Below are 1,153,433 nucleotides of genomic sequence, written 5' to 3' on the forward strand. Positions count from 1 at the left end.
GGTGGCAGCGAGGGAATCAAAGGAGGAGGTCATGAGAGGGAGGGGTTATGGAGAGATGAGGGGCACTGGTGGAGGGTGGCAGTGAGGGAATCAAAGGAGGAGGTCATGAGAGGGAGGGGTTATGGAGAGATGAGGGGCACTGGTGGAGGGTGGCAGTGAGGGAATCCGTGGAAGAGGTCATGGGGTGGAGGGAGGAGTTAGGGAGAGATGAGGGGCACAGATGGAGGGTGGTAGTGAGGGAGTCTGAGGAGGAGGTCAATAGGGGGGGCTACGGAGAGATAAGGGGCACTGGTGGAGGGTGGCAGTGAGGGAATCCGAGGAAGAGGTCATGGGGTGGAGGGGGAGCTAGGGAGAGATGAGGGGCACTGGTGGAGGGTGGTAGTGAGGGAGTCAGACGAGGAGGTCATAAGTGGGAGGGGCTACAGATAGATAAGGGGTCTCCAAGTAGGAGGTCATGAGGGGGAGGGGCTATGAGGGGCACTTGTGGCGTGAGGCAGTGAGGAAACCTGAGGAGGAGGTCAATGGGGGGGGGGTCATGGAGGGAAATGGGGCACTGTTGGAAGGTGGTAGTAAAGGTATTTACGTAGAAAGAGGTTATTGGTGTGGCGCCAAAAAAGACTTTCGCATCAGCGATAAAGCCGACCCTGTCAAGGCCTTTCTGTTTTTGTTTATTTAATTAGCAGTCTGGTCATAAGGGCTACTATGGAACATACTTTAACCCCTTGGGCGCGGGCGCGTTTCTGCGCCTGTGAGGCCGTTTTGAAGAGTGGGCGGGTTCATGACGGCCCCCAGCCGTCGTCAGCACACGCCCACCGTGATGCATGACGGCTGTGGGCCGTCATCAGCATGGAAGGGGTTAAAGTGTGTGCTAATTATATTTATTGCTATATTCAATGTTTTAAGTTTGAAGGTGATTTTCCTAATGTTTTTAGCTGGCAAAATAAAAGTGGAGCCCGATGGTGCCTGTTATGGGGCTGGGGCCCAAGGTCAGCTGTGAGATAAGGTGCACTGGGGAGGAGTAGTGGATATTCAAGCCTGTAAGGGAGTGTGCTGCAGAGTCCGGGGTCAGGTGGAGGTAGATATGAAGAGGGATTCTCCCTGAAGGCTGCACAGAGGGAGTCCGAGAAGTGTCACTTTCCTGATCCTCCCACCTCAGAAACCTCCTCTTCCCATCAAAGGGACATTACATGGAAAAAACACTTTTTGAGAGTGATAACATTTAGAAAGAGATTTGGAAAAGAGTGTGTTTTACTGGTCCTTGTAAGAGTAAGAAGAGGTAAAGGAGGGCTCTGAAGCAGGCCTGCCCAGACATATATGCGACAAATTGAGCCCTGGTGGCCCACCCAAATGCACCCTTGGCCCACCCGAATAAACATTCCTGGAGCCGGGCCTGGGCAGCGCACAAGGAAGCGCTTTTAAACAGGTAAATAACCCACCTTCCTAGGGTAGCGCTGCATATCTCCTCAAGCGCTAGGATAGCGCTGCATATCTCCCCAAGCGCTAGGGTAGCGCTGCATATCTCCTCAAGCGCTAGGGAAGCGCTGCATATCTCCTCAAGCGCTAGGGTAGCGCTGCATATCTCCTCAAGCGCTAGGGTAGCGCTGCATATCTCCTCAAGCGCTGCTGTAGCGCTGTATATCTCCTCAAGCGCTGCTGTAGCGCTGTGTAACTCCTCAAGCGCTAGGGTAGCGCTGCATATCTCCTCAAGCGCTGCTGTAGCGCTGTATATCTCCTCAAGCGCTGCTGTAGCGCTGTGTAACTCCTCAAGCGCTAGGGTAGCGCTGCATATCTCCTCAAGCGCTGCTGTAGCGATGCATAGCTAGGACTCCGCACGGTTACCCAAGCGCTGCTGTAGCGCTGCATACCTCCCCCCCGCCTCATGGATCCTTAGGTCTGGCTGAAGAGCACCTTTGCATCCCGTCTGTAGTGAATGCTGGCACATGGCCTCGGTGCCCTCCTGGGCAGTGCCATGCGAGCAGCATCGCTGTGCTGAAGCCTCGCGTTAATTACCGCCCTAATTAGCCCGGCGCGCAGCTTATTAGGCAGGAATCAGCGACGCTTCCCCTCGGAGGGGTCATTACTGGATTCTGCTGCCTGGTAATCAGGACACAGAGTGAAGGTTTGATCCGGGTCACTGGGGGCTGCTCGGGGCGCATTCCACTCCAGTGTTTTGTGTCTCCTCTGCCGCTGCGCAGAGTCCAGCCGTATGCAAGTGAGGCCTGGTCCAGCCCCGCGGGATCACGGTGGTCAGAGGCATTCAAGCATTTCTGCTGTCACTGTGTTTGTTGCAGTGGACGCTCCACTTAAGTTTAAGGGGGGTCTGATTTGACGTGGGTACCCCGTTCACTGCCCCCCCAGGGCTCCCTTGGACGTGGGTACCCCGTTCACTGCGCCCCAGGGTTCAGGCTGCACATCCCAGACGGCCCTAGGAAGGCTGAAAACATTCGGGGGGGGGGGGGGCGAATTTCTGCTGGAAGAGGCCTGGCAGCTGGACCCCCACCCCGAGACCAGGGCCGCTGCTGAGGGACGAGACCTGGGCAGAGAGACCAGGGCAGCTGCTGAGGGACGAGACCAGGGCAGAGAGACTAGGGCGGCTGCTGAGGGATGAGACCAGGGCAAAGGGACCAGGGCAGCTGCTGAGGAACGAGACCAGGGCAGCTGCTGAGGGAGGAGACCAGGGCAGCTGCTGAGGGACAAGACCAGGGCAGCTGCTGAGGGAGGAGACCAGGGCAGCTGCTGAGGGACGAGGAGACCAGGGCAGCTGCTGAGGGAGGAGACCAGGGCAGAGAGACCAGGGCGGCTGCTGAGGGACGAGACCAGGGCAGAGAGACCAGGGCAGCTGCTGAGGGACGAGACCAGGGCAGCTGCTGAGGGACGAGACTAGGGCAGAGAGACCAGGGCAGCTGCTGAGGGACGAGACCAGGGCAGCTGCTGAGGGACGAGACCAGGGCAGCTGCTGAGGGACGAGACCAGGGCAGCTGCTGAGGGATGAGACCAGGGCAGAGAGACTAGGGCGGCTGCTGAGGGACGAGACCAGGGCAGAGAGACCAGGGCAGCTGCTGAGGGACGAGACCAGGGCAGAGAGACCAGGGCAGCTGCTGAGGGACGAGACCAGGGCAGAGAGACCAGAGCAGCTGCTGAGGGACGAGACCAGGGCAAAGGGACCAGGGCAGCTTCTGAGAGACGAGACCAGGGCAGCTGCTGAGGGACGAGACCAGGGCAGCTGCTGAGGGACGAGACCAGGGCAGCTGCTGAGGGACGAGACCAGGGCAGCTGCTGAGGGACGAGACCAGGGCAGAGAGATTAGGGCGGCTGCTGAGGGACGAGACCAGGGCGGCTGCTGAGGGACGAGACCTGGGCAGAGAGACCAGGGCAGCTGCTGAGGGACGAGACCAGGGCAGAGAGACTAGGGCGGCTGCTGAGGGATGAGACCAGGGCAAAGGGACCAGGGCAGCTGCTGAGGAACGAGACCAGGGCAGCTGCTGAGGGAGGAGACCAGGGCAGCTGCTGAGGGACAAGACCAGGGCAGCTGCTGAGGGAGGAGACCAGGGCAGCTGCTGAGGGACGAGGAGACCAGGGCAGCTGCTGAGGGAGGAGACCAGGGCAAAGAGACCAGGGCAGCTGCTGAGGGAGGAGACCAGGGCAGAGAGACCAGGGCAGCTGCTGAGGGACGAGACCAGGGCAGCTGCTGAGGGACGAGACCAGGGCAGCTGCTGAGGGATGAGACCAGGGCAGAGAGACTAGGGCGGCTGCTGAGGGACGAGACCAGGGCAGAGAGACCAGGGCAGCTGCTGAGGGACGAGACCAGGGCAGAGAGACCAGGGCAGCTGCTGAGGGACGAGACCAGGGCAGAGAGACCAGAGCAGCTGCTGAGGGACGAGACCAGGGCAAAGGGACCAGGGCAGCTTCTGAGAGACGAGACCAGGGCAGCTGCTGAGGGACGAGACCAGGGCAGCTGCTGAGGGACGAGACCAGGGCAGCTGCTGAGGGACGAGACCAGGGCAGCTGCTGAGGGACGAGACCAGGACAGAGAGATTAGGGCGGCTGCTGAGGGACGAGACCAGGGCAGAGAGACTAGGGCGGCTGCTGAGGGATGTGACCAGGGTAGCTGCATAGGGACGAGACCAGGGCAGCTGCTGAGGGATGAGACCAGGGCAGCTGCTGAGGGACGAGACCAGGGCAAAGAGACCAGGGCAGCTGCTGAGGGATGAGACCAGGGCAGCTGCTGAGGGACGAGACCAGGGCAGCTGCTGAGGGACGAGACCAGGGCCGCTGCTGAGGGACGAGACCAGGGCAGCTGCTGAGGGACGAGACCAGGGCCGCTGCTGAGGGACAAGACCATGGCAGCTGCTGAGGGACGAGACCAGGGCAGCTGCTGAGGGATGAGACCAGGGCAGCTGCTGAGAGACGAGACCAGGGCAGCTGCTGAGGGACGAGACCAGGGCAGCTGCTGAGGGACGAGACCAGGGCAGCTGCTGAGGGACGAGACCAGGGCAGCTGCTGAGGGAGGAGACCAGGGCCGCTGCTGAGGGAGGAGACCAGGGCAGAGAGACCAGGGCAGCTGCTGAGGGACGAGACCAGGGCAGAGAGACCAGGGCAGCTGCTGAGGGACGAGACCAGGGCAGCTGCTGAGGGACGAGACCAGGGCAGCTGCTGAGGGACGAGACCAGGGCAGCTGCTGAGGGACGAGACCAGGGCGGCTGCTGAGGGACGAGACCAGGGCAGAGAGACCAGGGCAGCTGCTGAGGGACGAGACCAGGGCAGCTGCTGAGGGACGAGACTAGGGCAGAGAGACCAGGGCAGCTGCTGAGGGACGAGACCAGGGCAGCTGCTGAGGGACGAGACCAGGGCAGCTGCTGAGGGACGAGACCAGGGCAGCTGCTGAGGGACGAGACCAGGGCAGCTGCTGAGGGATGAGACCAGGGCAGCTGCTGAGGGAGGAGACCAGGGCAGCTGCTGAGGGAGGAGACCAGGGCAAAGAGACCAGGGCAGCTGCTGAGGGAGGAGACCAGGGCAGAGAGACCAGGGCAGCTGCTGAGGGACGAGACCAGGGCAGAGAGACCATGGCAGCTGCTGAGGGACGAGACCAGGGCAGAGAGACCAGGGCAGCTGCTGAGGGAGGAGACCAGGGCAGAGAGACCAGGGCAGCTGCTGAGGGACGAGACCAGGGCGGCTGCTGAGGGAGGAGACCAGGGCAGAGAGACCAGGGCAGCTGCTGAGGGACGAGACCAGGGCAGCTGCTGAGGAACAAGACCAGGGCAGCTGCTGAGGGACGAGACCAGGGCAGAGAGACAAGGGCGGCTGCTGAGGGACGAGACCAGGGCAGCTGCTGAGAGACGAGAAAAAGGGCAGCTGCTGAGGGACGAGACCAGGGCAGCTGCTGAGGGACGAGACCAGGGCAGGAAGGCCAGGGCAGCTGCTGAGGGACGAGACCAGGGCAGCTGCTGAGGGACGAGACCAGGGCAGCTGCTGAGGGACGAGACCAGGGCAGCTGCTGAGGGACGAGACCAGGGCAGCTGCTGAGGGACGAGACCAGGGCAGCTGCTGAGGGACGAGACCAGGGCAAAGAGACCAGGGCAGCTGCTGAGGGAGGAGACCAGGGCAGCTGCTGAGGGACGAGACCAGGGCAGAGAGACCAGGGCAGCTGCTGAGGGAGGAGACCAGGGCAGCTGCTGAGGGACGAGACCAGGGCAGAGAGACTAGGGCAGCTGCTGAGGGACGAGACCAGGGCAGCTGCTGAGGGACGAGACCAGGGCAGAGAGACCAGGGCAGCTGCTGAGGGAGGAGACCAGGGCAGCTGCTGAGGGACGAGACCAGGGCAGAGAGACCAGGGCAGCTGCTGAGGGACGAGACCAGGGCAGAGAGACCAAGGCAGCTGCTGAGGGACGAGACCAGGGCAGAGAGACCAGGGCAGCTGCTGAGGGATGTGACCAGGGCAGCTGCTGAGGGACGAGACCAGGGCGGCTGCTAAGGGACGAGACCAGGGCAGAGAGACCAGGGCAGCTGCTGAGGGACGAGACCAGGGCAGCTGCTGAGGGACGAGACCAGGGCAGAGAGACTAGGGCAGCTGCTGAGGGACGAGACCAGGGCAGAGAGACCAGGGCAGCTGCTGAGGGACGAGACCAGGGCAGCTGCTGAGGGAGGAGACCAGGGCAGAGAGACCAGGGCAGCTGCTGAGGGACGAGACCAGGGCAGCTGCTGAGGGACGAGACCAGGGCAGAGAGACCAGGGCAGCTGCTGAGGGACGAGACCAGGGCAGCTGCTGAGGGACGAGACCAGGGCAGAGAGACCAGGGCAGCTGCTGAGGGACGAGACCAGGGCAGAGAGACCAGGGCAGCTGCTGAGGGACGAGACCAGGGCAGAGAGACCAGGGCAGCTGCTGAGGGACGAGACCAGGGCAGCTGCTGAGGGAGGAGACCAGGGCAGAGAGACCAGGGCAGCTGCTGAGGGACGAGACCAGGGCGGCTGCTGAGGGACGAGACCAGGGCAGAGAGACTAGGGCAGCTGCTGAGGGACGAGACCAGGGCAGAGAGACCAGGGCAGCTGCTGAGGGACGAGACCAGGGCAGCTGCTGAGGGAGGAGACCAGGGCAGAGAGACCAGGGCAGCTGCTGAGGGACGAGACCAGGGCAGCTGCTGAGGGACGAGACCAGGGCAGAGAGACCAGGGCAGCTGCTGAGGGACGAGACCAGGGCAGCTGCTGAGGGACGAGACCAGGGCAGAGAGACCAGGGCAGCTGCTGAGGGACGAGACCAGGGCAGAGAGACCAGGGCAGCTGCTGAGGGACGAGACCAGGGCAGAGAGACCAGGGCAGCTGCTGAGGGACGAGACCAGGGCAGCTGCTGAGGGAGGAGACCAGGGCAGAGAGACCAGGGCAGCTGCTGAGGGACGAGACCAGGGCGGCTGCTGAGGGACGAGACCAGGGCAGCTGCTGAGGGACGAGACCAGGGCAGAGAGACCAGGGCAGCTGCTGAGGGACGAGACCAGGGCAGAGAGACCAGGGCAGCTGCTGAGGGACGAGACCAGGGCAGAGAGACCAGGGCAGCTGCTGAGGGATGTGACCAGGGCAGCTGCTGAGGGACGAGACCAGGGCGGCTGCTGAGGGACGAGACCAGGGCAGAGAGACCAGGGCAGCTGCTGAGGGACGAGACCAGGGCGGCTGCTGAGGGACGAGACCAGGGCAGCTGCTGAGGGAGGAGACCAGGGCAGAGAGACCAGGGCGGCTGCTGAGGGACGAGACCAGGGCAGCTGCTGAGGGATGAGACCAGGGCAGCTGCTGAGGGACGAGACCAGGGCAGCTGCTGAGAGACGAGACCAGGGCAGCTGCTGAGGGACGAGACCAGGGCAGCTGCTGAGGGAGGAGACCAGGGCAGCTGCTGAGGGACGAGACCAGGGCAGCTGCTGAGGGACGAGACCAGGGCAGCTGCTGAGGGACGAGACCAGACGAGACCAGGACAGCTGCTGAGGGACGAGACCAGGGCAGAGAGACCAGGGCAGCTGCTGAGGGACGAGACCAGGGCAAAGACTTGGGAATGGACACGCACAACCGGTTGGTCCAAATGTGGGAAGCTGTAATGTTGCCGCGAGCAACCGGGGTTTAGCTGTCTGTCCCAAACAGCTTGAGGATAAATGGTAAAGGTGCAGCCCCTGGATAGGGGTAGTGCCCCAATGCACAGCGTGGGTGGGCCAATAAAACTTGTTCAAAATGATTCAAGGTGCAAAAACAAGAATCGTGCTCCAATACGTTTTCGATGATTCTTTAGTAATCACTTATCATCAATGATCATTCATTTTTCAAAACAGTTCATCCTGAATATCACATGATCGTATCTAATGGGTTATGCAGTGATCCCGATGCATTTTGGGCCCTGTCTGTGCCCTTCCTCAGGGGACACTCTATAAACAAAAGATGAAAAATGGTCTTAGTGTTGGAAGACTCTCACTAGAACTATAATAAACATCATCCGGGTAATCATCAGGACATAGGGACGAGACCAGGGCATCTTCCTTCACATGGAAGCCTCACGCGGACCCCCATGATCCACAGAGACCCTGTGGGAGGGGGCGGAGCGCCCTCCAGAGAGGCCCCTGGCGCCAGTGGACCCCGTGACAAAGCCCATGGGCCGGGTCCATGACGCGACAGTCTGGATGATATTACTGAAGAGCTCACCGTTTCTCTCTCGTTGTCTGTGGCCCTTGAGCTGTGAGTGGAAGAGAGACCGTCTCCTGCGCCCCATGGCTCTCTGGGCTCAGAGCTGTTCTTGCTCTTTGCTGCGGCGGCGCGTGCAGCCCACACCTCTTCCCTGAGGCGTGCTGGGCACTCGCCCTCCCTGACCCCTCTGAGGGGCGAGAGATGACCAGTGGCGCTTTGAGGTCAGTGTTGGGCCCAGGTGATGTCACAGCGCAGAGGCCCCTCACTCACATGATGGAGAGGGGCCTCCGTGGAGCAGAGCCCAGGGCCTGCGGAGGCTGCTGCTCATGGCACTGCCCCAGGGCCAGGTGGACGCTGCTGGTCATGGCGCTGCCCCAGGGCCTGGCGAGGGCTGCTGGTCATGGCATGGCACTGCCCCAGGGCCTGGCGAGGGCTGCTGGTCATGGCGCTGCCCCAGGGCCTGGCGAGGGCTGCTGCTCATGGCACTGCCCCAGGGCCTGGCGAGGGCTGCTGGTCATGGCGCTGCCCCAGGGCCTGGCGGGGGCTGCTGCTCATGGCACTGCCCCAGGGCCTGGCGAGGGCTGCTGGTCATGGCACTGCCCCAGGGCCTGGTGGAGGCTGCTGGTCATGGCACTGCCCCAGGGCCTGGCGAGGGCTGCTGTTCATGGCACTGCCCCAGGGCCTGGCGAGGGCTGCTGCTCATGGCACTGCCCCAGGGCCTGGCGGGGGCTGCTGCTCATGGCACTGCCCCAGGGCCTGGCGAGGGCTGCTGTTCATGGCACTGCCCCAGGGCCTGGCGAGGGCTGCTGTTCATGGCACTGCCCCAGGGCCTGGCGAGGGCTGCTGCTCATGGCACTGCCCCAGGGCCTGGCGAGGGCTGCTATTCATGGCACTGCCCCAGGGCCTGGCGAGGGCTGCTGCTCATGGCACTGCCCCAGGGCCTGGCGAGGGCTGCTGCTCATGGCACTGCCCCAGGGCCTGTCGAGGGCTGCTGGTCATGGCGCTGCCCCAGGGCCTGGCGAGGGCTGCTGGTCATGGCGCTGCCCCAGGGCCTGGCGAGGGCTGCTGCTCATGGCACTGCCCCAGGGCCTGGCGAGGGCTGCTGGTCATGGCACTGCCCCAGGGCCTGGCGAGGGCTGCTGCTCATGGCACTGCCCCAGGGCCTGGCGAGGGCTGCTGCTCATGGCACTGCCCCAGGGCCTGGCGAGGGCTGCTGGTCATGGCGCTGCCCCAGGGCCTGGCGAGGGCTGCTGCTCATGGCACTGCCCCAGGGCACGCGCAGGCGCTGGTCATGGCGCTGCCCCAGGGCACGCGCAGGCGCTGGTCATGGCACTGCCGCAGGGCCTGGCGAGGGCTGCTGGTCATGGCACTGCCCCAGGGCCTGGCGAGGGCTGCTGCTCATGGCGCTGCCCCAGGGCCTGGTGGAGGCTGCTGGTCATGGCGCTGCCCCAGGGACCGGCGGAGGCTGCTGGTCATGGCACTGCCCCAGGGCCTGGCGAGGGCTGCTGCTCATGGCACTGCCCCAGGGCCTGGCGGGGGCTGCTGCTCATGGCACTGCCCCAGGGCCTGGCGAGGGCTGCTGCTCATGGCACTGCCCCAGGGCCTGGCGGGGGCTGCTGCTCATGGCACTGCCTCAGGGCCTGGCGAGGGCTGCTGCTCATGGCACTGCCCCAGGGCCTGGCGAGGGCTGCTGCTCATGGCACTGCCCCAGGGCCTGGCGAGGGCTGCTGCTCATAGCACTGCCCCAGGGCCTGGCGAGGGCTGCTGGTCAAGGCACTGCCCCAGGGCACGCGCAGGCGCTGGTCATGGCACTGCCCCAGGGCCTGGCGAGGGCTGCTGGTCATGGCACTGCCCCAGGGCCTGGTGGAGGCTGCTGGTCATGGCACTGCCCCAGGGCCTGGCGAGGGCTGCTGTTCATGGCACTGCCCCAGGGCCTGGCGAGGGCTGCTGCTCATGGCACTGCCCCAGGGCCTGGCGAGGGCTGCTGGTCATGGCACTGCCCCAGGGCCTGGCGAGGGCTGCTGCTCGTGGCACTGCCCCAGGGCCTGGCGAGGGCTGCTGGTCATGGCACTGCCCCAGGGCACGCGCAGGCGCTGGTCATGGCACTGGCCCAGGGCCTGGCGAGGGCTGCTGGTCATGGCACTGGCCCAGGGCCTGGCGAGGGCTGCTGGTCATGGCACTGCCCCAGGGCCTGGTGGAGGCTGCTGCTCATGGCGCTGGCCCAGGGCCTGGCGAGGGCTGCTGGTCATGGCGCTGCCCCAGGGCCTGGCGAGGGCTGCTGGTCATGGCACTGCCCCAGGGCCTGGCGAGGGCTGCTGGTCATGGCGCTGCCCCAGGGCCTGGCGAGGGCTGCTGCTCATGGCACTGCCCCAGGGCCTGGCGAGGGCTGCTTCTCATGGCGCTGCCCCAGGGCCTGGCGAGGGCTGCTGGTCACGGCACTGCCCCGGGGCCTGGCGAGGGCTGCTGCTCATGGCACTGCCCCAGGGCCAGGTGGACGCTGCTGGTCATGGCGCTGCCCCAGGGCCTGGCGAGGGCTGCTGGTCATGGCATGGCACTGCCCCAGGGCCTGGCGAGGGCTGCTGGTCATGGCGCTGCCCCAGGGCCTGGCGAGGGCTGCTGCTCATGGCACTGCCCCAGGGCCTGGCGAGGGCTGCTGGTCATGGCGCTGCCCCAGGGCCTGGCGGGGGCTGCTGCTCATGGCACTGCCCCAGGGCCTGGCGAGGGCTGCTGGTCATGGCACTGCCCCAGGGCCTGGTGGAGGCTGCTGGTCATGGCACTGCCCCAGGGCCTGGCGAGGGCTGCTGTTCATGGCACTGCCCCAGGGCCTGGCGAGGGCTGCTGCTCATGGCACTGCCCCAGGGCCTGGCGGGGGCTGCTGCTCATGGCACTGCCCCAGGGCCTGGCGAGGGCTGCTGTTCATGGCACTGCCCCAGGGCCTGGCGAGGGCTGCTGTTCATGGCACTGCCCCAGGGCCTGGCGAGGGCTGCTGCTCATGGCACTGCCCCAGGGCCTGGCGAGGGCTGCTGTTCATGGCACTGCCCCAGGGCCTGGCGAGGGCTGCTGCTCATGGCACTGCCCCAGGGCCTGGCGAGGGCTGCTGGTCAAGGCACTGCCCCAGGGCACGCGCAGGCGCTGGTCATGGCACTGCCCCAGGGCACGCGCAGGCGCAGGGCACGTGTGCTGCATTCTGTCCATCAATTATTCTTTTTGCATTTCCTATGCTCTCCGTGCCTGGAAGGAAAGAGGGGGTGTGACAGGGGGTCAGCCTCACACAGGCACCCAGGATGAGGGGGAAGAAGCCCTCCATGGCGCGGAGGTACAGAGCCCCTGACGGGTGTGACTATGAAATTACACCCAGGCATTCCTCAGTGCTCCAGGGAAGGCGGGGGTGTGAGAGGGGGCCCTGGGCGGGCCCCGCGCTCAGGCTCACACAGGCACCCAGGATGGGGGGGGGGGCTCCATGGCGCGGAGGAACAGAGCCCCTGACGTGTGAGGCTGTGATGTTACACCCAGGCATTCCTCGGAGCACCCTCCCAGTGCTCCAGGAAGGCAGGGGGTGAGAGGGGGCCCTGGGTGGGCCCCGCGCTCCGCCTCACGCGGGCACCCATGACCCACAGAGACCCCGTGATCCAGAGAGGCCCCCGGGGCTCCGACGCCCCCTAATGAGCTGCAGGGACAGGGGCCGCTGCTGCTGGTGGCACGGAGCTGCAGGGACGGGGGGAGGGGTGGAGGGGCGCTGCTGGCACAGATCTGCCGGGCAGCACTAATTACCCTCCCGTCTCCAGGCGCCGCCGCGGCCGCTGACAGCCCAGGGCGCCCCCAGACCAGGATGGACGCGCTAATTGCTTCCTCTGGCAGGAGCTGCCCCCCCGAGCCCCCTTTCCCACCCCCTCCCCCCGCCTCCTGTCCCCCCAAGCCACTTCTGCCAAGGACTGACATTTCACTACAAGACGACTCCCAATTAAGGAGCGGGTCCGCGCCCCCCGCGCGCCTCTGTGGTCCCGGTGACCAGGGGGCACCGGCGTCATGGCGCGTGTGAGCGGTGGGCGCTGCTCGCTGCTGTGCCAACGGTACCCCCCACAGGCTGGGCGCTGCTGTGCCAATGATAACCACCATAAGGTGGGTGCTGCTTTGCCAATGATAGCCCCCATAGGGTAGGCGCTGCTGTGCCAACGGTAACTCCGGGTGGGTGTTCCTTTGCCAGTGCCAACAGCAGGGTGGGCGTCAATGTTCCAATTAAAACAGGAGGCTCTGTGCTCGTGTGCCCACGTTACCACGGGGTGGGTGCAACTGTGTCAAGGGTATTACAGGTTGGGTGCAGCTCTGCCCATGGCAATCACTGGGTGGGCACTGCTGTGCCCACATTACTGTAGGCTGGGTGGGGCTGAGCCAATGGTTACAGAGGGGTGGGTGGGCCTGTGCCAATGGTTACCCTGGGGTGGGTGTGCCAATGCTATGTTATGTTATGCCATTTTATATAGCGCACAGCTGCCCCGGGGAGGGGCGTCCCATCGCTCATAGCAGAAAACTGCAGAGCTATAGACAACACAAGCAGCCTTCAATGAATGGACGAGGTGACTTTTGATTGCCTTACGAATGCCAGGTCGTTTTTCAGGCCGCGTATGCCGATGGGGAGCGCGTTCCAAAGTTTGGCTGCCAATACACAGAAGCAACGTCCACCTGCACGAACCCTCCTCACCCGCGGAACTACCAACGTATGCTGCCCCATTGACCGGAGCTGACGGGAGGGGGTATAGAGTGAGAGCAGATTGGCCAAAATGTCTGGAGAGGAGAGATTCAAAATGTTGAAAGACCTTAAGCTCTATATGTTTGGCCACAGGCAGCCAATGTAACAGACGGACTGCACTCGTGGTAGGACATGTTCTGGGCAAACCCAATAAAGATCTCGCCGCAGCGTTTCGGACCCTTTGCAGTCTTGCAATTTCCGCCTTGTTGGATCCCAAATAGAGCGAGTTGGCATAATCCAGTCTAGACAGGATGGAAGCCTGGACAATGACCTGTCTAATAGACCGGTCGAGAAACCCTAGCAACGGTTTGAGCCCCCGTAGGATGCCGAAGCAAGTTCCTGCTACTTTCTTTGTTTGCGTCTGAAAGCTAAGGATAGAGTCTACCCACACACCCAGATTTTTTACCACCTGTTTGGGGGCCGGTGCACAGCCCAAGGTGGCTCCACAGCTCAGGGTCTCTCCCACCCAACAGTACCTCAGACTTGTTGGCGTTGAGCTGGAGACAGCTGTCTGTCATCCACTCAGAGCTGACCTCAAGATCTCTCTGAAACTTATATGCATCCTGCACAGAGTCATCCGAGAGTGCCAATACCAACTGTGTGTCGTCCGCATATGACACTGCTGTGAGCCCTCTGCTCTGGGCCAGCACTGCTAACGGTTGAACATCTAGAGTAAACAGTGTTGGGCTCAAGGCTGAGCCCTGCGGTACCCCATATTTGATGGTATGGATCTTGGAGGCAAATGGGGGGACTGCAACCTGGAAGGTCCTTTCCGCTAAAAAAGAGACAAACCATTCCAGTGCAGAGTCCACGATGCCCTCCTCCTCCAACCTCTGCAGCAGGATCTGGTGGGAGCCCGTGTCGAACGCGGCACTGAGATCTAACAAAATCAGTGCCTATTTGCGACCCTCGTCTAGAGCCCCCCTCAGATGCTCGGTCACAGTTAGGAGGGCTGATTCCATACTGTGATTCGGCTGAAAACCATTCTGAGAGGAGTCCAATATGTTGTTCTCCTCCAGATGACCTGTCAGCATGGAGTTGATGCGGGCCCCCAGGATCTTGGAGTCTCAGGGCAGGAGAGAGATGGGTCGAACGTTCTCTGATTTCCCAGTGTCAAGGTTGGGCTTTTTTAACAAAGGGACCACCCTAGCTTGCTTCCAGGATCTAGGCACAACGCATGTAGACAAGGAAAGATGGATCATCTGGTTCAAGGATGGCAGAAACACGGACAGAGATTTAAAAAATTGGCCCGGCTTGAGTGGGTCAGCAGGAGAACCCGATGTGATCTTACGACAGAGCACAGCAAGCTCCTCTTGAGAGATTGGGGGGAAGAAGACCAGAGTATGCATGCAAGAGGGTCTAGACACAGGACCAAGACACACGGCGTATAGAGGGAAAGATTTGTATATTGCAATGGTTACCGTGGGGTGGGTGTGGCTGTGCCGATGGTTACTGAGGGGTGGGTGTGGCTGTGCCGATGGTTACTGAGGGGTGGGTGTGGCTGTGCCGATGGTTACTGAGGGGTGGGTGTGGCTGTGCCGATGGTTACTGAGGGGTGGGGCTGTGCCAATGGGTACCGAGGGGTGGGGCTGTGCCAATGGTTACCGAGGGGTGGGGCTGTGCCAATGGTTACCGAGGGGTGGGGCTGTGCCGATGGTTACCGTGGGGTGGGTGTGGCTGTGACAATGGTTACCGAGGGGTGGGTGTGGCTGTGCCGATGGTTACTGAGGGGTGGGTGTGGCTGTGCCGATGGTTACTGAGGGGTGGGGCTGTGCCAATGGGTACCGAGGGGATGGGCTGTGCCAATGGTTACCGAGGGGTGGGGCTGTGCCAATGGTTACCGAGGGGATGGGCTGTGCCAATGGTTACCGAGGGGTGGGGCTGTGCCAATGGTTACCGAGGGGTGGGGCTGTGCCAATGGTTACCGAGGGGTGGGGCTGTGCCGATGGTTACCGTGGGGTGGGTGTGGCTGTGACAATGGTTACCGAGGGGTGGGTGTGGCTGTGCCAATGGTTACCGAGGGGTGGGGCTGAGCCAATGGTTACCATGGGGTGGGGCTGTGCCAATGGTTACCGTGGGGTGGGGCTGTGCCAATGGGTACCGTGGGGTGGGTGTGGCTGTGACAATGGTTACCGAGGGGTGGGTGTGGCTGTGCCAATGGTTACCGAGGGGTGGGTGTGGCTGTGCCAATGGTTACCGAGGGGTGGGGCTGTGCCAATGGTTACCATGGGGTGGGGCTGTGCCAATGGTTACCGAGGGGTGGGTGTGGCTGTGCCAATGGTTACCGAGGGGTGGGGCTGTGCCAATGGTTACCGAGGGGTGGGTGTGGCTGTGCCAATGGTTACCGAGGGGTGGGGCTGTGCCAATGGTTACCGAGGGGTGGGGCTGTGCCAATGGTTACCGAGGGGTGGGGCTGGGCCAATGGTTACCGAGGGGTGCGGCTGTGCCAATGGTTACTGAGGGGTGGGTGTGGCTGTGCCAATGGTTACTGAGGGGTGGGTGTGGCTGTGCCAATGGTTACCGAGGGGTGGGGCTGTGCCAATGGTTACCGAGGGGTGGGGCTGTGCCAATGGTTACCGAGGGGTGGGGCTGTGCCAATGGTTACCGCGTGGTGGGTATGGCTGTGCCAATGGTTACCGCGGGGTGGAGCTGTGCCAATGGTTACCGAGGGGTGGGTGTGCCAATGGTTACTGAGGGGTGGGTGTGGCTGTGCCAATGGTTACCGAGGGGTGGGGCTGTGCCAATGGTTACCGAGGGGTGGGGCTGTGCCAATGGTTACCGAGGGGTGGGGCTGTGCCAATGGTTAACGAGGGGTGGGGCTGTGCCAATGGTTACTGAGAGGTGGGGCTGTGCCAATGGTTACCGCGTGGTGGGTATGGCTGTGCCAATGGTTACCGCGGGGTGGAGCTGTGCCAATGGTTACCGAGGGGTGGGTGTGCCAATGGTTACCGAGGGGAGGGGCTGTGCCAATGGTTACCGAGGGGTGGGGCTGTGCCAATGGTTACCGAGGGGTGGGTGTGGCTGTGCCAATGGTTACTGAGGGGTGGGTGTGGCTGTGCCAATGGTTACTGAGGGGTGGGTGTGGCTGTGCCAATGGTTACCGAGGGGTGGGGCTGTGCCAATGGTTACCGAGGGGTGGGGCTGTGCCAATGGTTACCGAGGGGTGGGTATGGCTGTGCCAATGGTTACCGAGGGGTGGAGCTGTGCCAATGGTTACGGCGTGGTGGGTATGGCTGTGCCAATGGTTACCGCGGGGTGGAGCTGTGCCAATGGTTACCGAGGGGTGGGTGTGCCAATGGTTACTGAGGGGTGGGTGTGGCTGTGCCAATGGTTACCGAGGGGTGGAGCTGTGCCAATGGTTACCGAGGGGTGGGGCTGTGCCAATGGTTACTGAGGGGTGGGTGTGGCTGTGCCAATGGTTACCGAGGGGTGGGGCTGTGCCAATGGTTACCGAGGGGTGGGGCTGTGCCAATGGTTACTGAGAGGTGGGGCTGTGCCAATGGTTACCGCGTGGTGGGTATGGCTGTGCCAATGGTTACCGCGGGGTGGAGCTGTGCCAATGGTTACCGAGGGGTGGGGCTGTGCCAATGGTTACCGAGGGGAGGGGCTGTGCCAATGGTTACCGAGGGGTGGGGCTGTGCCAATGGTTACCGAGGGGTGGGGCTGTGCCAATGGTTACCGAGGGGTGGGTGTGGCTGTGCCAATGGTTACTGAGGGGTGGGTGTGGCTGTGCCAATGGTTACTGAGGGGTGGGACTGTGCCAATGGTTACCGAGGAGTGGGGCTGTGCCAATGGTTACCGAGGGGTGGGGCTGTGCCAATGGTTACCGAGGGGTGTGGCTGTGCCAATGGTTACCGAGGGGTGTGGCTGTGCCAATGGTTACCGAGGGGTGGGGCTGTGCCAATGGTTACCGAGGGGTGGGGCTGTGCCAATGGTTACCGAGGGGTGGGGCTGTGCCAATGGTTACCGCGGGGTGGAGCTGTGCCAATGGTTACCGAGGGGTGGGTGTGCCAATGGTTACTGTGGGGTGTGGCTGTGCCAATGGTTACCGAGGGGTGGAGCTGTGCCAATGGTTACCGAGGGGTGGGGCTGTGCCAATGGTTACTGAGGGGTGGGTGTGGCTGTGCCAATGGTTACCGAGGGGTGGGTCTGTGCCAATGGTTACCGAGGGGTGGGGCTGTGCCAATGGTTACCGAGGGGTGGGGCTGTGCCAATGGTTACCGAGGGGTGGGTGTGCCAATGGTTACTGAGGGGTGGGTGTGGCTGTGCCAATGGTTACCGAGGGGTGGGTGTGCCAATGGTTACTGAGGGGTGGGTGTGGCTGTGCCAATGGTTACCGAGGGGTGGGTGTGCCAATGGTTACTGAGGGGTGGGGGGGCTGTGCCAATGGTTACCGAGGGGTGGGTGTGCCAATGGTTACTGAGGGGTGGGTGTGGCTGTGCCAATGGTTACCGAGGGGTGGGGCTGTGCCAATGGTTACCGAGGGGTGGGTATGGCTGTGCCAATGGTTACCGAGGGGTGGGTGTGGCTGTGCCAATGGTTACCGAGGGGTGGGGCTGTGCCAATGGTTACCGAGGGGTGGGGCTGTGCCAATGGTTACCGAGGGGTGGGGCTGTGCCAATGGTTACCGAGGGGTGGGGCTGTGCCAATGGTTACCGAGGGGTGGGGCTGTGCCAATGGTTACTGAGAGGTGGGGCTGTGCCAATGGTTACCGAGGGGTGGGTGTGGCTGTGCCAATGGTTACCGAGGGGTGGGCTGTGCCAATGGTTACCGAGGGGTGGGGCTGTGCCAATGGTTACCGAGGGGTGGGGCTGTGCCGATGGTTACCGTGGGGTGGGTGTGGCTGTGCGAATGGTTACTGAGAGGTGGGGCTGTGCCAATGGTTACCGAGGGGTGGGTGTGGCTGTGCCAATGGTTACCGAGGGGTGGGGCTGTGCCAATGGTTACCGAGGGGTGGGGCTGTGCCAATGGTTACTGAGGGGTGGGTGTGGCTGTGCCAATGGTTACCGAGGGGTGGGGCTGTGCCAATGGTTACCGAGGGGTGGGTATGGCTGTGCCCATGGTTACCGAGGGGTGGGTGTGGCTGTGCCAATGGTTACCGAGGGGTGGGGCTGTGCCAATGGTTACCGAGGGGTGGGGCTGTGCCAATGGTTACCGAGGGGTGGGGCTGTGCCAATGGTTACTGAGAGGTGGGGCTGTGCCAATGGTTACCGAGGGGTGGGTGTGGCTGTGCCAATGGTTACCGAGGGGTGGGGCTGTGCCAATGGTTACCGAGGGGTGGGGCTGTGCCAATGGTTACCGAGGGGTGGGGCTGTGCCAATGGTTACCGAGGGGTGGGGCTGTGCCAATGGTTACTGAGGGGTGGGTGTGGCTGTGCCAATGGTTACTGAGGGGTGGGTGTGGCTGTGCCAATGGTTACCGAGGGGTGGGGCTGTGCCAATGGTTACTGAGGGGTGGGTGTGGCTGTGCCAATGGTTACCGCGGGGTGGAGCTGTGCCAATGGTTACTGAGGGGTGGGGCTGTGCCAATGGTTACCGAGGGGTGGGGCTGTGCCAATGGTTACCGCGTGGTGGGTATGGCTGTGCCAATGGTTACCGCGGGGTGGAGCTGTGCCAATGGTTACTGAGGGGTGGGTGTGGCTGTGCCAATGGTTACCGAGGGGTGGGTGTGCCAATGGTTACTGAGGGGTGGGGCTGTGCCAATGGTTACCGAGGGGTGGGTGTGCCAATGGTTACCGAGGGGTGGGGCTGTGCCAATGGTTACCGAGGGGTGGGGCTGTGCCAATGGTTACCGAGGGGTGGGGCTGTGCCAATGGTTACCGCGTGGTGGGTATGGCTGTGCCAATGGTTACCGCGGGGTGGAGCTGTGCCAATGGTTACCGAGGGGTGGGTGTGCCAATGGTTACCGAGGGGATGGGCTGTGCCAATGGTTACCGAGGGGTGGGGCTGTGCCAATGGTTACCAAGGGGTGGGGCTGTGCCAATGGTTACCGAGGGGTGGGTGTGCCAATGGTTACCGAGGGGTGGGGCTGTGCCAATGGTTACCGAGGGGTGGAGCTGTGCCAATGGTTACCGAGGGGTGGGGCTGTGCCAATGGTTACCGTGGGGTGGGTGTGGCTGTGCCAATGGTTACTGAGGGGTGGGTGTGGCTGTGCCAATGGTTACCGAGGGGTGGGGCTGTGCCAATGGTTACCGAGGGGTGGGGCTGTGCCAATGGTTACCGAGGGGTGGGGCTGTGCCAATGGTTACCGAGGGGTGGGTATGGCTGTGCCAATGGTTACCGAGGGGTGGGTGGGGCTGTGCCAATGGGTACCGAGGGGTGGGTATGGCTGTGCCAATGGTTACTGAGGGGTGGGTGTGGCTGTGCCAATGGTTACCGAGGGGTGTGGCTGTGCCAATGGTTACCGAGGGGTGGGGCTGTGCCAATGGTTACCGAGGGGTGGGGCTGTGCCAATGGTTACCGAGGGGTGGGGCTTTGCCAATGGTTACCGAGGGGTGGGGCTGTGCCAATGGTTACCGAGGGGTGGGGCTGTGCCAATGGTTACTGAGGGGTGGGTGTGGCTGTGCCAATGGTTACCGAGGGGTGGGGCTGTGCCAATGGTTACCGAGGGGTGGGGCTGTGCCAATGGTTACCGCGTGGTGGGTATGGCTGTGCCAATGGTTACCGCGGGGTGGAGCTGTGCCAATGGTTACCGCGGGGTGGAGCTGCGCCAATGGTTACCGAGGGGTGGGTGTGCCAATGGTTACTGAGGGGTGGGTGTGGCTGTGCCAATGGTTACCGAGGGGTGGGGCTGTGCCAATGGTTACCGAGGGGTGGGGCTGTGCCAATGGTTACCGAGGGGTGGGTATGGCTGTGCCAATGGTTACCGCGGGGTGGAGCTGTGCCAATGGTTACCGAGGGGTGGGTGTGCCAATGGTTACCGAGGGGTGGGGCTGTGCCAATGGTTACTGAGGGGTGGGTGTGGCTGTGCCAATGGTTACTGAGGGGTGGGTGTGGCTGTGCCAATGGTTACCGAGGGGTGGGGCTGTGCCAATGGTTACCGAGGGGTGGGTGTGCCAATGGTTACTGTGGGGTGGAGCTGTGCCAATGGTTACCGCGGGGTGGGGGGGGCTGTGCCAATGGTTACCGAGGGGTGGGGCTGTGCCAATGGTTACCGAGGGGTGGGTATGGCTGTGCCAATGGTTACCGCGGGGTGGGTGTGGATGTGCCAATGGTTATCGCTGGGTGGGTGTGGCTGTGCCAATGGTTACCGCGGGTGGGTGTGGCTGTGCCAACGGTTACCGCGGGGTGGGTGTGGCTGTGCCAATGGTTACCGCAGGGTGGGTGTGGCTGTGCCAATGGTTACAGCGGGGTGGGTGTGGCTCTGCCAATGGTTACCGCGGGTGGGTGTGGCTGTGCCAATGGTTACCGCGGGTGGGTGTGGCTGTGCCAATGGTTACCGCGGGTGGGTGTGGCTGTGCCAATGGTTACCGCGGGTGGGTGTGGCTGTGCCAATGGTTACCGCGGGTGGGTGGGGCTCTGCCAATGGTTACTGCGGGTGGGTGTGGCTGTGCCAATGGTTACCGAGGGGTGGGGCTGTGCCAATGGTTACCGAGGGGTGGAGCTGTGCCAATGGTTACCGAGGGGTGGAGCTGTGCCAATGGTTACCGAGGGGTGGAGCTGTGCCAATGGTTACCGTGGGGTGGGTGTGGCAGTGCCAATGGTTACCGTGGGGTGGGTGTGGCTGTGCCAACGGTTGCCACAGGGAGGGAGCTTTTGTGCTAACTAGGCCCTTGCCTGCCCCCTCCAGGTGCTTCTGTGCCCGCCTCAGGGGCTACACTCGGCCGTAATGCAGTGTTGAGGAGGAGGAGGAAGCGAGAGCGAGCTGTGGGCAGAGGTGAGGGGGCTGCTGCAGGGCCCGAAGACGGGGCGGCCCTCGGGGGCGTCCTGTCAGCTGTCAGTCACAGTCAGGGGGCACCGAGAGGCCTCGTGCTCCCCTGGCAGCACTCGGGAGTGTGATTGGAGAAGAGTAAGTCACGTGGCAGGCCTGACTGACAAGCCTTGTACATTTGAGAAGACCCAGTTACCCTACTGATCCGAGGTGTTTAGTAGGACTGGGAAGGGTCAGTGCCCTGAAGAAGGCCCAATGACCCTACTCCTCAAACGCAGCAGGAAGCAGCCAGCACCACTGTGTCACCGTGGTGCTGTGCCCAAGGTACGGTGCCGCTGCAACATCGTGATGCTGTGCCCAAGAGGACTGTGCACTGGACATCATAATGCTGTATCCAAGTGGACTGGATATTGTGATGCTGTGCCCCAGTGGACTCGACATCGTGATGCTGTGCCCCAGGGGACTGGACATCACGATGCTGTGCCCAGGGGGACTGGACATCACGATGCTGTGCCCAGGGGGACTGGACATCGTGATGCTGTGCCCAAGTGGACTATGCACTGGGCATCATGATGCTGTGCCCAAGGTACGGTACCGCTGCAACATCACGATGCTGTGCCCAGGGGGACTGGACATCACGATGCTGTGCCCAGGGGGACTGGACATCACGATGCTGTGCCCAAGGGGACTGTGCACTAGACATCATGATGCTGTGCCCAAGGGGACTGGACATCTTGATGCTGTGCCCCAGTGCACTGGACATCTTGATGCTGTGCCCAAGAGGACTGACCATTGTGATGCTGTGCCGAAGTGGACTGTGCACTTGACATCATGATACTGTGCCCAAGTGGACTGTACTCTGGACATCTTGATGCTGTGCCCAAGAGGACTGACCATTGTGACGCTGTGCCGAAGTGGACGGTGCACTTGACATCATGATACTGTGCCCAAGTGGACTGTACTCTGGACATCTTGATGCTGTGCCCAAGAGGACTGACCATTGTGATGCTGTGCCGAAGTGGACTGTGCACTAGACATCATGATACTGTGCCCAAGTGGACTATGCACTGGACATCATGATGCTGTGCCCAAGGGGTCTCTGCACTGGACATCATGATGCTGTGCCCAAGGGGACTGGATATTGTGATGCTGTGCCCCAGTGGACGGTGGACTGGACATCATGAGTACAGTCCACTTGGGCACAGTATCATGATGTCAAGTGCGCAGTCCACTTTGGCACAGCGTCACAATGGTCAGTCCTCTTGGGCACAGCATCAAGATGTCCAGTGCACTGGGGCACAGCATCAAGATGTCCAGTCCCCTTGGGCACAGCATCATGATGTCTAGTGCACAGTCCACTGGGGCACAGCATCATGATGTCCAGTCCCCCTGGGCACAGCATCATGATGTCCAGTCCCCCTGGGCACAGCATCGTGATGTCCAGTCCCCCTGGGCACAGCATCATGATGTCCAGTCCCCTTGGGCACAGTATCATGATGTTGCAGCGGTACCGTACCTTGGGCACAGCATCATGATGTCCAGAGTACAGTCCACTTGGGCACAGTATCATGAAGTCAAGTGCACAGTCCACTTCGGCACAGCATCACAATGGTCAGTCCTCTTGGGCACAGCATCAAGATGTCCAGTGCACTGGGGCACAGCATCAAGATGTCCAGTACACTTGGGCACAGCATCATGATGTCCAGTCCACCGTCCACTGGGGCACAGCATCATGATGTCCAGTCCACTTGGGCACAGCATCACGTTGTGCAGTGCACAGAGCACTGGGGCCCAGCATCCCGATGTGCAGTGCACACACCACTGGGGCACAGCATCACGATGTGCAGTGCACAGTCCCCTTGGGCACAGCATCATGATGTCCATTCCACTGGGGCACAGCATCACGATGTCCATTGCACAGTCCACTTCGGCGCAGCAACATGATGTCCAGTGCCCAGTCCAATTGGGCACAGCATCATGATGTCCAGTCCACTTGGGCACAGCATCATGATGTCCAGTGCCCAGTCTACTTGAGCACAGCATCATGATGTCCAGTCCACCATCCACTGGGGCACAGCATCACAATATCCAGTCCCCTTGGGCACAGCATCATGATGTCCAGTGCAGAGTCCCCTTGGGCACAGCATCACAGTGTGCAGTGCACAGACTACTGGGGCAGAGCATCACGATGTGATTTCCACAGTCCACTGCGGCACAGCATCACAATGGTCAGTCCCCTTGAGCACAGCATCATGATGTCCAGAGTACAGTCCACTTGGGCACAGTATCATGATGTCAAGTGCACAGTCCACTTCGGCACAGCGTCACGATGGTCAGTCCTCTTGGGCACAGCATCAAGATGTCCAGTGCACTGGGGCACAGCATCAAGATTTCCAAATCATGATGCTGTGCCCAAGGGGACTGGACATCATGATGCTGTGCCCAGGGGGACTGGACATCACGATGCTGTGCCCAGGGGGACTGGACATCGTGATGCTGTGCCCAAGTGGACTATGCACTGGGCATCATGATGCTGTGCCCAAGGTACGGTACCGCTGCAACATCACGATGCTGTGCCCAGGGGGACTGGACATCACGATGCTGTGCCCAGGGGGACTGGACATCGTGATGCTGTGCCCAAGTGGACTATGCACTGGGCATCATGATGCCGCTGCAACATCACGATGCTGTGCCCAGGGGGACTGGACATCACGATGCTGTGCCCAGGGGGACTGGACATCGTGATGCTGTGCCCAAGTGGACTATGCACTGGGCATCATGATGCTGTGCCCAAGGTACGGTACCGCTGCAACATCACGATGCTGTGCCCAGGGGGACTGGACATCACGATGCTGTGCCCAGGGGGACTGGACATCACGATGCTGTGCCCAAGGGGACTTGCACTAGACATCATGATGCTGTGCCCAAGAGGACTGGACATCTTGATGCTGTGCCCCAGTGCACTGGACATCTTGATGCTGTGCCCAAGAGGACTGACCATTGTGATGCTGTGCCGAAGTGGACTGTGCACTTGACATCATGATACTGTGCCCAAGTGGACTGTACTCTGGACATCTTGATGCTGTGCCCAAGAGGACTGACCATTGTGACGCTGTGCCGAAGTGGACTGTGCACTTGACATCATGATACTGTGCCCAAGTGGACTGTACTCTGGACATCTTGATGCTGTGCCCAAGAGGACTGACCATTGTGATGCTGTGCCGAAGTGGACTGTGCACTAGACATCATGATACTGTGCCCAAGTGGACTATGCACTGAACATCATGATGCTGTGCCCAAGGGGTCTCTGCACTGGACATCATGATGCTGTGCCCAAGGGGACTGGATATTGTGATGCTGTGCCCCAGTGGACGGTGGACTGGACATCATGAGTACAGTCCACTTGGGCACAGTATCATGATGTCAAGTGCACAGTCCACTTCGGCACAGCGTCACAATGGTCAGTCCTCTTGGGCACAGCATCAAGATGTCCAGTGCACTGGGGCACAGCATCAAGATGTCCAGTCCCCTTGGGCACAGCATCATGATGTCTAGTGCACAGTCCACTGGGGCACAGCATCATGATGTCCAGTCCCCCTGGGCACAGCATCATGATGTCCAGTCCCCCTGGGCACAGCATCGTGATGTCCAGTCCCCCTGGGCACAGCATCGTGATGTCCAGTACCCTTGGGCACATCATCATGATGTTGCAGCGGTACCGTACCTTGGGCACAGCATCAAGATGTCCAGAGTACAGTCCACTTGGGCACAGTATCATGAAGTCAAGTGCACAGTCCACTTCGGCACAGCATCACAATGGTCAGTCCTCTTGGGCACAGCATCAAGATGTCCAGTGCACTGGGGCACAGCATCAAGATGTCCAGTGCGCTGGGGCACAGCATCATGATGTCCAGTCCACCGTCCACTGGGGCACAGCATCATGATGTCCAGTCCACTTGGGCACAGCATCACGTTGTGCAGTGCACAGAGCACTGGGGCCCAGCATCCCGATGTTTAGTGCACAGACCACTGGGGCACAGCATCACGATGTGCAGTGCACAGTCCCCTTGGGCACAGCATCATGATGTCCATTCCACTGGGGCACAGCATCACGATGTCCAGTGCACTGTCCACTTCGGCGCAGCAACATGATGTCCAGTGCCCAGTCCAATTGGGCACAGCATCATGATGTCAAGTCCACTTGGGCACAGCATCCTAATGTCCAGTGCCCAGTCTACTTGAGCACAGCAATATGATGTCCAGTCCACCGTCCACTGGGGCACAGCATCACAATATCCAGTCCCCTTGGGCACAGCATCATGATGTCCAGTGCAGAGTCCCCTTGGGCACAGCATCACAGTGTGCAGTGCACAGACTACTGGGGCACAGCATCACGATGTGCATTCCACAGTCCACTGCGGCACAGCATCACAATGGTCAGTCCCCTTGAGCACAGCATCATGATGCCCAGAGTACAGTCCACTTGGGCACAGTATCATGATGTCAAGTGCACAGTCCACTTCGGCACAGCGTCGCAATGGTCAGTCCTCTTGGGCACAGCATCAAGATGTCCAGTGCACTGGGGCACAGCATCAAGATGTCCACATCATGATGCTGTGCCCAAGGGGACTGGACATCATGATGCTGTGCCCAGGGGGACTGGACATCACGATGCTGTGCCCAGGGGGACTGGACATCGTGATGCTGTGCCCAAGTGGACTATGCACTGGGCATCATGATGCTATGCCCAAGGTACGGTACCGCTGCAACATCACGATGCTGTGCCCAGGGGGACTGGACATCACGATGCTGTGCCCAGGGGGACTGCACATCGTGATGCTGTGCCCAAGTGGACTATGCACTGGGCATCATGATGCCGCTGCAACATCACGATGCTGTGCCCAGGGGGACTGGACATCACGATGCTGTGCCCAGGGGGACTGGACATCGTGATGCTGTGCCCAAGTGGACTATGCACTGGGCATCATGATGCTGTGCCCAAGGTACGGTACCGCTGCAACATCACGATGCTGTGCCCAGGGGGACTGGACATCACGATGCTGTGCCCAGGGGGACTGGACATCACGATGCTGTGCCCAAGGGGACTGTGCACTAGACATCATGATGCTGTGCCCAAGGGGACTGGACATCTTGATGCTGTGCCCCAGTGCACTGGACATCTTGATGCTGTGCCCAAGAGGACTGACCATTGTGATGCTGTGCCGAAGTGGACTGTGCACTTGACATCATGATACTGTGCCCAAGTGATGCTGTGCTCAAGGGGACTGACCATTGTGATGCTGTGCCGAAGTGGACTGTGCACTAGACATCATGATGCTGTGCCCAAGTGGACTGACCATTGTGATGCTGTGCCGAAGTTGACTGTGCACTTGACATCATGATACTGTGCCCAAGTGGTGCTGTGCTCAAGGGGACTGACCATTGTGATGCTGTGCCGAAGTGGACTATGCACTGGACATCATGATGCTGTGCCTAAGGGGACTCTGCACTGGACATCATGATGCTGTGCCCAAGGGGACTGGATATTGTGATGCTGTGCCCCAGTGGACGGTGGACTGAACATCATGAGTACAGTCCACTTGGGCACAGTATCATGATGTCAAGTGCACAGTCCACTTCGGCACAGCGTCACAATGGTCAGTCCTCTTGGGCACAGCATCAAGATGTCCAGTGCACTGGGGCACAGCATCAAGATGTCCAGTCCCCTTGGGCACAGCATCATGATGTCTAGTGCACAGTCCACTGGGGCACAGCATCATGATGTCCAGTCCCCCTGGGCACAGCATCATGATGTCCAGTCCCCCTGGGCACAGCATCATGATGTCCAGTCCCCCTGGGCGCAGCATCGTGATGTCCAGTCCCCCTGGGCACAGCATCGTGATGTCCAGTCCCCTTGGGCACAGCATCATGATGTGGACATCTTGATGCTGTGCCCCAGTGCACTGGACATCTTGATGCTGTGCCCAAGAGAACTGACCATTGTGATGCTGTGCCGAAGTGGACTGTGCACTTGACATCATGATACTGTGCCCAAGTGGACTGTACTCTGGACATCATGATGCTGTGCTCAAGGGGACTGACCATTGTGATGCTGTGCCGCAGTGGACTGTGGAATGCACATCGTGATGCTGTGCCCCAGTAGTCTGTGCACTGCACACTGTGATGCTGTGCCCAAGTGGACTGTGCACTAGACATCATGATACTGTGCCCAAGTGGACTATGCACTGGACATCATGATGCTGTGCCCAAGGGGACTCTGCACTGGACATCATGATGCTGTGCCCAAGGGGACTGGATATTGTGATGCTGTGCCCCAGTGGACGGTGGACTGGACATCATGATGCTGTGCTCAAGTAGACTGGGCACTGGACATCATGATGCTGTGCCCAACTGGACTGGACATCATGATGCTGTGCCCAATTGGACTGGGCACTGGACATCATGTTGCTGCGCCGAAGTGGACTGTGCACTGGACATCGTGATGCTGTGACCCAGTGGAATGGACATCATGATGCTGTGCACAAGGGGACTGTGCACTGCACATCGTGATGCTGTGCCCCAGTGGTCTGTGCACTGCACATCGGGATGCTGGGCCCCAGTGCTCTGTGCACTGCACAACGTGATGCTGTGCCCAAGTGGACTGGACATCATGATGCTGTGCCCCAGTGGACGGTGGACTGGACATCATGATGCTGTGCTCAAGTAGACTGGGCACTTGACATCATGATGCTGTATCCAAGTGGACTGTACACTGGACATTGTGATGCTGTGCCGAAGTGGACTGGATATCATGATGCTGTGCCCAAGTGGACTGTGCACTGGACATCATGATGCTGTGCCCAAGTGCACTCGACATCATGATGCTGTGCCCAAGTGGACTGGACATCATGATGCTGTGCCAAAGTGGACTGGACATCGTGATGCTGTGCCCCAGTGGACTGTGCACTGGACATTGTGATACTGTGCCCCAGTGATCTTTGCACTGCACATCGTGATGCTGTACCCAAGTGGACTGGACACTGGACATCATGATGCTGTATCCTAGTGGACTGGACATCATGATACTGTGCACAAGTGGACTGGACATTGTGATGCTGTGCCCAAATGGACCGGCCATTGTTGTGAGAAGTTGGCCTGGTATATGATGTCCATCATTCTAGTGGGCACCTTGCACCAGTCTAATCGACCCTTATTGATGGTAGGTTATAAAGTAAACCTTATAGAAAACTATCCTAGTGGTCGCTGTGGAGAGCAGCCTTCAGGCTAAGACTTGGAGACGAGTTAAGCAAGTTGTTTTACCAAATATAATCTCTTGAATGATCAAATGAAAGCACACCACACAAGGTATATATCAAATATATATGTATTTATTCTAAGCACAACCCCTCTAGACTCTTTATGAGGTCAGAGGTAAAAGTACAATACAAGGAACTTAATTAGCATACGATAAGTTGCACAGTATACGTTATGCCCTAGGGGCCTCACAATCCATATACTAAAATAGTGGTATAAGAACCACGTGAGAGTTAGAAAGCAGGCCTAGGGCCTGTGGAATCGCTGGGGCTGCCTAGAACCACCAAAGGTTAGGATGTAGGAGGCCCACGGGAGACTCGTGCAGTGTCTAAACACAACCACGGGTTGCCATTGACTTTCTATGGAGAACGAACAAGTTACAAAGTTACAGCTTAAGGGCACTTCTATGTGAACTACGATGGAACCCTTTTAGACTAGGACACTTCGAGAGTCAAGACCCGCGGGATCACCAGAATACTCATGTACCTCACCCAGGGAAGCCGGGTGCATAGGTGTCTTTTGGTGTCGGGGTTCGTCCAATGGAGAGATGCAAAGAAGTGCTGTAGGCGACCAGAGGAAAAGTATCTGAGTGGATCCAAGGGTAGATCGGAGATGTGAAGAACCTGAAAGCAGAGGATACAGAGTCTGGGTCACTAGCCAGTGACCAGGATGGCGATAGGAAGATGCTAGCCGGTGTCGGGTGATTTCAGGTGAAAAGGTGAAGCTTGTCTCTTCAGCCACGAGGACCAGGAGGCGGTGACGATGACCAGGAGCTAGATTCGATCTGTCCCATGAAGGATCTGGTTGACTGTGGTGTCGGTATCCGGATTGGACCCAACAAGCTTTGGCAAACGCAATCCACGCAAGATGTCGGGATGGGCATCAGTGCAGACCAGCAAGATCTGTGGTGCTTCTCCTTTGTAGGGACGCTGGAGCAAACCTGGAGCAACCAGGAAAGCAAAGTAGCACGGAGATACTCCTTCGGGAGTTTATTCAAGCGCGTTACAAACCCGCAAATACATAAATAAATAAATAAATCAAGGATTGGTCTTCATGGGGGCTCACTAGCCAATGGACTAGGAACTGCAAAGATGCGTCAAGCTGAAATGCACAAAGCGGGCCCACGGCACACTCGTGGAGTGTGGGCCTCTGAGCTTCGGTGCAAAAGGTGCTTGGGCAGGGGCTTGATGCACCCCAATGCACAACTTCAGGAAACCTCGGGAAGTAGCTGCAGGTTGCAAAATGCAGGATGTCCAGGAGTTCCGGTACCACGTCTCTCGTGTTTGCCACAGGTCTCAGCTTTACTGGGAGTGCAGGTCAGCATCAGAGATGTCTGAAAGTCCGTGTCCTGTGTCGCAGATTCATTGGGATTTGGCGGGAGCCTCGAAAATGCAGACCAGCAAAGTTGCTGTTGTTTGAACAGGGTGGTCACTCCTTGACCACAAGGGAGATTTCTTACATCTTCCAGTCGATATGGAATGTCGAAGGTCTAAGATATATGTTGCAGAGTTTCGTCCAGGGTAATCTAAAGTCCTAGGGACTGGGGTTCTACACTTATAGCAAGTTTAGGGGTTGAACTAACTCTAAGGTCCCACCTAGGGGTGGACCTGGGGAGGGGGTGGTTACACCCCCTTCCCCTTTGTCCAGTTTCGCGCCAGGGCTGGGGCTGAGTGCCCCGGCAACCGGTTTGAACTGGAAAATGCATGGAGCACCTTGTGTGCCCCAGGCAGTGTCTGAAAAGCATTCACTGAATGCAACCCACCCTGCCCCAATACACTAAAGCCTGTCTGGGGAGGTGCCAGCACCTCCTTGGACAGGAAACCTATTGTTCAGGCGTCCCCTACCAGAGTTTCGTCCAGCAGCAGGAGGTCAGACTTGTGTCTGTGGCAGCAGCATCTATTTTGTGATGCTGAGGCTCTGTTTAACTTTAACCGGGTTTACCAGTAACTACATGTCTTCTCCCTCTAGAAGGGTGGAATGCTACCCCTGTCGCCAGAACTGGTGGGGGTGGAGCGGTAGTATTCCAAAGTGTTTGACACCTTACATGACATGTTTTGATAAAGCCAAACCAAAGTTAGCTTTAACCGCGAGGATTATAATGCACTTAAGAGTATATGGTATGGCTATATCATAGAACAGCTATAAGGAGATGGTTCCAAAAGCTGCACGGGGGCTCAGCTCATGCTAGGGCACCCTCTCACATAAAACCAAGCACTCTGCCTCCAGGATTGTCAAGGCCTACCATAGGAGTGACTTATAGGTTACTATGTGTCTACATATAAGGTAGATATAGATATCCTATATCTAAGTAAGGGGTGATTACACCACCTTACCCAGGCTGTAAGTACAGACCTGTGGTGTCAGTTTGGAAGGCTAACCAGGGGTGGCACAATACATGCTGCAGCCCCTGGTAGGCCTAGGGTGCACCTATGCCCTCGGTACCTAAGGTACCATATTCAGGGGCTCACAAGTGTGACCCAGTAACCAATCTGGTATGTACCTAAACTACATGGAGTCCATTTGATAGAGAAAGCTGATAGACTGGGGCTCTGAATAGCAGGGTCTCAGGCCAACTAAGTTGAAAACCAGCAAAACACCAGGCAAAACGTGGGGGTAACCATATAGTCAGATATCCACCTTCCTACAACTACCATTGTAAAAGCTGCTAACTGCTCCAAGACTCTTTTTAATACTGTAAGGAACTTGCTGGTTCCAAAGCTCCTGCACCGACTAAACCCAATTGTGAGGTCCTGGCCTCTTTTTTTGCCCACAAAGTTGATAAAATATACCAAGACAACGTACTGAAACAGACAAGACATCCCTCCGCTGCTTCTCCACCGCAACTTTCTCTTGGTTTAGCTGATTCATCCCTAAATCAGGCAGAAGAATCTGCACTCCCCGATCATTCTCTTGTGACTTGGCCTCTACTGAATACTGAAAGTATAACAAAACTTTTAAACAATATCCATTTTTTTCCATTTCCAATCTTTATTTCGACCATTTGGTCATAAAAGATGCACAATACACTTATACAAATATCATTACGGGTAAAATATTAAATACATATAAAAGATCTGTACAGGGTTAAACAACTTTACAATGAATTTAAAAAATGTTTAAACACTACCCAACATTTTTTAAAAGACGGTTTCGCGTATACCACACATTAGAAAAAAACTTAGAGAGTGCGAAAACAGTTGGGCCAGTAACATCAGTTTTTAAAATCCTGTACATTGGTGCATATTCCCTGCCACCCATGTTCCTTATCAATGGAAGCAGCCAATACTTTCTAGCTGCCCTATAGGCTGGGCAAAAAAAGACAACATGCAGATCATTTTCCTCCCGGTCCTCGCACACGGGGCAATGCTTTACAGGGGCAGCCGACGACCACAGACTGGTGAAAGACCGGAGGGGTAATGTGCCATACCGCCACTGGAGATACAATTTTCTGGCAAGTATGGGATAAATGGGATCCAGGGCCTTTTCAAGCCTATAGATGTCCTTGCTTTGCAGGAACACAGCTGATAGGGACCCATCTGACTGGGCAGCTATGGCCCCTGCCAATTTGCGTTCATGATATAAAATCGACAGGGACTTCTTAGAAATATTAAGTGCTGCCGTGGCCGGGTCTGTCCATAAGTCAGGGAGCCCCAGGTCCATGCAAGTGGCTTGAATGTTTTTAACCCAAGGGACACTAAGCACCTTCGGGTGTTTCAATAGTTCGACCAGTTCTGCCCTGTAATCCGTGAGATCAGTACTGCTCCATAGCCTGCGCCAAAAGGCTATGGGTCTCAGGCCTATCTCATCCGCTAATGGTCGTAATCCTAAATCAAGCCTCAATGGAAGAAGCGGTGTGCTCGGGGGAAGAGCAGCCACCTTTCTTATGAACTTATTTTCTGTGAGAGAGAGGCTATGACAAGGCGTGTGCCCCCACAGTTCGGCCCCGTACATAATTGCTCCCCTCGCCTGGGCCTTATAAATCTGAATTAAGGAGCCCAATGGCCGGTATGTCGAGCCAGTCATTATTCGTGCAATGCCTCCAGTAGATTGCACGAGTTTAAGATTTGCCCTGCTCTGGTGGGATCCCCAGGTCATGGTTTCGTTGAGGGTCACACCCAGATATTCAAAGGTGGCCACTCTCTCGAGCCGCGCAGTTCCCAGTTGAGGGTTCTGGCGCAATTTATGGCTCGGGTTTAGAACCATAAATTTGGTTTTAGTGGCATTAATTTCTAACCCTCTGTCAAGGCAGAATGCAGTGAAGGAGTCAAGTATCCTTTGGATACCCATAGGGGTTTTTGAAAGCAGCAGGGTGTCATCCGCAAACATAATTGCGGGCACCCTACGGCCATTTAATTTAGGGGCGTCGGTGTAATCAGTGGCATTGAGATGGGCGATTACCCCGTTGACAAAAAGGCAGAACAGGGTCGGCGCCAGCACACAGCCCTGTCTTACCCCTCGGCCAACGGGGAACCTATCAGTCAGCTCCCCCGACCTCCCGCACCTCACTCGGGCATAGTTACCGTGATGAAGCCTCTGCAAGATTGACAGGATGTCTGGGGGGACGCCCATCTCTGCCAAGACGCTCCAGAGTTTCCCCCTGGGGACCAGGTCGAAAGCGGCCCGTAAGTCCACAAAAATTGTGTACAGACTGCCGCCGTCGAACTTTGCTGTCTTCCAATAGATTAAATTCAATCTAAATACCTGGTCCACTGTGGATACCCCCTTCCTAAACCCCGCCTGATAGGGACTGAGGGCTCCCACCTCCTCTATCCAGTCCTGAAGCCTGTTCAACAAGACCCTGCCAAACAGTTTCTGGGGAACATCAATCAGGCTGATTGGCCTGTAGTTGGCTGGGAGAAGAGGGGATCCCTTTTTGAAGATAGGGACCACCTCTGCCCCCAGCCAAGTGCCGGGGATTTCTATCCCACCAAGAACACTGTTGAAAAGGGCCACAAAATAAGGTGCCCAGACGATGGGCTCCTGTTTGAACAGGTCCCCCGGTAGGCCATCTAGTCCCGGCGCCTTTGCAGAAGCCAGGCCCGAGATAGCGGCAATGACCTCTCCCAGCGTAATTGCCTCCCCTTGGTGGCCCGACCCCTCCACCTCGATAGATGCAGGGAGTTCTCCTGGCTCAGAACTATAGAGCGACTGGAAATGGGCCTGCCACACCCCAGGCGCTATATTTGGCTCCAATGCCGATTGTAAATTCCCTGACCCCCCGTTCACTACCCTCCAGAACAACCGTTGGTTTTGGAGTGCCAAAGCCTTTGTGAGCTCTTCCCACTGATTTTCTTCCCATTCTAATTTAGCCTGGTTAAGGAGCCTTTTATATGCTTGCCTGCTATGTTTCAGGCATTCTCCTCCTACCCCCTCCTTGACTACTTTGAGAAGTTCTGATTTAGCCTGTCTACATGCTCGATTGTACCACAAAGCTTTGCCTCTGGGCCTTGCTCTGGTCTTACGTGGACTACTAGTAAAGTGTAGTGCCGCCATTTTTATAAGGTCCTCATGGGCCTTGAATACTCTGGTCTGGGAGTCTATATCATTTTCCTTAATGTCTGAACTCCCCACGACTTCCAGAATAGGGACAATCTCAGCATATAGTAGGGGAAGTTTGTCCTTGGTTGCAACCATATTTTCCCACCTAATTCTTCTCCTACTGTTATCAAGGAGGAGCACGGGTTTATTCCCTTCTACTGTAGGCCCCAAGGCTAAAGGGCCTGGGTGCACCAGGTCAAGCTCCAGGGCATTATGGTCGCTCTCATTCCTTTCCACCACCCTAAAGTCCCGGATTGTAGCCCACCTCATTAGTTGGACCATAACATAGTCCAAACGCGACTCTCTCCCCCGTCTATTATAGGTGGTTTTACTTGGAGTATCGGATTTCATCCGCCCATTACAGGCTCTGATTCCGAACCTTAGGGTAAGAGCAGTAATTTGAAGCGCTAGTGGGGACCAAGCTTTCGCGGGGGGGTGTTTCCACCGCGGGAACTGCCCACCTTGCATCTTCTTCCACTGAGAGCCCTTCCGCAAGGCCAGGTAATGGCTCAAAATGGGAGTTAAAGTCCCCACCCACCACATAATATGAATCATCCGGCAGTTCAGATAAAAGGCTCGAAAGTTCATCAACGGTTGGTGATTCCTTTGCCCTTCCCATCGGCCTGGAATAGAGATTAATCAGCACAAGTTTGACATTGTTTGGCCAGATTAACGAGACCACAAGTATATCTTCGGAATTAAGCGGTCGTCGGGTGGCCACACATCCCAAATGAGAAGCTACCCAGGTCGTAAGCCCACCAGACGGGCGGCCTTTGCCTTCCCACCGTGCTGGAATGGAAAATGATGCATAGCCTTGATGCCCATAGTCCTCTCGTGCCCAAGTTTCCTGGAACATGCAGATGTCTCCCGTTTTAATGTAATCTTCCCAGTCGGGCTCGCCCAGTTTGTTGGCCAGACCCGCAATGTTCCAACAAATTAACTTCAACTGGTCAGACGCCACAACGGCCAGGTCAGAGGGATTGGGGCCATCAGATCCGGGTACCCCTTCCATCAGGGTGCCTAAGACAGGAACTGCGCTAGAAAAAGATGGCTCAGAATGGCTGAGCAAGCCGCTGACCAATGTCAGAGAGTCCTGTGCACTTCCCTCAGCTATGTCCTCATTAACCACAGGTAGGTAGAAAGGGCCACAGATGTCAATTTCGGAAACCCCTTGATCATCCGCCAAGCCAGAACCTAAACCAATTTTTGGAATAGAGGGTTCCGAAAGTCTGCTGGCCCCATTATCCCAGGTAGCTGGCTTAAGAGCAGCAAGTCAATCGACCCCATCCAGGGCACTCAAACAATTGAAACGATTAAAATGAGAATACGGTGTTTCTGGCACTTGGAAGTGCTGACGTTGACTGTGGTCCTTGCGACTGCGTCTATGATCCACCCTTGTCCATTCATCATGCATTGGGACCCTATGCATGCAAATAGGGGGGAAGAAGAAGGAGACTGGCAAGGTCTGGATGGTAGAATCCAGGGATCTATTAACGCCTTCACAGATATGCAGCACTGTACCCTGATCTTTGAAAGTTACCAGGACGCAGTCCCCTATTATTGATTTCCTGGTCTTCCCTAACCACGGGACCCTTCTAACCATGATAATCTCATTATTTAAATAAGGCGGTAGTGGTCGGTTCCAATTGAGCCATTTAATAACCTTTTTCTTGAGGGATAAGTAATCTTCTTTTTCCCCTGATCGTAAGTGGGGGGCGCCTGCTAAGACTACTGTAAGGCTATTGGCTTCAGGCGGGAGATCTGGCCTCCTTGGTCTTGGGGAGGGCCCAACCGGAGAGTGTGGGGTACCTTTACCGGTTTCCTGGCCTCTTTCCTTATACTCTATCTGTGATCTTTGGGGAGGGCAATCTGATAGTTGCACTAACCCGTTAACTTGATTGTGGTGCTGTGCCTGGAATTTAATAGCCATAAGTGGCTGCAGAGGGGGGGCAGAGGGCACACGCTGGGGCAAGGCTTCATTAGCTGATTTTCGAACTCCTGCTTCCAGAGGGTCCCCAGCCGAGAGCTTGGATCCCACTTGCTTACTTACTATGGTGTTCAAGGTAGTAAGAGATGTTTCTAGTGAAGTGAGCCTGCTCTCCACTTTTTCTAAACTAACGCTAATGGGCTGCAGGAGGGAACGAAATAAAATTTCAATACTCTCTAGGGATATGGGTGGGGGGATTTTGGTTGAAACATTGGCATCAAGGTTCATGTTAGTAACCTCTGAGATAGGGCTTTGAGCCTTTGCTGGAGGGATAGTGGGGACTTTCTCACCCACCTTCCCTGGTAAGAATGGTTTAGTATGTTTCTTGCCAAAATCAAGACAGGATAATTTAGATTTTCCCCCACCCCCTATTGATTTCCTAATACGTTTGCTGGGCGGAGGCCTATGCACCTCAACAGCAACAATAGGTTTTAACTTGCTCTTCTTGACCATTTGTGAGGGAGAGTGTTGAACTACAAGGTTGACCGGAATGACGGATTGGGTGTTAACCACCAGGGCCGGTTGTTTTCCTGGTGCCAACCCTGAGGGACAGGGGATTTCCCTGAGTAGGAGGGGAAAGTCCTCAAGGGTCAAGGGAATTGGGCTATCAAGGAGCATACCGTCCTCTTGAGAGATTGGGTAGGGAACAATATCTGTCAAAGATCTGTTTTTCATAGATTCAATGGAACGCCTACGCTCCGCCCTACGCTTCTCTAGTGAGTTCTCTTTAGCCACCTCTCCCTTAGAAGGTTTAAAATAATTATCCAACGTCCCAGTACTGGACGCTCCCTCCCTTGATGGGGTTTCACACACTGTTGGCGAGGGCATGACCTGAATCGAGATTTCAGAAAGATTTTAGGGAATGGGCCCGGCCCGGCCTCCTTCGGCCCCGGACGGCCACAGACGGTCCCGCCCTTGTCCCGGGCTTCTCCCGGCGCCCTCCCGCGCGCTCCCGCGCAGCGGGTCAGGTGCCTCCTTTTGAAGGTTACACCAAGGGGGCGTTGCCGGCAGGGAGAGGAGCCCAGCTGGAAACGGGCGCGCGGAGACTCCTGGACACTGGAGTCCTCCGCTCTACCCTCGCAGCCCTGCCGGTGTCGATGTCACAGAAATTGCCCCTGAGATGAGCAGAAGCCGCAGACCACGATGCGGGACCCGCGGAGCGGGTCCGGCGAGACGTGGTGTTTCAGAGAGGCTGGGTCCGAGGTTTAGAAAACAAGTGTGCAGAGCACAGCGCTTAGGCAGGGAATCCGCCAGGCAAGCCCTTCTCAGCCCGTTAAATCTTGCAGTGTTGGGGGCGTGGCCGGCAGGGAGAGGAGCCCAGCTGGAAACGGGCGCGCGGAGACTCCTGGACACTGGAGTCCTCCGCTCTTCCCTCGCAGCCCTGCCGGTGTCGATGTCACAGAAATTGCCCCTGAGATGAGCAGAAGCCGCAGACCACGATGCGGGACCCGCAGAGCGGGTCCGGCGAGACGTGGTGTTTCAGAGAGGCTGGGTCCGAGGTTTAGAAAACAAGTGTGCAGAGCACAGCGTTTAGGCAGGGAACAATATCAAATCCGGATCTCCAAATGATCTACTACCCATTTCAGTATTAAAACAATTGAGTTCTTCTTTACTGTGGGTGATAACTGACCTCCTTAATGCTTCACTGCAGGAATCTGTTATTCCATCTACTTAGAAACATGCGATGATCCATCCCCGCCTTAAAAAAGCAAATGCTGACCCTGAGGTGTACATTAATATCCCTACTCCCTATCTTTTCAAAAATTCTGGAAAGACAGATCCACTCACTACTTAACCCAAATTGTGACAACACACAAACGTCTCCATCCCTCTCAGTCATGTTTCAGAGCGGGTTATTCCACCGAAACCACCTTACTTGGAGTCACTGAAAGCATACGTCACCATCTGGACAACGGGGACAGCGTTGCGCTCATTTTACTTGATTTGAGCGCCGCCTTTGATACAGTGTCTCATACTGTGCTAATAAATACACTTAAGTCACAGGGTATTAGCGGGCCCGCATTAAACTGGCTCACTGCTTTCCTTTTAAATCGTACTTTCCAAGTATTCTCCCAAACTGCCTGCTCTGAAGTCCATTCTTTCGCCCATGGGGGGCCACAGGGATCCAGCCTCAGCCCCCTGTTATTCACTCTTTATGCAAGACCACTGGCTGAGGTGGCTGAGACATCTGGCTTATCCCTTTTCTCTTACGCCGATGATTCCCAAATCATCTTCTCCCTTTCCTCACACAATACAAATGCCCCAATTCTCTAAAAATTGGCTTAAATAAAATAGCGTCTTGGATGCAGCAACATTTTCTTAGGCTAAATGGAGAAAAAACGGAGGTATTGGTGTTAGGAAAACAGAAAGATCTCTGGAACCACCGACACTGGCCATGTGAAATGGGTGACCTTCCGCCCCTCTCCCCCAAAGTTCGAAATCTGGGTATCACAATCGCCGATTCAATCAGAATGCATCCCCAATCAGTTAAAGTCGCAGCGACTTGCTTTACCATTCTCAAATGGCTAAGAAAAATCTGTTGGATGCTTCCGGAATCCACTAGAAAAACCGTAGTCAATGCCCTATTCAAATCTAGGCTTGACTATGGTAACATACTCTATGTAGGGTCTACTAAATCTGTAGTCCATAGACTACAGATGGTACAAAATGCTGCTTGCTGTCAGACTTCTGTGTGGAGTCCCTAAGACCACTTCCATCTCGACCTATCAACGCAAACTGCACTGGCTTAAAGTAGAAAATTGTATAGAGATCAAGGCACTTAGTTATATGCATAAAATTAAATCTTGCAGTGCACCTCACTACCTTCAGTCCTTGGCCAGTCCCTACTTTCCTTCCCGAAATCTCCGCTCTGCCACCCAAGGAAGGTTTGTCATCCATAAATTTAAATTAGCCCGGCTGGGCGGCAGGTCTTTTTCTTACCTTGGTCCCTCCTTCTGGAACTCTCTACCCACAGTACTTCACAATGAGAGGAACTATACTCAGTTTCGCAAGTCTTTAAAAACCTGGCTATTCAACAGATAAATCACCTTTCTGTTTTTCTTAAGCCCTGACTTGCCTGTTTTCGCACCGGGAAACCCTTTTTGGGTAGCTGCTGAGCACTATAAATGAAAAAACTAAAAAAAACGATGTCACCATGCCGTCTGCTGGATGTTGTGATGTCACCACTGTGTCTGCTGGATGTGGTGATGTCACCATGCCGTCTGCTGGATGTGGTGATGTCACCATGCCATCTGCTGGATGTTGTGATGTCAACATGCCATCTGCTGGATGTTGTGATGTCAACATGCCGTCTGCTGGATGTTGTGATGTCACCATGCCATCTGCTGGATGTTGTGATGTCAACATGCCGTCTGCTGGATATTGTGATGTCACCATGCCGTCTGCTGGATGTTATGATGTCACCATGTTGTCTGCTGGATATTGTGATGTCAACATGCCATCTGCTGGATGTTGTGATGTCACATGTCGTCTGCTGGATGTTGTGATGTCACCATGTCATCTGCTGGATGTTGTGATGTCACCATGCCGTCTGCTGGATATTGTGATGTCATCATGTCATCTGCTGGATGTTGTGATGTCACCATGCTGTCTGCTGGATGTTTTGATGTCACCATGCCGTCTGCTGGATATTGTGATGTCACCATGCCGTCTGCTGGATGTTGTGATGTCACCATGCCATCTGCTGGATGTTGTGATGTCACCATGCCGTCTGCTGGATGTAAGAATGTCACCATGTCATCTGCTGGATGTTGTGATGTCACCATGTCATCTACTTGAATGGTTTGATGTCACTATGCCATCTGCTGGATGTTGTGATGTCACCATGTTGTCTGCTGGATATTGTGATGTCAACATGCCATCTGCTGGATGTTGTGATGTCACCATGCTGTCTGCTGGATGTTTTGATGTCACCATGCCGTCTGCTGGATATTGTGATGTCACCATGCCGTCTGCTGGATGTTGTGATGTCACCATGCCATCTGCTGGATGTTGTGATGTCACCATGCCATCTGGTGGATGTTGTGATGTCACCATGTCATCTGCTGGATGTTGTGATGTCACCATGTCATCTACTTGAATGGTTTGATGTCACTATGCCATCTGCTGGATGTTGTGATGTCACCATGTTGTCTGCTGGATATTGTGATGTCAACATGCCATCTGCTGGATGCTGTGATGTCACCATGTCATCTGCTGGATGTTGTGATGTCACCATGCCGTCTGCTGGATGTAAGAATGTCACCAAGTCATCTATTAAATGTTGTGATGTCACCATGTCAACTGCTGGATGTTTTGATGTCACCATGCCGTCTGCTGAATATTGTGATGTCATCATGTCATCTGCTGGATGTTGTGATGTCACCATGCTGTCTGCTGGATGTTTTGATGTCACCATGCCGTCTGCTGGATATTGTGATGTCATCATGTCATCTGCTGGATGTTGTGATGTCACCATGCTGTCTGCTGGGTGTTTTGATGTCACCATGCCGTCTGCTGGATATTGTGATGTCACCATGCCGTCTGCTGGGTGTTTTGATGTCACCATGCCGTCTGCTGGATGTGGTGATGTCACCATGCCGTCTGCTGGATGTTGTGATGTCACCATGCTGTCTGCTGGGTGTTTTTATGTCACCATGCCGTCTGCTGGATGTGGTGATGTCACCATGCCGTCTGCTGGATGTTGTGATGTCACCATGCCGTCTGCTGGATGTTGTGATGTCACCATGTCATCTGCTGGATGTTGTGATGTCACCATGCCGTCTGCTGGATGTAAGAATGTCCCCATGCCGTCTGCTGGATGTTGTTATGTCACCATGCCGTCTGCTGGATATTGTGATGTCACCATGCCGTCTGCTGGATGTTGTGATGTCACCATGCCGTCTGCTGGATGTTTTGATGTCACCATGCCGTCTGCTGGATATTGTGATGTCACCATGCCGTCTGCTGTATGTTGTGATGTCACCATGTCATCTGCTGGATGTTGTGATGTCACCATGCCATCTGCTGGATGTAGTGATGTCAGCATGTCGTCTGCTGGATGTTGTGATGCATTGAATGGGACGAGGCAGTAGGGCGCTGCCTTCTCCTGGCTGGATGCACTGGGCAGCGTATGGGATACACCTACTTCCTGTTTCATCTACCCTGCACCCCTGGTTTTCTTCTGTCTGTAGCAGAATGAATCACAGAGAGGCGACCCCCCCCAGCTGTGCCCCTTCTTGCTTTTCCAAAGGTTAGCGTAGCTCGCGCACACACCGGCTTGAACGCAGCACGTGCCCTCCTGGCCTGCACTCATTTCAAAGGTGCGTGGACTTTAGTTCTTACCACACACCCGTGATCCTGAGCGCATTGCAGATGTGAGCCCAGCTGTGCGGGTTCCCCGTGGCACTGGACCGGGTCATACATGGACATTCTAGTCGGATTTGGATTTTGCAAATTAGATCCTTTACCTCATTACCCCCATAGCTGTTGTACTTGCATTGATTGCAGGGGGTTCCCTTCTGTGCGCCCCCCTCGCCCCCTCGCACACTCCACGTCACTGATGGACACATTTCTTCATGGCAGTCCTGGGGTGCGTTGCTTTAGAAGCAGGAAGGGACAAGTCTAAGGGATGCAACAGTGTCTTGTGTGTGTGGCCACAGGAGAACCGGAGCAGGTTCAATTCTGCACCATTGCATGTCTGAGGGTGATGCATTCTACAGTGACGCGTGCGCAGGAAAAGCCGCACATCTGCAGTTCTACATTACAAACAAAACTACCTTTTCACGGGAAATTGATGAAATCTGTTTCATAGGTGTTTGACTTTGGAATTCAAACAAAGGCAGCAGTGTATACTGTAGGAGAGTAGGGTCTGCTGCCTATGGTCACCCCCACTTTTTGCTGTGATTCACTGGTTTTTCGACTTTAGTCTGGCCGGGGCCCTGCTAATCAGACCCACAGCCCAGCTGTTCTCTCTCTAAATTGATACCATGCACTTTAGGTACATCCCAGATTGGTTACTGGGTCACTCTTGTGAGCCCCTGTATATGGTACCCTAGGTACCCAGGGCATAGGTGCACCCTAGGCCTACCAGGGGCTGCAGCATGTATTGTGCCACCCCTGGTTAGCCTTCGTGTAAGGTGTCAAACACTTTGGTTGGAATACTACCCCCCCCCCGCACCAATCCTGGCGGCGGGGGTAGCATTCCACCCTTCTAGAGGGAGAAGACATGTAGTTACTGTTAAACCCGGTTAAAGTTAAACAGAGCCCCAGCATCACAAAATGGATGCTGCTGCCACAGACACAAGTCTGCCCTCCTGATGCTGGACGAAACTCCGGCAGGGGAGGCCTGGACAATAGGTTTCCTGTCCAGGGAGGTGCCAGCACCTCCCCGGACAGGCTTTAGGGTATTGGGGCAGGGAGGGTTGCATTCAGTGAATGCTTTTCAAACACTGCCTGGGGCACACAAGGTGCTCCATGCATTTCCCAGTTCAAACCGGTTACTGTAGCACTCAGCCCCAGCTCTGGCACAAAACTGGACAAAGGGAAAGGGGTGTAACCACCCCCTCCCCAGGCCCACCCATAGGAGGGACCTTAGAGTTAGTCCAACCCCTAAACTTACTATAAGTGTAGAACCCCAGTCCCTAGGACTTTAGATTATCCTGGACAAAACTCTGCAACATATGTCTTGGACCTTGGACATTCTATATCGACTGGAAGACGTAAGAAATCTCCCTTGTAGTCCAGGAGTGACCACCCTGTTCAAACAGGCACCAACACCATCTTTGCCGGTCTGCATTTTCGAGGCTCCCGCTGGATCCTGAAGAATCTGCAACACAGGACATAGACTTCCAGACATGTCTGATGCTGATCTGCGCTCTCAGCAAAGCTGAGACCTGTGGCAGACACGAGCGACGTGGGACCGGAACTCCTGGACATCCTGCATTTCTTTTTTTTTTCTTTTTTTTTTCTTTTTAAAAGACCTTTATTGCACACTCAAATCAAGACACAGTTGAATGCCTACAACCTCTGGGGCCGGCCTCAAACATTTCAGCGACAATGATGGAAAGTGGAAATTTACACAGCCGTTTAGCCGGCATCCCTGAGGCCCGGCGGCAACCATTCCATGTGTGCATCTTTACGTTGGCAATTTTGTCGGAAGTCACAAAGGTCTGCATTTTAACCGTAGAACCAAACAATAGCAAACAACAAGAGCACAGCCATCAAATACAACCACAAAGTGTACCCAGAGGGCAGACAGATCCATAGGCGTCAGCAAATCATCCGAACATTAGTGACGTAGTCCATGACCCCTCCCGGCTCCCCCCTTTTAAGCAACAGCAGGCGTCCACCAAGGCCAGCGAACTCATCAGCACACACTCCCTCGTTAGAATTCTAAAACTCAATCCGACAAACCCTCATCCAAATCTTCTACCGGAGGTTCGCAGATGTCTCCCCTGTACTTGTTCCACGCACCCCAGATCAGACCCCATTTCCTGGGGCAACCTCTCCGGACAAACACCGCCTTCTCCGCCACCATTGCGTCATCCATATCGCTGCACCAATCTCTCAGCCTGGGCACCACAGGTGATCCCCACAATTTAGCCACATTACGCTTCGCGACCATCAGGCCCAACACCACCCAGTCCCGCTGCCGATGGGTCAAGTCCGTGGCCTCCCAAATGTTCAGCAAGCAGCAGCGCGGGTCTAACCGCAGGGAAACATTCACAGTCTGAGAAATAGTGCGGAACACTGCCGTCCAATACCCTGCCAGCCTCCCGCAATCCCAAATGGTGTGAAAGAATGTCCCCCGGTCTCCGCATCCGCGGAGGCAGTACTCCTGATCAGCCCTTCCAATTTTGTACAGAACCGTCCGGGTATAGTACGTACGGTGCAGGACTTTCAACTGCACCAACTTAAGCCTGGACGGAATCGCCGATTCGCAAGGTGATGAGAGAGCCTCCTGCCACTCCGAGTCATCAAGGTCCCCTATGTCCGCTACCCAACTGGAGCGCAATTTGGACAACAAGTCAGGGAGATTGTTAACTAGTTTCCTGTATGTGTATGAAGTGGCTTTATGTGGCATGTGCTCGGTCAGCAGGCGGTCCTCAAGAGGGGTAGATTCCTGCAGAGTTGCATCTGCCGGAATGGCCGCCCTCAGTGCGTGCCGTATCTGCATGAATCTGTATCGTTCGGACTCTCCCATACCATATTTGGCCTGCAAGAACCCAAAATCCACGATTCTGTGATTTTTCCAGAGGTCCCCCACCACTGAAATTCCAATGTCATCCCATGCCTTAAACCCTTTGGTATTGCCCATGTAACCCAACCTGTGTGAGTCCCATAGGGGCGTCATCTGTGTAACAGTGTGTGCGCAGTGCAGGTGCCTGTGTGCTTTATACCAGAGTTGGATCGTGTGACGTGTCGGGCCCTGTAGCCCCGACGGGACGGTGCGGCTATAGAGGTTCCTCAGCAGACCTCTGGGTTCGATATTCTGCCTGTCCGCCATGTAGGCTGGGTCTGTGTGTGGGACATGTAACCAGTAGTTGATCTGTTTAAGGTGGGCAGCCCAGTAATACAGTTCAATACTAGGGAGCGCTATCCCAGTACCGTACCGTACCAGTCCCGCACCAGCTTGCTCTGCGCAATGCGGGCCGGCTTTCCATCCCAGAGCAGATTAGAAATTGCCGCCGAGATGGCCTTAAAGTAGGCGGGGGGCACAGGAAACGGCGTATTCTCCAGGAGGTACAAAAAAACGAGGCAGAGCCATAATTTTGAACAGGGCAGCTTTGCCCAAAAGAGTAAGTGGAAGGGAGCGCCACACCCTGACATCCCGAACAAACCGCTCCAGGGGGGGTCTCAGGTTCAAAGTGTGGAATACGTCCGGACTAGGAGTAATGTAGACCCCCAGATATTTAAAGGGGGCAGCAGTGTACGCTAACGGACAGCCCCTCGGAAGTGGGGGGGGGTGGCCAGCAAGAACAAACAGCACCGACTTCGCCCAGTTAATCCTATAGCCGGATACCCTCCCGAACTTCTCGCAGACATTGAGCAGTTCCGGGACAGATTTCCGCGGGGCGGTGAGGTAGAGCAGGACATCGTCGGCATACAGCGAAATCCGATCTTCCCACGTTGGTGACCACTGGATACCCTTAATTGAGGGTTCCCATCTCACCCAAATCGCCAACGGCTCAAGGACTAACGTAAACAATAGAGGAGACAACGGACAACCTTGTCTCGTCCCACGCCCAAGCGGGAAGGTCCGAGAGATGTGGCCATTCGCCACAACCTGCGCGAGGGGGCTAGTATACAGAAGGCGGACCCATGCACAAAAGCGGGGCCCAAAGCCCATGCGTCGGAGCACCGCGAAGAGATAAGGCCACTCCACCGTATCGAACGCCATAGTGGCGTCCAGGGAGAGCAGTACCGCTGGTTCCCGTATACTCTCCCTGCGAGCCAGGACCGCCTGTAAACGCCGCAAATTATGCGAGGTATTGCGATTCTGCATGAAGCCTGACTGGTCCGGGTGAATTAGAGTGGCAAGGTGGGGGGTCAATCGCAACGCCAATAACTTGGCAAGTATCTTTGGCTCCGCGTTGAGCAGGGAAATGGGGCGGTAGGAAGTACATTCCTCCGCCGCCTTACCGGGTTTATGGATCGGGATGATAGCGGCCAGGCGCTGTTCACTCGGCAGCATTCCCAATTCTAGGCTGTCCTCGAGCATGGTAAGAAGATGGGGGGCCGTCGTCTGGGACGCGTGTTTGTACAATTCCACCGGGATGCCGTTGGGTCCCAGGGCTTTCCCAGACGCCAACGCCTCAGTCGCGTCCCTTACTTCCTGCACGGTAACATCGGCCTCCAACAAGAGTGCCTCTTCCGGCGAGAGACAGGGGATCGTCAGATCCTTGATGTAGTCATAAGCCTCCTCCGTCGTGAACCCCGCCTGAGGAGCGTAGATAGCTTCGTAATGATCCGCCAGCAGGTCGACAATAACCCCGGGGTCAGAGGTCGCCCGTCCATCAGGCAGTGTCAGTTGGGCAATAACCCTGCCAGCCCTCTCCTTTTTATCGAGCCAGGCCAACATCTTTCCCGCCTTATCGCCCAGTTCGTACACTCTATGGCGGGTGGCCTGGAGTGACGTCCTAACCGATTCCCGCTGGTACGCCATCCATTCTACTCGGCACAGCCGGACCGCTTGGGCAGCTCCCAGAGATGGATTGGATTCCTGTCTAGAGATGGCCACCGTGAGGGCCTCCTCCAGGGCGCTGAGTTCTTGCTGTTGTGTTCTCCTGTGTGCCGTCACCGACGCAATCGCTTGCCCCCGCAGCACTGTTTTAAACGCCTCCCACAGAGTACTCTGGGAGGCCACTGAGCCCACATTCTCCCGAAAATAGTGCTCGGCAGTAGTGGTGAGTGATTTTTTCAAAGGGGCATGTTGTAAATAACTTGCATGGATCGGGAACGTACGACACCTGTGTGCGCGGCGACTCGTGTACGTGAGCAGGAGAGGGGAGTGGTCGGAGATACCTCTGGGGCAGATGGCCACCTCTCCGACCCCACCAAGCCCTTCACCGGACATGAGCACATGGTCAATCCGTGAGAGGCAATTATGTGTTGCCGAGTAGTATGTGTAATTTCTGTCGAGGGGGTGTTTGTAGCGCCAGCAGTCCGTCAGTCCCAAGGCGTCCAACAGGCCGGAGAGTCGCCCGCCTCCCCGCACCGTCGCAGCCTGAGGGTGTCTGTCAAGGGTATGGTCCATCACGTCATTGAAATCTCCCCCTACAACCAGTGTCGCTGTCGGCAATGCGAGGAGGAAGGAGGCTAGAGCAGTGTGAGCTTCGGTGTGTAAATTAGGCGGGATGTATACTGACACGAAATTAAAGAGCTGGCCTTCCCACTGTACCGTTACCGCTGCGAAGCGGCCCTGAGTGTCCACCCTCGTGTGTGTGCATACCAATGGGAAATTTTTCCGTATAAGGATTCCAGTCCCTCTAGAACCGGACGAGAAGTCCGCATGGGCGACGAATTTGTATCCCCACCTGTCCATCGCTCTAGAGGCCGTGCCCACTAAATGGGTCTCCTGCAGCATAACTATCGCCGGTTTACAGCGTTTCAAATATTGTAACACTAGGCCTCGCTTCACCTTATCACCCAATCCCCGAACATTCCATGTAAGTGCCGTCAGTGTCATAGAGCGGGAGGGGCCTGTCATGTGGAACTCAGGTGTAGCCTGTGAGTGTGTCGCCATCTGTCAGGGTGAGGTATGAGCCCAAGAGGAAGGAACGTAGTGGAGCAACGCCACCTATGACCAGGTCACCCTCATTCAGTGCAGTGAAGCTTGTGCTGTGCCAAACATAACAACAAATAAACAAAAAACCTAGAGCCAAAACAACCATCCAATCCCCCCCACCCCCCTCCCTGCCTCCCTGCTGTACGGGTCTGAAACCGCCCGCCTCCCCCAACTTAGCAGAGCGCTTAGTCCCATCCCAACCCAGAGTACTTGCTTGTCGGGGGTGTGTAGCTCTGCAACCCGACGGCAGCTCCAAACGACCTCAGTCGCCCGGCCCTGTGCAGGGCCCAAGTGTCCACGGGCAATGCTTGATACACGAACGCCGGCCCTCACTCTTCGGAATACTCTCTCTCCTCCAGTCCCGGTTCAGCAAATAGGTCTTGGCTGTGGCCCTGGGACGGCTCCTGGTCCGGTTGTTGCTGCGAGCCTCTGTCGCGATGAAATCTGCCATCTCGCCTAGGTGCCTCCACACGTCTCCATCCGTCCAGCCACTCCCTCGCCGCCTCAGGTGTGTCGAAGAACCATGCCCTGTGATTGTCTACGACCCTCAATCGTGCCGGAAATAACATAGAGTATGGTATGTCCTTGTCCCGCAGGCTCTTTTTGACATCGAGAAATGTCTTACGTCTTCGGGCCACCTCAGCTGTGTAATCAGGGAAGAACGCTATAGTGGAGTTCAGCACCTTGATTGGGGCGGAATTTCTGGCCGACTGGAGTATGGCATCCCTGTCCCTATAGTTAAAGAGTCTAGCCAGCACTGGCCGAGGCGCCGCCCCAGGTTTCGGCGTCCCCCCCGGGACTCTATGCGCCCTTTCGACAGAGAAGAATCGGGAGAGGCCCTTCGGCTGCAGTTTCGTCGTGATGAGCTCCTCCACATATAGATCCATTGAGCGCTTGCCTTCAGATTCCGGAATGCCCAAGATACGGACGTTGTTCCGTCGTGACCGCCCTTCTTGATCATCCAGGCGGTCCTGTAGCTTCTTGGCAATCGTTTCCAATCGTTCAGTGGCCAGCTGCAGTTCAGAGGTGTCCTCTACCAGCGCTTTAGTGACTACTTCCACCTGGGCCACTCGTTCCGTCATTTTGTGGAAATCCGCCCTCAGCAGCCCAACGTCAGTAGAGATCGCCCCCACAGTCGCCTGCACACTCGTGAGCATCTTCATCAGGTCCTCCAACGTCACTTTCTTGGTGCCCTCACCCACCGGACTCTTGCCCCCCGAGGGACGACCCTCCGAGAGATTTGCGGCACTTTTTTCGAAGGCGTATTTTTCCAGCTTCGCCTGTGCAGCCGCGCTTCTGTTACCTCTGTTTGCCATAACAGCAGGTCTTCAGCCCGCGGGGGGGCCGCTCCAGAGGACCCTCGAGTCAGAAAATGGCGCCGAACTGAAAGCTTCCTCACTCCTCTGGGTAGACTACACAAGAACGCCGTCGGGTAGGGGGCAGCGGTCAGAGCGGCCTCCTCCGGCGTGCGAGGGCCCCAAGAGGACCTCAAAACTCAGGCTCCTGTGTCGCTCTAGGTGGCAAACGGCGGCGCGGCCCTCTCCCCCACACGGCCAGAGTTACAGGTGCTGAAGCCTCGGGGACGCACCAAGTCCTGCGGCGCGGGTCAGAGGGTGCTGCTCTCGCGGCCAAAAGTTCGGGACTCCGGCTCAGCGCCAGGGACGGTCTACACACACAGTCCTGGGGGTCAGGGGCCCCCCACGCACCTCCGTACTGCCAGGCAATTGCACCCTCCGTTGTAAGCAGTTTATGATGTGGGTACGGCAGTGCGCCCAGCGCCCACCGAGCACTCAGCCCCACCGCTCCTACAGTTAATGGCGCACTCCGCCCACGCTCTCCCTGTCCCGGCCTCGTACCTTCCGCCGGGATGGTCACAGCGCGCACACGGAGCCTCCACGCCCCCAGGCAGTTTGGACGTTCAGGAGGGACACTCCGTCGCGAAACCCCCGCCCGTCACGGCTCTGCACCTTCAGGGACCATCAGACACTTCAGGGGAGGATCGCCGTCAACAGCGCCCACATCCGGCACAGCCGTCCGCCTCGCGGTCACTTCCGGGCGGGGAGCAGCAATACGTCAGGCCGGTGCTTTTTCACCCGGCAGGGCCGCCTCCGGACCGCACTCGTCGCGCCAGGTATCCGGGTCCAATTCCGACCGGGGAAGCGCCAGCCGGCGTCGCTGAAGAGTCACAAGTCGAATCCGTCGCCGGTGATACACTTAGCTCGGATTCTGTGGCGGATTATTGCGAAGGAGCTGCCTCGGTGTCAGAGCACTCTCACTACGCGGCCATCACGGTCGGCTCGTAGCCACGCCCCCCGACATCCTGCATTTCTGCTACTGCACCTACTTCCCGAGGTATCCCGAAGTTGTGCATTGGGATGCTTGAAGCCACAGCCCCGAGCACCTTTTGCACTGAAGCTCAGAGGCCTTCACTCCACGAGTGTGCCGTGGGCCCGCTTTGTGCATTTCAGCTCGACGCGTCTTTGCGGTTCTTAGTTCATTGGCTAGTGATCCTCCAAGAAGACCAATCTCTGATTTACTTTGCTTTCCCTGTTGCGCCAGGCTTGCTCCAACTTCTCCCCAAAAGAGAAGTTCCTCAGATCTTGCTGGTCTGCACCGAAGCCCATCTTGACATCCTGCATGGATTGCGTTTGCCAAGGCTTGTTGGGTCCAATATGGATACTGACACCGCAGTCCAGGGACTGGATGATGCTCATCATCGAGACCGCGCGGGAGGTCATTGATATCCTCAATAAGGAAATTGAAGCCCTGGAGGATAAACTCAAACAAGAGAATGCGGTTGATCACGCTAAGCTGAAACTTGAGGAAATTGAGGCCGAATTGGACTCATTCTCTGACTATTTATTGAAGAGGAAGACTGAGAAATTTAGAAAGGACATCCGTCTCTTCTCCCAGGAACGTGCCTACCCTTACCTAACCAGTAACTTTTGCAATATATCAGAAGACTCCAACCAAGCAGGAGCTCCCCCTAGATGGGGTAATCGACGAGTGACGACCTTTTCTGATACCACCGATTCGGAGGGCGAAGGCCCCAGTGGGTATGATCCCAACTTTGACCCAAACTGTCATTACCAGGACAGACAGGAATCCTTTGACAGACCAACCGTTTTTTAGGGAATCGCCGAGGGAACTTCAGACCGAGAGCTCGGAACCCCCATCTGGGGAACCAGCATCAACATCAGGGTCAGGGTCAGCCCCAGATTTATGTTCAAACCCGCAACAACAATATTGGAGGAGGTGAAAAGTATTCCGGTCTTCAACCTATCCAACGTCGAAGTTAAACCTCTAAGGCCGATCGTATTCACCATCGGATCGGCCACTGAACCATTGTCCAAATATATTGATTTGTTTTTACAACCCTTGGTAACATCTTTGGACTCGTTTGTAAAGGATACGGGACATTTCATCTCGAAAGTAGAGGGTGTCCCCTATTTTGACGATAGGGAACTCCTTGTCACACTTGACGTGGAGTCTCTTTACTCCAACATTCCCCAGGAGGAAGCGATCAAAGTAGTTCAGAACATTCTATTATCCAAACCTGAGATTACCAATGCGCCATTTATCATTGAATGTTTAAAAGTGGTTCTGTTCAACAACTACTTTGAGTTTAACAACAGCTTCTTTCATCAGATCCGAGGCGTCAGTATGGGTGCAGCGTGTGCGCCTAGCATAGCATGCTTATATATGGGAACGTTTGAACGCATCCATATATACAATGAAATTGACATGAAAATGTCCGGGCTTGGTCCCGGTACATTGACAACATCTTTTTCATTTGGAAGGGGGACCAGGCCTCTCTGACTGACTTCATCTCGTGGCTGAACCTAGCCGATCAGCACCTCAAATTCACCTCCCACTCCAGTAACACCAGGATTGAATTCCTTGATATTTGGGTGCAACACCTCAATAAGGAAATCTATGTCTCTCTCTTCACGAAAACCACTGCACAGAACACACTTTTGCAATACAGCAGTTTCCACCCACGCTTCCAAAGGGATAGTATCCCCTTCAGTCCGTTTCTCCGCATCCGGAGAAATTGTACCGACATGAAGGACTTTTTACTGCAAGGCGACTTGTTGAAAGACAGGTTCCTATCTCGCGGTTACCCCTACAGGCTCGTAAAGGATGCCTTCAAATGAGCGAGGTATTACAACCGTGAAGCTATGTTTGAACAAAGAGACTAAGACCCCGTGGAAAAGTTAGTCTGTATCATGAAGCACTCCAATCTCAATTACGCCAAGCTATTAACTCTAGCTGGCACCTCCTCAACCTGGATCCGGAATCAGCCCATCTTCCCAAACCCATCTTTGCGTTCAGGAGGAACAAAAACCTGAGAAACCATCTTGTAAGAGGCAGGCTACCAGAACCTACGCCCATTTGCCAAAGTTCCATCACAGGAACCAACCCTGTTGTCGGCAACTACAGATGTGGCAATTGCCAAGCGTGCCCTAATGCCTTGATTGGAGCAACCATTACCACCCCTGAGCGCACTGTGGCCCTCACGGAGATGACTAACTGTCATTCGTCCAATCTCATCTATGTTATCATCTGTCCGTGTCATCTCCCATATGTCGGTGAGACTGGACGCGAAATTCGCACCCGTATTGTAGAACACAAGTCCAATATCAGGACAGGCAAAGCTGGATCCCCCATCGTGGGTCATTGGCTATCTAAAGGCCACTCTGAAACAGACCTGAAATGGTCGGTCCTTGAAAGAATCCAGACGCGTCAGGGATCCGACCCCACGTCCATTAGAAAGAAGAGAGAAGTGTTTTGGATCTTCTATCTCCAAAGTGTAGAGAGGGGTCTCAATGAGGAATGCCCCTGGGCCAGTGCCCTTCTGTAAATCGAACCTTGTGGCCTCTGATATGCCCCCCTGGCTTCCTTTCCCGTGGTATCCATCCCCTGTTTTCAAATCGCTTTTTGTTAATTCTCTCTGCCATGTCAGCAGCCAAGCGTGTGCCCATGCCGCACCTGGGCACCTTTCACCAACATTTTTTACATTTCGTCCTTTACTTGGTTCACCCCTTTTGCCATTCTTTATCCCCTACACCTTCTTTCTTTATCTTCGATTCTAATTAGAGACCGATTCCCAGTCCTGTTTCTATGACTAGTACCTCGGCCGCTTCCTGCATCTTTCCGAGCCGCCAATGTGATCACATGATCACGTCATGTGTCTTTTGCTCCCGGGACTCCGCCTCTTTAAATCGTCCGACTTCCGAGACCCCCTCCGCTTTCCGGCCATTGCCTGACTTACACGAACGCTTGCCACGGAGAGGAAGCGTGAATATCCGTCGAGACTCCGTCCCCGGAGCGCCGGTAAGCATTCTTTCGTAGCGCATGACTTCTTCCTCCAATGGAGTTCGGCGAGGTGCTGATTGCCGCTATGTTATCCAACCCGATTTCTCCCTCCCCCCCGGCCCCCTTCCCCCACTTGCGGCGCCTAGAACACGCCTTGGTCGGGATTCTATTCCCCCCCCCCACTGTGGGACCTGCCATGCAGCGATAACTGTATTTCCCTGTTCATCCCGTATTTCCCGTATTCTGTGTCATCCCAAAAATCCTCCCTGGGCGATTGCCACCCCTGCTCAATTTCATTGGGTATTAGTCCCCCGTGGATCCTACTGGAGGCTGCCATCGTTTTTATATATATCGTCTTTACACTTATTCTTTTCTTCCCAGGTGACCTATTCCCTTTTGCCACCGGCCATAAACTCCTCTTCAAACCCCAAAATCCTTCTGCAAGCTCGAAATCCGCCCTCATGTTGAATCCATAGGAAAGCTCTGATGCGGAGCATCCCACGGTACGTATGTGTATGTCTATGCTCTGACGCCTGGCTGTAGCCCCCCCTTTTCCTTAATCTCCAACCCTTTCGGATTTTCGCTAATATTTAGCTACATCCCTGTTCCTTACAGCACGTTACTGGATACAAGTGTTCATCTCCTCTAGCGTGATGATCCTTTGCAGAGACCTCTTTTAAATGTTGAACTGCCGTCTGAAAAATCAAGGTATCTAGGGCACTTTCATCTGGCTCACCATTCCTTGCACGCTGAAACTATTTAATTACTAATCATGATATCACTGTTTAGACGATCTTTCTTCCTGACATGTGCACCCTATTCTATATTGTATAGATTGATTTCCCTAACTTTTTTCTCAACCTTGGCTATATCTTGTATCTAATGGTGATGTATCTAGCCTTATCTCCACCATTTTTCTCTCTAACCCCTTCAGCAACACCCCCAGGCCTACCATTGTGATGGGCCTGGTTTACTACACCCTATGCCCAATCTTTATATTACCCCTGGAGTTCTCTTTCTATCGCACACTAATGAGTCTAAGCCTCTCAGTTGCTACATATGAAACCTTCTGCTACGTCACTTGTCCGACCTGCCTTTCTTTTTATTTTTTTAGATTTTGCTACACCGTGTGCCCTCCAGTCCACTCCTGCCCTGATGAAGGTGTAACCCCGGCTGGGGTCTCACACCGAAACGCTCGTTGGCACTTTCACCATCTGAGAACCAACCGAATGATCTGGGAGAATATTCCAACTATCCCCATCGATCACTGATTAGAACTTTATTGCGGAGTGACGAGTGACTTGTGAATGTGATTGTAGCATTTACCTGGATGTGAGAAGTATGTATGCGTATGTCTGGTGATATTAGTTCGTGGCTGTATGTCTGGTGATATTAGCGTGTGGTTGTATGTGAGGGCTTTGGTGAGAACACATTGGTTTTTAAATTGACGTCATGTCCTATTCTGTTCTAAGAACCATATGCACTGTTGCGTCATTTTCCTTACTATGAACTCTATGTACATTAGCTGTTTTTATGAAATGTACAATTTGAAAAAGTACGGTTTTGATAAATAATTAAATAAATAACAATATATACAATTTATCTTGAAATGTTGCTAAATACTGTTGTTTGAACTGCTAGTGTGGCTTGAGGCTAGTGCAAATATATTTGGACCTCCTTTGAGGCCACCTTGCATGTCCATAGGCAGGTATTTCTTTTCCTCCTTGATCTGCACCGAAGCCCATCTTGACATCCTGCATGGATTGCGTTTGCCAAGGCTTGTTGGGTCCAATATGGATACTGACACCGCAGTCTACTAGATCCTCTGTGGCTCAGCTCAAATCCAGCTCCTGGTCATCATCGACGCCTCCTGGTCCTCGTGGCTGAAGAGACAAGCTCACCTTTTCACCTGAAATCACCCGACATCGGCTGGCATCTTCCTATCGCCACCCTGGTCACTGGCTAGTGACCCAGACTCTGCCTCCTCTGCTTTCAAGTTCTTCACATCTCCGATCAGCCCCCTGTTATTCACTCTTTATGTAAGACCACTGGCTGAGGTGGCTGAGACATCAGGCTTATCCCTTTTCTCTTACGCCGATGATTCCCAAATCATCTTCTCCCTTTCCTCACACAATACAAATGCCCCACTTCTCTAAAAATTGGCTTAAATAAAATAGCATCTTGGATGCAGCAAAATGTTCTTAGGCTAAATGGAGAGAAAATGGAGGTATTTTGTTAGGAAAACAAAAAGATCTCTGGAACCACCGACACTGGCCATGTGAAATGGGTGACCTTCCGCCCCTCTCCTCCAAAGTTCGAAATCTGGGTATCACAATCGCCGATTCAATCAGAATGCATCCCCAATCAGTTAAAGTCGCAGCGACTTGCTTTACCATTCTCAAATGGCTAAGAAAAATCTGTTGGATGCTTCCGGAATCCACTAGAAAAACCGTAGTCAATGCCCTATTCAAATCTAGGCTTGACTATGGTAACATACTCTATGTAGGGTCTACTAAATCTGTAGTCCATAGACTACAGATGGTACAAAATGCTGCTTGCTGTCAGACTTCTGTGTGGAGTCCCTAAGACCACTTCCATCTCGACCTATCAACGCAAACTGCACTGGCTTAAAGTAGAAAATTGTATAGAGATCAAGGCACTTAGTTATATGCATAAAATCAAATCTTGCAGTGCACCTCACTACCTTCAGTCCTTGGCCAGTCCCTACTTTCCTTCCCGAAATCTCCGCTCTGCCACCCAAGGAAGGTTCGTTGTCCCTAAATTTAAATTAGCCCGGCTGGGCGGCAGGTCTTTTTCTTACCTTAGTCCCTCCTTCTGGAACTCTCTACCCACTGTACTTCGCAATGAGAGGAACTATACTCAGTTTCGCCAGTCTTTAAAAACCTGGCTATTCAACAGATAAATCACCTTTCTGTTTTTCTGCCTGACTTGCCTGTTTTCGCACCGGGAAACCCTTTTTGGGTAGCTGCTGAGCACTATAAATGTTCACTAAAATAAAATGATGTCACCATGCCGTCTGCTGGATGTTGTGATGTCATCACTGTGTCTGCTGGAGGCTGTGATGTAATCATGCCGTCTGCTGGATGTGGTGATGTCGCCATGCCATCTGATGGATGTTATGTCAACATGCCGTCTGCTGGATGTTTGATGTCACCATGTCGTCTGCTGGATGTTGTGATGTCGCCATGCCATCTGCTGGATGTTGTGATATCACCATGCCGTCTGCTGGATGTAAGAATGTCATTAAGTCATCTATTGAATAGTTTGGTGTCACTATGCCATCTGCTGGATGTTGTGATGTCACCATGTCGTCTGCTGGATATTGTGATGTCAAAATGCCATCTGCTGGATGTTGTGATGTCACCATGTCATCTGCTGGATGTTGTGATGTCACCATGCCGTCTGCTGGATGTAAGAATGTCACCATGTCATCTATTGAATGTTGTGATGTCACCATATCATCTGCTGGATGTTGTGAATTCACCATGTCGTCTGCTGGATGTTGTGATGTCACCATGCAGTCTGCTGGATGTTGTGATATCACCATGTCGTCTGCTGGATATTGTGATGTCACCATGCCATCTGCTGGATGTTGTGATATCACCATGTCGTCTGCTGGATGTTGTGATGTCACCATCCCATCTGCTGGATGTTGTGATGTCTCCATGTTACCCTATTGAATGTTGTGATGTCACCATGTTATCTGCTGGATGTTGTGATGTCACCATGCCGTCTGCTGGATGTTGTGATGTCACCATGCCGTCTGGTGGATGTTGTGATGTCTCCATGTCGTCTACTGGATGTAGTGATGTCAGCATGTCGTCTGCTGGATGTTGTGATACATTGAACGGGACCAGGCAGTAGGACGCTGCCTTTTCCTGGCTGGCCGCACTGGGCAGTTTATGGGATACATATACTTCCTGTTTCATCTACCCTGCAATCCTGGTTTTCTTCTGTTTGCAGCAGTATGAATCACAAAGAGGCAATGGCTGCCCCACAGCTGTGACCCTTCTTGCTTTTCCAAAGGTTAGTGCAGCTCCCGTACACACCGGCTTGAACACAGCACGTGCCCTCCTGGCCTGCACTCATTTCAAAGGTGCGTGGACTTTAGTTCTTACCACACACCCGTGATCCTGAGTGTTGGACCTGGCCTCGTGGCGTGGTTCCCCCCGTTCCTCAGCACCCCATTAGCGTAGCCCCACACCCAGCGTCCCCTGGTCGTCCTACTCCCTGTACGCCCAAACCCCGTAACCAACGACCAGCCCCGTATGTCCCGTCCCGCTCCCGGCTCCGAGCACCCAGAACCTGCATGCCCCACAAGGCCCGGCAGCCATTTTCCTTCCCCGAGACCCCTGACTCCCTGGGCCTAGCATGACCCCGGCCCCAGCGAAACTTAGACTCCAAGGCGCGCCAGTCCCAGATGGGGGGGTAAAGGGCTCCCTCAGTGAGATAAGCCAGGGAGTTTCGATGGCACCTCCGGCCTCCCCTGAGAGACTGGTTTCTGTCACACCTTTGGCCCTCCCCTGTGGACCAGTTTCGATTGCACCTCTGGCCTCCCCGAGTGCTGGCTCCAGACCCTGCTGGGCGTCTGGGAATTCCGGGCGCATCTTCAAAGGATCAAAGAGCCAACCGCCGGACCTCTCCAACGGCCAGCCCCCAAGGCCTGAGACCTCCGCCTGCGAGGGTCCGGACATCAAAGGGCCACTGGACTATATCAAGGCCCGCACCACAACTAGCAGGCAGTTGTATCCTGGACAAGAAAGCCCTGCTGATCTGATCGCGGCTGACCCTTGGGAGAACTGAACCTGTGCATCTCTGAGCCCTGCTGACGCTGTCGCAGCTCCTGCTCGTAACACCGAACTAAGACCTCCGAGCCCTGCTGACGCTGTCGCGGCTCCATCTTGCAAACACCGAACTAAGACCTCTGAGCCCTGCTGACGCTGTCGCGGCTCCATCTTGCAAAGACCGAACTAAGACCTCTGAGCCCTGCTGACGCTGTCGCGGCTCCATCTTGCAAAGACCGAACTAAGACCTCCGAGCCCTGCTGACGCTGTCGCGGCTCCATCTTGCAAAGACTGAACTAAGACCTCCGAGCCCTGCTGACGCTGTCGCGGCTCCTCAAGAACATCTCCGGATAGAGCCCTGCTGACCTCGTCGTGGCTCGAGGAGTACTCTGGTCCGGCTGGACCATCGACGCTACCAACACGACCTGAGTCGACTCGAAGTGAGTGAAGCAGCCAGTACGACCATCATCTTCCGTATCCCCCGGCTCGAGGATTGAGAGCTGTGCGCAGGGTACGCTTCGTATTGGCCTAAAGACTAAGACTGTCCCGCTTCCCTCTTCCCGATTCCCCAAAGACTTTACGATCCCTCGATCGCTTGTAAATAAGAGTGCTGATTCCTTTTTACTGTTCATAAAGAACTTGTTACTGAAAACCTACGGTGTGGTGTCCGTTCGTAAGTGTGGTGGGAGCTCAGTGGGTACGATCCTAGACTCGAAGTCCTCCCCGGTGGGGACCTCACGATAAGACTCGGCAATATCTGGCGGAGAGGTGGGTCCCGGGGTGGTCGGGTGAGCATAACCTGGCCCTCTGAGATCGACCCTTCTAACATTGGTGGCAGTGTCGCGATAAGAACCTACGTCTAGGGATCGTACAACTGACACACTACCCGAACGAAGAACAACCATGAGTCTCATCCTAATGAGCGACGGAACCACCTTCCAGAAGGACCTTCTGGAAGATTATACGCACCGAGAGCTAAAGCAGTTTTGCAAAGACCTTCGTATCACTACAACTGGGTTAAGCACCAAGGAGGACTTTCAAAAAGCCCTGACAGCATGGGTGGAGGCCAGAGCCCAACTTCCCCCACCAGCAGAAGACGGTGGAGAGGGAGGGCCCCCGACCGAAACCCGCGTCCAAGAGGGTGAAAGAACAGAGTCCCCGACGCGGAGTCCCAGCACAGAGAGAGGTCTGTCATCGGAAGAGATGACCGACCGAGAGCGCAACCGAAACCACGAGCTAGAACTAGCGCACCTGAAGATAGAAGGAGAACTCAAGCTAGCCGAGAAGAAACTGGCCATCGAGCAGTTGCGGCTACAAGGAGAACTGGAGGAGAAGAAACCCCAGAGAGAACATGAAGGCAAACGACTCCAGCTGGAGCACGAGCGCGGCCTGAAGGAGATCAAACTGAAGACCCGGAGCGGAGACAACCGAACCTCGGAGAACCGAGAAGCCGTTCCCCCGGCGGAACCCAAGGTCCACATCCCCAAGGATGTGGTAAAAGAATATTATAAGAATGATGACATCCAGCAATGGTTCAAGGCCTACGAAGTCGCCATGACCTCCCACCGAGTTCCTCAGAAGGATTGGGGAGCCGGGTTGTGGGGTCGATTCCTGAGCGAGGGGAGGGACACCTTACTCGACCTGCCGTCCTCCAAGCAGACGTCCTACAGCCACTTGAAAGAGGCCCTCCTCACAAGGTACGGGCCCACCCCAGAAATGTACCGACAACGGTTTAGAGACTGCAAGAAGATCCCCGGCACCACATGGGTGGAATATGTGAATTTCTACAGCCGGGCCTTGGAAGGGTGGATCAAGGGCAGCAAGGTGTCCACCTTTGAGGGACTCATTGATCTCATCGCCTATGAACATTTGTCCACTAATTGCTTTGTAGAACTGAGACAGCACCTCCTGGACAGCAAGTTGGCAGACCCCCGGAAACTGCCCGTCAAAGCCGATCGCTGGGTGAGCATCAGAGTCCCCGGGGTCCTGGGGGAGACTATGGCCGAAACAAACAAGGATCTTCCCGCCAAAGGGGAGGGTGGGGTCAGAGTAGACAGAGAGGAGCCCAGGTATGGCCCCCACGAAGTCCCCCAGGAACCAGTCCGGGACCTCTCCTCCCTCAGCAAGAGCAGGGTTTCCCCCAGCCAAACCAGGACCCCGAATCAGCCCAGCCTGCTTCCATTGCCAACAAACAGGGCATTATGCCAATGACCCCCGCTGCCCTCTGTTCAAGAAACCCGTTGCTGCAGGTCCCCCAGCGCGCCAGCTAGTCACAGTAGCCTTAGAGGAGGAAGAGATTGAGGATCCAGAAGGGTGGGAACCCGCAGCCATGACGTTAGTCTCCCTGGGTGATAGGGAAATGGTCCCCGGAGCCCCCTTGCCAGACAACACTGAGAAATACCGACAGCAGGTGACTGTCAATGGGCACCGCATAGGGGCGCTCCACGACACAGGGGCCAGTATTACTGCAGTAAGGTGTCACCTAGTCACCGAGGACCAAATTGTACCCCACGCCTCCTACAGGGTGATCTCAGCAGACAACTCCGTCCGCACCTGCCGAATAGCTCAGGTCCCGTTCGAGTGGGAGGGCGTCTCCGGGGAGTTACGAGTAGCGGTCCGCACCGACATGCCCGTGGACTGCCTGCTCAGTAAAGACCTGGAGAGCTCCCCGTGGAAGCAGGTAGAACGAAGGACTCACCTGGAGATGGTGGGCCTGCCCGAATGGGCCAGTGTGAGCACCCATTCCATGACCGCCCGAGTGTCCTCCCCAGAGGGGGTAAACCCCGAGCACTCCCAGCCAGTCTCCGAGGATCCCGAGGTCCTCGGATCATCTGAAACCCCCGAGCTGTCTCCCAGTGAGAGCCTTGTCCCCGACGCAGGTCCCCTTGGGCCTAACGTCGAACCGACCCCGAGCTTGGACGACCTTCCTGAGTTGGCCCAGTGGTGCCAGGAGGGAGGACAGTCCCGAGAAGAATTCTGCCTAGAACAGACCTCCTGTCCGTCTTTGGTTGGGCCGCGGCAGCCGCCGCCCAGGCCGCCGGTGACCAGTCCGGCTCCCACCTTGTCTATTGGGAAAACGGCCTGTTATATAGCAAACAGAAGTCTGCCGAGCTAGGGTCAGTCCGGGTGCTGGTGGTACCCCTACGCTTCCGCGGCTTCCTCCTGAACCTGGCCCATGATGTACCCCTGGCGGGACACCTGGGACAAGACAAAACGTATCACCGCCTGGTCATGCACTTTTACTGGCCCGGCATGCGCTCCAATGTGGAGGCCCAGTGCAAGTCCTGCCCCACGTGTCAGTCCAGCGGGAAGAGCGGCGGGAGGCGCAAGGCCCCCCTCCAACCCTTCCCCGTGGTCAGTACCCCCTTTGAGCGGGTGGGCATCGATATCGTGGGGCCCCTTGACCCCCAGACCTCCTTAGGCCACCGATTTATCCTCGGGGTGAAAATCGCAGAAAACACAGTTGATGGACAGAATGTCGAACAATGTCATACATTCACCCCAGTACAAGGATCTGGGCCTAAATCCATCGTTTTTTTGCACTCCACACTACCCTGGGTTAGACACTGGCTATATGCAAATCAGCTCTGACCCTGTGCCTCATGGGAACAGTCCAGTCCGAACTACCAAGCCATGTCTTTCCCAGACCGGAATCAAGCATCCAAGGACCGGTTTCTGGCTATCAGCCTTCATCAGCCTGGATAGCTTGACTCCAGTGGTGTGGAGAGCCTGGGACTCACGTCTGAGCATCCCCAGCACACTCGGGGTGAAAATTGCAGAAAACACAGTTGATGGACAGAATGTAGAACAATGTCATACATTCAACCCAGTACAAGGATCTGGGCCTAAAACCATCGTTTTTTTGCACTCCACACCACCCTGGGTTAGACACTGGCTATATGCAAATCAGCTCTGACCCTGTGCCTCATGGGAACAGTCCAGTCCGAACTACCAAGCCATGTCTTTCCCAGACCGGAATCAAGCATCCAAGGACCGGTTTCTGGCTATCAGCCTTCATCAGCCTGGATAGCTTGACTCCAGTGGTGTGGAGAGCCTGGGACTCACGTCTGAGCATCCCCAGCACACTCGGGGTGAAAATTGCAGAAAACACAGTTGATGGACAGAATGTAGAACAATGCCATACATTCACCCCAGTACAATGATCTGGGCCTAAATCCATCTTTTTTTGCACTCCACACCACCCTGGGTTAGACACTGGCTATATGCAAATCAGCTCTGACCCTGTGCCTCATGGGAACAGTCCAGTCCGAACTACCAAGCCATGTCTTTCCCAGACCGGAATCAAGCATCCAAGGACCGGTTTCTGGCTATCAGCCTTCATCAGCCTGGATAGCTTGACTCCAGTGGTATGGAGAGCCTGGGACTCACGTCTGAGCATCCCCAGCACACTCGGGGTGAAAATTGCAGAAAACACAGTTGATGGACAGAATGTAGAACAATGTCATACATTCACCCCAGTACAAGGATCTGGACCTAAATCCATCGTTTTTTTTGCACTCCACACCACCCTGGGTTAGACACTGGCTATATGCAAATCAGCTCTGACCCTGTGCCTCATGGGAACAGTCCAGTCCGAACTACCAAGCCATGTCTTTCCCAGACCGGAATCAAGCATCCAAGGACCGGTTTCTGGCTATCAGCCTTCATCAGCCTGGATAGCTCGACTCCAGTGGTGTGGAGAGCCTGGGACTCACGTCTGAGCATCCCCAGCACACTCTGGGTGAAAATTGCAGAAAACACAGTTGATGGACAGAATGTAGAACAATGTCATACATTCACCCCAGTACAAGGATCTGGGCCTAAATCCATCGTTTTTTTGCACTCCACACCCCCCGATTTATCCTCGTCCTGGTGGACCATGCCACCCGATACCCCGAAGCCATCCCCCTCCGAACGGGGACGGCCCCCGTAGTGGAGGGGGCCCTCATGGGGATCTTCTCCCGGGTGGGATTCCCCCGAGAAGTAGTGAGCGACCGAGGAACAAACTTCATCTCGAAGTACATGAAGTCCCTCTGGCAACAATGTGGGGTGACGTACAAGTTCACCACCCCATACCACCCCCAAGGTAACGGCCTGGTTGAGCGATTCAACCGAACCCTCAAGGGAATGATCATTGGTCTTGAAGAGCCCCTGAGGCGCAAGTGGGACGTCCTCCTTCCCTGTCTCCTGTTCGCATACCGCAAAGTCCCCCAGAAATCCTTGGGGTTTAGCCCCTTCGAGCTGCTCTATGGGCTCCCCGTCAGGGAGTCCCTCAGCCTGGTCAAGGAAGGTTGGGAAACGGCGGCCCCAGAGCCCCCTCCGGATGGGTTTCGATACATCCTGGCCCTCCGAAACCAGACTCGGAAGTTCCGCAAACTGGCCGAGGCAAACCTCGAGGCCAGTCAGGAAGAGATGAAACATTGGTATGACCAGAATGCCACTCTGGTCGAGTTTCAACCCGGGCAGCCGGTCTGGGTGAAGGCCCCAGTGGAACCCTGTGCCCTGCAGGACAAATGGGCCGGGCCCTCCAAGGTGGTGGAACGCAAGAGCCAGGTGACCTATCTCATTGATGTGCAGTCCCCCAGGAACCCCTTGAGGGTCCTCCATGTGAACCGCCTCAAACACCACTTTGTGCGGTCCGAGCTGAGTTTGCTCCTCGCGACTTACGACGGAGAGGAAGAGGAAACAGAGCCTCTCCCTGATCTCCTGTGTGCGAAGGAAAATGATGGCTCCGTAGAGGGAGTGAGTCTCTCCTCCTCCCTCACCCCTGAGCAGCGTGAGGACTGTCGCCAGTTACTGGGACACTTCTCGGACCTCTTCTCTCTCATCCCCGGCGTCACCAGCTGGTGCGTCCACAACGTGGACACCGGGAACAGCCCACCGGTACGGCACAGAGCCTACCACGTCCCTGACAGAGTCTGGGCCTGCATCAAGGCCGAAGTCTCTAAGATGCTAGCTCTAGGAGTGGTCGAAGCCTCTGACAGCCCATGGGCCAGCCCCGTGGTCCTGGTTCCGAAGGCGGCCGCCCCCGGTGCTATTCCCGAGCTGAGGTTCTGTGTGGACTACCGCGGGCTCAACGCAGTCACCCGAACCGACGCCCATCCCATTCCCCGAGCAGACGAGCTGATTGACCGCCTGGGGGCTGCTCGCTATCTCAGCACGTTCGACCTGACCAGCGGATACTGGCAGATCGCCCTCACAGAAGGGGCCAGAGAGAGATCCGCCTTCTCCACCCCGGATGGTCACTACCATTTCCGGGTGATGCCCTTCGGGATGAAAAACGCCCCGCCAATTTCCAGAGGCTGGTTAACCAGATACTGGCTGGGACAGAGGAATGCAGCGCCGCGTATCTAGACGATATCGCGGTGTTCAGCTCCCACTGGTCCGAGCACCTCCAACACCTCTGGGAGGTGCTGATGGCCCTGCAGAGGGCCGGGCTCACCATTAAGGCAAGCAAGTGCCAGATCGGACAAGGGTCCGTAGTCTACCTGGGGCACCAGGTCGGAAGCGGCCTCGTAGCCCCCCTCCAGCCCAAGATCGATGCGATCGCGGCCTGGGAGGCCCCCACGACCCAGACGGAAGTGAGGGCTTTCCTAGGGCTCACGGGGTACTACCGTAGGTTCATAGAAGGATACGGCAGCATCGTAGTCCCCCTCACGGAGTTAACCTCCAAAAACCAGCCGAAGAAAGCCAGCTGGACCCCCGCCTGCCAAGGGGCATTTGAATCATTGAAGGAAGCCATGTGCACTGCCCCAGTACTACAGGCACCCGACTACTCCCGAGAGTTCGTGGTCCAAACGGACGCGTCCGAACATGGCACCGGAGCAGTCCTGTCCCAGATGAACGACAAAGGCCTAGACCAGCCAGTGGCATTCATTAGCCGGAGGTTACTCCCTCGAGAACAAAGGTGGAGCACCATCGAGCGGGAGGCCTTCGCATTGGTTTGGGCCCTGAAGTAGCTGAGGCCCTAGCAGTTCGGTACTCACTTCCGGGTCCAGACCGACCACCGACCCCTCCGGTGGCTAGTGCAAATGAGAGGGGAGAACCCCAAACTGTTGCGCTGGTCCATCTCCCTCCAGGGGATGGATTTCACTGTTGAGCACCGGCCCGGTGCTGACCACGCCAACGCAGACGGCCTGTCCCGATTCTTCCGCCTCAGTGAAGAGAACCCCCAAGAGGATGGGTAGTTCTCTCCGCCTTTCAGCTGGGCGGGACCCATGTTGGACCTGGCCTCGTGGCGTGGTTCCCCCCGTTCCTCAGCACCCCATTAGCGTAGCCCTGCACCCAGCGTCCCCTGGTCGTCCTACTCCCTGTACGCCCAAACCCCGTAACCAACGACCAGCCCCGCATGTCCCGTCCCGCTCCCGGCTCCGAGCACCCAGAACCTGCATGCCCCACAAGGCCCGGCAGCCATTTTCCTTCCCGAGACCCCTGACTCCCTGGGCCTAGCATGACCCCGGCCCCAGCGAAACTTAGACTCCAAGGCGCGCCATTCCCAGATGGGGGGTAAAGGGCTCCCCCAGTGAGATAAGCCAGGGAGTTTCAATGGCACTTCCGGCCTCCTCTGAGAGACTGGTTTCTGTCACACCTTTGGCCCTGCCCTGTGGACCAGTTTTGATTGCACCTCTGGCCTCCCCGAGTGCTGGCTCCAGACCCTGCTGGGCGTCTGGGAATTCCCGGATGCATCTTCGAAGGATCAAAGAGCCAACCGCCGGACCTCTCCAACCGCCAGCCCCCAAGGCCTGAGACCTCCGCCTGCGAGGGTCCGGACATCAAAGGGCCACTGGACTATATCAAGGCCCGCACCACAACTAGCGGGCAGTTGTATCCTGGACAAGAAAGCCCTGCTGATCTGATCGCGGCTGACCCTTGGGAGAACTGAACCTGTGCATCTCTGAGCCCTGCTGACGCTGTCGCGGCTCCTGCTCGTAACACCGAACTAAGACCTCCGAGCCCTGCTGACGCTGTCGCGGCTCCATCTTGCAAAGACCGAACTAAGACCTCCGAGCCCTGCTGACGCTGTCGCGGCTCCATCTTGCAAAGACCGAACTAAGACCTCCGAGCCCTGCTGACGCTGTCGCGGCTCCATCTTGCAAAGACCGAACTAAGACCTCTGAGCCCTGCTGACGCTGTCGCGGCTCCATCTTGCAAAGACCGAACTAAGACCTCCGAGCCCTGCTGACGCTGTCGCGGCTCCTCAAGAACATCTCCGGATCGAGCCCTGCTGACCTCGTCCCGGCTCGAGGAGTACTCTGGTCCGGTTGGACCATCGACGCTACCAACACGACCTGAGTCGACTCGAAGTGAGTGAAGCAGCCAGTACGACCATCATCTTCCGTATACCCCGGCTCGAGGATTGAGAGCTGTGCGCAGGGTACGCTTCGTATTGGCCTAAAGACTAAGACTGTCCCGCTTCCCTCTTCCCGATTCCCCAAAGACTTTACGATCCCTCGATCGCTTGTAAATAAGAGTGCTAATTCCTTTTTACTGTTCATAAAGAACTTGTTACTGAAAACCTACAGTGTGGTGTCCGTTCGTAAGTGTGGTGGGAGCTCAGTGGGTACGATCCTAGACTCGAAGTGGGGACCTCACGATAAGACTCGGCAATATCTGGGGGAGAGGTGGGTCCCGGGGTGGTCGGGTGAGCATAACCTGGCCCTCTGAGATCGCCCCTTCTAACACTGAGCGCATTGCAGATGTGTTCCATCGTGAGTCCAGCTGTGCGGGTTCCCCGTGGCAAAGGACTGGGTCATACCTGGACAGTCTAGTCGGATTTGGATTTTGCAAATTAGAATCTTTTCCTCATTTCCACCATCCTGTTGTACTTGCATTGATTGCAGGGGGTTCCCTTCAGCACGCCCCCCGCACATTCCACGTCACTGATGGACACATTTCTTCATAGCAGTCCTGGTGTGCGTTGCTTTAGAAGCAGGAAGGCACATGTCTGCGGGATGCAACACTCCTGTGTGTGTGTCCACAGGAGAACCGGAGCAGGTTCAATTCTGCATCTGTCATCAACCATTGCATGTCTGAGAATGATGCATTCTACAGTGACGCGTGCGCAGGAAAAGCCGCACTTGTGCAATTCTACATTACAAACAAAACAACCTTTTCACAGGAAATTGATGAAATCTGTTTCATAGGTGTTTGACTTTGGAATTCAAACAACGGCAGCAGTGTATACTGTAGGAGAGTAGGGTCTGCTGCCTATGGTCACCCCCACTTTTTGCTGTGATTCACTGGTTTTTCGACTTTAGTGTGGCTGTGGCCCTGCTAATCAGACCCACAGCCCAGCTGTTCTCTCTCTAAATTGATGCCATGTACTTTAGGTACATACCTGATTGGGTATTGGGTCACCTCTGTGGGCCGCTGTACAGTGTACCATAGGTACCCAGGGCATAGGTGCATCCAAGGCCTACCAGGGGCTGCAACATGTATTATGCCACCCCTGGTTAGCCTTCATGTAAGGTGTCAAACACTTTGCAATACTACCCCCCCCCCCCCGCGCCAATTCTGGCGGCGGGGCTAGCATTCCACCCTTCTAGAGGGAGAAGACATGTAGTTACCTTTAAACCCGGTTAAAGTTAAACAGAGCCTCAGCATCACAAAATGGATGCTGCTGCCACAGACACGAGTCTGACCTACTGCATCTGGATGAAACTACAGTAGGGGAGGCCTGGACAATAGGTTTCCTGTCCAGGTAGGTGCTGGCACCTCCCCAGACAGCCTGTAGTGTATTGGGGCAGGGAGGGTTGCATTCAGTGAATGCTTTTCAGATACTGCCTGGGGCACACAAGGTGCTCCATGCATTTCCCAGTTCAAACCGGTTACTGGGGCACTCAGCCCCAGCTCTGGCACAAAACTGGACAAAGGGAAAGGGATGTAACCACCCCCTCCCCAGGTCCACCCATAGGAGGGACCTTAAAGTTAGTCCAACCCCTAAACTTACTATAAGTGTAGAACCCCAGTCCCTAGGACTTTAGATTATCCTGGACGAAACTCTGCAACATATAACTTGGACCTTCGACATTCCATATCGACTGGAAGATGGAAGAAATCTCCCTTGTGGTCAAGGAATGACCACCCTGTTCAAACACCTAAAAAACTAGGGGTTTGAATTGATAAAACCGCTAGGTGACTCCAGGTTGGTGATCTAATTGGGAAGGGATTGCACATTGTGGAATATAAAGTGAGGTTCATCCTACTTTGACATAAGGGCGAACAGAGCAACAAGACGTGAATTTGGTCTGTGTTTGTATTTTATGTATAAAATGTAAATATATGTATATATATATATATATATATATATGGTGTTATGTATATATATGGTGTTGAAATGTGTTTTTGTGTATATGTGTTTTTCAGAATATAAAAAAAGATTACTTTTTTTCAAAGATACGTATGAAATAAATACTATTCAAAGAACCTTAAATTCAGTACAGATATTTTTTGGCCATTGACTATGGATACTTGAAATGTATACAAGTTATTCTAAATAGATTTACATCTATAGGAAGATTGAAAATAGGATTCTCTTCAACATAATGTTTAGTATATCTATCTATCCTGAGGCATTGTTTATTTAATGCAATTGCACCCTGTTCAAACAGGCATCAACAGCATCTTTGCTGGTCTGCATTTTTGAGGCTCCCGCCGGATCCCGAAGTATCTGCGACACAAGACATGGACTTCCAGACATCTCTGATGCTGACCTGCGCTCCCAGCAAAGCTGAGACCTGCGTCTTTGCAGTTCCTAGTCCATTGGCTAGTGAGCCCCCAAGAAGACCAATCTTTGATTTACTTTGCTTTCCCTGTTGCGCCAGGCTTGCTCCAACCTCTCCCCAAAAGAGAAGTTCCTCAGATCTTGCTGGTCTGCACCGAAGCCCATCTTGACATCCTGCATGGATTGAGTTTGCCAAAGCTTGTTGGGTCCAATCCGGATACTGACACCGCAGTCCACTAGATCCTTTGTGGCTCGGCTCGAATCCAGCTCCGGGTCATCATCAACGCCTCCTGGTCCTCGTGGCTGAAGAGACAAGCTTCACCTTTTCACCTGAAATCACCCGACATCGGCTGGCATCTTCCTATCGCCACCCTGGTCACTGGCTAGTGACCCAGACTCTGCCTCCTCTGCCTTCAGGTTCTTCACATCTCTGATTCACCCTTTGATCCACCCGAACACTTTTCCTCTGGACGCCTGCAGCACTTCTTCGCAGCTCTCCATAGGAGTCGACGACAAAACCCGACACCAAATGGCACCTATACACCCGGCTTCCCTGGGTGAGGTAACACTCCGGTGCTCCATGGGTCTTGACTCTCGAAGTGTCATAGTCTAAAAGGGTTCCATCGTAGTTCACCTAGAAGTACCCTTAAACTGTAACTTTGTAACTTGTTCGTTCTCCATAGAAAGTCAATGGTAACCCGCGGCTGTGTTTAGACACTGCACGCGTCTCCCGTGGGCCTCCTACATCCTAACCTTTGGTGGTTTTAGGCAGCCCCAGCGATTCCACAGGCCCCAGGCATGCTTTCTAACTCTCACGTGGTTCTTATACCACTATTTTAGTATATGGTTTGTAAGGCCCCTAGGGCATAACCTATACTGTGCAACTTATCGTATGCTAATTAAGTTCCTTGCATTGTACTTTTACCTCTGACCTCATAAAGAGTGTAGAGGGGTTGTGTTTAGAAAAAAATATATATATTTGATATATACCTTGTGTGGTGTGCTTTCATTTGATCAGTCAATAGATTATAATTGGTAAAACAACTTGCTTAACTCGTCTCCAAGTCTTAGCCTGAAGGCTGCTCTCCACAGCTACCACTAGGATAGCTTTCTATAAGGTTGACTTTATAACCTACCATCAATAAGGGTCGTTTGGACTGGTGCAAGGTGCCCACTAGAATAGTGGACATCATATGCCAGGCCAACTTCTCACATATACCTCATAACATGACAACAGTGACTGCATTTATTGGTTTAACTTATTTTGTTATTTTAACTGTTGTGGCATGCCAAGAATGACTACATTTCTCATTTTAATGTCATTTTTTGTATTAAGGTTGTAATCTACTTACAAACCCAGCCACCAGGTTGAATCATGTGTCCTCTCCACCTAGTTTTTCCCCCTTTTCCAGGGGAATCAAACTCTTGGGAAGAATGGGGAGATGCATTTAAAATATAAATGCTTGCCTCTGGAAGTGAGAGGAATGCAGATGACGTATTCCACTCATCGGGAAAAGAAGGATTAAGAATATATCGCACACTTCCCGATATACAAATAATGAATGAGCAATCTAGCTAACATTGTCATGGACAATTGGAAACAAAATGATATCAAACACCAACAAGTAAACTGCGTTAAATCTAAAACAAATGTAGGAACAGTAAACTCTAGTGATGAGTAGAAGTTTAAAGCATCAGATACAAATTGCTGTATAAGATCTGGTAGTAATCAGTTCTTCTTCTTTCACAGGGCCGGTGCTACAATTTCTAAACCTCCCTCGTCACTCGCCTATTTAGGCTCCGCCCACTTTTTCCTCAGCGCAGACGAGCAGCCCTGTGGCAGAGGGCTCGCGCGCGCTGGGCGCCGAAATCTCTTTTTAAATACCTCTTCTGCTGATTAATAGCAGCTCCATAGCTTCCTCGTCCCGCTGATCACGAGCGGTGGACGCTACCTATTTTTAAAAACACCCTTCCTCTCCCACCCTGCTGACTCCTCCCACCTCCCTCGTCACTAGCCTATTTAGGCTCCGCTCACTTTTTCCTCAGCGCAGACGAGCAGCCCTGTGGCAGAGGGCTCGCGCGCGCTGGGCGCTGAAATCTCTTTTTAAATACCTCTTCTGCTGATTAATAGCAGCTCCATAGCTTCCTCGTCCCGCTGATCACGAGCGGTGGACGCTACCTATTTTTAAAAACACCCTTCCTCTCCCGCCCTGCTGACTCCTCCCACCTCCCTCGTCACTAGCCTATTTAAACGTCCCGCATGCGTCAGCGCAGCGGACGAGCGCAGCGGGCGCGCCGGAGTTGCGCCAGAGTTAAGCCCGTCTGCGCCCGTCCGCAGCCGGACGGGCCCAGGGGCCAGGGACGCTCCCACTGCCATCTCTTATTCCCTCTCTACCCTTATGAGTCTACAAACCTTTGCCTGCCCACTACCCCCTGAGACCTGGACCAGGATCTCCTCATTGGGGATTCCAGGTGACTCTCCCCCCCATCTGGGGCCGCCGTCATCATCCACTTCTCTTCCCCCTGCCGAGTCGCAGCTCCGGGTATTATACCTTAACACTCGCTCCATGGTCAGGCATCAAGCCGATATTTTCCATCTTTTAATGACAGAGAGGCCAGACGTCCTTTTACTATCTGAGACCTGGCTCACCGACGACTCCCTCCCCGACATCCTCGCTGCACTACCCCCAGACTATTCTCTGTTGAACACCAACCGCCCTGGAGGCCGCTCCGGTGGAGGGGTGGCAGCGGTAATACGTAAGAATCTTAAGATCATCGCCTCTGCCAATTTGACCCTCCCCGATGTGGATAATCTGGTCCTCCGTCTTGGGACCGAGGTAGGCGCAGTCACCCTTATGGTACTCTACCGTCCCCCCCACTCCATGCCTTCCTTCCCCTCCTCCTTCACTGAACAGTTAACTAACCTTGCTACCTCCTCCCTCCGCACTATCATTGTTGGGGACTTTAATTATTGGTTCCAGAACAAGGATGCCGGCCCCCATGCCACCGAACTGTTCGAGGCCCTCTCGAGCCTGGACTTCATACAACTAGTCAGGTCTGCCACTCATAGCGGTGGCCATATCCTCGACCACATCTGGGTTCACGGGGTCAAGTCCTCCTGCCCACTTATAACACCATGTGTGTGGTCCGATCATTTCTTAATTGACACCACTTTCTCGGCCGTCGGCCAGATCAGGACCCCACTGCAGGAGGGCAGCACTGCACGCAAGTGGAGAGCCGCCGACTCCTCTAAACTTTTATCTCATCTTTCTCTCACCCGCCCCCTGTTCCCCATCGACTCAAGCACCGACGAGCTTCAGGGACATGTTTCTGACTGGCTCACTACAGCCAGCGATATTTTTGCCCCTTTAACTAAGTTTCCCCGATCCCGACACTGTCACTCCCACAAATGGTTTACCCTTCACCTTAAGACCCTGCAGTTAGAACTCCGCCGATTCGAGCGCAGGTGGAGGAGAGACTACCGCCCACCTAGCAGAAGCGCATATGTGGCCGCGCGGAATAAGTATAAAACAGCCATTTCCGCTGCCAAAAAAGTTTATGCCTCAGATAAAATCTTATCTGCCCCCTGCAAGTCTAAGGAGATTTTTAAAGTCCTCAACGAATTTACTTCCGACCCTAGGACACTTCCGACTCAGGCCCCTACACAGGAATCATGTAACGCGCTGAGCACTTTCTTTGTTCAAAAAATTGCCTTGATCAAAGATACCATCCCGACTATCTCTCCTGGCGCTGGCTCCGTCTCTTCCCCCCACAATGCTCTTTCTTTTACGCTTTTCCCCCCCTTAGACCCTACCGCTTTGGCCACACTGGCCACCCGTGTTAAATCTGGATCCCCAGACGACTGTTGCCCCCCCACCATATTACGAAACATCTGTCACTCTCTACCCGACTGTATCCTTCCCCTACTGAATTCTTCTCTGTCGTCCGGTACGGTACCCCGCTCCTTCAAGGAGGCCGTGCTGGTGCCTCTATTGAAGAAGCCTGGGGCTGATCCTGCCGCCCCGGCGAATTACCGTCCCATCTCTCTCTTGCCTTTCTTCTCTAAAATCTTGGAAGCCCATGTCACCACCTGTCTCTCACAGTTCATCGAGAGCTCCAACTTTCTTGAGACCAATCAGGCCGGCTTTAGATCCGGCCACTCTACGGAGACTGTCATCTTGGCCGTGTTGGATGCCCTGAGAGACGGTGCTGACAAGGGTACCCCCCAGGCCTTGGTTTTATTAGATCTGTCGGCTGCTTTCGACACGGTGGACCACAACATCCTCCTCCACCGTGTCGAGCAAGCTAGCATCCAGGGCCTGGCGCTAGCATGGGTCAAATCCTTCCTGACCGGGAGGTCTCAGACCCTCAGCCTGGGCACTTTTAGAGCTCCTTGGGAGCACTTGCCCTGTGGGGTCCCTCAGGGCTCCTCCCTATCCCCCCTTCTTTTCAATCTTTATCTTCGACCCCTTCTCTTTTCCTTGAGGCAGTGGGACGTCACCGTCTTCAATTACGCAGACGACCTGCAACTCATCTTTCCCCTCGATTCCCCCTCTGCTATTCCCAACTTTCAGGCAGTTATGTCCCACATTTTATTGTGGATGAGCCAAAACCAGCTCAAACTGAATCCCGGAAAGACGGAGCTTCTTCTCCCTGGCAAGAGCTCTATTTACTGGGGTCCGCACTTTTGGCCGGTAGAACACGGCCCCCCCCCCACCCCTGTGGCCTCGGTAAAAAGCCTAGGGGTCACTATCGACTCCGGTCTCTCCCTTGGGCCCCAGGTGGGGACAGTTGTCTCCTCCTGTATGTTCCAGCTGCACAGGATCAGGAAGGTGGCTGATCTCCTCACTCCTGAAGCCCTCCTGCAAGTAATTATGGCCCTTGTCCTCTCCCGCTTAGATTTTTCGAATGCTATCTATCATGGTCAGCCCAAAACATCTCTTTCCAGACTACAATTCGTTCAAAATCAAGCAGCGAGATTGGCCTTTGGGATTCCGAAATGGCAATCCGCCAAACCCCTCCTTCTAAAACTGCACTGGCTCCCGGTCATCTCGAGGGCAGCCTTTAAGATCGGCTGCCTCACCTTTAAATCCTTATCTGGTTCCTGTCCTGTCTTTTTGAAATCTCTCATCAGGACTTACAGCCCCTCTCGGAACCTGAGATCCTCTCATCTGCACCTCTTACTCACTCCCCCTGTCAAACTCTGCAGATCCGGAGGCCGGAGATTTGCATTTCTGGCCCCCAAACTTTGGAATTCCTTACCCCTCTCTCTCAAAACCTCCAACTCCCTCACCCTTTTCCGTAAATCCCTAAAAACTTGGCTTTTTCCTCAATCCGGTTAAAACCCTCCTAGCCCCTCAGTAGTTTGCCAGCGCCAGGAAACCCACGGTGTCAGCGCGCTTTACAAGTTCCCCTAAAAAAAAAAAAACCTGCAGGTGGTGGTCTCAATATTAATTGTTCAAATTCAAAATAAAAAGAATAACATACATTGGATGGTGACTGGCTGGTAAATGTTAATTGACAGGCCAGCATACGCCTGTCCAGGCAGGCATGATTGTGTGTCACCACATTAGTGATGATGTCATCATGCCGATCACAAATCCAAGAAGTCATCGACAAGCTATGGCTTGCATTCTATTCCCCGAGTCTGCTGCACCCTGTCACTGCCTGAGCCTAAGCCTCCCATTGGTTAATTGCAGCTGGGGGCTGGCTCATGATGGAGTTGAGGCAAGGAAGCTGCAAGAGCGTATTTGGAACTTGAGAGTGAGGGCTCTTGATGAAGAATAAACTAAAGTAAGTGTGGACTTTCCACTTGGTGTGTAGCCAGAGTAGCAAATCCTGCAGCCCTGCATTGCTGCTATCCTCAATGTGCTCGAAGCGGCTGTGGACCAACACAACTTTTGTGCGCCATGGCGTCACCTGTAGAATCTGTGCGCTGCACCCTAGCATGGTAATTGCTGAGCGTGCGTGAGACCAGTAGGCACCACAGCCATACTTACCGGCATTGGCAGTATTACGGCTGGGGACAATGCCTGTGCTGTAGCAGGCAGGGTCACAGCAAGCTGAGCAGTGGATGCCGATGCCGTCGCCATCTCCTGACCTACTAATTACAGGCAGCACTAGCAGTGACATCACCTGCTGTGCTCGAGCAGCTACCTGTTCTGCAAATAACCCAGTTATACTGCACTGATTAATATATGCAAGAAAAGCATTTTGATTTGGTGTACATGTTGTGTTGCACTCGGTGTAGGTAAGAAAGTAAAACACGTCATCTTCCTCTTCTTTAGGAAAGACAACAGGAAAATGCAGAGTTCAAAATAGCAGGGACATGTACAGGCTCAGTGGCGTCAATAGGGGGGAGCAGGGGGTGCAGACCGCACCGGGTGACACCCTCACATGGGGGTGACACCATCTGGTTGCGGCCCCCCCCCCCCCAGCAGGCCTCTGTACATGGCACCCCCTGCACCGGCCTCGGAGAGACTCGATCCGCTTTAAAAACAACAGCGAACCGAGATATTTTCTCACCTATTCGAATTAAAATGTTCTCATTAGTTAAAGTTTGAAAGTGTAGTAATGAGGGGCCCCCGCCATTTATATGGAAAAAGACACGGTGCTAAAGAGGGGGGGGGGGCCAGGGAGGGGGGGGTATTAACCGCTTGGAAATTAGCTTTTACTTTAGCTGTTTCATATCGTAAAATTCTCACGTCTACAAACTCGCTGGTGCCTTGTACACAGATTAATTTTTGCATCTTGAAAAGCTTTAAAAGAGAAACCACATGAAAGCGGCAGAGAGTGTAAAAGTGGGGGGGGGTCCTGCCCCCCCCCCCCCCCCCCCCGGGGTTTAATGTGCGAGAGAGAGGGAGCTAGAGTGAGAAAGAGAGAGGGAGCTAGAGGGAGTAAGACAGAGAGAGGGAGACAGAGGTAGCTAGAGGAAGTAAGACAGAGAGAGAGAGAGAGGGAGCTAGAGAGAGAGGGAGCTAGACAGAGAGAGGGAGCTAGAGGGAGTACGATAGAGAGAGAGGGAGCAAGACAGAGAGAGAGGGAGCTAGAGGGAATAAGAGAGAGGGAGCTAGAGGGAGCAAGACAGAGAGAGAGGGCGCTAAAGGGAGTAAGACAGAGAGAGAGGGAGCTAGAGGGAGTAAGACAGAGAGAGAGGGAGATAGAGGGAGCTAGAGGGAGTAAGACAGAGAGAGAGAGGGAGCTAGACAGAGACAGAGGGAGCTAGAGGGAGTAAGACAGAGAGAGAGGGAGCTTGAGGGAGCTAGACAGAGAGAGGGAGCTAGAGGGAGTAAGACAGAGAGAGAGAGGGAGCTAGACAGAGACAGAGGGAGCTAGAGGGAGTAAGACAGAGAGAGAGGGAGCTTGAGGGAGCTAGACAGAGAGAGGGAGCTAGAGGGAGTAAGACAGAGAGAGAGGGAGCTAGAGGGAGCTAGACAGAGAGAGGGAGCTAGAGGGAGTAAGACAGAGAGAGAGGGAGAGAGAGGGAGATAGAGGGAGCTAGAGGGAGTAAGACAGAGAGAGAGGGAGCTCGAGGGAGCTAGACAGAGAAAGGGAGCTAGAGGGAGTAAGACAGAGAGAGAGGGAGTCAGAGGGAGCAAGACAGAGAGAGAGGGAGCTAGACAGAGAGAGGGAGCTAGAGGGAGTAAGATAGAGAGAGAGAGAGAGCTAAAGGTAGTAAGACAGAGAGAGAGGGAGCTAGAGGGAGTAAGAGAGAGAGGGAGCTAGAGGGAGGAAGACAGAGAGAGGAGCTAGAGGGAGTACAACAGAGAGAGAGGGAGCTAGAGGGAGTAAGAGAGAGAGGGAGCTAGGGGGAGTAAGACCGAGAGAGAGGGAGACAGAGGGAGCTAGAGGGAGCAAGAGAGAGGGAGCTAGAGGGAGCTAGACAGAGAGAGGGAGCTAGAGGGAGTAAGACAGAGAGAGAGGGAGCTAGAGAGAGTAAGACAGCGAGAGAGGGAGCTAGACAGAGAGAGGGAGCTAGAGGGAGTAAGATAGAGAGAGAGGGAGCTACAGGGAGCTAGAGTGAGCAAGACAGAGAGAGGGAGTTAGAGGGAGTAAGAGAGAGAGAAGGAGCTAGAGGGAGCAAGACAGAGAGAGGGAGCTAGAGGGAGTACGATAGAGAGAGAGGGAGCAAGACAGAGAGAGAGGGAGCTAGAGGGAGCTAGACAGAGAGAGGGAGCGAGAGGGAGTAAGACAGAGAGTTAGGGAGCTAGAGGGAGTAAGACAGAGAGAGGGAGACAGAGGGAGCCAGAGGGAGCAAGACAGAGAGAGAGGGAGCTAGACAGAGAGAGGGAGTAAGACAGAGAGAGAGTGAGCTAGAGGGCTCTTGACAGAGAGAGGGAGCTAGAGGGAGTAAGAGAGAGAGGGAGCTAGAGGGAGCAAGACAGAGTGAGAGGGAGCTAGAGGGAGTAAGACAGAGAGAGCTAGAGGGAGCAAGACAGAGAGAGAGGGGGCTAGAGGGAGTCAGAGAGAGAGAGGGAGCTAGAGGGAGTAAGAGAGAGGGGGCTAGAGGGAGTAAGACAGAGAGAGAGGAAGCTAGAGGGAGTAAGACAGAGAGAGGGAGCTAGAGGGAGCAATACAGAGAGAGCGGGAGCTAGAGGGAGTAAGAGAGAGAGAGAGAGAGGGAGCTAGAGGGAGTAAGAGAGAGAGTGGGAGCTAGAGAGAGTAAGACAGAGAGAGGGAGCTAGAGGGAGTAAGACAGAGAGAGAGGGAGCAAGAGGGAGTAAGACAGAGAGAGAGGGAGCAAGAGGGAGTAAGACAGAGAGAGAGGGAGCTAGAGGGAGCAAGACAGAGAGAGGGAGCTAGAGGGAGTAAGACAGAGAGAGAGGGAGCTAGAGGGAGTAAGGCAGAGAGAGAGAGGGAGCTAGAGAGAGTAAGACAGAGAGAGAGGGAGACAGATGGAGCTAGAGGGAGTAAGACAGAGAGAGGGAGCTAGAGGGAGCTAGACAGAGAGAGGGAGCTAGAGGGAGTAAGACAGTACCTAGCACCGTACATTTCCGACAGAGGTGGTCCATGCGGTAAGTCATGAGGGTGTGACACCATGAGTTGCCCGCACGGGGTGACACCAACCCCAGTGACGCCACTGTACAGGCTGACAACAGGGGTCACAGGCAACAGCAGTGTTATAGATGAGAGAGAGAGAGCAGGAGTAAAGAGAAGAAAGAAACAACAGGAGAGGAGAGAGATAAGACAGAGCTAATTTGAAGAAAGGGAGAGCAAATCAGATACAAAGAGAAAGCAACCATGATGTGAAGAAGAGAGCATTAAGAAGCGAGAAGATAGAATGAAAGGATGTAGAGGACACGCCAGAGGAAAAAAAGCAGACACATGATAAAACTGAGACACAGCTAATCACTGCTAGAAGAGTGATAGTAAAGAGCCAAGATTGAGGGGAGAGAGAGCAGAGCATGGATGAAAGTGAAGAGGAAAAAGGGCAGGGCTAGAATGAATAGAGGGCAAATCAGAAATACATGGAATAAGGTAACACACCAGGTGTGACAAAGATGATAGAAAACAATTAGGGAGGTGAGAGGATAGATCCTTGGAGCAAAGACTTAGGGGACAGGCAACAGATCAAGGTTAGAAGATAGAGACTGAGGCAGTGAGAGTGTTAAAGTGGGGCTCACCGGAGGAAGCTGTGAGCTGTGGCCTCCTTGACAAAAGTTTCTGCACCTGCACTTCTTTTTTTACAAATTAAGCACTGGCATGCACACACAGTTTTGTGAATGAGGCCAGTAGTAAATTACCAATGTCATCACCAGCCTTAGGGCTGGCACTGAATATGTAAAGCTGCCTGCACGGGGAGCTACATCTTCCAACCCCAGGAAGAATCTGCTGATTTCCCTGCGGACGCCGCGGGCAGGAAGATCAAATAAAGCCATCATTCGCTTTAATCACGTAGATCTGGGGCACCCCTAATATCCGTGTCCCCGAGTCAGGGAAGTGCGCAGAACCCTTTCAAGGGGCCCCCGCTACACTCAGAAAAATACTGGTTGGAAATGGGGTCAGTGGCAGTTTTACAAAAAAAATTTTTTTTTTTCAGATTTATAAAGCGCAAACTCAGCCGAAAGGTACTGGGGCGCTTTACATGAGCACCAGTGTTTTTAGGCTTGGGGACTTTAAGTCATTGTCATTAGTCATTAGTGGAGAAGTGTGGCTCACTGGTTAGAGGAGGCAGACCTGGAAGCAGCGGTCAGCCCGGGACCAGGGTTCAATTCCCGGCTCGGCGGGGTCTTGAGTCCTAAAATGTCCATGGACTCGACAATTCTCGCTCCGGTGCCTCCTCGACTCACGGGGTCACACTCTGCGACTCTGGGCAATAGCTTGCTTAATCTCCACAACGGCCCCTCGCGGCGGGATGCCTGGCTTTTACCTTGCGGATACCCTGCCGGGGTTATCTCACAGGGGAATATCAGGACGGGTTCCCTAAGCAAGCGCTTAGAAACCGCTTGGTGATTTGCGCTATATAAATTCCTGTACATTTACATTTACATTTACATTGTCCTAGAATCACAGGATATTGAGTTCACGAGATTTTTATGACCTCATACAAGTTTTGAACATCTGGCCTCTGGTTGCTCAGTTAAAGGCCACCATCCTGAGGGCAGGTTGCTTGTCCTACTCATGTCAGACGTTTTGGGACACGGGTAAAGTGGGCCATTGCCCGGTTTCCCACCTTCCAAAGTGCCCCCTAGCGATGTGATTTGTCTCTTACTCTATTTCACCTTTGTCACTTCTTTATCAGAAAACCTCTATCCTATAAAAATAACCAATCCACTCATCACAAACACAACCCAAATCCACACCATGTTTAACTATAGCCCAATGAGACACACACGCCCTGCTCTAAGTATCCCTAACAGACCCCTTTCTATACTCAGCCTTCCATCTTTTCATCCACCAACAGCCCCCTCTTCTTTCTACTACAATAACACAACGACACACATCTTACACTCCGATGCACCACACATATTACCTCTTTTAGCAATCACAGCTAACACAGACACTCCTCTCACACACCACGGACACTCTTTTCCAAAGCACACCAGCACCCCCTTTACCTTACTGCTCCCTCTCACCAACAATACTCTACATACAAAGTCCTCTCAGAAAACAAATACATCACCTCCTTTCACTACTCTTCGAACACAAACCATTACACACACACCAGCACAACAAAATCTCACACGCAACAACTCATATTACTTTCTGTCTACTATAAATGCTGGATCACTCTCTGAAAACAACCATCACATCCAGGACCTTCTCACGGACACAAAACCTGACTTACCCTTCGTACCTGAATCATGGTTGGGAAATGACATGGCTGCAGTACAGCATGAAGCCGTTCCTCTAAGCTATCAAACGATCACATTAAATGGTATACGCAAAAGAGGAGGTGGCCTAGCTGTTGTATTCAAACAAACATTAAATTTCACTAAAATGGACGACGTCTCCATACAAGGTTGTGAGGCCCCCTTCACCAGATGCAACCCATCACCATCTTCCTCCTGTAACTTCCTGCTCCTTTACAGACCTCCACTTAGAGATGGAACATTCTCAGACACACTTTTAGACCCAGTTTTTAAACCTGATAACACTACACTCCAACCTTTACATTCTGGGTAACCTTAACATTTGGTTTGACAAAACCAATATGCCCCATCCAAAAGCAATCATCCCCGGCCTACATGCACTGAATCTATGTCAGAACATCCACAAACACACACGCATCGCTAGACACGTCTAGGTGAAATTTTGAAAATGCAAAACAAGTTACCTTTCAAACAATGGCTCCAGTCAATCAATCAATCAGGGCGTTTGTAAAGCGCGCTACTCACCTGTGAGTGTCTCAAGGCACTGGGGGCGGTGCGGTGCAGCTCCAGTTTCAGTCGAAAAGCCAGGTCTTGAGGTTCTTCCTGAACGTGCAGGGTCAGGGAGCGTCTGATGTTCACTGGGAGCTCGTTCCAAGTCTTGGCTGCAATGTAGGAGAAGGGTCTTCTGCCTGCTCGGCTACTGCGGATGCAGGGGGGTCTCTGCCAGGGTGAGGTCAGTGGAGCGGAGGTTTCTCTTGGGTACGTGGAAAAGGATACTTTCTCATTGAGGTATTTGGGTCCGATGTTTTGGAGGGATTTGTAGGCGTGGGTGAGAAGTTTGAAAGGGACTCTTCTCGACGGGGAGCCAGTGGAGGTCTCGTAGATGTTGGGTCATGTGTTAGTGTTGTGGAGTCCCGAGGACAAGTCTGGCAGCGGCGTTCTGGATGGTTTGGAGCTTGTGTAGAAGAGTTCTGTTGACTCCGGCGTAGAGGGCGTTGCCGTAGTCCAGCCTGCTGGTAATAAGCACGTGGGTGACAGTCCTCCTGCATTTGTGGGGGATTCATTTGAAAGTCTTGTGGAGGGTGAGAAGGCAGTTGAAACTGGTGGAGGCGACGAAGTTGATCTGGCGGGTCATGGTGAGGGATGAGCCGAGGATGATGCAGAGGTTCCGTGCGTGGTTCGTAGGTGTGGGTGGGCTCCAAGGCCAGAGGGCCACCAAGTGTTGTCCCAGGTGGAGGTACAGGGTCCGAGGATGAGGAACTCGGTCTCCAGTTACATGATCAGACTGCGATTTGCTTTCTTTCCAACATAAAACAACAGAAATCAACACACCTAAAACCACCTAACACACAACCACCTATCTACAGTGGGGCTTACTCAATTTTGAACACTTAGAAACACAACTAACATCCAGTACAGATCTAGACCCAATAAATTCTGTTAAAAACTATATGAGTGGATTAAGGAAACTTTTGACATACTAATACCACTAGGAACAACAGAACAAAAGAAAACAATCACCTTGAAGAAATACAGAGCTAAAAGAGATAAAACAGCAAATTAGAAAGCTGCAAGGCATCTTGCTCAAAACAAATAGCAATGAAGACAAACTTCACCTACAGAAACTTAACAGATAATACAAGTCAGCAATCAAAAAAGGTAAGAAAAAATACTATTCAGAGGGAATTCAAAATGCGAAATGTGCAAATAAATTATTCTATAAAATGTGCACCGAATTCCATAAACCACATTGCTCATCCCATTACTCAAGAATTCACAGATTAAATTGCAAATCATTACACGACCAAAGCAGACACATTGGACTCCTATTTAAAGCAAAGAAAAACAACCAGCAGCACCAACCCTTTTAAAAAAAACACACTCTAAGAGTATTCTAACCCAGCCTCTGCATTCTTTCCAACAAATATCACACAATGAATTTATGGACCGTGTTAAAGCAAGCAGGCCTGCCGGCAGCACTTCTGACCTGTGTCCACCACACACCTTCAAGAAAATTATTCTACATACCTCTGCTTCAACACCAGTAAGAAGAATCATCGACAACTCCTTCACTACTGGAATATTTCCAGATCGCAAAAAGTCATACATATGCTCATTACTAACGAAAACAATCCTGGACCCACTTAACCTCGACAACTACAGACCGATTAAAAAATGGCCCTTTCCTGGGCAAACTGATTGAAAAAGCAGCATGCTCCCAGATGTCACAGTTCATTGAAGATAATTCCTTACTATCCAACTTCTAAACAGGATTGAGTCCCGGAAGAGGCACAGATTCTGTACTCCTTCCCTTCTGGGATGACCTGAAGAACACAGTTGATGCAACTGTTTTGCTGCGCTACTCCTCTTGGACCTCTGCCTTTGACACAGTTGAGCATGATACTCTAATACAAAGACTCTACGGAGCCGGCATAGAGGAGACTGCTCTCGACTGGATCACATCCTACCGTCAAAACAGAACTAATGTCATCCATTCCCCCCTTTCTCGTCCAAACCATTCTTCAGAAAAGCAGGGGTCTGTCAAGGCTCTATCATCTCACCCATGAGTTTCAACATTTACATGAAGTCATTACCTGCACTGATCAATCAATATCACCACACGTGCTATAACTAAGCAGATGACACAAAAATACTCCTTCAAATGGAAAGCCCAAAAAACACTGGAAAATCACTAATTTTGATTTGCCTCAGAACAGTGGATCAGTTGTTGACATGTAGCCATCTCAAATTGGATGCCTCCAAAACCGAAATATGCATGTGTGGCGATTGAAAAATGAATACCCACTCGCTGTCTGGCCTGACAATCTGGGAACACCGCAGTATCAAAGGAAGTAAGAAACTTCAGAATTACCATGGACAATGAATGCCCAAGTGGACAAACCAGCAAGATCAAGCTTTGTTACTTTAAAAACTCTGCGGCGAATATTCCTCCATCTGGAATTTCCACACAAGGTCCAGGCTACAATCTCTCTTGTTCTGTCTAAACTCGATTACGCCACTAGCCTCTACCACGGATCACCTTTAACAACCATGAAACGACTACAACAGATTCAGAATTCTGCTCCCAGACTACTGTGACATGTAAAGCCACAAGCCCACATCGCCCTTGCCTTGAAGGCCCGCCTAAAGTGGGGGTCAGAACCGGTGGGAGCCAGTTGCTGGGGCAGCAAAAGCAGGGACAGCTTCCAAAGGTGGAAGGCCTTTGCAGCTTCCCCTTCGTGGACCCTGCCATTCCTGTGATAAGAGGCGTGACACCTCGGCCCAGGGTGGGTTTCGTTTCAGGGCCGAGGGAGTGGAGGCCTCTACCCAAGGGTCCAGAAACCTGCTGGTGAAAGGTCCTACAGCCGATACCACAAGCTAGATTCAGAGACATGCAGAGAAACACTGGTGAGTTCAGGAGGCCCTGCAGCCGTTACTACAAGCTAGATTCAGAGACAGGCAGAGCCACATTGGCGAGGTCGGGAGATCCTACAACCACTACTAGCTAGCAACAGAAATAGGCAAAGAAGTCCTGCAGCCACTACCCCGGTGCGAGGCCCTGAGACCGCAACTACAAGTCAAATTCCGCGACAAGCAGAGCTACACCGGGAGGTAGGGTGGCCCTGCAGCCGCTACTACAAACTAGATTCAGAGACAGGCCGAGCAGCGACGGTAACACAAGCTAGATTGAGACAGGAGGCGCCATGCTATTGAAAGGCCCTGCAGTTGCTACAAGCTAGATTCAGAGACGGATGTATGACGGTACAAGGCATACCGTTTCAACGCGTGCCTTTACAACGCGTCTTTAACAACGCAAGTCGTTACAATGACTTGCGTTGTTGGGCGCGGATAGTGAATAGTATAATTTACTATTCTAACACCAGTCCCCGTGGATAGTAGGGAAGGTGTTGGAATAGTAAATATACTATTCTTTATCCTTTAGCGTCCTCCAGCGCAAGTCGTGGTTATGACTTGCGTTGTAAAGGACGTGTCGTAAAAGCACTGCGGGGTAACATCCGCGTTGAAAAGGATGTTCCCCTCAGAGGCAGGCAGAGCAGCACCGGCGGAGTGAGGCCCTGCAGCCGCTACTACAAGCTAGATTCAGAGACCGGCAAAGGTGCACAGGTGAGGTCGGGAGGCCCTGCAGCCACTACACGCTATATTCAAAGACCGGAAGAGACACACAAGCAAAGTCGGAAGACCCTGCAGCCACTAAAAGCAAGATTCAAAGACAGATAGAGCCACAACGGCGATGTTGGGAGGCCCTCTAGCCGCTACAAGCCAGATTCAGAGATAAGGCAGAGCTGCACCAGCGAGGTCGGGAGGCCCTGCAGACCCTATAAACTAGATTCAGAGATAGGTAGAGCCGTACCAGCAAGGGTGAATGGCCCTGCAGCCACTACAAGCTAGATTCAGAGACAGGCAGAGCCTCGCTGGTGAAAGGCCCTGTAGCCGCTACTATGAGCTAGATTCAGAGACAGGCAGAGCTGTGCTGCTCAAAGATCCTGCAGCCGATACTGGCCTGACCTCTGGCTACCTGACCCATGGGTCTGCGGGTACGGCCTCATCGACCACGCAGGGGCTGGGTAGATTGAGGCGTGGCTGGAAGCCCCTTTAGGAGCAAAAGCCAGAATGGGGTTGGCAAGGAGCCATGGAAATGCCCAAGGACCTGGCCGTAGATCTGCTGTCCTTGAAATGCTCTAGCACTGAGGTCACCTTGTCTCCAAAGTGACGAGAGCCATCAAAGAGCATGTCCATGAGCGTGGCCTGGACATACCCCGAAAAGCCTGTGCTTCTCAACCAGGCGTGGCGGCCGAGGGCCACCAATGATGAGACTGATCTGCCTAGTGTGTCGGTAATTTCCATCCCGTAGCGTATGACGGACTTAGCTGCATCCCTCCCTTCCGCAATTTCTTGGGAGAGTATGGGTCTGGCCTCCTCCGAGGCCACTGGCAGCACCAGCGCAACCAACTCCCAGAGCGTGTAGGATTTTCAACCCAAAAGGTTTGCAATGTTCACCGACCGCAGTGCCAGGCTGGCGGAAGAAAACGTCTTCAGTCCCATCCTCTTGGATTCCCTGCCGGTTGGAGTGGAGGGAATGCACCAGGATTTATTTTGGAAGTAGAGGCTTGGACCACGAAGCTCTCCTGGGTGGGTTATTGGCTGAGGAAGCAGGAGTCCCCTTGGGTGGGGGCAACAACCGCAGGCAATTGTCCTATTCCCAGGAGCCTCTGTGGGGCTTGGGCCAGGCCCCAATTAGGACATCCGTGAGGGCTTCATTAAAAGGGAAAAGCGGCTCGGAAGAAGTGACTTTGAAGTGAAGCCCCTCCGGGGAGATGTTCGTCTTGACAGCCACGGAGGGAAGCTGATGGTCTAGGGCCTCGGCATACCTCCTCACCACCATTGCAAACGAGGCTCGCTATGGTAAGGAATATGTGGCTACAATTGATAACCAGTACAGATAGAGCAATAAGGGAGTTCTACACACAAATCACCTGCAAACAAGTATGGAGACATTGCAGCAGGCACCTGGTGCAGACATTCAACATAGTCAAGACAAAAACCATAGACAAGACAAAAACCAGCCATGACACACAGACAGACAGTGTCAGAGAGAAGGATCTTCCACAGAATTCCGAAATGACAAAGGGATGTCATGAGATAGGAGTCATTTTAGCTTCAGGTAAGAGATCTCGATCCATAAAGAATCCTAGATTTTTCATAAACTAGCAGAAAGAAGAGATCACTCAAACTGGTAGGAATGGTCAGTTTCAGCAGGAAGCTTAAGCCTTTGGGATCCCAACCAATCCTGGCACCAGACATGCACTGCACCTTCTTGCAAGCTGGCATCTCAGGTAACTCAGCCAGCTGAAAGAGCACATGGACTTCATTAGTGGAGCTGAAGAAATGAAAGCACTGTGGATATGGTGAGGTTAGCCAGAGGCTCAACATCAATCAATCAATCAAGAAATTTGTATAGCGCGCTACTCACCCGAAGGGTCTCAAGGCGCTTGGGCGGAGTGGGGGGTCCGCTACTGCTCGAACAGCCAGGTCTTGAGTTGCTTCCTGAAAGAGAGGTGGTCGTGGGTAAGACGGAGGTGGATGGGGAGTGAATTCCAGGTCTTGGCTGCCAGGTAGGAGAAGGATCTTCCTCCCATGGTGGCTCTTCGGATGCGTGGAACGGCGGCGAGGGCGTGGTTGGTCGATCGTAGTTGGCAGGTGGGAGTGTAGAAGGTCAGGCGGTCGTTGAGGTACCTGGGGCCTAGGTCGTGGAGGGCCTTGTGTGTGTGGGTGAGGAGGCGGAACGTGATTCTTTTGCTGACGGGGAGCCAGTGCAGGTCCTTCGGGTGTCCGGAGATGTGGCTGTGGCGTGGGATGTCCAGGATGAGTCGTGCGGAGGCGTCATGGATGTGTTGGAGTCTTTTTTGCAGTTTGGCTGTTGTTCCGGTGTAGAGGGTGTTTCCGTAGTCTAGTCGGCTGGTGACAAGTGCCTGGGTGACCGTCTTCCTGGTTTCGGTGGGGATCCATCGGAAGATCTTTCGGAGCATGCGTAGGATGTTGAAGCATGAAGACGAGACAGCGTTGACTTGTCTGGTCAGCGACAGGGAGGAGTCCAGGATGAAGCCCAGGTTGCGTGCGTGATCCATTGGTTTGGGTGCGCTGCCTAGGGCCGGGGGCCACCAGGAGTCGTCCCAGGCACACGGTGATGATCCAAGGAGGAGGACTTCCGTTTTGTCGGAGTTCAGTTTCAAGCGGCTGTTCTTCATCCATTCGGCTACTTCTTTCATCCCTTCGTGTAGGTTGGATCTGGCGGTGGCGGGGTCGTTGGTGAGGGAGAGGATCAGCTGGGTGTCGTCGGCGTAGGAGATGATGTTGAGGCTGTGTTGGCGTGCGATGGCTGCGAGGGGGCTCATGTACACGTTGAAGAGGGTGGGGCTGAGTGATGATCCTTGTGGCACGCCGCAGATGACTTCGATGGCCTCAGATCGGAACGGGGGGAGGCGGACTCTCTGGGTTCTTCCGGCGAGGAACGAGATGATCCACTCCAGTGCCTTCCTTTGGATACCGGCGTTGCTGAGGCGTTGTACTAGGGTGCGGTGGCAAACAGTATCGAACGCTGCGGAGAGGTCCAGGAGGATGAGGGCCGCTGTTTCCCCGTTGTCAAGCAGGGTTTGGATGTCGTCAGTGGCTGCGATGAGGGCGGTCTCGGTGCTGTGATTGGCTCGGAAGCCGGACTGTGAGTGGTCGAGGGATCCGTTTGTCTCGAGGAAGGCGGCCAGCTGTCTGTTGACGGTCTTCTCGATGACTTTGGCAGGAAACGGGAGGAGCGAGATGGGGCGGTAGTTCTTGAGGTCGGTGGGGTCTGCTGATGGTTTCTTCAGGAGAGCGCTGAGTTCGGCGTGCTTCCAGCTCTCCGGGAAGGTGGCGGTGTTGAAGGAGCAGTTGATGATGTCCCGGAGTTGGGGTGCGATGACGGAGTCGGCTTTGTTGAAGACGTGGTGGGGGCATGGGTCGGTTGGTGAGCCGGCGTTGATGGTGTTCATCGTCCTGATGGTGTCTTCGGTGTTGACTTGGGTCCAGTCGCGGAGGGAGGTCGTGGGGGGCGTCGGTTCTGTGGTTGGGTGCGTGGACTCTTCGCCGAAGCTGTTGTGTATGTCTGCGATCTTGCTGTGGAAGAACGTGGCGAATGAGTCGCAGAGGTCCTGTGAGGGAGTGATGTCGTCGTTACCGGCGCTGGGGTTAGAGAGCTCTTTGACGATGTTGAAGAGCTCCTTGCTGTTGTGTGCGTTGTTGTCTAATCGTTCTTTGAAAGCTGTCTTCTTGGTGGTGTGGATTAGCTGGTGGTGTTTGCGGGTGGCGTGCTTGAGGGCGGTCATGTTGTCTGTGGTCGGGTTCTTTTGCCAGGCTTTCTCGAGGGTGCGGCAGTTATTCTTGGAGTTCTTGAGGTCGTCGTTGAACCACGGGGCTTTCTTGCTTCCGGGCCTAATGGGATGGGTTTTCAGGGGTGCGACTTCATAGACTTCATGAGGAGGAAAACATCTGGGGGACACTACAAGTGAGTCATCTAGGCTTCAAAATGAAAGGGGAGGTGCTATCTGATCACACAGAAGAGTATATTCAGGTAGGAGAAGAATAAACCAGCTGAGTACAACCCTATTGAGAAATGGCCTTTAACCCCTTTGCTGCGGGGGTTAATCCCCCGCTGTGCTGGGGGGTAGGGGGCGCGCACAGTGCCCGCATGCTCATGATGAGCTGAGCTCGTCATGAGGCACGGCGCTCCTGTGCTCATGACGAGCTCAGCTCGTCACAGGTGCATTACCTGCCGTGGAACGCTCAGCACAGCAGGGTAATTATCTCCGCATGCGAGCGTTCAACGGCTCATGACAAGCTGAGCTCGTCATGAGCACTGGAGCACCGTGCCTCATGACGAGCTCAGCTCGTCATGAGCCTCGAAGAGGTTAAGAGTTCCAACACGATAGCATATAAATTGCTGAAGCAGAGCCAGAGGAGCCAGAGTAGTAAACATACAGAGACATTCAACATCAGTGGCTGTCTCAAGGTCAATATGAACCAGAAGCAAAATGCCCATGCCCTTACTCTCCTAGATCTATCCGCTGCTATTGATACAGCCTCCAACCCCATCCCCTTTCAATGCCAGCACAATGCCGGCATTTAGGTACCGGCACTCCGTTGGATCGGCTCGTTCTTTACAAGCCTCTCCCAATCGGTCCACCTGACAGCCTTCATCTACGTCGCTGATCCTATCTCAGTTCCATGCTGTTCAACGCCTACATGGCCCCACTTGCCAGCATCATTCACACCCTCAGAATCGTCATGGCTGACGCAGACGACACTAAGTTCATGTAACTTCTTAGCCCGCAAGGCTGAATTCGCCAGATTCATAAAAACCAACTTCTCAAGCTCAATAAAGACAAGATGAAAGTTCTCATCTTTGGTAAAGACACCTCACTATAAGGCTCCACCTAGTGGCCTCCTGGCCTCTGACCTACACGCAACCACCCATGCAAAGAACCTTGGAACAACCAGCTCGCTACGACAGGCCAGGTCTCCGTCTCCTGTTTCCACACAGTCAAGATGCTCAAGAAGATTTTCAAGTGTCTTCCCATCACCACCCTTTAAACCTGTCATCCAAGCTATCATTACCAGGAAGTTGGACGATGGCAATGCGCTCTACGTAGGAATCAATGCACAGCTGACCAGAAGACTCCAGATCACACAGAACTCAGCTGCCAGACTCACACTCAGACTTCCCCCCCGCACATACATCACATCTCAAAGACCTCCACTGGCTCCCAATCCACAAACAGCCACTCTTCAAACTCCTCATGCATACACAGAAAGCCTTGCACAACTTTGGACCCCCCTGCCTCAAAAATGGCATTAACTTCCACAAACTTGCATGACACCTCCTCTCAGCAAGGCTGCTACTCGCATACATAAAATAACATGTGTATTTGTAAAGCGCGCTGAATAACAGATGTTCATTGTTGCCCAACTCAATGGTACTCATGCTATCGACCTCAGATGGATGAAAGGCTGAGTGGACCGGCAGGGATTTGAACCTGTGACCATGAGGTCGAACACAGGCCCCTGCAGTGGGTGCACTAGTCCACTGAGCCACCAGACCCGGCATGTACAGCCTCTTCATACACAGAACCAGATCCTGTGGCCGAGCCTTCGCCGACCTTGCTCCCAAAGCTTGGAATAAGCTGCCACTCCACATCAGAGCCACCGCCTCAGTGCTTGAATTTCTCAAAAAACTAAAGACGACCTGGCTTTTCATCTAGTCTCTGCCCTGGGTCGGCCAACACCGCTCCTGCTTTTTAGCGCCTGGATGGCCTCCTGGGTGAGTTTTGTGCTCTACAAATACCTACATCATCGTCATTATCAAACAAGCTTTATTCATTTTAAAAATAAATCATAAAAGCACGCAATACAAAATGACATCATAAAAACGTGTTTAAAATACCTATAAAAAAAAAGAAAAGAGGAAAATGACAGAATTCATCACAATAAATATGAGTAGTTTTCTCAACACAATGAGTGCAGACGCTTATTATGTTGGTGTACACAATCACATGCCAATAGAGTGCTACAATATAGGTTGTTTTTGGCACTCACTAGCTCCGGTATACGTTTGCATTGGCCATACAGTTCTCCAGAGTGTAGCAAAGGCAATCATTAAAATGAATAAAAGAACTATGTACTAATATTGCAACGTAGGTTGGGCGCTACACATGACATAATGAAATAATAAAGTGTGCGTGCTACGCAAAATGTGAAGCTTTGTATTGTGCTTGAAGCGCGTACCTTGATCATGTGAGCTGGAGCAACGTGTGTCCCCAGGTTGAGGTGCAATCAAAGCCTGTGCATCCAATGGGTTGCTGCTACACGAGGGGTTGTTAAAAAGTTTGTGCCTCCCTATGTTAGTCAGTTGGGTCTTCACATACCCAGCCAGCCAGTGCTGCTTGCCTGGTCTAATTTCAGACCGCCATTGATTAGGATCTCGATCAAGACAGCTTCAGAGCCATTCCAAACTGAGATTCACAACATTAATGGAGCTCCACACATTTGTTTTCAGCGACCTGTAATGAAGAGGGCTTGTGTGTTCCCCATATCCCTGTTCCATAGGTGGGTGCTGTGACGCGCCTGGCCTTGTATATCTTAAGCAGCACACCCACCAGGGAGGATCCTAGTTTCTTGGCAAACTTATATATAGCTTCCACATTTTGTTCCATATGTTATGTTATGAGTTTATAAAGCGCGACAGCTGCCCCAGCAAAGAGGCGTCCCGGCACTGAACAGCAGCAAAATGGCCACGCACAGAAAGGCACATGAAGGCCTACAGAGAGGGAAAAAGAAAAGTTTTAATGGATTTCCTGAATTGGAGGTAGTTAGTGAGCCCCCGAATGTGGTCTGGCAAGGAATTCCAAAGGATGGCAGCTCTGTACCGAAAGGAACGACCTCTGGCGAGAACCCTTCTTACGCGGGGGAATCACTACCAAGCATTGTCCCATAGAACGGAGCAATCACGTGGCGGTGTAGAGTAAAAGTAGGTTGGTCAAGATTTGCGGAAATGACAACTTCAGAATTTTATAGGCTATGCACAGTGCCTTAAACTCAATTCGCCTGGCCACAGAAAACCAGTGGGGACGGCAAATGGCGCTAGACACCGAGCAAGTTCTGCGCAGACCGAGCGGGTATCTTGCGGCCACATTCTGGACTCTCTGTAGCCTTTGTATTTCTGACTTGTTGACTCCCAAATACAATGAACTGGCATAGTCGAGTCTTGACATAATCAGAGCCTGGATGATGATCTGCCTCATCGGGGCATCAAAGAAGCCCAAAATGGGTTTGAGACCGCGCAACAGACCAAAGCAGGTTCCCGCCACCTTTTTGGTTTGAGTCTGAAAGTTAAGTGAAGCATCCATCCAGACCCCTAGGTTCTTCAAAACAGGCGCAGGGGCAGTGCCCAGACTATTTGGCCACCAGAGCTCGTTCCAGCGGTCATGGTTCCCTCCGTCCAACAACACCTCCAACTTGTTGGCGTTCAGTTGGAGACAGTTGGTGATCATCCACTCGGTGACTGCCACACGATCGCCCTGAAATTTCATGGCGCCCCGCTCGGGGTTGCTCAAGAGAGCCACCACCAACTGTGTGTCATCGGCATATGAGACCATGGACAGCCCTCTGCTCTTGGCTACTCTGGCCAGAGGTTGAACATAATGATTGAAAAGCAGAGGGCTCAGGGATGAGCCCTGTGCAACCCCTTGACCTATAGGGAAAGTACTGGAGGCGAAAGGGAGGGATATCATATGAAACGTCCTGTCCGCGAGGAAGGATGCCAGCCACTTCAATGCTGAGCCAGTGACACCAGCCTCCGCCAGACGACTTGCGTGAGACAGAATGGCTTGAGACACCGTGTCAAACGCGGCACTAAGATCCAAAAGGATCAGTGCCGACGTTTGCCCCGCATCTAAGGCTTTCCAGAGATGTTCAGACACGGCCAAAAGCGCTGACTCAGTGCTGTGGCGGAAACCATATGGTTAGAAATGAGATGTTCCGTGAGAAGAGAGTTAACGTAGGCCTCCGTAATCTTCGCAGTCCAAGGTAGCAAGGCGATAGGCCGAAAGCTTTCTGGTTTATTGGGGTCTAAGGACGTTTTTTTAAGCAACGGTATTACCCTGACCTATTTCTAAGCCATAGGCACGATCGCTGCGCTGAGGGACCCATTAATCACCTGTTCCAAAGAATGTATGATAGTGGGAAGAATTTTTCGGAATTGGCCGGGCTTCAGTGGATCAACAGGGGAGCCCGACTTAACTTTGGAACAGAGAGTAAGTAGTGATAGGGGGGGAAGCCTCAAAAATACCATTGGTATAATTGCAGGATGTCTCAAGGGGGCCTAACTGGACCATAGGGAAGCTTTTGTAAATGTCTTCAACCTAACAAAGAAGGCTGCCACATCGCACTGCCGGTCAGAGGTAATCAGCGAGCCTGCAACGTCTTTCTGGGTTTTAAGATCTGAGACTATCGAAAAAATGCTCTTGGCTGGGTTAGTGCTTTTGCTGATTTGCTCGGCATAGAATGTTGTGCGCTGAACTTGGATGGACCTGTGGTAGGTATCGCCTTACGGCAGCATTGTAGAGATCCTTGGAGGTCGGATCAAAGTCCTGTCTCCAAGTTCTCTCCAGCTTTTTACAGATCTTACGTAAGGCGACTTATTTAGTATTGAACCATGGATTAGATTTAGATTGACGATTCATGGACAGTTTGGCTGGGATGAGGCTATCCAAAGGCTGATTAATCCAGTTGGAGAAGACCAAATTGGCCTCATTAGGGTCGGCCAGGGCAGCAGGAGAGGTGGCTGCAAGATGAATTTGAAATTGGTCCCAATTCAGTTTATGCCAGGGACGTTTAAGAGAAAAAGTTTTCACTAAGTTGCACGCCGGCGTGATATCATAAATCATAATGGAGACTAAAAAGTGATCAGACCAGCCCATCGGAACAGGGGGTAGGACAGTGAGGGAAGGTATATTTGTAAAAACAGGGTCTAGTAGGTGGCCAGGCCTGATACTCGTTGATCAAGCTGACACGCAGACGGATGTATCCAATTACAGCTCTCATCGAAGGGTACCCCCAAGTACGTGAATTTGCTCACAGTCTCAAGCCTTGTACCCTAGATAAGGAATGGTCACGTCTTCCTTTTAGGGTGCCCGCAGATCATGGTGAATGACTTAGTTTTGTTGGTTTGCAGCCCTAGAGATCCCATGAATGCAGGCAATCCCTCCATCAACCTCAGTAATCCCATTGCTGTTCTTGACATGAGGACAGTCATCCGGGTACAATAATACAGGAATGGCTCTCACTCTGCCCTATCGCATAAAAGTAAGACACACTCAATGCCCTGAGGTGGATGGAAACCCAGCTTATACTAGCACCAAAGCCTGCTTCACTCTAAGGATAGTCAGTTGTGAGTCTACACTCAACCCAGGAGTTTTAGTGGCCGCGGGCATCAATGAGACACGTCGGATGCTGCCTGTGGCCATGGGATCTGGAGGTGGCTGTATCCATGCAGGAGCTGTTGTTGTATCTTTGAGGATGCTGGAACTGGCCGGAGTTTAGGGAGAACGTAAAGGCCTACTCACAGGCTGGTGAGTTCAACAAGGTGCTGGTGCAGGGTTTCAGCAAAGGATAAGCACAGAGATACAATCTCACCTTCTAGGGACTTTGGCCTCAAAGAGGTTTGGGGGGAGGTTGGGGTGATAGAAGGAAATGGATGAGCTGAAGCAAAACTCTTCCTGAATATTTGGAAGAAAATGTATTGTGACCTGAAAGGACGCCACATATTTCCTTATGTTCAAAAGAAGAATGGTCGGTGGCATCACGGTTGTCTCTCAGAGAACATTATGCACCAACCGACAGCGCAGCTAGACGAAGTGTTATCTACAACTCTCCTCAAAATGCAAAAGAAAACAAATTCACATAACAGAAACACTTTTTTTGCTTTTGTCAGTCTGGTGTGGGAAAAATGTTTTGTGGTATGCTACTACATTCCACACATTAGCTTTGCCTGTCAAATGGATTGATGTAAATTGAAATTCTCTCAAATTATTAAATAACGCATTTCTATGAGGGTTGCACGGTCTCAATCGAGCACTATGCTGAACAAAAATCAGAGCAGAGTCCTACGATTGCTGGCGCTGTTGGATGTTGGTCATTGAGCAGATTTCATTATAGGTTTCTTTAGCAAACTGCATCAACAAAGAGACATAATCCCAGAGGTGTGCTTTAGAGGTGTCCCAGATGAGATGACTGATGAGGCAACCATGACTGACAAGAATATATACATTGCCCAGTGCTCATGACACTATAACTTGTGCATTGAGTTTGAGAAGGAAAACAATTAAGCAAGTTACACCTTGATGATGTCATAACCGATGGGCTCTGGGACCCAATCAACACAAGGAGCTTGTAACTTACCTGTAACGATAGCCATGCCGCGTTAAACTCTTCTAGATTCACCTGCTGTGTATTACCTGGTGGCTCGGTTCAGAAACATTATCTACAATCAAAGTTTATTCTTTTGGGCATTGAAAATACACAGAGTCGATGTTGTCAAGTTTAGGCCCACAATGACTATATTGCCTATATCTTCAGATTCTTTTTTTCTGTGTCTAGAATTTGCATAAAAATTTGATTTTACATATATTTCATACTAATTGCCCTCCTTCTCCAGGAAGGTAGCAGTGTTGCAAAGCTGAAAAACTATTGTTACAGGTAACTAGTTTCTTTTTGCAAAGTGCATCTATTCTTGATTCACATAATGTGCACAGAATATAAAGCTGTTTTTCCACTTAAGCGTGCATGAAGCGTAGATAGTGGTAAACGTGTGCCTTAACACACACTGACCAGCTCAAGCCTCATTTCAGGCCTGTATGTATTCAAAGTAGTGTCTGGTAAAGATATGCCTAGATGATCCAGTGGCTGTCATGCATATGTCCCTTCTGTAGTTGCTACACATATATGCTAAGGGTGCTCCTTTCCTTCTTATTCAATGTGCTTTAGTGCTTTTTCCTGCCACAGAGCATCAGTTATTTTACAATCCATCCTGCTCTATTAGCCATTTGTATCTGACTGTGCTCTGGATTCTGGTCCATGTGCCACAAACAAACACACTTGTTTGCCTTCTGTTGCCTGAACACAGCATACTTTAGCCCTCCTGACCTTAGGAGTAAGTGGCATTAATGCCCTGGTGCATTGAGGACTTAAAAGAAAGACAATAATTCCATACACTGTTTAACATTTAAGTTTAACACAATGTTCAGGATGTCTTAGCTCTCGTTACTTTTCTATCCTCTCCAAAGGAAGACCCCAAACCAGCCTCTTTACCACAACTATTAGGCCTCGCCTTCTACCATTATAGTGACAGATCATCAACTGCTCCCTCGAGTCAGATCTTTGCCAGAAGATGAAAAAGAAAAAAGGTCATAATGAGCAATTGCACAAGTAACCCTCTGAGGACATGGAACAACTAATTAACTTCAACCAGTGACAGGTCCCCTTCCTGAGCAAAATAATAGAGAACATTGTGCCCATCCAACCGAAAGAGCATAGCGGAGGCAACAGCTCCCTCGAGTCACATCAATCAGGCAGCAGGGAAGGCTGTATCACAGAAGCAGACACACCAATGGGGGTAGACTAGGCCCTGAAAATCTTGGACAAAGAGAAATCCTGCAAAATTGTTGTAGGAGGCTGGCTTAGTATGTGTAGCACCTTGCACTAATCCAGACAACCCTTACAGTGAGTTTAGTGCTTGTAAATAACCTTTATAAAGCTCTTGAAGTGGTAGCTGTGGAGAGCAGCCTTCAGGCTTAGTCAAGAAGGAGTGTAAAGCAGCTTGTTTCACCAGAACATATAGTGTAGGTTAAGTGAACAAAAACCACACAGTGTAGTTATGAACATATGCATTTATTGTAAACACTCACCAATACATTGCAATATCTCCTACCCGGAGACATAACCACAATACACACAGTACTTTGATAATAGAACACGTTAGTAGCACAAATACACAGTGGTCTCCAGGGGGAGACCAAACCATATACTAAACTAGTGTAATGTGAACCACGACCTATGTCGAGACTGGACCCAGAAGACGTTGATGAGCTGCGACCACCGCCATCACTTTCGTGAACACCCGAGGGGCACTGGTAAGGTCGAAGGGGAGCACGGCAAACTAAAAGTGCTCTTGGCCTACCGTGAACCGGAGGTAACGCCGTAGCCCGGGAGTCCTTAAAACGTTCCAGCGCACTATCTGCCTTATCGCCAAACAGGTGAGTACCATCAAAGGGCATGTCCATAAGAGAACTTTGAACATCCCCTGAAAACCCAGTGGACCGCAACCAGGCGTGGCAACGGAGGGCCACTGTTGTGGAAATCGTCCAACCCAGTGAGTCTGCGGTGTCCAGTCCACACCTGATGGTGAACTTTGCTGAATCTTTCCCCTCAGCAACAGCTTGGAAAAGCAGCGTCTGAACCTCCTTCAGACACTGAGGTAGCATCTGCGCAACCGCGTACCACACAGCGTGGGAATAGCGGCCCAAGAGGCATGCGGTGTTCACCGACCGCGGCCCTAAGCCGGCAAATGAAAACAGTTTCTTGCCGAACTGTTCCAGCTTCTTGGATTCCTTATCCGGCAGAGTGGTAGGGAATGCGCTTTGGGAAGTGGAGGCCAGGGTGACCAGGCTCTCCGGAGTTGGGTGGGTTGTCAAAAAAGCAGGGTCACCTGGGGCCAGGCGATGACGCCTGGCAATGTTTTTATCCACGGGAACCCCCATGGCTGGTCTAGACCAGGTGCCCATCAATACGTCCGTTAACCCTCATTGAATGGTAGCAGGGGCTCCATGTAGCTTGCCGCCGGCTGAAGTACTTCAGTGAGGAGATTAGTTTTAAGGGTCACCATAGGCAGGTCAAGGGCCTCAGCTGCTCTATGGAACACCATAGTGTATGTGTCGCCCTCCTCCATAGCCACTGCAGAAAGACAAAGGAAACTAGGTTCAGAGGAGAGGTCAAGGCCACCTGCATCCTCCAACTCTTGTGTCCATTTCTGTTCCGACACGCACTGCCATGCAAGAGGGTCCTCAGACCCCTCCCAGTCATCCCCTTCCTCCACTGCACGTGGAACAGGCTGCGGCGGTGGGGGAGGGACAGGGGAATATAAATGGTCGAACGGCACCGGTCGGGCTCCGTGTCCCAATTAGGGTCCCAACCAGGAGCAAAATTGTCCGGGAACCCGGGCAAGGGCGGTGGTGGAACGAGGGAACCCACTGCGGAGGCACGGGCAGCGCTGAGGCCGGAACTACCGTCTGCGCTGCAGCGGAGCCGGCAGCAAGGGAGGGCCCTCAGCTGGGACCGCGGGGCCCGAAGGCACGCTGGCAGGAGCCGAGGCCTGAAAAGGCGGTCCATGGCTGCAAGAAAATATTGCACCTGGGCCGGAGTCGCCGACAGACCAGGATAAGGTGGGTAGGCCGCAGGACTCACAGGCTTCAAAGGAGCCGCAGGGGTGGGACCCCCGGCCTCCTTGTCTGGAGACCGACGGGGGGGGGGGGGGGGGGCCTTCGGAGAGCGGAATCGCTTCTTTGACTTCTTCTTATGACGTCTCTTACCGATTCAGAGTGTGAAGTCTTCGACCCCGAGGTGCGATGGTGATGGTTCCGCAATCGGTCCCTCGATCGAGCCCTGGGCCTCGAACGGCGCGGAGACAACTGCCAGACCTTCAGCAGCTTGCGGGACCGCTCCCGGTAGGCTTTCGGAGCCATGGCCAGACAGTCAGAACATGACTGGGAGTCATGGTCGTGCCCCAGACAGTTTAAACAGACGCCATGGGGGTCAACCACTGACATCGTAAGGCGACAGGCCCCACAGAATTTAAACAAAGGCATCCCGACATGGCACCAGGAGTCAATGACTCAAAAATGGAAGACAAAAAGTTTCAAAAGTTTAGTCAAAAAGTGACAAGGGTACGTGCTTTAACCCGATCTGAGCTTGCTAGCGCAGAAGAACTTACTTCACCGTGCATGGATGGCGCCTAAGTAGTCTCCGTGACGTCATCCCGGCGCCTACGACGCCAGCAACGGACGCGGAGCCGTACGACTCCACCTTCTGACGCATAGGGGTAATGCAGACGAAAACTTTCCAGATCCAGTCTGACGCCTGGGGATATTCTAAAGTAAGGAATCTATCACTAACGTGTCTCTTTCAGATCCAAGTTGTCTGGCCTTCGTGAGACAAAGGTCTGGACTTTGTTTGCCTATGCTTGTGGAGGTAGTACATGGTTGTCATGTTGTCTGTCTGAACAAGAAGGGGTTGCTTCTTGAAGGACAGAAGAAAAGTCTTCAACACTATGTGAACTGCTCCTAGCTTGAAAAAGACTTATGTGATAAGTCATCTCTCTCGAAAACCATGTTCCCTGGTTTTGAAGTTGATCATATGTGTAGGAGAGTAGGGTCTGCTTCCTATGGTCACCCCCACTTTTTGCTGTGATTTTCTGGTTTTTCGACTTTAGTGTGGCTGTGGGCCTGCTAATCAGATCCACATCCCAGCTGTTCTCTCCCTAAATTGATACTATGTACTTTAGGTATATACCTGATTGGGTATTGGGTCACCTTTGTGAGCCCCTGTATAGTGTACCATAGGTACCCAGGGCATAGGTGCACCCAAGGCCTACCAGGGACTGCAGCATGTATTATGCCACCCCTGGCTGGCCATCCAAACTGACACCACAGGCTGATCACTTAGCTTGGGCAAGGTGGTGTAATCACCCCTTGCTTAGATATAGTGTACATATATTTACCCTTATATATAGACACATATATACCTATAAGTCACTACTATGGCAAGCCTTGACAATCCTGAAGGCAGAGTGCTTGGTTTTATGTGAGAGGGTGCTCTAGCATGAGCTGAGCCCCTCTGCAGCTTTCGGAACCATGTCCTTATAGCTGTTCTATGATATAGCCATACCATATACTCTTAAGTGCATTATAATCCTCGCGGTTAATGCTAACTTTGGTTTTGCTTTATTAAAACATGTCATGTAAGGTGTCAAACACTTTGGAATACTACCCCCCGCCAGTTCTGGCGGCGGGGGTAGCATTCCACCCTTCTAGAGGGAGAAGACATGTAGTTACTGCTTTACCCGGTTGAAGTTAAACAGAGCCTCAGCATCACAAAATGGACGCTGCTGCCACAGACATGAGTCTGACCTCCTGCTGCTGGACGAAACTCCAGCAGGGGAGGCCTGGACAATAGGTTTCCTGCCTTGGGAGGTGCTAGCACCTCTCCAGACAGACTTTTAGTGTATTGGGGCAGGGAGGGCTGCAAAATGATACACTGCCTGGGGCACACATGGTGCTCCATGCATAGCCCGGTTCAAACCAGTTGCTGGGGCACTCCAGCCACAGCTCTGGCACGAAAGTAGACAAAGAGAAAGGGGTGTAACCACCCCCTTCTCAGGGTCCACCCATAGGAGGGACCTAGCAGGTAATCCAGCCCCTTAGATTAGTATAAAGATAGGAGCTGTGTCTAGAGACATTAAATTATCCTGGACTGAAACTCTGAAACGGAACTCTTGGACCTTCGACGTTCTATATCGACTAGAAGACTGAAGACATCTCCCTTGTGGTCAAGGAGTGACCACCCTGTGCAAACAGGCCCCACCAGTAACTTGCTGGTTTGCTTTGTCGACGCTCCTGCCAGAACCCGAAGACTCAGCGACTCAGGAACTGGACTTCCAGACTTCTCTGACTCGGATCCACATCCACAGCAAAGCTGAGACCCGTGGCAGACACGAGAGACGTGGGACCGGACACCCTGGACTACCTGCTCTTTGCTAAACCGTTCAGCTTCTGAGGTACCCTCTAAGTTGTGCATTGGGGTGTGAGAAGGCCCAGACCCGTGCGCCATTTGCACCGAAGCTCAGCCCTCCACACTCCATGAGTGCCGCGTGGGGCCTGCTCCTGCATTTCAGCTTGACGCGTCTTCCTAGTTGCTAGCCCGTTAGCTAGTTAGCCCTCCGAAGACTTTCTTGTGAACTTACACCGCTTGCCTGGTTGCTCTGGGCTTGCTCCAGCTTCCCTGCGAAGGAGAAGCTCCCCAGACCTTGCTGGTCTGATCTGAAGCCAATCTTCCCTTCCTGCGTGGATTGCGTTTGCCAAGGCTTGTTGGGTCCAATCCCGATACCGACACCGCAGACATCTAGATCCTTCGTGGGACAGCTTGAATCCATCTCCTGGTCGTTGTCGACCCCTCCTGGTCCTCGTAGCTGCAGAGACAAGCTTCACCTCTTCACCTGATTGCATCTCGACATCGCCTGGTTCCTTCCTGGTCACTGGCTAGTGACCCAGACTCTGTCCCCTCTGCTTTCAGGTTCTTCTCATCTTCGATTCACCCTTGGATCCGCCCGGACACTTTTCTCCTGGTCGCCTGCAGCACTTCTTTGCAGCTCTCCATAGGAAATAGCGACGAAACCCGACACGAAAAGACACCTATGCACCCGGTTTCCCTGGGTGAGGTAACTCGAGTACTCCGGTGCTCCCGTGGGTGTTGACTCTCGAAGTGTCCTAGTTTAAAAGGGTTTTACCGTAGTCCATCCGGAAGTGTTCTTAATCTACTACTTTGTAACTTTTACGTTCCCATTATAACTCTATGGTAACTCGCGACTGTGTTCCCACACTGCACGCGTCTCCTGTGGGTCTCCTACTTCCTAACCTTTGGTTCTGTAGTGTAGCCCCAGCGATTCCCTAGGCCTTAGGCCTATTCACTATTCCTGAAGTGGTTCTTATACCACTTCTTTAGTATATGGTTCGTGAGGCCCCTAGGGCAGAATTGTATTTGTGCAACTTATAGTATGCTAAATGAGTAACTTGTAACATATCTCGAACTCTGACCTCGTAAAGAGCGCAGAGGGGTTGTGTTAGTAATAAATACATATATATTTGATATATACCTTGTGTGGAGTCCTTTCATTGGGTATTCAAGGGATTATATATGGTAAAACAGCTGGCTTCACATGCTCTTTGAAGTTTTAGCCTAAGACTGCTGGTCCATGCTACCACTAGGATAGCTGATCTATAAGGTTGACTTTACAACCACCATCATAAGGGTCGTTTAGACGGGTGCAAGGTGCCCACTAGAATAGTGGACAACATATGCCAGGCTAACTTCTCACAATATGCGCTCCCCAACCTAAGAGCAAGGTATCTGTCACTATTGTCTGAGAAGGGTCATCGTAATTAAATGGCATCCCTAGAAGCAGATTTGTCAGAGAGCACCACCATTTCAGAGACCGCTTTGCATTGGGAGAGTGTGATCTTGTCCTCCCAATTGCTCGAAAATTGTTCCCACTGACCTTCAAGACATTCCTGTAGAGGTCACATTTGGAGACAGCCTTTCTGGGTTAGAAAAATACATGAAGCCATCGAGCGGAGAAGCGATGACACTGTTCTCACTGTGGGGTGGAAGACTTTCATAAAAGAGTGACACTTCAGATTGATAATAGTCTCCCCTCCGAAGGATACACTCTTTCTTGAATGGTGTCGATGGTGGTCTCAAAGTAATGTATTATTTGAACTATAATAGAGGTTGTCTTGCTGTGATTGATATGCAGCCCTAATCGGTGGAGAGGATTGTTTGTCAACTGGTAATTCAGTTGGGCTTCTTGAGGTGTTGCCTTCTTGATGTGCCAGTCGTCTAGATATGGGTAGACAAACATTTGGAGCTCTATGAGGTGTGCAGCCACAACTGTCATACACTTTAAGAAAGTTCTGGGGGCTGGTTTGAGGCCAAGCGGAAGCACTCTGTACTTGTAATGATCAAGACCTACGATAAACCTGTAGAATTTGCGGTGTTTCTTGGCTTTTAGGGCATGAGAATACGCATCTTGGAGATCTATCGAACAGAGCCAGTCTCCGTGGTGTATCTGGGAATAGATTTGATCTAGTTCAAGTATTCAAAACTTTTCTCTTCTAATTCATTTGTTGGCTAGTTTCAGTTTGAGAATGGATTTGAACTTATTTCTGGGAGCTTTCTTTTTTTCGCCAGAAAATAACAGGAATAAATCTCTGTGCCTCGTTGCTTGGGAGGACGTCTCCACAGCAAGCTTCTGGAGAAGGATGTCTACTTTCGTGCGCAACATCTGCAGACGTTGCCTGGATGTATTTGATGGAGAAGTGGTAAACCAGAGACAATAACCATTCCGTACAATATTAAAAATGTAGCTGTCTTTCGTGACAGAGTGCCACTCCGTTAGGAAATGAGGGATACTTCCCCCCCTACCGGAGTGGGTAACGGAAGAGTGAAAAGTAGAGATTCATTGTTTAGATTCTGCTTCAGGTTTCCCTCCCGGAGCAGGCTCGTGGATTGCTCTTCCTATGGGCTGGCAAAGTTGTTGAAGTTGATAAGGTCTTTGTGGTCGGTTTTTGTTGGCGATTTTGGTAACATTGAAGGGTTTGAACCCTCTGTGGGTAACACGTCACTGGTATGGCTTGTAGGTGTGTCTTCACTGTTCTTTTTGTTTTTTAAGCCTACTGCCTTCAGGGTCTCCCCTGTGGACTTCATCCGGGCCATTTTGTCATCCATATGACTGCTGAATAACGTGGATCCCCAGAATGAAAGGTTAAGAATCCGTTATTAGAATTTGTGTTTAAGGGCTGTAAGGCGAAACCAAGAGTGCCTTCTCAAGGCCCCACTATGGCAGTATTCGTGGGCTGCTAATGATGACGAATCACCAGCAGCACTAATTATTTGGTTGGAGACCATCATGCCCTCTTTGACCACTTAGAGGAAGTCCTTTTGTTTATCCCTTAGAGAGGTCTTCTGTGTATTTTTGGGAACACTCCCACAAGGCTGTATCGTATCTGCCCAGAAGAGCCGATGCACTTGCAGCCTTCATGGTGGTGGCAGCTGTACCACATACCTTGCGCCCCACTTTACTCTCCTTGTGTGGTGCTAACGTAGACGGAGCGGTAGAATGTTTCATTACAAGGATGACCACAGAATCAGCGGGAGGGTCCGATAGGAGAAACAGTAAGTCGTGCTCTGCAGGTCTATACTTCTTTTGCAGCCTCAACAGAGCAGATCTGGCTGAGGATGGTGAGAGGAACAGTTCCATGGCTGGCTCGAATAGGCCCAGCACAATTGGCAGGCGAGGTCTGGACATTGATCGGTGGTGAATCGTCTCAAACATTACAGCTATAGATGGTGTAGGAGCTTGCATCGGGATGTTCCATTTTGAAGCATCTACGACCAGGACCTCCTGAAAGGTGTTTATATCATCCACTGGAGAGACCCCTGGCTGGGGAGAATCAGAATGTTGGTGTAAATCTGCCAGCGCTGGGAGAATTAAAGAATAGAAGAGAGAAAAATGTCCTCACTGTGTTCTTTCCTGGACGCATGACAGTGACGTATGCGTCTGGAGGAAGGTCGTGATGAGGAACGCGAAGATCTGTGGCAATCTAGAAGGTGATCTTTGCTGAAAAGGTAGAGGCCTTAGCTATCACAGGTTGTGGAAGAGGTGCTGGAGCTGAAGTGGGAAGAGGCACCGGAGGAGGGGGAGACAGAGGAGTAGGAGTAGGACAGTTTGGCAGTAATATAGATGATGGAGAAGAATATACCCTGGAGTACCCAAGAATCTGGACGTCTTTACCAAGATTTTTTTTTTTTAACCTTTTCACAAGTCTAGATGGCCTCGGCGTCGACAGACTCCTTGGCGTCTATATTCTTTTATGTCTTGACGTCTAACTTCTTCTGCCCCTAGACACTGTAATCTCCTTCCACCTTCTATGTCTCTACATCGTCTTCTCTTCGACCCAGTCCTCCACAGTGAACATGCAGGTATCATAATTTGACTGGACGTTGATGCTCTCGGCGTCGACCTGGCACAATATCGCTTTCAAGGTGGGCTTCTCTTTTGGGATCACCCACGCCTGGAGTCCTCAGCAGAAGGTGGAAGAACCCTGGTAGAGGACTGACCATTGTCTCACTCTCTGAATGTCCCACTTTTAGGATGCGTTGCTGCACCGTAACATGGAGGCAAATCTTCTACCTTACTGTAGGAGAGTAGGGTCTGCTATCCTATGGTCACCCCAAATTTTTGCTTTTTGCTTCACTGGTTTTCGACTACTGAGGCTGTGGGCCTGCTGATCAGACCCCCAGCCTGCTGTTCTCTCACTAAATTAATGACACATGTGCTATAGGCACATACCAATTGGAAATGGACTCCTTGTCAGCCCCTGTAGAATGCACTATAGGTGCACAGGGCACAGGAGCCACTAAGGCCTACCAGGGGCTGCAGCATATCTTTTGCCACCCCTGGCTGGTTCTTAAATTGACACAACTGGCTGATCACTCAGCTGGGGTAAGGTGGTGTACACACCCCTTGCTTAGATATAGTATACCTATGTCTAAACCTATATCTGGACACATGTAAACCTGTGAGCCACTCCTATAGACAGGCCTCACCAATCCTGGAGGCTGGGTGCATGGTTTTTATGTGAGATGGAGCTCTAGCATGAGCTGAGCCTGTCTGCAGCCGTCGGGAACAAATCCCTAAGCTGTTTCAGGATAATGCCATACCATATACTATTAAGTGCCTTATAATCCTCGCGGTTATTTAGCAACTCTGGTTTGGCTTTATCAAAACATGTCGTGTAAGGTGTCATACGCTTTGGAATACCATCCCCTCGCCAGTTCTGGCGACGGGGATGGCATTCCACCCCTCTAGAGGGGTAAGACATGTTACTTTACTTTAATGCGGTTGATTTCTCCAAAGGCCTTAAGATCCACAAAATGGATGCCTCTGCCACAGACAAATGTCTGGACCCCTGGAGCTGACCGAAACCCAGTCAAGGGGGTCCTGGACAAAGGGTTTCCTGTCACAGGAGGGTGTCACCGCCCTCCAGACAGGAGATAGTGTATTGTAGCAGGGAGGTTTGAAAGAAACCAGACACTGCCTGGGGCGCACAAGGCTGCCCCTTGCATAATCCGGCCAAACCGGTTCTGGGGCACTCCAGCCCTCGTGCCAGGGCGGCCTGGATCAAAGGAAGGGGGTGTATCCACCCACTTCCTGGGTCCCACCCATAGGAGGGGACCTAGCAGGTAATCACGCCCACCAGATTCGAATAAGAGTGGGAGCAGTGCCAATGCACATCAGATTTCCTGGAAGAAACATTTGAAACGATATTCTGGACCCTTCGCCCTCCATCTCAACGTGGAAGCCCGAAGAATCTCCCTTGTGGTCAAGGAGTGACCACCCTGCAGCAGCAGGCACCATCCAGCCCTCGACGTCTACTTAGTTGCAGTTCCCGCCGGAACTCGAGCGACTGAGATCGACGAGATCAAGCCTGCCCAGCTTCTAACAGCCCGATCCACAGTCCCTGCAAAGCTGAGACCCGTGGAGGCGACCGGAAGCGTGGGGCACGCCATCTTGAAGTGACCACGAGACGCTGACCGTGCAGCCCACGAGTGACCCTCGAAGCTGTACACCGGGGTTTGAGAAGCCCCCACCCTGAGCTACTCCTGAGCCGAAGTTCAGCCCTCCACACTCGACGAGTGCTGCGTGGGGCCCTTTGGCACGATTTGGCTCAACGCGTTGGCCCGGTCACTTGCCAGCTGGCTTGTGGTCCCTGTGCCGACGAACTACAAAAGAAGACTCGTGATTCTGGTTGCTCCAGATCCACACCAGCTCCCCTGAAAGGGAGCCCCGACTCTGACCTTCCTGGTCCGAGTAAGACGCCATCTTCCAATCCCGCGTGGATTGCTCTTACCAAGGCTTGTTTGCTCCAAACCGGAAGCCGACTGCACCGACGGTGAGAGCCTGCGTGGGACAGATCGTGACCTGCTCCTGGACGTCGCAGATGCCCCAGAGCCCACGTGACAGCGAAGAGAAGCGCCTCGACGACCACCTGATTGCGCCCGACATTGCCTGGTTCCGTCCTGGTTCCACCCTGGTCACTGCTGAGTGACCCAGACTCTGTCCCCTCTGCTTTCAGGTACTCTACAACTTGAGTCCACCCTTGGACTCCACCGGACACTTCGTCTTCACCCTGCCTGCAGCCCTTTCAGCTTCAAGCACCAAGAGCCTGCGTGTCAAAACCCGACGCCACTTCGACCCTGTGCACCCACTTCCTGTGGGTGAGGTAACTTTGCTCCGCCGGTGTTCCCACACTGGTGCACACCTCTAGGGTCTGTGTGTTAAGTTTTGTTCCTCTAGGTTCAGCGGAAGTGTCCTTAAACTTTAACTATTTGACTTTTACGCACCATTGGTTAACATTGGTGCATGCGTGCGCTTTCCGCACATCTCCCGAATCCCGAGGGCCATTCCCGACTTCAGCATTGCTTGTCCTGACTGCTCCCAGCGATTCCCTAGGCCCTAGGCCTAACCACTGTTCGAGTGGCCTCTCTTATACCACTTGTTTAGTATATGGTTTGAGTGGCCCCCTGCCCTCATCCATAATTGTGCAACTTTGTATGTTTAAACAGTGCTTTTGATTTAACGCTTGTGCCCCTTTATTCATAAAGAATACTGGGGATTGTTTTTAGTAATAAACACATATATTTTTATAATATATACTTGTGTGGTGTCCTTTCATTTGGTATTACAGGATTGTATGTGGTAAAACAGCTCGCTTAACACGACCTCTGAAGTTAAGCCTTTAGGCTGCTTAGTCCATGCTACCACTAGGATAGCTTGTCTAATAAGGTTGACTTACAACCAGACACCATAAGGGGATTGTTTGGTCAGGTAGTAGGTGGTTCCAGAATTGGAAACATCCCCTACCAGGCCAACTTCTCACATTGGTGAGCAGCGGTGCGGATTTGAGCTTGCTGTTGTTTTACCATTGCAATCTTTATATCAAATTGAAAGATCACATCAAGTACCTCTAGGTACATATAAAATCAAAAGCTTAGCATATTAAGTTCTACTGAACTTAGTAGTTGTAGGTTGAAGGGAGTAGCACACCCCTGACTACAACTCACTAGCAAGGTCCAGTAGGAAAACACTTAGTGTAGGTAAGTGCACCACTTACACCTCACTAGTAACCATGTCCGACACAGGAAAGGCCTCAGGGTCTAGTCCTGTGACAGTTGACCCTACCCAGGCAACTTCTGGATATGACAAACTAACCCGCAGAGACTTGATTGTCTTGTGCAAAGCAAGAGGGTTAAAAAGGGGCAGAAGCCCCACCTGCCTAATCCTGATAGGACTCCTAGAACAGGATGACTTAGAGAGGGCAAAAGCAGCTTCCCTAGATACAGGAACTGAAGGGAACCCCCCTGCAGTTGATCCCCCTGAAGAGGAGGATGATGATGACTTGGATGAGGACTCAGAAGTTGAGGACTTAGAAGTACAGGATCAGGGTAGCCAGGTTCCAGTTGGTAGGCTTAGCCAGGCCAACTTGGACCTACTGGGGAATGGAGAGGGCCAGCACCTCCCCAGAACCCAACATATGATTCCCCCAGGCAACAGAAGAGTGAGATCTCCCTCAGGAGACTCTCATCTTTCTAGTGCCTCCAGGGAATCACAGAGAGGCATGAATGCTTCTCAAAAGTTAGAGCATAGGGCCAGAATGAGGGCTGTCAAACTCCAGATAGAGAGGGAGGAGGTAGCCTTGGCTCAAGCTAAACTTGCCTTGGCAAAAAGCAAAAATTTGGGGTGACCATAGGATAGCAGACCCTACTCTCCTACACAACCCCCCCCCAAACGCAGGGACATTAAACTAACCTTGACCAGATAAGTCTTCATGTTCTAAGTGGAAGTACCTGGAGAGACCATCTGCATTACCATGGTCAGTCCCTGGGCGGTGCTCCACTGTAAAGTCCATCCCCTGTAGGGAAATGGACCACCTGAGCAGTTTGGGATTTTCACCCTTCATCTGATTAAGCCATAAGAGGGGCTTATGGTCTGTTTGCACCAGGAAGTGAGTTCCAAACAAGTAGGACCTCAACTTCTTTAATGCCCAAACCACAGCAAAGGCCTCCCTCTCAATGGCTGACCAACGTTTTTCTCTTGGGGTTAGCCTCCTGCTAATGAAAGCAATTGGCTGGTCTTGACCATCTTGATTAAGTTGTGAGAGTACAGCTCCCACCCCCAACTCAGAAGCATCTGTCTGAACAATGAACTGTTTGGAGTAGTCAGGACTCTTTAGGATAGGTGCAGAGCACATGGCCTTCTTCAGGTCTTCAAATGCCTTCTGACAGCTAACTGTCCACTGAACCTTTTTTGGCATCTTCTTGGATGTCAAGTCATTTAATGGTGTCACTATAGACCCATAGTTTTTCACAAACTTTCTGTAATACCCAGTCAGGCCCAAGAAGGCTCTGACTTGTGTCTGGGTAACTGGAGGAGCCCAGTCCTGTATGGCCTGGATTTTGCTTTCCAGTGGCTGAACCTGGCCTCCACCTACTAGGTGGCCCAGGTATACAACCTTACTCTGCCCTATCTGGCACTTTGTGGCCTTGATAGTTAGGCCTGCCTTTTGCAGGGCCTCCAAAACTTTCTTCAGGTGGATCAGGTGATCCTCCCAGGTGGAGCTAAAGACAGCAATATCATCCAGATAAGCTGCACAAAAGTCATCCAACCCAGTAAGGACTTGGTTCACCAACCTTTGGAAAGTGGCAGGTGCATTCTTCAAACCAAAGGGCATTACCACAAACTGATAATGCCCACTAGGGGTAGAGAATGCTGTCTTGGCCAAGTTTCTGAGCACATTTGATCTGACAGCTGGCTACTGGCAAATCAGACTAGCTGAGGAGTCAAAGGCCAAGACAGCATTCTCTACCCCTAGTGGGCATTATCAGTTTGTGGTAATGCCCTTTGGTTTGAAGAATGCACCTGCCACTTTCCAAAGGTTGGTGAACCAAGTCCTTACTGGGTTGGATGACTTTTGTGCAGCTTATCTGGATGATATTGCTGTCTTTAGCTCCACCTGGGAGGATCACCTGATCCACCTGAAGAAAGTTTTGGAGGCCCTGCAAAAGGCAGGCCTAACTATCAAGGCCACAAAGTGCCAGATAGGGCAGAGTAAGGTTGTATACCTGGGCCACCTAGTAGGTGGAGGCCAGGTTCAGCCACTGGAAAGCAAAATCCAGGCCATACAGGACTGGGCTCCTCCAGTTACCCAGACACAAGTCAGAGCCTTCTTGGGCCTGACTGGGTATTACAGAAAGTTTGTGAAAAACTATGGGTCTATAGTGACACCATTAAATGACTTGACATCCAAGAAGATGCCAAAAAAGGTTCAGTGGACAGTTAGCTGTCAGAAGGCATTTGAAGACCTGAAGAAGGCCATGTGCTCTGCACCTATCCTAAAGAGTCCTGACTACTCCAAACAGTTCATTGTTCAGACAGATGCTTCTGAGTTGGGGGTGGGAGCTGTACTCTCACAACTTAATCAAGATGGTCAAGACCAGCCAATTGCTTTCATTAGCAGGAGGCTAACCCCAAGAGAAAAACGTTGGTCAGCCATTGAGAGGGAGGCCTTTGCTGTGGTTTGGGCATTAAAGAAGTTGAGGTCCTACTTGTTTGGAACTCACTTCCTGGTGCAAACAGACCATAAGCCCCTCTTATGGCTTAATCAGATGAAGGGTGAAAATCCCAAACTGCTCAGGTGGTCCATTTCCCTACAGGGGATGGACTTTACAGTGGAGCACCGCCCAGGGACTGACCATGGTAATGCAGATGGTCTCTCCAGGTACTTCCACTTAGAACATGAAGACTTATCTGGTCAAGGTTAGTTTAATGTCCCTGCGTTTGGGGGGGGGTTGTGTAGGAGAGTAGGGTCTGCTATCCTATGGTCACCCCAAATTTTTGCTTTTTGCTTCACTGGTTTTCGACTACTGAGGCTGTGGGCCTGCTGATCAGACCCCCAGCCTGCTGTTCTCTCACTAAATTAATGACACATGTGCTATAGGCACATACCAATTGGAAATGGACTCCTTGTCAGCCCCTGTAGAATGCACTATAGGTGCACAGGGCACAGGAGCCACTAAGGCCTACCAGGGGCTGCAGCATATCTTTTGCCACCCCTGGCTGGTTCTTAAATTGACACAACTGGCTGATCACTCAGCTGGGGTAAGGTGGTGTACACACCCCTTGCTTAGATATAGTATACCTATGTCTAAACCTATATCTGGACACATGTAAACCTGTGAGCCACTCCTATAGACAGGCCTCACCAATCCTGGAGGCTGGGTGCATGGTTTTTATGTGAGATGGAGCTCTAGCATGAGCTGAGCCTGTCTGCAGCCGTCGGGAACAAATCCCTAAGCTGTTTCAGGATAATGCCATACCATATACTATTAAGTGCCTTATAATCCTCGCGGTTATTTAGCAACTCTGGTTTGGCTTTATCAAAACATGTCGTGTAAGGTGTCATACGCTTTGGAATACCATCCCCTCGCCAGTTCTGGCGACGGGGATGGCATTCCACCCCTCTAGAGGGGTAAGACATGTTACTTTACTTTAATGCGGTTGATTTCTCCAAAGGCCTTAAGATCCACAAAATGGATGCCTCTGCCACAGACAAATGTCTGGACCCCTGGAGCTGACCGAAACCCAGTCAAGGGGGTCCTGGACAAAGGGTTTCCTGTCACAGGAGGGTGTCACCGCCCTCCAGACAGGAGATAGTGTATTGTAGCAGGGAGGTTTGAAAGAAACCAGACACTGCCTGGGGCGCACAAGGCTGCCCCTTGCATAATCCGGCCAAACCGGTTCTGGGGCACTCCAGCCCTCGTGCCAGGGCGGCCTGGATCAAAGGAAGGGGGTGTATCCACCCACTTCCTGGGTCCCACCCATAGGAGGGGACCTAGCAGGTAATCACGCCCACCAGATTCGAATAAGAGTGGGAGCAGTGCCAATGCACATCAGATTTCCTGGAAGAAACATTTGAAACGATATTCTGGACCCTTCGCCCTCCATCTCAACGTGGAAGCCCGAAGAATCTCCCTTGTGGTCAAGGAGTGACCACCCTGCAGCAGCAGGCACCATCCAGCCCTCGACGTCTACTTAGTTGCAGTTCCCGCCGGAACTCGAGCGACTGAGATCGACGAGATCAAGCCTGCCCAGCTTCTAACAGCCCGATCCACAGTCCCTGCAAAGCTGAGACCCGTGGAGGCGACCGGAAGCGTGGGGCACGCCATCTTGAAGTGACCACGAGACGCTGACCGTGCAGCCCACGAGTGACCCTCGAAGCTGTACACCGGGGTTTGAGAAGCCCCCACCCTGAGCTACTCCTGAGCCGAAGTTCAGCCCTCCACACTCGACGAGTGCTGCGTGGGGCCCTTTGGCACGATTTGGCTCAACGCGTTGGCCCGGTCACTTGCCAGCTGGCTTGTGGTCCCTGTGCCGACGAACTACAAAAGAAGACTCGTGATTCTGGTTGCTCCAGATCCACACCAGCTCCCCTGAAAGGGAGCCCCGACTCTGACCTTCCTGGTCCGAGTAAGACGCCATCTTCCAATCCCGCGTGGATTGCTCTTACCAAGGCTTGTTTGCTCCAAACCGGAAGCCGACTGCACCGACGGTGAGAGCCTGCGTGGGACAGATCGTGACCTGCTCCTGGACGTCGCAGATGCCCCAGAGCCCACGTGACAGCGAAGAGAAGCGCCTCGACGACCACCTGATTGCGCCCGACATTGCCTGGTTCCGTCCTGGTTCCACCCTGGTCACTGCTGAGTGACCCAGACTCTGTCCCCTCTGCTTTCAGGTACTCTACAACTTGAGTCCACCCTTGGACTCCACCGGACACTTCGTCTTCACCCTGCCTGCAGCCCTTTCAGCTTCAAGCACCAAGAGCCTGCGTGTCAAAACCCGACGCCACTTCGACCCTGTGCACCCACTTCCTGTGGGTGAGGTAACTTTGCTCCGCCGGTGTTCCCACACTGGTGCACACCTCTAGGGTCTGTGTGTTAAGTTTTGTTCCTCTAGGTTCAGCGGAAGTGTCCTTAAACTTTAACTATTTGACTTTTACGCACCATTGGTTAACATTGGTGCATGCGTGCGCTTTCCGCACATCTCCCGAATCCCGAGGGCCATTCCCGACTTCAGCATTGCTTGTCCTGACTGCTCCCAGCGATTCCCTAGGCCCTAGGCCTAACCACTGTTCGAGTGGCCTCTCTTATACCACTTGTTTAGTATATGGTTTGAGTGGCCCCCTGCCCTCATCCATAATTGTGCAACTTTGTATGTTTAAACAGTGCTTTTGATTTAACGCTTGTGCCCCTTTATTCATAAAGAATACTGGGGATTGTTTTTAGTAATAAACACATATATTTTTATAATATATACTTGTGTGGTGTCCTTTCATTTGGTATTACAGGATTGTATGTGGTAAAACAGCTCGCTTAACACGACCTCTGAAGTTAAGCCTTTAGGCTGCTTAGTCCATGCTACCACTAGGATAGCTTGTCTAATAAGGTTGACTTACAACCAGACACCATAAGGGGATTGTTTGGTCAGGTAGTAGGTGGTTCCAGAATTGGAAACATCCCCTACCAGGCCAACTTCTCACACTTACCCTCAGAGTGGGCCTGGAAAACTTTGTGCAGTGTGGACATGCGTCAGAAACATGGCTCCCAGGAAGGCAGATGATGCAGACATCATAAGGGTCTGACTTGGCCTTCTTTCTTCCATGGGCAGGACACTTGTCAAATAAAGATGGCATTTTATTTTACCAGTGGAAAACACTTTGGCAGAACAAAGACAGAATAGCACTTGGACAGAGGAAATCCATCAAGTGAAACAGTTGATAAAAAATTCCTAGTGAGATTTTCGATGAAAAATGAAAAAAGACCAAGAGGCAGAGCTTAGTGCGCCAAGATCCTGTCACCAGGAGCTGGTCAAAAGAACTGCAAGAACGGCAACCTGCTGGACATGATGAGGAGGCTGGTGCTCTCAGGGCCCTTAAAGGCACAGACGCGGTTTTCACATTCACCTAATGGCAGCCTACAGGGCTACACTGTTCTATTTTCCTTCCTCCTTCTCCTTTTAAAAAGGGTTTGTGAAAGAGATTTAAGTAATCAAATAATTGATCCAATTATTTGGCCTTAAATGTATAAATACATATGTATTCATTACCCGTTTTTAACTGCAGTCTGAAGAAATTGGCCCTCACAGACTTTCTTATAGACTTTCTTATAGGCTGCACAATGTTCATGCCGTAAGTGGTTCTACGGACCTTCCTGAAAAAGGTGAAAATTGAAACGGGCTATGGGATCCCCGCAAGTAGGTGGAACTATTGTGTGTGTATGACTATCAGTGGAGATCCCTTGAGAGACAACTTTTTCTACTGAAGGATATTTCTAACCATGCGGTCCTCAACTCACGTCAATACCAAAGTAGAACCCTCTGAAAGGTGGTGGGTTTGACAACAGGATTTTACACCAGCAGAAGTCAATGCATCAGTGTCTGTTCTTACTGTGAGCTCTGTCTTGGTAAGGCAAGCAGACCAGTCTGCCGCATGTCAGGTTGCCATCCATTATCTACTGGAGGTCTTTGGCAGCCACTTCTGTCGGACATGTAGACGCTGTTGGAAAGGCATCCCCAGTGCTGGTGCCACGAAAGGCAAAGGTTGGACTGCAGAGCGTGCGTATGCCAGTGGGCACTTTGCACAAGCAGGATACATGGGACGTGAAGACCAAGAACCATCAGACGTGAACGGAACAAAGCCACATGCCGGATTTGCTGAGGAGGTAGAAAGGCCTTTATAGTCACCATGTCCAGGATGGCTCCTACAAAGGGAATCCTCTGCACTAACCGTAGAAAGGGATTTTGGTTTGTATACCGAAAAATCCATGGTGGACAGCAATGAAACTGTTTCAAAATAATTCGAGAATGACTGAGGTGAGGTCACCTTTAGCAGCCAGTCGAGATATGAGAATACGTGTATTTCAGACCTGCAAATATAAGCTCTTATCACTGACACCACTTTCATTAACACTGCCACCATCCAGTACCCAGAATCTAAGGGCAACAGGACCTGAGCAAACGTCAGCATCTTGAACTTCTTCCTCAAGATGGCGTTCAGACGCATGAGATCCAATATCAGCTTCACACTCGTATCCTTCTTTTAGGACTAAGTAGTACTGAGACTAGTATTCTGTGTCCCACTCGACCTTGAACACCAGTTCCGGCAAGTATTGTTGCATGGCCCTCTATTGTCTAGCCACAAACTGGTGGAAGTAGGGAGAAAAAGGGAATGATGGAATCAAAATGAACAACTTGAAGGACCCACTGGTTCTTAGCAGCTGAAAAGCAAGTCTGCAGGCACAATTGAATTCTGCTCTATACCAGACCCTAGGTGAGGGAACTAAAGTGGCTTTGTGGTTTCTGTTGCTGATGAGGAAGCGGGCAGGGACTGTTGAATCTACTGGTTGCCAAGGCCACTGCCACTAGGATGGACAGGCTTTGCAGTTGCCTGTATCAGTAGGTAAGGTCCCTCAAGTACCTTCAGATTTTCTGGTACTGTTGGTGGAACTGTAGAGTAGGGAAAGTAATCCAAGTGAGCAGGCCGTAGTCTGTTAATCTTTAAAGTGCACTAGCGCAGAATCCACTTTTCCTCCAAAGACCCTAGCTCCGTAAAATTCAAGATCTACCAATGACACGTAACACATTTCCAGAGAAACTGGTGGTAGGCATCCATGCACCGGAGAGCGAGAGGCTATGGCATGGCAGACACAGTCCATAGTATCCAGACCTGCCCGTTGTGTACGGGTTTGAGAAAATGAAGCCCAAAAGGCCTCAAGGACAGTGGGCAACGTCTCGCTCACCGTGTCCCCAACTGCTTACGTATAAGAGTTGAGGAGTCAAACAGCGTTCAGCTAACATGGGGACAAACTGGCAGAGGACAACACTTTCGCATTTATTGTGAATCTTCTTGGATTCACTATCGGGACGAGAAGTAGGTAAAGCTTTAGGGTTCACCTTGCTGGTCAAAGTCTGAACGATGACTCTCCAGAACATTTGTGACAGTAAATTTGGGTTCCCAGGAGCTAACGTGCTGCCAAGTAATTTGGTTGGGTCACAGGCAATACTGAACAGGAGTTGGACCATGGGGTACGCTGGACCTGTAAGTAAAATGTCACAAGTGGACTGCAGCACCCCTTGTGCCATCCACAGCAGTGACACGTAAACATGACAGTAGGACCTGGATGTGCAGGTTTTAACTGCAAACATGGCCTGTCAAAATAACCCTTTTTGACAGGCCCAAAACCCTCCTTCTAAATATTTGTAAGTCACCCCTCAGTAAGACTTACTGCTCATTAAGGCAGCGGAATGATATTTAAAGGTAGGACATGCAAAGGTTAATGGTAAACAAGCCCTTACAGTGACTAGCACCTCTGAGATGTTTTCACTGTTGCCTGTTCCATAGAAAAGCATTAGGATACAATATTAAGGTTAATAAATATTATTTCCAGCTATGAAACAGCTGCAAATTTAATTTGTGGGCTTTCTGAAAAATGTATTACAAGCCCAATTAACTAGTGAAGTCGAATTTGTAATAAGTATTTTGGAAAGATTACTTTTAAAAAGTCACCTTTGCCCTGCCTGAAGTCACTGAAAGCTAAATCTGCATTTTGCTCTTACCTGCTCCCACGACAGGTACAAAATGCCTTGGATGCGGGGCGGCATTGTGCCCGTGACAGGATGTCCTGGGGCTGGGTCAAAGGACTTGATTAACTTTAAAGAGGCTTACCCTGTCACAAGCAGATGTGGCTCACACCAGGCTGCACCCTTCTTTTGCTGGAGAGTAAATACCTTTTTGACAGGTGAGCAGGGGTGTAAATGTAAATTGATACTTGTATAGCGCACTACTCACCCGCAAGGGTCTCAAGGCGCTTGTACGAATACCGCTGTGGAATCCATCCTGGCTTTCTCTGTGAGGTGTCCACTCCTGGGCACCCCCAAGGTGGAAGCCAGGCATCCTTAGCGTTGTGGGGGCCGTTGTGGAGATTAAGCAAGCTATTGCCCAGAGTCGCAGAGTGGGACCCGTGATTAGACTAGGCACCGAGGCGAGAATTATCAGGTCCGTGGAATTTTGAGCCCAAGACCCGCCGAGGCGGGGAATTGAACCCTGGTCCCGGGCTAGACCTCTGCATCAGGGTCTACCGCTCTAACCATTGAGCCACACTTCTCCACCACTCCACTGATTCCCAAATGATATCAGGCCGCGCTTCAAAATAGGGACACAGATGCCAAAACAATGTGTGTATATCTAGTGCCTGGTTGCTGTGAAGCTGAGATCTGTCCTACCAGACATCTGTCTCTAAGTTTGTTGGGGGTACAGGGCCCGCCTTAAAAGGGATTTTAGTGTTTAAGATGTGGGAGGAGACAAAGATTATCACGGTACACTCTCCACACACACACCCTACCTTCAGAGCCTAGGTTTAGTGTGAGTGAAGACTTCCGCCATCTTGAAAATGTCCAAAGAGGGTATGGTTAGCCCCGGGAACCTTTACCCCATTGATCTAGGTGTCCCCAAGGGCCATTCCCAACCACTAGATTATTTCAGGCAGAATTGAGGCAACTATAGGTACCCACTTCAGAACAGTACTGAACCTGTGGAAGATCAGAACCTGGCTGAAACCGCCTAGAAGACTGGACTTGTTCTCCCTCTTGTACCCAGAACAAAGGAGTGAACTCCAAGGGTCATACGGCAGACCTCCTGGTGAAGCTACACAGGCACAGCAAGCTGTAAGAAGCCTGTTCATGGAACTTCTCAGCTGCCCAGTGGCAACTGGACCTGGACTGGATCCTCCCATTGGAGTTCTGCCTGGCACCATGAGTCTTCAAATGCTACCCCTGAGGTCCTGGGGGCTTTAAATATGCACATGTGGTGGATTGGGACATAAAGGACCTAAGCCAGAAGGTACATTCTTGCCCAGAATGAATCTGGTTAGTGTATCCGCCCTTTGCTTCCTGTATTGGTCTGGGGAGTGCTCTCTTTCCGGTTTCAATCATTGTTCTCCCGATCATGATCCCCTTTTGGAGTGGAGTCAGTTTCCAAAGGTTTGTCCCCAGTGGTGTCCTTGTATTTCGACCAGTGTATATCTTTGTTTCAGCATTGAGGGTGTTTTTGCAGACTTTCAGTCCAAGAGTTCTGTCTCAAACCTTCATCGATCCTGAGGCTTTGCGGGTGTGCACATCTTGGAGTGCTGTGTGTCTGCCAATAACCACTCTCCCTGTGCCACCTTTGACTTTTCAGGCCTCTCCTTTTCACTCCAAAAGTCCAAGATCCTCAAAGGAGTCTTGCTTGGTCTGACTGCATTCCGCTGCAAAACTAAAGTTCTCTTGCACTAGTATTCTTAACTGACATGCTTTTTTTCATAATTCTTTTTATTAATCAACACGTATCAGCAAGATACCGTATAACAAGTTGACATTATACATGAGGGGAAACGACAATCGGACACAATGTTAATCATGGTATGGGTTGAGCTGAGAGTACCTAGAACGTTTCAATTATGGTGATGGCAGATCTTCAATAGGAGAATCTTGTGGTGGGGCAGCCCCTAGCGAGGTATACTGTTTTTTCACGGAACATGCACTTGTCCATGTGCTTTTTCCAGTTCTTTACTGTTGGCGGGGTCGTGGCCCCCCACAGTTGAGCTATGTTCCGTTTCACCACCATGAGGCCTAGAGTGACCCAAATCTTACCCATTCTACTTAGATCTGTGGGCTCCCACACGTTTAGGAGGCACCTTTTCGCCTCGGGTCGGATATCCAATTCGAGCACCTCACTAAGAACAGCATGTATCCGTTGCCAATACGTCTGGATGAACTCATATTCCCATGATATGCATTAATGTGCCTTCATTACCACATTGTCGTCTACATTCTCCTCCCTGTACCTCCCCATGTGAACTAAGCAGGGTCCAGTGACATATATCCTATGCAATATTTTCAACTGAACAAGCCTCAGTCTAGCCGAAATTGCTACCTCTCATGCAGAGGTGAGAGCCTCCTGCCATTACTCATCATCCAGTTCGAGGCCATCTCCCTCCCACCTTGCTCTTACAGTTTGGGGGAAGTCCCGGTGTTGTTTATCAGTTTCTTGTATGTGAGTGAGACAGTTTTCTCTGGCAGATGGCCTTCGAGTAGTCTATCCTCAAGGGGTGTGTATTGTGGGGGAGTGGACCCTTTGGGGAAATAGGACTGTAAGCTATGTCAGATCTGGAGATATCGAAAAAACTCTGTCTGCACGATTTTGTGTTTCTGTTGCAGGGTCGCAAATGACATTGCATCTCCCTTTGCCTATAGATCTCCGACAGTTGAAATCCCAATAAGGTCCCACTTGTCGAATCCCTTCGATTTTCAAAGATCCCAGAGTATCTCCGAGTCCCAGGGCAATGTCGCCAGCGTCAGTTTTCGTCCCATCCTAGGCTTTTTGTTACCGCGTGCCAGACCTACACAGAATGTTTAGTAAGTCCAGTAAGCGGGAAAGGTCGCGGCCTAGAGTAGAGGGCTCTATTATAGTTTCCACCTGGGAGGAGCCAGCGGTCCATGGCACAGCCTGGATCATCCATGAGGCGATAGGTGCCATGGTTAATGGCTGCCAGGTGGGAAGCCCACTAATATTTTTTGAGGTCCGGAAGACCGATACCTCCATCGTACCAGACAAGGGTGAGTTTAGTCAGCGTGATTCGGGGCTTTCCTTCCCACAATAAATCTCTCTGTAGTGTCTCTATTTCTCTGAAGTAGCTGGAAGGTACTGGATAAGGGTAGTTCTGTAATGCGTAGAGGAAGCGGGGTAAGGGCACCATTTTAAATAGCGCTGCCCTACCCAACAGGGAAAGCGGAAGCGCTTTCCAGGCCGAGATGTCTCGCTTCAGTTTTTACAGGGGTGGAAGCAGGTATGGACGTAACGGAGGTGTTGGTTCGATGTCACAAATACCCCCAGGTACTTAAAGCCTGCCGTGGTGACTTGTAAAGGGCATACCTTGGGCACTATTGGGGGGTCACTGTGGAGAGTGTACAGAATGGACTTACCCCAATGTATGGAATATCCAGAGAATCTACTGAAACTTGAGAATATCAATGATACTCTGGGGGAGGCGAAAAATAGAAGGATATCATCCGGGTATAGCAAAATTTGGTCCTCCCATCATTTCGCTCAGCGTAAGCCGCGTATGACCGGGTCTTTCCAAATTCCAAGCCGCAAGTGGTTCCAACACAAGAGCAAATAGGAGGGGGACAACGGGCAACCCTGGCAGGTCCCCCGACCTAGTTCAAACACCTCCGACTTCTTGTTGTTAACTATGACTTGTGCCAGGGGCTCGGAATATAAAAGCCTAATCCAGCCAATGAATTTTGGTCCGAGACCCAACTTCACCAGGACTGCGAAAAGGTATGCCCATTCACTAGTATCGAATGCCATTGATGCATCTAGGGAAACTATGACTGCCGGCTCTTGTATCGTCGCCACTCTTCCCATTACCCCATGTACCCTCCGGAGATTCAATGCTGTATTACGCTGAGGCATGAAGCCCGACTAGTCGGGGTGTACGATGCCACTGATCACTTTGACCAGGCGGTTAGCCAGGGGCTTAGCAAGAATTTTGGGTTCTGCATTAAGGAGGGGGATAAGCCTATAAGAGGCGCAATTTTATTTTGGACTTACCCTCCTTATGAATGGTGATGAGTGTGGCCACCCTCTGGTACAGAGGAAGCTTTTCCTGATTTTTACTGTCTTCGAACATGGTTCGCAGGTATGGGGCTAGCTTCTCCGGGGCTAGCTTCTCCGGGGCTAGTTAATAAAGCTCGATTGGTAGGCCATTGGGGCCTGGCGCCTTGCCCGACCGGAGGCATCCAACAGCCACACGATTTTGTCATTTGTAAAGTCACTGTCTAGGAAAACACTGTCCGGGAGGGCAATGTCTCCAAGTAGGAATTGAGAGTCTGCTTCAGTGTAGGAAGTGTGTGTGCGATAGATGTCACTAAAGTAGTTTGCAAATGTGTCGACAATAGCTTGGGGATCTATTATGGATTGCCCGTCTCTGTCTATCAGCTACGGTACCAATCGGGAAGCTAGTTCTTTTTTGTCCAGCCACGCTATCAGTTTCCCCACCTTATCTCCCAGATCGTACACCCCACCCGCCGTCTCTCTCCCCATGGATTTAGCCCTGTTTGTAGCTATGGCCTTATATTCTTCCCCTTTGAGTTGTAAAGTGTGGAACTTTTCTTGCTTGACTTCCACTCCTAGTTCCTCTTCCAATTTGAGAACCGCCTCTTTAACCTCAACTAGTTCTTTCATTTTCTCCTTTCGAGCGCCAGCTATCAGGGAGAGCGCCTGATCCCGTATGACTACGTTGAAGGCTTCCCATAATAATTGGGAGGAGTCTACTCTACTAATTTTCCAGAAAGTAGTGGTTTATAGTAACAACAAACAAGAACTTGGAGGTCTATCAAATGAAGAAAAGGTCACCACGAGAAACTGACCCACACCTCTATCACGACTAACGGTGAGGGTCCATCAGTGATGAAAGAGTCCTATCAGCCCACCCATTTGGCGGAACATCGTCATCTAGGACCTTAACAGCAGGTGCTCATATGGCCAAGCTCCATTGTACTCGCTTGATGCCAACAGTTCCCTTGCTGAAAGAAGATGAGTCCTCACTGCGAGTGGTACTGATAGGGTGCAGTGCTCAAGAAAAAGTGCGTGGTTAAAATGGCGGTCAAGGTAGAAAAAATATTTTTATTGGTATCTCCCTGGACGTCAGATTAAAACAGATGTGGCAACAGTGTGACAATATCACTGTCAGGTAAGCATCTAAGAATTAGGCCAACATGTTTCTGCCTTTAGTATATAGTTTTACAGGCATTCGTCAGGGCCAAGCTGTAAAAACGGCTACTGCAACATCTATTGTGTTCACTATATAGAAGAAATTAGAAAATAAATAACAAACTATATGGCACGGTTGTTATGGTAAGTTGAATCATGTGGCTAAATTGGCCACCCTACCTCCAAGTGTGACCAGAACCGAAGGGGTGGCCTCCCCTTCGGTTCTGGTCACACTTGGAGGTACCGACGGACAGAGCGGGGCCTCTCTATCCGAGCCGTTGCCGGGTGAGGTGAGGCTTTACTCCCACACAATGCTGGGAAAGGATCGATTTCCGCATGGTTGATTTACCAGATACGGTAGGGTGGCCAATTTAGCCACATGATTCAACTTACCATAACAACCTTCTTTCAGCAAGGGAACTGTTGGCATCAAGCGAGTACAATGGAGCTTGGCCATATGAGCACCTGCTGTTAAGGTCCTAGATGACGATGTTCCGCCAAATGGGTGGGCTGATAGGACTCTTTCATCACTGATGGACCCTCACCGTTAGTCGTGATAGAGGTGTGGGTCAGTTTCTCGTGGTGACCTTTTCTTCATTTGATAGACCTCCAAGTTCTTGTTTGTTGTTACTAATGATTCAAGTAGGGGTGTGGACTTGAGAGGTCGGTAAATATTGTCCCCTTGACCCTCCTATTACAGTTGTATTTTCCAGTAGTGGTTTATAGCCTGAAGCAGGGCCTTACGTACTTTCGGGTCGCAAACATGCCAGGGATTAATGGGGGCGACTCTGCCTGTCCCAACCCGCCCCATTGCCAGATGAGCCTAGATTGGGGAATGATCTGAGATGCCTCTCGCCATATGTCTAACCTTTTGGATGTGTGTGACCTGGGAGGCTAGGTCAATTAGTCTATTCGAGAAAGGTTATTGTGTGCCCAGAATAAAACGTGTGCTTGATAGTGTCCAGGTGGTATGTCCTCCATGCATCCGCGAGGTCCAGAGCCTCCAGGAAATCAGGCAGCCATCTGGTCAACACCCCAGTATCTGTAGGCGGATGCCGGTCTTGTGTCCCGGAGACCACCGCGTTAAAGTCCCCTCCCACCATCAGTAATCCCTCTGGAAGAGAGATCAGTAAGCCCCTTAGGTCCCTGAACGTGCCGCTCTGTAAACCCGGTGGCACGTAAACGGACATGCAAGTGAATGTGTGTCCCTCCCACTTCCCCGTGATGCCAATATACCTCCCCAGGTCATCTGACCAAGTAGAATGGACCGCAAAAGGAAAGGAGTTTCATGTCATGATCCACATCCGGAGGGTGTCTTCTGATATATTGCAAAACCACACAACGTTTGACCTCGTCCCCAACCCGTTAACATTCCAGCTCAATAGTTTAATACTGCTACCACCATGCTCTCCCATAGTCGATTAAGTGAGTTAATGGTTCCTCCCACGTTACTACATCTGTGTGCTGATTCAACTTGAACAGAACAAACTTTCAAAATCCCATCCCAACAACTCCCCTCCCTGCTCCCCTGCACTCCGGGCAGTAAACAGCCCATAAACACAACCATGCTGAGTGCCTGTCGCCCAACCGTGAACTAAAAGTAGAACTGCGGGGTTAAGATAGGCATCCCACCCTCCCCCACCCCGTTAAGTCAATAATTTACAGCCCCTGACATATGTATCATGTCTCAAGAGTTGTGTCCTCAACAGTCAATTGTAGGCCCAGTTAGGCAGCAGCTGGGTTCGAGTTCTGGTACCTGTAGTATTCTCCGAATCCAGCAAACGGTCGCCATGCAGGTGAGCCTTACTGCATCTCGGAGGGGTGGGGGGCACGTTTCCTTGCCGACAGGGTCTTACTGTTGACTCAGTGGGGTTATGATCTCTAGTTCCCCGACAGCTGTCCAGCCATTCCGCTGCAGCCTCCGGAGTATCAAAAAACCAGACCCATGCCTCATTCTCCACCCGGAGCCGTGCTGGGAAAAGCATGGTATACTTTATTTCTTTATCACGTAGCAACTTTTTAACGGCTAGGAAGGATCTATGCTGCTTCTGAACTGTCTGGGTTAAATCAGGAAAAAAGGAAATTTCAGTATTTTCAAGCCAGAGCGGCGGGCCGACTGGCATTTTGCGGAATCAAGTCTCTATCTCCGAAGTTTAGTACCCGCGCGAGCAGCAGTCGTGGGGAAGCCCTGTGCTTCGGTCACCCCCGGGGGACTCTATGTGCCCTCTCGATCACAAAGAATTTGGACAGACCCTTAGGCTGCAGATGTTTAAGGATAAGGTCTTCTACGAAAAGGTCTGGCGCTTCTCCTTTCGCCCATTCCAGCACCCCCAGGATTCTTACGTTATTGCTGCGTGTTTGGCCTTTATTACTTTCTGCCAATTTTCTCAAATTCTAAAGCTCTCGGACCTCGCTCTGAAGTTGTGAAGTGTCCTCCACCAGGCTTCCTGTTGTGACCTCCAGTTATTTTACCTTTTTACTAATTTTATGGAGGTCCGCCCTGATAAGTGTCACCTTTGCGGAGATCATGTCTATCCTTTGGTCCAGAGAGGACCAGACCCCTGAAATGGGCTCCATGACATCCTTAAGTGTCAGCTCGGGGGGGACTCTCCTCCGTGTCCCCCACCGTCTTGTCTCTCGCAGACTGGTCCTGAGGCGTCTTTTTCGGAATCGCAAAGCGGTCCAGTTTACCTTGTTGGACCCCCTTGGACCCTTTTGTCCCAGACATTATGGCTGGAGTTCGTGCCTTTCTTACACCAGGCTGCGCCGTTGTCTGGAGGCCTTCAGACTTCATTCTCCATCCCGCGGCAGCCAGGAGGCAGTCCAATCTTTATTGCCAACAGTATCAATGCCAGGGATCTGGTCGGTGCGCACAGCCGATGCGAAGGCGGTTCTCCTCTCAGGGTTTGCGTCAAATAGTTTATGTCCGCCCGGTGCAGTCAGTATGCGCCAGGCAGGCAGTATCCGGGCCGCTGTAAGTAGGCCTTAGAGGTTGCTTGGCTGCGGAAGAATCGGTGTCTCTTAGGTGGAGGGTGTGGGAGAGAGAGCAAGTGACTGCTGAGCGGACGATCTTCCGGAGGATTCACAAGGGGAACAGGTCCCTCCCGATACAGGCCGATGCAGGCCAGAAGGAGCCAATGCCCCAATGACCTCGGCTGCGGAGATGGTGTGTGTCGCTCAGGGGGGAGGGTGCCCTCCCACTGCTGCGCAATCCCACATGGAACGGGGGAGTCTTTTGGGTATTGTATGTGGGTCGGTCTGGTCGTTCCCAGGGGCCGCGCCTCAGCGCCCAGTATCAGGATGTTTGATGCCTGTGGCTTCCTCCCGCTGGTCTTCTCTTTGCTATGTGCCGGGCGCACTCCCGTGGGGTCTTTCTGCCGCTCCTCACTCTTTCTGCCCCTGCGGTCACCGCAACGAGGTCTGCGACGACTCCGGTTCAACTCCCTGCTGCGCGCCTAATGTTTCCAGCCGTGCGTCGTTACGTCGGCGGCAGCTTGGGGCACTTCACCACCCGGCTGCACCCTCCATCCAGGCCGCAGTTATCGATGGCGAGAACTTCGGTTCCCGGCTGTCTTGGCCAGTGTGAAATGTCTCAGAGGAGTCTGCTGACACTCTGCTATCGTTCGTTAACCATGGGGACCGGATCTGTGTGCCGGATTAAGGGGGATTGGAGAGGTAAGACGGAGCTACCCTATCTAGTGGCCATCGCGCTATGCAGCGTAGCCACGCCCCCTTAGCTGACATGCTTGATTTATTCCTGGTTGTCAAGCTGGGACTAAACGACGGGTAATCAGTCACACCTGTGAAACTTTGAAAGATCTAATGATGGAAATGTAGGTTTATATTATTTACCTGAAAGGGGTAGTGGTGACATCACTGAAAGCCACTGAAAATGTTTTCCTGGCATCTTATAAGAGTCCCAAACAAACAAGATTTCTAATGCAATACTCTGGCAGCATTCAATGATGTCTGATAAACATTTCAGCAGGATACTCTCTTGGGGGAAGGGGTGTGGGTGGGGTTAGGGGAGGGTTTAACTCTTCAGGGGCTTCACATACAAAGATTTTGACCCCAAGGTGACAGTCACACAACTAGCACTTCTGCTGTGGCAGACTAACCCGCCTCTGGATTTTGTTTTGCAGGCCACAGAGTCCACTAAAACACTGGTAAATAATGAGAACACAGCAAAGTGAGGATGTTTGTCAGATTTTAATTATTATGACGTTGATCTTTGGTGTTTCCCTCTTTTTGAAGTTGAGCCATGTCCTTCCCCCACCCCACAGCTCCCCACCAAAAACGTTCTATGATGAAGTTAAAATAAAATTAAAAAAAAATAATAAAAGAGGGATGGAAATAAATCACATTTTATACTAAAACTGAAAGTGATCAGAGCGACTGGATTATTCTGGCGAGAAGCTACATGAACAGTTCCAAACCCATGCAACGGCTTACATCACTGCCCGACAGCTTGCTGTCGGGTTCCTGTTCAGGGGGCACCACCTTCTTTCTGCACAGCAGCCACCTTCATCAAACTCCCCACCGTCAAACCGACAGGGTTTCTCAAAGGTCTTGGGGTTCATGTGTAACATTCAAGTTTTAACATTTTAATACTGCTAAGATGAGATCACGTGACCCAGGTTAGGGTTTATCCGAAAACTTGGTGACTAACCATCAGGAAACGGATCCAAGCAACAGGTGCCAGAGAAGAGTATATGGTGAAAGGAAGTAGGCCATCCCTGTGACCAAGGGATCAGGATACTAGCAAAGAGGCCATTCTCAAGGGCCAGTGCACAGATTTCCATCCACGGAGAGAATGACTATGAGCCCCAGAGGTGCAGGAGAAGACACGCTGTCTTGGCAGGTTTGGGATACACATGAAAGGAGGGTCAGGACAAGTGCCAGCAGCAAAGACAAAGCTTTTAAGAGCAAATATTTAGCGATACACAGTTTGAGCAAAATAGCTAGTACGCTAACAAGCTGGAAAGACAGTGTTTAGCTACCCAAAAAAGAAGCAACCCCATCTCTTCCAAGCCACGCCATGGAAGGTTCTACCACACACTGCACATTTCAAGATGAGTTGTGCACTTGAGAGTGCAAGGGTGTAGAGGAAGGCCATCCACCAAGAAGGTACAGTGACTTTTTTGTTTTAGAATGGCTGTCCATGTTGTAACCTACCGACTGTTCTTATTAAAGCCAAAAGTGATGCCCATCCAGGGAGAGAAATCTCTCCCAGAAGACTTCGATACAGTGGCAAATAAAGGGATTCTATGGGAAGGAAGCTGTGAAGGCCAGTACAATGAAGGGGGGGGGGGGAGGTGAAAACTTGCAGCTATTACCTACTAATACGAAGGTACAAACACACAAAAGTCTGATATGGAGTGAAGATATAAAGAATATGGAAATCAGTTAGTGACATAGTAAAATATTGTACAATTTTTCTCACCAGTGATGCAGGGTGGGGGTGGGAGGGTTATGTCACCAATGTCATAGCATTAGGTGAATGGCCTTGGGGAGAAAGATAGGAGTCTGAGCAGGGGAGGTCTTTGCTCAATGATGGAGTCAACTTCTTAATCAGTAGAAGGTGATCTATCCCTTGCTTGCGGTGATTGGACTATCTTCTATGAGCAATTGGAAAACTGCGAGAAATGTACTCTTATTAGCAACTTATGCTCAGGGCGGGTAAGACGACCCTGTGAGTGAAGTGCCTCACCCTCTTTACAGGAACAAGTTCTGCTATGGTTCTCCAGAACGTTTTCTACGACTATACTCGCAATGCCAAGCGGGCTATTCCTTTCTCTGTGGAAGTCCAGTGTACCAACGAGGAATGTTTCTGGCAGCCATGGCAGAGCTATCCTCTTTACACAGTAAAAGGATACTCTGTAACTCAGGAGTTTTGTTTCGGGGTCCAGAACAGTCGATCCAGATAGTATTGCATAATCATTAAACACAGAGATCTTAGACAGCCAAGCATACATCCAGGAAGCCCTGGCTCAGAGAGTGGTGTTAGACCACCTCCATGCCAACTGAATACCCCCTGTAGACCTCCTCTTCCGCTGGTCCCGAACATTGCTAGATACATGCTATGTGTAGAATTAGCACCCAGGATGGGAAACAACGGTACCTCCACACCCAACATACTGTCGATTATTCAGACCTCAGGATGCCTGTTCGTTGCCACTTGCCCTGGACTCTAATGCCCAACCATGATGCCGCACACAGACATGAACATTAAATAAGCTACAGCAGAGGACCCCCACTGTGTGACCCCATCAGGATCGCATGGCACCTCGCTTCTGAAATGAAGGGCCTAGGGTTTAGTTCTTCACTTTGCCATCACTTCAGGTCCATCAATGAATTCCACACAAAAATCCTAAAAAAAAAAAAAAAATTAAAAAAAGGCAGGAAGCAGCATTTCTAGGCAATCAGTGAAACTTCTCCTAATACCTGGCTGGTGGCCCCTCACTACCACTTCAGCCCGATCCTTCATTCGCCGAAAGGTAAACCGATGCCCAGACGGCCAAGCTGGTGGCCAAGTGGCGGCTGTCCTCACAGCACTATGAACTAAGCACGGACACAGGGGGCAAGCCTCTACCTGTTCTGGGACTCCCCAGTGCTGAAGTCTGTGCTAGAGAAGCTTTCACTTTCAAGGCGATAGGGCTGGTCGTTACTGTCCCTGGATGAGTCACTGAGTTCAATTGGTCCCTCAGGATGCCTGGAGGTCTGGCCCTGTCTGTCAGAGGCTTCATTCCGAGAGCCTGACATGCCCTGTAGAGCCTCGTACAGCATTCTCCTCTCCATCTCGGTGGCTGCGGCGATGGACGTGGAGGGCTGGGGCGAGCCCCGGTCTGCTGTGGTGCTGAGGGCCTCCCCGCCCGTCTGAGAGCCACGGTGGATGCGGTGGCTCACAATGATGTTATTCCCAAAGCCACCCATGGAGGCCATGGTGGTGCTCTGCTCCCGCTGGACCACAGCTGTCATGCCGCCCTCTGCCATGAGACGCTGGATCCGGCTGATGGCATCGTCTCCAGATGCAGCATAATCGTGACCTTCCACTAAACACAAACAGAGCAGACATTTCAGTACAAAAGTGCACAAAAAACAGGCTCTAGAACACCACAGTCGTAAAGTAGAGCACAGCGTGCCCAATACCAACAAAGGTCGAACCCCGGTCACCAGATGTATTTGGGGCATATCGGACAAGATACACTGTTGCTTCCCTCTACCCTGCTAGGAAACAATGTAGCAGGGCCTCGTTTCAATGGAAGCACAAATTGCACCATCGGTGATAAAACCACATTCAACCGCCTTCGTTGTCTAGGCTTCATAACAGCTCAACTGTGCACCTCACAACAGAGTAAAGGCAAAGAAGACAGACCAGGGAAGTCACAGAATCACACCAGGTTAGGAATAACATTCAGGGAAAGGGGCAGAGACCAGAGCAGCCCAGACACTTACACCAGTTTAGGAATAACATTCAGGGAAAGGGGCAGAGACCAGAGCAGCCCCAGACACTTACACCAGGTTGGGAATAACATTCAGGGAAAGGGGAAGAGACCAGAGCAGCCCCAGACACTTACACCAGGTTGGGAATAACATTCAGGGAAAGGGGAAGAGACCAGAGCAGCCCCAGACACTTACACCAGGTTGGGAATAACATTCAGGGAAAGGGGAAGAGACCAGAGCAGCCCCAGACACTTACACCAGGTTGGGAATAACATAGAGGGAAAGGGGCAGAGACCAGAGCAGCCCAGACACTTACACCAGTTTAGGAATAACATTCAGGGAAAGGGGCAGAGACCAGAGCAGCCCCAGACACTTACACCAGGTTGGGAATAACATTCAGGGAAAGGGGAAGAGACCAGAGCAGCCCCAGACACTTACACCAGGTTGGGAATAACATAGAGGGAAAGGGGCAGAGACCAGAGCAGTCCAACACTTACACCAGGTTGGGGATAACATTCAGGGAAAGGGGCAGAGACCAGAGCAGCCCCAGACACTTACACCAGGTTGGGAATAACATTCAGGGAAAGGGGCAGAGACCAGAGCAGTCCAGACACTTACACCAGGTTAGGAATAACATTCAGGGAAAGGAGCAGAGACCAGAGCAGTCCAGACACTTACACCAGGTTGGGGATAACATTTAGATAAAAGGGCATACCAATCACACCAGGTTACGGATAACATTCTGATAAAGGGTCACAGACAAGGGCAGTCCCATTCGCTTACACCAGGTTAACAATAACATTTGGATAAAGTGGCACGGACCAGGGCAGTTCAAGAAGCTTACACCAGGTTAGGGATAATATTCAGATATAGGGGCAGGAACCAGAGCTTTGCAGACGCTTACATCAGGTTATCAATAGTCTGGAAAAATAAATACAACTCGTAGGCGTGTTATCTTTAAAGTCTACCAAGCAATCCAGATGTGCTATCCTTACAGCTGTGATCGAAAAGTCACTGTTTAGGAGCTTAAAGCAAAAGCTGCATGAAGCCCAAATAATTCCTTCTCTCACTCCTCTAAAATGACCACACACCAGCAGTGACACGCTGTGACAAGACCAGACAAGTGTCAGAATCTGAAATAAGAAGTGGTAAAATCACACACAATCTGACTCAAACATCAAGTCTGCTTGTTACCCCACCAGTGGCAGATATGCACTTTATAAATAGGACACCACACACAGAGATCCTATGCTCTATTAGAGATGCAAGTCTTACATTTACATGCACAGTGGACTGATAAACATACAGCCATTCCACCGTTAACTATTAAAAAAACAGCAGTACAATATTCACAGAGACATAACTTTACAAAGTTTTTGCACACTAAGTGGTGTGATTGTTGCTAAATAATCGTGGGTGGGGAGGGAATTAACATGACATTATTCTACTGTCTAGTGGTTGGGTCTGGAATCTCTCTTTTTTCCATCAGCAATCATCATTTGGTAGTAAGTCTGATCTCTCTGTGGCATGAGACGTCTTTCGTACCTTTGGCAACGCTCCTTCTGGGGGAGGCTATCTAACCACAGATTTCTCAGCTTTTCAATACTTTCCAGACGTGAGACTGAATCTGTGAACTTTTTCATTGTACCTCAGTGCGCCAGGAGGAGGCGCTGTGCGCTCCGCACAGATGCTGTTCCGCACCGGAAATGACAAGCGGAGCCTATGAGAGCACCACTTCCTTACGCTGACGTCAGTAGATTTCAAGACTGGTCGTCTCGCTAGACATGAAGCCCCAAAAGATCGATAGACCAGTGTGCAGATTCCTGGACTTGGGATCTTATTAATGGATAGAGTCAAGCCACAGCAGGGAGAGGATGGGAGGGTAGTGAGGAATCTGCGGCTAAATGGTTGGAACCAGAAAGATCATTACTGAAGGACAGTAACTTCTGATGGAGACTTCTAGCCACAGATTCCTCCCCTTTTGAATAGATACCTAAGCAGTACCTGAGGAATGAGGGCTGTGGATGGACTCAAACCAGAAAGTTCTGCAGGGCCAAGCGGAGAGTGCCCTTCTCTTCCAAACAAAGATACTGAGTGAACTTATGGAGGGTCACCCACAAAGTCACAGAAGTCAAGGACAGGAACACCGCGTGCCAACGCAGTGATAGCAGCTTTGGCCCTGGTGGAATGGGCACGCAGGCCCTCTGGACAGGGGCTTAATGCAGACCCCTTGAAGCCCCTGAGGTGCAGGCTGGCTCCCACCCCTTCAAGGGGCCCCAACTAAGCCCAATATTAATGAATTTCTGTGAGCTTAGGGAGCCCCTCATCACATTCTGCAGGGAGCTCATCCTTTTGCATACGACACTGCTTCCAGCGGGCTGCTTTGTCACCATTGCATTACAGATCTTGATGCAGAGCACAATCCAGCAGGAGACGGTATGGTTCTGCACAGCCTTGCCTTTTTTCGCTCTGGTGAACCCAACATAGAGATGATCGTCCAAATAGTACTCTTTGGTCTGACTGATGTAGAAACTGAGCACTCTGTTAGGGCCCAAGCAATGGAACCTGGCCTCTTTAAAGGGGTAAGGTGGAGTACAGAATGCCGGCAGAGTGATGGATTGGCCAACATGGAACGGTATCCCAACTTTTGAGAGAAAGGATGCCCTAATACGCAGAATCAGCTCGTCAGGGAAAAAGGTGATGTATGGATGATGGACAAACAAGGACTGAAGCTCTATCACAATCGGTCCTGAAGCAATGGCATGAACACAGTTTTGATTGAGAGAAGGCATAAAGGACAACTGTGGAGTGCTTTGTATGAAGTACACATGAGATATGTGAGGACAAGAGTGAGGTTCTGTGAGAAAATGGGGATTATTATATGGTGTGGTTGTGCGACCTCATCGTGTAATAATTACCAACCCTTATAGTTTTTGTTTGTCAAAACTTGAATTTACAAGATATAGTAAATCAAAGCATTTCAATCATCCGTGAACAAGCATTGGCAATTCAACAAATTTGACACCTAGAAACATTTTTGGGTTAGTGGGACTGTGGTCACTTAAGAGTCACGTTAGACGACCATCTCTAGTAGGAAGACAGTCAGGGAGACCAGAAAGATCCTCAGAATCAGTTACCTTCACAATCGAAGCAGTGGGTTTAGCTCTTTTATTTATTTAACACTTGTACGGCACAACAAATCATCCCCAGGGGGCTCTCTCGGCGCCTTGGCATGACACTAGCAGGAACCATGATCAAAGCAAACCCCTAAAACATCCAGGTTTTTAGGCTTTTCTTGAAGTGAGCCAGAGAGGTACAGTGGCGTATCTCTTCCGGTAACCTGTCCCAGTGAAAAGGGGCAAGATAAGAAAATGAACGCCCTCCCATTCTAGATTTATTGATCTTACATGGCACTAGAAGGTTTTGATTGCTTGACCCGAGGAGGTGACCGGGGACATAAGGCCTCGTCTTCTTCCTTAAGTATGCTGGCCCCAAGCCTCGACTTGCCTTGAACACCAGTGTGAGAAGTTTAAAGACTGCTCTTTTTTTGATGGGCAGCCAGTGTGGGGGTTGGAGCAAAGGTCGCGAGGGGGAACGTCTAGGTTTATTCAAGATCATTCTTGCAGCGGTGTTTGCAGTACTTCGAGCCTAGTGAACAGCTCTTCCCTGGCTCCTACCAGAAGTGCGTTGCCATAATACAACCTGCTCACAATAAGCGCCTGAATCAAGGTCTTTATTGCCTCCAGGGGGATCCAAGGAAATACCTTTCTTAGCATCTTCAGGATTCCAAAACAGGTCTCCAAAAGTGCTTTTACATGATTTTCGGACGATAGTTTGCTGTCTAACAGAACTCGCAAATTCCTGACCTGCTTTGTAGGGGAAGGAGGCTCCCCCAGTTCAGTGGGCCACCAGTCTGGCGTCCAAAGTTCCTCTGCCTTCCCAAACAGGAGAATCTCCGTTTTGTTGGAGTTAAGCTGAAGGAAATTGTCCCTCATCCAGGCTGCTATGTTCAACATACAGGTCTTGAACTTGGTCCTAGTGACAGCAGGATCTGAATCGAATGGAATAATCGCCTGCGTGTCATCCGCATAAGAAATCGTCTTGGAGCCGCTAGCTCTTATGATGGCGGACAAAGGGGCCACATATATGTTGAACAGAGTAGGGCTTAAGATGGAACCCTGGGGCACCCCCTTTTCAAGTGGGGTGGTTGCTGACACATAGGAGTCCAGCTTGACAGATTGTGATCTATCTGCCAGGAAACTTTGCAGCCAAGCCAGTCTGCCAGGAAACTTTGCAGCCAAGCCAGTGCTATCTTCTGCAGTCCGCAAAGCAGGATATTATGCAAGATGGTGTAGAAGGCCACAACGAGATCTAGAAGTACTAACATAGTGGGAGTCCCTTTGTCTAAGGACATCCTAATACTGTCAGTGACTTCGATTAGGGCCGCCTCCGTGCTGTGACCTGCACGAAAACCCGATTGGGCAGGGTCGAGCAATTGATGTTGTTCCAGATAATCTGTTAGTTGTTGATTGATAATTTTTTTCCATGACTTTCGAAAAACATGGAAAAAGGGAGATTGGCCTGTTATTTTTCTTCTCCGATGGGTCTGCAGACGTTTTCTTTAAGAGAGGTTTGATCGATGCTCTCTTCCACTTGTTCGAGAAGGTGGCCGTATCTTTTGCAATGGATTCCTTTGGAAGTGGTCCTGATGCAAGAGATGAAGGATGCTGAAGATGGCACAAGGATGCTGTGAATGTGATGCGGTTGATAGGGGTATTCTTTGGCTGCTCCTCGGTCCAAGCAGGGGGTCAGGCAGTCCTGGTCACAGGATCAACGTCCCTCGAAGTCCAGTTGCCACTGGTCTACCAGTCAACCAGTATCGTGGTCACAGTCGAATCCTTCCCTGGCCATTAACTTGACTCCTGTGTGACCACTCTGACTCTCCCGGGCTCAGCACACTCGGGTGCAAATTTGAGCATCGGGTCCAAGTCTCTGGTGCTGCATGGTGGCGGCTTGGGACAGCTTGAAGATTCTAGACTACCAATTTGCCCAAAACCCTTCTTAGCTGTTGTGGCCCTGTGCTGTGAACATATGGTCAGCCAAGTAACACTTGGAGTCACTTTGCTTTGGCTGGGCTACGGAAGTGACTTCTCCATGAACAGGACACAGCAGGCACAGTCCTTTGTCTGTGATAGCCACAAGGTTCAGCAGGTGCAGTCCACACAGGTGCAGACTCTCTTTGCTGGTTCCACACTGCATAAGTGCAGTCCTCCTTTGGCCCTACTTACAGTCCAGTCAAGATCTGAATTCTGGGTCTCAGGGGTGCTCTATTCATGCTCCGAAAGTGCCTTCAGGATAGATGCAATCAGTAGCCAATGAAATACCAGGTTCTCTTGATGATCACTACCTTGGAAGCCTGCCATCTGGCTTTCACAAGATGCACCATTCCGCATAATCATAACATGGCAGAACCCCTCTCTCGGCGTTGAGAGCTCTCTGGCACAACCCAGAGGTGTGGTAACCAAGGGGGCTACACACTTTAACAACTGGCTTGCCTGTTCCTAGTGCCAGCCTGTCTGCCTAAACAATAGCGCAGTCGCTCTACGAAGTGTAGGCCATCTGTTGTCCAAAGGCGGTTTCTCCCTTGAAGTTCACCTTTTGGGCTAACACCTATGTGGCTTCTTGTGAGAGAGAGGTAATACCTCCCATGCAGGCTATTGTTACCTTTCCTTGAAGTCATTAGCACGTCACCTTAAGAGTGCAGAAAGCGGTTTAGAGGGCAGACCCAAAGCACAACTGCAAATGGGCACTGGAAATCCTGGGCAACTAAAGTGGCAACTTCTAAAGTTGCACTTCACCCAGGCCCAGCAGTGACATTAAATTCGATTTAGCCATTAAATCGGATTTAAAGCACTGTATATTTTGATACCTCACAGGGTCAACTCTACTTGTCTACTTCAGAAGTTAGCAGGGCTGAGGTGTCAGTCTAACTCTGCACTTGCCAATGGGGCTACTAGACTTTCCAAAGTAAAAATAAAAATTTAGGGTTCATCCTGCTGGAACATGCAAAGGTGCATGCTCCCAGCCTTCGAGCTCCACAGGGCTAGCTCAGGGGAGGACTAGTATACATTAAAAAGGGAGAACTCTTGTTTGCTATTGCCTTACTTGGCTAAGTCGAGTTAGCAATTTCAAGCTACCCTACCAGTCTGCAGTGGTAGACTGGGAGCCATGTTTTACCCTGTACCACTGTCAGTGGCACAATAAGTCCTGCAGTCCCTGAGAGAACAACCTAACTTACAGGCCTTGGGTACCCCTGGTACAATATACGAGGGACGTACAAGTAAGTAGGGTTATGCCATTTGGGAACAAGCCAATTAAACATACACCATTGTAAGGGTTGGAACACATGCACTGAGAACTGTGTAGCAGGGCTCTGTCATTTCAGAGCCATTACACCAGTACCTAGTAAGCAAAACATGGGGGTAAACCTGCAACAAACCTGTTTCCGTACACAAAGTTCCCATCCTACCACCCCCAAGCTAATACTTCCAGGAGTACTCAACCAGACCCAGACTTTTAATAAGTCTCCTTGACTATTCAGTGAGACAGGATGTAGAGGGCCTGGCTGACCATTGCAGGGCCTACTCTGCCTTACATCCTTCTGCCAGTGTCATTCCCTCTGGAGAGGTGACCTACATCCAGAAAGACAGGTCCAACCTAAATTAGGTCTTGGCTAGGACTGTATCTCTTCCAACCTCCTCTCTGTGACTGAGGTACCTACCTCACCTGGCCCTACCGTAGCTAGGGGCAACACCCAGAAGACACAAAGAGGTCTTCCAATGCCTGAGTAATCCCACCATGACTAACAGGGTCGGGGGCCCACCTAACACCCTATCTGGGTTCTGACCAGCATGCCAAGGACAGTGCTGCTAGAAAGGCCAGCACCCCACAGAGGCTACTGACAGCTGTCGGTGGCCAGAACCACTCCCTGAGCTCTCTACCGACAGGTGGATGGACTATCTTAGGGGCTATTATGAGTTCTTGTGTCCTCTCCAACTTTTCAGAGTGGCGGGCTACCACCTCATGTGACAGACACCCTTCTCCCACTCCTTCTGCCAGGATGTTACACTGAAGGTCAATGTTCACCATCATCTCTGACCTAACAAATTAAACCAACATTAAGCCTAAGGCTAACCCAGGCACTAAGGAAAAACATTTTGCTACTACTATGCCTAACCCTAGCACTGAATCAAATCCTGCAATAAATCCTAGTTCTGTGCTGAATCCCCAACACAAACACTAACCTAGGCCTAAACTGCAAACATACAGCTAATGTTAATCTTACAACTAACTCAAGCCCTGAGGCAAAAGCCAATGCTAATCTGTATGCCTAACCGAAGCCCTAACACTAACCTGGGCCTTAGCATTAACCCGAGCTCGAACGCTAACCCGCACCTATTGCTTACACTATTCCAAACTCTACCCTCACTCTAATATTAATGATCTTATGATGAAATCTAGCCCTATGCTCTAACCTCAAGAGTTCCCTCAATCTCTGAAACTAGCCCTGAGACTAAGTCATTTACTAACCTTATGCCTAAACCTAGTACCTACTCTTAGCCTAATGCCAACACTACACTAAACAACAGCCCTGTGCCTGGCCCAAAAATGTACACAGGCCCTGAGCCCCGACACCAAGCCTAATGCTGACATTAAACCGAAGTCTAATATTAACTGCAAGTCTAACCATAACTCCTACACCTAAGCATAGTTTGACCATCAGCCTTATACGAACTTTAAATCTAGCTGCACCTTTATGCCCTCACCCTATAACCAGAGCATGCGCCTTAAGTGCAACTTTAAGACCTAAATATAGACCCAAAGTGAACCATTAATTTACATTTTGGAAAACACATACCTTATATTAGATTACACAATTATTTTCATGTACTAAACATTTCTGTTGTGTGCTTCAGGTGGCTGCACATGATGCATAAGGACCACAGGCGTGGCCTAGGACTGTAGCACACGTGCCAGGCCCCACTCACCAGAGGAGGTCTTGTCCGTCTCAGTACGGCTTTGCCTGGGTGTCCTGAAGAGTGGACGCCAGCGGCTCATTTAACTTCTTTTGATTGCGTGCCCTCTTCTTATATGTGTGCTCTGCATCATAAAAGGTTTTACAGGCTTGTCCATGAATGGGCCTGTCTTGGATACTGAAGCAGGCCTCTGTGAGGTAATGCTCTGCTGCTACCATCACTGTGGAGCTGGTATTTACTCTCCCTCCCCTCTTGGGTAATATTTATCCAGAGTCTTTTGTGCTCTTTCCGCTCGTTTGTTGAGAAGTGCAGAGGAAACGCCGCACAGATTTCTGAAACTGCAAAGCACAAACCTTGCATTGTGTTTAATTATCTCACCTGACACTACAGAGAGATTTGCAAAGGTCTAATGTGTTTGCCCAAGCTCTTTGTTTCTCAGCAACTAATCAATTGCGGATACCTAGGTTTTGTCAATAAAGTCTATTTGAAAATTAGATAGAATCTACAGGGAGCTTTTAGTGTAAATTAGGGAACATGTAAAGTACAGATGTGTAAAGATAGAAGAAGCGTAACGATGAGCGTAGAAGGCTTGAAGGGCGTGAGGGCCCATCAGAGCTCTCTGGTCGCTACTCCTGCTCTTGCACATCCTTTCACAACACCAGACGCAAGTGCTCCTTCTTCGCTCATGTGCAGCTTCTACTTTCAGGTTGGGGCTCCACTGTATGGGAACTAGGAACTGCCTGGCCTACACTGGTGTTTGCAGTTCACTGGTGGGAAGAGGTGTTAGATAGCTGATCACAGCTTTATGGCACTGGCACATGGATGAATAGTGCCTTGAAAGGGGACTGCTGTACAGAGAGGGGGCCAGCACTGCACGGAGCATGAAGCATCCGTTCGAGGCATGTGCGGCTGTAGATACACATGCTATGCATAGACTGTAAAGCGGTCCTCCCTTGAGCGGTGACCAGCCTGAAAGCCCAAAATGAGATCACGGTATGAAAAAGATGCCCCTCACACAAACATGAGCAAACATAACCTTACGTAGGATGGGCCTTTATGTGGAGATGGTCCTTATAAAACCACGTAAAAGACGAGGTACCCCAGGGCCATAGAAAGATATTAGTGTATAAAAGGCGGCACTATAAGAATCCCTGTTGGTAAGAAGGAACATCTCTCCAGCCAAGCCTGCAGCAGGTGGTGGGCTGCTTTAGAGGAGGGGGACTTCACATAGGCAGCTTCTGTAGTCCACCGCTCAAAATGCCTGACTTGTCTCAACTAATAGTTCTAGGAAAACAAATACAAATGATTATCCTATTACCTTTTCTCACTTCGCACAAGCTCCTTATTTGTGGCTTTACCGCCGTAAGGGTCATATTTGCCACTACTGTTCTACATGATTTCTGAAATACGTTGGCATATAATGAATTCCTCCAAACTCTAACAGGGGTCCTAGGTAGCGGAACATGATCGTACAGAGCAGCTCGAGATATTTGTCGGGACATTCAGGACACCCTGTGCATCAGAAGAGGTTAAGTGGCAAAACACAGCAGGGTACAAAGCAGGACACCCAGTGCAGCAGGACAGCTGGCATGGCGGGTCTGAAGCACCCCTACGAGATGTCTGAAGTATTGTATCAAGTTCTAGTGATATTATTTGGGGCACTGAATCCAGTTTTCCAGGCCTCTTCCAAAGGGTTGCAATCTTTTAGGAGGTCTCATCAATGGCATTTTAGCAGCTGGGGCGGCCCAGTGACACCCACATGCTGCTCAGTGTTCACATGTGTTATCTCTAACCTAGCAATGAACCCCCATAGCAGGACCTCTATCCTTCCTGCACTCACAGGGCTGAGTGCAGGTGTCTCATCCAGCAACTAAGCACAGATTGCTTCAGGGAGCTTGATGCCTCTGCTGCCCCCTTGTGAAGTGCCCTCCAAGGCCGGTCTGTAAAAGGATCGCTTCAGGACCCTAAATGTTGCCGCTGTCCCAAAGGAGATCTACTTGTAAAAAAACTGCTTCGGGGCTGAATGTTGCTGCTATGCCCCCAAAGCCCTTCTATAAAAGGTTGCTGCAGGGTGCCAAACATTACTATTGCACCCCTACAGGAGGGCCCCTTTGACCTCTAAAGCTTGGCTGCCTGTGGACTACATCGGGGTGTGGAATGCACCAAGGTCTGCCTGTCACTGGACTGCATCAGGGTACTGAACATTGCTGATGTAACATTTCAGGAGGGCCTTCTGTGACCAAAGCGGTCTACCCTGAAAAAGGAAAGGAATATGCTACTTACCAGTATGCATCTGTTCTTGGCATGTAGAGCTGCAGATTCGTACACTTTTGCAATAGATCGCCACCTGGTGTTGGGCTCGGATGATTGCAGGTTGTTGTCTTCTTGGAAGAAGTCTTTGTAGTCACGAGATAGGTGACTCCTCCCTTGGACAATACTGCGCATGGTCATCGACTCCATCCTCAGATTGTTTTTCGCCATGATGGGAAATGATGGAGTTAGTAGAAGTAAAGAGAAAGGATGTCCATGAGTGTGCATATAAGTAAGATGAGTACTGGAACGGATATAAGTACCGGGGAGGCGGGAGGGCATGTACAACTCTGCAGCTCTACATGCCAAGAACAGATGCATACTGGTAAGTAGCATATTCCGTTCGAGGCATATGAGCTGCAGATTGTACACTTAGCATCGATTGTGCAGCAGTGTCTCCCATAGTGGTGGTCCCTTGTATCCATTGCAGTGGGTTGAAATAGTGTTCTCAGGACAGCTTGGCCTGCTGAAGCTTGCTGCTTGGCTTGCACATCAACACAATAGTGTTTAGTGAAGGTGTGTATTGTAGACCATGTTGCTGCCTTGCAAATGTCCTCTAGTGGTATGTTTCGTAAGAAAGCCTAGTTTGCGAGTGGAGTGCGCTCTAGGAGGAACCGTTAGTGTACGTTTAGCTTTTTGATAGCATATCTGAATACACTTTACAATCCATCTGGCAATTCCTCCTTTAGAGATGGGATTGCCTTTGTGTGGGGGAGAGAAAGATACAAATAGTTGTTTTGTCTTTCTGAAGGATTTAGTCCTGTCTGTGTAGTATAATAGAGCTCTTCTAACATCTAAGGTGTGTAAAGCCCTTTCTGCAACAGAGTCTGGTTTTTGAAAAAACACTGGCAACTCTACTGATTGGTTAAGGTGAAAAGGAGTAATACCTTTTGGCAGGAATTTTGAATTGGGTCTAAGAACCACTATGTTAGGGTGTATTTGAAAAAATGGTTCTTCTATTGTTAATGCTTGTATTTCACTAACTCTTCTGAGAGAGGTGATGGCAACAAGGAAGGCAGTTTTCCATGTTAGGAATTGCAGTTCACACTTATGTAAAGGCTAAAAAGGGGGGCCCATAAGTCTTGTAAGGACCACGTTTAGGTTCCACACTGGAAGCAGGTGGTAACCTAGGTGGGATTATTCGTTTTAATCCTTCCATAAATGCTTTTATTGCAGGTACTCTAAAGAGAGATAGATGCTGTCTATTTTGTAAATAGGCTGCAATTGCTGCTAGATGCAGGCGTATGGAATAATAAGCCAAATTGGACCTTTGTAGGTGTAGAAGGTAGCAAATAATATTTTGGATGGAAACATCCAGTGGATCAATGTGATTGTTGTTACAGTATATTGCAAATCTTTTCCACTTAGCAGCATAACATGCTCTGGTAGTGGGTCTTCTAGCCTCTTTAATGTTATTCATACAGTCTTGTGGTAGGTTTAAGTAGCCAAACTCTAAGACCTCAGGAGCCAGATCGCCAAATTCAGTTGGTTTGGTTCTGGGTGCCTTATTTCTCCAGGGTTCTGTGTTAACAAGAGATGGCATGAGCTGTAATTTCTGATGTGGAACCAGTGAGAGATCTAGTAGCGTGGTGAACTACGGCTGACGTGCCCATGTGGGGGCCACTAGTATTAGTTTGAGAGACTGTTGTCTGAGCTTGCGTACTACTAGTGGAATGAGTGGGAGAGGCGGAAAAGCGTAGGCAAATCTGCCTGACCAGTTCATCCATATCGCATTTCCCTCTGACCGTGGGTGTGGGAACCTGGCGGCGAAGGTTGGGCATTTTGCATTTTCGTGGTTGGCAAACAGATCTATCTGTGGATGCCCCCACTTTTGGAAGAAAGGTTGGAGAACTTGTGGGTGCAGCTCCCATTCGTGAATTTGTTGTGACTCACGACTCAACAGATCTGCTATCCGATTGTGAATTCCTGGAAGGTGTTCGCCTGTCAGGTGTATGTTTTGAGGGATGGCCCATCTCCAAATGTTCTGTGCAAGCTGGGACAGTTGCAGAGAGTGTGTCCACCCCTGTTTTTGTATATAATACATGGCTGTCATATTGTCCGTCCGGATTAGAACAGCTTTGTTTTGCACTTGTACTTGAAAAGTTTTGAGTGCTAGGAAAATTGCTAGCAACTCTAAATGGTTGATGTGGAACTGTTTCTGTTGATTGTTCCATTGGCCTTGTGTCGTATAATGCAAGGGAAGGGCTCCCCATCCTGTGAGGGATGCATCTGTCGTGAGCACTATTTATGGAACAGGGTCTAGGAACGGCCGTCCCTTTGTCAAGTTTTTGGTGTTCCACCATTGCAGAGAGCGATATGTACGGCTGTCCACCAACACCAGGTCTGTGAGCTGACCTTCAGCCTGATTCCACTGTTGTGCTAGACATTCTTGTAGTGCGCGCATTTGCAGTCTTGCGTGAGGAACTATGAAGATGCAATACGCCATCATGCCTATTAGTTTCATGAACACTCTGGCTTGAAGAGAGTGCTGGCATTGAAATAGGGAGACTAAGTTCTGAATGCTTTGAATCTTGGCTTGACTGGGATAAGCTAGAGCTGCCGATGTGTTTATGGTCGCTCCTAGATATTGATGATGGTGCGAAGGCTCTAGGTGCGACTTGGTGTAGTTTATTGTAAACCCTAAGTCGTGCAATGTTTGAATTGTTTGTTTTGTGTGTTGTACACACTGGTTGAATGATCTTGTTTTTATGAGCCAGTCGTCGAGGTAAGGGAAGACGTGTATCTGTTGTCTTCTGAGATGTGCTGCTACTACTGCTAAGCACTTTGTAAACACTCGTGGTGCTGTTGTGACCCCGAATGGAAGGACTTTGAACTGATAGTGTTGTCCTTGTATGACAAACCTTAGATACTTCCTGTGCGCAGGATGTATAGGAACATGAAAATAGGCGTCCTTTAGGTCTAGTGTCGAAAGAAAATCTCCCTGTTGTAGTAATGGGAGTACTTGTTGTAAAGTGATCATGTGAAAATGATCCGATTGTATGTAGTGGTTGAGGGGTCTGAGGTCGAGAATTGGTCTTAATGTCCCGTCCTTCTTGGGGATTAGGAAGTACAGGGAGTAAACTCCTGTTCCTTGTTCCTGTAAAGGGACTACTTGAATAGCATCTTTTTCTAGAAGTGCTAGAACTACCTGTTGAAGCAGAGTTATGTGTTCTGCGGACATTGGACGTTGCCTGGGTGGTATGTTTGGGGGGGTTGCTGTGAGTTCTAGGCAGTAGCCATGTTGGATAATCTGTCTGTTGTGATGGAATTCCAGACAGGTAGGAACTGTGATAGTCTTCCCCCCACAGGAGTGGAATGCTGTAGGGGAGGCAGAGGGAAGTCACTGTTTGGGAGTGGAAGAGGAGCGGTTGTTATTACCTCTACCTCTTCCCTTATTGTTGTTGCCTCTGTATCCTCCTCTAAAGTAGCCTTTATTAGAGGAGGTTTGTGTATGGGTTTTAAAAGATGATGTGTTATCTGTGCCGGTCTGCTTGGAGCCTCCTCTATAAAAGGAGCGGCGAAAAGAACTTCTAGTCTGGGTGGATTGTAATGCACCCATAGACTTAGCAGTGTCCGTGTGTTTCTTCATCTTTTCTAGTATGTTGTCTACTTCCGGCCTGAACAACTTGTTCTGATTGAAGGGCTGGTTCAGGATGGTAGTCTGTACTTCTGGTTTGAAACCTGAAATGCGTAACCATGCATGACATCTGAGAATAAAACTAGTATTCACTGCTCTGGATGCTGTGTCAGCTACATCTAGTGCGCATTTAATTGAGGCATTAGATATTAATTTGCCTTCTTGTAAGAGCTCTGCTGCCTGATCCTTGTATTGATCTGGGAGGTGTTCCATTAATTTTTCTAGTTGGTCATAGTGAGCCCTGTTGTAGCGTGAGAGTAAGGCTTGTGTGTTTGCTATGCGCCATATGTTTGTTGCTTGCGCAACAATCCGTTTCCCTGACGCATCAATAATTTTAGATTCTTTGTCAGGCGGGGGTGTGTCACCAGAAGTTTGGGAATTGGCTCTTTTACGTGCATTTGACACTACCAAAGAGTCTAGTGGCAGATGTCCCTTAATGTAGACTGGACCAGCTGGTGCTGGTCTATACTTTTTTTCTATTTTGGGATTTAGCACCCTACATCGTACTGGATCTTTAAAAATGTCTAGAGCATGTTTAATGATGCCTTTGATTATGGGTAATATTTGAGTGGACCTTTGTGACTGTTCAAAAGTGTCTAATAAGAAGCCCTCCTCAATGGCATCAGAGTGCATTTGAACTCCGTGGTAAAGGGCAGCTCTGTTTAGTAGATGATAAAACCCAATACTATCCTCTGGGGGGAAGGTTTTGTTGGGTAGTACTGAGGATCAGGGATGTCTGGTGCATTGTTTGGTGGAAAACTATATGCATCGTCATCCTTGGGATATTCTGGATTGACATCCTCATCTAAAGGGTATGCATGTGGCTCTGGTACGTCATTCCCCCCACCTATAATCATACTCCTCGTCAGTGTGGTGTGATGATGCAGGAGATTGAACAGGAGAAGTTATAGGTTCAATGTGAGGAGGGATAGGAGAGGAAGAAGGTGAAGGAGAGGAAGGGTGCATTGGAGAAGTTGCACAATCCTTCTTTTTGGCAGGAACCACAGCTGGAAGTGGTGTGTCTGCTTGTCTTTTCTTATAAGGAATTGCTTCCACATGTCCAGTTTTTGGATTAATATGGACTTTTTTCTGTCTAGGATCTGGTCTAAACAGTTCTTCCTGTTCTATAATCTTCTTCGGCGTCGATTTTTTCGGTGCTGATAGGGGCTGCTTAGTGTTCTTTGCTGTAGGAGGAGTGATTGAGTCCTGTGGCAATTTTTTCGGTGCCTAAGGTGGTTTAGGCTAGGTAGGCGTGTCAGAGGGTTTAGGCGTGTCTGTATCAGGCCTTTGAGTCTTTGGTACCGATACTGGAGATTTTGGCGTGGAGACAGGTTTTGTTGGGCCTGCGGCGCCGGAATCTAGCTTTCCTTCCTTATTTTTGGAACCGGAGAGTTTCGGAGTCTAAGCTTCCGGTTCCGGTACGGTTCTTGGCTTCGGCACCGATGTGTCTTTTGGTTCGGGTGCCGAAGAGTCTTTGGGCACAGAAGGGCGCTTTGGCTTCGGTGTCGAAGAGTCCTTCTGTGTCGAAGGATGTTTCGGTGCCAATGGCGGAGGTGGAATTGGCACATGTGGTTTTTTCGGCGCCGAGGCACAGGAAGGCGTAGTCTTTTTCCTCGGAGCCGAGCCCGAAGGCGGGGCGTCGGAGGGTAAATTTCGGTCTCGACTAGGCCCCATGGGCGGAGTGCCGACCGCTGCCTTTGGCTTGGGTAGTGTATGTTGTGCAGGGGCAGTGGTACTCATGGGCTGCCGAGACGGAATAGAGTTGTCCGAGTCCTCTTCCCCTGATATAATCTGGAGATCAGGCGAGTCTTCCTCGGCGACGAGTGGAGCCTCGTCCTCGGAGATATCTTCGAGTGGATCTTCGTTTTCGGAGACGTCCTCTCCGACGATCTCCTCCTCAAAGAGGGCCTACGGTGCTGGCGCTGATCTCCTCATCTCGTGTCGACGGGCCCTCCGATCCCGAATGGTCTTTTTCGATCGGAAGGAGGCACAGGCTGTGCAGGTCGACTCGTCGTGTTCTGGCGAGAGACAGAGGTTGCAAACCTCGTGATGGTCGCTATGAGGGAATTTTGCTCGACATACCGGGCATCTCTTGAATGGAGTTCTGTCCATGGGGCGTAGGCCGTACGGCGGCGATAGGCCCAACGGCCTGTGTCGACTCACCGGAATGTAGCTGGTGATGTCGAAAAGTCTATTCGATGTCGAAAAAAGTTTATTTAAAGTTTGACGCTTCGAAAATGCAGAAAAAGTATTTTCTAGCCGGAGCGGAAAACTTTCATCCGAACCCAGTGGCGGAAAAAAACAATCTGAGGATGGAGTCGATAACCATGCGCAGTATTGTACAAGGGAGGAGTCACCTATCTCGTGACTACTAAGACTTCTTTCAAGAAGACAACAACCTGCAATCATCCGAGCCCAACACCAGGTGGCGATCTATTGCTAAGTGTACAATCTGCAGCTCATATGCCTCGAACATGTTACTTACCCTGTAAGCATCTGTTTGTGGCATGCAGTGCTGTAGATTCACACGATATGAATACTCCAGCCATCTAGTGTTGGGTTTGGATGCTTGCAAGCTATTTTTCTTCGAAGACGTGATCTCGAGTCATGAAGTAGTGACTCCATCTATAGCTGGTAATGCGCATGGTCATCTACTGCATTGTGGCAGGTGAGGATAGAAATGAAGCATAGCGATACAGAAAGAGATGACCATAGAAAAAGAGCCAAGGAAGGAACATCGAAAAGTTTCTTGGAAGGAGGTTGGGCACATGTGAATCTACAGAACTACATGCCACAAACAGATGCTTACAGGGCATGTGTGCCTGTAGATACACGTGGTGCATAGACAGTAAAGCAGTCTTACCTTAAGCGGTGGTTAGCCCGAGAATGTTGCATAAGACTGAAATGTGTACAGGGTACAGTTTTTCCAATATTAGCTTTCCAAACCATCTACATAATAGTGTTTTGTGAAAGTGCGTGGTGCAGAAGAGTTACCTGCTACAGATATCTGCTATGTGGATGTTCCCTAAGAAGGCCACAGAAGCACATTTTTGGGGGTAGAGTAGGCTCTGGTGAAGGATAGGCAGAAGTCTCTTGCCTTTTGAAAAACATATTTGAATGCCCTTCAGTATCCACCTGGCTATGCCTGATTTAGAAAGAGAATGTCCGCAGCACTTAGGATAAATGCAGACTCTCTGCGCACAACCTCTCGAAACGAAAAAACGTTTTTTGAAAATGTTTGCCAATGAAATTCAAATCGATGTTGTAATGAATTGCTTCATCTTTTATTCACTGTTGTTTGTCACATTAATAAATTTGATCATTTTCTCATGGTCGATCAATTCATAATCCACATATTGCTTTTGATAAATTCATCGTCACCCAATGCATTTCGGACTATGTCCTTCATCAGGGGTGTTCTGTAAATAATATAAACACAACATATGTATGATCCCATAGGAAAAGTTAGCTGTACATAAATCAAAACATTAAAACATGTCTGTATGCAGGCAAAAAGATGGAATCAATTAGCATGTTAACTCTTTAAGAAGTGAAATCAAACAGTCATTTGTGAATATTCGTAAGGTAAAACGAAAAATAAATCAACGTTAAAAATATCGTCAACTGATTAGAAGGCCACCTATAGGGAAAATACAGGAGTGTACAAACATGTAAAACTCAATGGCAGGTGACGCGGTATACATATCAGTCTGTGCAATGATTAAAACCCGCATCCTTTCACAAGAACCAAAGAAAGTTGCTTAAAACAATTGCTGTACTTTACCAAAAAGGAAATCAGTCAAAGGCTTCATGCCAGCACATTGATACGCTATCACCGAGCACAGCGTATCCCAAGGGGTCTCCGAATCCCGCTTAAACCACTACTCTGCAGGAACAGTTCAAAATTCGTGGAGAGATGGTACGCCATCTTAAACAAGTGTTCATTGGACTTGATACTACTTATTGTAGATGAGCTTTCGAGAGCTCTTGAGGAACTGAACAAGAAGATAGAACAATGTAAACAGGAACTATCTGACATGCTATCCAAGGATGAATGGTCCAAGATATTGGAGGATATCACCATTCAGCTAGACAAGCACACGAAAGAAATTAATGAGCGAAAGATACGCAAGTATCGAAGAGACACTATTGATTACAAGCTGGGGGAGGTGTACTCCTGGGCTGAGGTATACGCCAGGAGACGCCAGAACAGACCACCTAAGACGAATACTGATACAGAAACATCATCATCTGAAGGAGAGTCACGTACAGATGTTAGAAACCAAAATCAACAACAACCTTCTGCAAGTACAGCATCGTCCACTCTCACTGCGGTTCATTTTTTAGAGGAAGGTTCAAGAGAAAGAGACGACCCCGGAGGAGCCAGGCCAAAAGAAAAGGAAAAGGAAAAAGAGAAGGAACGAGACGTGAGGAATACAACACTCAACCAGAGAGTGGAGAAACCGAAAAAGAGACAAACCTAGTGGTGAACATTTCATCTTACATTCTTTCAGAACAAGAAAGATCAGTACTACAAAAGGGCACCTCTTTTGTGCCCACTAGTCACACCAATGAGTTAGAATTGGAGATCAGTTTGTTTAAATTCATGCGTAATCTCCGCTTAAGACATTTCTTTGAGAACATTATGCCTATATCTGAGACCAGCCAAGCTGATCAACTCAAAGGATTACGCACCAAGAGTACCTTTATGGCACCAGTGAGCCATAAATCTTTTGACATTTTTGAGAACCTAGTGAAAAGTGACATCTTGGGTTTCAACTATGGACGCAAGAAGAAACATACCAATATGACTAACAAGGAGTATGCCATTCTCAGAAGTTTGGCTAACAACGTTGACATCACCTACCAGTCAGCGGACAAGAGAGGGGCTCTAGTCCTCATGGACACTGCATTCTACCGTGAACAAGTTCAGGAACATCTGTCTGATATGAACACGTACAATGCCATACAATACAATCCTACAAGTCAATACACGGACATCTTACTTACCATTTTAACTACTGCTCATGACAATGGCATCATCAATCACAAAACCAAGCAGTTTTTGACTCCAATCAATCCAAGAACTCCTAGCATGTATATGCTACCAAAAATTCATAAGCATATGACACGACCACCTTTCAGACCAATTGTTTCTACCCGGGGTAGTATACACGAAGGAACTGGAAAATTCATTGACAGACATTTGCAACCACTGATACAACTATCACGTACATATGTCAAGGATACTACAGATTTTTTAAACCTGATACAAAATGTTTCATTTGAGGAAGATGATCCCATTTGGCTGTGCTCTATAGATGTGAAGTCACTCTACACCAGCATACCACACGACCTTGGCATGGAGGCTATTGAGGACATTCTGTTACATTCAGACCTAGATAGAGAAATCCAGCTATTCATCATGCAACTCATGCATTTTACACTGTATCAGAGTTACTTCACGTGGGAGAATCAATGTTACACACAGTTGTCCGGGACCTCAATGGGCAACTGTGCGGCACCTGTCTTCGCAAATGCGTTCATTAAATACTTTGAGGAGAACAATATCTTGAACCAAACCCCTTGGCATACACATGCCAAGATTTTCCTGAGATACATAGATGACATTTTTGTCCTATGGGAAGGCGATCATACCTCTTTAACAACAGCACTCGCACAATTGAATCACATCAATGAACGGATTCAGTTCACTTTTGAATTCAGTCAAGATTCTATCACCTTTTTGGATGTCAGTGTAAGCAGAGCCAAAGATCATTTGGAAACCGATTTACAGAGAAAAATGACAGACAAAAACAATACACTGCACTATAAATCCTTCCATCAAACGTCATTAAAAAATCATTTGCCGTTCTCTCAACTGCTTCGGGTCAAACGAATTGTGTCGGATCCAACTAAATTTGAGACGCAAGCCAACAGCATGATCAAACGTTTTAAATTGAGAGGTTATCCTCACAACATCTTAGATAACGCTAAGGAACGCTGTGACAAACTCAAACGTCAGGACACACTAACAATGAAGAAGCAAGAAAACACATCAAGACCTGTGGTCGTTTCAAAATTTTCAGTTGTTTCTAAACTTTACAAGGCGTCAATACTTAAACATTGGCCCATCATCAGCACAGAACCAGATTTTAAACAAGTTTTTCAGGAACAACCTCTGTTTGCGTACAAAAGGGGCAGGAATTTAAAAGAAATAATAAAACATCCAAGACCAACCATTTCCACCATTTTCAAAGGGAACCAACCATGTCTCAACTGTAAAAATTGCAATAATTTGATGAAAGGATCAGTTTTAAAACATCCCATGAAAGGTACTGACATTCACTTGAAACTGAACGCGACGTGTGACACTGAGAATGTGATCTACATCGTTAAATGCCCATGTGGATTAGTGTACACTGGCAAAACCTCACGAAAGTTGAAAACACGCATCAATGAACACAAAAGTAATATAAGAACTGAAAATGCTAAATCCAACTTGGCGACACATTTCAAAGATAAGAGACACAACATCAGTCAGCTCAGGTTCGCTGCTGTTGAAGTGGTGACAAAGCGAGAAGACAGAGACAACAACAATTTTTTGCTGCAACGTGAAAACCATTGGATTACATTTTTACAATCCACTAAACCTTTGGGTCTTAATGATCATATGGAGTTTGCATGTTATTTGTAAATGAGTAATTTTTCGTTTGATCTTTAAGCATTCTATAGCCAATCTCACATATTTCACATATGTTTACTTTGCAATTGTGCACCAGATTATATTTTGACCATCACAACATGGCCGCCATTACATTGTCCTCTTTCTATACCGATGTTTTAAGTTGGGTTCATTTCCGTGTATTCGACACACACTAACGTCTTCAGACGCATGGAGTAGACGCGTAGGTCCACGCCGCATCATCAGTAAGTTCCGCTATAACATTATTTTGCATATTTCTGTGAACTTTGTTCAACATTGCTGAGTTTATACCCTACGTAACTCTCGCATTAGCACATTAGTGCACTGAGAACAAACCGCTAGAATTTACGCTATACCATCTGCCAATTCTTTTTAATGTGTTACGAGTGATTGCACGCCAATGGGTTTTAATCATAGCACAGACTGATAAGTATACCGTGTCACCTGCCATTGAGTTTTACATGTTTGTACACTCCTGTATTTTCCCTATAGGTGGCCTTCTAATCAGTTGACGATATTTTTAACGTTGGTTTATTTTTCGTTTTACCTTACGAATATTCACGAATGACTTTGTTTGATTTCACTTCTTAAAGAGTTAACATGCTAATTGATTCCATCTTTTTGCCTGCATACAGACATGTTTTAATGTTTTGATTTATGTACAGCTAACTTTTTCTATGGGATCATACATATGTTGTGTTTATATTATTTACAGAACACCCCTGATGAAGGACATAGTCCGAAATGCATTGGGTGACGATGAATTTATCAAAAGCAATATGTGGATTATGAATTGATCGACCATGAGAAAATGATCAAATTTATTCATGTGACAAACAGTGAATAAAAGATTAAGCAATTCATTACAACATCGATTTGAATTTCATTGGCAAACATTTTCAAAAAACGTTTTTTCGTTTCGAGAGGTTGTGCGCAGAGAGTCAGCATTTATCCTAAGTGCTGCGGACATTCATTTGCATTACAACACCTTCTGTCAGGGGGTGATATCTTTGTAGCACACCACAGCTCTTCACTTTGATTCAAAGAGGCAGTGCGCAATCCAACCCTTGTTTTTGATTTAGAAAGAGCCCATCCCTAGTGCCAATTTAAATTTTGATAGTATCGTCCATTTAAAATCCGATTCAGTATGTTTTTTTGACATCCAGTGGTTGACCAATGGTGCAAATTGAAATTGACAGACGAGGTAGTAGCCTGGAAACTAGACTGAGCCAATGAGAAGCGTTGTTAATTATGAAATTTAACACCGCGATTAACGGTCTTAATGAAGTTTCGGAAATTTTCAAAACATAGAAGGCGTATATGTACCTGTCTGTCCATACCCTAGATCAGAACTATTTCAGCATCAACCATCCAAGTTGTGAGAAACCCTTGGTTCATATTTAGATCGTGCACACTTGGCTTTCAGCTTGCGTTTTTAACCGCAAATTCCTCTCAGTCTTTAGATTGGCAGATTAAATTCTATCCTTTATAGCTTTCACGGAAAAAGTCTGCTTTTATCAAGCACATCGCTCAGTCCTTTCAAGTTTAACTACACCCCCCAGGATACATAGCGCTTGGCACGTCTATGTACACCTTCATTGATCGAACTTCCCGAAAACCTAAGGTGAGAAATATATCTTCGGTTAACAACGGGCCACTGGAATAGGATACACAAGTACAAGGACGTACTTCATTTCCCAGAAGCAACTAAGTTCTAGTGGTCACGTGACTTCCAGGAAGCTAGTGAGTTGCTGGGTTTGTTAAGGCATCCATTGCCACGTTCGTTCACAGAGTCATGGTATGCGTCCCTGCCGCCACAGAGAATAATTCAGTGACTTGAAATACATCTTTGGGTAAAAAACCACAGCTGCACCATACTTTTTTGTGGGCACTTGTAAACAGTCTGTAAGACTCTCAAGATCGTATAGCGGTTTTAGCTACACCGCTCTCGCCAACAGTGCCGGTCTGTCTTCCCCCAGTGAATACAATCAATTAATAAAAGCCACTTTTGTAATTTGGCTTTTGACACACGAATTACAAAGCACGCCCTCGTAGGCATTCGAGGAACTTAGGTTTCTATATCCATCTCATGCAGGCAGCGTCCCAAGAGAGCGTCTTTACGGATTTACTCGGCGCTCTTCCACGATCTGGAGGTATCTGGGCACCACTTGGTAAGTGAGACGTCACGCCAAGCAGCCTGCCATCAGTTTTAGTTTTGAATAAAATAGAGGCTCATTTCAGTTTCACCTCTTTGTCTAAACAGGTAGCTCGGATGCTTTTACAAATAATTGTGTCAAGCAAAACGGGGGTAAGTCTGTTTGTTTATGCATAGATTGTTACTAACCGCTTGACAGTATGATTTGAGCATGATTTAAGCAGGATCTGATTTCTGGTCAGTATGGTTTTCAGATACTGAGACACCTTAACCACATATGAAAGCAGTTTCCCAGAAGACTTATGGTAGGGGTTTTCGGAATTAGTGAGGCACTGACTCGGCTGGCAGTTTAACAGTTACCTTTAAATTGGGTTCTTTGTTTTGTTTTGTAGTGTCTTTTTGGTCCTGAGGAGAACCCCACCAATTTTGAGGGTCCGAAACGCGTCGACCTGGTCCCAGGTCACACCGACTGTTTTTTTTTGTGGGTTGTTGTAAAAGAAATACATTCAGCTTTATTCATCGCTAAAAAAGACAAAACATCTGTGAATTTTCATGATAATCTGTTTTATTCTTTCTGTTTTGATATTTCATTGTGTACATTGGGACCACTGTATAGTTTGAGTGTTTGAAGTTTGAGAGAGGTGTGTATGTGGTTTAGGTTAAATGTGTTAATTGTAAATGTTGTGTATATATTTGTATAGATAAATTGTAGTTTGTCTCATAAGGATACTTTGGACAAAGAATATTGTCTTTTCATAAATATACAAAAACGAAAAATTTGAATAAATCATTAGATGGCGCAAATGATCAAGCAGACGTTTATGTTTTGTTCATAAGGGTTATTGGAAGATTTCGTTTTAGTTTGTCTCAGTCCTGGCACACGTTTTGTTCTATACAACTAAGCATGAGGGCATTGGACAGAAGGCTTTGTCTCTTACCAGGTCACTGCCTTCAGTGTGTCTGCCACGGCTCAGCATGAATGGCCCTGGATAGAAGGCTTTGTCCCTTGTCAGGTCACTGCCTTTAGTGTGTCTGCCACAACTCAGCACTGAGCGCATTGGACAGAAGGCTTCGTCTCTTGCCAGGTCGCTGCCTTCAGAGTGTGTTCGCCATGGCTCAGCACTGAGGGCACTGGACAGAAGGCTCCGTCTCTTGCCAGGTCGCTGCCTTCAGAGTGTGTTCGCCATGGCTCAGCACTGAGGGCACTGGACAGAAGGCTTAGTCTCTTGCAGGTCGCTGCCTTCAGAGTGTGTTCGCCATGGCTCAGCACTGAGGGCACTGGACAGAAGGCTTCGTCTCTTGCCAGATTGCTGCCTTAAGAGTGTGTCTGCCACAGCTCAGCATGGAGGGCACTGGGCAGAAGGCTTCGTCTCTTGCCAGTTCGCTGAATTCGGAGTTTGTCTGCCACGACTCAGCATGGAGGGCACTGGACAGAAGGCTTCGTCTCTTGCCAGGTCGCTGCCTTTATTGCGTGTCCGCCATGGCTCAGCACTGTGGGCACTGGATAGAAGACTTCGCCTCTTGCCAGATCGCTGCCTTAAGAGTGTGTTCGGCACGGCTCAGCACTGTGGGCACTGGATAGAGGGCTTCATCTCTTGCCAGGTTGCTGCCTTCAGAGTGTGCCCCCCACGGCTTAGCACTGTAGGCACTGGATAGAAGGCTTTGTCTCTTGCTAGGTCGCTGCCTTCAGTGCATCTGCCACAACTCAGCACAGAGGGCACTGGACAGAAGGCTTCATTTCTTGCCAGGTCGCTGCTTTTAGAGTGTGTCCGCCACGGCTCAGCATGGAGGGCACTGGACAGCAGGCTTCATCTCTCGCCAGGTCGCTGCCTTCAGTGCGTCTGCCACAACTCAGCACAGAGGGCACTGGACAGAAGGCTTCGTCTCTTGCCAGGTCGCTGCCTTCAGAGTGTGTCCGCCACAGCTCAGTACAGAGGGCCCTGGATGGAATGCATCGTCTCTTGCCAGGTCGCTGCCTTCAGTGTGTCCGCCGCGGTCCAGCACGGACGGCATGAACAGAAAGCTCCTTCTCTTACAAAGTCGCTGACTTCAGTGTGTGTCTGCTAAGGGACAGCACGGAGGGCACTGGACAGAAGGCTTTGTCTCTTGCCAGGTTGCTGCCTTCAGTGTGTCCGCCATGGCTCAACACGGACGGCACTGGAGGGAAGGGTTCGTCTCTTGCCAGGTCGCTGCCTTCAGTGTGTCCGCCGCGGTTCAGCACGGAGGGCATGGACCGAAGGCTTCGTCTCTTGCCAGGTCGCTGCCTTCAGTGTCTCTGCCGCGGTTCAGCACAGAGGGCACTGGACAAAAGGCTTTGTCTCTTGCCAGGTCGCTGCCTTCAGTGTGTCTGCCGCGGTTCAGCACAGAGGGCACTGGACAAAAGGCTTCTTTTCTTCTCTTGCCAGGTCGCTGCCTTCTGTGTGTCAGCCGCGGTTCAGCACGGAGGGCACTGGACGGAAGGCTTCCTCTCTTGCCAAGTCGCTGCCTTCAGACTGTGTCTGCCACAGCTCAGCACTGAGGGAACTGGACAGAAGTCTTCGTCTCGTGCCAGGTTGCGGACAGCAGAGTGTGTCCGCCACAGGAGTTTGAACAAAAGGGCAAATGTTATAGGCTGATACTGAGAAGGAAGCAGGTGATAAGGATATGGTAAAAGGCTGGGGCACAAAAGTCTTTAACAATTACAACATAGCAGTTCATAAACTGGAGTACATAGGTAGACCAGAGACAGACTGTGAAGAAGTAGGGAAGACATTTGTAAGTTAGTGATCATCGGCAGTCCCAAGCCACCACAAACAGGTAACAAAAGGTATGAAATGGAGGCAGATGACCGAGGAGGTTTTGCTGACTGCTGTAAATCCATAAGGTATCATGCAGCCAGATAGGTCTACTCAGTAGCAGAGATGGACAGAGAGAACAAGTTACTTACCTTCAGTAACTTTCTGGTGAATAATCTAGCTAACCGCAGATTCCTCACCTTTAAAAAATCCCTAGGTGCCAGACTGGATACTAAAGATTATTCAGCGTAGCCATGTGCCCTGGCTGGTGGTGTCATGAGGCTCTGCATCGACTCCATTCTACCCCAGAGGTGATGGCTGCAACCACTTATTACTACAAACCAAGCATACTGATATCACTTTCTTTCTTGAAACTGTCCGCGTTGTCGGATGCAATGCCCAAAATAATAAGTTACGCGCCTTTTGTGGAAGAGACTAACCGCAGATTCCTTACCTTAGAATATTCCCCAGGAATCAGATTGGATCCGGAAAATCTTGGGCAATACCTCTGCGTGCAGGTAGATGCCGGCGACGGCTCGGCGTCAACACTAACTGTAGGAAAGTAGGGTCTGCTTCCTATGGTCACCCCCACTTTTTGCTGTGATTCTCTGGTTTTTCGACTTTAGTGTGGCTGTGGGTCTGCTAATCAGACCCACAGCTCAGCTGTTCTCTCTCTAAATCGATACCATGCACTTTAGGTGCATACCAGATTGGTTACTGGGTCACTCTTGTGAGCCCCTGTATAGTGTACCATAGGTACCCAGGGCATAGGTGTACCTAGGCCTACCAGGGGCTGCAGCATGTATGGTGCCACCCCTGGTTTGTCTTCCAAACTGACACCACAGGTCTGTTCACACAGCCTGGGTAAGGTGGTATAATCACCCCTTACTTAGATATAGTATACCTATATCTACCTTTATATATAGACACATATACACCTATAAGCCACTCCTATGGTAGGCCTCGACAATCCTGGAGGCAGAGTGCTTGATTTTATGTGAGAGGGTGCTCTGGCATGAGCTGAGCCCTTCTGCAGCTTTCGGAACCATGTCCTTATAGCTGTTCTATGATATAGCCATACCATATACTCTTAAGTGCATTATAATCCTCACGGTTAAATGCTAACTTTGGTTTGGCTTTATCAAAACATGTCGTGTAAGGTGTCAAACACTTTGGCATTCCACCCTTCTAGAGGGAAAAGAAAAGTAGGTCACTGCGTTGCCCGGTTAAAGTTAACCAGAGCCCCAGCATCACAAAATGGATGCTGCTGCCACAGACACGAGCCTGACCTCCTGTTGCTGGGTGAAACTCCAGCCAGGGCGGTCTGGACAATAGGTTTCCTGTCCAGGGAGGTGCCGGCACCTCCCCAGACAGGGGTTTTGTGTATTGGGGCAGGGAGGGCTACATTCAGTGAATGCATCTAGACACTGCCTGGGGCACACAAGGTGCTCCATGCATAGCCCGGTTCAAACCAGTTGCTGGGGCACTCCAGCCCCGCTCTGGCGCGAAACTAGACAAAGTGAAAGGGGTGTAACCACCCCCTTCCCAGGTCCACCCATAGGAGGGACCTAGGTAGGTAATCCAGCCCCCATCCTTAGTATAAGTATAGGAGCTGTGTCGCCAGGACTTTAGATTATCCTGGAACGAAACTTTGATACAGAACTCTTGGACGTTCGACATTCTATTCTGACTAGAAGACTGAAGACATCTCCCTTGTGGTCAAGGAGTGACCACCCTGTTCAAACAGGCACCAACAGCAACTTTGCCGGTCTGCAGTTTCAAGGCTTCTGCCGGAACCCGAAGACTCTGCGACTCAAGAACTGGACTTCCAGACTTCTCTGACCCCAACCCACATCCACAGCAAAGCTGAGACCCGTGGCTGACACGAGAGATGTGGGACCTGACATCTTGGACATCCTGCATTTTGCTACCTGCACTCCTTTCCTGAAGCCTCAGTAAGTTGTACATTGGGGTTCGAGAAGCCCGAGCATCATTTGACCTGAAACCCAGGCCCCCACACTCCGTGAGTGTCCCGTGGGCCCCGCCTTTCCATTTGTGCTCGACGCGTCTGCCCGGCTCCTTGCCCGTTGGCTAGGGAGCCCCCTGAAGTCGCCATCTTGAATCTGACTTGCGATCCTGGTTGCTCCAGGCTCGCCCCAGCTTCCCTACAAAGGAGACACAGATCTTGCTGGTCTGCAACAAAGCCAATCTCTACATCCTGCATGGGTTGCGGTTGCCAAGGCTTGTTGGGTCCAATCCGCATACCGACGCTGCAGTCATCTAGATCCATCGTGGGACAGCTCGAATCCAGCTCCTGGTCATCGCGATGCCTCCTGGAACTCGTGGCTGAAGAGACAAACTCACCTTCACCTTAAAGCACCCGACATCGCCTGGTTTCTTCCTGGTTCCTTCCTGGTCACTGGCTAGTGACCCAGACTCTGTGCCTTCTGCTTTCAGGTTCTTCACATCTGCGATCCACCCTTGGATCCACCCGGACACTTTTCCTCTGGTCGCCTGCAGCACTTCTTTGCAGCTCTCCATAGAAAACGACGACGAAACCCGACATCAAAAGACACCTAAGCACCCGGCTTCCGTGGGTGAGGTAACATGAGTACTCTGGTAGTCTCGAGGGTATTGGCCCTCCTAGTGACAAGGGTTCCGTCCTAGACCATCCAGAAGTGTCCTTAACTTGTAACTTTTGCGAACTCCATAGAAAGTCAATGGGAACCCTCGCCTGTGTTTAGACACTGCATGCGGCTCCCGGGGGTCTCCTACTTCCTAACCTTTGGTCGTTTAGTGTAGCCCCAGCGATTCTACCGGCCCTAGGCCTGCTTTCAAACTCTCACGTGGTACTTATACCACTTTCTTAGTATATGGTTAGTGAGGCCCCTAGGACATAACGTATACTGTGCAACTTATTATGTATTAACTGTGTGACTTGTATTGTATTTTTACCTCTGACCTCATAAAGAGTGCAGGGTGGTTGTGTTTAGATTAAATACATATATATTTGATATATATCTTGTATGGTGTCCTTTCATTTGGTATTCAAGGGATTACATATGGTAAAACAACTTGCTTAACTCGCCTACTGAAGTTTTAGCCTGAAGAATGCTGGTCCATGCTACCACTAGGATAGCTGGTCTATAAGGTTGACTTTACAACCATCACCATAAGGGTTGTTTGGACTGGTGCAAGGTGCCCACTAGAATAGTGGACATCATATGCCTGGCTAACTTCTCACATTGGTGTGCAGCGGTTGGGATAAGAGCTTGCTGTTGTTTTACCAAATAATCTTGTAATATCATCTGAAAGATCATATCAAGGTACCTGTAGGTACATATAAATCAAGTCTTAGATATACGTAAGATCTACTGACGGACTATGGCGATCCTTTTTTTAAACAGCCAGTCAGTGAGGTAGGGCATGACAGGTATGCTGGACCTCAAAAGGTATGCTGTGACCTCTAACATCACCATACACTCAAGGGCAATTGGTGAGGCCAAAGGGGAGCTCCTCAAACTAAAAAGGCTCCAGGCCACTTTGAACCGCAAGTAACGGCTGTGGACTTGCCAGATGGGAACAAGGAATTAGACGTCCTGCAGGTCCAGCGCTAGCATGCAATCTCCTGCGACCTAGCCAGCATGAGGATTCTGGATTTGCCCTGCGGCAGAAAAAATAATGAGAGACTGGAGATCTAAAGTACAGTGATAGCCTTCACCCTTTTTTGGCAGCAGGAAACAGCAGGAGGAACATCTAGTTCGGATTTGAAAGACCAGGACTCTCTCTATTCCCACAAAAGAGCTTGAACATCCTGCAGTGAAATAGGCAAGTCCTCCTCCAAAAGAGGTGCTCTGATGTGGGTGACAAATGTGGTGGGTCGGGCAGGGTGTAGCCCTTCTGCACTATTTGCAGGACTTCTCTGTTGCATGTCATGGCCTGCCAACCCCAGAGAAAATGATTCTGCATTCCACAGGGTTTTCATGTGCTGCCAAGGGCAAGCTAAGATGACGTGGCGGCTGCTGCCGGAAGGGTGGGGGACTGAGATGTTTACTGTCCCCATGGGCCTGGAAGTTGTCCTTCTTGGCAACGGCTAAATCTCTGTGACCATGCTCCATAATGGGTTGGGGTACCTACTCAGCAAGCGACTAGTGCTGACAGACCAACAAGAGAGGCTAGCTGGGAAGAACATCAGAGCTGGGATTTATCCTGCTGGCTACCAGGCTCTCAGGAGTAGGGGGCTGTGTCAGGACAGCAGGTTCACCCAGAGCAGGTCTGTGGTGTGGGCTACCTGTCAGTTCACAATTGGCCAGGAACAAGGTTGAGCACAGTTATCCATGAGAGTGTCAGCCATGGCTTTCTTGAATGGTAGAATGAGCTGAGAAGGGGTCTGCTTGAGTGAGGACACTGGTTCTCACCTCGGACAGTAACTGTTAGTCGAGGACTTCACCTGTTCATCTGATGACTAAAGCGGAGGAGGCTGTTTCTTTCATAGAAGGGCCAGGGAGAGAACCAAGCTCATGTCAGGATAAGAGTCCAACCCAGTGGCCTCTTTGAGATCAAATAAAGGTTGTCATCATCACATTGTGGGAGAAGTCTTCCCCATCCCCTCCATCGTCACCAAAAGCTAGTTGACTTTACTCAGAGTCAGATCCAAAAAGTTGCTGGAGCACTGGAGGGCGAGTTTAATTTTCAGAGTAAGAATGAAATGGATCTGGATTCACTGCAATTATTCTATGACGCGACCGCCAATAAGACTGATTTGGTTTGGAGTTAGACAAAACAATAATATCAGCATACTGCTCCAGCATTGGCTGCGCCGGGGCTAGTATTGGCGTGGAGGGAAGCTATGTGGATCATGGTGCTGGATGTGGAGACAGCTCCGGAGTTAGAGCTGAACCCAAAACTGGTTCAGGAGGCACAGACAGTGGCGAGGACGGATCCACTGGCAGTAACCCGACTGGAGACCTCTGAGGAGCTATAGAGGGAGTCGGCAGAGTTCCAAAGATTCGCAACATAGCTTCCCTGAATGCCTCAATCTGTTCTGGCATCAGCAACGGCCTATGAAATTCATGTGTCAGTTTTCTCTACTTCGAACAACGAAGGGCTTGCACGAATTCCTGCAGTATTTGGCAATATACAACTTGGGTTCGCAATCCCAGATTGTCTTTAGAGGCATAATGACACACTGCTCACACGACTTGTAGTCTTGTCCTGAACCCAAAGACCAGAGAGACACCTCGTGAAGGTCTGTTGCAGATATCTGCTTGAAACAGTCCCGGCTAGGTTTAAACCATGTAGTTTTAGGAGGAGGCATGTCCCTTGCACATTGAAGAAGAATTTTGAGAAAAAAGCTTACCAACTGATGAGAAAAGGTTAGGTGTGATCTACAGATCCACGTAGAAAGAAGTAGAGGAAAAGGAATGGACGTCAGTGCGCTTGGATGACGCTTTTATGCCGCTCTAGCTTTCACTTCTGGGGTGGGACTGAGTCGATGTGGTGCCGCATAATGCAACCGACTGGAATGCATGGGCTATGCTTTAAAAACTTTTAGACCAGTCTTGCACCTGGGTACGTATTCTGATGGTGAGGAACCTGCATGTCGAAGTATCCACTAGAAAAGGCATCTACTTAAGAGACAAAGGCATGAGGTCATGACCCACTCTATGGCGTGTCCTACCTTCGCTGCTGGTAGAAGCTGTACTGGGCTCTGGCAACTCGCGCTCCGTCTGTGTCTCGGCATTCTGGAGCTGTGGCACTGGGGTCTGTGTGCCCTGGGAGGTCACCGACGTAGTGGGGTTCCGTCTCTGCAGTCCAATGGCATTCATGAGGCCCATATCCCGGTCTGTTCTCCAGGTGGATCGGTTCGTTCTAGGATTAGAATCAGGAAGGGAATCACAATAAGTTACTGAGCAGGTCAAGCACATCAACAGCAACAGAATAGAGCAGACACATTCTAGTCTATGGCCTACTCAACATGAGGACAGTATGAGTTGAATGTGATCCCTCTCCAGGCGCACAGCCCATGAAGGATGTGCGCAGAAACAAGGGTACACTATCTAGTCAGATGTCCTCACTCTGCAGGAGCCCAATAGACTAAGAATGAACCCTCTTAAACCTAGTCTAATCGCACACGCTAATTCTGCAGGAGCTCTGCACATGTAAAGCAACGACCTACATGAGATCTTTGGAATAAAGATACCCGAGTGTTATGCAATCAAGAACATAACAGGTGTATTTGTAAAGTGCACGTTCACCCAAGGGTATCTCGGTGTTGAATAACAGATGTTTGTTATCGAACTCAATGATCCCAATGAACAGGGGGGCAGTATTCAGGCAGAAGTACCCACTCTCTGAGGTCTCGCAGGACCCTTCTGGAGCGTGGCAGATTAACACTTTGCCCCAAGAAGGCTTGGATGTTTGGAGGGCTTCTGAGGAGCAGACTCCATGAAAGAACAGCAATAGCCAAGCCAGCGCTCAGGGCACAGTGCCTGACAGAACCCAGCCTTGTACTGCAGATGAGCCTTTTGACTTCACCACGCCCGGTCTGCTCATCTGAAGACAGCCCACAGCCCTCTGGCAGGGATGGTGGAGAGCGAGGTCTCTGCAGGACAGACCAAGCAGGCTTTCATCGGTCTGACTGAAACAATCAAAGCCTTTCCTTTAGAAAGGCAATCAACAAAATAATATTGCCTAGGGATAGATAATCACACTAAACAGTACGACGAAGCGATACCTGAATTATCTCTTCCTGCGGGAATGAATCCCTAGAAACTTCTGTATATTTTAACCATCCATAGTCAGAGGCAAAACAATATGTACACTAGTGCTCCTTATTAAAGCATACTATGCTTAATTTATTCCATACATTCAGTGAAAAAACTGATCTCATTGTTTTTACATATATATAAACAAATACATCACATAGACATATATATACATACTTACAGTTGAACATACAGAACATAACATATATATTTTATTCTGCTCTCTTGGACCTTTTTTGTGATAAGGGACAGCATTGAGATGTATGAGAAGGACCAAGGCTGAGACGTGTTATGTGGATAGTGGAACAGTGTCGATTTTTCTGCTGCGACTGCGATAAAGTTAGACTATGGCTTAATGGATCGGTCAGGACTAGATAGGCCCCCATCAGCAGAAACCCCAGCACTCCCAGTACCTCCAGAGCTAGGGCCATTGCAACGTCTTTATGCAAGTACAAGAGGTCTTAGAGGCAAATCCTGCTGGGTATAGTTAGCAGAACTGTGCCATCTTATTCCAGCGGCGTCACGTTCGTGCATTTACACGCTTCTGAGACACAGAATACTATTTAAACTGCTGTTCTAGGCCCAGATTGTCCAGTTTAGATGTATTACCCTTGATCTTTTTAATGTAGGTCTTGTTGCTCTCTAAGAGCTGGTTCTGCCTCCATTCGAGGTTGTAATACAGTGAGAATTTGAATCAAATTATATTTCAACGTCTCACCATTCAACCTCATCAGATCTTCTTTATGTAAGGATCACTTGCACAAACTTCTAAGCCAGTCAACAAGTTACTTCTGCCTTTCGAGGCTATTGAGGAGGAAATCTCACACTATCCTTCTGAGCTTTTGAGAGCAAGGACCCTGACGACCCTTGAGAACTCACCTTGAAGCTTGGACAGGCAGGTGTGAAGGCATGTTAGGAGGAAGGAAACCTTTTACTCACCCGTAACGATGGTCCTGGAGTTCAGGACTCTTCTATATTCACATCCAGTTTGCAATCTAGTGGATGTGATCTGAAAGTGTCAGTAAGACTCCGGCAGGTGTGAGGACAGGATAGGTGACAATGCGAGCATTTACCAGCTGGGACTTCCACTAGTTGGTAAACATCCTTGGACCGTCTCTCAAAGACCATTGCCAGTTCAGAGGTCTGCCAACGGTAGCTCTTTACTGTTTGGTCACCTTTTTGATCCTGCAGGTAATGGCACGATAAAGAACTCTGGAATATGGTGTTCTCTTACTTCGAAGCCATTCATTGAAAACTGCAGTGAAAACAAGGTACTAAGCAAGGGGTGGGTGCTACAAGAGTGTTGGGAAGCCAAGCCTTTGTGCCACTAAGTTTTAGTACAGGGAATGAACAAGTGATTGGCCTTCGCTAATGCTCTTTCAAGTGGATGCTCTATCCAACAGTAGATTACTCAACTAAGAGTGTCCCAGATGCCAGACTAGATCTGGAGAATACTCCCAATACCTCCTCGTGCTGGGCGGTGGTGTATATTGCTCCACAGGGACCTAACACTGCCCCGGAATCGACACCGCAGTGTCTCATAGAAGCACCACTCCAAGCAATGATGTCAGTTTCTTCATGAGTTTCCTTTCAGGGCCCTCAGTCATGGACCAGTCCAAACACATTGTCCTTGACAGTGTCTGCATATTAACCTTGGGATCTTTTTATGGTAAGGGCAATGGGGCACAGAGCAGGGAGGCGGAAGGGAAGAGCAGAGTCTACTCAGAGTATCCACCTGAGAGAGCATTACTTGTTCTTCGGATGGACACTTCTAACCACAGATTCCCCACATAAAGAATAGATACCAAAATACAAAAGGCGGAGGGTGTGAGGAGTAAACAAACCAAACTGTGGGCAAAATGGGCAAGTCTCTGGACATGGATGTCACAGCGGTACTGCTTGGTGAACGTATGCACCAATGCCCACGTTGCAGCTTGGCAGATGTCAACGACAGGCACTACCTGTGCTAGCACCAAAGTTGCACCCTTGGTCCTGGTGGAATGGGATCAAAAGCATCCTGGCCAATGAATAGCATATGTTTATGCAAACCATGATCCCCCCCCCCCTTAACAGCATCCTCTTTTGACCCGCTATACCTTTTCCAGTCCTAGCAAACTCCACGAAGAGCTGGCCTCATGTGATCGACATAAACGCCCAAGGGTCTTTTAGGGTCCAGCCAACGAAGCCCCTCCTCCTATTTCAAGGATTGTGGCAGAGCAAAAAATCTGGTAGGGTGATAGATGGTCCGACATGAAAGGACAATGCTACTTTTGGCAGGAAGACGGAACAAGTCCTTAGCACTAATTTGTTCCAAAATAGAGAGCTGACGGGGTGCACGGAAGTGATTTCAAGGAGAAAGTCTGTTTTGATTGTTGTAAGTCATAAGGTGTAGCTATACATTGGCTCAAAATGTGTGCACATAAAGAATGTGAGGATCAAAATGTGGTACCAATGTGGTATGACAAAGGGTTTTGGAGCAAACAGTAGATACGTCTTTAAGGAAACTTATTACAACTGTTGATCTGAAAAGAGGAGGTTGGTCTGGCAAACTCAACAAGGAACAAAGGTGCGCAGTGGACGTAAAACAAGTGTGGCGCTGAGGCAGGGAAACGCACAAACGTAGTCCCCCAACGAAGACGTAAACATGTAGGACGTAATAATGTAGTAGTTGGTCGGTGCTGCAAGAGGAAACCGGAAACGAGGAGTAGGGCGAAAGACGGCGGGTTGGCCATTTGAGAGCAAGCATTTTTAAAGGGCCCTAACAGAGACCAATACAAGCAATACTAAGAATGGGTGGAGTTCAACTCCTAAACCATACACAAAAGGTCAGCAAGCGACAGCGCAAGCGCTGTACGCTTGACCTAAAAAGGGCAAATGTAACCTTTAACTGAGCCAACTGCAAGGCCCTTCTCGGCCAACTATATAAAAAACAACACATCAGAAGAACATGGTCAGCAGAATGTCGAGTTGCTGGATCCCTTACCAGGCAGCAAACTCCTCCCACTCGCCAGTATAAATGGATTTAGTTGAAGGATGTCTCGCTGGAAGGATGACATCCACTTCTTCTGCCAGCCCTTTGAAAGCGCTCCGCTATCGCTGCTCAATCTCCGCTCAGGGGGATGTGGGTTGCGGAGATTGAGGTGCAGGACCTTCCCCATCTGTTCAGACAAGAGGTCGCGCTGAAGAGATAGCTTGATTGGAGGGCAAAGCCTCATGAGAAGGCTTTGGGCTTTGTCTGTCTAGACCTCCTTCAGAACTCATGGTAGGAGCAGTAACAGCAGAAGCATACATGAGCCTAGTGTCTCACTGCAGTCGTTATGCATCTCCCAGTGACTTTCCTGGAGGAAACTCCAACCTTACGTGCTTTTGACATTGCTCATTCTAGACAGTAGGGTACAAACTAAAGCATGACCTTTTGTCCGTAGGTGCTCTGTGTGTGGGATGGAAAAGCTATTCATGGTCTGCCTGCTCAGCTCATCAGCAATCGTGTTCAGGGACGCCTCTAGGTGGCTGATCACCATGAAGACCTACTGCTGATCCAGGTACCTCCAAAGGTACACAGTCAGGTACCACCAAAGGTGCAAGGTTTGCTGGCACAGCACCCAACACTCTACTCTACCCCTTGCTGCAGCAGGCCATGGCAGACATCTTGGCCGTGCCTTCACCAGCCTCCCCATGACGATCAGCAGGACGGCTTTCAGAGCCAACTGGATTTCATGAAGCTCCGACAGACAGATATGGAGATGGCGCTCCGCCACAGACTAGAGGCCTCAGACCTCCACCTCTTCCACATGGGCCTCACTTCAAACCATGACTGATGAGTCTGTTACAACTGTGAAGTCTGTTTGAGGATGAGACAGTGGCCTGCCACACGCCAGGTTGGTGTCCATCTGCCACTAATCCAGATTCCTATCTAGATCTCATGCGAGAGAAGTTCTGAGACAGCTTGGTTCATCCAACACTGAGCCCAATGATACCAGAGGCATCACTGCAGGGCCCACAAGTACCATCTGGAGCATGGGATGAGCGGCCCACAAAAGCCTTACGACCATCCGCAGACGGACACAAAATGAATTCAAAAGATCAAGATCAAGATCATATTCTGAATGCTCCACGCTCGCAGCAGAAGGACGTCACTAAAAAGGGAATCCTCGGAGTTGGACTCAAGTGGAACTTTGACTATTTGTTGGAAAAAAAAAACAGGATGGCAGAAAAAGGCACGAGGAAAGGCAAGTACACACCCAATGACACCCTTCATGAGGTGGTGGGTTAATCCAGCATTAAAACAGCGGGACGGTCTGCAAAAGTCTTCCCTGATGGGGTAGGTGGGTGGAGGAATAGTAGGATGGAACAAAATGAAGTCCCTTTGAATAATTTGTAAAACCAGTCAGAGAGGACGTGAAGGAATTCCAGACAGGGAGGAAATATCTGAATATGCCCACTACTGGCTGGCTGTGGGTCTGAGAGGGTAAATCAAAGTGGTTTAGGGGTCGCTGTAGTAGAAGAGGAGGAAGTAGAAGACTAACGCACCTGCCAGGACCCCAGGTACTGTCTCTACAAGACAATGCGTTACCAAAGGAAAGAAACTTCTTGTAGCAAGACATGGCATTAGATATGTAGTAGAATGTGACGTAACAGAGCAACGCCGCAAGTAGCAAGAGTGATTTTTACCCCATCCCAACAACACAATCAAAATACCAGAGTTCATACATGGAAATTATGGAGGTGGAGTAGAACAGAATAAAAGAACATAACAGATCAGGGGTATCTTAGGTCGGCGTAAAGAGATTGTTATGGGTAGTGGCTGCATATCTAGGTGGCTTGTCCTCATCAGAGGAACATTTAAAAACGACTGTTCATATGATTGTAACATCTAGCCGCAGATTCCTTAATTTTTTTATTAAATGCCCTAGCTATCCCCCACTTTCCCGCAACCATATACTGGACCCGAGTCAGAATGGTTTCCGGGCGGGACACAGCACCGAGACCGCTTTGCTCTACATGACCGAACACATGCGATTGGTGCTCGACTCCGGGCGGACGGCGGCGCTCCTTTTATTAGACCCGAGCGCCGCATTCGATACTGTGTCCCACCGTGTCTTAATTCAGCGCCTAGAGGAAGCTGGAGTAGCGGGGACTGCTCTTCAGTGGTTCCGCTCCTTCCTCTCTGATCGGTCCTTTAAGGTGGCTATACCACCCTGCCAGTCCACCTTCCATCCTTTGGATCTGGGGGTTCCACAGGGCTCTTCGTTGAGCCCGACCTTGTTCAACCTCTACGTGAAACCGCTAGCTGCGATCGTCAAACAGTGGGGTTTGACGATGACCTCATATGCAGATGATACGCAGCTGGCGGTGACACTGAGTGGAGATCCTGAAATGGATGCCCCCAGATTCCGAGCTGGACTTGTGGCAGTAGCAAATTGGTTGAGAACCAATTGCTTATAATTGAACGCCAAAAAGACCGAAGTCTTGGTCTTGGGGAAACATGCGGAGCTCTGGGGAGATCAGTGGTGGCCTCCAGAATTGGGCATCACTCCCGTTCCAGCTTCCGAAGTAAAGAACCTAGGGGTATGGTTGGATCCGGCGCTTACCTTCACGGGCCATACGAAGAAGGTTGCAGCCACCTGCTACGGCATCTTGCGAGGTCTAAGACCGATACTTACGTTTCTTGATCCCTCCACCCGGCAGCTCGTGGTCCAGGCCTCGGTTCTATCTCGGCTGGACTACGGCAGCGCGCTGCTGCTGGGGATAAACCAGGCTGAGGCATCTAGGCTACAAAGGGTGCAGAATGCTGCGGCGCGGGCCATTGTTGGACTTCCAAGACATTGTTCTGTTTCCAGTACTATTTCCACCCTTCACTGGCTGCCGGTTAGACAAAGAATTAAGTTTAAGTCGCTTTGTCTGGCCTTTAAAATCATGAAGCTCTCTTCGCCACCTGCACTCGCTAACTTGCTTATCCCCTATGTCCCATCGAGGTCCCTGAGATCGGAGGCTCTTCATCTTGCGGCCTGCCCCCGTTTTAAACTCAGCAGGATGGGTGGCCGCTCCTACCGAGTGCTTGCCGCTGGTTTGTGGAACTCACTCCCGGTGCACATTCGAGCTCTGGATAATCTGACCGCTTTTAGGCGTGCTATCAAAACCTTCTTGTTTTCTGTACCTGGTTAGCCGTCTTTCTTCTCTTCCTGTGTGGAAAAGTAAATTTTGCCATGTTCTGTGTCCCTACGCCTCATCCATCATATGTTATGTGTGCATGACCAATATGCATATGTTATTCCCCATGTCCGATTAATGACGCAATTACAGTTGTGTCCACCTCTGGTATGTCATTTTCCAGTCCTCGTGAATACTACGAATATCAGGCCTATGTAAAGTAATGTTGCCACGTTTCTCAGTGTGCACGTTATTCCATTATAAAGTCCCCGTTTCCAGGCCTCAAAAGGGCCCGGACCACAGATTCAGCTCCTGTCTCCTGAAAGCCTCGCTGAGGAGCGATACAGCCCCCACCTGTATCCTCGACCCTTCACTTACTTCCTGCCTCGCAGTGCCCGGTGCAGCTTGGCTCTGCCTCTGAGTCTGCCAAAAGTATGTTATAGTTCCAGTTATCAGTTCAGTCCTCCTTCTGCATTCCTAAGCTACTGAACTGCATCAATAGTTTCCGTCATTGTCTAGCCTACTCGGCTCCACGTTAGAGAAATACTGTATTTAATGGTCATTTAATATTCTTCATCACGCATTTCATGTAGAATAATGCATGGTCCAGTCTTAGAATCAAGTTAGCTTTTCCCCTCATGACTTCTAGTTTATATCAACATGTTCCCTAAACATCAGATACCAGATAGGGTTTAGGTACATGTCGCTCCGACCCTCCAGACTCTAGTCTCTGCTCCTAGCACGGAGTTCGTAGCCCCCAGCTTCTCCTAGTAACACGTCATTGCTAGTTTTCGCGCACCATTAGGTTAGAGGTCCCGGCTCCTTAGGTAGCCCCCTCCTATGTTTCCGCCCATTCATGACATATTCTGTTACGTTTGCATCACATGTCTATGTATACTCCCAGTTACACCTCTTTTTACTGTTATCTTTCGCGACTGCTACGCATCACGCCTTCTGCTCCACCCACTGCTACGCCTACTGCAATGTAATGCTATGTGTTCGCGCTATGTATATATGCCTGTGTTTTGTTATTGAATGTTAGCGCGCTCATCCCAGACCTAGCCCAGCAGCTGCTGGGCCTCTTTTTCCCCTGCTGGGCCCCAGTTGTCCTGCTGGGCCCTGTCACCCTGTTCCTATGCAGGTTGTCCTGATCCTGTCCTTATGCTGTAATAAACCTGCAGAAACTCCTACTACCTCGAATCTTGACTCTTATTTTATTGAGCTATCTGTTATGCTATAAGTCTAGTCAAAAATAGGGTATTATTTATTTATTTACCACACCTGCGTGTTGTGTTTTAGTACCTGTTCATGCGCCAGGACGCCCCTTTGCTGGGGCAGCTGTGCGCTGTATAAATATTAGTAACATAACATAACACTCAGCGGAGGGTCTGCAAACGAATCCCACAAAGGTTCTCAGAGACAACCAGCTGGTCAAAATTAACAAGAGACCAAACGTACGTAGGAATTAGATGAAAAGGAGCGTGACGGCCTTACAAAAACTGAGGCAAGGACCACGGGCACTGCAAGTAAAACCAACCCTGCAAGCACGGAAAAGCCATTCCCCAAGGGTAGCGAGAAAATACAGTGACAGAAGACAACAGTAGGACAGTAGCACATGACCCCAAGGGTTCAAGTGAGCCTAGGGACTAGGAGGACCAGAGGCAATAGCAAATGCCATGTAAACTAACGTTCCCTACGCCAACAAAGAAGTATTTGAGGGAAACCTGTCCTGAGAAATTCAGAAAAAGGGGCTTCCAGAACACATCCACATCTGAGCCAAGATGAATGAACACATCCCTCGCAAAGTCAGGAGGACCAACCCAAGGACAAGGACAAGGACTGATGCAAATCAAATCCTATCCTTGGAAAGAAAAACATTATTAGACAAATTAACAACTACTTGCGTCACACAATGCATAGAACCCGTAGAGATGGAAAAATGGCAATCATACAGATATGAATCTGCTATAAATATTGATCAAATATGCTCAAATCAGTATAGCCGTGCTCTTCATATAGATCCATACCAAGAATACTCACACACACAAATAAATATACCTACAAAGTATTATATACCGCAATACATAAAACATACAACGAAGAGAGTAGCAAACTGCATCTCATAGTGAGATTCGCAAAAATACAATCTATATCTTGCATTATCTTATACAGCAAAGCTATATCCAAATATGCATAAACACAGATAAACAAATACACACATAGAAATAATAGAACTGATAAACACCAGGCCATGATACCTATAGAACAGAGGGGAGAGAGAGAGGGAGTTAGGGAGAGAGAGAGGGAGTTAGGGAGAGAGAGAGAGTTAGGGAGAGAGGGAGAGAGAGAGAGAGAGAGAGAGAGAGACAGAGACAGAGAGAGGGAGAGGGAGAGGGAGAGGGAGAGGGAGAGGGAGAGGGAGAGGGAGAGGGAGAGGGAGAGAGAGAGATCGCACCCTCAATAATGGTTGACTTAGCATCAAGGTAATGCTAGTTGACCAAAAGTATCCTGAGAGGCTGTTACTACCATAATCCTGAGAGAAACCAACAGGAAAATGAACCCTTGCCAACAGTAGACTCTTAAAACCACACTTGGTCCAGTAGGTCAAGATGAAGAACAACCCAACCCCTGGAAACCTCAAAAAGGAGGTATCCAGTTGGTAAATTTAATCACAAGGTATACCAGACAGAACAAAAATCAGACTGTAAATCAGATGAGGATTCATACATACATATATAGTTCTAGAATAACACAAAGATCAACAGACTATAATAAGATCAAACCATTGAACATTAACCCCTTCACCGCGAAGCAAATTCCACCGCGGTACGAGGAGGGGGCGTGGTGCTCGGGTACCCAGGACAGTTCCCAGCCGTCATGATTCACAGTAGGCATGTGCTCATGACGGCCGGGAGCCGTCCGAACTCCAGAGGCCTCTGATCTCCGCCTCTCCCATGTGGTCACCCCAGTAGTGATGCATCAGTCACCACTGTGAACTCAGGTTGGGGAAGGCAGAGGTATATGCCGTTGACCCAATCCTGGTCCGTTAGCCACAACTACAATTGTCATGCAGTGCCCTCCGAGATCTGAATGCAACCGGAAAGATTCCCCTGATGTTGCGCCCACTGGAACTTCAGGTCCCACTGCAGAGCCCGTATATGCCACCTGGCATGATCGACCAGTAGGTTGCAGGAGGCCATGAGGCCCAGCAGCCTCAGGGTCATTCTGACCGAAACCCGGGATAGAGGCTAAAAGATTGGAATCATAGCCCGAATATCACAGACTCGGTTCTCAGGAGGATAAACCAGAAACTGCGTTGTGTCCAGAACCGCTCTGATGAAAAGAAGCTTCGGAGAGGGAGTCGGGTGTGACTTCAGCACATTGACAGTGAACCCCAGTGAATGCAGGAGGTTTGCTGTAGTCTGGAAGTGGGAAACGACTGCCTGGGGCGAGCCTGCCTTTAACAGCCCATCGTCGAGATAGGCGAAAACTGGAACTCCTGATCTGCGCAGATGAGCTGCGACCACCGCCATCACTTTCGTGAACACCCGAGGGGCGCTGGTGAGGCCAAATGGGAGCACGGTAAACAAAGTGCTCAGGGCCTACCGTGAACAGCGGGTAGCGCCGGTGGGCCGGCAGGATGGGAATGTGAAAGTAAGCGTCCTGCAAGTCCAACGTTACCATCCAGTCTCCAGGGTCGAGAGCAGACAGGACCTGAGCTATCGCCAACATTTTGAACTTCTCATTCCGGAGGAAGTGGTTGACCTTCCTGAGATCCAAGATAGGACGCAGGCCTTTGTCCTTTTTGGGCACCAGAAAGTAGTGGGCATTGCAACCACATTCCACATCTGGGGCAGGAACTCGCTCAATGGCTCCCTCAGCCAAAAGAGCTGTAACTTCCTGTTGGAGAAGTGCCAGATGATCCTCCGACATGTGATGGTACTCATGTGGCATGCCTGGGGGGGGGCAGTCTTGTAGGGGAGGGAGTAGCTCCTTCAGACTCTCTGCAAACCCCACCTGTCTGATGTGATGGTGCACCAGTGGGGAAGGTGAAGGTGAATCCTGCCGCCCACTGGCCCTGAAAGGTCGGACTAGGAGGGTTTGGAGGCTGCTGCAGAAGGGACACTGGTGGACTGACCCGCTCGTCGGCCCCCAGACCAACGACGGTGGGTCCCACGTCCCCGGCCACGCAGGGGCTAAACAGCTTGTGCCGGCCTGTGGCTTTGGGTGGAACGTGGTGGGGCATCCTTTCTGTAGTCACAAAAGGGGCGAAAAGCAGACGCGCAGGGCAGATGGTGAAGAGGCCCACGGACTTGGCCGGAGCACGAGAGTCCTTATAACGTTCTAGCGCGTGGTCTGCTTTGTCGCCGAAGAGACAACGACCATCTAAGGGCATGTCCATCAGGGTAGCCTGGACATCCCCGGAAAAGCCAGTCGACCTCAGCCAGGCGTAGTGTTGAAGGGCTACCGACATGGACATTGTTCTGCCTAGTGAGTCGGCGGTGTCCAGTCCACATCGAATGATAAACTTGGTTGCGTCTCTCCCCTCGGTGACTGCATGGTGAGAGCATGACTGGGGCCTCCTCCGGGCACTGGGGCAGCACCTGCGCTGCCGTATCTCACATGAAGTGGGTGTAACAGCCGACAGACATGCAGTGTTTACCGACCGCAGTCCCAAGCTGGAGGAAGAAAACATTTTCTTCCCAAGATGGTCCAGCTTCTTAGATTCCCTATCAGGTAGAGCGGTAGGGAATGGGCCTTTGCACGTCGAGGCTTGGACCACCAAGCTCTCAGGGGCAGGATGTTGGGAGAGGAAAGTGGGGTAGCTCGGAGCAAGGAGGGGGTGTGGGGCAATTACCCTATCCACAGGAGCCCTTGTGTTGGGCCTGGACCAGGTGCCCAAAAGGATGTCAGTTAGGGCTTTATTGAACGGCAGCAGGGGCTCCAAAGAGCTTGCTGCTGGTTGGAGCACCTCTGTCAGGAGGTTAGTTCTGAGTGCCACCGTACGTAGCTCGAGGTTGAGAGCCTCGGCCACCCTACGCAACACAACTGCTAAAGAAGCTCTCTCCTCTGTAGCCAAGGTAGAAGGAGACAACATACCAAGGGCTGGGGTGGTATCCAGACCACTGGCTTCCCCCAACTCTTCTCTCCAGTCCGTATCTTCCAACTGGTCAGTTGGGTTGCCAAACCCCTCCCAGTCCTCCTCACCCTCCCCTGGATGCCAATCTGGCGTGAGAGGAACACCAGGGTAGAACAGGGGTACGAAAGTACCCATTGGCGCCGTATCCGGCGTCAGTCGACGTCGGTCCGGCTCCGTGTCAAAGTCAGGGTGGAGGCCGGAGTTGACGCTGGTTGGGGTTACAACCGGCGTCGGCTGCGTACGTGGTGTCGGTAGAATCGGCGCCGGGGGAGGTGTTGTCAGGTCGATCGGCGCCCATCCGGATCCCGGCCTGGATCCAAGGGGACCCTGCGGTGCTGAGGCCGAAGCTGCCGGCGTAGAAGGCCCAGGGCCCCCAGCCGATTCGACGTTCCCGAAGGCGCATCAGCGGAGTTGGACTGCCCAAAGATGGCATGCATCGTTTCGTAAAAGTTTCAAAGCTGGGCAGGGGTCGTTCCGGGTCCCAGAAAGGGAGGGAAATTCGGAGCTGACCCTTCGTGCTCTGCACTCGGAGCCACGGGACGGGCACCACCCGCATCCCTCATTGCGATGGCCGACAGACAGGGAGAAGTCGAATAGCAACGATGCTTCTATGACTTCTTCTTGTGCTTCGACTTACCTGAGGAGTGCGAAGACTTGGAGGACAAGTGGTGTTGACTCCGCAACCAGTCCCTCGACCTCCTGCATGACTGGGACCTTGAACAACACGGAGCGGACTGTCGGGCCATGAGAAGCTTTCGGGACTGCTCCCACAAAGACTTCAAATTCATGGTCCAGCAGTCGGAGCACGACATGGGGTCGTGGTCAAGCTCGAGGCACCACAGGCACATGTGATGCAGATTTGTCACCAACATCCGCTTTCGGCAGGACCTGCAAGTCTTGAAACGGGCATCTCTAAGGGCACGCCGAGCCGAAGACTCAAAAGCGGTGTCAACAAAAGTCGCAAAAGATCAGTCGAAAAGTGACTGGAGGTACCGCTCTCTCAGGATCTGCGCTGGCTGGCACGGAAAAAGGAAGATCTGACGTCAGCACGCGAGGGCAGCGGCTTAGTAGCTACCGCAACGTCGTCCTGGCAACCACGACCCCAATGACCAACGCGGAGCCAAACAACGCCACCTTTCAACGCACAGGGGTACTGCTGAAGAAAACATTCTCCGGATCCAGTCTGACGCCTGGGGGTAATTCAAAAGGTAAGGAACTTATTACTGATTGTCTCTTTCAGATGTGGGCGCGCCGGAGAGGACTTACAGAACTCCGCTGACATCACAATCTGAGTCAAAGTCATCACGGAGTCATATGATGCCGCCACTAAGCGCACAGAGGTGCTGCTGAAAAATTTCCTGATCAAGGCTGGCGCCTGGAGAGAATTCAGAAGTTAAGAAATCTGCGGCCCGATGTCTTCATCAGATGATATTACTTCCCTGCTTACATGCGTAATATCCAAGGACATCTAACACACCCGCCCCCGGAATATAATGTGCAATGCTAAGAACTATAGCAAAACGTTCTAACAAAATGTTTAGCTAAGGATGCCAAATGAGGTAATATGGATCCCAAATAACGCCCCCACCCCGTTTAATTTTTTTCTGTATGTTACCTCATAAAAAATCAACAAAGCCAATTAAGCTGAAAATGCCAATTGTGGATGCAGCCCTGAAAGGCGGTCAGTGAGAAGAGCTGAAGTGTTGCATGGCTCGCTATTAGCTCATCATTTGAAACCCCCATATTCCAATGTGCCAACCACATGTACTCACCCCAGCCTCTCGCTCGTTCGACTGCTGCTTGTGCTTCCGCTGGAATGGACAGTAAAGACTGCTTCGTTCAGCTGGTCCCAATAATATTCAGCACCTGAGTGCAAAGCCCTGGAAAGTGGACATGGACAAGTGTTACCTTCACACAGGCCTGCAGGCTTCAAATGCAGGATCTAAACTTACTCCAAGAGCCTTAAAAGTATAACAGGCTACAAACAATGAGTTTTACCTCTCAGCATTAAACAGAAAGTCACAGGCTGCCAATGGAAAACTGACAGTATGCACTAAAGTCATGGAACCAAAACCCAAACTGGCAGCACAGGACACGTGCAGAAGTCCTAGGACAGCACCAATGATGTTTGTGAGACTGACGCCATAATGTAAAATCGGAAAATCAAGTATAAAAAAATTGGGGGATAGTCAAGAGACTCATAAATATACACTTCTATCAGGTACTACTGCACAATATACCTTTGTTTAAAATCTTTCGCCTTGTGATTTGTGAACCTTTTTTAAATGCAGAACCCTGAGATACCACTGCAGGGACCTAACACACAGTTATCTTCACAAGCCCACCAGCTCTATCAGTACTACCCCTGCCCAACCAACTAGGACTGATAACACCACACCCAGGCAGGGTTTTCAGAACCACACTTCCTTGTGTATATGGCATCAGGAACAGGCAGGAGAGAGGCCTCTTCTATGGGGCCTTTGGCAGTGAGGATTACTGGCATCCTCAATGGAGGGGTCAACTGCTTACTCGTGGTATCTCAAGACTAACAATACTATTAGATTCAACTAGTTAACCAGCGTCTTGTGTCACACACTCTCCAGGGATGGCAAGGTCAAGTTGTCAAGGCTTACTTCAGGAGGAGCAAGAGGGTTTGGAGCACACATACTGATTGACAACAGAGATTATACCTAAACTCAATGCCTAGGTAGAGCTATGACGTTTAAAAAAAGAAGTATTTTTATTAAGATGTCAAAAAAGGATGCAGCACTTTAGGGGGTCAACATATGTCACCTGAACAACTGTCACTTTTTTATTTTACTATTTATTAGAACTACTACATGCTTAAACAGCAAGCTAACAATTCTAAGCGCACTGGGTCCAAAAAACATGGAAACCAAAAACAACACCTAGTGTCTGCTCTCGAGTCAAAAGTAAAGTTTTGAATGGTGCACATTTATTTATTTACAGTTTCTTATATAGTACTACTCAAGTCCAAGGGGAGTCAGCACGTTACAATAACATTAACAAGCATTTGCAATGCAATAGGTCTCCCATTTATAAGAGTTTGAGCTATTGACAATGCAATAGCTTAAACTCTCTTACATGTGAGACCTATTGCATTGCTAATATTTGTTTACTAGCGCCCATGCTGCGCTTTCACATTCATGTAGGCAGCGCCCCTTTCTTTAGACGAGCAGCGTCTAAAGAAAGGGGCATGGCTGACATTAAAGTGAAACCGCGGCATGGGGCGCTTTGACAAAAAGCACATTTGTTTGTCAAGTTGACCTATTTCATTCCAAAGACCGACCACCATTGTTCCAGCTGCTTGGAAAGTGAAAGCGTGCATGGCGCGCCAAATGTACGGAAAGCACGTCGTGCCTGCAGTAGGGCAAAAACCTTTAAAGAAATAGTACTTACAGACTAAATAAAACATACCGTGTTGCCATGGGAGGTTTCAAATGAAGACAAGGAGGTACAAAGGAGGGGCTAACAATGCCATTAAGGAATCATAAGCCAGCATTTATGAAGGGCAACAACACAAGCCAATTAATAATATGGGCGGAGCTTCAAATCCCTAACTCAATACAAAATGCCTCGCACAGCAGCCTCTTGGCTCGACCTAAAAATAAGAAGGAACCATATATCCAGTTTCAAGCGAAAGCGAACGGTCCAAAGATCCTGGCACTGGATATGAATTGCTAAGGTACTGGAGGATCTTTGCTCGAAGCTCTAGACCTTATCAGCCTCGTATTAAGTGGGGGTAAGGGTGTGAGCATATGTTCTTACCTTCGAAGCAATCTGTTTTAGCAAGTAGGGTAATTCCTTTTTATGACACAGCACAGTAGTCCAAGTTAGTTTGAGTGAAAGTAGTTATTTTATTTTCATTCAGCGCTTTATTGAACCATTTCATTTTTTTTAAGCTTATTTGATGGAAGGTGTTTAGAGAAAGGGAGGAACAGCCGACACGTGTTTCCCCCTATGTGGCAAGTTGAGCCAGGGCTTTCTCAAGGTAAATCATTACGTTCAAGAGTCATACAGTCTGACAAAGGTAGAATACATTTCAGTTTATTTCAAGGCCACATGTAAAAACATCCAAAATGTCAGGTTTTCAGATTATCTTTCTTCATCTAGCCCATGGCCATTAGGATAACTTGGGCCTAGCCTTTCTGATCTTTTTCAGCACTCTGGGCAGGACAAGGAGGAGCGGAAAGGCATACAGGAGCCCTGATCTCTAACGTTATTGGAAGGTGTCTCTAAGGGATGACTGCTTTTGGAACTCCTACGCGCAAATGTTTGAACACCGTGCGTTCTCTGCAGTGGCCAATAGATTGATCCAGGGTTCTTTCAATTGCTGGAAAGTGGAACTGCCACTCATGATTCCCTAGCCACCATCAACTGAGGTCATCCACCCTGGCGTTTATGGATCCCTGGGAGATACCCTGAAAGTTCAGCCACTACCAGAGGCACAGATTCTCCTGGCACAAGAACACAACCCAACAATGCCCTGTCAGTGTAATATTACAAGGCAGATGTGTCGTCCGTGAAAACCTGTTCCTGTTCTTCCTTGATGGTTAGAAGGAATGGTTTCAATGCCAAACCACTAGCAATTCAAATAAATGTAAGTGGAGGTGATCTTCCGTAAAAATGCTTTCAATGCCAAACCACTAGCAATTCAAATAAATGTATGTGGAGGTGATCTTCCGTAGGAGACCAGAGTCCTCTGATCTTCACCTCTCCCAGAAGATCTCCCCAACACAGCAACAATGCATCCGTCATGATCGTTACCTGTGGGTGGGGTATGGAGAGTGGTCTGCTGCTGGTCCAATTGCGGTAGAGCGGCCACTACTGCAGGTCTGTTGTAGTCTCTCCTTGGACACCTGGATAAAGTTTGAAATGTTCTCATGGAGGTGAGCCCACGGAGAATTCAGATTCCACTACAGAGCCCACCTCGTGTGGTCCATTAGTAAGATGCATGAGGCCAGGAAGCCTCAGAGATGCGCTCACTGAGATCCACGTCAGAGGTTGAAACATTGGGGATCATATCCAGACTGTCCTGGACTTGTTGAGGCGGGGTGGCTTGAAAGAACACCATAACTTGGATGGTTCCAATGAAGGGGAGTTGTTGTGAAGTCAGGTGTGACTTTGAAACGTTGACGGAAAAAAAACCCAATGTCAACAGGTTGACCGTTGTCTGGAGGTAGTTTATGACTGTTTGAAGTGAACCTGCCTTCAGTAGCCAGTCATCGAGGTATGGGAAGACTGGTATTCCCAACCACTGCAGAGGAGCTGCGACCACCACCACCATCTTTCTGAACACCTGAGGAGCACTGGTAAGGTCGGAGAGAAACACAGAGAACTGATAGTGATCTTGGGTTACCAGAAACTGCAGGACAGGAAGGTCAAAATAGAGCTTTGCAAGCCCGACACTACCATCCAGTCTCCTGGATCCAAGGCAGACAAAGAACTGGCCAGGGTTAGCATCGACTTCGACCTTTCAGAGGAAGGAGTTCAGACAGCGAAGGTCTAGGACGTGGCGAATTGGCTTCGTTGCAGACCAGCAAGGTCTGTGGCGCTTCTCCTTTGTAGGGACGCTGGAGCAAACCTGGAGCAACCAGGAAAGCAAGTTAGATTCAAAATGGGGTCTTCTGGGGGCTCACTAGCCAACGGACTAGGGACCGGGAAGACGCATCGAGCTGAAATGCAAAAGCGGGGCCCACGGGACACTCATGGAGTGCGGGCCTCTGAGTTTCGGTGCAAATGGTGCTCGAGTCTGGGGCTTCAAGCACCCCAATGCACAACTTCGAGATACCTCGTAAAGTGAGTGCAGCTAGCAAAATGCAGGATGTCCAGTCAGATATCCACCCTCCTACAGTCATGAAGTGTGGTAGAGTAGGGTGGCATGAATTGGCATAGTGTGTCAGAGTGGAGTTGTATAGATGACAGAGTGGAGTAGTTTGTCAGAGAAGAGTGGAGTAAAGTGGCATGGATCAATCAATCAATCAATCAGGTCATTTGTAGAGCGCACTACTCACCCGTAGGGTCTCAAGGCGCTGGGAGGGGGGGGGGTGCCGCTACTGCTCGAACAGCCAGGTCTTGAGCTTCCTCCTGAAGGAGAGGTGGTCTTGGGTCAGGCGCAGATTGGTCGGAAGTGAGTTCCAGGTCTTGGCGGCCAGGTAGGAAAAGGATCTTCCTCCTGTCGTCGCTCTTCGGATGCGGGGGACGGCGGCGAGGGCGTGGTTGGTTGATCTGAGGAGGCGCTTGGGAGTGTAGAAGTTGATCCGGTTGTTGAGGTAGCTCGGGCCTTGGTCGTGTAGGGCTTTGTGCGCGTGGGTGAGGAGCCGGAAGGTGATTCTCTTGTTGACCGGGAGCCAGTGCAGATCTCTCAGGTGTCCGGAGATGTGGCTGCGTCGGGGGATGTCGAGGATGAGTCTCGCCGAGGCGTTCTGGATCCGCTGGAGTCTCTTCTGGAGTTTGGCCGTGGTTCCGGCGTAGAGGGCGTTGCCGTAGTCCAGTCGGCTGGTGACGAGGGCTTGGGTGACCGTCTTCCTCGTCTCGGTGGGGATCCACCGGAAGATCTTACGTAGCATGCGCAGGATGTTGAAGCATGACGAGGAGACGGCGTTGACTTGTCTGGTCATGGAGAGGGAGGAGTCCAGGATGAAGCCCAGGTTGCGTGCGTGGTCCGTCGGTTTGGGTGCGGTGCCCAGGGCGGGGGGCCACCAGGAGTCGTCCCAGGCGGAGGGCGTGGAGCCCAGGATGAGGACCTCCGTCTTGTCTGAGTTCAGTTTCAGGCGGCTGGTCGTCATCCATTCGGCTACGTCTCTCATCCCTTCGTGCAGGTTGGCTCTGGCGGTGGCGGGGTCGTTGGTCAGGGAGAGGATCAGCTGGGTGTCGTCGGCGTAGGAGATGATGTTCAGGTTGTGTTGGCGTGCGATGGCCGCGAGGGGGCTCATGTAGACGTTGAAGAGGGTTGGGCTCAGCGAGGATCCTTGGGGTACGCCGCAGATGACTTTGGTGGCCTCTGACTTGTACGGTGGTAGGCGGACTCTTTGTGTTCTTCCGTCGAGGAAGGAGGTGATCCATTCCAGTGCCTTCTCCTGGATTCCGATGTTGCTGAGGCGCTGTACTAGGGTGCGGTGGCAGACAGTGTCGAAAGCCGCGGAGAGGTCCAGGAGGATGAGGGCCGCTGTTTCTCCGTTGTCCATCAGAGTTCGAAGGTCGTCGGTGGCGGCGATGAGGGCGGTCTCGGTGCTGTGGTTCGCTCGGAAGCCGGACTGTGAGGGGTCGAGGGATCCATTCGTCTCGAGGAAGGCGGCCAGCTGTTTGTTGACGGTCTTCTCGATGACTTTGGCCGGGAACGGGAGGAGCGAGATGGGACGGTAGTTCTTGAGGTCGGTGGGGTCTGCTGTGGGTTTCTTGAGGAGAGCGCTGAGTTCGGCGTGCTTCCAGCTCTCAGGGAAGGTGGCGGAGTCGAAGGAGGTGTTGATGATGTCCCGCAGGTGGGGTGCGAGGACAGCGTCGGCCTTGTTGAAGACGTGGTGAGGGCAGGGGTCAGTCGGAGATCCTGAATGGATGGAGTTCATGGTGCGGATGGTGTCTTCGGTGCTGATCGGAGTCCAGGTGCGGAGGGTGGTGGTGGGTGGCGTCGTTGCGGTTGTGGCTTGCGTTGGTTGGTTGTTGAAGCTGTTGTGTATGTCCGTGATCTTGTTGTGGAAGTAGGACGCGAGGGAGTTGCAGAGGTCTTGCGACGGTGTGATGTCGTTGTTTCCGGCGTTGGGGTTGGAGAGCTCTTTCACGATGTTGAAGAGTTCCTTGCAGTTGTGTGCGTTGTTGTCCAGCCGGTCCTTGTATTCATTTTTCTTGGTGGCGCGGATCAGTTGGTGGTGTTTCCGGGTGGCGAGCTTGAGGGTGGTCATGTTGTCCGTCGTTGGTTCCCTTCTCCAGGCTTTCTCGAGGGCTCGACAGTTCTTCTTGGAGCTCTTGAGTTCGTCGGTGAACCATGGTGTTTTTCTGCTGCAGGATCTGCTGGGCGGGGTCCTTAGAGGGGCGAGTTCGTCCGCGCAGTTGCTGATCCACTTCGTGAGGTTGTCGGCGGCCTGGCTGGGGTTCGCTGAGTTGGCGGGAGGGTGCTGGCTCAGGGAGGCGGTGAGCTGGTCGGCTGTGATCTTGTTCCAGCTTCTTCGAGCCACCTGTTGCTGGCGGTGGTGGATCGTCGTTCTTCTGAAGGTGAAGTGGACGCAGCTGTGGTCCGTCCAGTGGAGTCCTGTTGCGTGGCTGAAGGTGACGTCTTTGCTGGATGAGAAGACGGCGTCGAGTGTGTGTCCGGCGAGGTGGGTGGGGGTGGTCACCAGTTGCTTGAGTCCGAGGTTGTCGAGGTTGTCGAGCAGGGTGATGGTGTTGCGGTCGTTGTTGTTCTCCAGGTGGAAGTTGAGGTCCCCCAGGAGGATGTAGTCGGCGGAGGGGAGAGCGTGCGGGCTGACGAAGTCGGCGATGTCCTCGCTGAATCGTGTGCGCGGTCCCGGGGGTCGGTAGATCAGGGTGCCTCTGAGGGTGGTCTTCGGGTTGGTGTGGATCTGGAAGTGCAGGTGTTCAGCGGTGGTGAGGGTGTCGTCGGTGTTGGTCGTGATTGGCATAGAGGCAGTTGCATGGAGTGGGATAGAATGTCAGAGAGATGGAGTAGAGTTGAGTGGAGTATTGAATCGAAGAGTGGAGTAAAGTGTCACAATGGAGCAGGGTGGGGTGGTGTAGAGTGGGAGGTTGTAGAGTGGCGGAGCCTAGAGTGGGGAGTAGCATGTGGGGGCATAGAGTGGGGGGGGCGAGGGTGGAGGGGGGCGTAGGGTGGGGGGGTAGGGGGGTCGTAGAATGGGGAGGGGAGTGGGGGGCGTAGGGTGGGGGTCATGGGTCATAGAGTGGGGAGGGTCGTAAAGTGGGGAGGGTCGTAAAGTGGGGAGGGTCGTGGGGTGGGGCGTAGAGTGGGGTGGGGCGTAGAGTGGGGAGGGTCGTAGAGTGGGGAGGGTCGTAGAGTGGGGAGGGTCGTAGAGTGGGGGGCATAGAGTGGGGGGCATAGAGTGGGGGGCATCGAGTGGGGGGCATCGAGTGGGGGGCATCGAGTGGGGGGCATCGAGTGGGGGGCATCGAGTGGGGGGCATCGAGTGGGGGGCATCGAGTGGGGGGCATCGAGTGGGGGGCATAGAGTGGGGGGCATCGAGTGGGGGGCATAGAGTGGGGGGCATAGAGTGGGGGGCATAGAGTGGGGGGCATAGAGTGGGGGGCGTGGAGTGGGGGGCATAGAGTGGGGGGGCATAGAGTGGGGGGGCATAGAGTGGGGGGCGTGGAGTGGGGGGCGTGGAGTGGGGGGCGTGGAGTGGGGGGCGTGGAGTGGGGGGCGTGGAGTGGGGGGCGTGGAGTGGGGGGCGAGGAGTGGGGGGCGTGGAGTGGGGGGCGTGGAGTGGGGGGAGTGGGGGGCGTGGAGTGAGGGGCGTGGAGTGGGGGGCGTGGAGTGGGGGGCGTGGAGTGGGGGCGTGGAGTGAGGGGCGTGGAGTGGGGGGCGTGGAGTGGGGGGCGTGGAGTGGGGGGCGTGGAGTGGGGGGCGTGGAGTGGGGGGCGTGGAGTGAGGGGCGTGGAGTGAGGGGCGTGGAGTGGGGGGCGTGGAGTGGGGGGCGTGGAGTGGGGGGCGTGGAGTGGGGGGCGTGGAGTGGGGGGCGTGGAGTGGGGGGCGTGGAGTGGGGGGCGTGGAGTGGGGGGCGTGGAGTGGGGGGCGTGGAGTGGGGGGCGTGGAGTGAGGGGCGTGGAGTGGGGGGCGTGGAGTGGGGGGCGTGGAGTGGGGGGCGTGGAGTGGCGGGAGTGGGGGGCGTGGAGTGAGGGGCGTGGAGTGGGGGGCTTGGAGTGGGGGGCGTGGAGTGGGGGCGTGGAGTGAGGGGCGTGGAGTGGGGGGCGTGGAGTGGGGGGCGTGGAGTGGGGGGCGTGGAGTGGGGGGCGTGGAGTGGGGGGCGTGGAGTGAGGGGCGTGGAGTGGGGGGCATCGAGTGGGGGGCATCGAGTGGGGGGCATCGAGTGGGGGGCATCGAGTGGGGGGCATCGAGTGGGGGGCATCGAGTGGGGGGCATCGAGTGGGGGGCATCGAGTGGGGGGCATAGAGTGGGGGGCATAGAGTGGGGGGCATAGAGTGGGGGGCGTGGAGTGGGGGGCGTGGAGTGGGGGGCGTGGAGTGGGGGGCGTGGAGTGGGGGGCGTGGAGTGGGGGGCGTGGAGTGGGGGGCGTGGAGTGGGGGGCGTGGAGTGGGGGGCGTGGAGTGGGGGGCGTGGAGTGGGGGGCGTGGAGTGGGGGCGTGGAGTGGGGGGCGTGGAGTGGGGGGCGTGGAGTGGGGGGCGTGGAGTGGGGGGCGTGGAGTGGGGGGCGTGGAGTGGGGGGCGTGGAGTGGGGGGCGTGGAGTGGGGGGCGTGGAGTGGGGGGCGTGGAGTGGGGGGCGTGGAGTGGGGGGCGTGGAGTGGGGGGCGTGGAGTGGGGGGCGTGGAGTGGGGGGCGTGGAGTGGGGGGCGTGGAGTGGGGGGCGTGGAGTGGGGGGCGTGGAGTGGGGGGCGTGGAGTGGGGGGCGTGGAGTGGGGGGCGTGGAGTGGGGGGCGTGGAGTGGGGGGCGTGGAGTGGGGGGCGTGGAGTGGGGGGCGTGGAGTGGGGGGCGTGGAGTGGGGGGCGTGGAGTGGGGGCGTGGAGTGGGGGGCGTGGAGTGGGGGGCGTGGAGTGGGGGGCGTGGAGTGGGGGGCGTGGAGTGGGGGGTGTGGAGTGGGGGGCGTGGAGTGAGGGGCGTGGAGTGGGGGGTGTGGAGTGGGGGGCGTGGAGTGGGGGGCGTGGAGTGGGGGGCGTGGAGTGGGGGGCGTGGAGTGGGGGGCGTGGAGTGGGGGGCGTGGAGTGGGGGGAGTGGGGGGCGTGGAGTGGGGGGCGTGGAGTGGGGGGCGTGGAGTGGGGGGCGTGGAGTGGGGGGCGTGGAGTGGGGGGCGTGGAGTGAGGGGCGTGGAGTGGGGGCGTGGAGTGGGGGGCGTGGAGTGGGGGGCGTGGAGTGGGGGGCGTGGAGTGGGGGGCGTGGAGTGGGGGGCGTGGAGTGGGGGGCGTGGAGTGGGGGGCGTGGAGTGGGGGGCGTGGAGTGGGGGGCGTGGAGTGGGGGGCGTGGAGTGGGGGGCGTGGAGTGGGGGGCGTGGAGTGGGGGGCGTGGAGTGGGGGGCATAGAGTGGGGGCGTGGAGTGGGTGGAGTGGGGGGTGTGGAGTGGGGGGCGTGGAGTGAGGGGCGTGGAGTGGGGGGCGTGGAGTGGGGGGCATAGAGTGGGGGGCGTGGAGTGGGGGGCGTGGAGTGGGGGGCGTGGAGTGGGGGGCGTGGAGTGGGGGGCGTGGAGTGGGGGGCGTGGAGTGGGGGGCGTGGAGTGAGGGGGCGTGGAGTGGGGGGCGTGGAGTGGGGGGCGTGGAGTGGGGGGCGTGGAGTGGGGGGCGTGGAGTGGGGGGCGTGGAGTGGGGGGCGTGGAGTGGGGGGCGTGGAGTGGGGGGCGTGGAGTGGGGGGCGTGGAGTGGGGGGCGTGGAGTGGGGGGGCGTGGAGTGGGGGGCGTGGAGTGGGGGGCGTGGAGTGGGGGGCGTGGAGTGGGGGGCGTGGAGTGGGGGCGAGTGGGGGGCGTGGAGTGGGGGGCGTGGAGTGGGGGGCGTGGAGTGGGGGGCGTGGAGTGGGGGGCGTGGAGTGGGGGGCGTGGAGTGAGGGGCGTGGAGTGGGGGCGTGGAGTGGGGGGCGTGGAGTGGGGGGCGTGGAGTGGGGGGCGTGGAGTGGGGGGCGTGGAGTGGGGGGCGTGGAGTGGGGGGCGTGGAGTGGGGGGAGTGGGGGGCGTGGAGTGGGGGGCGTGGAGTGGGGGGCGTGGAGTGGGGGGCGTGGAGTGGGGGGCGTGGAGTGGGGGGCGTGGAGTGGGGGGCGTGGAGTGGGGGCGTGGAGTGGGGGGCGTGGAGTGGGGGGCGTGGAGTGGGGGGCGTGGAGTGGGGGGCGTGGAGTGGGGGGCGTGGAGTGGGGGGCGTGGAGTGAGGGGCGTGGAGTGGGGGGCGTGGAGTGAGGGGCGTGGAGTGGTGAGGGGCGTGGAGTGGGGGGGCGTGGAGTGGGGGCGTGGAGTGGGCGCGTGGAGGGGAGTGTCAGACAGTGGAGTGGAGTGTTGTGTTAAGTGCAAGTGTGGAGGGGCATAGAGTGAAGTGGGATGTTGAGTAGAGTGGCTCGGCATGGAATGGCGAAGTGTGGAGTGGCATGTTGTAGAATAGTGTAATCTCATGGAGGGTTGTATAGTGGCATGCCATAGAGTGGAGTAGTGTGGAGTACAAATGGTGTTGTAGCACACGGTCATTACAGACAATACATTTTCAATTGTAATGATCATTACATATGCACAGACAGTTTTACTGATAAGTGTATATAACACAAACGATAATGTGTGGAAATGTCATTACCTAGTGTACTGGTGTGCTTTGATTATATAAAAATATATGTTTCTACCACACTTTAGAATTACAAATAAATGTGCTACATTTGTGCTTTGCTAATTCTGATGTATTCTGAAATATCTGCACCGTTCATTTACAAGCACTTAAATGTTGTTGTGTGCTAGAAAAGCCTTTCCTTTCACAGCAAGATTGTCACATAAACCCACTTGTGAAGCCAGCAAAAGAAAAGTAAACACCAAGCCCCCTTGAAAGACAGTCTTACATTTGGCCTCAGTCTTTGAATGCACAGCATATGTGACAAAATAAGAGCAAGAATATTTAAAAGCCTATTTACAGAAAGCAAGTACTCTTGGAAGAATAAAGTAAGTAGGCAATGCTCCAGAGGAGGGACAAACTCAAGCCGAACAACCTAAAACAAATAAAGCCAGCAAACCGAAAGCAAGCAATTGCGAGTTACAAACCACAAGGCCAATGGTAAACAATGGGCGGTAGGCCTTCCCAGGGAAGATTTCGAAATATCCTCAAGAAGTCGTTAGCCTACAGCTGGGCTGTCTGGTAGGCTTTGAACATAAAGACCCCGCCTTACTTTAAAGCTTTGAGGAGGTCGGTTAGGAATAAATACAATTCCAGGAGTGCACGAGTATGCCCCTGCTTGAGTCTACTTGGAATAGTGATTAAAGCTTTGAGGAGGTCGGTTAGGAATAAATACAATTCCAGGAGTGCACGAGTATGCCCCTGCTTGAGTCTACTTGGAATAGTGATCTTGCTGATGGACAAGCCGCCAGTAACTAGCTGGACCTGGGGCCAAGCGTCTCAATGCACCCTATGAAGTTGGTCACACAGAGCAGGCAACTGAACAGTATTGAAAGCTGCAAGGAAGTCCAGGAAGAAGGAGTGAAGATGGCTGGCACCTCTCACCGCAGACTTCAGCACAAGAGAGCAGAGGACTCCAGGTACCAGCACAGGGCACGAATCTTGGCTCGTGTGCCGAAGAGACACTGTTCTACACGTTCCTGGTGCAGACTTAACAAGTTTCTAACAAGGCACTCGACGTGTGAAAACAATCAGCTTTTTGGGAGCATAAACCATTGTATGACAAAGGGAAACCATGGATAATTAAATTTGCCTCACCACTGCCCAGCAGAGAATGCCCTCACACTGGCCAAGAGTACATGTTTCTCTCACTAGTGCCCACTTTTCAGACTGTTCAACAATACCAGGCTCTCACACTGCCCACTGGTGCCAGTCCCTCCTTCTGCCCATCAGCATACGTCACACACTCTGCCCACTAGTCCAGGCCCTAAATCTGCCCACCAGTGATGAGCCACCACAGGGCTCACTAATGCCAACTCCGCACACTGCCCATCACTGTAGGTTCCACTCAGTGCCCACCAGTGCACCAACACAGGCTCTTTGGGGGGATTCTACTGGGCATGGGGTGAGAACAGGCGGGACACCCCTCAGATGTACTGGCTGTGGGTTTGGGGTAAACGGGAGTGCCAAGGTGCGCTACAAAGAAGTGTCTGCCATCAATGCTTGTTTCTAGCTATAGCAGCGGTGACCCAGTGCCTCGAACCTGGACAGGCGCTTTGATGGACGTGCTCCTCGAGTCCGCTGTTGGCATCCTTTGGCGCCTTCCTGCACAGACGAGGAGACAGATTCAGTTGGGTTTCACACATGGCTTCACACAGAGCCCTTACACTGGGCACTCATCTGACGGACAGACCTCCTTTCCACTGCCTACACTCACCAAGGGGAAGGCTCCCAAGTCTAAGAGGGCCACACGGGCAGCAACGGGGCTGACACCTTGTCTGGAGACATGGAACCAGCACCGAGCGAGGGGGGCGCCCTACAAACTCTCTGCGGGGTGCCCTGCGCTCGGAGCGAGACAACGGACACCCTACGCTCCAATGCAAGGTGGCACACGCTCCCTTAACAGGTGCCCCGCGTCCCATGCAAGTTGAGACACCAACACCTCATGAGTTGACAGGTGCCCTGCACCCCAATGCAAGGTGGCCAAAACCCCCATGAGAGCTAAAAGGCGCCCTGAACCCCAATGCATGGTGGCTCACACCTCCGTAAAAGCCGACAGGTGCCCTGCACCCCAATGCAAGGTGGATCACACCCCCATGAGAGCCAACAGGCTCCCTGCACCCCAATGCAAAGTGGCCGACACCCCCATGGGAGCCGAAAGGTACGCATGAGTTTCGCCCACCCTGAGCGATCTCTCCTCGATCCGTTCTGAAATGCTCTCCCGCCATTGCCGGTGTTTGATCCCCGCTACTTTGTTTCCCCGCAGGCGCCCCATTACTCCTCCGCTGATCTGACTCTACTAACTGCACGATCAGGTAATTGTCTCCTTGCGATTATTCCTCTGGCCGCACCGAGACGGCTTGCCCCACCCTGTGAGCCTAAACGTAACTCTCTGCCCCCTCCATTTACTCCCCTACAGCCATCGCATCCTGAGCCCTCGCCAGGACGTCCAGCCCATGAGAACTCCACCTGGCTGACGTAGTAAGTTTAGATACCCTGCGCTTCTGCCCTCTCGCTTTTCCCCCCCCCCACTCAGTCGGTAATCGCCACCTAGCCACGCGACATTATTAACGCATTCCTGAAAAGTGACTAGCCACATTAAGTTTAAACACTACTTCTCCAGCTCCCCAATGGTTGTTACCTTAGTCATCACCAGGATACCTGCCTGGTTGACGATATACGTCTTCGCGCTCACGCTTTCACTGTACTTGCGTAGCGACCACCACCTAGCCATGCGATACTATATCCGCTTTCCTGGCAAGCCTCTAATCACTATATCATCACCTGTAGCCTGCCAGTCTAAAAGTAACTTCACACCAGCACTGGCCCCTCCCTGGGAGCGCCACAATCCAATAGTAAACAGGGTTTTTTTTTCAAAAAGGGTAAGAGAGAGAGCCTTCCCCTGCGCCCATCTCATTGCCCCCCTCTCTCTCCCCCTTACAGCACTGCCCACATTGACAACCCCGTCCTGATGATGATCCCAACTCACAGGGATCGAAACGCCGTCGACCTTACAGCATAATCATAAGACGCATAACAAGCTTGGTGCTCCTGTTAAATTGTTTTGAATCATGTTCTAAGTGACTACAACTTGATCTTATTTCGGAGTCACCATTGTTTTATTATTTGTCACTATGCGCCGATCACGCTGCTCACTTTAGCACTTGCACCTTCACAGTCACCTATTGTATATATCACTACCAACCAAGTGCCACTGGGTTGTCACATGATTCCTTCTGTACAGTGCTGTTTAACTGTATTACCCTTTTTGAAAAAAAAAAACCCTGTTTACTATTGGTGAATAATACCTTTTTCAAAGAACTCCAGTGACTCCTTGTTGGTTATTTCTTGTAATGCTAATTGCATACATTGTGTAAATTGTCTCTTAAATAATACCTGTTGGGAATTGTTTCTTTTTACCCCAATCTAAAGAGGCACACGTCCATATACCCCCATGACAGCCGACATGGGCCCTGCACCCCAATGCAAGGCGGCACCTCCCACAATACCCCATGAGAGCCGACAGACACCCTACACTCCAATGTAGGGTGGCACACCCCCACGATACCTCATGAGAGCCGAAAGGCGCCCTGTGCCCCAATACAAGGTGGCTTACACCCCTTTATATACCCATGAGAGCTGGTAGGCGTCCTGCTTCCCAATGCAAGGAAGCGCACAACCATATACACCCATGACAGCTGACATGGGCCCTGCACCCCAATGCAAGGTGGCGCACCCTACAAGACCCTAGGAGAGCAGACAGGCACCCTACACCCCAATGCAGGGTGGCATACCCCCATTAGAGCCGAAAGACACCCTGTGCCCCAATGTAAGGTGGGTTACACCCCTTTATACCACGTTGAGAGACAACAGGAGTCCTGCACCCCAATGTAAGATGGCTCACACCCCCGTAAGAGCCGACAGGCGCCCTGAACCCCAATGCAAGGTGGCTCACACCCCCGTAAAAGCCGACAGGTGCCATGCACCCCAATGCAAAGTGGGTCACACCCCCGTAAGAGCCGACAGGTGCCCTGCACCCCAATGCAAAGTGGCTCACAGCCCCATGAGAGCCGACAGGTGCCCTGCGCCCCAATGCAAGGTGGCTGACACCCCCATGAGAGCCGACAGGTGCCCTGCGCACCTATTCAAGGAAGCCCACACGTCTATACACTGTGCAAGCTGACTGGCGCCCTAGTCCCCCAAAGTATGGTGGCTTACACCCCTTTATATGCCCATGAGAGCTGGCAGGCATTCTGCTCCCCAATCTAAAGAGACACACGTCCATATACCCCCATGACAGCCGACATGGGCCCTGCACCCGAAAGGAAAGGCGGCACCTCCCACAATACCCCATGAGAGCCGACAGACACCCTACACTCCAATGTAGGGTGGCACACCCCCACGATACCTCATGAGAGCCGAAAGGCGCCCTGTGCCCCAATGCAAGGTGGCTTACACCCCTTTATATACCCATGAGAGCTGGTAGGCGTCCTGCTTACCAGTGCAAGGAGGCGCACGACCATATACACCCATGACAGCTGACATGGGCCCTGCACCCCAAAGCAAGATGGTGCACACCCCCTATACACTAAAAGTTGACAGGTGCCCTGTGCTTCATGCAAGGTAGTGCACACCCCCTATACACTATGAAAGCTGACAGGCCCCATGCAAGGTAGTGCACAGTCCTATATACCTTGAGTTGAGAGTCCCACTGCGTCCCATGCAAGGCGGTGGACATACCCTAAACACGTGTCCCGCACTCCAATGCAAGGAGGCACACACCCGTATACCCCCATGACAGTTGACAGGGGCCCTGCACCCCAATGCAGGGTGGCACACCCCCCACAAGAACCCAGGAGAGAAGACAGGCACCCTACACCCCAATGCAGGGTGGCACACCCCCACAAGAACCCAGGAGAGAAGACAGGCACCCTACACCCCAATGCAGGGTGGCACACCCCCATGAGAGCCGAAAGACGCACTGTGCCTGATGCAAGGTGGGTTACACCCCTTTATACCACGTTGAGAGACGACAGGAGTCCTGCACCCCAATGGAAGATGGCGCACACCCACTATACACCAAGAGATCCGACAGGTGCCCTGCGCCCCAATGCAAGGTGACGCAGACTCCCTATATCTCATGAGAATCAACAGCCCTGCACCCCATGCATGGCGCTGCACATACCCTAAACTCGTGCCCTGCGCCCCACGCAGGTCAGCGCATGTCCCCTGAATGCTGTGCAGTGTGTCCAATGTGATCTGTAATCGATATTTCCATGCGCCCTGTGCCAGTCACTTGTCCTGCACACTAGATCTCAGAGTACCTCTGCACACACACAAGGGTAGCATCCGCACAGGTCCACCCTCCATGGTTTGCAGGAGCACCCTTGTCACGGGGGGAGGGGAGGATGTCTCAGGCGACAGAGCTCTGGCTCAAGCCTCGGATGAGTACACCTGCAGCTGCTGAAGGCCCTTCCAAGGCCTGACCGCATCCTGGGATTTGCCAGCACAATGGGTTTCTCAGAAAATGACATCTGCACATGCATGAGTAGAAGCTGCATGGAGTATGTGCAGCTGTGCATGAAGCCTTGTCTCCTTTGCAAAGGACGCAATGATGAGGATTTCATCGCCATGTGATGTGAGCCTGGAGGTAGGAGACATACGGCCAAGGTGGAACTGATCCTCACAACTGGTGCCAACACAAATGCTGCAGGCTTTTATTATTAGCTCTCGGTATAACACCTAACATGGGCTTCAGGTCAGCCTCTTCCTCGTGACCGGATACCGTGACCCTGGTTTCAGTGTCATGCTCTTGATGAAGAAGTTACTTACCTTCGGTAACGCAGTCTCTGGTGCACACTTGCACTAACCGTAGGTCACTCTCCTTGCGACCATCGCCCAGGCGTCAGGCTGGATCTGGAAAACTCTAAAGCAGAGCTCCTGCGTGCTTCCAGATGGAGTTGCCCGGCTCCAAAGGTGACAAGCAGGGATCCTGCGTGCTTCCAGGTGGAGTCGCGCGGCTCCAAAGGTGACAATCAGGGCTCCTGCATGCATCCAGGTGGAGTCGTGGGGCTCCAAAGGTGACAAGCAGGGCTCCTGCGTGCTTCTAGGTGGAGTCGCCCGGCTCCAAAGGTGACAATCAGGGCTCCTGCATGCATCCAGGTGGAGTGGTGGGGCTCCAATGGTGACAAGCAGGGCTCCTGCGTGCTTCCAGGTGGAGTCGTGCGGCTCCAAAGGTGACAAGAAGGCACCTGCGTGCTTCTAGGTGGAGTCGCCCGCCCCAAAGGTGACAAGAAGGCACCTGCGTGCTTCTAGGTGGAGTCATAGGACTCCAAATGTGGCAAGCAGGGCTCCTGCGTGCTTCCAGGTGGAGTCGTGCGGCTCCAAAGGTGACAAGCAGGGCTCCTGCGTGCTTCCAGGTGGAGTCGTGTAGCTCCAAAGGTGACAAGCAGGGCTCCTGCGTGCATCCAAGTGGAGTCGTGGGGCTCCAAACGTGACAAGCAGGGCTCCTGCGTGCTTCTAGGTGGAGTCGCCCAGCTCCAAAGGTGACAAGCAGGGCTTCTGCGTGCTTCTAGGTGGAGTCGTGGGGCTCCAAAGGTGACAAGCAGGGCTCCTGCATGCTTCCAGGTGGAGTCGCGCGGCTCCAAAGGTGACAAGCAGTGCTCCTGCGTGCTTCCAGGTGGTCGCGCGGCTCCAAAGGTGACAAGCAGGGCTCCTGCGTGCTTCAAGGTGGTCGCGCGGCTCCAAAGGTGACAAGCAGGGCTCCTGCGTGCTTCCAGGTGGAGTCGCCCGCTCCAAAGGTGACAAGCAGGGCTCCTGCGTGCTTCTAGGTGGAGTCGCCCAGCTCCAAAGGTGACAAGCAGGGCTCCTGCGTGCTTCTAGGTGGAGTCGTGGGGCTCCAAAGGTGACAAGCAGGGCTCCTGCATGCATCCAGGTGGAGTCGTGGGGCTCCCAAGGTGACAAGCAGGGCTCCTGCATGCTTCTACGTGGAGTCGCCCGGCTCCAAAGGTGACAAGCAGGGCTCCTGCGTGCTTCTAGGTGGAGTTGTGGGGCTCCAAATGTGACAAGCAGGGCTCCTGTGTGCTTCCAGGTGGAGTCGTGGGGCTCCAAATGTGACAAGCAGGGCTCCTGCGTGCTTCCAGGTGGAGTCGTGGGGCTCCAAATGTGACAAGCAGGGCTCCTGCGTGCTTCCAGGTGGAGTCGCGCGGCTCCAAAGGTGACAAGCAGGGCTCCTGCGTGCTTCCAGGTGGAGTCGTGGGGCTCCAAAGGTGACAAGCAGGGCTCCTGCGTGCATCCAGGTGGAGTCGTGGGGCTCCAAAGGTGACAAGCAGGGGTCCTGCGTGCTTCTAGGTGGAGTCGCCCGGCTCCAAAGGTGACAAGCAGGGCTCCTGCGTGCTTCTAGGTGGAGTCGTGGAGCTCCAAAGGTGACAAACAGGCCTCCTACATGCTTCCAGGTAGAGTCGTGCGGCTCTGAACTATCTTTTGTACCACTTTGGCCGCCATAAGTGTGGCAGGGTATGCTCAGACGTGAGTCCCTTGCTCACATTGCCACTGGATACAAGCAAGCCGGGCTGAAGACGGCTGTAATGCCAGAAACCGGTCCTCGGAAGCTTGTTTCCGGTCCAGGGAAGGCATGGCTTGGCAGTTCGGGCTGGACTGTTCCCATGAGGCACAGGGTCAGACTGATTTGCATATAGCCATGTCTGAACTGGGGTGGCAGTGTGGGCTAAAGAACGGTGATGGATCAAACCCAGATCTTTTGACTGCGTGTGAATGTTTGATTGGTTCAGATGCTCCGTCCATCACCACCCCCTTTTGTACCACTCCGGGACAGAGCGGCACAAATGTCCATCCTGAAAGCCCCGAGTCCCACCTGACAGATACACACACAGGCGAGGCACTCCCCAAGCTGGCACAGTAGCAGCAGCCTTGGTTTACGTGGACTGAGTCTTTAGGCCTTCAGGTGGCTGCATCTTAGCAGCAAGTAGCAGATTTCAATGCAAAGGACTATTCACCGAGATATGGTTCTTTTCTGCGATGCCTTGCATTTCAAAGCTTCAGAGTAGCCGATAAAAAGCTGATCATCCACCCATCTTCGTGCAGCATTCAAGAAGGGAGGCGGAGGTCGCTCCCCAATTTAGAGGCGATGTACGGTAAGGCCCAGTCTTTTGACTTCTTGCTGTGGATGCAGGCGATGGGAAGAAGCGAGGTACATTTCCATGGATGAGTGAAAGTACGGCCGGCCGGCCGTGAATAATTAGGGGAGGAGAAGAGCGCACGCTGGGGGAATCTTTGGGAGGGAGGCTGAAATACACTGATGTACCCGAGGGCGGGGGGCGCATTCCTTTGCAGTGTGAAGCAGGGGGCGGGGGCATTGTTTAGACCAGAAATAAAGTTGCAAACCATTAGGTTTAAAATCAGTTAGCCCATGTACATACCGGCAGACTCCTGCTAAAATTAAGCCCCTTGCATGGGCATGCGTTAAGTCCCTGGATTGAAGTAAGGGTAAAACGCAGGCCACAGGTGAGGACCGCTGACACTAAAAATAACAGTGGTGAAGCACAGGCAACGCGGTGGTGGAGAGGATTTCACGCGCAATGGAAGAAGCGAGCTATATTCCCATTAACCATTGCGCTGCCGAGAGTGGAAACTGGGGTGCAACATTGGACAGTAGAGGCACTGTATAAATACTATTTTTTACCTGCAGTGACCTATGCATTGTTTAGAACAGAAATAAAGTTGTAAGCCATCATGTTTTAAATAAGTTTGCCCATCTGAGAACTGGCAGACTGCTGCTGAAATCAAAGTTACTGAAAGACGTGGTGGTTTGGGCGCAGCTTTTGTCATGTCAAGTAAAATATTGCAGGAAGTAGGCATTTCAGGTTTTAATTTCATTTGGCCACGTGAAATCAAAGTTACTGAAAGACGTGGTGGTTTGGGCGCAGCTTTTGTCATGTCAAGTAAAATATTGCAGGAAGTAGGCATTTCAGGTTTTAATTTCGTTTGGCCACGTGAAATCAAAGTTACTGAAAGACGTGGTAGTTTGGGCGCAGCTTTTGTTATGGCAAGTAAAATATTGCAGGAAGTAGGCATTTCAGGTTTTAAGTTCGTTTGGCCACGTGCGTACTGGCAAAGCTTGTGTTGTGCATTATTGTTACTGAAAGACGTGGTGGTTTGTACGCAGCTGTTGTTATGGCAAGTAAAGCATTGCAGGTAGCAGGCAATGTCATCTTTTAATTCAGTTTGCCTATGTGTGTACTGGCAGACTCCTGCTGAAATTAAGCCTGACACTAAAAATAACAAAGATATAACATAGGCAACGCCGTGGTAGAGAGGAGTTCACGCACAAGGGAAGAAGCGAGGTACATTTCCATGGATGAGTGAAAGTACGGCCGGCCGGCCGTGAATAATTAGGGGAGGAGAAGAGCGCACGCTGGGGGAATCTTTGGGAGGGAGGCTGAAATACACTGATGTACCCGGGGGCGGGGGGCACATTCCTTTGCAGTGTGAAGCAGGGGGTGGGGGCATTGTTTAGACCAGAAATAAAGTTGCAAACCATTAGGTTTAAAATCAGTTTGCCCATGTACATACCGACAGACTCCTGCTAAAATTAAGTCCCTTGCATGGGCATGCGTTAAGTCCCTGGATTGAAGTAAGGGTTAAACGCAGGCCACAGGTGAGGACTGCTGACACTAAAAACAAGTTAAATAAGGAGACAGGCCGTAAAACTGAAAGCACGGCCGGCCGGCCGTGAAAGCCTTTGATCCGGCATGAAACTGAAAGCACGGCCGGCTGGCCGTGAAAGCCTTTGATCCGGCAGGGGGTGGAGCGGCACCAAGCTGGGCAACAGATGGCTGGCGATTTGATGCTGTGCACGCGCATTTTAGGTCAATGTGCTTGCGCATTTACCTAAAAGCGCACGGGCACAGCATCAAATCGCCAGTCTAGGTAAGGTCTGTTTAAGCCCCTATAGTCTCGCTCCGCTCAATGCGCATGCGCATTGAGAGGCGAGACCTAAAAAGCCTGTGTTGCGGATAACGCCATTCGGCATCGAATAATGGTGATAAATTTCGTCATGGTCAGTTCCTCGGGAATAAGAAATTTAGTTTTATCCAATACAGGTAAGTATTTTTCCCTTTGATACCTTTCTACGACCACCGGCACTTTGGACGGAAACTTTCTGTTTATATCCACCACTTCACCTTTCCGAGTTGCTAAACTCTTCCTCTGTTTAAACGGGATTGGGTTTTCGCTTCTCTGCAGACGTTCCATTCCCTTCCCCGACAGGTTTGCACTGGTGTACGCTGACCACGGCCCTAAACCACACCCTCCAGGCCTTATTGACAGTTAATTGTGTCTATACACAGCCGCGAATTAACATTGACTTTCTATGGGAAACGTCAGAGTTACAAAATTACTGTTTAAGGGCACTTCCAGATGGACTACGACAAAAACCCCTTAGACTAGGACACTTCGAGAGTCAAGACCCATGGGAGCACCGGAGTACTCGTGTTACCTCACCCAGGGAAGCCGGGTGCATAGGTGCCTTTTGGTGTCGGGTTTCGCGATGTTTTCTATGGAGATCTGCAAAGAAGTGCTGCAGGCGACTAGAGGAAAAGTGTCCTGGTGGATCGAAGATGTAGATCTGAAGAACTTGAAAGCAGAAGGGACAGAGTCTGGGTCACTGGCCAGTGACCAGGAAGGTACCAGACGATGTCGCGATGATCTCAGGTGAAGAGGTGAAGCTGGTCTCTGCAGCCACGAGGTGTCGACGACGACCAGGAGCTGGATTCGAGGTGTCCCACAAAGGATCTAGTTGACTGCGGTGTCGGTATCCGGATTGGACCCAACAAGCCTTGGCAAACGCAATCCACGCAGGAGATGCAGATTGGCTTCTGTGCAGACCAGCAATGTCTGTGGCGCTTCTCCTTTGTAGGGAAGCTGGAGCAATCCTGGAGCAACCAGAAAAGCAGTTTAAGTTTAAAGGAAAGTCTTCAGGGGGCTCACTAGCCAACGGACTAGGAACCAGGAAGACGCGTTGAGCTGAAATGCAAGAGCAGGCCACACGCGGCACTCGTGGAGTGCGGAGTTTCGGTGCCAATGGTGCTCGGGTCTGGGGGTTCTCGTACCCCAATGCACAACTGTGAGTTACCTCAGGAGTCGATGCAGTTAGCAAAATGCAGGATGTCCAGGAGTTCCGGTCCCACGTCTCTCGTGTCCGCTACGGGCCTCAGCTCAGCTGGAGTCGTCGAGCAGGGTCAGAGATGTCTGGAAGTCCGTGTCCTGTGTCGCAGAGTCTTCGAGTTCTGACGGGAGCCTCGACAATGCAGCCCGGCAAGTTACTAGTGGTGCCTGTTTGCACAGGGTAGTCACTCCTTGACCACAAGGGAGATGTCTTCTGTCTTCCAGTCGAAATGGAACATCAAAGGTCCAGGATGTGTGTTTCAAAGTTTCGTCCAGGGTAATCTAAAGTCCTGGGGACACTGCTCCTACACTTATACTAAGAAAAGGGGCTGGATTACCTGGGAGGTCCCTCCTATGGGTGGACCTAAAAAGGGGGTGGTTACACCCCTTTCCCTTTGTCCAGTTTTGCTCCAGAGCACCTTGTGTGGCCCAGGCAGTGTCTGGAAAATGCATTCTGAATGCAGCCCTCCCTGCCCCAATATACTACAGCCTGTCTGGGGAGGTGCTGGCACCTCCCTTGACAGGAAACCTATTGTCCAGGCCTCCTCTGCCGGAGTTTCGTCCAGCAGCAGGAGGTCAGACTTGTGTCTTTGGCAGCAGCATCCATTTTGTGATGCTGAGGCTCTTTTTAACTTTAACCCGGTTTACCAGTAACTATATGTCTTCTCCCTCTAGAAGGGTGGAATGCTACCCCCGCCGCCAGCACTGGCGGGGGGAGGGGGGGGGGTAGTATTCCAAAGTGTTTGACACCTTACACAACATGTTTTGATAAAGCCAAACCAAAGTTAGCATTAACCACGAGGATTATAATGCACTTAAGAGTATATGGTATGGCTATATCATAGAACAGCTATAAGGAGATGGTTCCGAAAGCTGCAGAGGGGCTCAGCTCATGCTAGGGCACCCTCTCATATAAAACCAAGCACCCTGCCTCCAGGATTGATAAGGCCTGCCATAGGAGTGACTAATAGGTTACTATGTGTCTATATATAAGGTAGATATAGGTATACTATATCTAAGTAGGGGGTGATTACACCACCTTACCCAGGCTGTGTGAACAGACCTGTGGTGTCAGTTTGGAGGGCCAGCCAGGGGTGGCATAATACATGCTGCAGCCCCTGCTAGGCCTTGGATGCACCTATGCCCTGGGTACCTATGGTACACTATACAGGGACTCACAAAGGTGACCCAATACCCAATCTGGTATGTACCTAAAGTACATGGTATCAATTTAGAGAGAGAACAGCTGGGCTGTGGTCTGATTAGCAGGGCCACAGCCAGTCTAAAGTCGAAAAACCAGAGTATCAGAGCAAAAAAGTGGGGGTGACAATAGGAAGCAGACCCTACTCTCCTACAATTACCATGAGTGAGACTTAGGTAGTGGGACTCGCACACAGTAAAGGATCAAGAAATCACGTAGTCAAAAGCAAAAAATCCTGATGGACTAAATGGGCAGAGTCCTTTAGCAACAGTCGCTTTTCCCTTTTTTTGACCCTAAGAAACCTACACAGAGTTAAACATCTATGTGGGCATCTTTTGTGCGGTCGATGTAAAAGTTCTGGGCCAATTAGGGTCAAGATGATGGAGAGCCTCACCTACTCCTCCATCAATGGCTGAGGCAATGCAACTAACCGTTCACAAAATAACCAACTGGCCAACATGCACGGGATTCACAAGGTTGTTAGGAAGGCTGCCCTGCCCCTCATTTCCAATCTGTTCAGATAGGTGGTGGTGCAGGACAGGTGGATCAAGAGCACCTGCATTTCACTCATGCCACGCGCGACATAATGGCGAGAAGGAGGATGGTCTTTGGCGTCATGAGCCTTAAAGAACAGCTGTGTCCTGCACGAGGGCCTTAGGAGTGTACTATTCTGATTGTTTTTGACACCAGAAGAAAGTTTGGAAACCTTGAAAAATGTTTCCTCCAGAGCTTCTGGGGGATGTGCAAGAAAAAGCATCCAACAGGCAGTTCCACAACATCAGACTGAATTTCAGCTTTGTCTTGATCAAGGTTCCCAGCACCTCTGGGAAAAACATGGCACAGTCCCATTCTTCCAAGGGAGTTATAAATATTTTCAACGCAAAATCCAGAAAAGGTCCAGCGTGACCAACCTGCTTTAGGTATCCAGTCTTCAGTTCGATGGCAGAGGTCCGCCCAGGAAGGATTTCTCTTCGCAAATAGTTACAAATTTTATAGGGTCCAATCCACTTGTATACAACCAGGTCTCCATTGCAATCAGTCTGAAATGGCACCTAGGTTCCTCTCTACTACCTCCTTTGACTGTCATTAGAACGTTGTGCTTTTTGGCACTATTTTCATTTTGTAAAAATTCATAGGTTACTTTTAGTGCATTTTTTATCATTTTGGTTTTAGTTTACCCATAATTTAGTATTTGTTCTCTGTATTTTAAAATTAGCTGAGGAATTTCATTGTGTTTTATGTGGCTTCTTCTACTTTGTATGCACTGATCACTTTACACATTACCTTTGGTTTAAGCAGACTGCTTTGTGTCACATTACCAGGAACTGATCACAGGTTTATTTAATATAATTTGAGTCAAATCTAGCAGGTGGAGGTCTTCTCTTTTGAGGTGGAAACTTGCCCACCCCAATCAATAATCCCCTTTTCTAAAGGGCTTCGTTTAAGAGCATGAAGCTCGACACTGCACCAATCGAGAAAGGACCTCAAAACCGGGCTCTTCAAATGACCCCAACGGATGATTAGAATATTTCCAGCAAAACACACAAAAAAAATCCAAATGCTGTATATAGTAGTTGCCAAGGAGTCTTACGAATTTCATTAGAATCCAATTTTATTCAACAAATGTCAGTTTTAAAGAAACCGCCCATACAGCCCAGCCAACGCGTTTCGTCCCTGTAGGACTTCAGGTTGCTCAATATTTCAGTGAACAGTCAAAGAAAGAGTGAGAAAATAATCAGAGAAATGGCACAAAGTGTGAGAGGAACAGCACCGAAAAGTCACAGAAAGAGTGAGAGGAAAGGCACAAAGAGCGAGAGACAAGGCACAAAGAGCGAGAGAGAGGGCAGAAATAGCGAGTCAGAAGGCAGAAAGAGCGAGAGAGAAGGCACAAAGAGCAAGAGAGAAGGAACAAAGAGCGAGAGAGAGGGCACAAAGAGCGAGAGAGAAGGCACAAAGAGCGAGAGAGAAGGCACAAAGAGCGAGAGAGAAGGCACAAAGAGCGAGAGAGAAGGCACAAAGAGCGAGAGAGAAGGCACAAAGAGCGAGAGAGAAGGCACAAAGAGCAAGAGAGAAGGAACAAAGAGCGAGAGAGAGGGCACAAAGAGCGAGAGAGAAGGCACAAAGAGCGAGAGAGAGGGCACAAAGAGCGAGTCAGAAGGCAGAAAGAGCGAGAGAGAAGGCACAAAGAGCGAGAGAGAAGGAACAAAGCGAGAGAGAAGGCACAAAGAGCGAGAGAGAAGGCACAGAGCTAGAGAGAAGGCATAAAGAGTGAGAGAGAAGGCATAAAGAGTGAGAGAGAAGGCACAAAGAGCGAGTCAGAATGCACAAAGTGCGAGAGAGAAGGCACAAAGTGCGGGAGAGAAGGCACAAAGAGCGAGAGAGAAGGCACAAAGAGCGAGAGAGAAGGCACAAAGAGCAAGAGAGAAGGAACAAAGAGCGCGAGACGGCACAAAGAGCGAGAGACGGCACAAAGAGCGAGAGACAAGGCACAAAGAGCGAGAGAGAGGGCAGAAATAGCGAGTCAGAAGGCAGAAATAGCGAGTCAGAAGGCAGAAAGAGCGAGAGAGAAGGCACAAAGAGCAAGAGAGAAGGAACAAAGAGCGAGAGAGAGGGCACAAAGAGCGAGAGAGAAGGCACAAAGAGCGAGAGAGAAGGCACAAAGAGCGAGAGAGAAGGCACAAAGAGCGAGAGAGAAGGCACAAAGAGCGAGAGAGAAGGAACAAAGAGCGAGAGAGAGGGCACAAAGAGCGAGAGAGAGGGCACAAAGAGCGAGAGAGAGGGCACAAAGAGCGAGTCAGAAGGCAGAAAGAGCGAGAGAGAAGGCACAAAGAGCGAGAGAGAAGGAACAAAGCGAGAGAATGCACAAAGTGCGAGAGAGAAGGCACAGAGCTAGAGAGAAGGCATAAAGAGTGAGAGAGAAGGCATAAAGAGTGAGAGAGAAGGCACAAAGAGCGAGTCAGAATGCACAAAGTGCGAGAGAGAAGGCACAAAGTGCGGGAGAGAAGGCACAAAGAGCGAGAGACGGCACAAAGAGCGAGAGACGGCACAAAGAGCGAGAGAGAGGGCACAAAGAGCGAGAGACGGCACAAAGAGCGAGAGACGGCACAAAGAGCGAGAGACGGCACAAAGAGCGAGAGAGAGGGCACAAAGAGCGAGAGAGAGGGAACAAAGGGCGAGAGAGAGGGAACAAAGGGCGAGAGAGAGGGAACAAAGGGTGAGAGAGAGGGCACAAAGAGCGAGAGAGAAGGAACAAAGAGCGAGAGAGAAGGCACAAAGGGCGAGAGAGAAGGCACAAAGAGCGAGAGAGAAGGCACAAAAAGTCACAGTAAAAGTTAGAGAAAAAGCAGAAAGAGTGCGAGAAGTGGCACAAAAGTCACATAGAAAGAGAGACCAAGATATGAGAGAGAGGAAGCAAGAGGGAACACGTAAGGTAGGTGCCTTGAGGTGCCGGAGTTGGGTCTGCAAGGGCCTTAACCAGTAAGAATACTGGTTCAGGTAAGCATGTATGGCTGGTCTGCACTGGGACCGCCATTAATTAGGTCCTGGCAAGAGGGCTTTGGGCAGGGTGAAGGAGGAGCGCGGCAGCTGTGAAGGAGAGAGTAAGTAAGGAGCGGGTGGAAGGGGTAGGTGGGACGCAGAGAAGCTGGAGAGATGGCAAAGGTCAGAAAAGGAGAGCTATAAATGGTACGGAGGCAAAAAGAGTTAGAGAAACAGCACAGAAAAGTCCCAGAAAGAGTGAGAATAAAAGTGAGAGAAACGAGCCTGGAAGCCTGAGGCAGGGCTGCACAGCCCGCAGCGGGCACCGGGCGTTTCTCTGGTGGGCCGCCAGGGTGGGGGTCGATGGGCCAATTGCATCCTGAGAACCCTTAACTTTTCTAGCCCAAACAGCTGAACATCGGCCCTTCTTCCTGGCATACCTGCTATGTCACGGTTTGCTTGCAAGGAGCCAATGGATGAATCGTAGCATGCTTTGGCACCTCCCTTTACGCATGCGCACTTTCTCTGAATAAGCCCTGGTTTTAAGATTACAAGGCTATTCCCAGGAGCACAGCTGGCATGTGTGCTCTGTCATAATCCTAGCCAGCAGGGCTCAGGCACAAGGTCCCCTGCACCTCACTCACACTCACCCCCAGGGTCCTTTTAAGCAGGAAGCGCCCCATACTCACTCGGGCCGGCAGATCACCAGGTCTCCCTTGTTGGTGCCGTAGGCCAAGCCCAGTCCTGGCTCTGGAAGCCAACGGGCAGAGTTGATGCTGACGTGTCTCCTCTGGTCAGTGGGCATCGGATAGAGGACGTTGAAGACTCTCTGCCATGGGAGAAAGAGAAGAAATACCACTGAGTGATTCACGACTAACAGAGCGTGCCTTAAGTAGCCAACCCCCCACTCCACACAGCTCTAGTGTGTGAAGGGTCTTCTGCCCTCTGGAGAGAGAGACCCAGGGGTGACAGCCATCGGCACTGCTTGAAAGCCTAGATTGGTCATTTATCAAACTGCAGATATGCCTGGATTCAACCAAGCTTAAAAGTGTCAAACATACATAAAACAATAACAGATAAAAACATGTATATAAGAGAGACAGTGCATAACTAATACTGACAAGTAAGCTCATTCCAGCAATAAAGATCACATGTTCCTCACGCGTGACCAAAGGAAGGTCAAACATCAAATAAACAAGGAGCACAACGAAGACTTCTGGCTGAGTTGAAGAAGGAACTTACCTTCAGTAAACCTCACCATAGACCACCAGTACCAAAGCAAAGTCACCTCCATGGAGCAGAGTCTGCTGAATGGACTCAGACCAGGAAGTGCTGCAGGACTGAGCAGGCCCAAACAAGGACCTTTCCTGCAGGGTGAGGATCACCATAGTAATGCCTAGTTAACGTATGGATGGATGCACATATCCAGATGCGCAGCGCCTCTAGTTCATGCCACAGAAGCAGTTTTTCCTCTGGTGCAAGGAGTCCAGGGCCCCAGGAGGCTCCTCTTTGGCTAAAGTGGAACAGGTTTATGTGGAGATCATTCCATTGCAACAACGCCCCCTTCTGGACTGCCTTTGCATTCACATTGGTGAACCCAAGAAACTGCTTACGTCTACAGTACACCTTAGTTCTAACAATACAAAACTAAGGGCAGACCATGGGTCCAACAGGAGTAGTCTCTCCTCTATAGATGGATACAGTGGAGAAATAAAGGAAGGGAGCATGGAACGTGGAAAAGCAGCACAGGGCCAGCTGGGCAAGGAGAAAAGTAGAATATATGGAGTCTGGATTGAGAAGTCCTGCATCTCACCAACAAGACAAGCAGAGTCGAGGGGAGCCACAGACTCTCCTAAAGTCTTGCTTCTGAACCGGTGGTCGCGTGGGATGCAGCGGGGTCGAGGAGGGCCACAGACTCTCCTAAAGTCTTGCTTCTGAACCAGGGGTCGCATGGGATGCAGCAGGGTCGAGGGGAGCCACAGACTCTCCTACAGTCTAGCTTCTGAACCAGTGGTCGCGTGGGATGCAGCGGGGTCGAGGGGAGCCACAGACTCTCCCAAAGTCTAGCTTCTGAACCAGGGGTCGCATGGGATGCAGCGGGGTCGAGGGGAGCCACAGACTCTCCCAAAGTCTAGCTTCTGAACCAGTGGTCGCGTGGGATGCAGCGGGGTCGAGGAGGGCCACAGACTCTCCTAAAGTTTAGCTTCTGAACCAGGGGTCGCATGGGGTGCAGCGGGGTCGAGGGGAGCCACAGACTCTCCTAAAGTCTTGCTTCTGAACCAGGGGTCGCATGGGATGCAGCGGGGTCGAGGAGGGCCACAGACTCTCCTAAAGTCTTGCTTCTGAACCAGGGGTCGCATGGGATGCAGCAGGGTCGAGGGGAGCCACAGACTCTCCTAAAGTCTAGCTTCACAGCCAGTGGTCGCATGGGATGCAGCGGGGTCGAAGGGAGCCACAGACTCTCCCAAAGTCTAGCTTCTGAACCAGGGGTCGCATGGGATGCAGCGGGGTCGAGGAGGGCCACAGACTCTCCTACAGTCTAGCTTCTGAACCAGTGGTCGCGTGGGATGCAGCGGGGTCGAGGGGAGCCACAGACTCTCCCAAAGTCTAGCTTCTGAACCAGGGGTCGCATGGGATGCAGCGGGGTCGAGGGGAGCCACAGACTCTCCCAAAGTCTAGCTTCTGAACCAGTGGTCGCGTGGGATGCAGCGGGGTCGAGGAGGGCCACAGACTCTCCTAAAGTCTTGCTTCTGAACCAGGGGTCGCATGGGATGCAGCGGGGTCGAGGGGAGCCACAGACTCTCCTAAAGTCTAGCTTCTGAACCGGTGGTCGCGTGGGATACAGCGGGGTCGAAGGGAGCCACAGACTCTCCTAAAGTCTAGTTTCTGAACCAGGGGTCGCATAGGATGCAGCGGGGTCGAGGAGAGCCACAGACTCTCCTAAAGTCTAGCTTCACAGCCAGTGGTCGCATGGGATGCAGCGGGGTCGAAGGGAGCCACAGACTCTCCTAAAGTTTAGCTTCTGAACCAGTGGTCGCATGGGATGCAGCTGGGTTAAAGGGAGCCACAGACTCTCCTAAAGTCTAGCTTCTGAACCAGGGGTCGCATGGGACGCAGCGGGGTCGAGGGGAGCCACAGACTCTCCTAAAGTCTAGCTTCTGAACCAGGGGTCGCATGGGATGCAGCGGGGTCGAGGGGAGCCACAGACTCTCCCAAAGTCTAGCTTCTGAACCAGTGGTCGCATGGGATGCAGCGGAGTCGAGGGGAGCCACAGACTCTCCTAAAGTCTAGCTTCTGAACCACAGGTCGCATGGGATGCAGCGGGGTCGAGGGGAGCCACAGACTCTCCTACAGTCTAGCTTCTGAACCGGTGGTCGCGTGGGATACAGCGGGGTCGAAGGGAGCCACAGACTCTCCTACAGTCTAGCTTCTGAACCGGTGGTCGCGTGGGATACAGCCGGGGTCGAAGGGAGCCACAGACTCTCCTAAAGTCTAGTTTCTGAACCAGGGGTCGCATGGGATGCAGCGGGGTCGAGGGGAGCCACAGACTCTCCCAAAGTCTAGCTTCTGAACCAGTGGTCGCATGGGATGCAGCGGGGTCGAGGGGAGCCACAGACTCTCCTAAAGTCTAGCTTCTGAACCACAGGTCGCATGGGATGCAGCGGGGTCGAGGAGGGCCACAGACTCTCCTACAGTCTAGCTTCTGAACCGGTGGTCGCGTGGGATACAGCGGGGTCGAAGGGAGCCACAGACTCTCCTAAAGTCTAGTTTCTGACCCAGGGGTCGCATGGGATGCAGCGGGGTCGAGGAGAGCCACAGACTCTCCTAAAGTCTAGCTTCACAGCCAGTGGTCGCATGGGATGCAGCGGGGTCGAAGGGAGCCACAGACTCTCCTAAAGTTTAGCTTCTGAACCAGTGGTCGCATGGGATGCAGCTGGGTTAAAGGGAGCCACAGACTCTCCCAAAGTCTAGCTTCTGAACCAGGGGTCGCATGGGACGCAGCGGGGTCGAGGGGAGCCACAGACTCTCCTAAAGTCTAGCTTCTGAACCAGGGGTCGCATGGGATGCAGCGGGGTCGAGGGGAGCCACAGACTCTCCCAAAGTCTAGCTTCTGAACCAGTGGTCGCATGGGATGCAGCGGGGTCGAGGAGAGCCACAGACTCTCCTAAAGTCTTGCTTCTGAACCAGGGGTCGCATGGGATGCAGCGGGTTCGAAGAGAGCCACAGACTCTCCTACAGTCTAGCTTCTGAACCAGGGGTTGCATGGGATGCAGCGGGGTCGAAGGGAGCCACAGACTCTCCTAAAGTCTAGCTTCTGAACCGGTGGTCGCGTGGGATACAGCGGGGTCGAAGGGAGCCACAGACTCTCCTAAAGTCTAGTTTCTGAACCAGGGGTCGCATGGGATGCAGCGGGGTCGAGGAGAGCCACAGACTCTCCTAAAGTCTAGCTTCACAGCCAGTGGTCGCATGGGATGCAGCGGGGTCGAAGGGAGCCACAGACTCTACTAAAGTCTAGCATCTGAGCCAGTGGTCGCATGGGATGCAGCTGGGTTAAAGGGAGCCACAGACTCTCCCAAAGTCTAGCTTCTGAACCAGGGGTCGCATGGGACGCAGCGGGGTCGAGGGGAGCCACAGACTCTCCTAAAGTCTAGCTTCACAGCCAGTGGTCGCATGGGATGCAGCGGGGTCGAGGGGAGCCACAGACTCTCCTAAAGTCTAGCTTCTGAACCACAGGTCGCATGGGATGCAGCGGGGTCGAGGAGGGCCACAGACTCTCCTAAAGTCTAGCTTCTGAACCAGTGGTCGCATGGGATGCAGCTGGGTTAAAGGGAGCCACAGACTCTCCCAAAGTCTAGCTTCTGAACCAGGGGTCGCATGGGACGCAGCGGGGTCGAGGGGAGCCACAGACTCTCCTAAAGTCTAGCTTCTGAACCACAGGTCGCATGGGATGCAGCGGGGTCGAGGAGGGCCACAGACTCTCCTAAAGTCTAGCTTCTAAACCAGGGGTCGCTTGGGATGCAGCGGGGTCGAGGGGAGCCACAGACTCTCCTAAAGTCTTGCTTCTGACCCAGTGGTCGCATGGGATGCAGCGGGGTCGAGGGGAGCCACAGACTCTCCCAAAGTCTAGCTTCTGAACCAGTGGTCGCATGGGATGCAGCGGGGTCGAGGGGAGCCACAGACTCTCCCAAAGTCTAGCTTCTGAACCAGTGGTCGCATGGGATGCAGCAGGGTCGAGGAGGGCCACAGACTCTCCCAAAGTCTAGCTTCTGAACCAGTGGTCGCATGGGATGCAGCGGGGTCGAGGGGAGCGGCAGACTCTCCTAAAGTCTAGCTTCTGAACCAGGGGTCGCGTGGGATGCAGCAGGGTCGAGGGGAGCCACAGACTCTCCTACAGTCTAGCTTCTGAACCAGGGCAGGGGTCGTGTGGGATGCAGCGGAGTCTAGGGGAGCCACAGACTCTCCTAAAGTCTAGTTTCTGAACCAGGGGTCGCATGGGATGCAGCGGGATCGAGGAGAGCCACAGACTCTCCTAAAGTCTAGCTTCACAGCCAGTGGTCGCATGGGATGCAGCGGGGTCGAGGGGAGCCACAGACTCTCCCAAAGTCTAGCTTCTGAACCAGTGGTCGCATGGGATGCAGCGGGGTCGAGGGGAGCCACAGACTCTCCTAAAGTCTAGCTTCTGAACCAGTGGTCGCATGGGATGCAGCGGAGTCGAGGGGAGCCACAGACTCTCCTAAAGTCTAGCTTCACAGCCAGTGGTCGCATGGGATGCAGCGGGGTCGAGGAGGGCCACAGACTCTCCTAAAGTCTAGCTTCTGAACCAGGGGTCGCATGGGATGCAGCGGGGTCGAGGGGAGCCACAGACTCTCCTAAAGTCTAGCTTCTGAACCAGGGGTCGCATGGGATGCAGCGGGGTCGAGGGGAGCCACAGACTCTCCTACAGTCTAGCTTCTGAACCAGGGGTCGCATGGGATGCAGCGGGGTCGAGGGGAGCTAGTCTACTCTCCTAAAGTCTAGCTTCTGAACCAGTGGTCGCATGGGATGCAGCGGGGTCGAGGGGGGCCACAGACTCTCCTACAGTTTAGCTTCTGAACCAGGGCAGGGGTCGTGTGGGATGCAGCGGGGTCGAGGGGAGCCACAGACTCTCCTAAAGTTTAGCTTCTGAACCACGGGTCGCATGGGATGCAGCGGGGTCGAGGAGGGCCACAGACTCTCCTAAAGTCTAGCTTCTGAACCAGGGGTCGCATGGCATGCAGCAGGGTCGAGGGGAGCCACAGACTCTCCCAAAGTCTAGCTTCTGAACCAGTGGTCGCATGGGATGCAGCGGGGTCGAGGGGAGCCACAGACTCTTCCAAAGTCTAGCTTCTGAACCAGTGGTCGCATGGGATGCAGCGGGGTCAAGGAGGACCACAGACTCTCCCAAAGTCCAGCTTCTGAACCAGTGGTCGCGTGGGATGCAGCGGGGTCAAGGGGAGCCACAGACTCTCCTAAAGTCTAGCTTCACAGCCAGTGGTCGCATAGGATGCAGCGGGGTCGAGGAGGGCCACAGACTCTCCTAAAGTCTAGCTTCTGAACCAGGGGTCGCATGGGATGCAGCGGGTCGAGGGGAGCTAGTCTACTCTCCTAAAGTCTAGCTTCTGAACCAGTGGTCGCATGGGATGCAGCGGGGTCGAGGGGAGCCACAGACTCTCCTAAAGTCTAGCTTCTGAACCAGGGGTCGCGTGGGATGCAGCGGAGTCTAGGGGAGCCACAGACTCTCCTAAAGTCTTGCTTCTGAACCAGGGGTCGCATGGGATGCAGCGGGGTCGAGGGGAGCCACAGACTCTCCTAAAGTCTAGCTTCTGAACCAGGGGTCGCATGGGATGCAGCGGGGTCGAGGGGATCCACAGACTCTCCTAAAGTCTAGCTTCTGAACCAGTGGTCGCGTGGGATGCAGCGGGGTCGAGGGGAGCCACAGACTCTCCCAAAGTCTAGCTTCTGAACCAGTGGTCGCGTGGGATGCAGCGGGGTCGAGGGGAGCCACAGACTCTCTTAAAATCTAGCTTCTGAACCAGTGGTTGCGTGGGATGCAGCGGGGTCGAGGGGAGCCGCAGACTCTCCTAAAGTCTAGCTTCTGACCCAGTGGTCGCGTGGGATGCAGCGGGGTCGAGGGGAGCCACAGACTTTCCTAAAGTCTAGCTTCACAGCCAGTGGTCGCATGCGATGCAGTTGGCTACACATGAACTGTGCAGCCCGTAGCAGTCGAAGAAAAAAAAGGAATGTAAATAAAGTTAAAGTACACAAAGAAAACATGGAAAACATGGACTGGCACAGAGTCCGTGGCACTGAAGAGCACTGGTTAGGCAGATCGGCACATGTAACCAGGAAGTCACAGGGCAGAAGCGCCAATGACTGACACAGATGGCCGCACTGCCCCGTTCTGTACCGTGTAAAAGGTGCAAATAGAATGTGAAAGACACTCGAAGAGGGCAATGGCTGAAGGGGAGGAGTCCAAACCCGTCTATGAATGCACATGCTTGGATATAGCGTTTAATGAAGTTTAGGGACAAGCGCCTGGTTGACCGCTACAGCAGCCCGGTCGGATTGAACAAGATGCCAATACACACAGAGCTAATAATTATGGATAAAGGTACATATGTGTGCAAGATTACACTTGGGAAACACACAGAACCCCTCCCTAGAAGCCCAGGAAGGATTCTCACGATGCAAGTTTTTTAGGCTTCAGAGGGTTTTAAACACCCAAACCCTGGCCTACTGCCGCAGCCGGGTGAGCTCCTGCCCGAACCTTCATCACAGTGGAAGGACAGCGCTCCTTGTGGGTCTTTTGGCTCTACATATACTCTTCACAGTAGATACGACAAGCCTCCTGCTGCTGTGACCTTTCAGAAGCAGCAGAGGGGCCCTGGCACCGGACCTCATGGGACCCAGTGGATGCGCGTACCAAGAGGCAAGCCAGACTCCTGCCTGTGTGCTCCCGTCTCAGAATCAACAGCTGACACCAGCGCACTCTCTACCGACAATCACCAGCGCCCTCTCTACTGACAATCACCAGCGCCCTCTCTACCGACAATCACCAGCCCCTCTCTACCGACAATCACCAGCGCCCTCTCTGCCGACAATCACCAGCGCCCTCTCTGCCGACAATCACCAGCGCCCTCTCTGCCGACAATCACCAGCGCCCTCTCTGCCGACAATCACCAGTGCCCTCTCTGCCGACAATCACCAGCGCCCTCCCTGCCGACAATCACCAGCGCCCTCCCTGCTGACAATAACCAGCGCCCTCTCTACCGACAATCACCAGCGCCCTCGCTACCGACAATCACCAGACCCTCTCTACCGACAATCACCAGCACCCTCTCTGCCGACAATCACCAGCGCCCTCTCTACCGACAATCACCAGCGCCCTCTCTGCCGACAATCACCAGCGCCCTCTCTGACGACAATCACCAGCGCCCTCTCTGCCGACAATCACCAGCGCCCTCTCTGCCGACAATCACCAGCGCCCTCTCTGCCGACAATCACCAGCGCCCTCTCTGCCGACAATCACCAGCGCCCTCTCTGCCGACAATCACCAGCGCCCTCTCTGCCGACAATCACCAGCGCCCTCTCTGCCGACAATCACCAGCGCCCTCCCTGCCGACAATCACCAGCGCCCTCCCTGCTGACAATCACTAGCGCCCTCTCTACCGACAATCACCAGCGCCCTCGCTACCGACAATCACCAGACCCTCTCTACCGACAATCACCAGCACCCTCTCTGCCGACAATCACCAGCGCCCTCTCTACCAACAATCACCAGCGCCCTCTCTACCAACAATCACCAGCGCCCTCTCTGCCGACAATCACCAGCGCCCTCTCTGCCGACAATCACCAGCGCCCTCTCTGCCGACAATCACCAGCGCCCTCTCTACCGACAATCACCAGCCCTCTCTACCGACAATCACCAGCGCCCTCTCTACTGACAATCACCAGCGCCCTCTCTACCGACAATCACCAGCCCCTCTCTGCCGACAATCACCAGCCCCTCTCTACCGACAATCACCAACGCCCTCTCTACCGACAATCACCAGAAACCTCTCTACCGACAATCACCAGCCCCTCTGAATGAAATGAAATCGTGTTTTGTAAAGCGCGTTACTACCCGGAGGCCTCGTAGCGCTGTGGAACGGTAGTTTTTTTTGGAGAGTGCTGTCTGACTTAATGGAAGAGAAGTGTTTTCAGGCTTTTCCTGAACTTTAGTAGGTCGGGTTCACTGCGCAGTGTGGGTGGCAGGGAGTTCCAGACTAAGGCCGCATTCAATGAAAAGGCGCGTCCGCCCCATCTGGCCTGTTTGATTTTCTTAGTTGTGGCCAGAAAAGCTGTGCTGGAGCGGAGTGATCTCGGCGGATGGTAGGGGGTGGCAAGGGAACAGATCATTGCAGGGGCTTTCTTCCACATGGCCTTGTGCATAATGCACATCGCCTTGAATTTTACTCTGGCTTGGATGGGCAGCCAGTGTAATTTCCTCAAGGCGGTGGCTCCTGAATGTCTTCGGGGGAGTCCAAGAAGAAGGCGGGCTGCCGCGTTCTGAGTTACTTGGAGTCTTTTTATTGTGCTGGAGGGTGCGCCCAGGTAGAGAGCATTCCCATAATCAAGACGGGACAGGATAATGGCCTGGACCATTATTCTTCGGGCTTGAAACGGGAAGACCTTCCTTAGCATCCCCAGTAGGCCAAAGCATGTGGCAGACAGTATTGTGGCCTGTTGATTAAAGCTTAGTGTATACCATACACCTAGGCTTTTAATCCGATCTTTTGGTTCTGGTGGAGTACGCATGCAGGTCGGCCAATCGATGGTAGGCCTTGGTACTGTTGTGTTCCCCAGGAACATTAACTCTGTTTTGTCCCCATTTAGCTTCAAGTGGGACAGGGCCATCCATTTTGTTATGGCTTCTAGGCAGCCACTCAGGTTGTGGGGAGTGCTGTCTGGGTGATTCAGGGACACTACTAATTGTGTGTCTTCGGCGTAGGTTATGATTTCAAACCCAAATGGGTGCACGATTCCTGCCAGGTGTTCCATGTACACATTAAATAATGTGGGACTCAGGGAGGAGCCCTGGGGCACTCCCTGGTTGAGGGGCCAGATTTTAGAGTGAGTGGCCCCCTCCACTACTTGAAATGTGCCATTTTCCAGGAAGGATTTTAGCCACGTGATAGCATTTCCTGTTACTCCCAGGTTTATTAGGTGGGAGAGTAGGATGTTGTTGTTCACGGTGTCAAAGGCGGCACTCAGGTCCAGCAGCATGATTGCTGTTGTGCCGCCTTGATCCTCGTGCTTCCGGGCTAGTTCTGTTACTGTTAGCAAGGCTGCCTCTGTTCCCAGTTTTGGGCGAAATCCAGCTTGAGAATCATGGAGTAGATGCTTAATTTCTAAGTATCGCATCAGGGTGGAGTTGATGTGCTTCTCAATCAGCTTACTTATCCAGGGGAGAAGCGAGATTGGGCCATAGTTTGCCATTTTTCCTGGGTCTAGGTTGGGCTTTTTCAGGAGGGCTCGGACTTGTGCACATTTGCATGCTTTTGGTACGTTCCCTGTGGTTATAGACCTGTTTATGATATTTAAAATGGTTGAACTGATGGTGTCTGCAACCTTCAACAGGTGGCGTGGGGGGGCAGGATCGGTGGGGGATCCGGAGGTTACTTTTTGCATTAGTGCTTTGAGCGAGTCTTCCTCCAGTAGTGGGAGTTCTGCTAGCTGATAGACCGAGGCAGTGGGGGTGGTATCAATTTGCGAGGAGTGCAGGTCAGTGGAATTGAAGGATAGGGAGATGGTATGGATCTTTTGATAAAAGTACTCTGCCGGACTTTCGCAGCGGTCCTGTGCTTCACTTGGGTCTTGCATGATGGGAGGGGTACTCATCAGGGATTTGGCGATCCGAAATATTTCCCTCGGGCTGTTGGAAAAGGACCTAATTTGTTCCTCATTAAAAGCTGACTGAGCCGAGTTAATTCCAGCTTTATATCCCTTGATGGCTTCACGGTGCCTATTCTTGTCCTGTTCACTAAGTGTGCGTCTCCAAGTCCTCTCTAGCCTCCTGCAGTTCTGTCTGTCCTCTCTGCCGACAATCACCAGCACCCTCTCTGCCGACAATCACCAGCCTGTTATCATTATTACCACCTCAGACCTCCGGTCCGGCGCCCCCGCAGCACTCGGGCATGCAGCCCCCCTTCAGAGAGAGCGCCCAGAGGCAGACCCAGCGCAGGGGGTATTCGCGGGCGCATTTGGAGACGTGTTGCGGTCATTTGAAAGAGTTAGGGGGCAGCAAATGACAGGCTCTGCAGAGCCCTAATCCCAAGCGCTGCGGCTGCCCTACCAGGCCTCTCGGCGCTGCGGACAGGCCAGGGTCCGGCTGGAAGGAGAGAGCCTGGACTCGAGGGGCCCCCCACACCCTGAAGAGGTGTCCGTAACGGAGACATTAAGGCTCCTACACCGGTGACCGGCATTGATGAGTCCGTACAAACGCACAGAGCGCCCAGTGGAGAACCGGCCGTCTCTAGGCGCTTGGACTGGGATCCGATGCGGTCTAAGAGGCGGCATGTCACGCGAGCTGCTGCTGACCCCCTTTCACAGACCCCGGAGGCCCCAGGAGGATGTCACACAGCGCTGGACCCCTCGCCCTCTTGCTGCCGATGCCACCTCCCGTCGTGTGTCTGGGTGTGACCTTTAACCCCTCAGCTCGCCTCTTCCTATTGAGCCATCTAAGCAGCCCCTTTCCGACCGTGCCTTCTGATCGCTGTGAACCCCAAAGATGCCGCGGTCCTTTGATCCGGCGGAAGGACCGGCGCATCTCACCGGTTCCCATGGAGACGGCGGCGAGAAGGATGCTGCGGGGGGAGGCGGAGGCAGGTCCCTCGGTACCCAGGGGGCCGCGGCCGGGAGGCAGCAGAAGCCGAGCATGAAAGGAGGCTGGAGCTGGAGGTCTGACAGCCCCCCCTGGCACCACCGACCACAGGCGGCAGCGCTGGAGCATCAGACACCGAGGGCAGGCTGGGGGCCCCTCTGAGGGTCCGAGGGCAGGCTGGGGGCCCCTCTGAGGGTCCGAGGGCAGGCTGGGGGCCCCTCGGAGGGTCCGAGGGCCGGCTGGGGGCCCCTCGGAGGGTCCGAGGGCCGGCTGGGGGCCCCTCGGAGGGTGCGAGGGCCGGCTGGGGGCCCCTCGGAGGGTCCGAGGGCAGGCTGGGGGCCCCTCGGAGGGTCCGAGGGCCGGCTGGGGGCCCCTCGGAGGGTCCGAGGGCCGGCTGGGGGCCCCTCGGAGGGTCCGAGGGCCGGCTGGGGGGCCCTCGGAGGGTCCGAGGGCAGGCTGGGGGCCCCTCTGCAGGGTCCGAGGGCAGGCTGGGAGCCCCTCTGGGGGTCCAAGGGCAGGCTGAGAGCCTCTGGTCAGGGCCTCGCACCGGTCAATCAGTCTCCGCAGGAGGTCAGCACAGGCTGATGACACATTACTTACCTTCGGTAAGGCCTCATCTGGCAGAGACTCTATGCAGCCGCAGACTCCTTACCTTAGAATTATAGACAGCCTCAGACTGGATCTAGAAATATTTCGTGAGCAGTACTCCTGGGCGACATTCGGCTCCATGTCTATCGTGGGCATCAGTCCCACCGGAAGTGACGTCACTGTACCTATATAGGTGCCACCCAGGCACGCTGGCATCAGTTTCTTTTCACACTAGAAACACGGACCCATGAAGAACACTGACCACTGAAGTTCAAATACTAGGTCTCCGAAAGGGGTCATCTCTGTCCCAAGACATCCATTGGCAGAGCAGAAAGGGTGGGTGGGTCGGTATGGAACCTGCGGCTACATATAGTCTCTACCACCCAAGGTGTCACCAGAGGGGAGTAACTATCCGCAGGTTCCTGACTCAGGCAACGCGAACCAATTTCAAACGAGAAAGCCCTGCAGAACCGAACGGGCAAAGGGTCCACCCTGCGGACTGACTGTCCAGACAGTGATGTTTGATGAATGTGTGCAGGGAAACCCATGTTGCTGCCTGGCAGATATCCAGGACCGGAACTCTGCAGGCAAACGCAGTGGTGGCCGCTTTATCCCCGGTGGAACGAACACTCAAACCTTCGGAAGACTGCTTCTTGGCCAATGCGTAGCAGATCTCGATAGAGAGCACAACCCATCTGGAGATGGTCGGCTTCGGACCTGTCCGACCTTTTTTCGCACCAACATACCCCACGAAGAGTTGGTTGTCCACCTGGCAGTCAAGGTAGAACTACCACCCTTCCTTAGAGGGATGTGGAGGAGTGAAGAGGGTAGGGAAGGGGATGGATTGGCCTACATGAAAAGCAGTAACCACTTTTGACAGAAAGGAGGCCGTTGTGTGAAGCACCACTTTGTCAGGATAGACTTGGAGGACACTGGGCTTCGATGCGAAGGCCTTCAGCTCCCTCACTGTGCGGGCAGAGGTAATGACCACAAGAAAGGCTGTTTTCAAGGTGAGAAGCTGGAGGGTACAATTGAATAGAGGATGGATATGAGCACACATCAAAAAGTCTAAATCAAATTAAGGTATCCCTAAGGCATAATGTGTGAAGAAGGAGGGAACAGATGAGTAAGACCTTTAAGGAAACTATGTGCAATAGGAGACTTGAACAAAGAAGGTTGATCAGGGAACCTCAAGAAGGCAGAAATGGCAGATAAATAGCCCTGAACAGTGCCCAGAGCGAGCTCTGCTGGACGAGAGACCAGACAGTAAGCAGAACTTCAAAAAGAGGGGCAGAATGGGGAAGAACAGATTTATTTTGCTCATCATGCCACAAATTTCTTCCAACGAGAGGCGTACACCTTCTTGGTAGAGGGACGCCTGGCTGCCAAGATAACATTACAGACTTCGGGAGGAAGGTCAAAAGCTTTCAACTGTTGCCACTCAATCTCCAAGCAAGAAGGCAGAGACTGTTCTTTGTAAGCGCACTAGGAGCCGGTAGATGCCTGGCTCCTGCATTACCTTTACAGAGTTATTTTAGAACGCAAACTTGACCCAGTATCGGGTATCAGAGCGCTTTACAAAGCACCAGTTGCGTTACATGAGGACACATTAATTTTTTTAGGCACAGGGAGATTAAGTGATTTGCCCAGAATTACAGGATGTTCAGCGTCATTCATTGCCGAGACTCAAACCCGGTTCCCCACATTCGAGGTCGACCGCCCTGGCGTTAGGCCAACTCCTCTCCAGAGTTATTTATTTATTATTTTTCTTTTTCCTTTAGTTTCCTTGTAAGCACACTAGGCGCTGGGAGGTGCCTGGCTCCCCTGTACTCTGTGGTAGACGATGCTTGTTTTTAATTTACTTCACATTTATTCGTTTTTACAACTCGTACTACTCTGCAGTTTTATCCCACACCCTCTTGCCTACCTGCGGCTCCAGCCGGCTGCTCCCGATCTACGGAGTCAGACCGTAGCCACGTCCCTAGAGGCGGGCTACAAATCCATGGGCGCTGGCGCGCCCAAGGCAAGCCCGTCTGTGCCCGTCCACTCCTGGACATCGCCAGGGGCCAGGACCCCTGCTTGTTTACCGGGGGCAGCAGTGCGCTACTCCCCCTCAGGGACCCTATCCCTTAGAGTGGACGTGGGCGAGGACTGCCTCCACTTCAAAGATGTTGGGGACGGAGATGACGGCTGTGGTAGGTGCCATTTGTCATTTGATATTTCAGTTAAAGGAGCGAAAAGCGTGAGGGCTACACAGCCAAGATCCAGCTCTTTATTATGTCTTTGTTAAACCGTCGGTCCGTGAGTAACAAGTATGAAATTCTTGAGCCTATAACCGAGCAAGAGCCAGTGGTACTGTTGCTGGTGGAAACTTGGCTTCAGGGCAGTCTGCTCCGGATATCCCGGAGGCGGTCTCTGAGGGCAATGCCATCTCTAGGATTGATAGACTGACGGTAGAGAGGTGGGGGACTGGTTGTGATCTTAAAGATGGTGGCAGAGATGTTACCTCCTTATGCCATCCACTACCCGACTTTTTTAATTCTTGGGGATTTGAATTTACATTTTGATGACTAGGGTAGTCAGGAAGCCTCTGAGTTCTTAACTGGACTTAAGGCTCTAGGATTGGTGCGGTTAGTAGATGGTCCCGCAAAGACTTCGGATTCATGGTACGGCAGTCAGAACACGACTTTAGATCGTGGTCGCGATCCAGGCACCACAGGCACACGCGGTGCGGAGCGGATCCGTCACAGACATCAGTTTTCAGCAGGAACCGAAAGCCTTGAAACCGGGCATCCCTGACGTGCACCAGGAGTCGGAGATTCAAAAACGGCATCGGCAAAAGTCTGCAAAAAGTCAGCCAAAAAGGGACTGGGGTACAACTCGCTCCTGATCTGCGCTGGCTGGCGCGGAAAAAGAAAGAACTGACTTCAGCACGCGAGGGCGCGTCTAAGTAGCTACCGCAACGTTATCGTGGCGAACACGACACCAAAGACGAAAGCGGAGCCGAACGATGCCACCTTTGGACACGCAGGGGTACTGCTGATGAAAAATTCTCCGGATCCAGTCTGATGCCTGGGGGTAATTCACAAGGTAAGGAATCTATACCCAATTGTCTCTTTCAGATTATTGTATTATGATAGTGATCACAGGATAAACGCTTTACGTCTCGCAGTGCAAGGACTACTGTATTTTAATAGTGATCACATGATAAACTCTTGCAGTCTCGCAGGTCAATGACCATTACATTATAATAGTGATCCCAGGATAAACTCTTGACCCGTGCAATGACTACTGTATTTTAATAGTGATCACAGAATAAACTCATGATGACTCGCCATGCAGGGATTACTGTATTATAATCGTGATAAAAAAATAATCTCTTGATGACTCGCCTTGCGGTAATAATTACAGAATAATCTCTTGATGACTCGCCTTGCAGTGACTATCGCAGAATACAATTATGATGTTTCGCCGTGCTGTGACATCCATCACTAAACTGAGGGGAGCTGTGTATGTGATCAACAGGGGTCCTGTGCGTGATCCAAGGGGGCCTGTGCGTGATCCAAGGGGGCCTGTGCGTGATCCAAGGGGGCCTGTGCGTGATCCAAGGGGGCCTGTGCGTGATCCAAGGGGGCCTGTGCGTGATCCACGGGGGCCTGTCCGTGACCCACGGGGGCCTGTGCGTGATCCACGGGGGCCTGTCCGTGACCCACGGGGGCCTGTCCGTGACCCACGGGGGCCTGCGTGTGATCCACGGAGGGGCCTGTACGTCATCCACGGAGGGGCCTGTACGTCATCCACGGAGGGGGCCTGTACGTCATCCACGGAGGGGGCTTGTACGTCATCCACGGAGGGGGCTTGTACGTCATCCACGGAGGGGGCTTGTACGTCATCCACGGAGGGGGCTTGTACGTCATCCACGGAGGGGGCTTGTACGTCATCCACGGAGGGGGCTTGTACGTCATCCACGGAGGGGGCCTGTGCGTGACCCACGGAGGGGGCCTGTGCGTGACCCACGGAGGGGGCCTGTGCGTGACCCGCGGGGCCCTGTGAGTGACATGCGGGGGCCTGCGCGTGATATACGGGGGCCTGCGCGTGATATACGGGGGCCTGCGCGTGATATACGGGGGCCTGCGCGTGATATACGGGGGCCTGCGCGTGATATACGGGGGCCTGCGCGTGATATACGGGGGCCTGCGCGTGACCCACGAGGGGGCCGGTGCGTGACCCACGGGGGCCTGTGCACGATTCACATGGGCCTGTGCACGATTCACATGGGCCTGTGCGTAATCCACGGGGGCCTGTGCGTAATCCACGGGGGCCTGGGCGTGATCCACGGGGGCCTGGGCGTGATCCAAGGGGGCCTGGGCGTGAGCCAAGGGGGCCTGGGCGTGAGCCAAGGGGGCCTGGGCGTGAGCCAAGGGGGCCTGGGCGTGATCCAAGGGGGCCTGGGCGTGATCCAAGGGGGCCTGGGCGTGATCCAAGGGGGCCTGGGCGTGACCCACGGGGGCCGGTGCGTGACCCACGGGGGCCGGTGCGTGACCCACGGGGGCCGGTGCGAGATCCACGGGGGCCGGTGCGTGACCCACGGGGGCCGGTGCGTGACCCACGGGGGCCGGTGCGTGACCCACGGGGGCCGGTGCGTGACCCACGGGGGCCGGTGCGTGACCCACGGGGGCCGGTGCGTGACCCACGGGGGCCTGTGCGTGACCCACGGGGGCCTGTGCGTGACCCACGGGGGCCGGTGCGTGATCCACGGGGGCCGGTGCGTGACCCACGGGGGCCGGTGCGTGACCCACGGGGGCCGGTGCGTGACCCACGGGGGCCGGTGCGTGACCCACGGGGGCCGGTGCGTGACCCACGGGGGCCGGTGCGTGACCCACGGGGGCCGGTGCGTGACCCACGGGGGCCGGTGCGCGACCCAGGGGGGCCGGTGCGCGACCCAGGGGGGCCGGTGCGCGACCCAGGGGGGCCGGTGCGCGACCCAGGGGGGCCGGTGCGCGACCCAGGGGGGCCGGTGCGCGACCCAGGGGGGCCGGTGCGCGACCCAGGGGGGCCGGTGCGCGACCCACGGGGGCCGGTGCGCGACCCACGGGGGCCGGTGCGCGACCCAGGGGGGCCGGTGCGCGACCCAGGGGGGCCGGTGCGCGACCCAGGGGGGCCGGTGCGCGACCCAGGGGGGCCGGTGCGTGACCCAGGGGGGCCGGTGCGTGACCCAGGGGGGCCGGTGCGTGACCCAGGGGGGCCGGTGCGTGACCCAGGGGGGCCGGTGCGTGACCCAGTGGGGCCGGTGCGTGACCCAGTGGGGCCGGTGCGTGACCCAGGGGGGCCGGTGCGTGACCCAGGGGGGCCGGTGCGTGACCCAGGGGGGCCGGTGCGTGACCCAGGGGGGCCGGTGCGTGACCCAGGGGGGCCGGTGCGTGACCAACGGGGGCCGGTGCGTGACCCACGGGGGCCGGTGCGTGACCCACGGGGGCCGGTGGGTGACCCAGGGGGGCCTGTGCGTGACCCACGGGGGCCTGTGCGTGATCCACGGGGGCCTGTGCGTGACCCACGGGGGCCTGTGCGTGACCCACGGGGGCCTGTGCGTGACCCACAGGGGCCTGTGCGTGACCCACGGGGGCCTGTGCGTGACCCACGGGGGCCTGTGCGTGACCCACGGGGGCCTGTGCGTGACCCACGGGGGCCGGTGCGTGACCCAGGGGGGCCTGTGCGTGACCCAGGGGGGCCTGTGCGTGGCCCAGGGGGGCCTGTGCGTGGCCCACGGGGGCCGGTGCGTGACCCAGGGGGGCCGGTGCGTGACCCAGGGGGGCCGGTGCGTGACCCAGGGGGGCCGGTGCGTGACCCAGGGGGGCCGGTGCGTGACCCAGGGGGGCCGGTGCGTGACCCAGGGGGGCCGGTGCGTGACCCAGGGGGGCCGGTGCGTGACCCAGGGGGGCCGGTGCGTGACCCAGTGGGGCCGGTGCGTGACCCACGGGGGCCTGTGCGTGATCCACGGGGGCCTGTGTGTGATCCACGGGGGTCTGTGTGTGACCCACGGGGGCCTGTGTGTGACCCACGGGGGCCTGTGTGTGATCCACGGGGGCCTGTGTGTGATCCACGGGGGCCTGTGTGTGATCCACGGGGGTCTGTGTGTGACCCACGGGGGCCTGTGTGTGATCCACGGGGGCCTGTGTGTGATCCACGGGGGCCGGTGCGTGACCCAGGGGGGCCGGTGCGTGACCCAGGGGGGCCGGTGCGTGACCCAGGGGGGCCGGTGCGTGACCCAGGGGGGCCGGTGCGTGACCCAGGGGGGCCGGTGCGTGACCCAGTGGGGCCGGTGCGTGACCCAGTGGGGCCGGTGCGTGACCCAGTGGGGCCGGTGCGTGACCCAGTGGGGCCGGTGCGTGACCCACGGGGGCCTGTGCGTGATCCACGGGCGCCTGTGTGTGATCCACGGGGGTCTGTGTGTGACCCACGGGGGCCTGTGTGTGATCCACGGGGGCCGGTGCGTGACCCAGTGGGGCCGGTGCGTGACCCACGGGGGCCTGTGCGTGACCCACGGGGGCCGGTGCGTGACCCACGGGGGCCGGTGCGTGACCCACGGGGGCCTGTGTGTGATCCACGGGGGCCTGTGCGTGATCCACGGGGGCCTGTGCGTGATCCACGGGGGCCGGTGCGTGACCCAGTGGGGCCGGTGCGTGACCCACGTGGGCCTGTGCGTGACCCACGGGGGCCTGTGTGTGACCCACGGGGGCCTGTGTGTGATCCACGGGGGCCTGTGCGTGATCCACGGGGGCCTGTGCGTGATCCACGGGGGCCTGTGCGTGATCCACGGTGGCCAGGGTTCCATTCACACTGAGCACTAAGCTGAGGGGGGCTACCCCCAGCCTCAGGGGAGCCTCAGTGCGGACGTGGCATTCCTACATGGCATAGGGTGTAGGCAGCGTGCTGCGGCCAGAGCTCAGGAGCAGGGAGGGTCTGCACTCGGAGGGGGGTCCCAACGAGGCAGAACACAGCTGCACTCTTCAAGCATCAAAGCCCCTCTCACCCCGAGACCACCGTCCCGCTTATGATCAGCGATGGATCCTGGGCTGATGAAGACTTTGATGGGAAGAGGAGTGTGGAAGCGGGGAGCCTGCTAGAGGTGGCACGGTTGGCACCCTGCAGTAAGTTACTTCTCTACTCTTCTCCACTGAATATAATGTCCATGACATGACATGACATCATAGGATGCCTGGGAGTCTCTCTGGCTCACAGTGCCAGTTAGTGATCCCAGGCTGAGCTGCTTGGAGCCTGCTCCTGGTAGGGCTACATCTGTGCTTCCTATCTTCTCCTACTCATCTATCCTAGAAGAGAGCTGCAATAAAGGATTATCTAACTATACAGCTGGACTGTGTATCTTCCTTTACTACACACCCCACAGGCACCGGCTGACTTCCCTCGTACCGCTGGGGCCGAGCGCGCAAGGCAGGGGCGCACACGGCAGGAGGGGGGGCACACGGGAAAGGGGGGCGCACACGGCACGAGGGGGGCGCATACGGCAGGAGGGGGGCGCATACGGCAGGAGGGGGGCGCACACGGCAGGGGGGGCGCACACGGCAGGGGGGGCACACGGCAGAGGGGGGCGCACACGGCACGAGGGGGGCGCACACGGCACGAGGGGGGAGCACACGGCAGGCGCACACGGCAGGAGGGGGCGCACACGGCAGGAGGAGGGCGCACACGGCAGGAGGAGGGCGCACACGGCAGGAGGGGGCGCACACGGCAGGAGGGGGCGCACACGGCAGGAGAGGGCGCTCCCGCCCGGGCTGCTCTGCCAGCAGCTGGGCTCCAGTGGAGGGTGGACCTGGGCAGAGGGTGGGCATCTGCCATCTGATGAATGTGTCACCCGTCAGGATGCAGCTGGGAAATCAAGCCGAAAAAGACATGACGACCCAAAAATAGGTTTGGACGGAGCCGCTGATGGCAGCTTGGAAAGAGCAGCATTCATCATCTGTGCCTGGCTGGGGGGGCCTGGGAGGAGGCAGGGGGGGCACAGGGGCGCCCTCTGGACCCGGAGAGCACACAGCAGCGACCTCTCCCGATGCGCAAGGGGTATTTGTGCAAGAGCAGGCCCAGCCAGCAAGGGGGGTGGCGAGAACCCTCCACCCCAGTGTCCCTAGACATTCTTTTAACCCTGGCACCACACTTCTCGTACTACAGCCCTCACATGCATCAACGCCCTTACCACAGACCCGTGCATCTCAGAACACGCCTGGCACACAACCCCATGCATCAGAGCACGCCTGGCACACAGTCCCGTGCACCTCAGAGCACGCCTGGCATGCAGCCCTGTGCATCTCAGAGCACGCCTGGCACACAGCCCCGTGCATCACAGCACACAGCCCCGTGCATCAGAGCACGCCTGGCACACAGTCCCGTGCACCTCAGAGCACGCCTGGCACACAGCACCTTGCATCACAGCACGCCTGGCACACAGCCCCGTGCATCTCAGAGCACGCCTGGCACACAACCCCGTGCATCTCAGAGCACGCCAGGCACACAGCCCCGTGCATCAGAGCACGCCTGGCAAACAGCCCCGTGCATCTCAGAGCACGCCTGGCACACAGCCCCGTGCATCTCAGAGCACGCCAGGCACACAGCCCCGTGCATCACAGCACGCCTGGCACACAGCCCCGTGCATCTCATAACACGCCCGGCACACAGCCCAGTGCAACTCAGAACACGCCTGGCATACAGCCCCGTGCATCTCAGAGCACGCCTGGCACACAGCCCCGTGCATCTCAGAGCACGCCTGGCACACAGCCCCGTGCATCTCAGAGCATGCCTGGCACACATCCCGTGCATCTCAGAGCACGCCTGGCAAACAGCCCCGTGCATCCCAGAGCACGCCTGGCACACAACCCCATGCATCTCAGACCATGCCTGGCACACAACCCCATGCATCTCAGACCATGCCTGGCACACAACACCGTACATCTCAGAGCACGCCTGGCACACAGCACCGTGTATCTCAGAGCACGCCTGGCACACAGCCCCGTGCATCTCAGAGCACGCCTGGCACACAGCCCCGTGCACCTCAGAGCACACCTGGCACACAGCCCCGTGCACCTCAGAGCACGCCTGGTACACAGCCCCGTGCACCTCAGAGCACGCCTGGCACACAGCCCCGTGCACCTCAGAGCACACCTGGCACACAGCTCCGTGCACCTCAGAGCACGCCTGGCACACATTCACGTGCATCTCAGAACACAGACAGCTGCGTTCCTCACACACAGCCAAGTACGCCTCTGCGCCTACACGCACACTTCCTCACAAACAGCGTCCTCTTTGGAGACAGACTGCTGTGTTCCTCACACACATCTTAAGTACACCTCTGCGCCTACACGCACACTTCCTCACACACTGCGTCCTCTTCAGAGACAGACTGACAGACTGCTTGTGTCGGGGGATGCCGAGGACGAGTCTGGCAGCGGTGTTCTGTATCGTCTGGAGCTTGCGGAGTAGAGACTTGTTGATGCAGGCCCCAACTACACAAACCCCCTGACAACACACAGCCTCCTATTAGATAGGCTCCGACAGGCCAGCGCCAGTGTAATAAATTAGGTTTTTGGTGGAGGGGGGAGAAGACCCTACACAAGAAAGGACCACAATCCTAATCAGGTGGAACCACAAACTCCATCAAATTAACCTGTTCTTAACCCTCTGGTAGTTTAGCACCAAAGCAGCCAGGCGTACCTTAGAGGCACTATACTAGGTATTTATGCAGAACAAAAACAGGAATACATTCATAAGACAATACAAGAAAAATCCACGCCAATTTAGAAAAATAGAGTGAAATGTATTAAATAAAATGAGATGAAATTTAGAAACTTCCTGTCAGTAGAACTTGACATATATGCACTTTTAAAGGTTTAGGTAAAAATAGCACCAAGAAGCAGAAAATACTAGCTGTGAGGATCTGGTCGTGCTAAACCGGGACGAAGTCGCAAGCATTCAGACCGACCACGATGGAGTGCTGGACAGAAACAGACCAGCTTAGTCCTGCTGAAAAAGTTATCGCCTCACAGTCCGGCACGCAAAGTAACAAACTTCAGGATTTAACAAGAGAAGTTCAACTGATGTCAGCTAAGGGTCCGGTACCAGCTCTCAGAAACTCAGTCCAGAAGAGGCCAGCAGGGCTCAGGCAGGTCCAGGTGCACGTCCAAGAAGTACGAGCTGCAGCAGGTCCGATGAGCAGATTCAGGGAGGACTCTGAAGCTTGTTGTTTTTCTATAGCTCACAACAAGAGGTAATCCAACTGACCCTGGCAGCCCTCCAGGTAATCCTGGGAAAAGGGAGCAGGTTGCAGGGTAGGCCTCAAGCAGCAGGGAAGTCCTCTCAAGAACATGGCAGGTGTCAACAAGCAGGCCAGCCCTTTGGGGAACAAGGCATGCTTCAAGCAGCAGGGCAGTCATCTGACGAACAAGACAGGCCTCAAGCAGCAGGGCAGCCCTTTGGGGAACAAGGCATGCTTCAAGCAGAAGGGCTGTCCTCCGGGGAACAAGGTAGTCCAACTTCTGTAATCTCCACAGGTCCAGAAGAGTGGGTGTGAAGGTCCTATTTTTTATACCTGGTGCCCGTTTTAAAGTGAAATAAACTTCTAGAGTTCCTAGCCCCCACCCACCACCACCACCACAGTTGCTTCTAGAATCTCCTTCCTCCCTTCCCGCGGTCCAAGGGCTCTGGGATGACAGTAAACTTGTGTCAAGTTCTTTGTAAGAGTGTTGGAGAGAATAGCTGTCTCTCTCATCCTGGAAGGATGGCCTTTCTCCCAATTACACCCAGGCCCTATTGTTCACGGTCTAGACCCAATAAGCATTCCTGATGCGGGAGAAATTAACAGGCCCAGGCAGTTGGAAACAGCTAGGGCTCATAAAGTTAAGGGAGGAAAGTGCCAACTTTCTAAAAGTAGAAATTTCAAAACTGTAATCTAAAATTCAACTATACCATTTAAGAGGATTTTCAATTACAATTCATTTGAGTCCAAACACAACATTTCTACCTGTTCCCAATCAAAAGTTAGCAATTATTAAATGTAATAAGGAAACCAAATATTATCTTATGGGAGAGGTAGGCCTGACAGCAGTCCAAAACGAATCTTTGAAGTTTTTCACTACCAGGACATGTCAACCTTAAAACCATACAGCCTACCCTTCAAATACAATGCACCCTGCCCTATGGGTTGTTTAGGGCCTACAATAGGGGTGATTTATTTGTACTAAAATAGGAGGTTTAGGCCTGGCAAAAGGTTTATTTTGCACACAGATTGCAATGGCATGCCAAAGATCGGTCCTTTTAGTGGTCAGCACAATGAGTGCAGCTGCCCACTGGTAGCATTTAATGTATAGACCCTGGGTGCCTGTGGTACAACATACAAGGGACTTACAAGTAAATTAAATGTACTAATCTGGTGTAAGCCAATTGTACCATGTTTTAAGAGCAGTAAGTACTAATTTATTGTTTGGTTAATAAAACTCTTTACAATTTCCATAACAAATAAATAAAAAAAGATATAGCAGCAACAGTTTATGATTAAAATAATCAAATTTAGCATATCATAAAAGATTCGTTAGAAATCCAAAGAACATATCATAAAACATTTGTTCATTATATATATGTTTTAAGGGGCGAGCACGAGCACTTTAGCAATGGTTACCAGAGATACAATGCACAAAGTCTTACAAGACAACAAAAAAGAGTTTGAGAAAACAAGAGGGGTGAAGGCAAAAAGTTTGAGGTGACTCAATAGAGAGGGTCAAGTCCAATATCCAGGGTGTACCTTTGCCACTCTTAGGAGACAGACTGCCAGGCTTCGGAAGGGGTGCTTGTGTCCAGCACATAGGGCCTCTGCTCCCAGGATAAGGGTTCTAACTACACAAACCCCCTGACACACTGCCGCCTCTGAGGGGACAGATTCTCACTGGCTCCGGCCAGGGTGTACCTATGCACTCTTAGGAGACAGACTGCCTGGCTTGGGAAGGGGTATCTGTGTCCCACACATAGGGTCTCTGCTCCCAGAATAAAGGTTCTAACTACACAAACCCCCTGACACACTGCCGCCTCTAAGGGGACAGATTCTGCCAGGCTACGGCCAGGGTGTACCTATGCACTCATAGGAGACGGACTGGCTGGCTTGGGAAGGGGTATCTGTGTCCCACACATAGGGTCTCTGCTCCCAGAATAAAGGTTCTAACTACACAAACCCAGACACACTGCCGCCTCTAAGGGGACAGATTCTGCCAGGCTACGGCCAGGGTGTACCTATGCACTCTTAGGAGACGGACTGCCTGGCTTGGGAAGGGGTATCTGTGTCCCACACATAGGGTCTCTGCTCCCAGAATAAAGGTTCTAACTACACAAACCCAGACACACTGCCGCCTCTAAGGGGACAGATTCTGCCAGGCTACGGCCAGGGTGTACCTATGCACTCTTAGGAGACGGACTGGCTGGCTTGGGAAGGGGTATCTGTGTCCCACACATAGGGTCTCTGCTCCCAGAATAAAGGTTCCAACTACACAAACCCCCTGACACACTGCCGCCTCTAAGGGGACAGATTCTGCCAGGCTACGGCCAGGGTGTACCTATGCACTCTTAGGAGACGGACTGGCTGGCTTGGGAAGGGGTATCTGTGTCCCACACATAGGGTCTCTGCTCCCAGAATAAAGGTTCTAACTACACAAACCCAGACACACTGCCGCCTCTGAGGGGACAGATTCTGCCAGGCTGCAGCAAGGATGTACCAATGCACTCTTTGGTGACAGAGACTGTCAGGCTTAGGCAGGGGTATCTGTAACCCATACATTGGGGCCTCTGCTCCCAGTATACAGACCCTAACAAACAAATCCCCAGCCACAGTCTGTCAGGCTATGGTTAGGGTGTACCTAAGCCAGTAGTAGGATGCAGACTTCCAGTCTTGAGAAGGTGTATCTGCCCCCATACATAGAGCGTCTGCTCCAAGGATACAGGTCCCAACTACAGAAACCTCCTGACAGCCTTCTCTTAGGAGACAGACTCCACCAGGATATGGCCAGGGTGAAACCATGCCACTATTAGGAGGCAGACCGCTGGCATTGAGAAGGGCAACCTGTGACCCCCACACATGGTTTGCTCCCAGGATAAAAGCTTTAACTACACAAACCCCCGACACATTGCCTCTTCTCAGGAGACAGATTCTGCCAGGCTCTGGCCAAGGTGTACCTTTACCAACCACAGGCGACTGAATGCCAGGCTTCGAAAGGGGTACCTGTGTCCCACATGGAGCCTCTGATCCCAGGGAAAAGGCCCCTAACACACAAACCTTCGGACACAGCCTCCTGTTAGAGACAGGCTCTTTCAGGCCGGGCTCTGACAGGCCGGGCTCTGACAAGCAGCTCCTATCTGCATAAACCCTTATTATTGTCAGCTCAGTGGAGCGTGGAGGGAGGTGTGGGACGAAGGGCCATCTGACAGGCATCATCAGAGTGGATGATTCCTGCAATGTGAGGGGAAATAATGCTGTTTGTAGCCATCTTCTGCCAGTGACACTGTGTGACAGGAAAAAACATGACAAGAAAGCAAAGGAACCCACATCTGCCCTTGGAATGCTAAAAAGGGACGGTGTGAGCTGTGAGACCATTCCATCACACTGTGCGCAGGGGCATACTAGGCAGAGGGACAGAGGGCACAGGCCCCTGCTTTAAGGGTCGATTATTAGTCTACACCAGGCAGAGACACAGGGTGCAGGCCACCGTGGTAGGGTCCATTATTCCATCACACTGGGCGCAGGTGGCAGAGGTAGGGTTGTTTATTACAGCACAACGATAAGACTGCCAGGGGAGGGAGATCATTACAGCACACAAGGCGCAGGCTACCAGGGTGAGGTCATTTGTTACAGCACATAAGCTGCAGACTGCAAGGTAGGGTTGATCATTACAGCACAATGATAGCAGAGTGGTAGGGTAGATTATTACAGCACAGAGGGCGCAGGGTACCGTTGTTTATTAAAGCACAGAGGGCACAGGGTACCGTTGTTTATTACAGCACACAGGGGGCAGGCTACAAGGTAGGGTTGATCATTACAGCACAATGATAGCAGACTGGTAGGGTAGATTATTACAGCACAGAGGGAGCAGGGTACAAGGTAGGGTTGATCATTACAGCACAGAGGGAGCAGGGTACCGTTGTTTATTACAGCACAGAGGGCACAGGGTACCGTTGTTTATTACAGCACACAGGGGGGCAGGCTACAAGGTAGGGTTGATCATTACAGCACAGAGGGCGCAGGGTACCGTTGTTTATTACAGCACAGAGGGCACAGGGTACCGTTGTTTATTACAGCACACAGGGGGCAGGCTACAAGGTAGGGTTGATCATTACAGCACAGAGGGCGCAGGGTACCGTTGTTTATTACAGCACAGAGGGGGCAGGCTACAAGGTAGGGTTGATCATTACAGCACAGAGGGCACGGGGTACCGTTGTTTATTACAGCACACAGGGGGCAGGGTACAAGGTAGGGTTGATCATTACAGCACAATGATAGCAGACTGGTAGGGTAGATTATTACAGCACAGAGGGAGCAGGGTACAAGGTAGGGTTGATCATTACAGCACAGAGGGCACGGGGTACCGTTGTTTATTACAGCACACAGGGGGCAGGGTACAAGGTAGGGTTGATCATTACAGCACAATGATAGCAGACTGGTAGGGTAGATTATTAAAGCACAGAGGGCACAGGGTACCGTTGTTTATTACAGCACACAGGGGGCAGGCTGCAAGGTAGGGTTGATCATTACAGCACAATGATAGCAGACTGGTAGGGTAGATTATTACAGCACAGAGGGAGCAGGGTACAAGGTAGGGTTGATCATTACAGCACAGAGGGCACGGGGTACCGTTGTTTATTACAGCACACAGGGGGCAGGGTACAAGGTAGGGTTGATCATTACAGCACAATGATAGCAGACTGGTAGGGTAGATTATTACAGCACAGAGGGAGCAGGGTACCGTTGTTTATTACAGCACACAGGGGGCAGGCTACAAGGTAGGGTTGATCATTACAGCACAATGATAGCAGACTGGTAGGGTAGATTATTACAGCACAGAGGGCGCAGGGTACCGTTGTTTGTTACAGCACAGAGGGAGCAGGCTGCAAGGTAGGGTTGATCATTACAGCACACAGGGCGCAGGGTACCGTTGTTTATTAAAGCACAGAGGGCACAGGGTACCGTTGTTTATTACAGCACACAGGGGGCAGGCTACAAGGTAGGGTTGATCATTACAGCACAATGATAGCAGACTGGTAGGGTAGATTATTACAGCACAGAGGGAGCAGGGTACAAGGTAGGGTTGATCATTACAGCACAGAGGGAGCAGGGTACCGTTGTTTATTACAGCACAGAGGGCACAGGGTACCGTTGTTTATTACAGCACACAGGGGGGCAGGCTACAAGGTAGGGTTGATCATTACAGCACAGAGGGCGCAGGGTACCGTTGTTTATTACAGCACAGAGGGCACAGGGTACCGTTGTTTATTACAGCACACAGGGGGCAGGCTACAAGGTAGGGTTGATCATTACAGCACAGAGGGCGCAGGGTACCGTTGTTTATTACAGCACAGAGGGGGCAGGCTACAAGGTAGGGTTGATCATTACAGCACAGAGGGCACGGGGTACCGTTGTTTATTACAGCACACAGGGGGCAGGGTACAAGGTAGGGTTGATCATTACAGCACAATGATAGCAGACTGGTAGGGTAGATTATTACAGCACAGAGGGAGCAGGGTACAAGGTAGGGTTGATCATTACAGCACAGAGGGCACGGGGTACCGTTGTTTATTACAGCACACAGGGGGCAGGGTACAAGGTAGGGTTGATCATTACAGCACAATGATAGCAGACTGGTAGGGTAGATTATTAAAGCACAGAGGGCACAGGGTACCGTTGTTTATTACAGCACACAGGGGGCAGGCTGCAAGGTAGGGTTGATCATTACAGCACAATGATAGCAGACTGGTAGGGTAGATTATTACAGCACAGAGGGAGCAGGGTACAAGGTAGGGTTGATCATTACAGCACAGAGGGCACGGGGTACCGTTGTTTATTACAGCACACAGGGGGCAGGGTACAAGGTAGGGTTGATCATTACAGCACAATGATAGCAGACTGGTAGGGTAGATTATTACAGCACAGAGGGAGCAGGGTACCGTTGTTTATTACAGCACACAGGGGGCAGGCTACAAGGTAGGGTTGATCATTACAGCACAATGATAGCAGACTGGTAGGGTAGATTATTACAGCACAGAGGGCGCAGGGTACCGTTGTTTGTTACAGCACAGAGGGAGCAGGCTGCAAGGTAGGGTTGATCATTACAGCACAATGATAGCAGACTGGTAGGGTAGATTATTACAGCACAGAGGGAGCAGGGTACCGTTGTTTATTACAGCACACAGGGGGCAGGCTACAAGGTAGGGTTGATCATTACAGCACAGAGGGCGCAGGGTACCGTTGTTTATTACAGCACACAGGGGGCAGGCTGCAAGGTAGGGTTGATCATTACAGCACAATGATAGCAGACTGGTAGGGTAGATAATTACAGCACAGAGGGCGCAGGGTACCGTTGTTTGTTACAGCACAGAGGGAGCAGGCTGCAAGGTAGGGTTGATCATTACAGCACAATGATAGCAGACTGGTAGGGTAGATAATTACAGCACAGAGGGCGCAGGGTACTGTTGTTTATTACAGCACACAGGGGGCAGGCTGCAAGGTAGGGTTGATCATTACAGCACAATGATAGCAGACTGGTAGGGTAGATAATTACAGCACAGAGGGCGCAGGGTACTGTTGTTTATTACAGCACACAGGGGGCAGGCTGCAAGGTAGGGTTGATCATTACAGCACAATGATAGCAGACTGGTAGGGTAGATAATTACAGCACAGAGGGCGCAGGGTACTGTTGTTTATTACAGCACACAGGGGGCAGGCTGCAAGGTAGGGTTGATCATTACAGCACAATGATAGCAGACTGGTAGGGTAGATAATTACAGCACAGAGGGCGCAGGGTACTGTTGTTTATTACAGCACACAGGGGGCAGGCTGCAAGGTAGGGTTGATCATTACAGCACACAGGGGGCAGGGTACAAGGTAGGGTTGATCATTACAGCACAATGATAGCAGACTGGTAGGGTAGATAATTACAGCACAGAGGGCGCAGGGTACTGTTGTTTATTACAGCACACAGGGGGCAGGCTGCAAGGTAGGGTTGATCATTACAGCACACAGGGGGCAGGGTACAAGGTAGGGTTGATCATTACAGCACAATGATAGCAGACTGGTAGGGTAGATTATTACAGCACAGAGGGCGCAGGGTACCGTTGTTTGTTACAGCACAGAGGGAGCAGGGTACTGTTGTTTATTACAGCACACAGGGGGCAGGCTGCAAGGTAGGGTTGATCATTACAGCACAGAGGGAGCAGGGTACCGTTGTTTATTAAAGCACAAAGGGCACAGGGTACCGTTGTTTATTACAGCACACAGGGGGCAGGGTACAAGGTAGGGTTGATCATTACAGCACAATGATAGCAGACTGGTAGGGTAGATTATTACAGCACAGAGGGAGCAGGGTACCGTTGTTTATTACAGCACAGAGGGCGCAGGGTACCGTTGTTTATTACAGCACAGAGGGAGCAGGCTGCAAGGTAGGGTTGATCATTACAGCACAATGATAGCAGACTGGTAGGGTAGATTATTACAGCACAGAGGGCGCAGGGTACCGTTGTTTATTACAGCACAGAGGGAGCAGGCTGCAAGGTAGGGTTGATCATTACAGCACAATGATAGCAGACTGGTAGGGTAGATTATTACAGCACAGAGGGCGCAGGGTACCGTTGTTTATTACAGCACAGAGGGAGCAGGCTGCAAGGTAGGGTTGATCATTACAGCACAATGATAGCAGACTGGTAGGGTAGATTATTACAGCACAGAGGGCGCAGGGTACCGTTGTTTATTACAGCACACAGGGGGCAGGCTGCAAGGTAGGGTTGATCATTACAGCACAATGATAGCAGACTGGTAGGGTAGATTATTACAGCACAGAGGGCGCAGGGTACCGTTGTTTGTTACAGCACAGAGGGAGCAGGGTACTGTTGTTTATTACAGCACACAGGGGGCAGGCTACAAGGTAGGGTTGATCATTACAGCACAGAGGGCGCAGGGTACCGTTGTTTATTACAGCACAGAGGGAGCAGGCTACAAGGTAGGGTTGATCATTACAGCACAGAGGGAGCAGGGTACCGTTGTTTATTAAAGCACAGAGGGCACAGGGTACCGTTGTTTATTACAGCACACAGGGGGCAGGCTACAAGGTAGGGTTGATCATTACAGCACAGAGGGAGCAGGGTACCGTTGTTTATTACAGCACACAGGGGGCAGGCTACAAGGTAGGGTTGATCATTACAGCACAGAGGGCGCAGGGTACCGTTGTTTATTACAGCACAGAGGGAGCAGGCTACAAGGTAGGGTTGATCATTACAGCACAGAGGGAGCAGGGTACCGTTGTTTATTAAAGCACAGAGGGCACAGGGTACCGTTGTTTATTACAGCACACAGGGGGCAGGCTACAAGGTAGGGTTGATCATTACAGCACAGAGGGAGCAGGGTACCGTTGTTTATTACAGCACACAGGGGGCAGGGTACTGTTGTTTGTTACAGCACACAGGGGGCAGGCTACAAGGTAGGGTTGATCATTACAGCACAATGATAGCAGACTGGTAGGGTAGATTATTACAGCACACAGGGGGCAGGGTACCGTTGTTTATTACAGCACAGAGGGCGCAGGGTACCGTTGTTTATTACAGCACACAGGGGGCAGGCTACAAGGTAGGGTTGATCATTACAGCACAATGATAGCAGACTGGTAGGGTAGATTATTACAGCACAGAGGGCACAGGGTACCGTTGTTTATTACAGCACACAGGGGGCAGGCTGCAAGGTAGGGTTGATCATTACAGCACAGAGGGAGCAGGGTACCGTTGTTTGTTACAGCACAGAGGGAGCAGGGTACCGTTGTTTATTACAGCACACAGGGGGCAGGCTACAAGGTAGGGTAGATTATTACAGCACAGAGGGCGCAGGGTACCGTTGTTTATTACAGCACACAGGGGGCAGGCTACAAGGTAGGGTTGATCATTACAGCACACAGGGGGCAGGGTACAAGGTAGGGTTGATCATTACAGCACAATGATAGCAGACTGGTAGGGTAGATTATTACAGCACAGAGGGCGCAGGGTACCGTTGTTTATTACAGCACAGAGGGCACAGGGTACCGTTGTTTATTACAGCACACAGGGGGCAGGCTACAAGGTAGGGTTGATCATTACAGCACAGAGGGAGCAGGGTACCGTTGTTTATTACAGCACAGAGGGCACAGGGTACCGTTGTTTATTACAGCACAGAGGGAGCAGGGTACTGTTGTTTATTACAGCACACAGGGGGCAGGCTGCAAGGTAGGGTTGATCATTACAGCACACAGGGGGCAGGGTACCGTTGTTTGTTACAGCACAGAGGGAGCAGGGTACCGTTGTTTATTACAGCACACAGGGGGCAGGCTACAAGGTAGGGTTGATCATTACAGCACAATGATAGCAGACTGGTAGGGTAGATTATTACAGCACAGAGGGCGCAGGGTACCGTTGTTTGTTACAGCACAGAGGGAGCAGGGTACCGTTGTTTGTTACAGCACAGAGGGAGCAGGCTGCAAGGTAGGGTTGATTATTACAGCACAGAGGGAGCAGGGTACCGTTGTTTGTTACAGCACAGAGGGAGCAGGCTACAAGGTAGGGTTGATCATTACAGCACACAGGGGGCAGGGTACCGTTGTTTGTTACAGCACAGAGGGAGCAGGGTACCGTTGTTTGTTACAGCACACAGGGGGCAGGCTACAAGGTAGGGTTGATTATTACAGCACAGAGGGAGCAGGGTACCGTTGTTTGTTACAGCACAGAGGGAGCAGGGTACCGTTGTTTGTTACAGCACAGAGGGAGCAGGGTACCGTTGTTTATTACAGCACACAGGGGGCAGGCTACAAGGTAGGGTTGATCATTACAGCACAGAGGGAGCAGGGTACCGTTGTTTGTTACAGCACAGAGGGAGCAGGGTACCGTTGTTTGTTACAGCACAGAGGGAGCAGGGTACCGTTGTTTATTACAGCACACAGGGGGCAGGCTACAAGGTAGGGTTGATCATTACAGCACAATGATAGCAGACTGGTAGGGTAGATTATTACAGCACAGAGGGAGCAGGGTACCGTTGTTTATTACAGCACACAGGGGGCAGGGTACTGTTGTTTGTTACAGCACAGAGGGGGCAGGCTGCAAGGTAGGGTTGATCATTACAGCACACGGATCACAGACTGCTGGGGTAGGGTAGATTACAACAGCACACAGGGCGCATGGTACTGCTGATTATTACAGCACACACAGTGACACAGAGGCGCCTGGGTCTAAAGAATGTCGCTCATGCGATTGCTTCTAGGCCCCTTGCTTACTGGATCCGTATCTGCTCTGATTTGACAGGAGCAAGAGGCTTTTAAGTGTTTGTTGCTTTTAATATTTATTTCATTACTTGCAACTGTATTATTTGCGGGGGGCATTCTGAGCTGTGTGAAATGCTCAGGGGGAACTGAACTTCCGATTTTGCCTACCTTAGGTCAGCGTTCTAGTCTCTCCGTGGACGCGGACGCGCACGTCCGGATTTTCGCACTCAAATTGAGCGGATGACGCTCCCGCGCAGCGGACACGCTGCTGGCGTGCCGAAGACAAGCCCGTCTGCGCCCGTCCGCGCCAGGACCCCTCCTGGATCCCTTTCTGATGACTATAGCTAGAACAGGGATCAGCTCTGCAGGATTAGAGGTGAGATGAGGAGAGAGTGTTTGCATTCTTTGTCAATGGAGGAGGGGATTACTTCCTGTCCTTTTTGCAATTTTAACTTCAATTTCTCCCACACTACTCCCACTTTGGCAATTGGAGAAGGTAAAGGTACACCTATATTCATGTTACTACTTAATTGTCGTTCCCTCCCCAAACACTCCAGTGAAATCCATTTACTTCTGGAAGAGAGGAGCCCAGATGCCGTCTTCTTGACGGAAACTTGGACCAGCAAGGATTCCGATGCTGATGTGGTTCAAGCTCTTCCTTCCAATTACAGCATTCTTAGGCAAGATCGGGCCGGTGGCGGTGGGGTTGCTATTATATACAAAAATGTTATAGATGTAGATCCACCACTAGCCTTTTGGCGGACTGTGAGAGCCTATCCTTCGGTATAAGTTTTTCACCTAACTGCACTTTTTCAGGAATCCTTATATACCGTCCTCCAGGAGCTTGGGTAATTTCTGCAATAATCTCCCAGATATAGCTACCAATGGGGCGAGTCTTACTTCCAATTTTTCGATCCTGGGTGATTTGAACGTGCATTTTGATGACCCTTCGCAGGGCCTCATTGAAGGCCCGGAAGGCCACAAACTGTGACCGGTCCTACCCATAACCTAGGCCATTTGCTTGATCCTTTTTTCACGAATCTCACAAATATCACTTTGGTTGAGTCCATTGCGGTTGCCTGCTCTGACCATTCCTTATTATCTTTTATTTGGACCCCTCAAGAGCTGCAACAGCCATTTGTTAGGACTAAAAAGTTTGGCCACATATGGTCCAAACTTTAAGTGGAAAGCTGGGCAACCAATCTTACAAATTCTATACCTTCTCCTCATGCAGATCCTAAGTTGGCTAACGCTAATTTTAACAGGTGGTTGGAGTCCTCTTTGGACTCATTTCTTCCTAAGAAAGAATTATATCTCGAATTGGGTCCAACAAGAAAGCCTGGTACTCTTCAAAACTTAGACAGCTCAAACAATCCTGTAAACAATTTGAGAGGAAATGGAGGAAGGATTTTACAGAGATAGGCAAGAATAAATATAGAGAGGCACTCAAGCTCTACAAAAGTGAGATCAAAGCTGCTCAGGCTAGCTATTACCATGGAAAAAATGCTTCTGCATCTAATTCCCCTCAGGAAAATGTAAAAAATTGTAAAATCCCTGCTCACCCCTCCTAATCCTCCCACTGAATACGACCATGCTCAAGAGCGCTGGGATGAAATAGCGAATTTTTTCTCTACTAAACTTCATAACATCTACTCTACGTTCCAGCAAACTAATCTGGATATAAATCTTGCACTGCCCACACAACAAGTTACATTGGAGGAATTTGCTCCACTGACCCTTCCATCTCTACAGGACCATTTGAGGCAACTTAAATCGGGATTCCCGGCGGATCCTGCCTCGCCGGCTATGCTTAATCTGGTCTCAGAGATTGTCTTTCCTGTTATTCAGGACGTAATAAATTCCTCCCTTCTAAGGGGGCAGGTTCCTCCTCTCTGGAAACAGGCAAGAGTCAAAGCTCTTCTGAAAAACCCAATTTAGATCCTGATGACTGGGCCAATTATCGCCTCATCTCTTTGCTGCCAGGTATTAGTAAATTAGCAGAAAAGTATGTTAACATCTTACTGGCTGCTTTTTTGGAGGAAAATAACTGCCTCCACCCCACCCAGACCGGCTTCAGGTGCCATCAGGGCCCGGAGACCGCCCTTCTTGCCGTGGTTGAAGAGTCTAGGAAGATCTTGGACAACGGAGGCTGCGCTGCCATTATTTTGTTAGATCTCAGTGCAGCCTTTGATACTGTAAACCATTAAATTATGATCCAAAGACTCAGGGAGGTGGAGGTAGCTGGTACTGCCCTGGAATGGTTGCAGTCCTTCCTGGCAGATAGATAATTTGCGGTCTTTGAAGAAGATGTTCTTTCGAAGCAGATTCCTTTACAGTATGGAGTCCCCCAGGGATCCTCTTTGCGTCCCACCATGTTTAACATCTACATGAGGTCCCCTCCAGATGTGGTACTCCCCTGGGGGATACACACTGTTACTTATGCTGACGACACCCAGTTGGTGGTGTCTCTTAGTCAGCAAGACAAAGCCGATTTGCGTCTAACTTCTTGTCTTGTGAAGGTCTCTGAGTGGATGGATCTGTCCTTTCTTAAATTGAATGGCTTCAGGTCAGAAATTATGATACTGGGCCATGCGGTCCCCATGAATTTAGATCCCATGTGGCCTAGCTGTCTTGGTCCCCATCCTATACCGAAAAAACAGATTAAGAGTCTGGGCGTGTGGTTTGATTGTAACCTGAACTTTATAGGTGAAGCATGTAAAGTTGCTGCTAGCTGCTATGGTCTTCTTAGGGTAATAAGGAGGATTCTTCCTCTTCTCCGTTTGAAGTCAGGCGTATGTTGGTCCAAGCCCTCATTCTATCTCGGTTGGACTACGCGAATGCAGTCTACTTGGGCGCACCACAAGGAACTAAAAAGATCCTGAAGATTGTCCAGAATTGTGCAGCCCGTCTTTTACTGAAGGTCCCTAAACGTAATTCTGCTAAGTTGGCACTTAATCAGCTGCACTGGATTCCTGTTCAGGAAAGAATCAGGTTGAAGGCAATGTGCATTGTCCACAAGTCTATTGCTCGTAATGGCCCTCCTCTGATGCAGTCCATGGTGCAATTATATCGCACCAATAGTACTCTTAGATCGAACAATAAGCGACTACTGGCAGTCCCTAGGATCAAACGATCGCGGACTGGAGGCCGACGGTTTTCTTACAACAAGGCCAAGTTCTGGAACCAGCTTCCAGACGTCATCGGTCTTGAATCTGATTATCTTAGGTTCAGGAAGCAGCTGAAGACTTTTCTCTTTCCATGATGGGGTGAATGATATGGTGTCACAGGAAGCGCTGGGATGCCCTTGGGTAGCCAAGCGCTATACAAGTGCGTATTCATTCATTCATTCATCTGATCAAACAAAACACCATTACCTATGAAAGAATCACTTCTCGATGTACTATCACTCGATACGAGAGGGAGTAAACAATGTCTCAACTTCATCAAGGCCTGGTTGGATAGATTGGGTATGAGCGATCTCTGAACTAATCCCAGTAGCTTTATAAACAAGCATTTGCAATGCAATAGGTCTCGCATTAGGAAAGTTTGAGATTGGTCTTGTAAATGACAAATTTTGTATTTATGTGTTGGTTTTGAAAATAGCTAAATTAATAGCTTTGTCATTTACAATTCCAATAGTTTTAACTTTCGCAAATGTGACACCTAGAACATTTGTAATGCATTATGTGTTGTCTTTACGTGACTTAGATGTATTGATATTACAAATAATGGCTTTTGTTTTTTTAATAATTAATACATAAATAAAAGTTATTGTAATTTATATTGGCAATAGCTTAAACTTTTGTAAATAACTTTTGTGAAGATTATTTTCAGTGTATTTTATTGTGACGAAAATCTAAGAACAGAAGTGAAATATTAACATCTTTTTGTGATATTTGTAATAAAGCTTGAAACATTGAGAGAACATATTTGAACCAGTTGTTGTTGAATGGTTGCACAGATTGATGCTGTGGTGGCGACGAGTGATGCTGTGGTAGCGCTTAGTGATGTTGTGGTGCCCCTGAGTGATGCCGTGGTGGTGCTGAGTGATGCTGTGGTGATGCGATAGATAGAGGGAGGGAGGGCGATAGATAGATAGAGGGAGGGCGATAGATGGAGGGCGATAGATAGATAGATAGCAGTATGCCTGGTGGATAATGATTTTTACCACTGGCGTTTGTTGGACTTGGCCCTTAGGGCAGGTTCACCCCTAGACTTTTTGCTTGTAAAGGTGACCTGTGATGGTGATTTTTGGGTTCTGCGCACTTTCACTGTGTCCCAGTGGAAAGTGCGTGCGCACTCTGAGTGCGTGGAGTAAGGTAGGCCTGCTCTCCCATAGGAATGCAGGGGGAATGTCTGTGTCCCTGGTAGTTCCTGATGCGTGGGGAGTGCGGGCTCGAGTTTGGTATGTGTGAACTCGTGGGAGTGAATGCTGCGCGATGGTATGTGCAGCTTGTATGTGTCTAGTGGGGAAGCGCCACTTCTAGACATGGCTGTGTGTGCTGTAAAGGTGCTGGCGTGTGATTGGCTGGAGCTGGCTGGCATGCCAGGCTCCAGGAAGTCTGGATGGGTCTGCCCGGTGGTGAGTGTGGGATTAGCATGCTGATGGCTGGGGAGGAGTGTACCTGTGTCCTGAATGAGGCTGGGTTTTCCCCTGACAATGCTGGCTCCGCCCCCCTGTGGTGCGTCTAACGACCCTAGCCCTGCCAGTGAATAGAGAGGGTGGTTGAGCCCATCAGCAGTGCTCACAGAGCAGCTGCGACTGGTTCTGCCCCCACCCTGCACCTACAGACAAAGGAAATGATGTATAAAAATGGGGCTGTGTCCCCACAGAAGTTGTTCTCTTCCAGGATCCTGAGGGGGCTGCTGCTGCTGTCGCTGGGCCAGAGGACCTCCACTTGGACGGTCTCCCTCGGCGGGTCTAGGGGCTCATAAATTCCACGGTCTCGACAATTCTCGCTCCGCTGCCTACTCGACTCACGGGGTCACACTCTGCGACTCTGGGCAATAGCTTGCTTAATCTCCACATCGGCCCCTCGCGGCGGGATGCCTGGCTTTCCCCCTTGTGGATACCCTGCCGGGGTTTCTCACAGGGGAATACCAGGACGGGTTCCCTAAGCAAGCGCGGAGATGCCCCAGGGTAAGTCCTGCGCTATATAAGTTTCATACATTTACATTCCCTGCCTGGAGACCCAGTGAGCTGGCTCTGGGCCCAGCCTTGCCCCCCCTGCCTTGCTGAAGGACTTTGCCTGGATTTTTGCTGGCTTCCAGCGCCTGGAAGCGCTGCATCTTGACCCATAGCGCCTGGGGGCACTGTATTGGCTCTCTAGCGCTGAGAGCGCTTTACTTTTTGTCCCTGGAGCGCCTGGAAGCGCTTTATTTGCCTTGGGCGCTTGAGAGCGCTTTTATTTGTGGTCCTAGCGCTGGGGAGCGCTTGTGTGCACAGCCGGTGCCCACCCGGCATCTGCCTGCTTTAAGGTGCCGATTTTTGTCCGAGCGAGTGCCCACCTCGCTTTATATTTTAATCGGAAGCCGGTGCCCACCCGGCATTACCCCGGTTTATTTAATTATTCAAAAGCCGGCGCCCACCCGGCATTGCCTCAAGATCACCGCCGCAGCCCAGGGACATCGAAACCGTGGCCGGGCCGCTGCCTAGAGCGACCCAGAAGTCCCGCCTCCATACCCCCAGGGCCGCGCTGCCATTGGCGGCCCCAGAGGAAGTCAGGCGAATTGCAGCGGGACGGGGCCAGGCGGAGAAGCAGGAAGCAGCCTGCACGTCCTGCCGAGGCTCCCGAGTGAGGAGAGCCCCGGACCTCTGCCTGCCGCCGGTGAAGAGGAGCCGTCCCAGAGAGGAGCCCCTGCCCGCCAGAGTCCTGGTGAGTGAAGCAGTGTTGCCCAGGGAAGGGGGAGGCGTCGGGGCACATTGCCGGTGCCCGCCCCCCCCCCCCCCTTGTGCTCTCTCCCCGAGTGAGGGGAATTGTTGTTGGAGCCCGAGGCTCTTGGGGGGCATATTTGTTGAGCCCTGCGAGGCTCCCTGCCCAAAGTTGAAGATTAGCCCAGATAGGCTCCAGTGCGCCCCCATTGTTTCCTGAGCCCACAAGAGGCTCGAGGCGCCCTAGTTGTGGAGCGAGGCCCACGGGGGCCCTGGGGGTACCTGTGTTGTTGAGCCCGGAGAGGCTCCCGAGACGGCGCATTTTGTGTTTGAGCCTGAAAGGCTCAAGGGGGCATTTTGATTACTGAGAGCCCACGAGGGGCTCAGGCGCCACCAGTATCTTTAAGAGCCCAGAGAGGCTCAGGGGGACATTTTGTTTCTGCAGAGCCTGTGAGGCTCCCACATCGTGTTCGCCCCACCAGTGTTCAGAGCCTAGAGAGGCTCCCACGTTGGCCCCATCATTTGCACCAGTTGCCCAGCACTTTGTGGGCAATTGCTCCGTTTAGGCCCCTTGACTTTGGACACAGGGCGTCCTAGCCCCAACAAGGCCAGTTGGCCTAGGGACAGTCACAGGTGGTGACTTGAGTGAGTTTGGCGCAATTGTTCAATTTCTGCACCTCTGAATGTGTTTTTATGCGTCATGTGCCTTGTTCTTACACCTCTGAATGTATTGTTGATGCATCATGTGTTTTCCTCCTTACACCTCTGAATGAATGTTATGCATTGCATCATGTGTTATGTTCTTACACCCCTACAGGTACTGCAATACTTAGGTGGTTGTTTTTCTCCTAGTGCAGGTGGTGCTAGTGAGGTCCTGGTTACCAGTAGTTACTGGTTGTGTGCTCTATTTTTATATTTTGTGCTACAGTGATTTACATTCTAAGTGCTATTTCTGAAAGTGTTACTTCTGATTCCTGACAGTGGTCCAGGTGGCCCTGTCTTGTACATATCCCCTGTAAATTCTGCCCGTGCCTCTGGCACATTGTAAAGTGTGTGTTTTATCTAATGTGTTTTGGTGTAATACAAAGGCTATTTTTATATAACCTTGTGTGGAGTTTCCTTTGTGGTGGGTCCTGGGTGTTGTTGCTGGGGTGCGTGCGCAAATACTTAACTTACATCGCCTCCAAGTTTAGCCTTGCTGCTCGCGCCACGTTACCTAGAGGGTGAGCAGGGGTTATCTTGGCGTGTAACTCCCTTGCCCTGACTTGGGAGTGGTGGTCTCTGACTGACTTTGGCGAAAGCCCTGGCCAGCCAGGGATCCCATTTCCAACAGCGTTTCAAAGCTTAAGACTAATTAAATCTATGTGAACACCAGGCTTGTTATTCTAAGCTGTCGCTCAGAAGTTGCATAGAGAGCAGTCGGGACTTACTCCAGGGGGTGTAAGGGAATTGGAGCTGGCATTCAGTGACAATCGTGTGATCACACTCAAACTCACTCAGTGTGCGGCTGATAAATATCTTTTCAGGTGCACTTATTCAAAGGGGGTTTAGGATAAAACCCCTAAAATGTCAACAAATGTCTCTGGGCGTGCAAAGTGTCACACAAATGTGATAATGGAGAGCTGCCCGCCCTCATCACAAACGTGGGAGGGCTGGCTCTGCACAAATGGTTCACAAAGAAGGCCAAATAAAATCAAACCTGTGGGAGGATGAGGAGTAATGGTCAGAGCCTCCGACTTTGGACCTGGGGAACTAGGTTCGAGTCTGAGTGTGGGCTCAACATCCTGTGATTCTGGGCAAATCACTTTATCTCCCCGTGCCTACTAAAAAAATTATAATGTATACTAACGTAGATGGTGCTCATATAAAGCGCTCCAATACCTTTGGGTCCAGTTCGCGCTATATAAAATCGCAAAAAAAAAAAAAGCATTTGTGCGCCCTCCAAAGCAGTAAGTGCACGAGTTTCAAGCCGGCAAGCGCAGCGCCTCCTTTCACCCGTAAGTGGTGGATAGAATGCGTGCCACTAAGCGCGGTGTGTAAGCGCCGATCAGGTACCATGTAGGCACATTCCTCTTCTGTGGGAGTCTCTGCTTATTACTTCGTCTCGGGCTTCAAAAATGTCAACACGTTAAGTGCTGATGGCAGCGTTTGGAACTTTCCTTTGGAATTCAAATTCGACCTTTGAAAGTGGGAGCGCAAGGTCTCAAAACCAGACCGGCCTCTGGTTCATCGACATTCTCCAATATTGAAGCGAGGGAGGGTGTGCAGTAGCAGCATCACACACACAACCCGCTGGTTAGGATTAACATAAAATAATCAACGCCTGTCCAAAGTAGTATAATCTGGGTATAGCGCATTGAAGTGGCTTTACCCAAGAACTCGCTGTGAAGACAGCGGTGGTAGAGGAACAAGCGGAAGGCGCTATATTGAATGACACAGCGTGGAGGAGAATGAGAGTATTGACCCCACTCCGAGGGCGGCGCCTCCGAGGGGCCCAGTGAAAAGTTCCACTCTGACAAATAAATATTCCATCAGGGCGGGGGTGCCAGGGTCCGCCTGGCGCATCTTCATCCGGAGGGGGGCCCGTTCTGGGCTCCCTACATCTCCGCTAGAGCGCTCGAGGTGCGCCCCATTGCCCAGGATAACACACTTGCTCGGGGACAGGCCCCAGGAATTCCCCACGCCCGGTCGGGCACATTCCACAAGACATGTACGGTTTACTTTTTTTTTTTTTTAACCCCTTAGTACTTACACTGTTACTCCATCCCCTTAGATCGCTGTGGACGCCCCCTCTCCCCTTAAACCCGATCCCATCGTGACACAACAGCTCGAGGCAACAGGACATTAAGGCTTTTGCAATATGGATGAAATCGACTTCATCATTGGGCCACAGGTAATGAATTCTAAACACAGGAGACGGGATATGAGCGATCATAAGCAGACCAGAGGCATTCCTCTTGGCATGCTAGGAGAGCTTCAGACTGCCGGCCAAGCGCCTAGACGCAATGCAATACTCGCAGGAAGATCTGAAAGGCAGGGGTGCAGTTCTGCAAGATTTTATTCTCATTGATCATACATTTACTCACAGCCTCGGGAGACCCTACCACGAGCCTTCTGCATTAATTTCTCACACGTGTAGGCACCGCTTAGCATTGCAAGTCCTCTGCTGAATTAAATACGTGGCTTCATTACCACACTCTTTTATGTTTCTCTAATAATACAAGGTTTAAAGACACCGAAAGAAGGATGGAGTTGCGCTTAATCCCGTGGCTGACACAGGGCTCAGCTCGAAGCGCCCACTTTTCTAAGCGCCTCACAGATCCAAGCGCTACACCTGGTCCTCCACACCCACCTCATGTAGAAAAACAGAATTTGACGCATATTACGCTACGGAGAGACAATCTCCATGGCTAGGATACAACAAGGCGGTGCTTAGCGCGGCCGCGCCAATCCGCTGCAGGCGGGACAGGAAGCGCGGCGAGGCACCGCCCACCGGCAGTAGAAGTCTAGCCGGGCAGCAGCGGGCGGCCGGATAGTGACGGATGCCGCGTGCGGACGCTGGCGCGCGTGGGACTCCAGGACACCCCGCACCACTGACTGACACCGGGACTCTACAGGGCTGATTACACTGCGTCTCCGTCTTCGAACAGGCCAGGTGATGCGGCGGAGATACCAGGGAAGTCGCGACAAAAGGGCCAGGTGAGGGGGGGGGGGGCTGTGTGCGTGCGTGTGTGTGTGGGGGCTGTGTGTGTGCGCGCGTGCGCTTGTATGTGCCTGCGTCTGTGCCTGCCTGCCTGCATGTTTAGGTGGGAATCTGAGGCAGGGGATGTGCACGGCGCCGGCCTGGACTTGCGCGTACACAGACATCAATCGGCACGCGTGCCCGAACCCTGTCTCAGATTCCCAGGAGACGGGCAACTATAGTGGTCGAGCTGGACAATGCTTCGCATTGTTCTCCAGCTCGACCTAAAAATGAATCTTGCCCATCCTTAAAAATAAAGATACTGGTTTTATGTATAGGACACTTGGTTAAAAAAATGAACGGCGACCCTGGGGTCCTGTCCGGGACCACAGGGGGACCCACCCCGGCAGGATGCAACCGTAACCCGATCCTACAAGCCATCAGCGACTCACAGGCTTTGGTCTAAAGTAAGATCGGGGAGGTTTGGGTTGACATGGCCCTGCGTCGACAGGATCTTTGTAATGCAACAGCACGTATTACTGAAACTGAGTCCCGCATTTGCTCTGTTGAAGATGACGTCCTAAGTTTGAAAGAACAAATTACCCATTTGCAAACCCAAGCCAAAGAACTGCACAAAAGGGCTGAAGATGCTGAGAATAGATATAGACGCAACAATCTGCGCCTGCTGGGATTTCCAGAAGGCTCAGAGCAGGGACCGATGGAATCTTTTATCGAACACTGGATCACCTCATGGATGCCCAAGGAACCATCTGCCTGGTTTGGGGTGGAATGGGCACACCGCTGGCACCAAACCCACTCCAAGAAGGAGGCGAACACATTCCTGCAAAGGTCATAGAACGGGAAGGGCCAGAACGGGCTCACCAGCGGCTTGGCCTCCCAATGCCAAGAACGGTCTTCTGGATCCTGCCCCCATCAGCAGTCCGGCTCCCGGAACCATTCACCCACACGAAGCAACTACCCCAAGACTCTGGACATTGACTCCACGTACTCGGACTGCTTCCGCAGCCCGGCTATCCTTGGTTGATAAACCCCGAGGAGTTTCTCGAAGGGTGCCCGGTGGACCAGGACGAACTCTTTGTGTAATGACAATGCACCACGCCAATCAGATACTTCTGCCAATGTGCGATCTTATCCCATTATGAGAGTGGTCCTCCATGTTAACTTGATGTTATAGCTTAGCCTTCTTCCTTCCATAGTTAGAGGGCAGTAGATGCATCTGTTCTCGAATTATATGGGGGGAGGGGAGTTGGGACCACTGTCCAGGATTCACATTTAGTTTGCAGTATTTCAGCCTTGCATCAACACAACATTACACTCCACTCCACTCGCATACCAACAGGTGAGACCTTCAACCAATACTGGTCATCTTCCAAACACTTCCAACTCATGGCGGGCTCCTTTGATGCAGTGGACTGATCACATAGACCATGACACAAGCGACACATAGAGGAGACTCTCTCCGGGTAATGTCATGGAAGGTCAACAGCCTGCTAGACAGAATCAAGCGGACTGCAGTACTGCAACATGCCCAAAGACACAACCCAACATACTCCTGCTCCAGGAAACCAATCTCATGGGTAATCTCTGTCCCTTCCTTGCAAGATACGGGTTCGATAGGTCCTGGCATTCAGGCTTCACACGGGGTGGCAATCCTCCTGAGGCGCAACTTGCCCTTCGTAGCTACTCAAATCACGAGGGATCCCCACGGTCGCTTTGTTGCCCTCTCCGGAACTCTGGGTGACAACGCCTTCAACAAACTCTCCATCTATATTCCAGGCGCCATGCATACACAGACTTTAGGCCACACTGGGGAAGTGCTTAGCTTCTTACCGCCGAACAACGGTGGTGGGGGGGGGGAAACTTCAACGAAGTCATGCAAAACAGGCTTGACACCACAGGGACCCCCTCTACCTCACGCATCCTACATGCCAAATAACGGGGAAGCCGGACCGAAGCCATGGGTATCTGTGTCGTATGGAGGTTGTGGAACCCTCAAGAAACCCAATACACCCACACCTCAGCAGCACACTACACTCCGGCCCGCATCAAAATGATGTTTATGCCAGCCACCGAATGTCGCAAAGTCAGAGAAATACGTATCCTTCCCTGAAGCATTTCAGATCACTCACCTCTGCTCTGAGCCATGGGTGACCCACTTGATACACTCCGCCCACTGTGGAGGATAAATGCATTGTCTCTCCAAGACGGAAAAATGAAAGAAGCAATGGGAGCGGAACTTAAACAGTGCTTTCTCACTAATCAAGACACTGTCTCTTCTACGGGTACCCTGTGGGAGGCAGGTAAGGCCACCATCCGTGGGTTTGCAAAGGGCCACCTTAAAGCTCAGCGAGCAGCTCGAGATAGCAGGCTCGCACTCTTTGAGGCCCAAGCAGCCAGACTCGAAAGGAGTCCATCTGGAGCAACAAACAAATCCCAGTTGCGCCAATTAACAATTGTGAAAGATGAAATTAAACAGATCTCACTGGACCCAGCTAAGCTCCTATGAAGGTCTTCTATTGCGCGTGTATATGGATGGAGTAATTAAAATGGGAGAATACTGCATAGGTTAGTGTCATACCCCTTGGCGAAACGGATAATCCCAGAAATCCGTGATTCAGAAGGAATTACCCACTGTTCTCCCAAAGAGATGCTCAATCATTCGCTGACTATTATTCCAATCTATACTCTGCCCAGAAGCCTGAACTCTTGCTATCAGATCTCATTACCCAAGAAAACATCCACCTTCCTAAACTTACTGCAGTCGAATCAGCCGGAATGGAGGGCCCTGTCACACACAATGAAATACAAGACGCCCTCTCGGGGGTTGCAGCTGGGAAAACTCCTGGCCCGGACGGAGTACTATTCCGCCTACCGTGACATACTTGTCTCCCACCTTGCAGCCCTCTATGCAGGAGCCGTAGGAAGGGGCTCCTTCCCTCCAGAGACAGACACGGCCACGATAGTCATTCCCAAAACGCAGCCGCTCTCACCAGCCTGCACTGATTATCGCCCCATATCCTTAATTAATACAGAGGTCAAAATGTATGCCACAGTCCAGGCCCAACGTCTCAAGCCATACCTCAACAAGCTGGTCCACCCCAACCAGTGTGGCTTCATGCCGGCACGGGGTACCAGGCACTGCCTTCGATGCCTCCACCAGGCCATGGCCAATCGACAGTCACTAACCCCCTATTTGGCACTTCTCCTAGTCGACTTCGAGAATGATTTTGACTCTGTCGACTGGGGATACCTCGATGATGTCCTGGCCACTATGGGCACGGGCCCTGACTTTCGCCATCTGGATCATATCCTGTACTCCAAACCTACTGCAAAGGTGCTGGTCAATGGAGCACTCTCCGACATGTTACCAATCAGGAGAGGGACGAGAAAGGGATGTCTCCTCTTGCCCCTCCTTTTTGCCCTGGCGATGGAACCCCTGGCCAGCCTCATTTGTTCTGACAATCGGGTCCAGGGCTAGAAGTGGACAGGCTCTCATGACAAAATCACATTATATGCGGACGATGTCCTACTCTTCCTCGCGGGTCCCACCCCAGAAGCCTGAAGATACTACATACCTTCAAACGAGCTTCTGGATTACGCTTGAACTCCGCAAAATCAACCCTGGTGCCAATGCATCTGTCTAGAGAGTGCTATGATGGGCAGTCTACCATCCCCATCAGATGACAATCGTTTAAATACTTGGGTATTTGGGTCGCACTGCTCCCTGAGCTGGCCTGGGCACTTAATATCACCCCACTTGCCACAAAAGCCAAATTGGACCTCCAGAAGTGGCAAATCCTACCACTCAACCCATTAAGTAGAGAAGCACTTTTTAAAATGATGATTCTGCCCCGATTCCTCTACATCATTCAAAATACCCCATTCTATATTCCCCGGGCCTGGTTCAGGTAGATGGACAAATTGATCGCAAGGTTCCTCTGGAATGATTCGAGGCCACACATGGTCCTCTCTCACTGCCAAATTCCACCCTTTGATGGATGCATGGGTATGACAAACCTTTAATTTTACTACCTAGCAACTCGTTGCCTAGCATTGCACGACTGGTTCAATGGAGGCTGGTCTGACCCTTCATATAGGACCGAGCTGAGGGGTCAGGGACTCTCTCAGGCCCAGACTATGATGTACAGGGCTCCCATCCCCAAGAACTTGCCCACAATAACCTGCGCAGTCCTGCTAGCCTGACGTGCCACCCTGCGTCACACCCAATGGCGGAATAAACTGCCCCAGCAAACACCCCTCTGGCAAGGCACTTGGCTGCGAGAGGTGGGGGGCTTGGAGGGATTTAGAGGCTGGGAACTTATTGGTATCTCACAGCTCGGTGATGTTTGAGTCAGTGACCATATACGCTCCTTCTCGGACCTGCAGACTAGACACACACTCCACCATCACAGTTTTACAAGTACTTGTAGCTCTGCCACTGCCTTAACACGCATATAGCAACAGGCACATCGCTTCCAGAGTATCGCCCCCTAGAAGCTCAAATCACAATGGGCAACTTGCGGAAGGGGGAGGAAGCTGGGGGCGGGGGGTATCACACATTTATCGCTCCTTAACCCACAATGGCCCCACCTCCCGTGACCCACTGAGAACTAGGTGGAAGACCTGGTTAAGGGCTCTGGAGGAAGATGATTGTAGAGATGTCTTGATGGCACCAAGACCATCACAGTCTCAGCCAGGCTCCGCTTGGTCCAGCTATACTACCTGCACGCCTCCTATGTCACCCCTGTCCACTTACACAGGGCGGGCCTACTGCCACGCCCATCCTGTGAACGATGTGGGACTTAGCCCGTGGATTGTTTCCATATTATATGGTCTTGTCCGTGCATAGCTTTTTATTGGCAGTCATTGGAAACGGAGCTTACGGAGGTGCTGGGATGGGAGGTACCTCATAACTCCCTGAACATACTACTGGGTGTCACAGACATGCTGGATGGGTTTAGAGCAGACAAATTATTCTTGGGCACCGCCCTTGTGGTATCCAAGCCAGAAATTGCGATGGTGTGGAAGTATCTGGTTCTGCCTACCATAGCCAAGTGGCACAAAGGAGTAGACAAGTGCGCCACACAAGAACTGCCACTGTACGAGGCCAGGGGATGCCTGGCCAAATATCGACTCCACCAATAGTCCCTCCCCTTCCCACCTCCTGCTCTGACTCCACCAATAGTCCCTCTCCTTCCCTCCTCCTGCTCTGACTCCGCCTCTACCAATAGTCCTTCCCCTTCTCCTGCTCTGACTCCGCCTCCTCCAACAGTCCCTCTCCTCCCCCCTACTGCTCTGACCCTGCCACCACCAATAGTCCCTCCCCTTCCCACCTCCTGTGACCCCACCAATAGTCCCTCTCCTTCCCTCCTCCTGCTCTGACTCCGCCTCTACCAATAGTCCTTCCCCTTCTCCTTCTCTTACCCCGCCTTCTCCAACAGTCCCTCTCCTTCTCTAATACTACCTTCACAAATAATCCCTCTCCTTCCCTCTCCTGCTCTGACCCACGCCTTCTCCAACAGTCCCTCTCATTCTCTAATACTGCCTTCACAAATAATCCCTCTCCTTCCCTTCTTCTGCTCTGACCCCCGCCTCGACCAATAGTCCCTCTTCTTCCCTACTCCAGCTCTAACCCCGCCTCCAACAATAGTCCCTCCCCTTTCCTCCTCCTGCTGACCCCAACCTCCACCAATAGTCCCTCCTATTCCCTCCTCCTGCTCTGACCCTGCCTCAACCAATAGTCCCTCTCCTTCCCTCCTCCTACTCTGACCCGCCTCCAATAGTCCCCCTTCCCTCATCCTGCTGACTCCGCCTTCATCAATAATCCCACTTGTTTCCTCCCCTGCTCTGACCCAGCCTCCTCCAACAGTCCCTCCCCTACCTCCCTCGTGCTCTAACCCCGCCTGAACCAATAGTCCCTCTCCTCTAGTTGAAATGAAATGAAATAATGATTTCTAAAGCGCACTACTACCCGTGGGTGATAGTGGGGCTGACAGCCAAAACGGAGTGGGTCCGATTCAAAATAACACCAGCCTAGTGAAACACAAGAGAGGCGAAAGAGCAAGATAAACTAGTGGTTGAATAAACACATTTTAAGAGCTTTCCAGAACGTGAATAGATTTCCTGAAGTTTTGAGTGTTAGTGGCATCGTGTTCCAGAGTTTAGCAGTGGCCACTGAAAAGCTCTTGCCTCCCCTGGTAGCTCTTTTAAACTTGGGAACAACCAGGTTAGCCTGGGAGGCCGATCTTAAGGTTCAGGCAGGGATGTACAGATGGAAGAGGTGCTTAACAGAGGCTGGACCCTCCGAGTTGAGGGCCTTAAAGGCTAGGCACAGGCCTTGAACATAACCCTCTTTTTAACCGGGAGCCAGTGAGTAGAGGGAGGCACTTGGACACCGACTGATGCTTTGGAATTTCCAAAATCAACCTGGCGGCTGCATTTTGGACCATTTGTAGTTTGTCCAGGGCTTTCTTGTGGGCGGTCAGAAGAGCCTGTTACAGTAATCTATTTTCGAAAAGATCAGTGTTGTGTTCTCTGTGAGTGACACTGCAATTTGGGTGTCGTCAGCATAAGAGACAACCGAGAAGCCCAGGTCTTTGATTAGTGAAGCCAGGGAGTGTGACGTACAGATTAAAAAGGGTAGGATTCAATGCCGACCCGCGTGGTACGCCACAGGGAAGGATGAAAGATGTGGTTCTGTGACCGCTATATTCCACGTTCCGAAGTCTGTCAGTGAGAAATGAGCTGAGGAGTATAAGGGCCGTACCTCTGACTCCTATCTGGAACAGCAGGTTGATAAGGAGTTGATGGTTGACAGTGTTAAACGCTGCCGAGAGGTCTACGAATATTATGGCAGCGTTCCCTCCTTTGTCTAAAGTTGTTCTGACATTCTGCGGCTGTGATCAGGGCTGTCTTAGGGCTATGTTGGATTCTGAAATCAAACTGGGATGGATCCAGTAAATTGTGCTCCTGGATAAATAGAGTAAGCTCAGGGTTTATGGCTTTCTCTAGTAGCTTGGTCGGGATGGGAAGTCGAGATATTTGGCTTGTAATTAATGGGATTATCGGCATCCAGATTGTGTTTTTTTTAAAAGAGGAAGGATTGATGCAATTTTCCATTTTTTTAGGGAACTATCCAGACTGAAGCATTTGATTAAAGATCCCGCAGGAGGCTCCTTCTTAGCCAAGGAATAACAGACCTTGAGGCACAAAACGACCCACCGAGAGATGGTCCGCTTGTGCACCGCCCGTCCCTTCTTAGCGCCCACGTAACCAACAAAGAGCTGCTCATCCACCCGGAACTGTGGTGTGCGGTCTAGGTAAAAAGAAAGCGCACGTTTTGGGTCCAGACGGTGGCGCCTCTCTTCCTCTTTCGAGGGATGCGGAGGCGGATAGAAGGTGGGCAAGGTGATGGACTGCCCGATGTGAAAGGCCGTAACCAACTTGGGCAGGAAAGAAGGACAAGTCCTCAGAACAACTTTGTCCGGATGGACAGTGAGGAAAGGAGTCTTAGAAGAAAGAGCCTAGAGCTCACTCACTCTTCTGGCTGAGGTGATGGCAACCAGGAAAGCATTTTTAAGAGTCAGAAGACAGAGAGGGCAATTATGAAGTGGCTCAAAGAGAAAGCACATCAGAAAAGTAAGCACCAAGTTCAAGTCCCACTGAGCATCACTAAAGGAACAGGAGGGAACATGTGTGTGATGCCTTTCAACAGGGTACTTGAAAAGAGAAGGCTGATCAGAAAGCCTCAAGAATGCTGAAATGGCCGAGAGATAGCCTTTGAGAGTGCCCAGAACAGAGCCCTGCTGGGCAAGAGAAAGAAGAAAGAGGAGAACCTCTGAAAGAGGGGCAGAAAGAGGATCCACAGCCTTTGCTGTGCACCATGCTACAAATTTGTTCCACCTGCAGGTGTATACCGTTTTTGTGGAGGGACGCCTGGCTGCCAGAATCACATCACAGACTTCAGAAGGCAAGTAAAATGGCCTCAAGTGTCGCCGCTCAATCTCCGCGCATGTAGGTGGAGACTGGACAGGTTCGTGTGGAGGACCGTCCCCTGCTGCTGCAACAGAAAGGCCTCCTGAAGAGGCAGACGAATCGGGGGATCGACTGACATACTGAGTAGATCGGGATACCAGTACCTTCATGCCCAGTCTGGAGCCACAAGGATGACTTGGGCCCGGTCGCGCCTGTTCTTCTTCAGCACTCTGGGCAGAAGGGGTATAGGCGGAAAGGCGTACAACAGACAGCAACTCCACTTGCGACGAAAAGCGTCTCCGAGAGAGTACCAGCTTGGAAATTACAATCCTGCGGCTCCGGTGGAGCCGCGCGGGTGGTGCCACCCGAACCCTCAGACAAGTCGCGCAACCGGCGAGGGTAGTCAGAAGAGCAATGTCGTCTCTCCAACTTCTCGACTTACCGGAGGACTTTGAGCCAGACGAGTGGTGATGGCTCGGCTCCGCGACCGGTCCCTCAACTTTTTCCTCGACCGAGACCTCGAGCGGCGCGGAGCCGCCTGCCGGAGTTCAAGAAGCTTACGGGACCACTCCCGCCTAGCTTTCAAGGTCAAGGCCCGGCAGTCGGGGCACGACTTGTCATCGTGGTCGGCCCCGAGACAAAGACACCGGCGGTGGGGGTCGCTCACCGACATCTGGCGGTGACCGGTGTCGCACGGTTTAAATCCAGGTCACCCTACCGGCACCAGGAGTCGAATCGACTCGAAAAGGATAGTTAAAATAGATCAAAAAAGTTAGTCAAAAAGTGACTACGGGTACTAGCTCTTCCCGGATCTGTGATTGCTGAAGCGGAAAAAAGAAGAACTGACGTCAGCGCGCGAGGGCGGCGTCTAAGTACTCCGGCGATCACAATGCCAACGACAGACGCGGAGCCGCAGATAACGCCTACCGACGCGCAGGTACACTGCCGTCGAAAACTTTCCGGATCCAGTCTAAGGTAGGGAATCTAACACTAACGTGTTTCTTTCAGATACATCGCTCTCCAACATAGTAGCTTTCCCGCTAATCTTTCCAGCTTTGGCCAAATTACCCTCCTCCTGCTCTGACCCTGCCGCCACCAATAGTGTGTCTCCTTCCCCCCCACCTCCCCCTCTGGCTGCTCTGACCCCGCCTCCACCAACAGTCCCTCCCCTTGCCTCTTCCTGCTCTGAACCCGCCTCCACCAACAGTCCCTCCCCTTGCCTCTTCCTGCTCTGAACCCGCCTCCACCAACAGTCCCTCCCCTTGCCTCTTCCTGCTCTGAACCCGCCTCCACCAACAGTCCCTCCCCTTGCCTCTTCCTGCTCTGACCCCACCTTCACCAATAGTCCCCTCCCTGCTCTGACCCCACCTCTTCCAACAGTCCCTCTCCTGACCCCTCTTGCTCAGGTGCCATGACCCCGCCTCCACTAATAGTCCCTCTCCTTCCCCCCTCCTGCTCTGGCTATGACCCTGCCTTCACCAATAGTCCCCCCCCCTGCTCTGACCCCACCTCTTCCAACAGTCCCTCTCCTTACCCCTCTTGCTCTGGTGCTCTGACCCAGCCTCCACTAATAGACCCTCACCTTCCCCCCTCCTGCTCCGACCCTGTCTCCACCAATAGTCTCATCTTCCTCCCTCCTGCTCTGACCCAGCCTCCACTAATAGTCCCTCATCTTCCCCCCTCCTACTACGACCCCGTCTCCACCAATAGTCTCTCATATTCCCTCCTCCTGCTCTGACCCCGCCTCCTTCAACAGTTGCTTCTCATCTTCTAGCCCTTCCCTGTCTCCTGCATCCGCCTCCTCCCTCCATCCTGCCGCCCCCTTTGGTTCTCTTCCCCTCTCGCCTGCCCCCCCACAACCCCTCCGTTCCCCCATCACAGGCTCCGGCCCTTCTGGTCCCCAATCCCTCCTACCCAAGTCTTCACCGGGCCCACTCCTCCATCAGCCTCTTCTTCCTCCACTTGCCAGTCACCTCCCTCAACCCTCCCTCCTCACTATGAAAGCATTCACTGCCTTCCATTCTAGCCCAAGGTTTCCAGCCTCCTCACCCATCACTACATCTGTCCCCCACTCTAGCCACTGCTCTCTTCGGCACCTACAGTTATCTAGCTCCACCCAGGTACTCTGTCTGCCCTCCAACCCCGCTCCCTTGTGCACCCCAAGTAATCTCTTCCCAGGGACACTCCTCTCTCCCCAGGCGCTCTTCCTGTCCTCCACCCCAGTCACTTCTCTCCCCACTCTCTCCTCTCTCCCCACTCTCTCCTCTCTCCCCAGTCTCTCTTCCTGTCCTCCACCCCAGCCCAGTCACTTCTCCCCCCGCTCACTCCTCTCTCCCCAGGCACTCTTCCTGTCCTCCACCCAGCCCAGTCACTTCTCTCCCCACTCTCTCCTCTCTCCCCAGGCACTCTTCCTGTCCTCCACCCCAGCCCAATCACTTCTCCCCCCGCTCACTCCTCTCTCCCCACTCTCTCCTCTCTCCCCAGGCACTCTTCCTGTCCTCCACCCAGCCCAATCACTTCTCTCCCCGCTCACTCCTCTCCCCAAGGCACTCTTCCTGTCCTACACCCCAGCCCAGTCACTTCTCACCCCGCTCTCTCCGCAGGCACTCTTCCTGTCCTCCACCCCAGCCCAGTCACTTCTCACCCCGCTCTCTCCGCAGGCACTCTTCCTGCCCTCTACCCGAGCCCAGTCACTTCTCTCCCCGCTCTCTCCCCAGGCACTCTTCCTCTCCTCCACCCCGTCTGTAGGAGAGTGGGGTCTGCAATCCTATGATCACCCCAGATTTTTGCTTTTTGCTTCACTGGTTTACGACTTTCCCTGGCTGTGGGCCTGCTAATCAGACCCACAGCCTAGCTGTTCTCTCTATTCCAAATTGTACCCAGATACTGAATTGGCACTGGGCCCTCTCTTGAGTCCCTGTACCCAGGGCAGAGGTGCACCCAGAGGTCTCCCAGGGGCTGCAGGATGTATTATGCCACCCCTGGGTCGACTACCTAAAACTGACACAACTGGCTGCTTGACAGCTGGGGCAAGGTGGTGTAATCACCCTTTGCTTTAGATATAGTATTCCTATATCTAACCCTAAAATGGACACATATATTCCTATCAGTCACTCCTATGGCAGGCCTTATCAATCCTGAAGGCAGAGTGCTTGGAATAATGTGAAATGGTGCTCTAGCATGAGCTGAGCCCGTTTGCAGCTTGCGGAACCAAGTCCTAATAGCTGTTCCATGATAACGCTATACCATATACTCTTAAGTGCATTATGTACCTCGCGGTCATATGCTAACTTTGGTATAGCATTATCAAAACATGTCGAGTAAGGTGTCATACGAATTGGGATACTAACCCCTCGCCAATTCTGGCGACGGGGTTAGCATTCCACCCTTCTAGAGGGACACGACATGTATGTAACTGTGAACCCCGGTTAAAGTCAGACATAGCCTCAGCTCCACAAAATGGATGCTGCCACCGAGACACAAGTCTGCCCTCCTGCTGCTGGGAGTCCTTCCAGCAACGGAGGCATGGACAAAGGGTTTCCTGTCAGGGGCGGTGCCAGCACCATCCCAGACAGGATTTTGTGTATCCCAGGTAGGCAGGGCTTTAGAGGAAGGTGACTGCAAGTGGCACCCCGGTGCTCACTGTGCATAGGCCGGCTCAAACCAGTTCTGGGGGCACACCAGCCCCTGAGCTGGGGAGAGACCGGACAAAGGAGAGGGGTGTAACCACCCCCCTCCTAGTCCCACCAATAGGGCAGGACTTAGTCGCGTGCCAGCCCCTTTTCTTAGGATAAAGGTAGGAGCAGGCCCCCTTCCAAATTAGATCGTCTTTGAATCCTGAAACTACTTTCTACGAAAGGAACTCTCGACTTCTTCTCAAGATTTCTCCCTTGTGACTAAGGAGTAGTCACCCTGCATCAGCAGGCACCAACTAAGTATCTTGCGGTTTGCTGAAACGTCCTTCCTCCGGAACCAGACTGACCAGCACGACGAGACCCGGACTCCCTGCCCTCTCTGACCTCAACCTGCCTCTACAGCACAGCTGAGAACCGTGGGTGCGACGAGAACAGAGGACCCGGTGACCATCAGAACCAGCACGACACTGACCCAGCACGACCGCCGAGGGACCCTCGAGTGGGTGCACTGGGGTAAGAGAAGCCCCAACCCCAAGCAGCACGAGCACCGAAGTCCAGCCCCCCAGCATCCTCCAGATCTGCGTGGGGCCCTTTTGCTTCTGCGCTGCTTGCCACGTTGTCCGGTCACTTGCCCGTTGGCTAGTGACCCTCCAGACGACGTCCTACGTTTGTTTCACCGCTGGTCTAGCTCCTCTAGACTGGCCCTTGTCTCCTCTTGAAGGGGAACTTCCTCGGACCCTCCTGGTCCACTCCAGACGCCATTTTGTGTCGCCACGTGGGCTTGCCTTAGCCAAGGCTTGTTGCCTCCTTCACCGGATCCAGCCTCGCCAGCAGCAGACATCCGACGTGGGACAGCTCACAGACCTCCAGCCTGGTCGACATCCTCGCCCTGGTCCGTGCAGCAGCAGAATCCAGTGTCGCCTCCTCACCTGGCTGAGTGACCTCGTCCGGTGCCATCCTGGTGCCCACCTAATCACTGGCTAGTGATTCAGAACTTGGTCCCCTCTGCTTACAGGTATCCTTCTTCACTGATCCAGTCCTTGGATCAGCCCGGAACATCTTCACTGGCCGCCTGCCAGCAACTTTTACTTCAGGCTCCTGGTTCGTCAACGAGGATTCCCGACGACACTTGAACCCTATGCAGCCGCAGCCCCTGGGCTAGGTAAACCGAGTACCACGGTGCTCCAGCGTAGAGCCACTCTCTAAGTGTCTAGATCCACTTTCGTTTTTGACCTACCTAGTCGGGTTCGCCCGAGAACACTAACTTTGCATTTACTAGCCTCCATAGACTTTGTTCCGGATCCCGCGTGAGAGTGCACACTCTGCACCCGATCTCCCTAGGCCTCCTGCTCGTAATCTAAAGGTTCAGTAGTCTAGCCCTAGCGATCCCAAAGCCTCTGAGAATAGTTACTTACCTGCTAGTAATTCGCATTCCACTTTCATAGTATATGGTTTGTCGTGCCCCTCGGGCATTTGTGTAAATTGTGCGACTTTCAGTATTTCTTTAAGAGTTTTGTATTGTGCTTAGCACCCTGTCCTCATAAAGAGTCCAGGGTTGTTGTGTTATAAATAAATACCCTTTTATTTTCATAACAACTTGTGTGGTGTCCTTTCACTTGGTGTTCAAGGGGTAAATGTGATGGTAAAACAGCTGGCTTAACACGCCCTCTAGAGTTTAGCCTTAGACTGCTCTTGTCCATGCTACTAGGATAGCTGGTCTATAAGGTTGACTTACAACCAATCATCAATAAGGGTTGTTTGGACTGATACAAAGTGCTCACTAGAATAGTGAACATTATATATCAGGCCAACTTCTCACACCGTCCACTCCTGGACACCAGTCACTTCTCTCCCCAGGCACTCTTTCTGTCCTCCACCCCGTCCACTCCTGGACACCAGTCACTTCTCTCCCCAGGCACTCTTTCTGTCCTCCACCACGTCCACTCCTGGATCCCAGTCACTTCTCTCCCCAGGCACTCTTTCTGTCCTCCACCCCGTCCACTCCTGGATCCCAGTCACTTCTCGCCCCAGGCACTCTTTCTGTCCTCCACCCCGTCCACTCCTGGACACCAGTCACTTCTCGCCCCGCTCTCTCATCGCAGTCTTCGTGTCTTCCACCCCAGCCACTTCCCTCCCTGCTCTCTCCTCTCTCCCCAGGCACTCTTTCTGTCCTCCACCCCAGCCACTTCCCTCCCTGCTCTCTCCTCTCTCCCCAGGCACTCTTTCTGTCCTCCACCCCGGCCACTCCTGGATCCTAGTCACTTATCTCTTGTTGCATCACTCACTCGATCTTGCCGTCTCATCTTAAGTCCTCCCTCCGTGATCCCCACTCACTTCCTACCCTCACCCTCAGGCCCTCCTCAGCTCAAGCCTCTCTCCCCTGCCTGCTTCCATCAACTCCCTCCCTCTCTCCTTGTCGGCGCTCTCCCTCCCTTTCTAAGCCGGGTCTGGTGGCTCAGTGGGTGAATGCGTTCACTGTGGGGGCCTGTGTTTAACCTCATGGTCTCAGGTTCAAATCCCGCGGGTTCAACAGCCTTTCATCCTTCTGAGGCGGATAAAAGGAGTTCCGTTGGGTAGCACACATCTGTTACCAGCGCCCACGCTTCCTTCCCCCAACCAATCCCTTTCTTTTTTGTTACTCACCGCCCCAGTGTCTCTCTATCCCTCACCGTCCCAGCCCCTCCGTCCTTTTATTTACTCTCTTCCATCAGTTCCTCTTTCCCTTTCCTTCCCCCAGTCCCTGTTTTTGACCTCCATCAGCCCATCGCTCACAGCACCACCTTGCCCCCCCCCCCCGCCTCCAAATGAGGATTCCTCTAACATCAGACGAGCCTCAAGTCGGGGACAGTCAGGCGCTGCCAGGGCAACCGGCGCGGGTCAGACTCGCATCCCTGGGACGGCTGCCATGGCAACCGCAGCATCGGACACCAAGGCAGGCACAAGATAGATGGGAGCACTGGTCCCAGCGCCGCAGGGGCCGAGAGGGATGACTGGGGGCTGGAGGGGCGACAGCTTAGAGTCAGGGGCCGAGAGGGATGACTGGGGGCTGGAGGGGCGACAGCTTAGAGTCAGGGGCCGAGAGGGATGACTGGGGGCTGGAGGGGCGACAGCATAGAGTCAGGGGCCGAGAGGAATGTGTGGGGGCTGGAGGGGCGACAGCAAAGAGTCAGGGGCCGAGAGGGATGACTGGGGGTGGAGGGGCGACAGCAAAGAGTCGGGGACTGTCTGCATGTATGTGAAGCAAGACTAACCGCACACGCATGGAAACTGAACTCGATGTACACGGGTGACGTCAGAAACCAAGCGATGCCCGCCCGCTCCCACAGTGCACCTGACGCCTGGAGGGTATGTCACACTGTACACTGCATCCCACCTCTGTTCAGGGTATGTCACACTGTACACTGCATCCCACCTCTGTTCAGTGTATGTCACATTGCATCCAACCTCTGTTCAGGGTATGTCACACTGCATCCCACCTCTGTTCAGGGTATGTCACACTGCATCCCATCTCTGTTCAGTGTATGTCACATTGCATCCAACCTCTGTTCAGGGTATGTCACACTGCATCCCACCTCTGTTCAGGGTATGTCACACTGTACACTGCATCCCACCTCTGTTCAGGGTATGTCACACTGTACACTGCATCCAACCTCTGTTCAGGGTATGTCACACTGTACACTGCATCCAACCTCTGTTCAGGGTATGTCACTCTGTACACTGCATCCAACCTCTGTTCAGGGTACGTCACATTGTGCAATGCATCCAACCTCTGTTCAGGGTATGTCACACTGTACACTGCATCCAACCTCTGTTCAGGGTATGTCACAGTGTACACTGCATTCCACCTCTGTTCAGGGTATGTCACACTGCATCCGACCTCTTTTAAGGGTATGTCACACTGCAACTAACCTCTGTGCAGGGTATGCCACACTGTACACTGCATCCAACCTCTGTTCAGGGTATGTCACACTGTACACTGCATCCCACCTATGTTCAGGGTATGTCACACTGTACACTGCATCCCACCTCTGTTCAGGGTATGTCACACTGTACACTGCATCCCACCTCTGTTCAGGGTATGTCACACTGTACACTGCATCCAACCTCTGTTCAGGGTATGTCACACTGTACACTGCGTCCAACCTCTGTTCAGGGTATGTCACACTGTACACTGCATCCCACCTCTGTTCAGGGTATGTCACACTGTACACTGCATCCAACCTCTATTCAGGGTATGTCACACTGCATCCGACCTCTTTTAAGGGTATGTCACACTGCAACTAACCTCTGTGCAGGGTATGCCACACTGTACACTGCATCCAACCTCTGTTCAGGGTATGTCACACTGTACACTGCATCCCACCTCTGTTCAGGGTATGTCACACTGTACACTGCATCCAACCTCTGTTCAGGGTATGTCACACTGCATCCGACCTCTTTTAAGGGTATGTCACACTGCAACTAACCTCTGTGCAGGGTATGCCACACTGTACACTGCATCCAACCTCTGTTCAGGGTATGTCACTCTGTACACTGCATCCAACCTCTGTTCAGGGTATGTCACACTGTACACTGCATCCCACCTATGTTCAGGGTATGTCACACTGTACACTGCATCCCACCTCTGTTCAGGGTATGTCACACTGTACACTGCATCCCACCTCTGTTCAGGGTATGTCACACTGTACACTGCTCCAACCTCTGTTCAGGGTATGTCACACTGTACACTGCGTCCAACCTCTGTTCAGGGTATGTCACACTGTACACTGCATCCCACCTCTGTTCAGGGTATGTCACACTGTACACTGCATCCAACCTCTGTTCAGGGTATGTCACACTGCATCCGACCTCTTTTAAGGGTATGTCACACTGCAACTAACCTCTGTGCAGGGTATGCCACACTGTACACTGCATCCAACCTCTGTTCAGGGTATGTCACACTGTACACTGCATCCCACCTCTGTTCAGGGTATGTCACACTGTACACTGCATCCAACCTCTGTTCAGGGTATGTCACACTGCATCCGACCTCTTTTAAGGGTATGTCACACTGCAACTAACCTCTGTGCAGGGTATGCCACACTGTACACTGCATCCAACCTCTGTTCAGGGTATGTCACTCTGTACACTGCATCCAACCTCTGTTCAGGGTATGTCACACTGTACACTGCATCCCACCTATGTTCAGGGTATGTCACACTGTACACTGCATCCCACCTCTGTTCAGGGTATGTCACACTGTACACTGCATCCCACCTCTGTTCAGGGTATGTCACACTGTACACTGCATCCAACCTCTGTTCAGGGTATGTCACACTGTACACTGCATCCCACCTCCGTTCAGGGTATGTCACACTGCATCCCACCTCTGTTCAGGGTATGTCACACTGTACACTGCATCCCACCTCTGTTCAGGGTATGTCACACTGTATCCCACCTCTGTTCAGGGTATGTCACACTGCATCCCACCTCTGTTCAGGGTATGTCACACTGTACACTGCATCCCACCTCTGTTCAGGGTATGTCACACTGCATCCCACCTCTGTTCAGGGTATGTCACACTGCATTCCACCTCTGTTCAGGGTATGTCACACTGTACACTGCATCCCATCTCTGTTCAGGGTATGTCACACTGTACACTGCATCCTATCTCTGTTCAGGGTATGTCACACTGTACACTGCATCCCACCTCTGTTCAGGGTATGTCACACTGCACACTGCATCCCACCTCCGTTCAGGGTATGTCACACTGCATCCCACCTCTGTTCAGGGTATGTCACACTGTACACTGCATCCCACCTCTGTTCAGGGTATGTCACACTGTACACTGCATCCCACCTCTGTTCAAGGTATGTCACACTGTACACTGCATCCAACCTCTGTTCAGGGTATGTCACACTGCATCCAACCTCTGTTCAGGGTATGTCACACTGCAACTAACCTCTGTGCAGGGTATGTCACACTGTACACTGCATCCAACCTCTGTTCAGGGTATGTCACACTGTACACTGCATCCCACCTCTGTTCAGGGTATGTCACACTGTATCCCACCTCTGTTCAGGGTATGTCACACTGCAACTAACCTCTGTGCAGGGTATGTCACACTGTACACTGCATCCAACCTCTGTTCAGGGTATGTCACTCTGTACACTGCATCCAACCTCTGTTCAGGGTATGTCACACTGTACACTGCATCCCACCTCTGTTCAGGGTATGTCACACTGTACACTGCATCCCACCCCTGTTCAGGGTATGTCACACTGTACACTGCATCCCACCTCTGTTCAGGGTATGTCACACTGTACACTGCATCCAACCTCTGTTCAGGGTATGTCACACTGTACACTGCATCCCACCTCCGTTCAGGGTATGTCACACTGCATCCCACCTCTGTTCAGGGTATGTCACACTGTACACTGCATCCCACCTCTGTTCAGGGTATGTCACACTGTACACTGCATCCAACCTCTGTTCAGGGTATGTCACACTGCATCCGACCTCTTTTAAGGGTATGTCACACTGCAACTAACCTCTGTGCAGGGTATGCCACACTGTACACTGCATCCAATCTCTGTTCAGGGTATGTCACACTGTACACTGCATCCCACCTCTGTTCAGGGTATGTCACACTGTACACTGCATCCAACCTCTGTTCAGGGTATGTCACACTGCATCCGACCTCTTTTAAGGGTATGTCACACTGCAACTAACCTCTGTGCAGGGTATGCCACACTGTACACTGCATCCAACCTCTGTTCAGGGTATGTCACTCTGTACACTGCATCCAACCTCTGTTCAGGGTATGTCACACTGTACACTGCATCCCACCTATGTTCAGGGTATGTCACACTGTACACTGCATCCCACCTCTGTTCAGGGTATGTCACACTGTACACTGCATCCCACCTCTGTTCAGGGTATGTCACACTGTACACTGCATGAAACCTCTGTTCAGGGTATGTCACACTGTACACTGCATCCCACCTCCGTTCAGGGTATGTCACACTGCATCCCACCTCTGTTCAGGGTATGTCACACTGTACACTGCATCCCACCTCTGTTCAGGGTATGTCACACTGTATCCCACCTCTGTTCAGGGTATGTCACACTGCATCCCACCTCTGTTCAGGGTATGTCACACTGTACACTGCATCCCACCTCTGTTCAGGGTATGTCGCACTGCATCCCACCTCTGTTCAGGGTATGTCACACTGCATTCCACCTCTGTTCAGGGTATGTCACACTGTACACTGCATCCCATCTCTGTTCAGGGTATGTCACACTGTACACTGCATCCCATCTCTGTTCAGGGTATGTCACACTGTACACTGCATTCCACCTCTGTTCAGGGTATGTCACACTGCACACTGCATCCCACCTCCGTTCAGGGTATGTCACACTGCATCCCACCTCTGTTCAGGGTATGTCACACTGTACACTGCATCCCACCTCTGTTCAGGGTATGTCACACTGTACACTGCATCCCACCTCTGTTCAAGGTATGTCACACTGTACACTGCATCCAACCTCTGTTCAGGGTATGTCACACTGCATCCAACCTCTGTTCAGGGTATGTCACACTGCAACTAACCTCTGTGCAGGGTATGTCACACTGTACACTGCATCCAACCTCTGTTCAGGGTATGTCACACTGTACACTGCATCCCACCTCTGTTCAGGGTATGTCACACTGTATCCCACCTCTGTTCAGGGTATGTCACACTGCAACTAACCTCTGTGCAGGGTATGTCACACTGTACACTGCATCCAACCTCTGTTCAGGGTATGTCACTCTGTACACTGCATCCAACCTCTGTTCAGGGTATGTCACACTGTACACTGCATCCCACCTCTGTTCAGGGTATGTCACACTGTACACTGCATCCCACCCCTGTTCAGGGTATGTCACACTGTACACTGCATCCCACCTCTGTTCAGGGTATGTCACACTGTACACTGCATCCAACCTCTGTTCAGGGTATGTCACACTGTACACTGCATCCCACCTCCGTTCAGGGTATGTCACACTGCATCCCACCTCTGTTCAGGGTATGTCACACTGTACACTGCATCCCACCTCTGTTCAGGGTATGTCACACTGTACACTGCATCCAACCTCTGTTCAGGGTATGTCACACTGCATCCGACCTCTTTTAAGGGTATGTCACACTGCAACTAACCTCTGTGCAGGGTATGCCACACTGTACACTGCATCCAATCTCTGTTCAGGGTATGTCACACTGTACACTGCATCCCACCTCTGTTCAGGGTATGTCACTGTACACTGCATCCAACCTCTGTTCAGGGTATGTCACACTGCATCCGACCTCTTTTAAGGGTATGTCACACTGCAACTAACCTCTGTGCAGGGTATGCCACACTGTACACTGCATCCAACCTCTGTTCAGGGTATGTCACTCTGTACACTGCATCCAACCTCTGTTCAGGGTATGTCACACTGTACACTGCATCCCACCTATGTTCAGGGTATGTCACACTGTACACTGCATCCCACCTCTGTTCAGGGTATGTCACACTGTACACTGCATCCCACCTCTGTTCAGGGTATGTCACACTGTACACTGCATGAAACCTCTGTTCAGGGTATGTCACACTGTACACTGCATCCCACCTCCGTTCAGGGTATGTCACACTGCATCCCACCTCTGTTCAGGGTATGTCACACTGTACACTGCATCCCACCTCTGTTCAGGGTATGTCACACTGTATCCCACCTCTGTTCAGGGTATGTCACACTGCATCCCACCTCTGTTCAGGGTATGTCACACTGTACACTGCATCCCACCTCTGTTCAGGGTATGTCGCACTGCATCCCACCTCTGTTCAGGGTATGTCACACTGCATTCCACCTCTGTTCAGGGTATGTCACACTGTACACTGCATCCCATCTCTGTTCAGGGTATGTCACACTGTACACTGCATCCCATCTCTGTTCAGGGTATGTCACACTGTACACTGCATTCCACCTCTGTTCAGGGTATGTCACACTGCACACTGCATCCCACCTCCGTTCAGGGTATGTCACACTGCATCCCACCTCTGTTCAGGGTATGTCACACTGTACACTGCTTCCCACCTCTGTTCAGGGTACGTCACACTGTACACTGCATCCCACCTCTGTTCAAGGTATGTCACACTGTACACTGCATCCAACCTCTGTTCAAGGTATGTCACACTGTACACTGCATCCAACCTCTGTTCAGGGTATGTCACACTGCATCCAACCTCTGTTCAGGGTATGTCACACTGCAACTAACCTCTGTGCAGGGTATGTCACACTGTACACTGCATCCAACCTCTGTTCAGGGTATGTCACTCTGTACACTGCATCCAACCTCTGTTCAGGGTATGTCACACTGTACACTGCATCCCACCTCTGTTCAGGGTATGTCACACTGTACACTGCATCCCACCCCTGTTCAGGGTATGTCACACTGTACACTGCATCCCACCTCTGTTCAGGGTATGTCACACTGTACACTGCATCCAACCTCTGTTCAGGGTATGTCACACTGTACACTGCATCCCACCTCCGTTCAGGGTATGTCACACTGCATCCCACCTCTGTTCAGGGTATGTCACACTGTACACTGCATCCCACCTCTGTTCAGGGTATGTCACACTGTATCCCACCTCTGTTCAGGGTATGTCACACTGCATCCCACCTCTGTTCAGGGTATGTCACACTGTACACTGCATCCCACCTCTGTTCAGGGTATGTCACACTGCATCCCACCTCTGTTCAGGGTATGTCACACTGCATTCCACCTCTGTTCAGGGTATGTCTCACTGTACACTGCATCCCATCTCTGTTCAGGGTATGTCACACTGTACACTGCATCCCACCTCTGTTCAGGGTATGTCACACTGTACACTGCATCCCACCTCCGTTCAGGGTATGTCACACTGCATCCCACCTCTGTTCAGGGTATGTCACACTGTACACTGCATCCCACCTCTGTTCAGGGTATGTCACACTGTACACTGCATCCCATCTCTGTTCAGGGTATGTCACACTGTACACTGCATTCCACCTCTGTTCAGGGTATGTCACACTGCACACTGCATCCCACCTCCGTTCAGGGTATGTCACACTGCATCCCACCTCTGTTCAGGGTATGTCACACTGTACACTGCTTCCCACCTCTGTTCAGGGTATGTCACACTGTACACTGCATCCCACCTCTGTTCAAGGTATGTCACACTGTACACTGCATCCAACCTCTGTTCAGGGTATGTCACACTGCATCCAACCTCTGTTCAGGGTATGTCACTCTGTACACTGCATCCAACCTCTGTTCAGGGTATGTCACACTGTACACTGCATCCCACCTCTGTTCAGGGTATGTCACACTGTACACTGCATCCCACCCCTGTTCAGGGTATGTCACACTGTACACTGCATCCCACCTCTGTTCAGGGAATGTCACACTGTACACTGCATCCAACCTCTGTTCAGGGTATGTCACACTGTACACTGCATCCCACCTCCGTTCAGGGTATGTCACACTGCATCCCACCTCTGTTCAGGGTATGTCACACTGTACACTGCATCCCACCTCTGTTCAGGGTATGTCACACTGTATCCCACCTCTGTTCAGGGTATGTCACACTGCATCCCACCTCTGTTCAGGGTATGTCACACTGTACACTGCATCCCACCTCTGTTCAGGGTATGTCACACTGCATCCCACCTCTGTTCAGGGTATGTCACACTGCATTCCACCTCTGTTCAGGGTATGTCTCACTGTACACTGCATCCCATCTCTGTTCAGGGTATGTCACACTGTACACTGCATCCCACCTCTGTTCAGGGTATGTCACACTGTACACTGCATCCCACCTCCGTTCAGGGTATGTCACACTGCATCCCACCTCTGTTCAGGGTATGTCACACTGTACACTGCATCCCACCTCTGTTCAGGGTATGTCACACTGTACACTGCATCCCACCTCTGTTCAGGGTATGTCACACTGTACGCTGCATCCAACCTCTGTTCAGGGTATGTCACACTGCATCCCACCTCTGTTCAGGGTATGTCACACTGTACAGTGCATCCCACCTCTGTTCAGGGTATGTCACACTGTACACTGCATCCCACCTCTGTTCAGGGTATGTCACACTGTACGCTGCATCCAACCTCTGTTCAGGGTATGTCACACTGCATCCAACCTCTGTTCAGGGTATGTCACACTGCAACTAACCTCTGTGCAGGGTATGTCACACTGTACACTGCATCCAACCTCTGTTCAGGGTATGTCACTCTGTACACTGCATCCAACCTCTGTTCAGGGTATGTCACACTGTACACTGCATCCCACCTCTGTTCAGGGTATGTCACACTGTACACTGCATCCCACCTCTGTTCAGGGTATGTCACATTGTACACTGCATCCCACCTCCGTTTAGGGTATGTCACACTGCATCCCACCTCTGTTCAGGGTATGTCACAATGTACACTGCATCCCACCTCTGTTCAGGGTATGTCACACTGCCCCCGACCTCTGTGCAGGGTATGTCACACTGTAAACTGCATCCCACCTCCGTTCAGGGTATGTCACTCTGTACACTGCATCCCACCTCTGTTCAGGGTATGTCACAATGTACATACACTGCATCCCACCTCTGTTCAGGGTATGTCACACTGCATCCCACCTCTGTTCAGGGTATGTCACTCTGTACACTGCATCCCACCTCTGTTCAGGGTATGTCACACTGCATCCCACCTCTGTTCAGGGTATGTCACACTGCATCCAACCTATGTTCAGGGTATGTCACTGTACACTGCATCCCACCTCTGTTCAGGGTATGTCACACTGCATCCAACCTATGTTCAGGGTATGTCACACTGCATCCCACCTCTGTTCAGGGTATGTCACACTGTACACTGCATCCCACCTCTGTTCAGGGTATGTCACACTGCATCCAACCTCTGTTCAGGGTATGTCACACTGTACACTGCATCCCACCTCTGTTCAGGGTATGTCACACTGTACACTGCATCCCACCCCTGTTCAGGGTATGTCACACTGTACACTGCATCCCACCTCTGTTCAGGGTATGTCACACTGTACACTGCATCCAACCTCTGTTCAGGGTATGTCACACTGTACACTGCATCCCACCTCCGTTCAGGGTATGTCACACTGCATCCCACCTCTGTTCAGGGTATGTCACACTGTACACTGCATCCCACCTCTGTTCAGGGTATGTCACACTGTATCCCACCTCTGTTCAGGGTATGTCACACTGCATCCCACCTCTGTTCAGGGTATGTCACACTGTACACTGCATCCCACCTCTGTTCAGGGTATGTCACACTGCATCCCACCTCTGTTCAGGGTATGTCACACTGCATTCCACCTCTGTTCAGGGTATGTCTCACTGTACACTGCATCCCATCTCTGTTCAGGGTATGTCACACTGTACACTGCATCCCACCTCTGTTCAGGGTATGTCACACTGTACACTGCATCCCACCTCCGTTCAGGGTATGTCACACTGCATCCCACCTCTGTTCAGGGTATGTCACACTGTACACTGCATCCCACCTCTGTTCAGGGTATGTCACACTGTACACTGCATCCCATCTCTGTTCAGGGTATGTCACACTGTACACTGCATTCCACCTCTGTTCAGGGTATGTCACACTGCACACTGCATCCCACCTCCGTTCAGGGTATGTCACACTGCATCCCACCTCTGTTCAGGGTATGTCACACTGTACACTGCTTCCCACCTCTGTTCAGGGTATGTCACACTGTACACTGCATCCCACCTCTGTTCAAGGTATGTCACACTGTACACTGCATCCAACCTCTGTTCAGGGTATGTCACACTGCATCCAACCTCTGTTCAGGGTATGTCACTCTGTACACTGCATCCAACCTCTGTTCAGGGTATGTCACACTGTACACTGCATCCCACCTCTGTTCAGGGTATGTCACACTGTACACTGCATCCCACCCCTGTTCAGGGTATGTCACACTGTACACTGCATCCCACCTCTGTTCAGGGAATGTCACACTGTACACTGCATCCAACCTCTGTTCAGGGTATGTCACACTGTACACTGCATCCCACCTCCGTTCAGGGTATGTCACACTGCATCCCACCTCTGTTCAGGGTATGTCACACTGTACACTGCATCCCACCTCTGTTCAGGGTATGTCACACTGTATCCCACCTCTGTTCAGGGTATGTCACACTGCATCCCACCTCTGTTCAGGGTATGTCACACTGTACACTGCATCCCACCTCTGTTCAGGGTATGTCACACTGCATCCCACCTCTGTTCAGGGTATGTCACACTGCATTCCACCTCTGTTCAGGGTATGTCTCACTGTACACTGCATCCCATCTCTGTTCAGGGTATGTCACACTGTACACTGCATCCCACCTCTGTTCAGGGTATGTCACACTGTACACTGCATCCCACCTCCGTTCAGGGTATGTCACACTGCATCCCACCTCTGTTCAGGGTATGTCACACTGTACACTGCATCCCACCTCTGTTCAGGGTATGTCACACTGTACACTGCATCCCACCTCTGTTCAGGGTATGTCACACTGTACGCTGCATCCAACCTCTGTTCAGGGTATGTCACACTGCATCCCACCTCTGTTCAGGGTATGTCACACTGTACAGTGCATCCCACCTCTGTTCAGGGTATGTCACACTGTACACTGCATCCCACCTCTGTTCAGGGTATGTCACACTGTACGCTGCATCCAACCTCTGTTCAGGGTATGTCACACTGCATCCAACCTCTGTTCAGGGTATGTCACACTGCAACTAACCTCTGTGCAGGGTATGTCACACTGTACACTGCATCCAACCTCTGTTCAGGGTATGTCACTCTGTACACTGCATCCAACCTCTGTTCAGGGTATGTCACACTGTACACTGCATCCCACCTCTGTTCAGGGTATGTCACACTGTACACTGCATCCCACCTCTGTTCAGGGTATGTCACATTGTACACTGCATCCCACCTCCGTTTAGGGTATGTCACACTGCATCCCACCTCTGTTCAGGGTATGTCACAATGTACACTGCATCCCACCTCTGTTCAGGGTATGTCACACTGCCCCCGACCTCTGTGCAGGGTATGTCACACTGTAAACTGCATCCCACCTCCGTTCAGGGTATGTCACTCTGTACACTGCATCCCACCTCTGTTCAGGGTATGTCACAATGTACATACACTGCATCCCACCTCTGTTCAGGGTATGTCACACTGCATCCCACCTCTGTTCAGGGTATGTCACTCTGTACACTGCATCCCACCTCTGTTCAGGGTATGTCACACTGCATCCCACCTCTGTTCAGGGTATGTCACACTGCATCCAACCTATGTTCAGGGTATGTCACTGTACACTGCATCCCACCTCTGTTCAGGGTATGTCACACTGCATCCAACCTATGTTCAGGGTATGTCACACTGTACAATGCATCCCACCTCTGTTCAGGGTATGTCACCCTGTACACTTCATCCCACCTCTGTGCAGGGTATGTCACACTGTACACTGCATCCCACCTCTGTTCAGGGTATGTCACACTGTACACTGCCACCCACCTCTGTTCAGGGTATGTCACACTGTACACTGCATCCCACCTCTGTTCAGGTTATGTCACACTGTACACTGCATCCAACCTCTGTTCAGGGTATGTCACACTGCATCCAACCTCTGTTCAGGGTATGTCACACTGCAATTGACCTCTGTGCAGGGTATGTCACACTGTACACTGCATCCAACCTCTGTTCAGGGTATGTCACACTGCATCCAACCTCTGTTCAGGGTATGTCACACTGCAACTAACCTCTGTGCAGGGTATGTCACACTGTACACTGCATCCAACCTCTGTTCAGGGTATGTCACTCTGTACACTGCATCCAACCTCTGTTCAGGGTATGTCACACTGTACACTGCATCCCACCTCTGTTCAGGGTATGTCACACTGTACACTGCATCCCACCTCTGTTCAGGGTATGTCACACTGTACACTGCATCCCACCTCTGTTCAGGGTATGTCAAACTGTACACTGCATCCAACCTCTGTTCAGGGTCTGTCACACTGTACACTGCATCCCACCTCCGTTCAGGGTATGTCACACTGCATCCCACCTCTGTTCAGGGTATGTCACACTGTACACTGCATCCCACCTCTGTCCAGGGTATGTCACACTGTACACTGCATCCCACCTCTGTTCAGGGTATGTCACACTGCATCCCACCTCTGTTCAGGGTATGTCACACTGCATTCCACCTCTGTTCAGGGTATGTCACACTGTACACTGCATCCCATCTCTGTTCAGGGTATGTCACACTGTACACTGCATACCACCTCTGTTCAGGGTATGTCACACTGTACACTGCATCCCACCTCCGTTCAGGGTATGTCACACTGCATCCCACCTCTGTTCAGGGTATGTCACACTGTACACTGTATCCCACCTCTGTTCAGGGTATGTCACACTGTACACTGCATCCCACCTCTGTTCAGGGTATGTCACACTGTACGCTGCATCCAACCTCTGTTCAGGGTATGTCACACTGCATCCAACCTCTGTTCAGGGTATGTCACACTGCAACTAACCTCTGTGCAGGGTATGTCATACTGTACACTGCATCCAACCTCTGTTCAGGGTATGTCACTCTGTACACTGCATCCAACCTCTGTTCAGGGTATGTCACACTGTACACTGCATCCCACCTCTGTTCAGGGTATGTCACAATGTACACTGCATCCCACCTCTGTTCAGGGTATGTCACACTGTACACTGCATCCCACCTCTGTTCAGGGTATGTCACATTGTACACTGCATCCAACCTCTGTTCAGGGTATGTCACACTGTACACTGCATCCCACCTCTGTTCAGGGTATGTCACAATGTACACTGCATCCCACCTCTGTTCAGGGTATGTCACACTGCCCCCGACCTCTGTGCAGGGTATGTCACACTGTAAACTGCATCCCACCTCCGTTCAGGGTATGTCCCTCTGTACACTGCATCCCACCTCTGTTCAGGGTAGGTCACAATGTACATACACTGCATCCCACCTCTGTTCAGGGTATGTCACACTGCATCCCACCTCTGTTCAGGGTATGTCACTCTGTACACTGCATCCCACCTCTGTTCAGGGTATGTCATACTGCATCCCACCTCTGTTCAGGGTATGTCACACTGCATCCAACCTATGTTCAGGGTATGTGTAGGAAGGTAGATCCCTGACTATGGTTGCCCCCAACTTTTTGCCTGGTGTTTTGCTGGTTTTCTGACTTAGTTGACCTGGGGCCCTGCTATTCAGGGCCCCAGGCCTACTGCTCTCTCTGTAAAATGGATTCCATGTACCTTAGGTACATATCTAAATTGGATACTGAGTCACCTTATCAGTCCCTGTACAGTGTACCTTAGGTACCCAGGGCATAGGTGTACCCAGGGCCTACCAGGGGCTGCAGCATGTATTATGCCACCCCTGGCTGGCCATCCAAAACTGACAACTGGCTGCACGACAGCTGGGGCAAGGTGGTGTACTCACCCTTTGCTTTAGATATAGTATACCTATATCTAACCCTAAAATGGACACACAGATCTCCTATCAGTCACTCCTATGGCAGGCCTTAACAATCCTGAAGGCAGAGTGCTTGGAATCGTGTGAGATGGTGCTCTGGCATGAGCTGAGCCTGTCTGCGGCTTTCGGGATCTATCCCTTAGCCGTTTCCATGATATCGCATACCATATACTCTTAAGTGCATTATAATCCTCGCGGTTAAATGCCAACTCTGGTATCGCTTTATCAAAACATGTCGAGTAAGGTGTCATACGACTTGGAATACTAACCCCTCGCCAATTCTGGCGACGGGGTTAGCATTCCACCCTTCTAGAGGGACACGACATGCATGTAACCCCTAAACCCGGTTAAAGTCAAACAGAGCCTCAGCTCCACAAAATGGATGCTGCCACCGAGACACAAGTCTGCCCTCCTGCTGCTGGGAGTCCTCCCAGAGCAGGAGATAAGGACAAAGGGTTTCCTGCCAGGGGCGGTGCCAGCACCGTCCCAGACAGGGTTTTGTGTATTGTAGGTAGGCAGGGCTACAGAAGAAGGTGACTGCACGTGGCACCCCGGTGCTCACTGTGCATAGGCTGGCTTGAACCAGTTCCAGGGACACTCCAGACCCTGTGCTGGGGAAAAGCCCGCCAAGGAAGTGGGTGTAACCACCCCCCTCCTGGTCCCACCCCTAGGGCAGGACTTAGTCGCGTGCCAGCCCCCTTTTCCCAGATAAAGGTAGGGACTGGCCCCCTTCCAAATCAGATCATCTTTGGAATCAAGATACCACTTTCCACGAAAGGACTTCACGATTTCTTCCTCAAGATTCTCCCTTGTGGCTAAGGAGTAGTCACCCTGCATCCGCAGGCACCATCTAAGAACACTGCGGTCTGCTGCACGTCCTCCCTCCGGAATCCGACTGCCCAGCTCGACGAGACCCGGCTTCCCTGGCACCTCTGACCTCTACCCACCTCTACAGCACAGCTGAGAACCGTGGGTGCGACGAGACCTCGAGGGACCGGCCATCGCCAAGACTGCACGACTTCTGCACAGCAAGCCCACCGAGTAATTTCCTGGTGAGTGCTTTGGGGTCCGAGAAGCCCCCACCCTGAGCAGCTCCAGCACCGAAGAGCAGCCCCCCAGCATCTCCACGATCGGCGTGGGGCCCTTCTGCTTTTTGCTGCTCACCGCGTTGTTTGGCTACTAGCCCGCTGGCTTGTGGCCTTCCGAACGACGCCCGACGACAACACTGCTGCTAGTCTGGTTGCTCCAGACTGGCCCTTGCTTCCCTCCATCGGAGAAGTACCCTGGACCCTCCTGGTCCGGCTAAGACGCCATTTTAGGTCCACCGCGTGGGCCTTGCATTTGCCAAGACTTGTTGCCCAATCCTGGGTCCAGCGACGTCGACAGCAAGAACCTTCGTGGGACAGCTCGCACCTCTATCCTGGTCGCCGACAACGCCTCCTGGTCCGAGAGACTGCAGAGCCCATCAGCGCCCACTCACCTGACTGCGGTGACTTCGCCCGGTGCCCTCCTGGTGCCCACTTAATCACTGGCTAGTGATTCAAGAACTTGGTCCCCTCTGCTTTCAGGTTTCCTTCTTCCTTGATCCAGGCTTGGATCCATCGAACTTTCCTTCACTGGTCGCCTGCCAGCAACTTCCTTCTTCCAGGCTCCTGGTCCGGCAACGAGATTCCCGACGTCTTTTCAGACCTATGCAGCTGCAGCCCCTGGGCTAGGTAACTTCGGCACTTCGGTGTCCCAGCATAGCCTCACTATTCAAGGGTCAGGATCCACTGTCGTTTTCTCCCTACCAGGTCGGGTTCGCCCGTGAACACTAACTTTGTGAATTCTAGCTTCCATAGACTTTGTCCCGCATCCCGCGTGAGAGTGCACACTCTGCACCCGAGTTCCCTAGGCCTCCTGCTAGTAATCTAAAGGTTCAGTAGTCTAGTCCTAGCGATCCCAAAGCCTCTGAGAATCGTTACTTACCTGCTAGTAATTCGCATTCCACTTTTAGAGTATATGGTTTTTCGTGCCCCTCGGGCATTTGTGTATAACGTGCTAACTTAAGTATTTTCATAAGAGTTTTGTTGTGTGCTTAGCACCCTGTCCTCATAAAGAGTACAGGGTTGTTGTGATTCTAATAAATACATTGTTTATTTTCATAACACTTGTGTGGTGTCCTTTCACTGGGTGTTCAAGGGGTAATGTGATGGTAAAACAGCTGGCTTAACACGCCCTCTAGAGTTTAGCCTTAGACTGCTCGTGTCCATGCTACTAGGATAGCTGGTCTATAAGGTTGACTTACAACCAATCATCAATAAGGGTTGTTTGGACTGATATATAGTTATCACTAGAATAGTGAACACTGCACATCAGGCCAACTTCTCACAGTATGTCACTGTACACTGCATCCCACCTCTGTTCAGGGTATGTCACACTGCATCCAACCTATGTTCAGGGTATGTCACACTGTACAATGCATCCCACCTCTGTTCAGGGTATGTCACACTGTACACTGCATCCCACCTCTGTGCAGGGTATGTCACACTGTACACTGCATCCCACCTCTGTTCAGGGTATGTCACACTGTACACTGCCACCCACCTCTGTTCAGGGTATGTCACACTGTACACTGCATCCCACCTCTGTTCAGGTTATGTCACACTGTATATACCAAACAACAAGAGAGTGTTAAAACGAGTGACAAATACAGTAGATAGACAAATTTCTGATTAGGACGCTATTAAATCCCAGAAAAAGCAGTTGTATGCAGTAGGAAAAATAGAGTGCACGTGCTCAAAGTTCTAGCTAAAAAGAACCCTCAGGCTCCAATAGAACATTGGTAGCCAGTTGTCTTCATTGGGTCCTCTTTAGTAGCTAGAGAAAATGGAAGTGGGTTAAAAAGAGTATGGACCACTCCTCAAAATTACTTTAATAAGAGGGTGGCTCTAACTCCCTTAAAAACAGTGAGTGAAAAATGTGATAAATTTTTCTGGACTAGAAGGTTTATACAATGAACCCTTTAGTCCAATTCAACAGGTGAAAGAAAAGAAATAGTAAAAAAGTACGGTCAACATGATTATGTCATATTTATTAAAGGCGTCCGTTTATTTACAGACGCGCTCCAAAGCCAAAACTTGCACATGTACAGTATGATGAATGGAATACCTTTTACGGACGTATCAACACCCAACAGGTGTCCATGCAATCGTCTGCGCGGTCCCGAGAAGCAGTTGCAAACAAACAATACACGTGAGGAAAAATGCCTGATGATAGAAAAGGGTTTGAAATACAAACAGCTTTATCAGCTTTTTTCGTTCCTCTTCTGGTTAATTTACAAAAGGAATAATTTCTTCAACTTATAAATGAGTTGAATTTAGTATAGTTGTGCACGTATTAAGAGTCTACTTGTGTGGATGTATGTTTCTAGAGTTCGTATTGTGGATACTTTATTGTTTTTATTTCATCCCTGTAGATTCTGATCGTTTCCCCTACAACAAGGAGGTTAATGATCTTGAGGAAGAATTTCCTAAAAGGAGCTTCGACAACTGCAGGTCGTATGGTTCCGCATGTTCACTGCTCAGGTCCGAGCGCTTTAGCGTGCTCTGGTAACTGAGTGGTTGAATATTGTATTTTTAGGTCCTGAAGAATGCTGAGCTTAATTACCGCTCCTAAAGCAGAAACATGTTGACCGTACTTTTTTACTATTTCTTTTCTTTCACCTGTTGAATTGGACTAAAGGGTTCATTGTATAAACCTTCTTCTAGTCCAGAAAAATTTATCACATTTTTCACTCACTGTTTTTAAGGGAGTTAGAGCCACCCTCTTATTAAAGTAATTTTGAGGAGTGGTCCATACTCTTTTTAACCCACTTCCATTTTCTCTAGCTACTAAAGAGGACCCAATGAAGACAACTGGCTACCAATGTTCTATTGGAGCCTGAGGGTTCTTTTTAGCTAGAACTTTGAGCACGTGCACTCTATTTTTCCTACTGCATACAACTGCTTTTTCTGGGATTTAATAGCGTCCTAATCAGAAATTTGTCTATCTACTGTATTTGTCACTCGTTTTAACACTCTCTTGTTGTTTGGTATATGGATTTATGAGGGGCATGAGAGTGTTTCCCCTTGGCCCTTACTCTCTTGTTGATGAAGCTATGTCACACTGTACACTGCATCCAACCTCTGTTCAGGGTATGTCACACTGCATCCAACCTCTGTTCAGGGTATGTCACACTGCATCCAACCTCTGTTCAGGGTATGTCACACTGCAACTAACCTCTGTGCAGGGTATGTCACACTGTACACTGCATCCAACCTCTGTTCAGGGTATGTCACTCTGTACACTGCATCCAACCTCTGTTCAGGGTATGTCACACTGTACACTGCATCCCACCTCTGTTCAGGGTATGTCACACTGTACACTGCATCCCACCTCTGTTCAGGGTATGTCACACTGTACACTGCATCCCACCTCTGTTCAGGGTATGTCAAACTGTACACTGCATCCAACCTCTGTTCAGGGTATGTCACACTGTACACTGCATCCCACCTCCGTTCAGGGTATGTCACACTGCATCCCACCTCTGTTCAGGGTATGTCACACTGTACACTGCATCCCACCTCTGTTCAGGGTATGTCACACTGTACACTGCATCCCACCTCTGTTCAGGGTATGTCACACTGTATCCCATCTCTGTTCAGGGTATGTCACACTGCATCCCACCTCTGTTCAGGGTATGTCACACTGTACACTGCATCACACCTCTGTTCAGGGTATGTCACACTGCATCCCACCTCTGTTCAGGGTATGTCACACTGCATTCCACCTCTGTTCAAGGTATGTCACACTGTACACTGCATCCCATCTCTGTTCAGGGTATGTCACACTGTACACTGCATCCCACCTCTGTTCAGGGTATGTCACACTGCATCCCACCTCTGTTCAGGGTATGTCACACTGTACACTGCATCCCACCTCTGTTCAGGGTATGTCACACTGTACACTGCATCCCACCTCTGTTCAGGGTATGTCACACTGTACGCTGCATCCAACCTCTGTTCAGGGTATGTCGCACTGCATCCAACCTCTGTTCAGGGTATGTCTCACTGCAACTAACCTCTGTGCAGGGTATGTCACACTGTACACTGCATCCAACCTCTGTTCACGGTATGTCACTCTGTACACTGCATCCAACCTCTGTTCAGGGTATGTCACACTGTACACTGCATCCCACCTCTGTTCAGGGTATGTCACACTGTACACTGCATCCAACCTCTGTTCACGGTATGTCACTCTGTACACTGCATCCCACCTCTGTTCAGGGTATGTCACACTGTACACTGCATCCCACCTCTGTTCAGGGTATGTCACACTGTACGCTGCATCCAACCTCTGTTCAGGGTATGTCGCACTGCATCCAACCTCTGTTCAGGGTATGTCTCACTGCAACTAACCTCTGTGCAGGGTATGTCACACTGTACACTGCATCCAACCTCTGTTCACGGTATGTCACTCTGTACACTGCATCCAACCTCTGTTCAGGGTATGTCACACTGTACACTGCATCCCACCTCTGTTCAGGGTATGTCACACTGTACACTGCATCCCACCTCTGTTCGGGGTATGTCACACTGTACACTGCATCCCACCTCTGTTCAGGGTATGTCACATTGTACACTGCATCCAACCTCTGTTCAGGGTATGTCACACTGTACACTGCATCCCACCTCCGTTCAGGGTATGTCACACTGCATCCCACCTCTGTTCAGGGTATGTCACAATGTACACTGCATCCCACCTCTGTTCAGGGTATGTCACACTGCCCCGACCTCTGTGCAGGGTATGTCACACTGTAAACTGCATCCCACACCTCCGTTCAGGGTATGTCACTCTGTACACTGCATCCCACCTCTGTTCAGGGTATGTCACAATGTACACTGCATCCCACCTCTGTTCAGGGTATGTCACACTGCATCCCACCTCTGTTCAGGGTATGTCACTCTGTACACTGCATCCCACCTCTGTTCAGGGTATGTCACACTGCATCCCACCTCTGTTCAGGGTATGTCACACTGCATCCCACCTATGTTCGGGGTATGTCACTCTGTACACTGCATCCCACCTCTGTTCAGGGTATGTCACACTGCATCCAACCTATGTTCAGGGTATGTCACACTGTACAATGCATCCCACCTCTGTTCAGGGTATGTCACACTGTACACTGCATCCCACCTCTGTGCAGGGTATGTCACACTGTACACTGCATCCCACCTCTGTTTAGGGTATGTCACACTGTACACTGCCACCCACCTCTGTTCAGGGTATGTCACACTGTACACTGCATCCCACCTCTGTTCAGGTTATGTCACACTGTACACTGCATCCAACCTCTGTTCAGGGTATGTCACACTGTACACTGCATCCAACCTCTGTTCAGGGTATGTCACTCTGTACACTGCATCCAACCTCTGTTCAGGGTATGTCACACTGTACACTGCATCCCACCTCTGTTCAGGGTATGTCACACTGTACACTGCATCCCACCTCTGTTCAGGGTATGTCACACTGTACACTGCATCCCACCTCTGTTCAGGGTATGTCACACTGTACACTGCATCCAACCTCTGTTCAGGGTATGTCACACTGTACACTGCATCCCACCTCTGTTCAGGGTATGTCACACTGTACACTGCATCCAACCTCTGTTCAGGGTATGTCACACTGTACACTGCATCCCACCTCCGTTCAGAGTATGTCACACTGCATCCCACCTCTATTCAGGGTATGTCACACTGTACACTGCATCCCACCTCTGTTCAGGGTATGTCACTGTATCCCACCTCTGTTCAGGGTATGTCACACTGCATCCCAGCTCTGTTCAGGGTATATCACACTGTACACTGCATCCCACCTCTGTTCAGGGTATGTCACACTGCATCCCACCTCTGTTCAGGGTATGTCACACTGCATTCCACCTCAGTTCAGGGTATGTCACACTGTACACTGCATCCCATCTCTGTTCAGGGTATGTCACACTGTACACTGCATCCCACCTCTGTTCAGGGTATGTCACACTGTACACTGCATCCCACCTCCGTTCAGGGTATGTCACACTGCATCCCACCTCTGTTCAGGGTATGTCACACTGTACACTGCATCCCACCTCTGTTCAGGGTATGTCACACTGTACACTGCATCCCACCTCTGTTCAGGGTATGTCACACTGTACACTGCATCCAACCTCTGTTCAGGGTATGTCACATTGCATCCAACCTCTGTTCCGGGTATGTCACACTGCAACTAACCTCTGTTCAGGGTATGTCACACTGTACACTGCATCCCACCTCTCTTCAGGGTATGTCACACTGTACACTGCATCCCACCTCTGTTCAGGGTATGTCACACTGTACACTGCATCCCACCTCTGTTCAGGGTATGTCACACTGTACACTGCATCCAACCTCTGTTCAGGGTATGTCACACTATACACTGCATCCCACCTCCGTTCAGGGTATGTCACACTGCATCCCACCTCTGTTCAGGGTATGTCACACTGTACACTGCATCCCACCTCTGTTCAGGGTATGTCACACTGTATCCCACCTCTGTTCAGGGTATGTCACACTGCATCCCACCTCTGTTCAGGGTATGTCACACTGTACACTGCATCCCACCTCTGTTCAGGGTATGTCACACTGCATCCCACCTCTGTTCAGGGTATGTCACACTGCATTCCACCTCTGTTCAGGGTATGTCACACTGTACACTGCATCCCACCTATGTTCAGGGTATGTCACACTGTACACTGCATCCCACCTCTGTTCAGGGTATGTCACACTGTACACTGCATCCCACCTCTGTTCAGGGTATGTCACACTGTACACTGCATCCAACCTCTGTTCAGGGTATGTCACACTGTACACTGCATCCCACCTCCGTTCAGGGTATGTCACACTGCATCCCACCTCTGTTCAGGGTATGTCACACTGTACACTGCATCCCACCTCTGTTCAGGGTATGTCACACTGTATCCCACCTCTGTTCAGGGTATGTCACACTGCATCCAACCTCTGTTCAGGGTATGTCACACTGTACACTGCATCCCACCTCTGTTCAGGGTATGTCGCACTGCATCCCACCTCTGTTCAGGGTATGTCACACTGCATTCCACCTCTGTTCAGGGTATGTCACACTGTACACTGCATCCCATCTCTGTTCAGGGTATGTCACACTGTACACTGCATCCCATCTCTGTTCAGGGTATGTCACACTGTACACTGCATTCCACCTCTGTTCAGGGTATGTCACACTGCACACTGCATCCCACCTCCGTTCAGGGTATGTCACACTGCATCCCACCTCTGTTCAGGGTATGTCACACTGTACACTGCATCCCACCTCTGTTCAAGGTATGTCACACTGTACACTGCATCCAACCTCTGTTCAGGGTATGTCACACTGCATCCAACCTCTGTTCAGGGTATGTCACACTGCAACTAACCTCTGTGCAGGGTATGTCACACTGTACACTGCATCCAACCTCTGTTCAGGGTATGTCACTCTGTACACTGCATCCAACCTCTGTTCAGGGTATGTCACACTGTACACTGCATCCCACCTCTGTTCAGGGTATGTCACACTGTACACTGCATCCCACCCCTGTTCAGGGTATGTCACACTGTACACTGCATCCCACCTCTGTTCAGGGTATGTCACACTGTACACTGCATCCAACCTCTGTTCAGGGTATGTCACACTGTACACTGCATCCCACCTCCGTTCAGGGTATGTCACACTGCATCCCACCTCTGTTCAGGGTATGTCACACTGTACACTGCATCCCACCTCTGTTCAGGGTATGTCACACTGTATCCCACCTCTGTTCAGGGTATGTCACACTGCATCCCACCTCTGTTCAGGGTATGTCACACTGTACACTGCATCCCACCTCTGTTCAGGGTATGTCACACTGCATCCCACCTCTGTTCAGGGTATGTCACACTGCATTCCACCTCTGTTCAGGGTATGTCTCACTGTACACTGCATCCCATCTCTGTTCAGGGTATGTCACACTGTACACTGCATCCCACCTCTGTTCAGGGTATGTCACACTGTACACTGCATCCCACCTCCGTTCAGGGTATGTCACACTGCATCCCACCTCTGTTCAGGGTATGTCACACTGTACACTGCATCCCACCTCTGTTCAGGGTATGTCACACTGTACACTGCATCCCATCTCTGTTCAGGGTATGTCACACTGTACACTGCATTCCACCTCTGTTCAGGGTATGTCACACTGCACACTGCATCCCACCTCCGTTCAGGGTATGTCACACTGCATCCCACCTCTGTTCAGGGTATGTCACACTGTACACTGCTTCCCACCTCTGTTCAGGGTATGTCACACTGTACACTGCATACCACCTCTGTTCAAGGTATGTCACACTGTACACTGCATCCAACCTCTGTTCAGGGTATGTCACACTGCATCCAACCTCTGTTCAGGGTATGTCACTCTGTACACTGCATCCAACCTCTGTTCAGGGTATGTCACACTGTACACTGCATCCCACCTCTGTTCAGGGTATGTCACACTGTACACTGCATCCCACCCCTGTTCAGGGTATGTCACACTGTACACTGCATCCCACCTCTGTTCAGGGAATGTCACACTGTACACTGCATCCAACCTCTGTTCAGGGTATGTCACACCGTACACTGCATCCCACCTCCGTTCAGGGTATGTCACACTGCATCCCACCTCTGTTCAGGGTATGTCACACTGTACACTGCATCCCACCTCTGTTCAGGGTATGTCACACTGTATCCCACCTCTGTTCAGGGTATGTCACACTGCATCCCACCTCTGTTCAGGGTATGTCACACTGTACACTGCATCCCACCTCTGTTCAGGGTATGTCACACTGCATCCCACCTCTGTTCAGGGTATGTCACACTGCATTCCACCTCTGTTCAGGGTATGTCTCACTGCACACTGCATCCCATCTCTGTTCAGGGTATGTCACACTGTACACTGCATCCCACCTCTGTTCAGGGTATGTCACACTGTACACTGCATCCCACCTCCGTTCAGGGTATGTCACACTGCATCCCACCTCTGTTCAGGGTATGTCACACTGTACACTGCATCCCACCTCTGTTCAGGGTATGTCACACTGTACACTGCATCCCACCTCTGTTCAGGGTATGTCACACTGTACGCTGCATCCAACCTCTGTTCAGGGTATGTCACACTGCATCCCACCTCTGTTCAGGGTATGTCACACTGTACAGTGCATCCCACCTCTGTTCAGGGTATGTCACACTGTACACTGCATCCCACCTCTGTTCAGGGTATGTCACACTGTACGCTGCATCCAACCTCTGTTCAGGGTATGTCACACTGCATCCAACCTCTGTTCAGGGTATGTCACACTGCAACTAACCTCTGTGCAGGGTATGTCACACTGTACACTGCATCCAACCTCTGTTCAGGGTATGTCACTCTGTACACTGCATCCAACCTCTGTTCAGGGTATGTCACACTGTACACTGCATCCCACCTCTGTTCAGGGTATGTCACACTGTACACTGCATCCCACCTCTGTTCAGGGTATGTCACATTGTACACTGCATCCCACCTCCGTTTAGGGTATGTCACACTGCATCCCACCTCTGTTCAGGGTATGTCACAATGTACACTGCATCCCACCTCTGTTCAGGGTATGTCACACTGCCCCCGACCTCTGTGCAGGGTATGTCACACTGTAAACTGCATCCCACCTCCGTTCAGGGTATGTCACTCTGTACACTGCATCCCACCTCTGTTCAGGGTATGTCACAATGTACATACACTGCATCCCACCTCTGTTCAGGGTATGTCACACTGCATCCCACCTCTGTTCAGGGTATGTCACTCTGTACACTGCATCCCACCTCTGTTCAGGGTATGTCACACTGCATCCCACCTCTGTTCAGGGTATGTCACACTGCATCCAACCTATGTTCAGGGTATGTCACTGTACACTGCATCCCACCTCTGTTCAGGGTATGTCACACTGCATCCAACCTATGTTCAGGGTATGTCACACTGTACAATGCATCCCACCTCTGTTCAGGGTATGTCACACTGTACACTTCATCCCACCTCTGTGCAGGGTATGTCACACTGTACACTGCATCCCACCTCTGTTCAGGGTATGTCACACTGTACACTGCCACCCACCTCTGTTCAGGGTATGTCACACTGTACACTGCATCCCACCTCTGTTCAGGTTATGTCACACTGTACACTGCATCCAACCTCTGTTCAGGGTATGTCACACTGCATCCAACCTCTGTTCAGGGTATGTCACACTGCAATTAACCTCTGTGCAGGGTATGTCACACTGTACACTGCATCCAACCTCTGTTCAGGGTATGTCACACTGCATCCAACCTCTGTTCAGGGTATGTCACACTGCAACTAACCTCTGTGCAGGGTATGTCACACTGTACACTGCATCCAACCTCTGTTCAGGGTATGTCACTCTGTACACTGCATCCAACCTCTGTTCAGGGTATGTCACACTGTACACTGCATCCCACCTCTGTTCAGGGTATGTCACACTGTACACTGCATCCCACCTCTGTTCAGGGTATGTCACACTGTACACTGCATCCCACCTCTGTTCAGGGTATGTCAAACTGTACACTGCATCCAACCTCTGTTCAGGGTATGTCACACTGTACACTGCATCCCACCTCCGTTCAGGGTATGTCACACTGCATCCCACCTCTGTTCAGGGTATGTCACACTGTACACTGCATCCCACCTCTGTTCAGGGTATGTCACACTGTACACTGCATCCCACCTCTGTTCAGGGTATGTCACACTGCATCCCACCTCTGTTCAGGGTATGTCACACTGCATTCCACCTCTGTTCAGGGTATGTCACACTGTACACTGCATCCCATCTCTGTTCAGGGTATGTCACACTGTACACTGCATCCCACCTCTGTTCAGGGTATGTCACACTGTACACTGCATCCCACCTCCGTTCAGGGTATGTCACACTGCATCCCACCTCTGTTCAGGGTATGTCACACTGTACACTGTATCCCACCTCTGTTCAGGGTATGTCACACTGTACACTGCATCCCACCTCTGTTCAGGGTATGTCACACTGTACGCTGCATCCAACCTCTGTTCAGGGTATGTCACACTGCATCCAACCTCTGTTCAGGGTATGTCACACTGCAACTAACCTCTGTGCAGGGTATGTCATACTGTACACTGCATCCAACCTCTGTTCAGGGTATGTCACTCTGTACACTGCATCCAACCTCTGTTCAGGGTATGTCACACTGTACACTGCATCCCACCTCTGTTCAGGGTATGTCACACTGTACACTGCATCCCACCTCTGTTCAGGGTATGTCACACTGTACACTGCATCCCACCTCTGTTCAGGGTATGTCACACTGTACGCTGCATCCAACCTCTGTTCAGGGTATGTCACACTGCATCCAACCTCTGTTCAGGGTATGTCACACTGCAACTAACCTCTGTGCAGGGTATGTCATACTGTACACTGCATCCAACCTCTGTTCAGGGTATGTCACTCTGTACACTGCATCCAACCTCTGTTCAGGGTATGTCACACTGTACACTGCATCCCACCTCTGTTCAGGGTATGTCACACTGTACACTGCATCCCACCTCTGTTCAGGGTATGTCACACTGTACACTGCATCCCACCTCTGTTCAGGGTATGTCACATTGTACACTGCATCCAACCTCTGTTCAGGGTATGTCACACTGTACACTGCATCCCACCTCTGTTCAGGGTATGTCACAATGTACACTGCATCCCACCTCTGTTCAGGGTATGTCACACTGCCCCCGACCTCTGTGCAGGGTATGTCACACTGTAAACTGCATCCCACCTCCGTTCAGGGTATGTCCCTCTGTACACTGCATCCCACCTCTGTTCAGGGTAGGTCACAATGTACATACACTGCATCCCACCTCTGTTCAGGGTATGTCACACTGCATCCCACCTCTGTTCAGGGTATGTCACTCTGTACACTGCATCCCACCTCTGTTCAGGGTATGTCATACTGCATCCCACCTCTGTTCAGGGTATGTCACACTGCATCCAACCTATGTTCAGGGTATGTGTAGGAAGGTAGATCCCTGACTATGGTTGCCCCCAACTTTTTGCCTGGTGTTTTGCTGGTTTTCTGACTTAGTTGACCTGGGGCCCTGCTATTCAGGGCCCCAGGCCTACTGCTCTCTCTGTAAAATGGATTCCATGTACCTTAGGTACATATCTAAATTGGATACTGAGTCACCTTATCAGTCCCTGTACAGTGTACCTTAGGTACCCAGGGCATAGGTGTACCCAGGGCCTACCAGGGGCTGCAGCATGTATTATGCCACCCCTGGCTGGCCATCCAAAACTGACAACTGGCTGCACGACAGCTGGGGCAAGGTGGTGTACTCACCCTTTGCTTTAGATATAGTATACCTATATCTAACCCTAAAATGGACACACAGATCTCCTATCAGTCACTCCTATGGCAGGCCTTAACAATCCTGAAGGCAGAGTGCTTGGAATCGTGTGAGATGGTGCTCTGGCATGAGCTGAGCCTGTCTGCGGCTTTCGGGATCTATCCCTTAGCCGTTTCCATGATATCGCATACCATATACTCTTAAGTGCATTATAATCCTCGCGGTTAAATGCCAACTCTGGTATCGCTTTATCAAAACATGTCGAGTAAGGTGTCATACGACTTGGAATACTAACCCCTCGCCAATTCTGGCGACGGGGTTAGCATTCCACCCTTCTAGAGGGACACGACATGCATGTAACCCCTAAACCCGGTTAAAGTCAAACAGAGCCTCAGCTCCACAAAATGGATGCTGCCACCGAGACACAAGTCTGCCCTCCTGCTGCTGGGAGTCCTCCCAGAGCAGGAGATAAGGACAAAGGGTTTCCTGCCAGGGGCGGTGCCAGCACCGTCCCAGACAGGGTTTTGTGTATTGTAGGTAGGCAGGGCTACAGAAGAAGGTGACTGCACGTGGCACCCCGGTGCTCACTGTGCATAGGCTGGCTTGAACCAGTTCCAGGGACACTCCAGACCCTGTGCTGGGGAAAAGCCCGCCAAGGAAGTGGGTGTAACCACCCCCCTCCTGGTCCCACCCCTAGGGCAGGACTTAGTCGCGTGCCAGCCCCCTTTTCCCAGATAAAGGTAGGGACTGGCCCCCTTCCAAATCAGATCATCTTTGGAATCAAGATACCACTTTCCACGAAAGGACTTCACGATTTCTTCCTCAAGATTCTCCCTTGTGGCTAAGGAGTAGTCACCCTGCATCCGCAGGCACCATCTAAGAACACTGCGGTCTGCTGCACGTCCTCCCTCCGGAATCCGACTGCCCAGCTCGACGAGACCCGGCTTCCCTGGCACCTCTGACCTCTACCCACCTCTACAGCACAGCTGAGAACCGTGGGTGCGACGAGACCTCGAGGGACCGGCCATCGCCAAGACTGCACGACTTCTGCACAGCAAGCCCACCGAGTAATTTCCTGGTGAGTGCTTTGGGGTCCGAGAAGCCCCCACCCTGAGCAACTCCAGCACCGAAGAGCAGCCCCCCAGCATCTCCACGATCGGCGTGGGGCCCTTCTGCTTTTTGCTGCTCACCGCGTTGTTTGGCTACTAGCCCGCTGGCTTGTGGCCTTCCGAACGACGCCCGACGACAACACTGCTGCTAGTCTGGTTGCTCCAGACTGGCCCTTGCTTCCCTCCATCGGAGAAGTACCCTGGACCCTCCTGGTCCAGCTAAGACGCCATTTTAGGTCCACCGCGTGGGCCTTGCATTTGCCAAGACTTGTTGCCCAATCCTGGGTCCAGCGACGTCGACAGCAAGAACCTTCGTGGGACAGCTCGCACCTCTATCCTGGTCGCCGACAACGCCTCCTGGTCCGAGAGACTGCAGAGCCCATCAGCGCCCACTCACCTGACTGCGGTGACTTCGCCCGGTGCCCTCCTGGTGCCCACTTAATCACTGGCTAGTGATTCAAGAACTTGTTCCCCTCTGCTTTCAGGTTTCCTTCTTCCTTGATCCAGGCTTGGATCCATCGAACTTTCCTTCACTGGTCGCCTGCCAGCAACTTCCTTCTTCCAGGCTCCTGGTCCGGCAACGAGATTCCCGACGTCTTTTCAGACCTATGCAGCTGCAGCCCCTGGGCTAGGTAACTTCGGCACTTCGGTGTCCCAGCATAGCCTCACTATTCAAGGGTCAGGATCCACTGTCGTTTTCTCCCTACCAGGTCGGGTTCGCCCGTGAACACTAACTTTGTGAATTCTAGCTTCCATAGACTTTGTCCCGCATCCCGCGTGAGAGTGCACACTCTGCACCCGAGTTCCCTAGGCCTCCTGCTAGTAATCTAAAGGTTCAGTAGTCTAGTCCTAGCGATCCCAAAGCCTCTGAGAATCGTTACTTACCTGCTAGTAATTCGCATTCCACTTTTAGAGTATATGGTTTTTCGTGCCCCTCGGGCATTTGTGTATAACGTGCTAACTTAAGTATTTTCATAAGAGTTTTGTTGTGTGCTTAGCACCCTGTCCTCATAAAGAGTACAGGGTTGTTGTGATTCTAATAAATACATTGTTTATTTTCATAACACTTGTGTGGTGTCCTTTCACTGGGTGTTCAAGGGGTAATGTGATGGTAAAACAGCTGGCTTAACACGCCCTCTAGAGTTTAGCCTTAGACTGCTCGTGTCCATGCTACTAGGATAGCTGGTCTATAAGGTTGACTTACAACCAATCATCAATAAGGGTTGTTTGGACTGATATATAGTTATCACTAGAATAGTGAACACTGCACATCAGGCCAACTTCTCACAGTATGTCACTGTACACTGCATCCCACCTCTGTTCAGGGTATGTCACACTGCATCCAACCTATGTTCAGGGTATGTCACACTGTACAATGCATCCCACCTCTGTTCAGGGTATGTCACACTGTACACTGCATCCCACCTCTGTGCAGGGTATGTCACACTGTACACTGCATCCCACCTCTGTTCAGGGTATGTCACACTGTACACTGCCACCCACCTCTGTTCAGGGTATGTCACACTGTACACTGCATCCCACCTCTGTTCAGGTTATGTCACACTGTACACTGCATCCAACCTCTGTTCAGGGTATGTCACACTGCATCCAACCTCTGTTCAGGGTATGTCACACTGCATCCAACCTCTGTTCAGGGTATGTCACACTGCAACTAACCTCTGTGCAGGGTATGTCACACTGTACACTGCATCCAACCTCTGTTCAGGGTATGTCACTCTGTACACTGCATCCAACCTCTGTTCAGGGTATGTCACACTGTACACTGCATCCCACCTCTGTTCAGGGTATGTCACACTGTACACTGCATCCCACCTCTGTTCAGGGTATGTCACACTGTACACTGCATCCCACCTCTGTTCAGGGTATGTCAAACTGTACACTGCATCCAACCTCTGTTCAGGGTATGTCACACTGTACACTGCATCCCACCTCCGTTCAGGGTATGTCACACTGCATCCCACCTCTGTTCAGGGTATGTCACACTGTACACTGCATCCCACCTCTGTTCAGGGTATGTCACACTGTACACTGCATCCCACCTCTGTTCAGGGTATGTCACACTGCATCCCACCTCTGTTCAGGGTATGTCACACTGTACACTGCATCACACCTCTGTTCAGGGTATGTCACACTGCATCCCACCTCTGTTCAGGGTATGTCACACTGCATTCCACCTCTGTTCAAGGTATGTCACACTGTACACTGCATCCCATCTCTGTTCAGGGTATGTCACACTGTACACTGCATCCCACCTCTGTTCAGGGTATGTCACACTGCATCCCACCTCTGTTCAGGGTATGTCACACTGTACACTGCATCCCACCTCTGTTCAGGGTATGTCACACTGTACACTGCATCCCACCTCTGTTCAGGGTATGTCACACTGTACGCTGCATCCAACCTCTGTTCAGGGTATGTCGCACTGCATCCAACCTCTGTTCAGGGTATGTCTCACTGCAACTAACCTCTGTGCAGGGTATGTCACACTGTACACTGCATCCAACCTCTGTTCACGGTATGTCACTCTGTACACTGCATCCAACCTCTGTTCAGGGTATGTCACACTGTACACTGCATCCCACCTCTGTTCAGGGTATGTCACACTGTACACTGCATCCCACCTCTGTTCGGGGTATGTCACACTGTACACTGCATCCCACCTCTGTTCACGGTATGTCACTCTGTACACTGCATCCAACCTCTGTTCAGGGTATGTCACACTGTACACTGCATCCCACCTCTGTTCAGGGTATGTCACACTGTACACTGCATCCAACCTCTGTTCACGGTATGTCACTCTGTACACTGCATCCCACCTCTGTTCAGGGTATGTCACACTGTACACTGCATCCCACCTCTGTTCAGGGTATGTCACACTGTACGCTGCATCCAACCTCTGTTCAGGGTATGTCGCACTGCATCCAACCTCTGTTCAGGGTATGTCTCACTGCAACTAACCTCTGTGCAGGGTATGTCACACTGTACACTGCATCCAACCTCTGTTCACGGTATGTCACTCTGTACACTGCATCCAACCTCTGTTCAGGGTATGTCACACTGTACACTGCATCCCACCTCTGTTCAGGGTATGTCACACTGTACACTGCATCCCACCTCTGTTCGGGGTATGTCACACTGTACACTGCATCCCACCTCTGTTCAGGGTATGTCACATTGTACACTGCATCCAACCTCTGTTCAGGGTATGTCACACTGTACACTGCATCCCACCTCCGTTCAGGGTATGTCACACTGCATCCCACCTCTGTTCAGGGTATGTCACTCTGTACACTGCATCCCACCTCTGTTCAGGGTATGTCACACTGCATCCCACCTCTGTTCAGGGTATGTCACACTGCATCCCACCTATGTTCGGGGTATGTCACTCTGTACACTGCATCCCACCTCTGTTCAGGGTATGTAACACTGCATCCAACCTATGTTCAGGGTATGTCACACTGTACAATGCATCCCACCTCTGTTCAGGGTATGTCACACTGTACACTGCATCCCACCTCTGTGCAGGGTATGTCACACTGTACACTGCATCCCACCTCTGTTCAGGGTATGTCACACTGTACACTGCCACCCACCTCTGTTCAGGGTATGTCACACTGTACACTGCATCCCACCTCTGTTCAGGTTATGTCACACTGTACACTGCATCCAACCTCTGTTCAGGGTATGTCACACTGTACACTGCATCCAACCTCTGTTCAGGGTATGTCACTCTGTACACTGCATCCAACCTCTGTTCAGGGTATGTCACACTGTACACTGCATCCCACCTCTGTTCAGGGTATGTCACACTGTACACTGCATCCCACCTCTGTTCAGGGTATGTCACACTGTACACTGCATCCCACCTCTGTTCAGGGTATGTCACACTGTACACTGCATCCAACCTCTGTTCAGGGTATGTCACACTGTACACTGCATCCCACCTCTGTTCAGGGTATGTCACACTGTACACTGCATCCAACCTCTGTTCAGGGTATGTCACACTGTACACTGCATCCCACCTCTGTTCAGGGTATGTCACTGTATCCCACCTCTGTTCAGGGTATGTCACACTGCATCCCACCTCTGTTCAGGGTATATCACACTGTACACTGCATCCCACCTCTGTTCAGGGTATGTCACACTGCATCCCACCTCTGTTCAGGGTATGTCACACTGCATTCCACCTCAGTTCAGGGTATGTCACACTGTACACTGCATCCCATCTCTGTTCAGGGTATATCACACTGTACACTGCATCCCACCTCTGTTCAGGGTATGTCACACTGCATCCCACCTCTGTTCAGGGTATGTCACACTGCATTCCACCTCAGTTCAGGGTATGTCACACTGTACACTGCATCCCATCTCTGTTCAGGGTATGTCACACTGTACACTGCATCCCACCTCTGTTCAGGGTATGTCACACTGTACACTGCATCCCACCTCCGTTCAGGGTATGTCACACTGCATCCCACCTCTGTTCAGGGTATGTCACACTGTACACTGCATCCCACCTCTGTTCAGGGTATGTCACACTGTACACTGCATCCCACCTCTGTTCAGGGTATGTCACACTGTACACTGCATCCAACCTCTGTTCAGGGTATGTCACATTGCATCCAACCTCTGTTCCGGGTATGTCACACTGCAACTAACCTCTGTTCAGGGTATGTCACACTGTACACTGCATCCCACCTCTCTTCAGGGTATGTCACACTGTACACTGCATCCCACCTCTGTTCAGGGTATGTCACACTGTACACTGCATCCCACCTCTGTTCAGGGTATGTCACACTGTACACTGCATCCAACCTCTGTTCAGGGTATGTCACACTATACACTGCATCCCACCTCCGTTCAGGGTATGTCACACTGCATCCCACCTCTGTTCAGGGTATGTCACACTGTACACTGCATCCCACCTCTGTTCAGGGTATGTCACACTGTATCCCACCTCTGTTCAGGGTATGTCACACTGCATCCCACCTCTGTTCAGGGTATGTCACACTGTACACTGCATCCCACCTCTGTTCAGGGTATGTCACACTGCATCCCACCTCTGTTCAGGGTATGTCACACTGCATTCCACCTCTGTTCAGGGTATGTCACACTGTACACTGCATCCCATCTCTGTTCAGGGTATGTCACACTGTACACTGCATCCCACCTCTGTTCAGGGTATGTCACACTGTAAACTGCATCCCACCTCCGTTCAGGGTATGTCACACTGCATCCCACCTCTGTTCAGGGTATGTCACACTGTACACTGCATCCCACCTCTGTTCAGGGTATGTCACACTGTACACTGCATCCCACCTCTGTTCAGGGTATGTCACACTGTACGCTGCATCCAACCTCTGTTCAGGGTATGTCACACTGCATCCAACCTCTGTTCAGGGTATGTCACACTGCAACTAACCTCTGTGCAGGGTATGTCACACTGTACACTACATCCAACCTCTGTTCAGGGTATGTCACTCTGTACACTGCATCCAACCTCTGTTCAGGGTATGTCACACTGTACACTGCATCCCACCTCTGTTCAGGGTATGTCACACTGTACACTGCATCCCACCTCTGTTCAGGGTATATCACACTGTACACTGCATCCCACCTCTGTTCAGGGTATGTCACACTGTACACTGCATCCAACCTCTGTTCAGGGTATGTCACACTGTACACTGCATCCCACCTCCGTTCAGGGTATGTCACACTGCATCCCACCTCTGTTCAGGGTATGTCACACTGCCCCGACCTCTGTGCAGGGTATGTCACACTGTAAACTGCATCCCACCTCCGTTCAGGGTATGTCACTCTGTACACTGCATCCCACCTCTGTTCAGGGTATGTCACAATGTACACTGCATCCCACCTCTGTTCAGGGTATGTCACACTGCATCCCACCTCTGTTCAGGGTATGTCACACTGCACACTGCATCCGACATCTGTTCAGGGTACATCGCACTGTACACTGCATCCCACCTCTGTTCAGGGTATGTCACACTGTACACTGCATCCCACCTCTGTTCAGGGTATGTCACAGTGTACACTGCATTCCACCTCTGTTCAGGGTATGTCACACTGTACACTGCATCCCACCTCTGTTCAGGGTATGTCACACTGTACACTGCCACCCACCTCTGTTCAGGGTATGTCACACTGTACTCTGCATCCCACCTCTGTTCAGGGTATGTCACACTGTACACTGCATCCAACCTCTGTTCAGGGTATGTCACACTGTACACTGCATCCCACCTCCGTTCAGGGTATGTCACACTGCATCCAACCTCTGTTCAGGGTATGTCACACTGTACACTGCATCCCACCTCTGTTCAGGGTATGTCACACTGTACACTGCCACCCACCTCTGTTCAGGGTATGTCACACTGTACACTGCATCCCACCTCTGTTCAGGGTATGTCACACTGTACACTGCATCCAACCTCTGTTCAGGGTATGTCACACTGTACACTGCATCCCACCTCCGTTCAGGGTATGTCACACTGCATCCAACCTCTGTTCAGGGTATGTCACTCTGTACATTGCATCTAATCTCTGTTCAGGGTATGTCACTCTGTGCACTGCATCCAACCTCTGTTCAGGGTATGTCACACTGTACACTGCATCCCACCTCTGTGCAGGGTATGTCACACTGTACACTACATCCTACCTCTGTTCAGGGTATGTCACTGTACACTGCATCCAACCTCTGTTCAGGGTATGTCACACTGCATCAAACCTCTGTTCAGGGTATGTCACACTGCATCCAACCTCTGTTCAGGGTATGTCACACTGCATCCAACCTCTGTTCAGGGTATGTCACTCTGTACACTGCATCTAATCTCTGTTCAGGGTATGTCACTCTGTACACTGCATCCAACCTCTGTTCAGGGTATGTCACACTCTACACTGCATCCTACCTCTGTGCAGGGTATGTCACACTGTACACTGCATCTAACCTCTGTGCAGGGTATGTCACACTGTACACTGCATCCAACCTCTGTTCAGGGTATGTCACTGTACACTGCTTCCAACCTCTGTTCAGGGTATGTCACTCTGTACACTGCATCCAACCTCTGTTCAGGGTACGTCACATTGTGCAATGCATCCAACCTCTGTTCAGGGTATGTCACACTGTACACTGCATCCAACCTCTGTTCAGGGTATGTCACACTGTACACTGCATCCCACCTCTGTTCAGGGTATGTCACACTGTACACTGCATCCCACCTCTGTTCAGGGTATGTCACAGTGTACACTGCATTCCACCTCTGTTCAGGGTATGTCACACTGTACACTGCATCCCACCTCTGTTCAGGGTATGTCACACTGTACACTGCCACCCACCTCTGTTCAGGGTATGTCACACTGTACACTGCATCCCACCTCTGTTCAGGGTATGTCACACTGTACACTGCATCCAACCTCTATTCAGGGTATGTCACTCTGTACAGTGCATCCAACCTCTGTGCAGGGTATGTCACAATGTACACTGCATCCAACCTCTGTTCAGTGTATGTCACACTGTACACTGCATCCAACCTCTGTTCAGGGTATGTCACAATGCATCCAACCTCTGTTCAGGGTATGTCACACTGTACACTGCATCCCACCTCTGTGCAGGGTATGTCACACTGTACACTGCATCCAACCTCTGTTCAGGGTACGTCACATTGTGCAATGCATCCAACCTCTGTTCAGGGTATGTCACACTGTACACTGCATCCAACCTCTGTTCAGGGTATGTCACACTGTACACTGCATCCAACCTCTGTTCAGGGTATGTCACACTGTACACTGCATCCAACCTCTGTTCAGGGTATGTCACACTGTACACTGCATCCAACCTCTGTTCAGGTTATGTCACAATGTACACTGCATCCGACATCTGCAGGGTATGTCACACTGTACACTGCATCCGACCTCTGCAGGGTATGACTCGCTGTACACTGCATCCGACCTCTGTGCAGGGTATGTTACCCAGCACAGAGGTGGGATGCAGTGTACAGTGTGACATACCCAGCACAGAGGTGGGATGCAGTGTACAGTGTGACATACCCAGCACAGAGGTGGGATGCAGTGTACAGTGTATGTCACACTGTACACTGCATCCGACATCTGCAGGGTATGTCACACTGTACACTGCATCCGACATCTGCAGGGTAAGTCACACTGTACACTGCATCCGACCTCTTTTAAGGGTATGTCACACTGTACACTGCCCCTGACCTCTGTGCAAGGTATGTCACACTGTACACTGCCCCCGACCTCTGTGCAGGGTATGTCACACTGTACACTGCCCCTGACCTCTGTGCAAGGTATGTCACACTGTACACTGCCCCCGACCTCTGTGCAGGGTATGTCACACTGTACACTGCATCCAACCTCTGTTCAGGGTATGTCACACTGTACACTGCATCCGACATCTGCAGGGTATGTCACACTGTACACTGCATCCGATATCTGCAGGGTATGTCACACTGTACACTGCATCCGACCTCTGTTAAGGGTATGTCACACGGTACACTGCCCCTGACCTCTGTGCAAGGTGTGTCTCACTGTACAATGCCCCTGACCTCTGTGCAAGGTATGTCACACTGTACACTGCATCCAACCTCTGTTAAGGGTATGTCACACTTTACACTAAACCTGAGCTCTGAACAGGGTATGTCACACTGTACACTGCCCCTGACCTCTGTGCAGGGTTTGTCACACTGTACATTGCATCAGACCTCTATGAAGGTAGGTCACACTGTACACTGCCGTTGACCTCTGTGCAGGGTATGCCACACTGTACAGTAGACCTGAGCTCTGTACAGGGTATGTCACACTGTACACTGCACCACATGTCGGGACGTTAGGCGACACTGCAAATTACCTCCTTGAAGGGTATGTCACACTGTACACTGCACCTGACTTCTCTGCAGGGTATATCGCACGGTAGCTGACCTCCTTGGGGAGTATGTCCCACTCTACACTGCACTGGACAGCGAACTTGACATCTGGATGGTATGTCACACTGGACAGTGCACCGACCTCCTTGGAAAGCATGTCACATTATACACTGCACCAGACCTCCATGGAGGGTACATCAATCAATCAATCGGGGAATTGTAAGCGTGCTACTCACATGTGAGGGTCTCAAGGTATTTGGGGGGAGCAGCTCTGTTCAGTCGAAAAGCCGTCTTGAGCGTCTTCCTGAAGACGTTCAGCAAGGGGGCGCGTCTGATGTCGATTGGGAGCTCGTTCCAAGTCTTGGCCACGACGTAGGAGAAAGCTCTACCGCCCGCTCTGGCTCTGCGGATGTGCGGGGTTTTGGCGAGGTCGGCAGTTCGGAGGTTTCTCTTCGGTGTGTGGAAGGAAATTTTCTCATTGAGGTATTGAGGTCCGGTGTTGTGGAGGCATTTGTAGGAATGGGTGAGCAGCTTGAAGGGTACTCTCTTCTTGGCTGGGAGCCAGTGGAGGTTTTGCAGGTGTTGGTTGATGTGTTCCTGTCGAGGGATGCCTAGGACGAGCCTGGCGTTTCCGTAGTCTAGTCTGCTGGTTATGAGTGCATGGGTGACAGTTTTCTTGATTCAGGGGGGATCCATTTGAAGGTTTTGCGGAGTTATGCGGAGTGTGTTGAAGCCGGTGGAGGCGACAGTGTGGACTTGTCGGGTCATGGAGAGGGATGAGTGGTGTCCCAAGCAGTAGGGGAGGGTCCGAGAACCTCTCCCTTCTCCGAGTTGAGCTTTAAGCAGCTGTTTCTCATCCAGGTTGCAACGTCCTTCATTCCTTCCTTAAAGGTGAGCGTGGTGGTGATGGGGTCTTTGGAGAGGGAGAGGATGAGTTGGGTGTTGTCGGAGAAGACTATGTTGAGTCTGTGTTGTCTTCTGATGGCGGCGAGGGGGGCAATGTATATGTTGGAGCGTGGGGTTGAGTGACGATCCCTGATGCACTCAGCAGTTGATCTCTGTGGGATCAGAGAGGAAGGGTGGCAGTCTGATTGTTTGAGTCCTGCCGGCGAGGAAGGAGTGGAGCCATTCGAGGGCGGTACCCATATGCCGGCGTCGAAAAGTCTGGTGTGATACTTATGCAGGTAGGCGTCTATTTGCTAAAGACATTTCATTTCAGAAAAGAGATTGTGTCCTTGTTAAGCAGGGGCGAAAAAGCAAATCAGACGATCCTTTCGAGGTAATCCATTGAAAGTTGTGATTAGTAAGTGACACATGGTGACCGCTCACCGTCCTGGAAAGTCCATTAAGAGGGATTCCTCACATTTCATATGCCTGCCTTAGAGTTTATTGGTTCTCGACATCAGGAATGCCTCAGTGGCTAGCTCACCCGTGCCTGCAGAGGCTGTTTTTCCAGTGTCTTCTCATCCTCACACCATGAGATCTGGAAGAGTGGTTTGAGCGCCTCAATGGCTCCCTGAGGAACATTGATGTGTATATGTGTAGTATTTTTAATTTAATAAAGGGGGAAGATGTAGTGTCTTGTGTATTATAGAGCATGTGACTGCTATGGCCCCTAACAAACTCTGTAGTCTAGTGACGTAAGTGATTGGATGTGGTTACTAAAATTCATGAAGCCGTCTTGAATGGTTACACCCTAGAGAATAAAGACGTCTAATACCGAGCTCTGTGTGTGCTACGGGCTGTGGCGGATGCTGCATAATGAAGATTACACTTTTTGTGTTAAATTATTTTCTTTTTCTGGTTTACATTGTTTGCATTTCCCTTCACTCTTTGCATTTCACTCTGTTTTTCTGCTCATTTATATGATGGTTTTTACTGCTAAATTTTGCTGTTCAATATTGTAATTAATAGAGGTTTTCATTCCTTTTCTAAACCGTACTCATGTTATCAAGCTGAGAAGGAAGAAAGGATGAGCCAGCATTATTGTGAATCAAATCTATGCTCCCAGGCTATGGGTGAGTGGGGGCGCACTCATGCCAATGTCATCAGCTCCATCACCTCCTCCCAGAAGCCCCCGACAAAGAAGTGGATGTTTGGTGACTAATGGATTTCTACATGCCAGCCCCAGACTTCCACACAAATCTTGGACTCCGCTTCAGGATGCATATGTTTATGTCTAGGTTGCCAGAATGCCACAGCGTCTGGTGTCGGTCTCACTCCTTATTTAATGTATTTGCCATAATTTGGATTTTGCCCTCTGGACAAATGGGGTTTAAATTCAAATAACAAAGTCTATTAGGTTCTTGTCAGAGTAACAGCGTCCTTGGACTCCAACTTTTTTTGTTGTTGCAGCTTTTTTTAATTTATGTTTCAATGACTTGTAGAGGAACATGGCCACCCACACACACTTATTGATGCCTCTTATGTGTCCATCTGTGAGACCATCTTCAGGACTGTGCGGTTTTATATTTGTAATGCCCTCAACAGGGAAAACAGTTGAGTTAAGTATGGCGACCTGAGTAATGTGAAAGTCTCTGCCTACGGGCACATTGGATGTAATGCAATGTACATCTAAATATTGTCTCACTCAAAGCGCGGTATATGTATAGACCAGCGAGACCGCGGTGAAAGGCAAGCGTGAAAGATACACGTCGATAAACAATGTGGCTAAGGAGCTCGCTCCATTTTCGGTTGTAGTGTAGATGACTTGCAATCTTATTATGAAAGGAAAATTGTGACAGGGGCACGAGGCAGCTTGACTGCAGATAAGTTGCAAGTCTTAACTAATAGCAGGAGCTCGTTGCAGCAAAACGGAACAGCTGTCAATGTCGAGCTTGGTGAGGGCTCCCTTAGGCTGGCACAATCTGTGCTGCAGCCCTTAGATGCCGTCTTTAGTTCCAAAGCCAAAGGTGATAGGGCTACTACTTACTAGGGACTTGCAAGGATCCTAAAGGGGTGCACACCGTATAACAATTGTACAGTTTAGGGAAAGAACACGGTACTAGGTACCTGGTTAGCAGAAATCCAGAACACTTTCAGTCAAACTTGCACCAGATACCAGGCAAAAAGTGGGGGTAACCATGTCAAAAGAGTTGAGTTTCCTACACTGTAGTAACCTAAAGTGAAATTGGACCACAACTTGAAGGTTAGAATTTTCAGCTCTAATCCTTAATACAGAGGTTACCTGTGGACAGCGCGATAGCACATTCCTAGCACACTCCACTGAACCGGAGGGTGGAAGTCACTTCACCTTCCTTCCCCAGTCAGATCTTACTACATTTATAGATTCTAATTGGAGCCAAACTGAAGCAGACTTCGCCCAACTCGCTTTGCTGTCAAGTGCTCCAAAGACTGGCCCTATTAACGAAGTCAAATGTTTTCGAGAGTTCCATAAAAAGCAGAAAAGGGTCTGCTCCCATGACTGGTCAGCAGATGTTAATTGTACAATTATGAATAAAACTGTTCAATGTAGCCAACACCAAGCCTTCTACACTATCTTCTTAGCTAGATCCTTCGGTTTCTTCTAATCGTAGACCTTCACCGGCAGCAGCGGCTCGAAGACCTCTGCCCTGTCATTTGTCACCGGTCTGCAGTATTCTGCGTGCACTTTCATATTCCAACTTCAACGCCAATGACTCCTGAGAACTTTGGTTCACTACTTGGACATGCTACTGCTCTGATCGTGCACCTGGAATGAGTGAAGTTAACTAAAGTAAAACTCCTGCACCTCGTCCATCAAAGACTCATGAGCGCTACGTTCAAGAGCTGGCCGCACTGCTTGCAAGCTAGACTGAAGTTTAAATCTGATCCATCAAGAGCAACCAGAGTTGAATTATAAATCTTAACTGCAATGTAAAGAAAACGATGTAATGAGTTTGAATGTGAAGCCTCTATAGCACACCACGCTTTGGTACTGGCCACCAGCACGGAATTATACATTTTATATGCAATGAAATGACAACAAATGCAATGACTCCTGATTTAAAAACTCGTTTATAAAGGCTGTACATTCTGCTTTGTCAATGGCCGCCAGCTCTCAATTTTACATTTGGCCCTCAGTGGACAAGTAAACTCAAAATGTACCTCTCTTCGATAACTGGGGACTCTAGTCTACCACTGGCCAATGAGACACATTATATTCCTGGTCTATCATATTCATGGCTAGATTCTACAGATTTTCTATCAGTATTGCAACTTGAACTCATAGGTTTTATTTCTGTCCACTAAGTCCACTTACAATATCTGGCGAACATTTATGCAAGTGATCTACCACTGGCGACGAGAGTAAATGATACACCTGATCTATTCTAAACACTTCTTGGTTACTCTGGGTTTATCTTAGGCTATCAGTAAATTCAGTATATGGGTTCATCATCCGCTTACCAGAATAGTTTCTACATCTTGCCTCATACAATAATTCAGGAAAAGACAAACGGTGGAATTTAGCGATGTCGGACCTGCCCAGCCACCTGCAAAAGTCAGACAGGCCACTGCACGAAGGAAGGCAAGACCCGTCCAGCTGAGGCTCTTCGTCTCAACCACTGAAGAGATTGGGCCCGCCTGAAAAAAGCCTCCTCTGCCTGGGTTACACATTCGCTGAGCCTTGCTAGATAGACTATCATAAGAGATCCTTGCACCACAGAGCAACAAAATGTTCTCTGCAATGAGGAGCACGGGGCAGAGGCTTCTAAAGGCAGGTCACTGAGGCTCAGAGAGACCATTGGCAGGTATCTACTCCCCCCCCATCCTCCCACTCGCCCCCCACAACCAGAACATGCAGTCATTTTATTTTAGATTCATAGAGGTCATTTCAACATATCACAGTCAGCTGAATGAGCTATAAACTTGATTACTACTCTGACGTCTGAAGGACTGCACTGAATACACTGTGGAACTATCGGTGGGACTTCAACCCTAGTACGAGAGCGGAGGCCTGTGAGTGCCGGATCAGAGCAGCTTTACACATCTCGGCTACTACTCAGACCTATGTGTATGTCTAGTAAATGCAGCCCTACACTTGACTAATACTGTGCTAAGTGTGACATGTTAAGGCAGCTCCCTAGGTGTCTGATAACACACAGGTCCCGTCATGTGTGTGTGATCACGCACGCCACCTCAAGGCAGCGTCACAGGAGTGGGATCCAGTAGAGACCTATATATGCCAGCTCACGGTACACCCACAGATGGCTGATCCTGTTCAAGTCGGTGTATTATAACTCACGACATCTCAACACATTTCTGCTTCTGAAGGGGCTATACCTGCCAGCTGAAGGTACACCCGCAGATGGCTGATCCTGTACAGGCCGGTGTATAATAACTCACATCTTGACACATGTATGCTTCTGAAGGGGCTATATATGCCAGCTCACGGTACACCCACAGGTGGCTGATCCTGTACATACAGGTGTATATAACCCACGACATCTTGACACGTGTCTGCCTCTGAAGGGGCTATATATGCCTGCTCGCGGTACACCCGCAGATGGCTGATCCTGTACAGGCCGGTGTATAATAACTTACGACATCTTGACACGTGTATGCTTCTGAAGGGGCTGTATATGCCAGCTCAAGGTACACCCGCAGATGGCTGATCCTGTACAGGCCGGTGTATAATAACTTACGACATCTTGACACGTGTATGCTTCTGAAGGGGCTGTATATGCCAGCTCAAGGTACACCCGCAGATGGCTGATCCTGTACAGGCCGGTGTATAATAACTCACATCTTGACACGTGTATGCTTCTGAAGGGGCTATATATGCCAGCTCACGGTACACCCACAGGTGGCTGATCCTGTACATACAGGTGTATATAACCCACGACATCTTGACACGTGTCTGCCTCTGAAGGGGCTATATATGCCAGCTCAAGGTACACCCGCAGATGGCTGATCCTGTACAGGCCGGTGTATAATAACTTACGACATCTTGACACGTGTATGCTTCTGAAGGGGCTGTATATGCCAGCTCAAGGTACACCCGCAGATGGCTGATCCTGTACAGGCCGGTGTATAATAACTCACATCTTGACACGTGTATGCTTCTGAAGGGGCTATATATGCCTGCTCGCGGTACACCCGCAGATGGCTGATCCTGTACAGGCCGGTGTATAATAACTCACATCTTGACACATGTATGCTTCTGAAGGGGCTATATATGCCAGCTCACGGTACACCCACAGGTGGCTGATCCTGTACATACAGGTGTATATAACCCACGACATCTTGACACGTGTCTGCCTCTGAAGGGGCTATATATGCCAGCTCAAGGTACACCCGCAGATGGCTGATCCTGTACAGGCCGGTGTATAATAACTTACGACATCTTGACACGTGTATGCTTCTGAAGGGGCTGTATATGCCAGCTCAAGGTACACCCGCAGATGGCTGATCCTGTACAGGCCGGTGTATAATAACTCACATCTTGACACGTGTATGCTTCTGAAGGGGCTATATATGCCAGCTCACGGTACACCCACAGGTGGCTGATCCTGTACATACAGGTGTATATAACCCACGACATCTTGACACGTGTCTGCCTCTGAAGGGGCTATATATGCCAGCTCAAGGTACACCCGCAGATGGCTGATCCTGTACAGGCCGGTGTATAATAACTTACGACATCTTGACACGTGTATGCTTCTGAAGGGGCTGTATATGCCAGCTCAAGGTACACCCGCAGATGGCTGATCCTGTACAGGCCGGTGTATAATAACTCACATCTTGACACATGTATGCTTCTGAAGGGGCTATATATGCCAGCTCACGGTACACCCACAGATGACTGATCCTGTTCAAGTCGGTGTACTATAATTCACAACATCTCAACACATTTCTGCTTCTGAAGGGGCTATATATGTCAGCTCAAGGTACACCCGCAGATGGCTGATCCTGTACAGGCCGGTGTATAATAACTCACATCTTGACACGTGTATGCTTCTGAAGGGGCTGTATATGCCAGCTCAAGGTACACCCGCAGATGGCTGATCCTGTACAGGCCGGTGTATAATAACTTACGACATCTTGACACGTGTATGCTTCTGAAGGGGCTGTATATGCCAGCTCAAGGTACACCCGCAGATGGCTGATCCTGTACAGGCCGGTGTATAATAACTCACATCTTGACACATGTATGCTTCTGAAGGGGCTATATATGCCAGCTCACGGTACACCCACAGGTGGCTGATCCTGTACATACAGGTGTATATAACCCACGACATCTTGACACGTGTCTGCCTCTGAAGGGGCTATATATGCCTGCTCGCGGTACACCCGCAGATGGCTGATCCTGTACAGGTCGGTGTATTATAACTCATGACATCTTGACACGTGTATGCTTCTGAAGGGGCTGTATATGCCAGCTCAAGGTACACCCGCAGATGGCTGATCCTGTACAGGCCGGTGTATAATAACTTACGACATCTTGACACGTGTATGCTTCTGAAGGGGCTGTATATGCCAGCTCAAGGTACACCCGCAGATGGCTGATCCTGTACAGGCCGGTGTATAATAACTCACATCTTGACACATGTATGCTTCTGAAGGGGCTATATATGCCAGCTCACGGTACACCCACAGGTGGCTGATCCTGTACATACAGGTGTGTATAACTCACGACATCTTGACACGTGTCTGCCTCTGAAGGGGCAATATATGCCTGCTCGCGGTACACACGCAGGTGGCTGATCCTGTTCAAGTCGGTGTATAATAACTCACATCTTAACACATGTCTGCTTCTGAAGGGGCTATACCTGCCAGCTGAAGGTACACCCGCAGATGGCTGATCCTGTACAGGCCGGAGTATAATAACTCACATCTTGACACGTGTATGCTTCTGAAGGGGCTATACCTGCCAGCTGAAGGTACACCCGCAGATGGCTGATCCTGTAAAGGTCGGTGTATAATAACTCACATCTTGACACATGTATGCTTCTGAAGGGGCTGTATATGCCAGCTCAAGGTACACCCGCAGATGGCTGATCCTGTACAGGTCGGTGTATAATAACTCACATCTTGACACATGTATGCTTCTGAAGGGGCTGTATATGCCAGCTCACGGTACACCCACAGATGACTGATCCTGTTCAAGTCGGTGTACTATAATTCACAACATCTCAACACATTTCTGCTTCTGAAGGGGCTATATATGTCAGCTCAAGGTACACCCGCAGATGGCTGATCCTGTACAGGCCGGTGTATAATAACTTACGACATCTTGACACGTGTATGCTTCTGAAGGGGCTGTATATGCCAGCTCAAGGTACACCCGCAGATGGCTGATCCTGTACAGGCCGGTGTATAATAACTCACATCTTGACACATGTATGCTTCTGAAGGGGCTATATATGCCAGCTCACGGTACACCCACAGGTGGCTGATCCTGTACATACAGGTGTATATAACTCACGACATCTTGACACGTGTCTGCCTCTGAAGGGGCTATATATGCCTGCTCGCGGTACACACGCAGGTGGCTGATCCTGTACATACAGGTGTATTATAACTCACAACATCTCAACACATGTCTGCTTCTGAAGGGGCTATATATGTCAGCTCAAGGTACACCCGCAGATGGCTGATCCTGTACAGGCCGGTGTATAATAACTTACGACATCTTGACACGTGTATGCTTCTGAAGGGGCTGTATATGCCAGCTCAAGGTACACCCGCAGATGGCTGATCCTGTACAGGCCGGTGTATAATAACTTACGACATCTTGACACGTGTATGCTTCTGAAGGGGCTGTATATGCCAGCTCAAGGTACACCCGCAGATGGCTGATCCTGTACAGGCCGGTGTATAATAACTTACGACATCTTGACACGTGTATGCTTCTGAAGGGGCTGTATATGCCAGCTCGCGGTACACCCGCAGATGGCTGATCCTGTACAGGCCGGTGTATAATAACTTACGACATCTTGACACGTGTATGCTTCTGAAGGGGCTGTATATGCCAGCTCAAGGTACACCCGCAGATGGCTGATCCTGTACAGGTCGGTGTATAATAACTCACATCTTGACACGTGTATGCTTCTGAAGGGGCTGTATATGCCAGCTCACGGTACACCCACAGGTGGCTGATCCTGTACATACAGGTGTATATAACCCACGACATCTTGACACGTGTCTGCCTCTGAAGGGGCTATATATGTCAGCTCAAGGTACACCCGCAGATGGCTGATCCTGTACAGGCCGGAGTATAATAACTTACGACATCTTGACACGTGTATGCTTCTGAAGGGGCTATATATGCCTGCTCGCGGTACACACGCAGATGGCTGATCCTGTACAGGCCGGAGTATAATAACTCACATCTTGACACGTGTATGCTTCTGAAGGGGCTGTATATGCCAGCTCACGGTACACCCACAGGTGGCTGATCCTGTACAGGCCGGAGTATAATAACTCACATCTTGACACATGTATGCTTCTGAAGGGGCTATATATGCCAGCTCACGGTACACCCACAGGTGGTGAATCCTGTACAGGTCGGAGTACTATAACTCACATCTTGACACGTGTCTGCCTCTGAAGGGGCTGTATATGCCTGCTCGCGGTACACATGCAGATGGCTGATCCTGTACAGGTCGGTGTATAATAACTCACATCTTGACACATGTATGCTTCTGAAGGGGCTATATATGCCAGCTCACGGTACACCCGCAGATGGCTGATCCTGTACAGGCCGGAGTATTATAACTCACATCTTGACACTTGTCTGCTTCTGAAGGGGCTATACCTGCCAGCTGAAGGTACACCCGCAGATGGCTGATCCTGTACAGGCCGGTGTATAATAACTTACGACATCTTAACACATGTCTGCCTCTGAAGGGGCTATATATGCCAGCTCACGGCACACCCACAGGTGGTGAATCCTATACAGGTCGGTGTATTATAACTCATGACATCTTGACACTTGTCTGCTTCTGAAGGGGCTATACCTGCCTGCTCGCGGTACATCCGCAGGTGGCTGATCCTGTACAGGTCGGTGTATAATAACTCACGACATCTTGACACGTGTATGCTTCTGAAGGGGCTATAAATGCCAGCTCACGGCACACCCACAGGTGGTGAATCCTGTACAGGTCGGTGTATTATAACTCATGACATCTTGACACTTGTCTGCTTCTGAAGGGGCTATACCTGCCTGCTCGCGGTACACCCGCAGATGGCTGATCCTGTACAGGCCGGTGTATAATAACTTACGACATCTTGACACTTGTCTGCTTCTGAAGGGGCTATATATGCCAGCTCAAGGTACACCCGCAGATGGCTGATCCTGTACAGGTCGGTGTACTATAACTCACATCTTGACACGTGTATGCTTCTGAAGGGGCTATACCTGCCAGCTGAAGACAGCTACAGAGGTGTTCGATCCTGCAGAGCTATGTAAGCCAACTGGAGACAGCTCTGCAGGCGACTGCTTTTGCACAGACCTGCGTGTATCATCTCTACAGATCACGACTGCTACAAAATGCTACAAATGCCAGTCCAAGGAGCCTCTATAGGTATCACAGGGCTGTGTATGCCAGCACAAGGACGTAATATATAATTCTCTCAGTGAAAGATGAACACACCCTGTACCCCCCTCATCCATGACATGCATTATTCCAGTGTGGGGAACCCCACGGACTCACCCTCATTGATGTCTCCCCACCATGAGGCTGCTGCAGCCGGAACACTTGCGCCACAGTATGCTCTGTTGATGGATGCAGCAGGATCCGGCGCGAGGCCAGGCCAACCATCACGTACCGACCCATTGGCGACAGGCTTACCGAGATGGCATTTGGACCTGGAGGCATAAGAGAGATGCTGATCACGATTCAGCTATAACTAGCACTTCATCTGAATAACACACTCCCCAAGCTCTTCCTGTAATAACCCAAGTGTAGCTTCCTCCCAGCAACACCTGTTGTGAGCTTTGTTGCAGCGGCAGCACCCCCAGGTGAGCTTTTCCCAGGTGTGAGCTTCCTCTCAAACCAAGCTCCACTGGAGCTTCCTCCCAGGAGCGACCATGTGCCTGAGCTTCCGCTCACTCATAACGCAAATGTAAACTTCCCTAAATAACAATCCAAAGTGCAACTTTCTCCCAGCAATAACATCCCTTGTGAGCTTTCATCCAAAAAACCACCCTCCTAATAATACCCCGTGCGAGTTTCCTCCCAGTAACAATCAACGCTTGGATTTTCCTGCAAGCAGAAATCAAGAAATTGTTTTTCTTCCTATGAGATCCCAATGGGACTTTTCCTTCCAACCTCACTGGATGCTTCCTGCATGCAATAACAGCTAATGTGGTCTTCCTTCCCAGTAACAATCCCCCTGGGAGCTTCCTGGGTGCAACAACAGCTAATGTGGTCTTTCTCCCAGTAAAAATCCCCTCTGGGAGCTTCCTGGGTGTAATACCAACTAGTGTGAACTTCCTCCCAGTGACAATCCTCTCTGTGATCTTCTTGCAACCAGGAGCTTCCTCATACCAACAATGCCCATTGAGAGCTCACTCCTTGTAACCATCCAGAGTGCATTCCATGCCCTCCCAGTAACGAGCCCAAGTATATGTTTTATTCCAGCATGCAATACGCCACATACTGACCTTTCTCCTACCAACACCACCCAATATGGTTCCTTCCTCTAAAACCCCCCTTAGTGAGGCTCCTCCAAGTAACTACACCCACTGTAAGCTGCCTCCCAGTCTCAGTTTCCTCTCAGTAAGAATCCCAAGTCTGATCAGCCCCCCACTGAATCCCTGCATAAGTGGGATGCTTGGTCCTCAGTCCCCATACCAGAGCACTGCCATCCTGGTGACTCTGGAAGCTGTCAGCCCTCGTACATCTCATTCCCAGTCTCACAGGAGTGCAGACCCAGACTCTGGACGCTCTCAGCCCTCATACATCTCATTCCCAGTCTCGCAGGAGTGCAGACCCAGACTCTGGAAGCTGTCAGCCCTCATACATCTCATTCCCAGTCTCACAGGAGAGCAGACCCAGACTCTGGATTCTCTCAGCCCTCATACATCTCATTCCCAGTCTCACAGGAGTGCAGACCCAGACTCTGGACTCTCTCAGCCCTCATACATCTCATTCCCAGTCTCACAGGAGTGCAGACCCAGACTCTGGACGCTCTCAGCCCTCGTACATCTCATTCCCAGTCTCACAGGAGTGCAGACCCAGACTCTGGACTCTCTCAGCTCTCGTACATCTCATTCCCAGTCTCACAGGAGTGCAGACCCAGACTCTGGACGCTCTCAGCCCTCGTACATCTCATTCCCAGTCTCACAGGAGTGCAGACCCAGACTCTGGACGCTCTCAGCCCTCATACATCTCATTCCCAGTCCCACAGGAGTGCAGACCCAGACTCTGGAAGCTGTCAGCCCTCATACATCTCATTCCCAGTCTCGCAGGAGTGCAGACCCAGACTCTGGAAGCTGTCAGCCCTCGTACATCTCATTCCCAGTCTCACAGGAGTGCAGACCCAGACTCTGGACGCTTTCAGCCCTCATACATCTCATTCCCAGTCTCACAGGAGTGCAGACCCAGACTCTGGACGCTCTCAGCCCTCATACATCTCATTCCCAGTCTCGCAGGAGTGCAGACCCAGACTCTGGAAGCTGTCAGCCCTCATACATCTCATTCCCAGTCTCACAGGAGAGCAGACCCAGACTCTGGATTCTCTCAGCCCTCATACATCTCATTCCCAGTCTCACAGGAGTGCACACCCAGACTCTGGACTCTCTCAGCCCTCATACATCTCATTCCCAGTCTCACAGGAGTGCAGACCCAGACTCTGGACGCTCTCAGCCCTCGTACATCTCATTCCCAGTCTCACAGGAGTGCAGACCCAGACTCTGGACTCTCTCAGCTCTCGTACATCTCATTCCCAGTCTCACAGGAGTGCAGACCCAGACTCTGGACGCTCTCAGCCCTCGTACATCTCATTCCCAGTCTCACAGGAGTGCAGACCCAGACTCTGGACGCTCTCAGCCCTCATACATCTCATTCCCAGTCCCACAGGAGTGCAGACCCAGACTCTGGAAGCTGTCAGCCCTCATACATCTCATTCCCAGTCTCGCAGGAGTGCAGACCCAGACTCTGGAAGCTGTCAGCCCTCGTACATCTCATTCCCAGTCTCACAGGAGTGCAGACCCAGACTCTGGACGCTTTCAGCCCTCATACATCTCATTCCCAGTCTCACAGGAGAGCAGACCCAGACTCTGGATTCTCTCAGCCCTCATACATCTCATTCCCAGTCTCACAGGAGTGCAGACCCAGACTCTGGACTCTCTCAGCCCTCATACATCTCATTCCCAGTCTCACAGGAGTGCAGACCCAGACTCTGGAAGCTGTGAGCCCTCGTACATCTCATTCCCAGTCTCACAGGAGTGCAGACCCAGACTCTGGACTCTCTCAGCCCTCGTACACCTCAATCCCAGTCTCACAGGAGTGCAGACCCAGACTCTGGAAGCTGTCAGCCCTCATACATCTCATTCCCAGTCTCACAGGAGTGCAGACCCAGACTCTGGAAGCTGTCAGCCCTCGTACATCTCATTCCCAGTCTCACAGGAGTGCAGACCCAGACTCTGGAAGCTGTCAGCCCTCATACATCTCATTCCCAGTATCACAGGAGTGCAGACCCAGACTCTGGAAGCTGTCTGCCCTCTTACATCTCATTCCCAGTCTCACAGGAGTGCAGACCCAGACTCTGGACGCTGTCAGCCCTCATACAACTCATTCCCAGTATCACAGGAGTGCAGACCCAGACTCTGGAAGCTGTCTGCCCTCTTACATCTCATTCCCAGTCTCACAGGAGTGCAGACCCAGACTCTGGACGCTGTCAGCCCTCATACATCTCATTCCCAGTCTCACAGGAGTGCAGACCCAGACTCTGGAAGCTGTCAGCCCTCATACATCTCATTCCCAGTCTCACAGGAGTGCAGATCCAGACTCCGGAAGCTGTCAGCCCTCATACATCTCATTCCCAGTCTCACAGGAGTGCAGACCCAGACTCTGGAAGCTGTCAGCCCTCGTACATCTCATTCCCAGTCTCACAGGAGTGCAGACCCAGACTCTGGACTCTCTCAGCCCTCGTACATCTCATTCCCAGTCTCACAGGAGTGCAGTCCCAGACTCTGAAAGCTCTCAGCCCTCATACATCTCATTCCCAGTCTCACAGGAGTGCAGACCCAGACTCTGGAAGCTGTCAGCCCTCGTACATCTCATTCCCAGTCTCACAGGAGTGCAGACCCAGACTCTGGACTCTCTCAGCCCTCGTACACCTCAATCCCAGTCTCACAGGAGTGCAGACCCAGACTCTGGAAGCTGTCAGCCCTCATACATCTCATTCCCAGTATTACAGGAGTGCAGACCCAGACTCTGGAAGCTGTCAGCTCTCGTACATCTCATTCCCAGTCTCACAGGAGTGCAGACCCAGACTCTGGAAGCTCTCAGCCCTCGTACATCTCATTCCCGGTCTCACAGGAGTGCAGACCCAGACTCTGGAAGCTGTCAGCCCTCATACATCTCATTCCCAGTCTCACAGGAGTGCAGACCCAGACTCTGGAAGCTGTCAGCTCTCGTACATCTCATTCCCAGTCTCACAGGAGAGCAGACCCAGACTCTGGACTCTCTCAGCTCTCGTACATCTCATTCCCAGTCTCACAGGAGTGCAGACCCAGACTCTGGACGCTCTCAGCCCTCGTACATCTCATTCCCAGTGTCACAGGTGTGGAGATCCAGACTCCGGAAGCTGTCAGCCGTCGTGCACCTCAATCCTAGTCTCACAGGAGTGCAGATCCAGACTCTGGAAGCTGTCAGCCCTCGTACATCTCATTCCCAGTCTCACAGGAGTGCAGACCCAGACTCTGGACGCTCTCAGCCCTCCTACATCTCATTCCCAGTATCACAGGAGTGCAGACCCAGACTCTGGAAGCTGTCAGCTCTCGTACATCTCATTCCCAGTCTCACAGGAGTGCAGACCCAGACTCTGGACGCTCTCAGCCCTCGTACATCTCATTCCTAGTCTCACAGGAGTGCAGACCCAGACTCTGGACGCTCTCAGCCCTCGTACATCTCATTCCTAGTCTCACAAGAGTGCAGACCCAGACTCTGGACTCTCTCAGCTCTCGTACATCTCATTCCCAGTCTCACAGGAGTGCAGACCCAGACTCCGGAAGCTGTCAGCCCTCGTACATCTCATTCCCAGTATCACAGGAGTGCAGACCCAGACTCTGGAAGCTGTCAGCTGTCGTACATCTCATTCCCAGTATCACAGGAGTGCAGACCCAGACTCTGGACTCTCTCAGCCCTCGTACACCTCAATCCCAGTCTCACAGGAGTGCAGACCCAGACTCTGGAAGCTGTCAGCCCTCATACATCTCATTCCCAGTGTCACAGGTGTGGAGATCCAGACTCCGGAAGCTGTCAGCCGTCGTGCACCTCAATCCTAGTCTCACAGGAGAGCAGACCCAGACTCTGGATTCTCTCAGCCCTCATACATCTCATTCCCAGTCTCACAGGAGTGCAGATCCAGACTCCGGAAGCTGTCAGCCCTCGTACATCTCATTCCCAGTCTCACAGGAGTGCAGACCCAGACTCTGGACGCTCTCAGCCCTCGTACATCTCATTCCCAGTCTCACCGGAGTGCAGACCCAGACTCAGGAAGCTGTCAGCCCTCGTACATCTCATTCCCAGTCTCACCGGAGTGCAGACCCAGCCTCTGGAAGCTGTCAGCTCTCATACATCTCATTCCCAGTATCACAGGAGTGCAGACCCAGACTCTGGAAGCTGTCAGCCCTCATACATCTCATTCCCAGTCTCACAGGAGTGCAGACCCAGACTCTGGAAGCTGTCAGCCCTCATACATCTCATTCCCAGTCTCGCAGGAGTGCAGACCCAGACTCTGGAAGCTGTCAGCCCTCGTACATCTCATTCTCAGTCTCACCGGAGTGCAGACCCAGCCTCTGGAAGCTGTCTGCCCTCTTACATCTCATTCCCAGTCCCACAGGAGTGCAGACCCAGACTCTGGACGCTCTCAGCCCTCATACATCTCATTCCCAGTCCCACAGGAGTGCAGACCCAGACTCTGGAAGCTGTCAGCCCTCATACATCTCATTCCCAGTCTCGCAGGAGTGCAGACCCAGACTCTGGAAGCTGTCAGCCCTCATACATCTCATTCCCAGTCTCACCGGAGTGCAGACCCAGACTCTGGAAGCTGTCAGCTCTCGTACATCTCATTCCCAGTCTCACAGGAGTGCAGACCCAGACTCTGGAAGCTGTCAGCCCTCATACATCTCATTCCCAGTCTCGCAGGAGTGCAGACCCAGACTCTGGAAGCTGTCAGCCCTCATACATCTCATTCCCAGTCTCACAGGAGTGCAGACCCAGACTCTGGAAGCTGTCAGCCCTCGTACATCTCATTCCCAGTCTTACAGGAGTGCAGACCCAGACTCCGGAAGCTGTCAGCCCTCGTACATCTCATTCCCAGTCTCACAGGAGTGCAGACCCAGACTCAGGAAGCTGTCAGCCCTCGTACATCTCATTCCCAGTCTCACCGGAGTGCAGACCCAGCCTCTGGAAGCTGTCAGCTCTCGTACATCTCATTCCCAGTATCACAGGAGTGCAGACCCAGACTCTGGAAGCTGTCAGCCCTCATACATCTCATTCCCAGTCTCACAGGAGAGCAGACCCAGACTCTGGATTCTCTCAGCCCTCATACATCTCATTCCCAGTCTCACAGGAGTGCAGACCCAGACTCTGGACTCTCTCAGCCCTCATACATCTCATTCCCAGTCTCACAGGAGTGCAGACCCAGACTCTGGACGCTCTCAGCCCTCGTACATCTCATTCCCAGTCTCACAGGAGTGCAGACCCAGACTCTGGACTCTCTCAGCTCTCGTACATCTCATTCCCAGTCTCACAGGAGTGCAGACCCAGACTCTGGACGCTCTCAGCCCTCATACATCTCATTCCCAGTCCCACAGGAGTCCCACAGGAGTGCAGACCCAGACTCTGGAAGCTGTGAGCCCTCGTACATCTCATTCCCAGTCTCACAGGAGTGCAGACCCAGACTCTGGACTCTCTCAGCCCTCGTACACCTCAATCCCAGTCTCACAGGAGTGCAGACCCAGACTCTGGAAGCTGTCAGCCCTCATACATCTCATTCCCAGTCTCGCAGGAGTGCAGACCCAGACTCTGGAAGCTGTCAGCCCTCGTACATCTCATTCCCAGTCTCACAGGAGTGCAGACCCAGACTCTGGACGCTTTCAGCCCTCATACATCTCATTCGAGTCTCACAGGAGAGCAGACCCAGACTCTGGATTCTCTCAGCCCTCATACATCTCATTCCCAGTCTCACAGGAGTGCAGACCCAGACTCTGGACTCTCTCAGCCCTCATACATCTCATTCCCAGTCTCACAGGAGTGCAGACCCAGACTCTGGAAGCTGTGAGCCCTCGTACATCTCATTCCCAGTCTCACAGGAGTGCAGACCCAGACTCTGGACTCTCTCAGCCCTCGTACACCTCAATCCCAGTCTCACAGGAGTGCAGACCCAGACTCTGGAAGCTGTCAGCCCTCATACATCTCATTCCCAGTCTCACAGGAGTGCAGACCCAGACTCTGGAAGCTGTCAGCCCTCGTACATCTCATTCCCAGTCTCACAGGAGTGCAGACCCAGACTCTGGAAGCTGTCCGCTCTCATACATCTCATTCCCAGTATCACAGGAGTGCAGACCCAGACTCTGGAAGCTGTCTGCCCTCTTACATCTCATTCCCAGTCTCACAGGAGTGCAGACCCAGACTCTGGACGCTGTCAGCCCTCATACATCTCATTCCCAGTATCACAGGAGTGCAGACCCAGACTCTGGAAGCTGTCTGCCCTCTTACATCTCATTCCCAGTCTCACAGGAGTGCAGACCCAGACTCTGGACGCTGTCAGCCCTCATACATCTCATTCCCAGTCTCACAGGAGTGCAGACCCAGACTCTGGAAGCTGTCAGCCCTCATACATCTCATTCCCAGTCTCACAGGAGTGCAGATCCAGACTGCGGAAGCTGTCAGCCCTCATACATCTCATTCCCAGTCTCACAGGAGTGCAGACCCAGACTCTGGAAGCTGTCAGCCCTCGTACATCTCATTCCCAGTCTCACAGGAGTGCAGACCCAGACTCTGGACTCTCTCAGCCCTCGTACATCTCATTCCCAGTCTCACAGGAGTGCAGACCCAGACTCTGAAAGCTCTCAGCCCTCATACATCTCATTCCCAGTCTCACAGGAGTGCAGACCCAGACTCTGGAAGCTGTCAGCCCTCGTACATCTCATTCCCAGTCTCACAGGAGTGCAGATCCAGACTCTGGACTCTCTCAGCCCTCGTACACCTCAATCCCAGTCTCACAGGAGTGCAGACCCAGACTCTGGAAGCTGTCAGCTCTCGTACATCTCATTCCCAGTCTCACAGGAGTGCAGACCCAGACTCTGGAAGCTGTCAGCCCTCATACATCACATTCCCAGTCTCACAGGAGTGCAGACCCAGACTCTGGAAGCTCTCAGCCTTCGTACATCTCATTCCCAGTCTCACAGGAGTGCAGACCCAGACTCTGAAAGCTCTCAGCCCTCATACATCTCATTCCCAGTCTCACAGGAGTGCAGACCTAGACTCTGGAAGCTGTCAGCCCTCGTACATCTCATTCCCAGTCTCACAGGAGTGCAGACCCAGACTCTGGACTCTCTCAGCCCTCGTACACCTCAATCCCAGTCTCACAGGAGTGCAGACCCAGACTCCGGAAGCTGTCAGCCCTCATACATCTCATTCCCAGTATTACAGGAGTGCAGACCCAGACTCTGGAAGCTGTCAGCCCTCGTACATCTCATTCCCAGTCTCACAGGAGTGCAGACCCAGACTCTGGACGCTCTTAGCCCTCATACATCTCATTCCCAGTCCCACAGGAGTGCAGACCCAGACTCTGGAAGCTGTCAGCCCTCATATATCTCATTCCCAGTCTCGCAGGAGTGCAGACCCAGACTCTGGAAGCTGTCAGCCCTCGTACTTCTCATTCCCAGTCTCACAGGAGTGCAGACCCAGACTCTGGACGCTTTCAGCCCTCATACATCTCATTCCCAGTCTCACAGGAGAGCAGACCCAGACTCTGGATTCTCTCAGCCCTCATACATCTCATTCCCAGTCTCACAGGAGTGCAGACCCAGACTCTGGACTCTCTCAGCCCTCATACATCTCATTCCTAGTCTCACAGGAGTGCAGACCCAGACTCTGGAAGCTGTGAGCCCTCGTACATCTGATTCCCAGTCTCACAGGAGTGCAGACCCAGACTCTGGACTCTCTCAGCCCTCGTACACCTCAATCCCAGTCTCACAGGAGTGCAGACCCAGCCTCTGGAAGCTGTCAGCTCTCGTACATCTCATTCCCAGTCTCACAGGAGTGCAGACCCAGACTCTGGAAGCTCTCAGCCCTCGTACATCTCATTCCCAGTCTCACAGGAGTGCAGACCCAGACTCTGAAAGCTCTCAGCCCTCATACATCTCATTCCCAGTCTCACAGGAGTGCAGACCTAGACTCTGGAAGCTGTCAGCCCTCGTACATCTCATTCCCAGTCTCACAGGAGTGCAGACCCAGACTCTGGACTCTCTCAGCCCTCGTACACCTCAATCCCAGTCTCACAGGAGTGCAGACCCAGACTCTGGAAGCTGTCAGCCCTCATACATCTCATTCCCAGTATCACAGGAGGGCAGACCCAGACTCTGGAAGCTGTCAGCCCTCATACATCTCATTCCCAGTCTCGCAGGAGTGCAGACCCAGACTCTGGAAGCTGTCTGCCCTCTTACATCTCATTCCCAGTCTCACAGGAGTGCAGACCCAGACTCTGGACGCTCTCAGCCCTCATACATCTCATTCCCAGTCTCACAGGAGTGCAGACCCAGACTCTGGAAGCTGTCAGCCCTCGTACATCTCATTCCCAGTCTCACAGGAGTGCAGACCCAGACTCTGAAAGCTCTCAGCCCTCGTACATCTCATTCCCAGTCTCACAGGAGTGCAGACCCAGACTCTGAAAGCTCTCAGCCCTCATACATCTCATTCCCAGTCTCACAGGAGTGCAGACCCAGACTCTGGAAGCTGTCAGCCCTCGTACATCTCATTCCCAGTCTCACAGGAGTGCAGATCCAGACTCTGGACTCTCTCAGCCCTCGTACACCTCAATCCCAGTCTCACAGGAGTGCAGACCCAGACTCTGGAAGCTGCCAGCCCTCATACATCTCATTCCCAGTATTACAGGAGTGCAGACCCAGACTCTGGAAGCTGTCAGCTCTCGTACATCTCATTCCCAGTCTCACAGGAGTGCAGACCCAGACTCTGGAAGCTCTCAGCCCTCGTACATCTCATTCCCGGTCTCACAGGAGTGCAGACCCAGACTCTGGAAGCTGTCAGCCCTCATACATCTCATTCCCAGTATCACAGGAGTGCAGACCCAGACTCTGGAAGCTGTCAGCTCTCGTACATCTCATTCCCAGTCTCACAGGAGTGCAGACAGAGACTCTGGAATCTCTCAGCTCTCGTACATCTCATTCCCAGTCTCACAGGAGTGCAGACCCAGACTCTGGACGCTCTCAGCCCTCGTACATCTCATTCCCAGTGTCACAGGTGTGGAGATCCAGACTCCGGAAGCTGTCAGCCGTCGTGCACCTCAATCCTAGTCTCACAGGAGTGCAGATCCAGACTCTGGAAGCTGTCAGCCCTCGTACATCTCATTCCCAGTCTCACAGGAGTGCAGGCCCAGACTCTGGACGCTCTCAGCCCTCGTACATCTCATTCCCAGTATCACAGGAGTGCAGACCCAGACTCTGGAAGCTGTCAGCTCTCGTACATCTCATTCCCAGTCTCACAGGAGTGCAGACCCAGACTCTGGACGCTCTCAGCCCTCGTACATCTCATTCCCAGTCTCACAGGAGTGCAGACCCAGACTCTGGACGCTCTCAGCCCTCGTACATCTCATTCCTAGTCTCACAAGAGTGCAGACCCAGACTCTGGACTCTCTCAGCTCTCGTACATCTCATTCCCAGTCTCACAGGAGTGCAGACCCAGACTCCGGAAGCTGTCAGCCCTCGTACATCTCATTCCCAGTATCACAGGAGTGCAGACCCAGACTCTGGAAGCTGTCAGCTGTCGTACATTTCATTCCCAGTATCACAGGAGTGCAGACCCAGACTCTGGACTCTCTCAGCCCTCGTACACCTCAATCCCAGTCTCACAGGAGTGCAGACCCAGACTCTGGAAGCTGTCAGCCCTCATACATCTCATTCCCAGTGTCACAGGTGTGGAGATCCAGACTCCGGAAGCTGTCAGCCGTCGTGCACCTCAATCCTAGTCTCACAGGAGAGCAGACCCAGACTCCGGAAGCTGTCAGCCCTCGTACATCTCATTCCCAGTCTCACAGGAGTGCAGACCCAGACTCAGGAAGCTGTCAGCCCTCGTACATCTCATTCCCAGTCTCACCGGAGTGCAGACCCAGCCTCTGGAAGCTGTCAGCTCTCGTACATCTCATTCCCAGTATCACAGGAGTGCAGACCCAGACTCTGGAAGCTGTCAGCCCTCATACATCTCATTCCCAGTCTCACAGGAGAGCAGACCCAGACTCTGGATTCTCTCAGCCCTCATACATCTCATTCCCAGTCTCACAGGAGTGCAGACCCAGACTCTGGACTCTCTCAGCCCTCATACATCTCATTCCCAGTCTCACAGGAGTGCAGACCCAGACTCTGGACGCTCTCAGCCCTCGTACATCTCATTCCCAGTCTCACAGGAGTGCAGACCCAGACTCTGGACTCTCTCAGCTCTCGTACATCTCATTCCCAGTCTCACAGGAGTGCAGACCCAGACTCTGGACGCTCTCAGCCCTCGTACATCTCATTCCCAGTCTCACAGGAGTGCAGACCCAGACTCTGGACGCTCTCAGCCCTCATACATCTCATTCCCAGTCCCACAGGAGTGCAGACCCAGACTCTGGAAGCTGTCAGCCCTCATACATCTCATTCCCAGTCTCGCAGGAGTGCAGACCCAGACTCTGGAAGCTGTCAGCCCTCGTACATCTCATTCCCAGTCTCACAGGAGTGCAGACCCAGACTCTGGACGCTTTCAGCCCTCATACATCTCATTCCCAGTCTCACAGGAGAGCAGACCCAGACTCTGGATTCTCTCAGCCCTCATACATCTCATTCCCAGTCTCACAGGAGTGCAGACCCAGACTCTGGAAGCTGTGAGCCCTCGTACATCTCATTCCCAGTCTCACAGGAGTGCAGACCCAGACTCTGGACTCTCTCAGCCCTCGTACACCTCAATCCCAGTCTCACAGGAGTGCAGACCCAGACTCTGGAAGCTGTCAGCCCTCATACATCTCATTCCCAGTCTCACAGGAGTGCAGACCCAGACTCTGGAAGCTGTCAGCCCTCGTACATCTCATTCCCAGTCTCACAGGAGTGCAGACCCAGACTCTGGAAGCTGTCAGCCCTCACACATCTCATTCCCAGTATCACAGGAGTGCAGACCCAGACTCTGGAAGCTGTCTGCCCTCTTACATCTCATTCCCAGTCTCACAGGAGTGCAGACCCAGACTCTGGACGCTGTCAGCCCTCATACATCTCATTCCCAGTATCACAGGAGTGCAGACCCAGACTCTGGAAGCTGTCTGCCCTCTTACATCTCATTCCCAGTCTCACAGGAGTGCAGACCCAGACTCTGGACGCTGTCAGCCCTCATACATCTCATTCCCAGTCTCACAGGAGTGCAGACCCAGACTCTGGAAGCTGTCAGCCCTCATACATCTCATTCCCAGTCTCACAGGAGTGCAGATCCAGACTCCGGAAGCTGTCAGCCCTCATACATCTCATTCCCAGTCTCACAGGAGTGCAGACCCAGACTCTGGAAGCTGTCAGCCCTCGTACATCTCATTCCCAGTCTCACAGGAGTGCAGACCCAGACTCTGGACTCTCTCAGCCCTCGTACATCTCATTCCCAGTCTCACAGGAGTGCAGACCCAGACTCTGGACTCTCTCAGCCCTCGTACATCTCATTCCCAGTCTCACAGGAGTGCAGACCCAGACTCTGAAAGCTCTCAGCCCTCATACATCTCATTCCCAGTCTCACAGGAGTGCAGACCCAGACTCTGGAAGCTGTCAGCCCTCGTACATCTCATTCCCAGTCTCACAGGAGTGCAGACCCAGACTCTGGACTCTCTCAGCCCTCATACACCTCAATCCCAGTCTCACAGGAGTGCAGACCCAGACTCTGGAAGCTTTCAGCCCTCATACATCTCATTCCCAGTATTACAGGAGTGCAGACCCAGACTCTGGAAGCTGTCAGCTCTCGTACATCTCATTCCCAGTCTCACAGGAGTGCAGACCCAGACTCTGGAAGCTCTCAGCCCTCGTACATCTCATTCCCGGTCTCACAGGAGTGCAGACCCAGACTCTGGAAGCTGTCAGCCCTCATACATCTCATTCCCAGTATTACAGGAGTGCAGACCCAGACTCTGGAAGCTGTCAGCTCTCGTACATCTCATTCCCAGTCTCACAGGAGAGCAGACCCAGACTCTGGACTCTCTCAGCTCTCGTACATCTCATTCCCAGTCTCACAGGAGTGCAGACCCAGACTCTGGACGCTCTCAGCCCTCGTACATCTCATTCCCAGTGTCACAGGTGTGGAGATCCAGACTCCGGAAGCTGTCAGCCGTCGTGCACCTCAATCCTAGTCTCACAGGAGTGCAGATCCAGACTCTGGAAGCTGTCAGCCCTCGTACATCTCATTCCCAGTCTCACAGGAGTGCAGACCCAGACTCTGGACGCTCTCAGCCCTCCTACATCTCATTCCCAGTATCACAGGAGTGCAGACCCAGACTCTGGAAGCTGTCAGCTCTCGTACATCTCATTCCCAGTCTCACAGGAGTGCAGACCCAGACTCTGGACGCTCTCAGCCCTCGTACATCTCATTCCTAGTCTCACATGAGTGCAGACCCAGACTCTGGACGCTCTCAGCCCTCGTACATCTCATTCCTAGTCTCACAAGAGTGCAGACCCAGACTCTGGACTCTCTCAGCTCTCGTACATCTCATTCCCAGTCTCACAGGAGTGCAGACCCAGACTCCGGAAGCTGTCAGCCCTCGTACATCTCATTCCCAGTATCACAGGAGTGCAGACCCAGACTCTGGAAGCTGTCAGCTGTCGTACATCTCATTCCCAGTATCACAGGAGTGCAGACCCAGACTCTGGACTCTCTCAGCCCTCGTACACCTCAATCCCAGTCTCACAGGAGTGCAGACCCAGACTCTGGAAGCTGTCAGCCCTCATACATCTCATTCCCAGTGTCACAGGTGTGGAGATCCAGACTCCGGAAGCTGTCAGCCGTCGTGCACCTCAATCCTAGTCTCACCGGAGAGCAGACCCAGACTCTGGATTCTCTCAGCCCTCATACATCTCATTCCCAGTCTCACAGGAGTGCAGATCCAGACTCCGGAAGCTGTCAGCCCTCGTACATCTCATTCCCAGTCTCACAGGAGTGCAGACCCAGACTCTGGACGCTCTCAGCCCTCGTACATCTCATTCCCAGTCTCACCGGAGTGCAGACCCAGACACAGGAAGCTGTCAGCCCTCGTACATCTCATTCCCAGTCTCACCGGAGTGCAGACCCAGCCTCTGGAAGCTGTCAGCTCTCGTACATCTCATTCCCAGTATCACAGGAGTGCAGACCCAGACTCTGGAAGCTGTCAGCCCTCATACATCTCATTCCCAGTCTCACAGGAGTGCAGACCCAGACTCTGGAAGCTGTCAGCCCTCATACATCTCATTCCCAGTCTCGCAGGAGTGCAGACCCAGACTCTGGAAGCTGTCAGCCCTCGTACATCTCATTCTCAGTCTCACCGGAGTGCAGACCCAGCCTCTGGAAGCTGTCTGCCCTCTTACATCTCATTCCCAGTCCCACAGGAGTGCAGACCCAGACTCTGGACGCTCTCAGCCCTCATACATCTCATTCCCAGTCCCACAGGAGTGCAGACCCAGACTCTGGAAGCTGTCAGCCCTCATACATCTCATTCCCAGTCTCGCAGGAGTGCAGACCCAGACTCTGGAAGCTGTCAGCCCTCATACATCTCATTCCCAGTCTCACCGGAGTGCAGACCCAGACTCTGGAAGCTGTCAGCTCTCGTACATCTCATTCCCAGTCTCACAGGAGTGCAGACCCAGACTCTGGAAGCTGTCAGCCCTCATACATCTCATTCCCAGTCTCGCAGGAGTGCAGACCCAGACTCTGGACGCTCTCAGCCCTCTTACATCTCATTCCCAGTCTCACAGGAGTGCAGACCCAGACTCTGGAAGCTGTCAGCCCTCGTACATCTCATTCCCAGTCTTACAGGAGTGCAGACCCAGACTCTGGAAGCGGTCAGCCCTCGTACATCTCATTCCCAGTCTCACAGGAGTGCAGACCCAGACTCTGGACTCTCTCAGCCCTCGTACATCTCATTCCCAGTCTCACATGAGTGCAGACCCAGACTCTGGAAGCTGTCAGCCCTCGTACATCTCATTCCCAGTCTCACAGGAGTGCAGACCCAGACTCTGGAGGCTGTCAGCCCTCGTACATCTCATTCCCAGTATCACAGGAGTGCAGACCCAGACTCTGGACTCTCTCAGCCCTCGTACACCTCAATCCCAGTCTCACAGGAGTGCAGACCCAGACTCTGGAAGCTGTCAGCCCTCATACATCTCATTCCCAGTGTCACAGGTGTGGAGATCCAGACTCCGGAAGCTGTCAGCCGTCGTGCACCTCAATCCTAGTCTCACAGGAGAGCAGACCCAGACTCCGGAAGCTGTCAGCCCTCGTACATCTCATTCCCAGTCTCACAGGAGTGCAGACCCAGACTCAGGAAGCTGTCAGCCCTCGTACATCTCATTCCCAGTCTCACCGGAGTGCAGACCCAGCCTCTGGAAGCTGTCAGCTCTCGTACATCTCATTCCCAGTATCACAGGAGTGCAGACCCAGACTCTGGAAGCTGTCAGCCCTCATACATCTCATTCCCAGTCTCACAGGAGAGCAGACCCAGACTCTGGATTCTCTCAGCCCTCATACATCTCATTCCCAGTCTCACAGGAGTGCAGACCCAGACTCTGGACTCTCTCAGCCCTCATACATCTCATTCCCAGTCTCACAGGAGTGCAGACCCAGACTCTGGACGCTCTCAGCCCTCGTACATCTCATTCCCAGTCTCACAGGAGTGCAGACCCAGACTCTGGACTCTCTCAGCTCTCGTACATCTCATTCCCAGTCTCACAGGAGTGCAGACCCAGACTCTGGACGCTCTCAGCCCTCGTACATCTCATTCCCAGTCTCACAGGAGTGCAGACCCAGACTCTGGACGCTCTCAGCCCTCATACATCTCATTCCCAGTCCCACAGGAGTGCAGACCCAGACTCTGGAAGCTGTCAGCCCTCATACATCTCATTCCCAGTCTCGCAGGAGTGCAGACCCAGACTCTGGAAGCTGTCAGCCCTCGTACATCTCATTCCCAGTCTCACAGGAGTGCAGACCCAGACTCTGGACGCTTTCAGCCCTCATACATCTCATTCCCAGTCTCACAGGAGAGCAGACCCAGACTCTGGATTCTCTCAGCCCTCATACATCTCATTCCCAGTCTCACAGGAGTGCAGACCCAGACTCTGGACTCTCTCAGCCCTCATACATCTCATTCCCAGTCTCACAGGAGTGCAGACCCAGACTCTGGAAGCTGTGAGCCCTCGTACATCTCATTCCCAGTCTCACAGGAGTGCAGACCCAGACTCTGGACTCTCTCAGCCCTCGTACACCTCAATCCCAGTCTCACAGGAGTGCAGACCCAGACTCTGGAAGCTGTCAGCCCTCATACATCTCATTCCCAGTCTCACAGGAGTGCAGACCCAGACTCTGGAAGCTGTCAGCCCTCGTACATCTCATTCCCAGTCTCACAGGAGTGCAGACCCAGACTCTGGAAGCTGTCAGCCCTCACACATCTCATTCCCAGTATCACAGGAGTGCAGACCCAGACTCTGGAAGCTGTCTGCCCTCTTACATCTCATTCCCAGTCTCACAGGAGTGCAGACCCAGACTCTGGACGCTGTCAGCCCTCATACATCTCATTCCCAGTATCACAGGAGTGCAGACCCAGACTCTGGAAGCTGTCTGCCCTCTTACATCTCATTCCCAGTCTCACAGGAGTGCAGACCCAGACTCTGGACGCTGTCAGCCCTCATACATCTCATTCCCAGTCTCACAGGAGTGCAGACCCAGACTCTGGAAGCTGTCAGCCCTCATACATCTCATTCCCAGTCTCACAGGAGTGCAGATCCAGACTCCGGAAGCTGTCAGCCCTCATACATCTCATTCCCAGTCTCACAGGAGTGCAGACCCAGACTCTGGAAGCTGTCAGCCCTCGTACATCTCATTCCCAGTCTCACAGGAGTGCAGACCCAGACTCTGGACTCTCTCAGCCCTCGTACATCTCATTCCCAGTCTCACAGGAGTGCAGACCCAGACTCTGGACTCTCTCAGCCCTCGTACATCTCATTCCCAGTCTCACAGGAGTGCAGACCCAGACTCTGAAAGCTCTCAGCCCTCATACATCTCATTCCCAGTCTCACAGGAGTGCAGACCCAGACTCTGGAAGCTGTCAGCCCTCGTACATCTCATTCCCAGTCTCACAGGAGTGCAGACCCAGACTCTGGACTCTCTCAGCCCTCATACACCTCAATCCCAGTCTCACAGGAGTGCAGACCCAGACTCTGGAAGCTTTCAGCCCTCATACATCTCATTCCCAGTATTACAGGAGTGCAGACCCAGACTCTGGAAGCTGTCAGCTCTCGTACATCTCATTCCCAGTCTCACAGGAGTGCAGACCCAGACTCTGGAAGCTCTCAGCCCTCGTACATCTCATTCCCGGTCTCACAGGAGTGCAGACCCAGACTCTGGAAGCTGTCAGCCCTCATACATCTCATTCCCAGTATTACAGGAGTGCAGACCCAGACTCTGGAAGCTGTCAGCTCTCGTACATCTCATTCCCAGTCTCACAGGAGAGCAGACCCAGACTCTGGACTCTCTCAGCTCTCGTACATCTCATTCCCAGTCTCACAGGAGTGCAGACCCAGACTCTGGACGCTCTCAGCCCTCGTACATCTCATTCCCAGTGTCACAGGTGTGGAGATCCAGACTCCGGAAGCTGTCAGCCGTCGTGCACCTCAATCCTAGTCTCACAGGAGTGCAGATCCAGACTCTGGAAGCTGTCAGCCCTCGTACATCTCATTCCCAGTCTCACAGGAGTGCAGACCCAGACTCTGGACGCTCTCAGCCCTCCTACATCTCATTCCCAGTATCACAGGAGTGCAGACCCAGACTCTGGAAGCTGTCAGCTCTCGTACATCTCATTCCCAGTCTCACAGGAGTGCAGACCCAGACTCTGGACGCTCTCAGCCCTCGTACATCTCATTCCTAGTCTCACATGAGTGCAGACCCAGACTCTGGACGCTCTCAGCCCTCGTACATCTCATTCCTAGTCTCACAAGAGTGCAGACCCAGACTCTGGACTCTCTCAGCTCTCGTACATCTCATTCCCAGTCTCACAGGAGTGCAGACCCAGACTCCGGAAGCTGTCAGCCCTCGTACATCTCATTCCCAGTATCACAGGAGTGCAGACCCAGACTCTGGAAGCTGTCAGCTGTCGTACATCTCATTCCCAGTATCACAGGAGTGCAGACCCAGACTCTGGACTCTCTCAGCCCTCGTACACCTCAATCCCAGTCTCACAGGAGTGCAGACCCAGACTCTGGAAGCTGTCAGCCCTCATACATCTCATTCCCAGTGTCACAGGTGTGGAGATCCAGACTCCGGAAGCTGTCAGCCGTCGTGCACCTCAATCCTAGTCTCACCGGAGAGCAGACCCAGACTCTGGATTCTCTCAGCCCTCATACATCTCATTCCCAGTCTCACAGGAGTGCAGATCCAGACTCCGGAAGCTGTCAGCCCTCGTACATCTCATTCCCAGTCTCACAGGAGTGCAGACCCAGACTCTGGACGCTCTCAGCCCTCGTACATCTCATTCCCAGTCTCACCGGAGTGCAGACCCAGACTCAGGAAGCTGTCAGCCCTCGTACATCTCATTCCCAGTCTCACCGGAGTGCAGACCCAGCCTCTGGAAGCTGTCAGCTCTCGTACATCTCATTCCCAGTATCACAGGAGTGCAGACCCAGACTCTGGAAGCTGTCAGCCCTCATACATCTCATTCCCAGTCTCACAGGAGTGCAGACCCAGACTCTGGAAGCTGTCAGCCCTCATACATCTCATTCCCAGTCTCGCAGGAGTGCAGACCCAGACTCTGGAAGCTGTCAGCCCTCGTACATCTCATTCTCAGTCTCACCGGAGTGCAGACCCAGCCTCTGGAAGCTGTCTGCCCTCTTACATCTCATTCCCAGTCCCACAGGAGTGCAGACCCAGACTCTGGACGCTCTCAGCCCTCATACATCTCATTCCCAGTCCCACAGGAGTGCAGACCCAGACTCTGGAAGCTGTCAGCCCTCATACATCTCATTCCCAGTCTCGCAGGAGTGCAGACCCAGACTCTGGAAGCTGTCAGCCCTCATACATCTCATTCCCAGTCTCACCGGAGTGCAGACCCAGACTCTGGAAGCTGTCAGCTCTCGTACATCTCATTCCCAGTCTCACAGGAGTGCAGACCCAGACTCTGGAAGCTGTCAGCCCTCATACATCTCATTCCCAGTCTCGCAGGAGTGCAGACCCAGACTCTGGACGCTCTCAGCCCTCTTACATCTCATTCCCAGTCTCACAGGAGTGCAGACCCAGACTCTGGAAGCTGTCAGCCCTCGTACATCTCATTCCCAGTCTTACAGGAGTGCAGACCCAGACTCTGGAAGCGGTCAGCCCTCGTACATCTCATTCCCAGTCTCACAGGAGTGCAGACCCAGACTCTGGACTCTCTCAGCCCTCGTACATCTCATTCCCAGTCTCACATGAGTGCAGACCCAGACTCTGGAAGCTGTCAGCCCTCGTACATCTCATTCCCAGTCTCACAGGAGTGCAGACCCAGACTCTGGAGGCTGTCAGCCCTCGTACATCTCATTCCCAGTCTCACAGGAGTGCAGACCCAGACTCTGGACTCTCTCAGCCCTCGTACATCTCATTCCCAGTCTCACAGGAGTGCAGACCCAGACTCTGGACTCTCTCAGCCCTCGTACATCTCATTCCCAGTCCCACAGGAGTGCAGACCCAGACTCTGGAAGCTGTCAGCCCTCGTACATCTCATTCCCAGTCTCACCGGAGTGCAGACCCAGACTCTGGACTCTTTCAGTCCTCGTACATCTCATTCCCAGTCTCACAGGAGTGCAGACCCAGACTCTGGAAGCTGTCCGCCCTCGTACATCTCATTCCCAGTCTCACAGGAGTGCAGAACCAGCCTCTGGAAGCTGTCAGCTCTCGTACATCTCATTCCCAGTCTCACAGGAGTGCAGACCCAGACTCTGGAAGCTGTCAGCCCTCATACATCTCATTCCCAGTCTCACAGGAGTGCAGACCCAGACTTTGGAAGCTCTCAGCCCTCGTACATCTCATTCCCAGTCTCACAGGAGTGCAGACCCAGACTCTGAAAGCTCTCAGCCCTCATACATCTCATTCCCAGTCTTACAGGAGTGCAGACCTAGACTCTGGAACCTGTCAGCCCTCGTACATCTCATTCCCAGTCTCACAGGAGTGCAGACCCAGACTCTGGACTCTCTCAGCCCTCGTACACCTCAATCCCAGTCTCACAGGAGTGCAGACCCAGACTCTGGAAGCTGTCAGCCCTCATACATCTCATTCCCAGTATTACAGGAGTGCAGACCCAGACTCTGGAAGCTGTCAGCCCTCGTACATCTCATTCCCAGTCTCACAGGAGTGCAGACCCAGACTCTGGACGCTCTCAGCCCTCATACATCTCATTCCCAGTCCCACAGGAGTGCAGACCCAGACTCTGGAAGCTGTCAGCCCTCATATATCTCATTCCCAGTCTCGCAGGAGTGCAGACCCAGACTCTGGAAGCTGTCAGCCCTCGTACTTCTCATTCCCAGTCTCACAGGAGTGCAGACCCAGACTCTGGACGCTTTCAGCCCTCATACATCTCATTCCCAGTCTCACAGGAGAGCAGACCCAGACTCTGGATTCTCTCAGCCCTCATACATCTCATTCCCAGTCTCACAGGAGTGCAGACCCAGACTCTGGACTCTCTCAGCCCTCATACATCTCATTCCCAGTCTCACAGGAGTGCAGACCCAGACTCTGGAAGCTGTGAGCCCTCGTACATCTCATTCCCAGTCTCACAGGAGTGCAGACCCAGACTCTGAAAGCTCTCAGCCCTCATACATCTCATTCCCAGTCTCACAGGAGTGCAGACCTAGACTCTGGAAGCTGTCAGCCCTCGTACATCTCATTCCCAGTCTCACAGGAGTGCAGACCCAGACTCTGGAAGCTGTCAGCTCTCGTACATCTCATTCCCAGTCTCACAGGAGTGCAGACTCAGACTCTGGAAGCTCTCAGCCCTCGTACATCTCATTCCCGGTCTCACAGGAGTGCAGACCCAGACTCTGGAAGCTGTCAGCCCTCATACATCTCATTCCCAGTATCACAGGAGTGCAGACCCAGACTCTGGAAGCTGTCAGCTCTCGTACATCTCATTCCCAGTCTCACAGGAGTGCAGACCCAGACTCTGGACTCTCTCAGCTCTCGTACATCTCATTCCCAGTCTCACAGGAGTGCAGACCCAGACTCTGGACGCTCTCAGCCCTCGTACATCTCATTCCCAGTGTCACAGGTGTGGAGATCCAGACTCCGGAAGCTGTCAGCCGTCGTGCACCTCAATCCTAGTCTCACAGGAGTGCAGATCCAGACTCTGGAAGCTGTCAGCCCTCGTACATCTCATTCCCAGTCTCACAGGAGTGCAGACTCAGACTCTGGACGCTCTCAGCCCTCGTACATCTCATTCCCAGTATCACAGGAGTGCAGACCCAGACTCTGGAAGCTGTCAGCTCTCGTACATCTCATTCCCAGTCTCACAGGAGTGCAGACCCAGACTCTGGACGCTCTCAGCCCTCGTACATCTCATTCCCAGTCTCACAGGAGTGCAGACCCAGACTCTGGACGCTCTCAGCCCTCGTACATCTCATTCCTAGTCTCACAAGAGTGCAGACCCAGACTCTGGACTCTCTCAGCTCTCGTACATCTCATTCCCAGTCTCACAGGAGTGCAGACCCAGACTCCGGAAGCTGTCAGCCCTCGTACATCTCATTCCCAGTATCACAGGAGTGCAGACCCAGACTCTGGAAGCTGTCAGCTGTCGTACATCGCATTCCCAGTGTCACAGGTGTGGAGATCCAGACTCCGGAAGCTGTCAGCCGTCGTGCACCTCAATCCTAGTCTCACAGGAGAGCAGACCCAGACTCCGGAAGCTGTCAGCCCTCATACATCTCATTCCCAGTCTCACCGGAGTGCAGACCCAGCCTCTGGAAGCTGTCTGCCCTCTTACATCTCATTCCCAGTCCCACAGGAGTGCAGACCCAGACTCTGGACGCTCTCAGCCCTCATACATCTCATTCCCAGTCCCACAGGAGTGCAGACCCAGACTCTGGAAGCTGTCAGCCCTCATACATCTCATTCCCAGTCTCGCAGGAGTGCAGACCCAGACTCTGGAAGCTGTCAGCCCTCATACATCTCATTCCCAGTCTCACCGGAGTGCAGACCCAGACTCTGGAAGCTGTCAGCCCTCATACATCTCATTCCCAGTCTCACAGGAGTGCAGACCCAGACTCTGGAAGCTGTCAGCTCTCGTACATCTCATTCCCAGTCTCACAGGAGTGCAGACCCAGACTCTGGAAGCTGTCAGCCCTCATACATCTCATTCCCAGTCTCGCAGGAGTGCAGACCCAGACTCTGGAAGCTGTCAGCCCTCGTACATCTCATTCCCAGTCTCACCGGAGTGCAGACCCAGACTCTGGACGCTCTCAGCCCTCATACATCTCATTCCCAGTCCCACAGGAGTGCAGACCCAGACTCTGGAAGCTGTCAGCCCTCATACATCTCATTCCCAGTCTCACAGGAGTGCAGACCCAGACTCTGGAAGCTGTCAGCTCTCGTACATCTCATTCCCAGTCTCACAGGAGTGCAGACCCAGACTCCGGAAGCTGTCAGCCCTCGTACATCTCATTCCCAGTATCACAGGAGTGCAGACCCAGACTCTGGAAGCTGTCAGCTGTCGTACATCTCATTCCCAGTGTCACAGGTGTGGAGATCCAGACTCCGGAAGCTGTCAGCCGTCGTGCACCTCAATCCTAGTCTCACAGGAGAGCAGACCCAGACTCCGGAAGCTGTCAGCCCTCATACATCTCATTCCCAGTCTCACCGGAGTGCAGACCCAGCCTCTGGAAGCTGTCTGCCCTCTTACATCTCATTCCCAGTCCCACAGGAGTGCAGACCCAGACTCTGGACGCTCTCAGCCCTCATACATCTCATTCCCAGTCCCACAGGAGTGCAGACCCAGACTCTGGAAGCTGTCAGCCCTCATACATCTCATTCCCAGTCTCGCAGGAGTGCAGACCCAGACTCTGGAAGCTGTCAGCCCTCATACATCTCATTGCCAGTCTCACCGGAGTGCAGACCCAGACTCTGGAAGCTGTCAGCCCTCATACATCTCATTCCCAGTCTCACAGGAGTGCAGACCCAGACTCTGGAAGCTGTCAGCTCTCGTACATCTCATTCCCAGTCTCACAGGAGTGCAGACCCAGACTCTGGAAGCTGTCAGCCCTCATACATCTCATTCCCAGTCTCGCAGGAGTGCAGACCCAGACTCTGGAAGCTGTCAGCCCTCGTACATCTCATTCCCAGTCTCACCGGAGTGCAGACCCAGACTCTGGACGCTCTCAGCCCTCATACATCTCATTCCCAGTCCCACAGGAGTGCAGACCCAGACTCTGGAAGCTGTCAGCCCTCATACATCTCATTCCCAGTCTCGCAGGAGTGCAGACCCAGACTCTGGATTCTCTCAGCCCTCATACATCTCATTCCCAGTCTCACAGGAGTGCAGACCCAGACTCTGGACGCTCTCAGCCCTCATACATCTCATTCCCAGTCCCACAGGAGTGCAGACCCAGACTCTGGAAGCTGTCAGCCCTCATACATCTCATTCCCAGTCTCGCAGGAGTGCAGACCCAGACTCTGGAAGCTGTCAGCCCTCGTACATCTCATTCCCAGTCTCACAGGAGTGCAGACCCAGACTCTGGACGCTTTCAGCCCTCATACATCTCATTCCCAGTCTCACAGGAGAGCAGACCCAGACTCTGGATTCTCTCAGCCCTCATACATCTCATTCCCAGTCTCACAGGAGTGCAGACCCAGACTCTGGAAGCTGTCAGCCCTCGTACATCTCATTCCCAGTCTCACAGGAGTGCAGACCCAGACTCTGGACGCTCTCAGCCCTCATACATCTCATTCCCAGTCTCACAGGAGTGCAGACCCAGACTCTGGAAGCTGTCAGCCCTCGTACATCTCATTCCCAGTCTTACAGGAGTGCAGACCCAGACTCTGGAAGCGGTCAGCCCTCGTACATCTCATTCCCAGTCTCACAGGAGTGCAGACCCAGACTCTGGACTCTCTCAGCCCTCGTACATCTCATTCCCAGTCTCACATGAGTGCAGACCCAGACTCTGGAAGCTGTCAGCCCTCGTACATCTCATTCCCAGTCTCACAGGAGTGCAGACCCAGACTCTGGAGGCTGTCAGCCCTCGTACATCTCATTCCCAGTCTCACAGGAGTGCAGACCCAGACTCTGGACTCTCTCAGCCCTCGTACATCTCATTCCCAGTCCCACAGGAGTGCAGACCCAGACTCTGGAAGCTGTCAGCCCTCGTACATCTCATTCCCAGTCTCACCGGAGTGCAGACCCAGCCTCTGGAAGCTATAAGCCCTCATACATCTCATTCCCAGTCTCGCAGGAGTGCAGACCCAGACTCTGGAAGCTGTCAGCCCTCATACATCTCATTCCCAGTCTCACCGGAGTGCAGACCCAGACTCTGGAAGCTGTCAGCTCTCGTACATCTCATTCCCAGTCTCACAGGAGTGCAGACCCAGACTCTGGAAGCTGTCAGCCCTCATACATCTCATTCCCAGTCTCGCAGGAGTGCAGACCCAGACTCTGGAAGCTGTCAGCCCTCGTACATCTCATTCCCAGTATCACAGGAGTGCAGACCCAGACTCTGGAAGCTGTCAGCCCTCATACATCTCATTCCCTGTCTCACAGGAGTGCAGACCCAGACTCTGGAAGCTGTCAGCCCTCATACATCTCATTCCCAGTCTCGCAGGAGTGCAGACCCAGACTCTGGAAGCTGTCAGCCCTCGTACATCTCATTCTCAGTCTCACCGGAGTGCAGACCCAGCCTCTGGAAGCTGTCTGCCCTCTTACATCTCATTCCCAGTATCACAGGAGTGCAGACCCAGACTCTGGAAGCTGTCAGCTGTCGTACATCTCATTCCCAGTATCACAGGAGTGCAGACCCAGACTCTGGACTCTCTCAGCCCTCCTACACCTCAATCCCAGTCTCACAGGAGTGCAGACCCAGACTCTGGAAGCTGTCAGCCCTCATACATCTCATTCCCAGTGTCACAGGTGTGGAGATCCAGACTCCGGAAGCTGTCAGCCGTCGTGCACCTCAATCCTAGTCTCACAGGAGAGCAGACCCAGACTCCGGAAGCTGTCAGCCCTCGTACATCTCATTCCCAGTCTCACCGGAGTGCAGATCCAGACTCAGGAAGCTGTCAGCCCTCGTACATCTCATTCCCAGTCTCACCGGAGTGCAGACCCAGCCTCTGGAAGCTGTCAGCTCTCGTACATCTCATTCCCAGTATCACAGGAGTGCAGACCCAGACTCTGGAAGCTGTCAGCCCTCATACATCTCATTCCCAGTCTCACAGGAGTGCAGACCCAGACTCTGGAAGCTGTCAGCCCTCATACATCTCATTCCCAGTCTCGCAGGAGTGCAGACCCAGACTCTGGAAGCTGTCAGCCCTCGTACATCTCATTCTCAGTCTCACCGGAGTGCAGACCCAGCCTCTGGAAGCTGTCTGCCCTCTTACATCTCATTCCCAGTCCCACAGGAGTGCAGACCCAGACTCTGCACGCTCTCAGCCCTCATACATCTCATTCCCAGTCCCACAGGAGTGCAGACCCAGACTCTGGAAGCTGTCAGCCCTCATACATCTCATTCCCAGTCTCGCAGGAGTGCAGACCCAGACTCTGGAAGCTGTCAGCCCTCATACATCTCATTCCCAGTCTCACCGGAGTGCAGACCCAGACTCTGGAAGCTGTCAGCCCTCATACATCTCATTCCCAGTCTCACAGGAGTGCAGACCCAGACTCTGGAAGCTGTCAGCTCTCGTACATCTCATTCCCAGTCTCACAGGAGTGCAGACCCAGACTCTGGAAGCTGTCAGCCCTCATACATCTCATTCCCAGTCTCGCAGGAGTGCAGACCCAGACTCTGGAAGCTGTCAGCCCTCGTACATCTCATTCCCAGTCTCACCGGAGTGCAGACCCAGACTCTGGACGCTCTCAGCCCTCATACATCTCATTCCCAGTCCCACAGGAGTGCAGACCCAGACTCTGGAAGCTGTCAGCCCTCATACATCTCATTCCCAGTCTCGCAGGAGTGCAGACCCAGACTCTGGATTCTCTCAGCCCTCATACATCTCATTCCCAGTCTCACAGGAGTGCAGACCCAGACTCTGGACGCTCTCAGCCCTCATACATCTCATTCCCAGTCCCACAGGAGTGCAGACCCAGACTCTGGAAGCTGTCAGCCCTCATACATCTCATTCCCAGTCTCGCAGGAGTGCAGACCCAGACTCTGGAAGCTGTCAGCCCTCGTACATCTCATTCCCAGTCTCACAGGAGTGCAGACCCAGACTCTGGACGCTTTCAGCCCTCATACATCTCATTCCCAGTCTCACAGGAGAGCAGACCCAGACTCTGGATTCTCTCAGCCCTCATACATCTCATTCCCAGTCTCACAGGAGTGCAGACCCAGACTCTGGAAGCTGTCAGCCCTCGTACATCTCATTCCCAGTCTCACAGGAGTGCAGACCCAGACTCTGGACGCTCTCAGCCCTCATACATCTCATTCCCAGTCTCACAGGAGTGCAGACCCAGACTCTGGAAGCTGTCAGCCCTCGTACATCTCATTCCCAGTCTTACAGGTGTGCAGACCCAGACTCTGGAAGCGGTCAGCCCTCGTACATCTCATTCCCAGTCTCACAGGAGTGCAGACCCAGACTCTGGACTCTCTCAGCCCTCGTACATCTCATTCCCAGTCTCACATGAGTGCAGACCCAGACTCTGGAAGCTGTCAGCCCTCGTACATCTCATTCCCAGTCTCACAGGAGTGCAGACCCAGACTCTGGAGTCTGTCAGCCCTCGTACATCTCATTCCCAGTCTCACAGGAGTGCAGACCCAGACTCTGGACTCTCTCAGCCCTCGTACATCTCATTCCCAGTCCCACAGGAGTGCAGACCCAGACTCTGGAAGCTGTCAGCCCTCGTACATCTCATTCCCAGTCTCACCGGAGTGCAGACCCAGCCTCTGGAAGCTATAAGCCCTCATACATCTCATTCCCAGTCTCGCAGGAGTGCAGACCCAGACTCTGGAAGCTGTCAGCCCTCATACATCTCATTCCCAGTCTCACCGGAGTGCAGACCCAGACTCTGGAAGCTGTCAGCTCTCGTACATCTCATTCCCAGTCTCACAGGAGTGCAGACCCAGACTCTGGAAGCTGTCAGCCCTCATACATCTCATTCCCAGTCTCGCAGGAGTGCAGACCCAGACTCTGGAAGCTGTCAGCCCTCGTACATCTCATTCCCAGTATCACAGGAGTGCAGACCCAGACTCTGGAAGCTGTCAGCCCTCGTACATCTCATTCCCTGTCTCACAGGAGTGCAGACCCAGACTCTGGAAGCTGTCAGCCCTCATACATCTCATTCCCAGTCTCACAGGAGTGCAGACCCAGACTCTGGACGCTCTCAGCCCTCGTACATCTCATTCCCAGTCTCACAGGAGTGCAGACCCAGACTCTGGACGCTCTCAACCCTCGTACATCTCATTCCTCACAAGAGTGCAGACCCAGACTCTGGACTCTCTCAGCTCTCGTACATCTCATTCCCAGTCTCACAGGAGTGCAGACCCAGACTCCGGAAGCTGTCAGCCCTCGTACATCTCATTCCCAGTATCACAGGAGTGCAGACCCAGACTCTGGACTCTCTCAGCCCTCGTACACCTCAATACCAGTCTCACAGGAGTGCAGACCCAGACTCTGGAAGCTGTCAGCCCTCATACATCTCATTCCCAGTGTCACAGGAGTGCAGATCCAGACTCCGGAAGCTGTCAGCCCTCGTACATCTCATTCCCAGTCTCACAGGAGTGCAGACCCAGACTCTGGACGCTCTCAGCCCTCGTACATCTCATTCCCAGTCTCACCGGAGTGCAGACCCAGACTCAGGAAGCTGTCAGCCCTCGTACATCTCATTCCCAGTCTCACCGGAGTGCAGACCCAGCCTCTGGAAGCTGTCAGCTCTCGTACATCTCATTCCCAGTATCACAGGAGTGCAGACCCAGACTCTGGAAGCTGTCAGCCCTCATACATCTCATTCCCAGTCTCACCGGAGTGCAGACCCAGACTCTGGAAGCTGTCAGCTCTCGTACATCTCATTCCCAGTCTCACAGGAGTGCAGACCCAGACTCTGGAAGCTGTCAGCCCTCATACATCTCATTCCCAGTCTCGCAGGAGTGCAGACCCAGACTCTGGAAGCTGTCAGCTCTCGTACATCTCATTCTCAGTCTCACAGGAGTGCAGACCCAGACTCTGGAATCTGTCAGCCCTCATACATCTCATTCCCAGTCTCGCAGGAGTGCAGACCCAGACTCTGGAAGATGTCAGCCCTCGTACATCTCATTCCCAGTCTCACAGGAGTGCAGACCCAGACTCTGGACGCTTTCAGCCCTCATACATCTCATTCCCAGTCTCACAGGAGAGCAGACCCAGACTCTGGATTCTCTCAGCCCTCATACATCTCATTCCCAGTCTCACAGGAGTGCAGACCCAGACTCTGGAAGCTGACAGCCCTCGTACATCTCATTCCCAGTCTCACAGGAGTGCAGACCCAGACTCTGGACGCTCTCAGCCCTCATACATCTCATTCCCAGTCCCACAGGAGTGCAGACCCAGACTCTGGAATCTGTCAGCCCTCATACATCTCATTCCCAGTCTCGCAGGAGTGCAGACCCAGACTCTGGAAGATGTCAGCCCTCGTACATCTCATTCCCAGTCTCACAGGAGTGCAGACCCAGACTCTGGACGCTTTCAGCCCTCATACATCTCATTCCCAGTCTCACAGGAGAGCAGACCCAGACTCTGGATTCTCTCAGCCCTCATACATCTCATTCCCAGTCTCACAGGAGTGCAGACCCAGACTCTGGAAGCTGACAGCCCTCGTACATCTCATTCCCAGTCTCACAGGAGTGCAGACCCAGACTCTGGACTCTCTCAGCCCTCGTACATCTCATTCCCAGTCTCACAGGAGTGCAGACCCAGACTCTGGACTCTCTCAGCCCTCGTACATCTCATTCCCAGTCTCACAGGAGTGCAGACCCAGACTCTGAAAGCTCTCAGCCCTCATACATCTCATTCCCAGTCTCACAGGAGTGCAGACCCAGACTCTGGAAGCTGTCAGCCCTCGTACATCTCATTCCCAGTCTCACAGGAGTGCAGACCCAGACTCTGGACTCTCTCAGCCCTCGTACACCTCAATCCCAGTCTCACAGGAGTGCAGACCCAGACTCTGGAAGCTGTCAGCTCTCGTACATCTCATTCCCAGTCTCACAGGAGTGCAGAACCAGACTCTGGAAGCTCTCAGCTCTCGTACATCTCATTCCCAGTCTCACAGGAGTGCAGACCCAGACTCTGGAAGCTGTCAGCCCTCATACATCTCATTCCCAGTCTCACAGGAGTGCAGACCCAGACTCTGGAAGCTGTCAGCCGTCGTGCACCTCAATCCTAGTCTCACAGGAGTGCAGATCCAGACTCCGGAAGCTGTCAGCCCTCGTACATCTCATTCCCAGTCTCACAGGAGTGCAGACCCAGACTCTGGACGCTCTCAGCCCTCGTACATCTCATTCCCAGTATCACAGGAGTGCAGACCCAGACTCTGGACGCTCTCAGCCCTCGTACATCTCATTCCCAGTATCACAGGAGTGCAGACCCAGACTCTGGAAGCTGTCAGCTCTCGTACATCTCATTCCCAGTTTCACAGGAGTGCAGACCCAGACTCTGGACGCTCTCAGCCCTCGTACATCTCATTCCCAGTATCACAGGAGTGCAGACCCAGACTCTGGAAGCTGTCAGCCCTCATACATCTCATTCCCAGTCTCACAGGAGTGCAGACCCAGACTCTGGACGCTCTCAGCCCTCGTACATCTCATTCCTAGTCTCACAGGAGTGCAGACCCAGACTCTGGACTCTCTCAGCTCTCGTACATCTCATTCCCAGTCTCACAGGAGTGCAGACCCAGACTCCGGAAGCTGTCAGCCCTCGTACATCTCATTCCCAGTATCACAGGAGTGCAGACCCAGACTCTGGAAGCTGTCAGCTCTCGTACATCTCATTCCCAGTATCACAGGAGTGCAGACCCAGACTCTGGACTCTCTCCGCCCTCGTACACCTCAATCCCAGTCTCACAGGAGTGCAGACCCAGACTCTGGAAGCTGTCAGCCCTCATACATCTCATTCCCAGTGCCACAGGTGTGGAGATCCAGACTCCGGAAGCTGTCAGCCGTCGTGCACCTCAATCCTAGTCTCACAGGAGTGCAGATCCAGACTCCGGAAGCTGTCAGCCCTCGTACATCTCATTCCCAGTCTCACAGGAGTGCAGACCCAGACTCTGGACGCTCTCAGCCCTCGTACATCTCATTCCCAGTCTCACCGGAGTGCAGACCCAGACTCTGGAAGCTGTCAGCCCTCGTACATCTCATTCCCAGTCTCACCGGAGTGCAGACCCAGCCTCTGGAAGCTGTCAGCTCTCGTACATCTCATTCCCAGTATCACAGGAGTGCAGACCCAGACTCTGGAAGCTGTCAGCCCTCATACATCTCATTCCCAGTCTCACAGGAGTGCAGACCCAGACTCTGGAAGCTGTCAGCCCTCATACATCTCATTCCCAGTCTCGCAGGAGTGCAGACCCAGACTCTGGAAGCTGTCAGCCCTCGTACATCTCATTCCCAGTCTCACCGGAGTGCAGACCCAGCCTCTGGAAGCTGTCTGCCCTCTTACATCTCATTCCCAGTCCCACAGGAGTGCAGACCCAGACTCTGGACGCTCTCAGCCCTCATACATCTCATTCCCAGTCCCACAGGAGAGCAGACCCAGACTCTGGATTCTCTAAGCCCTCATACATCTCATTCCCAGTCTCACAGGAGAATGCAGACCCAGACTCTGGAAGCTCTCAGCCCTCGTACATCTCATTCCCAGTCTCGCAGGAGTGCAGACCCAGACTCTGGAAGCTGACAGCCCTCATACATCTCATTCCCAGTCTCACCGGAGTGCAGACCCAGCCTCTGGAAGCTGTCAGCTCTCGTACATCTCATTCCCAGTCTCACAGGAGTGCAGACCCAGACTCTGGACGCTCTCAGCCCTCATACATCTCATTCCCAGTCCCACAGGAGTGCAGACCCAGACTCTGGAAGCTGTCAGCCCTCATACATCTCATTCCCAGTCTCGCAGGAGTGCAGACCCAGACTCTGGAAGCTGTCAGCCCTCGTACATCTCATTCCCAGTCTCACAGGAGTGCAGACCCAGACTCTAGATGCTTTCAGCCCTCATACATCTCATTCCCAGTCTCACAGGAGAGCAGACCCAGACTCTGGATTCTCTCAGCACTCATACATCTCATTCCCAGTCTCACAGGAGTGCAGACCCAGCCTCTGGAAGCTGTCAGCTCTCGTACATCTCATTCCCAGTATCACAGGAGTGCAGACCCAGACTCTGGAAGCTGCAGCTCTCGTACATCCCATTCCCAGTCTCACAGGAGTGCAGACCCAGACTCTGGAAGCTGTCAGCTCTCGTACATCTCATTCCTAGTCTCACAGGAGTGCAGACCCAGACTCTGGACGCTCTCAGCCCTCGTACATCTCATTCCCAGTGTCACAGGTGTGGAGATCCAGACTCCGGAAGCTGTCAGCCGTCGTGCACCTCAATCCTAGTCTCACAGGAGTGCAGATCCAGACTCCGGAAGCTGTCAGCCCTCGTACATCTCATTCCCAGTCTCGCAGGAGTGCAGACCCAGACTCTGGAAGCTGTCAGCTCTCGTACATCTCATTCCCAGTATCACAGGAGTGCAGACCCAGCCTCTGGAAGCTATAAGCCCTCATACATCTCATTCCCAGTCTCGCAGGAGTGCAGACCCAGACTCTGGAAGCTGTCAGCTCTCGTACATCTCATTCCCAGTATCACAGGAGTGCAGACCCAGCCTCTGGAAGCTGTCAGCCCTCATACATCTCATTCCCAGTCTCGCAGGAGTGCAGACCCAGACTCTGGAAGCTGTCAGCCCTCATACATCTCATTCCCAGTCTCGCAGGAGTGCAGACCCAGACTCTGGAAGCTGTCAGCTCTCGTACATCTCATTCCCAGTCTCACAGGAGTGCAGGCCCAGCCTCTGGAAGCTGTCAGCCCTCGTACAACTCAATCCCAGTCTCACAGGAGTGCAGACACAGAGCTCTTCATCCCTCACACTGCTAAGCAAGTCTCCAGGCTCCCTCAGCCGGCCGAGGGCCTCACGCCCAGTATCACACATGCCCTTCTGAATGGAACAAGCATTCAGACTCCACGCCACCTGGCCTTTACATGTCTCACAAACTTCACACCGAGTGTTCCATCCAGCCTGTAGATCTGTGACTCTTCTCCGGCTCTCAAGCATCACTCCACCTTCCTTCTAATCGAAGAATGCATGTTTGCAGACTAGGGATGACTCAGACCTCACAGGCCTCACTCACAGTGCCTCAACACTGTCAGCCTGAAGAGCTCGAACCTCCAAAGTCCTCACGCATCTCACACCCAAATCTTGACCCTGGTTCCAGAGCATCCTTCTTACCGAAACGCTTGGTATAGAGGATTTCCCCAAGGTTGTGGGGTGCCAAGGAGTAGACGGCTAGGATGCCCTCATCGGGGAAACCCCGCTGGCTGCTGGGGATGAAGGCCGCCAGCAGCTGCCCGTCCGCAGAGATGTCGCAGCTAGCATCATTGTAGATCTTGCAGTTGGGCACCAGGACGTTTACAGATGCTGCAGAGGAGAGGAAAGAAACATCAGAGTTTAAAGCATGCATCAGGGTCATCAGGAAAAAGAGACGGTCATAAAGGGAACACAGAACATGAGATGAAGGAGGCATTTTTACAAGCAAGAAAGTACATTGGGGGAGGGGAGAGGCTGATGGAGGAAGCGATAGGTGTGCAGGTGATGGGAAAGCTGGCCAGAGGAGCAAGAAGAGGCAGCAAAAGGATGGGGGGAGGTGGTCAGGGGGGCAGGGAGAGGCGGTTGGACAGAGAGGCCCACTGAGAGGTGGCCGGTGTGAGAGGGATACAGAGAGGCGATCAAAAGGAAGGAACACAGAGAGCTGGTCAAGTGCAGGGGAACTCGGCAAGGTGGGCAGGCGGAGAGGAACACAGAGGTGGACAGGCAGAGGGGAACACAGGGAAGTGGTCAGGTGGAGGGGAACATAGGGAGGTGGTCAGGTGGAGGGGAACACAGGGAGGTGATCAGGTGGTGGGAACACAGGGAGGTAGTCAGGTGGAAGGACCACAGGGAGGTGGTCAGGCTGAGGGGAACACAGGGAGGTGGGTCAGGCGGGAGGGAACACAGAGGTGGTCGAGAGGCGGAAGGGGACACAGAGGTGGTCGAGATGCGGAGGGGGACACAGAGGTAGTTGAGATGCGGAGGGGGACACAGAGGTGGTTGAGATGCGGAGGGGGACACAGAGGTGGTTGAGATGCGGAGGGGGACACAGAGATGGTCAGACGAAGGGGGACACAGAGGTGATCAGGCAGAGTATAACACAGAGGGTGGTCAGGTGGAGGACACAGGGAGGTGGTCAGGCTGAGGGGAATACAGGGAGGTGGTCAGGCAGAGGGGAACACAGAGGTAGTCAGGTGGAGGGAACACAGGGAGGTGGTCAGGCGGGAGGGAACACAGAGGTGGTCGAGAGGCAGAAGGGGACACAGAGGTGGTCGAGATGCGGAGGGGGACACAGAGGTGGTTGAGATGCGGAGGGGGGCACAGAGGTGGTTGAGATGCGGAGGGGGACACAGAGGTGGTCAGACGAAGGGGGACACAGAGGTGATCAGGCAGAGGATAACACAGAGAGGTGGTCAGGTGGAGAACCGAAGGAGGTGGTCAGGCTGAGGGGAACACAGGGAGGTGGTCAGGCAGAGGGGAACACAGGGAGGTGGTCAGGCAGAGGGGAACACAGGGAGGTGGTCAGGCGGAGGGAACACAGGAGAGGTGGTCAGGCGGAGGGAACACAGGGAGGTGGTCAGGTGGAGGGGAACACAGGGAGGTGGTCAGGCGGAGGGGAATACAGGGAGGTGGTCAGGTGGAGGGGAACACAGGGAGGTGGTCAGGTGGAGGAGAACCCAGGGAGGTGGTCAGGTGGAGGGGAACACAGGGAGGTAGTCAGGCAGAGGGGAACACAGGGAGGTAGGCAGGCGGAGGGAACACAGGGAGGTGGGGTCAGGCGGAGGGAACAGAGGGAGGTAGTCAGGCGGAGGGAACAGAGGGAGGTAGTCAGGTGGAGGGAACATAGGGAGGTGGTCAGGCGGAGGGAACACAGGGAGGTGGGCAGGCGGAAGGAACATAGGGAGGTGGTCAGGCTGAGGGGAACATAGGGAGGTGGTCAGGCGGAGGGGAACACAGGGAGGTGCTCAGGCGGAGGGGAACACAGGGAGGTGCTCAGGCGGAGGGGAACACAGGGAGGTGGTCAGGCGGAGGGGGAACACAGGGAGGTGGTCAGGCGGAGGGGGAACACAGGGAGGTGGTCAGGCGGAGGGAGAACACAGGGAGGTGGTCAGGCTGAGGGGAACACAGGGAGGTGGTCAGGCAGAGGGGAACACAGGGAGGTGGTCAGGCGGAGGGAACACAGGAGAGGTGGTCAGGCGGAGGGAACACAGGGAGGTGGTCAGGCGGAGGGAACACAGGGAGGTGGTCAGGCAGAGGGGAACACAGGGAGATGGTCAGGCGGAGGGGAATACAGGGAGGTGGTCAGGTGGAGGAGAACACAGGGAGGTGGTCAGGTGGAGGGGAACACAGGGAGGTGATCAGGTGGAGGAGAACACAGGGAGGTGGTCAGGTGGAGGGGAACACAGGGAGGTAGTCAGGCAGAGGGGAACACAGGGAGGTAGGCAGGCGGAGGGAACACAGGGAGGTGGGGTCAGGCGGAGGGAACAGAGGGAGGTAGTCAGGCGGAGGGAACAGAGGGAGGTAGTCAGGTGGAGGGAACATAGGGAGGTGGTCAGGCGGAGGGAACACAGGGAGGTGGGCAGGCGGAAGGAACACAGGGAGGTGGTCAGGCTGAGGGGAACATAGGGAGGTGGTCAGGCTGAGGGGAACATAGGGAGGTGGTCAGGCGGAGGGGAACACAGGGAGGTGCTCAGGCGGAGGGGAACACAGGGAGGTGGTCAGGCGGAGGGGGAACACAGGGAGGTGGTCAGGCGGAGGGGGAACACAGGGAGGTGGTCAGGCGGAGGGGAACACAGGGAGGTGGTCAGGCAGAGGGGAACACAGGGAGGTGGTCAGGCAGAGGGGAACACAGGGAGGTGGTCAGGCGGACGGGAACACAGGGAGGTGGGCAAATGAAGGGTAACAGAGAGGTGGTAGGAAGATGGGATCATAAGAGGTGGACAGGCAGAGGGGTGAAGAAAAACTTCAGTCCTTTAAGGGAGCTTTAAACAATACCTGTGTGCAAGAAACTATCAACCTAACCGTTATACTGCAGTCACCCTGAAACTGTAGAAATTCTACAGACACGGTAATAAAGTCACCCTTCCACAAATAAAGCTGGTCTGTCACACACTACCTCCTGCTGGCGTGCCCTTTAATCCATTGTGGACCAATTTGATTTTTAATTTTACGCAGCTTAGGTCAGTAGGCATGCACAGATGTGCCCCTCGCACCTCAGAGTATGTGAATATAGATAGGCACATGGCCTTTCACTGGCGCAATTTGCACGCATAACCAATTAAACAGGAAGCAGTTCCAGTTTGCAGATGGCCCCTGGGGCAGATCTCGCTAGCAGAGTTCCTATTCAGTCAAGCCTCAGGAGGGGAGTCAGTGACAGTACCCTCCACTGAGCCAAGAGAAGCAGAGATCAGAAATTAAACTGCCAAGGGAACAAGTGAGGGTGTGCAACGACAGGCAGGGTGGGCAGCTAGAACAAAAACAACCTCCCAAAAGAAATAGAGAGTAAACAAAACAAACACAACAACAACAAAAGGGTTTGGGGGAAGGAATGGGAATGTGGGAGTTGGGGGCGTTCAAGAGAGAGAAAAATGAGTGCTCTCGCTGAATTCCCAAGATATGATATTTCCACAAGTGTTTTGACCACGTTAACAAAATATGTTTTCCAGAAAGAAATAAACCAATTAGACAATATTTACAATCTTGTATGTACCGAGATAGCCAACCTGACACATGAAATCACATTTGGATGAAAACACTACTGCTTAATACTACCTAATTAAAGCAACTAAACAATGGAAATAATGTCCTTATAGGTAAATTATCAGGGCTGTAAAATATAAACCTACCACTTTAGGACTCCCAGTAGGCTGTATATTCCCAGGAGGAAAACAGTTTCTTTTTAAAGCCCACATAAAATTGTAACAAGAAGCAAAAATTCAAAACTGTGGCCTTGAATCCTTGGGGAGGACAGAACTCCCAAGGTGAAGAAATAAGAACTGAAGTAGGTAGCTTCTCCAGCACAGGATTATCTCTGCTAGTTATGAAAGACAGAACAGAGCAGGAAGCGGATCTAACCCCAAGCACAAACAGGGCCCAGAATCAAAAACTAAGTAAACAAGTTAGGAAGCGAAGCCTAACTACAAAAGCAACTAGAGTCGTGGCCTCCAAGTAACAGCCTTACACACGTCAAGAATGGGGACATGCCTCATTAGAGCAGCAGAAGCTGACCGTTACCTTGTGTAGCGAGCTTCAGACTTCATGGGCTAAGGTCTAGCACCCTTCCCATAACACAAAACTACAAGGAAGACAATCCATTCAGCAATGAGCAGCTTAGTAGTCAGACATATCCTGACAGCCTCAAAACATATAAGCTGTTTAACTTTCTGAACAGCCCTGGTTCTGTCTAGATGCTGAACATGTATCCTGTGCTTTTGCTCCAAAGGAGGCCCCATTAACTTAGAAAGAACAAAATTCAATTCCTGAGGAAGAGACGGCATCCTACAGTAATCACCTGACGGTGAGATAAAGTTTGAAAATGAGTCTTATAGTAGGCAGCGATAGCAGTCAGGTGCACTCTGAAAATGGGAAAATGTTAACCAGAATTCTTCTTTGCAAGTTAAGTCCAGCTTTTTGCTGATGAGCCATTAGCAAAACCTCTTATTTACACTAAGAACTCTTATTGGAGGAGTGTGAAAATGTGTTAAAACACTAATATTCATAATTTTTCCTTCATTCCTTTGTTTCCCTCTTTAGATCTAAAGTCGGACAAAACTCCAGTTTGCTAGTTTTATTTGCGTAATCAGAAAGTAGCGGGAGTAAACCCCTTGGTTCCATTGGTTCCATGTCATTCTTCTCCAGCAAGTGTCTCGTTTCTTGAATCCGCTGATGTGGCTTTCCAGGAGTCTTTACCCTCAGTGGAATTTGAGGAGAAAAATACCTGGCTTTGAAGACAATCTGCACAGTATCTAGAACCCACATATCCCTTGTGACCTTCTGCTGAGCCAGGAGATGGTTGGAAATATTCCTAACTACTCTAGTGCAAAAAGGTCGAGGCAGTCGGATGGAGGTTCCCTGAGGCAGCTAAAGGCTGCTGATCTTCCCCTTTGCCGCGAGAAAGACATTTTATGTTGAAAGCCTGCGGTTGTTGCTGCTGCAGCTGTCACTCAAGCAGGGGGTATATAAATGCTGCTTATTCTTGTCGTAGCCTTGAAACCTAACTTTCACATATTCTTCACCCTTGTCTAACCCTTCCGACACTAGGGCGTTTACTTAGGATGTATTTTGCTTGAATTTTCCATCAGCTCGAGATGTAAACATTCATTCAATGGAAGCTTCAGCATCTTCAGTACCTGATGTCAGAGATATTAGTCTTTACCATGAAGAGCAAATGCAAACGATGATAAGGTGGGATTAATTCATTGCCAGACTGGTAAGACTTTCTGAAGAGATCACTGCTTCTTTAATCATTTTCTATAAGACTTTTCTTGTCTCTTGGATGATGCTCCACAAACTGATTAAATTAATTCAACAAGGATCGACCGCAACAACTGATAAGGTAGAGTCGTCCGACAATCTCAGCAGCATCTGAAGCACTTTCCTTCCAAAAGTATCTCATTCCTACTCCTCCTCTCTGGAAAATCAGATGAAGTGGTGACATGGCACATTAAATGTTTTTCCTTGCAGCTACAGCCACCAAAGAGTCTGGCAGAGGAACCTCTTTTAGGAACTGTGTCTTTCGCAGGGCATAGTTTCTTCTACAACTATTAGACAGTTCGTGAACAGGGATGAGATCCTCAGTGGGTGAAAGTCTCAATGGAGCAGACTCCATTGAGACTTTGGTCAGAGAGTACATGAATCTTTTGAGAAGATTGAACAGAATCCAAGTTAGAATGGTTTGTCATGGCTGTCTTCTGACCCGCCTTGGACGAGGAATCTCACTACATCAGTGTTGGGAGTGTCCATGACGAGATCGAAGTAACCTTGAAGGAGACTCATCTGTATCTAGAAAATGTACCGAAACAAGCGCTGCACCAGAACTATCTTGAAACTTTGAAGTGTTAGAAAGTGTTGGACTAGGCTGTCCTAGAGTAGTCTTGAGGGCTGGTACCTTAGGTGGTGGATGGCAAGGCTGAGCAACTTGGCTGTTTCAGGATGTTGCGCCACAGTTTCTTTTTAATCAGACTTAATGTTAACCACAAAGCCACTCACAGGTGAGGGAGAATTTGGAGGCAGTAGGATTCTTTTTTGTCTTATGAAGTGATGTTTATCAAGCACTTGCCAAAAAGGGGGATTGTAGGAAGGTAGGAACCTTCAGCATGGTTACACCCACTTTTGGCCTGGTGTTATACTGTTTGACTAGTCAGACTAGGATCCTGCTAATCAGGATCCCAGTCTCTGTACTTTCTCCCCTAAATTGGATAAGGCGAGTACTTGGGTACACCCCAGATTGCCCACTGGTCCATAGTATATGGTAACAAGGTACCGAGGGCATAGGTACACCAGGGGTCCCCCATGGGCTGAAGCATGTATTATGCCACCCACGGGAGCCAACTCAAATTGTGACTCGAGGCCTGCCATTGAAGCCTGTGTAAGCTGGTGCTAGCACCACTTACGACAGAAATAGGTTTCCCTATATTTGAGGACACTACCCTTAAAACCTATAAGTCACCCCTAAGGCAGGCCTTTCAATCCTAAAGGCAGGGTGCTTGGTTCTAAAGGTGAGGGTGCACCTGCAAGAGCAGGGCACCCCTACAACCTTCGGAGTACATTCTCCCGGGGTTTTAAGTGAAACAGCTGTTACGATATATAGAGTGGTCATGCGTCATTTAGCAATGACCATCACAAAACTGGCTGTAACAAATCCTATCATGTTTACTATTAAACATGTTGGAATCATACCCCACCCTAAACGGTGTGGGAGGTATGATTCCATGCACTGTAAAGCTCCTCCGGGAGGCCCTCAGTGATCCTGGTATCAAACTTCTAGACCCAGACAGCACAGCATGGCTTCTGTCGAGCAGAGACACGATTCTGCCCTCCTGAGCCAAGCTCAAGTAGGAGAAGGCAGAACAATAGATATCCTGTCACAGGGCGGTGTGACCACCTTCCACACAGGGTTTAGTGTATTAGGGTGTGGGCGCTTCCCAGCGCCACTGTGGCTTGCTGGAAGGGCACACTTGGTGCTTTCCTCTCCACTCCACTTCAAACCAGTTCAAGGAGCCGTTTGGTTCCCACTCTGTCATGAAACTGGACAAAGGACATGGGAGGGACCCCTGAATCGTCCCAACCCTTTCCTTAAGGTACTTATGGGCTTACTTGTGGGTTCGTTTCTAGATTGATTGTGGGACAATATTCAGATCAGACACCACTTCATTTTCGACCGCCTCGAAACTCTGGACTTCGCTCTGGATACCGAGACTGCATCTGGGAAGACTCCTGCTGCTCCAGCTCTTGTTGCCCTGCAAGTATCCTGCAACGTATGCTTCCGTGCTCCATATAGGATCCTCACAAGGCCTGTGGACATCGAAGACACCTGAAGTAATCTCCCTTGAAGTGAAGGAATTACTTCCCTGCATCTGCAGGCTCCGCAACGCAGCTTACCGGTCTGCTGATCATGGGCTCCCATGGACTCCGAAAGGCTAATCAACATAGGTGGTGGTTCTGCAACTCTGTCGAGGCCTGCACTGTCTTCTCACCAAGTTTGAGGCCAGTATCCCATGCTGGAACAGAGCCCTGTTCACCGTGTTGACTTGTCGGCGCAAAGGCTTGTTGGCTCTCTTCCACAGAGCTTTTCGGGCTCCAAGAAGCTCCGACCTCAAGCATCTCCTGGAGCCAAGATTGTCGTCCTCACCACATTCCTTGCACCATGGCCCTGCATCTTTGGTGAACTGCTTGAGGTCCTCTCACGACTCCTGTGCCTCTGGCCTGTGGATCCTCTCGAGGGACTCCAGTGGGCGCCCCGGATTGCTCGGGCCTACTCTGACTAGCCTGCTTGTGTTGAGTCATTTGGACTTTGCTGGTCCAGACACTCCACCTTTATTGCTTGCCACATTGTTTGCAGTTGCCAAGGCTTGTTGGCGCTCCCGGCGGACACCGACCCCTCAACTCTTGACATCTGATGTGGGATAGCTCATGAACTGCTCCTGGTCTTCCACAGCGTCGCCTGGTCCAAACAGCTGAGGCTCTATCGTCATCGTCAACTCTCCTGCATCACCCGGCTTCAGTGGGCATCCGTCTTTTGTGCCTCCTGGACACTCCTGAGTGGCATAGACTCTGTCCCCTCTGCTTGCATGTACTTCTCATCTTGAATCCACCTTTGGGTTCCACCGGACACTTTCACCTTCTTTGTCAGCGGCATCTTCCTGAATTCCTCCATTGTGTTTGATGGGTCTTTCCGACGCCACTTTGCACCCGGCTTCCCTGGTGCAGGTATCCTGGCTCCTAGGGTATCTACGGGTGGGGTGGCTCTCCAACCTTGTGCCTTCCACTAGGTTTCTACAGGGTCCACTGGAAAGGGTTCTTCTTAAAAAAGTGCAACCGCGACTTACATATTGACTTGGAATGAGCACAAAGTCGTGTTCCTACTCTGCACACACCCTTCGTGGGGTTCCTGGGTACTTATCTTTGGTGGTTCCTTGGGTCCCAGCACTTCTACGTCTTCTGGGTATAGTCTTGGCTTTAGTCATGGTTCGCATCCCACTATTTTTGTACATGGTTTGGTCTCCCCCTGGTGACCACTGTGTATTTGTGCTACTTACCTGTTTTATTTGCAAAGTTGTGCATTGTGTTATATCTCCAGGTGGGAGATATTACGTGTTAGTGAGTGTCTTAAAATAAATACCTATTTTTATAAATACGCTGTGTAGTTCTTTTTCACTTAACCGACACCAATAGGATTCGGATTCTGGTAAAACAAGCTGCTTTACACTCCTTCAGGACTAAGCCTGAAGGCTGCTCTCCACAGCTACCACTTGGGAGAGCTTTCTAAGGTTGTCAAACACTATAAGTGTTGTCTGGATTACTGCAGAGTGCTAGACTTATGTAACTGAGCACCATATACTAAGCTAGCCTCCTACATGGATACTCTAGACAAAGAGCCTTTCAATGTTCAAATCTCTCAAGTATGTTTCGGAGCCATCTTCCCCCATGAGATGTGGTTGTTAAAAGACAGGAACGGTGAAAAAGCAGATGAAAATGGAAGCAAAAAATAAGGCGCTTTTAAAGACGTAGCCAAGATAGTAAAAATAAAACACACAATTTGAAGTTTATGGCAAAAGATAACTTTGAAGAAAGTATTATAGCGAAAAAGCACATTTCTGACTATCTCCATGCTAGGCATGGTGGGATAGCGCAGCTTTCTGGAATTCTTAAAGTGGCACGGACATATTTTCACAGCTCTGGTCGGTTTTAAAATTAGGACACCATTTCCTCCATTTTATTTTTTTACTATGTAGTTATTTTACATTGGTAGTTTCAGTTAAATGTGCTTTGATTTTTTATGTTTCAATTTGGCTATTTGGATATTTAAAAAACAGTAAACATTGACTAACTGGACATGTATTTCGGTAAAACATTGTGATGAGCTGCTTTCCGGGTTTCTCACAGGTGCAGATAATCTATGAATATCCGAGAGAATCACATAGTGGAGAACAGTGTATGCAACTATGCAAAGAATCAGCAGACTAACTATGCAGAGAGCACACAAAGAAAGTACCAGCCTGTATATACTCAGGAAGAAAGATGGCAGGGTAATATTCTGATCAATGTATCAATCTGGCTGGAAGGAGGAATGAGGGGTAAATTCACACGCTTCGTCTATCATGGTTCGATTCGATTTTATTTTTTTGAAAAGCAAATTGTGATCTAAAAAGGTTCTTCACCATTAAGGCAACCTCAAATCTATAAGATTACACAAAAACATTCTAAGGGAGTTAGAGAGAGAAGAGCCAGGCTTCCTGGTGTCTATGAAATAGATGGAGTCCGGGTCAGAGCAGACAGTCACATAACCTCTGCGGCAAAAAGAAAATTGACCACGAGAGCATGCTTGAGAGATTCTAAGAACCAGAGAGATATTGTGAGAAGATCAAGGGAATCTCAAACAGCATCAACAGAGTCCTGCTTTTCTTAAAAAAAAAATCATAAATCATACTCTTATATCTGTGCAGGACTAAAGGAGGATTACGGGGCATGAAACAAGGCTCAGGGCAATGGGACGTCTATGAAAAAACCTATGGGGGGAAGGACCTCTGGTCCCTTTTCTGATGGCTGAGCAAAGGTCCAGCTGGAGTCTATTGACGATATCAAAAACAGTGGTCCAAACCAACAGTCTTAAATCAACAAAATATGTACTTACAATCAAGCATTTAACAAGTGTTCAGCTCTATAGAATCATTCTGCAGTTCATTTACGAAAGAATGCAACTACCTGACAAGAAACCCATGTTTATTCAGAAGGAGTTTAATGAATCACTCCATCGCAACAGTTATTTATATACATTTATACATTTTTATACGAACAGTAAAAAGGAGCAAATTGCTGCTAAAAACGTGCAAGAAAAAGACAAAGAGTGGTGATTTGAGAAAGGGTGAAAGCCTCGAAAAAACCAGTGACACAGAAGTGTTGAATAAACAATTTCCAATTGATTAAAAGAAAGCTGGTATTAAAAATTCCAGCTTTTTTGGCAAACAGCCACTGCTTATTAGTCCACTATTTTTTCATTTATACAGTCTTTGATAGCATGTATAATGCAGTTTCTGATGATTAGTGGTCCACTATGCAATTAAAGAAGCGTCAACGTTTCAACCTGACTATTGGCTATGGGGTGACTGGGGGCCTCGGCCTGCGGTCTTCTTCAGGACATATGAAGCACAACCTTCAAACCGTAGATATATCAAAGTCACGTACGTAGGGTAAATCAATATAATATTCAGGGTGTTGCATTATAGGAAACTGCCAAATTGCTTAGTGTTCCCAAAACAGGAGTGTGGCTTACCCATGAACCTTCAGTGGGTGACCTGGTCCTCTGAGTTGAAAATGGACGACGAAGATTTTAACGGAGAGCAATTTACCCACTATCTGTAAGTAATGAAGCAAAAGTGTCCATCAAAATCACAAATTATTTAAATTGTAATTGAGTACCTAGTCAGGAAAGCAAAATGCGACGTACCCAAGAAAGGGGTAAGGGTGTATTGGACCGTATCCTAGATGTGCACAGCTGTTTCTGAGTAGCCGCTCATGCGATCGAAAGTTGATCCGATCAAATCATTCCGCCGAGGCATAAAATGCCGCTACGGAGGAAAACACAATGAGTTGTGTTACGAGAGGCCTTGATGTCACTAATTTAAAGGTGGTTATCATGCGAGTTAGTGAGCGCTAAGCCTACCTTGGGAGTTACGCGTCCACTGCTCAACAGAACCGCTGTGGAAAATTCAGCTTAGTGGAACAAACGTCACAAGGACGTTTTTTACGTTCTGTCATAGTAGAAAGGGTGGAAAGACTCCCGAATGCGATTGATTATACGGGGAGTAGGTGAAAGGCTCTTGAACCTACCCAAAACAATAAGTTAAGTTAAATGACAATCATATTTGCCCTCACATCCATCATTCAGTTACTACAACTTTGATGCATGGTGATTTAAATGAGTAATCCTCAGCATCTGCAATTTAAAATCCTCTTTTTTCCAGATTTATGATTGTCAATTAACTTAACTTATTGTTTTGGGTAGGTTCAAGAGCCTTTCACGTACTCCCCGTATAATCAATCGCATTCAGGGGTCTTTCCACCCTTTCTACTATGACAGAACGTAAAAAACGTCCTTGTGACGTTCGTTCCCCTCGGCTGGATTTTCCACAGCGGTTCTGTTGAGCAGTGGACGCGTAACTCCCAAGGTAGGCTTAGCGCTCACTAACTCGCATGATAACCACCTTTAAATTAGTGACATCAAGGTCTCTTGTAACACAGCCCATTGTGTTTTCCTCCGTAGCAGCATTTTATGCCTCGGCGGAATGATTTGCCCGGATCAACTTTCGATCGCATGAGCGGCTACTCAGAAACCGCGGTGCACATCTAGGATACGGTCCAATACGCCCTAACCCCTTTCTCTGGTAAGTCGCATGTTGCTTTCCTGAGGAGGTACTCAAATACAATTTAAATAATTTGTGATTTTGATGGACACTTTTGCCTCATGACTTACAGATAGTGGGTAAATTGCTCTCCGTTAAAATCTTCGTCGTCCATTTTCAACTCAGAGGACCAGGTCACCCACTGAAGGTTCATGGGTAAGCCATACTCCTGTTTTTGGAACACTAAGCAATTTGGCAGTTCCCTGAGCCAATAGTCGGGTCGAAACGTTGACGCTTCTTTAATTGCAAACTGGACCACTAATCATCAGAAACTGCATTATACATGCTATCAAAGACTGTATAAATGAAAAAATAGTGGACTAATAAGCAGTGGCCATTTGCCAAAAAAGCTGGAATTTTTAATACCAGCTTTCATTTAATCAATTGGAAATTGTTTATTCAACACTTCTGTGTCACTGGTTTTTTCGAGGCTTTAACCCTTCCTCAAATCACCACTTTTTCTTTTTCTTGCACGTTTTTAGCAGCAATTTGCTCCTTTTTACCGTTTGTATAAAAATGTATAAATGTATATAAATAACTGTTGCGATGGAGTGATTTATTAAACTCCTTCTGAATAATCATGGGTTTCTTGTCAGGTAGTTGCATTCTTTCGTAAATGAACTGCAGATTGATTCTATAGAGCTGAATACTTAGAAGGCTCATTTAACAATGATAAATGCTTGATTGTAAGTACATATTTTGTTGATTTAAGACTGTTGGTTTGGACCACTGTTTTTGATATCATTAATCACCCACGTCCACGAACCATATTGGGTTACCCCATTCTTGTAATGGAGTCTATTGACAGCACAGGCACAGCACATGACCGAGAGCTTCCATGGTTTAGGCGATGGGGAGATTACACAGTTCACCGCCTTTGTACATCAATCAGAAAGAATAATAAGAAGAATCTTCATTGAGACGCGCAGATAATAACAAAATGAGAAACTATCCCACCCAAAATGAAAGAAAAGCACAATCATGCTTGAGGCAAGATTTTCCACTGAATCAAGAAGAGAAACAACCTCAATCAGAGAGAAATATAAGCACTCATCGCGATGGCAGAGGTGTCGCAGATTAACATATTCGCAGCTCAGGATGAATTACACTAACGCAGGCTCTGAGTTATCTACGACAAAGTACAGAGTTGGCAGGCAAGAGAAGGTTATATGGTCCAGAATATCTTCGTATACAAGAAGAAGCGGAGTGTTCTGAGCATAAGCGTAGATGAGACAACAGAAGGAAAAAAAGAAGGAAAAACACTGCTTGGGTGATCTTAAACGAAGAGATCCAAGTTTGGGCAAGATCACAGATACCCAAAAGAGTCCGGCGGGTAAAGATGGCATGTTAGATGACAAGGCCGTTCATATATCAAACAAAATCAGAGTTTACCGCTGTCACCTTCACTCTCCGCAGAATATCCAGGAGCTCAGTCTCAGCACCAAGTGCTAGCTGAACATCTTCCTGAGAGCATCAGTCTAAGGAGGAAAAGAGACGCATGCTTCTTGACAAATTTCTCAAGAAATTTGGCTGGAGCAAGTAATGCGGAAACAAAGCAGCATTTTAACTTTTTAAGGTGAGTGTGAGAGGGTTGTTTTAAAGAAGAAAGACCCTCTTTTTTAAAGTGGTTACTGCAGTTTTCAGACTGATGACTGGTCAAATACGCAAAGAAGAATTAAACGAAACGGGGAGATCCGTCTGTGGACTATAAACTGCAAGGGATTAAAATCTAATTACGCTGATTTGCAAGAAAGGAGAGTAGACCCAGGGGTACTGTTTGGGCAAGGATGGTAGACTATCACTATAAGCCATTCTACTAAAGAGGATAGATTACATTTTACCAGGAAAAAACTTTAGAAAGGTCACAACAAAGTTCTATCAAAGCGGGAACTTTGGTAAGAGTGGAAGTAGAGGATGATGGTTTGAACACTTTGGAAAAAAACTGAGTTAGAAATATCAGTCACAAGTTGTGTTCCAAGTCAAAGGCAGTAATTTCATAAAAGAAAGAAAGTGAGAGGAAAGTAACATTGCTTCCAAATACCATAGCTTGAGCTATCCTTAATCTTATACGTTTCGGAAAGCGCTGGCTTGTGCCTTAATGCTATTTTGTGCTAAGAACATACTGAAAGTAGCAGTCTGTTTTAATCCTCTTTCTCTCAATGTCAAGAAACGCTGTTGGGGATTGTGCACAAGATATGTCAGCTTGGATGGTCCATGCATTCACTGAAGGAGGGATAGTGGGAGTCCCAATGTTTTAATGGAGTGTAGGGAAGAGTCCTTTGAGGAGGTTTCATTTTACAATGTTCTGAATGTTGATTTCATAGTTTTGGTCCAGTGCGTTCCACAACTGGGCACCAGCCATGCAGATAGCCTTCCCACCTGCATTAGTGGATTTCCGAACGTGATAAGTAGTGTAGCACTGGAACAACAACTGAAGAGGTTCGGGGCAATTCACCTTTGAGGGCTGAAGGTGGCACAGAGGAAAAAGTGACTTACCTTCGTTAACAGGTTTTCTAGTGGATACTCTAACTGCAGATTCTTAAACTTGAGCAAATTTCTCCTCCCAGGGTCCTGCACCAACAGTTTTGTTGGAGGGACACCTAAATTCCAGTATGAGGCTTACCACTTTGGGAGTAAAATCAACAGCCATCAATTGCCGCCGCTCAATCTCCACGCATGGATGAGTAGGCTTTGGAGCAGAACCCTGCCCTGCTCCTTCAACAGGAGCTCCTTCAACAGGAGCTCCTCCAAAGGGGCAGCTAGGTCAGAGAACAGATGCTCATGGACATACGTGCCAAATACCACACTCTCAAAAGTTTGAATACTGCACATTCTCATCAGTGGCCAGAAGATGTCCTATACCACCTTGGAGTGTAGTCACCATTTGTGATCTGCTCTCCAATGTTGGCTAAGTTTTCTGAGTTTGCCTGCCCTGCTATTTAAAGATCCTGCCAGGTGCAATATGATCACGGAGATGCCATGAGCGTTCATCCACTCCCAAAGGCACAGCGCCGCCTGACACAGGACTCATAAACCCACTCCACACTGTTTGTTGCATTTAATGGCAGTCATGTTGTCAAGGAGAACCTCCACCTGTTCCCTCTTGATGATGGCTGGAAAGCTTTCATTTCCAAGCGAATGACCTGTGACTCCAACAAGTTGATGTGGAGGCAGACTTTCACAGGAAAACAAAGGCCTCTGATCTCAACCTCCCCAACTAAGTTAACAGGTTGGCAGTCGTGTGGAGGGGGCTTACGACTGTTTGAGATGAGCCCGCCTTCAGTCGCCAGTCATCACAGCATGGGAAGACTGGTATTGTCAACCTGAGCAGATAGGCATGGACCATCAACTTTGTGAACACCTGAGGTGCACTGGTAGGGCTGAAGGGAGCACCACGGATTGAAAGTGCTCCTGGTCTACATGGAGTCGGAGGTAGCGTCTATGGAACTGCAGAACGGAACATGGAAATAGGTGCCAACATCCACTTCACTTGATCCAGTGCAGACAGGACTTGGGCCTATGTGAACATTTTGAATTTGTACTTCTGGGGGAAGAAGTTTAATGAAGGAGGATAAAGCAGAGGCCTCCAACCTTTTTTGGCACCAAGTAAAGGAAATAACAACCAGTCTCAATCTCTGATGCCAGCACCACCTCGATGGCTCTTTTGGCCATGAGAGCTTGAACAACTTCTCGTAGGATGGACAAGTGATCTTCTGGGAGGTGTTGTAACAAGCAAGGCATGTTAGGTTGGGCCGTCAGACAGGGGAGGGAGTAACCACTACGCAAAACCTGGGCCCCCGATGAATGGACATAATGCTCATCTACCCGGGGTGGTAAAAGGTGATGCAACCTCCTACCAGGTGACCCAGCGCCATCAAGGACAACTTAAAGTGGCTTTGCAGCAGCTGCATGGATGGGGGACTGGATAGTTCTCTGCCTCTGAAGGCCTGGGTGCTGGTGGGCGTTCTCTGCCTCTAAAAGCGCAGGAGGCCTTTTGTTGAGGCCGGGTTGGACACTGATGCTGCCTCCGAAGCCTCAAAAGGGGCAAAATTGCTGGGGGAACTGCAAGTTATTATGTATATTATATTAAGATATTATACGGAGGGATGGAATCTGTTTAATCCTGGGAGTTATTTTTTTCTGGCTTTGCATGGGCTAATATACTTTAAAGGAATTAAGAAATAACTTGGAAAAATCCACAGTCCATGTAAAACTCATCTCCTGCACTACTCATATTTTGTGCACTACTCATATTTTGAGCAGTACTAATTAAATTGTACTATACATTCTAAATTCAAGTGTCGGTACCTCCAATAAATTTTCATGGGATTTAAGTAGCCTACGAGCCACTCTTCTTAGACAGAATCGCAAACTGGAACATCTACTTGAAGTGAGCAAGCAAGGAGGTGAAGTGACATGGCCAGCCTATGGACAGATGGGTCTGTTTGTCCACTAACTGCATATCTTGTGTACTCCTAATGTTCTAGACCTTGCTATAACTCAGGTTCACGTAAGTACTTTTGGAACTGCAAGAGCTCAAGGGAAGAATTGATGCCAGAGGAGTCGCGATGCCATGAAGTAGATATGGCTAAAAAGTTAAATATATCTCCAACTCATTGGAGCTTTAGACCATACTCTGAGCTCATCAAAGCAGAGAAACACAAACTGAATACTGGCTTCTCTAAAGTGTTTAAAAAGAGAGGACTACCCTGGTCCGGTTGGAAAATGTCATTAATCACCAGAAACAAAGCCAGAGGTTTTTCCATAACGAAAGCAACTGCTCCTGGGATTACGAGATAAACACAATGAAACACATTGTAAGGCTCATGGGAACGCTGAACTTTGATGACACGCACCCTTTGAACTTATGCTATAGCTACCAAAATGCCAATTTCCATTACAAAGGCGGATAGTCTGACTTTAGCGCTGAATAAAAAGCACTCATTCAAGAGTAATGGCTTTCGAACAAAAGGAAAGCTGCTAAGGTATCTAGTAAATCTTTGATCACTAGGATAGTGCAAAAAAAGGCAACTCAAGAGAATGAGATTATCAATAAGCACTCGACAGAAAAATCTGTTTAATAAATTGTGACGGCTAGGTTTAGTCACCTAAACATTAGGTCGATCTATCTCTTCTGGTCACATCCTTGGAAGTAACTGGTTTTTGTGGTACCGGAATCAGAATTGTTCCACTTGAAGTCGCATTAAGGTATTGTGAATGGATGCTTTGTGTATTCCATAATCTCTAGGCATGAGCTATGCAAGCTTTTGGTGGCCACACTAAAGGACTGCAGAATGGCATCACCTATTTGAATTTAGAACTCAGCATTACGTTCTCCGTAGGGGCTGTTTTGAAAGGGGTAGAATGTTTGGTGGGTTTGCCACTGCTGCATTTGCCGTAAATTAGAAGTTCTCTCTTCATCTCCATGATGGAAGTCTGTGGAACACCATCTAGCACAACATCACAGATAGGTGGTGCAGCATGCATGGAAGCCTCCATTCTTGCCCTTTCTGCATAAGGAAGTCTGGATACCACTCCTGGTGTAGCCAATCTACAGCAACGAGAAGTTCTACCTGCCTCTCGCTTTGAGCTTAACAAATATTTTCTGAGAAATAGCCGTTGGTGGAAAGGTGAAAACATATATTCCTAATCACTTTATTAAAAAAAAAAGTCGATTTCAACTATGATGAGGTTATTTGCATTCAAAATCAATCAAGCTGCCATTTTCCCCCACTTTTACGTTCCAGACTTACTTTAGCTATTCCGACAACTATTCCCTAAGTTCATTATCTCGGTTATTTTGAAGATCCAGTGCGTGTACTACATTGAAATTAATTTCTCAAGCCCGAAGCCTGAGAGTAATGACTATTCTGTTGCTTACACTTTTTGCAACACGCAATGTCACAGTGTTGAATGTTTAAATGAAAGCTGAGGTGGTGGGATTGCTATCAAATAATGTAAGCACTATGGCGACTGCATTCAACTTCAGCATGTTTAATTAATAAAATTGTTCCGTGGGCGGCCGTTTCTCCTTCGTGGTCAGCTGGCCCGAAAAGGCGCTGCCTACCATGCATGGAGGAGTCGGTCTCAACTGCTTGAACTAGAAGTGACTTATCAAATGGAATCCACATAAAACGTTCATCCCCCGTCACTACTTGCATAATGCAGGACTGGCTGCGTTAGGGGGCATCGGGTCAAGCGGTCCTTCAATGTAATGATTGCTGATGCCATTGGTCTTCAAGGGTGTCTTGTCGAGATCTGATGTGTGCCATCACTCTAGGGTTAATGACAAATACACGGTGCCCTGGAGCCCTGAATAGGAATGGCTGCAGGATGAGAAACTGCCTGAAGCGGAAGACCCTTCACTGTATATGAGGCACTTTGCCCTCTGAAAGATACTCTTTAGCAACTGTTAAGGTCCGATTAGCCCCAATAACTGGATGACTGGACCTACCTTGGGCTGCTGACTTATTATAACTCTTTGAAACCTCAGGCTGTAACGAACACCGACTGCACTTGGTAGGTCTTACAGCATTTCTGACAACAGTTTACCTTGTTTCAACTATCATCCAAGCAGGGATAGATCAATATTTTTAGCACCCCTGTAAATCTGATAACGCTATTATCCTCGAAAAGATGGTAGGGGCAGACGACAACTCACACTAATAGTGATGGTTGTTCTTAAAGCACAAACACCTCTTTCTGTGGATATTTGTATCCTGTAAATCAAGAGTACACATGCAGCCCTTGTCGTTAAATAGGGATAGATCGGACGGAGTGCATTCATTCAGAGTGTTTCTCTTTTGAACTACTCTTGTTATCACGAGGTCCAATACTAGATTAAATTCCAGTTGTGAACCTTTCTTTCGCTGTATAAACTAGTGACACTATATCTATTCGATGCAACAGCACTTTCGCCACCACCTCTTCTGAATCAGAGGCAGAGTCTACTGTACAAGCCCCAAAATTCTAGTTTTTTTATAATTTCATATGCTATCTAGCACATGTTGTAAGCCTAGAAATGGCGCAATCTGTTTTCTGTCACCAAAGCGCTGAACAGGAGAGGCCCAGTGAGGAAGTTGCAAACTTGGCTTTGATGATTCTTTCGCCAGTACTGTTGAGGGCTGTTCCACTATATCTGGTACTCTGCTTTGGTGTCTGCTTGTGGTAAGCAGACTTCCAATGCCGGCGAACAGGTGTGGGAGAAGCCTCTTTTACAGATCTTAACCTGAACTCTGGGACACCATTTACAAATGGAAGTAAGTGAGTCAGTCATCATAGTGTTTACAGCTCGTCTGCATCAGATCATTTCCATTAAAAGTTAGAGGCTCAGTTCTCTCTGTGCAGTGAAACTCAAAAGTGAGTCTCAACCATGAGGAACAGCTCAGAAACTCAACAGGAATAAGCATGTGTTGAGAGCCCTGCTGTGTCATTTAAGTAGAGATGATGTGGCCAGGGGGTAGAGTGGCCAACCTCAAAGCTGGGGAACCGATTTCTTGTCTCAACAGGGACAATCAACATCCTGAGATTCTGGGTAAATCAGGTAATCTCCTGTGCCCTTTAAAATAAACGTGTTTGTAACGCAACTGGTGGTCATGTAAAGCACTCTGATACTTTTGGGGAGGGTTTGTGCTATATAAGACTACAAAAAAAAGTAACTGATAATTGCCTCATTTAGAATTTCCACAAACCCTTCCCTCTATTGCCCGAGGGCAAGGCTACAAACCGTTATGAATGCCAAATAGCACCATCAACACAGCCCCAGAGAGATGAAGGAGGTCCCTGAGGAGATGCTGACGATGTTAGGTAAATGTTCAGGAAGCATGGAGAATAAAGAGGAGGAACTGAATCTTGTTTTAACAAATCTGACAGCAGGTTTCCAGTCACCTCATGAGGTGACCTGAATTTATTCTCACGTTTGCCCTTTGTGGGCAAACGTGAGGCAAGCCGGAAACGTCCAGGTGAAGAGGTACTAGAGCATTTGCTGAAGTTGTAATATTTGAGGTTAACAAATATTTGTTCTACTAAATGTCTCTGCTGCCCTATTGGTGACTTCATGAAACATGCTGCTGGCTGCTGCTATAGCAATCTTTGATGGCATGGACTCCTCAGGGTAATGAGGGGGGCATGACCCCCATCTGAAACAGAGATATGATCTTGTCCTTCATCTGAATTAACAGTTTTGCTGTGTCCTTGACCACAAGTCAACAGCACTGAGATTCTGTCTAGAATAAGTCCTGCCAAGTGTCTTTTATAGGGTAAATGTTCATTTATTACTGGATCTAATAAAACAAAAATATTGTCTCACATAAATATGATTTAAGAGATCCTTTTCAAAAGTGAATGTCATCTCTTCCAGAGAGGATATTCTTATTTTAGTCACATCAAATTAGGTCATTAGGGAGCAGTGGCAGTTCAGTGTTCAGTATGTATGACTAACAGAAAGGAGCCTCTGTGAAGGAGTCAGGTGTGACTTCGGCAGGTTAATGATAAGTCACAACAATGTCAACAGGTAGACGGATGTCTGGAGGTGGTTCATGACTATTTGAGGCAAGCTCGTCTTTAACCCGTTCGCTGCTTCTGTGGGCCAACGGCCGTCGCGAGCACTACCACCGTAGTGCTGCTCACGTCCGTTGGCCGACGCAACCCTGCCCACTCTTTTAAAGCCGCCGCACCGCAGCGGATTTCTGGCCGCGGTAAAGGGGTTAACAACCAGTTGTTGAGGTATGGAAAGACTGGTATTCTCCACCTCAACTAGAGCGCCACTGGTGAGGCCAAAAGGGAGCACAGAAAACTGAAAATGCTAGTGTCATACTTAAAACCACAATGGCAGGTAGTGGCAGTGGGGCTGCATGACAGTGATGTGGAACTAGGCATCCTTGCATGCCTGGACCCTGGGCAGACAGAACCTGGCCCAAAGTGAGCATCCAGAACATGTCCTTCTTACAGAAGTTCAAGGGGCATAGGTCTAGAATATGATGAAGTCCTCCAACCTTTCATGGCACCAGAAAGAATCTGGAGTAGCAGCCAGTCTACTGATGCCAGCACCCTATGTATGGCTTGCTTCTCCAAGAGAGTGGGAACTTCTTGTTGGAGAATGGACAGGTGGTCCACCAGAAGTCTTTCAAGTGATGGTGTTATGTCTGGAAAGATAGACAGGAAGGGGAGGACATAACAGCACTGAAAAATTTGCTTTAGCACCTATGGAGGTAAAAACGTATTTGGTCTCCAACTGGGGGAGAGGGCACCGCTGAGTTTAAACAAAAGGTTTTGCGGTGGGCGATAGCGTCATTTGTTGCACCTGAGGGCTGGATGCTGGCGGTAGGACCCCCCTTGATCCCAATTCAGAAGAGCTGTGACGTCTGCTGCTACAGAGGCAAAGTTTGACGTTGCTTCTGCTATATCCCTCTTGCAGATGGTGCAAGGACAAGACAGTATGGTTTTGCATTACTTTCTTGAAGCACCTTAATCCTGAATCTGCCTGGTCTTTGAAGAGATGGGTGCCATAAAAAAATAAGTCTATGAGAGACAGACAACACAAGAGAAGCAAGTCGATATTATCCAAGTATGGCATCAAAGCGCAACTCTAGTACCAAACTGTCTTACCTGGCCTGATCACATACTTTCGCCACATCTAAACAATCCTGAATTATTTGTTAGAGGTTTACAAAAAAGTCTTCTGGGAGCACAAGCATGATATAGCTCAGCATGTCCCACAATGCATGCGGGAAAAACCAGAAGAGGAAACTGGAATTTACAGATCAGAGGGCAAGAATGGCAGAGGAAGAGGGGCGTGGCTAACCGCCGATGGGAATGGCCGCTTGGTAGCTCTGCTACGGAGCGCCACTCCCAAACTAGCCGCATAAGTCAGTGTACCCCGGCCGGATCCTCGCCCGAGGGACCCCCAGTGTGCCGTAGTGACCGGCGAGGTGTGGGAGAAATCTGGGGCGAATCGAAGCATTGCAGCAGAGTGCGCTCCATGCACCAGCTCTTTAGGTGAAGACATCGCCGGCGGAAGTGAGGCCCGGCGGCGGGAGCGCGCTACGAGAGACCGCTGCTGGGGCCTGGTCTAGTGAAGGCCGCGACTATACCTGGAGAGCGGCCTGTCGCTGAGGCAGCGCCCGGCTGCGCTGCGGACGCCAGTGAAGTAACTTGGCCTCGAGGTCCCGGAGGTGGCGGTGTGCGGATGCAAACCCGGGAGTCCCTGCCGCGCAATCGTGAGTCTGAGTCGGTGTGGAGGGTGCGCACTAAACTGGAAGGCGTCCTGTAGACCTGGGGCCTGAACCAATTTTGATCCAGCGTGCTGCTGAATTTCACAAAGTGCAGCCCTGAACTACGTTGCGGCTGTGGGTGTTGGGGGGCCCTGAACTTTCTTGGGTCTCCCGTGACCTGGTGAGCTGCCCTGCGCACTACCAGAGTGCCCGAAGTGGGCATCACTATTTGACTCGCTCCCGCCTGATAACAGGGGCCCGGAGGTGTTTTGCAGCATGAGCCTGTTGGTGTCTGGGTGATGTCTGGAACCTGAACGGTGAGAGCCTGAGGCACCTGCACATTGCTGAGAGGGGAGGTGTGAATTGCCGCCACTATTCTTAGAGCTGGTTGCGGATCTGGAGTGACCTGTGGAGTTGGCGGAAGGTCTGACTCGCCCAACCGGCGGCCTGGCTGCTGGGGACGCAGAGTTAGAAGCGGCTGGCTGAGGAACCTTGGTGACTGGGCAGAGTGGAGGTTCACCCTGGGTCCTGTGAATGAGCAGGGCTGAGCTGGACAGTGCGGCGTCCAATGAGAAGTGGTGATTGGGGTAAGTCGGAGCATACGTCTGTTGAACGGGGTGCCCCACGACAAAACCAACAGGCCGCGTGGACGATTCCACTGTAGGCGGTGGGAAGTAGCGGTCGCACCCCTACATCGTGTGGCGACCACCGGGATGAATACAGCATGGCCTCCGGAAGCAACAATCGGATATCGACACAGACCAAGCTAGAGAAATTTGCATGGCAAAAACAACAGTGTGAGGATCGGGGGGAGACGGTGAACCAGAGCGAGACCATGGAACCCACGAACAAGAACATCCTCGAGGCAATCATGAAGATAAGGACCTCCCTTGAGGTGCAGATCGATACAGTGGCAACGGAAGTGGCTTTGATCCGGAAATATATGAAGAAAACGACAGAGCGCTTAGGCACAGTAGAGAGCACTGCCAGGAAACTTGTCACAGACACTACCCTTCTTAAGCAGCAGTTATCGGAGTTGCGCGCCTCCCACAAGGCAATGGCTATGCAGCTGGATGACTACGAAGGAAGAATGCGGCCTAACAACGTCGGCATACTAGGTGTGCCGAAACGCGCAGAGGGGCAGGCCACTGACCTTTTTGTTAAGGACCGTGTTCTCAAACCTCTGCAACCAAGAAGACTCTCCAAATGCTTTTCAATCGAAAGGGCTCACTGTGTGCCGGGGGGCCGGCCACAACCAGGTGCGCCCCTGCTCCTGGCCCAGGTGTTTAACTTCCGTGACTGCGATGTTATTCTACAAGCGGTGACAGCGGCTCCCCCGCTTTCTTTCGAAAATAGTAAGATCACGTTCTTTCCGGACTTTACAGTGAGGGTGCAGAAACAACGCTGCAGTTTCCTGGAGGTAAAGAGGGCCCTCCGGGACCAAGAGGTCAAATATGCAATGATGTTCCCTGTCAAACTGCGGGTGGAAGCCAATGGTAAGCTATGGTTTTTCACTCGGCCGGAGGACGCCTGGAATTGGTTCAAAGGTTGGCGCACGGCTGGAAAGAAAGCGTAGCAAGGGTTCTCCGCGGCTGATGGAGATAACGACTGGCGCCAGCAGAGACGCTCTCCCCCGCATTCAGACTCCGATTCACAGGGACACACAGGTAGTTGCTGACTTTGGAGTCTGGTAAGACTGTCGATTAAACATCGGACTCTGGAAGCCCTCCTAAGTGAAATGTGGGTTTGATTTGTTGGGGGGTCGGGGGTGGTTGGTTTTTTTGCAGCAGCGAGAAATGGCTATTGGAATGACCTAACCTTAGGACACCCCCGCGCCGCACGGCCACCAGCTGTCGCGTGTGCCCCCCGCCTGCCATCGCTCTCAGCCTCGCAGAGCCTTCCTTCCTCCTGGCCACGCCCCCCACCGTCGCTCGTTGCTCGCCCGCATTTCCCTGGTGTTCTGCTTTATTGTAATTGTATTCTACTGTAAATTGTATTGTCATTTGCCTTTACTCCTATTTTCATTCCTTTTTTTGTCCTGTTTCCCCCCCTGTGCAGTTTCCCCCGCAGTGCGCCCACCCGCCCCGCTCCCGCGAGTGTGGACACGCCCCCTTTCCTTCTGTACCCTCCCCGCTCCCGCCTCCCAGCTGCTCCTCCCCCCTGCACTTGGCCATAAATGGCGACCGTGCCGCACAGGTGAGTGTGACCTAACATTAGGACACCCCCGCGCCGCACAGCCACCAGCTGTCGTGTGTGCCCCCCGCCTGCCACCGCTCTCAGCCTCGCTGAGCCTTCCTTCCTCCTGGCCACGCCCCCCACCGTCGCTCGTTGCTCGCCCGCATTTTCCTGGTGTTCTGCTTTATTGTAATTGTATTCTACTGTAAATTGTATTGTAATTTGCCTTTACTCCTATTTTCATTCCTTTTTAGGTCTCGCCTGTCGATGCGCATGCGCATCGAGCTTGCGAGCCTATTGCGGCTTAAACAACCTTTAACTAAGAAGCAAGGAATCGTGGCGATTCCTTGCAGTGCCCGTGACTTTTAAGCTCAATGCGCATGTGCATTGAGCATAAAAGCGCGTGCACATCAGTTCCCTCAGCCGCAATCGCCGTCTGTTCCCTCAGCCGCATTCCTCCCGACACCTTTTGAAGTGAAGCTTAGCTTCACTTCAAAGGCCCCGGCTTCTTCACACCCACATGCCGCTCTCCCCGCTCCGCCCCCTCCCCTGCCCGCCGTGTGCATTTCTCCTCCACCCCCTCCCCACAGCAATGCCCTCCGTCTTGTTTGTTAATTTCCTCCAACTGCCCATCTCCTTTCAATACGTTTCCATTTAATCGCCTACCTCTCGATGTCCCTCATCCTCATCTCAACTCATCTATCACTCCAGCTATCTCCTCTTACACGTTATACGAATATCTCTCTCTTCACCTCCGTCCCACGATCTCTCATCTCTCTTCCTTTCACCCTCTAATCACGATCGTCTATTCTGTTGCTCTCCCCTCGCTAGCCCTCTCCCCCACCTATTAATCTTTTCTGTTTTCTACGCATTTTCACCCTCTTACGTCTTCCTTTTCTCCCTCGTGCTTCCTTCATCTTTCCTTCTCTAACCATTTTCCTCGTCCGCCTCCCGCCATCTCTATACACCTCTCCCCTTCTGTGACCGTCACTCTCCTTCCCTGCATCTCCGTCGCTCTAAGCACCCCTATATCTCAGCCCTCTTACCCCCGTCGCACCTATTTAATCTCTAACTTCTGTCATGTCTCCCCAGTACCCATCTACTCCTGTTGCTAAAAACAGTTCAAACCTCGAAGTTGGTTCAAAACCAGATTCATTCTTTATGAACGAAGTGCCTCCTCCTTGCTTTGTGGCAAATAGTCTTGCTCAAGTGAATCGATGTGTGACCAAATGTAGAAAAAAAAATGCCCTAAAACGAATCGAGCTTCGAATCTACTTTAGCTTAAAAACATGTTCCGATAGGAAGTGCATCACATTGGTAATTTACAAAGATTTGCTCTGTTTTCCTGTGGATAAACCATGCACTAGTCGAACACACGATTTGATCAATGTATTGCTGTTTAGAGTACATTCCTTTTGCAGGTCTTTTTGTCATCATCGTGAAAACCGTGACAAATGTCAAGTCTGCATACATGCGCGAAGGCAGGCCTTTTTTATAAGCGCTCGTCTCAGTGCTTGGTTGCCGGGCTGTCTGACATTGCCAGCCTCCCAATTACAGCCATTTCGACAGGCTGTAATCAATAACATTTGAAATGACCGTGTGAGTCGCCTTTTTTTTTTTTTTTTTCACATGCTGGAAGCTGCTGCGACAGCGCTCAGAAATGGCTTTAATTCACAGCCAATATTGTCTTTTTTTCCACACAGTGTCTCCGCAAACAACCACAGCGATAGCTCGCATGAAATGGGAAAATGGTTGGAAGGGGTTAACAATTCAGTAAATACAGCTGATAAGTTCCCGATGCTTCTACACAGCGCGCACACCACCTTTCCCTGAAGCCTTTTCTCAAATTCACCCGTTTATCAAGCCACAGTAAAAGCATGGTGTGGATCTTTGCTAAACTCCCTTTACAGATTCCGCCGTGTCGCATTTCTCCTCCCCCCTCCCCTTATCTGCCTTTCCCTCCGTCTTGTTTTTTTTTTTACCCGCTCCGCCCCATCCCCTGCCCGCCGTGTCGCCTAATCTAACTAAATCCTTGGCCGATCACAGCAGCGTATGCTAAACCGTGCACTAAATTAATAAATCTTGCATTAGTATTCTGATAACAGTAAGAATGTTCAAATGTGTTTTTCATGATTGGGCGATGAATTTAGACTAAAATGATACATGTAGGGCGTTAGAGGAATGAGTTAAATTCATTTGCGGTCCATTCTTCAAGCAACTTCCATTGCTAAAAACAGTTCAAACCTCGAAGTTGGTTCAAAACCAGATTCATTCTTTATGAACGAAGTGCCTCCTTGCTTTGTGGCAAATAGTCTTGCTCAAGTGAATCGATGTGTGACCAAATGTAGAAAAAAAATGCCCTAAAACGAATTGAGCTTCGAATCTACTTTAGCTTAAAAACATGTTCCGATAGGAAGTGCATCACATTGGTAATTTACAAAGATTTGCTCTGTTTTCCTGTGGATAAACCATGCACTAGTCGAACACACGATTTGATCAATGTATTGCTGTTTAGAGTACACCCTCAACCCCTCACCCTCACTCACCCTCACCCTCACTCACCCTCACCCTCACTCACCCTCACTCACCCTCACCCACACTCACCCTCACCCACACTCACCCTCACTCACCCTCAACGCCTCACCCTCACTCACCCTCAACCCCTCACCCGCACTCACCCTCAACCCCTCACCCTCACCCACCCTCAACCCTCAACCCCTCACTCACCCTCACTCTCACTCACCCTCACTCACCCTCAACCCCTCAGCCTCACCCTCACTCACCCTCAACCCCTCACCCTCACCCTCACTCAACCCCTCACACTCACTCACCCTCACCCTCACTCACCCTCAACCCCTCACCCTCACCCACCCTCACCCACCCCCACCCACCCTCACCCTCACTCACCCTCAACCCCTCACCCTCACCCTCACTCACCCTCACCCGCTCACCCTCACTCACCCTCAACCCCTCACCCTCACTCACCCTCAACCCCTCACCCTCAACCCCTCACCCTCACCCTCACTCACCCTCAACCCCTCACCCTCACTCACCCTCAACCCCTCACCCTCACTCACCCTCAACCTCACCCACCCTCAACCCTTCACCCTCAACCCCTCACTCACCCTCACTCTCACTCACCCTCACTCTCACTCACCCTCACTCACCCTCAACCCCTCAGCCTCACACTCACCCTCAACACCTCACCCTCACTCACCCTCAACCCCTCACCCTCAACCCCTCACCCTCACTCACCCTCACCCTCAACCCCTCAACCCCTCACCCTCACTCACCCTCACAACACATATTGTGTTACAATAGGTGTCACATTTGCGAAAGATAAAACTATCTAGAGATGTAGCATAACGACCAGAGCTGCCATATAAGTCACGTAAATACAAAACATGTTGCATTCCAAATGCTATAGGTGTCACTCATCCATTTGCAAAACGAAAAATGTCAAACTCTTCTATTGCGAGACCTATTGCATTTTCAATGCTTGTTTTGTCCTGTTTCCCCCCCTGTGCAGTTTCCCCCGCAGTGCGCCCACCCGCCCCGCTTCCCGCCACGAGTGTGGACACGCCCCCTTTCCTTCTGTACCCTCCCCGCTCCCGCCTCCCAGCTGCTCCTCCCCCCTGCACTTCGCCATAAATGGCGACCGTGCGCACGCGCAGCGTGTGGAAAAGTAAATTTTGCCATGTTGTATGTGCCTACGTGTTCCCCATCTTATGTCATATGTGCATGATCGATATGCATGTATTCCCTTCTGATCGATTAAAGACGCAATTACAGTTGTGTCCATCTCTAGTATGTCAGTTTCCAGTTCTCGTGAATACAACGAATATTAGGCCTATGTAAAGCTACGTTGCCACGTTTTACAGTGTGCACGTTAATTCATTGAATTATCCCCGTTTCTAGGCCTCAAAAGGGCCCGGACTCAGATTCAGCTCCTGTCTTCTGAACCCTCTCCAAGGAGCGATACAGCCCCCACCTGTATCCCTGACCCTTAGCTTACTTTCATGCCTCGCAGTGCCCGGCTCGGCCTGGCTCTGCCTCCCAGTCTGCCAAGAGTATGTTATGTTTCTAGTTATCAGTTCAGCCCTCCTTCTCTGCATTCCTAAGCTACTGAATCGCATCAATAGTTTCCGTCATGGTCTAGCCTTTATGTCTCCATGTAAGAGAAATACTGTATTAATATTCATAGAATATTCCTTGCACACGCACTACATGTAGAATAATGCATGCACCAGTCTTAATGTCTGTTAGCCTTTACTCTGATAGCTTTTGTATTCTATCAACATGTACTCTAAACACTAGATACTAGATATGCCTGGGTACATGTCGCTCTGACACTCCAGACTTTAGTCTCCTCTTCTAGCGCGGAAGTCATAGCCCCCCAGTTCTCCCTAGTAACACGTCATTGTCAGTTTGCGCGCACCACTAGGTTAGAGGTCCCAGCTGCTCAGGTAGCCCCCTCCATGTTTCCGCCCCGTTTATGACATATTCTGTTACGTTTGCATCACATGTCTATGTATACGCCCTGTACACGCCTTCTTGTTGCATCAGTTTTGTCCTTATCTTTCGCGACTGCTACAAACCCCGCCTACTGCTACGCCTACTGTATTGAATGTAATGTATTTTGTTTAACTATATATATTGTGCACGGATATTAAAGTTTGCTAGCCAATTCCCAGATCCTGCCCGACAGCTGTCGGGCCCTGCCATCCTATTCCCGTACAGGCTGTCCTGTTCCTGTCCTTTATGCTTGATTAAAGCCTGTCAACTCCAGCTACCTCGTATCTTGACTCTTATTTATTGAGCTACCTGTTTATTGATTATAGTCAAAAATAGATCCGGTAATAATTTATTTATTTACCACAAGCGGGCGCGCCGATTGTGCGCCGAAGGCGCGCCAAAGGTAAGCCCGTCTGCGCCCGTCCGTGCCTGGACCGCGCCCAGTGCCAGGACCGCGCCCAGTGCCAGGACCCCTGTCTCCCGCATACACCAGCCCACCCGCTGGACCTACGACGCCACCGAACTCTACGCACTCAACGCCGGTCGAATTCCGGGCTGCTATCGAGCCACCCCGAGACGCACCCACGGACCTTTCTGCTGCCACTCCTGCAAGTTCACCTGCAGCCGGACCTGAACTACACCAGCACCGACCAAGACGAGCACCAGCAGCAGCCACCTGAAGTGCATCCTGCTCAACACCCGCTCCGTCCACAGACACGCCATCGAGCTCTGGAACCTGCTCGACACCACAGCCCCAGACGTCGCCTTCCTCACGGAAACCTGGATGAACGCCTCCTCAGCGCCCGACATCGCCGTCGCCATCCCGGACGGCTACAAGATCACCCGGAGGGACCGCGTCAACCAGACGGGGAGGCATCACCATCATCCACAGGAGCACCATCCGCATCACGACCAACACCGACGACACCCTCGCCGAACACCTGCACTTCCAGATTCACATCAACCCCAAGACGACCCTCAGAGGCACCCTCATCTACAGACCCCCGGGACCACGCACACAATTCAGCGAAGACATCGCCGACTTCATCAGCCCCCACGCCCTCCTCTCCGCTGACTACATCCTCCTCGGGGACCTCAACTTCCACCTGGAGAACATCAACGACCGCAACACCTCCACCCTACTGGACAACCTCGCCAACCTCGGTCTCAAGCAGCTGGTGACCACCCCCACCCACTACGCCGGACACACACTCGACCCCGTGTTCTCATCCAGCAAGGACATCACCTTCAGCCACACCACCGGACTCCACTGGACGGACCACAGCTGCGTCCACTTCAGCTTCAGAAGGACCACGACCCACCACCACCAGCAACAAGTTGCACGCAGAAGCTGGAACAAGATCACAGCCGACCAACTCGCGACTTCCCTGAGCATGAACCCTCCCACCAGCGCAACGAACTCAAGCCAGGCGGCCACCAACCTCACAAAGTGGATCAGCAACTGCGCAGACGACCTCGCCCCCCTGAAGACCCCGCCTAGCAGACCCGGCAGCAAGAAAGCCCCATGGTTCACCGACGCACTCAAGAGCTCCAAGAAGAACTGCCGAGCCCTCGAGAGAGCCTGGCGCAGAGACCCAACACCGAACAACATGACTGCCATCAAGCTCGCCACCCGAAAACACCACCAACTGATCCACGCCACCAAGAAAACTGCATTCAAGGAACGACTGGACTACCACGCCCACAACACCAAGGAACTCTTCAACATCGTTAAAGAGCTCTCCAACCCCAACGCCGGAAACAACGACATCACCCCTTCGCAAGAACTCTGCAACTCCCTCACCTCCTACTTCCACAACAAGATCGCGGACATACACAACAGCTTCAGCACTCAACCGACGCACGCCACGACTGAACAACCACCCCCCACCACCACCCTCCGCGCATGGACCCCGATCAGCAGCGAAGACACCATTCGCACGATGAACTCCATCCACTCCGGATCTCCGACCAACCCCTGCCCTCACCACGTCTTCAACAAGGCCGACGCTGTCATCGCACCCCACCTGCGGGACATCATCAACACCTCCTTCGACACTGCTACCTTCCCGGAGAGCTGGAAGCACGCCGAACTCAGCGCTCTACTAAAGAAGCCATCAGCCGACCCCACCGACCTCAAGAACTACCGCCCCATCTCGCTGCTCCCGTTTCCCGCAAAAGTCATCGAGAAGACCGTCAACAAGCAGCTGGCCGCCTTCCTCGAGACGAACGGATCCCTCGACCTATCGCAGTCTGGCTTCCGGGCCAACCACAGCACCGAGACCGCCCTGATCGCAGCCACCGATGACATCCGAGCCCTGCTCGACAACAGAGAAACAGCGGCCCTCATCCTAATAGACCTCTCCGCGGCCTTCGACACGGTCTGCCACCGTACCCTAGTGCAGCGCCTCAGCAACGTCGGAATCCAGGAGAAGGCACTGGAATGGATCATCTCGTTCCTCGCCGGAAGGACACAGAGAGTCCGCCTCCCCCCGTTCAGATCAGAAGCCACCGAAGTCATCTGCGGCGTTCCTCAAGGCTCCTCGCTCAGCCCAACCCTCTTCAACGTCTACATGAGCCCCCTCGCAGCCATCGCACACCAACACAACCTCAACATCATCTCCTACGCCGACGACACCCAGCTGATCCTCTCCCTCACCAACGACCCCACCACCGCCAGAGCCAACCTACACGAAGGGATGACTGACGTAGCCAAGTGGATGATGAACAGCCGACTGAAACTCAACTCGGACAAGACGGAAGTCCTCATCCTGGGATCTTCACACTCCGCCTGGGACGACTCCTGGTGGCCCCCCGCCCTGGGCAGCGCGCCCAAACCAACAGACCACGCACGCAACCTGGGCTTCATCCTGGACTCCTCCCTCTCCAGGACCAGATAAGTCAACGCCGTCTCCTCGTCGTGCTTCAACATCCTGCGCATGCTACGTAAGATCTTCCAGTGGATCCCCACCGAGACCAGGAAGACGGTCACCCAGGCCCTCGTCACCAGCCGCCTGGACTACGGCAACTCCCTCTACGCCGGAACCACCGCCAAACTCCAGAAGAGACTCCAGCGGATTCAGAACGCCTCAGCACAACTTATCCTGGACATCCCCCGTCGCAGCCACATCTCCGGACACCTGAGAGATCTGCACTGGCTCCCGGTCAACAAGAGAATCACCTTCCGTCTCCTCACCCACGCACACAAAGCCCTACACAACCAAGGCCCAGGATACCTCAACAGCCGCCTCAACTTCTACGCTCCCACACGCCAGCTTCGATCGACCGGCCACGCCCTCGCCGCCGTCCCCCGCATCCGATGAGCCACCACAGGAGGAAAGTCCTTCCCCTACCTGGCCGCCAAGACTTGGAACTCCCTCCCGACCCACCTCCGCCTGACCCAGGACCACCTTGCCTTCAGGAAGCAGCTCAAGACCTGGCTGTTCGAGCAGTAGCGGACCCCCGTCCCCCCCCGCGCGCCTTGAGACCCTCCGGGTGAGTAGTGCGCTATATAAATGCTTTGATTGATTGAATGATTGATTGATATCATCTTATTAGGCACCAAAATCCTAATTGTGTACAAGGTGTTTAACGACATTGTAAGGCAAAGTGGCAGAATTGGGGTGGCTCCCGAGGGTGACCCTGGGGAGGAAAGATGTGACGGTCCAGCCGATGTAAGAACAACTGTTACTTACCTGTAAAAAGGTGGTTCTCCAGTATTGGTGTCTTTCATAGATTCACATGCTTGAATATTCCCCGTCTTCGAAGTGGGAGTCCCACGGTAAATAAAATAACAATAACATACCAATAATACATGAAATAGTAGTAGTAAATACATAAGAAAGGCTCAAAAGAGGAGGAGCTACGCTACTAACCAAGATGGCCGCGTAAGCTCCCGGCTCCGCCGACCTCCGCCAGTTGCTTATAAATCCTGATATCGATCCTGAATTTGCACCGGACTCCCGTGTGGCTGAAGTGTTGCTGAGCCTAAAGCTGCAATCCCAAGCTTTTTATCGTATTGAATGGTGAAGATATGCAGTGTTTCCATTCTCGGCCTAACCCAGCGTGGAAGCCGGGGCCTTGATTTCTGACCCATCCGGGTTGGAGTTGAAAACATCGGCCGCGGGACCTGGGCGACGTCCGGTCTCCCGGAGTGGAGAATATCCTGACCGGTTTGGATGGTGGTACTGTGGTTGTATTTATACCAAGGGTACGGCGGCAAGAAGCACCGGTAGCTGTGGACGGGGGTCCGTTGCCCGAAGACCCTGTTGATCCCCCGGGGTCGATGGGTTTAGATCCCCGCGGGCGGCGATGGTGCCGAGACCACGAGTTTAATGAGTGCAACCGTTACCGTCTACCCCGCCTGTGCCTGTTACCCCGGAGTAGTCGACCTCCGGGGTTAAAGATCTGATTTGTCGCTTCGCGAGAGGAGATGGAACGGGCAGAATTTACGCCGTCGCTGCAGACCGTGATGGCCGCCATCGGAGAGCTTCACTCGCAAGTCACTGCCACCATCCATAAAATGGTCATAATAGCTGAGAATGTTTGCTTGAGACCGGACTACGACCCTTTGCCAGATTTGAAACACGCGGTGTTACCCGCGAAGCAGATCTCGCCTGAGGCAGAAGGCCCTGTAAGGAAACCGGATCTGGTGTTTTTTGTCAGCTCCTGAACAGCTTACAAACTTGGAACTACTAAAAACTCATCGATCTCAATGGCGATGTCGCCCAAGAAGGACTCAGCCGATCTTGTACTCCCAGATAACGTCCTCAGTGCTTATCGGATTGCTTGGTCGTTCTTCTCCTCCCAGTTGGCTCCACTACGTTTTTGTGACTTACTGTTGATGGACGGATACCTTCGTTTTGTTTGGGGACTTCGAGAACTAAAACTTTGGATTCGATCCTACAGTATTGGCTTTGACTTTCTTGACCGTTTTGCCTCTCCTGTCAAGATGGCGGTACGATCGGGGAGAGCTCGCACGAAAGATCGGAAGGGTTAGGGATGATTTTGATTGTATGGGTGTGATATAAAGGCTACATCTGATACAGGACTTGCAGCTTATAATGATGCGGGAGTCGGGCGGTTTTTGTAAACTTCCCCGGTTTGTTTGGCTCGTAATCGCTGCTTATATAATGTTTTGATTATACTTAGGGGTGGTTGCTTCTGGCGGGGAATAAGGGAGACCGGGAGCCTGTATGACATCTCCTCCTCCGCTCTTTCCTTCTTTTAGGACTTTGTTTTAGGGCGACAGGCACGCTGCTAGTGGGGTCAGGCCGTAGCCATTGCAGGGGTGCAGGGTGGGGGGAATGGGGGGGGGGTTGTTTTGTCTTGGTTTAGTTCTATGGCCTTTTTCTTTCCTTTCCCCTTTTATACGAGAGGTGGTTGCTTATCCTGATTAGATCTTTATCACATATCTGGGTGTCTGTTCTAGTCTTAATTCTCCTGATTCGTGGGTGGGCGGGCCTTGGAGGCATCAGCATACGGGGTTGTTGATCGTACTGTTTTTCCTCTATTGCATACCTATCAATGCTGACATTTCATACTCCGTGCTTGATTTTATCACATTGCTTTATTCGCCTGCTCACCATTGTAAAGCACCCTACTGTATGATACCCGATATGTATACTATTTCCTCTTGTTTTTCTTCTATTAATAAAAATATATATATATATATAAAAAAAAGAAAGGCTCAAAAACCAATTCCTACACAGGAATACATGATAGAGAGAGAAAACACTTGTAACATATTCCTGTCATTATGTTAGTAAAAACTACAGCCAATCAGGCGCCAGCACCCTTCCAGAACCTTCTCCTCAGAGCTCAGACCCTCAGATTTTCGTAGCACAAGAGAGACAAAAGAGTCGATGAGGAGAAGCGAGCCTCTGAGGGGAGGAGGGTGGGTCGCATGTGAATCTTTGAAAGACACCAATACTGGAGGACCACCTGTTTACAGGTAAGTAACAATTGTTCTTCTCCAGTATTAGGGTGTCTTTCATAGATTCACATGCTTGAATAGAGAGCAGTAACATCCGAAGAGGTCCGATTGCTATGCAACAGCATGGAGAAAACCAAAGAGACAGTAATAATACAGTCATGTAAGTACTGATAGCAATCATAAACAAGCATTTACAATGCAATGGTTTCGCCTTTGGAAAAGTTTGAGCTATTGGCATTGTAAATGTAAATGACAAAATTTGTATTTATGTGTTGGTTTTGAAAACAGATAAATAAATGGCATTGTCATTTACATTGCCATTAGCTTAATCTCTCGCAAATGTGAGACCTATTGTACCCTACGGACGAGCTCAGCAGACAGCAATTACTAGCACACACACACACACACACACACACACACACACAGAGCCACACAAACACACCCAGAGCCAGCCACACACACACACACCCCCAGAGCCAGCCACACACACACATTTCTGCAGTGAGGGTGAATATGCAGTGCTGCAGAGGAGGCCACAGTGTGCAGTGCTGCAGAGGAAAAGACAATGTGCAGTGCTGCAGAGGGGGCCACAGTGTGCTGTGCTGCAGAGGAGGAGACCGTGTGCAGTGCTGCAGAGGAGGAGACAGTGTGCAGTGCTGCAGAGGAGGAGACAGTGTGCAGTGCTGCAGAGGAGGCCACAGTGTGCAGTGCTGCAGAGGAGGCCACAGTGTGCAGTGCTGCAGAGGAGGAGGCCACAGTGTGCAGTGCTGCAGAGGAGGAGACAGTGTGCAGTGCTGCAGAGGAGGCCACAGTGTGCAGTGCTGCAGAGGAGGCCACAGTGTGCAGTGCTGCAGAGGAGGAGACAGTGTGCAGTGCTGCAGAGGAGGCCACAGTGTGCAGTGCTGTAATTAGAGTCGGTCTGGGCAGTGATGTAATGATTATCACCTTGCAGTGTTGCCCTCTAGTGCAGTGCTGCTGAGGGGGGTACTGTTTGTAGTGTGGTAATGAGGATTATTCTGTGCATTTCTCCATTAAGCGCTTCTTTGTGTAGTACTGCACGGAGGGCTGTTCTGGGCAGCCCTGCAGTGAGGGTCACGCTCTACAGTGAGGTCTCTCCAGTGCAGTAATAATGGCGGTCCCTCTGTGCAGTGCTGCTGTGGGGGTGTCTTGGTATACTGGAGGGATGCTGTTCAGCCCTGCAGTGAGGGTCAGGCTCTACAGTTCTGCAGTGAGGTCTCTCCAGTGCAGTAACAATGACTGTCACTCTGTGCTGTGCTGCGGTGAGGGTGTCTTGGTATACTCGAGGGACGCTGTGCAGCCCTACTATTGCTTGGACACTTCACCTCTCGGCTCCAGAATTGAGCCCACCTTCTCTGCTTCGGGGAAGCACCTAGAAGCACATCTGTTCCCCAGTGCGTAATTTGAGCCAGTGGTTTCCGGTGCTCGGCAACGGCACTTAATGTTTGGCAACAGCATTTAATTGTCTGCACCGACATGTCATTGCCGACACTGGCACTTATGACAGCCACCACATTTTGATGCTGTTTGTATAAATTAGAGATGAGCAAACAGCAAATGTTTATTAATTCAGTACGCTTTAAAAAGAAAAATACCTGCTGCCCAAGCTATTTTTATATCTTTGGGGGCCTGGAATAGACTGAATTGTCGCACTTGCAGTGTGCTAATTAGTAGTAGTTGTGTAGGTACTGCCATTGTTCAACAAATGTTCTCCCCACTCAGAAGCCACGACCGGGTCTGTGTTCCACCTCCCAACTTGCTTGCTTGTTTCCAGGCATGTCTTTTGTAATTGTGTGTAACTCCAGGGTTATATGTAAAGCATCCTAGCAACTGTTGGTGCATAGGCGCTATATACGACTGTTAAGTAAATACACCAATAGCTGTTCAATCACTTCCCCAGTGTGTGCACACAGACACGCTCTCACCCCCCATTGCCTGTCACTTCACCGTATCTCCTTTCCTTTCTCCTCCCCCTCCTACATCTCTCCCCTTCCAGTCTTTCCTATTTTCTTGCCCCTCACTCTCTCATCCCTTGCCCTCTGAAACCTTACCTTCGCCCCTTCTTCCATCTTTCTCGCAACCACTCCTATTCCCACCCATTCTGTCAGTCTTTCTTGGGGATGGAGGGAGTTTTATATAGCGTGAACTCAACTCGAAGGTATCAAAGCACTTTATATGAGCACCCGTTGCGTTAAAGAAGGACCCATTCATTGTGTTATGCACGGTGAGATGAAATGATTTGCCCAGAATCACAGGTGAGGTTGGTGGGTGTCCGTGCAGAGACTCGAACCCCGTTCCTCAGCTTCGAGGCCGAAGTTTCTTGTCGGAAAGTGGTCCCATTTCATAAATTTTTATCAGGCTCTGCGTTTTGCCTATAGCCCGCACTCTGTCTCCATGCACCTTGGTGTGTGTGTCTGTGAGGGAGGGGAGGGTGCTGGCGGAGAGTGAATGGTTCACTAGAGGTAGAGATTTAAAAAACAAGTCACTTGTATTCAAAATATTCATGTTCCCTGCTTTCAAATGTTGGTGTGTACGCAAGACCTAAGTAAGTGACATACGGGAATCTTACGGACACCTCGGTATATTTCGCAAAGGATCTGTCATTTTAAGCTGTGCCACTGCAGGTAGAAATGACAGAATTAAATCTAAAATGTTGCGGAGCCTGCAGCTGGTATCTATTGACCCACCTCAGTGAACCAAATCGGAAAAATACATTTGAGAAGTTAAAAACTGAAAAATAAAACAATTTTTTTTTCATTTAAATGACTAAACAATGCACCGGTCGACTTGAACTTTGGGAGAGATATGGATGGCTTTAGTTCACAATCCAATGTCTTTCATGCCCCTTTCCTTATTGGCGCAATTACGGTAGGTATAACGCACAAGCTCTGCCTTGCTGCCTGTTAGCGCAGGGTTTCATAACCTTCAAACCGGAAGAAACAACAGGGAGTGGAAAACGACAGGCTCCTCGTTGGAAGGTAAAAGGACGGAGCAACAACGTTTGCACCTTTTCCTCACAAACAAGAAAGCTGCAATCACATTAGTACGGCCACCGACTGCCAGATCAGAAGGAGCCGACTGTGTTTTTTTCCTGAGCTTAAAAAACAAGCGCTCGAGTGAGACGCGCTAGAGGAAAATTTATGAAGGGACACCCTACGTCCGCCCTGAGCCTGTAGAAAGCGCTAGAGTGAGACAACCTGAAAAGGGCGCACACTCATCTGACGGCTGGCGTCGGGGAGCTCAGTCTAACACGATCATATCTAATGCCCGAATCAGTCACTCGAGAGCCTTTAGAACTGTGCTCGGACGGATGTTGCTAATCTGCCAGAACGGAAATCAGCGGCGAGGCAGGAAATATCTTAGCCAGCTCATGGGTGCTCCGTAAGATGAAGCAAAGTGGAGGAGGAGGATGACACAGGTTTCCTTTAAACAGGAGCTCACATGACACCACAGGCATCTGTTGCACAGAGCGAGTCAAGAACACATTACAGCCCCTGCTTGGCGCGTGCAGCAACTCATGGCCGCCCGTGCCGATAGAGGAGAGGTGTGTTTACCTCTCTACTGCAGGGGGCGGCTCTGAGGTGAGATGGGGGAGCCTGCTGCGCAGCCTACATTGTGCCACCCAGCTGGTGTATAGGTACCCCTGTTGAGTGTTTGGTGCTTCGGAGGAGTTAGGTGCTTGATGCATGACTGAGATTCTTCCTAGAGTATTTAGCAAACTGCTGTTTAACACAAGCACCTACGGGCACACGGACAGCGGGAGGGGGGCGGGAACGGACAGCGGGAGGGGGGGCAGGAACGGGGACACGAACAGCGGGAGGGGGGGCAGGAACAGGCAAACTGACATCGGGAGGGGGGGGCGGGAACGGAGAGCGGGACATCGCGCAACCCACCCCTGAAAACGACACTTAGAAAAATGCCGAAAACAAAGCTGGAAAAAATAAATAAATAAACAACCCGCCCACCGCCGAGATGACGCGCACAGAGGGGCAGGGAGGGAAGAAATCGCGGGAACGCCCACGAATCTGGTCCGGCCATGACGGACAGATCTCTGTTCCAATGGCTAGCCTCCATTTATGGAGCTAGCCAATGGAACAGAGGGCGGATTCCCAAGCCACCATACTATTCTCATTAGGTTTTCACCTGCGTGAAAAGCTGCACACTCGCAGCTTTCACTTAGGCGAAACCTAAAACCATAGCAGAGGAGGGAAGACAGAGGCTCACCTTAGTTAAAAAGATGACGAAGAACAGCCTGTCCCACTGCTGTATCCGCCTCGTTGATGGTATCCAAGCAGTAGTGCTTTGAGAACGTGTGCCGGTTGGACTACGTGGCTGCTCGACAGATCTGATGAAGTGGCACACCAGCAAACAGGGCGGTAGAGTATGACATCGCCCTGGTGGAATGAGCCATCACTGAAGATTGTAGAGGCTTGCCAGCCTGCTGATGGCAGAAGACAATGGCTGAAGAAATCCAACGTGCAATAGTTGGCTTGGTAACATGGTGCCCTTTACGCATGCGTCCGAAGGCAATGAACAGTTGATCGGACCTGCGAAAAGGGGCAGTCCTGCTGATGTAAAATTTAAGGCATCGTTTGATGTCCAAAGAGTGCAATCGTTGCTCTGCCTGAGATTGAGGATCGGCAAAGAAAGTCTTTAAGAAAACAGGCTCGTTTAGATGGAAACCCATAGGCACCTTCGGCAGGAAAGTTGGGTTGGTGCGAAGCACCCCACAGTCAGGTTTGAATTGGAGAAAAGGAGGTTTAACAGTGAAAGCGTGAAGATCACTCACACGATGAGATGTCAGAGCAAGGAGAAGAGCTACCTTCCAGGTCAGAAACTTTAGGTCCGCCCTATGGATGGGCTCGAAGGGCGCCTTCATTAGTTGGGCTAAGACAACATTGAGATGCCAAGTGGGAGGAGGACGCCGAAGAGGTGGGAACTTCCGGAACAGTCCTTTGAAAAACTGACGAATAACTCTGGAAGAGCAGAGAGAGGAGGAGCCATCCTGCCGGAAACAAGAGATTGCCGCCAAGAAAACTCTCAAGGTAGCATGGGAAAGCCCGGATTGAGTCACGCCCAGAAAGAACGGAAGTAGCTGCTCCGGAGTGGAATGGATAGGATGGATATTCGTAGCCACACAGCAATGGCAAAACCTCTTTCATTTAAGTTTGTAAGTCTTAATGGTAGACGGGCCCTGGCCTGAGCGAGAATGTCTCGGCATTCCGGCGAGATATTTAAATGCACAAATTCAAGGTGCTCAGGTTCCAGGCCGACAATTGTAGAGAAGAGGGGTTCGGATGGCAAATTTGACCCTTGTCCATCGTCAGGAGGTCCGGTCGAGGATGAAGGAGGATGGGCTCGCACTGGGACAGCAGGAGCAACTCCGAGAACCATGCCTGACGGGGCCATCTGGGAGCAATCAGGAGAATGTGGCAGGGCTGCCTCCGCATCTTCCACAGCAAACGAGGCACCAACGGAATCGGAGGAAAAGCGTAAGCGAATAGATCGCACCAATTCATCAAAAGGGCCTTCCCGCACGACCCGTGGTGGGGATGCCAACTTGCGTAAGATGGGCATTTCCGGTTCTCCGGTGTTGCAAAGAGATCCAGAGACAGACAACCTCATCGTTGAAAAACGAGGTCGAGTCGGTTGATGTAACTCCCACTCGTTGGTCGATGACGCGGACCTGCTGAGGGAATCCGCTAGGATGCTGGAGACACCCGGCAGATGCACAGCCGTCAGGGAAACTTGATGACGGATTGCCCAATCCCAGATCGACTGAGCCAGCCGAGACAAGAGTGGAGACCTGGTTCCGCCCTGCTTGTTGACATAGTGCATAATGGCGGTATTGACTGTTTGAATGAGCACTGATTCCCCTTGAAGCACAGAAAGGAACGACTTGAGTGCCAGAAAAATCGCCATCAGCTCCAGCCTGTTGGTCTACCAGGAACGATGAAGCGGAGACCATTTGCCTTTGATGGAAAGGCCTTGAAGGTGAGCACCCCAGCCTTCTAATGAGGCGTCTGTTGTGAGCGTGAGTTCTGGAGTGGTGGAGAGGAAAGAAGTTCCTGTCGCAAGGTTGGACGGCTGCGCCCACCATTGGAGAGCTGATCTCATGCAAGCTGTGACACTCACGAGGTCGTTGAAAGAACCAGAGACCTGACGCCACTGGACGTCCAATTCCTCCTTAATGGGGTGAGTCCGAAGTCTGCAATTGGGGATCATTGCCATATAAGACGTTGCCATCCCCAGAAATGACTTCAAGATCCAGACAAAAACGGACAGTCTTGCCCGAATCAGAGACACCAAGCGAAGGATCTTTTGTTGACGCTCTTGGGACACGGATGCCTTTGAAAGCACTGTGTCCAATGTTGTTCCCAGAAAATTCCTGCTCTGAGCCGGTACGACCTGAGACTTGTCGACATTGATGGTTAGGCCGAGAGATCGAAACATGTCCTGACAAAGACGGGTGTGTTGACACAGCTGTTTGTGAAACTGTGACTTGAGGAGGTAGTCGTCCAGATATGGAAAGATTTGGACACCTCGGAGACGCAGGTAAGCCACTACTGGAGCCAATACTTTCGTGAAGACACGAGGGGCGGATCGGAGGCCAAAAGGCGACACCTTGAACTGGAAGTCTCTCCGTCCCACCTGGAAGCGCAGGTACTTCCAATGATTTTGAAGAATTGGAACATGGAAGTAGGCATCCTGTAGGTCGATGGTGATCATGAAGTCGCCCATGGAGAGAAGACGCAGGATCTCTACCAGTGTAAGCATGTGGAAGGATTGGCTCTTGAGGTACCTGTTGAGCGCTCGCAAATCCAGAATCGGTCGCCAATCTCCCGTCTTCTTGAGTATTAGGAAAAAACGGGAATAGAAACCCTTTCCTCTCTGAGACTTGGGAACAACTTCGACGGCACCTTTCTGAATTAGAAGACGAACTTGATGGAAAAGCTCCTTGAGGTGGGGAGGAGGCGGGCCAGTTGGTTGAGTGGGAGGAGGAATCTAGATGAACTCCAGAGAATGGTCCTTTTTGACAATGTCCAGAACCCAGCTGTCCGAGGTGATGGGAGGACCACTGAGAAAAGAACAGATTCGACCTCCAACGCTGGGGGGGGGGGGATACAAAAGTCATTGACGTTTGGGAGTGGATCCTCTATAGGAGGATTTTCCCCTGTAGGATTTTGACGACTGCTGTCGGGAGGACTGCAGATTGTTGGAAGAATAACGCTGGTTACCTTGATGGTAGGAGCGGTATTGAGGGTTTCCCCCACGAAAAGTTGAGGAGGTGCCGCGTCCGCAAGCACCCCGAAATGGCTGCTTCCAAAACTGTAAAGTCCCCAATGAGCGAGCAGTGTCAGTGTCCCTTTTTAATGGCCTGCAAAGCCTCGTCTATGTGCGCTCCAAAAAGTGACTCACCATCGTGAGGCATATCACGGATTTTGGATTGAACTTCTTGGCGGAAAGAGGTGGACCGTAACCAGCCCGCTCTTCGTAAGACCGCTGCACCAGCAAGCTGACGAAAGCCAGTACACGCAATGTCAACTGCACAATCAATGATTTTCTCCGATGTCCTCTCCCCGTCCTGCAGGATCTGCAAAGCTTCAGCCTTGGAAGCGTCAGGGAGGAGGTTCACCAGGGCAGACAAGTCCAACCACATCTGGCGGTCGTACTGGCCTTAGATGGCTAAAGCATTCGCCGCCCTCACCGTAGTGGATGCCATAGTGGAGAACTTGCGTCCAATAGCGTCCAGGCGCCGACCCTCCCTATCTGGAGGAGCTGAAATTGGCGATGCCGGATTACGAGAACAACGTTGTGCAGCTTGAGTGACCACAGAGTCGGGCTTTAGATGAGCGACAAGGCACGCTGGAGATCCTACAGGCGCCTTGTATTTTTTCTCAAGGCGAGGCAGTTGAGCCGACAGTGAATTTGGTGTTTGCATGAGCTTCACCCCTTCAGCCCATATAAAGTCTATGGTGGGTATAGTGTGGACTTGTTTGAATGGCTGATTCTTAAAATCATAGAGGAAACAGTCCTCCTCCCTCTGAACCCTAGGCAATTTGAAACGTTGGGCCGCTCTGTCCATCAGCTGATGGAAACTCGCAATGTCCACCGGAGGCGAATCCCCGGGCTCTACCGGGAGAGGGGAAGGAGTCTGGATTTGGTAGTCGTCCCACTCAGCCATTTAGGTGGCTGCGTCATCATCATCATCATCATCATGGACTTCACCATCTACCCGTTCGGGAGCGACGTCATCATCATCAACGGGGTAAACAGTAGTGTGGATCTTCACTGACGTCTGGACCTGTGGTGAAGGCGTTGGTGGCAAAGGTGGCGGAACAGGGACAGGATCCGCTGCAGTCACAGGCACAGGAGGTATAGGCGTACCCTGCGGAGAAGGCGGGAAACGCCGTTTGTAGTCATCCAACATATGTTGGAGATTGGAGATGAGCGACAATGGCAATGTCGTAGCAGGAACTTGTATAGAGCGTTCTTCTGCCTGAGAGTACTGGTCACCGCTATCATCATCATCACCGTAATCCTGACACTTAATAACCAAATCCGACAGACTGCGTGCCACTCTGAAAGAATCACCCACATCATCATCAGATTCAGAATCCGGGTCAGAGCCCATGGCGAACAAGGGCGAGGGAGGCTGTGGACCTGGAATAGATAGTTGGTCAACTGGCCGTTGACGACGATGGTGCAAGGGATCGGCGGTGGAAGAGCCAGACCCAGTGGAAGACAAAGGCACCAAAGGCAATGAGGCAAACGATGAAGGAACCACCGTTGACGGTGTCGTCGACGGAGCCGATGACAACGCTGGTTGAGGCGTCGACGAAGTCGTTGGAGAGAAATCCGTCGTCGACGGAGCAGCCGTCGACGAGACCAATGTAGACGGTAAGGTCGTCGACAATGACGAAGCCAACGTCGAAGGAGTCGATGCCGACGGCGTCCTCGTCCAAGACTTTTTGTGAGCTTTTGTCGATGATGACTGTGCTGACGACGAAGCAGATTTCTTCGTCGACGACGAAATGGGTATCGTCGACGAGACAGTTTTGAAACTGAGGGATACCCTAGTCGACATGGACGACGACGACGTAGCTATCATCGACGATCCGGAAGCTGATGTCGTCGACACTGTCGCCGTCGACCATCCGGAGACGGCTGATTTCGTAGTCGGGACGATCGTCGACGCTCCCGTTGACGATGAAACACGTTTCGGAGCAGAAACATGATGGGAAGCAGCAGAAGACGCCTGAGAGCCAGGTCTCGTGGGCGTAGCAGTAGTAGGAGGTGGTGAAGACACTGCAGGAGCCACAGACATGGAAAGTTTCTTCATTTTTAGAAAGGGTGAAGGCACATCCTGCACACTACTACGCTTGGAGGCTGCATGAGAAGGTCCAGACAGCAAACTTTCTGCATCTGACAAAGCCGAATCCTTATCCTTAAGACGTTAGAGCCAAATGAGGAGATGGCCTTCTCTGTCCTTAAGGGTTTTTGTAGAGAAAGTCCTGCAAAACTTACAGCTACCAACTTCATGGTCGGGATAAAGGCAATAAATGCTCTTCTTGTGGTGGTCCTCAGAATAAAGACGCAGTTTCCCACAAGAAGAGCAAGGTCTAAAGAAAGACTTCTTACTTGAAGACATGTTGAGAAGACTGGAAAACATGAAGAAGTAGAGAAAACTGGGCAGAGCTCAGGGAGACTCCCTTCACACGACGTGCGGTAGAAAATCTGAGGGTCTGAGCTCTGAGGAGAAGGTTCAGGAAGGGTGCTGGCGCCTGATTGGCTGTAGTTTGGACTAACATAATGACAGGAAAATGTTACAAGTGATTTCTCTCTCCATCATGTATTCCTATGTAGGAATTGGTTTTTGAGCCTTTCTTATGTATTTACTACTACTATTTCATGTGTTATGTATTTACATACATATATTATTTGTATGTTATTGCTATTTTATTTACCGTCGGACTCCCACTTCGACGACGGGGAATATTCAAGCATGAAAGACACCCTAATACTGGAGAATAACTGTACTGTTGAAATATTCTAATGGCAACGGGTCCAGGACTTAGAGTGTACACCTGGAACGTCAACGGGCTGGGGACCAAAATTAAGAGGATATTTGTTCTACAATACATACAATGGCAGGCATTTGATATAACACTGCTACAAGAAACTTACCCGATAGGAAATTTGTGCATGGCCCTGAACAGGAAAAGACACCGCATGGTGGCATACTCGGGTTTTACCACAGGATCTAGAGGTGTTGGGGTTCTCCTACGTAAAGGCTGCCCTTATGTGATACAGAACATCTGGACAGACACACAGGGTAGATACGCATCATGTACAGGTATGTGGGAGGGAAGAGTCATTAAAGTGGTTTCAGTACATGCCCCACCAGAATTGCAGCGCCTAACACTGGAGGCTGTGGGGCGCTGATGCTGGATTTGCCTGTGGAATCGTTAGTGCTGGGGGGCGACTTTACCTGACAATGGACGGCCTACTCGACTGGGTCTCGCCCAGACGTGACTCAGCACTAAGTTCACAACTCCGAGACTTCACTAATGCGCTGGGGATGGTGGATGTGTGGAGTTGGTCTCACTCCCACCACACACACTTCATGTTTCAATCAGGCGTACACGGTAGTCAGTCAGTGTCAGGCCCCCGACCCTGACACTCATCACCATATCAAAATTAAACGGCAGGATAAAAGGCAGCTGCTTCTGGAGGACGCCACTATGCGGTCCCTGGCTACTCGTCACCCGATATATGAGCAGGGTGAGCGCACGGGCAAGCTGACGGCATGGCTGGAACGCAAGTAACAATCAGCGAGATGGGTACGAGCAGTGAAGGGCCCGGACAAGTAATTGATCACTGACCCACAAAGCATAGCTAATACCTTTGCATCTCACTTTGAGAAAGTATATGGGATCCCGCAGAGTTCACAAGCCTCATAGGCAGCAGATCTCCTAGCCACTATAGAGGTAGGATGCATTCCCCAGCAGGATAAGGAAACGTTGGACGCAAACATCTCTGAAACCGAGGTCCAAAAGGCGATACAGGATGTTAGGGCTGGCAAAGCGATGGGTCCTAACGGACTTCCTATCGAACTTCTTAAGCCAATGGCAACAAAATTAGCGCACCATCTGCTTAATCTATTAAATGAAAGCTATGAATCTGGGATACTCCCAGCTGACATTTCGACGGCCACCATTGTGGTTATTCACAAACCAGGTAAGCCAGCGAAAGATTGCACATCATACCGACCCATTTAGTTGCTAACGGTGGAAGCCAAAATTCTGGCCAAGCTATTGGCAAACCGACTGCTCCCATTTCTCAACGACTTGATTCATCCAGACCAGTCGGGTTTCATGCCGGGTCGAAACACGGCACGGAATCCGCTGCGTTTACACGGAGTGTTGGGGTGAATAGACACCCTAGAGGAGGAGGCGATTTTATTGTCCCTCGATGCCACGATGGCCTTTGACACTATAGAATGGGAGTATCTGTTTGCTGTTTTGGCTCGCATGAGGTTTGGACCCAAACTGATTGGATGGATTAGACTATTATATACGCAGCCCACGGCTCATGTCTCAGTGAATAATCATCGCTCCGCCTCTTTTGCCCTCTGTCATGGCACGAGGCAGGGTTGCCCACTGTCGCCACTCCTCTTTGCCATGGTACTGGAACCGCTGGCTGTTTGGATTAGGGGGCATCCGGGCGTAAGGGGCATTAAATGGACAAGAGAACATGAGGACCGAATATCGCTCTTTGCGGACGATATTTTGCTCTATCTGGCCTCTCCAACAATCTCGCTACGAAGGGTGTTACATATCTTTCATATATTTGAAGCGCACTCGGAGTATCAGATAAACTGGTCCAAATCCCAGATATTCCTGTAGCGAGCCAGGTTTTCCGATATTCGGGTATTTTTATCACACCCGATGGCACACACTTTTTTTAACGTAATCTCCTGGGTCTCTTACAGCGGTTCAGATCGGATGTCATACATTGGCGAGCACTGCCCCTTACGCTTTTGGGACGCGCATCCCTGGTTAAAATGCTCGCCATGCCTCGCATTCTCTACGCCCTGCAAAACGCTCCTAATCCGGCGCCTGATTCCTACTTTGTGCAAATTGAAGGAGTGGTGCGGGAATTGCTGTGGGAGAGCTGACCTCCCCGGATTACTATGAACAAACTCACCATGGGATGGTGTGATGGGGGAATAGGGTTACCTGACATTCGTCTATACTATCGAGCATCGCAATTGACTGCCATTAACAGATGAGTGTTCGGACGTCATGACGATCCCAGCTTTCGCACGGACCATTGGCTGTTGGGTAAGGGAGGCTATAATAGGGCACTATATACAAATTATTGGAAGCTGCGTCTGACTGGCCCCACAGCACGTACGCATTTACTAGGGGAAGGGGTGTTACGTGGTGTGGCGCCTTTACCCCAGCCTTTGGAGTTGTTTCCTCTATATAGGAAAAGGATTGGTTGTTGACTTTGTAAGACGAAGCATTTTAAACCCTGAGATCCTAAGCCATGCATGCCTTCTAAGGACAATGCTGGTATTGATCTCTTCAGCTGCAGAGTCAGCTGCGTCTAAAGCACGTCTTATTGAGGAGTTAGACATGAGTTTTCCCTTCTTCAATTAACTGCTGTGCCTTAGTTTTGTGTTCTTCTGGGAGATATTAGCGCAGCTGCTCCATCTCATCCCAGTGTGCCCTGTCCTACCTAGCTAGCAGGCCCTGTGGGTTTGCGGTGCACCAGTGGTTAGCGGCTTGAACAGTTACACGTTTTCCCGAGGCATCTATCAGTTTGGATTCTTTATCTGGGGGAGTTGCATCCCCAGAGTTTTGCAAGTTAGCTCTTTTGCGATTATTGGACACTACTAGGGTGTCAGGAGCTAATTATACCTTAATAAACAGAGCATCTGATGGTGAGGATTTATATTTTGTATCTATCCTTGGAATTAAAATACAAGCTCTGACAGGGTCTTTAAAGATATCTGCATGCCTCATCATGCCTTTAAGCATAGGGAGTGTTTGACCTAACCCGTCACCTTTGGATCTGTGGACCCAGGTTCAAGGTCCAGCTTTGGAGAAATCACTCTCTCTTGTGGTTAAAATAAAATGAGTCTGACCTCATCTAATGTAATCTGGTGCTCATGTAAAGCGCTCCTATGTCCTTTGGCAGTGTTTGCGCTATATAAAACTGATATATATATATATATATATACATATATATATATCCAGTGGCATTAGCCACAGGTCAGCCATAGTTAGGATCGTGTTTCAATAGGAAATGCATTTTTTGGTCTGCACAGATCTTTAACACTGTGAGTGGACTCAAGTGTTTCCAATAGAAACGCCTCTTCTAATGTCTCTTTATGTAATGGTCCCCCATGATACTCTGCTGGCCTAGCAATGAGCTGTTGATGAGCCACATTATCGCCTGGTGGTGATGGCTTGGCTGGGTAAAGGTCTGGCTCATTGTCTACTGGAGGGTCGATGGTGTAATCATTCCAAGGGTCTGCAGGCACATGAGTATCATCGTCACCCTGATCCACATCTGGATCTGTATGTGGAGATCCCGGAGGTGTTATGTGTAAGGGATCTTCAATTATTAATTGTGGAGAAGATGGAGAGGGTTGTGGGGCAGGATAAACAGAGCTAGCAGCCATGTTCTTTTTCTTTAAGGAATTCTTATCAGAAAGGTCCTCTGCAGGAAGCTTGGGTTTTGCTGTTTTTTTAGCCAAAATATATCCAGTATCAGGATTAATATACATATTCTTTTGTTTGAGATTTAATTTGGCCCTAAGAATGACTAAAATTGGTTCTGGAGGCTTGAGAACATTGTCCTTGGATTTCAGCGTCAAAGCATGTTTGTGTTTCAAAGCGGAGAGTTCCATCTCCAAACCAGATTTATCCATGGAGCCTGATGACTTTGGATCAAAAGGTAAATTCATCCATATCGGCCCGAGCTGGAGGGCTTGACGGTTTGTTTCGGTGCCAAGCCAAGAGGCGGGGTGTCTCGGTGCAAACCTTGGCCAAGAGGCAGAGGTGGTGCCGTAGCCTTATGAATTTTGGAAGCAAACTTAGGGGGCAAAGGGTCTACGGTACTCACGACGCCCTGACCCAGAGGCACATCTTGACTCTAGATCCACCTCAAGCTTGCAATCAAGACTCTGGAATGGAGAGGGCCTCTTCTTCTGCAGTGTACGCTTCGATCTCTTCTTAGTCTGATTCTTCCCAGAAGATATCCGGAGTGTGTTGGATGCTTTGGCACTGCATATCTGGTCATCGAGCCCGAATATTGTGTAGAGTCTTCTTGGACCGAACCGGCTTACAAGCGTTGCAGTTTTGTTCCGGAGAGAGGCACAAGTTACGAACTTGATGTAGGTCGTGCGAGGGTACTTGGCGTGGCAGCCAGAACAGAATTGGAATAGAGTCCGTTCCATCAGCAGAAGGCTAGCCCGATGCGGCAAGGCCCGATGGCCGCTCACAAGGTTTTCGATCGAAAATGGAGAGTTTGTGGAGCGATCTGCTATGCGGAGAACAGGGAAACGCGTACGGAAAAACTACAGTTGAGGGTAGAGTGGATAGCGCACCAAGGGGAACCCAAAGAATGGTGGTCGTACCGGAGCGCAGCAATAAACGTCCGTACCCAATGGCGGAAAAAAAAACAATCTAACAATGGAGTCGATGCCCATGCGCACCACCACTGAAAATAGGAGTCACCTTAGCCCGTGACTGGAAAGACTTTTTCGAAGAAAAACACATTGCAAACATCTGGACCCAACACTAGAAGGCAGGAGTATGCAAAGCACGTGTATCAACAGCACAAATGCCTCGAACATTCTGTTTCATTTTACTAAAATACAACCAAATATATCTTAAAGTGGCCGTGGAACTCAAGTGACTTTGTACTGTGTTCATTACTGGACCACGGGTAACCTGTGACTATCAGAGGATCTTCAGATGAGCACCACTGATGGCAGGTGACTGGTGGGATACCCTTTATTATCTTTGGGATCCGGTACCTATTAGCAAATACTTTGGCTCACTGAGCTGTTCTGAGCGGTACCAAATACTTACCATTGGCACTAGGAGATCTGAATTCCGGCATCTGAAGATCCTCACATCAAGCAGAATACAGTCCCTTATGATCACACTGGTCATAGGGCCGGTGTTAAACAAAACCAAATGATTTGCTCAGAGCGGTTGAAAAACACAGCTGTGGTCATATGTCAGTCCTCAAAGATTCTAACATTGTCAGTGTGTCCGATCTTTAACTGTACTATTTAACAAACCATTAAAAGGACAACTTTTCAAAAATAAAGCACTAACTTTACCGAGCCTGAATTGGTGACTGCTCGTTTTACTACCCTGAGAAAGGAGTAGCGTTGTCATCCGATCTGGAGTGCACCAGGATTATGGTCCAGGGTCACAAGCAGTGAACAAAACAACCCACGCAGGGCACGGCCCAGTAAGCACCACCTTCCACAGTACTCTATAGACATAAATAATGCCCACGTGGACACTCCTAGAGCAGTGTTTCGCAAACTGTGGGTCACGATCCACTGGTGGCTTGTTTGTTGATATCTGGAGGGTCGCGAAAGAGCAAAAAAGATGCTTTTACATTCTGTGTTGATCTTGTCTGGTTTGATGTGCTTCAAAAACAAGGGTCAAATGTCAGGCTATGGCGTCTGACTAATTGCTCCTTATTCTTTTAACGTGGAGATTGGTGTTTACTTTTATTTACCCGTCTGCAAAATGAGAGCTGTGGTTTTTAATGTGAACTATTTGACATCTTGCTGGGGTACATGGAGTGTGAAAGGAAAGGCTGTGGGATATCATTTTTTGTAAACACAATTTAAATACCTGTAAATGAACTGTACACATTTCAGAATATATCAGCAGCTGATAAAGCAAAATGTAAGCACTTCTTTGTACTTTTAAAGTGTGATGGAACATTTTTTTTAGGATCAAAACGTTTACTTGGTGATGCAGGAAAGATAAATATTGACTGAACCCCTATTTCCAAACCTTAGCATTTGTGTGCTCTGTAGTTTTATCTGTAAACTGTATTTGTGCAAATGTTGTGGCCATTATAATGAACAATGTGATATCTGTGAATGACAGTGGACTATCTCACAATGCTTTAGGAATATTTTTGTGACAGTATGCTCCAAAAGCACCATCAGACACATACTACCCCCTTACCACTCTCCTGCTGAATACACTTACTAGACGTTGTGTGAAGCTAGGATTTTTTTACTTCAATCATCTCCACTCCCCCACTCTAAAATTGTTCCAGCATCATTGTGCAAAGGTGCTGAACCATGTCCCCAAGTCCAGTTTTAAAACAAAGCTTTGCAACTATTCCCAAGCAGACTTCGGGTGAACCTTCCAGTCATTTTTGTTGCTGTTTTTTACTTCACAAAGCAATTTCAACAGAGAATGTGCTCACTATAACTGATCATACACAATCCTCCCCTTGACACAAAGAGAGCCATATGGATGAGGCCTACCTGACATGACAGAGCTGCCAACTTTAAATCTGTGGACCAGGTTCAAGTTCCGGCTTTGACGAAATCACAATCTCTCGTGGTTAAAATAAAATTAGCCTGACCTCATTCAATGTATTCTGGGACTCATGTAAAGCGCTTCAATGTCCTCTGGCAGTGTTTGCGCTATATAAAACTTCTATATCTATAAACCCAGCGGCACTCACCACAGGGCAGTCATAGTTAGGATTGTGTTTCCATAGGAAATGCATTTTTGGTCTGCCTATAACTGCATTAGACACATTTTCACAAAACTTTCTAGACAAAATGTTTTCACCTCAGCTCCTGCCTGGAAAGTTGCAGGCTGATCCGTCAAGTAGCGGCTGAGAAAAAGGGGGAGGGATCCAAAATGCATATTCCCCAACCATTTTTCCTTAGGAACTTTAGGCACAGCTAGAGCCCAAACAGCTGAAGGGATTGACACCAAGTTTGGCAGAAAGCAAGATCGTGTTCCAGAAAGAGTGATTTTTGTGACTTGGAGTAAATCCATTCAGAAGTTCCACAGAAATTCGCCAGGTATAGTTATCTCAAGTACTTACAACTCGGGCTATAAGGTACCTAAGACTAGCACCCTCACCATGCGCTGCTGATGTCCCGCACGGTGTAGGGACCCTCTTGTCTCTGTGCTACCACTGGCCCCTGTCACATGATGTGAGGTCCTTGCCGAATGGCTTCACAGAGGAAGGGGCACCTTGTTCTCTCTGCAGCAGCACTGACCCTAAGAGCCGCGCAGGGTCGCGCTCTTCTTGCCTCTGGGCTTCCACTTGCCCCTGTCACCATGCGCTGCTGATGTCCCGCTCGGTGTAGGGACCCTCTTGTCTCTGTGCTACCACTTGCCCGTCACCATGGCGTGAAGTCCTTGCCTAAGGACCCCATGGTCGAATAGGGCACATCCCGCCCTCTCTTTGCAGCACTGATCCTAATCCCAACCCCCAGGAGGGGCCCTCTTGTATCCTTGCGAAATCCCTCATTGCAATTACTGGCAGTTAAGTTTTAAGGTAAAGCAGACAAATGCTCAGGCCCCCCACCGTTCAAGGCCTCCCCGAGAAAGTTAACTTTATTTCTTTACTGCCTCTACCTAAACCTCTCTACTCTCTGTCTACCTCTAACGGAATCTCTCTCTTTCTACGTCGTGTCAAAGATTTTTTAGTGTCATGGGCGAGAGGTCTCAGTGCCACGAAGTCTCGGCGTCACTGCGCTCTTACCATTGCTGATCTCCGGCAGGTCGAACCTGGTGAAGTCCCACCACTGCAGCCGATACGTGGTGTTTGCGATGTTGCTGGCAACAGCCGACTGTCCGTCTCCAATGACAGCACCTGCAAGTGGGGCAGAAAGACAGAATCAGCGGGCTGTGGGCATGCTGCTCACGGCTATTCATACTCAGTAGACTACTGTACACGACTGGTACTGGGGTCTGTCAATCACAAGAGAGGTCAGGAGCAGACAGCACTTCAAACAGAAAAATCCAAGATGTCAGGAGGTCACTCCCACCACTGGAAGACGTCAGGGTGCCACTCCCACAACCAGCAGACTTCAGGATGTAAATCTCACAACCAGAAGACGTCAGGGCATTACTCCTGCCACCAGCAGATGTCAGGATGTCACTCCCACCAACAGCAAAAGTCAGAATGCCACTCCAACAACCAGCAGACGGCAGGGTATCATTCCCACAACCTACAGACATCAGGGGGCCACTTCCACAACCAGCAGACTTCAGGGCATACATTCCACCACCAACAGACGTTAGGGCATTACCCCAGCCACCAGAAGACGTCAGAATGCCACTCCCACAACCAGCAGATGTCAGGGAGCCGTTATCACAACCAGCAGATGTCAGGGGGCATTATCACAACCAGGTGATGTCAGGGGGGCATTATCACAACCAGTAGATGTCAAGGGGGCATTATCACAACCAGCTGATGTCAGGGGGCATTATCACAACCAGTAGATGTCAGGGGGGCATTATCACAACCAGCTGATGTCAGGGGGGCATTATCATAACCAGTAGATGTCAGGGGGGCATTACCACAACCAGTAGATGTCAAGGGGGCATTATCACAACCAGTAGATGTCAGGGGGCATTATCACAACCAGCTGATGTCAGGGGGGCATTATCACAACCAGTAGATGCCAGGGGGCATTATCACAACCAGCGGATGTCAGGGGGGCATTATCACAACCAGCTGATGTCAGGGGGGCATTATCACAACCAGCTGATGTCAGGGGGGCATTATCATAACCAGTAGATGTCAAGGGGGCATTATCACAACCAGCTGATGTCAGGGGGGCATTATCACAACCAGTAGATGTCAGGGGGCAATATCACAACCAGCTGATGTCAGGGGGGCATTATCACAACCAGCTAATGTCAGGGGGGCATTATCACAACCAGTAGATGTCAGGGGGGCATTATCACAACTAGCTGATGTCAGGGGGGCATTATCACAACCAGTAGATGTCAGGGGGGCATTATCACAACCAGTAAATGTCAGGGGGGCATTATCACAACCAGTAAATGTCAGGGGGGCATTATCACAACCAGCTAATGTCAGGTGGGCATTATCACAACCAGCTGATGTCAGGGGGGCATTATCACAACCAGTAGATGTCAGGGGGGCATTATCACAACCAGTAGATGTCAGGGGGGCATTATCACAACCAGCTGATGTCAGGGGGGCATTATCACAACCAGCTGATGTCAGGGGGGCATTATCACAACCAGCAGACGTCAGGGGGTCATTATCACAACCAGCTGATGTCAGGGGGGCATTATCACAACCAGCTGATGTCAGGGGGGCATTATCACAACCAGCTGATGTCAGGGGGGCATTATCACAACCAGCAGACGTCAGGGTGTCATTCCCACAACCAGCAGACTTCAGAGGGTCACTCCCACCTCCAGCAGACGTCAGAGGGTCACTCCCACCTCCAGCAGACGTCAGGGAGTCACTTTCTCCACCAGCAGACGTCAGGGGGCCACTCCAACAACCAGCAGACGCCAAGATGTCACTCCAACAACCAGCATGCATTAGGTTAACACCCCACAAGCAGGAGAGGTCAGAGGATCACTCCCACAACTTGCAGACGCCAGGGGATCACGCCCACAACCAGCAGACCTCAGGGGGTCAACTCCCACAACCAGCAGCCTTCAAGGGGTAAACTCCCACAACCAGCCGACCTCAGGGGGTCAACTCCCACAACCAGCCGACCTCAGGGGGTCAACTCACACAACCAGCCGACGTCAGGGGGTCAACTCCCACAACCAGCCGACGTCACGGGGTCAACTCCCACAACCAGCCGACGTCAGGGGGTCAACTCCCACAACCAGCCGACGTCAGGGGGTCAACTCCCACAACCAGCCGACGTCAGGGGGTCAACTCCTACAACCAGCCGACGTCAGGGGGTCAACTCCCACAACCAGCCGACGTCAGGGGGTCAACTCCCACAACCAGCCGACGTCAGGGGGTCAACTCCCACAACCAGCCGACGTCAGGGGGTCAACTCCCACAACCAGCCGACGTCAGGGGGTCAACTCCCACAACCAGCCGACGTCAGGGGGTCAACTCCCACAACCAGCCGACGTCAGGGGGTCAACTCCCACAACCAGCTGACGTCAGGGGGTCAACTCCCACAACCAGCCGACGTCAGGGGGTCAACTCCCACAACCAGCCGACGTCAGGGGGTCAACTCCCACAACCAGCCGACGTCAGGGGGTCAACTCCCACAACCAGCCGACGTCAGGGGGTCAACTCCCACAACCAGCCGACGTCAGGGGGTCAACTCCCACAACCAGCCGACGTCAGGGGGTCAACTCCCACAACCAGCAGACGTCAGGGGGTCAACTCCCACAACCAGCAGACGTCAGGGGGTCAACTCCCACAACCAGCCGACGTCAGGGGGTCAACTCCCACAACCAGCCGACGTCAGGGGGTCAACTCCCACAACCAGCCAACGTCAGGGGGTCAACTCTCACAACCAGCCGACGTCAGGGGGTCAACTCCCACAACCAGCCGACGTCAGGGGGTCAACTCCCACAACCAGCCGATGTCAAGGGGTCAACTCCCACAACCAGCCGACGTCAGGGGGGTCAACTCCCACAACCAGCCGACGTCAGGGGGTCAACTCCCACAACCAGCCGACGTCAGGGGGTCAACTCCCACAACCAGCCGACGTCAGGGGGTCAACTCCCACAACCAGCCGACGTCAGGGGTCAACTCCCACAACCAGCCGACGTCAGGGGGTCAACTCACACAACCAGCCGACGTCAGGGGGTCAACTCCCACAACCAGCCGACGTCAGGGGGTCAACCGCACAACCAGCCGACGTCAGGGGGTCAACCGCACAACCAGCAGGCTTCAGGGTGGCACACCTATGCTCAATAGATGTCAGGCTGTCACTCTCACAAACAGAAGATGTAAGGGTGTCATTCTCAAGCAGAAAACATCAAGGTGTCACTTTCGCAACCACCAGACATCAAAGGGTCACTTGAACAACCACCAGACATCAAAGGGTCACTTGAACAACCACCAGATTTTAGCATGTAACACCTATTCCCAGCAGATGTCAGAATGTAATTACCACAAACAGTAACTAAGCAAAAGGATGATAACAAGCAAACTCCATGTTAGGTGTTTAGTAACGTTTTAAAGGGTGCCAATGGGTATCATCTTCTGTTGGGACGGGTCTTCTGCATGTCTCTGGAGAGAGTGCTTCCCCTGCCTTATGCTGATTTCCAGGCAAGTCACTCAAAAGCTACTGTATGGTTTCTAGATCCCTACCTCAGTAAGCATGCCAATCATACAAGTCCAATGACGAGAGCTGGGTACTGAGGTCATTGGCCGGCATGCACAGTGCACCCCTATTTCACTGAGAGTGGCTACTGCCCTCTCTGCCCCGGCTGTGGTAGACTGACAGTGGTTGCAGCAATAAATCTGTGGTCCGGAGGGGTGAGTCACTGGCCACCATCCTGATCAACTCTATGCAGTCAATCCCTTTCATGGGGTCCTGTTGCCTTTCTCTACCTGAAGTGTGTTGGAGAGCCCGTGGGTGGATTGGGGAAGAATGACGAGCTGAGACAGTGAGGAATGCAAGCTGTTCTGCTGGACACCCCAGCTCCCCCAGAGCCCCTTCTAATTTCCTTGATGAGGCCTGGTGGGCTGGGGTAGACTCTCAACTCTTATCTGGGTTTATCTGCACTAACTCTGCTAAGAGGACCCCCCTGGTCAGTGCCTTCTGGTCTGGAGTTAATTAAAATTCCTCTTTGGGGACTAGCACGGCATGCTTTGGTCAGGCATTGAACACGCCATGAATAGTTTGTGATTGGAGGTGTAATCAGGATGCAAAAGTAGCAGACCCTCTGATTGGATGAGCCTATCAATCAGAGGTGATAAAAGTCTGGCCTGAGTGGTCCGCTGTTGTTCAAGACTGCTCTATGACTGAAGAGGAGGCTCACACCGGGCCCGTCCAAAGGAAGCCAGCCAGGACCCGCGGTGTGAAGGCAAGAGATAAGACACTAGCTCACTGTGTCTGGAATATGAGGAAGTTTTGTCTATGATGGCTGGATTCTGCTGCCTGTAGTTCGATGAAGATCCAAGGCCTCAGCAACATGGGAGAAGACCAGCTGTTTGTGTAAGACTTGGTGAGCAGGCGCTCTGAACAAGGACATTGCAGACAGCTGCGAAAGGAGAAAATGAAGCTTGAGGCACATCAAGGGAGCCAGAGAAGGGGAAGCTTGATTTCAGTCCTTGAAGGTGAGATCACTTCCCCCAAAAACTCCTCCCCTGCGGTATAGGAATCTTTACAAGAAGTAGCTGGGAATAGAGACCAGTGAAACAGGCCGCCACCTTTCTTTTTGTGATCTCTGGGGGTATCAGGGTGAACTGGCACTCTGTTCAGCCACTACCCTACTACAGCTAGCCGGTGGCTACTGGACTAGTGTGACTCCAGTAAACTGTGCTAAGACATCGGCACCTGTGATAAGACACTGCTCTGGTGGCGTCAGGGGTCTGGACTCACTCAGGACGGGAGGGCACTTCTGTTGCTTTGGGTGGGGGTTATGGGACTGATCAAGAACCTTTGACTTCACATCATATGGTGAAACTATATACTTTCAATTCAAAGATTGGTATCAACGCTCTAGCGAATGAGAGCAGCCCTGTGAATCATGGTCTGTAATATGCAGTGCTAATTGTCTGTTTTCATGTTAACTGTGTTTTATAGTGCCTGCCATCTAGACGCTATAATACTGTTTAGGGTCAGAACTCTGGCCCAGAGGGTTGTAGAGACATCTGTTTTTCACTGTTTATCCTAGTTTTATGTGTAGTATAATTCTCTTGTGCGTATTAAAGCACTTTTCATTTATATAAAGTAGAGCACTGAGTGGACATTGATTGTGTCAGCTGATTGTACGGTGTGCACTGTATTCTGAATGTCTAAACCAGGGGTCTCTAACCAGTAGCTCCAGAGCTACTGGTAGCTCACCAGCACCCTCAAAGTAGCTCTCAGAGGTGAAGCCAAACCAAGCCAATCTCAGAGACTCTGTGTATATTAACCCCTTCGACGCGCGTGACAAGGTCAGCTCGCCATGGGCGTTACCTGCGCTGCGCGTGTGACGAGCTGACCTTGTCACGTAACTAGGGTTTTTGCGAATCGCAGCGCGCAGTGGGAAAACCGCTAGGGCGCATGCGGTTAAAGAAGGCAGCACTGCTCGTTTCATTACCTGTAAGAGTTACAGACTGCCAAACCAATGGCAGGTCCTCTTGATAACACTCAAACACACATTGTGTTGGCCTATCAATCAATCAATCAATCAATCAGGGATTTATAGAGCGCACTACTCACCCGTGAGGGTCTCAAGGTGCTGGGGGTGTGGGGGTGGGGGTGGGGGATTTGGGCAGCTCCGATCATTCGAAAAGCCAGGTCTTGAGGCTCTTCCTGAATGCTTGCATTGTGGGGCTTCATCTGATGCCAAGGGGGAGTTTGTTCCAGGTCTTGGCCACAATGTAGTAAAAGGATCTGCCTCCTGTTCTGGCTCTGTGATGCTGGGGATTTCGGCCAAGGCCTGGTCAGCGGAGCGGAGGTTTCTTGTGGGGGCGTAGAAGGAGATTCTTTTGTTGAGGTTTAGGGGTCCGGTGTTGTGGAGGGCTTTGTAGGTGTGTGTGAGCAGCTTGAAGGTCACTCTTTTTTCAACGGGACCCAGTGGCGACTCATAGGTGCTGGGGGAAGTGGTTTTGTCGTGGGATGCTGAGTCTGGCTGCAGCGTTATGGACAGGCTGGAGTTTGTGGAGTAGAGATTTGTTAATTCCAGCGTAGAGGGCGTTCCCATAGTCCAGCCTGCTGGTGATGAATGTGTGGGTGACGATCTTCCTGAATATTGGGGGGGGGGGCTCCATTTGAAGGTCTTGCGGAGGGTGTTGAAGCATGTGGAGGCTACAGCGTCACATGAACCATCTTTATCCACTTTAAATCTACCTAAGTAGATTGTCCATGTTATACACCCTGCTCTATCAGTCACACTGTGTGCGACATCGAAGAATAGTAGCAGCAGTAACCAGGGCTGACCCACCAAAGGGTGTGACTGCAAGAACTAGAGAGAAAATGTGTTAGTTGGGTGCGTGATCAACCAAAAAGCTGAGGAGGAGAGAGTATGCATCCAGGGCAGAGAAAGTTAGAAGCCTCACATTCAATTTTGTGTGGGTGTGTGACATCGTTTCCTTCCCTAATAAACAGTATTGGTTCCTTAAAGCTATTCCTAGTGTCAAGGACTGCCAAATATGTATGCTGGTCCCCATCATGAGAGTATTATCTCTGACGCAATTGAGCCCGTTCATAGTATAATTGTGCCATAGCCATAAAATGTTCATCCTTGACTATTTTGTGCATACAAGTCTAGTAATTACATACCTGCTGCCATCACTGACATATAAAAAGCTTGACTGGCCTGCTTTTAGCCCTTCCTGACGGAGTGGCAACTGCTTCTCCCATAATAATGGCCATAACTAATATATGTTGGGCATCCAGCTGTGGCACAGTAGTAGCCCTGGTTTAATGATGGGCATTATTAGCATAACAGAGGCATCCGTAGTGTTATGGTGAGCAAGCATGGCCTACGATTCCAATACCTGGATGTTTGAAGCAGAATTTGGCCATGGGAGGCATTTTTACATGGTGGTACTCAATGAAAACGAAATGCTGATGTGTAGCAACTGTTTATTTTCTGACAAGGAAAACGGATTTGATTTTTAAAGGAAAATTTTCTTTTTCAGAAAGGTTTTTCTTCTGGAAAATTGAGTTTGATTGCTCAAAGTGGAAAGTGATTTTGATAGAAAAATATGTGTATTTTCAGAAACTAATATACTAATGAAGACAAAATATTGCAATTCTAAAACACATTTAAAGTGGTTAGCTGTTTGATAATTCAATTTGAGTAGAGGAGATTTACTAAAGTGGTAATACCCTTTGTGGCACACAGCATGTGATGATTTGAATTTTATTTGATTACAAGCATTTAATATTGATAAACGTTTCCCTAGCATTCTGCTGATAACTTCACCTGGAATGCTTGGGTGGTTGCTACTGATAATCGTACTTAGGGTGGTCACAGTGTAATGGTAATACACATCATCAGCATTTTACAGTGAAAAAATACGCTAGTAGCTCGGCAGAACTTTCCTTGAGCAGAATTAGCTCTCACTACAGAAAAGGTTGGAGGCTCCTGGTCTAAACCCACCTCACCTCCTTGAGTAAGCCTTGGACTGCTCTGTCTCGCTACCTTGAGAGAGTCAAATGCCGGAAAGGAATATTTGGTTATCCAGCTTTGGGTCCACTAGTACTGAGGCCCCAAGACACCAGTGGGGAACACTCCAGTTGATGTGATTGAAGCGCAGTAACCTCTGAGGGGCCTGGTGCCCAGGAAACCGGCTCTAACATTGTGTAAATCAAACTCAAATTCCATTTGTAATTTGTCATTTTCTTCTAAATATATAAGACATTTTCAACAAACAGTTTGTTTCATTGGTGTCTTTCATCGATGCCAAAGTGTAAATCGTCACACAATACAAGGCATGAACATTCTTCAAATATCCTATTTGCCATGACCCAATGTATTTCAGGACTTGCCCTTCATCAGGATATAATTCCTCCCAGCAGAAAATCACATCTAAAAAGAATCCATCCGGGAAAGTAAACACTGGGTGAACATTGCATATATATTTAGAAGAAAATGACAATTACTAATTGATCCCAGGATGTGCCAGGTGGGGACGCCTGTTCCCTTTTAGGAAGACGCTGGTTTGAGTATGATTCCCAAGTATAGCACACGTCAGGGCGTCACTCCGACAACTAGCAAATATCAAAGGTATTTCCCACCAACAGAAACCGTGTCACTGACACCACCAGCAGACGTCAGGGTGTCACTCCCACCACCAGCAGTCGTTGGATAGTCAATCCCACAACCGGCACATGTCAGCGGGTCAATCCCAAAACTGGCAGAGTTTAGCAATTCATACATATTCCCAGCAGACGTCAGGGGATCACTCCCACAACCAGCAGATTTCATGGTGTCACTCTCACAACCAGAAGACGTTAGGGTGTCCCTCGCAACAGCCATCATAGCGCTCTCCCACCAACAGGAGTCTTGTCATTGCCACCGCCAACAGATGTCAGGGTGTTACTCCCACCGCCAGCAGATGTCTGGGGTCACAACACTCCCTGGTAGACATCAGGGGGTCACTCCCACAACAAGCAGATGTCAGGGTATCAGACCTATTCCCAGCAGACGTCAGGGTGTCATTCTCATAACCAGAAGTCAGGGTGTAACTCGCACAACTGCAAAGATCAAAGGTATGTAAGCCGTCGCCAAATGGATGAAAAAAACCTGTCTACAACTAAACACCAACAAAATAGAAATACTCATCATGGGTCCAAAGCCCCCCGCTCTCGGAAGCCCGCCCACCCCCACGGAACACGCCCGCAACCTGGTAATCATCCTGGACTCCGGGCTCAAAATGGACCGCCAGATCAACTCCGTCTCGTCCTCCTGCATCCACACCCTCCGCCTCCTACGTAAGACCTTCAAATGGAACCCCCTCGAACACAGAAAGACCGTCACTCACACCCTGGTCACCAGCAGACTCTTCTACGGCAACGCACTCTATACTGGAATAAACATAAACCTCATAAGCTACAGAACATCCAGAACTCCGCCGCAAGACTGGTCATCAACCTGCCAAGACACTGGCACATCTCCCATCACCTGCACACACTCCATTGGCTCCCCATCGAAGCTGGAGTCACCTTCAAGATGCTCACCCAGGCCCACAAGGCCCTCCACAACACCGGACCAGCATACCAGAACAGCTGACTCAAATTCCACACACCCCAGAGGACCCTACAATCTGCCCAGCTCTACTATGCTGTGGTCCCCGCACCAGAAAGACCAGATTGGGAGGCCACTCCTTCTCCTTCCTCGCGGCCCAAGCCTGGAACGGAGCCCGGCAGGCGCTCCACCTCAGACAGACAACATCGCTCCCCATCTTCGCAAGAAAACTCAAAACCTGGCTCTTCGGCAGACCCCCCCTTGATGGACTGGAGCCTGCTAACACCCCCCACCACCTTGAGACCCTTACGGGTGAGTAGTCGTGCTTAACAAATGCCTGATTGATTGATTGATTGAGGGTCTTCTAGCATCTGTAGACTTGTCGTTGTGACCACCTGCAGACATCAGGGGGTCATACCTTTCCCCAGCAGAAAGCAGGGGGTCGCTTTAACAGCCAGCAGACATTAGGGTGTCACTCCCACTACCAGCAGACATTAGAATGTCCCTCCCAGAATCCGCAGACATCAGGATGTCAACTCCCACAACAAGCAGATGTCAGTGTGTCACACCTATTCCCAGCAGACGTCAGGGTGTCATTCTCATAACCAGCAGAAGTCAGGCTGTAACTCGCACAACTACAGAGATCAATGGTCTTCTAGCATCTGGAGACTTGCCACCCGCAGACATCAGGGGGTCACACCTATCCCCAGCAGATGTCAGGGTGTCACTCCCACTACCAGCAGACATTAGAATGTCCCTCCCACAATCAGAAGACATCAGGGTGTCAACTCCCACATCCAGCAGACATTATAGGCCTCTCCCACCAACAAGAGACTTGTCACTGCCACCACCAGCAGACATCAGGGTGATACTCCGAACACTAGCAGATGCCAGGGTGACACTCCGACAACCATCAAACATCAGGGGGTCCCACCGATCCCTAGCAGACATCAGGTGGTCACTCCCACAATAAGCATAGGTCACAGTTTCACTCCCACAAGGAGCAGACGTCAAGGGTCTCTACCACCACCAGCAGATGTTAAGGGCTCAACTCCCACAAACAGCAGACATAAGGGAGCCACTACCATAACCAGCCAATGTCAGGGTGTCACTCCCACAACCAGCAGACATCAGGATGTCACTCCCACAACTAGCAGACATCAGGATGTCACTATAACAACCAGCAGACATGTATGTATGTATGTATAAATTGTTTTGTAACGCGCACTGTTACTTGGGAGTATTCTGGCGCGATGGGAAGAGCAAAAGCCACGCCCGCCCTCCCGCCCTCTAGTGCATAAAATGGCACTTTCATGCAGGCAGCGCAGCGGACGGGCGCAGCGGGAGCGCCGGCGGGGCGCCGAAGGCGCGCCAAAGGCAAGCCCGTCTGCGCCCGTCCGGGACCAGGGGCCGCGACCCCTGGTTCAGCACCGCGGTACTCCAGGGAAGACCTGCTTGCGCTAAGTAATAACATCTGCCCTATTAGCCAAAACACACTGGAGGCATTGAGGCGAGAGGAACTGCTGAAACCTACAGCAGAATCATCTCTTATGAAAACAAACTGTAGGAGGGAAAGAGTAAAGGTAACTTCACTGAGCGTTGGTCTACTTAACACACGCTCTCTCCAAAAACATAATTTGGAGGTGTTCTCCCTGCTCCATGAAGGTAACATAGATATACTAGGAGTCACTGAGACGTGGTTAGATGATTCGTCCACGCCCGACTTAGTGGCTGCACTCCCACCCAATTTCAGCGCTATCTCCCATAATAGGAAAGATGGTAGGAAAGGGGGGGGGAGTTGCTCTGTTTTATAAAAACTCCTTTAAAACAGAAACCATCTGTGCAGAAAGCATAGAGGGTGCGGACATCCTAGGGGTGAAGCTCTGCTCTGCCACCAACTGCCTGGCGATACTTATAGTCTATCGCCCTCCTAGAACTCCCCCAACCTTTCTCGAACCTTTTTTGGGATTGGTCCACGACCTCCGCACAAGATATGAGGGTATTGCGGTGATGGGAGATTTTAATCTCCACTGGGAGGAACCTACGAGAGACGCAATGTCCAAACAGCTTGAAGAAGCGATGAACGTACTAGAACTAACCCAGATAGTGACAGGCCCAACACACAAGAAGGGTCACACTTTGGACCTGATATGGACCTCAGTACCTGTACTCTGCCAGATCACTATCTCGCCTTGCATTTGGTTGGATCATCACCTACTGCAGGGTAGTTTAGTTTTCCCGGGGCAAGAAGGAATCCCTACCGCCGAATGGCGGGTAGTGAGAAGGTGGAATTCTATTAATCCTGATACTCGGTTATCTATTTTAGAGCAACCCTCCCACCTAAACAGACTACCAGAAGATGACTTAAAGAGGGCCAGTCAAAAAATATCACAAAAACTGGAATATGCTATTGAGGCAGTGGCACCAGCACGAAAAGTAAAAATCAGGGATAAAGGAAAAGGGGCCCCCTGGTTTAATGACGATCTGAGACTTTTGAAACGCGCCCTGCGCCAGTGCGAGAGAGCCTGGCGAAAGGGGTATGATCCTAAGTCCCAAATCTTATATACGGAAAAACTTTCCACTTATAAACAAGCCATTAGGACTAGGAAAAGTGAGTTCTATGAAAGTAGAATTGCTACAGCAGCTAACCCCCAGAAGGAAATTTTCAAAGTCCTTACAGAACTGAGAAAAAAGAAGGAACAACCCCCCTCCTTCACGCAAGAAGACTGCCATAAATTCCAGTCATTCTTTACCACCAAGATATCGGCCCTCCTGACAGAAATCGAGAGCACTCCTAGACTGGACTGTCCTGTAATCACTCAAACTCCCTCCCCCACAGTCATCCAGCCCTTAACCTCACTACCCTTATTTACTAAGGAAACCCTGGAAAGAGTGATGAATCAAGTTAAATCTGGCTCTCCGGCGGACCCATGCCCTCCGCGGATTTTTAAACAAGCATGGCCAGGACTGGAGGACGACATATTATCGCTCCTAAATAGTTCCCTCACCTCCGGACAAGTTCCTTCTAACCTCAAGGAAGCGCGATTAATTCCTCTCTTAAACAAGCATTTACAATGCAATGGTTTTGCCTTTGATAAAGTTAGAGCTATTGGCATTGTAAATGTCAAAATTTTCACCTATGTTTTTTTTTGTAAAACATAAACAAATGGCTTTGTCGTTTACTAGTAAATAGCTTTATGGTTACGAAATGTGAGACCTATTGCATTTGCACTTATACACACATAGGTATATGTACACAGAGCTATACACACACACAGAGCTCCTCCTCTACACACATTGACAGGCTTTGTATACACAGCTACATACACACACAGCTACAGACATGCACAGTTAAACACACATACACAGTTACACAAACACACACACAGTATTATACATACATAGCATCACACACACATAGCATTACACACAGATAGCATCACTCAGCTCCTGGACACATATCTGTACACATACACAGCTACAGACACACACATACACATAGCATAATACACATATAGCATCACACACACATACACAGCATCACTTAGCTCTTGTACACATAGCTGCACACATACACAGGTCTGCACTCACGGTCAGCCTGCACTCACAGTCAGCCTGCACTCACAGTCAGCCTGCACTCACAGTCAGCCTGCACTCACAGTCAGCCTGCACTCACAGTCAGCCTGCACTCACAGTCAGCCTGCACTCACAGTCAGCCTGCACTCACAGTCAGCCTGCACTCACAGTCAGCCTGCACTCACAGTCAGCCTGCACTCACAGCCAGCCTGCACTCACAGCCAGCCTGCACTCACAGCCAGCCTGCACTCACAGCCAGCCTGCACTCACAGCCAGCCTGCACTCACAGCCAGCCTGCACTCACAGCCAGCCTGCACTCACAGCCAGCCTGCACTCACAGCCAGCCTGCACTCACAGCCAGCCTGCACTCACAGCCAGCCTGCACTCACAGCCAGCCTGCACTCACAGCCAGCCTGCACTCACAGCCAGCCTGCACTCACAGCCAGCCTGCACTCACAGCCAGCCTGCACTCACAGCCAGCCTGCACTCACAGCCAGCCTGCACTCACAGCCAGCCTGCACTCACAGCCAGCCTGCACTCACAGCCAGCCTGCACTCACAGCCAGCCTGCACTCACAGCCAGCCTGCACTCACAGCCAGCCTGCACTCACAGCCAGCCTGCACTCACAGCCAGCCTGCACTCACAGCCAGCCTGCACTCACAGCCAGCCTGCACTCACAGCCAGCCTGCACGCACAGCCAGCCTGCACGCACAGCCAGCCTGCACGCACAGCCAGCCTGCACGCACAGCCAGCCTGCACGCACAGCCAGCCTGCACGCACAGCCAGCCTGCACGCACAGCCAGCCTGCACGCACAGCCAGCCTGCACGCACAGCCAGCCTGCACGCACAGCCAGCCTGCACGCACAGCCAGCCTGCACGCACAGCCAGCCTGCACGCACAGCCAGCCTGCACGCACAGCCAGCCTGCACGCACAGCCAGCCTGCACGCACAGCCAGCCTGCACGCACAGCCAGCCTGCACGCACAGCCAGCCTGCACGCACAGCCAGCCTGCACGCACAGCCAGCCTGCACGCACAGCCAGCCTGCACGCACAGCCAGCCTGCACGCACAGCCAGCCTGCACGCACAGCCAGCCTGCACGCACAGCCAGCCTGCACGCACAGCCAGCCTGCCTGCCTGCACGCACAGCCAGCCTGCCTGCCTGCACGCACAGCCAGCCTGCCTGCCTGCACGCACAGCCAGCCTGCCTGCCTGCACGCACAGCCAGCCAGCCTGCACGCACAGCCAGCCAGCCTGCACGCACAGCCAGCCAGCCTGCACGCACAGCCAGCCAGCCTGCACTCACAGCCTGCACGCACAGCCAGCCAGCCTGCACGCACAGCCAGCCAGCCTGCACTCACAGCCTGCACTCACAGCCTGCACTCACAGCCTGCACTCACAGCCTGCACTCACAGCCTGCACTCACAGCCTGCACTCACAGCCTGCACTCACAGCCTGCACTCACAGCCTGCACTCACAGCCTGCACTCACAGCCTGCACTCACAGCCTGCACTCACAGCCTGCACTCACAGCCTGCACTCACAGCCTGCACTCACAGCCTGCACTCACAGCCTGCACTCACAGCCTGCACTCACAGCCTGCACTCACAGCCTGCACTCACAGCCTGCACTCACAGCCTGCACTCACAGCCTGCACTCACAGCCTGCACTCACAGCCTGCACTCACAGCCTGCACTCACAGCCTGCACTCACAGCCTGCACTCACAGCCTGCACTCACAGCCTGCACTCACAGCCTGCACTCACAGCCTGCACTCACAGCCTGCACTCACAGCCTGCACTCACAGTCTGCACTCACAGTCTGCACTCACAGTCTGCACTCACAGTCTGCACTCACAGTCTGCACTCACAGTCTGCACTCACAGTCTGCACAGGCACGAAAACGGAGGCACAGGCAGGCAAAAGGGGCACAAGCAGGCAACAGAGTCACGGCACGAAAACGGAGACACAAGCAGGCATTAATGGGCGAGAGCAGATATCAGAAGCTATGCAGCAAAGTCTGGGAGATGGCGTCGGCCAAAGGGCTGCATAGTGACCGTGCCAGCCACGGTCTGGATTTAGCACACCCTGGGCAGGATGACTGGTTACAAACTATGCTTTTCACGGAGGTGTGAGAATGAACAATTTACATTGGTTTGGCCCAAGATGAAGGGAGTTGTTTACACAGATTTTGTTAGCGTTACATCACAATGGCACTTTCCCAGAAGTGTGAAAGTGCCCCTGCTCTGCTGTTTCTGGTTGTATATGTGCTCCTTCCACGCGGCAGCTTTACAAACCCACCTTGGAAGACAGCACTTGACCTTTGATCTGCAGCAAATGTGATGAGCGAGCCACGACGCATGCACTCCCAGGGCCACTTTCTGACACTCCCCAAGATGTCTGCAGGAGCTGCGACCTAAAACAACCCCTGACAACTGCACCCCCCGGATCCATCCCCCTCCACGCCTGGATCCCACCCAGAGGGAAACATTACACTTACAGCACATTTGCTCACTGCGCGAGAGCCCACAATATCTCTGCCACGTGGGCGAACACACAACCGCAGACAAGCTAATACCAGAGCACGAAGACAAGACACAATTGTTAAGTGTGTTAAACAAGCATCACATCAAACTCGATGTAAGATGATATCACACCCAATACCTCGTCATAGCAGCTACTAATATCCACTTTACAAGGATGAGAGGCTGAGACAGCCCTGCTGGGCTCTAAGGGTGATCACCAGTCAGTCCGATAGGGACCGAAGTGTATGAAGTACTAAAAGCCAAAGATAGGACAAACAAAGGGGAGGTGGAAGGAACAGAGGAGGGAGAGGGAAGGGGCGGAGAGAGGGGAGGCGCACTATGGGGGTGAGATATAAGAGCTTGAGCACCGGCACACACAAGCAGAGTGGGCGCAGAGACCCCAGAACAAGCAGCGGGGATCCAGATACGGGTGGATGCAGCGTGTGGGGAGAATGTACCCGGGCGCGTGGCGTGCTCAGGAACTGGGCTACCCTGTGAGTAGAGGCAAGTAAAACTGTTTCAAATGCAACAATCAGCCATTGAGCTCCTAACGCCTGCCCTCGACATGTAAGATTACCAGGCGATTCCATAATAAAGTTTGCAACGCTACATGCTAATGCATTTTGGGAGTTGTGGTCCTGCCGGATCGAGCTTGATGTAATGTAACTAACATCAGAAAACACACATATGTAAAATTAAAAACAAAAGACCAGAACCACAGCACTGCATCGTTTGTGTCATCGAGTCATCTGGAAACCTTATCCACTTGTGACCGCAGGCGACAAAGCACAGGTCAGGCGGTCCATTGAGGTGGATGCAGCAGGGTTTTCTCCGCACACTAGAGACGGCTCATTTTAAATGCACAAAAATAGCACTGAACAAATATATGCAGGAGTAAAGGCAGATTTGGAAACTAAAGTTTCTAAACTTCAACTGATGTCAAGACTCCATACTCCGTGATCGAGCCTGCTGTCAACACAGCAGCGCAACCCTGGCGGGCGGACTCTGCTGGGTCCTAGCGCCGGCGGCTCCCTGCCCAGACACAATGTTTTTTTTAAAAAGTTGTATATAGCGCCACTGAGCTCTTTGCCGCCTGCGTGATAAACCTCCAGCCTCAGTGCCAGAGAGTAGACAGAGGGGACAAGGGGAGCTTGAGAGCAGGCATTCCCTCCTGGAGCTCCTTAACACACTCTTTCTATGCAGGAAGCGGGAGGGGGGGTTGGGAAAGGAACGGCCAGCGGGAGGGGGAGGGGGGGGCGGGAAACAAACCGACAGCGGGAGGGGGGGGGGCGGGAAACGAACCGACAGCGGGAGGGGGGACAGGAAAGGAAAGGAACCACTCACCTGGACTTCCTCGGCCGGCGGTCGGCCGCCAAATGGCCCAAACAAACCTCGACGAGCCCAAAAAAAAGCCCCGCCCACCGCTGCATGACGTGGCCAAAAGGGAAAAATTCTCGGGAACGCCCCCGAATCTGGTCCGGCCTTGACGGACAGATCCGGCTCCCAATGGCTAGCCTCCATTTATGGAGCTAGCCAATGGGAGGAGGGGGCGAGGAGGGGGCGGATACCCGACCCCACAGAGAAAAACATAAGATTTTGCTAGCGCATGCGTACTTCGTACGCATTGCCGAGGCAAAACCTAAAAAGGCCGGGGCTGACACAAAGATCCTGAAGAATTACAGGCCCATTTCTCAACTCCCGTTTTTGACAAAAATACTGGAACAGCAGGTGTTGTCCAGCCTCTCTCACCACCTTGAGAGCAACTCCCAGGCCGGTTTCAGGGCCCACAATAGCACGGAATTAGTCATGCTTTCCATGCTAGACGATCTGCGACTTAAAGCAGATAAAAAAGATCCTTGTGCCCTGGTGCTACTCGACCTCTCCGCGGCATTTGATACGGTCAATCATGACCTTCTTCTGTCGCGGTTGGGGGAGTTTGGTATCCAGGGCACGGCCCATGCCTGGCTGACCTCGTTCCTTAGTGAACGGGTCCAGAGAGTACAACTGGATGCCCTGGTATCAGAGGCAGCAAGGATTACATGCGGAGTCCCACAGGGCTCAGCCCTGTCTCCCTTGAAGTTCAATGCATATCTGCAGCCCCTCATTTCATCTTTGAATCAGATGGACTGCAGTATTTACAACTACGCTGATGACACTCAGATCATCATTCAAATAGGTAACTCCCCAATTATAGATCAAAAATTGAAAAATATCTTAAAATTTACCGTCAACTGGATGACGGAAAACTTTCTAAAGATTAACCCTGACAAGACGGAGGTGCTTGCAATCACCACATCATCTAGCCCTTGGAGTGACCTCTTATGGCCCACGGAATTAAGAAACCCCCCAGTACCGGCAGTAACAGTGAAAAGCCTTGGCATACTTATCGACACCAACCTCACTATGTCAGCCCAGGTTTCAGCGGTGGCGGGCACTTGTGTAGGCCTGTTGAGACAACTACGTAAACTGTCTCCCATCCTGAAGGCGGACACTCTCAGGAGAGCAGTGTCAGCATTAATCCTGGCACGGCTGGACTACGGCAACGTCATGTATTTCGGCATCACGAAAAAATTTATGAACAGACTTCAGATCGTCATGAATGACGCGGCCAGACTCATCTTTAATAAACCAAGAAGGACCCCCGCTACCCCCCTCCTTCGTGAACTTCACTGGTTGCCAGTGAATCAACGGGCCAAGTTCAAAGGCTTATGCATCACGCAGAAAGCCTTATATGGGCAAGCCCCTAAATATATTAAAAAACGCCTTGTCCCATATGCCCCTAGCAGGAACTTACGTTCACCAGAGGCTGCACTATTGATCTGCCCAAGGTTTAAACTGTCCTCCCTTGGAGGACGTACGTTCTCCCACACAATTCCAAAAGCATGGAATCAACTGCCTGAGAACTTACGCAAAGAAACAAAGCTCCTGCCTTTCAGGAAAAAGTTAAAAACTGTGCTCTTCCAAGAGGCATGGGGTACCAGCTAGCCTGTCCTCCCTCTACAACTTGGTGTCCACTCGCCGCTAAGCGCTTAGAGACCCCTGGGTGATAAGGCGCCCTACAAATCAAAAATACAAATACAAAAGAAGAACATACAAGGATCAGCTTATGTCACACTTCTAAACAGATGGGTTTTTTAATATTTCTTGAACTCGGCTACACATTGGCTGGAACGCCTATGAAAGGGAAGGGCGTTCCATGCTCGAGCCGCTACTACTGCAATGGATTGGCCACCTAGCCTGGTTCGCTTGAACCGGGGAAGTGTCATTTTAAACAATGAAGATGACCTAAGTACTCTTGTAGGGGCATAGAGGGAAAATCTCTTCCTCAGATAGGCCGGACCTTGGTCGTGAGTGGCTCTAAATGAGAGTACTAGAGCTTTGAAGAGAATGCGTTGTGGTACTGGGAGCCAGTGGAGGCTAGACATATGCGAGCGGACGCTCTTCCATCTCGGAACATTAAGAAGGAGGCGAACAGCGGCATTCTGAATAACTAACAACCGCTTAACCAAGTAAGCAGGGATGCCGCAGAACAGGGCGTTCGCATAGTCTAGCCTTACTAAAATGAGTGCTCGGGCAACAGTCTCCCTAGCCTCTCTGGGAAGCAGAGGAAGAAATTTTCTAAGCATTCTTAAAATAGCAAAACATGTCCCGGTTAGTTTTTTGATATGATTCTCAAATCTTAGATCCTCCCCAAACCAGATCCCAAGATTTTTCGCAGGGCCGCCCATTGCCTTAGGAAAATATTTGGGGAATATTCGGGGGCCACAATGAGTTCTTGAAGCTGAGGGGAAAGGAACCAAAAAAGAGGACCTCCGATTTATCCTCATTACATTTTAACTGAGCCAAGGTTAGCCAGAGAAAGGCTGCGGATAGGCAGAGCTGGACCGTTGCAGTGTCCAGATGATCGTCTGGCCATGTAAAGAGCAGCTGCGTATCATCAGCATACCCTATGATCTTAGCCCCATACTGTTCCGCTAGATAAACCAGGGGAGTGATGTAGATATTGAACAGTAGGGGGCTAAGAGTGGATCCCTGTGGGACCCCAGTAAGGAGCGGTTTGGGCTCAGAGGCATGAGGCGGCATCCAGACCTGTTGTGTCCTGCCAGAAAGAAACGAGGACAACCAGGCTAGGACACTGCCACCAATGCCAATTGTTGATAGCCTGGCGGTAAGGAGCGCATGGGGGACGGTGTCGAAGGCGGCAGAGAGATCCAATAAAATCAGGACCGCTCTGCCGCCCCCATCTAGACACTCCCGAATCGCCTCCGTTATCTCTACCAGTGCCGTCTCCGTACTATAGGCCGCCCTAAAGCCTGACTGGGCTGGATGCAGAGCATTCGAGGTCTCCACAAAACTTTCCAATTGGCGGAAGACTACTTTCTCACATATTTTGGCCAGTGCAGGCAAAAGGGAAATAGGCCGGTAGTTTCCGGGGACAGTAGCATCAAGGCCTGGTTTCTTCAGAAGCGGCAGTAGCTTTGCCTGCTTCCATTTGACAGGGACCACAGCCGACGAGAGAGAAAGATTCACAATCTGGGTAACATCCCCACAGACAATACTGGCCACCTCCGAAAGTACCCGGGCAGGGCAGGGATCGGAGGGAGAGCCCGATTTGAGGGACCGAAGAAGAGGCAAGATATCACACTCAGCCACCAGCGAGAAGTTAGTGAGCAGCTGGGTATCAGAATGGTATAGCCTACTAGAGGGGCCAATCCCCACACCATCAGCCGATAGCGCAGAGAGCAGGTCCTGCTGAATCTTAGCTATTTTGTCTATGAAGAAATTAGACAAATCTTCGCACCATTCCGCAGAAGATGGGAGTATGGTGGCTTCAGCAGCTGGGGATACGAAACTTTTAACAATGGAAAAGATTTCTCTGCTGTTATTCTCCGCTTTAGCGATTCTCCCCGCATAATAAATCCCTTTAGCTGTTTTGATGGCGGCATAGTAGTTTTTTTGGGCTGTGCGCAGGGCGGCCTTTGCGTCAGAACCATACCCACGCCTCCAAACTCGCTCTGGCTTTTTACAACCCAGTTTAAACTCCCTCAGCTCAGGTGAAAACCAGGGTTGAGAGGGGCTGCGTCGCAACCGAGGTACCGTGGCGTGTTTAATGGACGCCTCCGCTGCCAGCAGCACTCTTCCATTAAAGTCATCAACCGCTTTATTCAGTTCAGGGGTAAGCTTCGTGTAAGTTTTTACTAACTCCTGGCCAAACACAGCCAGGTTGATTTTCTGTGGGTGGGTAACGGGGAGTACCATGCCTGATCTGCCTACGTTTTCCACTTCCCAAGAGAATCTAACGAGGGCATGATCCGACCAGGTGACCTTTTCTACGCCTAATCCCTTAATGGGAAAATTGGAACACACTATGTCTAAGAGATGGCCTCCGATATGAGTCAGAGACGTCACCCATTGTTTGAGCTGTGACACATCCAAAACTTCCCCCAGTCGGCGCGTTTCCACAGAATCAGTATCATCAACATGAATGTTGAAATCACCGACCAGAAGGAATTTGGGATAGCTCAAGGCCCGCGGCACTATACAATCCTCCAGAGTCTCAATAAAATGGCTAGCATGACCTGGGGGCCTATAGATCAAAGACCCCCCCAGAGTAAAGTGGGGATTAATGATGAGGGAGAAATTAAGAACTTCGCCCTCAACCCCCGCCGCTAATTGCTCAGAGGTAAAATGCCACTCTTCCTTAAAAATCACTGCCAGCCGACCCGCCCCCCCCCCCCCCCCTCTACCTAGAGGCCTGTCCGCTCTAGCAATCTTAAAGCCTCTGGGAACAGCAAGTTCGATGGACGGGGCACACGAATCAGTGAGCCACATCTCTGTGATAAAGAGGAGCTAGAGCTGACCATCTGCCAGTACATCGAAAATGTCATCTGCGTGTTTCACCATAGATCTGGCATTGATTAGGCCAGCCCTAATAATCGTATGGCCTATGCCAGCAACTGAGCGCGGGGATAAGGAAGGTTGAGGGAGAAAGCTGCACTTTGGACACATTGCCATGACACAATCTGGTCGCATCCGCGAACAGCCGCCTTGTAATGGGGAAAACAACTTCAAAAGATCGCCCCGAGAGTAAATAATCCTATGGGGCCCGGGTTGACCTTGGGAGAGAGGGACAGAATGGCAGGCCCTGGGCCCGTCCGGGGCATGGACGGGCACAGACGGGCCCTCCTTTGGCGCTCCTTCGGGGCGACGGCGCGACATCAGTGTGTCTGTTAGAAATGGGATTTTTGGTAGGCTAGGGCATGTGCTAAAGCCAGGCAGAAACCACCACTCTAGTCAGGATAAGGGAGTTACACTCCTAAAATAACCCCTGCTCATCCCCTTGGTAGCTTGGCAAGAGCAGTCAGGCTTATATTAGTGGCAGTGTGTAAAGCTTGTGCACATATACAGTAATACAGTGTAAGCACTACAAAAGGACACCACACCAGTTTAGACAAGCATTTGAAATGCAACAGCTCTTGCATTTACGCGAGTTTGAGCTATCGGCATTGTAAATGACAATGGCTTTAATTTATGTTTTGGTTTTTGAAGCATAAATAAAATGCCAATAGCTCAAACTTGCGTAAATGCGAGACCTATTGCATTGCAAATGCTTGTTATATACTTTTTAATATGGGATTATTTGGTATGCTAAAGGTGTGAGCAGATCATATAGCCAGCACAAAATATGATGATTGTGATGAATGGGGATTGAATTGACATGTATGTAAGTCTGGTAAGTATTGCACGTAAAAAAGAAACACACCTTTCAGCTAAATGAAAACTTTGAAACCGATTTACCGACACCACCGATATGTTAAGCTACAAAAAGCAAGTGTTTTCCAAAATGCCCCAAAATGTAGTTGTCATTTAAAAAACGTACAGACGTATAGCACTATGATTGTTTTGTGAACTGAACACAAGGTGAGAGGTTTGAGTGAAAGTCAAAACATGTTAATCAGACACAAGAGAGGCATGGGTCGGACGTCTTCATCGTTATCAAAAGGAAAACGTCCTGTTTATTCAGTCTTGTGAAGGCCTGGTGCGTTCTCAAACAATAAGATATTTCTTACAGGCAGGTTCTTATGCCACAGAGGTGTAACAAGCTGATACAGTACATATAAAGGGGGTTTTAAAACAAAAAAGCAACTGGGATTGGAGGTGACACCCCCTGTGCAGACACCTTGTTGTGGTCTGCAGCCAGGACAGGTGATGGGGGCTTTTAAGCACTGTGAAAAGGACAGAAGCCAGGATCCACTGGTGAGTGATGACGTGCTGCTGTTCTGCCTTCTGATTGGTGGGTTGCGTCTGAGCCTTGAAGGTCTGGGATGGGCTGGGCTCAGATCTTGTTTAGTTCTCATCAGCGCAGTTTTATTTGACGCAAAACCGACCCGAGGGAGCGCTTTACACGAGCACTAGTTACATAACACAGGGACGCATTCATATTGTGAATAAAGGAAGGTGAAGCGAATTGCCTGGAATCACAGGGTGCTGACCCGACGCCGGGACTCGAGTCCGATTGCCTAGTTCCAAAGTCAGCAGCTCTGTAATGACCCATCCTCTCCCAGCCAATAACATCAAGGGCTTCTAGGCACTGAGTCTGAGCACATGCAGCGCTCACCACAGTAAGAGGAAACAAACCAGAGGGAGCGCTTTACACGAGCACCAGTTACATAACACAGGGACGCATTCATATTGTGAACAAGGAAAGGCGAAGCGATTTGCCCAGAATCAGAGGGTGCTGAGCCGACGCCGGGACTTGAGTCGGATTGCCTAGGTCTAAAGCCAGCAGCTCTGTAATGACCCATCCTCTCCCAGCCAATAACATCGAGGGCTTCTAGGCACTGAGTCTGAGCACAGGGAGCTCTCACCACAGCAAGACAAAACAAGTTTCAGCTAAATGAAACCAACTGAGGAATGAAAGCACACTGACTCGGACGTCCGTGCCGATGCCGCGCCTATGCCTACTGTGTCAGGAAGACCCTCAAACAGTACCTTTTAGAAATGCAGGGCATCGGCGACCTTTTGTTAAGCTTCCGAAAGCACGGCGGCTGCAGGCGGCTGTTCCGAAGGTTGATGCATGAGTCGTCGGGGCCCTCGAAGTCGCAGGCGTTGTAGATCGATCTCCTCGCTGTTAGAGTCAGGAGCCCTGCCATCAGCAGGTGTCGGGTGCTGTGGTGCAAAGCAGTGCGGTGTGCGGTGCCCTCAGGTCGCAGTGCGAGCAGCCGCTCGGTGGCAGCGTCTTCGGTGAGACCAGGGTCGTGTTGAGAGGTGAAGGCGGTGCTCATCGCAGTGCTGGCAGGTCACGATGCAGGTAGCGGCGGCGTCGTGGCTGAAGCGCTGACATCGGCTGACGAACTGGAGTCGATGGAGCCGGCGTCAGAAGGCCATGGCTCCGGTGAAGGATGAGGACAATGCGTTGTGTAACTTTACGAGCGGAGTCCTCAAACAACGGTGCAAGCAGCGGCGTAGATTTCGGTGTGGAGTGTTGTGTGCGGGGTAACCAAGGCGGCGTCGTGAAGCGAGGCAATGCGGAGTGCGGTGCCCACAGGTCGCAGTGCAAGCAGCGGCTCGACGGCAACAACAGGTATCGTCGGTGAGACCAGGGTCGTGGAGCGGTGGTGCCTGACACGGAGTCGGCAGCGGCTTCGTAGTTGTCGTCGGGTTGCTTTTCTTCTGTTGCAGCACATAACACACAGTCCCAAGTGCTGAAGGCAGAAGAGCTGGAGGTCTTTGCTGTTCCAGAGACTTCTTGAACAGGGGGTAAGCTCTACCTCAAGCCCTTGGAGAAACTAACAATGTAGATTGCATAACGTTCAGTCCAGTCCTTTCACTGCCCAAGACAGAAGCAGTCACTGCCGGCCAACACAGCAAAGCACACAGCAAAGTGGTGGTTCCTCCTCACAACTCCGGCTCTTCTTCTTGGCAGTCTTCTTGGTCCAAAAGAATTCTAAAATTCAGGGGTCTGGGCCCCAATATTTATATACCAAAATCACTTGATCTCTTAGGCAGAGAGTGGTGTCTGTGCCCAGCCAGAACCAGTTTTGCCTTTTCTGGTGTGACTTCCTGGCAGGAGGTGGAGACAGTATTGTCAGAGGCAGACCTTCCCCAATTGCAGCCCAGGTCTTTTCAGCCCTTTCCTGGTCCACGTAGACTATCTGGAGCCACTCCTGCTACCCCAGCCTTCTGTCATCCAATACCCAGACAGGCAATCCACATTCCATCAGAGGCACACAGAATGACTGAGCAAAAAAATACCTACATTCTAAAAGTGGTGTTTTCAAAAACAGAATGTAAAAATCACCTTCACTAAAAGATGCATCTTTAGATTCTAAGTTCAGGCATACTAAACTTTATTTCCCTAACTAATTCCCCGGGCCAGTCATGTTTATAAGATGTTATAAACAAACTCCCTATTTTGTCCTATGGCAAACAGGTAGCCTTGCAATAGTGAAAAACGAAATTGGCCGTAATTCACAATCAGGACATGCCACACACACCAGGGCAAGTAATACCTTTCCCATACACTGCACCCTGCCCACAGGGGTACCTTGGGCCTACCTTAGGGGTGCCTGACATGTAGGAAAAGGGAAGGTGAGGGACTGGCAAGTGTGCGCACTGGACAAGTCGACATGGCAGTTACAAACTGCGCGCAGACTCTGCAATGGCAGGTCTGAGTTACCTTTTCCGGGACACTCACGTGGGTGGCACAATCAGTGCTGGAGGCCCACTAGTAGCATTTGATTTACAGGCCCTTGCACACTCAATGCACTTTACTAGGAACTAACAAATAAATCAAATAAATCAAATATCCAATCCATAACACAATTTACCACAGGAGCACTTGAACTTTACCAGTGATCAGCAGTGCGAAAAGTGTGCTGAAACTCTACGCCAGCAAAAACAGAGTCAAAACCGGGAGGTCAGAAAGCAAAAACTCAGGGAAACACGCCAAAAGATGCAAAGTCTAACAGTGTCTCTCCTACAACCAGAAGGCGTCATGCGTGACACTCCCACAACCAGCAGATGTCAAGGGTGTCACTCACACACCCAGCAGATATCATAGGGGTCACTCCACACGCAGAAAACGTGTCACTCCCACCACCAGCACACATTAAGGGCACACAACCAGCAAGAGTCAAGGGCTCACACCCAGAGCCAGCAGGCATCAAGGGCTCAAACCCACAGCCAGCAGGCGTGAAGAGTCTCTTCCACAAACAGAAGACAATAGAAATTACTTCTACAAACAGCAGAAGTTAGGGTGCCACCTCCCAAGACATCGGGAGTCACTTCCACAGCAGCATACATCAAGGTGTCACACTCACTCACAGCAGATGTCGGTGGAGTCACTCCCACAGCAGCAGATGCCTCGATGTCAGTTCAACCCCCCAGCAGAGAAGAGTGTCAGCCCCACCACAGCAGACATCAGGGGTCATTCCCAACAGCAGAAGAACACAGACATCTAGCTGTTGTCAGGAGTCAATCCCACCTTTTGTAGACATCAAGATGTGACTCTGACCTGACATTGACGCCCCCTCCAGCCCTCCATATTTCAGTGTTCATTCACATCCCAGGCTGGCATGAGGTCACTCCTAATCCCACCCTAAGCACCCATCAGGGTCATGGTCACCCCCCTGCAGAGGGAGGGTGTCACTCCAACCCTAAGCAGCCATGTAGGGTCACTTTTATGCTTGCAGCCTGGTGCCATGTGGGTGCAGGATCCATGCTTGGCGTCACCAGTGGACCTCTTAGTTCTGACTACATTTCCAGTATTAGGATCCGTGCTTTGCCTCCCCAGTGGACCTCTTAGTTCTGACGTGCATTTCCAGTACTAGGATCCATGCTTAGCTTTACCGGTGAACCTCTTAGTTCTGACTACATTTTCAGTATTATGATCCATGCTTAGCGTCACCAGTGGATCTCTTAGTTCTGACGTACATTTCCAGTACTAGGATCCAAAACAACTGAAAGACTCCCTCTTGACCTATAAATACTTTTATCACAGGAGTTACCTCTCAACCACAGGGCATACACAAACCGTGTCTACACATAAATTTGAATTTTTACTCATTTTATTTCATTTTTTTGTAAAAAACTTTTTTTCATTATATCATATTTTTCAAATACAACAATTAGATGTTCATTATTCAAGAACACTCCAGGGGAAATTCTTTCAACACACTGGAGCTATAAATATATATCTATGGTTGTTCAAATTCATGTAAAAAACAATTAAATATACACAGCCAGGTAAAGAGCCACACACACATACTCATCCATACTTCCTACACATACATTCCATTTCAAAAACAGACATTAAGCATCCTATAACATTGTATCTGTTGTCCAGTATGTGACCAAAGTCATTAGATCTAAAAGGAAGGGAGTTGGTCGACGCGTTTCGGTGGAAAAACAGCAGTAGAGACCACCTTCATCAGGACCAGCCAGAGACAATTCGGTATAGGATCTCTAAACCTGGAATGCGAATCTTTTTAGAAAACGTGCGGTAAATATCTCACAAGGGTGTTCATGTTACTACTGTGTTACACCCCACAGCGGCATGATCTGAAGATTTTTACTGAAAATGCCAAAAGTCAGGGGAACCGGGTTCATACTCTTATTGTCAAAATGCAAAGCAGTTGTTTGCTGTAAACTTTACACAAGGGCAAATCGAGGCCGAGGACGACTTATCCAAATCTCTAAATATGGCTTACTCTTCGTACGGAATGTGGAGGGGACGCCACATTTTTAAATATTCTTTGTCGAAGCACTTAGTGTGCCCCATACACCACCTTAGTTCTGTGTCACTTTAAGATACAGGTGCGTCTCCAAATGGAAGAAATTTCATAGTCCTCATCACGCCGAGGAGACTGGGCACTGTGAGACGCTTCTCTATCTGCCGGTGCCAGACTTCTCGACTGGCACCGCAAGGGTGAGGCGCGCGCACTGCGGGCAGCATGAAACATGGGTACCACAGAATGGGTCATACCACGCCGAGTGGTGGGGACGGCAGTGCAAAACATGGGCACAGATGGGCTAGCCTGCAGAATGTGCAATCAGAAGGTGCCCAATGCTCAGTCCCTGAAGAACAGAAGACGATGCCACGAAGAATGGGCATTACTGTTCGAAGCACCACAGCACAAACCAGGACACACTAAACAGTGTGAGGAGAGGGGTAGGGAGGAGAGTGGCGAGAGGGAGAAGAGAGGAAGGCATAGGGAGAAAGGGTGTGATGAGAAAAGCGGAGAACAGAGTTAGGAGGAGGAGGAGGGACAGTAGGGAAGAGATCACGAGAGGGGAGGAGGAATACAGACGAGGGCAGGGGGAGGGACAGAGGATGAGGAGGGACATTAGGTAAGAGATATGGGGAGGGAAGGAGAGTTCCAGCATGGATCCTAGTACTGGAAATGTATGTAAGTACTAAGAGGTCCGTTGGTGATGCTAAGCACGGATGCTTCTACTGGAAATGTACGTCAGAACTAAGAGGTCCACTGGTGACGGTAAGCATGGATCCTAGTACTGGAAATCTACGTCAGAACTAAGAGGTCCACAGGTGACGCTAAGCATGGATCCCAGTACTTGAAATGTACGTCAGAACTAAGAGGTCCACAGGTGACGCTAAGCATGGATCCTAGTACTGGAAAGGTACGTCAGATCTAAGAGGTCCACTGGTGACGCAAAGCATGGATCCTAGTACTGGAAAGGTACGTCAGAACTAAGAGGTCCACTGGTGACGCAAAGCACGGATCCTAGTACTGGAAATATACATCAGAACTAAGAGGTCCACTGGTGACGCCAAGCATGGATCCTAGTACTGGAAATGTACGTCAGAACTAAGAGGTCCACTGGTGACGCTAAGCATGGATCCTTGTACTGGAAAGGTAGGTCAGAACTAAGAGGTCCACTGGTGACGCTAAGCATGGATCCTAGAACTGGAAATGCACGTCAGTACTAAGAGGTCCACTGGGGACGCAAAGCACCGATCCCAGTACTGGAATTGTAGTCAGAACTAAGAGGTCCACTGCTGACGCTAAGCATGGATCCTAGTAATGGAAATGTACGTCAGAACTTAGAGGTCCACTAGTGATGCCAAGCAAGAATCCTAGTACTGGAAATGTACGTCAGAACTAAGAGATCCACCAGTGACGCTAAGCATGGATCCTAATACTGAAAATGTAGTCAGAACTAAGAGGTCCACTGGTGACGCTAAGCATGGATCCTAGTACTGGAAATGCACGTCAGAACTAAGAGGTCCACTGGGGACGCAAAGCAGGCATCCTAGTACTGGAAATGTAGTCAGAACTAAGAGGTCCACTGGTGACGCCAAGCATGGATCCTAGTACTGGAAATGTACGTCAGAACTAAGAGGTCCACTGGTGATGCTAAGCATGGATCCTAGTACTGGAAATGTACGTCAGAACTAAGAGGTCGACTGGCGACACTAAGCATGGATCCTAGTACTGGAAATGTACGTCAGAACTAGAAGGTCCACTAATGACGCTAAGCATGGATCATAGTACTGGAAATGTAGGTCAGAACTATGAGATCCACTGGTGACGCCAAGCATGGATAATAGTACTTAAAAAGGTACGTCAGAACTAAGAGGTCCACTGGTGACGCTAAGCATGGATCCTAGTACTGGAAATGTACGTCAGAACTAAGAGGTCCACTGGTGACGCCAAGCATGGATCCTAGTACTGGAAATGTACGTCAGAACTAAGAGGTCGACTGGCGACGCTAAGCATGGATCCTAGTACTGGAAAGGTACGTCAGTACTAAGAGGTCCACTGGTGATGCTAAGCATGGATCATAGTACTGGAAAGGTACATCAGACTAAGAGGTCCACTGGTGACGCCAAGCACGGATCCTAGTACTGGAAATGTAGATCAGAACTAAGAGGTCAACTGGTGACGCTAAGCATGGATCCTAGTACTGGAAATGTAGGTCAGAACTAAGAGGTCCACTGGTAACGCTAAGCATGGATCCTAGTACTGGAAATGCACGTCAGAACTAAGAGGTCCACTGGTGATGCTAAGCAGGGATCCTAGTACTGGAAAGGTAGGTCAGAACTAAAAGGTCCACTGGTGACGCTAAGCACGGATACTAGTACTGGAAATGCACCTCAGAACTAAGAGGTCCAATGGTGATGCTAAGCATGGATCCTAGTACTGAAAATGTAGGTCAGAACTAAGAGTCCAAAAATGACGCTAAGCATGGATCCTAGTACTGCAAATGTAGTCAGAACTAAGAGGTCCACTGGTGATGCTAAGCATGGATCCTAGTACTGAAAATGTAGGTCAGAACTAAGAGGTCCACTGGGGAGGCAAAGCACCGAACCTAGTACTGGAAATGTGGACAGAACTAAGAGGTCCACTGGCGACGCTATGCATGGATCCTAGTACGGGAAATGCACCTCAGAACTAAGAGGTCCAATGGTAATGCCAAGCACGGATCCTAGTACTGGAAATGTAGTCAGAACTAAGAGGGCACTGGTGATGCTAAGCATGGATCCCAGTACTGGAAATGTAGGTCAGAACTAAGAGTCCACAAGTGACGCTAAGCATGGATCCTAGTACTGGAAATGTAGTCAGAACTAAGAGGTCCACTGGTGATGCTAAGCATGGATCCTAGTACTGAAAATGTAGTCAGAACTAAGAGGGCACTGGTGATGCTAAGCATGGATCCCAGTACTGGAAATGTAGGTCAGAACTAAGAGTCCACAAGTGACGCTAAGCATGGATCCTAGTACTGGAAATGTAGTCAGAACTAAGAGGTCCACAAGTGACGCTAAGCATGGATCCTAGTACTGGAAATGTAGGTCAGAACTAAGAGTCCACAAGTGACGCTAAGCATGGATCCTAGTACTGGAAATGTAGTCAGAACTAAGAGGTCCACAAGTGACGCTTAGCATGGATCCTAGTACTGGAAATGTACGTCAGAACTAAGAGGACCACTGGTGATGCTAAGCAGGGATCCTAGTACTGGAAAGGTAGGTCAGAACTAAAAGGTCCACTGGTGACGCTAAGCACGGATACTAGTACTGGAAATGCACATCAGAACTAAGAGGTCCACTGGGGAGGCAAAGCACCGAACCTAGTACTGGAAATGTAGTCAGAACTAAGAGGTCCACTGGCGACGCTAAGCATGGATCCTAGTACGGGAAATGTACGTCAGAACTAAGAGTCCAAAAATGACGCTAAGCATGGATCCTAGTACTGCAAATGTAGTCAGAACTAAGAGGTCCACTGGTGACGCTAAGCATGGATTCTAGTACTGGAAATATAGGTCAGAACTAAGAGTCTACAAGTGACGCCAAGCATGGATCCTAGTACTGGAAATGTAGTCAGAACTAAGAGTCCACAAGTGACGCTAAGCATGGATCCTAGTACTGGAAATATAGTCAGAACTAAGAGGTCCACAAGTGACGCTTAGCATGGATCCTAGTACTGGAAATATAGGTCAGAACTAGGAGGTCCACTGGTGATGCTAAGCATGGATCCTAGTCCTGGAAATGTAGTCATGACTAAGAGGTCCACAATTGACGCTAAGCATGGATCCTAGTACTGGAAATGTAGGTCAGAACTAAGAGGTCCAATGGTGATTCTAAGCATGGATCCTAGTACTGGAAATGTAGGTCAGAACTAATAGTCCACAAGTGACGCTAAGCATGGATCCTAGTACTGGAAATGTACCTCAGAACTAAGAGGTCCAATGGTGATGCTAAGCATGGATCCTAGTACTGGAAATGTAGGTCAGAACTAATAGTCCACAAGTGACGCTAAGCATGGATCCTAGTACTGGAAATGTAGGTCAGAACTAAGAGGTCCACTGGTGACGCTAAGCATGGATCCTAGTACTGGAAATGTACCTCAGAACTAAGAGGTCCACTGGTGACACTAAGCACGGATCCTAGTACTGGAAATGTACATCCGAACTAAGAGGTCCAATGGTGATGCTAAGCATGGATCCTAGTACTGGAAATGTAGTCAGAACTAAGAGGTCCACTGGTGATGCTAAGCATGGATCCTAGTACTGGAAATGTAGGTCAGAACTAAGAGTCCACAAGTGACGCTAAGCATGGATCCTAGTACTGGAAATGTACCTCAGAACTAAGAGGTCCAATGGTGATGCTAAGCATGGATCCTAGTACTGGAAATGTAGGTCAGAACTAATAGTCCACAAGTGACGCTAAGCATGGATCCTAGTACTGGAAATGTAGGTCAGAACTAAGAGGTCCACTGGTGACGCTAAGCATGGATCCTAGTACTGGAAATGTACCTCAGAACTAAGAGGTCCACTGGTGACACTAAGCACGGATCCTAGTACTGGAAATGTACATCCGAACTAAGAGGTCCAATGGTGACGCCAAGCATGGATAATAGTACTGGAAATGTAGTCAGAACTAAGAGGTCCACTGGTGATGCTAAGCATGGATCCTAGTACTGGAAATGTAGGTCAGAACTAAGAGTCCACAAGTGACGCTAAGCATGGATCCTAGTACTGGAAATGTACCTCAGAACTAAGAGGTCCAATGGTGATGCTAAGCATGGATCCTAGTACTGGAAATGTAGGTCAGAACTAATAGTCCACAAGTGACGCTAAGCATGGATCCTAGTACTGGAAATGTAGGTCAGAACTAAGAGGTCCACTGGTGACGCTAAGCATGGATCCTAGTACTGGAAATGTACCTCAGAACTAAGAGGTCCACTGGTGACACTAAGCACGGATCCTAGTACTGGAAATGTACATCCGAACTAAGAGGTCCAATGGTGACGCCAAGCATGGATAATAGTACTTAAAAAGGTACGTCAGAACTAAGAGGTCCACTGGTGACGCTAAGCATGGATCCTAGTACTGGAAATGTACGTCAGAACTAAGAGGTCGACTGGCGACGCTAAGCATGGATCCTAGTACTGGAAATGTACCTCAGAACTAAGAGGTCCAATGGTGATGCTAAGCATGGATCCTAGTACTGGAAATGTAGGTCAGAACTAATAGTCCACAAGTGACGCTAAGCATGGATCCTAGTACTGGAAATGTACCTCAGAACTAAGAGGTCCAATGGTGATGCTAAGCATGGATCCTAGTACTGGAAATGTAGGTCAGAACTAATAGTCCACAAGTGACGCTAAGCATGGATCCTAGTACTGGAAATGTAGGTCAGAACTAAGAGGTCCACTGGTGACGCTAAGCATGGATCCTAGTACTGGAAATGTACCTCAGAACTAAGAGGTCCACTGGTGACACTAAGCACGGATCCTAGTACTGGAAATGTACATCCGAACTAAGAGGTCCAATGGTGATGCTAAGCATGGATCCTAGTACTGGAAATGTAGTCAGAACTAAGAGGTCCACTGGTGATGCTAAGCATGGATCCTAGTACTGGAAATGTAGGTCAGAACTAAGAGTCCACAAGTGACGCTAAGCATGGATCCTAGTACTGGAAATGTACCTCAGAACTAAGAGGTCCAATGGTGATGCTAAGCATGGATCCTAGTACTGGAAATGTAGTCAGAACTAAGAGGTCCACTGGTGATGCTAAGCATGGATCCTAGTACTGGAAATGTAGGTCAGAACTAAGAGTCCACAAGTGACGCTAAGCATGGATCCTAGTACTGGAAATGTACCTCAGAACTAAGAGGTCCAATGGTGATGCTAAGCATGGATCCTAGTACTGGAAATGTAGGTCAGAACTAATAGTCCACAAGTGACGCTAAGCATGGATCCTAGTACTGGAAATGTACCTCAGAACTAAGAGGTCCACTGGTGACACTAAGCACGGATCCTAGTACTGGAAATGTACATCCGAACTAAGAGGTCCAATGGTGACGCCAAGCATGGATAATAGTACTTAAAAAGGTACGTCAGAACTAAGAGGTCCACTGGTGACGCTAAGCATGGATCCTAGTACTGGAAAGGTACGTCAGTACTAAGAGGTCCACTGGTGATGCTAAGCATATATCATAGTACTGGAAAGGTACGTCGGAACTAAGAGGTCCACTGGTGAGGCCAAGCACAGATCCTAGTACTGGAAATGTAGATCAGAACTAAGAGGTCAACTGGTGACGCTAAGCATGGATCCTAGTACTGGAAATGTAGGTCAGAACTAAGAGGTCCACTGGTAACGCTAAGCATGGATCCTAGTACTGGAAATGCACGTCAGAACTAAGAGGTCCACTGGGGACGCTAAGCATGGATCCTAGTACTGGAAATATACGTCAGATCTAAGAGGTACACTGGTGATGCTAAGCAGGGATCCTAGTACTGGAAAGGTAGGTCAGAACTAAAAGGTCCACTGGTGACGCTAAGCACGGATACTAGTACTGGAAATGCACCTCAGAACTAAGAGGTCCAATGGTGATGCTAAGCATGGATCCTAGTATTGAAAATGTAGGTCAGAACTAAGAGTCCAAAAATGACGCTAAGCATGGATCCTAGTACTGCAAATGTAGTCAGAACTAAGAGGTCCACTGGTGATGCTAAGCATGGATCCTAGTACTGAAAATGTAGGTCAGAACTAAGAGGTCCACTGGGGAGGCAAAGCACCGAACCTAGTACTGGAAATGTAGTCAGAACTAAGAGGTCCACTGGTGACGCTATGCATGGATCCTAGTACGGGAAATGCACCTCAGAACTAAGAGGTCCAATGGTGATGCCAAGCATGGATCCTAGTACTGGAAATGTAGGTCAGAACTAAGAGTCCAAAAATGACGCTAAGAATGGATCCTAGTACTGCAAATGTAGTCAGAACTAAGAGGTCCACTGGTGATGCTAAGCATGGATCCTAGTACTGAAAATGTAGTCAGAACTAAGAGGGCACTGGTGATGCTAAGCATGGATCCCAGTACTGGAAATGTAGGTCAGAACTAAGAGTCCACAAGTGACGCCAAGCATGGATCCTAGTACTGGAAATGTAGTCAGAACTAAGAGGTCCACAAGTGACGCTAAGCATGGATCCTAGTACTGGAAATGTAGGTCAGAACTAAGAGTCCACAAGTGACGCTAAGCATGGATCCTAGTACTGGAAATGTAGTCAGAACTTAGAGGTCCACAAGTGACGCTTAGCATGGATCCTAGTACTGGAAATGTACGTCAGAACTGAGAGGTCCACTGGTGATGCTAAGCAGGGATCCTAGTACTGGAAAGGTACATCAGAACTAAGAGGTCCACTGGGGAGGCAAAGCACCGAACCTAGTACTGGAGATGTAGTCAGAACTAAGAGGTCCACTGGCGACGCTAAGCATGGATCCTAGTACGGGAAATGTACGTCAGAACTAAGAGTCCAAAAATGACGCTAAGCATGGATCCTAGTACTGCAAATGTAGTCAGAACTAAGAGGTCCACTGGTGATGCTAAGCATGGATCCTAGTACTGAAAATGTAGTCAGAACTAAGAGGGCACTGGTGACGCTAAGCATGGATCCTAGTACTGGAAGTATAGGTCAGAACTAAGAGTCTACAAGTGACGCTAAGCATGGATCCTAGTACTGGAAATGTAGTCAGAACTAAGAGGTCCATAAGTGACGCTAAGCATGGATCCTAGTACTGGAAATGTAGGTCAGAACTAAGAGTCCACAAGTGACGCTAAGCATGGATCCTAGTACTGGAAATGTAGTCAGAACTAAGAGGTCCACAAGTGACGCTTAGCATGGATCCTAGTACTGGAAATGTACGTCAGAACTAAGAGGTCCACTGGTTACGCCAAGCATGGATCCTAGTACTGGAAATATAGGTCAGAACTAAGAGTCCACAAGTGACGCTAAGCATGGATCTTAGTACTGGAAATGTAGTCAGAACTAGGAGGTCCACTGGTGATGCTAAGCATGGATCCTAGTCCTGGAAATGTAGTCATGACTAAGAGGTCCACAATTGACGCTAAGCATGGATCCTAGTACTGGAAATGTAGGTCAGAACTAAGAGTCCACAAGTGACGCTAAGCATGGATCCTAGTACTGGAAATGTACCTCAGAACTAAGAGGTCCAATGGTGATGCTAAGCATGGATCCTAGTACTGGAAATGTAGGTCAGAACTAATAGTCCACAAGTGACGCTAAGCATGGATCCTAGTACTGGAAATGTAGGTCAGAACTAAGAGGTCCACTGGTGACGCTAAGCATGGATCCTAGTACTGGAAATGTACCTCAGAACTAAGAGGTCCACTGGTGACACTAAGCACGGATCCTAGTACTGGAAATGTACATCCGAACTAAGAGGTCCAATGGTGATGCTAAGCATGGATCCTAGTACTGGAAATGTAGTCAGAACTAAGAGGTCCACTGGTGATGCTAAGCATGGATCCTAGTACTGGAAATGTAGGTCAGAACTAAGAGTCCACAAGTGACGCTAAGCATGGATCCTAGTACTGGAAATGTAGTCAGAACTAAGAGGTCCACTGGTGAAGCTAAGCATGGATCCTAGTACTGGAAATGTAGTCAGAACTAAGAGGTCCACAAGTGACGCTAAGCATGGATCCTAGGACTGGAAATGTAGGTCAGAACTAAGAGTCCACAAGTGACGCTAAGGATGGATCCGAGTACTGGAAATGTAGTCAGAACTAAGAGGTCAGCAAGTGACGCTAAGCATGGCTCCTAGTACTGGAAATGTACGTCAGAACTAAGAGGTCCACTGGTGACGCTATGCATGGATCCTAGTACTGGAAATATAGGTCAGAACTAAGAGTCCACAAGTGACGCCAAGCATGGATCCTAGTACTGGAAATGTAGTCAGAACTAAGAGGTCCACAAGTGACGCTTAGCATGGATCCTAGTACTGGAAATGTAGTCAGAACTAAGAGGTCCACTGGTGATGCTAAGCATGGATCCTAGTACTGGAAATGTAGTCAGAACTAAGAGGTCCACAATTGACGCTAAGCATGGATCCTAGTACTGGAAATGTAGGTCAGAACTAAGAGTCCACAAGTGACGCTAAGCATGGATCCTAGTACTGGAAATGTACGTCAGAACTAAGAGGTCCACTGGTGACGCTAAGCATGGATCCTAGTACTGGAAATGTAGGTCAGAACTAAGAGTCCACAAGTGACGCTAAGCATGGATCTTAGTACTGGAAATGTAGTCAGAACTAGGAGGTCCACTGGTGATGCTAAGCATGGATCCTAGTCCTGGAAATGTAGTCATGACTAAGAGGTCCACAATTGACGCTAAGCATGGATCCTAGTACTGGAAATGTAGGTCAGAACTAAGAGTCCACAAGTGACGCTAAGCATGGATCCTAGTACTGGAAATGTACCTCAGAACTAAGAGGTCCAATGGTGATGCTAAGCATGGATCCTAGTACTGGAAATGTAGGTCAGAACTAATAGTCCACAAGTGACGCTAAGCATGGATCCTAGTACTGGAAATGTAGGTCAGAACTAAGAGGTCCACTGGTGACGCTAAGCATGGATCCTAGTACTGGAAATGTACCTCAGAACTAAGAGGTCCACTGGTGACACTAAGCACGGATCCTAGTACTGGAAATGTACATCCGAACTAAGAGGTCCAATGGTGATGCTAAGCATGGATCCTAGTACTGGAAATGTAGTCAGAACTAAGAGGTCCACTGGTGATGCTAAGCATGGATCCTAGTACTGGAAATGTAGGTCAGAACTAAGAGTCCACAAGTGACGCTAAGCATGGATCCTAGTACTGGAAATGTAGTCAGAACTAAGAGGTCCACTGGTGAAGCTAAGCATGGATCCTAGTACTGGAAATGTAGTCAGAACTAAGAGGTCCACAAGTGACGCTAAGCATGGATCCTAGGACTGGAAATGTAGGTCAGAACTAAGAGTCCACAAGTGACGCTAAGGATGGATCCGAATACTGGAAATGTAGTCAGAACTAAGAGGTCAGCAAGTGACGCTAAGCATGGCTCCTAGTACTGGAAATGTACGTCAGAACTAAGAGGTCCACTGGTGACGCTATGCATGGATCCTAGTACTGGAAATATAGGTCAGAACTAAGAGTCCACAAGTGACGCCAAGCATGGATCCTAGTACTGGAAATGTAGTCAGAACTAAGAGGTCCACAAGTGACGCTTAGCATGGATCCTAGTACTGGAAATGTAGTCAGAACTAAGAGGTCCACTGGTGATGCTAAGCATGGATCCTAGTACTGGAAATGTAGTCAGAACTAAGAGGTCCACAATTGACGCTAAGCATGGATCCTAGTACTGGAAATGTAGGTCAGAACTAAGAGTCCACAAGTGACGCTAAGCATGGATCCTAGTACTGGAAATGTACGTCAGAACTAAGAGGTCCACTGGTGACGCTAAGCACGGATCCTAGTACTGGAAATGTAAATCAGAACTAAGCGGTCCAATGGTGACGCCAAGCATGGATCCTAGTACTGGAAATGTAGGTCAGAACTAAGAGTCCACAAGTGACGCTAAGCATGGATCCTAGTACTGGAAATGTACGTCAGAACTAAGAGGTCCACTGGTGACGCTAAGCACGGATCATAGTACTGGAAATGTACGTCAGAACTAAGAGGTCCACTGGTGACGCAAAGCATGGATCCTAGTACTGGAAATGTAGTCAGAACTAAGAGGTCCACTGGTGACGCTAAGCATGAATCCTAGTACTTGATATGTACATCAGAACTAAGAGGTCCACTGGAGACGCAAAGCACCGATCCTAGTACTGGAAATGTACGTCAGAACTTAGAGGTCCACTGGTGACGCTAAGCATGGATCCTAGTACTGGAAAGGTACGTCAGAACTAAGAGGTCCACTGGCGACGCTAAGCATGGATCCTAGTACTGGAAATGTAGGTCAGAATGAATATGCTACTTACCAGTATGCATCTGTTCTTGCCATGTAGGGCTGCTAACATTCATATCTTTAGCATAGATCGCCGCCTAGTGTTGGGTCCGGATGATTGCACATTGTTGTCCTGGAAGAGTCTTCGAAGTATCACGAGATAGGTGGCTCCTCCCCTGGACTACAGTGCGCATGGGCATCGACTCCATCCCCAGATTGTTTTTAGCCATTGTGGCAGAGATGGAGTGAAATAGTGTAAAGGATGTCCATGCAAATGATTGAATGCAAGAGAGTATCTGCAGCCGCTACGGGCACAGGGGAGGAGGGTGGGCGATATGAATGTTAGCAGCCCTAAATGCCAAGAACAGATGCATACTGGTAAGTAGCATATTCAGTTTGAGGCATGTGGGCTGCTAAATTCATATCTTTAGCATAGAATACATAGCAGTCCCTCCATTAACGGCGGTTGCCCGTGCCAGCTGCAGAAGTCTGAACGAGTGTCTTGAGAACAGCCTGTCCTACAGCTGCTTGCTGCTTGGAATGTACATCGACACAGTAGTGTTTGGTAAATGTGTGCGGTGTAGTCCACGTGGCTGCTCTACAAATGTCTTCCAAAGGAATGTTTCCCAGGAAAGCCATGGAGGCCCCCATCTTGCGTGTGGAGTGCGCCCTTGGGGGTATTGTTAAAGTACGTTTAGCTTTTTGATAACAGATTTGAATGCACTAAACAATCCATCTGGCTATTCCTGCTTTGGAGATAGGGTTGCCTTTGTGCTGTGCAGAGAAGGCAACAAAAAGTTGTTGTGTTCTCCTAAAGGGTTGTGTTCTATCAATGTAGTACATCAACGCCCTTCGAACGTCTAATGTATGGAGCATTCTTTCCGCTACTGTTTGTGGGTTTTGAAAGAATGCGGGCAGGTCAATAGTTTGGTTGATATGAAACTGTGACACCACTTTTGGAAGGAATTTGGGGTTAGTATGCAGTACTACCCTGTTTGAATGAATTTGTATGAATGGCTCCTGAATCGTGAGCGCTTGCAGCTTACTAACACGTCTGAGCGATGTAATAGCAATGAGAAAAGCCACTTTCCATGTTAGAAACTGAATTTCGCAGGAGTGCAGTGGCTCAAAAGGTGGGCCCATCAGCCTAGTGAGGACCACATTGAGGTTCCACACTGGAGCTGGCGGTGTTCTTGGAGGAATGACTCGTTTCAGTCCCTCTAGGAAGGCTTTAATGGCAGGCACCCTGAAAACAGAGAGATGCTGCCTGTTTTGAAGATAAGCCGCTATGGCGGATAAGTGTATCCGAATGGAAGCGTACGCTAGATTGCATTTGTAAAGATGTAACAAATAGCAGATAATGTTAGGGATTGAAGCATCTAGCGGGTCAATGTGATGTTCTGTACAGTAAATGACAAAACGCTTCCATTTTGCTGCATAGCAAGCTCTGGTAGTGGGCTTCCTTGCCTCTCTGATGATGTCCATGCATTCAGGGGGCAGGTTGAGGTAGCCAAACTCTAGGACCTCAGGAGCCAGATCGCCAGATTGAGCTGTTGCGGATCTGGATGCTGAATGTCGCCATGGTTCTGCGTCAAGAGCCTTGGAGTGAGATGCAACCTGTGATGCGGTACCACGGAGAGTTCTAGAAACGTGGTGTACCATGGTTGGCGAGCCCACGTTGGAACAACCAGGATGAACGTCATCGAGTGTTGCCTTAGCTTTCTTGCCACCAGCGGTATGAGAGGTGCTGGGGGAAAAGCGTACGCAAATTTGCCTGACCAGTTCATCCATATCGCATTGCCCTGCGACTGTGGGTGAGGGAACCTGGCGGCAAAGTGTTGGCATTTTGCGTTTTCCCTTGTGGCAAACAGGTCTATCTCTGGATGACCCTACTGCTGGAAGTACGGGCGGAGTACTGATGGATGTATCTCCCACTCGTGCATCTGATGGCTGTATCTGCTGAGCAGATCCGCCATCTGATTGTCCTTGCCCGGGAGGTGTTCCGCCATGAGGAAAATGTTCCTCTGAATGGCCCACTTCCACATGCTCTGAGCCAGATGAGACAGCTGTGGCGAGCACCTCCCTGCTTCTGGATGTAGTACATGGCTGTCATGTTGTCCGTCCGGATCAACACGACCTTGTTGCACAGATGTACTTTGAAGGACTTTAGCGCCATGAAGATTGCCATCAATTCCAGGTAGTTGATGTGCAATGTCCGTTGTTGAGTCGTCCACAGTCCCTGCACCGTGTAGTGGAGCACATGGGCTCCCCACCCTTGGAGAGATGCGTCCGTAGTCAGGATAATCTGTGGCACAGGCTCTTGGAACGGTCGTCCCTTGCAAAGGTTGTGTGGATTCCACCAATGCAGAGAGTTGTATGCCCGACCTGTCACCAACACTAGGTCTGTCAGTTGTCCCTGAGCTTGTGTCCACTGATTTGCTAAGCATTCCTGGAGCGGACGCATATGCAACCGTGCGTGTGGGACTATGAACATGCAGGAGGCTATCATGCCTATCAACTGCATGAACACTCTCGCTGGTAGTGAGAGTTGTGGTCTGAACCTTTGGATCAGCGACTGAATGTTGTCGATCCTGACCGGGTTTGGCTGAGCCATAGCAGTCAGGGTATTTATTGTAGCGCCCAGATACTGCCGCACGTGTGCTGGCTGAAGGTGCGACTTTGGGTAGTTTAGTGAGAACCCCAGACTGTGAAGAAGGTGAATGGTGTGGGACATGTCCGCGGCGCACTTCCGTTCTGACTTTGCCTGAACGAGCCAGTCGTCTAGGTAAGGGTAGACATGTATGTTCTGTCTCCTGAGGTGCGCCGCAACTGTCGCCAGACACTTTGTAAACACTCTGGGGGCGGTGGTTACTCCGAAGGGTAGGACTTTGAACTGATCATGCCTGTTGTGGATTGTGAACCTGAGGTATTTTCTGTGGGATGGGTGGAGTGGTATGTGGAAATAAGCATCCTTGAGGTCCAAGGTTGCTAGGAAGTCCCCTTGGTTGAGCAGGGGAAGAATTTGTTGCAGTGTAAGCATGTGAAAATGTTCTGACAGTATATACTGGTTGAGGGGGCGTAGATCCAGAATGGGCCTGAGGGATCCGTCCTTCTTTGGGATAAGGAAGTACAGGGAATAGACCCCTGTGCCTTCTTCCTCCACTGGTACGAGCTCGATTGCGCCTTTTTGCAGCATCACCACTACTTCTTGCTGCAATAAGTGCAAGTGCTCTGCCGACATAGGACGTTGCCTTGGGGGAATGTTGGATGGAGTGGAGGTTAACTCCAGACAATAACGTACTGGATAAGCTGTCTTACCCACCTGTCTGTGGTGATGGACGTCCAGACTGGCAGGAACTGCTGGAGTCTCCCCCCGACAGGTGTTGGATGGTTGGGGGGCAGTGACAGAGAGTCACTTTGTTGGCGGCAGAGGAACGGGAGTTGTTGTTCCCTCTGCCTCTGCCCTTGGAACTATTACCTCTGTAACCCCCTCTATTCTGTTTGGGGTACGAGGATTGTGCGCCACCTTTCGTGAACTGTGTTTGTTGACCCAAGTGTCCTCTGGTAACACCGCGTGCACCTGAGCGACGAAAAGTGCTCCCCCTGAACTGTTGAGACTGAAGCGTCCCCATGGACTTAGCTGTCTCATTGTCCTTTTAGGGCTCGGCTGAACGCGCGGAAGCGCGTCTCCGCCGAAGCTCTTTTGTCGGCGTGTGTGCTTCCCAGGAGACAATCCTGGCCGCGCGCATCGCCTTTGAGGCGATTTCAAAGTGACACGCGCACGCGAACGAGCGCTGTGGCCAGGCGCGGTCTCCTGAGAAGCACACACGCATGCGCATACACACACACACACACAAGCGCCCACACACGCACATACAGAGACACATTCCCCCCAGCTCACATACACACACGAGTGCACCCTCCCTCTCCCCCGCAGTCGCACACATGCATACACACACACGCGCATACACACACACGCGCACGCACACACACGCGCACGCACACACACAACGAGGGAACCGAGTCCCCAGCCCTTTCCAACTTACCTGGTGATTTCTGACGGACTCCGCTCTCCTTCTGGCGTCGCAAGACGCTTTCACTCTGCCTTCTCTTCCGGTCCGGATGCAGCCCCGCAGCCCCGCCCCCGTCACAGGCGACTTTGCCTGACTTCCGGCGAGGCTGCTGGGCTCGTTGTAAATATGTATTCTGTACTTGTACTACTCATATTATGCCACCTTTCATTTTTATAATCGTGATCGTATATGTAAATTACATCACGAGTAAATCATGTAACCTACTTGTTTCTATTTTCAAGCTCTCTGGCACCTTTGGGTAAAGTTCGCTCTATATAAAATGGCATCAAATAAATAAACGAGCCTAGGCTGGATAAACTACTTAGGCATGGAACTGAGAAACGTGTAGACTACTAGTTTCCAATCCCTTCGTGTTCTGGTTCTTAACACCAGAAGCCCATTTCAAGTTAAACTTAAAGGACAAACGTACGTGCATTTTTTTGTATTTGAATTATGACGAGCAAACGTACATTCTAGGGTGGATTAAATAATATGCTTTTTGCTCATCATAACGCAAGGCGAAAGAAAAAGTCAACTGAACCCACAGGGACGTGGAAATAAATCAAAGCCATTACGTTTATTTAATGTTACTGTGCGTGTAATTTGAAGAGATCCACCACCAAATAAAATACGGTAACTACGGGCATAAAAATGCAAACTGATCGGGCAGCATAACCGGAATAACCAACTCTCTAGCTAAACTTTCAAATGAACTAGATTACATCACAGCTCAACGCCTGAAAAAGTAGCCGACGTCGACACATTCAGCCGTTTGTCATTCGCAAGTCGTTGTAAAACTCACCTTTCTGAGGCAAAAGCACAAAATCCGTCCCGAAGGAAACCTGGAAATCACTCCTCCGACTGCCTTCACAGTATAAAAGAATCGTAAGGGGCGAGGCCAGAACGCCTATCACCAGCTAATTGGTTGGAGAAATGAAGAACACGTCCGAGTGGTTGAGTGACTAGTTGTGATAGGAGACAGTGATGTTGCGGTATTTTTCTGTAAATGTACCAGCACTACGTTAACCTTTTACTCAATTGTTGCTGTTCTTTAAGAGAAGTGACCCCTGAAAAAGGAGGCGGTTGATAGCTAGCGAATACTATTCAGATAATCGTATGGAACTCGTATTACTAATTTTCAATTTTATTTACAGAGGTGCCTAGAAGCATTATAGTCGTCATTGTTACACTCTAGTTTGGTCAATAAGTTGTATGCTTCACGATGCTTTCCAGCTCGCTGCAGAATTGTCAACGTGTTCTTTGTTATGAGTGTGTCCTTCAACCAATCCTTGCTTTCTGTCAACAGCATAGGGCATGCTGGTACTTGTAGTGTGGCCGTACAAGCCCCAGGCGGCTTGGTGCAGCTGCTCGCAATACTGTGACTTTCTGGATGTCAGTCTCAAGATGTGGGGCGATTTGACAACTATGGATCTAGACACCTGACTAACAAAAAAAGGATTAGTGGTGAAATAGTCTAGGGAAATATGAAATTAATCTTAGTGGTGGGCATGTTAGTCTGTTATATTGATTAACAAGCATTGGCATAGCCAATAGGGCTCGCCTTCGGGACCTTATAAGTGTTTAGCCATGCAACAGTTGATGTTGTTGCACTAAGGATATTGTGCTGCATAACTAAATACTTAGAAGGTCCCAAAAGCGAGCCCTATTGGCTATGTCAATGCATTTGCAATGCAATAGGTCTCGGATTATTCAAGTTTGAGCTATTGGTGTTGCATTATTATTAGCAAAGCCAATAGCTCAAACGTAAATAATGCGAGCCCTATTGCATTGCAAATGCTTGTTAATTTTCTCGAGGGTGGTGTCCACATCTGGGCCAAACAGTCTGTCAGCATTAACGGGCTGGTTGAGTATTGTTGTTTGAATGTCAGGCTTAAAGCCTGATATGCGAAGCCATGCTTGGCGCCTTAACATGACGCTAGTGTTAATCGCCCTAGCCGCTGTATCAGCCACATCAAGTGCACACTTTATTGCTGCGTTGGAAATGAGCTTTCCCTCTTGTATGAGCATTTCTGCTCCCTCCTTAAACTGGTCGGGTAGGTGTTGAAGGAGCTGTTCTAGGGTGTCGTAATGCGCCCCATCATAACGCGCCAATAGTGCCTGAGTGTTTGATATACGCCAGATATTGGCAGCCTGCGCAGCCACCCTTTTGCCCCCTGCCTCAAGCACTTTCGACTCCTTGTCTGGGGGAGGAGCTTCACCCGTTGTCTGGGAGTTCGCCCTTTTGCGGGCATTGGCGACGACCAGAGAGTCCAGAGGCAACAGTCCCCGAATATATGCAGGGTCCCCAGGTGCCGGCCTGTATTTCTTTTCGATACGTGGGTTCACCACTCTCGCCCTGGTAGGTTCTTTAAAGATCTCTGGGGCATGCTTAAGGACACCTTTTAGCATAGGAAGGGTTTTAACTGTTCTTTCTGAGACAGAAAAAGTGTCAAACAAGAAATCTTCTTCCACTGGGTCAGCATGCATGTCCACATTATGATTTGCAGCTGCCCGCTCTATTAAGGCATTGAATGCCGCTGAATCCTCAGTTGGGGATGTACGTGCACCAAAAACCTGTGGGTCCTGTACCACCTGATGGCCTCCCTGGTCACCAGTGTCGTCATATGAGTCCTGATGGACATCAGGGTCATCATTGTCCGGGAAATTGTACTGGTCATTTTGGTCACCCTCCTCTCCCCCTGACTGGTTTGGAGAAGGTGATGGACTCCTCCTTGGTGGAGGCTGAATAGGTTCCACAAGTGCAGGAATGTCCTGTAGTGGCCTTTTCTTTTTTAGAGGAATGACATATGATTGTAGTGGTTGGGAAGTGATCTTTCTTTTATAGAGAGTTAATTTCCCTGTTTCGGTATCGATGTAACGCTCAGATTCTTCTTCTGAGGCTTGATGTCGATCCGACCGGCCACTTTGCGTCGAAGGTTCCGACGTTTCCGTGATCTTTGGCACCGATTTGGGTGCAAACGCCTTCGGTGCCACCTTCGGCGGCAGGGTGTAGAGAAGCTTGCTCGAAGGCTTCGCAGGCACGTCCACTGGTTTCGGAGCCGACGGCGTGTGGGTCATCGACGACGAAGACTTCTCCTGAATACGTTTGAGGGAGTCAGCGACTTGCTTTGTGAAGGAAGGCGAGGGTTTGGTAACCGACGCCGTATGTCCGGTACCATCGGAGGCCTTCGGCGTTGAAGCGGTGGCCACCGATGCATCTTCAGTTGCGACGGTCCTTGCCTCCGTCACAGGCTTAGTCGCTGGTGCCGTTGTTGTAGATTTGGTGTCTTTGTGCCGATGCGTAGTGCCACCGGACTTCGGGTCGATGTCCTGAGCAGACTTTGTTTCGACGGCTTTAGTGGATTTAACCGGCGCAACCGTGACCGACACCTGATGGACGACCTTCTTCGAGGACGGGTCCTTGGGCACCTTCTGCGGCGCTGTCGACTCGACAGCCTTCTTCGGCTTCGGAGGGCCGGAGGGCGACGGAGTCGATGAGGTAACAGGCTTCGTCAATTTTGACGGGACGTCGGCCATTTTAGGTGTTGTCGAAGCCGTAGGTTTCGGTTTCGTTTTTGATGGGACGTCGGCCATCTTAGGTGCTGTCGAATCCGAAGGTTTCGGTTTCGATACGCGCAATGGCGTCTCCGCTATTGTGTCCTTGGCCGGGCCAGAAGGCGGGGCCGGCGATAGCGGTGCAGGGTCGTGGGTAAGGCCGAGTGGCGATCCCGTGACCTGAGCCTGAATCATGTAACTTTCGGGGCATAGCTCCTCCTCTGAGCTATCTTCCGCGGCCCCATAGACTTCTTCGTCGTCCCCTACCTCCTCGACGTATTCAAGGTCTTGGCTTTGTTCCTCGACTTGTTCCTCGGGATCGGCCTCAACCTCCGTCGACGGGGGTGAAATCTGAAGATGATGGCTTCGGCCTTCTTCTGCGGGGTCGTCGAATATGTCGTCGGGTGCCGGAGCCGCTCGCGGGCCTCGAGGCGCGCCGAAGCTTGAGCGTTTTCTTTGACCTGAACTTTGAGCAGGCCATGCAGTTGTCCTCGTTGTGGTCCGGCGAGAGGCATTTGTTACAGACTGGATGCACATCGATATGTGGATATTTCGATCCACAGACGGGGCAGAACTTGAACGGGCTCCGCTCCATGTTAAGGTCGTCGGGGTCTTGCTGCGACGAGAGGACCTCGATGTCCGAAGAGTTACTTGACTCCGCAGAAATCCGACTCGAAGAGTGGGATGATGCTCGAGACCGCACGCTAACAATACCGACGCAGGGAACGAAGGCCTTTTGGCCTTAAGTAGGAAGTTTTTTGGTTTTTTTTTTCGCTTCCGACAAGGAGTCGTCGAAATCACATCCGAACCCAATGGCGGAAAAAAACAATCTGGGGATGGAGTCGATGCCCATGCGCACTGTAGTCCAGGGGAGGAGCCACCTATCTCGTGATACTTCGAAGACTCTTCAGGACAACAATGTGCAATCATCCGGACCCAACACAAGGCGGTGATCTATGCTAAAGTTATGAATTTAGCAGCCCACATGCCTCGAACCTAAGAGGTCCACTGGGGACGCAAAGCACCGATCCCAGTACTGGAATTGTAGTCAGAACTAAGAGGTCCACTGGTGACGCTAAGCATGGATCCTAGTAATGGAAATGTACGTCAGAACTAAGAGGTCCACTGGTGACGCGAAGCACGGATCCTAGTACTGGAAATGTACGTCAGAACTAAGAGGTCCACTGGTGACGCTAAGCACGGATCCTAGTACTGGAAATGTACGTTAGAACTAAGAGGTCCACTGGTGATGCCAAGCATGGATCCTAGTGCTGGAAATGTACGTCAGAACTAAGAGGTCCACTGGCGACGCCAAGAGTGGTCGCCAGTACTGGACAGGTAGGCCAGTACTTAAAGGCCACTGGGGACTATCGATGTGGATTCCAGAATTGGGCATGCACACTCTCTGCACAGTTTCTGGAGACACACGAGGGGACAGAGTGAAACCGGCCAGGCAGGTAGCGGGTGGCAGTAAGTGTGGACCCCAGTACTAGACAGGTAGGGCAGTACTGAGGCCACCGTTGAAGCCATGGGTGGATTCCAGTATTGGGCATGCACTCTCTCCGGGCAGTCTCTGGAGAGGCGCGAGGGGACAGAGTGAAAGCAGGCAGCGGGCGGCGCTAAGTGTGGACCCCAGTACTGGAAAGGTAGGGCCATACAGAGGCCCCCGTTGAAGCCATGCATGGATTCCAGTACTGGGCATACACTCTCTCCGGGCAGTCTCTGGAGAGGCGCGAGGGCACAGAGTGAAGCCAGGCTGGCAGCCAGCGAGTGCCCAGAACTCAGCAGCGCCTGGGGAGACGTCTGGCAGCCTTCAGTCTCCAGCCATGCACAATTAGACCATTGGTGCGCCTTTCATGCCCTGAATAATCTGAAAGAAGATGCCCAAGGCCGCACAATGCGCTGCGCAGGAGCCGGGCCCAAGCACGGGGCGCTGGGGAGTCCCGCCCAAGGCCGAGCGCGCGGTTAATGGACGCACTCAATTAACTAATGGAGGGCGCATTAGTGCCTCCCTGGAGCCGGGGGCAGCTGTCACAAGCATCATTCACACTCCTGCGGAGAAACAAAGAGGCTCTTCCAGGAGCAGCAGCAGGAAGCCGGGGCGAGCTGCAGCGATGCCCCCGTCGGAGGAGCCTTCACTGCCCCCAGCCAGGGGGAGGGGGGAGGCGGGTGCATTGAGCAAACACCGCACACGTGTCTGTAGAGGGTAAGGACGCCCCGGGGCTATCCGAGGCCGAAGAAGAGAGGTTCAGTGTTACCCAACCCATGGTACTCGTTTCATCGACCTCGGAAGAATGAAAGACTCCGTGGACCCGAGCGCTCGACCCACTGACCATGAATCCACTGAGCCTTCAGGCTCGGCTGGACATTGGGCGGATGGGTGGGTGGATGGAGGGATGGGTGGGTATTAGATGAGAGGTGGGTGGCCGGCTGGCTGTAGCAAAGGAGGACGAGTCGGGTGGGTGGGTGGATGGGTGGATGGGTCTGGATGGATTTGTATGGGTGGGGTGATGTTTGGGTGGGTGGGTGGATGGATGGATGGGTGGGTGGGTATTAGATAAAAGAGGTGGGTGGCCGGCTGGCTGTAGCGAAGGAGGACGAGTTGGGTGGGTGGGTGGATGTGTCTGGATGGATTTGTATGGGTGGGGTGATGTTTGGGTGGGTGGGTGGATGGATGGATGGGTGGGTGGGTATTAGATAAAAGAGGTGGGTGGCCGGCTGGCTGTAGCGAAGGGGGACGAGTTGGGTGGGTGGGTGGGTGGATGTGTCTGGATGGATTTGTATGGGTGGGGTGATGTTTGGGTGGGTGGGTGGATGGATTGGTGGGTATTATATTAAAGAGATGGGTGCCGGCTGGCTGTAGCGAAAGAAGTTAAGTCATGTGGGTGGGTGGGTGGGTGGGTGGATGCGTGGGTGAATGGATGGGTGATGGATGGAAGAGAAAGATGGCCAGCTGGCTAAAGCAAAATATGGCGAGTCTGCTGAATGGATGGAGGAAAGAAAACGATGGATGAATGATTGGATGGATGAAAGATAGGAAGAAGGGGAAAAGAAAGATGGATAGAAGGATGCAGGGATGCAAAAAATGAGCGGGGACATGAGAGAGACAGAATAAGGACCCGAGAGACGGAAGGAAAAAAAAAAGATGGAAAACCCCACCATGACGTACTCACTCGGAGCTATTTCCGGCATGGTTCAAAGCGGGGGGCTTTGATTTTTCTGCCTCCTCCCTTGGGTGTCTGACCACCAGCCGCACCGACTGGATGAATCAAGAGGGGTGGCCGGGGCAGGGGACTCACCAGAAGCGTGGAATGAATGGGGGGCGCAATGTACAGCGAGAGGAGGGGGTGGGGACAAACACAGACAGCAGGAGGGTGGTCGAAGCAACTCAAGTGTGCTAGGGGTTGGGGGCAGGTAAAAAAAATAAAAACACACGTTTCTCCAACACAGACATTTGGCCTCATTTCTACCCCGCCCACCCCACCCACTGAAGGAACCCCTTTCATAAAACACGACAAAACACGTTTCTTCTCAAAAGCTGCTGCTCACACCTGGCTGCACAAACTACTCGACTGAACACTTTCTATGAACCCAAAAAAAAGAGCGGCGAACATTTTTAGAATACCGAAGATACTGAAAAACTGCTCGACTTCAAGGCAGGGTTAATGCGCCTGCTGCAGAGATAGGACAAGGGACTGAGAAGGCTTGGGTCCTGTCACCATCCGGCCTGGACCGCACTTAATTGAGTAAACACACAAAATGGCCGGACAGCTTATGCTGAGATAACGATACACGACCTGGTACCGTAAATTACTAGGGTGAACAGACGTGTGTCTGGAATTATTTTTTATTTTATACAAAGTTTTTTTGAAAAAAGTTTTTTAAAGCGTCAAGAAGACACACCAAGACATTCAACAAATTATATCAACAATACATTACATAAATAAACACCGTGATGCAAATAAATAGAATTTTCAATCAATGAAATCAAAATAAACAACAACGTTCCTTAGACGGACAACTGTGATATGCCTACAACTGAGTAGTCTGTGAGGCACCAATCCTAGATATAAAACAAACAAGTGGTCGAGCAGTATGGAACACTGGCCTACTTGTTTAGCGTCTGCAAGAACAAACCAAATGCATTTCTACATCAAGTGCTAGAACAATAGGAATTACATGGAAGTCAATTCGCAATTTAACATGCATAAATTCATTCCTATTGCGCCTTCCAACATTGGTATCTTGCAGGAAAGAACGTCGACGCGTTTCGAACCCAGGTTTGTTAAACGGTTCTCATCAGGACATGGATTGGGGGGTCGTTGTCACTTATTGGCTGGGATGTTGAATCGATTCCCTTAGTAATGCGCCCAAAGTGATCGCTGGGAGGGGTGCCGGCACACGTGAATTGTACGAATTTCCGATCAGAAAGAGCTTCAGTTAATGGGGATGAGTCCCTCCATTACCGCTCGAACAAGCGGTCGGTCGGTTAACTCTGAGCTGGGTGCCCAATTTCCACGTTCTTGAACCACGATAGAAAACGCACGATTTCAGGCGGCAGCCGCCGCTTGTTCGAGCGGTAATGGAGGGACTCATCCCCATTAACTGAAGCTCTTTCTGATCGGAAATTCGTACAATTCACGTGTGCCGGCACCCCTCCCAGCGATCACTTTGGGCGCATTACTAAGGGAATCGATTCAACATCCCAGCCAATAAGTGACAACGACCCCCCAATCCATGTCCTGATGAGAACCGTTTAACAAACCTGGGTTCGAAACGCGTCGACGTTCTTTCCTGCAAGATACCAATGTTGGAAGGCGCAATAGGAATGAATTTATGCATGTTAAATTGCGAATTGACTTCCATGTAATTCCTATTGTTCTAGCACTTGATGTAGAAATGCATTTGGTTTGTTCTTGCAGACGCTAAACAAGTAGGCCAGTGTTCCATACTGCTCGACCACTTGTTTGTTTTATATCTAGGATTGGTGCCTCACAGACTACTCAGTTGTAGGCATATCACAGTTGTCCGTCTAAGGAACGTTGTTGTTTATTTTGATTTCATTGATTGAAAATTCTATTTATTTGCATCACGGTGTTTATTTATGTAATGTATTGTTGATATAATTTGTTGAATGTCTTGGTGTGTCTTCTTGACGCTTTAAAAAACTTTTTTCAAAAAAACTTTGTATAAAATAAAATAAAAAATAATTCCAGACACACGCAGAGATAGGACAGCAGGTCAAAGGGTCTGACACGTGCGACCCGGCTCATGCTTTTCTCTTGCCGATGTTGATAACATGAGTGCAGTTGGAAAGTCGTGGACAGCTCTATGCAGCAGCAGCAAGAGCTGTATCAGAATCTGTTACTGCGCAATTACAAATCTAACTCATGCACAAGGCCCCTCTATTCCGGCCCAGTGTGCACCACTATCTCGCGCACAATACCCCTCTATGCTGACCCCTTATGCACCACTATCTCACGCACAATGCCCCTCTATGCGGACCTCTTATGCACCGCTATCTCACGCACAATGCACCTCTATGCTGACCTCTTAAGCACCGCTATCTCACGCACAATGCCCCTCATGCTGACCTCTTATGCACCACTATCTCACGCACAATGCCCCTCTATGCGGACCTCTTATGCACCGCTATCTCGCGCACAATACCCCTCTATGCTGACCTCTTATGCACCACTATCTCACGCATAATGCACCTCTATGCTGACCTCTTATGCACCGCTATCTCACGCACAATGCACCTCTATGCTGACCTCTTATGCACCGCTATCTCACGCACAATGCACCTCTATGCTGACCTCTTATGCACCGATATCTCACGCACAATGCACCTCTATGCTGACCTCTTATGCACCACTATCTCGCGCACAATGCCCCTCTATGCTGACCTCTTATGCACCGCTATCTCACGCACAATGCACCTCTATGCTGACCTCTTATGCACCACTATCTCACACACAATGCCCCTCTACACGGACCTCTTATGCACCACTATCTCACGCACAATGCCCCTCTATGCTGACCTCTTATGCACCACTATCTCACACACAATGCCCCTCTATGCTGACCTCTTATGCACCACTATCTCACACACAATGCCCCTCTATACTGACCTCTTATACACCACTATCTCACGCACAATGCCCCTCTATGCTGACCTCTTATACACCACTATCTCACGCACAATGCACCTCTATCCTGACCGCTTATGCACCGCTATCTCACACACAATGCACCTCTATGCTGACCTCTTATGCACCGCTATCTCACGCACAATGCACCTCTATGCTGACCTCTTATGCACCGCTATCTCGCGCACAAGGCCCCTCCATGCTGACCTCTTATGCACCGCTATCTCGCGCACAATGCCCCTCTATACTGACCTCTTATGCACCGCTATCTCACGCACAATGCCTCTCTATACTGACCTCTTATGCACCGCTATCTCACGCACAATGCACCTCTATGCTGACCTCTTATGCACCGCTATCTCACACACAATGCACCTCTATGCTGACCTCTTATGCACCACTATCTCACACACAATGCACCTCTATGCTGACCTCTTATGCACCGCTATCTCACGCACAATGCACCTCTATGCTGACCTCTTATGCACCGCTATCTCGCGCACAAGGTCCCTCTATGCTGACCTCTTATGCACCACTATCTCACACACAATGCCCCTCTATGCTGACCTCTTATACACCGCTATCTCACGCACAATGCACCTCTATCCTGACCGCTTATGCACCGCTATCTCACACACAATGCACCTCTATGCTGACCTCTTATGCACCACTATCTCACACACAATGCACCTCTATGCTGACCTCTTATGCACCGCTATCTCACGCACAATGCACCTCTATGCTGACCTCTTATGCACCGCTATCTCGCGCACAAGGCCCCTCTATGCTGACCTCTTATGCACCGCTATCTCGCGCACAATGCCCCTCTATACTGACCTCTTATGCACCGCTATCTCGCGCACAATGCCCCTCTATACTGACCTCTTATGCACCGCTATCTCACGCACAATGCCCCTCTATACTGACCTCTTATGCACCGCTATCTCACGCACAATGCACCTCTATGCTGACCTCTTATGCACCGCTATCTCACACACAATGCACCTCTATGCTGACCTCTTATGCACCACTATCTCACACACAATGCACCTCAATGCTGGCCTCTTATGCACCACTGTCTCGCGCACAATGCCCCTCTATGCTGACCTCTTATGCACCACTATCTCACGCACAATGCACCTCTATGCTGACCTCTTATGCACCACTGTCTCGCGCACAATGCCCCTCTATGCTGACCTCTTATGCACCACTATCTCACGCACAATGCACCTCTATGCTGACCTCTTATGCACCGCTATCTCACGCACAATGCACCTCAATGCTGGCCTCTTATGCACCACTGTCTCGCGCACAATGCCCCTCTATGCTGACCTCTTATGCACCACTATCTCACGCACAATGCACCTCTATGCTGACCTCTTATGCACCTCTATGCTGACCTCTTATGCATCACTATCTCTCGCACAATGCACCTCTATGCTGTAATGTAATGTAAATGTAATGTAAACTCACACTTATATAGCGCTACTACCGCTCCAAGGAGCATCTTGGCGCTCAATACCCAACCCCGCTGGAAAAGGTTGGTGGACAGAAGGCAACTTCAAACGCATTACAAGCTTTACACTAGTGCCCTGCAAGCCGCATCGGAGAGTGAGAAGATCCATGTCTTCAAAGATTTCCTAAATTCACTCTCCTTAACTGTACGCCGAAGCGGAGCTGGCAATTTATTCCAGGCTCTTGAGCCTAGTACAAAAAGAGATTTCCCCCCTTTAGTGGCCAATCTAAATCTGGGAGTTACCAGAAAATTTTGATTGGCGGACCACAAGCAGCGTGCTGGCAGATAGCGTTTAAGCCATTTAACAAATATCTCGGTCCTTGTGACTGAAAGGCTCTAAAGGTGATAACAAGGACCTTAAATAAGACACACTTATGGATGGGTAGCCAGTGTAGAGTCTTGAGCGCAGCCGAGGCAGATGACCTTCTCGGCCAGAGAAGTACCAGACGGGCAGCAGCATGCTGGACCATCTGCAGCCTGTGGAGCCCTGCTTTATTGGTGCCTGCATAAAGGCTGTTGCAGTAGTCCAGTCTAGATGTTATCAATGCTACTGCCACTGTCTTCCTGGCTACAAGAGGAAGAAGGTCAAAAAACTTCCTCAATGATTTCATGATCTGGAAGCATGAGCTAGCCACGCCTACCACTTGCCGCTTCAATGATAATTGGTCATCAAATTTGATGCCCAGATTTCGCGCAGAGGAAATAGTGTTAGGGGGGGCTTCTGCATCCTCAGGCCACCATTGTTTAGGGGAAAACAGATTTTGAGATCCAAAGGGTAGTATTTCTGTCTTCCCTGAGTTACATTTGGGGTGATTGTTATTCATCCACTCAAATGTAGCCGTGAGACAGTTCTTCAGGTTTTCCTCCGCTCCAGGCAGCTCCCTATCCAGCACCAGGATCAGCTGCGTGTGGTCAGCGTACGATATGACTTCAATCTGGTAAGAGGCGATTAGCTCAATCAGGGGTACCATATAAAGATTAAAAAGTACAGGGCTCAGACTAGAGTCCTGTGGGACCCCTGAGCTGATGATTTTTTCTTCATATTTGAAGTCGCCTAATACTATAACCTGACGTCTCTGGGAGAGGAAATTTGTAAGCCATGCCAGCACCACTCCTCCTATGCTTGCGTTATCCAAACGGTCAACCAAGATAGAGTGTGAGACCGTATCGAAGGCCGCCGATAGATCGAGTAAAATCAAGACGGCCTTCTTCCTTTGGTCCAATGCCATTCATAAGGTCTCTGCCGTAAACAAAAGGGCAGATTCAGTCGAATGTTTGGATCGAAACCCTGATTGATTGGAGTGCAGGATGTTATTCTCCTCAAGAAAACTCGTAAGTTGATTATTAACGAATTTCTCCGTCAGCTTAAACACCGCAGGGAGTAGGGAAATGGGACGCAGGTTGGACAGAGTGGTTGGATCTGGGTAGGGCTTTTTTCTGCAGTGGCGTAACCGCTGCACGCTTCCAGTCACCTGGGATTACTGCCGTGGCCAATGAAGAATTAATAATACTGTTAACGGTTGGGTTTATCTCCTCAACCAGAGTCCGCAAGACCATAGGCGGGCAGGGATCAAATGGACATCCAGATTTTATTGCTAGAATGGCCTGATGTGAGTCCTCCAGGGAGATGGGCGTAAATGAGTCGAAGCGAGGGATGTTAGTTGTCACAGAGCCTGTCCTCATTATTTCCACATTTATCGGAGTAGGTAGCATAGAAGGGAAATCCTTCACAATGTCAGAGATTTTCTTCTCAAAATAATTAGCTATGGCATTGCAAAGCGGGAGGGAGGGGGAATTTTCGGAGAGAGTGCTGTGGGGTTGGTAAAGCTATTAACTATCTTAAAGATCTCTTTCTGTCCCTTGTCAGAAGAAGAAATGACCTCTGAAAAGTATGTTTTTTTTGCCAGCTTAATTGCGGCATGATAATTCCTGCGTGCAGATTTATATAAATCACGGGCAGCCGCCTCGTATTTTCTTCGCCACCTCCGCTCAAGTGATCTCACTACACCTAACTCCGTTTTTAAAGCTAATGAAAACCATGGGGCACTCTTTCTATTTTTAATGCAGCTTGAGTTTTTATGCTTCTTCATTGTGTCCAAAGACGACCCAAATGTTGCCAGCCACTCACAGTATTGCTGATTATCTGTTAGAGTGTGACCTGTTAATGCGGGTTTACTAACTCTTAGTTTCTCCAAAAGATCAAGCCGAGTGAAGGCGTTTATCCAATCCGGTTTACGGCTGACAGAGCTTGTTTTCGTACATTTCACCGAGGTCTTCTGTTTTACAAGGAGATCAAATGGAATGAGTTTATGGTCTGACCAAGTTAAAGTGTATGGGGGTTTAAACATCAAGCCATCAAAGTTAGAAAAAATGCAGTCCAAAACATGGCCTGCTGTATGAGTGGGTTCCAGCGTTAGCAGAGTAAGGCCAAGTATATTAATAATGTCCATAAAGCCAGTAGTGCCTGATTCCTTAGGGGAATCTAGATGGAGATTAAGATCTCCCATCACCGTGCAATGGGCGAACCTAAGTGTAAGTTCGCTCAGCGCATCTCCAATGCTTTCCAAAAAATCAGTGGGTGGACCAGGTGGGCGATAAATCAAAGCACCAGAAAAAGAGAAGGAGTCATGAATGGCAAGGCAGAAGGCCATAGCCTCAGCTCCTTTAATGTCTGGCAGCTCATACGTAGTGCATTTGATTGTGCTACGATGAATGATTGCCAGACCACCTCCTCGTTGTAGAGGTCTATCTAATCGCTGAATTGAAAAAGCATGTGGGAGAGCCACTGCTAAGTCCGGGTTGCACCATGGACGAAGCCAGGTTTCCATAACAAGTAGCCAGTCTAGGTTAATTTCTATAATCAGGTCATGGATGTGCTGTGCATTTTTGCACATCGACCTGGCATTAATAAGTCCCCCTCGTAGTACAGTTGAATGAGTATCGTCATGGGGGCCCAACGCAGAAATGAACTTCGTCTTGCAATGAAGGCAACAAACTGAGCCATCCCACATATCTGGGAATAGGGTGTCGTGGCAAAACGAGGAGCACTTATCAAAGGAGCCTAACCACTCCCTGGACTTGACTAAATTATTGACCCCAGGAACATCGTACCTTGCCTCCACTGCTGCCTCGACGCTGACGAGCGCAGACGGGCAGGACTCTGGCTGGACTCCGGCGTGAGTCCGGCGCACCCGCTGCGCGTTACCGCTACTCGTCATCATGGCAGGTTTAAGTAGGGCAATGGTCAGCCCGCCTGAAGACTAGGGCGCTCACCAAAATGGCGCCGCGATACGTCCCTGCCTTCCCCCAAGATGGCTGAAAGGAGTGTGGAGCAGTAAGTAACCCGCTAAAACAGCGGTGAGGTTGCTGATTATGGTGCAAGTAAGCGCTATATGTGCTAATTAAAATAGAAGGCTGAAAACCGATTTATTAAAATAAAGTACAACAAGTTTTTTTAAAACGCGCGTGCTAACGCGATTTGACTAGGCTGAAAGCGCGTCATGCAAAACACAGCGATGCGTTACAGAAATGATACCTTTATGCTGACCTCTTATGCACCGCTATCTCACACACAATGCCCCTCTATGCTGACCTCTTATGCACCGCTATCTCACGCACAATACACTTCTATTCCGGCCCATTGTACACCACTATCTCACTCAAACTGCCCCTCTATGCTGACCTCTCATACATCACTATCTCGCGCACAATGCCCCTCTATACTGACCTCTTATGCACCGCTATCTCACGCACAATGCACCTCTATGCTGACCTCTTATGCACCGCTATCTCACGCACAATGCACCTCTATGCTGACCTCTTATACACTACTATCTCAAGCACAACGCACCTCTATGCTGACCTCTTATGCACCGCTATCTCACACACAATGCACTTCTATTCTGGCCCATTGTGCACCACTATCTCGCGCACAATGCCCCTCTATGCTGACCTCTTATGCACTGCTATCTCACGCACAATGCCCCTCTATGCTGACCTCTTATGCACCGCTATCTCACGCACTATGTACCTCTATGCAGATCTCTTATGCACCACTTTCTCACGCACAATGCACTTCTATTCTGGCCCATTGTGCACCACTATCTCGCGCACAATGCCCCTCTATGCTGACCTCTTATGCACCGCTATGTCACGCACAATGCCCCTCTATGCTGACCTGTTATGCACCGCTATCTCATGCACAATGCCCCTCTATGCTGACCTCTTATGCACCGCTATCTCACGCACAATGCCCCTCTATGCTGACCTCTTATGCACCGCTATCCCACGCACAATGCACCTCTATGCAGACCTCTTATGCACCACTATCTCACACACAATGCACCTCTATGCTGACCTCCCATACGTCACGATCTCACACACAATGCACTTCTATTCCGGCCCATTGTGCACCACTATCTCACACACACTGCCCCTCTATGCTGACCTCTCATACATCACTATCTCACACACAATGCCCCTCTATATTGGCCTCTTGTGCACCATCTCACGCACAATGCATCTCTATGCTGACCTCTTAAGCACCATCTCATGCACAATGCACCTCTATGCTGACCTCGCATACGTCACAATCTCACACACAATGCACCTCTATTCCGGCCCATTGTGCACCAATATCTCACACACACTGCCCCTCTATGCTGACCTCGCATACGTCACGATCTCACACACAATGCACCTCTATTCCGGCCCATTGTGCACCACTATCTCACACACACTGCCCCTCTATGTTGACCTCTCATACATAACTATCTCACACACAATGCCCCTCTATATTGGCCTCTTGTGCACTATCTCACACACACTGCACCTGTATGCTGACCTTATGCATCACTATCTCATGCACAATGCACCTCTATTCTAATGAAAGGAGAACCACACCAGGGAGATTATATATATATATATATATAGATAATGAATATGCTACTTACCAGTATGCATCTGTTCTTGGCATGTAGGGCTGCTAACATTCATATCTTAGCATTAGATCGCCGCCTAGTGTTGGGCTCGGATGATCGCACATTGTTGTCCTGGAAGAGTCTTCGAAGTATCCTGAGATAGGTGGCTCCTCCCCTGGACTACAGTGCGCATGGGCATCGGCTCCATCCCCAGATTGTTTTTCGCCATTGTGGCAGAAGATGGAGTGAAAAGTGTAAAGGATGTCCATGCTAATGAATAAATACAATAGTATATCTGCAGCTGCGACAGGCACCGGGGAGGAGGGCGGGCGATATGAATGTTAGCAGCCCTACATGCCAAGAACAGATGCATACTGGTAAGTAGCATATTCAGTTCGAGGCATGTGGGCTGCTAAATTCATATCTTAGCATAGAATACATAGCAGTCCCTCCATCAGCGGCGGTTGCCCGTGCCAGCTGCAGAAACCTGAAAAAGTGTTTTCAGAACAGCCTGTCCTACAGCAGCTTGCTGCTTGGAATGCACATCAACACAGTAGTGTTTTGTAAAGGTATGTGGTGTAACCCACGTGGCTGCTCTGCAAATATCCTCTAAAGGAATGTTCCCTAGGAAAGCCATGGATGCCCCCAGTTTGCGTGTGGAGTGCGCTCTGGGGGGTATTGTTAAAGTGCGCTTGGCTTTTTGATAACATATCTGGATGCACTTAACAATCCATCTGGCTATCCCTGCTTTGGAAATCGGGTTGCCTTTGTGTTGTGGTGCGAAGGCAACAAGGAGTTGTTTTGTTTTTCTAAAGGGTTGTGTTCTGTCTATGTAGTACATCAACGCCCTCCGTACATCTAAGGTATGGAGCATTCTTTCCGCCACCGTTTGCGGGTTTTGAAAGAATGCTGGTAAGTCAATAGTTTGGTTTAGATGAAACTGTGACACCACCTTCGGAAGGAATTTGGGGTTAGTGCGTAGCACTACCCTATTTGGATGAATTTGAATGAATGGCTCTTGGATTGTGAGCGCCTGCAGCTCACTGACACGCCTCAGAGACGTAATAGCTACAAGGAAAGCTACTTTCCACGTAAGGAACTGGAGTTCACACGAGTGCAGTGGCTCAAATGGTGGTCCCATCAGTCTGGTGAGAACGACATTGAGGTTCCACACCGGAGCTGGCGGTGTTCTTGGGGGAATGACTCGTTTCAGACCTTCAAGGAAGGCTTTAATGGCGGGCACTCTGAAGACAGAGAGGTGCTGCCTGTTCTGGAGATAAGCCGCTATGGCGGATAGATGTATCCGAATGGAAGTGTACGCTAGATTGCACTTGTAAAGATGCAACAGATAGCAGATGATGTTGGGGATAGATGCATCTAGCGGGTTGATGTCATTGGCTGTACAGTAAATGACAAAACGCTTCCACTTTGCAGCATAGCATGCTCTAGTAGTTGGTTTCCTCGCCTCCTTGATGATGTTCATGCATTCCGGAGGTAGGTTAAGGTATCCAAACTCTAGGACTTCAGGAGCCAGATCGCCAGGTTGAGCTGTTGCGGATCTGGATGCTGAATTTCTCCATGGTTCTGCGTCAAAAGACTGGGCGTGAGGCGCAGTCTTTGATGCGGCACCACTGAGAGTTCGAGGAACGTGGTGTACCAAGCCTGGCGCGCCCACGTTGGAGCAACTAGGATGAGAGTCATCTCGTGCTGCCTTAGCTTTCTTGCGACCAGCGGTATTAGAGGGGCTGGCGGAAAAGCGTACGCAAATTTGCCTGACCAGTTCATCCATATCGCATTCCCCTGCGACTGTGGGTGAGGGAACCTGGCGGCAAAGTGTTGGCATTTTGCGTTCTCTTTTGTGGCAAACAGGTCTATCTCCGGATGACCCCACTGCTGGAAGTACGGGTGGAGGACAGATGGGTGTAACTCCCACTCGTGCATTTGATGGCTGTACCTGCTGAGCAGATCCGCCATCTGATTGTCCTTTCCTGGGAGGTGTTCTGCCATGAGGAAAATGTTCCTCTGAATGGCCCACTTCCACATGCTCTGAGCCAGATGAGACAGCTGTGGCGAGTGGGTGCCTCCCTGCTTTTGAATGTAGTACATCGCGGTCATGTTGTCCGTCCGGACTAGCACGACTTTGTTGCACAGATGTACAATGAAGGACTTGAGCGCCATGAAGATTGCCATCAGTTCCAGATAGTTGATGTGCATCTTCTGTTGCTGCGTCGTCCATAGTCCCTGCACTGTGTAAGTGAGCACATGAGCTCCCCATCCCTGGAGAGATGCGTCCGTTGTCAGGACAATCTGCGGCACAGGCTCTTGGAACAGTCGGCCCTTGCAAAGGTTGTGTGGAGTCCACCAATGCAGAGAGTCGTATGCCCGACTGGTAACCAACACTAGGTCTGTCAATTGCCCACGAGCCTGTGTCCACTGATTCGCTAAGCACTCCTGGAGCGGGCGCATATGTAACCGTGCGTGAGGGACTATGAAGATGCAGGAGGCCATCATGCCTATCAACTGCATGAACACTCTCGCTGGAAGTGAGTGTTGTGGCCTGAACTTTTGGATCAGAGCCTGCATGCTGTCTATCCTGACTTGGTTTGGCTGAGCCATGGCCGTCAGGGTGTTGATCGTCGCACCTAGGAACTGCCGGACATGTGCCGGCTGAAGATGCGATTTTGGGTAGTTCAGGGAGAAACCCAGATCGTGAAGAAGGTGAATTGTAGTCGACATGTCCGCGGCGCACTGTCGTTCTGACTTGGCTTGCACGAGCCAGTCGTCTAGGTAGGGGTAGACATGGATGTTCTGCCTCCTGAGGTGCGCCGCTACTGTCGCCAGACACTTGGTGAACACCCTCGGGGCTGTGGTGACTCCGAAGGGTAGGACCTTGAACTGATAATGCCTGCCTTGGATAGTGAATCTGAGGTATTTCCTGTGGGACGGGTGTAGTGGAATGTGGAAATAAGCATCCTTGAGATCTAAGGTTGCTAAGAAATCTCCTTGGTTTAGCAAGGGAAGAATCTGTTGCAGTGTAAGCATATGGAAGTGTTCTGATAGTATGTACAGGTTGAGGGGACGTAGATCTAGAATGGGTCTGAGAGATCCGTCCTTCTTCGGAATAAGGAAGTACAGGGAATATACCCCTGTGCCTTCCTCTCCCACCGGCACGAGCTCGATTGCGCCTTTTTGCAGCATTACCACTACTTCCTGCTGCAATAAGTGCAAGTGCTCTGCGGACATAGGCCTTTGCCTTGGCGGGATGTTGGGTGGAGTGGATTTCAACTCTAGGCAATAACCATACTGGACTAGTTGTCGCACCCACCTGTCTGTGGTGATGTTTCTCCAGACGGGCAGGAACTGCTGCAGTCTCCCCCCGACAGGTGTTAAGTGGTCGGGGGGCAGTGACAGAGAGTCACTGTTTGCTTGGGGTAGAGGAGCGGGAGCTGTTTCCTCTGCCGCGACCTCTGTTGCTGTTATTTCTGTAACCTCCCTTGTTCTGTTTTGTGAACGAGGATTGTGCCCCACCTTTATTGAACTGGGATTGTTGACCCATCTGTCCTCTGGTGACTCCACGTGCACCTGAGCGACGAAAATTGCTGCCACGAAACTGTTGTGACTGCAGGGCCCCCATGGACTTAGCAGTTTCTGTGTCCTTCTTTATTTTCTCTAGGGTGGTGTCAACATCTGGACCAAACAGACTATCAGGATTGACTGGCTGATTAAGGATTGTTGTCTGAATATCCGGTTTAAACCCTGAGATGCGGAGCCACGCTTGTCGTCTCAGCATAACGCTAGTGTTGATAGCTCTAGCAGCTGTGTCCGCAGCGTCAAGTGCACACTTGATGGCTGCGTTTGAGATTAGCTTTCCTTCCTCATTGAGCAGTTGGGTGGCTTCTTGGAACTGTGGAGTCAGGTGTTGTACAATCTGTTCTAGGGTGTCGTAGTGCGCCCTATCGTAACGCGCCAAGAGTGCCTGTGTATTGGCGATGCGCCAAAAGTTTGATGCCTGTGCAGCTACTCTTTTGCCCCCTGCCTCTAGCACTTTGGACTCCTTATCCGGGGGAGGAGCTTCACCCGTTGTCTGGGAGTTGGCACGTTTCCTGGCATTGGCGACCACAAGAGAGTCCAGTGGCAATTGTCCCCGGATGTATGCGGGGTCCGCAGGAGCAGGTCTGTACTTTTTTTCAATGCGAGGGTTGACCACTCTCGCTCTTGTAGGCTCCTTAAATATGTCCCCAGCATGCTTGAGGACTCCTTTAAGCATAGGCAGTGTCTTTACTGTCCTTTCAGAGACTGAAAAGGTGTCGAAAAGGAAGTCTTCCTCAACCGGGTCGGCATGCATGTCCACATCATGATTGGCTGCCGCCCTTTCGAGTAGTGCATGAAAACCTGCTGAATCCTCAGTCGGAGATGCACGTGCATTAAAAAGCTGCGGGTCCTGCCCCACACCCTGGGTGTTCTGGTCACCAGTGTCATCATATGAATCCGGTTGTGCATCAGGTTCATTGATAGGGAAATTGTACTGCTCGTCCTCATCATACCCCTCACCCGCAGAGTGATCTGGGGAGGGAGTAGGGCTCCGTCTCGGAGGAGGCTGGATTGGTTCCGTGAGGCCTGAGGCGTCAAGGGGCACCCTCTTCTTCTTTAGTGGGATGACATAGGAGTCCACTGGCTCCGAAGTGATTCTCCTCTTATAGAGGGTCAGTTTGCCTGTGTCAGCGTCGATGAAATGCTCTGAATCGTCCTCTGATTCGAGTATTCGACGTGGAAGCGGGCCAGTCGGTGAAGAAATCACCTGTTTCGGTGCCGATTTGGTTGAAAATGCTTTCGGCGCCTCCTTCGGCGGCAAAATAAAGAGAAGTTTCCCAGAAGGCTTCGCTGGAGTGTCCTTTTGCGGCTGCGGCGATGGTATCGGAGCCGACGGGGCAAAGGCCTTCTCCCTGATTCTTTGCAGTGATTCGGCTATGGGGGACGCCTCACTCACAGTTTGTTTCGGCGCTGACGAGGATGGTCTGATCTTTCCCTCGGATCCGACGTCCTTGTGGGCCTTGTGCGCTTTTGGCGCGGATCCTGTCTTTACTGCCTCCGTTTCCTGTGTTCGGGGCGCAGACTTCTTTCCGTGTGCCTGCGTAGCCTCCTTGGAGCCGACTTTTGCGGGCTTGGACGGCGTCGTAGCCGCTGACCCGTGCCGACCATCTTTTTTGGAGGACCCCTCCTCTGGCGTCGGTTTCGATTTTGCAGTATCGGAATCGACGGACTTCTTCGACTTCTGCGGACTGGAGGTCGACGGAGTCGATGGGGTAGCGGGCACCGTCATTTTCATCGGCACGGCAGCCATCTTAGGGACACTCGAGTCCTTAAGTTTCGGTTTCGTTTTCGGGTCGGCCATTTTAGGTGTTGTCGATCCCGATGGTTTCGGTTTCGAAACAGTCTGCTCAGCAAGTAAGTCCGTGGCCGGGCCCGAAGGCGGGGCTGTGGCTTGCGGCAACGGGTCTTGGGTAAGGCCGACAGGCGATCCCGTGTCCCGGTCGGTATCCTCGTAACCTTCGGGGCAGAGCTCGTCCCCCGAGCTGTCTGCCGCGGCCCCATAAATCTAATCGTCGTCTCCTACCTCGTCGACGTATTCAAGGCCTTGACCCGCGACTCCGTCGTCATCTCCCGGATCCGCCTCGACCTCCGTCTCGGGTGGGGAGATTTGGAGATGATGACCCTGGTCTTCTTCGTCCTGGTCGCCGAAGATGTTCTCCGGATCCGGGGCCGCTTGTTTAGCTTCCATGCGCACCGCGCGCCGAAGCTTGAGAGTCTTCTTGGAGCGGAACTGTGCACACAACTTGCACTTTCCGTCGTCGTGGTCAGGCGAAAGGCATTAGTTACACACGGGGTGTAGATCGATGTGTGGGTACTTGGACCCACAGAGCGGGCAGTACTTAAACGGGCTCCGCTCCATGTCCGAAAAGTTTTGCAGTCGTGTCGCGATGAGAAGGCCTCAAAGTTCCGAGAGCGAAGAAAACTCCGCTTATTCCGGCTCAAAGAGACGGAAGACTCGAGACCGTGCGCAGACAATACCGACGCAAGAAAATCGAGGCCTTTTGGCCGCTAAAAGTTAGTTTTTCTTGGTTCCGACAGTAAGACGTCGAGACCACATCCGAACCCAATGGCGGAAAAAAACAATCTGGGGATGGAGCCGATGCCCATGCGCACTGTAGTCCAGGGGAGGAGCCACCTATCTCAGGATACTTCGAAGACTCTTCCAGGACAACAATGTGCGATCATCCAAGCCCAACACTAGGCGGCGATCTAATGCTAAGATATGAATTTAGCAGCCCACATGCCTCGAACATATGTATTTACTCTAAACACATCCCCCTAGTCTCTTTAGGACGCTAGAGGCAAAAGTACATTCAGTAAACTCAATAACACACAGTAATTAGCATAATATACGTTGAGCCCTAGGGGCGTACCAAACCATACATTAAGAAAGTGGTATAAGAACCATGACTTGCATAGAAACAAGGCCTAGAGCCTGTAGAACCGCTGGGGCCACCAGGAACCACCCAAGGTAGTGACACAGGGGACCCACAGGGGACGCGTGCAGTGTCTAAACACAGCTGCAAATCACCATTAACTTCTAAGGGGAAAGTCGCAGTTGAAAATTTAAAGATAAAGGAGACTTAAAGAAGGACTTTCAGCAAACCCCTTTATACTTAAGGGGGTCTAGAGTTAACACCCACAGGAGCACCGGAGTACTCGAGCTACCTCACCCAGGGAAGCCGGGTGCATAGCTGTCTTTTGGTGTCGGGTTTCGTCGTCGTTTTCAATGGCGATCTGCTGCAAAGTGCTGCTGCCGAAGTAGTGGAAAGTGTCCGGGGTAATCCAAGCCTGGATCGAAGAGAAGAAGAACCTGAAAGCAGAGGGGACAGAGTCTGGGTCACTTGCCAGTGACCAGGAGCACGATAGTTGAATGCCCACCGATGTCGGGTGATTTTACGTGAAGAAGGTGAAGCTTGACTCTTCAGCCACGAGGACCAGGAGGCGTCCACGACTAACAGGAGCTGGATTAGAGCTGTCCCACGAAGGATGTTGAGTGCTGCGGTGTCGGTTTCCCGATTTGACCCAACAAGCCTTGGTAACAGCAACCCACGCAGGAATCAAAGAAAGGCTTTGGTGTAGACCAGCAAGGTCCGAGGGACTCGCCACTTGGTAGGGAGTCAGGGCACGTCTAGAGCAACCAGGGAAGCCCAAGGAAAATCAGAATGCCTTCCACCAGTCGACGGACCAGGGATCGAGAAGGAGCCTCGAGCGGAAATGGGAGAAGCGGGCACACGGAACACTCATGGAGTGTAGGCCCACAATCTTCAGTGCAGATGGTGCTCGGGGCTTGGGCAACAAGTAACCCAAAGCACAACTTCAGGAAAACTCTGGAAGTCAATGCACTTAGCAAATGTGCACGGTGTCCAGGGGTTCCGGTTCCACGTCACTCGTGAGGCTGCGGTTCTCAGCTTTGCTGGGGACTCTGGTCGGCCTTTGAGAAGTCTGGAAATCCTCTTCCTGGGCTGCAAACATTTCGGAGTCCGGCGGGAGCTTCGGCGATGCAGACCGGCAAATGCTTCGTTGGTGCCCACTTGAGCAGGGAAGTCACTCCTTGAACCCAAGGGAGATTCTTCTGTCCTCTAGTCTTTAGTAGAGCATCGAAGTTCCAGGATTCAGTTTCAGAGTTTCCTCCAGGTAAATCTAAAGTTCTGTTGCCAGGGTCCCTTACTTAAACTAAGAAAAGGGGTTGGAAATACTCTTGGGACCCACCTATGGGAGGGTCTGGAAAGAGGGGTGGTTACACCCATTTCCTTTGTACAGTTTCGCGCCAGAGCAGGGGCTGGTAGCCCTGCAACCGGTTTGAACTGGGCTATGCTCGGGGACACCAAATGTGCCCCCAGTGAGGACTTCAAAGCACACTCAGAGTGCACCAACCCAGCCCCAATATACTAAAGCCTGTCTGCGAGGTGGTTACACCACCCTGTGACAGGAAACAAATAGTCCAGGCCACCCCTGCCGGAGTTTCGGTCAGCAGCAGGAGGCCAGACTCATGTTTGTGGCTGCAGCATCCATTTTGTGATGCCAGGGCTCTTTTTAACTATTACCGGTTAAACCAGTGTGTACATGTCTCTCCCTCTACAAGGGTGGAATTCTATCCCCGCCGCCAGGACTAGCGGGGGTTGGGGGGGCGGAGTAGGATTCCAAAGTGTTTGACACCAAACACAACATTTTTCCATGCAGCCATTCCAAAGTTAGCATTTATCACGAGGTTATAATGCACTTAAGAGTATATGGTCTGGCTGCATCACAGAACAGCCTCAGAGAATAGGCTCCGAAAGCTGCAGAGGGGCTCTGCTCATGCATGGGCACCCTCTAACACAAAACCAAGCACTCTGCCTTCAGAACTGATAAGGCCTGCCATAGGAGTGACTGATAGGCTTATATGTGTCAGTGATTAAAGGTAGATATAGGTAACCTATATCTTAGTAAGGGGTGCATGCACCACCTTACCCAGGCTGCAGTCCTGTGGTGCCATTTTGGAAGGCTTCCAAGGGGTGAAATTAAATGACTTTTTTTATTGTATCAATTTTATTTATTTATTTAGTGTTTTATAGAGCGCGAACTTGACCCATGAGGGTATCAGAGCGCTTTACAGGATTAACAAACATTGTTACAAAAAGTTTCTTATAAAATATCCACAAAACTTGCTTATTACAGTAACCATTGTTAACTGCTACAAATGTAATGTACTACATCCGCTAAAACGAATCCTGGGAATGCAGATCATAGATAATAAAAAACACTAAAACACATAAATCAATTGTGAAAAGAGAAGAAAAGAAAAAGAAAAAAAAGTGGGTACGTACAATTTTTAAAAAAAGAAACAAGGGACTTTCCCCTGTGTGGAAACTTCACGAATAAGGCAAAATCATACACAATTTCCAGACAAGAGTCATTCAAGGACCTATTTTGGAACAGAAGTTTCAATAAAATGCAGAATACATACATCATGTCATAGCATGCAAATCAGAGTCTGGGCGTGCCCAAAGTGCAGTCTTGAAGTTCTAAAGTGCAATGTGCTTTACTTAAACGTTCTTTAGCTTTGTGAACCTCGCCAGTTCCATCGGGATCTCCAGGCTGAACAAAGGTTTCATAGCATCATTGCAATTACTCGTCCCATATTTTAAAAACAATGGCCTCAGTAAAGTGCGACGTGCATGTATCAAGCAATGGCATATGCAAGCCAAATGAACCATAGATTCATCATACTGGTGACATAGGTCTAAACTGGGGTGGCATGGTGAGCAAAAGAATGATGGATTTAACCCAGATCTCGACTGGTGGTGAATGTTTTGATTTGTTCTGCCTTCCGTCCATCAATTTGGTGCTTTATATATTAAGCACCAAACGCAATCCCTTCTCGTTCTTCCCAGATGTAGGTTCAGCTTATTAAGCTGTGGCTAGATCAAGGAAAAGGAGAATGCTACTTACCAGTATGCATCTGTTCTTGGCATGTAGAGCTGCCGAGTTGTACACTTTTGCGGAGATCGCCATCTGGTGTTGGGCTCGGATGTCTGCAAGTTGTTTTTGTCATCGAAGAAGTCTTCTAGTCACGAGGTTGGTGACTCCTCCTTCGGTCGACAGAGCGCATGGGCTTCGCTCCATCGTTAGATTGTTTTTGCCACTTACGGTTAGATGGAGTAGTGAGAAATAGATATATGTCCATGCCTGATGAATCTTAGTAAGATAATATTGGAACATATAGAAGCATCCGGGGAGGCGGGTGGGCGTGTACAACTCTGCAGCTCTACATGCCAAGATCAGATGCATACTGCCAAGTAGTATTTTCCGTTCGAGGAATATGAGCTGCAGATTGTACACTTTTGCATAGACTATACAGCAGTTACCTCATTAGCGGTGGCTACCTGCATCTGTTGCAGTAGTTTGAAATAGTGTTTTTAGTACAGCCTGGCCCACACTAGCTTGTTGTTTTGCCTGCACGTCTACACAATAGCGTTTGGTGAAGGTGTGTGGTGTAGCCCAAGTTGCTGCTTTGTGTATGTCATCTAGGGGAATGTTCCCTAAGAATGCCATAGAAGTCCCTAGTTTGTGTGTAGAATAAGCTCTAGGGGGAATGGTTAATGTGCTTTTGGCTTTGATGTAGCATTTGTATGCATTTTACAATCCACCTAGCAATTCCTGTTTTGGATATAGGATTACCTTTATGAGGTGGGGAGAAAGCCACAAAAAGTTGTTTGGTTTTCCTAGAGGATTTTGTTCTTTTAATGTAGTAGAGTATTGCTCTTTTAACATCTAAGGTGTGTAGAGCTCTTTCTGCCACGGAGTCTAGTTGAGGAGAAAATACTGGGAGTTCAACAGACTGGTTCAGATGGAAGGCAGATACTACTTACGGTAAAAAATTTGGGTTAGTTCAAAGAACCACTTTGTGATGAGGGATCTGTAAAAATGGTTCTTGTATGGTTAGTGCCTGGAGTTCACTTACTCTTCTGAGAGATGCGATAGCAACCAAAAAGGCTACTTTCCAAGAGCGTAACTGTAGCTCATATTTGTGGAGGGGTTCAAAAGGAGGACCCATCAGTCTAGTAAGGACTATGTTAAGATTCCACACTGGAGAGGGTGGAGCTCTTGGTGGAATTATTCTTTTACATCCTTCCATAAAGATTTTGATAGTGGGGACTCTAAACAAAGACAAGTGTTGTCTGTTTTGTAGGTAGGCTGCTATGGCTGCCAGATGTAGCCTAATAGATGTATACGCTAGGTTACATTGTTGTAGATGCAAGAGGTAACAGATGATATTCTGAATGGAAGCATCTAGTGGGATGATCTTGTTGTGCGTGCAATACATGATGAATCGCTTCCATTTTGCCGCATAGCTTGGCCTTGTTGTAGGGCGTCTGGCCTCTTTGATAATGTTCATACAGTCTGACGGGAGATTGAGGTAGCCAAACTCTAAGATTTCAGGAGCCAGATCGCAAGGTTGAGTTGATTGGGATCTGGGTGTCTTATCTTTCCATGATTCTGAGTAAGAAGTTTGGGTGAGAGGTGTAGCGTTTGATGCGGTTCTACCGATAGTTCCAATAGAGTGGTGAACCATGGTTGTCTTGCCCATGTTGGAGCAACTAGGATCATTGTGGGGGAGTGTTGTTTGAGTTTCTTCACCACTAACGGAATGAGTGGGAAAGGCTGAAAAGCATAAGCAAATTTGCCTGACCAATTCATCCATCGCACATTGCCTTTGGACAATGGGTGTGGATACCGGGATGCGAAGTTTGGGCATTTTGCTGTGTGGCAAACAGACCTATTTCTGGGTGTCACCACAGGCGAAAGAATGGAAGAAGAACTTGAGGATGAAGTTCCCATTTGTGGATCTGTTGTGCGGTGCTTGACAGCTGAGCAGATCTGATATTTGATTGTGTACCCCTGGTAGATGTTCTGCTAGGAGGAATATTTTTTGTGGAATGGCCCATCTCCATATGCTTTGAGCTAGATGTGATAGCTGTAGGGAGTATGTCCCCCCCCTTGCTTCTGTATGTAATACATTCCTGTCATGTTGTCTGTACGGATCAGGACAGCTTTGCCTAGAAGGTGCAGTTGAAAAGATTTCAACGCTAGGAAGATTGCTAACAATTCCAGATAGTTGATGTGGAATTGTTTTTGTTCGGGGATCCAGAAACCTTGAATGGTATGGGTTTGAAGATGAGCTCCCCAGCCGGTGAGTGATGCGTCTGTTAGCACTATCTGTGGGACTGGCTCGAGGAACAACTGTCCTTTGGAAAGGTTCTGTGTGTTCCACTATTGCAGAGAGTGATGGGTGCGGTCGTCCACCCACACCAGATCTGTTAGCTGACCTTGAGCCTGGTTCCACTGATGTGCTAGACACTCTTGTAATGGACGCATTTGTAGTCTTGCATGAGGAACGAGAAAGACGCAAGAGTCCATCATCCCTATTAGTTACATGAACACTTGTGCTGGTAGTGAGTGTTGTGGCTGAAATCTTTGAACTAGTGTCTGTATAACTGTTATCCTTTCTGGGTTGAGATATGCTAGGGCTGCAGAAGTATTTAGTGTAGCTCCTAGATATTGTTGATTCTGGACGGTTGGAGATGGGATTTGCCCAGATTTCCTGTTAATCCCAGAATGTGAAGCAGGTGTGATGTACGGAGTGTGTGTTGAACACAGCTGTTGTGGGATTTTGCTTTTATGAGCCAGTCGTCTAGATAAGGGAAGACATGAATCTGCTGTCTTCTCAAATGTGCTGCAACCACTGCGAGGCACTTGGTGAAAACCCTGGGTGCCGTGGTGACCCCGAATGCTAGAACTTTGAACTGGTAGTGTTGCCCACCTACCACAAACCTGAGTTATTTCCTGTGAGTGGGATGAATGGGAATGTGGAAGTAGGCTTTAGATCCTTTAAATCTAGAGTGGAGAGAAAGTCGCCTTGCTGAAGTAGTGGAAGCACTTGTAAAGTCACCATGTGGAAATGGTCTGATTGGACCTAGAAGTTGAGCGGTCTGAGGTCCAGTATTGGCCTGAGAGAGACGTCCTTTTTTGGAATTAGAAAATAGAGGGAATAGACCCCTATATGTTTTGATGAGGCAAGGGAACCAGCTCGATTGCGTGTTTTTGTAATAGTGCAACAACCTCTTGTTTGAGAAGCGTCAGGTGTTCTGATGACATTGGACGCTGTTTGGGAGGTATGTTGGGAGGGGTAGAAGTGAGTTCCAGGCAATAACCATACTGGATAATTGGTCTTACCCACTTGTCTGTTGTGATGGAATTCCAGACAGGCAGGAACTGTGAGAAGCGTCTCCCGACAGGAATGGGATGATCGGGGGGGAAGTGCAGGGAAGTCACTGTTTGGTATTAGGGGAGCTGCGGTTGTCATTACACCTGCCTCTGCCCTTGTTGTTCCCCCTGTAACCTCCTCTAGTTTATCCTCTGGAAAAGGAGCCCTGGTTGGGACTTTTGTAGGATGAGGACGGGTGTTCTGTTGTATTCGTTTTGGAGCCTGCTCTATAGAAGGAACGCCGAAAGGAGCCTCTGTTAGCTGACTGTAGAGCTCCCATAGACTTGGCAGTCTCTGTGTCCTGTTTTATCTTTTCCAAAGATGTGTCCACTACAGGGACAAAGAGGTGCTCCTGGTCAAAAGGTTGATTAAGGATGGTATTTTGTACCTCTTGTTTAAAACCAGATTCCCTCAGCCAGGCATGTCTGCGTAGCAAAACAGTGGTATTTACTGCACGGGACGCGGTGTCTGCTGCGTCGAGCGCGCATTTTATGGCTGTATTGGTGATTAGCTTGCCTTCCTGTATAAAGTCATTGGCTTTGTCTCTATATTCTAGAGGTAGATGTTGAATGAGCTTTTCCAGCTCGTCATAGTGAGCCCTGTCATACCTTGCCAGAAGGGCTTGTGTGTTGGCTATTTTCCATGAGTTTGCAGCCTGAGATGCCGTACGTTTGCCTGATGCGTCTAATAATTTAGATTCTTTGTCGGGTGGAGGTGTGTCACCTGACCCCTGAGAGTTTGCCCTTTTGCAGGCATTGGCTACAACCAGGGAATCTAAAGGAAGTTGACCATTGATGTATATGGGGTCAGTGGGAGCTGCCTTATATTTCTTATCTATTCTGTCGTTAAGAACCCTAGCTCTAACAGGGTCTTTGAACACCTCAGGGGTGTGTCTAAGAAGACTGTTAAGCATTGGCAAGACATGAGCAGATTTTTGTGGCTGGTCAAAGGTTTCTAGAAGATAATCCTCTTCTACAGGGTCTGAGTGTAGTTTTACTCTATGGTATGTTGTGGCCCTATTAATTAGTTGGGCAAAACCCACATTGTCATCTGGCGGAGATGGTTTTTGAGGGGTAGAAGTCCGGATTATTTAGATCAGGATCTGTATTATAGTCGTGCCGAGTGTCTGGTTCCTGTGGTGGATAAGGATCCTCAGTGTCTAATGGTACTTTATCTTCATCTTCTTGCCCATCCCCATGTGCATCGTCGCTATCCTCTGGTTGCGGAGAATGTGGTGGAGAAATGAGTAAATTAGGGTTAATTGGTGGAGGGGTGAAGGTTGGTGGTGAAGTATTAGTAGTCATGTGTAATTTCTTTATAGGTACTGGTGCCTGTGGTAAATGTTATGGTTTCCTCTTTGTAGGTAGCTTGGTAACTATATGACCAATCTTTGGATGGATTAAGATGGTGGTTTGCTTTGGATCGGGGAGAAAAACTTCTTCGGCATCAACAGTTTTCCTTGGTGAGGAAGATTTCTCCATGGAAACTGGTTTTGGCTGTTTAGTGACAGTGTCCAGTATGGAAGCTTTCCCTGGCTCCGAGACCTCCGGTGTGGGTTGTTTCGGCTCCGGAGGTGTTTTGTTTAGGAGGCTTAGTTATGGAAAACTTGTCTTTTATTGTTTTCGGCTCCAAGGTTTTCGATGTCAAAGTCTTTTCTGTGTGCTTTGGTGCCGAGGTCTTATCCAGCTACTTCGGTGCCGAGATCTTATCTGGCTGCTTCGGTACCGAGATCTTATCTGGCTGCTTCGGTGCCAAAGATGGCTTTTCGGAACAGGGTGGCTGGCTCGAGCCGGGGGGCTTTTGTTTGTCCTTCAGCGCCGGGCCCGAAGGCGGGATGCTCAAAGTCTTTGAATGGTGTGGACGTAAGCCCGAAGGCGAAGGTGTCACCGGAGCCTTTGTTATGGGCTTGGGTAGGGCAGGGGTCTCAGTACTAACATCCCTTTGAGCAGGGGTGATGTCATCTTCGGCGTCGGAGATGTCTGCTTTGGAGGCTGGGACCTGTTCTTTCTGTTCTGGGTCCGGAAGGCTATCGGGACCTGGATGGAAGATGTCCAGAATGGAGCCTGTGCCTCGGGACATCTTGTGTCGTCGAGCTCGACGATCCCGGATATTTTCTTGGACTTGAAGGATAGACAAGCCTCACAGTCGTCCTCTCAATGTTCTGGAGAGAGGCACAGATTAAAAACTGGATAGAGGTCTGAGTGTGGGAATTTAGCACCACACTGGGGACATTTCTTAAAAGGAGTCCATTCCATCGACGTCTGTTTTTACCGGCGCGGTAAGTTTTTCGAAAGTTGTCATCGAGGGTGCACGTCCAAAAAAACGTGATTGAGACACTACCGTCAGTTATCTGTGATTGCACGTTGAAAGGGGGTTCAATAACACCGACCAGGAGCGCAGCAAGTCACATCCGAACCCCATGGCAGAAAAAAACAATCTAACGATGGAGCCGAAGCCCATGAGCAAACTCGACCGAAAGAGGAGTCACCAGCCTTGTGACTACAAGATTTCTTTGAAGACAAAAACAACATGCAAACATCCGAGCCCAACACCAGAAAGCGATCTATGCAAAAGTGTACAATCTGCAGCTCATATTCCTCGAACATAGTGTTTCAGCGTTGCATTGCATCACTGCTGGTATTTGTGTGATATATTGAAGAATGAAGACTGTCTCTGGTTGCATCACTGCTGATGGAAGAGAACTATTGCATGGCCTCATGATAAACCAGAAAGTGATCCTTTCCTGCTCTTAAGTTTGATGGGATTTACAAGTCATGCCTTACTGCCCTAGTGCAGGACATTATGAACATATAAATTAATCTTGCTTAGAACAAACACTGAGGACCCGTCTTTACCATTTGAGTCTAACATTACAGCGGTATTAACCCAGACATGTACATTCCACTTGTTCAAAGCAGTCTATCATTTTTAAATAAACAAAGGTTTCCAACATTACAATGGACAGTAATTGGGTGGTGGCCCCTCCCTCAACTGTGGAAGCAGTTACTAAAAAGAGATTCCATCTCCTCTGCCTTCTAGAAAGCTGAATATTTGGGCATGGAAGCCCGCTAGAACTAGTCCTTGATCATCAGTAATAAACTGGGCCTAAAACAACGGGATTTTCTTGGCTATAAATTATCTGAAGTGTGAGTCACCAACAGCCACGTCCTCTCACGAGTGTGTGAGCATTCTTACAGCTGTCCATAGCACTCACGAGTGTGTGAGCATTCTTACAGCTGTCCATAGCACTCACGAGTGTGTGAGCATTCTTACAGCTGTCCATAGCACTCACGAGTGTGTGAGCATTCTTACAGCTGTCCATAGCAATATCAGCCTTGCTAGAAAATACAACTGATCACACCCCAACCTCAAGGTTGATGCCATCATCCTATTGCACTTGAGGTATCTGATGGTTTATTACCAAGTAAGAAGTTCTCAACGATGAGCAGGCTATGGGACAGCACTCTGGTCTCACTCTTCACTCACAACCAGGAACATTTACCGACAACTGATAGACGACTCATTCATCTACTAAGTGCAGATCTTCATAGGCTGAATTAGACTCTTCGCTGCAATGGAGATATCAGAACTACTTGGAAAGTCATCCTCTGACTTCCAAAAGCGCTGCAATGCCGTACAAATGAGAGATTTTGCGCTAGACCAAACTGAACAAGCCGCCACTGTTTAGCACTGCGAGAGAGTTCCTCAGCCCTAATATTCTTTCTGGGTTACATGCTTAGTAAAATGGCCTCCTTGGCTCAAACAGACACTCAAATATTCCACCCACATCTTCTTCCAGGTATAGCTGCGCTGTGCCATGCTAGTTGTTTTTTACAAGTTTCATCGCTTGTGTATCAGTCCTGGATGTCCTCGAGAAAGGTAACATGATGGTGTTACTCAATCCGCGGTCGTGGGACCATTCACTGGTGATCTTAAAGTCCTGAGAGTTATAACACATCTTGCAATGCAGATAGTACCAAAGTAAACCTTTTCTGAAAATACTATCAAATGTAAAAAAAAAAGCCTTTCACAATGTACTATAAGAAGCTGAGACAGTGGCTAATTTTACAATGAAGAAAGATGAATGTCTGCATGCGACAAAGTGCTCAGCACTTCTACCCCAGAAAGGTATGGAGGTTTCATGGTAGAGACAGCAGCAGCAAACTACCTAGGAGTGTTCCATTCAATCAACAAGCCATACACGCTCACTATTTGCTGTGGTACAGGCTGTCTCTGCATGCACAGGACATGGACATACCTGCCAGGACTCTGTTGACAGAGGAGTGGGTCGCAAGTCCAGGCTGGCCTCGTTCATGGAATATCCCAGCATATGGCAAGTACTCGGGCAAAAGGAACCTCCTACAAAAAGAAAATGACACTAAAAACAAGCGAGTAAAAATCAACTGACATGCATTTTATCTTCTAGGCTTGCACACACACATAGGTACTACTACTCCACATAAAGAACCTATATCCGTGACCCAGACCTCCCCATGATGAAGCTTAGGAGACAAACCAGCCCAGCATGGAAGAGAGACCACTGCAGATGTGACACAGCTAAGGGGCACCAGCCCAGTAATAGGAACTGGTGGTATTTAGGAAGCACTCATGGCCAATGGACCTTTGGTGGACAAAACAGAGAAGCAGACAGAAGAGGAGATGAAAAACTGCCAACAAAAAGCCAACCTCAAACTAAAGGAGCATCAGTGGCTTTTTCTAAGAGAAGGAAATAAGGTCAGTCATCAGAGTGAAGCTTGAGGCAAAAAGCTTCACTAGTTGGAAGTGAATATTGACAACTGTTGACCTCATACATTTGCTTCAAAGTGTGATGGCACTACAGGAGGAAGGGCAGGAAGGGGTCCTTTGCGACATAAATGACACATACTGAGTGCCCCAAGAGAGCTACGCTACCTCACCATAGGGATGACAAGCACTCTGCTCTACGGTGGTCCAGAAAGGGCAACAGGAAGTACTGTTTTAGGCAACACTCCATTCTGAAGGGCTCTAGAGGTGACTCAGTGAAAAACAAGTTACTTACCTGTAACTCCAGTTCTCCAAGTTTGGCATGCTTCATATATTCACATGCTTGAATTGTTCCTCGTCGTCAGGCTGGGAATCTGGGACTTTTAAATAGCAGTAAACAGTGTAAAATGACGATGTGCCTCAACAACGGTGTTTGATTAATAGCACATCCAGCTAACAATCCAAACTTCAGCCAATGAGGTGGAAGTAATAAGCTCTAGATTCACATGTTTTTCATACTCCTGCCATCTAATGTTCGGTCCGGATGTTTGCTACTTATTTTCCTTCGAAGAAGTCTTTTCCAGTCACGAGGTAGGTGACTCCTCCTTTCGGTGATAGTGCGCAGGGGCATCGATTCCATTGTTTGATTGTTTTCCCGCAGAGGGTGAGGATGGAGTTAGTAAAGGTAGAATAGAGATGTCCATGTGTATGTATGTAAAGTAAGAAAACTGCAACAGGTACAGATACCCAGGGAGGAGGGTGGGCGCATGTGAATGTACAGCTTTACATGCCAAGAACAGATGCTTACTGGGTAAGTTACATTATCTGTTTGAGGCATTTCAGCTGTCGATCACATGCCTTGCATAGACTATGCAGCAGTAAACTCCTAAAGTGGTGGCTAACCTGTAGCTGTTGCAGTTGTTTGAAAAAGTGTTTTAAGTTCCGCCTGTCCTACATTATCAAATCTTTTGTTCTTTCTACATAATATAGTAGAGCTCTTCGAACATCTAATGTGTAGCGCTTGTTCTGCTACAGAATCAGGTTGAGGAAAGAACACAGGTAACTCAACTGATTGATTGATGTGATAAGCAGAAACCACTTTAGGAAGACATTTGGGATTGTTTTGAAGAACCACTTTGTCAAGTTGAAAGAAAGGCTCTTGTATAGTAAGCGCCTGAGTTCACCAACTCTCCTAAGGGAAGTGATCGCAATAAGAAAAGCAACTTTCCATGAGAGAAACTATAGTTTACACTTGTGCACTGGTTCAAAAGCTGGACCCATGAGCCTCGTAAGGACTTTGTTCAAGTTCCATACTGGTGCAGGTGGAGCTCTTGGTGGTATTACTCTTTTTAGTCCTTCCATGAAGGCTTTAATCACTGGTACCCTGAAGATAAGTGTTGTCTGTTTTGTAAGGGTGCAGCTACTGCTGCTAAATGCAATGGAATGGATGTGTAGGCTAATCCAGATTGCTGTAAGTGTCAGAGATAACAGATTATGTTTTGCACTGAATCATCAAGGGGACTGATATTTTTATTGTTACAGTATACAATAAATCGTTTCTACTTTGCTGCATAACACACCCTAGTAGTATGTCTCCTAGCCTCCTTTAAGATATTCATACAGACTGGGGGTTATTGTAAATAACCATGCTCAGACTTCAGGAAGCAAATCGCTACGTTGAGTTCTTTGGGATGTGGATGCCTTATCTCTCCATGGCTCTGAGTGAGGAGACTGGAGCTGAGATGCAGCTTTTGGTGTGGCACTACCGAGAGCTCTAGAAGGGTGGTGAACCAAGGTTGACATGCCCATGTGGGAGCTATGAGAATCAGTTTGAGGGATGATTGTTTGAAGTTCCGAACTACCAGCGGAATGAGTGGGAGAGGTGGAAAAGCGTAGACAAATATCCCTGACTAGTTCATCCAACGACCCGGCCACCGCCAGAGCCAGCCTACACGAAGGGATGAAAGACGTCGCCGACTGGATGAAGAACAGCCGCCTGAAACTGAACTCAGACAAGACGGAAGTCCTCATCCTGGGATCATCACCCTCCGCCTGGGACGACTCCTGATGGCCCCCTGCCCTGGGCACCGCTCCCAAGCCAACGGACCACGCACGCAACCCGGGCTTCATCCTGGACTCCTCCCTCTCGATGACTAGACAAGTCAACGCCGTTTCCTCATCATGCTTCAACACCCTGCGTATGCTTCGCAAGATCTTCAGATGGATCCCCACAGAAACCAGGAAGACCGTGACCCAGGCACTCGTCACCAGCCGACTGGACTACGGGAACACCCTCTACGCCGGAACCACAGCCAAGCTACAGAAAAGACTCCAGCGCATCCAGAACGCCTCCGCACGACTCATCCTGAACATCCCCCGACAAAGCCACATCACCGGACACCTGAGAGACCTGCACTGGCTCCCCGTTAGCAAGAGAATCACGTTCAGACTCCTCACCCACGCACACAAGGCTCTCCACGACCTGGGCCCCAAGTACCTCAACGACCGCATGACCTTCTACACACCCACCCGCCAGCTACGATCGACCAGCCTCGCCCTCGCCACCGTGCCACGCATCCGCAGAGCCACCGCTGGAGATAGATCCTTCTCCTACCTGGCAGCCAAGACTTGGAACTCCCTCCCCACCCACCTTCGGCGAACCCAAGACCATCTCACCTTCAGGAAGCAGCTCAAGACCTGGTTGTTCGAGCAGTAACATACCCCTCTCCCCCAGCACCTTGAGACCCTCCCGGGTGAGTAGCGCGCTTTACAAATGCCACGATTGATTGATTGATTGATTGATTGATCCATAGGGCATTGCCTTTGGAGAGCGGGTATGGTAACGGGAACCTGGAGGAAAAGCTTGGGCATTTTGCGTTTTGAGCTTTGGCGAACAGGTCTATGTGAGGAAATCCCCATTCTTGAAAGTAGAGTAGAAGAATCTGGGGATGAAGTTCCCACGCGTGGATTTGCTGTCTCCGTCTGCTGAGAAGGTCTGCAATTTGATTATTTACTCCTGGAAGATGTTCTGCTAGGAGATACATTTTGTGATGTATGGCCCATCTCCATATGGCGTGTGCTAGGTGTGACAGTTGGAGAGTGTGAGTCCGCCCCTGTTTTTGTATATAATACATAGCGGTCATGTTGTCTGTGCAGACTAAGCTGTTTTCCCTATTAGGTGAATTTGAAAGGCTTTAAGCTCTAAAAACACTGCTAGTAGCTCTAGGTGCTTGACATGGAGGCTCTTGTACTTTAGAGTCCACAACCCGTGGACTGTGTGAGTCTGTAGGTGAGCGCCCCAATCAGTGAGGGATGAGTCTGCTGTTAGCCCTGTGTGTGGAACAGGGATCAGAAAGAGCCGCCCTTTGGATACATTTTGTGGGTTCCACCACTGCAGAGCGCGATGGGTGCAGCCATCTACCAGCACTAGATTGGTCAACTGACCCTGTGACGGGTTCCACTATCTTGCTAAGCATTCTTGACGTGGGCGCATGTGAAGTCTTGTGTGGGGAACAATGAAGATGCAAGACGCCAACATCCCTACTAGTTGCATGAATACTTTTGATGGTAATGATTGGTTGAGCTGAAATTGAGTGAGATGGAACTGAATACTGTGAATTCTGGCTGTACTGGGAGAGGCTAGAGCTTTCGGAGCGTCTATCGTGGCTCCCAGATAAGTTTGTGTGTTGGAAGGCTGTAGATGAGACTTCCACACATTTACTGTAAACCCCAGTTGGTGAAGTACGTGAATTGTGGTTTGAGTGTGTTGGAGACACATTTGGTAAGTGCTGGCTTTGATGAGCCAGTCGTCCAGGTATGGGAAGACATGGATGTGTTTTCTCGGATGTACTGCGACTACTGCCAGGCATTTGGTAAATACTCTGGGAGCAGCGGTGACTCCAAACAGTAGTACTTTGAATTGGTAATGATGACCCGCTATCATGAATCTGAGGTATTTGCGATGAGCGAGATGAATTGGAATGTGGAAATATGCGTCCTTTAAGTCTAGAGTAGACAAAAAAAATCGCCCGGCTGTAGAAGTGGGAGCACTTATTGAAGTGTCACCATGTGGAAATGGTCTGAAAGTATGTAGAGGTTTAGTTCTCAGAGGCTCTAGAATAGGTCTCAATGGGCCGTCCTTTTTACGGATGAGAAAGTACAGGGAATACACGCCTGTTCCTTCCTGTTGTAACAGCACAGGTCAAAAAGTTTGTTTGGAAAGGAGAGATTGGACCTCTTGTTGAAGTAGATGTAAATGTTCTGGTGGCATTTTGTGAGAAAATGGTGGAACGTATGGATGATTGTTGGTAACTTCCAGGCAATAACCATGTTGGATAATTCCTAACGCCCATTTGTCTGTGGTGATAGACTGCCAAATGGGGAGGAATTATAGAAGACGTCCCAAGACAGGAGCTAAATAATCGGGGGGAAGAGTAGGCAAGTCACTGCTTGTTAGGGGAGGGGGAATTAGGTGGTGTCGCACCCCTGCCTCGACCTTTGTTGTTGTTGCCTCTGTATCCTCCTCTAAAGAAGCCTCTTGCAGAGGAACATTGATTGTTGTTGCCTTTTTAGGAGGCAGCAGTATTGTCTGAGGACATGGTTTCGACCCTCCACAGCAGAAGGAGTGACGAAAGCAGCCCGCTTAGAGGGAGACTGCAGAGCTCCCATGTACTTGGCTACTTCTGTGTCTTTTTCATTTTTTCTAATGACTTATCTACTTTGGGCACAAAGAGATGTTCCTTGTCAAAAGGTGTATTTAAAATACTGTTGTACTTCGGGTTTGAAACCAGAAATCCTCAACCATACATGCTTTCTCTAGCCACGGTGTCTGCAGAATCTAAAGCTTATCTAATTGAGGAACTGGATATGAGTTTCCTTTCCTGGACTAAATCTTGAGCTTTTGCTTTGTGCTCATCTGGGAGGTGTTGTAGCAATTGATCTATCTTGTATCAGTGTGCCCTATCATATCTGGCTAGCAGAGCCTGGGTGTTGGCAATGCGCCAATGATTTGCTGCTTGGGTGGCTTCTCATTTAAGGGCCGCGTCTAATAGTTTTGAATCTTTTTCTGGAGGAGCATCCCCTGTACTCTGTGAATTGTCCCGTTAAAGGACAACAGAGACCACCAAAGAGTCTAGTGGCAACTGCCCTTTAATAAAGACTGGATCTGAAGGAGCAGGCTTATACTTGTTAACAATCCTGGGGGTGGGAATACAAGCACGCACTGGATCTTTAAGATATCATCGGCAGGTCTCATCATGCCGTTAAGCGTAGGTAGAATGTGGCTAGCCCTATGTGTAACTGTATCCCATGATATTCTGCAGCTCTAGCAATTAATTCTAGATATTCTACATTGCTAGTCTTTGGCTGACTCGATCCCGAGCAGGAAGGCTTAGTTACGAGTTTCGGTACCAAGCCCGAGCACGGGCGTCAATCATCTTGTCAGTGCCAACTGTGGCCCGAAAGCGGGGGTGGAACCAAAGCCTTTGTTTCGGCTGAGTTGAAGTTTGGGTCAAGGGGCGTTGGGTATCCACAGGACGTTGAACTTGTGGCAAGTCTTCTTCCATCTCGGAGTCCGATTCTGTAATGGAGACAAGTTCTTCTTGTTCTTCCTCGGCCCCTTGTGCGTCAAACTCTTCGCCGAAGATGTCCGGAGTGTATTCAAAATTTTGGCTTGGACGTCGAGTCTGACACTGATGGAGCGTTTTCTTCGATCAGAACAATCTGCATGCGTCGCAGTCCTGTTCATTGTGCTCCAGAGACCAGCACAAATTGCACACTTCATGTGAGTCGGTACGTGGGTACTTCGCGTGGCATCGAGGGCAGAATTTGAATGTAGTCTGTTCCATTGACTGTGAAGTGGTCCAATGCGGTTAGGCCGGACAGCCTTCCTGAGGATCTTCAATCAAAATAGAGGCTTTCCTCAACGGATACGATACGCGTAGAAGTGGGATACGAGTTCAAAACAATACCGACGGGGGTAGAGTGGATTACGCACAAAGGGTAACCGGAAGAAACGATTTCGAACCCGATGGCTGAAAAAAGCAATGTAACAAAGGAGTCCATGCGCACTATCACCCAAAGGAGGAGTCATCTATCTCATGACTGGAACGACTTCTTCGAAGAAAAACAACTTGCAAACATACAGACCCAACCCTACATGGCAGAAGTATGCACACCATGAGATCTACAGCTCACATGCCTCGAACATATAAATTCAATGATACTGATACTGTATTATTTATATATCAGAATACAATAGATGACAATCTAATGCAGATGGCACAAGGTGCAGAAAGTGCTCTATGTGTGATTATATTTACAAACCGACACAGCCTGGGATGTCAAGATATGGTACATCATGTTTTACTCAGGACTACTCATAACCCTAGGTTGAAAAAAGTGTAGATTACAACCCCAAGAAATGTTGGCATTTGGACTCTACTGGCAATAAAGCACTGGGTCTCTTCAGGACAGCACTGGCTAGAACCTGTGAATTAAGAACAAGACCCTTGGTCTTGTCCATATAAAGTCAAGTGTATCTGCATAGATCTAGGGGATGAAATGAGCTTTCTGCTGACGGTGTGGGATTTCAGTAGTGTGAGCATAGTGTGACTGGTTCATTCAGATGGAGGTCAGTAGGAACTATAGGTATGAATTTAAGATTGGGCTATAAAAAGACTCTGTTCTTTGTAAAGCGGAGAAAGGATTCACTCACAGTAAATGCTTCCATCTCCCTTACTCTCCAGGCCAATATAAGTACCAGAAGAAGTGACGTCTTCTGAGAGAACATCATACGTACACTTATAACCTAATAAGATGGCTCAAAACAGTGTTGAACAGTTTTATGATTCTTTGGGAGAACAGACTGGATGAAGTGTTTTCTATTCTTTTAAATCTAGATAGCGCTGCTACATGGGCTCATACTGATGAGGATTTAAGACTACACTTGGCTAGGTTGAGCAATTGTGGAAGAATTTGGTGATTTTGCATAGACACTGGATGGAATCCTTTGCACAAGGCACTAAAACATGGTGTTACATGTCTGTGTTTGCTGGCGCTCGCGCCTGCACCAGATATTCCTGCACCCTGCCAACAGATCCCAAAGACCGAACTCTGCTCAGGTACCACGCTGACCGGCTCAGGGACTTGTGGTCATTATGAAGTATATCTCCGTAGTGTCCAGAGAGAAGCTTGGAGTGCACCTTTAGTGGTACTGCCGAGAGTGTAGATAGTGTGAGGCGCTCACTGTCCTGGGGCAATGAGAATCAAAGTTGTGATCAGCCTCTGTCTTCCTTAGTACCCTGGGGATCAGGAGAAACAGAGGAAAGTAGGTGGCAAAGACGATGAACCATTTGAGTGAAAATGTATTGCCCTTGGTTTCTGGCTGCCACAACTGGCATTCCTTGTTGCTCTGGGTAGTGAAGAGGTTCAGTGTGGGTGACCCCACTTGTGGAACATGTAGTCCACCTGATCCTCAATCTGATAGTGTTCAACTGAGTGCATCCGCCTGATACTTTTGGCGTCCTGATAGATGCTCCACGGTGATGTCGACTAGGTGGGAGAAAGCCAAGCCCCATAGCAGCTGTACCTCTTCCAAGACAGGCCAGTACCTCGTTTCCCCTCCTTGGGGATGTAAAACATCAACGTTGTGTTATCCAGATGAGTAACACTGGACCTGCCAGTCGTGGGAAGAAGAACCGTAGGGCCAGGCTTCTGGCACAAAGATCCAGGATATAGATATGGAGTATTTTTTCTGCTCCTAACCAGAGGCCTCTAGTACATAGTTCCTGCATGAGCTCCCCAGCACTCCTTGGACATGTCCGTTGTTAGCTCTACAGTGTCTGATTGAAGATGGAAAGGGCGGCCTTCAATGCCATTCATGGGGAACCCCCATCATAGCAGCACCTGCTTCAGCCGTCTTGTGACTTGGACCGTCTTGTTCTAGGAGTCCATTTGTTTCCATTTTTTGTCCTGTTCTTGTTGGACAGGTTTCACCCGAAGCTTATGCAGAATGAAATCAGGCCCGGCAGAGATTTCTATTGACGGTGACCTGCTGCTTGCAGAGAGGTTCTCTGCCATAGCTTGGAGCTTCATCACTCTCTCTGCCGAGGGAATTGACTTTCCGAACCATGTGTCCGGTGCTGCTTACTAAAACTGAAGCCCCACATTTAGCATCAACTCTAACCTGTGGGACAGACCGATGCAGGCAGCTGTAGAGGTCCTTGCATCTTCCCTTTATAGAGCCTTAACGAGCTAGCCGTCCAAATATGTTTCTGTGCCCCTTTTTCCTTCTGCTACCTTTGTTGTCCCTCACCGCCCTCGCTGCTGCGTCCCCTGCGGCCAGCCCCCCTGACTGCCTACTGCCCATTCGCTGCCCCCGCCTCCCTGCTGCTCCTCCCTACCACCTCCCCCATATATGCCGGCAGCTGCGAGGCTGCGCCGTTGCGCCGCTGGTGCGCCGAAGGCGCGTCCACGCCTTGACCGCGCCCAGCACCAGAACCCCTGGCAACACAACAGACCCTTCGCACACCATCGACCACAACCCCCTGCTAGCCTGAGCCAGTGTGAGCATCGATGACACCATCAAGACCATGCGCACAATCCACTCGGGCTCTCCGTCAGGCCCATTACTGCACCACGTCTTCAACAGAGCAAGCAGCTCCATCGCACCCCACCTGCGCAACGTCATCAATCTGTCCCTCGAGACCGCGACATTTCCAGAGATCCGGAAACAAGCAGGGATCAACGCCCTACTCAAAAAACCTAAGGCAGACCCAAGAGACCTCAAGAACTTCCGGCCCATCTCTCTGCTCCCCTTCCCGGCCAAGGTCATCGAGAAATCCGTCAACAGACAGCTAACCCGATACCTCGAAGAAAACAGAATCCTGGACCCTTCCCAGTCAGGGTTCCGCAGTAACCGTAGCACCGAGACTGCCCTCATCGCTGCCACCGACGACATCGGGACCCTGCTGGATAACGGCGAGACTGCAGCACTCATCCTCCTAGCCCTCTCGGCCACCTTCGACACCGTCTGCCACCGCACACTACACGCATGCCTCCACGCCGCAGGGATCCGAGACAAGGCTCTGGATTGGACCACCTCCTTCCTCTACGGCAGAACCCAGAGCGTCGCCTCCCCCCAATCCGTTCCAAAGCCTCCGAGATAATCTGCTGCGTACCCCAGGGATCCTCCCTCAGCCCGACGCTGTTCAACATTTACATGGCCCCACTCACACACGTAGCCAGACAGCACAACATAATCTCCTACGCCGACGACACTCAGCTGATCCTATCCCCCACCAAGGACCCCATCACCGCCAAAGCCAACCTCCACGAAGGAAAGAAGGCAGTCGTCGACTGGATGAAGACCACCCGTCTGAAGCTTAACTCGGACAAGACGGAGGTCCTCATACTCGGCTCAAACCCTTCAGCCTGGGACGACTCCTGGTGGCAGACGGCACTGGGGGCAGCCCCGACACCCACGCACGCAAGGCTCTCAATGACCAAGCCAGTCAACACCGTCTCCTCCTCCTGCTTCAACACCCTCCGCATGCTACGCAAGATCTACAGAGGGATCATGACAGATACAAGAAAGACATTCGCCCAGGCCCCCGTCAGCAGCAGACTCGACTACAAAAACGCCCTCTACGTGGGAGCTTCGACCAAGCTCATCATACGACTACAACGCATCCAAAACGCCTTGGCACGACTGATCCTCGACGTACCACACCACGTCCACATCACCCCCCCCCCCACCTGAGAAACCTGCACTGGCTCCCCGTCAACAAGAGGATATCCTTCAAGCTCCTCACCCAGGCACACAAGGCACTCCACAAGACCGGCCCAGCCTACCTGAACAGACAGCTCTCCTACATCCCCAACCGCCAGCTACGCTCCGCCGAATCCGAAGAACAACCACCGGTGGGAGATCCTTCTCCCACCTCGCCGCCAAGACATGGAACACCCTCCCACTGAGCCTACGACAGACCCAGGAGGATACTCAAGACCGGGCTGTTCGATCAGTAGCGCCCCCCACCCCTAGCGCCTTGAAACCCTTACGGGTATGTAGTGCGCTTTACAAATGATTGATTGATTGATGCAGATACACGTCGCGACCCGGTTGAATGAAAAAGACCAACTGGTTAGTATCAAAGGTGCGGATGTGAGACCGAACAGAAGTGCCTTGAATTGAATGTGCTGCCTTGAATTGAATGTGCTACTGAAAAGTCTAGGTATTTTCTGTGCTTCCAGTATTTACGAATGTGGAAAAAATCACTATGAAGATCCAGGGAAGGCAGTAAACTCCACCCTAGAGCATCAGGTGGACTTCTTGCGGCGTAAACATGTAAAAAGACTTCTTTTTAGGACGTTGTTCGGCTTCCTGTAGTCTAGAATCACTGGCTACAACAACAGAGTCTGGAATCAGATAGCCTATGAGTCAGGCTAGGCCCGATCTGGGGCACTGTGTTGCTTCGCCAATCGGGGTACCACCCCTGAAAACGTAGCCAGTGCCCTCATCAATTTTAGGTATTCTGATGAAACAAAGTCCAGAATGGGTATGGACCTTATCGCTTTGAGTGGCTGTTTCTTGCAGGAAATACTGCTGCTTCACTGAAGAAATCGTGAGACAGCACTTACTAGCCACTCTATCCACCATAGCCTGAAACAAGCTGCGTCGTCTGCAGGCGAAACTGGCTGGCCGGGCGGGCGATGTGTCGCCATCCTTGGGTATGATCTAGTCCTCCTTTTCATCAGTACCTCTGCTGTCTCCTTATCAGAGTTCACCTTCTTCCTGCAAATCTGAATATTTAGAATCCAACAAGTCTTCATCCCTCATGTCCACAGGAGCTGGCAGAACAAATAGCTGCTTGACAACTCTGGGAGCTGTATGCATAGGAGGAGGTGCAGGTGGATTAAGAGTACGCGGGGGTGATGGTGGGGCAGGCGTAGGTTGCCTGGAAAGCTGTTGAGGAAATAATCCTTGAAAGGTGTCCATAATCTATTGCAAAACTGACAAAAATGCAACAGGCCCTTGCATAATAAAGATGCGGTCCAAATTACTGAGGACGGTTATCAGCTACAAAGGTCTGTGGTCGATACTTAAACTCTTGAAGGGTACCTCTTCATTATAGGCTTTTTTTTTTTGCAGAGTTTTATATAGCGCAAACTAGACCCGAACCGAATCAGGTATCAGAGCGCTTTACATATCACCAGTTACGTTACATGAGGACACACATTCATTTTAGGCACGGGGAGATTAAGTGATTTGCCCAGAATCACATGAGGTTTTGGCGTCATTACTGAGACTCGAACCCAGATCCCCAGGTCCGAGTTCGAGCGCCCTAGCCGTTAGGCCAACTCCTCTCCCTTCCTCAAACTCAAGGACTGAACATAATCCAGCTTAATAGAACTTCAAGTAGACTCTAAGGCATCCTCGTCGTAGAATAGCTTAGCGTTTGCCCTTCCTGGAGCATTTTAAAAGAAAACTTTTGGTTTTTTCCTGTGAAGAGGTGGCTTAAGGTGCTTTTGGCTGCAAGACTAACTCGTTTCCTTATTCACGCTTCTCGCCTTTGTTGGAAGAGCTTGGTCGAGTGCTTGGTCGAGTGCTTTTCGCAGAATCATCCCCAGAGGAGGGGGCATCGCCCTTAGATGGAGGATATTTCTTTTTCTACACTAGATACAGTGCCAACCTTCTGTCCCCGTCCAGAGAAAATCATTAAGCACAGGATAAAGACAAAACATACATTGCTCGTGTATATCATCAGCATAGATTCTTCGGACCATAGGTAGGGCAGGATTCGAAGACATTTTTTCTGTTACACTCATGACGGCAGTTGTTGGGAGAGATCTCATTGTCTCAGAAAACGGAGGGTATCCAGAAAATGGAGTAGTTTCTTACCTGTAACTCCAGTTCTGTAGTAGGGGTATCTCTGTTATAGTCATAATCGAGTGAATAGTCCCGCCCATGTGCGGGGACCCCGGAGCAATCAAAAATAGTCTCTTAAGTTGTCTTCTTCTGCAGTCCTGCATAGACACTTAAGAGAAAATCAAAGACAAATAATGCAGCCTAAACTACAAGGCTACATTGGCACTTCATCATGAAGTGAAAAGGATATCCAAATAAAATAAAATTTTATACATTTTGCCAAGTTTCACACATAGAGAAACTCCCCTTCACACAAATCCTTTGAACTGATAAGAGTGGAAGGGTTGGACAGACAATCCCCATATGCTGCCATTATGTGTCTGGAAAAGGGATACCATGCCTTTAAGGAACCTTCCAGAGACCCTCGGTATCCCAGAATGCACAGCCAAGCCCTTTTACTTTCAATTCTTTTTTAAAGTGTCTAAAGCAAGGCCTGTAGCATACAGTACATTATCATTTTCCCCACCAGGGAGGAGAGCGGGAGCTTATGACTATTAGAACTGGAGTTACAGGTAAGAAACTACTCCTTCTGTAGTAGGGGATTTCTGTATATAGTCATAATCTAGTAAATAGAATGGCAAGCCCATCCCAACAAACCAATCCGGCGGTGGAGGAAAAAGACAACCACCACTGTGCAAACAGATTTCTCAACGAAGCCTGCCCAACCTGAGCATCTGCTCTGGCATCAGAGTCCAGACAGTAGTGTTTAGCAAAGGTATGGACCAACTTCCACGTGGCAGCCCTACAGATATCTGCAATGGGAACATCACGTAGCAAAGCCGTCGTAGCCGCTATGCCTCTGGTGGAAGAGCCTTAGGCTTACCCCCTAAGGTTTTGTTAGCCTTTTGGTAACATAACTGGATACAGGACACAATCCACCTCGAGATGGACTGGTTTGAGGTCGCAAGACCAGTCCTGACCGACCCATAATTGACGAACAATTGGTCTGACCTACGAATACCCTTGGTCTTATCAAAGTGGAATTTCAACACCCTTCTGACATCCAGGGAATGAAGAGACCTTTCCGCTGGAGTGGAAGGATTTTGGAAAAACGTAGGTAAAGTTATAATCTGATAGACATGGAAATCAGAAATCACCTTAGGAAGGAACTTAGGGTGAGTACACATCACAACCTTAGCAGCATGAAATACAGTATTTCTTGGCAACACAGTGCCTGAATTTCACCCTCCCTGCGGGCCGATGTATTGACCACGAGGAAAGCCGCCTTCCATGATCAGTGCTGTAGTGAATCCTTACGAATAGGTTCAAAAGGTTCCTTCATCAACCTGGACAGCACCACATTCAGCTCCCACAAAGGCAAAGGACGCCTAACAGGAGGGAACACTTTCTTCAATGCTTCCAAAAATTCTTTAATCACAGGGATCTGGAAGAAGGATGTCTGTGAAGGGCATCTCCTATACGCAGTCAACGCTGCGAGGTGAACCTTAATAGAATGAAAATTAAGGCCAGATTGAGCCAAATGCAAAAGGTATGGAAGAATGACATCATCCTTGCAGGTCCTCGGAACATAGTTCTTAGACGTACACCAGATGCAGAACCTCTTCCACTTGAAGGCATAGGAAGTCCTAGTGGAAGGTCGCTTAGCCTCCTTGAGTATATCCATGCAATCATCAGGCAGATTCAGGTGTCCATATTGCACTATCTCAGAAGCCACGCCGCCAAACTCAACGATGAGAGGTTGGGGTGCACCATCTGCCGCCAGAACTTCGTGAGAAGGTCCGGCCGACACGGCAACCGCAGGTGGGGTAGGGGAGACCTGTGAAGCAGGTCCGTGAACCACCACTGACGGGGCCTCTCCGGAGCAATGATGATCACCCGTGCTCTGGACTGAGACAGCTTGATGAGTACCGCCGGAATCAGGGGAATGGGTGGAAAAGCGTACAGAAAGCTGTTAGACCAGCTGATCCATAACGCGTTCCCCAGAGTCCCCTGTTGGTAATACCTGGAGGCGAAGTCTCTGCATTTTCTGTTTTTGGCGGTGGCGAACAGATCTACGTCTGGAGTGCCCCACCTGCCAAAGATGTTTCCTAGCACCTCTTCGTGTAGGACCCACTCGTGGTTTTCTCACACCAGCCAGCTGAGTGCGTCCGCCTGAGCATTCTGCACACCTGGCAGATGGGTAGAAGTTATTGTCATTCCTCTGGCTAGCAGCCAGTGCCAGATAGCCTGCGCTTCTTGTGACAGCGTGCGCGATCTCGAGCCCCCCTGCTTGTTCAGGTAATACATTGTGGTCGTATTGTCCGTCTGTACAAGCAAGGAGTTGGTCTGGAAGGACGGATGAAAGGCCTTCAGTGCCAAGTGGACAGCTCTGAGGTCCAGGAAATTGATGTGATACGTGGATTTTGCCGGGGACCACGTTCCCTGGATCAGTAGATGGTCTGAATGCGCTCCCCAGCCGTGGAGAGAAGCATCTGTGACGATAGTCTGAATGGGAATGTCCTTGTGGAATAGAACCCCCTTGAGGAGATTCTCTGCGGAGCACCACCATCTCAGGGACTGTTGGGCGTGAAGAGACAGCCGAATCCTATCGTCCCAGCTCCCCCGCTTCTGGTCCCACTGATCCTCCAGACATTCCTGCAGCAGCCTCATGTGGAGGCGTGCGTGGGGCATGAGGAAGATGCAAGAGGCCATCGACCCCAATAGAGAAGACACCGTCCTCACTGTATTAGATGGAACAGCTATGAGAGCCTGAGCCTTCCGAAGGATCGATAAGCGTCGCTCCTCCGAAAGAGACACGCTTGCTGAAAGAGTATCAATGGAGGCCCCCAAGTACTGTAAGCACTGGACAGGAGTCGGAACAGACTTGGACACGCTTATGTGCAAACCCAGCTGGTTCAGCAGAACAACCGTCCTGTCGAAGTGCAATTGCGCTTCTTGGAAGGTGGAGGCTTTGATTAACCAGTCGTCCAGGTACGGGTAGACAAACACCTCGTTCTTTCTCAGGTGCGCCGCCACCACTGCCATGCACTTGAAAAAGTCCTGGGTGCAGACTTCAGTCCAAACGGTGTACTGATAGCGATGGGGCCGACTAGAAAGCATAGGAACTTCCAGTGTTTCGGTGCAATGGGCACATGGAAGTACACATCCTGCAGATCTATAGCGCAAAGCCAGAGTCCTCTTTGCAGCTTAGGATAAATCTGGCGCAAAGACAGCATGCAAAACTTCTCCCTGCCAATCCATTTGTTTGCTTCTCGCAAACCCAGAATGGGCCTGAACTCGTTCTTGTCCTTCTCCCGCACCAGAAAGAACCGTGAGTAAAGACCCTTTCCACTTTGAGACAGAGGGACGTCTTATATCGCCCTTTTTCTTAACAGGGTAACGGCCTCCGCTTGGAGCTTGCGCAGCTGCAACTGCGAGCGAACCGGTGGAATTGCTGGAGGAGGGCTGACCAAACGAAGACTGTATCCATCGCAAACAATATTCAGCACCCACTTGTCATGAGTGATTTTTCTCCACTTTGCCGGTAATTTTATATGCTTCCCCCCACCGGAGCGGGTAACGGACGAGGTGGAAGTAACTCCTCAGGGCTTAGACCCGGCCGGCCTTTGTTCGCCGAGGAGCATCGAGCTCTCCCACGTATCCACTGCGCACAATATACTTGTGAATTATTCAATGGCGGCCCGGGACCACAGACAAATTATGGGAGGAAAAACGCTGCTAGAAACGGCGGAAGGCCTTAAGCCATTCTCCACGCTTCCCCAAACCTACAGCCTTCAAAAGTCTCCGATTCAGACTTCATGCGGACTACTCGCTACCCGCATGGAAGCCAAAGGGTTGCCCAAAGAACGGGAGATTAGAAGCACGCTGCTGTGCCGCAGGCTGCAGAGATGTCAGACGAATACAAATATGTCCCCCGTAGAACAAAACCATGGCAATACGTAGGGGTCGCCAGGAGAGAAATATCCGCTCCAGCACCGATGATTAGATCTGAAGCCTTCAGGCCCTTTAGACTATCTCTTGTAAGGCTTCCCTCCTGTCTCTCGGCAGGAGATCCACAAATTGGTGAAGAAACAAAAACACAGGGATCTATCACAACGGACCAGCAAGAGCGGGCCACAGCATGCTGTCTGCATGCCGTCACCCCTGTGACAAAATCAGGAGTAGGTTCGAAGCCAGAACCTCCTGGCCGGTGGCAGTGGACGAATGTTAAGTACCGCCAACCAGTGAACAACCCTCTGGGAGGGAAATTTGTAAGAGTAGGAGAGCACCTCCCCGTACTCATGGAAGATGCATCCCTGGCATGCTTGAACCGAGACCTTCCATAACAGTGAGTCGGGACCTAATGGAAGACAGCGGAGCCCAATGCGACCAACGCCCCAAAATGAGATCTCGTTCTAGGTCATCAAGGTTCCACGGGGGGGGGGGTCGCAGACTGAGGGGCCAAAGGCCCCTCAGGTGGTGGGTGGGAGAGGGGCCAGAGAGAATTCCGAGGCATCCCTGGTGGTATCACCAATGGGGGCAGAGCAGGAGGCGACCTAGACGATGAGTAGGTATGCAAATACTCAAAACTAAGCAAAAGGACCAACGTCCCTCGCTTACGAGTGGTAAGGAGCCTCAAACTCCCCATCAGAAGGGTTCCTCAATGCTGATCCACTGCTCGGCGTCGAGAGTCGACGTTGCCGGTAACACAAAGTCTCCGCCGACGATGATAGGCTCACCACGGAGAGAGGTCTGGAACAGGACCCAGGTGTCAAGCGCCAGTAATGACCCCGCGGCGGTAACCCATGACGTCGACATCACTACGACATCACCATCACTAAGACACGGACTGTCTGTACGACATTGACCAACACCACGACGTCAAAACGTCACTAGAGTGTCGAACACTCTTCACTTCGACGTCGAGCAGCACTGTACTGAGACGCCGAGCAACACAGCCCCTCGACGTCGAGCATTACCGCCCCTCAACGTCGAGCATTACCGCCCCTTGACGTCGAGCATTACCGCTCCTCAACGTCGAGCATTACCGCCCCTCGACGTCTAGCATTACCGCCCCTCGACGTCTAGCATTACCGCCCCTCGACGTCTAGCATTACCGCCCCTCGACGTCTAGCATTACCGCCCATCAACATCTAGCATTACCACCCCACGACGTCGAGCATTACCGCCCCTCGACGTCGAGCATTACCGCCCCTCGACGTGGAGCATTACCGCTCCTCGACGTCGAGCATTCCTGCTCCTCGACGTCGAGCATTGCTGCTCCTCGACGTCGAGCATTGCTGCTCCTCAACGTCGAGCATTACTGCGCCTCGACGTCGAGCATTACTGCTCTTCGACGTCGAACGTCGAGCAACACTGCTCTTTGGCGTCGAGCACAATATGACGTCGAGCACACTTCACCTCGACATTGATCCTCAAGTCGACGTCGATCATCACCACAACGTCGAGGTCCTCCAGGTCTACTCCTAGACGTTGACGTTTACGTCACGTCGACCGGAGTCCTGGGTTGACGGAGAGTATGGAATATGCAACTTACCAGTATGCATCTGTTCTTGGCATGTAGGGTTGCTGACATTCATATCTGTGCATAGATCGCCGCCTAGTGTTGGGTCCGGATGATTGCACATTGTTGTCCTGGAAGAGTCTTCGAAGTATCACGAGATAGGTGGCTCCTCCCTTGGACTACAGTGCGCATGGGCATCCTCTCCATCCTCAGATTGTTTTTCGCCATTGTGGCAGAGATGGAGTATAGTACAGTAAGAGATGTCCATGCAAAGAGTGAATGCTACAGCTGCGACAGGCACCGGGGAGGCGGGTGGGCGATATGAATGTCAGCAGCCCTACATGCCAAGAACAGATGCATACTGGTAAGTAGCATATTCCGTTCGAGGCATGTGGGCTGCTGAATTCATATCTGTGCCTAGAATGTATAGCAGTATCTCCCCTAGCGGTGGTTGCCTGTGCCAGCTGCAGCAGTCTGAAAAAGAGTCTTGAGAACAGCCTGTCCTACAGCAGCTTGCAGTTTGGAATGTACATCTACACAATAGTGTTTGGTAAATGTATGTGTGGTTGACCATGTGGCTGCTCTACAAATTTCGTATGAAGGAATATTTCCTAGGAAAGCCATGAATGCCCTTAGTTTGCGTGTAGAATGCACCCGAGGGGGAACTGCTAAGGTGCGTTTTGCTTTTAAATAACATATCTGAATGCACTTAACGATCCATCTGGCTATACCTGATTTTGAAATAGGGTTACCTTTGTGTTGCGGTGAGAAAGCAACAAACAACTGTTTTGTTTTTCGAAATGCCTTAGTTCTATCTATATAGTATAGCAGAGCTCTCTTGACATCTAGCATATGCAAGGCCCTTTCTGCTACTGTTTGTGAATTTTGAAAGAACACTGGCAGTTCTATTGTTTGATTTATATGAAAATGGGATACCACTTTTGGCATGAATTTAGGGTTTGTTTTGAGAACTACTCTATTTGCATGTACTTGAATGTATGGTTCTTGAATAGTTAGGGCTTGCAGCTCACTAACTCTTCTAAGTGAAGTAATGGCAATAAGGAAAGCCACCTTCCAAGTAAGAAACTGTATTTCGCATGAGTGTAGTGGCTCAAAAGGGGGTCCCATAAGTCTGGTTAAAACGATATTTAGAATGCAGACTGGTGAAGGTGGATGCGTTGGAGGAATTACTTGTTTAAGTCCTTCCATAAATGCTTTAATTGCTGGCACTCTAAACAGTGAAAGGTGTTGCCTGTTTTGGAGATAAGCTGCTAGCGCAACTAAATTTATCCTGATGGATGAGTAGGTTAAATTGCAACGTTGTAGGTGTAAGAGATAGCAAATGATGTTTTGTGTAGTAGCATCTAATGGGTTTATGTCGTTGTTTCTGCAGTAAATGATGAAACGTTTTCATTTTGCTGCATAACATGCCCTTGTAGTGGGTTTTCTTGCCTCTTTGATAATATTCATGCAGTCTGGAGGTAAGTTTAGGTATCCAAACTCTAGGATTCAGGAGCCAGATCGGCAGGTTCATCTGTTGTGGATCCGGGTGTTGGATTTCTCAATGGCTCTGAGTTGAAGACTGGGTGTGTGTCGCAGTCTTTGATGAGGCACCACCGACAGTTCTAGGAACGTTGTGTACCATGGTTGCCTTGCCCATGTGGGAGCAACTAGGATTAGCGTCAGCGAATGTTGGCGCATTTTGCGTGCCACTAGCGGTATTAGTGGATCTGGGGGAAAAGCGTACGCAAATCTGCCTGACCAGTTCATCCATATCGCATTGCCCTGCGACTGCGGATGTGGGAACCTGGCGGCAAAGTACTGGCATTTTGCGTTTTCGCTTGTGGCAAATAGATCTATTTCCGGTTGTCCCCACTTCCGGAAGAATGGTTGGAGCACATTGGGGTGAATCTCCCATTCGTGCATCTGTTGACTGTGCCTGCTGAGCAGGTCGGCTATTTGATTGTCTTTGCCTGGGAGGTGTTCCGCCATGAGGAACATGTTCCTTTGAATGGCCCATTTCCACACGCTTTGAGCTAGATGCGATAGCTGTGGGGAATGTGTTCCTCCCTGTTTCTGAATGTAATACATAGCTGTCATGTTGTCCGTCCGGATCAACACAGTCTTGTTGCATAAGTGTTTTTTGAACGCTTTTAGTGCTAGAAAGATCGCCATCAGCTCTAGTAGATTGATGTGCATCTTCTTTTGTTGTATTGTCCATAGACCCTGGACTGTGTAATGCAGGACATGGGCTCCCCATCCTATCAGGGATGCGTCCGCCGTCATTACGATTTGTGGGATAGGCTCCTGGAACAGTCGTCCTTTGCAAAGGTTTTGTGGATTCCACCAATGCAGAGAGTTGTATGCCCAACTGGTCACCAACACTAGGTCTTTTAATTGTCCTTGAGCCTGGTTCCACTGCCGTGCTAGGCACTCCTGTAGCGGACGCATGTGTAGTCTGGCATGAGGGACTATGGGCATGAGGGACTATGAATATGCACGAGGCCATCATGCCTATTAGTTGCATAAACACTCGAGCTGGCAATGAGTGTTGTGGTTTGAACCTTTGGATTAACGTTTGCATTCCGTTGATCCGTGCTGCGTTTGGATATGCCTTTGCTGCTAGTGTATCTATTTTCGCTCCCAGGTACTGTTGGACATGGGAGGGTTGCAGGTGTGACTTTGGGTAGTTTAGCGAGAAGCCTAGACTGTGCAGGAGATGAATGGTCTTTGACATGTGGCTGGCACATTGCTGGGCTGATGGCGCGTGTATTAGCCAATCGTCCAGATATGGGTACACATGAATGTGTTGTCTCCTGAGATGTGCCGCCACTTGCTAGGCATTTAGTGAACACCCGTGGAGCTGTTGTTACACCGAATGGTAGGACTTTGAACTGGTAATGTTATCCTTGAATAGTAAACCTCAGATACTTTCTGTGAGCAGGGTGTTTTGGTATATGAAAGTATGCGTCTTTGAGGTCTAGAGTTGCCAGGAAGTCTCCCTGGCGCAGCAGTGGTAAGACTTGTTGCAGAGTGAGCATGTGAAAATGCTCTGATAAAATGTACAGGTTGAGGGGCCTGAGGTCCAATATTGGTCTGAGAGAACCGTCCTTTTTTGGAATGAGGAAGTATAGTGAGTATACTCCTGTTCCTTGATGTTGGAGTGGGACTGGTTCTATGGCCCCCTTTTGCAGCATACTGATGACCTCTTGCTGCAGTAATGTTATATGTTCCTGTGACATTGGACGGTATACGGGTGGTATGTTGGGTGGTGTTGATGTGAGTTCTAGGCAATAGCCATGTTAGATAATTTGCCTGACCCACTTGATTGTAGTGATGTTTAACCAGACTGGCAGGAACTGTTGTAGTCTTCCCCCGACCGGTGTTATATGGTCTGGGGGTAGTGCCAAGAAGTCACTGTTTGGTGTTAGTGGAGGATCTATTAGCATTGCCTCCACGACCTCTGCCCTTGTTATTATTTCCTCTGTATCCACCCCTGTTTGTGTTTTTATTGTATGTGGAGGACTGCTGCGATGTGTTACCTCGCGCTCTTCCTCTATAGTTGGAGCGACGAAAGGAGCCTCTGTGTTGTTGGGACTGAAGAGCTCCCATGGACTTTGCAGTCTCTGTGTCCGTTTTCATTTTGTCCAGAATTGAATCAACTGCTGGATCAAACAAAAAATCTGGATTTATAGGCTGGTTAAGAATTGTGGCCTGTACTTCACTCTTAAATCCAGATATGCGAAGCCATGCGTGTCTCCTTAGCAGTACGCTTGTGTTGATAGATCTGGCAGCTGTATCTGCCGCGTCTAGAGCACACTTAATGGCATTGGTGATGAGCTTTCCCTCCTGTATAAGTTCATCTGCCTGCTCTTTGTAAGGCTCAGGTAAGTGTTGGAGAAGTCCCTCTAAACTATCATAGTGCACCCTGTCATATCTGGCCAGCAAAGTCTGAGTATTTGCTATTCTCCATGAGTTTGCTGCTTGAGCTGCTACTCTCTTGCCTGATGCTTCTAAAATCTTTGACTCCTTGTCAGGAGGAGGAGCTTCTCCAGTAGTTTGTAAATTAGCATGCTTTCGTGCGGTGGCTACCACCAATGAGTCTAAAGCCAGTTGTCCCCTGATGTAAGTAGGGTCTACTGGTGCAGCCCTATACTTCTTCTCTATTCTAGGGTTGATGACACGTGCCCTAGCAGTGTCTTTGAATATGTAATTTGCGTGCTTTAGGACGCCCTTTAACATGGGGAGTGTTTTGACACTTCTTTCTGATGTAGCCAGCGTATCAAACAGAAAATCTTCTTCTATAGCATCTGAATGCATGTCTACATTATGGTAGAGTGCTGCTCTATCTATTAAAGAGTTAAAAGCCACTGTGTCTTCTGTGGGTGATGGCTTAGCTGGGTATACAGTTGGGTCTGTAATGGGTAGAGCCCCCTCAGTGTCTGGCTCACCCCCCCCCACCATGGCTGTGAATTGGGGTCTACATATGGGTTTTGTGGGTATCCAAAACCAACATCTGCGTCCTGATCTTCATCAGGGTTGTAGTCCGAGCGTGCAGATGAGTATGGTGCATATGGAGTAGTAGGCATAGCTGGAGAGATAGGTTGGAAAAGAATAGGAGAGGTTGCACAGTCTCTCTTCTTTTTGAGTGGAATTCTAGAAAAGTCTTCAGCAGGCACTGATCTTTTCTTCTTTGTATAAACAGTCACTTTCCCGGTATTTGGGTCAATATATAGCTTGGACTGATCTTCTGTGGAGGGGTCTGGATGGATGATCTCCTCTTCCACAGTCTTTTGCCTTGGCGCCGTAGTTTTAGGTTTGACCTTCTTCGGTTCGATGCCTTTAATCGGTTCGACCGCTTTTGGTGCCTGGATCGGTTTTTGAGGCTTTCCGACAGGTTTTGTCGGTCCGACGTCTTTCACAGGTTGCACCACTTTTTTCGGACCGATCGGTTTCGTCGGTTCGGTAACTTTTTTCGGCTGTAGAGGTGTCCTCGGAGCTTGCGGCTTTGGCTCGATGCCCTTTTTCGGATCGATGGGCTTCGGCTCGACCGCTTTTGGTTGGTCTACCTTAGGTTTCGCTTTCGGTTCGACGACCGCCTTGGGCGTAGCCCTTTTGCCTTCGTCGACAGGCTTCTTTCCTTATTCGGCAGTCGAACTCGATTTTGTCGATTCGACGGCCTTTGGCTTCGAAGGTGTATAGGGAACGCTGGCCTTCGGCTAGGCGCCCTTTGGGTTTATCACCTTCGGTTCGACGACGTTCGGTCCGAAGACTGTCGTGTCAATGAGTTTTGGTTTCGATTGACCCGGTCTTGGATTACGTGTCTCAGAAGGCTCTTTTTGTATGTTCTTAGCTGGGCGGTATTGCGGGGCTATAGAACCAGTATTTAGATCTTGGCTAAGGCCTGTTGGTGATGCCTCGACCTGAGTCTCTGATATTGGTGTAGTGTCTGTATGGGGCGGTGTACTCACGGTTCGCCCCCAGTTGTCATCGGAGTCGTCTTCGACAGCTACGATGTCTTGACCGTATTCTTCGACATCGACGATTTGTTCTTCCTCGTCGATATAATATTCAGAGTCGTGCTCGGAGTATTGATCTTCCTCTTGATCCGAGTCTTCGGCGTCAACTAGTTCTTCCTCATCGTCGAAGATATTCTTGGGCTCCGGTGCCGACCTCATGCATTTCTTGCCTTGCCGCCCGCCGATTCCGGATCGTCTTTTTGGACCGGAACTGGGCACAAGCTAGGCAATTATTTTCATTATGATCTGGTGATAAACATTTTTTGCACACGGGATGCTTATCTGTGTGCGGAAACTAATAGTTTTCTTACCTGTCGGTGTAGTTTTGCAGCGTGAAGATCTTTCTGGATTCACTATGCTGTGCATTATTCCGCGGTCTTGTGGTTGGGTCCGGATTCGTAGTCTTTTCTTTGTTTTTTTTTTTTCTTTTCTTAGCCCAGGTGGGCGTCGGCGTCACACCCTCTTGGGTGTATTACCGGTGACGTTGGCATGCTTCCTGCGGAAGCTCCCACTCTTGGGCGCCATCTTCGGGTTCTTTTTTTCCGTGTTTCTTTAGTTTCAGAAGTAATGGCAATGTTCTATTTAGTTGGTATTTACCGCTTTGTACTTTTAAAGTCCTTTCTTTAGTTAACCACCTCTTCTCTCTCCAGCCTCATCTTTCTGGCGGAGGTGGGTGGGTTCGCTAGTGAATCCAGAAAGATCTTCAAGCTGCAAAACTACACCGACAGGTAAGAAAACTATTCGTTTTGCAGCGTGAATCTTTCTGGATTCACTATGCTGTGCATAGATTTTGTAGCGGTTTCTCATCTTTGTGGCGGCTGGGTGGAAGATGAGCGTTGGGTGTTGAATATGTGCTGTAGCACCTTCTGTCCAACTTGAGCTTCCTTGTTCATTTGTATGTCCACACAGTAGTGCTTCGTGAACGTGTGCACCGAAGCCCATGTTGCCGCCAGGCATATGTCCTCTATGGGTGTGTTAGCCAGGAAGGCTATTGTAGCGCCCTTCTTCCTGGTGGAGTGGGCACGTGTCCCATCTGCCAGTTCTTGTCCTGCACGCTTGTGGCAGAGTTGAATCGTCTGTGCGATCCATCGTGCAATGGTCTTTTTGGTTACTGCTTTCCCCATGAAGCTGTTTGCGAATGACACAAAAAATTTTTTGTTTTCCTGTGTCCCTTTGTCCTTTCAATGTAGTGCATGACTGCCCTTCTGGCGTCCAGGGTGTGCAGAGCTCGCTCTGCGCTAGTTGTTGGTTTTTGGAAAAAACTCGGTATCTGTATAGACTGGTTCATGTGAAATTTGGATACCACCTTCGGCATGAAGTGTGGGTCAGTCCTCATCACAACTCTATCATTGTGAATTTGTATGTAGGGTTCTTGTAGCGTCAGCGCTTGAAGCTCGCTTACTCTGCGTAAGGACGTTATTGCAACCAGGAAGGCTGTTTTTATAGTTAGCATCTTTAGGGAGGCCTTGTGAAGTGGTTCAAAGGGCTCTTTCATGAGTTCCGTTAGGACTGTGTTCAAGTTCCATGCAGGTGGCGGCACCCGCTTGGGTGGTGCGATCCTTTTCGCTCCTTCTAGGAATCTCTTCACCACCTGTGATGTGAAGAAGCTCCTGCACGTTTCTCCCCTTGTGTAGGCGACTATCGCTGCCAAGTGAACTCTTAAAGAGGATGAGCTAAGGTTCTTCTCCAGCAAGTGCGTCAGGTACCTTAGCACTGTGGAGTCCCTCTTCATTCTATTGTGGAGTCTTTCCTGTCTGCACCATATTGTGAATCTTTTCCATTTCGCAACGTAGCACTTTCGAGTGCTGGGCCTTCGTGCCTCCCGAAGTACCCTCAAGGTGCTTTCTGGTAGTCTCAAATGTGCGAACTCTATGTCCTCAGGAGCCACGCTACTAGGCTCATGCTCTCTGGCTCTGGATGTAGTACCTCTCCGTTCTGCATGGAGAGTAGGTCTTTCCTCCTGCTGAATCTGTGGGGTGCACACTGTGTCATCTCCATGATCTGCGAGTACCATGTCTGCCTCGCCCACTGCGGTGCGACCAGTATCAGTGTCATGTTGCTCGCTCTGCACTTGCTCAACACTCTGCATCAGTGGTATCGGGGGAAAGGCGTAAGCAAATGTCCTTGACCAATCTATCCATAGGGCATTCCCCAGTGACCCCTCCTCGGGCTGCCTGGATGCGAAGTTTTGGCATTTTGCATTCTGGCGTGTGGCAAACAGGTCCACCGATGGTGTCCCCCACCTGTCGAACAGGTACCTTGTCTCCTGAGCATTGAGCTCCCACTCGTGGGATGCCGATGTCTGCCTGCTGAGCCAATCGGCTTGTATGTTGTCCTTCCCTGGTAGGTGTATGGCTAGCAGGTCTATCTTGAGAGGGATGGCCCATCTCCATATCTCCTGCGCCAGCGTTGAAAGCGGTGCGGACTGTGTGCCCCCCTGCTTGTTGATGTAGAACATCGCAGTGGTGTTATCTGTTTGTATCAATACCTTGTGTTTGTACAGTCTTGTTTGAAAGGCTTTCAGTGCAAGGAAGATTGTCTTCAGTTCTAGGTAAATTGATGTGCTTTGCCGCATCTGTTGTCGTCCACAGTCCCCTCACCTTGAGCTCCTCCATGTGAGCGCCCCATCCCTTCAGGGATGCGTCTGTGGTGATGGTCACTGTTGGCGTTGGGGGCGTTAGAGGCTTTCCCCTTGTCATGTTCTCCATGGTCCACCATGCCATCTCCTTCTGCACTGCGTGCGTTACAACCACTAGATCCTCCCAACCGCCTGTAGCTTGTGACCATTGTTCCTGTAGCCATTCTTGAATGGGTCTCATGTGGAGTCGTACATTTGGTACCAGGTGGATGCATGATGCCATCATGCCCATGATCTTGCTCGCAGTCCTCACTGTCCGAGCTTGTCCCTTCCGGTAGAGGCGAGTTTCCTTCACCAGCGCCCTCGCCCTCTTCTCGCTGGGGAACACCTTGCCCTGTAAGGTGTTGATCTGTGCACCCAGGAAGATCTTCACTTGTTCCGGCTCCATTGATGATTTTTTCCAATGGATGGAGAACCCCAGGCTTATGAGCGTGCTCGTCACTGTCTGTGCGTGCTGCTTGCATTTCTGGTATGAGTTTGCTTTCACCAGCCAGTCGTCCAGGTAAGGGTATACGTGTATTCCTTGCCTTCGTAGGTGCGCTGCGACTGCTGCGAGGCACTTTGTGAAAACTCTTGGTGCTGATTTTAGTCCGAAGGCCAGTGTCGTGAACTGGTAGTGGCTTTCTCCAATGGTGAACCTGAGCATGTGTTTGTGCTTTCTGTTCATTGGGATGTGCAGGTAGGCGTCTTTGAGGTCTATTGTGACCATGAAGTCCCCGGTCTGCAATTGTGGGAGCACCTCTTGCAGGGAGGTCATTTTTAATTTTTGCGTTCTTATGAATTTGTTCAGGAACCGTGAGTCCAGAATGGGTCTCATTGTCTCGTCTACCTTTGGTACCAGGAAGTACGTTGAGTATATTCCTGTGTTTCTTTCCTTGAAGGGTACCCGTTCTATGGCCTGCTTCCGCAGGAGTTCCTTTGCCTCTTCCTGAAGACACTCTAGCTGCTTGCTTGTTGTTTTTTTTTTTGGTTTTCTGCTTGTTGGCCTCCCCTCCAACTCTATGCAGTATCCGAATTGGATAATGTTGAGGATCCATTTGTCTGATGTGATTTCTCTCCACTCTCGGAGGTAAAATCTTAATCTTCCTCCCACTGGTGTCATGTGGTCGTAGGTGTCTAGTTTGTCTTGACCCATCTGTACGTGCTGCCCCCTGGGATCTTATTTGTGGGCGGGCACACGGAGCTTTTTGAAGTCACTTAGAGGCGGGCTGCTGCCCCCCTCTTCTATTTTGTCCCCGTCCATTTCTCCATCGAAAGGACTGGCCTCTTTGTTGGTACTGCCAGGACTGCTTCTGCTGGCCATGCTGAGCCTGCGAGTCTGCCTGGTGCGTTTGCTGGAAAGCCTGGTGTGATGTACCTGGCTGGTTTCCGCCTCTCCCGCCAGGCCTCCGTGACGGGGTGCCCCTCTTGTTCCCTCTGAACTGCAATGCTCACATGGATCTTGCTGTTTCGTTATCTTTTTTCAGTTGACTGAGCGTTTCATCAACTGTTGTTCCGAAAAGCGTGTTGCAGTTGAACGGTGTGTTCAGAATGCTGTGTTGCACCTCTGGTTTGAAACCTGAGATCCTGAGCCAGGCGTGTCTCCTTTCCGTGACGCCCATCATCATGAGCCTGCTGGCTGTGTCTGCCCCATCCAGGGCCGTCTTAAGGCAAGAATTTGCCGCGTTTTTCCCCTCTTCAACCAGCTTTTCGGCCTTCTGCCTGGCATTCTGGGGCAGGTCCTTCACCAAGCCATGCGCCAGTGGGTCGCGGCATTCCGTTCGATCCTTCTGCCCACCAGATCCATCCTTTTGCTCTCCTTATCCGGTGGCGGGCCCGAGGTAGTGGGTACGTTAGCCCTCCTCCTTGCTGTGGCCATGATAATGGAGTCTGCGGAGACCGTGCCCTGAATGTAGGCCGGGTCCTTTGTGGCATGCTTGTACTTCTTCTCAGTTCTGGGAGTTACTGCCTTGCATGTTGCGGGCTCCCTGAAAGCTTCCTTCCCCTGAGCCAAGACGCTCTCGAGCATTGGAAGGAACTGGCTCCTCGTTTGTGTTGGGAGCAATGTTTCTAGAAGGAAGTCTGCTTTCTGCTTCTCTTCGTCGAGCTTGAGCTTGAAAGCTGCTGCGGCAGATTGTATCACCGAGTTGTAGGACCCGATGTCGTCCGGCAGCGAGGGCCTCGAGGGGTAAGTGTCGACCACCTCCTCCGGGCTGTCGGTGTCGACATCGATGTAATCTACCTCCTGTAGGTCAGAGGGTGCCGACTCTGTGTCCGTCCTGCTTTCCTCTTCCTCCCCATAGTTGTAACTATCGTAGGGATTCTCGTACTCCTCCTGGTCGTCGATCACCTCGACGTCCTGGTCTAGTTCTTCGGCGACCTCATCTTTCTCCTCGACCGCCTCCACCACCAGTGGCTTGGTCCTGTGAGGGATCGTGAAGGCTTTCATCTTTGCGTCGAAATCTTTTTTCCGCTGCATGATGTTCTCCATTTCTGCCTCGAGGCGCCTTCTCTTCTTCTCCATCTCGGCCGCGTGTTCTGCGTCGGATGGGTCGGCCGTTCTTTTCGGCGGATGGCTTGTCGCCGTGCCTTTCGGTGTCGAAGTTTTCGACGTCGACCCGGATTTTGGGTCTCTGGTCGTAGTCGTCAGTTTTGGGTCTTTCTCCCTCGGCGTCGATCGATAATTTTCGGGGACGATTTTCGGCGTTTTCTGCTGATCAGCAGCTCTCGGCGTCGGGGACTCCTTCTCGGAGGATCCGCTGGGCCTGGGAGTAGTCGAGGACGCCGCCTTTTTTGGCGTCGGTGCTTTCAGGGTCTTGCCCTCGATTTTTCTAGACTCAGAGTCTCTCGGGTTCTTGGGGGCCGAAGAGTCTCCTACCTTGTCAGAAGTCTTCGTGTAATCGGTCTCTACGACCGTGTAGCTGTCGTCTTCGGCGGCAGCGTTGTCTTCTTCCTCGGAGGACATCCCCAGCTCGTAGAGTGACGGAGTCGGGGCCTTCCCCTGCAGGGTGGCGTGTGCTACCCTCTGCCTCTCTCTCACACGAAGGGTCTTCGGGGCGAAGGCGGAACAGGCGTTGCAGTCTCCGCTTTCATGGTTCACCGGTAGACAAAGGTTGCATACCGGGTGCTGGTCCTTCTGCGCGTACTTGTGGTGGCAGTTACGGCAGAACTTGAACGGCGTGTTGTCCATCATCGAGCGTCCGGGGCCTCTCTGGTCGCGTGTTCGTCGACGGTCGTCGAGGATCTCGATGAAAAACGCCTTCTCCTTGCTGACTTTTCGTCGATGAAGTCCCCTGGAGTCTTCAGATGACTTCTCGTCTTTTCTGTATTTTCTTTCTTCTTTCTCCAAAAATGTCTGGAGCCCAAACGGGAACGATCCAGACCCGACCGCGGAAAAAAAGAATCTGAAGATGGCGCCCAAGAGTGGGAGTTTCCGCAGGAAGCATGCCGACGTCACCGGAAATACACCCAAGGGAGCGTGACGCCGACGCCCACCAGGGCTAAGAAAAAAAAAAAAAGAAAAGACTACGAATCCGGACCCAACCACAAGACCGCGGAATAATGCACAGCATAGTGAATCCAGAAAGATTCACGCTGCAAAACTTGGAGTTGCACTGCGGGCAATATTTGAATGAACTGCGTTCCATCGACCGTCGGTCCACGTGGCGTCGAGAAGGCCTAACGGCCCGATTCGTCGACCGGAGTGCAAACAAATGGTGAAGAAAGCTTTTCGGTACCGATCGAAAACAATACCGACAAATCCAAAGGCCTTTTGGTCTTTTTGAAAAGTTTCTTTCGATTCCGAACTTGGAGTGCTGGAAAGTACATTCGAACCCAATGGCGGAAAAAAACAATCTGAGGATGGAGAGGATGCCCATGCGCACTGTAGTCCAAAGGAGGAGCCACCTATCTCGTGATACTTCGAAGACTCTTCCAGGACAACAATGTGCAATTATCCGGACTCAACACTAGGCGGCGATCTATGCACAGATATGAATTCAGCAGCCCACATGCCTCGAACACCTGCTCTCGATGTCGCCGTCCTTGACGCTGACCGGAACCACGTCATTTTTCAGATGCGTTCCTACTGGGAAGAACCCCAGATGTCACAGCATGGGAGTCGGTAGAGGACCTACCCTCTCCTTACCCAGAGGCTGAAGAAGATGCCTTCAAACTTCCCTGCTCCAAACCTGGGAGCCGAAGCCTCCTGGAGCCTCCTGGAAAAGAATTTACAGAGAAGACAGGTGTCAAAGAAATAAGTCACAGGCAAGCACAGAATACAAACACTGTGAGCATCAGCTTTGGTCTTTATTTCAACTGCAGACAAAGCACTCGTCAGATAGAAATAGCATAAAGATAAGAAGACTGCAGAAATTCTGCCAAAAAAACGCAGCAGAATGAAGATAAAGGCCAAAGACGTCGAGTGAAGCTGCAAAAATCCAGAAATAACCAGTAAAAGTGAATAAAAAAGCTCAAAATTGAGGAGCTAATGCTCCAGGGTCCTGCTAGCAGGAGCTGGAAAAAAGAACTGAAAGTAAAAGGGCTTGGCTGTGCATTCTGGGATACCGAGGGTCTCTGGAAGGTTCCTTAAAGGCACGGTATCACTTTTCCAGACACATAATGGCAGCCTATGGGGCTTGTCTGTCCAACCCTTCCTCTCTATCATTTCAAAGGATTTGTATGAAGGGGAGTTTCTCTATGTGTGAAACTTGGCAAAATGTATACAATTTGATTTTATTTGGCTATCCTTTTCACTTCATGATGAAGTGCTGGCCAATGTAGCCTTGTAGTTTAGGCTGCATTATTTGTCTTTGATTTTCTCTTAAGTGTCTATGCAGGACTGCAGAAGAAGACAACTTAAGAGACTATTTTTGATTGCTCCGGGGTCCCCGCACATGGGCGGGACTATTCACTCGATTATGACTATACACAGAGATCCCCTACTACAGAATTACCATATACACAAATGACAGTACTTTGGAAACTGAAGGCAGCGCTAGTTCAACTACAGGGTAGACCAGAAAAATTAATAGAATATGGTCACTGAGGGGTAGAAACAGAGCTCTACTTGAGAAGCACCTCAGGCGTGCAGTAGAAATCGGAGCTATGGCGCCCTCTATAGGAAGTAGAAGAGCTCAGGACTTTTCTGTCATTGGCTGAAGATTGCATAGTTTCAAATGAGGATGCACCACTAAACAAGCAATTTTGTTGAATCCTAATGCCATTTATACAGTATTCGCTGTTTTTCAACATTAAAGGGGATTGCCTGCCTTACAACGGGGACGCGCCCTCGCACACCTGGGGGCCAAAGCTGGGAACGACCTTCTCATGCAACTCTGGATTGCCTCTTCGCTACGGCAATTCAAGAAAGGACTCAAGACCTGGCTGTAAGAATGAACAGAGCACCACCGAGCAGCGAGCAACTCCAGCGCTTTGAGACGCTCACGGGTGTTATGCAGCACTTCATAAACCCTGAGAAATATAAAAGATCTAGTGTTGGAGAACAACATCTGCACAGGGGATGGTGCAGAAATACATCTACAGCAGGAATGGCGCAGAAGGAGGCACCAAAGGGGTGACAGGAAGAACGACTCAAGAGGGGATAGTGGAGGACGGGCAGCTGAGGTGTGACAGTAACACCTGTCCAGGGGATGGCGCAGAAGGAGGCACCAAAGGGGTGACAGGAAGAACGACTCAAGAGGGGATAGTGGAGGACGGGCAGCTGAGGTGTGACAGTAACACCTGTCCAGGGGATGGCACAGAAGGGGGCACCGAAGGTGTGCCAGGAAGAACGAGTCAAGAGGGGATAGTGGAGGACGGGCAGCTGAGGTGTGACAGTAACACCTGTCCAGGGGATGGCACAGAAGGGGGCACCGAAGGTGTGCCAGGAAGAACGAGTCAAGAGGGGATAGTGGAGGACGGGCAGCTGAGGTGTGACAGTAACACCTGTCCAGGGGATGGCGCAGAAGGAGGCACCAAAGGGGTGACAGGAAGAACGAGTCAAGAGGGGATAGTGGAGGACGGGCAGCTGAGGTGTGACAGTAACACCTGTCCAGGGGATGGCACAGAAGGGGGCACCGAAGGTGTGCCAGGAAGAACGAGTCAAGAGGGGATAGTGGAGGACGGGCAGCTGAGGTGTGACAGTAACACCTGTCCAGGGGATGGCACAGAAGGGGGCACCAGAGGGGTGACAGGAAGAACGACTCAAGAGGGGATAGTGGAGGACGGGCAGCTGAGGTGTGACAGTAACACCTGTCCAGGGGATGGCGCAGAAGGAGGCACCAAAGGGGTGACAGGAAGAACGAGTCAAGAGGGGATAGTGGAGGACGGGCAGCTGAGGTGTGACAGTAACACCTGTCCAGGGGATGGCACAGAAGGGGGCACCGAAGGTGTGCCAGGAAGAACGAGTCAAGAGGGGATAGTGCAGGACGGGCAGCTGAGGTGTGACAGTAACACCTGTCCAGGGGATGGCACAGAAGGGGGCACCAAAGGGGTGACAGGAAGAACGAGTCAAGAGGGGATAGTGGAGGACGGGCAGCTGAGGTGTGACAGTAACACCTGTCCAGGGGATGGCACAGAAGGGGGCACCGAAGGTGTGCCAGGAAGAACGAGTCAAGAGGGGATAGTGCAGGACGGGCAGCTGAGGTGTGACAGTAACACCTGTCCAGGGGATGGCACAGAAGGGGGCACCAAAGGGGTGACAGGAAGAACGAGTCAAGAGGGGATAGTGGAGGACGGGCAGCTGAGGTGTGACAGTAACACCTGTCCAGGGGATGGCACAGAAGGGGGCACCGAAGGTGTGCCAGGAAGAACGAGTCAAGAGGGGATAGTGGAGGACGGGCAGCTGAGGTGTGACAGTAACACCTGTCCAGGGGATGGCACAGAAGGGGGCACCGAAGGTGTGCCAGGAAGAACGAGTCAAGAGGGGATAGTGCAGGACGGGCAGCTGAGGTGTGACAGTAACACCTGTCCAGGGGATGGCACAGAAGGGGGCACCAGAGGGGTGACAGGAAGAACGACTCAAGAGGGGATAGTGGAGGACGGGCAGCTGAGGTGTGACAGTAACACCTGTCCAGGGGATGGCGCAGAAGGAGGCACCAAAGGGGTGACAGGAAGAACGAGTCAAGAGGGGATAGTGGAGGACGGGCAGCTGAGGTGTGACAGTAACACCTGTCCAGGGGATGGCACAGAAGGGGGCACCAAAGGGGTGACAGGAAGAACGAGTCAAGAGGGGATAGTGGAGGACGGGCAGCTGAGGTGTGACAGTAACACCTGTCCAGGGGATGGCACAGAAGGGGGCACCAAAGGGGTGACAGGAAGAACGAGTCAAGAGGGGATAGTGGAGGACGGGCAGCTGAGGTGTGACAGTAACACCTGTCCAGGGGATGGCACAGAAGGGGGCACCAGAGGGGTGACAGTAACACCTGTCCCGGGGATGGCACAGAAGGGGGCACCAGAGGGGTGACAGTAACACCTGTCCAGGGGATGGCACAGAAGGGGGGGCAGCAGATGGGTAACTGGAGAAGCAACCCTGGAGGAGACTGAGTGATGGATGCACACCTCTTCAATGGCTGGGAGAGAAGGTAATATACGGGTAATATAAACAGCGCCTTCCAGAAGACAAAACACAGAAGTCCTGCTGTTGGTGACAGCTTGTCCTACCTAGGCACAAAACGGCCAAGCGAGGGTGCAGACATCCGGGCATTCCTGGGGATTCGGTGGCGTGACCGGTCTCCATTGTCCCTAAAAGATTAAAAAAATACCTGGTCAGACAGCAGGAAAGAGATGCTTCTACGTCATTCCACTTAAATGAGTAACTTTAGCGACAGAGGGCACCAACTGAAAGCTGACTCTGAAAACCAGAATACTAGTGGAGGAAGAAAAAGGGGTGAAAATGATGAGGAAAAATGAAACAGAAGGAACAGGCAATAAACAGTAAAAAAAAAAAAGAGCAGAGAAGGAAAAAGAAATACAACAACGTGAGACAAGAGAGGGGGAAAGAAATACAAAGAGAAAGTACTGACAGAAGAGGCATTGGAAAGAGGAGTATGGGTAAACAAATACGATAAAAAAAGAGTTCAGAAAATAATAAGGATTGATACTAAAAAGAAATGAAACAGCAGGTAAAAGATGGGAGCAGTTTGTTAGAAAAAAACTGCAGAAACAAAAGCAACATAAAAGAAGAATGGTGAAAGAGAAAAACAGACGAGATATACAGAATCAGTTACACAGAAAAACACATGCAGAAGCAGGAGGCGGAGAATCAGGAAAGGAGAAAGGAAAGTAAGGAGGCGAGGGAGACAGGAGAGGAAGAGAACAGGACAGCTGCAGGAGAGGTACTGGCAAAGCTAATCAGTCTCACGGATTTATTTATTTTGTGTTTGATAGAGCACGAACTTGACCCGTGAGGGTATCAGAGCGCTTTACAGGATTGACAAGTAGTATACAAAGGACTTGGGAGGGGTGGATACATTTGGGATAAAAACAGGTTGAAACATTTGGGATAAAAACAGGTGGAAACATTTGGGATAAAAACAGGTGGAAACATTTGGGATAAAAACAGGTAGATACATTTGGGATAAAAACAGGTGGAAACATTTGGGATAAAAACAGGTAGATACATTTGGGATAAAAACAGGTGGAAACATTTGGGATAAAAACAGGTAGATACATTTGGGATAAAAACAGGTGGAAACATTTGGGATAAAAACAGGTGGAAACATTTGGGATAAAAACAGGTGGAAACATTTGGGATAAAAACAGGTGGAAACATTTGGGATAAAAACAGGTAGATACATTTGACAAGAAACCGACTGTCTCAAATCCCGGGAGGGATGCCCTGAGGTGCCGGGAGGATATCGTCCAGACACCGTGGAGAAGCCATAACAGAGGGTAGCAGAAAGTCGCTGAGGTGATAGTAATGCAAGCGTTAGGAGAGGAATTTGCCCATTAGGAAAGTTTTGGCCTCCGTTTTAAAGCGTGCCAGAGAGGGATTCTTCCAATGGCGGGCGAGAGCGAGTTCCATATTCTTGGTGTATGGAACCGATCGGCTTTGACAATGCATTAGTGGTGCAGCCCAGCATCCCTGTGTGCAGAGCAAAGTAAAGAGTAGAAAAGAGGCCTATGACACGGTTGCTATGTTTTTCAGTTCATTCACCTACCAAAGTTGGATTGGGTCCAAAAAAAAAGTTGCACAATAAACTTTACTTATGTGCATGAGGGAAATAGCAGTAACATGAAGAGCCTATGAATGCATAGGTGGGGGTAGAAACACAGAGGGCGAGTGTGGGGCAAAGCAACAGAGGGCACAAGGAGGGAAAGCAACATGGAGGGTGGGGCAAATTAACATACTATTGGGGAAAGAGAAGCACGTGAGAGAGGGCAACAAAGAGCGTGGGAAGGGGAGAGACAAGTGCATGAGGGAGACAGCTGGAAAACACACGCACTCTCAGGGAGCGCTTAATAAAAAGAAGAAGAGACCCTAAAAGACAGCACTGGAAGTGCACGAGTAATGAGGGCATAGTGCAAGGGAGCGACAAACACAAGAGAAAGAAGGAAAGCCCACACTAGCGAACTAATGAGCAAGCAAACAAAGGAGAGTGAGAATAAAGCAAACCAACAGGAAGCAAAGGTTCTAAACCCACCATAAGCACACAAGAGGTCTTTGCGCCGGAGTCAAGGCAGGAGAAAAAGAGAAAGAGGGGAAAGAAGGGGGTGGTGAATCAAAAGTGAAGGCAGATACAGAAGAGATATAAAAATAAAGTGAGTCAACGAGGCTGAGAAACGGAAAAGACAAAAAGGACGGACAGGAGAGGGGTTACGAGACAGACGAGAGAGACTGGACACACTGAAAAACCAAGAGCAGAGACAGGAGGGAAAGAAAAACAGGTGAGGTAAAGGAGAGGCAGAAACAGGACGGGAAATACACGAAAGGGGTGAAGAAACAGAAGGGAAGACAGGCGAGAAATGGAAAACCAGGAATGACAGGCAGGAGGCGGCAGGTGAGCAGCAGGGAAAAGACTACAAGGCTTAAACACGTAACAGTGCCATCTCTTCCAGGTCAAAAAACATGCTTTGTAGTATTGTGTACAATATGAAATGGACCAGGATTGTGCACTTCGGTAGCCCATATTAAAGAGAAAAACAATATAAGTAAAATGACGAGCGATGAGGTGCTCGAGAACAAATGGAACAGCAGCACAGTGGAGATTTGAAAGGAAGAGGAATCCTTTCTGAACTGACCCTTCCAGCTGCTGGTCTGAAGGAAGGACATGAGCGGGTTCTGACCCTTCCAGCTGCTGGTCTGAAGGGAGGACGTGAGCGGGTTCTGACCCTTCCAGCTGCTGGTCTGAAGGAAGGACATGAGTGGGTTCTGACCCTTCCAGCTGCTGGTCTGAAGGAAGGACATGAGTGGGTTCTGACCCTTCCAGCTGCTGGTCTGAAGGAAGGACATGAGCGGGTTCTGACCCTTCCAGCTGCTGGTCTGAAGGAAGGACATGAGCGGGTTCTGACCCTTCCAGCTGCTGGTCTGAAGGAAGGACATGAGCGGGTTCTGACCCTTCCAGCTGCTGGTCTGAAGGAAGGACATGAGCGGGTTCTGACCCTTCCAGCTGCTGGTCTGAAGGAAGGACATGAGCGGGTTCTGACCCTTCCAGCTGCTGGTCTGAAGGAAGGACATGAGCGGGTTCTGACCCTTCCAGCTGCTGGTCTGAAGGAAGGACATGAGCGGGTTCTGACCCTTCCAGCTGCTGGTCTGAAGGAAGGACATGAGCGGGTTCTGACCCTTCCAGCTGCTGGTCTGAAGGAAGGACATGAGCGGGTTCTGACCCTTCCAGCTGCTGGTCTGAAGGAAGGACATGAGCGGGTTCTGACCCTTCCAGCTGCTGGTCTGAAGGAAGGACATGAGCGGGTTCTGACCCTTCCAGCTGCTGGTCTGAAGGAAGGACATGAGCGGGTTCTGACCCTTCCAGCTGCTGGTCTGAAGGAAGGACATGAGCGGGTTCTGACCCTTCCAGCTGCTGGTCTGAAGGAAGGACATGAGCGGGTTCTGACCCTTCCAGCTGCTGGTCTGAAGGAAGGACATGAGCGGGTTCTGACCCTTCCAGCTGCTGGTCTGAAGGAAGGACATGAGCGGGTTCTGACCCTTCCAGCTGCTGGTCTGAAGGAAGGACATGAGCGGGTTCTGACGCTTCCAGCTGCTGGTCTGAAGGAAGGACATGAGCGGGTTCTGACCCTTCCAGCTGCTGGTCTGAAGGAAGGACATGAGCGGGTTCTGACCCTTCCAGCTGCTGGTCTGAAGGAAGGACATGAGTGGGTTCTGCATCCGCACCAGGAGTGGAATCTGCACCACAGTGGAGTCCTGCTGAATGAGTCCAGAGTGGATCATTCATTCATCAATGCACCAAGACAGCGATGGGGGGCGCCTCCTGAGCGAGGTGCACACCAGGCCTACTCCGCCTTCTCCATAAACCCTCTTCTTGTGGCTGGTAATCCTCAGGCGGTCAGTAACTCGAGTTAAAGGCTGTTTTGGGATTACCAGTGAGAGGGGGACTTCACACTCCAATGTGCCCCTCACTCCACTAACAGAGGGTGTACCACACTCTCACTCCACTCAGAAGCCTAAGTGGTGTGCTCTAGCACACTTGTGGTCTACTCTGAAGCATAAGTGTTGTGCTCTAGCACACTCGTGATCTACTCAGAAGCATGAGTGGTGTGCTCTAGCACACTCGTGATCTACTCAGAAGCCTAGTGTTGTGCTCTAGCACACTTGTGGTCTGCACAGAAGCATGAGTGGTGTGCTCTAGCACACTTGTGATCTACTCAGGAGCATGAGTGGTGTGCTCTAGCACACTTGTGGTCTGCACAGAAGCATGAGTGTTGTGCTCTAGCACACTCGTGATCTACTCAGAAGCATGAGTGGTGTGCTCTAGCACACTCGTGATCTACTCAGAAGCATGAGTGGTGTGCTCTAGCACACTTGTGATCTACTCAGGAGCATGAGTGGTGTGCTCTAGCACACTTGTGGTCTGCACAGAAGCATGAGTGGTGTGCTCTAGCACACTTGTGATCTACTCAGAAGCATGAGTGGTGTGCTCTAGCACACTTGTGATACACTCAGAAGCATGAGTGGTGTGCTCTAGCACACTTGTGGTCTGCACAGAAGCATGAGTGTTGTGCTCTAGCACACTTGTGGTCTGCACAGAAGCATGAGTGGTGTGCTCTGGCACACTTGTGATCTACTCAGAAGCATGAGTGGTGTGCTCTAGCACACTTGTGATCTACTCAGAAGCATGAGTGGTGTGCTCTAGCACACTTGTGGTCTGCACAGAAGCATGAGTGTTGTGCTCTAGCACACTTGTGATCTACTCAGAAGCATGAGTGGTGTGCTCTAGCACACTCATGATCTACTCAGAAGCATGAGTGGTGTGCTCTAGCACACTTGTGATCTACTCAGGAGCATGAGTGGTGTGCTCTAGCACACTTGTGGTCTGCTCAGAAGCATGAGTGGTGTGCTCTAGCACACTTGTGATCTACTCAGAAGCATGAGTGGTGTGCTCTAGCACACTTGTGATCTACTCAGAAGCCTGAGTGTTGTGCTCTAGCACACTCATGATCTACTCAGAAGCATGAGTGCTGTGCTCTAGCACACTTGTGATCTACTCAGAAGCATGAGTGGTGTGCTCTACCACACTTGTGGTCTGCACAGAAGCATGAGTGGTGTGCTCTAGCACACTTGTGATCTACTCAGAAGCATGAGTGGTGTGCTCTAGCACACTCATGATCTACTCAGAAGCATGAGTGGTGTGCTCTAGCACACTTGTGGTCTGCACAGAAGCATGAGTGGTGTGCTCTAGCACACTTGTGATCTACTCAGAAGCATGAGTGGTGTGCTCTAGCACACTCGTGATCTACTCAGAAGCATGACTGGTGTGCTCTAGCACACTTGTGATCTACTCAGAAGCATGAGTGGTGTGCTCTAGCACACTTGTGGTCTGCACAGAAGCATGAGTGGTGTGCTCTAGCACACTCATGGTCTACTCAGAAGCATGAGTGGTGTGCTCTAGCACACTGGTGATCTACTCAGAAGCATGAGTGGTGTGCTCTAGCACACTCGTGATCCACTCAGAAGCATGAGTGGTGTGCTCTAGCACTAGCACACTCATGGTCTACTCGGAAGCATGAGTGGTGTGCTCTAGCACACTGGTGATCTACTCAGAAGCATGAGTGGTGAGCTCTAGCACACTCGTGATCCACTCAGAAGCATGAATGGTGTGCTCTAGCACTAGCACACTCATGGTCTACTCGGAAGCATGAGTGGTGTGCTGTAGCACACTTGTGGTCTACTCGGAAGCATGAGTGGTGTGCTGTAGCACACTTGTGGTCTACTCGGAAGCATGAGTGGTGTGCTGTAGCACACTCATGGTCTACTCGGAAGCATGAGTGGTGTGCTGTAGCACACTTGTGGTCTACTCAGAAGCATGAGTGGGGTGCTCTAGCAAACTCGTGATCTACTCAGAAGCCTGAGTGATGTGCTCTAGCACAGTTATGGTCTACTCAGAAGCCTGAGTGTTGTGCTCTTGCACACTCGTGATCCACTCAGAAGCATGAGTGGTGTGCTCTAGCACACTTGTGGTCTGCACAGAAGCATGAGTGGTGTGCTCTAGCACACTTGTGATCTACTCAGAAGCATGAGTGGTGTGCTCTAGCACACTCGTGATCTACTCAGAAGCATGAGTGGTGTGCTCTAGCACACTTGTGATCTACTCAGAAGCATGAGTGGTGTGCTCTAGCACACTTGTGGTCTGCACAGAAGCATGAGTGGTGTGCTCTAGCACACTCATGGTCTACTCAGAAGCATGAGTGGTGTGCTCTAGCACACTGGTGATCTACTCAGAAGCATGAGTGGTGTGCTCTAGCACACTCGTGATCCACTCAGAAGCATGAGTGGTGTGCTCTAGCACTAGCACACTCATGGTCTACTCGGAAGCATGAGTGGTGTGCTGTAGCACACTTGTGGTCTACTCAGAAGCATGAGTGGGGTGCTCTAGCACACTCGTGATCTACTCAGAAGCCTGAGTGATGTGCTCTAGCACAGTTATGGTCTACTCAGAAGCCTGAGTGTTGTGCTCTTGCACACTCGTGATCCACTCAGAAGCATAAGTGGTGTGCTCTAGCACACTTGTGGTCTACTCAGAAGCATGAGTGGTGTGCTCTAGCACACTCGTGATCTACTCAGAAGCATGAGTGGTGTGCTCTAGCACACTTGTGGTCTGCACAGAAGCATGAGTGGTGTGCTCTAGCACACTTGTGATCTACTCAGAAGCCTGAGTGTTGTGCTCTAGCACACTCATGATCTACTCAGAAGCATGAGTGGTGTGCTCTAGCACACTTGTGATCTACTCAGAAGCATGAGTGGTGTGCTCTAGCACACTTGTGGTCTGCACAGAAGCATGAGTGGTGTGCTCTAGCACACTTGTGATCTACTCAGAAGCATGAGTGGTGTGCTCTAGCACACTTGTGGTCTGCACAGAAGCATGAGTGGTGTGCTCTAGCACACTTGTGATCTACTCAGAAGCATGAGTGGTGTGCTCTAGCACACTCGTGATCTACTCGGAAGCATGAGTGGTGTGCTCTAGCACACTTGTGATCTACTCAGAAGCATGAGTGGTGTGCTCTAGCACACTTGTGGTCTGCACAGAAGCATGAGTGGTGTGCTCTAGCACACTTGTGATCTACTCAGAAGCATGAGTGGTGTGCTCTAGCACACTTGTGGTCTGCACAGAAGCATGAGTGGTGTGCTCTAGCACACTTGTGATCTACTCAGAAGCATGAGTGGTGTGCTCTAGCACACTTGTGGTCTGCACAGAAGCATGAGTGGTGTGCTCTAGCACACTTGTGATCTACTCAGAAGCATGAGTGGTGTGCTCTAGCACACTCGTGATCTACTCAGAAGCATGAGTGGTGTGCTCTAGCACACTTGTGATCTACTCAGGAGCATGAGTGGTGTGCTCTAGCACACTTGTGGTCTGCACAGAAGCATGAGTGGTGTGCTCTAGCACACTCATGGTGTAATCAGAAGCATGAGTGGTGTGCTCTAGCACACTGGTGATCTACTCAGAAGCATGAGTGGTGTGCTCTAGCACACTCGTGATCCACTCAGAAGCATGAGTGGTGTGCTCTAGCACTAGCACACTCATGGTCTACTCGGAAGCATGAGTGGTGTGCTCTAGCACACTTGTGGTCTACTCAGAAGCATGAGTGGGGTGCTCTAGCACACTCGTGATCTACTCAGAAGCCTGAGTGTTGTGCTCTAGCACAGTTATGGTCTACTCAGAAGCCTGAGTGTTGTGCTCTTGCACACTCGTGATCCACTCAGAAGCATGAGTGGTGTGCTCTAGCACACTTGTGGTCTACTCAGAAGCATGAGTGGTGTGCTCTAGCACACTTGTGGTCTACTCAGAAGCATGAGTGGTGTGCTCTAGCACACTCGTGATCTACTCAGAAGCATGAGTGGTGTGCTCTAGCACACTTGTGGTCTACTCAGAAGCATGAGGGGTGTGCTCTAGCACACTCGTGATCTACTCAGAAGCATGAGTGGTGTGCTCTAGCACACTCGTGATCTACTCAGAAGCCCAAGTGTTGTGCTCTAGCACACTCGTGATCTACTCAGAAGCATGAGTGGTGTGCTCTAGCACACGTGGTCTACTCAGAAGCATGAGTGGTGTGCTCTAGCACACACGTGATCTACTCAGAAGCATGAGTGGTGTGCTCTCGCACACTCGTGATCTACTCAGAAGCCTAAGTATTGTGCTCTAGCACACTCGTGATCTACTCAGAAGCATGAGTGGTGTGCTCTAGCACACTCGTGATCTACTCAGAAGCATGAGTGGTGTGCTCTAGCACACTCGTGATCCACTCAGAAGCAAGAGTGGTGTGCTCTAGCACACTTGTGGTCTACTCTGAAGCATAAGTGGTGTGCTCTAGCACACTCGTGATCTACTCAGAAGCCTGAGTGTTGTGCTGTAGCACACTCGTGATCTACTCAGAAGCATGAGTGGTGTGCTCTAGCACACTCGTGATCTACCCAGAAGCATGAGTGGTGTGCTCTAGCACACTCGTGATCTACTCAGAAGCCTGAGTGATGTGCTCTAGCACAGTTATGGTCTACTCAGAAGCCCAAGTGTTGTGCTCTAGCACACTCGTGATCCACTCAGAAGCCTGAGTGTTGTGCTCTAGCACACTTGTGCTCTCATAAGCATGAGTGGTGTGCTCTAGCACACTTCTGCTCTCATAAGCATGAGTGGTGTGCTCTAGCACACTCGTGATCTACTCAGAAGCATGAGTGGTGTGCTCTAGCACACTCGTGATCTACTCAGAAGCCTAAGTGTTGTGCTCTAGTACACTCGTGGTCTACTCAGAAGCATGAGTGTTGTGCTCTAGCACACTCGTGGTCTACTCAGAAGCATGAGTGGTGTGCTCTAGCACCCTCGTGATCAACTCAGAAGCATGAGTGGGGTGCTCTAGCAAACTCGTGATCCACTCAGAAGCCTAAGTCAGAAGCCTAAGTGTTGTGCTCTAGCACACTCGTGATCTACTCAGAACCATGAGTGGTATGCTCTAGCACACTCGTGATCTACTCAGAACCATGAGTGGTATGCTCTAGCACACTCGTGATCTACTCAGAAGCCTAAGTGTTGTGCTTTAGCACACTCGTGATCTACTCAGAAGCATGAGAGGTATGCTCTAGCACACTCGTGATCTACTCAGAAGCCTGAGTGGTGTGCTCTAGCACACTCGTGATCTACTCAGAAGCCTGAGTGGTGTGCTCTAGCACACTCGTGATCTACTCAGAAGCATGAGTTGTGTGCTCTAGCACACTCGTGATCTACTCAGAAGCATGAGTGGTGTGCTCTAGCACACTTGTGATCTACTCAGAAGCATGAGTGGTGTGTTCTAGCACACTCATGGTCTACTCAGAAGCATAAGTGGTCACTTGTGATCTACTCAGAAGCATAAGCGGTGTGCGCTAGCACACTCGTGGTCTACTCAGAAGCCTAAGTCAGAAGCCTAAGTGTTGTGCTCTAGCACACTTGTGATCTACTCAGAAGCATAAGCAGTGTGCTCTAGCACACTCGTGATCTACTCAGAAGCATGAGTGGTGTGCTCTAGCACACTCGTGATCTACTCAGAAGCCCAAGTGTTGTGCTCTAGCACACTCGTGATCTACTCAGAAGCATGAGTGGTGTGCTCTAGCACACGTGGTCTACTCAGAAGCATGAGTGGTGTGCTCTAGCACACTTGTGGTCTACTCAGAAGCATGAGGGGTGTGCTCTAGCACACTCGTGATCTACTCAGAAGCATGAGTGGTGTGCTCTAGCACACTCGTGATCTACTCAGAAGCCCAAGTGTTGTGCTCTAGCACACTCGTGATCTACTCAGAAGCATGAGTGGTGTGCTCTAGCACACGTGGTCTACTCAGAAGCATGAGTGGTGTGCTCTAGCACACACGTGATCTACTCAGAAGCATGAGTGGTGTGCTCTCGCACACTCGTGATCTACTCAGAAGCCTAAGTATTGTGCTCTAGCACACTCGTGATCTACTCAGAAGCATGAGTGGTGTGCTCTAGCACACTCGTGATCTACTCAGAAGCATGAGTGGTGTGCTCTAGCACACTCGTGATCCACTCAGAAGCAAGAGTGGTGTGCTCTAGCACACTTGTGGTCTACTCTGAAGCATAAGTGGTGTGCTCTAGCACACTCGTGATCTACTCAGAAGCCTGAGTGTTGTGCTGTAGCACACTCGTGATCTACTCAGAAGCATGAGTGGTGTGCTCTAGCACACTCGTGATCTACCCAGAAGCATGAGTGGTGTGCTCTAGCACACTCGTGATCTACTCAGAAGCCTGAGTGATGTGCTCTAGCACAGTTATGGTCTACTCAGAAGCCCAAGTGTTGTGCTCTAGCACACTCGTGATCCACTCAGAAGCCTGAGTGTTGTGCTCTAGCACACTTGTGCTCTCATAAGCATGAGTGGTGTGCTCTAGCACACTTCTGCTCTCATAAGCATGAGTGGTGTGCTCTAGCACACTCGTGATCTACTCAGAAGCATGAGTGGTGTGCTCTAGCACACTCGTGATCTACTCAGAAGCCTAAGTGTTGTGCTCTAGTACACTCGTGGTCTACTCAGAAGCATGAGTGTTGTGCTCTAGCACACTCGTGGTCTACTCAGAAGCATGAGTGGTGTGCTCTAGCACCCTCGTGATCAACTCAGAAGCATGAGTGGGGTGCTCTAGCAAACTCGTGATCCACTCAGAAGCCTAAGTCAGAAGCCTAAGTGTTGTGCTCTAGCACACTCGTGATCTACTCAGAACCATGAGTGGTATGCTCTAGCACACTCGTGATCTACTCAGAACCATGAGTGGTATGCTCTAGCACACTCGTGATCTACTCAGAAGCCTAAGTGTTGTGCTTTAGCACACTCGTGATCTACTCAGAAGCATGAGAGGTATGCTCTAGCACACTCGTGATCTACTCAGAAGCCTGAGTGGTGTGCTCTAGCACACTCGTGATCTACTCAGAAGCCTGAGTGGTGTGCTCTAGCACACTCGTGATCTACTCAGAAGCATGAGTTGTGTGCTCTAGCACACTCGTGATCTACTCAGAAGCATGAGTGGTGTGCTCTAGCACACTTGTGATCTACTCAGAAGCATGAGTGGTGTGTTCTAGCACACTCATGGTCTACTCAGAAGCATAAGTGGTCACTTGTGATCTACTCAGAAGCATAAGCGGTGTGCGCTAGCACACTCGTGGTCTACTCAGAAGCCTAAGTCAGAAGCCTAAGTGTTGTGCTCTAGCACACTTGTGATCTACTCAGAAGCATAAGCGGTGTGCGCTAGCACACTCGTGGTCTACTCAGAAGCCTAAGTCAGAAGCCTAAGTGTTGTGCTCTAGCACACTTGTGATCTACTCAGAACCATGAGTGGTGTGTCTAGCACACTAGTGATCTACTCAGAAGCATGAGTGGTGTGCTCTAGCACACTCGTGGTCTACTCAGAAGCATGAGTGGTGTGCTCTAGCACCCTCGTGATCAACTCAGAAGCATGAGTGGGGTGCTCTAGCACACTCGTGATCCACTCAGAAGCCTAAGTCAGAAGCCTAAGTGTTGTGCTCTAGCACACTCGTGATCTACTCAGAACCATGAGTGGTATGCTCTAGCACACTCGTGATCTACTCAGAAGCCTAAGTGTTGTGCTTTAGCACACTCGTGATCTACTCAGAAGCATGAGAGGTATGCTCTAGCACACTCGTGATCTACTCAGAAGCCTGAGTGGTGTGCTCTAGCACACTCGTGATCTACTCAGAAGCCTGAGTGGTGTGCTCTAGCACACTCGTGATCTACTCAGAAGCATGAGTTGTGTGCTCTAGCACACTTGTGATCTACTCAGAAGCATGAGTGGTGTGCTCTAGCACACTCATGGTCTACTCAGAAGCATAAGTGGTCACTTGTGATCTACTCAGAAGCATAAGCGGTGTGCGCTAGCACACTCGTGGTCTACTCAGAAGCCTAAGTCAGAAGCCTAAGTGTTGTGCTCTAGCACACTTGTGATCTACTCAGAACCATGAGTGGTGTGCTCTAGCACACTCGTGATCTACTCAGAAGCCTGAGTGGTGTGCTCTAGCACACTCGTGATCTACTCAGAAGCCTGAGTGGTGTGCTCTAGCACACTCGTGATCTACTCAGAAGCATGAGTTGTGTGCTCTAGCACACTTGTGATCTACTCAGAAGCATGAGTGGTGTGCTCTAGCACACTCATGGTCTACTCAGAAGCATAAGTGGTCACTTGTGATCTACTCAGAAGCATAAGCGGTGTGCGCTAGCACACTCGTGGTCTACTCAGAAGCCTAAGTCAGAAGCCTAAGTGTTGTGCTCTAGCACACTTGTGATCTACTCAGAACCATGAGTGGTGTGCTCTAGCACACTAGTGATCTACTCAGAAGCATGAGTGGTGTGCTCTAGCACACTCATGGTCTACTCAGAAGCATAAGTGGTCACTTGTGATCTACTCAGAAGCATAAGCGGTGTGCGCTAGCACACTCGTGGTCTACTCAGAAGCATGAGTGGTGTGCTCTAGCACACTTGTGGTCTACTCAGAAGCATGAGTGGTGTGCTCCAGGACACCTGTGGTCTACTTAGAAGCATGAGGTGTGTGCTCTAGCACACTCGTGATCTACTCATAAGCATGAGTGGTGTGCTCTAGCACACTTATGGTCTACTCAGAAGCATGAGTGGTGTGCTCTAGCACACTCATGGTCTACTCAGAAGCATGAGTGGTGTGCTCTAGCACACTTGTGGTCTACTCAGAAGCATGAGTGGTGTGCTCTAGCACACTCGTGATCTACTCAGAAGCATGAGTGGTGTGCTCAAGCACACCTGTGGTCTACTCAGAAGCATGAGTGGTATGCTCTAGCACACTCGTGATCTACTCAGAAGCATGAGTAGTGTGCTCTAGCACACTTGTAGTTTACTCAGAAGCATGAGTGGTGTGCTCTAGCACAAGTGGTCTACTCAGAAGCATGAGTGGTGTGCTCTAGCACACTCGTGGTCTACTCAGAAGCATGAGTGGTGTGCTCTAGCACACGTGGTCTACTCAGAAGCATGAGTGGTGTGCTCTAGCACACTCGTGGTCTACTCAGAAGCATGAGTGGTGTGCTCTAGCACACTTGTGATCTACTCAGAAGCATGAGTGGTGTGCTCTAACACACTCGTGATCTACTCAGAAGCCTGAGTGTTGTGCTCTAGCAAACTCGTGATCTACTCAGAAGCATGAGTGGTGTGCTCTAGCAAACTCGTGATCTACTCAGAAGCATGAGTGGTGTGCTCTAGCACACTCGTGATCTACTCAGAAGCATGAGTGGTGTGCTCTAGCACACTTGTGATCTACTCAGAAGCATGAGTGGTGTGCTCTAACACACTCGTGATCTACTCAGAAGCCTGAGTGTTGTGCTCTAGCAAACTCGTGATCTACTCAGAAGCATGAGTGGTGTGCTCTAGCACACTCGTGATCTACTCAGAAGCATGAGTGGTGTGCTCTAGCACACACGTGATCTAATCAGAAGCATGAGTGGTGTGCTCTAGCACACTGGTGATCTACTCAGAAGCCTAAGTGTTGTGCTCTAGCACACTCGTGGTCTATTCAGTAGCATGAGTGGTGTGCTCTAGCACACTTGTGGTCTACTCAGTAACATGAGTGGTGTGCTCTAGCACACTCGTGATCTACTCAGAAGCATGAGTGGTGTGCTCTAGCACACTCGTGATCTACTCAGAAGCATGAGTGGTGTGCTCTAGCACACTTGTGGTCTACTCAGAAGCATGAGTGGTGTGCTCTAGCACACTCGTGATCGACTCAGAAGCATGAGTGGTGTGCTCTAACACACTTGTGATCTACTCAGAAGCCTAAGTGTTGTGCTCTAGCACACTCGTGATCTACTCAGAAGCATGAGTGGTTTGCTCTAGCACACACGTGATCTACTCAGAAGCATGAGTGGTGTGCTCTCGCACACTCGTGATCTACTCAGAAGCCTAAGTGTTGTGCTCTAGCACACTCATGATCTACTCAGAAGCATGAGTGGTGTGCTCTAGCACACTGGTGATCTACTCAGAAGCCTAAGTGTTGTGCTCTAGCACACTCGTGGTCTATTCAGTAGCATGAGTGGTGTGCTCTAGCACACTTGTGGTCTACTCAGTAACATGAGTGGTGTGCTCTAGCACACTCGTGGTCTACTCAGAAGCATAAGCGGTGTGCTCCAGCACACTCGTGGTCTACTCAGAAGCATGAGTGGTGTGCTCTAGCACACTCGTGATCGACTCAGAAGCATGAGTGGTGTGCTCTAACACACTTGTGATCTACTCAGAAGCCTAAGTGTTGTGCTCTAGCACACTCGTGATCTACTCAGAAGCATGAGTGGTTTGCTCTAGCACACACGTGATCTACTCAGAAGCATGAGTGGTGTGCTCTCGCACACTCGTGATCTACTCAGAAGCCTAAGTGTTGTGCTCTAGCACACTCATGATCTACTCAGAAGCATGAGTGGTGTGCTCTAGCACACTCGTGATCTACTCAAGCATGAGTGGTGTGCTCTAGCACACTCATGATCTACTCATAAGCATGAGAGGGGACACGTGGCAGCAGTGGAGGGGACACGTGGCAGCAGTGGAGGGGACACGTGGCAGCAGTGGAGGGGACACGTGGCAGCAGTGGAGGGGACACGTGGCAGCAGTGGAGGGGACACGTGGCAGCAGTGGAGGGGACACGTGGCAGCAGTGGAGGGGACACGTGGCAGCAGTGAAGGGGACACGTGGCAGCAGTGAAGGGGACACGTGGCAGCAGTGAAGGGGACACGAGGCAGCAGTGAAGGGGACACGAGGCAGCAGTGAAGGGGACACGAGGCAGCAGTGAAGGGGACACGAGGCAGCAGTGAAGGGGACACGAGGCAGCAGTGGAGGGGCACATAGCAGCAGTGGAGGGGACACATGGCAGCAGTGGAGGGGACACATGGCAGCAGTGGAGGGGACACATGGCAGCAGTGGAGGGGACACATGGCAGCAGTGGAGGGGACACATGGCAGCAGTGGAGGGGGGACAAGGCAGCAGTGGAGGGGACAAGGCAGCAGTGGAGGGGACACAAGGCAGCAGTGGAGGGGACACAAGGCAGCAGTGGAGGGGACACAAGGCAGCAGTGGAGGGGACACAAGGCAGCAGTGGAGGGGACACAAGGCAGCAGTGGAGGGGACACAAGGCAGCAGTGGAGGGGACACATGGCAGCAGTGGCGGGGACACATGGCAGCAGTGGAGGGGACACAAGGCAGCAGTGGAGGGGACACAAGGCAGCAGTGGAGGGGACACAAGGCAGCAGTGGAGGGGACACGTGGCAGCAGTGGAGGGGACACGTGGCAGCAGTGGAGGGGACACGTGGCAGCAGTGGAGGGGACACGTGGCAGCAGTGGAGGGGACACGTGGCAGCAGTGGAGGGGACACGTGGCAGCAGTGGAGGGGACACGTGGCAGCAGTGGAGGGGACACGTGGCAGCAGTGGAGGGGACACGTGGCAGCAGTGGAGGGGACACGTGGCAGCAGTGGAGGGGACACGTGGCAGCAGTGGAGGGGACACGTGGCAGCAGTGGAGGGGACACTTGGCAGCAGTGGAGGGGACACAAGGCAGCAGTGGAGGGGACACAAGGCAGCAGTGGAGGGGACACGTGGCAGCAGTGGAGGGGACACGTGGCAGCAGTGGAGGGGACACGTGGCAGCAGTGGAGGGGACACTTGGCAGCAGTGGAGGGCACACGTGGCAGCAGTGGAGGGGACACTTGGCAGGAGTGGAGGGGACACATGGCAGGAGTCGAGGGGACACATGGCAGCAGTGGAGGGGACACATGGCAGCAGTGAAGGGGACACATGGCAGCAGTGGAGGGGACACATGGCAGCAGTGGAGGGGACACATGGCAGCAGTGGAGGGGACACATGGCCGTAGTGGAGATACTCTTTGTCCTGGATTAAAGCAGCAGGTGAACCTCAAATGGGCAGAATTACAGCTCATTAAGGAGGAGGTGATGTAACTGAATTAGGGGGGACTCTGTGGTACCCTGAGACTCTATGGGTCTCTTATGAAGGGTCTACTCATAATTTAATGGCCAGGTGATGGCGGGTGGGGGGGTGGGGTAACTGGGCTTTTAGACGGGCTGAGTGCGGGGCACATGATGTGAAACAAATAGCAACTGTTAACACTGAGAGCAAGCACTGACAAAAACAACAGGTCTGGCCTCAACGTGCCAACATGTGTAATTATAACTAATATGTACCACATTAAAGCCTGGCCAACTGGCTTAAAATAGTCCCTCATTTATTCCAATAGAAGCGCTTCACGGGAGGCAGAAGAATACAGCACACTGCCAGCAGGAGGTGAGAGCTCCAGTCCTGGGGGTGAAGCTGCCTCCGATCAATGCATATTTGAAAGAACTGGTAATAATACTCCAGCCGACAACTGTGCTGTCCAGCCAGACCTAAAACCGCAGGTGAAAAGGATGAGAATAGGGGGGAGAGGCCTCGAGAGAGGATGGAGAGGAACAGTAATAGGTGAAGGGAGCACAATAAAAGAGGAGATGAGAAAAGGCACTCAGCACTGGAAGAAGAGGACAAAGAGGTCTGCGTGAATAGGAGCGCGCTGAAAACACGAACCCGCTCCGGAGAGGAGGGGGGGCAAAGAAGGAGCATGAAAGGAGGCGCAAAGGGGCGCTGCGGAGACCTGCGCAATGGAGCGGGGCGCTGCCCTTATCGCACAGCAGCACCTATGCATTCACCTCCAGGAGGGGAGCGGAGCGCCCGGGGAGCTCTTACATATGGGAAGGAGGCAGAGAGGCCTTTTGTGCGCAGCCTCCTCTGAATACTATCTGCAGGCGCGCACTCCTGCGCGCAGGAGCGCCATTCATCAGAGGATGTGAGCCCCCCCCCCCAACCAGACAAGCTACAGGGCGACCCTAGCAGCGGCAGCAGGGGGTGGGACCCTGGAGTCAGGCTCCAGGCTACGCCCCTTCCAGAGGGGTCAGCATCTGTGGCCACGCACTGAAAGGCCAGATGAACCCCAACAAACATCAACAAAGCCAGGGCCACAATCGCACCCCATCCTCGCAAGGCCATCAACATCTCCTTTAAGACAGCAACCTTCCCAGAGAGCTGGAAGGACGCCAAGTACAACGTCTTACTCAAAAAACCCAAGGCTGACCCAAAAGAACTCAAGAACCTCCGATCCATCTCCCTGCTCCTGTTCCTGGCGAAGGTCATCGAGAAGACCGTCAACAGACAATTGACCCGCTACCTCGAGGAGAACAGCATCCTGGAGCCGTCCCAGTCCGGATTCCATAGCAACCACAGCACCGAAACTGCCCTCATCGCTGCCACTGAGGCCCTGCTGGACAACGACGAAACCGCTGCCCTCATCCTCCTGCACCTATCAGCTGCCTTCGACACGGTCTGCCACCGCATCCTACGCACTCGCCTCCACGACGCCAGGATCTGAGACAAGGCTCTGGATTGGACCACCTCCTTCTCTGCAGAGACCCAGACCGTCCGCCACCCCCCCTTCCGCTTCAAAGCCACAGAGATCATCTGCGGCGTACCCCAGGACTCATCCCTCAGCCCAGCATTGTTCAACATCTACATGGCACCGCTCGCCCACGTCGCCCGACTGCACAACCTCAACATCATCTCCTACGCCGACACCCAGCTGATCCTCTCCCTCACCAAGGACCCCCTCACTGCTAAAACCAACCTCCACGAAGGAATAAAAGCCGTCGCCGAGTGCATGAAGGACAGCCGCCTGAAACTGAACTCGGACAAGACAGAAGTACTCATCCTCGGCTCCACCCCCTCGGCCCGGGACGACTCCTGTTGGCCGACCGCACTGGGAACAGCACCAACCGACCACGCACGCAACCTGGGGTTCATCCTCAACTCTACTCTCTCCATGACAAAACAGGTCAATGCCGTCCCGTCCTCCTGTTTCAACACCCTCAGCATACTCCGCAAGATCTACAGATGGATCCCCACCGAAACAAGAACGGTCACCCAGGCCTTCGTCAGCAGCAGGTTGGACTACGGAAACGCCCTCTACGCAGTAGCCTCGGCCAAACTCCTGAAACTACTACAACGCATACAGAACGCCTCTGCACGCTTGATCCTCAACATCCTTCGCCGCAGCCACATCACACCCCACCTGAGAGACCTGCACTGGCTTCCCGTCAACAAGATAATCACCTTCAAGCTCCTCACCCACGCACACAAGGTACTCCACAACACCGGACAGGCATACCTCAACAGACGACTCACCTTCTACACCCCCAACCGCCAGCTCCGGTCCGCTGACCTCGCCACCGCCACCGTCCCCTGCATCCGAAGATTGACCGCCGGCGGAAGATAGTTCTCCCACCTCGCCGCCAAGACCTGGAACTCCCTCCCCATCCTCTTATGGCAGACCCAGGACCTGCTAACCTTCAGAAGACTACTGTAAACCTGGATGTTCGAGCAGCAGGAACATCCCCTCCCCCCGACTCTCCCCAGCTCCTTGAGACCCTCACGGGTGCGCTCTACAAATGTTCTGAATGATTGATTGGATGAGTTCGCCCCTCGAGCCCAGGCAGGCACGAACACTCACTCGAAGTCCTGGTCGGCACCCTCCACCAACGAGCCCTGCTTCTCGGACACAGAGGCGCAAAGGGGCGCTGCGAAGCTCCGCAGAATGGAGCGGGAGAGAGGCGTTACCCTTATCGCACCGCAGCACCCAGGCATTCACCTCCAAGAGGGGAGCGGCCCAGGGAGCTGGTACCCATGGAAAGTAGGCAGAGAGGCCTTTTGTGCGCAGCCTCCTCTGAATACTATTTGCAGGCGCGCACTCCTGAGCCCAGGAGCGCCATTCATCAGAGGATATGCGCCCCTGGGCACGTCTGCCGTGTCCCCTCTACCACCCACCCACAACCAGAAAAGTCACAGGGCAACCCTCGGAGCGGCAGCAGGGGGGATGGAGCCCGGCTCCAGGCTATATCCAGCTCTGGCTTTGGATAAAACCATCCCACAGTGGTCAGCATCTGTGACCAGACATTGGAAGGCCAGATGAACACCAACAAACATATCCGATGAGTTCACCCCTCAAGCTCAGGCAGGCACGAACACTCACTCAAAGTCCTCAAAGTCCAGGTCGGCGCCCTCCACCGACGAGCCCTGGTTCTCAGACACGGAGGCCGGCGAGGACGAGCTGGTGCGGAGGCGGTTCTGCTGGTACCGCATGGAGCGCTGTCGGATGCTGTCTCTGCGGGACAGGTACTGGATCATCCTCTGGGCGTAGTATGCGGCTGGAGACAACCTGGGAGAAGGAGAAGAGAGGCAAGATGAGAGGATGGACATCCTGGGAGAAGAGAGGGAAGATGAGAGGATGGAGAAAGGACAACCTGGGAGAAGGAGTAGAGAGGCAAGATGAGAGGATGGAGAAAGGACAACCTAGGAGAAGAGAGGGAAGATGATAGGTTGGAGAAAGGACAACCTAGGAGAAGAGAAGATGAGAGAATGGAGAAAGGACAACCTGGGAGAAAGAGAAGAGAGCCAAGATGAGAGGATGGAGAAAGGATATCGTGGGAGAAGAAAGGGAAGATGAGCGGAGGGAGAAAGGACATCCTGGGAGAAGAGAGGGAAGATGAGAGGATGGAGAAAGGACAACCTGGGAGAAGGAGAAGAGATGCAAGATGAGGGGATGGAGAAAGGACAACCTGGGAGAAGTTAGAGAAGATGAGCGTAGGGAGAAAAGGGACAAGGAGAAGGAGGAGAGAGGGAAGATGAGAGGATGAAGAAAGGACATCCGTGGAGAAGAGAGGGAAGATGAGAGGATGGAGAGAGGACATCCTGGGAGAAGAGAGGGAAGATGAGAGGACGGCGAAAGGACAACCTGGGAGAAGGAGAAGAGAAGATGGAGAAAGGACAACCTGGGAGAAGGACAAGAGAAGGAAGAATGAGAGGGTGGAGAAAGGACAACCAAGGAGAAGGAGAAGAGAAGTAAGATGAGAGGATGGAGAAAGGAGAACCTGGGAGAAGAGAGGGAAGATGATAGGATGGAGAAAGGACAACCTGGGAGAAGAGAGGGAAGATGATAGGATGGAGAAAGGACAACCTGGTAGAAGAGAGGGAAGATGATAGGATGGAGAAAGGACAACCTATGAGAAGAGAAGTAAGATGAGAGGATGGAGAAAGGAGAAAGGACTACCCGGGAGAAGGAGGAGATAAGGAAGATGAGAGGATGGAGAAAGGACAACCTGGGAGAAGAGAGGGAATATGAAAGGATGGAGAAAGGACAACCTGGGAGAAGGAGTAGAGAAGTAAGATGAGAGGATGGAGAAAGGACTACCCAGGAGAAGGAGGATGAGAGGATGGAGAAAGGACAACCGGGAAGAAGAGAGGGAAGATGAGAGGATGGAGAAAGTATAACATGGGAGAAGAGAGGCAAGATGAGAGGATGGAGAAAGGACATCCTTGGAGAAGAGAAGGAAGAGAGGGAAGATGGGAGGATGGAGAAAGGACAACCTGGGAGAAGAGAGGGAAGATGAGAGAATAGAGAAAGGACATCCTGGGAGAAGAGATGGGAGGATGGAGAAAGGACAACCTGGAAGAAGAGAGGGAAGATGAGAGGATGGAGAAAGGACAACCAGGGAGAAGGAGAAGAGAGGGAAGATGAGAGGATGGAGAAAGGACATCCTGGGAGAAGGAGAAGGAAGGAGAAGAGAAGCAAGATGAGAGGACGGAGAAAGGACAACCTGGGAGAAGGAGAAGAGAGGGAAGATAAGAGGAAGGAGAAGAGAGGGAAGATGAGAGGATGGAGAAAGGACATTCTAGGAGAAGAGAGGGAAGATGAGGGGATGGAGAAAGGACGTGCACGCCTTTGGCTCTGAGCTCTAGGAGAGGTCAAAGGATCACAAGATAACATCAGCGCAGGACCCACTCCGCCATCAGACTAGCCTCTACCCTAACTCAACCCCACAACACCCTCTGAGCTCAGTGTTCAACCAGCTATCAAATTAGCCCCTACCCCACCTCAACCCCACATGGCCATCATAAGACCACAACACACTGAGTACATCATCCACTCAGCTATCAGACACCAGGCCAGATCCTGCCTCCACCTCACCTGGGCAACACAAGACCCCAAAACCCTATGAGCTCAGCGCCCACTCTGAGATCAGACAGCAAGCCCCTATCCAACCTCAACTCCACAAGGCCATCAGAAGATCACAACACCCTTTGAGCTCAGTCCCCAATGCAGCTATCAGACTAAACCCTATACTACCTCAACCCCACATGACCATCAAAAGTCCACAACACACTTTGGTACACCACCCACTCGGCTATCAGACAACAGGCCTCTATCCTACCTCAAACCCACATGATCAGAAGTCCACAACACACTTTGAGCTTAGCATCCACTCGAGTATCAAAAACACAAGCCCCTATCCCACATAGCCAGAAGACCACAACATCCTCTGAGCTGTGCTCAACATGCTATCAAACTAGTGGTTATAAGACAACAGGTCCCATGAGGACCCCACATGGTTATCAGAACACCACCGGTCCCTATGATCTCAAACTCCTCTCAGACAAAAGATAACAGGTCTTTATCAACTCAAGACCCCACATAGCTATTAGAAGACCACAGGCTCCTAAGATCGCGAAGCCCACTAGGCCATCAGAAAACAGGTCCCTATCAAAATCTCAAATGATGATCAGAAGTACACAGGCCCCTTTAACCTCATCCCACTAGGCTGTAAAACAATAGGTCCCTATCAAGACCTCAAATGACCATCAGAAGACCACACGTCCATATGATTTCAGAAGCCGCTCGGGCCATCAGACAACAATTCCTTATCAGGACCCAACATGGCCATTAGAAGACCACAGGACTCTATGATAATCAGAGCCCACTCGTCCACCAGATAACACGTCATTTATCAAGACCCCGACATGGCCATTACAAGACCACAGGTCCTTATGATTTCAGAGCCCACTCAGCTATCAGGCAGCAAGTCCTTATCACGACCCTACATGGCCGTCAGAAAACTACAGGTGCCTACGATCTATAAATATCTTGTATAAATATCATACCCCTAAGACACAGGCGGCCTGCAAGCAGCTGCAGCGCACGGGATGCCTGCAAGCAGCTGCAGCGCACGGGATGCCTGCAAGCAGCTGCAGCGCACGGGATGCCTGCAAGCAGCTGCAGCGCACGTGATGCCTGCACGCAGCTGCAGCGCAGGGGATGCCTGCAAGCAGCTGCAGCGCACGGGATGCCTGCAAGCAGCTGCAGCATATGGGATGCCTGCAAGCAGCTGCAGTGCACGGGATGCCTGCAAGCAGCGCACGGGATGCCTGCAAGCAGCTGCAGCGCACGGGATGCCTGCAAGCAGCTGCAGCGCACGGGATGCCTGCAAGCAGCTGCAGCGCACGGGATGCCTGCAAGCAGCTGCACCGCAGGGGATGCCTGCAAGCAGCTGCAGCGCAGGGGATGACTGCAAGCAGCTGCAGCACACAGGCGGCCTGGAAGCAGCTGCAGCGCACAGGCGGCCTGGAAGCAGCTGCAGCGCACAGGCGGCCTGGAAGCAGTTGCAGCGCAGGGTGACCTGGAAGCAGCTGCAGCGCAGGATGACCTGGAAGCAGCTGCAGCACATGGATGACCTGGAAGCAGCAGCGAACAGGCAGCTTGCAAGGAGCTGCACCGCACGGGCGACCTGCGAGCAGCGAACAGGCGGCTTGCAAGAAGCTGCAGCGAACAGGCGGCTTTCAAGAAGCTGCAGCGCACGGGATGCCTGCAATCAGCTGCAGCGCACGGGATGCCTGCAAGCAGCTGCAGCGCACAGGATGCCTGCAAGCAGCTGCAGCGCACAGGATGCCTCCAAGCAGCTGCAGCGCACAGGATGCCTCCAAGCAGCTGCAGCGCACAGGATGCCTCCAAGCAGCTGCAGCGCACAGGATGCCTCCAAGCAGCTGCAGCGCACAGGATGCCTCCAAGCAGCTGCAGCGCACAGGATGCCTCCAAGCAGCTGCAGCGCACAGGATGCCTCCAAGCAGCTGCAGCGCACAGGATGCCTCCAAGCAGCTGCAGCGCACAGGATGCCTCCAAGCAGCTGCAGCGCACAGGATGCCTCCAAGCAGCTGCAGCGCACAGGATGCCTCCAAGCAGCTGCAGCGCACAGGATGCCTCCAAGCAGCTGCAGCGCACAGGATGCCTCCAAGCAGCTGCAGCGCACAGGATGCCTCCAAGCAGCTGCAGCGCACAGGATGCCTCCAAGCAGCTGCAGCGCACAGGATGCCTCCAAGCAGCTGCAGCGCACAGGCGACCTGCAAGCAGATGAAGCAAACAGGCAGCTTGCAAGGAGCTGCAGCGAACAGGCGGATGCAAGAAGCTGCAGCGAACAGGCGGCTTGCAAGAAGCTGCAGCAAACAGGCGGCTTGCAAGAAGCTGCAGCAAACAGGCGGCTTGCAAGAAGCTGCAGCGAACAGGCGGCTTGCAAGAAGCTGCAGCGAACAGGCGGCTTGCAAGAGCTGCAGCGAACAGGCGGCTTGCAAGAAGCTTCGGCGAAAAAGAAGCTGCAGCACACAGGCGGCCTGCAAGAAGCTGCAGCACACAGGCCACCAGCGGGGAGCACGGGCACACAGGCCGCCAGCGGGGAGCACGGACGCACAGGCCGCCAGAGAGGAGCACGAACGCACAGGCTATCAGCTAGGAGCACGAGCGCACAGCCCTCCAGAGAGGAGCAGGGGCGCACAGGCCTCCAGCGGGGAGCAGGGGCGCACAGGCCTCCAGCGAGGAGCAGGGGCGCACAGGCCTCCAGCGAGGAGCAGGGGCGCACAGGCCTCCAGCGAGGAGCAGGGGCGCACAGGCCTCCAGCGAGGAGCAGGGGCGCACAGGCCTCCAGCGAGGAGCAGGGGCGCACAGGCCTCCAGCGAGGAGCAGGGGCGCACAGGCCTCCAGCGAGGAGCAGGGGCGCACAGGCCTCCAGCGAGGAGCAGGGGCGCACAGGCCTCCAGCGAGGAGCAGGGGCGCACAGGCCTCCAGCGAGGAGCAGGGGCGCACAGGCCTCCAGCGAGGAGCAGGGGCGCACAGGCCTCCAGCGAGGAGCAGGGGCGCACAGGCCCCCAGCGAGGAGCAGGGGCGCACAGGCCTCCAAGCGAGGAGCAGGGGCGCACAGGCCTCCAGCGAGGAGCAGGGGCGCACAGGCCTCCAGCGAGGAGCAGGGGCGCACAGGCCTCCAGCGAGGAGCAGGGGCGCACAGGCCTCCAGCGAGGAGCAGGGGCGCACAGGCCTCCAGCGAGGAGCAGGGGCGCACAGGCCTCCAGCGAGGAGCAGGGGCGCACAGGCCTCCAGCGAGGAGCAGGGGCGCACAGGCCTCCAGCGAGGAGCAGGAGCGCACAGGCCTCCAGCGAGGAGCAGGAGCGCACAGGCCTCCAGCGAGGAGCAGGAGCGCACAGGCCTCCAGCGAGGAGCAGGAGCGCACAGGCCTCCAGCGAGGAGCAGGAGCGCACAGGCCTCCAGCGAGGAGCAGGAGCGCACAGGCCTCCAGCGAGGAGCAGGAGCGCACAGGCCTCCAGCGAGGAGCAGGAGCGCACAGGCCTCCAGCGAGGAGCAGGAGCGCACAGGCCTCCAGCGAGGAGCAGGAGCGCACAGGCCTCCAGCGAGGAGCAGGAGCGCACAGGCCTCCAGCGAGGAGCAGGAGCGCACAGGCCTCCAGCGAGGAGCAGGAGCGCACAGGCCTCCAGCGAGGAGCAGGAGCGCACAGGCCTCCAGCGAGGAGCAGGAGCGCACAGGCCTCCAGCGAGGAGCAGGAGCGCACAGGCCTCCAGCGAGGAGCAGGAGCGCACAGGCCTCCAGCGAGGAGCAGGAGCGCACAGGCCTCCAGCGAGGAGCAGGAGCGCACAGGCCTCCAGCGAGGAGCAGGGGCGCACAGGCCGCCAGCGAGGAGCAGGGGCGCACAGGCCTCCAGCGAGGAGCAGGGGCGCACAGGCCTCCAGCGAGGAGCAGGGGCGCACAGGCCTCCAGCGAGGAGCAGGGGCGCACAGGCCTCCAGCGAGGAGCAGGGGCGCACAGGCCTCCAGCGAGGAGCAGGGGCGCACAGGCCTCCAGCGAGGAGCAGGGGCGCACAGGCCTCCAGCGAGGAGCAGGGGCGCACAGGCCTCCAGCGAGGAGCAGGGGCGCACAGGCCTCCAGCGAGGAGCAGGGGCGCACAGGCCTCCAGCGAGGAGCAGGGGCGCACAGGCCTCCAGCGAGGAGCAGGAGCGCACAGGCCTCCAGCGAGGAGCAGGAGCGCACAGGCCTCCAGCGAGGAGCAGGAGCGCACAGACCTCCAGCGAGGAGCGCACAGGCCTCCAGCGCAGAGCAGGAGCGCAAAGGCCTCCAGCGAGGAGCAGGAGCGCACAACCCTCCAGCGAGGAGCAGGAGCGCACAGGCCTCCAGCGAGGAGCAGGAGCGCACAGGCCTCCAGCGAGGAGCAGGAGCGCACAGGCCTCCAGCGAGGAGCAGGAGCGCACAGGCCTCCAGCGAGGTGCAGGAGCGCACAGGCCTCCAGCGAGGTGCAGGAGCGCACAGGCCTCCAGCGAGGAGCAGGAGCGCACAGGCCTCCAGCGAGGAGCAGGAGCGCACAGGCCTCCAGCGAGGAGCAGGAGCGCACAGGCCTCCAGCGAGGAGCAGGAGCGCACAGGCCTCCAGCGAGGAGCAGGAGCGCACAGGCCTCCAGCGAGGAGCAGGAGCGCACAGGCCTCCAGCGAGGAGCAGGAGCGCACAGGCCTCCAGCGAGGAGCAGGAGCGCACAGGCCTCCAGCGAGGAGCAGGAGCGCACAGGCCTCCAGCGAGGAGCAGGAGCGCACAGGCCTCCAGCGAGGAGCAGGAGCGTACAGGCCGCCATCGAGGAGCAGGGGCGCACAGGCCTCCAGCGAGGAGCAGGGGCGCACAGGCCTCCAGCGAGGAGCAGGGGTGCACCGGCCACCAGCGGAGAGCACGGGCACACAGGCCGCCAGCTAGGAGCACGAGCGCACAGGCCTTCAGCGAGTAGCATGAGCAGGAGCAAGGAGCAGGGAGCACATGCTGCCAGCGTGGAGCAAGGGCGCACAGGTTGCCAGGGAAGAGCCGGGAGCACAAGCAGCCAGCAAGGAGCACAGGCTGCCAGTGAGGAGCACGAACGCACAGGCTGCCAACGAGGAGCACGAGCACACAGGCCGCCAGCGGGGAGCACGGGCACACAGGCCGCCAGCGGGGAGCACGGGCACACAGGCCGCCAGCGGAAAGCACGGGCACACAGGCCGCCAGCGGGGAGCACGGGCACACAGGCCGCCAGCAGGGAGCACGGGCACACAGGCCGCCAGCGAGGAGCACGAGCGCACAGGCTATCAGTGAGGAGCAGGGGCACACAGGCCGCCAGCGGGGAGCAGGGGCACACAGGCCGCCAGCGGGGAGCACAGGCACACAGGCCGCCAGCGGGAAGCACAGGCACACAGGCCGCCAGCGGGGAGCACAGGCACACAGGCCGCCAGCGGGGAGCACAGGCACACAGGCCGCCAGCGGGGAGCACGGGCACACAGGCCGCCAGCGGGGAGCACGGGCACACAGGCCGCCAGCGGGCAGCACGGGCACACAGGCCGCCAGCGGGGAGCACGGGCACACAGGCCGCCAGCGGGGAGCACGGGCACACAGGCCGCCAGCGGGGAGCACGGGCACACAGGCCGCCAGCGGGGAGCACGGGCACACAGGCCGCCAGCGGGGAGGCCGGGCACACAGGCCGCCAGCGGGGAGCACGGGCACACAGGCCGCCAGCGGGGAGCACGGGCACACAGGCCGCCAGCGGGGAGCACGGGCACACAGGCCGCCAGCGGGGAGCACGGGCACACAGGCCGCCAGCGGGGAGCACGGGCACACAGGCCGCCAGCGGGGAGCACGGGCACACAGGCCGCCAGCGGGGAGCACGGGCACACAGGCCGCCAGCGAGGAGCACGAGCGCACAGGCTATCAGCGAGGAGCACGAGCGCACAGGCCTCCAGAGAGGAGCTGGGGAGCACAGGCCTCCAGCGAGGAGCAGGGGCGCTCAGGCCGCCAGCAAAGAGCATGGGTGCACAGGCTAGCAGCGAAGAGCAGGGGCGCACATGCTAGCAGCGAAGAGCAGGGGCGCACAGGCTAGCAGCGAAGTGCAGGGGTGCACAGGCTAGCAGCGAAGAGCAGGGGCGCACAGGCTAGCAGCGAAGACCAGGGGCGCACAGGCTAGCAGCGAAGATCAGGGGCGCACAGGCTAGCAGCGAATACCAGGGGCGCACAGGCAGGCAGCGAAGAGTAGGGGCCCACAGGCCGCCAGCGAGGAGCACAGGCCGCCAGAGGGGAGCAAAGGCGCACAGGTTGCCAGCGAGGAGCAGGGGCGTACAGGCCATCAGCACAAGCCAATGGCATACAAGTTGCTACTGAGGAGCTATGGCGCACAAGTCACCAATAAGAAGGAACAGGGCAAAGGCCATGTTCAGCCACGCAAGTAGGTCTGTGCCAAGAAAGCTATTTAAGGGCCTATCTGTACATAGCTCAGTGGGTAATAAAAAGCTTCTCCTTGTGCTAGCATAATTAGAGCAAAGAGACATACAAAGGAACTGGTGCGTTATGCAACCATCTTAAATGAAAGCATGTTCCAAAACAGAAAGCGTCAGTGAAAACGCCCCCAAAGAGAGACCAGAGGGCGCACTAATTGAACTTAAATCGGAGAAACAATGGTCCCCAGCTCGAAAACAAGATAACAGGGACCACTGCGGGGAACTCAGCTTCAAAACAAGGACCTTATGTGGACATACAATGTTAAATACTGATGAGCACTTGTCCAGGCAGCATAAGTAAAGACACTGTTTTCAATACAGAGTAGCGTGGGTGGCAGCACCCTTGACGAGACAATCCAACATACATCAAAGTTACATAAGGAACAGGAAACTAGAATTGATAAGGGAGGCTAAATCTGAAATGGCATATTGCATGACATGATCACAGCGGAGACATGGGCTTGAGAGAGGCAACAGCAGAGGCAGGGCTGAGGAGAGGAGACAACTGGAGAGGGCCTAAAGAGAAGCTTCCGGCAGGGAGAAAGGCTGAAGAGAGGCCACTGGAGGGAGACGGGCTGAAGAGAGGCAACTGGAGAGAGAAGGTCTGAAGAGAGGTCACTGGAGAGAGAAGGGCTGAAGAGAGGCCACTGGAGAGAGAAGGGCTGAAGAGAGGCCACTGGAGAGAGCAGGGCTGAAGAGACACTGAAGAGATGCCACGGGAGGATTTGCATATGGCCATGTCTGAACTTGGGTGGCGGAGTGAGCTAAAGAATGGTGATGGATTAAACCCAGATCAGTTGACTGGGGGTGAGTTTTTGATTTGCTCAAAAGTCCATCCATCATCCCCTTTTGTATCACTTTGTTCGCCCAAAGTGTGGCAGGGTATGCTCAGACGTGAGTCCCTTGCTCACTTTGCCACTGGATTCAGCTAGCCTGGCTGATGACGGCTGAAATGCCAGAAACCGGTCCCAGGAGGCATGTTTCCGGTCCAGGGAAGACGTGGCTTTGGCAGTTCGGGCTGGACTGTTCCCATGAGGCACAGGGTCAGACTGATTTGCATATGGCCATGTCTGAACTGGGGTGGCGGAGTGAGCTAAAGAATGGTGATGGATTAAACTCAGATCAGTTGACTGGGGGTGAGTGTTTGATTTGCTCAAACGCTCAGTCCATAATCCCCTTTTGTATCACTGGAGGAGGCAGGGCAGAAGATAGGCCACTGGAGGAGGCAGGGCTGAAGAGAGGCCACTGGAGAGAGAAGGGCTGAAGGGAGGCCACTGGAGAGGGAAGAGGCAGGCTTGAAGAGAGGCCACTGGAGAGAGAGAAGGGCTGAAGAGAGGCCAGAGGAGGAGGCAGGGCTGAAGAGAGGCCACTGGAGAGAGAAGAGCTGAAGAGAGGCCACTGGAGAGAGAAAGGCTGACGAGAGGCCCCTGGAGGAGGCAGGGCTGAAGAGAGGCCACTGGAGGAGGCAGGGCTGAAGAGAGTTCACTGGAGAGAGAGACGGGCTGAAGAGAGGTCACTGGAGAGAGAAGGGCTGAAGAGAGGTCACTGGAGAGAGAAGGCCAGAAGAGAGGTCACTGGAGAGAGAAGGCCAGAAGAGAGGCCACTGGAGGAGGCAGGACTAAAGGGCACTGGAGGAGGCAGGGCTGAAGAGAGGCCAGTGGAGATTGAAGGGCTGAAGAGAGGCCACTGGCGAGAGAAGGGCTGAAGAGAGGCCACTGGCGAGAGAAGGGCTGAAGAGAGGTCACTGGCGGAGGCAGGGCTGAAGAGAGGCCACTGGAGGGGGCAGGGCTGAAGAGAGGTCACTGGAGAGAGAAAGGCTGAAGAGAGGTCACTGGAGGAGGCAGGGCTGAAGAGAGGCCACTGGAGGAGGCAGGGCTGAAGAGAGTTCACTGGAGAGAGAGACGGGCTGAAGAGAGGTCACTGGAGAGAGAAGGGCTGAAGAGAGGTCACTGGAGAGAGAAGGCCAGAAGAGAGGTCACTGGAGAGAGAAGGCCAGAAGAGAGGCCACTGGAGGAGGCAGGACTAAAGGGCACTGGAGGAGGCAGGGCTGAAGAGAGGCCAGTGGAGATTGAAGGGCTGAAGAGAGGCCACTGGCGAGAGAAGGGCTGAAGAGAGGCCACTGGCGAGAGAAGGGCTGAAGAGAGGTCACTGGCGGAGGCAGGGCTGAAGAGAGGCCACTGGAGGGGGCAGGGCTGAAGAGAGGTCACTGGAGAGAGAAAGGCTGAAGAGAGGTCACTGGAGGAGGCAGGGCTGAAGAGAGGCCACTGGAGGAGGCAGGGCTGAAGAGAGTTCACTGGAGAGAGAAGGGCTGAAGAGAGGCCACTGGAGAGAGAAGGGCTGAAGAGAGGCCACTGGAGGAGGCAGGGCTGAAGAGAGTTCACTGGAAAGAGAAGGGCTGAAGAGAGGCCGCCGGAGGAAGCAGGGCTGAAGAGAGGCCACTGGAGAGAGCAGGGCTGAAGAGAGGCCACTGGAGAGAGCAGGGCTGAAGAGAGACCACTGGAGAGAGAAGGGCTGAAGAGAGGCCACTGGAGAGAGATGGGCTGAAGAGAGGCCAATGGAGAGAGAAGGGCTAGAGAGAGTCCACTGGAGGAGGAAGGGCTGAAGAAAGGCATAGGGAGGAGGCAGGGCTGAGGAGAGGCCACTGGAGAGAGAAGGGCTGAAGAGAGGCCACTGGAGAGAGATGGGTTGAAGAGAGGCCACTGGAGAGAGAAGGGCTGAAGAGAGGCCACTGGAGAGAGATGGGTTGAAGAGAGGCCACTGGAGAGAGAAGGGCTGAAGAGAGGCCACTGGAAGAGGCAGGACAGAAGAGAGGCCACTGGAGAGAGAAGGGCTGAAGAAACGCCACTGGAGGAGGCAGAGATGAAGAGAGGCCACTGGAGAGAGAAGGGCTGAGGAGAGGCCACTGGAGAGAGAAGGTCGCTGGAGGAGGCAGGGCTGAAGAGAGGCCACTGGAGGAGGCGGGGCTAAAGAGAGGCCACTGGAGAGAGAAGGGCTGAAGAGAGGCTGCTGGAAAGGGAGGAGGCAGGCCTGAAGAGAGTCCACTGGAGAGAGAAGGGCTGAAGAGAGGCCACTGGATAGAGATGGGCTGAAGAGAGGCCACAGGAGAGAGAAGGGCTGAAGAGAGGCCACTGGAGGAGGCAGGACAGAAGAGAGGCCACTGGAGAGAGAGGGCTGAAGAAACGCCACTGGAGGAGGCAGGGATGAAGAGAGGCCACTGGAGAGAGAAGGGCTGAGGAGAGGCCACTGGAGAGAGAAGGTCGCTGGAGGAGGCAGGGCTGAAGAGAGGCCACTGGAGGAGGCGGGGCTAAAGAGAGGCCACTGGAGAGAGAAGGGCTGAAGAGAGGCTGCTGGAAAGGGAGGAGGCAGGCCTGAAGAGAGTCCACTGGAGAGAGAAGGGCTGAAGAGAGGCCACTGGAGAGAGATGGGCTGAAGAGAGGCCACTGGAGAGAGAATGGCTGAAGAGACGCCACTGGAGGAGGCAGGGATGAAGAGAGGCCACTGGAGAGAGAAGGGCTGAGGAGAGGCCACTGGAGAGAGAAGGTCGCTGGAGGAGGCAGGGCTGAAGAGAGGCCACTGGAGAAGGCGGGGCTAAAGAGAGGCCAATGGAGAGAGAAGGGCTGAAGAGAGGCTGCTGGAGAGGGAGGAGGCAGGCCTGAAGAGAGTCCACTGGAGAGAGATGGGCTGAAGAGAGGCCACTGGAGAGAGAATGGCTGAAGAGAGGCCATTGAAAGAGGCCAGGCTGAAGAGAGGCCAAGGGAGGAGGCAGGGCTGAAGAGAGGCCGCTGGAGAGAGAAGGGCTGAAGAGAGGCCACTGGAGAGAGAAGGGCTGAAGAGAGGCCACTGGAGAGAGAAGGGCTGAAGAAGGCCACTGGGGAGAGATGGGCTGAAGAGAGGCCGCTGGAGAGAGATGGGCTGAAGAGAGGCCACTGGAGAGAGATGGGCTGAAGAGAGGCCACTGGAGAGAGATGGGCTGAAGAGAGGCCACTGGGGAGAGATGGGCTGAAGAGAGGCCACTGGGGAGAGATGGGCTGAAGAGAGGCCACTGGGGAGAGAAAGGCTGAAGCGAGTCCACCGGAGGAGGCAGGACAGAAAAGAGGCCACTAGAGAAGAAGGGCTGAAGAGAGGCCACTGGAGGAGGCAGGGCTGACGAGAGGCCACTGGAGGAGGCAGGGCTGAGGAGAGGCCACTGGAGGAGGCGGGGCTGAGGAGAGACCACTGGAGGAGGCAGGGCTGAGGAGAGACCACTGGAGGAGGCAGGGCTGAGGAGAGACCACTGGAGGAGGCAGGGCTGAGGAGAGACCACTGGAGGAGGCAGGGCTGAAGAGAGGCCACTGGAGGAGGCAGGGCTGAAGAGAGGCCACTGGAGGAGTCAGGGCTGAAGAGAGGCCACTGGAGGAGTCAGGGCTGAAGAGAGGCCACTGGAGGAGTCAGGGCTGAAGAGAGGCCACTGGAGGAGGCAGGGCTGAAGAGAGGCCACTGGAGGAGGCAGGGCTGAAGAGAGGCCACTGGAGAGAGAAGGTCTGAAGAGAGGCCATTGGAGGAGGCAGGGCTGAAGAGAGGCCACTGGAGAGAGAGAAGGGCTGTAGAGAGGCCACTGGAGAGAGAAGGGTTGAAGAGAGGCCACTGGAGGAGGCTGGGCTGAAGAGAAGCCACTGGAGAGAGAAGGGTTGAAGAGAGGCCACTGGAGGAGGCAGGGCTGAAGAGAGGCCACTGGAGAGAGAGAAGGGCTGGAGAAAGGCTAATGGAGGAGGCAGGGCTGAAGAAAGAAGACCAAAAGAAGAGGCAAGGGTGAAAAGAGGCCAAGGAAGGAGGAGGGGGTGAACATATGCCCCAGCAGGCGAGTAAATGGGCAAGAATAAGGTCATAGTGGAAAGGCTGCAGGGGACAGAGCAGAAACAGTTGGTAGTGTCATGAAGTAGGAGCTGTTACACAGTGTAATAAATCTGAATGGTAATACTGCATTTTTTGGGGAGCAGAGCTGGGGGATGAGGTCCTTACCTCGCTGGGTCTGGGTAGATGGGGTGCTCTCGCGACCCGACTCCTTCAATGCGAGATAACGAAATGAGGGAGGTCTCCATCAGTCTCCTAAACAAGGAAGAGAGGAAGAAAACAAGACCAGCTCGTAAGTCACCACTGGGGAGAGGGGCAGACAATCACAGGGGGAGAGCAGAGAATGGAGGAGGATGAAAAGAAGTAAGATGGGATAAAAGAAAGCAGAGAAGGAGGCAGGGGGTGGTAGGACGCAAGGATGTAGGAAAGGACAGGCAGCTGGGGGTTAAGAGGAAGGGCATACATGTAGGTAGGTATCAAATCAAAGAATACAAAGTCGGGACAATAATGGAGAAGAGTGGGGTGGGGAGGGGAAGATGGAAAAGGACAAGGAATTGACAGCCAAAGAGGCAGGAATGGAAAATTAGAAAATTAATTAAGCACCAGGAAATAAAATGGAAAGATGAGGGCAAAGAAGGTGAGAGGTGCCCCTTGTATCCAGGCACCCGAGGACAGACCCATACTCTAACTCCACCCATTCTTGTACCAACCACACAATTTCTGGCAGCTTCAGTTGTCACAGGTAACACTATATGATGAAAAGTTACATCTGCAAACTTAAATAGCACCAGAAACACAGATTTCAAGGCAAGTCATAACAGAACTATCGGAAACGACACAAAAAGCCATTATGTTTTTGTCCCCCCACCACCAAGCCTAGAGGGTTAAGGTATTCCTACTCTTCCTACCTAACATTTTAAAAAAAATCTTTTACAGGACAAAGGATTGAGTCCCTGCGTCCTAAAATGGCTGCTGCAACACTTTGGATGATGTTGTGGCAGCCAATCAGTTCATTATCTGTGATCTGTCGGGTCCGCAGAGCCTCCGCGCTGTGAACTATACATACATTTTAAACTTTAACTCCTCCAAAATCCAGAATTGATTTACACCAAATCACAAAAAGCACACTTTCTCTGTAAAGAGTTGAGTTTGTGCCAACTTAGGTTTAATTTTGCTGAACCGTTTTGGCTGTAGTGGTGTCAAATTTTCTTCTGGAAAATTACATGAAGCAAAGGCACCTTGAAGACCACATCCCCCAATTCTTTCCCTCAACCCGCTTGACAGAGAACATTGACTCTTTCCAGGAAGGATCTGAGGCGGAGAAGACTTTATTAAAAAGTTTCATTAAGATTTGTCAAACAGTGCTAAAGTTATTAGCAAATCGAAAAATGTATTTCCTGTAGAAACGTAGTTTTAACTATACCTACCCAGCGTGTCGACTGCCACTGGGTGATATGTGTGTGTGTGTGATATATACATATATATATATATATATATATATATATATGTATATATATATATATATACACAAAAGAGAAGCAGAGAACTATGGGTTGTTCCCGTTAGAGCACTCCCAACACCAGCGACACTGTAGATCTGCTCACCTCAAATGTCTGCTTTTCTATCAGTCTTTAAGCATAGGATTAGCACAGTGCTATCCACGCCGAGATAGAAAAGGACAAAGTCTTTTGCCATTTCTACAGCAAAGTCTTTAAGCATAGGACTAGTATAGTGCTGTCCTTGCCGAGCTGTAAAATGACAAAAGCCATTTACCACTCCAGACTTTGTCCTTTTCTATCTCGGCGAGAATAGCACTGTGCTAATCCTATGCTTAAAGACTTTGACAGAAAAGCAAACATTTAAGGAGAGTAGATCAAGAGTGTCGCTGGTGTTGAGTGCTCTAACAGGAGCTGCTTTCCACCTAAACTTGAGAACTATCCAGAGTTCACTGCTTCCTTTTTTGCATAATTTATGCTCCACTCTATGCCTGACAGGTTATTGTTTTGATATATATATATATACACACACACACACACACACACATATATATATATATATATATATATGCCACAAAGCTCCTCCCAAAAAAAGATGAGCAGAGACCCAGGGGAACTGTTGGAGGCTCTTTAATGGAAAATAATGGCGGATGCATTTCTAGCCGATGTGTGGCCGTCGTCAGCGCCACAAACCTCCAAAGAGGAGATGCACTCTGCTGTTGAGCGCCGCCTTATCTGAACTCGTGGTAGCGAGTTCGCACCGCCCCCTCGGCAATGAGACACACCTGTGCAGAATCCTTGAATGTTGAAGGGAACTGCAGGTCCCAGAGTCCTGTGTAGTGGGTCCCCGGGGGTGTTACTCGGGGGGGGGGGGGGAGGATCGATGGAAAAGGATCCACTGTGCTCGGCAAAGTTACAGCAAAGTGTGCCCAAAAGAAAAAAACCAAAATGTGACGGTTTGAATTCTGTAGGTTCGTAATCCATCAAGTGTCCTCCTCGGCTCCCCAATACCACCTAATATATATACACACACACACAGCTGTACCTTCGCTTCTCAGCATGTGCAAGCCGTACATTTCTTTTATGGTACACCAGTGGTATACCTTGTTCTCTGTTGAACACGTACATCTCTCATCGATCCCCTGTCATAGGGCAGAAAGAACACTGGCTGTTGGGTGGTTCTCCTGTGCTTTGAGGGCAGGCTGGTTCTATAATACCGGACAGTAGGTCAAGAGGATTCTATAGGATGGAGCCTATGGGGTGAAAAGTTGTGCAGCAGTTTCCAATAAATCTCAACCGGAGATTATTATTCCCACACTAGTCAGCCAATCATGGACCGAGTAAGAGGGAGTCCCTGGAGCAATTGCTTGACACGCTTTGCGTCTAGACGACATGAAACTCATGTCACTTGTGACACCTAAAGCCCAATTAATGGCGAATCTGCGGTGTCTACGCTGCTCCTGTCCCCACGGGGAGGATGGCGCATACCGTAAGCATCCAGCACTGTCACTTCACGTTGTATTGACAATGAACCTGCTTGACACCCAACCACGATCATTACCAGATTGTTACTTATATTAGGTTTTCTCTGACTTCCACAAAAGGGTAAAAATAAAGATGCCTGCTCAGCTGTGGGCAGACTGGTTGCCAGATGCAGCAGAAGAAGCCCGGAGACAGGTATAGCCAATCACAGAGCAGAAGAAGACTGGTCAAACAGGGGCAGCACCTTTTAACAGGGTGGCATGTTCACCAGCAGCAAGACTTTGTTAGACGACACCAGGCTCTTTTGCACCCCAATGTCATTCTCCAACCTAGAAATAGCTGTCTGACAGGAGGCAGGTCAGGAAGGAAGGAAGCCAGACCAGCACTCTGTCTCATGACCACACGAGACATCTCCTGCTGTCCATTCTCCTCCCTTCAGAGACATACTGAATGCTGTGGGCTATAGACCATCCAAGAGCTCGTCTCTGATAAGACTAGCTCCACCTTAACAGGGAAGCTGGCCTCATCTGTCAGGAGACCACATAATAGGAAGCTTATTATATATGCATTATCAACAAGATGATTAACAAGCATTTGCAATGCAATAGGTCTCGTATTCACGCAAGTTTGAGCTATTAGTATTGTAAATGACAATTACTTATTTATGTTTTGGGTTTTAAAACCTAAGTAAAAGGCATTGCCATTTACAATGCTAATAGCTTAAACTAATTTGCTAAAGACCCTGCTCGAGAATGCCACCCTAAAGGGTGGCCACAGCTCCAGAGAAAGGTAACCCAAGGGCTGGTGTAAATGGGCTGTATAATTTCACAATGACTAATATTCCCTTCTGGTGAAAGTAGGGATGGCCTCTGTCCTCGTCCTCATCCCAAATGATTAGTCCTAATATCCGGTCTCCTGCCAGACGGACTCCTATTGGGTTCTGGTTTCATTACTCCATTTCAAGGTGCAGATGAGACTCCACTGAAGTATTAAGATGTTTTGACTAGTGCACGTGCCTATATTGGAGGACACTGCTCCAACCCTGGTTACATACCTTACCCCAAAGCCAACAGAGGTAGTCCTAGTTTCTCAGGGTTAAAGTCGGTTAACAACTCTCATACGACTCTCACTGATGGTTTATGTGCCCACTCATGCGGATGTTGAATTATTCGGAGCGTGAATATTTCAAAATATCCCGTAACCCTGTCCATGCGAGACTTGTTGGACGAGGTCAGTCTGTTTTACCACAGGAAGAAGATTTAGTAAACATGAGCCATTCCCTAGAGCAGACAGTAGTGATGGGAAACACAAAGGTAGTAGGAGTGCTCAAGCTCACTCCTGGAAACATTGTGTCCAGGACGCTTTCCAGGTGCACGCGAGCCTCCAGCCCCCGGGGTAAACATGCGGGGCACATGTTGCTGCAGTACAGTGTCACGGGAAGGGAGCTGGCATTGCAGGCTGAGCAGCAGTGGCAGCAGCCAGGTACCTGCTGCTGCCTGTTAACGTTGGCTGGGCTGGTAGAGCGTGGGGAGCTCTGCGTGCCAGGCACGGAGGTGGTGACGAGGCCCGGGCCAGTCCGGGCCCGCGCCACCTCTCCTCTCTCTCGTGCACACACACAGAAGCATGAAGGGCACCTACCATTGCCAGGCGGCTGCCTCTCTCCACCAGCGATCCCGCCATCTTGCGTGCTGCAGAGCGGTGGAGGCGGCGGCGGATCAGCTGCTGCGGGGGAGGTGGGCAGACCAGAGCCAGCGGCGGATCACAGCAGCTCTAGAGGTGATCCCGGGAAATGAAGCTCCGGGGACAGGGGATAAGAGAAGCCACATTCGCTCTTTAGTTAAAGGGGGATCTATAACAAAAAAAAGCTACGGCGTAACTCGAAGCGCCCCAGCCTGCACAAGTAAAACAAGCGCGGTACCGCAAAGTCAGCTGCGTGTTTACTTTCACATCGCACTTTCACTGTAAGTGAATGCACATGGCGAAAGCAAACACGCGGCTGACTTTGCCCAAGCTGAGTGGAAAAAAAAAGTGCCTAGGGCCTAATGAAGGAGTGTGTCACGCCGCCGGTAAAAGATCAAATCCCGGTGGGCGTGGCCAAAAGGAAACAAGGCGGCAACAAGGAGGGACTTACAAGCCTCCTTTACAATGAAAAGCCAGCGTTTTACATACAAGAGGACGCGAACCAATGAAAAAGATGGGCGGGGCTTCAACTCTGCCTCCGAGAGCTTTGGAATCTGTATTGATTCCAAGAAGCTTGTGTATGACGACGATAGCAGACGATGCACGCTGCTTTCGCCAGCCGAGACCTAAAAACAAGCGGTTTCAGCAAAAGCAGCGCATGTGCGGCCTGCAGTATTAGTAAATAGTGCTTACAGACTAAATAACTGGCCACGTGTAACAACCGAAGTAAAAGGGCCAGTCGCCATGGCAGGGTACAAATGAAGACAAGGCTGTACTAAGGATGCACTAAAAAGCCTATTACCGAATCCGAAGGCAGCATGTACGAAAAACAATAACACAAGCCAATGAAAAATATGGGTGGAGAGTGGGCGGGGCTTCTCTCCAATACTCTACTACAGCAGTCTCGCAGAGCAAGCAGTGAACATGTGCTGCCGCAAGGCTCAACCTAAAAATTTAGCTGCTATAGCTTCATAGAAAAGAAGTAGGCAACTTGTATCAAATCCAGTGAAGTTCAAAGCAGTGACCTAGCAAGGACGCGGTGGACCCTAATGCTAGCACCATTACCAGGTTCATAGAAGAAAGACACCTACACTCTGGGTGCAGTGGGCCTCTCATGCTTGTCGGCCATGGTACCAGCGCCACTGCTGCACTAGTATCATCTATGGCCCTTGTTTAAGATTATACGAAACCAGAATTGAGGAAAAACAAGCAAGGTCAGGCTTAAAGGAAGCAGGCAAGGTAATGAGAAGCATATCTGGCAGAAAATAAAAAATGAGGATTATACAAAGCTTGTTAGATTTGGGGGTCTCTGGTTGGCACAGTTAGATACTTGTGACAAGCAGGGACCCTCTCCTCTAGTCAGGATAAGGGGGATTACCCTCTAAAATAACCCCTGCTCACCCTCTAGGTAGTGTGGCGCGAGCAGACAAGGCTTATCTCAGAGGCGTTATAGGCTAAGCATTTGTGAACACATACAGTACTCGGTGACAACACCACATATGGACACCACACTAGTTTCGTATAAAAAAGTTAACTTTTATATATGACTTAGCACAAGACCAACATAACGACAAAAATGACCATCATACTATTAGCAAATAAGAGTTCCTGTTTAAAGCGTATCTTTTTAGTCTGTGCGATTTGTATTCCTTCGTTTGGCCCTTTACGGTGATGAACTGAACCCAAAAAGAGTCTAACACGCTCAGCGGACGCTTCTGTCTGATGCGCTCAAACACGGAGTGTGAGTCGTACACAGTACCTTTGATGAAAGAGTTCGTCACGGACGATGAGGTGAAGACAACAGCATTGCACGCGGCGGTGTCCTCCTCTACGGTGCGATCTATGGCTCGTTGGGTGCACGGAGTCGCTTTGCCAAGGGGGATGATGCGGTGTGCGGTGCGGTTGAGGTTTGTTGCGGCGTACGAGCCGTACCTTTGAGAGCGGGGCACCTTCCAATCCCGGACAGTGCGGTGCGAGGCGGACAGTACACGGCAGGTGTGCGAGACGTACCCAGCCACTCTACGCGCTCATAACTTCAATGCCAGTGGCAGGGTGTGTCGAGTAGTGCGGCTCGAAGGGGGAGGGTGAAGCGGTGTGCAGTGCGGGGCCCTCCTTTCACGGTGCGATCTACGGCTCGTTGGGGGCACAGAGTCGCTTTGATCAGGGCAGACACCTGGCACAGGGCTTCACAGAAGTCGAGTTGAGTCTTCGAGGCGCACACAGCTCTCTGCTTCAGGTTTACGGGGAAATCAGCGTTTTCCATCAGCTCTCTTTAAGGCGGGGGAAGTCCACTAGACCTGGGACTTCGTTCAGGGGGCAAGCTCACCCACAAGCCCTTGGAGATCTTTAAGCACAAGTTGAAGCAAAAGTATTTTCCAGTCTTTCTCCTCTCCTTCAGCAGCAAGGCAACCACTGCAGGCCAATCCCCCAGGTCAGGGTCAGTACTCCTCCTTACAGCTTTCCCAGTTCCTTCTCGTCGGGCAGAGGTTTCTCCTTGTCAAAGCAGGATCTGATTTCTTGGGCACAGGGTCCCAATACTTATACCACAATTCTTTTGTTCTTTCAGGCCAGGGGGGCTTTGCCTAGTTCAGCCCAGTTCTGGAGTACTTTGTTTACATGACTCTGGCTTCTCTATTCAGTGTGCAGGGCAGAGACATCATACGCTCCCTAGGGGGTGGAGCCAGCATTGTGGTGGAAAGGCACAGTCCTATTCAGAACCCAGGTGTACTCCTCCCACCCATCTGGTTGTAAATCTCTCTATTCACCACCAGGCTGCCCCAGCCTGTCTCCTGGAATTCCCCAGCCCTGTCACTCACAGAACCAGGCAGCAGATACACATCCTAGCAGAGGCGGGCTGAAATGGTTAGGCAAGCAAATACCTACTTTCTAGAAGTGGTATTTGCAAACACAGAATATTATAAATAACTTCACTAAAAGATGTACTTTATTATTCTGAGTTCAGGCATACTGAACTCGAATTTCTACCATGTTCCCTGAGTCTGTTAGGATCATAAAATGTAACAATTCCAACAGCCCATTCTGGCATATGAGAACAGGTAGCCTTCCAATAGTGAAAAACGAAAATGGCTGTAATTCACTATTAGGACATGCCACACACATCAGGGCTTGTCCTACCTTATATTTACAATGGACCCTACCCTTGGGCCTACCATAGGGGTGACTGATATGAAGTTACGGAAAGGTTTAGGGACTGGCAAGTGGGTGCACTTGCCCAGTCAGCATGAAAGTACCAGACTGCACGCAGGTTCTGCAATGGCAGACCTTAAACACATTTTACAAGGCTGCGTCTGTGGGTGGCACAACCAGTGCTGCAAGCCCACTAGCAGCATTTGGATTTACAAGCCCTGGGCACTCCTGGTGCACTGCACTGGGGTCTGACAGTAAACCAAATAAGCCAATCATGGAATCCAAGCAATCATATACATTTTATACAGGGAGCACTTGCACTGTGGCACTGATTGGCAGTGGCATAGTGTTCTGAGCAGCTAACACCAGCAAAACAGATGAGACACAGTAACGAAAAGTGGAAGGGAGACCCACGCCAAGGTGCCAGGTCTAACAAAGCTTGATTAGGAACTGTTAAACAAAAGTTTAAAGGAGGCTTGTCCGGCAGAACAACAAACAAAAGATGACAGAAAGGGTGTCCAGCAGACGGGTTTAGCCTATGATTGCATAAAGCTCATTTAGTAAAACAAACAAAACAACAATGAGACAAATCTTGTTGGATAAAATGCTTAAGCCCACAATATCTGAACAAAAAAGGCTCAACTGTAGAAAGTGTGTCCACTACGGAGAACAAACATCAATATCAAACCGCTTACCTGATACTACTAACAAGGCCTAGATTTTAAGACTGTGTCAAACCATCACTCCAAAGATTACAGAGTTTATCTAAAGGAGCAGGCTAACAGAAGATGGTGCAATCCAGAAAATGTATCTAATGGACCGAGCAAATACCAATAATCTAATCCAGGATTGCATGAAGTTTCACAATGGAACAGTCTGAAGATGGGTAACTGAAGATGATCCAATCAAAGAGACTCTCCCAATGGGCGTGACTTAGCCCGACCCCAAGATGACGTGTTTAGATCCGGCTCCGCCTGCTGGAGCAGCTACCCTTCGGTTTATCCCATGCTGCAGTTTTGTTTTCTGGCAGCATCGGTATGTAGGTGATCCAACAGCAATCTGAGTAGGAGGCGGCCCACCTGGGCCGGGACTTCATGTGCTGGGCAGCTGTTCGGGACTCCCGGCTCTTTGGGAGCGGTAAGCCGCGTCAGGTTGAACTGAGGTGGCTGGATCGTGGTGGCGGGGGTGCTGGACAGGCCCGGGACGCCAATCTGTGCCTGTTTGGGTGCGCCCATGGCCTTCCCGAGGCCTACTCATCTCTGGATTTGCGCAGAGCGGCCTGCAGCCACAAGCTGACGCTCCTAATCCTGCCTGCAACGGAGCCAACATGAGATGTTGTAATTGTCTGGTGCCTGCACTGGTCATTTAGAGTATTGCACTCTATATAACTTGTCACTGCTGAACTACACAGTCTTGGTGGGTTTAGTTTGAAGTGTGGACCGCTGGGCTCAGAGATATACCACTGGGAGCCTGCAAAACTAGGTGGCTACTGCGTGGACGTGTCCCTTGCTAATACCGCACTCTGTTAATCATGAGGAGAACCACGTTTATTAACGCCCGGCCTGATTATCCTGCTATTCCCTCTCCCTCGGAGAATACCTCTACCAAGCAGATAACTTCCTTGACTAGTTCCTTCTTTTAGTTACATAATGGGCAAAAGGGATGCTAAGCAACAACGCTTGACTTTTGAGGCGAGGCGGGCAGTGCGGCAGTCGAAAACAAAAACTAGTTCGCCTACGGAAGAAGGGGGAGCTGGAATAGGTGATTCCCCACCTGCCCCCCTACCACCACCTGAGGAGAACATTAAAACTTGAATAGTCTGCCAATGGAAGAAGGAGGAGCTGGAGGAGGTGATTCCTCCACTAAGGAGGACATTAAAACTCAAATAGTCCACCCATGGAAGAAGGGGGAGCTGGTGATTCTCCCCCACCTTAACCTGAGGAGAACATTAAAACTCAAATAGTCCGCCTTTGAGTACATTAAATCTCACTGCTATAGACCATAAATTAGACACCCACACCAGGCGAATGGATGACCTAAAAGACCACATGGATAAGCAGCATATGAGATTGTCTTTTGCGGAGCAGCGTATTTCTGATGTCGAGTATGGGTATGCACAGCACAGTAAGGATTCAGAGGCGTTCAGGGCAGAGCTGCGGAGAGTGCAACTTAAGAATGAAGATTTGGAAGCCAGGTCTAGAAGAAACAACGTCCGTATTCTTGGTATTCCTGAATCTACAGCCATGGGGTGCACAGAAGATCACGTGGAGAAGCTCCTCATCACTTTGTTCGGTGCAACATTTTTCTCAGTCCTTTGTGAACAAGGGAGTGCCTCCGTCCCGGGGGTGCCTCCGTCCCCCGGGTGCTTCATCTGGCACGTGAAACTGGTGAGGTGCAAAATTAAGTTACTTACTTTTTTTCGAGACTTAACGCAATCGGTACAAGATGCTCGCCAGAAGTTCACTTCTGTGAAGAAGAAACTACAGAAGCGTCGCATTCCCTAGGCCATGCTATATCCAGCCAGATTGCATTTCTACTGGAAAGGAAGATCTTCACACAATCAGCCGCAGCATTGACTTTTCTGCAGCAACACTGTCAACGGGGATGTACCCGCCTCATGAAATTGGTGATTTATGTAAATTGGAATACGAGTCTCATTAGTGTAGATTATGCTGCTAGAATTGATTATTTTTTTTGTTTGGGGGCTTCACTGGGAGTTTGGGTCCTGGTGTGGGTGGGCGCCATTAGAATTGTTCGGCAGAACCGTACATTTCTTTCATTATCTGATGGTGGATTGATAGCATGCACATGCAAATCTGCTGGTTTTGCTATTTTAAGGTTTTACAGTGCACACACGTGAGCACAGTGATCTTATTAAATGTGTAACGGGAAGGTTCGTAGCCCTATTAATCCTTGCAAATGTCATCAGGTCTTGGCCTATCTCAACCAGTCAGGTGGAGGTCGTCTTTTAAAAAAAAATGTTTTAAAAAAAGACACTTGCTGCCTAGGAGGGACTCACGGTTCTTCAATGCAAGGGGGCCCTTCCCATATTTTGCATCCTACTACTCCTACTTGAGGGGGGTTGCTATTCTCATATGCAAACATGAGCCATTTAAGCCCCTTCAGTCCACTGGCGATCCTGAAGATCTATATGTTCTCATGCAGGGCATGGTCGGGCGCACGCTCTTTACATTACTGAACACATAAGGAACTATTGTGTACTCTCCTGACTTTTTTCTCTTTCGATTTAAACACATTTTAAAGTTTGAGCCACGCTTAATCATATGAGGTGGAGATCATAATCTTGTCCTAGATATTGCCTTAGACTGCTCCGATCATCATTAGCGACGTCTTACGAAGGCTCGCACAATCAATCATTTGTAAAGCGCACTACATACCCACGAGGGTCTCAAGGCGCGGGGGCACAGTTTTTCTTGATGTATTGGCACAGTTTGACATGGTTGATATCCGGTGATCTCTACACAGAGGATCAAGAAAATATACTTGTAATTCCTCTGTCCATGACATCTCCGCCCGGGCTTGACTTCTGGGTGGGGTTGTGGGATGTCCTAGGGTGGGCGGCAGATGTCCGGCATCTACCCCATACTTTACCCGATCACTTCCGAGTGATATTACAAATTGCTTTGCCAAGTATCTGGAAATGTCAATCGAGATTAGGGCTGCCATTAATGAATATGTTCTGTAAACAAGGGTACTGCAGATTCTGTTGCCACCCTTTTGGAGCCCCTGAAGGTTGTTGTGCGGTGGGAGTGCATGCCAAGGGCCATGGTATCCTCAAATCTATCAGGAGCAGACTTGCGAAACTAGAACATGAAATTTGCTCTAAGGAACCACGCTATGATGAAACGAAGAACAGCAAGTTCTTGGGTCCCATGTGCTCTCTCGTTCTTGAATTTCAAGAGGAGGCTGAGCAGGAAGTTACATTTTGGGTAAATATTCTCAGGCCAGAAGGTATGTGGAGGGTGATAGACCAGGGCACACCCTGGCAATGTAACTTAAGCCTAAATGGGCTGCCAATTAAGTATTCAGCCTGGAAACGCAGGATGGGCAATCGGTGTCTGGCCTGGTAGATATTCTACAGACATTTGTTACTTTTTACCAATGCCGTTACACGTCCTGATCACAGATTGTCCCTCTGACCGGTCTGCTTACTTAAATACATTGACCTATTAGTGACTGGATCAAGAGGAGCAAGGACTCCTTTTTAGCCTCGGACCATGGCGGAGGTTAAGGATGCAATTGCATAATTGGGGAATGGGAAAGCGACAGGGAGCAACGGTTTTCCCGTAGAGTATAAAGCCTACATTGAGGATCAATCGCCTTTCCTTCTATCTGTCTATGACAATACTTTTCAGCGGAAATTCTACCGCTAACAATGTGTGTGTCTATTAAATTCACATTTCTTTAGCCTGAGAAACCCCGACTAGATGCGAATAATACCGTCCCCTCTCGCTTATCAATGGTGTTGGCAAGATTCTTGCAAAAATCTTGGCTACTCGACTACTTCCATTGATGCCGCGATTGATCCTACCAGACCAGTCCAGCTTCATTTCTGGTCAATCCACGGCAGATAATTTGCACCTACATTTTGCACGCACACACCAGCTGAGCCCAGGTATCCCGGCTGTTGCAGTCTTTTTGTGTGTCGCAAAGGCACTTCACACAGTTGAATGGCCTCTTACGGTGTTGTCCAGATTGGGCCTTGGTGGGGCATTTGTGAAGTGGGTCCAGATTTTGTACACTGCCCCCTCGGCTAGACTCCGCGTAATCAATGGGCTTTCGGTACCGTTCACATTTGGAAGTGGGATGCGACTGAGGTGCCCCTTATCGCCCCTTTCTTACGCTCCAACGGTGGAATCCATGGCGTACGCTCTATGCGCATTTCGTCACGGGGAGGATTTCAGCATACATTACTGTCCATGTATGCTGGCAATGTGATGTTAGTTGTTAAGACCCAGCGGTTAATTTGACCCCTGTTATTGAGGAGATTACGGTGTTTGACCACTGGTCAGTCTTGCGTACTAACTGGGATAAATCCACCATAGACTCCCTAACCAGTGTTGCTACTAGACCTGACATACCATATCCACTGCAATGGCAAGAGTCGCTTACTAGATACTTGGGTATCCTTTATCATATAGACATCCCCACTGTGATTCAGATGAATTAGGGACAATATATGGACACCCTGCAACCCAGGCTGACCGTTGGATTGCCCTGCCTCTCCTTAGCGGGTAGAGTAGCCTTGATGAAAATGGTTGCTCTGCCTAAGCTGCTTTACTTTCCCATTCCTTTAAATAAGGCCTTCTGTATTCAATTGTTGTCTCTTATTAGACCATCGTGGGTGGGCCGACAATCTTAGATAGGGTGGCATACGTTGCAACTTCCATATCATAAAGGTGGCTTTGCTGCTCCAAATGTTGAGATGAACTATCTGGTGGCAGAGGTAAGATTCTTTCATAATTGGTTTCATAACAGCCGATAGGCTCCACATATAGTTGTTGAGAGGGAGGTTAGTTTCCCCGCCCCTCTGACTGCTGCTCCATTTACGGCCCTATCCAGACCGTCCTGGGAGATCCACACTGTCCGCTGAACTATTTGGGCCTGAAATAGGACTTCATCACTGTGCAATGTCTCCATTCCATATTCACCGCAGGTGCCCATCAAGTATCATTATGTGCTGCGGCTTGATCGCTCACCGCAGCTGTTGAGGGTTCTTGAACAGAGGGGTATGTGAGATTGGGTGATCTGTTCACCGCACAAAAGTTTAAAATGTATGAGGAATACCTAGGTAAATCCCCGGATACATTGATTCATATATTTATGTATGATAAACTCCCTCATGAACTTTGCTTTCCTGGAGGAGCCTCAGATATGGCCTGTTTTCACAATATTGCTTTCTGACCCACTTCGATATAAACTAATCACCAATTTATATAGTGCAGTAATGGAGTGTATGCCTACAGAGGCCCCACTGGCCTGTACCTTTTGGTAGGGAGACCTGGGCTATTGTATCACTGACAAACAGTGCACATTTTGTGGTCAACAAACCAAGGAGGTATCCCCCAATGGTAGATCTGGACTTCTACTGTACAGATTTTTATGAGGGACATATCTCTCTCCGACTGATCTTGCGCAATACTGCAACACTGATGATACCCAATGTAGGAAATGTGGGGTGCAGGGGGTGGCCACTTGACCTGGTCCTGCTCAGTAGTGGTTGTATTTTAGCAGCAGCTAATGGCCGCATTATTACATATGACAGACAATGTTTTCCAACTATCTCCTACGATGGTCTTATTGGGTTGTAAGGGAGGTATTGAGGAAATGTCTCAAATTCAAGGCCAAGGTTTGATCCGGGGTAAGCGTAGGGTGGGTATGATGTGGGGTGGCAGGGGAGTCCCGCAATTTCAAGATTGGCTCACAGATATGTCATCGTGTGAGAAATGTCCAGGACTTATGCTGCTACTCTCGCGGTCTGCTTATCCACTGGATTTTGGGGCCCCTTGAGATCCTATTTATTGAAACTACACCCTGTTGATGGCTCCCTGGTGACTATTATGATAAGTTGTTGGATGTACCTAGACATGTGTGACTCTTTGATCTATCTAATGCATATTGTTAAAAAATTATTGTTCCATTTGTGTAGTGAACCTCGCACAAGTTGTTTTTTTATTTCCCCTTATGTGATGCTGTCGCGTTTTGTGTGTGCTGTCAGACAAAATAATTTCTTTTATATTTCCCACAGGAGTTTTGCCTTATAGATTTGCTGTCAAAATCTATTATGAGTTGTAAACGTTCAGCGTAAATAAAATAAAAAGACTTACAACCCCGGAGGGCCAACAGTATGGCAGGGGAGCCAGGGCTGGGATTGTTGAGTGGCACTCTCGTCGCTTCAGCATGTCAGTTCGGTCTGGTGGATCACTGTACTGACCTGTTGGTGTAGCAGCAGGGTCGCTGTAGGGCAAGGCTTGTCATACGGTGTTGGGAGTAGCTGGTGTGAATATGGAGGCATTGATGCGCAGGATGGATGCTCTGGGTGGGATATTGGCTCTTTTGCGCCCAAAAGCACCACAGTTAAGAAATGTGTTGGGAGCAAGATGCATGTAGTGAAGGGAGTGAAGGGAGGCAAGGCACACGTGTTACCCCTGAGTTTGTGCCAGTGGGCAGTGTATATGGTGGTCACGGACAGACTAGTTCGCCGGCTGTGACAGTGCCAACGGCAACAAGCATTGTTCAGAATGGCAATAGTTCCGTGGCGATTAGGGTCACGGCAGAAGGTGGTCGGGGCCAATCAGATTTTGTCACAAATTTAGCTAGTGTGCTGCCATGGTTATCAAAGGTAGGGATGTTAAGTGCACTACTTTTGGGGGTGGGTGGGGTGGTAGGAGTAGCAGACCAGTGGCCATATTGAAAAGGGATATTGGGCCAAATAGGTAAATCAGGTGTGTAAGGTATGCAAGGCAGGGGATAGCGAATAGCTCGCCTGCAGCAGAGGCTGGGAGGTCATCGATGGCCACTCAGGTAGCAGGGGCGTCAGTGGTTGCTGGCCTTTCTGACACAAGTAGTGTGGTGCATGTGGTGTGGTGCATGCAGTACCAGGGCAGCAGCCCTTCCTCAGTATTCTACACCAGCAGTTACGGTTGCACCATTACCGAGCATTGGTTTGGAGGTGGGGGGGGGGGGGGATGTTGCATTCACAGTATGCTCAGTGGAGAGGCACGTGGCGGCTGAGGTAAAGGAGAAAATCTGGAAGGGCAGTTATGTGGATATGTGTATTGATGTCAGATTGGTCAGAGCGGGAGCAGAGAAAACGGTGTAAGGAGTGCTCACATTCTAGGGACTGTTGGCACTGGCCTTACAGGAGGAGGGTTGAGGAAACATTGTTGAACTGGGTCAAGGGGCTAACGATTTCCCAGGCAACCTTGGCCAAGCGTTTCCCGACCCTTGGTGCACAATTGGCGTGCTATCTGAATAGGATAGTTTGTGCACACGATGAGGGGGGTGCCTTGGAGGGATTACGACAAGGAATGTAGGAGTATAATGGCTACTAGACCCACTCTAGCATGGGATCAGGTTGATGTGAGCGCTTCATGAAGGCGCAGAACTGATGCTGCTCCAAGTCAGCCCTTTCGGGCGGTCTCTGGGCCAACTACTCACATGAAGGGTTAGGGGGAGACAAGAAAGGGGTCATTATGGTACTTTAGCAAGGGATCCTGTTCCAAAGCCCCAAGGATGTGCAAATTCAAATATTGCTTTTTCTTCTCTGGCCTACCCCGATATACAGAGTTCAAGTGTTTTAAAAAGCCAAGGGATAGGGTTCCAAAAAAGCAGGATTGAACCATCATTACTGGTCAAGGCCCGCTCCCCGGTTAACTGGCAGGCAATTGTAACGTGGTTCAATGTTTACAGCAACACAGCAGCGGCACAGTCATTGTATGAGGGTTTTAGGATCCCGGCTGAAGGCTGCATGGGGTAACCTATTTAAAAAACCAGCAGTCGCTGTGAGCCAATCCTAGCATTGCCAGGAATACGATCTGGAACTAAATGAATCTGGGGAGGGTGGCAGGCTCATCCGATTCCATCCCACTGGACAATTTTTGTGTGTTCCCCCTCAGGGGTAGTCCCAGAGGAAGATCCAGAGGAGTGCCTCCTAATCCATAAACTATCAGCACCTAGAGGTCAGCCAGTCAAGGAGGCTACTGATGAGGCACTATACTCAGTCAAGTACGTCTCACTAGATCAGGCAATTGCAATACTCAAGGAGCTGGGACATTGTTAGCAAAGGCAGATATAGAGTCCGCCTTTAGGCTGCTACCGGTGCACCATGATGATTTCCACTTACTGTGTTCTCAATTTGAAGGCGCTCCCTATTTTGGCAAATGTACGCTCATGGGCTGTTCAGTCTTTTATGATTACTTAGAGAGGTTTGGCACTTTCTTGGAGTGGGTATTCCGGCAGAGATAGAGTCACCACTGGGTACTACATTATCTGGATAATTTCCTGTTTCTGGGTTTCCCAGGCACAGCAGAATATGGGAAGGCTTTAGAAGCTTTTCAGGAACGTTTGGGGTCCTGCTAGTGCAGGCAAAGATGTGGGGAGACCAGCTAAAACAATTCAATTCCTTTGAATAGAATTTGATTCCAAGGCGGGCCTGTCTAGGCTTTCTCAGGAGAAAGGCAATGCGTTTACAAGGGCATTGGAGGAATGTTTGAGGACCAAGAAAGTGATACGTCATTTACAAGTGGTGGTGGGGTAGTTGAATTTTGCGCTACATATCGCACCCATGGGCTGCCTATTATCCAGGTCAATTGTATAGGCCATGTCTGACCTGAAGTTGAGACACCTTCATACTAGGTTGTCAAGTCAAGTCCGCCAGGACATGAGAATCTGGGAGGCATTTTTGAAGGATTTCAACTGGTCAGTGGTATGGCCATGCCCGGCTAAGACTAATAAGGAGTTAGGTTTGTTAACAGATTCCTCAGGCAGCTTGGGTTTTGGCACCATCTTTGGTGCATCTAGGTGGGCCCAACGGTGGCCAAGAGACTGGGTTGAGTCTGGGCTGGTGGCAAACATTGGTTTCTTGGAGATTTTCCCCATCCTGTTGCCCTCACAATCTGTCCGGAGGAGTTTCGCAATCAATCAGTGGGATTATGGTCAGACAGCATGAAAATGGCCCAATTCCAGAATACATCACGTACTTTTAATGGAACAGAGTAACTGAAGATGGTCCAATATACAACTACAGAGGATTTATTGAATGCAAAAGACTAACAGAAGCTGGTCTAATAAAGGATTAAAGCATATCTGATTAAACCAAATGACAAGAAGCTGTCGTGTAATACTGTGAACTAGCATAACGTGAAGGTGATCTCAGGTGCAGTAACAGCTTGATTGCAGAAGCTGCTATGAGATTCAGTGAAGTTCCCCAGAAAGAAGCTTATCAGTGATATTAGGAAACCAACTGTCAGATACTGTAAAACTAACCCTATGGGAGTCGATATCTGGGAGCAGGGGTCATCTTTACAATCCATAAACGCTGTTTATGAAATGCTGTACTGGACAAACTACCATCCATAAATGAAACATTTGACTATCCAGACTGGGTGTACACCTCACTCCAGGACACGACAGACACTGCCTACAGCACCGCCTTTTCTCCTATAGATCACTCTGTTCCAGTATGTTGGGCTAGTAGGTTAGCCGAGAATGTAATAAGATATGACACAAAAGTCCAAGCTTGGAATAAGTGTCTCCTTGCAGTATTTCAATGTTTCCAGCCAATCTTTAAGGTACATACAAACAGAGCAATTAAACTGATAGCTGGCCAGGTCCCTTGCTGGTTCACAATGACAACTTTGAGTCAGCCCTTAACAACAATCTGTGCTTCCGAGAGTCGCCCTGTCACACACAGACTCCTTCGCACAGGTTTTCTGAAATGGTTGTGCAAATGGTAAGACACTTGGTGGTTAGGCACTGAGAGGGCGGGCATTGTGTCTGTTCATGTTCTTCAAGGGTAGAATGGAAAAGGGGGCCATCTATCGACCTGACAAATATGTCAGGAGTCTGGACAAGTTGTGTTTAACAAAACTGGAAGGCTCTCTGCAGTCATTAATTGCTTAGTATATAATTGGGTACAGCATGACACCGGAAGTGCACCGACATCTCCCAGAACCATTTCAGATGATGGAATGTTCAATGTCTCAGAAAAGATCTTAAGTCCTAATAACACGAAGAGCTACAAAGCAACTTCATATGGAAATCCGGTACCAAAGAGGCTGATGGCACACAGTATGCCATTCAAAGACAGCATAAGTGTGATGAGTCCTTGCAAGTGTAATTAATCGTTCCATGACTGGGACACATAGAGCAGGGATATGTCACACTCCTGCAAGATTCTCTAATCTGACTGGGACACCAGATAGCCCGAGCAACGTGTGCTACAGGAGTCATTTGCAGAGAGCTGACAAGAGAAGCTAATGAGATCAAATTAATTGCTGCAGGAAATGTAAATATGACTCCTAATTAAGTGTCAGCGACACCCACTCTGTACTAGGAATGCTGAAGCGAGAAACCGAAAGAGCACTTCATACAGTCAGAGAGCATGACAACTGTCTCAGGTCATGAGCCCTTATTAATTGGGGTGATCCAAAGGAGTTGTAAGCCGTAGAAGGCGAGTGGCTAAGAACCTTTGAATAGTATTATGCAGAGACTAGGATTGCAGGCCCCAAAATGGCCAATGTCGATCTGATTTGGAAGCAGCAGCATCAATGCAGAGCTCGCCCCATCGTTGGCCGACTCAATTCTCCAAGATCGGGAGAAGTCGATGGTTTTTCTGCTTCAGAGCACGATTCTAGACCGAGTCTCCTCCTGTGGATGTCTCTTTCCTGCGTCCAAAAAACATAAGAGATACAGTGCTGCAGGGGACAGCCCATGGCCACCAGGCGCATGGGACTACCCTGGACCACCATGCGCTAAGGATCACCCCCTTTCAGCAAAGCAGGAGACAGGCCCAGGACACGAGCAGAGGAGCCCATCAAAGTGACACTGATGTGACAACAGTGGTATGAAGGCCTCTGTCTAATGGAAAACAAAGATTATAATCCTAAAACCTTCACAGTACCTGGAGTCATCATAAGTCATGGGGCTGTCTAGCATACAACAGGAACCCCGAGCCTCCCAGATGTTCCATAATCCCAATGAAGGTCACTGATTGGAGCCCAGAGGACCTCACTGTACAATTGGTAATCTGATGCAGAGCGCTCACTGCAACCAGCAGGCCCGAGGCGGACACCGCCGCCACCACCACCCTGGCTTTGTTGAGGAAAGGGGGCCCACCACAAGACGAAGGTTAGATCTAGATCTTTCCAATATTGTTGCACCCTGACCTACCTACAACTTTGTGCAACAAACATGTGAACATCCTACGAGGATATATGAAAGCAGGCACCCTTCGCGTTAAAGGCTTTACACAATGGGATAGTTAGGCTAGAGGGTGAGATGGTTCACTGAGGGATGCTGAATGGAGCTGGCTTTACCCAAAGAGTTATATGGGGTGGAGACTGCAATAGTGCACTGACCTGTGAGGAATAAAGTTGGCTTAATATAAAGGGTTAAACGGGGCAAAGACTGCGATGGTGCACTGAGGTATACTGAACCACTGGCTTTATCGAAAGAGTTAAACAGGATAAAGACTGCGATGGTGCACTGACGCATACTGAACAACTGGCTTTATCGAAAGAGTTAAACAGGATAAAGACTGAGATTTTGCACTGATGCATTCTGAACAAAGGTGGCTTGTTGCAAAGGGTTAGACGGGGCGGAGAATGCGATAGTTCACTGGCCTGGCTGAATAAAGCTGGCTTTATGTAAAGGGTTAAACGGGGCAAAGACTGCGATACTGCCCTGACGCATACTGAACGACTGGCTTTATCAAAAGAATTAAACAGGATAAAGACTGCGATGGTGCACTGACGTATAATGAACGACTGGCTTTAGCGAAAGATTTAAACAGGATAAAGACTGCGATTCTGCACTGACGCATTCTGAACGGAGGTGCCTCATAGCAAAGGGTTAGATTGGGTGGAGACTAAGATAGTGCACTGACCTGGACTGAATAAAGATGGCTTTATGTAAAACGTTAAACTGGATCAAGACGGAGATGGTGCAATGAAGGATGCTGAATGGAGCCAACTTTACACAAAATGCTAGATTGAATGCAGACTGTGATGGTGCACTGACTCATGTTGAACGGAGGTGGCTTGTTGCAAACAGATGGGAAGAAGACTGTGATGGTGCACCGACGCATGGTGAACAAAGCAGGTTTTATGCAAATGCTTAGATGGACAAAAACTGTGATAGTCCGCTGACAGATAGACTGAACTGGGCAGGCTTTATGCAAACAGCAACATGAGATGGACAATGCAATGGTACACTGATGCATGTTGAACGAAGGTGGCTTGTTGCAAAGGGTTAGAGGGGACAGAGACTGTGATGGTACACCGACATATACGAAATGAAGCTGGCTTTACATAAAGGGTTATAGGACGGACACTGCGAAGGTGCACTGACGCATACTGAACGAAGCTGGCTTTATGCAAACAGCAAGGTGAGATGGACACTGTAATGGTGCACTGATGCGTGTTGAACGAAGGTGGCTTGTGGCAAAGGGTTAGATGGGACGGAGGCTGCAATGGTGCATCGATATATGCTGAACAAAGCCGGCTTTACGCAAACAGCTAGATGGGAAGGAGACTGTGATGGTCTGCTGACGGATGCAGACTGGAGCCGGCTTTACGCTAAGTGTTAAATGGGATAGAGTCGGTGATTGTGCACTGATAGATACTGAACAGCGCTCGTTTTATGCAAAGACTTAAGTGGGCACAAACTGTGATGATCCTCTGACTGATACTAAATGAAGCTGGGTTTAAGTAAAGGTTTAGATGGGACGAAGACTGCGATGGTGCACTGACAGATACTAAATGAAGCTGGGTTTACCTAAAAGTTTAGATGGGATGAAGACTGCGATGGTGCACTGACGGATACTAATTGAAGCTGGGTTTACCTAAATGTTTAGATGGGATGAAGACTGCGATGGTGCACTGACGGATACTAAATGAAGGTGGGTTTCCGTAAAAGTTTAGATGGGTTGAAGACTGCGATGGTGCACTGACGGATACTAATTGAAGCTGGGTTTCCTTAAAGGTTTAGATGGGTTGAAGACTGCGATGGTGCACTGACGGATACTAATTGAAGCTGGGTTTCCGTAAAGGTTTAGATGGGTTGAAGACTGCGATGGTGCACCGACGGATACTAATTGAAGCTGGGTTTCCGTAAAGGTTTAGATGGGTTGAAGACTGCGATGGTGCACTGACGGATACTAATTGAAGCTGGGTTTCCGTAAAGGTTTAGATGGGTTGAAGACTGCGATGGTGCACTGACGGATACTAAATGAAGGTGGGTTTCCGTAAAAGTTTAGATGGGTTGAAGACTGCGATGGTGCACTGACGGATACTAATTGAAGCTGGGTTTCCTTAAAGGTTTAGATGGGTTGAAGACTGCGATGGTGCACTGACGGATACTAATTGAAGCTGGGTTTCCGTAAAGGTTTAGATGGGTTGAAGACTGCGATGGTGCACTGACGGATACTAAATGAAGGTGGGTTTCCGTAAAAGTTTAGATGGGTTGAAGACTGCGAAGGTGCACTGACGGATACTAAATGAAGCTGGGTTTCCGTAAAGGTTTAGATGGGTTGAAGACTGCGATGGTGCACTGACGGATACTAAATGAAGCTGGGTTTCCGTAAAGGTTTAGATGGGTTGAAGACTGCGATGGTGCACTGACGGATAATTAATGAAGCTGGGTTTACTTAAAGGTTTAGATGGGATGAAGACTGCGATGGTGCACTGACGGATAATTAATGAAGCTGGGTTTACTTAAAGGTTTAGATGGGATGAAGACTGCGATGGTGCACTGACGGATAATTAATGAAGCTGGGTTTACTTAAAGGTTTAGATGGGATGAAGACTGCGATGGTGCACTGACAGATACTAAATGAAATTGGCTTTACATAAAGGGTTAAAAGGGACAGAGATGCTGAGTGAAGCTAGATTTACGCAGAGGGTTAAGTTGAGATGGAGACTGTCATACTGCACTGACGGATGCTAAATGAAGTGATTTTTATGCAAAAGGTTTTGATGGGATGAAGAGTGAGCCAAATTCTACCACCACTGTGCAAAACTAGGTCTTAATCAGGCAAAAACTGTTTCTGTAAGACAACCTCATCATCTACCCCTTAGCAGGGTAGATATGGGATGGAAGGCAACTTCGGAAAATGCATGTTAAGGGTTTACAGTATCATCACATTAGAAACAGATGTGGTCCACTCCCAAGTCTTGCACCATGCAAAACTTCATGGATATGTCCCCTTAAACTTCCCGCTGTGGGCTGCTACCGACGACACAACTGATCATCGAAGAGCGGCGTCAGACTGGGAGATGACTGGGATGGGCAAAGAAATGCTCAACAGAAACACCTTTATGGATAGGGACGAGACTAAGGGAAATAGGGAAGCAATAAGGCTTTAAGACTTAGGACCTTATTGGGATTTCAAGACTGGGGGACCTTCTAGAAAATGAGGACTTAGTCCCTTGTGACTCCCTCCAGCGTAACTATTAGCTGAACGCCACCTAATACTATAAATATATCAAACTGAGACATGCATGGCAAGCTGAGAGAATACACGAGATACATGCCAGTAAATAGCCTGCTAGAGGGAAGTCTGCTCCAAGGGGAGATTGGAGAGAAGGCTATCTCCTGTACATTTAAGTCAATACACGATAATATACCAGGCAATCTAAAAAGATTAAGAGAGAAATGGGAAAGAGATCTGGGGAAAAATGGAAAACACGGATTGGAAGGCAGCCCTGATGCATCCAGAGGAGGTGACGATCAAGTCACGATTAATGTTAATACAATTTAAAATCTTACATAGGGCATACTATGATTGGGCCCGACTGCAAGGATTGGGGAGGGCTGCGACTCAGAGCTGTCTACAAGGAAGGGTCGTTCTTTCACACAATCTGGGACTGTCTCACCTTTCGCCTATACTGGTGAGCCATACTGGATGAACCGGGAAAGATCCTGAACATACCTCTGCAAGCACGGAAGTGGATGCCCCGAGACCTCAGCTTCTATTTTGTAATCTTGGTTTGGAGGTGGCACAAAGGGACATTGCCAAACATTGGGGGGCACTGGAGTAGCCCATCCTGGGGGACTGGAGGAGGGGAATGAGCCTCTATATGACATCCAAAAAGGTTACGAATAAAGCCAGAGGTTGCCCAAGGAAATACACCAAAATCTGGGGTCCCTGGTGCACATACTATGAAGTGGTTATGACAGATGGAGGAAATGGGTCCCCAGAGGACTGATTCATATATATTTCACTCTAGCTTGATATAAGATCCCTTGTAACAGGCTGGGTATTGGAATGCCCACTGTAAGAGATGGAGGTGTTGTTCTGGCAAAATGTTTTCTGAGGATTTCTAAGGATTGCATATGCTGTTATCTATGTATGCTGGTGCGCTGTTTGTTTGAAAAACAAAATAAAACTATTTTTTAAAAATACTTCCAGCTATGTTCCAGTCTGGTCTCATTAGTTATCCAGCCACACACAATCTCCACCCAACTTCAGAAGGTCTGTGTGTTTCCGAGACGTTTAGTTCAGCAATAGGCTGCCTGTTCCAATCCAATCGTCATTGAAACACTAACAGTTACAGCACCTAGCAGAGGTGGGGAGAACACCCTCCTGCAATTCTCCACCCCTACTATGTCTGAGAGTCTCTGGGTAAGCTAGATTCAAACTGACACCACTTAGGATCAGACATTGAGCAGCTCTACCTGCTGTGGCTGTGCACAGTTGATCCCACCATTGTAGACTCCTGCAGCAGGATCCTACATATGATATGGTCTCTGATACCGGGACCTGTGGTGCCCCGCTGAGTAGTAAGAGCTGTGGTGTGTCATCCACGCCATCTTAGGTTTCCACTCATTGCCTTGCAGGGACAGGAACGAAAAAGTGGCTTACGAATGCAAGGGTGCAGGCTCGCGATGAGACGCACATGGTGCCGGTAAAGCTGAGAGAGGGTCTGGACAAGCCCTGCTTGGTTGTCATCCTACCATGCTTCTCGCCAAGAGACTTGATTTTAAAGACCACATAAAGCTGCAGCTTCATATACCATTCATAAACATTTCCTTGATGGAAAGCAGTGCTTTAATGCACAGGTTGGCACCATATGAACAGTGCTGCTGGAGCTATGCCTGTCCAATGTAAAGAGCCTCTTGCTGCAGGCTGCCAAGAAGGAGGAGAGACACTGTGCTCCCACAACTGTAAGTAAGGGAAGCTCGTCTCCCAGCCACATCTCCACGCGAGAGGCGGTGAGGGTCAGAGCAGGGACCACCACCTTAACACACTGTGTAATGTCTCACATCATATCCACGCGAGAGGCGGTGAGGGTCAGAGCAGGGACCGCGATCTAATGCACTGTGTAATGTCTCACATCATATCCACGCGAGAGGCGGTGAAGGTCAGAGCAGGGACCGCGATCTAATGCACTGTGTAATGTCTCACATCATATCCACGCGAGAGGCGGTGAGAGTCAGAGCAGGGACCACCCCTTAACACACTGTGTAATGTCTCACATCTCCATGCGAGAGGCGGTGAGGGTCCGAGCAGGGACCACCACCTAATGCACTGTGTAATGTCTCACATCATCTCCACGCGAGAGGCAGTGAGAGTCAGAGCAGGGACCACCCCTTAACACACTGTGTAATGTCTCACATCATATCCACGCGAGAGGCGGTGAAGGTCAGAGCAGGGACCGCGATCTAATGCACTGTGTAATGTCTCACATCATATCCACGCAAGAGGCGGTGAAGGTCAGAGCAGGGACCGCGATCTAATGCACTGTGTAATGTCTCACATCATATCCACGCGAGAGGCGGTGAGGGTCAGAGCAGGGACCACCCCTTTAACACACTGTGTAATGTCTTACAACATCTCCACGCGAGAGGCGGTGAGGGTCCGAGCAGGGACCACCACCTAACGCACTGTGTAAGGTCTCGTGAAATAGGGTGATCAGCGGGTCTGCTCCATAAAGCATGTCATGAAGGAAAGGCACGAGGCAGCGAATCCTTATGCAATGGATATACATACATTCATCGGATTTATAAAACGTATCTGAAGGAAAAGGCTGCTGCCACCTCAGCAAGTCTCTTCACTGCTTTCCAGTCACTTAATTCCATTAACAACAAGAGCTCATGCTGCAGAAATTGATTTTCTGTCACCGGAGCCAGTGAAGAGCAGATGACAAGTTAACCAAAGCTGGGAGCTTAAAAAGAACCAGTCGAGCAAGACCTGCCCCCTCAAAACAACTCTCCCACAGAAAGGAACAGACAAAAGGGCCTGTTAATGCTTCAGGGTTTTGTTGGCACCAATCAAAGCTCTTCTCATTCCAATGAGAGGACAGTAGTCACTGCCAGAGGGGAGCATAGAGCGGTGGCCTTCTAGGCGACAGACACACACTCCAGGACTCAATCCATCTCGCTAGAGGCACGAGGTGAGAACAAGGTGGAGAAAAACAACAAATACACAGACTAACCGTGAAGGGAAGTTAGGGCAACGGTCCACACTCCAGCAAGCCATAGAGGGGACTTCCCTGAACCTACATTTTACTTGTTAACAACCATAGATAACTGAAGCCACAACACTTCACAGGGAAGGAACAATCCCAACTCAGCAACATCCCAACCAGCAGTCAAAAAAGGACATCTCAACCACACCCATAACTAGAGCGATGAAGAAAAAGAAACAACCACAATCGGGTCCAAAAATAACCAAAATTCCCTTGGACCCAAAACGATCATCAGAAAATGACAACGTTCCAACACCAGAGTCAGATGCAAGAGAACATATTATTTCATCAACAGTCGAGGACCAGGAGACAAGCCACCAAATGAAGGTCCTGGAGAATCTCAGCAACTCCAGCAAGTAATATTGTGTTTGTGTGTCTGACAGACTGGCAGTGTGTGTGGGTCATGCATATCTTCTTGTGCGTGTAACCATGAGAAAGTGAGTGTAAGTGGAGTGTGTCTGCAAGTGTCTGTGGGTCTTGCATATCTTCATGTGTGTTTGACCAGGAGGCCTAGGCCGAGGCCTCAACAGACCGCAACCAGGCTGTCCAGACCTTCGCCACCTGGATCACCAACTGCCTAGACAGTCACCCCGCTGAAATCCTCAAAAATCCAGCACTCTGGAGAGGGTGTGGGGCTTAGGGACTTTGACGCATCTCTTATGGCATTGTCCCCAGATACACACTAACTAGCAAGGCATACTGGACGCTGCTGATTAAATTTATTTTCACTTCCACGATAAAAGCATTGGCCTTTTTGTTTTTACAAAATGATATGGGAAAAACTCTGCTAAGATCTTTACCAATGTCAGGATTCTAAGAAGGTAATCTGATGAGAAGGTACACTAGACATGCCCGATGTGGCTGCGTTTACCTCACTGTGCACAGTGCCATGCTCCGGTTCCTCATCCAAAGTATGTAGGGTCCCTCCACTATATAAGCGCCCTCTTCACTGTACACATCTCCATGCTCCTTCTCCTCATCCAGAGAATCAAGGGTCCCTCCACTATTTAAGCGTCCTCTTCGCTGTACACATTGCCATGATCCTGTTCCTCATCCAGAGAATCTAGAGTCCGTCCACTATTTAAGCGTCCTCTTCGCTGTACACATTGCCATGATCCTGTTCCTCATCCAGAGAATCTAGAGTCCGTCCACTATTTAAGCGTCCTCTTCGCTGTACACATTGCCATGATCCTGTTCCTCATCCAGAGAATCTAGATTTCGTCCACTATTTAAGCGTCCTCTTCGCTGTACACATTGCCATGCTCCTTCTCCTCATCCAGAGAATCTAGGGTCCCTCCACTATAAGTGTCTTCACTGTACACATTGCCATGATCCTTCTCCTCAACCAGAGAATCTAGGGTCCCTCCACTATGTAAGCGTCCTCTTCACTGTACACATTGCCATGCTCCTTCTCCTCATCCAGAGAATCTAGTCTCTCCACTATGTAAGAGTCCTCTTCACTGTACAAATTACCATGATCCTGTTCCTGATCCAGAGAATCTAGGGTCCCTCCACTATATAAGCGTCCTCTTCACGGTACACATTGCCATTACCCTGTTCCTCCTCCAGAGAATCTAGGGTCCCTCCACTATATAAGCGTCAGCTTCACTGTACACATTGCCATGAGCCTGTTTCTGATCCAGAGAATCTAGAGTCCCTCCACTAAGTAAGCGTCCTCGTCACTGTACACATTGCCATGATCCTTCTCCTCCTCCAGAGAATCTAGAGTCCCTCCACTATATAAGCGCCCTCTTCACTGTACACATTGCCATGATCCTGTTCCTCATCCAGAGAATCAAGGGTCCCTCCACTATATAAGCGCCCACTTCACTGTACACATTGCCATGATCCTGTTCCTCATCCAGAGAATCAAGGGTCCCTCCACTATTTAAGCGTCCTCTTCGCTGTACACATTGCCATGATCCTGTTCCTCATCCAGAGAATCAAGGGTCCCTCCACTATATAAGCACCGACTTTACTGTACACATTGCCATGATCCTGTTCCTCATCCAGACAATCAAGGGTCCCTCCACTATATAAGCTCCCACTTCACTGTACACATTGCCATGATCCTGTTCCTCATCCAGAGTCCATCCACTATTTAAGCGCCCTCTTCACTGTACACATTGCCATGATCCTGTTCCTCATCCAGAGAATCAAGGGTCCCTCCACTATTTAAGCTTCCTCTTCGCTGTACACATTGCCATGATCCTGTTCCTCATCCAGACAATCAAGGGTCCCTCCACTATATAAGCGCCCACTTCACTGTACACATTGCCATGATCCTGTTCCTCATCCAGAGAATCTAGAGTCCGTCCACTATTTAAGCGCCCTCTTCACTGTTCACATTGCCATGATCCTGTTCCTCATCCAGAGAATCAAGGGTCCCTCCACTATATAAGCGCCGACTTTACTGTTCACAGTGCCATGATCCTGTTCCTCATCCAGAGAATCAAGGGTCCCTCCACTATTTAAGCGTCCTCTTCGCTGTACACATTGCCATGATCCTGTTCCTCATCCAGAGAATCAAGGGTCCCTCCACTATATAAGCGCCGACTTCGCTGTACACATTGCCATGATCCTGTTCCTGATCCAGAGAATCTAGGGTCCCCCCACTATATAAGCGTCCTCTTCACGGTACACATTGCCACGACCCTGTTCCTCCTCCAGAGAATCTAGGGTCCCTCCACTATATAAGCGTCAGCTTCACTGTACACATTGCCATGAGCCTGTTTCTGAACCAGAGAATCTAGAGTCCCTGCACTAAGTAAGCGTCCTCTGCACTGTACACATTGCCATGATCCTTCTCCTCCTCCAGAGAATCTAGAGTCCCTCCACTATATAAGCGCCCTCTTCACTGTACACATTGCCATGATCCTTCTTCTCCTCCTCCAGAGAATCTAGAGTCCCTCCACTATATAAGCGCCCTCTTCACTGTACACATTGCCATGATCCTTCTCATCCAGAGAATTTAGGGTCCCTCCACTATATAGCCGTCCTCTTCACTGTACACATTGCCATGAGCCTGTTTCTGATCCAGAAAATATAGAGTCTCTCCACTATATAAGCACCCTCTTCACTGTACACATTGCTATGCTCCTTCTCCTCATCCAGAGAATCTAGGGTCCCTCCACTATATAAACGTCCACTTCACTTTACACATTGCCATGATCCTTCTCCTCATCCAGAGAACCTAGGGTCCCTCCACTATATAAACGTCCACTTCACTTTACACATTGCCATGATCCTTCTCCTCATTCAGAGAATCTAGGGTCCCTCCACTATATAAACGTCCACTTCACTTTACACATTGCCATGATCCTTCTCCTCATCCAGAGAACCTAGGGTCCCTCCACTATATAAATGTCCACTTCACTTTACACATTGCCATGATCCTTCTCCTCATCCAGAGAACCTAGGGTCCCTCCACTATATAAACGTCCACTTCACTTTACACATTGCCATGATCCTGTTCCTCATCCAGAGAATCAAGGGTCCCTCCACTATTTAAGCGCCCTCTTCACTGTTCACATTGCCATGATCCTGTTCCTCATCCAGAGAATCTAGAGTCCGTCCACTATTTAAGCGCCCTCTTCACTGTTCACATTGCCATGATCCTGTTCCTCATCCAGAGAATCAAGGGTCCCTCCACTATTTAAGCGTCCTCTTCGCTGTACACATTGCCATGATCCTGTTCCTCATCCAGAGAATCAAGGGTCCCTCCACTATATAAGCGCCGACTTCGCTGTACACATTGCCATGCTCCTTCTCCTCATCCAGAGAATCTAGGGTCCCTCCACTATTTAAGCGTCCTCTTCGCTGTACACATTGCCATGATCCTGTTCCTCATCCAGACAATCAAGGGTCCCTCCACTATATAAGCGCCGACTTTACTGTACACATTGCCATGATCCTGTTCCTCATCCAGAGAATCTAGAGTCCGTCCACTATTTAAGCGCCCTCTTCACTGTACACATTGCCATGATCCTGTTACTCATCCAGAGAATCAAGGGTCCCTCCACTATTTAAGCGTCCTCTTCGCTGTACACATTGCCATGATCCTGTTCCTCATCCAGACAATCAAGGGTCCCTCCACTATATAAGCGCCGACTTTACTGTACACATTGCCATGATCCTGTTCCTCATCCAGAGAATCTAGAGTCCGTCCACTATTTAAGCGCCCTCTTCACTGTACACATTGCCATGATCCTGTTACTCATCCAGAGAATCAAGGGTCCCTCCACTATTTAAGCGTCCTCTTCGCTGTACACATTGACATGATCCTGTTCCTCATCCAGAGAATCAAGGGTCCCTCCACTATATAAGCGCCGACTTTACTGTACACATTGCCATGATCCTGTTCCTCATCCAGAGAATCTAGAGTCCGTCCACTATTTAAGCGCCCTCTTCACTGTTCACATTGCCATGATCCTGTTCCTCATCCAGAGAATCAAGGGTCCCTCCACTATATAAGCGCCGACTTTACTGTACACATTGCCATGATCCTGTTCCTCATCCAGAGAATCTAGAGTCCGTCCACTATTTAAGCGTCCTCTTCGCTGTACACATTGGCATGATCCTGTTCCTCATCCAGAGAATCAAGGGTCCCTCCACTACATAAGCGCCGACTTTACTGTTCACAGTGCCATGATCCTGTTCCTCATCCAAAGAATCAAGGGTCCCTCCACTATTTAAGCGTCCTCTTCACAGCACACATTGCCATGATCCTGTTCCTGATCCAGAGAATCTAGGGTCCCCCCACTATATAAGCATCCTCTTCACGGTACACATTGCCATGACCCTGTTCCTCCTCCAGAGAATCTAGGGTCCCTCCACTATATAAGCGTCAGCTTCACTGTACACATTGCCATGAGCCTGGTTCTGAACCAGAGAATCTAGAGTCCCTCCACTAAGTAAGCGTCCTCTGCACTGTACACATTGCCATGATCCTTCTTCTCCTCCTCCAGAGAATCTAGAGTCCCTCCACTATATAAGCGCCCTCTTCACTGTACACATTGCCATGATCCTTCTCATCCAGAGAATTTAGGGTCCCTCCACTATATAGCCGTCCTCTTCACTGTACACATTGCCATGAGCCTGTTTCTGATCCAGAAAATATAGAGTCTCTCCACTATATAAGCACCCTCTTCACTGTACACATTGCTATGCTCCTTCTCCTCATCCAGAGAATCTAGGGTCCCTCCACTATATAAACGTCCACTTCACTTTACACATTGCCATGATCCTTCTCCTCATCCAGAGAACCTAGGGTCCCTCCACTATATAAACGTCCACTTCACTTTACACATTGCCATGATCCTTCTCCTCATTCAGAGAATCTAGGGCCCCTCCACTATATAAACGTCCACTTCACTTTACACATTGCCATGATCCTTCTCCTCATCCAGAGAACCTAGGGTCCCTCCACTATATAAACGTCCACTTCACTTTACACATTGCCATGATCCTTCTCCTCGTCCAGAGAATCTAGTGTCCCTCCACTATATAAGAGTCGTCTTCACGGCACACATTGCCATGATCCTGTTCCTCATCCAGAGAATCAAGGGTCCCTCCACTATATAAGCGCCCTCTTCAATGTTCACATTGCTATGCTCCTTCTCCTCATCCAGGGAATCTAGGGTCCCTCCACTATATAAGCGTCCCCTTCACTTTACACATTGCCATGATCCTTCTCCTCATCCAGAGAACCTAGGGTCCCTCCACTATACAAGCGTCCTCTTCACTGTACACATTGCCATGATCCTGTTCCTGATCCAGAGAATGTAGGGTCCCTCCACTATATAAGCGTCCTCTTCGCTGTACACATTGCCATGATCCTTCTTCTCCTCCTCCAGAGAATCTAGAGTCCCTCCACTATATAAGCGCCCTCTTCACTGTACACATTGCCATGCTCCTTCTCCTCACCAGAGAATCTAGGGTCCCACCACTATATAGCCGTCCTCTTCACTGTACACATTGCCATGATCCTGTTCCTCATCCTCGGAATCTAGGGTCTCTCCACTATAAGCGCCCTCTTCACTGTTCACATTGCTATGCTCCTTCTCCTCACCAGAGAATCTAGGGTCCCTCCACTATATAAACGTCCACTTCATGGCACACATTGTCATGCTCCTTCTCATCTAGGGTCCCTCCATTATATAAGCGTCAGCTTCACTGTACACAATGCCATGATCCTGTTCCTGATCCAGAGAATCTAGGGGCCCTCCACTATACAAGCGTCCTCTTCATGGCACACATTGTCATGCTCCTTCTCATCTAGGGTCCCTCCACTATATAAGCGTCAGCTTCACTGTACACATTGCCATGAGCCTGTTTCTGATCCAGAGAATATAGTCTCTCCATTATATAAGCGTCCTCTTCACTGTACACATTGCCATGCTCCTTCTCCTCATCCAGAGAATCTAGGATCCCTCCACTATATAAGAGCCTCTTCATGGCACACATTGCCATGATCCTGTTCCTGTTCCTGGGGTGGAACCAGCCGAGTCAGAGATGGACACAATAGTGACATAGCGGAGGCCAATGGCCATACAATCACAGGAGACAAGGATAGTTGGGATGAGAGGAGGCTCTAAATGTACAGCCCATCGTAGTAGACTCTGCAAAATCTTTAGGCATAACACTTGACACCAATCTCAACATGCAGCAGCACATCAGCAAGGCAACCAAAGGAGCGAACTTCCAAATCAATACCCTGAGAAAACTTAAACCATTCCTTCCTGCCAAAGACTTCCAAACTGCAGTACAATCTATAGTCATCCCGCACATAGAATACGGTTGCACCGCCCTCTGCGGGCTCCCCCTAACTACGACGGCACCCCTAAGAGCGTCCCTTAACGCCGCAGCGAGACTCGTCACAGGCTCAAAAAAACACTCCCATATCTCCCCGGACTTTAAATCACTGAACTGGCTACCTTTTGAAGCCAGAATCCAACTGAAAATCGCATGCATGACACACAAGGCTGTGCATCTGAATTCACCCGCCTACCTCACTCAAAAGTTGACAATTTCGGGTGGCTCCCGAACTACTAGGAGCACAAGCAATCTGTTGCTGAAACCCCGAAGATTTCGGAAGGAAAAAACGTATAAACGCTCCTTTTCAGGAATGGCGCCCAGGATCTGGAACTCACTCCCTCCTGAAACAAGGCTCATCACCTCCAACACTATCTTTAAGAAGGAAGTTAAAGCGATCCTCATGGCAAAATACACATGACCTATTTCTACGTATCACTCATGAATCTGCGCTGTAAGTCCTGCCCGTCCATGGCCTATTGTACCCTGTATTAACGAATTACGTATTGTATACGCTCACTCCTTGTATTTTGTTATAATGTTTGATGTACCTGGTTGATTATGTTTACTGTTATATTGTTGACGCACCTGGTTGACTTTGCACACTTTACCCTCTCCACCTCAACGATCCTTACTTCCCTTCTACTCGCACCTGTGGGTCTTTACATCCTGCACACACCCACCTCAACTAGGCCCACCTTTAAACTCTAGATACTCTAAAGACGCTTAAGCAAGTATATGCTCCTTGCTATTGCACTTTATGCTATTGACACAACTGTTTGTCTATACTCAGTGTACCTACATTACCACACCTATGACCTACCTCATGTCCTTTGACCTACCTATGTAACTAGCACCTTGTACCTAACTACCTCATATATTACTTTGTATATTCGCTTCTTTACTTTGTATTTTTACTTTGTATATTCTACTTTGTATTTTTTACTTGTAAAGCGCTCTGATATCTGCAAAGATCTTGTTCGCGCTGTATAAAACTCTCAAAATAAAATAAAATAAATAAACATGACTAAGATAGGAGGGTGGTACTAGAGAGGTTGCCGGAGCTGGCTAGAATTCACTTTTTTCCTGGCATGTGATGGACTGCACCTTTTTTTATGAGCTTCCACTATCCCCTCCATGAGACCATCAATCCCTAGTCTTAACCCAAAGCCATTCTTCTTAATTTACAGGCTCAATTATCTTCCTAATTTCCAAGACCCTGGTCCAGGACCATGAGAGAGGTGCAGTCTCTACAAAAGGCCTTGTCGAGAAAGAAGATACTTTCATTGGGAAGCATGTCCTGCTGACCATGATCGACGAGGGAGTTCCTTATGTAATTTTGGGAGAGGAGGGGTGCTTCTTTGGTCACAGCTGACCATCGATGAGCAGAAGTCTATTGACACTGTGTGGAGGACGTCTACAACACAACATAGCTGTGAAGGATGCCAGAGGGAGGCCCCACCAGACAACAGACTCCTGAAGTAAAATCTGCGGAGAGGTTAGGCTCTTCTAACCCTAATGGGTCATGATGGGAAGAAAAAGAGCACAGAAAGGGGGACCCATCTTGGGACCAGTTAAAGTCAGAGGGGTTCACCTTCATGCATGAGAGGCACCTGACAAGCATTGCCCTCTGTGCTCTCATAAAGATACTTCTATTGTGGTGAAATAGGTACTTTGTACAATTCCTGTAACATGCTCCCCCCACGAGGGTATGAGACACCCCCTGTGGACATACAATATCCCTGGGGAAATGAGACGTATGAACATGGTCTCTCCATCAGGGCATGATGGGTAACTGTGTGAATACACTATTTCAACAGGGGGCATGTGAGAGACCAGACTGTACACTTCATCCAGCAAAGTGCATAAACTGCATCCCACTGGGAGAAAAATGGGCTGGCATGGTGAACTGTCTCCATAGTAACGAACAATCCTGCTCTCCTTCTCTCAAGAAAACGGATGATTCTTTGGTCGCGCCACGCCATGAGACATTCTTACAGCGCAGATAGCGGATGACTGAGATGGGCCAAAGCGAATATGGAAAGACTACTCCCTGGAGGACACGAAATAGCCATGCACACGCTTCACAATGATGGACTCCCTGAAGTGCACCTCTCGCTACAGCTTGGCTTCCCTGCCTGGAAGCCCCTCCTTTCCCGCTCTCATCTGCCCCACTTCCTGTGAATTATAGGACATTCATGTGACCTCCCAGCACTCCATGGCCCAGTTTTCACAAGCCTGCCTCTATAAATCAACACAACAGGAGAAGGAGGGACAAAAGTCAGGAACAGCTGAGAGCAAGATGAATGTCCTCATATGTGGAGGACGTGACCTGGCTGCAAGACCAGAAGACAGAGTCTGGAATGAAGGAACGACTTCAGGAGCTGCCAGCACACTAAGATTACAAACTCTTTTTATGAGGAGTGAGAAACCACCACCAGATAAAGGCATCATACCCATGCAATCAACAAGACCCCTTCTTCGAACCCAAGTAAATCCCATGGTAGGCCACGCTTCCCTACCTTCTGGCTCTGGATTATCTGAATGGTTCACTCATTCACAAGCCATGGTCTGAGACAGGGTGCTCCGCAGATTGGGATGAAAACCAAGTCCACATATATTCTCCAAGCACTAAGCGAAGAAGCTATTCTACATAGACACTGAAGATCAATTTGAGTGCCAAGAGGCTTTAACTGTGAACTCTAGGAGCCCAACACACAGATATTACAATGCAAAACAGAGTTGATTTCATTAACCCAACCATAACAGTAGACCCACCAAACCCACCAGTCAGATGTGCCAAGCTCACAGCAGCCACAGCAGCTAGAAAGGCTTAAGCGGTTCCAAGCCCCCAATGCTCCAAAGCATGCTCAGGTAAAGACTCAACCAGTAAAACCTGCTGTGTAAAGCTGAAGAAGATGGAGCCATCCTCGCATTATTTTACAAAGTCGGATTGTTTTGGGCTGGCGTGGGGCAGAGACTGTTTTAGAGTTGAGCAGATTGTTTTACGTTGGAGTGGCGCAGTTTGTTTTGGATAGGAATGGGGCAGTTTTTTGTATTTATGTGGGGCAGATTGGAGGGGGATGGATTGTTTTGGACTGGAGTGGGGCAGATTGTTTTGCAGTGGAGTGGGGCAGATTGCTTTGGACTGGAGATGGGCAGGCTGTTTTGGAGTGGGACAAGCTGTTTTGGATTGGAGTGGGGCAGATTATTTTGGATTGGAGTGGGAAAAACTGGAGTGGGGAGGATTGTTTAGGCTAGCGTGGGGCAGACTGTTGTGGAGTCGGGTAGATTGTATGAGATTTGAGTCGAGCAGATTGTTTTGGATTGGAGTGGCGCAGGTTGCTTTGGAGTTTGGTTAATTGGCCTTGAAATTGAAAGAGGCAGGATACACAAAATTAGATTGCTGGAACCTGCTATTAAAGAATTTCCATGAAGGAGGAGGTAGACAAGTAACCCTATATTGATGGTGGACCGGACTGTAGCTGGTACCACGAGTCATTGCCATATAATTGAAGTATGGTATTTTTGTTATATACATTTTTTCACGATAACAGCAGAGTGACTAGGAGTTTGGTCCTGAAGAATGCCAAGACGGTCTAACAGGCAGAAACATGTTGACCTCAGTACAATAGGGAACATCCATATCCCTATTTTTCACTTCGCTGATTTTAGATCTATCCACTGGGGACACCATTAAAGGTTATCTTTGTCTATCCAGGAGATAGTTTTAACTCATTGTTTGAATATATTTTGCACTTTGCCCCTCACTTTTACCTACATTAGATGACATAAAACACCTTGCGCTCCTCTCTGGAGGGGGGAGTTGTAGCCCTGCGGTCGCACTGTGTAAGAGGGAACCCAATGATGAAGCATGTCACCTTAGGGTGAGTGAGGGTGCTCGTCTTAACTAACACATTGCTGTGAGTTTATTAGATAGACCATCCAGTTACCTTCTTTGTGACTCTATTATTGTGCAGTGGTACTGTGGATGGTAACAATTCCTCTTAAAAAGAACCCTTATAGTGTGATAATGTTAATTGGAGTGGGGCAGATTGGAGTGGGTGGGTGAGGAGGATTGGAGTGTGGTGGATTCGAGTGGATTGGAATCCGGTGAGTGATTTGGATTGAAGTGCATTGGGGTGGATGTATTGGTCTGGGGTGGATTGAGTGGATTGTATGGAGTGGGGCAGAATGGTGTGGGGTGAGATGGGGTGAGATGGAGCGAATTGGGGTGGACTGGAGTGAGACGGAGTATAATGGTGTGGATCAGGGTGTTCTGCTCAATCATGTGTTAAAGCATTATTTAAAAAATTACACAAAAAAACCCCAATGTTGCTTTACAATAAGAAGTCCTCATCTTTTGAGAACAGAGCCCAAGGCTAAAAACGAAAGAAAACACAAGTACAAAGTGAATAAAAAGACTTGGCAAAATAAAAGAAAGTTAAGTATCAAAAATAAATGTTTGCAACTTTGTTTGTCCCGCTGGGCACGTTTTTGCCAGTCACACACACTGTTTGCAGGGCACTAAAAGTTAAACAGCACAAAATAGTACCTCAATGACCAGGAGCTGCGGGAAGGGCACTGATTCAGTTGAATGAATCAGTGCTTGGTCCCTGCTCCACCGGGAGGAATAGAAATGATGTTAGGTCTGCCTTGACAAATGACGAGTCTGTAAAGAAGAGTGCCACGCAAGCCAACAAATGGTAAGCAACAAGCGGGCTCCGAGCGACTTTAGTTAACATTGTCTTTAAATACAAAATAACAGTGGCATATCACTTTAATAGAGTTGAATGAGTAGGTGTATAGAGAACAGGAATAGAATCTTTTCAGTTGTAATGCTCATCACAGGCAACGGTACTATCTGCTATCAATTACTGTAATCTGAAAACATAGTTTAACACAGAAAGATGATTTTAAAAACTGAAGATTAAAAATGGAAAGGAAAAATAATTGCCATAGTTGTATGCGGATGTGAAGGACAGCTGAACAGACCAATGGATAAAGAGAGCTGACTCAGCACCACAATGTAACTATGTATTATATTAAGGGCTTCGGGTTTATGGTATATATATTTTTTTTTACATTTCCTTCTGCATTTATCCATATTCCTATTTTGCTAATTCTATCTATTTATCCATAATTATTTGGGTTTTTGTGAAAAAATGAAGTTGGAACGTGTATATTTCTACATTTATTTAATCATAACTATTTGTTTTGCGGGGTGTAGATGCTCATTGCTTCACTTCAGTGGCACCAATGTTGGCGAACCCTTGCTCATTATACAGCTTTGATGCAATGTCGCCTTCGACAGTGGGCGTTGTATATTTCACTTCATGTATTTTGGGGGATGATATGCAGGTAGACTGGTGGGAGGAGAGAGATGTGAAGTGAAGGAGGCAAAATCTTGGAGGCATATAGTGCCCATGAAGGGGCCAGGATGCTGAGTCGAAATTCATTGTTGCTGAAAAGAAGGGAGGACCAAACTAGAGAGGGATGCCTTGTTAAAGTGGCAGCTGGTGCCATGTGGGGCCACAAGCTGGCCCATGTTGAGTGTGGCTGTCTGCTCATATATAGACCAGGGCACTCGTACTGGCTGCAGCCACAGCACGCTGGCGTCACTGAAACTAGCGTGGTTCATCTATACCGTCTTCAGTTCTGTGAAAGACAAGCAGACAGGAAAGCATAGGCAGCTGCAAGCCAGTTTATAGTAAAACATTGGATGAAGATAAGGGATTTTAATTTTTTTTATTTTTTTATTTTGAAAGTTTTATATAGCGCGAACAAGATCTTTGCAGATATCAGAGCGCTTTACAAGGGCATGGGGATAAAAATACAAAGTAATAAAGCGTATATACAAAGTAATATATGAGGTAGTTAGGTACAAGGTGCTAGTTACATAGGTAGGTCAAAGGACATGAGGTAGGTCACAGGTGAGGTAGTGTCGGTACACAGTGTATAGACAAACAATTGCGTCAATAGTATAAAGTGCAATAATAAGGAGCATATACTTGCTTAAGCGTGTTTAGAATATTTCGAGTTTAAAGGTGGGCAAAGTTGAGGTGGGTGTGTGCAGGATGTATAGTCCCACGGTGCGACAGTAGTAGGGAAGTAAGGATCGTTGAGGTGGAGAGGGTAAAGTGTGCAAAGTCAACCAGGTGCGTCAACAATATAACAATACACATAATCAACCAGGTGCATCAAACATTATAACAAAATACAAAGAGTGAGCGTATACAGTTAAGTAATTCGATAATACGGGTGGTACAATAGACCAGGGTCGGGCAGGACTTACAGAGCAGATTCATGAGTGATACGGAATAATAGATCATGTGTATTTTGCCATGAGGATCGCTTTAACTTCTTTCTTAAAGATTGTGTTGGAGGAGATGAGCCTTGTTTCAGGAGGGAGTGAGTTCCAGATCCTGGGTGCCATTCCTGAAAAGGAGCGTTTATAAGTTTTTTCCTTCCGAAATCTTCGAGGTTTCAGCAAAAGATTGTTTGTGCTTCTAGTAGTTCGGGAGCCAGCCGAAATTGTCAGCTTTTGAGTGAGGTAGGCGGGTGAATTCAGGTGCACAGCCTTGTGTGTCATGCATGCGATTTTCAGTTGTATTCTGGCTTCAAAAGGTAGCCAGTTCAGTGATTTAAAGTCCGGGGAGATATGCGAGTGTTTTTTTGAGCCTGTGACGAGTCTCGCTGCGGCGTTAAGGGACGCTCTTAGGGGTGCCGTTGTAGTTAGGTAATAATGTAGGGATAATTGGTAGATCTGCCTTCGTCATCTACAACTAAGGGGAGTCTCTGTCTATGGTAGGAAAGCGCCTTAGAGTCTTCAAGCGGGACTATTAGCCTGGAAACCAACATGCCTGAGGCTCTCTCTTAGATCACTGAGCGAAAGCTGCTTCAATACCTCGCTGTCTATTAATGAAAAGCCAATCAGAATGAACACGGGTGATCCATCAATGAAAAACCTCTAGAGAACCCAGCCTACATGTGATGACGCAACTACCAAATTAGATCAGTAACTAGGGTGGAAGGCCAGGAGGGGAACAAGTCCCTAAAGTGAAGATCCTACCAAGGCTTAGACCCAAGCAGGATATGCCTTCAAAGTACTGACCAATACAGCTCTCCAGTCACCCATGAGTGGCCGACCAAATAAACTAGAGGCTGGACTGGTGAGAACAAACTGTCTACCTAGAACTCGCCTCAATTCACACCAGAGAAAGGTCCTTCCACCATGGGGTGAATCTTTGGAGACAGTAAGGGCCCTACAGCCATGAGGACCAACCCAGATCTTACTCACCAGCTGCTGGACCTCGAGAATCATTTGAGAATTGAGGGGGGAACCAGAAACATGACTTTTAACAAATGTGCAACCTTCAAGACTGGCATTTGATTACAATCAGAGCAGAGTGACAGGATTGCTTTGTTGACATGACATGGGTGTATAAAGTAGGGAGGAGGTTGTCTCACTGTGCCAGCAGGCACAAGGGAGGAGGTGGTATCACTGTGCCAGCAGACATTGGGAGGCGCACTTATTCCAAATATTTGCAAGATTTTATGCATGCACCACAAAAGGGCACCAGGCCTGTATCATAGTGAGGCCATATTATCAGTAAAGTCTGGAGCTACACATAAGAGCCTCCTCCCCACTCCTTGAATTCCACAAGGAGTTACAGACCTGGCTTTTCAAACAGCCTCACTAGGCCCTAGGTGTGCCTAGACTCACACCTGCTCTACATGTCTGCACAGCATCAACCGCTTCGAGGGAGGGAGGTAAAGGAAAACAAAAGGTACCACATGTAAAGGTCTAGGACACCTGTGAGCAGTCAGCCACAGTAGGATTTATAAATTGAACACAGACTTTGAAAAGTACTCTCCGGAATAAGGAGCCAATGTCAAGCCAGCAGAGCTCGAAAACGAACGCAGCCGTCCAGTTCTGACCAGGAAGTAGTTTAGCTTTAGCATGAAACCTTGTGAGGTAAAGGGTGAACCTTCACAGGTGCAAAAGAAGGGTCGATTTCAGCAGATAGGCAATTCTTGGTCCGGGTGACCTACAGCATCAAATGCAGCAAACTCTTCAAAGGAATCTCCATTGGGGCTACGTCTCCTAACTTGTCTCCTTCGTGACACACAAGATCCAAAGTTCACCCTCCGTCGCTTTGTGCAGGTGAGACAGATGATAAAGTGCGTCCCACCTTTGTACGGTCCTGTTACATGTCTGCAGCGCTTCATCACGGCTTGTTTAACCCGGCAAGCACGTCCCGTCACTCTGGCTTATAGACTGTTGCATTCTGTAACACACGTAATCTGCCAAGCGCTGAGCTGCTTCTCAGCTCTTTAAAAGGCATCCCTTCTGAGGGAGTTATGCATCCTTTACAGAGCAGCAGGCCCCGGTGTTCAAGGCTTTTTTAGGTTCAGCCTAGAGCAGTGCGCATACGCTGCTCTAGGAGATGACCTCTTTGAATCGGTCTGCACTTTTCTGAAACTCGTGCATGTGGTTTTTTTTGCAGTAATTGTATAGGCCTTTAAGTTGGTCTTTCAGAAAAAAGCACCCAATTGGCCTAGAGCAGGTACATGTCCCACCTTTTTCTCAAAATGTTGACTCCCACGGCATCCACCTCGCGGGAGCATGCAGCAGCACCTGTTTCCTATTAGCGTGGCCGCGGGTGTTTACATTTGCTTGTCTCGTGGTCGCTTTCACTTTCGTGCTGTGCTTGTTTCTTTCAGTCGCTCCACTTTGATCTCCGTTGTGGTATGTTATTTGTCTTTGCGGGTTGTGCAAACCTTTACCAAGCCTCGGCGATGCTTTTCTTTAAATCAGGGTTGTAAAGGAGGTAGGTTACACTGGTGCAGTGGCACATCATTCGGCTGCCACTTATTATGCCCAAAAGAGTGACTTTGAACAACAAAGGACAAAATAAAATACAAGCCACCGCAGTCCAAAGTCCGGTCTACACCCATCAATGTAATATCATCCAGACATCTTTGCCTGCTGTGCGTGCATTCTTTGTGTCTGCTCCACAGCAGCCCTTTCTCGTTTTGCAGAAGAATAACAAATGTTTTGCCATTGACCACGCGCTGCTAAAATCAGACGAGTTCTGAGTAGACTGCTACGCACTGTGTGTTGAGTACTGCAATCACTCAGCGCCAGGTATGCGGTTTCTCAGGTGCGCCTGCAGTGACTGCTAAATCATTGTGTGCGTAATGTGATTCTCCACACGAGTGTAGAAATGGGGGGCATCCTTGATTAAAATATGTTTTCAGCAATCATGTATTCATAGGCCCTGAAAGGGATCCTGAGCAATGAAAAGTGGACTGATTTTCAAGATCAAGTTCGTACTTCAGAGTGTTATTTTTGGTGTCTTTTGCCTCTGCTAATTATTACTAATTCTTGCAAATTCTAGAATTCTCTATTGAAGCATACTCCAATTTTTCTCTCCCTCTTTTTCAATGGCAAGTCCTTTCCTTTTTCTCCCTCTTCCTCATTCAGAAAGCAAGTTCAAAATCTGGTGGGCCATCTCCACCTTTCATCTTTCGCAGGTTAATAAACTGTGTACTGTTAAACAGAGTAATAATCACACTTGTTTTTATATATATTTGAATGGTGCAGCAGGTGCAATGGCACCGGGTCAAAAAGTTGTCAGAACTCCTCCAAACACCTAATATTGCTATATTTTACTACTAGACGGGCAGTTACCCTGCAGATGAAAGAGGCTTCATTTATTTATTTTAATTTTATTTATTTTGAAAGTTTTATATAGCGCGGACAAGATCTTCGCAGATATCAGAGCGCTTTACAAAGAGTAGTACATGAGGGAGTATAGTCAGACTGATAAATCAATAGGTCAAAACAGTACAACTAGGTGGCTACAAAGCCAATCATGTGAGTAATAAAACAGCTAATACAAATAATCAAAATAAACAAATCGATGCAGAGTATTAACAGTGTCTGAGATAAAAGCTCAAGTGTATTTTGCCATGAGGATAGTTTTTACTTCATTTTTAAAGAGTGTAGTGGAAGAGATAAGCCTGATTTCGGACGGGAGTGAGTTCCAGATCCTAGGCGCCATTCCTGAGAAGGAGCGCTTATATGTTTTTTCCTTCCGGAATCTTCGAGGTTTCAGCAGAAGATTATTTGTGCCTCTAGTGTTTCTAACTCCGCCAGAGATTGTCAGTTTCTGAGCGAGGTATCCGGGTGAGTTTAGGTGTACCGCCTTGTGTGTCATGCAGGCGATTTTCAAGTGTATTCTGGCTTCAAAAGGCAGCCAGTTCAGGGATTTCAAGTCAGGGGTAATATGGGAGTGCTTTTTTGACCCAGTGATGAGTCTCGCTGCAGTGTTTAGAGAAGCTCTCAGGGGTGCGGTTGTAGTTAGTGGGAGTCCGCAGAGGGCGGTGCTGCCGTATTCAATTCGAGGGATGACTAGTGCTTGTACTGCCGTTTGGAAGTCTTTGGCTGGGAGGAAGGGTTTAAGTTTCCTCAGAGTATTGATCTGGAAGTTCGCTCCCTTTGTTGCCTTGCTGATATGTTGCTGCATGTTGAGATTGGTGTCGAGTGTTATGCCTAAAGATTTTGCTGAGTCCACGATGGTCGGTTGGACATTGAGTGCGGTTAGGTGTTTAAGCCAGGTTTGAGTGGTGGAGATCTTCGTTGGAGGTGAGATCAGCAGGAACTCTGTTTTCAGGGCATTGAGTTTGAGATGATTATCGGCAAGCCAGGATTGGGTGCATCTGATCGTTGAGTTCAGGAGCAAGATGTCATTGGGGGATTGTAATTTGAGATAAAGTTGGGTGTCATCGGCGTACATGTGAAAGTGTACATTGGATGCTTGTAGCAAGGTGGTGAGCGGTTCCATAACTAGGTTGAACAGAGTTGGGGATAGAGAGGATCCTTGGGGGGACGCCTAGCGTTACGGGTATGGGCGAGGACATCAGGTTGTTGCTCTTGAATTTCTGCGACCTGTTGTGAAGAAAGGAAGTGAACCACTTTAGAACAGTTCCAGATAAACCCATTCTAGCGTTTAGTAGTTCTAGTAGATTCTCATGTTTAACGGTGTCGAATGCTGAAGAGAGATCAAGGAGGATGAGGAGGCAGGTCTCGTTTTGGTCTAGCATTTGAAGTGCGTCGTCAATTATGTGGGTCATAGCAGTTTCTGTACTGTGTCCTGCTCGGAAGCCTGATTGGTGAGGGTTAAGGAGATCAAATTGTTCAATGTGTTTTGTCAATTGTAGTTGCGCACATTTTTCCAGCAGTTTGGCGAGAGTGGTTCGATTTAGATTGTGCAGCAGGTGTATTGACACTGGGGCTAAAAGCAATAGGAGCCCCTCTAACCACCAACTATTGCAATCTTTTACTATTAAACAGGCAGTCACCAGTGCTCTGCAACATAGCTTAAACACATTAACAAAGCCAACAGCTCTGGCAAAACACTTATAATGTCCCAAAGGCGAGACCTATTGGCTATGCCAATGCTTGTTTGACCTGGGGGTGGCTCGTGTGAATTGTTATGGGGCTCTGGAAGATATAATATATGCACGACAGTGAATCTCGTGGAATGTTCTAGGGCACGTTCCTTGAAATAAGATGTGTGGTTATCAAAATATAACTTATCCTGCATACTGGTGCACTGGTGCCCTCTGGTGGCGCACAGACGGTATTGCACGAACACGAGGAACCACAGAGCATGTGTCTTGCACTGAGAGAAGCATGCTTCCAGAGCTGGGATCCCAGGAACAGAGCAGGGAGCACTTCTGTGGAGCAAGGAGGACACCTGCAGGCAGAGACGGGAACTGCAAGAGACGCAAACAAGGAAATGTGGCCCGACCTGCTGCTCACAGAAGGATGGAACTCTGGGCACTGTGTGGCGTGGAGTGTCAAGCCGTCGTGTGGCATGGCACTGTGTGGTGTGGAGTGGCATGGCACTGTGTGGAGTGTCATGGCACTGTGTGGAGTGTAATGGCGTCAAGGAGTGTCATGGCATCGAGGAGTGTCATGGAGTCGAGGAGTGTCATGGCGTCGTGGAGGGTCATGGCGTCGTGGAGTGTCGGAGTCGAGGAGTGTCATGGAGTCGAGGAGTGTCATGGAGTCGAGGAGTGTCATGGAGTCGAGGAGTGTCATGGCGTCGTGGAGTGTCATGGCGTCGTGGAGTGTCGGAGTCGAGGAGTGTCGGAGTCGAGGAGTGTCATGGAGTCGAGGAGTGTCGGAGTCGAGGAGTGTCGGAGTCGAGGAGTGTCATGGCGTCGTGGAGTGTCATGACGTCGTGGAGTGTCATGGCGTCGCGGAGTGTCATGGCGTCGCGGAGTGTCATGGCGTCGCGGAGTGTCATGGCGTCGCGGAGTGTCATGGCGTCGTGGAGTGTCATGGCGTCGTGGAGTGTCATGGCGTCGTGGAGTGTCATGGCGTCGTGGAGTGTCATGGCGTCGTGGAGTGTCATGGCGTCGTGGAGTGTCATGGCGTCGTGGAGTGTCATGGCGTCGTGGAGTGTCATGGCGTCGTGGAGTGTCATGGCGTCGTGGAGTGTCATGGCGTCGTGGAGTGTCATGGCGTCGTGGAGTGTCATGGAGTCGAGGAGTGTCATCGCGTCGTGGAGTGTCATCGCGTCGTGGAGTGTCATGGCATCGAGGAGTGTCATGGCAACGAGGAGTGTCATGGCATCGAGGAGTGTCATGGCATCGAGGAGTGTCATGGCATCGAGGAGTGTCATGGAGTCCAGGAGTGTCATGGCGTGTCATCGCGTCGTGGAGTGTCATGGCACTGAGAGGCGTGGAGTGTCATGGCACTGTGTGGAGCGTCATGGCGTCAAGGAGTGTCATGGAGTCGAGGAGTGTCATGGAGTCGAGGAGTGTCATGGCGTCGTGGAGTGTCATGGCGTCGTGGAGTGTCATGGCGTCGTGGAGTGTCATGGCGTCGTGGAGTGTCATGGCGTCAAGGCGTCAAGGAGTGTCATGCCGTCAAGGAGTGTCATGGCGTCGAGGAGTGTCATGGCGTCGAGGAGTGTCATGGCGTCGAGGAGTGTCATGGCGTCGAGGAGTGTCATGGCGTCGAGGAGTGTCATGGCGTCGAGGAGTGTCATGGCGTCGAGGAGTGTCATGGCGTCGAGGAGTGTCATGGCGTCGAGGAGTGTCATGGCGTCGAGGAGTGTCATGGCGTCCTGGAGTGTCATGGCGTCCTGGAGTGTCATGGCGTCCTGGAGTGTCATGGCGTCCTGGAGTGTCATGGCGTCCTGGAGTGTCATGGCGTCCTGGAGTGTCATGGCGTCCTGGAGTGTCATGGCGTCCTGGAGTGTCATGGCGTCCTGGAGTGTCATGGCGTCCTGGAGTGTCATGGCGTCCTGGAGTGTCATGGCGTCCTGGAGTGTCATGGCGTCCTGGAGTGTCATGGCGTCCTGGAGTGTCATGGCGTCCTGGAGTGTCATGGCGTCCTGGAGTGTCATGGCGTCCTGGAGTGTCATGGCGTCCTGGAGTGTCATGGCGTCCTGGAGTGTCATCGCGTCATGGCACTGAGAGGCGTGGAGTGGCATGGCACTGTGTGGTGTGGAGTGGCACTGTGTGGAGTGAAGCAGGAGGAAGAAACGGCGTTGACCTGTTTAGTCATGGAGAGGGTGGAGTTGAGGATGACCCCTAGGTTGCGTGCGTGGTCGGTGGGTGTTGGCATGGCACTGTGTGGAGTGTCATGGCACTGTGTGGTGTGGAGTAGCACTGTGTCATGGCATGGCACTGTGTGGCAGGGAGTGGCATGGCACTGTGTGGAGTGGCATGGCACTGAGTGGAGTGGCATGGTATGGCACTGTGTGGCGTGGAGTGGCATGGCACCGTGCGGCGTGGAGTGGCATGGCACTGTGTGGCGTGGTGTGGAGTGGCACTGTGTGGTGTGGAGTGGCATGGCACTGTGTGGTGTGTCATGGCACTGTGTGGCGGGGAGTGTCATGGCACTGTGTGGCGGGGAGTGGCATGGCACTGTGTGGCGGGGAGTGGCATGGCGGGGCGTGGCATGGCACTGTGTGGCGGGGAGTGGCATGGCACTGTGTGGCGGGGAGTGGCATGGCACTGTGTGGGGTGGAGTGTCATGGCACTGTGTGGCGGGGAGTGGCATGGCACTGTGTGGCGGGGAGTGGCATGGCACTGTGTGGGGGGGAGTGTCATGGCACTGTGTGGCGGGGAGTGGCATGGCACTGTGTGGCGGGGAGTGGCATGGCGGGGCGTGGCATGGCACTGTGTGGCGGGGAGTGGCATGGCACTGTGTGGCGGGGAGTGGCATGGCACTGTGTGGGGTGGAGTGTCATGGCACTGTGTGGCGGGGCGTGGCATGGCACTGTGGCGGGGTGGAGTGGCATGGCACTGTGTGGGGTGGAGTGGCATGGCACTGTGTGGCGGGGAGTGGCATGGCACTGTGTGGCGGGGAGTGGCATGGCACTGTGGCGGGGAGTGGCATGGCACTGTGTGGCGGGGAGTGGCATGGCACTGTGTGGCGGGGAGTGGCATGGCACTGTGTGGCGTGGAGTGGCATGGCACTGTGTGGCGGGAGTGGCATGGCAGTGTGTGGCGGGGAGTGGCATGGCAGTGTGTGGCGTGGAGTGGCATGGCAGTGTGTGGCGTGGAGTGGCATGGCACTGTGGCGGGGAGTGGCATGGCACTGTGTGGCGTGGAGTGGCATGGCACTGTGTGGAGTGGCATGGCTTCGTGGAGTCTCAAGCCGTCGTGTGGCATGGCACTGTGTGGCGGGGAGTGGCATGGCAGTGTGTGGCGTGGAGTGGCATGGCAGTGTGTGGCGTGGAGTGGCATGGCACTGTGGCGGGGAGTGGCATGGCACTGTGTGGCGTGGAGTGGCATGGCACTGCGTGGAGTGGCATGGCTTCGTGGAGTCTCAAGCCGTCGTGTGGCATGGCACTGTGTGGCATGGAGTGGCATGGCACGGCGTGGAGTGGCATGGCACTGTGTGGCGTGGAGTGGCATGGCACTGTGTGGCGTGGAGTGTCAAGCCGTCGTGTGGCTTTGGCACTGTGTGGCGTGGAGCGGCATGGCACTGTGTGCAGTGTCATGGCACTCTGGAGTGTCAAGCCGTCGTGTGGCGTGTCATGGCGTCGTGGAGTGTCATGGCGTCGTGTGGCGTGTCATGGCGTCGTGTGGCGTGTCATGGCGTCGTGGAGTGTCATGGCGTCGTGGCGTGTCATGGCGTCGTGGCGTGTCATGGCGTCGTGGCGTGTCATGGCGTCGTGGCGTGTCATGGCGTCGTGGCGTGTCATGGCGTCGTGGCGTGTCATGGCGTCGTGGCGTGTCATGGCGTCGTGGCGTGTCATGGCGTCGTGGAGTGTCATGGCGTCGTGGAGTGTCATGGCGTCGTGGAGTGTCATGGCGTCGTGGAGTGTCATGGCGTCGTGGAGTGTCATGGCACTGTGTGGAGTGTCATGGCACTGTGTGGAGTGTCATGGCACTGTGTGGAGTGTCATGGCACTGTGTGGAGTAGTATGGCACTGTGTGGAGTAGTATGGCACTGTGTGGAGTAGTATGGCACTGTGTGGAGTAGTATGGCACTGTGTTGAGTGGCATGGCACTGTGTGGAGTGAAGCAAGCAGGAGGAAGAAACGGCATTGACCTGCTTAGTCATGGAGAGGGTGGAGTCGAGGATGACCCCTAGGTTGTGTGCGTGGTCGGTGGGTGTTGGAGCTGTTCCCAGTGCGGTCGGCCACCAGGAGTCGTCCCAGGCTGAGGGGGTGGATCAGAGGACGATCACCTCAGTCTTGTCCGAGTTCAGCTTCAGTCGGCTGTTCCTCATCCATTCGGCGACTGCATTCATTCCTTTGTGGAGGTTGGTTTTGGCGGTTCTGGGGTCCTTGGTGAGGTAGAGGAACAGAAACAGCTGGGTGCTGGCTGGGTGGATGGATGCTGAGGAGGGAGCAAAATGTCCTAGAGTACAAGAAGGAAAATGCTACTTACCAGTATGCATCGGTTCTTGGAAAGTAGAACTGCAGATTCACACACTATGCATAGATCGCCATCTGGTGTTGGGCCCAGATGTTTGCACTTTGTTGTTGTCTTGGAAGAAGTCTTTGGAAGTCACGAGATAGGGGACTCCTCCTGTGGACCATAGTGCACATGGGCATCGACTCGATCTTCAGATTGTTTTTTTTGCCAAGAAGGGAAATGATGGAGTTTTGTAAGAAACAGAAAAAGATGCCTATGTGATGTATCTAAATAAGATAATACTGGGACAGATATAGGTAGCCGGGGAGGCGGTTGGGCGAGTGTGAATCTGCAGCTCTACACGCCAAGAACAGATGCATACTGGTAAGTAACATTTTCCGTTCGAGGGATATGAGCTGCGGATCACACACTATGCATAGATTGCATAGCAGTACTCTCCCACAGCGGCAACCACCTGTATCTGTTGCAGTAGTCTGAAATAGTGCTTTGAGTACAACCTGGCCCACACTAGCTTGTTTTGCCTGCACATCTACACAATAGTGCTTTGTGAATGTGTGGGTGTAGACAAGGTAGCTGCTTTGCAGATATCATCTAAGGGAATGTTCCCTAAAAATGCCTTGGAAGCCCCTATTTTTCGGGTAGAGTGGGCTTTAGGGGGAATAGATTGTGTTTGTTATGCATTTTGATAGCAAATTTGTATACATTTGACAATCCACCTTGCAATTCCAGACTTTGATATGGGATTGCCTTTATGTGGTGGTGAGAAGGATACAAAAAGTTGTTTTGTTTTGTGAAAAGGTTTTGTTCTGTCAATATAGTCAAGAAGTGCTCTTTTTACGTCCAGTGTATAAAGAGCTGCTACTGTTTGTGGTGAAGCAGGAGGAGGAGACTGCATTGACCTGCTTTGTCATGGAGTGTGTGGAGTCGCAGATGATCCCCAGGTTTTTATGCGTGGTCGGTGGGTGTAGGGGGTGCTCCTAGTGCAGTCAGCCACCAGGAGTATTCCCAGGCCGAGATCAGCTTCAGACGGCTGTTCTTCATCCAGTCGGCGATGGCCTTCATCCCTTCGTGGAGGTTGGTTTTGGTGGTGTGGCAGTCCTTGGTGAGCGAGAGGATCAGCTTGGTGTCATTGGCGTAGGAGATAATGTTTAGGTCGTGCTGTTGGGCGACGTGGGCGAGTGGTACCATGTAGATGTTGAACAGCGTTGGGCTGAGGGATGAGCCTTGGGATACGCCGCAGATGTCCTCGGTGGCTTCGGAGCGGAAGGGGGGCAGGCGGATGCTCTGGGTTCTCCCGGAGAGGAAGGAGGTGGTCCAGTCCAGGGCCTTCTCTTGGATTCCGGCGTCGTGGAGGCGTGCTCTTAGTGTGCGGTGGCAGACTGTGTCGAACGCGGCTGATAGGTCCAGGAGGATGAGGACCGCGGTTTCTCCGTTGTTGAGCAGGATCCGGATGTCGTCGGTGGCGGCGATGAGGGCAGTTTTGGTGCTGTGGTTGCTGCGGAACCCGGACTGGGACAGATCCAGGATGTTGTCCTCTTCGAGGAAGTTGGTCAGTTGTTTGTTGACGGCCTTTTCGATGACCTTCGCCGGGAACGGGAGCAGGGAGATGGGCCGGTAGTTCTTGAGGTCCTTGGGGTCTGCCTTGGGTTTCATTAGTAGGGCGTTGATCTCTGCGTGCTTCCAGCTCTCTGGCAAGGTCGCTGTCTCGAAGGAGATGTTGATGGTTTTCCGAAGGTGGGGTGCGATGATGCTGCTGGCTTTGTTGAAGATGTGGTGTGGGCAGGCATTTTCCAGGGATCCGGAGTGGACGGTGTTCATGATCTTGATGGTGTTGTCGTTGTTGGTCCAGGCGAGCAGGCGGTTAGTGGGGGTGGTGGTCGTGGGAGCGGGGTGTCGGTGGTTGCTAGAGTGGTGACGGCGTTGAAGCGGTCGTGGATGTCTGCGATCTTGCGATGGAAGAAGGTGGCCAGCGAGTCGCACAGGTCTTGTGACGGTGGGATGTCGTTGGTGTTGGAGCTGGGGTTGGAGAGTTCCTTCACGATGTTGAAGAGCTCTTTGCTGTTGTGTGTGTTGTTGTCTATGCGGTCTCTGAAGACGGTCCTTTTGGCAGAGTTGGCGGGTGGCGTTTCTGTGGGCTGAGTAGCTTCTGGAGTTCTTTTGCGGGTGCAGTTTTTTTCTAGTTGTCAGCAGGTTCGCTTCGAAGCCTGGAGGTCTTCAGTGAACCAGCTGGCTCTCTTGCTGGTGTGGGTGTTGGGGGGCTTCTTGAGCGCGGCGAGGGTGTTGGCGCAGTCGTTGACCCATTGGCTGCAGGCTGCAGAGTCGGGGGCCGGTGGGGTCGTTCGGGTCCGCGGGTGGGCTCTGGGTGAGGGTGGCGGTAAGCTGGCCCTCGGTGATCTTGCCCCAGCTGCAGCAAGGCATCTGCACGGTGTGGTGTGTGGTGGGTTTCTGGAAGGTGAAGTGGATGCATCGGTGGTCGGTCCAGTGGAGTTTGGTGGTGCGGTCGAAGAAGACGTGAGTGCTCGCTTAGAAGATGGGGTCAAGAGTGTGGCCAAAGGAGTGAGTGGGTGTTGTGACGAGTTGTCTGCGTCCGAGGTTGCCGATCAGGGTGGAGGAGTTGGCGGCGTCGTTGGTCTCGAGGTGAAAGTTCAGGTTCATGAGGAAGATGTAGTCTGTGGAGGCGAGGGCATGTGTGCTGATGAAGTCGGTGATGGAGTCGCTGAACTGCGGTCGGGGTCTGGGGGGGTCGGTAGATGAGGGTGCCTCTGAGGGTGGTGTTGGGGTCGGTGTGGATCTGGAAGTGCAGGTGTTCGGCGGTGTTGAGGGTCCTATTCCGTTGGCGCGGTCCTTGCGGGTGATCTTGTAGCCTTCCGGGATGGCTATGGCGATGTCAGGTACCGAGGAGGGGGTCAGTCAGGTCTCCGTCAGGAAGGCGACGTCTGGGGTGTTAGTGTCGAGTAGGTCCCAGAGTTCGACGGCATGTTTGTGAGCGGAGCGGGTGTTGAGCAGGATGCATCTGAGGAGGTAGGGTTTCTCGTTGGGCGGGTTGGCGGGCCTGATGCTGGTGAAGCTGCAGTTCCGGCAGGAGAAGGGTCCTTGGGTGCGCTTCGGGCGGCCAGGCAGCAGGTGAGTGATTGCCCGGTGTTGAGTGTGTGGAGGGTGCCGGAGTCGTAGCAGAGGCGGGCGTTGTGGTGTGTGCGGGGGCTAGGAGTCCTAGCGCTGGGCGCGGTCCAGGCGCGACGGCGAGCCCGCTGTACGCGGCCTCCATATCAGGGGATGAGGGAGGGAGGAGCAGCTGGGAGGCGGGGCAGCAGATGGGAGATCAGGGGGGCGGGGAGGCAGCGGCGGGAACACAGCGAAGGAAGGAGCGGGAGGGTGCTACAGAAGGCAAAGCGGGGGGCACAGTGGGGAGGAAAACAAAACAATGTACAATCAGAGAGCAAAATACAGTCAGACAATCAGACACCACAGTCCCAGGCGGGAGGGGGCGAGAGAAGGGCACAAAATGAGTAACACAGCAACAAGGCAGCTGGGAGACAGAGCAAGGCGACACCAGAAGCGGGCACAGACCAATGCGAGCGGCAGCAGGGGGCACACACTGGAGGGCTGTGATGGCGAGGGAAGCGACCTGCCTGGTGACAGGGTCAAGGGCCGCTCTCCTTACTACTGCGCGGCCTCCATATGAGGGGGTGAGGAAGGGAGGAGCAGCTGGGAGCGGGGCAGCGAATGGGAGACCAGGGGGGCGGGGCCGCAGGGGACGCAGCGGTGGGAACACAGCGAAGGGGGGGAGCAGGCGGGTGCTACAGAAGGAGAAGCGGGGGCACAGTGGGGAGAAAAACAAAACAAAGTACAATCAGAAAGCCAAATATAGTCAGACAATCAGACACCACAGTCCCAGGCGGGTGGGGGCGTGACAATGGTACAAAATGAGTAACAAGGCAACTGGGAGACAGAGCAACGCAACACCAGAAGCGGGCACAGACCAATGCGAGCGGCAGCAGCGGGCACACAGGAGGGCTGTGTGGTGGCGAAGGGAGCAACCTGCCTGGTGACAGGGTCAAGGGTCGCTGCAAACCATTACCTTATCGGAGTTTTAATAAGATGAATTTGCTAATTCACTTCATGGTGTCAACAGTGACAAGTTTTTTTCTTTCTAAGTTGAACGAAGAGATTACTGAAGCATCCCGCCCATAGGACAAGCATACATTTTTTTTAATTCCACACAATACTCTTCTGCAAAAAGCATACAATAATTAGGGTATATGTATGAGTGTGTGAGTCAGGCCACATGGTAACTAAAGAGTTAACTGACATCCATCTAGAATTTCATCTGAACATACTCAATCCAAAGCACTATAAAGGACAAACTAGACACACATTTGATAGGTAACCTCCCAATGTTGCAGCCAAAAAAAGGCCTATAAGCCTCCTGAGATCAACGTCTCATTCATATACAATACAAATGATATCCCAAATGAATTTCCCATTTTTTCAGATACTAAAGTACAAGATAGAAAAATAATAAGCACACATACTTATTTTCCTACACGTGGTCTACGCAGCTCTTCACAGCATTTCTCAGAACACCACATCATTTGATAGAGACGCTGTGCATTAGGTCAGAAATCGCCCCCATTTTAGGCAGTAGGACAGATCTGCCATATATTTCTATCAAAGCAGGTCTCGTTATATAATATAATTATACCCTTGTCGTGCTTTTCAGGACAAAGCAATGTCTGACCATATGCCGCTACCCAAGTCTTGGTGCGACTAAATACAGCCAACCTAAGGTACTTTGCTCCATAAAAATCAGCCCTTTATTTAATGTGAAGCTGTCTCCAAGATACCTTCTTTATTACAAATGTGAACAGATGACCTCAAGACAAAAATTCAGACAATTTAATGTTTAGTTGTTTTTAACTGCATAGACGGAATTCACAAGCGCAACTCACGTTCATTGCTGATTTTAATTGTTCTGCACATTTTTAGTGAATAATCTTTCACTGTGTCCTGCCGGGGGAGATCTAAGGCAGAGTGGAGGACTGTCTGTTAGAGGAAGTCAACCTCAGCCACCACTTTTGTTCTCACTCTTTAGAGCTCTGCGGAAGATATTGCCGTGCTACCCCTTTCCGCCGGAGCATTAGAAGTTCATAGTGGTATTCTTAGTCGCCTGTACTACAGCAGTGCTCTTTTGTTGGGTGCACCAGAGTATCTATTACATAGTGGTACTGTAACATGAGTGGTACTGTATCAGAGACTCTGCATTGCTTTCTATCACTGTTCACCTTGTCCTCTGGCACCTTACCTCTAACTTGATGTTGTCACTACCAATATATGACACACGTTGATTCACTCTCCAGATGCCCCCACTCAGTGCTCTCGCTTCACTAAGACTGTGGTATAAGCCATCCACACACCCAAGGTGCACCTCTATAGTGGGATCAATGACTTGTACCGTCTTATATTACTTGTTTACCTGATTTTATATTGATATGTTTTATGTATGCTACTATTATCCCACCATGTTATTGACTACCATACTCTTCCCTTTATCTCTGTTCACTCCTACTGCCCTTACCCTGTCTTTGTGAAGCGCTCTGATATCTGTAAGGATCTTGTTCGCGCTATATAAAACTTTGAATAAATAAAATAAATAAATAAATAGTCTGTCAAGAGTCCAGATCACAGCAGCCAAACTTGCCTTGAATACATTTAGGGGAGCCTCTGCCTCCTTGGCACTAAAGGATCTACCATTGGCTACTGCTCAAGCAAAGAATTTTGTTCAAATCACTGTACCGTGTTCAAAGCTCTTTAGAGGCTGGGCCCGGCTCCCTTGCAAAAGAGGCTGAAAAGATACATTCCTGGTAGACCTTTTCGGTCTTCGTCAACCAATCTGTCATGTGTGACCAAGTTCAGGAAATCCAGGCAAGGTGGCCGGACTTTTATGGTCAGTGCAGACAAGTTATGGAACCCACTCCCTGTTAACTGATCTTTTGCAGTTCAGGAAAGCCTTTGAGGCTTGGCTCTTTCCTAAGTAACTCAGAGTCTAGGTTCTGTTATCAACTACATGATGCATTAATTCTGATTATTTTCCTGACCTGTGGCCTCTGCTCCCCCTGTGCTTTTGGATTTCTAACTGTTTAGCGGCTACTACCAGTATACCAGTTGGTGACCGATCGCTTTATAAATTCTATAAATAGAATTCCTTTCATACTATGCTGAATAGGGTGCTAAACTTTTTCACAGAACAGCTTGTGACTAGTATGTACATTATTTGTTGTTAGAATGACTATCATCATTATGGTTTAGTTTGTGGTTTACTCAACATCACAGTGAAACCCAGGAACATAAGTTTTTTTTAAATGTATTTGTGATTGATTTTATGGAGAAAGCAGACTGCCAATCTGCTTTTATGAATAGATCTGGATATTTCACTTTCCTGTTTCTTAGCAAAACACATTTTGATTTCTGGTTTGAAAACAAGAGTATGTGCAAACATGATCGCTATGTCCTTTTTGTTTTAATTAAAAAATTAATAAACTCAATTAACTTGATATGACTGATTTTGGCCCATTTTAACTGATTATTGAGAAGCCAATTTGCGACAATGGTTCTGTGGTGCGGGGGCCCTATACAGTCACTCGGTGCCTCGCTTCCTCCTCTCAGGCTAAGGAGGGGGAAGATGGCACTAGAAGATAGCAGTTGGAACTTGTGGAATGGCTAACAGTGAGCCATTGGTTTTAAAAAGTCTTGTTCTAAAAAAACAAAAACAAAAACAAATGAAAAAAATTCACACCCAGGTCATCATCTAGAGTATGGAGGCTGGTCCATCGACCTGTCAGGGTAGTAGAGGGATGTGGTAAGCTGGCCTGAGGGAAGACTGTCCGCCATACTTGAAAGCAGGCGGAGATCTTGGACTTCATCTGAACTGCCTGGTGAAAGAGTCCGCCATACTTGGCGGCAGACGGAGAGCCGTTTGTCTTCAGCTGAACTGCCTGGTGAAAGAGTCCGCCATACTTGGAGGCAGGCAGAGACCGGTTTGTCTTGAGCTGATCTGCATGTTTCAAGAGTCCGCCATACTTGGAAGCGGGCAGAGATCTTTGACTTCAGCTGAACGGCCTGGTGAAAGAGTCCGCCATACTTGGAGACAGACGGAGACCCGTTTGTCTTTAGCTGAACTGTCATCATTGTATCGGCATTGAAAGCACAAAACCTTCTCTGAGCAGGTGGTGCAGACTGCCCCCGCATAGGAAAGCTTTTCATTTTCAAAGATGGATTTTGTTATTCAAAAACAAAAAAGAAATAATAACATGCTTTCTCCGAGCATGTGGTGGTCATTTTCCTGCAGTCCCGAACAGGCCCATCTTTGTTGTTACGTCCACCCCAGGTAGAGCAGTACCTGAGGTACTACTACACACGACCCAATTTCAAACAGGTTGTTGATCAATCGCTTGCATAAACGAAGCCAGCGTAGATTCCATTGTCAGAAAGGAAAATGCTACTTACCAGTATGCATCTGTTCTTGGCATGTAGAGCTGCAGATTTCTACACTTTGCATTAGATCGCCACCTGGTGTTGGGCTCGGATGATTGCATGTTGTTGTCGCCTTGGGAGAAGTCTTTGTAGTCACGAGCTAGGTGACTCCTTCCTTGGACGATAGTGTGCATGGGCATCGGCTCCATCCTTAGATTGTTTTTTGCCATGATGGTAAATGATGGAGTTAGTAGGGAGAAAGAAGTGATGTCCATGCATGTATATCTAATTAAGATAAAACTGGAACAGATACAGGTCCCGGAGAGGGCTTGTAGAAATCTGCAACTCTACATGCCAAGAACAGATGCATACTGGTAAGTAGCATTTTCCGTTCGAGGCAATTGAGCTGCAGATTCTACACTTTGCATAGATTTTGCAGAGGTGTCTCCACTAGGGGTGGTCACCTGTATCCATTGCAGTAGTTTGAAATAGAGTTTTGAGGACAGCTTGGCCTACTGCAGCTTGCTGCTTGGCTTGCACAGCAACACAATAGTGTTTAGTGAAGGTGTGTGTTGTAGACCTTGTTGCTGCCTTGCAGATGTCTTCTAAGAGAATGTTCCCTAAGAAAGCCATGGAGGCTCCTAGTTTACGTGTGGAGTGCACTCTAGGAGGAACTGCTAATGTGCGTTTTGCTTTGTGATAGCATATTTGTATACATTTAACAATCCACCTTGCATATCCTGATTTAGAAATGGGGTTGCCTTTATGGGATGGAGAGAAAGCTACAAATAGTTGCTTTGTTTTGCGAAAGGATTAGGTCCTATCAATGTAATAGAGAAGAGCTCTTTTGACATCTAGTGTGTGTAGAGCTCTTTCTGCTGCAGAGTCTGCAGAGTCTGGGTTTTGAAAAAACACAGGTAACTCTACAGATTGGTTTAGATGAAAAGGAGTAATTACTTTAGGAAGGAATTTAGGATTAGTTCTTAGAAGCACCTTGTTACGGTGTAATTGTAAGAATGGTTCTTGTATAGTAAAAGCTTGAATCTCACTAACTCTTTTAAGAGAGGTAATGGCAATGAGGAAAGATGTTTTCCATGTGAGAAACTGCAGATCACATTTGTGTAAAGGTTCAAAAGGGGGTCTCATGAGCCTGGTAAGAACAATGTTTAGGTTCCACATTTGAGAGGGTGGTAACCTAGGAGGAATAATTCTTTTTAATCCTTCCATAAAAGCTTTTATTGCTGGTACTGTAAACAACGACATATGCTGTCTGTTTTGTAGGTATGCCGCAATGGCTTCAAGATGTAATCGTATAGATGAATATGCCAGATTACATCTCTGTAAATGGAGAAGGTAACAGATAATATTTTGGATGGAAGGATCAATTTGATTATTCGTGCAGTAAATGGCAAATCTTTTCCATTCAGCAGCATAGCAAGCTCTAGTAGTAGGTCTTCTGGCTTCTTTAATGATATTCATACAGTCTGGTGAGAGGTTAAGGTAACCAAATTCTAAGACTTCAGGAGCCAGATCGCCAGATTCAGTTGACTTGGACCTGGATGCCTGATGTCTCCATGGTTCTGCGTCAGCATGGATGGTGTCAGAGACAGTTTTTGGTGTGGAACTAGAGAAAGTTCCAGCAGTGTGGTGAACCACGGTTGGCGTGCCCATGTGGGAGCTACCAGGATCAGTTTGAGAGACTGTTGTCTGAGCTTGCGTACCAGTAGAGCTGTTCGTGGGATTGGCGGAAAAGCGTAAACAAATCTGCCTGACCAGTTCATCCATATCGCATTGCCCTTGGACGCCGGGTGTGGAAACCTGGTGGCGAAGGTTGGGCATTTTGCGTTTGTGTGTGGCAAACAGGTCTATGTCTGGATGACCCCACTTGTGAAAGAATGGATGAAGAACTTGCAGATGTAGATCCCATTTGTGAATCTGTTGCGTCTGTCGACTTAACAGATCGGCAATCTGATTGTGAATTCCTGGAAGGTGTTCTGCAACCAGATATATCTTTTGTGGAATGGCCCATCTCCAAATGTTCTGTGTGAGCTGGGACAGTTGCAGGGAATGTGTGCCCCCTTGTTTTTGTATGTAGTATATGGCTGTCGTGTTGTCCGTCCAGATCAAGACAGCTTTGTTCCGTATGTGCACTTGGAAGGTCTGTAGTGCTAGGAAAATTGCCAGCAACTCTAGGTGATTGATGTGAAGCAACCTTTGTTGAGCGGTCCATCTTCCCTGAGTTGTGTGGTGGAGCAGATGTGTTCCCCCATCCTGTCAGGGATGCGTCTGTTGTCAGTACTATCTGTGGAACTGGCTCCAGGAACGGCCGCCTTTTGGACAAGTTTTTGGTGTTCCACCACCGCAGAGAGCGATGTGTGCGGCTGTCCACCAACACCAGGTCTGTTAGTTGTCCTTGTGCCTGATTCCACTGATGTGCTAGACATTCCTGCAATGGGCGTATTTGCAGTCTTGCATATGGTACAATAAAGATGCCATCATGCCTATGAGTTGCATGAACACTCTGGCTGGGAGAGAATGTTGGTTTTGAAACTTTGTGACTAAGGCTTGAATGCTCTGTATCCTGGCTGGACTGGGATAAGCTAGAGCTGTATTGGTGTTTATGGTAGCCCCTAGATATTGATGTATATGAGAGGGCTGGAGATGTGGCTTGGTGTAGTTGATTGTAAACCCCAAGTTGTGCAGTGTTTGAATTGTTTGAGATGTGTGTTGGACACACTGATTGAATGACTTGGCTTTTATGAGCCAATCGTGTAAGTATGGGGGGACGTGGATATGTTGTCTTCTGAGATGTGCTGCTACTACTGCTAGGCACTTTGTAAACACTTGTGGTGCAGTTGTGACCCTGAATGGAAGGACTTTGAACTGATAGTGTTGTCCTAGTACGAATCTGAGATACTTCCTGTGAGAAGGATGTATGGGAATGTGGAAGTAGCGTCCTTGAAGTCAGAGTGGTTAGGAAATCGCCTTGCTGCAACACTGGGAGCACTTGTTGTAAAGTGATTATGTGAAAATGATCTGATAGTATATACAGGTTGAGAGGCCTTAGGTCTAGAATTGATCTTAGTGTTCTGTCCTTTTTGGGTATTAAGAAATAGAGAGTAAACCCCTGTTCCTTGATGTTTTAACGGAACTAGCTCTATTGCATCTTTTTGCAGCAATGAGAGAACCTCTTGTTGGAGCAGCGTTGGATGTTCTGTGGACATTGGACGCTGTCTGGGTGGTATGTGTGGAGGGGAATCTGTAAGCTCTAGACAGTAACCATACTGGATAATTTGTCTTACCCACTTGTCTGTTGTGATGGAATTCCAGACAGGTAGGAACTGTGTTAGTCTGCCCCCTACAGGAGTGGAATGCTGTTCGGGGAGCAGAAGAAAGTCACTGTTTTGTGTTGGGAGAGGTTCGATTATTGTTATTTCCTCGACCTCTTCCCTTGTTGTTGTTGCCTCTGTAGCCTCCTCTAAAATATCCTTTATTAGAGGATGTTTGTGTATTTGTTTTAAAGGAAGCTGAATTGTCTGCTCCAGCTTGTTTGGAGCCTCCTCTGTAAAAGGAGCGACGAAAGGAGCCTGTTGCTTGGGTGGATTGTAAAGCTCCCATAGACTTGGCTGTGTCAGTGTCTTTTTTCATTTTTTCAAGTGTTGTGTCTACCTCTGGACCAAACAATTGTTGTTGGTTGAATGGCTGATTTAAGATGGTTCTTTGCACCTCTTGCTTAAATCCTGAAATGCGTAGCCACGCGTGACGTCTAAGAAGGACACTGGTGTTTGTTGCTCTGGATGCAGTGTCTGCTACATCTAGTGCGCATTTAATGGAGGCATTTGATATAAGCTTACCCTCTTGTATGAGGTCATCTGCTTGTGCCTTATCTTTGTCAGGTAGATGTTGTAAGAGCTTGTCTAACTGATCATAGTGAGCCCTGTTGTATCTTGCGAGGAGGGCCTGTGTGTTAGCGATACGCCATGTATTGCTAGCTTGGGCAGCTATTCCTTTTCCTGAAGCATCTATGATCTTTGATTCTTTATCAGGAGGTGGTGCTTCACTTGATATTTGGGAATTTGCTCTTTTCCTAGCGTTTGAAACTACTAGGGAGTCTAAGGGCAGCTGTCCTTTAATGTAGGCAGGAGCCCCAGGAGGTGCTCTGTACTTTTTCTCTATCCTTGGGTTTATAATTCTATCCTTGGGTTTATAATTCTAGCTCTTACAGGATCTTTAAACACTTCTGGTGCATGTTTAATGACTCCTTAAATCATTGGCAGTATTTGCACAGATTTTTGGGAGTGTTCAAAAGTGTCTAGTAAAAAATCTTCCTCTGCCTCATCTGAATGCAAGGTGACATTGTGATAGATGGCAGCCCTATTAAATAGAGTCCAAACCCAATATTGTCTTCTGTAGGAGAAGTTTTAGATGGATATGTATGTGGGTCAGGAATATCTGGTACATCCTGTGGGTTTGGATACTCCCAGTCTGGTGAATCTGTTGGGTAGGGAAAAGGGTCATCTGGGTCTCTACCTCCCCATGCTATACTCATCATCAACATCCCGAGGAGGTGTATGTTGTGGAGAATGAGGAGGAGAATTTTGAGGTGAAATGTTTCAAGGAAGAGCAGGAGAAGGAGATACAGGAGAAGAAGGTTGCATAGGAGACGTGGCAGAGTCCTTCTTCTTGACAGGCACTGGAGGCGTAGAGAAGTGTTGCTCAATGGTTAGTGCGGCAGACCCTGATGCAGTAGTCTGGCCGGGACCAGGGTTCAATTCCCACGTCGGCGGGTCTTGGGCTCAATTTCCTCGGACCTGATAGTTCTCGCCTCGGTGCCTATTCTAATCATGAGTCCCACTCTGCACCTCTGGGCAATAGCTTGCTTAATCTTTACAACGGCCCCAACAACGCTGAGGATGCCTGACTTCACCTTGGGGGTGCCCAGGAGTGGGCTCCTCACAGGGAAAGGCCAGGAAGGGTTCCTCGGCGGTATTCGTACAAGCGCCGAGATGCCTACGGGTAGTTGTGCGCTATCCAAGTGCGTAATCATTTCATTTCATCATTTCATCAGGTACTGTATCTGACTTCCTCTTCCTGTGTGGTGTAGTGGAAACATGTCCTGTTTCTGGATCAATGTAGATCCTTTTTTGTAAAGCACCTGTTTGGAAAAGCTCCTCTTCTTGAGGTACAGCCTTCGGCGCCGATCTTTTCGGTTCCGAACCTGTTTTATGCTGGTCTTTAGCCTTAGGAGCCGATGTTGAGTCCTTTGGCGTAGATTTTGGCACTGGAGATATTGTTTTCAGAGCCTAAGCGAAGCCTGTTTCGTAAACTTGGAAGGATCAGAAGCAGGCTTTGTTTGTTTCGGATTCGAAGGTATCGGCTTCGGAGTGGAAGCTGTTTTCGGGGTATCGTAAACAGGCTTCGTTGTTTTTGGAGCCGCTTTATCTCTCAGAGTGTCTTTTGGAACCGGGACTTCTTTTTGTTTTTGTGCCGAGGGAGCAGGTGGTCTCTGCACATGCGGTTTGCTCGGTATGGAGCCAACGGAAGGCTTCATTATTTTCTTCGGAGCCGGGCTCGATGGCGGGGCTTTTGAAGTGTTTTTCGGTCTCGACTGGGCCCCGCAGGCGGAGTGTTGACCTTTGCCTTCGATTTTGCTGTTTGGACTGGGGATGGGGCAGTGGTACTCACACGTTGACCCAAAGGTATGGAGTCATCGGAGTCATCTGCGTCGGATACGATCTGGAGATCATCGGAATCTTCCTCCGGGACACATGGACCTTCGTCGAAGATATCCACTGGTTCCGGCGCAGATCTCTGCATGTCGCGTTGATGGGCCCTCCGATCCAAATGGTCTTTTTCGATCAAAAAGATGCACAAGCTGTGCAGCTGGATTTGTCGTGTTCTGGTGATAAGCACAGGTTACAGACCTCGTGATGGTCACTGTGTGGAAATTTTGCTCCACACTCGGCCCAACTTTTGAATGGCGTCCTTTCCATGAGGTGTAGGCCACACGGCGTGGGTAGGCCGAACGGCTCTCGACGACGACCGGAAACGAGCTGATGAAGTCGAGTCGATGTTTATTGGTATCAAAAGTTGTTTGGTGAAGTTTGAATAAAATTGTTACGCATCAAAGCACTTGAAAAGTAGATTTTGGACCGGAGCGGAAAAGTTTCATTTGAACCCAGTGGCGGAAAAAAACAATGTAAGGATGGAGCCGATGCCCATGCGCACTATCGTCCAAGGGAGGAGTCACCTATCTCGTGACTACAAAGACTTCTTCCAAGACGACAACAACATGCAATCGTTCGAGCCCAACATCAGGTGGCGATCTAATGCAAAGTGTAGAATCTGTAGCTCATAAGCCTCGAACTAGGCAGTTCTCCCAACTCTAAACCGAGAGGACATGAGTTTGGCAGACCGGAAATCCATCATGCGATCAAACCCAATGATGACAGTTTTGTTACAACTACAGATGTGTCACTAAGTACAAGAGTGCACATATCAATTAACAAAAAATAAAAAGTTCACTGAGCTGGTCCTCAAACTGCTTGAAAAAGAGAGAACATCATTTTGAAAAGGTTTCCTCGATCGAAAAATAATGGAGCATTACAGCCAATACCTGTACACGCTGTGCTTGAGTCTGCTTCACTGAGGTGGTAAAGCTTCCACATGAACCCACTGCAAAGCCTCATACTCTGAGGGCCAGTCTCTCAGAAGTCAAATGCTTCACCAATGCAAGCAGCCAAATATGTACCTCACCTCATGCTCTTTCAACCGTTCTAAATCTACAGAAGCATTCTGAAGTGTAACCTTTGCCTCCTGAAAGTATTCTAAGCAGATTTTTGTCACCATCGAGCACTCGTAATGAATACATAAAACATACATGATTGTGCATGTCTCCTACCTTCTCAAAGAGTCCTCCTCGGCGTTCTCATCAGGCATATCCTGGTTTAAGGCCTCCTGTGATACATTCCCTGGTCTTGCTGCAGTGGGCTGGCTGTAAACTCGCTCCCAGTGCCCTGTTTCTTGGTTAAACACTACTCCCACGGTCCTCTCCTCCTGAGTGCCAGAGCTGCCTGGGACTGATGCATTGTCCTCTGGTCTATCAGCAGGAGGGGGCAGCGGTTCACTAACTGGAGGGAGCCCGTCAAAGGTGTTGGGGAGCTGCCAGGAGGGCACCTCTTGGGTTTCCGCCACAGGATAGGCAGGTGGTGTGCGCTCCCAGCGTAATGTATCATTGTTGAAGGTTAGCAGGTTGTGGCAAGCCCGGCAGCGGTTCAGGTGTCCGCGGGACAGGTTGGAGTTGTTCTCACTGCTGTGAGGCGGTGGTTGGTGTGACGGGCCGGGACGCTCAGGCTCCATGTTGTTGTTGAGTAGCTCCTGGGCCTGCTGCGATTGGCTGGCCCCAGTGCGCATACCCCGGCCCAGCTCCTGCAGACGGTCATATTCTAGAAAAAACCTCCTGAGATCGCACTGCAGCTCGTTCCTGATGGAAGGGATACTCTGGCCACTGCCATCACTGTTGCTTCCATTTTCCTGCTCAAGGCCTAGCCCTAGGCCCGGAAAACTACGACCTTCCGTGGCAGAAGTGTACACAGATGACTGGGAGCCACCTTCCCGCTGCCTGAGTACGGACAGTAAACTCACAGATGATGCGCTAGTTCTGGGTGGGGGCATTGCCTCCAGTTCTGACCGGGACCCTAAGTGCAGCACAGTCCTCGTCCACTCTGACCCTGTCAAGTCCCCAGATTGCTGATACCGGGGCGAATGGGTGGAGAGGGACCTGCGAGTGGGCCCCAAGTTGACATAGCGAAGAGAGTTGCTGGCAGTGTTGCCAACAGTACTGAAGGCAGAGGGGCGAGTTAGGAGCATTGGGTCCGGTGGGGTAGAGGTCTGATGCGGGGGCTCCGTCTGCACTGAAGAGAAGGACGTGGGTGTTGCTCCTGAGGAAGTAGAAGGTGTTCCCTCCGGGTGTGGAAAGAGAGCAGGTGGCATTCCGCTGCCAGAGCATCTGCTGCAAAGACACAGCAGGCCCAAAGGCTGGCAGCAGGGCAGAGGATAACTGGAGCGGTCTCGGATACGGGTGTAGACCAGTCGTGGATTACTCTCACTTGTTGCAGACTGAGAGGGAGGAGGAGGTGGTGGAGGTGGTGGTGGAGGAGGTGGTGGTGGTGGAGGAGGAGGAGGAGGAGGAGGCGGCGGCGGCGTGGCAGTGTGCTGGACTTGACTTTGTTCCCCGGCCTGGGTGCTTGAGGACCGGGAGGACAACATGTGCAGGAAATTGTGGAGGAGTGGAGTGCGGCGGACGGGCTGGGATTGCAGCATGGATCTGTGGCGGTAATGGGGGATCTCTGTGCTGTCCAGAGGGGCCTCAGATTCTTCATCGCTCTAAAATAAAGAAAGAAGAAAGGAGTATGAAGTGCTTTTAAAACAAGTCCCAGATCCACAGAACAGTGAGCTCTGCAAAAAGACAGCAACAGCTTATACTGTTTCGTAACACACTGACTGCTACTGAGAAGATCTCATGTGATTGTAGTCTCCTTCACTATCTGACAGAAATCATCCCAGAAATTCCAGCCTCAGTGAGCTCATATTCGCTTTTGCACTGTAGAACCTCTAAACTCTAACCCTGCTGCAGTCCCCAAATCGTCGGACAATATAGGCCACAGTAATCTGCCACACTGCAAGGCCCCCTAGGTGACCCTCATGCAGGCTTCCCTCGACCCTGCCACTGCTGCAGCCGTCCTCCTAACCTGCCCTGCCTTCAAACTGCATGCCTTGATAGCCTGCCCCCTACTGCAGGCCTTCCTAACTTCCTCTTGCTGCATGCCTCCATAACCTACCACTACTGCAGGCCACCCTAAACTGCATTCACTTTAGGCCTGTCTTTGTATGGTTCTAGTTCTTTAACCTGCCCCCACACTGCAAGCCTCCTTAGCCGCCTTCCCCACACTGCAAGCCTCCTTAACCTGCCCCCACACTGCAACCCTACCTAACCTGCCCCACACTGCAAGCCCCTTAACCTGCCCCCACACTGCAAGCCTCCTTAACCTGCCCCCACATTGCAAGCCTCCTTAACCTGCCCCCACACTGCAAGCCTCTTTGACCTGCCCCCCACACTGCAAGCCTCCTTAACCTGCCCCCACACTGCAAGCCTCCTTAACCTGCCCCCGCACTGCAAGCCTCCTTAACCTGGCCTCCACACTGCAAGCCTCTTTAACCTGCCCCCACACTGCAAGCCTCCTTAACCTGCCCCACACTGCAACCCTACCTAACCTGCCCCACACTGCAAGCCCCTTAACCTGCCCCCACACTGCAAGCCTCCTTAACCTGCCCCCACACTGCAAGCCTCCTTAACCTGTCCCCCACACTGCAAGCCTCCTTACCCTGCCCCCACACTGCAAGCCTCCTTAACCTGCCCCCACACTGCAAGCCTCCTTAACCTGCCCCCCACACTGCAAGCCTCCTTAACATGGCCCCCACACTGCAAGCCCCTTAACCTGCCCCCACACTGCAAGCCTCCTTAACCTGCCCCCACACGGCAAGCCTCCTTAACCTGCCCACACACTGCAAGCCTCCTTAACATGGCCCCACACTGCAAGCCTCCTTAACATGGCCCCACACTGCAAGCCTCCTTTACATGGCCCCACACTGCAAGCCTCCTTAACCTGGCCTCCACACTGCAAGCCTCCTTTACATGGCCCCACACTGCAAGCCTCCTTAACCTGCCCCCACACTGCAAGCCTCTTTAACCTGCCCCACACTGCAAGCCTCCTTAACCTGCCCCACACTGCAACCCTACCTAACCTGCCCCACACTGCAAGCCTCCATAACCTGCCCCCACACTGCAAGCCTCTTTGACCTGCCCCCCACACTGCAAGCCTCCTTAACCTGCCCCCACACTGCAAGCCTCCTTAACCTGCCACCCACACTACAAGCCTCCTTAACATGGCCCCACACTGCAAGCCTCCTTAACATGGCCCCACACTGCAAGCCTCCTTAACATGGCCCCACACTGCAAGCCTCCTTAACCTGCCCCCACACTGCAAGCCTCCTTAACATGCCCCCACACTGCAAGCCTCCTTAACATGGCCCCACACTGCAAGCCTCCTTAACATGGCCCCACACTGCAAGCCTCCTTAACATGGCCCCACACTGCAAGCCTCCTTAACCTGGCCTCCACACTGCAAGCCTCTTTAACCTGCCCCACACTGCAAGCCTCCTTAACCTGCCCCACACTGCAACCCTACCTAACCTGCCCCACACTGCAAGCCTCCATAACCTGCCCCCACACTGCAAGCCTCTTTGACCTGCCCCCCACACTGCAAGCCTCCTTAACCTGCCCCCACACTGCAAGCCTCCTTAACCTGCCACCCACACTACAAGCCTCCTTAACATGGCCCCACACTGCAAGCCTCCTTAACATGGCCCCACACTGCAAGCCTCCTTAACATGGCCCCACACTGCAAGCCTCCTTAACCTGGCCTCCACACTGCAAGCCTCTTTAACCTGGCCCCACACTGCAAGCCTCCTTAACCTGGCCTCCACACTGCAAGCCTCTTTAACCTGCCCCCACACTGCAAGCCTCCTTAACCTGCCCCACACTGCAACCCTACCTAACCTGCCCCACACTGCAAGCCCCTTAACCTGCCCCCACACTGCAAGCCTCCTTAACCTGCCCCCACACTGCAAGCCTCCTTAACCTGCCCCCACACTGCAAGCCTCCTTAACCTGCCCCCACACTGCAAGCCTCCTTAACCTGCCCCCACACTGCAAGACTCCTTAACCTGCCCACACACTGCAAGCCTCCTTAACCTGCCACCCACACTACAAGCCTCCTTAACATGGCCCCACACTGCAAGCCTCCTTAACATGGCCCCACACTGCAAGCCTCCTTAACCTGGCCTCCACACTGCAAGCCTCTTTAACCTGCCCCCACACTGCAAGCCTCCTTAACCTGCCCCACACTGCAACCCTACCTAACCTTCCCCACACTGCAAGCCTCCTTAACCTGCCCCACACTGCAACCCTACCTAACCTGCCCCACACTGCAAGCCTCCATAACCTGCCCCCACACTGCAAGCCTCTTTGACCTGCCCCCCACACTGCAAGCCTCCTTAACCTGCCCACACACTGCAAGACTCCTTAACCTGCCACCCACACTACAAGCCTCCTTAACCTGTGCCCCACACTGCAAGCCTCCTTACCCTGCCCCCACACTGCAAGCCCCTTAACCTGCCCCCACACTGCAAGCCCCTTAACCTGCCCCCACGCTGCAAGCCCCTTAACCTGCCCCCACGCTGCAAGCCCCTTAACCTGCCCCCACGCTGCAAGCTTCCTTAACATGGCCCCACACTGCAAGCCTCCTTAACATGGCCCCACACTGCAAGCCTCCATAACCTGCCCCACACTGCAAGCCCCCCCCACACTGCAAGCCTCCTTAACCTGCCCACACACTGCAAGCCTCCTTAACCTGCCCACACACTGCAAGCCTCCTTAACCTGCCCACACACTGCAAGCCTCCTTAACCTGCCCCCACAGTACAAGCCTCTTTAACCTGCCCCCCACACTGCAAGCCTCCTTAACCTGCCCCCACACTGCAGGCCTCCTTAACCTGCCTCCCACACTGCAAGCCTCCTTAACCTGGCTCCCACACTGAAAGCCCCTTAACCTGCCTCCACACTGCAAGCCTCCTTAACCTGGCCTCCACACTGCAAGCCTCCTTAACCTGGCCCCCACACTGCAAGCCTCCTTAACCTGCCCCCACACTGCAAGCCTCCTTAACCTGCCCCCAAACTGCAAGCCTCCTTAACCTGCCCCCCGCACTGCAAGCCTCCTTAACCTGCCCCCCACACTGCAAGCCTCCTTAACCTGGCCCCCACGCTGAAAGCCCCTTAACCTGCCCCCACACTGCAAGCCTCTTTGACCTGCCCCCCACACTGTAAGCCCCTTAACCTGCCCCCACACTGCAAAGCTCTTTAACCTGCCCCCACACTGCAAGCCTCTTTAACCTGCCCCCACACTGCAAGCCTCCTTAAACTGCCCCACACTGCAAGCCTCCTTAACCTGTCCCAACACTGCAAGTCTCCTTAACCTGCTGTGGAAAAGTAAATTTTGCCATGTTCTGTGTCCCTACGCCTCATCCATCATATGTTGTGTGCATGACCAATATGCATATGTTATTCCCCATGTCCGATTCAAGACGCAATTACAGTTGTGTCCACCTCTAGTATGCCAGTTTCCAGTTCTCGTGAATACTACGAATATCAGGCCTATGTAAAGTAATGTTGCCACGTTTCTCAGTGTGCACGTTATTTCATTATAAAGTCCCCGTTTCCAGGCCTCAACAGGGCCTGGACATCAGATTCAGCTCCTGTCTCCTGAAGCCTCGCTGAGGAGCGATGCAGCCCCCACCTGTATCCTCGACCTCTCACTTACTTCCTGCCTCGCAGTGCCCGGTGCAGCTTGGCTCTGCCTCTGAGTCTGCCAAAAGTATGTTATAGTTCCAGTTATCAGTTCAGTCCTCCTTCTCTGCATTCCTAAGCTACTGAACTGCATCAATAGTTTCCGTCATTGTCTAGCCTATGCGGCTCCACGTTAGAGAAATACTGCATTTAATGGTCATTTAATATTCTTCATCACGCACTACATGTAGAATAAATGCATGGTCCAGTCTTAGAGTCAGTTAGCCTTTCCCCTCATGACTTCTAGTTTATATCAACATGTTCCCTAAACATCAGATACTAGATAGGGTTTAGGTACATGTCGCTCCGACCCTCCAGACTTAAGTCTCTGCTCCTAGCACAGAGTTCGTAGCCCCAGCTTCTCCTCGTAACACGTCATTGCCAGTTTGCGCGCACCACCAGGTTAGAGGTCCCGGCTCCTTGGGTAGCCCCCTCCAATGTTTCCGCCCCATTCATGACATATTCTGTTACGTCTGCACCACATGTCTATGTATACGCCCAGTTACACCTACTTTTACTCTTATCTTTCGCGACTGCTACGCGTCACTCCTTCTGCTCCACCCACTGCTACGCCTACTGCAATGTAATGCTATGTGTTCGCGTTATGTATATATGCTCTTGTATTGTTATTAAAAGTTAGCGCGCTCATCCCAGACCCAGCCCCAGCAGCTGCTGGGCCCCTGTTCCTATGCAGGTTGTCCTGTTCCTGTCCTTATGCTGTATTAAACCTGCAAAACTCCTACTACCTCGAATCTTGACTCTTATTTATTGAGCTATCTGTTATGATATATGTCTAGTCAAAAATAGGGTATTATTTATTTATTTACCACATAATGGCGCCCGAACAGGGACCTGCCCTTTCCCCACGCGTCGGTGAAGCCACGCCGACCCCCTGACCCTCTGCAGCCGTGACGGAACCATACCGGCCACGTGCAGATATTTCTGCTTCAAGTATCCCTCAGGCCCACGGAGGAGACGGAGGAGGCGGTCCAGCATCCAAACGAGACGGTGGAGGAACGCGGCGAGTCCCGACCAGAGCCCAAGCCAAGAGTCCAAGGTCCGAGGTATCCGGAGGCCCACCCGTAACTGAAGTCCGAAGTTCGTCGTCCGTCGTCGTAACAGTCCAGTCCAGTCCAAGGCCTTCCGTTCTTGCTGCCCGGTGAGTACCATTGCTGGGGTAGTATCTAGACAGGGTCAATCTAAATTGACTCTGGTCCGTGGGTTGGTGGTACCCAGGCCCACTAACGAAGTGTTCACCTAGGTGGATACGGGTCTTGATGCGTCCCTTTATGGGACCGGTATGTTCCGTACTGTTCCAGCAGCGCATCCAGTAACTCTAGTCTGTTCCGTTCTCGAGAAATTCTTGTGTTTCTGTTCTCAGTATTCCAGGTAATATTCCTGTCCGAACTGTAATGTTATGATGTTGTTCAATGTATTTCCAATATCGTGGTATGCCTGAATTGTTTTCCCAATTGTTATTGTTCCTCGTCTATTGTATTGTGTTCCGATTCAAGTTTACAATGTCTCTCTTTTCGAGACTACGTCAGTTAAAAACTAGAAAGGGTTTGTTAGAAGAAGCAGTTCCTGTCCCGCCCAGGGACAGTCCAGGTCATTTTATGTATCAGAAACATGGCATAAGTGCCATATTGTATCTAGATTTATGGGTAGAGTATACCAAACAATTAGAAGAAAAGTATAGATGGCCCGTATCGGGTACATGGGATGCCGAATGCATCATGCGAGTAGAAGAAGCATTATGGAAAAAGAAAGCCAGACAGTCACAGAAAGATGCCATCGAGTTATGGCGCAAAGAAGCTCATAAGAGAACCGAAAAAGAAATCAGAAAGACAGAACTAAGTAGAGAATCCCAAGAACGAGCCCAAGAAAGAGAATTAATCGAGATAGGTGAACGAGTCAAAGCCGAACAGTCAGACAGACAGAGGCATGCCCTCATTAAGGGTATGTATCCTCTTCTTGCTGAGGGCTTGCCAAAAGCGACCCCAGAGGCATCCAGTAATTTCCCGCCATCATTAGTTCCGACCAAGCTACGTCACAAACCGACCGCAGCTGATATTTTTATTTCGTCCTATTTGGACGACATAGTCCCCGAATATGCAAATCCTGTTCACGCTCCGCCAGTCCCCGTAAATCAGGTAATTCCTGCTCCTCCAGACACCGGGGTGCCCTTAACAGCCCCCCCGGGTCAGCCCGCTATACAAGTCCAGCCCACGTTACAATTACCGACCCTGCCAGGACGAAAAGCATCAGTTGATGATTCCAGTTTAGGGGCCGCAGGGGGAGGTCTTCCTCAAACCCCGCCGCCATACAAGCGTTTATCAGCACTCTAATTACATGCTCAAGCATCACAGCGTACTCCTAAAAGTAATAAGTCTGTTGCAGAAATCAGGCAAACCCTTGACGAATGTGTCTATGACCCAGTTCCAGGCGAATTTAATATGGTTTTATATTCCGTACGCATAAGGAGAGTGACCGAGTATCTAGTCACCCTGCCGAATATGAAAGAAGATCTAGACAGAATATATCGTTTCATCCGTACAGGGGATGATCCAGAAAGTATTAGTGATGCCATGTCTCAAAGGAAAGCCGAGATTCAGCGCATGATATTAAAGTTCTTAATTAATTGTCTAATAAGAGAACAAGATTACCCGTCTAAAGATCCAGCCGAAATGAAAATCCTGACAAAGTGGAGTGATAATATAGCCGAAGGAAAGCACAATACCATTGGTGCCATGGAAAGTATGTACAAGAAAATCCGTAGAGAGATAATAAAGATACACGAACAGCGTAAAGCAGCACAAGTAAGCGAGAAAGAAAGTACCTCTGATCCTGAAGAGGAAGACGACGAGAATACTGCCAGAATAGCGTATGTAGGGAAACCTAGATTTCCAGATCGCCATTTACGTCTAGAACCCAAGTCCATTTTCCATCATCCAGCACCAGAACAAGGTTCCCTAGAACAAGTATTTCAAGCTACCGATCACATTCTGAAATCACGAATCGGTTACAGTGAGTTAAGTACTATGCATGAACAAGAACTAGTCCGATCAGCAGTCCGATGGATTACTGATTCTACCACTTTTCCAGACGAAATAGTGGCACAAATGTTTCTGAAATTGCCCCCAGCCGAGCAGCGACTGGTGGGTATGTATATGATTCAGTACCTCATTACTCTGTATGAGGGTCAGCACTCTGATCCAGGTCCGTTACATGATATCCTGAACGAGTTACTCCAGTATAAATGGAGAGGTCTAGGTACCGATTTAATTAGTGTCATTCTAGAACAGCGTCACAAATATAGAACATTCTTGAACCCGCATTTTGTTCATGTCTCACCCCCAGAAAGTAAATCATTCTACATAGACAGACAGAATCCGTTACGAGAAGTCCACCCAGTTAAAGGAACGGGTGGCGAAATGCAACGAGTGTTTGTATACACTCCAATCACAAAAATGGAACTCCTTGAAATGAAGAAATGAATTCCCTGTCATGACAAAGATCCAGCAGGGTTCCATCGAGAATTAAAAGACATGCTCCGTATGGGAGAATACACTTACCCAGATATCATTAAAATGTTAAAGGTCCTGTTGCCCGCAGGGGTGTATGAAAAGCTAAAGGAAAAAGAATGGGAGGTGGGAGAGAAAAAGATCGATTGGGCAGTTCTAGAAGCTGAAGACAAGGCACGAGTACCAGGTACCGGTCTTGGAGATAAATGTAAAGAATTACCAGAATTATTGATTCAAGTTTTACCCAGATTATTGACAACTAGAAAAGAAGACTGGGATGCAATCTCAGCCTGTAAACAGAAACAAGATGAAGATATTAGTGATTTTTATTCGAGGTTTGAAAAGTGCTTTAGTATCAACAGTGGCCTCAAGACAAGTAGTGAGTCATACCCTCACCTTTTCGTTACTAAATTAGTCGAGAATTCAAGTCCACCAATTAAAAACCGAGTTTTGAAAGTCGAAAGCACCTGGCAAGCTAATACTCCGTCCCAGATGCTCCAGATGCTCCAGTATCACCAGAATAGAATCAGGGAAGAGCAAGAACACGAAAGAAAACGTATGAAAGACACGAAAATGAAAGTGCTAGTTGCACAATCTGTTCCTCAAGACAGTCAGAAGAGGGGTCCGAACCAAGCCAGTCATCCTGCAGCTCCCGTTAAAGGGAACTGCAATTATTGTAAACAGCCAGGTCATTTTATAAATGAGTGTGCAGTTCTGAAACATAACATAGCTACTGGTAAGACTAAAGAAAGACCACGTCCGCCTAGACAGGAACAAGTTTCACAGATTCCTCAGCCACAGAATGCACAACAGACAGTTACAGTACCGCAGCCTATCGCTGCAACCCAGCACGTTACATCGCAGATGTACCAGTATGCACAGTCTGAGTATCCAGAGTATCAGCCATATTCATGAAACAGCCTAGAGAGGGAGGTAGGCTTGCCTCTCATCGAGATACCTGTAGATCAAGAAGGTCCCTATGTTCATAGTCAAGTATTAGGGAAAGACAGAAAGTTTTTGATTGATACAGGGGCAAGTAGGACCACAATTAGTCACGCCGAAGTTCCAGGGGCTCCGCTCTCAGGCTCAAGAAATGTTTCCCTTGGATTTTCCGGAAAGCCTATCGTAAATGAGATTTCAAAGCCAGTTACTCTAGAAGTAGGTCCATTGTCCCGCACTACTGATCTGTTACTTACTAAGTCATGTCCAGAAAACCTATTAGGCATTAAAACACTGAAAGAGTTAGGTGCAGTTATTTGTTGTTCCCCAGAGGGAATACGTCTGTTCCTACGTGACTTTAAGGGTCACTATGTATTACGAGATTTTGATTCCAGACTGTCTAATGTTCCGCAGCATTTATGGGCGCAAGGTCCAACTGATGTAGGTTACATGCAAATCACACCCTATCGTGTGACTCTTAAGCCAGGTGTAGTGTTACCACGAATCAGACAGTACAGATTGCCACCCGAGGCTATAACAGCCTTATCCAAAATTATAGACGAGCTCATGGCTCAAGGAGTAGTTGTAGAAACTGACTCCAATGTATGTAATTCTCCGATCATTCCAGTCATGAAACGTACTGACCCAAATGCACCCCCAGTATATCGATTAGTGATTGATTTACGAGAACTTAATAAATGTATTATTCCTCAGTACCCAGTTGTCCCAGATATCTCTTCCCTATTAACTGCTATTGATTCCGAAGCCACGTTCTTTACAGTAATAGACCTCAAGAACGCATTTTTTAGTGTTCCGATTCATCCAGACAGCCAGTTTCTTTTCGGATTTTGTTTAAATGGAAGGAGCTATATGTTCACACGAGCTCCTCAAGGTTTCACAGAAAGTCCTAGTATTTACAGTCAAGCACTCAAGAGACAACTAGACAACATTCACATGCCAACTGACACTGCCCTGCTCCAGTATGTCGATGATCTACTGATCACAGCCCGTTCTGAACGTGATTGCGAGCGAGCGTCACTGACGGTTCTGTATTTCCTAGCCGAGATGGGGCACAAGGTGTCACCTTCGAAGCTTCAATTCTGTGTCCAGCAAGTGGTATACTTAGGACACTTGCTGTCCAAGAGGGGTAGGCAGTTGACACCAGACCGTATCCAGTTGATAGCGAGTCTTCCCCAGCCCAGAACCCAGAAGGAGGTACGTGCCTTTATCGGCCTTACTTCTTATTGTAGACAATGGATTCCCCAGTATGCATTTCTAGCCAAGCCACTGATACAGTTAACGACACAGGAGGCAGCCGTATCGACTGTTCTCCCTTGGACATCTGAACATACACTTAGTTTCAACGAGTTAAAGAAAGCTTTATGCCAAGCTCCAGTTCTAGCTACACCGAACTACAGTAAGCCTTTTACACTTTTCGTTACTGAACGCGAAGGTACAGCATTATCTGTTCTCACACAAGATCAAGCAGGACAGTACAAGCCCTGTGCTTATTTTTCGAGCACACTAGATCCAGTCGCCCAGGCGTTGCCTGCGTGCCTCAAGTCAGTTGCAGCCACAGCACTAGCTATCAGACAAAGTGATTCCATAGTTTTAGGACACTCCCTGACAGTACAAGTCCCACACTCCGTGGAAGTTCTTCTAAACCGAACACAAACTCAGCACTTGACAATTGCACGTTTAACAGGTTATGAATTGACACTGTTCCAGCCACACATAGAAATTAGACGCTGCAACGTTCTGAATCCTGCTACACTGTTACCATCAGTTAATTCAAATCCAGCCACACACGATTGTGTGGAAGTAGTCAATATTACGACAAAGCCAAGACAAGACCTGACAGACATTCCGTTACCAGATCCTGACCTGACACTTTATGTGGATGGTTCATGTATGAGAACTAGTACAGGAGAACTAGTCGCCGCGTATGCAGTGACTACTGACACCGAAGTTATTAAGACACACCGCATTGATACCCTGTCCGCTCAAGCAGCAGAGCTAGTTGCTCTGACACAAGCCTGCATACACGCCAAGAACCTGAAAGTTAATGTTTACACAGATTCACGTTACGCATTTGGAGTTGTACACGACTTCGGAGTGCTCTGGCAGGAGAGAGGTTTCATGACTTCTCATGGAACCAAGATTCAGCATGGTCTCCTTATTCAAGCTCTGTTAGATGCCATACATTTACCGACATCCATTGCTATCATGAAATGCAAAGCACATACGAAAGTCACTGACATTATTTCTCAAGGTAATGATCAAGCAGATCGCACAGCCAAGCTTACAGCACAGACTCCAGACATTCAAGTTAACATGACACACACTCCAGATCCGATTACATGTATGACAGTTAAGGACCCCACTCAAGATGTCATAGATATCCAGTTACATGCTACTCCCGATGAAATCAAGAAATGGTCCGAACAAGGAGGGGTCCAGACAGATCAAGGATGGTTAACGAAGGGTAGAGCCACATGGTTTCTCCCCGACTCTATGGTTCAAGTCATTATTAATACCGCACATAGTCCAGCACATTTAGGAGAAAAAGCAATGTTAGACAGTATCCAGAACATTTGGTTCAACAAGCATTTACGAGCTGCAGCCAAGCAGAAAGTCCGTACCTGTATGATATGTTGTCAGTTTAATCCAGGTAAAAGTGTCCCGGTGGAACAAGGTGGTTTCCAGCCTCCTGACCACCCTTTTGAGGTCCTCCAGATGGATTATATTCAGATGGAGCGATGTCGAGGTTTCAAGTATGTCCTTGTAGTTGTATGCGCTTTGTCCAGATGGACAGAAGCATATCCAGTCCCAGATTATACAGCCGCGACCACTGCCAAACAGTTGGTTCGTGAATTCTTCCCTCGATATGGACTCCCTAGAGTCGTATATTCTGATAACGGTCAGCCATTCTCATCTGAACTAATGAAGCACGTCTCCCTGTTGTTGGGGTACCAGTGGAAGTTTCATTGTGTACGCCATCCTGAAGCAGCCAGTCTAGTCGAGAGACATAATCAGACTCTGAAAATTCGAATTGCCAAAGTATGTAAAGATAAGGGTGTGGACTGGCTAGTAGCTCTGCCAGTCGCTTTGTTTTATATGCGCATGGTCGCACATTCCAGATCAGGTCTGTCCCCGTATGAGGTCGTATTCGGCCGCCCCCCTAACATGTGGGGTACTCCTAGACCCCGAAGTATTACTGATGTTTCATGTAATATGCTGACAGATTACCTAGCTTCCTTGATGTCTGCCCTCAACTCATGTCGTTCACAGGTTGCTGCCGCATTTCCAGACAATACCGAGGTGGCACCGCATGAAATCGTTCCAGGTTCCATGGTGATGGTCCGTAACTTTGACAGATCAAGTCCGCTGGAGCCTCGATGGAAAGAGCCCCGTCAGGTCCTCCTCACCACCCGTACAGCCGTGAAGTTGGAAGGCCGAAAAGGATGGATACACCTTTCTCACGTTAAACTTTTTAAAGGACTGAAACCCGTCTTTAAAAACATTTCCCAGGATATCAAGACTTGTCAAAACATTGTTCTTAAGGACTGTCCCGCAAAAGACATTGACACAACCCCTCCCCTGTTAGAGAAAACTCCGCAGCAGGAGTATAAGCAAAAACTCCGGTCTAGTAAAATAAGTCAGTCAGTTTGATTGTATAAGTCCTCCCCTAGGTGAAACGGTTAGACTGTTTCTGACATGTATAAAATAGACCCCCATAGTGAGAGAGTTAGTAAAAACTCAATCAAATGTATCGTTTTTCTAAGTTTCATATTATTCATCAGTATTATGATTTCCTGCACCAGTTATGCCTTTTTCCTATATTTCCCAGTTCTTCATGTAAATAAGCATTCTAATGTTACAGCAGAGCACACGTTTAGTGATCTGCCCCCTCACGAATATTCATACCGCCTCGCTATGCGTAATAACTCATTTATCCGTATGTTACATTACTCACACCAGACCAGCAATGCCACTAATTGTTGGGTGTGTGGTCGACTCCCCCCTTTCCAGACACCGAAGGGAGTTCTGCCACTCTTTCCTTATCCTTTTTCACATAATGGTTCGTGTAGAGCATGGTCCACGTTAACGTCATCCTCAACAGATATGTCTTTTCTTAACAGTACATGTTTCCCAGACAAGCAAGGTTTCCCCCACAGAACAGGTTTAGATCTAGAAAATGAAGTATATAATTTAGGTAATTATTCGTCGAATTTCATGGTCCTGAATGTTCAGTCTGATACTACTCCAGACTCACCTGCTATTTCAGTACTACCAGTCAAAGGCGAATTATGTGTCCGAAATAAGGGTTCCGTACACGTAGGACATAGTGATTGTACTACTATTATCAAGTATAGTGACAGTGGGAAATCTATTTTCAAAGCTTCACGTCATTCTTATTTTGTTTGTGGTCAGACCGCATATGTTCGTCTGCCCCTCGATTGGGAGGGAACCTGTTACATTGCTTTCCTACTGCCACCAGTTTTTCTAGCCCCACCTGACTACCATAGGAATTCCTTCCTAGTACATACTAGACACAAGAGAAATCTCCCGATTGTCGATTATACTGAAACTGCTGCAGAACAATTCATTGATATTGATAAAGGTGTGTTCCCTTATTTAGGTACAGTTGTAAATAGTAAGCTAATTCGTAGATTAACAAGAACCCTTGAAGCTGTAGTAGATGAGACTGCCTCTGCTCTAGGTAACTTAACCGAAGAGCAATCCTTTATGAGAATTGTCGTTTTACAGAATCGTCTCGTCCTTGACGTCATACTGGCCGATAGGGGCGGGGCCTGTAGAGTCCTCGGATCTAGTTGCTGCATTTTCATTCCAAATAACGCGCCGTCTGTTTATTCAGCTATAACCAGACTTCATAAAATTGCCCATCTGTTACACCAAGATCCAGGCACCTGGACATGGTCCGGTTGGTTCTGGAATACAATTTCCGCATGGGGATGGAAAGTCCTGTCCTTTCTAGGTATTGCAGTAGCGATCATATTCAGCTGCTGCCTCTGTATACAATGTGGCCCTGCGATTTGCGGCATGTGTGCTACCTCTTGTATTCCTAGTCCCAAGCCCCGTTTTAAATCCCGTTCCAAGACAATTCGAGATGAACAAATGGTACTGTATGAAATGATAGATGGTATCATGAATATTGATGTTTCCTGATGGAAACGTAGTGACAAGGAGGGAATGTGGAAAAGTAAATTTTGCCATGTTCTGTGTCCCTACGCCTCATCCATCATATGTTATGTGTGCATGACCAATATGCATATGTTATTCCCCATGTCCGATTCAAGACGCAATTACAGTTGTGTCCACCTCTAGTATGCCAGTTTCCAGTTCTCGTGAATACTACGAATATCAGGCCTATGTAAAGTAATGTTGCCACGTTTCTCAGTGTGCACGTTATTTCATTATAAAGTCCCCGTTTCCAGGCCTCAACAGGGCCTGGACATCAGATTCAGCTCCTGTCTCCTGAAGCCTCGCTGAGGAGCGATGCAGCCCCCACCTGTATCCTCGACCTCTCACTTACTTCCTGCCTCGCAGTGCCCGGTGCAGCTTGGCTCTGCCTCTGAGTCTGCCAAAAGTATGTTATAGTTCCAGTTATCAGTTCAGTCCTCCTTCTCTGCATTCCTAAGCTACTGAACTGCATCAATAGTTTCCGTCATTGTCTAGCCTATGCGGCTCCACGTTAGAGAAATACTGCATTTAATGGTCATTTAATATTCTTCATCACGCACTACATGTAGAATAAATGCATGGTCCAGTCTTAGAGTCAGTTAGCCTTTCCCCTCATGACTTCTAGTTTATATCAACATGTTCCCTAAACATCAGATACTAGATAGGGTTTAGGTACATGTCGCTCCGACCCTCCAGACTTTAGTCTCTGCTCCTAGCACAGAGTTCGTAGCCCCAGCTTCTCCTCGTAACACGTCATTGCCAGTTTGCGCGCACCACCAGGTTAGAGGTCCCGGCTCCTTGGGTAGCCCCCTCCAATGTTTCCGCCCCATTCATGACATATTCTGTTACGTCTGCACCACATGTCTATGTATACGCCCAGTTACACCTACTTTTACTCTTATCTTTCGCGACTGCTACGCGTCACTCCTTCTGCTCCACCCACTGCTACGCCTACTGCAATGTAATGCTATGTGTTCGCGTTATGTATATATGCTCTTGTATTGTTATTAAAAGTTAGCGCGCTCATCCCAGACCCAGCCCCAGCAGCTGCTGGGCCCCTGTTCCTATGCAGGTTGTCCTGTTCCTGTCCTTATGCTGTATTAAACCTGCAAAACTCCTACTACCTCGAATCTTGACTCTTATTTATTGAGCTATCTGTTATGATATATGTCTAGTCAAAAATAGGGTATTATTTATTTATTTACCACACTGCCCTCACACTGCAAGCCTCCTTAACCTGTCCCACACACTGCAAGCCGCCTTAACCTGGCCCCCACACTGCAAGCCTCTTTAACCTGCCCCCACACTGCAAGCCTCCTTAACCTGCCACCCACACTGCAAGCCTCTTTAACCTGCCCCCACATTGCAAGCCTCCTTAACCTGCCCCCAACACTGCAAGCCTCCTAAACCTGCCCCCACACTGCAAGCCCCTTAACCTGCCCCCACACTGCAAACCTCTTTAACCTGCCCCCACACTGCAAGCCTCCTTAACCTGCCCCACACTGCAAGCCTCCTTAACCTGTCCCCACACTGCAAGCCTCCTTAACCTGTCCCCACACTGCAAGCCTCTTTAACCTGCCCCCGCACTGCAAGCCTCTTTAACCTGCCCCCACACTGCAAGCCTCCTTAACCTGCCCCCACACTGCAAGCCTCCTTAACCTGCCCCACACTGCAAGCCTCCTTAACCTGCCCCCACACTGCAAGCCTCTTTAACTTGCCCCCACACTGCAAGCCTCCTTAACCTGTCCCCACACTGCAAGCCTCTTTAATCTACCCCCACACAGCAACCCTACCTAACCTGCCCCACATTGAAAGCTTCCATACCTTGCAAGCCTCCTTAACATGGTCCCACACTGCAAGCCCCTTAACCTGCCACCACACTGCAAGCCTCTTTAACCTGCCCCCACACTGCAAGCCTCCATAACCTGCCCCCACACTGCAAGCCTCCTAAACCTGCCCCCACACTGCAACCCTACCTAACCTGCCCCGCATTGAAAGCTTCCATACCCTGCCCCCACACTGCAAGCTTCCCTAACCTCCTTCAGTCATCTATTCCCCACTCCCCCATGGCTTATAAATTCCCTAAACTTGTATATTTCTGTATTAATATCATTTTTACCTCAGTGAAGTCTTTCCACCTAAGTTAGGCAGGTTCTCTTATTAGCTTCAGAAGATGATCTTGTGCTAACATACAGCACACCTATAGGCTTGCAGAATTCCTTGGTGGAACATACAAAGTAAATATGAAGTTGAATAATTTACAGTTTAATTATAAATAAAACAAACTGTATGATATTTCTTGTGTTGAGGGCCAGAGAATGGATTTGGTAAAGAAGAGCAATTACCTTGGAGTAGAAATTAAATCTACACTAGCCTAGGATTCCCAAATAAGAAACCTTTAAAAAAGAACTGATTTAAAAGTTGAAAAGCACTTACAAGGCCAATTAAACACTATTCTACATTTTACATTTTTAAATGTATTGGCAAGTATGAATAACTACGATCTAAATTTCTAATAATTCATTTGGTATTAGACGCAACACTTCGCAGTACGTTATAATGCTTGAATTAGTTACAATCTCTGCAAACAAATAGACTTGTTAAGTACATTCATGGCAAAAGGATCTTTATTGATCAGTGGAGTGGTCAGAGGCTCAGAGGACCTTGGTGATGTACAAAGATTAGTGCATTCTAGAATCAGTCTACGTAGGTTTAAGGAAGACTTTTTTCAGAAGCTAAAACTGTTGTTGGTAAACAGATTGCTTATAATTTACTCGCAATTGAGGCCTTAATGGTATAAGTATAAATCTATAACTAAACAACAAATAAATAAATCCTGGTACTTTCTCTTCATCACATTGATACATTAACCGGAGACGTGGTCTGTGGCGTCCAGAGATGAATTACGTAAACTATATGGGATAGGTAAATTAACTTAAGAGCATCTGATAAGCCTATGTTTGGGACACTTGGGACTATGTTCACATTAATTGGTAAAGCCAATAGGTCTCACCTATGTAAGAGCGATTGGTAACGCCAATATGCTTAAGCAATGTTGTACGCTAGAGTGGCAGCTGTTCAGCATGGCTAAAAGTTCGAAGGGTAAAGGAGAGTGGGGTGTCAAAGTGGAGGTGAGTTTTGGAGTGGCGTAGACTGGCGTGGAATGACCTACAGTAAAGTTGAGTGGCGTGGAGAGGAGCCAAGTGTTATGTGGAGTAGAGTCAAGTGTTCTGGAATGACTCACAGTAGAGTTGAGTGGCGTGGCAGAGAGAGCGATGAAGTGGAGCGTCATGGAGTAGCGTTTATTGCTGTAGCGCGTTTTGTGTTGTAGCGCATCTTGAAGGGAGTAGTGTTTTGTAGGGTTGAGTTGCTTAGAGTTTAGCACTTTGAGCAGTGTATCAGTGAAGTGGCACAGAGTGTCGTGGTGCAGAGTGTTATACAGAAGAGTGGTGTTCAGCGGTGTAGGTTGTCAGAGTGGGGTAGTGTCATAGAATGGAGTAGAGTGCTCTAGAGTGGAGTGGCAGCGTGGAGTAGACTTTTAGTGAGGCAGAGTTTAATGCAGAAGAGCGTAAAAAGTAGAGTAGTGTCACAGAATGGAGTAGAGTGCTGTGGAGTGGCAGAGTGGAGTAGATTGTCAGTGGGGCAGAGTCTAATGGAGCAGAGCCTAGAGTGAGGTGGAGAGTCGTAGAGTATCCTAGGGTGAGGTGGAGTGTCGTAGAATATCCTAGAGTGAGGTGAAGTTTCGTAGAGTATCCTAGAGTGAGGTGGAGTGTCGTAGAGTATCCTAGAGTGAGGTGGAGTGTCGTAGAGGTTTGGTTAACGGGAGGGACGAACTCTAGCTGGACAGCCAAAAACAAATAAAGCCAGCAAACAGAAAGCCATAAAATGTGAGATGGAAACCACAAAGCCAATGGTAAGCAACGGGCGGAACGCATTCCTAGGTCAACATTCTGAATGTTCACAATGTCTTTAGCATAGGCTGTGACCTAAAAACATATACTTATATTGATTCAAGCAAGGGAATGCTCTGAAGTCTTTTGGTTTCTTCCAATGATACACATGTTATACTAGCTAAACTTAATGAATTGTTTAATGTATCACTGAAGAAACAAGGTGTGATTTAAAATAAAAAAAATCTGTAAAGGGTAATATTGTATAAATTGTCAGGCACCCTTGGTGACTTTTTATTTTAAGGCCATTGGGTGTGGATGTAGTGTACGTTTGTAATGGTAGAACGATGATTGCATTAACTACATACTACTATTTCTAACTTGCCCCAGTGCTTAAATCAAATCTCTAACGCCTACCACAGCTTCACAAGCCCTTCTAACATTCCCATCTTAGCTGCTTACAGAGGCTCTGTGATCTCCCTTCCGCCCTTGTCTATTTTTTCCGCAGTTGGTGCTTAACAGTTCTATACATTTCTGGAGTCCTGGCCCTGGCTAGACTGTACATTTATCCGACTGTGGGTCATCTTGAAGTGCTTAGAACCCAGTGGCCTTAGTCTGAGGCTGGATGGGGTCAGACATTAATGTAATCCTCAAGTACTCATGATGAGGGCTAGAGTGTTCAGATCTAATAATGCTTCTACTAAGGGTGTGTAGTGCCCCTCTTGGCCTTCTCGCATGTGATGAAATGCACAATGTGAGATGACAGCCACAGCTGGATGGCGTCAGTAGTGTGTGTTCCAGTCTCCTGCTCTCCCCGTCACTGCGTAAGGTTCAGAGCTTTGGGACAGAGCTCTTCAATCAGAAGCCTCGTCTTTACTCCCTCCAGTATTACAGTACTAAAACTCCCTCCAAGGATGAAGATGATTACTCTCCTCCTGCATTCTTCGCAGGCTAGAGATCCTGCTTTCTAATGACGGGAACCTCATCCACGTGATGGGCCACACATGTACAGATGAGCAGCAGTACCATCTATCTAGAGTTCAGATACGTCATGTCACCCACCTGATAATATCCAAATTCATGGCTACTTCCCCAGAACAATGACGAAGTAGAAGTTCATATTGAAAAATAATGGATCACAAAGCGTTCACTAAAAGAAATGTATTTGCTGGGTCAGCCGGCCACCATTCACAATTCAGGTGCTGGGAAGTAACACACTGGAACTCAGAGTGGCTGGACCGACCCTAGCTGCCACGCAGCGTGTCCAGGTCAGAAGAAGTCTGTGTGTTAAACTTATGCTCCTGTTCCTCGTTGTGCTCGCTTTTCTGCCCCCCCCCCCGTTGCCTCGTTGTGCTCGCCTTTCTGACCACCCCACCCCGTTCCTCGTACTGCTCGCTTTTCTGACCCCCCCACTGTTCCTCGTTGTGTGTGTGGCTGTGTGTGTGTGTGGCTGTGTGTGTGTGTGGCTGTGTGTGTGTGTGGCTGTGTGTGTGTGTGGCTGTGTGTGTGTGTGGCTGTGTGTGTGTGTGGCTGTGTGTGTGTGTGGCTGTGTGTGTGTGTGGCTGTGTGTGTGTGTGGCTGTGTGGCTGTGTGTGTGTGTGGCTGTGTGTGTGTGTGGCTGTGTGGCTGTGTGTGTGGCTGTGTGGCTGTGTGTGGCTGTGTGGCTGTGTGTGTGTGTGGCTGTGTGGCTGTGTGTGTCTGTGTGGCTGTGTGTGTGTGTGGCTGTGTGGCTGTGTGTGTGTGTGTGGCTGTGTGTGGCTGTGTGGCTGTGTGTGTGTGTGTGTGGCTGTGTGTGTGTGGCTGTGTGTGTGTGTGGCTGTGTGTGTGTGTGTGTGGCTGTGTGTGTGTGTGTGTGGCTGTGTGTGTGTGTGTGTGGCTGTGTGTGTGTGTGTGTGGCTGTGTGTGTGTGTGTGTGGCTGTGTGTGTGTGTGTGTGGCTGTGTGTGTGTGTGTGTGGCTGTGTGTGTGTGTGTGTGGCTGTGTGTGTGTGTGTGTGTGGGTGTGTGTGTGTGTGGCTGTGTGTGTGTGTGTGTGGCTGTGTGTGTGTGTGTGTGTGGGTGTGTGTGTGTGTGGCTGTGTGTGTGTGTGTGTGGCTGTGTGTGTGTGTGTGTGTGGCTGTGTGGGTGTGTGTGTGGCTGTGTGTGTGGCTGTGTGTGTGTGTGTGGCTGTGTGTGTGGCTGTGTGTGTGGCTGTGTGTGTGGCTGTGTGTGTGTGTGTGGCTGTGTGTGTGTGTGGCTGTGTGTGTGTGTGGCTGTGTGTGTGTGTGGCTGTGTGTGTGGCTGTGTGTGTGGCTGTGTGTGTGGCTGTGTGTGTGTGTGTGGCTGTGTGTGTGTGTGTGGCTGTGTGTGTGTGTGTGGCTGTGTGTGTGTGTGTGGCTGTGTGTGTGTGTGTGGCTGTGTGTGTGTGTGTGGCTGTGTGTGTGTGTGTGGCTGTGTGTGTGTGTGTGGCTGTGTGTGTGTGTGTGGCTGTGTGTGTGTGTGTGGCTGTGTGTGTGTGGCTGTGTGTGTGTGTGTGGCTGTGTGTGTGTGTGTGGCTGTGTGTGTGTGTGTGGCTGTGTGTGTGTGGCTGTGTGTGTGTGTGTGGCTGTGTGTGTGTGTGGCTGTGTGTGTGTGTGTGGCTGTGTGTGTGTGTGTGGCTGTGTGTGTGGCTGTGTGTGTGTGTGGCTGTGTGTGTGGCTGTGTGTGTGTGTGGCTGTGTGTGTGGCTGTGTGTGTGGCTGTGTGTGTGTGTGGCTGTGTGTGTGTGTGGCTGTGTGTGTGTGGCTGTGTGTGTGTGGCTGTGTGTGTGTGTGTGGCTGTGTGTGTGTGTGTGGCTGTGTGTGTGTGTGTGGCTGTGTGTGTGTGTGTGGCTGTGTGTGTGTGTGTGGCTGTGTGTGTGTGTGTGGCTGTGTGTGTGTGTGGCTGTGTGTGTGTGTGTGGCTGTGTGTGTGTGTGTGGCTGTGTGTGTGTGTGTGGCTGTGTGTGTGGCTGTGTGTGTGGCTGTGTGTGTGGCTGTGTGTGTGTGTGTGGCTGTGTGTGTGTGTGTGGCTGTGTGTGGCTGTGTGTGTGTCTGTGTGTGTGGCTGTGTGTGTGTGTGGCTGTGTGTGTGGCTGTGTGTGTGGCTGTGTGTGTGGCTGTGTGTGTGTGTGGCTGTGTGTGTGTGTGGCTGTGTGTGTGTGTGTGGCTGTGTGTGTGTGTGTGGCTGTGTGTGTGTGTGTGGCTGTGTGTGTGTGTGTGGCTGTGTGTGTGTGTGTGGCTGTGTGTGTGTGTGTGGCTGTGTGTGTGTGTGTGGCTGTGTGTGTGTGTGTGGCTGTGTGTGTGTGTGTGGCTGTGTGTGTGTGTGTGGCTGTGTGTGTGTGTGTGGCTGTGTGTGTGTGTGTGGCTGTGTGTGTGTGTGTGGCTGTGTGTGTGTGTGTGGCTGTGTGTGTGTGGCTGTGTGTGTGTGTGTGGCTGTGTGTGTGTGTGTGGCTGTGTGTGTGTGTGTGGCTGTGTGTGTGTGTGTGGCTGTGTGTGTGTGTGTGGCTGTGTGTGTGTGGCTCTGCGCGCGTGTGTGGCTCTGCGCGCGTGTGTGGCTCTGCGCGCGTGTGGGGCTCGGCGCGCGTGTGGGGCTCGGCGCGCGTGTGGGGCTCGGCGCGCGTGTGGGGCTCGGCGCGCGTGTGGGGCTCGGCGCGCGTGTGGGGCTCGGCGCGCGTGTGGGGCTCGGCGCGCGTGTGGGGCTCGGCGCGCGTGTGGGGCTCGGCGCGCGTGGGGCTCTCCGCGCGTGGGGCTCTCCGCGCGTGGGGCTCTCCGCGCGTGGGGCTCTCCGCGCGTGGGGCTCTCCGCGCGTGGGGCTCTCCGCGCGTGGGGCTCTCTGTGCGTGGGGCTCTCTGTGTGGGGGGCTGTGTGTGGGGCTGTGTGTGGGGCTGTTGGACCCGGCCTCATGGCGTGGTCCTACCCCTCCCGCATGGCGGGCCCAGGACGACATCAGCCCTCCTCCGGACCTCGGGCGGCCCCTTCTGCCCGACCCTGCACGCCCCAACACCACAAATCCGGCTACCATCCCGGATCCCCATAATCGGCCTGACCCCAGCGTAGGCCCATCACGACCGAAGCACGAGGCCGTGCCCGACTCCATCTTGGGCCCACCACGTCACGACCACGTGGCCTCGGCCCAAGCCTCGGCCCCAGCGAAGCCCAGACATCGAGGCACCAAGATCCACCCAGGTGGTCGAGTGGCCACTCGACAGATCCCGGAGGGAGAGGAGTTTCGATGGCCCTCCAGCCGTCCCCGGACGCCTGGTATCGATCGCCCTCCGGCCTCCCTGGGCGCTGGCTCCACCCCCCTGCTGGGTGTCTGGACACCATCATCCCGGCCCCTCTGGCCCCCAGGCGCGAGGGTCCGGACATCAAAGGACCTCCGTCCTATATCTGGGCCAGCCCCGGAGTAGGACGCCAGTTGTATCCTGGACTGGAAGCCCTGCTGACGCTGTCACGGCCGACACCAGACGAACTAATCCTTCCTGTAACCTGAACCCTCTGGAGAGCCTGCTGGCGCTGCCGCGGCCTACCTTGCTGAACGATCCGAGAGCCTGCTGGCGCTGCCGCGGCCTACCTTGTTGAACGATCCGAGAGCCTGCTGGCGCTGCCGCGGCCTACCTTGCTGAACCATCCGAGAGCCTGCTGGCGCTGCCGCGGCCTACCTTGCTGAACCATCTGAGAGCCTGCTGGCGCTGCCGCGGCCTACCTTGCTGAACCATCCGAGAGCCTGCTGGCGCTGCCGCGGCCTACCTTGCTGAACCATCTGAGAGCCTGCTGGCGCCGCCGCGGCCTACCTTGCTGAATCATCCTGTTAGCCTGCTGGCGCTGCCGCGGCCTGAGAGCTGTGCGTAGGGTATCCCTTCCTCCGCCCAGAGTAAGACTGTCCCGCTACCTTACCCTCCTTGTCCGAGACTTTACGGATCCCTCGATCCAGCTGTATATACTGCCAAGAACCCGCAACCGTTATTACTTATAAAAGCTTGAGAACTTGACCTCCTGTGTGGTGTCCGTTTGTAGTGCTGTGATTACTCTGCTGTACGATCCTAGGAGAGGGCCCTCATTCAGGAGGCCACTCGATAACGCTCGGCTACTTCTCAACGGAGGGGTGGACCTAGGGGTGGTCAGTCAGATATCTTCTGCCTCCCCCGGGTCGCCTTTCTAACAGGGGCTCTGTGTGTGGGGCTCTGTGTGTGGGGCTCTGTGTGTGGGGCTCTGTGTGTGGGGCTCTGTGTGTGTGTGTGCTTGGGGGGCTCTGTGTGCGCTGGGGGCTCTGTGTGCGCTGGGGGCTCTGTGTGCTGGGGGGCTCTGTGTGTGTGTGTGGGGCTGCATGTGTGTGTGTGTTTTTGTGTGTGTGTGGGGGGCTGTGTGTGTGTGGGGCTGTGTGTGTGGTGCTGTGTGTGTGGTGCTGTGTGTGCGGGGGGCTCTGTGTGTGGTGCTGTGTGTGCGGGGGGCTCTGTGTGTGTGTGTGTGGGGGGGGGGCTCTGTGTGTGTGTGGGGGGGGCTCTGTGTGTGTGTGGGGGGGGGGGGCTGTGTGTGTGTGTGGGGGGGGGCTCTGTGTGTGTGGGGGGGCTCTGTGTGTGTGGGGGGGCTCTGTGTGTGTGTGTCTGTGTGTGTGCCTTTCTGTGTGTGTGTGGCTTTGTGTGTGTGTGTGTGTGGCTTTCTGTGTGTGCGTGTGGCTCAGTGTGTGTGTGTGGGGCTCTCTGTGTGTGTGTGGGGGGCTCTCTGTGTGTGTGTGGGGGGGCGCTCTGTGTGTGTGTGGGGGGGCGCTCTGTGTGTGGGGGGGGGCGCTCTGTGTGTGGGGGGGGCGCTCTGTGTGTGGGGGGGCGCTCTGTGTGTGGGGGGGCGCTCTGTGTGTGCGGGGGGCTCTGTGTGTGCGGGGGGCTCTGTGTGTGCAGGGGGCTCTGTGTGTGCAGGGGGCTCTGTGTGTGTGTGGGGCTCTGTGTGTGTGTGGGGCTCTGTGTGTGTGTGGGGCTCTGTGTGTGTGTGGGGGGGACTGTGTGTGTGTGGGGGGGACTGTGTGTGTGTGGGGCTCTGTGTGTGGGGGGGTGGGCTCTGTGTGTGTGGGGGTCTCTGTGTGTGTGTGTGGGGGGGGGCTCTGTGTGTGTGGGGCTCTGTGTGTGTGGGGGGCTCTGTGTGTGTGTGGGGGACTGTGTGTGGGGGGGCTGTGTGTGTGGGGGGGGCTCTGTGTGTGTGTGGGGGGCCCTGTGTGTGTGGGGGGCCCTGTGTGTGTGGGGGGCTCTGTGTGTGTGGGGGGCTCTGTGTGTATGTCGGGGGCTCTGTGTGTGTGGGGAGGCTGTGTGTGTGTGTGTGCCTCTGTGTGTGTGTGTGTGTGAGTGTGCGGCTGTGTCTGGGGGGGCTCTGTGTGTGTGGGGGGGGGCTCTGTGTGTGTGGGGGGGATTCTGTGTGGGTGTGTGGGGGGGCTCTGTGTGTGTGTGTGGGGCTGTGTGTGTGGGGGGCTGTGTGTGTGTGGGGCTGTATGTGTGTGGGGCTGTGTGTGTGTGGGGGGGCTGTGTGTGTGTGGGGCTGTGTGGGGGGCTGTGTGTGGGGCTGTGTGGGAGGCTGTATGTGTGTGTGGGGGGCTGTATGTGTGTGGGGGGGATGTGTGTGTGGGGGGGGCTGTGTGTGGGGGGGGCTGTGTGTGGGGGGCTGTGTGTAGGGGGCTGTGTGTGGGGCTGTGTGTTTGTGTGGGGCTGTGTGTGTGTGGGGCTGTGTGTGTGTGGGGCTGTGTGTGTGGGGGGGGCTGTGTGTGTGGGGGGGGCTGTGTGTGTGGGGGGGGCTGTGTGTGTGGGGGGCTGTGTGTGTGGGGGGGCTGTGTGTGTGGGGGGGGCTGTGTGTGGGGCTGTGTGTGTGTGTGGGGCTGTGTGTGGGGCAGGTGTGTGTGTGTGGCTGTGTGTGTGTGTGTGTGGCTGTGTGTGTGTGTGTGTGTGGCTGTGTGTGTGTGTGTGTGGCTGTGTGTGTGTGTGTGGCTGTGTGTGTGTGGCTGTGTGTGTGGGGCTGTGTGTGTGGGGGGGGGGGCTGTGTGTGTGGGGGGGCTGTGTGTGTGTGGGTGCAAATGCAATAGGTCTCGCATTTGCGAGAGAAAAAGCTATTGACATTGTAAATGACAATGCCATTTATTTATCTGTTTTCAAAACCAACACATAAATAAAAAAATTGTCATTTACAATGCCAATAGCTCTAACTTTGGCAAAGGCGAGACCGTTGCATTGTAAATGCTTGTTAAGTAAATAAAAGCAGAAGCAAGACTGAGGGCTAGAGTATGGGAGCAAACAACGCAGCCAAAATATATCTGCGACTTGAAAAAAAGACTAATGACAAAGGCTGCAGACCATTTTGCTCAACTATCATGTTTTCTTTCCAAATATAATGTACTAAAATATTATTTACAACTTGGAAAAAAACAGATGGAGGACACAGACATTCAATAGAACATGTTTCATTCTTTTTTTTCTTAAATATTTTTATTGAGAGTTCAAGAAAATACAATAATTCAGTACTACAGGGTAAAGTGCATAGTGTAAAACTTTTAGAGTATAGGTACTCAAGATATCTTACAATTACATGGGTTGCAGAGAAAAAACATTGAATTTCTGAAAAGATCCATAAACAGTAATATAATGGCTAAAAGCTAGAGGTTCACAGAACATGAATAACAAAGTGCATAAGTGCGTAACATGGAATAACATTGTTTTCGTGGATTAACCTGAAAAAAATCAAACTTTCCAGGGTTTATCTATTCTATTAAAAATCCACAACCGCCTCTCTAATTTTATACTGTCTACTAACAGTCTTTCTCCCTAGATCCCGGACTAATTATCTATGGAGCTCCAACGTTTCTCAAAATTCATTAATGACCCTGACCTTAATGCATATTTTCCCTCAAATTCTTTGATTTTACTAACTTTCGCTCTCCATGCTTGGAAGGAAGGTATCTTATTACTTTGCCAGTTCTGTAAGATTGAGGATTTTGCTACGAATGCCGCCATATAAAAGCACTCTTCTTGTTTATTACTTAACGTCATTTTAGGCGAGCAACCCAATACTGCAATAAATGTATTGATGGAAATAGAGAGATCTATGGTAGCTCTAAGATAGTTTTCAATTTTCCCCCATAAATTGCTGATTTTGGGACAATCCCAAACAATATGTGACCAGGTGCCACCATTCCCTCTAGCGCAGCAAAAACACCTATCTTCAATTTGTGGATATATATTATGTAAAAAGGAAGGTGTCCTATAAATTAACTATTTTGTATAAAATTGCATACGTTTAAGATTCGCACCTCTTAATACTGTAGCTTTTAGTTTGTTAATTCTATTCAAAGTTATTTTTGGAACCTGTAATCCTTCTCTTTTCCACCATCTGTCTCAAATTTTTTCATATATGGGGACGGACTTGTTATCATCAAAGATTTTCACCCATGCACTAGCTGACCATTGTATCGGGGTTTCAAAAGCTTCACTAATTCCTATGCTTGATGTTATACTCCGGCATCAAACTTTTCCAAAAAGTGTCTACTAATAATAAATTACCATTTCAGCATGGCTTTAGAGTGTGGAAGCCCCGTTTCTATCTCTGGCCATGTCTTCCAGGAGTTGCAATTAGCAAAATCCCTAACCTGCGTATATCCATTCTCTTCCCATTTTCTTAAAACGCCAGTTTCTAATAAACTTTTCTCCCCATGTAAAGATTGGACAACCTTGTCGAGCTATTTATTCCAGGAATGCTAAGAATTGACTTTTTTGTTTGAACATCGATTGGAGAGTTGTAGATCTTACTTTCTTAGGGTTCTTAACTATTCTTGTTGGATCTACAATTTTATACTCCATTAAAATCTTGTTCATAAAAAAATATCAACCTCCGGGGGTTCTGACTGAGATGATATACAACTCTTTTGTGCAAAACTTGCATGATAGTAGTTCCTTATGTTTGGAAGGGACAACCCTCCCTCTGCAATAGAGTAACTTAAAGTGCTAGGTGCCAGCCTCAGTGTTTTATTAGTCCATAAGAAGGATGAGAGCATACTATCTACCTCTTTAAAAAAAAGGCGTTGGTAATGCACACGGAGCAGCTGAAAATAGAAAGTTAAATAAGGGTAGGATAGACATACGTATTAGTGCCACACGACCTAGTATTAACAATGGGAGTCGGTTCCATCGTGTTAAAAGGCATTTAACTTTTTGGATTAGCAGGATATAGTTCAATTGAAATATATCCTCTACTTTCTCTGTCACATAAATCCCTAGATATCTCTTTGGGCGAGTGTTATAGACTAATCTAAAACTTGTGTGAGAAGGTGGCTCTATATATACTGGACTAGGATGAAGTACAGTGTGTATAGAGTCCACCAACCCCAGAGGTATAACAGAGGTTAAAGTCAGAACTGACCTTACTCTCCAAAGTGGTAGCTTGGTCGAGCAGTAAGGCAGTACCAGAGGACAGTGTAAAGCATTTGTGGTACACACTCAGTCAGCAAAAGGTTTCACACACTCAAGGGCCACTTGTGTTTATATCCACAGATATAGTGGTTTTATTTTTAGAACCAACAGTTATAAAAATATACTTTTCTGGTTATGAGTAATCTCATGTAAATACTTTTCAAAGGGGAAATAAAGGTTGTGCACACAATGATTACAGTATTGATAGTAAGCAACACAGTCCTGAAACACACTTTAGCAATGAGCTCAATGGGTTTTCTACATACAAGTACAGTTGATTACTTTATAGATTACTTTGGGAGTTCCAGGACTAGGTCTTAGATTCAGTCCTGGGGTCTAAGCTGAAACCAGATTAGCAAAAACGTTATAGCTGTAGTGAATTTTCATGACACTAAAGCGGTTTTAAAAGTTCACACTTAGAAACTTTTCAATGTAAATCTCACAATGTTATTCAATGGTAGGAAATTCAGGTTGCAGGTAGCGTTACTTTTGTAACCCAGCACTGGTCTCCTTGGGCCAGCTCTGGGGGCTTAACTCAAAACAGGTTGGTAATTGCGTTTCAGTATTTCGTATGATTTTTAAAGAATATTTGCAGTTTTCAAAAGTAGACAGAATAAATTTCATAGAAAAGCAGACAATGGGTCCCTATGGAGAAAATACAGGTTACTTATAAACCCACTAGGGATTACTTTTGTGGTTCAGTACTGGGATGAAAGGTACAGTACTGGCTTCTCCCCTGAACCCAGGTGAGTACTTCGGAATTCGGACTTTGGCTGATTTTATAGGAATATTTTCAGTTTTCAAAACGTCACTTTTTCGAGTCAAAATGAGTCAATGTTATCCAATGGCAGGTAAGTGAATTACCGGTTTCCAGGTGAGTACTTGGTTGTTGAAGGTAGGTTCTGGGCATAATCTCAGGGGTTCCCCAGGGTCAGGTAAGTACAGTTAGATCAGTCCCAGCGGAACAGGGGCGGCCGGCGCAGAGGTAGGTAGGCCCAATGATATCCAATGAGGGAACGGGGGCCTTTGGTTGGTGGCTGCTGGCTAGCAGGCCACGCGGCTCTGCGAGCTGAGCTACTGGTCACTTGCTCAGGGCAAGGGGGGGGGGGAGTAGGATAGAACAAAGAGGTCACAGCCAGCGGCACTCAGGCGGCTGGGTGCAGGGTGCTTTTGAGCCGTCGGACGCTCAATGTTATCCAATGAGGATCTGGAAAATGGAACAAAGGCTGCAGACTCGGGACAGAGACTCTACAAGGGCGACCAGCACTTCGAGAGGTAAGTTGGGATGTTGGAGCACAGGTAGGTACCCCCACAGGGAGGCACAGGGCTCTGTAGGGCATCGGGTGCAGGGATGTCTTTGCGTGTCGGAAAAGCATACCCTCGACTGGTCGCGGTTGGGGTGGCCCCTGGTTCTGAGAATGCAGGATTCGTCTAGTTCGTCGAGGTGGGTCTTTGAGCACTGGACTTCGGGTCCCAGTCGCCAGGGGGACGTCCTCATGGTCTTGGTTCGGTTATGCCCGGCCCGGGCTCGGCTGGTGCAGAGTAGGCTGGACCGGAGCTTACTGGTGAGCACTAGGTGGGTTGTTGCAGCAAAGCCTCTGCTGATGGGAGTCCCAATCTTCAAGAGGGTCAAGGCTGGCAGGTCCTCTGGGTGTCCCAAGGTTGCTGTCCGCGGGGGTTGCTGGGTTTAGGCAGGAGCAGGTTCCAGGATCAACAGGCCGGTAGGGCTGGGGCCAAGTCAGTTGTTGTTGTCCTGTTATTAGCAACTGCACGGCAGGTCGTCATCTTCTTTCTTCTTCTTGGTATCGGAATCTGAGGAGGGAAGGTTCAGGGAGCCCCTAAATACTAAATTTAGGGGTGTTGCAGGTAGGGCAAGGGCAGGGGCCAATGGCTCCCTGTCCCGGGGTGAGAACACCCCCTAGCCTGCTCCCCTCCTGTGGGAGAGGGGCGGGAGCCTAGCTGGGATTGGGCAGGACTCCCCATCTACAAGATGGCCGGAGCCCGGAGTCGTGCTTCACCTCGCCTCCTCCATCTGAGGGGTGGAGTTGGCACACCCTCCTTCCTGACATAGTTTTTACCGCCAGTCTTTTCCCCTGTCCATCCTGGGGGAGGAGACATATCACCTCGCCCAGGATGTACATTGTTGCAGGCCCAGGAGAGCGGGGGGCTCTCCACCCAGGGGTCCAGCAACATGACTGCTGTGTGGCAGCCTCTGCAGCCATTCAGCCCAGACATGGATTGTAGGTTCGGGTTTTGGGGCATCTCTAAGATGCCCTCTCGTGCATCTTACATTAAATCCCACACTGGCATCGGTGCGGGTTTAATGTGCCGAGAGGTTCGGTACCAAACTTGTCAGTCTTCAGTGAAGCCATTATGGTGCTGTGGGGTTCGTAATGACAACCTCCCAGCACCATATACTCTTAAATGGCATCACTGCACTTACAGTGCCCAGGAATGGCCATTCCTGGGTACTGTAGGGGCACAGGGCTCATGCACCGGTGCCCTCACCTCTGGCATAGGGCACCCAGCTAGAGGGGTGACTGAAGTATGCCAGGGCAGTGGGTTCTGTGGGCATGGCACAGAGGGATGTGTGCTATGTCAACTCTTGTTTTAGTTCTGCACTTTGGCACTCAGCCTGCAAAAAGCAGTGTGTGGGTGCCAGGGTACAGGGCCCCTGAGGGTGGCACAATCAGTGCTGCAGCCCTCAGAGGTCTTCTCTGGTCACCATGCCCTGGGTACCTAGCGAACCATTTACTAGGGGCTGACAGGTGGCCAGAGATGCCAATTGGGTATTTTTTTTCAGCATAGCTTTTCTTTTTAGGGAAGGAACACAGGCCCTGGGTACCTGCTTGGCAGCGACCCAGGGCACACTCCATCAAAGCACATCAGCTGTTCAGAAAAAAAGTGGGGGCATACCGAGGCAAGAAAGAAAGCCCTTTCTCACAACTTGGCAATAGCGAATCGATGGAGCAATTGCACAGTTACATTTCCGTCTTGGCCTTATTTATTTTATAGCCTCAATCGCCAGGATTTCCTCCTGGGTGCCTTCTTTAGGAATTAGATATAGGACAATATTATCAGCATATATTTTCATGTTAGTCATCCCTTGCAGGGGAACGTTTTGCGCCTTTTTCTACCTGATCGCTATCACCAGGGGCTCTATAAATAATGCAAATAAAATTGGGGATAGAGGGCACCTTTGTTCAGTACTCCTATTTATTGGACAGGTACCTACTTTCATGGAGCTAATTAGAATTTGCACCTGTGAGTTCTTGTATAACAGTCCGATTAATTGTGTGAATCCATCCAGGAAGCCAAACTTTTCCAAAATTAAAAATGAACAATCCCATGATACCAAGTTGAATGCGTTTTCAGCACCTAAAAACCATATCTGAGCCTCTGTCCTATTTTTATTAAAAAAAACTAATGCTTCTAATAAAAATTTCGTATTGGTAGAACATGTTTAATTCTTGCCAATATAAAATAGTAATGGCGATTCAACTTAAAACGTATAAGGGCATTATAAAACTGATACGGACCTCATTAAGAAATCACAAAAGTGCACCCATGGTTCTATGACTTCAGTGGAGCAAATTTACGTTATTCAGGAATTCACAAGAGTTTACAAAAGTAAGTCAGGAAAATTGTGCCAGGTACAGGTTTCACACCATACTTTTGGCACATCTTTGAGAATTTCATGTTCGCGAGCAAATGTACATTTGGACATTTGTTCAGGCAAAATTTTCCAAAGCAGTGCAAATTCACCTTTTAAAACTTTTACTTTTTTACTCAATTGAAAAATATTGTCCACTCTTGTAGAAACTTCTTTCTCCCCATGAAAAACGTCTCAATCATGTTCTTGACATTAGTACATTTCCAAGCTCCGTGGAGAAGTGTGGCTCAATGGTTAGAGCGGCAGACCCTGATGCAGAGGTCTGGCCCGGACCAGGGTTCAATACCCGCCTCGGCGGGTCCTGGGCTCAATTTCCTCGGACCTGAAAATTCTCGCCTCGGTGCCTATCCTACATGCCTGGCTACATGAGGGATCTGGTCCGGATGTGGCTTTTGCCCTTCCCCCAACATATGCGATTCTTAGAAAGGACAGGCCAATGAAAACTGGGGGTGGACTTGCTGTCATTTATGATAAATCTCTCAAATGTACAGTCGAGACACTTCCAATCCCGGGCTGCGAAGCTACACTTTTCAAACTATGTCTGAACCCTAATTTTACGCTCTCTGGTGCCTTGATATATAGACCTCCCGGGAATGGTTCCAAATGGACTTCTGAATTTGTGGACCGTATTACCCCTTCTGTCTTGGCTTCGAAAAATTTCTCATTAATTGGAGATTTTAATCTACACTTAGAGGACCAGTCCAATACGGCCTGTGCGAATTTTCTAGAAGATCTGTCAGCGGTAGGGATAAATATCCGTAACTCTGGACCTACCCACGTGGCTGGTCATCTGCTTGATCCAATACTCTCTAATCTTCTAGAACTCACCTGGCAAGATACTAACCCGGTATGCTGGTCCGATCACCATTTGATTAAATTCAATCTGAAACTGCCGACAAACTCCCGCTCTCAAGTTATACCCCATCCCACAGCTAGAAAAAATTGGAAAATGCTAGATATCCCCAAACTTAACTTGGCACTCAGCAGGAATACACCCAACATGACCCAAGACATGGAAGGCATTGCACGCGCCACGCAACAATGGCTCAGTCAAGCGGCGGAGACCTGCATGCCTACCGTACCCACGAAGGGAAATATTCATCGCCCCCCTGTTCCTTGGTTTAATGATACTCTCAAGAAGGACAAAACTAAATGCAAATTACTCGAAAGGCTGTGGCGTAAAGACTTCGCCCCCGACAAGAAAAAAAGGTACCAAATAGCCAGGAATCTATACCATACCGCATGTAAAAAAGCACGCGCTGCCTATGTATCCCATACCATCACGACAGCTGTTAATAAACCTAAAACTCTATTCAATACAGTCAAAGATTTAGCAGGTGCCCAAACTATAGCTTCGGCCCGTCCCTTAAATGGAAAGCAATGCCAGGACCTTGCTCAATTTTTCTCGGATAAAATAGAAAAATTGATCATTGAAATCGACAGGAAAAAAGTCGATACCATCATTAAACAAGAGCTGGAGTATACTCCCACTGTCAACCAGTCTTTACAACATTGGCCACGTATTACAGCTGACAGTCTTCAATCCATTATGAAGACTATCAAATCAGGATCTCCACAAGACCCCATTCCCATAAAAATCATGAAAGAGTTAGACCCCCCCTCCCTTGAAATCATTGTGGCCACTTAAATTCTTCATTGGAGCTCGCTGAAGTACCCAGCCTCTGGAAACATGCAATAGTAACTCCACTTCTGAAAAAACCAACAGCTGACCCGGAAACATTGGCTAATTATAGACCCATCTCCCTCCTCCCGGCCGTCTCCAAATGTCTAGAGAGACATGTGCACTCAGCCCTCACCAGCTTCACGGACGAAAATTCCCTTCTCCACCCAACACAATCGGGTTTCCGCGCAGGTTTCTCTACTGAAACCGCACTACTGGGAGTCTCAGAAACCATCCGGAAACATCTGGATGAGGGTCAAACGGTTGCGCTTGTTCTACTCGACTTAAGCGCAGCCTTTGATACTGTGTCGCACCAAAAATTACTTATTACACTAGAAAACAACGGAATTCAAGGCAAGGCCCTAAGATGGATTAAATCCTTCCTAGACCAACGGACTTTCCAGATAGCATCTTCTACTGCTTGCTCTGGAATTGTCAACTCCCCCCATGGAGTACCGCAAGGATCCATTCTCAGCCCCCTTTTCTTTAACCTTTATCTTAGAACCCTGGCGGACCTAGTGGAAAAATCTGGATTTTCATTTAAGACGTATGCAGATGATTCTCAGATCATTTTCAGGCTGTCAGAATCTCATCCATCATCTCCATCTATGCTCAAACAAGGTCTCCTGAACATTTTCAACTGGATGACTGTTAACCAGCTGAAATTAAACGGAGAAAAGACGGAGATCCTTGTGATGGGCAAACAGCCGGACTTATGGAATGCCTTATACTGGCCTGCCCAGATGGGAAATCTTCCAACACCAGTTTCTCATGCTCGTAACCTGGGTGTGATCCTGGACAATGCTTTGTCCATGAAGCAACAGACCAGTAAGGTAGTTGGACTTTGCTTCACCATCCTAAGATGGCTCAAAAAGATAGTATGGATGTTGCCCATTTCCATGCAGAAAACCGTAGTCAATGCCTTAGTGACATCCCGGCTTGACTACGGGAACATCTTATATCTTGGTGCAAACAAAGGAATAATAAGGAGACTTCAATTGATACAGAACGTGGCTGCCCGCATTTTGTGCCAAATACCCAAAAATATCCACGTATCCCCTTATCTGCAAAAACTTCACTGGCTCCGAGTGGAAAACCGCATAAGATTCAAGGCCTTAAACTATATGTTTAAAATAAAAGCAGGCACTGCACCAAAATATCTTCAGGCACTAGTTCAACCTTACACCCCTCAAAGAAACTTACGATCATGTTCAGCTGCAACGTATTGTGTCCCCAGATTCAAGCTCACCAGAATGGGTGGCAGATCCTTCGCCCACCAAGGCCCATCTTTATGGAACAAACTACCACTCCACCTACGCAAAGAGGAGTGCTATTCCAAGTTCAGGAAAGAAATAAAAACCTGGTTGTTTGATCAATAACCGTTCTTTGACTGAATTGATCGTCCTTCTATGCTGCGTTGTCTTGTGCGCCGGGAAACCCTTTTTGGGTAGCTGTTGCGCCTTACAAGTTGATAAAATAAATAAATAAATAAATATCCTAATCATGGGTCCCACTCTGCAACTCTGGGCAATAGCTTGCTTAATCTCCACAACGGCCCAACAGCGCTGGGATGCCTGGCTTCACCTTGGGGATGCCCAGGAGTGGATATTTCACAGGGATAAAGGCAAGAAGGGTTCCTAAGCGGTATACGGACAGAGCTGGGACACCTCGGGTGAGGTAGCTGTGCGCTTTACAAATGCCCTCATTTCATTTCAAGCGGGGAACAGGCTAGAGAGAAGGTGGAAACTACCTTTAAACTTGCATGTTTGAAACTGTGCACAAACTGACAAGGAATTCAGGACTCGAAATAGCCCCTTCCAGACGAACGTGTTTCTTTCAGATGTGGCCCCTTCCAGTCTACTTTAAGAGACGGAGTGGAGTGGTGTGGCTCACTGGTTAGAGGCAGCAGACCCGTAAGCAGAGAACGGCCCGGGACCAGGGTTCAATTCCCGACGCGGCAGGGTCGTGGACCAGGGTCAAAAACGGACTCGATAATTCTCGCCTCGGTGCCTACTCTAACCAGGGAACAAACTCGGCAACTCTGGGCATTAAGCTTGCCTCATCTCTACAACGGCCCCCCACAGACGCCGGGGATGCCTGGTTTCACCTTGGAGATACCCAGAAAGGTACCACCTCACAGGGAAAACCAGGACGGGTTCCCCAGCGGTCTTCAGCGCCAGGATACTCCATGGAGTCGCAGTGCGCGTTACAAGTATACCCACATTTACATTTACATTAAGCCCCTGTGAGTAATCTGCTCACATGAAAACTTTAATGGAAGTAAAAACATTTTAGAATGATAAACAATTACTGCGACTGAACCCAGAAACATATGGGTAGATGACCAATAAAGTTTTAACTGTAACAAGGCTTTGCAGAGTTTATCTAGCTGTGAAATGTAAACATGCAAGCCCTTAGTATGTAACTGAGTCTGTGTAGGGGAAAAAGACTGGTAACTCATTGTTTGATTGAGGTAAAAGGGTGAAATCTCTTTCAGGAGAAATTTTGGGTCAGTCTGGAGTACAATTCTATCTGCATGAACTTGCATGACCGATTCTTGTAAAGTGAGGGACTGTAGCTCACTTATATGCCACAGTGAGCAAATTGCTATGAGGAAAGATGCTTTCCACGAGATGAACTGGATGGGGCAGGAGTGCAATGGTTCAAATGGAGGACATGTGAACGCTATATTAAGGCTCGAAAGCAGGCAAAGGAGAACTGTGGCAAAACGAAATGAAGAGAGCTGACCAAGAATTACACAGTGGGGTGAAATGAAGAATGTTGAACTGGAGGTGAACTCCATGATTGTCGAGAGGTAAACGAGGCCTCGTGCCACAAGCAGCATCTAGGTTTATTTACAGTAACATTTTGTGAAATTGAGTTCATGCTCTATAAATTTGCTAGAGCAATTTACAATATGGAAGCCAAAGTAAAAAAGTGAAAAACTGAGAAATCCTGAAATCTGCTCGAATCACAAGTACAGGCGGAGAGTTGAATTTAAGTCCTTATGTATTACCCATCGAGCCTTCTGGAGGACAGGCCCCCCTATTAATCATTCTCTTGTCACTCGTTATCACCCCACAAGACAGCTCAGATCAACTACTTCCTTCCTAGCCATGGTTCCCAAGATCAGAAGGGCCAGATGCGGAGGTTGAGCTTTTTCGTTTAATGCATCTAGACTCTGGAACTCCCTCCCTCTCCGCCTCCGGGCAGAGCCCAACTTGCTAACTTTTCGTAAACACCTAAAGACCTTGCTTTTCTCACATCCGGACTAATCCATCTGAGCCCGCTCCAATTCACGACTTCTGTTAGCGCTAGGACACCTGAGGGTAACTATCGCGCTTTATAAATCCTCTTTCTATTCTATTCTATTCTATTCTAAAGTCCTGGCATTTTCGTAGCCCGTCCATGATCACAAAGCCTGCCTAAATAAAGCCCATCCTAAACAGACCCATGGAGCAAATAGGACAAGCTGATTATTTTTAAGGGGCAAGTAGATGTTTGAAACATCTAGTCACTTTGGTAGTAGAAGTTTAATAAAATTCCATGTGGGTGACCATCAAAATAAAGGAAAATCTAGAGGGAAGGAACACCTGTTGCAGAGTTTGGGGCTCCCTTCATTGGTACAATAAAAGGGAGCATCCTACCATGGCTTGGCTCTTGCTTCTTGTTCACCTGCAGCTAGAAGGCACTCACTGTAAGGTAATGAGTTCAGATTCTACGCAATCGAATCAGGCAGCATGATAGGGACAGTACACACAGTACTAGACAAGTAACACGTTCAACGCCTACAACTTATGGACTGGCTGAAGACAACCCCTGAGCCTAGCCCCTAAACAGCAGTTTCTCTGGTTGTTCGAACAATTAGTCACTGATGAGGGATTAGAGTATTGCCTGTCGACACAAACCATGAACGTCTCATAGGCCTGTAAATCACTGTACCTGCTGGTTTGAAGGATTAACAATGGCAGTGAGCAGCGAGTGTCCAAGGGGATCGAACCTCACCAGCCTGCAAAGAAAGTAGACAAATCGTTACATCGGCACACTTCATAAATGAAAATACCATATAAGAAAAAAAGCAATCCAGCCACAAATGACAACCGCCCTCTCCCTGCCCCCGTTGAGATGCTTAGCAGCCTTTCATCTCAAGTGCTATGAACTGAGATGTCTGCTGGGCCTTAAATGTGTGCCAGGAAGCTCTAAAGGTTCCTAAATCCATGCATAAGTCACCTACTCCATGTTTTTTGCTCCGCATTCTGAGACTTCGTCTATTCTATAATGGAATAAAAAAGAACTACAAGTTCAAGAATGAAGAGCAAAATCGTCTTCCGGATGAGAGATTAAAGCACGGACCTGGAATATTTCAGAGCTATGCAATCCAGCGGACATATTTCATCTAGAATACATTATTGAATTAAATTCACAAAGCGGTTCCACTAACTTCCGTTGATTAAACAATGGCATAAAATATAGAAAGGCATCAGTAAAAATATAGAAAAAAATAAGGAAAGCCCAACAATCTGACCAACACCGACAAGAAATTCATTCACACATGCAAGCACTTATCAATGACATGTTTTGACTCGAAAAGAAACACTTCCCTGTAGATACTTTGGGCCCTACAACTCTGACTACCCCCTCTACAAAAGGAGCACCACTCATCCACCATCTCCTGGAACCCTCTTTTTCCCTGCTAGACAGCAGCCCCCATGTAACTATCTTTTCTGGGTTCTGTGGAAAGTGAGATGGGCGGAAGGTTTGCCTGTTAGTATACCTTTTATAAAAGGGAATGAATATTGTAGCATTCATGTGCATGTGCTATCGGCTGTACGGCCTACAATTACAACACTGAACCTATGCTCTCATATCCTAAAGCCTGACATTTCAAATGTCCTCCCACTAATCATTTCACTCCCATTCATGTCGGTTCATTGTATTCCTGGAAACTTCTTAGCTTTAAAAAAGAAAAACAAAAAAGATTTTACCAAAACCTTTATTTCTTTAAGTTCTACTCAATCACTTCGGATTCCTTCAGGTGATTTCAATTTGCAAGGGGGTACTACTTGAAAGCTCTCACTCATCTTGCCCACTAAAACAATTACCAAGTTCATCCACTCACAAAGCAGGTCATTTTCGTGATTTAGTCAATCCAGATAAAATTCTTCAAATTAACTCTGTGATTGCCCTGCTGGTTTCCATTTTCTTTGTGCACTTACACAAAGTCTGTCACAATCCCCCTCCTCACTTGCTCAATAGGCCTGTCAGTCCTCCTGTGGAGAATGATCTAATCATCTTCTCTCTAAAATACAAACCATTATAGAAAATGTCACTAAGGATCTTCTCCCTCTCAAGACCTTTGTTGCTGTAGACAAGAAATTCTTACTTCCTGGACGCGATCCACACCCACTAATGAATTGCCAATAACTCGCCGATGATTGTAAATCAGTATTTCCTCTTCACGTGATTCCAGTTAGCTTAATTTGACCTCTAAAAGAATTTTTTGTTGGTCACTCTTAACTCATCATTTCTTGAAATAAACTGCTTAAACAAGCATGTCCATAAAAAAATGGACGAGTCATTATGAGCATTCAGAAAAAGAGAAATACAAACTTATTTTAGCCTCATATAAAAATGTTATTTTTTAGCAAAAATCCAAATACTTCACTCAGAAGATAGAAGTAACGAAAAATTCAACAAAATAACTTTTTGTAACTGTTAAAGTTATTTAAACCTCCTGAGTTGGGGTTTCATGGAATGGACCAAACCTTCTGTAATTCATTGGCTTCCTTTTTTCAAGATAAGGTCAAGCCTGCCTTTAATCTTTTTTCTTCTAATCCTTTGACTGATCACAGTGACTCGCAAATTAAAAATAATGAATGTCACAGTGACTCCTAAATTATTAATAATGAATGTAAGGTCCATTTAACTTCTTTTGCTGAACTTTCTCAGGACCAAACTAAAACCATCCTCTTGCAAACAAAAGTCAGGATCTCCTCAGAATCCATGCCCTCCGAAAACAACTCATTTAATAGCAGACACTAGTTCGGAACACCTAACAGAAATTGTTAATCTTATGATTACGTCAGAAAAATGTCCCAGTGTCTGGAAGAAAGCTTACATTCTTCCTTTAATTAAAAAAGCTAACCTAGATCCTTCAGATCCTGGGAACTACCGTCCCATTTCCAGATTGCCTCCTTTTGGCAAAACTAATCAAAAAAGCGATTAATTCACAGCTGACAACTCTCTTTGAGGACTAGAGCCGCCTAGACCCTTGCCAATTCGCATTAAGGGAACATCACAATACAGAATTGGCATTGATAAGTGTCTCGGAACAGATCAGATTGACGTTGGATGCGGGGGTAGTGCAGTGCTGGTCCAATTGGGCCTCTCAGCGGCATTTGACACGGTAAACCACCAAACACTGCTGAATAGGGTGGAGGATATTGGGGTAAAAGACAAAGCCCTCGCTTTGGTCAAATCATTGTTGTCAGACAGAATTTAGTTTGTTGCGGCAGACAATTTTAAATCCTTGTCCTTCTCTCTCTTGCAGTGTCCCCCAGGGTTCGTCTCTTAGCCCAACCCTTTTTAAGATTTATGTAGCCCCTTTGGTCAAACGTATTAGATCTTTTGGGTTCTCTGCAGTCACCTATGCAGATGATACCCAATTAGTGATCTCAGTATCATCTAATATTTCAGAGGCAGCAAAGCGTTTTCACAACTGTATGCAGGAGATCGGAAAATGGATAGCCCAAAACGGCTTGAGGTTTAATTCAGGCAAGACCGAGGCACTGCTCTTTGGGAAGGATCTCTCCAATTGGTCCCAAGACTGGTGGCCACCTGAACCTGGCCAGCTTCCGTTGCCAGTTACGAAGGTAAAAAACCTCAGAGTTATCTTTGATAATCAACTGACCTTTGAAGGGCACGTAAATGCAATCATGTATGCCGCCTCATTCTTTATTATGAAACTTTTAAGAAAGATCTTTCCCTTCATTCCGAAAGACCTGAGGAAACTGTATTTTCCATTCTCTGATACTTTGAAAAAATGACTATGCAAATGATCTTTTCGCAAATATAAGGAAAAAAGGTCTCTATAAGCTACAGGTCCTACAGAACTCAGCCGCTCGCTTTTTACTTGGTATTTCCAAAAGAGAATGAGTCTCAGCTGCCCTGCCACTTCTCCGCTGATTACCTATTGAGAAGCGTACACAGTTTAAGGCCCTGTGCACTGCTTTCAGGGCTCTTCATGGGGGAAGGGCCACAAGTTTTTAAGCTTTGGTTTCGTTGGTATTTTCCGCCAAGATCCCTTCGCTCAGAATCAACATGCAATATCATTGTTCCTAGAGTAAAAATAGCAAAATGGGGCGGGAGAAATTTTATAGGTAGCACCTCCCATCTCTGAACAGCCTTCCCTTATTCCTGACAAAGGAACCGGACCTCCTCTGCTTCAGGGAAAAACGAAAAACCTGGCTTTTCAACCTGTATGAGTCTCTACACTCTGGCCACCCTCCTAACCTGCATTGTCCTGTTAGCACGCTTGCGCGCCTAGTCACCCCAGGGTAGTAGTGCGCGTTTATTATACATTTTTAATTTCATTGATCCTGTTTATGTAGCCATCAACGTATACTCCTCTCCGAGTCTTTGCTAAAGCATCAAAAGTTTATTGCGCAAAATAGTTTTATTCCTACTAGCGAGGTGCTTGATGACAGAAATGCTGGTTTTCAGATCCAACTGGATTAATGAGAAAGTTATTATATTAGTATTGATAAATGTGAGAAATTGGGGAATTGGTTGAGAGGGTGCTAGCCCTTTGAAAGCAACAACCACAATCTCTTTCCGGGTGAAACACCACAGGGCACTAAATGAATCTGTGCCCAACCTCCTGGTAGCCTGGCACAAAGCAGCCCGGTTTAACTGAAAGAAAATGTGCAGAGTATTTCTGGGGCACTTAAATAGAATTAAAGTGAAAACACAAGAAACATCCCACATCGATTTAGAATAGACTTGAATTTAATAAATTATTTGACAACAAAATGAGACAAAATCCAATTTGTAAAACCAGAGATATGCATTTTTAAATAATTAGGCAAAAAATTGCTCCTAGAATCACAAAGCACCAACCGTGGTTACCTGGTCGCACCAGACAAGGACAAACTCAAGTTCAAGATGATCACGATAGAGAGCGAGCAGGATACAAGGACCAGGTTAGGCCCACTGAAACATTTTTCATACACAAATAGCCTGGATATCCGGAACACATCATATTCTTTGTAAGTTATATATGACGGGCATTTGAATACTCCAAAGTTATGGCTATGCCGATTTATCTAGTCATGCCTACCTCTAAGTGTTCCTCATTTAAGAATTTACAACTATCCCCAACAGATCTCACCCCACCAAAAAGAGAAAATGTGTGAGAAAAGTCAGAAAGTGCCTCACGTAAGCACCACCCACGGAGCTACTGGTTGGTACTCACAAGTTTGCTCGTTCGGTCATCATTGGCAACTTTCTTGACAGAAAGGAAACATGCGTGACCTAATCCTTAGACTTATGTCAAGTGGTTAAGAATATATATATATATATTTTTTTTTTTAAAGACCTTTATTGTACCGTTAAAACCTTACACAGCTTCTGGCCTACAACCCCTGGGGCCGGCCGCAACACTTTCGCCTGCGTGCGGTACTGTCTGGATTACACAGCCCATGTGCCGACATCCCGGGGGTACGGCGGCGTTGTATAGCAGTGCGTGTACATAACTAGCATTAGGCTTGCTGATTCGTATAGGTCAGATTTTACATTTTTATAACAGTAAACAACAGAAACAAGAAGTTACCACATACAGTCGTGATGCAAATGAGGGAGTAAGTGCACAACCCCTACCCCGGCTAACATCTTTAGAATATCTGGTATAGGGGAGAGGAACCAGTACCACCTGGTCTGTTGCTGCTACACTCCTTCGCAGGTAGGTGCCTCTGTATAACAATCCGCATATGTTAGCTAATCCACCCACCGTCGCCACCCCCTCCCACCCCGGCGCCTGGGTATGTCCCAAGGTCCCCAACCCATCCCCCCACTGTCTCCCCTCCTAATCTTCTTCCCCCTCTTCGTCTGATGTCAGTGTGTCGTCTTCCTGCAGGGGCTCACATATTTCCTCCCTGAACACATTCCACAGGGTCCATATCTTATTCCATTTACGTGGATATGCTGTACTGGTGTAGACTGCTCTCTCCGTTATCATGACCCTGTCCATGTTTGTGCACCATTGTGCCAGTGTGGGGGTCTCTACCGCTCCCCATTTCTGTGCTATGTCACGTTATGCTATTATCATGCCTATCATGGACCACTGTTGTCCGTGTCGCGAGAGGTCATTCGGCTCCCATATATTTAACAGACACTTCCGTGGTTCAGGGACCAAGGATACCCCCAGCGTTTGTGATATGGTTCGCATTGTTTGCCTCCAGAACTCCTGGATGCGAGGGCATTCCCAGATAGTGTGGAACAATGTTCCCGCATCCCCGCAGCCGCGGAGGGAATAGGGATGTTGTGCCCTCTGTATTAAGTGTAGCGTCTTCCTCGTGTAATACACCCTGTGTAAAATTTTAAGCTGCACGAGCCGGAATTTCGCCGATATGCCCACTTCCTTAGGCGACGCCAACGCTTCGTTCCATTCAAACTCGTCCATTTCCCCCAGGTCCTCCACCCATTTGTCTCTCAATTTTACCGTTGGGTCCGCCAGGTTATTAAGCAATTTACGATAAGTGAGTGACGTTGCCCGTTCCTGCATGTAGTCTGTGAGGAGGCGATCTTCAAGGGGAGATGCCTCTGGGACCTCTGCATCACGTGGGATGGCCGTGAGTAGGGCGTGCCGGACCTGTATGTACCGGAACGATTCCGTGGGCCCCAGCTCGTACTGCTGTCGCAGCTAGTCAAAGTGGATCACCGCGCCTTTTTCCCACAGGTCTCCCACTGTGGATATACCAATGTTGTCCCATTGTGTGAAGCCCTTACTGCGTCTCAGATTGCCCAGTGCCCGCGTGTCCCACAATGGGGTGAGCTTAGTGAGTCTCCCCTTCCACCCCAGTTTTGCCTGTGCCGTGTGCCACAGTTTGGCTGTAAGTTTCGTGGGACGCGTAAGTTTGCGCACTAGGCGTTGGTCGTATAGAGGCGCCAGTATGCTGTTGGTGCCCAATTGTGCCCTATCCGCCCTGTATGCCGGGTCTTCCTGAGGAGCGTGTAGGGTTAAGAATATTTTAATACTAGCATGTAAATGATAGTGTCAACTATTGTACATCTAAACCACGTTGTGTAAAAAAAGTGAATAAATCTCCCAATTTAAAGTGAGTAAAGAATATCTATTTCGTACATACTTTATTTCCATAGTGTCCATACTCAAGTAAAAGAAGCGACATGTTTAGACCATCTTAGCTTGAACAGCAGACGTTTCATTGCCCAAACTCTTTTTGGCAATTTCATCAGGGCACGGGGACGCATCTCCACCTCACTGATGCTTAAAATCTGTAATGGTTGATAAGTCAAGGAATGCTAGTGCCAGAGACAAACACAAACATTGTGAACGGGTGTCTTACGTTAACACAATTCAAAATGCAACACAACTCATGTTCTGTTCTTTCAGAAATTGCCATAACTACCGGGTGGTTGTCAGGTGGAGTCCGACCAACAACACACCAAGGGGGCTAGCAATCAGCCTCCACCTTTGGATACAGTACAGCACACGACAACGCACCTATGGATGGATATGGATATTTGCTATACCTTTCTCGTCCCACTGTAGTCCTCATCAACCACCTCTCATTGCACCTATGCACCAAAACTCATCAGTTCTTTTTTTTTTATAGAAAAAATGTTTTCTGAGACATTGGAAATGAGCAGTACAAGACACTGAAGATCTCATCATACTCCCCACTAGTTTGGCCCACTGCTCCATTCAGAGACTATCCATCTGCCCCGCTTATTAGAGCAAAACCCGCGATGTAACAATCCGCAATGTAAAAATCCCCACTGGTTCTGCCCACGCCTACATTCAAAGAATGTCCAGTCACACCGCTCATTAGAGCAAGACAAGCGAGGTATCAGGCAGCCGTCCACAATGAAATACCCTCCCCACTCACCGCTACATCGGCAGTCTGGGCAGCGACACTCCACAGGCACCGAAAACTCAAGCGCTCTGTAAAGTACCGGAACGCTGCCCGCAAGTCACGTAGAGGCCCCTCCCCGATCCCCGGAAGGAAAAAGCAGGAGAGGGGGTGCGGGTTGTTGGATGGTGTCGGGTGAGGGAGTGGAAATGGGGAACCGGGGTTATAGTGGTTATGTGTGCCGGCTAACCATTAGCACAGTTAAAGGTGAAAGTCCTTCTCTGTATCCGGAAATAAACCGAAAACCTCCAGGTTCCTAATCATCCTCCAATGTGACACTGCTAGACTAAATGTAATCGTACTCTACAGTAAAAACGGGTGCCATCTTTTAACAACCTCGAAACCAACTCTCCCAATACCAAACCCTGCACCATTAGTGTGTATCGAGATGCCAGGGCATCACTCCGGGCAGGGATACAGACAGTGAAACGACTGAGAATTATACCTTATGGACTGGGTGCAGGGCATTGCGCCGTGCAGCAGCAGTTCCAAGGATCGATGTGGTGTCCTTAGTCCAGTTGCATCGGTTACAATTGGGAGCTATGTGGGTTGCGAGAAGAGGTCCACGTCTTGTTGTCTTGTGCTGCGTCCTTTCTGATGAGGGACACTGCTGGGTTTGCAGAGCACCTTTATCGCCGCTTCCAAGGGTCCAGAACTGGCGAGGCACCACTTGGCGGGCTAGGACTCTCAGTGGCAGAGTCCAAGTGCAGGTTTCATGGGTGTGGGAGCGCTCGAGTCATTCTGGTGGCCCAGGGTTCAAGGTGCAGGTCCAGTCCATCTTCCTCAGGCATCACTCCTTGTTGCAGATGGAAGAGCAGGAAAGCAGAGCAGCTAGGCAATCATTCTTTGAAAGCTTCCACAGGCCCAGAAGTGATCTGAAGAATGGGTCTGAAGATCCCCTTTTATACTTGGTGCCCACTTTGAAATACAAGAAACTTCTGGAGTCTTCTCCCCTACAGAGGTGTCTGGAATTTCCCTGACCTGGTCCCAGTCTATATGCAAGCACAATAGGCTAGTGTGAATTCCTTTGTGTGTGAACTGAGGCAGAGTCGTTGAAGTGCAAGTGTGCCAGATGACAGCTCGGCCACCTCATTAAGTTAGGATGGCCCATCCTGCCAACACCCAGACCCTCTATTGTGTGGCTGTCTGGAAGGAATACGCAAAGGCCAACTAAACTTAGTCATGTAACCGAAGAAACAGGCTACAGGCACCAAATGGATCAGACAAGAAAATTCTCTTCCATTCAAACATTATCACTTCTTATAAATGTAATAAGATACGGTAACCCAATATTATCCTATGGGAGAGGTAGGTCCAACTTTTTAAATACACTGCACCCTGCCCTATGGACAGTTGAAAATAAAACATTATGGGGCTGAGCCAGAGCCTGTTCCTTCAGAGCCTGCTCATGTCCCTTCAGAGCCTGCTCCTTCTGAGCTTGCTGCTTCAGAGTGCTCCTTAACCGGACTCATTTGCTGCAGTAGAGGCCCATGAGACAGAAGGAACCAGCTGCGGTCCTGCAGACAACTACACTAGTGGGCTTCTGTGCCCCTACTAAGGAGTCACTAGGCCCTTAACGATGGACCCAGATGGAAGACTGATGTCAGGAGGAGTGACGAGTTGACATAAGTAAATTACTGTGGGAATGGATGTTAACTTCCAAGTAAGTGGAGGGATTACAATGGTTCATCCACACCCTGCAAGTAGTCAGGCTGTCGATGTCGGGACAGAGTCCGTCGTAAGGGTGCCCTGACTTTCTGTAAACCAGCCGCCATGTTGACCTCACCTATGCAATAATAAACAAAGAGGAGGCCTGATGAAAGACAGTATTTGCAGGGATCACACAATTTGGTCAAACAGGGATCCTGGGATTGATCCCAGATAAGGACACTTAAAAATTAAAAACAGCGTATTTCTTTAAGAAGCCTTAGTACAGCTGATCTGGCCTCACTAAACTGTCGCTCACTTCCTAAACATTCAACACAAATCAACCATCTTATAGAAGACCTTGAGATAGATGTCCTCTTTCTCACGGAAACGTGGATTACCCCCCATTCACAATCTGACATGGCACTAGCAACCCCACCGGGCTACTGCATCCAGTCCCTACCCCGCCCGCTAGGCAGAGGCGGAGGTGTCGCCATTATCCATCGAGACTATCTCCACTGTAAATCCAGTGAGGCGCAGATCACGGACTCAGAAAGCCTCCACTTTAATATTAAACTGAACCCCACTAACTCACTAATAGGAATACTTGTGTACCGTCCTCCCGGTCCCCCAGGTCCCTTCGCTAGCTCCCTCCTGGACTCTGTCACAACCCAGGCTAACTCCCTATCCAACTTTATGATAGTAGGTGACCTGAATATACATCTGGAAGACCCGGTAGACACGATGGCGAACGACCTGATCCTTGATCTGGCGGCACTTGACATCCACCTACTCAACTCCGGAGCCACCCACATCAGGGGTCACCTACTGGACCCGGTGTTCACCAGCTCCCCCGCGATGCAAGCGAAGGAGGCCCTTCCCCTCCCCTGGACAGACCACTTCCTAGTCCTCTTCCAATTACCTGATACTCTCAGGAAACCCCAAAAACTCCCCACTTATAGCAAGGACAGGACCTGGTCCAGACTTTCCACGGAAAAATGGGCCAATATCCTCGAAAGGACTACCCCTACTTATACAGAAGACCCGGCCATCGCAGACAAAAAGTTCAGGGACTGGATTACTTCCTCCCTGGACCTAGTACTCCCACTTAGAACTAGGGAAAACAAAAATGGCAAACCTGGGTCAGCCCCATGGTTCACCGCGGACCTCCGCATACTACGCAAAAACTGCAAAAAAGCCGAGCGGCTCTGGAGGAGAAACTGGCAGCATGCCGACAAAAAAGTCTATCAGACCACAGTTAGACTCTACAAAGAGGCCATCAGACAAGCTAAAACCTCGCATTACGACACGCGGATACAGGAATCTGCTAACTCAGCCAGAGAATCCTTTTTAATTGTAAAGGAGCTGCTTAAAGTCCCCATCACACCCTCTCCCACTACCCCTATAGTCGACAGAAGTAATGAGCTAGCGAATTACTTTAATGACAAAATCACTCGTATCCTAACATCCCTCCCCCCCTCTGGTTCCACCAGTCACATGGAAAGCCGCCTACCCCTAGACCAGGCAGAAAGTAACCCTCGGCCCATACTATCAACTTTCCGGCCAGTAACCAGCCTAGAAGTTGAACAAACCTTCACGAAAATAAAAAGCGGATCACCTCTGGACCCAGCACCACTCAGGTTCCTTAAAACCGTAACCTCAGTCATCATACCCACTGTCACGGAACTCATCAACAGCTCGCTCGCCCACGGATCTGTCCCTGACAACTGGAAGAAAGCTGTGGTAAAAGCACTTCTAAAAAAACCTCAGCTGGACCCAGCGGATATGTCCAACTACCGTCCAATATCCTTACTCCCGGGTATTAGCAAAATAACAGAGAAGCTGGTATACACACAATTATCCCAGTTCCTTGAAACCAACAATCTGCTCAGACAATCCCAAACCGGTTTCCGCCCGGGCCATGGTACAGATACCGCACTTCTCGCCGTCATTGAAGAAACAAGGCGCATATTGGACTCAGGAGGATCAGTGGCAGTGATCCTCCTGGACCTAAGCGCAGCCTTCGACACGGTTAACCACCGTGTCCTTCTCAACAGACTGGCGGATGCAGGGCTCACCGGGATGGCACTCAGTTGGATTAAGTCCTTCCTTACAGGGCGCACATTCCAAGTGTGGGATGAAAACCACCACTCATCCATCCTTCCACTCACAAGCGGTGTCCCTCAGGGCTCCTCCCTGAGCCCGACGCTTTTCAATGTATACATGGCCCCTCTTGAGGATGTGGTAACACCATTCAACATAAAAATGGTAAACTATGCCGACGACACCCAGCTGGTCGTCTCTTTATCCCAACTGATCGACCACCCAGATGACCTGACCAACTGTCTTACAGGAATCCATAACTGGATGAACCACTCATCCTTAAAACTAAATGGGTCAAAAACGGAGGTGATGCTCCTAGGAAAACAATGGACGACTATCCCTCCAGCACTTTGGCCAGACGTGTTTGGGGAAATCCCTCCCCCGAAACGTGAAATTAAGACACTTGGTGTGTGGCTCGAGCCAGAACTTACTATGATAACTCAAGCAACCAAAACCTCGGGTACCTGCTTCGGGCTGATGCGCACGACCCGCAAGATTCTCCCCCTACTGCCACCTACCTCCAGGAAACTACTTATCCAGGGACTGGTATTGTCCCGCCTGGACTATAGCAACCTGGTCTACCTGGGAGCCCCTGAGGCCACACTGACGAAGCTCCAGCGGACACAGAACACGGCGGCGCGCCTGCTCACCAATACCCCCTCCAGAATGTCCGCCAAGCCGGCCCTCAAGGCCCTGCACTGGCTCCCTGTGCGCCAAAGGGTGCAATTTAAAGCAATGTGTACTACACATAAGCTGATCAACGGATCTGGCCCTGCGATCCTCAGTAAAATGATCACTCCCTATACAGCAGCCAGACCCTTACGATCCCAGAATGAAAACATGGCTAGCGTTCCTAGATTCAAACGATCTCGGACAGGACGACGACAATTTTCCGTCCAAGCTGCCGCTGGATGGAACGCTCTTCCCCGCTCCCTGAGACTGGAACCCAACTACCTGCCATTTCGCAAGAAATTGAAGGCACATCTATTCCCTAAATAGAATCCCCCCTTAAATATCTCTCCCCTCGCCCTCCCCCTCATCAGGATCACAACCCTCACAGCGCGGGGATGCCCTTGGGTCACCAGGCGCTTTAGAAACCGCTAAATAAATAAATAAATAAATAAAATTAAGAAGTCTTAATGAATGTGACCGTATGTTATGTAACTGGCTCTCATGTAAAGCGCTCAAATACTTTCGGTTTATGTTGTGCTGTATGAAAATGAAAATAAAATCTGGGAGCGCGTGTAGTGCCCACTGCCCACGTGGAAGAAGGAACTTGGAACTGGCTGAATCTACCACAAAATAGCCAGAGAGTCTGTGTGTGGAGATGTTTACAGAGTTGTGTTTTCTCAAGTTTAGCAGTCGGCCCGGACAGTTGGACGAGGTGTTGGAGGACGGGTGTTCGTAGCAGCGAGGCAGTTATTGCTTACTTTCCAACAGCCTTTAATGCCCCTCAGCCACTGTTCAATGTGATGCTTTCTGAGCCTATGGTTCATCCACGGGTAGTCAGGCTGGCGATGTTGGGGCAGAGTCAGCCATTAGGGTGCCTGATATGTGACTGACTGCACACCAGCCCTGCTAGCCTCACCTTTGCGATAATAAAGAGGAGGCCTGATGAAATACCATATTTGTCTAGGATCAAACAATTTGGTCAAACTGGGATGCCAGGATTGATTCCAGATATGGTGACTTGGAAATGAAAATCAGTATATTTCCTGAACACTCAGATGCTTGTCACCGTAGTGCACTGGATTACTAAAAGTGAGGTTTTTTAAGAGAACGGAGAAACATTCCTGCCCTGCCGTGATGACAATTCTATTAGTAAACTAAAAGACATGTGCCAGCTTCCCTCCACATTAAGGAAGCTGCATTGTGCGAGAGCAATTACAAGGTCGTTATGTGTTCAAGGCAGTGAGATCAGTTCTAGGGGAGAGGATGTGGCATTACAACCAGAGCTGCCAGGTTTGGAACTGGAGAACCAAGTCTCGAGTCTACGTCCGCGGAGGAGCCTCCGATTCGGAGCATACTGGCAATGCCTACAAATAAATGTGACCTTATGTAATGTAACTGATGTAAATAAAATCTAGGAGCATGCCCAGTGACCCGCCACCCTGCAGCCCCACTTTTTCTGCTCGAGCTTGCTCGCTGTGCTGAATCATTTTATACTTGGGCTGAAAATGTACGCCTCACCACTTTCGTAATCCAGCAGCCGCCCCGGATTATGACATCAATGTAGTCAGTGAATTTGAATAGGTCAGTTCAGCTGTTGGCTGTGCCTGGCCTCACTGCATGTGAAGTTATGTCACTGATGAAATAAGATATTTCAACGTCATATGCAAGAGAAGCTTCTTTAACTACAATATAGAACATCCGGACCCGCATCACACCCAAAACATCTGTGTCCCATACATGTCACAGACCACCAGCTCACTACTCTGCTACAATGAAATACCTACCATGTCACAAGACAAACAGAAGTAACGAAGCCGATGTGGTTGATCAAAGTGTGGTGGGAAATGGTGGTGGGAAATGGTGTCGAATGCCACGGAGAGTTTGAGGAGGATCAGGGCAGCTGTCTCTCACTCGGTCGAGAAGGGCTCTGATGTTATTGGTGGTGGCAATCAGGGCGGTTTTGTGCTATGGTTAGATGCAGAATCCTGACTTAGCAGACGTCCAGAAGGTTGTTGTTCTCCAGAAGTTCTCTGAGTTGCCGGTTGATGGCTTTCTCTAGGACCATTGCAAGAAAGGGGTGCAGAGATGAGCCTGAAGTTCTTGAGTTTGCAGGGGCCAGTACGGTTTCCTTAAGAAGGGCTACACTTCAGGGTGCTTCTCATTCATCAATCGATCTGGTTCACGGTGGTAAGCAGGTGGTGAGGGTTAGCATCTGTGGGCGTGCGGAGGGTGTCAGCGGTTGGTTGGGGTTCAAAGTTTTGGTAAATGGCGGATATATTTTTGTGGAAGACATCAGTCAGGGTGATGCAGAGTTCCTAGGAGGGGGTGATGACTTTTGAGACTGAGGGCTGAGAGACTATCTGACGATGCTGAATAGTTCTTTACTGCAGTTGGAACTCGCTTCGATACAGTTAGCATGGGTGCTCTTTTTAGTAATTTTCAAGAGCTTGTGGTAATGGCTGAGCGACGTGTTGAAAGAGGTTCGGTCTGTGGCATTTGTTAGGTCACATTACATTATCTTCCAATTTTTTTCCAGTGGTAGCGGGCTGGGTGTTTTGGTGGAATGTGGTGTATGGGGTTCAAGAACGCGGGAGATGGGTGGGTAAGACTTGCGTGGTGACCTGGTTCAGAATTCTTGCTGGCATGTGGGGTCTTTCAAGTTGTTTGCAGGTGCGTTTTGTTGCTCTGAGTTCCGTGGTGTACCAGCCGGCCTGTTTAGAGAGTCTCTTACGTTTGTTGGGGGCGACTATCGGCAAGGTCAGTGATCCAGGTGGAGAAGTTCTTTACAGTCTGTTCTAGGTTGATTGATATGTCAGAGGTGTCGAGGGCATTGGTCTATTGGCTCTATGATACTTTGTTCCAGCTTCGGTGCCGGGCAGTGTGGTGGTGGTGCAGCGGGAAACTTCAGATGATGAAATGGACGATTGAGTGGTCTGTCCAGATGAGCTCAGAGACATGGCAGTACTTGATTTGGTCGCTGGCCGTGAAGATTGGATCAAGTGTGTTTCCCGTGCTGTGAGTAGGGTTGATGACTAGTTGTGTGTTCCTGCTTTCAGGGAGGTTGGCGGTGTTGGTGTCATCAGGTCATTGAGGTGAAAGTTGAGGTTTATGAAGCAGATCAGTGTTTGGAGTCAATGGCGAGCGGGGCGATGAAATCGGGTACAGCGCCGCAGACGCTGGGGTAAAGTCCGGAGTCTGTAGGTGAGGGTGCCTCTGATGGTTGTATTGCTGCCAGAGTGTAGTTAGAAGTTGAGGTGTTCCATGATCAGAGTGGCGTCGTCTACAGCAGTGGTGCAGTGAATATTTATTTATGGATGATGGCAATACCGCCTCTGTGTTTGTTGGAGCGGGTATGGTGTGTTATCGGAGAATCGAACTTACTGCAGGAGCAATGGCATCTAGACAATAGAATTCAACCAGAAGCAAGGAGCATTTACTGCTGTGCACATTTATGATTCATATTCCACCCATATATTGAGATGGACAAGATCTGCAAGCAATAGATAATTATAGAAGTGAAATACTTCAATAGACAATCCCAGAACCGAAAGACTGCTTGAAGGCAGGTTACCCTGGGGCAGTAAATGGCATGGCACTCTCACTCCACCTGCCGTTTCATGCAACCATCAGCACCTGTCCACTTTATTCTCCACCTAACAGCCAGATAGGCTGAAATTTGAATACTTTCATAGCACTGCAGGGACTTAAACCAACAGCTACTAGATAAATGAACACTTAACACTGGCTGAGCAAAGCACGGAAGACTCAGCACGCAAGAGGAAGTTCACACAAGGACAGTGAGGGTAAGAAAGTGGTACACAGCCATCTGTTTTTACTGCACAGAAGAGCTCTAACTGGTGCTCAATAGAGGCGGATTACCCTGGGATGCTGGAAGCACAAATCAGTAATTTGCCATCTGTTATTACTACACAGCAGAGATCCAGGGTCACTCTGGGTCAGCGTAGACGAGGGCGCACTATTCCACAGTTCATGTTAATAGCAGAAGAACGCACATGGTTCAGAACTGGCACCTTTGAAAAATTAGCTTTCTGGGGATTTCAAAGCTGCCAATGCTGGCTTTTCTCCTGCACAGCTGCTCAGGAGCTGTCTGTCTGGCACAGTCAGGAACAGAAACACTTCTCTGGCTGTACAAGAATGCAGTCACAAACATTTTCGTAGGGCTCCGCGAGTAGCTGTCTCAGTGTATGCAATGAAGGGCTGGCTGGCTATTGGCTCTCTTGTGAAGGAGGCAAAGCAAGGCCCAGGCTTCAGCTTCCACTAAGCAATGCCAGCAATATCTATGTAGAACAGCCCACCATACCACCCTGTAAACATATGCGATGAATATGTGCTATTGAAAGGTTTCTGTACTGAAAAAACCTTCTGCTTCTTGGTTAGGAACTGAAAAATTAACTCCTAATGCAACTGCAATTATTGGCCTGGTACCGAGGTATGAATGGAATTACTTCTGAATAGGTGGTAAAGCATCTCCCCCTCCCCTATGTAACGCCCGTATCAGCAAATAGATGCCCGAGCCCTGAAGGGAGACTTTCAGCAGCTTAAACTAGAGCGAATTGGCAAAAAGAACAAGATACTTACCTTCAGTAACGCTTTTTCTGATAGATACATTATCTACCTGTGGATTGCTCACCTTTTGAACAGCCCAATGCTCCAGCATTTCACAAAAACTTTTCCTATTAGGACTCCCACGTCGACGAGGACGTCACAATGCCCATGGCTCTGCCTTACATCTTTGAAGCCATAAAAGGCCCTTGTCGACGTGCTGACATTAGTTTCTCACCCATTTTTTTTTGCCTTCGAGGCAAACGGTTGAAACTAACATCATAAATGCAATAGCATGTCAAACTTTAAATCAAACGAGATATATATACACACATATGTATATACAGAATGTGAAATACATACAAATAAGACTTCCTTTTGGCATATGCAGACAACCAATGGGGAGGCGGGTGGGTCAGTGAGGAATCCACAGGCAGATACTACATTCACCAGAAAAAGCTTTACAGAAGGTAAGTAACTTGTTCTTCTGATGGATACATCGACCTGTGGATTCCTCACCTTTTGAACAGAATCCCCAAGCAATCCCGCACTCAGAGGTGGGTGCCTGTCTGCCTATGCCAAAAACTCCTACAAAATAGAACAAAGTGACCGTCCCTCCTCACTTCCAAGACTAAGCAATAGTGCTTTGCAAAAGTGTGGACGGAGGCCCAAGCATTACAGAGTTCAATGACAGGGAAACCTCTAGCAAAAGCAGAAGTAGAAGACTTGGCTCCAGCGGAATGAGCTGTAAAACCTTATGGTGGTTCTGTGTGAGCCATGGCATAGCAGATCTTTATGCACAGGACAAGCCATCTGGATAACGTTCTTTTATCCACTGCTTTTCTTTACATCTTGCCAACATAGCCAACCGGAGATCATGTGTCTGGTCTATATAAAAGCGGATAGATCCTTATGGGTCCATACAACAAATCCTTTCCTCCTCTTTGGATGGATGGGGAGGAGGATATAAAGTAATAAGGGTGATAGACTGGACCAAGTGGAAGGGATTAACCACCTTTGGCAGGAAAGCAGCCTGGTTCTCAAAACCAACTTATCCACATAGAAAGTTGTGAAGGGTGGCTTAACAAGAAGGGGGTGTAACTCACTAACACGTCTACCAGGCATTATGGCAACAGGAAAATTGTCTTAGAAGTAAGTAGTCTTAAAGGACAACTATGTAAAGGCTCAAATGGCCAACACATAGGAGAAGTTAGTACCAAATTGAGATCCCAGTGAGGCATGATAAACGGAGTTTGTTAGTAATTCCCTTAATAAACCTTAACACTATAGGGGACTTAAACATAGAAGGTTGATCCGGTAAACAAAGGAATGTGGAAAAGGCAGACAAATATATTTTAACTGTTGCAACTGCACAACCATGTTGTGCCAGAGAAAGCGCAAACCTTAAAATATCATAGAAATGGGTTCTTAAATGGGGAGGCGGGGGGGGGGGGGGGTCAATAGAATTTTCTTCACACCAGTTTACAAACTTAGCCCATCTGATGGCATAAACCGACTTGTTGGAGTGTCTTCGGGCTGATAAAATAACAAGCACAGGACGGAGACGCAACTCATGATCCGCCGAAAAATGCTGACAGACTGTCCGCACGAATGTTCAGAGTTCAGGCAAAGTGATTTGACATGATGCAAATCCGATGATCCTGAGCCCAGGACCAGAGTCGTAGAGCTTCTCGCCAGGGAAGATATGACCTTACTCCTCCCTGTTTATGTACCACATTGCAGTATTATTGTTTGTTAAGACCTGCACTGACTGACCGCAAATGGAATGGTGGAAGGCCCAGAGAGCCAGCCGTATCGCCCTCCATTCCAATAGATGGATATAAAACAGTCATTCTTCTGAAGACCAAAGTCCTTGGATCTCTAGATCGTCCAGTGAGCTCCCCACCCTAGAATGGAGGCATCAGTCATCACTTTGGCCACAGGAGGTGGAGGGTGAAACTGCTACCCTTGAGACAGATTGCCGAACACACCCCATCACTGAAGATCCACTGCATTGTCTCCGGAGATTCTGACTGAATCTTTGAGATCCCTGCGGAGGCACCACTGGAAGGCCATCATGCGCCAGGGTGCAGGAGGCTACCAGACCCAGCAGGCACAAGACCTTCAGGTGTGGAACCATAGCCCCGTTCTGAATCAACGGAATGATAGCCGAATATCCAGAATCCTCTGAGGAAGAGGAGAGGCACGATTCACCGTAGTACTTCCCCTATGACCAGGGTGCACTGTGAGGGATCGAGGTGGGACTTTGGGTCGTTGTTGGAAAAGCCCAGGTTGAACAACCACTGAGGTGTCAACTGCAAGCGATGCAACCCCAACTCTGGAGACTTGGCTTAGATCAGTCTGGGTTGAGAATACTAGTGTTCCCTACCTTCTGATATGTGTTGCAATGACTGCCACCACCTTCCGAAGACCTGAGGTGTGGAAGGAAGGCCAGGGTTTTAAGTGGGCCGGAGTCCTGCGGTGCTCAGCACCAGCAGTTCTAAAAAGTGCTGCCACGGGTCCCTATTGTGCTCTCCATTTTTGCCCTCCCCTTCTGTGAAAAAAATCAAGCATTTCAATGCAATAGGTCTAGCTTTTGCGAGCATTTAAGCAATTGGCATTGTAAATGACAATAAAACACACAAGATGGACGGAATGTTGCACATTGGCAAAACATTCAACCCCAGTCACAGATCTGGGTTTAATCCATCGTTATTTTGCTCACCACGCCACCCCAGTTCAGACATGGCCATATGCAAATCAGTCTTGACCCTGTGCCTCATGGGAACTGTGAGAAGTTGGCCTGATGTGCAGTGTTCACTATTCTAGTGATCACTATATATCAGTCCAAACAACCCTTATTGATGATTGGTTGTAAGTCAACCTTATAGACCAGCTATCCTAGTAGCATGGATACGAGCAGTCTAAGGCTAAGACTCTAGAGGGCGTGTTAAGCCAGCTGTTTTACCATCACATTACCCCTTGAACACCCAGTGAAAGGACACCACACAAGTGTTATGAAAATAAACAGTGTATTTATTAGAATCACAACAACCCTGTACTCTTTATGAGGACAGGGTGCTAGGCACACAACAAAACTCTTACGAAAATACTTAAGTTAGCACAGTATATACAAATGCCCGAGGGGCACGGAAAACCATATACTCTAAAAGTGGAATGCGAAATTACTAGCAGGTAAGTACAGTACTAATAGGCTTTGGAATCGCTAGGACTTGACTATGGAATTGTTAGATTACTTCTAGGAGGCCTAGGGGACTCGGGTGCAGAGTGTGCACTCTCACGCGGGATGCGGGACAAAGTCTATGATAGCTAGTAAAGTTAAAGTTAGTGTTCACGGGCGAACCCGACCTGGTAGGGAGAAAACAACAGTGGATCCTGACCCTTGGATAGTGAGGCTATGCTGGGGCACCGAAATGCCGAAGTTACCTAGCCCAGGGGCTGCAGCTGCATAGGTCTCAAAAGACGTCGGGAATCCTCGTTGCCGGACCAGGAGCCTGGAAGAAAGATGCTGGCAGGCGACCAGTGAAGATAGTTCGAGTTGATCCAAGCCTGGATCTGGAAGATGGATGACACCTGAAAGCAGAGGGGACCAAGTTCGTGACTACTAGCCAGTAGTCAGTGGGCACCAGGAGGGCACCGGATGGTAGTCACCTCGACTAGGTGAGTGGGCGACGCTGGCTCTGCAGATCTCACGGACCAGGAGGCGTTGTCGGCGACCAGGATGGAGAGGCGAGCTGTCCCACGATGGATGAAGCTGTCGGCGTCGAAGTTACCCAGGATTGGGCAACAAGCCTTGGCTAATTCAAGCCCACGCGGTGGACTCAAAATGGCGTCTTGAGTGGACCAGGAGGGTCCAGGGTGCTCCTCTTCTGGGAGGGAGCAAGGGCCAGTCTGTAGCAACCAGACCAGCAGCAGTGATGTCGTCGGGCGTCGTTCAGAAGGCCACAAGCCAGCGGGCTAGTAGCCAAACAACGCGGTGAGCAGCAAAAAGCAGAAGGGCCCCACGCCGATCGTGGAGATGCTGGGGGGCTGCTCTTCGGTGCTGGAGCTGCTCAGGGTCGGGGCTTCTCGGACCCCAAAGCACTCGCCAGGAAATTACTCGGCGGGCTTGCTGTGCAGAAGTCGTGCAGTCTTGGCAATAGTCGGTCCCTTGAGGTCTCGTCGCACTCACGGTTCTCAGCTTGGCTGTAGAGGTGAGTAGAGGTCGGAGGTGCCAGGGAAGCCGGGTCTTGTCGAGCTGGGCAGTCGGATTCCGGAGGAAGGACGTGCAGCAGACCGCAGTGTTCTTGATGGTGCCTGCGGATGCAGGGTGACTACTCCTTAGTCACAAGGCAGAATCTTGAAGAAGGAAATCTTGAAGTCCTTTCGTAGAAAGTCGTGTCTTGATTCCAAAGATGATCTGATTTGGAAGGGGGCCAGTCCCTACCTTTATCTGGGAAAAGGGGGCTGGCACGCGACTAAGTCCTGCCCTATGGGTGGGACCAGGAGGGGGGTGGTTACACCCACTTCCTTGGCGGGCTTTTCCCCAGCACAGGGTCTGGAGTGTCCCTGGAACTGGTTCAAGCCAGCCTATGCACAGTGAGCACCGGGGTGCCACGTGCAGTCACCTTCCTCTGAAGCCCTGCCTACCTACAATACACAAAATCCTGTCAGGGACGGTGCTGGCACCGCCCCTGGCAGGAAACCCTTTGTCCTTGCCTCCTGCTCTGGGAGGACTCCCAGCAGCAGGAGGGCAGACTTGTGTCTCGGTGGCAGCATCCATTTTGTGGATGCTAAGGCTCTGTCGGACTTTAACCGGGGTTATAGGTTACATACATGTCGTGTCCCTCGAAGGGTGGAATGCTAACCCCGTCGCCAGAATTGGCGAGGGGTTAGTATTCCAATTCGTATGACACCTTACTCGACATGTTTTGATAAAGCGATACCAGAGTTGGCATATAACCGCGAGGATTATAATGCACTTAAGAGTATATGGTATGCGATATCATGGAAACGGCTAAGGGATGGATCCCGAAAGCCGCAGACAGGCTCAGCTCATGCCAGAGCACTATCTCACACGATTCCAAGCACTCTGCCTTCAGGATTGTTAAGGCCTGCCATAGGAGTGACTGATAGGAGATCTGTGTGTCCATTTTTAGGGTTAGATATAGGTATACTATATCTAAAGCAAAGGGTGATTACACCACCTTGCACAGTCATTTAAATAAATACAGTAGTAGGCGTGCTGGATGTCCTGTGTGGAATAGGGGAAGAGTATTAAGGCAAAATAGTGCTCACCAACTTATAAAGCAGAGCATGTAACACCATCAGTAAAAGGTCCAGTCCGTATGGGCTGTAACTAAAGGAGACAAGACGGTACAAAGGAGAGACTAACAAGCCACATAATGAATCGGAAGAAAGCGTTCACGAAGGACAATGGCACAAGCCAATTAAAAATATGGGAGGAGAGTGGGTTGGACTTCTAGTGCATACCCTAATACAGCATGCCTCGCAGAGCAAGGAGCTCATGGGCGCTGCTGCTAGGCTCGGCCTAAAAATCTTAACTCTGCAGTATTACCTCCCTACACTGCCTTTGATGTAACTTCAAAGTGACTTGTGAAAGTTTTTTCACAGTGTCATCATTTCTGAAATGAAGCATTTTTATATTATATACTACAAAGCCATAGTTGCTGCTTATTTATGTTATGTAACAAACAACCATTGACAAAGCCAATAGTCGGCTTGTTATAGGTGTAATGTTACTTGTTTTATTATATATTTGGATGCAATGATAGAAGCAGCAAAAAAAACTGTCAGGTGGCACACTATGCTAAGCACAGATTTTTAGCTTGCGTGTTTTAAAGCCACGCTCTCATTTAGATTGGCCACGCCCCTTTGAGAGGCCATTCAGTTGTTCATCCCGCTTAAAGCTCAGAGTAAGACCAAAGGGAAGGACTGCAAACTGGGAATGTTGAGACCCCTTCGTGAAATGGAAATACTACCTGTGCGATTGCAGAATGGGGATATGGATATCTGCAAATCGATTAAGACCATCCAGTCTTCTCGAGCGCAAGAAGTACCTGTTCTAGGGTCAGCATTTTTAACTTTTGTTGCTTTCGGAACCAGTTGAAAACCCTGAGACCTAGTATTGGACGCAAATGACGTCCATTTAGGGACTCAGGAAATACCAGGAATAGCATCCCTGATTCCGCTCTAGCTAGGGAATCAACTCCACTGCACCCTTTTGGAGTAGTGATTGGGCCTCCTGTTGAAGGAGTAGAAGAAGGTCTTCAGAACAAAAACCTTGTTGGGGAGGAAAGGGTGGGGGAAATCTTGGACAGGTAGGGCGTACCCTTTTCTACGATATTCAAAACCCACTGATCCGATGATATGGACATTCATTGTGGCAGAAAATGGGACAACCATCCTCCCACCGGCAAAACATACTCCAAGATGGCAAAACTAGGGCTGCTTTCCTGTGAAGTTGACAGGGGATGACGAGGAAGTGGTGGAGGAAGATGGCTGATGGGCGGCTCCTTAATGTGTACCTTTGCCCCGCCCTCTAGAACTCCTAGGGAGGGGATGGGGCGGCTGCTGTTGCTACTGGCATTGCTGCCTTGCAAGAAAGGAGAAGTTACGGTCAAACACCCAGAACAGGATGACACTCAGTATGGCTTTCGTAAATACCATGGGACTGAAACCGCCCTTATTAAAGCATCTGAAGATGTAAGAATAATAAGAGATCAAGGTGGTACAGCGGTGTTGGTACTGCTGGATCTTTCAGCAGCTTTCGACACGGTCGACCATAGTATTTTGGTCGACCGTGTCGGAAAAATGGGCATATCATCCACGGCTAGAGCCCTCCTCGCTTCCTTTCTATCTGAGAGAACGCAGGCCGTCACTCTTGGCCCTTACCAATCTGCTAAGTTGTCACAACCGTGTGGGGTACCTCAAGGCTCATCCCTGAGTCCGACACTTTTTAATATTTATGTGTCGGACCTGGCCAATGTCATCAAAGCACATGGGATGAGCCTTACCTCCTACGCGGATGACACTCAATTGGTGATGGCAATAAGAGGTGATGGAGAAGAGGTAGCTAAAAGATTCCAGAGAGGTTTGACGGAAATAGGCGAGTGGATGGCAGTGAACTGCCTAAAACTTAACTCGGAAAAAACCGAGGTAATGATTTTCGGACAACTCTCACGAGAATGGCCTGCCTCGTGGTGGCCCCAAACTTTTGGTCCCCTCCCCAATCCAGTTACAAAAGTAAGAAACCTAGGAATACTTTTTGATGACCATCTAAATTTCATGGATCATGCTAACAAAGTGGCCTCAATAGCCCATTATAAACTACGCATGATCCGTAAAATAAGTCCTTATCTTCCCACTACTGCCATCAAAACTCTGGTGAGCTCATTGGTCTTGACATCCCTTGACTATTGCAATGGGCTTTTTATTAATTCCCAAGTTAGAGTGATAAAAAAAACTACAGACCATACAGAATGCGGCAGCACGTCTTGTTCTGGGAATTCCTAAGTTTGCCCCTCTCTCTGATGCCACTTCAAAACTACACTGGCTGACGATTCAAAACAGAGCCAGATTCAAATCACAGTGCATTGTTTACAAAGCACTAAATAAACAGGGCCCGCAGTTCCTTCAAGACCATCTATGTCCTTACCAACCTATACGCCAGTTGCGTTCAACTAACAGTAACCAACTAACGATACCTCGCACCAGAACAGTGATGTGGGGAGACCGACGGTTTGTGGTAGCAGCTTCCAAGCTCTGGAATACTCTACCCCAGGAAATCAGAGCCTGTCCCACACTGCTCCAATTCCGCAAACAACTTAAAACCTGGCTGTTTAATAAATAAGATCACGGTATAGAATAGAGGTCTGAGCATGGCAGCTTACTCAACATCAAGCTGGCAAATTTATCAGCGCCAAGACACCCCAGGGTATATGCTGCGCTTTATAAATGCTAATAAATAAATAAATAAATAAATAAACTTCCGAAACTGCCTATAATCTCTGGGCTGTGATTGAAAGTCCAAAGATCTTGTCACTTTACTATCCTTGAAGGTCCCCAAGGCAGAAACATTTCATTTCATTATCTTTATTCGGATATAAATATATATCCATGGGGGGGGGGGGGGGGGGAGCGGAGCTAGCTCGGGAGCGTGATGGCTGCCTGAGCCCGGAGCTCCGTGGAGTCATCTTATAATCTGACAATTATACTGCAGCAAAGGCAGTGGAGGAGAGGTCCGGTCTCTCGAACACTGGCCTGCGGAGCGAGACAACGAGGCGGGACGCCTCCCGGTGACTAGGCCGCAGATCCCAGGCACACAGTGACCTTTGAGGCCGGGCTGCGTCGCGGGATGTGCGGGGGGTGGGGCTCCGGTGGATCGCTTCCTGCAGGAGCCGTGAATGAAACTGCGGTGGGAGGCAGGGCGCGAGAAAGGCACGGAGCCAGCGGGGGACTGAAGCGGAGGGGTGCCGGGAGGCCCTGGCACATGGCCCCTGGCGGTAGCGGATGGGTGTGGCTTACTGGTGCGGGCGGCGGGCGAGTGGGCTGGATGCCTGTGCGCCCCCCCCCACCGTGAGAGCCTACTCGTGTGTGTGCTGGGGAACTGAGGCCTATTAAAGACGCTCACGGTTTAAATCAGTATGAACCAGGCAATTTTAGGAATAATTGAGGCCTGTAGACAACGCGGTTTGGGAAGTTGTGCTGGAGCCCTGCTGCAGCCTTGTTACCCCGGGGCTGGCCATCGTTCTGATATCGCTTGGGCCGCGCTACAGAGCCCGTTGTGTGGTAGGATTGCGCTACAGGAGACCTGTGAGCAGCTATACCTGAATGAGCCTCTGCCTTTATGGACTGTGGGGTGGCGGCGGTGGCGGAGTGTGGCGGGCTACGGTCTTGCAGCCTTTATACAGTGACTTTGGTCTGCTGGCTTGGATATTTACCCAGTTTGCCGCTCGAGGAAGGTTGCAGCGCACTGGTGGAGGCACGGGAATCAGTGTGGGCGGTCCGGAGTACCCCTAGCTGACGGTGGCAGTGAGCCGTGAGAGGCTATTGCAGTGGGCAAGCCTTGTCTGCACTGGGGCGGCCCTTGCCCTGCCATTGGACTGGGGAACGTGTGTGACCGAGCGTTGTTCGTCAAGAGTGGGTGCCCACAGCGAACATTGGAAAGGGTGACAAGACCAAGTATAAGTTGGCTTTTGACCAAAAGCGATCCAAGTCTCAAGACCCCACCCCAGGTTGAGGTGCAGGGGCGATGGCGCCAGTGCAAGACGATGCCGAAGAGGATATACGATCTATCCTAAAGTCCATGGAACACTCTCTTCAGAGTGGCATCACCACCTTGGGTACTAAATAGGACGCTTCATCATACGGGATGGATAGAATGGTGAAGCGCTTGGATAAGCATGCTGAACGACTGGATATGTCTGAGACGGCGCCTCAGGGAGGTTGAGGAGGCACAGACCACACTGGACGCTGTCCATAAACAACTGAGGAAGGTCATACACATCTTGCAGGAAAAGACAGAGGACATAGAAGCGCGCTCCCGGCGCTGCAATCTGCGACTCGTTGGCCTTCCGGAATAGACAGCCACAGGCAATATGGAACAGTTCATTGAGAAATTGCTAGACCACGCTGCTGGGTGACGATGTCATTTCGGCAATGTTTATAGTGGAGAGAGCGCACAGGGCTCTAGGGCCTCGGCCGCCGCCGGGCGCTGCCCCGCGCCCAATAATAGCAAAGCTGCTTAACTACCGTGATCGGGATGCTGCCCTTCACGTCGCTTGGGAAAAGAACATTTTGAAGTATGAGGGGTCGGAACTCTCACTGTACCCCGACTTTACAGCTAGAGTGCAGGAGGCTCGCAGACACATTGTGCCACTTAAGAGACAGCTACGTGAGATGGGTGCGAATTATGCCATGTTGTATCCTGCGAAACTGCGAGTGAACAGACAGGGGAATTCGCATATCTTCACAGACCCTAAGGTTTTGCAGCAAGCTATCAAGAGCTGGACTAAAGAACGGAGGACCAGCCCGGAGCGATTGCAGCAAGAATTGTCAGAGGAGGCTGCGTTGGCCGAACAGGATTGATAATTGCAGTGGACACTGTTTGAGCACCGTGAGGTACTGGAGGCTGTATAGAGGGATGGTCCACATTTTCAGGTATGAGGAATTGGGATGGAAATTTATGAGACTCCTGGTAGTGGGGGGTGCGCTGCTGATCTGCAAGTTGGATGGTTGGGGTGGCTACGAATATGAGAATTGGTTGCTGAGCATTGGCTGGGACTGCCTCACACCAATAAACTTCACGCAACTGCAATGGGTCCGGGGTCTTGGGGAAGTCACTAGGAGAGTAAGTTGTGATTAGAATTTTGCAGTATGCCATGGGGGCCTGTATGTTCGCCTGTGGGGGTTTGACGCTTAATGGCCTATGCTGTCAATGTGATTGTGATGGCACACTGGAGCTAGGGCCAGTTCTAATAGTTGTCGATACTTGCTGTAGTTGGGCACGGGGGGCTACCTCCGCTCACGTGTGCCTCGCACTGTTGTTGCTTTCTCATTGGAAGGGATTCAGGGTAGGGAGGTGTGGGGGGTGGGGACAGGGGTTTGAATTGCATGCAGCCATGTTGGGGGAGGTCTGCTGTGGGAGGGGGGTAGCGGGGAGGGGGGTTTAATGAGGGGGGTTGGTTCAGATGTTGGGTGTTTATTAAGTGGATGCAGAAAAAATGTATAGGAGGCCCCCTTGCTAACAAAAGGTCTGGGACCAGGGGAAATATATAAAATAAACGAGTGTCCCTAACACAAACAGGCTTACAACCTGAATGGTACCACCAATTTGGAACAAGCGGTCACACGTTCTATAGTGGCAACCTGCCTGTCACACAACCACACAAAAGGGAGGTGAACTATACTAGTGTTAGAAGTGTTGATATTAAAACAAAAAGGCTTTATACAATAGGACAAGAACCAGATTAAACATTTGTTGTAAAGCAAAGCATACACATGATTTATTTCAGTTCATACAGTTATAAAAACAATTGACATCTTATTTGTACATTAAAATCATGAATCACATAGGCAATAGTTAATGAATAATAAACAAAGAAATAATGTAAAAAAAATTTCACAGAAACAAATAAAATTGTCTATCTTAGTAAAAAAAATTAATTGTTTCCCTTTCCAGAGTAGCCACCGATTTAAATTTGGTTCTTCCACTATCAATCAATTAGGAGTGGAAACAGAAAAATCGCTGCAGCCGTAGACCTAATCCACTTCGTCTGTCGGCGTATAAGTCTCGGGGGTTGACCTCCCGTTTTATAAGCGATAATGGCATCAATCAATATGGCGTATATCCGTATATCTGATCAGATCAGATCAGATATACGAATATACGGATATCGGAGACACTGTACCATGAGGAGCAGGGAGGCAGACACTATTTTTATTGATTGATTGATGTTGGTATTGGAGCCTCCGGGCAGACGTCTGGCGCCATTTACGTGGAGGTTCCCTCCTTATTCCTTATTGGATCCGGTGTTTAGGTAGGAGATGGCTGAAGCCACTGATACCTTCTTCGACACCAATACTGGCTCAGTGGATAGTTTCCAAACTATCTGGGAGGTGTTCAAGGTGTACATTAGGGGGGTTGCAATGGCTAAGCACTCGGGGGTGCTTAAAGCTCTCCGCAAGACGCTGGCTGACCTGAAAGGGAACCTAAAATGCTTGGAGCAGCAACGGCTTGCTGGGGGAGATGAGGCTCTGGACGGAGAAATTAAGTCCGTGTTGGAGGAATATCATGCTGCCGCTGATAGTGAAGTGAAACATCTGGGCAAGTATGCCACGGCGCATGTATGGAGAGGGGGTGAGGTCAGGATCTGTTCTGGCCCGGTTAATGAAAGCGCGGTGTGGCAAAACTCAAGTTACCAAAATTAAGGAGGAGAGCGGGGAGCTTTTGACAGAGGAGAAGGAGGTGGCAGACCGCTTCAGACAGTATTACGCAGATTTATACAGATCCAGGTCGGCAGGGACGGACGATCAGATAGTCGAATATCTGGAGCATATCCGACTCCCCTTTCTCCCAAACTCGCACAGGGAACTTCTAATGCATCCGATTGAGAGAGACGAGATAATTGAGGCTGTTGGTAGCATGAGAACTGGTAGTGCTCCAGGGACGGATGGATTGATAGTTGCATTCTATAAGACATTTTTAGAACAATTGCTCCCACACCTCGCAGCCCTGTTTGACGATATGTGTACAACGGGCACTGTAATGTAATATAATGTAAAATGCATTTGTATAGCTCATAAATCACCCGAAGGTCTCAGAGCGCTGGCAGATCGTTCATCACAGAACCACAAGACAGAAACAGGTGGCTAAAAAAGCCAGGTTTTGAGGTTCTTCCGGAATCTCACGTGGCTGGGTTCTGTCCTGATCTGGAGGGGCAAGGTGTTCCATGCTTCCGGAGCTGTTTTACTAAATGCCCTGTCACCATTTCTGACTGTGCGGACCATGGGAACCGTCAGAAGTAGTTTACTGGTGGACCTGAGTGTTCTGGCCGCATTATGGACTTTGAGCTTTTTTTCCAGATAGATTGGTTCGTGCCCATGAATGGTTTTCTGGACTAGGCAGCATAGTTTGAATTTTATGCGCTTCTTTATTGGGAGCCAGTGTAGGGTTTTGAGACAGGGCAGTGATGGGGTGCGAGGGGGAAGGTTGAGCACAAGCCTTGCGGCAGTATTTTGTAGTACCTGTAGTTGGGCGAAAAGCTTTTCGTTAATGGAGGATAACAAGGCATTCCCGTAATCCATCCGGCTCACAATGAGATCTTGTACTAAGGGCATGCGCGATGAAAGGGGAATCCATTTAAAAAATTTCTTCAGGCTGCGCATGAGGCCGTAGCTGGTGTGCACTACTTTGTTGACATGTTCAGCCATGGACAAACTGTTATCAACTATTACCCCTAGATTCTTAACTGAGGATTAGGGAGAGGGACAGGGTCCTAGCGTTGCTGGCCACCATTCTTTTGTCCAAATTTTGTCGGCCTTTCCAAAAAGCACGATCTCAGTTTTGCTAGCATTTAGCATAAGGGAGTTGTTGGTCATCCAGTTATGGATTTCAATCATGCAGTTTTTGAACCTCCATTTGGTTTCGCCTGGATCCTGGTCAATAGTGATCAGTAGTTGTGTGTCGTCGGTGTAGGACACAGTTCCAAAGCCATGGGCTCTGATCACTTTAGCCAGGGGAGATACATATAAGTTAAAGAGCGTAGGGCTCAGTATTGACCCCTGAGGTACACCCTTATCATTATCCAAGTAGCTGGAGAAGTATGGTCCTACTTGGACCTCCGAACGTCTGTTGGTTAGATAGCTTTTTATCCAGAGTAGTGCAGAGCTCTCGACACCAATCTCGGCAAGACGCTCTAAAAGAACGAGATGGTGTCGAAGGCTGCGGACAAATCGAGCAGGACCAATATGGAAGACTACCCAGCGTCTAGAGTCATTCTAACATTGTCTACAATTTCAATCAAGGCAGTCTCGGTGCTATGGAATGCCCTGAATCCCGATTGGGAGGGGTCCAGAAATCTATTTGTCTCCAAGTAAGTTACAAGTTGTTTGTTTATCAGTGATTCCATGACTTTTCCGAATAGGGGCAGAAGAGCGATAGGGCGATAGTTTGAGAGTTGTTTAGGGTTGGCCGAAGGTTTCTTTAGGATTGGTCTTATAGTGGCCTCCTTCCAGTGCAAGGGAACAGAAGCATGGGATAAGGAGAGATTGAGGGTTTTAGTTAGAGCAGAAATAAAGGCAGGGGCGATTTTTAACAGGATTTGGGAGGAGGCTGGGTCCCCAGGAGATCCTGACTTGATTTTGTGCAAAGTTAGTTCTACGTCTGTTTCAGAGAAGGGAGAAAATTCACTGAGTGCATTGGTTTGCTTTTTGGGGTCGCTTTCGCTTTTATTCATTGGAGGTGTGGTCTGAGGCCAAGAAGTCGGTTGGGGAAAGAGTTTGTGGATGTTATTGATTTTTTCATGGAAATACGATGATAGAGAGTTAACCCATTCTTGTGATTCATTGGATGACTGCTGGCCTGCCGAGGGGTTAGTGAATTCTTTGACAATTTTATATAGCTCTCTCTGTGAGTTAGCTGCCTGGGTAATCCTGTTGCCTAGGTACTCTTTTTTGGCCATGGCAATTTCTTTCATATAGGACCTATGAGCTGTTTTGTAATGGAGCCTGTCAGTTAGGTCTTTGGTTCGCCGCCATTTCCTTTCTGCAATCCTGACCGAAAGTTTGATCTTTTCCAGGTTTGGAGTAAACCATGGAGAGATTTTGGTGGGGGGCCTGAATTTAAGGTCGAGGAGATCGCGAGTTCCAGATCGATAGCTGCTTCATTAGGATCGGTAGTATTAGTGATGACGGGGGAGAGAAGTGGGTGGTGAAGGAGTTCAGATTTATCTTATTCCAGGGTCTGCTCATTTTTGCTTGATTACTTTTTTGGGGTTTTATGTGGGTGCCAAAGTTGTGAAATTCGATAACATAGTGATCAGTCCAGAGAACTGGAAGTATTTGACTGATTTCCACTTTAGAGGAGTTAGTACACAGTAGATCCAATGAGTGACCAGCAGTATGAGTAGGACCTGTGGGTAGTATGTTTAGTCCTAAAGAGTTAATGTTGGTGATAAAATCGCTGGTGTGTGGGTCATGGATTTGTTCCATATGATAATTAACATCCCCTAATAGAAGAAAGTTACCTGAGGTCAGGACATGAGGAGCTACTGCTTCCACGAATTTATTTACAAAAAGGGGTTTTGCACCGGGGGGTCTATAGATGAGGGCAACCTTTCATGACTCCTTGTTCCCAATGGTCAAGGTAGAAATGCACATCTCAGTCCTCCAGGTGAGAGTAGTTGGTATGGAGGTTGATAAATGATTTATAGATAATTGCGGTACCCTTTTTTGCCAGATCGATCGAGTCTATGGATTTTATACTCGTGGGGTAGAGCGATAGAGATGTCTGGGGTGGAGGACTCTTGCAACCAGGTTTCAGTAACTAATAATAAATCTGGATTTTCAGTATCGAGTAACGACCATATTTCAAGGGCGTGCTTAGGGAGGGACCGAGCGTTACAGTACATGCATACTAAATTTGTCCGGGGTTGGGGACCAATCTTACTAATGTCATGTTTTAAGCTGTTGGCCGTTTTTACACTACCCTGGGTGCAGGTACTGGCGTTATCCAGAGTGGGGCGAGAGGCTGCGTTTAGGGAGTAGAGCTCCTGCCTGGTGTATCGAATAATGCCCATCGTAGTCACGAAGCCCCAGGGGGGTCAGAGGGGTGGGGGAGATGAAATTTAAGGAGATGAGACAAATATGAGCAGGGTACCTAGCGTTTGGCGTCGGCCAGGCACAGACGGGCTTGCCTTTGGCGCGCCTTTGGCGCGCGTCCGCTCGGCGCACTCACTAATGAAGAGCAAGTGGGCGGGACCGCAGCTGAGATGCAGTGGGCCTAGAGCGCTAACCCTGAATGTGCCAGGAAGTGAGGAAGCCTGGTGAAAGATGGTGTTGTAGCCCCTCCGTGCAATCGGCACAAGCCGCAGCGGACCAGGGGGACACCAGAGGTACAGGTAAGTACAGTGAGGTTTTATAAAAACAGCGTGCAAAGTACAAAACAATTAAAAACACTGGCAGAAGGCTGCCTGACCTGGATTGTGATCTGAGATGCCAGTTTCTGCAGCGGATGAATGGATCTGCTCCTTGCGGACTTGAAGGACCCAGTCCATCAGCATGGCACCATACACCTGAAACCTCATCTGTGGAGCTTCACAAATCCTTCCTGAACTCGACGTTCAACGCATACATGAACCCTCTAGCCATATTCATCTGCTCTCAGTTATCAATGTCCTCTCCAACACGGACAAGCAACTCATTTTCTCCCTCACGGACAAGACACCCATTACCTTGGATCAAGTTCTATGCCGACATGACAAACTGCCCACTGGATGAAGACCAACTGTCTAAAGCTGAACAACAGCAAGGCTGAATTTGCGATCTTCTGGAAAAGGACTTCACAGTGGCACTCCACCAGAGCTAGGACTGACATCCACTCCCTCCACCCAAGCCAAAAACCTCGGGATCACCATCAACAACAAACTCCACATGGCAACCCAAGTCGATGCAGTCACCACCTCATGCTACAATACCCTGAAGATGAGGACAAAGATTTTCAAATGGCTCCCAATCAGGACCTGGAAAACCATCACGTACGCCCTGGTCACAAGCAAGCTGGACTACACTTACACCCTCTATGCCGGGACAAATAAAAAACTCATCAGACGACTGAGGACCATTCAGCACTCGGCGGCCAAAATTTCTCTCTAACTCCCACACCACACTCCCATGACACCATACCACACCTCAAGGAGCAGTAGTGGTTCCCCCTTAACAAACAAGCATAATTCAAACTCCTCACCCACACTTTCAAGGCACAAAATAACACTGACCTAGCACAGCTCAAGAATCACATCTGCTTTCATAGACCTTCCAGACACCCCGCTCGTCCGGACTCCTACTTGCACAAATCCAATGCATGCGGAAAACCAGATCTGGTGGTCGAGGATTCTCCTACATCACTCCTGAAGCATGGAAAAGACAGCCTCGTTCTTACATGCTGAATTCAGCAAGAAGCTGAAGCCTTGGCTTTCTGAGTAGTCCCACCAGACCGTAGGTATGCCTAGACTCACACCCACTCAGCGCCAGGATACACTCTCTCGGGTGCTAGTATACTCTACAAATCTGGGTAACGTAACAGGGATGAAGACTTAACACGGGGTCCTGTGCCAACATTTTAATGAAAAAATACTGAAATGTAAAGGACCTGTCTGAACGTGGTTGCCTAGCCACATTAAGTGAAAAATGTGCAGCAACATCAGTTACTCTTCTTCACGGGTACCCAAGGGTATAGGCTTCCAAAATGAAATGCTTTCAGTGAGAATTTAAAGGAGTGGTGCCATGGGAAGTAATGCAATTCAAGAAGGCCTTCCATCTTAGTTTGTCTGGTTTTGTTTAAACTGTTTATTTGCTAGTATGAATACAGTGAATGCATGGCAGAATCACAGGCATCAATATGAAAGCGGAGAGACACAGTATCCTATTGTTGAGTCCTTGCATGATGTACTAGCTGCTTAAAACAATTAAACATACTATAAGAAAATAAAAGGCTTCCCATCTCTCTACTTCTCAAGCAGAAGTGAGGACCCATCACAGCCATAGAACTGCACTCTTTACAAGTTCCCCATTTAAGCAGGAGTTATCAAGATCGTCACAGGAGGAAACAATACTACGCCCATTGCTTATGTATTATGACTTACCGGACACGTTCCGTCTCGCTGGAAGTCTTTACCACTGCAAATGGCTCCCGGCGGCTCCAATCCCAGAAGTGGATTTCGTTGGCAGTGGCGATCAGCAGAAGTTGAGCCGTAGGGTGGAATGCCAGGGATGCAATGGCATTGTTACTGTCGGTAAACCAGCTCTCACTACCACCCTAGAAACAGTAGATTACAGTCATCCTTAAATACATAAACTGATACAGAGGTGCTCATTCCTCAAAAGCAACATCCCTGGTGTTTCAAGAAGGCCCCTTCAGGACCGTAAAGAACAGAAAAGGAACAGATGCAATACTAAACAACATACCAAGCATGGGGAACAGGGATGACCATAACTTCACCCCTTGTCATGCATCTCCAAGCATGCATGTGCCACTCTTGTCAAATTGTCTACCAGTGCTTCCAATAAAATCATCCGGATTGTTCGCAGCGAGCCAATGCCACTGTGTTTCTATTGCTTGTACAAGCTCCTAGGGATTACCTGAGCGAGTCCTAGGTATAATTTTACTGTGTGAATGAGGCGCCAACACACAGAGCCGGTACCACAACCATCAAAATATCAAACTGCACTAAAACATGAAACTCACACTAAGCATCACTGTATAAGCAAATGATAAGGAATGACGATCAAGAAACTCACATGCAAATCCCAGATGCGCACTTCGCCATCCAAACAACCGGAGGCAATGAGACCTGGGATTGTGGGGTGAAAGGTCACACACCATGGTGTTCGTCTATGCCCGACAAGGGAATGAATGCACCTGCCAGTCTTCACCTCTGTGATGTAAATGTTGTGGTTGACATGAGTGGAAGCCATCAGCGTCCTGAGGAGGGAAAGAGGGAAACAATGGACAGTAATCGACGGACAAGAAGATTATGTGCGATTAGGTTACGGATGTGGACAGCGCTCTGGTAGGACCGCAATTCCACTACTTCATAGTCAAATGAATAATCACACCTTTTCCTTACCCAATAGCTTTAATTGGTCTGAAAATGTATATTTACATTACGGGAAGCTACTGTGAACAGAGTGAAAAAGAGGGAGAGGCTTTAGTGACCCAGATTGCTCAGAGACTAAACGCTGTGATGTGGAATCGACTTGTGCACACAGATAGCTATATAGCATACAACATGTCTAACTTAAGGTATGTCAAGAACAAAGGTAATGAAGTTTACGGAGTCACATACTCCACAAAGCCATACATCAACACACATATAAAGAACACCACAAGTACAGGCTTACAGACTTTGCGCACCATTGAGAATCAGAGATCGCAATATTTTTGGCAAATATTTTGCAGCTCAACATAACCAGATTCTGATTGGTGCAACTGAACGAGGCTGCATTTCTTGGGACTGACATGCCTCACAGCACTTTATTATGAAGAATGTATCTTATTACAGCAATGAGTAATTTCTCTTTCACACACCTTTGAAGGAAAATGCTACTTACCCAGTAAGCATCTGTTCTTGGCATGTAGAGTTGTAGATTCACATGCTTTACATACTCCTGCCATCTAGTGTTGGGTCCGGATGTTTGCAATTTGTTTTTCTTCGAAGAAGTCTTTTCAGTCACAAGGTAAGTGCGCATGGGCATCAACTCCATTGTTAGATTGTTTTCCCGCAGAGGTGGAGAATGGTGTTAGTAAGAGTAGAATAGAGATGCGTATGTATCGAAGAAGTCTTTCCAGTCACGAGGTAGGTGACTCCTCCTTTCGGTGATGTGCATCGGCATCGACTCGATTGGTTTTTTTCTGCCATCGGGTTCGGACGTGAATTGCGGCGCTCCGGTTCGACACTGTTTCTCGATTTTCCTTCGGTGCAAAATCCACTACCCTCAACAGCATTGTTATTTTACTGCGTTTCCAATGCTCCGCGTATCATATCGACTCAGAAAACTTTGATTGGAAACTTCGTGGAAGGCCGTTGGGCCTAGCTGCGTCGGGTGAGCTTGCAGTAGATGGAACGGACTCAGTTTAAATTCTGTCCTGGGTGCCGCGCCAAGTATCCGCAACTTGCAAACATCCCGACCCAACACTAGATGGCAGGAGTATGCAAAGCATGTGAACTACACCTCACATGCCTCGAACATACCTATACTTAGTTGGCAAAACTTGCACTCTTAACAAATTTGATTACATTGTATGCTCAGCATGGTTTTAAATTGTGTTATATTTCATTTTATTGTCACTCTACTTTCATGGCGGCTATGTAATGCAAACCTGGCACTGAAAGGGAAGGCCCACAATTACAGGAGCAGAACCTCATCGCTAATGTACATTTAACTATTGCGTGTTTGTGGTTAGGTCTGTAGTTGGCTTTGTTTTGTTCTGTATCAGTATTCCCAAAAGAAAGTTTAGACATAGGTCAGTGCTGAGGAAGGAGGGGGAAAAGCATGAGGTACACCCCATCACCACTACCTGTCTTTTCACACTTTTGGTTTTCAGACCCACTGAGGTACTGTGCCACTAAGAGATGGAATGACAAAATATCTGCAACACGCAGGAAGGAAACAGCAGTTTCGACAAGCCTTTCACGTATCCGAGGAGCAGAATTTATTTTAAAAAAGGCAAACCCAAACAGGAAGAAGCAAAGAGATATGGCACAAACATATGAAAACAGATTACACAGCAGAAGAGCAAAGCAACAGAGCAATTAGAAAAGGAAAGTGCAGAGAAAAGAGCAGACTACCACTGATGAAGAGACAAGAGTAAGAGAGCACAGGGAGATGGGACACAAAAGAAAGCAGATGAAAGGAAAATGGGGACTAAAAGAGAGGAATGTGGTGATGGAGACAAAAAGAGCCAAACAGGGGTCAAGAAGTGACTGAGCTGCCAGAAAACAAGGGAAATGAATTTCATGACCAATGACGATGAAGAAAAGAGAAGGCAGACACAATAGGAACATACTCAATGGCTTCAAAGGAGACCAAAACCGGGGGCAGAGATTAAAGGACACAGGGGGAACAGGAGTTAAGACAGAGGCTGGGATATGGGGAATGAATGGTACAGAAAGATGAAGAAGCAATAGAATGAGACACAGAAGCAAGAAATTACTTAAAGAGACCAAGTAACAAGAGTAGTGAAAAAAGGAATGCGCTTTTGTAGCCTACAACAAAAATAGATCACTCCCCTTTCGCAATATGGACCTGTTACACAACATCTTTTAGGAAATAAAACTGGGGCATTTCAGAGCCTCAGGCCAAGCGACAGAACTACATATTGTGCAATGATTGTCGATTACGGACATTATCAAAGGAAAACAATTGTGCCCTGGGGATTAAGATTCCATGTGGGCTGAAAGGGATAAACTGAACTTGGATTCCCAAATTAACATAGGAAAGGAGTTCAGCCACACTTTACAGTTCATATTGCAGTCTTTAGTCACATGACCTCTTTTGCCCTCCTTGCCACTTCCTCCGAGTTGTCTCTTCTTTCAATGTCTTCCATTCCCCAGCATGCTTGGCTTTTTCTCCTCTGTCATCCACCTCAGAATAGATCTCTTGTTCTCATTGTTTTCCTCTCCCAACTACCAGTCTCTAGCCGTCAGGCACTTCCCAGTCCGCCAATCAGTTTTCTAGGTCAGTCAAATGCTCCCTTATTCCTCCCACTTCATTCATATTTCTCCTTTTGGCTCGCTTCAATAGCTTGTTTCTTTACACAATAAGTCTGCTCCTCTGGCCCTTTACTTATGTCAAAACATCCCCCATGTTTATTGTATTGTAATTGCATTTATATAGCGCTTACTACCCCCGACGAGGCGTCGAAGCGATTTTTTTCAGCTAAAAGGTATTAGTGTTGAATTAGTATAGTGAAATATAAAAGTCATTTGAGTGGTGGATAGGTTAGTCAGTTATTTGGATTCGGAAGGATAGCAGAGGGATAGAAGAGGGAAAAAGGTTTGCATTTATATAGCACTTGTTACCCCTGATGGGGTGTTGAAGCCCTTTTTTTTGGCGAGTAGCACGTTAATCCGGAACCCATAAAGGATGTTTATCATCTTCATCACACCATGTATCGCTCTTTAAATTCATCTTTCCCACTCTCCATCTCTTGTAAGGTCAAATAATGTTATGTAATTTTATGGTTGTTGCCTATAGAGGGCTGATGTCATCCATCATGACAGCAATGCAGGAGAAGAAAGAAGGGGCAGGTGTCAGAAGAGCGTAGGGATAAATCTGGGTGCACATTCAATGTGTACATGAAATGCAATGCAGGGAAACGTATAGTATTATATAATTCACATGACTGAATCATGGCCATTTTCCAGGGTATTGAAAGAGTTAGGACCTTTCACATTTACTAGGTAGCCCAGTATGCAAGATGAACCCCTCACTTGTACATTAGTGTAGGAAAGGGCCTCTTTTGACATGGTTATCGGCCTGATGTATGGTGTGATTTTGAATTGAAAGCGCACTGGGCCCCTGTCTACCAGTTTATTCATTGCCAGATTACTTTCCTAAAACTGTACCACGATTGGCACACCTTCAGCAACCCCTATAAGTCCCTAGCGAATGGTACCCCTGGTCCCTAGGGCGCTGTTACACAAGGGGGTGCTCTAGGGCTGCAGCACAAATTGTGGCAAACCATAGACAGATCACCAAGACCATGCACACGGCCATTGCAGGCTGTGTGTCTTGGTGCAGACAAAACCGAAGAGACTACATGGCACACAGCCCTGTGTGCCATGCCCACAGACACTGCATGAGGCATAGGTAAGTCACCCCTACTGCAGGCCTTGTAGCCCTATGGCACGGTGCACTATATGTCATACAACAAAAGACCCAGTCCTCAGGCGTCAAAACATGTCAGTGACTCCAAAATGGGGCAGTTAATATATACTGCTACCTCTCAATCTCTTATACATTTTATAAGGAGATATTGCACTGCACTCCCGCCCACGTTAAAAAAGTCCCGCCTGTTCGCCTTAACAGCAACACCGAACAACAACACTCGTGACCTAAATATGTTAGTCACACGTGTCCACACAGTCGTGTTGGACTAAATTCTCCTTAGAAAAAATGTGTGGGAGACAAGTGACACCTCACGGAAACACCACCAACGGGGTAACTGGTATGAAATTTCCAGACAGGCCCCTGTCTCATCATCGGTCGTCACCTGCCTCTCAAAGAAAAAGAAGAAAGAAAAGGAGTGTCCACAACAAACAACAGAAATTGTGACAAACAATGGATAGCAGTAATATCTGCTGGTGACAAACACATAACATAAAGAAGTGCTTAAAAACCAAGCATAAAGACCCCATTACCAACTTTATTTATAGGAAATTGCTTATGCTATGGTGTCTAAAAAGGCTGGTAGCTAATCATGCCTACCATTACCTATTGCCAGTGCCGACATGTTTCACTGCTATAGCTCGTTAAGCAGTTTCATCAGGGCTGCACTCATGTGCCACCACTCCACTTTTGGACACTAGTTCAGTGTATGCTGTCAAAGGAGAACAGGCGAAGAAACAACTATTTAAAATCATGTGAACCTGCTGTTAGCAATCTGTATGTGAAAATGAAACAGAGAAAAATATACAACTGCTATTACCCAGAGACAGCCAAGTTAGGCATACCAGCCTCCCAGGGCTTGAAAAGATGTCAGGGTGCTCCAATCGTGAGCTATCACCTCTGCTTATCCTTAAGCTTTCTATTAGGAAAACAAATTTCATGTTTGTACAACATTTGCAAATCAAAGACCAAAACATCCGTCTTGTCATTGTATAAAATACATCACTTTAGTGGTTGAACCTAAAGTTACACGTTCTACATACTACAGCCATCCCCATTCAGCCGTGTCAGGACAGTATTCAAAAGGGTGCTGCGCACGCATTTACATAGTGATCGTGCTGTCCACACACAGTACACACTATCCACATTGCACGCATCTAATAGCTTGTGTGTCTCGAGTTGCCGACTGTCACCAGCCAAACCCGTCTCTCTAGTTCTTCGTGCCATGGCCATTGAGCTACATTCCCCGTATCCCACGGGTAATTAAATGACTAAGACAGCGACACCCAAGGGACCCTGACCCCCATCTCGGCGCCCGCGTGTCACCGGGCTTCATTACCCCCACCTCACCGTAATACCGTCCGGTAGGTGCTTTTCCTCAACCTCAACTATGCGACGTCCGGGCTCGCCAATGTAGCAACTGCCGGCGGTCTACGCCCTCATGTCACGTGATTATACCGCCGAACGTGGCGGCCATCTTAGACTGGTGAACTTAAACGGGCTGGAGCCTGTAAAGAAACCGGCTCCTGTGTCTTCATAGTTGTGCCCCAGCTGATAGTGCACCCTGAGACCCCAACAGTGCTCATCCATAACGTGGGTAAGAGGAAGCGACGACCTTAATTTCCATATAATATACACATGATCTTTTTCAGGTCGTGTCAAGAACGGTTAATATTTATAAAAGTCCTACTCCCAATTCATAATACCACATAGATGGTAAATACACCCTTGATGTATATGTTATATGCAGTGGTGCTCTAAGGTGATATCAGATACATTCGTGTTATTTACAGCACTCTAATCACATACTGATACAGTGCTGGACTCGGAGGCCATCTTCGAGTGTGTCCTAGTATACAGGGGTAGCAATGAGCATTTTATATTCAAAAGACACCCCACTGGTAATGTCAATGTCTAGGTATCGTCTACTGCTGTAGAACAATGGCGACTCAGTCCCCGTCTATACGTATCGTACCTCCACCTCGTCTGAACAAATCAGAATCTCCCCTGGACAGACAGAGGCCATTGTATGTGCCCCATACCAAAGTGGACATCAAACTCACAGGGACAGATAGGCAGCTCACAATTTGACCTTGTTCCATTCTATAATTTCATTGAGCCCAATTTGGTCCGTTTTTTCATTGTAAATCCAACGGGATTCCTTAGCAAGTAGGATGCCATCAATATTCTGAGGGGTACCCTTGACTTTTTCTAACACTGTCCAGTTAAAGGTGTGTTTTTCTGTAAAACAGTGTTGCACCAGCTTTGTTGTTAATTTGCCAGCTCTAATGGTGCTGAGGTGTTCTTGGACCCTCACCTAGATTTTTCTAGATGTGAGTCCAATGTAGTGTAAACCACATTGGCAGGTTAATCTGTACACTACTTGTGTCGAATTACAATTACTAAAATGATTCAAGAACCATTCCCTCCCGGACGTCAGTGTCACACTCGTGCTTTTCTTAGTGAGCGGACACACGGAACACATTCCACAGGGATAGTGGCCGTTAGGGACAGTGGAGGTAGAATTAGTTCTGTCAGTGGGGGCTCGGGAATGAACAAGTTTATCCTTCAAATTGCCCGCCCTCTTGAAGGCAAATCTAGGAGGAGGCATTTTGAAGTCATTATTGGACAGCAAAGACCAATGTTTCCGAATGGACTGTCTGATTTTGGTTGCCATAGGGTCATATGTCATCACGACTGGTACACATTCTTCCCTGGGTTTGACCACTTTCTCCAAAAGCGCGCTCCTAGGAGTATTAAGCGCTCTTTTTTTTGGCTCGCTTCACCGTCTTTGCGGGGTAATTCCTGTTGGTGAGTTTAGAAGCCAAATCCTCCGATTGTTCAAGGAAAGTATTGGTAGAGGAGCAATTACGTCTGTATCTCAGAAATTGCCCTACGGGCAGGTTATCTCTCAGTGCCCTAGGGTGGAAAGAATTATAGGAGAGGAGAGAGTTCCTATCGGTGGGTTTCTGGTGTACACAAGTGTTGATCTTATCATTGCTGTACTCAACGTCAAGATCCAGATACACCGCCTTATGTCTGTCATAGGTCCAGGTGAACTTGAGATTAACATCTTGCACATTAAGCCACGTCAGGAATTCAAGCAAAAGTTCCTCCGTGCCTGACCAGATGCAGAGCACGTCATCTATATATCTCTTCCAGAGCCTGAGGTTACTCTGGAAGGGGTTGTTATCATGATAGATGACGTGCTCCTCAAACTGCCCGACGTAAATGCAGGCTATACTGAGGGCCATAGTGGCCCCCATAGATGTCCCCGACACCTGGAGGTACAGCTGGTTTTTATAGTCGAAGTAATTTCTTGTGAGGGCCAACTCTACACATTGAAGTACGAATGCCTGCGTGGTGTCATAGAACCATTCCTGTTGCCCCAGGGCGCGGGCTGCTGCCACCAGCGCCGCGTCCTGGGGTATACAGGTGTATAGAGATTCAATGTCAATCGTGACAAAGAATTCCTCAGTAGGGTCATACTGGATCTCCTCCAGAACATTCAAGATATCAGAAGTATCTTTAACAAACGATCTCTGGTTGACAACTGATTCTCTCAAGAAGAAGTCCGCATATTGGGAAAGTGGTTCAAGCACAGATTGAATCCCAGCAACAATTGGGCGTCCAGGAGGCGGACGTGTAGGTTTGTGGATTTTTGGAAGTATGTAAAAGGCCGGAGTCCTGGGGTTGGTATTCACCAGGAACTCCGCCTCTTTTACAGATATCCACTTCTTTTCCTTAGCTGCTCCTACCATCTCACGGATAGTTTTTTGTAGATCTTCCAGGGGATCTTTATTGAGCGGCTGGTAGTTGGTCCTTACATTCAACAATCGCATCACTTCTGCCTCATAGTCAGCTGTATTGAGCAGGACAATTGACCCGCCCTTGTCTGCTGACTTTATCGTCAGGTTGTGATTGTTTTGGAGGCCTTTGATCGCTTCCCAGTCTTCTCTTGACATTTTTATGAACAAACTGATTCTGACTTTGCTCTATTCTGTCTATATCTTGCAAGACACGTGACTCAAAAACAACTATTTCAGGACCAGTCGATGAGGAAGGTGGACAAAAGGTTGAGGAATTTCTTAAGTTGGTATTGTAAGAGGTACTCCCCAATAGTTCCTTATTCTTGAAAAATTTCTTTAACTTAATTCTTCTCATGGTTTCGTGGAATCCCACCCTACATTTAAAAGCATCGTGGATGGGGGTAGGAATGAATCCAAGGCCCTTGTTGAGTACTCTCTCTTCGTTTACTGTAAGGACATGATCGGACAGGTTAACTACAATGTTAGCTGTTATTTCTGAATCCTGCCTCTGCTGCGGGTCAGCCTGGGCGAAAATGTTTGCCATTGTGGGCGTTGCTGGTTCGTTTGATTGGGTTGATTTCCTCTGCCTCTTACCCCGGCCTGACCTCCCCCACGATGGTTGTTCCTTTGGCCTTGGGACAAAAAAGACCTCAGCAGGGCGCCCAGGTCCTCGTTGCTCTGATTCTGTTGCTGGAATCTTACACGGTTGCCTTGTGGTATCTCTTCTTCTTCCTCACTGGAGGTGTTATCAAAAGTCCAGTGGTTTGGGGTCCTTCTTGTTTGCTGTCCTGCCCCACGACCTCTCTGTCTCCCCCCGAAACCCTGAGGTTCCTGTGGCGTCTGGTAGTACTCGTCCTTCACATAAGGAAACGCCCATTCATGGGTGAACCTCTCTAGGTTACGAGTAAGGCCCTTGAGTTTCTGTGTGACCATATAATTTCTATATTCAGACAGGTCGTCCTGGATCCTTTTAAGTTGGTCCTTGGTGTCGAGCAAGGTAGTATCCCTTTCTATTGCTTCCTCCAGTTCAAGGATCTCTTTCAGAAGATCTTCGCTTAATCTTTTGGCCGTGCTAATGATTAAAATCAACCAATCCCTGGTGCATTTATTAGCGATGAAGCTCCAATCACGTCTAAACCTACTATCGTCTAGGAAGATACGGGGTTCTATTCTCACCAACAGGCTGGCTGGGGCTGCTCCAGCAGTGTAATATTCGGTCATAAGCACCCCGTGAAGGGCAATCCTGACCTGTCTTTTTTTAAGGGTACTCAGTTTCTCCCATTCTTCCCTCACTGTGGTGGTGCCCAGTAAGGGGGTGTCAGGTAAAAGTGAAGGACCCGCTAGGATAGCTGCTATCTGCTCCTCCGTGAACGCGAGGCAGTTTTTGTCCATTGGTATGGGGCACACAAAACAAAGCTCCCGTAACTGCACCACTGATATCTCACAACCTTAATCACATACGCCAAATCTCCAGACAGAAGAAAAGGCTAATTGCTAACACACTATGTTCACACGTAGAGTAAAAATATTAATCATCCTCCACACGGGGATATTAAGCTCTCACGGCTGATCCGCCGTACATAAGCAATCTAATACACAATAGGAGCTCAGAGGGAAAAAGGAAAGGGTCGCCCTCCACTCAGAAAATGTCATACAACAAAAGACCCAGTCCTCAGGCGTCAAAACATGTCAGTGACTCCAAAATGGGGCAGTTAATATATACTGCTACCTCTCAATCTCTTATACATTTTATAAGGAGATATTGCACTGCACTCCCGCCCACGTTAAATAAGTCCCACCTGTTCGCCTTAACAGCAACACCGAACAACAACACTCGTGACCTAAATATGTTAGTTACACGTGTCCACACAGTCGTGTTGGACTAAATTCTCCTTAGAAAAAATGTGTGGGAGACAAGTGACACCTCACGGAAACACCACCAACGGGGTAACTGGTATGAAATTTCCAGACAGGCCCCGGTCTCATCATCGGTCGTCACCTGCCTCTCAAAGAAAAAGAAGAAAGAAAAGGAGTGTCCACAACAAACAACAGAAATTGTGACAAACAGTGGATAGCAGTAATATCTGCTGGTGACAAACACATAACATAAAGAAGTTCTTAAAAACCAAGCATAAAGCACTATATCCCATGTGTGGACATATCTGCATGAGCAGATATTGCAGGGTGATATCAAGTCCATTCTTAGATATTGTGCGTGCACAGGGAACCCATAGAGTTCATGGGCTGGATACTTGTCATTACGAGTTTCCTAGCTCCATGATGGCTTCACTGTACCCGAAGAGGTTTGGTACCAAACATTTCATCTAAATGAATCCTCACTGATGCCAGTGTTGCATTAATTAATAAATGCACACAGAAGACTCTTTACAGGGTCCCCTGAAAACCTACCAAGCACTAGTGTGGTCTCTGACTAGTCTTAGCCTGCCACCACCAGACATGTTTCTGACCTCATGGAGTGAGGGCGAGTGCTCTCAGAGGCCGGGAGCAAAGCCTGCTCTGGGCGGAGGTGCTTCACACCTTCTTCAGACCAGGACGGCCTTCCAGGGCGGGAAGCTTCAAAGGCAATGACTCCTTTGAAATGCGATCCAGGCAACTCCAGATAGTTGAGGATGCCAACTCCACATCTGGCGGGAGGACAGGCGAGAAAATTAGTTCAATTAGGAGGTTTGTCCCCATCCAGCCAACACCACCCCTAAGGTAGGACAGGCGATGTGGACCCCACTATTTATTTTTCTACATCTCAGTTTGTGAAGGAAATAGCAAATTAGGATCAGGGTAAAGCCCCTTCCCACAGGAGCTGGTCAGTTAGAGGGTGTAGACACCCTAAAGGTAGATAGCCCATTGGCTTATACCGGTCTCCCCTGTAAAGCCCCTAAATTCAGTATTTAGGTGGCATCCCTGGACCCTGAACTTAAATGCAAAGAACACAGAGAAGAAAAGGACAAAGAAAAACTGCAGACCCGCAGACTGAAACCCTGCTTCAGAAACCTGGTGCCAAACCTTGCCCGCTGCCTTAAGGACTCCACAACCGTGGTGTGCGGTCTCGTCATTCAACTGTGAGGTCTCCTGGAACCCGTAGCTTCTCCAGCCTTCTACAAATCACCAAAAACTCCCTTGGAGCAGAGGTACTACCCCCCTGCAGACCGCAGGCACCGAATCCGAAAAGTTTGGGTTGTCGAATTGCTGCTCCCCGGTGACTCCAAGACAGCACCCTAACCGTAGGTGGTACACCAGCTCCTGAGGATCAAATCTATCTTGCTACCAAGGTTGGAGACACCAGAATCTGCCTGAGCCGTACCTCACCAGTACCTGATACTATGGCTTGTTTATTTTTTAGTTACAAGGGACAAGCTTAAGTTTCTGAAACATTTTACTAAACCGAGGTGTACTTTATATGAACTAAATACTATACATCAATACTGTACATCATGATGACAAAGTACTGAGCAAGGAGGTTTTGATCAATACCCTAAACACAACAGCAGCCTGAGAGTACAGAAGGAGTCAACAGGCGACTTCGCAAAGTGAAGAAAGGACAACTTCTCACCAGCAGGTTTCTGCCCTAGCAGAGGCAAAACCCCGCAGCTTGGAGGTACATGGCTTTCCAATCAGTGGAGACTTGGCAAAATGAATGCAACCTTTGCGAGCTCGGACAAGTTTTCTCCGAGATGTGCAAGAATATTTGAGCTCATAAAACTATTTATCTGCAGCCCCACTATTTGGAATTAATCACCACTTTGGCAATTAGTACCCGATCAATTCAACTGCACAGGCCAGACTCACCGCAAACCTTGTTCCAATCACAATGGATGCCCAGGACCATTCCCATCTCAAGCCCATTTCAAATGTTTTTAACATTTAGAATCTGTTGGTCAAGGGATCTAACGCTTCAGACCATGAAGGTGGACGACAGGAGCAGAAAATCTTTGACTCATTTAAACTCAGCCAACTGAAAAACACTGATCAATGTATTACTTCATGATGTTTGGATGTGTTCTATATTCTTCCTTTGTGAGATGGAGAATATAAAGTGGATATTTGCCATCCTCCTATGAGGTTAGACACCTGCCTGTATGTAAATGTAACAAACGAGACTCATGAGGGAGACAAAGAAGGCAATTACGGACGAACATGAAAGACTCATAAAACAGACGAGTCAAAAAGAAAGCTAAAAAAACTATCAATCTGAAATAAAGAGAATATGAAAGCCTGACAGGCCAAGAGGAGGATGAAGAAAAATTAGAATATGAAAACAATGCTACCATAAAAGAAGAAAGAAAAGTAAGATGTTTTCTACTACACAATAGAGCACATGCACATTGAGCATCGCCGTAGCGCTTTACCTGTCTGGGCTGAAGGCCAGGAGGAATGTGGACCGCGGACTGTCGGGAAGCTCCACCTTCTGTAAAATATGAAGTTAAGACAAAAACACATGTTGGACTCTAGTTTTATTTCAATCCCACCACAACAGCTTTGACAAAGATCACCAAGACCAGAGGCACAGCATATACTCAGATTACTATTATATTTATGGAGACGCCAACATGACCTGACCCAGTGCACAAGAGAAGCTCCACAAGAGGAGATGGGATAACCTATTCCACTACCATAAAAGTTTCCCCTGTCAAGAGTGCTGACCATCAATGTTAATACCATTGTATTTAAACAAGGACAATTCAGGCACTGTAGTGCAATCCTTACCTGGTCTGCAGATAATCTGAGAGAGTCAGCATATGTAGACAGTGTTTGTACTAAAGAGCTGGTTATGTGCTGTAGACACACACATGCATATTTCTACAGAGCGCGTCCTAAATAGGTGCTTCAAGCTAGACACAAATCGTTACTGTGCTACGGCCAGCAGGGCTACAGCGGTTACATATCTACCTGCATTAACCCTACTCTTCAACCAAGGGACCGAGCTGTGCTATTGCCCTCATGAACATCTTCCTGTAATCCTAATAAGCCTAGCCTGGCAGAGATTCCCATACTCACGGACAATTGTGTTAATTGATCATCAACACTAGCAGGTCTGATGCAGGAAAAACAACAGGATCTGGGCAAGGGGGTGTGTACAGGGACGTGCTGGGTAAGTTCAGCTGGATCATTTAAAAGATCATGTAGAAGAACTCAAAATATTGAGCGCTGCAGGGGTATTATTCAGTTAATAGTTGAAGATTTCATTACAACACGGTTTCGTAAACACAAAATAGGTCCACTTCCCTAGGCATCACTACCACATCACTAGATTTGTTATCTATCACAAGCGGCCTATGCCGTCTCCTATTCATCTTCAAACTCCTCACCTACCAATCCCCGTCTCCCTGCTCCCTGTGAGATTACCATCCCCGCCCATCGTCTTCACTGTGACAATACACACATCTCTTCCTACACATCATTCGCCCTCTCACTCCAGACAAAAACTGTCTTACAACTACATTAGCCAGGCAACATTCACTGATCTTTAAAGTCTCTACGACGCACATTTCCTTCTTACCAATCTTACTCTGTGGCATACTGTCCACTTTCTTATTCCACCTCGATCCCTATGCTTAGTCAGCCACTATCTCCACATTTAGACCCAACCCCTTGGCATCCCATCCACGTCCTCCTACGCTATTCGCACGGCTTAATGAAATGGCATGCCGAGTAATTATACACAAATACCAGCTCCCTCCCAAGCCATATTTCTCTGTTCATAATATAGCTATATTCATCTGAAGCTTCCTTGATGCTGCATAACAGATAGTTATTACTACCCAACTCCACAATTCTCCTTATATTGTTGTGCTATGTTACATAGATGTGTACGGCGCAGCTTATCACCTGTGAGGGTATCCAGGTGCATGTTGGGGTCAATGCCTCAGTGAGAGGTCTAGTTTAAGGATGCAGATATAGCACTTCAAGCTATGGACTTCATGGACTGGCTTGGCCCATAAATACCCACCATTGCTTCACAGGAATCACAATTCCTGAAGAGGGAAACAGCGGGTATCAACACCTCAGGTGTTGCAAGGCATTAGGGACAGCAGGACAACAGCTGTAGCAATCTTTGCACCACTTTTCTATGGAAACAACTCTGACTTCAGACACAATAAATGGCACTGTACAGACAGGCCTAACATGGTAGAGACCCCTGTGATGATTATTACACGATGCTTCCTGTGAGCACCAGATTTACAGCACACAACTACCATCGCCATTATAACAGTGAAATAAAAAAAAAATCTACAATATGCACTAAGTCTCGACAATCGGCTGATGTAAATCGTTTATTGAAGCGGGAATGTCCTAGTCAGACGACTAACAAGGATTGATTTTCATTATTAATCATGTTGATACTTGATCAATTCTAGAAACTGCTGAAACTGTTATATAGCCTCGTAAAGAGATCAATACTCCTTGTTTACATGAAAATTAATGAGTAATTAAAAAACCCTCATCGGGGTCAAGAATGGAGGCAGACCACTTTACCTTGCCCTCCCATTTCATCCAGCGGGTTTTGTCCTCTACCAGGGCTTGTAGAAGTCTCTGAGCTCCCATGGCCTGGATCCCACGCTCCCTCCCAGACAGGATCCGGACGGCGTTCTTCTCACGGACAATCTTCATGGCTCTGGTACCACCTCAACCTCACGATCCAGCAAGAGGACAGCTGCAGGCCACAGCCTATTCGTCACATCCAGGCCTCGAGATGTCGCCAACATTTACACCTAACACAAGGAAAGAACAAAGAGTGAGAAGTGAGCAAGACTATCACTGTCACAGCTTGATCCTTTTATAGACATTGTGAAGCACCTGCCACGAAGACATCCATTACGATTTTAATCATAAGAAGTTCAGAATTAGGAAGTTTCTTGACCCAGTCACATGCTTGTATTAATCAATGCAGGGCTGTCAGTGCTGTCAGTGCTGGCTTGTTATCGAGAGGACAACAAGCCAGCACTGACCTTTGAAAGTTTACTCGTCTGCAATAAACTTGTGATTGTTGTCATAGACTGCAATGAAAGTCAGCCTGTATCAGGTGAGAGAAGGCTTCTCACTATCACCAAGAGATGAATCCAATATAATGAGGACGACAACAAAAGAGTCCTCTCACACTTGTAGAGGCGGTTTATAAAGACATATGTGGTTCGAAGAGAAAACTCAACTACTAGATACTGAACCTTCTAAACATCTCTACAGCTTATTTAATCCATCGTCATCTCCAAGAACACTCCCTACTTAACACGCATGTTCACAGTGCCTCTCAGAAAACTCTCTCTCACTAGGATGGGAGCAAAGGGTGAGACACTTTGCAAATAGCCACAGAGGATAAGTTCATTGGGGATATGTTTTGGAATGCTAAACAGACGTCTTTTTCAAGAAACCAGACCTGGAAAGCATTTGTCACAGAAGGGAGATTGGCACCCTAGTTTGGAAAGAAAAAGATGTTTGAAATCATCTGTATCTGTGGGACGTCAGATTGGCATGACAGTGACTGAAAACGTACAGTAAGTACAACTTCGCTAAAGCAGGTATCTCTAGGACAACGGGTGTAAGCTTTCGTTTGACTGTGGCAGTGTGCGGCGCTGACGAGTACAATGTTTTGTTCAAAGACCCCAAAAAAATCTGTAGCTGAGGGAGAGGACCTGAAATGCAGCGGAGAGCACACCAGGGTCTTCAAGACACCCTGTTTTCTGGAAGGAATTAAAATTCAGACAGGGAACAACTGTTTGGATTTGGTGTCCTGTACAGAATAAACAAACTCCAGAAGTAACTCTGGAGCCGCACACCAGCGCTGCACAACTAAGTCAGGTCGCTATACGACAACCCCAGTGTGTTCAGCGGTCTGAAGACCAGAGTACAATGTGAACGGTACAGTAGTTCCAGCACTGCCACCTGCAAGCTGAACGCAGCAGTGCTCGTGCCAGAGCTCACTGCCTAAGTACCAAAGGATCCACCACTTACTAACAAGCTTGGGCACTACTTGGTCCACGCTGCTGCCAAGCCACGCAAGGGGCTCCCATTTCAATATCCCCTCCTACCGCCTGGTGAGGCCACCCTGAAGCTCATGCAAGCAGGGGTGTGGAATTCCTACAGCCCTACGCCCAGGACATATTGTTTGGAGTCGAGGACAAGTTTTCATGTGCATTTTGTCTTCGGGATAAGCCCAACCCCCTTTGGCTGCCAGTTTACATTACCACATTATGAATCAGGGTTAAGGGAATATATGTGTCCATATGTTAATGCTGTTCTAACTTGTATTCATGGTTCATTAATGCAAAGCCTTTATTATTAGGGTGAGCGCTCCATGGAAGTGTTGCAAGCTCAGATTGCACTGCGGACAGTGGTTCTACTATAACAATGTGTACACACGTTTGCAAAGTTTAATAATATGAGGCTATGTATAAAGCTCCCAGAATGCTCTCTGATTAGATTCTATTATTTGCAGAAGCTTGAAAGCAAGATTGATTATTATGTTCAAAATAAAATGTTCGCAGAAAAATGCAACTAGGAAAAAAAGTTTTGCTGAACTACTGTGAAATTTCGGGTACCATTTCTTCGAAGCATTATTTAGTATGATGGGCTAATGCATGCTAATATTGCCAAAAATATTCAAAATCTGTGTAACCGGTTTAAAAAAATATTATAGGAAACATGAAAAGAAATAAGCATTAGTAAAGCCAATGGTTCTACCATTGTTGGACAGCATTTCAGTTTTGTTAATGTAATTCTTGTTTTGGGCACTGCCAGGCCCTCACCATTTGAAAAAATATCGTCAAAAAGCAAAAATATTTTCTGGTCTCTAAAAGCACACATTGCCACTGTAGTCGCCAGCACAAACAAAACGACTTTGGGTGCTGATAGCCGTGTGAAAGAACAGAATGCCGTCACTCACACTGAGGTCAGGCGATATATATATATATATATATATATATAGAGAGAGAGAGAATTTTAATTTAAAAAAAGGTCTTGGTTAACACTAGACCTAATTAGAGGCCCAATTCTTAAAGATAATCACGAAAGTACACCCAATGGAAAATGTCCTAGCATTAGTAGTACAAAGCTTTATTTCGATATGAAGTATCTTAAAAAGCACATTTACAGTTAAAAACACAATTCATTTAGCACATACATTAAAAAAAGCACTTTAACAAGAATACATCAATGATAAAAATCAATTAAACCTATTACAACTTTGGACAAAATTAAAAAGTGGTCGCCTTGTAAGGTTAACGTAAGTCTTTCAGTCTGATCACCCACGCCCAACTAAGGAATTTGGCCCCCCCACAAGCTAGGGTGGTGTTAGGATCTGTCTGCAAAATTCTAAGGGCAGAAGAGTAATTCTTGGGCTCAAGCTGACGGCAGACAGGTTTTAACCATTTCGACCTAGGTTTGTTATAAGCATCACACACAAAGAATAAATGCGGGATAGTTTCGGGTACATCGGTACAAAAGGGAGTTAGCAGGTGTTTGATTGGGAGGTTTCCACTTGCATGTACGTTCACGAACCGGGAGAATTCCCAGTCTGAACTGAATATAAAGTGCCCTATCTCTGGGTTTCCTAATGAAATCCAGATAGGGTTCAAGACGATGTACTGTCTTGTGCAAGCGGAACTGGTCTGTCAACCTACCCAAGTTGGTGTCTCTGAGATCTCGGGCATCAACCCATGCCTAATAAGCTCTCTTAATTTCCGTTTTTGACACCGATACACCCGACTCCCATTCAATAGTAAAACCAATAGAATTTTTTTTTACCCTAGCAAGCCAGACGATTTTGTGGGAACCCTGCATGTTCATGACTTCTCTTAGGCCATCTGCGTAGCTAGATAGCTCGGGTGTACGCCACAAACGGGCCCAATAAAGAAGTGGCCGCAGAGTGATTAGGTCTTTGATTGATCGACGACCCATATCACACTGGAGTGGCTTAGTTGGGGTACCCCTAGGTAGTGAAACAAGCCCTCTAAAAAACATATTTTCTGCCGTAACAAGGGCATCAACATTATTAAAGCCCCAGAGCTCAGCTCCATACAATGCACAACCTACTGCCTTTGCAGCATAAATCTCCAGTGCAGGAGCTATGGGTCTGGATATAGAAGCTCTATGTTCCCTCCCAATGACTCCCGAAATACGCTTGTGGCTTAGGGCCATTTTCTCGATGTGTGGGTGCCATTTCAATTGATCTGATATCCTTATCCCTAGATAGTCCAAAAATTTGACACGCTCTAGGGGCACCTCATCGAGTGTAAGCGTAGATTTGGCTGTCCTACTGGGGTTAAAATAAAGGAGCTTGGTTTTAGTTGTATTAATTACCAAACCCCTCAGATTGCAAAATAGACAGAAACGATCTAGGAGCTTCTGGAGGCCCGCGGGTGTTTTGGATACTAATAACGTATCATCTGCAAAAAGCATAGCAGGGACTTTTACCCCAGCCAAAGTAGGGGCATCAGCGTTGATTACAGACAAAAATTAGACAACCCCATTAACGAACAACGAGAAGAGGGTTGGCGCCAGGACACATCCCTGGCGGACACCTCTATTTACCGGGATTTTATCGGTTTTCTGCTCCTGGGTACCCCACCGAATGCATGCATATTTCCCATCATGCATATGGGCCAACAAATTCAAAATGGGCAAAGGAAGCCCCGTCTCCCGCAAGACCGCCCACAGGCGCTTTCGAGGAACCAAATCAAACGCGGTCTTTAAGTCGATAAAGGCTAAATACAGACCGCCCTTGCCAATGGATACTATCTTCCAGTGCAACAAAACCAGCCTAAATGCCTGGTCGACAGTACTTGTGCACGCCCTGAAGCCTGCCTGGAATTGCGAGATGATGTGGTTCTCTTCCGTCCACGAGAGGATCCTCTCAAGAAGTACCCTGCCAACCACCTTCTGACCAGCATCAATAAGGCTGATTGAACGATAGTTGGCAGGGTCTCCCCTTAGTCCGTTCTTGTAGATCTGGATCACTTCAGCCCCTTTCCAAGAGCTCGGAACCGGAAAACCCCGGAGAAGGGCATTAATCAAAAGGGAGAAATATTTAGCCCATTGCTCAGTATTTTCACGAAATAAGTCACCTGGAATGCCATCCTGGCCCGGTGCCTTTCCGGATACGATTTTTTTAATGGCAACCTCGACCTTTATTTGCCCTACAGGATCGCTGGAGGGCAAAATGGTTGACGTGGGAGATGGAACATGATACAGAGACCCACATTTATCTATTGCCTCGGCCCCTTCATACAAGCTCCTAAAGTGGTCAAACCATTCTCTATCAGTGATATGGTTGAGTATTGGATCACTGTCACCGCCATTTGTGCTTCTGACCAGAGCCCAAAACAGCTCACCATTCTTGGACTGACTAGCCAACTTCAACTCATCCCAATGCCTGTCCTCCCAAGCCTTTTTTGCCACCAATAGTGCTCGCCTATACTGGAGTCGCGCTAAGCGAACCTCGGCAGCATTGCGAGTTTTAATGGCCGATATTAATTTTGATTTTGCCCCCCTACAATCCTGATTATACCACTTGGCTGCAGGTTTCCTGCACCTGGGCTGGCTAGTAACCCGAGTATCAAGGACAAGAGCACCCATCATATCAATTGTTTCAGCATAGATAACTTCAGCCTGACAGGGACCCAGCTCATTGGTACAAATTGTAGAGAGCTTCGCGGTCTGATCTCTTACGATCTCACCAAGGGCACTAGTTTTATGTTCATCTAGGATGAATTTTTGCCACTTAATAAATCTTCTACAATTAGAAGGAATAATTTCCCTAGTCATCATTCTCGGTCTGCTACTGAACTGAGGTTCCCCATTTAGCAACCGATTCCGCATGCAAAGGGACAGGGGCTTATGATCGCTATGGATAGATGGAATGACAGTCATGTCATTCACAGATTTCCACAGCCTCTTGGCAACCAGAATGTAATCTATTCTACTTGGGCAGGAAACCCTGTTGTATGTATGAGCTTCCTGGTAATCAGAAGGGGTACGCCCATTAGCAGCTACTAGGGCAAGCTCCATTATTAATGCATTCATTTGTATGACAATCGGTGACCATTTCTTAATTGGCGCGATCGTCAGTTGCGGTATGCCCCATCTAGCATCCTCATCATGAAATCCTCCAGCACCATCCACAACCAGCGGTTCGAAAGTACAGTTGAAATCGCCGCCAATCAGGGACAGGGAGTCCGTGGTGCAGCATAAAAGTAATTCTGACAGCGCAGAGATAGTCGGAGATTTAGCCCCCCCTTGTAGACCTCTGGCATAGATGTTAAAGAGCTCCAGGGCCACACTAGCCTTTGAATCCCTAATCGTAAGCCTCATCAGGTCCATTGATGCACTTTGATGGTGGATAATTTTACAATTAAGCGCAACTTTAACCCAAATTAACAATCCACCTGACGGGCGGCCCCGTCCAGAAGAGGTAGCTGGCACATAGAATGAAGAATAGCCAGACTTATACATTGGCACTAGGCACCATGTTTCCTGGAAAATACACAGATCATATTTTTCAATAAAGTTATTCCAATCTGGGAGTAATAGCTTTTTACGCAGGCCCGCCACATTCCATGAGATAATTTTAATCAGTGTAACCGGTTTAAAAAAAGATTATGGGAAACATGAAAAGAAATAAGCATTAGTAAAAGCCAATGGTTCTACCATTGTTGAACAGCATTTCAGTTTTGTTAATGTAATTCTTGTTTTGGGCACTGCCAGGCCCTCACCATTTGAAAAAATATCGTCAAAAAGCAAAAATATTTTCTGGTCTCTAAAAGCACACATTGCCACTGTAGTCGCCAGCACAAACAAAACGACTTTGGGTGCGGATAGCCTTGTGAAAGAACAGAATGCTGTCACTCACACTGAGGTCAGGCGAGATATATATATATATATATATATATATAGAGAGAGAGAGAATTTTAATTTAAAAAAGGTCTTGGTTAACACTAGACCTAATTAGAGGCCCAATTCTTAAAGATAATCACGAAAGTACACCCAATGGAAAATGTCTTAGCATTAGTGCAAATGTATGACTTTCATGAATTTACAGTAGTGAGCAATGAAATGGTACTCCTAAATTAAAAATATTGGTGTACTGCATTTTAGCACAAGGAAATAAACATATGTAGATTTGCTCATTCAAAAATCTGCTAAGTGTTTAAACGTTTGTTCACTTATCCTCCAATTAGCAGTATGGAAAAAGATAAAAGAACAGGGGTGAAAAACCCTAAAACACGCAAATTAATATGTTTGCATAGACTCAAAAGGGTATTCCAACACTGGAACTATTGCTTACCGTTACTTCCAGACTCGGTATGAAGGTCTGCGAAAAGTTGCCAAATAAGTGAACTGCTAGTATTCAAAGCCTACTATGGTATGAGCTCTGGCATAATCAGAGAGGCTATTATCCAAGCTCCTGTATAATGACCACGTGGCACCAATGGGACAAGTGGATTTGTTTACAAGACAAGTAGATTTCTGAAGCAAACTGTTCTTTTTACAAGTTGACATTTTATAGATTTCTACAGCCCTGTCCAAGCAATGTTTTTATTCGGCAACCTTAGAGTTTGCAGTGAAGAGGCCTCAGTCTGCGGTTTACGTGTGTGACCCAGTCACTGTCACGATCTGCTAGGCTTTGCTGCCAACTCGGGAGAGAAGGGAAGGGTAAAGGTGGTCTGCCAACGCTGCAAAACCAGCAGCCGTGCAGGCTTATGGTCAGTTTAGCACAAGGAAATGAATTGGAGGAGTTCACTGTGGGCAAGGAAAGCACCCAAAGAGCAGAAACGACTAGAAGAGGAACACGCAGCCAATAAATTACATCCCGGAGAGATGAAAAAGGAAATTCTTTATAACCACAAAGACTACACAGCCATCAATGATTGCATTTTATGTCCTTTATTAGGAGGCATGGATTGAACAACCAGTGTTCTGTGTCCTCCTTCAGAAGGAGTTTGCTGCGTATAGTATTCCCAAAGGGCATCTGGTGTTGAAGTTGGAGAAGACAATGCTGATCATCAAGGCCATCATGCACTGGAGACAGCAAACAGATGACAAAGACCAACGCAAAAAGAAATACAGAGCTGTAGGTTTTACACACACTAGAATAGCCTCTGTTCCAGAAGAGGCAGCCAAGCAAATGTCCATTCTTACAGACTCTACATATGGTAGACTGTAGCAAGATCCCAATAGGCCATACTCTATGAGCTACACACGGGGCGTTTTTTGCAGACCGGGAGGGAGAGAACAGGACCGGGAGGGAGAGATGTTGTAAGATATAGGAGGATTAGGGTACCAACTTCTATCCAGAGTTATATCCATTGCGCTCCTGGGCATCAGATGCAGAGATCACGGGTTATCTGATGAGGCCACTCTAATTGGAAAATGTAGCTTGGGGCACACTGGCTTAGCTGATACCCGTGGCAGAGGTAGAATTGGTTATTTGCAGAGTGTCTAGTGGCCCCTGGATGTGATGACTATTCAGCATATGCTAACTTGCTGGTACGTCATCACTTTTCATGTATGAAGCACTAGCTTTAAAAATGCTATGCCCTTCCGGCACCAGGTTGAAGCTGATGGGACGTAGCGAGGAGGGTCTCTGCAGGAGGAGATGTGGTGTGGTTGGAACCTTCTTCCAAATAGTGTGGGAATGTCCAGTGTTACAGAGCTATTGGAGGCGAGTGGTACGCTGTATGCAAGAAGTGTGGGGGGGTGGAGCTACGTCTGGAGGCTAAGAGATGCCTTCTGAATGTTTGGGAGCCAACGTACCTACCTGCTAAAGGGAGGTTATGGGTTATGCTTGGACAAACAGTGGCAAAGCGCGAAACTGTGGGGGGCAGTCACGCCTCCAAAGATCGGCGCATGGAAAAGGGACATGGACAGGTGCATGCTCCAGGAAAAGACTGTGTACATGGCGCGGGGGTGCCCCAAAAAATGGGGGGTGGTGTGGTCTAATTGGAACGAGTACAGAGGCAACATATGTGAACACCCTCAACCCTTACATACAGAAGTTGAGGTAGAACTGTAAGTTGTTATATGGCATGTTGGTGTATTCGCTCTAAACTGGATGGTATATTGTAAACTCGGTGTTTCTAAAGGTGCGTTGCAAAATTATAATGTACGATTGTGTTGACCACCACTGATTCCTAACCTGTTTAATAAAAAGAATTTATTTTAAAAAAAAAAATTTAAAGGGGGAGGAGCCAAGATGGCGACCGAGACGGTTGCATAGACGCTCGGCTCCGTGAGCCCTCTCACCCCGCGCATACATCCTGGCAATTATCCTGAGCCGTAACGGCACATTTAAGTAGGCGAAGGACAACTTTCTCTTACCGTTTGCTCCTGCGGCTTTTACGTGCGGCAGACCCGTGGAAATGTCCCCAACTGTTTTGCGGCCTTCACGGAGCTGGGACCGGGGTGTTGAGTGAGGAGAGTGGCCGGCCGCGACTGCGCCAACAGCGGCCTCTGGTGGAGGTGGGAAGTCGGCCAGAGAGCACCAGAGATCTGATGAGCCGCTGGTGACAGTGCCGACCCAGTTCATCTAGCGGTGTGCCTTGTGGGTTGTGCGGTGGAGCTGGGTCGAGGAGAGTGCACGATACCTGGCCCCCTTCCCGGTGTTGTGTCCGGGCATGATTGTAGGCCCCTCCCGGAATCGGCGGACGACTCCCGTAGAGCGGCGGAGATTTTGTTTAGCCTTTTGGTGACCCTCCGCTGTGAAGCCTGCCTTGACTTTCGGGGTCCCCGTGGTGCATCCCGTTGCTCCCCGGTGTGGGGCCCGGTCCCGAGGTGAGGTGGAGAAGGACGAGGCCGGATCAGCTAAGATGGCGGATTGCGCCCTTATACGCACACCTCACCCGGGCAGAGAAGAGAGAGAGAACCCACGTCCAGAGATATCCTGGCTGCGCTAACAACTCTGCATACGACCCTAATCCGGGACGCCCTGGATCTGGGAAGGAGGATGGCCGCCATTGTTGTCCCACCGTTCCACACGGGCATGGCTCGGTCTCAAGTAAGCGCCGATGTGCCCGCCTCTGCGTCAGTGATGAGTGCGCCAACAACGCCTATGTTCGTGGAGATGCTGGGAGACCCGGTTCATGAGATCGATTTGGACGGCTCTGTTGTACATGTGAGTGACTTGTCGGCGCACTTCTTTATTTGGTGGCTGGGGAAACAACGTCGATCTATGGTTTGGACTGCCCCGGCGGCGTTTCGGCGCTCTCCGGAAGGTGTGACTCTCTCTCCTTGGCTGGGGAGACTGTGTTCGGACTGGAGGATGATTTCGGGGTCGACACTGGAACAGATGGACTTCCGCCATACATATTCGGCTGGGTCTTGGTGGTTGAGGTCCCATGGAGTAACAACACTGCCCGGTCCGCCCAGATCACTCGGACCCTCCACGCTGCTCTTTATGCCGAGTGATATGTGGACGTATGTTGGTGCTACTGATAGAAAAGGCCAGGGGTGAGACCGTCTAGGACATGGTGGACCTCATTGTTGGCTGTCGGTGATTTGGGGGTCACTCAGTGGGGATGTTATTGATTGTGCTATCGGTGATTACTGTTTTCCGTGGCTACTCTGATCTTGCTTTTAGGACGTTTACTGCACGCGGTGGTGGAGAGGGGGCCGGGTGGCTAGACCGATGGCCCTTCCCCGTATTTTTTCTCTTTTTCTTCCTTTCTCTTTTTCTATATTTCGGGTCTCTTATTTAGGGTACAGGCACGCTGCTGGGGGGGGGGGGATAGGCCGTAGCCTTCTGCAGGGGTGCAGGGTGGGGGGTAGGGGGATGGGGTTTGTTTCTTTGTCCTTTCTTTGTTTCTATGGCCCTTTGTCTTTCTTCTTTTTGGTGTCGTCGCCTTCATGTTTCCTACAGTATGTTTCGTTTTGAGGGGTGGGGTACAGTTCGCTACGAAACGTGTTTGTTTTTACATTTATCCTGACTCGTATGCCTTACCCCCAACATTTCAATCGTATTTGCACTATTTGCGGATTTCCTGCTTCATGCTTGCTACTGTGGGGCCATGTATGACTGTACGGCATCGATTCTGTTTTTCTTTTTCTTTATTGTAAAATGAACCTTCTCGAATCCTGCTTCTTGCACGGTACACTCGAATACAAATTCTCTCCTGGATACTCATCAGACCCCGAGTTTCGGGCTGCTGTGTTTTTCTAAACTGACTTGCTGTAATTACGACCTGACTAGCGGCCGGACAGGGTGGTTGTAGGCCCGTGCTTGTATTTACTTGCAGTAACAATATGTACAGGAATTTATATAGCGCAAATCACCAAGCGGTTTCTAAGCGCTTGCTTAGCCACTTGGATGCTAAGCATCTTCTGGCACTTCAATGTAATTTCCATTGAAATGAATGGGCACTCCATGACGAGTTACCCTTGTCAATAGCATCCAAGTGGTTAGGGAACCCGTCCTGGTATTCCCCTGTGAGATAACCCCGGCAGGGTATCCGCAAGGTGAAAGCCAGGCATCCCGCCGCGAGGGGCCGTTGTGGAGATTAAGCAAGCTATTGCCCAGAGTCGCAGAGTGTGAACCCGTGAATCGAGTAGGCACCGGAGCGAGAATTGTCGAGTCCATGGACATTTTAGGACTCAAGACCCCTCCGAGCCGGGAATTGAACCCTGGTCCCGGGCTGACCTCTGCTTCCAGGTCTGCCTCCTCTAACCAGTGAGCCACACTTCTCCACAATAAAACAATAAAGGTTCTTTAAAAAAATATGCTATGCCCAAGTCTGAATGAGGCAATAATTGTTACTCTGCTTAAGCCAGGTAAAAGAACCTCTACTAGTGCATCAGATAGACTGTTCGTTCGATAATAAAATAATTGTCAAAATATAAGCTAATAATCTGTTTACTTTTCTGTCTGGCTTAGTTATATTGGACATGGGGGATCTGTCCCTGCTCAGTCGTCGTACAAGTCACACACATTTCTACTACTGCATTAACTGCGCCAGAATCTGAGCACAGCCAAAGCTTTCCTTGATACAGAAAAGGCCTTTCCCTTGACGGAGTGGTACTTCTTGATTGGTTTGTTACAGTGGGTAAGGCTAGGTTTGGGGGGGGGGGCTTCTTCAGATAGTATCACTATTATATTCTGTGCCCACACACAGAATCTACAGCTCTGTTTCCATCCAAATTATAGTTTATCATGGTACCCACCAGAGCTGTCCTCACTGCATTAATCTTTGTGAAAGATCTTGGAACGCTGGCCTACACACTACAGGAGTGTAGGTTGTTCAGGGTAGTAAAGATTCAAGGTTGGACATTTCTGTTGTCACTCTACATGGTTGACATCCTTTTGTTTACAAAAGAACGCCATGACAACTTTTCATCCACTCTCTACAAGATTATTCGATTCAGACTAGTGTCTGGGCTTCAGATTAATTTGATCTGATCAGAAATGTTCCCACTGACATAGGACACCGGTCAATCTGAATGTTAATACCACCCGAATGGCGTTTGGGCTGTTGCTTTCCTTTAATAGTAAGCCTCTTGACAACTGGCGAGCTGTGGTTGGTGTATATGAACGACCTTTTCTGACAGGCAATTTCTATTGCTAGACCAATTCAAGATGCATGGTAATGTTTTGGCCTATTTCATTTTCTCTATTTAAAGGTACTTGGCTTCCTTGCTGGGTGTCACCCCTATTCCCTTAGTAGGCTCGGTCACAATACCATTTAGTCTCCCAACTCTATTTAATTGTGCTAACAGGCTAAATTATATCCTGATGCCTTCTGCTTAAACCTGCACACCATGCTGGAGAAGCTGCCACTCTGAGTCGGGGACTCTATGCTGTCCTACTGGAAGGCAGCGTTTGTGGAAGGTGGCAGTCATGACTGGTCAGAGGCTGGACTCATTCCTGCTTATTTATGTGTGAAGGAGACACATAGCCCGATCCGCATATACCCCGCTCCAACAATCTTATTACCTAAGAAATAGGCTGCAAAGACCTGGAAAGGGTTGTCGGGGACAGACATCAGTTTGATTCAATGATCCGGTGTACACATGTGAGAGGATTTAGTAACAGTGTTGCTATCACGCCAACCTGAGACCTCCGGAACCCCTTGGAAGCTAACACATTCAACCACTTCTAGAACTCACACCAGATTTCTAACTTACTTACATGCTGCTTTTATTTGTCGTCAGACACTGCTGTGATTTTGTAAACAACGCTTTTACACTATTTGCTAAAGTTTTCACTTAGTTTGTATTAAGATGAATGTGGAAAAACTCATTTAAATTGTTATGCAGAGGTTTCATTGCGATTGGAAGGGAACACATTCATAGAAGGCCCGTGGCATGCATAGGACAGCAGAACATGACATCTTAGAGGAGCTACAGGTGGATAAGGGGTCTCAAAGCAGTACGAGGCATTGCATGCCTTGAATTTCGTCTGGCAGCATAGAATCAATGTCACAACTCATATACAAGAGTAATAAAGTAATTTGCACCCACGGCAGACATCTAAAATTGTAACCACAATTCCAAAGTATCTACCATTTCCATAGTTCAGATGAGATTGTCAAAGGAACATAGAAGCTACCATTGCTGTCTGAAGGAAAAACAAGCTAGAGCCAACCAAAGCACAGAGAGGGGTGGTTGGGCAGCCACAGAAATGTAGGAACACACCTAGACAATGCTAATGCTTTCAATGTTTGATACAAAACCGAGGACAGTCCTGTGATGGGACAAGCTGGATGGTTTAAAAAATGCCCAAGTAGAGCAAATGTAATCCATTAAGTAATTGGTCCTGTCTTCTTCAATGAAATTATAAGTAATGCTGCCTACCTGCAGCAGGGCGGGTTAGCTCAGTGCTTCGTGAACTAAGGAAAACAGTACAAACAGCTCTGTACAGGCCAACGAGAGCTTTTTTCTTTACTGTAAAATATTTTAATTATGATTTAGGGAATAAGAAAAAAATATTCTACAAAGAGTTTGGCCAGCCAAATCAACGCAGCCAGACCATGCGTACTGTAGCGCTACCGCAAATGGTGGTGAACATTAAGGTCATAAAAAGGTAGAAATAATTCTTACCACAATAGGTGCTAGAACTTAGTACTATTTGGAACGTGATGCTCTTAAACCCTAATATCATGGAACTACAGCACAAGAATGGAGCTTTACATCTCCAATGAGACAATCTAGATACCCATACCGGCAACGCATATACCCTGCCAACACTAAAAAGTAGGCGCTACATGAAGTATGATGTTCGAGAATTATATGAATATGGTCATTTAAAAAATAGGAGCTAGTCACCTAAATGAAGAAACCAGTTACTATATAGCCCCATGGGACCCATCGGTGGCAAAGCATTACCATGTCAATGCTATCAGTAGAGACTAAAAGGAATACAGCGTCATAACTCAACTATCTGACTTGTGAGGCTCTTTAGACCAATGTGGGCCCAAGAAGAGAGACTGTATCCACTACCCAGCCACAGAACACACAATAATCTTAGATATAGCAGACCGCCAGACTGAGGAGACAACAGCGGATACAGCTAACTCATGACAGCTGAAGGCCTTAAATAATAACACTACATGGTAAAAAAATTAAAGAATAAAAATCACAAATATGTGAATTTGATGCGTCAATAAAATGAACTAATGTACAACCTCGATATCAACAGATATGTGATAAGTGCATGTTTTCATCAAAACATTACTAAGAATTAGAAACTCCAGATAATTTAAAACAAAAGGTTACAATATTAGGCATGGGTTTATAGGCATGCCAAAGACTCTGCGAACCACAGAATCACAAACATCTCAAGGTATAAGAACAAGGCCTTTAGGCAGTAATTCCTACAAAAGAAATAAAAGCGATTACCAGACATGGTACACAACAATACAGCCTTTTGTCCTAGGGTAACACTATACCAACAGCACTTTCAACACTTATTGTGCAAATATTAATAGGCTGGTCTTCACCTCAGACTACTTGTGACAGGAGACCACAACCTTCAGTTCAAAAAAGTTTATTTAGACCATTTGGTCCTTAATCCCTTCTGAGCGGCGTACGTCTGTAGTACTGCGCACGTCCGCTGAACGTTCCGGCCCCGCCCGCTCAATAGAACGTTCGGCGCAGCGGAGGGGTTAAACCACAACTCATCCATTGTCATTTAAAACGTTTACACATTATAAAATCTTTTTCCTAACATTAAAAATCATATTTTCCTTAAAACTTCATTCCGAACAGTTTTAAAAAACAATAATATTTCATTTTAGATTGCGATACGCTTTTCTGCACTTAAGCCTCTAATGAAGTAGGGAACTAATATACACCCTGCATATATTTCCAAATGGTTATCGCAATATCTAGATTTTCCACATCCGCAAGAAACTCCCACGCTTGCAAACGCGCCTTTACATCATACTTTTAAAAGATCGGGCGAAGAAATAATTTACGCAAATTTAAAAATTTTCGACAATCCAATAAAATGTGTAGAATGTTGCATTTCAACCGCATCTTACACATGCATTTACCATCGGGTTGCATTAGTTCATATTTTATTGCACTATTTGTTACAGCCGGATTAATACCAATTCTTATCCTAAGAACGTCCATTCGCAACCATCGATTCGGTAATATGTCTAAGTAAGGATAGCTTATGTCTTTCTCCCAGCTATTGCTCATAAATTTTACTGAGTCTTTCTTACTCAGATACTCCCGGTCTATTGCTCAAGACAATTCTTTTCCCTGCATTTTAAGAACACTCTTTTTTACATTGATTTGTAATGTCTTCAGATCTATTTTCACCTTCAGGTGGTCACAAATGGACTGAAGTTTGCTTCCTGCAGTTTTTGCCCATTTTAGCTCACTAACTTGAATTTCTTTCATACACCATTGAGATACTTTTTTGACCTTACCAAGTCCTAAACGATTCCAAAATCGGAGTAAACTTTGTTGCACCTGAACATTCCACGCTGTCAGGCCCGATTCCAGTCTAATTGCCTGGATCATTGCCGAGCTTGAAAGGGACAATAAGGATTTTAAACATTTCCCTTCCTCTTTATCCCAGGAGCTTTTACCATCGATACAAAAAATGTCTGAACCGTATTGGAGTTGCGGGGGAATCATTGCTTTATAGGCCATCAATAGGGCCTATAAAGCAATGATTCATTGGGACATATCTTCATAACTACGATTGAATCTTTTCAGCCCACATACCGCCAGTTGTGCTTTTATTTTCTGTGCCTCAAGGTGCATATCCCACTTCAAAGAATTTGTAAACCATACTCCAAGGTATTTGTATTCATTTAAAATATCTAATTTAGTTTGGCCTAAGTACCAATTGCACTTCGTATTCCTCTTCCCGAAGTACAGAATTTTTGTTTTGTCCATGTTTACTGTCAATCGTTTTGCCGTACAGTATGCACTGAAGGTATTCAACTTTCTTTGTAGACCCACCTCGGTTTGGTCCAATATTACTAGATCGTTGACATATAGCAAACAGGACTAGTGCCTACCATTTTCTATTGGGCTTACGCCTCTGGCAGACCCAAAGGTAAGGGGCAGATCTGCTAGGAATATGGCAAAAAGGAGCGGAGCCAAAACACAACCTTGCCTAAGTCCATTATTTATCACTATTTCAGGTGTTAGGCCGCCAGATGTATCTTTAATTACTTGTGCCCAATTATGACTATGTAGCTCCTGAATTACCATCAAAAGATCAGATGGAACCTCAGTTTCTCATGGTCTCCCACAGACACTCCCTATCCACTAAGTCAAATGCTGCACGAAAGTCCACGAAGCAGCAGTACAGCTTGCCCTGCAGCTCCCTGGACTTCTGCGCCACAGCCCACAAGGCAAAGCAGTGGTCAATAGTAGAGTGCCTTCCTTGAAGCCTCCCTGTTCTATTGGGACTATTGACTACCGCCTCACCCACTCCTTTAATCTACCAAGGACTATTTTTGAGAAAACCTTTTCTCCAATGTCCAGCAAGTTGATTAGCCTATAGTTCATTGGATCCTTCCTATCGCCCTTTTTATGTAACGGCCTAATTATTGACCCTCTCCAGGTTTTAGGGATACAGCCTGAGTCTAAAATGGCCATGAAAATATGCGATAGAAAACCTGCCCACCAATCCATTTGAGTTTTTATTAGAATGGCGGTAGGTTATCTGGTCCTGCTGCACGAGATAAATTCAGTTTCTTTTTCTTTCTCCATATTAAAGGCTGGTTTTAAATCTTCTTCGGAGACTGTCCAAATGGATTTTTCCTTATTTATTTCCAGGTTCCTATTAGCTTTGTATATATTACCCAGGTAGTTTACCCATGCTGCCTCTTCCACCACACAGCTCATATTTCCCACTGTCCTTCCTGCGGCATCCTGTATCAACCTCCAGAAACCTTTTATATTTTTAGTTTCTATTGTTTCTAGTAGGTTTCCCCAACATTTTTCTTTAACAATACTTTTCTGTTTCCTTACTAAGGATTTATATTCTTTCTTCAAGTTGAGCAGGATCTCTAAGTTGCCAACTTCATATCGTATCCTCTGACACCACTCTATTTTCCGAATGGCTTATTAATTCCTGCAGGCAAGATCAAACCACTTGGGTTGCCTTCCTTGGCTATGTTGTTCTTTTATCTTAACTTCTACCAACAACAAGGTAGCATTTGGTCACTATCTCCGAGGAGAATGAATTAAATAAATAAAGGTGTGAAAGAGTTACTTACATGAGTCGTTCACTGGGCACTCTCAGACCTACTGATAGTGTTCCCATCAGGCAACCAACCTGTACCGCCCTTCATCATTTGGGACAAACATCTTAAGGCTCACTGGAAGTCGCCCAGTGTGCGAGCACGCACAATAGTGCTATAATGGTTCTTTATACCCCAACGACTAGCTTTGTCGAAGAGTAGGTATCAGGGGTTGCTCACAAGCAGTGCAAAAGTATTAAATTAAACAAATTAATTAAGTATAAACGGTGGTGGTGCCATTAAAATAGGGTAAAGGAAGGAAAACAGTTTAATAGGGACCTTCCCTTCCCAACGTTAAAAACAGTGGAAGAAAAGGTAGCATCAACAAATAACTACCTTGACAGTTGTTATGGTCGACATGTTTCTGCAGAGCCCTGATATATTGACCGTCTTGATAATACAAGAAAGTGTCTTACAATCATAACATATTTCTTGATCATGAACAATGCATCCTTATTCTAGATCTAAGGCATGTACATATATAGGTCAATAGACAACTTATTGACTCATATGGTAGAGTTATGCTGCTGAATAGAATGATACAGCGTACTGATCAGACCAGATATGCTTAAATCACCTTTTAAAACTTTTTCCAAACTTAAGTATATTGGTCGGGGTTTGGAGTTTCCAATATAAGAACGTGAGGCTCAGACGATTGAATCTGTTTTTTCTCTCTCATGGAGGCTAACACTGTAATTCTCGTTTGGAAGAGTTTGAGCTGCCGCTTGCGCGGGTTCTTAAACTACCACATCGCTCCTAACTACAATCCCCATGATTCCTGGGCGCACCGTGGTGACGTCACGGCGCCAAACGGAGGAATCAGTGAACACAATGGTAAATAACGGCACTTCCTGCCCGTTCGGCACCTCCCACAGACAGCCCAGAAGGATGTCTGGAGTACCGACGGGCAGGTAAGCGACCGGTGTGTGGTGATCGCCTAGCAAGTTTGACGGTTCTATTTAGATGCCGCGCTTGCAGGAAATCCACTGACGGCGCATGCCGTTAAACAAAACCTGAATCGTTATAGGTATTTGGTAACAACTGCTAGATCGAGCGCGTGCGGTGCTTCTAAGAGCACAACCATTCAAAGCACATATCTTTAAGCTTTCCTAACTGTGATGAGGATTCTCCTCGTAAGTGTCGGTCAAAGCTAAATACTTACACAATTGTTGCCCTCGCGTGTAGGTGCTTCCTGTGACCTTTCTGCCCGTGTGTTTTGATCCATGCATTATCTCCCACAGAGCGGGGCTCCTTGCTACCTGCGCTGTTGCCGGGTGAGGTGAGGCGTTACTCTCCTAGACAATAGGTGAGTGTATTTGACCATAAGTCATGCCGCTCTTGCATGAATCGCTAATGCGAGATTGTGATATGTGGTTGTTGACATTACTAGTAGGATGTGAGCCACAACTATTAGACAAAGCTGTGGACTGTTTTGGAGCAAGAAGCGATTAAATAGCTTAATGTGTTTTCTCTTTATTTTCTTGCATATTGGTGTGTGTGTTACTATATGAAATCCGGGAATTCTACAATCCAGGAGAGCTGAAGGTGATATTGTTTACACTTTATTTCTGTTATTTTCACTACAAGCAGTAGAATCAATAGGTCCTGATGAAGCAGTAGGTGACCCCTGGGCCCAAGGTAAACACTGCAGAAACATGTCGACCATAACAACTGTCAAGGTAGTTATTTGTTGATGCTACCTTTTCTTCCACTGTTTTTAACGTTGGGAAGGGAAGGTCCCTATTAAACTGTTTTCCTTCCTTTACCCTATTTTAATGGCACCACCACCGTTTATACTTAATTAATTTGTTTAATTTAATACTTTTGCACTGCTTGAGAGCAACCCCTGATACCTACTCTTCGACAAAGCTAGTCGTTGGGGTGTAAAGAACCATTATAGCACTATTGTGCGTGCTCGCACACTGGGCGACTTCCAGTGAGCCTTAAAATGTTTGTCCCAAATGATGAAGGGCGGTACAGGTTGGTTGCCTGATGGGAACACTATCAGTAGGTCTGAGAGTGCCCAGTGAACGACTCCTGTAAGTAACTCTTTCACACCTTTATTTATTTAATTCATTCTCCTTGGAGATAGTGACCAAATGCTACCTTGTTGTTGGTAGAAGTAAAGATAGAGGGCTGTAGCATTTTGGTCGGTAATATTCCCTCAGACCCCCTTTTTGTATGTAGTGTTCTTTTATCTTAGCCTGTTTCTTATTGTTTAAATGCACTCTAAGGCATTAAACCGCCTGTACTATTTTGTCCACGTACCATGTTACCTGCTGTCCTTCCACACTATCATTCGTTAAGTTTTGTTGACTGCTTACTAATTTCTCAATATATTCTTCCGTCAGTTTTGTAGACAAGCGCTTGGGATATTCCACATTTTGGGGGATTACTCGCTCACATGGGCTTGTAGACCCCCTTAAAAATTCGCAATACAAAGCATTAAGGTCACTATCCGTGCGCTTGATTATCCAGTACTTTTTTACCATTACATAGTTCCAAGCCTGCACAAAAATATAGTCTGTAGGGCAATGTTGTTTTCCTACTCTAAAAGTCTGTGTGGCCGGGTGGTCTGCGTGCAACCTGCCATTTAAACATATTAATCCCGTAGAGCCCAGAAACTTCCCTAATGCTTCATTCTGATTGGTATATTCACACGTTGGAAATTTTGCTGACCCTATATTATAAGAGCTCAAAATTTCCTCGAACCAGTGATCTATCTTTTCATAATTTAGTTTGTGGTTAAAATCGCCCATTATCACCATTACATCTGTTCCATAGATTTCATTTAAATTAATTATATCCTTTTTAAAAAGCCCCATTTCTGTATCATATTTTTTTTGAGAACTCCATTGAATATATACATTCATAAGGCTCAGATTCTCCTCCTTCCCTTCGCTACTTGACAAGAATACCTTACAAACCAACAACCATTTACATGCTGTGCTGATTAACTTAGCCTTTTTCACTAGCCTGGTTGAGGTGATAGTCATAATCCCACCCGACGGGCGATTGATGAATTTGAACAAACCCTTCAACCACTGGGGTGTTGCTGCATAGCCATGTTTCCTGCAAACAAATAATATCAACGTACTTTGCAACGTGGTTTAAACTATCTAACTTTGCATATCCTCCCAATCCATTTATGTTCCATGATATTATTCTCAGGCTATGCGACAACTCAGTGTCCTAATCGATTTCACTAAGAAGACCACAACCTATATTTTAACCTTACAGTGCACTCCCAAGATGAAATCCCCAGGAGCAAAAGCCATAAGATTCGGAGCAAAAGGTGTTCTCAATTTGTATGCTACAGAACTGGGAAGCAGACGCTGCCCTTGGAGGATAAATCATCTGTTAAGTTCAGAACACTAACCTCACTCTCGATTAACCTAATTGCATTGCAGGTAAAGGAGACCTCACTCTATCATATAATTACTTCTCAGGAGCTAAGAAATCAAAATATAACAAACGAGATAGAGAGCACACTCAGCAATCTGTCTTGACAGGTGTGCAAGTCTCCTTGCTACTGAATACATTACTCAACATGGAGGCCTTCTGGAACCAAACTGACTGAGGCATCTTTTATGGTTTATATTGGAAACCTTCATATCCTTTGGTGGCGGAGAGTGGGTCAAGGCATCACACACCGCTGGAATATGCAAGCACAGTCAGAGTAGACCTTGGAATGCAGAAACTGTGTTCTGAGGGAAACAGCACCAGGAAGCTTATCCTTAAACATTTTTCCAACGTCTTGAATCTGATCTGCAGTAAGTAGCTGAGCCTCTGGCTGGGGTTGTCATCAAAGTTAGGAAGTCACAACTTGGGAAGGTTACAACTTAGTTAATCATATTCATTGCTGGACCTGCTGTTGTTTCAGATGTACAAGGCTTGAACGCCTTACGTACTATATGTTTTAACAAAACAGAAAAGATGAATGTTTATACTTTTTTTGTACTATGCATGTACAGTGAAGCTGTATACGTTAAAGGAGTATGAACCATTAGCAAGTCAGCCACAACGGCCTAATAACTCATAGCTACAGCCAGCTTTATCTTCAATCTGTTCTTTGACCGTTTTATACAAATTATGCATCATTTAACAGAGCTTCTGGATTGAAAACTTTACATCTGGCATTATAATGCTTTTATCTGTTTCTCATTGAGGAACATTACCTCTTTCTCTAGAGAAGAGCAACAGGGGAAAACAAAAATTACTCTCTGCCTCTGACAATGCAAAACTCTGTACATCTCATCCTTTCACTGGGAGAATATGTAACCACTTACTCCAACAGATTGAGAGTGCAATGGGGCCTTAGCATGATGAAGGAAAACTCAATAGAAGTTGCTTCTGGCAGACTCTATAACTAGTGGTCCAACTGTGCCTCCAGTGGATGGGCTTCTATCACGCCTAGGTGGGTGCCACAAAGTAGTTAGTGGTGGTCTAACTGTGCCCCCAGAGGTTAGGCTTCTGGTGTTCTAGGGTGGACATGATACAGTGGATAACTGGCAATTTAACAGGGCCTCCATAGTTACTGCCTCCTATTGGGCTTACTTGTGGTTTAGCAAACCTGCCATTGCATGGGTCTCCTATTTCTCCTGGTAAACATCATGTAGTGGTTACTGGAGATTCAAGAGTGCCTCCACAGGTTGAACTTCAACCACAGCCCTTTGGGCAATGTCATGCAAACTTGGGAACTCACCCATATAGAATTAGGGGTGCTACAGTGCCAGCATTCAGATCAGCGAAAAACACCTGGGCTCTCCAAAACTGATTTGACGTCAAATGACACACGACTATAAATATTGCCTACAAAACTATTTCTCACATCTCTTGAACAACTCTTCACACACACAGCGGCGCTACATACTCTGCTGAGACATGTATGGAACAACCCATTGCACAAATATTTATTTCTCCAATCAAGCAGAGGTTTCCAATGACTAGCTTCCGTACCCTAGAAGTATTCTCAGGAGGGGAGTTAAGCCAGTACATCAATCAGAGGGTCTGTGCTCATTAAAGACAACACCATTACTACACTCAAACCTTAAGCGACAGCCATTTAAACCAATGACAGGGCCTCAAGCTAACAAACACAGTGTCTTAAACATGACCATCTGCTCCCACTTCCAGATCTAGCAAAAGTCACAAGGATATCAAACATTTTTTTGGCTCTGCCTACCACTGTGCGTGTCAAAAGTGGTACAGGAAAGAAAAGTGTCAGCAGTGGCCAGAGCAGGAGTCAAAGTTGAGTCACTGAAGCGAGGGGCTGCAGGAGTCAGAGAGAAAGTGTGTGAGTTGGGCGCACAATCACCCAAAGAGCTGAGAAGATCAATAACTCAAGACAATTAGGAACCTCACTAATTTCAGAGAGATGGTTGTAGCATGTGCATGTATTTGTTTAAGCCTGTGTGTACGTAGATGTATACATTTATATGTGACCGTTTGTCTTACATGGTCTTTCTCCCTTAAATTGTTGCTCCCTAAAAATTATGCATGGTGTGAAGTACCAACAAAGGGATGTGTTACGCACCATCATTCCGGGTTCATCTAAGGAACAACTTTGTCCATCCTGGTACAATAAAAAACATATCTGATGTATTTTGGGCATTCTTTGTCTAGCAATCATTATCATAGCGTGACCATGACTGACCTAATTGTGTCCATCCCTTACATAATAGTGGCTGCACTTGCATCATATTGGCCATGAGTGACATATTGTGGGAATCCTGCCCATTACGGTAGACATGCTTGGCAAAATAGTGTAGTTTAATGGGGAGTATTATTGACATATATGTTTATTTGGCATCAGGGTGATTATACATGTGATGTGACTTTAATGCCTTGGCATTTGAAGCAGAATCTACCCATGTGAGGCATTTGTGCAACTGAGTAGCTGATTAAAGTGACAAGCTGATAAACGGGGACTGTTTATTTACTGCACATGAAAATGGGTATTTTCAATGCAAAAACTCTATTTTTCAGAATCAATTAATCTTTGGGAAATTAAATAAGTTACCAATAATTCTGAAGAGGGCACGTGGCACTGTTTGCAGGCTTGGCACACTGGGGAAGGTACTGAGCTCTGTTTGCTGGGTAGTGCGTATGCTACTGATGGCTGGTGTAGACACAAGACATCTAGCTCTGAGTGGGAGGGGCAGACCTCTCTCTGAATGCTGTGGAGACACTATGTCCTTGCTTGGTTGCTGGAAAGGGGCCGTGCCTGATAACAAGGGGGGCTTACTTGCTGGGGTTGGCAGATCCTCTGCTTGCTGAGGCACAATGTTCCCCATAGAGCAAGATCTAGGCCTCTACCTATGGAAAGAGCATATGCTGGGACTGTAGCTCCGGCTGCTCCCCATGGATGCCATACGTCTGTGCTTGCTGTTGAGGGCACTGGCCTCTCTTGCTGGCCGTGGCTCCTGCGGCTGGTTCCAGATGTAGACGTAGACATCTGGCTGGGGTGTAAGAGGGGCAGGACTATCTCTCTGTGAATGCTGGGGAGACAATATGTCCCTTCCTGGTGACTCGAAAGGACCATGGCTCTTAATATGCCTTTTAAGAAGGGGGTGCTTATTTTGTTGTGCATGTATTTTGTTTTCAGGCCTCTGCTTAGTGTGGAGGGCACAATCCCCCCAGAGAGCAGGGTCTAGGCCTCTGTCTATGGAGAGCATATGCAGCTTGCTAAAAGCATATGAGGCAGCCCTGGCTGCTCCCTAGATATGCCACGTCTGTGCCTGCTGTGGAGGGCACTGGCCCCTCTTGTTGGCCATGGCTCCTGCTTCTGGTTCCAGGGTCTAGGCATCGGTCTATGGAGAGAGCATCTGCTGCTTGCTGGGGGCATGGGGTGCAGCTCTGGCTGCTCCCCAGTGATGCCACGTCTGTGCTCGCTGTGGAGGGCACTGCCCCCCCCGAGAGCAGGGTCTAGGCCTCTGTCTATGGAGAGCATATGCTGCTCTCTGGGGTGCAGCTCTGGCAGCTCCACAGGCATGGCACTCCTCTGTGCTTGTTGTGGGGGGCACTGCCCCCCCAGAGAGCAGGGTCTAGGCCTCTTCCTACGGAGGGAGCATCTGCTGCTTGCTGGGGGCAGCTCTGGTTCTCCCCAGTGATGCCACGTCTGTGCTTGTTGTGGGGGGCACTGCCCCCCCCCCCAGAGAGCAGGGTCTAGGCCTCTTCCTACGGAGGGAGCATATGATGCTTGCTGGGGGCAGGCATGCCTCTCCTCTGCACTGGCTGTGGGGGGCCCTGGCCCCCGCTGCTGGCCGCTCACATCTGTCCGGGGGGTAGGAGGGGGGGCTGTCTGCTGGCCCTGCAGGCCTCGAGGGGCAGTGGAGGGCGCCGGTCCTCGAGGCTGGGGGAGGACGGGGGGCGTCAGTGACAGGGGCCAGACACCCTCACGCGCAGGGGCCCTGGCCGGGCCACAGGGCTTCGCCAGGCCTGGGGGGCGGGGGCTCGGACTGCGGGGGGGCTCCGGGGGCTGAGAGTGTTCACGGGGGCCCAGGGGGGGGTCTTACCTGCTCCTCTCCGGCTCCAGGGGGGGTGGGGCTGCTGCGTGCACTCTGTGGCCGCCTCTTTCCTGGACCCGTGAGCCCCGGAGCGCCGAGAGCATCGATGGCAGGGAGCGCCGACAGCATCGATGGAGCGCCGAGGAACGGCTCAAACCGCAGGCTTCGCGTGCTGCTGGCTCTGCGCATGCGCCCAAAGCGGCAGCCAAGTTAAGGTCAGGCGCTTCTTCGGCTGCTTCCCTTTCAAGACAGATGACAGGGTGATTCCAATCACATAGGCGTTGCCTGACTCTAACATGGCCACTCCTGTGTAGACAAGTACGCGTGCGCACACCAGGAAGCGGGGCCTACAAGGTTCCACGGAGAGCGCAGAAAGCATCGAGCGACGTCTATAAAATCGAGCGCCGAACGACCGGCTCGAACACAACATTCCGGGAGCATCGAACCTGAGGTCCCTTGTTGCTGCCAAGCGTTGTTGGATGGGGCGAGAGGCGCACAACTTCATACAGGCCAATAGACCCGATTCAGGAGGGAAACTACCGATTTTCAAGCCAAAAATGGCTTTATTTCAGCTGTCTCCCGCCTGAAATTGCATTTTCTGCAATAGAAGTCAATGGAGAATTTTCATTCTCCCATTTTTTTTATTATTTTAAATCTCCCACGTCCCTGTCCTAAAATGTTGGCATGTATGCAACTGGGCTCAAGTTTTCCCGGTTGAGCGAGTACATATCAATTTGTGCTGGTTGCTAAAATATTGATCTATTTTAAAAATGAACTCTGTGCTGTTTTTAGAATACAGGGCTGGACATTTGTGTGGGTGAGAGGCCCAGCCTGTGCTGCAGATCTATGCACTGTCCCTGCGCTGGCCAAGAGCTGGAGCGGCCCTCCAAGAACTGTGTGTGAACGAAGCTCCCACAGCAGCAACCTTGTCAGGCACCTCAGCAGACCCCGCTCAATTAACCGCCTCCCTAGTTCATCTGCGTTAGCAGAGGCTTTTATGAATATTCAGACTATAATTGTGTTAAACTTTTGGTAAAGCAAACACAAGGAGATGATGGACGGAGCGCTGAATCTTTTCAGACACTCACCCCCAGTCACAGATCTGGGTTGAATCCATCATTTTAATTCATACAATTTTATATAGCACTAGCTAGACCAGAGGGTATCAGAGCGCTTTACATACATCATTCTTTAACTCAATTCGACACCCCAGTTTGGACCCAGCTATATGCAAATCAGTCTGACCCTGTGCCTCATGGGAACAGTCCAGCCCAAACTGCCAAGCCATGTCTTCCCTGGATCAGAAACAAGCATCCTGGGACCGGTTTCAGGATAACGCCCCTCATCAGCCAGGCTAGCTTGAATCCAGTGGAAAACTGAGATGGGACCCTTGTCTGGGCATACCCTGCTAACTTAGGGCATACAAAGCAAACACAGGGAGATGAACACAAGGAGATGATGGATGCAACACTGAAACTTTTTAAACACTCACCCCCAGTCACAGATCTGGGTTGAATCTATCATAGTTCTTTAGCTCACTTCACCATCCCAGTTCAGACCCAGCCATACAGGCTTGACCCTCTGCCTCATCAATCAATCAATCATTTGTAAAGCGCACTACATACCCGTGAGGGTCTCAAGGCGCTGGGGGGTGGGGGGCACTAATGATAGAGTAGCCAGGTCTTGAGTATCCTCCTGACGGTCAGCATGTCTTGGGTCTGTCGTAGGCTCAGTGGGAGGGTGTTCCTTGTCTTGGTGGCGAGGTGGGAGAAGGATCTCCCACCGGTGGTTGTTTTTCGGATGCATGAGACGGTGGCGAGTGAGAGGTCGGCGGTGCTGGCGGTTGGGGATGTAGAAGGAGAGCCGTCTGTTGAGGTAGACTGGGCCGGTCTTGTGGAGTTCCTTGTGTGCGTGGGTGAAAAGCTTGAAGGATATCCTCTTATTGACGGGAAGCTAGTGCAGGTTTCTCAGGTGGGGGGTGATGTGGCCGTGGGGTGGTACGTTGAGGATCAGTCGTGCCGAGGCGTTTTGGGAACAGTATAGCCTGAATTGCCTAGCCAGGTCTACCCAGGACTGGAAACAAGCATCCTGGGAGCGGTTTCGGGGTGACACCCCTCATCAGCCAGGGTAGCTTGAATCCAGTGGCAAAGTGAGCAAGGGACCCACATCTGGGCATTAATATTATTAATATATTTAAATTTATATGGCGCGACAGCTACCCGGAGGTTTCCCGGCGCCTACAGATACATGAATAAAAGAAGGGAGCAGCGGGTCAAAGCTTGGGCGTTGAATAACCACATTTTGATGCTTTTCCGAAATGTAACATAATTTTGTTCAAAACGCAATGAGGGTGGTAGTGAATTCCATAGAGACGGGGCCAAGTAGGCAAAAATCGTCCGCTCATGCGGGCAAGTCTAAACCTAGGGACTACAAACTTTGTCTGACTTGAAGATCTAAGAAGGCGAGAGGGGCTGTACGGTTGAAGTAGTGCATTAAGGTAGTGAGGGCAATACCGGCATTGATTCTGTGCATATAACAAAAGGCTTTGAATTTAGGCCGGTTTTCAATCTTTAGCCAGTGTAGATCCCTGAGAGTCCCTGTGATGGGAGCCATTCAAGGTGACTGACATAGTAGTCTGGCCGCTGAATTTTGGACCACTTGAAGCCTCCTGATTACATCCTTGTCGGCACCTAGAAATAAAACATTACCATATTCCAATCTGGATACGATTAAGGCTTGAACCACAGTTTTTTGAGTCATAAGTGGCAGCATCCATAGGACTTTAAAATTCCAAAGCAAGTAGATGCAACCTTGACCGCTTGTTGCCGCATGGACAGTTGTTTGTCAACAATAATTCCAAGGTTGCAAACAAATTGCGATGATAGGGGAAGGGCACCCATTTGCAAAGGCCAGTGCTGCGGGCCCCCGAGAGCTTTGGTTCCACCGAAAATTAAAAGCCCTGTTTTTCCACCATTCAACTTTAACTTATTAGTATGCATCCATCCAGCAACTGCTTGTAATCCTGATTGAAGAGAAGAAACCTTCGAAGAGTCTTTGGTAGATAAAGAAAAGATAATCTGGGTGTCATCAGCATAGGAATAAATAGTAAGCCCAGCTTCTTCTGCTAGAGATGCTAGAGGGCTGATGTAAATGTTGAAGAGCAGTGGGCTTAAGATAGAGCCCTGGGGCACTCCATAGGGGGAGTTATGGGATTTGGAACTGGCTGTTGGGGAAAAAACCTGAAACGTTCGGTTAGTGAGAAAACTCGCCAGCCAGTTCAAGGCAGAGCCAACAATGCCTTTAGATTGTAAAACTACATACCCTGCCAACTTAGGGCGTGCAAAGCAAACACAAGGAGATGATGGACGGAGCGCTGAAACTTTTCAGACACTCACCCCCAGTCACAGATCTGGGTTGAATTCATCATCATTCTTTAGCTCACTTCACCACCCCAGTTCAGGCACAGCTATATGCAAATCAGTCTTGACCCTGGGAACAGCCCAGCCCGAACTGCCAAGCCAGCTCCTCCCTGGACCGGAAAATATCACGCTGGGTCCGGTTACATGTAATACCCCTCATCAGCCATGTTAGCTTGAATCCAGTGGCAAAGTGAGCAAGGGAATAATGTCTGGGCATACCCTGCCAACTTAGGGCGAACAAAGCAAACACAAGTAGATGATGGATGAAGCGCTGAAACTTTTCCGACACTCACACCCAGCAACACATCTGGGTTGAGAGGAGTTGGCCCAACGGCTAGGGTGGTCGACCTCGAATCTGTTCGAGTCTTGGCAATGATGCTGAACATCCTGTGATTCTGGGCAAATCACTTAATCTCCCCATGCCTAACAAAAATGAATGTATCCTCATGTAATGCAACTGGTGCTATGTAAAGCGCTCAAATACCTGATTCGGGTCAAGTTCCCACTATATAGAACTCTGAAGAAAAAAAAAAGAATCCAACATTGTTCTTTAGCTCACTGTGCCTCCTCAGTTCAAACCCAGCCATATGCAAATCAGTCTTGACCCGGTGGGGGGCGTGGCCAAGCGGGCTGCGATGATGGTCGTATTTTGCTGAGGCTCCACGGTGGGCGGGCATTTCGGCTGTTTTTCAGCGTCGGCCCTGGCATAGAGCCAGTCATCCAGTCACCGGAGCTCACAGGGCTTCCACTGGAGTTGAGCCCAGGCTGCAGCGGACGGAGAGAAGGGGAAAGTGAGCAGTACAGTGCCAGTGACGGACCCGGCACTGGGCGGCAATATGGCAGGCGCCCGCGCTTTTACCCGTCATCCAGGGGGTTGGAGGCACTGAGCGAGCCACGTCCCAGGGCACCACCAAAACTGTGAAATAACGCATTGGGGCAGCCCGCGAGTCGCATGGCAGCCCTGGATGCATGAGTCACCGCGGAACACGCCGAGTGGGCCATCGAGCCCACCTGCCACATGCACAGTAGTGAATAGCTGCGAATGGACTCACCAGATCTCCGCAGCCAGTAAAGACAACGAGGAGGAAGTGCGAGGGGCAGGTGTAATCTGGCAGCACCGAGTAGCTTCACCCTCCTGGGCCATCGAGATGGCGCCCGGCGAAGACGTCTAAGGAGTCATTCGAGGGAGTGTGCAATGATCCGGACCGCCTGGTGTAATCAATACAGCTCCCAAGAAGGTGAGTGGTGGGGGGAGACCCCCCGGGGCTACCTGATACCGGGGGGGTGGTACCCCCCAACACTGAAACACACTCTGATAAGTGCCGGACTCTGAGATGGAGGGCTGAAAGGGTGTTCGGACCCCAGAGCAGTGCCTAGCCTTCTCCAGCCCGCTGCCAACTGGGCACAATTCGTTGGGCCCAGGATACTTCAGGGAGCCATACCGATCTGGACCCCTCCGGTTATACCAGTCGCCCAATAACAGGGAAAGCGGCCAGGGAGGGAAGGAGGATCCTACATCCACAGCGGCAGTGCCCCCGCTAAGTGACCCACACAGCATGCACCACGGCAAGCGGTCATAGGAAAGCGCCCCCAGATCTAAGGACCGGAGCTCACACCTGCCCAGAGGCGCGAATAGGGGTCAGCTCTCACCCAGAACCAGCATCAGAGGAGGACAGGCCCTGCATAGTGCCTACTGGGCCTAGCACCACGACACCCGGCCCTGGGAGAGACAAGACACCCCGGGAGGCGGGATGGGGAAGCCTAGGGCCACGCAAACCACCGCAGTACCAGAGACGGCACCAGAAAATATGCCATAGCACAAGACGGGGACCAAGGCGACAGCGACTTCGCCCGACCTATCCATATCGGACAAATTGGACCGTGTATTGGCGGCCATCGAACTCTCCAGAGCATCTATGGAGGAAAGGCTGGGCACTATAACGACCGACATCAGCCTCATCTAAGACGACCACCGAAAGCTGTCCGACAAGGTCAACGAAGGCTTGTTTGGACAGTCGGTTAATTTATTATTTATTTATTGTGATGGCAGTTGCGAGGTCCTTGGTTCTGCAGAATTGGAAATCAACTCAAGCTCCTTTGTTTAATATTTGGTTTCAGAAAATGAGAAATGTCAGAACAAGCGAATTTTGGTATGCAAAGCGAATTGGGGGGATAAGGAAATTTGATAAAATTTGGAAATCATTTTTTGAGTAATTTTGGAAGCTGTATTATGTAAACTGATTTTGAATTGTATCGATGTCAATATATGCATTTTCTTTACTACTTGAAATTTGATACAAAACTTCAATAATAAAATGTGTTAAAAAAAAAAAAAGGTCAACGAAGGGGGAAAGCTCATGGCGGACCTGCAATCTACAGTGAAAGAACAGCAAAACACAATCCACGATGTCCTGACCAGCCTATCCGCGATGGAGGAACGGATAGTTGAGCTAGAAGGACGCTCGAGGCGCTGTAACATACGGGTGCTTGGACTACCGGAAGGAATTGAAGGGCAAGACCCGGTGAGGCACATGGAAGCATGGGTGAAATCCTTTACCCCAACTGCCGCCCGGTCGCCCTTCTTCTCCATCGAGCACGCCCATAGAGTCCCGGCGCAAAGACCCCAACCAGGAGCACCCCCTCGCCCGATGCTGGCAAATTTCCTCCACTTCAGAGACCGGGATGCAGTGCTCAGGGCTGCGAGACGTTTGGGCCCCCTCCGGGTCGAGGACAAACAGGTAGTGGTCTTTCCAGATTATGCACAGGCGGTGCAACAGCAGAGAACTCTCTTCCTGGAAGTGAAACGGAGGCTGCGGGCAAATGACATTCAATATTCCCTACTATTTCTCGCCAGACTCAAAATTATCTACAACGACTCTACTTTATTTTTTACATGCGCGGAGGAAGCGAGGGACTGGGCAGACCCGCACTGCCCGCAGCTGCCCGGATTAAGTTTATGGTTAAACTTGCACATTATCACTATTACATCTGTTCCATACATTTCATTTAAATTAATGATATCCTTTTTAAAAAGCCCATTTCTGTATCATATTCTTTTTGAGAACTCCATTGAATATATACATTTATAAGGATCAGATTCTCCTCCTTCCCTTCGCTACTCGACAGGAACACCTTACAAACCAACAACCATTTACATGCTGTGCTTATTAACTTAGCCTTTTTCCCTAGCCTGGTTGATGTGAGAGTCATAATGCCGTCCAACGGGCGACCACATTTTTTTATTTTACTGGCTGACTTATGAATTTGAACAAACCCTTCAACCACTGGGGTGTTGCCGCATAGCCATGTTTCCTGCAAACAAATAATATCAACGTACTTTGCAACGTGGTTTAAACTATCTAACTTTGTATGTCCTCCCAATCCATTTATGTTCCATGATATTATTCTCAGGCTATGCGACAACTCAGTGTCCTAATCGATTTAACTATGTAGACCACAACCTATACTTTAACCTTACAGTGCACTCCCAAGATGAAATCCCCAGGAGCAAAAGCCATAAGATTCGGAGCAAAAGGTGTTCTCTATTTGTATGCTACAGAACTGGGAAGCAGATGCTGCCCTGGGACGATAAATCATCTGTTAAATTCAGAACACTAACCTCAGTCTAAATTAACCTAATTGCATTGCAGGTAAGGGAGACCTTACTCTACCATTTAATTACTTCTCAGAAGCTAAGAAATCAAAATGTAACAAACAGGAGAGAGAGAGCGCACTCTACTTTATTTTTTACATGCGCGGAGGAAGCGAGGGACTGGGCGGACCCGCACTGCCCGCAGCTGCCCGGATCAGGAACCGGCCGCGGTCAGAGACGCAGGGCACCACGACCCAGGAAACGTAATCCGACCAACCGGCGCGATGGGGAGAACACTTTAACACGGAGCCCCGCACTAGGCTCCCCAGATCTGGAGCAAATTATGCAGGAACGACGAGACGGTCTGCGGGCCTTGACAGCATTACAAGCCTCACCGCCCTCTGATGACATGGACAGGGGCCCGCGCCTGTTCTCCTCAGCGGATGAAGAAGATAGCGATGAAGCATCATCTAATAGGGACTCCATCCCTGTGCCACAAGTCACCCCCCAGACAGCAGATCTCATTAGTTAGAGACCGCACAAGGTGGCACACTGGAGGCTACCATAGACGTGCTGTCCTTAAACTCCCGCAGATCACAGATGCAGTGTAGCCCTATAGGTGGCAGGTCGGGACCCCCCCCCCCAACTACAGCCCTCCCTCACAACACAAGTTACAAAGTACAGGCACTGCCAAGGACCAGATGACGCACACTGATCCTTCACAGACACGCTCAAGGATCACCCTCGCATGCACGCACCACCCCCCCATAGTTATTAACTTCTTGTTCACGCTCTCCTTCCTCCAGAGCGCCAGTTTGGACGTTTCGCGCCAAGCGATAGTGTGGTATTGGGTTTCGTCAGGTCTACATACTCTGCAAAAAACTCTTGAACACCATAGAATAGAAGTTGGCAAGGAAACTGGAAAATGCAAAAGACAAGTTTATTAAGACCCCATGGGGTGGTGGTACATTCCTACAGCACCCTTCGGCAATGCAAGAAGTATCACACCGAACATCGGTGCGCGACCCCTTTTATACAAGTTTAACAGTAATAAAAAGGTAGGCGGTATACTCTTTTCACAGTTTAGGTACATATAAGGGCATTTTTGGAACACAGCCAACATGTGGGAGGAGTTTAGTACCACTGGTCAGTTTGGAGAACATTCCTAAGAGGTGACCGCTCATAAACCTGAATGTTCGAGTGCGCATGCGTGAGATTGACCAGTACTAAAAATAGCCTGTTGCTGGGCAAGATAAATGGTCATTGGTACAGAGGAAGGACAAAAGGGCATGCTGACCACGAGGCCGCATGTTCATACAAAATGGAAGCCAGGAAATACAAAATGGCCCCCGCACGTTTGGTCAAGTTAACGATGAAAGTTCGTGTAGCTGAGCTAAATGCTAATTCAGTTGCTGGCAAATTACGACAGACGGCCCTTTTAGCATTTAGCTGAAGCTACCTCATAATGGAAGTAATCAGGATACTCGTCATCAATATTAATCATCATTATCTTCATCACTTCTGTATTAACCATTTGCTCATTTTTGGCAATAGCTCGTTTGGATGGGATACAGGCCGTAATACATACAGAGCATAAGGTAGGGCCACATTGAATACACAAACAAAAGAAAAAGAGTATTCCAATAATCATACATAGGCTAGTCAGTAATTTCCAACCCCAGGTACTCAGCAAAGTCCAGAACCAATTAGAGAATGGCCATGTACCATTTTCGGGGTGAATTTCAGCAGCAATTTTGTGCAATTTGGAAATAGCATCATACACAGAAGGCGAATTGTCTGGGACGTAAACACAACAACTACTTCCGATGATGCGACATGCACCCCCATGATCAGCCAATACTACATCAAGAACCATTCGGTTCTGAAGCGTTACAATTCTGGTAATTTGGAGCTCCTCAGTTAAGTTCCCTAAAGCAGAGGCAGTTTCATTAGCAACAGCTTCCACAACACATGTTAGCCGTCTTATTTTCCTGCTGTTTAAGGCAGCACCAACAAAGGAAAACAGGCCTAAATTAAAATCTACATATTGTTGTAAGGAGGTGTCCGTTTGGTCTACATTTTCAATCTCTAATGTTCTCTTAACCCTATTTAATATAAAATCATGATATAGTACAAAATCATTATGATACATAGGCGGGGCAATAAATACAGGGGGTAATACAAAAGATATATAGCAAGTTCCTAACCACCCAATGGGAAGACGATGATATCCTTTATTACCACAGATAAAGTAAGTATTTTGTGAGGCTACAAAAGCAATACCACTCGGTGTGTCAAATGTGAGAGTAGTATTACATTCACTTCTCCCTACCGGAATTGTTCCTTTATTCCTCACACAAAGGTCAGCCTTAGTATCAATAACCGTAATCACATGTAAACTGGACATATTTATAAGTCTTTGATTAGTGAAAACACGAGGTGTAGATACATTGTCCGGTCGATATTCTTCCCACTCAAATTTAGTTCCTTCTGCTTGTGGGTAACCATCTCTATCATTGTAGCACACTTTGTTTAGTCGAAAGAGTAGTCCACCTTTTGTTGGCCATCTTAGGGTAAAAAGAAGAGTGTACCAAGCATTACAAGAACCATTATGTGAGAATGGAAGAGGAATAAGTGGACTTCCTCCTTTCTTTTGATGTCCAGGCAACATTCCACATACCCAACAGTTCGAAGTGTTCGACATGTTGTGAGTATGATGCACAATTTGAATGAAGCTGTTATTCAATAAGTCTGTCTATGTCTCTCTTCATGATAAGGCAGAGTAAAATGGAAGTGTTCAGATGGGATTGGAGTGGTAGGCAGTAAATATTCTCGTGCAGGAAGCAATCGTTCTACAGTCCAAGCTATTACTGCTATTACCACTATAGTCATAACAAAAAGAACTGCACCCAGAATTCTTCTATTTCTCATCGTAGTAGGTGCCATAGTGCAAAGAACAAATCTTTCAAAAACCAAACTAAAAAATAAAAATTGAGTACTGAGATAGAGGTAGCCGCTGGTTTCTTCTCCAAGATTCAAGACGGGTGTCGCTACACTAGCCAGAACTGATCCCCCCCCCTTGATATTCTCGGCTTCCGTTTTCGCAAACCTCAGAACGGTAACTCAACCAGTCTTGCACAAAATAACTGCTTTCCGTGGACGTAGGTTATATTTCGCTCCTCCAGAAACAGTGTGGTACGGGAAGGCTCCCTCCGACTCCTGAGACGTAACAGCTGGGCTCTTCTCTGCATCCAAGATGTCTTGATAATCAGACAGCACCGCAGGGTTCACCAGATCCAGAGAGACACGACGGCAGTGAGTGGAATGTATCCACTGCTTCTTATTCGTGACTCGCACAGCCGTCCGCGTTGCCAGCAATACTTGTTCAGGGCCACGCCACCTCGGCTCCAAACTGCTGGCTCTCTCAAACACGCGGACCATCACATGGTCCCCAGGACGGAGATCGTGAGCCTCTCCAATAGAATTGTCGGGGAGCGCTTCTCAAACCTGTTGATAAATAGAAAGTAAATCATTTGTTAATCGTGCCAAATAATCGTTCATCATTATACAAGGCACATCATGTATTAAACGAGGCTTTGGAACTCCCCAGATATTCATAGGCCTTCCAAACACCACTTCATAGGGTGTGAGGCCAGATCGGGAATGTGGCACTGATCTAATAGACAGTAATGCCAAAGGCAAAGCGTCCGGCCATTTCAAAGACGTGGATGCCACAATCTTTGCTAGCTTCAGCTTCAGAGTCGCATTATACCTTTCTACTAGACCTGCTGACTGCGGGTGGAATACAGCATGGAACCTCTGTTTAATTCCCAATCCTTTCAGGACATGCTCCACTACTTTCCCAACAAAATGAGGACCATTGTCATTCCACAAAAATTTACAAACACCATAACGTGGGAAGTACTCTTTGAGTAACTCCTTAGCTGTTGTCAATGCTGTATTATCCTTCGTGGGGTAAGCCTCAATCCCTTTGCTGAAGGCACACACCACCACTAGGACATATTTGAGGTTATTACAGCGCTCAAGCTGGATGTAATCCATTTGCAGTACTTCGAATGGTGCAGTAGGTGGAACGAACCCTCCTTTAGGAGTATAAGTCCCTTTAGCAGGATTGTACTGTAGGCATATCAGACAGGTCTGCACTACTCTCTTGGCCGTGCTGGCAATCTCAGGATGCTCCCAAACTCGTGTAAGCTATTTAGTAATTGCAAGAGCTCCAACATGTGCCAGCCCATGTGTCATTTGAACCATTGCTTGCAAATAAGCGGCAGGCAATTTCCATCTCTCCATATCTTTGCTACGCCAACAACCCTCATCATCCAACACTCCCTCTGTTGACCAGGTTGCAAGTTCTGCTTCAGATGCTGATTTTTGTATGTCTAGTATTTCCTCTCTAGCATCATGCCATCGCTCAGCTTGTGATCTCACCACATACATAGGAGAGATATTTTGTAACATGGCAGTCTCTCTCGCTATGCGATCTGCAAAAGCGTTTCCTTGTCCTATTTTGTCTGTCACCTTCTTATGTGCACTACATTTGATTATCGCTACTTTCTTTGGACATAATAATGCATTCAGGAGATCACGTACCAACTCTCCATGCATGATGTGTACTCCATGCGAGGTCAGAAACCCTCGTTCCTTCCAGCGTAGGCCAAAATCGTGCACTATTCCAAAAGCGTAACGGCTATCAGTGTAGATATTCACACATAATCCAGCACTTAGCTCACATGCTTTCGTTAAGGCTATCAATTCAGCTGCTTGGGCCGATTTTTGCGGTATTCGTGCTGTTTCTACCACTGTCTTAAGTGTCGTGATCGCATTGGCTGCGGAAGTCATGCCATCTGGCAACTTTAAACACGATCCATCAACCCACAGTTCCCCATCTACATCTGGAAGTGGCGTATCCTGTAAATCGATGCGACCCTTTGTTTGTTCTTCAGTCAGAAAAACACAATCATGATGTTCTTCCTTCTGGGTCTCAGCAACAGGATATGGCAATAAAGTAGCAGGGTTCAAAGTGGCGCACCTCTTCAGTGTAATGTGTGGCGCCAACAGTGTTAGCTCGTATCCTGTTAAACGGGCGCTAGTTAGATGCTGTGTTTTCGTTTGGTTCAGTAAAGCATCTACCGCATGGGGAACTAACACCAACAATTTGTGTGACAAAACTATTCCTTCACTCTGTCGTATAGCTACTGCTGTTGCTGCAACTGCTCGAAAACATCCAGGCAATCCTCGAGCCACAGGGTCAAGTACTGCTGAAAAGTATGCACAAGGTCTCTGTTTATCTCTGTGTGTCTGCACTAAGACTGACAATGCACACCCATCCTTCTCATGTACATACAGTGTGAAGATCTTTGTATAGTCTGGTGTACCTAACACTGGTGCAGAACAAAGGGCTTGTCTCAATTGTTCAAAAGCATTCTGACATTCATCTGTCCATTCAAGGGGAATTGGTGTAGCTTTGGACAACAACGCTAACAAGGGTTTTATAATGTGCGAAAATCCTAGTATCCATTGCCTACAAAAGGACGTCAAACCTATGAAGGCATGAACATCTTTCTGAGTGCAAGGGACTGGCGTATCTAAAATTGCTCGAATTCGGTCTGATGTCAATGCACGCCCCTCCTTAGACAAAAGATGACGGAGGTAGGTCACCTTTGGTCTACAATATTGCAACTTCTTCCTTGAGACCTTGTGATTATTTTTAGCAAGAAAAGAAAGTAGGGAGAGAGTACTCTCCTCACATTGTTCCCGCGTGTCTGCTGCAAGTAGGATGTCATCAACATATTGAATAAGAGCCACCCCAGACTGTAAGTCAAAAGAATCAAGCTGTCTTTTCAAAGCCTGGCTGTAAATACTAGGGCTTTCTGTGTAGCCTTGAGGAACTCGACAAAATCTATATGATTTGTTATTTAATGTGAAGCCGAACAAATATCGACTGTCAGGATGAATGGGAATCGAAAAGAAAGCATTTTTCAAGTCGATTACCGTGGAGGTAGTGGCTGTGGGTGGAATCAAAGTAAGTAAGGTGGTAATATCAGACACCACCGGATACACGACTATCTTATTAATTTCTCTCAAATCAATAATGAAACGGTAGATCTTAGTATCTGTGTCTTTCTTCAGGATCGGAAGAATCGGACTGTTACAAACATTATAGGGAACTTCCTCCACCACCCCTGCCATAATCAAGTCATTCACAATGTGTGTCAAGGCCACTTCGCCTTCTCTGGAGATCTTTTACTGAGGTACACGGGGCAAAGACACTCCCTCCTTTACAGTAATACGTACAGGAGGAATAATCATTTGACCCACATCGGTATCGGAAGTGGCCCATAAAGTGCTTGGAAGAGAAGCTAAATCATCGGCCTCCTGCATGAGGCACGATCTCTCAACCTCTGGATAGTTCTCATTCAAAATAACCCGTACCCCTTCAGGGGCACAGCGTATGGTTGCTCGAAAATGTTTTAGCATATCAAGTCCCACAATATTATCTGGTGTGTTTGGAGATAACAAAAACGGACATGGGGCAGTGAATTTGTCAATGTGAAATGTAAGGGGTTGAGACAATGGGCTAAGAGAAGGTGTTCCATCGAACCCTATTGAAGTTATTGTTTCGCCATACAGGGGAGCCCTTGGAACCAAGTGTTTGGACAGAGCGCTACGAGTAGCTCCTGTATCGACCAGAAACTGATCAGTAGAACCCAAAACATGTGCTGATATATATGGACCCCTTTGATCGACTGGTACTTCAACCGATTCCACACCCCATCCTACGCAATCCTATGCATAATTATTATCCTGAGACTCAGTAAACTCTCCTTCAGCTATCTGATACTGATTCCGTCGATCAAAAGTATTATGATCAGCCTGACCACGACCCCTTGCTTCAAACCTACCACGATCATTCGCTCCACCCCTCGGTCCTGAATAACTATTCCGTGACCTTCCACTTCCTCGACCACGCTGATTACGCTGTTCTCGAAGCACCGGACAATCCGAAGCCCAATGTCCAAACTGTTTACAGTATGCACACTGATCCTCAGAAATATCAGTACGAGTAGAAGACGTACCATACGATCCTCGTCTACCCCTATCGTTCCCTCTCGACTGCGTCGCATAAACCGTCTTCAAATCCTTCGCTTTCTTATCACTACTTTCTTTAGCCTCCAATTCCTGTCGTTCATAATACTGAGCCATAGTTAATAAAGAAGCAGGGGTTGCCGTGGTCCATGAACTTTCACGAGTTTTTAAACGTTTTGCAATCTCCGGTAGGAGATTAGCCACGTACTTATCAACGAACAAATGCTTACCCGTATCTTCTGTTAATGATTGCCCACTGTAATCATGAAATGCTTCCTCAAAACGTGAAAAGAAATCAGAGACCGATTCATCCGGCTTCTGTTTACAAGAAGCCAACATCGTCCAGTCAATTTTCTTAGGAGGAACAAGCGTTTTTAATTTATTCAAAATAACCGCCGGAAGATCTAAAATCAATTGACATGGCTTACATGCAGGTTCTCTATCTAAATCAGCTCGGGCTAATTCCTTCCAATCTGCACCTAGAATCGCTCGATCATCAAACTTACGAATCGCCCTCCACATATCAGGAGGCAGTATCAACCCAAAGAAAAGATCAATATCGACTAATGTCATGACACACAAAGAAATAGCACCTTCCACACCTTCATAGAAAGCTGCTGGGTTTTTACGGGGGTCAGGTAAAGCATTCTTAAGCGCCATAACGTCCGTTCTATTCCATGGCGTATAAACCCAATTACACTGTAGATATCAAGGGCCCCCTGCTATTAGATTAGATAGCTCTTAGGGCAGGGACAAAAACTGTGTGTGTATCGCAACTCAGAATAAATACAAAACTATAAGTCACAATAAACAACTATAGGTCACAGGGAAAAGTACATTCAAAGGAAACCAGCACAAAAATTAGTTTTTTTTAAAATAAATCTGATTCATTTAATAAAAAGCATATTAAAAAGTAGACAACGCTGTCATACTAACATATACATACACTTACTAATTAAAAACAGAAGACAATTTAAACAATATCGCTATACTTCAATATATATAAATTGACAAGAAGTAAAAAGTAAGTGGCAATGATTATAGTTCGACGCGCGTTTCGGCGTTGCAACCAACGCCGTCTTCAGGAGCCACAATTTTCATCTAGAGAAATACAAAATATACACATAATCAACAAAACATATACCAAAAAAACCTTTTCTCTAGCAGTCTTTATAAAAACCAAGAAGGCATAAACTTTTTTTACGATATTATTCAAATACATAGAAACAATCATAGTGCAGAACCTTGAAAATACTTTCCCTATATTGTCAAAGCAATCTAAATATTACTTGACATGATACAGACTAATATTTTTATATTTGAGCAGTTGTGAATCAATTGTCCCGAGCCCATTAGACAATAGCCTTCAATGGGCCAGGATCAATTGATAAATTTCTATATTTCTATGGTAGAGCAGGGGTCAATTTTTCATTATGACCATTATTTCGAGGCGAGCACCTACTTATAAGCAAATTACTTTAAATATAGAGACCTCGATTTGACATCAACTTGTATATTTATCACATGAGGCCTTTTTAAAGAATAAACTATTCGATGTCTGCTGGCCTAGTTCTATAATATGCACATCATTGATTATCTTACAAATATAATGCATAGTAAGGCCAAATTTGCGTTATCGTTAAACCTAGAAAGCCTCGCTTACTCGTTGGTTTTTAAAATCTCAACACTATGGTCTCGCTCTTACCAGATAAATATTTGTCGATCACTTGTGTCAGCGTTCTGTATTTTGTTGGCCAGGATATAACCACCCTTTGCGGTTAGTATTTTCCAAACGGATGAATTATAATTCTATGACAAAAAATACGTGAAATATGCATGTAAGCGTACTAGGGATTTTTTAAAATAGTTAAGACATTTTAATTTTCGCCCCACTATTCTTACCTAGAATGAATAGTACTGCATCTGTGTACGGATAAATGATGCACTTGGAAGCGACTTGCGTCTTGCAGTTATTTGAATAGGTGTTGACTGCTCTTGATATGAGCTTGTCTGTACACTCGGGACAAAGATGCCCTGTCTGCCATAAACACAATAAGTTTAATTTTAACCTTTGAAATTCTCAATTATTGCTGTTATTAAACTTTCAGCAATTTCATTGTTAACATAAATATCCCACTAAAAATGCGTGACTGTACACAGTAAAGCGGCTGGCGTCTTAAAGTCAGTTAACTCAGTTCCGCCTAATTGTGATACTAGCTTATCCGTATATTCGGTGTCAAACAAATTGCCTGCTTTAAAACCCAATAAGTATAAGTTTGGCCTTTAACATTCGCTACATTAACATTCATTATTCCTGCTGTTACTATATGATAGGTGTAAATATAGCCTTTAACATTCCTTATTCCTGCTGTTACTAAGTTTCAAATGAAATAATATGTTGCTATATACATTTTCTATTTCGAGTGTGTAACTCCGACATCAACTGACAACTATCAGCTTATCCAATTTGTTTCAGATTCCGACGGAAGACCCTATCGATGTTACTGACGAATAACGTAAGGGCATAAAAGTGCTAACAAAAGTTTCTGTAGCTATTCTTACCCGTTAAAAAATGTCAGGCTTGTCCGCTCTGGTAATTTAACGGTCCACTAACTGCAAGCACTGCACCCTTTCATGATGTGCAAGAGGACAGAAAAGCCGCTCCAAACGGAGTCTGTTTAAAGGCAAACAGATACGTACGAAATCATTAACCATACTGAGTGAAGGCTGACTATACTTTCTAGCCTAGCTCAGTCGTACAGAATAGTAGAATATTTACCGTTTAAATGATTGAATAATGCGGAGATATGCCCGGGTGCTGCAAAAGATGACTGCTCGCGACCTGCCGACGGTTAAAATGTTATCGCCTGCTGCAGTTACAGGTACGCCTATATACGTAGGGAATACGTGGCTTTTCCCGCTCGCGTCTTACGTACCCTTGAATCTTAAAGGGGAACCAGCTCTTGAATTATGTGCGCGGAACTTGAAACTTTCCACACCCTCTCGGGCTGAATATTTGTTTATATGCTGAACTACAAACTAGCGGCAGTTTCTAAAGGCTGGAATTTTTTATTAATGAAGACGTGATAACTATCATTTCATTCAAACATGTGAATTAAGAATTAGAAATTTAATACAGATTATTTAACCATTTTATTCTTTTACTATTTCGTTACTTTTAACGAAAGGCACTCATAGCCTAGTGTGTGCTACTCGCAATTAATTTCTTATGATCAGAAATACAGCTAGTATAAAAAAAGACAAATTCTAGCCATTGTGAACAATGATCACAATGTATGAATATGGGTATTATACTGTGAAGTTTCATCTAAATGGGTTCAGAAAGATAATCCAGAATAAACCTACAATTATTAAAGCTATACTAGAAGGAGATTCATAAAATAGCATTCTCCCACGGGATTTCGTTGTTCAATCCTTTTTTAAAAGTGTTAAGAACAAACACCCAATACACTTCTCTTTTCTTTCTGATAGCCTGTCCACCTTTGCTGTCAGGCGTCCTAATTCTCTCCAAAATTCTCCAGTTAAAATCGTCAGGTTTGTGGTTTTGTTCTAAGAAATGTTTAACCAGAGGCGCTGTCAATTTACTCGTTCTTATTGCGGATCTATGTTCGGTCAAACGTACCTGGATTGCTCTGCAAGTTTCGCCGACATAGCCCAAGCCGCAAGGGCACTGAAGGAAGTAAACCACATTAGTGGTTTTACAATTCCACAGCTCATTCGCCTTGGCCACAAAACCATTATGGGACAGTTCCACGCCACCAAGAATGTTTTTACACGATTTGCAAGAGGAGCATGGAACTGTTCCATATACTGGACAGTTGCCCAATAAAGATCTCTGTTTTAAACATGTGCCAGACTGGTTGTTACCAAACCTCGAATGCACAATCTTGTCCTTTAGATTTCTATTCCTCTTATGCGCAAACAGCGGTTTCACTAATGACACATTGGAGGTAGGATTACAGTTAAGGATGTGCCAGTTAGCGTTGATGATTTGTCTCACACGTTCATTCATTGTGGAGTGCGTTGTCACGCAGACAAGTTGGTCTGTTACTTTTTGTTCTTTCGGACTCAGTAAAGCGTCACGGTCAAAGAAACGCGCTCTTTTATAAGAGTTCCTTATGAGCCTCTGTGGATATCCACGTTCAAGGAATTTTTTCCTCATAAGAGACGCCTGTCTGTCAAAATCTGCCAAATTTGTACAGTTCCTGCGAACCCTGAGGAATTGGGAGAACGGGATACTCTCACGCTGACTTTTCGGATGAAAACTACTATAATGTAGTAATGTATTTCGGGCCGTGGGTTTCACCAATAAGTCTACCTCTAATTTGTTGTTGTTTTCTCTTATCAACAAATCTAGGAACTCAACCTGATCAGTGCTATATTGAGCGGTGAATTTCAAATTATTGTCCGTTAAGTTAATCCATTCAAGGAATTCCAGAAGGGATTCTTTCCCATTGGTCCAGATAAAAAAGATATTGTCAATGTATCTGGACCAATGGGAAATAGATTCAAAGAACGGAGCTATTTCATTATCAATGAATTTGTCTTCAAAAAGAGACATGTAAATATTTGCAACCGAAGGGGCAACAGAGGCCCCCATGCTTACTCCCTTTAGTTGGCGATATAAAAGGTCACCAAACTCAAAAATGTTCTCGGTCAACACGATGAACAGACAGTCAATCAAGAACTTCTTGGGGCAAGCTATTCCATGCTTGTCAATGAACCAATCTGTGGCCCTAATGGCATCATCAAGTGGGATGTTACTATATAAGGACGCAATGTCCATTGTAACCATTATATCTCTGTTAGGTGCAAATTCAAGATTTTCCACTATATTGATCATATGGCTTGTGTCCTTCACATATGACTTAATCATTGGTATGCAAGGTCTTAAATAGTGATCTATAAACTTGGATAAAGGTTCAGTTGGTGTGCCAATGGTAGACACAATTGGTCTATATGGGGGGTTGCTAATGTCTTTGTGTATCTTTGGAAGACCATAGATACAGGCAGTTTTGTTCTTATGACTATTCAAAAATTCAAACTCCTTACATTAATATCACCATTCGACAAGGCTTCATCAGTTAAAAGATGTATCTTTTTTATAACACTTTCAATGGGATTAGAATTAATCTTAATATAGGTAGAACTATCATTTAGCATGGAAATCATGTTCCGTTCATAATCATTCGAGTTGAGGACAACAATGCCTCCTCCTTTATCACATCCTTTTATAATTAATTTTTTGTTCTCAGTGATTCTTTTCAAGGCTAATGACTCTTCCCTATTTAAATTGTATAGTGGTTTAGGGATGAATCCTAAAGATCTTTCCAGTTTTTGAAGGACTACTAATTCAAAAGCGGCCACTTCCGGACCTAATTGATCTAGCCCTGGACTAAAGGTGGAGGGTAGCGATATCTCTCTCTGCCTTAAAGATTCTTGATCTATATTTTCTTGATCTTGAAAGAACTTTCTAAGTCTAATCTTTCTAAAGAATGATATAATGTCTTTATACAAATCAAAAATGTTAGCAGTTGCGTGTGGTACAAAAGAAAGACCCTTAGACAGCAAGGCCTCGCTGTAATGATCCAGTTCGAAAGATGACAAATTGAAGATAGGAATTACATTCCTTGGCCCCAATATTGTCTGTTCCGTGTCTCTCGAATAAATTGGGGTTCCTGTTGTTGGTGTTGTTGTGGATGCTGTTGGTGTTGTACCTGATGTTGATGCTGATTCATGAGGAAGTTCCCCCTGGTTTGTCCCTGGCCTTGGAACCTCACTCTGGGGCGACCACGTCGAGGCCCCCGGTTGGATAAAAAAGGCCGCCTTTGTGCTCGTGAACCAGCATAGGAATTAAATCCTCCATCTGACTCATAATAATTGCTGTTGGAACCCTCCCCTTCAGAGTCTGATGTATCTGTAAAGTTATTAACTCTCTGTTGGGTATTCCTGGACTCATCTATATAATGATTCTGCTGGTAAAAGTCTTTATGTAGAAAAGGGTAAGCTACTTCTTCTGTATAGAATCTCTTATCTTTATTAAGTTTATCTGTTTTCCGTTTGTTTAAATAACTACTAAAGGATTCTATTTCTTTATTGTATTCTTCTATTTTTTTCAGAGCTTCATCTACCCCATTCAGTTGCTTAAGTTTTTCTTCTAGATCATCAATTTCGCTCTTTATGGCTGCTGCCAATTCTTTAGAGGTTTCAACGATCAATATCATCAGATCGCGGGAGCATCTATTGGCTATCAAGCTCCATCTTTCTAGAAATGGTCTATGGTGTACAAAAAGACCGGGTATGTATCGTACCCTTAGACCAGTGGGGATGACGCCTGTTTTAAGGTAGGATAACATGAACTCACCGTGAGCTTCCATACGGATGAGTTTTTTCTTTAACTCTATAAGTTTCTTACCTTCATCATTTCCCCTGACGTGGGAATTGGTATTACTAGACGTGGCCGAAATGCCAACCAAGGTGGCAAACTCCTCATCGGAGAAGCCAAAGGTTTTCATATTGGCCATGGCTAACTGAACTGTAAGGGTAAAGAAAATTTATGAAGTAGGTTACCTAAAGATACAACTGCTCAAATATTTGACAATAATGCAAAAGACACAATGGTGAACGGTGAACAACCCTGCACAGACAAGCTGTGGGAAAAACACTGTAGATATCAAGGGCCCCCTGCTATTAGATTAGATAGCTCTTAGGGCAGGGACAAAAACTGTGTGTGTATCGCAACTCAGAATAAATACAAAACTATAGGTCACAATAAACAACTATAGGTCACAGGGAAAAGTACATTCAAAGGAAACCAGCACAAAAATTAGTTTTTTTAAAAATAAATCTGATTCATTTAATAAAAAGCATATTAAAAAGTAGACAACGACTGTCATACTATAAACCCAATTATACACAAAATAACCCTTCGCATCTTTAGACCTCTTATCCTCATCTGTGCCTTGCCCTTTAGGAGGGACATACAAAGGCGCAGCTTCTCGCATAGGCATGACATTAACTGCAGCGCTCTTATCTGTTCCAGAGATAGGGCACTCTTTGGATTCTTCCGTTGATCCAGACGTAGACGAACCCGATGCCTTTTTCTCCGCTCGTAGCCGTGTCGCCTCATCCCGTAGCTTAACCAAACGCTGGTAAAACTCATCCGCATCTGCAAAAACAAAAAGACCTTTACGAAAATTCTCACGACCAACTGATATAACTTTAGGTTCCAACTCAGGTGAATACCGTCTAAACCGTTCGACAACTTCATCTCCAAAATGATCTAGAAAATACAATCGTTCTTTTTCAGACCACGTACTCATAAGACCATCAACCTCTGAAACAGTTATAGAATTTGTATTAAGTTTACGAGCAAACGAGCGCAATTCCGTGGCTCGATCAGCAGTTAACCTGGTACGCTGATAATTCTGATCTTCCTCGTCCGAGTCCTCATCCGGGGCCGTAGGCGGAACATACGGAGGCCGGCAACGGTCTAATAATGAAAAATCATCTGATTCATTAGTAAGGACAGGATAAAGAGGACGTCGAATAGGAAACTGCCCATTAACCGGCAAATTACGTTCTCAAGTCTCTCTCTCTTTCTGTTCCTGCAATTCTTTCTCTTGCAACTGTAAAGCTTTATCACGAGCAGCCTTTCGCTGCTCCTTGTCCGCCAAGGCTTGTTCACGCTTCATTCGCTCACGCACCGCTTTTTCCCACATACGCACACAATCAAACATATCCTGTCTAGACCTGCGCTGAAACAAACACTGCTCCACATACTGAACCTTTCGCAGATCAAACGACCCATGTAGTGGCCATTGCAATTCACGATCAGTTTTTATATATTTGTGCCATAATGTACTATACATAATGGGAGGAAGGCCAAATTTTATGTACATTTCACGATTAGGTGTCCCCTCTGGGGGAGCCGGCTGAGATTCATTTAATCGATAACTGGTACCATTTCCAAAACAGCACATTCCTCGAAGTGTTCTTAGAACAGGCATGTCAAAATATCACGAAAACGCGATATTACATAAAATGGCACTTAAATATGTTTTTACACACGGTGTGCCGTTCAAAGAAATACAAAGTCAGAGAAATATCTCTACGTGCCTGTCTATGTGAGGTGCACTCCACATATAACTCAAATCATAGGTCCAAACGTTAGCTAACTCAAACAAATCCAAAAAGCCACGGTAAGTGTCCGTAGACTACCGTACCAATCACAAGCTTACCAAATATTTTCAAACGTCCAGGTTCCAACTGCCAAGTTCCGTAATCGAATCAGCCAAACAGGCACTGCACGACAACCCAACCGATCAGGATCTCAGTCGAGGACCGGCGCCACCTGGAAGGTCGAGTCAGAAGGAAAGGAAAAAACACCGTGGATGCCAAGACTCGGGTCACTCAGTGGCAGCGTACGCGTCCATGGCGAGTTTCCAAGCCTTCGTTGTGACCTCTCCTTCGGGCATCCGAGTCGCCGATGAGTCCCTTCGTGGTCGCCAATTTGTGGTATTGCGTTTCATCAGGTCCACATACTCTGCAAAAAACTCGCGAACACCATAGAATAGAAGTTGGCACGGAAACTGGAAAATGCAAAAGACAAGTTTATTAAGACCCCATGGGATGGTGGTACATTCCTACAGCACCCTTCGGCAATGCAAGAAGTATCACACCGAACATCGGTGCGCGACCTCTTTTATACAAGTTTAACAGTAATAAAAAGGTAGGCGGTATACTCTTTTCACAGTTTAGGTACATATAAGGGCATTTTTGGAACACAGCCAACATGTGGGAGGAGTTTAGTACCACTGGTCAGTTTGGAGAACATTCCTAAGTGGTGACCGCTCATAAACCGGAATGTTCGAGTGCGCATGCGTGAGCTTGACCAGTACTAAAAATAGCCTGTTGCTGGGCAAGATAAATGGTCATTGGTACAGAGGAAGGACAAAAGGGCATGCTGTCCACGAGGCCGCATGTTCATACAAAATGGAAGCCAGGAAATACAAAATGGCCCCTGCACGTTTGGTCAAGTTAACGATGAAAGTTCGTGTAGCTGAGCTAAATGCTAATTCAGTTGCTGCCAAATTACGACAATAGGTCCCCAGTATTGGGACTGTTTCCAGACCCCAGTTCTTAGTACACCCGCCCCGTACACCATGATCTCTTATTACCTCCCACTTACAGGGCAGGGGCGCACATTGATACCTACTCATAGCTTCGAACGCAACATCCACCAGCTCGGTATGGGAGACGACACTCCCCCAGAAGCCTGGAGTGACCAGAACACGACAACGTCTCTAGTATGACACACAGACTTCCAGTTTTTAACCCTTAATGTTCGGGGAATGCACACAGCCAGGAAGCGTTACGCGATTTATGCGTATATTAAGAGGCAGCAGGCGCAGATCATATCCCTCCAAGAGACCCACCTCACTAAGGAGGAATTATGCAAACGCCTGAAAAAATGGCGAGGCACTTTCTGCGCCACAACATACTCCGCCTTCGCTACAGGATCTCTGATCTGGATACGGCCCATAGGACCCTTTCACGAGACTGGTAGAGGTGTGGACCCTGAGGGTCGCTATGCGCTGCTGGAAGGGTTATTGGATGGGCAGCCCATCCTCATAGGCAGTATCTACGCCCCTAATGTAGATCAGACACCATTTTGGGAGACACTGTCGAACGCCCTGGCGGGATTCGCATGTTCCCCGTGGGTGCTCGGAGGTGATTACAATTGCTCCCTCGACCTCACATTGGATAGATCCTACCCCCCCACCACACACTCCCCAGCCCACGCGCACATGGCTGCATTCCACGCCTGGACTGCTCACTGGTCCCTAGCGGACGCATGGCGGCACGTGCACCTGACCACCAAACTATATTCCTTTCACTCGATCCCTCACAACTTACGAGTCCGTTTGAATCGCTTCATGTGCACACAGACTCTCCTTCCAAGCATTAGGGATTCAGACTACCTAGGCAGGGTCATTTGGGATCACGACGCGCATACCGTGTTGCTTATATGGCGCCCACCGGTACCACCGATTCCTACGTGGCGCCTCCCCAAAGACTGCCTATTAGACCCCGTGTTCCACCGCAAGCAGTCGTACACCATCCCACACTACTTTACCGAAAACACAGGCACTACACCCACTAGGTCCCTAGAATGGGATGCTTTTAAAGTGGTCCTGCGGGGAGCGTGCATAAGGCACATTTCAGGAGTAAAACAAACACTAGAGAGGGCGGTACACAGAGCAGAACAAAAAGTAGCACAATTATCTAAAATGTCGGCTCATAGAGAGACCCCTCTCACACAGCTAGCAGAGGCCAAAACCACATACATAGAGGCATGTACTGATCTACGGTGTTATAATTTTCGCACCTACACCACTAGAGTCCATAATGAAGGGGACCGCGCCAGCACCCTGTTAGCTTGGCTCATTCGTCAGGATATGCAAACACAACCGATCACTGGCATTCGCAACACTGCGGGGGAGGTGGTATACGCGCAAGCAGACATTTTATCAGCCTTCCATGACTACTACACCAGGCTTTACATGGAGCCGACTCAGGACATAGGGGAACACATACAGAGCATGCTAGCCACAGGCACCATAGTCCAAATCACAGACGAGGAGCGTACGCCATTAGATGATCCTCTCACGACCGTGGAGATTAAATCAGCCATTCGCCACTTAGCTAGAAACAAGGCCCCGGGACATGACGGTTTCCCGATAGAGCTGTACTCCGCATTCTCCCAGCAGCTGGTCCCACAGCTGGACATTATCTTTCAGGAGGCATTAGAAGTGGGCCTACTCCCTCAATCAATGCTGGAATCTGTACTGGTAGCATTCCCCAAGCCCGATCGGGATCCGCTGCTTCGAACTTCCTATCACCCTATCACCCTCCTGACGTCGGACTGCAAGATTCTAGGGAGGATTCTGGCAGACAGACTTACAGAGATACTACCCAAACTGGTACACACGGACCAGAGCGGGTTTGTCCCCGGGAGAAATACCTCCCAAAATATACGTCGACTGTTCCAGGTCCAGGACAGGGTGCGGGACAGATTCCCACGTGTGGCGTGCCTTGTACTGGATCTGGAGAAGGCGTTCGACACCATTCGTGGCAATACCTTTTTGAGACGCAACGGAGGGTAGGCACGGGGCCCCAATTTATAGCTTACACCCGGCTATTATACACCGACATCTCCACAAGGGTTAGGATAGGCCGGTATACATCCTCTCCCATCCCAATCATGTGTGGCACACGCCAGGGGTGCCCCTTATCCCCTGTCATATTTGCCATCGCCATGGAGCCGCTGGCAGCACGGCTGAGGGAGGTGGGCGAACAGTGGGGCATCCCACTGGGAGGTCGAACTCATTGTGTCTCCCTCTCTGCGGATGATCTCCTCATCTACGTTAGAGATATTTCAGCTGACCTCACCACCCTCTGGTCCACACTTACGGATTTCGAGAGGGCTGCAGGGTTACGTGTGAATTGGGAGAAATCCTCTATCTATCCCCTACACCCGAATACCCCACACAGGGAAATTCGTCTGGGTGACGCCTCACTGGCATGGACAGGCGACGCCCCACGATACTTAGGTATCAGACTCTACCATGAACCCCGGGACCTCCTGGAGGGTAACCATTACCGAGCCCTCCGAGGACTTAAGAGTCAAGTTAGCTTCTGGAGGACCCTACCTCTGGCTCCCATCGGGAGGGTAGCCCTATCGAAAATGATAATGGTGCCCCGGCTTCTTTACTACTTCACTAATATCCCGGTCACAGCGCCACGGACCTTCTTCCCAGAGCTGAATTTATTACTAATCTCCCTGATCTGGGAAGGGGGCCACTGCAGGGTGGCCCTGACGGCCTGGCAGCTGCCTCTCGATAAGGGGGGGATGGGGATTGAAGCCTATTTCTTAGCAGCGCAGCTCCAGTGGCTGTCACGCTGGACAGCACATCGGAACCTTGGGGAAACCGGGGCCCAGGAGAGACAGGTAACAGTTCCGGAGCTGACCCAAATGCTCCTTCCTGGTACGAAACCCAACCCGGCTCATCCATTACTGGTCATGACGGCCAGAACCTGTATCATGCGGATTCACCGTATGTCCAAGGGGACTCCGTTGTATTCCCCATTGCTGCCACTGGCTGGGCTCCCTAAAGGACATGAGTTCTACCGCACGGGAGAACTAAGGATTTGGTCTGACAACCAGCTCATTGAAACTGAAGCCCTGTTTTCCGATGGGCGGCTGATCCCGTTCGTAGACTTGACCGAGGGCAGCGGGCTGCCAGCCGGTCAATTCCTACTACACCGGCAGCTGGTGGCAGACTGTAGACAAACCTGGGACATGCAGGACGAGGAACCTAAGATTCACCCGGTGCTGCACACAATACTGCATATGGGGGTGGGTAGACATCATATCACATGGATCTACAAATCCATCATGGAACTCACACACGTCCCCCTTACACGCCTACGGCACCACTGGGAGGAGGACTTCGGTCGCAACCTCCATGATGGAGAATGGCTAAGGGCCCTGGAACACCACAAAAAAGTGTCCCGCAACCAAAGATTCAAAAACGTCCAGTTTAATGTGCTGCACCGTGCTTATCTCATGCCAGCACGGCTTAAACGCTTTCATCCGACATCCCACTTCGAATGCCCCCGCTGTCACGTGCCGGACGCCCCCTTTATTCACATGTTCTGGACTTGCCCGGCGATACAAACCCTATGGACAACGGTACACAACACACTACGAATAGTCACAGGCCTAACTGATTTTCACACCTGGGAGGCATGCCCCCTAGGCATCTTTAAGCGCCAGAAACGCAAGAAGGTAGAGACCAAATTTGCTCTGCTGGCCATCCTACTAGCAAAACGCAGTGTGCAGCAGAGGGCCCACCAATAGCAGCATGGTGAGGGGCGGTGAAGAAATGGGCTGCGGCCGAAGAAGACCTCATCCGTCAGGAGGAAGCCAGAGGCATACGTAAGTGCCCTATCTCACTAGAATTGTCGATGCTCCTAAATGACTTTAAGCAAACACACACTGATAGCGCGGAACCCCCGCAGGACACCCAAGCACTGCCCGGACCAAGCGTACCCTAATCCGCCCACGCATTCCCCCCTATCTTGTTGCACCAGTCCATTCCCCGGACCACCCACTGGGAAATACACCATTGATCAGGATAGGAAGGGGTACACACAGATGATTGCATGACTCGAAGCTCCACCACATCTGCCCTCACCATATGCGTCCTCATGCCTCCTGTTTTCCCCACCAACCCCTCACTCCCCAGGTTCTGAAACACCAAGTTCAGTAGAGAATATGGATTATCATTGGTTGACACCCTATGTAGGGGTCTATAGACTAGAGACCGTCATACGGGTCGGGAAATAGTGGTAACCCTACCAACGACCGCATCGTTAATGGTCCCCGGCGTCTCCGTTGAAGATGTCAGGGAGGTTACTCTCCACTGATTACCTTCTACATTACTTGACACGTTACCTCGTTGCTATCTGTTACGACAATGTTAATATTAATTGTAATACTGCAACAGACAAGTAAGGTATGACTAATGTATGACATGTATAAAGGAAAATCCAATAAAAATGTTTATGGATCAGTCTTGACTCTGTGCCTCATGGGCACAGACCAGCCCGAACTGCCAAGCCAGGTCCTCCGTGGACCGGAAACTAGCACACTGGGTCTGGTTATGAGTAATACCCCTCATCAGCCAGGTTAGCTTTAATCCAGTGGCAAAGTGAGCAAGGAACCCATATCTGGGCATACCCTGCCAACTTAGGGCAAACAAAGCAAACACAAGGAGATGATGGACGGAGCGCTGAAACTTTTCAGACACTCACCCCCAGTCACAGATCTGGGTTGAGTCCATCATCGTTCTTTAGCTCACTTCGCCACCCCAGTTCATACCCAGCCATATGCAAATCAGTCTTGACCCTGTGCGTCATGGGAACAGTCCAGCCCAAACTGCCAAGCCCGGTCCTCCCTGGACCGGAAACAAGCATTCTGGGACCAGTTTTGTGGCATCACCCCCTCATCAGCCAGGCTAGCTTGAATCTAGTGGTGCAGTGAGCACGGGAGCCACATCTGGGCATACCCTTACCACTTAGGGTGACAAAAGCAAAAGAAACAAATGATAGACAGAATGCTTAACCTTGCCAACATTCACCCCCAGTCGCAAGGATATGGGTTTAACCGATCGTTCTTTTGCTCTCCACGCCACCCTAGTTTGGACCCTGCCATATGCAAATCAGTCTTGACCCTGAAACAGTCAAGCCCGAACTGCCAAGCCAGGTCCTCTCTGGACCTGAAACAAGCATCCAGGGACCAGTTTTGGGGCATCACCCCTCATCAGCCAGGCTAGCTTGAATCCAGTGCTGCAGTGAACATGGGACCCACGTCTGGGCACACCATGCGCACAAAAGCAAAACAAACAAACGATGTACAGAATGCTGAACAATGCAAACATTCACCCCCAGTCGCAAAGATCTGGGTTTAATCCATCATTGTTATGCTTACCACGCCACTCCAGGTTGGACCCAGCCATATGTAAATCAGTCTTGACCCTGTTCTTCATGGGAACAACGCAGCCCTAACTGCCAAGCCGGGTTCTCCATGGACCGTAAACTAGCATGTTGGGTCCGGTTAAGGATAATACCAGGGTAGCTTGAATCCAGTGGCAAAGTGAGCAAGAGACCCACGTCTGGGAATACCCTGCCAACTTAGGGTGAACAAAGCAAGCAAAAGGAGATGTTGGACGGATCACTGACACTTTTCAGACACTCACCCCCAGTCATAGATCTGGGTTGAATCCATCATCGTTCTTTACCTCACTTTGGCACCCCAGTTCAGACCCAGCCATATGCAAATCAGTCTTGACCCTGGTACTCCTAGGACGAGTCCAGCCCAAACTGCCAAGCCAGGTCTTCCCTGGACCGGTAACAGGCATCCTGATACCAGTTTTGGGGTAATACCACTCATCTGCAGGCTAGGTTGAATCCAGTGGCAAAGTGAGCAAGGAACCCACATCTAAGCATACCCGGCCAACTCAGGGCAAACAAAGCAAACACAAGGGGATGATGGACGGAGCGCTGAATCTTTTCAGACTCTCACCCCCATTTAGTAAAGAGCACTGGAACCCATGACTTGTCCTGCATGAAAGTGTCGCTTGCTCACCGGGCTGTGCATCATTCAGTTTGTTAGAGAATTACACAGGTGAGCGTAGGGTGCCACAAGACCGAGCCCATGTAAATAAATATCAGGTTATTCAATTTCCAATGGTGTTTGTCCAGCTTGGTTAAAATACATATCTGCATATACATAATCTGCCTTACTGAGGTGACACATTTGGAGTCTCCCTCCAAGCTACCTTAAAAATGTGGCTAGTCTGACATTTCTCAAGCAACCAATTTATGTGCCCTATCCGGTGCTTCAAAATGCGATGCTGCTATTTCCAGGAATGGGTGATGGCCCGTAGCCCACCTGGTTCTGACTACGCCGGTGCATATAAGAAAGGGAGTACTGCAAGGGACTTAGTAAGATTGGTGCAGTAGGTGCTGTGACACCAGAACCCACATCCCTGTAGGGCCCATTGATGCCTGATAATTGCTGTATTGCACTACCCCAATAGTCAAAGGGGTAATGTTCCTTGCATGTACCATGGCCTATGGATCCTAGGTATGCTACTGGGTAGTGCTCCATTGTGCCTGGCCCTCTCTAGAATATTGCTGCCACGTTACCCAATTCCATGTGTGATGTGCTGCTCCCGTCCTGTTTTTTTCTGTGAATTCTGGACTCACTAGAGACAAAAGAAGAAAGTTAGCAGGGTTAGGCATTCAGTGCACACCATTTCAGTAGGATGGTCCAGCTATAAATCTTTATGGACTGCCTGCACAACAGTGCCTAAGCCGTTCTTGAGAGTAAATCCATTGGTCTATATTTGGGCTACTTTTTGGTTGGCTTTGGCCTAGAGAGCGTTCTGAAAATCTGGCTATGAGTTCAGGCACAACTAGCCAAACATCAATGAATGCGATCTACTGAAGAAGGGGCCTGAAAAGAAGTAGATATTATGTAAAATGTCCTAGCTATCAATAATGGCGACTCGCTGTCACCATCATTTGTTTACATTTAATGAGACATTAACCTCAAACATGCATAACCATTATTTGAATATGTGTGCACGTTATTTTACATTTAGCAAAATGAGTGGTGTATATGTTTTCGAATAACTATAGCTAGGATATGAGCATCTTAAAATTGACATGAGGCTACATAGGCTTTCATATTGAAAATGAAACATTGCATTTCTGAATGCTGTGCATAACTCTCTTTCCCTGCCAGGCATCAGAGTCAGTCAGTATGTTCTCATTAAATGTAATTCTTTTTCATTGTCCTACTGTGTGGAGGGCATGTTTGTTGCAAATAATTGCATTGATGATGATTCTCAGCTCCTGCATGGGGGAGGAAGAGGGGGTGAATACATCTTTGTGAGATATTGTGAGAGCCGCAATGATATATGAATCTGTCATTGCTTTATCCATGTGAAGGAGGCCACTACTGAGCTTACCACGGGTGTTAAATGTTGATAGGTTCTTATTTGTCATTTGCAATGTATCAATTAGGTGACATTTCATGTTTTAACTGTGGATTTGTCTTCAGTTAGTCAGACTTGTCTGTGTCCATACTTGCAGGTGGACATCACTTTCTCCCCCTTGACTTGCCTGGACTATAGTCATTCAAGCTGCATTCAGGTGATTATTGATTTTTTATTCAACTGATTCAATTTGAGATTGTAGCCTTACTTATTTGTTGATAAACCTCTATGGTTTGGAAGGAACTTTTCACTGTCATTCTTGTGGCGCAAATTCTGCTTCACTGTCAGTGCTAAATTGTGGATTTTATGATTTTAGCTCTAGTTTGCGATAGAGGTCCATCTCATTGGATATAGCAGAGATTTGAGTTATGCCAACTATGCGTGGTGCAAACACCATCCATATCCCTGATGCAATCAATAAGGAATGTATCAATTCTATTTCGAACATGGGAGGTGAGTATTATGCATGTCTCTTTAAACCTACACACAACCACCTCACTGGCAATTTTCAAAACTGATCCAAAGCCCCTTGGCACAGGCATCTACACTACTGTAGCGCGGTGGAGAAGCAGACCAGGACAACTGGGGTGATTTGTGCTTGATATGGCTTTTTACAGTCAGAACAAACAAATGATTCAGGGAGCCGTTGGTGTGCAAGTCCAAAACAAACAAGGGATTCTGGGAGACGTAGACGAAGTCGTAGTCGCTAAAGAATTGCGTCCATCTCAATTGTCTCATGGACAATGCTCTGGCAGTTTTTAAGTATTGCAAGTTGCGATGGTCAGTCAGAACAGTGACAGTGTGATGTGTGCCCAATAAATATTGTCGCCATTCTTCCAAGACCTTTTTTATAGCAAGAAGTTCCTTTTCTCCTACAGCATAATTGACTTCAGCAGGCGTGAGTTTGTGCGAGTAATAGGCAACTGGATGCAGCTCCCCTGTATCCAAATCTGCTTGAGACTGAATCCCCCCCACTGCCACTTGAGAGGCATCGACCTCTACTACATAAGGGCTACCAGGATCGGGATGTTTCAAAATAGGGGCTTGAGTGAAAGCATCCTTTAGAGTGTTAAATGCAGTATTGGCTTCCTCAGACCACAAAAAAGGGGTACCCTTGCGTAACAGACGGGTGATAGGAGCAACAACCTCCGAAAATCGATGAATGAAGCGTCTATAGAAGTTAGAAAACCCTATAAACTGTTGTACTTCTTTTACATTTTTAGGGGGTGGCCACTGTAACACTGCCTTGATCTTTTGGGGGTCCATCCACAGCCCTTGGGCTGACACAATATACCCCAAGAAGGCAACCTGATGCCGATGGAAAAAACATTTATCCAATTTACAAAATAAATGGTTCTTCTGCAATTTACCTAAGACTTACTGAACATGTACAATGTGTTCTTTCAGGGTTTTGGAGTATATAAGTAAGTCATCAATATAAGCAATGACGCTTTTATCAAGATGCTCCTTCAGCACCTCATTGATGAAATACTGAAATGCTGAAGGAGCATTACAAATCCCAAAGGGCGTTACTAAATACTCATACAGCCCGAATTTGGTACAGAATGCCATTTTCCACTCATCTCCATCTTTGACGCGAACAAGATGGTATGCTCCACGGAGATCTAATTTCGTGAACCATTCAGCGTCTTTAATCTGATCTAATAAAGAGGAGATGAGTGGCAAAGGGTATCTATTCTTGATCGTGATGGCATTCAGAGATCTATAATCTATACAACACCGTAAGCCTCCCTCCCGTTTAGGAATAAAAAAGAGAGCCGAAGATACAGGGGATCTGGATGGGCCAATGTATCCTAACTCCAACATGGTATCAAGATATTCTCTGAGATACTGGTTTTCCTTTTCTGTTAGGGAGTACACTCTGCTTGTAGGTATACGTGCTCCCGGCTGCAAATCAATACGGCAATCGTATACCCTATGGGGAGGCAGGATGGTAGCTTGTTCTTTGTTAAAGACTGAACTGAACTCCTGATACTCAGAGGGTAAGACTATGTCAGGCTTCTCAACCGTATATCCTTCTTCTGGAGATAGGGAGACTAGCGTGATGGCTTTCTGCCTAGGAGATTCTGGTGCAGAAGCCAAGGTAATGTGGTTTTCGATACAGGTTTCTTTTATATGGTTCCTGCACTTATCCCTAAACTGAATGTGAGTTAGTTGCCAATCAATTAAGGGATTATGTAGCCGCAACCAAGGGAGTCCTAACACCACAGGGAACTGAGGGGATTCAATTAAATCAAAAGCGAGAGTTTCCCAAAGGGTGCTGGTTACATACAGTTCTAAAAGGATGGTGGAATGAGTGATTGGGCCTGATTTCAAAGGACTACCATCTATGGTATACACGTCCTCGGTAATCTTTTCTTGTATTTCAGGAATGAAATGGGCAGCGGCCCATTGTCTATCCATGAAGTTCCCTGAGGCTCCAGAGTCTATCATGATAGGTTGTTCTATGGAGTTGTCAAGCCAACTCAATTTCGAAGGGATAAAGAAGTGCCCGTCTTCTGCCATTAAAGAAGAGACCATATGACTCGAAGGACCCGATGGAGCGGTCTCTGTTATCCTCGGGTCAGCTAGTTTTCCGACTTGCGGAACTGTCTTGGTTTTACGGGGCATTCTCGTAAGAAATGCCCCGCTTTGCCGCAATATAGACACAACCGATTATCACGTCTCCTTTGCTTCTCGGTCTCACTTAGGGGACCCTTAATACTGCCTATTTGCATTGGTTCAGGGTCATCTATTTTCGCTTCAGGTTCAGATTTTTTGTCTCTGGTCCCTATTCTAGGGTACTCCTATCGAACTCTGTCTCTTCGCCTCTCTCCCAACCTATGATCCAGTTTTACCACCAGATCTATTAGTTCGGGACACGTAGCAGGGGGATCCACCTCGTGGGCCAAAGCATCTTTTAATTCGTCACGCAGGCCTTTGTAAAAAAGGGCACTGCGTTTTTCTGTAGGCCAATCTGCTTCTACCACTAATCTGTTAAAAGTGGAGATGTATGTAATAAGGTCTTTAGACCCCTGCTTTAGGTTTAGTAATTCCGTGTCTGCAGCATGCGTGAACGAGTGTTTATCAAACATCTTACGCAATTCACGTCTAAAGGCGTCATAATCCAGCAAAAGGGCATCAGCTTTCTCTATCAAGGGAATGGTCCAATTAGCAGCCGAACCTCCAAGATAAGAAAGTACAAAAGCTACCTTAGCTTGATTATTTGGAAAACAAGGGGCTTTGCACAGAAAATGCAACTGACATTGTGTAAGGAAGGCGGCACATTTAGCGGGATCCCCAAAAAACCGTTCTGGGGGAGCCAAGGGTATGGTATGTGGTGTTACTACTTGCACTACTTGTGCGTTGGTGCTAGAACTAGCTCCGTCTTCTCTCTGTATACGTAAAGCCTCTACTCTATCGGAGAGGGCTTGGGTTTCTCTTTGGAGGTTTCCAACCATACCGGCCACGTCCTGCAGGGTGAGATCCATGGCACTCGGGAGACAAATCAATTAGGCTTCGCAATCTGTCATGCACGCACCTTATTGTCTCAGGAGTGTCCTGGTATCTCGATGCTAAGTACCCTGCTTCACCCCTATTACCCTCGGGAGTCAGGATATAACGCCAACTCCCAAGAGGTAACTAGGGGGAAAACAGGGGAACAAAACAAGGGTAGAGGGGGAAGATACAGCGCTCCACAGTCTTCACCTAAGACAGAGTCAGGACCATCTTCTCCCGTCTGGTACTGCAGTAAGAGAAAACAGAAAGCAGTGAATATAAACCCCTCCCCACACTATTCCCAAAAGGACTGGTCTGTGAACTAGTGATATACCTTCAGAATGTGGAGTATATGCAGGTATCTGGAAAATATAGAGGCTGGAAGGGTAGGAAACGTAGATGCTGGAGGGCGTAGTAAAGACAGGTATGCCTAATGTCTGTAAGTAAGAAGACACCATAAGTACCCACAACACTTCAAGGGGAACTGACTTAAAGCCTATTAATGTAGGACTCACCTATAACTGTTAGGCATGTAACTTCAAACAAAAACGTAGTATCACCGGTAACCAACCGTTACTAATACCTTGTTCAATATCACAAGGTTGAAATAAACAACACACGCAATACGAGCTCTCTGGGAACTCCACAGAAAACATTAAAGCGCAAAGCGGAATGCACTCTTAGCAGGCGATAAGCCACTCGCTTGCTAAATAAAGAATAAGAGCAAATGACAACACACTCGGAAAATACACGAGTAACAATAGCTTCAAGTACTCACAAAGCGGCCACTATAGGAAACGCGGAATATGACGGAAACACGGGCTCCCTCCACTAGCTCCTCGGACGACCCACACCGTGACCCGGAACGAATGCCCAAACGCTAGCTAATTGCGAAGCGTTTCCGGGAGATTGAGGCGGGCCTAAGTATTCTAAAAAGACATACTGCGCCTGCACGGCTCTTTGTGCATGCGTCTCACAGATGTCCGCCTATGTTTGCCAATCACTGCCAACCCCATACTTTGGATCGGCGGCTGTTGTTCGGAAATCTTCTCGGCGGTACATGGTGGAACGTAAGCAGGCATGACACTCACCATCTGTCAATTCTCCTGTTGTGTCCTCTGAAGGAGCCTATGGTTATCAATATATCTATCAATTAGGGTTTATAAAGCACGGCTAATCACCCAATAGGGTATCCAGGCGTTGCAGGTCCCTGAGGCTCATTTGAACAGCCAGGTCTTGAGGACGATTAGTTATACGACAGGCCAGACGAGCGGCCCGCCTCTTCCGGCCCAGAAAAACTTTCCTGGGAAGCATTTCTTGATGGATGTCTGCACTTTGTCAAGGGCTGAGAAAGCTGCCCCAAATTTCCTCAATGCCTTAAAAAAGGTTTCTTCAAAGAGGTTCCCTTGGGTTATGGGTCCTGCCTCTGAGGTGGCTAAATGCCCCTGTAGGGGATTGTCTTTTCATGGAGATATCAGGGTCTTTCTGACGCTAAAGCACTATTGGCATTGCCCAACATGCACATGACCTGCTGGGCCCAGACAGAGACTACATCAGCGAATGCAGGAGTGCCCGAAAATATGGTCTTATCAGCCAGTTCTATTACTTTTGTGAGAGTACCAGCACATCCAGCAGGTTGTTTTGGCAGGCCCTACATAAATAGTTGATCCCCTTCTTGAGGTTCTTTGCATATATCTGGAGAAAAAAGTATACATATTGGAGTCAATGTCTGGCGTCTGAATCTCCTCGCCTTCCAAGGATGGACTGGGAAATCTCGCCCTCAGTCTTGCCCTGGCTTCTTTACATCAGGGTTGTCTAATTTTCCTGGCCACATAATCCACCACTTTTAGTATTACATAGGTTTATTGAATGTACAACAGATGAAAAACAGTGGCGACATGAAAGAGTGGAGGAACCGTCCAAAGACAGACCCGCCCAGCAGTGGCAAGGAAGGCTCAAACCCCTGTATACGTTTACGGGCAAACAGTTTATACACAGCAAGCCGCCTACAACCCAACCAGGGCCGGCTGCGACATAAACTTGATGTGAATGGGGAGCATCTCTGAGCCTTCCCTATTTCCCCGTCTGTAGAAAGGCCGGTAGACCAGGTCTCTGCTGTACGGCCGCTGAATGTCCAACAATCCCTCTCCGCCGCCTTACTATGCAGCTACAGGATATCCGCCACTGCCGGACCCCCTTCCCAAGGAGTCCAGTAACCAACCCAAAATAAGCGGAAAGGAAAAAAGGAAGGGGAGGACCCCTATTAACAGCCTCAACTTCTCTCAAGCCCCCATCCCCCCTCCCCTCCATCAACCCCCACCCCCTTCCCCAACTCCCCCCGCCCCCCCTCCCCATTGTCCATGGTCCGCTGTTACCACCGTCTACGGCTTCCTATAACCTCCCAGGCAGCTCAAAGTGTTTTGGGCTCAGTGCCGGTGTCTGTTATTCTCAACAGCCGGAGGTACTTAGGACAGGTCACCTCTGTGAACTCGGACGCTAGCAGGGACAGGAATGGTTTCCATAACTCCGCATATTTCGCCACCTCCCCCGCCCTGGACAATGACAGTTTCTCCCTACCCAGAACCATCCACAAACGATGTAGCCACCCCTGATATGTGGGGATGTGTTTGGATCGCCAATGCGCCATTATGTTCTGCACTGCTGAACCCAATGCGATCGCAATAAGACGACCTCTTCGTGATTTCAGTGGGTATGTCAGTGCGTTAGGCAACCCCAGGAGCACGTAAGCGGGGAAGCGGGGGATTTCAGTGTCGAAGTGCGTGTCTACCTCTCCCAATACCTGGCTCCAGTATTCCTGCAAATGTGGGCATTCCCAGAGAACATGCACCAATGTGCCAATCTGACCGCAGCCACGCCAGCACAGCAGGTCCTGTTTGCTGTCCATTTCGTACAGACGTTCGGGGGTGTAATACCAGTAGTATGCGACTTTCGTGAGTGTATCTGTAAGTCCCATGTGATAGGCGGAGTGGCGTGCTCTATAGTAGACTCCCTCCCACTCCTTATGTGATGGGGTTCTCCCCAGCTCCCGTTCCCAACGCACCCTGCTTGCATTATAGGTGTATTTGTGTTTCTGCATTGGTGTTTTATAAAGGTCAGAGATCAGTTGTCTGTCATTGGTGCGGGAGATCAGCCAGTATTCAAATTTAGTCAGGTGTCTATCAGCTAACGACCTTACTGTGGGATTGAGCGCCCAGTGTCTAACCTGTAAGTAACGGAGCCTTTCCGTCTCCGGCAGGTCGTATTCTTGCCTAAATTGTTGGAAGGGAATCACTCCTTCTGCGTCATAGACGTGGTGGAGAGCCCGACAACCCGCAGGCCTCCAGCGTGCAAACGACTTCTCGTCCATCCCCGGGTGGAAGTCAGGGTTCCCGACAATGGGTGTTAGGGGGGAGGGGAGGGTGGTGAGTTCCTGACTGATCCCCACTCGGTCCCAAATCTCCAGCAGTACCCGCATGATGTAGGAAGCGTATAGATTGAGAGGCCTATGTTCCCGTCTCATAAAGGGGATTTCCTGCAGAGTCCGTCCTGCGATGGCCTGATCTTGAAGCAACCAGTGTTTCCCAGATTCCCATCTAACCCACTCCACCATAAAGCGGAGCTGGGACGCCTGAAAGTATGTTGCCAAGTCTGGCATCCCAATTCCGCCTTGTTCGGGCGCCAGCATGGCGATTTGGCGCTTCATGCGGGGTTTCCTCCCGTTCCATATGAATTGTGACAATTCTGACTGCATCTGTTTCAGCCAACCTCTAGGTGGAGCAAGACGAATCGCGCGGAAGAGGTATAAGATCTGGGGGAGAACCGTCATCTTTACCGCCGCCACCCTACCCAGCCAAGACAACGGAAAAAATTTCCAGCGGCCCAGCTCGTTTGATTTTCTGCCTCAATTTAGAATAGTTGAGGTACAGAGGCCTGAAGCGAGGGTGCCAGGTGGATCCCAAGATATGGGACCGCCTCTGTTGTCCACGGTATGGGGAACATTGCTTGCAGTTGGGTGCGCGTTGTGGGAGCCAGGGATAAGTCGAGGGCCACCGACTTGGTCATATTAACTTTGTAGCCAGAGATGTCGCCGAATCTCTCGAGATCCGCAACACACGCCGGCAGGGAACTCCGCGGGCTCGCGAGAGATATCAGCACATCGTCAGTGTTAGAAAGGCGACCCCAGGGGAGGCAGAAGATGTCTGACTGACCACCCCTAGGTCCACCTCTCCGTCAAGAAGTAGCCGAGCGTTTACCGAGAGGCCTCCTGACTCAGGGTCCTCTCCTAGGATCGTACAGCAGAGTAATCACAACACTACAGACGGACACCACACAAGAGGTTCAGTTCTCAAGCTTTTATGGGTAATAAACGGTTACTGGTTCTTGGCAGTATGTACAAGCAGATCGAGGGATCTGGAAAGTCTCGTAAAGGGGGGTAAGGTAGCGGGACAGTCTTACTCCGGGCGGAGGAAGGGATACCCTACGCACAGCTCTCAATCCTCGAGCTGGGGGGTTCCGAGAGGTTCGAGCCGCGGCAGCGCCAGCAGGCTTGCAAGGTGGTTCAGCGAAGTAGGCCGCGGCAGGGCCAGCAGGCTCTCAGATGTTTCAGCAAGGTAGGCCGCGGCAGCGCCAGCAGGCTCTCGGAAGGTTTCGCAAAGTAGGCCGCGGCAGCGCCAGCAGGCTCTCGGACGGTTCGACAGGATAGGCCGCGGCAGCTCCAGCAGGCTCTTGGAAGGTTCAGCAAGGTAGGCCGCGGCAGCGCCAGCAGGCTCTCAGAAGGTCGTCGGGTTACGGATGAGTTGGTCTGGTGTCGGCCGTGACAGCGTCAGCAGGGCTTCCAGTCCAGGATACAACTGAAGACCTAATCCAGGGCTGGCCCAGATATAGGTCTGGAGGTCTTTGAAGTCCGGACCCTCGCGCCTGGGGGTCAGAGGGGCCGGGATGAAGGTGTCCAGACACCCAGCAGGGGGGTGGAGCCAGCGCCCAGGGAGGCCGGAGGGCGATCGATACCAGGCGTCCAGGGACGGCTGGAGGGCCATCGAAACTCCTCTTCCTTCGGGATCTGTCGAGTGGCCACTCGACCACCTGGGTGGATCTTGGTGCCTCGATGTCGGGACTTCGCTGGGGCCTGGGGCCTGGGCCGGGGCCGAGGCCACGTGGTTGTGACGTGGTGGCCCAAGATGGAGTTGGGCACGGCCTCGTGCTTAGGTCGTGGTGGGCCTATGAGGGGGCAGGCCGGCGGTGGAGGACCGGGGTGGTAGCCGGCCCTGTGGTGTTGGGGCGTGCAGGATTGGGCCGAAGGGGCCGCCCGAGGTCCGTTGGAGGGTGGACATCGTCCTGGGCCCGCCATGCGGGAGGGGTAGGACCATGCCATGAGGCCGGGTCCAACACGCGTCCCCCCCAGCTGAAGGCAGGGGAGAGTCACCCATCCTCTTGGGGAGTCTCCTCGCCAAGGCGGAAGAATCTGGACAGGCCGTCGGCATTGGCGTGGTCGTTGCCGGGGCGATGTTCCACGGTGAAATCCATTCCCTGCAGCGAGATGGACCAGCGTAGCAGCTTCGGGTTTTCTCCCCGCATCTGCATCAACCACCGCAGGGGCTGGTGGTCGGTCTGGACCCGGAAGTGGGTGCCGAAGAGGTAGGGCCGGAGCTTCTTGAGGGCCCACACCACGGCGAAAGCTTCCCTCTCGATGGTGCTCCAGCGTTGCTCTCTCTCCAGCAGGCGTCGGCTGATGAAGGCCACAGGTTGGTCGATTCATTCGGGGTTGACTTGGGACAGGACCGCCCCAATGCCGTGCTCCGAGGCGTCGGTTTGGACTACAAACTCTCTGCTGTAGTCGGGGGCCTGGAGCACAGGGGCGGTGCACATGGCAGTCTTTAGAGTTTCAAAGGCCGTTTGGCACGCAGGGGTCCAGTGCACCTTCTTGGGTAGTTTCTTGGAGGTTAGTTCTGTAAGGGGCCCCACAATGCTCCCGTAGTCTTTTATAAAACGCCGATAATATCCGGTGAGCCCCAGGAAGGCTCGGACGGCGGTCTGGGTGACCGGGGGCTCCCAGTCCCGGATGGCGTCTATCTTTGGTTGGAGGGGAGCCACGTGGCCGCTCCCCACTTGGTGTCCCAGATAGGTCACGGACCCTTGGCCTATCTGGCACTTACTGGCTTTGATGGTGAGTCCGGCCCGCCGAAGGGCCGTCAGGACCGTCCAGAGGTGGGTCAGGTGCTCACCCCAGTGAAGGCTGTACACGGCAATGTCATCGAGGTAGGCGGCGCTGTACTCCTCTAGTCCGGCCAGCACCTGGTTCACGAGTCTCTGGAAGGTTGCGGGGGCGTTCTTCATGCCGAAGGGCATCACTTTGAAGTGATAGTGGCCGTCTGGGGTCGAGAAGGCTGATCGCTCCTGTGCACCAGGGGTAAGGCCGATCTGCCAATACCCCGCCGTGAGATCGAAGGTGCTGAGGAATTTGGCAGCTCCTAAGCGATCGATTAGTTCATCTGCCCTGGGTATAGGATGGGCGTCGGTCCTGGTGACTGCATTTAATCCCCTGTAGTCAACACAAAACCGGAGCTCCGGAGCCTCTCCGGGGGCGGCGGCTTTAGGGACCAGGACAACGGGACTGGCCCAGGGGCTGTTGGAGGGTTCGACCACCCCCAGAGCCAACATCTTGGCCACTTCTGATTGGATGCAGGCCCGAACCCGGTCGGGTACTCGAAAAGCTCGGTGTTTCACCGGCGGGCTGTCTCCGGTATCCACATCGTGGACACACCACCCGGTGACCCCCGGAGTGAGGGAAAACAGATCCGCAAACTGTTCCAGCAGCTTCCGGCAGTCTTGTTGTTGCTCTGGGGTCAGGGTAGAGGAGAGCCGGACCCCTTCGAAGGAGCCGTCTTTCTCGGAAGTGCTGAGGAGATCTGGCAGTGGGTCGGAGTCGTCTTCCGCTCCTTCATCGGTCGCTAGCAACAGACTTAGTTCAGTGCGGGCAAAGTGCGGTTTAAGTCGGTTAGCGTGTAGAACCCGGAGAGGGTTCCGGGGGGACTCTATGTCCACTAGGTAGGTGACGGGGCTCTTGCGCTCCACCACCTTGAAGGGCCCCGTCCACTTGTCCTGGAGGGCGCAGGGTTCGACCGGGGACATGACCCAGACCTGCTGGCCCGGCTCGAATTCGATGGACGAGGCGTTCTGGTCATACCAGCGTTTCATCTCCTCCTGACTAGCTTCTAGGTTGGCCTCGGCAAGTTCCCGGAACTTCCGAGTCTGGTTGCGGAGTGTCAGGAGGTACCGGTAGACATCAGGCGGGGCGTCTCGGACTGCTGTCTCCCAGCCTTCCTTGACCAGGCTGAGGGGGCCTCGGACCGGGTGTCCGTACAGGAGCTCAAAAGGACTGAACCCCAAGGACTTCTGGGGTACCTCTCGGTAGGCGAACAGGAGGCAGGGCAGCAGGACATCCCACTTGCGCCGGAGTGGCTCTTCTAGGCCCTTGATCATTCCCTTCAGTGTTCTATTAAATCGTTCTACTAGTCCATTGCCTTGGGGGTGATACGGGGTGGTGAACTTATAGGCGACCCCGCACTGTTGCCATAGGGACTTCATATGCTTCGAGATAAAGTTGGAGCCCCGATCACTCACGACCTCTCGGGGGAAGCCGACTCGGGAGAAGATGCTCATGAGGGCTCGGCCCACCACGGGGGCTGTGATGGTTCGGAGGGGGATGGCTTCGGGATAGCGGGTCGCATGGTCCACCAGGATGAGGATGAAGCGGTGCCCCTGCGAGGTGCGAGGGTCCAGGGGCCCTACGATGTCGATCCCCACTCGCTCGAAGGGGGTGGTGACCACGGGAAAAGGCTGGAGCGGGGCTTTGACTTTCCCCCCGCTCTTCCCGCTGGCTTGACAGGTCGGGCAGGTCCTGCAGTGGTTATGCACATCGTTCCGCATTTTCGGCCAGTAGAAATGGGTCACCAGGCGGCTGTAAGTTTTGTCCTGCCCCAGGTGCCCGGCGAGGGGCACATCATGTGCTAAGTTTAGGAGGAAGTCTCTGAATCGGAGGGGCACGACCAGCACCCGGCTGGCCCCTTGTTCGGCAATCTTCTGCTCACTGTAGAGAAGGTCGTTGTCCCAATAGACCCAGTGGGACCCCGCGGGGTCTTCCGCGGCTTGAGTAGCGGCTTGCTGTCGGACCCCCTCAAGGGAGGGGCAGGTTTTCTGCTCCTGCCGGAACTGTTCGCGAGTGGGACCCCCTTCTTGGCGCCATTGAGCGAGTTCTGGGAGGTGTTGGAGTTCGGGGAGATTTTCTTGGTCGGGCTCTTGGGAGCCGTGCTCCAGGCCGGGGTCCTCGGGGATGACGGGTGGCGGCGGTGCGGGCCACTCCGGCTCTTCAGTCGAAGCTTCCCCCGCTGGGGTGGAGGCTCGGGCGGACATGGAACGGGTGGTCGCGCAGACCCACTCGGGAAGGCCTAGCATCCCTAGGTGCTCTCTTCTTTCAACGCCTGCCCAGGGGGAACTTTCCAGGTCGTTCCCAAGGAGGCAGTCCACGGGGGCATCGTCGCGGACAGTCACTTTTAGCATGCCCGACACTCCCCCCCACTCGAAGGGGATACGGGCCATCTGGCACAAAGTCTCGGAGTTATCTGCGGACCGGACTGGGCACAGGACGTTAGGAAGGATCTGTTCGGGGGTCACCAAATGGCAGCGGACGGCTGTTACGCTGGCTCCAGTGTCACGGAGGGCTTCGGTTCGGCGACCATTGATGGTGACCCACTGGCGGTACTTCTGGGTGTTGCCGGGGATCGGGCCTCGGGGGATCAGGTCGTGAGTCCCCAGGCAGGCTAAGGTCATGGCGGCGGGCTCCCACTCGGCCTGCTCGGGGCCGTTGTCCTCTTCCTCACTACCTTCTTCACCCAGGGCCGCAGCCATTATCTGGCGGGCTGGGGGCCCGGTGGTGCCGGGTCGCTGATTCATCGGACAGAGGGGGTCATTTGCGTAATGACCCTGTCGCTGGCATCTGTGGCACGTAACATTCGGGCGGGGCCCTGGTCTGGCTGGGGGGCCCCCCCTCTGGCCCAAGGGTGGCGACGTGGAGGCAGGGGATGACCCCTGGGGGGCGTCTCGTCCCCGGCTCTGGCCTACTCTGCCGCCTCGGGGTCGGTGGTTTCCCGGAGATCCCCGGCCGGAGTCTTCCGTCGGACCCCGGGCGACTCGGGTGCTCGCCCATCTATCCGCCTCGACAGCGAGTTTTCGAGGCGCAGTCAGTTTGCTGTCGAGGAGGTGTTGCGGGAGTTCGATGAAGCAATTATTGGATAGATGTTCCCACAAAATGAGGTCGACCAACTGCTGGTAGGTGGCGACCTGACAGCCCCGAGTCCACCCCTCGAAGGCTCTACTGTAATAGTTCACGTACTCCACCCACGTGGTACCGGGGATTTTTTTGCAGTCTCGGAATCGCTGCCGGTACATCTCGGGGGTGAGTCCGTAGCGAGTGAGGAGGGCGGTCTTCATGTGCTCGTACGAGGTCATTTCGGCGTCGGGGAGCTCTAGCAGGGTGTCTCTCCCTTCGTTGATAAACTTCCCCCACAGGCCGGCGCCCCAGTCCTTGAGGGGTACTCGATGGGCGGTCATGGCGACCTCGTAGGCTTTGAACCACTGTTGGATGTCGTCGTTCTTATAGTACTCTTTGACGACATCCTTGGGTATGTGCACCTTGGTGTCCCCCGGGGGGGTTGAGGTCTTCCCCCCGGAGCGGTCAGTCTCGTTTGCCTTGGCTTTAAATTCCATTTCTTTGAGGACGCGCTCGTGCTCAAGCAGGAGTTTCTTCTCCTCGAGGTCTCTTTGTCTTCGCCTTTCTTCTAGGTCTCCTTCTAGCCGTAGCTGCTCGAGGGCTAACTTCCTTTCTGCCAGTTGGATCTCTCCTTCTTGTCTGAGTCGAACGAGCTCCAATTCGTGGAGCCGGTTCTTCTCTCGTTCTCTGGCATCTTCGTGGGAGAGGCCCGTGTCTGGGTTCGCGGGTCTCCCTCCCGCTGGGTTCGTCGCAGCCTCCGGGCCTCCGTTCGGGCCCGGGTTATCTTCCCTCGGGGTGGCGCCTCACCGGCGTCCACCCAGGCCTGCAGGGCCGATTTAAAGTCTTCTTTAGTACTTAAGCCAGTGGTAGCGATGCCTAAGTCCTTGCAGAATTGCTTTAGCTCCTTGTGACTGTAGTCTTCCATTTTCTCTTTCTGGAATTCTGTGCTCATGGTTGCAGTGGTTTTTTTTTCTTGGTAGTGAGCGAATTACTCTCTGTACGATCTGCGTGGGCTCGGATCCCAGCGCTTGCCACCAATGTTAGAAAGGCGACCCCGGGGGAGGCAGAAGATGTCTGACTGACCACCCCTAGGTCCACCTCTCCGTCAAGAAGTAGCCGAGCGTTTACCGAGAGGCCTCCTGACTGAGGGTCCTCTCCTAGGATCGTACAGCAGAGTAATCACAACACTACAGACGGACACCACACAAGAGGTTCAGTTCTCAAGCTTTTATGGGTAATAAACGGTTACTGGTTCTTGGCAGTATGTACAAGCAGATCGAGGGATCTGGAAAGTCTCGTAAAGGGGGGTAAGGTAGCGGGACAGTCTTACTCCGGGCGGAGGAAGGGATACCCTACGCACAGCTCTCAATCCTCGAGCTGGGGGGTTCCGAGAGGTTCGAGCCGCGGCAGTGCCAGCAGGCTTGCAAGGTGGTTCAGCGAAGTAGGCCGCGGCAGGGCCAGCAGGCTCTCAGATGTTTCAGCAAGGTAGGCCGCGGCAGCGCCAGCAGGCTCTCGGAAGGTTTCGCAAAGTAGGCCGCGGCAGCGCCAGCAGGCTCTCGGACGGTTCGACAGGATAGGCCGCGGCAGCGCCAGCAGGCTCTTGGAAGGTTCAGCAAGGTAGGCCGCGGCAGCGCCAGCAGGCTCTCAGAAGGTCGTCGGGTTACGGATGAGTTCGTCTGGTGTCGGCCGTGACAGCGTCAGCAGGGCTTCCAGTCCAGGATACAACTGAAATGAAATGAAATGAAATGAAAAATTGCATTTGTATAGCGCATAACTGCCCTAGGGCCTCGCAGCGCTTTGAAGACCTGAACTGAAGAACTGAAGAACTGAAGACCTAATCCAGGGCTGGCCCAGATATAGGTCTGGAGGTCTTTGAAGTCCGGACCCTCGCGCCTGGGGGTCAGAGGGGCCGGGATGAAGGTGTCCAGACACCCAGCAGGGGGGTGGAGCCAGCGCCCAGGGAGGCCGGAGGGCGATCGATACCAGGCGTCCAGGGACGGCTGGAGGGCCATCGAAACTCCTCTTCCTCCGGGATCTGTCGAGTGGCCACTCGACCACCTGGGTGGATCTTGGTGCCTCGATGTCGGGACTTCGCTGGGGCCTGGGCCGGGGCCGAGGCCACGTGGTTGTGACGTGGTGGCCCAAGATGGAGTCGGGCACGGCCTCGTGCTTAGGTCGTGGTGGGCCTATGCGGGGGCAGGCCGGCGGTGGAGGACCGGGGTGGTAGCCGGCCCTGTGGTGTTGGGGCGTGCAGGATCGGGCCGAAGGGGCTGCCCGAGGTCCGGTGGAGGGTGGACATCGTCCTGGGCCCGCCATGCGGGAGGGGTAGGACCATGCCATGAGGCCGGGTCCAACAGTCAGCATACAGACTAATGGTGTGTACGTCACCCCCGAGTTTGATACCCTGCACCTCCGTATCGGAGCGCAAAAGGTGTGCGAGAGGCTCCATATATAGGGCAAATAAAAGGGGGGATAACGGGCAGCCTTGCCTGGTGCCGGGTTTTATAGCGAACCGGGGCGACGTGTACCCGTTGACTCGTACTGTAGCTGTCGGGAATTTATAGCAATTGAGCACTCTAGTACGGAATTTCGGCCCCATTCCTGCCTTCAGCAACACTTTCTCCAAGTAGGGCCAGTGTACTCTATCAAACGCCTTTTCGGCGTCAATGGGCAACATCATGTATTCACCCTCAGTACGCGCAGCTTTTTCCAGGAGATGGAAGGCCCGTTTAGTGTTGTCTGAGGTCTGGCGCTCGGGGATAAACCCGGATTGGTCCGGGTTGATCAGTCCCCCCATACATGGTCCTAAGCGGGAGGCGAGGATCCCTGTGTAAAGCTTTAGAACCACATTCAAGAGGGAGATAGGTCTATACGCTCCACACTCCACAGGGTCTTTACTTGGCTTAGGTATCACCGCAATAGATGCCTCCAGCAAGTCTCTAGGGATCGCTCCATCCTCCGCAAAAGAGGTGAAGAGTCGGGCTAGTAGCGGTGCCACTTGATTACAGAATGTCTTGTAAAAGCTTACGGGGAACCCGTCCGGACCCGGGGCCTTGCCTAGTTTAAGCCGTGAGATGGCGGAGATGACTTCTTCCGGTCTGATGTCTCTCTCCAGGCAGTCTATTTGTTCCTGTGTCAACACCGGCAGGGGAATACCTGCCAGGAACTCAGTCTCCGCCTCAGGGCGTGGTGGGTCAGCTGCGTATAGTCTTGCATAAAAGTCACTGAAGGCTCCCGCTATGGCTTGGTTGCCGTCTACCGTGACGCCGTCGCTCCTCTTTATCTCTCGCACCTCCCTGCGCTGCGTGACCTCGCGGAGTTTATAAGCCAACAGACGCCCACACCTGTCCCCGCCCGTATAGTAAGCGTGGCGTAGTCGGAGCGCTGCGTATTCTGCTCTATCGAGATCGAGGGCCGCGAGCTGCTGGCGGACTGCTTTTAGTTGCCTCCATATTCTCGGAGCCCCCGTTCTCCGGTGCATCTGTTCCAACTCCCTGGTCTGCTGCGTGAGATCCTCCCTTTTAGCGTGACGTTCTGCATTTTCTGCCGTCGAGAGCGATATAAATTCTCCCCGAAGGACCGCTTTCAGGGCGGCCCATTGCGTGGAGAGTGTGGTGTCGTCGTTGCTGTTATGTGTGAGATAGTCTGTGATCGCGCTTCGGATTTTGGCTAGCACTGCTTCCCTTTGTAGTAGTGAGTCTCGGAGGCGCCACACTCTATTGGGGCGCTGCGCAGGTGGCATGGAGAGGACGAATTTCACTGGTGCATGGTCGGAAAGTGAAGCCGTCCCTATGTCGGCGCTGCTGGCAAGTGTCTTGATGGCAGTGGAGACTAGCATGTGGTCTAGGTGTGCATACGTTTGGTGGGAAGCTGAGAAATGTGTATAGTCTCTCTCTCCAGGATGCAGCTCACGCCAAAGATCGAGTAAACCCAAGTCCTGCATTCTGATCTTGCCTGCCGCTGTGAGTGCTCCCACCTGTGTAGTGCGTTGACAAGACCTATCCAGAGTGTTGTCGAAGACCAGGTTGAGGTCTCCGCCCAAGACTATGTGTCGGTCTGTGGTATCGGTGACCGCAGTGAGTGCCCTGTGAAGAAAGTGTTCCTGGCCATCATTGGGCCCATATATCGAGCCAATCGTAAGAGTCCTATCACCTACAGCGAACCTGCATACCAGTAAGCGCCCCTTGATCTCAGCCAACTTCCCCAGCACCCTGCCCCTGAACCTTTGTGCCACTAGGATTGCAACCCCGGCCTTCTTATCCGTGCAGGAGGAGAAAAATTGGTGGGGAAATTTACAAGATTTCAGCCTGTAACAATCCATATTCAGAAGGTGTGTTTCCTGTAGTAGGCATATGTCCGCCTTTGACTGTTCTAGCTGCAGCAGGATCGCCTTGCGCTTAACAGGATTATTCAGGCCACGCACATTCAGTGTAAGGATAGTAAGTTCATCATTTCCCATCTAGAGGTTCTAACCCGTTCCCTGCCCCCTGCGCCGTACCAGAGTAATCGGGCCCGTTAACCCCAAACCTGCCCCCGCGCCGTGGCTCTAACCACTCTGCCTCGAAACCATCTCTACCAGCAATCAAACCATGGACCAAACCCTCTCCCCAACTCAAACTCCCCCCCCTCCCCAGCAACCGTAAATTGTCATTGTCTCTCATCCAGAGATGAAAAGGAAAAAAAGAGTATTGTAAGGTAGTCTTACTAGTCTGTTCGGGAGCACTCTCCCGCCAACGGCCATGTGGCCAGAGCGGACAACCAGATCAGCAGGCGTCTGTAGGTCTCTCAGCCCGTGGGGCCGGTGCTGGTATCCGTGGCTAATGCATCCACTGCAGCGCGTTGTCTTGCTGCAATCTCCGTCGCCGGAGGTTTCTTGACTCATTTCCGCCGTTGCTGCTGGCTCCATTATGGCCTCCTCCCTTCCGACTCTGGCACGGTACCGCGGGTTCCCTCGACGTCCTCGGGTGCAGATATACCTAACAGTGTGCAGGCCTCAGAGACCGACCTGAGCTGATATTGTTTATTCTCCAGTCTGAAAATGAGGCGAAAGGGATGACCCCAGCTGTACGGAATCTGGTGCTGCTGCAGGTAGGATGTGACTGGCTTAAAAAGCCGGCGCTTGTGCAGTGTGAGCGCTGCCAAGTCCTGGAAGAGCAGTGCCCTGGAATGCGATCGGGTGTTTCTGGCGTGCCTTCTGTAGTATCTCCTCCTTGGTACCGTAGTCCTGAACACACACCAAGATGTCCGGAGGGGCGGGGGGGCGCGCGCCGCGCGAGGTGGGCCAGTCCTGTGGGCCCTATCTAGTGGTAGAGGAGAGTCCAATGGCCGCCCCAGCACGTGGTTGAAGAGCTCTCTAGCGTATCGGAATGCATCTTGAGTGGCTTCGGACGTGGCCACGTTGCGAATGCGGATGTTATGGCGTCTGGAGCGATTTTCCAAATCTTCCAGGTGGAGCTGCAGATCCACTTGCTGGTCGTGTAGTCGAATGATCTCCTGTTGCTGGGCCGCCAGTTCCGTCTCCTTTTCGTCGCTTTTGGTTTCCAGGTCCGCCACCCTTTCACCTATGCCGTCCATCTAGCGCCGCAACTCCCTGATTTCGCTGGTGAACTCCGTCTTGAAGGTCTGAATATCATCTCGCAGGGATGCAAAGAGGGACTCCAGAAAGGCCTTCGTAATGGGCTCCTCACCGTCGTCGGCGGTCTGACCCAGTTTCTTCGGGGTCGGGCGGTCGCCTCCTTCTGTGGAGGGGTTTGCGGTTTCGCGAACATCTCTTTCACAGTTTTGCCTCGGGGAGGCCTGGACGTGGACATCCCGGTTCCCCGGCGGGCGGACCACCCGGCGTTCCAGCCCCTGTCCGCTGAACCGGTCGAGTCCGACCTTCACCGTGTCAATGGCGAGGTGCTGGGTCTCCGCGGGGCTGGCGTGTAGCTCCGGCCAGTCCTGCGCGCTTCTCCCTCCTCAGCCCGGTGCCGCTGTGGGCAGCCTCTCCTTCCCCAATGTGCCGGCTGCCCCTCTGAGTGGGGTCCACAGTGACGTCCTATATTTTTCACCGCTCCTGTTTCAATGCCCAAGGTGCTGCCTTCCTCCCAGGCCGTGAGGGGGGTGCGGTACTCTGCCCCCGGCGATTACAGCCCTGTGTCAACACACGACGCAGCCTACCAAGGGCCTCACTGGGACAACTGGGCCCCGCGCTAGGACGCTTCACTGCGTCGAGGGGGGATGGGCGGATCGCGCTCTCGGGACTGTAGTTGCCCGGTCCGCAGCGCGGTGCTCTCCCGCCGATACCGCCGGGTCGGCTCTGCTAAAAGGATGGTTCCGACAATCCGAGGCCCCCCACTGTTTCTTTAAAAGAATCTTGAAATTGCCGCAGAGCATCCCGGCCTATATTATCCATCAGGAAGTAGGGGAGCCCTACATTGAAAACCGTATTCAAATCAAACCCCTCCTTGCCTGGATTAAAGTCTGGATTAATCCAGAAGCGGATCTCACAAGACAAATCCTAAAAGACTGTCTGAAGCGTGATAGAGGGGGTTATATACCATGGCTCAAGTATGTAAAGGACTCCCTGGAGACAATCGGCTGCAAAAATTATTTTATAGATCCAGAATCCTTAACCGGCCAGAATAAAACAACGGTAAAAAAACTTTTTTCAGAATGGGCACTTAAGACTAGGGCCGAGGTGGAAAGATGTAAGTCGACTGTTTGATCTTATTGCTCACTGATAAAGAAACAAGGAATGGAACCATACCTCACTGTGATGCATAATGCCCAGGACCGATTTTATATGACTCGATTTAGATTAAACATGCTACATCATCTACTTGCTGTCCCCTCTGGGTTTACTCTTACATTGGAGGCGAAGGGTACCTGCGGCTGCGACGCTAGGTCTCCGCAGGATACCCTTCACTTTGTTCTGTTATGTCCTTTTTATTCTGTTCCAAGATGCAAGTTTTTAGTAGGAATCCTGAAAGAAACTAAACTCAGACAAGCAAAAATGGCCCTGAGGTTTCTTCAGGAAGCCTCAGATGCTCACACGCTGTTCTGCACAGTAAGTTTTATCAGGGCTGCAATGCGGCTAAGGAATACTAGAGAAATAATTGGCTATAATGCTATTTAAACAGAGACCCAAGTATGGAAATTTCCCTTTTCCCACTGTAAATGAAACACATTTTTAGCTTATTTATTAACTCTCTTTTTTACTTTTCACTCGCTTTTAAAAAAAAACATATATAATGTGTATGTATTGTGTGTACTTTTATGGTGTCTTTTTAAGTGCCGAATAAAGATTGAAAATTGAAATTGAACTGGGCAACCACGCACACCATTGTTTATGCCGTAAACCTAGGGCAAACTCTTATCATAGCATTGAATATCCACTCTATGCACACTACGAGTTAAAATGTTGGGTTGCTACAAGGAGAGCTGGGCTCCATTCAAACTCTGTCCACTTCAACGTGTCATACCATACCGCCAATCTGTCCCATTGTGTATCTTTTGCGAGGCGTGATTAATTGTTTAATGGAACTACCCTGTCAGACATGTTTGAAGCTGAGGAGATACATCAATCCACATCGTCGGAGTGAGTGCCATCTGCAAAAGTGGTGGATTAGGGGGGGGCGTGGCCAAGATGGCGGAGTGAGCGGACGTGCATCGCCACTGCTCCTGCCAACGGCCCTGTTTTAGCACCAGATTTGGGATATTTTCGGGGCTAAATGATTGTGATTGACTTGAGAGGGGATGTAAGATTGCATGCTTCTTACCATCTGGCAATCATCAAATGGGAGATTCTATAGCTCAGATATCTACCCCGGAGAGTCAAAATCACACGTCTAAGGTAAAATTAATGAGCAAACAAGATACTCTAGTGCCTTCAAAGGAAATTAATGACCCCAAAGACCCACTTGTTTGCAATACTTCCAACAACGCAAGCGAAAAAATAATTTTAAATTTGGTGACAATAGAAAATAGCCAGAGTGAAAGTATCTTATCTCAAGAGTGTAGGGCTAGTCAACCCCCCAATATGGAACTAACCAATGGTAATGTCACTGCTCAATTTACCTTGGTGTCCTGGAATGTTGCAGGCCTAAAAAGTAAAGCAACATCTTTGGACTGGCTAGCTTTCTTGGATACCAAGGATATTATCCTTCTGCAGGAAACTTGGCAGGTAGCCCCAGAACCAAAGCAAGGATATTTACACTTCTATATCCCAGCCACACCGAGCCTGCGGAGAAGGCCAAAGGGGGGCTTGGTGACATGGGTAAAGCAGAACAGTGGGTACTCTGTTCTCCAGCTGGCCACAAATAGCTCTGATATCTTGCTGGTCAAATTCCAACGACTACACTGTAAGGACCTCTTTATTTTTAACATTTACTCAAGGGGCCTTCCAGGCGGTAAACCCACCGAGGCAGTTGACCAGCTAGATATTCTTCTAAAACAATATTGTCTGAATGGCAATGTAATTGTTGCCGGTGATTTTAACTGTTGTTTTGAACCCCTAGACAACTATGATATAGACCTCACGGTGGAAGAGGACTACATCTGGGAAATCCCTCAGCTATCCCTACCACCTATTAAGAAATGGTCCGAAGCCGTATTGCAATTTAAGGGTTTATGTGTGGAGCATGGGTTACGGGCCACTAATGGAAGAACGGGCTCTGATAAACAGGGTGCCTCTACCTTCAACAATGGCACATCACATAGTCGCATTGATTATATCCTCACTAATAAGGAGAATTGGTCCTGCGTCGATGATATGTGGATAGAGCCACGGGCTGAAAGTGACCATGACCCACTAATATTGTTATTTAGGTTGTTCGATCTACCTAAAAGTGAGGGACAGAGGGAAAGTGTGGAAATTGCCCTCTCGAACGACAGCAGACGAGTTAGATGGGCCAATTGTGTAACAAATGAAGATAGTGTTGCAGCTATGAGGGATTTAACCGTTCAGGCCATTATAGACCTGAGGAGTAATTCCACTACGGAGGTTTCAGTATCTAATGTTAGCAGGATCCATGATGTGTTTTTTAATAAATTAAGATTCTTTTTCATTAAAAAGGTAATCAAAAGACAGAGTAGGCCTGTAAGGAAGGAGGATCAATGGTATGATAAATCCTGCAGGGTCGCCTACAGGTCCCTGTCAGATGCAGTAAAAACCAAAGACATTGCCAAGATAAAGGATGCCCGAGTCGTGTATAAAAAAACACAGCTCAGGGCAAAAGGTGAATGGGATGATGGATACTGGAGGGATCTCTTGAGAGCCAGCAAAGAAAGATCTATGTCCTCTTTTTGGGATATAGTTAAGTGGGGAAGGGGGGTCAAAAGAGGCGAACCTATGAATCATGTGTCACCAGACGCTTGGGTCACCCATTATGCGTCTCAGTTCGCCTCTAAGGATGGAGATGAAGACGGGTGTGAGGCACCTCTGAATACAATTGGGAGTGCCAGCTACCTATCTTTCACTAAAGTTGATGTTCTAAAAATTCTGAACAACATCCCAAAAGCGAGGGCCCCAGGTTTGGATGCTGTCCCTGCAGATCTATTCATGCACGACAAGGACCTCTGGGCTTCCTATATCCAGCTGCTAGCCAATGGCATTGCGAAGGGTTTGCCTATTCCAGAGTCCTGGAAGGGAGCAGAGATTATCCCAATCTTTAAAAAAGGGGAGTGCTCGGACCCAGGCAATTATAGGCCTATTAGCATTATCGCATGCATACAAAAAGTAGTGGCGAGGCTTTTGTTGCAGCGCATCCATGGCTGGATAGATGAAAATGACATTCTGTCGCCCCTCCAGGCAGGGTTCCGCAGCCACACTAGCACCATTGATCAAGTTTTTAGATTTGTTTTATTATATTGGCGTGTAGTGCTACTTGGGGGGGGTACGCTTTTTGCAGCCTTTGTTGACCTCAAATCAGCATTCGACTTGGTCCCTCATGCCAAGTTGTGGAAAGCCCTACAAGAACAGGGCATCCCAACAGACATCCTGTCGTTACTAATCAGATTGCACGAGGATAATTTTGCTCAAGTACGATGGAACCAGCAGTGTAGCGTAACTGACAAATTCCCCATTGCAAGGGGAGTACGCCAAGGATGTGTACTAGCCCCAACCCTCTTTTCGTTATACATCAACAGGGTGATCAGCTATTTTGAGCAAAAACCGACCGACGCACCCAAGTTGGCCGGAAGGCTGATTCCCCTGTTGATGTTTGCGGATGATACTCTACTAATTTCCAAAACACGACAGGGTCTTCAGAAGGCCATTGGAGTTTTTGAAGAGTTCTGCATAGACCATGGTCTTGTTATCAATACAACCAAAACAAAATTCATGGTCTTACACAAACAGAAATTTGTTAGAGGGAAGGTGGTTATGGACGGGGTTCAACTGGAACAGACCCAGGTTTTTAATTACCTGGGTATTACCCTGTCATCCAAGCTAGATTGGAAACAGCACACCAACCAGCTGGTTACGAGGCATGCACAATTGACAGGAGCACTCACCAAAGAATTTTACTCATCAAAAACTAGGCCAATCACACCGGTCCTAAAGATCTACAATGCCAAGGTTGGAGCAGCGGTCCTCTATGGGGCTGAACTCTGGGGACCCAGTAACCTCACAAAGTTGATTGTTGCCCAGAATATATTTTTGCGCAGCATCACTGGTTTACCGGCATCCACCCCTTTGATACCTCTCCACTACGATTTGGGGTCTCATGGCTTCGAGGATATGGCCAAATATAGATTGGTCGCCTACTGGAGAAGACTGTGGGTAACTCCGGAACTCTCACAGTATGCCCAGGGCTTCCTTGAGGTTAGAGTCTCCGACAAAGCTCGCAAAATACCATGGATGAGGGAGGTGAAAGCAATCTATATGGCTATGGGCCAATCTCCACTATGGGATGACCCTGTGAGGAATGTCTTCCCACCTAAGAAAGCACTTCGTGATTTGTACTGGAACATGGTTGGGGCAAAGAGTTTTAGCCGTTGCATTGAACCATCTTATACAACTGACTTCTTAGAACTCAAGCATGTACCGGCCCTAGAACCATATTGGGATTGGATTACCATCCCAGGGGACCGGAAGAAGTACCATCAAATGAGGGTAGGGACACTACCACTAAATGCTTTAACTGCGAAATGGCGTGGGAGCCAAAGTTCGGTGTGTCCCTTTTGTCCTAAAAAAAGGGAAGACACTGGGCATGTATTGTTTGCCTGCCCAGAATACAACGCACCCAGAAGATCCTGGTTAAAACCGATTTGTGTACAGTTAGACCTCAAAACTGCTAGTGAGGCAATTAGGATCTTAAGAACTGATACCTCACAACCAGTCGTTATAGCCATGTCTAAATTCCTCCACTGGATGTGGATAATCCGGGCCCGCAAAATGAGTTTGCAATAACCCCTTGGGCCGCTGTTACACGTTGCCATTTGATTCTGTAAAATGTACTACGAGACTACCGTGTTTGCTATTGAATCTATTTTTTTTAATACTGTTTTATTCTTTTTATTCCTTCTAACATAACACTTTTAATGATTGCATTTCATGGATTTAATGAGCTAGTTTTTCTCTTCCCTTTTAGATAATGTTGAATTGATCATATGCGGATTTTACTATTTGATGTCTGGGGGGGCAAGTATGTAAATGTCTTTTATGATTGAAATATATCGCAATAAAGACTATTTTGAATTTGAGTGTACTTCCTTGGCTTTCCCTATTGTTGTCAAGTTGGAACTGGGTTCCGGTATAATTTCACTGTTTCGCCTAATTTGGACGGGGATTATCTTTTGATCTGCCTGCTCTATTGGTTTCATTCCCCCTTTTTTTGTTTTCAGATTCCATATGCTAACTCCCCTACCGTCACTATGTCCTGGGATATTTGGTGTGCAAGTTCCTATTCCAGTGGGCCCTTCCTCCTCCAGTCTCTTCATGGGGTGCAAAGTACTGATTTCCTCTGTTATAAGTCAGTCCACCTCCTGGTTGCCCAGTTAGTTTGCGGCCTCCAGTTAGTGGCCCCTGTTGATCCCTGCACTGTGTGACAATCCCATTTATGAAACCCAGACAGTGCCGCTACCGGGCGCAAATATGTGCCACGCCATAGCCAAGTTATCTGCGTCAAGCGGCCCTGCCAGCCCATATTTCTGATTGTGTTTCGCCAGAGTTGGATTACTGTTTTACTGACAGGGGGTAGGAAGTTGAAATTTACTTGGCTACATAAGAGCCTCAGGAGTGGGATACCCTCCATTTCTATGTGTCGTTTCTATGTGTTCGAGCGCAAAATCTGGATCCATAGGCGAGTTGTACCACCATTCATTTATAATCTGCAGATGGGATGACGCATAATAAGTGTAGACATCCGCTGCTCCAATGCTACCGCAATATGTTGATTGTGTGCACGTCCGCAGCGCCACACAAATAGCGCCTCCGTTCTAAAAGAACCCATGTATAGCGTTGACTTGAGCGAACCACGTACGGGGGATATCATACAGGAAAGTCTGTAACTGGTTAAGTATTCTAGGTAAGGAGACCATTTTTTAAAATTGCTGATCGCCCGTATAGTGATAATGGTAAATGGGACCAGATTGTGGTCTCGTCTTGTAAACGAATAAGTAGTGGGTTAATGTTGTGTGTCCATGAAATTGCAGGGCACGGTGAGATAAAAACTCCTAGGTACTTAAACCCTTCTGTCACATGGGACAACTGCGTGGCCCATGTTCCATGTCCCTGGTCGCAGCATATTGGGAAGAGTACTGATTTGGAAGGGTTTATACCAAGTCCCGAAGTCTCTCCGAAGACCCGGAGAATCTGGAGGATCAAGGTCCCGAAAACCATGGATCTGTCATGAAAAACAGTACGTCATCAGCACATAATGCGATTCTGTCAGATTGTGTCTGTGAACACTCAAACCCCCAGATCAGTGGATCACTTCGCACCCAGGCCTCCAGGGGCTCCATAACGCATAACAACGGAGACAGGGGGCAACCCTGCCGGGTGCCGCGACCTATAGGAAAGGAAGTTGATCGGTGTCCAGCAATACGGACTGAGGTTAAAAGGTGGTATAAAGTAATTCAACATATGCCAAAATCATGGGCCGAGATTAATGGATCTAAAGAGTTGAACTTGATATATCCAGATTAAAGAGTCAAACGCCTTGTCTATGTCGGCCAACAGAGTGGCCGCGGGTGGCCTAGCTCTGGGGCCTTCGCTATTGCGTTATGGACCCTCCGGATATTTTTTCGGGTGGACCGTTGTGGCATGAAGCCAGACTGGTCGGGGTGAATTCATGAATGCACATACGAAGGCAATCTGCGAGACCTGTACCCAAGAGTTTGGACTCGAAATTTATGAGGGAAATAGAACGATATGAGGAAGGGTCTTCCGGAGGGAGGCCAGGTTTGAGAACCAGATCAATTTCGGCGTGACGCCAATCAGGAGGCATTGTGTGTTGCTTGAGAGCGCCATAGAGCGCTTCCAGCGAGTGAGGGCCCAGCGTGTTCATATGTGACCTTAGAAATTAACTCAGGAAACCGTTAGGGCTCGGAGCCCGGCCCGGGCGTATGCTGGCTAATGTGGCACTGAGTTCCTCCACAGTTATGGGGGCATCCAGCTAGTCACATGCACGGTCTGAGAGTTTCCTAGGGGGTGTGTCTGTTAGGAATTCTCCTATCAGGGCGCTCGATATGTGCTCTCGCTACGCCTAAAGGGATACATAGTACCCTGCAAACACCTGGACCACCGCCATTGGAGATGAGCATAGGACTGATACACTCAGCAGAACCAAGGAAACATGGTATGTTTAATTATAATCACAATCTGGTCCACTGCAAGATGGCGGCCAGAATCGGGTGCCGTGTAGCCCATTGTGAACTAATTATGCCCAGCTGACTGCCAATAGCGGGGTATTTAAACCCGTGGATATTTACTAGACTTTAGCCACGTTTTTTTTAAAACGACGACGCGGTGCGAGGTGACGGCGCATTATGTAAATGTAAATGTACATGTATTTATATAGCGCAAATCACCGACACGGTATCTAAGCGCTTGCTTAGGGAACCCGTCCTGGTATTCCCCTGTGAGAAACCCCGGCAGGGTGTCCACAAGGTGAAAGCCAGGCATTCCGCCGCGAGGGGCTGTAGTGGAGATTAAGCAAGCTATTGCCCAGAGTCGCAGAGTGTGACCCCGTGAGTCGAGTAGGCACCGGAGCGAGAATTGTCGAGTCCGTGGAATTTTGAGCCCGAGACCCGCGAGGCGGGGAATCGAACCCTGGTCCACGGCCGATCTCAGCTTCCGGGTCTGCCGCCTCTAACCACTGAGCCACGCTTATTATCAAAGTAAGTGGTCACTCTGGGGGCTTTTTTACTATAGTGCGAGTTCGATTGGCCCTTTTATCATTTGATTTTGGGAGAAGTTTTGATTATCTTATTTTTTTAAATGGGATATTACCATGCTCATTATGAAAATGCCCTTGCTTCGTCATTGTGTTATTTCATAGAAAAATATTCGTCCTCGGACTGCCTAACGAAGTGCTGCTTCTTTAAAATATGTCATATCAAAGAGAATGCACATTGTCTTGGGGGTTCGCCACTCCTTTGTCACATTGAATTACTCATGGGCGTCTTAGTATTCAATCCATAATTTATGTGACCACATTTTAAACTTCCTAAAAATATATGGGGATGTACGATTTTGCTGAGTTTTAAACTTCCTTTCTAATATAGGGTTTCAATATTGTCCTGTGCCTTTCTCTTGTGGTTACTTGATTTTGCAATACTCGATTTTTGACTCATTAATGGAGAGCGGCTCCGGTATAACATGCATCCTATGTCTAAATATTTTTGTTTTTTTAAACATTCCCAAGTTTCTCCTTTCCATAAGATGTTTACTTTTAAGTATTAAACCACTCAATAAGGGACATTTTTTGGTTTATGCTAATTTTCTGACTTGTCTCATATTAAAGGGGTTCCCACATGCCACAGAGACTGGACGTGAAATTCATAATTATTCTGAAAACTTTTTTCCTTGTTATCACATAAAGCAAATATATGGAGGACAATCATTAAATAATAGTGAGGTATGTTGGGTGTTAAATTAAGTTCATTAGAACTGTCTTATAGGTTAAAATGATCTAAATAAATAAAGGGGAATAACATTTTTTTTATGCATTAGGTGGCTACATGGTATCAACTGGATCATTGGATAACATATTCCAAGAATCAAATAATCATCGTGTATAAACCAACTATCAAAATAGGAGAAAATCTAAATGGAAACTTAAAGGTACATAGGAATTAATGGTTATAAAATCACCAATAGTGTATGGACTATAGTATATTAATTATGTACTGTATGTTTACCTATATTTATTATAAAGGTGCTGCCATCAATGAACTTTTTATTGTCAGAAGTGGAGCTTGAAAGACTAACCAGCATAGTCAGAGTCACCAGTTCTTGGTAAGCAAATTGAACGCTTAAATATAAATATGAATAGCCCTTCCGCAAGAAATGTAAACCCCCAATATAAAAGTGTTTGTTCAGGTATTTTCCTCATTTATATTAAGATTAGGTTCTTCTTTCCCTCATTTATACTAAAGGTCTTTCCCTTTTTCCGTCATCTAAGGAAAATATGTAATAAAATTCGTTTGTAGATGAATTAGGTTGACTTACTTGGAGAAAATATGTTGATTTTAATCATTTCAATATAGAAGACACTGTATGCTTTTGTGATTATTGTTTATCAGTGTGTGCTTTTTAAATTGTAAATAGCGGTGTATATAATATGTATTTTTGTACACTTGTTTGTAGCCCTGAAGAAGTTGTTGTGGACGAAACGTGTTGGCTACGTTTTGTTTGAAGAAAAAAGAATAAAGAACTTTTAAAGCCCTACTGAACGGATTCTAAAAACTTCATTTGTTTACTACTGTTTGTTGTGGAGAGTGCTGGAACATTGTGTTGTATTGAGCATAGGACTCCGTCTGGATCCTGGAGTGTTGGAACCGCGGCTGGAGACCTTGCAGCCTGGCACAGCCCATGGAGCATTTTGCTGAATTTATTGCCCCATTGGTATATTGTGTGTTGGGACGCTAGCCAGATCTCTTGCACTTCATTAGTAAGGTCTTGGTGTATGTGCTGTTGCGCTTGGAGTAGGTTGCGGCTTACAGTTGGGCTGGGATGTATGACAAGTTGGGCTACGAGGAGTCGCTGATGGTTCTCCAGCTAAACACGCTATAATCTACAATTTTACAGTTTTATTGTATGGTATGTACTTACTATAACAATTTTAATTAATTGAATCAATAAACCATTCATCCATTCACGTCTGCAGTACGGTTTGTATGTGTCCTGCGATGGGGAAAGCTTGTGCTGCAGTTGCCCTGGCTGTACCTGTCTTCTGAGGAGGGAAGCTTGCTCAGGTTCTGCTCAATGTGTGCCTGTTCCAGGAAGAAGGGGTGTCTCCACTGCTACTGCCCCATCTCAGAAATAAACATATATCTACATGTAATATTTTGAATTTTCAAAGCTTATTTGAATACATAATGTAAATAAAAGCTGAATCCTTAAAGTTTGTGTGTGCAGAATTTACTTTTGGTTTCATGTACGAAACAAAGTTTTTTTTATTGGAAGTCTTTTCCATTGGCATTTAAGCCAAAAGCATTTTGCACCTAAGGGTTAATGCCAGTGGTGAAAGCAAAGCTACACCCCACGCATGCCACGTGCTGCTGCCAGAAAAGCCACAAATGGCTGATGGCATCACACGTTCTGATGCCACTTGGCTGACTTGTGAAATGTAAAATGAAATGTAATTTCTGGCTTTCTGGCTTTTTTCTTTGCAGGCAATCAAGGTTTAAAAACAGAACCATAATCAGTCGATTAGAGTTTTGTGTGACAGGGCACCAATCTTACCATGCAACACATTTTGTCATTTTGAAGGTAGCTGACTTCTTTTATTATTTCCAAGGCTCTGAAATTAAGGAACAAAGGTTGAAATGGAACCACTAGTGATCTAAAAGCAATGATAAATGATAAAAATAGTAACAACAAAAACTCAAAGTATTAAATTCAATTCAATTCAATTAGTTTTTATTTGTAACGGAACTCCTACGGAGGTCCACAAAAATACACCAGTACAGTAAAAAAACATAATATAAATACTTTTTTTTTCTTTTAAATACACCAATAAAAAAACCAGAGAAAAAAAGAAAAAAGAGAAACATACTTTATAACGAATACGAAATTCTACATTGGCCAACCAGCAAACATTACACATACAAACTAAACTCTTAAAAAAATTTCTAATAAATGGCCAGGAATGTTTTGAAAAATTGAAATATTCCTATGGCAAACCATTTCATTTGGTGGGGACAAGACAAAAGATCGGGCCTCCTGAACAGAATGAATATTACATTTGATAAATGAGGGTCTTAAAAACATTTGCCTTGCCCTTAGAAGTTCTGGACACACAAATAGCACATGATTAAGATCCTGTATTTGGGAACAGCACAATTCACAAATTCTCTCCTCTCTAGGAGTTTTTTACCAAATGCCTGTTACTTCTCTCAAGGTCAACTGGGTTGGTTCTTAAAAGTAGTATCAACCTTCTAATTCCATGTGGGACATTCCATGAAAAATAGGGCTGTGGTCTACTCCCCATCGCACTCACACAGATCACCTCATTGCGGGCGTTAGGTTGACTTAAAGCTGTGTCTCTTACTGTACTAATCGTGCTTACTGACTTCTTTAGGAATAACTTCAGTTCAGGCTTAGACATAGGTGAATCACAATTTAAACTAAGCCCAAATGAGTGGTTTGCGTGGGCAAATGATTTGAAAAAACCTGATTTATCTTTTAATTTAGCAAAGATTTCCAACTTCAAGGCGGCCCATAGGATGCCCTCATCCCCCCAGTAGAGGGAGTTCCCCCACCTCAGGACCGCTGCCAAGGATGAAGTATAAGAAGAGACTAGATGGAATTCCAAGCGAAGAACGTGTGGGGCAGCCAAAGAATTTAAATTACAAATTTGGCGGAAAAAACGGCCTTCAGCCTTATCAAAAGCGAGCCAGTAATTCCTATCCAATACTTCTGCAGCATATGTTATTTTGACCTTAAATATTGACTGAACGTGATTAAAATGACGTCTCCCACAGGTCTTATAAAATCTATTTAGAGCTCCCGCCTGGGAGGCGGCCTTACCAACACACCGTTTGATGTGCTCTGAGTCACGCCCGTTTTTTTTTAAAAACCTTCCCCAAATACAGATACAAATTGACCAATTCAAGTTCTTCCTGCCCCAACGACCACTTATACCCTTTCTTTATTCTGAGACCTTTCTTGCGAAAGACTAAAATTTAGCTTTTAGCAATATTAATTTTCAAAAAAATGGTCCTCTGCATATTTAGTCAGGGCATCCAGACGACGCTGCAAGCCAATAGGGGTTAAATCGAAAATTGCAACGTCATCTGCATATAGTAGAGAGCCAATGGACATTGTACCAATTCTAGGGGCGTCCCCCCTCACTGAGATTAATTTGCCGGGGAGGTCATATATATAAAAGGAAAACAAAAGAGGGGCCAAAGTAAACAAGCATTGGCATTGCCAATAGGTCTGGCTTGTGGGACCCCAGAAGTATTTAGTTTTGCAGCACAATATCCTTGTTGCATAATCGGATATTGTGCTGCAAAACTAAATACTTATAAGGTCCCACAAGCGAGACCTATTGGCAATGCCAATGCTTGTTTTTTTTTGCTGCTTTTTAAAAATAATTTAAAATACGTTTGCCTTGATATCTGCTAAATAGTTTAGTCCTTATGTGTGCTGCACTGTCTATATGGTTATCAGCAATATATAAAAATTAAATGATACTGCACTATCTTCTTCTAGGAGTTTGACAATATATGTGCAGTAAAGTAACGTATGTTATGCAAGTCCCTACGACCTGCACGGCAGAGTGTCAAAGAGGACATATTGTACCCGGCTGCTACCCTGGCTGATGACGGAGAAGGGCTGGTCAAAAAGGGGAGGAAGGACAGAGATGAGTGTGATCGAATGGGGAGACGGAGTCAGAGAAGGATGCAGGGATAGGAGGGGTTCATTGAGAAGGGGAGCGAAGGAGGGGGAAGTGATCCACCAAGGAACGTTTAAAAATGCAAAACGTTTGTACTCTTGCTGCAGCCAAGTACGTTTTTGTGAAAAGAGAAAGCTGCTGTCGCTTGTGATGCCATGCTGTTCCAAACATCAACAGCTAATTGAAACCCTGGCTATGGAGTATTTGTCTGACATGTAATGTCTTTCTGCTGAGAAAGAAAGCACATGAGTGAGACGGCGGCTATGGAGTATTTGTCTGACATGTAATGTATTTCTGCTGAGAAAGAAAGCACATGAGTGAGACGGCAACACAGGTGGAGTGGGGGAGAAACAGACGGGTGAGAAAGGGATATTTTGTTGTGAAAGGGGATAAGCTGCAGAGTACTCACAGCACGGCCCACGGGAGTGACGAGCAAGTAACAAGTTTTAGTTTTCACCAATTTCACCAACAAGTCAAAACAATATAGTGCCCCTCGTGTTCACGCAGCTCAAGCTGAAGGAGGAGTGGGTGCGAGGGATGAGGGAACATGGCCTGGGGGAAGCTGGCTGGGGAGGGGGAGGAGAAATGCAAGGAAGGCTGTAATTAGGGGAGGAGAAGCCGAGAAGCCGCAGAGCGCACGCTGGGCGAAGCCCTTTGATGTGCTGTGCGGCAAATGGAGGGAGGCTGATGCGCGTTCATGTTTGAACACGTAGTTCACATGAACTTCATGAAAACGCCAGCAAAAAGCTGGTGGTTTCATGATGTTTTCGCCGCTTGAATTCTCGCTCCGCTCGATGCGCATGCGCGCATCGATAGGTCGCGAGACCTAAAAACAGGATTTTATTTGGTTCGTAGGCTGGTATGTCTTTTGTATAAAGCACAATACAAAGTAAAGTAAAGTAAAGTCCACATTTGTAAAGCGTACAATCACCCGTAAGGGTCTCTAGGCGCTGGGGGCCGTCGGGAAGATTAAGCGAGCTATTGCCCAGAGTCACATGGTGCTGGGCTACCCTGCCGCCGGAGCCGGGGATCGAACCGTGGTCCCCAGATTCCAGCGTCAGTCGCCCTGGCCGCGGCGCCACACCTCTCCCCTACAACACTTCACAATGGGGATTACAAGTTCACTTTGAAACAAATCTTGGGCACTCTATTTGTAGGGGGAAAGTGACGCACTATTTTACAGCACTGTTATTCAAGTGTTACTCTTACATAAATGTAAATGTGGGATTCTTGTAAAGCGCACTGTTACTCTACCCGAGTGTCCTGGCGCTGTAGACCGCTGGGGAACCCGTTCTGGTTTTCCCTTTCTGGGTATCTCCAGGGTGAAACCAGGCATCCCCGGCGTCTGTGGGGGGCCGTTGTGGAGATGAGGCAAGCTAATGCCCAGAGTTGCCGAGTGGGACCCCTGGTTAGATTAGGCACCGAGGCGAGAATTATCGAGTCCGCTGACCCTGGTCCAAGACCCTGCCGCGACGGGAATTGAACCCTGGTCCCCGGCCGTTCTCTGCTTCCGGGAATTGAACCCTGGTCCCCGGCCGTTCTCTGCTTCCGGGAATTGAACCCTGGTCCCCGGCCGTTCTCTGCTTCCGGGAATTGAACCCTGGTCCCGGGCCGTTCTCTGCTTCCGGGTCAGCCGCCTCTAACCAGTGAGCCACACCTCTCCACATCATGTTAGAACACTCGGTTTGATTACATTCGAATGATGGCAGGCTGGATCGGGCTTTCCTAGATTCAAACTCTTGCCTTGTAGGTCACAGCCCACGTCAGCAGTGAGCGTTTGACTCTTTGAGCTTTTTTGCTAGCGCTAATAATGATAGAAATCGGAAACCTCCCCTTTACATTTTATGTTAAACATACAACCTAACAAATCAACCTTTTTATTCCTCTCTAGTTTATAGGAAATTTAATAATAGGTCATGGAAAAAAGCTGGGTAACATTTGAGCCCACTTTAGAGTACACAGGACGATGAAATAACTCGATATATTTGGGACCCTGCTGCAGGTCAGAGACCCCACATCTGTGTTTCAATAGAAGGGCCCCTTCCTCCTGTGCTTGATTTCACCTGTCATTCACTCCAAAAGCAGCCCTTTCAATCATTCTCAGGCAACAGGCCAGATCATGGGAACTTTTTAAACCGGTTTTGGTGGAATGACTCTCCAGCGCCCATGTGAGTGACTGAAGAATGATTCCTGCAGAGGTGGGCCTTGCAACGAGAGGCCAAAGTGTGAAGCAGAGTGGGCCTCTGCATAGGAGTGCACAGCAGCTCCAGCAGGGGGTGCTGATCTGCTTGCATGACGTCAGACGTCGCCTAGCAGTGATTGGCTGCTTCCTTACTATGAGCGCTATCATTCATGGAAACACTGCAGGTGCTATAGCGGCACCTGCAGGGTGACATGGGGCGAGGGAGGCTATTCTTTTGAGCCTTACTCTCGAAGTTCAGAGTAAGATGCCTTAGAATGGGTTATCATTCTCTTTTGTGGCAAAGAGCACTAGATTTACATTCTCAAACGTGTATTGTGCAGTCAGGGCAGTTCTTGAGATTCAGTCTTTGGAGGTCCTAGCTCTTGCATTTTTCCTTATCTCCAGCTTGAGTTTGACTAGTACTGTCGGGAGTGTCATACTGTGTGTTGAGGCCCGTGTTTTTTTATGAGAAGCGGCCATGATTATTGTTAACTCTTCCGTGAAACACCCCCATTTTTAGGTTTTGCCTAGCGAAAGCTGCGCTCTGCGCAGCTTTTCGCGCAGGCGAAATCCTGTTGAGAACTGTAGGGTGCTTTGGGTCGGCCCTCGTCATTGATTGGCTGGCTCCGTAAACGGAGCCTTGCCATTGGACGAGGGGCCTGTCCGTCAATGCCGGACCAGACACGGGGGCGTTCCTGACATTCTTTGCCTTTTGCCGACGTCACGCGACGCCGGGAACGCCCCCGAGTCTGGTCCGGCATTGCCGGCACCTCCCTTGCTCTACTGTCATCACCACAACACTGCGCCCATTTTATCCCAAGCTAAAGAGAGGCGCAGTGACCGGGTCTTTGAAGGCCGCTCTCCCAATGAAAACAAGTTTTCTCTCCGAGTCAGCACGAGCAGGAAGACGAGCAGCGCGCCTCCCAGCTGGCCTCTCGCATCAGCATCCAGAGCTGCCCTGCGCGGTGTGTAGCTTCAGTGGAGCTTCAGAGTGGAGCTTCAGAGTGGAGCTTCAGAGTGGAGCTTCAGAGTGGAGCTTCAGAGTGGAGCTTCAGAGTGGAGCTTCAGAGTGGAGCTTCAGAGCTTCAGAGTGGAGCTTCAGAGTGGAGCTTCAGAGTGGAGCTTCAGAGTGGAGCTTCAGAGCTTCAGAGTGGAGCTTCAGAGTGGAGCTTCAGAGTGGAGCTTCAGAGTGGAGCTTCAGAGTGGAGCTTCAGAGTGCAGAGTGGAGCTTCAGAGTGGAGCTTCAGAGTGGAGCTTCAGAGTGGAGCTTCAGAGTGGAGCTTCAGAGTGGAGCTTCAGAGTGGAGCTTCAGAGTGGAGCTTCAGAGTGGAACTTCAGAGTGGAGCTTCAGAGTGGAGCTTCAGAGTGGAGCTTCAGAGTGGAGCTTCAGAGTGGAGCTTCAGAGTGGAGCTTCAGAGTGGAGCTGCAGAGTGGAGCTTCAGAGTGGAGCTTCAGAGTGCAGAGTGGAGCTGCAGAGTGGAGCTGCAGAGTGGAGCTTCAGAGTGGAGCTTCAGAGTGGAGCTTCAGAGTGGAGCTTCAGAGTGGAGCTTCAGAGTGGAGCTTCAGAGTGGAGCTGCAGAGTGGAGCTTCAGAGTGGAGCTGCAGAGTGGAGCTGCAGAGTGGAGCTGCAGAGTGGAGCTGCAGAGTGGAGCTGCAGAGTGGAGCTGCAGAGTGGAGCTGCAGAGTGGAGCTGCAGAGTGGAGCTGCAGAGTGGAGCTGCAGAGTGCAGATTCAGAGTGCAGATTCAGAGTGCAGAGTGGAGCTTCAGAGTGCAGATTCAGAGTGGAGCATCAGAGTGCAGAGTGGAGCTTCAGAGTGGAGCTTCAGAGTGCAGATTCAGAGTGGAGCTTCAGAGTGGAGCTTCAGAGTGGAGCTTCAGAGTGCAGAGTGGAGCTTCAGAGTGCAGAGTGGAGCTTCAGAGTGCAGAGTGGAGCTTCAGAGTGCAGAGTGGAGCTTCAGAGTGCAGAGTGGAGCTTCAGAGTGCAGAGTGGAGCTTCAGAGTGGAGCTTCAGAGTGCAGAGTGGAGCTTCAGAGTGGAGCTTCAGAGTGCAGAGTGGAGCTTCAGAGTGGAGCTTCAGAGTGCAGAGTGGAGCTTCAGAGTGGAGCTTCAGAGTGGAGCTTCAGAGTGGAGCTTCAGAGTGGAGCTTCAGAGTGGAGCTTCAGAGTGGAGCTTCAGAGTGGAGCTTCAGAGTGGAGCTTCAGAGTGGAGCTTCAGAGTGGAGCTTCAGAGTGGAGCTTCAGAGTGGAGCTGCAGAGTGCAGATTCAGAGTGCAGAGTGGAGCTTCAGAGTGCAGAGTGGAGCTTCAGAGTGCAGATTCAGAGTGGAGCATCAGAGTGCAGAGTGGAGCTTCAGAGTGCAGATTCAGAGTGGAGCATCAGAGTGCAGAGTGGAGCTTCAGAGTGCAGATTCAGAGTGCAGATTCAGAGTGGAGCTTCAGAGTGGAGCTTCAGAGTGGAGCTTCAGAGTGCAGAGTGGAGCTTCAGAGTGCAGAGTGGAGCTTCAGAGTGGAGCTTCAGAGTGCAGAGTGGAGCTTCAGAGTGGAGCTTCAGAGTGCAGAGTGGAGCTTCAGAGTGCAGAGTGGAGCTTCAGAGTGGAGCTTCAGAGTGCAGAGTGGAGCTTCAGAGTGGAGCTTCAGAGTGCAGAGTGGAGCTTCAGAGTGGAGCTTCAGAGTGGAGCTTCAGAGTGGAGCTTCAGAGTGGAGCTTCAGAGTGGAGCTTCAGAGTGGAGCTTCAGAGTGGAGCGTGGAGCTTCAGAGTGGAGCTTCAGAGTGGAGCTTCAGAGTGGAGCTTCAGAGTGGAGCGTGGAGCTTCAGAGTGGAGCTTCAGAGTGGAGCGTGGAGCTTCAGAGTGGAGCTTCAGAGTGCAGCTTCAGAGTGGAGCGTGGAGCTTCAGAGTGCAGAGTGGAGCTTCAGAGTGCAGCTTCAGAGTGGAGCGTGGAGCTTCAGAGTGCAGAGTGGAGCTTCAGAGTGCAGCTTCAGAGTGGAGCGTGGAGCTTCAGAGTGCAGAGTGGAGCTTCAGAGTGCAGAGTGGAGCTTCAGAGTGCAGAGTGGAGCTTCAGAGTGCAGAGTGGAGCTTCAGAGTGCAGAGTGGAGCTTCAGAGTGGAGCTTCAGAGTGGAGCTTCAGAGTGGAGCTTCAGAGTGGAGCTTCAGAGTGGAGCTTCAGAGTGGAGCTTCAGAGTGGAGCTTCAGAGTGGAGCTTCAGAGTGGAGCTTCAGAGTGGAGCTGCAGAGTGGAGCTGCAGAGTGGAGCTGCAGAGTGGAGCTGCAGAGTGGAGCTGCAGAGTGGAGCTTCAGAGTGGAGCTGCAGAGTGGAGCTGCAGAGTGGAGCTGCAGAGTGGAGCTGCAGAGTGGAGCTGCAGAGTGGAGCTGCAGAGTGGAGCTGCAAAGTGGAGCTGCAGAGTGGAGCTGCAGAGTGGAGCTGCAGAGTGCAGATTCAGAGTGCAGAGTGGAGCTTCAGAGTGGAGCTTCAGAGTGGAGCTTCAGAGTGGAGCTTCAGAGTGGAGCTTCAGAGTGGAGCTGCAGAGTGGAGCTGCAGAGTGGAGCTGCAGAGTGGAGCTGCAGAGTGGAGCTGCAGAGTGGAGCTGCAGAGTGGAGCTGCAGAGTGGAGCTGCAGAGTGCAGATTCAGAGTGCAGAGTGGAGCTTCAGAGTGCAGATTCAGAGTGGAGCTTCAGAGTGCAGATTCAGAGTGGAGCTTCAGAGTGCAGATTCAGAGTGGAGCTTCAGAGTGCAGATTCAGAGTGCAGATTCAGAGTGCAGATTCAGAGTGGAGCTTCAGAGTGCAGATTCAGAGTGGAGCTTCAGAGTGGAGCTTCAGAGTGCAGATTCAGAGTGGAGCTTCAGAGTGCAGATTCAGAGTGCAGAGTGGAGCTTCAGAGTGCAGATTCAGAGTGCAGAGTGGAGCTTCAGAGTGCAGATTCAGAGTGCAGAGTGGAGCTTCAGAGTGCAGAGTGGAGCTTCAGAGTGGAGCTTCAGAGTGCAGAGTGGAGCTTCAGAGTGGAGCTTCAGAGTGCAGAGTGGAGCTTCAGAGTGGAGCTTCAGAGTGCAGAGTGGAGCTTCAGAGTGGAGCTTCAGAGTGCAGAGTGGAGCTTCAGAGTGGAGCTTCAGAGTGCAGAGTGGAGCTTCAGAGTGGAGCTTCAGAGTGCAGAGTGGAGCTTCAGAGTGCAGAGTGGAGCTTCAGAGTGCAGAGTGGAGCTTCAGAGTGCAGAGTGGAGCTTCAGAGTGCAGAGTGGAGCTTCAGAGTGGAGCTTCAGAGTGCAGAGTGGAGCTTCAGAGTGCAGAGTGGAGCTTCAGAGTGGAGCTTCAGAGTGGAGCTTCAGAGTGGAGCTTCAGAGTGGAGCTTCAGAGTGGAGCTTCAGAGTGGAGCTTCAGAGTGGAGCTTCAGAGTGGAGCTTCAGAGTGGAGCTTCAGAGTGGAGCTTCAGAGTGGAGCTTCAGAGTGGAGCTTCAGAGTGGAGCTTCAGAGTGGAGCTTCAGAGTGGAGCTTCAGAGTGGAGCTTCAGAGTGGAGCTGCAGAGTGGAGCTTCAGAGTGGAGCTTCAGAGTGGAGCTGCAGAGTGCAGATTCAGAGTGCAGATTCAGAGTGGAGCTTCAGAGTGCAGAGTGGAGCTTCAGAGTGCAGATTCAGAGTGGAGCTTCAGAGTGCAGAGTGGAGCTTCAGAGTGCAGATTCAGAGTGGAGCTTCAGAGTGCAGAGTGGAGCTTCAGAGTGCAGATTCAGAGTGGAGCTTCAGAGTGCAGAGTGGAGCTTCAGAGTGCAGATTCAGAGTGGAGCTTCAGAGTGCAGAGTGGAGCTTCAGAGTGCAGAGTGGAGCTTCAGAGTGCAGAGTGGAGCTTCAGAGTGCAGAGTGGAGCTTCAGAGTGCAGAGTGGAGCTTCAGAGTGCAGAGTGGAGCTTCAGAGTGCAGAGTGGAGCTTCAGAGTGCAGAGTGGAGCTTCAGAGTGCAGAGTGGAGCTTCAGAGTGGAGCTTCAGAGTGGAGCTTCAGAGTGGAGCTTCAGAGTGGAGCTTCAGAGTGGAGCTTCAGAGTGGAGCTTCAGAGTGGAGCTTCAGAGTGGAGCTTCAGAGTGGAGCTTCAGAGTGGAGCTTCAGAGTGGAGCTTCAGAGTGGAGCTTCAGAGTGCAGAGTGGAGCTTCAGAGTGGAGCTTCAGAGTGCAGATTCAGAGTGCAGATTCAGAGTGCAGAGTGGAGCTTCAGAGTGGAGCTTCAGAGTGCAGATTCAGAGTGGAGCTTCAGAGTGCAGAGTGGAGCTTCAGAGTGGAGCTTCAGAGTGCAGAGTGGAGCTTCAGAGTGCAGAGTGGAGCTTCAGAGTGGAGCTTCAGAGTGCAGAGTGGAGCTTCAGAGTGCAGAGTGGAGCTTCAGAGTGGAGCTTCAGAGTGCAGAGTGGAGCTTCAGAGTGGAGCTTCAGAGTGCAGAGTGGAGCTTCAGAGTGGAGCTTCAGAGTGCAGAGTGGAGCTTCAGAGTGGAGCTTCAGAGTGGAGCTTCAGAGTGGAGCTTCAGAGTGGAGCTTCAGAGTGCAGAGTGGAGCTTCAGAGTGGAGCTTCAGAGTGGAGCTTCAGAGTGCAGAGTGGAGCTTCAGAGTGGAGCTTCAGAGTGCAGATTCAGAGTGGAGCTTCAGAGTGCAGAGTGGAGCTTCAGAGTGGAGCTTCAGAGTGCAGAGTGGAGCTTCAGAGTGGAGCTTCAGAGTGCAGAGTGGAGCTTCAGAGTGGAGCTTCAGAGTGCAGAGTGGAGCTTCAGAGTGGAGCTTCAGAGTGGAGCTTCAGAGTGGAGCTTCAGAGTGCAGAGTGGAGCTTCAGAGTGGAGCTTCAGAGTGGAGCTTCAGAGTGGAGCTTCAGAGTGGAGCTTCAGAGTGGAGCTTCAGAGTGCAGAGTGGAGCTTCAGAGTGGAGCTTCAGAGTGGAGCTTCAGAGTGGAGCTTCAGAGTGGAGCTTCAGAGTGGAGCTTCAGAGTGCAGAGTGGAGCTTCAGAGTGGAGCTTCAGAGTGCAGAGTGGAGCTTCAGAGTGGAGCTTCAGAGTGCAGAGTGGAGCTTCAGAGTGGAGCTTCAGAGTGCAGCTTCAGAGTGGAGCTTCAGAGTGGAGCTTCAGAGTGGAGCTTCAGAGTGGAGCTTCAGAGTGGAGCTTCAGAGTGGAGCTTCAGAGTGGAGCTTCAGAGTGGAGCTTCAGAGTGGAGCTTCAGAGTGGAGCTTCAGAGTGGAGCTTCAGAGTGGAGCTTCAGAGTGGAGCTTCAGAGTGGAGCTTCAGAGTGGAGCTTCAGAGTGGAGCTTCAGAGTGGAGCTTCAGAGTGCAGAGTGGAGCTTCAGAGTGGAGCTTCAGAGTGCAGAGTGGAGCTTCAGAGTGCAGAGTGGAGCTTCAGAGTGCAGAGTGGAGCTTCAGAGTGCAGAGTGGAGCTTCAGAGTGCAGAGTGGAGCTTCAGAGTGGAGCTTCAGAGTGCAGAGTGGAGCTTCAGAGTGCAGAGTGGAGCTTCAGAGTGCAGATTCAGAGTGCAGAGTGGAGCTTCAGAGTGGAGCTTCAGAGTGCAGAGTGGAGCTTCAGAGTGGAGCTTCAGAGTGCAGAGTGGAGCTTCAGAGTGCAGAGTGGAGCTTCAGAGTGGAGCTTCAGAGTGCAGAGTGGAGCTTCAGAGTGCAGAGTGGAGCTTCAGAGTGCAGATTCAGAGTGGAGCTTCAGAGTGCAGAGTGGAGCTTCAGAGTGCAGAGTGGAGCTTCAGAGTGGAGCTTCAGAGTGGAGCTTCAGAGTGGAGCTTCAGAGTGGAGCTTCAGAGTGGAGCTTCAGAGTGGAGCTTCAGAGTGGAGCTTCAGAGTGGAGCTTCAGAGTGGAGCTTCAGAGTGGAGCTTCAGAGTGGAGCTTCAGAGTGCAGCTTCAGAGTGCGGAGTGGAGCTTCAGAGTGCAGAGTGGAGCTTCAGAGTGCAGAGTGGAGCTTCAGAGTGTCAAGAGCAATGCCAATAGCTCTAACTTTAACAAAGGCAAAACCATTGCATTGTAAATGCTTGTTTAATCTAGTTACCTGTGATTGTTTCACTTCCTATTTTTATTCCCTGAACTTTTACCTGAAGGTCTACGATGTTGTCCGTTGTCCAATTCAATCGTTTGAGGTTTTTATTATTTATTCATAGGCAAGGTGCTGTGCCTTAAAAGCAGACCAACATCTGGGCCAGGTGGGCCAAATATCGGGGTTTCGATGTGTCCTTAATGACGCAGTCTGTGAACCAAGATCCTCTTGAACAGCTTCTGGTAAATGACTTGCCGGTTTAATGTGATGGAATCATACAGATGTGGACGGAAACTCTTTCGATGTGTTTGTGCTACGCTGTTGAAGGTATGTATGGTGCGTGGTTGGGGGGGTGGGGGTGGGGGGCTGATTCGGGTCTGATGTTCTGCAGACCTTCTGGGTGAAATATTTGCAGTACCTAGAGTTTGTACAATATGCATTTCAACTGTATGCTGCTTGCTGGGCTTGGCCCATCGGGTACTACAGAAAATCAATAAAATTTGTTGTTAAAAAAAAAAGCAGATTAACTTATGCAACGCCTCTGTGTGCCACATAAAATCAGACCCCCTACACAGCCACTTGCAGGTTATTCACAGCTCACACAGCAGCTCTGGAAGGTAAGCCTGACGCAGGTGAGAGCACGACAGAGTGAGACAAAGAGCAGGAGGGACGCAGGCACCGTGCTTGGCTCGGTGTGGGTTGTTCTAAAGGGGCACCAGGCTCTGTGTGCAGCTCTGCCTTCTTCTCCACTGCCTCATGTGCAGAGCCGGAGAAAGAAGCAGTGTGGCTTTTTGTTCGGCTTCTGTATCTGCCTCTCAGTGAATCTGTACCTCACTCCTGGCACTCTGTCTGCTTGGGTGTCATTTTCTCTTCACCTCTTTCCACTCATCTTTCTCCTTGGCTGTCACTTCTTCTGCATCCGTCTTCTTTTATGCCCCTCACAGTTCTCTCTATTTCCCTTTTCAACAGATTCCTTTTAATCTTTCTCTTTTGCCTCTTCATGCTTCCCCTTCACACCCCTCACTCCTTTGTTTCTTTTTTATTTATCAAATGCCATCTCCTGTTTCCTTAAAACATATCCATATTCATATTGTCTTTAGCTCTTCTTTCTCTGTTCTCTAGCATTCTCCTTCGCACCTCGTCTCTCCCACTCCCCTCACTCTTTCTATACTCTTTTTATTTTGCCTTTCTTTTTATAAATCTCTTTTTTTGATCTGTCCAAGTCATCTTTTTAGTCTGTTATCCCGTTTTGCTCTTCTCATTTGGCTTCCCAACTTCCATTTTTCTCTCACTTTACCTTTCTACCAATCTTTTCCTTCCAATCTTGTTTTTCTTTTTTTCCCTTTCTTCCCCTTTGTTTCTCCTGCTCTGTCCATCATATATTCCTTTTCTGGTAGGGGCTCCCCTTCCTGAGCCTCGCCTTGTTTGCATTAACCGCAATACCGCCTTTCACCATCAAGGGTTGAGGTGAGCGCCCATTGATGAATTTTGGGAGAACGACCTCAGGATATGGAACTCGTGCCCCCACATTTCAGATCTTGCAGTCAAGCTACCAATGATTTTATAGATCATGTCATGAGTGATGTAGTATGTGGGGTATTTGCATGGCAAGGGCACAAGGTATAGCTACCTTAGGGTACCAGTTATAGTTACTTCAGATAGCTGTAACTGGTTAATTTTAGTGTATAGTAAAATATAATTACAATTCCTAACTATAATGTCACTTTAACCTATGTGTTTTTCAGTGAATTTCAATTTTTTTTTGTTTACGTAATTGGATATTTTATTCCCATACATAAAGTCAACACCACCATGCATGGCCGCTGGCCAGGCACATCTAACTCCTTGCAGGCAAGCAACTCCATGCGGCGCATGGCCTGCAGCCAAGTCCAGCGTTCAAGTCCCCGTATGCAGCCAACCTCCACTGTACACTGCTTTCGGCCAAAATATAAAAAGTGAGCCTGCTGGCTTTCTCAAGGGGTGGGCATATCAATATATATATAAAGCAGATTATCATCTTTCTCCAAAAATCACCAATATTTTAATCTAATGTATGTATCAATAATTCACACAATGCACTGTTTCATATTAGTGATTATTATAAAAAAGTTTCAATAAAAAAAACGCTTGGGAGTCTTTCTTTTAACATATTTTTAATATTGTATTTTATAGGTTAAAACTCAGGCACATATTGTGTTTTCTTCTTTAAATTAGGCCAGTTAATAAAATGCAGTCATAAAAACAACCACAAGAGGGCCTTGCAGTTCAGCTGAAGAGCATAGCGCTAGAGCTAGGAGTGGGTTAAAAATATGGTAAGTTCATCTCAGGTCATGAACTTACTGTTTTTTTATGTTGCTGGTGGACTGCTACACTCCTTGATACCCCCCAAAACATAAAAATATGCTTGATGGTATCTCTCCCTCTTGTGGGCACACCACCAAGGTAAAACAAAATGTAATTAACACTTGCTGGGCATTATAGGGCGCTCCTTCACTGAGCAGCGAATAACAAATGAGAAACCCCTGATGCTCATTTATTATTCATTTTTTTAAACATTTTTGTGGGTGTCCCGGTGCCCACCCGGTACACCCACATGTTTTATTTGGCAAGAGTGTTGCGGGGGAGCCCCAGGACCCTGTGGCCCCTGATGGCATACATAGTACGTGCTGGTGGGAGCCTGCATGTTTTTTATGATGGGTTGTTCTGGGGCACCCACAACTCCTTAATATGTCTTGCCTATGCATCACTTGCGCTGTCTCTTCGAGACATGCTTTATTCAGAATATGGATTTAAGCTCCACCCATGCCCCCCATGTATTTTATTGGCTCCTTTGAGTGTCTTTTGGAAATGCTTTCTTTTTCATTGGTTAATTTGTTTAGTAGTCCCTCATTAGTACCTCTTTTTTCCCCTGTTGTTAACCTCTCGAGGACTGCCCCTGTTGCATGTGTTCTTACTCTGCATGTTTTTTTTTACAGTTTGTGAGCACTATTTTGTTAATTACTTTTTCGCAGCTGCTGTTAGTCTTGAAATGCTCCCCCACTTCTGCAACCCACCCTGGCATCTAACTGTACCGTAACGCTGCACAGAGCTAACATTTCTTACAAGAGCTTCAGTTCATACTTTTTTCCACTTCATTGATCGTAATGTACTTTATTTTGTCTTTGCGTTATCGTTTGATCGGCCACGGGGTCTAAGTGCGACATTCTCTCTTGCTTTACGGACAGTAATGCTTTTTTTCTTATGTCTTTCTATTGCCTTTTGATCAGACCCTGGGTCTTAGTGTACCGTTACACACTCTGCCAACTCTTATAGATTTTGATTTCAGTTTGCGGTGAGTTTTATAGCAACAAGGTGAAATATATTAAAGGTTTGCAGCCGCTGTGTTCCACTTAACACTCCATTTAGGGACGAGCAGTGGTATTGCAGCATGCTTTACTTCATCCAGAAGGGACCCTTAGCGGCAAAGGGTCTTCCTTGCAGCTTTCAGAAGGAACATCTATCAGTGGATTGGTGCCATTGCAGCCTCTTTAAAGGGACATCTTCGTACACTGAGTACGCTTCATCTGCACCAGTTCTATTCTTATATTGAATATGTCAACTGCGCTTGTGTCTTTGCTGCTCTTTCTCTACATTATCTTTTTAATAAAATAAATTATTCTGATTTATTATATAATGGTTTGAAAATTCTACTACTCTTGGAAGACTAGTATTCAATTTCTCAACTCGCATACACAGACGCACTCAAAAATTCCACTCCACTAGTCTTGAAAGGGAAAACCAATACAAATATACGTAATCCAAATGTAATCTGAGGGTTACCGTTGCCAAAAGATCCATTTTCAAGCTTGTTTGTATCACCGACAAAGCAATACATGGAACAGGACCGCTGTTTATCAGGGATAAAATCTTCAAATTCATTCAACAAAGGAACCTCTCTACCGCTCTAGAGTGGTGCCTTGCCTCAAAATCCCACCATACAAGAAAAAAACATATGTGGCACATCCTTCTCTGTTCAAGCAGCCAAACTATGGAACTCTTTACCCCTAAACATAAGATCCACGGATAACTACCTTATCTTCAGAAGACTACTCAAGAGTTGGCCCGTCCCCATATAACTACCATACTCAAACATAAATCTACAGCATATGTTATGTTATATTGTTATGTTATATTGAGCTTATAAAGCGCGCAGATAAGTGTCCCGGCACTAGCTCCTGAGGAAAGGATGAGCGAGAATCAAATTAAAACAGCAAGGTCTTGAGTTTTTTTTAAAAAAGCACTGGGTCTTGAGTAGTCCTTAGGGCTAAAGGCAGTAGATTCCAGGCCAAACCTTCCCTACGCACAAAGGAGCTTCCACCAAGTCGCTGGCGCTTGAACTTCGGAATCAGCATCAGCCATTGGGCGGAGGACCGAAGCACTCTGCCAGGCACATAAAAGGCAAATCTCCTTTGTAGATATAGGGGGCTGGTATCATACAAGGCTCGGTAAGCGATGGTTAGCATTTTGAATCTCAGGCGGGATTCAACTGGCAGCCAATGCAAGGCACGCAAGGGAGTCCGCACACTATCTCGAGGAGAAAGCCCCATATGGAGTCTGACCGCTGAGTTCTGCACAACCTGTAGCTTTTTGACCAGGGACCCCGAGCAGCTTACCAGGAGCGCATTGGCGTATCCCTTTGTATATAAGCATTTATTTGGACATTAGGGGCCATATGTAGGTGGCCAAATACCGGTCGGTAACACCGAAAATGGCTCTTTTTCGGCGTTACCGACCGGTATTTAGCCATGTGAGATGTACGTAATACCGAATGAAATCGGTAATAACGAATCGGTAAAAAATTACCGATTCCTTATTTACCGATTTGAAAATACCGAAACAATGAATACCGATTCGGAATCAACGGATTGGTAAAACCCCCAGAAATGCGATGTAGCAAACCTCGTTATTACCGAATATGACCAGATTCGGTAATAACGAATCGGTATTTACCACGTTTCAAGAGCAGGTGGTAATCAGGTGCAGTGCATAAAGACAGGCCCAAAATGCATCTGTGTGAACACAATGGCGGCTCTCAACCTCATAGCAAGGCGGCTACGCTTGAGAGCAGCAGGAGTGAGGATCTGGAGACGTGAAGAGCGGGTGTACAGACTACGCATCACATTGTTCCAATTGACAGAACCTGAAATCCATGAAAGATACAGACTGCACCCTGATACCATCCTGGACCTAATACGGGACCTAAAGCCCTATCTGGAGCATCAGACACCAAGGGCCCACGCAATCCCCACCCATGTCCAGGTACTCTGTTGTCTGCACCTCCTTGCATCAGGAAGTTTCCAGGGTGTGATAGCTGCAGTGGGTGGAGTGTCACAGAGCTGTCTATCCAGTTTCCTCAACACCTTCCTGGATGCCATGATGGACAGAATGGAACATTACATTTCCTTCCCCAGTACACAGGCGGAGATGCAGAGGACCAAGCTGGAGTTCTACCAACTTGCCCAGTTCCCACACGTAATTGGCTGCATCGATGGGACCCATATACCCATCTGCCCACCTGCAGCAAGTGAATACATATACAGAAACCGCAAATCCACCCACTCCATCAATGTGCAGGTGATATGTAATGCCAAGTACATTATAACTGACATCGTGGCCAAATTCACCGGGAGTAGCCACGACTCGTACATCTTCCGGAACAGTGGCATCCACACACGTCTGCTTGCTGGTGAATTTGGAGACGGATACATACTAGGTAAGTCAATGTGACACACCCTGATGTACACCCAGGCTCAAGCTGTTGGTCACACAAATAATAATGCCACTTACTTCTGTACATAGGTGACAGCGCATATGCCCTCCGGCCTTTTCTACTCACACCATATCTCAACCCAACCAACCCAAGGGAGAGGAGAAACAATGTGGCACATAGGAGCACACGGAACGTGGTGGAGCGCACATTTGGATTGCTCAAAAGCAGATTCCGTTGCCTCCACAAAACTGGAGGTGCACGTCTGTACAGCCCCATCAAATTTTGCAAGATAATTGCTACGTGTGCAATGCTACCCAATCTGGCCACGAAAAAAGGAACAGCAGTGGAACAAACTGACTCAGAGGACGAGGACAACCCTCAGCCAGAGCCCTGCGCAGCTGGTGTTGCAATTGAACATGATGGGAGACAGAGACGGGCAGAGTGAGTAACGACACAGCCAGTAAGAGTTACATGTTAAGGTGTTTATTAGGCACACCTCCAGTATTGTGATCAATGTCAATTGGACATGGGTTACATCACCCATCTCATGCATGGTAACAGCCATAGGACTTTACTTCCTGCGTCCACGCGCTGCACGTGCACGTTCCCTATCGACACTGTCTGGTGTGTTGGACTGTTTCTGTGCAGCCACGTTGCGTTCACTACGCCTCCTGCACTCGGTGGGTGAGGGCGTAATGCTACCACGGCTGGTAGCCTCCTCACTGTCCCCCCCCTTCCATTGTGGCCGCCTTAGCATTCTGCATGAGCTCTAACACTGAGATCATAGACACCATCCCCCTGGCCACATCCCTGCTGCAATGCGCCATCTCCTCCTGCATGGCGATGGACCTGTGACACATCTGTGATGTTGCAGTGGCCAGCCGGTTCACCGACTTGGTATAGGCCTGGAGCCTCTGTCTCTCCCTGCACCTGCCAAGACGGTCCTGCTCAAGCTGGCTGCAGAGGTTGTCCACAGAGGTAGCTACTCTCTCCATTCCCGCACACAAGTTCTCCCCCATAGCACTGATGCCCTTCTCCATACTGTGCATATGCTTGTTTATGTGTGCCACCTCCCTGTGCATTGACTTCATCTCTCTCCATTGCAGGCGCTGGACCTTCAGCATGTTGCCTTCCCGTCCAGCAAACACACTGTCACCCTGCTCGAATGCCTCTGGACTGTCTGGCCTTGCCCTGCGGCGTCTTGATGAGATGTGGGCACCCTCGGATGGAGAATCAGCCCTCTCCCTGTTGTATCTATCTTCTATTGGACTTTGTACGTCCACTGTGCCCTCCTCCTCCGACTCCTCCAGCTGCTGGAGGGTGGCGACGGCATGCCTCCTGCTTGACTGTGGTGGTGGGGGTGTTGGTGATCGTCGCAGTGGTGACTGTGTGAGAGGGGATTGCAGCCTTCCATGGTGCTGTGGTGATGGTTGTGGTGGAGGAATAGATGGCTGTGATGGTGCCGTGCTTGTGGTCCCTGCAGGCATGCTGACATCTTCATTTTGCCACCCCTCTGGCCTGGCTGACTTAGCTCGGCTGCTCTCTGCTGCACTGCGAGATGACTCGCCTGTAATGACACAAATGTAGATATACTCACTGCTCTGTCTGCAATGGAATTACATTAAACAACATGCCTACAGAGCACAGTGGTTGTCCTGACGTAGCCAATTACTTTACCATGCTATTGTGTTTGCTTCTCTGACTGTCCTATACATGAGTTCCCTCTGACTACATCTCCCATAATGCATTGCAGGTAACCAGTAAGACATGTGGTGGAGTGGGAGCCCCTATGCCACTATGGGGATTGGGGTTGGGGAGGGGGTAGGGCAGCATGCTGGGCATGCTTTTACCTTGTTTTCTAGCTGCTCTGGCGGAGCTGTCTGCGTCTCCCATGCCACTCACACTCTCCGGCTGGATGGTGGACTCCACCTCAGTTCCAGTGGTGTTGGTGCTGTGGCTCGGTTTTTACCTCCGCCTGTTTTGCCAGCCTGCCTCTGTCTCTCTGCCATCCTTAGTTTTGCAGTCTTCCTGAGGTCGTACCACCTCTTCCTGATGTCCTCTATGGTGCGCTGGGTCACACCTATGGCATTGATTTTGTCCCGTATGCCACTCCAGATTTGCCTCTTCTGTGACTCGGGCACTTGGTGGGACTGGGCTCCAAAAAACTTGTGTGCTCTTGGCTGACATCCTGGATCAGTACCTCCAGCTCCTTGTCACTGAACTTCAGTTTTCTTTTCCTGTCACCTCCCTCCTTCTCCCTGTCCTGGCTTGCCATTTCAATGCTTGTTATGTTGTTTTTCTGTCTTGCTTGTAGCTGTGTGGCTGTGTTGCTGCTGGCTCCTCAGCTCACCTGCCTGCCTGCCTGCCTCACAGTGAGCTCCAGGTCCTGTGTACCTGGCTGGGTGTGGCCCCTTCCTGTTTGGGAGGTAATTGGGTGATACAGGATTGGCTGATTCAACAAATTACGATTTTTTGAATTACCGATTCGGTATTTACCGAGTCGGTAATGGATTCTGTAACACCGAATCGGTATTTGACTGGAGGTCTCTCCCCTGAGGCGGAAAGCCGGGGGTTCATTGTCATCAATTTTAAAAGCGTTCATTTTTATCGTTTTTGTTATTTGAGTTCTAATTTAGCTGCTAGTTTTAAACTGAGCTTGCCTGGCTCAATCGCCGCCTCACACGCTGTCCTAGTGCAGCAGACTACCTGCTGACGCTGGGAGACAGGCTGAGCAGGCGCCATATTGGAGGTAGGAAGGGTGGCGTCCCAGTAGCTGGCCGCCTCCCACCCTCCGTAGCTATGGATATAAGGGGACGATCATCCCGTCCGCACAGCGGGCGCACCGGCGGCGCGCCAAAGGCAAGTCCGTCTGTGCCCGTCCGCGCCGGACCTGTCATGTATTCCTATAGGTTCTGAATCGATCCCCCTATTCCTGACCCTATTCTGGTTAAACTAACTATCAAGTTAACTAACAGTCAGCCCATGAGGCAAGACAAGCCCCCATGATGCAGATACCGTTATCTGACGCAGTCACACTACGGCACAGGAACGTGTTATCTGATTAGGTCATAACGCTTGAGATCTAATTAGACAAGCGACATTCCTCCAGCCCCTGATAAGGCATACGACGTTCTCATAACAAATCAAACCTATGACAACCTGGAAAATCCGTGCGGCCATTGTTTTGATTTCACAGAGAACTTCAGCAAAAGAATGTGCTAATGAGCAAGTCGTATGACATCTTTATTGACGTATCTATGTCCATCCTTACGTCAATCTCGGCACCTTTAAGGTATAAATATTGCCGATCTTGCCCTATGCAAACACACGCGTGGTGACGAGACGGAGCAGCCACACTTGCCGAAGCCGAGAGCAGAGCAGACCCCGCTGGCAGCAGCCCCGCCTTCCTGACGCGCTGAGAGACGCGCTGCTATCTCCTGCCGAGAGACCCAGCACCGGCGCTTTCGGGCAGCCCTCGCAGGCGGCCTGGAATATCGAGAACAGAGAAAGAGATACCATTCCTCATTCATCCTAAATTCCAGGTACAGAACTGAATAACCCCTCACAGAGAATTCTTTAGTTATTCACTTGGCAAAAACAAACTTAACTTAAACTGTAACTTTCTATTCCCGCCCACGCATTAGACTTAGGTCAGGTACACGGGGTAGGCGTATTTAGAAACACCAGTTGAGTACGTTTAGTCAAATGTATATGTGTATGTAAATATATTTTAATCATTTTAAACATCATATGGCTCAGAAACCATATCAATGTTTTTACAGTATTATTTTATACTATTGCTTTTAATGTATGCACTTTACTTAACTATAAGTATTGCAATAATATCGATCCATTTCTCTTGTACGAGAAAAGAGACTGATCAATAAATAACACCTTTTTAGTGAACACGCCCGTCTCTTCCTTTTCTCTACATTCTGATGAGACTAAGAATGCACGTACTGACTGAGTAAAATAATTGCCTTGTGCTCACACGACTCTGGAGATACACTCTTGATTAGGGGAGAGCAAAGTTGTCATGTTCTATGGTTGTCAGAAACTAAATCCCTTCTTGTCTAATCAAGGGAGTTAATTCTTTCCTGAACATTCGAGAAAGTTTCTAGCGAACTCTGAGCTACGCTGGCAAACCCAAAACTTAAGTCTAGTATCGACAGTAGTAGACCTAGTTAACGTCTGGCCTAGGCCTTTACTGCTGTAGGTATTATTCCAATGCGCAGAGCCTATTGGGAAGATAGGAACTACACTACATGGCGCCCAACGCGTTTGGAAAGGGCGATAAAACTAACGTAAGACATTTAGAGTAACTCAGTCGTGCTTTCTCACTCAGACCCCTTTTCCCACATACTCCAAAGACGTCTGGAGTGGGTGAAAGGTTATATCCTCCAAAACCTCGCAGGAGGGAACTCCTATGTATGGTTCTTGGTATAGTCAACGTTGAAGGATAAACAGTTCCAAAATATTGTGCATCTAATCTCTGTTTCCATAAAGAAACCTGATCTGCAAACAAACAAAATAACCTTCCTGACAGTAAAATGTCAGACAATGAAGAAGAAAGAGAGGCAGTTAGATTAGCAGCTGAAATAGCAGCAGCTGATACTGCAGCACTAGATGCGGACGGGGATATAATACTCATCCCGGTCGCCAAAAGGAAATCTATAACCTTAAAACTTATAGAAAATGGACTGACACCTAGAGGTGGTACAGTCATATTCGTAATTGAGGCACACGAATATCGGCAGACAGAGGTATACTATACATGGATACATTTTCCAGCAGCAAATGCTGTAACAAAGTACTTCCACTATTACAAAATAGAGGTACCACCTGACTTTTACACTCCTTTCGAGGAGGTGGAAGTACCACTCAAATTCCAAGAGCATTTGCTCTTATTTGATGGCGCCCTAATACATAACAACCACATTACAAGGCTCGGTCCTTTAGGTAGACCAGGAGCAACGTGGCCGGTCTTAGCCGGATACACACCACACCCAGACATCGAAGGTATGTCTACAGGAGAGCTGTTAATACAGCTAAAACAATTACAAAAAATTCATAGACAATTAGTCCAATATGTAATGCGGACTTCAACAATTCAGCCAGCGATTAAACTACCACAGCTGACCCCTCACCAGGGGAACACAAATAAAATTACACCACAGAACATCCAGTCCTGCCTAGGTAAAGTACCGGCTAAACGGGAACAAATACCATTCTGGTTGGCACAGAAAATTACCCAAATAGAGGCGGTGTTTCCTGACACCACCCCGCTGGAAAAACACAGGATTCTGACTATCTGTCTTCCAATGGGAATCGCACCACACATAGAGGACTGTGACACTTGGGGTACAGTCTTTGCTTCCATCTACACAAAAACGCACGGTGTTCCATCCATTTCGGTGATACCAGATGTGCTAAAACAAATTCAAGACGAATACGGTCCAGAGCCCGCTTTAACTCTTGGTATGAAATTACTAAAAGACTTCAAGCAGGTCTCGGCTATATTATTAGCCAACATAAAGGGAGAAGCAGCAAACGTGGCGATCCGCCAGAGGTTAAAAGAGACAGATATAGCAGACCAACCAGCTGAAATTGCCAGAATCATAGAAAAATCCTATGAGGAACTAGGTAGAGATAGTTTAGGTGGAATACCAGTAAAACCGCAACTGACTGAAAGTCCAGAAAAAATATTCTTTAATAATAATTCACCAAAAAAGAACTGGGATGGAAACAAACAATCCAATCCTAAAGAAAAGAAATTCCAGTCCAGAGGAAGGTCTCCAAGGCGAAGAGAAAAATCTCCAAACCGAAGACAGAGGTCACCGCAGAGTGACCCCTCTGGGAATAGATATAACCTTAGAAATAGGGATAATATTAAAAAACCTGATAGATATCAAGACATTGATACACGTCCCTCTCAATCTTTTCAGAATTCCTCGCAGAAATCGGAAAGAAGAGGACGATCAGAACAAAGAGAAGAGCACGCCAAGTCAAAAGACAAGGAACCTGCTCAGCTAAAAAAGAAATTACAATTTCCAAAAAAGAAGGTAGCCAGTATCAAGGTAGTTAACAATGCCGAGAATACTGAGGACACAACTGAAAAACGGAGAGTGGGCTCAGACAATGCTAGACAGTGCAGCAGAAGTGAGCATAGCTCGCAAAGTCCTTATGAATCATCTGGAGACAGTGGACACGAATGAATATCTTCAAGTGGAAACTGCAGACACCAGAGTTAGCAAACCCCACAAGATATACGAGATAACATTACGTATAGAGGGAGATAAGACTAGGAAGATAAGGGGACTATTTTGGGATAATCTCTCCAAGGGCTACGATATCCTTCTAGCTGAAAAAGACTGGCCACCAGAGTTTGTCAGGGAGTGCCCTCATGGCGAAGAAGTAATTATGCCTGCCTTCTCGAATGAAATCCCGATTCATAAAAAATATACACTTGCCAGAAAGTGGGCAGTGGCTCTAGCACCTGCTTTATATAAAAATCATGTAGGATGGGATGAGGATTCTCCTCCTCACAAAATCCAGTTAAAATCACAACCAACTGCACAAAGGCAGTACCCAATTAAGCAAGAAGCTAAAAAACAGGTAAATGAAATACTAGATGAGCTAGAATACCAGGGGGTGATTGAAACTTGCACCTCACAAATGAACAATCCTTTGTTTCCAGTCTCCAAACCAGACAACTCATATCGTCTAGTTTTGGATTACCGACACCTTAACACATGTTGCAAAACTTTTGCAGTGCAAAACTCACACAGTGCTGCACTAATGAATAACATAGTGCGCAAAAAATACAAAACTACCTTGGACATCTCCAATGGATTCTTTTGTCAAAATATAGCACCAGAGAGCAGATATTTAACTGCATTCTCAGTAAATGGCACTCAAAAACAATTCTGTCGGTTAGCCCAGGGGTACAAGAACAGCCCGGGGGTATTCTCAGCGAGAGTAACAGAATTACTACAACTATATGATGATGAAGCATTATCTTATGTCGATGACATTTACTTAACAGATGATGACTTGGAGACTCACTTGAAAAGAGTGAACACCATAATACTTGGGTTCGCTGCAGAGGGTTACAAATTCAACTTTAAAAAATCCAGAATTGCCCATCTGACGGTCCTATTCTTAGGATATGAGTTATCAAGTGAAGGCAAAAGCCTGGCTGACAATTTCTTAGAGAAATGTGCCGTACTCCAAGCACCTAGAACACTAAAAAACTTACAGTCGATTCTAGGCTTCCTAAATTTCGGAAGAACATACATTGCAAATTACGCAGAAAGGGTCAAACCCCTTTATGATCTAATTAAACCAGACTTTAAAAGATCCAGTTGGACTCAAACACACACAGAAATTTTTAGATCCTTACAAACAGACATGCTAATTAAAACAAAATTAGAAACACGTGATAACACACGCAATCTTGTGATTCGAGTCATCCCAGGGAGATGCGGATTCACATACCTAACCTCTAATGAGGGAGAAAAGGTACCAATTGCATTCAAATCACACTTGTACACTAAGGCTGAAATGAAATTTAGCCCAACGGAAAAAATTCTTACAGCAACACAGACAGCTATAGCAAAAGAACGAGCCCTGGCACAAGGTAAACGAATAGTAATCGTGACACCAATACCAGCCTTAGAGGCGGTAACAAAGGCAAGCATTCCAAATGCTAAAGCACTCCATCCGAGATGGATGCAATGGGCTAACTCTCTTGCTGCAACAGACGTGGTGTACGAATTTGATCCTTACTTAAAAACACAAGAATTTCTCCAATATGAATTTGAATGTCCTCCGCCAACCGAAATTTTGCCTCTAGATCACTACGGCTGTATAATATATACAGACGGATCAGCACAACCCGCAGTAGGGGGTAAACAAGCTTACAGTGCTGCGTGCGCGATTGTTAAAGGTCGTTGGCACAAAGGGAAATTTAAACCAACCCTCACTAAAACACAATCCCTAGGAGATTGTACAGCTCAGCGAGCTGAACTACTAGCATTCAAGATGGCGCTTGAAAATACCGATCGAGAATTCCCCACACTCATAGTGTGCGATTCGTATTATTGCGTTCAATCTTATAATGAATACTTGCAGATCTGGCTTCAGAACGGTTTCAAGGATGCGAAAGGTGGCACAATCAAGCATAAAATGCTCTGGGAACAAGTAGCTCTTTTACAAAAAGAACTACAAAAGACTCACGTGATACATACACTGAGTCATCAACATGATGGCGTTCACGTTGCAGGGAATTCATTGGCTGATGAGGCCGCGAAGGCAGCTGTGCAAACGGCTTCCGTAGCTGCCATCACACGGTCAAAAACAAAAATAGACAGCGAAATATTACAAGCTGTCAGCGCTTCAGAAAAGGATTCGATAGAACCACTCCCTAAAGGCTTTCCAGTAAAATACTCATACATAACTGATGCAAACAATGTTCCTTTTGCTCAAATCCCTGGAGTGGGGGATAGGGCAATTCCAAACATGGAACATAGGTTAGGACTAATAATAGCGGCACACGAAGGGCTTGCTTCTATCCATGCTGGCGTCTCAGCCACAGTATCATTATTAAAACAGAGATACTGGTGGCCACAAATGAGAAGACAAACAAGGAACTATGTTCTAGCATGTGAAATATGTCAAAAAATGAAAGTATCAACGGTGAGACGTCCAGCGCAGACGCCCCTTCTAATCTCGGATAAACCATTAGCCTGTGTTTATCTAGACCACTGCGGTCCCTTACAAAGGGATGGTAACTATAAATATATCTTGGTCGCAGTGGACTCATGCACGAGATTCATATGGATGTGGCCCCAGCGAACGGCTGACGCCAGAACTGTTATAAAAGATTTGCGAGTCTTTATCGGCACATACGCAATTGGCATGCTGCATTCGGACAATGGTCCTGCTTTTAGCTCTCGGGCTTATAAGGAGGCCATGGTCAGCATGGGCGTGCAATTGCGGTACTCTTGTCCATTTCACCCTGAGGGGAACGGAATTGTTGAAAGAAAAAACCGTGACATAAAGCAATCTATAACGGCTAGGATATTAGGTTCGGGAGCTGGGTGGGTCAAACATCTAATAAGTGTCCAACGTAGTCTAAATAACTTGCCAAGAAATTCTCTGAAGGGATTCAGTCCGTACGAATTATTATTTGGAACTAGAATGATTATCTCTGACCTCGACAGTCAGACTTCAGTGGTTAAAGAAAAAAGCTTTGATGTCAAAGACCGTTTGGCTATTTTGCAGGACTTAAACAAAACAAGAAAAGACCTGAGCAACATACAGTTGAAACAACAGCCAACAACCACTGAAGAATCACCACCTGTCCCAGCAAGACCTGTCTGGATTCCAAAAGTCGGGGATCTAGTCATGGAGAAAATCGCGGTAAAGAAGGAATTTGGGCCTTCTTACAGAAAAGCAGTTCCTGTCTTGTCTGTCAACGGGACAAGATCAGTTGTACTACCGCCACTTGCTGGTAAAAAGGAGAACCGAGTTGTATCCATCGACCTGGTAAAACCACAACATGTGGCCGATAACAAACAGTAGGCCAAGTGGACTACCAATAAGTAGCAGAACACCAAGGTTTGCTACCAATACAGAGGTCCTATCAAAGAGGCTCATCACATTCGAAACGCCTACAGAAGAACAACAAGGACTATGCAACAATGCAATAGAACTCAGACCTCTGAAAACCTAAATAAAAACATTTAGCAGAGACACACCAATCTACAATGAAGTACCAAGTGAAAATGCAAGAAACAAAAATCCTGAACCAATTGGAACAATTGACAGAACTGCATCCGGCTACTTCATAAACTTCGATGATTCCTCTGAAAGCCTCAGTGAATCAAAGACACAGCCATCATCAAAAACCTTTAAAGACAAAGCTAAAGAACTTTTGAACCAACTGAAAGAAACATATCTGATTTCTCCATGGATTGAATTTTGGGTGGGTTTTGGTGCATTTATCCTCATACTTTGGCTCATCATGGTATTAACTTTGGGACGCTTCATTGAGGGAAAATATGCTAAAATGGACACAGCAAGTCAGAACATCAACTTGGTCCTCAAACCACACACATCTTCACACGTCGAGAAAAGAGAACTTTCTTCAGCCAACTTCACAGCCAATCCGATACCTGGTGGGGTAGCCTGGGACAACACTGACTATGAAATTTATGGTCCGGTCGAGATCCTGAAATATCCACACCAAATTAAGATCTCATTGAATGACTTTGCAAAACCAAACTCATTTGCTGATGATTGGGACTTCGAAAGCATTAATAATATGATGTCTGACTTAGTAATGTCTGCTAAATTTACCAAACATGATTATTTGCAAGGTTCTACAAATTATGACAGTATGTATTGCTATAACCACTATGGTAATCAATTTTTACATAGATCTGCACTACCTAGAAATGTTTTAAATTATAATCAATGGGAACATTGTGCAACACCTCCAAAAGGGAGCTCCAGAACCGTTTACGACAAATATTCATATTTTTCAGGTTTTAACACAATGCTGAAACATTTTATTTTAAATTGTCAAACAAGACAGGGATGAAAACGATGATAACCAACACAAAATTGTTATATTCAGATTCATTTTTTGAAAAAATGAATACTTTTGGATTTGATTATTGGGACAAAAATGTTGATTTGAAAAGTGTTTGGGGTCCAAAAGTATGGCAAGTACAGGGTATAGAAGCTTTGTTTAGAGCCTGCATGATCCCAGAACAAATGATATTTTTAAATGACACTGTTCAACAAACCACCTGTCTTGGCTTAGCCAAAATCAAAGATTTAAATAAACCGTCTATTCCAAAGCCAACAATGTTTAGCAACAGCTCTGATACAGATGAAGAGATAGACGTAAACCATATATTAAACCAAAACAGAACACATCCTGATTGGAAACAGTGGTTGATCTGGCCCACAGATACAAATAACTGTCAAGACAGATTCCTGAATAAAACACAGGGGTTCAAAATGACCAGGCCAGACCCTAGATATCCCCAAAGACATCACCCAGGGATAATAACAACCTACAGTGTGGGGAAATTATGCCTTCAATGGCTACAAACTTCCACACTGCCTGAAATTAAGCAACACCTAACTTTACTTACTGATGGTGCTGACTTGCGTGATTTCACTTTGGGACCACGCAAACAGCGTCAAAAGCGTTTCATAGCAGCCTCTGTATATGCAGCATACAATGAGGCCTGGAAGGTTACTCAAATTGAAACAGCAGAGAGAATACGGGAAATTGACCGTATTAATTTGGAAAAATCACTTTCTGTAGTGGACAATGGGTTAATGACTCTGTCCTCCAGAATTTTTTCATTGGACAGCATTGTGTCGTCAGCAATCGATATATTATCGCAAGACTTACTGTTATTACAACATGGTCAGTCACAATTGCGTTCTATTGTACAGCTTGGCTGGACGTTACAAAATCTGCGTTCAGGCTATGTGCCTTGGCGTTTAATCAACACAACGTCACTATTCCAAATCTTTAACCTTACTGATAGACAAATCGGTATGGCACAAAAGGGTGCTGATTATACAATCTTGAGCATTGAAAAACTAGAAAGATTACCAATGACAATGTCAGAACGACCTGTCAGTGAATGGATAATACACGGAATCATAAATATTCCAATCTCAACCTTCAGGTTTCAATACTGCCAAAATATATACAGGCTGGCATGTACGAGAAATTGGGAAAGGGGTACATTAAAACAACTTGGAACCTGCCCTATTCACATGCATGTGTCAGTAATAAAGGACAGAAAGTGTTTCTTAGTGGCAACAATTGTGCTATGTCACTAAGCGGCACGCTTCTGTGTAACGGAATTAGTTTGCATGGAGCCTGTGAAGGGAATTCATACAACCTTTCATGTCACCAGCAAGGCGCACCTGCAACTGAAATAGAACCATTCTTTCAAAGACTCTATAATGGGAGTTACATTCTTATTGTAGACCGCAGATGTTGTAGTCTTATGCCCGGGACTCCTTATCTAGTCACTACGACTGCGAAGGTCAAGTGCTGTGGACGTTCTTTGTTCCCCAGCTCCTTTCCAGACAGGGAGGCAAGGGCATGGCCCAATTTGAAAATTACTTCTATTCGAATAGATACTTTAAGCAGAATGAAAACAGTGCTTCTTCAGACGCCTACCAGGCTCTCGTCATCTAAAGAAACGTATGATCTACAAGTCGCAAGGACGACTGCAGAGATACATACATTATTATCTACTAATTCCCCCGTACATTTCGCGGAAATCCTGAGCGAAATCTTAAATATTTCTGATACCACAGGGGTCTCAAAGGTATTTAAGACAGTATTTTCGATGGCATTAACACCATTCAAAGCCATACTGGGTATTTTTCCAGATTTCGTCCATTCGATTTTTGGCGGACTTCCCCTGATCCTGGGACTAATTGCAGGAATCCTATTCTTAGTCCTTATTTTTCGGTATGGCAACCCATGTCACAGATCAAACTCTCGCTACAATGGAAGATACAATCCTAGCCATTGGATACCGGGACCGGATATCAAAAATCCTGGGACTCTCCCGGCTTAGAGACCTGAACATGACTTGGTTTCTATCATTTCGACCAATGTGGCAAAGATGTGTTTTACCTGTATTGAGGTGTCTGCTATGCGGAGAAGAATGCGTGTTAGACACCTGTCTGACGCTACAATCGGATGCGCCAGTGGATGCAGATACATTGTTGGTTCCTACCAAGGTTCACGCTTTGTGCTGCCCTCAAAGGCTGCCAATCCTGATGACGGCATTCGTGGAATCTTCACCACTACGATTGAAGAGTAGTGAAGTTCAAGATGAAAGCAGCATCGAACAGGTACGACCTTCTGTCAGCAATGCGAATCAGAATGTCAATGGAGACAATCATGCGCACGAATGCATGGTTACACCTATTCCCGACTTAGTGGAACTTTCCCATGAAGCTGTTGACAGTTTTTTCGAAAGCCTTAATGATATGATGTTCTCTCCAGAACAGAAATAGAGACTTTTGAGCAAGCTCGCACACGGCGTTCCCTGAATTCGGCCTTCAACTTTAAAAATAAAGTCACATGAACAATTTTTCCCACCAGTTCACGGACAGCAATTTTTTAGCAGCCCCAAATTATTTTTTACAAAATTTTCGGGACACTTATCTTCTGCTTAAAGTAAGAAACTATTCCTAGAGAACTAAGATTTCTATTTTTAGATACTTTATAAACTTTAGTTGCCCGCTGGTATGTTCACAAACATTTTATTATGTGATGAAATGGTCTCGAACTTTCTTTCTGTATAGCCATATTAAGAGCCATTTCATGTGTATTTCTCATATACCAAATAAGCAATAATGTATACAAATGCGTGTTTACTTTAGCGTTTAATTCATAGCTTGAGTGCATACAAAATATATGACTGCTATTTTTCAGTATATTTGAAAATTTCAAAATGCATTTATGTATTTTGGGGTGGTAAGGTATACACTATACTCTATAGTATGTTGTACTATGTTATACTATGCATAGATTAGTAAATATGACCATAGTTAGCGTGGAGTGGGTGTCATGTATTCCTATAGGTTCTGAATCGATCCCCCTATTCCTGACCCTATTCTGGTTAAACTAACTATCAAGTTAACTAACAGTCAGCCCATGAGGCAAGACAAGCCCCCATGATGCAGATACCGTTATCTGACGCAGTCACACTACGGCACAGGAACGTGTTATCTGATTAGGTCATAACGCTTGAGATCTAATTAGACAAGCGACATTCCTCCAGCCCCTGATAAGGCATACGACGTTCTCATAACAAATCAAACCTATGACAACCTGGAAAATCCGTGCGGCCATTGTTTTGATTTCACAGAGAACTTCAGCAAAAGAATGTGCTAATGAGCAAGTCGTATGACATCTTTATTGACGTATCTATGTCCATCCTTACGTCAATCTCGGCACCTTTAAGGTATAAATATTGCCGATCTTGCCCTATGCAAACACACGCGTGGTGACGAGACGGAGCAGCCACACTTGCCGAAGCCGAGAGCAGAGCAGACCCCGCTGGCAGCAGCCCCGCCTTCCTGACGCGCTGAGAGACGCGCTGCTATCTCCTGCCGAGAGACCCAGCACCGGCGCTTTCGGGCAGCCCTCGCAGGCGGCCTGGAATATCGAGAACAGAGAAAGAGATACCATTCCTCATTCATCCTAAATTCCAGGTACAGAACTGAATAACCCCTCACAGAGAATTCTTTAGTTATTCACTTGGCAAAAACAAACTTAACTTAAACTGTAACTTTCTATTCCCGCCCACGCATTAGACTTAGGTCAGGTACACGGGGTAGGCGTATTTAGAAACACCAGTTGAGTACGTTTAGTCAAATGTATATGTGTATGTAAATATATTTTAATCATTTTAAACATCATATGGCTCAGAAACCATATCAATGTTTTTACAGTATTATTTTATACTATTGCTTTTAATGTATGCACTTTACTTAACTATAAGTATTGCAATAATATCGATCCATTTCTCTTGTACGAGAAAAGAGACTGATCAATAAATAACACCTTTTTATTGAACACGCCCGTCTCTTCCTTTTCTCTACATTCTGATGAGACTAAGAATGCACGTACTGACTGAGTAAAATAATTGCCTTGTGCTCACACGACTCTGGAGATACACTCTTGATTAGGGGAGAGCAAAGTTGTCATGTTCTATGGTTGTCAGAAACTAAATCCCTTCTTGTCTAATCAGGGGAGTTAATTCTTTCCTGAACATTCGAGAAAGTTTCTAGCGAACTCTGAGCTACGCTGGCAAACCCAAAACTTAAGTCTAGTATCGACAGTAGTAGACCTAGTTAACGTCTGGCCTAGGCCTTTACTGCTGTAGGTATTATTCCAATGCGCAGAGCCTATTGGGAAGATAGGAACTACACTACAGACCCGCGCCTAGCGCCACCCCCCCTGTATCGGACACTATAGAGAGGATTGTATATGCACCGGCGGATATTATGTTGCTGAAGGCTGTGATTAGGACGGCCTGCCCACAACACTACCCGGATACCTTTTGTGAACTCACCACATCTTACTGCTCTAATTGTAAGTCGTTTATCCCGTCTATTCCATCTAAAATTAGTATCTCAGAGGATCATATCATCAAACCTGAGAAAATTGTTATATGATTGATCAATGCCCACTCTCTGGCCAGACATAGGCAGGAGATAGCAGATTTAATTTTCGATAGAAAAATAGATATTCTTTTTATCACAGAGACATGGATGGATGAAGTATCCGGCCCCGATCTGCTGGTGGCAGTGCCACAGAACTTCTCGGTACATCGGTTAGACAGACAGGGGGAAAAAAGGAGGAGGTTTAGCAATTATCTCCCGGAATACCTTTCCGGTTAGAATGTCTTCAATACCCTCACTTATATGTGAAGCTTTATATTTTGCCATTCAGCTTTCTCCGTCATACAATCTTAAAGGAGTCCTTATTTACAGACCCCCGGGCTTACGATCAGAATTCTTGTCCTCCTTTATGTCTTTTATGGAACCATTGGCAATTAATGACACCTTTATAGCCTTGGGAGATCTTAACTTCCATTTAGACAAACTAGAGGATCCTGAAACGGTATCACTACTGGCCGACTGTGAATCGCTGGGTTTAAACCAGCTCATAACTGTACCTACACACGAGGCCGGACATATCCTGGACGGCCTTTTCTCTAACATCAAGGAATTAGTAATTCAAGATGTATTGCCCCTTACGTGGTCTGATCATCATGCAATTGTCTGTCATATCCCCATTAATCAAGCCCCTAATCCTAAAATAACCCTTCCAACGCAGGAACCATTTAGAATTTGGAAGGATATTGATTATGAGGTTTTTAGAAGATCTTTGATTAAAACTTGTCCCGTCATCTCAGAAGACCCTAGCATAGCAGGAGACCAGTATTGCACCTGGTTGGGCAAGACGGTGGAGGAACATGTCCCATTCAAAACCATCTCAAAAAACAGGAAAGTGCCCTCAGCCCCGTGGTTCTCAGAAGCCTTGCGAAGGCAAAAGCAGGTTTGTAGGAACCATGAAAGAATTTGGCAAAAGACTTATGACAGCGAAAATAAATCCATATATAGAACACTAGCTGTCTATAAAAGAATGATTCTGGAAGAAAAAAAGAAATACTTGGAGGAACAAATCGAAAACTCAAAAAACTCAACAAGGCAATTATATGAGGTGGTAAAATCACTGGCTGGGAAATCTGAAGATTTAGGCCCCCCTCCTTTGCAGGATTTTTGCGACGCCCTAGCCAACTTTTTCTATTCAAAAGTACACGATATTTATAGTGAGTTTTCAGTAATGACTACTTCTATCAAGTCGAAGGGTACTTCTTTAGTCAAACCTCCTGACAGTGCATTTTCCCAATTCAGAGAGATAAGCGAGGAACAAACAGCTGACATCATCAGGCTCATAAAAACAGGCTCTGCCTTAGACCCATGCCCTCCAAAAAATGTTCCCCCAATAATTGATTTAATTAGCGAAGTTGCAACACAAGTTTGTAACTAGATGTTTATATCAGGGGTTTTTCCGGACAGATTGAAGAACACCTTACTCAAACCACTTCTTAAAAAATCTGGTCTTGAGAAAAACACGTTAAAAAATTATAGACCCATTGCTAGCCTGCGGTTTCTAGCTAAAGTAGGAGAGAAAGCAATGAATAAACAACTGTCCGAATATATTGAATACAACATCTTACTTGACGACTCCCAATTTGGGTCTCGTAAAATGCATGGGACTGAGACTGCACTTATCAAGGCTGCCGACGATATTAGGACCATCAGGGACCAAGGAGGGACAGCGGTGCTGGTCCTGCTGGATTTATCCGCGGCCTTCGACACGGTCAATCATTCCATCTTGATTGACCGTGTCGAAGAAATGGGCATTCAGTCCATGGCCAGTGCCCTGCTCGCCTCTTTTTAGTCAGGCAGATCACAGGCAGTAACTTTAGGATCCTTTAGATCTGTGGATCTTGCTCTTCCATGTGGTGTTCCCCAGGGCTCATCCCTAAGTCCAACACTTTTTAATATCTACGTGTCGGACTTAGCTAGGGTTATTAAAAACTACCGGATGAGCCTCACCACATATGCCGATGACACCCAGTTGGTGCTTGCCATCAAGAATGATGGAGAGGAGGTGGCAGCTCGGTTTCAGGAAGGCATGCTAGCAATTAAGGAATGGATGGCCAGTAATTGCTTATGACTCAATTCAGAGAAGACCGAGTTAATCATCTTCGGAAAGCTACTACCATTGTGGTCTTCCGTTTGGTGGCCTCCGTCAATGGGAATTTTACCAACCCCTGTCCATAAGGTTAGAAATTTAGGGATAGTCTTTGACGAAAAACTGAATTTTACTAACCATGCTAACTAGATAGCATCGGCCGCCTTCGACAAACTCAGGCTTCTGAGGAAAATCTTGCCATTTCTTCCAGAAAATTCAAGGAAAACGGTGGTTAGTTCCTTAGTATTATCAGCTCTGGATTACTGCAACGGTTTGTTTATGAATGCTCAATCTAAGGTGGTGACCAAATTACAACTGAGTCAAAATGCCGCAGCAAGGCTGCTGTAAGGCACCCCTAAATACAAATCTGTTAAGCATGTATTAAGGAGCTACCACTGGCTAACTGTAAGAAACCGGATTAAATTTAAAACTTTATGCCTTACTTTTAAAGCACTTCATGGTCTTGGCCCGGTGTTTCTCAGACAGAAGCTTATCTTATATCAACCCAGGAGATCACTCAGATCCAAGGATCTGCACCAACTAACAGTATCACGGACCAGGACGGCCACCTGGGGCGATAGATGTTTTACAAACACCGCGGCCAAACTTTGGAACACTCTGCCGATGGCGATAAGAACTACCTCATCATTGTTGCAATTTAGAAAGTTGTTAAAAACTTGGCTATTTGACCAATGATCATTTTTTTTTTCCACGGTGCCACTTTTTAAATCAGACAATGTTCCTACTGAGACAAGAAGTTGAGCTACAGCGCCAAGACACCCACGGGTATAAGTCGCGCTTTATAAATTGTAAAAATAAATAAATTTGACTTTAGGTATTTTTTTTTTTTACCGATTCGTTCACATTCGGTATTTAATACCGAATTTTAACGAATCGGTAAACTTTAACGATTTTTTTATCTACATCGCGTTTACCGAATTCTTAATACCGATTCGGTATTAAGGATTCGGTATTCTTGATTTACCTACATATGGCCCTAGATGTTTACCTCCATATATGTATTTCTTTGTATAAACATGTTTAATAATTATGTTTTTAAATATATAGATATTCATTAGTTCTGATTAACAAATGCACATATTACTTATGGTTATAATATTCTATATTTAACATGTATATAAGGGGCTGCATAACTAAGTAAATCTTTTATCATAAGTATCTGCAGTTGCTTCACTTATGAATTACAATTTGAATTACAAGCTCTAGTGGAGCTCCCGACGCCAGCGAGGAATCCGTAGTCACCGTGCCTGTAGGATCTGCTTCTTATGGTTACCCCCATTTCTTTGTTTTACTGCTTTTGACTAGTCTGATCGGGATTTAAGATCAAAAGTTCAAACAAAGGAAGTAACCCAGATTGTGAAACGTTAACTTTTCAAATAAAAATTACCAACAATTATACATTTAATTGCCTATTGATCTACAGACCACCTAATTCCAAAACGCCTTTAATTGAACTTTTAAGTCCTTTTTTAGAATCAAGCGTGACGAATTTTGATTATACAATTCTAGGAGACTTTAATATACATCTGGAGAAAACGTCTGACCCCAAGGTAATTTCATTTAAAGATGAAATGGCAAACTTTGACTTAGAACAAAAAGTACATTTAGATACGCACTGCGCTGGCCATACTCTGGATGGTATTTTTACATCATGTCAGAAGATAAATAAAATTGATACGCTCATGATCCCGTGGACAGACCACAAGATGGTCTCCTTTTTTTTTAGAAATTACACAAGATACAGGAAGACCGGTAGAAGCCATACAAAAAAACACATATCATGACTGGTCTAAAATCCAGCCCCAGGCATTTATAGACACTCTTTGTTCATCTTATCCAACTCTAGATACAGACAGCAATAAAGCCTGTAAACAATTCAATAAGTGGCTGGAGAATGCAGTCCAACTTACAGTTCCACAAAAGAAAGTTACTTTTAAAAGAAAGACCCCTTCACAACCATGGTTCTCAGAAACTTTGAAGGAACAAAAACAATCGTGTAGAAGAGCAGAAAAAAAGTGGAGAGCTAATTACGACGTACAGCAACAAGAAGAATATAAAGCAGTATTAGCCAGTTATAAAACATTAATACCATCAGAGAAAAGCAAATACTTCGTCCAAAAAATTAATGAATCAAAAAACATCCAGTAAAGCCCTCTTCTCTACTGTTAAGAAACTTTCAAAAATTGAAAATAATACTTTAGAAGAAATATCACCAGAATTCTGTAACACTCTAGGTGAATTTTTTGTAAAAAAAAGTTTCCTCAGTTTATGAATCTTTCAAAAGCTTTAACACAGAAAGGACTAATCAGACAGATCAGGCCACCTCACAATCAACACATTTAGTGGAACAATCAGTTCAACCCACACTATTCCAATTTACCCCTCCAACAAAGCATCAAATTCAGAAAGAATTACTCACCATGAACGCAGGTAGTCCAACAGACCGTTGTCCGCCCAAAACAATGCAAATCTGCTCAGAACAACTGAGCCTGGTATTAGAAAAATTTTTTGGACAAATACTCGGAACTAATACCTTTCCAGATGAATGGAAAAAGATATCAATCAGACCATTACTAAAAAAATCAAATCTGGACTGTGAAGAACCAAGTAACTACAGACCAATAGCCAGGATTTCATTTAATTTAATTTAATTGCGGGTTTATATAGCGCTAGGAATCGACTCCCGGAGGAGTAACTCCACGCTTCGACCGCTGGGGAACCCGTCCTGGCTCACCCTGAGAGATGGTCCCTGATGGGTATCTCTAAGGTGCGACCAAGCATCCCCGGCGGTCTGGGGGGGCCGTTGTGAAGATGAGGCAAGCTGATGCCCAGAGTTGCCGAGTGTGGTTTCTGACTAGAGTAGGCACCGAGGCGAGAATTATCGAGTCCGCTGACCCTGGTCCACGACCCTGCCGCGTCGGGAATCGAACCCTGGTCCCGGGCCGTTCTCTGCTTACGGGTCTGCCACCTCTAACCAGTGAGCCACACTTCTCCAGGATCCCTTTCGCCGCCAAAATATTGGAGAACCTCTTAAACAAACAGCTATCCCGATATCTGATAGATGGCAATTGGCTGGACCACTCTCAGTTTGGTTTCCGTGAAGGACACGGAACAGAAACTGCCTTAATTACAGCTGTGGAGGAACTCAGGAAAGTGATGGACAACGGAGCGAAGGCCGCCTTGATACTACCCGACCTATCGGCGGCCTTTGATACGGTCAGTCATGAGATTCTTCTAAATCGTTTAAAAACAGTAGAAATACATGATTCAGCATGTACCCTCATCGCATCCTACCTAGTCAACAGAATTTTTTCAGTAGAAGTAGGAAGAGAAAAATCCAAATCTTTTAATCTACCATGCGGGGTCCCGCAGGGATCCTCGCTGAGTCCCACCCTTTTTAACTTGTACGTTGCCCCCCTTGCAGAGATAATAAGAAACTGTGGCTTTACCTCAATATCCTACGCTGACGACACTCAAATTGTGGTGACCATCAGCAAGGAGGTAGAGGAAACAGTGGAAAAATTCCAACGTTGTATGACACAGGTCAGTCAATGGATGGAAAGGAACGGCCTAAAGCTCAACGGAGATAAGAGCGAAGCGATGATACTAGGGGGTGACACAAACATCTGGTCCTCCGCCTGGTGGCCCAAGGATTTGGGTAGATGCCCAGGATCATCAGAAAAAGTGAAGAATCTGGGCTTCACTCTTGACGTGAATTTATCATTTGAAGCCCAAGCCAGCAAGCTGTCTTCAACACTCTGGTATATTCTAAAAATGATAAAAAAGTTACTTCCCTATCTACCACAGGATTCACGTAAAACAGTAGTGACAGCATTAGCCTTGGCGAGACTGGACTACGGAAATGGTCTATATGTCGGAGCTAGGACAAAAGTTATGGACAAATTACAACGTCTGCAAAATGCAGCAGCCAGAGTGGTTCTGGGCATACCTAAGTTTGAGCCAATCATTCACAAACTAAAAACTCTACACTGGCTGCCAATTGCAAAGAGGGTGAAATTTAAATCACTCTGCCTGACCTACAAGGCATTTCAGGGAAAAGGATCACAATTTTTGAGGTATCATTTGAAACAATATGAACCAACGAGACCTCTGAGATCCGGCCAATTGAAACTAATTACCGTTCCCAGAATTAGACGAGCAAGCTGGGGCGGTAGAAGCTTCCTTGTACACGTACCTGGAATCAGCTGCCTCTTGCCAATAAAAATCTGCCCATCTTTGGAATCCTTTAGAAAGGAAGTAAAAACATGGCTATTTTCTGCATAACTTTAGACGCCGCTCAAGGGATGGAAGGATTCAGCATAGCGCCAAGACGCCCACGGGCATTCGCGCGCTCTACAAGTTAACAAATCAAATCCTGCTAATCAGGACCCCAGCCTATCTGCTTTCTCCTTTAAATTGACATACATGTACTTTGGTACACTGCAGATTGGATACTGGAGTACCCTTATAAGTCCCTAGTATATGGTACACCATGTACCCAGGTCATAGGTACCCCAGAGGCCTATCATGGGCAGCATGTATTGTGGCACCCATGAAAGGCAATGCAAAATGGAACTACAGGTCTACTACTGCAACCTATGTAAGATGGTACTTGCACCACCTATTTAGATATAGGTTCACTATATCTATTGGTCACTACACTTAAATGTAAATGTAAATGTACAGAAATTTATATAGCGCAAATCACCAAGCGGTTTCTAAGCGCTTGCTTAGGGAACCCGTCCTGGTATTCCCATGTGAGATAACCCCGGCAGGGTATCCGCAAGGTGAAAGCCAGGCATCCCGCTGCGAGGGGCCGTTGTGGAGATTAAGCAAGCTATTGCCCAGAGTCGCAGAGTGTGAACCCGTGAATCGAGTAGGCACCGGAGCGAGAATTGTCGAGTCCATGGACATTTTAGGACTCAAGACCCCGCCGAGCCGGGAATTGAACCCTGGTCCCGGGCTGACCTCTGCTTCCAGGTCTGCCTCCTCTAACCAGTGAGCCACACTTCTCCACTTAAAATGTATTAGTCACCCCTATAGCAGGCCTTATCAATCCTGAAGGCAAGGTGCTGGGTTTTATGTGAGAGGGTGCCCCTGCATGAGCAGAGCCTCTCTGCAGCCTTCGGAGACTATTCTCCCGGGTTGTCTGTGACTCAGCCGACATATAGGTAGAGGTGCATTATCACCTCTCGGTAAATGCTATGTCGAAAACAGCTGCATCGAAACATGTCGTGTTTGGTATCAAAAACCTTGATCATACCTCCACACCGGTTACCGATGTGGAGGTATGAGTCCAGCCTTCTGAAGCGAGCTTCGTGGGGTCACTGGTCTATGCGGTGCCAGCCTTCTCGACCCGGACAGCACAAAATGGATGCTGCCGACTAGTGACACATTTCTGCCCTCCTGCTTCTGAGCCAAGCTTGAGCAGGGGAAGGCAGGACACTAGGCATCCTTCCACAGGGAGGTGTGACCACCTCCCAGTCAGGATTTAGTATATTGGGGCTGGGTGGGTACAAGTCTGCACCTGGGGCACATTTGGTGTCCCTGTGCATAGTCCAACTCAAACCAGTTCTGGGAGCCATTGACTCCTGCTCTGGCACGAAACTGGACAAAGGACATGAGTGTAACCACCCCTCTGTCCTGACCCTCCCCTAGGAGGGTCCCCCGAATCTGTCCAACCCCTTCCCGTGGGTAAAAAAGGGCTTACCTGGCTGTAAGACTTTAGATTTTGTGTGGACAAGATTCTACAAGAAGAAACCACTGACCTTCGACCATCTGGACACTCTGAACTTCGCTGGACGTCAACTGGGCTCAACTTCGTCCCCCTTTCTGTCTGAAGCTTAGTCTGTGCCCTTGCTCCATACAGGCTCCGTGCAGTACCTGTGGTGCAGTAAGGACTACTGAAGAATCTCCCTTGGAATGTAGGAGTTACTCCCCTGCCCTAGCAGGCACCTCAACGCAACTGACTGGTCTGCTTCTCCTGAGCTCCTGTGGACTCAGAATATTTCAGCAACACAGGATGTGGGTTTCTGAAGGTCACTGAGTTTGATCTGCCCTCTCAGCAAGTTAGAGGCCAGTATCCCTCATGGGGAGTGCATAACCCAAACTCCTGTGCACCGTGTCTATTTGCAGTAGCATATGCTTGTTGGCGATTAACGAGCTTGTCCATTGGACTCTGTGTAGTTCTGACCCTGAGCAGTATTTGCAACAAAGAACTCCGGCCTCCTCCCACCGAGTGCTCCGTGGGCTGGTACTTTGCAAACTTGCTCGAGGTCCCCTTGTGACTCCGGGTCATTCGGCCTGTGGGTCCTCCTGAGGGTCATCTTGATTTCTGTTGAGCTTTCTTGGTTGCTCCGGGTGTGCCCTGACTCTCCATTGCTTGGCGAGTTCCCTGGACCTTGTTGGTCCATACTGTAACCTGCTTGACCTTCCTGCGTAGGTTGCTTTTGCCGAGGCTTGTTGGTGCTCCAGCCAGACACCGACACCTCAGCACTTGACATCCTTTGTGGGACAGCTCGTATCTGGCTCCTGGTCATGGTCGATGTCTCCTGGTCTTCATGGCTGCAGAGTCAAGCATCCCTTCTTTGCACCTGAAGCACCCGACATCGGTGGGCATTCGTCTACTGAGCCCCTGGTCACCCTGAAGTGACCCAGACTCTGACCCCTCTGCTTTCAGGTTCCTTCCTTCCAGAATCCAGGCTTGGGTTCCCCAGGACCCTTTTCACCTTCACGGCAGCAGTTCTTCTTCACAGCCCTCCACTGAGAACGATGGCGGTTTCTGATACCATTTCAGACCTATGCACCCGGCTACTCTGGGATATGTAACTCGGGTACTACGGTATCCACGGGTGGGGTGACTCTTTAACCTCTTATGGTTCATAGGGTTTGCTCAAAGTCATCCTAGAAGGGTCCTTAAACTTAAAAATTGCAACTGTGACTTCCCCATAGAATTGTATGGAGCCCGCGGTCGTGTTAACACACTGCACCCGTCCTCCGTGGGGTCCCTATCTACTCACCTTGGGTGGTTCCTTGGAGTCCCAGTGATTCTACGTGCTCCAGACCTTGTCCTGACTGAAGTGTTGATTGTTATACAACTATTTTAGTATATGGTTTGGTCTCCCCCAGGAGCCCACTGTGTGTTGTGCTACTTACAACTGTTCTATTGATCTCATATTGTGTGCATTTGTGTTCTATCCTCGTGTAGAGGATAGTAGAGAGTGTAATATTAATAAATACATATTTTTATTATAACTACTGTGTGGTTCTCCTTCATTTAATTAATTCAAGAGGTGATATTCTGGTAAAACAAACTGCTTTACATTCCTTCAAGATTAAGCCTGAAGGCTGTTCTCCACAGCTACCACTAGGATAGCTTTCTAAAGGTTATCTTTGACCTCATACATCATAAGGGTCGTTTGGACTGGTGCAAGGTGCCCACTTTAATTAGTGGACAGCATATACCAGGCCAACTTCTCACAGTGCCTGACAGCGGCCATCCCTGCTGAGACTTGGGCCACCGGTGCTCTCTGTGGGGCTCAGGTGGTTCCCCTCAGACAGTGGCAGAGTGACGGAGGCTGCCACGCTGTAGGGCCGCAGTGAGGGCGCAGCTGGAGCAGGACTACTGGAGAAGGAGCAGAGTTGTGGATTGCTTCCACCCAACATCCAGAAGATGGCTCGAGCGGCACCATTGCCCCTGTGGGAGGCCTGCATCCCGACGTCGGCTCGTATTGCTGATGAGCAGGGGGTGCGGTACCTTGAAGCTGTTCTGGGCCACCTGGGCGGACGGGCGGTGAGGCACGGCGGCCGGAGTGACTTTGTAGGTGATGGTGAGAGGAGGCCCTGAGGTCCTGTAACCGCAGAGCGGCTGGTGACCTCCTGTGGGGGCTCACCTTCGGTGTGACTGGAGAGGGAAATAATCATGGGACAGGACATCAGCTTAGAATCATTACCGCATGCACTATGCTTATAATGAACCACACACACAAGAGTGCTCTGTCGGACCGGAAGTCCCGTGCGACTCCCGTCCATTTATTTATAGCCTTCTGGCCACGCCTGCCCAGAAGGTGATACAATGTGTGCTTGTGTTTCCGGGGCTCAGCCGAGACCCCGTGCAAACACTAGAGCGCTACATCCCTTCTCAAGTCTGTCTTTTGTGATAGAGCTCAGACCAAGTATCAATTAGCATGAAAAGTCTGCGAGTCTCTGGCTGGGCCTCGGGTTTGGTCTGAGGTCATATCGTTGTCTCCCTCGGGCTGACACTTGTTCTGCTCCGCTCCTTCGGGGTGACTGTGTCGATGGCTCAGGAAAACTTGTTGGTGATGCGGGGCGATGTTGTTCTGGCCCGCCTTCGGTGATCTCGCCGGCCGGCTGTTCATCGGGTCGCTCGTCATTCCTGGGATCAGATGGTATCCGTTTGAACCATGACACATTTCGTGTTACTTCCTCCCCATCTCGTTTCACTGTTATCGCGGTTCCTTTAATTGCTGTAATTTTCCAGGGTTGAATCTCGTATGGGGTGTGAAACTTCCCACCTGGCCTTCTAGCGCAGATCAGTACCAAGGCTCCGACTCGCTCTGTCGTTGTTTCTTTTCCTTCACTCTTGTGTCGCTTCAGGAGAGTAAGGCTCAGGTCTCCAGTCTTCGGCCATGGGAAGGAGGTCCTTCCTAGGACCGTCTAACATGAGTGACCATGGTGACCTCTGTGTCGTGCTATGGGGGGTGCTCCGGTATTCCCTTAGGAATGTTGTAGTGCTTCCTCAGGGTCAGTTCCTTCCGCTGTGGCTATCCGCAGGATCTTGTTGATGGTTCTCATGAACCTTTCAGTTTCTCCGTTGGCCTGGGGCCACTGAGGTGTGATGCGGTGGTGTTGCACTCCAAGTCCCTTCAGGAAATCCCTGAAGTCATTTCCTTGGAACGGAGGTCCATTATCGGTCTTGATTATCTGTGGAATTCCAAACATGGCGAACGCTTTGCTCAGAACCGGTTCCACAATGGGATATTTAGTGTAGTTGTCTATGAGGACCACGGTGATTCTCCCCATCAGGGAAGCTGCCGAAATCCAAGCTGACCCACGACCACGGGGCTGGAGCGTGGTCTTCTGTGACGACAGGTGCAGGGGCCTCGGGTGCACTTGTCAGCTGGCACGCTCTGCAGTTTTGTACCATCCTGTCTACTTCCTTTTCGAGGTCAGGAAACCATACTTTTTCCCTCATGCGGGCTTTCATCCTTCGAGTGCCTTGATGCCCGGCATGGAGACGCGCTGTCGCTTGCACTTGTAGAGTTGAAGGTATTACCACTTGGGGCCCTCTCAGTAATAGACCATTTGCGGCTATACTAAGCTCATTATGCACCTTCCAAAACTTTCCTAGGCGTGAGCGGTCCGCTTCACTCCACTCTTGAGTGTTGTGTAGGAATCCTTCCCAGGACCCTGCTTGAATAGCTCCGGACACTCGTTGGATGTCTGCGTCATTGGCATACTGGCTTATGATTTCATCGGCTGACATTGCTTGCGGACAAGCCCACTGGGATATCATGTTCACAAAATCTTCTATTCGTGTATCTTGTTCCCTCTTGGTCATTTCCTCTGTAGTTGGATGGCGAGATAGGAAATCAGCAGGATTCTTTGAGCCCGGTCTAGACAAGGTCCATCTGATACTGTTGTATTTGAATGGCCCAACGCTCAATTTGAGGTGGGGGGTGAGGAGCAGTGCCTTTAAACAGTGGAATTAATGGTTGGTGGTCTGTCAAATGGAAGTGGTTGCATGCCCATTTCACCACTACCGCTTCCCTTTCAATATGTGAGTATGGCGATTCAGTGGCGGTGAGCGCCTTGCTGGCGAATGCTAGGGGGCCCACACTCCGGGTTGAGTCTCCTGAGTTAGAAGTGCTCCCAGGCCGACCGGGCTAGCATCTACCAAGATTTCAGTACGTTTGGTAGTGTCAAAGTATGCCATTGTGGTTCCGTTCAGTAGAGCTTCTTTTACCTTGTTGAATGCCTCCTCTTCTTCTTTGCCCCATTTCCACAGACTCTCTTTCTTTGTCAAGTTCTGTAGGGGCTCCGCAACGGTGGCTAAGTTAGGGATAAATCTTGCACAGTACTGTGCTATGCCAAGGAAACTTCTTACTTCAGACGCTGTCGTTGGTGCGGGCGCATGCCTAATGGCATGAGATTTTCAGGGATCCACCTTGACTCCATCTGCATCAAATACATATCCGAAGAATTCTATGGATGTCTGAAAGAATTTGCACTTTTCTTTGTGTAGGGTGATACCATGTTCCGCCAGCCTCTTTAGCGTGGCTCTCAGTCTGTGATGATGCTCTTCACTTGTCTTAGAGTGTATAAGTATGTCATCACTGACATTGAGTACTCCTGGTAAACCTGACAGTATTTCCTTGATTGTGTTTTGAAATATTTCTGCGGCCGAAGATATTTCGAAGTTCAATCTTTTGTATCTTCGGAGTCCCAGATGTGTTGAGAACCCAGTTATATACCTACTCTCTTCGGCCAATCTCAACTGGTGGTATCCCGAATTCAAGTCTAGCTTTGAGAACCATTGAGCTCCATTAAAGTCTGCTAGGATATCCTCTACGGTGGGTGAGATGTGTCTCTCTCTCTTTATGGCCTAGTTGGGCATCCGCATATCGATGCAAATTCTTATCTTTCCCGGTTGACGGGGTTTCTCTGCTATCACCATCGGGGACGCCCATGGTGTTGGGCCAGTCACCTTCTCAATGACTCCCTGTGCCTCCAACTGAGCCAGTTCTTGTTCCACTGCTGCACGTAGGTGGAAGGGCACCCTCCGGTGTCGTAGTGCAATCGGTTGAATAGTTTTATCGATGTGAAGCTTCACGGGCGCTCTCTTGACTGTCCCTAGGCCTTTGAATAGAGATGGGAATAGTTGCAAGATGTCTTCAGTTTGCAGGTCCTTTACATCGTTGGCGAATGCAATGAGGCTGAGGTCTTCCGCTGTGTGGCTCCCGACTAGCAGATCAGCCTCTTTGTCGACGACGTGAAATGTCATCACTTCGCGGTCTTCAGAATTGACTTGAACGAAAAAATTTCCTCAGAGGGGAAGTGGTTCTTGGCTCCCATATGTTAGTATCCGGACCTTGGAAGGGGTCAGCTGCGGTCTTGGGCGGAGAGCCTTGTAGTGCTGTATCCCCATCACGTTTACGGTGGCTCCCGTGTCAATCACACCTGTCACTGGTGATCCATCAATTTGAACCTAACATTTGGGCTGCGGAATGATCGCTAGTGAATGGTACGAAGTAGCATTCCTCGTCGTCTTCAGTGGAGGAGTCATCTAGGCGATCATAATTGCGATGGTGGTGTTTTGTGGAACATATGGATTGGTTGTCATCCATGGTTAGGTGTCGGACAGCACCAGATAACGTCTTCCTCCCTGACTGGTTCCTTCCACGGAAACCGCCTCTGCGCACACTTGCAAAATGGTTTTGCACTCTGCACTTCGAGCATGTCTTCCCTCGAGCCGGGCAACTCTCCGGGGTATGCTCATCTTGTCCGCAGTAGCCGCACGACGATCATCATTGTGTTCTCGTTGGCCACCGCCCTCGCCCACCCCTACGGGGGTTGCGAATGGCATCTACTCTCTCCGTTTTCACCGTTGCTCCGGTATCTGCATGCGGGTTCAGGGCTGCTTCCATTGCTGTGGATCTGACATCGGAGAGCTCATGCGACCGCGCTAGCAGCAGTATCTCTTCGAGCGTGATACGAGGATATTTTCGCATTTTTATAACAGACCTGAGGGGCCACCCTGGCCATCTGGAGGACCACATCCCGGTGTCTATAATAATAAAGAAGACAGGCCAGTCTCGGTGGGACCCTGGGTCGTGGTCTCCCCCCGGCACTCTATGGGCTCTCTCCACCGTGAATAGCTTCACAAGGCCTTGAGGCCACAGATGTTTGACAATAAGATCCTCAAGAAAGAGGTCTGTGGAAGGGCCCTCTGCTCTTTCAGGTACCCCCAAAATGCACACATTGTTCCTCCTTGACCTTCCCTCAAAATCCTCCAGATCCGCTTCTAAGCTGATCGTCGTTGACTGGAGTTCCCCAACTTTTTCCTGCAAGGCTTTGGTGTCTGTCTTTTGTGAGTGCCCTAGTGGTTTCTTCCACTGTTTGAAGCCTCGCGCCCATATTTTGGAGATCCGCCTCTATCAGGGTCATCTCTGCACCCACGTTGTCTATTCGCCCTTCCAGGGCCGTTCGCACTCCCTGTATTGCAGCCATAATGTCTCGTAACAATAGGGTTTCACTCGTTCCCTGATGCGTTGTCAGGTGCTCTCCAGGAGGGTCCATTCCCTCCTGGCTCATTGGCAGGGCGAGTTTATCCAGCTCGATCCTTTCGAGCCGCAAACCCCCATCATAATATCTCAAGCTACCTGAGTTTCTGTGGGGAGGTGTGGGGGTGAGCTCCGTGTACTCCCTGCCGCAGGAAGAAATTATCCCTGCGTGGCCTCTCAAGTTTCCCCGGATCTCTCTGACATTGAAATTAACAGGAGCAGTGGATCATTGTCTAGCCCCCCCCCCGACACCCACTCTCTGTTACTCTGAACTCTTGTCAATCGACCCCTTTGAGCCGTGCCAGGGTGTCAGAGATGGGGCCTGATCCCGTGGAGGAGAGATCGATGCGACTGCCGCTGGTGAGCCGGGCCTTGGGCTGCTTCGCACAGGGCCGAGTACCACCTTCCTCGGGCCCGGTTACCCCTGCATCTGACTTTTCCGGCCCTGCGGGAACACTTCCATCGCTTGGAGTTTTAGACGTGCCTGACTTGAATTTGTCCGCTGGGCCCGCAGTCACACGCATCTCACCACTGGCGACGCCCGTCTCACTTATCGCCTGGATCTGAAAGCACACAGCAGTCCTCTCTCTGGAGCTGCGGCGTCTGGCTGTCGTTCGGCGATTGCAGAGCGCATCCATCTGGGCCCCGCCCACTCATCGGGTATTGCCGCTGCTGCATTAGCCGTACTCGAGGCCGAGGCTTAGTGTTGGTGCGTAGACCGCGGGGGCGATCCAGGCCCCTATGGCTTCGTTGGCGGACGCAAATAGGTCCGCTTGCTTCCCAGGTTCGTCACCTCATTCGTTCTCTTGGTTGGGATTCGGTTACCTCGGATTAATGTGCACATATTTCTGGGGTCATAGTTCCGGACAGCGGAGCCGCTCTAAGAAGCGGCCATCTTTCTCGCCGGTCGGCCACGCCCCCCAATAATCAGTATCTCTTGAACCTTAGGTCCTGACTTAGATCTCAGCAGATGGATTAATCCATAACAACGGTGATGGATAACCTGTTTACCTAAATATAAATCCCATTGGGTATAATGGGATTTATGTTTCGATGGACGGGATATAAGTCACGGTTGTGAAGCAGTAACTCGTCCGTCGAGATCTAAATCAGGCCTTAGATTGTTAACTCTGAGCCTATCTCTTACATGGGATGAACTTGTGTGTCAAGCAAACATAAGCGAGATCACCGTACCAAACTCCTGGGCCTCAACGTTGTTAGCAGGAACTTTTACAGCAAATGTGGAGTGAAGCAGTTGGTGTACCATTGAGGTTGTTGTTATGGGTATTCATTTGAATTGGGGAGCGCAAGAAGTGTCCAGGTTCTTCCTGCTGCTGGAAATGTCTCCCTTAGAAGGGTGTCCCCTCTCTGTGGTTTTCATAGACCTTCAGTCCACTTCTGACAATGTACCACAGCGAACAATTACAGTGAGAATGTCTTCTTGAAATGATTTGTGAGGTTACCACAAATAATATTTTTGGACTTCAGGATCAGGCTATTGCTGAAAAAAGATTTTTGGGAGACACAAGAGAGGTCTTAGGGTGCTGGGGAGGGAGCTTAGTGGTTTCAACTTGTCCGTGAATTCTGAGCGCTTAGGTTTGTTGCATTTGTGTGCAGCTTCACAGAAAAATCACCTTAGGATCGACGTGTAGGATGGTAAGATTGCTCATAGGGAATAGCTAATAGGGAAGCAACTGGCCAGCCCTGGATGTTCCCTTTTTAAGTTTCGCCTAAATGAAAGCTGCGCACTGTGCAGATTTTCACGCAGGTGAAAACCTAATGAGAACAATAGAGTGGCTTGGGAATCCGCCCTCTGTTCCATTGGCTAGCTCCATAAATGGAGGCTAGCCATTGGAACAGAGATCTGTCCGTCATGGCTGGACCAGATTCGTGGGCGTTCCCGCGGTTTCTTCCCTCTCCACCCTTTTCTGATCGTCATCGCGGCCGTGGGCGGGGTTTATTTTTTTTGTCTTCCAGGTTTGTTTTGGCCATTCCGCGGCCGACCGCCGCCGGAGGAAGTCCAGGTGAGTGCTTGTTTTTCCTTGCCTTCCCGCCCCCCTCCCGCTGTCCGTGAGCCCGTCCCCCCTCCCGCTGTCTGTGAGCCGGTCCCGTCATTCAGGCATCTGAATGAAATTGCGGCTGGATCAAACTATGTTTATCAGCAGTGTGCACTTTGAAGAAACTGATTAGTCTTGCCTCCCGTACACTGTCTATGTGCAGGCCATATAAAATACAGCAGGCAGGCTAATTAAAATATGACAGATCCCATCTTCAGGACCGGCCTCCCAGGATAACATGTTTTCTATTATTAGCAATGAGCCTTATCTGCTCCCCTCCCCCAGACACCCGATCCCCACAAAGGCACCTTGCCGCCCCCCCCCCCCGCCGCCGATGCCACGGCAAGCGCTTCACGCGATCACAACCAGTGATTTGTCAGCGTGGCACTCGGCGGACATACATATATTTTTTTTAACTTGCCCAGCGCGTGTAAATTACAAGACGCTGGCGGGGCGGGGGCGCTTGGTCTGCCTTCGCTCAGTGGATAACCCCGTGGCAGGGCGGAGCCATGACGGATGACACAGGTGCCTGCAGTACCCGCTCTCGGGGGCCCTCCCAGGGCAGACAGTGAGGCAGCTGCGCTCTCGAAACGTCAGGAGCCTGGCCTGCCCCGGCTCAGGTTATCAATGGCCTGCAGTGTTCCAGCCGAAGCCCAGCTACCCCCTGCAGCCATTACTTTTACAGCTGAAGGCGACCTTCGTCTCGCGGCAATTAGCCTTCAAGCCACACACGACTTCTGCAGTGTGACGCTAATCTGCGCAGTGTGACTTGAATCTGTGCCATGAAACACGTATACATGCTGAGCAGTCAAATGTGTTTCTTCTGGTGTTTTCTGTAGCGCTTTCGTTTCCAGGCACCACTTGGTTCACCTGGCCAGGTGTGGTGTGAACCTTGACCTCTGTTTCATCTGGAGGGGGTGGGGCCGATCCGCCACCCCTGGGGACACTGTGTACACATCTTGAATGACTGGCTTGGGGCCTCTGCGAGTGTACCCTGGGGTGGTGTTTGTGCAGGCCGGAGGGGTGAACGGTGACGTCATGACGGGGTTAAGGGGGGCAGACCTCAGCGGGGGCTCTGTCTGTATTTGTGTTTCATTGTCCGGGTATGTTGGGCTGGAGGGCAGGTTCCCGCGGGGGGCTGTGTTTGTGTAGGGGGCGCTGGAACATTCACGGTTAATGTGGGGGTGGGGGCTCTGTCCCCCGAGGCGTTGCACGAAAAGGGGGCCATTGTTCCAGCCGTGGGAGCGCAGGCGTGCCCATGACCCCTGTAGTAAATACCCATGCATGTTCTTAGTGCCTTGATACCTACGGGGTTCAGCGCGCAATTTAAAATAAAATATATTGTGGCTTCTTCTGTCAGACTCCGGTTGTCCAGTCCGACACGCCCTCTCGGAGGACATGTGAGTCCATTTAACACTGTGTGTGCCTCGATCGATAATTATCGATACTTATCGATACAGTTGCCTCGCGCCCATGCTCGAGTCCCTTTAAACCCTGTTAATAGGCAGCCAATAAGGTGCCCAGAAGTTGTTGCTTTTCAACGCACAGGCACTTTGAAAACATTCGCATCTAGGTGCTATGAGCCGAAGCAGGGCGAAGGCCTGGATACATACATTTGCAACTGCTGATCTGCGCCCCGGCTGCGTCTGTGGTCTGGGGTCCGGTCTTCTAGGCACTGTGGCGTAAGACCTGGACGCCAAGCAGAGTACATTCAAAGCCTCTCTCCTCTCCCTCCACCAACAGGAGACAAGGGGCACATCCTTCAAGTGTCGGTAAAACGAATATCATTGCACCAAGTTTACAGTACCTAGGATTTGACTCTCAGACTGTGGGTGGTGGTAGTCTTTTGAGGTGTAGGGGGTGGGGAGTGGAAGATGGTTGCGGGTAGCCTTGTCACAGTTATTTTATTCTGTTGCTGAGCGGGAGCAAGACACTTGTTGCCACAGATGTCCTTCTTGCTTCTTTTAACTTTACTTCTAAAGTCAGTCACCTCTGAAGCTCTGTATTGTCATTCCTCGCACAGATTCTGCTGCGGGTCCTTAAATATGAGCCCTGTGGCTGCTCCTAGTACCTTGACTCCTACTGCTTTTACGAATCCAAGTAGGTATCCTGTCTTACAGTTACAGATGCTCGCCACCGCAATCTGTTGGGCTCCTTGGAACCCTCACAGATACATTGTAATCTCCAACCAGAAGAGAGGGTTGAAAGATGTGATCTCCGCGTGGATCAATCTTCTGGTAAGCCCCTTCGCTTATGGAGATCTCCTAGAGGACATGTGGCTGACCTAACTTGGGTAAATCTCTGCAACATAGTGAAGCTTCAGACTGAGATGCTGATCAATACAGTGGAACTGCTACCAATAGCTTAAAGAATCACTCTAAAATCCCAACCTGGTCACCTCCTCCCAGCATCAAAATTGTGGTCTTGGCACTCGCCAGGAGTTTTGTTAACAAATCTTTAGAACATAGGACAAACTGAAAATTCTAAAAAGTCTGAACATTTAGTTCAGATTTGGCACAAATAATGGTGTTGTAAAAAAGTGTTTTGTAGTTTTTTTAAAAGCCTGGTTATTTGAAATGAGAAATAACCAGTATATTATCAAGGATGTCTCAGAAATATGAGAGGAAATGCCTACATGGACTAGAGGCTTAAATCTTAAGCACAAGTTTTTGCCTTTTTGTTTCTGAAGAACTATGCCAACCCATTAAAGTGGCATCCATTTTACAGGAGTGTCGAATTATAAAATAAGATATTTGTTACCACCTTATTTACATATGATTGTAATGATATTTTGCACAATATTTGTGAACAATTTTCTAAACTGCTGTTAACTGGTGTAATGTTACAGGCATTCTCATGGTTGCAGGAGGAAGGCAAAATACCTCATCCTATAAATGCTATATTTTCAATGAATTACATTAATTGGTGACCGTTTTTTCGTACCTTTTCGTGGTAATCGAAGGTGGAAACGGGGTTGTACTCGGACCCAACTGGTGAAAGTTTTTGAGCACGGCTAATTTCTCAAATTATACATGAAAAGTGGATGCCCCGGTAACTAGACTAGTTAAGGGATTATACTGATGTACTTCATAAATACGCATTGTTGTTTGGGGTGTAAACATGTGTGCACAATCTTTTGTACTCGTGTTATTTTCACCTACTTTGTTTTAATTGTTCCCATGTGTATGGAAAATGACGGCAAACGAAGCAAAGGACCCCTCTGTGGATTCAGAACGTGATGACTCGTTGGAGTGTAGTTTTCCATGCTCCTGTGGTTTTTAGGACTTGCCTACATACAGCTTTATCTGCTAGTTGTTGATTGCCTGTAGTGAACAATGTAATACAGCGAATGGGTTTTGGCTCAGCCCCTTTCATTTCCTTTCATTGCTTTCCTCCCAATACTTGTAACTTAACAAGCATTTCGGTCTCTCCATATTTTGATTGGTTAGCATGTGAACTCCATTGCTTTCAGAACATGTAGCAGTTCATGTGAGGTCTACTTTATCTCGTTTAAATGTTGCATGGAAGTCGGATCTGTTCTGAAAGTGGACCAGTTAAATACCACACAGTTGAGGAAAGGGTTCGTGTGACTATGTGCTCCTCATCAGGCATGCAACTGGACCCAAGCTTTGGGGGAGGAGAGGGAGTGAGGGGCGGGGGTGTGAGGGTTGTCTCCAAAGCTATGTCTAATAACATTGGTAAACAGGGCTTACAACCAGAAATATGCTGCTTTGAGGAAGGCGCAATATAGTCAAAATGTTTTTATTCCTCCAAACTTTTCAAACTTCGCATGTCTGCTGCACTGCACAGCATACATTCCAATGTGGGAAACGTTTTAAATCAGTCTAAGCATTGTTACAGACAATATTTTCTTTGTCGATTTTTCAAGCTTGGGGCCAGAAGGAATTAATAAAAACAATGATTTTAGCTACATTATTGTAGCTCCTCCCTTCTGTCTGAAAAGCACCTTCTACATCCCTCAGGGCTGGAATATTGAAGATGCATTTATGTAGGAGATAAGAGAACCCCTTAACGCACATTTTAAGGATATTGCAAGAGTTTTGTTACAATATATTGGAATGAGGCCAAAAGGCAACTTCTTATTCAGAACGTCGAAGGACTTACAATACCCTGGCTGTGCTTGCTTCCCTTCCCCCTGCCTGTGCTTGCTTCCATGCCCCCTGGCTGTGCTGGCTTCCCTGTCCCCTGGCTGTGCTTGCTTCCCTGCCCCCTGGCTGTGCTTGCTTCCCTGCCCCCTGGCTGTGCTTGCTTCCCTGCCCCCGGCTGTGTTTGCTTCCCTGCCCCCTGGCTTTGCTTGCTTCCCTGCCCCCTGGCTGTGCTTGCTTCCCTGCCCCCTGGCTGTGCTTGCTCCCCCGCCCCCTGGTTCCCCTTCCCCTGGCTGTGCTTGCTTCCCTGCCCCCTGGCTGTGCTTGCTTCCCTGCCCCCTTGCTGTGCTTCCCTGCCCCCTCGCTGTGCTTCCCTGCCCCCTCGCTGTGCTTGCTCTCCCGAGTGTGTGTGTGGCTCTGTGTGTGTGTGGTGGGCTCTGGGTGTGTGTGTGTGTGTGGCTCTGGGTGTGTGTGGGGCTCTGGGTGTGTGTGGGGCTCTGGGTGTGTGTGTGGCTCTGGGTGTGTGTGGCTCTGGGTGTGTGTGTGTGGCTCTGGGTGTGTGTGTGGCTCTGGGTGTGTGTGTGGCTCTGGGTGTGTGTGTGTGGCTCTGGGTGTGTGTGTGTGTGGCTCTGGGTGTGTGTGTGAGTGTGTGTGTGGCTCTGTGTGTGTGTGGGGGGCTCTGGGTGTGTGTGTGTGGGGGCTCTGGGTGTGTGTGTGTGTGGGGGGCTCTGGGTGTGTGTGTGTGGGGGGCTCTGGGTGTGTGTGTGGGGGGCTCTGGGTGTGTGTGGGGCTCTGGGTGTGTGGGGGGCTCTGGGTGTGTGTGGGGCTCTGAGTGTGTGGGGGCTCTGTGTGTGTGTGTGGCTCTGGGTGTGTGTGTGTGTGTGTGTGGCTCTGGGTGTGTGTGTGTGGCTCTGGGTGTGTGTGTGTGTGTGGCTCTGGGTGTGTGTGTGTGGCTCTGGGTGGGTGTGTGTGTGTGTGGCTCTGGGTGGGTGTGTGTGTGTGTGGCTCTGGGTGTGTGTGTGTGTGTGTGGCTCTGGCTGTGTGTGTGTGTGTGTATGGCTCTGGGTGTGTGTGTGTGTGGCTGGCTCTGGGTGTGTGTGTGGCTCTGGGTGCGTGTATGGCTCTGGGTGGGTGTGTGTGGCTCTGGGTGTGTGTGTGTGGTAGTAATTGCTGTCTGCTGAGCTCGTCCGTAGGGTACAATAGGTCTCACGAGAGATTAAGCTAATGGCAATGTAAATGACAAAAACAACACATAAATACAAATGTTGTCATTTACAATGCCAATAGCTCTAACTTTTCCAAAGGCGAAACCATTGCATTTTAAATGCTTGTTGTCTTTCTAGAATATGTCCCACCTGCACAGATTGGGCTTTCTGTCCCCCCCCCTCCCAATACATGGAAGTCTAAGAAAATAGTGATGAGAATCATTGAGAAATAGATGCCTCTAGAACTATAAGTAGGACATAGGGTTTCACAACTTAGAAACCAAGGTGTAGGAAAGTAGGAACTGCTTTCATGGTCCCCCCACTTGTTGCTAGTGTCACTGTTTTCTGACTAGTCTGACTGTGATCCTGCTAATCAGGACACCAGTCTCTGGGCTTCCACCCTAATTTGGACCATGGTAAATACTTCAGTACCCCCCAGATTGGCTACTGGTGTACCCTTGTAAGTCCCTAGTATATGGTACTAAAGTACCAAGGGCATAGGTACACCAGGGGTCCAGCATGGGCTGAAGAATTATTGTGCAACCCATGGGAGACCACTCAAATTGCAACCTCTGTAAGCTGGCGCTAGCACCACTAATGACAGATATACATTTTGTTATATCTGAGGTCACTATATGTAAAACCTATGTCACCCTAAGGCAGGCCTTTCAATTCTGAAGGCAGGATGCTTGGTTAGAAGTGTGAGGGTGCCCCTGAATGAGCAGGACACCCCTACAAAACCCAGAGTCCATTCTCTAAACGTTGTGATTGGATCAGCCATTACGATACATATAGTGGCCATGCGTCATTATGCAATGAGTAACTATGAACTGGCTGTAACGAACCCTGGCTTGTTTGGTATCAAACATGTAAGATTCATACCCCAGCCACGTAAACAGTGTTGGGCGTATGATCTCATGCACTGTGGGGCTCCACTGAAAGCCCCTGTCCTCCAGAGTCTGACAGCAAGCTATGGCTGCTGCCGACCACAGATACGATTCTGCCCTCCTCCTGCGGAGCCAAGCTCAAGCAGGGGAAAGTAGGACAATAAATGTCCTGTCACAGGGAGGTGTGACCACAGCCCAGACAGGACCTAGTGTATTGGGCTAGGGTGGGGACGCTTGCCAGCGTCACTAGACTGCTTTGAAGGGCACATTTGGTGCCCTCCTTGTATACTCCAGTTGGAACCAGTTCAAGGAATCATTGGCTCCCGCTCTGGTGCAAACCTGGAAATAGGACATGGGAGTATCCTCCCCAAATGTCCAGCCCCTCCTCTGGCAGGGACCCCTGAATCGTCCCAACGCTTTCCTTAGGTTACCTAAGGGCTTACCTTTGGGTGGCTCGTCAGATTCGCCGTAGGACAATATTCAGATCCAAAAACACTTCATCTTCAACCGTCTGGGCATTTTGAACTTCGTTGGACTTTACTTTGGGAACCAAGACTGCATCTGGAATACTGCTGTTGCTCCTGTTCTCGTCGTCCTGCCAGTCTTCTGCGTCTTCTGTGCCTGTGCTCCATCCAGGTTCTTCTACAGGCCTGTGGCCATCAAAGACACCCGAACGAATACTCCCTTGGAGTGAAGGAGTCACTCACCTGCATGCATCTGCAGGTACCGTAACAAAGCTCACTAGTTTGCTATTCCTGAGATTCCATGGACTTCGAAAGGTTCAGCAACACAGGTGGTGTTTCAGCAACTCCCTTGTGGCCTGCACTGTCTTCTTGCTGAATTTGAGGCCAGTATCCCTCGTTGGAACCACTGGAATAGCACCCCTGTGCACCGAGTCGACTTGCAGTTGCCAAGGCTTGTTGACTCTCTTCTCCAGAGATCTTCGGTCTCCAAGAAGCTCCAGTCTCAAGCATCTCCTGCAGCCAAGATCTTCGCCTGCACAGCATCTTCTGCACCGTGGCCTTTATCATTTCGTGAGCTGCTCGAGGTTCTCTTGTGACACCTGTAGTTCCAGCCTGTGGGTCCTCTTGAGGGTCTTCTTTGGTTCCAGTGGGCTTCCCCGCTTGCTCGGGGCCTGCTCTGACTCCCCTGCACTTGGTGAGTCCCTTGCTGGTATTGACACTGCACCTTTTCCGTCTGCTATGTTTGTTGCTGCTGTCAACGCTTGTTGGTGCTCCTGCCGGACACCGCCCCCTTGGTCTTGACATTCGACGTGGGACAGTTCGTGAACGGCTCCTGGTATTCCAGCACGTCGCCTGGTCCGCACATCTGCAGCACCAAGGTCACCGTCAACTCTCCTGCATCTTTATACATCGGTGGGCATTAGTCTTCCGTGCCTCCTGGTCACTCCTGAGTGGCATAGACTCTGTCCCCTCTGCTTGCAGGTACTTCTCTTCCTGAATCCAACCTTGGATTCCACCGGACTCTTTCACCTTCTTCGCCAGTGGCATCTTTTCTGAAGTCCTTCATTGTGGTCTACGACGGTTACCAACGTCACTTTGCACCTATCTACCCGGCTTCCCTGGTGTAGGTATCCTAGTTCCTGGTGTATCCACGGGTGGAGTGACACACCAACATTCCATCTTTCACTGAGTTTCTTCAGAGTCTTCTGAGAAGGTTCCTTCTTCAAAAATGCAACCACAACTTTCCCATTGACTTGTATTGAGTACGCGGATGTGTTTCCACTCTGCACACGGCCTCTGTGGGATTTCTGGGTACTTACCTTGGGTGGTTCCTTGGGTCCCTGGCTCTTTTAATTCTTTTGGATCCAGTCTTGACTTTGGTCAAGGTTCCCATTCCACTTTTTAGTATATGGTTTGGTCTCCCCCTGGAGACCACTCTGTATTTGTGCTACTTATGTGTTCAATTACTGAAGTATTGTATGTAATGTGATTATATCTCTGGGGAGGAGATATTGCAATGGTTAGTGAGTGCTTATTATAAATAAATATTTTTATAAGTACGCTGTGTGGTTCTTTTTCATTTAACCTACACTTTATGATTAGTACTGGTAAGACAAGCTGCTTTACACACCTTCTGGACTAAGCCTGAAGGCTGCTCTCCACAGCTACCACTTAGAGAGCTTTCTAAGGTTGTCAATGAGCACTTACATCACCATAAGGGTTGTCTGGATGAGTGCAAGGTGCTCCACTTAAATAAGTGTGCACCATATACTACACCAGCCTCCTACACAAGGTCTATGCAATCCTTGCATTTTTTATATCACCTTGAAGTATTCACCCTCACTAATCTTAATGGTATATGATTAGCATCATCAAATTTAACGTTAATAGAATGTGTGTATTTTTTTTTATGTACTGATCTTTGAAAAAAACAATTTTCGATGGAATTACAGCATTGGCTTCATTTTTAGTAGAAAATCCACTCTCAACCCGATCAAGAACACACATCTAACTGATCATAAGATCAAAATCCAGAGAGAATTTACACACAAAAAAACCAAATGGGGACACCTGTAACAAAGATGTGCAACCGAAAGTGAGAGCGACACATATGAACTTGAGCGGATATCATAGACGCGCCACGCTGCTTCCCGAGAACAACACTTTTGCTAGAAAGATCTTATGAACCGATTTTAAACAATGGAAAAGGGACTAAAGAACAAGGCATGAGAATGTGATTAACAAAATATTAATTGTAATGACTGCGAGAATGTCAGACTTAAAAGAATATGATTTATTCCAAATATTGACAAAAATAACAGCGTGGGAGAGATACGATATTGACTTTGAATGAGGTCTTCCTACTCCCTAAAGAACTGTTTAAAACCAATGTTCCACAATCTTGGCCCCAGCTATGTTCAGGGCCAAAAATAACAGCATTAAATAATGTCTTTTATGTTGTTATGTACCAGATGTATAGGCCTGTGTATAGCACTGCTGCATGGTTGTGAGGTGTCCTCACATCTGTTTGGCATCCAGATTCTCCATGCTGAAGTGTCCCTTGATGTGCTGCGCCCTCACTTCCTTGTACGGTTCACACTCCCCACTGTAGTGGCCCTTGGTGTGCTGCGCCCTCATTTCCTTGAAAGGCCATCACACTCCCCACTGAAGTGAGTGAGGACAAGTTTCTGGCGGGTCCGCTCAGCCTTTACATCCAGTGCATCCAGATGCTCGAAATCTTCTTCTGGCTGCTGCTGCTCTGCACTTATGGATGTCGGCGCGCACAATACTCCAAGATCGTGCTCTAAGGCGATATTATGCAGGACACAGCATGCCAGAATGATGTTACTGGACTTTTCGGGAGAGTACTGGAGAGTGCCCTTGGAGCCGTCAAGGCAGCGGAACCGAGCACGTATTGATCCAAAGGTCTGTTCCATCATGCCGTGGGTATCTGAGTGCGCCATGTTGTAGCGTAACTCCGCAGGTGTCTGGGGGATGTGCATAGGTGTCATCAACCAACTGCGCAGATAAAATGAACAATCACCTGAAAAAAAACAGAGAACATACATTTAATGACAGGTACAAAGCCTCACTTTGCTTACAGAAAAATACTTTATTTCAACTTGTGGTGCAACCTCTGATTTTTAAAGAAGGCCAACTTGCATGGAGCAAATTATTGCTTTGATTAATTGGTGTAAGTATTTACTTATTTCATATTGTGCAGAACCTCATGAAGGGTGCCAATAAGTTTAAAAAACAAATAGAGGTTAAATTATTTTAGGATAGAGCAAAAACAAATCAAGCAACATACAGAGCAGGACCAAGATAAGCCTTAAGTAAGCGGAGCTCAGCAGAAGCCAGCTTTTAATATTAATAAAGTACAGAAAGACCACAGTTCGGACGGAGAGAAGTTGGTGATGTGAAGTGAAGAAGAACCTAGAAAGAGAAGGCTTCTGATTGGATATGGTGAAAGTGGAGGACTGACAGAGAGGAAGCTTGTTACAGGCCAGGGAGGCTAACACCTGACTGGGATTCTTGCTCTGCCATGACCTGTTTTGGTGCTACATAGTAACATAGTAAATATAGTGCTTGGGCAGTAGAGGCCTCTGCTCCCAGCGAGGACTATTTTGATGTCACTCATAAGGTGATGTAGGCACTGTCCAGATGAAACTAGGAGACATCTCTGGTCGATGCCACATTAGAGACTAGTGTTACAATGTTATGCACAATATTATACATTGAAAACTTCACTTTTGATTCTGTAACAGCAGTTGTATTAACTTGGTAAGTACAATTTGGAATGTTGGTAGGTTTGCAGTCCCCAGGTCTTTTCTGCCTACCTCAGTCCATGTCTTTTTTTAAATAAATCTTTTTATTAACAAAAACCAAAAAGAAAAGGCATCGGGTGACATATATCGATATCACATTTGACATATATACATTTCCGAACTACAAAATAATACATACAGGTTTACATTCAAGGATCACAGGGACTCATGCGCTACCACTTCTTCCCGAGCGACTGGAGGAACACAAATATCCCCGCGATAACTGTTCCAGGCGCCCCAGACCTTCCCCCACTTCGCAGGGCAGCCCCTAGCAACATAGACCGACCTCTCCCTGTACATGCACCAATCCAAGTCCTTCATCCACCTCTCGACCCGGGGCGGGTGGCCGGCGACCCACAGCTGAGCAATGTTGCGTTTGGCAATCATACATGCCAGGGTCGCCCACTGCCTCCTGTATGCACTCAAGTCCGTAGGCTCTCAGACGTTTAGGATACACCTTCGAGCCTGCAGTGTTATCTCCACCCCAGCACCTCTCGCATCTTGTCATGAATTTTAACCTAGTATTGCTGTATTTCTGCACAATGCCACAAAATATGCCTAAGGGTTCCAAGCTCCCCACACCCCCTCCGACACGCCCGGCCCATGTGTACTAGCCGGGGCCCCGTGATATACGACCTGTGAAGAATCTTTAATTGCACAAGCCTGAGTCTCATTTGAATTGCCACTACTTTTGGAGAGGAGACTGCCTCCCTCCAGTCCTCATCATCTAGTTCCAAGCCATCTGCGCCCCGTTGTGCCCTAATGGTTGCCCCGGGTCCCCCATATTGTTAATACGTTTTTTATAGATTAACGAAATGGTCTTCTCGGGGAGATGGCTATCTAACACTCGATCTTCCAAGGGGAGTCGTCTGGGAGCGTGGTGCCCCTGGGATCATGTGCGAGTAGAGCATGTCTGACCTGGAGGTATCGATAATGCTCACTCTCTTGTAGATGATACTTGTCTTGGAGGGCACAGAATGTGAGAACTGTGTCCTTTCCCCAAATATCCCTGATCTGCGAGATCCCGATGAGATCCCATTTATCAAAATCCTTTGTTTTCCATAGGCTGCCCAGCCTCTCCGAGTTCCATAGTGGGGTAGCAAGGGTGAGTTTTCCGTCCCACCTCAGGTGTCGAGTAGCCGCATGCCACACCTGCACCGCGTGGGCCGACGGACCAGCAAGAGGAAATCGTCCGGCTCTGGCATATAATGTTCTCGTAAGGTTGCCCCCTGGCACCTGCTCGCGGTCCATCGCATATCCGGGGTCTCCGGGAGACCCGTAGATAGCGTGGTTCACCGCCACTAGCTGGGAGGCCCAGTAGTACTTCCACAGGTCCGGCAAGCCGATCCCCCCATCATACCAGGGGAGGGAAAGTTTAGCAAAAGCGATGCGAGGCTTGCCCTCCCAAAGAAGCTGCAGTTGAAGGGCTTCAATTTCCTTAAAGTAGGATGACGGCACCGGGTCTATTGAATTCTGGAGAGCGTACAGGAATCGAGGAAGGGCCATCATCTTAAAGAGCACCGCCCTACCCAAAAGGGAGAGCGGCAGCGCCTTCCACCTCGCCACATCCTTCCTAAGCCGGGCCAATGGGGGGCCCAACTTATTAGCGTATCTCAACTTCGGGTCTAACGTCACATAAATGCCCAGGTATCGGAATCCTATCAGTTCAATTTATAGTGGGCAGGAACTTGGGACTGCCGGAGGATCTCCACTAAGGACAAAGAGCACTGATTTCGACCAAATGATAGGAATCCACACTTGAAGATAGAAAAATGCAGGCGTTCTCGAGATCCACACCACAAACGGGTCAAGGGTCACGTACCCGAACCGAACCGGGTACGTGCCTTGACCCGTTTGTGGTGTGAATCTCGAGAACGCCTGCATTTTTCTATCTTCAAGTTAGTGTGGATTCCTATCAATTGGTTCTGTGGTCCCACAGGAGTGAAAGAGGACGACTGAAAACGTGGGTCGCCTCAAAATACTTTGAATTTGCGCTCATCTCTCTAAAATCCGACAGATTTCAGGCCCCAGTACGTGAACACGTGACTGTACAATCTGGATTCATCCCCCCTTTTTTTATATCAGGACGGGCTGATTTCACGCTAGATGTAGTGTGCTATTTGAAAATTCTCAAGACCCCATGAGAAGTGCTCGACCGCATTTGAGAACATCCGCCCGACTCATGTATGGTTGACACCGTGGTATGATTCTTCTCGTTTCCCTAAAAACTTCAGCGACTCCTGAAGTTGAGCTTCCCCTCTTGCCACTTTGAAACAATTCCCCTTAGAGAACTGCTCACTGTATGCTGTTTTCTTCACATTCCCCTCTCCCTACTCTGACTGCCCTGAAGAAGGTGTGGCCGTTGACCTGGCACTGCACCGAAACGTACGTTGGCGTTTTGTAATCTGTCCTGCTACTTTTTGTCATCTGGTCTCCCACATTGCTGTGGGGAGATTGGTGTGGTCAGAATATTTGTGCTACATCTGACTCTGGAGGTATGATGAGTGTTGAACAAATGAACAATGTATGGGTATGCCTGATGATAAAATATGCTTGATGTGGTTTAATGAGTGTATTTGTTGTTGTGTAGTTTGATTGAATGCATGTAGGATTGTGGGGAATGAGTATCTAAATTATTTATTGTGTGTAATGAAATAATATTTTGAAAAAATCCTTGAATAGGAAAAATAAGTAAAATTATGTTTTGTATTTTCCTAAAAATGTGGTCATGTGTTTGGTTTCAGTGAGCTCATCGTTGTATGTTGTTAACTAAGGACTCTAATTGAGCCTATTTATTAAACATGGGGGGGCAGTCATTTTTCTGTGTCTTTAAAGTTTTGAATTTTCCCCTGCCTGTCTGCCCCATATTATTGATTACAGCGGGCCCCTTTTCCTCATTGAACTCAGGGCTGATGCCCATCTTCCCCAAAACTGCGAATAGGTAGGGCCAATCAACCCTGTCAAAGGCCATGGTGGCATCCAATGACACCAGCGGCGCTGATTCGTGTATCCTTGGGGCGCCGCCCAATATCCCGTGTAGCCTTCCCAAGTTGAGTGCCGTATTACGACGCAGCATAAAGCCAGATTGGTCCGGGTGGACCAGGGTGGTGCTGACTTTAGCTAGTCTCGTCGCCAGGAGCTTCGCCAGCACCTTAGGCTCAGCATTTAATAGCGAGATAGGCCTGTAGGAGGAGCAGTGTTTCTTGGGCTTTCCCACTTTGTGAATAGCAACAATATTTACTACTCGCTGATCATAGGGGAGCTGACTCCTCTCCTTACTCTCCACGAACATGGCGCGAAGAAACAGAGCAAGTCTATTTGCTTTTAGTTTATACAGCTCTATAGGAATTCCGCTCGGGTCCGAGGCCTTCCCGGAGTGTACACCCCTAATGGCCTGTGCCACTTCATCATGTGTGAGAGGGGAATCGAAGTAGTTCCGGTCATCGTCCGATAGAGTAGGCATGGGAATATCGTGTACCATGGCCGTACTTTCTGCCTCTGTGTAAACCCCTGACGTATACACTGAGCAATAATATTCCGAGAACTCATTAGCTATAGTTTGCGGGTCGGTTATCCTATCTGAATCACCTTTTTGCAACTCAGGCACTAGCCTCGACGCCCACTCTCCCTTCTCAAGCCACACTCAGTTTACCTGTTTTGTCCCCGTGGTCATAGATCCTGCTCTGAGTATCTGCATGCTGTGCTTTAGCCCTATCTTTGGCTAGGCCCCTATATTCATCTTGTAGGAGTTTCAACCGGTCCGTACCCTCGGGGGTCACGCTCTCGGAAACCTCAATCTCTGCCTTGGTCACCTCAGCCTCCACCCAGTCTACTTCAGCCCGACCCTTCCTCTTTTTCCCTGCGATTAGTGATAGAACCTCCCCTCGAATAACCGGCTTGTACGCCTCCCACAAGGTCAATGCCGATTCGACAGTGCCTGTATTTTCATGAAAGTACCTTTCCGTGCTTGTGATAATTTCTTTCTTGGTGGCAGGGTCTCTTAGATGTCATGCATTTATGGGGGCTACCCTACCTACGTCAAATTGGCCAACCTCCACCCGGAGCCAAATCGGCGAATGATCAGAGATTCCCCTAACGAAGTGCCGCACCTCTCGGACCATCGCCGCCTGAGCCGCAGGTATCAATACATAATCTATTCTGGAGAGGGTGTGGTGAGCAGCAGATATGAATGTGTGGTGTACCCCACTTGGAGACTTCAATCTCCAGCCATCGATAAGCCCTGTTGTATCTAGGAAGTAGGAAAGCCACCGCTGAGACGGCCTTAGCGTTCGGGCTGGGTGTCTATCTATCTCACCATCTATCATCGCGTTGAAGTCCCCTCCCATCACCAATAGACCCATGGGCAATGTGAGTAAGATCGCTCCCAAATCTCGGAAAGTGTCAGATTGCAGGCCTGGCGGAACATAAACAGACATGAAAGTAACAATTCTTCCTTCCCACAGCCCCGATATGCCGATATACCTGCCTCGATGATCTGCCCATGTGGCCTGGATGGCCCGGGGAAAGGAGTTTTTCACTAAGATACCCGTCCCCCTAGATCCGGTGGTGAATCCAGCATGAGCCACTAGCTTATACCCCCCCCTTATGTAGGGCCATGCAACGATTACCGTCTAGAGGCGTCTACTACAGCAGCACCACATCTGGGGAATGTCTCCTAACCAACTGGTTTACCATTCCCTTCTTAATTTTATACCCAGACCGTTCATATTCCAACTGAGCACTTTGATCCCCGATCCCCGCCTAACAGCATTATAGCAGTAAGGAATCAGTTTAATCAGAGCTATGTCACCAGACGCTAGAAGAAAATGAAAAGCACGAAAAACAAAAACATCCCCAAACAGTGCAATCCTAAACCAACTAGAATACGCCAACCCTGTCTCCCTCCAACACCTCCTGCACCCCTGCTCACGGCTTACGCCCATCCCCAACTAGCAGTGTGCCTGTCGCCCCACAATCGAACACTACACACTAACTAAAGGTAGTAACGAGGAGGAGAATCGATGTCCTACGCTCCCCCCAGCTCAACTCTAAACATTTGTCCACTGTTTCGGATTCGCCCACCCACTCTCAACAGCACTGCGCATACGATCAAAACACCACAACGGGGCTAGCCCCCCCAATTTTACATAGTCACAGTTCCACGACCGCGCCCTCCACCTTCACTCCAGCTCCTGTTGTTCGCATTCTCTCTCCTGACTGCGTCTCTCTGACCGGATGGAGGCTATCAATCCAATCGGCTGTCGCCTCTGAGTTGTCGAAGAACCAAGTTTTTCCTTCGGCCTCCACTCTCAATCTCGCCGGGAACATCATTCCGTATCGCATACCCTTGTCTCTCAGTTTCTTTTTCACCAGTAGGAAGTTTTGACGCTGTTTCTGCACAAGTTGTGTAAAGTCTGGAAAGAAGGAGAGGGAGGCATTTTCATATCAGAGGGGCCCCCGCGAGCTGGCCGCCTGCAATATTACATCCCGGTCCCTGAAATTCAGGACCCTCGCAATCATTGGGCGGGGCAAAGCTCCGGGTCTAGGCCAACCCCCGGGCACCCTGTGCCCCCGTTCAACGGTGTAAAAATGTCCCAGTCCCTTGGGTTTAAGGTGGTTGAGGGTGATGTCCTCGACAAATCGGTCAGGGGCTGGATTCTCCGCTTTCTCAGGGAACTCAAGGATGCAAATATTATTCTGTCTGGCCCTCCCCTCAAAATCATCAAGCTTCTTGTCGGTCAGGGCACGGGAGCAGTGCCATATCATCTATCAGGCTGGCCGTCTTTATATCCAATGATTTGACCTTCTCGCTCGCTTTCGTGAGGTCTGCCCGGATGAGATGGACTTCTATTGTTACCGTGTCCAGTTTGCTATCCAGTGATTCCATTTTCTGCCCTAGCGATGCCTGGACTCCTTCAATGGCCGCCATCACATCTGATAGTGTCAGTTTCCTCGGCGTTCCTGAAGAGTCACCACTTGTCGATTGGCCCCTTTTCGCCTCCACAGGTGAGCCTCTTGGCATAGTGTATCGGTCCAGTTTATTGGACTGGACCCGTTTATTCCCCCTAGAGGATCTGGGCAGATTCTTGTCGGCATCTGCCTTGGCCGCCACGTTGTGCACTCCCCAGCGGTCCCCACTGCTCCCGGGCTTCGTATGAACACGAAGGCTCCCAACTAATTCAAGCCCCTCACGTGGGTGGACCCAGCCTCCTCCACTGTACAAGATCTCCGTCCGGGACAGACCAGGTCAGAAAGGATCTCCTGAAAAGGAATGACTGTTTATGGCCCAGGAGCGGGGTGTTTGGAGTCACGGCTTATGTCCAGGCCAGTCAAGTCACGGCTTCCACGGACCTGGTTCTACACGAAGCCACTCGATTGCGCCGAGTGACTTGAGCATCCACGGCCAATCCTCAGGCACTAGTCGATTGCAGTGATAAAAGATCGCAGGGTGGCAACAGTAATCAGGTGCAGTGTCAAAACAAGGGCCGCTACTCCAAGGAACCCCCCCCTTAAGATCCCCACAGGCGGAGCCGGGATCCGCGGGGGCTGCAGAAGGATATCTCGTAGGCTGATATCCTGGCCCGGCCCACCGGGCCTCCCCCAGAAAGCAGTAGTTGAGCAGCCGACTCCGCGGCAGATCTTGACAATTTCACTTCACCCCCTTAAGCCAAGTCTGTCCGGCCAGTCTGTCAATCAAGGAGGAGGGCCCCCAACATCCACGGGATCCCCCAATGCTCCCCTCGGGGCAACACTGAGCAGCCCACGCCCCCGCCGTCCAGAATTGGCTCCACCGCATCCCCGGTGTTGGTAATTGCGGGCCAAATGTTTAATGCGGGGGGGAGGTGGAGGGCCCGAAGAAGGGAGAAACTCAGTCTGCCTCACTCCGCGATCAAGGAGCCCCCACCTCTCATCCCGCCGAATCACAATCTCGGCGATCCTCCAGCACTTTTCATAGGCGGGGGGACGAGCAGCTTGGGCACCTCCAGCCCCGCCAGTTAACCTCTGTCACCCACGCGTGGACGCGCATCCGGGGTCCTCACTGCACCGCTCTGTCGTTCTCTCCCAGCGGGCCGGTCCGGTGACTTCCGGTTACCGGCCCCGCTGTTGACTCACTACTCCCCAGGTGCCGGGCTCACACAAGTCCTTGGCTGCAGCCGCTCCCCGGACCGCGATGTCCACACGGCGTATCTCCGGCCCCCATCTACACAGCGGGACCCGAAGAACAGCCGGAGCCGCAGCAGCACCTCATCTGTCGGGCGGCGGGCTCCGACACTAGGATCAATAGCAGGATCGTAGAGCTGCGGAGCTGAGGTCCTAGGCGGCCATCATGCTCGACGCGTAGCTCCTCCTCCCCTCAGTCCATGTCTTAGTTTCTGTATCTCTTGCAAGCGCACACATTTCTGGACTGATCCTAGATCTTTCAAAGTTCTGATGGTCGATCTGTTCATCAGAGTTTACAGCTTGCTGTGCTGAACATGCAGGTTTAGGTCTGAGTTTTTTTTTTTACTTCAGAGTATCTTCCTCTCTGTCAGAGTCTCACTTTCTGTGCTGGATATTATGCTTGCTTTAATGGCAGCTCTTTCCATTCCAGAGGCTCTACTGCCTCACTCTGTCTTCGTTCGACTCTGCATGCCGACTACCAGGTCCCAAGTTTCCGATATCACCTCCACTTTTAGTTTGTGTGCCTTCTCTATAGGATGACCCACAACCCTCTGTCCTCCAGACTCAAACATCAAATAAGTATCAAACTGTCTTATGCCATGTAGCAGTGGATGGCTTTATGCTTCTTCATGTTGAACTATACCAAATGAAACTTTTATACTTTCCCTCTTCATATGCATGCACCTTCATAACCAAATACAACTATTTCCCTGAGACACCCTTTAACATTTCTACCAGAAACGTTGGTTTACTTCATTGTTCAACAGAATCCTACTTTACAACCACAGTGGAACAAATGGCCAATCAGTCAATCAAGTCGTAGTTGTATAGAGTGGCTAATCACCCCAGAGGGTATCCATGAGCTGTGCTGCAGGTATCAGTTGAAGAGCCAGGACTCGAGTCCCTTCCTGAAGTAGGTCTGCGAAGGTGCGGTGGTGAAGGGGGGGCCTTGGCGGCGAGGTGAGAGAAGGGAGTGTCCTCCAGAGTGGCAGTAGCGGATACGTTGTGTCTGTGTGAGGGTGAGGTGTGTGGAGCAGCAATTCCTGTTTGGTCGATGGAAGCGCAGCCCTTGGTTCATGTAGGATGGTCCTTGGTCATGGAGGGTTTTGTATGTGTTGGTCAGAAGCTTGAAGTGGCATCTCTTCTGGACAGGGAGCCGATGGAGGTCCTTCCGGTGCTGGGTGATGTGTGTTCTCTTAGGCAGGTTGAGGATCGGTCTGGTTGCTATTTCTGGATTGACTGGAGACTTTGCATGAGTTTGGTGGTTGTGCCTGCATAGAGTGCGTTGCCGTAGTCTATTTGGTTGGTGATGAGGGCTTGCGTGACCGGTTTCCTGGTGCTGATGGAGAGACATCTGCAGACTTTGCAGAGCATGCAGGTCCTGTAGAAGCAGGCTGAGGAAACGGCGCTAACCTGACATTTAATGGAGTGTTCGCTCTCCAGTATGATGTGGAGGTTGCGGCTGTGGTCTTTCGAGGTGGGGCTTGGTCCGTGTCCTGCAAGCCACCAGAAGTCATTCCAGAGGGTGGTGCGTCTGCCGAAGGTCAGATCTTCCGTTTTGTCCATGTTGAGTGTCAAGCAGTTGTCAATTATCCATGCCGCAACGTTCTTCATACAGTTGTGGCAGTTGTTCTTAGTTGAGGTGGGGTCCACTAAGAGCGAGGATGAGTTTTTTATCATCGGCATAGGAGATTATGTTGATCTTGTGCGTTCTGACAATGCTTGCCACTGTGTCATGTAACTGTTGAAGAGGATTGGACTGAAGGATGATCCTTGGGGTATGCTGCCGAGGGTGTGCTTGGGTTGCGAGCTGGTGGGAGGAGGATACTCTGGGTGCGTCGTGGGAGGAAGGCTGCCATCCATCCGAGTGCTTCGTTTGTGATTCCCATTTGAAGTAGTCGATCGATGAGTGTGTGGTGGGAGACTGTGTCGAAAGCTGCAGGGAGATCCAGAAGGATAAGAGCGGCAGATGCTCCTCTTGTCGAGTAGGGTGCGGATGTCTTCAGTATGGCCATCAGGGCTGTCTCGGTGTTGTGCTTGTCTCTGAAACCTGATTGGGACAAGTCCAGCAGGTAGTTTCTCTCCAGGTGTTCGGTTATTAGGAGGTAGATGGCCTTCTACAGGACTTTGGCTGGGAAGAGTAGCAGGGAGATGGGATGGTATTTCTGGAGCTCGCTGGGGTCTGCTGAAGGAGTGGTCTAACCTCTGCATGTTTCAAAGTGTCGGAAAAGGTGGCTGTGGTTATGGAGGCATTGAGGATGGTGGTGAGCTGGTGGCTGATCTAGTCACTTCCGAGGTTGAAGAATTGATGGGGGTAGGGGTCGGTGGGAGCTCCGAAGTGGAATTAGTTCATGAGAGTGATTCTGATGAGTGTGCTAAGTGTTCCCATTAGGTGAGCGGGTGGATGGTGGTTGTGGTCATAGGGTTGCTGAAGTGGTCGGAGAGTTGCGGCTTGAAGTTTCTATAAATGGTTGTTATCTTGTTGTGGAAGTGGTCGGTGAGGGTGTTGCAGAGTTCCTGTAAAGAGGGGATCAGGTTTTCAGTGGCTGACGGGCAGATAAACTCTCTGATGAAGGTTAAGAGTTCCTTGTTTTGGTTGGCGCTGGTCTCGGTCTAGTGGGAAAGAGCCTTCTTTTTTGTGGAGTTGGTGGTGATAGTCATTGAAGGCTGTTTTGTAGGTGGCTCGGTCATGTGGTTTCTGCTGGTGCACCATTTTCTTTACAGTTGTTTGCACTTGCGCTATGATGTGTGAGTTCCAACTTGTACCAGCTGGCTTGTTTAGTAGGTCTGTGCGTTTTTGCTGGTTTGGTGGGAGCCACTTGGTTGGCGGTGCTGGTGATCCAGGCTTTGAGGTTCTCTGCTTGGTCCAGGTTGGTGGCAACATTGGGCTGTGCGGTGCTGAGGGCGTTGGTCCATTGAAGCTGAATGACCTTTATCCAGCTGTATTAGGGTGGTGCCTTGTCAGTTGAGGTTGGTGCGTGGTATACCGATGAGGGTGAAGTGTATAATGTAGTGGTCCGACCAGCTGAGTTACGAGGAGTGGCTGTATCTGATTCTGTTGCGAGACATAAAATGGGTCCAGCGTGTGTCCTGCTTTGTGTGTGGGGTTGGTGACCACTTGTTTGCCGCCTATGTTATTCAATCTTTCCAAGAGGTCGGTGGAGATGATATCGGTGGGGTCATCTAGGTGGAAGGTGCGGTCTCCTAGAAAGACAGAGTGTTTGGATTAGATGGCGAGTGGGTTGGCGACTTTAGCTATGGCGTCGCTGAGGCAGGTTCGTGGTCCTAGCGGTCTGTATGCGAGGGTGGCTTTGATGGTGGTATTGGCATCTACTCCGAGATGGAAGTTAATGTGTTTCATGATCAGCGTGGTGTCATCGGTTGCGATGGTGCAGGTCATTGATTCCTTGTGTACGATGGCAATGCTACCTCTGTGTCTGTTGGTGCAGTCATGGTATTTCATCTTGTAGCCACTGGGAGTTGTTGTGGTGATGTCAGGGGCCTCTGTGGGGGTGAGCCAGGTGTCCATTATAAAGGTCATGTCGGGCACGAGGGTGAGATGGTGTCCCAGACTTTGGGGGCGTGTTAGCAGAGTGATCTGGCATTGATCAGGAGGCAGCCGAGTTGTTTTGGGGGGTTGTTGGCATCAATGACAGGCATGGCGCTGGTTGATGTAGTGCTGATCGGTGCTGGGGTGTAGGTGAATCGAGAGTGGATGCAGGTGAAGGGTCCCTCTGTGGTGCATGGTGATGTGAAGCAGCAGTAGTGGCGTCTGGGGCCCAGGGTACGGAATTTTGCGGCGGTGTATCTGTAGGATTCTGGGTATGGTCCAGGCGCACACAGGTTTGCCTTTGGTGCGACAGCTGTTCAGGGGCCTCAGTAAGTAGCCCTGCTAGGTGCTGTCCGGGAGGAGAAAGGGCTGAGGGACGGGAAAAGGCAGCACAGTAAAAACACAGTCAACAACAGCACAGTAATGAGCACAACAAAAACAGTCAACGATTGAAGAACAGGTAATGACAGAAGCAACAGGGGCAATACCAGTAAATATAAATACCTAACCATTTGGGCTAAAATACAAAACAAACAAAAACCAGTAGAAGAAGGGACCGTGACTTGCACAGTGGTTTGGAGGGGCTCGAGGACCGGGATGGTGCCTCTGGGTTAGGCTGAAAGGCAGCGGGGAAGCAGCGTTCAGGCCCAATGAATTCACTTGTACTGTGTAAACTAGACTCTACTAGTGAGCCGTCTCCAACACTCTTTTTTGTCCAAAGTATTAAATGTTACCAGCAGAACTTTATAAAATCTCCAAAACCACACCCAGAGCTTAAAAAGAGCTGGTGGTTGCAGGTGGGACCCACTGGCACTTATTTTTGGGATTGACACCTATTTTAGCTCATCAAACTTTGATCCAGAGCAAGAGAAAAAAACACACAACGGGGACAGGAAGAGGGAAAAACAAGACAAAGAGAGAAAGCAGTATCCTGGAAGAATGAGATAAAGTGACACAACACTGAATACACACAACCCCATCATGAGCTGTTGGTTGCAGATGGGGACCTCCGACACACTTTTGAGGATCACCACTTCTATTTTCTTATCAGACTATATAACCCAGGAGAGAAAACACAAATGGGAGGAGAAAGGAGGATAACATATAGAACAACAGTAACAAAAGGTGAAAGCAGAAAAAAGGACCTGGAAGAGTGAGATAAACAGGCTGGGAGTGTCCGGTGGTGGATTAGAGGCAGGAGGTGGTTTTAAGACTATGCAGCCTTGGTATTCAGAAATCTGAATTTCAATACCATCTTCTGAGCAAACCTTTGGCAGCCAGCAAATATTCTTTTACAATGAAGCACTGACAGCACCCCACCAGGTTCTTCAATGTTGGCCCTGAAGGGCCGAATCCATTCCAGATTTTTAGCATATCCACATTTAGATAAATGTACTTATCTTCAAAATCTGTCATGGATCCGGCCCTTCAGGAGTGACATTGGAGAACCACAGGATGCGGGCTGGTTGGCTCTTAGTCAAAAGCAAGCCTGGATGCTGATACTCACAGCCATTCATGGCACATCTCCGACTGCCTTTCTGTGGTCTTAGCTCATATATCCAGAAGCAACATCAGATCTGTTTACCGGAACCTCCAAGTCTCCTCAAGAACACACTCTATAACATCTAGTTTCCGATCTCTCTACCCGATTAGATGTGCTACCCACTCACTCCAGGAGTTTTACAGTAGCCCCGGCAAAAACGTAATCACCCCTTTCTATGCACACGCCCCAAAAGAGTAAATACATAAATTGCTGAACAGGTTTCTTTAAAGTTTGTAAACATGTACAGTGTCCCTTGTATTTTTATAACCAGAAATGTATCAAGAGGACTATCTGCGCCATCAACATCCACACAGGCACCCCTTTGAGCCACAGGGAAAAAATAATACCCAATGTAGGTCTATGCGTTTGCTCACCTGCTTACTGTACTATGTACCAATATTTCCCCTTTGGTAAAGGATTTCTGTTTTAAATTAGATTTCCCTCCCTACAAACATAAAAATATAGCTCTCAAATTCTCCTGCTTCACACTTATGTTGAAGTACAGAAAGAGACTAGAACACACGTTCAGAGTATTTCAGGGGCTCGTTGAACAGCACTCACCCAGCAACCAGCCATCTACATGCATCTCCTCTTTGAACTGGTGACTCAGTGCTGACTGCTGGAGCACAGTGCAGTTCTGCAGGCTCCCTGGCCAATGCGTCTCAGCGCTCAGTATCTTCCCCTTGGCGTCGCACACCAGCAGGCAGTTCAGCGAATGCAAGCCCTTCCGGTTCACATATAGAAGGTCCTCTGCGTGAGGTGCTTTGATGGCGACATGGATGCAGTCCATGGCACCCAGCACATTAGGCATTCCTGCCAGCGCATAGAACTCATCCTTCAGCTCCTGCAAGGAGGCTTCCTCCACTGGGAAATGGATGTATTGAGAGGCGCGCTCAACCAGTGCCTCTGTCACATTGGCCACGCAGCGACTCATGGAGGCCTGGCTGATCCCGATGGCATCTCCCATCCGAGTCTGAAAAGATCCAGAGGTGTAAAAGCCAAGGGCGGCCAGAATCTGGATTTCTGGACTGATCGCCCTCGATCTCTGCGTGCGACGTGAAAGACTGCTCCCCAAGAGATCCACCAGGAAACCTATGAACCTGCGGGGAAAGCCATACATTGACACCAAGTAATCATCTGTAACATCCTCCAGTCTAAAGCGGTCCAGGGTCTTATGTCCACGGCCGTAGAGCAGGAGATCGCAGTCCAGCACTGCGATGGATATGGCCATGGCTACCAGGTCTTGCGTCGCAAGCCCCAGATCACATGAGACTGGGACACAGAGGGCTGCTTTGCTTCAGTGACTCAGTTTCCGCATTAGGTCCTCAGCCTGTAGGAAATAAGAGATGTTATTAGAAGACTAGTGGAGCGCATAGAGTGTACATAGCATCCAAGGTGCACATTATCACAAACACACTGCGGAACACAGCAGGTCATCATAAACTATGAGAAGGACAATGACACAACTATCCCACTTAACTCAGTGGTGCAACATGTACCCTAATGCTACCATGGGTACTACTGTAGTGAAGACCGGGTTCTGCTTGCACACATTGCTATGTTAGCATAAGCGTATTAGAAGTTTAAACGCCATTTTGCCACTTGGCCGCTTTTGCACATGACACTACATGTATCTGCTGTTGTAAGTTAAACTGCTTGCTTTTCTACGCATGAGAACGGTTGGTTTTTCACATCCCTAGACTTACAACACGACCTCAGTTTGTACACTTTGTGCAGAAGTCTTCAAGGTCAAATAACAATGTATGCTGTTGATTCAGGTTGATCAGCCCACGCTCTAGAAACAACACGCACACAGCTGCAAATAGCTGAAACTCGAGAGCCTTTAATATTGCAATGCATGCATGTTTTCAGACACTTGGAGAAAACCTTTCCATCAACAGAGAGAGTTGCTGATCCTGTGATGTGATTCACCTCAGTTGATCTTGGAGGTATGGGGTTCCCCGTTTAAACCTAGAGACCTTCTATTATTATAAAACTAGCTCCTAGCCAGGGGAGGGTGGTACACAGAGCGCTATAAGACCGGTTTCCAATATAATTGTAACATGATTGCTCCCTTTGTGTTTTATGGAATTGTAACAATGCGGATTGTTTTATTTCTAATCATTTGCCTGCTTATGTTGGCAAAGATACTGCATCTGAGAGCACGTATTAAAATAAATATTATAAATTTTACTGTGTCTCCGATTACTCATGTTGTGGAACTGTATGAGAATAAAAACGAAGGAGTGTTCTTGATTCCCACTATACTGAGAGTATCCTAAGTCGCTTGTTCTGGGTTGTCTAATCATTGGTAGCTTCGCTGTAGTACGGAGAACGAATGAGACACTGATGCTAGTCGGATAGGGGTTCTGGGTACTGAGATGAGTTTTTTGGTACACCACAATTCACTGTGGTGGAGATAGCCAAGGATTTTAGTCACTATTGCCTGAATCATCGGATATCCGTAGTAGCGGAGTACATTCCGGGCAAATCCAATACAGTTGGGGATTGGAACTCCAAGTATCTGAGGCAACTCCATCCTCGCCTGTTCCAATGGCTGCAGGCCGTGTGGGGTCTTTGCAAAATAGATGTCTTTGCCTCCAAGTTGAATCGTCAACTGCAAGCGTTCTTCAGTTGGAGGCCAGATCCATTAGCGAGGGCAATGTATGTGCTCTCCCAAGACTGGTCAGTGAATCTGAATTATGCATTCCCTCCATTCATTCTAATTCCCAGAGTGACAACCCAAATAGTCCGTCAACAGGTGGAGGTGATTTTGGTGACACCTCTGTGGAAGTCGCAACCCTGGTTCCCAATATAGTTGGAGATGATCTGCGACTTTCCATGGATGCGCCCTTGGTCTCAGACGATGCTCCGAAGCCCTCACGGAGAGCTACATCCGATGATAATATCGGAGCAGTTGTCCCTGATGGCATGGCGGCTTTCCGGTAACAATTGGAAATGCCAGGCATTTCGGACAAAGCTTCTGAATTCATTCAGCAGGCCTGGGACTCATCAACGAGAAAGAGATATTCTTCAGCCTGGAAATGCTGGGTACGTTGGTGCTTGGAATGGCAAGTGGATCCTGTTGGGGCAGAGTTGTCCCATGTTGTGAATTTTCTGTCAGACACATCCTCTGAGGGATTGTTTTTATCTATCAGTGAATAATTTCAGATTAGCAATTTCAGCAGGTCCCAATCAGGTGGATGGAAAACCTGTAGGTATGCAGCCAGTGGTGTGTAAGTTGTTTAAGGGAATTAGAGTGGCTAATCCTACACAGCACTCATATTTATGGAACAGATCTTTGATCCTAGCCCTCTTTGACAGATGGTCGGATATTGCATTTTTATCCAGGAAACAGTTTTCTTCTAAGCTAGCCATGCTTTTGTGTTTATCTGCCTGCAGAGATATTTTGGATGTAAGAGTTCTGGTTTGCTGAATAGTATTGAATCACAGTGGTTACAGTGATCCATTTAATCGGGGTGCATTATGACGACTATACCCCCAGTGGAGAATTTCCTACTAGATGGTCCACCATCTGCTCAGGCTGCCCGCTGAAAGGAGTGGGTGGACCGCTTGGAGAATTATTTTGATACCATCGATTTGGTGGAGGACTGAAGGCGTCCGATGTAGCTGAATCTTGGAGGGGCGGCGATTCATCGTTTTGTGGTTCTGAAAATTCTGGACTCGTGTAATTATTCTGAACTCGAGAATAAAAACTTCATCGTAACATGACGAATTTAGTATCAAAAGACCGAGAATGACGAGTACACTATGTACAAGCATTTTCAGCATATTCGAGTGACGATTTCACCTCGAATTCGTCATTTTCGTTCAGAACCCTCAACTTCCATTTTGTGTATCGAAGCCATTTTTGTGAGTTGCCCTTTACATAGACTTATAATCCAGCTGAATTCGATTCCACAAGGACACGTACGCCTTAATCGACTTTCCTATGACCTGTGCAAGTTGGAACCATTGCCCCAGGCCGAACTCGTTAGGTCAGTTCCCCTCCCAGTGGCCGAACAAGATAGCATCAAGGCTCAACAAGCCATAAAATCATTTCAGCGCACACACCTGCCGTATCTTGCTCGCATCTGTCTCTGCTCTTTTTGCTTCACTTGCTTTATGGTGGGGAGGTGCCCGTTTTTATTGGGGGTCCACCGATATCTGATGAAATGTTGGGCCTTACCGGGTGATTTGTTGTGGGCAGCCCAAAGTGAAATATGGACATGTCATCATGACTCTGCCTATTCTTTGTACTAGAAATATGTCAATGATCTACTGTAAAACCAAGAATGTTTGCCTGAAGCTTAAAATTCTGTATAAGAAGAGAAGCCTGACTTTGTAAATTGAAGCAGTCTCCTGAGAATATACTTCCCGTGTGTTGTACTTCTAGGACACTTGTTGCCTTGGTTGCAGCCAATAAAATCGATCCTTGACTTCACCTAGAAGACTCTGAGTTTCTGTGGTCAGAATCAGGAAGAACCCGAGGTCTCTGGGTGTACCCTGACACCGCTGGGTTGCCGGTTCTGTGCCGGTTCTTAAAAACACAGTACCTCAGCTGGCACCCAACGTGGGGCGATTCCAGTGGTACCAGCCCAGCCAGAGGTTCGTGAGGAGCTTCGTGTGAAAATTCCGGAGGACGGCCAACCACCTCATCGACCCCTGCATGTCGACGTGGTCCGAAGGTCTTTGCTGCGAGGTTCCCCGCTTCCCAACGGCTACAGAGGACTGCTGCCCTGGCTATCGCCCTGATTTGGACCCTTGAAGTTTGGTAGAGCGAAACACTAAGACGAGTCTTCTGGTGACGTCATCGATATCTCAGTTAAGTTTAAGTGGAGCGTCTCCCAGTCCTTAGTTGGCTTTGATTTGGAGCTTGCAAGCGCCAAAGCCGAAGGACTCGTGTATTCACGAGAAATATCGTAATCGATAATCCTTTGAAGTTTGGAGCTAGACTAGAGAGCGAAGATGCCTAGTCTTAGACTTGGAAATGTGTTTTGTCTTGGTTGTAATAATAGGGACTCCCGATTGGAGGACTCATGTCCGGTTCCTCCAGTTGGAACTCCAACTTACGAGTTATATGTGAAACATGGGGTAGGCCCCATCACATACAATGAAGTGTGGATCAAATACACCAGAAAAGATGGTGTTTTAAAATGGCCCCAATATGGTAGCTTTGATACCGAAATCTTAGACAATCTTGAAATTAAACTGTTCAAAAAGAAAGCCCGGCCGGCAATGTTTGACTCTTTCCGCCTATGGCGTAAGGAGGCCAAACAGAAGGAAATCAAATTAGCTAAGAAAAATAAGAGAGAAGGAGGACTTTCGGTAATGAAAGCTGCTATGCAGTTTAAAGACAATGAAGAAGAGCAGATGAGTGAGCAGTTGCACAGTCAACGCAAAATGGCAATGGATAAATGCTATCCAGTTTTGCCGTCTCTTCAGCAAGAGGCAGCAAAAGAGCGTGAAAAAGATCCATTAATGTTGCATTTATTACGTTCGCCACCCCCCTATGCGCAAAATGCCACGGCACCTCCGCAACCTTTAGTTGTGCAACCTGTGCCTCCTGTTCCTCCGCAGCACCTACCAGCTGTTCTCCAGCTGACTCCTGTCTCTATGGTGTAGCCTCCTCCAGGCCCACCGACCACATCTGCTTCACCTGTGCTTTCTACGATTTTGCCTAGTGTACTTTCTACTTCTCCTAATGCTCCCTCTACGATTTTGCCTAGTGCTCCTTCTATTTCTCCTGATGCCTCCTCTGCTATTGTCTCTGCCCCTGCCTTATCTCACCCCGTTTTTCCACCCGTTCTTCCTTCAGTTTCACCTTCCGTTCGGCAGAAAATGGCCAGCACTGTTACTAACCTTTTCTCACTTCTTTTCGGGTCGCCTACTACGACCCCTAACATGGGACGAAGACAGTTGCGAAGTCGACTGCCTGACTATCAAGAGAGAGATTCATTGAATCGTTTAGCGCGTAAATGGGTTATGGATACTGTAAAGTATGATGTAGAGTCTGTCATGGAAGTCTTCCATCAATGTGAAGCACCGACGCAGAGATATGTTTTTGAACAGATGTGTGTTTTCATTTGTGAGGATTTGGAAGACAATGATCTGGAATGCAACCCGCAGGAGTTGTGTCGTGTGCGGTTCAAGTTTGGAGAGGGCATGATTGTAGGTCCCGATGTGGAGAAAGCGGTTGAAATATTGTTATCATATCGGAGTAAGGGGAGCGGTTCTGGGTCACAATCTGAGCCTAGTGCATCTAGAAGGAAAAAGGCGCGACAATACCCCATGAGAGAAGTTCCCCCACAATGGAGAGAGGGCGACACAACTGTTGACCCACCTATTCTGCCACACTTTCAGCGTGTATGGGTACATGTCCCATGGAAGCGAGCTGAAGTTTTAGCACTTAAACAGACATTACCTGATCCCCGTAAAAATCCTGCGGGGTATTACAAAGAGTTGTCACAAACTGCTGGATCATGTATAATGAATTTAGCCGATATCGATATGTTATTTGGGAATGTTGTTCCACAGCCTTTATGGGGTAAAATTCGTCATACAGATCATGATCAGGAGTTAGGTGACTCATGGGCTAATATTACTGCTGCAGATGCCCGACAAGTTGGTGGTGCTAAACCTGAGACTTTGATAGCAGAACTCCCTGGTAAAATAGTTGATTACATGAAAACGATAATGCCTGCAATACGCGTAAATTCGGATAAGTTGTCTGCATGCAAGCAGAAGAAAGAAGAAACGGTCTCAGATTTCTTCACCAGGTTTGAAGAAACATTTGTCGACCACAGCGGTCAAGATATGACCACAGAAGGTGGTCAGAGATTGTTCGTCGATAAATTCGTGCACAATCTGCTTCCAGAATTGTGTAAAAAGTTAAAGGATTCAGAAAGTTCTTGGGCTGTGTCATCTTCAGCCCAGATATTGGCTACTGCACAATATTACGAAAATAGAGACAAGGACGAGAAAGAGAAAGCAGAAAAGAAAACTAAGGAGTTGAAAACGAAGGTTTTATTACAGCAAGCATATCCGCCACGTGTTGGTGGTGGTCAAAACAATAGTGGTCAGAATAACTATCAGAATAATTTTCAGCAGCCTCAACAGTATCAGAGGAACTTGCAAAGAGTCGAGTACACTCAGCCATGTGTCCCTGTAGACCCCAACCAGTGTTAATATTGCAAGGAAGAGGGTCATTTCAAGTATAGTTGTCCTATTTTGTTACAGCGTGCAAATGGTGGTTCTGGTGTAAGAGGTCGTGGTGTTCAGCAAGCGCCTAGAGGTAGAGGTCGTGGAAACATCCCCCAGAACGCACGTCCCCTTCCACCCCAAAATTCTATGAATAGGTTCGATCAGCAGAACAACGCATCTGACAGGACGGCTCAATACTATGTTGATGATTACTATACAGAAGATGAGTATTTGGAGGGTAATGATTGCTAGGACAGCCATAGACAAAGAGAGGGAGTTGTTTCAGTTCCAGTAGATCAGAGTGGACCTTACGTTGAGGGGATTACATCAGGTGTGTCAGAGCCTTTTCTGTTGGATACTGGTGCTACAAAGAGTTCTATTATGCACTCCAAACTCCCTGGCGCACCTTTGTCTGGCGAAATGAACGTTTCTGTAGGTTTTTCTGGCGCCCCAGTTAGAAATCCGATTTCTGACCCTTTGTCTCTTTCTGTTGGTCCTTGCGAATTCGAAGCACCCCTTATTCTGACAACAGGTTGTGGTGAAAACTTGCTAGGATTGGATTTGTTAAAAAGATTGTATGCGACTTTGTACTGTTCTCCTTCAGGAGTACAGCTTGCTTTGGGTAAAAAGGTGGTTTCTCCCATGTATTTGTCGAGGGATAAACTTCCAGCAGAATTGTCGTTTCTTCCAGATATCCTTTGGGCCGCTGGTTCTAATGATGTGGGTCTTTTAGAAATACCACCATATGTTGTAACATTGAAAGCCAATGTTCAAATGCCACGAATTCCCCAATATAGGATATCTAGTGAAGGTGAAAAAGCTTTGCTAGCGATCGTTTACGAATTGATTGAAAAAGATGTGATTGAAGAAACACGAGGCAACGTTTGCAATAGTCCTGTTCTGCCTGTTTTAAAACGAACTGATCCCTCTCAGCCACCTGTGTACAGATTCGTGATTGATCTTAGAGAGGTGAATAAAATAGTTGTGCCACAATTCCCAGTTGTCCCCGACATTACCACATTATTGACTATGATTCCAGCTTCTGCCACTTGGTTTTCCGTGATTGACCTGAAGAATGCTTTCTTCAGCATTCCGATTGCTGAAGAAAGCATGGATATTTTTTCCTTCGGTTTAGGAGGTCGCAGCTTCCGCTTTAAACGCGCTCCTCAGGGCTACTGTGAAAGTCCGTCAATATATAGTCAAGCTCTAAAAACACAGCTTGATACGATTATTCTACCTGAAGGTGCTGCCCTTATTCAGTATGTGGATGATTTCCTCATTGCTGCAGATACTGAGGAAATTTGTAAAAAGGCCACGCTGTCATTATTGCGTCATCTGTGTGATTTTCATCACAAGGTGTCACTTTCCAAACTGCAATATTGTCGACAAGAAGTGACCTACTTAGGAAACTGACCCCAGAAAGAATTCAGGCAATAGCGAAATTGAGTGGGCCAAAAACACAGAGAGAAGAGCGTGCTTTCTTGGACATTACATCGTACTGTAGACAGTGGATTCCAAATTTTTCGTTATTGGTCAAACCTTTGGTGGCATTAACATGTAGAGCCACACCCTATCCCATTCCTTGGTCTAAAGAGTGTCAGAAAAGTTTTTCTGAATTGCGCACAGCATTATGTTCGGCTCCTGTGTTAGGTACCCCCAACTACAGTAAGCCTTTCACATTGTATGTCCACGAGAAAGAGGGCTGTGCATTGTCAGTGTTGACTCAGTTGTTTGGAGGTAGGCAGCGTCCATGTGCCTATTTTTCGTCGACTTTGGATCTGGTAGCTAGAGCATTGCCAAGTTGTTTAAGAGCCACAGCAGCAGCAGCTGTTTCTATTCGACAGTCTGCTGGTTTAGTAATGAATAATACACTAGTCGTGATGGTCCCACATGCAGTAGACACGTTGTTAAATAGAACCAAGACACAGCACTTAACTAGTGCTCGATTGTCAGGTTACGAATTAACATTGTTAGCGAGTCATGTGCACATAAAAAGGTGCAATACTTTAAACCTAGCCACATTGTTGCCAATTACAGAGGAATCAGGGGTTTCAGAACAGCACGATTGTTTTCTTAGAACAGAGGAAGAGACGAAAGGGAGAATAGATCTATCCGATACTCCTCTTGCTGAATGTGATGGTACATTGTGGGTGGATGGTTCATGCTTCAAGCTCCCGAATGGTGACACGACTGCAGCATATGCTGTTACGACTTTGCATACAATTGTTGAGTCTGCACGTGTGCCACATAATTCAGCTCAAGCAGCAGATTTAATTGCACTCACGAGAGCATGTGTGTTGTCTAAAGGAATGAAAGTGACTATCTACACTGATAGTCAGTATGCATTTGGAGTGGCTCATAGTTTTGGACGTTTGTGGAGAGAACGTGGGTTCCTGACTTCGCATGGAGCTAAGATTTAGCATGGTCAGTTGGTGAATGAGCTTCTTGAATCACTGACCTTGCCTCTGCAAATGGCGATTGTGAAATGTAGTGCTCACAAGAAGGTGACTGATGATGTTGGTCGTGGAAATGCATTTGCTGATAAGATCGCGAAAGAAACGGCAAGGAATGTAATGAGCCGAATGTATGTTGCAGGCCCTGCAAGATGGACTGGTGATGTTGGAATGTGTGAAGACATGATAGAGAGTGTGAAGTCCATCCAAGCTGAGGCCACAGAGAAAGAGTTGAGCACGTGGAGAGAAAGTACGGGTAGAATGGATGCAAATGGTTGTTGGATTGAATTGTCAGAGCACCAGAGATGGTTGTTACCCGATGCATATGTACTGGCAGTGGTTACAATGGCTCATGGAATGGCTCATATCAGCGTAAAAGGGATTTGCGAGTTGTTGGCTCCGGTATGGCAAAATTCAGGAATTCCCAAGTGTGCAGAGAATGTTGTCAAGAATTGCATGGTATGTCTGAAGCACAATCCTGGTAGGGGAACCCCAACTCCAGCTGGTCATTTTGCACCTCCTACGTATCCGTTCGAGGTTTTGCAGCTAGATTTCATTCACATTGATAGAGGGGCCTTTTTATCGACCTTGGTAGGATGAAGGTCTGATGTGAGCCCTACTTGACGAAATCTGAAAATAGGCTAAAATGACAAATTTTCACCATATAAAATCAGCAAATGAAATCCCACGGATCCCCTGAATCCCGGGTTTGTAGGCCCAAGCCAAAGGCCAAAGGCCACCACCTTATGTTAACAAAATCCACTGGGCCTAAATAGTTTTAAACGTGCATTTCTGATGTGCTGAACACAGCGAGGCAATTGAGCAAACCTGAAAAGTACAGTAGCCTTTCACAAGCCCCATTGCTCATCACAAATGTCCAAAATGTTCTCTTGTCACAAATGTACACAATGTTCTCTTGTCACAAATGTACACAATGTTCTCTTCTCACAAATGTACACAATGTTCTCTTCTCACAAATGTACACAATGTTCTCTTCTCACAAATGTACACAATGTTCTCTTGTCAGAAATGTACAAAATGTTCTTTGAAGATGTCCTTCCAGGTGTCCTAGAACACATGTGGTTAGACCGCCTGCACTGAATGGGCGTAGGCCAGTGTGTCACCATAGAACCTGGTTCCGCATTTTCGGGTATATTAGATTCAGCCCATCAAATCTGGAGCCAGAGTTCTGCCAATGCGACTTCTTGCATGCAGGCTCTCCGGCTAGTCGATTGTCTGACTTGGGGTGTCAATTCCTCTGTCTCAGGTGGTGGGCACCCTAAGCCAGATAATACTTTTGTCTTTTAAATGTCTGTCCTTGCTCTGTACTTTCCATTCACACCCAAATCCTTGAATTCTTAGGTTCCCTTAAACTATTAGGGCCTGCTGAGATAGTCTCCATGACTGGGGTGCTTCTAGGCACTAGACTTTGTAGAGTGTTCTGCTTTCCCTAACTAATGTCAATTGTGCCTTTTTTAAAAGATCCCAGTCCTTCTGCACCTTGGATCTCTTTGGAATGTTAAACTTGCATGGGTTATAAATGCATTTTCTGATGTACTTAAGACTTAACGAATAAAATGCCACTTCAAATGTCATCTTTTGTTATCTCATATCATTGTTCCTTGTTCCTCAGTGAAGTGTTGCGTCGACGTCATGTGACCACGGCTCATGACCACAGCAGGGTGGTTTGTGACTCGTGACCACACCCTAGAGGGCTTCCTTTCACCCCTCATCAGCTGGCGCCCAACGTATAAATCATACTACATACGTCTGAAGTGGATTTGGCGTACACCCCTGACAGGTTCCTGAGAGCACCGCCACCGCTCATTTGTGGCAGAGACCACGGGTAAGACAAGGGTTTTGTTTTTCCTTGGATTTCCTGGGTCTCTGCTGCCTGGGGGGTGCGACTGACTCTTTTGTGGACTGTCTCTGGCTGTCACCTGTCCCTGCGACGCTATCTCTGGTCATGATTTGAACCCAAATTGTCTGTCCCTTTGTGTGGTCACGATTTGTCACTTTCTTGTCAGAGGCCAGTATCGGCTTTTCTGCTGCTGTTTGGTTCATAACAGTTGTGCCTTCGAGGTTGGGGTTTTTTCCTGTTTTGCACTCTTGTTTGCCCTGCCGGTTCCGGTCCGGAGGGGATGGTTATAGCGTCAATGGTTCTAGGTTTTTGATCCCTCGACAGTTAAAGTCTGTGCGCAGGGTGTCCCCCGGAGCCTCTGTGTCCGGGGTCGGAGTTAGAGTCTCCCCTTCTACAGTTCAAGTCTGTGGGCAGGTTTATGATCCCTCTCCAGTTCGAGTCTGTGTGCAGGGTGTCCCCCGGAGCCTCTGTGTCCGGGGTCGGAGTTAGAGTCTCCCCTTCTACAGTTCAAGTCTGTGGGCAGGTTTATGATCCCTCTCCAGTTCGAGTCTGTGTGCAGGGTGTCCCCCGGAGCCTCTGTGTCCGGGGTCGGAGTTAGAGTCTCCCCTAGTTCTCCATTTTCGCATTATGGTTTGACGTACGATTGCATTTTGTTCTTTGCCATATTCTAGGTTGATAACACATTACTACTTTGCACATTGTATTTTTTTTCCTCTCCAAACTGTTTATTGCCTATTTACATTGCATATTGTGCTCTTCCTCTGTTCCGGTCTGTTCATTCCTCATCTTCGCACTTCCTTGTTGCCCATTCTTCTCTCCCGCGCCCTTCCTCTGCCACTTGTGCCCCTACATTCTCTTCCATGAGGGCTGCCTTCACGCCCTTCCATTGTTTACTTTCTTCTCCTCACGATTTGTTTTAGCAAGGTTTGGGTGTCCATATCTTTTGTTCAGTTCCACTTTTAGTCTGCTTCACTGACTGGCTTTGTCAGGTGCTGCCTTGTTCTCTCGTTCCGCAAAGGTACAGAAAGAGGAAGTGGCTTGTGGTATTTTCGGATTCACCCCTCCTTTCTGGCCCATTCTTGCGCATCTGGGTACTCCGCCGTGTTCAGTGAGATTTAATATTAATATAGCCTTTTTACTGTACTTCAGTTTTTGTGTTGCATCTTTTCATGTGTTTTTGATTTGTCTGTGAGATTGTTGTAATGGTTAAATTTTTGGTTTGGTCCATGTCGTCTGTCCATTGCCTTGCTCTGTGTAAGTAGATGTGCTTTGAGGTTGCTTCTCTGTGCGTCCAGTGAATAGCCCAGGCAGAATGTGGTTCACACCAGAAATACACCATGAATGTTGCATTTGTACATTTAAGGGGGGGGTTTAACATGGAATGCTTCCAGGTGGGCAATAAATAGCAGCTAAGGCTTCAATGACCCCAACACCAAAGAAATAATATAAGGAATAAGCCTCCCAATGCTGCATGATTTATTTACTAAAAAATAAGCTTTACATATATTGGCAACTTCAAAAATTGTTCCTTCAAAAATAACATTACGTGTTCAGAAAATATCTATATTTTCTATCAAATATATGCTCTTCAATTTTGATATACATACATTAATTCAACAAAGCACAAAATAGGTTTTAATTTCGTAAATTGAGCTACATACTAGAGAGCTACCAGTAGCTCAAGAGCTACTGGTTGGAGAAGCTTGTTGCAATTGCAAAGCAGTGGTGGTTGACATGAGCATGTAATGTGTTTTTCATTGTAGGTTACTTTTTTTAAAGTATTTCCATTGATTTAAAATATTATTTTTTGCATTTGAAGGAGTTTGATTTGCACTCCAGAAATGAGCATTTAAATGCCAGGACTTCGCCAATGCTCATTATTGAATGTTGAAAAGGGTTCTTCTACCATATAAATGAGAGAGGTATGTTTCACTATCATTTGTACATCTATGGGGTCATGAATTTGCGAAGACACCCCCTTGAAATGTCACCCTTTCCGGGCATCTAGATATACTTTGTGGTTGTAAATTCCGCATTTGGGAATTTCTGACTGATTTCAACCCTTTTTTTGTTTTCTGGTTGCTATTGCACCCTAAACTTGGCCAAGCAGCAAATGATAGTAAAGTGCCTTGCTGGTAACATACAAATATGTTCTTCCTTATTGAAAATAGATCCTTACAAAATTATGTTCTAGGGCCCACAATGTTAAAAGACATGACATGCCATCAGTATAGGTAGTATGATCTCCTGGCAGAAAAGAAAATACCTTCACTTTCAAATGCATACGAAAATTTATTTATTTAGATGACGAATTATAATTAATAAAATAATTTTTCATTAGAGACTTGATGACTATCTATTGGCATCCGTATTTCAATGTACAAAATGTAAAGGCCTACCATGTCAGCTAGATTAACAATACTAAGATTACACAAAATACTGCAGCCCTAAGATACTAAGTACAGAATAATTCATTCCTACCTGCGTCTGAATTTAGCAGCAGCTAAGGCAGGTACAGGCTTATGGCCCGAATGCAGCACTAATTTGGAAGGGTGTCGGAAGAGAGCACTGACAGTTGATGTTAGCCATTACAAAATAGGGTTTTTGAAATTTTGGCTCACGTTCAAGTTGAATGATGCCACTGGCCTTAGAGCAACGTAGATGTCGGAGCAGATAATAATAAGGTAAAAGAATCTCCCACAATTTCTTATGTACAGAAATCGTGAGAGAATAGGGGGATAAAATAGTGGAATGGAATACGATAGCATATATGTGCACTGTGGTGCACAGGATTAGGATGTGTTTGATGTGATATTAAATATTCTGGTCAGCATAGCATATAACTAAAGTACACATGCTTTAGATGTTACAAGGTGACAAAAGAGTTAACAGACTTTCTCTGCCGTTAGGAAGTAGCCAACCACAGATTCTGAGCATCGAGCCAGGCAGGAAATACATTTCCTGTGGTTTGTAACGAGAGTTTTTAGATAGTTGGAACACCGATCGCAAGATCGAACAGAATGAGAAATATATACATATATATATGTATAGAAGTATACATGTATATATGCATAACAGAGGTAATATGTGGGCATAGTAATAATACATTGCATACAGCAGTAAATAAGCACTATTATTGCCAGGCGGTTGAAGTAAAGTTGCAGACTTCAGATGGTTGTGTATATTTTTTACCTGCTTTAAAAGTTTAGATACCATTGGAATTATGACAGTATCATGTTTTCGGTGCATAGTGCATTTTTTTTAAGTTAATGGATGTTCCAATGTTTCACAAAATTATTATTTATGCATTAACACAAGTGAAAAGTTTTCTGAAATAATGAAATATATTTGTATACACTAACATGCACTGCGAGGTTTCTATCAAAGTCAGGTTTCCAGGAAGTGGGGCCACATCAGTTCTGGCCTTTGACATTTCAATAATGGAACACCAATCTTGGCCAAAGACTTTTGGAAATAATAGACTACTAATGAGCAGCTGTCCCCATTGCCAAGAGGGATGAAATAACAGAACAGACTTCAAAGTCAACGCTGCAAAATAGAGAAGATTAACTTGCTTCCATTTGACTGTCCAAGAGGAAGAAGGTGGTGACAGCTTAGTCGTTTATGGATTCAGACGTAGCCACAACACCAGTCGCACAGAAGTGTCTTATCTAAAGTTATGTATTTTGTATTATAATATTTTGCAATACTGGCAGAAGTGGCATTAGGTAGATTGAATTGGTTTTGTTTCATTGTGTTAATAGGAAGACTTGTATTGTTCACATTCTTGAGATTGCCAATAGCAACAAAGTCACCTCCAATATATCTGTTAGCACATGGAGTAAATGGCCCTTGCAAGCATGCAGAAAGGTTCAACAGTCCCTCTACCAGCACAGTTGGCACCCCAGAATAATTGTAACATGTGTCTTCATCGCCCTCCACTGATGGAAGTACTAATGCAATAATAAGAAATAGTGCCCAAGCAGTTAGATAGCTTCCTGCTCACGATTCTCTACACAGTACGAGATACAGTCAGATGACAACAATAGGTAGACAGAAGACTAAAGACGCACTGTTACATGACTCATACACTCCCCATGCAGGGAGAACAGATAGATTTTCTCACCTAGGCAGATACGACCACAGACTATAGAACACATCCTGCAGGATACACAAACTAATGTAATGATTATTGAGGCCACTGTCTCTAGAGTGTTTATACATAGAACAGGAAGGGACTACCCCTCCACCTCTATGATGCATGAGGTCATCACTGACACATGCAGAATAGAAGTGAAGGCAACAAGGCTATTTTAGATGATTGTTCATGATATGGCCCATAGTGTAGTTTTTTGCAGCATCAATGGGTTTATGATAGCAGGTTCTCTGTTAGACTATAATTGCTACATCCCCCACACTCTCCATTGCCCATGACAGATTAGAACAGCGGTGTTGTTATTCGCACCAAGTTATGCCCATGGCACAATTCAGTGCCCGAGGTTAGTTAAGATATAAAGAAGAGCTATTAGGGCAACATAGGGTAGATTAGGATTAAAAGATAAGATAGCAGATTGTCTACTTAGGGTTTATAAAATAAAAATGTGCAAAAGTATGAACTAATTTCAAACTAAAAGACATGTGTTCTCTGTTTTCTAGAATGGCATGTTACCTGTGGGACGGCACACAGCAAACAGCACTGGGTTTTTTTCTGGACAATAAATATGACACCCTATCCAAATTGAATTTTACTGGGCCTGCAGAGAATGGCTCCATCTCCAACAGCCCTTACGAAGGAGCAGCCTGAGCTCACTAGAACATTGCACAAAGTCACCATGATGGTTCCAACAGCAAATATCTCCAACGTCGATGCCCATCTCTGGCTCTGTTATATGGCTCCACGGACAAGAGCAGTGTGCTCAGTTCTAAGGGTGGACAGTGTTCAAAGTCCCACCAAAGGAGGTTTGCCGGTTGAGCAGAGTCCAGTTCTTTTTCCTTTACCATCATTGTGATGCTCCAGACCAAGGCAGAAGGACTCTGGCGTCGGAATACCGAGAGGAGAGTATGCCTTTGGATAAGGAGTGAGCTGTACATTTCCAACAACGAAGAAAATGGCTCAACTGACAAATGCCATAAAAAAATTGAACAAGATAGAAAAGAAATGGATTGCTGGAGGAGGTGTCATAGGAGATAGCCACTGATTTGTTGAACTTGGACTGGATACGTTTGTGGCAGTTCTAAAAAAGTTTTTATTTTTTGCTGTTCCTTTTTGTGTTGCCTCCCGTAGATGAGTGCCATTTTAGGAAAAGGAAGTTAGCACCAAGATAGTAGGGACAAGTTACACTAGTATAGGGATTTACAGTTAGCTGAGTATGAGGACAAAGATGGTGTTCATTGGGATGGGACTGGAATACAAATGGAGATGAGCGAGTTAGAAGAACGTAGCACATACTATGGAATACAAACAGCTCCGCCACTTCTCCCAGGTAGAGACTGTCTGAGTAAGAGCCCAACAGCAGCCCAATGTGAACGCCGGCTTAAATGAACAAGAGGCAGAGTGTGCGAAAATACCACCATAAGTGTTATGTTAGTGACATGCCCTGGATACGGCCACTGGCTGAAGGGTCACAGAGATACTCAGTTGAAAATAAGTGATCATTGAATGAATGATTGAATGATCAAGAGGAGGGAGATGATAGAGGGGCCTTTTTATCGACCTTGGTAGGATGAAGGTCTGATGTGAGCCCTACTTGACGAAATCTGAAAATAGGCTAAAATGACAAATTTTCACCATATAAAATCAGCAAATTAAATCCCACGGATCCCCTGAATCCCGGGTTTGTAGGCCCAAGCCAAAGGCCAAAGGCCACCGCCTTATGTTAACAAAATCCACTGGGCCTAAATAGTTTTAAACGTGCAATTCTGATGTGCTGAACACAGCGAGGCAATTGAGCAAACCTGAAAAGTACAGTAGCCTTTCACAAGCCCCATTGCTCATCACAAATGTCCAAAATGTTCTCTTCTCACAAATGTACACAATGTTCTCTTCTCACAAATGTACACAATGTTCTCTTCTCACAAATGTACACAATGTTCTCTTGTCAGAAATGTACAAAATGTTCTTTGAAGATGTCCTTCCAGGTGTCCTAGAACACATGTGGTTAGACCGCCTGCACTGAATGGGCGTAGGCCAGTGTGTCACCATAGAACCTGGTTCCGCATTTTCGGGTATATTAGATTCAGCCCATCAAATCTGGAGCCAGAGTTCTGCTAATGCGACTTCTTGCATGCAGGCTCTCCGGCTAGTCGATTGTCTGACTTGGGGTGTCAATTCCTCTGTCTCAGGTGGTGGGCACCCTAAGCCAGATAATACTTTTGTCTTTTAAATGTCTGTCCTTGCTCTGTACTTTCCATTCACACCCAAATCCTTGAATTCTTAGGTTCCCTTAAACTATTAGGGCCTGCTGAGATAGTCTCCATGACTGGGGTGCTTCTAGGCACTAGACTTTGTAGAGTGTTCTGCTTTCCCTAACTAATGTCAATTGTGCCTTTTTTAAAAGATCCCAGTCCTTCTGCACCTTGGATCTCTTTGGAATGTTAAACTTGCATGGGTTATAAATGCATTTTCTGATGTACTTAAGACTTAACGAATAAAATGCCACTTCAAATGTCATCTTTTGTTATCTCATATCATTGTTCCTTGTTCCTCAGTGAAGTGTTGCGTCGACGTCATGTGACCACGGCTCATGACCACAGCAGGGTGGTTTGTGACTCGTGACCACACCCTAGAGGGCTTCCTTTCACCCCTCATCAACATGGAGAGGTGCAACAATTTAAAATACGTACTCATTGTTGTTTGTGCCTTCTCAAGATGGGTAGAAGCCTATCCCCTAAAAGACAATACTGCCTTGTCCACAGCAAAAGCCCTTGTGAAAGAGTACTTCCCCAGGTTTGGAATGCCTAGAATGGTCTGGTCTGATAATGGAAGTGAATTTGTGAATCGTGTGATGAAGAGAGTGTGTGAAGGGCTAGGTATTCGGCAGAAGTTCCACGCTGCAAATCACCCCCAATCAGCTGGATTAGTAGAATGCTACAACGGCACTTTAAAACTTAAACTGGCCAAAATCCAAGGGAGCACAGGTCTTAAATGGCCTGATGCTCTACCCTTAGCACTCCTGTCCACCAGAATGACTGTGCATTCACGAGTGAAACTTAGCCCTTATGAGATCGTTTTTGGCCGGCCAGCCAACATATGGGGAGTGCCTAGACCCACTAAGTTCAGCGAGCTTGAACACCCTGTTTTGCTTGATTATCTGTATGAATTGACGGCTAAATTGCGTGTTTTGCATCAACAGGTTCACGACACCCTGCCTCCGGTCTCTGAGACTCCAGGTCACTCCATCGACCCTGGCTCCTGGATTCTTGTTAAAAACTTCCGGAGAACTAAGAACGACCAGCCCAGGTGGACCGGACCGCACCTCGTCCTTCTTTCCACAAGATCGGCTGTTCGAGTGGAGGGGAAGGCCAACTGGATCCACGGGGTCCACTGCAAAAGAATCCCTTCACCTCTGCCATATGACCGGTGGGTCCAGAAGGGTGTCGCTGACCCAGAACCTAAAACCGTGCCACATGTCATACCTTTCAGTGATGCACGTGTAAAAGGAACTAACTCTGAACGTGAAAGCGAGAACATTTTGCACAAGGCTGTGCCACCATCCAAGCGATTGAACACTACAGAGCCTGATCTCTTGTTCCAGAGTCAAACAGTACCCGGAAGAGAACGTTACAATTTGAGGCCAAGACCCATGGACAAATAAAGTAATTCTTTTTTTCCTTCCAAGTACTTTTTGTAAGTGTAGCTCTCCCATCTGAAGAAAACTTGCTTATTTTTATTTTTCGAACCGCCATCCGGGTTCCGCTGCTAGGGCCGCGATTGCTTAAAGTCTTTTGAGTGCAGCTGACGACGTTAGGTCGGCAGTTCTGGTTGGTCTAAGGGAGTTGCCCTGGACTGACAGAAGCATTCCTTAGCAGAATCAACCTCCCGTCGCGGGCAGCACTTTAGAGAGGATGGAGTTTTCCGAGATGGAGAGACCTGCCAGACCAATGAACTTTAAACGCAAATTATGTAAAGTGATGACAAAGAAAAGCTTTTTAATATTGTGCATTTGTATGTTATTCAGTATGATGATATTTTTAATAAGTTACGCTTTATTCTCTTTTCGTGTAACATTTGCACCCACTACATCACCCATACCTCCTCCTACTGTTTCCTCTCACTCTTTCCACCCTCTTCCTGACCATGAATCCAATAGGAGATTGGAGTTCATTAATAACTCCTTTGTTCAGCTCTTGCACCAACACCAACTTGTAATGAACACAACTAACTGTTGGGTGTGCGGTCTTATGCCTCACACTACGGATAAAGGTATCCCTTATCTGGTCCTGCCATTCAGTCACAATGGTTCTGTATGGGCATATAGGACAATGTTCATATATGCACACGAAATCTACCCCCTACGTTCTGTAACAGACAATCCTAGAAAAAGTGCTCTAGTCAAGGGTATAGTAGACATGATTAAGGAAGGTATTTCTTATGAGACTATCCCGAGAGATGAGACACTAGTATACATAGGATGGAACATGACTGTATATGGAGCTACTCTGAGTGAGAAACAGCAAGCTAAGAGATCTTCCCCGATTTGGATTGTACCCCATCAGGGTCATCTGTGTCTGCAAGGTAATGGCACGAATCCCAGGGCTCAGTTAGGGAAGAGTATCTGCACTAAAACGTATGTTTTTGCAGCCCAGACTTCCCCCGTGTTTTTAGCAGCTAAGGGTACTTATTTCATCTGCCATGATAGAGCCTATACATGGTTGCTCCCTGACTTTTCAGGCTCATGTTTTGTTTCATTTCTGTTGCCCCCTACCTACACAGCAGCGGCAGATTACCACAGGACAAGGATAGTTAGAGCTGTCTTGAGTACAGAAGACAGTGCAGGTCAAGAATTTGGGGACTTTGCAAAGGGTTTTCTGCCGTTCTGGGGATCCATGGCTAACAGCAGGAACATAAGGCAATTGACAAGGGTAGTTGAGTCCACCGTGATTGAAACTGCTGGTGCCCTTAGTAACTTGACTGCTGAGCTCCAGTCGGATCGACTTATGACCCTTCAGAACAGGGTCGCGTTAGATGTCATACTTGCAGACCGAGGTGGGGTATGCAGATTGATCCAATCGAGTTGCTGTGTTTTCATCCCAGATAACGCTCCAACGGTGTACCAGGCCATCTCCAAACTACATAAGATTTCCGAATCTATTCATGTGGATAAAGGAGATTGGTCGTTAATGGGATGGTTCTGGGAACTGATATCCGCCTGGGGATGGAAAATTCTGATGGTCATTGGGATGGTCTTAGCCATTCTTTTCCTGTTCTGTCTATGCGTGCAGTGTGCTCCTGCAATATGTGGCCTTTGTGTCACATCATGTGTAAGGAAGCCTGTATCAAGAGATGAACTGAGTACTAGAATGATGTTACAGCAACATCTCAATGACTTTAAGAATATAGATCTGGACTCAGATTAACATGAGGATAGATTAATTGCCTATGTAAGGGCAAAAGGAGGGTTTGTGGTTCTGAAAATTCTGGACTCGTGTAATTATTCTGGACTCAAGAATAAAAACTTCATCGTAACATGACGAATTTAGTATCAAAAGACCGAGAATGACGAGTACACTATGTACAAGCATTTTCAGCATATTCGAGTGACGATTTCACCTCGAATTCGTCATTTTCGTTCAGAACCCTCAACTTCCATTTTGTGTATGGAAGCCATTTTTGTGAGTTGCCCTTTACATAGGCTTATAATCCAGCTGAATTTGATTCCACAAGGACACGTACGCCTTAATCGACTTTCCTATGACCTGTGCAAGTTGGAACCATTGCCCCAGGCCGAACTCGTTAGGTCAGTTCCCCTCCCAGTGGCCGAACAAGATAGCATCAAGGCTCAACAAGCCATAAAACCATTTCAGCACACACACCTGCCGTATCTTGCTCGCATCTGTCTCTGCTCTTTTTGCTTCACTTGCTTTATGGTGGGGAGGTGCCCGTTTTTATTGGGGGTCCACCGATATCTGATGAAATGTTGGGCCTTACCGGGTGATTTGTTGTGGGCAGCCCAAAGTGAAATATGGACATGTCATCATGACTCTGCCTTTTCTTTGTACTAGAAATATGTCAATGATCTACTGTAAAACCAAGAATGTTTGCCTGAAGCTTAAAATTCTGTATAAGAAGAGAAGCCTGACTTTGTAAATTGAAGCAGTCTCCTGAGAATATACTTCCCGTGTGTTGTACTTCTAGGACACTTGTTGCCTTGGTTGCAGCCAATAAAATCGATCCTTGACTTCACCTAGAAGACTCTGAGTTTCTGTGGTCTGAATCAGGAAGAACCCGAGGTCTCTGGGTGTACCCTGACACCGCTGGGTTGCCGGTTCTGTCCCGGTTCTTAAAAACCCAGTACCTCAGCTTGGGGCGGTCAGTAGTGGAAGGTACTCCACAAACATATGATACGTTGAAACAAGCTCTGACTGCCCATTTTGAACCCCTGCCAAACCCTGATTATGAAAGGTTCCTGTTATGCCAGGCTCGGCAGTTACCTGACGAATCTGTGGACATCTTCTTTGCTCGTCTGCGCACTTTGGCTAGTACTTATCATTTGCCAGATGCTGCGGACGAGATTAGGGCCCAATTCATACAGGGATGTTATTCCAGCAAACTTCGTGAAGCAATATTGCAAGTGCCAAATATGCCTATGGTTGACATGTTGACCCGTGGCAGGTCTAAAGAACTTTCAAAAGTTAGGGCCGTCCATATGGATACGGCCCTTCAACATGCGGTGAAGGTGGAACCAGTAAATGCTGTGTGGCAACTAGGGTGTTTGATAAACCTAAGATGATGTCTCGAGGCAAAATCGAGGGACCCCGGACTTGCTATGCTTGTGGGGGTTCATATCCTGACGATGATGAGACTGTACATATTTTACATGCATTGCAACCTGGAGGTGTTGTGAGGAGAGGTTTGCCCAAATGCTGTGTACTAGTAAATGGTCATTCTGTGCCCGCCTTGATCGATACTGGTGCAACTATTAATGTAATGGCTGAATCTATGATGATGGGACTGCCAATGATACCTGTTCTGAGTAGAACATCAACCAAGGTGTTTGCCTTTGGAGCTCGTGAACCTCTTCCACTGGCTGGTGTTTTTTCCGCTGAGATTTCACATGATTCTCATGTTGTGAATACGCTGGTGTATGTTACCAAGACTGGTCAAGGCATGCTGTTGAGTTGCCAGACAGCTGAAAATTTGCATCTGGTTGTCTTCGCGTTGGCCATCCATCAAAGGACTGTTGATGACTTGCTGGTCCAGTTCTCTCCATTGTTTGATGGTATCGGCTGCCTGAAAGACCGGATGATTAAACTACATGTAGATGAGTCGATACAGCCTGTGGCGTTACGTCATCAGAGGGTGGCTTTTCATCTTCGGCCAAAGGTGGAGGCTGAATTGGCCAAATTGGAAGAGGCTGATATTATCGAGAAGGTGGAGGGCCCGACTCCATGGAGATCTCCTATTGTGGTTGCACGCAAGCCTAAGCAGCCTGGGGAGGTCCGTATTTGCGTGGACATGCGTTTGCCTAACTTAGTAATTAAGCGTGAACGGCACCTTACCCCAACTATTGATGATATTGTGGTGGAAGTTAGTGGGTATCGGTGGTTTTCGAAAATGGACCTTCGAGCCGGTTACTACCAGTTGCTGCTTGACCATGCTTCCAGAGCAATTACAACATTTTCTACGCATGTGGGTCTACGGCAGTATAAACGCCTTAGTTTTGGTATTTCCAGTGCAGCGGAAGTGTTCCAGGACAATATTCGTGGGGTTTTGTCTGGACTGGATGGCGTAATAAATGTCAGTGATGATATCTTGGTACATGCCCCGACATAGGATGGACATCTTAGAAGCCTTACCAAAGTGTTTCAAAGGTTGTTAGATCATGGACTCAGCCGGCATAAAGAGAAATGTGAGTTTCTAAGGAGTGTTATTTCATTCTTTGGTTATCGCTTTTCACAAGATGGTGTGTCTCCTGATCCTTTGAAAGTGTGTGACATTCGGTCCGCTTCTGCTCCTGTGAATGTGTCCGGTGTAAGGAGCTTTATGGGGATGGTCAATTATTGTGGATGTTTTATTCGTGGTCTGTCTGATCTAACGGCTCCTTTGCGAGAACTCACCAAGAATAAAGTTGCCTGGGACTGGGGTTCGGAGCAGGAATCTGCCTTTCAAGCTACTAAACAGGCCCTATCTGCTGATACTAAGTTAGTGTATTTTAATCCATTGCTGGACTCTGAGCTTTCTGTGGATGCAAGTCCAGTGGGATTGGGGGCTGTGCTTTCCCAGTGGCAGATGGATGGCGAGTTGGCTCCAGTGGCATATGCTAGTCGTGCTTTGACTGCCACTGAACAGCGATATTCTCACATTGAAAAAGAAGCCATTGCAGTGCATTGGGGATGTCGTCATTTTCATTTATATTTGTACGGCCAGCCTTTTGTTGTTTATACTGACCACAAGCCCCTCATTCCTTTGTTTACGGGTTCCTCTTCAAAACCTCCTCCCCGTATTGAAAAATGGATTTTGCAGTTACAGGATTAATGTTTTACAGTGGTTTTTCGTCCTGGGGTTATGAATCCCGCTGATGATCTTTCCTGGCATTTTCGTCCTGCCACCGTTGCTGAGGAACAGGATGCTGATGAGATTGAGGAGTATGTGCAATTGGTGGTGGAACGTTCAAGGCCTCTACCTATTTCTATGGAGGAGATTGTGCGTTCCACAGCTTTGGATGGGTGCCTTCAACTTTGCCTGTCCGCTATTGGCACTGGAAAATCAAATGAGCTGATGTCTTCCACAAAATGTCGTACGATGGACGCAAGATCTACCTTGGCATCTGTGTTTCAGGTGCGGGGTGATTTGGCTTGTTCCCCGTAGGGCCGTCTTATGAGAGGTCCACGATTGGTAATTCCTGCATGTCTTCAACAGCGGGTGGTGGATCTGGCTCATGTCGTTCATCAAGGGGTTGTGAAAACCACATCCTGTTTAAGATCAAAGGTATGGTTTCCTGGATTGGACGCTCTGGTTGAGGATACAGTATTGGGATGTGCACTGTGTCAGGCTGCTGAGGGAGGGGATGCTCCAGCTCCCATCATCACAGAAGGAATTCCTTCCTTCCCTTGGCAGAGGGCCAGTGCTGATTTTGGATGCTTACCTGGTGGCCGGCATATGTTGGTTGTGATTGACGATTTTTCTAAATATCCAGAGATGGAAATAATGGACAACACCACCGCATGTCGCACAATTCCGCTGTTTGATAAAATCATGGCGACCCATGGTTTGATTTCTGAATGTGCACTGATAATGGACCACCTTTTTCTAGTCATGACTTTTCATCATATTTACAGACTAGAGGTATTGTGCACCGGAGGGTTACTCCTTTATGGCATCAGGCTAATGGAGAAGTTGAGCGCTTTATGCGGACACTTAATAAAGCCATTAGAATTGCCCTTACGGATCGTCAGGATTTGGATTGTGCCATATTTCTGTTCTTGAAGGAATATTGGATTACTCCGCATTCCACCACAATAGTCAGTCCGATGTCCCTCTGTATGAATCGTCCTATTAATGATTTTGTAGCCCGAATGGAGGTGATTCCGGCAAACTATGCAGTTGCTAACAAAGAGCTGGGGAATCGGCAAGTGAAGAATGATAAAGTGGCATCACGACGTGGGGCTAAGCCCCGGACATATGTAGTTGGTGATTTTGTAATGGTGAAAACCCGGCATCGGAGAGGGAAATTCAGTTTACCCTTCGAGCCTGAGCCTTGGGTTGTGCAATCAGTTCATGGGACAAAGATCACTGTTATGAGGGATGGTGTGATTATTTCACGGAATGCATCTTTCTTTAAATCATATCAAGCTCCTATGACGATTCAGGACTATGGACGTGTGTTACCATCTGATGTGGACTCTGTATGTTCAGAGAACGAATTTAATGATATGGATTCATTACCCCCTATTGGTTCGTTTTCAGATAATATAACATCTAGTCAAAGTGGTGAAAATCCATCTGTGTCACCCTCTGATACGGTATCTGAGCCTCTTCTTATGTCTTCCCCCACTGAATGTTTGTTACCTGAGTCTACTTCCCAACGACGGGGTGTGGGGAGGCATCAGTCACGACCATGTCCTGTTCGTTCTACACGTCTGAAGAATTATGCAACATGCTTACAATGGATATGTGTTTTTCTCAATTTTGTTGGATTTTTGGAGGAATGTAGTGCGTTTCACTCACCTTAACTGAATGGGGGATCGCGCGGTCTCACCTGACCCTTATAAACCTAATGATGTTAATTAAGGGGTGTGTTTTTCATGCAAATAAAAGGGTCCTGGTGTGTCCAGGACGACGAACAGTCTATCCTGTGTCTGGTGATTACTTCCTCCGACGTAACAGTGTGTACCCCATGTATGGATCCATTTCTAGTGTCAAGAGTTCTAGCATCACCGAGTAAAGTCCTAGCAATATAAAAATGTGTGCATTATAAAAACTTGGATGGATGCACTCACCGGGACAGAGCAGGGTCCCCGGCTCCCGGCGCTTCCAGATCACGGGGCCTCGAGGCGCTACCTGGAGAATCTGCACCGAAGGCGGGGACAAGGAAGTAAACAACACCGGCCATCTGCGCGACTTCCGGGACACTCTGACCAATCAACAAAGGGTACGGTTTACCACAGCCAATGATGAGCCGCGGTAAACAAGTGGCACGTTTCAGCCGACAGGTTCGCTTCTGGTTCATCCCATAACTGACGTTTCATTACCCAATCGAAAGACTCCACACTTTTAGTCAGTCGGTGAGGCATGTCTCCTCTGCTGTGATTGGAGGTTGCCGCCTGCTGTCACGGCTCCGCTCTTCCGAGTGTAAACACTGGTTCTGGACGTCGGTTCCCGGCGCTGACACCGGCGCGGCCCGAGGGGCGGAGAGCGAGGCCGGACGGAGACAGCGGAGCGCGGGCTGGGGGCGGAGGCCCCGCGGAGCAGCGGCCCCGGCGAAGGAGCGGCGGCTCCGGTGAGTGCGGCGCCGACCCTCGTACTGCCTCTGAGACCGGACACCCCTCCCGCCCCCGGGGGCTGGAGCAGCGCCCCGGAGCAGGAGACGTGACCCCGACTGCCCTGCGCCTCCCTCCTGGGGGGCACATGTCCCCCATGGGCCCCAGAGAGGTCTCAATACTGCCCTGTTTGTCCCTAGGGAGGGGGGTGGGGGGAGAGAGTGAGATACATGCCCCCCCCTGGGCCCTGCCCCCCCATGGGCCCTCAGAGAGGTCTCAATACTATACTGCCCCTCCCTCCTGGGGGGTTACATGGACCCCCCCCCCACCCTCCTCACACCCGTGGCCCCAGAGATGCCTCCATACTGCCCTGCGCCTCCCCTTTCGGGGTGGAGGGGCCACATCATCTCCCCTGTCCCCAGACACGGCCCCATGCTGCCCTATGCGCCCCTGACCTGCTGGATTATCCCCCACGACCTGATCCCAGACAGGTGGAGGGGGCCCCAGCAATCAACCGCCCCCTCCTCTCACAACCCGAGGACACTCATCTGACCACCCCTTGGCGTGCCCAGCTTTTAGACAGCTGTCAGCCCAGCCCCTCCACTGACAACCCGGGTGCACACAACAGGAGGCCTCACACAGCAGTCAGCCCCTTCCTTCAGAATCCGAGGCATCTCCTCAGCCGGTACCACCTGGTGCGCATGTATTTAGGTAGCCCCTGTCCTGCCAACCGTAGGGGTGCTCCATTCAAAACATATCCACTGATAAACCCAGGTGCCTTCAATATATGGCTACCCCTCAAGCATCATCCCCAGGTGTGCAAAGATTCAAGTAGCCTGTTGTATATTGATTCTTCATGTAATATGGCTGACAGTAGTCATTAGCCCTTCCTTAGTGTTCTTACCTCCTCAGCTTCCCAGAATACCTGTGTGTGTTCTAACCTGTACCAGAGTGTTCTACTTGTGTCAGTTGATGATCTGGTCAGTGTGTACTCAGCTGTGTCCTACAATAAATGTAACCCTTGCTCTGAGAACCACAGTTGAGCAAGCCTCATCTGCTCCCATGAGAGCCCTAGTAGAACTCTCAAGTTTCACGGGTCCATTCGTGAGTAGTTCACCCAGTCCAGTGCTTTTTGATTTGCAATCTGGGACTTGTTTATCCCATTATATAGTCAAGATTTGTGACTGCAAGCCTCACACAGTCTACGCTTCCCAGGTAACACCCCAGCCCGTCATTCTTTAATTAGATTCCAAGAAGAGGTCTCACATCAGTGCAGTCTCTAAAGCTTCTCCTTGTACGGAGTGCACCCCAGCCCGTCCTTTAGTCCAAGGCATTGCTGAAAACCGACAATTGATCACAGTGTGGGGGAGGCTGTTGGGGGGGGGAGAGGGAGGGAGCGGGTGTCAAAAGATTCACCTCCAGATGCTACCTGCGAGGTAACTACTGCCTAGGATCCCATATTCTGACTCTGCCCTTCTGCCTGACGCTTCACACTCCCACAGATATTTTGCACCCTTAGTGACCCTTTCATCCACTTATAAAGCACAGCACCTTGAAACCCAATCCACCCTTCCACAGAGACCTGCTGTACCTTTGTTCACTCTGCAGCATTTGATCCCCCTTATTCCTGCCGACTCTTGGCAAAGTTACTGGTCTAGGGCAGGGCTCTGCTCTTGAACCCGCTGTTCATTCTGTTTTTTGAGTGCGGTAGAAGTGATAGTGTAGTTATGGTTACTGGCGGTAGAAGTGATAGTGCAGTTACGGTTACAGGCATATCCAGCAGTGTACTATGCCAGGGCTGAATCGTGCCACATGTTCTTAAAGAAGTGTGTTATGTGATATGTTACAGTTGAACCCGCTGGTAAATGGGGCTACGCACCTAGCCGGTCATACCCTCGACCCTGTTTTTTCTAACTTCCCAGAGCTGTCTTTAGCTATCCCGAAACCCTTGGGCTGGACCGATCACTTTCTGATAAAAGCCAACCTGGAGATCTTGGTGCCTTTTAGGGTGGAGGAAGTGAAGAGGGTCCTGAAAAGACCTTGGCATAAGCTTAAATTAAAGGACTTCCATACATTCCTTGGAGGGCTCTCCCTGGAAAACATGGCAGATCCGGATACGGCGTATACCGCCTTCTGTGAATGGATTACCAAAGGCCTGGACGCTTGCATACCTATGAAATTTACAAAGGGACGTAGATCCATCTCGAACCCATGGTACGATGATGCTCTAAGAGCCTTGAGGAAGGAATGCAAGAGAGCTGAACGGTCCTGGAGGAAAGACTATAAGGAGGGAGACAAAGCCATTTACTTGGCTAAGTTGAAGATGTATCATAAAGCTATCTGTTATGCTCGGGACTTATTTTATGCGGAGGAAATACAATCTAGCCCAAACCCTACTAAATGCATCTTCGAAATTCTGCAAGAATTAAAAAACCCCAGAAGTACGGCATCTAAAATATCCTCAATTCAGCAATGTGAGGAACTAGCCACCTTTTTTATCGAAAAAGTGCAAAAGATCTATAAGTCCTTCCCACAGCACGTACTAAGCCCTCAAATCCCTGGTGAAGTTAGGGTGGATGGCCATATCTTGGAAACCATACCTACAATTTCGGATGCGGAGCTAGGTAAACTTTGTAGGAAGGTGAAATCAGATTCCCCAGCAGATCCTATGAGGCCAGCACAATTCCTAGAGTCACTGGCGCTTTTCCAACAGCCGCTTGGTGACATTATTATTTTATCTTTTTCCTCTGCTAAAGTACCTAGAGCCTGGAAACAAGCTTGGGTCTCTCCCATTCTCAAAAAGCCCTCTCTAGACCCTTCTATGTCAGCAAATTACAGGCCTATATCTCTCCTTCCGTGGCCCGCAAAGATCGCGGAAGGCCATGTGAGTGAAGTGCTGACCCGATATCTGAATAACAACGATATCCTGGATCCGTCTCAAAACGGGTTCAGACCGGGTCACAGCACCGAGTCTGCCCTACTCGCTACAGCCGAACATCTTAGGATGATCCTTGATGCCGGTTGGAGTGCAGCTCTGATTTTATTAGACCTCAGTGCTGCCTTCGACACGGTATCCCACGACATCCTCTTGTTTCGGCTGGAAGCAATAGGGATTACGGGAGCCGCCTTAGAATGGTTTCGATCATTCCTTGAGGAGAGATCCTTTCGGGTCTCAGCCCCACCATTCATCTCTAAACCTCATTACATCGGTCAGGGGGTGCCGCAGGGCTCTGCACTTAGTCCACCACTTTTCAATCTCTATGTGCAACCCCTGGCCGATGTAGCAAAAAAGTGGGGCCTTACGCTGGTATCGTATGCAGACGATACCCAGCTGGTCATCACTTTATCCGAAGGGCCATCCGACTTGGCCACCAGGTTTAGAGATGGAATGACAGCTGTTGCCCAGTGGATGACGGATAACTACTTGCAGCTAAATGCCAGCAAAACCGAGGTTCTGCTGGCAGGGAAGAACACCGCCCTATGGAATGAGCACTGGTGGCCGGCATCGTTGGGCGAAATGCCAATACCAACTACTCTTGTTAAGAACTTGGGAGTCTGGATGGACTCTTCACTAACCTTCCAGACCCATACTAAGAGAGTGGCAGCTACCTGCGTGGGTTTGTTGAGAGGCCTTAAACCCATCCTCAAATATTTTGAACCAACGGTGCGCCAGATCATCATGCAAGCTTTGATATCCTCACGCTTGGATTATGCCAGCGTGTTGCTTCTGGGTGCTAATAAATCCGAGATCCTACGACTGCAAAGAGTTGAAAATATGGCCGCGAGAATACTGATAGGGCTCCCTCGCTGGTGCTCGGTTATAGCTACAATGAATAAACTTCACTGGTTACCGATCTCATCTCGGATCCAGTTTAAAGCCCTGGTGATGGCCTTCAAGATTCTTAAGACGGAGAGCCCGGCCTTATTGCGCCCTCTGCTGACCTGGTATGTCCCGCAGCGCAGTTTGCGCTCACTGGGGCAACACTTGGCGAAGGTGCCACGCTTTAAACTAGGCCGCATGGGTGGCCGTTCTTTCCAGGTGCTGGCAGCTAAACTATGGAACTCTCTGCCGAACTATATTCGTGGCATTGAGAATATGCTGGAATTCCGGAAGGCCATCAAAACCTTTCTATTTCCGTCATCATAGTCTTCCCCCCTTGAAGTTCTCTGGATGGCCTCCGCGTTTATTTCATTATTTGGCAGCGCCGGGACGCCCCTTTGCTGGGGCAGCTGTTGCGCTTAAAAAATGTAATAACATAACATATGCTACATTTTCAAGATAATCATGCCCAGTGGCCTACAAAGGGTGTAGGGTTTTTTATCTAGTTATTATAGGATAAAGCAAAACTAATGAATTTTAGGGTAACAGGGCTGAGGGCAGGAGTTGGTTAATTGAAGTTTAAAGTTGAGAATAATTGGTGTCGGTTCTTGGCAGCTTTGGCAGAAGGTCTTGGGCTTCATCGCTGCAGTTAACTTGTGTGCAACATAAACTGGGGAATATATATGGATGTCATTCAGTAAGATCAGTGAATTGGGTTATGAATCAAAAGATGTCTTTGCTGTCATGTGGCAATCCAGTATATGTTCCACTGTGATGTGAGAACTCGCATGCATGTACATGGTCAAAGACGAATATAAAGTTAGCGAGAATGGCTATAGAGCCATTGATAAACAATATGTAGTCCCTCATTCTCCAGTGAAATAAGACAATTTTTATTCAGTACACAAATGGAAAAAATTATTGACCACCGGTCGAACCAGGAGTAGACTTACCAGGAAATTTACCCACAGACCAGCCTCTATGATGCTCCTAGTGATTTCAGAAAACTCCAAAGCTACTTCTAGGGATATGCAGACACCTGAGTGTCGTAAACCTTTGACTTAAAGATCCCACAATTGGGAAAAGGCTTAATGCGAGCAACTTTCCTGGAAGGGTCACCAAAAGAGCGTCTGTTCTGTACAGAAAGAGCTTTGCTGCATGGTGTATGTTTTCAAAACAGCACCTGAGTGAATCGCAAGATTTCTGGAACAATGTCCTTTGAACAGATAAGTCCAAAACCTAGTTATATATATTTATTTGTCTCAGCCCGAGGGCCATACAAAATTACATATTATAAAATATATTAGGATTAAAATAAAAACCCTGTTATTGTAGAAGGAGAAACAAAATGCAGAAAACCATTTTATTGTCTAAACTATCAAATGACAGCCCAAACCTCAGTTTACCCACTAGTTATAGTTCTGGTCTTTTTTCAGCACAAAAGACAGATAGATCCACCTTTTGGAATAAACATTCGGAGTCCGTTCTTAGGCAGGGTGATTAAGGATCGGAACATGTTCTGTATTGTACTCTAAAAACAAATGGCGACATATTAAACTCCTTTCCTGGAGGCGGTATGGGCAAAGGAGTATAAAATAGAGCAGAACAGCAAGTTTAGGAAAAACCAAAGTGTGCATCGGCAAAAAAAACTCATACCAGGGATCATTCATGGTGAGGAGGGTTGATCATTTGGGTCTGCTTTGCAGATGGAACACCTGGACGCCTTACAATCAATGAGTCCACAATTAATTGTTTTTCGTACCAGGGTAGTCCAGAGGACACAGCTAAGACTGCGACGAAAGTGGTTCATGCATCTGGGCAATGATTTATGACAGAATTGCTGAAAATGAAAACATTCAGGATTTTGGAGTGTTTAGTCAAAGTCAAGTCAAGTCAAAAAGGCTTTATTTCGTTAAAAACTTATCATAAAAGCTTCACAGTAAAAAAACACACAATATCATTCTAAAAAATAAAAAAGAAGATACAGAAATTTGATTACATTTAACCTTAAAATCTTAATTTTCAGATAAAAGAAGCATATCATAAATTAATGAAAAGAGAATTAACCATTTCCTTTAAGCCTTTTGCTTCTAATCAACCAGGCCCATGATAAAAATCTAGAAAGGGCACAGACATACAGTGGGCGAGAGTCCGACATTAAAATGCGTAGTGCCTCAATGTGATGCCTAGTCCCTAACAAACGGCACAGTTGCTTAAGCCATCTTCTTCTTGGTTGGGCATACTCCTGGCACTCAAACAGAAAGTGTGCCACTGACTCTTGTCTAGCTATGCAAGCGGGGCAATACTCTGTAGTCTGTGCTGGCGGTTTCCATCGAGATGTAAAAGCATGCAGAGGAAGAGTCCCCGACCTGAATTTAAAATAAAGGGTCCTATCAGATGGTCTCTCAATGATATCTAAGTAAAGTTCCCGAATTGGCGAGTCCTTGAATTTCAAAAAGTCCTCCGTAAGTCTGCCCAATGTACAGTTAGTGCTCCGTTGAGTCAAAATCCAATTCCAATACAGACTCTTGAGTGTTGCCTTTGGGGGAGAAGACCTATTTACCCAGGCTTCACTTAGACCCAAGTTACACAGGAGGGCTTTCATATCTCTCAACCATTTTATTCTGTGCCACCCCGGTAGTGACATTATTTCAGAGAGCCCTTTTGCATATTTGGCAAGCTCCGGAACTCGCCACAACCGGGCCCATAAGAGTAAGGGCCGGAACTTTGCCAAATCCCCAATAGGGCGGCAACCTAAATCAAGCATTAAGGGGAGCATAGGAGTACCCTGGGGAAGTGACATAATGGCCCTACAAAACTTCCTCTCAGATCTTGACAATTCGCTGGTGTTACATGAGCCCCATAGCTCTGCCCCATAAAGAGAAGAGCTAACTCCCCTTGCTGCATACATTTCAATAACAGGGGTATAGGTCTAATAGCACAGGAGCACCCCTGTTACCCTCTTGTGGGCTAGCAGCATTTTATCTAAGTGAGGAGTCAAAGTCCATACTTCAGCCTTATTAAGATTTTGTTGTGAGCCAGACTCAAACAAAGGCCCTCAAATGTCACGAAGGTTAAATAGTTGTATAATGATGAGTGGAACAGCATTCCTTCCAGTAGATGAGACTGAACCTCTTACATGTTACCTTTTCTTCAAGTGATTGCTTCTAAAAACGGATCCATGCATTACTGGATCACAAGGTGCACTTTCCACACAAGTCAAATGAATTTCGGCTGATCTTTTTGTTCAATAAATGACGACCAGGCGCATTTTGGGTGTGTTGTTAGATACAGTCATCACAGTATGCAAGTCATGATGTTAGGAAGCATCCGTTTGGAGGTGGTTACTAAGAGAATGTCTGATTTTTCTTGTAGTAAACTGGAATAAAGGTTAACTTGTGGCTCGTCCAATGATTTAATGTTTTTTAATCATATATTTATTGCCACTGATTTTATCAAGAACAACTGCATAAGTAATTGTACCTTTTTAGGTCGAGCCTAGCGCTAGAAGAGATAACCTTTAGAAATTGGTCTGCTCTTTTCCACACACTCGTGTATGTGGCGGTATCCACCTTGTGGGAGCAAGCAGCGGCATGCAGGGGCCATCTGTTTGTAATTAGCTTGGCTGCTTGCGCTTTACTCTCGCTCCCCTGGTACTGCCTGCGCTAACATTATAGTTTTTACATGTAGACAATGATGTTAACGAAAAATCGACACAAATGAATCTTTAAAATGATTGACACATTTGATTAAAGGCTGTGTTCGGGAACATGTATTTCGGGCTGTCTAAAAAACACATTGCAGGCTGGCTTTATACTACGGTTTTCAGTAGTTTTTCGAGCGGGCAGTTTCCCCGTTTATTTCATATGCACATAATGCCTTCTGTTCTCGCCAGAAGGAATGTGTTCTTTATAGATCGAGGACATGAATGAGGTGGTCTGCACACCTTATCTGTCTCAAATTAATACAAACTAATGAGCCTCCTTTTGAATGTGCGTGCGATACAGGGTAGTGCTTTGCCCCTTGCGCACTTTACATAAAACATGAAAGTGGGGAGCGCCGGGTCGACGCTCCACTCCCTGATGCACTGCTTGAAAGGATATCAAATCCACAGTTAGTCCCCATTTCGCAAAATTCAAAAGTTTTGTCCATTATAATCCGCGTTTTATCTGAAGTTTCTCGCATTCAAATCCACATCCATCACAAAAATGTACTTTGGTAACTTCTCATATTTTCGTGTGCCAATCCAGGCCTCTTTACGAAATAAGATCCAAGTACCACAGGTAGTTCGAAGCAGCATTTTCCATTTTATTATTATGTACCCAATGCATTGCGGGCTATGGCATCAGCCCTTCGTCAGGGGTCACTGCAGTTTAATCAATTCAGGACAGACCATCAGTGTTTGGTTGTAAAATTATCAACAATGCATATTATCAACGTTTCAGCAATACGTAATTCACTTCAGTCTTAACAACATCATTTTTAAATGAGATATTTTGTGAAACTTAAATCCCGTGCTTGCTCACACCAAAGAACTTCAATTTAAATAATACCACCCTCTTTATATATAACACATTGTGTCAAACGCATTTCGCCGTGCAAAATAAGTACCCTTGTTATCACTTTATCTCCTGACTCTTGCTTAACCCAAACTTTACACATCTTTAAGCGCGAGCCCTCGTTGTGTTTCTTATCATCTATGCATGCTCTATCTTTCCTTATAAGACGGGGACACTCCCTTCATTATTGTTAAAAGTTATACTTCTTCTCTCATAATATTCGCGCTAACACCCGTACCTGCTTGCTTCGCTGTCATCAAGCCGCTCGGCGTGCGCCATAACTGCCATTAAGTTTACACATGTCGGCCCGTTATTGACGTCAATAAGTCACAGCATTACGTTTTATATATGAGAGTAGATTTTAACAATGCACGCTGGGACTTATAGTTTGCATGACTTCTCATTGGGAGCGATGACCAAGGTGTTTTCTTTTAATGCACACGAGGGGGCGGAGTGAATATGGCACATAAATTGACGTCAATAACGGGCCGACATGTGTAAACTTAATGGCAGTTATGGCGCACGCCGAGCGGCTTGATGACAGCGAAGCAAGCAGGTACGGGTGTTAGCGAGAATATTATGAGAGAAGTATAACTTTTAACAATAATGAAGGGAGTGTCCCCGTCTTATAAGGAAAGATAGAGCATGCATAGATGATAAGAAACACAACGAGGGCTCGCGCTTAAAGATGTGTAAAGTTTGGGTTAAGCAAGAGTCAGGAGATAAAGTGATAACAAGGGTACTTATTTTGCACGGCGAAATGCGTTTGACACAATGTGTTATATATAAAGAGGGTGGTATTATTTAAATTGAAGTTCTTTGGTGTGAGCAAGCACGGGATTTAAGTTTCACAAAATATCTCATTTAAAAATGATGTTGTTAAGACTGAAGTGAATTACGTATTGCTGAAACGTTGATAATATGCATTGTTGATAATTTTACAACCAAACACTGATGGTCTGTCCTGAATTGATTAAATTGCAGTGACCCCTGACGAAGGGCTGATGCCATAGCCCGAAATGCATTGGGTACATAATAATAAAATGGAAAATGCTGCTTCGAACTACCTGTGGTACTTGGATCTTATTTCGTAAAGAGGCCTGGATTGGCACACGAAAATATGAGAAGTTACCAAAGTACATTTTTGTGATGGATGTGGATTTGAATGCGAGAAACTTCAGATAAAACGCGGATTATAATGGACAAAACTTTTGAATTTTGCGAAATGGTGACTAACTGTGGATTTGATATCCTTTCAAGCAGTGCATCAGGGAGTGGAGCGTCGACCCGGCGCTCCCCACTTTCATGCTTTATAGATCGAGGGCCATATTGGAGGTTTTGAGAGAAGGAGCTGACAAAGGTAGACTCTAGTTAATCAGATCAGTGGAATGGAAAAGTCCAGGAATTGTTCTCGGTGCTGTTCAAGCTGCAGAGTTTTCAGCTGAAACCATCTGTTGCTTAAACGGGGTCTGTTCAAATGCAGCAACAAGTCGGTTTAAGAAAACGTTACTAATGATACGTGTAGTGGGAAGCAGGCCACAGTTTCATCGCGGTATGAAGTGACAAAAACTGCACTGGCACGTCTCTTCATCTGTTTGGCTCTTCATCAGCATTACTCCAAAACCAAAAGCAGACAAAGATAAACGTAACTTTTAGCTCTTAAATTTATTTGGAGGTGAGGTAATTACTTCTGTATCTCTCAGAAGCACTGTGTATAATACAAATATCGAGAATTCGTTGAGCAATAGAAATGGGAGGCCATTGTTAAAGTCTGCAAATAAAGGCTTTTTTTCTGTGAAAAGGATTGCCAGTACTGCATCTGGAGCTTGGAGCTGATTTCATTTCCCAAAGCATTCGCCAAATCACTACTCCTTTGAAATAATACTGTTTTTCCTGTTTACAGATAACGTGGTTTGCCTTTGCAGCAGAGGGCTCCTCTCGGACATTGCAACAATGTGGCACTGGGAAATAGTAACAAGAGGTTTGTGCTACAGGAGGGTATACGAAAAAGTTAAATGAAAGGTAGCCTACAGGCTTAATTTTGTTTTGCTTGCAATTTTCATAACAACACCCACATAGCCACCACGTACCATGACTAGTAAAACCTGTAAATGTTATAGCAATCAAGATATTGTGCTGCATGGCTAAAAACGTATAAGGTCCCAAAGGCGAGACCTATTGGCTATGCTAGTGCTTGTTTCTCTTGCAACCATGGGCCAGGGCTGTCATACTCAAACTACAGCCTGGGGGCCGCTTGAGGCCCTCCTGACCTTCACATGCGGCCCTCTGCTGAACAACCGCACTAGGCTGCTGTTTAGTTGAGAGAGTGCTAACTTTCAGAACGATATTAAATAAAGGAGCAAGCGTTTCTTTATAAGATAACTGAGGGAAAAGAAGCAAATCGGGTATCCAGCACCATCTAGCTTTAGCAACAAATAATTTTTCAGGACCTTTTGCAACTAACGTGTATAATAATGACAAAGTCTCTTCATAATTCAAAAACGTTTATTTCATTGACATGACCATTTGATTTAGTACATCAAATTATATTGCCTTGCAACCCTGACAACAATGCCAATAGTGAGCTAAGAGGCAAGTCAGTTCTCACATTGAAACCTCTGGGTGTCCTGAGTTGTTGTTCTACGTGGACAACATTATAGTTTAATAAATCAAACACAAAATAATGTTTTGTACAGTGTTTATCGTGAAAACATGTATTTCAGGGTGCTCTTACATATGATAATGAAGAAAAGGAAGGCAAAGTAAAAGAAAACAGTTGTCTAGGATCACACAATTTGGTCAATTGGGGACTGATAGTAGGTTTTTTGGTTTCACATTATGCAATTCTATTTTATTGCAATTCAGTAAAGCAGTTTCTTCTTTTTTTTCTAACATTGACTCTACCAAGGTAGCAATGGCAAGTAACAAAAGCTTACCTCAAGGTGTGGTAGAGGGACAGTGAATCAGATACTGCATAACACAGGATTGTCAAATCTATGAATCTTCTAGATATTATAGGTTTATTTAAAAGCCAGTGTGGAATTAAACCTTCAAAATATCTCCATTACTCACTAACTACACCATGTACATGTTTTGCTTTCTCAACGCCCACCTTACCGCCACCCCAACCCTTTAAAGTAGTGGAAGGGAGTGGCTGAGTTTTCAATTTCTAGAGTATGCAGATCTTGGTAGCTGCCAAGGATGTGTCTCTTGATGTCTTCCAATGAGTCACCCTGAATTGGATCCTGGAGATCAAAGTAAAACAAAATCCCCTTGGGGTTCAAACAGTAATACAAGTACATCAACCTTTCACACCTCTTGCCGTTCAATCTCATCCAGTACTTTCTTTCGACCCCCAACTCCACTGAAGTTGGAGACCACAACTACAATGCTCCATTCAATACAAATTGCATCCAATATAAAAAGCAGTTTATGCAACTGCCCTTTTTCTCATCTGAGATCTCACTTCTTTGTCTATAAAAGACATCTCTACTTGGGAAAAATGTAGAGTTTGTGGTCTGCACTTCTGCTGAAGGGAGGAATAAAGCTCTATCTGAAAGCCCTGTACCGTCTGAAGCACCCAAGGGTCTTGTGTCAAACTCTCCCACTTGTGAAGAAACAAAGCAATTCGGCCTCCCACCAATACTTCCCCAGCTTGAATGAAGTTTACCTGTATAGGAGGATTCGCCGGAATTGTTCTGTCCTCTATAACCGCCTCAGTATTGCTTGCCTCTTCCACCTCGGTTATGGTTACGAGTGGGCTAGAAATTTGAGAGCTGGGCACCGCCACGTCCTTGTTGATCAAAACCTCTGGAGGTCTGGTTATAAACTCGGCCGGTCACTCGACTCCTGTAGCGTCCGGCCCTGGTAAAAAGGCTAGTCTGGAACACCTTTTTAATAGAAGACTGGGCTTTGTCTAGTGCCGAAAAGGTAGCCACATATTTCCCAAGTTCCTTGACGGATTTGTCGCAGAATAACAATCCGTTAGCTTAAGTGCCTGCTTCAGCAGTGGCCATATCCGCCAGTTGCGGGTCGATTCTCATTAAGAAGGATCTTCTGTGCTCAGTCGAAAAGGTGCAATTCCCGTTGCCCAAATAACATAAGGCTCCTTGTGCCCATTCCAATATTTCAGTTGGGTCAAGGGGAGTATTGGAGTCTTGAGCTCTGATCACTGAATCAAGAATCTTTGTGAGGGGTCCAGAAACGTCCAATAGCTTATCTTGGCATCCTCTCCATGCTCTGTCTCAGCCCTTCTTGGGGTCTTTGGCCAACTTTATGTGGAAGGTTGCCATATTGGGGTCTAGTTCTGGGGTGTCTGCTACCTTGCCTTAGACGGAGGGCACAGACATTCCGATTTAAGAGTAGTGCGCACTTCGCACTGTTTGAGGTTCTCTTGGACGTAATGCGCCACCTCCACGTAAGGCACCCATTCCGTCAACCTCGGGTGAATTATATTTTTGGGATCAAATAACAGATTTTTATTAGGGTTTTTAGAGCTCACGCTGTGAGTCTTACGTTTGCGTTTTGTTGGTCTATCAGGCAATTCAGTGTCTTGGTCAGAATCTGATGTCTCTGGCGCGGCAGGAGAAGATTCCTCTGCCTCCCCCGGGTTTGAGAGGGAAGAATTATCTGAAGGACCTAGAAGGGAGGGAGCGCCATAGCCATGCTCTTTGAGGACAATGGATGCCACCTTGGATAACATTTCTGCCGAGGAATGGAATGAGGGTTCACCCAATGATTCATGGAAAGCTTGTTTCCCATAATTTTTTTAGGGGTTTTGTGAAGGGTTGCATCTCCAGCAGGTCACACGGGCACTGTTCAGGCGAGTTCATTGCTCCAGCCCACCCCGAAGGAGGCCAGGCTGCAGTAGACTATTGCAACACTGTGGTGAAGGTGGAAGGACGCCGAGACATAAAACTTTGGGAGTGCTATAGGATTAGCAAAGTGAGCAGAAATTAATTTACAGCGAGGCTGGGATTCTAATAACACTGATCACGCACAGGGGATTACGAGCTTTATTGAAAACTCGATACTGAATTTCAGCTCATTAAGGCTAACGGAGTTTTAATCAGCGGTGGAAGAAACGAAAAGCATGGGACCTGTGTTACTAGCTGCAAAGGGGACAGAGTTAGATATATGGCTGAAAGCAACAACATCTTCTGTAACTTATTTTGTTAGCCTTTCACCTACAGGTAACTGATATGAAATATAATGCACACATCTTAAATGAACAAGCATTGGCATAGCCATTAGGTCTCGCCTCTGGGACCTTATAAGTGTCTAGTCATGCAACAGTTGCTGCTGTTGCACCAAGGATATTGTGCTGGATAACTAAACACTTATAAGGTCCCAAAGGCGAGACCTAGTGACTATGCCAATGCGTGTTGCGATTTGTATTGAATGAATACAACGTGTAACGGGGACTCGGTGGTTGTCTGCTTTAAGTTTGAATATTTTTGAAATGTCACAAGTCACTATTGTTTGCATCTCGAGAAGGGTCTGTGCGTTTATGACCCCTTTCACTGGGGTTAAGAAAACTCAACAGCATTTTACAATGATTTCAAGTTAGCTATTTGAAATGTATTTTTACACAAACCATTTCAATGCCTGGCACATTCTCCAGAATCAGAGGCCCTCATGGTGACTCAGGCAGAAGGTGAAGTGTAGACTAGTGCCAAGCTCCATACTCCTAGATAGGGAGCCGTAAAGCCAACCTGTAATTGCCCCCGTATGGAGTCTCTGAAAGCAGTGACTACACCAGCCCCATGAGCTCCACTCCAGTGTAACTACGTCCCAGATCAAGGGAGCTACTCAGGACCAGTAGCAGTGACCTTGAATCACTGGTGCACAAAGGTTCGAATCCCGACTTCAGCTCAGCAGCATGTGATTTTGGGCAAAACACGTATTCTCTTCGTGCCCAGGAAATAATGTTAACGTAAACTGGTTCTGTTGTAAAACGTTCCAGTGCCCTAGGCTCGCGCTATAAATAAACTGTAAACAAGCTCACTACCAAACAGATATTTGCAATAAACCGTAGAAAACAAAGTCAGAGGCAACTTGGAAAAATTCTAGAAAATAAGCATAACCATAGAGAGCAAAAAAAGGGCTATGATGCCGTCTGACGGAAACAAGAAATAGCAAATGAGTCTTGCAGCAGCAAATTAAACAAAGAAGATCACAATAACAATATCCAGAAGGAGGGCTGGCAGAAAGGCACAAGGATTAAAAGAGCCTGACTGAGTAGTGAGTAGTGAGGAGTGTGGGAGGGCAGGATGGAGGAAGCATTGAGGCAGCGGAGCGAGACGGATGAAATGGAAAGCAGATATTAATCCAGGTCAGAGGACAGATCGATTTTGAAGAAGAAAGGGGGGGGCGAAGGGTCCGCTGTTGAGTGTGGATCAAAATGCAATAGACAGCAGGAGAAGGATTGGCGTGAATCAAAACAACGCAGAGTTGGAGACCAGGAGGAGTGCAGGGATGAAGGAGACAGCAGACACATACACTGATGCTCTCTCAGTGCATGTTCAAAAGTAGATAAAAACTAGACGTGCAGCTGCGAATGGGAGTGCGTGCGCGAAAGTAGAGATCTGTGGTGGGGGGAGGGAATTGAAGCGCGGACAGTGACACACAATTCACGCGCCCGCGCACATGCACTCAAGATCTAGGCCAGCCGTGGCAGCATCTGGCAGCACTTTTTTTTACCCCTTTACTAAAAGTCGAGCAAGCAGCACATGCCCTGCTCTAGGCTCGACCTAAAAACTATTAAAACAACATAATTAACACCGGCATAGGTTCCTAAAGGCTAAAAATATACTGATCAAAAACGCTGGTCTATCTATACATCGTATTACATATCAGTTCATGATGTCCTACCTCGATTGTTTTCCTTCAGTTAAAAATTTTCAGCGAATGAGAATATGCCTTGCTTTTTCTGTGAATATGACGAACAATGCATATTAGTACGTATCTCTGTGTCTATTCGTGTTAAAGAAATACTTTTTTGCATTTTGAAGAGACTTTATTATATTTTTATTAAGTAGCACAGAAACCCATTCATGGGTGTTTATGATCTTTGAACAGTGGTATGTGAAGTAACAGTAGATGTTGTAGCATCCAGGATAATGTGCTGCATGGCTACAAACGTAAAAGGTCCCAAATGCCTGACCTATTGGCTGTGCCAATGCTTGTTATAAAAATGCTATGACTTGGCAAATGCTGGCCTGGTCCTAGTACTTCTTCTTTTTTAAACTAGTTTAAGCCACGTGTCTCAGCAGTACAACATAGCTACAAAACATTGCCAAAGAAACTGCTCACATCAGTGAGACCTATTGGCTTTGCTAATGTTTGATTCTTAAGCCTGAGACTTTCCTCCATCCCATACCTAGCGTCCTCTTGGTATTTCACATTTGACAAAGTGGATGAGAAAGCCGGTTTCCTCTGAAGTTCATGTCTTATTGCTGATGGAGATTTATTTTAGCATTTATTTATTTATTTATTTATTCAAAGTTTTATATAGCGCGAACAAGATCCTTACAGATATCAGAGCGCTTCACAAAGATAGGGTAGGGGCAGTAGGAATGAACAAAGATAATGGGAGCAGTATAATAGTCACTAACATGGTAGGAAAATAATAACATACATAAGACATATCAATATACAATCAGGTAAACAAGTAATGTAAGGCGGCACAAATCATTGATCCCACTAAAGAGGTGTTCAGGTACACCTTGGGTGTGTGGATGGCTTATACCAATGATTTAGTATAGAGAGAGCACTAAGTGAGGGCATCGGGAGAGTGGATCAGTAGACCAACGTGTATCATATATTGGTCAGTAGTAAGAGAGTAGCGTAGTAGTGTCCCCATCAAGTAGAAGTATAGTGCCAAAGGACAAGGTGAACAGTGATGCAAAGCAATGCAGAGTCTCTGATCCAGCACCTATAAGGTTCAGGAGATCTTGGCCAGAAGGATGGTTTTCACCTCTTTCTTGAAGAGTGCAGTGGAGGAGATAAGCCTTGTTTCAGGAGGGAGCGCATTCCAGATCCTGGGTGCCATTCCTGAGAAGGAGCGCTTGTACGTTTTCTCTTTCCGGAATCTACGAGGTTTCAGGAGTAGATTTTTTGCACTTCTATTGGATCTCGAACCTCCTGATATAGACAACTTTTGAGCGAGGTAGTTGGGTGCATTGTGGTGCACGGCCGCGTGAGTCATAACTGCAATTTTTAGCTGTATTCTGGCTTCAAAAGGCAGCCATTTTAGAGACTTTAAGTCTGGGGATATATGCGAATGCTTTCTTGAGCCAGTAATGAGTCTCGCGGCAGCGTTCAGAGAGGCTCTTAGGGGTGCTGTTGTGGATAGCGGGAGTCCGCTGAGGGCCACAATTCCGTAGTCTATTCGAGGGATGACTAAAGCTTGTACAGCAGTTTGGAAGTCTTCGGCAGGGAGGAAGGGTTTAATTTTCCTCAGAGTGTTGATTTGGAAATTAGCTACTTTTGTGGCTTTGCTAACGTGCTGCTGCATGTTGAGCTTGGCGTCGAGTGTGATGCCTAGGGATTTCGCCGAATCTACGATGGTAGGTTGGACATTGAGTGCTGTTAGGTTATTGAGCCACGTTTGGGTGGTGGATATTTTCGCCGGGGGTGAGATGAGTGTTAATAAGCGTGGAATTCAGATGTTTGATATCTTCCGGGGATTGTAGCTTTAGGTAAAGTTGTGTGTCGTCGGCGTACATATGGAATTGGACATTGGAAGCTTGGAGCAAGGTGGCGAGCGGTTCCATGACGAGGTTGAACAGTGTGGGGGAGAGGGAGGATCCTTGTGGAACACCTAGATCTGCAGGCACAGGTGTAGATAGCACATTGTCGATCTTGAACTTCTGAGACCTGTTGTGAAGGAAGGACGAGAACCATTTGAGAACAGTTTCCGAAAGACCCATTCTAGTGCTTAGCAGCTCCAGCAAGTTCTCATGTTTGACCGTGTCGAATGCTGAAGAGAGGTCAAGAAGGATGAGGAGGCAGGACTAATTGCGATCAAGAATTTGGAGGGCGTCATCAATTATGTGTGTCATAGCTGTTTCCGTGCTGTGTTTCGCTCGGAAGCCTGATTGATGACGGTTGAGGAGGTCAAATTGGTCAATGTGTTTTGTTAGTTGGAGTTGGACACATTTCTCCAGCAGTTTGGCCAGGGTGGGGATATTGGTGATGGGCCGGTAATTGTTTAGGTCAGACGGATCAGCTGTAGGTTTCTTGAGTATAGGCGTGACTTGCCCCACCTTGAGGGAGTCTGGAATGAGGCCTTGTTGCAGGGAGCTGTTGATGATTTTGGTCCAGAGAGGGAGGAGCAAGGGGATGAAGTCTTTTACAGCATTAGTAGGTAGAGGGTCTGTGAGGTGATTAGAGGGCTTCAAGGTGCAGAGCAGTTTGTGTATTGCTTCTTCCGGGTAGGTATCGAAGTACAGCCAAGATGCATTGTTTTTAGGTTGAGTGTTAGCCATTCTGGTGTGGTTGGGGAATCGGCTTACATCCATGATGAGGTAATTTCTTATGTTGTCAGTCTTTTGCTTAAAGAAAGCAGAGAAGGCTTCACAGTGTGGGGTGTCGCTTGTTGTGCTGTTTGGTTGTAAGGGTTGTGTCTTTGTTTGGGTCTTGATTAGTTCGAACAGCTTTCTTGGCCTGTTTTTTGCTTGGTCCAACTGGCGGCTAAAGAAGTCTGACTTTGTGCGCTTTATTTTCCTGAAGTAGGCATTTCTCTTGTTCTTAAGCCTTTTGAGGTGCAGTGCTGAAGGGTCCGATCTCCAGGTGCGCTCTGCCATTCGCATAGTACGCCTGTCGTCATTGAGTCTATCATCATACCAGGGGTTAGAAATTTTGGTGGAGACTCTCTTCAGTTGCAGTGGGGCGACTTCATTGACTATTGTATTCATAGAGTCACGGTAGTGGTCGGTCAGTGATTGAACATCCGAGGCACCTGAAGGGGGAAGGAGGAGATTGCCGATGTGGGGAGGCAGGGTAGAGGGGTTAAGATTCTTCAAGTCTCTTTTCCATGTTTTGGATTTGATTGGTTGAGCCGGGTTAGGTTTAACTTTTACATTGATAAAGAAGGTGATAATGTGGTGATCTGACCAGTCGCAGGGTAGAATCGCCTCCAGTTGAGTAGAGTTCTCTTTGGCAATGATGAGATCGAGTATCGCGCCTTTGTCGTGTGTTGGCCTATCGCATATTTGGGTGAGGTCAAGTGCATTAAGGAAAGTTTTGAGACTATTCACCACTGTGTCTTTCTGATCGCTCCAGTGGAGATTGAAGTCACCCAGGTAGACTTGGGTGGTCTGCCGACCGGCATTGGAAGTGATCAAGTCCATGAGTTGTTGGGCGAATATGAGATTGTCACCAGGCGGGTGATAGATGAGATGTAGAGCACAAACTTGTTTGCCCTCGCTGGTGATGTCGAGGCAGAGGAGTTCACAGGAGGAAAGGGAGGAGGAGGTGACTTTAGTAACGGAGAGGTTGCTCCTAGAAATGCATGCAATTCCCCCGCCCGTCTTGCCAGGAGACCTGTCCAGCCTAATGATGTGATAATTGGGGGGGGGGGGTAGTATATCCATAATTGGGTTAGAGGCTTCAGTAAGCCACGTTTCCGTTAGAATGGCTAGGTCCAGATCCATAGCTGAGACGAGATCAGCGATGTCAGAGGAGTGTCTCTGGGCCGATCTGCAGTTGAGTAGGATGCATTTGAGTTTGGGAGAGAGAAGGGTGGTCGAGCTTTCTAGTGTGAGGGGAACTTTTCTGAGGTTGTTAGGGACGGAACCTCTGTTGTTGAGTGTTGGGAGCCTCAGAGGGTTAGTAAGAATTGTGGGTATGGGGATGTGTGTGTTAGATAAGTGTTTTACCGGACCTGGGCCATAAGAGCGTAGGAGAGAGCATAGGTCGCGGTCCGACAATGGGTTGAGGGCACGACGGGGGCGGTGGGAGTTATTGCGAACGGGGATAGTCTGCCAGCGCGGGTGTCGTTGGAGGCGGGGGTATGTAGGGAGGGTGCGTCGTTTGTGGGGTAGAGGGATGGTGGGAGGTAGACTGGGCTGTGAGGAGAGAAGGTCTTTGATTGCGTGGACATCTTTTTTGATTTGTAGAATATCCTCTTTGACTTGTTGGAGGGTGGATAAAGTCAGGTCAGGAGGTGCAAAGGGGATGGGGTTGGTGATGAGAGCCATTGGTGAATGGTTGAGTAGTGAGCTGGAAAGCTGGCAGGGTATCGAGGGGGGGGATGAACTAGCGTTGTTGGAAGGTTCTGCGTTGCTAGTGAGTGGAATGGCATTCAAAGTGTGGGCGTGTTTGTGAGCGAGCGGTGTGGGTGAAGTAGGCGGTGGGTGGGGGGCATAGGTAGTGACGTTAGTGGGAGAAGGTGCCGGAGAGTAGAAGAGTGAGTGAAGACTGAAGACAGTGGGGGAGACAGGAGGGTAGTGAGGGCTGAGAATAGGAGGTGGGAGAGAGGGGGATGCTAAGGTAAGGGAGGCGGTGTGTTCTGTATCTTTTGTTGGGAGGGTGAGAGTGTCGTGGGTGGGAGTGGGGAGGGAGCTGGGGAGGGAGAGGTGTCCGCCGTGGGGGGGATAGGAGGGGGGGTGGATAAACTCCGAATGGTGGTGTGTTCAGATGGTGGCGTGTTGTGGGTGAGAGTTGTTGTGTCAGGTGTGACAGGTGTGAAAGACTCGTGAGTGGGAGTGAGGAGGGAGCTGGGGAGGGAGAGGGGTCTGCCTTGGGGGGGATGGGAGGGGGGGGTGGATAAACTCCGAGCGGTGGTGTGTTCAGATGGTGGCGTGTTGTGGGTGAGAGTTGTTGTGTCAGGTGTGACAGGTGTGAAAGACTCGTGAGTGGGAGTGAGGAGGGAGCTGGGGAGGGAGAGGGGTCTGCCGTGGGGGGGATGGGAGGGGGGGTGGATAAACTCCGAGCGGTGGTGTGTTCAGATGGTGGCGTGTTGTGGGTGGGAGTTGTTATGTCAGGGGGGAGGGGGATGGAGGGGGTATGAGTGGGGATAAGAGGGGTCATGTAAGAGGGGCGGCTAGTATATGAGGTGGAGAGATTTGTGTCTGTCCTTGGGGAGTGTGGGGCGTTAACAGCAGGTGGGCCATTTACCGGGGTGCTGGGGGTAGAGGTGTTGTAGGTGGGGGCTGCGACGTCAGGGGTGATAGTGCTGGTGGAGTTCTGGGTGGGGGTCCGCATCTTGGAAAGGTGCTCTTTGAACTTGGGGAACAGGTTGTCTAATAGTTCCAGGCTCTTGTCCGTGGATTGAATTAGGACAATCCCATTATTGTAGATAGTAATGGTAGTCCTGCCAGGGAAGAGGTGGGAAGGTGTGATAGAGAGAGTTAGGCCATGAGTTGTTTTCCTGGTGGTGGAGACGGTGAGTAGGGATAGGAACGCTTTTCTCCCACTGGCTCTTTCACTGAGGTGATAGGATAGCTAATATTCTCGCATGCCTTCTGGGGAGATTGTGTGGCCTTTCAAGGTTCCAGAGGTACTGAATGTTATTCATGGTTGTATCACCTTTTTGAAATCTGTGTTTATCACTGTTGTTTGACCTTTTTTATTTTTCTGCTTGGAAACCTTTGGTTTGGTTTGATTTATGTTGTCTTTAGGCACTCCAAGCTGCCCTACCATGGTTGCAGAGATGCACAGTCTAATTTTTTTAGCCAAGGGGTTTTTAAAAACTAAACACCTAAATGGGTTGGGGAGACCGCTGCTTGGCATACAAGTGTTTCTTGAGAATGTTTCATGCTCTACAAGGATAGCCTCCTGAAACCCCACCCTCCAATGGCTCTGAGGTTACAGGGTAGACATAGGTCCCTGGATAACTCAGAAAGGGACAGTAGGGCCCATCTGCCTGTTCTGCACAGCGAGTCGGGAAGTCCGTGCAAGAGGAATGTTTCATGTTTTGCCAGAAGCCCTCTGCCATGTTTTCAAAAGACTTCCCACCCACTTGAGGTGCGAAAGAGTCTCTTCGGAACTAAGGCTTTCAAATAATTAAACCTACATGCATTAAAAGACTGCTTTGGGAGCACTATTGTGCTGAATAAGCCGAATGACTTCAGAGATACAAGCACAGAACTGTCTTTGAAATAAATTCCAAAGAATAATGCTGTGGCCTGGAAAGAAAGTTGACATGATGCAGGTGAGTAGAAGGCCCAAGGCCATCTAGTGTTACTGAAGGCACTGCTGAGTGGCTGCACGTTCACCGAGGTCTGATCAGACCATAGCCGCTGCAACTGAGTCTACAATAAGGATAGCTACCAGAGGCAAACTGGTCTGGCAGTAAGAGGTGCCAGGCATTGCTGGGAACACTCGGGGGTTGTAGAGCAAGCTGAGAAGGCAAGGAGAAAGAACTTGGTCAGTAATTCCAAGTGTTGATAGTTCCGTAAATGGCCATTTTGAGTTGGTAATATCACGGTATCCACCAGGAGCTGACAGTGGTGTTGATGTGAATGATGCTGCAGGTGCAGTGGCACAGGACCTGTGGTTCTCAGGGACCCACTGCAATGTAATTCTGGCTGCCTTTGATTCCTTTCCTTTTCTTGGCTTGCATGAGGGCCCATTGCTCCGCTTCTTGTGTCACTGGAGCCATAGCTGAATGGATAATGGAAGTGAGTTCTCCTGCTCTGGCGCAATTGCCTTGTGGCCACACACATGAAGCGTTGTTGTGAGAAGTTGATGGAGGCCATGCTAGTATTGAGGACTGTGGTACCGAAGACTAGCATGTCCCTCAGTTTTTGTCTGGTGGAACCCTACACATTGTGATGCCTTACACCGTTGATTGTTCCATGAATGAGAATATTATTCTGCTTTCATATAGATTTCCTGATGCCATGGACAGTGATCTCAACGCCCAGGACAGGAAGGACCTGGACAAGTTCATCAAGTTCTTTGCCCTGAAGGTGAGTGGAATCTGTCTGAGAACTGGCCTAGTGGGACTTACTCAAAGAAGGAGTATGTTACATTTGTGAGAGTTGGCGGAATCCGACACTGGCTTCTCTGAGAGTTTCAGAAATCTGTTCATATCATGCCAGCTTGAGAAATAATGCCTCTCTTTCTATGTTTGATGAAACCGTCCATGTCATGCCAGCTCGAGAAGTGATGCCTCTCTTTCTGTGTTGAATGAATCTATCCATGTCATGCCAGCTCGAAAAGCAATGTCTCTCTTTCTGTGTTGAATGAATCTATCCATGTCATGCCAGCTCGAGAAGTGATGCCTCTTTTTCTGTGTTGAATGAATCTATCCATGTCATGCCAGCTCGAGAAGTGATGCCTCTTTTTCTAAGTTTGATGATTTTGTCCACCTCCTGCTAGCTCGAGAATTAATGCCTCTTTTTCTGAGTTTGATGAATGTGTCATGCCAGCTCTAGAAGTGATGCCTCTCTTTCTGTGTTAAATGAATCTATCCATGTCATGCCAGCTCTAGAAGTGATGCCTCTCTTTCTGTGTTGAATGAATCTATCCATATCATGCCAGCTCGAGAAGTGATGCCTCTCTTTCTGTGTTGAATGAATCTATCCATATCATGCCAGCTTGAGAAGTAATGTCTCTCTTTCTGTGTTTAATGAATCTATCCATGTCATGCCAGCTCGAGAAGTGATGCCTCTCTTTCTGTGTTGAATGAATCTATCCATATCATGCCAGCTCGAGAAGTGATGCCTCTCTTTCTGTGTTTAATGAATCTATCCATGTCATGCCAGCTCGAGAAGTGATGCCTCTCTTTCTGTGTTGAATGAATCTATCCATGTCATGCCAGCTCGAGAAGTGATGCCTCTCTTTCTGTGTTTAATGAATCTATCCATGTCATGCCAGCTCGAGAAGTGATGCCTCTCTTTCTGTGTTGAATGAATCTATCCATATCATGCCAGCTCGAGAAGTGATGCCTCTCTTTCTGTGTTGAATGAATCTATCCATGTCATGCCAGCTCGAGAAGTGATGCCTCTCTTTCTGTGTTGAATGAATCTGTCCTTTTCATGCCAGCTCGAGAAGTGATGCCTCTCTTTCTGTGTTAAATGAATCTATCCATCTCATGCCAGCTCGAGAAGTGATGCCTCTTTTTCTAAGTTTGATGATTTTGTCCACCTCCTGCTAGCTCGAGAATTAATGCCTCTTTTTCTGAGTTTGATGAATGTGTCATGCCAGCGTGAGGAGTTTTGCCTCTTTTTGATTGTGATGAATCTGTCCAGCACATAGAGGAGGAGCCTCCACCTCTCTGCGGTTAATGGAATCCACCCCAGCCACCCCCATTCAAAGAGGATAGCTGACTTCTAATTATTTGACGAGTCTGTCGTTGCAGAGCGTCGCTAGAGGGAAGACCTGCTTCATTCAGGCTGAGGAGTCTGTGCAGTGCAAGTACTTGAGACATGGAATGTTTGTTTTTCGGAGGTCTTGATGTATCTGTCTAAGTCTAGTTCACATGAAGCAAACCACTTCTATTTCTGAGCGTTTGAGCAGTTGCTCGTGCTGATTTCTCTCAAGTAGGTAAGTAGAGAATCTGTTCAAGCCAGGACCACTCGAGCAATATCCTGTTTTCACATGAGTGTTTAAGGAATATCCACTTGCCAGGCCCTCCATCAAAGGAGCACTGGCTTCTTTGAGGGCTAGCCAACGTTGGCCATGACCAGCTTTCGCATGGTGGATCCTCTGCTTCTGTGATGGTGCATCCGTGGCGCACCCTGCTAGGTCAGAGCATCTGCACTACTGAGGGTCATCGGACTATGTCCCTGCTAGGCCCTCACAAATCCAGCTTTGTAGGTTAGAGGTATATATGCCATGCCAGTCTTCCAACTCAGGACACATGTTGAGAGTTAAGAGAAACTTTTCATGATTGAAGCATTGGCCTCTTTGACTAAGCTCCCGCACGGAGTCTGCCTCTGAATGCCACCTACCTTCCCATGTCCTATGCTTACAGCGCAGTCTCCATGTCATCTAGGTTACTGTGTACGAGGGGAACTATAGTGAGTTCATTGGTGCTGTGAGACTTCTTCGATTGTATTTGTTTCTTATCTCAATCTGGTATCTGCCACAGGTAAATGAGAACACAGCTCCGATTGGATAGCTTTGAGCATTCTCCATGGAGACTGTGCATAAAAGTTGCATATTGTCAACAGCCATTGATTTAACCTGGAGATTGTAAGCGGGGTCGTGGTTTAGTGGCTAAGTGGGCCAAGCTGATGGGATGCGCTTCCTTTCAGAGCATGACCTGTTTTATAGTCTTTTTTGTGGATCTTGAAGTTGTCAAGGCCTTGAGGAGAGTGATGTGGGGGTAGGGCCGTGCAGGTCTATGTTTTGCTGTAGAGATACACTCTACACCACTGCACTATGTTAATCCACTCTACGCCTCTCTCATCCGCCCTGCGTCACCCTACTCTACACCACTCTGCCCTGCACCACAGCACTCCGCCCTACGCCCCCACTCTACGCCTCTCACTTTACACCTTCCCACTCTACGCTCCTCCACTCTACTCTGTGGCGGTCCGCTCTACTCTACTCCGACACTTTACACCACTTTACGCCCCTCCACTCTACGGTACCCCGCAACACACTTCTCTACAACCCTCTACTCCACTATACAACATTCTACTACGCTCTATGCACTCCCTCTACCACACTCCAAACCTGCCAACTCCTACTCCACTCTGCTCCACCCTGATACTCAATGCCACTCCACTGTGCCACTCTACTCCACCCTGATACTCAATACCACTCCACTGTGCCACTCTACTCCACTCTGACACTCAATACCACTCGACAACTACTTCCTCTATGCCACTCAGTTACTTAACTTCACTCTGCCCTAGCCACTCCACTCTGACACTCTACTCCCTCCATGCCACTCTCCTTTATGCCACTAGCTTTTATCCATGCTGAACATTATCTACGCTGGTATATAACATGACAAACACATTGGCGAAGCCAACAGTTCTTGCATAGGTGGGACTTATTGGCTTTGTGAATGCTTGTTATTTATGTGCTATGCGTTCCGTTTATACTTCTTGAGTCCTTTCTCCGTATTCTAGTCCTGGTTCCGGGGTCCTCTCAGCATGAGTTTAAATTCCTCCGAAGCTTTGGAACTTGTGTGTTCTTCACTGGGGTGAACACATTGGGTGTGTGGCTTCCATCTTTTTTTACCTGCTCCAGTAAATCTGAACAGCACTGTAAATGAGAGAGCTTTTTTTGTTTGTTTTATTTTTTTGGTCATTGATAAGCATTTTTCACTACTATAATGTTTCTTGGGCTAGATAAGGAAGTGAGTGCCAAGCCAAATGATCCTGTAGTGATTGGGATCCACCCCCGGTCTCCTAACTGCGAAACATTCCAGAAGCCTCCTTAGTCGAAACATAGGTGCACACTAGCCCATCCATCATCCCTGTGTACCTTCAAAGTTTTTCCCAGGAGGCATAGACTGTGTGTCAGAATCTCCTACTTGACCGTACTCAATTACCAATCCTTGCCGCCTCTTACTGGACGCTTGCAAAAATTTGTCTTGATCCCGACGTCCCTGGTTTGGCAGGCATCAGCTCTGCTGCTGGCTCTACGGTTGTCCAGGTCTGTGGCATGGATAGCCACATAGGTTCCAGCGACAGCCCCCTTGGGGAGAGGAGTTGGCTTACCAGCTAGGGCGGGCGGCCTCGAATCTGGGGAACTGGGTACGAGTCTCTGCAATGATGCTGAACATCCTGTGATCCTTGGCAAATCAGTTAATCTCCCTGTGCCTAAAAAAATAATGAATGTGTCCTCATTTAACGCAACTGGTGCTATGTAAAGCGCTCTGATACCCGATACCTTCAGGTCAAATTTTGCGCTATATAAAACTGTTTAAAAAAATAAAATAAAAAAAGAAAACTCTAAGCTGCTGTTGGTCACTATCTTTCATGACAGACTGACCCAGGATGGCTGCCATAGACCTTCAACGCGCTGTGCAAGCGTCTGCCTCTTCAGCTCATGCAAGCTTATTTTCGAATATAGGCAACATTCCTGGTCACATTGAGCCCCATGGTGACTCGTGGAGTGTGTTTGTGAAATAGCGGAGGAATGTTTGAGAGGGAGCTCATCACTGAAGCACCATACCCCCTCCGATTCTGGCTGCCCCCCCTACGTATTCCCCTTCTTACTTTTCAAATATGTTGCATATGATATGATCTTGCCTCTTTGTTAGCATTGAGAGATATGAGTGAGCTTCAGGGATGGTAACGGCTGCTGTGGTTGTGGATAGCCTACTTGGCTTTTGGTCTTGAGTCCCCAGAACAGTACGAGAAACATCGGGGACGACACAAAGAGAACATGCAAATACGTGCATAGTTTTCTCGTGACGCTGCTAATCACTTATGATCGAGTCTTTATCTGTGCAGGCTTATCCAATGAATCAAACACTATACAATGCTAAAGCCAGGCAGTGTATAGTTCACTTAGTCTGAAGTGGTAATTGATGCGGCTAAATCCCAAAAAAGATTGTGTGGTACCCAATAACAACTCTTTTATTTGGAGCAATGCCTGTAGAAGGCTACAGCTGCTCGGAGAGAGACATTTCTGGACATTAGACCAAGCATGAAGAGCCCCTACATGTGATTGGGTACAATACTCCCTAGGGGGTGCAAAGTAACCCACAAATCTGAAGCAAACATATTCTCTGTAATCATCTCCACTGAAAAGAAACTCATGAATACCTTTCAGTGAATCCTTCTGCACTTCCCATTTCATCCACTTCTTCAGGTCATACCCCTAACAGTAAAGAGCCACCCATAAATCTGTTGAATGGCCACTTGCTGATCCATGTGTTCCTCCTGGTCTCCTACACTGCGTTCATTTCTACTCTCCTTGCTTCAAACTGCCCTCAATGGTCAAGTTTCTTGGCAGGAGTATTTGACTCCGCTTGATGCTTTTTCCTCACAACATACCTGCATCTCATCGAACACAAATATTCACCAGGCGATTTTATTATACAGATAGCATTGCCTGATCTCAGATCCCAGACCACAGAATGTGTATTGCATCCGTTTTTTCCTGAGTGCCTGAGATACCACTGACATGAAGTGTAATTGTGAGGTTATTTCAACGGGTCCTGAGGTAGTCTGTGGGCACTGGGCAGTGTCTGTGGTGGGTACATTTGTTTACCTCTGGTGTTCGAGGTCCTTGTGGACTATTACACTCCTAATTGGAGCGCCAAAGTACTTCCTAATTAGGCTTGATTTTCCGAGGTAAGCCAGGCCAAGCACTCTAAGAGTTGGGTGGGAGTAGGTTTGGTCCTTGCACACAATTGTACACAACAGATAATACTCCATCTCAGATCAAGCCAGCTCTGCTAAAATGAATAGTAGTTCTTTTTACATATATCTAATGGTAAAAAGTAATACAAATGTAAAAAGAAACGGCAGCCTTTTTTATACTCCATAGTTAATGGAAACAACGATGATTCACAAAATATTCCAAAGCTTCAAGTAAGCAGTGATAGGTCTGTCCTGTGTTTCATCAGCCGTAGGTGCAAGCAGAAGGCAACTCATTGAATTTGAGCCCAGCCGGCTGATAGCGTGCCTGCCAGAAATGTTCCAAGCCACCAAAGTGCTGAAGGCCCCAAAGCACACAACTGAAAAGCTACCCTGGCTTCCCACCCACAGAACCATGAACAGTTTAGGATGTCCACTAACTGAACCAAATCCAAAGTTCAGTGTCCATTTACCAGGGCCCTGTTTTCCTCCCCTCTAAGAGGGACGCACCACACACACTCCGTTGTCTCCTATTGATTCCTAAAGGGAGAAAGCAAATTACTGGTGTTGGAAACTTCTTGGTGAACACAGAAGGTAGTCATGGGTGTGATATATTTTTGCATTATATTTAGTGAAATGCTGGTCTCATTCAAACGTTTCTGGTGACACAGAGCAGGGCAGGGATGGGTCCTTGAGCTCAGCAGAAGGATGTGAGCTGTGAGCATCCTTTTTTACATTAAAGTGGCAAATCCTGCTTGGCAGATCTGCTGGGTTTGCGTATAGCTCTGGGGGGCACACTTGAAAAGATGGGAAAAGGTTCTTATGTATCCATTGTCTGGTTCCTGGAAAACCCTGCTTTTGTTTTATTGTGGGCACATTGGCTGCGCAAAACTGGATTTTAGTGTTCGATGTGGGAGGACACTCCACTACCCGCACACAACTCGAGCTCTCAAAGCCCAAGTTTAGTGTTGCTTAGGACTTTCACCATCTTCAAAATATGATTTAAACCACAAATAGTTTCCTCCCGACAAGAGTCCCCCTTTTCCAGGCTATATCCATAATTCTTGTCACTTTTTTAAAGGTTTTTTTTAATTAGGAATTCTAGCAGACAGAGAATATTTATACCAGAAAACATTGCCCACAGAAGTGACCATTCTGTAACTGTTGCCTTTAGCAGATGAGTAATAGCAAAATTGTTGCCTATATCAGAGAAATTATGCTAATAAACTTGGTTCCAGGAATCATTGCCCACCGCAGAGGACTGATTCCAGAAGTCCTTGTCCACAGCTTGGGATATGTGTCTAGCTTTATCACCCCACAGGATTCATTTCCGGACTCATTATCCGACTGCATAGGCTATATGTCAAAAGTCGTTGCCCACAGGGGAGGATTTATGTCGGATATCATTGACACAAAGCAGCAGTTGTGCGTCCAGGATTTCTTTCCAACAACTGAGGAGTAAAGTCAAGAATTATTGCTAAGAAAATGAATATTTATTGTACAACCAAAACCTTAACCATAACAACAGATTTCTGCAGGAATTGTCATCCCACAAGAGGTAATTTATGTAGTCAAATGATTTCCCAAAGTAGAAAACTAATACATATTTCCCACTGTGGACATCATTAACTCACAGTCGGTTATTTATGCCAAAGGCAATTTCCCAGCAGCAGAATATTTAAGTATGTATGTATATGGTATTTCTGGAGCTCGAATCTAGCCAAAAGGTAGCAGATCGCTGTACATGGTCAAAGCTTTGGGCGGTCCTAAATGATATGGGGATACTGTTGCAGATCCTGGATGCGTAAATTTACCAATATTATTCAATCACAAGACGTAATCTCCCTCTCCTATGCCGATGACACCCACCTCATCCTTTCCCTAATGAACAAGACAACTACCACCAGAACCAACTTCACCAAATGCATGACCATGGTAGCAGACTGGATGCAAACCAAATGCCTGAAGCTGAACTCCGACAAGATGGACGTATTGGTTTTCATCAACAAGACCTCCCCATGGGACTCAACTTAGTGGCTTTCAGGCTAGAACCAACACCCACAAATCTTGCAAGAAATCCACGAATCATCCTATATGATAAGCTCAACATAACAGCTGAAGTCAACGCTGTGTACACCTCCTGCTTCCACATCCTATACATGCTGTTAAAGATCTTCCAATGGTTGCCTCAGAACACCAGACTCTCCATTGCGCAAGCACTCATCACGTGCAGGCTGGACTATGGCAACATACTCTATCCTGGAATCTCCCCAAAACTCCTACACAGACTCCAGACGACGCGGAACACAGCTGCAAGACTCCTCCTCAACCTGCCATGCTGCACCCACATTACACCGCACTTCAGAAAGCCTCACTGGATCTCCATTCACAAGCGCAGCCAATTCAAACTTTTCACACACACATACAAATCCCTACACAACATAGGACTAGAATACCTGAAAAGCTGTATACACTTTCACCAACCAACCAAACACGCACGCTCTGCCTCACTCTCACTAGCACACATTCCCTGCATCCGCAAAACCAAAACTGGAGATAACTTCTCCTATAACGCACCCAAGATATGGAACGACTCCCTCAAAACATCAGAGCCTCCTCTTGAGTTCCACAAGAAGCGGAAGACCTGTCTCTTCATTTAAACCCCTTGGGAACAACACGCCTACCCAAGCGCCTGGATACCGCTTCGGGTGAATAGTGTGCTGTACAAATCAACATAACATAATATAAACAGAAAAAGGCTTCTGTCTAGTTTTTTCTTTTTTATACTTCTTAGTTGCGGCCCGACGGTCTACTGCCTGCTGAGGTGCTGAGATCCACCAGAGATAATGATCGTGTCTGCAAGTTGAACGGGGTGCAGATTGTGATGGCTTTGTAAATGATGCCGCTGGTTTTGAAAATGGAGCATGCCAGCAATGGGAGCCAATGGGGTTCCATCAAGATAGCGGTGAGGTGATCCCATATCTTCATGCACTGAATGAGGCCTGCTGCAGCATATAGGATGCCCTTTAATGGTGACATTATGGACCTTTGGAGGCCATGCAGGAGGCCATTGCCAACATCCAGATGTGAGAGGACGATGGTTTGAACAGCAGTACTGAAGTTGCTTTTTTGGAAAGTGTGACGTTCTTTATAAAAGAGAGCTGGTACCTGGCCTCTTTCTGTTTTTTGGCATTTTGTTTGTTGAGGGTGAGGTCGGTGTCCGGGGTGAATCCACGTCACTCGGCATTCAATGAAAGTTGTGTTTCTAAGCCGTCAAGGTTCATGTCGTTGATCGAGGTTTGTGCTGCATCTTGTTTATTGATCTTGGCAAATACCAGGAATCGGGTCTTTGTTAGATTGAGTTTTAGATAGGCGCTGGGATCCAGGTCTAGATGATGTGCAGGCTGGGCTTTAGGGATTGGAGGTCTGAAGCAAATTAGACTTTCAAGTAGAGCTCTGTATCATTGGCATTTTATTGAGGCTTGATGCTGTTATCTCTGAATAGAACTGCAAGGGCCATATGAGCTGTTGGGGCCTGGAAGTGCCCATGTGAACAACCTGATTGTAGTTGGCAAGCAAGTCAAGGACATTGCCGGTGGATCCCTTTCAAGACTTAAGGGTGCATATGAGGGTGGGATGGGCAGCTGTATTGAAAGCAGGTGATAGGTCCTGCAATAGTACGAGGCAGGAGTCCTCTTCATCTGTGGTCAAGAGGACATCGTCTATAATGTGTAAGGCTGCAGTGTGACCTGAAGCCAGACTGGTCGTGCAGGAGATGGTTAGCATTGGAGTTGAATATAGACGGCTTTTTCAGTTATCTTGCTGATGAATGGTCAATGAGTGACTGTTAGAAGGTGGTTCTGACACTATGGGCCGCCCGGATTTTTCGCTTTTTGAGCACCTAATTGTTGAGCTTTTATTGTGGGGGAGCCTCATAATCTGGGACTCACCCACAGTGGACTCATAATGAAGGAGACTGCATGGAGATTTTACTGGTGTCCGCCTGGCTTGACTAGGCCGCTGCGCAGCAGCTGGAGTATGGGACACTGTGCTGGTTACATGCAGACACGGGTGTACATGCGTGTGCACACGTGTAGGAGCAGCTACAGAGTGAATGGCGTGGCCAGCCTATGCAGAATTGGGTGATGACATGGAATAGGCTTTATACCCTGGGAAGGAACATGCCAGGGAAAGTCAGTGTGTTTTACTGTGTTTTTACTTCATTATTTCCCTATGGGGATGTGGGACCCATGGCTAAAATGACTTCCACAAAGCCTATAGATTCCAGACACGCAAAAATGTCCAGTGTAGCAGATGTGAAAATGAGTATTCTGCAAAGTCCAAAGTCATATTTGTACTGCTTTTGAGTCGTCCAAAAATGTCATATTTCTCAGAGTCCCTGGCTGGGGTCTGGCCATGGCAGGTTAGATTAATGACCTTTCTTCCCAGAGCAAGATCTTCCCTCCAAGGAGAAAAGATAGGTGGAGCTAAAGCCAATCCATCAACTGCTGTCGCTGGGTGCCAGGCACCAGTTGGCACCCAGGAGAGAAGGCATTCAAGGGGGAAGGAGTTGGGTTTCAGAGGCCATGTGGCCAGAGAAACTGGACGACTCCATTTTGAACTACCCAGAGGCTGGACAAGAAGGAGGGAGGGGGCAGGGAAGTGATGTGTCGCTGTGTGATAGGACACACAGAGACTTCCTGCCAGCCCCCTACTCAACTTTTAAAAAGTACTTGCACAGGAAGAGAAGCTCTCTCTGGGGTGTGGTCTGCGGAGGCGAAAGGTGCTGGAGCCTGGTGCAATGGGCAGTTGGATGGAGGAAACCCCTGACTGCCCCCCAGGCCCCTAACCGCGCCAGAAGAAGAGCCCAGGATCGTGGCGCAGAAGAGAGGGCCTCTGCGCAGGGAGAAGAGAGGCGCAGGGAGCCCGTGAAAACCGCTCCCTGCAGAATGCACCCTCTTGGAGACCCGGAGGACGGAGGAGAGTGCTCCCAGTGGCTGGGGCACGCCACCAGGAGCGAGAAGACGCGAAGATGGGGCAAATCGGACTCCAGGGGGCCGAGATATGCCCCAGAGAAGGTAGGCGACCTTTGACCCCGCCTTGGACCGACGATGAAGCGCGTGGGGCTCCGCCGCCGGTCGCAATCATGCCCCCGGGGTGGGTCAGGTCCCGGGGGTTGCCCCCGCCAAGAAGTAAAGCCGGGGTGCGCCGTCGCGCCCCCCGTGAAGATGCCCCCACGGGGTGCCAGGAGCCCACCCTGGCCCCCGCCGAAACCTGCGTCGGGGAGTGCCGTTGCGCTCCCCCTGAAGCGGTGCGGGAAGAGGGACCCAAGAGCCCAACTCCGGGCCCCGTGTGAGGAGGCGGGGGCGGGAGGGACCGTCGCGCCCCCCCGCAAAGAAGAGGAGAGGAGGGGCCCGGGACCCCATCCCCGGGCCCCGAGGCACCTGGGTAAGGGGGAGCGCCGTCGCGCCCCCCCGTGCGAGTCCGGGGGCCCGGGACCCCATCCCCGGGCCACGATGTCAGAAGGAAGGAGGGGGGAGTGCTGCATCACTCCCCCGAGGCCAGCGGGAGCCGCGCTGGTCTTCGTGTCTGCCGCCGGGCGGGCAGACGAGAACAGAAGGGATCGGCCGGCTCCCGCGGCAGCACGGAAGAGTGCTGGCCGCGTGGGGAGCCGGCGGGGGCAGCTGGGGGTGGGCTCCCCAGGCTGCCCTCCAACAAAGGAGGATCGCGGGGGTCCCGGGGGACCGGGCCCCCAGGAAAGACAGTCGGTGGTGCGCGGGGCCCGGGTGGGACCGGGCCCCGGAAAAGAAGAGGAGCCGCCGGGGGTGGGCTCCCCAAGTCGTAGGTGCATCCCTGGGGGTCCGGGTGGGACCGGGCCCCCCCAATGAGGCCAGGAAAAGCGGCAAAGCGCCAGCGCGGCTCTCCCCGGAGCAGCGGGAGAGCCGCTCATCTAATATGCGGCCCAGCCCATAATGCCTTGCAGGCCAGGACCGGCCTGCAAGGGCTAACAGCGTGTTTTTTGCCTGTGGGGGCCCCAGGAGGGCAGGGTCACCCCTACACGAGTGTAAAGGTGCCGGGGGAGCTGCAGGAGCTACACAGTCTCCCCCCGCGCAAAGATGACGAGTCACCCTAGGTGTCCTGGGGATTTGAGAAGAATAACCCCTCCAGGGCTCAACTGGCAGTTAACACTCTCTGGGCTGGAACTTTTGTTCTTCAGCTGAGGGTGTTTTGACAATTGCATCAAGGAGTGGAGAGCTGAGATGGAGGCTGTCTAGAAAGGCATCCCCTGGAGGTGAAGAGGTGTAATTGCACTGACCTGCGATTATTAATGGTTATTTCTTGTAGAGGGACTGACTTTCACCTGGTTAATGTGAGGTGCTGGTGCAAGGTGATGCCTTGTGAAAAATAGATTTGAGTGGCTAGACATTCCTGTTAGGGTGTCTGACTGAAGATACTTAAACCTGTGATTTTATCTGTGATGCCTTTAGGGGCTGTAATTGCAATGCATTCTAATGATTTCCAAATGTGCTGAGTACTGTCATTCTAAAGTGTGCGTAAACATGTATTCTTGCTGCTGCGCTTAGGTTAAGACCCCAGACTGTTAGCCCTTAAGATGAAGAGGTGAATACTGTATGGTCGGTAGGAGATGCTCAGTCAGGGTCATGTGTCACTAAGGCAGGTGTAGCCTGTTTAATGCTTGTGGAGGTAATGGGGGTGGGGGGGTCGCCATTGGGATAGCGCCAGTGCGCAGGGCCCTCGCTCCAGGTTAAGACCAATTCACTGCATTGGGGGCAAGATGATGTGCATACTTGGGAGTGGTGGTACTAGACCCCACCCCCCCTGCGGGAGAGGTGGAGATGTTATGCAATGTCACAAAGTAATTCCATCAGCTTATGTATATTTGTAAATTGGTGCATAGTATTGAGTGGTGTGTGTGTTTAATAAATGTACTCTTACTTTTATAAAGCAAAGTACAGACTGGACAATCAATTATTGAGTATTATTTTTGCGCACCTGCAAATGGCGATTACTAGCCCACACCACCTCCCTTGAGTAAGCCTCAGACTGCTCTGCAACGCTACCCTCTGAGAGTCAGGCGCTGCCCTAGGGTGTTTGGTTCCCAGTGAAGGACAAATGTGTCATGTTATTTGTGCAGGCCTCACAGATACTGCCTCGTTTTCCAACATTGGTGTCTAGCGGCGGGAAACATAGTATCCCATTCTGGTGTGCAATTATAGCATTTGATAAGTCCAGTTTAGCCACACATTACCTATGCAGTAATGAGCAAATGGAAGAGCGCAAGGCTCTGAGAAGGGTTCAAAGTTTTGGTTTATGTGAACTAAAGGTATGGGAAAGGGAAGCCCTGCGCCCATATGTGTCATGTGAAGATATTATGGTTTAAATGTAAACGGTATTGACATGACAGCGCTATGTTGATTATCATGTGCTAGCGGGATGGTGCTTTCCAGGAAATGATTACATACAAATGTTCTAAACCATATTGTACACATTTGAACCCTAACCCTACACGCACTACATCTGCATGAGGAGGGTGTCTCCTCACGAGATAGGGACAGCAACTGATACCTACATCACAGAGGAGGGTGTGGTAGAGTTCAGTGTCCGGCAGGTCCCCCAGGTTAACTGGTGGGGAGGTGAGCAACCCAGGGGTGGCCCCTGGTAGTGGGTGGCCCCAAAGGAGGGTAGTTCTTGAGTGATGGTGTGTAGTGGTAGCCCCTAGGTGGGCTAGGTAACTGACCCAGTGAAGATCTGAGTGGGGGGGATGTGCTCCCTAGTTCTCAGTAGAAGGGTTAGTGGTGGACGGTGACCAGTCCGGTAGTTCCTGTGGGACTTGAACCCCAGGACCTGGAGCTGGTAGAGGGAACCTGAAGTGGTGGCTGGGGCGATGCCTAGCCGGTAACCAGTCAGGTAGGTCCTGTGGGACTTGGACCCAAGGACCAGGGGCATGGGGATGTTCCCCCTAGCTCGTGGCAGGAGGTGGACTTCTGCAAGGTAGTACCACCCTGAACACAGGTGGGGCCTATCTTCAGTGAAGGGACCCTGTGTTTCGCGAAGGGGTGGTGCAGGCCTAGCCGGGATCTTTAGTGTCCCTGGCTGAGAGTGGTAGTACTACCCTGAAGGCAGGTGGGGCCTATCTTAAGTGAAGGGACCCTGCTCTTCAGAAGGGGTAGTGCAGGCCATTCAGGGACCATGTAGGTCCCTGGACGGTCTCCCAAGGCGCTGCCGGGAGATCGGGGAGAGCCATGAGAAGTGGGTCTGGGTCTAGCTAACTCGGGGCCCACAGGCTCTCTAAGGGTACTCCGGGAGGAGAGCGCGCCTCTCGGAGGGAAGGGTGCAGAGGCCCTGTTCTCGCAGCGGAGAACACGAAAGGGGTCTAGGTTCCCAGGGTAGTTTCCGTGTGGAGCTACTGACAGGGGGAATGAGCTGTAGGGGGTCTGACAAGGCACCCTCAGTGTTCCTCCCTAGCACTGCCAGTGGGGTAGTGAGACCGTTCTGAGGTCCTATTTTTGGAGTCAGTCTAGTGGTCAGAGGAGCTTTTCTGTGTGGGAAAAGCATGAGTGGCTGTGCTTTCTTTAGGGGAGACTGTCATCCCGAAAGGGTGGTGGCAGCAAATTGACCTCAGCTGCAGGCTGAGGGTGAGGGTCCAGAGGTTGCATCTTTAGGGGGCAAGGACCAAAACGGAGAGAGGGTACTGGTTGGAATAAAACTCTGGAAGGGAGACCAGCTAGTGACCCGGGGATGGGGGTAGACCTATCCCGGGAGACCGCATCAGTGCTGAGGCACTGTCCCCTTGTCCAGAGAACGGGTAGGCATAGTGTTGCATGCCCACGGGCAAAGGTGGGCCTAGTTAGGCTGAGTCCATGTAGACCATGAGTGACCTGGAGGTATCTAACCTAGAGCCTGGAAGGGTCTTAGGGTAGTCTGGGATCCCTGTCATGGGTGGAGATTTCATGGATGGGAGAAGCAGGTATTCTGAGCGGATAACTGGTGAGTAAGGGGGGTCTGGTCAGAACCCCTTATAACTAGTTATCGCTGACTACGGGAAGTGTACCCATGTAGAATGGCTACTTCTTCCCTGTAGGAATCAGCTGGGCGCGGCGTGTGTTAGAAGGTGGTTCTGACACTATGGGCCGCCCGGATTTTTCGCTTTTTGAGCACCTAATTGTTGAGCTTTTACTGTGGGGGAGCCTCATAATCTGGGACTCACCCACAGTGGACTCATAATGAAGGAGACTGCATGGAGATTTTACTGGTGTCCGCCTGGCTTGACTAGGCCGCTGCGCAGCAGCTGGAGTATGGGACACTGTGCTGGTTACATGCAGACACGGGTGTACATGCGTGTGCACACGTGTAGGAGCAGCTACAGAGTGAATGGCGTGGCCAGCTTATGCAGAATTGGGTGATGACATGGAATAGGCTTTATACCCTGGGAAGGAACATGCCAGGGAAAGTCAGTGTGTTTTACTGTGTTTTTACTTCATTATTTCCCTATGGGGATGTGGGACCCATGGCTAAAATGACTTCCACAAAGCCTATAGATTCCAGACACGCACAAATGTCCAGTGTAGCAGATGTGAAAATGAGTATTCTGCAAAGTCCAAAGTCATATTTGTACTGCTTTTGGGTCGTCCAGAAATGTCATATATCTCTGAGTCCCTGGCTGGGGTCTGGCCATGGCAGGTTAGATTAATGACCTTTCTTCCCAGAGCAAGATCTTCCCTCCAAGGAGAAAAGATAGGTGGAGCTAAAGCCAATCCATCAACTGCTGTCGCTGGGTGCCAGGCACCAGTTTGCACCCAGGAGAGAAGGCAGTCAAGGGGGAAGGAGTTGGGTTTCAGAGGCCATGTGGCCAGAGACACTGGACGACTCCATTTTGAACTACCCAGAGGCTGGACAAGAAGGAGGGAGGGGGCAGGGAAGTGATGTGTCGCTGTGTGATAGGACACACAGAGACTTCCTGCCAGCCCCCTACTCAACTTTTAAAAAGTACTTGCACATGAAGAGAAGCTCTCTCTGGGGTGTGGTCTGCGGAGGCGAAAGGTGCTGGAGCCTGGTGCAATGGGCAGTTGGAAGGAGGAAACCCCTGACTGCCCCCCAGGCCCCTAACAGCGCCAGAAGAAGAGCCCAGGATCGTGGCGCAGAAGAGAGGGCCTCTGCGCAGGGAGAAGAGAGGCGCAGGGAGCCCGTGAAAACCGCTCCCTGCAGAATGCACCCTCTTGGAGACCCGGAGGACGGAGGAGAGTGCTCCCAGTGGCTGGGGCACGCCACCAGGAGCGAGAAGACTCAAAAATGGGGCAAATCGGACTCCAGGGGGCCGAGATATGCCCCCGAGAAGGTAGGCGACCTTTGACCCCGCCTTGGACCGACGGCGAAGCGCGTGGGGCTCCGCCGCCGGTCGCAATCATGCCCCCGGGGTGGGTCAGGTCCCGGGGGCTGCCCCCGCCAAGAAGTAAAGCCGGGGTGCGCCGTCGCGCCCCCCGTGAAGATGCCCCCACGGGGTGCCAGGAGCCCACCCTGGCCCCCGCCGAAACCTGCGCCGTCGCGCTCCCCCTGAAGCGGTGCGGGAAGAGGGACCCGGGAGCCCAACTCCGGGCCCTGTGTGAGGAGGCGGGGCGGGAGGCGCCGTCGCCCCCCCCCCCCCGCAAAGAAGAGGAGAGGAGGGGCCCGGGACCCCATCCCCGGGCCCCGAGGCACCTGGGTGAGGGGGAGCGCCGTCTCGCCCCCCCCCCCCGTGCGAGTCCGGGGGCCCGGGACCCCATCCCCGGGCCACGATGTCAGAAGGAAGGAGGGGGGAGTGCTGCATCACTCCCCCGAGGCCAGCGGGAGCCGCGCTGGTCTTCGTGTCTGCCGCCGGGGCGGGCAGACGAGAACAGAAGGGATCGGCCGGCTCCCGCGGCAGCACGGAAGAGTGCTGGCCGCGTGGGGAGCCGGCGGGGGCAGCTGGGGGTGGGCTCCCCAGGCTGCCCTCCAACAAAGGAGGATCCCGGGGGTCCCGGGGGACCGGGCCCCCAGGAAAGACAGTCGGTGGTGCGCGGGGCCCGGGTGGGACCGGGCCCCGGAAAAGAAGAGGAGCCGCCGGGGGTGGGCTCCCCAAGTCGTAGGTGCATCCCTGGGGGTCCGGGTGGGACCGGGCCCCCCCAATGAGGCCAGGAAAAGCGGCAAAGCGCCAGCGCGGCTCTCCCCGGAGCAGCGGGAGAGCCGCTCATCTAATATGCGGCCCAGCCCATAATGCCTTGCAGGCCAGGACCGGCCTGCAAGGGCTAACAGCGTGTTCTTTGCCTGTGGGGGCCCCAGGAGGGCAGGGTCACCCCTACACGAGTGTAAAGGTGCCGGGGGAGCTGCAGGAGCTACACAGTCTCCCCCAGCGCAAAGATGACGAGTCACCCTAGGTGTCCTGGGGATTTGAGAAGAATAACCCCTCCAGGGCTCAACTGGCAGTTAACACTCTCTGGGCTGGAACTTTTGTTCTTCAGCTGAGGGTGTTTTGACAATTGCATCAAGGAGTGGAGAGCTGAGATGGAGGCTGTCTAGAAAGGCATCCCCTGGAGGTGAAGAGGTGTAATTGCACTGACCTGCGATTATTAATGGTTATTTCTTGTAGAGGGACTGACTTTCACCTGGTTAATGTGAGGTGCTGGTGCAAGGTGATGCCTTGTGAAAAATAGATTTGAGTGGCTAGACATTCCTGTTAGGGTGTCTGACTGTAGATACTTAAACCTGTGATTTTATCTGTGATGCCTTTAGGGGCTGTAATTGCAATGCATTCTAATGATTTCCAAATGTGCTGAGTACTGTCATTCTAAAGTGTGCGTAAACATGTATTCTTGCTGCTGCGCTTAGGTTAAGACCCCAGACTGTTAGCCCTTAAGATGAAGAGGTGAATACTGTATGGTCGGTAGGAGATGCTCAGTCAGGGTCATGTGTCACTAAGGCAGGTGTAGCCTGTTTAATGCTTGTGGAGGTAATGGGGGTGGGGGGGTCGCCATTGGGATGGCGCCAGTGCGCAGGGCCCTCGCTCCAGGTTAAGACCAATTCACTGCATTGGGGGCAAGATGATGTGCATACATGGGAGTGGTGGTACTAGACCCCACCCCCCCTGCGGGAGGGGTGGAGATGTTATGCAATGTCACAAAGTAATTCCATCAGCTTATGTATATTTGTAAATTGGTGCATAGTATTGAGTGGTGTGTGTGTTTAATAAATGTACTCTTACTTTTATAAAGCAAAGTACAGACTGGACAATCAATTATTGAGTATTATTTTTGCGCACCTGCAAATGGCGATTACTAGCCCACACCACCTCCCTTGAGTAAGCCTCAGACTGCTCTGCAACGCTACCCTCTGAGAGTCAGGCGCTGCCCTAGGGTGTTTGGTTCCCAGTGAAGGACAAATGTGTCATGTTATTTGTGCAGGCCTCACAGATACTGCCTCGTTTTCCAACAGTGACGAGCTGGTAGGTAGCGAGGCCATTTGGGTTTAGTGTAGGTTTCTTTCAAAGTGGAAGAATGTGGCTGGTCTTGAGAGCTTCTGGTAAGGAGCTTATTTATTTACGTTTTTTGTAGAGCACATGGCTTCTCAGCGCTAACTGGATTTGTGAGAGTGTAAGTGAGCTGATTATGCGAAAAGGTGGGCTTCAGATGCTCCCTAAAGCTTAGTAAAAGTAAATTACCGTTGGTTTTGAGGTGAATAGGAAGGGCAAATGAGGGAGCATTGACTGTTGTAAGTAGGGGGTAAGAAAGGATCTCGTGAGAGTTTTAATGAAGGATGGTGGTAAGACATATTTATAAGAAGGGATGTTGGGGGAGTTGAGTATGTCGGAGAGCCCCGAGAGCGGCTTTGAAGGCTGATCATTACATAGTTGGATAACAGGGCGGGGGAGTAAGAAGTGAAACAGACTCTGTGTCATTGTTGTGCTGTAAGGTTTTCTGTACGTTTTCACTGAAGAAGAGGTTGATGGCATTGCTCGTTTTTGTGGAGTGAGGAGTAGCGGGGTATCTGTGATCTCCCTGCTCCTCTTTTTGCCACTCCAGCCCTGAATCTTCAAAGAAATCACATCCTTTTGCCCGTCCCCTGCTGATCACCTCATCTGCAGATGGAGAACAAGCACTCAATGTAACATGTGAGGCACTTTGTTTGAAGTGCTGTGCATGCTAAGTTTCTAGTTGGTGTATCTCCCACCCTACGTAGTTGCCAGTGTCCCAACAAGGTGTATCCAGCCTCCACTCCTGCCTCGACAAAAATATGGTCTGCTGCCAAACAGGCACACTTGGTGAACTTGCACATGAAGAATTATCAGAAAGGATTATCTGCTGTATCCCCCTCTCTTAGAAACATTTCATGGGCAATGTAGGCCAGGATGAGAAATGACACAACATCCTCCTCTTATTGGAGGCAGTCTGCTAAACGAGTTGACCTCATTTCCAGGCCAGGCTGTCCCTTGTGCCCTGCTGCGGATGTCGTTCTACCCTGTGCATGATGAGATTGTAGGTGCTGTTAGTGATGCTTTCTTGTACAGCGACTACTACTAGACACATTTATTTAGCTCCTCTGACATCTTCAGATTCAAAAGAATCAATTGCACCCACGTTAGCAATAAGAAGTACCAGTAGTACCAGTAGATTTTTCTTATGGACACTCGGACACATTAATGTGTTTGCTGTACGTTAACAGATGTGAGGGTTATTTAATGGAATACGATTTTGCGCAGCTCTGATAACTGGTTAATAGCCACAAGGAAACATCTCTCTAGTTGTAATCTATCTGAGATGTATTGATAGAGGATGGAGGTCAAGGAACTGCAGAATGCTAACAATTGGCGAAATGTTGTTTTGGGCTTCTCTTTTATTCCATACATGCAAACCCCAGCACTAGCTATTTGGAAATTGTACTTTTTTCCTGTGTACAATATACACCGTATTCTTTGTTTGTGTACATCCTTCTGCAGGAATTGTTTATTTTACATGTATGGAGTATGACAAACGTAATATGTAAGCATATTATACTTCAGTGCTGGCACGTCTGCACTGTCTGCCATGCATCATTAAGCCATGACACACACTGTTGACAGGCCAGGGCATGTGTTGCACATTGCTGCTAACACTGAGGTAAAGTGAGCTAAACGATAATGGATTCAACCCAAATCTGTGACTTGGGGCGAGTGTCTGAAAAGTTTCAGCACTCCGTCCATCATCTCCCTGTGTCTGCTTTGTTCGCTCTAAGTTGGCAGGGTATGCCCAGACGTGGGTCCCTTGCTCACTTTGCCACTGGATTCAAGCTAGCCTGGCTGATAGCTGAAACCGTTCCTAGGATGCTTGTTTCCGGTCCAGGGAAGACCTGGCTTGGCAGTTCGGGCTGGACTGTTCCCGTGAGGCACAGGGTCAGACTGATTTGCATATGGCTGGGGTCTGAACTGAGGTGGCGAAGTGAGCTAAAGGATGATGGATTCAACCCAGATCTGTGACTGGGGCGCACAAAGCGCCAGCGCTATCATCAGAGGGCATTCCCTCATTTGCATGGGGGCGTATCCCATGCAAGTGAGGGAATCCCCTTGCCTCTGTGCCTGCACAGTGCCCCTAATAACAGCACTCTGGAGTGGGGAAAGGGAGTCCCAAGGACCTCCCAGAAGGCTGCTTGCAGGCGGGTGCAGTCATTCACTGCACCCGCCTGCAAACCAGATCTCTAATCTCACCTAAAAGTGCAGACGGGTTGCCACCTGCACTGTAAAACATGGAGCGGGTTCAAACCAGCTGCTCTGTTTTTCACATGAATGCGCTGCCCCCTGAGCAGCGGGAGTTTGCAGCTGTCCTAGGGGCAGGGTATTCATTCTAATATGGTTCAATTTCCTTGTTTGTGCCAGGCGCACATTTTAAAAGGTACGCCCGACACAAACCAGGAAAATGCGTTGTATGTATGATACAGCTCCCGGCAACTAAATGTGAAAGTCAAGGTTCTGATGTCGGTTGGTGTGCACATGATTGATGGCACTCTTCATTTCATTTTTATAGGGTCCTTCAAAAGGGCTTAGGAAGAATACTGAGTGTGTGATTGCAAGGAAACCATGTCCTGAAATCGATAGTTCTTAATTCTCTTTTCTCTTTCCACAGACTGTTCAGGTGATTGTCCAGTCACGACTTGGTGAGAAAATTTGCACCCGCTCCTCCTCTTCGCCAACTGGTTCTGATTGGGTAATGTCATATTCAATGCACCAATCCTATAATGGGTAATGTCTCTATGTAGTTCTGGGCATAATTGTAATCATGCCAGTCAATTGATCAATTAATCAGTTAATTTGTAGAGCACTTATTGTCACCCGTGGGGATATCCAGGCACTGACAGGGTCTAGTTGATTAGCCAGGTCTTCAGGGACTTTCGAAACTTGGAAAGAGATGGGGAGGTCCAGATTTGAAAGGGTAGCTCGTTCCATGTGTTTGCTGCTAGGTAGGAGAAGGAGCGACCCCTGCATCTGCTACATCGGATGCAGGGATGAGGGTTAGAGTAAGTGGCGTGGAGTGGAGATGTCTGGTGGGCTGATGGAAGTTCAGGTGGTGCTTCAAGTAGGCAGGTATGCAGTTGTGTAGTGCCTTGTATGCATGGGTCAGGAGCTTGAACTGGCATCTTTTCTGTGCAGGGAGCCAGTAAAGTTCTCAGAGGTAGGAAGTGACCTAGGTTCATCCAGGGAGATCCAGGACAAGTCTGGCTGGGGCGTTCTGTACAGCCTGTAGTTTTTTGAGGAGGTGAGCTGTGTTCCCTGTATAGAGAGCATTGCCATAGTCTAGTAGGCAAGAGATGAGGGCTTGGGGGATGGAGCAGCCAGTTGAATATCTTGTGAAGCACGTGGAGGATGAAGAAGCAGTCTGAACAGATTGAGTTGACTTGAGTCATTGTTAGCGTTATGTCCAGGATGATACTTAGTTCTGAGGGCCACAAGGATGCGTCCCATTTGGGAGCTTTTGTGCAGGAAAATCAGTACCTCTGTCTTTTCAGAGTTGAGCTTCAGGCAGCTGTCCTTAATCCAGTTGGCGACGTCTGTCATGCAGTTGTGGAAGTTTGTCTTAGTGTTGGTGGTGTCTTGAAGAGGGAGAGGATGAGTTGTGGTTCGTCAGCGCAGGATATGATGAGACCGTGGGTTTTGGTGATGCTGGCCAGAGGTTTCACGTAAGTGTGGAAGAGGGTGGGGCTGAGCGAGGATCCTTGCGGTACTGCACAGATGATTCCCTAGGGTTCGGAGATGAAGGTGGGAGGCGTACTTTGTGCATCCTCCCGATTAAGAAAGAGGCGATCTATTGGAGAGTGGCTCCTTGGATGCCTGTGTTGTGCAGCCTTGTCATGAGTGTGTGGCGGGATACTGTATCAAAGGCTGCCGAGAGGCCTTGGAGACTCAGAGCTGCAGTGTCTTCTTGGTTGAGTAGGGTTTGGATGTAGTCCTGTCTCGACCCTGTGGTTGCTGTGGAATCTGGATTGGGAGGAGATGAGTAGAAGGTTCCTTTCCAGATGTGAGGAGAGTTGTTGGTTGATAGCTTTTTCTAATGCTTTGGCCAGCAACAGGCGTAGGGAGATCGGTCGGTAGTTGTTGAGTTCTCTGGGGTCTGCCCATGGTTTCCTTAGTAGGACGTTGACTTCTGCGTGTTTCCAGTCCTCGGGGAAGGTGGCCGTAGCAGTTGAGTTGTTGAACATGGTAGTGAGTGCGTGGCCAATTCTGGCTTTGCCAGGGCTGAAGTTGTGGTGAGGGCATAGGTCGGTTGGGGCGCCTGAGTGGACCGAGTTCATGATGAAAGTGATGTCCTGTGGGGCGAGCTGGCTCTGTTCGTTTAGTTGAATGTCTTTGGTGGTAGCGGGGTCATTGTGTTGCTTGGAGAAGTCGATCGCCTTGGGCTGGGGTTTAAAGTTTCTGTAGATGTAAGATTGTCCCAGAGTTCCAGTAAGAGGGTAATGCTTTTTGTAGCTAAGGGGTTGGAGAATTGTTTGATGAGGTTTGTAGGAAGCTGGCTCTAGTGGACCAAAATGAGGTACACTACGTAAAGAGTTCAGGCAAACCCCAGTTGGGTGACAGAGGCAGAAATGACAACCCAGATGCTCTTTTGTGGCAGTGTGGGCGAGCAGTTATGCTTATCAGAGGGTAGTGCTAAGCATTTATTGCGCACACAAAGGCAGTAAGTGAGAGACCTACTCAATAAACAAATCCAGGACCAAAATAACAACAATTCTTGTATGAATTTAGATACAAAGATCATCGGAATCAGGCCAGTACTTTTTAAGATGAATTTTTACAGGTTTCAATTCACACTAAGTGCAAATTCTGGAGCGGCAATGTTTTTTTTTTTTTTTAATAATTCTTTTTATTGTTGCATCAGGGGTATCACCTCTACAGAAAAAGACAGGCAGAAGGTAGGGTGTCAACATTCCGCCCTAGCCGTCAGTCACGCAACTTTTCTTTTTAATTACAGTATGTCATACCCTGCAGCAGAAGACTTTGCTTTTAAACTAGCAAGAGTGAGAAAAAATAAAAAGAAACCCAACAGAATCCTCGGAACAGCCACCCGCCAACCCCACTCTCCCTCCCCCTCCCTCTTGGTCCCCTCCCTCTCCCGATGTATCTCACCCGCCAATCCCGCACACAGGAACGGGTACTAAAGTATTCGTATAATACTTATGAGTCCCCAATGTGCATACCATCCCGTCCAGGTTCTCCCCGACCACATTTTACTAGTCCACACAGTCTCAATCTAGTCCATGATATTGTCTCCACTTAGCCCATACTCTCTTGAATTTTTTGGGGCAGCCCCTTGCGCGATAAGTAACTCTCTCCGCCGCCATGTACAAATCCAATCCCCTCCGCCATTCCTCCATAACCGGTTTTTCGGGCGCCCCCCAGCATCGTGCGATATCCCTTTTCGCCACCACTAAGGCCAGTACTAGAAAGATAGTCAAGGGGCGGGTTAGGTCCACTTCTGTGATCATACCCAACAATGCCAATCTAGGGTCACGTGGTAAGGCCACCTCCAGTACATTCTCCAGTTCCAGGAACACCTCCTCCCAGTATTCTTGAATTATTTCACACCCCCATATTGTATGGAAAAAATCACCTGTGTGTCGACGACATCTAAGGCATGTTGTGTCTGTTATCCTACCCATTTTAAAGAGTCTCACCCTGTCAAAGTAGGATCTGTGAAGTATTTTAAATTGTATGAGGCGGAGTCGTGACTTAATAGCCACCTCACGGGGGTGCATGAGGGCGAGTTCCCAGTCTAGATCCTCCATGTCTCCCACATCCGCCTCCCATCTGTCTCGTAGGGCTTGTAGGTCACCTAGCATATTGTTGGTTAGAGTCTTGTACGTTAGGGATATTGCCCCACCCTGCATCTGTTCCTGCAGCAATCTACCCTCCAGTGGTGCATATTCTGGGATATCTGCAAGTGTAGTGTTTTGTGTTCTCCACGCGTGCTTCAGTTGTAAGTATTTGTAGTATTGGGTGTTGTGTAGGCCAAATTCTGCTCTGAGCGCCTGAAAGGTTTTTAATTCCCCTCTTGCTATCACGTCTCCTACAGTGGAGATGCCTATGTCGTCCCATCTCCTAAAGCCTTTCAGCTTATTCAGCTCTCCTAGCCACTTACAGCACCACAGTGGTGTCTGTCGGGTGATCCTCTTGTCCCAACCCATTCTTTTTGTCGCTCTGCGCCACGCCGTTAACGTTATCCTAGTGGCGGGAAGGAATTGCTGGCCTACCGTCTCCCCATAGAGGTAATGTAGTATAGATTTGCGTGACCATTGAGACCTCTCCAGTGCATAGGTGGGGTGATCGGCTGCCGCATGCAGCCACTCGTTAATCGGGGCGAGGTGTTCCGCCCAATAGTATGCCTCCAGGTTGGGAAGCGAGATTCCCCCGCTATATTGGTGTCGCTGCAGTGTGGTGAGGGCTACACGAGGTTGTTTTCCCAGCCACAGGAAGGTGCGCAGGTCCGCATGTATTTTATTCAAAGTCGCCAACGGCAGGGGATAATACTCGTTCTGGAGTGCATAGAGAAATTTGGGCAGTAGGACCATTTTATACAGTGAGGCGCGACCCAGTAGGGTGAGTGGGAGCTGTCTCCATCTGTCCATTTCCTTCTTTGTTTCTACCATTATTCGGGCTATATTCGCAGTGAAGGAGCGTTCCTTGTCTAGCGTTATATATACGCCAAGGTATTGGAAGCCGTCCTTAGTGTGGATAAGCAGCTCTGGTAGGCACTCATTCTGCTCCTTGCCTTGTGGGTCATAAAGGACCGATCTGTGCCAATTGATCGTGTGTCCCGCCCTCACCCCGAATTCGCCTAGCTCTCTGAATAGTGCTGGGATAGTCCTGTCCGGATCCGTCACGAACAATAGCACGGCGTCGGCATATAGAGATATCTTTTCCTGCGTTTCGTCTGTGTTACCCCACCTGAAGCCTCTGATATCCTGATTCTGCCTAATCCGCACCGCTAAGATTTCAATCGTAAGGGTAAACAGGAGGGGGGACAATGGGCAACCCTGGCGCGTACCCCTACCAATGGGGAATTCACGGGACAACCTTCCATTGACCCGCACTCTTGCTCTCGGGTTGGAGTACAGGAGCCAAACCCATTGCATGTATTTGGGTCCAATCCCAGATCGTCGGAGGGTCTCCATCAGCGAAGGCCAGTGGACTGCGTCGAATGCCTTCTCCGCATCCAGGGAGAGAAACCAGTGGGGTTCACTTCTCTCGCGGACCTCCTGTAGCCAGTTATGAGTACGACGGAGATTCAATTTGGTCGCCCTATCCGGAAGGAAGCCGGATTGGTCCATATGCACCAACTCCGTAATCACCTGCCTTAGCCGCCGAGCCAGGACAGTGGCCAGAATTTTCGTCTCCGTATTTAGGAGGGAGATTGGGCGGTAGGAGGAGCAGTCGTCTCTGGGTTTGCCCTCTTTGTAGATTGGGATAATAGTGGCCAAGGCTAAATCTGTCGGGAGACTCCCCGCTTGGTATGCGTCTGTGAATAGGGCCTTCATGTGTCGCTGCAACAGATCCGCCGTTCGTTTAAAAAATTCCGCCGGGAAGCCATTGGGCCCGGGAGTCTTCCCCGGTTTCAACGCCGTTACAGCTTCAGAGATTTCCTCCAACGTCAAATCCGCCTCCAGGGCTGCATAAGCCTCCGCGGACAATGTCGGCAACTCCATATCACATAAGTAGCGTTGGGCGTCCTCACTGTCGCCCAGGTCCCTGGCCCTGTAGAAGTCCTCGTAGTAGTCCGCGAAGGCCTCTGCTATGTCTCCATCTGTGTTTACCCGTCTGTTCCCCGTTGACTTGATCTGATCCACCCATCGCGCTGCTCTCTCCCTCCTACTCAGCCAGGCTAAAAGTTTGCCCGACTTGTCACCTACATCGTATAACCGGTGCAGTGTTGCCAGTGCCTGAGCGCGCGCCTCACCCGTGACTAATTCCCTGTATCGTCTCTGTGCGTCAATCAATTTCCTGAGGCGGACCTCACCCTTCTGTTGGTGGTACTCCGCTTCTAAATTTAAGATGGATACCTCTTCACTCGCTATCTGACCCTGACGAGTCCGCCTAGCGTCTCCCAGCCTACTTTGAATGCGGTCTCTCAGGACTGGTTTCATTGCCTCCCAGAGGGTAACTCCGGAGTCCACCGATCCCTCATTTTCGGCCATGTAGACCCGTATGTCCGCACGCATGCCCTTAAGTATTTCCGGTGTTTGGATGTCCCATGCCGCTAGTCGCCATTGCGTCTGCCTCTCCCTTTTCCCTCGTCCCAGCTGTACTAATAGCGGGGAGTGATCGGAGATCCCCCGTGCCTTGTATTCTGCTAGGTCTCCGACCGCGATTTCCTGCCTGGACACAAAAATATAATCTAACCTGGAGAAGACTTTGTGTGCCCCCGAGTAAAAGGAATACACTTCGTGTGTTGGATGGAGCCATCTCCATGCATCAGTGAGGCCGATGGTATTCATTTGCCGGGCTACGGCTGTTGTGGATCCTACTGAGCGGGGAGTCCCCGATCTATCTTGTGTGGTGCACATGACATCATTAAAGTCCCCCCCTGGAGCGGCAATGTTATCCTATTGGTAAAGAACATATACTCCATTTGGGCACTTGCCAGAGACTTACAGGACCCTTCTCCTGGGGTTAAGGTGGGTATGGGACAAGGTCCAAGGCAACACCAACAGGTCACCTCCGGCGGCACCTGGGCTGCCGTGTTTGCACAGGTGTATTTCAGCATCAGGTGCCCTGTTCACTTCAATGGGGGAACAGTCTGATCGAAAAGAGTCTGCAAGCTTGGACTAGGGGGCCAGTCTGGGTGAACCCACAGGGGTGCTCAGTCCTTGAGATGCTTGGACACTTAGGGACACCGTTGGTCCACTTCTTCTCTGGCTGTAGGGCTCGAGCGCAGTGGCGTCTTTAGGTGTTGGGTCAATGCTTCAGGAGTTGCTCGCGGTTGGGGGGCCTACACAAAGAGGCTGCAGGTGGCCACTGGGAGTCCTGTCTAGTCAAGCCCAAGGGTGGACTCAGCCTTTGAGTGTCTCAGGATCCCGTTGGTACCTTCACCTCCCTCAGACTCAGGCTGTGGGGGGGGCAGCGGCAAAGGCACTTGGAAGTGTTGGGTAGCAGTGGTCGGAGGCTCATTCTTGGTTCTGCTGAAGTCCCTCGACGTACAGGTCGGTCTTCCTTGGTGTTGGTGTCCAGTCTGTACACAACATGTCTTCGTTGTTTCAAGGGGTCCAGTACCCCAGGTATTGGTACCGTGCAGCTCCGGTCGGTCCTGGCGTCACTACACTGGATGGATCTGACCTGTGGAAGCACTGCAACCTCTTAATGGGCAGCTGCAGCATTGTTATATGGCTGTTAGGGTCATTGTTGACATTGCTAAGTTAGCATGAGCTTTGCTGCCATAACATTGCTTTTGCGCACGTTACTACATGCTCTTTATTTTGCAAGACTCCGTTTATGCCTTTCACATGAGAACTGTATGCTTTTCACGATCTTTGCAAAGTTCCTGGAGTTTAGTCTGAACACGATGTACAAGGTGGATAAACAATGCCCCTTGTTATTATGTTCGGGTCAGTCCCTAGCACCGGTTAAGCGGCAGAACGATGAACCGAGCCTTGCTTCTTTGGTGCCTATGGCTGCAGGGGAGTAGCTTTGCTACTCCATGGGAGTTCTCTGGCAACTTGTGAAGAACTGGCAGCCCTACGTTTCTTTTAGAGGCTGCACAGCGGCAGGACGAGTCGGTTTTTCTACGAGGGTGAGTGCAGCAGGCAGGCGGGCAGGATCTGTGCCAAGTCAGTCGTTGCTCCTCTGGTCAGCAATCTTCATTCTCCAGTCTTCTTTATTCCATCAAATCTGAAGTCCAGGCATCAGGGGTGCTACCTAAATATTGTATTTAGGGGTGTTATAGGGAGTGTCCGGTAATAGCCAATGGGCTACCTACCTTTAGGGTGACTATACCCTCTATATAACCACAGCCTAAGGGAAGTGGGCATAACCCTGACCCAGGGGACTTATTTCCATCAAAAAACAAGATGGTGTATTTTTACTAGTTGTGCTTACTTCAAGTAGCCGTAGCCTGAGGGTTAAAACACCTCCTGGCTAGCTAATTTTCTCCCCTGATGCCAAATGGGCCCTGCGCAGGAGGTAGCATTTCCCCTGTCTGCGGGAAGCCAGGGTTGCATATGAAAGGTGTAAAGGCCTTTGAAGCCTCCTGCCTTGATTTGCTGATTACCAGTCATCCTGTTTTGAGGAGAGGATTACACCCCCTATGAAGCACACTCATTGTTTCCGGCCTCAGAGAGCGTGGGCTCTCACCTCTAGGGGGGCAGAAACACATCTGTGGTGGCAGGCTGGACAGGGCCAGTCGTCAATACACTAGAGGTCGGTAGGTTTTCAGGGGTTATCTCTAAAGTACCCTCTGGGTGCCTGTATTAGTGTGGGTTTATTAATATGAGGTGTTTGATACCAAAACACTGTAAGTTACAGTAAAGCCATTATGTAGCTGGGAAACTAGTTTTGACCAGTGCCCAGTACATACCTCAAGATGGCTTCCCTATTTACTTGAACTGTCAGTTATTGGCCAGCACAGGGGCATATATGCTCATGCAGATATGTCTTTAAATGTAATATAATTTACCCTGCCTTAAATCTGTAAGGCCTTCTGTAGTGGTGACTTAAAATAGTACATGATGTGTTGGGGGACTTGGCACACAGGGTTTGTACCATGTCGGGTTTTCATGTTTTATAGCACCTTGTCACGCAGCCTGCAGTGGCAGTCTGCATGAGTTTCATGCTCGGTCCCTTAGAGTGGCACAAGATATGCTGCAGCTCTTAGGGACCCGCTTTAGTACCTATGCCCTAGGCACCCATGGTCCCACATAGTAGGGACTTACAGAGGTGCTAAAGGTCTGGCAATTGGGGCTCAATTGACCAGTTATTTTGTTTTGGAGAAATAACACTGGCACTGGGGACCTGGTTAGCAGGAACCCGGTGCACTCCAGCCAAAGTTGCATCAAATACCAGGCATAAAGTTGAGGGATTACTGTAACAAAACCATGTTGACGATTTCTTTGCTGTTAATGGATTTGATAGGTGAAGCTAAGGCCTTTTCTTTGATTCTTTCAACTGTCTGTGGTAGAGGTTGAGGGTTGTCTTGAAGGTGGTCTTGTTGCTTGTGTCATTGCTGGTGCACCATCTTCTTTCCAGTTGTTTCCAGTGTCGTTTCGCAGTTCTGATGTCTTCCGTATACCAGCTAGCCTGCTTGGTGGACCTACTGTGGGTGTTTTTGCTGATGGTAGCGATGTTGTGGGCGCAGTTGGTGATCCAATTGTCGACGTTTCTGACATTCTGGTTTGGGTTGTTGGAGGAAATGGGGTGTGTCGTGTTGAGGGCATTGATCTACGTGTCCTTTGAGACTTTGCTCCAGTTGCAGTGGGGGGCACTGGGCAGACTGGGGGCGGAGGTCTGTGTGCTGTTGATGTTGAAGTGGACAATGGAGTAGTCGGTCCAGCTGAGTTCTGTTGTCTGGCTGGACCTGATGCCGTCACTGAAGTTGAAGCTGGGGTCTACCCTGCGATGTGCGTGGTGTCATGGACAAGTTGGGTGAGTGCATGTTGATGAGGTAGTGTTGATGTCATTGTGGTAGTTCAGATGGAATTTGAGGTTTCAGAGGAAAATATAGTTATAGTCTATAGAAAGGGGGAGGAGGAGCGAGGTGCTTAAGTCGGAGATGAAGTTGCTGAAGGCTGGACGTGGTCCTGGAGGACAGTAGGCAAGGGTTCCCCTGATGGTGGTTTTGTTGTCTGTTTGGAGTCGGACGTTGAGGTGTTGCTTGGCTTGCGTGATGTCATTTGTGGTGGTTCATTGGATGGATTCATTGTGTATGATGAAGATCCCTCTGCCAGGCTTGTTGATGTGGTCGCGGTGGGTGATCTTTAAAAAAAAATAGTTTAAAGTTCTCTTTATTAAGATCTGAACAAAATACAGCATTTAATGGAGAGGAAGTTAACAGTTGTACAACTTATGCAAATTCCTGCATCATACTACAGATTAAATGTGGCCCTTTTTCAGCCCAATCTTTTACAGCCAACAAACCATAGTCACCTTAAACCAGTCCACCCGATCTATCAGGCTTATCCCCACTAGTCTACTGCATTACCCTACCCCCTATACTACAGCCAAACCCCCCATTCCTTCTCTCATTTCTGCTTTATAGATGACCTGTTCCACCCTCTGGCACCAATCCAAGTCCACTTCCCATGCAGCTATCACCGGGGGAGCCGCTGCACCCTACGCTCTCTCTATATTGCATTTATCAACCCCGGCTGCCAACCGGAGCTAAATCTCTGAATATCTAGGCCACCTCGCGTCCCCAAAGATGCTCAAAAGGAACTGAAAGGAGGCTGGCTTAATATAGACAACCCTTATGGAGATTTTAGTGTCTTAGACAACCATATATAGCTCTCTGAGTGGTACCTGTGGAGAGCAGCCTTCAGGCTTATTCCAGAAGGAGTGTAAAGCAGCTTGTTTTACCAGTGCTTAATCATATAGTGTAGGTGAAGTGATAAAGAACCAACCGGTGTAGTTACAAAAATATGTATTTATTAAACACTCTCTAACACATTGCAATATCTCCTCCCCGGAAATATTCTTACAATACAAACAATACTTCAGTATTATAACACGTAAGTAGCATAAATACACAGTGATTTACAGGAGGAGACCAAGCCATATACTAATAAAGTGGAATGTGAACCACAACCTAAGGCGAGACTGGACCCAGAAGACTTAGATGAGCCTGGGGCCCAAGGAACCATCCAAGGTGAGTACTCAGGAACCCCACAGAGGCTGGGTGCAGAGTGGAAACACAATTGCGTTCCCAATACAAGTCATGGGGGAAGTTGCGATTGCAGTCCTCTAGAAGGACCCTTCTCAGGGGACCAGGAAGAAACCTCGTGAAAGACAGAAGGTTAGAGAGCCACTCCACTTGTGGATATCCTAGGAACCAGGATACCTACAACAGGGAAGCCGAGTGCATAGGTGGGAAGTGAGGTTGGCAACCGCCATAGACCACAATGGAGGACTGCAGTAAAGATGCCACTGGGGATGAAGGTGAGTGAGTTTGGTGGAACCCAAGGGTGGATTCAGGAAGAGAAGTACCTGCAAGCAGAGGGTACTGAGTCTATGCCTCTTAGGAGTTACCGGGAGGCATGGAAGACAAATGCTCACCGATGTTGAAAGATGCATGAGAGTTTACGGTGACTGTGTAGCTGTGCAGACCATTTAGCGCTGTGGAAGACCAGGAGCCGTTCACAAGCTGTCCCACTTCGGATGTAAGGAGCCAGGGGTTCAGTGTCCCGCAGGAGCACCAACAAACCTTGGCCATGGCAACAAAAGTGGCAGACGAAAAAGGTGCAGTGGCAGGACCTGCCAGGTTGACGGGGCTCACCCCAAGCAGGTAAGTTGGAGTAGGCCCCGAGCAAACAGGGGAGCCCACTCGAGTGAAAGAAGACCCTCAAGAGGACCCACTGGCCGGAGGCACAGGAGTGGCAAGAGGACCTTGAGCAACTCACTAATGATGCAGGCCCACGGTGCAGAGGATGCGGTCAGGATGAAGATCTTGGTATCAATAGATGCTGGAGACTTGAGCTTCTTGGAGCCCAAATAACGCTGAAGAAGAGAATCAACAAGCCTTGGCAACTGCAAGTCAATATGATACACATGGGTACTGCTCCAGTGGTTCAACGAGGGATACTACCTTCAAATCTGCTGGGAAGACCGTGCAGGGCCGAGGGAGTTGCAGGACCACCACCTGTGTTGCTGGACCTTCCTGAGTTCATGGGAGCTCAGGAACAGCCTCCGTTCAGCTTCATTGTGGTGCCTGCAGAGGCAGGGGAATGACTCCTTCACTCCAAGGGAGATTGCTTTGGGTGTCTTGGAGGCCCACAGGCCTGTAGAAGAACCTGAATGGAGCGCAGGCACAGGCGATGCAAAAGACTGGCATGATGATGAGATCATAAGCAGCAGGAGGCTTCCCGGTGCAATATTGGCTGCCAAAGTTCAACAAAGTCTAAAGTGCCCAGACGGTTGAAGATGAAGTAGTTTTGGATCTGAATCTTGTCCCATGATTAATTTAAAGACTCACCCAGAGGTAAGCCCTAAGTACCCTAAGGAAAGGGTTGGGACGATTCAGGGGTCCCTCCCAGAGATGGGGCTGGACAGTGGAGACGATATTCCCATGTCATTTGTCCAATTTCGTGCCAGAGAGGGAGCCAACGGGTCTCTGAACTTGTTCCAGCTGGAGTACGCAAGGAGGACCCCAAATGTGATCTTTGAAGTAGTCTAGTGGCGCAGGCAAGCACTCCCACCCTGGCCCAAACATTAAGTTCTGTCTGGGAGTTGGTCACACCTCCATGTGACAGGAAGCCTATTGTCCTACTTTCCCTTGCTTGCGTTTGGCTCAGCAGCAGGAGAGCAGAATCGTGTCCATGGTCTGCAGCAGCTTACTGTCAGACTCAAGAAGACTGGTACCGGGAGCACGGAGGGCTTCCCAGAGGAGCCCCAAAGTGCATGAGTTTGTTACTGCCAATTTAGAGTTAGCCATTGTGTAGTGACACATGGCCACTCTATGCATCGTCATGGCTGACGCACCTACAGTGCCTGGAGAATGGACTCTGGAAATTGTAGGGGTGTCCTGCTCATGCAGGGGCACCCTTGCGCTTATAACCGAGCACCCTGCTTTCAGGAGTGAAAGGCCTGCCTTTTGGGTAACTTGTAGGTTTTAAGTGCAGTGATATCCGATATAAGAAAATGTATATTTGTTGTAAGTGGTGGTAGCACCAGCTTACACAGGCTGCAATGGCAGGCCTGTAGTCACACTTTGAGTGGTCTCCCATGGGTGACATAATACATGCTTCGGCCCATGGGGGACCCCTGGTGTATTGATGCTCTGGGTACCTTGGTACCATATACTAGAGACTTAAAAGGGTACACCAGTAGGCAATCTGGGGGGTACCTAAGTACTCACCATGGTCCAATTTCTAGAGGAATCACCAAGACTGGGGTCCTGATTAGCAGGATCCCAGTCCGACTTGCCCAAAACACACTGGCACCAGGTAAAAAGTGGGGGTAACCATGCCAGAAGGGTTCTTTCTTCCTACAGGAACCATTTAGCATCCAGAAGGACGTCCTGCGATACCACAGAGGTCATTTTCTCCCTCTCCTGGTCCCAATAGCGCTGTGTGAGCAGGCATTACCAAAGGATGTGAAAAAAGGAACCCTCCCTCCCTCCTGTGCAGTAGAATAGCTGCCCTACCTGTTTTGTGTAGTAGTGTCTGTGAGTAATCGGCCCTATGCAGTATTTTGAGTTAGACCCAATTGGAATCTAGCATGAATAGCAACTTATCGTGGGCATTGGAGAGTCTCAGTCAATCCTCGTCGTCAAGGTCCCCAATGTCACCCTCCCATGCTAACCAAAATGGGCCCAGTGGATCCAGGGAATTGTTGATCAACTTCTTGTAAATTATGAACACTCCCTTTTCCTACAATGTCTCCATGAGTCTTCGGTCGTCTAATGGGGCATCCTCAGGTACTCGCTCACCTCCCTGTATGTGACAACGAAGGGTGTGCCCCAACTGCAGATATCAAAATCTCTCAGTCTCCGTTTGGGCTTATTCCCGTCTGAGGTCCTTGAGCCCAGTGATGGCCTGATCCCTCCAAATGTCCCCAAGATGTTGTATGCCAATGAGTTCCTACATCGAGAATCCAGATAGTCCACCTACCTTGAACAGTAAGCAGCAGTACCAAAGCGGCATCAGCCCAGTGAGCGTCCCACTCATCCCATAAATCTGGTGGCATCTCTCCATACTCTGACCACTGTTTCTGTGTGCTGTGGCAGAGCACCGCCTCTCTTGCTGCCGTACAGGAAACCCTCATACCCCCCCCCCCACTGCCCATAGCTTCTCTATCTGCCCTATATGCTGGGTTCTGGCTGTCCGTGAAGACCCATTCGTTCACAAGAAGTTGAGATGCTATGGTTGGGGCACCCTCAACAGTCTGACTACCTCACCTCTTCCCCTCGAATATTGAATTAGTCCAAGGCTTTGACTGGTAGGTTTGCTAGGTTTTATTTTCTTTTAGTTGGGTTGTTCACCAGAGTATGTTCTTAACAGTACAACACAAGCAGCGTGGCTTAAAGAAACATATAGTTCGCATTAGCAGGGGTTGGGTCCTGCTGGACAGGCTCCTTGCTGTTCTCCTTCTGGCTTCTTCCTAGGTCAGGCGGACTTGTACCCCAAAAAGAAAGAAACCAACAAACGAAAGGCTCAGGCTCCTGTTTCCTGTTCTTAAACACTGGAAATGAGGGAAGGGAGCGTGCACCGTCCCCAGCCCTACAGTGTTGTGCCTAGTGTGGGGAGACGCATTTGTGGCTCTGTAGTGCCCAGTAATGCGCGCCCACAGCTCATGCACAAGCCCCGAGCATGCGCCGGTACTTGCCTGCTCCCACGACCCTCCTGGGCCGTGGCGAAGGGAGACCCAGCCTCCTCGCCGTCGGGGAGCACAGAGGTCCGGAGGCAGTGCTCCCGCGCTGCTCCTTTCATGATAGGGTGACCAACTGGCATTGGTTCAAATTCAGGACGGTGAGTGTAAAAATTCAGGACAAAGGGTCGAAATTCAGGACACAAATTCAGGACAGGAGGTCAAAATTCAGGACAAAACTTCATGACAATTGGATACGTTTTACAGACACATCAGAGGTCGCGCAATAGTATATAAGTAAGCCCAGCCATATCCAAACATATTCAGCCATTTTAAACCTATCCATCATGTATCCTTCCATCTATCATTTCACTCATCCATCCCTTCATTCATCCTTTCACTCATCCATCCATTATCCATCCATCCACCCTTTCACCCTATCCATCTGTACACTCATGCATCCACTCTTCTACCCATCCATTCATTCATTCACTCATCCATACAGCTATTTACCCTTTCACCCATCCAGCCATCCTTTCACTTACTATCCATCCACCCTGTCACTCATCCTTCCACCCTTTCAGTCATCCATCCTCCCTTTCTCTCTCCATCGACCCTTTCACTTACAATCCTTCCTTCCATCCATCCACCCACCCACCCATCTACTCATCCACTCATGAATCCATCCATTGACCCTATCACTCATCCATCCTTTCTCTCATCCATTTATCCTTTCACTCCTTCACTCATCTATTCATCCTTTTGGCCATCTACCTTCCTTTTCACTCACTCACTCATCCATCCTTACATCCACCCTTTCGCTCATCTGTCCATCCATTCACCCTTGCACTTATCAGTTCATCAATCCATCCATCATTTCACTCATGCATCCACCCACTCATTCATCATCCACCTTTTCACTCATCCATCTTTTCACTCATCCATCCACCCTTTTACCCATCCAGCTACCCTTCCACTCATACATCCAGCTATTTACCTTTTCTCTCTTCCTTCCTTCCACTCACTCATCCATCCATCCTCTCATTATCCATGTATTCAATCTTTCATTCATCCATTCACCCTTTCACTAATACATCCAGCCATCCAGCCATCCCTTCACTTGCTCACTCGCCCACCTTTTCATATTAATTTTGAGCTGAGCCTTTTTGAGAAGAGGCCCATCAAGAACCACCCTCGCTGCAGGAGCCATTCCAGGACTGGGACAGAAGCCACCCAGGGCGGAGACCGGATCCAACACATGGGGGGACAGGAGCCATCACAGGCGGGGGGGGATAGGAACCACCACTGGGGGGAGGAGCATCACAGGAGGGGGAACAGGATCCACCAGGGTGGGCACAGGGGTGGGCATGCATTATTCTAGTATCATCTTGGTCTCTTCCAGGGTGGGTAGGGCTCCTCACCCCCTCCTGGACAAGACAACGAGAAGACAGGCTCTCTATCCAAAATGTTAGTTTTGCTGCCCCCCCCCCCCCACACACTGATGTACAGTACTTAAAGGAGATACTCCAAGAGAACTGATTGTCCTCCATAGTTTGTTAATCAGTGTGGGTGTGATTGTGCCATTTCTTTATTTCCTTACATTATAGACTGCTTGTTTGAAGAACCCATGTTTGCTTACAATCTAGTGACAGTAATTACGCTCTGTGAAGAGAACCACGTGCTGCCTCGGTGTAATCAGGGCCGGTTCTCGGATGTTTGGGGCCCTGGGCAGAAATGGAATGTGTGAAGCCCCTCTAAATTGCGGAGACATGACGCATTCAGGGCTGTTTGCATCTGAATAGATGCCCCCCCTGCTCCTGAAGCTGCCGCCCCCCCTCAGTCACCTTCGAAGCACCTCTTAACACCTCATCAAGGGCTGGAGGTGTGAGGGTTGCCACCCCGCTGTGCCTCTCCAATTCGGCTGGGTATGTGAGCTTTTGTACTGCCTCAGAGTCTCTTACACCCGACCTCAGCATCGGAGTCCAGAAGGGAGGTGGGTGGAAGCTGCGCCGGCTTCAGGGGGTTGCGACCGATCATGCCACCGGTTAAAATTACGGACAAATGGCGTCCGTTAAAAGATTCTTCACGGACAACGGACAGACGACCGAAATTACGGACTGTCCGTGAAATTTACGGACAGTTGGTCACCCTATTTCATGAAGGCCCTCTCTGCATCCACTGTCTCGTTCTGGGCGCCGGTTCCGCTGTCCTCCTCACCTTCCGGACACCAGTCATCCTTTTTACTCGTCCCGCTCGCTGCTTTGCTTTCGGCGGCTAGAACGCCAACCTCACTCCCGGCTCCTTCGTCGACGGCGGCCATATTGGGTTGGTCGGCGAGATGATCACAGATGCCCAATAATATTTCAAGATATCCGGAATCAACCAGCCAGCCATCGTTCACATCTCTCAGCAGCTTGGCCAGCGCTATTCTGAAGTTGACTCCCTGCCACCTCAATCCGCAAACCTCTCCATCTATTTTCTTAAAGACCTCCTGTAGGGCGTGTTCTGCAAAACCTATAAGGATTGCGGCTGGCTCATCATTTTATAAAGTGCCGCTGTACCCATCAATGTCAATGGGAGATTGCTCAAGTGTGTCACATCGCCCCAGAGTCTCTCCAAATGAGGGGATATATTCTGATGAATGAAGTCCAGAGGATCCTGTGTAACATATATTCCCATGTACCGGACCCCTCCAAAATTACCGGCTCGGCAGTCTGGGGGCAGAGAGGGGGGTGGGTGAATCACCAACTTGGAGCAATTGATCTTATAGCCCGTGTGATCCCCAAATCGCTGAAACTCGTATATTTTCTTCACTATGGAGATAAGGGGCTGTGTCACATAAAATAGGACGCCATCTGTGTAGAGTGAGATCCTCTTCTCCCATCCCCCAGGTGCATATATCCCCTCCAATAAACAATCCTTTCCGATCCAGGCCGCCAGTGGTTCAAGCACCAGGGCGAGAATCACGGGGGAGAGATGGGACTCCCCTCTCGAGTGCCCCTCCAATACACAAAGGTTAGAGACGTCGCACCATTCACCCGCACCCTGGCTAGTGGGGCGTGGTAGAGCAGCTCAGCGGTGGGTGATCCTATATCCTTCGGTTATAGCAGTGGCGATGTCGGGCACGGAAGTGGGGTTGAGCCAGGTCTCAGTGAGGAAGAGGACATTGGTTGTGAAGGTGAAGTCCCAAATCTTGGTGCTGTGTTTGCATTGTGAATGTGTGTTTAGAAGTGTTGGTGTTTTTGTTCAGGGGGTGTCTGTGGTGTTTTTCAGAGTAGGGCTGGTCGATGGGCTGTTGTTTGCGCAGTGGCAGGTTAAGTGGCATTGAGTGCAGGTGAAAGGTCCTACAGTGGAGCTTGGGTTGGCAAAGTGGCAGTATTTGTGCGGCATCCAGGGTTGAGGGTGTAGAGTTCAGGAATGTTGCCTTTGGTGTGCCTTCGGCATAGTCACACTGCGGCCTGGAGTAAGTAGGTCCTGGTTTGGGCGGGGCTTCTGTTGGCGTGAAGAACAGTGAGCGGGAAAACCTGGGCAGCAGCAGAGTCACTGAATCAGGCTGGAACAAGCAGGAACTAGAGGCCGCAGGCAAGTGTCAAGATGTGTGCCCAGGTGGCATCAGCGATATTGTCTGTAATGTTCTCGCCCACACCCTCAGAGCATTTATTTGGTGTCCCTTGTGATACCAGCGAAAGAATGGTTTACACAGGAACGTGTCTTGCCGAAAGACATTTTCTGATTGAACTCTCTGGCTCGTATGCTGCAAAAACATATATTTGTTTTTTAATACGAAGTTAACCAATTTATTGGTTCTCTCTTTATTGACCTCGGAAAGATGGAAAGCAGAATTGGTCTTACCAGGGTTCAGTCTGTAGATCGTAGCAGTTTAAATGGCAATCTCGAAGACTCAAACAGCCATCTTGCTGGCAACATAGGAATACCTCCCAACAAATGTGTGTGTCTCTTAATAGAACAATTATTAGAATAGAGTCAAATTAGCAATGACCCATGATCTATACGCTGGTCAAGGTTAAGTTAAGGTTAAGACCCTGGTCTTGGTTAAGTTTCTCTCTCCACAGCGCGGGGACACGCCGGGAGGCGTCACCAGGTGCTTTATAAGCCCCTTTAATAATAATAATAATAATAAGGAGGAACTAGTTAACACCTTTAAATTTTGAGAGTAGTAGACAAGAATGGGGGATATTGAAGGTATTGCAATTATGCTCTTGGTTTTCAACAATGTGCACACCCAGTCTGACACTCTTGAGGATTCCTCTGTATTTAAAGACAGTCAGGATGCGAAATGGGAGGAGCAGAGGACAGGATACATGAGCTGCAGACCTTTAGAGTGTTGTCAAAAACAAGGAACTTGGAACTAGAGAATTAGTCTGGGAAAACATGAGGATTTCATGGGATCCCTGAAAACTGTGACCAAGGTAATCTCTTGAGGTGCTTCTAAAACGATCTGCGTGCTTTTTTTATGCTTCAATAGGTCTGTATTGCTACTGAAAGGGGACCTAGGCTTCCTAACCCCAAATTGAAGGAGGGTGTGGAACTCCGGGCAATTACATGGGAAAATCTGGATACTTAAAAGTATATTTTTCTTTTGGGAAAATGTTTCTCTTATTATTTCACTTTTTTTGTACCTCTCTCGCCTGTTCTTTACTTACTTTAACCTTTAATTCTAATTTCTGCCCAATATTTGAAAACAGTAAAAGTGTTTTAATTTGGTTTGTTGCAAGTAGTTATTTTAGCTCTCATTATAAGTTTCAGTTAATTTAATATGCACTTACTGGTTAGTACATAATAAATTAACTGAATGTACATGTAGAAATGATTGTATTTTTCTGGCACTAAAACAAAAGAAATCTGAAACCGATATCTCTACGTGACCATGAAGGCAGGCACCTTGAGGAATCCTTCTCTGTTGACATCTTTTGTGACCTGCTGCCCCTGAGTAGGAATTCAGAGAGGGCTAATTCAGCCCTGCATTTTATATGGTATATACATGGAGTAATATTATGTTTGTATTATTATTACACAACTCTCTTTACTGCAGGAGTCATTATGTTAAACCTGTTATTGCCAGTGTAAGACCAAAATGTAAATTTGCATCTGTAAAATTAAATCTGAGTCCTAAATTTAAGAATGAATTTAAGGATTCATCATTGGGATAAAATATATGGCATAGACATTTAAATCTACATTTTAAAAAAGTGATTTCCAAATCAAATGAATAGCACAGTCCTCCAGGATTGTATCTAAAACATAAATCGTTGATTAAATCTAATGAACAACAGATTCATTTCAAAGCACAAGTATATCTAAGACTACGTATACATAACATGGCACTTTCTCAAATATTAGATTTGTAAATTCAGGTGTCATTCTAAAGCACAGATGTATTAACTCCAAAGAATAGGTCTTGGAGATGGTTTCTAAAGCACAGATCACGTAACGAGCATCGTAAAAAGCAGATGTCTGAGACTGTTTCTGCTAATTACAGATATCTGTACTTAATTATTTCTGTAAGATTAGACCCTGAGAACAGATCCCCTCTTTCCCAACCAAATGTAACACAGAGCAGAAATTTAGCATTCCCATCCTTGATCTCTTAGATAAGGTTACCCAGTTGTCTTTGTCTCTGCAGAGACAACATTTGACAGTTCATGTTTTCCTCCGAGATACCATTTTCATTTCTAATGTTTAGTCCAATTGGTTCAGTTGCGCTTTACAAGAATTACGTCTTCCTGAATGCGTTGTGAAATGAAAAGGCCATCAGACAAAATTATGGCCGGGACCATGACATGCCTGGTTTGACCCAAACTGATTTTGATGTTGATTTTTAGACTTCTAAACAGCTCAATGCCTCTCACCTCTTTTTTTGTGTGTATTTAGTTCAACCTAGCAATCAAAGACATACCTGAAGTTACCCATGAGTCCAAGAAAGCTCTGGCCGGTCAGCTGCCTGCTGTCGGACGGTCGATGTGTGTGGAGATCTCCCTGAAAACCTCTGAGGTAAGGACTAATAGGCTGGGAGAAATATGAAATTAAAGTAAAGAAAAATGACTTCACTTTGGGCACATTAGTTTGTCTGAGGTTATCAAATGCGAAGTGCTGAGCTTGAAAGTGAAAGTTCTCCGACATTGGATCTGCGGAAATGAAAGACTCTTGTAAGAAGGCCGCCTCCAGTACTTGCAGCGCCAATGGAAATAACATCATATGTATTGGAAATTTTCACGGGAAGTGTATCTACTGCTTCTGTGCAAGTTATAAAGCCATGCACTATAAGATTAGTAAAGTGTTTTCTACAAAACACCAAATTACTGCAATGGTAGCCTTTTGAGGCTGTGTCAGGGACTGGATGTGGTAGAGTTCTGTTCAGTGCCCTTCTAGATTGCTGAAGGAAATATCGACTTCTTATATGCACAGAATAATATACATGAGGGTGGAAAAATGTCTCCTTTACTTTGTCACAGCTTTGAGAAAGAACTCGCAAAAAGGAGGGGGGCTGGAGCCTTGGAATGTAGTTGAAGTTTGTGCTGCTGAAAGCAGCAAAGTGCCAGATTGCCCCTGAAGATCCGAAAAGAAGCAAGCAGAACAAGAAGAGCCAAGGAATTATCCACAAATAAAACAGTCCAATTTGCTAGAGGAATTATCAGGGACAGAAACTAATGGCAAATGGAAACAATAGAAATGAAATGTGTTGGGATGCATCAATTCCCTCTTAAATGCTGGCTTAAGTATGCTTGAATAAGGACATTATATCACAGGAAGAAACTGTGTAACATCTTGGGCTGGGATAGCTCAATTACTTCCAGAGCACTGACCACTGTCTTTTATAAGACTTTACTTCCCCCCCCCTCTTTGAACATTGATAGCACTCACTCTACCTGAAAGAAAGTCTGTGTTTAATATGCAGTGTGACATGCAGCATTATGAAACCCCGCTGTTGACGCCCACACACTGTGCTACCTGCATCGCATGCAAAACTCCTCTGTAGGAAAGTGGGCGTCTGTTGCAGTAACCCCCCGCCCCCACACTTTTTGCCAGACTACTTATGCACTTTTCCTTGGTGTGCCCTGGGTTCCTGCCAATCAGGTTCCCAGGGCCTGTGTTCTACCCCCCAAATACGAACCCAATTGGCATCTCTGACCACAGGTCAACCCCTGATAAGTGGCGCCACAGATACCCAGGGCACTGTGACCAGAGAAGACCCCTAAGGGCTGCAGCACTTATTGTGCCACCCTTGGAGGCCCTGTATCCTGACACTCACGCACTGCCTTGGCAGGCTGCGTGTCTTGGTGCTGAACAAAATGAAGAGTCGACATCGTTGTCATTGCCATTGGGTGGTGCAGGGTTCCATTGGGTGGAGCAAGGTTCCATTGGGTGGAGCAGAGTTCCATTGGGTGGTGCAGGGTTGCATTGGGTGGAGCAAGGTTCCATTGGGTGGAGCAGGGTTCCATTGGGTGGAGCAGGGTTCCATTGGGTGGAGCAGGGTTCCATTGGGTGGAGCAGGGTTCCATTGGGTGGAGCAGGGCTCCATGGGGTGAAGCAGGGCTCCATGGGGTGAAGCAGGGATCCATGGGGTGGAGCAGGGGTCCATTGGGTGGAGCAGGGGTCCATTGGGTGGAGCAGGGTTCCATTGGGTGGAGCAGGGTTCCTTTGGGTGGAGCAGGGTTCCATGGGGTGGAGCAAGGTTCCATTGGGTGGAGCAGAGTTCCATGGGGTGAAGCAGGGTTCCATTGGGTGGAGCAGAGTTCCTTTGGGTGGAGCAGGGTTCCATGGGTTGGAGCAAGGTTCCATTGGGTGGAGCAAGGTTCCATTGGGTGGAGCAGAGTTCCATTGGGTGGAGCAGAGTTCCATTGGGTGGAGCAGGGTTCCATTGGGTGGAGCAGGGTTCCATTGGGTGGAGCAGGGTTCCATTGGGTGGAGCAGGGTTCCATTGGGTGGAGCAGGGTTCCATTGGGGGAGCAGGGTTCCATTGGGTGGTGCAGGGTTCCATTGGGTGGAGCAAGGTTCCATTGGGTGGAGCAGAGTTCCATTGGGTGGTGCAGGGCTCCATGGGGTGGAGCAAGGTTCCATTGGGTGGAGCAGGGTTTCATTGGGTGGAGCAGGGTTCCATTGGGTGGAGCAGGGTTCCATTGGGTGGAGCAGAGTTCCATTGGGTGGAGCAAGGTTCCATTGGGTGGAGCAGAGTTCCATTGGGTGGAGCAGGGTTCCATTGGGTGGAGCAGGGTTCCATTGGGTGGAGCAGGGTTCCATTGGGTGGAGCAGGGTTCCATTGGGTGGAGCAGGGTTCCATTGGGTGGAGCAGAGTTCCATTGGGTGGAGCAGGGTTCCATTGGGTGGAGCAGGGTTCCATTGGGTGGAGCAGGGTTCCATTGGGTGGAGCAGGGTTCCATTGGGTGGAGCAGGGTTCCATTGGGTGGAGCAGGGTTCCATTGGGTGGAGCAGGGTTCCATTGGGTGGTGCAGGGTTCCATTGGGTGGTGCAGGGTTCCATTGGGTGGTGCAGGGTTCCATTGGGTGGTGCAGGGTTCCATTGGGTGGTGCAGGGTTCCATTGGGTGTAGCAGGGTTCCATTGGGTGTAGCAGGGTTCCATTGGGTGTAGCAGGGTTCCATTGGGTGGAGCAGGGTTCCATTGGGTGGAGCAGGGTTCCATTGGGTGGAGCAGGGTCCATTGGGTGGAGCAGGGTTCCATTGGGTGGAGCAGGGCTCCATTGGGTGGAGCAGGGTTCCATGGGGTGGTGCAGGGTTCCATGGGGTGGAGCAGGGTTCCATTGGGTGGAGCAAGGTTCCATTGGGTGGAGCAAGGTTCCATTGGGTGGAGCAGGGTTCCATTGGGTGGAGCAGGGTTCCATTGGGTGGTGTAGGGTTCCATTGGGTGGTGCAGGGTTCCATTGGGTGGTGCAGGGTTCCATTGGGTGTAGCAGGGTTCCATTGGGTGTAGCAGGGTTCCATTGGGTGGAGCAGGGTTCCATTGGGTGGAGCAGGGTTCCATTGGGTGGAGCAGGGTTCCATTGGGTGGAGCAGGGTTCCATTGGGTGGAGCAGGGTTCCATTGGGTGGAGCAGGGTTCCATTGGGTGGTGCAGGGTTCCATTGGGCGAAGCAGGGTTCTATTGGGCGAAGCAGGGCTCCATTGGGCGGAGCAGGGCTCCATGGGGCGGAGCAGGGTTCCATGGGGTGGTGCAGGGCTCCATTGGGTGGAGCAGGGCTTCATGGGGTGAAGCAGGGGTCCATTGGGTGGAGCAGGGTTCCATTGGGTGGAGCAGGGTTCCATTGGGTGGTGCAGGGTTCCATTGGGTGGTGCAGGGTTCCATTGGGTGGTGCAGGGTTCCATTGGGTGGTGCAGGGTTCCATTGGGTGTAGCAGGGTTCCATTGGGTGGAGCAGGGTTCCATTGGGCTGTGCAGGGTTCCATTGGGCTGTGCAGGGCTCCATGGGGCGAAGCAGGGTTCCATGGGGCGGAGCAGGGTTCCATGGGGCGGTGCAGGGCTCCATGGGGCGAAGCAGGGTTCCATGGGGTGGAGCAGGGTTCCATTGGGCTGTGCAGGGCTCCATGGGGCGAAGCAGGGTTCCATGGGGTGGAGCAGGGTTCCATGGGGTGGTGCAGGGTTCCATTGGGTGGGCCAGGGTTCCAAGAGCAAATACCTAGGATGGGAACACTGACCAACAGAGTTATCAGAGTGTTTGTAAAACATGGAATGACTGGTTCTGGGACCTTAAATAGAGAGAAACGGGAAGTTGAAAGTATCTTACAGGAAATGGTTTCACCATGATAGATTGGGATAGTGCCATTACTAGAGAATATATCTGCATCCATACCAGTTTGTCTATAGCAACACTCCCCATTTCCTACCATGTGACTCGAAGGAAAATGTCTTGTTTCATGTGTTTCACGGGACAATGGGTGAGGTACATTGAGGTAGGCCTACAAAACATGCCTCTCTATTAAAATGCACTGACAGAACATTTTTATTTTAGGAAAATGTTTTAAGTTTAATTTGGTTGCGGAGTCCACGACATGCAGCAAAGTGAATTTCTCCTTCCTACGTGTCCCCAGGTCATTCAATCCGTGCAGCCTTGGAAGAAGCAGCTGTTTAACAAATTCTCACAGCGAACATTGTAATAATCTGTGTTTTTTTTGTTCGTGTTCTCTCCTGCAGGGGGATTCCATGGAGCTGGAAATCTGGTGCCTGGAGATGAATGAAAAGTGAGTAGCATAACCTCTTTTGAATGTCTCCACTATGCATGTGCGAGTCATTTCTTTATAAATTGTTCTGTTCAGATCTCTGCTGCAAATGGAACAGACACGTTCCAGAGCTTGGTTGAGCACCAAGGACACTCGTAGTAAATGAGAGTTTGCCATTTGTACACCCTATATGTTTCTCCCCTTTCATTGTATGTTATGTCTTGTTTTGTGAAACTTAAGAAATCTTTGGTTGAATAAGGTGACTAAGGGTTGGATTAAAGCTTTTAAGTGGCGAGTGTGGGTGTGAATGCTAACATGGTGGACTGTGGCTGATTGAGCGCTGTAGAAAACTTTTTTTTTTTTAAATATCTTTATTGGCATTTATATCATAGGTATACAGTCTTGAGCATAGGTATGTACCTGAAGCATTGTAATGTTGGGTGAACAATCTAGGTTTTATCCACATTTCTAACAAGCAGATAACTTTCACCTCACTCGTTAATCAGTTACATATATAATGCACCACATTCAGATAGTTATTCTTTTCCAAAAAAAGGGAAATAACTTTTAATCTCCTCAACTATCCCCCTCACCTTTTGTGTCGTGTCAGTGCTACGTCTTCCCTGTTTTCTATCGTAATGCTTTTCGTGCATTGTCACATTGTCACCTATCCTGCCCTACTCCTGGTCCTCTTCCCCCAGGGGATCTACTAATTGGCACGAGGTATCTGAGTCTGGTTCATTGAGTGCTATGGGTGCTGGTAGATCTCTCATAACCATTATCATTGTTGCCCAAGCTCATAAGTCCTCCTCTAACTTTTCATCCTGTCTGAGTTGTTTCATTTGAACTACCCCGGCAGCTGACCACTCACAGACATCTTTCACCCTTGCTGCGGTCTGTGGTGGGCTGGGACTCAACCAAGATATGGTGTGTCGGCACTTTGCCAGTAAGAATGCCATCATTACAAATTTCCTGCTTAGTGTTTTCTTTTCAGGAGTAGGTGGAAAGCCTAACAGCACTATGCGGATATCTTTAGGTACCTCCCATCCCGTGGCTTCTTTTAGCGTGTTCAATATTTCGATACAATGGGGATCTAGCACAGGGCAGGACCACACCATATGTAGAAAATCCACTTCTGATGCTCTACTGAGTGGGCACCGACTTGAATGGCTCGGGTATATTCTACTTTGTATTTTGGGGGTAAGGTAAGTTTGATATATGAAATTATACTGAATTAATTTAAACCCTGCATTCGAGCTTACGCTTTTAACCCCTTCGTGTATTCTAATCCATTCCTGTATCATTAGGGGATCTCTTTGACTGTCAAGTCATTCAGGATCGCTCAGTATAAAGGAGAGCTGAAACGACGTCCCTGTGCCATATAGAGCAGCACCTGGAGAACGTTTGTTATACGCGGCTCCTCTGGAAAAGAGGGCCACAACTCACGAGCCACCCGGGCAATCCTCCCGTATTGTGCAAAGGCGGACTATGCGTTTTTCCATGTCAGAAACTATTTATTTTCAAAGAGATCTCCCATCGTTAGGCAGCTGCCATCTTTCCATTTTTGGATTGACCTAGAGTCTGCGTTTTTTTTTTTTTAAGTTGGCACCACCCGTAATGGTATATCCAGGGCATACGGCGCACGACCTATCACCTTCTTTACCGTGAGTTCCCAAATCTCCGCTACGTGGTGAATAATACATGGGCAGGCAGGAGGAGGTCTTGCACCCATCATCAGGAGCTCTGGCAGATAACTCCCCACGTTAAGTACACGCAAGGAGCCGCTTCTCCCAATTGTCATGTTCGTCTAACCAGTGAATCGCGTGTTGTAGTTGGAAGGCCAATCAATAAAATTCCAGACTTGGAACCTCCAAACTTCCCCCTCGCCACGTTCTCTGTAATGTCATAAGGCTGACCCGTTTACATTTAGAGCCCCATAATAAATCAATTAACAAACTGTTAAAAAATTTGTAGGAATTATATTTAGTGAATGTTTGTAGCACATATAGGCATTGGGGTAAAATAATCACCCCTACAGGAGGCCTTAAGAACTATAAGGCAGAGTCATTACAGCACTTGTGAGGACATATCTGGATGAACAGGTATGCCCCTTTGATGTTTAGTTCTTTTACTAGATATTGCAAGTGAATGGTGAAGCCATCTTAAGTATATGTACTGTGTACTGGAGATTACACATTTTAGGGATAGTAAAAAAAACACACCAAATAATTAATATTAAAAGTCAGTTGGATTGCTGACTTTCTTGGGTATGAGAGCGCAGGACTGCTTCTAGATTAGAAGAATCCGAGGGAGGGTGGGGAAGGCCCTGTATTGTGGGTGGTGCATCCAAAGCTGATGTTCTTGTGTCAATAGCATTGACTGGGGTGCTGCTGTACATGCTAATTGTATAAAATGTTTAACGAAAGTGCTGCTGGTGAAAGGTGCCTGGTGCTGGTGTGTCCTAGGTCCATGGTTTCAGTGACTGCTTGGGCTGGTCACTTCTCTAATGACAAAAGCATAAACTCCTCTTTTATACTGCATATTGATTCCTTCAGGGTGTCTCTTGGTCTGTTTTCTCAGTGTGTTTAGGGCTGCATTAGTGACTCTCCTCTCTCCACCTCCAGGTGTGACCGGGACATCAAGGTCTCCTATTCTGTGTACAACAGACTCTCCCTGCTCCTGAAGTCCCTCCTGGCCATCACCAGGGTCACGCCGGCTTATCGCCTCTCCAGGAAACAGGGTCACGAGTACGTCATCCTGTACAGGTGAGCTTCGTATGGCACAGTACATGGAATCTCTGAAGAATGCTGGACCTGTAAAATCACTATTTAAGATTAAACCAAGCCAGTCTGTCCTGCTTTGATTGAACCTCTGCCTTTGCTCGAAGGAAAGCTCTGGGGGCCCATCTCCTTCCACCTTCCGCCTCCCCATCAACACCCAGCACATCTTCAGCTGGGGTGAGGGACATGCGCATGCCGGTCCCGAGGCCCCTCTGGTCTGCTAGGCTTGCTTTTGATCCAGGACACGCCCACTATGACCCTATTGGATCTCCCAGATGAGTTTGATGCACTCTCCTGTGTGCCTGCCTGCATGGTGTTGGTGATGGCTCTAAAGCTGTGGACTGGCTGTCATCTCTTCATACCATACACACCGAAGCAGTGACATCTCAAATGTGATGTGCAGATCTCTTGTGAACTGGTTATTAGGGTCGGAAGGCGCTGCTTGTTTTGTGACAACCAGACCTTTTATTTGTGCCGTTAGCTAATACATTTTGATTCTACTAATATGATGAGTATGCTTGCAGGGGCGTTCAGCCAGCCCTGTTTGTTCATTGTGTTTTTGTTGTCATTGGCATTTCTCTTCTGCCCACTCCAGCATACAGGATGGGGCAGTGTGCCAGCGCGCGTCATCCATTGGCTGACCCCTCTGAGAGATACTGCACCCTGCTCGTGCACAATGTGCACTTCCATAAGAAAGACCCCCTGCACAGTGTACACAAACATTCACAAACCTTAGTGAAGATGCATGTAGCCAGCCAGCTTCAGGCCCATTTGCTCTGCTAATGCATGCTATATTTATCATTGTGTTTTATCTTTACCTGTTAAACCTATGTAAGTATGTAAGAATTGGAATTAAGGCTTCCAAATGTGTGATCTCATAGTTTAGATGACAGTACCCTTAGAAATAAACAGGACGCCCTCTTTTAGCAGGTATTGACAATATATATCCATGTGTAGTTAGCAACTGGTTAATAAAAAGTCGTTATTAACAAAAAGAATTATAATTAAGATACTCCTATTGGAAGCCTGTAGTAGAGGGAACTAACTAACTTTCTTACATCAGTTTTTTTTTTTTAAAAAGGTAAATGTATTGGAGTGCATGCAGGACCCAAGTACATACTTTTTTAAATAAGCATTTTTTTTCATTTCAAATGTTCAATTTGTTTCAGAAAAGTTATTTGTAAAAGGCATCATTTTCTTTTTTTTAAATTAGTTACCACAGGTAGTTTAAAAAAAATGTTCGTTTGGTGTGTTCTACTTTTTTTTTAATGTATTTCCCTGTCACCACGCCTGTTCTTTTCAGTGAGTGCCTCTCCTGTGGTGGAGTTTGTCAGAGAATGCTAACCATGAAACGTTGGTCATTTACTTTCCAGACTTTTGCACTGTTAATGAAAGTGGCACATATCAAAATCTAGCATGAAGGAGGCTGAGCAGTAGATCTAGCCAGATAGAGGATATAGGAAGGTGGAAAGCAAACTGCAGTGCATCGATCTCTTGTAAAACATCAAGCAGACCCATCATTGACTCCTTTACCCTCTGAGTGGGACCCTTGTATCCCCTGCTTTCTTTTTAGACGAAGATGACATGGCCCTTTTACCTCCTGTGCACCTCTGGAGGCGGAGTGTTGATGGAATCCGACTCCTGCTTCAGAGGGGAAGTCCATGGGGCTTCTTCCAAGAGACTGCACTCCATAAGTGGATAATCTTCTCGTTTCGGTTAATCCCTCCTATTCCGACTGCGCTTTTCAACCTAAAGAAAAGCAAAGCGAGGATGATACTTATCACCTCAGAGTAGCCACAGCCGCAGTGATTCACGACCCCTCTGTGTTTATTGAAATAAGCACATAGGAGACTGTTGTGCAGAACGGATCTCCCATCAAAGTTGGGTGCCAGATTCTCCACCTTAACCTTCATCAATTGAACTTAGCAGCCTGGCTCCCAAAGTCTTGCAGCGAGGCCTATGCATGCCAGCAGAAGACCTTTGGCCCTTCCAGGAGATGCTGCTTAGTGGACTGCTGAGAATAAGTACACCATGGCTGCTCGCATCATGCCCTTTCTCTGGGTTGCTTCTTTGGCACTCCTGTTAGACTCCACAAAATATACTGCAGTCGCGCCAAGATTAAACTTGCCAAGGGTAACGCCGTTCAGCTCCGGAGTCTTCTAGTGCCCCTTCAGGGTAGTTTAATGTATATTATGTGGACCACTCTGAAGATGGTAGGTGTCCACATGTGCACGCACGCCTACACCCAAGCTTGTGTACAGCGGCACCTTCATTGTAACGCCGGATGGCCGTCTCAGCCAAAACGCTTCCCACCTTGGCCACAAGGCATTTGTGTGTTTCTGCCCATCCATAAACTAGTATTTAGTACTACAGCATTCCGTCAAACTCTTTTTTTCTTCAATACTTAAAGAGCCAAAGCAGCAAAAAGCACAGTAAAAGCACAACTTAAGTCTACAGGCATGGCACGAAAACACTCGTCACATAGGCTGCTTAGCGCACAGTATCTAGGCATTCCCACAGAGAAGCATGCTGCCTTCAGCTCCTCATCAAGGGTCTGAAGCACTTTGTAGTTGTGACTACAGTACAGTACACCATGAAGCGCTAGAATGCCCAGTGTCTTTCCCCTCCCTGTCCCCGGCCTTCCTCCTATCCTGCCTTTCTTTTACCCGTGTCCCTTTTCTCTTTCCTATGTCTTTCTTCCGGGCCGCCCTCTTTTGCCCCTTGCCCCCACACGTTCTTCCTTTTTCCCCACTTCTCCTTTACCTCTCCCTCCTTTCACTTGCCACTCACCCCATCAGCCCCCTGTTCCCTCGGCGTCCCTCCTCCTGGCTGAATGTGAGATCACAAACCATTCACTATGGGCATCCTCCTAGAAGCGGATCTCGGTGTTAAAGTGACCTCTTCAGATGTGTTCTGTACCAGTCGCCGAGGTGCTGAGTGAAGCTGGGGTTACCGGCAGAGTTTTACTGACCAATTCTTTTAATCCTCTCTTCCCTTAGGGTGTACTTCGGAGAGGTGCAGCTGAATGGTCTTGGAGAAGGTATGACTCGAGAGCTGCTATCAGAGCTGAGGCCACTGCCGCCTGAATTGTGCTGTGTGTGAGTGGTAGACATTGTTGAGTGTACAGTGTGTAGATGCTGCCTCCTCACCAGTGCCATGTCATGCTGATTTCTGATGTGTTCTTTGGAGGGCAGAGGTTCTCGTCTCTTCACTTGACAGAGTTCTGAAGGGCTGGCCTCAGTCGATGCTTGGAACCATATTCAGCAGTTGCTTCTGCTGATGGTGATAGTTGTGGCTCGGGGGGTTTATACAGCCTTTTACCAGTGGATATAGGGCTTTTGTTACTCCAGTTCCTGGGGTTTAACTCCCAAGGTAATGAATGAGACAGCTAGAATGTTAGTGTTGTGTAGAGCTATCTATTTGTAAACACTTTATCACGAAACGATTTAAACCTGGACTCGGCCTCTAACCCGCAGGTTAGAAGAGGCTCATCTCCCTTGGAGAGTTGTCCCCTGGATTTAAAGATCCCTCCCTGACTGGCGGAATCTCTGGGCCTACATTGGAGCCACCACAGCAGTGGCTCCACGGTAGGCTCAGTGAAGTGACAGGGGGGGCATGTTTTGCACCCACTCTGCTTTTCTATTACGCAAACTCGCCAACACTATGTTTATGTAGGACAACCACCCAGTGCCCTTGGTGCATTCAGAGGTTTCTAACTGCCCCATTGAGTGATTTCCATGCTTAGGACCACCTTATGAGGCATGGGAAATCTAGTGACATCTGACCTGCCCTAAAAAGGATTGGTTAATGGTCTTTATAAACGGGCTGCCCATTGGCAAAAGAGAGCTCAGGACACACCTTTGCACTGGCAGAGTCAACTGAGAGCCTACCTTTTCATACCTGGCAGTGCCCTTACCTCTTAATAGGTGGTAGAGTGTCCAGCGTACAGGGTATCTCCATTTAGATTTATTTTGCAGATGCACCAAATCTGTGAAACACTAAATGATCCCATTGCCCATGAGCTGTTTCCTAGTATTACCTCCTTGCTGCCCGCCTCTCTGGCATTAACCTCCTCCTTGCTGCCCGCCTCTCTGGCATTAACCTCCTCCTCGCTGCCCGCCTCTCTGGCATTAACCTCCTCCTTGCTGCCCGCCTCTCTGGCATTAACCTCCTCCTTGCTGCCCGCCTCTCTGGCATTAACCTCCTCCTTGCTGCCCGCCTCTCTGGCATTAACCTCCTCCTTGCTGCCCGCCTCTCTGGCATTAACCTCCTCCTTGCTGCCCGCCTCTCTGGCATTAACCTCCTCCTTGCTGCCCGCCTCTCTGGCATTAACCTCCTCCTTGCTGCCCGCCTCTCTGGCATTAACCTCCTCCTCGCTGCCCGCCTCTCTGGCATTAACCTCCTCCTCGCTGCCCGCCTCTCTGGCATTAACCTCCTCCTCGCTGCCCGCCTCTCTGGCATTAACCTCCTCCTTGCTGCCCGCCTCTCTGGCATTAACCTCCTCCTCGCTGCCCGCCTCGCTGGCATTAACCTCCTCCTTGCTGCCCGCCTCGCTGGCATTAACCTCCTCCTTGCTGCCCGCCTCGCTGGCCTTAACCTCCTCCTTGCTGCCCGCCTCTCTGGCATTAACCTCCTCCTCGCTGCCCGCCTCTCTGGCATTAACCTCCTCCTTGCTGCCCGCCTCTCTGGCATTAACCTCCTCCTTGCTGCCCGCCTCTCTGGCATTAACCTCCTCCTTGCTGCCCGCCTCTCTGGCATTAACCTCCTCCTTGCTGCCCGCCTCTCTGGCATTAACCTCCTCCTTGCTGCCCGCCTCTCTGGCATTAACCTCCTCCTTGCTGCCCGCCTCTCTGGCATTAACCTCCTCCTTGCTGCCCGCCTCTCTGGCATTAACCTCCTCCTTGCTGCCCGCCTCTCTGGCATTAACCTCCTCCTTGCTGCCCGCCTCTCTGGCATTAACCTCCTCCTTGCTGCCCGCCTCGCTGGCATTAACCTCCTCCTTGCTGCCCGCCTCGCTGGCATTAACCTCCTCCTTGCTGCCCGCCTCTCTGGCATTAACCTCCTCCTTGCTGCCCGCCTCTCTGGCATTAACCTCCTCCTCGCTGCCCGCCTCTCTGGCATTAACCTCCTCCTTGCTGCCCGCCTCTCTGGCTGCCCGCCTCTCTGGCATTAGCCTGAACGCACCCAAATAGCCTTATTGTTTTCAGGAAGGGCGGCAAGGAGGAGGTTCATGCCACTCTTGGCGCATGCATGTGTGTGTGTGGTACAATTGGGGCAACACACTGGGTAATAGCCTCTCAGGCACTTTCTGCACATGGCACATAGTGGCAGGGTACCCACACAATTGGTATTAGGGACTAGTCTATGGAAAGTATCTGGCCTAAAAGTAATCCAGAAAACATTCCAGCGTATGCTTGAGCTGGCTGAAGACATTCTTGCACCTTTTCATCAACTCTTGTATTCGGTGCAGATGAATTTGGTAGTTCTGTAGTTGGGTCACAGTGCAGCAGCCTCTTTATTGGGTGAGATGTGGGTGTATTTGCTTCCTGTTCTCTCCAGTTCACTAGGACGTCATTGACTGGTTTATTATTTAAGCTGCAGTATGGCTGTGCCCCTTTCCCAGGAGCAGTGTTGTTAGTTTACTGCCTGCCTCATTGGGAAGGCTTTTGAAAATCTCAGTTGGTCTGGGCGTGGTAAGCGTTGAAGTCTGAGTCCATGTCTCTGCTGAAACGCTGCAGTATTGGCCCACTAAGGCATAAGTCTGGTTGGCATCATAAAGGTTCGCCTTGTGTAAGGTTAATGAGACGTGATATAGTAGGGGACACACTAAGCATTCCATCTTGTATTCCCTCAGGTTTTCAGACCGTCCGGGCTGGCACGGTAGGGACACCGATTGGTACCATCACGCTCTCCTGCGCCTACAGAACCAACCTGGCCTTCATGTCAGGCAGGTGAGTGTCAGACACCTGAGTGAGGACACTGCTCAAATCCAGAACTACTAAGACACATTCCCCAAACCACAACACCATTTGAATTACGCAGTGCCTGCATGATGTAAAAACTTTCCTTCATGGGGTTGTTAACGATTAATAATTGTTTTCTTTTTAATTTGATTTGACGCCTTAACCACAAGTCCTGTATTTAACATTATGTGTAGGTTGGCCACGTCGGTTCGGTTGGGTTGATCTAAAAGTGGTGTTTCCCATTTCATGTTCCAAGGGAGTGTTTGCCTCTGCTACAGGAAACATTACTGACTGGAATGACACAACTCGTAGCCTCACAATAGGGCTGTACTACGCATGCACAGGTCCTTTTTGTGGTTTGATGAAAAGCAATTCAATCGTTTTTGACATATGTGCATCATAAAAATTTGCAGGTGTCTTTCCAAGAGTTGATATTTTATATATTCTGGATGTTCGCTCCCACATTAATGAATCTAGGTAGAATGGGGAGCTTTTAAAGACTTGAATCTGATGGGGTGAAGCAGCTTTTTTAGGTTTGCTTTTTTGGTGTGGATCAGCAGATCTGAACTTTCTAATTGACTGGTCTTGACTAAACTATTTTGTTGTGGGCATCATTGCACTATGAACAGATTATGTCTTTATTCAAGCATTGGAGTGGGGGGGGAAGGTTGGAGGGTCAAAAAGGCCGAGGAAGTATTCTGTTTTTCTCCAGCCATGTTTGTACCATACAAGTGCCACTACGTATATGCTTGAAATGCGTACATGCTTAGATAAACCTATACATGCAACCTCCAGTCGCTGGAAGGCTACATAAGAGCGACTCTGTCCTTATAAAAAGTGTTGTGTGGCGCCATCGGAGGATCGAGGCAAAGTTTCTGTGGATGTACAATGCCATTATATTTGAAGATCTGGCCCTGCAGAAGTGACAGCGCAAAGGAGTGAGCATACACCGTTCCTAAGAAGGGCGTGGGGCTGAAACATTTCCGAAATATAAACAGACAACCAAATCCCTGAATGGACTGAACCCATGACCATCTAAGACCCCTGCACCATTGAGTGTTTACTGTCGACTTTATCATCCAAGCAGTGAGTGCCATCTTGTTTGTTGATGAGAGGAGTACTCCTGAAAATGCTCCTTCCCCGGTCCACATCGCGACACACTGGAGGCAGACGCCATTCAGAGGGTCACTGTAAAGGTTTGGATGCTGGAGAGGTGATCTTAAGCTGGGGCAGGGTTGATTTATCAATAATTTATGACCAGCCCTGTCAACAAACTACTGCAGCTTTCAATAGTCGTGATCACAACTCGCATCACTGAGGACAATATATGCGGCCATGGTTTTTGGGCTCCTACCTGATCCTTCACCTATTTCTGGGAGGAAGCAGTAAGCGAAAATAAAAAGGGACTATGGTCCGCCACAGGACAATCCGTGGGTGGGAATTTACCAAAGTCCAACCCTTTGCATAGAAAGATGCCCTCGTACTTACTGGTGTGTACGGAGAGGCATGGCGAACGCCTACCCCCTCTGAGATCCCTGAAGGGTGCTGGGATTCCGCTGAGAGTCCTTTTGAAACTCCCCTCTCCTCCGAGCTTGCGCTGGGATGGCAAGCGGCAGCCACGCTGTGCGTAAGACGCAAGCACATCCTCTGCCAGTGAGGATGGACTCTGAGTCAAACCTGCATTTGTAATTTCTCTTCTGTGTTTAATCATCACAACAGTAACAATGATTTGCTGCCAGCGAGGATGCTTTTTTTACTGTTCTTTTTATTAAAGACAAGGTAGTACAAGTATAAACAATGGTCCTTCATCAATGCCAATGCGACCTCCATGGATAGAGTTCCCCCCAAATACAAAAGCAATCATCAAATTATAACCTTTACAGTTAGGCAAATCGTGACCAGTCTAGTCCGGTTCGTGCCTTCGCCTTGGCTACGGTGGTTCACAGATCTCGCCTCTATGGCAGTTCCATTAATTCCATGTTTGTGTCCATTTGGTGGGGCGGCCTCTAGATTCGTACACTGTCTTCTCAGTGAACATACACTGGCCCATATATTTTTGCCATATTCTCAGTGACAGATTTTCTTGCACCCCCCACAACCTAGCAATATTTCTTTTGGCAATCATCATTCCCAATGACACCCAAGTTCTCTCCTTTGTGTTTACGTCCGTGTGCCAGCCAGGATTTGATTTGGTTGTTGGTATATTTAAGCCCATTAAGGGTGAGGCATTAGATCAGAATAGCTGCAGTCTCTGATAGGAATGGGATTGATGCTCACTGGGGTTCACTGGCTAAAATACTGAAGCTCTGATGTGAGGAATGTTTGTCACAGCACCGCAGAGATCTGGAACAATGGATATGTAGGCTCCCGGGTTGATGGTATTCACATTTCCATATATATTTATCCATATTTCTTTTTTGTCCATCTTATTTGTATTTGTCCATATTATTTTGTGTTTTGATGAAAAAAGCAGTCGTAAATGATATGTTTCCCATTTATATGTATGAGAACACGCACTCATGCTTTGATGTCACATTCTAGCAAATTAAGCTGCCAAATATATCAAAACACTACACCCATAGGTAAATATAAATATTAGCATTATACTACAAATACATGTTAACATATGTCTATATTTAAGGAAATCTCATACAGTTTGTTTTAACTCCTGAGACTGTCTATCTGCTCAGCTGTTGTCCTGGAATTCACAATAGACAGCATGGAGAGTCACTCACAAGAAACACAATTTTCAGTCTTTTTTCGTTTTAAAAAAGAAATCCAGACAAGAAGCGCATTGTTTTCTGTCCTTAATTTTCTGTAAAAATGGAAAATTAGGAGCCTTAGATAGGGGAAATGAGATCCATTTTTATAAATTATTTAGAAATGTATAATAAATGAAAAATTGCATATTTAAATACATAAAATGTGAATGGTTTGGTTTCTCCACTTATAGTGAAAACAGTAGTAGTAATGATAGAACATGGCAACATTTAAACAAAGTTTGTTGTGAAAAAAAGCTGCCTGGACAAATGTCACATTTTGCAATTTTTTCAATAAAAGGTGGGAGCCGGATTCGTGTTGCGGTTGAGTTCTTGATGATTTTCATTGTCATTATATATCTATATATACAAACATATAAACGTTTATGTTATGATTTGTATCTATATATTTATCTCCCTCGTTGTCGCTTGCATGGAGTCCGTGTCCTGGCGGGGTGGGTGCCACACTTAACAAAATCCCAGTAATCTAACCAGAAAGACTCCTCTTCAAGCTTTGTTCACAAGTAAGGCTCAGAGTCGAACCGAAATGTGTCTTTTCCTAGCTGTAAAAATGTGGATTACTATGTGGTGTGGTTGTGAGACATCACCATGTAATATTGTCCCAGACTTCATGTCCAGTTAGGTTTCTTTAATAAAACTCTTTGCTCCGTCCTGTATGGCTGTGGCGCGGAGCAGTTAGGTTTTATCAAAAAAGCAAGTGAACAGCTTTTAGAAGTACCAAATCAGACAATAACTAAGAAACACAACACCCACGTACAAAATGAGTGCATTTTTGTCTTAAAATAGACACCAAAACTGCAAAACTCTATTGAGGGAAACCGGAGATATGATTTTTCACAGATAGGTAAATTCTTTTTGTGAAGATGCAATAAATCAGTTGACCAGTTGTTAGCCAAGCAGCTAGTGCGGCTACTTCTCTTGGACTGGCCACAATGGGGAGGGGTCCAGACACAGGGACCATTCGTGTCAAGACGGAGAGTTACCTGTTGCTCCTACTAGTCTTAAGGTCCTCAGTGCCTATTTATTCTTCAACGGGGCACAGCCAAGATGGGGTGTTGATGCTGAGGGTGCAGGATACTGTGATGTTGAAGACACTTAAGAACTGCTGTGGGTTTTCCTACGGCGACCCTGTGGTCTACAAATGTATGTGATCATCTTTTGCCTTATGACTTGTTCCCCCACAATGCACCAGGGGGGTCCAGGGAAAGTCCATTCTCCATTGACCAGCTGGACTCCCGGCCACAGCAGTCCAACGGTTGCTTACATGTAAGCAGTTCTTTTCTTTCTAGGGACCAGGGTCCACTTCGACTTTGGCTTCGGGCCCCACAGATGTGAGCACACCTAAAGAAGATTCAGGACTCAGTCGCCCAGTAGGTAATCCGGCATGTAGGCGTTCCCGGGCAGCTGGTTCTCCAGGAGTGCAGGGTTCTTAAGCTTTTGCTGATCCTGGAGTTTAACAGGGGGCTAGCCACCTAGCCCTTGGAGTCTCTTGTTCATTCCTGGCACAAGTGAAGCTCTGTTCCACGAGTGGGCACAGCAGGCATGGTCCTCTGCTAGTCACGTGAGTTCAGCAGGTGCAGTCTAGTCTTAGGTGCAGAATGTCATTAATGGGTCCTGAAAACAGCAGGGCAGCCCTTCCTCAGTCTTATTTCGAGTCCAGTTGTGATCTGAGGACTGTGGCTCGGGGGTGCCATGTTTATGCCTTCTTCACATTGATCAGAAGGGAGGTCTCCCTAACAAATGGGTCTGTAGATCCCATGAGGCCATCCATCCCAATTTACATCACTTCCTGGGGTTTGGCCATGAATCAATCCCAGGATATCCGCCTCTACCCAATTCCAAGGTGGTGCAAGTCCTCTTCCCATATCAGGAACTTGGAGCGCAACCCAGGGGTGTGCCTAGCATAATGAGCCTCTCCTCCTGGAAATCCGGTTCTGCAATAGGGTTTCTGGTGGCGATGCCAAACTGTCTGCCTAAACAAAGGAGTGGGGGCAAGCAAGGTTTGTTCACCATTTGCTTCACTGAGGCAGGGCCATCTGTGGCCCCTGCCCGGTATTCAACCTGCTGGAGGAGGTCAGACCGCCTCCCTTCAGTAATTCTTTGTTCTATCTATTTTCCTGTGAGTCCTTCACACATCCTGCCAGTTTGGGGGTGGGTTTTGGCATTTTAGGAAGCACGTTGGCTCAGGTGAGTACCGCTGATAGTCGGGAAAGGCTGTCGGAGGCTTTGAAAAAAGTGGTGACTTTCTAAAGTCATCTTTCTATTAAGTTACCTTAAATCTGATCTCCGCATGGAGTCTAATTTAAAGTAATGATTCATTTCATACCTTGGAGTAATAGCTTTGCTGGTACCAAATGGAAGTTAGCACTAAGGGTGGTGATAAGTGATGTTAGCCCATTGTGCCACTGTCCGTGCTACAGTGAAAACCGAGGTTTCATGTTTTTACAGTCCAGGCATGTTTAACACAAAAGGAACATGTCCTTCTTTTTGATGCTAAGCACAGTGCCTGGTGGGCTACCAAGGCCCTTCCTGGCAAAAGGCCTTTTTTGCCATGGTGAGTTGGCAAGCTTAAAGCTACCCGACTAGGCTGCAGTGACAGGCCTGGAATCTCATTTTCACCTTGTCACTCTGGTTCTGGCACAATTAGTATCTGCAGTCCGCCAGTGGCATTAAACTTACTAGCCCGGAGTACCTCTTGTACCATATACTTAAGTGAAATGGGCCAGTTTGGGATTACCTAGTTGCACATGTAGTTTTGGGGTTACAGCACGTGCAATGGAGCCTGGAGTGCAGGACTCGGGACTGATGCTGCTGGTTTTTAGACTATTTAGTGCAAACACCTAAGGGGGGGAGAGGGGGAGATCATACATAAACAGGTCCTTTCCTACACTAGCCTTCTATCTAATAAATGCACCAGAGTGTTTGCCTTTCTTGTTGTATTTCTCGAGTGATGTGAACACGCACACGTATAAAATGACTCTGTGGCAGCTGCCACTTTCTAGTTGTGGATTAACATTTGTTTGATTTGGCATGAACTTTTGTCCCCGTGTAGGGATGTGCACCTTATTTGCCACACGCCTGCAAATGCAACTGAGGTTCAGCATGCTAATTATTGTGCAGATCCCTGCAGAGAAAGAAGGGGGTAGTCAAAAAAGACGTATTTCCGATATAAGAATTTAGGTGGCAGATGTAGCAAAGCAACGCTAAACGGATTTGCCTCAAACTTGGAATGAAAGTAGTTCTTTGCACAGAAAACACATTTCTCATGGTTTAGTGTACATTTGTTCAGGTGGTTTTGAAATATTAGCTTTTGATAAGGGTGCTGTGTGGGCATCTCTAGCCCTTGGCAGTCTAAGATTATTTTATTTATTTATATGTACATTTAAGTGGATCCACAGGCACACTATTTTATCAATGACGGGTAATAATCCGTCATTCCATTAATACTCAAAATAAATATGTAGAGCTGCAAACCATGCAGGGATGCCGCGAAGAAAGCTCAAATAAAATCAACATTGACAACTTAATACAACAATTTTATGCTGTGGTACAACAAATTTTATATTTCTATGCATGTAAAATCAAATTTAAACTAGGCTTTGAAAGATATTCATAAAAGGCATGTTTTCATCAGTAAACATTGTAAAAGAAGTCGGCTCATCCTAAAATTTCACAGATCGATAATTGAATAAATTGAATATGTGCCTCCATAAAATCATATGAGCGTTTCCCCTCATTATCCCCGCTACATTATAAAAAAGAGGTAAAGAAATTTTTGGGCCTGTAACAAACCTTTACAGATGGGGATTCATCGTGAGATATAGGCCTCCTCATGTATTGCACAGGCATTTTTAGATCCGATAGGACAATATATTTGTTTCTCATGGTAAACAAAAGAGGACAAAACAAAAAGACATGGACTATGTCCTGAATTCTGACATTACAAAATTGACAACTCTAGGGGACCTTGTGTTCCTACTTCTTTTACCCAATGAGTAACACGTAATGGAAGCAAACCACATTTAATTCCCAGCAGAAGGTTTTGGATTTACTTTTTACCCAGTAAATGGTACCCTGGTACCTAGGGCCTGTAGTACTAAAGAGGGCCCATAAGGACAGCAGCATGAATTGTGCCCCCCTAAGGGACCCCTCCCCAAGCGCATGCCAGACTACCATTACAGGCTGCGTGTCTCGATGCAGACAAAAGTGAAAATGCAACATGTCACACTTCACTGGGGGGGAGAGTAGAGGCGAGGAGGGAGGGGGGAGAGGGGACTGAGGACGGGGATTGAAGGGGGAAGGGTGATAGAGAGGGAGAGTGTGGAGGGGTTATCGGTTGCTTGCCGTGGGGTTAGAATGTATTCTACTGTTATGGCGCACCGTGTCGACATGTTGTTTTAGCACACCCTGGTTGGATTCTGCAGGCCTGGTTGTCCTACTCTTGGTTTAAGGTTTATCCTCCAAATATGTATGTACGACTGTGATGGGATGTTCGGTGTGAGCTCAACAGAGGTGTATTCGTCGTATATGACATGATGTCTTTATGTGTGGGACCACAGTTGGAATTTTTTTGCAATGGACAACAAAACCATGACTGAAATGCTGGAGTTTCAAGTGGAAGGGTTCGGATGGATTCACGAACTGTGGCACATGTCAAAGACCAGCCCTTTCAGTTCAGCACAGTCCTAAGATGATTGTCCAGGGATCAAGGGAAACATCTCCACCCAAATTTAGAATCATTGCATCTAATAGCTTGGCTGCTGAAGGGCTAGATTTTCGAAGTAGGGAAAATCTAGGAGAACTGCGAGGCAATGTTGAAAGCAGTGCGACCTCCTTCAGCACGCAAGACTTACATCATCAAACGTGCTAAGGTATGTAACTGGGACAAGCAAAGCAAAAGGCATCCCGACAGAGTGGCTCCACATCAGCGTCTGCCCTATTTGTTCGCTTCAGTCAAGTCAGGGTTAAAGTACTCGAGAATGCCCAACAAACCATCTTTGTTTTCTACAAAAATAATCCAAGATTTTGAGAGTTTTGTTCTTTAACAGACTGTTGGTAGAAATACTGTCAGCACTTTGAGAGTGGAAAGGAATAAAGGGGGAACCGGGAGTAACCAAGGTCAAGCACACACACTCCCTCATCTATGAAAGTTAACAAAACAAGCAGGGTTAGCCACAATTGTGTACCTTCAACAGTCGAGGGCCGGATGGGGTAGTCAAACAATCAGAGGAAGAGCCCTCACCCACCCTGAGGAGTGGCATGCTTCATCATTGGGCGTTGCTCCTCGTTGGGCGGGCGCTGCAGTGCCCCACAGGCCCCTGAAAACGGGCTCTTAACCGTAGATCTTTTATCAAGGTTTGCCGTGTGGGTCGACGAATCCAGACAGATCCCCAGTGATGTCTGTAGACTGATGATCGCAAACGCTATTGAAATTAGCTAGGAAACCCTGAAACTATTTTATTGAAATGAATCCCTGTTTAAAGGTTAAACATGAAAAGAGGAGGAATTGAAAGGGAGTAGGGTCCCCCTAAATTTCTCATAGAGGTCGACATGTTTCTTCCCTAGTTTGTCTCAAAACATCAATGATCAGTGGCATTTCTTGAGGACCACATTATCTAATCTACGTTTTTGGGGCCCCTTCCTATGTCAGTGTAGTGGCCCCAGTGATTCAGTCACCATTGCTAATGTGCTTAAAGGTATACTTCAAAACCTATTGAATATAGTTGATCCCATTCGATCTGGCCCAGTCCCCTCTTCAATCGGGCCCCTTGAGACTCATGAGAGCTTCAGCATTTCATGGCCGTATCGTTGCGTTTGTAGAGGCATAACTCCAGCACCGAGTAGGTGCTGGGGTTGCACACTGCAGTATCAGAGCTTGATGGACCGTAGTGGTGAGAGAGCCCTTTGCAGAGAGGGACTCAGATGTAGGTGGCCTAGTATAGGGTGGACAGTGGCCTCCTGGTGCCTCATCTAATGTTTAAATATTCAGTACTTCACCGTCTGCCAGAGATGGCTTTTGAGGCTCTCACATTAAAACTTGGATGTTCCAGCTCTCTGAATAAATGTTCTGTTCAATCTCTGGTCGATCTGAAAATTCTGTTTATGTGGCAGTCTTTGGACATACTCCATTCCAGTATTCCATCTTTCTTTTCTCTAAAGCATTGAAGGGGTTTAAAGCGCTTGGATACCTTGGTCAAAAGTCTGATTTTGCACTATTGAAACAAACTTAAGAAGAAGAGGCTTAGCTCTAAGCAAACGTTTTTGAAGCTTATCCTCTTTTGAAGCAACAAGTACCCAGACACTTTACATCTGACACAAAGGCTGGTGTATGTATTTAATTAAGTGTATTCTTGTTTCATTATTGGAGCTCCGGAATAGTGGTGCGCTGTATTTGGGAAGAAGGGTCCAATTCTATTTTGAAAGGGAAGAGTCGGGGTCCGGTCTGAGGGTATCGCAGGTATACTGAGGGTGCCTAGCGTCGAGGGCGATTATCGGGGTCCGGTCTGAGGGTATCGCAGCTTCGCAGGTATACTGAGGGTGCCTAGCGTCGAGGGCGGTGTGCCAATTACGCTACCACCCCCCTCCTGTGACCCATGGTGTACCATGAACACACCATATAAGTGCTGAAGTCTCCTAAACCAGGAGTAACTGGGAAGAGAACTCTCTCCCCTTTTTTTGCACTTAGTTTTCACCATTTTCACTTCTCACGTGCCTAGGTAAGGGTGGGCCTTAGCGCGCCCATACCGACAGGGTTTAAGACACCTTTTTAGTCCTGATGAATGCCTGGTAACTTGACACCGTTTCAAAGGCAGAAACATGTTGACTGACTAATTTTGGAAACAACCACACAATTAATTGTGCACTACTTTCCTACACGCGATTTTAATGATTTGTCCTAGTGATCTAATAATAAAAAAAATTTTGGATACACTTAAGACATCTTTTTAATCCCCTCACCACTAATTAATTCACTTTTCACTCACGCCCGAACTCACAAAACCTGCTCCGCAGTAACTGGCGTTGAAGTACACTAAGGAGGCACTCGGCCTCTTTAGTGGGGCCCAATGATGAAGCATGTCACCACTAGGTGGTGAGCGAGGGCTTTCCTAACTGATCCAAGTGAGGCCAGTTTTTGTTCTGCTGCTCCTTTTTGTGGTTTCTCAGACTCCAGAGGACACTCTTTTGTTGTTTCAACCGTAGTATATACAGAGCCAGCGCCCTACACTAGTATATCTATCCTGAAGCTAGTAGTGTGAATCCTAACATTGTTCTTTATTTCATTGCACTGCTGCTGTACACTATGGGTTTCTCTCTCACTGCAAACCCCTTCTCAGATATCCCCTGCTTTCTCTTCCCACCCCCCTCCACTCAGCGTCACTGTCCCTTAAGGTACCAATTCTCAGTTTTGTGTTGATAAACCTCTTGCTTTTATTGGAAGATATTACTTGTTCTTTTGCATGTTTAGTCCAGCATTCATTTAACCGATACATGCCACCTTATCATATTTGTTCCAGAATTTGTGGTGCAGAAAAGTCTGCTTTCAAATTTTAATTTCTCTCCAAATCTCCTCCAAAAGAAAATAGTAAACTTGGAGGTAAAATGCCATTTTCCTCATAGAACGGAAGCTCAGATATTCCACCCATGAGAGCAAGGCTACGTTTATACTCCAGTCAAAACAGCTGGCCCTCTGCAGAGCAGTAGAAGCTGCTTTCGAAACGAAATCCTTAGTAGACAAGAAGAGGAAACATTGGTGGAGAATGACTCTTCCTCTCGCGAAGTGAACGTTGTTTTCAAAAACAAGACCTAGCCAACAGAGACAGACCTCAGTTAATAAAAACTACTTCCTTTCCAGAATGCAAAGGTATTCTATCACCACCTTGCCATTATGAAGCAAAAGGTAGTTACTGATTCATTCCTTTCCCAAAGCAAAGACTTATTATAGCTCAAAGATGTGTTCCTTTCATGAAAGAAGGCAAAACCTTGTCAGATTTTGATTTCTTTATTGATGGAACTGGGAACAAGTGTCAAAGCGCCATTCACAAAGCTCTGGTCAATGCTTTATTTCCTGTGAAAAGGTATGGTTAAGCTCCTTTTTATTCGCAAGACACATGGACATTAGTAAAAACAAATGACCATTTCCATTGCGAGAGAGGCACAGATTGTGTTCAGAATGGCAATGCCAGAGGAGAAAAAAGTGACCTGCAGAGAAAGCTCATTAAGATAAATTCAGGAGAAACTGTCAAGGATTTCCTGAAAGCTTTTACAAAGTTGACTACTTTTCAGAACAGAACACGAAATACTGGTCAAAGCATAAATCCACTTCATTCCTCTCGGGAGAGCAGTTGAAGCTCTGACCAGAACTTCATTACTTACATGTGGATGAGACGCAGCTCTGGGCAGACCCTTGTTTGTTACATGGAAAGATGAGTCCTTTCTGGTTTGAGGCATCGGAGCTGTAGATCACATGCTTTGCATAGTCCTGCCATCTATTGTTGGGCCCGGATTTTTGCAAGTTGTTTTTCTTCAATGAAGTCTTTCCCAGTCACACGGTAAGGTGACTCCTCCTTTCAGTGATAGTGCACATGGGCATTTACTCCATTGTTAGATTGTTTTCTTTCCGCCATGGGGGTTCGAACATGCATTGCTGCGCTCCGGTTCAAAACAGTCCTTCAGGTTTCCCTCGGTTATTAGTCCAATCTACCCTCGACTGTATTGTTATCTCACGTGTTTCCCTCTCTCACGTATCCATTCGATCGGGAAAGTCTCATCTTCGGTTGAAAACATTGTGGGCGGCCTTCGGGCCTAGCCACATCGATCCACACCTCTGCCTATGGAACGGACACCATTTCAGTTCTGTCCTCTGTGCCACTCCAAGTACACTCTCACCGATCTCCACCAAGTATGCAACTTGTGCTTATCACCGTAGCACAAGGAAGAATACTATGAGGCCTGTCGGTTGTTCAGATTGAAAAAGACTCCTCAAGCTCGTTGGGTACGACAACGAGAAATGCAGTGCCATGGTACTCAACATACTCTTGATATATACGGAGAAAAATCCAAACACGAAGTGACCGCTGTGGAAGAAGAGGAGGCCTTCTCGGTCCCAGAATTGGATTCCAACCTAGAGATCGGATTGGAGTCCAAAGACATTCCAGGAGGATCGTGTGTCAGGAGTACTAAAACCTCTGTACCCCACAAACTATCTTCCACCAAACTTAAGGCTTCGGCACCCACCTCTGCCTTCGGACCCTCGTTGGCACAGAGATGATATTTCCGACGCCCCCTCCCCCCCTCAGGCACTGCACCGAAACAAATAGTCAAGCCTTCCGGCATGGGATCGAGCCAAGATAGATTGTCTTCGGATCTGAAACATTCTGCTCCGAAAGACAAGTCTGGTTCGGAGCCGAAATCTTAGGCTTCGAAAGACAAAAAGGACAAGTCTAGTTCGGCGCCAAAATAAAAAGATCTTCCAAATCCCCCGGAACGGCTCTTTGATGTTATGAAGGACAGATTAGATCCAAAACAGAAAAAGCTATACATCAATTCAGATACTGGACACATTTTAGCTAAAACTCCTTCCAAAAGGGACATTGCTACAAGTCCTATCCACCCTACTTTGCCATCCACTTCAACATCTTCACCTTTTCCACAACTGTCAGGATCAGATCCACTACACATAGCACCACAGGGGTCTCCTCATACACAGCCTGATTTAGGAGATGATGATGATGATGAGAAAGTTCCTCTGCCAACAGATCATGGGATCAATATAATATTGATCCACCAATGGATAATGATCCTGATCTATACCCTGCAAAACCTTCACCATCAGACGATAATGTATCTCATCTACAGCTAATTCCCAAAGCGGCAGCTTATCATGAGGTTAAACTGTACAAAGAGGCTTTTGATGTTGACTTTTTATTTGAGACACTAGGGTCTTCACCCAGAACTAGTCCGTCTCCCTATGTTGAAAGGCATGATGAGACATGCAGATGAGATTTTCAAGGACCCTGTTTGGGCCCGTATTTTAACACCCATGGTTGATAAGAAATACAAACCATCACCCTATGATCCTGTATTTATTAAAGGACAGCGCCCTTTAGATTCTCTGGTAGTTTCTAACGCTTGTAAAAGAGCGAATCCACAAACCTCTGGGGATGCAACTCTCCCAGATAAAGAATCTAAATTAATTGATGCATCCGGTAAAAGGGTAGCTGCTCAGACCGCTAATCACTGGCGCATTGCCAACACTCAGGGCCTACTAGCTAAGTATGACCGGGCACACAGGGAAAAGATGAACGGCCTACTTCAATACCTCCCTGAAGAGCAAAAGAAAAAGGCACAAGACCCAGTCCAAGAGGGAACCCTTATTTCTAATTCTTCTGTTAGATCTGCTCTTGATGCTGCTGACACTGCAGCAAGAGGAGTTAACAGCAGCATTCTCTTACGTCGGATTGCCTGGCTTAGGATTTCAGGTTTTGTACCAGAGGTCCAGCAGTCTATTTTAAATACTCCCTTTGACAAGCAACATCATTTCGGACCTCAGGTTGAGAAGGCTTTATAAAAGATGAAAAAACATTCGGACGTGGCGAAATCCATGAGAGCACTTCAGTCTACATCAAGCAGAGGCTCCTTTTGCCGCTCATTTTATAGAGGTGGGTCCAAAAGTACATCTTCGGACCCTAACGCTTCCTCATATATGTCCAACACGCAGCCCTCTCCCTTTAGACACTCCTATAGAGGAGGGTACTGAGGAAACAATTTAAAGGTAGGGGTAAGAGCACGCCAACGAGTAACTCCCCCTCCAAGCAGTGACTTGCCTACACTTCCCCTCCAATTATTTAACACCTGTGGGGGGAAGATTTCAGCAATGTCTCCCTATTTGGCAATCCATAACATCAGACAAATGGGTATTAGACATTATCCGACATGGTTATTGCCTGGAGCTCACCAACAATCCTCCCAATATTCCACCTCGCACTCACAAACTCTCGTCAGAGCACCTGCACCTCCTCAAACAGGAGGTACAAGCTCTTTCATCAAAAGGAGCCAAAGAACCAGTTCTGTTACAGTACCATGATTCAGGGGTGAACTCTATGTACTTTCTAACCCCCAAAAAGGACGGCTCCTTAAGACCAATTTTTGATCTAAGGACATTAAATCTGTACATACTTTCAGAACATTTCTACATGGTCACTCTTCAACAAGTGCTTCCACTGCTACAGAAAGGCGACTTTATGTCCAAACTGGACTTGAAAGACTCATACTTTAACATTTCAGTTCACCCAGCAAATTGCAAATATCTCATATTTGTGATAGCAGAAAACACGATCAATTCAAAGTTCTCCCGTTCGGAGTAACCACTACTCCCAGAGTGCTCGCAAAATGTCTAGCAGTAGTGGTGGTAAATCCCAGAAGACAACAGGTTCATGTCTTCCCATACCTAGACGACTGGCTCCTCAAAGCCAGCACACACCAAATGTGTTTACAACGCACTCCGACTACATTAGACCTACTCCAACAAGTGGGTTTAGCGGTCAAGTCGCAGGAGTCTCATCTTCAGCCTTCACAAATGCAGTCCTGTCTGAGAGTGTCTCTAAATACTTGCACATCTCTGGCCTCTCCCAATGCAGTCAGAATTCGAAATATTCATACTCTGCTACTACGGTTTCAGGTCAATCAATACTTAGCAATCAGGACTTTCATGCAACTGTTAGGAATGATGGCATCATGCATTGCAGTAGTGCCTCATGCAAGATTACACACGCCTCCTCTACAGGAATGCTTAGCACGTCAGTGGACTCAGTCTCAGGGTCAATTAACAGATCGAGTGTTGGTAGACAGCTGCACCCATTGCTCTCTTCAGTGGTGGAACACACCAAACTTATCAAAAGGGCGGCCTTCATCGACTTTGTTCCACAGATCGTGCTAACAGCAGATGCATCTCGCACAAGTTGGGGTGCCCATCTACAGAATCTAACAAATATAGGTCTATGGGACAACAAGTACAAAACTCTCCACAACAACTATCTGGTGCTTCTAGCTGTGTATCTAGCACTGAAAGCTTTGCAGCCTCACCTCATTGGGAAAGTTGTCCTAGTCTGCACGGACAATATGACAACGATGTACTACGTACAAAAACAGGGGAGGGGCATTCTTTGCAACTGTTACGCCCCTCTCAGATCATTTGGCGTTGTGGCATCTTCTGAAAGAGCACCCTCCAGGAGTGGACCATAAGATTGCCGACCTCCTGAGCAGAAGGCGACAACAATTACACGAGTGGAAATTTCATCCCCATGTTCTCCTTCCATACGTTCAAGAATGGGGATTCCCACAAATAGATCTGTTCGCCACAATGGACAACTCAAAATGCCCAAACTTTGCCTCCAGGTTCCCACACCCTCTCTCCAAAGGCAATGCCCAATGGATGACTTGGTTAGGGATATTTGCCTACGCTTTTCTGCTTCTCCCTCTCCTTTCATTTCTAGTTGGGAAGCTCGGGCAAACATCCTTCACATTGATTCTAGTGGCTCCTACATGGGCCAGTCAGCCCTGGTTCACAACACTCTTAGAACTATCAGTAGTTTCACATCAAAAGCTGCATCTCAATTCCAGCCTTCTCACGCAGAACCATGGAGCCGTTAGACACCTAAACCCCAAGGAGCTCATTCTTGCGATTTGTCTCCTGAAGTCATACTGTTTGGCTTTCTTAATTTGCCACCAGAATGTATGACTATTCTTAATGAAGCAAGAAAGCCTACGACCAGAGCATGTTATGCAGCAAAGTGGAAAAGATTAGTTATATAGTGTACCAACAACAATAGTGATCCATTAGATTCCTCTACTCAAAATATAGTTTGTTACCTCCAGCATTTACAGGGTGCTGGTCTAGCCTACACTTCCAATCAATAGCATCTTGCGGCAGTAGCTGCATATTTACAAAACAGGCAACATCTGCCTTTGTTCAAAGTTCCAGTAATTAAAGTCTTTATGGAGGGGCTTTTAAAGAGCAATACCACACAAGGTACCTCCAGCACCATTTGGAAACTCAAAATAGTGCTTACACGGCTCATGGGTTCACGTTTTGGTCATTACACAGCTACAGTTTCTTTCATGGAAGTTGCCTTCCTCATTGTGATCACTTCATTGAGTAGAGTTGTTGAGCTACAAGTATTAACCTTAGAAGAACCCTTCTTTCAACTTCATGAAGACAAAGTAGTTCTTCGCACCAACCCAAAATTCCTTCCCAAAGTGGTTTCTGCTTTTCATATCAATCAGTAGAGTTGCTTATGTTCTTTCCTCAACCTGATTCCGTAGCAGAAAGAGCTCTTCATACTTTTGATGTCAGAAGAGTGTTATTGTATTATATTGAAAGAACAAAGGATTTCCGTAAAAAAAAACATTGTTTGTTGCATTTGCTTCACCCACAAAGGCAATCCCATCTCTAAATCTGGTATTGCAAAATGGATTTTTATATGCATTGAAACCTGCTACGCTAAAGCTAAAAGAACTTTATCTATACCTCCTAGAGCACATTCCACTTGTAAAATAGGAGCGTCTACAGCCTTTTTAGGTAACATCCCAATAGCTGACATTTGTATGGCAGCAACATGGTCCACACCACACACATTTAACAAACACTACTGTGCGGATGTGTAAGCACGATAACAACTCCATGTAGGGCCTCTACTGCTAAAAAAACAGTTTCAAACGGCTGCAACATCTACTGGTTAGCCACCGCTTTGGTAGAGTACTGCTATATAATCTATGCAAAGCTTGTGTATCTACAGCACACCTGCCTTAAACGGGTTATGCTACCCAGTAAGCTGCTGTTCTGGGCTTGTAGAGCTGTAGATTCACATGCACATTCCCTCCTTTTCGGGCACCTGTAGTTGTTGCAGTTTTCATTATTCAAGTTACATATGCATGGTCATCTCTCTACTACACTTACTCCATTCTCACCCTCTTGCAGGAAAACAGTCTAACAGTGGAGTTGATGCCCATGCGCACTGTCACTAAAAGAAGGGGTCGCCTTACCTAGCGACTGAGAAAGACTTCTTCAAGAAAAACAATTTGTAAACATCTGTACCCAACACTAGATGGCAGGAGTATGCAAAGCATGTGAATTTACAGCTGTACATGCCAAGAACAGATGCTACTTGGTAAGTACCATAATCATTCTAAACTTCACTCCCTACTGGGGCAGAAGAGGAAACCTAGGTCAACCTTAATTACCTGTGTGGGCAGTGGTGTATGCTGTACTCATTCCATTTCATTTCACTGCAGAATAATTGATTCCTTTTAATGTAATCATTTTCTGGTAGATTGGTCAGACTACATGCTCTTATGTGGGATTCACATTTTGATATACTTTTTCAGATTTTTTCAGTGACTCTGTTACGAACTGCCATCAATTAACATACACACTAAAGTGTGACACTTAGTTATTTCTTGCTCTTCTACATCTACCATTTGATATCATGCTGACATTTTCTTGACTCCAGCTTCTCTCTCCCATGTAGTACTTCATTTACTGTTCTTAGATTTGTTTATAATCCCTAATATTAGTTGATCTTAAATTTTTTGTAGTTCAGTGTCCAGTGATGTCTGGCTGCTCAATTTAGAAAATGCGTCGGTACTTTATACTTCATGCCACAAAGACTTGAACTTGTCGTCTCCAGTCTTGTCTAAGTTTCTACTTTTGCGATTGGTGTTTCGTCTTTCGTCATATTGCACCACTTTCTTTTTCATGGCATCTGCAGATGTGGTTCTTCTTATGCTTCTTTCTATTCTTTTTCGCTCCTATTCTGTGTCCTTCTACCTCCAATCCAGTTCTCTGCTGTCTCCCTGTGTACCCATGGCAGGATCCATCTATTTCTTAGTTCCTTTCATTGATCCTACCTGCATTATTCAATCTGCCTGTCAGTCTTAATTATTCTTTTTTCCTGCAATGTAGTATCACTTATTTCTATAGTTTTCCAGTCATCGTCAGTGAAGACTAGACAGTCGAGCACTCTTTTACTTCGTTATTTTTATTTAAAATCTTGTCTTCTCACATCTGAAATCTCCTGCAGACTCTTAGCTTGTCCTTGCTTGTCCTACTATTTCTATGTACAGCACACTGACATCCTTGGGTATTGTTAGCGCTTTATAAAACTCTTCAAATACATAAAATGTTCAATGGTTTGCTATTCTTTTCTTGTGCTTGCAGCTGTGCTGATAAGCAGATCCAGTGAAGGCTGAATGCCTTCCTGTTAGCCTTCAGCTAAAATAGGTGATGCGGTTCTGCGGGCCTGTTTTGTTCCTTGTCGTACGGCACAAACCTTATTTCTAACTCTTGATGCCAGGAGCCTAGCTTTGATTGCAATACCTAGATGTTGTTGAAGGTTTTAGAATAAGCAATTAGGAGAAAGGTTGTGGATGTCCTTATATTTATTTCCTTTCAGAAAGACTGTTATTTCAATAATACAGTGTGCTACGGGATTTATAGAGCGCATGGCGACCCGAAGATATCCCAGCGCTAGTTCGGAGAGATGCACCTAAAGAAGGGTGGGGCAATTGGGGAAGAGGGCTTGTTTGAAGAGCCAGGTTTTAAGGGCTTTTCGAAAGCGTAGTTCTTTATCTGTTGCTCTAGAGGGATTTCAGAGCTTTTCTGCATTTAGGGGAAGGGACCGTCCTCCACTTCTGGCTCGCTTCACTCTGGGGACTGTAGCCAGATATAAATTTCAGGATCCCAGGGGTCTGTTGGGGATGTAAGGGCGAACACATCGGTGTAGAATCATCAACTTTCCATGAAACCTTCTTCAGTTGCTTCATAATAAACACTGTCTAAATATATTCTATCTCATTTGAATGTGACTCTGCAAAGAAAAAAGACATAAAACAAAGCTGAATTCTATTTTAATCACACATTTCGCTTCTAATTGATTAAAACAAAGGTGAATTCTATTTTAATCACACATTTCACTTCAGAATGATTAACATTTGCAACCTGAAAGGGGATACCTACATGAGGAAAAAGATAATAATTAGAAGTCCTCAACCTCTGAACGTTCCTGTGTGGTCTCAAAGCCATTAATATGGCGCTCAGTAGTGAGCGTGCGCGGAATTATGCTCACTTTGGAAATAATCAAAACCCTACAGTAACTGTACAGTGCCTTGTCAGGAAATCACCGTAGGACCAGGAAGAATACTTTCCAGATCCACGCAGGGGGCCTTTTCATTTCAAAAGCAGGGTTACCCAGACTTGCTGTGTCAGATGATATGTTTACTTTTGTAGTCTCCCCTCTTTGAATTACATTTGAAGGGCTCCAGATTATTCTGTTTGTCAGATTCCGCTCTTCGCTGTGCTCACTCCAGCCGACTGCCTTAGATTCACTCTTCCCTAAACCCTGATAATTGTACTCCCTCTGCTCAGATCCCAGCAGCCTCTTGATACGTGCATCCAGTTAAGATCCGCGTTGAGTTCCTAGATCTCATAAGCTCTTTGGCTCGCCCGCCTCCATCTTAGCAGTGGCCTATAATTGGTCTCATTGTTGGACCTTGTTCCAGGGGGAGGCTTTTTGTTTGTGGGCAGCTGTGCTGTCCAAACATCATGCTGCCGTTATTGTCCGTGTAGTACTATTTGCATTTCCACGTGTTGTTAAGTAGCGTACTGTGCTATGGTTTTTCTACCACCACTTCCTCTTGGATTTCTTTCTTCTCCGCGTTCTTCAGCCTTAGCTGGATTACCAGTCCCGCTAGCACTTGGCTGTGAGCCTTCATTGTGATATTCGAAGACGCTGCCTACTGTCCATTATTAAAGCCGGGTTGGGTTGAGTAGTGCCAGAAGGCAGCCTCTCTGCAATTCATTTATTTGAATACCACGTATAAGAAAGTACCTCTTGGAGCCCGTCTATTGCCAATTACAGTTGATACATTTCTACTTGGAAAGTCATTTTTCTTATTTGTTTACGTAAGCGTAGTTTCTTATCCACGTATACGCTAGGACCCGACCTTTATGGGCCACTCCTCCAAACCTTTTGGTCTGTTCTCCAATGCAGTGTATCTGCATGATCACAGTAAACTGGAATTTTTATTCTAACATTGGTAAGTCTCATGCAAGTTTATTTCTCAATCATACAGACTGTTGTACACAAGGCCAAATGCATTTGTTTTAGACGTGCTCTTCGATAATTTTGCATTGCCTATAAACATAGGAAGGGCGTGAAAGTAAATTCACCCTGTATTTTTCCACGAATGTCTTATTACAATACCATGCATTATTTTATTTATATGTTTATTTTTTGAGGTAATAAAACAGCACCCCTAGAACACCTAGGGCTTATCGGTCTGTAACTCCAGGCTATGGTGAAAGCATTTGGATATGAAACCTTGGCTTCGCTACTCTTTGTCCTTTACATTCCAGCTCTGTGTGGTCATTACTCTTGGTGCCAGATAGGTTTTTGATGAGAAGTGCTCTAGTGCACACGGTTGGCTCACAATTTCCACAGGTATGGTTGGAACTGAGGTTTTCAAAAGTTTTGTTTGTCATTTGTATAGCTTGATGCACGAGGTTACTGGAGCCCGTTTGTCACTTTGTATATGTTGTTGAAACAATTCACTCGCCTCTAGGTCAACTGTGTGAGGTCTCTGTCCCCAACATGAGGAGCCTGGGTTTATTCACCCAGCAGGTTGTTTAAGGGTGTGGGTAGTGGGAATAAGTGCCAGATGAGGCAGGCTGACCCCGACCTGCAAATAACCTGGTGTACTTGTTGCCTTGCAGGCAGTTTGAGAGGACCCAGCCAATCGCGGGGATAATTATTGATCACTTTGTGGAGCGGCCTTTTCCCAGCACCGTGCCCATGCATCCCTGCAACTACAGGTGAGGAAAGGCGAGAGGAACAGCCCCTCCTCCCTTCTTGTATACCCATGTATTTACATGTGAGGAAAGACTAAGAAAAGTGCACCAGCCGAGCATGTTCAACTTGCACACTTGCATCTACAATGAGTGAGGGTAGCAGAGCAATCCAAAACACCACACCCATCTTACCAGGCACCTCCAACCTACAGTTGAGGAAATGTAGGGTAACATCATCCACTTCATTCAAGCATCCATCATGTGCTGTCCTGATATTGCGGTTGAGGAGGAACATGACAAGAGACCTCCACACGTCTCCGCTCCATTATTGTACCTCAGAAGCGATAGTCTTGGATAGATCGAGAAGCACCTCTTTGAATGTTTTGCACCCTCCTCAGTTCATCTTTCCTCACCCACTACTTGAATGTGACGCAACAGCGAGAAACTGCCCCTCCATCTTCTACCCTCCTTAGGCCACATCCCCATAGATTACATATATTCGTAGCATGTGTTAACCTTCGATATATATGCTTAGCTTACACCTGCCATCTAGAGTTGGGCTCGAAGGTTGAAGTTGTTTTTCTTCAAAAACTCATTCGAGTCACGAGGTATAGTGACTCCTCCTATAATTATCTGCTCTTTTGTTTGAATGTTTTTCTCTGCCATCGGGTTCAGATATGTTTTTCAGAGCTTCAGCATTGCAGCTTGGACATGGTTTAACTGACCCTTCGTGACTGCTATACATCACACGTTAACGGAAAAACATAGGAGGGCCAGCCAATCGCTAAATTCCGAATTTTCACTCGCCTCAGGCTTGGTTCGGCCCTGCTCCAGCAATTCTTTATCGACTTACCCCACTCAATACCTGCAGAGTGATGGGCAAAACGCCTTTCAGCTTCAGCCCCAAGTGCCACGCATAGCACTCTAAGCAAGATCACCATCCGGTCTGCTACCTCCGTCTGTCTCCGGACCATGAAGAAACATCCTATGAAGCCTGCTGGGCCTTTTGGTAAAAAAAGAATCTTCGAAATTGACAGAAGAGAAGGTGAACCCACATTACAGTGCAGGCACATGGATTGGAAGATGCCCTCGATATCTTCGGAGACCAGTGCAACTCTAAGAACAAATAGGCCTCGACGCAAAGACCCAAAATGACTGTGACATAGACACAGAGGTCCGGGCCGACATCCCTATACTTCTTGCCAGCTGCAGAGAGGGGTTTGACTCTGACAAAGACATTGAAGAAGTCCAAGATTTTGCTTTCATCGGGGCACGCGAGTAAGGTGGCTAAAGCCACAGAGACACATACCCAAGCTAAAGAGCAAACACAGGCTCATGGAACCCCACTGCCCTCAGACCATAGGGGAGTCCTGGATAAGGCAAAGGAGCAAACAATGTGTCCCTCCTTCCAAACAAGCCTTCAAGGCAACTCAAAAGGCAAGGGCGCCTACTCCTTCTCCTTCGAAGCCCAAGCCTGTTTCGGTGCGAGAGTCGAAAAAAGATGCATAACACCAAAGAAGCCTTCGGAGCCGAATGTGGGGCTAGGAATACCCAGAACACCTTCGGAACCTATGCCACTGTTGGTGCCGAAAACACCCTCTGCTCCGAAGCCACAGTCGGCATTGACAGCGCCATGAGACTCCAAGCGGCCATCAGCTTCAAAAAAGCTGTCTGCATCAAAAACACCCTCAGCATCAAAGACTTTGGCAGTGCTGAAGGTAATACCAGCATCGAAAACAGCTAAGGACACACTGACCCCCAAAGAACAACCTGTTGAGCCCATTCCAACAAAATTTCAAGAACAACTTAATGCCAGGCAGAAGATCTTAGTCATAAATACAGATATCGGCAGGTTGGTGACCAAGCCACCACTCCCACCTACACACACATTGCCTAAACGAAAGAAGACATTGGAGGAGGAGATTGTGGGGCCTCAGCCACACGAGCCCTCACATAAAAAACACAAGGACAGGGGCACCAGCCCCATTAATTTGCCATCTGACCCTCCACCTCCTCTACCACCTAATTCTCCAGTACTGCCTCTTCTTCCACCTGCTCTTCCTCTTCCGGCAATGCCATCCACACCCCCTCCTTTGCCAACCTCACCACAGTACTCCTGTTGTGTTCATCCATATGTGTCACCCACTACCTCCTGATTAGAGGAACTCCGCAATGGAGAAAACATAGACCCACACTACAATCCTTAGTTACCAGATCCACAGGGTGATCCTGATACTCTGAAGGAACCCTGGGAGGACATAATGTTGGCCCTGAGGGGGATACAGATCCTGATCTGTACCCTTCCCCACTTGACCACACCACCACATATCATGAGATACTACACAGGGCTGCTGAATAATATAAAGTTAATATGCATACAGTGGAAGATTTTCTTGTCGAGATACTGTCAAAAAGACAGCGAAGCCTCCAATTCTTACCCATGCTTAAGGACCTGCTCAGGCCCATGACTGACCTATTCAAGCAACCGTCAAATCACAGGTTTTAACACCTAGGGTTGATAAATATATAAAGCCTCACCAACAAGTCCAACATATGTTGACAGTGAGAAAACAAGCCAACTCTCAAGGGACAGTTGACGCACCTTCTACAGACACGGAAAGTAAGACATTTGATACTGCAGGAAAACGAGTTGCAGGTGCCAAACCACCTTAGAATCACCAACTAAGTGGAGCTCCTGTCCAGAAACAATCCGGCTCAGTGGAGCGAGATGCAGGAATGATTACAGCATTCCTGATCAGTATAAGCAGAGATGAACAGAACCAGTTGAGGATGGTAAGGTCCTCCCTAATGTGACAATCCAGTGTGCATTAGACTCTGCGGACACCAGTGCTAGGGAAGCCAACACTAGCATTGTAACCAGACGTCACATGCAGTTAAGGGTGTCTGGAGTTGAGCCTGACATCCAGCAATATCTACTCGATCTGCCTTTTGACGGAGAACACCTCTTTGGGCCTCAAGTGGAGGAAGTATTAGAGAAGATTGAGAAGGACACTGCGCAAGCCATGGATGCCAACAGAGAGGGTCCTTTCATAAGGGTCGGTACAGAGGGGCATCCAAAGGAACAACTTTGACAGAGACAGGGGCCTTTTAGAAGCAGCAAAGCACCTATCACAGAGGTCAATACAGAGGCAATGCCAACAGGAGTCGAGGTTGTGAATTCACTCCCAAGGCAGCCATCTCCAATAAGCAGTGACTCTGTTCATGTACCACCCTACCCCCTCACCCTGTACCCCCCTCAAAAACACACCCGTAGGGGGAAGGCTACAGGAGTTCCACACCCAATGGGAACAAATCACCTCAGATCTATGAAACCTTTCAGGTAGCCATGCGCTCTGAGTAAAAAATAACATCTGTGGGTCCTTTGAATAGTAAAAGACTGATATTGCCAGGGCCACTGTAATTATGCAGCAGCGGAGGGCCAAGTTATGCAGCAGTGTTTAGTAAATGATGCAGCACGAAAAGGCAAATTATGCTGCACATTTTACAATAGTATTACTTAATTATTTTGTTCTTTTTACACGTTTTAACACTGTCTGGTGACTGGTTGTTCCTTATTGCCTCCAGTTTATAACCCACATATATAGCAATAAGCAACAGAAACATTACCAGTCGAGCTTTGGAAGGAGCCGTCCGTTGCGTGGCAACATGTATTGCTGCATTTTTTGTAACTTTTGAAATGTTTGAGTTAGCAGAAGATGATGGGTTATGTGTGAAATGTATAACTATGAAAAACCACAGCATCGCACAATCGCATAATTCCAGTGGTCCTGGATATTACCTAGAACTCACATATACTCCACCCAGTATCCCACCTCCAGAACAAACAATGGCAAGACAACACTTACTACACCTACAAGAGGCAGCTCAAACTCTTCTTCAAAAGGGGGCCATAAAGCCAGTCCCAAAACAAAACCAGGGTAGCGGGGTGTACTCGCTGCATTTCCTCATTCCAAAGGAATATGGCACATCAGGCCTATACTAGACCTCAATCCTCAACAAGTACATCTTGTCAGAGCACATCCACATGGTGACACTGTAGGAAGTCATACCGCTTCCTCAGCTAGGAGACTTTATGACAGCCATAGACCACAAAGACGCCTATTACCTCATACCAATACACCTAGACCATCTGCGCTACCTCCAGTTTCATGCACTTGGCCAACGTTAGTCATAGTGTTGCAATTCGGAATAAATACTGCACTAAGTGTATTTACAAAATGTCTCACTGTAGTAGCTGCTCATCTCAGAAGGGGGTGCACACATATGTTTCCCTGTCTAGTCAATTGGCTGATCAAAAGTGCAAGTAAACAATGTCTGCAGGACACTTTGTAGGTGATCAGCCTTCTGCACAATCTGGAATTCATACTTAATGTTACCAAATCTCACCTCCAACCCTTGCAGATTCAGTTCCTCAATCACAGCTAAGGCTTATCCCAGTCATGCTAGAGAACAAAAGATCCAACTTGTGTTGCTTCTTTTTCAGCCACATCGTCGCAACAGTCAAAACAGCGATTCATCTTCTAGGTATGATGGTATCGTGCATTACCATAGTGCCACATGCATGACTGCACATGTGCTTCCTACAGCAATGTCTGCAGTCACGGTGGTCACAAGCGGAGTGGCACCTACAAGATCTAGTGTTGATCAGGCCGGGGACTCATCGCTCTTCAGTGGGGGAACAACAACAATTTGTTGTAGGGTCAGCCCTTTAAAGCCCTAGTTCTGCAAGTAACCATTACAACAGACACATCCTTACACAGTTGGGGAGCGCTTATACAATATCTCAGAGTGCGTGGTCAGTAGTTTCCTATGTATGCGTCTCTACACATCAGTCATCTAGAGCTCCTTGCGATTCAATTGGCTCAACGATTTTCAACAACATCTTCAACACAAGGTTGTTGTAGTCTGCGCGGACAAAACAACTGCCATGTATTACATACAAAACATGGAGGAGCTCACTCGTCACAGAGGCCTCATCTAGCACAGCACAAATGGCATTGGGCCATACATCACGATATCCACCTCCTAGCAGAATACCTCCCCTGGGTGGACAAAGACTTTGCAGATATACTCAGCAGAATGCACCCACATGCACACGAGTGGGAAATGGACACATTATTCCACTCATGCTTCCAATGAGGGAGAACACCAAAGTGAAACCTCTTTGCCCCACCCCAGAATGCGAAATGTCAATGCATCACCTCCAGGTTTTCCTCCCCTTCAGACCAAGGGCAAGGTGTATTTGCCTACGCTTTTCCTTCTCTCCCACTCATTCCTTATGTGGCAAACATCCCTCACACTAATCCAAATAGCCGCAACATGGACTCCACAAGCATAATTCACAACTCTGCTACATCCATCACTGTTTCCACATGAGGAGTTGCCAATCTGGCCACACCTTTTAACTCAGGAGCAGAGCAGGGTCAAACAGCCCAACCCCAGCAGCTCAATCTAGAGATGTAGCTTGTGAAGTCCTAGAGGTCGGATACCTTAATTTTCCACAAGAATGTATGACCATTTTTAAACGAGCCCATTGGCCTACTACACGCACATGCTACGCGGCAAAATGGAAAAGATTTCTACACTACTGCTTAACAAGACTGGTCTAACCGCTCTCACCTATGTTCAGATAAACCAAGCAACTCCACATGGCATAGTGCATGAGTGCCTCCTTTGTTATCACCCCTAAAGGACTCTTTCATGTGACTGATACCATCATACGTTTAGCATGTCAAGCTGAGAACATTAACCCTAAGCAGTGTTGTTAAGCTTATGCACCAGCTTCAGATCCCACCTTCACTGCCTTGTGCCTCTTTGTATCTTGGAACACCCAGTGTGCATTTCAGAAATTCCATTTCTCTTCTTGAATGACTGAAAGTTATTGCAGTCAGACAAACAAAATTCTGTGTTTGAGGCATATCAGGTCAGCGAAGGCCTTAGTCGAGACCGAAAGAACACTTCAGAAGCCCCGCACCAGGGCCGGCTCCGAAGACAAAGGAAAAACCTTCCGGCGGCTCGGGACCGAGCCAGCCATACTCCAGTGTCCCAATAACATCTTCGGCACCGAAAGCAGGAAAATATCCCGCTGTCTCTAAAAAGGCCTCAGCGCCAAGCACTTCGGCACCGAAAGAACAAAAGGCCCCGAAAACACCTCAAAAACCTTTGGATCCAAAAAAGATTTCGGACTCTGCACCGGAGCCGAAGGACCTAAAAACCCCTTCAAAGGCTCCAGAGCACAAATCTAAAACTCGTTCAGAACCAGAAAAATCGGCACCGAAAGCACACAATGAGGAAGAACTGTTTCTACCAGATCCTATCAATCCCAAACAGAAAACACTGCATGTGGACCCTACAACAGGTCATATTGTCAGTATTCCCAAGAACAAGAGAAAATTGGACACCCCACACATTCCTGAGATGCCTGTGAAGAAAAAGGACTGTGCAACTTCACCGTTTAGACCCTCTTCTCCTGTTCTTCCTACTAAGACTTTCTCTCCTCCAAAGTCTCCTATACGTCCTCCATACTCACCAAAACACAGGATGATGATGATGACCTAGAAGGTGGGGGTGGAAACAATGACCCTTTCGATAATCCTGATGAAGACACTGACGTACCATAGAACACACGGGGTGACTACAATCACCCTGACCTCCAGACCTTCCTGATCCAGAGGCATACCCAACCAGGCCATCTCCCCAGATGACAACATTGGCTTCAGTCAGCTCATTGATAGGGCTGCACAATACCATGGCGTGCAAATGCATTCAGACCCCACAGAGGAAGACTGCCTCGTAGCCACTTTTGCACAGTCACAGAGGACAGCACAAACATTACCCATGCTAAAAGGTGTCATCAAACATGCTCCAGACATCTTCAAAGACCCCGTCGGGACCAGGATTCTCAATCCTCAGAATGATAAAAAATATAAACCGGCCCCTAATGATCCCACCTACATCAAAGATCACCTCCCCTTAGATTCCCTGGTAGTGACCAATGCTAGGGAGCGGGCCAACTCACAGACCTCCGGTGACGCTCCACCTCCAGACAAAGAGTCAAAACTGCTGGACGCTTCCGGCAAACGAGTTGCCTCCCAAGCAGCGAATCACCGGAGGACAGCGAATGCACAAGCATTACTTGCCAGATACGATAGGGCTCACTACGACGAGCTTGAGGGCCTAATTCAGTATTTGCCAGTCCAATACAAGGCCAAAGCCAATGATTTGATTCAGGAGGGCAAATTACTAACAAACACGTCCAAAATGTGCCCTCGATGCAGCAGACCCTGCATCTAGATCAATCAGCACTAGTGTGTTATTGAGAAGACATGCATGGTTGCGCGTTTCTGGGTTCAAATAAGAAGTGCAAACTACTATACTCAATCAGCCGTTCAATCAGGAACAACTTTTTGGCCAGCTGTAAACACAACATTAGAGAAAATGAAAAAAGACACTGAGACTGCAAAATCTATCGGAGCATTACAGTCTCCGTCTACACAAGGCTCCTTTCGTCGCTCCTTTTATAGGGGTGCCTCCAAAAAAATCAGTATAGATACTGCTTCCTCCTCCTACAAAAGTTCCACACAAACATCTTCCAGCAAGGGATATTTCAGAGGTGGGTACAGGGGAAATAACAACAAAGAGAGAGGCCGAGGTAACAGTACTCGCACCTCCCCCAATAACAAACAATGACTTTCCTTCACTATCTCCAGACCATTCCACTCCGGTCGGAGTGAGACTCGCACAGTTCCTACCTGTCTGGAATCCCATCACTACACACAAATGGGTAAGACAAATAATCCAGTTTGGTTACTGCCTAGAATTTACCGCAACTCCCCCAAACATACCGCCCAAACAACATCCCATGTACACAGAACATCTAACGCTCCTCAAGCAGGAAGTTCTCTCACTGCTTCAGAAGTATGCAATAGAACCAGTTCCCCTACAGCATCAAGGAACAGGAGTTTACTCCCTATATTTTCTAATCCCCAAAAAGGACAGTACTCTCAGACCAGTACTAGACCTCCGACGTCTCAATTCTAGATACAGCCAAATCACTTTCACATCATAACTTTTCAACATGTCCTTCCACTACTTCAACAAGGTGACTTCCTTGCAACACTAGATCTCAAGGACACCTACTTCCATATTTCCATACACCCCGCTCACAGGAAATACCTAAGATTCACAGTGAACAGCCTTCACTATCAGTTCAAGGTTCTCCCATTCGGGGTAACCACAGCACCCAGGGCTTCACAAAGTGTCTTATGTAGTAGCTGCACACTTGCGAAGACAGCAGATCCTTGTGTTTCCATACCTGGACGACAAGCTCATAAAAGCCAAGTCACGTAGTCAGTGTGTTCATCACACTCACCAAACAATTCTACTGCTACACCACTTGGGGTTCACAATCAACCACACCAAGTTGCATCTACAGCCCTCCTACCTCCATCAGGATCTAGGGGCCACAATGGACACTTCCAAAGCTCTAGCATATCCCAATCCAGCCAGAACAGCAAGTATGCAAACCCTTGTCACAAAATGTCAGCCCCACACTCCCTACCAGCTCGAGTGTTTAAGCAGCTCATAGGAATAGTACCCCATGCAAGACTTCAGATGCACCCCTTACAAGAATGCTTAGCACGTCAGTGGAATCAGGCTCAAGGTCAACTTACTAACCTGGGGTTGGTGGACAGCTGCACACATCGCTCTCTGCAGTGGAGGAACACACAAAACCTTTCCAGAGGGCCGCCATTCCTAGAGCCAATTTCACAGATAGTGCTAACAGCAGACGCATCACTCACCGGCTGGGGAGCCCATCTCCCAAACCACACAATTCAGGGCAGCCAACAAAACTGCTCCACGTCAATTGCTTAGAATTACTAGCAATATTTCTAGTGTTAAAGTCATTCCAAGCACATCTTCTCTACAAGACTGCCCTGGTCCGCACGGACAATATGACAGCAATGTATTACATACCAAAACAAGGAGCAACACACTCTTTGCAGCTGTCTCGGCTAGCACAAAGTATATACGGAGATGGGCCATTCCACAAAATATATATCTTCTGGCAGAACATCTTCCAGGAGTGCACAATAAGATTGCGGATCTGCTAAGTCCTCAGACACAGCAGATCCACGAATGGGAACTTCATTCTCAAGTCCTTCAACCATTCTTCCACATGTGGGGCAACCCAGGCATAGATCTGCTCGCCACACATGCAAACGTAAAATGCCCAACCTTCTCCGCCAGGTTCCCACACCTGTTGTCCAAGGGTAATGCGATATGGATGAACTGGTCAGGCAGATTTGCGTACGCTTTTCCACCACTTGTACTCATTCTGCTAGTAGTACGCAAGCTCAAGCAACAGTCTCTCAAGATAATCCTAGTTGCTCCCACATTGGCAAGCAACCATGGTTCACAACACTCCTCGAACTCTCAGTAGTTCCACACCAAAAATTACATCTCTCCCCAAAACTGCTAACGCAGAACCATGGAGAGATAAGGCACCCAGACCCAGCATAACTGAATCTAGCAATCTGGCTCCTGAAGTCCTAGAGTGTGGTTACCTTAACCTCCCACCGGACTGTATGAACATTATCAAAGAAGCCAGACGCCCTACTACTAGAGCATGCTATGCAGCCAAATGGAAACAATTCGTCGTTTACTGCAATCACAACAAAATTGACCAACTGGATGCTTCAATTCAGAACATCATTTGCTATTCATTGCATCTACAAAGATGTAATCTAGCAAACTCATCCATAAGATTACATCTGGCTGCCATTGCCGCCTACCTGCAAAACAGACCGCATTTGTCATTGTTCAGAGTACCTGCTATCAAAGCATTTATGGAAGGCCTTAAAAGGATAATTCCTCCCACACTGCCACCCTCTCCGGTGTGGAATCTAAACATTGTACTTACTAGGCTCATGGGTCCTCCATTCGAACCTTTACACAAATGCGAATTGCAGTTCTTTACATGGAAAGTAGCTTTCCTTGTCGCAATCACTTCTGTCAGGAGAGTAAGTGAGATCCAGGTTTTAACCATACAAGAACCATTCTTACAAATACATCGTAACAAAGTGGTTCTTCATAACAATCCAAAATTCCTTCCCACAGTAATCTCTGCTTTTCATCTTAATCAATCCGTAGAGTTAGCAGTGTTTTTTCAAAACCCAGATTCCATAGCAGAGAGAGCTCTTCACACACTAGACGTCAAAAGAGCTAGACTTTATTACATTGACAGGACTAAACTTTTTAGAAAGACAAACCAACTGTTTGTACCCTTCTCTCCACCGCATAAAGGAAACCCCACCTCTAAAGCTGGAATTGCCAGGTGGATCGTCAAATGCATTCAAATATGCTACCAGAAGGCAAAACACATATTAACAATTCCCCCTAGAGCACACTCAACACGTAACCTAGGGGCATCCATGGCATTCTTAGGAAAGAAGAGATTTGTAAGGCAGCCACATGGTCTACTACACACACCTTCACCAAACTCTATTGTGTAGACGTGCAGGCAAAGCAACAGGCTTCTATAGGCCAAGCTGTTCTTAAGACACTTTTCTAAACCACTGCAACGGATGCAGGTGAACACCGCTAAGCGAGACACTGCTGTACAGTCTATGCAAAAGTATGAATTCTGCAGCTCAAACGGAAAATGCTACTTACCAGTATGCATCTGTTCTTGGCATGTAGAGCTGCAGAATATCATACGCCCACCCGCCTCCCCGGAACCTGTATCTGTTCCAGTGTTATCTTACTTAGATGCATTCACATGGGCATCTTTTCTATTTCTTACAAACTCCATCATTTCCCATCATGGCAAAAAACAATCTGAGGATGGAGTCGATGCCCATGTGCACTATCGTCCAAGGGAGGAGTCCCCTATCTCATGACTACAAAGACTTCTTCCAAGACAACCACAAGGTGCAAGCATCAGAGCCCATCACCAGATGGCGATCTATGCAAAAGTATGATATTCTGCAGCTCTACATGCCAAGAACAGATTCCTACTGGTAAGTAGCAATTTCCTTAAACTGCTACTGAATATGGGTAACATCCTTTCAATACCACGGATAGGTGCATGTATTTTTTTTTAACCCCTTTGCATTAGCACGAATTTTGCCGCGGCGCGTGGGGGGTGAGCGCGGCGCTTCCGTGCTCATGACAGAACCACGTTGTCATGAGTCACGTGAGTCATGTGCTCATGACTGCGTGGTTCCTTCACCGCCCTGCCCGCTCATTAATTTGCCCGCACAGGCGGGGAATTAATGCCGCGTGGGGGGAGCGGCAGCCGCATTACGGAACCACGCCGTCATGAGCACACGCCGCCTGTGGCTCATGACGGCGTGGTTCCGTCATGCGCACGCAAGGGGTTAATAGAATCGGCTTAAAAGTTTTTATTTGGTAGGTAGTACATTTCCTCATTCTACCAAGCAAGAATAACAATCTTCTCCCCGTTCACCACTTTTGAGACAATGGATGAAGTCCATTTTCTACACTGTGTGCAGTTCTGGCTCACGATGAGTGCATCCTTCTACATTACTACAAAATCATCTCCTTGTGCCTCCAGCCACACCAGGTCTGACTGGCTACCTAAAGTTTCCAAACTTTCAAGGTCTGACCGTGCCATACAAAAACTGTAATAGATTTATTCCCCCTTCTCTGCCCTCTTCCAGCTGCCCCGAAGCAGTTTTAGGAGAGCAGCTTTGAGTCATACGTAGCTCACTAACTACAATTTCAAGTTTATTTAAGACTGGATTCTTGGAACCTAGGACCTTACATCATGTTCTTGACTAACCTTCATGTCTTGGTGGCTGTATTTAAGTGAATAATGTTTTACCCCATGATTTTGCCCAAGGTAGTTTCTTCACAGCTTTCATCGAGAAAGCTGTGTTTACCTCTTGTTAAACCACTGTGCTGTTCCATACAATGGAAGTACCTTGCTTCAAATGTCTGTGCACATCCACGTTCGTAGCATTCTCCAAGCATGCTCTGGGCAGAGAAGTTAGCGGGGTGGCTATTCAAACCCACACACTCTTTCTTGTTTTGATGCTGTGCCATACGCCCTGGTATACTTTCAAAATCCGGGTGAGACTGTACCATGGCTGCGGCAACATTTGGAGACATTTCGGCAGATATTGCGCTTGACTACAAATTGGGTGAAATCTAGACTATTTCCAATAGGTGCCCTAGTGGGCAAAAAGGAGGAGGATCTACTTGACCTGGGGATGCAGTAGCAGACAAAATTATTCAGCTATCTGCGAATCTATGTAACACACACACCAATGGACGACTTAGCTCTCCATGTTGAAAGTCTCCTGCAGAGACTTGAAGTGCATCCCATTTTGTACAAAGCACCAGCTGTCCCTAGCAGGCAGGGTGGGAGTGTGTAAAGATGGTCATATTACCAAGATGCCTATATGCATTTCAGGGGATGACGAGTCTTCTCCCAAGTTCAGTATTCCAACAATTGGATAAACCGATTACAGTGTTCCTATGGGATGGCGCGCGATCATGAATAAAGTTGGCCAAACTGAAATTAGCATTCAAAAGGAGTGGGATGGCCTTTCCTGATCCTGAGTGTTACTACATGGCGTCCCAGCTGCAGTACCTGCTGCTGTGGATGTCTGATCCGCCCAGACGAGAGAGGGCATTCCTAGAGGGTAGCTACCAGGTGGCGGTGGTGCAGCTGAGGACATCACATCTGGAAACACAGAGGGATGAGTTTGGAACGCCAGATTTGGTAATACTAATGTTGCAGATCTGGGACCATTACAATATATGTGATGCTGAGAACCCCCTTTAGTTCGGACATGGGCATATGGACCCATCCGGTTTCTCAAGATGTAGGGCCACTGGCACGAGGGGCAGGATTATTGCTGAAGTCTGTCGAGAGCTAGGAGATCTCTATGAAGGGGCAACCTACCTTACATTTGACGAGGTACAGCAAAAATTTGCTGTGAGTTCGGGGCAGTTACTGACTTAGCCAGATTAACTGCATCAGACTGCAGATGTTGGCCCGGCTTTCTGGGGCGTCCGTCAGCACACAATACATGGTCTAGTGGACATACATGTGGGTGGAAGATATATTTCCCAAATATGTAGCGATTTTGTAAAGGATAAGATGAATCCCCCTTCAACAAGAAGGGCAAAATGTGAGTTCTATATGGAAGCCGCCATCCTTAACTCAGAATGCGATGGGGTACAGGGATATCATAAGTTTGTAACTAGCAATGCCCAGTTCTGGCTAATACAAGTCAAGATATTGTAGACCTCATTTTACCCCTTCACTCTTAATAACGTGTACCTGATGGACACAGGGTAATGCCCGCATTGTAGGCAGCCAGTTTCAGGTCTGCTGAACATGCTGTGGTCCTGCTTAGTGATCATACAATATTTGGGTAAGATCACTGACCCCTTGGCTTTGATTCCAGCGTGCACCATGAAACTGTGTGGGCTGGGGTTACAGCCTACATATAAAAGAGGTATAATAAAATATGGATTTGTGTTGCTGGTATTGCTGATAGCAAATTGCAGTATGATGTATACCGTCAAGCCTGGGAGGTCTCCCTCATATCAATATAATCGTTGGTGGCCGAGGAGCTCCATGTTGCGATAGTCCGAACCGATGATGGGCGACACGAGGATATCCAGACCTGGTTTTTGACGGACACGCTGCTGGTGCTGGACTCTAATTCAGGGATACAGAGGTCCCGTAGAGTCCCCTGGAAAAGATTGCTCTGCCTGAGATGATGGCACCCATGGAGTGGATTTTGCACAGAGACTAGACATGCAATATTGGTATGGAGAGTAATGTGAAGGTCTATGTGATATCAATGTAAGGTGAAGTTGTCGGGGAGCACTGCACTTGTGGTATCTTTTGTTTTAGAAAATGCATATAAAATATATATTTTTTAATGATTCTCTGCCATGTCTGAGCACGGTTCAGCCTTGAGGTTTAAGGAAACCAGTTTACCAAACTCGTAGGGTGCTCGATACTGCCTTTCCCCCGCCTTCCTTTTATTACTGTGCTGTGGAATCTTCCCACTGTCTGTCCAAAAGCAAAGCTGTGGTGTGGCAGTAGGAAAGTACTAGTACTACCTTTGTGGTTAGTGTGTTATAGTAAAGTAGGCGCTCTTTTCTCCCCAACACCTTTGCATCTACTCCACCACCACCGAGCAAGACATGACACCAAGGCTTTGTCCTCGAGAGAGGATACTGATGAGGGAGCCCTGGTAGCCTCTGGATGTCCCTGCATAGTCAGTGTCTGCTGCACAGGGCTCTGCATTGACAGTCCTAAGAAGCAGTATCCAGCCTGCTGCAGAGCGGCAGGTTCTCATAATGTAGTTTCTCTCTCTGCTTTCTCTTTGGTCTTAGTGTAGTGTGATTGTTTACTACAGCTGGGGTAAACCCTGATGCATGCTGGTTAAAAGGGGACTTATGGCGGGAAATGACAGCTTGCTTGACATGATTTGCGTTCACAAACTGTGTCCATTCAGCTTGTGTTGTAATGCGGAGTTTATCGGTCCTAGCATTATGCTGGGATCTGTTTTAGGCAAATTGATGCTTCTGCTGCCACATTGTAGCAGGACCACCCTGTCTCTGCAGCAGGGGCTAAACCCGTCACCCGATTATACCCAAGATGGCCTCATTATCCTCTCCTTGGTCACGTCACTACCTCCCCTTGACAGGCTTATTATGTCCTGCTTGTGCGCCCCATTATCTTCCCCTTGCACCCCCCATTATCTCACTGTTGCTCACTGTAAAAAAAGAAGCATAGCTTGAAAAAACAGCGTCACTCCTCCTGAAATTCTTTTTTCACATCTCTCATTTCTCTTATGTTGCTTGGCTCTTTCGTGCTGAACCATTTCCTTCCTGTACTGTTTTATATTACGTTTCCCATTCCCTGTGACCGCTGCCTGTCTGAAATAATACTAGTCTGCTCCGTGCCCCAGAACAGTGAGTGGCTCCTTCTGGCTGGTTTCCTGCTTCATGCGCCATTTCCTTTCAGTGAATTGTTACACTTCTCTGCTATTTTCTCCTGCCCATGCCTTACCCGCCTCCACTGCCATTGGCCGCTCATTTGTACTTTGACTGGTATCGGAGTGTTGTTACGAATTGAGAGTGCCAGTGAACAGTGTTTATTAAAAGCTGGTATCCCTGGGAGCTGTGGAATTATCTGAATGGTCTGCATAGAGGAGTGGTCGCCTGGGTCCATACTCTACCCCCATTGCATCCAGTACCGCACTGAGTGAGGCAGGGATGCGACTTTGACAATTAAACCAACAGAGTAGCCCATTGGTAGAATTGAGGAGAATTGAGACGCTCTCGAAATGACAAAAGTGGTTTAAAAAGCCTTATTGTGGTAACATTTTTGCCTCAATACTTGGACATCAAGGAAGGGTAATGATCATTCACAAAATGGACCGAGAGTGGTCTTTCCCCAATAATCTAGAAGCACACTGAATGATCTTTGAGATTATCTTTACACGCTGACATTCCAGTCTGGCAGAAAAGCAATGCTCATTTCTTTCTGCTGTCGGTGGAGTTATAGCCCTTGTGTTCTTACCAAAAAATACAATTACACACAGTTTAACAAAAAAGAGATGTCATTGAAATAGGTAGTTTCTTCTTGACTCTACGGGTGCGCTGGACTCTGTTTTCAGGTCGAGCCTAGGCAGGGCATGCGCTGTCTCTTCGAGACATGCTGTATCTACTCTGTGGCTTACAGCCCGCCCATCGCTTTTAGTATTAAATGTTGTTATTGACCATTGCAAAAAGACAGAGTACAGTAGAGCTGCAAAAGGGTTGCGGGTCAGTCCTATGACCGACCATTAGATCAGTGTAAAGGGAAGGTACAAAACAATAGCCATGTCATGAGGAAACAGTGTTATACACAGCAAGTCGCCAACAACCCAGTATGGGCCGGCCGCGTCAGAAACACAGTGAAGCAAGGAAGTGTCCCCCATACATATCGCCAGGTCTGCCATTTGAGGAGGCATAGTTCCTTTATCAGTACTAAGCGACTTGCGTCCAACCAGCCTCCATTCAGGTACCCTCCCGTTGCCATGTCACCCCTCAGTCAGCCTAAGGCACAGCGCACCTCAGATACCTGAAATAATCAAAAAGAAGAAAGACCCTCCGGGATCGTAATGGGTAGGTCAGTGCATTAGGCAGCCCCAAGAGGACATAGGAGGGAAAGCGTGGGATTTCTGTGTCAAAATGAGTGTCTACTTCTGCTAAGATCCGGCCCCAGTATTCTTGTAAGAATTTACAATCCCAGAGTACATGAACCAACGTGCCAACCTGACCACAGCCACGCCAACATAGGGGGTCCTTGCCACTGTCCATCTCATACAGTCGCTCGGGGGTGTAGTACCAGTAGGTCGCTACCTTCGTGAGAATATCAGGAAGTCCCATATGGTAGGCCGAGTGGCGCGCCCTGTAGTAAACCCGCTCCCATTCCTTGTGAGTAAGGGATCTCCCCAGCTCCCGTTCCCAGCGCACCCAGCCTGAGTTGTAGGTGTATCTGTGCTTGTGCATGAACATTTTATAGAGGTCCGAGATCAGCTGTTTGTCCGTGGAGCGGGTGATCAGCCAATACTCGAAAGCCGTCAAGTGCTTATCTGCCGAGGATCTCACAGCGGTGTTGAGTGCCCAATGCCTGACCTGTAAGTATCGGAGCCTTTCGGATTCTGGCAGACCGAACTCCTGACGGAACTGTGGGAAAGGAACTACACCTTCAGGGCCATAGATATGATGGAGAGCGCGACAACCGGCAGGCTTCCAACGCGTGAAAGCTTTTTCGTCCATCCCTGGTTGAAACTCCGGGTTCCCGATGATGGGGGTGAGGGGCGATGGGAGGGTGGTGAGTTCTTTGCTAACCCCCACTCGGTCCCAAATCTCTAGCGGTACACGCGTGATAAAGGACGCATAGAGATTAGGGGCCTGTATTCTCGGCGCATAAAGGGAATCTCCTGCTGGGTCCGTCCGGTGACAGCCTGGTCTTGAAACAACCGATGTTTCCCGGATTCCCATCTGACCCATTCCACCAGGAGGCGCAACGGAGTTGCTTGACAATACGTTGCCAGGTCCGGGATCCCAATCCCGCCTTGTTCTGGTGCCAGCATAGCTACCCGCAGCTCCAGACGGGGCTTCCTCCCGTTCCATATAAACTGCGACAGTTCCAACTGCATCAGTTGTATCCAGCCTCGCGGAGGAGCAAGGGGGATCGTGCGGAAGAGGTATAATATTTGAGGGAGGACCGTCATCTTGACGGCCGCTACCCTACCCAACCAGGAAAGCGGGTAGTATTTCAACTGTCCCAACTCACGTCTAATTTTCTGCTTCAGTTGGGAGTAGTTAATATCTACGGAAGTCAGTAGGGAAGGCGCCAGAAGTATCCAAGGTACAGGACCGCCTCCGAGGCCCACTGTATGGGGAACGCCGCCTGTAAACAGGAGCGCGTGGATGTCTCCAGCGACAAGTCGATGGCCACAGACTTAGTCATGTTAAGCTCTTCAGCGCGCTGCGAATTTTCGAAAAACGGGTGTGGTCATGACGGAACGGTTCCGTCATCAGCACAGCCCAACCGACGCTGATGACGGAACCGTTCCGTCATAAGCATCGAAGGGGGTAACTTTGAAGCCCGAGACCCGGCCGAACTGTGCATGGTCAGCAATGCACGCGGGGAGGGAATTCCGGGGGTCGGCAAGTGATATCAACACATCATCGGCGTACAGGCTTATGGTGTGGACGTCACCCCGAAACTTGATTCCCTGCACCTTCGGGTCCGACCCAAGTAGTTGCGCGAGAGTCTCCATATAAAGGGCGAACAGTAGGGGGGATAACGGGCAGCCCTGTCTGGTGCCTCGCTCGATCCCGAACCGGGGCGTCGTGCAGCCATTGACCCGGACCGCAGCTGAAGGGAATTTATAGCAGTTCAACACCCTGGTTCGGAATTTGGGCCCCATGCCGGCCTTCACTAACACCCTCTCTAAATAGGGCCAATGCACCCTATCAAATGCCTTTTCGGCATCGAAGGCCAGCATCATGTATTCTCCCTCCGTGCGGGCGGCCTGTTCTAGGAGGTGGAAGGCCCTTTTGGTGTTGTCAGAGGTCTGATGTTCCGGAATGAATCCAGACTGATCTGGGTCAATCAGCCCCCCCATGTATGGTCCCAGGCGGGATGAGAGGATCCCGGTGTAAAGCCTAAGATCTACATTTAAGCGAGAGATAGGTCTGTACGCTCCACATTCCGCGTGGTCTTTACCCGGTTTGGGTATCACCGCGATAGACGCCTCCAGTTGGTCTCTCGGGATCGCCCACTGCTCCGCGAAGGAGGTAAAGAGTCGAGCGGGCAGTGGGGCCACCTGGCCACAGAATGTTTTATAAAAGCTCGCCGGAAAGCCATCCGGGCCAGGAGCTTTGCCCAGTTTGAGGCGAGAAATGGCCGAAATCACCTCCTCCGGACGAATGTCTCTCTCTAGGCATTCAATCTGATCTTGTGTCAGAGCCGGTAGGGGAATAGCCGCCAAAAAATCTGCTTCCGCTTCCGGATCCGGTGGGTCAGCCGCGTATAACTCCGCATAGAATGCGCTGAAGGCCCCAGCTATAGCATGATCTCCTGTCACAGTTATGCCATCCATCCCTCTTAACTCCTGAACTTCCCATCTTCGCGTGACCTCACGTAACTTATGCGCCAACAGGCGCCCGCATCTGTATCCACCTGTGTAATATGCGTGATGCAGTCGCAAGGCCGCGTATTCTGCCCTGTCTAAATCTAAGGCTGCGAGCTGCTGGCGAGCAACTTTCAATTTCGGCCATATTCTCGGGGCCCCGTCCTCCTGTGTATCTGTTCCAGTTCCCTGGTCTGCCTTGTAAGCTCGTCTCGTTTGGCCTGACGTTCCACGTTCTCCGCTGTCGAGACTGAAATAAACTCCCCCCGAAGGAGAGCCTTCAGCGCGGCCCACTGGGTAGCCAACGTGGTGTCAGCGTTGCTGTTATGAGAAAGGTAGTCCGCTATTACTCTCTGAATTTTAGAGACCACAACTTCCTGTGCAGCAACGATTCTCGGAGGCGCCAGACTCTACGGGAGCGCTGCACAGCAAGCATGGAGAGGGTGACTGTAACTGGTGCGTGGCAGGAAAGGGAGGCCATGCCTATGTCGACACTAGTGACAAGCGCTTGAGTAGCTGTGGAGACAAGCAGGTAGTCTAGGCGCGCATATGTTTTATGGGCAGCTGAGAAATATGTGTAATCCCTCTCCCCGGGGTGGAGTATGCGCCAAAGAGCCACTAACCCCAAGTCCCTCACTCGGGCCAAGCCCGCGGCTGTGAGCGCTCCCACCTGTGTAGTGCGTTGACAGGACCTAACTAATATATTGTCAAAAACCAAATTCAAATCCCCGCCCAGCAGGAGGTAACGGTCTGTCGTGTCTGTGATGTCGGTGAGCGCTCTGTGTAGGAAGTTTTCTTGGCCTTCATTGGGCCCGTAGATCGTGCCAATCGCGTAAGTCATATCCCCCAATGCAAACCTGTTCACCAACAGTCGTCCCTTAATTTCAGCAGTCTTGCCCAAAACCTTGCCCTTAAACTTTTGTGCCACCAGAATCGCAGCTCCCGCCTTTTTATCAGGACATGAGGAGAAAAATTGAAGGGGGAATCTACAGGACCTAAGCCGGTGACAATCCCTGGCTAGAAGGTGCATCTCCTGTAAGAGACAAATGTCCGCCTGAGACTGTTCTAATTGGAGCAGGATCGCTGTGCCATTCCTACATCCCACTGCGTATGGCGTAGGTCAGCCACCCCTCTAGCTGGGTGCACTGTGCCACTTGTGAGGGTACCCCTACCGTGTGTCCCTACAGTGTCTAAATCTATTCTTAGACATTGTAAGTGCAGTAAAGCGTATATATGTCTGGGAGTTTGTCATTACAAACACCGCAGCACCCTCATGGCTTTACTGTAATCTGGGTTTGGTATCAAACTTCTCAGAACATTAAACCTACACTGATGCCATTGTGGGATTTAATTAAAAATGCACTCAGAGGGCCTCTTAGAGATGCCCAATGAAAAGCGACCTAACTCTGGTGCCCTGGCTGACTGGCTACTCTCCAACTTTCACCCCCATACATGTTTCTGGGCCCCTGGGTCGAGAGCCTCCCCCTCTCCGTTTCTGGAACCAATGTACATCTTGGGCAGAGGTGCCAAGCCTCCTCCCTCAGGATGGGCAGGGTCGATGAAAGGGGACGTTTCAAAGGCTTGCGGCTTTTGTGAGCTGGCCTAGCCATTTACTGCTTCCAGCAACTTGCCCCCACCGGTTCCGACACCCACTTTGGTCCTTCTTCTTGTCTAAGGAGGCAAGGTTCAGGGTTGCCCCTAAATACTAGATTTAAAAAAAATATATTTTATTAACAAATTGGCAAAGAAAAGAAAAACATCAGGTGGGTTAAGAGTTTCCTCATTTGTCAAGAAAAATTAAGTGTCGCTCGTACAGAATTATAAAGACAATATATATGCGTTATGGATCATGGGGATTCTTGCGCTTCCGACAAAGCTCGCCGCGCCGAGGGTGTACAGATCTCTCCGCGATGGCTATTCCAGGACCCCCATACCTTCCTGCACTTCTCGGGACCACCCCTGGCAACATATACTGACTTCGCCCGGAACATACACCAGTCCATGTCGTCCGCCCATTTGGTAACCCGGGGTGGCTAAATACTAGATTTAGGGGTATTTCAGGTAGGTACATGTTGGGACCATTGGGTTCCTTCCTTGGGGTGTGCTCATGAGCAGCCACGGACCGGAGGTCCCCTATCCCCCACCGGCTACCTTGTACCACTGAGAGTGCTCTTGGAGTGCATCCTTGACCTTAAGGGAATCCTTGTTCTGATCCCAGAAACTCAACCCCCAAGAACGTTTACTTACCTGCAAATGGATAACCCCATTTTTCTCCATAAGATTGCATTGACTTTTTTCCTCTGAAAAACCAATGTTGAGGGTGCTTCGTATGGAAGCCTAAGAAACAGTGTTTTGATAAAAACTGCTTAACTCACCTTTTATCCAGGAAATGTCCCAGTGTACTATTTAGGCATATCACACTGAGTAGAAAAGGTCATCTTAAAAGTAACTTAAAAGTAATCTCAAAGTAATTGCAAAGTAACTAAAACGTAACTTGAACTGTTTCTGAACATTTGACCTACCTGTAACAGCATTCATCTGCATTCAACTGTATTACATGAGAAGTATTATTTTACTTACCTGCACCAAGTCTGGCTTGTTTCTAAAAATAAAATACAACAGAGATATTTGTATACAAAACAGTTGGTCAGAGTTCAGTCTTTGAGTGTGTGAAATCCTTTCTTGCCGGAGTGTGTGCAATAAATGCTTAACACTACCCTCAGATGAAGACTTCCTGCTCTCCACACTACCACAAATGGAGAGTAAGGTTCTATGTATTTTTATCTCTATAAGCCTTTGTGGATTCACTGGACTCTGTGCACCTATACCTTACTTTGGTATAGTATATACAGAGCCAGCTTCCTACACCATCCCACCACTCTCTATCAAAAATCACAAGGGCGTCAAAGTGATAATGTGTCCATCTCCTGAGCTCTTCTTGAGGAGATTAATCTACAATTTATTTCAATGTTTCCTGAGTCCTCGGGGCCATTCATGATGACACGGCAAGTTAAGGCCTTTAAAGAGGCCATACTGCATATCGCTGGCTTTTCTAAGGATCCCTCCGGTGTACCTTCAGGCGCCAAGGATCCGCAGGGGCCTTCAGTCGGGTTACCGCTGGCGGATGCACCCTGAGCCTCTCTAAACCCCTAGGTCCTGTCTCTGGTTCTACAGCATCTCCAGTGCAGAATTCCATCCCAGCTCTGGGATCTGTGCCGGACTCTATTTCATTGACGCGGATACCACTATCACCAGTGCCAAAGACATATCTGGTGCCGACTCAATCTCTGACACCGAATCTGTCTTGACCCCAACGGAAATTGTACTCCAACTCTGATCCAGTGCACCCTGTTGCTTTAGAGCCCAATTCTGACATTGTACCACCACTGCCATGGATCTGTCATCAGAGGCTCATCGTGTTTTTTTCATTCATTCTGATTCAGACCAATCTACCAGCGGGAGGTGACAATGGAAATAATGTGGCACCGCATTACGATGAGTTCGAGGCATGTGGGCTGCTAAATTCATATCTTAGCATTAGATCGCCGCCTAGTGTTGGGTCCGGATGATCGCACATTGTTGTCCTGGAAGAGTCTTCGAAGTATCCTGAGATAGGTGGCTCCTCCCCTGGACTACAGTGCGCATGGGCATCGGCTCCATCCCCAGATTGTTTTTTTCCGCCATTGGGTTCGGATGCGGTCTCGACTTCTCTCCGTCGGAACCGAGTAAAACTAACTTTTTAGGCCAAAAGGTCTTATATTTTATAGCGTCGGTATTGTTTGCGCACGGTCTCGAGTTCTTCCAACTCTTGGAGTCGGATTCAGCGGAGTTTTTCACTCTTCGGACGTCGAGGCCTTCTCATCGCGACACGACCGCAACTTTCCAGCATGGAGCGGAGTCCGTTTAAGTACTGTCCGCTCTGTGGGTCTAAGTACCCACATATAGACCTGCACCCGGTCTGTAACAAATGCCTTTCACCGGACCATGACGACGGCAAGTGCAAGGCTTGCGCTCAGTTCCGGTCTAAGAAGACTCTTAAGCTCCGGCGCGCGGTGCGCCTGGAGGCCAGACAAGCGGCCCCGGATCCAGAAAACATCTTCGGCGACCAAGAAGAAGATGAACAGGGTCATCATCTCCAGATATCCCCACCCGAAACGGAGGTCGAGGCGGATCCGGTGGACGACGACGGAGTCGCGGGTCAAGGCCTTGAATACGTCGACGAGGTAGGGGACGTCGAAGAGATTTATGGGGCCGCGGAAGATAGCTCAGGGGACGAGCTATGCCCCGAAGGTTTCGAAGATCACGATCGGGTCACGGGATCGCCAGTCGGCCTTACCCAAGACCCCGTGCCGCAAGCCACGGCCCCGCCATCAGGCCCGGCCACGGACATACTTGCTGAGCAGGCCACATCGAAATCGAAACCGAAACCTACGGTGTCGACTACACCTAAAATGGCCGACCCGAAAACGAAACCGAAACTTATGGACTCGAGCGTCCCTAAAATGGCGGCCGGCCCACAGAAAACTACTGCACCCGCCGCCGCATCGGCTCCGTCGACCTCCGGTCCGCAGAAGTCGAAGAAGTCGGTCGATTCCAAAGGGTCAAAAACGGCGCAAGAGGAGGGATCCTCTACAAAGTGTGGTCGGCACGGATCAACCGCGGCGACACCGTCTAAGCACGCCAAGGCCAGCGGCACGGCTCCGGTTACGCCTGGGACTCCGTTTGTCGGTCGCGTAGTGGGCACGGAACCGACGCAGGCGCACGGATCGACAGCTGGCACATCTGCGCATCGATCCAAGGACTCTGGGTCAGCGACAACTGCATCGGCGTCCAAACCTAAGAAAGGCCACCAGGACGTCGGATCCGAGGGGAAGGTCAAGACATCCTCGTCAGCGCCAAAAGCCACTGTGAGTGAAGCGTCCCCCATCGCCGCTTCGCTTCAGAGAATCAGGGACAAGGCCGCTGCTACGTCGGCTCCGTTGCCGTCGCCTCAGACGCCGAAGGACGCTCCGGCAAAGCCTAAGAGTAAGCTTCTCTTCCTTCTGCCGCCGAAAGAGGCTCCGAAGGCCTTTTCCACGCAATCGACGCCAAAGAAGTCGGATTCTTCTACGGCAGGAGCACCTTCAGGTCGAGAACTCGAATCAGAGGACGATTCTGAGTACTTCATCGACGCCAACACAGGCAAATTAACCCTATACAAAAGGAGGATCACTTCAGAGCCTCTGGACTCCTATGTCATCCCACTAAAGAAGAAAAGGGTTCCTCAGGACGCTTCTAACCTCATAGAGCCTATCCAGCCTCCTCCTAGAAGAAGCCCTACTCCCTCACCAGAACCATCTGAGGGTGAGGGATATGATGAAGAGGACCAATACACCTTCCCCACCAATGAACCAGATGCACATCCAGATGCATATGATGACATTGGTGACCAAGGCACCCAGAGTGTGGGGCAAGACCCACAACCTTTCAGTGCACGTGCATCCCCAACAGAGGATTCTGCAGGTTTTCATGCACTAATTGAGAGGGCAGCTGCTAATCATGATGTGGACATGCATGCTGACCCGGTTGAAGAAGACTTTCTCTTTGACACCTTTTCAGTCTCTGAGAGGACTGTAAAGACACTGCCTATGCTCAAGGGAGTCCTCAAACATGCTGCGGACATCTTTAAAGAACCTACCAGGGCGAGAGTGGTCAATCCACGTATTGAAAAAAAGTACAGACCAGCACCTGCAGACCCTGCATACATTCGGGGACAGTTGCCGCTAGACTCCCTGGTGGTCGCCAATGCCCGCAAAAGGGCCAACTCCCAAACAACGGGTGAAGCTCCTCCCCCGGATAAGGAGTCCAAAGTGCTAGAGGCAGGGGGCAAAAGAGTAGCTGCACAGGCTGCCAACTTTTGGCGTATTTCTAATACACAAGCACTCTTAGCACGTTACGATAGGGCGCATTATGACACCCTAGAGCAGATTATACAACACCTGCCTCCAAAGTTTCAAGAGGGCACAAAACTGCTTATAGAGGAAGGCAAATTGATATCCAACGCAGCCATCAAGTGTGCACTTGACGCCGCAGACACAGCAGCTAGGGCGATCAACACTAGCGTCATGCTGAGACGGCAGGCTTGGCTCCGCATATCTGGGTTTAAACCTGATATTCAGACAACCATCCTTAATCAGCCAGTCAATCCTGATAGACTGTTTGGTCCAGATGTTGACACCACCCTCGAAAAAATAAAAAAGGACACAGAAACTGCTAAGTCCATGGGGGCCCTACAGTCACAACAGTTTCGTGGCAGCAATTTTCGTCGCTCAGGTGCACGTGGAGTCACCAGAGGACAAATGGGTCAACAATCTCAATTCTCAAAAGGTGGAACACAATCCTCGTTCACAAAACAGAACAAGGGAGGTTACAGAAATAACAGCAACAGAGGTCGCGGCAGAGGAAACAACAGCTCCCGCTCCTCTACCCCAAGCAAACAGTGACTCCCTGTCACTGCCCCCCGACCACTTAACACCTGTCGGGGGGAGACTGCAGCAGTTCCTGCCCGTCTGGAGAAACATCACCACAGACAGGTGGGTGCGACAACTAGTCCAGTATGGTTATTGCCTAGAGTTGAAATCCACTCCACCCAACATCCCGCCAAGGCAAAGGCCTATGTCCGCAGAGCACTTGCACTTATTGCAGCAGGAAGTAGTGGTGATGCTGCAAAAAGGCGCAATCGAGCTCGTGCCGGTGGGAGAGGAAGGCACAGGGGTATATTCCCTGTACTTCCTTATTCCAAAGAAGGACGGATCTCTCAGACCCATTCTAGATCTACGTCCCCTCAACCTGTACATACTATCAGAACACTTCCATATGCTTACACTGCAACAGATTCTTCCCTTGCTAAACCAAGGAGACTTCTTAGCAACCTTAGATCTCAAGGATGCTTATTTCCACATTCCACTACACCCGTCCCACAGGAGATACCTCAGGTTCACTATTCAAGGCAAGCATTACCAGTTCAAGGTCCTACCCTTCGGAGTCACCACAGCCCCAAGGGTATTTACCAAGTGTCTGGCGACAGTAGCCGCGCACCTCAGGAGGCAGGGCATCCATGTCTACCCCTACCTGGACGACTGGCTCGTTCAAGCCAAGTCGGAACAACAGTGCGCCGCGGACATGTCGACTACCATTCACCTCCTTCACGATCTAGGTTTCTCGTTGAACTACCCAAAGTCGCACCTTCAACCGGCACATGTCCGGCAGTTTCTAGGCGCAACGATCAATACCCTGACGGCCGTGGCCCAACCAAACCAAGTCAGGATAGACAGCATGCAGTCTCTGATCCAGAAATTCAGACCACAACACTCACTTCCAGCGAGAGTGTTCATGCAGTTGATAGGCATGATGGCCTCCTGCATCTTCATAGTCCCTCACGCACGGTTACATATGCGCCCGCTCCAGGAGTGCTTAGCAAATCAGTGGACACAGGCTCAGGGACAATTAACAGACCTAGTGTTGGTTACCAGTCGGGCATACGACTCTCTGCATTGGTGGACTCCACACAACCTTTGCAAGGGCCGACTGTTCCAGGAGCCGGTGCCACAGATTACCCTGACGACGGACGCATCTCTCCAGGGATGGGGAGCTCATCTGCTCAATTACACTGTGCAGGGACTATGGACGACGCAGCAACAGAAGATGCACATCAACTATCTGGAACTGATGGCAATCTTCATGGCACTCAAGTCCTTCATTGTACATCTGTGCAACAAGGTAGTGTTGGTCCGGACGGACAACATGACCGCGATGTACTACATTCAAAAGCAGGGGGGCACCCACTCGCCACAGCTGTCTCATCTGGCTCAGGGCATGTGGCGGTGGGCCATTCAGAGGAACATCTTCCTCATGGCAGAACACCTCCCGGGCAAGGACAATCAGATGGCGGATCTGCTCAGCAGACACAGCCATCAAATGCACGAGTGGGAGTTACACCCATCTGTACTCCACCCGTACTTCCAGCAGTGGGGTCATCCGGAGATAGACCTGTTTGCAACAAAGGAAAACGCAAAATGCCAACACTTTGCCGCCAGGTTCCCTCACCCACAGTCGCAGGGGAATGCGATATGGATGAACTGGTCAGGCAAATTTGCGTACGCTTTTCCGCCAGCCCCTCTGATACCGCTGGTGGCAAGAAAGCTAAGGCAGCCCGCGATGACTCTCATCCTAGTTGCTCCAACGTGGGCGCGCCAAGCATGGTACACCACGTTCCTCGAACTCTCAGTGGTGCCGCATCAAAGACTGCGCCTCACGCCCAGACTTTTGACGCAGAACCATGGAGAAATTCAGCATCCAGATCCGCAACAGCTCAACCTGGCGATCTGGCTCCTGAAGTCCTAGAGTTCGGATACCTTAACCTGCCTCCAGAATGCATGAACATCATCAAGGAGGCACGGAGGCCGACTACCAGAGCATGCTATGCTGCAAAATGGAAGCGTTTTGTCATTTACTGTACAGCTAATGACATCAACCCGCTAGATGCATCTATCCCTAACATCATTTGTTATCTGCTACATCTGTACAAGTGCAATCTAGCGTACACTTCCATTCGGATACATCTATCCGCCATCGCAGCATATCTTCAGAATAGGCAGCATCTATCTGTCTTCAGGGTGCCTGCCATCAAAGCTTTCCTTGAAGGTCTGAAACGAGTCATTCCCCCAAGAACACCGCCAGCTCCGGTGTGGAACCTCAATGTGGTCCTCACCAGGCTGATGGGACCACCATTTGAACCACTGCACTCGTGTGAACTCCAGTTCCTAACGTGGAAAGTGGCTTTCCTAATTGCTATTACGTCACTAAGGCGTGTTAGTGAGCTGCAAGCGCTCACAATCCAAGAGCCATTCATTCAGATTCATCCAAATAGGGTAGTGCTACGTACTAACCCCAAATTCCTTCCGAAGGTGGTGTCACAGTTTCATCTCAACCAAACTATTGACTTACCGGCATTCTTCCAAAACCCACAAACGGTGGCGGAAAGAATGCTCCATACGTTAGACGTACGGAGGGCGTTGATGTACTACATTGACAGAACACAACACTTTAGGAAAACAAAACAACTTTTTGTTGCCTTCTCACCACAACACAAAGGCAACCCTATTTCCAAAGCAGGAATAGCCAGGTGGATTGTTAAGTGCATCCAGATATGTTATCAAAAGGCCAAGCGCACTTTAACGATACCCCCAAGGGCGCACTCCACACGCAAATTGGGGGCATCCATGGCTTTCCTAGGGAACATTCCTTTAGAGGATATTTGCAGAGCAGCCACGTGGGTTACACCACATACCTTTACAAAACACTACTGTGTTGATGTGCATTCCAAGCAGCAAGCTGCTGTAGGACAGGCTGTTCTCAAGACACTTTTTCAGGTTTCTGCAGCTGGCACGGGCAACCGCCGCTGATGGAGGGACTGCTATGTATTCTATGCTAAGATATGAATTTAGCAGCCCACATGCCTCGAACTGAATATGCTACTTACCAGTATGCATCTGTTCTTGGCATGTAGGGCTGCTAACATTCATATCGTATCATATGAAGAAGATCAGGAACAACCTGGCTGGAGTCATCCAAATGGATCCGGATTGGGCCAGGAAAGTGTGGTACCAGGAACATCTGAGCATTAGTCCACCACGTGAGGAGGATGTACTGTTGCAGCAGCAAGAATAGTTCTTCATACAAATCTGCTTAAACACCTGACATCGTGGATGTCCTCTTTGCATCCAGGCATCAATTTACAAAGCCAATTTACGACAGATGCTGGGACTGACTTGTGTCTTGGTATGGAGTCCGCAGGACAGACCTCTTGCAAGCCACACTGTCGGATACTTTGTTGTTTGTTTTGTCTTTGACCCAGAAAAAGTACATTTTTGGCCCGTTCCGCCTTTTTGCATTTTCCGTTTAGGCCTGCATGACTTTTTGGTCTGAGCCCACTGCCTCTGCCTTTGAGAGATATAGCTTTGGTATTTGTACTAAAGATAAAAAATCCATCAAAAGAACAAGTTATTTACTTTTGGTAACTCTTTCTGGTGGATGCTCTACTAACTGCAGATTTTCCACTGCCTTCTCCAGCTCCACGTTCAGTAGCGTTGTCTCTTTTTACCATCTGAAAAGTTCCCAAATTACAGATCTGCACACTGGTACCACTAATTGTTTTGTTCTCCATGTAAAAGGGTGTGGACAAAGTCAAGTAACAAACTGACGTCCGTGCACAAGGTCGGTGCTTAATATGCGACTCCACTCCGTCAATTCTGGGGTAGAATGAAGGCAATGGGGAGCCACATGGCTCCTCCTAGCCACTGCTGAGAACATTTCTGGGTCCAGCTCTCCGCCTGGGGATATTCCAAGGTGAGGAATCTGTAACTAGAGTATCCAACAGAATGAGAGTTACTGAAGGTAGTAACTTGTACTTCTTTACCATCCTTTGATTTGAGGACTTGAATTGCTTCATTGTTTAAATTTAGGAGACTACTTTTTCTTTTGGTTATAGCACTCTGAATGCTTGTTTTCTTCCTCTCTAACCCATGTGCTGTTTCCCCAATCACATCTCCGCCATCTCGGTTTCTTCCCTCTGACCCCGAGCTCCCACGTTGCTTTCCCTGACTCTCATAGTGTCACTCAGGTTTTTAAAAACTTTTTTTATTCCCATCTCCCCCCAAGCTCTACCATCGCTCAGCAGCATTATTTTGCATTCCATCCCTCACTCTCCATTTGTATTTCCTTTTAATTTCGGCAGCCTTTTGAGGTTGACTTTTGTTTTATTTGCCTATGTAGTTCAATATCAGAAACAACCTTTTTTTCTTTTATTTGCTGAACAGCCTCATCAACATGAACTGGCAAAGCCAAAAGGTCAGCCAATGCCTTTCATAGATGAGACCTATTGGTTTTGCTAATGCTTGTTTTAATTAAAGTCTTCACACTGATCTGTCATTTAAATGTGTTTACATGCTCTCTAAACTTTGAAGTCAATAAGAGGCAATGAAAGAAAAGCTTCTTCTCTTTCATCCAACTTGAATGCAGAGTTTTTAGTGGGGTAAGTTTGGGATTTGTGATGTGTCTGTTTTTCACTGTCTAGAGCGATGACCGACGACACAGGTGCAGCGTATCCAGTGGTGGAGGACTCTCAGGAGGTGTGCACCACGTCGTTTTCCACCTCCCCACCTTCACAGGTAATAAAAAGTGTCTACGTGCTAGAACATGTACATGTGCTCTAACCACTGGGACCTCTTGGGCCTCCTTGGAAGACCTGCCCCTGGGGTTGTAGGATATTGGGGTACATTACTTGACCTAAGGGACTGCTCAGGTTAACAAATCCTCAGCCTTTCATTCATACGGTTTTAAACCAAACCTCAGGACTTGTAAGTAAGCAAATGTGGACTCCATTTAATTGGTACAAACGAATTAATATGAGTGGAAAACCTATGTTACTGTTCCTCAGACGCCACTGTGATCACTTGAAACATAGAAATGTAGTAACTAGAAGTGTCCATATCGGGCTGATCCTTGATCTTAATAAACATGGATTACTTTGGCTATATGTAAAATTTTGAACACTTTTTGGATGAAATGTCTTTACCAAAACATTAACACGATTCCTATAAAAAGGCAACATTGTTTTTTTAATACTCTAGTTGGAATTCAAAACTCACTGATATTACCCAATGGGTTTAAACTCATTTTTGTATTCCAATCCTAAATTTTAATAAGGGGAAATAGCAGGCATTGTGTCAGGTATGTAGATACCTTAGTGAAGCCGCTTTCAGCATTGTTGTGTTGGGATGCTTTAAGCTAATGCATCGACTCTGGAGCATGGATCCCTGACACTGGCCCTTACCATTTCTTAAAGCATATCCCACCTGTGGTGGGAAAACGGAATCCTTGTATGAACATAATTTATGCCAAGTTATTTGATCTCCTTCATTTTTGTAACCCATTGAATTCTGTGCCTGAATACTTACTTTTCTAAAAAAACATAATTAAACCTCTAAGACTTGGGTAAAATCCAAATATTTTAGTGAAATATATCAATACATCCAATCCTGTAGTCACTTTTAAAGGATTGGCATCCTGTTTAGATTCCCCTCCCCCCCTTCCACAAAAATCATTAGTGGATGGTGCTTCCCTAGTGGAGCTTTGTAATTCCTGCTCAGTCTTTTCACTGTAGTACATAAACAAATTGCAGGAGGGTTACCTGCTTGCACGCAAACAGCCCATCTTCGGCAGAGGCTGCACCGGGGTCCTTGCTGCACGGCTCCCGCTCCCGCTGACACCATTACCAGCACTGCCGCCAGGGGTAGGACTCCAAGTCCCATCACCCCCCAGGCGGCGCACACCACCAGCGTCACGAGGAAGCGCCCGGAGGCGCTTGAAAGGAGGAGCGCTGCCGGAGCTTGTGGGGGACAAACAAATTGCAGGAGGGTTACCTGCTTGCACGCAAACAGCCCATCTTCGGCAGAGGCTGCACCGGGGTCCTTGCTGCACGGCTCCCGCTCCCGCTGACGCCATTACCAGCACTGCCGCCAGGGGTAGGACTCCAAGTCCCATCACCCCCCAGGCGGCGCACACCACCAGCGTCACCAGCGTCACGAGGAAGCGCCCGGAGGCGCTTGAAAGGAGGAGCGCTACCTCCGCCCTGCGGAGCGCGCGCCGGGAGAAGCCCGGGACAAGGGCGGGCCGTCTGTGGCCGTCCGGGGCAGGAGGAGGCAGGGCTGGGCCACATCTCTGTCATCCATCCCCGAGTTCGGGCGGTTTGTGCGGCTCACTAGGGTGGTCTGCCCTTCATCATGTCTACCCGCTCAGGTAAATTACTCAGGAGTGAGTGCAAAAGGGGAGCTGCCGGTGGGAGCCCAGTAATTGGAACTATGGACCGCTTTATAACTAGAGTGGCGGCAGTCATAGACAAAGAAATTGCTATCTCTGAACGCCGTCTCTCTGAGGTCTATCTTCCTTCTAGACGCTCATCCTTGGGGGCCATAGCACAGGCACTGACACCGGCTTGTGAGCGAGACCAATATGCCCTCCATGTTGCTGTCCAGGGTTGCCCTATTGACCCCCCTTCGCTGCTCGAATTAGGGCAAAACATAGACAGGCTGGAGCATACGGCCACGCTTCCTCCTAGTGGCACTGAGGTGGAGGATGGCTCAATTGTACCACCTTTACCTGTAACACCTATGCCCCCAAATAATGGTGCAACCCAGTCACCACTATTAATAACTCCAGTCCCTACCACTGTAAATTTAGAAGGGGTGCCATCGATGCACAAGCCAAGTAAGCAAAAGAAAAGGGACAAAACTAAAAAGGCAGCCAATTCTAATAAGAAGAGGCAGGTGAGACAGGCCGTGCTCTACAAAGAAACAAAAAAGCCTTCTGGTCAGGGCGGGAATAATGCAATGGGGCTGGTCACAGAGGATAAGGCGGAGGTGGATGGGGATGCTGTAGCCTCTCAAACGGGTTCAAATAACTGCACGCCCCCTAGTAATAGTACTGATAATGCCCCCGCAGTTATTTTCCCCATGACTATTGATTCCATTCTGGAGAGGGTAAATAGTCTCTTGATGCCCTTGCTGACTCAGGTTAAGGGCTTGGGGGCTAGAATAGACAAACTGGAGCAATCAACCCTAGATGGTTTTTACTCACTTAAAACCACTTTCAAACACCAAAAAAGAGTGAGTAACAGCCAGGATATTGGCCTAGAGGGGAGTGTGCCCCAGGTAGTTCTTCTAGCTTCCTCGCCACCACAGGTAGACTCTAATTCTCCTACCAGGTCAAATAAGATTGAACCTAGTAGAGTGCGAGCCCAAGTCCCTAAAATTCCTACCCCACCTGTAGCGGGGCCTCATCCTAAGGGAAAGACAACGCCCATAGGGGTTGCGAAATCAACACCTAAGCAAACTCCACAAAGGCAGCCCTTGGAAACCTAAAGATAGTCAAATCCCTGGCAAACAAGACAAAACTAAGGGATCAGTGTCAGGAATGGTTGCCAAAACTGCCCCTTTAACTACAACCCCAGCTGTTACCACAGTGGTCCGCCCTAACTTACGACGACAGATCCCCCCCATAAACCTCCCTCCAGATTGTCAACCTTTTGTTGCAGTACTGGTAAATGTTCCCCAACTGAAGGAAGGTCAGTTGGAAAACCACCAGTCACTTAAAAATAAGTGCATCCACTGGCTAAAGTTAAACAAGCCTATTTCGACTGGTGTGGATGGGCTTATTTTAAGTGTCCGTAGAGTAGGGTGGATAGGGCAATGGAAAAAACACAGGAGGGGGACTGTGTAATAATAAACTTCCAAGATCCCAGAGTAGTGAGCCTCATCTGTGGCCCTATAAAAAGCATGGATTCACAAGGGGTTAAAGTAGTGGATTTAACCTTTTTCTACCCCAGGCAAATTGCTACGCCGCCTCGGGAGGGTCCTAGTACTCTAGGCTCTTGCCAAAATGTGGACCCACAAAGGGTTGAGGGTCCTGGTGCCAATAGGTTGAACCCGCAGGGCCCAGGAAGCTGTTGACTGCAGGAGGGAGATACGAGGGAAACTGCAGATAGAGACATGGTATCAGCTAATAGAATAGGCCCTAGGGTAGGGTCACCACCACGTACAGCTTTTCCCTCATTAGTAAGCGACAGTGGGTCGGTAGTCTCTCTGCCGACTCCTCTTGATTGTAATTCGCATGTTCCTTTTGTGAGGTCTCCGGCCAGTAGTGTTCTTGCGACCGGCGATACACCAACTGTGACGGACCAGGTCTTTAAGGTTCTCAGCTGGAATATCGCAGGGATCGCAAGAAAGTTGGCCCTTCCAGATTGGAATGCCTTGGTGGTTGAGCATTCCTTATGCATTTTCCAAGAGACCTGGAGTTTGGACCCGGTACATAGGGTGGGATTCTCTTCCCATTGTGTGCCTGCCCTATCCTCAGAATCAGGGAGAGGACGCCCTTCGGGTGGTCTGCTCATATGGGTAGCAGCTTCCCTAGACTGTAAAATAGAGGAAACACAGACAGGTTCCCCGGATATCCAAAATATTATTTTAAGAGACCCTAGGGGACGAATTATACTGAATGTCTATAATGTGTACGCTAGAGGAACTAAGGGCGGGAGGAAGTCCTCTGTATTATCTCTCCTGGAGTCCCTATTGAACATAACCCCACACAAGTCATGTATCCTAGTTGCGGGAGACATGAACTGCACCTTCGAGCCTCTAGGCTCGGATGTCGCCCTAGACCTGGACGAGGAGGATGCTAGACTAGGGATCCCAACTTTAGAGATTCTACCCATCAGGAGATGGACAGAAGTGGCGCTACAATTATATTCCCTGACCCTTGAATCAAATCTAAGAGCAGTGAATGGAAGGACATCTTCAGATAGGGTGGGGGCACATACATACAATAGACCAGGACACACCTCTAGAATAGATTATATCTTACTAGAGGTGTGTCTCTGGAGCCAAGGGAGGGATATGGTGGTGGTCCCAACGATTGATAGTGACCACAACCCACTTTCCTTGACCTTGGCCCAGTGGTGGTGCTCACTTAAGAAGGGTCCCCCTAATCCCGCAGTAGTTCCACCTGATGAGTCTGTGGTCTCTCTCTGTGGTAGGCGCCTAAAATGGGCTAAACTGGTCCTCTCTGAGGAAAGAGTTGGAGAAATCTTAACCCTTTTAAATCAAGCTGAGTTAAATCTGGGGTCTTTCCCGATAGGGGTGGGTATGGCTAGTGGGGTCTTTGTCTCCCTAGTAGAGGCCCTGACCAATGTGTTTACTATCCCCTCTGTTAAGTTAGGAAACAAACGAGGAAAAAAGCAGGGTAATGGTTGGTACACGCAAACATGTAGGGTACACAAAACAATGCTTGTAGACGCAGTGAAACATAAATCCCACAGTGCTATACTGGAAGCAAGGAAGGCTTACAATAGTTCCCTTAAAAGTGCTAGGATGGAGTGGGAAGAGAAATTCTGGGAGGACCTACTCCTGGCTAGCAAAAGTAAAGACTCTAGGGGTTTCTGGAACCTAGTAGGCTCCCGGAACAGGCCTGAGGAAACTATGAGGCCATGTAGTATTCCCCCTCAAAGCTGGGTAAACCATTTTGGGGCTTTATACCTCCCGGCGGATGGGGAACTAAGCGACAGGGCAACCTTCCCAGTGGTATCTGGACCCCATACCTATAACCTCTTTACACCGTTAGAGATTGAAAAGGTAATAGGGTCGGTAGCCCCCCTCAAGGCAGCAGGCCCAGATGGTCTACCGGGGGATCTTATGCGGGCAAATCCAGTGGCATGGGGAAGGGTCATTGCAGCACTCCTCAATGACATTATGATGGGAGGGCCAGTGCCCGATTCCTGGAAGGGGGCGGTGGTGGTCCCGATTTATAAAAAAGGATGCAGAGAAATCCCCGGAAACTACCGCCCCATAAGCCTTATAGACTCCACCCAAAAGATAGCAGGAAAAGCCATAGTTGGGAGGATCCTGCATTGGGTGGAGGAAAATAAAATATTATCAGACTTTCAGGCAGGCTTCCGGGCAGGAATGGGGACGATTGAGCAGGCGTTTAGGTTGGCACTCCTTGGGTGGAAGGTGGTGGAACTAGGCAAGGGCAGCCTATACCTGGCTTTTATAGACCTGAGGACTGCCTTTGACCTAGTTCCCCGGGAGGAGTTATGGAGGGTGCTACATGGGCTGGGATTGCCTCCTTACATCCTGTCCCTCCTTATAAACCTTCATGCTCATACCTTTGCTCAGGTCCGCTGGGGAAGAAATGGAGAGCTAACAGAGAAAATCCCAGTGTCTAGGGGTGTGAGACAGGGATGCGTTTTGGCCCCCACCCTTTTTTCCCTATATGTGAATGGGGTGGTGGAATATCTCCAGCAAGAACCAGCCGACGCCCCCTGTCTCGGAGGAGTGAGGATCCCCACCCTGCTCTTTGCGGATGACACGCTCTTGATATCAAAGACTCCGCAAGGCCTGCAGAAACTGCTAACTCGCTTTCAGGACTTCTGCGGTGCAAAAGGCTTAGTAATCAACGTGGACAAAACTAAGTTCCTAGTTCTAAATCCCCCAAGGAAACTGGGCCGCCCTCCCACCCTTAATTCTGTCGCCTTGGAAAAAGTATCCGAATTTGACTACCTTGGAATTCGGATGACGGACAGGATGAACTGGACGCCCCACATTGCTAAGATGGTATTGAACCATAAGAGAGTAGGAGGTGCCCTCCTGAGGGAATTCCGTGCATCACCCAGGAGGTCGCTTGCCCCAGTAATTGACATCTACAAGGCTAAGGTAGTAACATCAGCCTTGTATGGGGCCGAACTGAGGGGGCATTACTGTCTGGATTCCTTGGCATCAGCAGAGAGTAAGCTCCTGAAATCTCTAATCGCCATCCCATCAAGTACGCCAACAGTGCCGGTGCTGTTGGATACAGGATGTAAGAACATCAAAGACCAAGCCCGCCTTCGCCCACTCCTCTTATGGGCACGCATCTGGAGGGGCGAAGAGTTAAAATCGTATGCTGAAGGGTTGGCTGAGATAATGAGCTTGGGTGGTTGGGCAAAAATCAAGTGGCTGAGAGACATCAAAAAACTTTTGGAGGATCTGGGACTGGGAAATTGTTGGTTATCTAGATCGGCTCCACCAAAAGAGGTCCTGAAAAGACTGTACTGGAATTGGGTTAAGGACCAGCTACTTACAAACTCTGGACATTGTAAATCCACAGTTGCCTTTCTAACAGTAAAAGATACTGTGGTTTACGAGCCCTATCTGGACCTTATTACCCTCCCATTTGATCGAGCATTGTATTTTAAATTTAGAGTAGGCTCCCTCCCAGTCGGTGCACTGGTGTCTAAGTGGAAATCACGTGTTCACACGTCTCCTTTTTGTGCATGCTGTCCCACCAGGATAGAATCCATTATGCATATCCTGTTCGAGTGTCCCGACTATGCTAAATCTAGGAGTTTTTGGCTTAAACCCCTTTGTCGCAACATGGGCACGAGTAGCTATCTAGTAGCCCTGCGCATCCTAATGACGGACACCTCCCCCCCCCCATTGTTTGTGGTGTAGCTAAATTTTTAAAGCAGTCTTGGCTGATCCGATGCAAGAGATTGTCAATTGCGGTTTAATTCATTTTTAGCTAATTTATCTTGGCATCACATGTCTTTTTATCCCTTTTAAAGTACATCTAAATACTTTTTTTTAAAATAATGTCTTTTTATCTTTGTATTTACTGTATTTTGTGTACGCTTAAAAGATATCTTGCATATCGAATAAAAGCTTCTTGACTGACCACATAAACCCAACCCATGGACTTTCCTGTTCTGCATTTGACGCTCTGCTCTTCCGTGTCCACTTACTGCTCATTATCTGTATTCTTTGGGCATTCGAATGTTCTGGGTGTTGCCCACAGTTTTTTGATAATCTGCAGCACAGAGGATTCTTAGGCCATTCCACACCTCTCAGCTGCAGGAGCTGACAGTGTGTGATGCTGTTGTAAACAAGTATTGCAAGTATCTCTTTGCTGAATATTTCCATGGTTTGGATTAGGGTCTTCACTGGTATTGTGGTATTGCGATGTGATGCTGGAAGTGTATGCGTGAAGCAGAATAATGGAATTTAGTTTTCATGGTTCATTGACCGATTATCATAAATACTGAATATCCACTTGGACTATCCTGAAGCCCTTTACAACGAGTACACGTTTTTATACCTCTCTTAGAGAACTTTTTATTCTTTCTTGACTTTGCCAGTGAACATTGAAAGAGGTCTTCTGAATGCATAAAGCCTCTGAAAATGCCATTCAACACAGCAGAACAGAGGAACATATCCCAGAGTGCTTTGCACCGCCAGTTGAGAGACAGCTCGTTTGTCTTCCCTTTTGACTGAAAGTCCTTTTGAAATTCCATGTAAAGGTCTCATTCAAAATCCTTTATGTGCTTCTTTCTCCTGCTTTTAATTTCTTTTTTTGTGCTTTACAATAGCTTTTTGTCCTTCTCCTCAGACTCGCAGCATGTCTTCTATCTTTGTGAAGCATCCATTCTGTGGTAAGAAGAAATATGAAAGAGACTGTCATTAGTCCAGGCCCCTTGATATGCCTCAGTGAAAAAAAATAGTTGCCTAGAGATTTTCATTTGTGTTTTTCTATCATTAGAGAAGTAATTTAGCTTGGGTAGACATTGCTAATCCGGGCTGAATCTTTCTGGCAACATTTTTAACAAGCATTTGCAATGCAATAGGTCTCACATTTGTGAGTTTAAGCTATTAGCATTGTAAATGACACTGCCTTTTATTTATGTTTTAAAAAACAAAACATAAATAAAAGGTATTGTCATTTACAATACCAATATCTCAAATGTGCGTAAATGCGAGACCTATTGCATTGCAAATGCTTGTTTTGCTATGCTATTAGAGGAAGGGGACATGGGCAAGAGAGGACACAGTTATGTTGCTCTTCATGGAACATGTATCATCTCCTTGGAGGAATTCCTCTGGAGCTCCAAATGCTTCCGAGCTGGAGTTGCAATACCACACTGATAGTAAACGGCAGCCTCCGACTTCAAATTAAAGGTGGGCTCCGTAGAATTCCCAGGCTCTTTTATTAAGCACATAAATAGGTAAAAGGTCAGTGCTACAACCATTATGCAGAACAGGAAGGACAAATGTAGGTAAAAGGTTGTGTAGCTATCTAGGCCTAGATTGGGGTACACTGGGGAACATAACAGTTCAGAGGATGATTTTTGATATGAACCCTATAGGAAGAATTCAAGAAATGAGGGCAATTAGGGCTCCCTCTCACTGATCAAAACCTACCGTCATCTTGGAAAAACAATGCCTAGTACTGTCCGGGAACTAACTCGGTCATCCTAACAACTGCCTTGGTGCTCCTCATTACTGTAGTTAATATTTATAGAGCTCACTCACTCCCAATAGGCATCATGGCGCTAGAGAAACTGAGCCTACTAACTAACAAAAAAAAAATGGAACAACTATTAAAAGAGTAAAAAATTTACTAAAAATCTGCAGAGGACGATTTGAGTTAAGAAAAAAGCGCATGGTAAACAAAAGTACAACTTTCAACCTATTGTAGATAATGCAAAAAAAGGCAAGTCATCAGGCAGAGATAATTTCTTTTCCAAGTCAAACTAATCCGAAAGAAAAGCTAACATCAACTTCGACTGGACAGAAAGGAGTTCAAGATGCTGCAGAAATACAGCACGATGAAGTTCACAAAAGATTGAAACTGATGGATGAAGAGGATCAAATATTGTATCATTACAACAATAAGTGCTACAAGTCATGTGCAATAGAAAAAACCATGGAAAAAATGTCAGAAAATATCAAACCAGTGAATCACAACAAGCATCTTAGTCTTCTGGGAAAGCGATGATAGCCAAACCCAATGCCATATTCCAGAAACCCCAGGAAGACTGAACATTGAAAAAGACTAGAGATCCCAAGGACAGTAGTTCTGTCCCCAAGAATCTAACACAAAAGACTCCGTTGCCTAGTGGGTCCGCGAGTCATGCTCACTCTGCACCTAACTCCTACGGCTTGTGTCCAGGTGGCCCACTGACCCAGAGCAGGTTCCCCGGCAATCCTCATCTCAAGTTCAGCATTTGTTGACCTTTCCTGGACTCAATGACAACTTCTGCAGCCTGAATCCAGATGCTCTCCCTGACCACGACCGGCTCTGGTTAGCCGAAGGCACCCCTGCACCCTACACCCCTGCGCCTTGGTGAGCTGACTCAACAGTGCCCCTACGACCCTCTAAATCTCTACTTAACTCTGCTGTTGTTGTCCCACCTGCAACCTTTGGTGCAACACCTGCAGCCTGCTTTTTGAAAGTTAAATCCTAATTGATGAGCATTAGGCGCCTGATGCTGAAATGGCACCCTGCCGCCCGTGTGTTGCTGGTGCTGTATATTTGATGCTGCTTTGTGCCCCCACCCCTGTGCTTAACTGTTAGACGGAGACCCAGAGGGTCGGCCGAATACTGGGGGAGAGGCCTCCGAGGAGGGCCGTCTCCGGCGATCGTACAGACAGGTCACCACCCTCCCCACAGATAGACACCACACCAGGATGAGATCGACACTCTTTATATATGGTTCTTGTGGCAAGGTTATCAGCGGTACAGGATTCAGGACTCGAGGGTCCTCTCAATTCTAGTCTCTGTAGGGAAAGGGGTAGCGGGTCAGTCTTGGTACCGGGTCGGTACCGGGGGGTGGTAAGAGGGAAGCTCACAATCCTTGAGCTTAGGAGTCTGCAGGGTCGGGCCGCGGCAGCGCCAGCAGGCCAAGGCGATGGTTCAAGTACAGAGAGCCGCGGCAGCGCCAGCAGGCCAAGGCGATGGTTCAAGTACAGAGAGCCGCGGCAGCGCCAGCAGGCCAAGGCGATGGTTCAAGTACAGAGAGCCGCGGCAGCGCCAGCAGGCCAAGATGATGGTTCACGTTGCAGAGGGCCGCGGCAGCGCCAGCAGGCCAAGAGGATGGTTCACGTTGCAGAGGGCCGCGGCAGCGCCAGCAGGCCAAGAGGATGGTTCACGTTGCAGAGGGCCGCGGCAGCGCCAGCAGGCCAAGACGAAGGGTTCACAGGGCAGGGCTGCGGCAGCGCCAGCAGTCCGTCAAGGATGAGTTCTTCTCGGTGTCTCTCGACTCCAGGATACAACTGCCCTCCTGGTCTGGGGCTTCCTCAGTTATAGGGCTGGATCCCTTTGATGTCCGGACCCTCGCGCCTTGAGGTCTGGAGGTCCGGAGTGAGGGGGCCCCGACACCTAGCAGGGGGTTGGAGCCAGCGCCCCGGGAGGCCGGGGGTGATCGACACCCGGCGGAGGAGAGCCGTTGACGCCTTCTTCTGTCATCGACCTGCCAAGTGGTCTCTTTACCTCCTGGGTGGAGGTTGGTGCCTCGATGTCGGGGCCGGGCCAGGCCCAGGGTTGGGGTCGGGTCGAGGCCAGGCGGCCTCGTGCTGTAGTGTCCAAAGATGGCGGCTGGGCCGGGGCCATGGTGCTGACGGGGACCAGGGCCAGCCGGTACGGGAGGGTTCAGGAGCTGGCGTCCCGTTGTGGACGGGTTGTGGGTTGCCTCGAGGGGTTGCCGGGGTGGCTCTTGCTGGGGATTCAGGGAGAGCCGGGGTCCGGGCCCCGTTGTGCGGAGGGGGGACGGCCCAGCCACGAGGCCTGTCCAACATGCGTCCCCCCCAGCTGAAGGCAGGGAGAGTCAGCCATCCTCTTGGGGACTCTCCTCGCCGAGGCGGAAAAAGCGTGACAGGCCGTCTGCGTTGGCGTGGTCCTGGCCTGGACGATGCTCCACAGTGAAGTCCATCCCCTGTAAGGAGATGGACCAGCGCAACAGTTTCGGATTCTCCCCCGCATCTGCATCAGCCATTGCAGGGGTCGGTGGTCTGTCTGCACCCGAAAGGGGGTGCCGAAGAGGTAGGGCCGGAGCTTCTTGAGGGCCCATACTACGGCGAAGGCCTCCCTCTCGATGGTGCTCGAGCGCTGTTCCCGGGCCAGCAGGCGTCGGCTGATGAATGCCACTGGCTGATCGACTCCCTCGGTGTTGAGTTGGGAGAGGACGGCCCCCACGCCATGATCGGAGGCGTCCGTCTGTACGATGAATTCCCGTCCGTAGTCGGGAGCCTGGAGTACGGGGGCAGTGCACCTGGCGGCCTTCAGCTTCTCGAAGGCCGATTGGCAGTCCGGAGTCCAGTTGATCGTTTTGGGGCTCTTCTTGGATGTGAGCTCCGTGAGGGGCCCCACGATGCTGCCATAGTCCTTCACAAACCGCCGGTAGTACCCGGTGAGCCCCAGGAAGGCCCGGACCTCGGTTTGGGTCGTAGGGGGTTGCCAGGCCTGGATGGCAGCGATCTTGAGCTGGAGGGGGGCCACCAGACCGCTTCCCACCTGGTGTCCTAGGTAGGTCACGGACCCTTGGCCCACCTGACATTTGCTGGCCTTGAGGGTGAGCCCGGCCTGCTGGAGGGCGTGTAGAACTTCCCGCAGGTGGCGGAGGTGGTCGGTCCAGTGGTGACTGTACACAGCGATGTCGTCCAGGTAGGCGGCGCTGAATCCTTCGAGGCCCGCCAGTACCTGGTTCACGAGTCGTTGAAATGTTGCCGGAGCGTTTTTCATGCCGAATGGCATCACCCTGAAGTGGTAGTGACCGTCCGGGGTAGAGAAGGCGGATCGTTCTCGGGCCCTGGGGGTGAGGCCGATTTGCCAGTAGCCCGCTGTTAAATCGAAGATGCTCAGGTAGCGGGCGGCCCCCATGCGGTCAATCAGCTCATCTGCCCGGGGGATAGGGTGAGCATCGGTCCTGGTAACGGCATTCAGTCCCCGGTAGTCCACGCAGAACCGGAGCTCAGGGGCAACGCCCGGGGCGGCGGCCTTGGGGACCAGGACGACGGGGCTGGCCCAGGGGCTGTCCGAGGGTTCGATCACTCCCAGTGTTAACATCTTGGACACCTCGGTCTGGATGCAGGCGCGCACCCGATCTGGTACGCGGTATGCCCGGTGGCGAATAGGGGGGCTGTCCCCGGTGTCCACATCGTGAAGGCACCAGGGGGTGACCCCAGGGGTGAGGGAGAACAAGGATGTGAATCGTGTCAGGAGAGCTAGACAGTCTTGACGTTGCTCCGGGGCCAAGGCCTCGGAGAGTCTGACCCCTTCCACGGAGCCATCCTGCTCGAGGGTCCTCAGCAGGTCCGGAAGGGGCTCGGAGTCTTCTTCTGTCCCATTATCGGTAGCCATCAGGAGACTGAGTTCTGAACGTACAAAATGGGGCTTGAGTCGGTTGGCGTGGAGGACCCGTAGGGGGTTCCGGGAAGTGTCCATATCGATTAAGTAGGTGACGGGCCCCTTGCGTTCGATCACCTTGAAGGGCCCGGACCATTTGTCCTGTAGAGCACAGGGTTCAACCGGGGACATCACCCAGACCTGCTGTCCCGGCTCGAACTCGAGGGAGGAGGCGTGCTGGTCATACCATTTCTTCATGTCTTCCTGACTGGCTTCAAGGTTGGCTTTGGCGATCTCCCTGAATCGCCGGGTCTGGTTGCGAAGGGCCAAGAGGTATTTGTACACATCCGGGGGAGTTTTCTGGGGGGGCCTCTCCCAACCTTCCTTGACTAGGCTGAGGGGGCCCCGGACGGGGTGCCCGTACAGGAGTTCAAATGGGCTGAAGCCTAGGGATTGTTTAGGGACCTCTCGGTAGGCGAACAGGAGGCACGGGAGTAGCACGTCCCACTGGCGACGGAGGGGCTCTTCTAGGCCCATGATCATTCCCTTGAGAGTGCGGTTAAACCGCTCGACCAATCCATTTCCTTGTGGGTGGTAGGGGGTCGTGAATTTGTAGGTGACCCCGCACTGTTGCCAGAGAGACTTCATATATTTCGAGATGAAGTTCGTGCCCCTGTCGCTGACGACCTCCCGGGGAAAGCCCACCCGGGAGAAGATCCCCATCAGGGCTCGGCCTACCACAGGCGCCGTCACGGTTCGGAGAGGGATAGCCTCGGGGTAGCGGGTGGCGTGGTCCACCAGGACCAGGATGAACCGGTGTCCTTGGGCGGTTCGAGGGTCCAGGGGCCCCACAATGTCTATTCCCACCCGTTCGAACGGGGTGGTGACGACGGGAAAGGGCTGCAAGGGTGCTTTGGTTTTTCGGCCACTTTTTCCGCTGGCCTGGCAGGTGGGGCAGGCCCTGCAGTGGTTGGTGACATCTTTTCGCATTCGGGGCCAGTAAAAGTGGGTCACCAGGCGGTCGTACGTTTTGTCCTGTCCCAGGTGTCCGGCCAGGGGTATATCGTGGGCTAAGTTCAAGAGGAAATCTCTGAAGCGGAGGGGTACCACCAGCACCCGACTGGCCCCCAGTTCTGCAATCCTTTGCTCACTGTAGAGCAGGTTATTGTCCCAGTAGATCCAGTGGGCCCCCGAGGTGTCCCCTGCGTTCTGGGCAAGGGCTTGCTGCCGGAGTCCCTCGAGGGAGGGACAGGTTCTTTGTTCTTGTTGGAATTGTTCCTGGGTGGGGCCCCCTCTTGATGCCACTGGGCCAGGTCGGGGAGGTCCGGGAGCCGACCGGGTCCTTCTTCGGTTTGGGCCGGGAGACTTGCTTCTGGGGTGGCCTCCTCCGGGACAATCGCGGGAGGAGGCTCCGGCCACTCGGGTTCTCCTGGACTGGGGACGGCCCGGGCGGTCATGGACCGGGTCGTAGCACAGACCCATTCGGGGAGGCCCAGCATCCCCAGGTGCTCTCTCCGTTCGACTGCTGCCCAGGGAGAACTTTCGAGATCGTTCCCCAGGAGGCAATCCACGGGGGCATCATCGCGGACAGTTACTTTCAGCATCCCTGATACTCCTCCCCACTCGAAGGGGACGTAGGCCATTTGACATAGACTTTCTGAGTTGTCGGCCGACCGGACAGGGCAAAGAATGTTCGGCAAGATCTGGTCCGGGGCCACCAGATGACAGCGGACCGCGGTCACACTGGCCCCGGTGTCGCGGAGGGCTTCCGCCCGGCGGCCATTAATGTTGACCCACTGGCTGTACTTCTGCGTGTTGGCGGGAAGGGGGGCCTGAGGGATCAGGTCTCGTTCCCCTAAGCAAACCAGGGACATGGCGGCCGGTTCCCACTCAGGCTGGTCGTTTTCGTACTCTTCTTGGTCTTCTGGGTGCTGTTCTTCCCCCAGGGCTGCAGCAGCGACCTGGCGGGTTAAAGGGTTCGGGTTCTTTGGGCAATTGGGATCATTTGCGTAGTGGCCGGGTCGCTGGCATCGGTGGCAAGTGATGTTGGCTCGGAAGCCGGGTCGCATCGGGGCGTTTCCCCTGCCGGCCGGGGGCGGGGTGTTGCTGGCGGGAGTCACCGGGCCGGTGTCCCTACCCCGGCCTGGCCTCCTCCTCCACGGGGGCGATGGGGCCCTTGGGCAGTTCTGTGCGCTTCGCTGGGTCCGTTCCGGCCAACTCGGGTGCTTTCCCATCGGTCAGCTTCGGCGGCGAGCTGCCGAGGTTCCGTTAGTTTACTGTCCAGGAGGTGCTGTCTGAGTTCGATGAAGCAGTTGTTAGAAAGGTGCTCCCACACAACAAGGTCAAAGAGCTGTTCGTAGGTGGTCACGTTGCTGCCCTTGATCCACCCCTCGAAGGCCCGGCTAAAGAAGTTCACGTATTCCACCCAAGTTGTACCCGGGATCCGTTTGCAGTCGCGGAACCACTGGCGGTACATCTCGGGTGTGAGTCCGTATCGAGTGAGGAGGGCGGCCTTCATGTGGTCGTAGGATGTCATCAGATGGTCCGGGAGTTGCAGCAGGGCGTCTCGCCCTTCGTTGACAAACCTCCCCCATAACCCGGCTCCCCAGTCGCTTCGGGGAATCCGGTGGGAGGTCATGGCTACTTTGTACGCTTTGAACCATTGCTGGATGTCATCGTTCTTGTAGTACTCTCTGACGACATCTTTGGGTATGTGGACCTTGGGGTCTGTAGGGGCAGGAGTGTTCGTGCGCTGGGGGACCCCGAGTTCCTTGTTCTGCTTCCGAATCTCTAGTTCTTTGAGGTTGCGCTCATGTTCGTAGGTTAGCTTCTTCTCTTCTAGCTCCCTCTGCCTTTGTTTCTCTTCTCGCTCCTCTCGGAGTCGTAAGTGTTCCAACGTTATTTTTTGTTCCGCCAATTTGAGTTCTCCATCTAAGCGAAGTCGTGCCAGTTCTAATTCATGAAGCCTGCTTTTTTCCCGTTCCCGGACCTCTTCTGGGGAGAGACCCGATCTTTCTTCCGTCGGCGTGGGGCTTGTTTCGGGTGTCCCGTGGCTTTGTGTTTGGGGTTCGGTCGTACCCGTCTCCGCCCAATGTTCCAGGGCTCGTTTGAAGTCCTCTTTCGTGCTCAGTCCTGTGGTTGAAATGCCTAATTCCATGCAGAATTGTTTCAGTTCTCTGTGGTTGTATTCTTCCAGCTTTTCCATCTGGAATTTTTCTGTTGCTCCGCTCTCTTTTGTTGTCATGGTGGTTGTGTGTCGTGGGGCGAGTGACCCTCTGTACGATTATGCGTAGGTTCGGATCGCGCCGCTGGCCACCAATGTTAGACGGAGACCCAGAGGGTCGGCCGAATACTGGGGGAGAGGCCTCCGAGGAGGGCCGTCTCCGGCGATCGTACAGACAGGTCACCACCCTCCCCACAGATAGACACCACACCAGGATGAGATCGACACTCTTTATATATGGTTCTTGTGGCAAGGTTATCAGCGGTACAGGATTCAGGACTCGAGGGTCCTCTCAATTCTAGTCTCTGTAGGGAAAGGGGTAGCGGGTCAGTCTTGGTACCGGGTCGGTACCGGGGGGTGGTAAGAGGGAAGCTCACAATCCTCGAGCTTAGGAGTCTGCAGGGTCGGGCCGCGGCAGCGCCAGCAGGCCAAGGCGATGGTTCAAGTACAGAGAGCCGCGGCAGCGCCAGCAGGCCAAGGCGATGGTTCAAGTACAGAGAGCCGCGGCAGCGCCAGCAGGCCAAGGCGATGGTTCAAGTACAGAGAGCCGCGGCAGCGCCAGCAGGCCAAGGCGATGGTTCAAGTACAGAGAGCCGCGGCAGCGCCAGCAGGCCAAGATGATGGTTCACGTTGCAGAGGGCCGCGGCAGCGCCAGCAGGCCAAGAGGATGGTTCACGTTGCAGAGGGCCGCGGCAGCGCCAGCAGGCCAAGAGGATGGTTCACGTTGCAGAGGGCCGCGGCAGCGCCAGCAGGCCAAGACGAAGGGTTCACAGGGCAGGGCTGCGGCAGCGCCAGCAGTCCGTCAAGGATGAGTTCTTCTCGGTGTCTCTCGACTCCAGGATACAACTGCCCTCCTGGTCTGGGGCTTCCTCAGTTATAGGGCTGGATCCCTTTGATGTCCGGACCCTCGCGCCTTGAGGTCTGGAGGTCCGGAGTGAGGGGGCCCCGACACCTAGCAGGGGGTTGGAGCCAGCGCCCCGGGAGGCCGGGGGTGATCGACACCCGGCGGAGGAGAGCCGTTGACGCCTTCTTCTGTCATCGACCTGCCAAGTGGTCTCTTTACCTCCTGGGTGGAGGTTGGTGCCTCGATGTCGATGTTGGGGCCGGGCCAGGCCCAGGGTTGGGGTCGGGTCGAGGCCAGGCGGCCTCGTGCTGTAGTGTCCAAAGATGGCGGCTGGGCCGGGGCCATGGTGCTGACGGGGACCAGGGCCAGCCGGTACGGGAGGGTTCAGGAGCTGGCGTCCCGTTGTGGACGGGTTGTGGGTTGCCTCGAGGGGTTGCCGGGGTGGCTCTTGCTGGGGATTCAGGGAGAGCCGGGGTCCGGGCCCCGTTGTGCGGAGGGGGGACGGCCCAGCCACGAGGCCTGTCCAACATTAACCTAACCCTTAAAGCTTGGCCCCTGCAATCGATTTACTTTCCTGCAAGCAGTTTGGCGTTGAGCACCCGCCTGAGTCTCCATTGAAACCCATTGGGTCGAACTCCGATTTTGACCTCCGCACCCGGCTGCCACTGTACCGCTGGTGGTGCAGTTCTGGCACTCATCTGACCCTTGGTCCCAAAAACTGGAATTGGAAGTGTTTTACTTACCTGTTAAACTGCATTATTGAATTCCTCCATAGGATGGCATTAGACTGTTCAGAAATTGCACTGTCGACTTTTGAAAAACTAAAGTATGTTTCTTGAAAAAACTTTTTTAAAGTGAGAAGTATTTTTAGTTAGAAACATACTTACCTCTTTGTGTGAAGAACTTGGTCCTAATATAAAATACAAAAAAGCTGATTTTTATAAAATTATTGTGGAGTTGTGTGTCCGTTATTGGTCAGTGTTGTGCAATAAATGTCTTACAGTCCTCTGTGTTATGCTTAAGGCTGCTCGCTAATAAGGCACTTAGGGTTTTACATTGAGCCCTGTACACTTTTGGGGAACCCCTTAACTCTGTGCATGATATAACCACCTAGTAGCAAACCAATTACAGAGCCAGCTTCTTACAATATGTCTCTTCTTCCTCTAAGGGTTACTCTGAGGAGTTATTTTCTCCCTCTATAAGACTACTAGACCTCAAAAACCTATGAGATCAACAAAATTATGTATATATGTCTCATAGTTACTGAAATATTAGATCATCACTGCAACATATCTGCAATTTTTAGAAATGTTTCCAAGAAATGTCCGATCCGGATGAGCAATGTCTACCCAAGCTAAATGACTTCTCTAATGATCCGAAAACACAAATCAAAAATGAAAATCTCTGGACAACAATTTATTTATGGAGGTATGTCGGGCCAGGATTGCATTAGAATCAGTCTTAATAATTTGTCTAGTTCAAAGGCTAAGTAGTGATAAACACTGCACCTGTGCACTTTGCTTTGCAGTAGTCCGCTACAGATGTGCACGAAAATACTGATCACCACAATTAACCCCTTGCCTGCTGATGACGAGCTCAGCTTGTCATGAGGCACAGTGGAGCTGTGCTCACGACGAGCTGGGCTCATCATAACGGCTGCGCCACTCCCCCGTGCGTGAATTCCACACCTGTGCGGACGTTCTATGGGAGTGGGCGGAGTCATGACGAGCCCAGCTCGGCATGAGCACAGCTGCACTGTGCTTCATGACGAGCTGGGCTCGTCATGAGCAGCGCGGCGCCGTGCGTGGCCCCCCCTCCCACTCCCCGCACAGGAGGGGAATTACCCCCGCGGTTAAGGGGTTAAGCTACAACTTTTTCAAATTACACTTAGGAGGATTGTTCAGGTAACTAACTGCAATTTGAAAACCGCTTTTTGAGAAGAAGTTCAACACTTGAACATTTTACTACTTCGATTTGTCTCCAAGGCAGTATATTCTGAAATCTTGCTTTCAGTGGCTAAATCGAGCTCCGCGTAGGCAGAATATCAGTCTGAGAAGGAGCAGCTTCTGCTCCCATGCTTGTTAGTTTGGTCCCTTTGCAAGTGTTAGGTCTCTTATGAGGTTTGAAGAAGAAATGCCAAATTGGAGCACAATTGGAAGAAAGAAGGCGATGACAGGAAAGGTTAGCAGATAGTAGAAGAATGAGCAAGGAGGGATAAGAGGCTGTGTGAAGAAGGTGAAAAGGTGAGCAAATAGGATGCTAACTTTGAAACCTGTCTATCTTGGCTTGAACTCCAGCCTCACCAGGTAACAGCCAGAATTATTTACAGCCTAGGGTTTGAGTGCTCGAGGTTTATGACTTGGGTTGATAAGAGGTCGAGAGTGATTGTGACTGGGAGTATGGCTTTGAGTATTTTCGTTGTGACAGTTTTTCTCCATCAGTTCTTCATGACATCATGAACATGACTGACGATATGCATGGCATGACAGATGCTGGGTTGAGGAGTTCTGATCACTATTCTGTTTGCCACCATGTTTTAGTGCTTTCTGCAACTACAAGGATATTGGAGGTTCAGTCTGGCCCTGGTTTCAGTGGGCTATGGTAGCGTAGCATACCGCGTTATACTCTATGAAGCGGCCCATCCAGGTGTGCGTGTTGCCAGGCTCCCTGATGATCAGTAAGTTCCAGATGGGTAAATGAGGCTTGTGGTTTTGAAATTTAGACTTAGGCAAGGATATTTACCTCCGCATGATACCTTTTCCCAAACCCAATGATAGTTGAATTTAAGGCAGATGGGAGAATCCGCTCTGCTTACGTATCACCTACAATTTCCTTGGGTATCTCCTGTGAGTCCAAGGAAAAGTTTGCATCTAAACTTAAATCAATCACGTTGATGGATTGGTCTTTACTGTCTCCAGTAGGATCAACTGAACTTTGTTTATTGCGTAAGCATCTTGAAAGAGGAAGAACATTCTCCACTATATTATAAGATTCTGCATCTAGTGCGTGTTGAAATGAATCAACAAGGGGACATGTCAAGAAGAAACCAGACTGTGACGTCTTATCCTCATAGGCAGCTCTGCGTTCTAGTCCCTGTCTCGAAAATGTCAGTTTGCTTCCATCACAGTATTAAGAAAAGAGTGTCCGTTTTTATTTACTGTGCAGGTTTTTACATTGGAAATCCTATTGTGCTGATTATATCAGAAATACCTTCACATTGCAAGTGATTATGTGGTAGTTGCCTTTATTTCGCACGTACGTTTGTAAGCATTACATTAAACCCAGTGTGTGTGTATACGTTTTGATTTCAATTTAAATCTAAGAATAAAGATTATTTACATTTAGTTATATCTTTAATACATAAATATGTTCTATACATAAATACTTTTAATTTAACTTCATTTAATAATAATTTAAAATTAATTTAATACTTTAAACTACAATTTCTTTAACTCGAAAAGCCCTTACACACCAGCTCCAAAAACAACTAACCTACACATTTTGTTAAGGCAAGAACTCAAAACGAACTTACCTGTGAAGCAAAAAAATACTGACCTGAAATATAAAGACTCCTGATCTAATGCCTGTGATATCATCACTGCCCCTATAATTTATTGTAACATACCTACACACAGAATAACTCTCAGACTCTTTTACTGCCACAGCAATAAAGGATTACTTAGTAAGTCTAGGAAAGAGTGTCCTTGTGAAGTTTTGAGGCAGGTTCTTTAAGGATGCAGTAACTGGTTAGGTAGGTGATATTATTTTCATTATTCATATGTTGGGCCCTTGAACACTGCACGAGTTCAACGAGTTCATCATACCACCAACAGCCTGTTTTCCCCAGACCTCCACTAAATCACAATCACTCAACATTCCTGACTCCAGCTCTGACACACAGGAAATAGGAACACGTTGGATTCTATGAACCCTTCCCCTCCTTTAAAAAAAAAAAATATATATACAACAAAATATGAAACTGTCATTCCCTTACACTTGGACAATTACTTAATCGTCACTATGTTGTGGTCGCACATTCACCTAAGTAACAACCTGATGCACCCTACTGCTTCCTCATACACACACAAAGAAACAAATGACAGTCGCTATAAATGCGCAATGAGTCGAGGAAATCCTCTTTAACCCAGAAGACCTGAGGTTACCCACACTCAGGTCAAACAAAAGGACAAAACTAACCTTGTGCAAAGGTCCAAGAACAAAGTCTAATGACTTTGTCAGACATTGAGCCGTACCACCATGTGTCTGCATACCTAGTCATCATATAACATTTTTACACACAGAACATATGACCGACTCTCAGTCCCAGGACTGCCAGGGAATGGAAGTCTTAAACCACCTTTGACAATTTAATTCTCCTTCATCCTCATTCCTGCACATTCCATGTACAAAGAAATCAGTGAAGGCTGTAACCAAACTTCATCTCAATTCACATGGCCAGACTTAAAGGCCGCTATCATAACTTCCCACATGCATTCTACTAATGACTGTTGTAAGAAAGTGCCTTCTTTTTACATGGTTGCCCCCACTTGTTGTCAAACTGCTGATGTACTTTGAGTGTGCCCTGGGTTCCTGCCAAACAGGTACCCAGGGCCTATGTTCTTTCGTCTAAAACTGCATTAATACCAAACACAATTGGCACTCGTTGAACACGTCGGTCCCTGGTAAATGGTACCATAGGTACCAATGGACACTGTGGCCAGGGAAGGCCTCGAAGGGCTGCAGCACTTAGTGTGCCACCTTTAGAGGCCCTGTACCTTTACACTCGCTGCCATTGCAGGCTGCTTGTTGTGGTGCAGAACAAAGTGAAAATCGACATGACACACCTCCCTGTGAGAAATAAAACTCAAGCACAGTATTTGCTTAAAACACTGCATGCACTACAAATTAGATATATACAAATTTTATATTCACTTATTTGCAATTTTTCCAAACGAAAACCAAACATTTTTCCAAAAATACTCGTACCACAATTGATTTCAAACAAATGACATCTTTATTGAAAAAAATCCCATGCGATTATCAACACATATTGCAATGATTACTGTAATTATACATGTTCTAACGATGAATCCATGTTCCATGTTTTACACAAATACAAATGAAGTATTATAGAAATGCAAGTCAAAGGTGTGAAGCCCAAAGCATTTTGAGATCAAATGTCCCTTCTTCGGGGGCCAGTAAATTAAACAGAAAATGAATCAATAAGAAAACATCCTGTTGCGATTCATATTATGTTAAATATCACCAAGCTGCTGAAAGAAGAAGACACCAGCGTCTGTGTACAATGACCATGAGGTGAAGAAAGTGAGATAACGTGAAAATTGCACATGCCTATAAATACATGTAGTATGTGAGGTGACCAACCTAACCAGATACCATCACCAGATGCCAGCTAATGAAACTGTGAGAAAAAGGATAAAAGTACCAAAAAGGACACCAATGGAACAATAAGTACAGATACTGCGCGAAAAAAGTGTGCACTGCTCTAGGTGCGAAAATGTGAATAGAAATGCTGATCAAATTCCTTACTTAAATGCACAGCTGTAAATTGACTAGTGTACAACACTACAGGAACAGGAAAATTCCTGAGAAAAATCAGAGACCAAACATAAACACCCAAAATGTATTTGGGAGCGTAGGAAAATGTATAAGAAAACACCATGAGTAATAAGAAATACCTCAATGGTTGAAAAGAATCTGAAACTGCATGAGATGAAAAAAAAAAGAAAGCAACAAAAGAATGGTATGCAGTTCCTAAAAGGGATAAGGGTATAGTGACTAATGTGAGAAACTGACTGATGTTCAGTAACCAAAAAGGAGGAAGGGGAATTCCTCCTTTAGGATAGAATGCCCTCACAAACCCAGCCCGCTAGGTGTCATGCTTCATCATTGGGGGTGCTCCACGTCGGGACGGTGGTTCAATTCCCAACAGGCACCCTCACTGGGGGCTCTTTGGCAGATATCTTTTATCCTTGCCGTTTGGTCAGTGCGTGTGTGGGGCCCTAAGGTGTAAAAGTGTAGTGTGTGTACTGAGAGTGGGTTCAAACAGGGAAAGGTGGTCAGTGCCACTTCTTTAATAATCCTGCCTCCTATCCTGGTTAAAAAAGTGATGGCGACTAACCACAGTGATGTGGTGGGTAGTTGCACTTATGTGGTCAACATGTTTCTTGCCTTTTAGTCCCAAGGAGTGGGATCAGGCGGCAATTCTTCAGGACCAAAAAATGAAAGATTTTAAACTACACTAGTTACTGGTTCTAAGGTGCGTTGACCAAACGGCAAGGATAAAAGATCTCCTCCAAAGAGCCCCCACTGAGGCTGACCGTCGGGAATTGCACCACAGACCCGACGCGGAGCACGCCCAATGATGAAGGATGACACCTAGCGGGCTGGGTTTGTGAGGGCATTCTATCCGAAAGGAGGAATTCTCCTTCCTTCTTTTTGGTTACTGAACATAATTTTCTCACATTAGCCACTATACCCTTATCCCTTTTAGGAACTGCATACCATTCATTTGTTGCTTTCAGTACTTGGGCACGTATGCTGTACCTTTGTTAAAATAGCCATCTCCTGTCTCTCCCTTTGTCCATACATGAAAAAAAAAAGAAACATGATATCAGTGCGCAAATTGGTGCGCAGACGTCAATAAATAATTCTATGTACAAACGTTTAGAGACTATACCACAAAAGCATATGGAGTACTCACTCACCGGCAGTACAGGAAACAGGGGTCTTGTAAGGCAGGATGTGAGGAAGAAATGCCAGACTGAAGTCTGTCAGGAGTAATACAACTGGGTGAGCACAGAGAGCCGCAATTAATGTAACAAAATCCCACTGCTAGTGAGATGCAATTATTCTGCGAGGGAACGGATGGCAGGGAAACTCAAAAACACTCATCAGGAAACGGATACTGAAGCGCCGTGTCTGTTCGACCAAGTTTGGAAAAATACAATCAACGCGGCGGACAACCGCTTAGGCTTAAATCGCGAAAGTCCCACGTAAACGCAAAACCATGTGACGTCGAGGCAGTGACACCAGCTAAAAGGGATGTTTCTGGTGCGGCCATCTTAGCGTGTTGCTGAAGATTATGGTAGTAATCTTGGAACAAAGCTACTGCAGGGATAAAAAGGAACGGGTATAAAAATAAGTACGGATTGAGGTGGGCACGTGTACCACAAAGAAGCACGGTGTACAATACGATACATATTGAAAGAACAGTGCTGCATCCGATCTGCACGCAAAAAAAAGTGCGAGTAAACAAATACGGGATAAAGAGCCATAGTAATAATGGGAAAAAATGGACACCCACGGAGTATGCATAAAAAATGAACGCAATGTGCTAAACTGCGTTAATGGAAATCGCACAATGGACGGTCCACACGGAGCCCATTGTACATATAAAAAGAAATGCATTAGCTGCGATTTAGTTACTATACAACGCTGTGCTAGACAAAACGTGCCCAAGCTAATATGGTCTGTGCCGTGCACATTTAAGCTAACCGAGGAAAAACGACAGTGGGCCCTATACAGAACACATGCCACCCTCCCCTTGGTCAGGAAGGAAGCATGTAAAGGGGGAGCAGAAATTTTAACCAGCACTAAGAATTTAACATTGTTGAGGATCCAACCAATGACAATTTGGAAAAAGAAAAAATATCCAATGAAAGCGTATCAGAGGAATCCAATATGTAATCGGCCATTGGGGAAGCAAAGGAAGTCGTAATGGGGTCCAACTCCATGTAGATGGATAGGTCTGCGGTCCAGTAAATAAATTCCAATGAACAGACATGATCCTCAGCTCCCACAGATGCAGATACTGTCAGGCAACCTGCCTTGACTTTAGCGACACTCTGAACCAGTAATTGCTCTGCTGTTGCACAGGAACTCCCATTGGCAATTTGCTCCAGACTCTGATTCAGTAGAGGGCTCAAACCCAAGGAGCAGTCCTGATAATGTATCACTATGGGACTCATCAGCAGTTTGAGATCCAGGTCAATGCCTTCAGCGGAATAATGCCACAGAGCTGAAACATACGCTCACGGTAGTGCTGGAGCGAAGCCAGGTCTGTGGCAGCTGCAGAAGGAACATCCATTACGGAACAGCAGTAAGAGGGTGAGAATGCCGCAAATTAGGAACAGCAGGACCAGGTACCCACCGAACAAGCTAGATTGTATAAAAGCTGGAATTACTCCAAAGATCGTTTAAAAAAGAAATGCTAGAGCCTATAAGTTTTTAAAAATAATGGGTGTCACCCGTGGTATCAGAAGCATTAAATATTTGATAAATCAACTAACTGAAATACAAGGGAAGATTAAATTTCAAAAGTAGTTCTAGCTACCTGTAATTCGAAGGTCTTGTGTGCAGATGTGAGAGCTACTTCTTGTTGGAACAATAATGCTTTGAGACTGCTTAGCTTATTGAATGCTGCTTTCAAAGTTGGAATGGAAGGCCACAGCAAGCTGTCTACTATCGCATGCAGAGATGAAATCAGGACGTTGTTGCTACTGAGAAACTGACACAATATACAGGACTCCTGCAAGCATACCGCAACAGTCTTGATTATTAAGCAGAAGATAGCTTCCATTTGAAAGTACAGTAATGAAGGGAAGAATTGCGGGAACTGGAGTAACTTTAGAATGACAAGTTAAATTAGGCGCCAAAACATTACACGTTCCATGGATTTTTAATGTGTTGACAAACACGAGAATTGTAATTGTAAGCAAAATTTGTACAGCGCACTGTATCCCAACAGGCATCCTGGCGCTAAGAGAGGGAAACAGTAATGAACCACTGGAATCTGCACAGCTAAAAGTTAGATTGTAGGAAAGAGACAAGTTTTTATTTGTTTGCGAAATGGTAAGAGATCATTCATCTTTCGCAGCTCTGGGGGCAGCTTGTTCCAGAGTCTTGCAGCGGCAACACTGAAAGCCTGACCCCCATGCTTGGCTCTTCTGGTCCGGGGAATTTTGACCAAGAAGGCTGAAGAGGACCGAAGGCAGCGGGGAGGAACGTACCAACAGAATTTACTCTGTAGTGGTATAGGGCCCAATCCATGAAGTGCCTTGAACACGACACAGTGATTTAAAGTGAATTATCTGCACTATGGGGAGCCAGTGCAGCTCCACAAGGGCCTGGGAGGAAGAGGAGTGTTGAGGACGCGACAGAGCCAATTTAGCGGCCATGTTCTGAATTCTCTGTAGTCTGCCAGTTAGAAACTTAGGGGATTCCAGCAAAAGGGAATTACAATAGTCTAATCTGCTCAGAATCACGCTCCTGACTACCAGGGGGCGTGTTTGAGCAGGGAGCAGAGGAAGAATCTTCCTCATAGCCCTGATAAGGGAGAAGCAGTTCCCCAAGGTTTTATTAACGTGATTCTCCAGGGTCAACTTTTCATTAAATAGGACCCCCAAATTGCGAACTGACTTAGATGGTAGCAGTGAGGGGTCCACATGAATAGGCCAAAAGTCAGCCGAGAGCTGAGGTGGCACTCTCCCACTCTTAATACATAGCATTTCAGTTTTATCTGCATTGAATTGAAGAGAATTATCTCTTAACCACTGAGACATGTTCCGCATGCAGTTGTGAAAGTCCTCCAAGGAGGTTGACAGTTCACCTTCCAGTGAAAGAATCAGCTGAGTATCGTCGGCATAGTTACCTACCCCTAAGCCAAAGGATCTAATGATATCCATCAAAGGGCGCATGTACACATTAAAGAGAATAGGGCTTATCGCAGAACCCTGCGGCACACCATGATGGACCTTAGTAAACTCTGACTGAAAAGGGTGAAGAGCCACGGCCTGGCATCTGTCCGATAGGTAGGCGTGGAGCCATTTCAGTGCCTGACCAACTACCCCAACACATTCCAGCCGTTTCAGGAGAACCGAATGGTTGACCGTGTCGAATGCGGTAGACAGATCTAATAGGATCAAGATGGCATGTTGACCCTTGTCTGCACGCAGGCGAAGATCGTCCAACACGGTCAACAGTGCAGTCTCTGTGCCATGTCCTGGAAGAAAACCGAACTGGACCTCATCCAGTAGATCATTACCCTCCAGAAACTGGGAGAGTGCCCTGCTTACAAGGCGCTCTATAATCTTCACCGGATATGGAAGAAGTGAAATAGGCCTGTAGTTTTTAAAACAGGCTGGATCCAGTGAGGGCTTTTTCAAGAAGAGAGAGACAATTGCTTGCTTCCAGCAAGAGGGAACTACACCACTGTGCAAAGATTGATAGCACAGCGGTCTGAGAGGAGGGAACAGTTCAGCACCAAGCGCTTTCCAGACCCTGTGTGGAAGAGGCTCTAAAAGTGAGCCAGAAGACACATTGAGCGCAATTTGTTCCAACACCTCAGTGGAAGGAATGTCAAAAAGGTCCAAACGAGGCAACTGAACCGAGATCTCTGTCATCACTCTCAGGTCCTCCTGCCTGACCAGTGGAGGGTCAATGGTCCTATCAGCCATACTGTTCACTTCAAGTCCCTTGATGATACTATTGATCTTATTATCGAAAAAGGCAGCCAGACTATCACACAGTTCCTGCGTGGGGGAAGTCTTGTTATTTGTACAGGACGGATTGGCTATATTAAATGCTTTAAAAAAGCTTTTGGCACTGTTGGAGGCCTTCAGAATTACATCAGCAAAGTACTCGGCTTTAGTGGAGACAATACACTTCTTATAGCTACTGATCTTCTCTTTCCAGATAGACTTGTCTGCAATAGAGTACCCTCTCCTCCATCTCCACTCTGCCTGTCTACATGCAAGTTTTAAGTCTTTCAAGGCAGTGTTGTACCAGGGCGCAGAAGGTTTACCGTCTCTTTTCATGATTTTTGGAGGGGCAATCTGGTCGAGATGATCCGTAATGTATGAGCAAAAGGCGGCATAGTTGTCCTCCACCTGTTTCCCTGGCTCAAACAAGCCTTCAAAGTGGAATACAGGGGCAGTACTAGCCTTCTCCAACAAACCTTCCCAGTCCCTGCTGAGAAAGCGACTCATCTCCTTCCTACCAGATTCATTCCGTTTGATACCCATCACATCAAATTTGATCAAATGATGATCAGACCAGCCTTCCGGAGAGACCTCAACCACTTTCAGTAAATTTTCCTTGGCAAATATCAAGTCCAAGGTGTGTACCCCTTATGAGTGGGCTCTGCCACCCATTGACTAAGGGACGAATCCAGGCATTAATGTAGAATGTTGTTATACCCTGGGCCCATGCTCCCATTAGGCCATAGGTTGAAGAGTCTGGCGTGTGAAAGAGCCATGTTACTAAGCACGTCAATCAATTTTTTTGTTGAAGCAGGCTGGCCACTCCCGGTGGCCTGTAGCAGATAATACCTGCCAACACCTGGTGCCCAACGTCATTTAAAGCAAAGCCTAATAATTCAACCCCAACAACCAGGTCAATGTCTTCCAGACCTCTTTATAGAAAATACCAACCCCTCCTCCTCTTCCCTTGGGGCGGGGCTTGTGAAAAGCTTTATAGCCCTGAGGGCAGGCTAGTCCCAATTCTAAATCAGAATCCGTGTGGGTCCAGGACTCTGTCACCACTAAAACATCCAGATCATGGACTTCTATCAGCATCAGTGTTTCCAGGTGATGTTTGCTAAGGGACCTTACTTTGAGCAAGCCACAGCTCAAGGAATCCCTAAAGGTCGAGTTGGCTGCGGTCTCTACCCCTGTACTAGTTGGACACCCCCCTCATCCTCTTTCTGCTTGTCCATTACCTGAAGAGAGACGCTAGATTGTCCAAGAATGTCAGGATTTCCACCAAAGGCGGCATAGTGGCTGGCGCTGGTTGCGAACGGTGCGCGGACGTGCGCAGAAGGGCTTGCCTTTGGCGCGCAACCGGCGCGCCCGCTGCACACGAATGCTGCACGTTGGCGCAGTGAGCATATTTATGTCAATCTGCAGTCACAATACTAGAGCATGACTGTCTAAGATGGCTGCCCCATTTATGCCCCCGGAAGTGAGGAAAAAGAAGGGCTCTACCGCGGCACAACTCCCTCCACGCAAACAGCACAAGATGCGGTGGACCGGGGAGGCAGGCGGCTAGGTAGATAATCGGGGAATGAAGAATGAATGGTAAACGGCAGATACTATAACTCATGGATGTAGCTGCTCCCAAAGGGTTCATATTTACCTAGTGGGAAATGTTTCATGCATGCAGTGAACTGAAATGTGGATATAGGCAGTGCAGTAACCCTGAGTATTAACCATACTGCCGAAGGTGTTTCGGCTACAGCGAATAGGAATTTTTCTTATTTCTCCAAATATTGCATAGTGTATGTTGAGTCTTTCATAGCCATTGATTATTGTTACTGTGTTAAATTGAAAGGCAGAAACAAAGCAGTACAGTTCAGGTAATGCCAAGGAATGCGTTCATTATTGACTTGTTGAAGTATTGAACTAAATTGCATAATAGATCTTAGCTGACTCTGACTATGATACAACTTTGACACATCATTCTGTACAATATCAATAACAGATGACACAATGCTGTTTAAAATATAAGTATGGGATGATAATGTATTAATACTATCGTCTACTACAGCAAGTACTTTATCCGAATTACATTGATCAGTTTGCCTCAAGCGCATAGCAACTTCAATTTGCGTTCATTTCCATATTTCATTGTATGCTTCATGTAGGAATCTTTTGGAACGAGGGGACTTGGGACCTAACAAAAAATCTGATAAAGTCACATCTTGGACAGAAGTGAAAGATGTTGTTTCAATACAGACAGCTTAGAATGTCCCAACTATTGTTGGCATAACTTTCCCTCGGAATCGGTTGTAGTAATGTACAAATGGGCGGACTGTAGGTATCATGGATCTGGTCTACTGGTGTGATGTTAAGAAAATGAGCATGACAACAACTCTGGTCTTCTAGCCACAATAACCACCCACCAGGATTTGAAAATGATGAGTTAAATGTACCATTCTGTACCATATCGTTTAACTGGGTTTCTGTTTATTTTGTGTAAGATTCCCAATTATCAAAGCGAGCAATAGAAGAAATTGTTGAGACATTCAGTTCTTTAATTGTAGCCAATCTCACACAAGTAGTTTGTTGGAATGCTTTATTCAGGAAAATAAGTTGTGTGGGAATCAGGCAGGCTCAAAATAAAGTTTCTGTGTCCTGGCCTTGCCAGGCTTTTGTACCCGAAATTGATTTCAAATCAATGTTGTCTTTGCAGTAATCATAACCCTTAAGGACCAGCTGATCGATAAATGAAGCTGCATATATATCAGCTTTGTCTGAATAAGCATATACTTTTTCGAATGTGTCGGAACCAATGTAGAATAGTATGATGTTAGGTCTGAAAGGTCATAACTTGTTAAATATGCATAATTGTCTGTCTGCCTTTTTTTAACTTCCTTGCGGGGTAGTTGGACAATGTTCCAACTGAGTATAATTATAATGGGAACATTGTCCACTTGCTGTATGCAGAAAATTATGTCCATTATGGTGGTAAAAGAACATCTCTGCGTAGTTAGCGGAATTAAGATGCAAATTCTCTGATTCAAAGCAGTATGATATTCTGATTCAGAAAGCATCACATTTACAATATCAACATCCCAATCATCTGACCGTATCCCCCAGTACAATTACGTCACCAACAGAAACTTTTAACCCATATGGTATCTGCAGAGTTTACGTAGGACTGAATATTGGGAAAGGAACTTTATCCCAAACAATTCCATCAGTCTCTGGAATGGCTGAAATGTTGACACGGTACAAGTCTCTCTTTAATTTTATGTGAGGAGGAATGTGGAACCAGCACCACATCAACCAGTTCTTTTGCGGAATGGTGTGAAAGGTAATGGCCGTTAATCAGGAAACAAAAGACAGTCACAAATCCAATCCACATAAATAAAAGAACCAAGGAAAAGGTGATTGAAAGGTATATCCTCACAGGGACTAGATAAGTGCGTTTAGACCAAGAAATAAAAACAAATCTGCGCTGGAGGTAAATGCAGAACTGGAGACGCTGAAAAACTGCAAGACGAGAAATGGTCTTGATCCATACTCTGAAGAACTCAAATGAAAAAGAAGTGGCTGCCATTCAGCAGTAGGATTTGAAAAATACAACTCAGAAGGAGTATCCAATGGCGGATCAGAATATACACCCCCTCCTCCCCCCGCTGCCGGGGAGAAGGAGCAACAGTGGTGCTCATGGGTGGCAAAGAAAGGCATGTTGAGGGACCACTCCTAGGCATACTGTGTAGAACTGGCCATATGGCTAGCTTGACATGTTCAATGGAAACAAAACAATTGTCTTTATGACCTGGTGCAGAGTCAAAATCACAGTTTGTGTACCTTGGATACCACGGACTGCAATAGGAGTACAGTACTTTGGGCTGAATCCCTTCTTGGGGCCACTTTTTCACAAACAAGGTCTCCAACCTTGAGAAGCCGACCAAAAACAGGAACTAGTACTTCAGGTGCTAGCAGAATGACTTGTGCACTATGGGGACTTCTGCCACGCTGTTGCGGACTCTCACCGCCCAACTCCTGTCCAGGAGAAGGGTTCTCACCGTCAGGGGTATATTTAGCTGTTAAGGCTGTAACTTTCTTTTTCTGGAAAGGGGGTTTATAAGGATCCTTCTTTTTGATTTTCACATCAAAAAAGTGTTGTGTGCCCCGTTTAGGTTGCACATACTCTCCGTATCTAAGTTCAGATCACCCTCCATGGTCGTACTGGTGGTTAGATGAGTTCTGAAAGGAATGAAGAGAATGAGTATCAGGAACCTGAAACTGATTAGGATTTTTAATTTTACAGTGGTCACGAAAATCTTAAAGCCATTCAGAGTATTCCGGGGGCGGCGTACTGCCACAAGGTCTACCCTTTTGTTGTGATTGTTTAGATTTTTCCCATGTTTTCTTTGGAAAATCACGTGCAGGTTGAGCATCTTCGTCAGAAACTGGTTTTACAAGGGTGAAAACAGAAGGTCTGGTCTCCAAACTATTATGTCCCAAGGACATGTACACCTGTAAAATTATAATAGGCAACTTGCGCTCATGGTCTGCAATAACCACTTCTGCAAGTTGCTGCTGTATAGGCAAATAAGCTGCTTCACCTTTAACATTAGAAAGAATCATTTCGGAGACAACCAGAACATTTCCAACACGTTTCTTCCCCAAATCGTGGGCAGGACCTGCCCCATGTTCATTCTGTATTTGTTGAGGATGTTCGGCAGAGCGCCCATTCGAGGAGTGCCATAAAAGAGAGTATACAATGTGGCAAACACAGTGCCCCAGGTGTTGCAGTCGTCTAAAGGGGTAACCAGACTATTAGGTAAACACACGGTTAAAATTCTACGTTTTTCCTGTGGACCCGTAAAGGGAAACACAGCATCAAGTTGATCAATTTTCTGGACAGTCCAAAATGGAATGTCCTCACGATTCAGTAGGTGTTTTCCCATAGCCAATTTCACAATTACTGGACTAATAACAAGTCCCGCAGATTGCCTGCGCCTGAGCAGGTGCACCAGCCCTAGCAGGACCCAATAGAAAGGAATGGTTAACAAATTCTATTAAGCATCTATATAAAAGAACAGCCTGTTCGTATAACACACATCTCAGACAAATTTAGCACAGCCAAATTTGGGAAAGGCGTAAATCCTGCAAGAGTAGGCCGGGTGGCCCATCTTTGCCCGTGTCTCATACGAACAATGCCGTGGACATGGGGAAGGGTGGAATTAAACTAAGTCTGGTGTTCCCAGACCATAAGTAGAATTTCAAGCAGTGCATAAGGACGATAAGCGTTGGGTGTGGCAGCAGCATTATAAGTATGAAACATCATTAGCGTTGACAGTCGGAAAGGTGACCCAGGAATAAAAACCTCACAGTGGTACACTGCATGCGCCTCAATCACAAAACTGACAGGAGCCCCCGCATTAGGGACACCATGCTGATGTAAGTGTTGAGTAACAGCTGGGCTGCAATTTGTTGCAATTGCAACGGCCATAATCAATAAGCAAAAAATAATGTGGCACAAAAGCAAATGATGTTTATATAGTTAGGTGCATAGCTAATGCAGTCTGTGTCGTGCACAGTTAGGCTAACTTAGGAAAAACAACATTTGGCCCTGTGCAGAATACGTGACAGTCACTTATACACGCAGTAATAGGATTGACCGGCAGAGGGGCATATGTGCTAATGCAGGTATGCCCTCACATGTAATATACAGCACCCTGCCTTAGGGCGGTCAGGCCTGCTGTAGGGGTGACTTACAGATATCATATGCAGTGTTAGGGGACAGGGCACACAGGGATGAGTGACCTGTCATGTTTTCACTTTTGTCTGCATCAAGACACAATGCCTGCAATGGCAGCCTTGCATGCGCTTGGTAATGAGTCCCTTAGGGAGGCACAAGTTGTGCTGCTGCCCTTGGGGACCCTCTATGGTACCTCAGGCCATAGATACCAGGGGTACTATTTACTAGGGACTTAGAGAGTGCTAAAGGTTTTTCCAATGTGGGGAAAGAATTGTACAGTTTTGGGACAGAGCTGTGGCACTGGGGGTATAGTTAGTAGTAACCCAGTGCACTTCAGTTGAAATCGCATTAGTTACATGGCAAAAAGTGGGGGTGGCCATGTCAAAAAGGGCTACTTTCCTACAAACGATGTGAAATCTTGAACTCTACTGATATTGTGTCCTACTTTGAGACTGGACATGCACTTGTGAACCTGAATTAAATCACTGTTGAGGGTGTGTTCTGAAATATGTTGGTATTAGTTTAGTCTTGTTTGATGCTGCGGATGAGCCTTTGTCACGCTACAGATGTGTGTGATGGCAAGTTCCTCCTCGTGTGATAGATCTCAATGCTTCCTTGTGACTTTCATTCAGTTCTCTGAACTGCTCTCTCTCCTGTCTGTCCATTGCGTGTGTCTCTTTGTAGTGTACTCTCACTGTCAGCAACGCATGTCTTCAGACACCTGTTGTTCCTGTGGTGACGGACACCCTCAGAGTCCCCGTGATGGGGGTGGCCTTTTCGCAACATGTGAGTTTTAAAACTGGAAAGCCTGAGCAGAGATCAGACATAAGCCTGGTACTCTACACATACAGTTTACTGAGATCTCGCTTAGATGTGACCTTGTTGTTTCATTCTTCTAAATGTCTGTATTGTACTGTGGGTTATGGTCTGGCTTTATTTCTTTGCTGTCAGTGAATAGCTGCCCAAGTACTTACTCCTCCTCTCTTCCCGCTGGCGCACCAATGAATCTTGTTGTCCTTGATGTAATAAGGTGTAGCCTAAGATGACAGCGATAGGATGCCGCTTTTCGCAAATGAGGATCATTTAGTAGGAGGAGCAAAGAGGCTCTCAAGAACTGCACCCTAGAAGATTAAGAATGTCATGGAAATGATTGATCCTGCTGTTCCTTACTCTTCTTTGCAAGAGATATTGTGGCAAACTTACACTGGTGACTACCTCAAATACTTGCTTTCAGATCAGGTGCCCTTCCAGCCTTGCGTGAACCGATGTATGTGAGGTGTGCTGCAGCCTGAGAGCGGGCACTCGTTGATGTGGACCTCAGATGCAAAAAAGGAGTAAAAGTGTACGCCGTGTAGAATGCCCCATCAGTTTTACTCTCTTATATGAGGTCACGCTTTTACACACAGGATTACTGCCCTGGTCTTGTGGGGGATGCTGAAAGATGGAGTATTGTTTCATCTAAAGTGAGTCCCTGCATGAAGGTTTGTCCCATCAAGCTGCCACTGGGAATGCTCTGGAGTCTAACAATTAGAACCTGTGTGTCCAGACACTAGCCTAAAACACACTCTTAAATATTAATAATATGTACTCTAATAGTCGATGTAAATAATTTTTTTATTTTATTTTAAAAATGAGTAAAGTAGGTTAGGTATTTATATTTGTGTTCACTGTCAGTTTGATGCTGTTTTAAAAAAAAATCAGATTGAATAAAACCAAGTATATTTTAATTGTGAACATTTTGCAATATTTGATCTCTTCCTCTGGTTTAAGCGTTTTTCAGTCACAATGTTTCAATTCGTAAATAAACACATTCAGTTTTATATACGAATGTTCTCTAGCATTGCATCTTTAGATATGCACATCTCTGAATCACTCCCTTTCGTCATGCTGGGAATCTCTTGTAGCTTTAAATGCCAGTAAACCATGTTAAAATAGCCAAGGGCCTCAACAACAGTGTTTGTTTAGTAGCACATCGCCCTCATTTGAAATATCCCAAGTTTCCCCAAATGAGGTGGAAGTGCTGAGCTCTTCCCCTACCCCCTAATATCCCCTCCCCATCTGAGGCCAGCATAACTCAGATTCTACAGCACATCATGTATGAGGTAGTCCCTGAGTAGGACTCTGATTTAACCTTTGTTTAATCTTAGATTGGTTACTTTTTTTACCTATGATTTCATCCTCGTGGACTTCATTCAGCCCAATCTACAGTTATTTTCTGCCTGCTTAAGATTTACAATGATAATAATTCATGGGGTTCTTCAATCCCTGTGTAAAAACTCACCCAGTTGCCTGTTATAAAGGTATGATGCCAGAACTCAAATGTAATAACTTGTTACAGTTGAGTTCTGTTTTTACAGTGCCTGCTGTCACAGCCAGGGGCTGAGGGTAAACCCAGATCAGGTCACGCAGCATAATTAAAGCAGCTGCTTAAAGAAGAGCAAAGCTTTTCTTTTCTTTCATATGCTGTCTTTCTAACTCACAGTGACAAGCAGAAAGGAGATATTTATGGCAACATTTTTATCTTTCCTCTCTTTAGGAAATTATAGGAAAGTTAGAATCTTTCTGCATGTTTGTCGAAATTCTTTTGACCCCAAAGACCTCAAGAACTTCCAGCCCATCTCCCTGCTCCCTTTTCCGGCAAAGGTCATCGAGAAAATCGTCAACATGCAACTGACCCGCCACCTCGAGGACAACAACACCCTTGACCCATCCCAGTCCGGATTTAGACGGAACCACAGCACCGAGACAGCCCTCATCGCCACCACAGACGACATTAGGCGCCAACTAGACAACGTCGAAACATCAGCCCTCATCCTCCTGGACCTGTCAGCCGCCTTCGACACGGTCTGCCACCGTACACTAAGAACACGCCTCCAAGAAGCCGGAATCCAGAAGAAGGCCCTGGACTGGACCACGTCCTTCCTCTCCGGCAGAACCCAGAGAGTACGCCTCCCTCCCTTCCGATCCAAAGCCACTGACAAAACACCGGACAAGCCTACCTGAACAGTAGACTCCGCTTCTACACCCCCACGCGCCAGCTCCGCTCCGCCAGCCTCGCCGCCGTCCCCCGCATCCAACGCACGACCTCCAGTGGTAGGTCCTTCGCCTTCCTCGCCGCAAATACCTGGAACACCCTCCCTACCCACCTGCGTCTGACCCAAGACCTGCTGACCTTCAGGAAACTCCTCAAGACCTGGCTCTTCGAGCAATAGCAGCTCCCCCTCCCCTTAGCGCCTTGAGACCCTACGGGTGAGTAGTGTGCTTTACAAATTTTCTGATTTTGATTGATTGGTTGATTTGCAGGCGAGAAAGGATTCGTTGTCATCAACGAGCAGGAAGTCACCATAAATGGCCACATCTTTAATGGCTCGAACTAACTCAGCCACTGGTACATTGATGACGACGCAGTCAATAGCAGAAACTCCTTTTCAACTATTAATATTATTGCTGTTGAAGATTTATTTGCACCCACCAAAGCCAGGTCTTATGGCTCAGTGGACTAATGCATCCACTGCCATGGCTTGTGTTCAACCTCATGGTCACAGGTTCAAATCCTGGCTGGTCGACTCAGCCTTTCATCCATCTGAGGTCGATAAAATGAGTACCATTGAGTTGGGCAACAATGAACATCTGTTATTCAGCGCTAAGATACCTCTGGGTGAACGTGCGCTTTACAAATACACACGTTATTTATGTTATATTTGATTTAGAATTAGAAACCGATGAAATCGGCCATTAATAGGTGCCCGGATATCATTCTGAAGTTCATAGCAGATTCCTTTTGATGGGAACACTTGTTTGTCCCAGAGGTAGACAACATGGTGGTTACATCAGTGCCCTTTTTAATTTTGTTTTCAATGTCATGGAAGCATTACAAAAGGAGACCGGTAAAACCAGTTTTCGGCACCAATAAGGGGCGCATATGCTTCGGCTGCACCACAGTTTTCTTCCTTCACCAACTTCAGCGTTTTCAGGAGGGACTTCCTCAGAAAACCTACTCCAGAGACGGCTTTAGAGGGAACGGCAGAGAAAAAACTTGAATGAAATGATACCTCTGCCTCAAAGATCTGGAGTTGGACACAAGTACTAGGGATGACTGGCTTAATTTAACTCGACCTTTTCTGGGGGTCCACAAATAGGTAAATAATAAATAATATTAAGATGAATGAAGCATATGCAAATAGAAAAGCAAAACTTGAAAATGTAAAACTTTAAACATTCTCTTAGTCTGAAGTAATTTTGAAATTGGAGGTTGGAAGTAGGTAGCCTTAGCTTGATTCATTGGTGCAGCGCAAATAAAGCGACCAGATTATAATATAGATGATATGTGGCCTCACTAGAAGCGCGGACAAAGAGCAAGTTTTAGGGCCCAAAAAAAGGCAGTTATTTTTGAGAGTTTAGCATATCTCTTCGTCTTTAAGAATTAAAAGCCGAATTTTTTAAAAAGTTCCAACTTTCCCATTAAAATTTCAAATCTTCTGTATTTGATTGTGGATCAAAGAAATGTTTACAATATTTGTGTATTGTTTGATGCATTTTTGTGTATTGTTTTGAGGTTTGAATCTTAGATTTTTAGACGAGGGTCTTTGACTTCCAGCACCTACTCAGGGGGGTCCCCGGATTCCAGTAATAATTTAGAGGACCTCTGCAGTTGAGCTCCAGTTCATCTTTCCATACTCCACTCTGAGGATACCTATATATTGGGTCCTGTTTGTTTTTGAGACTTGGATGAAAATTTGGCATTGATATGTTTTTGAAGCAGCGTAGAATATTTTTTGCTATGTTCTAGTTCCCCTCAGTTGTTTTTGTTCACGAGTTCTTCTGTAGATTTAACAACCTCTCTGTTGACACTAGCACTGTTCTTTCTGCCTCCGAATGTTAGGAAGAATACCGAAGGACCACAAACGGCTAAATCTCTAAGGCAGAGAGCAAACCTTACTCCTCCTCAGCTCCTTTGCAGAAGGTTCATACGACTATTAGACCAGCATTCTCTCAAGGGCCTTCAAGCAAATATCAGAAGGAAAATCCTGATAATCCGTAATGTGTTCAGTGTTAAAGGCACTGGTCCCAAGTTAGCGGTCCCTCACTGCATCGAGACACTCGCCATCACCATATCTTGTTCATCGGGGCCAGTGCCTTTAGACTCTCTTTTGCCTCTTAGGGATAGAATATCATATTGTTTGACATCTAGAGGATCTACATAAAAAAAATAGAATGTTGTGTCATCTACGTGCATGATGTGGAGGCTCGTAACATTACTCCATGGATCACATTTAAATTAATTTGTTGCAGTTACAGACAGGTATGCCCAGACGTGGGTCACTCGCTCACTGTGCCACTGGATTCAAGCTAGCTTGGCTGATGAGGGATGACATACCCTGAAACCGGTGCTAGGATGCTTGTTTCCGATCCAGCGAGGACCTGGCTTGGCAGTTGGGTCTGGACTGTTCTCATGAGGCACAGGGTCAAAACTGATTTGCATATGCCTGGGTCCAAACTGGGGTGGCATAGGGGGCAAAAGAATGATAGTTTTAACCCAGATCTCTTGTCTAAATCATTCAGCATTCCGTCCATCATTTGTTGCAGTTTCACCTTTCAGTTAAGACTGTGACATCAAGACACTCATTATTCAGAAACTTGTGTAGTTTCAGATGCTTTTCTCCTTGATGATTGAAAAACATGGCAAGAGAAGTCTGCTACTCGAAGAAAGCTCTTTTTTCTTCATCATGGTGTCCCTTAAGGAAAAGATGGGATGCCATCAAAATGGATGACTCTCTTCTGTTAGCTCCTCCAGCTTTCTCTTGTAACTCAGCTTGCTGCCCCAGGTTGCACAGTGTAGGAAGCTGGCTCTTCATATAAAATACCAAAAGGGTAGATTGTGTAGAGAGACCAGGTATCCCTTATGAGTGGACAGGGACTGGCTTTAACAATCCCAGGAGGCTCTTTCTGTGGTAGTGTGGTCGCACAGCCTTAGGCATCTGTTGTATGCACACAGTCAACAAATGATAAGCATAGTCTCAATAAGGAGATCCACACCGGTATAAAAAAAGAACACATTTTATATAATTTTACACACCAAGAACTTCGTTATTGGGTAAGTACTTTTTAAAATACTAGTTTTGAAGAAAACAGTTAAATTCACTTGTAGTGTCTCTAATGCAGTAATGTTATCCTATTTGGAAAAACATATATACTGCATATGGGTACTTAGCAGCGACTTACACAACCAATCTTCTGGTAAGTATGGTGTAAGGTCCAAGGCAGCAGCAACAGGTCGCTCGGTAGGCTCTGGGCCTCCGGGTGCAGAGGTGCTTTTCGGCGTCTGGTGTCCCATTGATTTTAATGGGAGATTGTCCTGGGAAAACGAGGTTGCAAGCTGGGACTGGGGTCCGGTCCGGGTGAACCCACACGGGTGATCAGTGATTGAGATGCTCTGGCACATAGGGCCACAGTCGGTCCACTTCTCCTCGGGCTTTAGGACTTGGGTGCAGTGGTGTCTTTAGACGTCTGGTACGTTCTGCAGGAGACAATCTCGGCTGAGGGGGTCTGCACAAAAAGGCTGCGACGGGAATGGCCAGTCTCAGCAAACCCAAGGTGGGGTTCGACTCTGGTGAGTTTCAGGCCTTGTTGGCATCGTTGGCCCACTTCGATTCGGACTGGGGCACACTAGTGCAGTGGTGCTTTCCGTTGTCGGGTTTTCATGGTCCGGAGTCCTCACGGTTCTTCTTGGGTGTCTGCAGGGTGCAGGGAAGTAGTTCCGCTACTTGACGGGAGATACTGGTTGCTTCATGAAGCAGTGGCAGTCGTCCCAGGCTTTTGGAGGTTGAGCAGCTGCAGGGCATGCAAAGTTTGGCACAATTATCTGGGAAAGCAGGGACACCGACAGGGTTGGTGCTGATACTCCAGTGGCCTGGCTGATCGGTTACACCACCACTGCAGGAGCCACTCCTGTCCTCTTGTGGCCAAGAAGCAAGTAGATATCATGCAGGTCACCAGGTAAAGCACTCCACTCAGCCCTCTGCCCCAGGGGCAGCAGCCATCAAGCCACTCTAGTTTGCCTTTAGTGGTTGCACCGCTACCCTGTGGGAGGCAGATTCAGACATTTTCTTACAGGGTGGCATGCCATCTTATTCGACCGATGAGTCCTTCAGAATGTCCGGCAAGGCTATTCCCTTTCCTTTCTGTTTGACCCTTCTCAACTTCCTCCCACACTCAATTGGCTCTCCGAGGAGGACATATTCATCTTGTTGCAAGAGATTCAGACTGTACTGGCCAAAGGAGTGATTGAGAGGGTGTCGGCTTTGAAAATAGGCTAGGTTTGTAACACCTACTATAGCCTCATAATTAAGGGCAGTGGCCTTAATCTTACTTTAGATGTTTACCCTCTGAGGGCATTTCTTCAGAAGGTCAGATTCAAAATGACCACTCTGGACCAAGTCTGGCTGCCTTGGATCCGGGCAATCTGATAGTTGTCTTGGGCCATTAGGAGGCATATTTTAATGTGCCCGTCTTGAAGACCCACATACATCACCTGTCTTTGAAGGTCAACCAGGAGCATTTTGATTTTGGCCTGCTCTCCTTCAGCCCTACCAGGGCCCCTCGGTGGTCACTGCTCCTCTTTGAAAGTTGGAAATGCCACTTTTTCCCCTACCTTGACAGGTAGCTGCTGAAGGCAGTCTTGTCTCAGTCCGTTGTAGACCACCTCCAGACGATTGCGGACCTATTGACAGCTTTGGGGTTCTTAATCAACAAGCCAAAGTCACACCTGACTCCTTGCAGAGGCTTGCTTTTATAGGAGCTCTTCAAGATATGGTGTAGGCTATGATCCCGATTTGTCAGTCTCGGTACTGGATCTCAAGAGCAGCTCTGAGGCTTCTTGGCCTGCTGGCCTCATCCAACTTTCTTGTCCACTTGGCTGACTCTTCTGTTGGATGGGAATTCTCTGGGCCTAGCACCAGGGAAACCTCTTTGAGGTAATCCAAGCTTCAGAGGAGATGTCGCAAGATCTGCAGAGATGGCCACTAACTGCAACAGTTGACAGTGGTTACTGGAGCAACCCTGCTGGGCTGGGTAAGTCATTCTGGAGAGGTGGGGATCAGAGGACTCTAATGAAAACCCTGCTCCACATAACTCTTTTCGAGATTCTGGGCCATCCTTCTGGCACTGAAAGCCTACCTGCCATCGACCAAGGGAAGGTTTGTGTAGGGTCTCAGACAAGAACATCGCCATGTGGTACTGCAACAGGCAGGGTAGAGTGGGGTCCTGCAAAAGGCACGGTGCCTTTTCAATAGATTAGAGTGTCACTGCATCTTCCTGATCATGAACCCCCTCACAGGATCTGTAAACCCCAGAGCAGACGGCCATGGCCGCAATGCCTGGCTGATCACAAACAATGGTTTTTTTAAATACATTTTTATAAAAATCTTCGCAGGATGGAATATAAAGCATCATTACACATTTAGCGGATGAACATCAAACATTGTTGCCGTGAACCATCCAGAAACATAGACTTATAAGAGACAAGAATGAGAACAGCAGCTCGTTATCAACGACTAGGCAAGTTAAACTTTAAACATACCACCCTCCTTATCGTCCCCTCCCCCATGCTCTCATGCTAAATTCCAGCAAGTGGTCCAGGTTTAGTTCCAAATAAGTGGTCTATGTGTGTCCACTATATACACATCCATGAACCCCGGGGTCCCTGTCCCCCTCCCCCTCCCCATCCTAGAGAGGTAACAGAGGGCATCTCAGGTTGCCTCATCCCCAGCTATGGTTAACTTCTGTGGGTCCCTCAGCATAGATAGTGTGGCAGACCAGTTACGTACATCATCCTCCAGCTGATCATCCCTACGGACATGCCTCATTCACACTACTTCTGCAAACGCCCATTCCGAAACATCTCTTAGCCAGGACGCACACAAGGAGGGGCGTTGGGCTGAGCCATTTAATTGTTATGCGGCCAAGCAGTGCAATTTTCCTGCTCACTTTAATATTTTTGGGTACGGGCACAACAACACCTGTTGACTGTTGAATAGTACAAACCACCCAGAGGCCCTACTTGGCTTCTGCAGTGATTCCCACCAGTAAAGCGGTAGGGATGGGCAATCATATGTATAAAACCAGTAATCGGGGTCCCGCAGCAGGCCAGTCGATTGATGTTTGTAGCATGCAAGGTTTATGGAGTAAGGTATATCTGAAAGAAAGTTATAGATTCCTTACCTTTGATTTACCCCCAGGCATCAGACTGGATCTGGAGAATGATGACGTCACAGTGCCTACTTAGACACCGCACCCTGCACGCTTACGTCAGTTATTTATTTTTCCGTGCCAGCTTAGCGCAGATCAGGAGTCACTTTTTGACCAAGCTTTTTTCGAAATGTTTTCGACTTCTTTTCGAGTTTTCGACTCCTGGTGCGCAAAGGGATGTCCCTCCGTCAGACCAGCTTCAAACCCTGTGAGACCTGTCACAAACTGATGTCTGTGATGGACCCACACCTCGTGTGCCTTTGTCTGGAGCGTGACCACGACCCGAAGTCGTGCTCCGACTGCCAGTCCATGATCCAAAGTCTTTGCAGGAGTGGTCCCGAAAGCTCTTGGAGGCCTGGCAGTCAGCTCCGCAAAGCTCCCGGTCTCGCTCAAGGGGGTAAGGTCTTGAGACCGCTCGCGGAACCCCCATACCTCGTCCCATACAAAGTCTTCAAAGTCCTCGGGTAAGTTGAAGCACAAGAAGAACGCGAAGAAGCACCAGCGCTCTTCGCCTTCTCCCCGTCGGTTGGCTGACGCGACTAAGGAACCGGAGTGTTGTTGCTCTAAAGCTCTGTCACCAGTGTCTCCTTCAGGGACGACTCCGTTACTCCCTCCATTTGAGAAAGCCGGGGTATCCCCTTCCCAACTTAGTGCATTTTACGAAGCCCTCCACTGTATGATTGGGCAGCCCGACTCCGCCGGCGTGCCTATGGGATCCGCAAAGCCAGTCAGGTTCCTGGGCCTTCAATGCCAGTGGCTCCGGCGGGCCCCTGTAGGTCTCCAGATCGACGCCGGTCGACCTTACTCAACCTTCCCCAGCGACGATGCCCCCATCCTCACCCCCCAGATGGACCCGGACCGACGTCGACCGACATCAGATCCGAGGATACTTTTGTTCCTTTGTTCATCCCTGGTGTTCCCTATCGCCCAGAAGGTGATAATGAGGTTTGGGAGAGGTCGCTGGACCCTTTGGCAGACCAGCTTGAAGAGCCGGACTGGAGAGAGAACCTGGGTGATGCCAGTGGTCCGGACAATTCTCCAGACCTTGGCATGCTTTCTCCCCCTACTGTGGCTATGGAAGAGGGAGCGTCTTACACTGTGGTGGTGCGAAGGTGACCCGAGGCCTTGGCCCTGGAGCTCCCTTCAGTGATAGTCAGGACTAATCTCATTACAGAGGGGCTTCAGCCTGCGGCAACCTCCTCTGAGCCCCTCTGTCCTTCAGTGAAGCCCTCACCGACGTTCTTCTGGGTACCTGGTCCAAGCCCAGTACAGGGGCTCCTGTGGAACTGACAATTGCACGCCGCCACCGCCCGGCTCCGGGCGACCCAGTTTTCCTCGCCCAATACCCTTCCCCGAGAGCTTGGTGGTCCAAGCTGCTTCTTCCAGGGCGCATTCCTTTCTGCTCCCCCAGACAGGGCATCCAAGAAGCTGAATCATTTTGGGAGGCGCATGTTCTCTTCCTCCAGCTTGGCACTGCGGTCCGTGAATACTGCGTGCCTCTTGGGCCGATACTCTCATACTATCTGGGATACGGTCACGCAAGTGCTGCCTCAGTGCCCAGAGGAGGCTCGGACCGTTCTCTCACAAGCAGTGGCAGACAGGAGGAACGCAGCTAAATTCACGATCGATGTGGACTGGATACCACCGACTTACTAGGCAGAACGATTGCCACATCGGTAGCCCTTCGTGCTACGCTTGGTTGAGGATATCTGGCTTTTCGGGGGATGTCCAGTCAACCTTGCTGGACATGCCCTTCAATGGCTGTCGCCTTTTTGATGACAAGGCAGACTCGGCGTTGGAAATTCTTTAAGGATTCTCGAGCTACCGCCAGATCCTTGGGCATCGCTGTGTCTTCCAGTCCACCACAGTCTGCCTTTTTCCCCTTTCGTTGCTACGGATGGGGCACCCCACCATGTCCGGCCCAGTCTAGCCATTGGTTCACTCAAGCTACCCAGCCTCTGTGTGGTTGCGGACATGGGACCCAGCGACATCGCGGGTCAGGGAGCCAACAGGCGGGCCACTCCTGCTTCCAAGCCCTCCTAGTCCGACCTTTCAGGGCCATCAGCAGCCAGTGCGTGGCAGGATTCGCAATCAATCAATCAATCAATCCATATATAGAGCGCGCTACTCACCCGTGAGGGTCTCAAGGCGCTGAAGGGAGAGGGGGGGGGTGAGGGAGGGGTGCTGCTTCTGCTCGAATAGCCAGGTCTAGAGGTGCTTCCTGAAGGTAAGGTAGTCCTGGGTCATTCGTAGGTGGGCGGGGTGGGAGTTCCATATCTTGGCGGCCAGGTAGGAGAACGATCTTCCTCCGGTGGTGGTTCTGCGAATTCGTGGGACGAGGGCGAGGCTGGCGGAGCGGAGCTGGCGGGTCGGAGTGTAGAAGGAGAGGCGGTTGTTGATGTATTCGGGGCCCATGTCATGGAGCGCTTTGTGTGCGTGGGTGAGGAGTCTGAACATGATCCTTTTGCTGACGGGGAGCCAGTGCAGGTTTCTCAGGTGGACGGATATGCGGCTGTGGCGAGGGATTTCGAAGATGAGTCGTGCGGAGGCGGTCTGTATGCGCTGAAGTCGTTTCTGAAGTGGTTCCTGCGTATAGGGTGTTCCCGTAGTCCGGTCGGCTGGTGACGAGGGCCTGGGTGACCGTCTTTCTGGTTTCGGTGGGGATCCACCGGAAGATTTTTCGGAGCATGCGCAGGGTGTTGAAGCATGAGGATGAGATGGCGTTGATTTGTTTGGTCATTGAGAGTGAGGAGTCCAGGATGAATCCCAGGTTGCGTGCGTGGTCTGTGGTGGGGGTGTTGGTGCGCTGCCCAATGCTGTGGGCCACCAGGAGTCGTCCCAGGCGGATGGGGAATGTCCGAGGATGAGGACCTCCGTCTTGTCTGAGTTCAGTTTCACACGACTGAGCTTCATCCATTCCGTGACGTCTTTCATCCCTTCCTGGAGGTTGGTTTTGGCGGTGGCTGGGTCATTGGTGAGGGAGAGTATCGGCTGGGTGTCGTCGGCGTAGGAGATGATGTTGAGATTGTGTTTGCGTGCGATGGCGGCGAGGGGGCTCATGTAGATGTTGAGCTGAGCGAGGAGCCTTGGTGTAGACCGCAGATGATCTCGGTGGCCGCGGAGCAGAAGGGGGGGAGGCGGACTCTCTGGGTTCTGTTGGAGAGGAACGAGGTGATCCAGCCCAGGGCTTTTCCTTGGATCCCCGTGTCGTGGAGGCGGGTTATTAGGCTGCGGTGGCAAACGGTATCAAAGACGGCTGAGAGGTCTAGGAGGATGAGAGCGGTTGTTTCCCCGTTGTAAAGCAGGGTCCTGATGTCGTCGGTGGTTGCAATGAGGGCGGTCTCGGTGCTGTGGTTGGCTCGAAATCCGGACTGGGACGGGTCGAGGGAGTTGTTAGCCATCAAGTTCGACAGGTGAGTCTTGCAAATAGTCCAAAGGGGCCACTCCCTCCCCTACGAGACTGCCCCTTCCTCCATGCCACCGTCTTTCGATCGCATGTAGGAGGATCATTTGGCGTGTCTCCTCCAGGAAGTTTCAGCTCTCTTGGGCAAGAGAGCTATCAAAAGGGTCCCTGCGCCAGAAGGAGGTTGTGATTGCTATTCCTGCTACTTTCTGGTGCCCAAGAAGGTCAAAGGCCTGCTTCCTATCCTAGACCTCGGGCCCCTCAACCACTTCCTCCAGATGGAGAAGTTCAAAAGGCTCACATTGGCTCAGGTCCTGTCTGTGCTCGACCTAGGAGACTGGATGGTGGCGTTGGACTTGCAGGACGCCTATTTCCATATTTCTGTTCTTCCAGCCCACAGACGCTGCCTACGGTTCACTATAGGCAACGAGCATTTTCAGTTCACCATGTTCCCCTTTGGCCTTACCAGTGCCCCTCAGGTGTTCACGGAAGAGATGGCAGTGGTTGCAGGTCATCTGCGCAGATCAGGGGTTACAGTCTTCCCCTATCTCGATGACTGGCTGTTGAAGGAGGGCTCGTCCCAGGCTGTCGTCTCCCACCTCCAGAATACGGCAGACCTCCTGCACTCGCTGGGGTTCACTATTAATGTGCCGAAGTTACACCTGACTCCCTCTCAGTCGCTCCCTTTCATCAGAGCTGTTCTGGACACAGTGCAGTTTTGGCCCTATCCTCCCGAGCAGCGAGTCAGGGATATTCGGGCTATGATACTGATGTTTCAGTCTCTATCCCGGATGTTGGTGAGGATGACCCTCAGGCTGCTGGGCCTCATGGCCTCCTGCATCCTGCTAGTGGATCATGCCAGGTGTCATATGCAGGCTCTGCAGTAGGACCTGAAGTTCCAGTAGGGGCAGCATCATGGCAGTCTTTCTGACTACGTCCAGATCTCGGAGGGCACTGCTCAACAACTGCAGTGGTGGTTAACAGACCGGGATTGGGTCAGAGGCAGATCCCTCTCCCGTCCCGAATCAGAACTAACAGTGGTGACAGATGCATCACTCCTGGGATGGAGTGGCCATCTGGGAGAGACGGAGATCAGAGAAGTCTGGTTTCCGGTGGAGTCCGGGCTCCATATCAACCTGTTGGATGTCTGGGCGATCCGCCTGGCACTGAAGGCATTCCTTCCTTCCGTCCCTCAAGGGGAAAGTAGTGCAGGTGTTTACAGACAACACCACCACCATGTTGTACTGCAACAAACATATGTCATGAGGCTCTTCGCCTTTGGACATGGCTGGAACATCTGGGCATGACTCTGGTGGTTCAACACCTGGCAGGCTCTCTGAACGCCAGGATGGAAGAACTCAGCCTTCTGTGCCTGGTAGATCACGAATGGCGACTTCACTCTGAGGTGGTGCAAGGTCTCGCCACCGAAGGGAACATGCAATGTCAGCAGTTTTGAGCATTAAGGTTTCCAAGATGGCACTCTCTTGGCAACGCTTTTTGTCGCAAGTAGAACTGTGGCCTCCTGTACACCTTTCCGTCTGTACCACTTCTGCCCTGAGTGATTAAGATCAAGCGCGATTGGGCCCAAGTCGTTCTTGTGGCTCCGGACTTGGCACAAAGAGTCTGATACGCTGAGCTCCTGAGCATGGCCATCGATCCTCTGATCAGACTGGCCCTTTGGGAGGATCTTCTGTCTCCACCTCCTTGCACGGAGATTGAGCGGCGACTGTTGACAGCCCTTGACCTTCCGCCCGAAGTCTGTAACGTCATCTTGGCAGCCAGGCGTCCCTACACTAAGACAGTATACGCCTGTCGATGGAATAAGTTTGTGGCATGGTGCACAGCAAAGGCTGTGGATCCCCTCTATGCTCCTCTTTCAGAGGTTCTCTTGTTCATCCTTTCTTTGGCCCAGCAGGGCTCTGCTCTGGTCACTCGAAAAAGCTATCTTGCAGCTATTTCTGCTTTCTTTCGGCTACCAGATCAAGCCTCTTTATTCAAGTCCTCTATTGTACACAGATTTTTTAAGGGCATTAGTCATCTCTTAACTCCATCTCCTTTCATAATGCCCCAGTGGGACTCGAACCTTGTCTTACCTTATGTGCGCCTCTTTCGAGCCTGTTCACAATTGTCCTCTTAGGTTCCTCACTCTGAAGACTGCCTTTCTAATGCTCGCAGGGTGAGTGCGCTTCAGGCTCTTCTAAGTCCCCTTTCTTTTCAGTGCATCTGGACAAAGTGGTGCTTACGACGAGACCCTCGTTCCTTCCTAAAGTAGTTACACCTTTTCTCATAGGACAATCAATCACTCTGCCTAACTTTTTCCCACCTCCGCACCCTTCCAAGGAGGAGGAGAGACTCCACCATCTGGACCCAAAACATGCGCTGTTTTTCTACCTTGACCGCACAAAAGATTTCCGGGTGGATAATCAACTCTTCGTTGGCTGTGTGAGTGCCAAGAAAGGTTGGGCTGTCCAAAATCGTACCATCTCTCGATGGGTTGTCCTTTGCACCAACCAGTGTGGCTGCGTGCTCATTCCACTAGGGCTACGGCAGCAATCACTGCATTGTCACATGGAGTCCCACTCCTTGACATCTGCCAGGCGGCAACGTGGGCATCTAGGCACACGTTCTCCAGACATTACTGCCTGGACAGTCAAGTCCGGAGGGATGGCTATTTTATCTGTGCTGTCCTCCAGGGCTTTCTGGTGTGAACCTGGTTCTCAGGCCCTTCTCTGAGGTTTGTATTGCTTGGGTATCTACTCTGAGGTTCGAAATCTATAACTAACTGTCTCTTTCAGGTGAACAAGTTAGTTACCGTCGGTAAGGATGTCTCTGTAAGAGACCTAGGTTAGTTATAGATTCCTTGCGGTCCCACCCGTCCTCCCCGCTCTACAAACTGACTTCTAGGAATAGGAACTCCTTTTCAGGGCCCTAGTTGCTGTCCACCAGTGGTCAGTGTCTTTCATGGCTCTTCCCTTCTGGCGTGGAAAGTCGTGTCAGAACTAAGTAGGCACTGCAACATCATCCCGGTGACCACGACGCCGACGACGGGGTGGTGTCGACCCACGCCAACTACCGACGTGCAGGGGTACTGCTGAGAAAAAAATCTCTGGATCCAGTCAGACTCCTGGGGGTAATTCTAAATTAAGAAATTGATAACTAACCAATGTCTCTTGCAAAGGTAAGTAACTTGTTCTTTAGGTGTATATAGCTATATTTCAACAACTTGAAGAGGGCATTGGAGCTAACTATCTGTACTCATTCATGATTTCTTACCCACTCTCTAGGCGTTAAATGTTCACCCAGCACCTCCTTCCATTTGGTCTGTATAATAAGGGTCCGTGTCGGCAGATCATCATGCAGCCTGTATATGTGAGATACCAGTCTGCAGCCCTGGGCCATGGCTAGTGGTATCATCAGAGTATTGAAAGGGGCAGTGCGTCGAGGAACGTCAGCCACAATTCACGGGCCGTGGGTGAAAGGAATTGCTCGGCACCCAGTGAGAAGGATTCTATGGACTCATCTTGTGCAATCAACTGCCCCCCTGAATAAATATCTCCCATAGCGTAACAGCCTCTGTCCTTCCATCTCTGTACTCATATGGTATCTGCAAATTATTTAGGAAGGGTTGTACAACCCAAAATAGCATAAAACCCATAGTGCATGTCTAACTACCCTCTGGACCACCCCTTCCCAAGCCTCCATAACCATTCAAATAATGTAGGGGAGAGTGAGAAACCAGTCATCTGTTCATTAGTATGACCAGTAGTGACCATCCATCATGGATGTCCGGCAGGGGCCATTTCTCTAAATTGTCTTCTGGGTTCAGCCAGTTTACCTGAGCAGCCATGTAATAGAGTTCCAGATGTGGAACCTTGGGACACCCCTCAGCCCCATGTCCTTCTTAGGGTAGCGAGCCTAACATGCCTGCGTTTATTGCCCCAAAGTAAGTCTGCTTTAAGGATACCCAGAGTATGAAAGTATCGCCTGGGTGTACTTTAGGGCATAGAGGCAACACAGCGATATAATTTTAGCAATTGCTATTCTGCCCATAAGGGTCGGAGGCAGATCTTTCGAGATTCAGATTGATGCACAGATCCCTTCATCCCCCATCCCGAAGTTGAGAGACAGAAACGTCGAGGGATTGTGTGTCAAGCATACACCCAGATATCGGAAAACGGTTACCACCCAGTGGGAACCGCACCTTGGGAAGCGTCACAGCTGGGTTCCCATCTAGCCTCCCCAGCTGGAACAATTTAGACTTATCCGGGTTAACATGGAGTCCTGTGAGTTCTCCGAATTCACACATGACATTAAATAGGATTGGCACGGAGTATGCCGGTTGTTGCAGATATACTAGTGCGTAGTCAGCATACATGTAGACCTCATGATTGGTCTCCCCCCAGCGTTATCCCCCATGGGCCCATTGTTCTGCACAGTCTCTCTACCAAAGGATCCATGGTGATGGCCAACAAGAGGGGCGAAAGGGGCACTCCTGCCTGAAAGGTTTAGAGATCACCCCACCGGAACGCACCCTGGCGGAGGGTCAGAATAAAGGAGCTGAATCCACTGGATGTGTCGAGATCCTAGGCCCAGTTTCGCAACATGTGCCATAAGTTGGTCCAGTTTAGGGAGTCAAGTCCTTGTTCGATGTCTAATAACGCTAGAGTGTAGGCACTATTCTACAGTTGTGGGGCATGAAACACAAGTGTTAAGCGTCGTACATTGTGGAGGGTGTTATATTTGGGATAAATACCGGTTGGTCCGTATTTATTAGAGCTGGTAGCATAGGAAGCAACCATGCCTCCAGTATGTTGCAAAGGATCTTCATGTCTGTATTCAGGAGAAATCTTGGTCTGTATGCCAAGGCAACCATTAGGTCTTTGCTGGGTTCTGACATCACCACGATTACTGCCTCAGACATTGTGGTCGGCAGGCTACCGTTGTGCAAGGCCTCTTCGTATACCCCCAGAGGCCTTTCGGCAATAGTATTAGCATATTTGTGATAGAATTCCATGGGTAGACCATCGCTACCTGTGGTTTCGTGATTTTGAAGCGATGGATCATAGCAAGGAGTTCCTCACGAGTGATTGGGCCTTCCAGCTTCTCGCCAGCCTCAGGGTCGAGGCCATTGTGCGTTATATCAGCTAAGAAGCACTCAATCCTCACCCCACCGTTGCGTAAATGGACATGAAACACGCTGTTAATGACCCTCTGTGTACAAACCAAGGCCCCCATGTCGCTATACAAAGTCCGAATAGGGGACCTGGGGACTCGTATCGGACCAACTGGGACAACATCGCTCTAGTTTTATCCCCTTCCATATGCAGTCTTTGGTGATAGGTTGCGTAGGTGTGTTTCTCGAGTCTGCGGCAATCCTCATCAACTCCGCCCCAGATGCACGCCAAGGGGTCATGTTGTGAGGGTGTGTAGTGAGCGCTGCCTCCAGCTTCTTTTCTCATGCTTACAGGTGTCGCACTCCAGCTGACACCACACCCTGTAGGTCGTTTTGAGACAAACACCTCCCCCCGTAGAACACTCTACATATTGTCCCAATCCAGAGCCATGCTGCCAGCCAAGCCCTAATTTTTGGCAAAATAATGTAGCAGTGTCTTGTGGATTGTTGCTGAATACAAGGAGTCCATCAGAGCCCCGGAGGTATCGCCTGACTCCTGAACTCCCTTCCGAATCGCAGCAGGACGGGGGAATGGTCCGAGTGTAGCAGGCTAAATAGTTTTCCATGTCTCTTTACGCCATCCAGTCCAGACGATTGTGAGTTCTTGTTGCAGGGGTATAACAGGAGAAAAGCCTCCTCATCGGGTTTCTATCCCTCCAAACATGGTGTAGGTGCAAGCCATGCATCACGTCCCGGAAGGCCCTCGTCATGTGGAGTTTTGCATGGCTCCTGGGAGGTTCTCAATCATTCTCATTCATAAATCTTTATTTCGGTAAGTTATCACCATAAAAGATATTGAAGCAACATTTCATTAAGAATTATTAAAACATTAAAACGTTATAACATTGCACATCCAGCGGAGTCCATAAAAGTATTTCATAATACAAGGTATCACAGTTTTGCTACGGTAGAGTTCAGAGACCGGCCTTGAGGCATTGTCTTCTCAAAGACCACATTGAACCTAGGTATTTAGCCACGGCAAAAACAATGTGGTCTGTCAGGTCAGTTTTAAGCACTCTGAATGCGGCCAGACACTCCACAAACCCCAAATTCCTGCATACAGGAACAATCCATTTCTTACGAGTTGCGCTATAAGCCGGGCAGAAGAAAATTATGTGCAGCTCAGATTCCTTGGACACTCTGCAAGCCGGGCATGAGCTAACGGCGGGTTCGCTCCACTTGCTAGTAAGGGCTCGAAGTGGAAGAGTCCCATGCCTCCATTGCCAGTAGAGTTTCCTGAGTAAGGCAGGGTATAATTTGTCCAGGACTGGTTCAAAACTGTAGATGTCCTTGATACGTAAAAATGACTCCGTAAGTATCCCAAGGTTGGATCGACGACAGAGTACCGCTATTTTACTGTCGTGGTAAACCTTTGCCAGCCTCTTTTTGGGAATTAATGGACAGGTGGTTAAGGGGTCAGACCAAAGGGTCAGTAGGCCTAGACCCTCCAACTCAGTTCTAATGAATTTAAGCCATTTGATTTTCCCTGCATTAGGCATAGCAAGCACCTCCTGGAGCCCCTGCCTGTAGCTAATCAGTTCTGGAACCGCCCACAGCCTACGCCAATAAACCAAAGGACGCAGTGCCAGATCTTCATCGAGAGGTCTCATCCCCAAATCTAACCTTAATGGGACATGAGGCGTGCTGGGGGGAAGTGCTACCACCCGCCTGATGAACTTATTCTCCTCTTTCACTAGGTCTGGAGAGACTGCATGGCCCCAGAGGTCACTGCCGTACATGACAGCCCCTCTTGCCTGTGCCCTGTAGATCTGGAGAGGTGGGCCAACAGGTTGGATGGATGACCTATTTTTCCCCACGAGCTTCATAATCCCACCTGAGTACTGTGCCAGTTTGAGTAGTGCTTTCTCTTGATGTGGGCACCAAGACATTTTCTCGTTTAACGTGACTCCAAGGTACTCGAAGGTTCGAACTCTTTCAAGTGTCTACTTGGCCCAATGTGGGGGCTAGAGCGGAATTTTGGTGGGGGATTGAAGGCCATAAATTTGGTCTTTAGAGTGTTAATTTCTAGACCGTGTTCCCCGCAAAAGTCCACAAAACCATGAAGAACATGCTGGATCCCCATCGGAGACTTTCAAAGCAGCAGGGTGTCATCAGCGAACATAATCGCCGGCACCCTGCTGCCTGCCAGCTTAGGAGCGTCAGAGTTATCAACCCCATTCAGGTGGGAGATTACCCCGTTGACATAGAGGCAGAACAGGGTCGGTGCAAGCACACAGCCCTGCCTTACCCCCCTGTCAACGGGGAACCTGTTCGATAGGGCCCCCTCCTTACCACACCTTACCTGTGCAAAGTTGGCAGTGTGGAGACGGATAATCATCTCAAGCAAGCCCTTAGGGACCCCCAATTGGCCAACACCTCCCAGAGTTTTCTGCGGGGAACCAGGTCGAAGGCCAGGTCGAAGGCCGCCCTTAGGTCCACGAATACAGTGCAGAGGCTGCCACCCTCCAACTGTACCGTTTTCCAGAAAATAAGGGCCACCCTAAAGACCTGGTCTATCGACGAGACCTTCCTTCTGAACCCTGCTTGATATGGGCTCAGAATGTCATGTTCCGTCATCCAATCCGACAGACGATCCAGAATTAGCCTAGTGAAGAGCTTCTGGGAAATGTCTATCAGGCTTATTGGCCTGTAGTTGGCTGGGAGCAGAGGCGAGCCCTTCTTGAATATGGGCACTATCTCTGCCCCCAGCCAAGTTGGGGGGGATCGTCATGCCATTCAAGATCGCATTGAACAACACCCTAAGATACGGTCCCCAGATCTTAACTTCGTGCCTGAAGAGGTCACCGGGGAGCTTGTCTAGGCCTGGCGCCTTTTCAGCAGCAAGGCCCATAATCGCCATAATGAGCTCCTCCAAGGTAAACCCATCCATAGGGGATGTACGTTCAGTGGGTTGGGCCATTGCTACTTCAGATGGGTTCCCCAGTTGGTCCAAATCGGCAGCGCTGTACAGGGTTTTGAAGTGGTCCTCCCACACAGCAGATGCGATATTTGTGTCTACTGCCGCAATAGGTTCAACAGAACCATGCTTGACGATCTGCCAGAATTTCCGGGCATCTCGTAGTACGAGGGCAGCCGTCATTTCAGACCAGTTGTCATGGTCCCATTCTATTTTAGCATTGCGGAGGACAAGCTTGTAGGCCAACCGCTTTTCCCTAATCATACTGGGGGTTTCCCGAATTTTGAGGGACTCCAAAAGATCGGCCTTTGCTCTCCTGCAAGAAGCGTTGAACCATGAGGCTCTTCTCCCCTTGGCCTTTTTCGTCCTAGCCACAGGGTTCAGTACTTCTGCTAGGTTAGAGCAGAGCTCAGAGTGAATGTCCCCAAGCACAGTGAACTCAACAGAGGTGGATAGATGGGGGTTAAGATCCACAACTTTTTCAAGGACAGGCACCACAATCGCGTATAACCTCTGGATATCATTGGGATTCTCCAGGAGTTTTGGCCATCTCATTCTACGTCTGTTGCTAGTTGCAACTAACCAGGCAGGAAATGCTGGATTTTCTTCTTGGGTACTGATGGGCATTCCCTGGACCACGAACCTCAGCGATAGTACATTGTGGTCACTGTCGGTCCTTGTGACTATCCCAAAGTCCCTCATTTTAGCCCAATCCTTCGTTGAAACCAGGATATAATCTATCCGTGACTCCTGGCCTGCTCTATTAAAGGTGGGCTTAGGAGGAATATCACCCTTGAACCGCCCATTACAGGCCCTCAGTGAGTGGGATAAGGTAAAAGATGTTATTTGGGTGACTAGAGGTGACCATGACTTTACAGGGGGGCCCGGCAGGGTAGGTATCTCCCAAAGATCATCCTCTTCGCTAGTTACCCCTTCCAGAAAATCCGGGAGGGGCTCATACTGAGTATTAAAGTCCCCCCCAACTACAAGTGAAGGACAGAGGGTGGCAGAGTTGAGGAACAAAACTAGGTCCTCAATTGTCCCCGAAGTACCTGTTATCCCAGCCGGTCTTGAGTATATATTTATTAAGGCCACACTCTCACCGGATGCCCACTCCAAAACAACGCACTGAAAGTCCGCTGAGTTGGTTTCAAGGTTTTTCGCCCTGCAACCGAGGTGGGAACCTACCCAGATCAACAAGCCACCAGACGGTCGTCCCTTCCCACCCCATTTGGCCGGAATGTCAAAAGAAGCGTACCCTGTGCGGCACTGTTTTTCCCTGGCCCACGTTTCCTGGAACAAGCATATGTCATGTTCCTCAATGAGTTCCACCCACTCCGGGGAGTCTAGTTTGTTGGCCAGCCCGGCAACATTCCATGAAAGTATGGACACTGCGCCGAGAGCCCCCGCCTTATCGTTGGTGTTAGATACAGAGATACACCGGCCTGCCCTGCACTGGCTGTACTTGGGGCAGGGCAGACCCTCTGTTGGCAGCGAGCATATTGCATACGGCGCCTTTGGGAGAGAGTTGGCCTTAGTGTTTTGACCACCTGAATCTAGGTGGGTGATTTTATCAGTCATTGGGTCAGGAGGTGTACCACCCGCACGATTTTCAACAACATCCCCCTCTGTGTACTTAGTAACTCCTATAGTTGAATTGCTGTTTCCAGGGAGACGTTGTAATAGTCGAGAGGCAAGGCGCGGTGAAGGGCAAGACAAAGAACAGTATGGATCTGCTGAGAACGGTGTATCAAAAGCCCTGTGAGAAAGTCAATCCACGTCCTCAAGGCACCCGAATCTGTTGTAAGTGGGTGCCCCATTCCACCCGCCATGTGTGTCTTGCCAGAAGTTGGATAGCCCACCCTATACACAGTTTCTCGCCGGAATCCAGGTCCAGTTTCCCCCCGTATTAAGATGTGATCGCGGGGGATAAAAATAAGTTAGGGGTCTAGGTGTTATGGGCGAATTTACTCCATGATTGTTCCATGAATAAATATGGTGTGCTGTATTGGGGTCTTCGAAAGAGACAATAACACAATCACCTGTGATAGATTTGTGCGAGGTACCTATCCAAGGGACCCGTCGCACCATAAGAATTTTACTTCTCAGGTGATTGGGTAGTGGCCTGTTTACATTGAACCAATGAATTACCTTATTTTTTAATGACCCAAAGTCTTCCTGCTGATGGTGTGAAATTTCCGGCACCCCTGTTAACACAACTTACATCTGGGGGAAGATCAACATAGCCCCTGTAATGGTATTTATTAGATTTTATTCTCTGTGGAGTGGGGTGGTGAGTATTGTGGTCTTTGGCCCTCGGGACTGTCAAGGCTTTTGGGGCCGGTGCAACTTGAGCCGGCAACTGATTAACGCCCTCCACTGCTCTATTGACGGGAGTGCTTATATTGACCCTATGTCGAGGTTTCGGAATGGGTTTAATCACCGGAGCTGCTGGTGGAATGACAGCGGGTACTGGTGGAATAAGATTAACGACTAGTGGGCTAGTTGGTTTATTTCCAGGTATGCTCAGGGTTGCTAAAGTTAGAATGTTTTTTTCTGTCTCAAGCAGCTGGTTTTCTATTCTTGAGAGTCTAAGTTCCAAGGGCGTTAAGAGTTTTTTTAACGTTTCCCAAACAATTGTCAAAAATTCCACATCCTTCCCTTCTATCGTGCAGAGTGGTACCTCGCCATTCTCACTTCCTATTTCGAGATTGTCATATTCCCCCACCGATTTTGCTAAGCTAGATTCTAGTGCAGAGGGGGAATTGTTTCCCATAGGAAGGGATGCGTGGGATACATGGGGTAGTGCATGAAAGGGTAACTGGGGAGGGGGGTAACCCTCCCCCTTAACATTAAGCTTTGTCCCCGTAAAGAGCTGAGCCTTTGCAACCTTAGCCTTTTTCCTAAAGTAGGCAGATGTGTTATTGCGCTTTCGTTTGTGGATGGCGCCCTTTTGGGGGGTAGGGGAAATCCTCCAGCTCGTTACCTTACACTCAGCAATAGATACCGTCTCCGAAGGGTCCCCCTCAACCCTAGCCGCCCCACCCAATGATGGACTAAGGATGGGGGGGGATGAACATGGAGACCCCACCATCAATGCTAGGGCTGAAACAGATGCAACTGCTGGCTGATGGATAACTGCATGCTTCAAAATAGGAGCTGGTCCCATTGAGCGTTCAGGTGTTTTGGCAAGAGCAAAGTGACCTAAAGAGGACTTTTTGGCCATAGTCAGCTCCTGGGATAACCTTCTAGCTGCGTCGAGTTCGATGGAGACCCTATGCTGCATTTTATTGATCTCCAAATCTATTGCAGAGTTAGTCCTGGTGATAAAGTCATCAAGTGTTCCATTTTGCAGCTTCCCTTTGACTGCCCTACTTCTATACTCACGCGTGGACATAACACCCTATGGTCTGCAAGCGCCTCAGACAGGTGAATTTACAATAACGAAGTAGGGGCCAAGGGGAGTAGCCCAGTCCAGTCTCCCCCGGTCTCTAACGGGCTAAAACGGGCCCGCTCTTGGCCCGGTCTTCGCCTGTGCTTCCGTCCGCGCGCGTCCCGCGATCGCGTCAGGGGGCTGGGTTAAGTAGGAGGGGTTGGCGGGAAGAGGCACCAGGTGCGCGCGATGTCCTGGCGCAAGCACCTCTGGTCCTCGCAGCCCCGCTCCTGGTGTCAGAGGCGTAGGCTCCCAGCAAAGGTGGTAACCGAGCACACGGGCTCCCAGGTTACTGAACAAAGTTCCACCGGGCAATGGCTGTTTCAGGGCAGGGAAGTCTCAAGGTGACGTGTGCAGTCCACGACTACGAGCGGTTCTCAATCTAGTGCACTGTCCAGGGCACAATTGCGGCCCACAGCCAACACGACGGCTGCATTAAGGTATGCAGCAGCCACAACCACAGCATACTGTGAACTTTGGATTGCCGCCAGCAAGTCTGCCAAAGACATAGCGGCACCCCCACCCCATCCGCTGGACATGGCAAAGCCCACTCCCGGATTTGTCCCTCATGGGGAATAAGGTTACGTGTAATTAACTATTTTATTTGCTTGAGTAGGTTTAATCTCCTTTTTTTTCACCTATGTGGGATCAGATCATCCACCAAACTGGGAAACAGACATGCAGTCTTCCAACAGAGTTCAAGGACAGCCTCCTTGCATCTTCACCGGGCAGGAGTCCTCCTCTATCAAGGGCCATTCCATAGTGCACCACAGCTGCCAGGTGGTCCAGTCCAGGATAAGGCCACAGGCTCAGGCGCCGGGGCCAACGAAGTGAGGCAGCAGGTGCTGCGGGTTCTGTTTTGGCACCTCTTCAATGTGCCTGGCTCCTGGCCCCCATAACCTCCCACCCCCACGTCAAGTGTCCGAGGCCCACAGGCAATCATCTCGAGGCCCGCTGCGCGGCATAGCCTCGGCAATGCGTCGTTGGTTTCCCTAGTCACAGGGAGGGGGGAGGTTGTGGGGCTCCCGCATGTCTGCCACCAGACGCGGAAAACTGGCTGGTTCGCAGCAGGCACCGGTACTACTCAGGCACAGGTATACCATTAGTCTCCCAAGCTCTTTCCCTGCTTCACCCCTCGAAATGGGAGGAGAGACTTCATTGACTGGTGTATTCAATAGAAATGCTCAAGGCTCTTTTGCGTCCAATGACCACTGTGAGGACGATCTGCTTTGTGTGGGATTCTCTGGGGCTAAGAAAGGCAAGGCGGTGCCAAAAGGCACTCTATCGAGGTAGATAGTGCCCTGCATGATGATCATTCTTCTAGAAGCTGCCTCAAGGGCAACTTCCACCAGGGCCAAGGCTGCTACCACTGCGCGACACACCAAATACCTATTTTTGACATCTTGTAGTCCGGACGTGGGACTGCAAGATCAGTGCACAGGTTCACGAAGCACTGTTGATGTGATAGGTCCTGTGGGAAGGATATTTTGCCTGTTTGGTCAAGCCGGACTTTTTGGTTTGAGTGGACTCCACAGACGCTCCACCGTTGGGAGGTGCTGCTGTGGTATCCAATCTCTAGGTGAGGAATCTGTGGCTCGATAGAGAATCCACCAGAAAGAACATCAACGAAGATAAGTAGCTTATTTTTCACACCCCTACAGAGAGTGAGTACAACTCCTGAGACATGCTGCCTTGTCTTTGGCTCAAGGATCACCACCCAGGCGCTCTGAAAGGTGCAAGTGCTGGCAGCAGCCTTTAGTGGGCTCTTTTGGAGTCTGTCCATCATCAGCATCTTGATTCATCCCTCCGCTCCCTTCCTCATGTTCTAAACTAAAGAGTTTTTATAAGAGGCTTAGACACTCCTCTTAATTAGGGTTGGACACCCAGGTATCTTATTTGTTCTAATCCATTTACAGTGATCTCATGTACATATCGGATTAAAGCTGCGTCTTACCTGATATTTTAGAATGCATCTTTTTCTTTGTGACCGATGGAGATTCGTCCACTTCAGGAGCATAACGCAGTTAAAAACAGAACCTGTTATTTTCTCTGGAGAGTCACAATATCCCACTCCTAGGCTGGAAAAAAAAGTTGGGGGGGGGGGGGGGAGGAGGCAAGTTGGTGAATATGTTTGCTGTGGGTACATAAACTGTTCCCCTGCAAGAGTTCACTCAAAGTTAAATCTGTGCATTTTAGTAGATGTGTTCAGCAGATGAGAACCTGTAGCCGGTGTCTGTCTCTTTCAGCACTTCAGTTAATGTGATGGGAATCCATTTCAAAGATTTGTACCCTTCAAAACCTACGTTAGTGGGATGAGAGATGTATATGCTTAGGCGTCTGAGCCTTGGTTAATCAGATTAGATATTGTATGAAATGCATTTGTCCCTCAGAGCCTACTTTGGTAGGATTGGCACCTATACTATTCAGGGCCCTTTAGAGCCTATGTTCTTGGGAATCTGCATCTTCAGCATCTCAGTTAATGTGATGGTGACCTGTATCAAGCTCACTTGTATAGGAGCCTGTGTGAAAATCTGCACCCTCCTGGGGTGGGATGAGAGATTGTTTTGTGTGTGTGTGTGTGTATACCTTTCAAAGCCTACGTGAATGGGATTGGAATCAGTAGCTTTCAGAGCCTCAGGTGATGATGGGAGTCTGTGTTATATGCCTCTGGCTCTCAGAGTGGGATGGGAGCCTATGTGAAATATCTCTACCCTTCAGAGCCTATGTTAGTGGATGAGGGCCTTTGTCCTACGTTCATACTCTTCAGAGCCTCTATTATTTGGATAAGTGCCTGTACCAAATACAAGTACCCCTTAAGTTAATAGGATTGGTACGTGCACCCTCACCCCTACCCTTCATAGATTCAGTTAATGGGATTGGCACCTGTAACTTTCAGGGCTAGGTCAATCAGATGGGAGCCTCTGTCTTATAACTGTACCCTTCAGGGCCCCAGTAAATTGATGTGAGCATGAATCAAAATTTGCCTAGCATCGTAACGGTAACTTTCAATTCTATTAAGGACACAAAGGCGAGGATTATGCTTTTCTTTCTCCGCCTTTGTTAACATACAAATTTCATAGCAGCCAGAAAAGCTACGTTCTCCTTTTCTAGGTCTCAGCTGGCAGCGCGCATACGCTGCTCTTGGCATTAGAGAGCTTCTTGGAATCAATAGAGGGGTTGGCCTAACGGCTAAGGCGCTCGACCTCGGACCTGGGGAACTTGGTTCGAGTCTCGGTAACGACGCCAAAAACCCCCTGTGATTCTGGGCAAATCACTTAATCTCCCCGTGCCTAAAAAAATGAAAGTGTGTGCTCATGTAACGTAACTGGTGCTATGTAAAGCGCTCTGATAACTGATTCGGGTTCGGTTCAAGTTCGCGCTATATATAAAACTCTAAAAAAAAAAAAAAAAAAAAAAATACAGATTCCTAAGCTCTCGGAGGCGGAGTTGAAGCCCTGCCCATCTTTTTAAATTGGATGGAGTCATCTTCTATGCAAAACGCAGGCTTCTGATTGTAAAGGAGGCTTCTTAGTCCCTCCTTGTTGCCGCCTTGTCTCCTTTTGACCCCGCCTCCTGGGATTGGATCGTTTACTAGCAGCGTGATGCTCTCTCCATTAGCCCCTACGCACTTTTTTCTTCACATTCGGCTTTGGTAAAGTCAGCCGCGTGTTTATTTTCACATCGCGCTTTCACGTAAAGTGAAAGCGCGATGCGAAAATAAACACGCGGCTGCCTTTGCGATACCGAGCTTGTTTAATCTCAGTTAAAGCCCTGGTCCCAGCCATGTTGCGTGCCTAGTAGAGAAGTCTTTATTTTCCCTGTTTGCTTTGATCTTGAGGCCGAGGCTCTGTTTACATAGCACAGTGCAAACTTCAAGGCCAACATGTGAACAGCCACGAAAGGCTTCACGTCCTCCAGGGCGAGCTCCTATATCAACACTGCAGTGGCATTTCAGCGGACACTGGACGCAGCCAGAAGTGCTGAAAGGTTCCCTGGGCACTTATGCTCTTGCGCTTCAGGGGCGTGTACTTTATATTTTTTTATTATTTGCAATGGCGTTGGGGCAAGAAGTGTTCTCCAACTTCTCTGTATAACACGCGCAGACGCATCACTTTTACAGTATTCTGTAGCACAGACTTGGTCCAAAGGCACTAGAGCAATTTGCAAGAGAGCAAGACATGTTCTCTGTACAACACGTGCGCACACAGCTCCCCCCTACACCCCCTCACACTCACACTTCAAAATGGTACAGGCAGGTAGGTTCCTGCCAGCACAAAAGCCTTACCAGAAAAGAAGTAATTATAAAACGGTCACATTAAAACCACTGTAAAACTTTAGGAAAAAAAGCCACTAGGTGGAATCGGGCAGTTCAGGTCAATGAAGGCGATGCAGCGACCCCCGCGGGATCACTGGGTGTCTGCACCGGACTCCTACTCAACGTTGGCCTCAATGGACCCATTTTCAGACAGTCGCCCCAGGCCAACTCTTTCACCGCCTCGGCCTGGAGATATACATATTTATAAACAAATTGTCATTTATTCTGATAGGTGTGTGCCTTTTTTAAGAATCCCTTCAAGACATTTCTATTAGTTAAACTTTACCGCGCTGCCAGTCCTGTGTCCTTGTATTCTGCGCAAACAACTATTTGCTTTCAGTGCACATTATCCAGTCGATGTAGTGCCATTTTGTAATGAATGCTGTGTTTGTCTCTTTATCTATACGCTATATGATGTAAGTCCCGTTCCTCTGAACCTTGCATAACTGAAGTCTTGCGACATAATGTACTTGCCTGGTTTTGTGCACTTCCATCCCGAGGGTGTTCCTGGAAGGGAACGAGTCTCGACGCGAAGGATGGATATCCAGGCTCCTTCCAGGAACAATTTTTTTTTGTACTTGTAGGCAGTCATTCAACCTTCATCTAAACACAGTGTAGTTTAGGAGAGAACAAAATGAGGAAAAGAGACATCATTGTGGTTCTGAGAAATCGTTGGTTTCTCTTCGGTTTAAAACAAATCTTCTCTTTTTCTGTGCTTCTTACACAACTATTCTGCAGCGGTGGTTTAACCCCTATACTAACTTCTGAAGTTGAACGGGCACACACATAACTGCACCTTACCAACTCCCCCTCCCTATTCGCTCGCTTATTTGTCGGTTGCATGACACCGCCCCACCCCCTTCTATAACTTGCCAGTATGCGACGGTTAACTTGCTCACAAATACCTGCAACAAGTGCACTAACCCCCAAGTTAACTTGTTCAGTTTGTAATTTACCAATAATGTACACCGATCAGTGCATTAACCCACTGATCTAGTGTGTAAGGAGTTAACCAGAAATGTGTGGCAGAAACACATCGCCACAGGGGGCGGATTGACTGACCTTCTATACACATGATGTTATTGTGATCGCCTCCCGCCATTCAACCTCTTCCCCATTTCCTCCAAGACCACAACTCCCAGTGTTCCGTTGGTATTTTCCTGGCACGTGAAGGTGTGGGCGGAGTGTTTCTGAACGTGGCTAGTAAGAACGATGGTGGTGTAGCCCCTGCGATGAGCATGTGCTGTTTCTATACAGCTTCAAGGCTGTCGAGCTGGGCTCCCAACTCCGTGAATTTGGCCAGTGCCAGAGACTGGGTAATTAGGCATCATTTCAAGGCGGTAAGGACACTCTGGGTTAATGCACCTGCTGCATAAGTGTATGTACCAGAAAGTTTATGGGTGCGGTTCAAATATAGCTCAGCGGGTTATTGTACCTGCTAAGTCGTTCTGTGTGAAGGTCACAGTGATGGATGAATGATGGGGCTGAAGTGTGCACCCCCTCTGGAAGGTCGCATTTTGTAGTGCTGCGCAGCCATTCTTCAAAGAGTTTAGTGCTTGGCGAGCTGACATGTTACAAAGGGAATGAGTGATACAAGGCCAAGAAACATTGCCCTTCGTGGCGGTCTCTGCAGCCCCATGTGATGGCACGTGCCGTAGAGAAGCACTGTGTTAATAGCTTGAGATCCCCATGTCCATCTGTAGATTAATATTTACTTGGTGTGACACCAGTTGCCACACGTGGCGGCGTTCACTGACTGGTCACTGGTATAGCTGCAGCCAGGGTTTTAAGTGGGATCAAAAAAATTGGGGGCGTCCCTCAAAGGGGTGTGGCCGTTGTAATTTCGAGCGTGACTTAAAACATGTAAACTGAAAGTTTGTTCTTAGTTTAGTGTGCCACCTGACTGGTATTTGCTGCTTCTGTCATTACATCCAGATATATAATACAGCAAGTAACATTACACCTACAACAAGCTAGTACTTTTGGTTTTGTCAATGTTTGTTAGTTGCATTACATAAATAAGTAACAACCATGACTTTGTTACATTATAGCATATTGAAAATGCTTCCGTTTTGAAACGAGACTATGAAGTAACTATAATGCCGTCTTTGAAGTTACATCAAAGGCTGTAAATGGTGGTACTGCTGCAGAGTTAATAACTTGGTTTTCGGCCTAATGGTAAGTATAACAAGCATTGAAAAGGCACTTGGTCTCGCCATGGATTTGCTTCGCTAATGGTATTGTATTGCAAAGCAAATGGCTTTAACTTAATGAAAGGTGAGACCTATTGCATTTTTAATGCTTGTTCTGAATTGTCACAAAAAAATGAATCAATCCATGAATACACATGAACAAAACTGCAACTCCCATAACACCAAGGAAGGTTCCACAATAAGTCCTTTTACAGTGTCCATAACCAGCACATAGTCCTGCCATTTTGACTGTCCCACCTCTTTCTCCGCGCGAGTGATGCCACAACCTCACTGGTCCTCTTTCGAACCGTCGTACCCTAAAAAAGAGCAGAGACAGAATAAGGGTTTCCAAGAATAAAAAACCCTATTCCAAACAGCCAATCAATTCTTAATAATTGCCAGCGATAAAAACAACAATATCAATCTTAATAACCCACAACATTGGCATCAATGACCAAAAGCTGTTACTTAGGAAAATACAGGTGGGTTCACACGAGACCGTGCTCTGGGTGGGATAATCCTCGCCTCCTTAAAAGAATTGAAACTTACCGTTACAATGCTAGGCAAATTTCGATTCTATGTCAGGACCAGAGGCTCAGGTTATGCTAGTTTAAAGCTTACTTACCACCAAATGGGCGACCTCCAACAGCGGTTTGAAGTAAAATCTCTTGAAGGTGGAATCCGAGGACCAATCGCAGCACGCATTAAGACCTCTAGACCGGCCCCCAGGGAAAAAGCTTTAGAAGCCATTGCACCCCTGGTCGAGTGAGCCCCAAACTACTTTGTGGCAATGCCCACTTCCTGCATGACCTGGCTATAGTGGGGGAGGAGACAGCTCTGTACGGTTTTCCAGAGGGCCGAATTCCTGAGTTATTTCCTCATATGCTTTAAGACCGTTCACAACACATAATTTTGGAACATCGGGAAAATCCGGATATGAGACAGTCCGAGTAAGGACTTAGTGCGACATCGCACCATGAACACTACCCCGTCTGGGGGAAATTCTCTAGCTGACACACGAACATCAGAAACTCTACTACAGGAGATTAAACATAAAAGCATAGCCAGCTTGGACAAGATTTCTTTCAAAGAAAGGTATTTATTTGGTTGCCAAGACAGAAAGAGCTTCAAAACCAAATTCAGGTGTGATAGGACTAAGTAGTGTGGTTCCGAGGCCAACGACAGACGTATACCCTGCAGGAGCCCACAGATTAAAGGATCTCTCCACCGGGCAGTGCCCTGGTGAAATCGCCAACCTCACCACATTGATTGAATGGTACCCCAGGCCGTCTGTCGCAAACTCCTGAAGAAAATTCTAAATTGGAACAACACCTGCGACCACGGGATCCAAATCCCTTTGAAGACACCGACGAACCCACCTTGTCCAGGCGAACCAGTAGCGCTATGTGGTGCTGTCAGCCCATGCCTTTGACAGGAGAGCTTCAGTCGGTCTCAAAGGCCGGGGAGCGACCACTGCTGCCTGTAAGTCGCCACGCCATGAGGTGGAGAGATCCCTTGGTGACCAGATGATAACGCTCCCCGTCCGGATTCAGAAGGAGATGAGGTAACAGGGGGAGTAGGATTGGAGAATCCCAAGAAAGTTCCAGAAGAACCGGAAACCAAACTTGAGACTTCTAACACGGCGTTACCACCACCACCTCTGATCTTTGACGGCACAATTGGGCCACCGTCCTTACAATCATCGTGAATGGGGGGAATGTGTAACCCCTCTCCTGACTCCAATCCTGTAAAAACGCATCCGTGGCAATAGCCATTGGATCCGGCCTCCAGCTGAAAAATCGCGGGACCTGGTGAACCAGATGCGACGCGAAGAGGTCCACCGAAAAAGGCCCCTACTGGTTGTCTAACCACCGGAAGACCTGAGGGTCCAGCTTCCTCCGGCTGGAATCTTGGAGATGTCTTAAGTGCCAATCTGCAATCTGATTGTCCTGGCCCAGGTGGTATTCTGCCATAAACGAGATGTGATGAGCCAAAAACCACAAAAATCCTTTGCCTGGTTCGCCACGGCTCGAGAGCGAGGACCTCCCAGATGGTTGACGTACCGGACCACGGAAACATTGTCCATCTTTACCAGGACACACAACCGCACTCTGTCCCTGGTCCAACATCGAACTGCGAATGAACCCGCTAGGAGCTCTAGACAATTGATGTGCAGGGTCTGCTCTTCTAATGACCAAGCGCCTCCGGTGGAGAAATCTCCACAGCGGGCGCCCCAACCCTACCTGCTGGCGTCGGACTCTAAGACCAGGTCCGGAACTGACCCGAAAATCGCTCGGCCACTCCACGCCTCCATGTGAATGAGCCACCACGTCATTTCTTCCTTTACTTCCACAGAGAGAGGGGCTGACTGATCGTACGACAAACCTCTCCTTAGATGGTAAGCTTTTAGTCGCTGAAGAGCACGATAGTGCAGGGAACCCGGGAAAATTTCCTGGATGGAAGAGGACAGTAGACCGTCCACCCGGGCAATTTGCCGGAGAGAAGTATGAGTTTTGGAGATGTTCTGTCTTAGCTCATGACACATTTTGGCCATCTTCTGAGACTGCAGACTCAAGGAGTGTACGGAATCCACGACAAACCCGAGGAACACTACACTCTGAGATGGGCTGAGGACCAACTTGTCTTCATTGATAACGAATCCCAGCCCCTGCAAAAGAGACAGTGTTTGCTGGAGCTGATTGGATAACTTCCTGGGACACTGTGCCATGAGAAGAATGTCGTCCAGGTAAACAATCATGCGTATGCACTGGGCTCTGAGAAATTCCACCGCCGGTTGGAGCACCTTTGAGAAGTACCATGGTGCAGATGGAAGGGCGGTGAACTCGTAAACCAGATCCCTCCAGCAGACTGCAGAAACCGACAATGCGGGGGATCACCAAATAAGCGTCCTTGATGTACAGTCTCACCATCCAATCGGACGGGAGCAGAACGTCCCGGAGGAGATGAATCCCCTCCATCTTGAAATGCCGGTAGATCAACCACCTGTTGAATTCCTTGACGTTGATAACCGGGGGACGCCCCCCATCGGGTTTCTCCACTAAGAAGATGTTGCTAAGAAACCCATTGGGATGCAGAGCTGACCGGCAAATGGCCCCCTTGCGAAGCAGAGCAGAGACCTCTTTGTCGACCAGCTGTGCATTGAAAGCTGAGAAGGCAATGGGGCGAGGAAAATTCTGCTGCTGAGGGTGCTCGTAAAACTAGATATGAAAACCTTGGATGGTTTGCAAGACCCAAGCGTCTGCTGCTGTATTACCTGCCCAAGCGTCCCAGAAGGCTGCTAACCGACCCCCGATACAGACCTGTGCCGCTGGTAGTACACTTACCGCTGGAATTACTGCCTCCGGTGTTGTTTTTGAATCCTCCGCGGTCCTTGAACCACTGGCCTATTGTGGGGTAAAAGTTATTGTAGTTGGCGCTGGTATTGTACTGTCCACCAGGGGAGCCTTTTCCCCTTTTGGGATTTTGTTGGAAACCACGGTCGGCCGTGCGGCCCCTGCCTCAACCGCCCCGTTAAAAACCTGGGAGTGGAAGACCCTTTTTATATTGGACGGGGCCTTATCCAACAAGATAAATGTAGCCACAAATGTACCCAGCTCTTTTACAAAAGGGTCTCCGAAGAGCCCCCCCTGCGCAATAGCCCCCGCCTCCGAGGAGGCCAAATCCCCGAGTTTGGGGTCTAGCTTAATCAACAGGGAGCGACGACACTCAGTTGACAGGGCCCAGTTTGTGTTGCCCCTGAAAATTATAGCCCGCTGAGCCCAGTTGGGGAGCACGTCTGGGGATAAAGGGGAACCTGACACCTTAGCCTCTTCTGCCATATCCAAAATCTTGGTAATTGGACCAATATCATCCAAAAGTTTTCCTTGGTAGGAACTCTAAGACCGATCAATGCCCTTGCGAGGATCCTTCATATATTGTGCCTCGATAGTGGCCATCTTGGAGTCTAAATCTGGTGTGAAGGCAACCTTCCCCTCCAGAGTGGGCCTCGGGCACTCCGCCCTTAAGCAACCCTGAGCCTCTTTCTCCAGGGGCTTGCGGAGGCGACCAGCAACAAATTTGGCCACCTTGTCACCGGGTGACCAATCTGCAGACCGGGGATGAATAATCTCATCCGGGTCTAACATGTCCGAGTCATCCTCCGTAGTTGAGGAGGGTGGAACAGCTGGGCGCCAAGGGCATGAGGGACCCGCCTCATCATCCGAATCCCTCTGCGAATCCTCATCAGGATCCGGAGAGGCTGGGTCCGGAGTCCCTAAGGGCTCCGCTACGGGTGGGGCGCATGGGAGGAAGTTGCTACTTTAGCAAGGAAGGAGCTTTTGAGGTGCGCAAGCGTGTCCTTATCCACCCCTCCAGTACACTGTTTTTCCTCAGGACAACTCTTTTTGAGAGGTGGAGGGCCCTCCCCAGATGCAGGATCAACAGTAGGAGCAGGAGGCTCAACGCTGACCTGCGCTAATTTTGCGCACTCCCGAACAATCCTGTCGGACAGGCGTTGTTCCATGGGCACAACCACTTCGTGCAGCACTACCCTATAAATGGAGGAGTCCACTGCCTCAAAAAACTCATCATCGCTTGAAAGGTACTCCTGGACCACCTCCTCCCCATACACATCATTGTGCTCCATCTCACAAGAAAAACTCAATTACAATGGCTGTAATAGGGTAAACAGGATAATACTGGGCTATAATGGCAAACAGTACAACTCTGCAAGGAAGGCTGGATTTGGAGCTGGGAAACCCCAGAATAATAAAAGTCAGACCGGGGGACTGCAAAAATCACCACGCAGCCCCAAGGGCCGCAAATAAGGCTGCACCTGCATTTCGCGCGCACCAGCCCTCAGAGGAAACGGACAGGGCTATGCTGCCTCCCTGCGTGCCAGACACAGACCAACGATAGTGCAATTAATTTCACCCGAAGGTGTCACTCCGGAACAATGCCACAATACGGACACCTGCCAGGCGTCTTTCAATGAGGTACGCAAGGGGATACAGACCCAGCTGGACGTAAACGTTGAGGACAGTGGGGGACATGGCTCGCCTAGATACGACTCATGCAGCGCGGTTCCTCTTCTGAGGAGACCGCGCCGCGGAGGCAACAAGACAGGCGAGACTCCCTAGCGGGCCTTCAAAGCACCGCAGTCAAGATGGCGCCATACGCGGAGGCAACAAGACAGGCGAGACCCCCTAGCGGGCCTTCAAAGCACCGCAGTCAAGATGGCGCCAGCCGTGGAGGCAACAAGACAGGCGAGACTCCCTAGCGGGCCTTCAAAGCACTGCAGTCAAGATGGCGCCAGCCGCGCGAACGCTCCCGGGCCAGCAGGGAATCTGCAAACAAGCAAAGATTATGCAAAGCCAATAATAACAATAACAGTCCCCAGGCGAAGTCTTTAGGCTGAAACACCCCACGGAGAAGGCATAAATAGACTCCGAAAAACAGCAATACACAATAGTCATACACAAAAACCAAAAAGTGTGACTTAACTGGCTGCGAAGCAGCGAAGAAAGAGGAGGGACAGTCAAAATGGAAGGACTATGTGCTGGTTATGGACACTGGAAAAAGGACTTATTGTGTTAACTTCCATTGGAGTTATGGGAGCTGCAGTTTCGTTCATGTTTATTCATGGATTGATTTATGTTGTACGTGACATTCAGAAAAAAGGATAACGTAGCTTTTCTGGCTGCTATGAAATTTGTATGTTAATAAAAGCAGAGAAAAAAAAGCATAATCTGAGCCTCCGGTCCTGACAGAATCCTATCTCTACATTGTAGAGCCTTGATTAATGGAATGGTTGTCTCTCTCTCTCAAAGTCTATAGAGCTCAAAGCCCACCTCAATGAGATGAGAGCTTGTATCCTATGTCTATACCTGTCAGAGCCCCATTTCAAGGGATGAGAAAAGGTTTCAGATTTAGGTATCTTCAGCGTCTCACTTCAGAAGATGGCAGCCTGATTCATATACTTGTATCTTTCAGAGCTCCTTTTCAGGGTATAGGACCCCGCACCAGATGAATTGACCCCCCACAGCCCCAGTTCAGGAGGTGGGGGCCTGTACCATATGCCTGTACCCCTCACAGCCTCAGTTCAGGAGTCGGGAACCTGTATCATATGCCTGTACCCCTCACAGCCTCAGTTCAGTAGTCGGGAGCCTGTATCATATGCCTGTACCCCTCACAGCCTCCGTTCAGGAGTCGGGAGCCTGTATCATATGCCTGTACCCCTCACAGCCTCAGTTCAGGAGTCGGGAACCTGTATCATATGCCTGTGCCCCTCACAGCCTCCGTTCAGGAGTCGGGAGCCTGCACGTCTCATCCTGGACATCCCCCGCCGCAGCCACATCTCCGGACACCTGAGAGACCTGCACTGGCTCCCGGTCAACAAGAGAATCACCTTCCGACTCCTCACCCACGCACACAAAGCCCTACACAACCAAGGCCCAGGATACCTCAACAGCCTCCTCAACTTCTACGCTCCCAAACGCCAGCTTCGATCGACCGGCCACGCCCTCGCCGCCGTCCCCCGTATCCGAAGAGCCACCACAGGGGGACGGTCCTTCTCCTACCTCGCCGCCAAGACATGGAACTCCCTCCTGACCCACCTCCGCCTGACCCAGGACCACCTCGCCTTCAGGAAGTAACTCAAGACCTGGCTGTTCGAGCAGTAGCGGACCCCCCTCCCCCAGCGCCTTGAGACCCTCTGCATGAGTAGTGCGCTATATAAATGCCTTGATTGATTGATATCATATGCCTGTACCCCTCACAGCCTCAGTTCAGTAGTCGGGAGCCTGTATCATATGCCTGTACCCCTCACAGCCTCAGTTCAGGAGTTGAAGGCGTGTATCATATGCCTGTACCCCTCACAGCCTCCGTTCAGGAGTTGGAGGCCTGTATCATATGCCTGTACCCCTCACAGCCTCAGTTAAGGAGTCGGGAGCCTGTATCATATGTCTGTACCCCTCACAGCCTCAGTTCAGGAGTCGGGAACCTGTATCATATGCCTGTACCCCTCACAGCCTCCGTTCAGTAGTCGGGAGCCTGTATCATATGCCTGTACCCCTCACAGCCTCCGTTCAGGAGTCGGGAGCCTGTATCATATGCCTGTACCCCTCACAGCCTCAGTTCAGGAGTCGGGAACCTGTATCATATGCCTGTACCCCTCACAGCCTCAGTTCAGTAGTCGGGAGCCTGTATCATATGCCTGCACCCCTCACAGCCTCCGTTCAGGAGTCGGGAGCCTGTATCATATGCCTGTACCCCTCACAGCCTCAGTTCAGTAGTCGGGTGCCTGTATCATATGCCTGTACCCCTCACAGCCTCAGTTCAGGAGTTGGAGGCGTGTATCATATGCCTGTACCCCTCACAGCCTCCGTTCAGGAGTTGGAGGCCTGTTTCATATGCCTTACCCCTCACAGCCTCAGTTCAGGAGTCGGGAGCCTGTATCATATGCCTGCACCCCTCACAGCCTCCGTTCAGGAGTCGGGAGCCTCTATCATATGCCTGTACCCCTCACAGCCTCAGTTCAGGAGTTGGAGGCCTGTATCATATGCCTGTACCCCTCACAGCCTCAGTTTAGGAGTCGGGAGCCTGTATCATATGCCTGTACCCCTCACAGCCTCAGTTCAGGAGTCGGGAGCCTGTATCATATGCCTGTACCCCTCACAGCCTCAGTTCAGGAGTCGGGAACCTGTATCATATGCCTGTACCCCTCACAGCCTCAGTTCAGTAGTCGGGAGCCTGTATCATATGCCTGCACCCCTCACAGCCTCCGTTCAGGAGTCGGGAGCCTGTATCATATGCCTGTACCCCTCACAGCCTCAGTTCAGTAGTCGGGAGCCTGTATCATATGCCTGTACCCCTCACAGCCTCAGTTCAGGAGTTGGAGGCGTGTATCATATGCCTGTACCCCTCACAGCCTCAGTTCAGGAGCCGGGAGCCTGTATCATATGCCTGTACCCCTCACAGCCTCAGTTCAGTAGTCGGGAGCCTGTATCATATGCCTGTACCCCTCACAGCCTCAGTTAAGGAGTCGGGAGCCTGTATCATATGTCTGTACCCCTCACAGCCTCAGTTCAGGAGTTGGAGGCGTGTATCATATGCCTGTACCCCTCACAGCCTCCGTTCAGGAGTTGGAGGCCTGTATCATATGCCTGTACCCCTCACAGCCTCAGTTCAGGAGTCGGGAGCCTGTATCATATGCCTGTACCCCTCACAGCCTCAGTTCAGGAGTCGGGAGCCTCTATCATATGCCTGTACCCCTCACAGCCTCAGTTCAGGAGTCGGGAGCCTGTATCATATGCCTGTACCCCTCACAGCCTCAGTTCAGTAGTCGGGAGCCTGTATCATATGCCTGCACCCCTCACAGCCTCCGTTCAGGAGTCGGGAGCCTCTATCATATGCCTGTACCCCTCACAGCCTCAGTTCAGGAGTTGGAGGCCTGTATCATATGCCTGTACCCCTCACAGCCTCAGTTCAGTAGTCGGGAGCCTGTATCATATGCCTGTACCCCTCACAGCCTCAGTTCAGGAGTCGGGAGCCTGTATCATATGCCTGTACCCCTCACAGCCTCAGTTCAGGAGTCAGGAACCTGTATCATATGCCTGTACCCCTCACAGCCTCAGTTCAGTAGTCGGGAGCCTGTATCATATGCCTGCACCCCTCACAGCCTCCGTTCAGGAGTCGGGAGCCTGTCTCATATGCCTGTACCCCTCACAGCCTCAGTTCAGTAGTCGGGAGCCTGTATCATATGCCTGTACCCCTCACAGCCTCAGTTCAGGAGTTGGAGGCGTGTATCATATGCCTGTACCCCTCACAGCCTCCGTTCAGGAGTTGGAGGCCTGTATCATATGCCTGTACCCCTCACAGCCTCAGTTAAGGAGTCGGGAGGCTGTATCATATGTCTGTACCCCTCACAGCCTCATTTCAGGAGTTGGAGGCGTGTATCATATGCCTGTACCCCTCACAGCCTTCGTTCAGGAGTTGGAGGCCTGTATCATATGCCTGTACCCCTCACAGCCTCAGTTAAGGAGTCGGGAGCCTGTATCATATCCCTGTACCCCTCACAGCCTCAGTTCAGGAGTCGGGAGCCTGTATCATATGCCTGCACCCCTCACAGCCTCAGTTCAGGAGTCGGGAGCCTGTATCATATGCCTGCACCCCTCACAGCCTCCGTTCAGGAGTCGGGAGCCTCTATCATATGCCTGTACCCCTCACAGCCTCAGTTCAGGAGTTGGAGGCCTGTATCATATGCCTGTACCCCTCACAGCCTCAGTTCAGGAGTCGGGAGCCTGTATCATATGCCTGTACCCCTCACAGCCTCAGTTCAGGAGTCGGGAGCCTGTATCATATGCCTGTACCCCTCACAGCCTCAGTTCAGGAGTCGGGAACCTGTATCATATGCCTGTACCCCTCACAGCCTCAGTTCAGTAGTCGGGAGCCTGTATCATATGCCTGCACCCCTCACAGCCTCCGTTCAGGAGTCGGGAGCCTGTATCATATGCCTGTACCCCTCACAGCCTCAGTTCAGTAGTCGGGAGCCTGTATCATATGCCTGTACCCCTCACAGCCTCAGTTCAGGAGTTGGAGGCGTGTATCATATGCCTGTACCCCTCCCAGCCTCAGTTCAGGAGCCGGGAGCCTGTATCATATGCCTGTACCCCTCACAGCCTCAGTTCAGTAGTCGGGAGCCTGTATCATATGCCTGTACCCCTCACAGCCTCAGTTAAGGAGTCGGGAGCCTGTATCATATGTCTGTACCCCTCACAGCCTCAGTTCAGGAGTTGGAGGCGTGTATCATATGCCTGTACCCCTCACAGCCTCCGTTCAGGAGTTGGAGGCCTGTATCATATGCCTGTACCCCTCACAGCCTCAGTTCAGGAGTCGGGAGCCTGTATCATATGCCTGTACCCCTCACAGCCTCAGTTCAGGAGTCGGGAGCCTCTATCATATGCCTGTACCCCTCACAGCCTCAGTTCAGGAGTCGGGAGCCTGTATCATATGCCTGTACCCCTCACAGCCTCAGTTCAGGAGTCGGGAACCTGTATCATATGCCTGTACCCCTCACAGCCTCAGTTCAGTAGTCGGGAGCCTGTATCATATGCCTGCACCCCTCACAGCCTCCGTTCAGGAGTCGGGAGCCTCTATCATATGCCTGTACCCCTCACAGCCTCAGTTCAGGAGTTGGAGGCCTGTATCATATGCCTGTACCCCTCACAGCCTCAGTTCAGTAGTCGGGAGCCTGTATCATATGCCTGTACCCCTCACAGCCTCTGTTCAGGAGTCGGGAGCCTGTATCATATGCCTGTACCCCTCACAGCCTCAGTTCAGGAGTCGGGAACCTGTATCATATGCCTGTACCCCTCACAGCCTCAGTTCAGTAGTCGGGAACCTGTATCATATGCCTGCACCCCTCACAGCCTCCGTTCAGGAGTCGGGAGCCTGTCTCATATGCCTGTACCCCTCACAGCCTCAGTTCAGTAGTCGGGAGCCTGTATCATATGCCTGTACCCCTCACAGCCTCAGTTCAGGAGTTGGAGGCGTGTATCATATGCCTGTACCCCTCACAGCCTCCGTTCAGGAGTTGGAGGCCTGTATCATATGCCTGTACCCCTCACAGCCTCCGTTCAGGAGTTGGAGGCCTGTATCATATGCCTGTACCCCTCACAGCCTCAGTTAAGGAGTCGGGAGGCTGTATCATATGTCTGTACCCCTCACAGCCTCAGTTCAGGAGTTGGAGGCGTGTATCATATGCCTGTACCCCTCACAGCCTTCGTTCAGGAGTTGGAGGCCTGTATCATATGCCTGTACCCCTCACAGCCTCAGTTCAGGAGTCGGGAGCCTGTATCATATGCCTGCACCCCTCACAGCCTCCGTTCAGGAGTCGGGAGCCTCTATCATATGCCTGTACCCCTCACAGCCTCCGTTCAGGAGTCGGGAGCCTGTATCATATGCCTGTACCCCTCACAGCCTCAGTTCAGGAGTCGGGAACCTGTATCATATGCCTGTACCCCTCACAGCCTCAGTTCAGTAGTCGGGAGCCTGTATCATATGCCTGCACCCCTCACAGCCTCCGTTCAGGAGTCGGGAGCCTGTATCATATGCCTGTACCCCTCACAGCCTCAGTTCAGTAGTCGGGTGCCTGTATCATATGCCTGTACCCCTCACAGCCTCAGTTCAGGAGTTGGAGGCGTGTATCATATGCCTGTACCCCTCACAGCCTCCGTTCAGGAGTTGGAGGCCTGTTTCATATGCCTGTACCCCTCACAGCCTCAGTTCAGGAGTCGGGAGCCTGTATCATATGCCTGTACCCCTCACAGCCTCAGTTCAGGAGTCGGGAGCCTGTATCATATGCCTGCACCCCTCACAGCCTCCGTTCAGGAGTCGGGAGCCTCTATCATATGCCTGTACCCCTCACAGCCTCAGTTCAGGAGTTGGAGGCCTGTATCATATGCCTGTACCCCTCACAGCCTCAGTTCAGGAGTCGGGAGCCTGTATCATATGCCTGTACCCCTCACAGCCTCGGTTCAGGAGTCGGGAGCCTGTATCATATGCCTGTACCCCTCACAGCCTCAGTTCAGGAGTCGGGAACCTGTATCATATGCCTGTACCCCTCACAGCCTCAGTTCAGTAGTCGGGAGCCTGTATCATATGCCTGCACCCCTCACAGCCTCCGTTCAGGAGTCGGGAGCCTGTATCATATGCCTGTACCCCTCACAGCCTCAGTTCAGTAGTCGGGAGCCTGTATCATATGCCTGTACCCCTCACAGCCTCAGTTCAGGAGTTGGAGGCGTGTATCACATGCCTGTACCCCTCACAGCCTCCGTTCAGGAGTTGGAGGCCTGTATCATATGCCTGTACCCCTCACAGCCTCAGTTCAGGAGCCGGGAGCCTGTATCGTATGCCTGTACCCCTCACAGCATCAGTTCAGGAGTCGGGAGCCTGTATCATATGCCTGTACCCCTCACAGCCTCAGTTCAGGAGTCGGGAACCTGTATCATATGCCTGTACCCCTCACAGCCTCAGTTCAGTAGTCGGGAGCCTGTATCATATGCCTGCACCCCTCACAGCCTCCGTTCAGGAGTCGGGAATCTCTATCATATGCCTGTACCCCTCACAGCCTCAGGTCAGGAGTTGGAGGCCTGTATCATATGCCTGTACCCCTCACAGCCTCAGTTCAGGAGTCGGGAGCCTGTATCATATGCCTGTACCCCTCACAGCCTCAGTTCAGGAGTCGGGAGCCTGTATCATATGCCTGTACCCCTCACAGCCTCAGTTCAGGAGTCGGGAACCTGTATCATATGCCTGTACCCCTCACAGCCTCAGTTCAGTAGTCGGGAGCTTGTATCATATGCCTGCACCCCTCACAGCCTCCGTTCAGGAGTCGGGGGCCTGTATCATATGCCTGTACCCCTCACAGCCTCAGTTCAGTAGTCGGGAGCCTGTATCATATGCCTGTACCCCTCACAGCCTCAGTTCAGGAGTTGGAGGCGTGTATCATATGCCTGTACCCCTCACAGCCTCAGTTCAGTTGTTGGAGGCGTGTATCATATGCCTGTACCCCTCACAACCTCCGTTCAGGAGTTGGAGGCCTGTATCATATGCCTGTACCCCTCACAGCCTCAGTTAAGGAGTCGGGAGCCTGTATCATATGTCTGTACCCCTCACAGCCTCAGTTCAGGAGTTGGAGGCGTGTATCATATGCCTGTACCCCTCACAGCCTCCGTTCAGGAGTTGGAGGCCTGTATCATATGCCTGTACCCCTCACAGCCTCAGTTCAGGAGTCGGGAGCCTGTATCATATACCTGTACCCCTCACAGCCTCAGTTCAGGAGTCGGGAGCCTCTATCATATGCCTGTACCCCTCACAGCCTCAGTTCAGGAGTCGGGAGCCTGTATCATATGCCTGTACCCCTCACAGCCTCAGTTCAGGAGTCGGGAACCTGTATCATATGCCTGTACCCCTCACAGCCTCAGTTCAGTAGTCGGGAGCCTGTATCATATGCCTGCACCCCTCACAGCCTCCGTTCAGGAGTCGGGAGCCTCTATCATATGCCTGTACCCCTCACAGCCTCAGTTCAGGAGTTGGAGGCCTGTATCATATGCCTGTACCCCTCACAGCCTCAGTTCAGTAGTCGGGAGCCTGTATCATATGCCTGTACCCCTCACAGCCTCAGTTCAGGAGTCGGGAGCCTGTATCATATGCCTGTACCCCTCACAGCCTCAGTTCAGGAGTCGGGAACCTGTATCATATGCCTGTACCCCTCACAGCCTCAGTTCAGTAGTCGGGAGCCTGTATCATATGCCTGCACCCCTCACAGCCTCCGTTCAGGAGTCGGGAGCCTGTATCATATGCCTGTACCCCTCACAGCCTCAGTTCAGTAGTCGGGAGCCTGTATCATATGCCTGTACCCCTCACAGCCTCAGTTCAGGAGTTGGAGGCGTGTATCATATGCCTGTACCCCTCACAGCCTCCGTTCAGGAGTTGGAGGCCTGTATCATATGCCTGTACCCCTCACAGCCTCCGTTCAGGAGTTGGAGGCCTGTATCATATGCCTGTACCCCTCACAGCCTCAGTTAAGGAGTCGGGAGGCTGTATCATATGTCTGTACCCCTCACAGCCTCAGTTCAGGAGTTGGAGGCGTGTATCATATGCCTGTACCCCTCACAGCCTCCGTTCAGGAGTTGGAGGCCTGTATCATATGCCTGTACCCCTCACAGCCTCAGTTAAGGAGTCGGGAGCCTGTATCATATGTCTGTACCCCTCACAGCCTCAGTTCAAGAGTTGGGGGCCTGTATCGTATGCCTGTACCCCTCACAGGCTCAGTTCAAGAGTTGGAGGCCTCTATCATATGCCTGTACCCCTCACAGCCTCCGTGCAGGAGTTGGAGGCCTGTATCATATGCCTGTACCCCTCACAGCCTCAGTTAAGGAGTCGGGAGCCTGTATCATATGCCTGTACCCCTCACTGCCTCAGTTCAGGAGTTGGAGGCCTGTATCATATGCCTGTACCCCTCACAGCCTCAGTTCAGGAGTCGGGAGCCTGTATCATATGCCTGTACCCCTCACAGCCTCAGTTCAGGAGTCGGGAGCCTGTATCATATGCCTGTACCCCTCACAGCCTCAGTTCAGGAGTCGGGAGACTGTATCATATGTCTGTACCCCTCACAGCCTCAGTTCAAGAGTTGGAGGCCTCTATCATATGCCTGTACCCCTCACAGCCTCAGTTAAGGAGTCGGGAGCCTGTATCATATGCCTGTACCCCTCACAGCCTCAGTTCAGGAGTCGGGAACCTGTATCATATGCCTGTACCCCTCACAGCCTCAGTTCAGTAGTCGGGAGCTTGTATCATATGCCTGCACCCCTCACAGCCTCCGTTCAGGAGTCGGGGGCCTGTATCATATGCCTGTACCCCTCACAGCCTCAGTTCAGTAGTCGGGAGCCTGTATCATATGCCTGTACCCCTCACAGCCTCAGTTCAGGAGTTGGAGGCGTGTATCATATGCCTGTACCCCTCACAGCCTCAGTTCAGTTGTTGGAGGCGTGTATCATATGCCTGTACCCCTCACAGCCTCCGTTCAGGAGTTGGAGGCCTGTATCATATGCCTGTACCCCTCACAGCCTCAGTTAAGGAGTCGGGAGCCTGTATCATATGTCTGTACCCCTCACAGCCTCAGTTCAGGAGTTGGAGGCGTGTATCATATGCCTGTACCCCTCACAGCCTCCGTTCAGGAGTTGGAGGCCTGTATCATATGCCTGTACCCCTCACAGCCTCAGTTCAGGAGTCGGGAGCCTGTATCATATACCTGTACCCCTCACAGCCTCAGTTCAGGAGTCGGGAGCCTCTATCATATGCCTGTACCCCTCACAGCCTCAGTTCAGGAGTCGGGAGCCTGTATCATATGCCTGTACCCCTCACAGCCTCAGTTCAGGAGTCGGAAACCTGTATCATATGCCTGTACCCCTCACAGCCTCAGTTCAGTAGTCGGGAGCCTGTATCATATGCCTGCACCCCTCACAGCCTCCGTTCAGGAGTCGGGAGCCTCTATCATATGCCTGTACCCCTCACAGCCTCAGTTCAGGAGTTGGAGGCCTGTATCATATGCCTGTACCCCTCACAGCCTCAGTTCAGTAGTCGGGAGCCTGTATCATATGCCTGTACCCCTCACAGCCTCAGTTCAGGAGTCGGGAGCCTGTATCATATGCCTGTACCCCTCACAGCCTCAGTTCAGGAGTCGGGAACCTGTATCATATGCCTGTACCCCTCACAGCCTCAGTTCAGTAGTCGGGAGCCTGTATCATATGCCTGCACCCCTCACAGCCTCCGTTCAGGAGTCGGGAGCCTGTATCATATGCCTGTACCCCTCACAGCCTCAGTTCAGTAGTCGGGAGCCTGTATCATATGCCTGTACCCCTCACAGCCTCAGTTCAGGAGTTGGAGGCGTGTATCATATGCCTGTACCCCTCACAGCCTCCGTTCAGGAGTTGGAGGCCTGTATCATATGCCTGTACCCCTCACAGCCTCCGTTCAGGAGTTGGAGGCCTGTATCATATGCCTGTACCCCTCACAGCCTCAGTTAAGGAGTCGGGAGGCTGTATCATATGTCTGTACCCCTCACAGCCTCAGTTCAGGAGTTGGAGGCGTGTATCATATGCCTGTACCCCTCACAGCCTCCGTTCAGGAGTTGGAGGCCTGTATCATATGCCTGTACCCCTCACAGCCTCAGTTAAGGAGTCGGGAGCCTGTATCATATGTCTGTACCCCTCACAGCCTCAGTTCAAGAGTTGGGGGCCTGTATCGTATGCCTGTACCCCTCACAGGCTCAGTTCAAGAGTTGGAGGCCTCTATCATATGCCTGTACCCCTCACAGCCTCCGTGCAGGAGTTGGAGGCCTGTATCATATGCCTGTACCCCTCACAGCCTCAGTTAAGGAGTCGGGAGCCTGTATCATATGCCTGTACCCCTCACTGCCTCAGTTCAGGAGTTGGAGGCCTGTATCATATGCCTGTACCCCTCACAGCCTCAGTTCAGGAGTCGGGAGCCTGTATCATATGCCTGTACCCCTCACAGCCTCAGTTCAGGAGTCGGGAGCCTGTATCATATGCCTGTACCCCTCACAGCCTCAGTTCAGGAGTCGGGAGACTGTATCATATGTCTGTACCCCTCACAGCCTCAGTTCAAGAGTTGGAGGCCTCTATCATATGCCTGTACCCCTCACAGCCTCAGTTAAGGAGTCGGGAGCCTGTATCATATGCCTGTACCCCTCACTGCCTCAGTTCAGGAGTGGAGGCCTGTATCATATGCCTGTACCCCTCACAGCTTCAGTTCAGTAGTCGGGAGCCTGTATCATATGCCTGTACCCCTCACAGCCTCAGTTCAGGAGTCGGGAACCTGTATCATATGCCTGTACCCCTCACAGCCTCAGTACAGTAGTCGGGAGCCTGTATCATATGCCTGCACCCCTCACAGCCTCCGTTCAGGAGTCGGGAGCCTGTATCTAATGCCTGTACCCCTCACAGCCTCAGTTCAGGAGTCGGGAGCCTGTATCATATGCCTGTACCCCTCACAGCCTCAGTTCAGGAGTCGGGAACCTGTATCATATGCCTGTACCCCTCACAGCCTCAGTACAGTAGTCGGGAGCCTGTATCATATGCCTGCACCCCTCACAGCCTCCGTTCAGGAGTCGGGAGCCTGTATCTAATGCCTGTACCCCTCACAGCCTCAGTTCAGGAGTCGGGAGCCTGTATCATATGCCTGTACCCCTCACAGCCTCAGTTCAGGAGTCGGGAGCCTGTATCATATGTCTGTACCCCTCACAGCCTCAGTTCAGTAGTCGGGAGCCTGTATCTAATGCCTGTACCCCTCACAGCCTCAGTTCAGGGCTTGCAAGCCTGTATCATATGCCTGCACCCCTCAAATCCCCAGTTCAGGGCTTGCAAGCCTGTATCATATGCCTGTACCCCTCAGATCCCCAGTTCAGGGCCTGTATTTCCCACCTGAGCCTTGCTTCCTTGGACGATGGCATCTATATTATGTTATTATGACACACAGCCTAGCTTTAGGGGGATGACATCCGTACCCTAGAGCGAAGGGTCTGCCCTCTGTACCTTTTAGATCCCAAGTTGATGGAATGGCGAGCCTTTATTTTGGTTATTTGTTCCACAGTACACGCTTCCATGTAATCTGGGATCCTGTACTTTACACTGCTGCCCTTCAGGACATGAGTGAGTTGATGTGTGGTCCTTGCTTGGGTTTGTGTCACCAGGGGCTGGTTTAGGTGTGCCATTGTTGATGTGGAGCTTACATTTGCCGATGACAGCCACAAGTTCATTCTCATTTTCCTTTTCTCTTGGCAGATGGTTCTGGCTAGAAGAGACAGCGGGAGCACCCCTTATCTTCCACAACCAGTGACCGGCACCCTTTCTGACCAGCACCGGCAGGGTGCCGGGGGTCCGGCAGGCGATCGCCCGGCAGTCACTCCTTCCAGCAGGTATGTTCTTCACCCAGGGCTTCTCAAGCAGAGGGACACAGCAGCAGCAGGTGCATTGGACCGGATGTCACAAGTCCATGTATCGTTCTGTATAAAGTAAAAAATTCACTGAACTAAATCCCTTTTAAATATCAACGTTCAGAAACCAGGTATGGGCCAGTTTACACAAAGAAGAAATGTATAAATTCATTTTAGTTTACAACAAGGGGTGGTGATGGACAGAGTCTCTGAATTAAGCAGAGTACTCTCACCCAGTCAAGAGATCAGGGCTAGATCCAACACCGTTTTTTAGCTCATTGCACCATCCCAGTTTCAGAACCTGGCTGTATGCAAATTAGTCTGTTCCTGTCCCAGTGCATGATGGGAACAGGGCAAACCAAACTACAAAAGCCAAATCTTACACTGGGAAGGAAACAAGCTTCCGGGGACCGGTTTCTGGCATTACAGCCGTCTTCGGCCCGGCTTGCTTGAATCCTGATGGTGCAATGAGCAAGGGACTCACATCTGAGTATACCCTTCCACGCTTAGGGTGGACAAAATAAATTCATTTTAGGGCAGCAGATTGCCGCAATATCACACAGTGCTGTTAATTCATCCTATTTTTCATTTAGGATCCCAAATACTGAGCTTTGACTTTCATCTATTTATTCATGGAAAATGTTTTTATAGAATTCTTTTTCAAAATCAATTATTTTGCTTAATTCAGCTTTCTATTATTTTAGCTATTAGATGCAATGTGTTTTATGTCTATGCCCTGTCCTGTTAGCCACTACAGTACTTTTTTGAATTTTTTTCGACTTCTGTTAGAAAATATATATTCATATAAAAATGCCTGATCTATTGTTGCATTCATTAGGTAGAGTTATGTTTTCGTAGGACGTTCAGTAATAATCTCCACCTATGTGCAGGTTTCCAGAGTAGTTTGGGAAACAGAAATTTCTCTTCTAAAAATAAAGTGTGTGTGTGTGTGTGTGTGTGTGCGCGTGTATATATGTGTATATATATATATATATATATACATATATATATATGTGTATATATATATATATATATATATATATATATATATATATGTACACACACCGATATATAGATATATACACATACACCTATTTTCTTTATTGTATACAATTTCAGACTTATTAAATATACTCCTGTTTAAAGCAGGAAAAGAAGTGTAATGGGGGCGTGAGAGAGGCAGCAGCAGGTTCGAAGAATAGAAGAATAACACTGCTGCTTTAAGAGTCTAGCAGTACCATTGCTCTACTAGAATCCTTACCTGTAGCAGTTGAAGATCAGTTAATATTTCTCCATTGAACTAGATGTTCGAGGCATATGAGCTGTAGATCGTATACTTGTGCATAGATCGCCATCTGGTGTTGGGCTCGGATGTTTGCACTTTGTTTTTGTCTTGGAAGAAGTCTTTGTAGGCCCAAGGTAGGTGACTCCTCCTTAGGACGATAGTGTGCATGGGCATTGACTCCATCGCCAGATTGTTTTTTTCCGCCATTGGGTTCGGATGTGATTTGCTGCGCTCCAGGTCGGTCTCGGTTTCAACCCCACCCCCTTCGATGCACAATCCATCTCCCCTCGACGGTATTGTCTCGATCGCGTTCCCTTTCGACGCGCATCTTTAAAACAAACTCCTCGACCTTCGACGCGGGCTGTTGAGCCTATACGCGCTGACCACGCCTGCAGTCAATGGAAAGGACTCCTTTCAAAAAATGCCCTGCTACACACGGACTTGCACAAGGTTTGAAATCTCTGACTCTCCCCTGCGCACAAAGACAAGACCTGCAAGGTCTGTGCATCGTTCAGGTTGAAGAAAACCATCCATGATCGTCGGGCTTGACGTCACAAAATGTCTCGCGGAATCAACTCGATTCCAGACATCTTTGGAACAGATCCCAATGTCCAGCTGATGCAACAAGGTGATGAAGAAGTTATCTCCGTCTCCGAAGCCGACGGCGAAGAAGAGACATTCATCCCGGCTCAGCGGTCCTTATGTACCGAAACCCCTCTCCCAAAAACCAAATTTAAGGTTCCGGTAACACCCTTGCCCTCGGGCTCAGATCGACACCGGCAACATGTCTCAGACGGCCGCCTCGGGCCCGGGTATGAAACCTAAAGACAAGCCTTCTGGCTCGAGCCAACCTCATTCCGGTGCCGAAAAGTCACCTTCGGCACCGGAGCACCAAACCAAAGATGTACCACGCCCTTCTTCGTTGATACCGAAGACAACCTCGACGCCGGAGCCCTCGGCATCGAAACATACCAAAGACAAGCATTCGGAACCGAAAAAATCTTCAGACCTGAAAATGGCTTTGGTGCCGTAAAAATCGTCTGAGCAGATAAAAGTCTTGGAGCCACAAACTCCTAGAACAAAACCTAAGTAGTCCAAGACCCCACAGAAAGCTTCGGAGACCAAGAACATTCTGACCCAAAATCTTTGGCATCGAAAAAAGACATTTTACCCACACAGTCAACAACCTTATACAAGAGGGGAAATTGATCGCAAACACCACAATTAAATGTGTGCTCGACGCGGCTGATACCGCTTCTCGTGCCATTAACACTAGCGTTTTGTTGCGCAGGCACGCTTGACTCCAAGACTCCGTATTCAAGCAGGAGGTGCAATCTGCTATTCCTAATCAACCCTTTGATCAAGAGCATCTTTTCGGGCCCTCTGTTGACACATCTTTAGAAAAGATGAAAAAAGATACGGACACTGCTAAGTCCATGGGGGCCTTACATTTCCCTTCCCCTGGAGGTTCTTTTCGCCTCTCCTTCTACAGGGCTGGCTCCAAAACCATTGGCTCAGAACATCCCTCTTCTTCATATAAGAGCCCCACTCAAACGTCCTCCAAAGGATACTTTTGTGGAGCCTACAGAGACAACAATGTTAAGGGAAGAGGTTGCGGCAACAATAACCGCAACTCCCCTACCACAAAGCAGTGACTTCCCTGCGCTTCCCCCGGATCATCCCACTTCTGTCAGGGGATGTCTCCCACAGTTTCTACCTGTCTGGAATTCAATCACAACAGACAAGTGGGTAAGACAAATTATCCAATATCCAATATGGGTATTGCCTGGAACTCACCTCTACCACCCCAAATAATACTCCCAAACAACGCTTGTCTGCAGCAGCCTCAGCATTGGCACCAGCGGCATTCCCTTGGCTCTCCCGCCACTCGTCTGCAGCAGCCTCCGTGTTGGCAGCCGTGGCATTCTGTTGGCTCTCCTGCCATTCGTCCGCAGCAGTCTTGGCATTGGCAGCCGTGGCATTCCCACGGCTCTCCCGCTGCTCGTCTGCAGCAGTCTCTGCATTGGCACTCATGGCATTCTTTGGTTCTCCCACCAATCGTCTGCAGCAATCTCGGCATTGGCATTCCTTGGCTCTCCCACGACAAGGCCGGAGATGGGGGTTCCAGATCAAGGACACCGGGTACTGGGGCCCATATAGTGCGAAAAGGCTCTTCGACATCAAGGTATTCACTGTCCTCCAGCACCTCAAAATAAATATGATCCTTCCCTAGGGATCATGACCCGCCCACCCCCCAAACCCTGCCCTAAACGGCTTTGTAAATGAAAGCTTAGTCTGGGAAAAGACTCGCTCAAGCGAAAACGACCTCACCTCACTCACATTATATTCAGTTAAGGGGTTGAAATTTATGAAGCGCAAGATCAAACTCCTTTGTGTTATATGATTTCCAAATGAGGTCGCACACTGCTCGTCCCATCAGCGTGTGATCCCGGAGCATGATGGTCGATGTAGTAGGTATCAGCGGGTGCGCTTCTACCCGAGTCTTGAATCTTGAGGGTGTTCACTGATGTGCTTGCCATCCCTGGACACGTGTTTCGCATTCATTAACGCTCGTCAGCAGGGATTAGGCGTGTGCACGGGGTTGCTGCGTGGGCTGCAGAAAATATTCGTAGGTCTAGATACCTCTTATGGCGCGCAGGTGCGGAATCTCGAGGTCGTCACCTCCACCGGCTCAAGGGAGCCTGTATAAATAGTATTTCCAAATGAGGTCGCACACTGCTCGTCCCATCAGCGTGTGACCCCGGAGCATGATGGTCGATGTAGTAGGTATCAGCGGGTGCGCTTCTACCCGAGTCTTGAATCTTGAGGGTGTTCACTGATATGCTTGCCATCCCTGGACACGTGTTTCGCGTTCATTAACGCTCGTCAGCAGGGATTAGGCGTGTGCACGGGGTTGCGTGGGCTGCCGAAAATATTCGTAGGTCCAGATACCTCTTATGGCGCGCAGGTGCGGAATCTCGAGGTCGTCACCTCCAACGGCTCAAGGGAGCCTGTATAAATAGTATTTCCAAATGAGGTTGCACACTGCTCGTCCCATCAGCGTGTGACCCCGGAGCATGATGGTCGATGTAGTAGGTGTCAGCGGGTGCGCTTCTACCCGAGTCTTGAATCTTGAGGGTGTTCACTGATGTGCTTGCCATCCCTGGACACGTGTTTCGCGTTCATTAACGCTTGTCAGCAGGGATTAGGCGTGTGCACGGGGTTGCTGCGTGGGCTGCCGAAAATATTCGTAGGTCCAGATACCTCTTATGGCATGCAGGTGCGGAATCTCGAGGTCGTCACCTCCACCGGCTCAAGGGAGCCTGTATAAATAGTATTTCCAAATGAGGTCGCACACTGCTCGTCCCATCAGCGTGTGACCCCGGAGCATGATGGTCGATGTAGTAGGTATCAGCGGGTGCGCTTCTACCCGAGTCTTGAATCTTGAGGGTGTTCACTGATGTGCTTGCCATCCCTGGACACGTGTTTCGCGTTCATTAATGCTCATCAGCAGGGATTAGGCGTGTGCACGGGGTTGCTGCGTGGGCTGCCGAAAATATTCGTAGGTCCAGATACCTCTTATGGCGCGCAGGTGCGGAATCTCTAGGTTGTCACCTCCACCGGCTCAAGGGAGCCTGTATAAATAGTATTTCCAAATGAGGTCGCACACTCCTCGTCCCATTAGCGTGTGACCCCGGAGCATGATGGTCGATGTAGTAGGTATCAGCGGGTGCACTTCTACCCTAGTCTTGAATCTTGAGGGTGTTCACTGATGTGCTTGCCATCCCATGACATGTGTTTCGCGTTCAGTAACGCTTGTCAACAGGGATTAGGCGTGTGCACGGGGTTGCTGCGTGGGCTGCCGAAAATATTCGTAGGTCCAGATACCTCTTATGGCATGCAGGTGCGGAATCTCGAGGTCGTCACCTCCACCGGCTCAAGGGAGCCTGTATAAATAGTATTTCCAAATGAGGTCGCACACTGCTCGTCCCATCAGCGTGTGACCCCGGAGCATGATGGTCGATGTAGTAGGTATCAGCGGGTGCGCTTCTACCCGAGTCTTGAATCTTGAGGGTGTTCACTGATTTGCTTGCCATACCTGGACACGTGTTTCGCGTTCATTAACGCTCGTCAGCAGGGATTAGGCGTGTGCACGGGGTTGCTGCGTGGGCTGCCGAAAATATTCGTAGGTCCAGCTACCTCTTATGGCTCGCAGGTGCGGAATCTCAAGGTCGTCACCTCTACCGGCTCAAGGGAGCCTGTATAAATAGGATTTCCAAATGAGGTCGCACACTGCTCGTCCCATCAGCGTGTGACCCCGGAGCATGATGGTCGATGTAGTAGGTATCAGCGGGTGCGGTTCTACCCGAGTCTTGAATCTTTTGTGTTGTATGATACCTGGTTACGGGATGTCTGTTGCAAGGCCTCACATGGGTCATGAATTTTACCACTATGTTGTCTTAGCCAGGGTCACAGCATCCCCATTTACGCTCCATAGATCGTCCCTGGTTTCATAGAACCATCAAGGGTATTCCTGCTAATCACTGCGCCTAGTAGAGCTTCCAGGCGGTGCTTCGGGTGAAAACACTGCATGAGCTTTTGAAGATCGCACCCTCCCCCTGATTGAAGGTTGTATCAGCGGAGAGAAAGAGATGCTTGTCTGCTCCATCCTAATGATGTCTCCCCGGAAATGAGAGTAAGATACCAGAAGCGTCAGCCGAATGATATTTGGTTCATCAGTGACTTCCACTAGTCGCTGACAGATCATCTTGTCTCTCTCAGGGTCTGAGACAAGATGCCTTGCTTCTACTGCTGCTTGCTGCCAGACACTCGGCAGCTTTACCTCTGTGCCTTTTTATGTTAAATAGTCACATGCTCCTAGGTACTCTGCAGCCTCTGTCTTTGGGTACCTTATTCTGTCGCACACACTCCGATGTTCTAGAGCTTTCTGTCTTCAGGGAGGAAACTTTGGAAGTCCATTCCCAAATATTACAAAGGGGAGGACCTGTGAGAGATTGTAGGCAAGTGTCTCTTGGTTTCAAACCAGGTTATCGGTGTGGTTGCAGCAGACATGTTTGGTTTACTGCAATATGAATGCTGACCATGAATATCCACTCGGCCGTGGTCTGGGCTGAGACTGACTGGGCTGTGGTCTGCTATCCAGAAGAGGTCATAGCAGTTCCCTTCTCTTCCCTTCCCTGCCTTTTTCCTGGTGTCTTTTTTATAGTTTTTTAGATATTTTTTACACAGGCTTTATGCTAATGGAGGATAAAAGTCCCTTCCGGGTCACAAAAAAGCTCTCAAAATGATGCAGCAGTTTGTTGGCTACATACCACCAGCAGTGCGTGAAGAGCCTGCATTAAAATGTCTGTCTAGGAACGCTGCACTCTGCGTTGAATATTTCCATCTATTGGTAAACTCAACTTAGTTGGAAATGCATGGGCACGACCCCCAAGTGGGAGCCAGCAAACGCTGCACTCATGGGGATGCATCATGAGTTGAAAACTTTGAAGGGGCTGCATGGCCCTCTCTACATCCCTTCATGTAACACTACTATTGCTTTCTGGCGCGTGCCAAGACGCGACATTAGGCAATCCCTTCAACTGAGCTCACCGTAATCTATTCCACGACCAGCATAAATTTTCAGCCTCCCCAAGAGACCAGAACACATAAACGAATATGAATTATTTGTTTGCCATCTAATTTGAGGAGGCTATGAAACAAAAAGGGCCTGAGTGTCCTATTGATGCCATCCTTGCCTGGTATGGGGCAGACCCCAGTGATGTTTATCAAGGTGAGCAATGGCTTCCTGCGGCCCGCTTCACTTGATGCCATTGCTTGGCTTCTTACACTTGCGTAGATACTGAAGTAGGTTAAATAAGCTTAAACAATCTCTTGAGATGCCGGCTACATGAGGAGGACTCTCTAAATACCCCCCATCACTCCGCGTCAACGAGAGACCCATTGAGGTCCATACCAAATATCTCAACGCATCCTACAGTGTCACAGCTCTGTGCCAGGTTGAGTCTCGAGCTGTTCGTAGCACTGGTTTTCGTCCTTCCTGACTCACTGTTCTCAGCATCCCTACCTCTGACCTCTTGCATGCCAAGTGCTATCGCCCTTCTGATACCCCGTTTCACTTAAAGATCTTCAAATGAAATGTCCTCAATTTTAAACGCAGCTTTTTTATTTTATGGTGTATAATGATCATATATAAGTCGACTGGGTACATCACAATTATTCTGTACAATTTCGCACTCAAGCTTCGGAATGCAATAAAGAGTGTAAGACATGTCAGTGTACATCGGAGTAAGAGTCCCGCTGCCCTCCATGACCCCACAAAAGATGCGAAAAGAGCCATCACATGTTGCAGTCTCCTCGGATACTGATCATTTTAACATCAGACGTGAGACTTTTATTACAGTTATCTTGTGGTCTCAGAGACATGTAGTCCAATAGTGCTCCGACACCTCAGTCTACTTTTGACATTGAATTAGAGTCCCATTCGTCCTCTCGCTCTGCCTCTCATGTCTCCTTTCCTACTAGTAGTACTAGTGTGGACCCCAATAGTTCTTAGGACACCTCTGTGGCATCAGCAGTTGCTATTCACATCTGATTGCGTGCTACAATATATCCTATCCGCATGCCAGTCCTTAAGGGTTGGAATTGGACCTCTAGCCCCTCACATCGCCACGCGGCATCTTGCCAGCAATAGACCGATGGCTACCAGTCTCCTAGTCGCCTTATCAACATCTCGATCATAGCCCCGTAGTGTCAGCATCGGCTCTAGTTCCAGGGTGGCGCCAGTGATAACACCACAAACGCAGAAGACCTCTTCCCTGTTTGAATGCAGCTTTGTCTACCTGTGCAAATCCACACCAGTGTTCCCAGTTCACATCACCGGTGACTGGTACCACCCTTGGTTCCTTTTCTCTTTTGTAGTTTCAGTAGCTACCAGTTTTCTCTCTGTGACACATATCTCCAGCTGAAACACTCTCTAACCTCTACCAATGATTGATCAGTGCTTCATATCACTTCCTCAGCTTCTCTGATGCCAGATCAGCCTAGTTTCTCTGGAAGGCGCGTCCACAGTAGTGTATGCAGGTGTCTTCTTCTTACGCGTACAAAAATGTCATGTGTGGTTGTTAACTGTGATCAAACCATGGCCCAGTCAAAGAGATGACTGCAGTAAGTCCTTGCCAGTGCTTGATTAGTCTTCAGGAACTTCTGCTCCATTCACTAGGTCTTCCACACACCTCAGCTACAAAACAGGAAGTATTCCCATTTACTTCTCTATTACAGTCTTCTACAAGAAAAAAAGGTTTAAAACATTCTAGATGGCTGACGTTGACTTTGGGAACTGCTTATTGAACAAAGTGATATTTAAGAGTCAATCTCTAGGAAGGGGAGTTACCTGCGTCTTTGAAACACTGTCAATATGTTGCAATAACTAGATACCAAGCATGAAATATAAATGTCTAGGCTTACAACATTCTTTTTATTCAGCCCACAAAATAACCTTCCAATTCATGAAAGGGAACACCAGTAATAATCCTAGTCTCTCAAATAATGTGTTAACAGAACTTTCAACTTTGATGTTGTTCTGATGAAGCTTTATAATTTAGAGCCACTGTGTGTTTTTGTTAGATGCTTACCAATGTAAAATGGCAAATGCCTCAAAAACCTGTGTTTGTGAACTATATGACTTGGCAGTGATTGTAATTGCAAAGAACCCAATGTGTCAATTTTTTCTAGCTTTATTATGAAACACTTGTGGGTGTTTCCCACACCTCAAACTATACACTTGTCCTACTCAGAAAGAAAAAGTAATACAGTTTCTTCCAGAAAACGACCTCACAACTGCTGTTAGAGCCCTCATGCTCTCACATTTGGATGGTGGTAATGCTCGACTCTGTGGTCTAGTAACATGATCACATAAACCCTATCCTGATGGAACTCCATTTTGTCCCCAGGCCCGGTCACACCAACTTCAAAACCAGCGTCATCGTGTACAAAGCCATCACCAACAGCCCCCCACTCGCTCCCCAGACCCGCGCACACCAACTTCAAAACCAGCGGCATCGTGTACAAAGCCATCACCAACAGACCCCCACTGACTCCCCAGGTCCGCTCACACCAACTTAAAAACCAGCGGCATCGTGTACAAAGCCATCACCAACAGCCCCCCACTCGCTCCCCAGACCCGCGCACACCAACTTCAAAACCAGCGGCATCGTGTACAAAGCCATCACCAACAGACCCCCACTGACTCCCCAGGTCCGCTCACACCAACTTCAAAACCAGCGGCATCGTGTCAAAGCCATCACCAACAGCCCCCCACTCGCTCCCCAGACCTGCGCACACCAACTTCAAAAACAGCGGCATTGTGTACAAAGCCATCACTAAAAGACCCCCACTCGCTCCCCAGGCCCGCTCACACCAACTTCAAAACCAGCGGCATCGTGTACAAAGCCATCACCAACAGACCCCCACTCGCTCCCCAGGCCCGCTCACACCAACTTCAAAACCAGCGGCATCGTGTACAAAGCTATCACCAACAGACCCCCACTCGCTCCCCAGGCCTGCTCACACCAACTTCAAAACCAGCCGCATCGTGTACAAAGCCATCACCAACAGCCCCCCACTCGCTCCCCAGACCCGCGCACACCAACTTCAAAACCAGCGGCATCGTGTACAAAGCCATCACCAACAGACCCCCACTGACTCCCCAGGTCCGCTCACACCAACATAAAAACCAGCGGCATCGTGTACAAAGCCATCACCAACAGCCCCCCACTCGCTCCCCAGACCCGCGCACACCAACTTCAAAACCAGCGGCATTGTGTACAAAGCCATCACTAAAAGACCCCACTCGCTCCCCAGGCCCGCTCACACCAACTTCAAAACCAGCGGCATCGTGTACAAAGCCATCACCAACAGACCCCCCCACTCGCTCCCCAGACCCGCGCACACCAACTTCAAAACCAGCGGCATCGTGTACAAAGCTATCACCAACAGACCCCCACTCGCTCCCCAGGCCTGCTCACACCAACTTCAAAACCAGCCGCATCCTGTACAAAGCCATCACCAACAGCCCCCCACTCGCTCCCCAGACCCGCGCACATCAACTTCAAAACCAGCGGCATCATGTACAAAGCCATCACCAACAGACCCCCACTCGCTCCCCAGGCCCGCTCACACCAACTTCAAAACCAGCGGCATCGTGTACAAAGCCATCACCAACAGCCCCCCACTTATCTTGCAGACAAGCTCATCATCTTTGGTGGCTCTCGACCCCCCTGCAGACTAAGAAATGTAACAAAGTCAAAACAAGACAGCAGGCTTTGTCCATCCATGCACCCAGGATCTGGCACTGGGTCCCTGCATCCATCACATCTCCCCAACGCTGTCTAATTTAGGAAATCTCTTTAAAGAACACTGGATCACAATCATTAACCATCCTCAATCAACTCCATCTCCTCTTACTCATTGACTTCATGATCGTCTCCGACCATGTTCACTACTCCACTTCCTTCCTGCACGGTTGTTGCAATAGAAATACCATATACATATATGCCCACATTTTTTGTTAGCATGGTGAATATTTACCCAAAACTAAAAAAAATATATATTTTTATCAATCTATTGTTTGAGAAATAAACATTAATTATTTTGTAGCTCTAAGGTAATACCCTTTATTATTGCTGATTTGATGACAAATGCTGGCTGTACTCGGACGTTATGTAAAGTTGACACTGGACACACTTCTGATTCTCCTGATCTATCCCAGCTTTCTCTGAGGACTTAGAGTTGTTCTCTGGAAAAGGTCCGCTTCCACGCATGCTCCTGTTCCCAGGAAGTCCCTACTGCTCAACCGTCCAATATCTTCAGTACATCTTCAAAGCAGGTTGTAGTGTGAAAGAAAGATCATGCTTTACGGTTTCCAGGCTCTGAAATTGGAGTGCACTCCTGCCAGCCCTCCATTATCAGCAATCACCTGCCTTGTAGACTGACCTCTTTTAGTCTCTGTACTCCTCTCCCTGTAAGTTGATTCACTTGTCATTTTGGGCTGTGTTCGTGTATCCTGTCCCTCAACCAAAGATCTGTCATCAAACATCTAAGAACCATAGTGTGTGCCCGAACTCTGAAAAGTGCCCTGAGTCCAAACAGCTGGGTGAGATGGGCAATTCAGACGCCCTTCCCCCACCTTCATGTACCCTAATCCTCTCTTTCCTATGTCCCATGTTTTTAGAATTGATTAAATCCGTTGTTATTGTGATTAACACAATCAACGAGAATTTGAATTGTTTACAGGAAGTCCAGCACCAGCCCTGCTGTAGCATGACTCCCATGGGCCCTCGAATATCCACAGAATAATCTCTTACTGTACCTAGCTGCAGGCATTCATTCACACTAATGTAGATGTACAATACCCGGTAACCCACTCGTTCTACGTTGAATTCCTGGTTTCAGCCAAGTGTGCACTGTCCGTTTCAGAATATGCCCTTAAGCACTAATTAGGGTGTCATTCTTACACAATCTCCTCTTCTTACTCTATTCCCTCCTTTTTACATTTCTTTTCTTCTTCCTCAGTGAGGATGCAGAAACAAACTCCAACTGCAGCGAAGGGCAAAGTTCCTCGCCCAGCAAGCCTCCAGATGTCCTTTTTGTCAGGAAAGTTGGGGCCTTCGTTGACAAAGCTTCACCTCAGGTAAAGGGAAGAACATGGTTCAATGCATACCTGTCAAAACCTCAGAGGGTAACAAGCATTTGCAATGCAATAGCTCTCACATTTGCGAGAGTTTGAGGTATTGAAATTGTAAATAACAATGCCTTTTATTTATGTGTTTTGAAAACCTGCAAGCGGTGCGTAAACACGCACTCGTTGCTTACGAGAAGCAAGGCTGGCAGTAACTGCGCCTCTTTTACTGCCAACCTTGCTTCTCGTAAACAATGACTATAAGTACAAAGTGCGTGTTTACGCACCACATGTAGGTTTTCAAAAGAGAGAAATAAAATACATTGTTATTTACAATGCCAGTAGCTCAAACTCACACAAATGCAATGTAAGAAGCTGGCTCTGTATATACTATTCCAAAATGAGGTATAGTGTGCACAGAGTCCAGTAGAACCCCAAAGGTAGGCAGAATTAAAAGTAGATAGCACCTCACTCTCGATTTGTGGTACTAAGGCTGTATCAGAGGACAGTGTTAAGCATTTGTTGAACACACTCATGCAGCAAATGATGTCACACACTCAAAGACTGAACTCAGACCCGTTTTGTTTGTATAAAAATATTAAGTTAGTTTATATCTAGACCCAAGCCTGGCACAGATAAGTGAAATAAATGCTGTGCAAAATCTTAAGCAATGTTTACCAATTGAATGCAGGTTCAAATGCAATTGTCAAACCACAGTGGACTCAGGCTCTGGAGCGCTGAGGGACCTCGCTGGAACCAGAGGGCCACCCAGATTCGGGCCGTAGGCGTCTGGTGCAGTGGTGGTTCCAGGCGTTGGGTTTCTTTGTCCTCAGCAGGCTCAGAGTCTGTCTTGGGAGTTTCTTTTGAACAGAGCTGCAGTTCACAGGAGATCTGATCTTTGTTGAAGGTAGTCAGTCCTCCCAGGGTTCTGGAGGTCGCTGGCTGCATGACAAGGCAACTTTTTGCACTGGATCTCTGGAAACTGCAGATAGGACGGTAGGGCTGGGGCCAAGTCAATTCTTCTCTGCAGTCTCCTCTACTGGGCGTCTTCTTTCATCCGTCCTCGTAGGTTGCGGGAATCTGTCTCCTTGGTGCAGGGCTGCCCCCTAAATACTGTATTTAGGGAGCGTTTTAGTGGTCTCGAGGTCAGTAGCCAATGGGCTACTGATCTTAGGGTGATTACACCCTTGGTGTGCTCACCCCACGTGGGGGAGTGAGCACAATCCCTAATCCTGTTTGGGGAGTGCCTGCCATCTGCAAGATGGCGGGCACTGATGAGTGGGCTTTACCTCGCCTCCCCACCTGAGGGGTGGGGATGGCAGAGGTGGGCACACCTTTTGGGCTGGCTAATTGTTCCCCCCCTGCCTTCCCGCCGGAAATGAGGGAAGACAGAAAATGGCCCTGCTCCTGATAGAAAGAGAGGCTGGGGGTCGCATTTCAAGGGCTGCAAGGCCGTTGAAGCTCCTCTACCACAGATGGCTGTTCCTGGCCTGGGGAAGTTGTGTACAGCTCCGCCCAGGTAAAGCTTTGTTTCTGAGCTCAGAGAGCGAAGACTCCCACCCCAGGGGTCCAGAAACATGTCTCTTGCTGGCAGGCTGGTGTGTGCCAGTCAGGGAACCCACCAGAGGCTGGTCGTTTTTCAGGGGGGTATCTCTAAGATGCCCTCTGAGTGCATTTTTCAATAAATCCCACACTGGCATCAGAGTGGGTTTAATGTGCTGAGAAGTTTGATACCAAAGTTCCTAGTTTTCAGTAAAGCCATTATGGTGCTATGGAGTTCGTAATGAGAAACTCCCAGCACCGTATACTATTAGTGGCAGCACTGCACCTTTGGTATAGTGCACCCAGCTAGAGGTGTGGCTTACCTATGCCGGGGAAGTGGGTTGTAGGCATGGCACACAGGAATGTGTAATTAACAAAAAGAAGGGAGAGGTTTGATTAAAAAGGGCAGTCACCACTTGGAAAAAGTGGTAGGTCCAGCCACAGTCATGCCCTTCGGACAATGATGAGTACAAAGATACTGTGCTGTTCCTAAATAAAAGGAAATGTACGTATATCTACAGTGTATAGGATGGTGTAAGGTTAGGAAAACAACTCCTACATATGGGCATCCATTATCTTGGATTTAATGCCCTCACACACCCTTTCAGGTGTCATGCTTCATCCTTTGGGCTTGCTCCTCGTTGGGTGGGCGGTGCAATACCCAACGGGCAACACCTCAGAGAGGGGCTCTTTGGCGGAGATCTTTTATCCAACTGCCGTATAGGTTAAGTGCGGGTGTAGGGCCAGTACTGCGTAGATGTGAGAGTGTGAGTTAAAATAAAGCTGGGGGTACCGGGAATAACTTTATTCTGGGGGTCCCTGCTCTAATTAAAAGGAAAACTATCCGGTACTGACAGGAGTGTTATGCTTCCAGATTGCAAGTAACGGTGTAGTATGTGCTGTGCTTGGTCAACATGTTTCTCGCTCTAAAGCAATTAGCTAGCGATTCTTCAGGACCTAACAGTAGAGAAAAGTGTCTCAATTGTGGACTATCTACGGTGAAAAAGGTGTTTCCTGCGTCAGAACTCTGTTGGACTGCTTCACCCGGTACCGTCGGAGAGGGGTAGGTGATACACTGCAGAACGCTGTAGCCTCCAAATTTGTGATGGTTCTACACGTTTGTTAACCCGCCGGTTACTGTTGGAGACTAGACACAAGACCAAATAGGTAGAAGCAGTCCAACAGAGTTCTGACGCAGGAAACACCTTTTTCTGTGAACAACATATAACTGAAGGGTTGTCTGATTTAGAGATAACTTAGCATCACCATAGATAGTCCATAATTGGAACACTTTTCTCTACTGTTAGGTCCTGAAGAATCGCTAGCTAATTGCTTTAGAGCGAGAAACATGTCGACCAAGCACAGCACATACTACACCGTTACTTGCAATCTGGAAGCATAACACTCCAGGCAGTACCGGATAGGTTTCCTTTTAAGTAGAGCAGGGGACCCCCAGAATAAAGTTATTCCCGGTACCCCCAGCTTTATTTTAACTCGCACATCTATGCAGTACTGGCCCTACACCCGCACTTCATCTTTACGGCAGTTGGATAAAAGATCTCCGCCAAAGAGCCCCTCTTTGAGGTGTTGCCCGTTGGGTATTGCACCGCCGACCCAACGAGGAGCAAGCCCAAAGGATGAAGCTTGACACCTGAAAGGGTGTGTGAGGGCATTAAATCCAACATAATCGATGCCCATTTGTAGGAGTTGTTTTCCTAACCCTACACCATCCTATACACTGTAGATATACGTACATTTCCTTTTATTTAGGAACAGCACAGTATATTTGTACTCAACACAGGAATGTGTGCCATGTCGACGCTTCACTTTGTTCTGCACCAAAACATGCAGCCTGCAATGGCAGAGTGTGTGTGTAACAGTACAGGGCCTCTAAGGGTGGCACAATACGTGCTGCAGCTGTTAGAGGCCTTCCCTGCCCGCAGTGCCCTTGGTACCTCTGGTACCATTTACAAGGGTACTGCGGGCAGCGAAGGCCCCGGTACCCTCACCACTGGTATAGTGCACTCAGCTAGAGGGGTCACAGATCTATGCCAGGGCAGTGGGTTGTAGGCATGACACACAGGGATGTGTGCCATTTCGACCTCACTTTCTTCTGCCAACAGTGTTTGATTGGTTCAGATGCTCCGTCCATCACCACCCCCTTTTGTACCGCTTTTGGCTGCCATAAGTGTGGCAGGGTATGCTCAGACGTGAGTCCCTTGCTCACTTTGCCACTGGATTCAAGCAAGCCGGGCTGAAGACGGCTGTAATGCCAGAAACCGGTCCTCGGAAGCTTGTTTCCGGTCCAAGGAAGGCATGGCTTGGCAGTTCGGGCTGGACTGTTCCCATGAGGCACAGGGCCAGACTGATTTGCATATAGCCATGTCTGAACTGGGGTAGCAGAGTGGGCTAAAGAACGGTGATGGATTAAACCCAGATCTTTTGACTGGGTGTGAGTGTTTGATTGGTTCAGATGCTCCGTCCATCACCACCCCCTTTTGTACAACAAAACAAAGGCAGTGTGCGAGTGCAATGGTATAGGGCCTCTAAGGGCGGCACAATAAGTGCTGCAGCACTTAGAAGTCTTCCCTGGTCAGAGTGCCCTGGGTACCTGTGGTACAATTTACCAGGGGCTGACCTGTGGCCAGAGATGCCAATTGGGTTTTGATTTCAAAGCAGTTTTAGGGAAAGAAAATAGGCCCTGGGTATCTGTTTGGCAGGAAACCAGGGCACACTCAGTCAAAGTACATCAGCAGTTCAGCAAAAAATGGGTGCAACCATGCAAAAAGAGGTCACTTTCTTACAGTCCCCCTGGGCCCAAGAGCTCCGCCGTGGAAGACCCAAACTCCTCAGGCTCAGTTCTTTCTGATGGTAAGAGAACCTCTTTCTGAGCAGAGGGTTTCTGACTTGGAATCTGTTTAGAAGCTGGTCCTCCAGTCTTCTTGCCTTTTCTCTTGGAGGGTTGGGCCACTCTTTCACGATCCAGCATATCTTTTTCATTCTAAGCGCTGCCCTCTGACAACCAGACCTCTGCACCAGTGCCCTGACCCTGAAGTATATGTCTAATTGGCTGTAAGCAATTGGAAATGGCTAACTTACCTTCAAGTCCCTGGTAAATGGTACCGTGGCATCCAGGATATGCAGGTTGGAGGGGTATCCAAGGGTTTGCAGTACTGATTGTGCCCCTCTGGAGGTCCCCAGAGTCCCCCAGTACGCCACTGCAGACCTATAGAGCAGTTGTGCACTGCTAGCCCGGCTTTGCCATTGACAGCAATGGCAAAGCTACCACTTCCACGGGACATGTGTGTAAGTCACCCCTCTGGCAGGCCTACCGAGCCCTAAAGTCAGGGTGCAACATATGACACAGGCAGGGCATGCTTTATATGCCCTGCCCTTTAAGCAGACAGGCTGGCACAGGGTGTAGAGAGGGGAAACCACTTGACAAAACGGTTACCCATGGGTGTGTAGCCCTGAGGTAGCCACACCCTGAGTGGGCTAGGGAGGGGTGTACACCAGGAGAGGGGTCTCGCCATCTTAGGAGTGGGCAGAATGGTGAATCCTGGGATAGCCAGATGCCACACTCCACAGGAAGTGGTCTCCAGGTGGGTGGGAACCTGGTAGCCTTATGGCTACCAACTACATCTTGCCCTGAGGGCACTTTCCAAGCATAAAGAGGGCATCCTTGACATCCAGACTTCAGATCTCAATCGACTTTGAAGAAGGACCAAAGGACTGCCCTGCTGCAAAGAGGGTCCAGCAAAGAGATGCTGCACCATGGAAGACTGCATTGCTCGAGGGACCAGCAAAGAGAGGCTGCACCATGGAAGACTGCATTGCTGTACAGAGGGACCAGCAAAGAGAGTCTGCACAGACTAGGACTTCACCTGCTGCACCAAGGGACCAGCAAAGAGAGGCTGCACCAACGAGGACTGCACCTGCTGCACCGAGGGACCAGCAAAGAGAGGCTGCACCGACGAGGACTGCACCTGCTGCACAGAGGGGCCAGCAAAGAGAGTATGCACAGACTAGGACTGCACCTGCTGCACAGAGGGACCAGCAAAGAGAGGCTGCACCGACGAGGACTGCACCTGCTGCCCTGAGGGACCAGCAAAGAGAGGCTGCACCGACGAGGACTGCGCCTGCTGCACCGAGGGACCAGCAAAGAGAGGCTGCACTGACGAGAACTGCACCTGCTGCACCGAGGGACCAGCAAAGAGAGGCTGCACTGACGAGAACTGCACCTGCTGCACCGAGGGACCAGTAAAGAGAGTCTGCACAGACGAGGCCTGCGCCTGCTGCACCGAGGGACCAGCAAAGAGAGGCTGCACCGACGAGGACTGCACCTGCTGCACAGAAGGTCCAGTAAAGAGAGGCTGCAACGATGAGGACTGCACCTGCTGCACAGAGGGGCCAGCAAAGAGAGGCTGCACTGACGAGAACTGTACCTGCTGCACCGAGGGACCAGTAAAGAGAGTCTGCACAGACTAGGACTGCACCTGCTGCACCGAGGGACCAGCAAAGAGAGGCTGCACCAACGAGGACTGCACCTGCTGCACCGAGGGACCAGCAAAGAGAGGCTGCACCGACGAGGCCTGCACCAGCTGCACCGAGGGACCAGCAAAGAGAGGCTGCACCGACGAGGACTGCACCTGCTGCACCGAGGGACCAGCAAAGAGAGTCTGCACAGACTAGGACTTCACCTGCTGCACCAAGGAACCAGCAAAGAGAGGCTGCACCGACGAGGACTGCACCTGCTGCACCGAGGGACCAGCAAAGAGAGGCTGCACCGACGAGGACTGCACCTGCTGCACAGAGGGGCCAGCAAAGAGAGTATGCACAGACTAGGACTGCACCTGCTGCACAGAGGGACCAGCAAAGAGAGGCTGCACCGACGAGAACTGCACCTGCTGCACCGAGGGACCAGTAAAGAGAGTCTGCACAGACTAGGACTGCACCTGCTGCACCGAGGGACCAGCAAAGAGAGGCTGCACTGACGAGAACTGCACCTGCTGCACCGAGGGACCAGTAAAGAGAGTCTGCACAGACTAGGACTGCACCTGCTGCACAGAGGGACCAGCAAAGAGAGGCTGCACCAACGAGGACTGCACCTGCTGCACCGAGGGACCAGCAAAGAGAAGCTGCACCAACGTGGACTGCACCTGCTGCACCGAGGGACCAGCAAAGAGAGCCTGCACTGACGAGAACTGCACCTGCTGCACCGAGGGACCAGTAAAGAGAGGCTGCACAGACTAGGACTGCACCTGCTGCACAGAGGGGCCAGCAAAGAGAGTCTGCACAGACTAGGACTGCACCTGCTGCACAGAGGGACCAGCAAAGAGAGGCTGCACCAACGAGGACTGCACCTGCTGCACCGAGGGACCAGCAAAGAGAAGCTGCACCAACGAGGACTGCACCTGCTGCACCGAGGGACCAGCAAAGAGAGCCTGCACTGACGAGAACTGCACCTGCTGCACCGAGGGACCAGCAAAGAGAGGCTGCACAGACTAGGACTGCACCTGCTGCACAGAAGGGCCAGCAAAGAGAGGCTGCACCGACGAGGACTCCACCTGCTGCACCGAAGGACCAGCAAAGAGAGTCTGCACAGACTAGGACTTCACCTGCTGCACAGAAGGTCCAGCAAAGAGAGGCTGCACCAACGAGGACTGCACCTGCTGCACAGAGGGGCCAGCAAAGAGAGGCTGCACCGACGAGGCCTGCGCCTGCTGCACCGAGGGACCAGCAAAGAGAGGCTGCACCGACGAGGCCTGCACCTGCTGCACCGAGGGACCAGCAAAGAGAGGCTGCACCAACGAGGACTGCACCTGCTGCACAGAGGGGCCTGCAAAGAGAGGCTGCACCAACGAGGACTGCACCTGCTGCACAGAGGGGCCTGCAAAGAGAGGCTGCACCAACGAGAACTGCGCCTGCTGCACCGAGGGACCAGCAAAGAGAGGCTGCACCAACGAGGACTGCACCTGCTGCACAGAGGGGCCTGCAAAGAGAGGCTGCACTGACGAGAACTGCACCTGCTGCACCGAGGGACCAGTAAAGAGAGTCTGCACAGACTAGGACTGCACCTGCTGCACAGAAGGGCCAGCAAAGAGAGGCTGCACCGACGAGGACTGCACCTGCTGCACCGAAGGACCAGCAAAGAGAGTCTGCACAGACTAGGACTTCACCTGCTGCACAGAAGGTCCAGCAAAGAGAGGCTGCACCATCGAGGACTGCACCTGCTGCACAGAGGGGCCAGCAAAGAGAGGCTGCACCGACGAGGCCTGCGCCTGCTGCACCGAGGGACCAGCAAAGAGAGGCTGCACCGACGAGGCCTGCACCTGCTGCACCGAGGGACCAGCAAAGAGAGGCTGCACCAACGAGGACTGCACCTGCTGCACAGAGGGGCCTGCAAAGAGAGGCTGCACCAACGAGGACTGCACCTGCTGCACAGAGGGGCCTGCAAAGAGAGGCTGCACCAACGAGGACTGCACCTGCTGCACAGAGGGGCCAGCAAAGAGAGGCTGCACCGACGAGGCCTGCGCCTGCTGCACCGAGGGACCAGCAAAGAGAGGCTGCACCGACGAGGCCTGCACCTGCTGCACCGAGGGACCAGCAAAGAGAGGCTGCACCGACGAGGACTGCACCTGCTGCACAGAGGGGCCTGCAAAGAGAGGCTGCAACGACGAGGACTGCACCTGCTGCACAGAGGGGCCAGCAAAGAGATGCTGCACCAGCGTGGACTGCACCTGCTGCACCAAGGGACCAGCAAAGAGAGGCTGCACAGACGAGGACTGCACCTGCTGCACAGAGGGGCCAGCAAAGAGAGTATGCACAGACTAGGACTGCACCTGCTGCACCGAGGGACCAGCAAAGAGATACTGCACCAGCGTGGACTGCACCTGCTGCACCAAGGGACCAGCAAAGAGAGGCTGCACAGACGAGGACTGCACCTGCTGCACCGAGGGACCAGCAAAGAGAGGCTGCACCGACGAGGACTGCACCTGCTGCACCAAGGGACCAGTAAAGAAAGGCTGCACCATGGTAGACTGCGCCTGCTGCACCGAGGGACCAGCAAAGAGAGACTGCACCTGCTGCACCGAGGGACCAGCAAAGAGAGGCTGCACCGACGAGGACTGCACCTGCTGCACAGAGGGGCCAGCAAAGAGAGGCTGCACCGACGAGGCCTGCGCCTGGTGGGTAGCGAAGAGAGAGACTGTTCCTGCTATGTCCTGCTCAAGAAGAAGTCATCTCCAGAGCCCCGTCAAGGCAAGAGGACGCCAAAGGCCAGCTGACTAGCCTCTGGTTTGCAGAATAGGGGTACAAGAGTTGAAGAAGCCTGCTGTGGCAAGTTGGTAGCCCAAAGTTCCTCGCTGCTGTGCAGCACTGTTGGCTAGGGGCTGAGCACAGAGTTGCACCCGAGTTCGCTGAGCCCAGCAATGCTGCCGGAGAGTTGCTGGGGCCCTCGGAAGGGAAGTTTTCGACCCAGGAAGGATTAGCCTGTGTCGCAACAACTGGTAACGGGTAGTCCAGTGGCGACTGGACTTTGACCAGACCAGAGAGGACTTTGTGGGATGTCGACCTTCTCAACAGGACCCCCTCACCATCTCAGTGAACCAAGGATTCCCTACAGGAAGACCCCTATCGACCACATCGCATCCACAGCATCCTAGAGGATCTTCAGCAGTCTTCATCCCTTTCATTAGGACCACTCCATGGGAAACCATTGCAACGTGGATAAAGTGCTTGGATCTGCTGGAGGACCTCTTCTCCTGTGACGGTATTTGGGTAACTGTTCTTGAGGAACTTGCTGGTGCCCGGACGAGCTCCCTGCCAGAGCTGGTCACCCCAAGTACTTCTAACCAGCTGCATTCACGCTTACCTAAGTTTCCCTTGAAAAAGTTTCAAAGTGTCCGATTCGTTGACTTTGCCCAGGATTGTTTGCAGTTGACTGAAATTGCTTTGATTTATTATTGCATGTATAATCTATATCTCTGGAACCATACGGTGAGCCTTTTTTGTTCTAGTGTCTAAAATCTTATACAAATACAGTCTATTTTTATAAAATGGTGTCAGATTTCCTGAGTGCCTTGTCCATTTAGTCTTTCATTGTTTATGTGCTGTTTAGGTACTCAACAGTTGTTCCTCTGTGTAAGCCTTGCTGCTCAGTGCCACAGATAGCCAGGACTAAGGTGAGGGTTTGACAGACTAAACCCAAGGGTCCTAAGTGTATTTCATGGTGAGGTTGCACCATCAAACCAAATACACTCCATTTCCTCACAATCCATAAGAGAGTGTTCATTTGTGTATGTTTAAATGTTTAATTGGGTACTTTGAACAGTGTGCCTTTTATTTGTACATCTAAGTGCTTCAGCACCGAGAGGTAGTCTATGGAATAGACTACCTCTGGCCATGAGATTCCAAGCTGACAGAAAGGTGTTTAGGAAGGACTTGAAGACGCTTCTTTTTTCTGTCATCGAAGCTGTTGAAGCTGCAGTTTCTGGATTTGTTCACACACATCAGTGCCAAGACGACACGGCAATCGAGCGCTTTACACATTTTTTATCCTTATCCTTATCCTACATGTAAGCAGAAATATTCTATGCTTCGGATTTAAGTGAAAATTCCTATGAACTACGATCACATACAGGATCACCGAACACACCTACAGTAGAGAATGTTGTGTTTGCGTTTGGAGTGCTTATACCCTCTGTCCTCTCGTCTGTGTTTTAAGCACTACATACTTTTCGCAAAATAACCAGCAGGCCATAAAACACCTTTTTGTTGGCAGCTGAATTGTTGGTCTTGGAAGTGACTGAATGCACTGCATCTCTGTTTGTTTTTCAGGTGACCTATGCCAGCATGGATATTCCTTTCTCCATGTTTGTAGCCAAAAGTGTCGACCCTGAGCTAGCGGACTGCATGGTGAGACGAAACCTTCTGTGAAATGCAGAGTTGAGGGTGAAGCGTGCTGAAACATTCCAATATCGCATTACACAAGCGCATCCACATTTGCCTGTCTTGCTCAATTCGTTGTGGTTGGTTGATATTTACACTAAATGCTTCAGCCTGCTCTTCTAGGAGCTCACATATTACAATCTTGATTCATTCTGCAGGGCACAGATCCTGTCCAGGACCACGCACCCTGGCACATCTGCAACTGTGGGGATCAGTTGTGAATTGAACAAAATACATCTCTTAGAATTTAGAGCTTCTTGAGAAACTTCCTCCTTTCAGAGCTCAGGCCTTTTTGTATATGCTTTCATGTCTGTCTTCAGTCACACTTCCCTCTCTTTCTGTCCCTACAGCCAGGAAATGCTTTCTCTGCTTGTCTGGTGTTTTTTAATGTTGATGTTGGTGGAAATGTGAGTTTGCTGTTTTCTGACTGGTATCAGTGCAAACTGCTTTCTTGTATGCTTCCTAAACAAATCTATGGTGCTTTCAACCTTCAGAGCCATAATAAGATACATAAGTAGGCCTATGAGCGTATGAATGAGTGTATTTCTTTGAGTGTACTCTCTCACTCCCACACATGTAACCCAGGCATACACGCCTGTGTACAATACTTTATTGATGTGAAACTCGGTACTAAGTGTCTGACTTCTTATGTTTATCATTCAGGTGAAACCACCAGACTCCCCAGAGGAAGTGTCCCCCCAGCCCGGCAGCCTGCAGAGCTCCAGTAACAGCAGCGGCAATGTGCAGGATGACTTTGTCATGGTGGACTTCGTAAGTGCAAGACTGTCTGGATGTGAGGGTGGGGGTTGGCCAGCATCAAGAGGAAACAGTTGCTAGTTGTCTGAACTGTATTTCTGATATCTTAGAGTTTTCATAGCTGCCACCATGATAGCAAAGTGTTTATGTGAATATGTGAAGTAAAACCTAACCAGGGTTTCCATTGCCTACAGGTTGGCTGTCGTGATCCAGAACCAAGATGTCAGTTCAACTTTTAGCCCAAGAACTGACTGACTGTATAGTTTCTTTCATTGGGAATTTAAGCATTTATTTTCTTGCTCAAAAGTAGTGTTCCCGGATGGTTCTCAATTCGAAAACATGAAAACTGAAGTCTTCCATGCTTGCAAAGTGACACCACACAGGCAGCAAGCGCGTTTTCTTTACATTGTCTCCACCCAATTTGAAGATGATATTCTGGAGATTTTCAGAGATTTTAAATTTGCATTTTTACAGTAACATGCCTGACACAACTCAATGCTATGGGATGTGTTATAGGCAGCACACTAAGAAGAAACAATCACTAGTATATGCTGATACCTCTCTTCGTGGATAAGTTCACCGTAGTAAGCTTCCTTTGTTCCTCCATTCTCCATGGTGACCGCCAAGGTTCCCGCTAATCATTTTGCCTTGTGTGCAACACTGGAATGTTTGTTTGCAACGTGTTTTGTGAACATTTCAAATACTACTTCCATGGCCTTCAACAACTTTTTTTGCTAAAATAATAGTACTAAATTGTATATTTCAAAGCATGGTTTACAATTCTGAGATTAAAAAACATTGTAGATCATTCTGAAGGGGATTTAGGATTAGTTCAAATGTTCAATATTCTCATAAGTGTCATCCTTCTTCCACAGAACAGTGGTTACTTGTAAAGAGAAACTCACAAATACCACGGGGCTTTGGCAACTGAATCTTCCATTTCCTTGCTTTAGAGTCCACAAACTCTAAAGAAAGAGGCCATAAAGCAATCACTAATGGAGGATAAAACAAGCTTAAGCAAGCGAGCCCATGCATGGATGGTCTTGGAATCGAACACTAAACTGCAACCGGCAACGTATTTAGGTCAGACGTATTCTCCATCTTTAGAAACAAACTTTCTAGACTACGTCTTGGCTCAATCCGATCAAATGCTGACCAACCAAGCTGGCAATACAAAGGCCCGAAATCTTGCAGTCTCTATGGATCACTGAATCAGGACTACATTCACCTAATTTGCATCTGTCCATCCTTAAAACCATATCGTATTGTATCTCGTTGAAGGACTGGACTTTTAACAGAACCAGCGGTGCCAGGGAACAACACCTATAACCTTCATGGGATACCTGTTTCGGCGCACAATGACAGAGACACGGGACACTTCCTTTGGCGTCAAAGATCAGCGTTTATTTACTGCAGGGAAACAAGAGTCATTAGAAGTACATCGGCATGTAGGTTCTGCGAGTCTGCTTCCAATTGCATATATGGGTCGCTCTCTTTTATACAAAATGTTGCCATTGCACAACATGCGAACAAAAGTTTACAATTCAGTTCCCACAGTAAACTTCAAAAGGGTCGCTTTCATGTGTTCAGAATCCCGGAACATAATTACAGTAGCAATGCCGGTTCCCAACTGTAAAAGTACATCTTCCCACCATTAGGCACACCCATTAGAGTTGTAAATGACCAAGAAAAAGAGACAAGAGCAGCTGCAAGGAAGTCAGACACGTGTAGAGAAAAGAGTGTGGGGGTAATATTGGAAGCATGATCGTAGGATCAAAGAGCTGGGTCCCATCGCCTGCACGGCTGTCACAATAGACCGGCACGACCAGATTACCTTCAAGCTGAGCCATCTGCCTTCGCTGTGTCATTCCTCCGGCCATAAAGACGCATGAAAGGAATATGCGTCTTCCGCAAGGCTTGGGAACTAGAGGGTCAGGGGGCGAACAGTTACCTGCTCGCTGACTACGTGAGGGCAAGAAACAAAATGGATGCCGTATCTAAAATGGAACCCGAGGGTTCAGATGAAAAACACGTAATATTAGGCGAACCCTATCAGGTAGTGTAGCGAAAATGCGTACACTTATCGAACTCGCCATTTACGGTTCGTAGATACCAAACTCGTCCATATTCGGTAATGCCCAGAACGTCGTAATAATTTTTACAGAACCTCAGACGGTCCTTTTGCCCTCATGTAGGCAAGCACTAGTCGGAATCATAATCGATTTCGATATTCATCAGATCATTTAGATGTTGCTGATACATTATTCTATCCATCAATGCCTCTTTGGTGACAACTGGCTGTCTTATACACGTTGTGGCACAGAGACCACATAAGGCAGGACCACATTGCACATAAAGACAACACGTGAATAGAAACGTCACAACAACCCCTATGATCATCAGAATTTTCCAACCCCAAGTCGACATCAGGCCCCAAAACCATCCCAGAAGCGTCCAATTTCCTTCGTCCACGTGTATGGATTTTGTGCAACTTAGAGATGGCCTGATAAACCGTTGGAGCGTTATCAGGTATGAATATGCAGCAGCTCGAATGGATGACCTTACAAACACCACCTCTATCTGCTAGAACCACGTCTAGAACCATACGGTTCTGTAACGTCATCAGTCTATCCGCCTGAAGCTCGGCTGTCAGATTACCAAGGGCACTTGCAGTTATGTTGGCAGTTGATTCTACTACACGAGTTAACTGCCTCAGATTCCTGCTATTTACCATAGGGCCCCAGAACGGTAGGAAACCCTTAAAGAAGTCTCCTGCTTCTTGACCGGCAGTATCTTCTTTGTTGACAACACCTCTCACAATTCTAGTTCTGTGATAATCGGAGGCCACCGTGAAAGTCGGGGGCAAAAGATTTGCAATATAGCAGGTACCCGAGAAGTCATGAGGTAACCACGTATAGGCTCGATCATAACATACAAAATATGTACCCTTGGCAGTTAGGAAGACAGGGGATGAGAGCGTTGGTAAGACATATGTCTCAGTACACGCACTCTCCCCAAACTGAGCTCTCGGATTTCGACCAAGTCCTTTCAGGCAGAAATTACCAAGGTGAGGTACAATCCATATCGGTGATGAGCTTTTAAGCTGCCTATCACCCACTGATACACTATACTCAGCCTCACTTAGTTCCTTATATGCTCGCACCTCTTCCTCTGGGATAAGCGATGCGTCAAAAATATCTCTATCTAAGTCAGCAATAGCTCTCGCCAGAGTCTTGTGGTACGGGCCAGGACCAAAGTTTGCTGAGCGTGGTTCTCGATGGGGGTAAGAATCTAGTGCGCTACGGAACATAGTTTGTAATGCTCTAGCTGACCCTTGGGCACTATAAGGCAGAACTAAGTACGGAATACCCTTATCCATGGTATGTGGCATTAACCCACACACCCAACAATTGGTAGTGTTCACCACTAACTGATGCTGATGCAAGAGTTGAATAAAGGAGTTGTTTCTGAATTCCGCACGTCTGGCTTGTTCGTGTTGAGGCAGAAGATGAAAAGAATGTGGAGAGACAGTTGAAACGAAATTTAGATCATGAGATGGAAGCGTAGGTATAGTAGAAGGCAGTAAGAATTGGGACCCATAATATACTCCCCCCACCAGTAACATAGATACAGTCAGGAATAATATGAAAACCTGTAGAAAAAACCATTTTGTACGAAACATCTTATGTAATGCAGATCTTTGCGCCGACATTCTCTCTCTTTTCGACAGCTCAGCCAATGACGATTCCATCCCCTAACGACCGTCCGCGACGTTCTTGATGCACTTCGTTCTGAGTAGCTATTATCAATTCCCAGGAGTTCCCAGAAATCGACAAAAGAAACCGACCTAGTGTCGATAGCTGCTAAACAGAAGGAAGTACCCGCACGGCCCTACGGCCAACCTGGATGATAGGTTCTAGCTAAAATTGAACATTCAATTATAACATTCTTGGCTGTACGAAAAGGGAAAAAAATAAACAATATACAATGTCCACTATATTCAGGGCAAGTGTGAAAACCTAAAAACAAAAATCTTTTTATTTAGTCTCTTGTGCGTGGACGAAGAAAGTATCGGCTGCTCCCAGGGCGAGTCTGTTCTTCAAATAGTGGATTGGATGGCAAACGAGTGGTCAATTGTTCAGATGATTGTTCAGCACTCGAATTTTCCAAGGTTGACGGAGAGGGAATTGTTTGAGGGGGATCAACAATTGTGTCAGATACAAGCTGAGCTTCGCTGAATGGGACAAAACGTTGTGGAGTGTCGGTTTCAGATGAAGAAAGACCTCTTCTCAGCCAGGTGTCCGACGGCAAAGGAAGCGGGACTTTTTTGGTGTGGGTAGCATGTACCCAGTGTTTGCGTCCCTCCAGCCGAACTGCCGTCCTCGTAGCTAGTTGCACCTGGAATGGTCCCACGTATCTTGGCTCAAGGTTCCGTTTTCGTCCGAAGTTACGGACAAGAAGCCAATCCCCGGGTTGGAGCCGATGACCAGGACCCTCTGTTCGTGACGGCAGAGCCTCAAAGACCTGTTGATGAATCAAACTCAATTTAGCAGTCAGATCATGAAGATAGTCAATCAACATTGGATATTCGATTCTATCAAACTCTTTAGGCCTTGGGACTCCCCATATATTAGCCGGACGGCCAAATACAATCTCACATGGGCTAAGCCCTACTCGTGAGTGTACAGTTGCCCTGGTCGATAGGAGAGCTAGGGGCAAAGCGTCGGGCCATGATAGACCAGTTGTCGCCTGAATTTTAGCCAATTTTAGTTTTAGGGTGCCATTGTATCCTTCCACCAAGCCTGCTGATTGTGGATGATTTGCACTATGGAACTTCTGATTGATGCTGAGGCCACGACATACACTCTTCATCACACTTCCCACAAACTCACTTCCGTTGTCCGACCATACAACCCGAGGCATTCCGTAGCGGGGAAAATACTCTTTGAGCAAAATTTTTGCCGTGGATAGAGCAGTATTATCCTTAAGGGGGTAAGCCTCAATCCATCTGGAGAATGCACACACCACAACTAACACGAATTTCAAATTGTTACATCTTTCCATGTGGATGAAGTCCAACTGGATAACTTCGAAAGGGTAAGTAGGAGGGGCAAAATGGCCAGGTGGAGTGGGAGTGCCCTTACCAGGATTGTGCATCAAACACACCATACAATTCTTAACCACTCTCTCTGCACACTTAGTAATCCCATCATTCTTCCATACATGAGACAACAACTTGCATATGCCTTTCGTGCTTATGTGTGCCGTACCATGAGCCATTGTAACGACAGCGAGCACATACGCATCCGGTAACATCCATCTCTGCTTCTCTGACAAATCAACCCAACATCCGTTCTCATCCAATCTTCCCATGCTCTCTTTCCATTTAATCCTTTCCGTCTCAGTGGCTTCATTCTGTATTCCCTTCACACTCTCAATCGTGTCTTCACACATACTAGTCTCTGTTGGCCATCTCACTGAACTCGTAACATACATTCGGTTCGTCAAATCTTTAGCTGTCTCTTTAGCCGTCTCATCCGCAAACACATTACCACGACCCACATCATCCGTCACTTTCTGATGTGCACTACATTTGATTACGGCCACCTGTTTAGGCAATGTGAGTGCATCTAAAAGGTCATTCACAAGCTGTCCATGCTGAATCTTCGTGCCATGCGACGTAAGGAACCCTCTTTCTCTCCACAATCGCCCAAAACTATGCGCCACACCAAACGCGTACTGGCTATCTGTAAACATATTCACCCGTTTATCCTTAGACAACACACACGCTCTTGTCAATGCGATCAACTCAGCAGCCTGAGCCGAATTCGGACTCAATCTTGCGCTTTCCACAATCGTACTTAATGTTACTATCGCATACGCAGTCGTCACATCACCATTCGGTAACTTAAAACAGGAACCATCCACATACAAAGTACCATCGGGGTCTGCCAATGGAGTATCCTTTAGGTCAACACGACCCTTGGTTTCCTCTTCAGTTCTGAGATAAGTCATGTAGTGCTTCACCACTTGACTCCGTGTCGATCGGCAGCAATGTTGCTGGATTCAACACATTACATCGTTTTATTCGTATATGACTGGCCAGTAACGTCAACTCATATCCAGACAATCTTGCGCTCGTCAAGTGTTGAGTTTTCGTTCGATTCAAAAGAGTGTCAACTGCATGTGGAACCATCACCGTAAGCATATTATCCATGACCAGACCTGCGGACTGTCGAATGGACGCCGCAGCTGCCGCTGTTGCTCTTAAACAACTCGGCAAGGCTCTAGCTACTGGATCTAAAGTCGAGGAAAAATATGCGCATGGACGTTGTTTGCCGCCAAAAGGTTGTGTCAGAACACTCAATGCACAGCCATCTCTCTCGTGAACGTATAGTGTAAACGGCTTACTGTAATCAGGGGTACCCAACACAGGAGCCGAACACAACGCATCACGCAATTCAGAAAAACCTTTCTGACACTCTTCAGTCCAAGGCAAAGGAGATGAAACATCCTTGCACGTAAGGGCTATCAATGGTTTCGCCAACAATGAAAAATTTGGAATCCATTGTCTGCAGTAGGACGTAATACCTAAAAAGGCACGTACATCTCTCTGGGTTTTTGGCACAGTCATTCGGGAAATCGCTGCGATTCTCTCTGGGGTCAACCTTCTCCCTTCTTTTGACAATAAGTGACCTAAGTAGGTAACTTCTTGGCAGCAATATTGTAGCTTAGAAGGCGATACTTTGTGATGTAAATCATGTAGATAATGCAATAATGATACTGTAGCCGTTTTGCAAATAGCTTCTGTATCAGCCGCCACTAGTAGGTCGTCAACGTATTGAATCAAAGCCGCACCCGTTGGTAACACAAAGGCCTCAAGCTGACTCTTAAGTGCTTGACTGTAGATTGACGGACTCTCACAGTAGCCTTGTGGAGCGCGTTTTAGCCTAAAACTGCGACCACCTAAGGAAAATCCGAATAGGTCTCTGCTTTCCTCAGCAATCGGGATACTAAAGAAAGCATTCTTTAGATCGATCACCGTGAACCAGGAGGCTGAGGCCGGAATCATTGTTAGCAAGGCCGTGATATCAGGGACCACGGGAAATTTTGGAATCACTATTTTATTGACTTCTCTCAAATCTATTACAAAACGATACACAGGAGGTTTGGATGGATCAGTTCGTTTCAAAATAGGCAATACAGGGCTATTACACACGTTTCCACGAGTTTCTTCAACAACACCTTTTCCAATTAGATCATGAACGATCGCTAACAGCGCCCGCTCACCATCAAGAGAGATACGATATTGAGGTAAACGTGGTAATCGCACATTTGGTTTCAATTGAATCACATAAGGTGGAATGTCTAACAGACCCACATCATTGGGACCTGTGGCCCATAGAGACGCAGGAAGGGAACTCAATTCCGGTGGGAATTTATCGATCGACAAGTACATAGGAGAGATCACTCTCCGACCTAACGTGAGCTCCACTCCCTCGGGAGAGCAATACAAAGTCGCATATAGTCGTTTCAACAAATCCAGACCCAAAAGATTCTCACCACAGCCGGTAGATAGAATCAGTGGAGCCTCCAGCTCACGCGGGCCAATCGTAAGGGGCAAAGGGCTAGAGACAGGATTACTAACAGGGGCGCCAGAGAATCCAACGGAAACGTTCGTTAAGCCAGACAAAGGTGCGCCAGGGAGTTTCGAATGCATGATGGAACTTTTCGTCGCACCAGTGTCTAACAGAAAAGGCTCAACTACGCCCGATGTAGCCACTGCAACGTAAGGCCCACTCTGATCAACCGGAACTGATACTACTCCCTCTCTTTGTCGGTGGCTGTCCTAGTAATGGTCGTTTGCAACAGTCTCATGTTCTACGTAATAATCGTCCACATTATATTGTGCAGATCGAACTGACCCTGCATTTCGCTGGTCAAAACAATTATTCGTATCTGATTGATTTTGATGGCGATCAATCTGATTTTGGGGTGCACCGCGACCTCTACCTCGTGATGCCTGTTGAGGACCACCACCACGGTTTCCTCGTATTGACACACCATTTAGACGGTCCCGTAAAGCAGGACAATCATATTTCATGTGTCCCTCTCTTCTACAATATGCGCACTGATTATACCCAAGTGAAGACCTATAGTCAGAGTTGTCAGAGCGCGACTGCATCCTATCGGGCTGTGCTCGTGGTCGATACTGCTGTTGCGAATCATTTTGATTTGATCGTGGAGGATATGCTTGCTGCAACAAAACCTTCGTTTTGAGCTCCTTCGTTTTCTTATCTACACGATCACTTTCTTCCTTTTCCCTATTCTCATAGTATTGAGCCGTTGACAATATCTGTGCAGTGGTTGAAACCGCCCATGCACTTTCTGAATTCTTCAATTTCTTGCTTAGCTCAGGCAACAAATTCGACACGAACTTGTCGACAAATAACCGCTGACCTCCCTCGGAGCCCATGTCCTGACCGCTGTGATCGACAAACGCTTCTTCAAACCTTGTAAAGAAATCCGAGACACTCTCGTCTTTCTTTTGTTTACAGGCTGATAACTTATCCCAGTTCACCCTCATCGCTGGCATGAGAGTTTTCATGAGCGTAATTATTTTCTGCGGTAAATCTAAGATCAACTGCTCAGGCTTAGCCCCACCGACTTGCAATGCATCAGCTGCTATCAGTGCAGCCCAATCACCACCTAACTCATTTGCGTGGTTTGCTTGGCGAATTTTCGCCCAAACTGGTTGTGGTACGACATTACCAAACAACATGTCGATATCGGCAAGGTTCATAACAGAAGCTTCCACTAATTGGGATAGCTCCTTATAATAACCAGCCGGATTCTTACGCGGATCAGGCAAGGATTGCTTCACTTGCAAAACTTCTGATCGTTTCCATGGGAGGTGTATCCACACTCTTCGGAAATGCGGTAAAACCGCAGGGTTAGCTTGCGGATCACCAGGCACCCAAAGTGGCGGAACCTCTCGCATAGGGTACTGACCAGGAGCCGCTTTCCAATTCTCAGTAATTTACAACAAGGGGTGGTGATGGACAGAGTCTCTGAATTAAGCAGAGTACTCTCACCCAGTCAAGAGATCAGGGCTAGATCCAACACCGTTTTTTAGCTCATTGCACCATCCCAGTTTCAGAACCTGGCTGTATGCAAATTAGTCTGTCCCTGGCCCAGTGCATCATGGGAACAGGGCAGACCAGACTACAAAAGCCAATTCTTACACTGGGAAGGAAACAAGCTTCCGGGGACCGGTTTCTGCCATTTCAGGCGTCTTCGGCCCGGCTTGCTTGAATCCTGATGGTGCAATGAGCAAGGGACTCACATCTGAGTATACCCTTCCACGCTTAGGGTGGACAAAATAATTTACAACAACTGGGTAGGAGTGTTCTGCTTAATTCAGATACTCTGTCCATCACCACCCCCTGTTATGAATCGTTTTGGCCACCACAAGTGATCTTTGGACTGGGTAAGAGTGGTCTGCTTAATTCAGACACTCTGTTCATCACCACCCCCTTTTCTGTATCGTTTTTGGCCACTATAGGTGTGGCAGGGTATACTCAGACATGAGTCCCTTTCTCACTGCTCCATCAGGATTCAAGCAAGCCGGGCCGAAGAGGCTGAAATGCCAGAAACCGGTCCCCGGTAGCTTGTCTCCTTTCTGGTGAAGAATTGGCTTGGTAGTTTGGTCTGCCCTGTTCCCATGATGCACTGGGCCAGGGACAGACTAATTTGCATATAGCCAGGTTCTGAGCTGGGATGGGGCAGTGAGATAAATAACGGTGATGGATCAAGCCCTGATCTTTGGACTGGGTAAGAGTGGTCTGCTTAATTCAGACACTCTGTTCATCACCACCCCCTTTTCTGTATCGTTCCAATTCTCAGTGGCACCTTTAAACGATACTTGAGAATGCACGGTGGATCTAAATGCTAACAAACGCTCCAAGGCACGTCGTACATCATCCCCTACAATCATACCATTCGAAAAGTGACTCTGGAGTTCAGTTATATCGGGTGGTACAATGTCTACATCATTATACCACTCTTCCCTCAAAAAGTTACACATTTCTTCGAACACGAATGTCTGCGTAGGCTCATTAAACTGAGAAAACGTGTCGAAGACCACACGTGGAGTGTAGTTAGCAGGGTGTCTTATCCATCTATGTGCCATAGTCACTAACGTCTCTTTCTCCCTTCCACTAGGGATCTGACTCCGTCTCTGAGGAGTTTCGGAAAGATCAGACGGGAATAACTGACCAGAAAGCGGTGAATAAAGAGTAGCAACAGTGTTAGGGATACGATTACGAACAGAAGGAGAAGAAGAAAGAAGAGCAGGAGCAATAACATTAGAAGCGAAGGAAGGCATAGTAGAAACAGACAAGATAGTCGGAGTACCAGGAATAGCAGATTGAGGAGGTACAAGTACAGGAGCAGTAGGAACAAGGACAGGTGGTGGGACACACGTAGGATTAACAACGGGCTGACCCGCAGCCGCTGGAACAACAGGAGGAACTACAGGAGGAGCTACAAGAGGAGCTACAGGAGCCGTAGCACCCTGCGCATAAGGAGGTGGCGATTTCATTAAATACGCTAACAAGGAATCCTCCTTCGAATCTTCCTCTTTCTTATCTAGACCAGTCGGTATAACCGGATAACATTTATCTACACTCATATGATGTAATCTAGTGGAAACTTCCATTTCTTTTTCTTCTTTTTCTCGTTTACTTTGTTGTACAACTTGCATTATCGGAACAAACCCTTCTCTTCGATCCTTTTTAAGCTGTTTGATTTCTTTCTGCTTGGCCTCTGTACGCCACAGCCGAAAAGAATCAAACATAGCTGGCCTAGCTTTCTTTTGAAATAATTTAGCTTCAAGATTATCTAAAATCGTAAGTTCAAAACTTCCATGTGGTGGCCAACTAAGGACACAGTCTTTTTTCGTGTAGCGGACCCAGTATTCATTATAGATAATAGGACCCACACCATGTCGACTGTAGAGCTCATATATCGGAGTTCCAACTGGAGGTATCGGACACGAGTCCTCCGACCGGGAATCCATTGCGCAACATTTGAAGATACCAAACAAACCACTATGGCTAGGCATCGTGCACACTAACCTAGTATCAAACTTCAAGGGTTACCGAAGTGCTAAATCTTCGTGTAAGACAAAACCCTCGGTTTTTGGCAATTGCAACTGTCAAATAAATACTAAGAACCACAACTAAGAACCACAAATGCAATGGAACCATGCAATACAACAAAGCCTTAAAAGGCTGCAACAAAGCTCGGTGAGCTAATACAACAAAGCCTTGAAAGGCTACAACAAAGCTTTAAGAAGCTAGAACAACCACTAAGGACTTGGAGCGACCCACAAATACTTAACTCAGAACTTCATTGGCGTCACCAGGAAGGCCCGTCTATCGTCTCGCTTGTACGTAAGGTCTGCGCCGGGCGTCGAAGACAGGTCGACAGTCAGGGCATCGGTCCGTCGCAGCCGTCAGGAGGCGGGAATCTTCGCAGGGAAAATCTTCGGGCCACTTATTTCGACAACAGGATCGATGAAGCTGGGTGCACCTTCCCTCGGAGATTTCACACGAAGTTCCTCACGATCGTCAGGCTTTGGACCGGTACCGCTGATGTCGCCCGACGTTGGGCGCCAACTGAAGGACTGGACTTTTAACAGAACCAGCGGTGCCAGGGAACAACACCTATAACCTTCATGGGATACCTGTTTCGGCGCACAATGACAGAGACACGGGACACTTCCTTTGGCGTCAAAGATCAGCGTTTATTTACTGCAGGGAAACAAGAGTCATTAGAAGTACATCGGCATGTAGGTTCTGCGAGTCTGCTTCCAATTGCATATATGGGTCGCTCTCTTTTATACAAAATGTTGCCATTGCACAACATGCGAACAAAAGTTTACAATTCAGTTCCCACAGTAAACTTCAAAAGGGTCGCTTTCATGTGTTCAGAATCCCGGAACATAATTACAGTAGCAATGCCGGTTCCCAACTGTAAAAGTACATCTTCCCACCATTAGGCACACCCATTAGAGTTGTAAATGACCAAGAAAAAGAGACAAGAGCAGCTGCAAGGAAGTCAGACACGTGTAGAGAAAAGAGTGTGGGGGTAATATCGGAAGCATGATCGTAGGATCAAAGAGCTGGGTCCCATCGCCTGCACGGCTGTCACAATAGACCGGCACGACCAGATTACCTTCAAGCTGAGCCATCTGCCTTCGCTGTGTCATTCCTCCGGCCATAAAGACGCATGAAAGGAATATGCGTCTTCCGCAAGGCTTGGGAACTAGAGGGTCAGGGGGCGAACAGTTACCTGCTCGCTGACTACGTGAGGGCAAGAAACAAAATGGATGCCGTATCTAAAATGGAACCCGAGGGTTCAGATGAAAAACACGTAATATTAGGCGAACCCTATCAGGTAGTGTAGCGAAAATGCGTACACTTATCGAACTCGCCATTTACGGTTCGTAGATACCAAACTCGTCCATATTCGGTAATGCCCAGAACGTCGTAATAATTTTTACGGAACCTCATCGTATCGTATCTTGTTACTGAAAAAACATTTTTATATAAGGGGCATTCGCACTTGTAGATCAGCAATACTGAAATCTCTCGATCGAAATGAACAACTCAACTGCATCTAGTAAAAGTTATAACTGTGTATGAAAAATCAGTAAAGCTTGGCCTGAGGGGAGACCCATCATAGCACTCTAGAGTCCATGTCTCATACAGGTCATACAGCGGACCATTTCCGTCCCGCCTCGATTTTATTGTATCATATTAATATCCAATAAGTCCGATGAACTGAGGTGCTAAGCCCAATAGGTCCCTCCGAGACTCCGTCGCACAACACAGACAACTTGTTTCACAGTCGAATCTCATCATTTCTTGTCACTTTAATACGTTTAAATGAGTTATATAACTAATGCAGTCAACAACTGATATTTTAAAATGTGTACATGTTTCTTTCAAAACAAGTATAATTAATGTTGCAAGCTTATTGTTATGGTTTTAACTAACTAAAACTATAGAGAATATTTGAGGTACGTAAAGAGTTACTTATTTGTCAAGGGCACTCTTCAACATGTTGGTCAAGCAGTACAAATTACAGCCATCTGAAAAAACAAGATCACAATGCCCTTATCATATTCTAAGAGTGGTACAAGGAGCACAGTAATACAATAGTTTAAGCACTAACTATGGAGGTAGGTCCTTTGTGATAGATGTGGAAAGAAACATGTCCATCATCTGTACCATGCCAGTGAATAGGTCAATCTAAATTTCTGTGCAACCTGTGTGGATCTGTTAATGTTCATACAGAGCATGCTTTGTTTCATTTTCGTAGTCCATCCGTTACAGTGCAGCATAATGCCTGTACGAGAGTTACTGTACCGCAGAATGTCTGACCTTCGTTTACTGAGCATACAGACTAAAAGCTGTAATCTTTGCTGCATATGATCTTTGTCATTTATGTTTGACTGCTCTATGAGCTCTTGTCCTTTTAAGGTCGAGCATTTGAGACATCTTGTATATAGTTTAGGATATACTTATTTGTGTATGTACTTTGTGGGTTCTGGAGATCAGCCCTAGGACTTGTCTGCTTCCGCTTCAGGATTTTTTTTCTGTTCCATTGCCTCTATTTGACTGTCTTGATAGAAAACGACCAGCAGAGGTCAGTAAAATACAGAATCACTTTAGCATTTTCTAGATTCCAGTCCATAGAAACTGTCTTCACCGAGTCCCAGTAGACAATAATATATTATTCAAATCTTGTATTTTCAGTGATATGGCCACCGAAGGCACTAATTTTGAATTAAAAAAAGAGGCTTGAACTATACCATTTCCAGCTGAAAGGCAACATTTGTTTTCATGTCTTCCCATACCTGGCGTGTCACGCATGTTGGTGCTTACTTTCCCTCCATGTTAAAGAACAGTAGCTGTTTCAGCACCCGGGCTAATGTGCTGCATAGCTAAATACATATAAGGTCCCAAAGGCGAGACCGATTGCATTGCAAATGCTTGTTCTCTTTTCTCTTCCCCCGTCTGTCTTGCACAGTCTCCCTTTCACTTTTTCCACCCCACTATGACGCCATTTACAAATCTTCATCTTCTGAGCAGGAATTGAATGATGCCTCAAGAAAGGCATAAAACGCCTTATGTGGGTGCATTCAGAAGAAAAACACTCTGAACCTGCAATAATGGAAATATCAGTATCTATTTCGAATGAACTTAAAAATATTTTTAAAGAAAAGATCTCTTTATCTGGAAAAAAAGCACGCCCTGCCTGAACTCTGAGGCAAGAGCAGCCTGTACCAATATTTCCATCTGTGAGATGAGGCAATAAATCCCTAAAGAAGGGGTTGTCCTAACCAGGTTTATTTATCATTTGCAACTTCTGATCCATTGGTTGCATCTTTCTCACTTTATATTCATTTAACACTTTTCAGACAGGGCAGCGTGGTCCTGAAAAAAGCTTCTACTGGGGCAGAAACATCTTAGCACTCCCTGGGTCTACCCCACCTCTTTAACGCCTTAGCTGCGACCGTTATTTCAGCCAAGTGCTGGGCGTTCCAAAGAGTGGGCGCATTTGAGGGTTCTACTGGGGAAGAAACATCTTAGCACTCCCTGGGTCTACCCCACCTCTCCCTACCACCGGGGGACACAATAAGCAGCACATACCATCCAACAGTAGGTATTTTAAGTCGCACTCATTCCCCTCTGCATCAGAGCCCATCATCTGAAAGCAGCACTCATCATATGGCACCCCATATGACATAGTGCAATACCTCACAAGGTTCCTTATACAGGTAGTATCTTTCACCTAATGATGCCCTGAGCCAGGTGGGGCCCATGATGAAGCATGCCACCTACTGGGTGGGCAATGGCTTTCCGCCCTTTCAGTAGTGGATGCTCATATTGTAAAGTGCTGGGGCAGGGGGAGAGGGGACACAAACAAAAAAACAGAATTATAAATATATAAAATTGCACTTACCTGCTCCGACAGCCGCTGCCCTTTTCCTTATTCCCGCCTCTCGGACGTCTAGAAACTGACAAATACTGCGTAGGCGTCCAGATCCTTGTAGGGTCAGAGAATTGCTCTCCTTCGTAATATGCCTCATTGGCATCTTTCTGATGCCACTGGTGGGGGTATGAGTCCTCGCAGAAAGGGTCATATGATTCCTTAAAGATAAGCCTGATTTCCACCTATGTTCTAAATAGTGTGCAGCTTGGTTAATCGTAATTCAAGCATGTGAATCTATGATGAAGAAAATGCTACTTATCCATGACTTCAGTTCTGATAGATAAATCTGCCTGTTGATTCCTCACCTTTTGAATTACCGCTTGCGCCGGCATTCCACGGAAACTTTTTCCTAACTCTGCCATGTCAACGAGGACGTCACAATGGCTCGGCTCGCGACTTCATATGATGTAATTGGAGCCATAAGAAGACCTCGTCGGCTTTGTGGTGCCGCCGCCGCCGATCCCGAAGTTGCACTTCAGGAGGGAGGCCCAGAGGCTGCTGGATGATGAGGAGTACCACCAGCAGGATCAGGCGAAGAGGGTATAATTCTCGACTCCGTGGATGACTTTGAGGGCCTTCAGGAGGTCAGTGGCTTGCAAACTTCCCTGGAGTGGGAGCTTTCTTTCCCGAAAGCCTCGTCTTCACAGGACATTGCTCCAAAGCATTCCATCATCAAGAAGACTGCTGACCTATTGGATATACAATTGCCCACGGTTGAGGTCAAGTCAAATATTCTGACTCGGGCGTTACATTCACCTTCTGTTGTTGAACCTTTGCTGCCTTTCAACGAGGCTTTGATGGATCCAATTTTGGAGGCGTGGCAGAATCCCTTATCTGCCCCTTCTGTATCAAGGACAGTGGCGAGACGATACAAGCCTGCTCCGGTGATCCAGTCTTCCTTACTGCCCACCCTTCGCCGGAGAGCTTGGTGGTTCAGGCTTCTTGTTCTACTAAGCAGGCAGCTGGGTCTTTCCCCACCACTCTGTGAGATGAGGCAATAAATGATAGGGACTCAAGAAAATTGGAGTAGTCTGCCAAAAAGGTTTTCTACTAGGCAAGAATGACCTTAAAATCGACTGCCAAGTGTCTGTTGGGGCGGTATATGCGTGCCTTGATGGACTCTGCTAAAGAGGTGGCTCCTAAACTGCCTGAGGATGACCGTGGTCACTTTTAGGAAGTGTTAGCAGGCCACAGGCAGGCACAGGTCAGGTGATTGTCAGGGCTGGATACGGTGGACTAGGTCGCCAGGGTGCTGGGCTCCTCTGTGGCTGCCAGGAGACATGCCTCTCTCAGGTCTTCGGGGTTTTCTCCGGATGTGCAGGCTGTTCTGCTTGATCTGCCTTTTGATGGGTCCAGACTTTTTGGTACGAAATCGGATTCTGCTCTGCAACGTTTCAAGGACAGTAGGGCTACTGCAACATCTTGGGCCTGCAGTCCCTGCCTAGGGGCTATGGATTCAGGAGGTTTGAGGTTTTAGGAAGGTACTTCCTTACGAGGCCGTCAGCAGCAGCTGCAGAACCCAGTGTACAAGTCACACAGAGGAAAGGACAGGGTAAGGATCTTGAACTTTTACATCAGGCAGGAAAAGTTCAAGATGTTGACCTGGCTCATGTTTCTCTGGCACTGCAACAGGAAGACTGGATGGTGTTGATTGATTTGCAGGATGCGTATTTTCATTTTCTCATCCTGAAGTTGCATCGTAAGTATCTCCGCTTTACAGTGGAATATCAACAGTTTGCGGTCCTTCCGTTCAGGCTTACATCTGCACCACAGGTCTTCACGAAGGTGATGGCGGTGGTAGCAGCTCATCTAAAAAGGTTGGGAGTTGCTGTTTTCCCCTATTTGGATGACTGGCTGCTCAAAGCTAAGTCTTCATGATTTGTGCTGCATCATCTGCTAATGACAACGCAGCTATTGTTCGACTTGGGTTTCGCTATAAATGTACCCAAATCTCACCGGGTGCCTTCTCAGCGCAACCTGTTCATGGGGGCAGTACTGGGCACTACTGTGTGTCGAGCTTTTCCGCCTCCAGAGGTTTCTCGACATTCAGGAAATTATTCCTTTGTTTCATGATGGGGCAGTTGTTCCGGTCCTGAAGGTTCTACGCCTGTCCAGTCTGTTCGCTTCTTCATGCTGTTGGTCAACCATGCACGCTGGCACATGAGGGCCCTCCCGTGGTGTCTCCGCAGGCAGTGGTATCAGCACAATGGAGATCTCAGGGAGGTGGTCAGAATCTTCAGGGACAGTGCAGCGGAGCTGTCTTGGTGGAGTGTTTCGGACAACCTGTCTCAAGGGAAGCCTTTTCAACCTTCTCCCCCGGTGGCCACAGTGATCACGGATGCCTCCACTCTAGGGTGGGGAGCACATCTGGGGGACCTGGAGGTCAAGGGTCTTTGGTTTCCAGGGGAAAGGTTGCTCCACATCAACCTTCTAGAATTGCGGACAATACGTTTGGCTCTCAAGGCCTTGCTTCCCTCCCTTTGCGGTCAGTCAATTTAAGTCCTGACGGACAACACTACGCGATGTGGTATATCAACAAGCAGGGAGGGGTAGGGTCGTATCGTCTCTGCAGAGAGGCTCTGCAGCTCTGGTCCTGAGTTTAGGACCACTAGATTTGTGTAATTGCAAATCATCTGGCCGGGGTGCTGAACGTGCATGCATGCAACATAACATAACTATTAACAGACAGTCTCAGTCGGCAATACTCAGCCGACCACGAGTGGAGGCTTCACCCGCAGGTGATTCGCCGCATCTTTAGGTTGTGGGTGTGTCCTCTGTTTGCCACTCAAGAGAACGCACATTACCCATTGTTCTGCAGTCTCCAGTATCCGATGCGGGGAGCTCTGAGGGACGCTTTTCAACTGGTTTGGAGCTTTCGGCTTCCTTATGCCTTTCCTCCCATACCCTTGATTCCTCGGATTCGACGGAAGATTCGCCAATACTGGGCCCACTCAAGTTAGATTGATTTTCCTGGATTGGCCAAGAAGGGTGTGGTACACAGGTTTTCTTCACCTGTCATCGCACCCTCTGCTCTGTTTTCCTCTCAGGGCAGACCTCCTCTCGCAGGTTTTACACCCCACCTCCAGAGCCTGCACATTCATGCCTGGAGATTGAACGGGGCAACCTGAGTTCTTTCTGCCTCCCACCGGATGTGGTGGATGTTATTTTATCGTCCAGGAGACACTCCACCAAATCTGTTTATTCCTCTAGATGGGCCAGGTTTGTTAAATGGTTAAATGGTGTGGTGAGAGTTCAATTGATCCTTTGAAGGCCCATTCTTCAGAGGTAGTTATTTTTTCACTTTCTTTGGCCCAGCAAGGTTGTGCTGTGGTGACGTTTAAGGGCTAGTTGTCGACCTTCCTTAGTTTGCTGGACCAGCCGTCTTTATTTAAGTTCCCCATTGTCATGAAGTTCACTAAGGGCCTCACCAAAAGGTTTCCTTCCATTCCCTTCATAATGCCTCAGTGGGATTTGAATGTAGTTCTTACATTTCTGACGGGGTCTTCTTTTGAGCCTCTTCATAGTTGCCCTTTGAGGCTGCTTTCTTTTAAGACTATTTTTCTGGTGGCTGTCACTTCGGCCAGGAGGGTGAGTGAGCTGCAGGCTCTTAGTTCTAATTCTCCTTTTACTACTATCCATGCAGGCAGGATGGTTCTTAGGACCAGGGCAGCTTTCCTGCCTAAGGTGGTTTCTCCTTTCCACCTGGGACAGTCTTGCCTACCTTCCATCCTGAGGCCCTTCCAAGGAGGAGGAGAGACTTCACTGCCTGGACCCTCGAAGGGCGGTCAGCTTCTATCTGAACAGAACCAGGACTCCAGGTTGGACGACCAGCTGTTCGTTGGTGTTGTGGGAAAGATGAAGGGCAAAGCCGTCCACAAGAGAACGCTGTCCAGATGGATCATCTTGTGTATCAAGATATGCTACATCCTGGCCAAGAGGAGCTGCCTGAATGTATCAGAGCTCATTCTACTAGAACAAAGTCTTCCACATCTGCTTTGGCTAGAGGTGTTCCTGTGGTGGACATTTGTAAGGCTGCTACATGGGCCTCCCTCCACACTTTCGCGAAGTATTATTGCTTGGATTCTGAGGTGAGGAGGGAATGCTTGCGCAAGGGGTAATTCAGAAAGTGAGGAATCCACAGGCAGAAACTGTATCCACCAGAAAAAGCGCTCCCGAAGGTAAGTAACTTGTTCTTCTTCATCACTCATATTTAGATGCTACCGTGAACTTTGAAACAAGCTCTCTGAATTCTTGAGAAGGAAGCATTCTGATGAGTGTTGCAACCCAGGCCCCTCCACCTCGCTGACTGGACTGTGGAGTGGTGAATGAGGTGGATGAGCTCTGTGATTTCTTTACCATTTGTTTCCAGTGCAAATTGCTGCTTTTAGATAGTGCTATGATAATATCGACTCTCGGGCATTCGCAGCCTGGTGTTGTGAAATAATTCAAGCATGCGAATCCCTGGGAGATACCAATGTTGAAGCAGTGTAGTTACAGGTAAGTGCCTTTTACTTACTAACAGCCCTTTAACCTTTCCTGCTAAGTCCCTTCCTTCCCTTTATATCCCATAGTTCATATCTTTCAAATCAGACAGTGAGCCCTTTTGGGAATTTATGAATGAAAATTAGCAGCTTGAAATCAGTGTATATTGGCCATGAAACATATTTTAATTTTTGACGACTTCACCTTAAACATCTTAAGATAGTCGGGCAGACATGCCTAGGGTTTTTTCAGTGCCTGGACCATCTCCTTTGCCCCCTTTCCTTGGCCACTTACAAGTATCTCTGGATTAGGTTACTTGCCCTTCATGACACCGTATGCTGACAATCTCTGTATTTGTGTCTTTGCAGAGACCTGCATTTTGTAAAGATGACATCTTCCCATTTCCGATGGACGTAGGGACATTCTATCGCGAGTTCCAGAACCCGCCGCAGCTGAGCAGCCTCTCTGTCGACATCGGAGCTCAGTCCATGGCCGAGGACCTGGTACGAGCAGTCACAACAGACAGTACAAAGCAGGTTCCCTCCCTCTGTGCAGATGCACACATGCCGGTACATGCCCCTAATATGCATGTATCCCACTCATCTTGTATTGAGCTATTATGAAGGGGAAGTCCTATGAGGGCCGATGGCTGGGTGAGGTGACGAGCGGTGAAGATTGACTGCGAGGGAAGCGTCTGTACAGGAGGTGTGCGGACTGACTTCAGGGGAAGGTGAGAGAGAGGAGATGGAAGTTAAGATAGTGGAGTGGTGAGGAGTGACTGGAGCTGTTCTAGGGAAGAAAACACTAACCCGGTGAGAAGGGCAAAGGAGAGAGTGAAAGAATGGGTGCTGGAGAAGCTGTAGGCCAGGAGAGGAGTGAAAGCTAACTTGGAGGAGAAGGGTACAGTCTGCAGTGGGGAGTGGTGACTGTAGGTGCAGTTGTGACACACAAGAGGTAAAGATTGCAGGATACACTGTTATAGACTAGAGGAGCTGGCTGCCTGCCCAGAGATTAAAGCACTGATTCTGAGGGTCTTTCACAGTAGAGTGTTGAAGACTGCAGGGCAAGCTGGCATGCAGTAGAAAGAGAGGTAAGCTAAAATGAAGTGAGGATACAGAAGAGGGTGAAAAATTGGGGGTGGTTACCCTAAACAAATGGTGAGGTTTGACTCTAGAGGAGATAAGAAAACAGGTGCATCTACTGACTACAAGCATTTGATGTAGATCAATTTTTTTTTCTAAATATTTATTTATTCATGTGTTCGGTCTTTTAACAACCATTACACAAAAGCAAAACATTTTACAGCGTAAAAACATCCCAGTAAAAATAATTTATAAAAAATGTTAACAATTTATCCTTATTCTACATTCAATGTACTTTGAGTAAAATGTCAGTTATCCATCATAAAAGCAATGTATAAGACTATGATTCTTTAACAGCTCGTTTTCTTTACAAGTTTTTGTAGTTGCTGGTTATTTATAGACTGTTTGGATTTCCACTGGAATTTGACCTAGTTCCTTTAAATACTGATTTTAAATTTGTACCCCCCTGCAAACTAGTGGGGGTTGAGGTCCCTCCTAGCCAGGTGATTACTGCTTCTCTGCATGTTTGAATATTCATGTTATTAAATATTTCTTTTAATAATAACTTTCTTTCTTTTAATAACTTTGGGCACGCACAGAAAATATAGAAAAAACAACAATGCCCCTGCGCTATACACAATAAATAATTGGATAGTACTGATGTAAGTTTGTATAAGAAAATGGTGGAGGTTATTAGGACAAATCTAAACATTTAGTAGAACTCCGAGAATGAGTATATATGAACGAAAAAGCATTGGTGGATAAACAGTCTGTTCTTGGTGTAGTCACTTCTGTTTATTGTTTCATTTCACAATCCTGTTTATTGTTCCATTTCACAAGCCATTTCACAAGCCTGTTTATTGTTCCATTTCACGAGCCAACACGTGTTTCATCGCAGGAAACAAACTGCGAATCTTCAGGGCTGGATAGAAACATAAAATACATATTTGCGAACATGTTCTATTCATGAACATATAAAGGTAGTGACTTAATCGTGTCAACCGGAGTGACAAAAAGCATGCCATTTGAGTGACTCTGTGTCAGTGTGACGAGAAATCACTAACTTGGTGACATATGTGAATAGAGGATGGGTTAAATAAAAACAAAGGACGAAAAGCACTGGCCGGATCGAAAGGTGAAGTGGCAAGGTGAAAAAGTGTTGTATTTTTTAAAAAAAGGACGGCATCCCAAGTGACTTGTACGCGATATTGTTGAAAGCAAAGGGAAGAATGGTAGTATAAATTTCAATTTCCATCATTTGCGCGTCCGACATTGTGCACATTGTTTAATAAATAATTAACTTTTATAAAAAGGTATGTTCTGAAAACTTGTGCACTTATTTCCAAGAACTTTTGTCTCACTTTAGTGTGAGATGACAAATCTATTGTGTAGATATTGTACCTGGAATAAATTACTTCTAGGATACTTCTAGGATTGGACGCATTCATTCGGATATCTAATCCTTAATCGTTTTATTAAAAAGAAATTGGGGGAGAAGGCCGGTCAGTGTGTAGACTCTGTTGAGTGTCTACAAGAGAAAATGGAGAATGAAAGAGAAATAAGACAAGGGAGGTAGACTAAAAGAATCAGCTGGGTGCTAACAAAAATGCTCTGGATTACTAGGTTATACGAGGGGGCTTTCCTGTTAAAGTTATCCGCTATTGATTGTAACGGTGGTCATGGTTGAAGAGATGTTAATGAAATTACATGACACTCACCCTCGTAGCAAACGTTACAGGTAAAAAATAAGTTTGAGTAAAAAGCCCCCGTCGGGGCGTTGCGTGGAATCCTAAATTCGGATTTCCAAAGGTTATAGACTCGGGCTGTACCGGATCTGCAGAATATATAAGGTGTACATACAATCGTAAACACAGTGTCCTTCCTTGTTTAATAAGTGATACGTCAGGGGAGAGAGAATAACTAGAAGAGAACCTACCTCGATTATTCACGAGTCGAGTGAAAACCGGGAGGAGAAAAGAGTTCGTGGTTGGGCGGGTACGCCGTTAAGTCCACGAGGCGGTTTCACCTGAATGTGTAAAAAATGGCAATGATTAGCCCATGGGATTTGTAGGATGGAAGTTTCATGTTAAAAAGGACGGATAGCGTCTGGCATAACTTTGAGTTTCGTAAGAACGGAGCTCGCTTACCTAGTCAGTATAATTCTCCCTCTCTTGGTTTCCCGGCGCCGTGTATCGAAGACGGACACGTGACCGGAAGTCAGGCCGGAATAAATACCGGTGTTCTGGCTAAAAAAGGGCTAGAACGTTGGCTAAATTGTATGTTCTCCAGAATTGGCAAACTAAAGAAGAAATACTATACTCACTAGAGTATTGAGTATATTATTGGGTATTTCACTTGCAAATTATTTCTATGAAAGTGCTAACCCTTGTTTACGAATATAAAGGCGAAACCGTGACTGGAAAATATGTACACAGTTAGTGGTTAGCCGTTTATAGGGCGACAAATACAAAAAGGAGACTTATGTTTAGTATTCTAAGAACCAGGATATTTGTGTAGTGTCGAAAAAGTATTGACACATAAGGTAGTTGAAAATATGAAGAGATGAGTGAGTTGAAAAAAGAGCACATTTGTATCAAAATGGCACCCAGCAAGGGAATATTGAAGGGGACAAGAGGGTAAAAAATGGCTTGGTAATTTCACTTTGGAGAATGTTAACTAAAGGTCATTGGACCTGATGTAGGACTGCAAAATCATGAGTCTTACATGTGTATGTTGTTCAAACTCATGAGTCTAATATGTGTATGTTGTTCGGTATTATTATATATTTTCCCTCTTTCTTTTTTGTAGAACGAGAAAAAATGTTTGGTTTTATATATTATAATTTCATAGATAAACCCTCTTGCTTGCGTTTTTTAGGCATGAATTATCTTAAGTGGACATAAAGTAAGTGACATGGATATATACGTACAGTGTCTAGTTATGAACACAGATGAAAACAGACGTTACAAAATGGAGGAATTTTTTTTTATAATAATACCAAACAACATACACATATAAGACTCATGATTTTGAACAACATACACATGTAAGACTCATGATTTTGCAGTCCTACATCAGGTCCAATGACCTTTAGTTAACATTCTCCAAAGTGAAATTACCAAGCCATTTTTTACCCTCTTGTCCCCTTCAATATTCCATTTTGATACAAATGTGCTCTTTTTTCAACTCACTCATCTCTTCATATTTTCAACTACCTTATGTGTCAATACTATTTCGACACTACACAAATAGCCTGGTTCTTGGCATACTAAACATAAGTCTCCTCTTTGTATTTGTCGCCCTATAAACGGCTAACCACTAACTGTGTACATATTTTCCAGTCACGGTTTCGCCTTTATATTCGTAAACAAGGGTTAGCACTTTCATAGAAATAATTTGCAAGTGAAATACCCAATAATATACTCAATACTCTAGTGAGTATAGTATTTCTTCTTTAGTTTGCCAATTCTGGAGAACATACAATTTAGCCAACGTTCTAGCCCTTTTTTAGCCAGAACACCGGTATTTATTCCGGCCTGACTTCCGGTCACGTGTCCGTCTTCGATACACGGCGCCGGGAAACCAAGAGAGGGAGAATTATACTGACTAGGTAAGCGAGCTCCGTTCTTACGAAACTCAAAGTTATGCCAGACGCTATCCGTCCTTTTTAACATGAAACTTCCATCCTACAAATCCCGTGGGCTAATCATTGCCATTTTTTACACATTCAGGTGAAACCGCCTCGTGGACTTAACGGCGTACCCGCCCAACCACGAACTCTTTTCTCCTCCCGGTTTTCACTCGACTCGTGAATAATCGAGGTAGGTTCTCTTCTAGTTATTCTCTCTCCCCTGACGTATCACTTATTAAACAAGGAAGGACACTGTGTTTACGATTGTATGTACACCTTATATATTCTGCAGATCCGGTACAGCCCGAGTCTATAACCTTTGGAAATCCGAATTTAGGATTCCACGCAACGCCCCGACGGGGGCTTTTTACTCAAACTTATTTTTTACCTGTAACGTTTGCTACGAGGGTGAGTGTCATGTAATTTCATTAACATCTCTTCAACCATGACCACCGTTACAATCAATAGCGGATAACTTTAACAGGAAAGCCCCCTCGTATAACCTAGTAATCCAGAGCATTTTTGTTAGCACCCAGCTGATTCTTTTAGTCTACCTCCCTTGTCTTATTTATCTTTCATTCTCCATTTTCTCTTGTAGACAATCAACAGAGTCTACACACTGACCGGCCTTCTCCCCCAATTTCTTTTTCATAAAACGATTAAGGATTAGATATCCGAATGAATGCGTCCAATCCTAGAAGTATCCTAGAAGTAATTTATTCCAGGTACAATATCTACACAATAGATTTGTCATCTCACACTAAAGTGAGACAAAAGTTCTTGGAAATAAGTGCACAAGTTTTCAGAACATACCTTTTTATAAAAGTTAATTATTTATTAAACAATGTGCACAATGTCGGACGCGCAAATGATGGAAATTGAAATTTATACTACCATTCTTCCCTTTGCTTTCAACAATATCACGTACAAGTCACTTGGGATGCCGTCCTTTTTAAAAAAAAATACAACACTTTTTCACCTTGCCACTTCACCTTTCGATCCGGCCAGTGCTTTTCGTCCTTTGTTTTTATTTAACCCATCCTCTATTCACATATGTCACCAAGTTAGTGATTTCTCGTCACACTGACACAGAGTCACTCGAATGGCATGCTTTTTGTCACTCCGGTTGACACGATTAAGTCACTACCTTTATATGTTCATGAATAGAACATGTTCGCAAATATGTATTTTATGTTTCTATCCAGCCCTGAAGATTCGCAGTTTGTTTTCTGCGATGAAACACGTGTTGGCTCGTGAAATGGAACAATAAACAGGCCTGTGAAATGGCTTGTGAAATGGAACAATAAACAGGATTGTGAAATGAAACAATAAACAGAAGTGACTACACCAAGAACAGACTGTTTATCCACCAATGCTTTTTCGTTCATATATACTCATTCTCGGAGTTCTACTAAATGTTTAGATTTGTCCTAATAACCTCCACCATTTTCTTATACAAACTTACATCAGTACTATCCAATTATTTATTGTGTATAGCGCAGGGGCATTGTTGTTTTTTCTAATTGTGTGGATCGGCTTGCTGGTCCATTTTGGAGCGGTTGTGAGGGATTACCGCTCGCCTCATTGCCTACACTGATTACCGTTTGAACTTATTACCTTGCGGCCACCCAGGTAGTGCGCCTAGTTATTCTGGAATACTAAAAGACCTCTAAGCTGCTGAATGCACAGAAAATATGTTGGAGAAATTCATACTTCTTATCACACAGACTGCAGTCTCGGTTATGCTTTTGGTCTTTCCAGGAACTGAGATCCTTTGTTTCCCACATACCCAAACGTAATTTCCTAAATTGATGTTTTAAAACCACTGAACAATGAGCTGATAAATATTCCTGAGGCTTCCTTGTACCATATGAGCTGATCGCCGTCCAGGCATGACATCCTTGTAGTAGAATGTTGTCGTCTGTTGAATGTGACCGGAGTTTTGATGTTAAATTGTTTAAGGTCTTTTTCCCGACACTGGAATCCCAAATGTCTTGAGCGCACAGATTCTCTATAACCTGGGTTAGATAACAGCCCCAGGATCCTTGAGTTTTACTTTCTTTTAGCATATCTATTTCTTTCCAGCATAGATTTTTAATGGAACCAGTTTCAGATGCTCGTAGCCTCCCACATAGTTTAATAAATGCGCCTTTGCTCCGGAATATTTGATTGGACAAGCCATACTCAAGTCGAACTTGAGCCAGTGATGCAGATTGCCGTATGTGGAAGACGTTTTTGTAAACTTTTGTTAGGATGTTGTTGAAAGATGGAATTTCGCAGCCCTTCATTGTTTCGGTTCCATAGGTCACGGTTGGCATTAGCTGTGCGAGCATAACGGATAGTAGATGGCCTTGGAATGGACAGCTTAATTTATTTTTTAGTAGTTTGAAGCCATATATGAGATTTGAGGCTTTGGCCCACATTGTGGTGAGCTGTGATTTATAACTCAGCTTTTGTTTGACCTTGATCCAAGATATTTGTATGACGCAACTGTATATATTTTTTTCCGTCCAGGTGCCACGTGTATTTCTTGTGTTTTGCATTCTCTAACTGTACTACCTTTGTTTTTGATAAATGTAATTCTAGTCCTTGCACTTCCATGTGCTTGGCTAATGTGCTCATTCCACATTGTAAATCAATTGGAGTTTGACTTAACAGCACTATATCATCAGCATACTGGAGGCACCAATTTCCTCATTGGCTATCGATGGTGGATGACTATTACCTTCCCAGAGCGATTCTTCAAGATCGATGTATAGGAGATGCATGAAGTATGTCTGGGATCTTGCAGGGAGGCAAGTGGAAGACTCTCTGCAGCAGCAGATGTGGAACTAATGGCTATTTCGGGATAGGATGGTGGCGTTGTGAGGAATGATTACATGAGATCTGGGAAAGAGGAGATTTTGCAGTGTGAACCTATTATATATTCACACGCTGTGCTTTATTTTGTAATGAAGTAGCTGGATTCGGAAGTGTATTTTAAAACCCGTTCTGCTTTGGTCCTTGTCTGTTGGAGTCTGCATGATTCACTGACGTGGACTGTAATCTCATAATTCCCCAAACCTGACTTCTGTTTTAGATTCTTTTTTTCTATCACTGGATTCAGAGGTGTTTTAACCGCATGCGCGCTAGCGGGTTTTCCCGCTGTGCGCTGGATTTTCAAAAAACCCGCGTTACGTGACAAAGCCAGCTCGTCATGCGCGTAGCGCAGGTAACGCCCATGACGAGCTGGCTTTGTCATGCGCACTGAAGGGGTTAAAGAGGGGAAAACAACATTGATGAGAAACAATATCGGACGTTTGAGGTACCGAGAACAGCATGGGGTCAAGGAGAATAGGTTTTCTGATGTGGTCGTTGATCAGGTCAGAAAATGTGTATGAGAAACATGGTTTGCTTGGAGTCTGCTTGACACCATTTTGTTGAGAATGATCATGCTGGTTCAGTTGCTAAAACGGCTGCTGAATGGTTGCCTGAAACATTGAACACCCAGTGTTGTGTATGTTTTGTCTCTCAAGAGACCATAGGTTGGAGAGCTGTCATCCCTGCACATTACTTAAACCAAACCTATTGGAGCAATGGGACAGAAGAATTTTGGCTTACTGAGCAGAGTTTGAAATATCAAAAGAAATATGATCTATCCCGACAAAGGTCCATCCATGGCGGAAATTGGTCTCTTCCAGGAGGGGGATATCGAAGCACCAGATACGGTTTAGGGTAACATCATTCAGACTCGGAGCTCAAGGAACTATTCTCCTAATGCTGAGCCATAGAAATAGATCTCGCACACAATTCTCCAGGACAAGCAGAACATTTTTTATTACAAGATGCTTCAGTAGAAATAACTGCATGAGCTATATATTAAGACGTAATTGTACTTAATGATCAGAGAAGCACACAAACACTTGAAGTGAAAGCACATACTAGTGGACGTGGGTCTAGGCAAATCTCCTCCTTCTGGGTCCCATTCAAAGATCACAGTGTACAGTTTTAAGGTATCTGCTCACATTTGAGATCAAGTAGAGAAAGAGAGATCATTGGCCTCTAAAACTAAGACATTACATCACACCCCGTCAAGACTTCTTAGCTGTAGAGGGTTCTCAAAGGGAAAAAGAGGGAAAGGACACTAAGCACAGAAATAACCAGACTTCTGGAAAAAAAAAAATCTGAGAGACTTTAGTTTGTTACAAAACACCAAAACCAGTGGGATTATAGAGAACATGAAAGGATAGATCTACCTCAGGAAGAACAGGCTGTAGAACAGAATGGTGCTTATACGGAGGATGTCTCTATTCAACCATCAAATATTGTCAAAGACGCTAGGGTCAGAACATTGTTGAGGAGGAAGAGACCGTATGGCCAAATGTAGATTCACATCTGGGAGAGATTTAGGTGTACCTTACCAGAGAATCATCTTCAGATGACATTACAATCCACTATTGGGTTATCATGAAAGTAGCGGTGACTGATTGAAGAAAGACATGAACATATTTTTGGCTTGAGGCCTTGAGCCATTTACAAAAATAGAACCAGTATTTTTGCAGTATGAAGTCTCTTCTAGATTCACATGCTGTGCATAATTCGGCCACGTCATGGTTGAGTCTTCCAGTGTTATAGTATAAAGCTTTTTTTCTATCCTTCGTTGGTGTCGACATAAAGCCCGATCAAACAAAAAGAGGGTGGGAGCACACTGCATCACATCTCAGCACCCAGCTCGCCCCAAATCATTATGGTAAATGCAGTGCATGATAACACTTACTTTAGTGACAATCTTTTTCACCCTTGTTGGTTCATCCACCGCTGTGTATCTATAGACACATGTTCCAGCATAGTTGTCCTTCTTCAGTAGGGAGCAACATATTGTTTTGGGGGTGCTGGAAATGCTGCCCAGAATCTTCTCAGTTCTCTGTACCACTCACTGGGTGCAGGTGTATCAACCGGAGCGCATCAACTGATTAGCTCAAGGGAGCCTTTTCAAACAGAGGATGAGAGCACGCTGCCTCGCGTCTCAACAGTCTGAGTAGGACATTGACCGTAAGCCCAATGTGCACCAGCATGTGACTACCATTTTAGATTCTCTTTCTCTCTGTTCCCCACTTCTCTTGATTAATGTAGAGCTGGGAGGGTTGCATGTGAATCTAGAAGGTCTTCAGGCTGCAAAACCATACTGTACATAGACTAAGTTGCTGTGTTATTCCCCCTGTGGAGGAGGGGTTTAAAAAAGGTGGATAAGAATAAATGTTTAAGTATAGATTTCCATACTGCTATTTTTTTACAAGTTTCGCTATCACCACAACTGTTTTGTGAAGGTGTGTTCTGATGTCCTTGTAGCTACTTGGTAGATATCTTCCAAACATACATTGGCCGTGATGGCCGCTTTGTTTTGGCAAAGGCATGGAAAGCAGTACTGAATTGTTTGTACTATCCATCTTGTGAACATGTTCTTGGTCATCGGTGGGCCTAGCACTTCTGTAGAGTGTACCACAAAAAAGAGTTGATTTTCAGGCATTGTTGAGGTCTTGCATATAGCACATTATTGCCCTACACGTCTTGTGCACTTTCTGCTATGTTAGTGGGATTTTGAAAGAAGGCTGGTTGAATAAGATTTTGTTAAGTGAAAAGGCTGTGGTAAAAGCTTTGGGTTTGTTCTCATATTGACCTTATCCTTGTATATAGTTATGTAAGGTTCCTGTAAAATGAATGTTCGTCATTCACTCACTCTCCTGAGTGATGCGATTGCCGTGGGGAATGCTGTTTTTAGAGTTAAATCTCAAGTCAAGACTTATGCATTGGCTGAAAAAGCTGCTTCATGAGCCCTACTAGAGCACTAGGTTAACCGCATGCGCACTAGCGGTTTTCCCCGCTGCGCGCTGCGTTTTTTAAAAAGCCGCGTTACATGACGAGCTGAGCTCGTCATGAGCGTGCGAGCGGCACAACTCATGACTAGTGCAGCTCGTCATGAGTGCGCAAGGGGTTAAGGTTCCATTGACAGCAGACAGGTGGACTCATAGTGATGATGCACTATCTAGTAAAAGGTTTGCGTGTCTTTCTAGTTATGTCAAGTTTTTTTTTCTTCTAGTAGCCCAAGATGACTGATATTCCCTATTTAAGGAGCCAGGGCATTTATTGAAATCATTATTCCTGGATTTGGGTGAAAATCTTTCCTCCTCGTGCTGTCAGTGTGTCTTCATACTTCCCCTGAGCTCTCTTCATTATGTTTGAGAAGCATGGCTGAACATGGCCACCTCACGTCCACTCAGATCAGAGGCATGTTAAAGGTTCAGAACTTTTATTTTACCAGAGGGATTGGGGGTAATGGAGGAAAAGCGCAAGCAAACCTCTTGTATCAGTTTGACAGTACATGCTCTAGTGACACTTTCCAGTCTTTAACCATCTTTTTTCCAAAATTCATTTTTTGACAGTGTGCAGGAATATTGCCCTCCCACCCCTTAAACCACACGGTTTAGGTTGCTCTGTATCTGCATGAAACAGATGTTGGTCGCTGACCCTCGTAACATCTGTCTCTGGTGCTTTGACTCCAAGCATGGCTCAAAGGCCTGCGGCAGATGCTCCATGAGGCATCTGGAGGCCATCAGGCAGCTTGAAGCCTGGCTCTGCGTTGCAGAACATAATCTATGTATATGGTATTTCTGTAGTGTGAACCTCACCAAAAGGCAGTTGTGTGGGACCAGTTCCGTTTGACGTCTAGAACCAGTTGCAGCCACCATTCTCAGGAGAGTCCAAAACGAAGTTGAAAGGCAAATCTTCATGCAAGCATAAGAAGGACCATCAGTGCTCAACGTCCTTCCACTTCAGAGAAAAGTTGTGCAGTCAGCACTAAAAACCTCCAAATCTTGCATCTTGTTGTTTGACACTGACCCAATTCTGAGATTGGAGCTAGTGCGCAGCAAAGGTTTTGAGCCATTGGGCAAAGCGCAGCTGTTGTTCAGATTTTAGCATGCAAGACGAACCCTGATGTTCCAAACTGGTCCTCTTGTGAGAGGCTCTAAGAAGATTAATGCTGCAGACAAAAGAGTCATTTCTTCTGCTAGTTTGGCCCTACGTTCAGTGAATGCTGTTTGTTTCTTGGGGGCATTGCAACCAAGATGTTGCAAACACTCCCAGGCTATCACAGGGCTTCGTTTCTGCAAACTTCCCATGATTGCCAGGATGCAGCTGTATCTTTTTGGGCCGGCCTGGACTCTGCGGACCGTGTTAGATGGGTCACGAGCACTAGCATTTTGTTAGACGACATGCTTCGATGCAGGCTACTGGGTTTACCGGATATGTCCAGGCATCATTGACGAATATGCCCTTAGTCAGACTCTTTAGAAACAAGACAATTGTAGAATTGGAGTGCTTTAAGGTTAGCCAGGCCATGGCCTGCTCCCTGAGATTACTTTCTTCTGCTCGTCAGTACATCCTGCAATACTGGAAATCTGGGGGTACTCAAAGCATCTTGCCTACAGAGAGACAACCCTCAAAACTTGTCCAATAGCCTGTTCAGCCTTGTTGTAGCTCCAGCAGGAGAGGTGGTGGCAGGGGCTTAGGGCCATCAGCAAATACAGCAACCCTCTTCCTCACTCCACCAACTCGCTTTAGTTCCTCTTCGAGTCATTTGGGGCCAGCGGGGGCAAGATCTGATTTTGTCTGCTTACTTTGAACCAATGGCCCCTTCAAAATGTTCACTTTGAGTAAACCCTCCCTTTTGTTTCCACCCCTATACATGGTTATAGATAACAAAGGTAACTCCCTACGCAAGTACTTTCAGGTCTGTGTTGAAGGGGAGAAACGGCCACTATTCAAGAAAGTATGCCCACTTGACCTCTATTTCTGCTCCAGCGCCTAACAAGAGCTTGGGTTCTGATCCCCAAATGAAATTATTCTACAATTACAATATCTTTTTATGAACCCTATTTAGACTTTTTTCTCAAATATTCTCATAATAATTAATCTCAAAGGACACATCTCATAAAGTCTACAAGTGTATTTAACAATTTCTTTCCATGTACTGTGACAAAACCTATTTATCGTTATAGAGAAAATATTATTTCCATAAAATCAAAAATACAAAAATGACCCACACACAACAATCCTCTCACTCCTACACACACACACAGAATCACTACCTCCCATATATTACATTCATACCATATCCTTACCCATACTCTAAACAGACAGCAACGGAAAATCAGTTTTGATTTTTTTGCCGTTGATATTTTGTGGGCTGGGACAACTCTTCCTAAAACGGTCAACACACGTTTCGGTGTGGGTATGAAAATCGTTCAGCCACTTTCTTCAGGACCAAACAGTAATACAATTGCTTTCAAGGGTGGTCATATGGCGGGACTTACTCATTTCAGAACCCTGCTACTTTATGATAGCAGTCAGCCACACTTATTTTTGGCTAGTATGGAATCTCCTCACTACTACTTACGAAATGTTTTAGTAAGTGCCAAATTCTGTCCTAATAATACGAGATCACTTTTCTGTGCTCGCGTCTCTTGTAGGAAATGCATTGGGAATGCCATTTTAATTGTTTGTATGATTCGTGAAGAAAGAGTGAAATGCAATACATAGGATATATTGCATATTGCCAAGTTCAATAAAGTTTTCAAGGCAAACTAACAAGTAGTGAACTAACCTCTTTGGATTATCATTTGTTGGATAACTATGTAATCGCACCCCAGCGACCAAGTTGTGCCCAGAGGGTCATCCCCTACATTTAGAGGATGCTTTACATGGGTAGATTATTCCCATAATTTAAATGTCTCGTGACTTTAATTACCTATGAGCTCTCCTAGGGGACTTCATATGGTCAGGCTCACCTACATTATTATACATTTCCTATCCATTTTCTTGTTCTGGACCGGGTTAGTCTTAGTAAGAGGCTTTTCATGGTTACAGTTTGCAGACCCCCCTCCGGGGATGGTTTGGCTTTGGCATTTGATTCAAAAGTAAGGGATCTGTGGCTAAATGTCTCTTTATCAGATGAACAAGTAACTTACCTTTGGTAACACATTATCTGGTAGAGACTAGACTTAGTCACAAATTCCTTAACGACTCTCCCATCCTCCCCGCTCTGCAAAATGAGTCCATTTGGGTCTCATCTATCAAACAAAAAGAAAGAAGAAAAGAGGGAGAATCTTATTCAATGTAGGAATTCTCTTTCATCTCAAGATTTTTATTGGGATATTCATATATTGAATTTTGTTTAAGCACATTGTTCAATAGACCGTTTCAGTTTGTGGCTCCACGCTTTGAGTGCGGAAAATAGTCCCGAAGGAACTGATGTCAGCGAGGGAGGTGTATGGACGTTGACGTCACGTCCAGTGGACGATGTTGATATGGAGTCGCGCAACACACTTTGACGGTGTGCGGGTGTGCTGTGGGAAAAAAAATCTGGATCTAGTCTGTCGCCTGGGGAGGATTCTAAAATAAGGAATCTGTGGCTAGATCTTGTCTCTACCAGACAATGCGCTCCCGAAGGTAAGTAACTTATTCAACAATGCTACCTGTTCAAAGCACTCTCACTGTTTCAAATGAGCGCCAAGTTTACTTACAAAAATGCCTTTCTTCAGTAGCCGATTACCTGTGCTTTCCAGGGGGTAAGGCTGTACCCATATTAAGGCATCTGGCTCATCAGGCCTCCCTTTTCAGAACAAACATCAGCTCTAATGTCACCGAAACAGATACCATTGGTTGCGAACATCCGTGCAAATCATCTAAAAACCTAGCCAACTCAAGAAAGAGAACAGAAACTGCATCTTTCAGTTCAGGAGATAAGTGTACAAAATTGGATAACAGAGAAGCCCTTGACCTCTGGGGTCTTGCTTTGCGGCTCCCTCGCTGACGCCAGTCTGCTGCTTGGCTCTGCCTATCTTGACTGATCCTCAGTCCCTGAGCCCCCAGATTCGCGCCCCGCTGTAGTGACTGCACTTCTGTTAATTACTGTAATTTTGTTTGTACTTTCATTCTATCCTTTATTGGTCAATTCACTGTTACTTCTGCGTTACTGTCTGATTTGTAGTGGCTTAGTGCGTTTAGCTGTCGTAGTCCTCCTTCTTGTCTGGAGTCTTTCCTGAGTATTCGTTTTGCTGCTGATTCTCCCACCAGTTCCCGCCGGCCCCTCTTATGATTATTTATAGAGGCCTTGGTGCAGCCGCGCCGCCAGCTCACCAAAGGCAAGCCCATCTGTGCCCATCCACGCCTGGACCGCACCCAGCACCGGATCCATGGACCTCCCGCCACTACACCACAGAGGAGCTCCTGGCCCCCGAAACAGCAGCTGCTGCACTAACTCCTAGCGTTCCAACAAAGGATCATTCACCTGCCACTGTTGCCGCTTCTCTTGTTACACAGGACAACCACCCCGCACTGAAGCCCGCAGCGCCACTGCCCAGAAAACCACTAATGACCCAGAGCCACTCCAATGCATCCTGCTCAATGCCCGATCACTCTGCAAGGGCGCCACGTAAATCTGGGGCACTATCTCATCCTCTCCCAGGACTTAGCCTTCATCACCATCGCCATAGCAATACCTTAAGGCTACAAGATGATACACGAGACCGCACCAACAAGCATGGCAGAGGGAATCGCCATCGTCTTCAAGGAAATTATCCGATGCAACCCCACCAACGACGACCTCCTGCCACTCATGGAACACCTCAGCTTCCAACTGCAGACTGACCGTTCAGGGGCACCCTCGTATACAGAACCCTTGGACCCAGACCAGCTAACTGCGACACCATCAGCAACATCATTGCCCCCTCTAGCCATCGCCTCCTACCACTAAGTCCTATTTGGCGACCTCAATTTCCATGTCCGTGACCCACACTACGTCAACTCTACCTTCTTCCTCCAGGAGAACATGAACAAAATCGATTTCACCCAATTGGTCACTGAACTCATGCACAAAGCCGGACATACTCTCAACTCCATCTTCACCTCCAGCAACAGATTAAAATTTAGCCACGTCACAGAACTCGACTGGACCAACCACGCCATTTTCCACTTCACCATCTCGGACGCTGAGCACACCCTCACCAAGAACCAAAGTTCCTCCCACTGCAGCTGGGCCAAGGAAACTGAGATGCAGTGGGCACAGGGCCTAAGCACCACCCTGCCCAAAACATCATCAGACCTTGGCCAGGCCGTCCAGAATTTCTGCGCATGGATCATGAAATGCGCTGACAGAGTCTCACCGACAATAGCAAAATCCAACAAAACCTCAAAACATGCCAGCTAGTACACCCCAGAGCTCAGAACTACCAAACGTAACTACTACTGACTTGAGAAATTATGGCGTACCACAAACAACCCCAACGACAAGCCAACTCACAAAGCAGCCATCAGCGACTGCCACCTGCACATCAAGGAAGCAAAGAGAGTGGTTATCAATTTACTGCCTGCATCAATACGGCAGCCAACCACACGAAAGAACTCCTGAAAATAGTCCAGAACTTCTTCAACCCAGCAGCCACAGAACCACAATCATACCTAGCACGAACTGTGTGACTGCCTCTCGGACTACTTCCACAGCAAGATTGCCACCATCTACAACATCTCTGACCCACAACCCACTGCTCTCAACCTCAACAGCCTCAACTAACTGGGGCACACCAACATAATGATCTCCACTCAGACCACCACGGCTATCATGTCATGCATCCACTCCTGCAGCACCCACAGCCTCTTCAATCTTGAACCCAACCCAATCAGCCCAGAACTAACAAGCATCATCAACACCTCCATCTCCACAGAAGTCTTCCCGGACAGTTGTAAACACGTAGAGGTCAGACCTTTCCTACAGAAACTCTGCTCCAACCCCAGCAAACTCAAAAATTGACATCTGATCTTTCTGCTCCCCTTACCCAGGCAAAGTACTCGAGAAGGCCATCAACCAACACCTAGCCTATTACTTAGAACATAAAACACCTACTTGATGCCTCCCAATCTGCATTCCAGGCCAGCCACAGTACCAAGGCCATGCTGATCTCTGCCACAGACGACATCAAAACCCCTCCTCGACCAAAGGAGAGACTGTGGCCCTGATCCTCCTCGACCTCTCTGTTACGTTCGACACCGTTCCCCGCCACACCCTCATGAACGGACTCTACAACAACGGCATATGACAAAACACCTTAAAGTGTAACGTCTCCTTTCGTACAGGTTGCACACAGAGCATCCAGCTGCCTCACTTCACCTCCAAACCCAAGGATATCATATGTGGCGTGCCCCACAGGATCATCCCTTAGCCCTACCCTGTTCAACACCTACATGACCACCCTCGCAGACATCGTCCGATCCCACGACCTCAACATAATTTCACACAGAGACAACACTCAACTTATCCTCTCACAAACTGAAGACCCCTCTATCACCAGAACCAACTTCTGCAATGCCATGACCAACGTAGTCAACTGGATGAAGGACAACTGCCTCAAACTCAACTCCAACAAGACAGAAGTACTGATCTTCAGGAAGAACACTTCCTTCTCGGACCACAGCTGGTGGGCAGCAGTACTTGGACCAGCCCCCTCACCTACAGACTACGCATGCAACCTAGCCATCATTCTGGACAGCAAACTGACAATGAAACTGAAAGTTAACTTTGTTGCCTCCTCCAGCTTCCACACTCTTCACATGCTCCACAGAATCTTTAGATGGATCCTAGCAAGCACCAGACCTTCGTCGCCTGCCTCCTCGACTACGGCAATGCTCTGTACTCCGACATCTCTGCCCAGCTCCTCAGACTACTCCAGACCATACAGAATGCGGCTACCAGACTTGACCTGGACCTCTCCAAACTGACCCACCTCAGAAGCCTCCTGTAGCTCCCCATCCAGAAGAAATTCTAGTTCAAGATCCTCACACACACCTACAAAGCTCTACACGATTAAGTACTAGTCTACATACACCATCCATTGAAGTTGTATTTACCCGCAAGACACCTGCACTCCTCCTCACTAACTCGTGTGCACCCCCCCACATCCGTCTCAGCAGGAGCCGTTCCTGCTCTTACATCACTACAAAGACCTGGAACAACCTGCCCCTCCATCTTTGTACAGCTGCCTCTCTGGCAGACTTCAAAAAGAATCTATGACCTGGATTTTCGACTGGGACGTCCCACCCTCAGCACCCAGATACCCCTAGGGATTACAGTGCCGGGCTATCCAAATGATTGAGAAAATGTAAAGTTCCAGGAATACTACACTCAAGCATTCCTTTCATACCACAGTTTCATCTGAGAATGAGACCCTCCAAAGGAATTGGACAAGCAGTAGAAGTCAGTAGCTAGTTACAGAAATGATGAAGCATGCTATGATTTGGTGGAAATTCAAGGCCAACAAGGAGCACTCTAAGCCCCCTGCAAGTACAAAAACTATATATAAACCTCCTAACATTAAAGGTGGGCAGACTTACCATAAAGCCTTCCTGCCTCTGATAGAACAGACAGACATCAAAATAAAGAACTGACTATATGTTACTACATTTCAAAGCAACGAGGAATACAATCTAAACTATTGTTGAAGGAATAACAGCAGCACCACATCACAGTGTCAATGTGATGGTAGAGTATGTTCTGAGCTTGCAAAATGAAACTGTAGGTGTCCTCAGCAGGAAAAGCATGGATTCCGCCATGACTTGGGAATAGACTCAGATCAGTTAGTCCTAGGCTTCCCAAATTGGGGCAAACTTCTAGCTCGAAAGGGGGCATTCCAGATTCCTTAATTAGGGAAATCTGCATGGGTTATACTTCAATCCTACTTGCGCTGGGAGTCCTACAGAAAATGAAGGGAGAAGCTTATGGAATATACTTGGTAGTCCCTGCTTGGACCAGATAATTCTGACACATGGAACTATTGGAGCTCTGAATCCACACCCTAATCCAGTGCAGGGTTTAACCCGTTTCTGTTATCCAAGCACCAAGACCGGATAACACGATTCCGAATTTCTGCATGCGATTGGCTGGCTGCTGTGGACCTAGAGTTTGTATCGCTGAAGATCCTACAAGCAGCCAGAGCCACTTCCACAATTGTAAATTACTCGCAAAAATGGAAAACAATTGTAATTGGGCGCAAGGAAGAACGTAGATATAGACCTTCTCTCGATCCATTGGCACAACATACTACCTCATCTGCTAAGCCTGGCTAAACAGGATCCCAGTACTCATCCATCAGAGTTCACCAGGCGCCGCCATCCATATTTTTAAGAACCCCATCTCCACTGTCCTGGTTTTCAAACTGGATCTATTCCCCTTCTCCTCCTCTAGACAAAATCCTATCAGATGGAAAATAAATACAGTATTAGGCCAACTCATCAAAGAACCATTTGAACCAATTCATAATGTTATTGTGAATGCCTCATTCCTCTTTAGCCATGACCTCTGCACAAAGATTCAGAGAAATTCATATTTTTTGCAGCTAAACCATCATAATAAAAATGTTGTTAAAAACAAATTAACATTGTTCATGAATCCAGAATTTATTCCAAAGGTTCCAATGTCCAATCCCTTGAATGAAAAGATCAATTTGTCAACTTTCATAAGTGACTGCTAAATAATTTCTTCATTCTATTGAAATGAAGAGATGTGTAAAGTTTTATATTGATAGACTAAAAGAATTTCAAAAGACAGACTAGGTATTTGTCTCATATGAAAACAAGCTCAAACAAAGGCTTCCCTTGTTGAAGTAAAGCTTGTATCTATTACTGCCTTAACACACAAGGTTGGAGCCCATTCTACAAGGCGCATGGCAGCATGAGCGGCACTGTTTGCTGGAGTAACCTTTCTGGATGTCTGCACAGCCCTGACTTGGTGATCAACCCACACTTTCTATAGCATTATTGTCTCGGTGCCGGCTCATCAGCTAAGACAGCAGAGGTACTGCCTATGTCATCTTAATTCAGCCTTGTGAGTGTATCAACAATTCATTGCTGCAGAATATGAAGTTACTTACCTGTAACTACTAGTGTGTAGCATGCGTGTCTGTAGATCCACATGCTCTGCATACTCATGCCATCTAGTATTGGACGCCTGCTACTTGTTTTTCTTTAAAGAACGAGGTCTTTTGAGTCATAAGATACAGAAGCCAGTCCTTTTGACACTGGCGGGTGCAGACCAGTTTGGAGGCAAGCACTGCTTCCGAATTTGGGGGAGAGCAACATCCGGTCCCCGAGGTTCAACAACCCCTTAAACTTTGGACTTGAGTATGATCATTACCCACAGCCACACTGCAACCCAATGGGCAGGCAGAGCATCTCCCCAGTGGGGATTGGGCATCGAGCCCTGAGATTCAATAACCACCTGCCAGTCAACCACTGCCTGCAGGCCATGGACGGTGCAGAGAAAAGCCTTTTGGAGCCTGCATCATTCCCTTCTATGGCAACAAAGGCCTCACATAAGCTGCTGCCTTCCTATGAGCCAGCGGGCTCATCAAGCCCGGCATCGAGGGTGACCATGAAACCGCTCCCTGCACCGAAACCCACCTCTACATCGTCACCGAAACCCACAGCGGCATCAAAGTCAAAATTGGCACCAGAAGCCTCATGTTAAAGACACCTTGAATGTTATGTTATGGTAAAAGAGTTTGTATCGCACACTTACACCACATGGTTTCATGGCGCTTGTAGAGGGAGTGAACTACCACTCATAGGATCAATCATTCTTAGGCCTGGGAGAACAGCCATGTTTTCAATTGTCTCCTAAGATGCGAGTAGCATGAGGATGATCTAATGTTGAAAGAGTATGTTCCAAAAAGAAGATGTTAATACCGCAAAGCGGGATCCACCAGTTCTTTTCCGCTTGAAGGAGGGAATGGCTAACAGGGACAGGTTGGAGGACCGAAGGGCTCGGGCAGGGAAATACCTCTGGATAAGATTGGAGATAAATTCCGTGCATGTGCCATGGAGTGATTTAAATATTAGGCATTCGACCCTGAATGCGCAGCGTTGGGCTACTGGAAGCCAGTGCAGTTTCCTCATGAGGGGGTGACATGATGCCGTCTTGGCTGGTGATAGATAAGTCTTGCTGCCTGATTTTGCACTGGTTGCGGTCTTCTCATCAGGTACCCAGGAAGGCCAAAGTATGTGTTGTTGGCTGCTTCTGTTGTCAGGATTCTACTGATTTTCCTAATTTTACAAAGTTGTAAAAAGCAGGTGGAAACTACTGTTCCAATCTGGGTTTTCATCGATAGGTCCCTATCAATAGTGACGCCAAGGCTCTTGGCTGAGGGGGAGGACACTGCTCTGCAGGCCAAAAATTCAAAGTCCAAGGGTTTCGTATGCCACCGGTTAGCATCAGCTCTGTTTTGTCAGGATTTAGATTTAGGTGGTTGTTACTTATCCAATTGCGTATGTATAACATAGTGGTCTGAAAGTTCAGAATAGAGACGAGTTGAAGATGCGCACCTTACCTTCCCCCAAGAACTGAATAAGGGGAAGGAGATACAAATTAAACAGGTGAGGTGACAAAGAGGAGCCTTGCGGGACCCCGCACATTAGTTTAACTCTTTGGGCCATGTATTGGGAAAGACCGACAGACTCCGAAAAAGGGCGTCAGCCATCGAAGGGCGGCTCCCTGAACCCCTGCATCCTCGACACGGTCCACCAGGATTTTGTGGTCGACCGTGTCCAAGGCCGCCGAGAGGTCAAGAAGCACCAATGCCTGGGTGGTACCTTTATCCACCACCTTCTTTGTCTCATCCAGTACACTCAAAATTACCATATCCGCAGAGTGATGGGACCGAAAGCCTGCTTGGCGGAGATTTAAGAAGTGAGACCACATGGGCTTCTAGTACTTTTGCCAGGTAAGGGAGTAGTGAGATGGGATGGTAGTTTGAGGGGACTGAAAGATCTGTGCCAGTTTTCTTAATTAAAGGACCTATCTCAGCTTCCTGGGGAACAGGCCCTGGTTAAGCGAGTCATTTGGAAGGGATAAGGCCAGCTCTGGGCACGCTAGACATATTAATCTTAGAATATATGGGGGCAACTCGACCGGTGAGCCTTATTTCACTTTAGTTATCAAATCCAGGAGGGATTCCTTGCTAATAGCAGGACACTGGTGTAATGAGTGAGGGTTACTGGGAGCCACATCCTGTTCATCAGAGGGAGGGTTAGCCGGGATACTTGCTTTGATGGAGCTGATTTTATCAGTGAAAAAAGTATTCAGGGAATCACACAGTGTCTGAGTAGTGGCTAATTTAGCAGTGATTCTGTCAGGGTTGGACAGCTCTTTTACTATCACAAATAGGTCTTTAGATTTATTTGTAGAGTCTAGAATCTTGTTCGAGAAGTAAGCTGCCTTGGTTGAAGATTAGAGTTTTCATATTGCTTAAGTTGGGTTTGAAAAATCCTTTTTTTTCAGAGATGTCATTCCATCTCCAAGTGTGTTCTGCCTGGCCCAGTGCCAGAGTTTGGGTTTTCAAGCCATCAGAGAACCACCTCTGTGCATCATGACTCCTCACCATATTACCTTCCCTTGGGGGCAAAGGTGTTACTGGCATCTGTCGGCCGGGATCTAATGTTTTCTTCACATACATTAATAGAGGTCTGATGTATAGGTGCGGTGGATTGGAACAAGTTGCAAAGGGCGCTTATATTGATATGATTCCAAGACCGATTCATCAGACTTGTTTTAACAGAGCTTTTATTTCCTACCAAGTTGTTGAGGGAGAAGTTCAAGAAAACATTATCGGACCACGTGGAGGGGGATATTGTCAGATTGGGAACTGTAAGACTGATGTCCGAATTTGGTCAAGAATATGACCTTTTATATGAGTGGGCTCAGTCACATGTTGTGTGAAGGTTAGCCCATTGAGGAGTTTGGTCATTTCTGTTGAGTATGGGCCACCCGATTCGTTATTGGCCCAATAGTTAAAGTCCCCGATTAACAGTATTTTGGCATGATGGATTGCCAAATGGGACATTTGTTCCGCCAGAGAGGCATGTTGTGGGGAGATCTGTACAGCAATACACAAATCAACGGAGTGGAAGGGGAATCCCACCGAGGTCCCCTGACCACTACCCTCAATGCCGCAGCAAGAATGGTCACAGGAACTAAGAAATTCAAACACATTTCTTCGGCACTCAAGGAACTGAAGTGGCTCCCTATTGATCAACGAGCCAGCTTCCATACAGCCTGTCTCACGCACAAAGCCCTGCACACAGGTAAACCAGAATACCTGGCTGCCATATTCAAAAGGGCCGGTGAGTCCAGGAACCTCAGAAGCTCCAACACGCTTCTACTCATCCCATTGAAATCACGGAAACACAAAACCACAAATAAATCCTTCGCGGGAAATGAACCTAAGATCAGGAACTCCATCCACTCCACATCAGAAAGACCACCTCCTTCCCAAAATTCAAGATCCCACTCAAAGCCTTCTTCCTTGAGCGCTCTCGATCGTAACGAGAAATTCACAAGTTACTTTGGGAATTGCAACTAACTCCTCTTCTTGATACCCCTCAGCCTGAAAATCTGTATTGTAACTTTGTTCTTTTGCTCTTAAGTTGGTAAATTTCAGATTGTTTGTCTTTGCCAAAAACTGCGCATAACTGTACATGTTGTGAAGCGCTCTGATACCCTCGAGTCCAGCTAGCGCTATACAAAACTTCTAAATAAGAAAATAAATAAGTTTGAGGGCTAGACAGTTCACCAAATCGATGTCTATTGCTGTTAGGGTAGTGAACTTCAATTCATGGTGAATTATGGGTGCCGCCCCTCCCCCAGATTTCCCCAGAGGCCGATTGGCCTGAATAATGTAATGGTTGCTGGGGAGAGCAGCAAAAATGTCAGAGGTGGACTCATGGGTGGAGTTTTCTCCTTTGAGGAGAAAATTGCCTTGGATCCCAGACCTTCTTCAGAGTATCAAAAAATGACTGGGGAACTAGCCGCCTCCCTGCTCAAATACTCCTCCCTTATCACCACCTACCTCACTGCCAGCATCATATGTGCCTCCGCCACATCAGAGGAGTCATCACACTCTTCCTATGGGAAGGGCAGCCCATTGTATTCATTGGAACCATATGATGCCCCCTACGATCTTCCTCACCTCATGATACTACCTCATACCACAAGGTTATACATGGGGGGGGCGGTACTTTTCGTAAGGTAGATATGCACGTCGTCCAGGAAGACAACTACTTCCTTGTTGGAAGACCCAACACTCCCACCAATTCCTCCCAGTGCTGAAAGGGATGCTTAAGACCACGCCCAAGACTTTCAAAGCCAGTCATCACATCTAGGGTTATCACACCAAGAGCAAACAAAAAATGCAAACCCTCACCTCACCCGGTGTGCATCCCTAAATCCATGGCCACATTCCCATGGACTCTCTTGTGGTCCACAGGGCGCAGAAACACGGTACAGGGAGCGCTGAACATCCTAACAAGGAGAGTAAAAAGATTGACGCCGAAGAGAAAAGGGTGGCAATACAGTCAGCCACACAGTGGAGGATTGCTGACTCCATTGGCCTGCTCTTCTGACGAGCTGACGAGGTCCTCCAACACCTCCCTGAGCAGTACAGTCAGCGTGGACAAAAGCTGGATACTGAGGGCAAGACCATCTCAAATGCCATCACCCTCTGCACTCTTGTCGCAACCTACACAGCTGCCCAGGGTGGTAATAACAACATGCTGGTCAGGTGTTATGCCTGGCTCTGTCTCGCTGGCCTTAAACCAGAAGGACAGAGCATCTGCTGAACCTGCTGTTCGACGATGAACCTCTTCGGGCCACAAGTATATCTGATGCTTGAAAAACTGAAAAAAGACACGGATATAGCCAAGGAGATCAGTTCCACAGAGAGATCCACTCCACAGGGGGACGGCAGAAAGACAACTTCTCCAGACTGTACCGCCCCCTACCAGAGGCAGCAAAAACAATTCCACCAACAGTCAACACAGGGGTAATCAAGAGGAAGTTACAGAGGTAAGAACACCAGAGGGAGGGACAAAAGAGGCATCTCCTCTAAGCAGTAACTTGAGTCTCTCCTTCAGCCCCTTCAGATCCAACACTTCCTAAGTGCTGTTCCTAATGCAGTCACCAGCAATGGTTACCACAGTCAAGCATGGATCCAAGCATTCTAGAAGATACTGCCTCTTTTTCCTTCGAATCGTCAACTTATGGTCAAAAATGTATGCGCCTTTTTGGGACGCCAGACTTCACATGCGTCCGCTGCAACAATGTCTGGCAGTGCAGTGGGCACATGTGGAGGGTCAGCGGGAGGATCTAGTGTTGATACGGGCGAGGACCCCTCTCTCTTTGCAGTGATGGAACAGCAACACTCTGTTGCAGAGTCAGCTCTTCATAGACCCTGTTCCGCAGGTGATCATCACAGACGCCTCACTTTTGGGTTAGGGAGCTCATCTTCAGCAGCTGATCGGTCACGGCATGTGGTCAGTGCAACAAAGGGCCCTCCACATCCGTTACCTCCAGCTTCTGGTCATCCAGCTAGCTCTCAAGGCTTTCTTTCACCAGGATCATCAGAAAGTAGTTTTGATAAAGACAGATAGCACAACCACCATGCATTATCCCCAAAATCAAGGGGTCACCCTCAATGCAGCTGCAGGCAGCAGCACACATCATTTGGCAATGAAATCTTCACAAATAGATACACCTCCCATCAGAGTACTTCCTTGGAGAGGCCAGCGAGTTTGCAGACCTGCTTAGCAGGATGTAGCTGCAACAAGTCTACGAGTCCTACTCCGGTACTTCTGCCGTTGTGGTTTCCCGAAGTAGATCTCTTTGCCACCACCCAAAATGCCCAAGCTTCACGTCCAGGTTCTTATAACCACGGTCCATGGGCAATGCTCTTTGGATTAATTTGTCAAAGATCTTTGCTTACACTTTTCCTCCTCTCCCACCCCTTCCATATGTGGTTCAGAAGTTTCAGCAAACCTCCCTCACTTTCAACCATTCTAGAGATGTCAGTGACTCCCACGAGAAGCTGCCGTACAGGCGGAGCCTTCTCACGCAGAGCCACAGCACAATCAGGCACCCCAAACCCAGGCAACTCAATCAAGCGATCCGTCACCTGAGGTCCCAGAGTTCGGCCATCTCAACCTCCCTCAAGTGCATGTCTATCCTCAATGAAGCAGGCAGGCCCACTGCTAGAGCCTGCTATGCTACCAAGTGGAAAAGGCTTATCCAATTCTGCAGCCCTAAGCACAGAGACCCTCTTAAACCTGCTCTTCAGGATATTATCTGCTACCTTCTTCACTTACCGAAATCAGGTCTAGCCTATACTTCCACACGCCGTCACTTAGCCACTATTGCAGTCTCTATGCAGAACAGGGAACAGCTCCTCTTAATTCAGAATCCTTGTTAAGACTTTCATGGAAGGACTCAAACGAGTTAGTCCACCCTGGGTAACCCCTGCCCCTGTCTGGAACTTTAACGTCCTTACCACACTCACGGACCCTCCTATTCAAGCTCTACATGTGTGCCCAGTAAAATTCCTTTCGTGGAAGATTGCTTTATTTTTCGCTGTCACATCTATAAGGTGTGTTAGCAAATTACAGGCGCTCATCTCGGAAGAGCCTTTGTTTCAAATGCATAACGACAGACAACCCTAAGGTGACAGCTCCCTTCCATCACAATCAAACCATAGAGCTCTTGGTCTTCCCCCAACCAGAGTCTGTGGCAGAGAGGGCCCGTCGCACCCTTCATGTCCCGCTGGGCTTGTGTATCAAATCTATAGGACCTGGCCCATGTGTTGCTTTCGCCAAACCACACAAAGGATGTGCTCTACCAAAGGCAGATCTCGCCAGATGGATTGCCAAATGTATCCAACCCTGCTTCATTGAAGCTGAAAGGAATGTACCTGCCCCACCCAGGCCTCATTAAACTTGAAAAAAGGACCCACTGTTGCTTTGCTTGGAAACGTATGCATAGCTAGCATTTGTAAGGCAGGTACAAGGTCCACTCCACACCCTTTCATCAAACACTACTGTGTGGATGTCTCCGCATCCTCACAAGCAAGAGTTGGCCAGCCTGTCCTAAGAAGTCCATTTCCGTCTTCTACAACATCCTCCAGCTAACCACCACTTGGAGGAGGACTGCTCCACAGTCTGTGCAGAACAGGAGCATCTTCAGCCACACACGCTACGAACATATGTTTGTAAGCATCTGTTCTTGGCAGTCGTGCTGTAGATTCACATGTGCTCCCAACTGCCAGGAAGCCTTTGGTTGCTGCAGATGTGCCTTCTTTTACGCCGTCTGTTTGTATATGACTTTTTGCATGGTTGCCACACTTTCCTGTCTAACGCGCCAACTTTACGTTTACCTGCTGTGCGGAAAACACTTGAAGAATGGAGGTGTTCCTCATGGGAATTACCAACTAAGCGAGGAGTCACTGTATCTTGTCACTCGAAAGACTTCTTCAAATAAAAACAAGTTGCAAACACCCATGACCAAAACTAGATAGCAGGGGTGTATAGAGCGTGTGAATCTACAGCACTACGTGACACAAACATACGAGTACAAGGCAAGTAACACAATCCTTCTGTAGCATTGGTACCGTCTCTCCTCCATGTTAATGAGGCTGATACACACTTGATAAAATGCTACGAAAATTCTGGCAGTTTGAGCCTCTGAGCAGGGTTTGAACTCTGAGCTCCTGTAGTGTAGCTCCTATTTTCCCAATAGGCTCTGCGCATTGGAATAGTACCTACAGCAGTAAAGGCCTAGGCCAGACGTTAACTAGGTCTACTACTGTCGATACTAGACTTAATTTTTGGGTTTGCCAGCTAAGCTCAGAGTTCGCTAGAAACTTTCTCGAATGTTCAAGGAAGGAATTAACTCCCCTGATTAGACAAGAAGGGATTTAGTTTCTGACAACCATAGAACATGACAACTTTGCTCTCCCCTAATCAAGAGTCAATCTCGAGAGTCGTGTGAGCACAAGGCAATTATTTTACTCAGTCAGTACGTGCATTCTTAGTCTCATCAGATTGTAGAGAAAAGGAAGAGACGGGCGTGTTCAATAAAAGATGTTATTTATTGATCAGTCTCTTTTCTCATACATGAGAAATGGATCGATATTATTGCAATACTTATAGTTAAGTAAAGTGCATACATTAAAAGCAATAGTATAAAATAATACTGTAAAAACATTGATATGGTTTCTGAGCCATATGATGTTTAAAATGATTAAAATATATTTACATACACATATACATTTGACTAAACGTACTCAACTGGTGTTTCTAAATACGCCTACCCCGTGTACCTGACCTAAGTCTAATGCGTGGGCGGGAATAGAAAGTTACAGTTTAAGTTAAGTTTGTTTTTGCCAAGTGAATAACTAAAGAATTCTCTCTGAGGGGTTATTCAGTTCTGTACCTGGAAGTTAGGATGAATGAGGAATGGTATCTCTTTCTCTGCTCTCGATATTCCAGGCTGCCTGCGAGGGCTGCCCGAAAGCGCCGGTGCTGGGTCTCTCGGCTTGAGATAGCAGCGCGTCTCTCAGCGCGTCAGGAAGGCGGGGCTGCTGCCAGCGGGGTCTGCTTCTGCTCTCGGCTTCGGCAAGTATGGCTGCTCCGTCTTGTCACCACGCGTGTGTTTGCATAGGGCAAGGTCGGCAATATTTATACCTTAAAGGTGCCGAGATTGACGTAAGGATGGACATAGATACGTCAATAAAGATGTCATACGACTTGCTCGTTAGCACATTCTTTACTAAAGTTCTCTGTGAAATCAAAACAATGGCCGCACGGATTTTCCAGGTTGTCATAGGTTTGATTTGTTATGAGAACGTCGTATGCCTTATCAGGGGCTGGAGGAATGTCGCTTGTCTAATTAGATCTCAAGCGTTATGACCTAATCAGATAACACGTTCCTGTGCCGTAGTGTGACTGCGTCAGATAACGGTATCTGCATCATGGGGGTTTTCTTGCCTCATGGGCTGACTGTTAGTTAACTTGATAGTTAGTTTAACCAGAATAGGGTCAGGAATAGGGGGATCGATTCAGAACCTATAGAAATACACGACACTCCTTAACCTGATTGGCTAGACTTCAGGTCCCATACAGAGGTGAAAGAGCTAGTTGGAATCTATTAACGTTTTTTCATTTGTTTTCAGTGTCAAATACTGCTAATTTAAAATTGAACTGCCAAGTGTTGCCACCCTGACATCCGTAAATAATTCAAGCATATTAATCTATGAAAGATACCAGTGTTGCAGAACTGTTACAGATAAATATGTTTTTTTTCTTTGCTGTACTGCACAGGTTAGACAGTGCTAGTATTTTTAGTGTTTTCTCTGTTGGTTGCAGAGTGCCGGTTGTGCTTCTTGAATTAACATATCTCCAAAACTGAAAATGTAATATACATTTTACTGTCTCCTGTTCATAGGACTCGCTTCCGGAGAAGTTGGCCATGCATGAGAAGAAAATGGAGGAGTTTAATGCCTTTGTGGAGTCCTTGCAGTAAAGTGGTGGTCTTCGCAATCCTGTATATGTCTCATTTGTTGGGGCATCGAAGCCGCTTGGCCTGTCCTCTTGGCTCTTAAATCCACCCTGTGTAGATCAGTAGCCTGGCCAAGATGGCATTGCTGCTTTGCCAGCCTCTCTACTCCGCTGTTGCCCCCAAGAGAGCCCTCAGTTCATAGAGAGCTCCTAGAGCTTTCTTTGGATTCTCAGCTGTCACCCTACTCACACCCCCTTGTAGGTATTCTAGCACCTGTCAAGTGTAGAAAGGTCTGCATTACAAAGGAGCTTCACTTTTCATAGTTTGGTAAATGGCTCATCAGCAGATGCACTTAACACTGCCCAGAGGTAGGCTCTTCTGATGGTGGTTGACGGACTTAAGGACATCATGCTGAAAGGCACTGTGGACGACCAGCGCAGACTCGGATGGAGGTCTTATGAGTCTTCTGCTGCGAAGAAGCTTTCACGGGTCCACCATCGTGGAGTCTGCTTTCATGACTTGCAAGCCCTATGTAGCGTACAGCAGGCAAAGGCTTGCTGGGTGACATGCCCCCTGTCTTTTTCAAGTGCCATGAGCGAGCCCTGACTGTCCGCTTCTCTTCTGCATCTTTGTGCCAGGTGTTTATTCTACAGGTCTCCTTGTTGTGCCATCCCCTTGTTGGATCCCACATTTGTTCTCTGGCTTCTAACCACAAGCAGGCATGCACACTCATCCTACGCCAGCCATCACACCAGGCTGTACATATGTCTTCTGCGTGCAGAGCCCTGCCTTCCTAGGGCCACGTTTGTCTTCTGTCCTATAGAACTGCTGCTTTATTCCCAATTAAATAAGAATAACCTAAATCCTGACAAATGTATTGGCAGGAAAGAAATGGTGATGTACGTAGTTGCTGCACTGTCGGCTCCATTTTGTGATTTGTGCTGAAATCCGTTGTTTGTGATTTAGTTGTTGATCAGCGCCTGCTCACTGTAAATAAAGCAGGCATTGCAGGAAAACACTAGGAAGAAACAGAGGATGCAATGCTTGTGAGTCTGAAGGTGCTGTGAGTGTGAGGTGCTGCTGAGCGCCCTGGCACTCCTGAAGATGGATGCACATTACCTACATGTGTGTTATGAGCCCACCTTCAAGAAGGTATTGTGGCAAATGTAAAAAATCCGAAATTTTTATCTGAAATGCACTTTTATGTCACAAGTAATAAAGTTTTCTTTTAAACTGTGTGTCGTGCTGTTCCTCTTTATATCAATCGGTACATATAAAGCGCAGCTTATCACCTGTGAGGGTTTCCAGGCGCGGGGTTGCTGGGCTTAATCGAAAAGCCAGGTCTAGAGTCTTTTCCTGAATTCGCCAGCGAGAGTGATGTTCTGAGGTGGAGGGGAAGACGTTCCAGGACTTGGCAGCATGGTGGGAGAAGGACGGGCCTTCTCTGTGGCTTCGGCGATGTGCGGGGTCAGGGCGAGGGAGGCATAGCAAAGGTTCCTAGATGGTTGGTGGAAGGTCAGACAGTGGTTTATGTATGCTGGTCCTTGGTCATGACAGGCTGTGTAAGCATGTGTTAGTAGCTTGAATTGGCATCTTTACTGGATGGGGAGCCAGTGATGGTTCCTCAGGTGCTAGGTAATGTGAGTCCGTTTGGGCAGGTTGAGGACCAGTCTGATCGCTGAGTTCTGTACCATCTGCCGCATATTCATCCGGTGGTGGTTCCTGCATACAGTGCGTTGCTGTAGTCCAGCCGGCTGGCAATAAAGGCTTGTTTGACTGTTTTTCTCTTGCAATGGGGAGCCATTTCAAAATTCTTCTGGGCATGCGGAGAGTGTGGAAGCAGGCAGAGGAAACTGCATTGATCTGATGTTTCATCGTGAGTTTGCTGTCCAAGATAATGCTGAGGTTCTGGGCCTGGTCTTTTGGTGTGGGATTGGGTCTGAGTTGAGCGGGCCATCAGATATCGTTCCAGAGGGAGGCGTGGTTGCTGATGATCAGCACTTCGGTCTTGTGAGTGTTGAGTTTGAAACTGTTGGCCTTCATCCAGTCTTCGACATTCTTCATGCAGTTGTGGAAGTTGGTCTTGGTGGTGGTGGTATCTGCTGAGAGAGAACGGATGAGCTGGGTGTCGGATATGATGTTAAGATCGTGGGTTCCAACGATATTGGCTAGAGATGTTGTTTGTGTTGAAGAGGGTGGGGCTGAGGGATGACCCTTGGGGGCCGCTGCAAATGGTGCTTGTGTGTTCTGAGGTGAAGGGGGGGCAGATTCTCTGTGTTTGTACCATGAGGAAATATGCAATGCATCTGAGCGCCTCTCAATTGATCCCGATCTGGTGCAGTCTCTGGATGAGTGTATGGCGTCAAAGGCTGCAGAGAGGCCAAGGAGGACCAGGGCTCCCAATTCTCCTCCGAGTAGGATGTGGATGTCATCTGTGGCGGCCATCAGGGCGCTCTTGGTGCTATGCTTGGCATGGAAACATGATTGGGAGGAGTCTAGCAGATTTTTTTCCATGTTTTCAGTGAGTTATTGGTTGATGTCCTTCTCCTGGACTTTGACCTGGAAAGAGAGCAGCCAGATTGCTCTTTAGTTCTGGAGTCCGCTCAGGTCGGTGGAGGGTTTCTTGAGAAGGGGTCTGATTTCTGCATGTTTTTATGTGTCGGGAAAGGTGGCTGTGGCGATGGATGTGTTGAGGATGGTGGTGAGTAGGTGGCTGATCTTGTTGCTTCCTAGGTTGAAGAGGCAGTAGGTATAGGGGTGCTCTAGAGTGGATGGCTGTGGTGTGGTGAGCTGTTCCCATGCGGTGAGATGCTGTTTGGGGTCAGCTTAAGTTGGAGTGATGAGGCTGAGCAGGTCGGTGGGTTGGGGTTTGAAATTCCTGTAGATGGTGGATAGCTTGTTGTGGAAGTGGTTTGCTAGAGTGTTGCAGAGTTCATGTGAAGGAGGAGTAGTGTTCTTGTGACTGCTGGGCAAGAGAACTCAGTGACGATGGCGAGGAAATCCTTGGTGTGGTTGGCGCTTGCCTCGATGCAGTCTGCAAAGGTGTTTTTTTCGTGTCTTCGAGTCGTCAGTGGTAATAATTGAGGGCTGAATTAACGGTGGCTCGGTCTGTATCATTTCCGCTGCTGCACCACTTCCTCTCCAGGTGTTTACAGCTACATTTTATCGTACTGAGTTCTGGTGTGTATCAGCTTGTTTGTTTGGTGGATGTGCGGGTTTTGGCTGCTTTAATGGACGCAGCTTTTCGGCTGTGTTGGTGATTCAGGTGTTGAAGTTATAGACTGCTTCTTCTAGGTTGGTTGCGGCGTCGGACTGGGTTGTGTTGAGGGCGCCCAGCCATTGGGACTGAGCCCCTGTGCTCCTTCCCGCAGGATTCTGACGACCTGCCCATACATATGGTTGCTATATTGGAATTGGGGAGCAACTTCATAGAAACACTTGTGTAAAGGGTTGCCACTGAGGTTCATTGTAGCCAAGTTAAGAAACAGGCCTTGATACATTACAAGCAAGAAGGAGCGAAAGTGGGGGGAAGTTTGTCGGACAGGAAGACAGATCTTTGGAGGGTTTACCTATAGATTATTAAAGTAACAAATCCACGGGAAGAGAGAGTTCTCTGTTCTTCTAATGGATGCTTTTATCTTGCCTACAGTCTTCTCATCCAGTCTCAAGCTGGGTCCAGATAGGTTTTTTTTTCCTAGCAAATCTTCCTGCTGTGCACAGGGTGGCTACACGGGAGCGCCATAGCGGGTCAGGCGCCCGCTCCAATGCCCTCTGCTGTGTGCCGAGGCTCTCCAATAAACCGAGATAAACATCCACGGAAAGCAGAGACAATGCTGGACACAAGGAGCGTTTGTTGTCATTGTTTGTGTGTTAAACATTGTATGGGAAAGATCTCAGAAACCCTATCTGTAAGCGTGTCCATGGAGCCTCGTGTGGAGTAAAAACAGCCCTGCAGATGTAAGACTGCCGTCCTACCAAGCCTCACAGCCCTTCAGGTATGTTTTGTGGTTGTGTGTGTAGTGTACAAGGACAAGGGCTCTGCCCTGCAGATGTAAGGCCGCCTGTCCTACCAAGCCACACCTCTGACCCTCGGTCTAGGTCCACTCTCTCCCCGCAGCTCCACTGTGCCATCTCTTTTCTCCATACCCCGACCTCCTCCTTGGGAGGTTCGAGCCTGCTGCCCGCTCCAACTGGGACCAGACTGCCTGCAACCACTGTAACCTTTCTCAGCCGGTTTTTTTCTTAATTTTTTCCTTGTTGTGCCACTGTTATTGTGCCCATCTGTGTCCTGCTCTAATTCCACCACTGTGTTTATTTTCTCGTGCCTGCCTATTCCTTTTGCCTTTTGCCACTTCTGACCCTGCGGCCCCTCCCCCCTGGAATTCCCTCGCTCCTGCCTCCCAGCCTCTCTTCCCTCCCTCCTCCCCTACTTAATGGCGGATGCGCAGCAGACGCATGCAGCGGGCGTCCAAAGGCAAACCCGTCCCAGACCGTGGCCAGCGCCAGGAGCCCTGGACCTCCCACTACCCATCGCTACAACCCCACCACCCTCCTCGCACTCAACACTGGAAGACTTCGAGAATGCCAACAGGCCTCGCCGAACACGTCTCACGGCCAGTTCTCCTGCCTCCACTGCCGCCAGATCCTCACCGCCACCCTGGCCTCCAACACCGCCGGCAACACCCTAAAATGCATCCTCCTCAACGTACGCTCCGTACACAAACACGTCCTGGAAATCTGGAACCTACTCGACTCTCGCCCGACATCGCCTTCTTTACAGAGACCTGGACCAACGCATCCTCTGCCCCCGACATCAGCACCGCCATCCCAGACGGATACAAGATCAAGAGGAAAGACCGCCCCAACCACCCAGGAGGGGGCCTCGCCCACAAGAGCACCATACCGCCCCCAAAGCCACACTCTGAGGAACCCCCGTCTACAGACCCCCCCCGAACACCCTTCGCCACCACCATCAACAACTTCATCGCAACCCACGCCATCGCCTCAACAAACTACCTACTCATTGGACACCTGAACTTTCACCTCGACAACCCCAGCGACCCCAACTCCACTATCCTTCGTGACAACCTCGCCAGCATCTGTCTTCAACAACAAATCAACACACCGACCCACAGAGCAGGACACACCCTCAATCCCATCTTTGAGGCAGGAAACAGCATCCAATTCAGCCACACAACGCAGCCGCCTTATACCGACCACCACTGTGTACACTTCCCCATCAACAAACCCAAGGCACCCAAACCAGCCCCACGCCCACCACGAAGGAACTGGAGCAAGGTTACCAACAAGCAATTTAACTCCATCCTCACCCGAGACAACCGCATGTGGGCAAACGATGCAGCCAGAGTACTCCACACCTGGATCTCCAACTGCTCAGACTAGCTCGCCCCGCAACACAACCCCGACAGACAACGCCCCAGGAAAGCCGCCTGGTTCACCACCACTCTCCAAGAAGCTAGACGCACCTGCAGACGCCTGGAGAAGAACTGGAGGAACACCAAGACAACCGAAAACCACACCACTTACAAGGACGCCATGACAGACTACCACAACCAGATCAGAGTCACCAGGAGGAACTTCATCCACAACAAAATCCTGGCAAACTCCACCAACTCCAAGGAACTTTTCAGTTCCATTCAGGCATTTACCAACCCATGCAGCGAAGCCACAGACATCTCCCCTGTAAAAACAACAGTTGATGGACAGAATGCAGAACAATGTCATACACTCACCCCAGTACAGAGATCTGGGCTGAAATCCATCGTTTTTTTGCTCACCATGCCATTCCAGTTTGAACCTAGCCATATGCAAATCAGTCTTGACCCTGTGCCCCATGGGAACAGTCCAGCCCAAACTGCCAAGCCAGGTCCTCCCTGGACTGGAAACAAGCATCCTAGGAGCAGTTTCGGGCTTTCAGCCCTCATCAGCCAGGATAGCTTGATCCCAGTGGCATAGAAAGCACGGGACTCTCGGGGTGACAGACATCACCCCATCCCAAGACCTCTGCAACAAGCTTGGAACCTGTTTCCACCTCGAGATCAAAAACCTCTACGACAACTTCATCGACCATCCACCAGGTGCCACAGACGGCCCCCCGCCCCTGAGAAACACCAGCCTGCCCACCATCTCCAACTGGACACCAGTCACGGCCGAAGACACTGCTTCGACCATGAAAAGCACCTCACGGGGGCCCCCACCAATCCCTGCCCCCCCTTACAGCTACCACAGAGTCGTGACCACCATCGCACCCTAACTACAACGCACCATCAACACCAACCTTCGACACAGGCACCTTCCCAGACGACTGGAAATGTGCAGAATTCATGCCCCTGCTCAAGAAGCCCACAGCTGACCCCACCGACCTCAAGAACTATCGGCCCATCTCGCTCCTCCCCTTCGCAGCCAAAGTTGCAGAGAAAACAGTCAACAGGAAACTGACACAATTCATTGAAGAGAACGCCGTCCTCGACCCGTCCCAATCCGGATTCCAAAGCAACCACAGCACAGAGACCGCCCTACTCGCCACCACAGATGACATCCGCACTCTCCTAGACCAAGGCCGCTCCACAGGGCTCATCCTACTCGACCTAACAGCGGCCTTCGACAGCGTCTCCCACCGTACACTATTCGTCAGACTACACGACGCAGGCATACAAGGAACAGCCCGGGACTGGATCAGATTATTTCTCACTGGAAGAATCAAAGGATCAGACTCCCACCCTTCCTCTCCGACCCCACGAAAATTCCCTGCGGAGTCCCACAGGGTTCATCACTGAGCCCCACCCTCTTTAACATCTACATGGCCCCCCTCGCAGCCTTCGTCCGACAACACGGCCTCGACATTGTATCCTACGCCGACGACACCCAGCTCATCCTCTCCCTCACCTAACAACCCACCACTGCAAAACTCAACTTCCAGATAGGAATGCAAGACGTCGCAGTCTGGATGACCAACAGCTGTCTGAAGCTCAATGCCAAGAAGACAGAAGTCCTCGTCCTCGGTACCACCCCTTCTGCATGGGACAGCACCTGGTGGCCGACCGACCTCGGAAGCCCACCTACCCCCTCAGACCACGCCAACATCCTCGGCATTGTACTCGACTCATCACTCACCATGAACCGGCAGGTCAACGCCATCACCTCCAGCTGCTCAAACACCCTCCGCAAGACCTTCAAGTGGATCCCCCCTGAGTCAAGGAAGACAGTCACCCACGCACTCATCACCAGCAGACTGGACTATGGAAACGCACTCTACGCCAGCATCAACAAGTCCCTACTCCGCAAACTCCAGACAATACAGAACACCGCCTCCAGACTCGTCCTCTGCATCCCCCCTACACGAACACATCAGCCAACACCTACGAAGTCTTCTCTGGCTCCCTGTGGAGAAAAGAGTCGCTTTCAAAATCCTCACTCACCCCTTCAAATGCCTACACAACATTGGACCCAAATACCTCAACGACCGAATCCACTTCCACATACCCAAAAGAAACCTCCAGTCTTCCAGCCTCGTACTGGCCGAAACCCTGCACATCCACAGAGCTAAAGCAGGGGGAAGATCCTTCTCTCACATTGCAGCCCAGACCTGGAACGCGCTACTGGCAGACATCAGACGCGCCCCCTCCCTGAACACCTTCAGGAAGACCCTCAAGACCTGGCTCTTCAGCTGAACAGATCGGCGGGAACCCCCCACCCCCGCAGTGCCTTGAGACCCTCACGGGTGAGTAGCACGCTTACAATTCTCTGATTGATTGATTGTTGTGTGTGTAGTGTACAAGAACAAGGATTCTGCCCGGCAGATGTAAGGCCGCCAGTCCTAGCAAGCCTCACAGCCCTTCAGGTATGTTTTGTGGTTGTGTGTGTAGTGTACAAGGACAAGGACTCAGCCCTGCAGATTCCCAGTGGCGCAGGAGGTGACTCACCCAGTTGCACAGCGGGTAATTTCATGGCTCGTGGGACCAGTGCGTCCCCCTTACTCGTGTGTATGGCACCGTTTGTTCTGGCGCAGGCCCCCTTTCTCAGCTGATGTAGCGGTAAGCTTTCCCTACTTGGGGCAGTGGTGGGCATCTTTGTGAGAAAGTACGGTGGCAATTCTTTATATGGCTTAGTGGGTACCTTTCCCACTGCAGCAGCGGTTAATTTTTCCATTGGCGCAGGGGTAACTTTCCCAGTGGCGCAGCGCGTAACTTACCCAGTTGTACAGCGGGTATCTTCCCCAGTGGCGCTGCGGGTAACTTACCAAGTGGCGCAGCGGGTAACTTACCCAGTGGCGCAGCAGGTAACTTACCCAGTGGCGCAGCCGGAAACTTTCCTTGTGGCGCAGCGGGTAACTTACCCAGTGGTGCTGCGGGTAACTTAACCAGTGGCGCTGCGGTTAACTTACCCAGTGGCGCAGCGGGTAACTTCCCCAGTTGCGCAGCGAGTAACTTCCCCAGTGGCGCTGTGGATAACTTCCCCAGTGGTGCTGCAGGTAACTTCCCCAGTGGCGCAGAGGGTAACTTTCCCTGTGGTGCAGAGGGTAACTTTCCCTGTGGCGCAGCGGGTAACTTTCCCTGTGGCGCAGTGGGTAACTTTCCCTGTGGGGCAGCGGGTAACATCCCCAGTTGCGCAGCGGGTAACATCCCCAGTTGCGCAGCGGGTAACATCCCCAGTTGCGCAGCGGGTAACTTCCCCAGTAGCGCAGCGGGTAACTTACCCGATGGCGCAGCGGGTAACTTACCCGGTGGCGCAGTGGGTAACCTACTCAGTTGTACAGAGGGTAACCTACCCAGTTGTACAGCGGGTAACATTCCCAGTTGTACAGCGGGTAACTTCTTCAGTTGTACAGCGGATAACTTCCCCAGTTGTACAGCGGGTAACTTACCCAGTTGTACAGCGAGTAACTTACCCAGTTGTACAGCGGGTAACTTACCCAGTTGTACAGCTGGTAACTTCCCCAGTTGTACAGCGGGTAACTTCCCCAGTTGTACAGCGGGTAACTTCCCCAGTTGTACAGCGGGTAACTTCCCCAGTTGTACAGCGAGTAACCCCCAGTTGTACAGCGGGTAACTTCAGTTGCACAGCGGGTAACTTTCCTAGTTGTACAGCAGGTAACTTCCCCAGTTGTACAGCGGGTAACTTCAGTTGCACAGCGGGTAACTTCCCCAGTTGTACAGCAGGTAACTTCCCCAGTTGTACAGCGGGTAACTTCCCCAGTTGTACAGCGGGTAACTTCAGTTGCACAGCGGGTAACTTCCCCAGTTGTACAGCAGGTAACTTCCCCAGTTGTACAGCGGGTAACCTACCCAGTTGTACAGCGGGTAAATTCCCCAGTTGTACAGCGGGTAACTTCCCCAGTTGTACAGCGGGTAACTTCCCCAGTTGTACAGCGAGTAACTTCCCCAGTTGTACAGCGGGTAACTTCCCCAGTTGTACAGCGGGTTACCTCCCCAGTTGTACAGCGAGTAACTTCCCCAGTTGTACAGCGGGTAACTTCCCCAGTTGTACAGAGGGTAACTTCCCTAGTTGTACAGCGGGTAACTTCCCCAGTTGTACAGCGGGTAACTTCCCCAGTTGTACAGCGGGTAACTTCCCCAGTTGTACAGCGGGTAACTTCCCCAGTGGTACAGCGGGTTACCTACCCAGTTGTACAGCGGGTAACTTCCCCAGTTGTACAGCGGGTAACTTCCCCAGTTGTACAGCGGGTAACTTCCCCAGTTGTACAGCGAGTAACTTGCCCAGTTGTACAGCGGGTAACTTCCCCAGTTGTACAGCAGGAAACTTCCCCAGTTGTACAGCGGGTAACCTACCCAGTTGTACAGCGGGTAACTTCCCCAATTGTACAGCGGGTAACTTCCCCAGTTGTACAGCGGGAAACCTACCCAGTTGTACAGAGGGTAACTTCCCCAGTTGTACAGCGAGTAACTTCCCCAGTTGTACAGCGAGTAATTTCCCCAGTTGTACAGCGAGTAACTTCCCCAGTTGTAGAGCGGGTAACTTCCCTAGTTGTACAGCGAGTAACTTCCCCAGTTGTAAAGCGAGTAACTTCCCCAGTTGTAGAGCGGGTAACTTCCCTAGTTGTACAGCGGGTAACTTCCCCAGTTGTACAGCGGGTAACTTCCCCAGTTGTACAGCGGGTAACTTCCCTAGTTGTACAGCGAGTAACTTCCCCAGTTGTACAGCGAGTAACTTCCCCAGTTTTACAGCGAGTAACTTCCCCAGTTGTACAGCGGGTTACCTCCCCAGTTGTACAGAGGGTAACTTCCCCAGTTTTACAGCGAGTAACTTCCCTAGTTGTACAGCGGGTAACTTCCCCATTTGTACAGCGGGTAACTTCCCCAGTTGTACAGCGAGTAACTTCCCCAGTTGTACAGCGGGTAACTTCCCCAGTTGTACAGCGGGTTACCTCCCCAGTTGTACAGCGGGTTACCTCCCCAGTTGTACAGTGAGTAACTTCCCCAGTTGTACAGCGGGTAACTTCCCCAGTTGTACAGAGGGTAACTTCCCCAGTTGTACAGAGGGTAACTTCCCCAGTTGTACAGCGGGTAACTTCCCCAGTTGTACAGCGGGTAACTTCCCCAGTTGTACAGCGGGTAACTTCCCCAGTTGTACAGCGGGTAACTTCCCCAGTGGTACAGCGGGTTACCTACCCAGTTGTACAGCGGGTAACTTCCCCAGTTGTACAGCGGGTAACTTCCCCAGTTGTACAGCGGGTAACTTCCCCAGTTGTACAGCGGGTAACTTGCC

The 1,153,433-nt window shown here is 49.5% G+C and overlaps 3 protein-coding genes across 10 annotated transcripts; 1 reads left to right on the forward strand and 2 right to left on the reverse strand.

Moving 5' to 3' along the window:
• Window positions 1-124,102: 124,102 nt before the first annotated feature.
• Window positions 124,103-705,241, reverse strand: AMBRA1 (autophagy and beclin 1 regulator 1). Of its 3 annotated transcripts, XM_078684409.1 has the most exons (18): window positions 705,102-705,241; window positions 680,369-680,604; window positions 678,241-678,299; window positions 665,976-666,159; window positions 665,321-665,493; window positions 631,744-631,810; window positions 593,899-595,382; window positions 530,948-531,034; window positions 517,530-517,715; window positions 498,468-498,548; window positions 464,795-464,895; window positions 389,524-389,634; window positions 336,905-337,093; window positions 304,309-304,463; window positions 200,070-200,209; window positions 172,799-172,906; window positions 158,650-158,840; window positions 124,103-126,960 (listed from the first exon to the last, which is right to left on the reverse strand). In XM_078684409.1, the coding sequence occupies exons 2-18, from the start codon at window positions 680,501-680,503 to the stop codon at window positions 126,497-126,499; spliced, it is 3,915 nt and encodes a 1,304-aa protein (XP_078540535.1). In that variant the 5' UTR covers window positions 680,504-680,604; window positions 705,102-705,241; the 3' UTR covers window positions 124,103-126,496. The 3 variants fall into 3 exon arrangements, with proteins under 3 accessions (XP_078540535.1, XP_078540537.1, XP_078540538.1); XM_078684411.1 differs by lacking the exon at window positions 530,948-531,034; XM_078684412.1 differs by lacking the exon at window positions 517,530-517,715.
• Window positions 705,242-823,227: 117,986 nt separating this feature from the next.
• Window positions 823,228-863,368, reverse strand: HARBI1 (harbinger transposase derived 1). The gene is made up of 3 exons (XM_078684419.1): window positions 863,212-863,368; window positions 837,598-838,366; window positions 823,228-823,998 (listed from the first exon to the last, which is right to left on the reverse strand). The coding sequence occupies exons 2-3, from the start codon at window positions 838,265-838,267 to the stop codon at window positions 823,589-823,591; spliced, it is 1,080 nt and encodes a 359-aa protein (XP_078540545.1). The 5' UTR covers window positions 838,268-838,366; window positions 863,212-863,368; the 3' UTR covers window positions 823,228-823,588.
• Window positions 863,369-863,543: 175 nt separating this feature from the next.
• Window positions 863,544-1,143,925, forward strand: ATG13 (autophagy related 13). 6 transcript variants are annotated; one of them, XM_078684413.1, is made up of 17 exons: window positions 863,546-863,711; window positions 885,908-885,989; window positions 906,416-906,496; window positions 926,182-926,301; window positions 930,453-930,499; window positions 933,103-933,243; window positions 936,258-936,298; window positions 939,113-939,209; window positions 959,769-959,867; window positions 989,664-989,757; window positions 1,023,283-1,023,384; window positions 1,070,641-1,070,774; window positions 1,082,671-1,082,788; window positions 1,093,157-1,093,234; window positions 1,093,931-1,094,038; window positions 1,113,940-1,114,074; window positions 1,142,634-1,143,925. In XM_078684413.1, the coding sequence occupies exons 2-17, from the start codon at window positions 885,921-885,923 to the stop codon at window positions 1,142,709-1,142,711; spliced, it is 1,542 nt and encodes a 513-aa protein (XP_078540539.1). In that variant the 5' UTR covers window positions 863,546-863,711; window positions 885,908-885,920; the 3' UTR covers window positions 1,142,712-1,143,925. The 6 variants fall into 6 exon arrangements, with proteins under 6 accessions (XP_078540540.1, XP_078540539.1, XP_078540543.1 ...); XM_078684418.1 differs by having other exon boundaries at window positions 863,549-863,711; window positions 1,113,940-1,114,140; XM_078684414.1 differs by lacking the exon at window positions 959,769-959,867 and having other exon boundaries at window positions 863,544-863,711; window positions 1,113,940-1,114,140.
• The last annotated feature ends 9,508 nt before the right edge of the window (window positions 1,143,926-1,153,433 follow it).

Source organism: Lissotriton helveticus, chromosome 3_2 (assembly GCF_964261635.1).
Source record: "Lissotriton helveticus chromosome 3_2, aLisHel1.1, whole genome shotgun sequence".
In the NCBI taxonomy this organism is placed as follows: Eukaryota; Metazoa; Chordata; class Amphibia; order Caudata; family Salamandridae; genus Lissotriton; species Lissotriton helveticus.

Bases quoted from the DNA above. Each gene is read 5' to 3' on its own strand.
- AMBRA1 (XM_078684409.1), bottom strand. From the start codon at position 680,503: ATGAAGATTGTCCGTGAGAAGAACGCCGTCCGGATCCTGTCTGGGAGG. The intron at 389,635-464,794 runs GTATGTCCATGT...CCCCACTTGCAG, and splicing joins TGTCAACAGAGTCCTGGCAG to GTGCTGTCATTGGAGACGGA. The intron at 172,907-200,069 runs GTGAGTATGGGG...TCCACTTTCCAG, and splicing joins CTGGTGATCTGCCGGCCCGA to GGCTTTGCACTCAGGTGCTG.
- HARBI1 (XM_078684419.1), bottom strand. From the start codon at position 838,267: ATGGCCATATCCATCGCAGTGCTGGACTGCGATCTCCTGCTCTACGGC. The intron at 823,999-837,597 runs GTGAGTGCTGTT...GTTTTTTTTCAG, and splicing joins TGTAGATGGCTGGTTGCTGG to GTGATTGTTCATTTTATCTG.
- ATG13 (XM_078684418.1), top strand. From the start codon at position 885,921: ATGGACAGTGATCTCAACGCCCAGGACAGGAAGGACCTGGACAAGTTC. The intron at 906,497-926,181 runs GTAATGTCATAT...GTGTGTATTTAG, and splicing joins CGCCAACTGGTTCTGATTGG to TTCAACCTAGCAATCAAAGA. The intron at 936,299-939,112 runs GTATGACTCGAG...GTATTCCCTCAG, and splicing joins GCTGAATGGTCTTGGAGAAG to GTTTTCAGACCGTCCGGGCT.